Genomic DNA, 1,153,433 nt, shown 5'->3' with positions numbered 1-1,153,433 from the left:
GCTTTGCCTGTTCTGAGAGGGGTTGGTGGGGGACACAACAGGCTAGAGGTGTCTGTGTGCATCCAGGTGGCCATGTCAGAGACCGCAGAGCCAGGTGGACCAGGGCAGCAGGAGGGGCAAGGCACTGTTATTTCACATACTTGGCCCAGATAGGTGTGTATCCGGCACATGTGGTCTAAATCACTGGTCCTCTAACTTTGCATCATGGTTCAGGAATCTTTTCAAATTTTCTCATCCAAAGTTTTTCTCTTCTTTCTGAAAACTTCTACATCATGAACCTCAGATATGTTCCCATATGGGTGTGGAAGTTTACTCGCTTGGGTGTGAAAATAAAAACATCTTCTTAGGAAATTAAAAACAATTAAATTCCACTAGAATTTGGGGGTGGGGCATGAAGGAGGAAGGGGAGGATTCATTAGAATTGGCTCAATTTCCTCTTTATTAACTGAGCATCCAGAAAGAGAATAGGAGCTCAGGGAAATTAAAGAGAAGAAAGGTGGTAGTAAAGGAAAAGGAGAAAGAAGAAAGATTACAAGGGCTAAGAATACAGTGAGGAGAGCCTGGATCAGTATTAGAGAAGGGCCGATGTGTTTCCAAATAGAAGCAGTGGTTTAGATACGTCAGGGAGAACGGCTACAAACGATGGGTGGGAAATAAAGGTTATTTAGACAGATCTCAGCAAAATAAAAAAGGTTCATTGAAGAATCAAACTGAGGAACAGGCTTTTCTGCAACACAGAAGCCCTACGGCCTCAACCCTAAGTTCTCCAAATCAAGTGTTGGCACCAACAATGGAAATTCCTGCCATGGCTTCAGGACCCTGGACCAGATAGAGTCTTTCCATCCTGACTTTATAATTCTCAGCAACCTTCAATGGAACAACCTCTGTTAAAGACTAGTTACTTTCCTTAGTGTGTCCTCAGGTACCTACTTCCGCTTCCATCTAACAAAGCATGGGATATTCGGGACAACTGCTGCAACCAGGAGGAAATGTAGGTTCTGCAGATACATCATGTCCTCAAGGTGGACGAATCTGATAAATGTTTAGCGAAAATGGAACATGGGAAGAGAAATGTCAGATACCCAAGTCAGGTCAGAATCGTTCCCAGATTCAAGAGGCTCATTGCTTTCAACAAGGATTGACTGTATAGCACAGGGAACTATATTCAATATCTTGTAAGGTCCTATCATGGAAAAGAATCTGAAAAGTTATGTATGTATAACTGACTCACTTTGCTGCACACCTGAAGTTAACACAGTATTGTAAATCAACTATACTTCAATTAAAAAAAAAAAAAGACTCTCATTGCTTGACCAGATGGACACATATGAAGGACCTGGGATGAAGTTCATATCAAAGGTTGGGTTATGTCACTCACATGAACAACAGGAATTCCAGAAAGGGTCAGGTGAACAAATGGGCCACAATATTAATAGCAGTAATAAGAAGTTTGTTTCTTGAGCACTAACTCTGTGCCAGGAGCCACACCAAATGCTTCCCATGCATTGTCCCATTTCCTCCTCACAGTGATTCTTGGGTAGGGACTACTATTATCCCCATTTCACAGATGAGGAAAGTAATGTCCAGAGATGTGAATTCACTTGCTCATTGAGAGATGGATCTGGGATGTCAGCTCGGGCAGACCAACTCCTGAGTCCAGAGAAAGTCTCATGACAAGGACAGGACTAGTTGTGGTCTGTGTCCACATGTGGTATGTGGCTGGGGCAACTAGACGTGAGGCAAGGCGCCACAATGAGGGCTCTGAGTGGATGAGGGCAGGGTGGTACAGACCATGGTTGGGTTGAGTCCAGCCTTTGGCAGGTTCCTAGCTTTGGGACCTGGGGCCACAGTCCTGAAGTGCCTCAGTTTCTTTGTCTTTAAAGCAGGGATGGCAACAGTCCCAAACTCATAAGGCTGTTGGTGGCATTTCACGTGATGGTGTTTGTAAAGTGTCTAGAACCATGTTTGGATTTCAGTAAGCATTCAATAAATACGGATTTTACTGGAAAAGGAGAAATAGCACAGGCCAAATTACCCTGAGTTAGTTTTAAGGGATGTGAGGGTTACCTACTGGGCCACCGTCAATTGGAGGGAGTGATGTGGAAGGGAGAGAAGGTGGAATTTGATGGAATTGGAAGACTGTGCATCAGCTGCCATCATGAGAACAGCTCTGTGCTAGAAGGAGGGTCTGAGAGCTCCTCAGAGCCTGAGCAGTGCCACTTGGTCATTGAGTAGAAGGCCTGGAAAGCAAATCCATTTGAGTGTCTGGAAAAAGGTGGTGCAGGAAAGCCAACCTCAAGATGCGGAAGGATAGAAGGGAAACAGACGAGCAGCTCCTAGCCCACCTTTCTTGCCCAAAATCTCCCTTCTGTCTCTGTAGCCCAAGAGCCTGGTGGTACTTCTTTGGGATTCACCAGTTTGGGAAGGATGCTTGGCTGCCCAGTCTCCAGACACTTGCAAACCCTTCCCAAAGACAAACCCTTTCCAGCACCCTGCTGTAAAACTGACCCACCTCTTGGGAGGTGAGGCCAGGCCTTGCTGCTGAATGGGTCCCATTGTCCTCCCAAGCGTCTGTGGGTCCAGATGCCGTGGGCCTGGAGGTGGTTCCACCACAGCCTGCGGTGCGGTCTGCTTGCAGACTTTGATTCAGTCCAGGGACCAAAAAAAATCAAACAGGCAACACATGTGATTCCAGGAACTCCTGCCAGACTCCTACTCTGTTTTTCCATCATTTCGCTCCCCGCCCCCTGGGGAAGGAGCCTCCTTTGGCATCCTACACATGAAAAATCAAAACCACCAACAGGACAAGCACCTGATAAGGAGCTAGGCATTGCCCAAGTGTTCCCAGGAAGAGGCGTCTTTGTTCTGGTTTCAAGCCCTTGACACCGCTAACAGCTCTAATTACTGCATTTGCCATGGGATGTAAAATAAAACCGCATTCCAGAAACCATGTAGTCTCTCGGGGAGAGACACTGCAGGAACGTGTTCTTTCATTTCTGGTCCCTAACTTTGGCAGCTATTCTGAGAACTTAACAGTACCTTCTTTATGTTCACGGAGAAGGGCGCTTTCGCACATGTAAGGGTGCATCTCGCTACCTGTATCCACAAATCTGGTCTGCATATTTGACTCTGCTGCGTGCAAAGCATGCTTCTTAAGAATGTCAGGACCTTCAAAATTCACCCAAGCCATTTTGGAGGAAATGAGGACTTTAGAATTTCCTGAGGCTGGAAGCACAAGAAAATAGAATTTCTTCCAACATAATTTAACTATAAAAATCTGATGATGTAACACCTACCCACACCCACATCACAAACCAAAGTGACATCACAAATACTAGAGATAATGGTTCAAAACTGCCTGCATGTGAGCCAAAGTCTAAACAAACAGCAATTTGCCCATACATGACTGAGGCAGAAAAAGACAGGTGATAGAAATACTAAAACAAAACAAAATTTAAAAAGACAATAAACAAAAGAGAAAAAAAGGGAAAAGAAAATACATATTTCTTCCCCCTACTAAGCTAGCTAAAATAAAATTTAAGGCAACTGAAATATGGTAAGGTGATTTCATTTTTTTATAGATGACATTTCTTAGAAAGCTAGGTCTCTTTTAAGTGTGTGATTCTGATCTAGCCAAATTATTCTCTTGTTCTTGGCTGGTCATGGGAAATGGAGACCAGCAACATTTACATTGTGTTTTTGCCTTTAGAGACCCTAGAGTGTATTTCCTTGCTTAGCAGCTTTTCTTGGCTCATGGCAGTCTGGTGAGAAAGTGATCTGGGGGCTTGGCAGGATTTTTACCTTTTGTCATTCCTGGGTTGAGGAATTGCAACAGAGACGAGGAGGGGCTACAGCTCCTATAGGAATCTTGACTGAGCCTGTCTCCCATTCCTTTTCTTAGCTTTCCAGGAGAAAGAAATTGTCTTTAATTCCTTATATATGCTCCCTGACCCTCCCTCTGCTTCCAGCCCGAGCAAGCTATGTTCTTTGAGAGCCTGAATATCACTGTGACCTTGTGAAGTTACCACTGCTTCTTTCTTCCTTGGTACAAAAGGCCTTGATGAACAAGATGTGTAGGAAGATTTCTAAGAGCTGGGTGGAAGGAATGACCTATAAAAAGATGTTAATACTTTTCCTCCAATGTAGACCTTCTAGTCTCTGCTTGAGAATTGGTCTTTTTAAATTCCTTTTTGTTCCCATATAATTCTAGCATCCAATCCATGTGAGACGAGATCCCAGCATCCCCACCTATGGACTCCGGCCGTCTATCTTGCTGAACACGAGGCTTCAGGACTGCTATGTGGACTCGCCAGCCCTCACCAACATCTGGACAACTAGAACATCTGCAAAGCAGAACACTGCTGCCCCTGCACTGGGTACCACCTCTTCTTGGGAAGTTGTAAAGAATCCATTAGTTGCCAGCTCATTCTCCCTGGTTAAACTGGTGCTCAGGCGACAACTGAAGGAGGAATGCTGCCCAATACCACGCAAGTTTGGAGACGCAAAACCCTCGAAGAGATTAAAGCCCAAGGATAGTTCAGTAATGAAAGCCGCCCAGCGGGGCAGGATAATAGAGTCCATCAGTTCCAAGAGCAAGCGGACAATGGGGCAGGGGATGGGCTCACCGAGGTGCAGGAGGCCTGCAGGAGGCGTTAACAAGGTAAGATGATGGCTGGTGGTGGAGAAAATGTGATGGGGTGGGGAGAGGGACAGGCAAGCTAGAGACACTTAATGCTTATGAGATTCAGAAGAGAAGGACGTCCTAAAGGGTGAGGATGGGGGTGGGCGGCTAGAGCGGAGACAGTTCCTGTTTATACTCTGCCTAGTTTGGAAAGGAGGCAAGTGGCTTTCATAAGCAGAGACAAAAGGAACTCAACGTGAAGGGAAAGTAAGAATGGGAGAGGTTCCGGCAGACACGCTTGAACCCCAGATCTGGCTACAGACTTCCACGTGGAGAACTTGGCATCCAAAGGCCTGATCTGAGTCTACTCCATCACTCCATGGGGCCAGCAGAGCTCAGAGTGCACCCTGGAGCTAGGCGGTCAGGGTTCAGATCCCAACTCTGACTGTAATTGGGGACAACCGTGGACTTAGTCTCTTTCTACCTTGCTGTCTGTTTATAAAATGGGGAGTAGCCCTTCCCTCCTCGGGTTTCCCCGAGGATGAAATGAGTGTATACACACAAAGGGCTTTCGAACAGAGCCTGGCACAGAGTAAATGCTTTGAGTCCTGCATGGCCCTCTGTGGGTGACAGCTGTGGTTCACCTTCTAGCTACGTGGCCTTGGGCAAACCCACTCCAATTCCCTTGCCTTTAAAGTTGTCTCCTGCTGACCTTACTGGGTTCCGGAGAAAGGCTCTCAGCGGTATCTACCCCTGGAGGAATTCAGTAAACTAGAACACGCTACGCAAATGTTGGTTGTGGCTGTAACCAAGACTCTGGGACACAAATCCCAGATAATTATTCTGAGCTCCCTTCTCAAGTTTTAGCTTTGACTTCTCTGCTTTCTTCCTGGCTAGAGTAAAGAAAGTTCAAAGGAGAAAAAAGGAACCGTCTGCCAAGATCTTGAGAGCAGATATGCTGAACATGTGGCTGCCACCCAGGCGCTACCCCGGGACATTGGGACCGTGTCCTGGAAGGGCCGAGCCTTGCTTCCTGAAACCAGGAAGAGACAGCAGCTGTCGGAGGACATGTTAACCATCCATGGCCTCCCCACAGAGGGTTACCGGGCTCTGTATCACGCGGTGGTGGAGCCGATGCTGTGGAACCCCTCCGGGACCCCCAAGAGGTACAGCCTGGAGCTGGGCAAGGCCATCAAACAAAAGCTCTGGGAGGCTCTGTGCAGCCAGGCTGCCACCCCCGAAGGGGTTCAGAAGGACTCGCTGCTGGGCAGGAAGCAGCTGGTCCACGAGGAACCAGTGCCCAAGAAATGGCCCAAGTTAAAGAGCTAGAAATAGGGACAGGAGCTCATGGGATTAGGCTGTTCCCTGCTAGATGTCTGAGAAATAAATACCGCTTTGCACATTCCACATAATCTCAGAGTGCTTTACAAATTAGTGACTACCCTCCCCAGGAAAACAAGACAAATGGGTTCAAGATTCATTTCAGACTGAGGGCCCCTCCCCACTTTCATGGTTAGGTCGTTTCCAGGGCTGGATGCTTAAGCTTTTTCCCTACAAACCCCTCTTCCTAAAGAGGGGCTCGAGGGCCTCAGTCTTCCAGATGAAGTCGATGGTTTATATCCAGCCTTTGGTCCCTATTTTTAAAAAGCAGACTGCTGGGCTCGACTACCATTTCCTTTATAGGGCTGAGCAGAGAAACCACCACCACCACAGGGACATCATCTCAAACGCGCTCTCAGATGCCAGCCCGTGACACCACCTGAATCCCTGGTAACCTGAACTCTGCATTAACGAGAGGAAATCACACACACGCTCCCATGAGCAAGACCCTCTCCTTCGTAGACCTTTACCAGATAGAGCGATGACAACATGTAACACGTACTTGATAGAATTGTATTTTTTTTACAGTCATTTGTACAATTTGTTACAAAACCATAGAAGACTACAACTTGTTTTAAATCATTTTTGGTCGGCAAATATGTAAAATCTGTGTGCAATTATCATGTATTTACAGGGCCTCATGTTAGTCATTTTCAATGATTATTCCAACAATGTCACACTCTCAACATAAGACATGGCTTAAGATAAATATATTAGTAAATAAATATTCTGAGAACATATTTCCATAAATGAAATGTGCTGCTATACATATACAGAATATACATAAGTTGTTTTCTAGCCTTTAAAACATTTTTTAAATGGTAATGTTGGAGAAGGAGCCCTTAGACCATTTTATTACAAAATCTTTACAGCAAAGTTTTTACAAAATATCTTTTAAGTGCTATGGGAGAAACTTTAAAAAAACATTTAAAAATAGTGCCTTATTAGAGACCCACACAATAGAGTTTATATAAAGAATAGAAAAGGCAGTTCTGTTTAAAAGATAATACTCTTGATTAGTAATTATTTTTTAGACCTCATTTTAAAAGCATTAGTCCTGCAGGAACTTGGTGTATGAACTAGCAGCACATCAGGGAGGTGTGAGCAGTGGGACAGCAGATGGAGCTTTCTAAAATGGCGGGGTTCAGAGGAGAGGTCGAAAGACAGAGAGTTAAGGCCAGCAGACTGGGGCTGTGTCTACTACAAAGAACTCCCAAACCCCCACTGTTAACAGGTTCTGGCACTCTGCAATTTACCTGGCTGTCCTACACGCAAGGCGGGGCCACAGGACCACGCCCAACAGTCACATTCCGGTGAGAGGTGGGGTGTCGGGATGGGGGGGTGGCTCTCAATGGCAAATGTGATGTTCCCACTTCCTACGCAGCTGAGAGGCCACTGAAAAAAGGTACTTGTCATCACGATTGGAATCTTAAGACTTCAAAGAAGACATTTCTTTTGACTTGAATGGTGAGGCAATAAATAATGTACTTGGTTGCCCAATTCTGGTGACCTCCCTGTCTGGTGAGCCAACACACATTTCAGACAATGGCTGAGATTTACAGTTTAAAAATGTCATTTTTCTGTTTCTACCACCCTGTAAACTATAAAAATTAAGTGTGTTTCTTTTGCCGTCTCTAGTTATTGCTCTTTCAGATGAAAATGGGATACGTTTATTTGAATAAGCCTTGTTGAAGCCACATTCTCTCCTCACCTATTTCTTGCTTAAGGCTGTCGAGGAGTGGTTTTCCAGCCAGGGCTAAAGAAAGCCACTTTGGGGGTATGGTTTCAGACAAGGAAGATACTATGCCCTTAAAGGCATTCAAAACAAGAACGAAAACAAAACCCACAAACAAACAAACAAAATCTCAATAACGAGAACTGCTTTTGCTGGACATGTTAGACGCCATACCCAAACCCTTCCCTAAAACCATCACATGCAAGCTGTTGTCCTTGGCAGCTGCGCCTCCTGGCCCCAGAAATCAAGGCGGCCCAGATCACATGTCACGGGTTCAGGCGCTTCTCACACCCTCGTCAACAGGTGTGCTGGGCATAGGCGGGGAGGGAGGAAGTGGGTATCCCCCAAGGGACCGCACCTCGGAGGCTGAAGGACAAATCTCACCATGGTGAGCTCCTAAACAGCAAATGGCTCATTTGACGCTGTAATTTCTTCCCCTGTCAAATCCTGGCTGGAAGTAAGTGAATTTCCTCAACACAGGCTGAGGTTTTTAAGGGGAAAAAAAGGGATTCTGATAAAGTAAGATTCTCATTCAAAACGTTCTGGTGTGAAACCTGGGCTGACCTCCCCTGAGCCTTACTGGAGAGGTGCCATCACAGTCACCCGGCCACCCTGGTATGGCCTCCACTTCCCCACCCACAGGGGGCCAGGTCTCAAGGGCGCTAGTCAGCAAATGAGCATTTCCGATGACAACCAATACCTGCTGAATACATGAATAAACACAAGTGACCAGAAGAGTTAGCAAACACAAGGGCTAACATGATTAGTTTCTTTTGAAAAAAACTTTAAGAACAAGAAATACATTGGACATAAAGAATGACAATCCCTGATCTGAAATAGATTCTCCCTTTTAAAATGGAAACATCTTTTAAAAAATGGTTTGGGTTTTTAAACTCTCCCTCCCTCTTAAAAAAACAACAAAAACAACAAAAGTCTGGAACATACAAAAACCTACCCTTTGGGTCTAAACTGATAGTCTCTTTCTCTCTGTCTCATGGAGAATCGATACATAATAGTGCATTAGGTAGAAAGGCTAGTAGACTTCTGCATGCGAGATGAGCAACTTCAGCCATGAGGCAGAGGGCTAAACAACCCTGAAGCGGTGCTTCTGTAGGGAAATGTGAAGGGATAGATCGGAGCTCAGACCCGGTAGGGTCCTGGCCACGTGCTCCCAGGAAAGCAGCCGGAGCAGCGGAGGGGTGTGGCTGCGGACAGAGATGCATGCGCACAGGCCCGCTCCAGGGCAACCGCACCCCGGGGCGCCCCCCTCCCCCACGCATCGTTCCCCGAGCTCCCACGACCCCAAGGCGGCAAAACTACATACATTCCTCCCGGGTGTTTGTCCCCACACACCCCGTGGAACCATCTCTGCAGCCAGTGGCAGGAAGCCCAAGATAGGACTGTGAACTCCGTCCTTTTACTTAGATGAGGACCTGAGGGGACACACCGAGAACACTGGGCAGAATCGTCTCTGTCACCCCGGGGGCTTACGTAGCAATGGCTTGTCCCAGCTCCCCAGTGCTGCAGACCTATTCCTGGATATTTCCATCAGCTGCCTAGAGGTTTGGGCTGGAGAGGCATGGCTTCTGAGAAGACCTGAAATTTCGTACGGTGGGATTTGCCATGAGAAAGAAAGAGGCAGCATTGCATTGTTCCTCAGAGTTTGTACCCATATCAACTAGCTTTACTTCAAGTTTCTGGTTCATTTTCTAAGGCAGGTGTAGCCCTGAGCTTTTCAAAGGCCTGAGCTCCCTCCAGGGAGACAACAGTATCTACACATGATGTGGTTCAATTAATGCAGCAGTGATTTTTTTTTCAGCAAAAGTTGGCGGTTAGGGTTCTTTAAAATATATATTTAAATAACTTTGTACATTTACATATAATATCTTAAAAAACAAAGCAGAGAACTCAATCCCACACACCTTGGAACCCCAAGCACACACACTTTACAAAACAGAAGAATAACATGTTATCGAGGGTCCTAGTTATCAAAAGAGGCAGAAGACTCAGAGAATTTTGTCTGTTGGTTTGTTAATGGGTGGGGCTGCCACAGGTGGCTCACATTTTGGGTTGAGAAGGAGGGCTCTTTTTATTACCACTTTTGTGTTTGTCAAAGCTAAAAAAATCTTTTTCTTTTTTTTTTTTTCTGTAGGAAGTCAGAGTTTGGAGTCTCCGTACAGTTCCCATTTCCACATAAGAGTTCCTTCCTTGCTCAGGCTCCAGGGCCGCCACTGTCTGCTGGGCGAGAGCTCTGTCCTAGGAAAGAGAGCACAACCGTCAGGGCGGGGCTGGTGGGCGCCGCCTGCAGGGACCAGGCAGGGGACTTGGGGGCCCATCCCACCTGTGGCAGGCTCTCAGGAAGGGACAGCTCACAATACTGGACAAACCATGTAGATGGGAAGGGCTGAAGCAGCCCCCTTTCTGAGGGCCGGCCTTAACAGGCCCAGCGGAGCCTTCCGGAAGCCCTTAGGCAGCGTGGAAACACAATGTACAAAAGATGTGTGTGGGGGCTGCTGCAGGCACTGGGAAGAGCAGGGAGCAGGCCCCCATCACCGTGCTCTCCGACCTCAGAACAGAGAGGCCTGGAGGCTGGGATGAGCCTGGCACTGGAGGCACAGGCAGCTGAGGTAGTGAACGAGGATGCGAGGGAAGCAGGAGGTGGTCGAGGGGTCGGCAGGACCTGGTTAGAGGGAACTGGGTGAGGGGTCTATGTTTCTACAATTCCAAATGTGATGGCAAGTCAGTGAAGGGTTTTCTTGTGTAAAGACCTAGACTTGTATTTTAAAACAGACGACCCTGGCACCCATGTGGAACAGAAGGCAACAGGAGACCAGTCAGGCTACTGCCTTCACTGCGGACTGCAGGTGGGGAGGCGGGGTAGACCGACGTGGGGCACACTTTGTCAGGGGAACTTGTCCCAGTGCCACTTAAAGGTGCTGGGCTGCACACTATTACTGAGACAAAATGTTTAGAAATTTCATAGCAATTTGATGATGTCTGCTGAATCTAATAACAAAAAACTTGGACTTGGATTTTGCATATCTTTTGCTAAGTTTCATTTTTCTGGGGATTCAGTTTTCTGGATGAGGGGAAAACCAGCACATGTGGTTCTCAAAGACAGGTTGGGAAGCCTGGGACCCTGGAGCACGAGGAGCAGGGCAGGGTTGGGGCTGGTGCCTGGGTTTTAGGCCTGAGCATCTGGGTGGGGAGCCCTGGAGGAGACGGTGCAGAGGGAGGACTTCAAGACACGGCTGTGGCAGGATCAGTGGGATGCTTCTGTCGCATGTGGGGGACAGATCATGGAAGCAGAGGCCCAGCAGAAGGGCTGGGTTGGGGAAGAACACTTGGAAACCATCAGATACAGATGGCGTTTAAAGCCAAGGACACAAAGAAAGTCACTTAGAAAGTGAAGTAAAGAGAAGACCCAGACTCTGGCCTACTGTCACCTCCCGCTCTCACCTGTAGCCTCAGTGGCTGTGGCGTTGGACTCCTGAGTGTCCTGGGAGGCCCTGGGGGGGCTGGCCCTGGAGGGCCCCACCTCCTCCGGAGGGCAGCCAGGGGGCAGTGGTGCCCTGGCCGGGCAGCACAGAACCTGCTCTTCTTCCTGGGCTGCTCCCAGGCCCCTGCGGGGCCATGGGGCATCGGGGCCTGGCAGCATCCCACCCCAGGGGCCGAGGCCACGAGTCCCTTGGCGGTTGGAGAGCAAGCCCAAGTCGTAGTCCACATCCTCTGGAATGATGGGGATGCGCTGGCTCAGGTCCCGGGCCCCAGGGTGGCAGCTGGGCGGGGGCTCCTGGGTGAGCATGTACTGCACGCGCACTGAGCAGTCCTCCGGGTAGCAGCCGCCGCCCCCGCCGCCGTGGGCCACCTGCTTCTCTTCATAGAAGCAGCAGGGCAGCCCCTCGTATTTCACCCCATCTGTCCTGGGCAAATGGTCTGGGTGAAGGCCGTACGGACCCTGGGAGCTCCCCGGCTGTGGCTCCCCACCCGGGGGGCCCAGGAACAAGGTGCTGCCCCCCACCGCTCCCACGCTGGGCTCCAGGGCAGAGGGCTGGGGCTCACAGCAGTAGGCACATGATGGCCCCTCCCGGGTCCCCTTCCAGGTCCTCCTGAGGTCTGGGGCGGCCCCAGGGGAGGCCTCGAGCCCCACTTCTGAGGTAGAGCCATTGGGCCCGCGGTGCTCCAGGGAGGAGCTGCTGCTGCAGTTCATCTCCAGGCTGCAGGTGGACAGCTGGTCCCCTGACGGAGAGGCAGGGCCGGGCCAGGGCTCTCCGTGCGCCGCACCCTGACTGTGGGCTGCCGGGAGCTCCTCGGGGGGCGGGGAGCCCTCCAGGCGCAGGACCGGCCCCCGACCTGAGCCCCCCACATCGCTGGTGCGACAGGGGCTCCGGCTGCGGTAGATGAAGGGGTCGTAGTCGCTGCTGAGGGAGCTGCGGAAGGTGGAGCAGCTCCCGTACACGCCCTGGTTGCTGACCTCTGTGCAGTCCACCACCGAGTCGCTGGATGAGCAGTGGCATTGGCCAGAGCTGCTGCTGCTGCTGCTGCTGTCACTGCCTGGGCAGTCGGCCAGGTAGCCGCTGCACACCGAGCGATGGCCGTGGTAGCAGCTGAAGCTGGACGCGCTGCCGCTCTCCAGGTGGGCAGGCGGCGCCACGTGGACCACGGTGGGGAAGAGCAGGCCGCCGCCGCCAGCGCTTGGGGGAAAGGCCCGGGCCGGGCCCCTGGGAGCCAGGCCGGCTGGGGCCTGGCCCTCCTGCTCGGGGTAGCTGAGGCCCTGGAAGTAGTAGTGCTGGTACATGGTCTCATACTGGGAGAAGCAAGCTGCCTTGGAGAAGCTGCGGCCGCTGAACTTGGGCCGGCGGAAGGGATGGGCGGGGGAGTAGGGTCGGTGCTCCAGGCCGCAGCGGTGCGGGGCCAGCGCGGGGTCCAGGTGGAGGGGCGGGTAGCCGCGGATGTAGGCGGGGGTCTGGGGCGAATAGAGGCTCTGCTCCCCGTGCCGGTCCACGGTCAGCAGTGTGACGGGGTTCCCGTGGGAGTCCATGCTCGTCCTGGTGGGGTAGGCCGGGATGGCGCTGGTCCTGTGCACGCGGCCGGGGTAGTGCACCGGCAAGATGACCCTCTGCTGCCGGCTGCGTGCCAGGTTGCTCGTCTCCACGCACACGGCGCTCGGGTTTCCCTTTTGCTCTGGGGAGAGGCAAGCGGGGGGAGACAAGAGTCAGCCGGTGGAGCACACTGGGGCCAAGGGCACAGCCTGAGGCAACAGATGGCGAGGTGCCCAGTCTCACGGCCCTGGCCCATTCTAAGCCGTCAACAAGCCCGGCCACGCCGGCAGAGGCTGACCTGCTTCTCCACTTGAAGGGGGGAGTCACTCCTGTAAGGGTCCATCTCCCACCCCTCAGCTGCTCTGCACAACAAAGGCATGAGAGAGCAACAGGGAGACCGAGAGGAAAGAGGCGTTCCCTCCTGGCCAAACAGCCACCCGGAGAGCACCCTGCATCCTGGCCTCTCATTCACCACCCCAGGTACTGGGCACAGCCAGCACCATCACTGTCATTCCCGCTGAACAGACTGCAGGCCCAAGGCCTGGAGAGGCCGAGTGCCTTGCCCAAGGTCGGGAGGCCAGCTCGTGTCAAAGTCAAAGTGAACTTGGGGTGCTTGCCCATGCCAGAGTCTCCGAAGGGTTTGGAGCCTGTACATCTCCAAGCCTAGGCGGCAATGCTGCAGTGTTTGGCCCACTCACCACCCGCAGCACAGGCCAGGCTCTTGCTCAGTACTCGGTAAAGACAGTGGCTCTCCAGCAACAACCAAGGCTGGCAGGAATTACCTATGATGTTGTGTCGGCAGTGGGGGCAGGTGTGGTGCTGCAGTAGCCAGGGGTCCACGCACTTCCTGTGAAAGCGGTGAGCACAGGGGATGACCCGCAGCTCCTGGGAAGGGAGAGAGGGCACACGGCTTGAGGAATGGCACAGGCGGAGGGCGGTTCTGCCTTCAGCTCCGCATGTGTTTCTTCCTGCGCAGCCCGACTGGGACCAGGGAGCCCAGCCCGCCGTGGCACTGCTCAGGGGGTCCCCCTCCCGCCTCCCATCTCTAGCTACAAGTGGCTCGGCACCCTTGAGTCAGGGCCCAGCACAGGTTCTAGGGAGAAAGAAATGGCCCACCAGCCAGCTCCAGCCATGGTGCTGGGTGCTGAGGGAGGAAGCAGTCCCCTCTCTGCCGCTGGAGGAGGGCATGCATGGGACCAGAGCCATGTGCTGGTCCAGACAGTCAGCCTGGAGGCGTGGAGAGACGGCTAGGTACCCCCCAGACCTGCTGCATCTCTGGGACGGTGAGCACCTCTGGATATCCAAAACGGCATGGGTACAAAGGAAGAAGCCTGGGCCCCATGATTGACAGGTGGGGCAGCAAAGGGGCCAAGTTCTCCTGTCCTCTCCTTCACTGGACCCTCGACACTTACCTGGGGACAGACGGTTTATAACAAGGCACCACACATGGAGAGGAGGGATGGGGTTCTGAGGCAGAACCACCTCTAAAGTTCCAGAGCATCCTCCAAACTTGCTAATTTTACTTTGTTTTTCCAGTCTCTGACCAGCTCAGCAGAGTAATATTTAAACTAATCCCTAAGGCTATGCCTGACCGTGGTAAGAGTTCTAGCCGGGTTTTCTCATGTAACCTTTACGGTCACCTGGCTGCAGGTCAGTCTTGGGCCCATGTCGCAAGCATAGGCATGGAGAGCAGAGTCACTTGCCCAAGATCACAAAGCTAGAACCCTGCTGGGCCAAGAGGAGAACTCAGGCGGTGTGCAGAGAGAGACCGTGAGAGACTATTACGCTGAAGGTGTCTGCAGAATCTCTTTTTTCATCTAACAGTCTACACAGCGGTGGGACACTTTCATCAAAAGGACATCAAATGCCTGCAACTAATTCTGCAGCGGTTTGCTCCCCACTCCTTAAAATGTGTGCACGTGCAGCCTCCATCCATCCAGAAAGAGATGAAGTCAACGTGGCAAAATGTTAACAATGGTGATTCGAGGTGAGGCATGCTGCTTCACTGCGTGATTCTTGCAACTTTTCTGAAAGTTTGGAATTTTCAGAAAAAAGCTAGAAGGAAAAAGGGGACATCACATCCCTTGTCTCTCTGTAAGTAAAAATGTAAACGTTCCACACAGCTTTGGAGGAGAGGTCTATATCAAGTCAAGTCCCAGAGATTTCAGAAGAGCAGTTCTAAAATTAAGCCAACACATGTGAATGTTCTTAAAACCAGACGTTTTCTGGCCCATGACATATTTCTGATCAATTTCCAAAATCACCAACATTCAGCTGGGTCCTCTGGAGAGAGTGTCCATGTGTGGGGCCACCCCTTCCAGGGGAAACAGCAGTTAGAAGGTCTCTGGACACCCCCTTGAGACCGAGGCATCTCAGCCCTTCTCCCGCAAAGCTGTGGGAAAAGAGCCCTGCCCTTCCAGGTCCTGTGCGCCTCTGCCGGCCTGTCCACCTGGTCCCCACCAGGCGGGGGGCTGCCTCTGCCATTACCTCTCCATCGATGTACTTCTCCAGGCAGATGGCGCAGTCGGATGTGGAGCTGCTGCTGAGCGTATCCAGGGCCCCGCAGCTCCCCTCCCGGCGCCCCTTGCTCTTGGAGTTGAACTTCCTGGTTTCCATCTTCTCCAGGGCCTGTACAGCCAGTCTGTTCATGGAATTCTGTGTGGCAGAATGTCGTCCAAGTTAGGGTCTGGGACGTACTAACAGTGGTGGTCACCCCTAGGGTCGCGGTACTGATGTATCGGGACAGGCAAATGCTAGTCTCTATCAGGCCAAGACAGGTTTCTGAGGAATCACTAAAAATTCAGACCACCACAGCACAAGGTCACAGGTTTTCTAGACTCATGAGTGTCCGCGACATCCACCGGGCCTTTTCCCAAGCAGCAGCACCAGCAGAGGTCTATTTGCATTGTTTGGCCAACTCTGCTCTGTGCTAAGAGTTCCTCTGTTCACTGAGGGATGTTCCAAGGGCAAATGAGGCAGTGCTCAGGGGTGCTCAACACCTGGCACATTGCCATGTGCTTGACAAGCACCAGCTGCTGCTCTGCCAGGGATGGCCACCCAGCCCTCAAGACCCTGCGCCAAGGCCCGCCGCCTCTCATCAGGACCTCACCCTGCTATACGTCTGAGAGTCTAGATCCCTGCTTATGTCCCCCAGCTGCCCTCAGCCCCCAGTCCTTCCTTCCCACCAGCACCCCACATGCTGCCTGGGGCACTGGAGCTGCCACTCTGTTTACTGAGCATCTCCTGGAGAGACTGGGAGCTGTGAGTTCGATTTGGATGCAGCAGGTCTAGGGCAGGGCCTGGGATTCTGTGTTTCTACCGAGCTCCTAGGTGATGTGGATGCTCCTGGTCCCCAGACCCTATTTGAGGAGTAAGGGATTAGGGCTCCTCGTTAACATTCCACCATTTCCTTGGAAAAATCCCGGGCTGGAAACAGCCCCAGTGCTCAGCCTTTGCAGGACTGGCCCTTTTGGGACAGAGACGACATGGTGCTATAAGCTTTACACTGGGTTTTCTCTATCTTTGTTGCTTCCAGGCCACTGGGAACGGGCTGCAGGGCTCTGGACCCCACCCTGGTTTGCACCCGAGGCGGGGCAGGTGGGAGTGCCGTTCACCGGCTGCTCTGAGCCTTTACCTGACTGCGTCGCTGTTTCAGCTTGATTTTGACGAGGAGGATGAGGCAGACCAAGGAGACCACGACGAAGAAAGCCAGGAAGATCCCCATGTCAAAGTACTCAGTGGGTTGCTGGAACAGAGCACAGACAGAGTGAATCACAGCTCTTCAGCCTGGCGATCGGCACAGGGCTGGGATAAGGATGAGGCCCCCGGGCTGCACCCTCTTCAGTTGCAGGAAACCCCTGGGGCCCTGTTAACATGTGCACAATGTGCCATGTAGGCCCAGGGAGAACCCGCAGTGTGGCCCGGGGAGGCCTGCAGTGGTCTTAGGCAGGCCTCCTAAAAGCCGGGAGAGCTCTGTTCACAGAGCCGAGCTCCCCATGGAAGAGTGCAAAGCTTGCTGTCACCAGTAGGAGAGGCCCTTCCAAATGAACACAAATATCACATTTATGGGACAAAGGAGTGAGTGTCATGTTTTGAGGGAACAGTGATTACTGACCATATAATTAATGGTTTACAACAGCTCAGAACATTGCATGCTGCTTCCACTACAATGAGTCACGTTGACCAAAGTGCTCTTTTTTCCTTTAAAAAGCAGCCAGCAAGTCAGCTCTTCTGGAAACTCCCTGAAGTTTTAGTTCTTACCTTTTCCTCACGGCGCACTGCCTCCTAAAACCTCAAGGTCACCTCATCTAAGACATGCGTTTAGCCAACAGGAGTGGAGTTTTGCTAACTGAATGCTGTGGGTATCCGGGTATTTTGTGTGTGCAGAATCATCTTATCTGTGAATATTCCAATATTTGTGAGGAGGAAATGAACCACAGATGGGGCTCTGTCCCAGGTTCCCAGAATCTTCGGCCTGAGTTTGGGCAGAAGATGCCAGCAGGGTCGCCTTAACACACTTAAGAGAAGCCGGAAAAATAAGGCTATTCATTAACCACCTGGAAATCGTGGACTACAAGCCCAGTTGGAAGCTTACTTTTCCAGAATCAGATATAAGTTGGGGGGTGTCGATACCACAATGGCCCTACAGGGGGAAGGAAGGGCAGGCCTTTTTCTCTAGTCCAGGTTGGATGGAAGGAGGGAGACATAGCAAGCTGGGTCTTCCTTCCCTGCAACCCTCCTCACTTAGCCTTTCGGAGGACAGAAGAGAAAAAAGGATGAGAGGTCACCACCAAGAAGGAACGCCTGGCAGAAGAGACATCTGGTCACAAATCATCGTCCTCTGCAAGGACTTTTCAAGTCTCCTCTAAAGGAAGCGGGTGAAATTTTTCCCTGGCCCCCAGCCTGATCTCCCCCTGCAGGGCTGTGGGGCGTGCCGGCACTTCATACAAAAAGGAGGCACGAGCAAAAGGCCAAACGCCGGTAGGGACAGAGGCCCGGGCGGCCAGGCGGAGGCTCACTCGAGGAGGGCGGTGCTGGATCCTCGCTCGGGCCACCTTCTGCTTGTTGACGATGTTCATCAGCTTGACGGCGTCTGCACCCTTCACGTACACCACCGGCCTCTTGAGTGGGTCCTCCGAGCCCTGGTTCAGCTAAGGAAGACGAGAAGGCCTGATGAGAAGAAGTGATTACTTTACAGGGCAGGAGAGGGTGAGAAAGGGTGAGAAAGGCTGGCAAAGAGGAATAGTAAAGACCCTTTGGAAAACCCTCAGACTCTTCCAGCATCACAGCCTCAGACCTCCTGGAAGGACGAGGCTGAGGAGGATGCTTGTTTGAGGATGGGCTGGGACCCCACAAGGGGCTCTGACAATGCTTCCCAATCCCCAACTTCCTGGCTCTGAACTCTTGCCTTGGAGCATGACGTGCAAACACGATAACTAACGAGGGCAGGCAAGTGCAAAGGCCCCGAGGTGGGGTGACGTGACAGTGAGACGCCAAGCTAAGAAAAGGAAGTGCTTCTCTCGGGGACAATGTGGCGCCGGCCCAGCCCGAGGCATTTACCTGGTCTATAGCTTCTGGGTTTTCAGATACGTCGAAAATGACAGCAGTAGCTCCGCGCTGCACTGCTCGCTTGGCCTGGCAGGGTGAAAGAGAGCAGGTTGGCACTCTGGTTCTCTTACCTTTCTGAAGGTGGCCTTGGGAATTGGACCTGTATTCGAATGCAGAATCTGACAGTCACCAACTTAGGTGACTGGGCAAGTGATGGACTTTCTGAACCTCAATTTGCCCATCTGTTAAAAAGGGTGGGGGTGGGGGAAGGGAGCAATAGCACCTCCCTTGTACAGCTATCCTGAGAGGCAGATGAATTAGAAATGCTGAAAATAACCAAATTACCTCCCCCACAAAAAAGCAAAAACAAACAAACAAACAAACAAAAAGTAAGTGGTGACAAATAAATAACTAGGTAATCAACTAACTGTTGTCACTATCCACCCTAAACATGAAAAACAAACTACAAATCAACCACCTGCCCAGTCAGTATGAAGGTGTTGGTTTCAGTGTTTCCTTCTATTGAAGGTGGGGCCAATGGCAACAAAAGCAAACGCCTTTGGTCCTTCTCTCGTGGTCCTGCTTATTCCCGCACCATCCAGTACCCCAGCAGGAAAAGCACACTGTATATTTCCCAAGGGGTCTCAAAGCGGTCAGTTTTAATAACCAACATAAGCTGGGGACCTTTGGAGATGCTGTCGAAGGGAAAAGCTACGAGAAATAATTGTAAATGAGGATTTAGAGCAGTTGGCTGCCAAACCTGGCTGCACATCAAAAACCACTTGGGAAGTTTGTAAAGCAGATTTCCTGGCTCAAACCACAGAGACTGATTCAACAGGGCTGGAGGAAGGCCCAGGAAACTGAGTTCTGAACATTTTCTGAGGGATTCTGATGACTTGACCCCTTGGGGAACTACTGATCAGAGATGAGGTTAGAATGTTTTAGGAACAAATGAGAAGTGGAGGGATTCTTTTCTGGAGGCAAGGCTTCCTCTCCACTCCAGTGAACCTTCAAATTTCATGTCTGGCTAAGTGGACAACAGGGGAGAAGCTGCGGACGGACAGACATAAGACACAGTCCTTGCTTTTAGGAACCTGAATCTTGTCAGGGAATCAAGACACCTTGAACGTGGGGGGAAAACCAAAACCAAAAACAAACCTCCTATAAGATGGGCAAATGATGGCTAGTACTTAGAGGTCAAGAAAGTCTCTGTGGGCCAGAGTGCTTGAGAATCAAATTTGAATTCCTTCCATAGGAAGGAATCACTTTACAGGGACGCAACAAAGGAAAGCAGCCCTGAGCTTTAGACCAGAAATCAATGGCGGCATCAGCCCACCAGAGGGCAGTCTCATCCCACAGCTTTTCCAAGACAACTCCCTGTCCCTTGTACTAGACAAAATACGCAGGACAATGAATCCCTAGGGATACAGCAAATCCCTCTGCAACTTAACAAGCTCAGGCACCCTGAGTGCTGTGCTGCAGAAGCTGTCCTTGTCCTGCTGGGGGCTCTTTTCTCGTCGGACTGAGATTCAAGGTAGTACATCCCCTCTGCTGCTCGACCACTCCACCCCATTTTGTCACCAGCACACTGCGTCGGAGGAACTCCTGGGAGCTATTCCTGGTTGACAAGCTGCCTATGGTGGGCAAGTCATGGAGTCTCTTTCAACCCTAGCCTCATTTTCTCTGCATGGGTCATGATGGCTGGGGTCCCTTCTAGTTCCCAGTCTCGGCCACTCAAGGAAGCAAGGGACTGTCCAGAGTGGTGCGGAAAGAGCTACAGTGACTGTCACCTGCCTCCAACCAGAGAGGACATGATGGCACAGTGAGAAAGTCTGAGGCCAGGGGGTGTCATTTTTCACCATAAAGCTCTTTAGAGGCATAGACTCCTCTGCCCGAGGCCAACACCTCGCGGGCCCCGGAGTTAACAGTGAGTGGATGCTATGTCTTCTGCTCAGGTGACAAATCTCAGCCTTCTTCACAAAGTCAGGGACGTGGAAGGGCCCTGAAGAACAGCATCAACAACGAGGTAACAAACAGGACCTCTCATTCCTTTATTTGGCTCTCATCCCACACTCAGCACCTCAAACAGCACCTGAGGGGAACGTGCCTTCAGCTCCGACTCCATCGGGAGGGCCCAGCTCCTCCTGCTTTGATGTCGGCGCACCTGCAGAGTCTGCCCACCTGGGGCAGCTCATGCAGTCAGGCCCCCTGCTCCACAAGGACGTGGGAGGCTCAGGGACTTGGAGCTGAGACACGACCCATGTGGGACAGGCACGTTTTAAAAGACATTTTAAACAAAATCTAGGATGGCTGACCAGTTTCCTGGTTTCTACAGTGAAAGGAACAGGTCAAGAATAAGGTGCTTACATCCTATTTAGAGTTCGACTTTAGACACCACCAGGTTAAGGCGCGGGACCCAAAGTACCAATATTTTGTTTGAGAAAATGATCATTCTCACAGCTGACTTACCTTAAAAATCACGTTTAATGTAATGAGCTGCTATTACAGTCAGGCTATGATTCCTGCATATCAGGAATGGACGGGAGGAGAGTCCACCCAGGATCACAGTGGGAACTTGCCTGTCAGGAGCAGGCTCGGGATTTAAAACGGGCCATGAATAATCCATGTTTAGAAAGGGACACGCTGATTACATTATTTCCAGAAAAAACCCAGATGACTACCTGGTCACACGTTCCCCCCTTGCCCCACATTTTCAGTTTAAAATCTGATGAGGCATACTCCTTGAATGAGTCTTCACCTCATCCAGCCTGGGCCAGAGCATTATTTCAAAACCCTGTCTTTAGAAAGCCACACACCTAATGTCCAAAATTCTCAAAATAAGGCTGTTTCCAAGAAGGGCAGGAGAGGTGTGGCCTGGTGGCTGTGGCTAGATGAAGGTCATGGCCAGAGGGGCAGTTACCCTCGAACTGCACACAGACTGGGGTGGGAAGGAGGGAAGAAGACAGGGGTGTCTGGGCAAGGCCCCAGAAGCCGCCAAAGGCCTAGCCTCGCTGACCTTGCAGGCCTTCCTGTCGCCGCACCTCACACAGGTATTTCCCATCCTTCTGTCAGGCCAGGGCGGGTCGGCACGAGCCCGCAGGTTGACCACAGCCCCACAGCAGAATGTGGACTAAAAGGCTGTCATGGTCCTTTATTTACCTCTCTGGGGCTGCAGGACCCGAGGCTAGACACGTCCACAGCCACTGGCACAAGAACAAAGGCATGAACACCTGCACACTTACGCTGTGCAAAGCACAACGTTCTAAGCCCTAGGAGACAGGGTCGTCTGTGGTTGGCACTTACTGCGATGCAAGACTCCTATGGTTTATTTTATATGAAAGCGAGCCTGCCTGGGACTGTACTGCTGGGTTACTGCTCTCTGAACGTGGACGTGGTTGTTGTTCCCCAAGGAAGTGCTTCTCCCAGTGTGTTTGAGTCTCGAATTTCCAGATGCGGGGGGGGACATTCTGATGAGAATAGTCCCATTACCACCTTGTGGGTGAGAGAACTTAAAGCCTAGAGTCTGCTTGGGTTTTAATTAAATTCAGGAATTCCAACCAGTAATGGAGTGACACTCTCCCCAGTGTGTGCAGCAATGCTGAGGGTCCCGCCTGGAACCTCCTCTCCAGAGCCCCTGAGAACAGGCTCCACACCACCCTCCACATTGTTTATCTGTTTCTTTGTCAAGCACTCGATGTGGTGTCCCCAGTGCCTAATCTTTACTGTAGCAAAAGCTTGAATGGAATACACCCTTAATCAGAAATAACCCAAAAGATGACCAAAAAATCTCCTTTGTCCCAAACGCCCGACCAGAGGAAAACCAAGGAAGCTGGACTGTTAGCACTGATGTGAAGGCTTGTGTCTTCAACCTCTTACAGGAAGTTCTGACATATGGGGACTTCAAGCAGACTTTTTTTTTTTCTTTGTGCCTCTATTGAATGTAATTTCGCATTCCGTTTTTTGGACTTATCATAAGCTTTCAACACGTTGTTTAAAATTTTTTGTTAATGTGTTTAAGGCTACAGTCTATCCCTTCATATACTCTACTCACTCATATCTTTTTGATATTTGGGTTATTCCAGTCTTTTTATTCTTATAATTAATGCCACGTTGAATGAATCTTGGCTTACGTGTCCCATTTTTTTTTTTAGCATGGAGGCCCAGGGCCAAAGAACATGAAGATTATTAAGAACCTTAATACAATCCACATAGGATTTTAATGCTCCCCATTACAAACCCACTCAACTCTTAATTTATCTGCAGTAATGATAAGGCAGGATGACACAGACAATAAAAGAAAAAACTGTCAACAGATTTAACTTCTGGATAAAGTGGCCCGTTGGTAAGCCAGCTGGGAGGAGGCTGGCGGTCTGAGCATAACCCTCTGTGTGGTACTGCGCCTGCGTGAAGATCTCCAGTGTGAACCACAGTGAGTCGATCATACCTAGCATACTGATTCTTTGAGGTCAAGTTCATGTGCAAAGCCTCCTATAAGACTGGTAAGTGCTTCTCTTTAGCCAAAAGCAGCTCTTATATCTGTAAAGATTTCTCCTCTGCTGCTTAACACTTTCTATGATGCATTTCCCCCTCAAGTGTGACCACCTTTAGTGGTTTTTGCTATTAATAAAAGTAATATGTGCTTGATGTGAAAATTCTAAAATAATTCAGAAATTGAAAGCAAAAAATAACCTATTACTTCTCTCTAGCCCAGCTTTATAACACAATAGTGTGGTTTATATCCTTCCATTTTTTAACGCATATATTAGCAGGAGTAAAATGCACATGTATATATACACTCACATATCAAAATATACTTAAAAATGAATTGGATGTATACATTGTTCTCTGCTGCTTCCCCTCTTAACCCAACAATATTATATGCAGTGATGCAGAAAAATATTCAATCTTCTTATCAGCAACATACATTCTTCCACTGTATGGCTGTTTAAGAGCTGAAGATGGTTCCTCTGACAGGCATTTAGAGGGTTTCTTCATTTTCCCTATTATAAACAGTGCCGTATTTATATTCCTGTATTCATGTTCTGGCGGCATCTATCCTTAAAATGAATCACTACAAGTGGTCCTGCTGAGTCAAACTGACATCTTACATGTAAATGCCTTGCCTGGGTGCTCGGCTAACCTGGCCCGGGGTCTAAGGGGGCCAGGAGGTATGTCCTACTGACCGGCCCCTTTGCCCCATAGAGCTTAATAGAGCAGACTGCCCCAGGCACAGCCCACACTCAACAAATTAACATAGCAGGCGGCAACAGAGTTTAAGTCTATTTGTAGCGCCATTTATTACTTTATTTGTTCCGCCATTTATTACTTTATTTGTTCAACAGCAGTAATTAGCCAGTTACTGCGTGTGCTAGGCCTGGAGATGCACGCGGTGAGCAGAGCGACGGGTCAGGGTGCTGGCCCTCTGCGCAGCTGAAAGGAAATCTGTGTGTGACTTACAGTCGGCCCTCTGTATACTCGGTCTCCAAGGTGCCTCCGAATCCACAGATTCAACCAACTGAGAAGTGTAGTACTACAGTATTAACCATTGAAAAAAATCTGCATGTAAGTGGGCCCTCACAGCCCAAACCTGTGTTGTTCAAAGGTCAACTGTATACAGTTCAATCTGACAACTACTTTAGAGGTCCAGCTGTGTGCCAGGCACCCCAAGAAAGACACAAGGCAGAGCCTTCCCGAAGTATCTGTCTCCACACACTTGCTGCTGTCCTGGCAAGAGCTCTGGCTTATTAGCAAGGATCAGGGTGAGGGTGCAGAGGTCGCCTTCTTTCTTTCCCGAGAGTGTTCCCTTGCAGCAGTATGACCCAAGGTGGCAGAAACCGTGATTCTGGAGAATCCGAAAGCCAGATAGTTTCCAGAGTTGGCATCAGCATTCTGCTTCAGCTTGGGTCCCCAAGCTCCTCCCTGGGGCGTGGAGCTCCCGGTCCTCGACACCTGTAGGTCATTTCTTGCTCAGGCTGACAGAGAGGTACATGGGCCTACCCCCATCCAATCCTCACCTTCCTACGACCTGGGCTCCCTCCTGAGGGAGGTGCCCCACCAGCATCCTCCAGGGGCCAAGTTAAACCACAACCTTTTGCCCTCATCCCTACACTCAACTGCTTACCAAGTTTTGCCAATTCCACCTTCCAAATTCATCCACTGTTTTTCTATCCCCACTGCCGCCACCCTGCACAGGACACCGGACTTCCCATGTGAGTCACAACAACACTCTCCCTTGAGGGTTCCCCAGTCCATCTCACCTGCCCCTCTCCCTCCACATCGTGTGTCTCCGCGCAGCATAAGAGGAAGTTTTCTAAATCACAGACCGGACCTGGCCCACTCTCCCCCAGCGACTCTGTGTTGCTCTTAGGATAAGATGTGACCTCCCGGCTGCTTATCACACACTCAGCACTCCAACCTCAGAGCCCCACCAGGCTGAGCCTCTGATCAGTTCCGGGAGCCCCTCCGGAGGATACACGCTCCCTCCCGCACACAGCTGGCCTTCACCTCCTCTAACTCTCATGGGCTTAGGTGTTATTCCCTCATCGAGGACACTGCCTGTGGCCTGACTCTGTGTTCTGTTGCAGCTCTTGTGACATCACACTGTAATTGTTTACTTCAAGTGCCTCCCTCACTAGAGGGCAGCCGAGGCCTCAGACTTCTTTCCTGCTGAATTCCCAGAATCCAGCAAAGAGCCTGGCGCAGGGTAAATGGCCAAGAAATGTTTGATTAACCAAAAAAAAGGATCAGCTTTTGCCCTCAGGGTTAGCATCAAACACCCTGGGCCCAGCTACTCCAAGCATGGGCTGTAGCTCACTCCAGGCCACCTGATAGCCTGTTTCCCCTGACTCTTGAACTGAGGAAGGTCCATTTCCTATCAGATCTTCTTGGTACTCAAGATTCTCTGCATTACAGACATTTTCGGGATTTGGTTTCTTATTAACCGCATACACGTCTTCTGCTGCAGTGCCTGCTGGTGGGCCTTTTATTGCTGGTTGGTTCTAGTGCAAGAATTACTCCCTCTGGGCAACCTCAGCCCCAGACACTGACAGTGGCCCTGCCTTGCTGTGGATCTTTCTCGGGCCCCAGGCCTCTTGTGGGGACACCTCTGATGTCAAAGTGCTCAGAAAACCAGCCAGTGCACTCGCAGAGTTTGTCCCTCCTACTCTCAGGAGGAATGCAAGTCTCTCTGAGAACTCTCAGCAAAGGGAAGCTGACCGAATGACCGCCTCTGGGCACATCCACAGGGACAGACGGCAGATGAGGCTTTTTACAGTTTCCTCCTGTTATCATTTAGGGGAACTTGGCTTTTCTTCAGCTTACAAGACTGATGGGAAAAGACGGCCTGCCCTCCCCACCTGGGGTGAGGATTCCAAACTCAATGGAGGCCTCAGGTGGAGCAACTGGAGACCAAAAGCACAGGCTTAGAGGTCTCCCCCTAAGGCCTGAACTCCAGCAACCTCACTGCCTGGAATGCGGGCACCTGCAACAGCCCTGCTTAAGCGGCCACGGCTGCGGGGTCTGCTACTGTTGGGGAGGGGCAAGGGCCCATTACCGAGATGGAGACCAACCAGCCAGACCCAGGGGCACCAGCCTCATGCCCACCAGTCTCTCGGTGGTTCTACTCCAGTGCAAACAGTCAGAGCTCACTGGCTCCATTCATGCCCCTCCCTCTGGAGGCCAATAAGTGAATCTCAAGTCCCCCCTCCTCACTTTTTCCTCCCCCCAACCCGCCGTGTTCTTCACTTAGCAGTGACCACCCAGGCACCGGCTCTCGAGCACTCAGCTGCTGTTCCTTGAAGCATGAGTCACTGCGCAACAGGGGTGACTCTTGCCAGGCAAGGGGGCTTACAAGGCCCATCTCACCAAGCGCCCTGTTTTCCTACAGAAACCTTTCATTCCATAGGAAATGAGGTCACACAGCAGAGCACATGGGTAACCGGTGAGAAAATCCTGGTGCCAAGAAGGGGGCAGGCGTCAGAAGAAGTGGCCAGGGCAAGGACCCTAACTTGCACAAACCACCAGGGCTGTCACCTGTGCTCTGGGGGAATTTGTAGGGGAGGGGGAGGAAGTAAGGGGGGCATGTGGCTTAAAAAGCAGCCTGGTTTCTTTCACAGTATATACAACAAATAGGATTTTAACGAACCAAGCCAAACTTGTAGGGCATTTGGCTACTTTACTGTCACGCCTTGGGGCCCCTAATCCTCTGCCTATGAAGATCGCCACACAAAACGCAGTGCGGGAGGGGAAGGGGGTGCGGGCGGGCTCACTTTCCGGGGGCGGGAGGAGGCGGTGGGCGGCGAGGGTGGGTGGCGCCGCCCTGCCCGCTCCGCCCGGCTCCCCGCTCCGGGGCTTGCCTGCAGCCCGGCCTGACCTTCCAGGTTTCCCTGGCGGGAGATCAAAGCGCCGAAGCCACAAACACCGCTCAGAGCTCCGAGGCCCCGCGGCCTCCCCCCGGGTCCCTCCCTCTCGGCTTCCCCACCCCCCCCGTCCCCCCCCTCACCCGGTGGGGCCGGCCTTTGGGGGCGGGTTCCCATCCGGCCTCCTCTGACCCTCTGCCGGCCCGCCGCGCCCCTCCCCACCGGGAGAAGGTATTTCTCGCCATAATTAAAGTCATTAAGCCTCCAAAGGCTCCTGTCGGCTGCTGGTTCTGAGCTCCGGAACGAAGATGATGCATTTTAAGTCCTGGTTAAGATTATGCTGATCTATTTGGGAGACATGTAGCAGCGAGAATCCAGCGGTTAAGTTAGTGGTTAAGGCTGCCTAAGTTTAAATAGTGTTATTTATTCTCAAAATATGTAGCAGCCCCACTTAATTTCTCCTAATTAAAGGAACCGGCAGAAGAGGCTGGAGGCCGGGCCGTGTCGCGGCGCCATTGCTCAGGCTGGTGCCCTTCACAATCAGAAAATACTGGGTCTCAAACGGAAATGCGTTTCCCTAGATCTTAATCTTAAACACAGACATTTAGGCCAGTTCCAAGAAACACAATGATCCTCTTTGTTTTCACACCTGACAAGGAGCACCCAAACCCAGGAAGCTGTCCACACCCTCAGCTCCATTGCCACTGCTGGGCGAAGGAGCGTTATGGGAAAACGTCTGCAGTTGCCTTGTTTCGTGAGATGTCTCTGCCTGCAAGAGAAATTTCTGGAAGAACTCGTTAGCTGCTATCTCGGGTTGAATTTCCAGAAGTCCCACTTCAGGCCAAATCTTATAAAGTCAGTGGCTAGAAACTTCAAAAGGGACCACCCCCTTCTCTCCATAGGGCAGCTGACACTTGTTTAATATAAACAAGTGTTAATTAGGTGGCGGAATCAGGCTTCACAAGGAACAACAGTGCCTGCAAAGTCTGAAGACCCTACAGCCTCCTTTCCACCAGGAGAGGTGAGGACAGGTCCGGGCTGAGGGCTGAGCTCCCCACTGCTGCAGCCAGCAAGCTAGGTGGATCTGGCTCTCAGTCTGGGCCCACTGAGGAGGCAACTGGGGAGATTTTTAAAATATGTATGCCTGGGCCCTGTCCGTAGAGATGCCTGTTTCCTCCATGTGAATTGGAGCCCTGACAGCCATATTTTTCTCAAAGTTTCCCAGTTAGTTTTAAAATTCAGCAGGGCTGAGAACCACTAAGCCACTCGAAGCCTCTGGGAGGCCTGTCGAATGCACATTCCGGGGCCTCTCTCAGTTCAGCTGGATTCGTGCAGGCCCAGAAACTACCTAACCAGCACCCCAGGCAGAACTTCTGATGAGGCAAAGGAACATGTTAGAGAATTCTTGAATCAGGTGGTAAACTGATTGGAAAAAAAACCCCAAAATAGGATTATCTGATTATATGATTTTCTTATTTTTAATTAAGGGGAAGGGAATCTGGATGAAAGACTTTTTGCAGGCCCGAAGCAGACTTGCTCCTAACATTTGTGGGGCTTGGGACAAGAGCTAACAAAGCATTAAATAAAATACATATCATCCTCTATCTTGATATGAATACCTTCATAAAGACCTGAAAGGTCAGGTTCCAAATGAGATTTCTCTAACTCCTTGGAGGTCCTTGTCAGAATGTGTCAGTGTGGAGAAAGCTGACCCCTGGCCTATCCTGCATTTCGAGGAGCACTTGTACACATGTGAGTGGACACTTCAGCCTTGAGGCCAAGGTTTGTCTACCCTCCTTGGGAAAAGGGGGTGTGCCACCAGGGCAGTCTGCCCCCAGGAGGAGGGTTCTGGAAGAAAGGTCTGCAAGGTCCTGGAAGCCAGCACGGCGTCATCTTGGGGGAATCTGGGGATCCCAGAAATGATTTAGAATGGGGCTTCCTCTTGGACTCCTCACTGGATGGCCAGAAGATTTAGAAGCAGAGCCTTAAAGCAGGGCCTCCCTTGCCTGGTCTTGGGATATTACTACCCCAAAGCATCAGACTCCAAGAGGGAGAAGTCAGGAAGTACCTGTTACGTACTGGGCAAGGCAGTGAGTGCTGTCAGACAGCCCTGAATCTGCACAGCAAGTCTGCAGGCCAGGCAGTGCTGGTTTGCAGCATACAGCGGGAAGCACAGAGGTGACAGCACACAGCCACGAAGTGGTCGCGAGCTGACATCAGCCTCTCTCCATAATCCCAGGCTACAGAAATACGCATGTTATCCTACGGGTTTCCAAAAATCAAGAACGATGGTGTGTGCACATGCAGAAACATGAATGCTGAAACTCAAGTAGTCCATTAATAGCTTATGTAAGTATTGTGTTTCCCAATCCCACAAGGAAATTCCAGATACCTCTTATCCTAACCCATTTGGCCTCCCTCCATCTTTAAAACTCCCTTTACAAATGTCATGCAGCTCATACAGTCAACATAAGGAGGGGTGGCAGGGTGGAAAGTTCTACTTTTGTACAAGATTAGCTGCTTTGAAAGCTCATGTCTGTTCCGTCAGAGGCTGTTCCATTCAGGGGGGTTACATCCGTTGGTATTTAGCCAATGCAAGTTCATAAACAGTGCCACTTTCAACCCGTATACTTCTTAAGGATCTACCTAGGTTGTTTCAGAGTGGCCTATTATATTGATTCCTGTATCTGCGGCTTGTTTTAGTAGAACTGAGTAATAATAGTTTCCTTATCTCTTAACTTCACACCCAAATCATCAGCAACAGAACCAAATCTCTCCTCTCCCTTCCCCGCCCACCTCCTCAGAGTAGAGATGCCAGGTCCCCCTCAGCCCTGCTGTTCTTATCCAGGTGCAGCTGGATGACACCCCCAACCATTGTGGCCTCAAGGGAGAACACGGCCTGAAGGTGACCTGTGAATGGGTGGGACCACCCAGGTTCTTTTTAGCAGCGCCACAGGGGAAGGGCAGGGGGAGGAGTCGTCACCTCACTCTGCTTGGGCAGAAATCCGGGCTCACCTTACCAGCTCTGACTGTGGCAGACATGACGACCTTTCCCTGCTGCTGTTTGTCCACCTGTACAGTGGGGATAGCACTAATAGGACATGTTCTCCATCAGTTGTCGGGAGGCGGGACGAGAAGATGCCTGGCACACAGATGCACTCAGACAGCATCTCCATCCCGACACAGCACGCGAACTATGCGTGTCTCCTCAGGGCACCTGGCCCTTCCCGTGACTGTCTGCGCAGCAGTCCTCTCCTCTCTCTAGGAAAGGGAGCTGAGGCACCCTGTCGGGACCCTCCTGCCTGTCCAGTTTCCACACAGAGCAGCAGGTGCTCAGCACTCATGGTGACTCGACCTTTGGAAGGGGTCTGGAAATTGACATGACTGTGCTGCACACCACATACACATAGGAACCTCACAGTTTAGGGCAAGGAGTGACACCGTGGCACAGAACTGGCAGAAGGTGGCCAGTGCCTGTCAGCCCAGTTGCCCATCGGAATGTCCTGGGAGCTTTTTAAACATACAGGGGCAGACCCCTCCCCGGAGACGAAGGGGCACTAGGCTGGAGGTGGACCTGACCTCTGTAGGTGTGAAAGCTCCCTGGGTTGATTCTCGGGCAGAGCCAAGATAGGGAACCCCAAGACCAAGACTCCAAGGAGGTCAAAGGAGAGAGGGTGGTTGGAGTGTGCTTCTGAACCCCAACTCACCCATCCCTTGTTCCTCCCCTCCCAGAGTTGCCAGATTCCTTTCTCAGTTATAATATTTGGTTTCTAGAAACCCACATAGGCTATTCTAACTCAGACTTAAGGAAAGCTCTCAGAAAAATGCGCTTCAAGGCAGTAAACAATTGAGCTTCTTATGATGTCTGGCTGTGGGAATGATACCCTCCAGAGAAGCCTGGGGCCCTCACCATCAAAGGTCTGGGTGTAGGGGGCAGCGACTATCCCAGGCATCCACCAGCCCCTAGCAGGCAGGGTACCTGGAATCTAGCAGGAGCAAACGCTGAGGGGCACAAATGCTAGGGGAGGGGCCGTGGGCACAAAAGCAACTCTCCATCCCATACAGAGCAAGCTTTCAGGGTTCATGGCAGAGGGCCTTCTGGCTCCCTGGGTCCAGGGGCCTCTACCCATTGGCAGGACAGAGCAACAGAATGCAAGTTCCAGAAGCGTCTTCTGCGATAAAAGGATGATAAAAATTCAGAAAGATGAGAATCTCAGGTAAGCCATTTTCAAATTTAAGTCCCATTTTTCTTCACAAAACACATGTTTTCTTGAATGAAGCCTTCAAATACACTCTGAGCTGAGGTAACCAAGTCACAGAGCTTGGAGGCCAACTGTCCAATAATACTCACTTCTCTGCAGTAAGTCATGACAGCTTTTGCCACTAGGAGCAATTCTAGGGATGGGGGCTATGGGTGCGGAGAGGGGAGACTGGCTGCAGCGGCTGAGATCATGGGTTAGGCTATAAAACATAATATGAGTTCAACCCAGAAAGGCCATATTTTAGTGTCTAATTCAAAGAACAAGCCTTATAATCCCATTTCTAGAGGCCAACAAGCTGAAGGCCATGTTGAAAGTACACTCTTGTTTTTCCCAAATGTGTTCCAGTCCTGGCGCTCAATAAATAGTCATCACAGCGGTGGTGATGATGGAAGGGGAAGGAGAAATGCTGAACAGGCACCAAGCTGGCCTTCCTTAGGCCGAGAACAGACTCGAGCTGGAGGAAAAGGATGCTCTTGGGCATCCCTGCCTGGCGCCGGGATTGCAGCAATGGTGCCTCCTACTCCTGGGTTCACAGTCCCATCGCACCCCACTGCTGGACTGTAGAGCCTGCCATCTCCTGACTTAGAGAAATGGAGCTGGACCCACAATGGAAACAGACGGGTCAAGAGCCCAAGTGTGTGGGACCACCCCAAGGGATGATCCAAACAGGTCTGGAACAGATGAGCTTGGATGGGGGTGACGTGTGCTCCAGGCTGGTGTGGTCACAAAGGTCTTCATGGAGTCCAAGCTGCCCGAATGCATAGGAAGGGAAGGCTAGCTGGGAGCTGGACAATGGCTGAGACCGCAGACCCTGCAAATGCATCAAGTCCCACAAGGGGAGAGGCGATGCTGGGTGGCCTGGGAATTATGCGTTACAGTCCGCTCCCAAGGCCATCAGATAAACACTGACTACTGCTGACTGACTCTCCTCTCTCTTGGTAGCAGCCAGCATGCCCACAGGTTAGTTTCTGGAACATAGCTTCCAGGCAGCCCCTATGGTTTACTGGCATTTTTGGACCACTAACTGAAACTTTATTTTCTCTGGAAGGGATTCCCTGACCCCTACACAAGTGCTTCCAGGCAAATGTGTAATCATAAGTGACTATTTTCCCCAGCAGTTATTAACGTAACACTTCTTTCTTGAACACCTACCATGAAGGTACAATCATACGCTGAACAGACCCAGTCCTAAAAGATTTAGTGCCTCTTAGTTTGGAGCTCCAGGAGTCATATCAGGCACCCTGCATGCACAGCAAAAAATACTCCTGGAATGAAGGAAAAGAGCGGGGGGCGGGGGGTGGGTTGGCCATGTACAGAGTCCATGTGTCTCCACTTTCACCAGCCCTCAGCCCATCATCCCTGCATGGCACACCTCCACGGCGTGGGCTACCGCCTTGGAACCCTCGCTCAGCAAATATTAAAACACCTCTTCAGTATGAACACTTATACCCAAAAACAAATACATGGGCAATTATTGCTTCAAGAGGGCAGATTAATGTTAAAGCACAGCTTGATGGCCTGTAACAGTGCCGAAAATTGACAAAGCCCGTTAATGACTTTGAAAGTCAGTCTAATGAAAGAGAATGTGAACCACAGAAAAGTGGAGCTGGGCTGGATCACTTCCTTTGGTCAATAATAGGTCGATGACTGTGTCATTAAGAAAAGGACTTCATGCAAAGGAACAGCTTAATCCCAGGAAAAGGAAAGAGTAAAAAGGTTACATTAAGGGAATCAGGGATAATCTCTATCAATTACCCGGAGCCTTTCCTGTTGGGGAAGTCTCAAAAGAAGAACAGGAAAAGAGCTGGGTCATGATCCAGGTGCTTACGCTTTGTTTTATGATCCCGGTGTCTGGCAGTCGGGTTTGTGGGTAAGTGGAGAGAGCTGGAGCTACAAATGCAATGGAACCCCCCTAACAAGCAGAAAATTGGAGAATGTGCCAATGTGGGTTCAAGAGGTACCCAACTCTCAGGCCGGCACGGGGGACTGGCTGGCATCATTTTGATGCTAAACAAGTCAAACTGTGTACCCTCCAGGTGGCTGGACATTTGGAAGGACTAGTGAGCCAAATCCAGAAGAGAGACGGCGCCTGCTCCCCCTGGTCCCGGGAGCCAACGTGGCCCAGCTGAAGAGTCACTGGAGGGACAAAGGGGGCCTCTTAGGCAACAGCGACCTCGACTATGGTCCATCTGGATTGATTAAGTGCCTCTCAGTCCTGGAATGGGATTAAAGAGCACCTAGTCCCACGTCCTAGATTTGCAAAGGATGCAGTGACTTCCCGAGGTCAGAGCACGCTGGCAGCCAGGGAGGGCGTTCAACTCAGAGCCGACTGCATCCTGTCAGCCCTGCCCCCACTTCTCGATAGTCCATTACGTTTTGTCATGTCCAAATTTTTCTTTCTGGAGAAAATCAAAACTTAGGGGACTACAATGTTAGTTTTCCAAAAATAACTGAAAGATATATTTAACCAGCACCTATTAGTAAGAACATAAGTATTTTGTGTATTATTTTAAGCAATTGTTTACTAGAACATTCCTATACCAAGAGATCTGAAATCCAGTATTTGAGGAAAGTGTTTTTTAAACACTGATTTGTGAAAAGAAGGTTGACCATAATGACTGTGCCAGCAGACAGGTGTATGTTAGCCTTAGAAAGGAGAAGAGGGTTGAAAAGAAGTTTGAATTAAAATAAGTTCAAATGTATCAATTGAGTCCACTATAAAAAAAATCCTAAAGTGAGTACTTCTGAAATAATACACAAGCCCCCCAGTTCCCTTCCCGCCATATATTGAGTTTGCTTCTACCGGGATTAAGGTATTTGCATAACTCAAACTTACAGAGAGCTGACTGAAAAGCCAGAGCTTTTCAGAGCACCCAGTCCCTGATAGTCTGCTGGTCACACCATCACAGACAGAGCTCCGATCTCACAGCCGCATGAAGACATGCTACAGATACTGTGACGGCCAGGGACCAACCAAGACTGAGAAGGACTGGGTTCCCCAAGCCCCACAGCCCTGCTTCAGGTTTAGCCCCGAGAGAAAGTGCGCCCAGGATCAGGGTCTGACAGTCGAGAGGAGGTGAGGTTGGGGGGTCATGTTAACAGCTAACAGATGAAGTTACAGATTAACTCGTCACTGGCATTAGTTGGTTAATGTACAATTTTGTAGGTAATTTCAATAGTCTTGGGCCAAGTTCAGAGTGAAAAAAGCAGTGTTCCCTTTTCTCATATAAAACTTAAAAAGGAAGAAAAAGGAAAAGTTGGTGATATAATCAACATGGATGAATCTCAAAGTAATTATGCTGAGTGAAAGAAGCCAGATTAAAGAGTACCTATTGTATGATTTCATTCATATAAAATTCTATAAAATAAACCTCTAGAGGAGAAAGCAGATAACAGTTGTCTGGGGACTGGCAAGGGACAGAGAGAGAAGGGGGAGAGAAGGGCTTCAAAAGGGTACGAGGGAGCTTTCTGGAGTGATGTGTTTGTGTTTGTGTGTGTGTGTGTGTAGGTCAAAACTTATCAAACTACTCTCCAAACATGTGCTGTTTATTATATGTCTATTATACTTCAATAAAAAACTAAAAAATTAGGGGTGGGGGGGAGAATCCACAAATATTTTTCTCCCATTCTTGCTCTGATTGCTTAAAAGCAAAATTTGTATGACAGAAATAACTTTTATCATGTGAATGCTGTTAAGTTTAGTTAATATAGGAAAAATCTAAAGCTGGTTTAAAAAATTATCCAGACTGTGCAAGATAATACCTCCTTCTGGTATCTAAAACTCTCAGTATTCTAAAACAGATCCACTCTCCATGCACCTGGATGAGTGGGAAAGCCAGGCCAGCAGTATGGAGCCTGTGGGAAGCAGGCGGATTCCTGGGTCAGTGCGCACGAGAGAATGTGACATCAGCAAAAGGGTGATCAGGACCAAAACAGAGCGGGGGTGGGATGTGTGCGTGTCTCTGTGCACTTGCTCCTCTGCCCACAGTCCAGGAGTCCAGTGGCCTGAGGGAGTTTTAAAAGTTCCTGCTTCTATTACTTACTAAATAGATGCCTGAGGGCACGTCACTTCCCTCTGATCCTCAGGTTGTTCATCTGTAGAAGTGGCCCAGTGAGAGGACTCTGTAAGGTTTTTCAGGGGACCGAACAGTTCATAGGTGGAAAGTGCTTGGTGTAGATTGGCCACACTGACAGCACCAATTAATGATAGCTATGATGTAGTCTTAAAGGAGTCATGGCATTAAGAGGTGTTGACTGCTGCAAATCAGCCAATGATGCTTTGAGACAAGGAACTCAGGTTCGAGTTTTGAACTGGGCATATCACTGTCTTTAGCAATGGCTTTCGTTTGCTGTCATGAATACAAATAGCCTTGCTTCTCCCTGCACCACCTTTAGCTTTCATGTGGAGCAGAAATGAAACAATATCCTCCACAGTTAGATAAGTCTTTGAAATTACAATTGCTCCACTGTGATTGTCAATCCTTCCTGGCTCAATTGAAAGTTATACGGCTGACCCAGAGAATGAGATTGCTCCTCTTGCCAGGTGTTACAAGAAATTCACACCTGTCACGGTAGATGGATGAAAAATGGCCACAATACATCTGGCTCCTCCCATCAACAGGCAGATTTTATTTCTATGGCCCTCAGACTTGAGCTTGGTCTTGTTACTTGCTTCAGTCAATGGTTTATTAGCAAATATGATGCATGCAGAAGCTTGATAGGTGCCTGTGCATTGGGCCTGCCCTCTTTGCCGCTGGGAACCTGAGACTATCATGTGAAGAAGCCGGGGCTAGCCTCCTGGAGGATGTCAAGAGGGTAACACTGTTCTAAGTGAGGCCCCAAAGAACCACCAGCAGACCACAGGGATCAGCCAAGCTGGTGCAGACCAAAACTACTCAGCTGACCCACAGAATCATGAACAAGTGAAAACAACTGCTGTTTCAGGATCATTTGTTACACAGCAAAAACTAATGGATACACCTGTGTGAACTGACTGCACGACAAGGTGGTGCTACCTCCCCTGCGTTGTCCTCTGCGCTGGTCCACAACCCTGTCAACGCTGCTTTGTGCTCATGAGCCTGTCTCTCTTCTCTCTCATACGTTCAAGTTCCCTTTGATGACTCTTATGTGGTCCCATTCATTGCTTGCCTGCCTCTGGAAATTTCCAGCACCAATCTCCTGTTTACATACCTCTCTTGTCAACTACCCCCCAATCTCTTTTACTGGCTTTCCCCTTTCCTCATCCCTTATTCCAAGTTTTCCTTAAAATTCTGTGCTGGCCCCTCTCCTCTTCCTGGTCTCTAATTTCTTCCCAGACAAGCTCGTTCAGACTCTTGGTTTAAATACACACTCCCACCTAATGACTTCCCAACCTGCAGCCCCCACCCCTTTCTTGACTTCCAGGGCTCCTATTCAACACAGCCAAAATCAGCCACCAGGTTTCTCTCAAACCCACGTTACTTGACTCAGATTCATGGAACCACTGTTGTGTAAATCCAGAAACTCTCTCCCACTGTCTGCCCCCAAGGACTGTGTGCTCCTCCATATCGTCACCCCAATGCTGAAAAAATTAAGACACACAAACACCTTTTTGCTTAGGCTATTCCTTTTACTTTAATGGCTCTCCTGGAACCTTCTCTTACCTCTCAAAGCCCTTCTTGTGTTCAAGGACCCACTTAAAAGCCTTTTTTCTCTGTAAAGCCTTGACCAGTATTTCCAGAACCATCTCTTTACCACTTAGCCTCCACATGAGCCCCTCTTATGAACCATCAATTACACCCACCCTGACTGATGGAATGCAAGCCTCCTGTTTTCATGTCACACGGGCCCAGTGTGGTCATATGTCCTGTCCCCAGCATGCCCAAGACAGCCCTAATTTCCCCCCGTCTTCCCTCCATAATGAATCATGGCAGCATCCCTTTCTGTTCTCAAAAGGGTCCTGGCTTGGATGACAGATGATACAGTCACCCTGCCCTGGTCTTACAGTGCCTGACACAAGTCAGAGGCATAAAAGAAGTCGGCGATTCCAACCCATTTGGGATCCCTCTTCATACTTATTGTTTGACTGCCAGAAAATGTTGGTCTGTGTTCACTAAACCTTCCACAGACAACCTTGATGATATTTCCCCAGCAACTTAAAATCACACAAGAAGAGGGATCACAAACTCAACAGCCCACGGGGTCAGGTGTAAGGCTGACGGCAGTGGATGTGCTGCTGTGGTGAGGAAAGCCACCAAGTAGGAGGGGATCATGGCTGACTGGAGGGTGCACGTTTGTCTTGGGGGGGGAAGCAGCTTCCACACCGCATGGGCTACATTGATTAGTAGGAATGGGCCACCAGCACTGTCAGACCTTGTAATTTTTCAAGAGAAGGTAGAAATGTGGATTTTTACATTAAAATCTTCCCATTGAAGTGCTGACACCTAATTTATATTTGTGCGGGCACACTCTGAGTGGCCATCTTTGGCCTTCAGCAAACCCACAGATTTCTCCCTGGAAAACATCCCACTTTAGGAATGGAAATAAGCAAGTAGGCTCCAGAGCCAGGTTGAGCCTGTCCCTGCCACTCACCAGCTCTGCCCCAAAGACCATCTGTGGGGCAAAGCATGCTGTCTCCATTTACCTAGAATGTAGGGACCAGACCACTTTGCTTTCTAGCCAAGTGTGACGTTTCTTTCCCATTTCCAGTCTCTCAAATGAGAGCGTGTTGCACAGGTGGCCCTGGTGCACCCCGGGGCACACTCCTGAGGATGCTGTGTGGAGCCTCACGTGGGAGGGCAGTCCCTCCAGCTGTCACCCTGCTCTGAGACACAACGGCTGCCCCCTCTGCTCACAGCTCACCCCAGCATGAGCCAGCTCTCCCTCAGCCGGGCAAGTTCTTTGAATCAGAATATGAAAAGTCTTATTTGAAACCCCTTGGTTAATCAGTAATCACCCTTAAATACGAAGAGGTCACTAACATATTGAGGAACAAATGCACTTCTGTTTCCATTGCCTCTAACAGGTAATTTGCAAAAATCCCTAAATTCAGGCTCTATCTCAAGTCTCATTAAATTAACCCTTGAATTTAAGTCCCTTAAACTAACCTCCACTGAAAAGTGGAAGGTCGGCCTCACTCAGGCTTTTCCTTACTATAATCATTCAGTGTTAGCAACACTTTACTGAGTAGAACAAACAAAGGAAGTGGGTTCTAGTACATCCTTTCATTTGCTAGAGCTCCCACCCCTTGCCCTGGCAAAGCCTTGTTTTCCCATTCACTTTTCTCTAAAGAGAAAGTTCTCAAACTCATTACAACCTGTCTCCACACTTTCATCTTCCTTAGGTGGTCAGACACCACGTCACCCTCCCGAATGCACCCATCCTGGGCTGAGAGGACGCTCACTTGGTTTGGATTTTCATGTGCACACGAGGTCAATGCACTGGATAGCTTTGGGTGAACTGTGACCACGACCTTGCTGGGACTGGGGACATCATCTAGTGATGAGCAGCTGACCTCTTGCAACATCATTTAATTCAGAGAAGATTCAACCCTCATCTGCCAAGTCAGTTTTCATTTTATTCAGTTCGGGGTTGTGTTTCCCACCACCCCCTCCTTTCCTTTCTTCCCTCCTTAAAGCCACTGGGAGAGGGAAAGAAGTCTGGAAGGAAGGACATTAACCCAAAGCAATACAACAAAACCCCATTTTGATTAAACTTTGGATTTCTTAGGCCACAGCTAAGCATAAAAAAAAAAAAAGACCCACAGGGTAAGTTTTAGGCAATTACTAGAATAAAAATTCTGTGGATAGCACATCCTTTTACATCACACAGATTATATAACTTTTAGAGGGTTTAAAGGCAGTTGTCACAAAATAGTCAAGTAGATAATATTTAACAAGACATCTAAAATAAGCTGTTAACTTTCTGCAAGGCCTGAGAGTTTTATGACTTGGCAGAGAGGACTTATATGGTAACCAAGTGCATATGATGGTTAGAAAATGACAAATGACAAGAATCACAGGGATCAAGAGCACACAGCTCACGCGGCAGGGGTGCTGAAGAGCAAGTGATGGAGTGGGGAGGGGAGCAGAGGTAGGTGAGCTGGGATGTGCCGACGGCTGTGGGACCTTGACTCTGAGCTCTCAGCTCAGGGCAGTGGATGCGGAGAGACACCCCCACACCTTCCCATTCCTGTTTACTGGTCTCATGATGCACATCACTCAGCCTGGGGTGTGTGTGTGTTGCTGATCACCTCTGCACCCCTTCTACTGCCTGTGAGCCCCATGTGGGCAGGGGACTTGTCTATCTGGGTCACCACTGTGCCAGCAGTGTTTAGCAGAAGACCTGGGATGCAGGAGCTACTGAATGAACATCTGGGTGAAATCCAAAGATGCAGCTGGTTCTTCTACATGGAACTACAAGAGGGAGCCTTGTAGAGTCAAGCTCATTGCATCCTTTCTCCACAGCTGGGAACCTGGGGCATCTTTGCTTCTGGTCAGATGAGGGGGTTGCAGCAGAACGATCTGCAAGCCCTTGCCCCCACCCTGGCTTCTGTGCAGCACCACTGCTGAACTGCCCTTGGCTTAGTGATCTCACAGGCATGAGAAATCACATCACCCAAGCCTGCCTGACAGCTACCAGGGGAACCTGCTGAGGGCATGTGGGGCATTAACAAGTGACTTCAGATGACTGAGTGACATCAAAGATGCCACTACTATTAACTGCCTTTTTTTTTTAAATAAAAAAGGCAATTAAAAAAGGAGGGGGGATGGAAAGCAAGAAAAACAACAGTGGTAATTAGAGTGACATTTCTCAGCTCTTCCTGGGAGCAAGATTTTGGCTGGGATCCTCAGTGCTGTCTCAGACTCGGACATCTGTACGGCAATGCGGAAATAACCGGGTCAAGAGGAAAAATACAGCGGACAGATACTTAGGGAACAATATTAAGACTCTTGAGAATTTTGCAGTTTTTCCCCCCTCCCTCAGCATGGAGATATTTTCACATTATTAACAATGCTGGGCTGTTCTGGGAAAGACCACCACCGACAGACTGTGCTGCCTGTGGCAGCTCGTGTTAGCGGACGGTGCCCACTCCCCAGAGGCCCACCCCCCAGAGGCCCACCCCGCCAGCTCCTGACGTCATGGAGCATCGTTGCTGTAAATCTGGCGCTGGTCGACTCTCCCTGTCATCATGCTTAGTGCCTTTATGAATCTGTGATAGAAGTCAGTTCTTGACATCCGAGTCCCTTTCCAAGCCCACTGTCATTGCAAGTTTAGCAGGCAGTGATTTAAGCTGTTCGTTAGGTACAAGCTGACATGCAAACGATCACATCCCCCGCCTTCCAGTCTGACGCAGCTTTGGATGAGCTGTGAGTGTGTAACTTGGCAAAGATGTCCTGTAACAACATGGGGAAAGGTGCTACCACATTCTGTCATTCACATCCCCACGAGGGACAGAAGAGATTGTGGGCAGGATGGTTAAGGTTTTATTGGTCTTATCTTTTTAAAAGGATCAGTGTGGCATCTGAAAACTTAGTGGTCTTTTTCTTTCTGGATCTGCTTGTTTCCCAGTGACTTGAAGCAGTTTCTAGCAGCCCCACTGAAAGTTAAACCTGGCATGAGGAGTTGGAGCGGGGACAGTTGCTAGCACTGGAGGGACACTCCTCATCGTCATCATTTTGCCAGGCGGCGAACAGCAAGTCGCAGCAGCCCAACCACAAGCACAGAGCTGAAAGCGAAACATCCTGGGATTCCCTGAAAGCTAACTTTAGCCAGTCTGAGCAAGCGAAGGACTTCTGGGAAATACATGCAGCGGACACATCCGTCTGGCACGTGGCGACCAGGAACGGCTGGCAGCGCGGGGCGCCTCCCTGCAGGGGTGTGGACCGTGGGTCAGGAATCTGTCGGTCTGTCCCATGACACATGCAGAAGTGGAAGAACTGCCATCTGTAGGTCCAGCTTCTAATTCAAAGGACAGAACCAATGTGAAAAGCGGAGCTGAGGGGGCCTAGAGAGAGCATGTCCGGTGTTAACCTGGGGCCTGGACAGAGCCACATGCGGCCCAGAGACTCGGTGTACTCATCTTAAAGCAGGGTATCAACCAGCTCACAGAGCTTTGAACATGAGACTCTATCCGGACAGAGCCCAGCCCAGGGCCCAGCATGGAACAGCAGTTCAGGAGAAGCATCTTTCCTGTACTGGACTCTAAAGTGTGTAATTTCCCCTTACAGACTTTTTAAGTCATTCAGACCCAAGCATCCTGTACTAGGCAGTGAACTTAAAGACAAAATAAGTTACCAGCCCTCGAAAGTGTATCAAATACTCAGGCACACAAAGCTCTCCCGCGCCCTACCCACCATCTACTGACGTGAAGGATGACGGACGCCTCGAAGAACAACTGGGAAAAGGCACGTGGCTCGTGATCATTCAATTGTCCAGAATTGTCTAAAATGGGTTCTCTACTTTACCAACAGCTTGAGCCCAGAGAACACTGATCGTTTGCCTTTCTAGGACCAAAGAGACAGAAAAATGAGTGATATTCTGTCATTGACCCCGAGGGTACCTGGGTGAGTCAACGAGGTACCCATGGCCAAACAAAACTGGTGTGTATGGGTTCTCTATGTGTGTGATACTGCTGGATGTTTGTGAACTGAGAGGTGGTCAGTTTGAAAAGGAGCACGGCCCCTCTGCTTCACTGCTGAGATCAAACAGCAAAGACTCATATGGAAGGCTGAAGGCATGAGGGTCCCGCCACCGGTTTCCAATTTGACCTTGGTCTTGGCGCCTCAGAGCTGCAGTCCTCCCTTACTGCTTTGCATTTTGTTCACGCTCTGTTCTCCTTTGGGACTTAAGAAACTTCACTTGCAGTCTAAGCATGGATTTGAGCTGCTCATGGGGCGGAGGTGGGAAGCCTGAGATCCAACTTGGCCAACAACTCCAAACGACTGGCCGATCCAGGTGACCCAGCTCCCGGCCCAGACTGAGCTCTTTGTTTTGGGTTAGGCTAGTGGCAGGGTCCCCCGGCTGTGGTGGGCCCACATTGTCAGCTTGTTGCTTCTTTCCCAAAAGAGGATCTTGTTACAAAGAGGAGCTGGAAATTTCTTTGCACACAAGCAGAGACATGGCGGCCCTGCAAAGGCCCCAGGGTAAGGATTAAAGAAAAACAAAATAGAAACCCTTCCATCTCTAATTAGGGTCTTCATTTGCCAAAGTGCCATTCCCCAGCAGGAGAATTTACATTCAGGCCGTTGCTTGGAGTTACTTGGAAAACGTCTCGCAGCAGGTTGGTTCCTCGGTTCAGGCTCCTTTGAGCCAACAGTTTCTGGTTACTTGGAGGAGAGCTGCCTGCATATTGTTTTAACTGGCCTGGCTTCTGCAGCCAGCTTAGCTGTGGGAACAATCTCTCATTCAGAATCCAAAGATAAAAGCACAGTTTGGTTGAAAAATCTCTCTCTCTCTTTTTTTAAACTTGGGAATTATAGGTTTGGAACTAGCATTATTTCTCTCATGCACAAGAGTGTTTTTCCCCCTCTGCCTTGGTTCTCTGCCAGCAAAGGCTGCATCCTGGAGTCTGGCCAGCCGCCGGCCCCCACTTCCTCGCCATTCACACCATGGGGCTGGTGGCAGCTGGCCATGGAGGCGGACAGGAGGTCCCCATTTGCAAGAGGTTGACCACAGAATAGTGTAGCCAGCTTGCTGGACCCCTGCGGCCAGCCTAGGAACAGCCCAGGAACCTTCTGTGCAGTTCCTTATCAATCTTCGTATCCACAACAGCACATCTTCCAACAAATCAAGTTCCCAAGAGCGTGGCCTGGGAGGAAAAAATTCTCTTCCTTTCTGGAATTCTCAGAATAATGGTAAATTCTCAACCAAGACTGAATAGTAAGATATGCTGTATAACTTTCTATTTGTAAATGTTAGCTGAAGATAAATGAAGGAGCAGGTGCAAAAAAGGGAGAAGAGACACCAAAAGTACGGGTCATGAGAGAAAAAAAATAGGGAATCTGGATTTCAACTCAATTAAATAATGGGCAAAGGCCCTGAATAGTCCTTCTCCAAAGCAGATACACAATTAGTCAATAAGCACGTGAAACGATGCTCAACATCACTATTCATTAGGAAAATGCAAATCAAAATCACAGCGAAAAACCACCCCAAATTCCTTAAGATGCCTATTATATAAAACAAAATAGAAAGAAAGAAGTGTTGATAGGATTCCCACTGCTGGTGGGAATCCAAAATGGCGCAACTGTTGTAGAAAATGGTATGGTGAGTCCTCAAGGAATTAAGCGTAGAATTACCATATGATCCAGCAACTCCATATCTGGGTAGATACGCAAAAGAAATGAAAGTAGGGTCTTGAAGAGACATCTGTGTATCTGTGTTCATAGTAACATTATTCACAAAAGCCAAAAGATGGAAACAACCCAAATGTCCACCGAGGACATTTGCCTGGCATGACAAACATGGTGTATGAACAATGAGATATTATTCAACCATAAAAAGGAAGGAGATTCTGACACACACTACAACACAGATGAACCCTGAAGACATTATGCTAAGTAAAGAGCATATAAAAGGACAAATGTTATATGATTCCACTTACATGAGGTACCTGCAGTAGTCAGATTCACAGACACAAAAGTAGAATGGTGGCTGCAAGGGGCTGGAGAGAGGGATGAACAGGGAGTTAGTGTCTGATGGGTGTGGTTTCAGCTGGAGAAAATGAAAAAGTTCTGAAGATGGATAGTGGTGATGGTTGCACAAAATGTGAATACACTTAACGCCACAGAACCGTACACTTGAAAATGCTTAAAATGTTAACTCTATGTTATACACATACATATATAGAACCATAATTTAGAGAGAGAGGGGGAGAGAGAGGATTGAGGGTAAAAAGAATTAGCGCCACGGGCAAGAGAAATTAGAGCCCTGTTTGTGTTTTATGTTGGCTGGGCAGTTGTACCAAGCACCACTTCAGTTCAGTCATGTAAAAATTCTCTCGGATTTTGCATTTTAGGGCCTCTGATACATTAAGTTTTTTTCTCTGTCTTCTACTTAAATTGCCAGAGAACAGCAATTTATAGAAATATCACCGAAATGTCCAAAGTGGGGATCTATTTCTAGGCCTGAGCACATCTTGGTTCCCTCTGCTGGGAACGCACTCCCCGCCCCTCCACCACATGCTCCTCTTTTGCACACCACTTGGAACACTCCCTGGAAAGGCCTTCCCTACCAAGGAGATCTTCTGTCTACAAAACCATGAGGCCCAGTCAAGTTGCTTTTCCTGACCCTGCCCCGGGACACACCATGGGTTATTTCTACTCCTGCTGACCCCACTTCTGGAATTTCCTCCTGCCTCCCTTTCTTACCCCAAACCCACACATTCTTGAAAGTTCAGTTTCATCTATTCTGTGAAGCCTTCCCTTGCTAACACACTACTGGTCCAGAGAGACTCTCAGGAAAAAGCGACGTAAAAGCAAAGACCTGAAGGAGTCCATCCTGATTCTCTCCCCACGATGGCCTCGCAGTGCCTAGAAGGCTGCTGGAGCACTGTGGACACCCCAAAGCTGCCTGCTGAACAGCGAGGGACCAGGGCAACTGGGGCAAAGAACAGCTATAGTTCTGAGACATCAGGTAGATTTAACACCCTGGACACATCCACACTTGAAATGACAAACCCTCACCCAATAACTGAATAAACCTTGGTAACAAGGAAGATCAATTGGCCCCCTAGATTATCATAGACACAGAACTTGGACAAACAACAGAACTGAACTGGAGAATCAACTTTGTGTGGTGGGAGACATCCAACTCTCCTAATCCTTCTGTTAATGCTGCCGACTAGGATAGTTGTTGGCGTAACTGATGAAAAACCAGTAACTTTTTTCTGGAGAACCACTAAATGCAAGTCAAGAGCCATCACCAATGCACCCTCCACCTGCCATCCCACTCCCGTCCCATTCAGTTCTGTCTGGAGAACACGCAGAAGGAGAACGGTGCTCATTCGTTCAGCCTTGAAGAGCTCCATCCATGTTAGAGTGGGGAGAAAGGAAAGCCATAAACCCCAAAAGGTTCAAGTGAATCAAGAACTCTAACCTCTCTTTCCTAGTTTCTTCAAGACATGTGCCTAACATCTTAAAAAGCCACAGTAAATCAATCAAACCACCATTAATTCCTGCATGCGAGGTAGACAAAGAATCTTGAGAAGGTTGGCTTGGCCCCTGGAATAAAGGAAGGTGTCACCTCCAGGAGAGCACATGCAGGTGATTGGCAATCCCCGGACGCAGGGCCACGGGCTGGCGCTCTGAAACGTGGCCGTGGTGCCCCGGCCAGACTCTGAATAGTTCAAGGTCTCCAGCTCTTACTAGTAAGAACACAACTTGGAGCACGTACTCTGCCTACCAAACAGAACACGGTGACGATGACATTTCTGAACACAGAGAACTTGTGCCACCCTCCCCTGCCCGTCCTCATCATCTGAGCATACGCACGAGAGCGGTCCAATTTCAGACAGTGTTGTAAAAAGGAAGGAAATAGAGTTTTTATAGAAGGGGCACACGAGCAAAAGCCAAAGGGGAGGTATGATCAAAATATTACAGATGGTAAAGACTGGTAGCAAACTAACAGCTGGAGAAACATCCAATTTCTCACAGATGCTCTGGTTCAGTAAATCCATGGCAGAAAGTAACATCTTGGGCTCCAGGCCAAGGGGTGCAGGCTTGACATCTGAAAGGTGAGCTCTCAGAGGACATTCATCTTTTAATTCTGGCATCGCCATGCAGCGGCCCTCCCAGGTCATTAACCACTGAGTTGGCCTCTCCAGTCAATGCGAGAGGCCTCACTCCTCTGTACTACTCAACAGGCAAGCAGAGACAAACCTGGGGGTGGAGGGGTGGGGGACTGCTCAGGCATCCGTGGTCCTGGAGGAGTGAGCAGGTACCACCTGCACCAACCTGCCTCTGGGGACAGGAAGCCAGTGCCACCTGCCTTGATTTCATTCACTGTTGACCCCAAAGACATGGGTCTAGCTGAGAAGGTCCCACACGCCCTCCCAGTCCCATGACCTTTCTCAGTCCAAGTCCTTTCTTCCTTCCCTCTCCTACCCTAAAGGAGGCCGCCTCTCTTCCTATTTTAAGGGGCTTAGGCTTTGTTCTTTTCTTCTGTTTCTGAAAGGCTCCCTAACTCTCACCAACCTACGATCTCTACATCCATCCAAATCCACCAGGGCACATGGGATGGGTGTGCCCACATGCTGGCCTGCCCGGGGCACATCCATGCACTCTGCTGGGGGTGCTTCTGTGAGGTGGCACAGCCTCATTCGACAGACACAAGGTTTGCCTCCTGGCAAACGAGGGTCAGAGGCCTGGCTCAGAGGAGCCACGCATTGTGTGGCCACCTGGGGCAGGCAGGCAGTGCGAGCGCTGGGAGGGGAAAGGTTCCCTTTGAAGCACATGGCGCTGAGAGCTTCCCAGTGACCATGGAAACAGGCGCAGTGGGTTCCCAGCCTGAGAACCAGGGAGAGCAGCCGTGATTCACACACAAAACACACACACGGGGTCTGAAAAGCAGAAGCGGGAGGGGCCAGGCGAGGGGCCGGCAGCCGGGGCTGACAGGAACTGAGCGGCTCCCCCGGTAGGAAAATCCGGCCAATGAAGCCCAGCAGGTTCACGGGGCTTCCTTTTCATTCCCGAGGCTTTCTTCTCGCTCCCAGCACTGCCCCTCGGGTCCTATTCAGCACCTCATCAGATCAGTAGAGCCGGGCCTTTGGCTGGCCTGCGGGCGGCGGGGCCTGGAACCAGGAGGGAGGTGATCAAAGGAGCCGCGGGTGCGGCCGCCACCCGCCCGCCCGCCCTCCCTCCGTGGATGAGGCCCTGCCAAGGTGATCCAGTGGGAGTCATTGAGGGAGGGCAAGGAAGAGAGGCAGCTTTTATGTCTGCCGTTCTGTTAGAAGAGACACAAAGCACAGCTCGAACAGAGGAGACAGGCCACTAGCAGGTCACAGTGACCTCCTGGGAATGTCTCTGCTCTCAAATCAGGCGACGCAGAGGCCACCTGGACTGGCATGCTTGGGGTACACCTGGATGCCTGGATCCTAGCCCTCCTGAGACATGCTGTTTCCAGGTCCTCCTTCACAGCTGTCCGCCTTCCGAGATAGATGGAGTTACACTGAAAAAGTTATCTGAGATGCCGTGCCCGGTCTCTTCAGGGTACCAATTTAAAGGGAAAAAAAGTTATCTGGGATCTTTTCAGCAAGGAAGAGGAAGTGATGTGGTTAGAATCTGTTAAGGAGGAAAGCTCTCGCCCTACTGATAAGTATCTTTCCTCTCCAGTCAGACTGAATCAAAGTCCATCAGTGCCCTACCGGGCACAGGGCCAGGGCCAGGGCCAGGGCCAGTGAGAGGAGCGAGCCCACCTCTCAGCCCGGCCTCCCTGCCACCACCAAGCGGGGCAGGCTCTAGCCCTGACCAGCATCTCCTGAGGAAGGCGGTGTTTGGACAGGCCTGTAACTGGAGAAGCCCATTAGGTGCGCTCTCCCTTTCTTACCTTTGTTGGGCTGCCAAAATATTTACCTGACTTCTTAACTCTAAATCTCTGAAACACACCTGCATTGCCTAAAACAGGCAATTTTCTTATTTTCTCTCATTCATAGAAGAGAGCCAACCTAAGCAAAGATGACAATAGCACAGAGGGATCGAGAGGGCGGGGGTCTGGTAAGAGATGAGCTTTATATAACACAGTCTTCTTACCATGACACAGTACTTAAGAGATGGGTGTACACTGCGCTTTCCTGCTTTTGGGGGAGCGGGGGTCAGTCTGAAGGGCAGTGTGGACAGTTGAAAGCAATTACACAGGTAATCCTTTTGCAAAACAAACTGATTCTATTTTGACCTTAAGGGATGAGTTCATTTCCATGTCAAGCGAACATTCTGTGTGGTAGCCAACTATCCATCCATCCAGCCATCTACCTACCTACCCACCCATCTACCTCCCTACCTGCCTACCTACCCACCTACCTACCTATCTGCCTACCTACCCACCTATCTACCTGCCTACCAACCTACCTACCTACAAACCTACCTATGGATCAATCTAAACACAATCATGATACAGAAGCCAACTGCACTGTAATATCAGCAGAGGGACTGAAGACTATTGAACAGGAAAAATGGGGTGCTTAAACAACACACAGTATTTGTAGGCTGTTAGATTAATTTCAGATGCTATAAGTGATCTAGAAATAACTGCAAACTTTTTTTTTTCCTTTTCTCAGTGCTTCTGGCGTCATGAAAAGGAACTTGGGAGAAGAGTCTCAGTCCAGCAAGCGTGAAGCCACTGCACCACTGTCTCCTCCTGCCACGTGCGCCTGTCTGCTGGGCTCCTGTTTCTGCCAGGAGCTTTCTAAAGCACACACTTGCCAAGGCCGAGTGGCCTGAAGTCAGGCCTTCCAGACGGGCTGTGGTTTCTGGCTAGAACTCAACGGAAGGTCCCTGCACTGCCTGTTGGTGCTGTTCTTAGGAGCACAGCATCCTCAGCCTCGCAGACACCCACACCCCCTTCCGAGAACAAGGGCATGGCCATCAGTTAGGGGAATGATTTTCGGTCTGGAGCTCATCGGCAAACCTGTGAGAGAAAAATGATTTCGGAAACATTTCAAGATCTTGAATATTCTAAAATGGGGTCTTTGAGCTATTATCTTTACAAAGGCACTAAAAGCAGAGCGGAGGTGGGAGCCTCGCTGACAGCTGTCACTCGCCTACGTCCTTTCTGCAGTGTTTCAAAATCGGCACCTTTATTTTGATAGACTGTCTTGTCTTCCCTACTGAGGCCTGACAGACTACAAACTTAAGCCCAAAAGAAATCGGGTATCTGAGGCTGGTCAGTAGGGGCATCCGCAATCATGGGCATTTGCTGGGATTCTAGGAAGTGGCAGGCCAATCTCTTCTAGAACCGTCATTAGCTAAAAAAAGGAGAAGGCTGGGCAGTAGCTCTGCTGTCTTTCTGTATTTTTAACCCAGCTGTTCAGCTACTGAGCTGGAACTGAAGGCGTCCTGACACGGGCACGCCTCGCCTCTGCCTTCCTTCTGCCACAGGACGGTGGACACTGCTGTGGCTCAGTCGTGCCAGGTGAAACCGGGGGATCTGGAAGGCAGCTGAAGACAAAGACTAGCGATGAAGAGAGACCAGTGCTCCCTGGGCCGCTGGTAGCTTTACGCTTCTGGAGGGAAAAGAGAATAAATTCTTTATTACAAATCCCACGAGGACTTTAAACATGTGACTGTGTAAAGTACCACGGCAAGGACTTCCAGTGGGCCTCAAGTGAGAGGATGAGCTTTCCAGTGGTTTCTTAGATGTGACACCAAGACACAAAAGATCAATTGGACTTTGCCAAAATTTAAAACTTTCGTGCTGCAAAGGACACCATCAAGGAAAGTGAAAGAGAGTTACCCATTCTGAGCACTCCAATGTGTATGCATGTTGCACTTGTAAAAAAACTTTTTTTTCTCTAAAAAAAGAGGGAAAGACAAACCCACAGACTAGGAGAAAACATTCACAAATCATATAACTGATAAGGGACATGCATCGAGAATATATGAAGAACTCTTATAATTAAATAATAAAAAGATTAATTACCAATTTAAAAATAGGCAAAGGATCTGAATAGATATTTCTCCGAAGAAGATATACAAGCTTTCAATAAGTACATGAAAAGATGCTCAACATCATTAGCCACCAGGGAAATGCAAATCAAAACCACAATGAGGTACCACTTCATATCCACCAGGTCAGCTGCAACCAAAAAGACAGAGAGTAGCAAGTGTTGGCTGGGATGTGGAGAAAGCAAACACCACTGGCGGTGATGGAGAATGTGTGGCCACGATGGAAAACAGGCTGGTAGTTCTTCAACAGGTTAAACAGAGAGTTGCCGTATGACCCAGCAATTCCACTCTTGGTTATTTACCCAAGAGAAGTGAAAACCTATACCTACACAGACTCTTGTACACCAATGTTCACAGTAGCATTATTCTTAGTAACCAAAGAGTGGAAACAATCTAAACACCCACCAACGAATAGATAAACAAGCAATGAACAGACAATGAAATATTATTTGGCAATAAAAAGAAATGATGCACTGATGCTTGCTGCAACATGGATGGACCCTGAAAACATCATGCTAAGCAAGGAGAAACAGATACAAAGGACCACGCACTGTGTGATTCCACTGATGTGGGATGTCCAGAAAGGAAGGGCGATGGCAGCTCAATGGCAAACGGTTTCGTTTTGGGTTAATGAAAATGTTCAGACATCTGATAAGGGACTGTTATCCATAACATATAAAGAATGTGAAAATACTAACATGGATCGTGGGTGATGGTTGCACAATTCTATGAATGTACTAAAATCCACTGTACACTTAAAACAAAAAAAGCATCTTCATGTGGGAACAAACTGATCTGTCACTTCTGTTCTATTTCTATGTCGAGTCCAATCATCTGGAAACATATTTCCATCACAGAACTGGGTAGAAAAGTTCTGGAGGTAAAACCATCTTGGGGCACCTGAAGTTGAAATAGGCTGGAGAGTTGGTTTTAACCAAAGTATACATTTCCTAATAAAAACTATGTGTGCATGCTGGAATGTAGGGAGACATGAATGTAGCAATTAGGACAATGAACACAGGTTCTGAAAAGTGACTCCCTGTGCTGACGGAGCTGGGGCAGGGCTCTGCCATTCCTACTGAGCGGGAGCGGAGGAGGATTAAGAGGATTCCCTGCTTTGTTGATTTTGACGAATTAATTCTTTTAAATGTGTTCACAAGCACATTTCACTTAACTCTGGAAATATGTTTTAAAACCACAGAAATTAAAACAGTGTGGCACTGCCCTCCAAAGGGCTATAGAATTTGGCAGTAGGTAACACAGGATATGATCCTACTATAGAAGTCAGTAGAACAGAATATATTATTTTTTTAAAGGAGGAAGGTACAAACCATGAAGGAAATGACAACTCTGGAAAGACTCTACTTAGCCACTCCCTGATATGACACATCAAACTAAATTTTGAGTGATTTAAAGATGTAATAAGTGAAAAGAAAACCAGCGATTACAGAAAAAGCAGAACAGGCAAAAATGATCCCAAGCTTGCAAGAGAGGGAAGAAAATAAGTTTAAAGGCAACAGAAGAAATCAGGAAGAAGTGATGACTGTGTAAAAACTGTAAACTTCTGCATGCCAAGAAAGCTTAAAAAAAAGTAAATAAAAAGGCCAGTTTAAAAATATTCCACATGACAAGGAATTAATACACTGCTATAAAAACTCTACATTAAGATCCATCCATAAACGAGCAAGGGATTAGAATAGACAATTCACAAGAGAGGAAATTTAATTAGTAGCTGGAAAAATGCTTGGTGCTTAATACTTGCTCATAAAGAAATGCCAACGAAAACAATGAAGTACTATTTTTACCTTTCAAATTAGTAAAGAAACATAGTAATGGCAGTAGTCAATGTCAGCATTGTTTTTGTGAAAAATGGTTCATTCTTACTTCACTAGTGGCAAGGAAAACTTAGGGAACTTTCCTGAAAAGCAATTTGTAACTGTTCACATCAAGTCATTAAAAAATGTTCATATCCTTTGATCTATAACCTCCTCCTGGAATATTACGTTAAAGGAATAATTCAAAGAGAAAAAAAAAAGGTCAAAAGCCCATCCCACATAAAGAAAAGTTTCAGTTTGGTTTCTGTAAGGATTAAAAATAAAATAGAAGTAATCTAATTATTGAACCCTGGGGGAAAGGTCAACTAAATCATGGGATGTTCTACTCTCATGTTATGCAGCCAATAAAATGATTGGTTATAAAAATAACAGCAAACTGGTAAAATGACTAGCATATGTTATGAAGTTTGAAAAGGCAGGACAGATGTTTATATCTTCATAATAATTACATTAAAAAATCAGACTCAGGTTCCCTGAAAGACTGGAAGGGAATAAACCAAAATAGACAGGACTTAGGTTAAAGGAGTAAAATTAAACTTTTTTCTATTGTATCTTCAAATTCTTCATAATTAATTGTTTCATACAACAAATACTTAACGAATGTGCACTATATGCACTAGGCACTGTTCTTGACACAGAGAATATGAGAATGGTATAAAATTATTATATTGCTTAGACACTTAAAAAAAAAAAAGAGGCAAGGGGACCCAAGAATTTGTTAGTAACAAAAATAGTAAAATAAGTTAATGCTATAAATTTGGAGTATACTTTTAAAATTAGGAGTTATAAAAAATGTTAAGATTCTACCAATTGAAACTCTAAAAAAGAAAAAACACTAAGAAAATAACTCATTTAAAAAAAAATCTATTACGTTTACAAACAGATGAAAAAGCAAGCTTTCGAAGCTAAACGCTTTAAAATTTGATTTCTAGAAATTGAGCCAAGATAACAAACGTTCTTTGCATTTTCCACATTCTTTTCTCTGAGGTTTGTTTAAGAGGTGATGCATTTGCGAAAATCTACCAGCAATAGGCTAATGTGTGAGAGTGAAGCCCCAGTGCCTTGATATAGCCCAAGAAATAGCCCAAGTCCTTCAGGCTGACTAGAATTTCATTTTATCCAGCAGCGCTTAGAACCACTGGAACGTGTTGATACTCATTATTTTCATAACTTGCAAAAAATGATGCAGAATTTAAAGTATTTCAGTATCCCAAAGGAATTGTTCAGACTGCCTCAAACTGAAAACAACACAAAAAGCATTAGTCAGAACACAGCCCGACGTCTGATTTGAAAAATAAGATCACCAAAGCAGAATGCTACCTTTTATGAAAGGAAATACGGTGCTTTCTGGAGGGGGAACAAACACAAAAGACAAAACGACAAAAAGAAATTGCTTTTGTCTGCAGCCTGAGAGGGTCTTGTGACCAAGGTTAGCAGACAAGATCTGGCCCACGTCCCCCATTCCTCCTGCTGTGCGCCCAGGGGGGACTCTCCACCCAGGCCCTGCCCACCCTCTGCCAGGTGCCGTGCAGGAGCTCCAGAATGTGGTACTCAAACCCTGTGCGCAGGTTCTCTGGGTGGATCATAAACCAGTCACGTGCAGTCACTCTCAAGAGAGCCCACAAATCTGAAATGCCCCTGGACATGGCTAGAAGCGCACTTGAGTGACAACCCACTGCTCTTATTTGGGGTAAGTCAAGTACACGGCCGGGGGTGTGCAAGGCCCCCTCTCTGAGAACAGAGAGCGGATGGCGACTTTGGGGCTTATCTCCAGGTCTGACAGATTCGGGTCACCTGACTTGGGACTGGCACTATACATGTTATCATGACTTAATCTGTGGGGTTCTAACCTCGTTTGTAGTTCGAAATGGCCTCTCACAAGCAGATAAGGTCATTAGCTATTTCTGATGGGCTTTTCTGCTGGCCCGTCACACCATCCCTAGTTTCCTAGGACAGCCTCATTTGTGGCCCCTGTTCTACTGAGAACCTGGTTCAGTCGGAGGGGACAATGGTCAGAAGGAGTTTTGCAAGCCAGGCTTCCCCCAGCCTAGGGAGGTGGCCGGCAGCCTGTGCTCCTTGGGTGGGCAGAAACATTATTTGTTCTTTTCACTCACTCTATCTTCAAAACTCCCTTAAGCCTTTCAGAGGAGTTCAAATAATGGTTTCAGTTAGCCTTTTATAGCTGAAAATGTCTGGGATCTAGTTAAAAAAAAAAAAAAAAGAAAGTCTTGTGCTTAATATAGCCTTTTAACCAAGAGGTTCCTGGAAGATTTAGGCGTAGAAGAAAAGCATCAAATTAAAAGTTTGTGACTTTCAAATCAGACACATGACCTTAGAAGAAAAGTGGTATTCCCTGAGCTTTTCCTTTTTCCATTCATATCATGCCAATCTTTTCCTCCTGATCTGATTTCTTTTACTAAGTTCCTTTCTTGCTTTCCTTTTTAACCAAATATGGGAGGTATTTACCCAAGTGCTCCTTAAAATAAACCTGAAGAGCCTTCCAAACTTCCTCTCCAAGAAACCCACCTCACCTTAGAAAAAGGGCTTCCATTCGTCTGGTAGGAGTGTGTTTAGAGAGGGGAGGAAATTGTTATTTGTTGAGTATTCACACATTCCAAGAACTTGACACATTTTTTTTTAATCTTCACAACGCTCTTTACAGAGGGGGACACAGAGAAATGAAGAAAAAAGAGGTTAACTGGCCCCAAGTGAGGAGTGCAGAGAGAGTGAGGGCCCAGACCCTGAGGCCGCACGGTACAGGCTCAGAGGATCACTGTCCTCCCCGCACCCTCACAGGGAAACACGAACGTGCGCCAACACCCATCCCACAATTGAATAGAATGTACCACGTGCCACGAGGCACCATGAACCTGCCTTTATATGGGGCCCAGCAGGGCAGAGAAGTGGATGAAGAAGGAAGAAGTGGAATTTAAGGTCTTAGGGAGAGCAAATGTGTCACAAGAAGACAAGGCTTCCCAATGGCGACACTCTGGACTTTTGGGGCCAGATCTTTCTGTGTTGTAGGGGGGCCTGGATGGTGAACAGCATCCCTGGCCCCCACCCACTTGATGCCAGAAGCAGCCCCATCCCACTCTCCCCTGGATATTTCTGTCTGAAAACCAAAATGTCTCCAGATATTGCCCCATGTCCCCTGGGGCAGTGTGCACACTCATGCACAAACATAACACCGCCAGTGGAGAACCACTGCGGTGGGAGGCCTCAGTAACCTGCCCGGGCAAGGTGTGACCCGAGTAGATGTCCAGGCACAGGGCGCTCCCAGAGACACCACGGCAGGGAGCTGTGCACAGTCACAGTGCCCCGTGCTCAGGTATGTGGCAAATATCACACTCACTTCCCTGTTTGGAAGAGGCCACTGCCCGTGACGACCCTGCCCCAGTCGGTGCCTCCTCCCCTTGCAAGTCAGACCCCAAGACGCCAGTCCCACCATCGCTCTGAAGACGGGGCGCCAGGCTGGCTCGGCCTAAGGACCTGGGCGCCCAGGGACTGTGACCAGACCCCAAGTGAGAAGGACACGCTTCTGCCCCTCCACCCTGCCGCTTGTGACAACTCTGCAGCTTCCCAGCTTCCCACAACTTCTGGCCTCAACTCAATGCCCGTCCAGTTAGGCCCTGCTCTAGAAGATCAAGGCTGAGCATTATACCCCAAAGCAAGCCTCAAAGATATTAAGATCTTTTTCACCTAAGTTCTCCAAATTCATTATCTGGCTATTTGTTATTAAATGTGGAAAACAGCCACCCACTGGTTTCATGCAAATTATGGACACTTCAGAACCAGCCCTCTTTTGGCTCTACTGATGTGGGAAAGGATCATTTCACACCACCTCCTCCTGCATTTTCTATGTTGTTCCTTATTTCAGCTCATCTCTACCTTTCTAACAACTGGGGTCTCCCTTAGCCAAGCTCTGTGAGATGCTCTCATGGGGGGGACGCAAGGCCAGGTCAGTGCACTCAGATTTCAGGCCCCCTTTTATGTTCTCAAAAATTAAGAATCCCAAGGGCCCCCTGTTTCTATGGGTTATATCCATTGATGTTACCGTATTAGGAATAAAAACGGAGAAATCTTTAAAATACAGAATACACAAGCACCTTGTTCCATTAGCTGTCAGAGCAATGAAGTTGCTGCATAAAATGAGGCCCCTGGAAAACCCCACCGTACACTCATGAGAGAAAGAGAGCAGTGATTTCAGTGTTATCATAGAAACAGCTCGGATCTCATGGGTCACCCTGGGAAGGATGGTGACGACCCCTAAGGGTCCCCCGACAGACCACATTTTAAGAACCGCTGTGTTAGGATTAACATTTGCACCATGATTTGGTAGCTCTGACTTTTAACAGAGATGATGCCCAGAAGAGAAAACCCCAGTTCAAAGAGATTTGGCCAAAAGCAGTTCATCATCATGGGGTGATGGTCCTGTCTGGATTATTCCCAGGTCTTTTTTTTTCTTTTAAGCTCGAACTCTTGCCTTCTCACTATCATGTATCAGGTTCTGGTTAATATTTGGTGAAGAAATTCAAGTGTCTTTGGATTACAATGTGTCATTTTTCTGTTTTCCACTATGTCACGAAAGAGGATACAAATAAAAGTCTGTTCCTCCTTTACCCAAATTCTCCACTTTTGGAGTTGTTCTTTGACAGACGAGTAAGCCATTTTCTGGGTGGCCTGATGTGTGAAAGAGGACGCAGCCTCTGTCCTCACTGCTCCTGGACCGTCTGCAGCATGTCTTCTGGGTCGAAGGATTCGCTTCCACCAGGACTCAGAGGAGGCAGACTTCATTCACGAAGGGACGACAGGCCATCACTTCAGTAACAAACTGCTTACTTTGAAAAATACCTACTGCCATCAAACTTCACATATTGTGAAATGGCTTGAGGAATGCCATTTTTTTTCTTTACTGTGGTAAAATATATGCAACATAAAATTTACCATTTTAGTCATTTTCAAGTCTATGGCTCGGTGGCATTAAGTACATTCACACTATTGTACAAGCATCTCCACCGCCTGCTTCCAGAACTTTTCCACCTCCTGACTCTCTGTCCCCATTAAACACGAAGTCCTCACTGTCTCCTCCCTGCAGCCCTGGCAACCACCGCTCTACTTTCTGTCTCTAAGGATTTGACTACTTAAGTAACAGCACTCTGAGTGCTGAAAGAAACTGAAGAATACCACGGGAGGGAGGGAAAGAGGAATAGAGGGTGGACACCACAAGGGCTGCTTCATTGTTTCCAGCTGCGCGTGAACGACACTGACACACACTAGCTCCTTGAGGTGCTGTTCCCACCCACGGAGGTGGAAATGGGCAGAGAGGTTAAAAGATTGGAATTGGGATTTAAATTCAGTTTAGTGTGATGACTACACCCAAGTCTTAACCATCACATGCTCCTTCTCCTCCCAACCATCCTGAAAAAGGATGAAATTCCCCTGATTCTGTTTTTCGCCTTGCAGTCACTTTGATAACTAAGGTCTTTATTTGTTCTCTTCCAAGAAGTCACCAAGAAACTGAGAGGGCTGGACGTGGGTCTGCGGAGTGAACGCAAGTGTTTAATTCTCCACCGACCCCCATCCCTGGTTTCCTGCTGCACATCAAAAGAGCTGCGATGACAGACCAGCTCTCCTGCCTCACAGCAGAGCACTTTCCACCTGCCATGCTCGTGTCCACGCTGCTGCCAAGACACGTGAAGACAGAAGACGGCAGATGCAGAGCCTGGGGAAATCTGAGGGCACACACGAGGTGTCCTCAGCAGTGTCACTGGTTCTAGCCTCACCAAAGTGTTTAAAAGCCTTGATGTCAGGGCCCTTCAGTTCTCGGAAACACCCACCAGCCAGGACTCACCTGGTCCTCCCCTCTCCGCCAGTCCAGATCCCAACGCCAATGGCCACCTCCCGTGGTACTTGTCTCTCCGTCAGAAACCCCTAGGGGCTCCCAGACCGCACAGGGGTGAAAATGAAACTCCCTCATCTGAAAGCCTCTTCCATCCCCAGCAACTTCCAATGCTCCCCGAAGAACTTGCTCCCTCTCTTTCTGTTCTGTTCCTGGAGTCACCCCAGACTCACCCTGTCCCACAGCCTCTCTCTGTAAAACCCGCCTGACCCCTCAGCCTTGTGGACTTGCTCCTCCTCACCGTCTGTGCCAGGGGCTGGTCCTCAGGTCAGGGCAAGAGGAACTGACTCTCCCTTGTATGATGAGACCAGAAGTCCGCCCAACTGGCTCCTCCCTGCGTGGCTCAGGATAAACTGCGGACATCACCCAGCAGCTTGTGGTCACACAGGTGAGTTGGTGACTGAGGGGGCTGCCTAGGGATGGTGGCTCGGCACTGCCCTCCAGCAGCTTCCTTCTGGAAAGCACGTCTTCTACCCACTCCCCCGACAAGGCTGGGCTGGGAGCTCAGCCCCAGATCACAGCTGACCTGACTTAAGGTCCTGATCCAAGCCAGGCCAATAAATCCCTTTTCTGGAATCATTTCAACTTGAAACCAGGAGTATCAGGCCAAAGGATATTGGGGTGCTGTCTCCCACCGAGGTGAAGATGGGGGGATAAAGCAGATGCACAGAAGACTGGGGGGGTCAGCTGTTCCTGAGGAGCACAGCACCCCCACCACGGGCCACCTGACATCAGAGCAGATCCCCTTTCAGCTCAATGCGGCTCATGCTGGGTTTCCAAGTGGCACCAACAGTCCTAACCTAGCCAGTGACTGCGGACAAGTATCTGATTTTTATCAGAGAAACTGGCAAAGACAAAGGGAGGCAGGAGGAAGAAACCAGCACCGCTGAGGCAGCAGAACAGCCCTGGTCTCGGATCTCTGCTCGGCTACCTGGGAGCCGTCTGGTCTCAGGTGACCAGAGAACAGCTCTGGGACTCAAGTTCCTTGTCGCAAAGTGGGAACCTGGCCCCGATCTCAGAGCGCGCCTGACCACGAAAGGAGACGCTGCACAGAAAGCTCTCGGCGCCGGGAGAGCACCCACCATGTGAGGGTGGCTTCTATACCCTGGTCCTGTGTCCACAGCCAGGCTCTGCGCCGAGTGTACCCACAGGACGCCCGCAGCGACGACAGAGGGAAACAGGCCCCAGGGACCCAAGTGACCCTCCGAGGTCCTCAGCCGAAGCTGAGTCTCTTTGACCTAAATCCCCCGCCTTTCCTGTCTTTTTATTAATTAACTGCCTCATGTCATCCCCCTAAGGACTGGCAAGAGCCAAGCTCATGCCTGTTGACTGCCCTGTCCTTCCAGACCCTCCCTCGGGCTCCGCTCCAGTGTCGGGGGTTTATTCTGCCTTCATGTTTGGAATCTGGGCTGCATGGGCTCTGTTAGCAGCTCCAGCACATTTGTGTGTTCCTCTATGAGTCGGGAGGGTTGCAGCAACCAAAGCTATCAAAGTCGACCTTCAAAATTCTTAACAATTACATAATACACTTAAATAATAAACACGGTTTGAACTGAAGGGTTAAAATGCCTGGGGCATAAACACAGACTCCTGCACTCCGGGGCTGGTTTGAGACCCTTACTTTTAATAGTAAGCTGCTAGAAGTGTTGATTTTATTCTATCTTAATTTCCTAGGATGTAAACTAGCACAGATAACACAGTCTGTCTTTCAAGGTTGCAACTAGAAATCTCTGAAAACTATAATACCTGGGGAAGATTTTTTGAGTTTTGCTTTTTTTTTTTCTTTTTTAAATGGAGGCACTGGGGATTGAACCCAAGACCTTGTGCATGCTAAGCATATGCTGTACCACTGAGCTGTACCCTCCCCGACCCCGATTTTCAATATGATACAGAAGTTCAAAATCTTCTTTTGAAAAATCAAGTATCATTTGATAGAACAAGGAGCCCAGAACAGCTTCTTCACATGAAATGACAAAGAAAAGCCCAGAAAGCTGAAGAGACCAGGCGCCCTGGCCTGCTGCGTGCCCGAGGGGCGCTCACCCCACCCAACTCTGCCTCCCCAGCTGGTGCTACGGTCTGCCCTGCCTCCTATAGAATCAAAAGGATTATTCGGAGGGGACCATAAATCATTTTTCTCTCATGAGTTTATAGTGTTCCTTTTTGAGGAGTTCAAAAGCACTCAGTAATAAACCAAGGTGATGAGTTTATGTCTTTGCTTTTACAATGAAACTTTATTTGAACTCCTAGAGAGGTATTTACATTTTTTTTTTTTAATTTAGGACATTCCTCTGCTATTTCAATGTTTCGCCTGGTGGCATTTTCTATGGGTGGGTGGGTGATGAGGGAATGTTAAGGGGGAGGGGAGGTGGGTTCTGTGTCTGGTCCCCCCACCCCACCCCCGTGCTCTCCCAAACTCCTGACAATGCCCTCCCTTCTATGGTTTCGACAAGCCTCAACATCTCTGCGGAGGAGGAGTCCCTGCCCGGCCCCCACGTGAACTTGGCTGTAGTTTCTTCCTTTCGTGCCCCTCTCCACTGCCCACCTCCTTCCTGCCCTCGCCACTAGGAGCAAAGAAATGCTAGAAAACCACGCTGTCTGTCTGCAGGAGGGCGGGCCACCCACCACCGTCACTTGGCTTTTCTTAACCTAGCCTCTTGCCATGCACTTGGGGCTCAGGAAAGAAGAAAACACAGTTAGCAAAGTCAATAAAATTGAAGCTAGAAACAACCACACTTAAAGAGATGAGCGAGCAGAAGAGAGAGGGAGGGAGAAAGAGAAAGGAAGGAAAGAGAGAGGCCTGACTCCCGGCACCTCCTGTACCAACCCAGGTTTCCAGCAAATGCAAAAAACTGTCTTGCTCTGTCTGGTCTGAGCTTTTTTGCTAATGATTTTATTCAAGTGTGAAGCCAAATTTCAGTAACTAACCATGTGTAAACACTGTCTGGCCACCACACAGCCTCTCCAAACAGAAACATGGAGGAGGGGGCGGTTGCCTCAAGCAGGTAGAACCACACGCTTAGCCTCTGAGCCCTGCATTCAATAAATATTTGGTGAATGAACAAACCCATGAAGTCCTTAATGATTCAATATATGTCCAGGGTTGTTACTCCCCCTGGCTTCACGGGCCAGCAGGCCAAACCATACAAAACTCTTCAAGTCAAACCACAGCAGGTTGTCCCAGATGGAGGAGGAACAACGGGGTTCTCTGAGTGACTTCAACACCGCTCAGCCACGAGAGGACAACGGGGTGTCCCTGGTGGCCCTGCTCCAACCCATTTACAGACGTGACAGATGCACAGGTGGAGACCCACTGGATTGGGACAAAGCAAATTAAGCCAAGCTGCTGAGCTCTACATAAGAGCAGCTTAAGCAGGGGAGAAGCTTTCCTATTAGGAGCACACCGCCTACAAGGAAAGCACTGTTCCTCGCCTTTGGATGTGGCTGGCCTCTCTCCTAGGAAAACACTAAAATGTTCTCAAGGGGGTTGCTGCTCTCCTAGCATCATTAAACAGCTCCGGCCAACTATTTAAACAAGGAAGTATGGGGCCTGGGCTGCCTAAGACACGTTGATTCGACATTGTGAACAGTACACCAAACAGGTAATAGTTCCTGTGGGGTTTTTTCCCCCTTCTTCTATAAAGGGCAGGAAAACTTGACAGGTACTGAGAAGCTACTCAGAAGATGAGAGGGATGTGAACATCACAGCTTAGATCCACGATGGTCTCCTGGGTCAAAAGTCTGTCCGCAGACACCAGCTGGGACATCTTCAAGTGTGGGAAAGGCCCCCTCTCAAGTACCTTGCATCAGAACCACCTCTTCTCTGGCCTGAATCTCCTCTAGAGGTCAAAGCTCTGACTGGTTTCCCCCGAGCTGTCGCCCCAGGATACCTGGAACAGCACCTTCTCAGAATATAAGAAATATCTAAGCAGTAACACCGCCCTTAGGATATACCAGCTTTCCTCCAACCAAAGTTGTAATAGCTTTTGCCAAACCTTTCCCTTTAACAAAATGATCCAGTTCAAAACACATGGTTTACCTGTCATATTTTAAGATCATTGACAGATGGTTTTCTGAAATAAATGTATTTCTATCTTTTATCTTACTCTGCAGTCAGAGATAATGCTGACCCTCTTGGCTAAAAAAGTTTTTTTAGTACTTCTGAATGAATAACAACAGCCAATGGGGGCAAACATTTCTGGAGCGCTTTCTCTGTTAGACATTTGTATCTCATCTCACCTCCTAACCACCCTATGAGGTAAGTTCTAATACAGGACCATAATTGCTATCTGCCATTCTGAAACCAAAAAAGCTCCACAACCCCAAAGGTTTTCCATAACTTACTTGGCAGCAAAGCATAATGGGCCTGAAGTCAACTGGAGGCACAGCTGCCCTGAACTAACGCAGGGCTATCTGGGTGTTAGTTGTCCCACTTAGTGTGAACATCCACTTAGTTTGCTATAGAGACATGAGTGTGTTTGGTTACTGAGCATGACCCCGTATCTCCAGGGGGTTCCTTAGCACAAAATATGTGCATCATAGTATCTTTCTAAACCCTCCAAATCTCAGCATTCTGGAATATCTGGCCCCGAGGGTATCACACAAGGTACTGTGAATCTCTGTTATCTGCCCAGTTCACAGATAAGAAGCTGACACTCCTTGAGGGGAGGTGACTTGCCCAAGGCCACACAGTGGACAAGAGCCCAGTCTGAAGTTGGCAGAGTCCGAGCTTCTGGACATCATGGTTGGCTGCTACGAGATCTGTCTCCATCCTTAACCCACTCGGCTTCAGCTGGGAAAGAGTGCTGTGCCAGCAGGGCCCTTCTCCACAAGCAGCCACATGAGGAATCAGGAGATGAAGGAGGGCGTGTTGAACACCAATCAGAAGGGGAGCCGCGTGGGGGCCGTGCTTACCTTGCCCAGGACAGTGAGGCATGGTTTCGGGTCCAGTTCTGGCTGTTCCAGCTTCACCACACCCACCCAGCCGTATTCGTACAAGTCCTCTTCGTCATTGTTGTTACACAGGCCCAGCGGGTGCATCTAGGAAATGAACGGGAGAAGCCTTCAGTGCACAGACTGCAGCTCTGCCTGCCCCCCACTGTGCATATCGTGTCTGCCTCCACAGTCCAAAGTAACCCCAAGACTTACAATCCTGTGGGGGGGCTGTGCTTTTCAACCCAGGGGGAGTCCTATTTCAGCACAGTGAGCTGAGGACTGGGGAGAACACAACAGAGCTTTAACAGACAGACCTCACTACTCTGTGAGCAGTAGTCACCCAAGGTGGCTGCCTGATTGGATGTAGGGAAAGAGAAACAGCCTGACTCCCACGTAAACGCCAACCTGAACGGCCCTGAAACCGCCTAACATTCAGTAGCAATTACAGATGAGCCGAGTTACATTAGCATCTAGGACTCTTTGGCTCCCAGACCTTAACAACACATCCACCTCAGCTTCTGCAAGAGGAGCTGGAAACATACGCAGGGATTTATGGAGAGGCCACTAGAAATACAGCAGAATCACCAGGGTAAGTAGCAGGCTGTTTAAAGGCTACCCTGGTTCCTGGGAAACATGAGATGCTTTGAGGTTTCTTTCAAAATCTGCAAAGCACAGAATCCAAGATGGGAAGAGGAACACCATCACATTCTGACAGTGAAAGTGCAGTCAGCAGAAGCCTGAACACAAAACAACACTCAGTCAGTTCTGAGTCGTATCAGGCCCTGGAATCCCTAAAAACAATCTGAGAAGAAGTCCTCGTGGATAAATATAACTTACCGAGACGTTAAGGAGTCTAGCCCAGTAATCTCTTTAAATAATTGGGAGAACTATGTCTTTCGGGATACAAGAGACTTAAGAAGCCACTGTGTTAGTCAGAACAATGGCCCGTAAGACTTCTATGTCCTAATCCCCAGAACCTGTGCACACGTTGCCTTACAAGGCACAAGAGACTGCAGATGTGATTAAGCTCAAGGTGGGGAGGTGATCCTGGGCTACCTGGGTGAGCTCAGTGTAATCACAAGGGTCCTTATAAGGAAAAAGGGAATCATGGAAACAGAGGAGATGTGACCAGGGAAGCAGTCTTGGAGTGATGTGCTTTGGAGATGGAGGTGGGAGCCACGAGCCAAGGAATGCAGGCAGCTGGCCTCCAGAAGCTGGAACAGACAAGGAAAAGGATTCTCTCTAGAGCCTCCACGGAGAAAGTAGCCCTGCTGACCCATTTTTGACTTCTGACTCCTAGAACAATAAGAGAGTAAGTTTGTGTCGCTTTAAACAACTAAATTTGTAGTAACTTGTTATAGCAGCAAACAGGAAACTAATACACCCTCCTTATCCCCCACCCATTTTGCAGATGAGAACACAAGTGCAAGATAAACAGCTTTTCCTCTTGGAAAACACAACACAACCAGCAAGCAGCTGCACCCAGAGGTGGCCTGGCCCTTGAATTCACAGTCCAGTACCCTCCAACCCCACTTCCTTAACTTTATTATCCTTCCTCTGAGAGCAGGTCATCTGACTGGGGAGAAAAGACCGAGTGATAAAAATCTTTGTTAAAAAAAGGTTGCTTGCCAGCTCTGAACTGTGTGGTGCTGGAGTGTAACAGGAGTTTGGTGCAGGCAGTAAGAGCTGCAGGAACGTCTGGGGAGCCTGTGCAACTGCTGAGCCGTGAGCTAAGCTTTGAAGGAAGAGTTCCACTGGTCAGGAGCACGGAGGGAGGAAGGGCCAAGGGCTGGATGGGGGAGAGACCAGCCCAATCAGAACGGATCAGCCCACACCAAGAAGGAAAGAGATGGGCTTGAAAACCAGAGAGGTGTGTGGACCCCAAGACAACACCACTGGGCCTGCAGAAGAGCGGCACACAGAAAACTGCTATTTGAGGCTGATGGGTTACACCTTGTGGCAGTGGTGTGCCTGGACTGGAGAGGAGGGCTGCTTGGAGGAGGGAAGGGTACAGCCCAGAGAGGAGAAAGTCTCGGCGATTCCACGGACAACGAGGAAAGGGGCTGTGCAGGCCGGAGCTCAAGGGGCGGCTGGCAGCTGTCTTTGCAGCTGGTGAGGAATAACCCACCCCCGGCTTCCAGGCCAGGAGATAGAACCCTGGCTGATTTGAGTTTTGAGTCCTCAGCTTTGCCCAGAGGACCTGGGAGGTTCTGTGGGGCTGCGGACAGTACAGCCTTCCCTCCAGCTGCCCCTGAAGAACTAACTGAGCTCATTCTAGGGTGTTCGATGGTTGTTCAAAGATGAGCAGCTTGAATGCAGACCTCCAACTGGATGGAGGATGGGCAAGGGTGACAAACCAACTGTGCCAACAGCCAGTCGCTTCTGACCCTCCAGGAAACGGCTCCCTACTGGGCTCAAGTCAGCTTCCTGAAATCCCAGGGTCAAGTCCTGTTAATGCAACCCCACTAATGACCCTTTTCTATGTATTCCACAGTATTCCGAACCTGGCCACGTTGACTCAGAGGTTGCCAGAGGGAAAGGTGCTTTGTGTTACTCACACATGCGTGGGGTTTGGCCAGTGATGAGGAACTGTGTTCAGGGAAGCAGAGGTGGCATGCAAGTCGAGGACTCTGTACCTGTATTAAAACTCTACTGAAGAAAGAAGCCAGACATAAAGGCCATGTACTGTGTAATTCCAATGATATGAAATATCCAGAACATGCAAATCCATAGACACAGAAAGCAGCAGATTAGTGGCTGCTGGGCTGGGGAGGGGGGCGGGGGAATGACCACCTAATGGGTACAGCATTTCCTTTTGGGGTGATGAAAGTGTCCTGGCATCAAACGATAGGAATGGACGCATATAACTCTGTGTAGGTACTAAATGCCTCTGAACTGCACACTTTAAAATGCCTTAAATGGTCAATTCTTATCAGTTTTACCACAATATAAGTTTTTTTTTTTTAAGTCCCAAGAGTTTGCTCAGAAATGAGTGTTCTCAGCGAACGTGGGGATCCCCAGAGTAGGATGACATGGTTCCCACCCTTCCATAGCCTATAAGCCCTTCAAGATTGTGTCCTGCAGAATACCAGCCCTGCAAGGTAGAAACCACGTTGCGGTACCAGCAAGTAATGCTGAGAAACAGTGCGTAGTGAGTCAGAGTCTACGTTTGGAAACTGAAGCTCTGCAGGGGCTTAAGGGTTAAAAAACTTAAAAGCATTTTAACCTTTGCTAAAATCAGCATTTCCTTCCCTTTGATGATAAGCCCAACTGTGTTTAACATGATCACGCTGTTTCACGGGACACCCTGAGAACTCAGATGGTAGGGAGGACGCCCAGCCACGCAGGAGAGGAGAAACGAATCCAAAGTAGACCTGGGCCGGGTCTCCCTCCGCCCTCTTCCAAGACGTCCCTCTCAGATCAGCCACTCTCAATGGGGTGAGTGCTGGCAGCTCAAAGTGTCAGCCCTGTCAAGGGTGTTGACTTCTGAACAGGGATCAAAGACTTAAAAAACCTAAAGGAATTTTTTCCAAAGCCCCGGCGGGTGTAATCAGTTGTCAGGGGTGGTTTATTTTCCCTCAGAGGGTGAAGGGGCCACCAAAATCACACCTCAGAGGATCGAAAACCAGCCTCATGATCCCAGCCATCTTCTTCCTCCTCTTCCAAGTTCCTTATTATAATTTAGATCCCCAGAGGCCCCAACTACTGGGCCTGTGAATTCAATCTCAGCTACGTCTCAGGTACAACTGGACTCTCTGACCCATCTGCCAGACGTTGTATGACTCAGGTCTCTTTCAGTTAGGCCCTGATGACAGTATCAGCTTCCGGAAATGCATGCCACCCTAGGCCTCCAAACTTTTACACCTCAGGGTTCTCTTTTCCCAAGGGCTCCAAGCTATGAGCTCAGCAGAAGATTTTATAGGGAAGCACAAATAGCTGTCTAACATGAAATTATTCACTCATGAACTGACTTGTGTCAAAGGATGGAATATTCTAGGCAAAGGCATAAAACGCAAACGAATGTGCCAAGTCTGGAGAGAGTGAAGGAGAGGGCTTTCTCATTAACCGAGCATCATCTATACTACCAAGTCTATATAGTTTATCTTGTATAATGCTTATAGCAACCTCTTGCTAACTGTGGGAACATCAGATAATGCAGTGACTAGACCATGTAAATAACCTGCAAACTAGAGCCGCAGATCAGCAAATGATGCAGGACATAACAGAGTCGGTGAAAGTCGTGTTAGCCAACAACAGGATGTCACTCGGGAGCCACTGGCAAGCAATCGAGTGAAGGATTAGGGAAGAAGAAATCCACGTGGGAGCTGCCGGACAGAACGGTCAAAGGATTAGGACAGAATTTGGGAAAACAGAGGGTTCTCTAATATTTTTGGAAAAATGACTTGGCGACCTCGCCATTGAAGTCACGTCCATACTCTCTCATCCAGTTTTGCCGAAAACATCCCAATACTGCCCACGTGGGATTCACTCTTTGTTTTCAGACTAGTACAAAGCTGCAATTATAATTCAACTTGTTAAATTCAAATACAAACTTGTTTTCAGTTTCATTTTTTAAGATAAAGCCCCAATCAAATCTTTCTACTATTTACTCAGAAATAGCAGCCCCTAACTTAAAAAGACCCCAAGGTGTTTTTGTGGGTCACAATCATCTATGGAGAATGAGGACCTCCAACAGATGAAATGCATATACTCTGAAGGTTCAGCGAGACAGTGCTTCCACACTACTGCTCCAGACAGCTGTCACATAAAAACCAGGCTCGTCCATTCGTACATGTGGACACCAGCCAGTGACATACAGGCAGTGATTACACATAAGACCTGTGTGTGCACAATTATCCTTAGAAGACTTCAAAGAATGAAGTTGAAGAATGTTAACACTGAATTTAATGTGGCACATAAGCATATAAAAATTATAGGCATTTCTGAGTTTACTTTCTTAAAATGTTTGGGTGTGTGGGATTTGCCTGATCAGATGCTTGAAATTTAAAAAGTTTTTGCCTTTTTATTTTTAACAATGGTAAAAATGGCTGAATTGGGGGTAGGGGGAGGAAGAATTGGATGAAGGTGGTCAAAAGGTGCAAACTTCCAGATATAAGATAAATAAGTACTAGAGATGTAACTGACAACATGATAAATATAATGAACTCTGTTGTATATCATATCTGAAAGTCATTAAGAGAGTAAATCCTATGAGTTCTCATCACAAGGAAAAAATTTGTTTCTCTCCTTAGTGTTGTATTTGTATGAGGTGATGGATGTTCAGTAAAGTTACATGGTAATCGTTTCATGATGCATGTAAGTCAGACCATGACGCTCCACTCTTCAAACTTGTATAGTGCTGTACGTCCAGCCAAACTGAAAAGTGGGGGGAAAAAGGCTAAATTGTGTGTAGTAATTCAGAGTTGTTGGAAAGAACTGCGAATGAAAACATAAGAAAAAATCAAATAGACTCAGAAGCCTAGAAGGAAACTTGACAAAAACTCACTGCACAGAGACCACTGAAGCAGGGGAAGGACACCCTGAAATGAGAACAAAAGCCAAAGTTCTGGGGCAGATCCACAGAAGAGCAGCATCAACAGTGAACAAGCTACGAGTGAAGTGGGAGGTTATAGCAGAAAACATGCCCTGTGTTATAACTTTGGTCTCACACTCTCAGAAGAACTCTGGGACCTCAACATCCTTGCTTAAGTCAATTGAGGGCACATTTCCAGTGAGTCTTCTATCCAGAGGTCTGACATTAAGGGGCTGCACCCCTTGCTCTCCTGATTTTGTTCCAAGGGGTGTTTTGGGGATGGGAAGAATGAGAGCTTTGGAATCATGTAAACTTGTGTTGAAACCTGCCTCTTATGAGGCACATCTCCTCAGGCACAGGACTTGATTTCTATAAACCTCTATGTTCTCATCTGTCGAATGGGAATGACAGCACCTGCTTCAACAGGGTGCTGTCATGATTAAATGAGATAAAATATATAATCATAGCAGCACAGGAGATGCTCAAGCAGTGGGAAAGCCCTTTCCTTCTTCACGTTCCCAAGTCACCAAGCATGTCCCAGGACTTTACCAGCAATCTCACCATTTACTGGCAGAGGCACAGGAGCAAAGGCTGTTCCTTCCCAGTTGCTGCAGCTGGGCTCGCGGGGCAGCTAGGACTCTCCACATGCAGAGAACGCAACGCCCTTCACTCAGGCAGGCCTGGGACAGTGCTTTACAAGGTGGTGGAGGTGGAAGAGGCATAGAGGACCCCTCCTCCCCAAAAGCCTCCAGTTTTCCTGCCCCTGTCTGACCTCAGAAGCTGCTGTCAGCTCCAGCAAAACAGGAATAACCAAAGAAGAGGCAGGCATGGGATCCAGGGCCCAGGGATCCCAATGGAGAAGAAAAGTCAAGGGAAATGCCGGGATGACAGCTATGTGACCAACCTGCTGGGACCAGCCCAGCTGGGACCAGAAGGACAAAGGTGGCAGGGGAGCCTCAAATAAGCAAACAAACAAAAACCTGAGTCATCCTCCGGTGGGTCTGACAGACCTGAGAAGGATGTTATAGTTCTGAACAGGAGAATGACATGCGATAATCACAGAGTAAACTAAAGTGATGGGGCAGGGGGACAATGATCAACTCCAGAAAAAAAAGCAAAACGTCACACCAGAACTGTAAACCAGAATCAGGGTACAGCGCGCACAGCCTGGCTGGGAGCAGCAACAGTCACAATAATGTAAATCCTGATCTCAACAATAACTGTGATGTAACTGTACTGGGAAAATGCAGAGATGGGAAATGTGTGGTGGGGGGGAGGGGAGGGGAGGCGGAGCAGAGGAAGAGATGGGGAGGGTAAGAGAACAACCTCTCCATCTTCCAGAGCAGGAAGTCAAAAATTGTTTAAATGGACTAAAAATATGAAGCTGTATAGACATGTCATTGAGACGTTATTGACAGAAATTTAGAAATATTTCCAGAGGTGATCAGTTAAAGAAACCGTTAAATAACTGAAAATAGGTGCATCTGAGAACAGCAATCAGGGATAGCAAAGGGTGCAGCAGACACATGCTCTTTTTATTAAAAGCTATGAAGGACTCTTTGCCTTTTATAAACATATATATGCTTCTTTTTTTTTCCATTTTTAAAACTGAAGTATAGTCAGTTCACAATGTGTCAATTTCTGGGGTTCAGTATAATGTTTCAGTCAGACATAGGCATGCATATATTTCTTTTCATATTCTTTTTCATTATAGGTTTTTCTTCCTTTTTTTTCTGTATACTTTATTTTGATGAAAAACTTTGTAGGCACTGCTAGACAGAAGTCCCTACCTTCAGATGTTCCAGCAGATTCTATGGGCCCTGCAGGGAAGGATTCCATCAAGCCAAAGAGAGACCCCACAGGCAACTTGCACAGGACCAAGGACACCTGGGGGGAAGACTGTCTGGGAGCCACCCAGGACTTGAGGTAGGGATGGCTGGGACACGGCACAGGGATGACTCAGGGAAACATGGTGCAGAAAGAACCAGCAGCCTTCACCACCCCTACAACCCAAAATAACTTCCAGGTGGCACTGGAGTGGGATGTGGATCTGGGTGCTCAGAGATGGCAGACACAACCACCAGGGTAGTTGTTCTAAGAAGCCCCAATTTTCTCCCAGACACAGGCGGATCCTAGAAGCTCCAGAAGGAGCACTGAACGTCTTACTTGTATTTCTGACTGAGGAGCTGCTAGGGCAACATGGCCAACAACAAGCAATGCAGATTCCTGACCATCATCCATGCCATGTAGCCAACATCTGGTTTTATGCTGAAATATGAAGATGGACCTTCTTCAGATTTCCCAGAGCCCGATGAGATTGGCTATCATGGTTTCCCTGTTGTTCCTGGACAAAGACTCTACAGGAACTTCAAAGCCAAAAGACTATGTCAGACAAGGTTAAATATCTGGAGAAACAGAACTATGCTCCCTTGAGTACAAGGGACATCAGCCAAGCTTTGAAACCAAGACCAGCTCTTTAAGAAGCTTTCAGTACAAAATCCTTGAGATATATCGGTGCGCTTTCCACATGTCTGAAAGGGCAAAACTGAAACCCGGGCTGGTGGTGCTCTTATCCAAGGTTACAATATCTCTACACTCTGCTGAAAGTTTAAAATAACTTCAAAAGGGCCGCCGGCTTCTAAGTGGGTTACTGTTACACAGGAGCCAAACACTGTACTAATAAGAGGAGAGACATTTCAGTCTGTAATATTATCTCATCAAAAAAATCCTGGGGATTTAAAAGGGAAACTTCCTTCCTTTTGTCCTTTTGCCGCTATCGACTGGGGTAGGGTGTCAATGCCGTACAGAGTTTCACGTGAAACAACAGTCCTGGACCTTTTCTTAAAAGGTGTGGTGGCCAGAATCAAGACTCATAATTTATGTGAAAGAATGGAAAAGGCCAACTTCACCCATTTTTCTCTTGAATCATAAGGATTATTTTTCCCTTCTATGTACAAAGAAACAGACAATTCCTCTGCTCTTTGAATAGACAGCCTGAACCTTTTTCTGGATCTAGAATCCAGAGGTACCTGAATACAGCATCCCCCCCACTGCTGTCATAGCAATGGGGGCAGAAAGTACCCCAGACACAGAAAAGGAGCTGGCTGTTGCTGCCGTTTGCTGGAAACTTCCAAATGGGAACTGCGTGTGGATTAAACCGGCATTTCTCTGCTGAGGGCTCTGGTGTTTTGAACAATAAGCTCAAGCCTTCTGCAGTAGGTGCCCCCTTTTTAAAGAAAATCCAAGAATGGCCTCTCTCCTATTTGGCTCCTCTGAACCGAAAAGAACAACTGAGAAGCTGCCTGTCAGAACCTGGGTAAAGCAGCAAGGACTTCAAATCCACCTTCTCACTGGAGCATCTCCCACGCCCTGGAACTTCATTTTGTCAGATAATTATGCTGAAACTTAGATACGGCCCTGAGTATATCTCATGTCCGACTTCACAAACCTCCACTTAGAACTTCCATTTCCAACTTCAAGTAGGTAAGGAGATGTTTCATAAGTTAAATCTTGTATATAAAAAAGTATCCAATAGCCTATAGAAAACCATTTGAACATGTAAGCCAAATTTAATTCCACATCTATTCTTAAAGTGACTCAAAGTGACAAAGAGCTACCAGATGACAAGATTGATCTCTACATAGAAATTCGCTGGCATGGCTTTAGTTCAAATTACAAGGCAACACAATAAAGGACATTTGACTGTTCTCACCGTAAAAAGGTAAGGATTACGTGCTTACACAAAGAGGTATTAGATCGAGAAGTTTGTTGCAGGGGAAAAGGTAAAGTGGGATTCTCCTTCTTCCAGATTTAAAAAGAACACTGCAAAACAGCAAAATCAACAAAACTACACGATGCCAGTCTGAAACTAGAAAAATAAAACAAGTGGAAAGGAAATTCCAAAAGTACATTTAGATTTTTATAAGATCTCAATATGATGCAAACCAGGGCAACGTAAGGACGTAGAAAGGGCTCATTTAATAAATTCTGTTGGGACAGGAGGACAGCAATGCAGAGACAAGCTCAGCCTGGCCATCTGTGTGTAACTCTGAGAACTGACGAGGCGACACGAGTTAAGGGCAATCAACAAGCTAGACCTCGACAGAGGAGGCAGAACGGACCATGTGTTTGTAAAACTTCTCCATGTCATCAGTAACAGAGAGGGATGAAATGACAGAGTTATGAAATATACATAGTTTATTGTAAGAAAACAGGAAAACCATCAGCCTTGTTGATGGGTTACTGCATAGCAGAATCACCAAAGTAAATCAATGCTACGCCCCAAGAGGGAGGCCTGCTGGGTGCACGTGAACCCACCTGGCTGGCTGCGCTGCAAACTGGCTCAGTTTACGGGGAACTGGGCTAGCAAATGCAACAGACTCCAGACCCTATGACCTTCTTTCCCTCATAATTCCATTTTTAGAACAGATCCTGAGGAAGTAATCTAAAACAGAGAAGTAACTTCACATGATAAAATCTTCAAGCAGTCCTCCTCCAAACAATGAAAACGTAGAAAGAAAGTCTCCCCCAAAGACTATGTAATCAAACAAAACAATGTGCAGCATTTACAGATTATGTAATCGTAAGAAGATACCAATGAAGATAACAAGGTATAAAAAATACTGCATATGAAATTTTAAGAAAACTATATGTACAAAACAATACCTATTTTAAAACACCATCTGCAGATGGGCGAAAACTGAAAGCAAACGAAGAATTTCTTAAGGTGATGGGTTAGAGAAAGAGGAGGGCTGGAGACTTCTCCTTTGGATTCCAGTATTCATTCAAACCAGCATTCGCTAAGCACTGACCCTGTGCTGGAACACTGGGCAAGAAAAGGTAATTAAGACCTACTGTTGTTTGATCAGCAATTTGAAGGAAAAAATCTAAACACAGGCGCATTGGCTGACACAACAGGTGATGGAAATGTGAAGTTCACCAGGGCTATTCCCTATAGATCAGCTCTGTGTACCACACAGGTTAAAAGTAACAAGTGTCAGGATGAGGTGGTAACATGCGTCCTCAAACAGATGTGCTCCTTCCCCACAGCTACACGCCACCAACGGGCTGGTCCAGGCAAGGCACTGTGCGCACGCACCGGCCGCCCGCAAGGGCTCCGCGAGGAAGATACAAGAGGAATCTATGGTAAACACTCTTCTCACCGAGGATGATGGCAGTTTAGCTCCAGTCATCCTAACATGTCGAGCTTGCTCCAGAGGACTACCTGACTACAGAGATACTTTATGAAGTTACAACACAGTTTTGTTTGCTTCCTTTGACACATTCAAAACAGATGGACGAAAACACTCAAAACAAAATAATAAAGCTAAAAATCCTTTCACCATTTACTGGAAGATACACCCCACCCCCCTGCCCGCACCCGGCAGCAGTACAATAAAGGGCAAGGCAGGGCTCTTTATAAAATAAAGACAATGACTCCTGAGATCTGAGGACTTTCTCACAAGGAACCTAGGGAATGCAATAAGCCCAGTTTGCTGTCATCTTGAGTAGTATTCTGGATGCAAAGGCAGGCCTTTGCGGGGCAGGTTCATTACCTCCCCATCAGGATTCCAAATTCATTTTTACTCAGAACATCTCCGTAATTGGAAACACGTAGAAAGGAAAATGAGAGGAATAATTCAACGTTTGCCAAGCAGCCAACCTGAGCAGGGGATTCTCAGCACGGTGTCGAGAGCATGCACTTTAGTGTTCTGCCAGCAGGCAGAGCCTGTCCTTCCACACTGACACTGCCGTGGAAATGGGCTGGGGCCTCGCTCTGTGGGACATGGGCTTTGAGGCACTGGCCAGGGTGGATCTTACCTCCTGTGCGGCCCTGGAAGGGCCACACCACCTCAGACCTGAAGGGCAGTGCTGACACTGCCCACTGGGCATGCCTTCCTGAGGACGAGATATGGGGTCAGCCCATTTGCCTGGCAAGTGGAAAGTGGGGCAACAGACATGACACCAAAATAGAAGGAAAAACAGATCATCTGAACTTCCAACAAAATGTAAAACTTGTGTGCTGCAAAGGACACCACCAAGAACATAAAAAGACAAACCATGGAATGGAAGAAAATATGTGTGAATCATGTATTTGATAAAGGACTACAGAAAAACCCTTACAACTCAATAATAAGACTAATTATCCAATTTAAAAATGGGCAGGGGATCTAAATAGGTATTTCTTCAAAAAAGATATGCAAATGCAAGTAAGCACATGAGAGCTGCTCAACATCACAGGAAATGCAAATCAAAACCACAATGAGATACCACTTCACACCCTCCAGGATGGCTGTAATCGGAAAGAGAAAATAACAAGTGTTGCCTGTGATGTGGAAAAATGAGAACCTTCATACACTGCTGTGGGAACATAGAATGGGGCAGCTGCCTTTGAAATTAGTAAGGTAGTTTTGCAAACAATGAAACATAGTTACCATCTGACTCAGTAATTCCACTCTGAGCTATATACCAGAGAGATAAGAAAACATACCTCCACACAAAAAACATGTACCTGAACGTTTAAAGTAACATTATTCATAACAGCCAAAAAGGTGGAAATAACCCAAATGTCCACCAACGGGTATGAATGGGTAAACAAAGTGCGGTATACTCATACAGTGGAATATTATTTGGTCACGAAAAAGGAACAATGTACACACTACAATATGGATGAACACTGAAAATATTAACCTGAGTGAAAGAAGCCAGCCACAAAAGCCTACATCTTATATTTCTCTATTCACATGCCAAGTCCAGGACAGGGAACTCTATGAGACAGGTGCATAAGGTTAGAGGGCATAAGCAATGAGAAAGGACAGAGAGGTAGAAGCTAAAAGGTACAAGATTCCCTTTTTGATAGGATTTGAATGTTCTAAAATTGATTGTAGTGATGGTGTACAACTCTGTGAACACACTAAAAACCACTGAAACATTCACTTTACATAGGTGAATTGTACAATACGTGAATTGTATCTCAACAAAGCTGTTATCGAAGAGTTATGTAAATAAAGGGCAAGTTAAAAAAGAAAAAAAAAATAGCAGGGCAAGACTATCATCAGTGGTGTGGCGTGGTGAAAAGAATGCAGCCTGAGGTTCAGTTTCCTGGGGCATAAAACAGGGATGGCACAAGCCAGTGCACTTAATGAATTAGGATTCCATGGCTGGGGTGCGGAGGGTATATTACGGTGCGGTGCCTAAGAGGGAGAGGGCAAGGGCTCCAGCAGGGCGGGACCCTCATTAAGAAACAGGAGGAGCAGTGAGAGCCAAGAGGGCGGAAACAGAACTACCCCTGTTCACAGTTCCCAAGCAATCAAGCAAGAAACCCATCATGAGGATGCATGAAAGCAGGATGCCAGTGATAAATCCAGGGTGGGAGCAAGACCCCCGAGGGGAAGACAGCCCCCCACCCACAACCCGTTCCTCGAGGACTCACTAGCTCCACCCACAAGCCACAGGTTCACCCCCATCCCACCCCTGCTTCTCTGTAATTGCCCTGGTGAGTTTCCAAACCAGAGCGCTTCAGGAAGGGACACCTGATGAAAAGCTCCTGATTAAACTAGTCCCGTGTAGTCTGTTAATGGCAGGGGCGGGGGGGACAGGGAGGAGAGGAAACCACAGCGTTAAAAGCAATAAAGTATATGCTGGGCTTTGCCACCCTGGACGACCTCGGGCAAGTCGCGCATAGGGGCCCCCTTCTCTCTGATCCTGGGAGCAAGGGGAATGCCTGCCACCTGCCTACCCCCTGGGGGTTGGGGGAGGATTAATGAGATGATGTCTGAGCTGTGCTTCGGGCTCCCTGGAGACAGTCGCTACATATCAGGCATTATTAGCACAAGCTGGGACAGTTTCTTGCCCATTCCTCACCTCATTACACCACTGATGCTTTATTATCTGCTATAAAAGTTCTTGCTCAAAGAGTGGGCCAGGGAGGTCATAACCCAGGCTGCGTCTGCCTGGCCAATGCTGTGAAAGCCACTCCCTAAACCCACGCTCGGCAGCCACAGGACACCTTGAAAGTTCAGCACAGTGCCTAGTATTTGATACCGGAGATGGATGATTAAAAAGGCCCTTTGGTTTTTAACGGAGACCCTTCGCTTTTGTGTTACCACCCCCACATCCCACCATTCTAGGGCCCTAGAGGAGTGACAGCCAGGCTGGGGAGGGGAACGTGGGACAGCTCCTGGAGTCTCCAACTACTCTGTTCCTAGGTGTCAGATTGATGGACTGGTTTTTGCAGTGTTTAATTTCACGGCTACCAACCAGGTAGACTCTTAGTTTACATACAAAGAACCCATATTTATGGTGTTTCTAAGTGAGGTCTAGGACTGTTGTGTGAGTGCATAAAAGACACAAACACTATACGCAGTGTGGGTCTGTCTTCAAAGGTCTTTATCCAGTTTGATGAACCTGACATTTATTTCTAGAAAGCTCACTAGCCTTGGTCTGTAGCAGGAGAGAAGTCAGAAAAGGCGACCCAGGTGCTTCAGTTCAAAGAATGAGAGACGGTGGGCCTGTGGGCCACAGCAGAGAGGGAATGGCTTGTACACGCCACCCCTGCACGCTCCCACAGGGCCACGCAGGAAAGGCGTGACCACCTGTGGTCCTCCACGAACAGGGGAGGACTTGCGGGGGGACCATGAGGTGCGCTCAAGGCCATCTCCCACGTACACACCAACTCCCATGGGAGGCAGTCCTGAGCCAGCTCCTCATCACCGCCCCTTGGAAGAGGTGCAGCCGGTGAAAGCGTGTAGCCGACTGCATGGAGGTTTCCCACAACCCACACTGCGGGCATCCAGCCCGCCTGTTTCGGTGTCATACTTTCCTGGTTTGTGGGACAAAGACCGCGGGAAGCTGGCAACTTTGTCTACTCTTCCTTTTGCTGTCTGTGTCAGTGATAAATTGTCTGAATCTAAAAGTGACTCCTTTACTAGCTAAGTCAGTCAAGCCTTGGCCTCGGCCTTACCTTGTCCTGTGTGCTTAGCAAGAGGGTGCACCCAACTCTCACTTTTACTGCACCTCTGAGGTCAAGAGGACGAGGCTGCTTCCCAGGGCCTGCAGGTGGGATCTGGGGCAACGAGCAGAGAATCGATGGCTCCTGGGTCGGCTTCCGAGCACAGACGGAATTCCTTCCATCTCACCGTCTTAACTTTGTCACCCACACTGAGGGAGACTGATACTGACATGACAAGGTTGTTGTGAAGACTGGCGCTCGTGTACATTAAACTTCCAGAGCACTGGTGACAGTAACAGCCGCTAACACTTACTGTGTGCTTGCTGTGTTGTGGGCACTGGTTTTCTAGTTTTATAGGTGTTAACTCATTTGATACCAACAACCTTAAGGTAGGCATTCTTAGTATTCTCATTTTATAGAAGAGGTACCCAAAACAGAGAGGTTCAGCGATTTGCTCAAGGTCACACCACAGTAAGTGGCAGAGCTGGGATTTAAACCCAGGCAGCCGTTATCACCCTGCCACAGCAGACATCAAATACATTCCCCTTACTTTCTTGTTGCTGAAAAGAAAGTAACATGTTTTGTCCAATCCAGGTGCTAAGAACTGTTCTTGTCCTGCTGTCTTCTTAGTTATTTGATTGACCCTGAGTTTAAACAAATAAACCATGAGAAAAAGAGAAGGGTTGGCAGGGATGCAGATTACAAGGGATTCTAGGAATCATGAGTATTCATTCTGGGGGGGCAGGGGTCGGGGGGCACTGGGCACCAGAGCAGGACCCCTAAGCCCAGAACAGGTCTTGTGACGACAGATCGGCTCCCCGAGCACACAGTGACACTGGTAAATTTCAGCCGTGCACCTCCAGGTGACGGTGGCCAGTGAGTGGGCTGCCAGCTGTGTCTGTCTCTTCCCGCCGCCCTAGACTTCACCCTGAGCAGTAATTGTCTTGGGTGTTTTTAGCCTCCTTCCATAGCTGGAGCAGCCCAGCCCAGAGCCTGGTTTTAAGCAGTGAATCTGGCTCTAGTCCCCTCCCCACGGGCTACTTTTAGTTCCCGCTGCCCCACTGCCTACTTCCAGACTCACAGCATAGCAGGACTATGGCTTCAGCATCAATCTTTGCTTTGTATTTGTTTGTTTTTCATAGATATGTTTGTCTTGTTTTTGAGCATAAGCACATCTTTAATTTTCTTTTTATATTTGGTGTTTGGAACTAGGGGGTAAAAGGAAGTGATCCAAAATTAAACTATACACTGAGCAGAAGGTGATATTTTAAAAGAGACTTAAAGGAGGTAAGGGAGAGAGTCATGCCTGGAGGACAAAAATTCTCCCAGAGGGCACAACAGCAAGTGCAAAAACCTCGAGGCAGGTCTGGAATGTGTGAAGAACAGCATGGAAGCGAGTGTGGCTGGAACGGAGTGAGCTGGGGGTGGGGGGCAGGAGGCAGGAGAGAAGGTGACAGCAGGCCAAACCATGAAGGACTTTATAAGCCCTCATAAGTCAGGGGGAAATTCTGAGCAGAGTAGCAACAGGGTCAGACTTCAGTGTTAACAGGATTGCCCTGGCTGCTCCATTTGAGACAGACAGGCTGGGGGACAGAGGCAGGAAGTGGGAGGGAAGATGAAGGGAGCCTGGTTAGGAGGCTCCTGCAAGAAACCAGAGGATAAACGAGGATGGGGTAGGACAGGGAGGTGGTGGAAAGTGTTTGGACTCTGAATATAATTTGAAGGTAGAGTCACCAGAAATTGCTGACGGATTGGCTGTGTGTGGGGCAGAAAGACAGGGGTTAAGAATGACTCCAAGGATAGAGGTGCTATTACCTGAGATGAGGAAGAATGACGGAATAGGTTTGTTTTGGAAGGAGTTCAGTTTTAAACACGAAAATGAAAACTGGGCCTTGTCTTACTACAAAGATGCAAAAATTACTGTAAGACTCAAAAGAAGACTGAAGACTATTATCCAGAATATATAAAGAATTCTTTAAACACAATTGTAGAAACACAAACAACCCAAATAAAAATGGGTAAAGGATTTGAATCAAGACTTCACAAAGAAGAGACAGGGGTGGCAAATGAACGCACGGACGGATGCTCAGCATCGTCATCAGAGAAACGCAGAATAAGCCCAACAAGATACTGCTACCCGCCCACAGGAGCGGTTGAAATTAAAAGACTGATAGTATGAAGGGCTGGGGAGGATGTGGAGCAACGGGAATGCTCAGCGCTTCTGGGAATCCCCAAGTAGCACGGTCAACTTGGGCAAAAGCAAGACACACACCTACCAGGCGACCCAGCCATTCTACACAAGAGAAATGCAAACATTTGTCCACACGAATCTTGTGCTCAAATATTCACAGCAGCTTTGTTTATGACAGCCAAACAGTGGAAACAACCCAATGTCCATCAACAAGTAAATGAATTTTAAACAATGGAATACTACCCAGCCATAAAAAACAACACAACACTGACGCATGCTACAACATGGATGAACCTCAGAATCAGCACGCTGAGTCCATTAATCCATGCTTCCTCCCCTCCTCCAAAAAAGGGTATATAATGCATGTTTCCGTTGATATGGAATTCTAGAAAATGGAAGCTTATCTCTAGTGACAGAAAGCAGACCAGTGATTGTCTGGGGCTGGGGCAGAGGAAGGGATGGACTTCCTTGGGACAAGAAACCTTCAGGGGTGATGAAAATGTTCCCAATCTTGGTTGTGGTGTTGGTTTCACAGATGGATACATCTATCAAAACTCCTGACACTGTATCTCTAAATGGGTAGTTTACTGAATGTAGATACTTCAATTAAATTTTTTAAAAGGAAATTGCTGAATTCAGGGCAAAAACAAAGACAACATTCTAAAAAAGAGAGTCAACCACTCTATCATGGAGCTTGCCAACCCAACCAAAAGTCACAAACATCCCAGTGCTAACACTCAGTTATATAAATGGGTTTTCATCATAAATGCACGATGACCTGGGGGAGAAAAAAAGAGGACTTTCCTGATTCAGGTCTAGCTCAGAACTGGGCCATGAAAACTACTACGAGACAATGTCTTTTCTGAACAGCTGATATGGATTTGGTTCTTCTCCATGTTTTGTGAAGCCTACTTTTGGTAAAATAAAGACTAAAACCTAGAGCAGAGCCCTTGGGATGTCTTACCACTGAGGCAGAGGCAGTGTGGGTGCTGAGGTGCACAAGCGCCTTCTTCCCCTCGCTCCTCCAAAAGGATGCTCGTGGCATAAGCCACTGTGCATAAGCCTTGATGCACCTGAACTAAGAGTGGTCCCTTACCTGGAACTCTGCCTTCTGGTTTTCTTGCAAACCCAAAGAATGTACAAACCAAATCCCAGCCAGAGACCAGCAGCCACAACAAAGGACATTCTTAAGGGTGGAGGCAGTGACAGGGCAGCTTGCTCCTTTGTGCAGGAGCTTTTCTGGCTGCAGCTGTTCCTGCCCACCACGCCCCCCACCCCCCAACACAGGCACGCATCTTCACACTTACGCACTGATCCATCCACACACAACCGTGTAAATATGCCCCACCAAAGGCACACGTAGCATGCCACGTACAAATATGGAACAAATGAGAATACAGTTGTCCCTTGGTATCCCCGGGTTCAGGGACCCCCGTGGATACCCAAATCAGAAGGCGCTCAAGTCCCTTTTATGAAATGATGCAGTGTTTGTGTATAACCTACACATATCCTCCTGTATACTTTAAATCACCTCTAGATTACTTATGATACTCAACACAATGTAAACAGTTGCAAATACAGTGTCAATGCTATGCAAAGAGTTGCCCACATGAGACAGATTCAAGTTTTGCTTTTGGGAACATTCTGGAATTTTTTTTCCCAACCAAATAATTTTCAGTCTGTGGTTGCTTGAATCCTTGGATGTGGATCTTGTGGTTACACAGAGCCGACTGACGCTGGTTCTAGATTCCATCATGGCGTGCTGCCCAACCATAGAAGCACTTGTTAGAGAGTCAGTACAACAAAGTCAAGAGGTCGTCCCTCTCTGTAAAAAACAAGTGACTGCTTGTGTCTCTCAGGGAGCTGAACCAGAGACTGTCAGAGCATGGCCTGAGATGGGTCTGTATCACAGACAACTTCACCACTCCCCTCAGTACTCCAAGCCTTCCCTGGAAGGTCAGAGGTTATGGAAGTCACTCAGCTGAGACTGCAGCTTCAGACCCATCTGTGTAATGATGGTGATAGTCCGTTTCCGCACAGACGATGCAGGAGCCATGAGCCACATGTGGCTATTGAAACTGGGGAACTGGATTTTGAGTTTCACTTAACTTCAATTAATTCAAATTTAAGGAGCCACATCTGGCTAGTAGTGACTGCTATGTTAACTTTAGACTCTAAAATCTAAAAGTTCCCTACAATCTTAAGAAAGAAAGAAAAAAAAAAGGAACAAACATATTCTTACCCTGTCCTCAAGTTATCTTAAAAGTATCAAATTAAAGTCAGGACTGGCTCAAATCTATAAGATAAACGTGTTTGATGTGACAGGTTACAAGGGAAATATTGTTTTAAAAAGATTTTGTTTTGGAAGCACCATGCAGTGCAGAACAAAACAAAACACCAAAGGAGACCAGCAGTGAAGGTGTCCTGGGGTCAAGACCAGTGAGCAGGCAGGTGACACAGGGAATTCGAGATCTCAAGGGACAGAAACTCAGGTTGCCCGTGACCTCACTGTGAAATCTTGGGCAAATGACTTCCCCTCTAGATCTCAATTTCTCAACAGTACCTAGGATTTCACCACCTGCCGCATTTAACTCAGAGTTGTTAGATGCCGTCATAAATTCACCAAAGTCACTTGAAGGTCCTTATGCCCCACTCTGTGGCTCTGCCCATTCTTCACGGTCCAGCCCCAGCCCCACTGCCTCTGAGCCATCTTTCTAGACCCCTTCTGCTCAGTATTACTGTTCCCACCTCTGAACGCCTACCCTCTTTTGATGTTTCTATGCATGTGTATTCTCTCCCTGTGGAGAGGGGAGTGGTTGTCAATTACTGGCTCTGGATCAAATGGCAAACTCTGATGTTATAGAAAAATAAACAGCAACACCATAAGGTGAAGGGAGTCAATGGGCTAGAGTGAGTGACAGGGAAAAAGCCAAGGATGGCGTCAGTCTTCTACACTTAGGATGACTGGCAACAGCTGCAGAAGAGCCAGTAGCTGGGATGCCCTAACCATGGAATTGCAGGGACCCTCCAAGAGGGGGCTGGGGGCGCAGGGGCCTGGCAGGCAATGGGCTCTGCTATGGCCTGGACGCTTGTGTCCCCGCAGAATTCCTGTGTTGAAATCCTAACCCCCAAAGGTGACGGTATTAGTAGGTGGGATCCTGGGAGGGGCATAAGTCATGAGAGGGGACCCCTCCCCACGTAGGGGATGAGTGCTCCCTAGCTTCCTCTGCCACATGAAGTCTTCAAGACGGAAGAGGGCCCTCACCCCACCACGCTGGCACCCTGATCTCAGATCTTCAGCCTCCAGAACTGTGAGAGAGAAATTTCTGTGGTTTATAAGCCACCCAGTCTGTGGTATTTTGTTAAAACAGCCCAAAGACCTTAAACTCTGAACAACAATGTCAGCTCCACGCCCACAACTCAGAACACCCTGATTTCTGAAGGGAGCAGCGAGGTGGGCGCCCAGAGGCTGCTGCAACTCCTGACAAAGTTACCAAAATATGTCTTTTTAAAATATAGTCCCTAGCCATAGGGTCCAAAATCCACAGAACTCAAGGGCCCTGAATTCAGATGGCAACGCCAACCCCAACCCTTCCACTAGATCAAACTCCCAAATCTGTGCCCGAGCTCCTTAGTTAACAGTGGCTCCCGGGCCTCAGGCACTATGAACTAGGAGCCCCAGGGCACCGTTAGAAAGGCACAGTCCAGCGGGACGGTGGCACAGTGAACAGTGACCAGGCACAGGAGAACCTTCTGGGCTGACGGTCATGTTGTTCTTCATCTTGACAGAAAAGGTAAAGGCTGAGCCACATAAGGGGCCGCATTTGTCAAAACCCACGGGACGGGATACTTAAGATCTGTACATTTCATTCCAGGTAAATTTCAAACTCAAAGAAAAAAAATGAACCAACAAAAAAATGCCCAGTCCAGCCACACACACAACTCCAATCAGAATCTCTGGAGCTAGGACACAGACTGAGGGATTTTAACATGATTCTGATGAAGGGGAACCTCTGAGAACACTCTGAAAATTACCTGCCTTGGCCAAAGAAAACAGGTCAAGTGCAGACACGGAAGATAACTCGAATTAGGCTTCCCACTTTCTATCTGAAACTGACTACATGACAGAAATCATAACTCAATGCTCCCAAGGAGTGGTGGGAAGATCCATATGAGATGGCCACGATTTGCCATTTTTTAATTTACAAAAATGGCACTTGCCAATGGTTCTACTATTATTATGGTAATAAGATTCTATTACTTCTAGATATGAGCATGCACCTTGATGAATGGACATCTTCTTATCCACAGAAGAGCATAACATTATTTACAAGAGGTCCACTCAGGCCAGAGGATTATCTCCACCTCTGAAGGCACTGCTCTCCTAGGAGAGGGAGGGGCAGCAGCAGGGGTGCAGAGTCAGAGGAGAAAGCGCTCCTCAGCTAAGGGGTCATTTCCCACATGGGAGCTGCTGGGCCAGAGGCTCGCGTAAGCTGAGCCTCCGCTCCCTCCAAAAAGACCACCGTGTATTTTCTTGTTTCTGAGGTCTAGTTTTTCAACAGAACTGGAATTCTCACCATTGTGGTTGTAAGACAAACCTGAGAAGCAACTCAGCTTCCCCTGGGAAGGATGGAAGGTTGAGTACAGAAAGGTAGCTTTCATGAGCACTTGTGGCGGGCGAGAAATTCCGGACCAGAAAGGGCACCCTCCAGGGCTTCGCCTTCCCACGAGACTGCGTTCCTCTCCGGTGAGGAAGCTGGTACTCACTTTGCCAAGCTCCCAGGGTACCATTTAGTTCTTGCTATAAGATGCGAGGACAAAATGTACCAGATGCAAGTCATTCCATTTTGAACACAGTAACTTGTTTACCTCGAGCTAAGAGAGAAGCCAAACTGGGAAACAGGCCAAATGAAGGAAACTGGATGAGTCGGTACCCAAGGAGGGCAGGAGAACCAAACGCGGCCGCAGGCTCCTGGAGTCCTCTGGGTCCCCAAGGGCCACTCTTACATCCTCGCCTCCTGTGAGCAGCACCCACTCCAGGGTACACAGTCTTTACAACTCTTAATGCAGGTCCTACCTGCTTCTTCGCTGTAAGAGTTGCAGGACAGAGATCACTGCTCCATGTGAAGAGGAGCCTGGGCTCAGGAGGTTGCACATCCAGAGAAACCTGGAGTCAGCTGGACCCACGTTCAAACCAGCCCCTCTAACCCCCTCCCCCGACTAGACCCCTGAGTCACTGGTCATACACCTTTCCCAGGAAAGGAAAAATAAATGACTTTTTAATTATTCTCTGGATTTAAGGGAGACAGAAGTAAAATTAACTTTTATCCGTCTCCAAATCTATCCATTGCTGATTTCTTGCCTGCCTAGTGGGCACGCAAATAGCTGTGACAGATCAACTGGTTACTACGTTTCAGCAAAGACAAAACTTATTCCAATGACTTATAACCTCAGCTCTTGTTAATCGGACAGAAGAGTCATTTGCTTCTCAAAGCATTCTTCCTCCCACCCACAAAGTTCTCCACACTCCCCCAACTGAGCACAACAAACATTTGTTCTCACCTCTAAACATGGTACAAACTCAGGGGAGGCAGTCTTGCTAGATGCACTGCAGTGGACAAGGTCGCAGAAAGAGTGAGAATTACGAGCCAATCAGAAAGCAATCTGTAAGTTTATAAGCTCCTTCAATAAATTTACTGAGCACCCTCTGGGAGTCATGCACCGTAAAGGTGCTGTGAGTGACACAGTGAAATCGGACCGAGGATCCCTCCTGGCATGGCTGCGGACGATAACCCTCAGCTCGGGATTCTGTGACTGTGAGTATCATCTTGTAGCCATGCCACCAAAGCAGAACCTCAGAACTGCAAAGCCCCTCGACAAAGATGGAATTGGAAAGCACTGTCCTGCTCCAAACCATAAAGCTGTAAAAACCAAACACTGTCATAAACTAAAGACACTCCACATTAATCTACACTACCATTCTCTTCCAAATACAGCCTCGAACAAAAAGCCCTGAATTCTGCACAATGTGCATATTACCCCTAATTCAAATCTTAACAGTCACGATGTGCTGGGAGGGGACGTGCCAGTTGGGACTCCTGGTGCCCCTTGACCCAACTTGGCTGCTAAGACCCTTAGTGCTAAAAATATTTTGGGGTGAAAAGCAGTCATGGCTGTTAGGCCCTATTTTCCCTCCAGAACTGACCCAACTTGATTCCAAAGCCCTCTAGGACCATTAATCCCCCAGACCCGAAGTGATGGAGACCCCCCTCTACAGGACGCCTGCAATGCCTGGAGGTCTAAGAAGCATGAACACCTCGCTCAGTTCTCAGCTCTGTCACAGGTGAGTTAAAGCAGGAATGCGTAAAGCCCTCCACACGCATCTCACGTACCGCTCTGGGCAATTAAGTAATTTTTTGCTCAGCTCAAGGTTCAATGAGCTAGCAGGGAAACTCTCTGTCAGAGCAGGTGACTTCAAAGGACTGAAAGATACCCTTGCTTTACAGATACACCTCTCTTCCTGGAGGAGAAAAGGCAAAACTAGCTTACCCAAATTCTCCAATGCTACACTCTTGGTCACACAGAAAACACCAGCCCCAGAAAAGGGAAGGAAAGAAAGTCAGGAGGTCCCTTTGTCTCTAGGATACATGAGATTTTATCCAATGTAAGAAGCTGCTGCTAAAAAAAAAAAAAAAAAAAAAAAAAAAATTAAGAAAACAGAAATCAAAGGCTGCTCAGAAAATCTAACTATGTCATCAGACACTTTCATCTAACAGGAAAGATTTACAGGTGTTAGCAGGAACTATCCATCACCTTATCTGTACTACATACCTGTCCAGTCCCTTCTACTTCAGGGCAGGCCTCACACATCACTTTACAAGCCCACTTCCGTTCCAGAAAGCAGCCTGCAAAGAACACACTCCCTACTTGAAGGCATAACTTGCCAAGCCAGACGTCGCTGTCGCTAACCATTGCTGTGGTACTTGATCTGCTCTAACAATGGACAGGGCCACCTCCCTCCAGCCAGGTGGGCCGACCAGCTCCTCCGTCCCAGGGGCACAGTGAACCCTTTCCCCCATCCTGCCCAGCCTATGGGACCTCTGAGGGCCGTCAGTGTGGCAAGTGGAAGGATGGCTTATTGTATGGTTTCTAAGCCATGTTTGGTACTGGAAGTCCTTTCTGTCAACCAACCCTTGAGGAAATCCACAGAGGATTCTAGGTAGCACATAGGTGGACTTTTTAAAAACAATATACGTATATTTATTTACCATGAATTAGAAAAGATAACTAGCATAAATTCTTGGTAAAATTTCCTTTAAAGAATACTATATTTCAACAAAGTTGAGACACCATCAACCAAACACCTTTGAATAGCAAAGAAAAAATTAAGCTAGGACACGCCACCGATTTTAAGACATTCCAATGTCAGAGATGATAAGCTACCAAAAAAGCAAAGCATCTAAGAATCAACAAAATAAGTTATTTCAGCTTTTGGAATTACAGTCACTTTAAAGAAAAAATATTAAATAAATGGCTGAACAAGAGGCACACAGGCATGGCAGGAACTGTGCAGGTGTTACAAGAATGACTGAATTACACAGCAGCACGCAGAGCGAGCTGTGTGCCAGGCCCTTTCCTCGGTGCTTTATGTAACTGAGCATGTTTCATCTTTAAATGACCCATCGACATGGGACCACGTCGTGCCCATTTTCAGAGAAGGAAAGTACAGTGCGACAGGGGTGGATGCCCTGCCCAATGTCACACACGTCACACACACGGATGCCCAGGTGAGGAGCCCAGCCCCCTGCTCCTCTTAGGCTTCCCCAGAGAGCTCCAGGAGGGACCATGCGGAATCACCAACATTCAACTGTTTCTGACTTACAGAATTGGCAAGTTCAAAGGATTCCACCCAATAGATGCACGAGCCATTTGTTAAACGTCTGATTAACCACTGACACATGACTGACTGGAGTGAATTCCTTTCAAGACACAGTGGAACCTCGGTCATAGGTGGCACGTCCCTAACCTCAATCCAAAACCCTGAAATTCTGAAATATTCTAGACTGTTTACCTACAGCCCCCTTTATCTTCCTCACTCAGATTCCAGTCTCCAGAATCAGTCAAAGGAGAGAAAGAAATACTTGTAGGAGAAAGGTATGAAAAGGAGAAATATAACTATTTTCTCTTCCTAAACTTCAGGGCTGGCCCCCAGGCAATTTCAAAGCAACCTTAAAAGACAACTAATAATTCTCCAGGTTGATCTTTCACAGGCTATGGCCTCGCCCCTGTCAAGCTGTGGCTAAAGCTAGTGGCTGGAGGGCAAAAGCCCTAACCTAGAGTTAGCCAAATACTTCTTGAGATGAATGATTCAGTCTAAGGACACAGAATATCAGGGGTTATGCCTCAGGATCTGTTTCTAAAAATAATCAGGTAATAAATGAGGCAAAAAGTAGGGGCCTCCAGCCACCATGCCTTTCCCGCCAGCACCTGCATGCAGGGCTGCACGTGGTCCAGCTCCAGCCAGCACCCTTCACGCCCCAGCCTCACCTACTCTGAGATGAATGGGGCCCCTGGAGTTGTGCAACACGGGGGCCCTTCCTGCACGTATGGAGAGAAGGAGCTCAGGTTTCTAATAACTCTGGGCAAATGCCCAGAGAAGATCTGAAGTAAAGCAGAAACCTGATACACAAAACTGTGATCATCACGGAGGAAGGCAAGGAAAAACCTGGATCTTATTTTAGGAAAATACTTTATTCTGACATTTAAATCAAAATAACTAAGAGTCAAGGACTTCAAGCGGGTCAGTACTCCTTCTGGTTCTAAGAGCGGCAGCCCCTGACATGGGAACCTCTTTCTATTTCTTTGTAACTTGCAGAGCTCATTTTCATTACTAATATACCTCCATTAACTCCTAATTCCAAAGAAGTTTTAAATACACACATTCTCAAACACGTTCTTTTTTTTTTAATCGTCAAAGCTCAGCACCAGAAAAAATTAACTCAAGCCAGAGAAGATTATCTTCACAAACATTATGTTCTTAATAGAAGTAGACTGCTCTTTCCCCCTTAAGCAAAATAGAACATTATGCAGTGTCTTTTGTACTCAGCTTTCAAAATGTGAATGGGAACACTTTTCCAAAGTCACGAATATACAAAAGGACTAAACAAAATTGCAAAAAAACATGGAAATGAAAAACTTCTCTCTGCTGAAAGGAACTGTTCTTTGTTGATAAAGGGAGGTTCAAACATATTTTAAATATTTTTAAACAAAGGCCTAGCTGATGTCCCTTAATCCATCCATCCAGCTCAGCTTTCTGCGCGGGCAGCTGCCGCAGCGGAGGGCCCATCCAGAAGGGAGGGCCAGAGGCATTTCCTCAGCGTCCCACATTCCTGGGGGACACGGGACTTAGCGAAGTTAACAGCAATTTTCAGCCTCCAATGCAAGCACAACAACATCTTCATAAAAGTTTTACAAGGACATCCTGGCAAGAACTGAACAACCACGAACAGCAGTGTTTCGGGGCCCCAAGCTTTCCAGCAGCTCGCTTTTCTTGGCCACCTCTCCTCGCTGTGTGGTGCAAACGGGCGGTCAGCGGGGAACCCGCAGGAGGGTCCCATGGAAAAAGCACTTGGGGAAAATAAAGCCAAATAATACCCATCCTGGCTCAACACGCCTTGCTCCACAGGACCTGGGAGCAAGCGGAGGCCAGTGAGATGTCAACATCTCATCAACACAGGGGACAGCATGGAAGCAGACGCACGGAGCTGCCTGCCACCAGGTCCAGTGCCATCTCTCTCCATCCCTCTAGAAGACGCCACCCTCAGCCTTGTTCTCCTCAGTAGTGAGGACACTAAGGGAGCGCTGCTGAGCAGGACCCTCACACAGGGGCAGCATGGGCCACTCTGGGAGACCATCCATGGTGCTACCTGTGGAACAAAGGTCCAAGGTGAATAACAGAACCATGGGCCCAAGAGAGAGTGGTCAGCCTTGAAGTCAGTATTGGCGTCTCACAGTCCAGGAGGTGAGAAGTCAGAGGTCAGGGTGTCCGACGGAGAGTCTGTCCCAGGCCTCCCTTAGCTGCTGGGGGGCGGCTGGCCGTCTCTGGCGTTCCTTGGTTTGTAGAATCATCACCCCATCGCTGCTGGGTTTGTAGAATCATCATCCCATCTTCATGTGTCTGGGTCCCAACTTTCCCGTCCTATAAGGACACCAGTCATATTTGATCAGGACCCACTGTAATGAGCTCACCTTAACTTTTAAGCAGTCTGTGAAGACTCCATCTCCAAATAAGGTCACATTCAGAGGGACTAGGGGTTAAAACTTCAACATAGGAATGGAGGGTGGGGTGGGGAAGGATGTTATTCAATTCCCCAGAAGAAGGCCCTTGGAGACCCACTGGTCGCTGAGAAAGAAAGGGCTCTGTAAGAAATTAGCATTTCCATGCTTTAGCATCTCTTTCACAATAAGTAACTACAGAAGCCAAAAGTCTGTATCACAATGTAGGAATAAGTTAAATGAATAATTTTTTTAAGTGGGTGGAAAGATGTGGGAGGGAAACACAGGCAAGGTGCCATCACAGGGGGAAACAGGAAAAATGAGATGTAAAATGATACATTCATAGACTGTTCTGGCAGAGGCCTGCTGCCAGTAGCTATACGGTAGATTCTCAGGGTTTGGCAAGATATAAAAGAGGACAGGACCCAAAACACATTAATGGCCTAGCTATGGCTTCAGATTGAGTCATAATTGGCTGGGAAATGGGGCTCACCTTACAATTCCGTGAACTGCTAAGTTTGAGTCCCATGCCATTCAGTGAGGATTTACATGGCGGGATGGGGACACTGCCAGCCAGTGGCCTGGTCTTGAGCTAGAGACCTATCTAGGGTTTTCAGAGTAAGGAGTTGTCCTGAGACACACACACATAAAGGAAGGCCCAAAAGGCCATAGCCTTCTCAAACTCAAAACACGAAATATGGAAACATCACATTTGGCAAAGATGGGTGATGACTAGGGTCCTTTTCTTGGATGAAAAAAAAATAGGAAAGCATTTTATTTTCAAAGAAGCCTCAGTGATGATGGCTCTGTGATTCTGAATGCTGAAGACTGGGAAGAATGAACCAACTACAAGATGCAGACTACACACACACACAAACACACACACACACACACATAGTCACTATCACCCTGCAAGTGTGTGCCAACATTCTCAGATACCAGAGGGGCAAGTTACTTCAAAACAATTTCATCCCAATTTCCATTAAATGCCATCTAGCCCATTGGTTCTCAAAGTCCAGTCTGCAAGTTCCTGGCCAGGGGAAGGGGTGGGGAGTAGGGAGTTGAGGGGTGGGTAAGGGTCCTTAAACCTTTTCAGAGAATCTGTAAGGGCAAAACTATTTTTGTAATAATACTAAGACAACAACTGCCTTCTACATTGTGTTGACATTTGCGCTGATGGTGCAAATGCAACAGTGGGGAAAATATGCTGTGTGAATCAAGGCCGTGGCACCAGACTGCACCCTGATTACTGTGTACTCACAATGAGAAAAAGGAGTTTCCTTGAGAATGTTGATGAAGCAATACTGATGAAGAACATCGATGAAGTAATAACAACTATTTTTATTTTATGATTTTTTATTTTATTAGCTCTTGACGTCTGAGTACATGCTTTTTAATATTCTGGGTGACAAAGTGGGAAGTACACACAGTGGACTTCTGCTGCACACCAATGCGCCTTGGGTTTCAGCACTCGTGGGATTTGGAGTTGCAAGCTGAACTAGCCACTTTTTTATGGGACACCATTTCTGCTTAAAAGAACAACTTACAAAGTCTGGCGGCACAGATGACTGCAAGGCAGACCTTTTCTCACAAACGGATTAAGTGAGCTTGCCACCTCAAGGAAAACACCTGACAACATGTGTTGCCAATGATAAAATTTGAGCTTCCAAGCAAAATTAGGACTTTGCAGACTTTGTATCTACCACCATGAGCTTGACAGAATCGCAACACTACTTAAAGACTTTGCTATTGGGAAGGATGAGAATATTAGCAAACCTGATTTTTAATACTGTAAAATGAAACGTGTCAGCATCTGAAAGAGATGCACGACTCAGTATTTTCTAAATGTCCAACGCGTGGTAACACAAAACCAGTCATTCCTAACAGACCCGTTCCACAAGCGAGCAAGACCAACGGATTTCAACGTGGAAGAGTATGAGGAGTTCATCAATATGGTTTCAAAGGTTCCACGTTACAATGAACCTTCAGGAAGCCACCTCTTGCTGAGTTTTGATGCAGTATCAAAGAACATCCACAATTATCTTAAGAAGCTAATAAAATGCTCCTCCCTTTTTCAACTATGTTATCTGTGTAAGGCCAGATTTTCTTCCTATACTTCACTCAAAGCACACTGAAACAGACTGGGTGCAGAAGTACAAGTGAGAATCCAACTATCTTCTATTAAACCAGACATTATAGAGATTTACAGAAATATAGAGCAAGACCACTCTTTTCACTATATTTTCCAAAATATAATACTATTTCATAAAAAATGTTAGTTCTGTTAACAGGAATTAACTTTGCTATTATTTTAAAATGTATTTTTAAATTAAGTATTTTTAAAGTTTCTGTTTTAATTTCTCATCTGGTAAATATTGGTAGATACAACCTACATTAAAAAAAAAACTCTTTATGTAGTCCTTAATACTTTTTGAGCATTAAGGACTCTAACAATAGTAAAAAGAATTACTCAATTTAAGTGGGCAAAGGATCTGAGTAGCCATTTTTCCAAAGATATACTAATGACCAATAAGAACTGGAAAGATACTTAATATCATCAGCCTCAGGGAAATGGAATCAGAACACGAAGTATTACTTCACACGTACTAGGATGACTATAATCAAAAAGACAGAAATCAAGAGTGTTGATGAGGACACTGAGAAATTGGAACCCATACACTGCTGGTAAGAATGTGAAATGGTGCAACCACTTTGGAAAACAGGGTGGCAGTCCCTCAGAACATGAACCATATAGTTACCACATGACCTAGCAATTCCACTCATAGGTTTACACTCAAGGGAAACGAAAACATGTCCACACAAAGACTCGTATGTGAATGTTCGCAGCAGCATTGTTTATAGTAACCAAAGAGCGGAAACAACCCAAATAATCATCAACTGATGAATGGATAAATAAAATGTGGTGTCCATACAATGTAACATTACAGTAATAGATGGTTAATAACAGGATGCCAGCTAAAAGAAAATTCCATCTAGACACCTGTGGATTCCCACATGTGCCTATTTAAAGGAGTCAAAATAGAAGAGAGTGTTAAAAAACTAAACCCTCTAGAGAGCCAACTCTAACTTCACTAGTCCCTCCCACAAGATGAGCCCAGTAGAAGCTAATTTGACCCTTATTCCAGCAATCTAGACTTGACTCTCAGTGCCTTCCCAAAAAATGACTGCTGTATTTATCTTCCCCCGAGTTTCCTGAGTAACTGGTGACAGTGAGGGATGAAGGAACATAAGGCTTGCCAGCCCATAATTTCATAGCTACTCATCCCTCTAACTCAACCAACCTCACAGTCAAGTTCACCTGAATGGAGAGCACAGAACTTCTGACCTTCAGCAGCCATCATCTGCTACTGCCAAACACAAATGAAACCCACCCTCCAGTCCCCCAAACCCTCTTCCACCACTCGGATGGCCCTAGATAACCTGCTCATAGAACCATCACCTGCTAACACTTGCCATTCTTCCCAATTCAGACACATTTCCAAATAAAGGCTGGGTCCATAACCCAAGGCTGGGTGGGTGATTTCAACCACCAACAAACAGAAGGGCTCCCAAAGCTCACTGCCATTCATCTGCCTTTAGCAAGCAGACAGTCCACCTGGACTCTGCCAGAAAGAACAAATCCAAACACCAATGCCCATAAACTAGTAAGTCACTTTGAAGTCTGGCATCATTGTGTGATTACAAAAGATGATATATTATTTTACTGAATTCCTGCTAAGGGATAGAACTTCCTTGTGGATAAAACCACAACTTCTTAAAGCCACAGAGCTATTTCTCGCACACAAAGAATGGTGGCATTAATTAAAAAAACAAACAAACAAACCCACCAGCACATACTAATGACAAAAAAGCAAAGAACAGATGCATTATCTTGGTTCACCTGTTTAAAAAATACTTGGCTTTAAATGAAAATATTCTCAATGTACTTTTGGGGGGGGGACAGGGAATCAATTCTTAAAATGTCTCAGCTTATAAAAGTAATATCTGATTACTGAAAAATGTGGAATATGAAGAAAATTAACATACCCCCAAATCTCATTATCAGAGAAAAAAGCCGGAAGGAAGAATTTCATTACAGTCTTTTTTCTATGCATGCCACGCAACTTTTCTCATTTTTTAACTAAACAATATTAGGATCATACGATATATTGTATTCTATTCTGCTTTCTTTCACTTATAAGCATTTTCCCTTGACATTAAATACTCTCAAACAATTTCGATGTCTGCATAGAACTCTACCGTATGAACAAAGGTGCTGTCACTTAGCCAGCCCTTGACTGTTAGATATTCTCATTGTTGGTAACTTTTATCATAAATAATGTATTAGAGGACATCCTCACAAAATGTATCTGATTTTTTTTTTGGATTAAATTCCTAGAAGAAAAACTGTTGAGTCAAGGAGTATGAATTTTTTTAAGGCTCTTGATACATATGTACTGCTACAAAAAACGCTCCTAGCAGCAGTGCATAAAAATGTCCATTTTCTTGTACATTTTTATTAAAATGGGTGCTAATACTATTTTAGCCTTTGCCACTTGGATTAAAAAAAAAAGGTTACTTTTTGTTTTAATCCAGGATTCCTTTGGAACCCCTGCTGCTCCACAGTGTTCCCATTCTGTCCTTGTCCCCACCTCATCCCAGGCAAGTCCCCTGAACAGAAATCCATGCACATCAGGGGCTATCCAAGTGAGACAGGGGACACAGATCAGGGGATTCTGCTGCTTTAATGAAAGAGAAAACTTGATGCTTTGGGGGAAAACAGGGGTGTTTAAATGTGTGAAGATTTAGGTAATTTGGCAATTCCCAGAGCTCAGATTACATCAGGAAGCAAATTTAGTGCCAACACACAAACACTTGGTATGTAGGGGGCTGGGTGGAGGAGAGGGGGCCAAATGGTGCCCTCCTGCTCCTGTGAGTGCTGATCACATTAAAAAAAAAAAAAAGTAAATCAAATAGCTTCAATAAGGAAATCACTGCAGCATCTATTTCCAACTTATCTCACAACCAGGGCAATCCTACACACTTAAAACTGTGTTGGAGTCAGCACAAATATCCCTTCCACACTCCACTGCCCCCCACCCCAAACTTATATTCTGGAGAGAAAGCACAGGCCGAAGGGACGCTGAGAACCCTAAAAGAAATGTGCTAACAGCAGGCCCCTACCCCCAGCCTGGTAAATCTCTCATCTATAATCCAACACAAGAGACAACAGGCAAACAGCAAGAGGTCATCTTCAAAGGGCCGGTTGCCACGGGAAGCAAGTGTAGAGGCAGCAAGCATGTCCCCATCAAAGTCCGGCAGCTGCAGAAGAGCCACAAAGGTACAGCTCCCTCACAGCCAGCACAAGGGGGGGAGGGGGCACAGGAGGAGGAGATGGAGGAGGATGGGGAGAGAAAAACATCAGACCGGCAGCAGCTGCCCAGTGGAACATAAAACCTGGCAGTTTTGTGTTGTTCAGCAAGGGGGAAAGTAGGAGAAGAAATACAGAAAACAGCCTTTCCTGAACTTGCCTTTTTAAGCCCCAGTCAAAGCTTTCAGTGTTCCTGCACGTCAGCCAGGTAAAACCATGGCCATTAGTGACAAAATGGCAAGCACCGGTTGTAAGCACCATCTCAGGACAAACGTGATTATCTCCCGGTAGGAAAATCTCTAAATCCTTGGTCCAAAATGCCCCCTTCCCAACCAGCCACAAAGAAGAGTGGACCTACCACTTGTCCACAGAATCTACACAGGGGAGTCTGAGGGCAGGAGCTGCCCTCCCCCTTCCAGGTAAAAGGCACACAAGTCAACAGGCTTCACAGCCCCTAAGTAAACCCCTCAAACAGCCCCTTCACATCTGAGCTCTCCGACCCCACGTGTAGCGCTGGCACCCAGCAATCACACGGGACTGGGGAAGAGACAGCTAGAGAATCGAGTCCCTCACTCTGAACGAAGAGAGACCCTGGGATACCACCCCCCCAACTCATGTAGAAGCCACGTCTCCCAACTCCCGGGAGATGGGCAGCAGACAACCAGAAAGGTCTAGGGACAAGAAGAGGGGCTAAAAGCCGGGTCTTTGTTCCTCACTTCATTTCCAATTGCCACTCAATGGCTTGATGTGTTGTAGGAAAGTTCTGAAAGAAAGTGCTTCCAACAACAGTCTGTCTGTTGGGTTTAGCGGGTTTTCACGAAGTCAGGCAGGTGCCAGGCAGGTGGACACATCTGTACGTCCTTGCCCCGCTCTCCGCATCTGGACTACATGGCTCTGCTGAGAAAGTGCTCAGACCCTCAAAGAAGGTATCAAAATGATTTCCTGAAACAGGTGACAGGTTTGCGGGGCTAGAAGTACACACACCAAGGGTGCAGGACTGAGACTGCATCACAGAACCACATCCCACATGAGAGGGCAAAGCTGAAACAGCATGGGTGATTACTTCCAGGGAAAACACTCAGAAGTCAGAGACTTACGTTATCTGCTGTTATCAACAACTCTGTCTTCACCACATTCTGCAGATATAAAATATGCTGTGTTATAAACAAAAATCAAACAGATTTTAAGTGGCTCTTTCAATGGGCCAAGACTTTAATCTGTATTTGTCCTCGGCCAAGTGGAAAAGAGTAAACACGAAATTTAAAAAAATAAAAAAATTTTTTAAAACTCTGAATTCAGATCCACTCCAAACACCTTTTACTACCACCCAGCTAGTAACAAGAGAGGACTCCTAACCGGCAGGCGAGGGCCTCGGAACTTTCCCCCTTGGCCGCCAGCGCTGCCACCTCAAGCTCATCCCTTCGACAGTGGTAGGATTTCTAAGAACCCTACTTCTCCTCTAGGCTTTTTTTTTTTTTTTTTTTTTTTTAGCATAAGGAAAAGAGAGAAGTGTGAGGAGAGATGTAGGCACTTATTTACATGAAGAAAGACTTCCTGAGACCCTTCTACTCTGTGACTAAACATGTTAGAGAACTGAAGACAGAAAAAGAAGAGAAAGAAAAAGGGAATTCATGAGGGTGATTCAAGTGCCTGAAAAGGAACAATTGGCCATAAAATGAACAACCTCAGTTAAAGACATCTCTGTAATGCTGGGTCATTTTCATAAATTTTTTTGGCTGAAACCATTTGAAGCTTCTGGCTGCAATGGAAAATTATAAAGGAGAGTAAATCCCTGATGGCTGGTCTCCCTGACGATTCACAACGGGAAATTAAGTTTAAGAGACCCAACCCAACCCAACCCCCTACTCAAAGAATCAGGCTTGCTCCTGCCCTCTCAGCCTTCCCAAGGCCCAGAGGAAGACCTCCATGGCCCCCGGTCAGGCACCCACAGCCTCTGAAGGGGAGGCCTAGAGCCTCTGAAAGGCCAGATTAACTCTGAATGGGAGAAGAACCTGTGATTAAGTTTTCTGAATAGTTGGCTCTCTTAGGGGAGCAAACTCCAAAAAAAATGCAGAAACCTTGTGTGGCTCAGTTACTACCCATCAGAATGGGAACCCTGCCCTCTGAACCCAGGAGGATGGATTTTCACACACGCAGGTCAAGCCCACTTTCCAACCAATGTGTGGGAGCTCAGCTGATTTTCCAGGGAAAGGAGGAAAAAATAACACTGCCTTAATTCTTCTCAAGATTACTATTTAGACAGTTCAGGTTGACATGGAATATGTTTTAACCACCAGTCCCCCAGGACAAACTTAGAAACTTCTCCAAGCCATTACACAGCAAAGAAGCTAGTCTTTCCTTCAACTGACTTAGTCTCACCTTCAACCAAAACTTCTTTACAATATTATTCCAGCTTTACTGGTCCAGAATTTTTGCCAGAAGATTCTCTACCCTGAGCATAAGCAGGAAAGGAAAAGGGCAAATGGCATTTTATCTAACCTGTGGCAGCCTGGTCAGAGTTGTCCTGGCTACTCAAGACACGGGCCTGCTGAGGTTTTGTTCTGCTTTTCTAAGGGGGTGGTGGGAATATCAACATAAATCTTTCGTCCCAGTGAAAGAGGATTAAGTTAATTCATAACACAGACTACTCATATATCAAGATAGAATTCATTAAAATTCTTCTTGAACAAAATGTTCAGTGACCCTTCCATGTTAAAGACTCAAGTTTGGGTGTAAAAGGCTACCGTCAGAAAAACCCAGGGGGTTAGGATGGTGGGAGAGATGAAAAAACTCTTCCAAGACCACCACGTCTCAGCTTGACCTGCCTTGGCATGTAGAGTGGGCACCCTTGTATAGCACCTGGTCCTACGACTGATACTCAGGGTTTCCACTACACTGCAGGGGATGTAAGAATGAAAGGCATGGATTCTGTCCTTAAAGAGACTGCAGTTACACAGAGGAGAGAAGGCAGGAACAGGAGAAAACGCACATGAGAGTGAGGGGTAGGTGCCAAGATGGAGACCCGCTAAGAGAACGCAAAAATGGGGGCACAAGAGGTCCTGGGGGGGTGCTTCAGAATTTGATTTTGAGAGAGAAAAGACTGTGCGATTTGGTTCCTTCCGTATTTCTGTCTGGAACTTTCTGAGGGTTTTTAAATGCATGTTTCCACTAAGCAACTGATACAGCAGAGATTATACATGTATACTTATTAAGCCCAATGAATATATAAAATGATATATTTATGTATTTATTAAGCATAGCAACAGCTAGCTCTTAATATGTATTTGTTTAATCTTACAACCCCCATAAGAAGTATTTTTTTAAGATACCCATAACAAAAACTCAGAGAGGTTAAGCACCTTACCTAGGGTCACTCAGCTAAAACATAAGACTCACGATTTGAACTCAGGTCTGATTGCTAAGTCTGATGCTATACTTCCCCCTGCAGTGCAACAGTTCCAGGCACACATCCCCTCCTCCAGGGGATTTTTTTAAGGCATCAAAACCCCACCAGTAACTTAAAACCTCTGGTGCAATACTTCTCATATAATTGTTTGTTTGTATGCATGTCTTCCCAACTAGACTGAGTTCCTTAAGGACATCCTTCACCTTCATGTTCCACCACTGGGTGTGGCCCACAGGAAAGCTGAACAAACAAGCCATGTTCACACTAAGCTGAGTGGCTCACAGCACCCCAAACACCAGAGAGCCTGCTTCAGCCAGAAAGCTGTCAAAGGGTTTCGCTCGCTTAACCTCCCTGACCCTCGGTTTCCTCATCTGTTAATAAGGATAATCATGATACCTGTTTCATAAGGTTGTTTTGATAACCGTGTTAGATAATGTATGCTAAATGCTTGGCAGTGCCCGGAACATGCTAAGTACTCCACAGGGGCAGGCAAATAATGTCTAACCTCCAATGCAAGATAAGAGGGAGGTGTGCCAGACCTCACCTTTCATCTACCAGATTTAAAATCTGGAAACTGATAAGATATTATTAAATTTTAAAAGGGTACCAAACAATGTGTGCTATCCATCAAAACACAATGGGACATACCTAGATATTTTGATGTAGAAAAACTTTCAAGACATATTTAAACCAAAAAAGCATGTCCCAAAATAAAGAGTATGTGTGTGATTATGTGGGTATACAAGTGCATAGAAAAACGATCTGAATTGCATAGGTAATGGAATGGGAGGAGTAAAGAGGTCTTTTACTTCTGTTACTATGCAGTTCTGATATATGAGTCTTACTATGAAAAAACATTAAAAGTAGTATTTTCATTAAAAGCAAAAATAGTGTGGAGTTTAGTTAACAGTAATGCACCAGTGTTGTCTCCTTAGCTGTGACAAATGTACCACAATAGTGTAAGACAGTAGCAAACAGTGGTTCAGTGTGGTATGACTGAAGATGGTGCTCATTTCCTGGTACCTTCTAGAAGGTCACTGGTTCTCAAGGGGGGGCTGCCAGATCAGCAGCAGAATCCAGAAACTTGTTAGAAACGCAAACTCTTGGGCGCGACCTCAGAACGACTGCACGGGGTGCTCTAGAGGTGGGGCCAGAGGACACTGATGCCCACAGAAGGCTGAGGACACTGTTCCAGATCATGGAAACTGGTTTTGTAACAAGTGTCACTTTTGCAGTCAAAACAATAGAACAATGAAACTTGAAAAGGGGGTCAGTGTGTTGACAGATGAATAGCATTTTAAGGCCAGACACACGCCCTAACACAGCACGTGCACCAGGAGGCAAGCACAGGCCAGTCTGCACTCAAACTGCCCCGCTCGGTCCCATCCCTGTCTCCCTGCCACCCCAAGCCAGCTTCCGTGGGAGCTTCTGGGGTCCCTATGGAGACAAATCTCCAACAGGTCTGGCACAGGGTGTGGGGGTTCTTTTTCTGAAAAAAATGTTTATTGTAAGAGAGAAGTTTGTTGGCAACAGCTCATCATCTTCAAATTTATAGCCTCCAGTCTCAACTGTATATTAATAGCACCAGCCAGCGCATGGCAACTAACAGTTTGAGAGAAAGAGACTCCTCTTCATGACTTAAAAATAAAAAAATCCTAAACCAGTATGTAAGTATGCAGTAGCAGCTCAGAGGAACAAGGTGCTAGAGCAGAAGCCCTGCTTTTGGAGCGGCCCCTCCCATCCTCCTTCGAGCCTGCTCTACGTTGCAGGAGTGTTTATAATCCCCAGCTGCTCCCCCACTCCAGGGACATCCGTAGACTCCCTGGAAAGTGCATGACTTCCACCTTGTGCAGGAGGCCTTGAAGTTCATATTTAAGCTCCACTTTCAGAGGCACTCAAGGGGCTGCTTTTGTCTGCTGGCTAAGCTCAATGAAAGCCATGGTCAAGGAAAGCACAGAAACCCAACCTTTAAAAGTTACTTAAAAAATTACAACCTCTAGGGCCAAGGGAAGGGGGAGGGGGAGGAGGGCAAGACTAAGCCCCTTGGAAGTGAGCCACACTGGACCAAGCAGCCACTCAGGGTCCTTCACATGTCCCTGGGCGCTGAGCCGGCTAGCACTCCCAGGGCCCTGGGAACCCAAGAGAGATGCTGAGGCACTGGGACCTGCTGCTGATGGGCTCCTGGGCCCAAAGACAGCAGGTCACCAAGGTGGGAGCCTGCACAGGTGTGGCTGAGGGCAGGCATGACAGCCACAAAACCCAGGCTGCACAGGTGGAGACGGGAGATCGACCAAGCTAGAGAGACCACTGGGACCCACGTCTGCATCGTGGCCGAGTCAGGTCGGGACTTTCAGCCCGAGGGTAAGGAAAAAGAAACCCAAGTGCAGACAGGAGACTGTTCACCGCGATCAGGGACCTGTGGCTGAAAGACCGTCACGTGAGTCTAGGGGCAGCAGAGCAGCACATGAGCAGAGACCAGCAATACAGGAGCCAGTGCCTAGGAGAGGCTGGCTGGTGCAGAAGAGACCTATGCTGAAGAACCGAGGGTCCAGTGTCCTAAATCACCTCTACTGTGCCATCTGTCTGCACCCCTCACGCCCCCACACAAGCAGAGCCCCGGAAACTTGGGGCTAAGTGCACGGTGGTGAGGGCAAAAGTATAAGCAGTTAAAACAAAAAGATCATCTCCCCCCCACACCAATCCCCTGTCCTGAGGCCCCCTGGGTTCATGAGAGGGTTAGAAACTGAGGCGGGGGCCTCTGTGGAGACCCTAAAGAAAACCTTTGCTGCCAGTGGAAGGGACCCTATATCCAATTTAGGAAAATGGACTCCCTCATAAACCACAGTGATGGAATTGCAGAAAACCATTGTCTGCAGCCACCAGAGGCTGGAATCCAACAAACCTTGGAATCGGGAGGAGGTGGCGGGCTGACCTGGGGCAGCCGGCCACCTGTGTGACAGAGATGTCGCATGGGCACCTTACCCACACCAAGGCTCCACAGTGGACAGGCCACCCTCCGAGGTACAAAGACGCAGCCCTGCCTGTGCTCAAGGAGTGGGGCCTGACAAGTGCACTTCAAGTGAAGAATCCAGAATGAAGACCGATGAACTGAGGGCAGCCAAAACCCAAGCCATGGACGAGCAACGCCAAGGTCAGGGCAGAGAGACTGGAAGCCTGAAAACAACGGGGCTTCGTCACCTGCAGCACCAGGTGGGCTGCCTCTGCAGGGCTGGCACAGGGACAGGGACTGTGTGCTCATATCTGAGGTTGAAGAAACTGAGATATTCAGAAATTCCATTCTAGAAGAAACCTATTAGAACACCACCAGAAGAATCTAGAATCCTGACAGCCATTTCCAGGAAGAGGGGCAATGCCTGAGGCAGACAAAAGTGAAATGAAAGCCAGGGGCTTAAGATAAGGTCCCCGCCCCCACAAATGCATAGGTGTGTGGCCTGTTTCCCCTCAACCTGACTTGCAGGCCTCAGGGAGGCCTGGTTAGGTGCCTGATTCCATGCACTGTCCAGAGAAGCTACATGCAGAGAAGCCCAGGGTCAGCAAGTCTGGGAGCAGGGGGTGCAGATAAATGCAGAAAAGGAAAGCCAGGCCCCCAGCTGGTGACAGTCATATCTACGGGAGGAAGAGCATGGTGGGTTTCTCCTTTTTCAATCTAAACATTTTTTCACTGATTTGACTTTAATGTGTATGTCTTCTTGAACTGCAGGAGTTATGCCTTAAAACAATTTTTTAAAACAAAATTTAAGGCCAAAAATACAGGAGCACCCAGCAATGGCGATCAATGAATGGGCCTTTGATGCCGAGTCTCAATGCACCTCATCAGCTCTTTTTCCAGAGGGTATTTGAGAGTAAATAAGAGGCAGAGAGAAATGGCCACTCCAAAGCACTCTATATAGAAACAGGCTAAAATTTTATGGGGCCCTCTCGGCTGAGAAGCTATTAGACGCCACAGCTCCAAAGCAGCGAGGTGGCAAAGAAAGCACTCCAGAGGAGCTATTCAGGGGCCTCCAAGACCTTCCCATTTGTAAGTCTGAAAGTACTTTTGTTCTTCTTCGGGTTTAAGTTTCTGGGTCACCCAGCCTTTTGTTAATAAGCAAATGAACACATCTGCAGTAGAGCAGTACCCCCTTCACAGGTTCCCCCCAAATATGAGCGGCCTCAGAGCAGGAATACCACAGCAGGGCCCTCACCACCACTCTGCCTCCACGAAGCAGTTTCCATAAGTATCCCTAATAGGAAAAGGAGGTACCACTCATCTTTATACAATAAAACAATTACTACAGGCCTCTCCCCCAATTCAGGTAACTCTGTGTGTGTGTGTGTGTGTGTGTGTGTGTGTGTGTGTGTGTGTGTGTGTGTGTGTTAGAGGGGGCAGGGGTGTTGACAGGAGGTTACAAAATGGCTTAAGAAGGCAAACTCTATGTACCCACAAAGCCAGCGTTTCTCTAGACATAATCAAGAATCTCCCTTTGTTGAGGCCTAATGTCTATTCTCATCCTGTTCTAGCATCTCCTTGGAGGAAAAACAAAGCTCGACTGCCAGAGAATGTTCTGAGTAATTGTTGATAACAGACAACAGCAGAGGAAGCCCTCTGGTTAATGTTTAAACATGGCAGGGGTAACATTAACTCCTTAATGATTCTGATGCCCACCACAAGACTTGAACGTGTGCTTGACAGACCCATGGCTCATCAGGAACACTGACTGCTTCATTCAAGTTCAGGAATGTTCTTTAAAAAAAAAAAAAAACACTTACAACTCCTTTTAATTACCGTACTGCTCAGACACAAACCGATTCATTTTTGAACAACTATCATGTACAGTCCCCCAGGAGATTCCAATAATTTCTAGAGACATTAAGGAGAAGAAAGGGAAGATCATGGTAGAATCAGGGTATAATTGAGAAGAATGCATTTGTTTGTGAGTTTAGATGATATTTTAAAAACCACAAGCTATTAAAATACAGCTTTGCCCCGAGAAGAAAGTCTATATTCTAAAATGTCCGATAACGTACTTTGGAAGAGTTAGCCATTATTACAGGTGGAACACACATACCCACAACACTTCATTCTAATAAATCTTGGCGAACTTTGTTTCCATATAATTAGGAGCTTTGCTTTCTTTCTCTAAGGCAGAGGGAGGGAGAGGAAGGGGGCACACGACGAGGGGAGAGAGGGAAGAGTCTACCGGAGAGAGGACGCATCCTGAAGCCGCACTGCTGGTAAAGAGAAGGCAGCAGAGCCCGAGGAGCGGGCAGATGACGGGCAACATTCCCCCAGGAGGGCTCAAAGGGAGCCAATCTCAGCCAGTGACACCCAAAACAAGGACTAAAGCAAAGATGGATCAGCCCTGCCCAGGCTTCAGGGTTCTAGCTGCAAAAGCCACATATCTGCTCAGTCTTGCCTCTGCTGGGCAGAGCAGCCTGGTGACAGATCACGGGGACAACTGAACAGTGACTCCACGCTGCTGTGTGGCTGCTCCGCTCTCACTGCCTGAGACCCTGCACATGCCAGGAGGGGCGGGCCATCTACCAAACAGACATTCTGCACTCACTCCAAAGGTAGCGGGAACCAGGAAAAGCCAGGGCTCCTCCACTCATGCGGATCACTGACCAAAGATCAAAGAGGCAAGCCGTTACATTCTTACCCAACAAGGTTAAGTTGCTTTTTTTTTTTAATTCGAATCTTAAAGGAGAGACTTTTGAGATGCAGGCCTTATTTTAACAGGGGAGGAAACCAAGCCCGGGAGAGGGTCAGGCCTCTCCCAGCTAAGATAAGCATCAGCTCTTCCACCTCCCACTGCCCCAGGCAGACCTGCCCAGTCCTAGGCTCTCCTCCTGCATTTCAAATAGGCTGTTAGTGATGGTCCTCTCCATTCTGAGCAGGGTAGGTCATCACCTGAGGCTCAGCTCCAGGTCCCACACACCACAGCTGTTCCTTCCTCATTTCCAAGTTGGCCCCATGTTTGGCCAATGACCTGCATTTGTCCCCGAGTTTGGTTCTCCCAAGATCTCCACAGTGATGTGTCCCCATCACGCCTTCTCTGACCATGGGAACCTCACCTGTATTTTGCCATTTGACCAAAGCTTAGCTGTTTCTCAGTCACACATTCTCTACGTGTCCAACCCCGAGGAACTGGACAGGAAGGGTCCCTCTGATTCCAGAATGACTATAGTGGGATGCAGGTTCCCCAGTACAATGTTAGATCTGTGTCTTCTCCACTGCAGTATTCCTAGTGCCTAACACAGTGCCCGACCTGGGCGGATGGGGTCCCTAACCAAACAGCAGCCTTGGTGACTGTTTCGCCTTTTGTCAATTCCCACGTCAAAAGACTAACGTCAGCTTAAGGGTAGAATCTGTGCTGTACTAACAGCAATTTGCATTCATAATTCCAGGGTTTCCCTATGCTAACTGCTACACAATTTCAGTCTTCAAGCTACAAACATACTCACTGGGCAGAGTCTAGCTTCCCTTGGTGGGAGGAGGAGGAAGGTTACAAAGAGCAACCTGACAGGCTCAGTTTCTCTAATTCAGGATCCTCAGCAGCCAGAGTTCCTTCAAGGTCTGACCCTGAGGGCGGGATTTATCTAACCATTCAATAGCACAAGACTGCCTGACAGCTCCCATGTTGGTCAACCAGATGAGGAAAGAGTGAAAGTGGTACCCTGGCAAAAATAGAAGTCCTTACTGTCCAGGAGACCCTAAAATGTGGCACAGAAACAATGACTTCTTTTCCTCCAGGTGGTGCAGTCTTCACAAGTCACTCCGCTTTGCCTACATGTCAAAGCGTGGGTGACGAGGACCCCTGGCCACCTCCTACACTCCAGCCGAGCCCCGTCCTCCCACCGCCTGCCCCCTCACCTCTGCTTGCGCTCTGGGCTTATCACTGAGGAGCCAGTAATCTCCCTTCAAGCAAGAACTACAACAAAGCCCCAGCCATACCACGGAGATCTTCCATCACCATGGTAGGAGCCCAGAGATACATCCTCAGGAATGGGTATAAGAATGCACTGAGCCTGGCCCAAAGTGCTCAGTGTGAGGGTTCAAGTGCTCTGTGGTCAAAGAGCAAGAAACAGCCAACACATCCTCAGAAGAGCAAATCCATTCCTAGCTTAGCAAGAGCTGACTCACTAAGAACATAACAGGGGCCTGGAGCACGTTTACAAAGGCATGTCCTGTGTGTCCGTTAGGTGACCTGCATGGAATCTGCAGGATGACCTGCTTGGCAATTAAGACAAGCACTACCAACACTCTGTCTTGACAGATGAGCAACCAGAAGCTTGGGGCCTCTAAGGCAGATCTTGCCCCCAGATCTTCCAACTCCAAAGGAGGCGCACACTTAGAAAAGGCACCACCTTCCTCTGGAGCCTCTCCACATACTTCAGAATAGAGTAGGGGCTATTAACAGACCTCCCAATAAACCACCAGCGTTCCTGCTCCCACTGCAGATGTCCAGCCAGGAAACCACCTACAGGACCACCGCACACTGCTGCTCCCCTCAGCAAAGCTATACGTATTTGTAAATCTGTTTATGCTAACTCTATGTAAGTTTATAACTAAATTAAATCTCATATGATGCAAAAAAACTGAGTTTTATCCTAGGAAGACTAAGTCAAATAATTTGGAAAGAAAGACTAAATGAAGGCAAATAACTTTCAAAATGGCTGAGAACTGAGTGCAACTTTTGAAGACTAGACAAAAAAGGAGCAAATTTCTAGAAGGCTCCTCATAGGTTTGCAAGTATTTGTTGTAAGTTTTCTCTTCACTTAGAAAAAAGACCCCAAGACTGTGAATTCTAAGTGCTAGATCAAGAGTAAGGCTAAAATAAGACTCTAAGGAGTACAAATCAGTGGTTCCCCTGACATAAGCAGGGTCCTGAATGTCTGCTCACAGGCTTTAATTAATATATAATTTTAAATGCTTTAAATCATTCCCTGCTTCAACTGAACTGACATTTTTCAATCAGCCAACCATCCACAGGTCCCAACAGTGTCAGATAACAAGGTCCCCGAGAAAGTGTGAAAATCGCAAAAGTGTGAAAATCACACACTCCATTATCATCTGCCAACTAATTTCACTCCCTTGGCCAGTGAGTGACATCTAGAAATATCTGGGCTCTCAGATGGGGATACAGCTTAAAATAATTTAATGCTCACTGTAACAGGAAATGTCCTTCCACAGAAAGTCATCAGTGGCTTAATCAACCTTAACTCAATGATTAACCGTAAAGAGTTTCTAGAACAGTGGTTCTTAACTCAGGGCAGTTTTGTCCCCCCACATATCTGAAGACATTTCTAGATGTTGTAACTGAGAGGGAAGCTTATTTCTGGCATGTAGTGGGGGGCAGCGGCCTGGGATGCTGCCCCACATCCCCTGATGCACAGGACAGCTGCCCCCCCCCCCACAAAGCCACCCAGTCCCAAAGGCCAGTAGTGCCAAGGTGGAGGAGCCACCTTGGAAAAAGGGGTCCCAAGACCTACAGATGCTGTTACATCATTTAAAAAAAAAAAAAAAAAAAAAAAGCCAGCTCTGATCAAGCCAAAGGAAGAGCTGATTTCTTCTTTCTTTATTCAAACATTACTCAAAGGCCATCGGTTTCCTGGTATTCTTAATAAAACTCCCAACCTTTCAACAAGATTTTTCAAAGATCACAATTTTTGGTTATGTGATAAAACAGCACAAGAGTTTTGGTCAGTTTTCCTTTTTTTTCTTTTACATTCCATGATACCTCCAATTATCTTACAGATGGCTATAAAAATGAACTGGAAATTTTGTCCAGAGCTTCATTTTTAAAGAATTTAAGAAGATGGAAAAGTGAAATTGGTTTGATTTATTGTGACAGGGGGACTGTGGGAGAAGCTTTTCCTTTTATGGTGCTTTCCCATTAGCATTATAATTACAGTATCTGTACAATATAATCACTTAAAGGTTGAATAGATACTGGATTTTTATAAAGCCAGCTATTTTAGACATTTCTGAGATAACTGAGATAAATTTAAATATATCAAGTTCATAGGTTTGATGATGGATAATACAGTGGTTAGGAGCATGTCCTTAATCTCAGCAGACACATGTTGGCGTATTGAAGGATAGAGTGTCATGGTCCTAGTGACTTTTAGCCAAAACAAAACAAAACAAAAATACACACACACACGGAATATGTGTTAAAGCACAAACTGAGCAGTTGTTAACATTTTGCCACACTCTGAACCACTTTTTCAAGTCTTCTATGTGCTTAAAAACTTCAAAATAAAAGAGTTGGGCAAAAATTAAACACAGACCAAGACAGGGGGTTAGGGAGACACCTATCAACTCACAAGTGTTGCTGGTCATGGATCAAGACCAAACCAGAAAAGGTCTCCAAACAGAATCAAACCAGTGATGGTGGTCTTAGCTTCGTTATTAAAAGGCTGTATAGCTGCCTTCTACCATTACAGGAGGAAGAAAAAAAAGTACAACACTGGAGTAAAAGGCATCCCCAGCAGATTCACTACACAACCCACGTCATGGACCTCTTGGCACTCTGGAGGCCACGGAGACCACCGCAAAGTCAAGTTATTCTTCTGAACACACACAAACACACACACACACAAGCTCCTAAAACTAAAACCTCCCTGAGCCCAACCCTTAAGCAAGGAAGCGACAGGCTGGAACCAAAATATGCCGGCCATGTGCAAAAGGAAGCGCTTACCCACTCTGTGCAGAGAAAGAATCCGCTAAGCTTGTAGGCCCGGTCCATTTCCTGCTCACAACAATGAAAGAAAGTGCTTCTCCTCCAGAGGACTACACATCCCCATATGCACATCAGGTTGTTCTGGAGGAGACACAAAGCAGAGCAAAGCAAAGAAAAAGGAGAGGCCGTGGGAAGTCAGTTTAGATGCAACAAAGTTGTGGTTCATCTACACTGTGCAAAAACTTTTACATATACGTTTTTACATATAAGTCAAAATGTTTTAGGCTTCCAGCATCCTTTGAGCTGATTTACAAGTGAGAACTAAAGCCCTTCTATTGAAAGGGTCACACAATAAGCTGACTTGGCCATTTCCAATGAGAGTTCCCTCCAAAGCATGTGTTCATACTGACATTCCAAGAAATACAACTTGTTTTTACTTATGTTAAAAAAAAAAATACAACACTGTTCAAACTAGAAATCTTTTTTTTGAGTAAAGGTCGATTTATTTAGAGAGATACATACTGTATGGAGTGTAGGCTGTTTCAAAAGGCAAGAGAAAGGCCATGAGGTGTGGGGGCTGGGTGCTCAGTTTAAAGTAAAAGCAGGTACACACTCCACAGACAGAGTGTGGGCCATCTCCAAAGAGGAGGGAGTGAGAGAGGCCCCAACTAGAGATCTTTAAAACCAGTTTGTTTAAAATCTGACAGAAGTTTCCCCCAGCTGGCTAACTGTACACTCTACAGTAGCCCCCTTGTACAAAATGTACAGTCTCTGATCCCTCCAGCCACCAGGCCAGAGCACCAGAAGGCAAAGGGAGGGGCAAGACCGAGGAAGAACACTGGGCTCCCCTCTGGGATACTTGAGGGGCCAAGTCATTCAAACACAACAGGCCTCCAAAGCAGACTCCGTGTCCCAGCTGGTCCTCTAGCAACTGCAACCTTCTGGGTTCTCCCTTGAGTTGTCTGAATAAAGAAGCAAGATCCCTAGTGCTGATCCAACTTAAGAGAGAGACAGATATCTGGATCTAAAAGTGATAAAAACAGAATAAAAAGGGAACCTCAAAAAAATCTGTCACAACGATTAAAACATCTGAACACCTACCAGATATAAGGATGTGGTTTCAAATATTAAAGACACATCACATGAACAGATGGACAGATATGTGATACACCAAGTACAGTAAAATGTTAATGGGAGAATATCGATGGTGGGTATATGGGTATTCACTATAAAATTCTTTTACTTTTCCTTTATGTCTGAAAATTTTCATGATAAAATATTAAGGGGGTGCACTTTTGAAGAAGGTGGGGAAAATCTGATTTGTAGTTAAGAGAAGAATAAAATCTCCCAGTTTTCCCCTCAAGGAGCTTACAAACAATTTGATACGCATGGACAAAAGCATCTCTGGGGCCAGAAGAGAAAAGATAGTCCAGAAAGACAGCAGGATTTTAGCTTGAGTTACAAGCAAGAACCCAAGAGAAATCAATTTGGAGAGAGAAGAGAAATCTGGTCTTACATAGGCTGGTTTGGTTGGGATGCCTGTAAGATGCCGAGGTGGATGGTAGCCACCATGACAGACTGGCAAATGCCTCAGACCCCACTGATCCCAACCTCTGATGTGGGAAAGATCTTGGGAAGGAGCTCAACACCCAGCAAGCTGGCTCAGTTTGGAGGACAGCTTTATCTGTGCAGCTATTTGTCTGGAGGTTTACTAAGCAAGACACTGGAGTATAGCTATGATTTTACTCGTGGAGGTGTGTACGGCACAAGGTTTCACCAACATATGCACTGAACAAACTGCCAAAGGCAGAGACACCATCTTAAGCTGCAAACATCCAGATCTGCCACCTGTCTGTCATTTTTATAAAAACCTGAAGAATATTCAGACTAGGAGTGGTGGAGACCCTGGCATTTCTCCATATTGTTGGGGACTGCCCCTCCCCACCACAAAACCCTGCTCACCAGCCTCTGCCCACTGCGGAAGGGACAAATGAGCAGGAATGACCAGAGGAAGCCCACAGACCCCGTGCCTACTTCTGGTCTGTCTCCCACCTGGCTCACCAGGTGGTTCCTAAAGTCGGACTCATTCGCCAGAGGACGCTGCTTTCAAGACCTCAGGAGCTTCGTCACTTGGGAACAAACCCGACCACCCTAAGGGATAAAACTCAGCTGCTCTTAGCAGAAACAGTTTGTCTTTTACGGAAAAAATCTGCAAGTCCATCTAAGAAAAGTCCTGCCACTCGTGGCATCCTTGCCCCAGCGCGGACCGCCAGCCCGGAGCGGAACCCTCCAGATGCCGCGTGCCCTCCGCGACACACGCTTCACCTCTCTAAACAAACAAGGGGCGTCTTTGTTTAAATTTTAAAAAAAGAAAGAAAGAAAAAGAACCTGTCTCACTGGCTACGATTACATCAGCAGAGCGCTCTCATTCTTTGCATCAATCCGGCTGCTCCGGCCGCTTTGAAGCGCCGAGCGCGCGGCACCCTTTGATCTCGCGGTTCCAGCCCCGGGGCGAAGCCGAGCCGACACCAGCGCGGCGCCCACGCGGGGATCCACCGTCCACCACCCAGCAGCCCAGCCAGCGCCTACTCGGTCCCCATGGCTCTCCCGCCCAATCCGGACCCAACCCCCGGACTAGGCTGCCAACGCCGACCCCCAAGTGCACCGTCGATGGCTTTCGGGGGGGGGGGGGCTGGCCCTTGGGGGGGACACCTTTAACTTAGCGTTAGCCTCTTGCAGAAATAGCACTGGGATTATGGGTTTTTTTAAAAAACTATCTTTTATAGGTATTTACAGAGTAAAAAATATTTACAGATTAAAAAATGATATGGCTAGTTTTGCTTCAAAAGACCATGAGGGGTGGGGGGGGTACAGATGAAGCAAGAGGGGAAAGAAGTTGACAAATTTTAAAGCAGGTGAGGGTGACTGGTGGTGGAAGGACACTGTGTATAAGACACCTACGTCTCCCTGTGAATACATGTAACATTTTTATAAGAACTTGAAAAAGAAACTAACCTTAACTCTTTGCTATTTTTAAAAGTTATTCCTCAGACTTAATTTAGGAAAGAAAAAAACAGTTTGACACTGGATGGGGTGAGGATGGATCACATCAGACTTTCTGACTGTGCCCCGGGGGCAGTTGCTGGAGACCACAGGGCCTGTTTCCCCAGGGGATCCCTACAGGGAAAGGGGCGTCAAGTGTCACCCACAATGGGCTCTGCACTGGGTGAAGGATCTCAGGCCTCGTTAACAGAAAGATGACTATTACAGAATCCATCCCTCCCGAAAAACACCCATAAACACAGCAGAACCAGGAGGAAATACCAAACCCACCCTCAAATCCATTACTTACAGAAATCAGATTAGAAATGGCCCTTGGAGTAAGCACTCAGGTTGCTTCATTTGGATGACTCTGTCCCTCAAAGGCCTACAGGTGCCTGCCCAGTCACAGGCCTCCTGACGCCACCGTGTGGGGCCACCATCAGGCATGGCATGTCTCTGGGCTGCCTCACAAGGCAATTTTGCTCCCTGCTGGCCTTGTGGCCTTAGGTAAGTCGCCTAACCTCTCCCAGCCTGTCTGCACATTTTGTAAAAGGAGAGCTATTAATGATGACCCTGTGGTGTCACCACCTCTCTGCTACATACTTAACTGTGGAGTAAGAAATGGGGAAAAATGCCAAGAAGGAAAAGGTATATGGAGATGCAAATGTGATTCTACCCACAGCTGCAGCTGAACAAGCCACACACAGATCGGGCACAAAAGAGTTAACTCGGAAACAGACATGGCCCAGTACTGTTAGGTGTGTTCAAGGCCAGAATTTCATACACACTGGCCAAAAGGCAGAGGAAAGGACTGGCAGCTGGCAGAGGAGGGAAAATAAATCCCTCCCGTACAGGTGGATCCACCTTTGGGAGGTCAAACCACAAATTCCAGGGAAGACCACCAACCTCTCTGAGTCGAGAGCACAGCCACAAACACAAACTCTGGTGGGTCATGGAAATAAAATACAGTATCATAATAGCTAAAAAGATTCAGGGTACTTTTAAAAAAAGAACACAACTGTAACAGTGTGAGAAGAGAGCCGAGAAATGAGTTCCGGGGAGAAGTTATAAGAACACCGAAATAAAAGCCTAAAAATAAAAGGGCAGCTATCTGAGGAGCAAAATATCAAGAACAGATTAAAATAAGATGTATTTGTTAGCTTTCATCTTGAGGGGTCCAGGTCCAAAATCCCTACTGTGACTGATTCCCAGTAAAATCACACTTTAAAAAAAAATGTACACAACCCCCTGATTCATGCAAGAACGCCTGATTTAAAAGCACATTGATTCTGGCACAGCAAGATCTCAGGATCTCTCTGGCATAAAAATCTCTGTTAATCATTTTATTTTATTTTGGAAACTCATTTATCAAGTCTTTCGTTCCCATTAACAGTAAAATCAGATTACAGTCCCAGATCCACACAGCATCCAACCTAGGCCTGATGGAGTGCTGGTGTGGTACAAGGCAGTTCAGAAGGCCTGCCTCTGACCTCAGTAGGCTCACAGTCCAGTGAAGAGACAGACACACCCACAAGCCAAACAACAAAAAATAACATATTATGAAGTGTCAAATGAGTGGTCAGATCAGCTTGTTTCAAGTTCAGAGGCAGCAGAGATGACTGGGTGCCACAATGATCCAGGAGAGCTTCCTGGAGGTGGCAGCCTTCAAAGATGGGCAGAATGTGAGCAAAGACGTAAATAAAAGCCAAAGCCTGTATGGAGGAGCCAAGTGGTTCTAGAGTAGGGTAGCACATTGCAAAGACAGATAGGGACCAAAATGCCAAGGGCTTTAGAATATTAGTGTAAGACAGAGTTTAGACTCCATCCTATAAAGTAAAAAAGGCAGGTGACATCTGGCAGCCAAGTAGCAGAACTGAAGAGTGGATGTGGCGCCCTAACTGAAACAGACCACTGCAAAGTGGGGGGCTTCCTACTGCAAGAGAAATGACTATCCCTCAATGAACCAGAGCAAACCATGTGCTCAGGCTACCAGTGTGGGTTTTTTTGGGTGTGTGGGTGTGTGTGTCCATGTGTTTTAAACAAAGGGGTGAAGATCAAAAGAAACTGTTTGCAAATGAGCGCCCTCCTACTCCTCTGACTTGTCACTTCCATTCCTTTCATCCAGCCTCCTGTTTGAAAGCCAGGTGAAAAAGAAAAGCATGTGGCCAGTGGACTGCTGGCTTGGCCCTGGGTCTGGCCCCAAGTGTGATTGGTGGCAAATCACTGGAGATTTCCCAGCTCCCCTCCCTCCCCGCCTCCCCTTAACCGAGGAAGGTCAAGGATGGGATCCCAAGTTCCTTGAAGTAAGTGCCAAGTCTGGATCTAGACTGGGGAAAGACCAAAAGCCCATAGCTGTGACTCCCAGAGATACAGACCACCCATCCATCCCCAACACCAGGAACTTCTACTGCAGGAAAGTCACGATTACAGAGCCCTGCAACCACCTTCCCTCCTTTCCAGTGAGAGAGAAAACAGCATTTATGTGACAGAGACGAAATAGAGAATTAGAAATTAGAAAAGCTCCTTTTCAGAAACCACAAAGGAAAAAAGCATTTGTGTTTATTCAACTATAACTGATCAACAAGAATCAACAGATGAACATAATGGTCAGAAGGAACAGAATTCAATGTTCTGCTTCTTTCCCTGAAAACAGTTTCTGACCAGGTTGGGGGCACTGAATTAAATTTCATCCTTCAGCACTTACTGTAACTTAGAGCTATGGACAGTAGAGGGTCTAAAATCAGCTTGACTGGGTCTGTATTTCCACTGTGCTTTCAGTAGGTAGTAAAACCTTGGGTTAAGTCATTCACCTCTTTAGGCCTCAGTTGCCTCATCTATAAAATGGGGACAAGAGCACTCACTAGCACAGGGCAGTTATGAAGAATAAATGAGATCATTCATGTCGGGCGCTTAACGTAATGCCTGGCACAAGTCAGCAATAAATGTTAGCCTTGTGACTGTTTAAATCTGTGACCCTCACTCTGTGTCTGAGAGGTAGAAAGTAGTGTAATAAGAAGTAAGAAATCCATGTGATAAGGGCATCTCCCAGGGAAGAAAGGATTGCAAACCCCAGTTCAGAAAGAACTTGTGTGGCCCCATCTGTGGGGAGAAACAGGTTGGCATTCTTCTCGAGAATATAACAGCTGCCTCTCCTCCCATCTCGCCCCAACCCCTCCTCGGCTGCAAATACTCAAGGATTAAGAAGACATTCAAGCTTTGTTCCATCTCATTTCTGCTCTGGCATTCTTCTCTTTGGCCCCTTTTCCCTGACTGCCATTTCTGCTCAACAGCAGGCCCAGCACCCGAGAAGTATCTTGCACTTTCTCAAGGTGCCCCCAAACCCTTGATTTCTCCTGATTTTTACAACATCCCAGCGGCAGGAGCTGCCAGCCTCACTTTACCGACAGGGAAGCCAAGGCTCAGAGGAGTCAGAGCATCGTGCTGGGTCTCACCAAGTCAGTCCCAAGTGTCAAAACCCAGAACTGCCGACTCTGTACCACCCCCCAACCCCTGAGGTGGGGTCAGTGGCAGCCTTCCTACCCCAGCAGGGGGCCAGAAGCAGGGCTCCCACTTTAGGACCAAGTGGAAACACTCCGACTTCTTCCCACCAACCCCAGGACACCACCCCAGCTGGAGCAGCCCCAGGGAGCTGTGTGGTCAAAGGGACTCCTGCCCACGCCAGGAGCTGCATTCTAACCATCTCTCTTGTGGAGAAATACTCTTTTCGCAGAGACTTAAAACACAAACACACAGAGACACACAGAAAGCCAGCTGCGACCTGGCTGCAAGCTGTGAAATATGTGAGGAGACCCAACCAGCCGGGTGGGTGACAAGGCTGGGGGCTCAGTCGCTCTGCTAACTCCCTGGAAGAGAAGTGCTTTCGAGCCCCACTCCAGGCTTTATTCTCCACCAGGTTTTACCCTTCACCGCTTCTCCCAACACTTCAAAGGAAGTATTTTTGTACAGCCCAGGGAGGAGTGTAAACTGGCCAGCTGCTTCCAAAGCAGAGCTGTTAACCCTGAGAGGGCCGCAGCCTCCCGGCTCGTGGGGAGTGCAGCCCAGGGCCCCGCACTCCCCCAGGCCTGCCCTCTCGGCCCACACAAGGGCAGGCTCTCCAACCACCACAGAAAGGCAGGGCCTCAGTTCCTCTGAGCACGCAAACAGCTAGTTATAAATACCCTCCCGGCTGGAGGTTCAAAGGCTCCAGCAGTTAGCACTTCAGTGGAAACTCCAGCTAACAGAACAGGCCTCTTTCTCTCGCAGTCCCTCCCTGAGCCACGCAAGGAGCTGAAGGGCTCGAAAGCCAGCACAACAAAACCTGCCCCCCGAAGTCCAACTCCTTCAGGCACGGAGGCCGGGGAGAGCTCACCCTCAGCAGCATTCTAGCAACCGAGCTCTTTTGGAACATTCTGGATAGTACTCTGAGGGGAGGCGGGGAGGCCCGTTCCCCTGTACTTTGAAGGACAAGCCAGGAACTCTTTCCAAAGGGGCAGGTGAGGGAAGATTAGAACCCGAGACCCTATCAGGGCTTCTTGAGAGCTTTTACATTCTCTTCAAATTCCTCACCCTCCAGAGGGTGTACATACTGCACCCAGACTTCGAGTCAGAGTCTTCAGTTCCCTTGTTGAAACTGGAGTGATCCTTCCAGGTGAGATCAAATGGGCAGTGCACTCTTCTGTTCACCAGTGATTTAACTTGACAAACTCCTGCACAGCCCACCGAAAACACAGCCACCTGGGGCGGGAAGTTAGATCAGCATGGCCTTCTCTCAGGAGTCCACGTACCTTGGCATTTTTTTTTTTTTTTCAATCCCCAACCACACCATCTCAAAAGACAGGGGCTCTACTAGAAACCCTGCAGCATCCCGGCAGGTCTTCACCCAGTGAGACCCTGGAAGCACTCAGGTGGGGCTCAGCTCCTGCCACCTGGCTGCGAAATTGTGGGCAATCGTGGAGTGGCAGGCAGGTGGGTGTTTGCCCTGTCCCACTGGCAAGAGCATCCTATAATTTACTGACACTGAAAAGTATGCTATAAATAGTTGGTGTTTTTTAATGTTGTCGAGCCTCCAGAATAGAGGGGGCCTAGCAGCTGTGTGGGGCCAGAGCTCTGGGCCTCTCAGTGCTACAATTTGGAAATCCTGGGTGGTGTAGTCAAAGCATCTTCAAAGAAAGGAACTCCAAGAGTGTCACACTCCATCTGAAGAGACTACAGTGGAAGGAGGAAGTCTGCCAGAACTACCAATTGGGATTTACAAACCACAATTTAGCAGAAGTCAATGGCGTTCAGGGTCTCTTTGTGGAAAGATCCGCAATTCAACAGCAAAAGCGGGAACGGCCAGAATAACCCCAAACCCCTCGCTGCCATTTCTGCCACCTTTGGACCTCTGAGATACAACAGGCCATTCCTGATTAAATAAGCACAAGATGATTCAGAGGACTCATTTAGTCATTCAACAAACTTTTTTGAAAAACTCCACTCTGCTAAGTGCTGAAAATACAAAGAAAAAAACAGATAAGCCTTCAACAATTTCTGGTGGAAGAGATGTGGGTAACAAGAAGTAAAACAACGTCCAAAAGTGAAGAGGATACCTTATAATTTTAAATCTAATTACACTAGAACTTGGCATAAGAGTATGTACCTAAAAGGAGTTATAGTCAAGTAACTGAGTTACTTCTAGGCTCCCCAGACAGCAATTATACTTCAAAAGAATAAACACATCTCCACATTTATTTGTTCTTTTGAAATAACTATCCCCACTGACTTTCCCAAAACTGAAGTATGAAGAGGGACAAGAGTGGTGAATAAACTCAGTCAGCACTGCTCTCATGAGGGGGTGTGTGTGTGTGTGAAAGGTTAGACCTACTCAGGCTAAATTAAAGATGAATATATTAAAGATGCTACTGAAACTTAGGTTTATTTTTAGTCTTTAAAATTTTTCAAAACATTTGCTGGAGCAGATACTATAATGAAATCAATTGAGAACACAGCAAACAGTCCAGGGCACTTGACTTGGTCTCTCTTTAACTGAAGCAAGTGGAGAAGACTCCAAGATGGTCAAGGACCTCAAAACCATCTCACATGAAGAATAATGAAGAAACCGGGATGCTCAGTAAGGAGAAAAAAACTACTGGTTTTCTAGGCAGTGGTGGGTTGGGGTGGCAGGGTAACCGCCTTCAAAGATCTGAACGGACATCAAGTCTTAGTGACTCTGTTATGGGTTGAACCGTGTCTCCCAAAAACCTCTATATTGAAGTCCAACCCCAGGACCTCAGAGTGTGACCATCTGGAGAAAGCATCTTTAAGAAGTGATTAAATTAAAGATGAGCTCCAATCCAATATGCCTGCTCTCATTGTAAGAAGAGGAAGTCTGGACACAGACAGCCACAGAGGGGAGACCAAGTGAAGACACATGAAGAAGACAGATGGTCATCTACAAGCCAGAGAGGCCTCGGAAGACATCAACTCTGCTGTCACCTTGATCTTGGACTTGCAGCCTCCAGAACTGCGAGAAAATTAACTTCTGCTGCTTTAGCCACCTGGTCTGTGGTACTTTGCTCTAGCAGCCCTAGGACACATTCTAGAAGGCAGAACCAGAACCAAGGCACAGAAGTCTGGTTTAGTGTAAGAAAGAACTTTCTGATAACCAGCACCCTGCAAAATAAGGATGCTTCCTTAAGGGGGGGGGGTGTTGGTGGGGGGAGGGGGAGGAGAGGCTGAGCCCCACCCTCAGTGCAACAGCAGAGCCTGGGGCCTCATCAAAAGCTACTGAGGCAAAGGGCTGGATGCCCCAGGCTAGGGAGAGCTTAGCCACTGACAATATCCATCAGGTAGGTCAGCCCCAATTTAAAAAAAAAAAAAGCCCTAAGTCAATACTCTATGAAATGTGACACATAGTTGGAGAATTTAAACTCCTCATCTGGAGTCTCCTCTCAGCATCAGCCCTGCACATGTCACATTCTTCCTACAGACAACTAGAGCCAGAGAGCATATTTAATCTTTGTGTGCGTGAACCAGGGTGGACAAACCTGAAAAATGCACGTCCATTCATCTCAGCCCAGTGCCTCGGCGGTGGGCCCCTCAAACCAGGCAGCCCAAGTCACAGCCTAAATATCAGAGTTGGGGAGGGCGCCATCCCCAAACCCAGGATCTTAACCCAGCAGATCAGCCAGAGAGAGCTCTCCTTCCAGAGGCTTAACACGCACTGCATCCAACTCTAACACACCAACCCTGGGGGAGTCTAGGAGATAGTTACACATGAGCACATGTTAAATGCTGGGCCAAGTCTAACAAGAAGTCACCTAGGACTTCCCTGCTCTGTTGCATCTTCCCACAGCTCTCTGAATTGCCATTCCTTCCCACCCCGACAAAGGCCCACAGGACAGGCTGTTTGGAGCTGGTGCTGGCTCACTTTCTTACCGTTTCATACCCGCTTGGAAGGTATTTGTTTAACGATTTCATGAATCTTCCCATCCTAGTCGAAATTAAATTCTTCAAAGAGAGGCACTGCTTCTTGGTTCTTTTATACTCTGACCCCTACTCCATTACCCAAGTACAGAGAAGACCACAAACTCGCTAAGCTGAAATGGGAGAAATGGTTCCCTCACAGCTGAAAGGCATTTGGACCGCTCTCAGATGACTATATCCCAGGGCCCTGTGGGAAGTTGTAAATCATCGCAGTCTTGGCCTTCCATGCTCACAATCCAACGGGGCACCAACTGGACCAGAGCAGCCCCTAAACCAACCTAACGCCAGCTAGCTGGAGTGGAATTTCCCCAGCACCTTGGGGCCTTTGAGAAAAAGGAGTTCTGGGATCAAGTACATTTGTGAGATGCCAGCTGAAATAGAGTTCATTTAAATTCCTTTTCAGCAAGATTTCTCAGAGCCAGTAATCACTACTGTACAGTCTCAATCTCCAAGAGGATGATGATAAGCAGCATTCTCAAAGTTAGTTCACCACTGAACCCTTTCCAGAGCATTCTGTAGAACTGGTATTCTTCAGAATATGCCTGGAGAAAAGCTCATTTTAAGGCATAATCCAGAGAAATCTGCACTTGGCTTTAGAAAATGTACCTCTGTTTCAACATAGGTGTGACTGAGGCCCTAAAAATTCACAACATTCCCAAACCAAAATAAATTAAGCCAGCTGGTAAAGACCCAAATGAACAAGAGCTGGGAAACTGTCCCTGAGCCTGGATGGTCTTTGTCCACAACAGCACATCTTCCTGGGGCAATGACAAAGGCAAGGCAGCTTCAGTCTCCTCCCCTGGAGTGTTTGCTCTGCACCTGACATCTTTCCTAAGAACACAGAAGCCACAAATGAGTGCTTTGGTTGGGAAGAGGGTTCCTTGATCCCTAGATGTAATCCAGCATAGCTAAGAGACAAGGATCAATCTTAAAAAAAAAAGTTACTTAAGAAGAAAGGAATAAAGGTCACAAAAAGCTGAAACTATGAGAAGCAGGGGAAGATGAAAACAGAAAATTAAACATTCTAGAGAAAATTCTGCCTGGATGGCCCACTTCATTCTGCACCTCTTGCCCTAAATTACGAAACTGACACATGCTTTGGTCCTGGCTAGAGCAAGCAACGTTTCTGGAACAACTTCACCTTGGTTACATATTTTTACTTTAAACATTCCAAAGTTGCTAAAGGCCTCCCAGGAGCATCTGCTCCTGTTTCTCAGGAGGGAGTTAGTTCCTGTGGAAAGTGTTTGTTTAGTTTGATTACAACTTTGAAGAAGGGTAGGAATTCTGGCCCAGAAGAATTTAATGGCCAGGCCCTTCTCTTACATAATTTGTAAACAAACAGAGTTTATCCTAGTGTGGCTCATTTGGCTCAGTGGCTGGATTTAGAAAAATATATTCCCCATTCATTTGGGAGAAACCACAGTAAGGCCTGTCAATAACCAGAAAAATGTCCAAGCCAGCCGGTCGCTCTATTGCCTAATCCGAACAGACCTCAAGAACTTCCCTTCTGAAACCCAGGCCTGTCAACAGATGAAGCCCCAGCTGAAGCGTTATGGACAGAACTTGAAAGGCAGCTGATGACTTGGTCCCCAGAAGTTTCTATGCCCTCATGGTATATTTAAAAACCCTCCAATAAAAAGGCCACAACAGCAAATTTCCCTAACGTGTCAGGAATAGTTGAGAGTACGGGTGGAGAGCAATTTGTTACTAATAACAGTTAAAGGCCAAAGTTGGCATGTACTTTATTTATCTTTAATAAAGCAAATTCAAGGTTTTCACTCGAACGTCACTTACTCCCTTACTCCCTTACATTCCAGGCTGAAGTCGGGAGAGCACAGCCCCCAAGCCTCCAGGCTAGTGTGATTCCAAACTGTGCTGCTGGGGAACATGGGCCGGGGAGGTCGTGTTATCAACAATCAGCCATGCACGTGGACCTCACCTACTGCGTGGGGCTGTGGGACCCACTAGTCTCCACAAAAAAACTCAAACACCTTCCCTGGGACTCAAAGTCCATCCTGCCTATCCTCTCTGAAGTTCATTTCCCTCCCTGGTTCTCCAGGTGATCATCTTTCTGTTCCTGCCCCACCCCCAGGCACACAGATCTAACCCCCCAGGAATCTCACCCACCCCCCTCACCCAGTCTACAGATGTGGGGGCTGAGGCTCAGGGAGGCTGGCTCCCCTAAGGTCTCACTTAAGTGACAGACTAGGGCGCAGACCCGGCATCCTGTCTCCTCGCCATGCCTCATTCTGCCATAAGCACAGCCTCTTGGTCTCCTCGTTACCTCCACAAGCTAGGAAAAGCCCCACTGGATGCCAGCCCAGCCTGGGTCTCAGCAAAGAATGTCTCCCACCCACCCAAGGGCCAGCCCTCTCTAAGAACCCAGCTGGAGGCTGGCCCCCGGGAGCTTCCCAGCAATTCTAGGCACTCTCCCTCAGCCCTAGGCATGTGGTACTCAACCCAGCTGTGTCACCATCTAAGGGACACAATGTCTTTCTCAATGGCCCATAAGCACCCCACCCCCACCCCCAGAGACACTCAGAAAGAGGCCAGCAGTGATTCTGTGAACACTATCCAGAAAGTGTCAAGTCCACATTCATCAAATTGCTCCAGGAAAGAGAGCACTAAGCATGGCCAGACACATCTTTAAACGTTCAAGGCCTGCTGCAAGACCTCATCACAGAACAAAGTGGTCCACGATGAAGAGATGGGGACTGCTCAGATCCACAGAGAAGACAGCACCAAGTTACTTCACCTTTTTCCTTACTAACCTTTGAGATCCAGAATCTGAGTAGCTGAGGCTCCCAGGCACACACCAGATTTCCCCCACTTCATTGCGTAAATGAGGAAAGCACATGGGCCAGAAGAAGGCCCTTTCTTCTTTTCACTGAACTACATTTCCAGGAGCATAAGCATACAGGCCTGATTTGCATAATCATCCTATACTAGCTAGAGCAAATTTTGGTTTATTTTCTGAGAAAATCAGTATGGTGAAAACCCTCCTGGTCTAGAGGTAGAACCCATAGCAGGGCAGGGAACAAGCCCAGCAGGAAGCCCCGGGGCCCATCTACGACATCCGCTCCTAACTGCTGCACATTCCCAAAGGGCATGCTTTCACAAAGACTCAAGACCAGGAAGGGCTTCCGAGATTTGGAAAGTGGTTTAAAATCAAAACGTCTGTTCTGCAGACAACTGTGCCTAAAAAGCCCAACATTCAGCCTGGCCTGGGAGCGCGCGGTCTCTCCTGCACACACGACCTTCATCTTTGCTCCCCACCCGGACAGCTCTCATCACCAATTAAAAAAACCCACACTGCAAGCACAGGTCCTATCACTGTATCATCAATGCAGGCTTTCCCTTCCTTAAGCAAAAATAAACTGTGTCCGACTGACCTTGCAATCAGTAATCTGGCTAAGCCGGTGGGGGCGGGGGGGGGGGGCAGACACATCCTGTATGACATGGGGCAAGTCAGTGGTCCATAAGCACAGTTAGAAAATGCAAACATTGCCACATTCAGGCCCCCAGAGGTACTAATTCAACCCTCTGGGACTTCTTTCTGTCCAAATTTTGCTAGTGACACCCACTTCCCCCCTCCGAAACAGTCTTGCACACTGCCCAGCACTACTTCAAGATATGCTCCCAGATGCTACTGCCTTCTCATCCACAGCATGGCTGGAGAGCACCGGGGACCAAGGGCAGACGGATGTCACCAAGATGCCCACATTGAGGGTTGTTGGGGGTTCTCTGGAAAGAAATCAGGGCTTCCCTCAATTCTCACTGACTTTATGGAGCTGACCTGCAGCAAAGTGCATGCTGCCTTTTCTCTCTCATTCACCTTTCCTCCAAAGCCTCCTTCCTCCTTTCTATCAGTTGTTGATTCAGCTGAATATAAGCTACTTTAACTTGAAGTTAAGCATGGGTACCAATGCTCAATAAAATGACCCACCTTGGTGGTATCTTCAGAGTCAAATAAAAAAATTAACATTATTTCAAAAACTGGCCCAAAAGTAGTTAGAGGATCACCTTAGCTTCTAACCAACAGCGTATTTCGAAAATACCCACCTGTCTCTGAAAGCTGGCTACCTCAGAAAGAAAGGGACAGAAATGACCTTAAATCTATTTTAGAGAAAGGCTTATTTCAGTTCTTAAAGAATACAGAAGAAAATAGAAACCGCCTTTCACCTGTATCTTTTGTTCAACTGTATTTTTTGTTAAATATGTTATCAATCAATTCAACAAGTGACAGTTATGGAGCACGCACACTGGGGGTAGTTAAAAAGTTCTACTGCACAACTGCTTGCAGACTATTGCTTGCAAAGGAGTAGGGACGTGACCTGCTTCCAGACAGCCAACGACAGAGACGGTGAAACTCAGCAGAGAAAAAAGCTACGGTGCTGGTAACCAAAGCTGAATATGGCGCTGGGCTGGAAACCAAATCAAAGCAAAATCTTATCAACAAATCCCCACGGAACCAGACCATGAGCAAGACACGGACACCATCTGGGCACTGGGGGGAACAAACGCATCACCACCTGCTCCCTCAGCGAGTTGCCTGCACATTCTCAAGGACAGTACAGTTCTCGTGTCCCAGAAAATTAGGGGAAAATTAGATAAGGTTAAAATAATAGTTGAAGGATAACATGAAGCCACATGAGATAAACTGTCAAATGCCCGGTTGGCACCTTGGGGATTTCATGCAAAAATGACTTCAGGAAATCCTTCTCCAGGTGGCAATTAACATTTTAACTCAAATTCCCCCAAGGGAATGGGAAATTTCAGGAGGGGGAGGGGAGTAACCGGCATGACTCAAAGGCTCTGCAGAGCATAGGGCAGGCACCTGATACACATCTGCTGAGTGAAAGAATATGGAAACTCAAGCCAGGGGCTCTGTCTTGGGCCCCTGCTAAGCATGAGCACATCTCTCTGCTGTAGCTACCAAGTTTACCTGGATTACCCGACTAATATCTGTCTTTCCTGTAGGACCGTGAACTCCTTGAGAGTGATGACTCTACAGCAGCAACAGCCACCAGGGGTGACATGTACTAAGCACTTGCTGTACACATTACATGTATTATCTCATTCAGTCCTCACGATCCTTTGGAGGTACAAGCTATATTGTCCCATGTTAGAGATGAGGAAAAAGAGGTTCAGGGAGGTGGGGTGACCTGGCCAAGGTGACAGAGCTGGCAGTAGCAGAGCTGGGATGCAAACACTGAGCCGTCTGACCCCAGGGCCGTGCTCTTCACCACTGTGCCCCTCACATGGCAAGAGCCTGGTCAGCTCTGGACTCTCAGAATGCAACTCTCAGAATACAGTAGATGTCAGCTGTAAAAGGGTTTTAGCTGTAAGAGGTTAGTGGACCTCCATCGTGTTTACCTGCCTCAAACTGCCTTATGGTGAGGCTGTAAACACAGTCCTGTGCTCCAGTCTCTGCACCTTGGTGTCCTCATCTAAAAACACAGGAACGGAACCTCTTATGGCTCAGAATCGTCCTGAGGATCTAGTGGGACCAACAGGGTAAAGCCCCAAGGATAGTGTCCAACACGGTATTCATTCATTCAAATATTTTACCAACTATCTATGTGAACTTCAGCCCCAAAAGCCTTCCCTGTGGTAGGAGGCAGAGCCAACAATGACGGAGGCAGCCATGAATGGTTCCTGGTCCAGGTAAGTGACAGCAGCTGAGGGTTAATAACTTGGATTGTTTCACAAGCAGAATGTTTGCCCAGAGTCCAGGCTGGAGAAACCACTGCCCTGTGTTCTGCCATTTGATTTGATTGGTACAAAGTTTCCTTTTCCTTTTCCTTAATGGTTTAACAAATCTACATCACAGCTGTTTTTCCCATTCCCGAGACTGAAGTCTATGATTCTCTCTTACTTGAGGCCAGGAAATCCAGCAAAGCCAAATGGAGCAGGCCTGCAAAGATCAGGACAGAGTTCTGTCCATCTGTATTTCCTGCCCCAACTACGACAGCATCTGCCAAGTTACCTCATAAATCATAACTCGCTGAAGCCAGTCAAGATACTCAGGCAGAGCAGGACAGTGCAGCCTGGTCACTCATAAGGAGACACCTCCACACACATTGCCCAGGTCTCCACGCTGATCTGAAAGCTTTCAGGTTAGCCAGAGAGCAGATTCCTGAGCCAAATTGGAAAAAAAAAAAAAAAAAAAAAAAAAAAACCCTCAGCCTCTAGAAAGTCAAGGGACCAAGAGAAGTGCCTTAAGCCATCGGAGGCAGGCAGGATGATGCAGAGAGGTGGTCTTTACCAAAAAAGCAAAAAGGAAGGGTCAATCTTGTGTGTGTGAATGCAGCCAAAGAGCCTTCACCAAAGCTGCAAAGGAAACAAAAATAAACTAACAGGATAAAAGGAAGGCGGTTGCATGAGGAAGAACTTTTGCTCCAGTTAAAAAAGAGAGAGAGAGAGAGAAGAAAAGAAAAGAAAAAGAAAGCACACACTGAAATGATCTAAAGCTGCCTATAAATATTTGGGAACATCAAAGGCGGTCCTGTTAAATTAAAAATGCTGTCACACAGATAGGAACTAGCCTCTAGCACTGCCAGCTTCAACATGTGAGCCTGTGATCTGAGGAGTGAGGGCTCAGCTCCTCGAGAAATCTGATTCACTGAAGAAAAAAGTGAACAAGCAGTTGAGTTTTAATAAGGGCATTAAATACCTTAGGAATGAGCTAATTAGAGTTTAACTCTTTCAAGATTGTCCGAGCTCTTAAGAATGCTGTAAAGTGAGCTCCCTCCAGAATCTAGTTAAATCGGTCTCGAAACCTGCAGTGTAAAAGAAAAGTATTAAAATAGCACCTTAGGACTTCAAAGTGGGTAAATCCCACCAGGTCCCCTCAGAGGCCGAGCGGAGAGAAGGGAGGAGGCGAGCCCAGAATCGTTTTCCGAGGTAAGGTTAGGCTGCCTGCTTATTTAGAAGCACTTTTTTCCCTAGTTTGGACTGGATAAGAACAAGATCACTTCCTGACACCAGATCCGTTCCCCCACCCTGTGAGTGGGCCCTTTACCTAAGACACCAGGTGGGAAGCCCTTCATCTCCTGATCTGGCTCGTTCACTCTCGGGCCTCGGGGGAAATGATGGCTGAGCCTCCCCAGACACACTGGAGGTCACCCCAGTTTTCCTACACACATTCTCCATCAGAATCTTAAGGAATCCAGGAAGAGCCCCTAGTTAGGGAAGTTCTATCAGGATGGCAGCTCCTCTCTCAGGAGCAGGATTTTTTTGGCCTTGAAGCAGAAAGAGGCGGTTCCCTCTTGGTGGGGAGAAAGCACACCTGCAGAGAACGAGAAGGGGCATCTTCCCATCACCCCATCCCAGGAACGTGCAAGAAGGGGTAGACTGAGACGGAAACTACCTTCTCCATTCAATGAGAGGAATGCACTGCCCGGTCTTGGCAGAGGGGTTGGGGGGAGTTATCAAAAAAAAAAAAAAATCCCACAATGCACTCCTACCATTCCCATTTTTAGAAAAAGTCAACGTGTCTAACTTGGGGGTTTAAGATTAATAAAGTATTTGCTTTGGCACCATCACACACTGGATCAAATCGAGTGCAGAAGTCACTTGTGCTTGCCATGGGTCCCACATAATGAGGCCCCCCGAGTACAGCCTGAGCATATCACCACATTCCACGTGCCGAGGCCGGATCCTGAGAAGCCATCCGGCGCCCGCTTCCCTTCAAAGCATTGTTGACGGCCCCGATGCCGGCCCAGTGGCATTGGGAACAACAGGCAGACTGGCCAAGGATCCCAGGATCCCAGGTTCCCAGGCTCCCGGGCTCCCGGGCTCCCGTACGCTGTATGTACAGTTCACACGCGCGTCTTTGTGTGTGTTCACGGTCCCAAGCGACGGAGCTGGAGGCATGGACAGGGACCCAGCTGTGGAGGGTAGGGGTGAGACAATGAACTGCAGCAAAGCACCCCTCCCAGGACACAGAGGTGAGACAAGTGGGGTCCGTAAGGGGCGGACACCTGAGCCTCTCGCAAGGGCACACAAGGGCCCTCCTAGGAGCCCCACCCACCCTCACTCCCACCCCTGGGGAGAAAGGACACAGGTGCCAGTGGTCAGGCACTGAGCGTGGAGACAGTGATCCCTACAATAAGACCTCTTCTCTTCCCGATGAGCCGCACTTTGAACGCTCTCACTTTGATAAACTACTCCTTTAGAATAACAATGTTCAACCATTTGAGAACTACAACAGAAACGTTAATGTATATGAGGAACATTATGAAACTATGCACATTATTTTCTTCATCAACATCCTTATCAACACGAAACACAAAGTGCCTGTTGTCAGTAACTCATCTCCATTTTACAGATGAAGAAACTGAGACCCAGAGAGGCAAAGTCACCTTTCCACAGCAGGTAACTGGCAGAGTCGGAGTCCAGACTTGGCACTCAGTTGCCTCTCCCATCAGCAAAAGAAATCCAGAATCACTCTGTTCTGTAAAACTTCCAACATGCTTTCAAGAACCTAACGAATCTTGGGTGTCTGCACAGCAAAGGTGAAGACTACTGCTTGTAATAGCCATGTCAATGTTCACATGTTAACACAGAAGTGTCCTCCCAACTCCTCTCAAATACAAGTGGCTCTAAGGTGTAACACAGAATTAAAGAGAATTTATACTCAAATCAGGTTATAGTCTGAAAGTTAATTTGTAAGTTGCTCATCAGGTAGACACCTGTATCTTCTCCCATGAAATGGTGGTGCCATTTCTGCTCCACAAAAGGCCTGTCCATTTCATTATAATGTACCCAAGGCCAGAGGGCCCCACTCCGGTCAGCAAAGCAAAAAAACAGACAAAGCAGATGTCCAGAATCCACCATACTAAACTCCTTACTCGCCTTGGTATCTTGTTTCTTGACTTTACACTCAATTCTGGCAAACATTGTTCCCTGTTTTCCAGGACTGAACTACAGAAGTCAGAAGCAGTAAATCAGAATTGCTGAGAGAGAAGCACTAGAGAGGCGGTAACAGCTTTGAGACAGGTGCCACACCAGCAAAGGAAGACGGCCCCGTGCACGCACAACTCCAGGAGGCGCCGCTCACTTCTGGAGTCATCCTAGATCCACAGTATGGCCCATATGTGGCAAAGAGAAGTCAGGTGTTTTGAGGAAGGGACATCTTTCCCTAATTCACAAAGGGATCCTTTGTGTTGGAGTGGCAAAATGTCAAAAGATAAAGACATCAGCCCTGCCCTGGAGACAGAGCCAATCTACTGGAGAGTCACAGAGGGATCGCCAAGTCAGCAAGCAATGATAAAACTTGTGGTCAGCATCCCCTTCTGAAATACTAAGTTTCCATTCAAAAGGGTGGAAGGTTTGCTTCTTTGCGTGATGAGCCTGAGGGCAGGCCCTCCCCTACACAGGAAAGCTCCAGCTGCACAAGCCCTGCTTCCAGCGGCTCAGGGCTCTGCTTGTGAAGGGGTGCTGGACAGAGGATGCTGCCCAAGCGCCCCATCCCACTCGGCCATTCAGGACTCCTATCTACTCGGCCTGATTAATTCCCTTCTGGACATTTCACTGCACAACACCAAGCACCACAGAATTTATTACGTGGACACCACTTGCAAAGGGGCAAACAGCATGCCAGTGTTGGACACAACACTCCTCTTCCTGTCCCAGCTCTGAATGCCAAACCTTGAGAGTTGCTTGGCATCCTAAGAGCCCACTTACGGGTGGTAGCACCTGTGACCACGGTCTTTGATGAACATAAAAGACTAGGGAGAGGAGAGGACAGGCCTTGAGATGGGGAGCAGAAAGGAATGAACATAAGGAGCAGGGGAGGGGGAGCCCCCATCCAATCTGCCTCTGGTCCTTTTCCCTCCCCTCCCCGAGTCAGCCATCACTAGATCACAGAGTTACTAGAGGGCAAGGGATGTGGACGGGAGGTGAGAGGGAGGGGGTCTGTAAATATTAAGAGACAGAAGATTCCCTATTTAACCTGCAGCAAGGAGGGAAGACACTCATATATGAACTTCGACAGGTTTGCAAGAGGACAATTAAAACAGCCTTGCATAAGCAAATTAAGAAAATTAATTATTAAGAAAATTAATTAATCTTATCTGAGCATGTGGTCAGTTTTCTACATCTTCCCTGTAGGGGCACATATGGGGAATAATTTCAAACTTAGAATATTCAAAACTACTCTACCCCCATCCCACTGCTGTTTTAGGCCTCCCCCTTCCAAAAACAAGGTTGGCATGGCAACCAGAGGACCAGTCACCGTGGTCCCTAACCACATCCGCCAGGGCTTGGCATGCTGAGACGTGTGCCAGCTCTGTTGTCTGTAGGGCACTCCTGGCCACAGCACACAGCAAGCTATAATCAAGTCAGAAACCACCGCATTCGTATAGAACTCGGCTCAACATAAATATTCATTAAATGTGAAAACCTATGGTGATGCAATGTTGAGACTGCAAATTTAAACACAAGAGTCAGGAAATGCAAAAATTACCACTGCCACTGGACCCTGAATCACCCGTACGGCACATTTAATGCCACAAGCAAGTTTATATGTGTCAAAGAGATTTAAACCTAGTAACACCAAAATTTCAAAACTACACATTAGCTGTTCATTTAATTCCCTGGGTGAGGGTGACATTTAATGACGGGCACCAGAACATTTCTGGAGTGGACCTGCCATGAAAAGGCATGACAACCCCGTAGGACAAGTGAAATATAACACATCATGGATAGATTCTGGAGTATTTCTGAAGGTCCCAGTACCCACATAATAGCCACCATTCCACAAAAACAGCAACAATAACCCCCCAAAATACCAACATGCCAACCTGTGTGTAATGAAGCAATAATGTAATCATTTCCCAATACTTATGGTAGGCCCCTTAAAAAGTAGAAAATCGCATGTTTATTAAATTGAAATCTAAATATCTTCCACACGTAGTCTGCTGGACTCTTTAGAATACTATTGTAATCCTTCAGAACTGCTTCCCACACCTCAAGGCCCCACCAGAACTTCCAAGGCAGGAGGGAGGGGGATTGAGTAAACAATATGGTACAAAGGTAGGTCAGGATGAGTCACTCTGGAGTTACATATAACTTTTACTATTCCCTAAAATACCGGTTTTCTATGTGACAAAATATTGTTCATATTTAAATAAAACATACTCCCTAAAAGTCTACAGTCAGGCCGAGATGTTCCCTTCTCCAGCATGCTTTGAACAACACACCCAGACAGCCACACTCCAGTCTGGGAGGACTTAGATCGTGCTACCTCCTTGCCCCACATCCTTTTTCCAGACTTGGAGAACAGAGGCAAGGTGAAATTATTTTGAGATGCTGGTCCATCCCAACTATTTGGAATCACCCTAGGACACACCCATGTCTTGTGAATTGTTTCTACAATCACAGAAAGCTCTCCCTCAAAAAGCCAAGTCTCTTTCTGGCCGCACTAACATCCCCATCACTACTATCCTATCCCAAAGTATCATGACCTAGGAGAAGAATTTCAATTCAGTACATATTTAAGTGTTTTATTGCAAGGCACCTGGGGGATGAGTTAAGACACCAGCCCTCTCTGCTGGGAGCTGTGATCTTGTGGGGGAAAGAAAACATAAATAAAAGAATGCCTACAATCAGGTACTGGAGACCAGCAGAGAAGTGAAAAATGGAGTGCTTTGGTGGAAGGGAACGGTAGATGGCAGAACTGGAACATGCATGATGGGAAGGACAGGAAGTGTGACGGCAGGTGTGGTTCCTAGGAGAGAGGAAAGGAAGAGGACGGGGCAAAGATGGCGGGCGGGAACGCCGAGGTATAGAAATGTATCCCCGCAGAAGGGCAGTCGGGAATGAAGGGCACAGAGCGGGGAAAGCCCGGGACCCAGCCAGGAAATAAGGGCAGGAACCCAGGCCCCAGGCCTGCGTCCCAGGTCGCCTCTATACTCAGCTCACGAGTAAGCCAGGGGATGGCAAGGAAAGATTCTGATCAAGGGAAATTAAAGATCAGAGGTTACTTTAGAAAGATGAATCTGGTGGGGGGGGGGGGGGACTGATGGGAGGAAAGACCGTGAGGCAGGGAGATGCTTGGGCAGCGTCGTCGGGCGTGAAGAGGTAAGGTCAGCCAGGAAAGAGCAAGTCCATCATTTCCTCTGACTTGGCCACAAGCTACTTTGATTTAAATTTTGAAAGGACTCTGCAAGTCACGCTTGCAACATTCTTTACATGCCATTAGCCGCCTGCTTACCACCTACTCCAAGACGGAGGCACTTTCTGAAAAGATGCCAAGTCTCCGGGTACCCAGTGATGGTTCCAAAACTCGCACAAAGGTGCTGAATGCACAATGTCAAATGCATTTAAGTAAAAGTGTACAATTAGATACAGAGGAAAGCACTCTACGTCGAGTGTGGGACAAGCCTTGGCACCCAGGGCACCCTGAAGAGCAGGCGGCCTTCTGGGCAGAATCAGGGAAGGCGCTCCTAGCTGGGAGGGGGAAACACGGTAGCACAGGTGAAAGTGCACAGGGTCCCTAAAGCACAGGCACGTGGAACATGCGCTGGACCTCAACCACCAAAGTGGGATGCCATTCCAGAAAAACCAGTACCTGGGCACCCCAAGACCCGAGCTCTACGCCAGCTCCTCTCGGGGACCAAAGGCCCAAGCACCTGGCCCACAGCGCCCTCACTGGAAGAGGGGAGCACCCTCCAGTGCAACAGGGACTTTCCAGTCAAAAGAAACCAGGGAGCAAAAAGAGAGAAGGGACAAAGACCTGAATGAAGGCACAGGCCAAACGGCTGTGGGACTTCAGCCTTCAGGAAGTCCAAGAGAAAACAGAAACACCTACATCAACGTGAAAAAAGCATTCTGGTCAGGCCAGGGCAGGGTGACCTTCCCCAGTGGCAGACCTTGAGGCTCACGGGGTCCAGTGAAGTGTCATAAAGCCACCAGGGCCATCTGACACACAGACAGCTGAGAAGGGAGAGAATGGAGACTCACCAAGCACAACTTAAAAGCTTTCGGCTCCAGAACTTCCAGCAATAGACAGGACGGCACGTGCCAGTGCCCACAGTCACCACACAGGTAACCGCAGGACTGTCACCGCAAGCACGAAGCAGCCATCAGGCAGAAGAAACTTGTAAACTGGGGCCTGGGTCCCAGCTCAAGAGGGCAGCTGCTGTCCCACGGTGGGGCAGACAGGCTGTTGCCACCTGGGAATGTGGACCCAGCGTTGTCAGACCTTCTCATTTTTTAAGAAGAGCCAAAGCTCCAGATTTTTATGTAAAATTTCTAGATTTTTAACAGGGATCAAACAGAACAGCAGGCAGCTGTTTTCAGCCCGTGGGCCGACTGTTTAGATGCACCCTGGTAGTCTGGTGCTTGGCAGTAATGCCTCTCTGCCAACCACACTGGATGAGAGGACGGACTCGTTCAGCCTTCGGCACGTGGCCTGCTCATGAGCAGAGGGGCTGCTCCATGGGAAAGAGACAGGGCAGAAAACACGGACCGCAGCAGCACCCTCCTGGGCCACAATCTGCTGCCACGGCTGTGCCCACAGCACAGTGGTCCCTCCTGGATGGGCTCTTCCAGGCCTCCAGGCACGGCTATGTGCCTGGACAGCCACTGCGTCCCCACCCAGAACACAAGGGCGGCCTGCTGCTCCTGAACTGGGCGCGGGTACACCTAGAGGGAGGTGCCCGCTACCAGGCCCGGCTCCTTCCCTTCAATGCAGACGTTAGTCATAACCCGGATCCTCATGGCAGAGGAAAAGAGCCAGGATTTTACCATTTACTAAACCATAGGAATAGGTAGCCTTTCACTGTTATGAAGTTGTTTTTTGCTTTGTTTTGTTTTTTTAAAGAAACAGATACCACCCATTGTGAGCAGGGGTGTGTGGAAACACACATGCCAACCTGGTGGGGGAGTCCGCGGAGCAAACTCACACTACGCATCAAGAGTGTATACACCTCTTGACCCCATGGTCCCAATTCTAGAACTCGATTCCGTGAAAATAATCAAGAGATAGAGACAAGATATTCCTCACAGTGTCACTTACAATAATGAAAAACAAGACATTAAAAATCTCACAGAGTATTTATTAGGAACAGGAAAATACTCAAGGTGCATGAAGGATTATAAACACTAGGTAATGTTTTTTCCAATTTTCTTAAAAATCCCTCTAAGCTCATAGGAAAAACGAAAGGAAAACTGTACCAAAACACAAAAGGTTAACAGAGGTTTTGCATAGGCAGCAGGATTGATTTTCTTTTTCACCCTTTTCTGTATTTTCCAAGTATTCTACAATAAACATGTATTATTTTTATAATTAAAAAATAAGTTACAGATGATTTTTTTTAAAGGAAGACTTTGGCCCTGACAAGAGGAATGTAAAATGAATCTATTCTAACATTTTTGCCCATATGCTACCAAAATACACCCAGGTCCTCAAGCAAGTGGGTCAGTGAGCTTTTCTCCAAATGACCCAAGTTCAATCCCAGCTCTGTGGCCTTGAGACGCTTACTTACACTCTCAGCCTCAGTTTACTACGTACAGCTAGTTCAACTGCCCAAATTCATATGGGAGAAATCACAGAAATGACATCCACAAATCAGAGACTGTACTGTGGGCGCATAAAAAATACGTTTCCTGTCTAGAGTGTCTCCATGGTAGGAACTCAATAAATGTCTGATATAAGTTAGTGCACTCAGTGCAAGTAGAAAATCAAGTTTTAATTAAATTCTTACAGCACTGAATGGTTCCCTGTATACACACCTAAATCAAGCACCACTCCCACTCTCTTATTTTAAAAAAATGCAGTAAGTTCTGCACCAGGAGACCAGAAGTCCCCCATTCCAACATCCATTTCCCCATGAAACTTCTAGATTCATCAAAGTTTGTTTTCAACAAATCAACTCTACACCTTGAGTTTAAACATCCATATCACACTGGCTGCTGGGGAGAGAAGGGGGTTAATATCAAGTCTTACAACACATCTCAAGGGTAATAAAAATAAAACGCTCTCCCTTGAACCACAATAGGCCAGCTGACCTCATTCTCTTCACACTACCATGAGTCAACAGAGCCGCTAAAAGTCAGATTTTAAAACATCTCATTCAAGCTGCAAATGGAACAAAGAACCTCTACTCTTTACTCCCTCCCCATCCTGTTTGACAGGTATAAAGGCACGTCTCTACAAAGGGGTTATCAGCTTTAACTTCAAAGGTAAGTAAAAAATGAGTCGGAAAAGACCAGAAGGTGCAAATCCACATACTGTGTCATTATATACATGTTTCTTCAGAACAAGTTGCCCAGGTCTAAACGTAGCACCTGGGCCAGGTGTTCCCTCAGTGCCCCACAGATGTGTCCCCCAACAGTTTGGCACGCTGTCTGCCCCCTGCACTCAGCTGCCTGTGGGCAGGGCCAGCATCTCACTGGCCCCTGCTCCTGCTGCCTTGCTTCACGCAGGGTCTGGGGGACAGAATGCATGCCTGTCAGCTGTACGATGCAGACCCATGGGTAGGTTTAACAGCCAGGAGGATGAAATGAGCAGTGGGAACCCACAGCTTTAGGTTTTCACCGTCTTATAAATCAAGTAGGGGACATGCAGACTGTGTAAAGTGAGAAAGGTGAGAAACAGGGGACAAGACCTTTTTGGAGAAAGCCATGCAGGCTCTGAAATGGCCCTAAAAAGTCGGCCACAGGAAGGACGTGTGTCTTGCACCAGAAATCCCTTTAAATGCCAGAGCACCGTGGCCATTCCAATTTTCCCAACAGCCAGGAAAACAACGGAAGTGCCATCAAGCAACAGTTGTGTACTTCACGTCACTGGTCCCTCTTCCCAGCCTTGGCAGGTTGGCTCTTCATGGAAAAAACAAGGTAGAATGAGACTCTGTGATTGAAAAAAGAAGAAAGAGAGGAAAAGAGAAGGAAGGAAAGAAGGAAACAAACCTCTAAGGGTAGCGGGTTTTCTCAGCTGAAATTATAGACTCATTTCTTGGTCCATCAGTCTGGGTTTATACCCGACTCTAAATTCCACCATTAGTTCCCATAATCTCATCCCAAGCAGCAGAAAGTGCCAAGTAAAGCAGCCTTGTAAAAACAGAAATGCCTTAGAATCACACAGACCTGGGTTTGAATCTGAGCCCTGCTATCGACCTGCTCAGTGACTTCGACAAGTGACTTTACCTCTGCGAGCTTAGCTTCCTCATCTGAAAACCTGGGGCATCCTATCTGCTTCGCCCGTTAAATGTAAGCACAGCATTGTGCCCAGGGCCTGGCACACAAGAAGCTTGTGATCATTACCACCTATTTTTAAAAGCTCTGACAGAGGAAGAAGGAGCAACTTAAAATCTAAATTAAAGGAGAAAAGCAACCACTTAAACCCAGTGTACAATTTAAGGAGGCCTGGCTTTCCTCAATTGTACACCTGATCATAAGGCATGCTTCTGCACTGACTCTCCCTGCTATACTTGGTGGGGACATAAAGGCACAAGCCTGGGGGTCAGAAGACCCAAAAAGTCTTCCAGGGTCATCGCTACCTTGCCATATGGCCATAGGCAAGGTGCTTCACTTCTCTGGACCTCAGTCTCCTTATCTAACACATTAGAGGGCTGGATCTGGTTCTTTGAATTATCAAGATGGACGGAAATGTCATTTTTGTCTTGAACTGCAAACCCACATTCTCCAGACTTGGGAAACAGCAGCAAGAAGCAGAGTTTTCACATGACATATATGCAGGTTAATGATAAGGCTGAATACCAAACCTTTATTGTTTTCCCCAGGGACACTAGGGCTTAGCCGTGAATTATTCTTCCTGTGACTGTCCATCCACAACAGCTGTCCACATTAGGGCTTTCTCAATATTCAGTGGTTTATCATGAAAAGAATGTCTTTAGATCTCTGTAATGCCAGGGAGCCTACCCCGGAACACGCACACACACAGGTCACTTTCATACAACCTGGTATTTTAATACCAGTGGGTCTACCGGAACCAGAGAGAGGCCTATTCTTTCCATCTAATCAAGCAAGCTTCTGGAAATAACCAAAAAGAAAAGCTAATCTCAGAATGTATCAGCCAAGCCAAATGAAGTTGTTCTCATCAATTAATCCAAGCCTATTAAGACCCACAGCCTGCCTGGTGTCCACTGTAAATCCATCATTCATTCACTAAATAGCCAGTGTCTGATAAGGAACAGGCACTGGGGACCCAGGGGCGGATCCAGAGATGAACAAAAACAAACAGCCCTGTGCCCAGGTCCGCAAGGGAAGATGTGAGGAGTTGCTTTTAAGGCATTTCAACATCAACAGACACTCTGCCTCATTTTCCAGTGGATACTGAAAAGGTCCACGCCCACACTCCACTCCACACCCTGCATTCAGAGCATCACCATCTAAACGCAGAAAATTCTTTTTTTTTTAATTGAAGTATAACTGACCTACAACATTATGTTAGTCCCAGGTGCATGACATAGTGAATTGATATTAAATGCAGAAAGTTCTTGGAGTGACTAGTTTCTCACTGCTCCCAAGGATGAGGCACGTAACTAATACCAGACAGACACACAAGACAGAAGTTACTTCATTACAGACAGTGGATGCCTTTAGGATCAAGGGCTCAGATCTGTGGGGAAACCCAGTTGGGAAAGATTATCATTTATCCATGGACCCATGTCAGTCTCTGTAAGGGGCTGTGAACTCCAGAAGGCTACAGCAATACAGTATCCGGGACAGAACAAGGCTTTGGTTAAAAAAAAAAAAAATTCTATCAATGAGCATGCTTAGTGGAGACACACAAACCTGGAGACTTCTCTACAATTCTTGCCAGCCTGAGCCCCACATCACTCCACTTGAATTGTTAGTAATGGACTATCTGATGACAGGTGCTAGATTAGTGCTTCTCTTTTTCCTCTTGGGGAAGAAGGGCATCGCAGAACCCACCAAGAGGCAAAACTACGTTATCTTCTCAAGAAAATAACAGTGTGCATACACAAGGTTGTGTGTACAATTTCAAGTGTCCACAGACTGTCTCTGAAAGTCTGTGACCCTCAGGTTAAGAATCTCTAGGCTAGACTGTTAAAAATTAGACTTGAATTGTTATCAAGACCCAACTAGCCAAGTTCGATTGATTAGGCAATAACAGGAACAAAGGGGCCAGACAGACCTGGCTTTCAACCCAGGTTTGATCATTTGCTAGCTGTGTGAGGTTGGAGAGGTCAAAAACGCCTTTTTTCCGCCTCAGTTTCCTCATCTGTAAAATGGGTGGCAACAGTTGTTGATTCCATGTTAAAGACTGGATAAGCAAACACATGGTATGCTTGGCACAGTGCCCCATACAAAATAAATGCTCCTAAGTGGAAACCATCACCAGCCTGTTTCTGGTCTCCACATTCACCTCCCACGACCATCTAATCTCCATTCAGAACTGTATTAGTAACACCCATGGGATCTCAGGGAACAAGAGAGAAAGTAAGAACCCCCGAGAATTCATGCGGACACAAAACACAGCCCTAATGTTTTTCACCAAATCAAATGCTTGGTTTTAACCCACGGAGGCCCTTCTGACAAGACAGTCAGCAATCCCTTTCTGGGTAAATCCAGGTCAGCTGTCAGCGCACAATTGTTCTATTAGGCCAAGTCAATTTTTAGAGGCAGGCCTGTTAAGTTAACTTAAAATGGAGATGAAAAGAAAGTGTTTGATCAAATGTTGAACTGCAGAAACACACTGACAGGGAAACAAGGCGGAGGAATTAGTTTCCTAAAATTATTCTCTGTGATACCCTTAGTTAACACTGGCTATTTAAGGACCTCACTCAGCCTTTCTAAACCACCACCCAGCTCTCTTCCCATCCCTCACTGCTAATGGCACTGGCTCAGTTTCTGAATATTCTCTACAAGCTCTGCCTTCAAGACCATTCAACACTTAACCCAGGGTCCAGAAAGGCCAATTTTAAAGTTACACAAAACCTAACATTCAGATTCCTTCTACAAATGAATTTCTCAAGCGTTTCTAAATATTTGACTTCAAGAGAAAAAAAAGGCATTTCTACTTTAAAACAATCTTTCACCTCTAGCTATGCAAATTTTCTTTGTTTGCTTAAACAGTCCATACCACTAGCCAGTGTTTAATTGGCCCTTTATTTAACATCACTAACCATGTGAGTTGAACAGCCAAGTCTGAAAGCTTCAGATAAAGATCTCATTAATAGCAACAAATTGGTTCAAAGATGAAATATATATCAATATGTCTAAGAACTCTTTAAAGTTCCACATTTCAGAACTACAGAAGAGTAATTCCTCCAGCATTCACACTGTGTGCCTGACACAAGCAAATGGGCTCTAATGCTGCATGAATAAATAAGATAACAAAAGTAATTAATAGCATTTCATATTCATACATTGTTTCCACAACTTTCACAGATGAAGATTTAAAAAAGAAAAACACCTCTTTTCTTTTAGTGCACACTGGTGACCTTGGGAAAGTTATTTAAGCCTAAAATGCACATAGAATCAAGACTCCTGGTGACTAACCTCAGGTTTGAACTACTATCTCTCTCCCTCTCTCTCTCTCTCTCTCTCTCACACACACACACACACATACACACACTCACACACACTCACACACACTCTCTCTCCCTCTCTCTCTCTCCTTAATCAGGCCTTTCCTTACCCTAACCCATGCAGATGAATGAACAGGTATTCTCATTAGAAGTATCTGAGCAAACCAGACAATGATAAGGTATCCATTGTATAAACGTATACATACACACACTTTCACTGCATACAGTAGGGAGAGAAGAAAAAAAATCAGTAATACAAACCAATTTCCTATCTTAGAATTCTTAATGGAGAGAGTCTCCCAAACAGGTTCTTTTCTCCCCTAAAGCATGAACAACAGTGCTACGGAATCCTACGGGAAATAACAAAAGCAATGCTACCATGCTACTATTTCAGTTTAGATAAAGGAAAATGAACTCTGCTATGAAGACATAAAATATTAAATAGCAAGCTATGCAGAGTTTTTTTTCAAGATAGTAAATAAAAGGAGGCTGAAAAGTTCAACAAGGGCACTAAGAAAACACGATTAATCTGAAACTGAACACCACTTTGTTTCTTCTACATTCTCATTTCTCACGCAAAATGTTACATTCCCTCGCAGCGATCCTAAAACACCAGCTTTCCTTACAAAAAGCTCTCTGGGGCTGACAGGGGCCACACCAGTTCCTTCACTCAGGCAGCATTAGAAGAACTAATCAAAGCATGCCAGCCTCTGTCCACACACAGCCCTTAAAGCCACGCTGAGCTCCACCTATGCACACAGAGAGGTTCAGCAAGTAGGCCCCACAATAAAGTTATTAAAGATATAGAGTGAGAACCCCAAGAAATGACTATTCAGACAGCTCAGATAAACTCAACAGCATTACTGCAGTTATAAGGGAATTAAGGACACCTATTAGTGATTGCTTAACAGGTAAACTTTTAAATACCATTTAAGTCATTTTTTTCTTTACTTAGTAATTGTTGACTTTGGGGGGGGGTTAGGCTAATGGACTACAAAGGAGTTAGATAAGCACTTCAAAAAGTTTCAAAAGAGAATAGATTCATTCTGCCAAATTCACACATTATCTCTCCACTCACAAGGATAAAATAGTTACAAATGGTGTGTTTAAACTGCTAATTTTGTATTAAATGGCGAACCCAAGATTATCTCCAAAGCATAGCACTACTTATAATGGATAGCTCACCAGACAAACTACCAGGGAGAAAGAGCACAAGTTAAAACACTGCAGATAAAAATCGCAAACTTCAAAAGTCTCCTTCAGAAAGTGAAGTGCCACATTAAAACATCTTTTCTCTTAGAAGGCTGTAAATCAAACATTTTCTAAAGGCATCAGGGCACAGTGAAAGCCTCAAAGAGGAAGAAGGAGTCACAAGGAGTAAGCTTTAAGATTCAAACTATGCTTAAAGGTTGCAACTGAAATGTGTAGTAATCTTCAGCAGACCATGGTCTCTAAAGCTTGTAAAGACCATAATTATAACAGCAGCAAAGAAAAAAGTCCAAAAGCCTTTAACCTATGTGAACTCAAATAAGAAGTGTTTTCCCTTCTATTTATCCTGCAGAAGTTTAAGACGAGGATGTAAGGACACACCTCTAAGGACCACAGGGTCCCTGTCCTATGCAGGGCTTCGAGCCTGCACCAAGGGAAGTGAAAGGAGAGGCCGCTTGCAGTTATTCCATTCTGTCTCCTTCTCTTCATTCATAACTCATCCAAGAATAAAGCGCGTAAGTCCCAAAGCGTACAGCCCTGCAGCCATCTCTTCACTCCCAGAAGGTTCAAAGACAAGCCAACCGTTTCAAATTGTCCCCATCCCAGGCGTGCATATTAACCGCAGTTAAGTGTGCTGGCTGTCTACTAACAAGTTGATAAAATCACCGCCAAGGAAACAGGAAGGCATCTACTCAGTTCACCATCTACAGAATACAGAGGCTTGGGCTCAGAGTCCCTCCTCCAAAGAGTGGGGACAGCTTAAATCTCTCCCTAACTAACTTCCTTAAGAACGCACACCTCTTTCATTTGGAGCAAGGTGGAGGCTCTGTCAACGAGCGACCCTGTCTCCCAATTTCCAGGCCCTCTGCAGAAGTCCTTGGCTGAGGAGCGGGCAGGCAGCCTCCCTCCCACCCTCTGTAATCTGAGGCACGCAGCGAGGGCTGCCTGCTTCGGCGACTCCAGGGCACCCGCGATCCCCACTCCTCGGCCAGCTCCCGCTGCTCTCCTGCCTGATGCTGCTTGTCCAGAGCCCTGCAGGAGTGTCAGCGCTCAGGTGAGGCTGGCGGCAGGTTCCACCGGAGAAGCTGATGCTGTGCAGCCCCTCACACAAGCTTGGCTACTCCCAAAAGGAACATGCATGGGTGGGAAGTACAGCCTACAACCTGAAACATGCCGCCCCATCCTTCATCACATATCTTTCCAAAGTTGGCAATCAACAGGTAGTTCCCGGGACTCCCACCTGAGGCAAACCGAATGCCCAAAAGGCCCAAGGGGGCCGCCCCAACGTGGGTGCCCGGACCCGGGGTCCTTTCCCATTCCCCGGACTCACAGGAGGCCGAGCCCCCACGTGCGCTCGCCCCCCACTGCAGCGCCCCGGAGGCCACGTCCCGCCCGCCCGCCCGCCAGCCAGGGAGGGATGCCGCCGGCCTCCTCGCCGCGCCTCCCGCCCCCACGCCCGCCCGCCAGCCCGCGGCGGGGTCGGCGGGCGCAGCCCCCGGAGCCATCTTGTGGCGGCGGCGGCACGGGGCCCGGGCGGCGGGCAGCTACCTGCACAATCTCGCCCTCCGCGCTGAGCGTGGCCCCGGCCCGCGAGAAGCGGCCCGTGAGGCCGGTGGTGTAGGTGGTGTAGTCGCCGCTCGGGCTCGATTCGAACAGCACCACCTCCACGAACGCCGTCTCCTTGGCCCGCGCAGCGCCGGGCCCCGCGGCCGCCAGCAACAGCCCGAGCAGCAGCGGCAGCGGCGGCGGCGGCGGCAGACGGCGGCCGCGGGGGCCTTGGGGGCGGCGGCGGAGGCGGCGGCGGCCCGGGGCCCCTGGGCGCCCGCCCGAGCGCGGCCTCATGGTCCTGCGGCGGGAGGGCGCGGAGGGCGGGCGCGGCCGGGCATAGTCGCGGGCCGGCTGAGGACCGAGCGCGGGCGGACGCCTCACAGCCCCATCGCGACGGCGGCGGCGGCGGCTGCTTTGTGGGTCGCAGGCTCGGCTCGGCTCCCCCGGCCGTCGCGCCGCGGCCCTTTCATCTGCTCCACGTGAGGGGTTATCCCCGCCCCGGCAACGTCGTGACCCGCTCTCCCCTCCCTCCCCACGCTCGACCGCCGCGGCCGCCGGGGGGAGCGGGTAGGCGGGACGGGCGCGCCTGCGGCGGGGGCGGGGCCAGGGCCGGCTGGCAGGACACGCCCCCGTGTTCGCTCCGCCCCTCGCCGGCCGCCTGCGCCCCACCCCCTTGATGTCGCCCCGCCCACCTCCTGCTGTCTTGCCCCGCCCCCTCATCCTCGCTCCGCCCCCGCGCTGTAGCTCCACCCCTTCGGCCGCGCTCCGCCTTCGGCGGCAGACATTTCTCCTGGCGGTTGCTGGAGTTCGGCGCGAAAGGAGACCACATCCTACACCAGGGTGATGTGCGTCCCCTCTGGAGGCCCCACTCCTCGTGGTCCCGTGCAGGAGTTAGATTCTTGTCCTTCCCGGCTACCCCGGCCCAATCCACAGTTCCCTGGAGCGGAGCCACCGCAACTGGCCTTCCACTCCCACCCCCACCTTCAGGATCAAACGGGAAGGGCTCCGGCGGTCTGGGGCGGTTTGCAGCTCGGCCATGCCGGGGCGTGTCCGGTTCTTGCACTGGTGTCGCTTAGACAGTTACTCTCGACTGTGTGTAAGGGGTGGGTGGGGCGCGGCGGGTGAAAAGCCATTAAGCCATTTGGACTTTGATGGAGATAATCTTTCCGCAGCCCCAGAGGCTGTAACTGAAACACCCCCCTCGAGAGAAGTTGTGAAACTTTGATTCTCGCCGTGTGCAGAAGTCCTGAGGATTCCAACACCATCACCCTTTAGGCGCAGAGGATAGCTGCCAAATTAACGTACCTAAGATACGTGCTCCAGGACCCAAGGGTTCCCAGTCACCCGGAAGATAAAACTTTGAATTCCCTGCTACTCTTTGGAACATGCCCTTTCCTTATCTATTCCTCTCAGAATCGAACCTTCAAAATCCAGATTCAATTCACACTTCCTTCGTGGAGTCTTCCTTCTTTGACCAGAACAGCTTTGTTCAGATACTGGCAAATATTTGGTTAGGAAGATCTGCTTCTACTTGCTACCCCACCCACAACATTTAAAAAAAGAAAAGAAAAGAAAAGAAAACTCATTGAGAATTGTCTTGGGTAAACAACTTACCAAGGTTATATTTTAAAGTATAATAAATATTTTCCAAATATGGAATAGAAAATACAATTGAAAGAAAAACCCCACAGGTCTGTGTTGCTGCATTTGGACCACCCAGAGCTTCTGCTCGGAAGGAAGACACCTGGAAAAGCAGGGCTTGGAGTATGGCAGCTTCCTAGTTTCTCCAGAACCAAGCCTAACCAGTACTGACTGGACTGAGCAACAGCAGTCCTGACAGTGTTCTCCCATTGTCAGTCTCCTATGGCACAGTCCAGTCCTTAAGGGGAAGGTCATCACTGTAGTCCATGCATGACACTCTGCAATATTTAAAACTCAAGGTCACCATCAACTGATGAATGGATAAACAAATGTGGTGTATCCATACAATGGCACATTATTCTTCAACGAATGCAGTACTGATGCTTGCTACAACAGGGATGAACCTTGAACACATGCAACGTGAAAGAAGCTGGCTGCAAAGGACCACATTGAACATGATTCCATTTATATGAAATGTCCAGAACAGGCCAATCGACAGAGACAGAAAGTAGGTTAGTGGTTGCCAGGCACTAGGGGGATGCAGGAATGGGTAGTGACTACTAAAGGGTTTCTTTGGCGGGTGATGAACATGTTCTGGAATTAGATAATGGTGATGGTCGCACAGCTCTGTAAATACACTAAAAATTACTAAATGGTACACTTTAAAAGGGTGAGTTTAATGGTGTATGCATTATAGCTCAATATAGTTGTTAAGCAAATGCAAAGCCATCAGTGATTTTTTTATGCACACACACACATAACACACAGGATACTGGGGTGAGGATATGCTGTGTTCTTTGAAGTCTTAGTTCAAATCTCGCACCCTCAACAAGGTCTAGCCAGGCTACTGTATTTAAAATAGCAGTGTGCCCCCGTCCCCCACTCCCAACCTCCTTTGGCCTGCCCACCCCCCTCCCCACCATTCTGTAGCGTTCATCACCTTCTAACATACTAGATGATTTGCTTATTCACTCTCCTCCACACCCCATAAACACACATGCCAGAGAACAAACTCTGTAATGGCAAGGATCTTGTCTTATTCAGTGGCTTAGGCTGAGGCTGCCTGGTATTGCCTCAATAAATATTTGTTGCATGAATTAATGACTAAATGAATGAGTGATAAGCTCACTGTTGTGTATCCCTCTCATTTTGCAGACATTTGGGGCAGCTTGTTAACAGCTGTTTAGGAGTACTGGGCTTCGTGGGAACAAAATAACTTCTGAACGTGGAGAAGAGTAGTAGTCCTTCCCTCAAGGACTGTGGTGAAAAAAAGAAACCAGTTTAGATTTTTTTAAAAATCTGCTTCAAGAAAGGTATGGATAGTAAGACACAGGCCAGCAACACAAAGGTAACATGATTCATCTCTTAGCAGTATAAAGCTCTTTAGAATTGGAGGTACTTTCTGAGTAATGAAATTTCACCAAAATCTGATGGGCAGTAAGGCAAGATAGAAAGTAACTTCAAATAAGATGTAAGGCATGTTGGCCAGGAGCAAGGGCTAAATCAGGGAGCGGGATCAAGTGATAGGAGGGAAGCGAAGTAAGGCACTTTCACAATCCTTCAAGGCACATCCCTAATAGATCATCCTGAGTGTAACTGATCTTGTTTTTTTTCTACTTACCAGAGAGAACTCAGATGAAAATAATGGCGAACAAGTGCGTCAGCATCAGTTAAACCCGCCAGACCTAGAGCAAATCTCACTGACTTAGGCCAGAAGCCACACCAATCTTCGGGAAATTTTCTGCCATCAAAGTTCTATTTATATGACCACATAGTGAACTTCGGGGATTTCAGATCCATAAAACATATGCTTAGGTACCTAAAGAGACCGTCTCTCTGGTAAATAAAAACAGACATGGATATTCACTGCAGTATTGTTTTTAATAATAAAAACAAACCTAAATGCCTATCAATAGGGGATTAGTTAAATACATTATTTTATGATACACCTATTTACTGTATAATGGAACACATATTAAATAGTCATTAAAAAGAATGAAGAAGCACTCTATGAACTTATATAAAACGATCTCCAATGTATACTGCTAAGTGGAAAAGATGTGCATATAATTTTCTACAATGGAGGGGGGACGGTGAGGAGGCAACAGAATGTGAAGGCTTGCAAACATTAACTATGTGTGGAAGGAGATATAAGAAATGAATAAATAGTTGCCTCCAGAGTGGCATCTGGGTGACTGGGAGGTGGGAAAAGGAGGGAGACGTACTCTTCCCTGTATACACTTTGTACATGTTGAATTTGTTCCATGCACGTATATTACCTATTCAAAGTTAATAAAATAAAGCGACCAACCGGCTAAATCAACAGATGATGACATTTATTTTCTACATGCAAACATATGCATTCAATAAACTTTATTGAACACCTACCACATGCCACTGGAATATGAAAAGGGATTGGCCTGCAGGCATGGAAGATGTTAGCACTGGGGGAATCTATGAAATGGGGAATCTATGAAATGGGGACAGGGGACCTCTCTGTACTATTCTTGCAACTTCCAGTTATTTACAAATTAAATTTTTAAAAAATGGATTAGCCAGTCCCCATGTGCAAGCAGTTTCCTTCCTTTTCCTTCTTTCCTTTCTTCTCTCCTTCCATCCTTCTGCAAACATTTATTACTACATGGAACAGTTAGCAAAGTCATAAAAGATTATAATAAAGTCCACTTTACTTTACAGTCATTTTTTAAGAGTTTGAATCTCAAATTGTGTCTTTAAAGTGATTCAAATTTAAAACATGGTATCATTCTTCCACAGTATTTATATCTATTTCTGGAAACTTTAATTTATTGTATTTAAAGATCATACAATTCTCTTGAAAGGTACAATAGATGTTACACAGACAAGTAGCGGCAGTTCTTAAAAACTCTTAGAAGTGTGTCTTCTGCCTTTGAAGTATACCATCAATCTATGTCTACTTTGAGCCTTGAGGCGGAAGGCCAATCTGGGCCCGATTCATCAGTGGTTTAAACCCTGCTTCAACCTGTCCCTGATTTGCAGTGGCCACCCAACCAGGAGTCACAAACTCAAACAGTGCTCCAGGGGCCAGGCAGGGAATGTGAGTGAGGTGGGCCAGGTGTAAGCAAAAACAACCAGCAAGTGAGAGGGTAAGTGGTGGAGGGGCCTCGGGCGGGAACACCCTTGGGAGTGGTGGCCTGGGAACATGTGGCCAGTCCAGAGGGCCACTCCCAAGCACCACTGCTCTGGGGAATGTGGGCCCAGGGTGCACAGATCTTCTGAGTTGTTCAAAAGAAGCAAAAATCCAAATATATTTGTGGTGTCTCCTAGTTTTAAAATGTTTGCAATAGATTTATATTTATATTGCTGTATGGGGCCAAATAAATACACAGACAGGTCCAAAAATAAATATGTTTTTGGCCTAAAAGCCACAGAAGAGAAGGCTGACAAAGTAGAATCTGATTGGACCAGGTCATTAAATGTCACATCTAGGCTGTCAAGGCAGAGGAAGAAGAAGAGATTCCAACATCTGAGAAGTATAAATGCTGCACTATATAAAAGAGATAGTTGTATGTGTGGGCTGAACCTTTGCCCACAAGAGGAAGCTATCCTCAGGATGCAATATCTGCTTGAGGTGGAAATGTAATCACATGTGTACTTGACCACAAAAGGCTGATAGTAGATGAGGAGGTCTTTAGTGCTTTGAAAGACAGACAAGTCAGGTTGCTTTTACAGTGATTACACCTCTGTTTGAAGATAAAAGAGGAGTGAGTGAAAACACTAGAAGAAAATAAAGGCCAATTACTTGCTTTTGTCCAACTGCATAAGACAAGGTGGCTTAGCACAGAGGTGAGCTAATAGGAGAGAAGAGAGGGTTTAGGTGAAAATGTAGAAATGCACACTCCATTCACATGGGATGGAAAGCCCCATGAGCTTGCAGGGAGGTGATAATGAACAGGAATTGTTTACTCAGCATCCCTTCCTGTGGGTAACAACCCCTTCCTGGCCCATGCCATCTCTCTGGGGCTGTCAATCATCAGGGCTTAGCTCCCCAACTTAGGTGGGCATGTGACCTACAATGGCCAATCAGAGTACTCTACTCCTCTAGCTACAGTGATTGGTTCAGAGGTAAGCATGTGACCAAACAGGGCCAATTAGAGTCTTTCCTGAAATTTGATCTTTTGGAAACTGAGGGAGAGAAGGTCTGCCTTCTCCTGTGGGATCTCAACCCTAAGGATTATGTAAATTTAAGGTATTTGTGGCTCTTTTCCCCAACCACATAGAAAAGGTTGCTACTGTAGGAGAAGAAAGAGAAGCAGATACAAGCTGAGATGAGACAGCCCAGAAGAGGAAAGGTACTGGCTGCATCCTTTGAGCAACTGGTACCACCCCTATGATAAAAGACTCAAGCAAATACAACAGGAAAAAAGAAGCTGACTAGTTCAATAACAGCTGCAGCAGCAGTAGGAAGTAAACACACCCACATCCCTCACCCCCTCCTACAAAACTAAAGAAACTCTGAGACTTGAGGTAGATCAAGAAACCCAAATTTTGCTAAAAGCAATGGAGTCAAACATAGTTTTGTCTTGAGATTGCTAGTATCTATCACCCCCCCCCAAATTTTTGCAAATCAAGAAAAATGAAAAAGAATTCCAAAGCAAAAGATCTAAAGTAAAGGAATATTCAGTATATTAATCGAGTGGATGAATGAATGAACAAGTGAGGACATACTCAGACAAGAGTTCCTTATCATTTCAATTTGAGAACACTTAGAGGAAATAACTCACCATATAGAAAACAACAAAATTGCAGTCTCCAAAATGTGACATGGAAGTCAGAGAGGCCTCCCATTTTACTGTTGAAAGACACCTTAGAGATCATATAATTGTTGTTTGTTTGACAGATGAGAAAACCAAGACCTAGAACCCACAACAAGCTAATAGATGAATACAAGTTGTACAGTATAGCTTTCCCCAGCCTCCTACATCTTCTCATATATACAAGTGCTGTCTGGCAACAATTGAACACAGGGCACAGATGTGATGTGGAGGAGAGCTATCCCACACGTTTGCTTTATTTGTTAGTGTGTCTAGGGTACTGGCAGCAGCAGCACCTTCTCCCACCCTGCTCACCTGGAGCCTTGAGGCTGTTGGAAGCCACAGCTCTCAGATCCCAAGGAGCTGACAGTCCCTTCCCAAGAACTGCTATGCAAGTGACCTTACTTTTTACCTCTCATATTTTTTTTCTAGCTCTGGGCATCTTCCCTGTTTTCATCTAAGATAGAAGGAAGAAGAGACAAATCAAGAAACAGGAATCTGAAATGAAACAATAATGAGAAAGAGGTTTAAAAGATGCCCAAGAATTGTCGATGCAGAGTGGGAACTGGGGCAACCCCTTTGAGAGACAATCTAGCAAAATCTATCAGAATTTAAAACTTACTTGCCCTTTGGCTCAAACAAGCCCACTGGTGTAAACTTATTCTACAGGTTCTCTTAGACTTGCCTGTAAAGATTTATTTACAGGGATATTCATTGTAGCCAAAGAGTAGAAATCACCTGTACTCATCAATAGAGGATGAGTTACAGACAAATGATAGGACAGCCAAGACTTGCTTCAGAATAATGCATAGCAGGAGGGAGTGGTGATGGGGGTAGAGATGAAACAAGATTGGCCAGATGGTGATAATTATTGACGCAGAGTGTTGGATACATGGAACTCCATTTTGTCGTTCTCTCTTTTGTATAAGTTTGAAGTTTTCCCTGATAACATTTTTGAACATTTAAATTATGACATGCCTGTTAATAGAATATTCTGTAACACTTGAAAATGATATAAGATGTGCTATATGTGCTGATACAGCAAAAATTCCAAGACACAGTGTTACATACAAAACACAGATTATATTACAGCTTTTATACTATTTTCACAATTTATTTTTCTCTTTGGACCTCAGGAATATAGAATTAGATTAGCCTTGGCACACACATTACTGGCCCAAATATGGCCTGCCTTTATGGACGTTAACTAGTTTTAATAACATACTACCACCCATAATCCACTGGATTTCATTTTGGATGAAATGAAAAGTAGGACCTTGAAAATAACCTATAGGCTATTGTATAATGTGACATGAAATATGTTAAGCGAAGCACCATTCACAGGAGCAAAAACGTGGAACTAGCCCAAATGTCCATCAACGTAAGAATGAAATGAATAAACTTTGATATATCCATGCAATGAAATATTACACCAGTCAAATCAAGTAAATTAAATGACTTACAACAATATGGATGAACACTAGCAATATAATATTAAGTGAAAAAAAAAAAGATCCCCAAAGATTATATTCAATGTTATATTATTTTATAAAGTTAAAAGCAACTAATACAAAAAAATAGCATTATATGTAGACATAAAGTATATAAAAAGAAAGCAAGGGATTCAAGATGAATAACTCAAGTGGGGGAAGGCAGGGTACGAGATGGAGGAATCTTGTGGTTAGATATCCATTTTTTTGTAAAACAAACATATTTATACTTCTTGGAATGTACAGAAGAAACTGTTACTCGGAATTGTTCGAATAAAGGGAAAAAATTGTAAGTCTGGGATGGGAGAGAGACTAAACGTATTGAATTCCTTCTCTTATGATAACAGAAATCCAACTCAAACTGCCTTAAGAAAAAAAAAAAGGAATTTAATGATTTGCATAACCGCGATGTCCAGATGTAATTTGGTTTCAGACACAGCTGGGTCCAGGGGCTCAAAGGATATTATCAGGCACCTTCTCTCTCCAGCTCTCAGCTTCTCTTTCCTCTACGACGTCATTTTTCTCGGTTTCCACACTGTGGCCCCTCTCTTCCAGGCTCACATCATCCACATTGCCAACACTCCCAGGGAAGGCAGGGCTTCTTTATTCTCTCCTCCATTCCAGGACACAGGTTGACTCTCATTGGCCAGAGCTGGTTTATGTAAATTTCACTAAACCAATCACAATGGCCAGGGGGATGGACTATGCTAATTGACTAGGCTTGGTTCAGGGTGCTCTTCTCTGGAGCTGGAGACCACGTGGACTATTTGGCTGATGCCTGGAGTGGGAATGGATTCTGGGCAGGCATAATCCACAAAAGCGAAAATAGGTGCCATACTCACCTCCTCCTTCCCTTGCTCCCTACGCCTGTGTGGACAGGTGTTCCTCCCCCTGTACTCTTGGCACCTTAAGTGGATCCCTTTTAAAGTTTCCATCATGTTTCACAAGGTCCGTCCATTTGTGTCTGTTTCCTTCTACTAGACCATTTAATTCCTTGAGGACAATGACTACGCTTTTCACGTAGATAGTAATCCCTGCCATAATGCTTTACGTGCAGATGGCACATGATAAATATTTGCTTGAATGAATGGCTCTTCAGTCTATACCAAATAAAGTCCTGACATTCAAACTATCTTTTCCTGCCTCTTCTGCACCTTCCACAGCCTATAGGTCAGCAACCACCTCTAAGCCTTCATCCTGCTATTCCCTTGGCCTGATTGCCCTCCCTCCACACAAAAGGATTCACAATGAAGGCATCTGGAAAGGTTGGCCAAGCAGTTTTCTCATCAGAAGAGCTTGTAGTTGACATTTCTGTAATAGAAACCTTTTGACTAGTCTGCTCCACTTCTCATCTCCACTTTTCTTAAAACTAATACATACTCACTTGAGACTGTATTTGAACAAAAGGACCCTTCCTTGCAATAGTTGGTTCCCTGGCTGAAGAAGTTAGGTCCAGGCAGTAGTGAGTTGATGGGTAGTGCTGGAGCCGGGAGGGTGAGGGAGGCTGCTTGCCACCAGGTAAGATGATAACAGCAACTCCTGTTTGCTAAGCATTTATTGTGCGCCAAGCTTTGTGCCGAGGTCTTTGCACGTGTTATCGCCTTTGATAACATCCATAGGGACCATAACATCCGTGTTTTATCGGTGGGGAAGTAGCTTGCCTGAGGTCACAGAGGTAGTAAATGGTGAGGACAGGACTAGACCCAGTTCTGATGCCATCACCCTTGTTCTTAACCCCATATTAAAGAGAAGAATAATATTAATGTTCAGTTAGAAGTAGAGTTGAGAGACTGTGTAATCCCAGAAAAAGAGAAAGACAGGGACGGTGGCTGCCTGGCTTTCTGATGGCTTTGCTGGTCCTGGCCCCTATCTTAAGTGGCCCAACTATGATTACTGTCCTTAGGATTCTAAACACACCATGAACCTTAATTCATTCCTCTTTTTGCTAAAGCCAGTTGCATTTGTTTTCCCCACCACTGACAAGCTGTGTAGCCAGGCCGGCCAAGTTCTCTCCCTCTCTGTGCTTGGGTTTCCTGGTCTGTGAAATGTGGGCAATCCTCACCCAACCTCAGAGGGTCGGCGTGAGGATTAGATGAGATCATGGACGGGTAGCGGGGGGAAGGTGACTGGCATGTGTACGCCCATGATGGCTGTGAGCTCTGGTTCTCCCAGCTCTGAGCTGAGGGCAGGTTCTGACCATTTTCATGCATCTGTCCACACAGCACCTGCACCTTAACTCACTTGTAAAGAAGTTGCTTGCACCCCGCTGTGGGAACCTTGTGTGACAGTCTCTCCTGATAAGCAGGACTTCTCAACGTCCCTGCAGCTCTCATGTCCTCCTACTGGAGACAGGCTGACACTCTTGTTTGTTTCTTCATTGAGTTAATGATTCACCTCCAGTGTTTAATTTTGTTGAAACAGACATGACCCTGTTGGTGCCCAAGGCTCTGTCTCCACCAAAGTGGCCCAGGGATCAAAGAAGCTCAAAGACACAGGGAGCCTCCCACTGCCCCGTCCTGGAGTTGTCCTTTAGCCTGCTGGCATCAACCTCTGCACCGCTGCCCCTTGATCTTACCTGTCCTGCTTTAAGCCACACTCTGGTTAGCCCTTAGCCTCTCTCTGAGATTCGTCTGCCTCTCTCTTGTCTACTGCAGCAGCTGAATGTCCACTCCCTCACCACCCGGTGCTGCTGGCCTCCGTGGTACCTCTCGTGCCTCTCTCCTCTGTGGATGAGGTTTCTCAGGGTGTCTGGAGTAGATTCATTCACTTCTTTGGGGACACTGGGAGCCAAGGGTCCTTCCATGGTGGCCCTGCCGCTTACGCCCTCCCTATGGTGGCTGTCCCCTTTCCTAGATGTGGGGCATTGGACGTGCCTCCTGGCTGGGTGTTTGGACTGGCTGCATCTAGCCTTCCAGTCTGGGCTCCCTGTCCATCAGCTTCTCTGGCTCCCCACTCCAGCCCCTAACCTGTATGAGTCTTCTGGGGCCACCAGAACAAATTCCCAAAACTTAGGGACATACAACAACAGAAATACAGTCTCTCAGAGTTCTGGAGGCCAAAAGTCTGGAAATCAAGGTATCAACAGGACCCTGCTCCCTCCAAAGACTCTAGGGAAGGCGTCTTCCTTGACTCCCCCAGCTCCCATTGGCTGCCAGAGTTTCTTGGCTTGTGGCTGCTTCACTCCAACTCTGCCTTCATCTTCACATAGCCTTCTGCTTTCTGTGTGTCTTTTCATCTTCTGTCTCTTATGAAGACACTTGCCATTGGATTTGGAGACCACCAGTTAATCCAGGATGATCTTATCTTGAGGTCTTTAACTTAGTTACATTTGCAAAGACCCTTTTTCCAAATAAGATCATGGTCACAGATTCTGGGTGGATATATCTTTTTTTGTGTGTGTGGTGGTGGAGGCACCATTCAACCCACTATAACTACTATTAACTGAGACCAGAAGAATATGGATGTGCCAGGTAGTAAGAATAAAACCAGTGAAACCCCAAGGTAATACAGAGCCTGGTGCATGTGGCTGGAGCACAGAATGTGAGAGGTGAGAGGGGAACTTTGGGGGGAGTTCGTGCAAGACCTAGCAGACTGAAGCAAGGAAACTGGGGCCTCTCCTCATGGCAGGGAGAGCCACGGAAGGGTTTTAAGTAGGGGAATAACATTAGCTAATTGTCATTGATTATTGAACATCTGGTAAACAGACAACTGGTTATCCAAATAGGAAAAAGAGAGGAGGGGATCCCTGCATCACAACATATGCAAAAATCAACTCCAAGAAGATTAAACTGCTCGACTTGAAAAGCGAAACTTCAAAAGGTGAATATTCTTTTGACTTTGGAGTAGGAAAAGAAATCTTAAACAAGTCACACCATAAGGGAAAAGAGAGACAAATGAAATGTTAGTTAAATCTTCTGTTCAACAAAAGACACCATTGAAAAGGGAAAACATGAACCACAGATGGGAAAATTTTTGCAACATGTAATCAACAAAAGATCAGTATCAGTAAGACATGAAGAGCACCTATGAACAAATAGGATAAAGATAAGCATCCAATAGAAAAGTGGGCACAACATAACCAGGCAAGCCACAGAACAGTTAATGTGAACAGCCAATAAATATGTGAAGAAACTCACCAGTAAACAAAGGGCACATTAAAACCACAAGATCCATTTCATGGCCATCAGATTGGCAAAAGTTAAAAAGCCTGACAATACTAAGTGTTGGTAAGGATATGGAACCATAGGAACTCACACTGCTGGGAGTGTGTATGTTGGCACAGTAAGTCTGGAGAGTAAGTTCACAGTATCCGGTAAAGCTAAAGATGTGTATCCTCAACTACCTCTCTATCACATTCCTACACGCATATGTCTGCAAAAAATCTTGCTCATGCACACAGGGAGGTGGGTCAGAATGTTCAGAGAACATTGTTTGTAGTAGCAAAAAATTGAAGAAAATGACCACTAACAGGAGAATGGACAGATGTGGTTCATTCACCATGAAATAGCACATAGCAGGGGACGTGAGTGAACTAAGCTACATGCATCAACTTGGTTGATTCATAAATGCTAAATAAGCAGGTGAAGACACACTGCAGCATTTCATTTACATAAGTTGTACAAACATGCAAAACAACACTACTATTTTGTAGGGCATCCATATTGATGTCATAAAGTTATAAAGAGATATATGGAAATAACAGACATCAGGCTTAAGATAGGGTTCACGTCGGGGAGAAGTGAATGGGAAGGGTGCAGAGGGGATCCTGCAGTTTGGGGGATGTTTTATTTCCTAAGCCACACGGTAGAAACATGGGTGTTTACTGTATCATCCTTTATAGATTTTGGTGTGACAAATATTACATACTTTAAAAAGAGATGATACCAAAGAAGATAGATAAATGGCCAAAAAGTATATAAAATAATTCTCAATTTCATTAGTCATCAGGCTGAATGCAAATCAAACCACACTTAGATACCACTTCACAGCCACTAGGATGGCCATGATTAAAGAAACAAAACCAAAACCAGAAAATAACAAGTGTTGACAAGGATACAGAGAAACTGAAACACTCTGCATTGCTGGTGGGAATATACAATGGTGCAGCTGCTGTGGAAGACAGTTTGGCAGCTCCTCAAATAGTTAAACATACAATCACTATGTAATCCAGCAATGCCACTTCTAGGTGTATACTCAAAAGAATTGAAAGCAGGGATTTGAATACCAACATTCATAGCAGCATTATTTACCATAACCAAAAGGTGGAAACTAACTAAATATGTTCAATAGATGAATGGCTAAACAAAATGTGGTGAATACATACAATGGAATATTATTCAGCCTTAAAAAGGAATGCAACTCTGATACATGCTACAACGTGGATGAACTTGAAAACATCATGCTAAGTGAAATAAGCCAGACACAAAAGGACAAATATTAGGTTATTCCACTTGGATAAAGTATCTAGAACAGGCAAATTCACAAAGACAGAAAGTAGAATACTGGTTACCAGGGAGTGGAGGAATTATTGTTTAATGGGAACAGAGTTTTTGTTTGGAATGGTGAGAAATATCTGGAAATGGATAGTGATAATAGTTGTACAACACTGTGAATATACATAATGCCACTGAATTGAACCCTTGAAAATGGTTAAGATGGTAAATTTTATATTATATATGTTTTATCACAATAAAAATTCACCAATAAAAGGTAAAAGGATGGAAAAATATATACCAAATAAATTCTGATAAAAAGAAAACTATAGTGACTATTTTTTAAAAAAAATACACTATAGCAAAGTGACACATGGTTGAATCTAAGCTAGTTATCACCAATGCTTGCTTAATAAATATTTTATTTTTAAAAATTAACTCTTTAAAGTTTCTGGGTTGGGGCATGCACATTATTTAGTGAACTTTTTATCAAACGTTAACCCACTTGCAGAGAAGTGCAAAACTCTTAAGTGTGCACCTTGAAGAATTTTTACAAAATTATCACATCTATGTAACCAGCTACTAGATAAAGAAACAGAACACCATCCTGCCCCACCCGGAAGCCCTCTCAATACTTGCTTTCCCCCAAGAGCGACCAGTATCCTGACTTTAATCATCACAAATGAGTTTTGCCTGTTTTTGAACTTAACATAAATGGAAATTTATGGCGTATAGTCTTTTGAGTTGGCACTTTTAATTCAACATGACATTTATGAGATTCCTCCTATTGCAGTAAGTACTTCTAGGTCCTTCATTCTCACTGCTGAATAGAATCCCATAGTGCAAATACACCCCAGTTTATTTACCCATTCTATTGTTGATGGGGCTTTGGGGTAGTTTTCAGTGTTTGCTGCTGTGACAAAGAATTCTGCTGTGAACATTCCAGTCCATGCCTTTGGTGCACATATGTACACATTTCTGTTGAGTGAACACACAGGAGTGGAACTACTGGGTCACAAAATGTGTGTATATTGCTAGGGGGAGGGTGTAGCTCAGTGGCAGAGTGCATGGTTGGCATGCACGAGGTCCTGGGTTCCATCCCCAGCACCTCCATTAAAAAATAAATAAATAACATAAATAAACCTAATTACCTCCCCCAACCAACCAACCAACAAACAAAAACTTAGATCTACAGTCATCAAGTCAGTGTGATACTGTTGAAAGAATAGACAAATTGATCAATGAACACTATTGAGAGCCCAGAAGTAGACTCACACAAAAATAGTCAACTGGTCTTCGACAGATGAGCAAAGGCAATACAATAGAGAAAAAAAGGGCAAGATTCGCGGGCCATCCAGCCCCGTTCCCTTTGATGGAAGTCTGAGTCTCCAGCCAGCCCGGTAGAAGGCTTGGGTTTGTGGGCTTAAGGTTTCAGAAGCGGTAGGGGAACCAAAGCAGAAAGCTATCATCTTTCTGCATCAACCCCTACAGCTAACAGCAAAAACTGTAATCGCAGAACGCCTTCCAATGTTCTGATTGCCCCCTAGTGCTAAAAACAAGAACAGCACACTGCGGGAGGTGTAACACTTTCCAGCTGCAAAGAATTGACCTTAGAGATCTTAATTCAATCAAAACCCTTCATTTCTAGTTCTAATAAGGACACTAATCCTATCAGATTAGAGAGGAAGTTGAAGAAGGCAAGGTCCACAGTGGGAAAGGGAATCATCAGGACCTACAGCAACTTAATGGTGAAGCCCAGACTAGAACCAAGTCCCTAACTTGGACTCCTGTATTCAGGACACTTAGCACAGAGTGCTAATCTAAGAAATCTTAAAAGAAGTAATGACCCAATATAGTATATGCTATAAGACACAGAAAAATTCATGTAAACAATTTTCTTCTTTTAGAATGCAAATTATTTGAAGGCAGAAACGTTGGGTGATGTACCCTGAGGATTGAGAAAGGGTAATGACAATGATAATGGTCTTGCTATCTATCGAGCTATGTGTCAGACACTGAAATTAGCAGCACTAGGCTGTTGTGACCACTATCCCATCTTCCTTCTTTCATTCATTCAACAAACACTCATGCCTGTACCAGGCATGGTTACTGGTTCTGGGTATACCAAAGTGACACAAATGGAGTCCTTACCCTCAGGGAGACTAGCTTCTAATTGGGAAAGATGGGTAGTAAACAGATCAATAACTAAACACATGGTATGCTAGTGTTAAGGACTGAATGTTTGTGTCCCACACCCAACCCACCCTCAACCCACCCCCAAATCCATACATTGAAGTCCTGAGCCCCAATGTGACTTTCTTTGGAGAGAGGGCCTATAAGGAAGTAATTAAGATTAAATGAGGGCATAAGGATGGGGCCCTGAAACAACAGGATTAGTGTCCTTTTAAGACAAGACCCCAGAGAGCATACACAAAGGGGTCATGTGCGCATACAGTGGGGAGGCAGCCACATGCAAGCCAAGAAGAGGGATCTCTCCAGAAACCCTTGATCTTGAACTTCTCCAGAACCATGAAAAATAAATACCTGTTTTGGCCACCCAGTCTATGGTATTGTGTTATGGCAGCCCAAGCTGACTAAGACAGTTAAGTAGTCATAATTACTCTGAAGAAAGATAAGGCAGGGCCAGGGTATCAGGACAGTGGGAGGTAATACACTACTTCCACTGAAGTGGTGAGAAGTCTTTCCGATAAGCTGCCAATGTACATTGATCACACTCGTGGAACATCCACCCAGATAAAGGCATGAAACATTTCTGGTATACTCCCTCGTGGCCCCCACAAGTCAGTACCCACCTAAGGGTAACCATTATTCTGATTCCTATCAGCATGGATTAATTTTGTCTGTTTCTAAACTTCATAATAGTAGAATCTTATGTTGATGGACATGTGGGTTGTTTCCAGTTTGAGGCCATTATGAATAAAGCTGCAGAGAACATTCTTGAACACATTCTTTGGTAGATATATCATTCACTTCCGTTGGGTATGTGCCCAGGAGTGGAACTGCCGGGTCATGGAGTATACACAGGTTTAGGTTTAGTAACTATCGGCAAATATTTTTTCAAAGTGGTATCAACATATGTTCCCACCAACAGAATGAGAAGATTCCAATTGTTGCTCACCAACACTTGGTATGTTGGGCTTTTTCATTTTAGCCATTCTGATGAGTATAATGTGCCATCTCTGTATGGTTGTAATTTATATTTCTCTCATGAAAATGTTGAGCAACTTGGTCATTTTGATATTCTTTTCTGTGAAATATTTGTGCAAGTCTTTTGCCCAGTTTAAAAACTGGGTTGTTTACCAATTTTTGGGGGGGGAATGTGCAAATCATATATAAAAGTTTAGTATCCGGAAGATATAAAGAACTCCGACAACTCAACAACAAAAAGACAAAAACCCCATTTAAAAGTGGGCAAAGGAATTGAATAGACATTTCTTCAAAGGAGAAATCCAAACGGCCAACAAGCAAGTGAAAAGATGTTTAACACCATTAGTCAACAGGGAAATGCGAATCAAAACCACAATGAGGTATCATTTCACACCCAATAGGATAGCCATTAAAACAACAAAAAAAGAAAGTAATAAATATTGGCAAGAGGGCAGAGAATTTGGAACCCTCACACATTGCTGGTGGGGATGTATCATGGCGTAGCTCCTGGGAAAACAGGTTGGCAGTTCCTCAATAAGTTGTATGACCCAGCAATTCAACTCTTAGCTATAGCCCCAAGGAACTGAAAACATATGTCCACAGTTGTACAAAAACGTGTACGCAAATGTTTATAGCAACTCTATTCAATAGTCAGAATGTGGAAACAACCCAAATGTCCATCAACTGATGAAGGATAAACAAAATGTAGTGTAACCATACAATGGAATATTATTCAGCCAAAAAAGGAATAAAGCACAACATGAATGAGCCTTGAAAAAATTATGCCAAGTAAAAGCCAGACCCCAAAGGGCACATATTACACAATTCCACTTATACACAGTAGCCAGAAAAGGCAAATCCATAGAGACAGAAAGATTAGTGGTTACCAGAGGATGAGAGGGATGGATTGGGGGTGACTGTTTAGTGGGTACAGAGTTTCTGTTTGGGGTGATGAAAAAGTTCTGGAATTAGAATTGCACAACTTTGTGGATATAGTTAATGACACTGAACTGCACACTTTAAAATTTACAATGGCAAATTTTATGGTATGTGTATTTTACCCCACACACAAAAAAGTGGATTGACTGTCATTTCTTATTCATTTGTAAGAGTTCTTTATATATTATGGATATGAATCTTCTGCAATATACATTTATGATAAATATCTTCCTCCTCTCTGTGTCTTACCTTTTCATTCTCTTAGTGTTGTCTTTTGATGAATGGAAGTTCTTAATTTTGACGAAATCCAGTTCATCATTCTTTTATAGTTAGTGTTTTTGTGTTTTGTTTAAGAAACCTTTGCCTATCCCAAGATCATGAAATATTCGTCTATATTTTTTCTAGTTGCTTGATTTGTTTCAAGTTGAAATTTATGATCTGTCATTAATTAACTGTGGTACATGGAAGGAAGTATAAGTTAAGGTTCATTTTCTTTCATACAGAAATTAAATTCATCCAGATCATTTATTGAAAAGACCATCCTTTCCCCACTGCACTGCAGTGTCACCGTCGTTCTAAATCTGGTGACCATTTATGTGAGGGTTTGTTTCTGGACCTCATGTTCCATCTGTTGGTCTGGACACCCACCTGGCACCAGTATCACATTGTCTAACTGGTTGTAGCTTTTCAGAAAGTCTCAATATCAGGTAGTGTAGGTCTGCTAGCTTTGTTCTCCTTCAATATTATCTTGGTTATTCTAGGTCTTTTGCATTTTCATATAAATTTTAGAATCAATTTACCAATCTACACACACACACACACAAAACACACAACACACAAACACACACACACCTGCTGGGATTTTCACTGGGATTGTATTGAAGCTATAGATCAATTTGGGGGGAACTGACAGTGTCAAGAGGCCATCCCCAATCTTTCTTTCCCAGAAGCAGAAGGTCCTTCTCCATCAGGCTCCGATGCCTCCTCTCAGTCCCCTCACTTTCCTATCATCTGTAAGGCTCCACTAATGCTACTTTCTCCTAGAAGTATTTGTTTTCTCCTCTGAACTCTCACATTTTTCTACTGTACCTCAACATAGTTCTGTGTTGTATAAAGTCCTTTGGTTACCTGGTTATCTGTGAGCTTCTAGAGAACAGGGAACAGTGTCTGATTCGTTTGAGAGTGGGTGGGGAAAGCAGTATCATGGAGTGGGAAAGACTGGCACATTCTAAGAGAACTTCTGTGATGACAGAAATGGACTGTCTCTGCCCCGTCCAATCCTATACCAGTAGCCACGTGTGGCTGGTGGCCACTGTATTGGACAGCTTGGAAATAGACTGAGGAGAAGGCAGTTGGCCCCCAGCTCTACTACCCAATAATATGTCACCCAGCCTTGTCCTCTCTACTCCCTGCAGGTGTTCCAAATCCACAGTCTCCTCCCCACCCCACTGCCAATCCTGCCTGCATCACAGCCAAAATCTTCCCCAGATCGTTCTCCTCCTGAGGCCAAACTGATTTTTTGGACTAAAAATCTGATCCTGTCCCTTCTTTACTGAGAATACTTCAGCGCCAACCCCCTACTAGTAAGAGCTGCTCCTTAAACCAAGAACTAGTAATGTGTTCTTGGGGCTCCTTGAGTTGTCTATGATAATTTTCTTTTAAAATCTCAAATCCACAGAAAGGTGGAAAGGACAGTCTATCTTGCTTTCATTTAGAATTTGCAAGTTATTAACCCTCTGCCCTATCTTTCTGTTTCGCTTCTGCTGAACTATTTGAAAGTAAGCTGCAGATGTGAGAACAGTTTACTGCTGAACACTTCAAAATCCATCTCCTAAGAATAAGTATATTTTCTTACATAACCACAATATCATTAAATTTATGATCATTTTAGTGTTCTGTCTTAATACTAAAAATAACATGAATGTATTCTGGAACATCCAGATGACCTCTATATATACAGTATTGCCACTCAAATTCAGTGCCTGTGTTAGACTGGATAGGCTAGATTATGCTGCAGTAACAAACAGCCCCCAAACCTTGTTGTCCTGTAGCAAAGTTTATTATTATCTTATGCTACATCTCCATTGCATGTTGGCTGGTATTTTGCTCCACACTATCTTCCTCCAAATGCCAGCATAATACCAACATAGCCCCATTCTGAATATTGCTGGCTGTCATGACACAGGGGAACAGAGCTCTGAAAGGTCTCACACCAGCGATGAAGTGTTCTGATCCGGTTCACCACTCACTGGCCGATAGGTGGCCAGAAGCAAGAGAAGCAGAAATTTAGTAAACAGAGTTCACGAGCGCTGCCACACCCAAGTTTTTGTGTTTGATCATCGTGGAGATGAGACAGCACTGCTTAAATTGTCATGGGCTAATAAGAAAAGGACAGAGTTGGACTCAATGCTTAAAACTTATGTTTGCATTGGTGGGGAGGGGGAGGGTATAGCTCAGTGGTAGAGCATGGGCTTAGCACGCATGAGGTCCTGGGTTCAATCCCCAGTACCTCCATTAAAAATAAATCAAAAAATTTTAAATTTATGTTTGCATCAAGTGAAGGCTAGTGATGTCCACAGCAGGGTGTACAATGGAAGATTTCAGAGACCCCTGCACTTCCTTCCTCTCATCCTCCTAGCACTCCTGCTATCACTAATACAAGCTCTGTTCTAAGCATCTTACACAAATTATTTCATTTCATCCTCCCTAGGAGCTAGGTGTCATCACCACACCATTTCACTCCTGAGAAAATGATGGCTCAGAGAAGTGAAGTCATTTGTTCAAGACACATAGCTAGTAAGTGGTAGAACCCAGGGTCGGCCTCAGGCAGTCTGACTCCAGAGCTCACACGACAAAGACCAGGTGATGCAGAAACTCGTAGGAGAGAGAAGTCGTAGGAAAACAGCATTAGCCTGACCTGCTGTCGTATAAGCAGGTCACACTCGGCGGACCAGGCCATTGCAGTCAGCATCATCTCCCTGTTTTGAGTGGTCATATAGATTCAGCAAAACAGCATCATCTGTCACATTAAATTGTTGACAACTGTAATGTTTACTTGCGAATTTGGTTTTATAGTTCTGTAAGGAGTTTATACTTAGTGTTACATTTCTACATTATAATAAAAGCACTTTCAGTGAATACTATGGCCGGGAGAGGGTCAGGAAGAAGTTTTTTCCTTTAAAAACAAAAAGTCCATTTATACATTATCCAGGTTTAAGGAGCAAAAGCCTCTGGGGTAAAGCCCAAATTCCTAAGCAAGACTTCAAAGGCCCTTTGTGATCTGGTCCCTGCACACATCTCCAGCCTCACCACCCACAGCCCCTTTTCTCCAGTCCTCTGAACTACCTGTAGCTTCCCAGCTTAACATATCTTGCTCTCTTAGGCCTAGTATAAACTAGGAATTGGTTTGGCTCCATATAATAGAAAGCCCAGCTCATAGTGGCTTAACCAAATAGAAGCCTTAGTCTCATGTAACAAGAAGTCCAGCTGTAACTGGACAGCTCAGTTCTCGTATTGTGGCTCCTCAATCCCAGCAGAGACCCCTACTCCATCCATCATTCTTCACTCTCAGAGTGTGGCTGTCAGCCTCGGGCTCATACCCTCATGGTCACAAGATAGCTGCTCTATCTCTAACATCTTCTCTGCATTCCAGTTTTTGGCTACCAGGTAGAATGATGGCTTCAGAGAAGAATCAAGTTCAGTTGTAGGAAAATGAGAAAAGTTCTTTTTTTCTTAACCCACCTAGATCTGTGGCTTGTGAAAACTGTACCCACACATGGCTATAAATGCAAAGAAGACTGGGGAGGAGGCTGCGGGTGTGACAGAGTGGATTTTCACCTTCCCATTTTTAGTTCTCAAATAGTTTATAATCAAAATAAATGTGTGTATTTCTTGGGTGCTGAAAAATTATTTAGAAACAGGAAAGCCACCAAGTATCCACTGATGGATGAATGAATAAACAACATGTGGTATAGCCACACAGTGGAACATTACTTGGCCTTAAAAAAGAAGGAAATTCTGTCATATGCTACAATGTGGATGAAACTTGAGGACACTATGCTAAGTGAAATTAGCCAGTCACAAAAAACAAATACGCTATGACTCCACTTACATGAACCACATCCTGGACAATGCCTGTTTCTACTGCAAAAAGTCTCCAAAATACAGATGTGTCAGTTACATTTTCCAAGAAGCAGATGGCAAGATGGGATTAGACGTGCAAGAGATTTATGGGAGAAACATCTGTGGGCAATAAAGGGGAAAGGACCAGAGAAGGGAAGGAAAGCCTTTAGATCCTGCTGCTGGTCTCACACCTGGGAAAGGGAAGGAGTGGACAGAAGGTTGGGTGCGAGTCTCAGATGGCCGTGCAGTTCTAGTAAAGTTTCAGCCAGGCCAACGGGGAGTCCTTGAACCAAAATTGCCTGTTTTCGGTGTCCCGTGTCTCCTAGGAATGAGCCTGCACCAGTCGCCCCTCTTGCTCTGTCATTGGCTGGGAGCGTGAACGCAGGCTGGACCCAGAGGGCAGTGCGTAGGCTCCCAATTAATGATGCTTCCCTGCAGCAGAGGAGCTGAGCGGGGCATCCTCGTGATGGCCATACGATATACTAGATTTTTGGATAAAAGGACGTCTCAAAACCCTCCCCTCTATGATATCCACAGAACCAAGCCTGAAGTTCCAACTCGTGTCCTGAAAGTCCTGCATGCCTCTCCCCTCCACACATCGCCCCATGTGGAGGAGGGAGTAACAATTACTGAGGGTCACGTATGCGCTGGGGCTGTTTTGTTTTTACCCCATTTAGTCGTCAAAGCAACTCTGAGAAGTATTATTGCCTCACTTGCAGTAGAGTGGCCGAGTCTAGCTGCTTAGGGGTGAGGGGCAAGCTGGCACCTGGGGTTTGGGGCTTCTGGGGTGGGAGAGGGTTCTTCCAAGACTTACAGAGCAGGGAGGGAACTCCATAAACACAGAAGTGGGTTCCATATGCTGGGCAGGAGAAAAAGGAAAGAAAGAGAAATGCCCCCTCTACCAACCCTGATCTGGACCCTCGCCCAGGCAGTGCTGCAGCTCTCTCCTTGGTGCCCCCAGTAGACCCCGTCCGGCCCCTTCTGGTAGTGCTGATCATATCCATGGCAATTGCTTAGATTACCTTCCCTTGTTTTAACTCTTCAGTTACATCCACAGGTTTCTTGTCATCTTTCTTTCTTGTGGGCACTGGGGATTCAGTGTTGAAGGAGATGGGCACCCATCTCCTGGGGTCCAAGGCTCTCTGTACCAATGCTCTGGTTGGCCAATCAGAACACCCATCCCCAAGTCCATTGGTTTAGCATGGCTTATGCGAGCCCAGCAGGGCTATTCAAAGTCTTCCCTGAACTTCCATATAAGGAAATTGGGAAACAGAAGCTCTAAGATCATAAGCTGTCAGGACAATGTAAACTGGAGCTGTTTGCTGTTTTCCCAGACCATGTGCAAAAAGCTATATGAATAGGCAAGAATGAGGTTGACACACAAAGGGAAGTAAATAAAGATGGAGTGAGGGGAGATCGTGAGGTCTTGGATCTATCCATCCTTTGAGGCCCTGGATCCAACTGTGCCTGAAGTCCATTTCTAGACTTTTTAGTTAATATGAATCTAACTTTTTTAAAGCTAGTTTATGTAGGGTTCTGTCACTTGTTAACAAAATCACTGTGACAGATGCAATGAGCCTTTCATCTTGAGTTTTATTTAGCCCAGAGTAAGGGATTGATGAATATTTGTTAGGTGAATAGAGGATGTGGGTGGATGTGGAGTCGAGCCAATTTTCTTCTTCCATCTTACTTTTCAACTTTTGAAATCTAGCAATTGAAATTCTCTGTGAGTAATTCCTAAATTCACTTCCTTTTTTTTTTCACATTTTAATTTTATTTTTCTAGTGATGGGAATGGCAATTTACCTCCAGAGTCTTGCTCCTAAAAATCCATAAGTCTGGTCTAATCATCAGAAAAGTAACCCTGCCCAAGACTCCTCAGAACTGTCAAAGTCATCAAAAACAATGAAAATCTGAGAAACTGTCACAGCCAAGAAGAGCCTATGGAGACAAGATCACTGAAGGTAATGTGGTGTCCCAGATGGAATCCTGGAGCAGATGGACAACAGGTAAAAACTAAGGAAATCTGAAATAAGCAGGGACTTTGGTTAACAATAATGTATTGCTGTTGGTTCAGTCATTGTAACAAACACTCCACATTGACAGAAGACAGTAATAAGGGAGAAAACGGGGTGTGGGGTGTGTGGGAACCCTCTGTACTACTTTATGCAATTTTTCTTGGTATATCTAAAAGTGTTTTAAAACATTAAGCTTATTTTAAAAATACATATATCATGATGAGAGCTAGCAACAAACGTACATACAGTGCTGTGAACTTGTCACTGTAGTCACTGGCCTTAAGACCTTGTCTTCTTTTCTTGAAGGCCAGGACATTTAGAAAGGGCATCTAGGAGAGCAGAGAGCTGGGGCTGACTGCTCAGGTGCTCCAAGAGCAGTTCAAAGGCACAGAACCACCCCAGAGAAATGCAGGCTAAAGAGAACTTGACCACTTCCTTTTACTGTAACTGAGAATTTCAGTTCAGTTTTTAAACATCTACACTCTGCGGCAGCACAGGTCCGCCCTGCTGCATCGAAATCTCCAGTAGGTTTGGTTGGGCAGCGAGAAAGAAAATGCAGAGGTGATCAGGGACTGGGGCATTTTGAACCGTGTAAGGAATTTTGAACGTACAGACATTAGGCTCACATCACAGTGGCTTAAAGGAGGTCCCTGTCCCGGAATGAAAAGGGACAAACAATCCCCCTAGGGCCCTAGACCCCTCCGATGGTGAACATTCTTCCTCCCACTAGAAAACCTGAGCCCACTGGATTTCGGATGCATCTCTGAGGACTAAGGACCCACATCCAGGGCTGGGGGTACCTTCGTCTCTCCTTCACCCAGCTCTTTGGCAGCTGCTCCAGGTCATCTGCCTCTCCAGTCCTTGAACCTGGCCCAAGCTCTGGGGCTCTGGCCAAACTCATAGTCTCCCCAGTTATAGGAGGTCACAGACTATAGATGAGGAAATGGTTTGAAGGGTGAGACACCTCTCCAGGCAGAAGCCCTGTGAGCATGAGGCACATAGTAAGTCAGAACCATGGCACGTTTCCCTTTACCAGGCGATTTGTCACCCAGATGCTTCTAATTTGGATACAGTCAAATTTAACAATCTTTTCCTTAATAGTTTGCACTTTTCGCATCTTTTTAAAGAGCTCCTTCTCCACTCTGATGTTCTGAATATATTTAAGTTTTCTTCTAAAATTGTAAGGTTTCATGTTTCACATTTAGAGCTTTGATGCATCTGAAATTCATTTATGGTCTGGTGGGACATAGGGAGCCAATTCTGGGTTTTTTTCCACCCAAAAAATCTGTCAGCCCGACACCATCCCTTTCCCGCCGACCTGCTGGTCTGGTGTCTGGGCTGAGTCAAAGTGGGCCAGTTTGGAGACTCAGGGAGGCCTGTCAGAGCCGCCACCCTCCTGAGCACTGAACTTGCAGCCAGCACTTTAGAAGCTGCCTTGATGAGGGAAGATGCCTTTTATGGTTTTTAGAAAAGTTGCAATTTAAAACTGTAGAAACTAGCAGCAGAGAGTGAAGAGGAGTACAAGATCATAGTTACAAATTCAGGCTTTAGCGTCAGAAAGACTGAGCATCAGACCCTGCTTCCCCTCTCAGACATGTTTCCTCCCTTCCCGGGGACCCCCTGCTCCAACCCCAACATCACCCCAGCTCTTCCCTGGCTGTCTAACCCCATGCCCCCTCCCCAGTCACAGATGGCTCAGGTGGGCCCTGGACAAAGGGAGCCCATCTTAGAGGCTCAGGTTGGGTGTCCTAGAAGCAGAGACTGGGGCAGGCAGGGATTCTGGTGCAAGTGACTGACTGAGGGATGACCCTGGGGAGGAAGCTGTAAGGGAGCAAGGGAAGCAGAACAGAGCTGGGGAGGAAGCCAAGCAAGTGCGTGCTTTCAGGAGAGGTCTAACCGCAGCCTGAGCCCACAGGGAGCTCGTGGATATTTATTACACTGCAGACTTTGTCCCGCCTTGAGGCCAGGGAGCTGGGCTTTATACTCCACCCTGTTAGTCAGTCATTGGCCACAGGCCACCCCGGCTGTGTGTGTAACCTCCCAGGCATCTCCTGGCAGGGCAGCTCCCATTAGCTAAGAGAATCCTTCAGAGAAGGATGGAGCCTTTCACCAGCCAACACCCAGAGCAGCTGGGAAGGGGCGCACCAGCCTATAAAGAGGACGTGGGCAGGGCACCCACAGCATCCACCCCGGAGACAAGCTCTCCCTACGCGCTGCCATTCAGTGTGAATTGGGAAGAATAGTCTGAACAGAGAGTGAGGACGTAATGATGAGAAAGGATTTGTCAAAAATATGTACTTGGATAGATCTTCACAAAGCTCATCTGAGAATGAGCTGTTTTACTATTTGATACTTGTTATGTTACGCTGGTTTAATTAAATTGTCCTTTGGCTTCTATTTTTTTCTGATGACACAATAAATCTAGGTTCATGGTAAATTATTAAGATGTTAAAGTAATTCACATCTTAGCAAGTAATGTCATACAACCTCTCCCCACAACCTCATCTGCTAGAATCACAGCTAAGATTTGAAAGTATATTATCTCAGCTATTACCCATAGGAGTCCTCATTTTAAAAGGTTTAGAAAGCAGAGATCTCATTCTATCTGACCCACTGAAAATCTTTAGCAAATACTTAATGGTAATGTTGAAAGCTCTCTGTGAGATGAAGAACGAGACCAAGATACCCACTCTCATCATAAATATTTACTGTGGTCCTACAGACCCTGGGCCATTCGAGAAGCAGTAATTAAGGCATACGGTATAAATAGAAAAAAGTAAAACTGCCATTATTCAATAGTCATATGACTGTGCATATAGAAAGCCCAAGTGAATCTAATCATAAACTGTAAGAATAAAGGAGTTAGCAAGTTTGCTACAGAGTTGACATGAAAGATACACTTCTACACACAAGCAACAGTTATAAAATGAAATATAAAAAAGCACCACATATAATGGCATCAAAAATTAAGATATCTAGAAATCAATATTAAAAAGTTGTGCATTATCTATCTCTTTACCCAAAACAAAAACAACAAACAGAACAATCAACAACTATAAAACATTATTAAGAAGTGAAGGATTTCTGAGACAATGCTCAGGCTTCCCATAGTAAGCCTTTTATTTGAGCTCATTTGGGTCTGTCCCCTCCCTGAACTATGCTGTCTTGCTACAAGCACTGAACAAACCCATGGGAAAAGTTTACTTGTCAGCAACAGCGGCAAATACACGACATGCACACTTTCCTTTGTCTTCAGAACAATCCTGTCCACGGTTATCTCCATAGTGCAAGAGGAAACGAAGGGTCAGAGAGTTCAGGAAACTTGCCCAAAGTCACCCAGACAGCAGACTCTCACCCAGGCCTGCCTGACTCAGGAGATAGTGCTCAGAATCACCATTTGATGGCTGGAAACCCACTCAATCTTCAGATTTATACTGAGGCCACAACTTTAAGTCCAAGGTTGTAGGAACACTTATAAAATGAATTTCAAAAATTCCACCAAATGACCCAGGTTGATTCTCATGCCAGAAACCCCGGGTGGGAATTCATCAGAGCTGTGAACTGTGGAATAAAAGTTGTCACCCGTGCCTGCAGTGAGGACAAATGGCCACTAGATGGCCGTGCAGCCCTTTGCGGTGTCCCCGCCCTCTACCTTGGCTTTTTTCTTCTGGTGGCCAAATCCCAGAAGAGCAGAGAAATGAGAAAAATAAGCACAATGTGGGCATTTTCAAAAAGTTTCATGTACTAAATTTAAAAGACCGTCCTATATTCTGAGATCATGTCCTTCTTACTTTGGGGGATGGTTATAGATGGTTGTTCCTTGTCAAATATTCTTCGTTGGCGAAACTGACTTATCACAGGATACCCTTTTTAAAGAAAATCTTACTGAACTGTGAATTCTGCATCTGGGATCGGTAAAGTATTAGCTTCCCCCGAAAAACGAATCCAAGTCAAAAATCTTAATGTGGTTTAAAGATTCCCAGCCCTCCAAGCAGCTTGAAATAAACAAACTACAGTAACTGAGAGAGTTAAATATAGTCATGAACACCGTATTTAGAAACTTTTTTTTTCTTGATAGTGAAATGAAAAGATGTTGATGAAAGAATCAGAAAGTCAAGTTCAGAGTCAGCAGGAATTTCCCAAGGGAGATACTGACTTCAATTGTTAAAAGATGGGGAAGCTGGTTCTAGAGAAAGTAAAGCAAGAAGGATTTTAGGGCATTGGAGGTCAAGGCGCGATTGAGAGGTTGAGGAGAAAGCTCAGACCTGCCCAGGACTGGGGATGCTCTGAAACGGAAGGGAAGGGACTGGGGAAGAGGAATCTTAGATAAGCACGGTCTTTTGTTTTGCCCTTAAAGATGGTGTGTGGCCAAAAGGCATCCGAGCCCCAGGGATGGCTAGAAGACCATCCAGCTATGGACACAGCCATTGTTTTGCTTTGTTTTGTTTTTTTTCTTAAGAGCTGTTAAAATCTGGGACCCTCACTTAGCGTGGCCCTGCTTCCAGACGTCTTTATTGTCTTCTGCTGCCCACGCAGTCAGCACACCAGCTGTCTGCTGCTCTTTCTTGGTGTGGCTTGAAATTCTCCTTCCATGTTTCTCTGGCTAATAATTTCCTTAGGCCCATTCTGTGCCAGTCACGGTTCTAATTGCTGTACACTGAATCTTCACAATGTGAATAATCTCCCCCAGGTTACCAGTGGGGAGTCTGAGACTCCAGAAGAGATGTGGTGATTCTCTCAAGGTGACTCTGCCTCTTGATCATGCAGGTGGAGCCTGGATTCTTCCAGGCCAGGCCTTCAGGAGCTGGGCTGGGCGTGGTTGGTCTGCGGCTATGCACTGTACTGAGGAATTGGCGTCTGAGCCCTGGGTGGGGAGAACCAGGGAAAGTCCCAAAGTGTCAAGTTTAGGAGAGCAGGTGTTGAGCAAGAGTCAGACAGGAAGCCAAGATGGACATCTGAGAGCAAGCCAGCTGGGCCAGCGAGTCTGGGAAGCAGGGCTGAGAAGATTCCCACAGGCCCAGGGATGGAAGGGTGAGAGCATTCTGGGGGGCACCACTGCACGGTACCTGGAATCCACAACCTCAAGTGGCGAAGGGCAGCAAGAGAAGAATCCAGTCCCAGGAGTAAGACGCAGTTGGGAAGGTGGAGGAGAATGTCCCAGCTTGGGACAATTCACCTCCAATTCTCCCATTTCTCCCCTTCCTTCTCCGTCTAGGTGCTCCAAGCTGTAAAATTAACCCGTTTTCCTGAATAGGAAATAGGCATGCAAAAGGGTTCAATAGGCATGCAGTTGGGTCATTCTGATTCTAGGTGTCTCTTTTTTAACTATATTTTATTTTAAGCAACATGTACCTATCTCTTGTTTTCATTTCTCTTGGGTATATATACACCTAGGAGTGGAATTGCTGGGTCATAAGGTAATTCTGTTTCACATTTTGAGGAACTGGCAGATTTTCCAAAGCAGCTGCAAAGTTTTACATTCCTATCAGCAGGGTATGAGAACTGATTCCAATTTCCCCACATTCTCATCAACACTTGTTATTTTAGCCACCCTCACTGGTGTGAAGTGATTATCTCATTGTGCTTTTGATTTGCCTTTCCTTAAATGACTAGTGATATTGAGCATCTTTTCACATGCTTTTTGGCCATTTGTATATCTTCTTTGGAGAAATGTCTAGTCAGATCCTTTATCCATTTTTAATTGGGTTATTTGTCCTTTTAAGATTGAATGGTAATATTTTATAGATTCCAAATACAAGACCCTTAGCAGATACAGGATTGGCAAAAATTTTCTCCCATTCTATAGGATGGCAAGATGTATATATATATTTTTCGAGTCCTTGAATGTTTGAAGAAATTCTTTATTCCATCCTGACACTTGATTAGTGGGTTTGACTGGGTTGAGAAATCAAAGTTGAAAATAATTTTTCCTCAAAACTTGAAGACATTGCCCATGACTTCAAGACTGGAATGTTGCTGTGGAGAAATGCTCTCCATTATGATTTCCCATCTACTGTACATGATTGTTCTTCTTTCTAGAAATGTAGTGTTCTCTCTTATCCATGGTGTCCCAAATGTAAGAATGCCTTCACCGGGCTCTTTTCAGTCTCTGTGCTGGGTAGTCAGAAAACCCTTTTTGAGATAGAGATTCATGGCCTCTACTTTGGGGAACTTGTTTTGTATTATTTCTTCAGTTATTTCCTCACTTCCATTTTCTCAGTTCTTTCTTCCTGGAACTTCTGGGAGTTGGATATTGGACCTCCTGGATTGAGCCTCCAATTTCCCTACATTTTTCCTCTCCTATTGTCCAACTCTCTGTCTTTTGGTTCCACTTCCTGGCCCATTTCTTTGTTTCTATCTTCCAAACTTCCTGGGGTTTTTTTGTTTGTTTGTTTGTTTGTTTGTTTGTTTTTTTAGCTATCATACTTCTTCATACAAGAGCTCTTTTTAAAATTGTGTTCCTCTTTAAAATTCAAGTATAGTTGATTTAAAATGTTGTGTTAGTTTCAAGTGTACAGTAAATTGATTCAGTTGTACATATGTACATATATATGTGTGTGTGTATATATATATATATATATATATACACACACATATCTATTCTTTTTCAGATCCTTTATCATTATAGGTTATCACAAGATACTGAATATATTTCCCTGTGCTACAGAGTTGGACTTTGTTGTTTATCTATTTTCTATATAGTAGTGTGAAAATTTTGTCCCCTTTTCATAGCATCCTGTTCTGGTGTTATGGATGCAATATTTTCTCTACATCAACTCTGGGTTTGGGGATGTTTTTTATTGTTATTGTTGCCTTGTTTTCTTGTATCCCCTGCACTTCTTCTGTTTTCTCGGGTCCCTTTTTTGTTGCTGTTGTGTTTTACTCTCAGTCTTTGATACTGAAGAATTTCTTCAGATGTCTAGGGATACTTGGCCATCCTTTGATTTGAGTTTGAAGTTGAGAATGGGGGAACCAGAAACCTGATTCGCTGTTCTGGATTTGTGGGAGGGGCTTGTTAACCATTTTTTTTTTCCTGATAACATGATCAAGGGAAAACCCGTCTTTTTCATTTGATGGCTCCCAAAATGACAGGGCATGTGGGTCATTTATCTGGGACAATTCATTGTTTCTGGAGAAGACCCTCTGAGCTCCTGTTTTGGGATAAACTGGGAGGAAGAGAGAGAAAGAGACCTGGAGGTCTAACCATTTCTTAGGCAGACTTTCAATTAATCCTTTTGTTCTTAGTTTTCCATCTTATCTCCACCCCCTGCCATGTTGGGGCTCCCTAAATCTAAGGTCTCTGTAGCTCAATTTTTCCAGACTCTAAATTTAGCTCCACAGGTAAGGTTTTCAGGGAACGAATCTGTTTACTTTCACCAGATGCATCATTTCATTTTATCCCTTAATAATGACAAGCCTTTCTATAATGCCTCAAACATAGGGTTGCCAGATTTAGCAAATAAACATACAGGATAACCAGTGAAGTTTGAATTTCAGATTAAAAGTACAATGTTTGGGACAAGCTTTGTACTAGTCAGCTTGGGCTGCCATAAGAAAATACCATAGATGGGGTGGTTTAAACAACAAAAATTACTTTCTTATAGTTCTGGAAGCTAGGAGTCCAAGATCAAGATTCTGGCTAATTTGGTTTCTAGTGAGAGTTCTCCTCCTGGCTTGCAGACAGTAGCCATCTCACTGTGTCTTTATAGGATGGGGAGAGAAAAGGAGGGAGCTTTCAGTTTTGTTTTGTTTTGGTTTTAGTTTAAATTTTGTTGGTGGGGAGGTAATTAGGTTTATTTATTTAATTTATTTTTTTAATGGAGGTACTGGGAATTGAACCCTGGACCAATGAGCTATACACTCCCCAAGGGGGAGCTTTCTGGTGTCTCTTCTTATAAGGACACTAATCCTATTGGATCAGGGCCCCACCCATTTGACCTAATTTAACCTTCATTATTTCTTCCAAATACAAGTTAGGACTTCAACATGGGAATTTGGGGGATGAGAAGTGAACACAAATATTTGGTGCATAACAATCATATACTAAAAATTATTTGTTGTTGATTTGAAATTCAAATGTCACTAGATGTCCTACATTTTACCTGACCTGTTCACCCAACCATGCTTTCTGATGCTCTTCCCGGTGCTGGGCTCTGGACTCATTTGGCTCGGTCCTCACAAGAGCACTGACAGAAAGGGCCGTTATCATTCCTGCTTTTACCCCAGGAGGAAGTCATGCCTCGAGAGGTTAAGCAACTCACCCAAAGTCACACAACGACCAAGTGGCTGAGGCAGATAGATGAGGCAAGAGTCAAACTGCTGAGGCAGAAGCAAACCCAGAGTATCTGACTGCAAAGCAAGGCTGGTGATGGCTTTATCAAAGCCCCTCTCCAGAGAGAGTTAAACCCAGGCTTGGGACTGGGCTCTGTTAGCTCAAAGTGCATGAAGTTCTCGGAAATGAAACTATGTGGGTACAAAAGCCACATGCCCACAGCTAGCAATAATGCAACCTCCTGCTCGCCAAAAACTGTATTCAAACAAACGAACAGTGAAGTACCGGAAACAGTTCATCAGGGCAACACCTTTAAACATGGATGAATTAAATAAATAAGCAACAAGTTCCTACCATGACACAGGGATCTACATTCAATATCTTGTAATAGCCTATAATGAAAAAGAATATGAGACGGAATATATATACGTACAACTAAATCACTATGCTCTATGCCAGAAAATAACACAACATTGTAAACCGACTACACTTCAGTTAAAAAAAAAAAAGGATGAATTGACTCCAGGGAAACATGTCAAATCAAATATTGCTGTGGCCTTGGCCTTGGCCTTTTTTCTAGGATAGTCACCTTTCCTTTTTTTTTTTAATTTTTGAAAATTTTTAATTTTGAAAATGAGGTGTAATTATCATCAATACAATGTACAGATCTTAATGTACAATTTGATATTTTTGGACAGTTGTATATGCTCTGTTAACAATTGCCCCAAACAAGATGCAGACAATTTCCATCACCCCAGAACGTTCCCTTGTGCCTCTTCCAGTCATGCCCTCCCACTGCCCCCACCCCAGCACTGTCACCCCGGTTCTGATGTCTATCATCACAGGTGAGCCTGTTCCCAAACTTCAGATAAATTGATTCATACAGATTATACTCTTTTGTATCTGGCTTCTTAACATTTTGTTTTCTTTCTGATTGAGGTCAAATTCACATAAAACTAATCATTTTAAAGTGTGCGATTCAGTGGCATTTAGGACATTCACAATAGTGTGAAAACACCACCTCTGTCTAGTTCTAAAACATTTTCTTAACCACCCCCCCAAAAAAGAGACCCTGTCCCCAATCAGCGCTCACTCTCAGTTCTTTCCCGCCCCAGCACCTGGCAACCACTAATTTGTTCTCTGTCTCACCTTTCCTTTTTATGATTCATTAATCTTCAACTGTCTAGTACAATCCCACAAGTAGAGAGGGATTATTAAAAAGGGCTCCAAGGAAGGGCAGGCAGAAGGACAGAAGTAACACAAGGTAAAGTAAGATTCAGCCAAATGATCAAGCCAGGAAAAAAAAGGACAGCCTTCCAAGCCACACCAAGAGCAGAAGGCTCCCACTCTAACCAGTCTTGAAGGCTGCTCTGGTGCTATCTGGGTGAGTGGTGTTTATTTTCTTATCAACAAAGCACAATTCAGTGGCAAAGTTGAAAGAGAAAAAGCCCCACAGCTGGCTCTCGGTACAAAAGGCATTGACATAAAGACCAAAGTAAATGTTAGCATCCTGGAAACAGCAGCAGGTGTTGTAAATATAAGAATAACAGCCGGTGGGGAGAACTGTGACCACCTGCTGTAATGTCTACTCAGATTCGATCTGAAATGGCCAACATCGTGACGATTCCTGAATTCTAGGTGCGTCCTATCATTGGTGGTAAAAGTGGAATTAGAAAATCACCACATTTGAGATTTGGAAGAGAACTAGAGAGAAGGGAAACAAAATACATGACCTCCCATGGGACTGCACAAGGTGGTTTCTATACATTATCCCATTTCATCCTTACAATTACCTTAAAAGATATCATGATGCTAACTTCACAGATGAGGAAACTGACGGTCACAGAGGCACCCTACTGTCTTCCAGAACACCGAGTTCAAGCCCCCACCGTGCGAGGTAGTTGGCGAGCACGACATAGCAGCTATCTTTGCTCCTTAGGGGAGAAAGAGGCCATTTATAGGGGGAACGGACACCAGGTTGACTCCTCAGTCACTAATGAAGCCCTGTGATGAAGAGGACTGGGTTCACATAAGTGAAGCAGGGACTGGTCGAGAAGAGGATCTACAGAGAGCCAGAGAACTGCAGTCTGGAGTGGCCTGACCATACACCAGCTCTGTTAGCTGAAGGCACAACGTACTGATCCTAGAAGCAAAAGGACCATTGTGTCTAGGGATAGAAAATTTCCAAAGCTAGTGTTAAAAAAAAAAAAAAGAAAGTTAAAAGGAAAAACAGCCTCCTGGGCAGGTTGTAGGCAAATAAGCCTTTATGGGTTACACTAGGTCAACCCATGTCTCAGGAATCTCAGGGGACGGTCATGAAGCAGCAGTGGGAGGCAGGCGGGCCTGGCACTGGAGCACCACGGATTAGCCAGTGGGTCCCAGCCAAGTCGTCTTTTCCTTTCTGTGCCTCAGATAAGCAACTGATTAGGGATGGGCTGAGTGCCCGCCAAGCGCTCTGCCAAAAAGGACAAATTCAGTCAATAATAATTAAGTGGCTCAGGGGTACACAGGTGCACAAGATCTGGCCCCTGCTTCTTTCTCTGATAGGGTGACCAACCATCCTGGTTTGCTGGGACTCTTCTGATCGAAGCCCTGAAAGTCCTGCATCCCGGGAAATGCCTCCATCCCTTAGCCACCCATGTGCGGTCTTGATGGCCAGAGGAAACCACCACATGCATGGTAATGACAGCACTATGGGGACCATGTGATGCCGTGTAGAATACAGAGACCCTGGCAGACACAGACAGCGACGTGGTGCCAACCTCACCAGAGCCTGCAGTACAGGAGAAACCAACGACACTGATCTTTCCTTATCTAAACACGGGATACTCTGTTCATCATGGATTTTTTTTTTTGCAGTAATTTATATTTTTTAAAAAAATATTGCATCAAAATATTATTTGATTCCTGAACTTGGGGGCACTGTCTTGAATTTTGCACCAAGGCAAGTGCCCCTTTTGCTTCAACCGAGTCCTAATCTCACAGGGCTAGTCACGATGCCTCCAGTATAGCCTTTGAGACCTGGGACAAACCATGTGTTTTCTCCGTCTGAACAGCTTCATCCCCAGGTAGAGGAGGGTGGACTACACAGGCCCTCCAGGTCCAAGATCTGTGGTTTCATGACTAGATGTGGGGAAACTGAGGTGAATGAGCCTTGGGGCAGTCGGGAAAAGAAAGAGAAGTTGCATATGTGCTTGCCCACTCCCAGAGAAGCAGAGCCAGTAGGTGGTAGGAGTTACATGCATGTAAATATATTGGCTTATAAAACTGTGGGGCTGGCAAGTTTGAAGTTTGCAGGGCAGACTGGCACGCGGGAAACTCTGGGCAGGAGCTAATTCTGCCCAAGGAGGAGTTTCTTCTTCAGAGAAACTTCAGTTTTGCTCTTTAAGGCCTGTCCCTGATTGGCTGAGGCCCACTCAGAGGACCTCCTTCACTTAGAGTTACCTGATTGCAGATGTTAACCACGTCTACAAAATACCTTCACAGCAACACCTAATTGGAGTTTAATAGACTAACAGGGTGTTCTGGCTTAGCCAAGTTGACTTATAAAACTAACCATCCTAAGAGGAGAAAATTGTTCAGAGAAGTTATGTACATTGTCCAAGATTATCTAGCTGACCAGTGTCAAAGTCGGGACTGAAAATGTGCTATACGTGACCACAAAGTCCACTTTCTCCTGGGGTCTTGCTGTGTCTGGCCTCCGGAGAAGTTTTTGAAGCAGCAGAGCAGATTCCTTATCTTCTCTGTGACGCAGTTAGTTCTGCATCGTGGCTGTTTGTGTGCGTCCCTCCCGGACTGTGGGTTCTTTGAGAAAAGGTCAGTGTGTAAATATCTTTGTATCATCCACAGAATTAGTAAAGAGCCCTGCATGTGCCAAGCATTGAGTGTTATCTGCAGAATTAGGGGATCACTCATAATTCCCAGCATGTGTTTCCTAGGTACCAGCAGGGAACTAAGCTTTAGTTCTAGGAGCTTAACTCTAACTTTTTTTTTAAAGTTTGCTAGCTTTTGCTTGAATTGAATCTCAACTTCACCACCACCACCAACAAAAAGCCAAAAGAAAGGGGCTCTTGTGGCCATGATGAAATATTCTAAAATTCTATGGTGCGTTCTGACTGATTTCTTGATAACCCTGTGAGATGGGTCCTACTATTATTCTTGGATGAATGATAGGAAAACAGGCTCTGAAAAGTTAAGGACTTGTCTAGGGTCGCAGAGCTTGTAAGTGGTGAAGCTCACACCTGAACCCAGACAGCTGGTTTCTACCCTCTGCAGGCCTACCTACTGCCACACAGCCTGAGGTAAACTAATCCCAGCCAGATTCATACATCATCAAGCTGATTTCCTCTGCTTCCAGACAGGAACAGAGAAGTATAGTGTTAGTAATGGCGGCACCAGGACCAGCGCTCAGGGCTCCCGGCTCCCAGCCCACAGGCAGCTTCTCCTGTTTGTCTCTCCAAGTGAGGCCTCGCCAGCCAGGACCTTGTATGCCCTACCGGGACCTCCAGGTGCTGTTTACTCAGTGAGGTGTGGGCTCTGCCTCGCTCCCAGTCTGCTGTTTGCACAGTGAACTGACCCAGTCTATACCTCCAACCCAGGAAAGAAACAGAGACTGAAAGGAACATTCTTGTGCTGGTTTCAGACAACTTGACTTTTCAGTTTCTAGCTAAAGAAATGCAAATCACAGAAGGCGGGGGTTGTCTCTGAAGCATCTTGTCCTGAAAGCAGGGTCCTTTCCATGCTATGCAACCTCCAGGAAACCGGACAACTTCTGAGGTCATGGGGATCTAGGTTGGAATCCCAACTCCATCACTGAGTAGTTACATGACCTCAGGTTTAACCTCTCAGAGCTTCTTCTTCCTCCTCTGAGAAATGGAGCCACTTCCTACTCTGCAGAAATCAGAGGGAGTGGAGGCAGGTGCCTTCCACAGAGCCTGGCTCACATCATGTACTCATCAGCCAATGTCCCTAATGATGACTTACTTCACACATCCTCATGCCGGTTCCTTTGAAAATAAAAAGAGCTTTAAGAGACAGGAGGACACAAACAAGGCTTACTGTTCTTTGTTACTCTGATTTTCTATTACCTGGCTTCTTCCTGGAAAGGGGTTCTAAGAACTTTTAGAACTAGCAAGTAAAAAAACCAGGGAGATTTTAATCAGTAAAACAGCTGGGCAGATTCCGTCCTTCTTACGAAGGCCGCTGCCTGCAGCTCGAAGCAAATCCACTCCATCAGTAACTTTACCTACCTGATCGATTTCCAACAAGCGGTTCCTGTTTTTGAACCAGGATATGCAAACAAGAGCACTTACTGGAAGGGAGGTTTCGTCAGCTGCCCACTCTCCCAGGAGAGCAGGTGGGACCAGTCAAGCCAGTGGCCAAGGCCAGAAGGCAAGCTGAACATTTCAGGGTCTACAGGGCCTCTTCCTTTTGAGTTTTTAATTTCAGCAGGATACACAAAAGAAATGCCAAGGAGGAAGCAGGTTGATTTATGGTTGCCGTGCCAAGTAGGTTGCAGAGAAAAAACAAGATGAAATGGAAAAGGTCAGCTGTGTCATTGTGCAAAGTGAGGAGGCGGGAGAGCTGCAGGGAGGGCCACGGCCTAAGACCTCGGAACCCCAGGTTCCCATCCCGGTTCCGGTTCCTGACCCCAAGAGATAACCTCTCCCTGGGGCTCCAAGGACAACACCGCCTGAGCCCAGACACCCAGAAATTCCTTCCAGCTCCTTTAGGGAGAGAGTAAGAAATGGCGGAGGGAGTGACTGTGCAGAATTTAAAGCCAAACAAGGAAAGGGTGGGGAGGACAGGAGGGAAATTCTCTGTCTCTCTCAAGCACTCTTGCCTCCATTTTTAAAGAAAAGTTGTTGTAGAAAGGAAGGAAGGAAGAAAGAAAGAAAGACAACATTGTAAAATGACTGTAACTCAATAAAAAATGTTTAAAAAAGAAAGAAAGAAAGAAAAGTTGTTGGTTAAAACAACAATAGCAAAGAAGTCTTGAGGGGGGCTAAGAATGAGGTAGGAAGGGGACAAGGGATGTCCCGGAAGAGTTGAAATAAGCATACAGAGATCCAGAAGGATCCTCTTATCCACTTAGTCTCAGGAATAGCAGCAGGTGTTAAAGGCTGAATATATATGTTGTGTTAGTTTCAGGTCTTTTCTTAGCAACCAGATGAACTATTACTGCTTTCTTGAGATTCTAGCTCAGGGGCCAGGTGGCATCTAGTTCTCTAGCAGGGAGAAGGGGCAGGGGACAAAGTAAAGCTAAATCGTAATTTATCCCTCCTCTTTAAAATCAACTATACTTCAATTTAAAAAAAACTATAAAGCTAAATCCTGTGCAAACTCCTATGCATCCTTCAAGGCCCTCACAAACATTGCCTCCTTTATGAAGCCTGCTTTCTTGAGATTCTAGCTCAGGGATGCTCCTGTCCCTGGACAGGTTGGGGTCTGTGTCTGGGTCAGTGGGCACTCTGGTCACCTGCTCCGAGGAGGCCATTTGTGGGCGGAGGGGGGAGGGCTCACACAGGGAGCTGTCTCTACTGCAGTCATCCTCCTTCAGGTACCAAGGCAAAGCCTCTCAAGTGAAGTGAAGAGGCTCATGCCCAGATGGACTGCCTTTGCTCTGGGATCTGGAATTAAAGGCAACAAGCTCCTTGCTGTGTTCCAGGCGCTTGCTCTGTGAGGTTGCTTTCATGCACATTCCTACCTTTTCTAGTAAAAACAAATGACAACAAAGAAAAAGAAAGCTCCTGAAAGAGGTTCATGGTTTATTCCAGCTCACCCAGCAGAGCCAAGCACTAAGCCCTATGGTCCTGCTCAAGTTCAGGGGTCGGTCCTCCACCTCTCAGCTCCCCACAAGGCTGTGGATCAGGCAGGCACGGACCATGACAAGAGCTTTTGGAAACACATTGTGGATCCCAAGGACTGTAATCAACTATAATTCTGGAGCTCTCAGTTGGAAAATACAACCCATTTTCAAATGGAAAATGATTGTGTTTAGTATGAAACAACAGGGTCCCTTTATGAAAGTGGAGAACCCAACCTCTTCTTTCCCAGATCCTGCAGCCTTGCTCACCTGCTCTGTGCAGTGCAGCTCCCACAAGCCACCCACCCCCAGGTATGGCGGAATCCAAGCCCTGCCCCCAAATCTCACCGTAGGTCACGGGTCTGTAAATGTTTGCAGCCCTCTGCTGGGAATGTTGTCTTAGGTCACACTGACAGAGTCGGTCATTGGCAGCTGGTGGCCAGGAATGGCCCACCCAGGGGTCAAGTGGGCATTTTGTTCTCTGGCTGGGAGAGGGAGCAACTGGGGAAAACTCACCTAGTGTGCATCACTACGACATACCTGCTGCTTCACAGACCCCATCCCTGCTTGTGACCAGTGATCAGATTTTATACTTGGACATATTTTAAAGACTTGGACCCTCCATTGTTCTGCTTAGCATTCTGGGACCCGTCGAACTTCTTAGCTACCAAATATCAGAAGATGGAAGAAAGAGTGAGATGAATGGGAAACCAGGAGGCACGTGGGAATGGCACTTGGTGTTGAGGATCGACTGTCCTCGGTAACAATGTACATCACATGCCTTGTGTGCTTTCTCTGTGTCACAAATGGTGTTTAACACATTATCTTGTTCAACCCTGATTCTCATTTTACTGACAGGGAAATTGAGGGTCAGAGAGGGTAAGTAACCTGTCCAAGGTAACCTAACTAGTGTGTTGGAGCTGAAAACCAGCCTGAAGTCCATCCATCTATGTCACAAGCCCAGGCCCCTCGTCCCCCGGTTGTGAGGACCATTCTTACAGGGTCTGGAAATGGAAGATAGATGGTCTCTGTTCCAATCTTCTCGGAAGCAATCCTAATTCTATTCCCTCTTCACTCTCAAAGCTTTTCTCTTCTCATATCTCCTTTATCCACCAAACCAGAGTTTGGTCTTTATTTTATCTAGCTGGCTCATGGAACCACATAAATCCTGGCTGTTTTCATGGAAAAAAAAAAAAAAGATTGTGAGAGAAGAGAATAGAAAATGTTCAGCTTGCTGTCTTTCCCCATGGGAATATCAGATGCACAAAGTCAGCTATAAATAGATTTTCTTTTTTTTAATGTTGCGAGTCCCTGGGCCATTCTGTGGAAATCCAGTCTTTTACGAGTCAGGTCTTGAAAAAAACTCACAGCATCACCCAAAGGCAAGGGCCACCTCACCAAAGGGAGAGGGATCCAGTTGCTGTTATTTTGGAGTCAGCGCCTCGGGTGTGTATGTGTCTGGGAAGGTTGAACTTGAGTAAATCCAGTTCTTCAAGTAAGTATCATTTACTGAACTTAGTCATGAAACACTCTGCAAAAACAGATGTACCAAACGGAAGCTAAGTCATCAAAACCAAGGCAAGATCCTGGAACAGAAAACAGACATTAAGGGGGAAACTGTTGAAATCCAAATAAAGTCTAGAGTCTAGTTAACAGCACTGTGTCAGTGTTGGTTTCTGAGTTTCGACAAATGTACTAATGGCAGTGTCAGAGGATGACATTGGGGGAAACTGGAACCAGGATGTGGGGTGCCGGCATATGGAATTCTCTTTACCAGCTTTGCAACTTTTCTGTCAATGTAAAATTAAGCCCCCCAAAATGTTTATTAAACATTTTCAAAACCAGTGAATTGATATTTATTCTCCTAGGACTAATGAAGGGGGCCTGCAGGGCTGAAACTTGTTTCAAGTAAGATAAAACTTGCTTTTGTAGCTGCCTTTGAACCTTGGTGTCAGTCAAGTTCTCGATAATGGAGAGTTTGTGCTTTCTTTAAAGAGACAAAACCAAATGTTGAGCCATTTACTGCTCTGGGTCAATGCCATGTGAAAAAGAAAGTCATGCAATATCCTTTCACTTTTCAAACGAACCTTCTTTTGTTGCTGTGCGCTTTTAAGCTCTGTTTAATTTACTGAGCACAGAGCTGCAGCATTTTGCAGAAGTCAACGGAGTACTGAATTTCTTAGAACCCTAACACACACAAAGGAGCTTCAGGGAGTGTTGCAACTCTTCTCCAGGAAGGGTTGGGCAGCCGCAGGACTGAAGGAGACATCCGCCAATGCAACCAGGAGGGTTTCCTGCCCATACCTTTGGCGTCTAAACATTACTCAAACAGTTCACAGACGTCCGCCTCTAAACACATGGTCATGAAATTAAAAGCACTGGAATCACTCGTCCTAGCAAACCAAAGAACTTCATCCATTTCTTGGGGTGGGTAATGAATCTCTGTGCATCCAGTGGGTTTCTTAGTTGTGACAAATGTACCATGATTGTGTAAGAGGACAACATTAGGGGAAACTGGAACTGGGAGACGGGTGTACATAGCACCTTCTGCAAGATTAAGGTGCAACTTTGTGTCCATAAAGGAAGCGAAAATATTATATACAGACCTTTGTTCTTCACTCATATCATTTAGGAGTTTTTCACTTCTCCTTGTGAGAATGTAAAAAGTTGTCTTAAATTTTTGCTTTCCTTTTCCATTTTAACTGGTGTTTGGGGAGCTCCATGTGCTCAGGAGCCCCCCCCCCCCTTTTTTTTAATACAGTGAAAATTTTTATATTTAGAATTAGCCAGCTAGATTCAGTTTAGATGATCCCAATTTTGTTGGCAACATCCAAAGCACCACAGCCAGGAGCCAGCCATATATGCCTTCTCCTCTCCATCAGGCCTGATCGGGGTGTTGAGCTGAGCCAGAACAATGAGCAACGTGGAGCTTTCTTGATAGAATCTGTCCCTTGACTATAGCATGGGAGCCTATAAAATATGACACCGAGCAAAGGCCTTAAACAGTGAGTCTTTAACAGTGAGGGTCAGAATTGTGGCACCACAGAGCCAGGACTCCTGAATTCTACTCCCATCCATTCTTCTCCTGGACCTTTTTCCTTTTCTTTTCCTCTCTCTTTCTCTCTTTCTTCCTTTCTTTCTCTCTCTGAGCTTTTCCTTCCCCTGCCTTCAAGGAGCTTCCAGTCTAATACAGAGCTCCAGGCAGATGAACTTGTACTGCCAAGGGTCACAGGTATTTTGCTGGAAGACTGTGCAGGTGCACAGGAGGGGGATATTTGACAAGAATTTAGAGCAATGGTTCTCAGCTGGGGGAGATCTTGGCTCCCAGGGGACATTTGGCAATTTTGGTTGTCATAGCTGGGGGGGGGGGGTGCTACTGGCAACCAATAGTAGAGACCTGGGATGCTATCAAAATCCTACAATGCACAAGACAGCCCCCCACAACAAAGAACAGTCCAGCCCCAAATGTCAATAATGCTGAGGTTGAGAAACTATGGTTTAAACAGAGAGATGAGCAGGGGTTTGCCGGGCAAACTCAGGGGAAAAGGACATTCCAAGAAAATGATAAGACTCGTGTATGGGACAGACAGATAAGCTGGAAAAGTAACCTGTAGCCTTAAACTGATTATTTTGGTCCTGTGAATCTCAATTTTTCCGGCCACAAAATAGAGATGCTATAAGGCTAAATGACTCATCTCTTTTCCTGGTATCAGAAGAAAGTCCCACTGATAAAAATTATGTCCCTGGGACCCACTTATTTCCAGTTGCCATACTTAAGCACACTTGATCCTTAGCAGTGCTAGTAGCCTATTCATGAGAAAACCAGTAACAGTATTTGGAAAATCTAACTTAGAGCAGTGTGGTAGGAAAGTGCCTGTAAAAGTGAGGATTGTGTTGTATGCATGTGTGTTATAAAAACCCAGTCACTATGATATTCCTATTTCTCATGTAATGTGGGACCTGGAAGTGGGCAGTCCAGAGCTAGGTCAGGGCTAGATGGCCACTCCAGGATGCCACCAGTAACCCAGACTCCTTCTCTCTTTCCCCTCTGACATCCTTAGCATGCAGCTTCCTTCCTCATACTTGCAAAATGGCTGCTGAACCTTCTCAATATTTCAAACTTTCATCAGCAATCCAGGCAAGAAGGAGCATTGCCTGGGAGAAAGGGGCAACAGGCAAAAGGTGAAAGGTATCCCAGAGGAGTCTTCATTTAACAAACTTCCCTGGAATCCTCTCTGCCTAGAACTTCCACTCATACAGCTGAACTTCATTCCACAGCTGTTCATAGCTTTGAGGGAGTCTGGAAGCTGAGTGTTTTCAGCTAGGTACCCTGAACAAAAAAAAAAACCTTTTTTTAATAAGGAAGAAAAGTAGAATAGATGCTGTGCGGGTAACTAGAAATACTGGCTTAGTGTCTTAAAACGAGCACATTCCAGGCTTTAGTAATGAGTCCAAGATAAACCAAACTTATGTTGAATTCCACTTTCAAGAAAATGGTATTATGCAGCAATCTTTCAGAGTAATTTAAAAGATGTTCTGTCTGTTAAAGCATATTGCAGAGAAACAGTTTAATAATCATTAAAAAAATATGGATTGCATGTCTGATAGGTACTCAGCACTATACTAAACACAAAGAAGTACAACACATATTTTTATTTCTAATGAGCTTGTTGAAATCTGGTCAGAAAAACATGTAACAAAGTAAACAAGTGAGAAGTTGAGTAACAATGAAAGAGTTAAATAACAATCAGCAACAGCAGTATAAGAAAGCCACGTGCTGCTGGTGGGAATGTCAAACAATAAAGCCACTTTGGAAAACGGTTTCTAAAAATGTTAAACATACACTGACCTCGTGATCCTGTAGTTTCGCTACTAGGTATTTACCCAAGAGAAGTGAAAATATAAACATTTCTTGCACACAAAGATATGTACACAAATGCTCGCAGCAGCTTTATTCACAAAAGTCAAAACTTGGAAACAATTCTGTTTCCAAACCCTAAAACACAATGGTCGATCTTACCCTGCAAGAGTCAAATAGAATCAAGTGTTGTGGCTGTTTCTCTTTTGCAAAAAGCACATGTTCTTGGTGGAGAGGAGAGTTCTTTATAAGCTCAGGCTTGTGAACTGTGCTAGTCACATCTTTGTTGTCTGCTCCGTCGGAGGATTCTAAGAGGTATATTCTCCCATTTTGATTGTGCATCTGTCATTTTCACTGTTTATTTCAGTTTTGGTTTTATACATTTCAAAATTATGCTACTGTGTTTATAAAATGTCTGACTCATAACTTGTGCCTTTAATCAACAGGAGAGGCACTTCTTTGTGCTTTTTTAATGCTTTTGAATTAAATTCTACTTTGTCTGAATTCACATGCTTGCTTTCTGTAAACATTTGCCTGGGAAGCCATTTTCCATTCTATGCTGTTTTGGTTTATGTGTATCTCCGATAAACAGCATATAGCTGGAGTTTGGATTTTTCACTTAAACCAGAGCCTCCTTTTATGAAGGGAATATAATCCATTCATATTTATTTTTGATTATATATTTGGACTTATTCCTACCATGTTATTTCATGTTTTCTATTTACCTTGTTTCTCCTTTAATATTTTTTGAATTTTGTTATTTTTACTTTCCATATTTCTTGTGTTGTCCTCTTTTCTTATATTTTTTGGAACAATTATTGCTCTTTCTCCCTCTCACTGGATTACCCTCACTCTTGTCTTCTCTGTCTCTCTCCTAATGGTTCAGTTCTATTCTTCTGCTACAGTGGTCTCAAAACTTTTTTTGTTCTTATGGTCCCTAAATAACTTAGTAAAACTAGATACTGCCACATATTTTAAATTTGACATCTAAAAGTTCTCATGATAAGCTTAAATAGTTGTAAAGGATGTCATTTCGAATGCAACTGGGAGTATTGACATTTTAAATGAAAACTTTTATATCACTTTTTTATCTGTCATCAATGGAATTGAAATATCCCAGTTATCTGCTGTCCATCAGCACACATTTTAAAATATGAGTCAAGGATTTGACCAAGAATAGCTGGCTGGGGTTGGGGGTTGACACATTCTAAGGCCAACGATTCAACCAGCCATTGTTAATAGATTAATTACATACATTTGTACACATGAGAATTTTAATGGGCACCTGTCTTCTTATTGTCAGAGAATAGAGTTAAAATCATGAGAAGAGGGAAGGCTAGAATAAACTCTTTGGTGTTGAACTGGAATTGGAGTTATTGGTGTATACTCATGAGTTTTTAATATATATAGGTAGATTGATATAAAAATAGTTGTAAACATACAAACATCTATTTCTGTTTCTTTCTATATATGTGGGTATATATACACATATACATAAATATATTTCCCAGTTCTATCCACTGAGACAACCTAAAAGCAATGATACCCCAGTAGCTATGAGCACACCCAGATATTTGTCACTATCATCCTCTATGAAAAAGAGCCAGAGCTTCTTGGAGAAATGGTCCATTCGAGGCCTGGACTTGGGAAAGAATAGATGAGTCTGGAATATCTTGTTATACCAGAAAATTAAGTGGTCAAAGAATGGTTGTGACATGGCAGAAAGGACACATGTGAGGAAGAGGCTCTCATACATGCTACAACACGGAAAACCTGAAAGACATTATATTAAGTAAAATAAATCAGGTGCAGAGGGACAAGTGCTGCATGATTCCGCTTACATGAGGTAACTAGAATAGGTAAATTCACAGAGACAGAAAGTGGAACAGAGGTACTAGAGGCTGGGAAGATGCGGGAAGGGAGAATTATTGTTTAATGGGTACAGAGTTTCTGTTTGGGATGATTAAAAAGTTCTGGAGATGGATGGTGGTGATGGTTGTACAACAATGTGACAATACACAATGCCACTGAATTGTATGCCTAAAAATGATTAGTGGTAAATTTTATGTTATGTACATGTTATCACAATTTTCAAAGGAGGGGACTCCCATTGGTCAAGTCTGAGACAGTTTGTGAGAATCAAAATAAATAATGTATTAATAGATTTTTTTTAACCTACTCAGTAAAACAGGACTCTGTGAGTTGATACTGATATGAAAAAATAAATTTAAAAAAGGAAAAGTTCTACCTCACAGGAGAATTCCAAGGAATAAATGGAGAAGGAATGATAGAATTAGGAAATCACTATGGTAATAATTAAGGGAAGAATCATCAATGGATCCTGGGTATACAGCAAAGTGACTCAGTTTATAGTTTGCAACTCTTTTCCATTATAGGTTATTACAATATATGGAATATAGTTCCCTGTGCTATACAGTAAATCCTTTTTGTCTATTTTAATTATTATATTGGGGGGGAGGTAATTTATTTTATATATTTATTTTTAGTGGCGGTACCAGGGATTGAACCCAGGACCTCATACATGCTAAGCATGCACTCTACCACTTGAGCTACACCCTCCTTCTTTGTCTATTTATTTTATATACAGATATACTATCTGTTAACAGATATACTATCTGTTAATCCTATACTCCTAATTTATCACTCCCCCGCTTTCCCTTTTGGTAACTGTAAGTTTTTTTTGTCTGTGAGTCTATTTCTATTTTGTAAATAAATTCATTTGTATTATTTTTTAGATTCCACATATAAGTGACAGCATGTAATATTTGTCTTTCTCTTTCTGACTTTCTTCACTTAGTATGATAATCTCTAGGTCCATCCATGTTGCTGCAAATAACATTATTCCATACTTTTTTATGGCTGAGTAGTATCCCATTGTGTATATATACCCCATCTTCTTTATCCATTCATATGTTGATGGACAGTTAGGTTGCTTCAATGTCTTGGCTATTTTAAATAGTGCTGCTATGAACACTGGGGTGCATGTATCTTTTCAAATTAGACTTTTCACCTTTTCCAGATATATGTCCAGGAGGGGGATTGCTGGATCATACGGTAACTCTATTTTTAGTTTTTTAAGGAACCTTTGTACTGTTTTCCATAGTGGCTGCACCAATTTACATTCCCACCAACAGTGTAAGAGGGTTCCCTTAACGGACATTATTGGAAGAATCAAGAGAAATCTGAATGGAGTTTGGCGATTAGTGATACTGGATCAATACAAATGATAATTTCCTGATTTTGATGGTTCCATTATGAGGAGACTATGCCTTGGTTTTAGGAAATACAGGAAGTATTTAGGAGTAATGAGGCATCATATCTGCAACTTCCTCATAAATTGTTCAGAAAAAATTATGAATATATATATATAAGATACACATACATAGAGAGAGACTGACAAGGCAAACCCAGTAAAAAGTTAATTGGAGAGTCTGAGTAAAAAGTCTGAGTGAAGAGTATGTTGGAACTTTTTGTACTATTCTTGCATCTCTTCTGAAATTTGAAATTATATCAAAATCAAAAGTTAAAAAAAATTAACAATCTCTTTATTAAGTACCAGAAAACTCGGATGTGAGGGCAGTCTGGCTGCGACATCTGTCACCCCATTGATCACCAGGGTTGATTTGGCTGATCTGGCTGGCTAGGCGGGTGTCCCCTTCCTCCCTCACCGCTCCATGTGCGTTCCTCCTGAAGCTGGGCGCTCGGTGGAAGAGGACGACCAACCCCGAAAAAGGAGGACCGTTCTGCTCAGTCAAAGGTATATGACTAGCTGCGCTCCCCTGCTAGAACCTCCAAACAAGCTCTCAAGAACCAGAAAACTTACCTAATTTTTCTTTCTCTTTTAAGTTATATTTCTATTCTACTTTCCTCACAGACTTTTATCTCAATGTACTATAGTTGTATGCTTAAAACTAATAGTCTATGTTGCATAAAAAAATATATTTTAGTATTTAAAAACTTTCTTCAAACCATAAAAAATCATTCTACATGGAGCTATCATAGCAGTTAAAATCAGTTCAAATTTTATAAAGCTTATCAAAACAATATATATATTCCAAATTTTGATAATTACTGAACAGAGACAGTAAAATATTGGAAATGTATCACTGCATCATGTATCAGTGGATTAATAGCACTTATTGCTAGAGCAAGCATTAATTCCCCCAAACATTGTTCATATAACTAGATAACTAAATGGATGGAGAAGGAAGGCATTTTGTTACAATGATGTCTTTCAACTCTTTGAACATCTTTCGAGTTAGAAGCCAAGTCACACTGTGATCTATCATTAACAATTATTGTACTGAAATCCCAGCTGACAGCTCAATTTTGCCTTCCATCAATTTTATTGAAAACAAAGAATTAGAACCAATGCAGTCAGAAGGGGGAGGGTTTAGCTCGAGTGTCAGAGTGCATGCTTAGCATTCACAAGGTCATCCTGGGTTCAATCCCCAGTATCTCCTCTAAAAATAAACAAGTAAACCTAATTACCTCCACCCAAAACAAAACACGAGCAGAAAAGAACCAATGGAGTTGGAAAGGGATTTGATACTCAATGACAAAGGTTATTCCCTTTTTTAGCCTCATCACCAGAAGTTAGACTGGTTCATTTGTTCAGAACCCCAGAGGTTCTTTTTCTACCTCAGGAGAGTGCACCTTGGGAAATGAGTGACAAGCTCTAGAATGACTGTGAATAAGAGAAAAGGTGGCTTCTCCCTCCCGCCCCCGCCTTTTTCAATTGGAGGTACTGGGAATTGAACCAAGTACCTCACGCAAGCTCGGCATGCTCTCTACCAACCGAGCTTACCCCCACCTAAGAGAGGTGGGATAAAGAATCCGTAGGTACCTGTGGTCAGTGGCTACCATATTAAGAGCAGTTCTTGAATTTCACACTTAGTTCAGATTGCTACTGGGTTTGGTGTAGTTTTTTTACACTGACATTTATTTAGACTTAATGTTCAACTTTTTCTCATCACTTTTCTTTGCAATTCACAAAGACTGAGAGCTTTGTGTTTTACATATTTTATAGCTCTTATCACAAGTGCCTAGGAACTGTTTTAAAATATTAATGGCATCTGAAGCAAGAATTATCAGAGAAATCATGCAGAGAGGATATAAAACTGTTCAAAGGTTTGGACTTGCATGTTCAAGACTACATGGACAGCAAGCTGCATTGGGTCAAATTACTGTTTTTTATGATTTTTAACATGTTTATGGAAAAAATAAAAGCCTCAAAAACAAAGCTGGGGGAGTCCATTTCAACATTCCACTTCTACAGCATTAACCAAGACTAAAATGCAATCCACTGGCCTTTTCTCTTCAAGTCCAGCCTCTTATGCCTTCTCCATATGGTTACTCATTCACACTGTGCTGGACTAATATAGAGACCTCGTGCATTTTCTTTTTACATCTGAATGATTAAAATTTCTTTTAGTTTCACTGAGATTTCTTACACAGTGTCAGGCATCCTTTTGGCATTCGCAAATATTAACTCAATAAATAAAATTACTTGACTCTTTTCAGAACCTCTTACAGCTTTCCAAGGTCCTTTAATGTAAATGTGTAAATCTCAACCAGAAGGCATTCGAAAGATTTTTCCAGAAAGGTCCCAGGGCCAGGACTGAGTCTCCTGCCCCTGCAGGCACCTTAGGATCCAGCTAGCTCAAGGCTGAGGGTTTAAAATGAGGCAGTCTTCTTTGTCCTGGAGTCTCTGGTCAGCCCTCACCTCTTTTCCAGTCCACAGAAGGAAGCAGCCTGGGCCAGCTCAGTTTAAATAAACAGTCACTGATTCCACTCTGCCAATTTGGAGGAAGAAGACTAGGAGACTCAGAGCCCAGCCCAGGGAATGACAGAAACTGTGCCCCTACAAAGGGCCTGTGTATCAGGAGACCGAATTAACTTCTTTCCTTCTTCCCCCACCAAAATATAATTGAAGCACTGACCTGACTTCATAACACCAAAGAATTGCCTGGAACCCGTCTATCTTTACACTTCTTGCGTATCTTCCAATCACCAGCTACGAGACTTACTGACCATTGCAGACCCAGAACCTAGAACAGTGGAAGGAGTAACTACATGTTAAAGAAAGTATTGCTTTGTAATTCTACGGAACTCAACAGTTTGTAATTTGCTTCAAAAAAGTGAAAAACGCCTGGGTAGGGTGTTTTCTCGGGTTTCTCAATTTTAATATTCCAGTGTCTAAACTGTTCCCGAGCTACTGTTCAGGGGCCCCTCTTTCACAACCATTCGCCGCAACAGGTGGGCAGAAGCCCTGAATCTACTCCCGTGAAATTTTCTTTTCTTCTCATTAAAAATAAAAAAGTAAAAATAAAGTACACTCAGAGCAGAAAGCTTAGAAATGCAAAGAAAAATAAAATTACATGTATCTCTGCCACTCGGGGAGAACACCTATGATTTATTAAGTCTTCACTAGGAGTTAAACCTAGTTTTAAATGCGCGATCTCATTCCCTACAGACTTCTGTCCCGGAATGTCTTTGCAGGCTTTTTTCTAACCTAAGGCCGCAGTCTCCAGTTCCTGCTCTGCTCTGGGCCTGTCCGGCGGAGGTAAAACTCCGTCAGTCTCAGTAAAAATTCCTCAGACAGGACCTCTCTCAGTCTGGAATTAAACTCTTGTCATTCCAGGTGAAAATGCGTCAGGCTTGAGGGGGGAAATCCATTTACTGAGGAAACTCCGTCTGACTCTGCCTCCAACGAGCCCATGACTCCGGCCCCCTCAGCAGCCCAGAGACCGGAGACGTCTGCCCGTCGCCCGCGCGAAAAATGCCCAGACGCCCCCTGCCTGGGCGGGCGACCGCCACGCTGGACGCCTTGGCCCCGCCCCCTGGGTCCTCCGAGCCAATGGGCGCCGTGATGGGCTTGCGTCACTCGGCGCTGGCCAATCGCGGAGGGCCACGATCGTAGAAAGGCTGGGCGCGGCGGGGCTGGCCAGCTGGGCGGCGGCGGCGCGTACTCGCGTAGACACGGTCTGGTCATGGTGGTGGTGGCAGCCGCTCAGAGCCCGGCCGCCGGGGCCCCCAAAGTACTGCTTCTGTCCGGCAAGCCTGCCGCCGCCGCCGGAGCCCCGGCCGGCCGGGCTCTGCCAATCATGGTCCCGGGCCAGCGAGGGGCCAGCCCGGAGGCGGCGAGCGGGGGGCCGCCCCAGACGCGTAAGCGACAGCGCCTCACGCACCTGAGCCCCGAGGAGAAGGCGCTGCGGAGGTGGGCGAGGGTCGGGGGCCTGGGACCAGATCCGAAGGCGGGACAGGGGCCTGGGGCCGGGTGCTGACCGCCCGCAACGTCGGGCGCCCCTGGCCTGGCTGGTCTGGTGCCATCGTGGCGCGGGGCGGGGCGGAGCAGGAAGTCTGGACTGACCGATCCACCGCGCTGGGTGGAGTCCAGGGCTGCTCAGGCCTTTTAAAAATGTCCTTCTTTTCTGTTTCATTAAGAGATGACCAAAGCTGGTTATGCAGGCACCTGGGTTCCAGGTTCCTCCAGCTCTGTGACCACAAACCCGTGGTTCAGCTTCTCTGAACTTGGGCTGTAATATGGAGTCGATTGGTTTACCTACTTTTTTTGGTGGCGCACGGAGCAGAAATGACAGCTGTCGAAGGGGCTGTGAGCACTGTAAGGCTTACTAGTTAATAGTCTGAGTCCTTAAAATATCTACTTCAAGAGGTCGTTGGGGAGATTGAGAAATGCCTAGTACTTAGTCCTCTGTAAATATTAGTTCTTTAATGATGAATGTGCTTTTTGTGATTTTTAAGTGCCTCCTCCAGCAGACACGGGCCTAGGCTCTCAGCACCAGGGCGAAAGTCCCATCAGCCTCTCCCTCATTTAAATTGGGTTTGGGGAGGGAGGGTTCATATCATAGCGCGATTACAGCCTTCACTAGATTTAATTAGTCCAGGTTGGCTCCTGTTCAAGGAAATTGAATTCAGGAAACAACGGGGGAGTAGAAAGGCGGAAAGGAAATACCTAATGATGCAAGATGACTAATATTTGTGTCCAGCCTCCGTGCTGTGGCCCGAATGAGACTGAGGTGGATGACGCAATAGGGAGAGAATAAAGGAGGTCTTCAAGCTGGATCCACAGAAGGCTGATTTTGTTTTGTTTCGTTTTATCGGGAGGAGGAGCCTAAAGTGTATTTTACCATGTCTACCTTATACTGTAAACTAAAATGAAAGCACCATCTGGCCAAGTTTTCAAATAAGGATATATAAATAAGGCTTGAGATGACTCAGTGTGAGATGTCTCTTTCTGTTCTCAGGAAACTGAAAAATAGAGTGGCAGCTCAGACTGCTAGAGACCGAAAGAAAGCTCGAATGAGTGAACTGGAACAGCAAGTGGTCGATTTGGAAGAAGAGGTAAAGATACTTGAGGCCGAAGTCTTATCTTTCATCCATTGTATGTCTTTCCTTGGTGAATGGCCTTTTGTTTGCTGCCCATCCCCAGTTTGATCCCCTTTAGAATACAGTTGGACATATACTTAAAAGTTTAACTAAGGGAGAGGGTATAGCTCAGTGGTGGAGTTCCTGCCTAGCATATATAAGGTCCTAGGTTCAATCCCCTGTACCTCAGTATTTATTTAAATCCCCAGTATTTATTTAAATAAATAGGTAAATAGATAAATAATTAAACCTAATTCCCCCCACCACCACCAAAATATAAATTAAAAAAAAAGTTAAACGAAGTTAGGATAGATAAGTAATTGGTTAAGTGGTAAAGCTGGATGAGAGCAGAAGTGATTGACCAACCCTCTGGCGTTTGATGCTAGATCTGTCTCAGAGCTGATGAGTTACAATAATACAACAGTGTTTTATCAGTTAGTACTAAGAAATTAGTAAAAGCAGATAGGAAATTATTGCTTAAACTTGAGACCTTTCCTGGCTTGGCCAGAAGTCCACTAATGGTTCCCTTCCCCTTCTAGAACCTAAACTTAAATTGTTGCCAGTTAACACATCTTGAATACATAAGGATTATTTGTATTGGTTTTTGGGTTTTTTAACATATTGATTGTATAGTCCACCACTACCACTTTTATTATTACCTGCCAGTTCAAGATAGGGTTTTTTTAGACATATCTAAATTAAAATCACAAGCCACTCTTTGCTGAGGGCTGTATTAGTAGTTGCGGGCATTGTGTTATATGTGACCCCATGAGATGGCACTTCTTAAATAGCTTATTTTTCATAATTAAGATCTTGCTTTCTAATACCTACTGTGAACAACTGCATAAGCATAGTTTCCCAAAAGATCCAGGAGAAGGAAGGGAAATCTATTGTAGTGAAACTTTGTCAGGTGGATTAAGTGAAAGAATTAGAAGCTTTAATAGCCTTTTCTGAATTTTCTCCCAGAACCAAAAACTTTTGCTAGAAAATCAGCTTTTACGAGAGAAAACTCATGGCCTCGTAGTTGAGAACCAGGAGTTAAGACAGCGCTTGGGGATGGATGCCCTAGTGACTGAAGAGGAGGCAGAAACCAAGGTAAGTCATGTCCTTTATTTGTTGCCTTATGTGAGAAGTGGTTTTAAGTGACATGACATGACCTCTTTCTTTAATGATACTCATTTTTCAAGAGTATAGTGAATAGTACTAAGTCCTAATAATTAAGTTTCACGACTCTCTCAGGGCAAGTACTAATAAGTGCTAGTAGCCAACAAGATTTATCTACCATGCCAGCATTAAGGAGAGCCAGAACAAGAGAGCCAGTCAGATCTGACTTTGAATGCTACTAAAATTATAGTAGTTCTTTGATGAATGAATAGAGAAAGGATTTGTTGTGATAATGACACCTTTCTGATAGAAGGGTTTTAATCTATGAATCATGGCAAATTCAGTGATAACACTTAAGTGGTCTGAGATTGACAGTAGGACAGTTCTAACTGTGAAGGTGATGTTCAGAACAAACTTTTAAAAAATCACTATCTAAAAAGATTCTGGGCTTAAGTTTACTATAGAATTTTATTACTAGGAACATTATTTTTATCAAGAATATGATTAAGGTATTATTTATTAGTCATGCCTGAATCTTTGGGGAAGAAAAATGTTTTGTTGTACAGAAAATTGCAATGAAAAATTAGTCTTACCTCCCTTTTCTCATCTGTTCTTGAGGAGGGCTCAAGAAGATGGAAAGAACAAAGGTAAGGGAAAGATTTCAGCTCTAAAGAATAGTTTTCTATGTTTCTTAAAAGTTGAGAATCAGCTGCCTGGCAAGCATTTCCTCAGGGACTCTAGGCTTGTTTGAGCTGTCTATTCACGCTGGTCTTTCCTCCCAGGGGAATGGAGCGGGGCCGGTGGCCGGGTCTGCTGAGTCCGCAGCACTCAGACTACGTGCACCTCTGCAGCAGGTGCAGGCCCAGTTGTCACCCCTCCAGAACATCTCCCCATGGATTCTGACGGTGTTGACTCTTCAGACTCTGAGGTAGGGCTTATTCAGATTTACTAAAGAGCTGTATAACTACTTAATTCCATCTGTTTGATGCCTCACATCCCTAAGCAGACAGATGAGGGTAGCAAAGCTAGTTTTGGTTGAATTAAAGGTGAACATTGATTACCTTCCTATTTCCAGGTGGCTTAGGACATAAAGTATAGATAAATGGGCCTGGTGAGTCCTGGAGGTTATGTAGCATAATGATTAATTTACATCATGGAACTTATTACCAAGTTAGATTCTCAGGTGCATTGTAATAGTTGAATTCCATTTAATTTTGTCTTTTTCAGTCTGATATCCTGTTGGGCATTCTGTTCAACTTGGACCCAGTCATGTTCTTCAGATGTCCTTCCCCAGAGTCTGCCAGCCTGGAGCAGCTCCCAGAAGTCTACCCAGAAGAACCCAGTTCCTTACCAGCCTCCCCTCATCCATCACTGGGGACGTCATCAGCCAAGCTGGAAGCCATTAATGAACTGATACGTTTTGACCACGTATATACAAAGCCTCAAGTCTTAGAGATACCCTCTGAGGCAGAGAGCCAAGCTAATGTGGTAGTGAAAATTGAGGAAGCACCTTTCAGCCCCTCAGAGAAAGATCACCCTGAATTCACTGTCTCAGTGAAGGAAGAACTTGTAGAAGATGACTTCATTCCAGAGCTGGGTATCTCAGATCTGCTTTCAACCAGCCACTGCCTGAAGCCATCTTCCTGCCTACTGGATGCTTATAGTGACTGTAGCTATGAGGGCTCCCCTTCTCCCTTAAGTGACATGTCCTCTCTGCTTGGTGTAGACCATTCTTGGGAGGACACTTTCGCCAGTGAACTCTTTCCCCAGCTGATTAGTGTCTAAGGAATGATCCAATACTGTTGCCCTTTTCCTTGACTATTACACTGCCTGGAGGATAGCAGAGAAGCCTGTGCCTCATTCAAAAAGCCAAAGTAGAGGGTGTACAGTCCTAGAGAATTCCTCTGAAATGTTTGTTCAAACCTCATAGGTCACCCCAATGTCTTTTGACATTCAGTGGTTCAGGGTACGTAGATATTTTACTGTAATCCAGAATTACAGCTTCTTAGGTTGTACCTTTGTCTTAAGGGCAGTGGTTTGCCCTAAAATACTTACATAAGAGTCACTGGACAAGTGTCTAAGATGTGGAATTAATGAACATTTCTTTAACATTCAATATATCTCTTCCCCCTTCTTGGTTTCCCAGGCTTGCCTCCAATTTTAGGTCCTTTAGTTTGCTTCTGCAAGCAAAGAAAACACCTACCTGTGGGGGCTCCTTTTCCCTCATGTACAGTTCAAGTAAAGATCAAGAATCTTTTACGGAAATTTACTATGTAAATGCTTGTTGGAATCTTCCCCTGCTAGTGTAACTTTTGGAAGGTGCTTTCTCCATTTATTTAAAACTACCTGTGCAATTAAAAAGTACAATGCAATGTCTTTGTTCTTTGATTCCCTCTTGAACTTTAAGTCTTAATGTGTTCTCGCTAGGTGTATTACTGTTTGCCATGGTAGTGAGCATGCCACTTTTTAAAGTGACTGAAAGCTTCCATCCCACCCGCCACCCCCCTTAATTACTGCCTGCTTGAAGTCCTGGCTGTTGTAAATAATACACCCTGAGCAGTACTATATTCCTGAGAGTTTTCTTCAGCCAAACTGATCAATATTACAGCTAGTAAATGGCAGAGCTGTATCTTATGTTATAGGACATGCCATTAAGTATCAATATTCTCTTACTGTTACTACAGAAATTAAGAACATTTTCTAAACTCAGAACTCCCTGGGTTCAACTCTGCTACCAGTTAGCTGGGTAACCATTGACATAATATCACATTTCTTCATCTGTAAAGGGGCATAATAGGCTCTCCAAAGGTTGCTAGAGGATTCAAAGAGATGATGCATTATAAGCACTTAGCATATGAAAGTTTTTGAATGCATCACCCCAAGCACTCAAAAGGCAACCAGTTACCTCCTAATCCACTTTGGGTTTTAATTTTTCACAGAATTATTTTTTAAAATTGATGCATAGTTGATTTACACTGTTGTGTTAGCTTCTGGTATATAGCAAAGTGATTCACAGGTGTATATATACACATTTTTTCCTATCCTTTTCCATTATGGTTTATTATAGGATACTGAATATAGTTCCCTGTGCTATACAATAGGACCTAATTTACTTCATATGTAGTATAAATATGTATATTTGTATCTGCTAATCCCAAACTCCTAATTTATCCCTCCCTCACCACCCCCTTTTCACTTTGGTAACCATGTTGTTTGTTTTTCTATGAGTGTTTCTCATACAGAATTATATACACTCTAGAACGTGTTTCACAAAATAATGAACCTGTAAGAAAACATCCTAGAGACAATACTACCCCCAAACTACAGACTTGGTAACCTCATCATCCATGGTGCATCTTTTCCTTGGGAATCCACTTACAAGCTAATAAAGGAATTCTCTAATTTATAGAAATTATTTTACCCATGCCAGCATTCTATGCCAGGAGGTCAGAGTGAATGAGAAGAAGACCAAAATGAGATGGAATTCAAAGAATCCCCAGTGGCAAGGCAAAGCAGGCTGTGGTTTCGGCCAAGTACAAGGTAATGCCTTTGGTGTGATTGGTGTTGTCTCCACAGGTACACTTGTAAGGCAAGACAGGCTAAGGTCCCTGGTGGCTGAAGCCAGAGTCCAGTGTAGTGCTTGGCAATGCAAACTCACTTAAGCCGAGTTTCATTTACGTAAGGACAACCACACAGATTTAAGGACAGCCTCCAGTTGTTCCCATGATTAAAAACGTGATCCCTGATTATCTAGAACTGAAAACCTGTGTAGTTTACTAGTTTTCATTTCCTGCACAGATGGGTGAAAATTACTAAGTACTGTGCTCAGATTTTAGAAAACACCTGATGTTCAAGGATATCTTCATATTGAAACACTAAATTAAATGGTTAAAAATAAAAATCAAGATCTTTCCCTGCAAAACCAAAGCAAGATTTCAATTAAGTGCAGAGGGTTGTCCATAACTGAGCTTAAAAGAAATCAGGTGACAGACACCTGCACACCATTTCCCTCGACCTTGTAACGCCAGTGTGTGCTTCCCTGTGTTTCTACTAGGAATGCAAGTGCAGCCAAGTAGGGACAGACTGTAGGCAGGAGGTAATACTGCCTACCCCAGAACATTTTATGGCATCATTTAAATTCTAATCCAAGATTTAAATCTTTACCCTATGAGTTCTAAAATTTATAAAGGGACAGGAAGACTGGTTTGTTTACTTGCTAACCAGTTGCTAAAACACAACATCCTCATCCAGCTGGAGCTACAGTCTAACATTGTATTCTAACTGCATGCAACTCATCTCTAAGATGCCACTGGTAGAGTATTTGGGCCAGCTGATACATACAAATCTACATTCCCTCAAGGAGTTTACAATTACATTGCCTGAACCATATTTTATTGTAATTATTTCAATAAAATTAAACATTTTAGGTATTGCTGTAAAAAGCCCATAAAACCACTGGTCAAGTAGGAAGAACACTGGACTTGATGAATTGGATTAGTATACTAAACTGTCACTACCTATTCAGACTTAGTTTCAAAATCTGTAAAAATAAATCAGGTAACATTTAGCCATCATTTCCAAATTTTGGTGAAAAACAAAATATTCTGAGTTTTCTGTAACTGCAACTCAAACTGCTTGCCCACAAATCAGGGATCCACATTTATCAAATAATTGTTGTAAATATGCAGGCAATACTGCCACCCAGTGACCTGTCAATTACTAAGAAAGGAATGACCATGTATGTAATTGAACAGCAAGGGTTTTCCTACTCTAATATTTAAAGATCCTAAATCTGTAAAAACAACAGAACTGCGAACTCTGTATACCATTTCCAACTCCTTTTCTGAACATTTTTGAAGACTCAGTCACCAATGCCACCCCCGAACATTTTTGAAGACTCAGTCACCAATGCCACCCCCTCTAAATGCTAGTAATCAATCAACACTGCCAATCAATGTTGCTGACTGCTAACAGCAGTCAGTTGCTAAGTAGCATAGAAAGCATTCTATAGGTTTTAAAATGGCCAAAACATGGTCTGCCTATTTTGGAAATAGCTAATTCACTTATAACCTTTAACCCAACATAATCATCTCTTCAGAACAAATTTAAGTCCCTCAATGATAATAAGTGCTGCTTCTGTACGACTTAGAAAAAAAAAACAAAAAGAAAAAAAATACGATTTAGAAGCAAAGTGACAGCTGATTTCATTTACTGAAGTGCAGGAATACAATTATCTCAAAAAGTCCAAAACACTTAAGAAGTTTTATTGAAAACAATAAAATACAGAGACACCAGATTCTCATTTTAAAGTAAAACTGACAGCATCTTCCAAACTTTCCTAGTACTGCACCATTCTTATTACTACTAAAAAACAAAAAAACTAAGTTCCAGATCCAAAATAATTAAAAGGTTCAACCTGTTGGTAAACATTCTTTTCATGGTTCTAGCTTCCACCCTTTTTTTAAAATTTTAATTTGCACCTTTTCAAGAATGAGTAGCAATTTTTACTTAATATTTTTGAGAGCTGAACTTTTTTCAAATTAAAAAAACAAACAAACAAAAAAAAACACCACCACACACCCTACTCAAACTCAGAGAAAATATACATTTGTTCATTAAAGCTCACCTGCTTTAGGTAATTTTTTCTCTTCACACATTAGCATAGTAAGCCAATGTTTGATCCATGCTGCAAAAGCTATACAAAATGAAAAGACCTGTTAATTCCCTAGGAAAACCTTAAGGCAAAAGCAAAAACCTTACACTGCAAAAGAAAAACAAAGCATGGGGACTGTGGAGATGGCTCAGATGAACAAGCACCACAAGGATGAAGAAGACAATTTCTATACAAAAGTAAGCAAGATAAAGTTTAAAAAGGAGCACTGAACACTCATTTTTCCTGCAGAAATAATGATCACATCAGATAGTATGACTCCTGAAACAAGTTGTTTGGATTTTCACTAACGGAATCTTAGCTCTCACCTCTATCTACCAGTGGTAGCAGAGCCTCATTTCCAAGCTCTTCTTTCCTCCTGTTCACTCTGCAGACCTTGATCCGAGGCCTGCCCAACAATCCCCACAGAAGACAGTGTGTTTGGGTACTTCTTTTGAAAGCTGTCACTTCCCCTTAACCTGAACACTGGGACTAACTCCAAATTATTCACTTCATGTTTTCGAGTTGTACCAGAACAAACTTTTTAGCATGGAGATTTCTTTAAGGCTACAAACTTTTCAAGTTGGTCCCATTAAACAATGACCTAAAGGCAGGAGTTTTTTGAATGGCATGAATCAAACACTTGCACATTTCAACAGAATACAGTTTACATTCATCTCTAAATCTGAGATTAAGAAAACTATTAGCTGGTTTCCAACTGGTTTCAATACTGGTTTGAAGTTTGAATAATTTTACTGTGTAGACATTAAATATTGTTTAAATATTAAACATTAAATCTTTTCCTGACTATCCAGACAGAAATAGAGAAAATAGAAACAACAGACAGGAGAAGAAACAGTCCAATTAATAGACTTGTGACTTCTATGCCATCTGTAACAAGGCGAGGGATCTCGGCATGGGTTTCAAAATTGCCTGGGAGCTGCCTCCTAAAAAGTCACCTCTAATTGGCATAAACCATTTTCTCTACACAAGATATCTTATTCTACAAAGACAAAAGAAACCCAGAAAACAAAACAAGAACTGGGGTGGTCTCCTGTTGTGTGATGAAAAGGGCCAGTATTATACTCATTTAATAAGTTATAGTGGATATTCTGCGGCACTAAAGGAACTGTCATTTTACTTTGTACTACTGGGTCCTTGCCACGCAGAAGAGCTCTTCCTGAGAAATAAAAAACTTCACTCCTGGTTACCCCCAGAGGACACCCTGAGCCTGGGTTAAGGTCCTCAAGATGAAGATTTCCTGTCAGCAGGAAGCTGTTCTCTACTAACTTTTAGGTTTACTACACAACAGTTGAAGCACCAGGCAAAATGGCCGTTTCAATTAATCTCAATGTCACTTCCCCATATGTTCTCAGTTAATTATTCACTGTTTTCTAAATCAACATTAAAAAACTCAATGTGCTTATATAGGCACAACCTTTTTTAACTACAGAAGTTACATGCTGGGCTTAATTGATACAGCCACTTCCTCAGAACTACCTAAGAAATGCTTCTCCCAGAGCCAATTTGCACATAGTTACCTCACAATCTTTTAAACTGTATCATTCAGTCAATTAAGCTGTAAACATTGCTGAATAGCTGGGCTCATCCATTATGCAAGGGAACCACAGTGCAACAGTAGCACTAGGCAAAAAAGCCTCAAAGGAAAAATCTTTTCTTTGTATTTTCACTGCATTTTCAGAGGCAGAGGTGAGCCACAATGCTACTGGCTATTCAATCAATACAACTACACTGAATTGGCAACAAACACACAAGTTTCAGAGCCTCTGTCAAATTTCCTAGCAATAGGCTTAAGCTACTGCCGTCTACCTCCTTCCCCCTAGTCATACAGTCACCGCTGTAAACAGAGCTCACATCTACAGATGAAGCCGTGATTCAACTGTCAGGGCACACTTGTAGTAGAAGCATCCTTCTGTCCTCATGCATCTTTTTCAACTCAAGTGTCTGAATATTCTCCAAGTGTATGAATGGCTTAGATGTGACAGATGATTAAGTCACGCTTACACACACAGCTTCTACACCTGACTTTGCAGGATGTAATCTCACATTCCTTTACGAAACTCCCTAGCAAACTGCTTTTCCCTTGAGACAAGTTTCCTTAGAAAAAATTTGAATTCAAAAAATGGCTACCCAAAATGAGAGTCCCACCCCAAATCACAGGTGGAGATATTACACCCGTTTCAAAACTTTCAAGTCCCTAAACTATACAAGCAGGCTCATGACTGGACACATGAGCCTTCTAAAATTTGACAACTTTAGTGTAGAAACTGGTTTCTAGAGTTCCATCTCTTCTTCTGTGCAAGTAGCTGTCTCCAAACTATTGTAAACAGGCAACCCTGTTTGCCGAGGTTCCAAGAACAGTTCAGTTCTTTGAGGGAAGGCAGTGCCAGCAGCTGCATGCTTAGTTTGGCTCTCTCCTGTGTAGTTCTTAGCATTAGATGACGGCTTTGGCTTATCAGAAAGGAGTTCAGGGAGAGGTTTCCAGAGCACAAGCTCCATGGAAGGACGGCTCCTAAGATGTAAAATACAGATTTTTGTCAATAATTTTATAACATGAAAATAAAAGATATACATTGAAAAACTGCTACCTAATAAAGAATTGATGGCATCAAAATAGGAGATTAATCCAAAATGATCTTTAGAAAGGCTACTCAATACATAAAACTTTATAGAGTTCTGCATTTTTTTTTTAAATTTTGGGGAGAGGTAATTGGGTTTATTTTTTCTATTTAATGGAGGTACCAGAGATTGAACCCTGGACCTTGTGCATGCTAATAAGCACCTACCACTGAGCTATACCCTCCCACTCTGCATGCATTTTTAACCAAATCAACTGGTTATACTGATGCTGTGATTAGAATATAAACATTCCACATGAAAAACAAAGGCCTTTGATTTAACTTATTATAATTTTTTCTTAAATTGTGGTTAATATTAGCAGATGTGGACTACTATCCTGTACTAAACTATTATAAATGACAATGAAACACTGACCAAACACACTAAAAATATCTCAGTATGCCTTTTGCTTAGTATAGCTATAGTTATAGAGCTTCTTGAGTTAAGCCACTGTTTGTACCTAACCCCTCAGCCCTCCTTATCTAGTGATGGTTTTATTTTGCTTTACTTGCCCTAGGACCCAAGGGCAAGTAAAGCAAAATAAAATTCAAACAATGAAGAACACCCTTCAAAGGCTAGCTTCTGGAAAACTACCAAGAGCAGAAAGTGCTACGTTTTAGGCTGGAGGGCAATGTGACCTGCTTACTCTTGGCTAAACTATTTACCCACCCTCAGGGCTGGGTAGTTAATTATAAGCTCAAGCTAGGAGACTAATGCAAAACCCTTGTGAGCTCACATCCAGCAGCAGCTGAACCCATTGTGTCTAAATGCAATAATACCTCATCTACCTGGCACCAGTGGGACTGGAATCCTAAGAGAATTTTTCAGGTATCTGACACTTACCCTCACTGAGTACCAAGTCTACCTGAAGTCTTTTCCGGGCAACACCTAAATGGCACTTTATAACTTGCCTACTACAGCTGACTCTCCATCTATGCGGGTTCTGATCTGGACCATTTTATAAAAGGGACTTGAATATTGGTGGATTTTAGTATCTATAGGACGTCCTGGAACCAATCAACCATGGATACTGACAACTGTATTTTTACAGAGCAGGTAATGACCACTTGAGATTACCTAAACTCAAGGACTACGAGAATTACATGGCTCTCATTAGTTCTTATGTTAATGGGCCCAAGGCTGCTTTGCTTTTTAGGTTCTTATGTTTGCTTTCCAGTTTCCTCTCTTGTCCTCACACTGTACTGTCACTATTATGAGTTTGTTCTGCTCTCACTTGTGTCTCTGTGTTTCTACTTTGATGACTGAGGAAATGAGATAACAGATGAGCTCATCTAACTGGGTCTAAAGGGCAAAATGGCTCTTAGAGCTAAAGGGCTGAGGGGCTACCCACTGAGACAAGAATACGAGCTTTGGATTGGGACCTTTGTGATAACACTTCTGACTGCTGGGAGACTTCGTTTGTTTCCTAGGTCTCAATGGTGGTCCCAGATAACCAGAGAGCCAGGTAAACAGGAAGTCTTGAAATGTGGTTCCTACATCCTACCACAGGAATCTAAGAGAATGGGTTCTCTTGTCAATCCTCCCATTCCCAAATAAGACTATTAGTGCATTTCAGGAACTCAAAACAACCCAGTGGTAAGTAGGCAAGGCAGCCACTCCTGCATATTCCCAACTCCTTGCACAGCATTTTGCTCAAAGGCAATCACCTAAGGAAAGGTCTGTTTCCAACCTGGGCTAAAAACACAACCTGCTGTGCTTACACCTGGAGGATGGTGAGAACAGGATGGGCAGTGCCTAGAGACACTGGGTTTTCCCTCCAACATCCTAACTGAATAGAAACCAGAAGGCAAAACTTACATGGACTCAATCATTTTCTTTGTAAAGACTTCATCAAATTCCCTCTTCAAACCTGTTTTCATGGTATCAGAAAGGACAAGGCTGGGGAGATGGTTAACATTTCTGTCAGCTTCAACTTCTTCATCTTCGTCAATTATTCTAAATACAGGCAGAAGCAGAGAAAGAAAAATTAGTTAGGCTATTATGTATTCTATTAATTGCACAAAATTAAAAAAAAAGAGCAACAGGTGCTACAGCAAAAGATCAAGTAAAATATGAGACTATACTTGAGTGAAAGTAGATACAAAAGAGCTGTTCAACATCGCACTTAAAGTTTTACATTAGATGCAATCAAATTTGAAGAATGTGTCCCCGAAAACTCTTATAAACCAAAAATTAGTATTCAGAGACAGTAAGTGAAAATATTTAGCCCAGTTTTATGAGAAGAGCGCTTTTAACATTTAAGGTATATACTTTGAGCTTCTTGATTTTTATAGTCTGATAGACTGAGAATCAAGGACTCACCAAATGATGAATCAGACTAAATTTAGAAGAGTAGAGCTACACACACACACGTGCTATATATATGTATGTGCTGTCCATTTACCTGTCCTCAATTTCCTGAAGCCTCCTTCGGGCAACTTCACACTGTGGTTCTCCTGTTGTCTGATCCATCTCTTCACAAATAACATCTAACATGCCAGGTGCAGAAAGGCCACTAGTGCATGGATTTACTCCATGACCCTCTATATCCTGATGTGCACAAAGAATCCAGTCATTAGGACCAGCACAGAGCCCTGCTTCAGTTAGCCTTTTCTTTCTTACTGGACAACTGAAAAAAAAAAAAAAAAATCAATGAAAATCCTGACTAATATAAATGAAATGTGTATCACCTCTCTCTCTAATCAAATTCTTCTATGAAAAAACTCTGACTTTTGACAGTGTGTGATTACAAGATGGAAAATCACACGCTTTCTTTTCTGTCATTCTCAGAGCCTCCCTGAGATGTTTCCCTTGCTGTATTTGTCAAATTAGGTTGCACTTACAAGATTTTGTCTTTTTCTGATTAGAAGTGTTCAGTGTGGGAACTTAATGCCATTCCCACCTATCTGGCTCTGGAGAGGTCAAATGGGAAGTAAAGAAACCAAAAATTACAAAGCAGCAATTCAGTGCCAGCCATATTTTTCAGATTGCTGTTGCTCCACCACACTAGTCATACAGGTAACCTATATCCCCTTAGGGGAAAAATATACATATGCCTCATGGGGGGGGGTGTAGCATGTACTACAGGTGTAGATGATATTGCTAATTTCTTGATTCTCTCAAAAATGTCATTTGCTCCGAGTCCCTGACTAAAAATGGGGCACACTTTTCTCCCACATTGCAACATAAAGTATTTTCACTTCCTAGAAACGGTTGTATTTCATTGAGTTCATCAAATCCAATTTATTTGTTTTGCAGATGTGGAAACTAGGACCTAGAAAACTAAAATGTCCCCTCCAGAGTGTAATGTAAGGTGAGCTGTATTCTGGGCACCAGACTCCAGAGGTAGATCCTGAATCCTACATCTCTATGCCTTTTTCACTAAAACTGCCTGACTTGCTATGGAAGTTCAACTGTTCAAGCTCTTACCATGAACTAGTATTTGCACTACATGCCCAGTGTTTAGCTGAAAGCTGTCCTTAAGCAAGTTAAACAAATAACCTGATGGAGCAGCCCTGTTTCATTTAAGCATTTAGACCAAAAGTACTTTATTGCCTGAGCATCAGCAAGTGCAATCTCAAGACCAGAACACAAACTGCACCAAAAAATTCACTGATGGCTACCACAGCTTCTGATTCAAAAGAAGAGTCAAAGGAAGCAGAATGTATTTTACAAGGAGAAATTTCAATTTCATGTTAAGACTATGAAAAGCAACATTAAAGTCTCTGGCAATATAAAATCTGACAAGTAATGATACTGTCTTGAACCTAAAGTTTTTACTAGAATCAACTGTTAAATAGTATGTCTAGTTTATAATTAATTTCAATTCATAAGAAAGTATTAAAAACGTCTATCCATACATCAAATATTTCTGTAGTATTTGGCTAGTTTTAAAGTATGTTATGTTTTGGAAAGCAGAAGAAAAAGTTATACACATAAGAGATCTAAGAAAAAGCAGAGTAAATCTAGAAGGAACAGGTAATTTCCCAGCACATCTAACAACTCAACTGAGTATCAGAGCTGGGTTCTGATCTCTGACATTCAACATAATTTGAGCTAAATTATTTCATGCCTCTAGGTTGTATGCAAATAATTAGAGATTAATGATGATTAAGTCCCAAAGAAAATGTAATATAAAGGACTTTAAAGTTCTGATAAGAGCTATGAAAGTGGCAGATGGGCAGCACACTTCTGGGCATTCAGCATCCAACTGCCCAGTCCCTTATCATCCCTGGGCCTTAATCTCCCCATCTATAAATTAAAGGCAGTTAACTTTTAAAGCCAATTGTTTTTACACGCCAAACTTTTTATTTATGACATTGGAATCCTTTATTCAATAATCTCTTATAGGGGACCCCAAAAGATAAAAGTATCCACAGCAATCCCAAGGCAATAAAGAACTGGTCCAGTGGTTTTTTTATACTAAGGCAACTTTCAAACCTACTGTCTCATTAGTCTATATATCTGCCAGGTGAGAAAATTCAAAGCTTCTGCTGACAAAACAAAACATACATAAAGTTGAAAGACAAACAACAAATTTGAGGAAAACACAATCCATATAATAAACTGATTTAATAAAATTCCTCATAGATTAACAAGAAAAAGACCAAGCCAATAAAAAATTTGCAGAAACATGGATGATTCACAGAAAATGAAACACAAATGGCTTAAAAGATTTTCAACATTGCCTACAATTTACAAAATACAAATTAAAACAGTGATCTAAATTCTTTAATTATAAAATCCCTACACTCATTAACATACAAACTTATACTTCAATGAATTACAAAACAAAAATCCATGAAAATAATATTCAAGATATAGACTGCTGGCAGGATCCCAGAATGGTACTCTCATCTCCTCTTCCCTATAGGTAAAGTCTTTTAAGGTAACCACTCCATTAAAAAAAAAATTATCACATGTAGACATGCAACCTTAAACGGTTTTTAGTTTTGCCTGGTTTTGAATCTTTTATTTGGGGCATTATACTATATACATACACATTCTTGTGATGTATCTTTTGCTCACACTATGCTTATGACACATCTATGTTGATAGGTGTGGTTCTTTTTTTTTTTTTTTTTCTTTTTCTCCCTTAACACAGCTCAGCAAAGTTTATCCATTTTACTGTTGAGGGACATTCCAGTTTTGAACTGTAACGAAACAAGGATGCTATGAACTTTCTTGTACCTGTCTTCTGATGAGCGCAGGTACATACACAAGAGAACTGTTGGGCAAATGGGTATGTGTGCCTTCAACTCATGATTTAATGCAAAACTGTTTCCTAAAATACTGCAGCAATTTACATTCTCATTCATAATGTTTGACCCCCGTGCTACACAACTGCTCCAATAGCTGGTGGTAGAGTAGTATGTCACTGTGCCTTTAATACATGCACCTTTCTTTAAAGATTGAAGCGGTTAAACATCTTTACACTTGGTTGGTCATTTGGATATCCTCTTTGGGGAAGTCTTTTACTCATTTTTTAACTAGACTGTCTGTCTATGAGATCCAATTTTTTATCTCAGTTAAGTGCTGCTCAAAAAGTTTGAAAATACAGTTCTAGTGAGAAGATGGAGAAACAGGCATTCCCACCACTAAAAGGAGATAAATTGGCAACAACTCTTGTTCAAAATTCAAAATGCACACACTTTAAGATCCAGCAGTTCCCCATCCAGGAATCCATTTACCTACTTGCAAATAAATTCAAGGAACTTAAGAGTAACATGAAAAGATCGATATGTTGCAGTGTGAACAGTACCTTACAAATGTAGTATATATAATTTGTATATACAATTATATACAGATGTATATACAATTATAAACTTGTAAATTTTCACATTATCTTCTTTAGGGGAAACAGGAAACAGTTAACAAAGGTAACCTCTGGGGAGAACTGGGAGCAAGGAGTGTTAAGACTTGTTCAACAGACTTCTGTGAATTCTTTTACTTTGTGCATGTAATAATATTCACATGGCTCAAAATTCAAACATTACAATCCATTTTGAGTAAAAAGTTTCTCTCTGACCTGCCCAGCTCCCTTCTCTAAAAGGCAACCCATGTTATCAGTTCCTTGGGCCTCCTTTCAGAGACACCTAACGTTTCACCTTTTCACTTAAAACAAGTAATTACGGATATAAAATAGATTAAATAAGTGACTATTAAGCGAATAAATGAAACCTGAAACTTACTCATCATCCTCCTCCTCTCGCTTGTGTTTCTTTCTACAGTGAACTGAAACACTGTTGAAACAAATTAAAAAGTCAGTCAGTTGAGAAATTGAGTTTGTGCGTTCAGTATCTACTTTCTCTGGCTCTGATAATCTTGCGCACCCCACCCCTACCAGCTGCCCTCTTCCTTGCCGAGTGGGATGGATACACGGTTCCTAGGGTCAGTCAGGTAAATGCTGGATGACTCAACTAGAGGTTGAAATCTAAACTCATTTGGTCAAGACCGTAGACGATAAATTTGGGGGGGACCAGAGCAGGGAAAACGCATTCGGGGCGGGCACCGTGCTAAGCACTTAGTATTATGATCTCACTAGGAGCACCCATTTCTGTCTCAAGTTGCGGACGAGGAAACTCGGTGTCGAAAGGCGCTAAAAGTTACCAGCGGCAGCGGTCGCGCCGCGGTGTGGAGGGGAGCGAAGCGGCCCCGCGCCGAGAGCAGATCTAGACTTCGGTCGGCCCGGGTTCCCATCCCCGCGCGACCTGGGTGAGCTCCGGGCGGTTTCCTCCCTTGCCGGGCGCAGGCGGGCCGAGGTCTGAACCGGACTCCCGCGCGGTGCGACCTCGGGCGACTGAGGTAACCGCCTGTGGGGCTCAGTCTCCTCATCTGCAGCCTGGGGCTGAGAAGCCCCCGCAGAGGGTCACGGGGAGAGTTAACGAGCCCGCGCCCACCCACCCACCCGCCCGGCCGGCCGGCCGGCCGGCCAGCCAGCCGCCGGGCTCCTCACCGTCCGCGCGCCGCGCTCCCGCCGGGGCTGCTCGGGGCGGCGCGGGGTCCCGACCGCGGGGCCAGCTCGGCGCCGTCCGCCCCCGGCGGGAAGGCCCGGCCGGGGAAGGCCGCCGGCGGCTGCAGGAAGTCCGAGCCGCCGCTCAGGGGAAGACCGCTGAAGGGCCGGCCGAGCGCCGCCATGGCCGGAGAGACGAGGAGGCTGCGCCCGCGTCCCCGGCCGCCCGCTTCGCCAGGCCCGGCAGCTGCAGCCACAGCGACTGCCGAGAGGCGCCCGCCTCTGAGCCCGCTTCCGACCCCACGTCACGCCTTCTAGAACCCTCCACCCCGGGCCGCCCCAGGGCACGCCGGGATTTGTTGTGTGTGGAGGCCTGCTGCCGCGAGGGATGCCGGGAGTTGCAGTTTTTGCAGACTAAGTAAGATGGCCGCTTCAGCGTCGTCTCCAGATCTCGAGGCTGGCCCTGGCCGACTTAAATTTAGGCGTCGGTTCGAATCCTCACTCTGCAAGTTATGTAACTTCTGTACCTCAGTTTTCTCAGGAGTAAAACCCGAAAATAGTAGTACCTGTGTTCATAAGGTTGATGGGAGAAGTAAATGAATGAAAATATCCAGAGCCCTTAGAACACTGCTTGGCACCTAGTACACATTAAAAATCGGCCGCTTATTCCTCCTATGTTTGAACCTAAATGAAGTTGGTGATGCCTTAGAGGGGACAGCGTGGAGGATCAGGGCAAACCTCTTGTGAGAAACACTGGCAAGCCTTCCAGCCTCTGGGGCATCCACAGGCAAAGGCTGGCCAGAGGGGCTAGCACAGTTGGTCATTCCAACCACCGATCATGTCCACCCATCTCAGGAAAGGGCACCATCACCTAGTATGAATGGCTAATGCCAAAATCAATGCCCTTCAGCCAATGACCGTCAGGAACGCACTTACGATAGAACAAAGATGGGTTTATCAGCTTACTGCAGTGAGGGAGTGTCTCAGTGAGAGGGTGTTAGAAAAGGTTTCCTACAGGATTTGGGTGTATCCATAGGCGATTTGGGGTAAGGTTCAATAAAGCAGGGCTTTGCTCTGGAGTTAATGCCGTCAGGAAGCAGGGATAATTCTGTGGGTATCTTAGTCAATCTCTTCTAGAAGGTGGATGGAAGGAAGGAAGGAGGGAGGGGATGCTAAGCCTGTAATTGGAAGAGCCGGGATGGGAGATGTTTGGTCATTTTTAAGGCTTGGACAATGTTTACATTTTTTTTTCTTTTATGTGTTTGTCTAGTTGTTCCAGCACCACTTAATAAAAAGACTGTCCTTTCTCCACTGCATTGCCTTCCTAACATTTTACAAAACAGTTGTCCAAATATGTGTAGTTCTATTTTTGGACTCTATTCTGTTCTCTGATCTATATGTCTATTTATGCTAATATCACACTGTTCTGATTATTGTAGCTTCATAATAATTCTTGAAATCAGATAGTGTTAGCCTGTTCACTTTATTATTTTTCAAATCTTTTTTGATAATTTTGGGTCCTTTATATTTCCATATGAATTTTTGTTCTTATTTATTTATTAATTTATTTATGAGGGTAGGTAATTAGGTTTATTTACTTATTTATTTTAGTGGAAGTACTGGGAATTGAACCCGGGACCTCCTGCGTGCTAGGCATGCTCTCTGCCACTGAGCTCTACCCTCCTTCCACAATGTTTACATTTTTGTCTGTGTTCAGACATGATTACAAAGTGGCCTTGTTTTTATCTTGATCCATCAAGGTCACACCTCAGTCCTTGTTTAATGTTGATATTATGTGAAATTGTTTAATAGGAAACGACAGGGTCCACCTAATAATACCAGGTCAGTTTCAGCTGTCAGAAGATGCTTTTCTCTTTCTGACCAAAAACCTAAGCATCATTTTTTTGTGGGTTTTTTAAACTGAAGTATAGCTGATTTATAATGTGTTAATTTCTGGTGTACAGTATAGTGATTTATTTATATATATTCCTTTTTATGTATGTATATATATATATATATATATACATATATATATGTGTATATATATATATATTCCTTTTCATATTCTTTTTCATTATAGGCCATTACAGAGTATTGAATATAGTTCCTTGTGCTATTGTTTATCTATTTTATACATAGTAGTTAGTATCTACAAATTCTGAACTCTCAATTTACCCCTTCCCACCCCGAGACACTGAATCTACTGGTGCCTTGATCTCAGATTTCCCAGCATCCACAACTGTGAGCATAACTTTCTGTTGTTTATACACCACCCAGTCTATGATATTTGTTATACCAGCCGAATAGACTAAGACATGAGGTTAAAAACAAGAGGCCAAAAGAAGCAGACAAGACCAGGAGCAAGCATTTATTGAGCACTTACTATGTACTAGGCATGGTTCTGAGTTGCACCACTTCGTGTCAGCTCCACCTCAGCTCTGTACAACAGTGTTAATATTACCACTTTGCAGAATAAGAAGCTAAGATTCAGAGAGGTGAAGGACCAAGCTCAAGGTCTCACAGTTAGTAATGATGGTTCTGGAAAGATTTGACTGATATCAAAGACAGGAATATCATCACTGCTTTCCACAAGCAAATAGAAACTTTTTTTCCTGCTGAGTACCCCCAAAATACATTTTCAAGGAAAGATCCCAGTATTAGTCAGGATTCTCCAGAGAAACAGAATGAACAGGATACACAGAGAAATATATAAAAGGAGATGGGAATCACTTGCTTATGGAAGCCTGGAAGTCCCACAATCTGCTGTCTGCAGCTAAAGAACCAGAAAGCCAATGATGTAATTCAGCCAGAATCTGAAGACCTGTGAGTCAGGTGGTCTGATGGTGTAAGTCCTGAGTCAGAAAGCTTGAGAACTAGGAGCACTGATGTCCAAGGGCAGAAGGTAGATGTCTCAGCTCCAGCAGAAAAAAAAAAAAAGCCAATCTGCCCTTCCTTCTTTTCATTCTATTAGAGCCCTCAGTGGATTGGGTGATGCCCGTTCACATCGGAGAGCCATCTGCATTACTCAGTTCCCCAGTTCAAATTCTAATCTCTTCCAGAAACGTCTTCAGAGGCACACCAAGAAATAATGTTTTACCAGCTATCCGGGTATCCCTTAGCCTAGTCAAGCTGCCACATAAAATTAAACATCACAGTCCCTAAGGAATTAATGCTCCTGCTTTAAAAGGGACAACCACCATGCTTGTCAAGGTTGGAAAGAAAGCTATACCTTCAGGTGTTGCCAATGACATTGCAAATAAGTGAGCCCCTTCTCAAAAGTAGCATTTGTTCTCAGATCATCAAAGTTTTGGTGTATTATGGCTACAGCTATGGAAAAAAACACGTGTGCATATGATGATAAAAAGGGACGTAATAGGTAAATAGGAAATACTGAGGGTTAGGGTTAGGAAAAAAAAAACAAAACCTACAACTGATAGCACACTAAATTGTGGAAAGCTGAATGTTTGCCCTGAAGATTGAAAATAAGACAAAGATGTCTAGTCTCACCATTTCTATTCAACATTGTACTGGAGGGTCTAGCCAGAGCAATTAGACATCCAGATTGAAAAGGAAGAAGTAAAATCAGATAGCATGATTTTAACTATAGGAAGGTTCAAGAAGTCTACTATAAAACTATTGGAACTAATACTGTGTTCAGCAAGGTTGTAGTTTACAGCTTAATATTTTAAAAATAGTAAAATATTTAAATTAAAAAATTAAAAAACCAATTGTCTTTCTATACACTAGCAATAAATAATCTGAAAATGACATTAAGAAAGTAATTCCGTTTACAATAGCATCAGAAAGAATAAAATACTTAGGAATAACTCTAATAAAACAAGCACATGACTTATACTGAAATTACAAAACACAGGTGAAAGAAATGAATGATGATGTAAATAAATGAAAAGATTGCCCATTCTCATGAAGCAGAAGACTTAATATTGTTGTTTTAATATTGAATACTCCCCACATTGAACCAAAGATTCAATGCAATCATTACGAAAATTCTGACTTTTTGGGGGGCAGATATTGACAAACTGATTATAAAGTTCATACAGAAATGCAAGTGTTGTATAGTAGAGAATTTGACTGGCCTTTGTCTAAATCCTTGGAATTTCTGGAGTAATAGATGTGTCTTTGTTGTTCTTGATCTCCTTGGATCACTCCTGAGTTTATGCTAATGAATGAGGTGACACCAGGTGAGGGCATTTATTGAGTTCTGTGAATCATTCTAGTGAATTTTTGAGAAGGGTGATAGGACCTGCCTGGATTTGTAGCTAATCTGTTATACTTATAGATGGCCTGGGGACCCCACTTGAGGCTGTCATCTAAAATTAGGGCAACCTTGTTGGACCTAATCCTGTGTCCTTAAACTTGTGGAATCTGATCCTAACTATCAGTGGTTAGTGTCAGAATTATACTGCAGTATTACATTGACATCAGAATAGCAAGGGACCCAGAAAGCCAAACAATCTTAAAAAAGAAGAATCATGTTTGTGAACTCAGCCTCTTTCCTGTGATGAGGAAGACACACAGAGTTCCTAATTGCTGTCCCTGCTCACACCCAAAGTCTGAACATTTAGATAAGGACTTGAGTTTAGGATGTCCACTGTTCAGTTCCCACTTTGCTTTTCACCTTTTAAAGTGACCACTTAAGAGTTAAGCCTATAAATATGTTAGTGACCTCTGCCCCAGTTACCTTCTAAGTAATAGATGCCTGCTACCCTACTTTCTATCTCCTGCTCACCCCTGACCTGGGACAGAGGACTGCCCCTCCCCTAGTTCGTTGTAAACCACAACCCCTTTCTGGGATCTATAAGTAAAAAAATTCTTGTGACTTTACTTCCTTTGTGTGGGTATACTGAAACTGTGTCTTCAATCAAATTGACCCTGTGGGTTTCATTTCCCCAAAGTGGGAGCTCAGATGCTGAGGGAACTAAACAGGGACCCTTGCGGATGGCTTGTGCCCTCTTATTCAGCAGGTCATAATCTGCATATTCTTGATTCAATACACTGGCTCTGGCTTCTCAACACACTTTCCAACTTCAAAACAGTATAGTAATGACATAAGGTTAGACATATAGATCTGAGACAGGAGGGAAGGGGGCAGGGCACAGCCATTCAAGGAAGGAAAGCAATTGACACCAAAATGGTGGAAGATTCAACTCCCAATTGGCCTTGAGGATTAAGATGGCGGGAGGTTTGACTTAAAGTAGACCTTGAGCTTTATTATATGCTCATTGTAACATATTAGTGTGATAAATAACATGCCCACAGGCGCCATGACAGTCCCAAGGCTAAGGGCAAAAGGCCAAAGAGTGGGCAGTGGCCCAATTCCTGGGAATCCCAGCCCCTTCCCCAGGGTAGTTGGAATGGTTCCACCTGTAGGCATGTGAAGCTACTGAGCCCATAAAAACTGGCAACACCACACCTGGCTGCCCTTTTTTGCTCCCTCCTCTTCGGAGATTGCTTGCACTCTGTCTATGGAGTGTGTACCTACTTTTACTTTAACCTGAGCACCCAAATCCCACACCTCTTTCCTTGCCTTTCCCTTGCCTTTTGAAACAGCCTACACTCTATGCAGTATGTATCTCTCTAAAGAAATCTACCTTTATTCAACTGTGGCTTGCTCTTGAATTCTTTCCTGTGTGAAGCCAAGGGCCCACAAGTTGGCAGGGCTTGTTCCAGAAGCTCAACCGAGACCTGGGACATGGGCCTCCTCATGCCCTACATCTGTTTTTCCTGCATCAGATCTATAGAACAGAATTCAGGATTCAAAAATAATATATCCTCACATTTATGATCAATTGATTTTCAACAAAGGTGCCAAGACAATTCAATGAGGGGGAAATAGACTTTTCTTTTCTTTTTTTAATTGAAGTACAGTCAGTTACAAAGTGTCAGTTTCTGGTGTACAATGCAATGTCCCAGTCATGCATATACATACATATATAGGCTTTTCAACTAATGATATTGGGACAATTGGCTAGCCACTTGCAAAAGAATGAGGTTGGACCTCTTCTTTACACCATATACAAAAATTAACTCAAAATGGATTATTTACCTAAATGTAGGAGCTAAAAATATAAAACTTGTAGATGAAAACATTTAGAAGTAAATATTTGTGACCTTGGGTTAGGTAATGGTTTCTTAGACATGACACCAAAAGGATAAGTAATAAACAGAAGACTGATAAGTTGGGCTTCATCAGAATTAAATAATTATGTGGTTCAAAGGATATCATCCATAAAGTGAAAAGACAACTCATAAAACAGGAGAAAATATTTGCAAATCACATGTCCATTAAAGGACTTGTATCCAGAATATGCAAAAAAAAATTCTTACAACTCAACAATAAAAAGACAACCCAGTTTTTAAATGGGCAAAGGTGGGGTGGGGTGTATAGCTCAGTGCTAGAGTGCCTGCTTAGCACGCCTAAGGTCCTGGGTTCAATCCCCAGTACCTCCATTAAAAAATAAATAAACCTAATTACCTCCTCCCAGATAGAAAAAAAAAAAAGAATATAAATGGGCAAAGGGTGTGAAAAGACACTTCTTCCAAAAAGACTTACAAATGCCTAGAAAGTACATGAAAATATGTTCAACATCAATAGTCAGAAATGCAAATCAAAATGACAATGAGATGCCACTTTATACCTATTAGGATGGATAAAATTTAAAAGACAATGAGAAGTTTTTGTAAGAGTGTGGGGAAATTAGACTCTTCATACTCTGCTGGTAAGATGTAAGTGTTACATCCACTTTGGGAAACAGTTTGGCAGTTCCTCAACAGATTAAGCATAGAGTTACCGTATGACCCAGAAGTTCCATTCCTAGGCATATACTCAAGAAAAATGAAAATATATGTCCACACGAAAATGTGTACATTTATCCTAAGTGAAAGAAGCTAGTCACTAAATGGCAAGGTCCTACTGTACAGCAATGGGAACTATACTCAGTATTTTGTAATACCCTGTAATGGAAAAGAATATATATATATATATATATACACGTAACTGAATCACTTTGCTGTACACCAGAAACTAACACAACATTGTAAATCAACTATACTTCAATTGAAAATATATATATATATACATGTGTGTGTGTGTGTGTGTATATATATATATATATATATATATATATATATATATATATATATATATAAAATTTGTAATGTAACTTCTTCTCCCTTCCTTAGTCCACTGGGTAAACTCTGATTTTTTACCTTTGCTGTCCTCACATCAGCTCCTCCGCAAAGTCTATCCTGCCTCTCCCCTTTCCTCAACAGATCAGGGCTTCACCTTTACAACCTCATTTATCCTTAATTACTTCCCTAGAGGTACCGCCTCCAAATACAGCCACACCGGGGGTTAGGGCTTCAGTATAAGACTTTTGGGGGGGGGCACATTCAGTCCATAACCTCAGGCCTGTCTGACAGCAGAGCAGACAGTCATAAATTAGTCAACACCACTGGTTTGTTCTGATACCATATTAGGAGCGATGTGGGGTTGGGAGGTGGGTGCTTAATTTCCTTTACTTGGTCAGAAACTAATCCAAATAGGGCTGGGAACCTTTCAGAGGTCTAGAAGCCTCCCTCCCATAGGGCTTTGTCAAGGAACACTTGAAAGTGTTCCTGGATTTAGAAGTCCAGCTAAACTTGGAGTTTATACTAAAGGGGAAAGAATTTGGAAGAAAAGGGGAAAAAAAGAAGTAATCCCACTGACTCGGATGCCATGTCTCAGAAACAAAGTCTTTATAAATTTATTCCCCAAATCAGACATGCTTGGCTGTGGTCTTTCCAGGTGATGGTAACAGGTAAAGGAAAGTTTCTTTGAAGTTCCTTCAAAGACATTGAACCAAATTCATCTATTTGATTTCTTTTTGTGGTCCGATTGTTTTGGTGTTGATCATTGTTCTGAAGGACAGAAGATTGTCTTACAGGAGTATTTCAAACACTCCTTTCATTTCCTCTGCCTTTGCAGAAGCACCCAATCTAATCAGGACATTCGCTTGCTTTGTAATTATTTAAAGGATTCCCTGTGTGTGTTCAGACAAATAACTCATTTTCCTTGTAAATGGTGAGGGGGTTGGAGATTGTACTGATATTCCCAAGGACTATGGAGCCCGACAGCTGCCGCGGAGTATTTGCCTTCAGAAGATCCATTAATCCTAAAATGTTAACTAACCGAGTATAACTGGATCAGGATTCACAAGATATAAATTCTCAGGCAATGATGGGGGAAGATGCAAAGGAGCTGCAGTTTGAAGCCCTAGGAGTAGTATTTAAACCTTGGTTCAGAACCCTGAATTTTTTAAATTATAAACAAGAAATTCTCTCCAAGAGTTTGAATGTTGTTTCTCGGAATGTTTTAATCAGAATGTTCTATTTTAATCTTCCTTGATCCGGAGACTTAAAAAAAATTTTTTTTCTTCTGGAAATGAATCAAGAACTTAAACTGAGTTTCTAAAGATCCAAAAGCGGAAGGGAAACTGCTTCGGGTGACCGACCGGAGAGCATCAAATGTCCAGGAAGAAATGAAAAGTGCTCCACTCCACCAAGATGGAGCTGAAAATATGATTAAGGTTTAATACCAGACTAATTCTTGATAATATTATCTATATTTTATGTAGATAAAATGTATTTATTTTATGTATTTAAGTGTAGGCCAAAGAGACCCTTAGGCAGCTTTGCATGGTTCCCAAAGAGAATGCCCTGAAGGTCACACCAAAAAGGGGACTGACGGTCATGCCACCAGAAGGAAGATGTGGTTCTAGAGCAGAGGGTGGCAAACCCATGTCAAATCCAGCCCACCACCTGTTTAGTAAACAACGCGCTGAATGGCAGAGTTGTGCAGCTGCAACAGAGGCCATACAAGCCTGCAGAGTCTGAAATATTTACTGTCTGGCCCTTTGCAGAAAAAGTTTGCCAACGCCCTCCCCTCCAGGGCCTCAAGTTGGCCTCATTCCCACCTCCTTATCCATGGGCCTAGATGGGGCACAGGGTGTATCAAATATCCCATGGAGAACTGACCACTCAAACTCTGGCTGGGCTGTGCTTCCACTGACATGACAGGCTTTGCTGTCACTAATGCTTGAGCTGCAGGTTTAATCAAGATGATAAAAGCGGTTGAAGCCCATTTAGTTTCAATGAGCAGAGGCTGGAAAAGAAATATATAAGAACTTTATTTTTGTTTGACTGAAACATTATGCTGTACACCAGGAACTGATGTGACACTGTAGACTGACCACATGTCAACAAAAAACAGAATGAAAAGAGAAAAAAAAAACTTTATTTTTAAAACTTTGAGATTAGCAACCATTAGAGGGGAATCTTCTTTAACTTAATCTTTTCTTCAACGTTTGAAAAGTATCTCATCTTTGTTAAAAGTTCCTTGGCTTTTTCAAAATCATCTGAAATAAAGAAAGACATTAATGTGAGGCTTTGTTTCCAGCAAGAATAAAGTCACTCTATTAACCTAGGCAGCTGGTTCAAAGCTGAGACCTGGGCTCTGGAGGGCTGACCAATTACGCAGTAAATCTGAGAGAGAGGGAAAGAGAGAGAGAGAGAGAGAGAACACGTGGATTGTTCATGGGACAAAGGAATTAACCAAAAGGTAGCAAAAGCATGCCTGTTCACGGGATTCAGACTTTAAATGAGAAGCTGGTTCTCTTCAGGACAGTCCCCAATAAATGGGCTGTGTTTTAAGAGTTTTCCTCTATCATATGTGGTGGTCTAGCCCTGATGAGGCGGAAGCACTGGGCGCTTCCTCTGTGGCAGGTACTGAGGTACAGAGCTGCTCTCCGGAGGCTCATGGTTTCTGGGAAAGATGCCCTTAGACCACCGGTTCTTGACGGGATGATTTTTTTGCCTACAGGGATGTTTGGCAATGTCTGGGGACATTTTGGGTTGTCACACTGGGGAGGTGGCAATGACATCTAGTGGGCAGAGGCCAGAGGTGCTGCTAAACAGCCCCCCATGACAAAGAACTATCCGGCTCAAAATGTTGGTAGTGCCAAGGTTGAGGAACCCTGACTTGGAGCTATGCAAAATGAAATAATAAACCACCACATTTATATATGGTTGAAACTACAAGAAAGGTAAGAGAATGATTAACAAAAAATTCAATTGCAAAGGGCCTACCAGGGGCTTGGAAGGCAGTTGTCATGTTCTATTTCTTTATTTTAATTGATTGATTTTTTTTTGTATTTAAAAATTTTCTTTTAATTATGATAAAACACTTGACATGAAATTTACCATTGTAACCAGTTTTAAGTGTAGAGCTCAGTGGCACTAAGTGCATTCACAAAACTGAATCTCTACCTATGAAACAGTAACTTACTATTTCCACCTCTGTTCAGTCCCTGACAACCACCATTCAACTTTCTATCTCTAAGAGTTTGGCTGCTCTAGGGACCTCATGTGAGTGGAATCATACAGTATTTATTTCTTTGTGACTTATTTATTTCACTTAGCATAATATCTTCAAGGTTCATGCATGTTGTAGCAGGCATCAGAAGTTCCTTCCTTTTTAAAGGCTGAATAATATTCCACTATATGTATGTACCACATCTTGTTTATCCATTCATCGGCTGATAGACAGGTTGCTTCCATCTGTTTGCTATTATGAAAAATTCTGTGGATATTGGTGGTGACAAAAATTTTCTCCTTGCCCAAACTCTAGCCAGGCTCCTCTGAGCCTTCTTCTTGACTAGCCCTCAACTTTTGGCCTAGAAAGACCTGAACAGACACTAACATAGTTTCTTACAGCTCAAAGGCCGCATCCCTCCGATGACCCCAGCCTCACTTTAAAATGCCTGCCTGAGAAAACAGGGCTGCCAGAAGAATTTATCATTCATTACAACTCACACCTGAATGTGGGGTCCCTGTCTCCCACAGTCTGCGGGAGGGGAGGAACCTAACCCCGAGAAGTGACAGTTAGCAAACCCAGATGGTTTCACAGGCCCAACTCCTGCTTCCTGCTTTTTTGTAATTTCTCATGTCCTTGACTCTGCTGAGCCCATGTGTCCCCCTCCTTACTCCCTCATTCTCCCTTTAAAATGGCAGTTTGCACATCGAAGCTGAGTTCAGTTCATGCTGGGCTATTTCCCTATTGCAATAGTTATTGCTGATTTGAACCTGTCCTTAGCACTTTGAATGATGTCTGGCTTTGCTTATCTTGGATAGTTACCCGGTGCTGTGACTGCGATTGGAAACACCATTAGAGACGTGAGGATTGGACCTTTTGGTGTGCAGAGACTTTGGCCTCTTCTCCAGTCGACCTGCTTGTTTGGGTATCTAGGGTGAGTGAGTCTGACTCCGGATCCAGTTCTCCAGACACAACTCCGCTGAAGCACAGTGAAGACAGATTTGGATTCTTACGATTTTGAGCATCTTCTCTGAAGGGTAAGGTCCCAGGCTTCTTTTGAAAGGAAGAAACTCCGTGGGCTGGGATTCTTCCTGGCTCCCAAGCTGGACATTTTCTTTTTCCTGGATCCTCGTGAGGCCTCTTTGTTCTATCCGACCCTGGTCTTCCCATGGGAACTTGTTGGTCCACTGAAACTCCCTGCTTTTGTTTTTTGTTTATTTTTATTTTTTATTGAAGTATAGTTGATTTACAATGTGTTAATTTCTGGTGTACAGCAAAGTCATTCAGTTATACATACATATATGTGTGTATATATATATATATCCTTTTTCATATTCTTTTCCATTACAAGTTATTACAAGATACTGAATATAGTGGTATTGAATACAGTTCCCTGTGCTATACAGTAGGACCTTGCTGTTTATCTATTTTATAATATAATTGTTAGTACCTGCTGATCCCAAACTCCTAATTTATCCCTCCCCTCTACTTTCCCTTTGGTAACCATAAGTTTGTGAAACCCCCCTTTTTGAACTCCTGCTGACTGCGTATCACTATGGTGCTCTGTCAGCTTCTTTTCTTGGTCCTGTGATTTTATGGGCAGACCTTGTTTCATTGTGCTTCACAGATACTGCGTGTGTTACAAATGCAAGGTCTGTGGCAACCCTGTGTCGAGCTGGTCTATCTGTGACATTTTTCTGATAGCATTTGCTAACTTCATGTCTTTGTGTCACATTTTGGTAATTCTTCCAATATTTCAAACCTTTTCATTATCATTGTGCTTGTGAAGGTGATCTGTGATCAGTCATTTTTGATGTTGCTATTGCAAAAGGATTACAACTCCCTGAAGGCTCGGATGATGGTTAGCATTTTTCAGCAATAAAGTATTTTTTAATTAATTGGTTTTATTAGATATAACGCTATTGTACACTTAACAGACTACAGTAAAATGTAAACATAACTGTGCATGAAAACCAAAAAATTTGTGTGACTTGCTTTACTGCAGTATCCACTTTATTGTGGTGGTCTGGAATCAAACTTGTAACATCTCCAAGATCATCCTGTACTTAGGAAAATTTGGAACTTCTCTGGCTTCTTCAGGTAACTTAAGATTCCCCACACTGGGTCATGTAAGATCCCTCCACTCCTCCTTCTTTCTCTTCCCACCTTCCATCTTCCCTTCAGTTCCTTTGCATACTATGCCAGGCCCCACTTCAAGCCCCTACCTCCTCAGCCCCTCTGTCTGCCCTACCAGGCCTTTCCCTTCCCACTCCTGCCCCTCAGCTCCCTACAGGCACTGGAACTTTGGGCCCCCTGTCCCCACCAGGAGCTCGCAAGGGACTCAGATACCTCCAAAAGCAACTATCTGAAGCTGAAAAGGAAAAAAAGAAAAGCCAATTGGAAAGACATTTAGTCCACAGTCTCCATTCGATTAATATATCAGGGCAAAAAAACAAAATAAAACCCAAACTTCCCAAAATCCCTAAGTGTCTTCTGCACAACTAGTGGTAGAATGCTTTAGTCCTCACATTGAGGAAACAACCTTTAAAACTTGCTCCATCTGTCAGAAACACAACTTGGATAAATATATGATATACAGCAAAAATGTGAACTCTCATTTAGAGAATTGAATATCCTTTTATTTTTTAAAAACTTTTTTTTCTCTTTTTTTGGGGGGGTAATTAAGTTCATTTATTTATTTATTTTAATGGGGGTACTGGGGATTGAACCCAGGACCTCATGCATGCCCTGAGCTATACCCTCCCCCTTAAATTTCCTTTTAAATTTCCCAATTTTATTGAGACATAATTGATATAACATTGTTAGTTTTAGTTGTATAACATGATGGTTTGATATATGGACTTATTGCAAAATGATTACTACAATAAGTTTAATTAACATCCATCACCTCATATGAAGTGAGTTTTACATTATTATATTTATGCCTGACTTATGGTTAAAATTTTTAAATGAAAACTGCAAGATCTCTATTTGCATCTATTTATAATACATACATAAACTTATATTTCCCTACCTTTGGATGGTATTACCAAATTAATTTATAAAATCCCTTAAAGGAGTTGTATCCTAATTTGCTTAGAGAAAAATAAATGCTTTTATTAAATTAAATCTTCCTAAAACTTCCAGAAATATTGGAACCAACTCAAATGTTTTTCTACTTCAATCTGGGTAAATCTTTGGTAAATAAGACTAGTTCGATGTTCTTGGTTTAATAAGATGGGTATGTCTTCAGAGTTGTTAACTTTAAATACAATGCAAGCATATCGTTTTATTCTACTTGCGCTTACTAGTCAAATAAGCTAATATTTACTAGATGTTTAAGATAGTAAAAAGAATACATTTGATATTACTCAGATTAAGTCATTCTGATGAACTTTATTTCAACAATAATTGTGTCTTATATATTGTTTAAAAATCATTTCCAAGATCTTTTTTGGCTAATCCTAAATTAAGTAATAGTCATTAAATATCTAAATTCTAAATAAGATAAAACATTCAGTATTAAGCATAAATTTATATACTTTTGGCTTCTTATTTTTATATGGTACAGAGAGGCCAAAGATATTTGGGTCTCTTGCTGAACACGTTTGTCTTGCCATGTAAAAATACTGTATTATAAAAGGCATATGCCTCTAGAGATTATGAAGTGGTATATTCATAAAATGTGTTCATCTGCTACAGAATACTGGTATCTGATAGACAGCTCACAATTTCTACTTCCTAGTTTTTGCTGTAAAATAAAGGTTATTAATGGTTATAATTTATAATTGATACATGAAAATAAAACTACCAGAAACAGTAACAGTGAAGAAAAACAACATTGTACACAAACTATGGGAGAAAAGTAGGATTTTTTTTTTGGATAAAAAGTACGTAAGGAATGTAAATGTGTTTTTGTTAAGATTAAGAAGGAGAGTAATTTTGTCCTGAAGGAGAATGTGAAAGAGGGAAAGAATAAGACAAAACCTGAATGGATGCAGAATGCTGTAGAGGGTTTGTGGAAAAAGAATTTTATGTTGTGAGGTCAAGGCTGGCTAAGATTAAGAGGATTTATATATAAGGTGCTTTTTTATTTTTTAAATGAACTTTAATATCAATAGTGTACTGATACAAAACCAGAGTTTGGTTCTCTCTCTGTTAAAATGACAGTTTCTTGGATTATTGGTCTGCTGTTAATAAAAAGTTGTAAAAGGTTTTTCTTTACCTTTTGCCTAGGAAACTCATATTCTGTGTCTTATCAAAATAATTTCCTGTGCTTCTTGTTGTCTTTATCATGTCCTCAATTATGGAAGAGAACTGAGTCTTCTCACTGTTAAAAGAGCTAAGGTTTTTGGGTTTTTTTCCATGTTACCTCATATTTGCCTTTGAAATCTTTTATTATCACTTTGGTTACACAGATAACTAATTATTGTTCCACAGTGACCTATGATCCTATTTAATTAAATATTCAAACCTTTTAACATTTTTGACAACTTCCTCAGATCACATTCTAAATAAGGTCTTCTTGACCTTGAACTGACTTTGAAGTTTCTGAGAGGGCCCCTGGAAAACCTCAAAGGATCTGTTCTCTTGCCTTGTAAAAAGAGATCTTAAACTAAGTGGGTTTTTGTGATGTAGTAAATTACAATGGAAGCACTGTCAAAGAAAAGATAGTTAACTTTCCCTAGCTTATTTTTACATGGGTAAAATGTTATTATTTCAGAAATTGTATAAAGTTCTTAAAATTTGTTAATGCCTTCACTATCCATGATACATTGTGGTAAGATGTTATCAGCCCAGTTATTATTTTTGAATGTTATATGTCACAGAAACAACCAGATTTCCTTTTCAATTGTGCTATTTTTATAATGACATCTCATCAGATCTTTAACTATGGCCATTTTAAGTTTTTTGCTATCCACAGATGGTTGCCATCTTATTCTGGTGCTTTCCTAAAAGCCCTTGCAACCAGCTGTAGGCCACAGTATGTGTGTTCAACAAAATGGTACCATGCCAGTTGCTCTGGGGAACAGGCTTCTGATGGCATTGGTTAAATAACCGAGATCAGGCCAGTGGACCAAGTGAGGATTTCTGAGACACTAATACAAAAGCCCATGGGTTTATAAAACTGTTAACCCAAGATCAAGCAGAACAAAACTAATTACATAGGATTGAGTAAACTGACAAAGGTTGATGGTAACTTTTTACAAATATTTTTTGTTCGAAATATTTCTGGCTCTTAAATGTTCTATTTTCCGGATGTAAGGAAACCCCCTTCTCTTTTCCCTCAAGCTATCTATGACTCATTAACAATCTAAAAGTGACATACTTTTGTAAACAAGATTAAAACATTTATGTTTTTCTCCCTGCCTGATCCCTCAAAAAATTGAAAACTATTATTGAGTATTCTTATTTTCAGGGCAATATAGTCATTTGTGTAGGTTCAGTAAGAACCTGTCCACTTTGTAATAGGACATACTTAAAAATAAGGCTTTGACGGGAATGTCGTATTTGAAAATGATGTAGAAAGTCATCAATTTTAAGGATTTAAGGTTGTGTTGACAGACAATGCTTTCAAAGCCCTGTTGCAAAAATTGGTCTGTTCTCTGATTTACAAGGTTCCCAGCTTTACAGGTGAGTAAGGTCACTTCCTGGCAGGCCCAGGAATCTTACGATATTTTGGGGACTTGGAGAGGAATTCACCTGAATCTATGGGTACTGTAGGTGAAGAAGTCTGATGGAGAATTCTTGGCTTGACTTTCCAGCACTGAAAGGCTTTTAAGGTCTGATCTGAGATTACTTATACAGGCATACTCAGAGATATTGTGGGTTGGGTTCCAGACCACTGCAGTAAAGCGAATATTGAAATAAAGAGAGTCTCATGAATTTTTTGGTTTCCCAGTGCATATAAAAGAGATGTTAACACTATACTGTAGTCTATTAAGTGCACAATAGCATTACGTCTAAAAAAACAATGTACATGCCTTAATTTAAAAATATTTTATTGCAAAAAAAATGCTAACCATCAGCTGACAACACAGGATTGCCACAAAACTTCAACGTGTAAAACAACGCAGTATTTGCAAAGTGCAATCGAACTAGTGATGCCTGTAAAAAGTTCCATTAAGAAAGCTTAAAAAGGCCTTTATGGTTGATCACCATTCTTGCTACACTTAAGTAAATAATCAGGCCAAATTTAATGAAACTAAAATTATTTTGGAAACAGGAACAATCTTACTTTATCTTTGGTTGAAAGGGGGTGGTGTTGACTATGGAGAGAAATTTTATGTTCCAGTGGAAAAGTATAACACAGCCTTGTGGATTATCAGAGTCCACTTCTCTTCACTGTCTTTGTGGTTTTATTATCTACCTGTAAACTGAACTGGATCCCGCCAATCTTACACATTTTGTCAGTTCTTGCCGAATCCTCAGTTCTAGTTTCCTTCAATATCATGCTAGTTTTCCAAACTGATGTTTCCAATTTCCCTCCCTCCTGACCTGGTGTCGCCAAGACTAGAACCTGGCTGCCCAGATGCTTGCTGGGACTCAGGCTGTCTCATAGCTCCTTTCCTCCAGGATCTGGAAAAGGCCTGCAGGCGGAAGCTGGATAACTTGATAGAAACTTCAGAGAACTCGTCACCACAACAAATCACAGGTGGGTAACCTTTGTGCTTGGAGTTGCTGGCACAAAGGGCGCTCAGAAAGCCCACTACAACACCCTCTTCTGTGCTGTGCTCTGGGAGAAATAACCATGACTGCGATGCTGATGTCTCTGCCATCGCCACATTCGGACTGCCACCCAGGAAGTGCATCAGACTGCCCCTGCTCTCCTCATGCCACCACTTAAAGATGCTTAAGAGTCCAGTGTCTTCTCCAGTGGTTGCCCTCTAGACTCGGAGACTGGGCTTATAGTCTGTTTCAACCATTAATCCTTGGTTTTCTTTTTGTTTCCATAGAGATGCTACTCATTAAATGTGTGACTGCTCACGTCATCCAGCAAATATCCTCTACTACCAGGTCTCAACGGCTGGCTCAGCTAGTCCTTCATAAACAAAAGACAATAGAGTGAGAAACGGGCTTCTGTTGTTCTGTCTCTTTCTGGCTGTTTGTTCCAGTCGACACCTGAAGATAGGGCCCCTGTCTCCTAGGCTCTGTGGGAGGGTGGGGGCCTAACTTCCATAAGTGCCAATTAGCAAACACAGATGAATTTCACAGGACCAACTCTGCTTCTGGCTTTTAAAAAAATTTTCACTTCCTTGACTGTACTGAGCCCCCACGTGCCTCCATCCCTACTCCCTCTTTCTCTGTTTAAAATGCCCAGTTACTTCTGTACAAATTGAAACCGAGTTCAGTTCACGCTGGACTCTTCTCCCTACTGCAATAGTTATTACTGATTCAAATCTGTCCTTACCAATGCTGACTAGTATCTGGCTTTGTTTATCTTTGACAGTGCATCTCTCTGAGCTCCTGCTATCAGTTCTTCAGGGGTACACCCAGAAGTGGAATTGCTGGATTGTACAGTAGTTCTATTTATAATTTTTTGAGGAAATGCCATACTGTTTTCCATAGTGGGTGCTCTGTTTTACATTCCCACCCATAGTGCACAAGGCTTCCAACTTCTCCACATCCATGCCAACATTTCTTATTTTCTGTTTTTGTTTTTTTTTAAATTCTTATAGCACCCATCTTAATAGGCGTGAGGTCGTATTTCACTGTGGTTTTGATTTTCATTTCCCTAATGATTAGTGATGTTGAGCATCTTTTTTCTCTTTCTTTAAGATGGGTGGGAGGGATATGGATATTTGTTCTGCTATTATTCCTTTTTTTTTAACCACTTTGATCAGAACTTTATTCAAACTTAGCTGTCTAAATGTTATTATTCTTTCAGTCATATATGTGTATTATTTGTTAAGAAATTAATATTTTGTAATTAAAAAATAAAAGTCTACAAAGATCTAACAGGAACTGGGGGTGGTCTCCGGTGGAACACAATCTGACCATCTTAGACAGTAGATTGGGGACATGGATTTCAGGCGGATTGTTGGGCTAGGTTCCTGTCTTTCCTGCTAGATTTATATTCCTTCTCATCTTTTTAGGGACCACCTCCCCACCCCCACCTTCTACCTGCTTCTCAGAATAGACTCCCATAGTCCCTGCAAAGTAGGCAGCACGCTTTGTAAGCGCATCTCCTCAGCCCTCACTGATAGGGCTGGAGTGGACATCTGACTCAAGCTGGGGCAATCAAATTCCCTATTCAAGGGATCTAGATTGGGTCTAGGAGACTCCGGACAGCTGGTAAAAGGTCTTGTTCTTATAAAGCAGTAGACCAAGAAGGACTAAGGAGTCAGCTAGGGGTGGGGCCATTTTGGAGCACTGTACACTAACAAGGAAGTAGCTGGAACCGGTGTACAGAGGGGAGAGAAGTATGGAGGGAACTGCCAGGGGCACTAAGTATTTAACCACAGTTTCAGTTCCAGACTGCTATCTGGTTCCCAGGTCCTGTTCTAGAAAAGCTCTTATCACACTATACCGTACTCAGCTTAGGGACTTTGCTCTTGGAGTTTCCTTATAATAACCTCTTTTATCTGGGCTAATATGAGTTGCTCTCTCCTCCCTGCAATCAAAGGATCCCTAAGTTAAGAGCTTTTATTCTCTTATTTAAGGGGTGGCACAAGTCAGGGATGGAGAAAAGGCTGTTCTTGCTTAAAAATAGCTAGAAACAGATCTAGCCTCTTGAATCTGAGAGCCAGGAGCAGTGGAGACAAGGATGCACACCCCATATTTGCAGTTTGGGCACAGTTCGGTCATGGGCTTCTCCTCCTGGGTTTTACAGAAGAGTGCTGACTGCATAGTCTTGCCTGTGTTGGCTTCAGCCTATATCCCTCACCTTATCTTCCCCTACTTGGCAAAGGGGGATGGGAGCACTCTCTCTTATATAATTCTCAATGGGCATATCTCTGGTTTTGGCAGACAGCTTGTTTCTTTAGCAAGACTATGAATCCTTAAAGGCAGAAATGTTGACTCCTCTCTGTTTTACAGCTCACCATGTACCTGCCATTGGATGAGTGTATAATAGCTACTTATTGAATGGATGGCTCTACTTCAGTGCTTACAATTTCTTTCCATATTTAAGAAAGTCAAGAAATGAAGAAAATACCTCCTTCAAAAGCTCTGCTCACACTGTCAGTCAATTCTTTCTGTTTAGCTGAAAAAGAAAACCATTATCTTAATTTTCCTATTTAAATAGACTTCTACTATGAAGACAACCCTCTGTCATCTTGCTGTGAACACAATGCAACAGGGAGCCTGGATTCAAGGGAAGGCTTCTTACCCTGTCTCTACACGTTCCATGATGGCAGCTCCTGATAAGTGCAGCTCAGGCTGACCTTGGTTACACTGTTTTTCTACCCAAGAAAGGGTATCACTAAAAAATCATTTAAAAAAAAAGAAAGAAAGAAAGAAAAAAAAGGACAAGGAAATGCTTTGTTTTTTCTTTCTTTCTTTTTTTTTTTTGTTTTTGTTTTTTTGGGGATGGGGGAGGTAATTAGGTTTACTTATTCACTTATTTTTTTAATGGAGGTATTGGGGATTGAACTCAGGACCTTGTACATGCTAAGCACACACTCTATCACTGAGCTATACCCTCCCCACCCCAGAAATGCTTTGATTATCTCCACCAAGCAGTCCGAGTCTTCCAGATTTCAGCCTAACAAGCTGGGCTTGCCTATCAGCAGGGCACTATAGCATTTCAGGCAACCACTGGTGAATTACATAGCCTCTCAGGAAACTGAAATATTTAGATCACATTGTACCTTAAGAGAGAAGGTGCCAGATGAAGTAAAGGGGCAGCCAACTCATATTTTTATTGTTTCCTCATTAGGAAATGAGAAATTTTATGGTAAGTGTATTTTCCAGATGTAAACAGTATCAATCATTTATACGGTACCCACTTTCAATGCACTTTCAGATACATTACATCCGCACAGTCGGCACTGACAGGTATTGGGAGAATGTTACCATGGTCACATGGTTGGTGAGTGCAGGGACTAGGAACAGGCCCCAAGTCACCTGACTCCTAGTCTAGTACTTCTCAGGTAGCAATGTGGTGTCAACAAAAGCACACTGGACTAGGGGTCTGGTCTCTGCCAATCTGCCCCACATTTTGGACTTGCTAGCTCCCACAATCACATGATCCATTCCTTAAAATAAATCCACCCGCACACACATGGTATTGATTCTGTTTCTCTGGGAAACTCTGATACACTATGGAATAAAGTAGAAAGTAAAGCAATATGAAATCATAAGACCAGGGTTTTAATGTTTGCTCTGCTGTATCTGTTGTGTGACCTTGGGCACTTCCATGAACTTCTGAGGCCAATTTTTCTTGTCAAAGATAATAATATTACCCAAATGATGTCATGGGTGGGAAGGAACACTGCAGTCTGCAAAATACTATCACATTCTTGGTTTAAGTCGGCCTTCCTGAGAGGGATTTTGCAAGTCTAACCTCTAGACAAAACTGGTTTCAGTTTAATCAGAAAAAACGAACAAACAAACAAAAACCTTCCCTGAATCATTATGAAGGCCAATATGTACACTTTCTATTCATTTTTCACTTAACCTGTACTCGTACTCAAAATAGCAATAAAATGCATTTGGTGGTGTTTTATCTTTTACCTCTGACAATAGATTCAATCTCTTTCATGGCAGTTTCACTTTGAGCTTCTGCAAGTTTTTCATTGATTTCCATTATTTCCATGAGAAATTGACTGTCCATTTCATAATCTGTCCCTTCGGGAATCTCTACTCCACGGAGCTTTAGCTATTGGAGCATGAACAGGGAAAATAAGTTTAATTCAAGAAACTATGGCCGGAGTCATAAATCCTACTCACTGTAAATCCCCACTCACTCTTCAGAAAAGAATACTACTCATAGGGAAAGCCTGAACTGTCCCAGTAATGAAAGTGTGAGGGTAGGGTGCTGGAAAGTTGGACTGAGACAGGAGTAATGGGATGGGATTACTCTCTGCTACCTGGAACTAGGTATCCCCAGGGGAGTCATTCTTCCACTTGAGAGGTTGAACTAGATATCTGAAAAGATTCTATTAAATTCTAAGGTGCTCACTTCACCCCCAGTGAAAAGCAAAACATAACAAAAATTACTCTTCCCTAAAAGTCAGCACCATCCAATCCTTGAAATTTATAGAAAATGGAAAAAAAAAAAAGCAATTGGACAAGTAAGATTTATAGAGACACCCAGAGAAAATTATACTCATATAGTATCTTTGAGGTTAATTATCGTTGGGTCCCCAGACTGGCTAAGGTCTCAAGCACTCTTCTGTTGAATATAGGGGAGCAGATGTCTCACTGAGCAATGGTACCATACAGTCATGCATAGAAGGGTAGGAAAATCACCTTACAAGGTATAGTCCCCTGCTCAGGGGGGCCAGAAGGGTCTTATAGGCATCATTCACCAGGGTTGAATGCTTCTCTGAGAAGTCCTTTTCAGTCTGTTAGTGGAGATGAAGATAGTCATATTACCATCCAAATCAGCCACCTTACTGTCTCACAAACTGTTTCATGAAATATTGATGGGCAGGCACCTAAGGAAGTGGTCAAAGTAGAACTGGTATGGGATAAACTGTTTTCATTTTCTGATGACGGGTTCTAATTCTGCTGGGAAGTCAAGTAAAAGCTCTGAGTGCAGGACAGATCCAGGACAGGCTGGCTGGGGACTGATGGCCCAAGGGTGAAGCTGGTGGTCAGCTCTGTCACATGACCACAAGGCCACCGCCACCCACCCAATGTGCACAAGTGTTTGGGTATGATTAGGGGTGGCCAATAGGTTACCTGAGACTTCTGGCTGAAGAAATCTGGGTGGACAAGACGCTGCAGTTGCTGGTACCTATGCTGGAGCTTCGCAGTGTCAACTCTGAACGAGCGGTTGCTGGAAAGAAATTGGGAAATGAAATTCATGCATCAGTGGAGTTTTCATGAGGGATGACACAATAAACATGTAGACAGAGCTATTTCAAAAAGTAGTAGGCACTGCAAGGGAAAACCGAATAGGATCAGAGAGTGGTAGATGTGGTGGACAGAGATGACCTCTGAGCTGAGACCTGCATGATGATAAGGAGTAACTGAAGATCAGATCAAAGAGTCATTCAGGCACAAGGAACATGTAAAGGCCCTGAAGTGGGAACAAGATTGACATGCTTCAATAACTTAAAGGGTAGTGTTACCACAGTTCATCCTAAGTGCTCAGTGACTGGTGGGGCATGATCCCAGACTCAAGGGGAAGGGGCATTCTAGAATCCCACCCTATTTTTCTAAGGCCCAGATTCCTTCATCTCTGTCTCCCATTTTACTTTAATCCAATCCCTTTCGCTTTCTATTCCCAGAGCCTGCCTTGTTTCATTAGTTCCACCTAAACTTCACCACCTCCCCAAGCTCTTCAACTTCGGAGGTAAACAGGAAAAACTCTGATTTCTCAGACTTTCTCCTTCCATTCTCACCTTTCCCTTAGACTCTGCCCACAGTGTTGAGATTTTTCCGTGCTTTTATTCCCTTAGTTTGGATAACACCTCAGTACTACTTTCTTAAAAGTCTCAACCCAACTTTAAACATTCTGACTCTTTCCTCAAGTCTCCGTCCTCCAATGCCGGGCAAGTACCGTTCCCTGAGACCCCATCCCTCAACTTCGCCTTCTCTCAGGTCTCAAGTCTCCCTCCATTGTAGCCTCCAAACCTCAGTTTCCCCTAAGTACACTCTCCGTCCCTCCAGTACTCTCTAGGGTAATCCCGGCTCCCTCGGCTCCCAGGCCAGTCAGCAGCAATAGTCTGGTCGGCTACTCTCTCTCTCTGCCCTACAGGTGACCAAAGGGAGGCAGGCCCTACTCCAGTCTCTGTCCCTCAAGGCGTCGTCATCGCTCAGGCCCGCCCCTCAGGGTCCTTTCTCTCTGGACACATCCCACCCACCATTCTCCCAGGCCCTGTTCTCTAGGGCTCCGCCCACCTAAAGTAACTGGTCCCGCCTTCTCCTCAAGCCGGACAGGCCCTCCCTTCTCGCACGCCCAGGCGCGTTTCCGAAACCGCCTCCCGTACCAGTCCATGAGGCTGAAGTAGTCTTGAGTGGGGTCAGGTGGTTGCAGCGCGCGGCACTGAGGGCAGAAGAACCGGTCCCCCCGCAAGGGGCCCTCTAGGCCGCCGCAGTTCCAGCACCGGAGGGAGTTGCTTCCTGCCAGCGAGGCAGCATTGCAGTTTAGCGGTCTCCTCCGGAGGACCCCTGTGGGCCACAACCCCGACACCCTCAGCAAGGTCCCGGTCCTTCGGCCCCACATCTGGCCGGCGGCCTGCCTCCCCGTGGCCACCTCAGAAAGTGGCCGACTAGCCTAGTGCTGCTGATTGGCCGGAAAGCCGAGGGGGCGGGATTACCCAGGGGAAACCTGGATCCTGAGTTCCGCTTTACATTTTAAACTACAACTCCCGGAAAGCATTGAGGCCATGTGGAGGGCCACATCCGCTGTTTCTCATTGGTCCTATGGAGGCAGAGGGGTGTTGTGATTGGCTGAGGGTGGAGTTTGTATCTGCGCGTTTAGCGCCACTCCGCTGGCTGCGGCTGCTTTGGGTGTGCGGTTCTAGGTGGGCTCACGCGGTGAGTCATAGTGGGGAACTTCTCGTGGGCGTTTGGGGGTTCGAACCCTGCCCTCAGGGTCTTATTGCGAGCTGAATTTCCTGAGCTTCCGCTTTGTCCTGTGTTTGAGCTTGGGAAGGGGGGAGAGGAATGTGTGGGCGACTCTTCCTTTTTAGATAGACTTCGAGGTGAAGTTCACTTCCCTTGTTACTTACAAGCTGAAACTGGCCCAGCCGTATGGGATGAGAGATAACAAAGTTGTGCTCTTGAAAATCAGAGCGAAGTTGCTTTGTAAAGAGTTTTATAAGTGTTAGTAATTATTTCCACACTTAGGTTCAATCTGGAAAATACCTATTGGGAACCCATTCTTAGCCTCTAGGCGCTGCAGGAACTGGAAACACAGACTAGTGTAGGAGGATGCCTGTGAGTGACCGTAAGGAAGTGTGGGGATAGGGTGGCGAGAAGAGGGTGGGAGGACACCATTCTTCCTTGGGACTCAGTTTCTCTGTTTGAAAAAAAAATGTGTTGCGGTTGTGAAAGCCTTTTCCGGCTTTCAGATACTTTGGGCCTGGAACTCCCAATTATCAAGCATTACTGGGGTGTGGAGAGTAGCGTTGATGCCTCATGTAATTCTCAGATCTTTCTCCTTTTTGGGGGGTTTAGGGAGGTTGTGATCTACCTAAAGATCGTGCAAAGAGTTGACTTATATATCTTTTTTTAAAAAATTCATTTTTCATTTTTTGTTGTTCTTTGTTTTGGGGGAGGTAATTAGGTATATTTACTTATTTTGATGGAGGTAATGGGGATTGAACTCAGACCTCGTGCATGCTAGGTACAACTCTACCACTCAGCTCTACCCTCCCCCTCGACTAAAACATCTGACTCAACTTCAGACCTGTTTACTTCTAACCTGTCCAATATACTTTTTCCTCGTGGCGGAGGCCAACGGGGTCCTGGCCTGGTGGACCCTTATTTATCATGAACCATGATGGCGGCTGTCTCTTGATGCACTGTCTTTTGCCAGTTTTCAGGGCAGAGAAGTCTTGCTCCAAAAGCTGCAGGAGGACACAGCGTGGCTGAGGTGGTAGAGCAGCAGGTCCTGCTCTGGCAGCACCTCCCTGGTGTGCTTTAAGGAAAACGCATCAGGACCTTTACATCTGGAAAGCTGTGTAAATGCAATAATCAGTGTAAGTCGTGTTTACTGTATTCTCCTTGAAGGATAGCCTGAGTGGGAATCTGAGGAGAATGCACCTTTATTTATTTATTTTTTAAAACTCAGATTAAGGATTTAAAGTTAGGGATTGAAAATTTGACTTTACTGTAGGTTCTGTTGTCAGAGTTGAACTGTCCATCAAATTCTAAAGCAAGGGTGAGAACCTCTGTTATGGTCTTCTGTGTCTTTAAGAATTGTTTCTTCAGGCTTCTGTTGGGCTGGGAGGCCTTTTAGGATGCTGAAAAGACCAACCCCATTGTTAATTAGCATCACAAAGCGCTAGGTGGAGTGGTTTAGAGCAGGTTTTGTGTTTTGCCTTATTAAGTGGCCTGGCTCTTAGTTTTGGAGTCAAGGAATCTAGAATGAACCACAGGACTTGGCTCCTCCAGGAGCTTGCTAGAGGGAGAAGGGGCATCAGTGACATTTTATGTAAGTAACCACCCTGGGGTGGTGCAGCGAATTTCTGTAGAGCTTTGCCCATTGTCTACCCCAAGCCACCTGACCCTTCCCCTTCTTTCCTTTCCAAAAATATATATGAAGTTTAGTAAATATAGTGTTGATTGTATTAATGAATACATTACTAATTTAAAACTTTCCATTTTTCATTTAAAACATTAGATGAATGTAAGCTGTTATGAGTCTCTCCTCCTCCTCAATTCAGTTTCATTGCTTTTTACTTATTTACAGTCTTCAAATAAATTTTTTTGTTTCTTTCCACTGTGGTTTGTGGCTGTCAGGCAGAAAACTTCGGGTGAAAATTATCTGATGAAAAGCTCAGTCCAGCAGAATTATAGTTAGTATGTCTAGACTTAGAGTTTTAATTTTTGCAGAGCATGATTGCCCTGGATGGATATATACATATATATATATTTTGGCTAAGGTAATATGTCCATCCTTCATTCTTGACCTTTAGTCTTGTTCCTTGAAACTCACCTTATTGTTGGACACTTATCTTTGAGGTCGTGATGTCTCGGGAGACAGATGTGGAGTGTCAGCAGTCCCATGGCAGTGCCTCCCCGCAGTCCCATGCCAGCGGTACCTGCTCTCAGTCCCAAGGCAGCTTCTCGCAGTCCCATGGTCCCTCCTCACAGACACACGGCTCCTCTTCACAGTCTCAGGGCATGTCCAGCTCCTCCACCAGCACAGTGCCCACGTCCAGCCAGTCTTCTCACTCCAGCTCGGGCACGCTCAGCTCCTTAGACACAGTGTCCACTCAGGAACTGTGTTCTATTCCCGAGGACCAAGAACCTGAGGAGCCTGTCCCTGCTCCCTGGGCTCTATTATGGGCCCTTCAGGATGGATTCTCTAATCTTGGTAAGACCCTTTGTTACACTGTAATATTTTGTTTAGAAAAACACTTATAGAAAGTTGTTGCAACAGGTAGCTCAAGACAATCCTGAAATGATCCTGGAGTTTGAAAGTGATGAAAGATGAAACCAAGGAAGCAGTAGTGCTTTGGGTAGTGCTCTGGCTCTTCCTTGCTGTGGATCCTTTTCTTTTTTTCTAATTGAAGTATAGTTAGTTTACAATGTTATGTCAATTTCTGGTGTCAGCGTAATAGTTCAGTCATACATATGCATACATATATTCATTTTCATGTTCTTTTTCATTATAGGTTACTATAAGATATTGAATATAGTTTCCTGTGCTGTACACATTTATTCTTTCAACAGATACTAACTGAGCATTTGCAGTGTGTTGTCCATATGAAGAGAGTTGTGGACCTGTTCCCTAGAAAAATGCTAATTCATGCAATCATGCAATCTTGAAAACATCTGTCATCTATTCACAGAAACTTCACCACTTAACCTCTGCTGTGCTGCAGCAGCTTCGGAACATCAGTGTTTCAGTGTCAGAATGGAGAAGGCTATTTGTTGACTCCCTGTTACTTGTTTTTATCTCAAAATAGCCAACCTCGCAGTTTAAATATATCCATTCCCTCTGACACCTGGTTGCAACAGTAAGGCTTTCGCTATCTGTGTGTTTTAAGTAGCATTTTCCCTCCCTGTCAGATTAAAATGACCTCTCCATTTAAAAGAAAAATTGAACTTGACGTTAAAGTATAGAAAATAATAATATAAAGAAATGAATGACTAATGTGCCATTTTGTGCCTTGTCACTCACCCTTCCCTTTTATGTCATGTCCAACTTTGATGACTTGAAAAAATAGTAAAAACTGGAGGAAAAATGTAGCAACATCCATATGTACAACTTTAAATCTAGAAGTAAACATTTGAAGCTATTTCTTACTCATTTAAGCCATATTTTAAAGATAGGCTTAGGGTTTATGTATGGGGAGTGGGACACAAATGGTGAGTTAGGGTGAAGTGGATGTATCACCTTTAAAAGTAAAATTACATGTATAAGGAGCTTGATAGGGTGACCAGCATAAAGTAGTTGCTCAACAAAAAGGAGCTATTTTATTGTTATTATGTGTCATGATTCACAACAAGTTTTCTTCTAATTATTTTACAGTTTTAGTTCTTATACTGACCCATTTTAAGTTGATTTTTGCATGTGGTATGAAATTTTGTCCAAATTCATCCTTTGGTGTGTGAATGTCCAGTTGTCCAACCACTATTTCTTGAGGAAACTATTCTTACTCCCTTGAATGGTCTTAGCACCCTTGTAAAAGATTATTTGACCATAAATGTGAGGGTTTAATTCTGGACTTTCAATTCAATTCTATTGATCTATGTGTTTATCCTTGGTCCAGTACCATAAAATCTCGATTACTGTAGCTTTGTAGTAAGTTTTGAAATCCAGAGAATGAGTCTTGATTTGTTCTTCTTTTTCAAGATTGTTCTGACTATTATGTTTCTTTAGATTTCCATATGTATTTTAGGATAAGTTTGTCACTTCCTTGGATTTTGATAGAAATTACACATTAAATCTATAGATCAATTTGGGTAACATTGCTATCTTAACTATGTTAAGTCTTTGACTCTGTGAACATGGGATATCTTTCATATTTAGATCTTTAATTTCTTTCAATGATGTTTTGTAGTTTTCAGTGTACAACTCTTACACTTTAAAAAATTCATTCCTAAGTATTTTTTAAATGTTTACTTTTCATTGTGGTAGAAAACATATATATATAACAAAATTTTGTCATTTTAGCCATTAAGTGTACAGTTCAGGGCATTAAGTACATTCACAATGTTGTGCAACCATCACCGTTATCTATTTCCAAAATGTTTTCCTCTGGTAAATTTTTTTTCCCCACCTCAGCTTTATTGAGATATAACTGACATATATAATATTGTGTAAATTTAAGGTATACAATATGTTGATTTGATACACTTACATGTTGCAGAATGATTACTAATATAGCCTTAGATCACATCACATAATTACCATTTCCTTTCCGGAAATTTATGCTCTTAGCAAAGATTATTTGACCATAAATGTGAGGGTTTAATTCTGGACTTTCATTTCTGTTCCATTGATCTGTGTGTCTGTCTCTATGCCAGTACCACAAAATCTTGCTTACTGTAGCTTTGTAGTAAGTTTTGAAATCTAGAGTATATAATACAGTGTTATTAGCTATAATCACCAGACCTCCAGAACTTACTCATCTTGTAGCTGGAACTTTGTACCCTTGGACCGACCTCTCCCCTTTCCCCTGCTTCCCAGCCCCTGGCAACAACCACTTTACTCCGTTTCTATGAGTTCTGCTTTTTCAGATTCCACATACAAGTGAGATCACACATGATTTGCCCTTTTTCTGTCTGGCTTATTCACTTAGCATAATTCCCTCAAGGTTCATCTGTGTTGTTGCAAATGGCAGGATTTCCTTTTTCTCATGGCTGAATAATACTCCATTGTATATATACTAATCTTGCTTGACTTACGATGGAGTTGCATTCCAATAAGCCCATGGTAAGTTGAAAAAGCACTTAATACACTTAATACAGCATAGCTTATAAGCCTTACTACCTTAAATATGCTCAGAACACTTAACGTTAGCCTACAGTTTGGCAAAATCATCTAATACAAAGCCTAGTTTATAATAAAGTGTTGAATGTTTCATGTAATTTATTGAATACCACACAGAGAGTGCAACACAGAATGTTTGTATGGGTTCGGAATGGTTGTTAGTGTTCTGGTTGTTCACCCTTGTGATTGCGTGGCTGGCTGGGAGCTGTGTCTTGCTGCCACAGCCCAGCATCATGAGAGAGTACTGGACTGCATCTCACTTGCCCGGGAGAAGATAAAAATTCAAAATTTGCAGTATGGTTTCTACTGAATAAATACAGGTTTTGTGCCACCTTAAAATCGGAAAATTATAGGTGGAATCACTGCGTCTTTATGCCACATCTTCTTTATCCATTCATCCATTGATGGACACTTGGGTTGTTTCCACATCTTAGCTATTGTGCCTTAATGAACATGGGAGTGCAGATACCTCTTTGAGGTCCTGTTTTCATTTCCCTTGGACATATACTCAGAGGTGGGATTGCTGGATCACATGGCAGTTCTATTTTTAACTTCCTGAGGAGCCTCCATGCTGTCTTCCATAGTGGCTGCAACAAACATTCTCACAAACAGTGCACAAAGGTGGTTCCCTTTTCTCTACATCCTTCCCAACATTTATAATCCCTTGTCTTTTTGATGATAACCATTATAACAGGTGTGAGGTGATGTCTTACGGTGGTTTTGATTTGCATTTCCCTGATAATTAGTGATGTTGAACACCTTTTCAAGTAGCTGTTGGCTGTTTGTACATCTTGGAAAAATGTCTCTTCAGTTCCTCTGACCATTATAATTGGATTGTTTGTTTTTCTGCTACTGAATTGTATGGGTTCTCTGCATATTTTGGATATCAATCACTTACCAGATATATGATTTGCAAATATTTTCTCCCAATCTGTAGATTGTCTTTTCATTTTGTTTGCTGTTTCTTTTGCTGTGCAGAAGCTTTTTAGTTTGATTTGGTCCTTATTATGAATTTTTGCTTTTGTTGCTTGTACTTTTGGTGTCATATCCAAAAAATTGTTACCAAGACCAATGTCAAAAAACTTTTTCCTTGTTTTCTTTTAGTTTTTTGGTTTCACTTCTGTTTAAGTCTTTAATCTATTTCATGTTAATTTTTGTGAGTGATATAAAATAGGGGTCCAGTTTCATTCTTCTGCATGTGGTTATTCAGTTTTACTAACACTATTAAAGAGATTTACCCTTTACCCGTTGAGTTCTTCTGGTAATTTCTAACCAGACACCAATTTCTCTGTGTCTTTGAGTTTACTTGTTTTAGATATTTCATGTAAATGGAATCATAATATATGTCCTTTTGTGTCTGGCTTCTTTCCCTTAGCATATTTTCAAAGTTCATTCATGTTGTGTTATGTATCAGAACTTTATTTTTTTAATGACTGAATAATATTCCGTTGTATATATATACCACATTTTGTTTATCTATTCTTCTGTTGATGGACATTTTGCTATTTCTACCTTTTGGCTATTTTGATTAATGCTGTGATGAATATTTGTGATAAGCATCTATTTGGGTCCCTGTTTTCAATTTTTTTTTGGTTATTTACCTAGGAGTGCAATTGCTGGATAATATGTTTAACTTTTTAAGGAGCCACCAAATTTTTTCACAGCAGCTGCACTATTCTATATTCCCACTAGCAGTGTACGGAGGTTCTAATTTCTCTGCATTTCACCACCACTTATTATCTGTCTTTTAATTTTAGTCCTCATAGTAGATGTGAAGTGGTTTCTCATTGTGGGTTTTTTTTTCTTCTGTAAGAGAAAACCAGGAGGTTTTCATTGTGGTTTTGGTTCACATTTCCCTGATGGCTAGTGATGTTAAACATCCTTTCATGTGCTTATTGGCCATTTTTATATCTTTGAAGAAATGTCTATTCAGATCCTTTGCATGCTTTTAAATTGGATTGTTTGTCTTGTTGAGTTGTAAGGGTTCTTTATATATGGTGGATATAAATCCCTTATTAGATACATGTTTTACAAATAGTTTCTCTTATTCTTTGAGGCTATTTTTTTTTCACTTTCTTGGCAGTGTTCTTTGATGCACACAAATTTTTAATTTGATTATACTATATTTTTCTTTCATTTCTTGTGCTTTGGTTTCATATCTAAAAAGCATTGCTTAACTCAAGGTTACAAATCTTTATCACTACTTTTTCTTCTTAAAGTCTTATAGTTTTAGTTCCTACAATTAGTCTTTGATTCTGTTTTAGTTGCTTTTTGTATATGGTGTGAAGTAAACTTCAGCTAGATTATTTTACACGTAGATATCCACTTGTCCTAGCACCATTTGTTGGAAAGATTATTTTTTCCCCAATGAATTGTGTTGGCACCTTGTTGAAAATCAGTTGACTGTAAATGTGATTTATTTATGGTTTCTTAATTCTTCTCCATTGATCTGTATGTCTAACCTTTCGCTAGTACCACACTGTCTTGATTATGGTAGCTTTGTAGTACATTTGGAAATTGCATAATGTTAAGTAAGCCCTCTAACTTTGTACTTCATTTTGAAGAATGCTTTTTTGCTATTTTTTTTTTCCTTTCTATTCTGGGTCCTTGGCTTTCCATAGGAATTTTAATTTGAACTTGTTAATTTCTGCAAAGAAGGCAGGTGGGATTTTGATACAAACTGTATATAGTTTGGGAGTTTTGTCATCTTAACAACATTAATCAATGAACATTTACATAGGCCTTTTAAATTTTTTTCAGCAATGTTTTGTAGTTTCTAGAGTATAAGATTTGTACATCTGTTAAACTTATTATCAAGTATGTTATTCTTTTTATGCTATTGTAAATTGAATTATTTTCTTAATTTCATTTTAGGTTTGTCTATTGTTTATATATAGAAATATAAGTGGTTTTTGAATATTGATCTTGTATCCTGTAATGTTGCTGAACTTGTTTATTAGGTCTAATCATTTTTAGTGGATTCCATAGGATTTTCTACATACAAGATTGTGTCACCTGTGAATAGAATTAGGTAGATTTGCTTCTTCCTTTCCGATATGATGCCTTTCCCTTTCCCTCCCGCCCTCCCTTCCTTTAATTGCCCTGACTTGAACCTCTGCTACAATGAGTAGAAGTGATAAGAGCAGACATCCTTGTCTTATGTGATGTTCCTCTCCCCTACCCCACTGACACCATCTCACCTGTGTCCATTCTTCATTACTAGGAGGAGGGGCCCATCCTTCCTGGGGTTCATACCCCAGTTGCCGCACTGAGAGCTTTTGGTCCCCTTCCCTCCTGCCTTGCGTTCCCTGCCCTCCTCCACACGTCTTCCTGAAGAGGGCTCTTCTAATGAGCCAGGGTCAGAGCAGGCCCTTCCACCCTTCCGTGGGCAGCCTCCTCTTCTACTTTCTGTCTATCATCCCTGGGCTGTTGGTGTCCTGATGAACTCTCCATGCCTTTCCTGGGGCAAGTGCCCCAGAAGCTCCAGGTTTCTAGTAGAAATACCATGGTTCATTTATTCCTCCCCCTGTTAATACATGCTTAGGTTGTTTCCAGTTTTCACTCCGGCAAGCAAAAGCTGTGGTGAATGTCCTTTTTGCCTCCTTGGTCAGTTGAGCAAATGTCTCTCTAAGGTAGACATTGCTGGGCCATAGAGTTGGCATGGCTTTATCTTGTAATGGATACTGCTATATTGCCTTCCAAAAGGGCTGTTCAGTCTATTCTTCCTGTCTTGCCTCCTCCATGAAGCCCCCTTGATAGCCCCAGGCAGAGTTGCCAAGGCTTTTAATCAGTGCTTCCCCTCCTGAGAGCCTGCCTACCTGCTGTATTGTTGTTGCTTCCATGTTCATTTCCCCACCAGACTGCAAACTCTAAGTGATTCACTTAAGTTTTTGAAGAAGTTATATTTGCATTAGGTGCAAAATTCAAAGGAGGTGCAAAGCCTTCATCCAATTTCTGTCCTTCCCCCAAATACTTCCTGGTATTGCTGATTTCTCATGTAGCTTTCCGAAAGTATAGAAGCAACTAAATATCTGTATGTCCTTTTTTTCTCTTTAATGTTTATACTAATCGTAATTCACAACACACTGGTTGTAACTTGTTTTTTATACTTAACAATGTATCTTAGATATCCTATCAGAATATAAAAATCCTCATTCCTTTTTATAGATATATAAATTTATTGAACTTGCCCCTTACTAATGGACATTAAAGTTGTTGACAGTCTTTTGCTTTGTGAATAACCTTGGACACATGTTCTTATGTCCTTCCAGAATGCATATGATTATACCGTAGGATAAATTCCTAGAAGTGGTGTGTGCTTACGTAATTTAAAGAAATTGTGAAATTCTGATAGTTGACACATGGAATCTTAATGTATTTATGGATTCTAAAATTTCTTGTATTGAGGTAGCTTGGCCATTTTCATATGTTTGAGCTGTTTGTATTTCTGTCTCTTATAAATTGTCTCTTTTTATCCTTTACCCATTTTCTTCTGGATTATTTGTCTTTTCCTTATTGCTTTGTAGGAACTTTACAGATGCTAGGGAAATTAGTCCTTTGTGGTGTGAGTTGCTGATGTTTGCCCTGGTCTGTCCTTCCATGAACATTTTGCTTGTCTACCACATGCATTGTCCTAGGTGCTGGAACTGGTCTCTTAAAGGAGAGACTCAAGGCTGCCCTCCTGGAGTTTGTTCTAACGGGAATGCCAGGTGGCAATATACAGATAATAAAGATAATTTTCAGTTATGGTCCATACAAAGGCCATGGTGATTATAGTGAGCGGGTGGTGAATTGGGAGTCTGCTTTATATAGAAAGTGGAAGATGCTAATTTGCAGACACAAAAGGCAAGATGGCCATTCAAATAGTTGGGAATGAAGAGTTCTAAGGCCACAGGGGAGGTTGAGCCCTGCACATTTGGGGCAGTGAAAGGAGGTCGGTGGAACTGGGTGTGATGATCAAGGGAAGGGGAACAAGGTGAATCTGGGAGGGAAGCAGGGGCTGGATCCTGAGCATCTAGCCTGCTATGTGGAGTGTAGATTTTATACTAAGTGTGATGCAAAGCCTCAGGAGAGTAATAAGTAGGAAGTTATTATTATACCGTAAGTATTTTTTTCCAAATCGTTAAAAATCGTTTGAGAACTTTAACAACTGCTTATCATTTCATAGCTTTGTCTAAACCATAATTTATTTAGCTCTTTGGCATAATTTTTTTTCTCTACTCCCAGTTTTAATCTTATAAAACTGTGATAGACACATCTATAATCTTGATTGCCTTCTTAAGCCACTTTCCTACAAGTAGATTTTATGAGCAATTTTTAAGGGTGTTTGATTCAATGTCCCTCCGGTGTGTGCTTTTGTGTTACAGAGTGTGTTAATGACAACTACTGGTTTGGGAGGGATAGAAACTGTGAATACTGCTTTGATGAGCCCCTGCTGAAAAGAACCAATAAATACCGGACTTACAGCAAGAAACACTTTCGGATCTTCAGAGTAGGTGACAACTGGCTGTACGTTTGGGAAATCTGGTAATCTGGATATCACTCTTAGATCCGCACTAAAATGTCCCACTGTTAAAACTTTGAAATAAAATGTTCTCTATTTTAGGAAATGGGTCCTAAAAATTCTTTCATCGCATACATAGAAGATCACAGTGGAAATGGAACCTTTGTAAATAGAGAGCTTGTAGGGAAAGGAAGACGCCTTCCTCTGAGTAACAATTCTGAAATTGCACTTTCAGTGTGGAGTAATAAAGGTAATATTATTGTCTTCTGGTTACTGGATTTTTTCTCCCCTCCCGTATAAAAGGAAAAATGATGTTGTGTCCATTGCAGAATATGGTTTAAGTAAATAAAGTAAGTCGCTTAGCATTCAGGATTCATCTCAGTCCTAGTTGCATTTTTAAATTATGAAAAGTTCTATTAAGACAGATTTTCTAAGGTTGAATGGATTTATTTAGTTTTATTTAAAGCCATAGGCTGTCAATTGAATTATTGTCTGAGTTATTTATACTGTTTTACCCCATCAGTCTTAGATATCTGTGAGTTATCATTTTAGGCCATTAGTTCATTTGCCTCCCCTCTTCTTCCCTCCCTTCCTCATTCTTCCCTTTCTTCAATCCTTTTTTTTTTTTTTTTTTTTAAGGGTTTTTTTTTGGCAGGGGGAAGGGGAGGTAAAGGTAATTCGGTTATTTATTTATTTTGATGGAGGTACTGGGGATAGACCCCATGACCTTGTGCATGCTAAGCACGTGCTCTACCACTGAGCTATACCCTCCCCTCTTTGTTCCTTTCAGTCATTAATTTCTGCATATATTTATTGAGCTATTACATATAGCCCAGCATTAGGCTGTGGATTTTTCTGTAATTTCAGTTTAGACTTTCACCTTTTTAAATAAGACATAATGATCCCCTGCAAGTGGAGATGTTTATCATCATCATCAGATAGTGTTTTATAAGCATCCATTCCTAAAACGTTGTGAATGTCACACCTAAAAGGAACAATTGTCTTTCAGTGTGAATACAAACAAACAAACAAACTACAGAGTTCAACAAAGCTCTTGGTGATTTTCAAACCTTGGGCAAGAGAAATACTCTTGTTTTTTTAATTAAAAAACAAAATAAAACAAAACCCACAGAACTTCCCAAAACTATCTCAGAGTTGATTGACTCGGAATGGTACGTATTTGTGTGGGTAACATCTTAAAACTATAGATCCTCATAGACACTGTCCCACAGATCCTGATCCAGTAGTTCCAGGGATTTAAAAAATCCTGCTCAGGTGATGCTCATGTAGCCTGTCCCTGGCATCTCGGAAGTGCGACTATTCTGGGCATCCTGAAGTGCATTTTATGATTGACTTAGTTTTCCCTGTTTTCTGACTATTTTATTTCCTGTCTGATAATTATAGTCAGGGCAGCTGCATAGGCTTTTACTGTTTGAGAGCACCTGGCCAGCACCTGGGTACTGAAATTTGGCCTGTCCTCTACCTGACAAGCAGTGTGCCATCTTTTTCTAACTGGTCTATCCAAGTGGCACCTTTTCTAATTTGAGCCAAAGTGTTATGTGGATTGGATTGAATCTGGCCATGATTGAAGCAGGTCCAGCTGGTACTCTGCAGACTGCATTCAGCCTATGACATTTTATTAGGCCTTTGCCGATGTTTGTGCTTTAACGTGAAAACCCAGATTTCTTTGAAAAGTTGGAATATCTGGCCACACTGAGCCTATAACCTCGTAAGTCGAGGATTTGCAGGTGCTGAGTATAGGCTGCCTTCTTAAGATGGGCGATGTGTTTCTCGTTCGAGTCCCTACTGTTTAACGTCTTCCTCTCCCCCCAGCCTTACCTGTGTGTGTGTGACCTTCCTGGCTTGTGGAGGTACCTGAGTTGGCAGACCGTGAAGTAGACATTGGCATTTGGGAAAGTACATCTCCATAGCCCCTCAAATTCTCAGATTCTCGGGTGCCACTGGAACATCCAGGTTCATAAATATCCACAAGGAAAGAGGAATGGTTGTATCCTAGGTGGCCAGCAGGTCTCATTTAGACCATTGTCTGCCTCACGTGGACCAGCCTGGATTGAAGCGTGCTGAGGTGGTAAAGATTTGTGCCAGAGACTGGATCTCTATCTAGGTTACTTCAGGGAGGTCAAGACCCGTCACCTGAACTCTGAGAAACTCAAGGGTCTTAACAGATTTTACTCTTTCAAGAATATTATAGGCAGTTGCAAATTTACCACTGATGACTTTGTAAAATTGGAATGTTTGATAACTGATTGGCCCAATGGGTAGTTATATTATGAAATGAGTAGGTTTTTTGTTTTTGTTTTTTTTTTTTTGGTTTTCTTCTGAGATACAGGCTGACCAGTGAAGAAATAAAGTGCTTTTTTTGGGGAAAAGATTATTTATTTAATTTTACAAGTAAGTTCAAGATGGTCTGCACTATAAAACACCAGATATGTAAAGGTAGAAATGGCTGAGAGAAGATAATACTGGTATGGTGACCTGTGGCCTGATTTTTATTAGGATATATACTTGCCTAGAACGTATTTTCTAGATTCTAACTAATTGCATTTTGTTTCTGGATCTGTGCTAATCTTCATGGATATTTTATATTAGTGCGATTGGTCACTATTCTGAGGCCAAGCAATAAGAATAGCAGTGATGTATGAGGTTCCTGCATTATGGGGAGAACAATGCTGCTCTCACTCTCATTCCTTTTATTTTATTTTATTTATTTTTTATTAACGTATAGTCAGTTTACAATGTCGTGATCATTCATTTCAGAATGATACCTATCTACCATCATTTTCCAAGGGTTTCACAATATGGGTTAGCCTAGTTAAGTGATTTCTTTAGGGTGAGTTGTTAAATGGAATTAAAAACAATTGTCTTGTATTTTATATGCTTACTAATTTTTGGCACCATTTATCTTCTCTTTATCAGATGAATTAATGAGACCTATTTCTGCCATTTTTCCCCCCTAGTTTTTGTATTTTTTGATCTGACTGTAGATGATCAGTCAGTTTACCCTAAGGAATTAAGAGATGAATACATCATGTCAAAAACTCTTGGAAGGTAATTCTTTTTTTCTTATGGAAATTGCACTTAATTTCTTTCTAAACATTTGTCATTGATTAGTTTTTTGTTCTGGTTTTGTAGCATTCATTATGTTTTCATAGCATTTATAGGGTACCTATTTGTGATCGGTATATTACTGATTTATTTGAAAATGATCAATTGATACGAATAGTTTTTCCTTGTAAATTTTATCAGTGACAACTTTTTAAAAGCAGTTTTATTAAGATATAATTTAAGTACCACACATTCACCCCTTTGAAAGTGTAGTTTAGGGGTTTTTAATATATTCACAGAGCTGTGAAACCTTTACCACAATCAATTTTAGAGTATTTTCATTACCTTCCATAAAGAAACATTTATTCCATTTCTGCCCTTTTCAGAATTGTGACATCTTGGGAAGTGAGGTGAAGCTGACTGTTGAATAGGGCAAAGTTCTCAAAAATTTTTGGTCTCAGGCCATCTTACACTCTTAAAAATTACTGAAGACCCCAAAGAGCTTTTGTTTATGTGATTTAAGTCTACTGATATTTACTGTACTAGAAATTAAAATGGAGACGTGATAATAATATTTATTAATTCATTAAAAGGTAAAGTCACTTATGCTAAGATGAGTAACATTTTTTAATGAAAAATAATTAGTTTACAAAAGATTGGTGAGAAGAGAGGGATTATTTCACATTTTTGCAAATGTCTTTGATACCTGGCTTGCTAGAAGAAGACCTGAGCCTGATACTTGCTTTTTCATTTGGTCTTTTGTGATACCACATGTCATGGGAAGACTCTGAAACCTCATGAGAGAAGGAGAAAGAAAAGAGCAGATAAAGGGAGTGTGTAGCTCAGTGGTAGAGCACGTGCTTAGCATGCATGAGATCCTGAGTTCAGTCCCCAGTACCTCCCCTGAATAAATAAATAAGGCTAATTACCCCCTAAAAGTAAATAAAATTGTTAAAAAAAGAAGAAGAAGAAGAAGAAAAGGACAAATAATGTCTTAGTATTATTTGCAAACTAGTATTGACTTTGTGAACACCTTGAAAGTCTTGGGATCCTTCAGGGGTTGCCTGATCATACTTTGAGAACCACTTCCTTTGGGAAGGTATTCAGGTTACCTTTACCCTGGTACACAGTGTCCTTCAGCCTCCCATCCCTCCCCCACCCCCAACAGCCCTTCTATTTATTGATATTTTTGGAAACACGGAAGTAGAAAATAAGAGAAGGTAATAATCACCCATATTCCTGCCATATAGAATCAGGCGCAGTATATGCTTGTGCCCACCTGTGGGAGATATTTTAGTTTACGGACATTAAATTCAGTCACTCGTGTTTCCATATCTACATTGGCTGCTTGGAAGCTCATAGCCAAATTTGTGCCCACCCTTAAGAAATGTATGGGACTCTTTTTTTTTTTAAGGGAGGATTCAATACAAATCCTTTACTTATAGCAAGGATCAGAAACGTACTTGAATGAGCCAGGTAACAAAAGACATTTACTGGCTCTTGTAACTGGGAAACACAGGGGTACAGCTGACTTCTGGCATGGCTGGACCAGGAGGCTGTTAGGGCTTTATTTCACTCTCTGAATTCTGATTATCTATTTGGCTTTATCTGCAGCTGGATCTAAGGGCTCCCACAGTGTTGGCAGGGCTTTTGCTCCATCCCTTAATTCAGCTACTCTTTGCTGCCCTCCCATAGGATTGCTTTTTTTGTGTGGCAGGAAAAATGGCTTCCAGGAGCCCCGTCTTCTCATTTTCTTTTTTCTAGAAACCACAGCATAGAGAACCATTTCACTCCCAACATCAGCATTTAATTTCGAAGACAACCCTGATTGGCTCAATCTTGTTTACATGTCCATGCCATGGTCCTAGGAATGGATGTTTACTATTCAGATACTCCGCCAGACTCAGGGAAGATTTCTGAGGTGACTAATTAGCAGAGGAGGAACTGGAAAAGTGTTTTGAGCAGTTTTTAAAAAATTATAGTTACATGAAATTTTATCTAATACCGTATACAAAAATTTAACTTAAGATTAAACAAAAAAACCCCCTAAATGTAAGAGGTAAAACAATGCAACTGTAAGAAGAAAACATAGACAACCCTTCATGATCTTGGAGTTGGCAATAGTTTCTTAAATATGTCACCAAAAGCATAAGCAACAACAACAACAACAAAAAAAAAAAAAGGAAAAGAAAAATTAGACTTCATCAAATTTAAAAACTTTTGTACATTAAAAGACTATCTAAAAAAAGCATGTTTAATTAGAAAGTCAAGCTAATCATATGCAGATGGAGGTAAAATTGTGGAAAAAAATTTTTTTAAATTAAACTTATATACAATGTGCTTTTAATAACTTAATTTTAGGTAATGAATTAAATGCAATTAAAATACCCCATACAGTAGTAATACTAATGGGATAGCTTAAAAAAATAAAATGAATGTATCTCTTAAAAAAAAAAGGCTCTCTGAAAAACAAAACAAAACAAAACAAAAACGACTATCTAGAGAGTGAAACAAAACCCATAAAATATTTGCAAATGATAAAATCTGGTAAGGGAGTAGTATCTAAAATAGATAAAGAACTCTTAAAACTCAATAACAAAAAGATAACCCAATTTAAAAATGGGCAAAGGATTTAAACAGACATTTCTCCAAAGAAGATAAATGACCAACAACCACAGGAGAAGATGCTCACCATCTTAGTCATTAGGAAAGCACATATCAAAGCACAATGAGATACCACTTCACACTGACAAGGAGGGCCGTAATAAAGAAACAGAAAATGACAAGTGATTGTGAGGATGCAGAGAAAATGGACCTCTTATACACTGCTGATGGGAATGTAAAATGGTGCAGCCACTGTGGGAAATAGTTTGACGTTTTCTGAAAAAGTTAAACAGAGAATTACCGTATGACCCAGCAATTCCCCTTGTAGGTGTATACCCTCCAAATTGAAAACAGATGTTCAGCAAAAACTTGTGCATGAACGTTCATTGCAGCTCTATTCACTAGTAGTGCAAAAGTGGAAACATCCTGTGTCCATCAACAAATGAATGGATAGACAAAATGTGATATATCCATAAAATAGGCTGTTTAGCTATAAAAAGGAATGAAATACTGATACATGCTACAACATGGATGAACCTTCAAAATGTGCTAAGTGAAAGACGTCAAGACACAAAAGGCTACATATTGTATGATTCCACTAATGGGAGATATTCAGAACAGGCCAGTCTCCAGAGACAGTAAGCACATTAGAGGTTTCCCAGGGCTGGGGGCACGATAAAATGGAGAGTGAATACTTAATGGCTATGGGGTTTCCATTTAGGCTGATGGAAAACTGGAACTTGATAGAGGTGATGATTGCACAATATTGTGGATGTCCTCAATGCCACTGAATTGTACACTTTATTTTATTTTTGGGGGGGAAATAATTAGGTTTATTTATTTTTTAGAGGAGGTACTGGGGATTGAATCCAGGACCTCGTGCATGCTAAGCATGTGCTCTACCACTTTGAGCTATACCCTCCCCCGTGAATTGTACACTTTAAAATGACTACAATGGCAAATTTTAAGTTATGTGTATACATAGTATATAATAAACAAAGATATCTTGGCAACTGCCTCGCTTCACCCCAAAATCCATAATGGTTATAAAAGTCTGTTTCAGGCAGGTAATGAGTGATTGATGCTCATATAGCCTTACCTTAAGCTGACCCTAGCTTTGGAGAGTGGAGTACGTAGGATTAACTTTAACTATGTGCTGGGTAGCATTCTGGGTAGCAATCCTCCGTTAGAGCATCCAAATTAATTGCAAATCTTCAAGAACTTACTGCAAACAGGTTGATGGTGCACTTTCGGTTTTTTTAGGTACTGTGCTTTTTATTTACGGTGTAATTCATGGCATCAATTGCTTAGGTACTTCCACTGAAGATAGAGAATAAGAAAGGAAGAGAAATGTATCCATGAAAGTAACTCATTTGCAGACGCTGTTTACTGTTACTTGTTTCAGGCACTCATTTTTTAAAACTAGGGCTTGGTTGTGCTTGATGTTTCTCTGACCTCTCGGATAAGTCATTTCTCTCTTATTTGTTCTTAGTGTCTCTCTGAGAATCTCAGTCTGGAGTGACAGTAAGACTTAACTCTATCACTCAGTTCAAATTAAGTCTGTATCACTCAGCTCGAAGAGGGGAATTTAGAGCTGACTCAGCTTATGCCCTTGATGTTTTACCCTGGTGAGGTTTCTGAAAACAGTGGAAGGATGGAATATTGGACTGTCTTTAACTTGTAATAGTTGAGGCGTAGTGGGTCTCAGGATTAAAAAACATTCTAACAGCCAGTCCCTTTCTGTGTTTTTCCCTGTAGTGGTGCCTGTGGTGAGGTGAAGCTAGCTTTCGAGAGGAAGACATGTAAGAAAGTAGCCATAAAGATCATCAGCAAAAGGAAATTTGCTATCAGCTCTGAGAGAGAGGCTGTAAGTAACTGTGTTTGTGGCTGCTTGGCTGTTCTTCACACGTTTTAAAAAAAATTTAAAAATGTATTAATTTTGGGGTTTTTTTAGTGGGGGGCAGAGGTAATTAGGTTTTTAATTTATATTTTTAAATGGAGGTACTGGAGATTGAACCCAGGACCTTGTGCCTGCTAAGCATACACTCTACCACTGAGCTATACCCTCCCCCAACTTCACACTTCTTAACTTCCCCAGGTAATTTTAGAGTGGTGATTTTCAATGTCAGAAATTTATATTGAAGAACATTGAAAATTTCTAAGTATATACAGCTCTTATCACTTACAGATAATTTGGTTCCCAGAATATTTGGTTGTGTGTAATAACACACATAGCAAGAACTTTTTTTTTTTTCCCCTTCCAAGTTGTTACAAGAGTATTTTTACAATAAGTGAAAGGAAATTAGGGGGGGAAAAATCCAGCCATATCCCTGCCACTGTAACCCCACAGCTGTTTTCAGTTTTCCCTTTCCTTCTAGTCTTTGTTCATATGAATTCATGTTTCTAGATGGTTGAGATCGTATTGTGTATGCAGTTTTGCATTCTGCTTTTCCACGTAAGCATTAATGCATAAAGTTTTCCCTAATAGATCCTTCTTGATGATTGAGTCTCTGTTTCACCAACTTGATCATAATTTTTTTAGCCATTGTTTGATCATTTAGATAATTTAGGTCATTTAGAAAATGTCTGATTCTTTGCTCTTCCTGTTAATGTGGCAATGCATACTTTAGTGTTTATAGATATTTAAAAAATCTTAATTAAATTATTTTAACAGTCCCTTTATATAGTAGCCATTCATTTTATTACATTTTCTGTGGTATACACTTACTGCATTGGTGAAATGGCCAAATGTATTGGTCTTTCAACACATGAATGAACAAAGTAATGTAAAATGTGGCCTGTAATCATGTTTTCCTCTGTGGCCAGCTGTTTCTGGCTATTATACTTTAACATTCTTTAAAGATCAATTTTTTTTTTTCTCCCTAGACAATGCCATTCTCACGTAGCAAGAGGAATTTCCTTTCTGTGTTCACTTTGTTATAGATCTTTCCCCTGTGATTCTGGGTTTGTTTCCCATTTTAGGGGGAAGAAAATAACCTACCAGATTCTTAATGACTTGGAGCACACTTCTCCTTCTTAATTTCATCTTTCAAATCCTGTTGGAGTCTTTAGACTTCTCTGTTGTCAGAGCACACCCTGACTTGGTAATGAGTTTAACGGCTTACAGGAAGAGGCAGGCTTTTAAAATTAAACATCTGGGTTTCTTAGCCGAAGTCCATTTTACATAAATATGTAATTCTATATCCTCTTTGCTTGTGGAGGGTGTAGCCCATGAGGTTGAGTAACTCGAGTCATCCTTCTGGAATTGGAATGGAGAGCAACTTCACTGCCCTGAAGCTTCCTCTCGTTAGAGTCTCAGTAAATATTTCAGCTTGCACTTGAAATTGGAACCCATGTCTGCTCTATTATTAGAAATCTGACTTGACACTTACTTTAAACACTTTAATTGAATATCTTTTTGTCATGGTTTTTGTTTGTTGTATCATTTTTATGAATGCAAACAATTCCATAGCTGATGAGACAAGTAGAGCTTACCAGGTAAGTGTGAGAACAGTGGAAACATGCTTGTTTCTGGCTGTGGGAACTGAAACAAATGGCTTCTGCTCTCTGAGCCTCAGCTGCTCCACCTGTAAAATGGGAACAATTATAGAACCCAGTTCATCTGGGGATTATGAGGCTTACATGAGGTGACCCTTTTAAATAAAGAGCTTGGCAGAGAGCCTGGTCACTTATGGAATGCTTACTCTTTGCCAAGCATGTTGTGATTTTAAGTGATTTATGGAATTCTTCCACCTCTACGCCTTGATTTCGCTGTATGAATAGTGCTGATTTTGGAACTCGGGCAGCCTTTACTCAACTAAGTTGAACTGTAACTATTTTCTAAATATTGGCTATTATTATTATTAATAAACTAATGTTATTTATTAAAGGATCCAGCACTCAATGTTGAAACAGAAATAGAAATTTTGAAGAAACTAAATCATGTAAGTATTGCTGTAAAAAATGACTTATACTTAAATTTACTTATCTCAAAATATGGGAGCAATGCAAAGCACTTTGATGTAATAAATCTCGTATTAATCTGGGTTCCCTAATTGTATGTGTGTATGTGTGTGTGTACCTGTGTGTATGTGTGTGTATGCACGAATGCATGTGTTTAGCTGTCATTTAGCTGGGAAGAGCTTTACCCTGAAATTTTGAGAGGATAATACTGTATAAAATTTTCTGATTAAATAATTATGTGGTATTTCCACTGAATTAGTTCTGGACCAAAAGACATAGTAAATCTAAATATTATATCTTATAGGGACCTGATCAATTGATTATGTTTGGGGAGGTAGTGCTAATTTGGTAAATTTGATTTAATTATGCCTGATTTTTTAACACCTCTAAATACCTCTTGCTGATGCTAATTTCCAGTCATTTCAATTCGAGTATATCAAATAAATACATGGGTATCCAAGAAGTATGACAGCATCCAGGTAGATTAAGTGGTGTCTGTGGCCTCACTGAGTATAAATAGTTCCTGTCTTTTTGGTGCAGTGATGACCTTGTCTCAGTTGAAAGTCTCTAAAGATGTGAGAAGAGAAAGAGTAGTGGGACTGGTCTCATCTTCCTTTTTATTGTTCTTTCTGTTTCTCTGTTAATTCATGGGTCACCATGAAGTCATGAGCTACGTAGGACTGGAGTTCAACTTAAAATAAGACCTCTGGTCTGCTCTGCCAAGGATGATCTGCTTTGGTTCTTAACTTCCAAATGACAAAAGGTTTCTTCTCCCTTCTCCCACCTGCCGAGGTCCCCCTAAGAACAAAATCACATGGACGCAATAATTCAGTAGTCTCCTTTAGCTTTCCAGGTGGCTCTGAAAACCCACAAGAATCCCAGAGATCGACCTTCCTGCTTTGTTTTCTTCTAATTCCCTTGCAACTTCTCTCTCTTCCCTGAATGTGCCTCCTTTCCCCAACAGATATGGAATCTCTTGTTAAAGATAGGGGCCCTCTTATTTCCTGAGGTGGGGTTACTTCTTACACCCCCGCCTAAGATAAACACTAAGAATCCTCAGAGGATTTTCTCTGATGTCAGAAGATCCCCAAACATAACATGTATACAAATCGAATATGAAAGGAATTTTAGAAAGATCCTTGGAAGTATTTGTTGGCAATTTACAAGGGGACTTGGAAGGCCTTGGGAATTCCATATGAGCTCGTGAGTGCATTTTGATATTTGGGGACAATGAATAGCACCTAGTAAAGTCAGTTAGACCTCGGCCTTTGGAATCGGGCATTGGTTCAGTCAAGTGGGGGATATTCATTGTGCCAGCCTGTTTCCTAGGCCTGGGACAGGGAGCACAAATGGACGTGGCCATCCTTCCTCCTGTGTGACTTTAGTGACAGACAAACCTGGGTTCCCATCCCACTCTATCACCCCTTGGCTCTGAGCAGGTCATTTCACTTTTCAGAGCCTCTGTTCCCTCATCTGTATGATGGAGACAATAGGATACTTACCAGAGGTCCGTGGGAGCTTTGGAAGAGATGTGCTCCGAAAGCTCTCAGCACAGGGAACACACTCGGAATGGCGGTGATCGGTAATTCCCTCCCCTTTTCCCTGTAGATCTGAAGTGGAGGTTTCTGGTTTGGTGACGTCTTATTTCTGGGAGACACTTTCAGCTGTGACAGCTCCAGCCTATATGGCCTTGGAGATAGTGGGGACTGGAGACAGATGTGTTGGCTCCAACTAGTGGATCCTCTTTGTGCTGTCAGCTCCCAGCCCTACCCGTTTTTGGACGGGCACTGGCACTGCCTGATGAAACCAAGTGGACCAAGCAGTTTCCATTTCTTCTTCTAATCTCCTGTTCCTATTCCATGTATCTGTCTTTTCTTCTTCTCCTTTTTTTTTTTTTAAATTTTTTTAAAATTGAAGTACAGTTACAGTGTGTCAATTTCTGGTGTACAGCACAATGTCCCAGTCATGCATATACATACATATATATTCGTTTTCATATTCTTTTCCTTTTATTTTGTCAAGATATCGCATGTATACATCCAGAGTTGGAGAGTGCTAAATGGTTTTTAAATAGCAGCTCTACCTCCTTCCTTCCTAATCTCTCTCTTTGCAAACATTTAAAAACTCTTTTAGCTTTCTTTAAAAGAATTTACCTCCATATTTCTACATAATATACATAAACTGCAGTCTCTTGGTTTATTCATAATATCTTGCTGCCTTCCTGTGATATTATATGAGAATTTTAGCTCTTCTTTCTTTCCCATTCCTCTTAATATAATACTGCAATTCATACTCAGTGTTTTCATTATTGTGAAATGAAAATGGTTATGCAGAGCCAAGTATAGTATGATCATAGGTAAGGAGAGGTGGAAATGGTTTGCCCTTAGTCTGACCCCCTTGGCTGTATATACTATGACCAAAATGCGGCTGGTGCAGAGCCTACCCTCAGTGGGTGGTGTGTGTGTTATTGATGTTGATGGTATGAATCTGGGCAGCATACGAGTGTCTCCTGTGTGCCAGCTACTATGCTGAGTGTTGGTCCTAGAAAGATAAGTAAGACTTGACTCAGCCCATGCAGTACCTGGTGAAAGGAGATCATGGTGGGTGTCAGTTTCCTTTCTCTACCCGACCTGGGTTGTGGGGCAGCACAGATTAGAACCGCTGCAGGAAGTGTGGACCTAAATTCCAAGGGGGACATTTGAGCTGAGGCTTGATATCTGAGGCCAAGTATGCCCAGAAGACTGGATCACCAGGCCTGGGGTGGGTAGTGTGAGCAAAGATGTGACACTGGGAGAGTCTGGGGCAGGCGAGGAGTTTTGCAGTCTGGAGAGGAAGATGTATGGGACCAGCAGCAGGAGATGAGGCTGGGTTGGTGGGTTGGGGCAGGAAGAGTCTAGGTCTCGAAGGGCTTGCTAATCCTTCCTGAGAAGTTGGGTTTTAGTCTCTAGGCAGCAAGGAGCTAAAGGATTTCTTTGTTCTTGCCGTCCTTCTTTCCCTCCTCAATTGCTCTCCTCCCTTCCTTCCTTTAAATAACTTACAATTATATAAATTTGACACATGTAAAGTAATACATGTAGATTACAAGGCACACCAATACAATTAACACCTTTGAATTTGCCATCATTTTAAGAATGAAAACTTGATCGTACAATTGAATCTGCTTCATATTCTTTGAAGTCTTTTAAGCCTTGCCTTTTCCACTGGGCATTATGTTTCTGAGATCTGCTGTGCTGGGGGATACAGTGGGGCATTCATTCACTGTTGTCTAATAGCTCATCAGGGGAAGGTACCATGTGGAGGATTTTAATCAGGATGATGAAAATTGATGAAATCTGCTTTGTAGGAAGATCACTCTGGCAAGTTTTGCTATTCTTTTTCATCTGAAATCTAAAAATTTTGTATCTCTCTTCCCTTTAATTCTGACATAACCATATCCTTTTCTCTTCTGGGTGGGTATAGTCCCACCACATCTCACCACATCTTTTGTGTACCCAGACCACTAGCTTTACTGCCTGTTGTTGGTACTATAAAAACAACAGGTGTGTTTTCCAAGTATAAAATCATACTATTAAATATGTTTGGAACTGTACAATGCTGTTCTCCCTTTCTTCAGCAAATGCACCCAGCATTGATCACACACTACCAGCCACAGGTGTGTGTGTCTGCCACAGATGGGCTTATGAAACTGGAATTTCCCTCTTCCCTGGAAAAATGGAGGCTCTTTTTTCAAAATCATGGGGTCCCCATTCCTCTGTGGTGCCAGTTGCCTGGAGCTGAATAGCCCTGCTGTCTGGCAGCATGGCTGGGCTCCCCACCTGGCCCACTTCCTTTCCTCCTGCCACTTGTCAGGCTCCCCAGGTTCCTTAGGTAACCTTGAGTACCTGTGCCCTGGGGCAGCAAGGAGGAAGGCTGGGAAGAGACTGGCCTTCCTTCCTTGGTGCCAGCCTTGTATGCAAAACATAAACCGCTCCCTTGCCAGCCTGGTGGGGTGGAGAGTTTCTTGTATGTTCTCATTAAGGAACCAGCTGAGTTGTGTTCTGTCTCCTCCCCTGCATGAACTTCAGGGTGTCCTGAGACAGGGGTCGAAATGCTTGGTCCTGGCTGCCCTGACCCTCTGGGTAGTTGTCCCGAGTTCTGCTTTTGTGGTTTTCCTCTTGGGGAGCGTCTCACTACTTTTCCTCTTTTTTCCCCCTTTTCAGCCTTGTATCATCAAGATTAAAGACTTTTTTGATGCTGAAGATTATTACATTGTTTTGGAATTGTAAGTAGTAAACGGTTTGTTGATGTGTTCCCATTTAAATGCTTATAAGCCACCAAAGAATCTCGTGCTGGCTTGCGTTTCTCATCCTGGGGACCCTCAACTCATGTATGTGGTGGGGGCCCACAAAGTGTGTGTGGAGGGTTCATATCAATTCTAAAATCCCCCAGCGTTTCCAAAGGCAGGTGATTCAGAGGTTCCAGGTCCTGGATCTGAGGCCTTGGGTTTGACTCCTACTCTGCTGGTGACTGACTGCCCATGGATTAGTTCAGTTCACCTCTCTGAGCCTCATATTTCTAGTATTAAATAGGGGAGATAATAATACCCCCATGCACAGAGTGATAAGGATTTTATGCTGTGAGGGGTGTAAAGCCCCCAGCAAAGCTCCTGGCAAACTAGGTGCTCAACCCCAGGTGCCTCTCATTACTCTGAAATAATCGGTCTGGGTAACCCTTGCTGCTCAGAATCACAGTACACATGCATGGTGACACCGGAGTATCTTTCGGGTGCTGGTTTACTTGCGGGTTTATTGGGTGTGTTTAAAAGAATTTCCTGTCTCATCCCTGAAAGAGGCCTGTCTTCTTGTCTGTTCCTGCATAAAGATGCAGTGTTTCTGGGAATGGCTGTCATGGAAGAGAGGCAAGGCTTTGGTCCTGAGGGGCAAACAGTAGGTATACTGGTGGACCATTAAGATTGTAAACAGCAGCCCCAGTCGTAGCACTAGGGGAGCCTCAACGATCCTTGTAGTGCTTAACAGAATATCTGTTGCTATTAAATAGGAGATTTGGATCTAGTTAAAACAGTTATCTGATTGGATCTAGTTAAAACAGTTAAATAATAGTAGGAATAATAATAATACTACAATATTATTATATCTGATTGGATCTAGTTAGAAGTTTAATAATAATACAATAACAGTAACTGATACCAATTAAGCACTTAATATGAGCCAAGTACTATTCAAAGTGCTTTACATGGATTGACTCATTTAACGTTCATAACAGTCATCCTGGGTACTTGCAAGTTACTGGTGAGTTACTGTTTTTAGCTCCACTTGACAGAAATGGGAACTGAATTGCAGAGGGATTGAATAATCTTGCCAAGCCCCTCCGCTGTGCCAGGTACTTTACCTACATCAATTATATCTTAAGTTTTACAACAGACATCAAGGTAGGTGGGATTTTATCCCCATTTTTTTGAAGAAGTAGAAACAAGCTCAGGGAGGTTGCATAGCTTGTCCAAAGTCCCACAGCTGGGAGCTGGTGGAGCTGGGGTTTAGACCCTGGTTATTGGAGTGTAGACTTCTGCTTTCTCCTCTCCATCAGTCTCAGAACCAGTGGGGTGCACAATAAAAATGCAGACTCCTGGGCCCAGCCTCCGATCTACTGAGTCAGATATTTAAAAGCTCCTGAAGTGTCTCCAGTGCCCACCCCACTCTCCCTCCCTGGTTACTGGCAGGGATGTCTTATTGTGGACAGGCTTATTACCTCATTGCCTTTACAAATGAGAGTCAAGAGTGAATAAACACTTTGCTTGTCTTAATGAGTTTGTTTTGTTTGTGTTACTATCTTCCATCCAAGTGAGTTTCCCTCCAGGAATGAACCCCCTGCTTTGGCTTTGTGTTTCAGGATGGAAGGAGGAGAGCTGTTTGACAGGGTGGTGGGAAATAAACGCCTGAAAGAAGCTACGTGCAAACTCTATTTTTACCAGATGCTCCTGGCTGTCCAGGTAAGAGATGCCCTCGGTTCTTTGGACAACCTACTTTCTTTCAGGTGAATTATTCTCCCAAGTCAAACAGAAAACCAGGGACCAGGGATAAAAACCCCAGAGAGCAGAGTCTGTGTATGGGTTGTTCTGTTTTTGGCAAAAACATCCCACCTCTTTGACTCAGATGAGAAAGCTCTTGCTGTGAAACTTAGGAGAGTTAAAAAAAAAAATTGGAAGTTAAAGAAATAAACACACATGGTCCACATGGCCTCTCTTTAGCTTGGAGGTATTTCTGGAGGGGCATTGATTTCTACTTCTACCTGATCCTTGCAGAAATCCACCTTATCTCTCAGGGCGGGAGCGGGGCAGGTATGAGGGTAAGATTGGCAGGTTCCCCGGGGCCCAGTGTTTAGTGTTTCCTTCACCTGCACCATCCTGTTAATTGCATGTGTGCTGCCTTCTCTTCAATATTTGGGGCAAGTGTCATCTGCTTAGGAGAACATCACCCTTTCTCAACCCATCTTTGGCTGTGGTGATTCCCTGCCCAGGTTTCTTCCCTTGAAAACCTACTCTGTGCAAGAAATGCAGTGATTGGGAACAGCTCTTGCAGGGAGTGAGGATTGAGGAAGATTTTCCTGGGGCTGTTCTACTGGTGCCCACCCTGGGGGCTTCACCAGGTTCCTTTCCTAGAGGAAGTGTTTTGGAGGGTTTTTGCTTTAGGCCAGAGGGACATCCAGGGAAAGCTGAAGCCCATAAACACCTAAAGAGGACTTTACTCTCTTAATGGTTTATTCCTGCTTGTATTACACCAAGAATATTAACATGAGTTGAGTGCAGATCAGTGGAGTGGCAAATTTTTTTTCCTAGAGAAATATGACTTACTATACAGAAATGAACACATAAACATCAATGTTCTATTTTAGCTGTTGAGTTTTCAAAGACTAATCTGTGCATCAAGGATTATGTTAACTCCAGGTGTTCAAATAGATAAGTTACATATATGTACTTTACGGAGTCCTTTTAAAAAGTATTCTCAGGATTAAATAACCAAATATACTACTTTGGTGGAAGTTTTATAGGTTGCTTTAATATGGTCTCAAAATATTTTACATCTGCCACTTACATTTTTTGTTATTAAAATTTATACCTTTTATTTCTGTGAATGTAAAGGGATATTTATTATCTTGAAGAGTGACATTAATTGTCATAAATTGCTTTTTTCACTTTTCTACTTTTCAAAGATTTTCTTGAAAACAAATTTATAAATACTAATCCATTTACCCAGTAGTTTCCTCTGATTTGGGAAATAGGGTTGTGAGTCATACGGCTGATACTTTCATCTGGCTGTGAGATGTGTGTATGTCTCCACTCACATACCTACTCCATAAATCTAAGGGCCGCGCCTCCATTTCTATGTAGTACCTTCACGAAAATGGCATTATTCATCGGGACCTAAAGCCAGAGAATGTTCTACTCTCGTCTCAGAAAGAGGACTGTCTTATAAAGGTAAGAAATATACATTCTGTATCTGGCCACTCTAGTAGATTTCTGTTCAGAAACTTTTAAAATTCACCAGGTAAAAAGTGAGAGCATAGAAAGGTAGAGAATTTGACCTTTCCACTCTTACCAGTTCTTTAACAATCTGGTGGTATTGCTCCAAACCAGATACTAATGAGCATTTATTGAGCTCCACTGAGTACAATCCACTTTGCTCTTCAGAAGCAGGAAGGAGAGGTCTACATGGGAGAAACTTCTCAGTCTTCCTCTAAGACAGTACTTTCCAAGCCTGGTTTCATTTTAGGATCCACTGTTGATTTTAAAAAAGCAAAAACAAAACCAAATGACACCAAGGCTACACCTCAGAGTCTCTGAAGGTGGCACCCAGGTGTGAGTGTTTTTTCAGGTATTCCAGTGTGACTCAAAGAAATTGGGATCTAAGAAGAACCAGGAATAACTAATTGGAATTCTAAAGTGTCTGATAAAGGTTATAAGCCTTTTGTAAGGTTACAGAGAACACATGTAAGTTGGGAGAAAACCTGGACCTTGAAGTTCCTTGGCTCAGGAATTTTCATTTAAAAATTAAATAACTTGCAGAGTTTAGAATTTCTTTACAAAAACATGAATTTGTAGATTCCAGATTGACAGGAGCTTGTGAACCATAGGTTAGGAACTGTTTCAACCTGCATGTCTTTTGGGACTGGTACACTATGTTACTCTTTATGACATCATTAAAAATGATTTCCTTTTGTTCTTAATTTTAGATTACTGATTTTGGGCAGTCTAAGATTTTGGGGGAGACCTCTCTCATGAGAACCTTATGTGGTACCCCCACCTACCTGGCCCCTGAGGTTCTTAATTCCTTTGGGACTGCTGGATATAACCGTGCTGTGGACTGCTGGAGTTTAGGAGTTATTCTTTTCATTTGGTAAGAAAAAGTTTTCATTGTTTCAGATTCTGGTTGCAAGTAATTAGGTGAAATCAGAAACATGTCCAGGTGGAGAGTTTGTGTTTAATTTAGGTCACTTTTTTGACCATTGATTTAAAGCAACAGCTAATTTTTCATTATGCTGAAAAATAAATCTGTATATCCGAACATCACTGAGAATTCCACTTAATTTCTTTTCCTTTCTTTGTCTACCAACATTAAGCCTTAGTGGGTATCCACCTTTCTCTGAACATAAGACTCAAGTGTCACTGAAGGATCAGATCACCAGTGGAAAATACAACTTCATTCCTGAAGTCTGGGCGGAGGTTTCAGAGAAGGGTATGGATACAAAAGGGTTAAGAATTTGTGGTTTGCTAAACTGTGTGTGTGCCATGGTGGGAGTTTCTTTTCAAATCTCTGATATTTTCTCCTGCCAATTCTGTTCTTATTTTCTGTTGTTAGTTTGCACCATTTGAGAGGCAAAGGAAGTTATTAGGAATGTGGGCTGATGGGCTGATGTACGTAGGCTTTTGTCCTGGGTCTCCTCCTTATAGTTCTGTGGCTTTAGGCAAGTTACTTAACCTCTCTGGGTCTCCATTTCCTTTATTTGTAAAAGAGGGTACAATAAACCCCTACCTTGAGGGCTTTTTGTGAGGGTTAAGTGTAACATACTCCTTGTATCTATATAAGTGTGCAAATAAGGACACCTTTTTAGTTACAAGGTCTCCTTGGGATAAATAAGCATCATCAGAGCTAAATGTAGTTACTTTGTGTTTTAGAATTAAAGAGGGTACCTTTGTAATCCTGAAAAGCAAAAGTAGAAAACTGAAACTAAATGTCAAACAGTGTAACATAGGTGATTGTGTTAAGTGTCAGAGTGTCTAAGAAATAATATTGTTGCAATATACAAGCCAGCCTCCACTTGTTGCTTTGTTTTTGCCAAGCCTGCAATTCCAAGGAGCCTCTCCCTGGCTGAGGAACTCTCACTATCACTCCGCAGGGCTGGGAGAGAGTTGGCCGAACATCCTGAGTGTTTTAGAACTAGGGGGAAGTTCAACTTTAATTAGTTTGAACTGTAGTCCAGCAACAAGAGCAGGAACAGAGAGCTAAGAGATTGTGATGCCCGAGCAAGGAGTGATGGGGAGCCTGGCGGCCACTCCTGGTGTTCTAGAGCACTTGGACAAATGAAGAGAGTGGTAGGGGGTGGGATTGGGGGGCCCTGCCTGTTGTGCCTGCTGCTTCACAATGACCTCAGCCTCTCCTCTTTCTGGATGTTGGCTTGTGGTTCTGGCACACTTTAATTTCGTTGATTTTAATGTCTTCATCCTTCTCACGGTGATTTGCCAAATTATCTCACTGCTTTAGCTCTAGACCTCGTCAAGAAGTTGTTGGTTGTGGATCCGAAGGTGCGTTTCACGACAGAAGAAGCTTTAAGACACCCGTGGCTTCAGGTGTGTGTGGGGCAGTGCCTGCCAGCCTAAGGTACCTCGGCGGCCCTGAGCTGTGCCTGAGAGATGGGGAAGAGGATGGAAACATAACATTTGCTTTGTAGGGTCTGTTTAATTAAATTAAAGATTGAGCTTTGGGTGTGTGTGTGTGGGTGTGAGTGTGGGTGTGTGTTTGTGTGCAACCTTTACAACCTGACTTAACATTCTTGGATGGACAAGCTCATTTTATGGCCTGTCTTGGTTCCACTTGGCTTTCTTGAGTCTGCAGTTCAGCCGTGTTCCTTTGAGACCTTGTTCTACCTCCAGACGTCCACCACCAGCTGTGTCCTTCTTGTCCCTCAAACTCCTACCCCAGACAGGCAGGATGGGCTGTGTTCCAGATATCTTCAACCTCAGATCAGGGAAGTGGGGGTAGAGGAGGAGAGCACCCCAAGTGATGGGGCATAAGGAGTCCTAATTCTTGTTCACTGTGAGTAACCTGCGCCTTTCAAGTCTGCATTGCTTCTGTGTCTCTGCTGGGGGCTGTGGCTGCCATTAGATTATGCGCTGACCTCATTCAAGCTGCCAGAGTTGGAAGTCCTTTGTGGCTTTGCTGGGCTAGTCTTCGGTTTTAGATTCACTGCAGCCTTGGGCAGGTTTTCTGATGGATGCCAGGTCTTCTATTAAGTGAGGTTCCTTTCAGCACAACATAATTCCCCTTTCCATTAACTTTGATTTTGTCTCTGTTTCCTGTGGGGATGGTGGACTTAACCAGGTATCTTGAGTTGGAGGCCCAAATGCTCTGGGAATTTCTAGTCCAGGAACAACTTGGGCCATCCAGTCTCAGCACTGTGCTTCTGGGACTCTGGGAAGACTGTCATTCTTTCTCTGTTCCAACCCTCCACACCTCACAGTTCTGCTCAGGTCAGCTCAGGTTGAGAACAATAAATCCTTAAAAGAAAAAAAAAAGGGTAGATATATGTGTTTGGGATGTTGCCCTGGAAACAGCAATCTCCCCAGAAAAGATCTGTCAGGTGATTTAGCACTTAATAGACCACACAGATTTGAAACTGCAGGACCCCGGAGAAAAGGAATTTGGAAACAAAGGGTGCCTTTGCATGTGGGGACTTAATTTTGATGAAAAAGAAAAACATGCCTCTTGGCTCTTTTCATGAGCCTTAATAGGCAAACTCTTGGGGGCCAGATATGGAGGTAGAGGAGCTGTGTTAGTCTTGAGAAAAACAGAGCTTGCTAGTTAGGGCCTGGGAATGGGATTTACATCTGCCCGAAATGTACAAACAAGCATAGCCTATTTTTCTTGTACTTTTTGTCTCAAAACTATTGTTAACAACCAAGGAAAAGGTGACTTTTAACCCTGCCATGGGGTCTCACCTGAGTACTCCTCTGCCCACATCTTATTTTTGCAGCAAAAGGTAGAGTGAACATTCAGTGAGGACAGGGATGCAGATGCCCACAGAAGTCATTGGCTAGTGGTAGTTTACATTTTATTTTGGGAAAATTCAGTGCTTTTGAAGAGACCAAATGGTTTTGTGAGCCTAGCACTGGCCTGAGTATTTGGAATGTGAGTTCTGATCTCTGTTTTGTCACTGACAGCATCCGATCTGGGGAGCAAACTTTATATCCATCTTTGGCCTCTTGTTCATTTCCTGAAATAGAGGATTCCTTCTGGCTTAACTTGGAGGTATATTACAGCGTAATACTTTTTAATAGATTGTAGACATCTCCAAGGAAGAGTATTTACAGATACACATTCTACCTGTGGTATGTAATGAGCTCTTTTTTTCATATTATTGCTTATTGATGACTTTAAAAAATCATTATTATTATTTTTTAATGGAGGTACTGGCGATTGAACCCAGGACCTCTTGCATGCTAAGCATGCACTCTACCCCTGCGCCACCCCCGCCACCCTACTGATGACTTGTGGTCATGACTGTTTGGCTGCATGGTTTCCTTTCTTCATGAGTTCATTCATTCTTTCAGAGGACAGTGAAGGAGCTCATGTGTCAAGCACTGTTAGGCACTGTGGATACATAGTCGGGGTGGAGGGGCCAACCCTGACAACAGAGCAGTGGGATACCTGAAGTAATAGGGGCAGGTGCAGAGTATGGGGGATCCCCGGGATGAGATGGAGCCACTTCCTTGGGGGGGGGGTGCCCAAAGGTTCACATGGTGTGAAGAGCATCCAAAGGCTGAGTGGCTTGGGGCCGACATGGCTGTATCACTTTGCTAAGGCTGCTATAACAGTTTATCACAGACTGGGTGGCTCAAACAACAGAAATTTATTTTCTCGCAGTTCTAGGGGCTGGAAGTCCAGTTTCAAGGTGCAGGCATGTTTGGTTTCCCCAGAGGTCTCTTTCCTTGCGTTGCTGGTGGCTGCCTTCTTTCTGGGTCCTCACTTGGTTTTTTCTCTGTATGCTCACATCCCTGGTGTCTTTTTCTCTTTTTATGAGGACACTGGCCATAATGGATTAGGCCCTATCCTAACAACCTCATTTTAACTTAATTACCTCTTTAAAAAGGCCCTGTCTCCAAATACTGGGGTTTGGGCTGCAACATACAAATGCGGGCGGGGGGAGGTCCACAATTCAGACATAACTCACGCAGTTCAGTCATAACAACCCCAATTCAGTTGCCATAACAACGGGGATAGCATTTTCAACATTGATGGAGACCCTTTGGTATGGAGGCCCCTGTTCTTATTACAATGCCTGGCATCTAAGGGTCTTCACGAAATATTTGATCACTAAATGAATGACGAAGGTGGGTGAGGTGGTTGGGCAGGAAGGCCTGGAGGGCATTCCTTGGGGAGGCTGTGAGCCAGTGGCATTGCCTGAGGAGTGAGATCCGAGGGGAGAAAGTGGAGTGGAATCCAGATGAACTTGGCGCTTCCATAATGAGTAGTGGGGAGCAACACTGAGTGATGCAGTAAATGGAATGAGGGAAGCAGGTGTTTCTAGCTACTAGATCTAGAACAGGTGAATTAATCCTTGAGCACTGTAATTTTTCTACATCTATGAAATTGCTGAATGTTGAAGGCCTTCACTCCTATGTCCTTTCACCCCATCCTCCGTGGGGTACTTGGCATAACTGGAGGAGTGGAGTGGGGGTTGGGTGGGAAAGTGCAAGGGGATTTGCTCTGGGTCTGTATTCTGCACATGCTACTTGGGAGTGGGTGTGCTGGCCGCAAAGCCCACAACTCTCATCATGGATGTTTCACCTTAATGAAGGTGGGAGAGGTTCACCAGATCACCTCTCGAGGCTCCCAGATGCAGAACTTTGAGCCCAGCAGAAGTGAACAGCCATGGAGGTGGGAGTTATCCTCATACACATCTGGACAGGAATTCTCTGTGTATCCTTCTCCCAACCCCCATTACCACCTCCCGCCCAAGAATCACCTGTAATGCTATGGCCTGTTCACTTGTCTTTTTTTTTTTTTTTTTTTTCCCCTTAATGGAGGCACTGGGGATTGAACCTAGGACCTCATGCATGCTGAGCATGCACTCTACCACTGAGCTATAACCCTACCCCTACCCCCCTTTTCTTACCTTTCTCATTAGCTCTGAGATATTGTGGTCCTTCTGGCAACTTGCACAGTGCTTGCTGGGTGAAATTTCCTAGGGTGCAGGGTTGCTTTGTTAGAGTGGCCCTAGTAGCTGGCCTCACTGTTGGCAGGGGAAGGGGAGACACCTGGAAAGGTCTGGGGGGCAGCATGGAGTCAGCCCCAGCCTCTGGCCCCCCTGATTGCCATCTCTTAGGATCTGGGTGGGATGCTGGTTCTGAAAGTCTTTGACTGCTAAGGTCTGTGGTTCTGTCTAACCCACTGAGAGCTGTTAGGCATATGGGTTTGGTTCAGCCATTGGTGACTGAGCGCGGACTGCTGATTAGACTGTTCTGGAAAGGTGGAGATTGGAAACACGTGGTCTTCGCCCTTCTGGAGCTTCAGTGAGGGCAGCTTATGTGTGGACAGACTGGACGTTTTAGCCCACTTCCCTGTTTCTGGGGGCATCCTATCCCTGCTTTTCAGGAGCTTTCTTTCCCTCAGACACAGCCTACTTACATTTTTCATTTCTTCACAGGATGAGGACATGAAGAGAAAATTTAAGAATTTGCTTTTTGAAGAAGATAAGTCAACAGCTCTGCCCCAGGTCCCAGCCCAGGTATCCTGCATGATGGTCATTAACCGTAGGCTAAGTTTAAAGAGCCAATGAGTGGAGGATGAGTTTGAATAATCTCTTTAGCAGCAATTGCTTAACAATTTTTGTAAGAAATAACCTAATAGATACTTTGTTTCACCTTGATCTGCTCCAGTACCTTTAGAAGATTCACTAATGAAAGAGCACAGCTAGGGTTTGTCATTCAAGAAGTCTCCTGCAAGGCAAAGATTAGAAGACTGAATTAGGGGCACAGATTTAAATTTGTTGAAAAATTTTACATTTGGGGGAGTGGTAGCTAATTTATTGCTTATAAATTTATCCCTCTAAAGTTCTTTGTGTCAGTTAATATCTGTTCATTCCTATCCTGCCTTCTTTTAGTAACACGCCTCTTCCTACTGCTCCCTTGAAATTTTATAAGTGGGAAAACAAAGACATGAAAAAGATTGTCTTCCCACAAAAGAGCAAGACTTGAGTGAAAGGTATTGTGGTCCCTTTAAATTTCATAATTTAGGAGAAGACAACCAAGAGAAAGCTGGTTATGCTGCTGGCTTTCAGTATACATCACTGAGTGGTCGGAAGCCACAACGGAGAGAAATGTCAGTTCAATCAGTGTGTCTGAGTCTGGAGGGGTGAGGTAGTGATTCAGATTCAATGAGGACAACCAGTAGTTTTCAGTCCTCGAAGTTTCCCATGAAATGCTTCAAATTTCCTGGAAGCACATTGGGAAACTTTGACCATTGGAAAGAAGCCAAAGGTTTTCTTTGAACACTTCTCCCTTTTCTTTTACTTCTAGTCATCCACAAGTCGAAAGCGGCTCCACGAAGGGGAAGCAGGAGACGCCGACACCACAAAGCGCCTGGCTGTGTGTGCGGCTGTCTCGTGAACACCGGTTGGCCACGAAAGAAATGTGCCTTCTTGAACCGTGCTGTCATTTTGTTTAAATCTGTTGTATATATTTTGTATTTTCATGATGGGAACAATTGCTTTTCCACAATCATTGATACAGAATTCAAAACCTAATGGAACCTGGGCTTCGTGCTTCTGCCTGTAGGTCAGCCCTTACATACCTTCAGTGTGTATGTCTTTGAAGTTGTTATATGCCTTTTGTCTGGTGCTCCACCTTGGCTGTAACCAGGCAGCTTGGTGAGCTGTGTACAGATTCTAAAGGCCACTCAGAAAGTTGCAGGGAAAAGGGCACAGTGAGTCGCAGTGGGGTTTGTAGAGACTGGCTGCCTCCCTCCTCACTAGATGGTAGGTACCTTGGTGCATATACCACGGGCCAGCTTTAGAGTCACATTCTCACCCTCATAGTCCCTGAAACCAAAGGGCCAGATGAGGTGCAAAATTTTAAAACTTCTTGATTTTAGCAAGAGGACCAGGCACATTGACTATGTTATACATAATACCCACTTGAGCCAAACGCTTCAATATTTCTGCAACAAATATCCACAGGAAGAGGACAAGGAAAACTGTAAGTAACCTCTTGTCCCCTCAGGTCAGTCTTTTCTGTCACATGAGTCATAGAGGACTCTACAGTTTCAGAGCTGTTCAGATTTTGGAAATGCAGATAAGGCATGTGAACATGTCATGTTGACCCAATGATGACTGAAGAGGCCCTGTGTAAAGCCCTTTCCTAGGTTGGTCTTGTCTAGTCCTCAGTGATTCTACATGCAAGGTCCTCTGATCACCCTCAGGTTATAGGTGAGGAGCCCAGGCTGAAGGAGTAAAATGACTTATCCACTGTCACCCAGCTAAGAAGTGGCAGAGCTGGGACCCAAACCAGGGCTTTCTGACTCAAATTCATGTTCCTTATCTCCTTAGTCCCATATTCAGTCAGACTCATGGATGTTGACTCACATTGACAAAATTCACGTGAGACTGATGTCTAAATCTTGAGTGCCAGTTTGTTCAATCAGGGTAAGTGGGTACAACCCCATGTGGAAGTTGGGAATAAAGGAACAAAGGCACATTCAAATTACTTCATGGAAAAGGGGATTTGTTTCAACATTACAGATGGCTGAGGATGGGAGCCATCAGGAGTCTAGGCAGATCCAATAGCTGTCTCGTCTTTTTCTGACCCACTGATTTTGCTTCTCTTGTAACTTTGGCTGGTTGATGTGAAGCCACATTGTAGCTTGCTGACCATGCCATGAGTTGAGTGCTTTGGTTCAGATGCCACTAGTGAGCAGCCAGGGTAGGGTGGGGGCACATAGCTGATGCCCCAGGCACTGAGGGTGGTGGTTGGCAATTTCCATTAGAAGGGTGTGCAAGCGAGCATTCTGAGGCTTGGCTGGTCTGCTGAGGGCTAGATGGGGAGTTAGGTGGTTTGCATACTTAAAGGAATGAGGCTGAGATTGCCAAGTTAAATGGGTTTTAGCTCATTTGAATATTTAATGTGAAGGCTGTGGTTTCTTAGGGCATTTTTCCCTCTTGGGGCAGAGTCAGCCAGCCCTTCTCTGTTTCCCAAGTACTTCGTATCAGCTCCCTCTGATTATACCTACTGTGGTAGGGTGAATAATGGTCTCCAAACATGTTCCCAGCTTTATTCCCAGAATTTATGAATATGTTCCTTTACATGGCAAAAGGGACTTTGCAGGTGTAATTAAGTGAAGAATCATGAGATAGGAAGATTATCCCATTTTATCTAGGTGGCCCAATGTCATCACAGTGTTTCTTTTAAGAGGCACAGGAAGAGTCAGAGTCAGAAGAGATGGAGTGGTTTTCTTTGAAAACAGTGGAAGGGGCCACAAGCCAAGGAATACAGGAAGCCACTGGAAGCTGACAAAAAGCAAGGCCCCTCAGAGCCTTCTACAGGAACCAGTCCTTTACGTTACACCTTGACTTTAGCCAAATGAAACTAATCTGACTTCTGACCTGCAGAACTGTAAGAGAATAAATATGTGATGTTTTAAGCCACCCAATTTGTGGTAATTTGTTTCAGCAGCCATAGGAAACCAATATACTCACCAATGGTAGGTGGTCATCAGCTGCCGATTTAGGGCCACCCAGCATCCCTTCCTCTTCCTAATCTCACAGTCCAATTTCCTTTTGGGGGAATTCTTTCCCTATCACATGAAGTCATAGGGGGAGGGGGAGATGATAAATCTCAGTGTCTGCCTGCCCCCCACTATAGAAGCTGGAGGGGTTCCCTAGTCTCCTTCCTTGGTAGAGCTCTTTCCCCTGACTACCCAGCTGCAGTTGGGCAGAGGACTTTTATTAAACATGAGCAAATGATGCTAGGATGGCAGTGTTAGTGGTAGACACAATATTGTGCTAATCTGGGCTCTCTGTACTTCCTGACTTTGGCTTTGGACAAATTACTTCAAATTGCTAAGCTTTTATTTCCTTATCTGTTAAATGGGCACAATAAGAGTACTGAATTAATATGGTGTTTATAAGAATTCAAGAGTGGAAATTTCATTTAAAGTGCCTGGTAAGGAAGGGATCCATCAATGTTGGCTTCCATCATTAAAGGTGGGAGGGTCACATAAGTATCCAGAGGGAGCCATAGAAAGTTCTTTAGCAGGGAAGTAACATCATCTGTTCAGCTTTTTGGGGGCATATAAGATGGGTGGTTAATTGAGATGCCTTTGATAAAACAGATTTGGGGGATGCCAGGCCTGGGTGGGTGGTGGGAGCAGAGGCAGAGGGGCATTACACAGTGACTGAATTAATTGCCATTCCCTTTGGAAGAATGGATGTGTTGCTCTATAGTGGACCTGCTGTGCCTAGATGTTGGTGTAGTGGACAGCTCTTATCTGTATCAATCCTGAACCTGATGCCTCTTGTGGTAATTATAGCCCTATTTTTCTGGGAGAGGCATCCCTTCTTTCACTTGCCCTTACCCCACATCCTTCTGGTGGGGGCTGACCCTGTTCTCTTACTAGAAGGACTCCTTATAGCCAGATCTGGCCAATCTTGTAATTGGCTCAGGCAGATGAATGTGACCCAAATGGGTGCAATGAAAGTCAACTTGAGATTGGCTGGAATTACTGGGATTCAGCTCCTGCTTTTCTAGTCAGATATGACCTAGGAGATGCCCAAGACACTTTGTGGAGAGAAATGCATGAATGAAGGCATCACAGAGGGAAGCAGAGCTGAGAGACTGTATAAAGACTGAGGTTATTTGGAGCACTTGGATCCTGCTATGCCTGAAGTGAGATACTGCCCCTGGACTTTATTCCCTTTATTGTTTTACTCCAGGTGTTTCCCGCCTTCTCCCCTTCTCCAATCACTTGTTTCTGGAAAAGGCCAGACTAATAAATTCAAACATTTACAAACTCCGAGAGACTCTTGCACACTTTTTTTTTTAAGCAGGGAAAACATTCTCTACTGTTGTTTTTGTGCCAAGTTTTGGGTTTTTAGAGAGGTTTGGGGCAGAGAATGGAAAGCAAAGATGTGGGAAGTAACAATCCCTCCAGCCCCAAGGTTGAGTGAACCCCCTCCCAGCTAATTATGCCACAGGATTTGGGAGCAGAGCCCCCGTCATTAAACTTTTTAAGAGTCTTGGAAGGATAGGGCTGGAATTATACCAGTGAAGCTTGGAGAGCTTGGTGTGTACTAGGCATTGTGCTCAGAGACATGTGCCTCATCTCCTGAAAGCTCACCTCAACCCTGTGAGGTATTACTGCCAATCCCCCCATGTAGATTTAGAAATCAAGGCTGGCTCTGTCCTGTTAAAGGTTTCCCAGTGTCCAAGAGGTGGAGGGAGACTTGAACCGAAATGTACCTTTTCAAGAGCCCTTGGTTTTTAACGATAAAACAAAATTACCTAAGAGGTCTTATCACCTGATTACCACTTTGTAAGTACAAGGAGCAGGAGTTGACACTTCATCTGGATTATTTCGCGTCTTCCCAACATGGCTTGTTGGTCGAACCTTCCTAAGAAGGAACAGGCTCCTGGAGACCTGACATTAATCAGGCAAATGTTGGCGGACGTGTGGGACTCGAACTCAGTTTCCCCACTGAGTCTGGCTTTCCCAGGGACGTGTACATTCACCGTGCCACTTAGGCTCGTGCACGTGCTTGCACACCTCCGCGACTAGGATCTCATCCCCTCAGAGGCGTCTTTCCCCCCGCACTTCTTAGGGGTAACTCCGTCCTGGCCCAGACTATCGCCCCAAGCCCAAGTAGGTAAAGCAAGAAAGGCAGCGCCGGGTACGGGCCGCGGGGCCTGGTCGGGCGTCGTCCGTAGTGCGGCAGGAGGCAGCGACCAGCCCAGAACGGCGAGCGCTCGAGCCGGGCCGGACGGGTGCGGAGGGGGTGGGCGCGACGCTGGGAACAGCGGCGGGCTCTGGAGGGCGCGAGGCGGGGCGCGCGGGGAGGGGGTCGGCGCGTGCGCGCTTGCGCGGTCGGAGGGACCCGCGGAGGCGCGCAGGGAGCGTGCGCGGCGCGTGCGCGGCGGGGGGGTGGTGTGGGTTGCCGCGGCGGCGCGCAGCACGGCGGGAACATGGCGCGCGGGGCCGGCGCGCGCGCCTAGCTGGCGGGACCGTTAGCTCGAGGCAGACGCAGCCCGGGCCCCGCGGGGATGGAGCAGTCACCGCCGCCGGCGCCCGAGCCCACCCCAGGGCCGACCCCGTCACGGAGCCGCAGGCGGCGTGAGTCTGAGTCGCCGCCGGCGCCGGCGCCGGTGAGTGCGTGAGGGGCGCGGGCCGGGAGACTTTCTTTGTGAAACTCCGTCGGTGCGAGCCGGGCCGGGCCGGGCCTCGGCGTCTGACGAGCACCCTGAGGCGAACCCGTCCCGCTGTCCGCGTTCGAGCCGTGCCTCGCGCCGCTCGGCGGCGGGACCCAGTCTGCCGCCTGCCCTCCTCAGTTTCCGCGGGAGTGTGTGCGCGCGTGACTGGGGCGTGGGGGGGTATACAGTCGGCGCCTAATGTGCGCGGTGCCTCCTCTTCGCCTCAGCCCACGGGAGAGGTAGACGGCTGCCACTGGGCGACAGGTGTCGGCCCAGCCCCCGGAGGCTCAGGTGCAGACAGCCCCAGGTAGAAAGAATCTGAGGAGTGAGCTGTCCGTCCTCGGAAGGAAGCAAATCTGTGGATGTCTCAGCACAGTGATTCTGGAATGCTTTACACCCACCTCAAATTCGTGGTGTGTTAGGGGTGTCTGTCAGGGTGAAGGATGCTGAGCGAACTGGACTTTGGAGGTGTGGCTCCCGCTGGATGAAATGGGTTGTTCCTGAGCACTGGACTCCCCCAAACAGCCAGGGTGTAGAAATAATCTGGAGCGCTTGGGGAAAATACAGGCGTCACAACTCACCCTGGGCCCACGGACTCGGACTCTCCGAGGTAGAGGAGCAGATTTTGACTTTTTAACAAGCTCATCATTTGTTATGATCAGGCCAATTTGACAAACACTGTTTTAGCATAAGCTTCCTGCGAGCAGGAACCTGGTCTGCTTGTAGCTCACCGTGGCATCTTGGTACCAGGTGCAGTGCTTGGCACGTGGTAGATGGTCAGTAAATATTTATAGGAAGGCCAAATAACCTAGGGAGTTTCCAAAATAGGAGTTCTGCAGGTATTTTCAGGAGCTTTTTGATATTAATATCTGTCAGATTTACTGTACAGTGTGATTTTTCTCAGGTCCCAACTTAATTGTTGTGACTTTATAAATGCCATGTTTTCAGTATGTTGTAGGCAAAAGCAGGCTATACATAGATTAGTATAAACCATCAACTATGTATATCCTGGCTAGGTTAAAATTAATTCTAAAACAAAATTCTGAATTTAAAAAAATGCATGTTTCTTTCTCTTTGTCATTTGGGAACACAAGGTTTATAGAATTTTATTCCTTTGAGGCAGGTAAATATTTACATTTTCATCAAAGCAAATCTGAATTACTGTTTACTCAGAAAAGTTGGCAATTTGCTTAAACCTCTGAGTATTTGTAATCTTTATGTGATATTTTGAAACTGAAATTTATGTTTAGTTCAGAGTCGGTGCTAATGTAGAATTGTTTGAAAGTTATTTATTTCAGGGACACTTTTTTTCATGTTTTAAAAATTTCAATAGTTGAATTAGTTTCAGTAGTTTTTGTTGTTCATGGACAAAATATGAATGTATAAGGAGATAAGATTTTGGAAGTTGAGATTGCATCTAAAGAAAAATGGAAAAATTAGATGCTCTTTTTTCTTTTGTTCCTTCTTGTTTTATTCTTGTAGTTTATAGGATGCCTTTTAAAAAATTCCTTCTTTCAGTTGAGCTTCAATTGACAGATAATGTATTAGTTTCAGGTGTGCAACATAATGATTTGATATATTGCAAAACAATCATAGAGTAAGTCTAGTTAACATCCATCTCCATACGTAGTTACAATTTTTTTTAAAGATCTCTAGCAACTGTCAAATACACAATGCAGTTTTATTAACTATAGTCACCATGACTTTTTCTACTACATATCTTTGGGAAAAAAACAGCTTTGTTGAGATATAATTGATCTTACAAAATATAGCCTTTGTCACTGGCTTCTTTGACTTAACACAGTGTTTTTTAGGTTCATCCATGTTGTACATGTTATCAGTGCTTTATTCCTTTTTATGGCCAAGTAATATTTAATTGAACAGATATACCACATTTTATCTTTTAATGCATTGATAGTTATGGATTTCCCCCCACCCCCCAACTTTTTGGTTATAATGAACAGTCCTACTATGAACATTTGTGTACAAGTTTTAGTGTGGACATTATGTTTTTATTTCTCCTAGGCATATCCCAGTTTCTGGGTTATATGGTAACTCTATTTTATCCTTTTGAGGAGTTGAAAAAACTGTTTCCTAAAGCACTACATTATTCTGCATTCCCACCAGCAGTTTATGAGAGTTTTACAATCATGCCAGTACTTGTCTGTCTTTTTAACTTTAGCCATCTAAGTAGGTGTTAAATGGTATCTTATTGCAATTTTGTTTTACATTTCCTTCTTGACTAATGAAACTGGGCATTTTTTTTTTTTGTCCCTGTTGACCATTTCTGTATCTTTGGAGAAATATCTATTTAAAGGCTTTGTCCATTTTGGGGGTCCAAGTTTTAATTGGTTATTTGTCTTACTGAATTGTAGGAGTTCTTTAAATATTCTGGATACTAAGTCAGATATATGATTTGCAAATATTTTCTCCCATTCTGTAGACTGTCTTTTCACTTTTTTGATAGTGTCCTTTGTTGCAAAAAAAGTTTTAATTGTGATGAAGTCCAATTATCTATTTTTCTTTTGCTCATGCTCTTGGTGTCATATCTCAGAATCCATCGCCAAATCCAAGGTTGTAAAGGTTTACCCCTATGTTTTCTTCTGAGAGTTCTATGTTTTTAATCTTTATATTTAGGTTGTTAATCCATTTTGAGGTAATTTTTGTGTATTGTGTAAGGCAGTGGTCCAAATTTATTCTTTTGCATATGGTGATCCAGTTGTCCCAGCACTATATATTGAAAAGACTGTTCTTATCCCATAGAATGTTCTTTGCACCCTTATTGAAAATCAACTGACTATATGTTAGTTTTAATTTCTGGACTCTCAGTTTTATTCTACTGTCTATCCTTATGCCAGTACTATACTATTTGGTTACAGTAGCTTTGTAATAGATTTTGAAATTAAGTGTAAGTCCTATAACTTTATTCTTCTTTTTCAAGACTGTTTTGACTTTTCTGGGTCCCTTACATATGGATTTTAGGATCAGTTTATCAATTTCTGCCAAGGAGTAGCTGGAATTTTTATAAGGATTGTGTTTAATATGTCCTTTCAGTGATGTTTTGTAGTTTCCAGGTTCAAGTCTTACCTTTCTTCCAAAAATTTATTCCTGAGTATTCATTTATTTGATTTGGTGCTATTGTACATGAAACTGTTTTTAATGTTTTGTTTTACATCGTTGTTGTTCATCACTAGTTCATTCTAGTGCATAGGAGAAATACAGTTGAGTTTTGGATATATCTTTTAATCACTATTTAGTGGTAGTCTGTTCAGTTTTCAATTTCAAATCTTTCCCTGCAAATAGTGAGGAAGAATGGTCTTTGAAAGCTCAAGTGTGGATGCAGATCTAGATTCATATCTCTAAGTTTTTGTTCTGCTACTTACTAATTGTATGAGTTTTTGCCAACTTTTAACTGCTATACATCTCCGTATTCTCAAAAGTATAATGGGGTAGCAGTATCTTTCTCAAAGTATTGTTAAATAAACCAGAATGTGGAGGAGGGGGAGGGTTTAGCTCAGGGGTAGAGTGTGTGCTTAGCATGCGTGAGGTACTGGGTTCAATCCCCAGGACCTCCATCAAAATAAAGAAATAATTAAATAAACTTAATCACTCCACCCCCCAAAAAAGAGAATTTAGGTAGGTGTTCAGAACAATGCCTTGGTAGGGATTTGCTACTTGTTGTTTATCTTCTTTTCAATAATTAATTCTATGTAAAAGCATGCCAAAAAGCAAACAAAACTACTAAACCAGAAAACCAAAACAAAATTAAAAACCCTTTCCCCCAAAACCCCAACCCTTCCCAAATAAATAAACGTAAAATGACAGGGAAAAAGCAAACAAACAAGCACAAAAACCCACAAAGGGAAAACCGCAAACAAAACCCTCAAACCTCTTCCTGTCCTCATCACTTTTCTGTGACCCAGAAAATCCCTGTGAGTGCTTGAGGAACAGTGAAAGGCAAAAGTTTCTCACATCACACAGTTGTATTATAAAAGCCTGCTAAATCTAGGCTGCTGTAGATGATATTTGACAATGTATTTGTAAGTATTACTAAAAATAATAAAAGTGTAACTGAAAGCTGTTTGCTTTTACCCCATAGTTTTTATTAATGTGCTATTATTTTAGTACTTATTTCTCCTAAAAGCAGAAGCAACATTTTTTCATTAAATTTGATGGTTACAGTTATCACTTCTTTTGATTGATTGCTATTTTTAAAAAAAACTCTTAGAGACGAAGTGTGATGTTTGAACTGAAATTTAATAGTACTTTTGATGTCTCTTCAGTTGCTGGAATATATTGTTATTTTGTCCGGGAAGAAACCAGAGACAATATAAACCAAATATGACGCTTGGAACATATGTTCATTGAATGTTACTCTGAATCAAAGAAAATAATTATTTACACTGTAAATATTATTTTAACAATAAAAACTTACCTTCAAAAATCACAGTTATAATTAAATTTATAATCCACAAGTCCAGATTGATAGCTCATAGACATTTCTATGAGAATATTTTAAATCAAAGTTGGTGTTTGTTTTTTTAAAATGCTTTTATTATTACAAAAGCTGCATGTGTCCATTGTACAAAATTATAATATACAAGATAAGCAAAAATACCCCCATAGCATTACAAATACAGTGATTACTACTATTAATATCTTAATATATATCTTCTTGGAACTTTTTCTGTGCATCTTTCTGTATTATAGTATTTGCACACATACACACAAGTGTTTGTAGGTGTTTTAACTAAAATAAGAGAACACTGCACAAAATGTCTTTAATTTTTATTATATTTTATTATATTTAAAATCAGCTTTATTTAGGTATAATTCATGTAAAATAAAATTTATCAACTTTAAATGTATAGCTTTGAGTTCTGACAAATATATATAGTTATATAATCACCATCACAGTAAAAGTAATAGAAGACTGACTGTTCCTTTTTATTACTGAGTACTACTCCAATGTATGTGTCCTACAACTTGCTAACCATTCACCAGTTGATGAACATTTGGGTTGTTTCCAGTTTTTAGTGATTGTGAATAGAGTGGCTATGAACATTCACATCTAAGTCTTTGTGTGTTTCATAATACAGACATCCACACACATATGTATGTGTGTGTGTATACATATGTGTTTTTTCTTTTCTGGTAAATATTTATGAGTGGGGTTGCTGGAATGTATGGTGAACATATATACGTTGTGAAGCTTTTTTCAGTCAGTGATTTCCATCCCCCCGCCTTTTCATTTAAGTAAATTTTCCTCTTATTAAATTCTCAGACAGTATCTAGTATTATTCTTACATATTCCAAATGTTCTTTAAAGCTGTTATGTCAAAGTCAGTATCTAATCCAGGACCAGGACTTAATTAATATTCTTATGTCTCTTAATCTAGCATGACCCCTTTTTTCATGACACAGAATCATTGAAGAAACCTAACCAGTTGTTCTGCAGTTGTCCTCTGGATTTGTCTGGTGGTTTCCATGTGGTGTCATTTATCTTGTTCCTTTATTTCCTGTAAACTACAGGCTGTACAGAAAGATTTGATGGATCCAAGTTAAATATTTTTGGCTAGAATTACATAATCGGTAATGTCTACTTAATGTTGCAATATAAGGCTCATTTTATCATTAGTATTTTCTTGCTGTTGAGAAATGGAAAACAGTGATAATATCCTTCTATTCTTTAACTAGAGGTTAGCGACTAGTCCCTCTTACTAGAGATCAAAAGTAGTGTTGGGAGATTGAAAAGGCAGTAACTGTAACTAGAGAGTAGAACAGAGAAAGGGGGGAAGCAGATGTCATAGTATGGCTCTAATTACTCTCACAGTGACCACTACCAAAAACCCCTTTTCATCTCATGGCTACATTACCTCTAGGAGAGGAAATTTCAGTCTGAAGAACATGCATTATTTAATAATTAATAGTGCAAAGTTAACTTGAAGCAATCTGAAATGTGAATGGTTGAGATTCTAGCTGACAAATGATGATTTATAATGAGGATGTAGTACTATTTTGTGGATAAAGAACAGGATTGCTAACAAATAGCTGGTGGTCTAAGTAACACAGCTAACCTGACTCTGTGTTGTGGTTTTGCAAGATTTAAAAAAGTTTAGCTGGAACTGTTAAATATGGAAAGTTATTGTATGTGATTTCCCTTTTCATGATTACATATTTGGTATTTCCATGCTATCACTGGCTAAGCTTGCCATAGTGGACTTTCAGAAATTTCCATACTAGTGTTTCAAATTACTGTGGACTTAGTTCAGAAAATAATAGGTAAGGTTTTTTTTTTTTTTTTAATTACTATTCTTTGCACTTGCAGAATTGCATTAAGAATATCACTTTGATGAAGATGAAACTTACTAAGATTATTATTTTCTTCTGTCAGTCATCATAAAAGGAAAATCAAATTAACCTTAATATTTAGCTTTTGCCAAAAAATGCATATAGAAATACATTGGTGCTCATTTTTAGATTATAGACACAAGAAAAAATAGTTTTTGAAGGTGAGGAGGAGAAAGTCATGATAGAATAGGTTAAAAGACAAAGACATACTGGGAAAGAATCAATCAAATAAATAGAAAGTAGAAGCAAGTGGAGATGGGAGAAGGAAAGAGGGTAATTATTAGATATAAAAAACAAACATTCTAGAAATTATTATTGGGATCTCTGTGTGACTATTCTTTTGTGATTGAATTCTGCAGCATCAAGTAAAGCTGAAATGGATTCAGTTCTTTGGGGCTGAAGGTATTTTTCTTGGTTGTTTTATTTTAGCAGTTGGACTGGCCAGTTTAAGGAATGTAGTTTTAAAATAAAAATAAGTCTAATCTTGATATCCTATGTTCATGGTCCAAAAGACTTAACAGTGTTAATATGACAGTACTCCCCCAAATGATGTGCAGGTTAAGCACAGTTCCTATCAAAATCCCATCTGCCTTTTTTTTTGCAGAAATCGACAAGAATTTCCATATGGAAATGCAGAGTACCCAGAATAGCTAAGGCAATCTTGAAAAAGAACAAACTTAGAGGACTCAGAATTCCCAATTTCAAAATCTACTGTAAAGTGACAGTAATCAAGACAGTGAGGTACTAGCATAATAATAATAAAGTAGACCAGTGGAATTGAGAATCCGGAAATAAACCCTCACACTTATTGTCATTTGATTCTCAACAATGATGTGAAGACCATTCAATGGGGGAAAGAATAGTCTTTTCAATGAATGTTGCTGGACAATGGACAACTGGATACCAACGTGCAAAAGGATGAATTTCGACCCTTACCTCATACTATAAACAGGAATCAACTCAAAGTGAATTGAAAAACTTAAATGTAAGAGCAAAAACAGTAAAACTCTTATCAAAAAGCACAGGCCCAAACTTTGTAACCTTGGGTTAAGCAATGATTTCTTAAATATAATACCAAAAACACAGGTAAGAAAGGAAAAAGTAGATAAACTGGACTTTATAAAAATGAAAAATGTTTATGTGTTAAAAGACAGCTGCCAGAAAGTGAAAAGAAATCTCACATAATGGAAGAAAATATTTGCAAATCATATATCTGATAAGGGACTTGTGTTGGTAATATATAAAGAACTCTTATAACTTAATGATAAAAAGACAAAATGTAATTAAGAAATGGACAAAGTATTTGAACAGAAATTTCTCAAGAATGCATACAAATGGCTAACAAGCATATGAAAAAATATGCAAAATCATTAGTCATCAGGGAAATGCAAATCAAACCACAATGAAATACCACTTCATGCCTAGTAGGATGGCTAAAGTGAAAAAGACAATAACAAGCATTGACAAGGATATCAAGAAACTGGAGCTCTTGTATACTGCTAGGAAGAATGTAAAGTGGTGCAACCATTTTTTTATTGAGTTATAGTCATTTTACAATGTTGTGTCAAATTCCAGTGTAGAGCACAATTTTTCAGTTATACATGGGTGCAACCATTTTTGAAGACTATTTGGTGACTCTTCAGAATGCTAAACATAGAGCTGCCATGTGGCATAGTGATTCTACTCCTAGGCATATACCCGAGAGAAATAAAAGTATTTGTCCACACAAAAACTTGTACATGAATGTTCATAGCAGCATTATTCATAATAGGAAAAAAGTGGAAACAATCCATAAGTGCATCAACTAAGTGTTAAGTGGATAAACAAAGTGGTATATTCATACAAAGGAATATTATTCAGCCATAAAAAGAACTAATATATGATACAATATAAATGAACCTTGAAACCATTGTTCTGATTAAAAGAAACTACTCATGAAAGATCACATATTGTATGATTCCATTTATGTGAAGTATTCAGCATAGGCAAATCCATGGAGACAAAAAATGGATTATTTGCTAGGTACTTGGGGTAGGAGTGGGAAGGTGCTCCTAATTGGTATGGAGTTTCTTTTTGGGGTGATGGGAATATTAAAATTGTGGTAATGGCTTTCAAACTGAATAAATCAAAAACTGTGGAACTGTATCCTTTAAATGGATGAATTATATGGTATGTGAAATATATCTCATTGGAGGTGTTAAAAAAAAAAGGTTAACTAGGAAAAAAAAAAAAGAATGTACAATCTTTTAAAACGCCATTAAAGATACTCTCTTTAAACCTTCATTTGCCCTACTCCCATTTTTGTTTTCACTAGTACATGTTAAAGTGAGCAGGCTTATACTGGTCATCAAAGGTGGTCCTGTCATCTGAGGCTGTCCTGCCGAATGACAAGCTAAATCCAGAGGTTAAAATAGTTAAAATAGAGTATATATATAAAAATAATTTTGAGTATATGGAGAAGTATAGATTGAATCCAAATAAACCCATATATTCTCTCATTACTTTGATTTCATAATCATCAACATTTTCCCAATAATTGCATTTTGAGAAATAGTTAAGACTTGTAGTATCTGTCTTTACATTTTCTAACATTAAGAAAATATTCACTAAGCATTTATATAGAGAACACCTGAAATTAAGATGAATGAGAAAGTCTCTGTGAATTAAAAAAGTTATGTAAACATGTTAAAATGTCTGAACTTTCTTTGAAATAATCAGGTGTTTTAAGTGACAACATTTTTAGTGCAGGCATGTTAACCTTCATGTGCTTGTGAGATTATTGTGCCAAATTGTGGAGCAGAGGAAACTGTCAACTCCATAAGACTTACCCTGTGACCTTCCTCTACTAAGAGCTTGGTTTCCTGAAACTTTGTTTGTACAATTTGATATTGAAATGTATATATTTAATAAGGTCAAGCACTTCGGTTGGGATAGGACCTTTTATTTTGGAATTAACTGGTCATTCTCATTCCGCTCTCAAGAATCTGCCTGCTACTAATAAGATTTTGGAATTCGGGCATCTTTATTGGACATTTGTCCTGTGTATACTTTCTTGTCCTTGGGAAAAGTATTTTGCAGCAGATTGCACAATTTCCTGAGAGGATACAAAAACACTGCCACAGTTGCTTTTGCTCTATACATAATATTTTTGTGTAGAGTGCTGTCTTGGATCCTTATGGTTTTAGCTTATGTAGAAAGAGGATTTTTGAAAGTTGCTCCACTGTCAGATAATGCTCTTGTTAAGTTAATTGATTCCTACTCTCCACAAAGATTTATGAAAACCATTTATAAAAATTGTTCACAAATTGGCAATACATTCCAAGTATATTTCATAAATTAAATTTTCATTTGGTATATTTAGAAGAATCATGTAAATTATAGAGTCCTTGTGTGTAGGTAGTGTTCCTTTCATAAGTATAGAATCTGTTGGTTTCAGATTATTACCACTAACATATTGTGCTTACTATGTGTTAGGCACTATTCTATGTCCTTTAAATAAATTAACTCATTTAATCCTCACAACTACCTTATGAGGTAGTTACTGTTGTTATCCCTGTTTTACACATGAGAAAACTTAGGTACAGAGGAGTTATTAAGTAGTAACTTGTTGAAGATCCACAGCTAGGAAGCTGAGTTGCTCTAGATTCTAATTTAGTAGCCTGTCTCTGGTGTCTCCGTTCTTAACCATTATGCTTAGACTATCTTTGATTTGAATGATCATTAAGCAAATAGTGATCAGTTATAACTATCTTCTGCTACTCAATGTTAGAATTATTGCAGAACAGCAATATAGGATTTCCCTTAGATATTTTGTTAAAACCTAGTTTTTATTGTGGGTTATGTTGGCACAGTATTCCAGAATTTGAATCTCTATGATGAAGATAGAGCAAAGGAATGAGTACTTGATACTAAGTTTATTCTTGCATTTTATTATCTAGTAACTTTTTTGTTGGTCAAAAGGTAAAATTAGCTATAATGTAAGCAGTTTATTTTCTTAAGTATTTAAATTTATAAAACTGTTACTAGACTAATACTTATGCAGTACCTGACATAAATATTTCTTAAATGAATGATGGGAATTAAGCCATAGAATGAAGAAAACTTAAGCAGAATGAGTCTATATGAAAATGATAGTTTTTAAGATAGTAAAGGAATGATTCTAATTTCATATGCATCTCTGAAATAAAGGGAATTATAAAATATTTGTTAACTGGAAACAAAGTGTAATTAGTACTGTAAGTTGTTTGTTGATTCAGAATTTTAGTCCAAGGCCAGGTTTGTGAAATAAATGTACAATTATAGTTTTCAGAAAGAAATTTTGTTGTTAAAAAATGGATTTCAGAAATTTATTCATTTGTGTGTTTCTCATTTGAATTTCCTGTGGGGCTAAAATGTAGGTATTTACTTAATAAATATTAATTTTTGAACTTACTCCTTATTCTTGAAGGAAAGAATTGAAATAGTTGAATGGAGATATTTTTACACTGCTATGTTTTAAGATACGTCTTTTTGTGAACTCAAGTATTTAGAGAAGGAAAGATTTAAAATTTATATCCTTTGTGAGATGGGTTGTAAACAATTTAGCAGGTATAGAGAAATATGATTATTCTACTTTAGAGTACATATTCTAGTTGAAGTTGGAAGAATTAAAATTAATTCATGTATTTACTAGTTAAAAAAAAATTTCAAATGTGGTTGGTTTCCCACCATTGTCATGTCATTTGATTGATTTTACAGAGGGAGTTGTGAAAGTGAATTTGTATCAATTTAGCTGAAATATTTAAAACTTTTTGTTTCTCCTTGTGTATTTCATCACTTTTTGTGCATAATGACTTTAGATGCAGCAGTATTTTAACATTGGCTTTTGAAAATCTTGAATCCTTAATCGTGACACTAAAATCACATATCATTATGTTTAACAATACCACAGAAAGTAAAAAATACATTTATTAAATTTCCACTTACACAAAGTTTATATGTAAGACTTTTATTATTTACTATTAAAGATCATAAACTCTTTTAAAACCTATATTCTCAGCCCAAGATATTTTTAAGCTTCAGTAAATAGAAACAATGATTTATAAAATAAATTGGTGTATCTACCAGAATTACCTTACTTCCAGTTTCTGAATGGGACAGTAGTGAAGGTAGTAGTTTCATTTTGCAGTGTGGAAGATTATTTCATTGCCTTATTTTCTACTTATTTTATCCTGTGTGTGTTGTCAGGTCGGATGTTATCAACAGAGTCTTGAAAAATTACTCCATGTGTGAGGAAATTATTTCCCGTTTGGCTGAAAATTCAGATATGAACTTTAAAAAGTATGTAAGCAAGTTGTGTTTAAGTGTTGCCCTTCAAAGGCTGCCTTAAATTTTAAGAGTCATGTCTCATGGCATTGTAGCATATGTAATGGTCAAAAGCATGAGATCTGCACCTTATTGTCCCATCTATAAAGTGAGAATACTACCATTGTCTGCTTCACAGGGTTGTTGTCAGGATTAAATGAATTAATACATATGTACTATTTAAAACAGTTCTGAGCTTGTAGTGAGTGCTAAATAAATGCTAGATGTGGTTTTTATTGTTATTATTTGCTACTTTTGACTTAAATTGACTGCCAAATATTTTTCCAGCAAGGATGGGTTTATTTGGGATCAGCAGAGAGTTGCAGTTTGGGGTCTGCAACCATGGTGAGCATGCATGGAAAGGGAAGGAGAACAGTTTTAAAGAGAGGAAAAGGAAATTGGGAGGGCCGTAGTAAATGAAGAGTCCATGGCTTTTCATTGGCTGAGTCCTTGCCAGGAAAGAAGAGGAGTCTTTCTTCTTCCTGTTGGGCTCTGCTGTCGTTGCAGGGCATGGGAGCTATCCTTTCTTTCTTGTCTCCCAACTGTATTTAACTGAGGTTTCTGTTTATCTATTTGTTTTTTTACATTTCTCCTTTTTGATCAAGATCTTTCTCTGAAAGCATCACTTATCATGAGTCAGGTTTTCTAATTTGAGTGGATTTTGTCCTTTAGTGCCAGGAAGGACATTTCCTGGGTGTAGTAGCTCATGTTGGAGGGAAAGTGCACAGATTGGAAACTTAATGAGGTCATATTTGAGTAACAAGGAGGGTGGGAGGGAGAACTCTCAGGCACTTTTTATCTAAAGTCCATGTGTTATTAGGATCATAGACACTGGAGATCATCTGAAGCACTATGTCATCATCAGCAGTTTGGCGACAAACTTCCAATGGTCCTGGTCCAGGTATTCTTGGGAAAGCTGTCTCATCAGATGTTCTCTGCTTCAATTTCAGGAAATCTTTACTGTCAGGTCATCAGAGGATGTGTAGGTCCAGTCAAGGTTTGGTGCTGTCTTTAGATGTGTCATGTGAATCCAGGAGTCTGTTCCTTGGAGTTTAGTTGTAAAAGGGTTGGTTAGCAGTACCTGATAAGGGCCTTTCCATGAGGTTGGAGAGTGCTCTTCTGGAGGTGTCTTTTCCAGTAAGCAAAATCTCCAGATTTCAAGATGTGATGCATAGGTTTTCGTCTCCTCAGAGTGCACTATGAAAAGATTGCTCTATCAAAGCATGGTTATTTTTAACAGAAACAATTAAACTTTTGCAGTATTGGAGTATCTCTCTTTTTATCAGTTGTGGGTCAAAAGAAGCAGTAGCCAAGTGCATTAGGCAACCTGTGACTATCTCAAAAGCTGAGCATTTATGAATTCCAAAAGGGGTGGATTTAAGATTTAGAAGGACCAATGGCAATGCTTTTGGCAAGGTATTTGGAAAGCCTCTACAAATTTTTCCAGTTGAGTCTTTTTTTCCCCCTAAGGACACAAGAAATTTTGTTTATTTATTACGAGGAGGATTGTTATATCATTTTTTAATTGAAGTATAGCTGATTTACACTATTGTGTTAGTTTCAGGTGTACAGCAAAGTGATTCAGTTATACATACTCACATATACATATATGTATTCTTTTTCGGTCTCTTCCATTATAGGTTATTACAAGATATTGAATATAGTTCCCTGTGTTATACAGTAGATCCTTGTTGTTCATCTATTTTATATATAGTAGAGTGTATATGTTAATCCCAAATGCCTCATTTATCCTCCCCACCCCATTGAGTCTTAATGTTGTTAGTGCATTTGACTAAACCAGAGGATTGAAGGTAGTAAGCACAGTGAAAGTATAGTAAAATCAGCCAAACTGCACAGACTTGTCAAAGTACCTGGCCACTAAAATGAGTTCCTCGATCACTGTGACATGAAGTTTGAGAGGAGCTCCCCAGGTAAGGATAATTTTTTCCAAAGTGTCTTTTTAACCATAGAGGAGGCAGTAGCCTGTCTGAAAGGGTAGGCTTCAGTCCAGTGTGAAAACAAACAGGCCATGACTAGAACATATTTATATTCATGAGACAGAGGAATTTATAAGAAATCCATTTGCCAGACCTTGAATGGTCCATTAGGTAGTTTAAAATATCCAGAAGCAGTACAAACAGGCTTCCCTGGGTTGTACTTCAGACAAATGGGGCAAGTGAGGTAGATACTTTTTGTGGCCTTGTTAATGTTTCCTCACCAGTATTGACTTATGAAGGCTATCATTTTGTCAGAAGACCAGTGGTTTATTGCACATACAGTGGTGAGGACTGGTAATTTTAGTTAGAGTCTCTGGTAAGACTAGGTTGTTATTTGGTTCAAACCAGAGCTTTCTCTATCAAGTCAACAGTTGTTGAATTTCCATTTGTTTTTCTCTTGCTGAGGCCAGTTGTTTGGCTTCTCTAGCTAGTTATTCAAAGTTATCATTTGGGGATATATCCCTTTTGACCATGACAGAGGTTTGGCTGTTGTTGGCTTCTTTAAAGGCAGCATTCCTTGCAGAAATGTCAGTAAGGTGATTTCCCTTAGCTTCCAGAGAGTCAACTTTAGAATGCCCTGAAATCTTAATAGCTAAAATGGCAGGTAAAAGTATTGCATCCAATGATTCCTGAACCTAGGGGCCATTTTAAATTTTATTTCTGTTAGGACTAAGAAAGCCACATTGCTCCCACAACATTCCAAAATCATGAGCCACCTAAAGCATATCTACTATTGACATAACTATTGGCAGTTTTGTCATTGGTTAAAGTACAGGCGTACCTCATTTTACTGTGCTTCACTTTGTTGCACTTTGCAGATACTGCATTTTTTTTTACAAATTGAAGGTTTGTGGCAATTCTGTGCCGAGCAAGTCTATCAGCAGTGTTTTTCCAACAGCATTTGCTCATTTCGTATCTGTGTCACATTTTGGTAATTCTCACAATATTTCAATTTTTTTCATTATTGTATTTGTTATGGTGATCTGTGATCAGTGATCTTTGGTGTTACTATTGTGATTATTTTGGGGTACCACGAATTGCACCCATGTAAGATGGCAAACTTAATTGTTAAATGTTGTGTGTGTTCTGACTTCTCCACTGATTGGCTGTTCCTCTGTCTCTTGCCTTCTCCTTGATCCTTTCTATTCCTGAGACACATCAGTATTGAAATTAGGCCAGAGAATAACCCTGCATTTGCCTCTAAGTGGTCAAGTGAAAGGAAGAGTCGCAAATCTTTCACTTTAAATAAAAAAACTAGAAATGATTAAGCTTAGTTAAGAAGGCATGTCAGATAGAGAAGGACTAGGGAAAGTATATCCCTTTTTAAAAACTATACACAAAAATTGCTTTTTCTTAGCCTCCTAAGGACCACATTGTAACCAGCTGAGTAGACACAGGCATATTTTGACAAATTTGGTGCTTCTTTCAACACTTACTAGAGTCTATTTTTCTCTTAAATTTGTGGGCACTTGGCGGTGATGATGGTGTTGGAGTTCTCTTCTAGTGTCTGTAATCTTTCTGCACTAGCACTAGCTTTTCCATGGTGTTTTACTTTGCTCTTGAAGACCTTATTTAATAGTTCACATCAGTGTTTCAAGTAATTTCTGGTCCAGGTAGGTACTACACCAAAAAGGTCCTTTGATCTCATAATGTATGATATTTCCCCTACCAGATTCACAGTGTGCAAAATAAAAGTTAGAGATCTTCCACTAAAGAAGCAGCTTATTTAACTTTGTCCCAGTCTCCTGAGGACCTAGGGGTTCCTTGTTTTGGGAAATGTTACTTTACATTATTGTATACGGAGGTAATAGAATGCAAACTCTTTCTTTTCTTAATTTGATTCTTATCTATGTTGGCATTGAACCAAAATTATTACCCTTCCCAGGGAATGCTGTATAATATATCATGTCTTTATTACTTTTAGACTACCTATGAGCCTAACCATTTTACTTTTAAAGGCTGTTATTGCTTTTTTTATGTTGTACGCCTGAATCTTCCTTTTTCTTTTGTCACCCCTATAGGCCTCCCTGCAGGTAGTTAGCTGCCCCCTTGAATTTTCAAATGTAGGATTTGTTTCTATAACTTACGGCCTAACCCTAACCCTTAGGTAGAGTTATGATGACTGTATTTCTCAAAATGAAATTAGTCTTATACATTGTTAATGTCTTACATATTAGTTTGATTATGTGGAAACAATAATGAAAATCAAGGCTGTTCAGAACAGGAAAATCCTGGTTGTTCGGTAAATGTTACATAGTCCATTCACTTTCATGCAATATGTTTCATGATCATGAAAGAAAGAAAGAAAGAAAGGAAAGAAAGGAAAGAAAGGAAAGAAAGGAAAGGAAGGAAGGAAGGAAGGAAGGAAGGAAGGAAGGAAGAAAGGAAGGAAGGAAGGAAGGAAGGAAGAAAACCCCCAAAACCTAACCAGAATATATAATTGGCCACTTCCAGTATGAGGAAGTTAAGGGATATAACTTGGGCACTGATGTTTGAAACTTCTACGACGTTTTAATATTTCAAATTGCCCTGGAAATGTAGGATGTGATATCTCTATAAGTAGAGGAAAAATTGTAGTTGCCTGTGTGGAAAATTAGCTCTGCCTTCTTCCTTCTCACTTTGGAATCTGTTCTTTTTAATGTAAGTACCTCTGTAAGGAATCTGTTATTTTTGTACATGTTGGTGTGTTACATATCAGATCCATTCTCTTTTGAATGGAGAGACTGGACTTAGTCTTAAATGAAGACCTGGGGAAGGAAATTACACTTTTTGTTTTAATTTCACTTAGGGCAAGCCTGCTTAGCATTGCAAACTGTCTCTCTTGATAGTGCTGTCTTAAGTGTCTATCCTCGGGACTCCAATGCAAGTTATAATTTTCCTGTTTTAAAAATGAATAACATTTGACTCATTCACTCCCTTTTGTTTTAAGGTCACTACTCTAAAGTCATAGAAAACTTAGTGATTTGGAAAAATAAATGTCAAAAACCGTTCTTAAATTGCCAAGATACAATTTACAGCAGATTTTTTTCTTTTTGGTGATCTCCAAAAACTGGTGTTTGTCTTTGAAATTCCATGGTAGTGGCCAAATTATAGTTACAAAATTTGCCAGTCTAGAAAGATTCTTTGATACATGAAAGTTTATTTTTTTAATTTAAAACTTACATGTGCTTATTGCGTAGCATTTGGGTAAAAGAGAATTTTAAGAAGACAGCTCATAATCTTATATTCAAAGAAAACCTAACAGGGTTAATATTTTGATCTTGTTCCTTTGATTAATTTCTTAAGTGCAACCATCTTAACCTAGTTAAGATCATATTGTCTACATAGGTTTGTATTTTCATTTTTTTCTTAGTAAACTTTAAATTACCAAAGAAAAGCCTGAGTGCCTTTGTTTGCATTCATTCTTTCATTCATTCATTCTCTCAATCAAAAAATATGTACATATATAAATATGTATGTTTACAATAATATGTATATAATATGAACACACACATACATATATACATATTTATTTAAGGTACTATGTTGGCTGCTTCTTGGAGAGTTTATTGTCTTTCAGGGCACAAAAGTTAACTATAGTATAAAGCAGACCATGACGAATGTCCATGGACGCTTGACGTTCAGGCAAAGAACCCCTCTGGATTATCTGAACTTTGTCTCACGAAGTTTCTTTGTTTGTAGATTCCTCTCTTTGGTGCTAAGACTATTGGCCAGAGAAGTCCTGATGGACCAGTGCTGAGCAAAGCTGAATTTGTTGAGAAAGTTCGTCAGAGTAATCAGGCCTGTCATGATGGAGATTTCCACACAGCTATTGTTCTATACAATGAAGCTCTGGCTGTTGACCCTCAGAACTGCATCTTATATAGCAACAGATCTGCAGCCTACATGAAAATCCAGCAGTATGACAAGGCACTGGACGATGCAATCAAAGCTCGACTTCTCAATCCCAAATGGCCAAAGGTAGAAATTCTGTTTACTTTTATAGAATCTTTTGTTCTTATTTCTTCTTTTAATGCAGCATTTTATTGACTCAGTGCAGTTATTAATGTTTTAATAGTTTACTTTAGCAAGATGTGGAATGGCTTCAATGAACTGGTACACTAATGAATGGCTTCCTATTTTATGCTTTGGCAGTAGGCTTTCCATTTCTAATTCTTTTCTTGCATGTTGAGATTGGAATTTTTTTTTCACTCAGCTTCTTGATTGGATGCTTTCTAGTTATTTATATAGGTTTTGGATTTCTTTTTTGCACAGATGTTTTAGATGGGGTATGATGATCATGCTTCTGTCCTTCAGTTTAAAATATTACCTGTCAATGATTGCTTTTTTTCAGAATGATATTTAATCAGAAAATTTTTTTTCTTATAAATCATTATAACTATCTATATTCCCTTGAATGGTTTAAGGCTTGAGTTGTTATCTTTGTTTTATATATACTTTATCTTCAGTGTACCTATTCACTGCCTAACCCCCAATTTATTTTAGAAATGATTTCTTAAGCTGTGACTGAAGTGTTTGAGAACTTTTTAATTGACCCACAAAACCATTTGATCCTATTCTTGGCTTTCTGTTGGGTTAACAAAAGTTAGTGGATATTTCCTAAAAGTTTCAAAAACACTGTTGCTGTTATTAACATGTGATAGTCATATTTCTACTTTAATTCTGGTAGATATTTTTGGAGTCATACAGTGGAATTTCTAGTATTGCTGCTGTCTTATGAGTTGTTTAGTATTCTGTAATTCCCTAAAGGATTTATTTTTATAACTATAATAATTGTAAAAAAAAACAAAATCGATTTTAAAATATTGTTATATAACACATTTGGGAGTTAGAATGCTGTTTTCAAAGGATGAACTGGGTTCAAATTTCTTCTCTTTTAATGACAGTATGGTTTTGGGTAAATCTCATAATCTTTCTGTGTTAGGATAAATGGGATGATAATACCTATCTTGTAAGGTTATTTAAGAGTTAGAGATTATTTGTTACTTGTACATACTAGGTATTTGGTGTATAACAGCCATGATTGTGACATTTTTATTAAGTGTTCAAATTAGTAACTTATTCTAGCAAGGCTTGGCTTGTGTCATCTTCTCTTTTTCTTTCTTCCTTTTTTTTTTTTTAAAGCTTAGGATTGATGCAATGAGCCTGATAAATTTGGAGAGCTTAAATCTCCATTCTTTCCTTATTCAGATCCATTTATCTTGTGTCCTTCTTATACTTGTGAATACCTTTAAGTTTTGATCTTTTTCCTTTTTCTGTCATTTCCACTTTCTTTTGTCAACTTCTTGTGATTTTTAACACAGAAAATGGCTGAAAATGTGTACTTTTAGGATTATAGATGAGAGAAATTACCCTAAAAAGTTAATTTTTCAAGTTTTAGTCTGATTTTTTCCTTTATAAGAGAAGTTATTATATATTAATATTTGCATTAATATGAGCTCCATGTTTGGCTGAAGCGACCTAATTTAGGAGAATCTAGAATTATATAAAATATAAGTTAGGGTTTATTATTGAAATCATGAAAGGATCTTCCTATATAATATCATTCATAATAAAGTTAATTTAAAAAAAGGTTTCCACTACTGCATAAAAAGTTTCATTTTATAAAAACTTGCTTTTATACTTATTTTGGGGGGAATATATTCATTATATAAAAGAAGGTTCACTTATACTGTCTTGTGATAAAGATATATCTGGTGAAATTTTATCAACTCCTTTTTCTTAATTTTAATCTTTTTAACTGGCTTTTTCATTCTTCTTTGACTTTCTAAAATCCTTCTCTGAAGTCTCACTGTTTGATGTGGGAAAACATACCTTCCAATTTCTCTCTCTCTGTAAATGTTAATATTTTATGTAAAGACCCAAGGGCTACAGAGATTGGATGGAAAGTCTATTCATGTTTATTTTGTCTGAATGAAAGTATGATTTTGGTGTGATATGGGCTACAAAATACATATGAACAAAACCAGTATGAGACCCCTCTCCCCTCCAAAAATAAGCCAAATCCCATTATGATACCTTATCTCTAACTGCTTCTTAGCTGTTGTCTGTGTTCATTCTTTCTGTATCCTGTTTAAGAAATATTTGTGTTATTCTAGGTTATAAAGTTTTTCCTATCTTTTCTTCTAGAATTTTTATAGTTTTTCCCTTTACATCTGTGATTCATTTTGAGTTGATTTTGAGGTATGGTGTGAGGTAAGGATAAAGATTTATTTATGTGTTTTCCAAATAGATAACCATGTTCCAGCAACATTTGTTGAAAAGACTATGCCTTCCCTATTAAATCTTTGGCATCTTTGTCACAAACCAATTATCCATAAACACATGGGGGTTTTAGTGCACCTTCTGTTTTGTTCCATTGATCTATCTATCCTTATAGATAACCTAACCATACCGTTATATATGCATATATATATAATTGAATTATAGTCAGTTTATAATGTTGTGTCAATTATCCATATATTTTCAATTTCTCTAGGTCTATGCATTTATAATACTTCTCTTTTGGACAGCATATAATTATGTCTTGCTTTTTAGATCAGTTTTGGCACTCTTGTCTTTTAATTGGAATCTTTGTCCATTAACATTTAATGTAATTATCAGTGCTGTTGATTTTGCCATTACCATTTTATTTGTCTTCTCTATTTTTGTTCCTCTGTTACTCACTTCCTGACTTTTACTGGTTTATTTGAATATCTTTGAGTTGATTTTTTTTTCTCTTGAAACTTTTTCTTTGTTTTTAGTTGTTGTTTGGCAGGTAATTATCTTGGTTAGAACAGAACTGCATACTTTCTTTTTTTTTTTTTTTAACATTTTTTATTGATTTATAATCATTTTACAATGTGTCAAATTTCAGTGTAGAGCACAATTTTTCAGTTATACATGAACATATATATAATTCATTGTCACATTTTTTTCTCTGTGAGCTACCATAAGATCTTGTATAAATTTCCCTGTGCTATACAGTATAATCTTTTTTTATCTATTCTACATTTTGATTTCACAATGCATACTTTATTTCTTGAATTGAAGCTCTAGCTTCAGTAGAGATCTTTTGTCTTTAGTTGAACTGGTTTGAATTTGTTTCATACATGGTAGCTCAAGGGCTGTCCAAAGATGTTGGTATACAGAAATTGAGTATCCTTTTTCTGGTTTTCTTCCTTTTGGGAATCCCTTCCTCCTTGGCCAAAGGCTATGGTTTCCTGTGCTTGAGCATTCTGATTCCCCAGGCCAGAAAGACAGCATTCCTGTTACCCTGTGCACCACTATGGTTGCACATTATGTCTGCACTTTAAAAATGGGAACTCACGTCACAGTTTTCTTCAGAATCTTCCTTCTTCTCTTTGCTCTCTAGTTCTTTCAGGTAGCTGCTTTTTGTGTTATGTCTAGATTTTATAGTTTTTTTTTGTGTGTGTTAGTGGCTCTGCTAGAATCTTGCTCAGTCATTACTGGAAACAGAAGTGACATCTTTTCAGTGATCTAAAGTTCCTCATGGTCAGATCCTCCCTACAAGCTCATCTTACTTCTTTGGACCAAGTGGCTTTCTTGATGTTTTGAATTCTCCAGTGGGGTTATTGCTCCCAGTTACCTGGTTATACATTTAGGTTATTGATCTCTTTCCTTTTTCCTTTTCTTCTATCAAATTGGTTAATAACCTCTTTGCATTTTTTCTTAAATATATTCCATGTATATCTGTGTAATTTCTTTACATAGCCAGTATTACAATCCAGGTTCTTATAGTTTCTTTCTTATTTTGTTGTAGTAACCTTTTATTATAATAAGTTTCTCACTGGAAACTTTGTTGTTCCATGTTGCCAGTTGGCCTGATATTTAAGACTCTGCATAAGTGGTCACATTTCCTCCTTTATTTCTTGATACTTGGCTGACAGACCTGCTCTTGTTGGTCCAGTCTTCCTTTTTCTTCTTTCTTCTTGTTTATGCCAAGCTCTGTGCCCGGAGTTTTCTTCCCTGCTCCCATTATTATTGGGCTACATAAGCTAGGTCCAGTTCAACTCTTACTTTTTCCTGGAGGCTACACTGAGCTTCTGTGAATATAACATTCATTGTCTATTGGTAATTTCATTTAATTAATTATTTATATTGTTATATAAACATGCCACTTGAAGGTATCTGAGTCTTGGATTAGCTTGAAAATTCCTTGTAAGTTTGTTACTTATTTTATAACCCCAAAATTGATGAGCATTTTTTTTAAACCCCAATGTCTAAATCAATGAGAAAATTAGGAGGCATAATTGTGCATTTTCTTCTTGAGGACTTCTAAGGATGCGGATGTCACAGACCATAAAATTATCACCTTGATGTTTGTAAGTTCTTGTTTATCATTAGCTGAAGTCCTCAATAATTTAGTCTACTTTTTAATCAGTTCTGGAAGGAATCTAACGTTTCTTTCAAATCTCCCACATTAAAACCTTTTGTATGTTTAGTGAGATAGCATAGTATAATGCAAATAGCATATGCAGGCGGTCCTTGCTTTGCATTGTAGCACAGTGCCATAGAAATGACTGTGCAAGCTGAAAAAAATCTTGCAGTGTGACCATTGCAGCAGTTTTACTGCTCTGTGACCTTTAAAATTTTTGTCAAAATATTGAAAACTCTCTTATTATAGATTATAAAGATATAAGGAATGGAATAATATTAAAACTAATATTTATTTAGTACTGTGATTTAAAATGAAACATTGAAAAATTTTTTCTGTAAAAATCTTATCCAGAGTTATTTGAACAGTGCTTGCTGCCTTCTCATCATGTAGTTTACAATACATAGTGAACATCTTTTCTATGCCTTTGCAAACTGTCCTACTCCTTTCTGATCTGGATCAGCTTCTAACATTTTAACATGTGTGCTTTCAGTTTTGTGAAATATCTCTGAGAATTCCTATAATTCTAATAATTTTAGCAGCATTACTTTCTCTGGAACATTTTCAGCCTTTTTGTCACAATTGCTTTATGTTCATAAGTTCATCTTCACTAAGTTCTTCTTGCAGTCTCTTGAACGGTGGATGTGTCAACATTCCCATGATCAGCTATTTCTTCTGTATCTCCTTTTATATTTGTTTGAATTTTACTTTCAGTGTTGTCACTTTTTATTTCTTTGCTGCACTCGTCTTCAGTCAGTTCTTTCAAAAATCCATTTTTATGAAATGTCTACATGAGTTTATCACTGGGAGATAAGGAGGCAACACAGCTACCTCTTTGCTGTTTGCATATGAGCTGAATAACAGATGTGCAGTGACCAATCACTGACAGACTTTGAAACAAGTGATGTGGTCACTAATCATGATGCACATCTCTCAATTACATAGCGATTATGACTGGAGAGCTAGCAGTGCAGTTTGTGCTTTATGCATTTACTTACAGTTAATATACCATGGTAACTGAAATTTGAACTGTGTTATTAGGGAACTGGTGTTATTTAACTATGGTAACTGAAATTCATCTATATTGAAACATGTGAAGTAAGGACTGCTGGTGGTTAGATCATCTAAGGGAGTTTCACTCACATTTCTTACAGCTGGTATGCTGTTGGCCAGGGGAACACCAGCAACTGGTCTGTGTTTCTCTTATCATCCATCAGATTTTTCCTGGACTGCTTCACATGGCAGTTGTAGGGTTCCAAGTACTGCAAGAGTGGAAGAACCAGTGCGCAAGGATTTTTTGAGTCTGTTTGCATCACATTTGCTGTTTTCCCATAGGACAGAACAAGTCACATGGCCACACCCAGAACCACTGTAGAAGGGGATTACCCAAGGGCATATATAGAGAGGGAAGCATTTGTTCTATCTTTCTAATTTACTTCAGTATTCTTTATCATATCATATGTACGGTTTGGTACATGTTCATGTACCCTCGTTCCTAGGACATATCATATCCCTTTTTAGTTGTATATGTTTTAGTTTGATTTCTTCCCCTGTATCTTTTTGTTTTGAAATAAATTTCTTTCTTTTTCTTTGAAGAAATTTTCTTTGACACATCTTTTCAGACAAGTCAGTTTTGAAGTAGTTACCATCATTTTAGTGTGAATTATAAGTTACAGAAATAGTTATATTCTTCAAGGCTACCATAGGAAGAGAAACCCTAAGGAATTAGTTTTCATATGGTGTAACACTATGTAAAAAAAGTTCACAGTGGGACTTACCCATTAATTTTAAAGTGCACCGTAAATACCTCTTCTTTCTGTAAAGCTCTTCCTGTATTCTATTCACTGATTGTACCTGATGACAGAATCCTATCATCAGGTAAAATACTTGATGAAAGAGTATTATACCTTATTTGTCAGGTATTATACCTGATGACAGAGTTATATGTAATAAAAAATGTTACAAAAATATTGTGGTCTCATGTTTCCTTTTGGTTTACCTAAATTATAATAGTAACAAAATATAATAGCTCTTATCGAGTGCTTATTTTCCAAAGGGTTGTCTGAATCCTTTTATTTGTGATATCAATTTTATAATCACAGTAATCCTATGAGGTAGCTATTAGTATCCCAGCTTTGCAAAAGTGACTGTTTATACTCAGTGACAGATTTAATAACTTGTCCAGGACATCCAGCTAGTAACTGGAAGAATTAGACTTTAAACCCAGGACTGTCTGATTCTAAAGAATTTTTCATTAATTGGCATACTATACTACTTCTCTGGAGAAAGGAGTTCATTAATTAAGGAATCTTAAGAGTTCAGAATTATCTTTCAAGTTTTAACACTGGTATGTCCATATGATGTTGAGCAGACTATTCACTTTCAGTTTCCTATAGTATAAACCAGTGTCTGAGATTGTAGTTTATTTGCCTTTTACTTGTCATTACAAGTAAACAAAGTGTGTTAAATGCTTTGGGGCTTAATAACAGAAATATACAAAATATTGTTTTTATCTCCATTTTTATAGATAATCTGACTAGTGTGCCCTCATTACACACTTTCTGGGTATATATATATAAATATATATATTTAACTTCAGTTCATTTCCTCAACAAGAAATTTGTTTCTTCAGCATTTCCATATACTAGGTACTGTTCTAAACCTTAATGATTCAGCCAAGAATAGGCTGTTAAAACTAACATTCTAAAAAAAAAAAATTCTAAAAAACAAAAACTAACATTCTAGTCAGGAGAAACAGAAAATAAAGTAATAAATACATATGAAAATGTTTGAAAGTGATAAATGCTCTGAAGACAATTTAAAACAGATTAAAGAGAAAGAGTAGTGAGAAAAGAGAATGATAGAGTTATGGGATAGTTTATGGGAGGAAATGAGATTTAGATGAGAACTGAAAGAACTAAATGTGACAATCTGGACAGTCATTCTAGACAGAGTAAACAATCAGTCTGAACTTGGCTAGTTGAAGAAAATACCACGGAGGTCAGTGGAGCACAATGAGTGAGTGAGTGAAGAGGAGATGGTAGGAGATGAGGTTGTTGAAGTGTCCAGGAGCCAGGGTATGTACTGCCTTGGCCTTTTAAGCCATTGTAGGGTGGCAATATTTTATTCAAAGACTGATGGGATGTCGCTGAAAGAGTTTAACTAGGGGGATAACATATTTAATTTATTATGATCAGTCTAGTTAAAGGTTATGAGTATATTTAGTTTTTGCATATTTTTTACTTTCCCAATTTCCTTCTGCTATTATGGCTTAATATATCTCTCCTCAAGAATGTTTCATCTGCACTTGAGAAAAATATGTATTAAGCTGTTGTTGGGTGAGATGTTCTATAGATGTCCATTAGTTCTAGTTAGTGTTGTTCAAGTTTTCTATTTCCTTGCTGATACGGAAGTGGAATATTGAAGTTCCCAACTATTACTGTTGAATTTTCTGTTTCTCCCTTCAATTCTGTCAGCTTTTGCTTCATGTATTTTGGGTGCTCTGTTGTTTGATGCTTACATTTAATGTAACTGCTAAGGCAGGATTCACACCTGCCTTTATGTTATATTTTCTATATGACTTTGTGCATGTCCTTGTTATTTGCTTTCTATATGTCTTTTTCTGTTCTCTTCCTGCATTACTTCCTTTTTTATGTTAAATATTTTCTAGTGTACCATTTAAATTACCCCCCCTCCTTTTTTTAAAAACTATTTTTTAGTTGTTTTCTTGGTGATTGCCCAAGGGATGCTATTTAACATTTTAATTTAAAACAATATAGTTTGAATTTATATCAATTTAATTTCAATAGTATACAAAAACTTTGCTATGATATACCCCATTCCTTTCTCTTTCCTTTGTGCTTTATATACAAATTACATCTTTATACATTACAAGCCCTTCAGTGTGGTCTTATAATTATTGCTTTATGCCATTGTCTTTTATATCATACAATTTCTGTCTCTTTATTGATATTCTCTACTTGGTGAGACATTGTGCTCAGGCTTTCCTTAATTCTTTAGACATCACTTTCTTTAGTACTTTGAACATGCTTATAATAGCTAATTTAACATCTTTGTCTCCTAAGTCCAACATATGGGGTTCCTCAGGGACAGTTTCTATTGCTTGCTTTTTTTGCAGTGTATGGGTCTTACTTACCCCTTTCTTTGTGTATCTCATCATTTTCTTGTTGAAAAGTGGACATTTTAAGTAATACATTGTGGCAACTTTGAAAATCAGATTCCTTTCCTCTCCCTCTACCCTCCCCGGTTTTACTGCTGTTTGTTGTTGCCTTTGTGAGTTAGTGACTTACCTGGACCAATTTTTTTTAAGTCTGTATTCTTTGTCATGTGCAGCCATTGAAGTTGCTGCTTGGTTAGCTTAGTGGTCACCTATTGATTGGACAGAGATTCCTTAAATGCCTGAACCAGTAAGTCTCCTACCCTTTGTTGAAGAGTTCTCTGTGAGTGTTGGGGCATACCTTCAACATTCTGGCAGTTTGCAACTCTATCTTAGCCTTTCACTTCCTGCTTGTATAAAACCTCAAGCTCAGTCAGAGGTGAGAAATTAGGACATTCTTGGGTCTTTCTTCGGCATGCACAGAGAGCCCTGTACATTCCTAGATTCCCAAGAGTATTTTGGGGTCTTTCAGAGTCTCCTATGAACATCAAATTCTCCAGATGTTTCTTCTAAGTTTTTTTTCTTTAGCCTCTTGTTTAGCCAACTGGCATTGCTGCTTCAGGTGGCTGCGATGGTAAGCAACTGCTACTGATTTTGTTTGACATGTGCTCTGAGGGGAGGGTTGTTTGCACTGAGCCATCTCTGAGTCAGATCAAATAAAGTCCTATGACTGGGTCTTTCTTAGGAAGCTGCCAAACAGGTCAGATAGTGGTAATTTTCTGTGGATAGAGTGTTGTGGAAAGCTCCAAACCATATGACCCCTGCACTCTCCTAAGATGGGTTCCACAAGTATTGTGCTTGAGAGGCTACAGATTTTCACACCTACCACGAAGTTTGGGGAAGGGGATAAAAATAGTATAAGGTTAAACCCCACAAATTTACTGTTGAGATTCAGATGTTTCTCTTGCAGAAACACTTCTTAGGTTGCTGCAAGTCATTGGTTAATTTACAGAATTCTGAGAAAGTTGGTTTCGAAAAGTTTTGCTAATATTCTCATTGTTTTATGGAGGAACAGAATTTTGGAGGTCCTTACTTGGCCATTTTGGAATTGTTTCTCCCTAATTTTCTTTATGGAAAAATAGTAAAAAAAAAAAAAAAAAAAACAACAAAAAAACTGAAGCAGAAGCAGGCAGCCCAATGATGATGCTAACTTAGACTAGAGTAGTGGTGGCCAAAAGAAATGGAAGGATTTGGAATATGCTCTGTAAAAATTCACTGAACATTGTTAAGTTCTCACTGATTCTCATAACAATCATCTGTTACAGGTGGTACTGCCTCTATTCTATAGGGAAGGGGAGGCTCAGGGAGTCAGAGAGTAAGAAAAATCAGAATTAGAAAATCTGACTCCAGTTTTCTTTTTCTTTTCTTTTCTTTTTTCTTTTTTTTTGGTGGGGGGAGGTAATCAGGTTTACTTATTTATTTTTAGAAGAGGTACTAGGGATTGAACCTGCTTAGCATGCACTCTACCACTTGAGCTATACCCTCCCACCCAATTTTCTTAACATCTGTACATTCTGCCTAATGACATTAAAATCAAAGTTATGAGTCAAATATTAAATTCACAATAAATATTTATAATAAAGTTGACTATCTTCCATAATTCTGTTGCACAATTTTATTCTTGTTTTTAAGGAGATAATTTAGTTATTAAGAAGTTTTTTGTGGACAGTTGGAATGATAATCAGGAAAGGGGATTTTTCATAGGCAAGAATGTGACATTTCCCTTAAATTTCAGTGAACTCTGCATTTTACTGTAAGTGAAATCCATCACAGCCAGCTGTTTCTTCTTTTAATGTTATTGATTTAATTACCAATACAAATATTATTACCAATTTATCTGGGAATAAATGGTTTCTTATTAATATAGGCTGTTATTTCATATGTCTTTTTTAATATTACATTTTATTTTATTTTACTTTTTTTTACTGAGTTATAGTCATTTTACAATGTGTCAAACATATGTCTTAAACATAGGATTCTATGACATGCTTATTTGTATGCACTTGAAGCTATGTTTCAGGTGTTTGGGTTAACCTATAAATTGTACATGCACACACAAATTATGTAATTTTTTAATTTCAAAAGTAACTCAAAATTACTTCTGGAAAAATTTCAAACAATAAAAATTATATTTCTCACATCACCTGATCACCCCATTCCTCATCCCCTATTTCTATCCTAGAGTTAACTGTTTTTATTCAGTTTAAATATTTTTGAGATCTTTTGCAATGTATGTACAACTCTACACACACATACACATGTGCTCACACGCATATACCTACATACTTTTTAAGTGTTAGATTTATAGTGTGTTTACTTTTCTCTCTTAATTTGTATACCTAATTATTTTTAGCAGCTATATAATATTCCATACTATGAATATGCCAATTTAATATTTTTGACTTAAGAAGATAAAAATCTATAATAATAGATAAAGTGAAAGTGGATGAAAGGTTTCTATATTTTCTTGGGCGCATGTAAGAAAGCACAAAGTAGTCTTTGTTTCTTTGTTATACCAGAGAAGACTACAAAGATCACAAAGCAAAAGTATATTTTCTAGTTGCCACCATTTGATTGGTAGCTTTTTCTATTTGTTGTTGAAGTGAGTCTTAAGCTTGCTTGTCATTGTTTACTTATTTATACATTTAGTTTTTATTTTACTGTTGCTGATTTGAGATGAGAATCACGGTTTTTCACGGAGAGGAATTTTTCTCATAAATGTGAGCCTGAGGTAATGCAGAGTCCACAGCATCTCCTTGGAGACCAGGCTTTTGTGGGATAGAACCAACTACTTTAAGATGGGTGCTTTGTCCTTAGGAAATGATTCAGGAAGTCTGGCAAAAGGGAAGTCTTGCTGTAAAAGAAATTCAGGAAATAGGAGCTCAATTATTTAAAGTCTCAGGTTTGTTTGTCATAATTCATTTCAAGAATGTTCTAATGACCAGGCTATAAACATATGATAAGTAACAAGTTTTACTTCCAGCTCCCAGATGGCACATATTTATCGCTAAGGAATGTGAATGCATTGTTTCAAATGAAGTGAAAGTTTTGTTGCCATTTACACTTGACAGTTGATTAAACAGTAGATATATACTTTGTGGGTGATATTATTCAAAATTTATTAGGACGCCCAGCTTCTAAAGGTTTCTGTTTGTCTTTTGGATTATGCTTCTGCACATAGGCTCTGTAATCTTAGTCTGGTTGCCTCACATACAGAAACTTCTCAGGTGGTAGTTTATTATTTTGTGAAGGAGTGAACTAATGAAATCATAATCTATTATTGGGATCGGTTAAATGGCAACCTGGAATAGAATGTTATAGACAGAATGTTCACTACTCAAGAATTAAGTAGCTGATACTAGTAGGATATAGATTTGCATCAATTTAAAAAAGTTGTAGGTCTATTTCCGGTAACTATGTTTATTATGATTCAAATCACTCAGTGGAGAAGCTTTAAGTTATTTGAAAATAAGCATTTTAACAGTTGAATAGCTTTTTTAGGTTTATAGTAGATTTTCCAAGGAGAAGTTGGATTAAAAAGTGGCATAAACTTCTGATTAAGAGTCATAATTTTTCTTAATGACAAAATATTAAATACAAGTTTAAAGTCAATTTGGATAAGGAATTTGTGTTATCAAGAGAAGCAGTGATTTGATTTCTGGAAAGTATATTAAGAAAGGGAAATACTTTTAGTGCAATTGACCTCTAGTATGTGCATACAGAATCCTTTGTAAATCCATGTGATAATGCTTTAGGAGCTGTAGATTGTTGAGCAAAATGTGACTTGCCTTTGGTTTTATGAATTTCCCAGACTTGGGTGCCCCCTTGTGTTTATTTATAGTTAAGACTATTCTGGCTTTCAGTAGTTTATGGGTTGGGTTGGTATATGTGCATTTTTGAAGGGATTAAAAATTTTAAGTATAATAATAAATATTCGATGCATATTACCCAATTGTTATTATAAGAGGAAAGAATGTTAAGTATTTTCCTGGTTCTTTTCCCTACATTTATTCTCATATACTCAATCAAATTTTATTATATTTAATTAGTGCATATATTAAGGTGTATGTTTCTGAACAAATTATTTTTTAAAAGGCTAAGAAGGTTTGATTATACCATTTTTATATGAAGGTTCTCTGGCTGTTGTAAGCTATATTGTGTGATCACGATAGTAAGTGCTTGGCACATTGCAGACATTTAATAAATATTTGTTGAAAGGAAGAATGAAAGTACCATAACCAATGATACTTTTCTTATTGACTGGAAGAATTGAAATTAGTTGGATAATTGTCACCTTGCTATATTCTGAAGGACAGTTTGTTACTCTGGTTCCAAATACACTTGGAGAACAGGTGCCTTTTTGATCTTTGGGTCAGTATTTAATTTAGTTTTATACCACATGGTACTTATAACCATGTTAAAATCTCAATCTATAGCCTTTTTCTAATTGACATGGAACTAGGGCCCCCCTTATCTGGACCTTTCATGAACTGAATTACTTTGGTTGATTTTGTGGATCCCATTAGAATCAGATCAACTTTGGTGCAGGTTTATGAGCCATTGTGCCAAACTGATTGTAGAGGCTTAGCAAATAAAAAAAGCATTCCTTTCAAAATGGGGAGGAGTTTAAAAGATAATTATAAAAGAGTTCACTATCAAAGGTTCAGAATTTGAGAATGCTTTGCCTGCCTACTAGATAATAATAAAGCTCTTGTACATTTGGTTTGTACAGGCATTTATAGGCTAACTCATACAATTTGGAGATAGAAATAAGGAACTTTATGTGGACTTTCTTGATTATATTCTCAAATTCTTTTAAAGAATGAGATACAGCATTCTTTATGTAAACCCCACATGGTTCTGTAACTCAACCATGTCATAGAGAAGTAATTTTGTTCTTAATTTTGGTGTTAATTTGTCCTGTACAGAATCTTGCCTCTGCTTGTGTCCTTGTAATCTTCATTGAACAGGCATTTCAGTGATAGTTTTGCAATCTATCAAATCACCAATTCAAAAACAAATTATTTTTGGAAACAGTTACTTACATATAATATGTTTTTCTAAAGATCCACTGCTCTGTGTCATAAACAACCAAACTCATAATTCTGCCTCTTTTCTTCTTGTCACATGCAGTCTGTAGATTTACATTTTGATCCTTCTTTAATTTTGACCTCACTGTTAGCATATTTAAGACTTTATTTTCTGTGCACTAAATGGACAGAGAAAATTTGCTATCTCTTTATATTCAGGATACTCTATAAATTATTTGACACATATTTAGTGAACAGTAAGCATGCATGGCACCATGTTGACTGTTCCTTGGTTACAAGTAATACATTTAAAAAAATTTATCTTTAGACAATTTTTATATATATATGTGGAAGTGTTTACAACTTTCAAATTGTGTTTACATTTATTATTTCATTTTTTCCCCCTGTTTCAACCTTATGAGGTCTGAATAGTAGGCATTTTTATCTTCTACAGATGAAGAAAACAGATCTGGAGGGATTGTGACTTAACTAAATGAATTGGTATATGTGGAAGTTCCTGGTCAAATATAAAAATAAAAGAGAATATTATTATTATCTGTTAGGCTGTTCTCAAAGTTAAGTCTTTTTAAGCTCCATATTCATTCTTCCTATGCACTATGTATTTTTCCACATAAATTGATCATGTCATATTGGCTTGTTGGCAAATAGTAGCCAGTAACCTTGCTTCTCTGTAATAATCTGTTAGCATTAATGGTAGATTGGACATAGTGTACTGTGTATTACAGTATAACTCTCCATTAATTCTTCATACTTATTGGAAACAATTCTTAGCCTCTTCTATTATCCATATTTTGGTTGAGGAAGCAGATATGAAACTGAATTTAAACAAAAACAGACCAACTAAAAACCAACTCAAAAGCTTGTATACATGGTTTCTTTTGTAGGGGCTTGGGTACGTTACAATGTCATATTAGTAGAAAAACAAGGAGTGATATAGAAACACAAGGTGTAATGATGATTGCCAGGGACTAGAAGGATGGGGAATAGGCAGTGGATATAGAAATTCATTTCTGCAAGATGAAAAAGTTCTGGAAGTCCATTGCACAGTGATGTGAATAGACTTAACAGTACTGAACTGTACACTTAAAAATAGCTAAGATGGTAATTTTATGTAATGTGTTTTTTAACTATAAAGAACACATTAAAAAGGTAGAAAATAACACAAAATTTAATATATCAAATGTCCAGAAACCTGCTACTTACTAGAATGAGCAAATGATAATATTTTCTCTGCAGTGACTATTTGTGAGATTAAATTTAACTGGATCTTGGTGGTGTAGCTTGGAATTAGCCTCGAGGTTTCTGTGGCATGTATTTCATCTTAGGTGAAATACAAACCTGCCTTTAATTTTTAGGCTCTTGCTGTATTTTGTTCAGTTAATCTCGTGAGAAGTGTTCCTGCTTCTAAATGAATGTTACTTTTTTCATTCTGGTTTCTCTGGTAAGAGGAGGAGATTTATCATGTTTAATGACACTTCCATACTTACACCCAGAAACCTCCTCTCCAGATGTCTGTCTGGCACTCATCATGAGATATTTGGAGATATCTTAGGCTTTGCAAAATTAATAACTGATTAGCATAAAAGCCTAGTATAGTCATCTATAATGTACAGTGGTTTATGCAGGAGCTCTTCAATTTCTTCCAATAATGACTGTCAAAATCTCATTATTCTAACTTCTATTAAAACGTTAGTAGACACTGCTGTTTTATCCTTTAGTCTGAAGATTTAATTATAAAATAATTTTTCACTAAAAAGTAATTTATTAAAACAAGAGATTCCCTAACCAATAGCATAGTATTTTCCCTTTCTCAGTATTAATTTTCCTTTAGTGTTACCTACTATGCAAGTACAGCAATTCAAATCAGCAAATACATATTATGGAGCGTTAAAGAATTTTCTGTCTCACTCAGAATAAAATTCTTATCATGGCCCAAGAAAGCCCTGATCTGGTCTCTGCCCACTTCTGTGATTTCATATTTTATCACTCACTCATTGGCCAGCTGCTCTATCCATAGTCTTTTTTTTTTTCTCCTGTTTCTTGAGTATTTGCATTTCTTGCCCACTTTGTCATTTGCCACTTGGAATTGTTTTTTCCTCATACAGGTATGGCTGGTTCTTTTTTACATTCAGATACCAGCTTGAATATCACTGCCTAATCTAATGTAACTACATAGCCATCTGTAGTCACGTTGCCCTGTTTCTATTTTCTCTATAGTTCTTATTACCTCGTAGTGTTTTGGTTTTGGTCATCTGCCTTTGCCTCCTAGAATATATGCTCCATAAGAGTAGGGAGCTTGGTTTTCTTTTTTCCACTGTATCCTCTATGTCCAGAATAGCACCTGACTTGTAGCAAATGCTTAATACTTGGAAAATGACTGAATGATTTATTGCTGTGTCCTGCTATGTGTAAGATGGACACTGTGCAAAGTCCAGTGGCAGTACAGAGTGTAGTTACAGAGACTGCCAACTCAGTGCCTACAATACAGAAGTGTTAAGTCTTATCCTAGAGGAATCTGTAAAATGTTATGGGGCCACAGATAAAAGAGTAACTAATTTCTCCTAGCGGTCGGTCATGGGGTATTAGAGATGAATTAATGTATTACTGTTATTTATATTTCACATTAAATCATTCTGTGCACTTTGCTGATTAGAGTACTGACTAGTTCTTCAATTTCTAGTAGTTGACTTAACCTTGTTGTTTACTTTTCTGTAAAAAGATGGTGGTAATACTGACCTCAAGGATGTTGTAAAGATTAATCATTTAATGTTGGCTAAGTGCTTTGAAAATGCAAAATGCTGTATAAGCCCTGATGTTCTTAATCATATTAACAACCACTTTCTGTAATTAAATTTTATTATGTACCTTGTTCTCAATTATTCAGACAGAAATAAATATGACAGTTAAAAAAAGAGATTATCTAGGAAAGGCCAACTTATTGTTTGGCATGGACCTTTGCATTGTGTTTTTAGTAGAGAATAATATTGGTGTTTTCTATTTTTGCCAGTGTTTTCTCCGAAGAGTAGTAATGTTCTACAACCCCCAGGAGGCAGTAGTATACCAAGAAGGTTGTGTGCTTAGGCAAGCTAAATAGCCGAGCAAGCCTGTTAGTGATTAGTGACTTGATTTAACATGCAGAGGCTTCCCTTTTTATTGATCAGATAGTGAAGGTTGCAACAGATATTTTAATTTTCATTTTCCCATAGTATTGTATTTATCTTGTGTTTTAAGAGTTTTTCCTTCCTAAAGAGAGGATCCTATTTTACTATTTAAAATGTAGTGCTACCTAAGGATTATTATACACACAGGGACACCTTACTTTATACTATATTATACTATCTTATGCTCTATTATAGATTTTCTCTAGAAGAAATCTACCCTAAAGTACTAAGGGATAGGATATATTTAAAACCCTGGCTTGCTGCTCCAGTGATTCTCAACTTATGGCAATTTTTTTTCCAGATCTTAGAGGGCTTCATGTTTCATTATATAACTAAAGAGTCCTCCTTCAGAGAATTAGGGTTATTCATTTTCACAAAATTAGAGTTAGTGGCCATCAAAAAGAATATTATTTTTAATATTTTACCTCTGTATCCCAGTTATCCGTAAGAGTTTTTTTATATTAAACACCAGCAACAGTGTTTTCTAAAGTGTGGAAATGTAAAAGATTTCTAGCAGTAAAGCAATTGGGCATTTATAGGTTCTTCTCTGGGTCCCGTCTCTGTGTTCCCATAATACTCCATCCTTATCCCTACCCTAAGCACTGACTGATCACAGTGTATTATAACTGACTGTTAGCCTTCTCTGTATCCCTAAACTGTGAGCTTATTAAGGGTGGGGACTTTGTCTTTTTCACTTATGTGCTCCAGGTCCAGTTTGATGCCTGGTACATAATAGGTGCTCAAGAAATATTGTAAATTAATGCTGGATTTGTGTAAACTTGAGATATTTTAAATAAAGATACTTAGGGCCAAAACAGAAAGATGGTATTTACAAAAGGTCTTCTGCTGTAGAGGGTGTCTGGGAGTTGTTTAAAAATGTTTACAATGCATTGTATCAGTGAAATTTTAGTAAATCTTACTGGGAATACTGATTTCAGAGCTTCCTGAAAGCACCAGTGGACTTAAAACTGGTGTTACTCCTCTGTGACAAATATATGGATGCTGAAAGTTTAGATAATATTTTCTGGAGGTGGTTTTGGCATATTGTTTCATTGATTGGGAATTACGGAGTTGATGAAAACTAGCATTTTAACTAATTTCAAAATATGTGTGACACTTGATTTTAATATTTAGTACTAAATATTACTTTTTTTAAAACCACTTCTGTATAAAGGCATTGTACCCTCCATGGAGGTGTGAAGTAGGTATAAAACCCCTACTCTTCCTCCCGTGGTGCTCTACCCTTGTGCCTACACACGTATTTTCCTGATACTGGTTCTAGAGTTAGCACATCAATAGTTTAGGCCATGCTGTCAAGCCAAGTAGCTTAAATAGATTAGTGACAAAAGGTACTGTTCTTTTGTTTAATTCTAGAGATAGAGTCTTTGGCTGAAGCTTGATTGTCTGAAGTTTCACCTGCCTATAGTTATGATAATTATACTCTCTTTACTATCGTCTGTACTAAAAACTGCACAGCTTTATGTTACTTAGGTTGTTTTTTTGTTCTTTTTGTTTCTGTCACCCAGAATGTGAGGAAGTACTTTTAAAAATACTTGAAGCTCTAAAATAAGTCTTCTCACTACAACGATTGATTTACTTCTTTGGGGGCTCATTGACAGATAAGTGCAAGGAATATTTTTCCTCCATTGTGATTTACAAGAATTGAGAAAGAATAAAAAAAAAAAACCTATTCTCTTTAAAAAGCCATATAAAAACTGTGAATTCTTTGGGAGAGAAATACTGCCAGTTGATAATGGCTTTGGTATTGGAAGTTAGGGAAAATATTCTAATGCTTCATTTACTAGGTTCCTCAGAATGTATATTTTAGGTTATAAGGTCTAATAGACTGTAGTAGTTTATGTAATTCCTGATTAAAATCCTCAATTCATTGCAATTCCCAAACTATACTTCTGACTAGTCTCCTGCTTTCAGAGAATAAATGTTCGAATTATCAGTCTCATAATAAGGTGAAAAAAAAAAACTAATTCTCTGGGGTGAGAGAGAAAATTAGCTTATTAGCAATTACACAATAATGTTGGAGACTAAACTTTAAAACTCATTTGTCTTTAAAGTTTTTGGTACAGCATAGACGTCTCTCATCACAACTTCCAGCACTTCATCTGTACCTTAATTATAGCACTGGGAACTTTTTATTTTTGTCTTTCTATCTTTCACAAGTGGTTGTTAAATATACCAGTGAACAAAGTAGAAAATTTCTTCTTCCAAACTCGAGGCTTTCACCGATAGCTCTATAGCTGATCTTTCTCCTATGAGTACAAAACCTCACTCCTAAGAAGTCATTCTTTCCCTCCCTACTCCACTACTCCTTACAGCTCAGAGCTTTGAAGAGTAAACCTAGTAAATGACCATAGACAGAAAAAACCCTCTGGGTCCATGGGGCCTTTAGGGGCATAAAACAATAATTACGTGGGTATGTCACTTTTTAAATAATTACTTCATTTTTGAATAGGTGATACCTGCTTATACAATGATATTCAAGAAGTTACAAAAGCATATACAGTAAAAAATAAGTTTTCCTTTCATTCCTGTCCGCTAGGCATCCAGTTTCCCTCTCCAAAGGCAACTGCTGTTATTAGGTTGTTTTGTATACTTCCCACAGTGTTTGATGGATGTATAAATCTGTCCTTTTTCTATATGTATATAAAGACAACAAAAAGTAAATTTTATATATCCATATCTGCCTATCTACATATAGATAGATATATATCTATATGTAATATGTCTATATATCTATAATATATATACATATTTTATATATTTAAAAGATGTATTATACCTATATATCTAGACATATAAAATAGACCTATATATCTATAAATCTATATGTATAGATATAGATATAGTAATATATATTTTTATGTTAACCATAAAGATAAAGATTACCAATATATAGATACATTACATATAGATACATATTTTTATATATAAAAATGTGTTGTATCTATGTTATGTGTTAACAGTTTGGGATTGATAAGGCAAATAAAGGCGTTTATTTTAGGAGTAAGGGTTTTAATCTAGGAATTAGGGCTTACATGAACACTAGAAGAGCTGGAGGAGTGAATGTCAAGGAAGTTACTTTGGAAACTCAGGAAAGTTTCTGTGGGAAGGTCAGGGAAGCAGACACTGAAGGTCTCCAGGGTTCTCAAAAGCTGACTGGGAAACTTTTATCATCAAGCGTCTTTGAGAACACTTCTGTCATATGTCTTGGGCTGTATCAATAAGGCAGGTGATTCTTAAGTACATGCCCCAAAGCTACTGTGAATCTAACATCTGCCTCCAGCCACCTTCAAAGAGTAATGTAATGACTTCTACTCTTTCCAGATCTCACATGCATTCCTTTCGCTGACACAATCTAACCTGGATCGATACAGCGATCGATCGATTTTCTGGGAAGTACAGAGAAACCTTAGTAGAAGAGTGGCTGGTTGTGCTAAGTTGCCCAGACAATGGCCAATGAGATTTTTGACCTCGGAAAACTGCTATGTCCCAAGTGGGACTGTGATTCTTTCTTGTATTCTGTGAAAGGGGTCTGAGGTTTTTGATAAAACGTAATACGTTATAGACCGCAAAAAAGGAGACAACAAAAAGAGTCAAGGGAGTGCAATGCCCTGAGAGCCAATGAAGGAAGAAGTTTCCACAAGAATTAAGCAGTTAATTGTAAACAATACTGTCATGAAGATAAAAGGGAGGAGAAAAAAAAATCTACTAGGTTTAAAATTGAAAGACGGTCTTTAGATTCAAGAGTTTTTGTGGTCAGAGAAGAGATGTCTTAATAATTGGTCAATAGTATCATAATAACCTTTCCTCATTTATGTGATTGGTTATCAAATCAACTTTGCCCTATTTTACCTTTTAATTATACCTTCAAATCCCTTTTTGCTATATTATTTATTATTAAGTATAAATGCCTAAAGTGAAATGTAATATTCCTGTAATTGTTAGAGCAAAATAGTGTATACCTAGAAATTATGTCTTAGCTTATTTATATAAACTATCTTCACTTGTTAAAAAAAAAATCTTTGAGTCATATCGTTTGTGGCTCATTGTCATTCTCAAGCAATAATAAAAAGTACATTCATGGATTTGATACAGTATCTTATATAACATGTAAGCATTGGAGGGAAACTGGTGAAGGGCACATAAATCATCTGTACTATTTTTTGCAACTTCCTATGAATCAATAATTATTTCAAAATTTTAAAAAACATACATGGACCTAGAATTGAATCTACTTACTAGGTAAGTCACCTTGGGAAATTTATCTAAGTTCTGTAGTTACCCTGTCAGTGAAATGGGTTTGATGATAATACATCTCTCACAGGATTGATACAAGGATCAAATAAGAGGTTTTCTGAAAACAGATGATAGACAGCAAAACTGTATATGAATCTTATTTAAAATTGTATTTTTTTTATAATTAAGAATACTTTCACATATTAAGAATCAACTGTTTTTTTTTTTTTACAGAATTCTAGTTTCCACAGTTATTCTTCTAAACTTGATTTTACCTGCAGACAATTAGTTTGCTCTCAAGACCAGTGGGTTAAGGTCTCTTGGATTAAATTCACGTTTTTATTGTCTTAGGAACAATGAAGCTGTGATTTGCAAGGATGTCATTAGTTGCAGGGCCAGTAGGCTTATAATCTGTTAGGTTAGAGTGAACAAAAAAAAGCATAACGTCTAGTGGCTCTTAGTGGTTGCGCTCCATTATCATTCATTAGTCACTAACAGGCCACTGGCTTATGAGTTTTGGTTCTTTCAGTCAACACATGTTAATTGGGTTTTGTTACATGTTGGATAATGTTGCAGGCACTTGGGATAAATCTGGAACTAAAAGAAAAAGTTGCCATCAACTGAAATGGAGACTTCTAATGGGACAGGAGAGAAATAAACAATAACAAAAAGAAATATGTGGTACATTAGAAAGTTATAAGTGCTGTGGGGAAAAAAAAAGCAAAGTAAAGGTAGAGCTGGTGGGAGGGGTGAGAGTGAGGGTAGGTTTTATACAATAGATAATATTTGACAAATATTAAACAAAGAGTTTAAGGAAGTTAACCATGAGGATATCAGGAGAAAGAACCCTGTAAGCACTGGGAACATCTAAAGAAAAGGCCCTTGGGCAGGAGGGTACCTGATGCATCTGAAGAAGGAATTTCTCATGGTTGGAGAGGAATTAGCAGGGCAGAGAGTAATAGGACATTAAGGGGACAAGATCATGTAAGTCACCATAAGCCACTGTAGGAACTCTGACTGTCATTCAGAAAATGTGAGCAGAGATGTAATAATCTAACTTACCTCTTAAGAGGATTACTCTGGCTTCTGTGTTGAGACTGGACTGTGAGAGGGTAAGAGTAAGAATAGAGTCCTGTTAGGAGGCCATTGCAGTAATGTGTGCATGAGAAGATGCTAGAAATGTGGAGGTATTGAGGAGTAGTCAGATTCTGGATATATTTCACAATAGTGCCAACTATAATTCCTGAGAGTTTGGAGGAAGTCAAGGATTATTCCAAGGTGTTTTGCCTGAGTAACTGGAAGGATAAATTTGCCATCAACTGAGATGCAGAAAGCTGTGGTTGGAGTTGGATCGGGAAGAAGATCAGGAGTTCAGTTTTGGACATGTTGAGTCTGAGAAGACATTCACGTGAATTGTTGAGTAAGCAGTTAAATGTATGTCTGGAGTTTTAGAGACAGGTATGAGCTGGAAATATAAATTTCTATTTAAAACCATGATACTGGATGGAATTACTGAGGGGAGGTAGATAGAAAAGAGAAGATGTCTAAGGACTGAGTCTGGAGGTGCTCTACCATTCAGAGGTCAGGGAGGAGACAAACAACAAGCAAAGGAGATTGAGGAGGAGTGATGAGCAATGCAGAAATAAGAAAGAGTGGCATCTTGGAAACTTCGTATAACTCATCATTGGGTCAGTTATCATTGGGCATGAGCATGAGCAAGATACTGAAAATACATATAATATCAAAAGGTGCTTCACAAATATCATTCTTGGCAGTAGTGGGTTTAGTTTAAGTGGGTGTAGAAGTTGCTGAGGGCATTCTCTAAATGTCCTTTAACTGAACAATAAAAAAAAAAATCACAATTTCTGTAATTGCTTTGCAAAGGTTCATCAGTCCTGCCCTTTCATTGCATACGCAGGTATTTTGCATCATTGCTGGAGATTTTGGGAGTTCTTGCAGACTTGTTCTCAAATTTTCATGGAGAAGATTAGTGAGACTCCCCCTATAAGACTGAGAAATTAGAAGATGCCCATGAAATCAAATAAGAATTTATAGGAATCTTCGTAAGTTCTTTGTTATTTTTATAATTCAAATAACAGTAATTGTGGAAAGTTACCAGAAACCCCATGGATGCCATAAAACTGGATTTACATACAACAGTCCATTTCAGGCAAAGTGTCACTAAGAATGTGCAGCAAGATTATTTAGATAAACTAGAGGTTGGAAGATAGGGGACTGGTAGTTTTATCTTTTAGGACACAGGAGTGCTTGAGGTAAGAATTGGAGGTACTCATTTCAGAATATCTCAGTGCTACTTTATTGTCCTGAAGTGGTAAAAGAGAAATGAGAGCCAAGAAGGCTTGAGTATAGTATATACGTAAGTTAAGGATGATGCTCAGTGAAAGATGCATAGCTTTTTTCCTCTAGGATCTGAAAACGTGAGATAGGTCTTGTGTCTCATAAATTATTTTTGAGACATTACTTAAAAAAATCACTTAGAGATTCTACTCTTTGGAGGAGAATAATCAAAAGGCAGTTTTAAAATAAGAATGGACAGGTTTTCAAGAGCCCCAGAAGCAGCATTCAGACCCTGGGTGTAGGCATCCTCAGCCAATTTGTAAAGTTAGGAGTAAAGTTGCAAAAGTCCATCCAAAATGGAAGCTTTTTCTATGGCCCTGGGATAGAATGGAGTTTGGCTTAGTACCTGTCTGCTAATGGTGGTTGAAGGTCTTCAAGTTTAAGAAGGTATTTCATTTTTTGTACTACTGTGCTGATGTCAGATCTGCTGGTATTTGTGCAGGTGTTAGGGAAACAAAGTGAAATGAACTTGGATCCTTTCTTGAAGGAACTAAGAATCAAGTTGGGAGATAGACATAAGCTATGCCTTTTCCATTTCAACTACTGTCATTTTAAAAAAGGCCCTTTCTACTAGTCTTTGCCATGTTAATCACGGTGATTTTAAATTCCCTATTTGTTAGTTTTAATATCTGGGTGGATTCTGTTGATGGCATTGTCTCTTGAGAATGTGTTTTCTTTTTTGTGTGTCTTGTATGTTTTGGTTGAAAGCAAACATCTTGCATAGAACAGCAGACACTGAAGTCAGTAGCATTTATGTCTGGAAATGGTTATGCCTCTTCTTTTGCTCGACCTTTGTAGCAGGAGTTGTCTGGTTAGTCAGAAGCTCATCTGAGTTTGGGTTTTTTTTTGGTTGCTGTTATCCTCGGTCCACCACAGGCTTCAAATTCATCTAATATAACTTTGTGTTCAGCATGAGTGCTGGAATACCAGACTTGTTATTAAAGTCTGATCCACCTTCAGCTTACCTTTGTACCTGCACATCAGAGAGGGTCCTTTCCACATTCTTGCCTCTCCCCCAGCAGTAGACATCATGTTGTTACTCAGTGCCTCCTAACTTGGTATTGGGAGCCTGGGAGGGGGTGTTTTCTGCTGTCTTTGTTAGGCAGTTACTGTGTTGGGGCCTTCTTGATGTTCCTCACCCAGGTCCACTTGTTTTGCCTAACTCTGCATGTTTATTTCTGTGTATGAGGTGTATCAACTACATCTCCCAACCCTACATCCTTATCTCTCTAATGACTTCTACCACACTTCTGCCTCCCTGGCAGACACCCTATGTTAGTCAGTGAATCTCCTTCTCATATGACCCAGGCACTTTACAAGCTGTTCCCTCTATGCTGGAACTGAGAGCAAGTGGATTATGTGCAAACCCTTCAAGAATAAAGTCTTGGTTTCCCACAGCCCTTCAGTTCTCCTGGACACAAGCTCCACTGGTTTTTAAACCCAGACATTATGGGGCCTTTTTTTTCCAGTTCAGGTCCCCAGGCTGGCAGAGGTGGGGCAATAAAAATGCAGTGCTTTTAGAATGCACTCAAACTTAAGAGACTATCAACTTAAAATAGACTGGTATAACATAGGTTGTTACATATGAACCTCATGGTAACCACAAGCCAAAAACCTGTAACAGATAACAAAAGTAAAGAGAAAGGAATACATGCATAACACTAAAGAAAGTCATCAAATCACAAATGAAGAGGAAAGAAACAGAATAACTACAAAAACAACCATAAAACAATTTTTAAAATGGCAATAAGTACCTACCTATCAATAATTGCTTTAAATGTAAGTGGACTAAATGCTCCAATTAAAGTTTAACCAAACAGGTGAGAGACCTGTAGTCAAACTATGACATTGATGAAAGAAATTGAAGATGACATGAATAAATTAAAAGATATACTGTGCTTGTTAGAATTAATATTGTTAATGTACATACTACTCAAAGCATTCTACAGATTCAGTGCAATACCTATCAAAATACCAATAGCATTTTTCATACAACTAGAATAATTTTAAATTTTGTATAGAACCATAGGATATCCTGAATAGCCAAAGCAATCTGAAGAAAGAAGGACAAGGCTGGAAGTCTCATGCTCCCTGAATTCAAACTATACTACAAAACTCTATTAAACAAAATGTATGGCACTAGCCCAAAACAGATACATATATCAATGGAACGAAATAAACCCATGCTTATGTGGTCAATTAATCTGTGACAAAGGAACCAAGAATGTACAGTGGGGAAAAGACAATCTCTTCAATAAATGGTGTTAGGAAAACCAGATAGCTGCATTGAAAAGAATGAAACTGGACCACATTCTTACATCATACACAAAAATCAACTCAAAGTGGATTAAAGACTTAAATGTAAGACCTGAAACCATAAAACTCCTGGAAGAAAACATACGCAGTACACTTTTAGATATCAGTTTTAGCTTTTTTTTTTTTTTGCTTTTTTTTTTTGTCTCTGTCTCCTCAAGCAAGGGTAACAAAAGCAAAAATGGGACTATATGAAATTAATGGGACTACATCAAACTAAAAAGCTTTTTCACAGCAAAGGAAACCTTCAACAAAATGAAAAGGCAGCCTGCTGAATGGAAGATACATTTGACCCTCTAACAGTGCAGGGGTTAAGGGCACTGACCCCGCCCCACACAGTCAAAAAATCCATGTGTAACTTTATAGTCAGACTCTCTATGCTCAGTTCCACATTTGCAGATTCACCCAACCATGGACTGTGTAGTACTGTGGTATGAACTGAAAACCACCTGTGTGTAAGTGGACCTGTGCAGTTAAAACTTGTGTTGTTTGAGGGTCAACTGTATTCACAAATCATATCTGATAAGAGGTTAATATCCAAAAAACATAAAGAACTCACACAACTCAATATCAAAAAGTTAATACCTGATTAAGAAATGAGCAGAGGACCTGAATAGACATTTTTCCAAAGAAGACACACAGATGGTCAATAGACACATGAAAAGATGCTCAACATCACTTATCACCAGGAAATGCAAATCAAAACCACACCTCACACCTATCAGAATGGTTATCATCAAAAAAAACAAAAACAAAAACAAAAACAAAAACAAAAACAAATAGCAAGTGTTGGTGAGGATGTAAAGGAAAGAAAAGCCTCTTGCACTGTTGGTAGGAAAGTGAGTTGGTGAAGCCACTGTGGAAAACAGTATGGAGTTTCCTTGAAAAATTAAAAATAGGGCTTCCCATGATCCATCAATTCCACTTCTGGGTATTTATCTAAAGGAAATGAAAATACTAATTTGAAAGGGTATATGCACCCATATGTTGATTGTAGCATTATTTACAATAGCCAAGATATGGAAGCAACCGAAGTACCCACTGATAGATGAATGCATAAAGAAGATGTGATATGTATATGCAATGGAATATTACTCAGTCAAAAATAATGAAACCTTGACATGTGGGACAACATGGATGAACTTTGAGGGTATTATGCTAAGTGAAAAAAAATCAGAGAAAGACAAATACCATATAATTTCACTTATATGTGGAATCTAAAAAACTAAACAAATGAACAAAGAAAACTAAATGGGGACAGATTCATAGATACAAACTGGTGGTCGCCAGTAGGGAAGGGCGCTGGGGTTGGGCAAAATAGTGAAGAGGATCAAGAGGTACAAACTTCCAGTTATAAAATAAATGTTATGGGAATGTAATATATAACATAGGGAATATAATCAGTAATATTGCAGTAAATTGTGTGGTGATAGATGGTTACTAGACTTATTGTAGTGATCAATTTGTAACATATCAAAGCACTATGTTGTATACCTGAAACTAATATATGTCAGCTATACTTTAATAAAAAAAGACAAAATTTGAGTTAATTACAATTAGATAAAATACAACAGTCAATTCCTCTATCACACTGGCTACATTTCAAATGTTTTATAGCCACATGTGACTAACAGTTAACATATTATTAGCTCAGATATATTCTCATTATCATGTAAAGTTCTGTTGGACAGTGCTGATCTAGATTCAAGACATTTTAAAAACAGGAGACAGATTAGCATTATAGCAGACCTAGCTGGGCTGAGCAAAGGAAGCAGAGGTCATGATGCTCTAGAGCTCATGTTGTAACCTGCAGAGGTAAGGCTCCTGGGGAGAAGCTGGAGCTGCCTTGAAATCAGGAAGACTTTGGAAGATCAGCAGGAGCTACTTCTGTCACTATGTTGGACTATGGATGAGGAGTAAAAGGAGATCTCAACTGACTAAATGAGAGAAGAAAATGGAAGGTTTAACCTTTTGGTAAATGATACATCAGACCTGATATTAACCTATCTGCTTTTTTGACTTAAAGGAATTTTTCAAGCATAAATGCTTTTACTGAGTCAAAAGAGACATTTTTGTCCTTATGTTCTGTAAATAGTTATCTACAGTCTTTAGATTTATTTTCTGTTCAGTTTATATTCAAGAATGTTGTGATTGTTTTACTCCCATCTGAATAAGTTATTAATGCTGTGATTTTTGTAAGCTTCTGGATATTAATGTTTTAAGTTCCTGAACTTCCGAAAAACAGGGTCTGTACTGAAGGAGGCAGCTGTAAAATCCAGATCCTGACAAGCAGAAAAACAAAGAGATTCTCACAAGGAATTGTGGGTATTTAATGTAACTCTTTAGTTCACAGTTCAATAAAACCATGTTGTTTCCATAGAATTACGTCCTGCATTAACCTTCTGCTGAATTACATACACAGTTACTTTTAAGGAAGAAAGATGTGTTACGCTTGTTATCTGCTTTCTAGCCAGCATTTTAACTTTCAGTCCTCAGAAGGCAGGAATTCTGTTGTACCAGCACAGTTTAATCTATTTAAAGTAGTTTTGTACACATTTGTAACTTTTACTTAATTATGGATGAGTAAACTTCTGTTTGCATTTTATTATGCTTGTGAAAATGAAAGTGAATCACAAATTGTAAGTGAAACTCACTTTTTATTTATATTTGCCCTATTTTCTCACTATGTCCTTTTAATAATGATTTTGTAAAATGAGAATACTGAAATGCTGTAGAGGAAGAAAGGGAGAAGAGATGTTTGTATTTCAAGGGTGGATGAAGGGGCAGTCACTGAGATCACTAGGCAACAGTCTGTGAGAAATGTAGCATTTCTCAATTGTGTTGTCATGTAACTATGGAAGAACAACCTAGAGCCTAACCTGGTATTTCTTTTTTAATCAAGTCCAGCTGTTGGTCATATGAACACACTCTTTCCTCTGAGTATTAAGGGTGTGTTTTCTCCTTTCCTATGGTATCTTAAATGGCTACTTACTTGTCATCTGGAATGTACTCATGTGTTCTAGGAGCCCCTGGTACACTGGTCATTTTCCTTTATGAAGCAGAAGTAGAATGCTCACCCCTAGTTGCATGAAACTTTTACAACAAAGAATGTGACTTGACCACATAAGTGTGTGTGTGTGTGTTTTTTTTTAATATATTTTATGAATAGAGTTCTTGTTTTTAATTTGATGAGCAGGGAACTTTCCAACTCTAACCCTCTCTTTACAGTCTGTCTTTAATTTGTGAAAAAGATGCATTCCAATTTTTCAGATGTAAAAGTGTTTAATGGAGTTTTTTTGATTTTCTAGTTCTCTAGTTGTAATGGGTTATCCTGAAATTCATCATATACCATTTCATGGGTTTCAGTCTCCTTTTCTCATTTGCACATTTACATTTACTACTTTGATATTAAAAGGTAATTAGATAGTGTCTGACCTTAGTCCTCCTTAAATAATACACAGTTGCAGCTGTTAGACTATTTTTATAGTGTTGTTACCAACCTGGTCTTCCATGAAAGAAGTATGAAAGTGTTTTCAACATTTTAGATTGTTTAGTTCATTTTACTTATCCTTGTGAGGCATAATCTATGTGTATTTTTAAGGTTGTTCTGAGTTTGAGCATGGAACTTTTTAAAAAAATTCTTTATCTTCTTGGTGGCATTAAGAAACAATTATTTTTTCCCTCTGTTTTCTGTAATCTTCTCCCCATTGCCCCTTAATTTTGTAGCATGTTTTTAAGACACTTTTTAAGTCCTAACACTGGACAGAGCTTGGTCAGGTAATCATCCTGATATATTCAGATAAGATAAATCTAAAAACCTGTATAGTAATCATCTATTCTTAGGTGAGAAAATTAGGTAGTTATTATAGGTATGAATATTTGCTTTATAGACCACAAAATGGTCTATATCAGGTACCTGATATGTTTTAGGTCTTATATCAGGTTCTTGAGATGCCACATACACAAGTGTGTTGTTTATGATGCACAATCTACTAATAAGATTATGCCAACTAATGTAGATGTATAGGAAAATAATCATGTGACAAAAGGAAGACATGTTCTTGCAGTCATATCTGTAGGTGAAAATCATTGAATTCTGTTTGTTAGTGGTCTCTTCCTCTTACCTGTTGAAATTTTAAATTATACATGTACATTTGATAAGTATTCATGATTATTAGTTTCCTTAAATACTTTGAATAGTTATTTAAAATTTTCTCCACCAAATCATAATATGTTATATATTTATTTCTTGGAATTGCCTGATGTTACTTAATTCACTACTCTATTCTTATTTTGTGACATTCTGCAGTATATTAGTTATCTCAAGGGATGATATAAAATTATTAACATAAAATTACTTTTATTTTATATAAATATATTTGTCTTAATTATTTTTGAGGAAGAATGCTATTGCAAAGTCAAACAATGATAGAATGAGAAGATTTATTTAAATAAATGCTAATTTTCACTTAGTCTAAGAGGATATGGTTTGAAGCCCCTGGGACTTTAGCCTCCTAAGACAGTCTTTGCAATGCTTTTAGAATGAGAGATATAACTGAAACCTGAAGACCCCAAATGTCATATTTTATAAATCACCGTAGGAGTTAATAGCAGATTTGTCGAAGAAAAGCAATTAGTGTCAGGTGAAAATAATTACAATTCTGTGTTCAGTAAGAACAATTTTTTAGTTCTAGATCTCTTATACAGTGTTCAGTACATTACCGGTATTTGGTAAATATTTTTATCATGTCTCTAGTAAATACTTAATTAAACATAGCTATGTTTGAAATTTGTATAAAAATGACATTATTTCTGAGCAGACAGATATATTCATGGGACGTCTGAAAAAATAATTGCATACAGCATGACGAGGTAGAGAGGTAAAGAGGTACTGCAAGCTGACACAGTACCTTAAACAGAGGACAGATTGGTGGTGACCAGAGGTGGGGGCTTGGAGGTGGGGAAGTGAGTGAAGGTGGTCAGAAAGTACAAACTTCCAGTTATAAGTAAGTTCTGTGAATTTAATGAACAGCATGGTGACTGTTGTTAACAATGCTGTATTTTATATTTGAAAGTTGCTAAGAGAGTAGATCTTCAAAGTTCTCATCACAAGAAAGAAAAATTGTGCTGTGTGAGGTGATGGATGTTAACTAAACATTGTGGTAATCATTTTGCAATATATACACATATAAGATCATTATGTTATATACCTTAAACTTATACGATGTTATATGTCAATTATATCTCAATAAAACTGGGGAAAAAAGTGAAAACATTCACTAAGGAAAAATCAAAAGATAGCTTGGTAACTTAAGATTTGGAGAACAATCATATTAAAGGTAACAACACTATAACAAGAAAAATACCAAGATGCAGATATCCTTCCAGCTTATATAATTATCTATTATTTGGTAGAGAAGGAATAATATGTCAAAAACTATCTCCAGGTTGGACAGTGTGCCCTTTCTCTGTGTTTCTTTATTACTCTGTATGTATTCTTATTGCTGTCTTTATCCCAATTATATTAATTAATCATTTCATTATATAACAGGAGAAACTTTGCCATCTCATTTTAAAATGATTTCAGCACTTCTGAATTTTTTCCATCTCTGATAGTAAATATATTTTCCAACTCTGAATCAGTCATTCTCAGTCATGATTTGTGAGATGTAATCTGAAAACAAAAGTTGAAATTAGGAAGCAGTTAATAAAGAGCTATGTTAATATTCTTATGGCATTTCCAGAAGTTGGCTGGGATGTGCAGATTCCATTATAGCTGCTTTTCATTTGGGAACTCTTGGATCAGATCCAGTTCTTTGAAAGATGGATTATGTGAATATAGAAGTGTATTTTAAAAGTGTATCAAACTATATAATCAAGGAATCCCTTTTGATAGTGTTCAGACACTTTAGGACTTACTACTCCAAGCACCCTGTCTTATTAATTCTTTAATATTCCTGTCAGGGATCAGAAAGTGTCCTTTTTGGTACATTTTGAAGCAATTTGATTTTGTATGGAAACTTTGGTAGATTAAAATTGTTCTTAATTTCCTTTTTCTGGAGATAGAGAATAGCCATGTATTACCCGGGTATATTGTTTATCTTGTCTTCTCAGCTGAAGTGAGTAGTAGTTGTGGATTATTGAGTTGTCAGCCTAGAGTATTGTAATATATATATGGATGAACCTCGCTGAATATAGCAGGATCTTCACCTTTGATGGGGGTGGGGTGTCATGTTCTTCTTTGAGAGTCTGATGGAGGCTATTGATCATTTCCCTCCCTGTACCTTTGCCCCAAAATAGTAAATAACAGATTTTTTTCTGCTTTAGCTTTTTGCATTGGAATTTTTAATGTTTAATTGGATTTTTTTTTTTTTTTTTTTTTTTTTTGCTGTCGAGTTGTGTGAGTTCTTTATATATTTTGGATACTACCTCCTTATCAGATAAATATTTTCTCCCATTTGATAGGTTGCCTTTTCATTTTGTTGATGGTTTCCTTTGTTGTATAGAGCTTTTTAGTGTGATGTTAGTGTGATGTAGTCTCCCCTGTTTATTTTTGCTTTTGTTGCCTTTGTGGTGTTAAATCCAAAAACTCACCAAGACTAATGTCAAGGAGCTTACTGCCTATGTTTTTTCTCTAGGAGTTTTATGGTTTCAGGTCTTACATTCAAGCTTTTAATCCATTTTGAGGTGATTTTTTGTGTTTGATGTAATATAGTCGTCCAGTTTCATTCTTTGGCATGTGGTTGTCCAGTTTTCCCAGCACCATTTATTGTCCTTTCCCTGTTGTATATTCTTGACTCCCTTGTCATAAGTTAGTTCACCATATATGTGTGAGTTTATTTCTGACTCTATTCTGTTCCATTGATCTATCTGTCTGTTTTTATGCCAGTATCTACTGTTTTGATGACTATAACTTTGTAGTATACTTTGAAATCAGGAAGTGAGATGCCTCCAGCTTTGTTCTTCCATAAGATTGCTCTGGCTATTTGAAGTCTTTTGTGGTTCAATACAACTTTTAAGATTGTTCTGTTTCTGTTCTATTCTGGAAAATGCCATTGGAATTTGATAGGGATTGTATTGAATCTGTAAAATACTTTGGGTAGTATGTACATTTTAATACAATACAATATTAGTTCTTCCACTCTATGAGCATGGAATATCTTTCCATTTATTTGTGTCTTCATTTTTATTTTTTCATTTTCTTAATGGTCTTCTGGAGAGAAACATATATTAAATTTATGTTTAATGTTTTTTGGATATTGTAAATGATATTGTTTAAATTTTTAAAAAATCTCATTTTTGCTATTATAAAAAGTTACTAATATAAGAAATACAGTTGATTTTTGTCTATTGACTTTCTATCTTGTGACTTTTTTAGATTCACTTATTTTTTTTAATTGAGTTATGGTCAATTTACAATGTGTCAATTTCTGGTGTACAGCACAATTCTTTAGTCATACATGAGTATACATATATTAATTTTCATTTTCTTTTTCACCATGAGCTACTGCAAGATATTGAATATATTTCCCTGTGCTATACAGTATAAACTTTTTTGTTTTGCAGGGGGGAAGGTAATTAGGTTTATTTATTTGTTTATTTTTAGAGGAGGTACCAAGGATTGAACCTGGGACCTCGTGCATGCTAAGCATGTGCTCTACCACTTGAGCTATACCCTACCCCTCAGTGTAAACTTGTTTATCTATTTTATATATACCTGTCAGTATCTGCAAATCTCGAACTCCCAGTTTATCCCTTCCCACCCCTCCTCCCCTCTGGTAACCACAAGTCTGTATTCTATGTCTGTGAGTCTGTTTCTGTTTTATATATAAGTTCATTTATCTTTTCTTTCTTTCTTTCTTTCTTTCTTTCTTTCTTTCTTTCTTTCTTTCTTTCTTTCCTTCCTTCCTTCCTTCCTTCCTTCCTTCCTTCCTTCCTTTCCTTCCTTCCTTCCTTCCTTCCTTCCTTTCTTTCTTTCTTTCTTTCTTTCTTTCTTTCTTTCTTTCTTTCTTTCTTTCTTTCTTTCTTTCTTTCCTTCCTTCCTTCCTTCCTTCCTTCCTTCCTTCCTTCCTTCCTTCCTTCCTTCCTTCCTTCTTTTTTGGTTCCACACATGAGTGATATCATATGGTATTTTTCTTTCTCTTTCTGGCTTACTTCACTTAGAATGACATTCGCCAGGGACATCCATGTTGCTGCAAATGGCATTATTTTATCATTTTTTATGGCTGAGTATTATTCTATTGTATAAATATACCACAATTTCTTTATCCAGTCATCTGTCAATGGACATTTAGGTTGTTTCCTTGTCTTGGCTATTGTAAATAGTGCTGCTATAAACATTGGGGTGCAGGTGTCTTTTTGAATTAAGATTCCTTCTGGATATATGCCCACGAGTGGGATTGCTGGGTCATATGGAAAATCTGTTTTTAGTCTTTTAAAGAATCTCTACACTGTCTTCCACAATGTCTGCACCAAGCAACATTCCCACCAATAGTGTAGGAGGGTTCCCTTTTCTCCACATCCTCTCCAGCATTTATCATTTGTGGACTTTTGAATGATGGCAGTTCTGACTGGTGTGAGATGATACCTCACTGTAGTTTTGATTTGCATTTCTCTGATAGTTATGATATTGAGCATTTTTTCATGTGTCTATTGGTCATTTGTATGTCTTCATTGGAGAATTACTTGTTTAGGTCTTCTGCCCATTTTTGGATTGGGTCGTTTGTTTTTTTCTTATTAAGTCATATGAGCTGTTTATATACTCTGGAAATCAAGCCCTTGTCAGTTTCATCTTTTGCAAATATTTTCTCCCATTCCGTAGGATGTTGTTTGGTTTGCTTATGGTTTCCTTTGCTGTGTGAAAGCTTGTAGGTTTAATTAGGTCCCATTTGTTTATTTTCCTTTTATTTCTGTTCCTTTGGTAAATTGCCCTAGGAGAACTTTGCTGAGATATATGTGAGATAATGTTTTGCCTAGGTTTTCTTCTAGGAGATTTATTGTGTCTTGTCTTATGTTTAAGTCTTTAATCCATTTTGAGTTTATTTTTGTGTATGGTGTGAGGGAGTATTCTAACTTAGATTCACTTATTGCTTCTACTAGATTTTTGTTTGTAGATTCCTTAGGCTTTTTCTTGTTTTATTTCACTGGCCAGAACCTCCAGTACATTGTTAAAGAGAAGTGGTGATAATAAATATCCTCACCTTAGGAAGAAAGCCATAATCTTTCACCTTTAAGTATGGTGTTAGCTGTAGTTTGTTTTTTTTTTTTTTTTTAACAGAAGCTCTGTATCATGTTGAGAAAGTTCCCTTCTAGTCCTAGTTTGATGAGAGTTTTTTTAAAAAAATCATGAATGGATATTGAATGTTATCAAGTGCTTTTTTACATCTATTCAATTGATTACATTTTTTTGTTTTTATCTGATGTAGTAGATTATATTGTTTCATTTTTAAATGTTAAATCAATCATATGGGATATATTCCAGGAAGGCAAGATTTGTTTAACATTTGAAAATCGATTCCACCTGGTCATGATTTCTAGATTTTTTTAGATATTATTGGATTTGATTCGCTAAAATTTTATTCAGAATTCTTTCATCTTTGTTCATGAGAGATATTGGTTTGTATTTTTCTTGTAATATCTTTGCTTCCGGTTATCAGTGTAGTGTTGGTGTTATTAAAGGAGTTTGAAAGTGTTTTCTCCTATTCTGAAACTATTTGTATAGAATTGATATTTCTTCTTTAAATATTTGATAGAATTAACCAGTGAAGCTGTCTAGGCCTGCAGCTTTCTTCTTGGGAAGGGTTTTAGATTCAACAAATTCAATTGTTTTAGTATATGTAGGGCTCCTCAGTTCTTCTGTTTCTTCTTGAATCAGTTTTAGTAATCATGTCTCAAGGAATTTATCCATTTCCTTTAAGATGCTCAGTTTATTTGCATAAAATTTTTCATAGTATTTCCTTATTATCCTTTTAATGTCTGTAAGATCTGTAGTAATATCCCCTTTGCCATTCCTGATATTGGTAATTTGTGCCTTCTCTCTTTTTATCTTAATGAATCTAGCTAGCATTTTATAATTCTTACTGATTTTTCCCAAAAAACAACTTTTGGTTTGACTTTCTTTATATTTTTTGTTTTTAAAAATTTTATTGATATTTATTCTTATTTTTATTATTTCTCCCTTCTACTTACTTTGAGTTTCTTTGCTCTTATTCTCCTATCATTGACTTTGGACTTATTTACTATAAGCATTTGAAGAAATACATGTCCCTCCATGCACTGCTTTAGCTGTGTTCTACAAATTTTGATATATTGTTTTCATTTTCAACCAGTTCAAAAGTGTTTTCTGTTGTCTCTTGTGTTTGTCCCTTGACCCATGGATAGTGCTTTAATTCAAATATTTCAGAATTTCTGTGATAGCTTTTGTTTTTGATGTCTAATTTAACATTTTAATAAATTTATTTTTAATTGTAAAATATAGATAACATAAAATTTATCACTTTAACCATTTTTAAGTTCAGTGGTGTTAAGAATATTTGCATTATTATGGAACCATCGCCACCATTTATCTTCAGAACTTTTTTCATCTTGTAAAACTGAACTCTATTAAACAATTAACTCCTTATTTTGGAATGTGTATTCTGGTGTTAAAAATAAATATTTTTAAAACACTTGAACATAGTCATAAATAGCTATTTAAATTTCCTTATCTGCAATTTCATCATCTCTGTCATTTTGGGGCATGTTTATTGAATAATTTTTTTCTGGTTATGTTTCACACTCTCCTGATTTTTTCACATTTCTGGCATTTTTTGGATTGGATTCTAGACATTATTAATGTTTTCCCATTGTGTATTTGGATTTTGTTGTCTTCCTTTAAAAAATGTTTATCTTTGTTTTAGCAGGCAGTTATTTATAGATCTATGTAGCTCCCACCTCTTTGGGAGTCTGCTTCGCCACCTTTAACTGCCTCAGTTTTCTTGAATTCTGAACTCTGACTCTCCTACTCAGAAGACCTCTGTGCTTTGTTTCAGATTTGCCTCTGTGGCCTAGAGTAAGAGGCAGAAAATTCTGAAAGGCAGAAAGCGGGGCAATCCTAGGGCTCACCTCATTTGTTTCCCTTCTGGGAGGCATAACAGTTTTGTGCTGCCTATTTGGTCAGTGTGTAAAAACAGTTGTTTCCTATGTCTTGTTCAATTTTCTAGCTGTTCTGGCAGAGCATAAATGTGGTCTCTGTTACTCTATCTTGACCAGAAGTGGAAGTCACCAGTGCTTTCAGTGTATTTTGTAACACTTTTGAGGTTGTGGTAAATAACATGTAAGTCTATCAAAGATTCTTTCTGAGTAAAAATTTGTGAAGATAGTCTGATCTTTTCTTGTTGCCTTTTAACTAGTCTCCCCTTGTTTTATGGTAATAGTAATGGAGGTGGAATGATTTAGTCTAAAATACAGAATGAAAACTAGATCTGGAGAGATTGAATCTCATTTTGCCACTGACTTGTTGTATGTGTCTTTAGACATATTCAAAGTATTCAAACACCCATTTCTCCCACTGTAAAATGAAAGAAGCATATTGAACTGACCTAAGATCTGAAGTCTTGTTCATCTACAAAATTCTGTGACTCTATTATGTCTATAAACGTCACTGCAGGTTGAATTCGAAGTTCTGAAACCAGTTAAACATTATTTAAAAGTGAAAAATCTGGGTTCTGGCTCTAGCAGTTTGTTCCTTATTTGCTCTAGTTAAATAATAAATCAAGGATGAGAACAATATTAGAGTATTGGATTATATAGTACAAAGGGCATTTATTCATAAATATTGCACATCCTAACAAGTGTTTTATGCAAATAGATGGTGAAGTGCTATTATGATATCTTGGGTTTGCATATGATCTCATTTAGAAACAACTTCCTGCAGGGAGAGGCACAACTGAATATATGGATATTAAATTCTTAATCTCTATTAAAATTCCTACCCAAGTCCTTTAAAATATTAACTATTGTGATTATATTATTAATAATGTTATATTATATTATATGCATATCATTCCAAATATGGAAGGTACTTACAGGAATTTATAGAAATACAAATGTTATCTACTTATCACCCCACCCCAACCTTCAGCAATCTAGTTTCCCTCTCCAGGACTGCTTCTCACAAGGAACACTCATTATCAGTTTCTTCTTTGTACTGCCACAGGTGTTCTCTTTAAAGTGGTCCATTTGAAAAATGAAACTCAAAAATCAAAGCATAAAGGGTATTACAGAAATTGGAAGGCAGATGAAATTTGTTTCCATTGGAAACAGACTGATAGATTTGCAAAATCACTAGTATACTGTGAATCAAAATATTTCTACATCATGTTAATATTACAGAATTAACTTATACAAACTTTATTTCAATTCCTAGGTTGACTTTTTTTAGCAAATTGGTTTGCAATTTTTAATATGCCACTCTAGGGTTTATGGTATGCATTCTTGAGATCTGCTGGTACCAATTCATGTAAAAGGTAAGAACCTCACAACAGTGTAGTTTTGTTTATCACTTCCCTATCCTTTGTGATATTGTTGTCATATATGTTGCACCATACACTATGAACCCCATAATATAGTGTTTTAATTTTTGCTGTTAACAGTCATGTGTTGATTGGAGGAGGCTTAAGGACGCATTATAATTACATGCAAAGTGTGATGCTAGATTGTATTGTGGAACAGAATATGGTCTATAATTTAGTTAATGGTATTGCACCAGTGTTAATTTCCTGATTTTGATAATTGCACTATTGTTACATAAAATGTTTAGTGGGTTTTGGATAAAGGGTATACAGGAAATCTCAGTACTAGTTTTGCAACATTTCTGTAAGTCTAAAATAATTTCAAAATATAAAGATTAAAAAAAAACTATTGTAATCAGCCATGTGTCCTTTAAGAAATTGAGAAGAGTTTTTTTTTGTATTAACTCACAAGTATATCATTTCTTGTGCCCTTCCTTCTTTCCCAGAGATCTCAGTTTTCATCTTGTATCAATTCCCTTCAGTTTAAAAAACCTCCTTTAGAATTTTCATAGGGAAGGATTGTTGATGATAAATTCTCTCAGTTTTTGTTTTTCTGAAAGTAGCTTTATTTTACCTTATTTTTTGAAGAAGTTTTTTGCTGGATATAGAATTCTAGATGGATAGTTTTTTCCCCCCAACACTTAAAGATATTCCATTGTCTTCTGGCCTCATTATTTCTTGTATACAATCTTCCCTATTTCAAGTTTCAGTATCCCATTCTTTCTCAATCAGTGTCCTAAATTTCAGATGAGAAACTTGGTGAGACTGAATTCAACTGTTATTGTAATTCAGCAACCCATACGATTAAATTCTGTTTTTGATTTTTAGGAAGATTTTTTTCTGTATCTGTAAGAAATAAAAGATTATTTTAGGATTGTCATGGAAGCTGTATGAATCTCAGGCCACATCTTGGGCTGAGAGGCAACAGACTTGAGTTTGTCAGTTTTCTCCTTGTTAGTATGGAAGTGCAGTCAAAATTTATTCCACCCCTCTCCCCTTCTCCCTTGGTAATAGGTTTGTTTTCTGTGTTTGGGAATCTGTTTCTGTTTTGTAAATCAGTTCATTTCTATCATTTTTTTTTTAGATTCCACAAATAAATGATATCATATGGTATTTTTCTTTCTCTTTCTGTCTTACTTTACTTAGTAATCTCCAGTTCCATCCACGTTGATGTAAATGGCAATATTTCATTCTTTTTTACACAGTGTAGTGTTCCATTGTATATATATACCACAACTTCTCTATCCAGTCATCTGGCAATGCACATTTGGGTTGCTTCCATGTCTTGGCTATTGTAAATAGTGCTGCTATGAACACTGGGGCGCATGTATCTTTTCGAATTAGAGTTAACTCCAGATACATGCCCAGGAGCAGGATTCTGGATTATATGGTAAATCTATTTTTAGTTTTTTAAGAAATCTCCATACTATTTTCCATAGTGGCTGCACCAAACTACATTTCCACCAATAGTGTAGGAGGGTTCCCTTTTCTCCACACCCTCTCCAGCATTTATCATTTGTGGACTTTTTAATGATGGCCATTCTGACTGGTGTGAGGTGATACCTCATTGTAGTTTTGGATAATCAGACTATTTAATCAAAATGATTTATGAAAGAAAAATGCATTCTATTGTCTAAGTTTAAATTTTTTTTCTATTTCCCCATAGTGATCCTAATTTTAATCATTCATTTAAAAAAGATGTGAATGTGTTTCTGCCTGAAAGATTTGTACTAGAGAATAATACAAACAAAACTTCGGATTAAAAGATTTTTTAAAATACAGCACATTTTAGTTATAGATCATTTTAAAGATGCTTTAAGTATAAAGAAAAATTATAAATAATTTAACCCCGAGCAATAAATCTGATAAACATTTTTCCCATCTGATACATCCTAAGCACTTTTTCATGGCTATAGACATTTTAAAAAAATATGATTTAGAATAATTAAATACTATTTCATTATGTGCAGATATTATAATTTTATTATGACTTATTTATTAAATATTTTTCTATTTGGGAACATGAAGATTGCTTCCAGTTCTTCCACATTAAAATAATACTTACATGAATCTTTGCCTATGATTATTCCTTAGTATATATTCCCAGAATTAGAATTATATGGTTTAAGAGTGTTACGATTTTTGTGGACAAAAAAATGCAATTCCAAATTGTCCTTCAGAATGGTTATATTAATTTATATTTTCATAAGCAGCATATGAGAGTGCTTATTTCATCATGCCTTTGCCGATGCTGAAGGTTATAATTAAAAAAAAAATAACACTATATTTTTGTGAGGTAAAGAATGGTTTTTCAATTTGCATTTCTTTGATATCTAGTGAGGGTAGCATTTAACATATTTACTGGCTACTGTTAATATTTTGTGGATAAATTACTTATGTTTGTTCATCACCCTTTGAAATGACTAAAATTTCAAAGAGATTCTATTAAAATAGTTTTAAATAAGGGTGAATTTTGATAAAACTGTGAATTATTCAGAATTTGCTTTTTCATACTCTTCCTCCTCCAGGTTTTCCTACTAAGTACTATTTTTCCTTCATGTAGATTTTAAGAAGGCAGCAGAAAAGTGGGGAAAAAGAGGAAGAGGAGGGAAAATATGAAGCCCTTGGAACTTTGCATTTAGTAAGCACTTTGCAAAAATTGTTAGTATTACCACTGCTATTATTGTTATTACCATAAAAACATACTTGTTTTCTGTTGGATTTCTTTAGATCTCTACTTTTTAAAATTTTAGCTATTTGGGTCATGAAGTCAAACAGATCTGGCTTTTTAGTTCATTGTTTTACTATTTATAGATGTACCTTTGCACAAATTACCTCATCTCTCTGAGCTTCAGTTTTTACCTCTCTAAAATGGAAATAACATTTATCTCATAGGTTTTTTTCTGAGGGTTACATGTGAAAATGAATGTAATGTTTAGCTCGGTGTTAGCATATAGCAAGGGATCACTGTTTATATTTGAAAAGTTGATCTTTACAAGATAATCTTTTCAGAGCTCACCACTTACATGTTTTCTTACTAAAATGGTCTTTCTGAAAATCATGCTTTCATGATTAGTGAAAGGGTAGGGGGTTTCAGTGTGGCAGGTGATGGAAAGATTTTTGAGTAAAGGAGCACACTTTGGTGGTGAGGAGGAAGACTAAGGGAAGTAATTTTATTTTTGAAAAGGAAGAAGAGAATTCACTAATACGGAGAAAAATTTTGTATGAAAGTTCAGTTATTCTTAAACTTGAAGCTCTCACCTTCATAGCTCCCACTGTTGTGGTGCATTTTGAATGCTGCAAACATATGCTAAACAATGACTGCAAGGATAGGAGAGGACAAAAAAAAAAAACTATCAAATGATGTGTCATGTAAAATTTGTATTTTACTGTATAACATATTGGCATTTGTTTTAGTAACAGATGATTCAGGTTACTTTATAGTGAGCAAAACTGATACTGCAGGAGGATACACCGTGTTTTTTTCTATGGTTTGGGTTTCTTCTCCATCACTGCCTCTTTGCTAAGAAGTTTCAGTATCAGTTTGGAAAGTACTACTGCCTTTCATTTCAGAGTTTGTTTCTGCCTTTTGGATAAAACTTAAATTAGATGGATGGCCTTCTGAAAGGTTACAGAGAATACATTGCAAAGGCTTCATCCAGGATTTGCCTTGGATCATATTCAGGCTGGTTGTCCTTTTTCTGGCTTCCTTTAAGTTTTCTGGAAAGAATATGGTTATTTTAATAATAGGCTTGGCATTGAACCATGGCTCTACTATTTTCTTTGCTAGCTGTGTGACCATGAATATATTCCCTAATCTTTCTGAGGGTCTGTGTCCTTGTTTATAAAATGGGTGTAATGATACAGCTGACTGATTGTGCTATTTCAAGGCTAAATGAGACAACATATGTAGTGCTGAGCATGTAAAGGCTCTCAGATACTGACTTTCCTTTTTCACCCTCACCTCCTCTCACTTCCTTTGAGAACCCGAGAGAGCAGAACTAGAGCAAGTTTTGCCTCATCGAGGTGTCTGAAGAGTGGATTCGTGTGGCTGCCCAGGCTGAGTATTGCTGATCTCATTACTATCTGAAAGTGTCCTCAGGGGTCAGGCCAGCCCTATCCCAGTGATGATGGTAGCTGATTCAGGCTGTTCAGTTTTTCTTTTTAAATTGGCTCACACCCTTTTTACTGGAAAATTCCTGTTGGTAACAGTAAACACCCAGATAACCTGGCTTTTAATAGCATGGAGTTGAATGGGAGCAAACACACTAAGATTCAACTCTGAAGTATCTTGGCAGCAGAGTGGAAGGCCCCAGTGTTTCTGATTTTGGATATTAGAGCTGCCTAGCCTCATTGTGTTATGGTGAGAAAAGATCTGTATAAATCGATCATGAGGTTAAGCTGAATTATTTATTTTAAAATTGATATCCTAAACACCTGAGAACAGGGATATTTGAGCCCCTTTTAATGGCACTTAGCAGCTTCACATTGTACCTGCTTTGTTTCTGATATTCTTTTAGACACTAGTGATACAACAGTGAAAAAACAGACTTAGAATGTGATTACAGACTTTTCATATTTATATACTAGTTGAAAAGACAGATAATAAATTGAATTATGATAAATGCTAAGAGGTAAGTACATGGATTATTAGAGAACAACAGGAGAGACCTAATTTTGATAGGACAGTTAGGGAAGACATTTCTGAGAAGATGACTTTTAACATGAGACCTGGAAGGTAAGAATCATCTGCCTTCTATCTTTGTGAAGAACCTGGAGCACAAATGATTTGAGGTAAGAAAAATTCTGTTTGTTCTCTGCATTGACAAGGAGGCTCCAGGTTGTAATGTAGTACTTGAGGGACAAAGTGGTAGGAGATGAAATTGGGCAGGTAGGCAGGGGCCAGACCATACAGAAGCTTTATTTTAAGAAGGCAGTAGGAAGTCATTTAACGGGTTTAATTAGAGAAGTGTCATGACCTGATTTGCATTTTTGAAAGGTCATTCTGGAAGCTGGGAGGAGAATAGATTATAAAGGGGGTCAGAACTGGAAATGTGAAGATAAAAGGCTACTTTGGTGTCTAAGTGAGATGTGGTGACAGCTTGGAGTTTGGTAGTAGTGTTGAAGGTGAAAAGAAGTGGAGGTATAGGATATGAATTTTGGAGATGGCATTGACAAGCATTGCTAATGAAATGTCACATAAGGAGAAGAAAACAAAGATGACTGAGGTTTCTGTCCTTAGTAACTATTGGGGAGGAACAGACTATGGAAGGAAAGGGATGAAATCAAGGGTTCTGCTTCAGACATGTGAAGTTCGAGAGCCCTCTAGTAGACTCAAGGGGAGATATCACATAGGCAGTTGGATATTTGAGTCTGGAGCTCAGAGAAGAAGTCAGGGCTGGAGATAGAAATTAGGAATTATCATATAAATTGTATTTAATGCCAAAGGATAGGATAAGATCATTATATATTATGTGTAGTTTAAGTAAGGGAAGAGGGCTTGGTACTGAACTCTGTGTAACTCCTGCATTTAGAGATTGAGCTGAAGAGCCAGCAAAGGGGACTGGGAGGAAGCTGCCAGTGCAATAGGAGCAAAATCAGGAGAGCATAGTGTCATCAAGATGAGAAAGACTATCTTTTTGATAAAGGGTGACAGTCAAATGTGTCAAAGGCAAGTTGCGAGGTTGAATAAGATGATTTCAGAGAAGTGACCATTGCGTTTGGTAATATAGAGGTATTGTTGGCTTTGGTAAGTGGTTTCAGTGGAATGGTGCTACCAGATACTGTATTCACAAGAGAGGAAGAGAGGAGGAACAAGGGTTTGAGAAAGTTGGGGGGTTATACATATTGGGGTACAGTATTATGGGAGAAGCATAGCTTTGAAGCAGAGGGATGAAATGATATTTAGTATTTTACATACCTAACATTGTACATGACTTTATCCCAAACCTGTGAAAGAGGCACTGAAGGTCACATTTTTTTAAAGCTTAAATTCAGGCCAAAAGTCAACTATACATACGACTTGAACTTCAATTTTAGCCTTGTTTATCAGAACATGACAGACAGTACCTTCTGCTGCAATCTTTTCTGTTCAAACGATTTCAGTTTTATCATTAACTAAGGAGGTATGATACCAATTTGTTGTAATAAAACTAGCTGAATATTCAATTCCTCCTTGTTCTTGTAAATTTTTGTCTGCTTGCTCTGTCAGCCATTAAAAGAAGTATATAAAGTTTTCTGCAATAATTGTGGACTTGTTTACTTTTCCCCTTTTTGTCAATTTTTTGCATTATATATTTTGATATATTATTGAGTTGTATTAGGTGACTTTTGTGGCATAACAAACCTCAGAAATCTCTATGGCGTATAATAATAAATATCTATTTTTTGCTCATGAATCTGGGGTTGACTGGATAGTTTTGCTTCAGGCTGCAGGTTGAGTTTAGTTCTACTACATGTGTTGTTGTTTTGCAGCCCCTGCTGATGGGTTAAGACTATCTGCAGCATTTTCTTATAGTGGATCAATGAGACAAAACTCAATCCAAACTGTGCAGACACATTTAAGGCCTCTGCGCATGTCATGCTCACTGACAGTCCATTGGCTGATGCCAGTAACCTGGCCAAGCCTAACATTAAAGAGAGTTGGGAGAATACCTTTGGTGAGCTGTGGAGGGAAATTTATACTTGCTGAATAATAACCCAATTTATCATACGGGTATATATAGATTTAGAATTTTCCCTACCCTCTACAACCGCCCAGCCTCTGGCAAACACTAATCTACTTTCTATCTCTGTAGTTTTGCTTATTCTGAACATTTCATATAAATAGAATCATATAATATCTGGTCTATTGTGCCTAGCTTTGTTCACTTTGTATTTTAGACTCTTCTATATCATAGCATGTATTAGTATTTCATTCTTTTTTTAGTAATTTTTTCTTGCTCTGTTTCAATTTATTTTCTACTGGCTGGCTTTCTAGTTCATCAGTAATCTGCTGTTAAACTCATCTATTGAATCGTAATTTCAGTAGTTGTTTTTCAGCTCTAGTGTTTCAATGTTATGTTTTTAATATTTTAATTCTCTGCTGAAATTCTCAGTCTTTTTCTCAATATTTTCCATCTGTTACTTCATTTTCTTAAACATATTAATTACGGTACTTTAAAAGGTCTTATTTGCTAACTCTCCTTTCTAAATTGCCTGTGATTGTCTTTGTTTTTTCTCTTGATTGTCCGCCTTGTCTTTCTTGGCATACCTGGTAAATTTGTATAGAAATGTGGGCATTATGTATAAAAATTGGTGAGTCTTCAGAGAATGTTTTCTTTTGGAGAGGTTCTTTCTTTATTAGGCATATAGAGTGGGGCTGATCACTTTAATGAGACAGTGAGTTGAGGCGAGCTTTCTAGTGAGAGCGCCGTATGTTCACCAGGGCTTCTTGCCCCATGGGTTCTGAGCTCTAATTCTTGTCTCCTCAGCATTCTGAGGCTGCTGAAAACTTTCTCCTGCTTTTTGAAGGTTTTCTGCTTAGCCTCATGTCCTGCACTATTTGGCAGATGTCTCAAGGAGAAAACTGGCTTTGTGTCAGGCTTAGTTCTCTACCTCTCTCTTCTCTCTAGGATCTTGGTCCCTCAAGTTTCTAATTTTGTTTTACTAGCCTCAGGAGACAAGCAAAAGCTCTGCTGGTTTCTCTGTTATCCAGAAGCAGCCTTCCCTCTGGAGAGGAAAGCCTGGGTGGATTCGCAGCTTCTTGACCTTTGCCCAGAATTAGCAATGCCCCCTGGGAAAGAGGGGCAGCTGAATATCTGCTCACCTCTCAGTTCCTTTCTCTTCTCTGGACTCTTGGTTGCTGGAATCCTAGTTGCTTTATTAGCTCTCTCTGATACCTTTAAACAGCTAGTTTAAAGATAGATATTATTTAGACATTGTGGAATATTTTTGATAGGAGAGTTGGTCTGCCACAAACTACTTCATCATACCTGAAATCAATAGTTTGACCTAACTGGATGATCTCACTGCTTTTGTTTATGAGTGAGTCAAGTAGTTGGTCAGAGAACCACACTAACTTTCGTAGTTTATTCATGTGCAGTTCATTTCTAGTTATTCTCTGTAAGAAGGTGAAGGTTTTTTTTTTGTCTAGTTTTGTTTGTTTTTGTTTTAACCTTTTTTTAATTGATTTATAATCATTTTACAATGTTGTGTCAAATTCCAGTGTAGAGCACAATTCCTCAACTATACATGAACATACATATATCCATCGTCACATTCCTTTCTCTGTGAGCTACCACAAGATCCTGTATACTTTTCCCTGTGCTACACAGCATAATCTTGTTTAAGAAGGTAAAGTTTTTATATGAATTACTCCAAACTTTGAAGATGGAGATTTATAAGATATGTATATGAGACACTAGTTTGTCAAAGGTTTTATGTAATTGCAAAACACTTTCAAAGATTTCAGCTCATTTGGTCCTTTCAACTTTATGAGGATAAGCATTATTATCTTCTTCAATTTTCTAACTAAGAGTTGAGCTTGAAAAGACTATGACTTGTCCTCTGTGTTTCATGTGTTGCTTTTGAATAGAATGAAATCTCAAATCCATATCATAGAACGGCAAATCAGGTATTTTTCCCCACACGCGTCCATTTGGAATTCTAGAAACTGGTTCCAGTGTAAATCAATTTGTCTTACTGCCTAATACAATACTATTAAACTGTAAAGTACCTTTAACTATAGAGTAGTGTATAATTTATAGATATACTCAAAGGATACATTTTCTCTTTTTCTCTCTCTTTAATTTGTTCTAAGTAGAACATAAGTTCACAAATAGTTTGTGTTTTGCTTTAGCTGTTAACGCTTGAAAGTGACAAATTTTATTTCTATCTTGTCTGTTTTTCTACTAGTTTTTCAACTAGTTCAGTAAAATGACCAAAGCAAAATTGAAATGCTGAAATAGAAATAAGACCCTTGAATAAACTGTAGATAGAAGAGGTGTTTTCCTCTATTCCTGACAGACTCAGATTATTGTGGGGTTCCTGGGTCTAATTGTTAAAATATTTTAGGCACCTCCTTTGTCAGTTGCCACTTATGCCATTATCAGTGGTTTACTTCTTGTTATACTGCTCTCTTCTCTCTCTAATTGACAATTTTTGATCTGCTATTGCTCAGAAAGCTAGATAACCCAGGGTGTTAATATTGTCTTTAAAATAAGAATACCATTTTAGGACTTAAGAGGGTAGCTGGAGTAGCTTTTCTCTCTTATACATAATGAAATTGAGGTCCAGAGAAGTCAAGTGCTTTGCCAGTTAACACAGGGCAACAAAAACTAAGTCTTCTTTCCTGTGGTCTATAGTATGGTCTTCAGTTGTTTCACCATTTTTATTTTTTAGGGCCTGAATGAGGGTCTGGAAGACTAATGAATAAGGCACATCGTTCTTGAATATTTAGAGACCTTTTTACTTCCTTCCTTACTGATAGATGATTTCTGCCAGACATGCTATTCAACATAAGTTTGATGTGTTTGTGTTATACTTACTTAATCTTGTATACTAATTCTCAAAAACTTAAATTTGTCACCTGTGGTCGTAAAACAGGTATCTGTTAACATAAATAAACCAGTTAATATCTCAGTTTATTGAACCCCATGGAGCTGAAACCCTATAGCAGTCTTCATTTTCATGAGTCTGAAATTTCCATGCTGAAGCCAGAAAAAGCCACTGATAGGGAAAAGTGGGGCTTTAATAATAAATAAAATAGAGCAAGTCTTAGCAAACATTAAAAAAAAAGCTAATTGGAAGAAACTCTTTAGCCACTTATTTACACTAGACTGTTTTAATATTGAAGATCCATCAATTTTTCCCTTTGGGAAGGCAGTTTTATATCCTGGTTTTAGAGGGCTGTTTTCCTCAAACACTGGATGACAAATGGAATGACAGAATTTTAGATATGGAATATATCAGGGAGTCTGGGAAATACTGGAGGTCGAGGAGTAGTTTGCTTAGTAATTTAAATTACATGTATTTTAACTAAGTAGTTAGTGTGTATTTTTGATGTTAGTTAACAAACTTATCTTTATTTTTGGCTATCAAAGAATGCTGGAAGATTTCTTCTTTTATCCTGTTTACTTTCATATTATGGAAACTATAGCTTTAGTCCCAGTCTTCTCTGCTAACTAGTACTTAGAGAATTGAGCTTTATACATTTATAGTTAATCTCTTTAAATTTGGTCAGGTTCATATAGAGGAAAACTGGAAGGCTTTTAGAGTCAGTAACCCCAAGTTTGAAAACCTAGCTCTGCCATTTATTAACTCTGCAACCCTGGGCAAGATAGTGTCTCTGAGCCCAGGTTCTTCAACTATTAAATAGGTTGTAGTGAGTATTATCTGCTTGCTACAGAGTAGTGAGTTGTAGTGAGTATTATTGATAACATATAAAAACTATTTTATTATCCTGGAGCATGGCATGTATTTTACAATTTAATCGTTGATTTTTCAGAACCTTTTTATGTCTTACATTTCTAAATAGATTTTGGTTTTGAAATACAAAAGAAGCATCATAATATCTTGTAAACATGCTCATGCCTCAGAAAATTTATAGCATTGCCATGTTAGTTTACTATTTATATTAAAGTATGGTTAGTAAAGTCATCTCTTTTGCAAATCACCTGAATTCATTGAAACTTTCTTATAAATGGAAATATGTTACTATCCATCTTTATAAAAATATGTGACAGCTTTATTATATAATAACATGACTTATTTTGTAATTTATGAAATTTCAGACCCCATGAATGGTGGCTAGCCTGTATCTCAGCCTCAAGTGAGAAAGGCTAGCTAAATGAAGAGATGCTGAGGCCTTTCAAAAAAGAGTGCTCAGCTCTATTTCATTGTTTAAAGATTAGGTTTCTTAAGATTTGCCTTAAAACCCTGAATAGTTTGTGCTAAGAGCTTTGCTTATCTGCTAAACTGCCTCAGTAACCAGCATGCTGTGAAGCAAGACCCCATTTGAAATCTTGCAGCAGTATCTTTTTACTTTAGTTTTTCTGTACTTAAATGTGTAGTTGTACGTCGTAGACCAATGGAAAAAAATTTTATGTGAGTAATGTTTCTTCCTCCAGCTTTTTCACTGGTTTGAAAAGTAATTAAGAAAGGCCTTTAATACCTCTTTGAAAATTATTATCAAGGTTTTTAACTATCTTAAAAGATCATACAATCCATTATATAATCCTTTTAACATCTTTTAAGTGGGATGTTTAAATTAGAGAAATCAGAATATTATTGGAAGCTTTTCTTTGATAGCAAAGCTGCTTTGATTTTTATTTCATAATCATTAATTAAAATATCAGTTACACAAATTATGATTTAAAACCCATGTAGTAATTTTCATCTATCTTCATAATAAGAATTCATTCTGTAATCTCTTGCATAAAAAGACAGTAAACAGCACCTGCCAGAGCACTGTAGTAGTAAGAGCCATCAAGTGTGTATTCACTTGACTTTGCAAAACAACATTGAAAGAGTTAATAAAAGCTGAATATATTACAAGATTACAAAGGTTTTTATTTATTAGGGGATAGGGAAGGTATGGAATATATGGGATGAAACATTAATAACCTCTCCATTCTGCAGGACCGACCTGTTGCTTTGGAACTACTCTCTTGGTCCCACAGGGACTGTGAAACTGTGTTTTGGTGGTCTATAGGAGAGGTTCGACTTGGCAAATGTAGTGGTGAATGATGTCATTGAATGCATACCATATGTACTGAGAGTCAGTGAATGCTATTCTCACTGCCGTGCACAGGCATATGTAAGTGTTGGAATGGAAAAATCATTTTTATGAAAATACAGAGAAGTAAAACAAGAATGTTCTGTCCTGAGCCTGATCAAATCACCAGTAGCTGCCAAGTACGAATACTCCTTGTAAGGTTTTTTCTTCTTCATTCTCCAGCTTCCGGCCTTTTGTTGGCTCTAAGAGTAGTCCATTTGGAAGGCCTTATTCAGCATGTTCTTTCTGTTGATATGATATGAACACCAAATGAAAGTTCCATTTTCTCCATTAAGTAAAGCTGGGAGAGTATTTTAGTGTGCGTGGTTTGCAGCAGATGGAAATGATTAATTGATTTAGCTAACTTGCCAAATTGTTCTCTTTTTCCCAGTAGAAAAGGATTATCTGAGAGATTCATACTGCTAATCATTGTTCCACTTATTAATATATCAGAAAGGATATAATTGTTGTGTATTAATTATTCTCATTACTGTTATTTAAGGCATACTCTAATGATACAGTAATGGATATGTCGAATAAATAAAGCAATTGATTCCTACTAGGAATTTACGACCTATAAGATAGAGTAGAAGAATACATGGAGATATAAAAAAATGTGATGTGCTCGGTTATTTTATTGATAAAATTTTGCTTTAAGTTACAGTGTCCTTAGTAAAAGTCCAGTGTCACTTTTCTTAAGCTTGAATATATGCCATCTTTAAATCTTAAACTGTGTTGTATTATATACAAAGACCACGTCATATAATAAACATTATGATTTTACAATTATACAAAAATAAAAGAAAAGCAAGAACTGATATCTTCCTGACTTTGCAACAGAAATTCAAAGTGACGGCTAGTTAATAACCACTATTTATTGTGTTGTCCTGAATATGAGTATTGAAGAAAAATTTTCAGGTGAAAATATTCTAAAAAGCACAGTATGCAAATTCATATGGAAAATTACTTTTTTCAGTTAAAAAGTTTTATAATGGAAAATTTCAAATATATATGAGAGTATAGTATAATGAACCCATATTAAAAATTCATAAATTATCAGCTCATAGACAATTTTATTCACCTTTATATCACCCTTCTCCCCTCACTGGATTTTCTTGACAAAAATAACAGACATTGTATCAGGAAAGTATTCTTTATTAAGGGCATGTCTTCCTTCAGAGCTGGAAATGGACAGCCCCAGAGGTTGACTATTACAAAGTGTGAGTCAGGTGTCAGAAAAATATTATGATGGAGAGAAACTATAAAATCCATTTAGCAAATATCCACTGAGTGTTACTACATTGAAATACTGCCCTAGGTGCTGAGGATAATGCAGAGTTAAAAGACATTGACTGCCTTCAAAGAGCTCACTTTCTAGGAGAAGATACGGACAAGTACTACATAATTATAATACAGTAGAGCAAAGGTTGAGCTTATATATATATACACACACATATACACATACATGTCTATCTATTGTGCTTTATAATATGTATGTGTATATGTGAGATGAATATTTATACATACACACATGTACACATACGTACACACAATCATGTAGGATACTATAGGAACACCTAGGAGAAGTATGTAACTCAAGGTGTAAAATTACATATGATTAGTAATTGCCCTTTGTGTGTCTAGCTTTTAGTTGTTTACATACAATTTTTTAAGTCTTCTCATGAAGACAGTTATCAGAAAGAGATAACTGAAAGAGGTGAGTGGGAATTGTTACTCAAATGAGAGGGAAAATAGTTTCTTTCCTTTACCATATTCATAATCAGATCACTGTAGAACACAGGAAAAGAAATGTATGTTGTTTTATTGCCAGGTTTATATTAAAGATCAAAGTCTGTAAATGTAGCAAATATAACAAATTATTGATTGACATGAGTGTATTGATTCGAGCATAGTTGGGAGTGAATTGGAGAAGCTCATCTTTCCACTATTGATCCACATTTTAACTGGTGTATTTGTTTGTGAGGCTGACTCCATAGGAAATGCGTCTTTCTGAAGCATGAATTACAGTGGGCCTGCCAGGCTTTCATGTGAGATGGACAATTATTATAAAGCTGGCAATCGTTAGATCAGTGCTTGGATGTCACAGGCTGACTGGAACTAATGACCACTTATTAATTTTTGTCAGATAGTTCCATTATTTATTAGCATCTTGATAGTCTATAAGATTTTTCGAAGACTTTAGATAATATTATTAAGATATAGCTAAAGACAACATTAGCTATGGTATAATGTGTAATATTCTTGCTGAGAATAGTAATTAACATTTTTATACAGCATTTTAAAATTTAGAGTTCACCATAAATCCAAACAACTCAGTAAGGTAGCCTTTTCATTATCATCATTTCATAGATATGAAAACTGAAGTTTAATAGTCTTAAGTGATCCTTTCAAAATTACATAGCAATTTGTACAGCTAGGGTTCAAACTCATTTATTTATTGACAGGTACTCATTTTGAGTCTGCTTGTCAGAGGCACTGGGGATAAAGTTGTGAAAACTCATGGCACTTACATCTCCAGGGAGAACCAGATATTAAACCAATCAATCACAGAATAATTATTTAATTATAATTATGATTAATGGTGTGAAGGAGTACAATGCGAAATGAGAGCAAACAACAGGAAGACCTGCCCTAGTCTGGAATTCCTTGGAGACATATTTCATCTGAATTCTGAAGCAAGTGGAGGAGGTGGGTTGAGAAAGAATGTTGTTAGGTTTAGGAACTGAAATTAGGTGTGTTTGGAGCACAGAGAATGAGTGAAAAACATGTCTGGTGAGGTTAGGATCCAAATCTCATGCTTTTCATCAGAAAAATTCAACAAACTGTTTAGTGCCTACCACCACCCATGAGACAATATGTGACACAGTGTGGAAGAGTATAAACATCCAATCTAAATTAGAAAATGTAAAAATAAAAGTGCTGCCAAAAGCCAGTCATGGGCTTTTATGGGTACTGTGGTATTTATTACATGATCAATTTTTATTAGCAAAATATATAACCCAAGCTAGGATATGCTTGCTTTTATCCTTGGTTTGAAGGATCAATCCCTTTCCTTTGACTTTTGTTAAAAAAAAAAAAAAAAAAAGGAACTCTGCATTAGCCAGGATTTCTGCATCAACAGCCTAGTCAGAATCTTGTGTAAAGCCCTTTAGAAGGACTTTTGGGTGTTGCTTTTACATTTCCTTTATGCTTTCTTCAGAAAGGAGTTTGCACAATTCCCAATGTGTTGCCAGTCAGTAGGTGATATGTAGTGATATCGAAATCAGTAGATGAACGTTTTCCAAGCTGCAGTTCTTTCAGATGCAGGGATATCGCGGGACTTAGACTATATTAGAGAGATATTGGTGCTTCAGTGTAGAAACAGCAATTATCTCTTAACTGAATGTTACCAGATGGATTTTCAAGTCTTAGTTACAGACCATCACCAAAAATAGTAATGCCATTCTGGTCCATTTGGGAAATATGTATGAGAATACTGTATTAACTATGTAAGCCTTAAAAGATTTGGTGAAAAAACATAATGCTTTTATAGATACTAGAGAAGTTTTTAGTACCAATCAGCTCTTCAACTTAAAGCATTAAAACACACTGTAAAACCCAAAACTTAATGACAGTTAAAAAATTCATTGCATCAAAGGAGAATATATATAAAAATGTGAATAAGTTAAGTGATGATTTAAAAAGTGTATTTTCCAACATTACACTGATTATGTAAAAAAGCAAAAAGAGTAGCATAACAAAAAGACTCCTGGGTCATCTGTTTGCATTTATCATGAAAATATGAAGTTTTGAAATTTTTTGGGAAAGAACTCAGTAAGATTCTAATTCATTTTTTAAAAAATCTTAATGAACAAATAGGATTTCTTCAAACTTATGTAAAAGTTGTTCTTAGAGGAGATCTTGTTAAGAAGTAGAATAGGAATAAATACGTATTTCAAACTGACTTTATCAGGCATTCTGAGATTTAAAACGTGAAATTTTTTCCTACATTGAGTGTGCAATATAAGCGATATGTTTTGAAGTAATACCTTGCTCTTATATTTATATTGTATCCCTTACTACATCAGATATAGCATCTGCAATAAAAAAATTCCATCTTTTCCTCTCCATTCCTGCTGTCACTGCCCTTTTTCTGACCCACGTTAACTTAAAAAAAAACTCCATTTTGTTTATAATATACACACAGAGAAGTGCAAAATCATGAGTATGAATCAAGAGTGAATGTACTCATATAACCACCACTCAGATTGAAGAAATGGAATATTACCAACATCTTAGAAGCACATCCTTTTGTCCCCTCCAAATCATCCCCCCTTCATTCTTCTCTAAAGGTGAACACAGTCCTAATATCTAATATAGATTTTGACCTTTCCTTAAACGGAATCCAACAACGTGTATTCTTTTGCAGCTTTCTGTGTGTTTGGGCTCCTTGACCTTCATAGTGTGTTTGTGAGATTGACTTGTGTTATGTGTAACAGTTTGTTCACTTTAATTGCTGTATATACAATTTACTTTTACATTCTATTGTCGGTTATTTGGATTGTTTCTAGGTTTTAGTTGTTATGAATAATAGTGCTGTGATCATTCCTGGGTATGTCTTTGAATGTACACATGTATACATTTCTGTTGGGTATGTACCTGGAAATGTGATTACCTCACCAGGTAAGGTATAATTATCTGGGGCATAGGGTTAAGTGTGTGTTCAACTTCTTGGGTAATCCCAAGCGGTGTGTACCAATTTGAGCTCCCACCAGCAGTTTATGAGACTTCCATTTTTCCACATCTTTGTTGATGGTTGATATTTTCAGTCTATTTAATTTTAGCCATTCTGGTGATTATATAATGACATCTCATTATGGCTTTAATTTATGTTTCCTTCATGATTAATGAAGTTGAGTACCTTTTGTTTACTGTCCATTTGGATATCCTAATTTGTGAAGTGCTTATTGAAGTCTTTTGCTGATTTTTTGTTTGTTTGTTTTTGTCTTTCTCTTACTGATTTGTAGAAAAACTCTTTATATAATTTGGATACAAATTCTTGGTCAAGATATACATTGCATGTATTTTCTTCCACTCAGTGGTTTGCCTTTGCATTCCTCTAATGGTGTCTTTTGATAAACAGAAGTTCTTAACTTTAATGTAGTCCAGTGTACTATTCTTTTCTCTTATGGTAGCACTTTTGTTTCTTGCATAAGAAATCTTTACCACTTCAAGGTCATGAACATATTCTATTATATTCTTAAAGCTTTATTATTTTACCTTTTACATTTAGATTTACAATTTGAATTGATTTTTGTGTGAAAGAGGTAGGTGTAAAGTTTTATTTTTTTCCCAGTGTGGCTATTAATTGACCCAACATTATTTATTGAAAAGTCTGTCTTTTCTCCACTGTTCTACAGTAATTCCATTGTCATAAATCTAATATCCATGTATGTTGGTCTGTTTCTGGATTCTGTATATAGTTTTATTGGTGTTTTGTTTTGTTTTGTTTTGTTTTGTTTTGTTTGTTCTATTGGTCTTTTTGTCTGTGCTTGCTTTAAAACTACACTGTCTTGATTACTCTTGGTTTGTATTATGTTTTGCTATCCAGCAGAATGAGTGCTTGTACGTTCCTCTGCTTCTTCAGAGTTATCTTAGTTATTCTTTGCATTTCAGTATACATTTTGAAATCAGCTTGTCATTACTACATATGTGGGATTTGGGGTTGGGATTGCACTGTATCTATAGTAGATCAGTTTAGGGAGAATGATCATTTTTACAATAATGAAGGACCTGTAGTGATTGCCTCCCTTTTTATTCATAGTGTTAATTATATGAGCCTTCTTTCTGTATGCTTTTGATCAGTCTTTTGAGTTTATAAATTAGTCTTTTTAAAGAATCAACTTTTTCTTTTGTTGATCCTCTCTATTGAATTTTCTGTAGTATTAAGTTGTTTTTAATCTTTATTATTTCTTTCCTTCTACTTTCCTTGAGCTTAATTTGCTCTGTGTGTGTGTGTGTGTTTAGTTCTTGAGGAGGATGCTTAGATTATTCATTTTTCAGTCTTTTTATTTTCATGTATATGCATTTAAGGCTATATATTTTCCTATAAGCCCACAAGTTTTAATATGTAGTACTTTAATTATCATGTATTTAAAAATATTTTCTACCATTTTTTGTAATTTTTTCTTTTATCCATTTTTTAGGAGTTTATTGTTTAATTTTCAAACATATTCTGATTATCTTTTTGTTGTTGATTTCTAGCTTAATCACATCGTCAGAGAAATACTTTATATGGCTAAAGTCATTTGCAATTTATTGAGATTTGCTTTTTTGACCTAGCCTGTAGTCCAATTTTTTAAAAAATCAACTCTGTTGTGTAATTTACATACAATAAAATATACCTATTTTAAGCATAAGTTTAATGAGTTTTGACAAATGCATATACCCATTAAACTACCACCTTCTCAGTAAAGGTAAAACATTTCTGTCATCCAAAAAATTTTCTTATACTCCTTTGCAGCCATCCCCATTGGTACTGCCCCTGGCCCCAGGCAACCACTGATCTGCTGTCACCATGGATTAGTTTTAACTGTTCTTGAATTTCATTTAAAAGGAATCGTACAGAATGCATGTATTCTTTATATTCATCTACTTTTACTCAGTATAATATTTTTGAGGTTAATATGTGTTGTACATAGCAATAATTTATTCTTTTTTATTACTGAGTAGTGTTCCATTTTATGAATCTATCACAGTGAGTTTATCCATTTACTTGCTGAGGATATTTGAACTGTGTCTAATTTTCAGATATTATGAATGAAAGTGCTATGAACATTAGTCTTCATGTAAATGTATGCTTTCATTTCTTTTGGGTAAATACCTATCACACAACAGCTCTCCATTTCCCCTCCCCCAACCCTGGCAACCACTTTTCCACTTTCTGTTTACATAGTTTTGACTACTTTAAATATCTCTTTTAAATAGAGTCATTATAGGGGAAGGTATAGCTCAGGGGTAGAGTGTGTGCTGAGCATGTACAAGGTCCTAGGTTCAGTCCCCAGTGCCTCCATTAAAAATAAATAAATAACCTGATTACCCCCCCACACACAAAATAATAAATAAATAAATAAAATCAGGGTAAATGGGATCATTATAGTATTTGGCCTTTTGTGTCTGGCTTATTTCACTCAGCACGGTATCGTCAAAGGTTTATCCATGTTGTAGCATGTGCCAGAATGTCCTTTTTAAAAACTGAATGGGGGGAGGGTATAGCTCAGTGGTAGAGTGCATGCTTAGTTAGCATGCACGAGGTCATGGGCTCAATCCCCAGTACCTCCATTAAAAAATAAAGAAATAAACTGAATTCCCCCCCCCCAAAAAAACCCACTAAAAACCAAAAAGTAAAAAAAAAAAAAAAAAAAAAAAGGAAAAAAGAAAGCCAAATAATATTCCATTGTGTGTGTATATATGTATATATTTATAAGTGTATATATATGTGTGTATGTGTGTATACGTCTGAATTTTCTCACTTAGAGTAATGTTCTTAAGGTCCATCCATGTTTTTGCAAATGGTAGAATTTCCTTCTTTTTTATGGTGGAATAATATTCCATTGTGTGTATATATATATATATATATATATATATATATATATATATATATATATCCCATATTTTCTTGTCCATTCATTTGTTGATAGATGCTTGTGCTGCTTTCATCTTTTGTCTATTGTGAATAATGCTGCAATGAACATGGTTGTGTAAATACCCCTTCAAGATCCTGCTTTCAATTCCTTTGGATATATACCCAGAAATAGGATTGCTGGATTACATGGTAATTCTATTTTTACTTTATTGAGTCATCTCTATGTTGTTTTCCATAGTAATACCATTTTGTTTTCCCACTAGTAGTGCACAAAGATTCCAGTTTCCCTACGTCCTCACCAAGACTTACTATTTGCTTGCTTGCTTGCTCGCTCACTCTCACTCTCTTTCTCTCTCTCTTTCTTTCTGATAGTAGCCATCCTGGTAGGTATGAGGTTAGGGTTAGGGTTTGTTTTGATTTACATTTCCTTGATGATTAGTGATGTTGAACATCTTTTCATATACTTTTTGGCCGTTTGTATATTTTCTTGGGAGAAATTTCTACTCGGATTCTTTGCCCATTTTAAAAATCAGGTTACTGAGTCTTTTTTGTTGTTACTGAGTTGTAAGAGTTCTTTATATGTTGTGAACAGGAACTCCTTATCAGATATATTATTTTCACTTATTTTCTCCAAGTCTGTAGTGTGACGTTTTTCTTTGTTGATTGTTTCCTTCGGTGTGCAGAAGTTTTTAAGTTTGATATAGTCCCATTTGTCTGTTGTTGTTTTTATTGCCTGTGCTTTTGATGCCATATCCAAGAAATCACTGCCAAATCTAATGTCCTGGAGTTTTCTTCTTGAACTTTTATAATTCTAGGCCTTACGTTTAGATCTTTAATCCACTTTGAGTTATTTTTGTATGTGGTGTAAGCAAGCGTCCAGCTTCATTCTTTTGGATGTGGATGTCCAGTTTTCCAGCACCATTTGTTGAAGATTGTTTTTTGCCCATTTTGGATTTTGACACCATTGCCAAAGATCATTTGGTTATATTTGTGAAGTTTTATTCCTGGGCTGTCTGCTCTGTTTCATTTGATTATATGTTTGTTTTTATGTTTTACCTCACTGTTTTGATTACTGTAACTTTGTAATATGTTTTGAAATCAGGACATATGGGGTCTCCTTTGTTCTTAGAGTCTTCTTTCCAGGTTCTGGGAAAAAAAAACTAGCCAGCATTTTGATTATATTACATTATATTACATGAACTACAGATAAATTTGGTGAGGACTGACATCTTAACATTACTGGCTTTTAGTCCACAAACATGGTATGTACTACATTTATTTAGGTCTTCCTTCATTTTCCATCAGGGTGGCATTCCAGAGTCTCCATGATCTGACCTCTGCTGAAACTTTCAGCCCTAATTCTTGCTACTTCTTACCTCTAACTGCTTTTTTCATGTACACTGAACTATTCACAGTTCCCTTCAAACATCATGTCATTTTATGCTTTGAGATGCATATGATTTCCTTACCTGGAGCATCTTACAAAATACATCTTTGTATGATTAATAACAGGGCCCAGCACCAGACAGCCTGGGTTTGAATCTATGTAAATCTCCTAAATATAGTGCCTATCTCATGGTAGTTGCTCAGTAGATGTTAGCTTTTATGATACTTACATGTCTTATGTCCACTAGATTGTGAACTCTAAGAATAATGACCATTTTTGTCCTTTTTTTTTTTTTTGGTACATCTAATGCCTAATACAATGCTTGGCATGTAGTATGTGCTCTACAAATGTTTATTTTATGAGTTTTGCAAAAGTTCTAGAGATAGAATGAAGAATATTTTCCAAAATATTCAAATTTCATGCTAGTAAGACATATTCCTCTGGCTTATGAAATTTCATCAAATAAGATACCATTTTTCACATTTGCAAGCAAATTAAAGGCAAGTATAATAGAGTAGTTGATGTGGTTTTTTTCATTCCAACCACGAAGTGCAGTGCCTCAAGTAATCTGTTCTAGTTTCTCTTCTTCTTGTCTTATTTCGTGAAATTGTTAACTAAATCTTAAATTGATTCTTTGTACAGCTTTATGAACTCATGCTATCAGGAATAATACAGAAGATTGTTACTGCTAACAAATAGAAATTGTTACTGCTAATGAAAATTATGGGATTATTGTGATAAGTAAGGAATTGTCTGTTATAAATGTAGAGGTTTCTGCATATTGTACACTTTAATGCAATTAGCTATGTCCTAGCAAGATTTTATATTATTCAAAAGATAAAACTAATCTGAATATTAAGCATAAATTGAACCTACATTAGACTACTTCTGCTGTTACCATTTGGTAATCATTTTCTCTTTGTAATGATAGATCCTTCTATGAGACAAATACTTTTGAAAGATATCTGACATATTTCTGATTTCTTCCTACTTCATGAGCAAGCTTGATAAAGCCATATGGACATAATGATTAAAATAAATGATCTTAAACATAGTGACAGTGAAATTCTAATAGCAGAGTGTGTGAATGGTTGATACCAGATAAATGCTGCTGCTGTCAGGCAGCTCATGGTAGTCTTCTAGGTTAAGGTGGTGATGGCTCCTTGCTGGAGACTTCTTTCACTTTCCAGACTCTCCAAAGGGTTTATACATTAGTGCATCAACTGAACAAATAGTTATTCAGTACATACTGTTTGAATTGTTGGAAGAGTGTTAAAATTAAGGTGTATTATTGTTTTTCAGCTTTATTGAGATATAATTGTAAGAGATATAAGTTGTAAGATATTTAAAGTGTACATCATGGTGATTTGATATATGTATACATTGTGAAAGGATTCCCCTAACCTAGTTAATTAACATATCCATCTCCTCACATACTTATTTATTTTTGGGTGAGAACACCTAAGTTCTACTTTCTTAGCAAATTTTAATTATATACTACAGTGTGACTGATTATAGTCTGTGTTTTACATTACATCCTCAGACCTTATTCATTGTATAGCTGAAAGTTTATACCCTTTTACCAACCTCTCCCTATTTCCACCAGCCCCTGGCAACCACTTTTTTACTGTTTTTGTTTTTTGTTTTTTTTTTAGTCTGAGTTGTTCCACCCCTGCCTCACCATCAATTCTAAATATATGTGATATCAAGCAGTATTTGTCTTTTTCTGCCTGGCTTGTTTCACTTAACATAATGCCCTCACATTATCTAGCTGTTTTGTGAAAAATGAAACATGGGAAGAAAAATATTAAAACCTTGCATGCATTGCTGAAAATGTCTTTATTTTACTCCCCCAGGAGATAAACAGTTTGACTGGTTATAGTATTCTAGGTTGGGAATTATTTTCCCCTCTGAATTGTGAAGAAGTCAGCTCAGCCATTGGTCGTCTTCTCTTTTTGATGTTGAGAATCCTGATGCAATTTAAAATCTTGATCCTTTATATGGAAATTTTCTTAGCTCTGGAAGCTTATAGAATCTTCAGTGTTGTCTAGGGAGGATTTGCTTTCATCAACTGTGCAGGACACTTGATGGATAACTCCCAATGTAAAAACCCATGTACTTTAATTCTGGGACATTTTCTTGAATGATTTTGTTAATGATTTCATTTTTATGGTTTTCTCTGTTCTTTTTCTCGTGAACTACTTTTATTTGGTTATCCAGTCTCATTAGCTGATCTTCTAATAATTTTCTTTCTCATTTTCCATCTCTCTTATTCCTTAATGTGTTTTCTGCAGTATTCCTTCAATTTTATCATCCAACTCTTCTGTTTATTTTTTCATTTATTATTTTTTACAAGACCTTTGTTCTCTGATTAGCCTCTTTTTTTAACATCCCATTCTTGTTTCATAAATGCAATTTTTTCTCATTTCTCAAATGGTAGTTTTGAAATTTTCTTCTTCAATCTGTTTTCTCCAAGTTTCCCCTTCCCTCCATACTCTCTGTATTTGAATATTCCGTCTTTCATTTTTAGGTACTTCTTTTCAAATATCAGATGACCTTTGAACTTAGTCTAATTTTAGGAGTGGGGTACATGCTGGTACTTGTTTTCTGGGGTCATCACCACAGGGTTAGTGGCTAGGCTGTTCGCCTGGGAGGAACTCCTGATGTCAGTCACTTTAAGTCTCTTCTCTTGGGCTTGTGAGATTCTGTAGTGAAGACTATTTCAGTTTCTGGCCTGAGGGGTATTTTTCTGACTGCCAATGCTTTTGAAGTCAAATAGGAGAAGGAGGTTAGAGAAGAATCTCAACATTCCTCAAGTAAACTTTCAAGTAATTCTCATTTCATGCAATATCCTACACATAACTGTTTCTGGTGTCCCTTACATCAGAGACCCAGTGTTTGTACCTCTGCAGAGGATAAATCTGTGCCATCTTCTGTTGGGATACGGGGAACAGTTATTACATAGTTTTAAAATAGATATCTGGGTGGGGGGGGGTGTTTAACTGCTTTTTAAAGTTTTCATTACGAAAATTTCAAGCATGTATGAGAAGAGGAAGAACTGCTCCCATGTGCAGTTACTAACTCATGACCAACCTTTTTTTAAAAATCTGTTATTTTGAAGCAGTCCTGGACACCATTATTTCATTCATAAATATTTCAATATGTATCTCTAAAGGAAAAAGACATTTTTTTAAAAACAAGGAACATAACTGCAACAACATCATCACACCTAAATGTAAAAAACAGTGATTTCTCTTCACAAATAGGTTCATCAGTGTTCAGTTTTACCTCATTATTTCAGTAATGGTTCCTATTTCCACCCCATAGCATATTTGTTTGACTCATGATCTACATTAAGATCTACATAATGTTTGCTGTGTCTAGTCTCTGAATCTCTGTGTCTCACTCTGTCTTTTTCTCTTGTGTGTGCCCTTGCTCTCAGTCACTCTCTGCCTCTCTTGCTTTCTTGTTTTTTCTTTCTCCTTGCAGATTACTTGAAGAAACAGAGTCAATTGTTCTATAGTGTTTTATAATTTTTCAGTCTGGACTTGGCTGATTGTATCCTTGTGGTGTCTTTAACATTTTATGGTGTCTCTTCTGTTTCCTAAAAACTGACTCTTGGATTTAGATGCTTTGTCAGGCACACTGTTGCCATCTTTTTGGGTGGGTGAGGGAGGAGGAAGACTTGCCTCAGAACCATTGTTGCACTTCATGAGGCACTAATGCCTTGTTCCCCCTTTTTGTGTTGCTAGCAGCCACTGATGATCATTGCCTAGGTCCTTAAATTAATTCGGGGTTGCTAAATGAAGGTACTCTAAGTAATTTCATTCTATCTGCATTTATTAGCTAGAGACTCTAAAGCAGTCTTCTCCTTAACAGCTATTTGGTTACCTATGATGTGGTTCCTATAGGAAGGCAGAGTGAATATTTCTTTCCCTTATTTTCCTGTTTTCACAGTAATGAATTGTTTCCTTCACATCCTCCAAAGGAGACCAGTGAATTTTTTTCTTTTCCTTTTTAAAGTATCATCATGAATCCTTGGACTCAAATGGACTTGATGTGCCATTATTACCATTGTCAATGACCAATCTCTGGGCCTTGAAGCCTCTTCAGGTTGGCTTCTGAATCATTTTGACATGACTCCAATTATCTTTGAAAGCTGTCTTACTTTTTGGAGTAACAAGATGTTTTGGGCACATTTTGTACATTTTCTGCCTGTGACCTAGAATCAGCCATTTCATTAGGGAATTCTATTCCTTTCTGTGGACATGATATTTAGGGACCACACTCTATATTCTAGGTGCTTCTTAAACAGATTTTTGACCAATCTTCCTATTTTTAGACCAATCTCCACATCTCTTTTTAGAAATGCTTGGTGCTGTTTCTTCCCAAGCCTTTGGGAGACTCATCACCATAAACTGATTATTCCTTAGCTTTCTGTACCATTGGTTTAACTTTCTTGGATCTGCCTAGTCTCTTAAAACTAGTTCATCGACTTTACAGCTTCCAAACTTTTGTTGCTCTTTTTTTCCTTCTGTTGTTGGTTGTTTTTTTTCCTTGTGGATTTATGACTTTAACTAAATTCTCCCATTTTAGTTTTAGAGACTTTTTTTTTTTTTTGTGCTAACTGCTTATGTTTAATCTGTTACCTTTAACTAGAAGCCACCCATTAACTTTGCATAAGCAACAATTTGGCTACCTTGACTTTGCCCTCTTCAGAGTATCTATCTATTAGGCTATTTTCCTAAACCAAGATGGTGCTGTCCTTAAGAGAAACTCTTAAAATTATCTTTTATCACTTACCTTCAATAAGGAGAGGAAGAGAGGGAAATAGATGAGAAGGAGAAAACCAAGGTGGCAGGGAGAAATGACAAGGCTGAGGATTTCATAGATCATTCCTAAGTTTAGAAGCTTGACAGTTTTATTGCCCATGTCTTTAAAAAAAAGTTCTTGACTAAAAACAGCTTAAACTACTATGTGATTGACTCAAGTTTTAGATAAGAGCCATTGCTAGTGATATCTGCGGAATTTAAGTGCAATTAATAATAGTGATTTTTTTTGTTATTCCATCTAGCAGTAGCTTGTTTATTTTCATTGCTGTATATAAAATTGTACGTTATACAAAGTATATTGTAATTTATATATCCATTCTACAGTTGAAATCTTTATTTCAGTGTTTGATATTTAAATAATACTGCTATAAATATTCCTGTTATTTGTATATTTTATGCATATATGATGCATTTCGTGAAGTGGAATTGCTGGGTCCAAATAGGTTTGCTTATATTTTGCGAATATTGCCCAAGTGTTTTCCAAAATGGCTGCACAACTTCTCACTCCTACCAGTAGAGTATGAGAGTCCAGGTGCTCCACAGCCTTTGAGATAAGTGGTATTGGCAGTCTTTTAAATTTTAGACTTTGTTTTTGTGTGTGGTGCTTCCTTAATGATGTTTTTAAATTTTTTATCCCAGATGACTGTTGAGGTTGAGAACCTATTCAAATATTTACTGGCTATTTGCATGTCTTCTCTCTTGACATGGCTATTAAATTTTCAGTTCTTTTCTTATTTTTCTATGGGATTAATTATCTTATTCTTAGTGATAGATCAGAATTTTTACATGTTCTCAGTAAGTCTTATTTTCCATTAAATGTATTACAGTTATCTTCTGCCACTCTTGATTTGATTTGTTTCTCTCTTTATGGAGTATTTGGTTGAATAGAAGTTCTTAATTTTAATGTAGTTCAGTTTATCATCTATTTCTACTAAGTTCAGTGCTATTTTGTCTTCATTAAAATTGTTTAACTACCTCAAATTCATGAAGAAATTTTTTTCTATCATCTTGAAGGTTCCTTGTTTTACATTTCTATGTTACTTCATACTGTAAACAAAAATCAGTTCCATATGGATTGTCACTCTACATAGTGATTTTTGTTGGACTTCTGTCTGTTGTGGTGTGTCAACCATTTTCTTCTCTGATTAGAGAAACATTAGGTTGGAGGGTAAATTAAGTGGGAGAGTAGATCCCTGGATAACTGCTCCATTTACTCATTGGTAAGGGGCCTAGTAGCTGAAGCTGTTGTCCAACCCACCCTTCACTGAGACTATCTTGTGGTTCTCCATTACAACCTAGCAGGGGAATTAATACATAAACTTTCAACTGCATTCAGTTCAGTGTTTCTTTGTTTACACCAGCGTAGGTACTATTGGAAGAGTTGAAATGATTGTGCGTGGTGTCCCTTAGGGCTATTCATCAGTATTTCTGGTTCTTCTCATTCTGGGCATGTGGTAGGCTTATACTTCCTTACCCGCCTGAACTTGGTCATGGTCGTATGACTTGCTCAGACCAAGTGAATGTCAAGGAATCAGGTCACAATTTGCCATTTGCTGTGTCCTCTTCTACCTTGTGACCTGCCTTGTTTCATACGAGAGAAGCTCTTGCAGCTCACATTCCTGTGTGAGGGCTGTTAAAGAGCAGAGCAGTGGACATGCAGTGTAGGTGAGAAAAAAAAACCTTGTTGCTTTAAGACCCCGTGATTTGGGGGTTGTGTTGCTGTGGTGTAACTTAGTCTTTACTAACGTTACAGTGTAATGCAGACTTAGTTACTCAGAAAGATGTGCTACTGTTTCCCTTGATTCCTGCTTAGGGAGTTAAGAACAAAAACATAGATGTGAATGATTAAAAAAAATTATGGCTATTTAAAAAATTAAGCTTCAATTTATGAAGGATGAAATTTGAAGGTGCTTTTCCAGGGTGAGATTTGGGAGGAATATGTTCTTCACATCCTTGATAGTTATGGTTGTATCTTACGGCACAGAAACAAAACTTTCGAATTCTGACCTTGTGAGAAGGTAAATAATTTAATGTAGTGATAAAATATAGCTTTCTTTTAGGAAAAGCAATACATTTGGAAGTTTAAACCCATCATATTTTTACTCTCAATTATGGTGGCTTATTTCCTTCAGTGGTTTAGTGATTTTTTTTTTTTTTAATTCTTAGTACATATTTGAGCTTAATCTGTGAGAGTCCTAAGGGTTTAAATTGGGGACTGTTTATTTTAGGGAGAATTTGCATTTACTTCTGTCCAAAGCCAACAGTTCTATAGACCTGGGACCACTTTAGCACCATTCAAGAGTCTGGTTTAGTTTTGAGGTGGGAGATTCTCATTCCGTTCATCTAGGTTTAGTTCTTTCATGTCCCCTATTCTATTTCAGCTCCCTGTTCCTTTCTCCCCCTTAGAGCTTTCTCTTACTTACTTGCTTGCAAGCCCAGAAATACATTAAAATATATATTTTTATAACATGTCTTGATCTAGTTGTAGAATAGAAGAAGAGTCTTATTTTGTTTGCTGTGGAGTGAAAAAATCATAGAAAAGTCATTCCTAAGAATACTGAGAGACATCATATATGCTTTCAATGTCCATAGAAACACGCTATGTTCCATTGATAATAATGACATGTTACATTCATATAACCAATGCTTTTCACATCTCATCGAGTTTAGTCTCCACAGCAACAAAGTATAAAAACCTTAAAAATAAAGGTTGGGATGTTTGTAATTAAAACTAGTCATTGCCAAGAATGAGGAATTGGCTTTATAAGTCATAATCCGGAAGTGTATTTTAATATTAGTTCTTATAACAAAGTGTCTGTGTTGTATTTTACTTAAGTATTTTCATGCAGCAACATGGAACATGCTTACAATGGATAAAGAAAGAATATAAAATTGTATCTTTTATGATTATAATTGTGTCAATTACATGTTCATATGGGCATGCATTAGAAATGGATGTGGCAAAAATAAAGCCATAAGTTAAGGTGTTGGGACTATGGAAGTTTTATTTCATTCTAGTATTATTATTATGATTTTATACAGTTAATAGAAGACATTCAAAATGTACTCAAAGGATATTATTCTCTCAGTTTTTATTAAAACCTATGTATACATTTATACAGAGAAAGAAATCTAAGATGGGTGTGTATTTATGTGTGTGTGTGTTTACGTGTCAAAATCTTAACCATATTGGGTAGGATTTCAAGTGATTTCAAAAATTTATTCTTTATAATATTTTGGTAATATCCAGTTTTTAAAAATAAGGATAATTTGTTAATTTTAAATTATAAAAATGATAAATCTATTTTTCATCTTGGGAAAAATGCCCCCATATTCTATTAAAAAGTAAGCTTTTATTTAAAACTTTATCTTTTTGTGAGACTGAGGAAAAAAAGCTTATGTCTAAAGGAAAAAGAGTATGAGAGGTACATAAATCTTCCCATAAGTCTTACCTCTGTATGAAAGTACTTAAAAATTAAAGACTAAATTTCTCAACTAAATGTTGAGTGAGTCATTGGCTTCAGACAATCACACAGTATACTCAAAATTTTGATCATTTAGCAGTATATCTCAGTGTTTAAATAAATGTTTGCCTGACTTGTATATTTTACTAGAAGAATTAACATTTACTAAGGAAAGAGCCAGGTACTTTATATATATGATATTTAAAGTCACAATCATCTTTAATCTCACAACAATCCTGTGGTGCTAGTGTATCCTTCATTTTGTATATTTGTGAAAATTGATAGTTGAGAGATTCAATAAATGATGCAAAGACTTTTTTTTACATTTTTTTATTGAGTAATAGTCATTTTACAATGTTGTGTCAAATTCTAGTGTAGAGCACAATTTTTCAGTTATACCATGAATGTACATATATTCATTGTCAGATTTTTTTTCCACTGTGAGCTACCACAAGATCTTGTATATATTTCTCTGTGCTATACAGTATAATCTTGTTTATCTATTCTGCATTTTAAAATCCCAGTCTGTCCCTTCCCACCCCATGCCTCCTTGGCAACCACTAGTTTGTATTCTATGTCTATGAGTCTGTTTCTGTTTTGTATGTATGTATGTATATGTATTTAGATTCCACATGTGAGTGATCTCATATGGTATTTTTCTTTCTCTTTCTGGCTTACTTCACTTAGAGTGACATTTTCCAGAAACATCCATGTTGCTGCAAATGGCATTATGTTGCCGGTTTCTGTGGCTGAATAGTATTCCATTGTACAAATATACCACCTCTTCTTTATCCAGTCATCTGTTGATGGACATTTAGGCTGTTTCCATGTCTTGGCTATTGTAAATAGTGTTGCTATGAACATTGGGGTGCAGGTGTCATTTTGAAGTAGGGTTCCTTCTGGATATATGCCCAGGAGTGGGATTCCTGGGTCACATGGTAAATTTATTCCTAGTCTTTTGAGGAATCTCCATACTGTTTTCCACAATGGCTTTCCTTGCTTCCCTCTCCCACTCTTAATGATTTAGATGTCTTCTTTTGCAATTTTGTGTTTACTCTTTTTGTAATTCATGGCAGTTATCACCTTTCCAGTTATGAGTTTCTCATTTTTGTAGCATCCTGTTTCTTTTCTATTTAGAGTAGACCTATCAGTATTTCTTTTAGCATGGGTTTAGTGTTGCTAAACTCTTTTAGTTTTTGCTTGTCTGTGAAGTTCTTTATGTCTCCTATTCTAAATAATAGCCTTGCTGGATAGAGTATCCTAGGCTGCATCTTGTTTTCATTCAGGACTTTGAATATATCTTGTCACTCCCTTCTGGACTGTAGTGTTTGTGTACAGAAATCAGCTGAGAGCCTTATGGGGGTTCCCTTGTAACTCACTCTTTGTTTTTCTCTTGCTGCCTTTAGGATCATTTCTTTATCCTTGACTCTGGCCATCTTGATTATGATATGTCTTGGTGTGGGTCTGTTTGGGTTCTTCCTGTTTGGGACCCTCTGAGCCTCCTGTACTTGGATATCTGATTCCTTCTTTAGGTTTGGGAAGTTTTCAGTCATGATTTCTTCCAATGCCTTTTCAATCCCCTTTATTCTTTCTTCCCCTTCTGGAACCCCTATTATGGGTAGATTGGCACACTTCATATTACCCCATAGGTCCCTTGTTTTCATTGTTTGTTATTTGTTTTTCTCTCAGCTGTTCTGATTGGGTGCTTTCTGTTGTCCTGTCTTGTGGGTCACTTACTCGTTCCTCTGCATTATCTAGCCTGCTTTGTACAGCCTTTAGGTCAGCTCTCATCTCAGCAAATGAGTTTACTAATTCTACTTGGTTCTTCTTTATAGCTTCTATTTCATTTTTGACATATTTTGTATCTCTAAACACTATTTCTTTTAGTTCCTTCAGTACTTTGATCACTCTTTCTTTGAAATCTTGATCTGATAGGCCATCAATGTCTATTTCCTTGATCATGCTTTCAGGGGAGTTCTCTTGATCTTTTAATTGGGAGTGATTCCTCTGCTTCTTCATATTGCTCATATCTCTCTGGCGCTGTGGCTTAAGGAGTATCAGTTATCTAGTTCTCCTGGAGACAGTGTGCTCTTAATGATTTTATTGAGAGGTCTTTGTGTCTTCGCCGTGTTTCGTGAACTCAGCTTGCTATTTCCAGAGGCCCTCTGTTGGTGCCCTCTTCTGTGCTGCTCCCAGTGGCTGTCGGCTAGCAGATCGTGCCCCCTCCCAACACTGCAGGTGCTGAGCTCTTATCCAGTGGGCGGGCAGGTCACTCCCCCTCCCAATGCTGCAGTCAGATGCTGTGCTCAGGGGAGGCAGGTGGGCGGATTGCGCCCCCTACAGCACCATGGTCAGGTGCTGCTTTCCTGCCAGGAAGGTGGGTGGCCGCCCGCCCTCTCCTGGCGCCAGTCACTCTGCTGCTCTGTGCAGCTGCCCTCTGTGCCTTGGGTCGGTGCTCTGTAGGCGGGCTCGGGGAAGACCATGGAACAGCCCTGCCCCTGCTCTGTGCCAAATCTCAGCTCCTTGTTTATCTTGGCGGCGTGAGTTCTCTGAGGTGCCAGGGCGGAAAGATCGTATCTGCCTCAGGCTGTAAACAAGTCTCAGTCTTGACTAGGAGGTTGTGGAGCTCCCGGGTGCGGGTTCAGGTCTCGGCCCCATTCCCGCCTGGGCGCTTGGCACAGGAGGATATGGCGGCTGTGGCTGAGCCCCAACTTTCTTCTCACGAGAAGTGCCAGTAATGGTGCCGCAGGTCTGAGGAGACAAAGGCTATGGTGCCCTTCCCCCTAGGGCACACCAGCTGTGTTGCTTTGCTTTTTTCGCAATTTATGGGGAACCGAGGCTGTTCTGCTCTGTATCGCCTCCCAGCCACGGTGTGCATCACCCTACAGTCCCCTGGGGCTGCCTCAGTGCAGCACCCCAGTCCTCCGCTTGGCTCGGGCAGCCTTTCCCGGCCCCAGCTGCTGGCTCGCGTCTTGGGCTGGGTGTCACGGGGACCCTTTGTGCCCGTTTAACTTAGTTCTGTCAGTTAAGGGGTGCTCGGGGCAGATCTGAGCCTTGGAGGCTCCCCCTCCGTCCCACAGGCCTCTCCGTTGGAGAGGGGAGACCCAGCAAATGAGTGCTAGTCCTCCTTTGCCACTCCCTCCCCGCAGGATCAGTCCCACACTGTTTTGCTTTTTCTTCTTTCTTTTTTCCTTTTCTCCTACCAGATTTTTGGGGTCTTTGTCTTTTGAAGAGGGCGATGTTCTGTCGGAGTTCGGCAGGTGCTCTGATTGGCTGAGTAGGTCTGTAGATGTGAGTTTTGGTGTATTTGTGGGAGAGGGTGAGCTACAAGCATCCTTCTACTCTGCCATCTTGCTTAAGTCTGGTGCAAAGACATTTAATTAGGAAATGAAAGAGTTAGAATTTAAACCCAGTTTTGAAGGATTTGAAAGGCTTTGCTCTGTCCAGCATGGCCTCCCATGAAGAGTAGACTCTTCTTGCTGTTTATCTTATTTGGTTTTGCTGCGTTTTTATACCATTTCTATTGGCACTTGGTTATTTCAGCAAAGGAAGCTATTGAAAAATATACATAAAAAGTTGATTAGTTGTAATTCTTGTAAGATTTGAGAGATCCCCCTCCCTTCCCCAGCAGTCTGCAAGTGGTTAAACTTGATCATATACTAATGAAGAATTACAAAGTTATTTGTTTGACTTTGCCACTTGGGACACTTCGCAAATGAGACAATTCATCTCAGTGTGCAGCTAGTCTCATTTCTTAAAGAAAATTAATTAATGCAGTTTGTCTTCCTCCCATATCTCTGATTATGGTCCTTTTATTATACCTTCACTTTCCTGCTTTACTTTTCTTCCCTGGAAATATCAGTTTTTCCAAGGCATCTTTATTTCTTTCAAACTAAGTAAAAGCAATTTTCCTCAGTATGAATGTGTATTTGTAATTTTAGTACACTTTAGGCAAGACAAAGACATTTGTGCAATATCCCATAGGAAAATTCCATAGTAAAGAATTTCAAAAGCATCAACCTCTCTTTTAAAGTGATTTAATCAATTTTCTTGTATACTTGTCTTTAATATTCTTTGTCTTTTTCTTTTTGGCAGAGGTGGGTTAGTATTATGTGTATCTTACTCCAGTTGTCTTCCAGTACAACAGCTCATTACTTAAATGTATTAACAACATAATTTTGATTTTAATACCTTTACATTTTAAAAATAACAATACCTTTGATTTTAGAACCATATTTTAGTGGTTTTTGAAGCACAAGGACTTGTTTTCTATAATTTTAACAGTTACAATAAAAAATGTAATTTCTTTGCAGGAAATGGCTTGGAGTAGTTTGTTACTCAGTCTCTTTGAATATATTTTTTTCTCTATTTTCACCGTGTGGACTTCTCATTTTAAAGGTAGAATGATGACATGCTCATTTTGTTTCTCTTTTGATATTCATCTGAAAAAGTCAGATTTCAGAAAATCTGGCTTTTAAATCACTTTTAACATTTTTTACACCCCACAGACCCAGCAAGGAATCAGTTTGGAAAAAAAAAAGATTGTTATCACTCATCTCCCATATCAATGTTGTATAATTTTTTTTTTTTTTTAATCATGCTGGTCAGAACGTGGAGAATTGGCATGAATGTATTTAAAGCCGACCAAATTAGAAAAGATATGGGAAAGAAATTGTGCAAGTGAAGTTAATTAAGAATTAAGCAAATGCCTCATATTAAAGATAGCAGTTTGTAGTTTTATATTAAAATTAAGTAAAGGCAATATAGAAGTCACTGTTATAGATTATTCTGGTTTTCAGATTATTTTATGATATATATAGTATATTGACTTCCATTTAACTGAAAATGAAATGTAGTGAAATGGCTTGATTCAGTCATGATATGATATCAGTTTAACAGTGGATACCAGTTTAACAATTTTATTTTTCCTAAGATTTGGTAGTCTTTTCTAATTTTCTCATCAAATGAGGTTTTAGGATTATTGGATCATTTCATTCACTTACCTTTTTAAAAATGTTGATTCTATGTAGATTACAGAAATACTGTTCCATTATTTGCTCCTGTGATAGCTGATATCTGGCAGTTGAAGGAATGGTAACCTTTAAAATGAAATAACCTTGTCATAATATTGTGGCAGAAAACTGACAGGATAGTAAAAATATACTGGACTTGGAGGAGCATTCTACGGGGAGCAGTTTACAGATATTTTTATTAGGGAGATTTACAGATGTTATGCTATTCTGTGTACTTAGTGTCAAGCTGAGGAGACAGATCAGACACATAAATCATGTTTGAGGATTCTAAGATAACCCAGAAGATCTTCAGATTTCTGAGAACAGCTGTAGGGTTTGTCTGCTATTCTTTTCTCTTTACCTTTTACTTACTTATTCCTCTTACTATATACTTTCGTTGAATTATTTCATTGCAAATCTATATAATTTTGCCATTTCAGGTTCTTCCTGGGTTGGAGTATGGAGGGTTTTCCTTTCTGGCCTCAGTCTATCATGAGGTTAAATCCATGGAAAGGATCTTCGGTAGAGGGAACAGACTAATTGTAGAATTAGACCTAGGGCATGAGTATAGGGAACAGTTTTGAGGTTGTTTACCCTCTAGACTTCCAGGGAGGGATCAGAGGAACTCCAAGTATTAAAAATGACAAACCATGGGGTTTACCTGTTCCTACGAATAAATTTGATGTTCTGAAGTGCTAGAATCATAAAGCTTTTCATAAAACTTTGGGGGTGATGGGTAATGACTGTAGCAGAGTTTTTGAAGAGCAAAGACAAATAGATATCACTTATCAGTCTTTACAAAGTTGAGTTATATATTATGAACAAAATATAACCTCATATTAACTTTCCACCAGTCCTGTTGTGAAGTAGTATATGTCATGTTACTTTTTGTATGTTAATTAAACATTTCAGATTTTTTTATACTTCTTCAGTACTCTGTTGAATTTCATATTGGATCATATACTTAATAGTAAGCTGTAAACCCAGTTTCTCCCTCCAGTGATTATTAATTAATTTTATGTTGTACAGTTTTTTCATTGCTCAAAGATCCTTCTGGCATTGCTCTGATCTCATAGCAGAGAAAACTATTCTGGAAGGTTACCCTGTTGTAATATCAAGTAATAATTATGTCGCCACTATGACCTAAATAAACTTTTGGCTTGCTTAAGTTTAGAAAAACCTCAACTTCTCTGAAAAGTCATGAATTCAAACAGATATAATGGCAAGCTTTTTCTTACAATCTTCAGTTAGCTGTTGCCAACATTTGTCTTGAGGAGGCATGTCTAGGTTCAGATTTCAGCTCTGCTATTTACTTAGTAGTTGTGTTACTACATTGGGCAAGTTACTTAAGATCTTTTTTTTAGCTCTGATATCTGTAAAATGTGGATAATGATATTTCTTATCTCACAGAGTTGTTAAGCATATCAAATCAGATAAGACATAAAGCATTTAGAACAGGGCCTGGTACATACTAAATGCTCAATAAATGTCAATATAGGCATACATAATGAAGCATAAGTGTATAATTAAGTATATTTTAAACACTTTAGAACAAAGTTTCCTTCATTAATTTTAATCTTTTTTTTTTTTTTTTTTTTTTTTTTTTTTGCACACCTACAATATTACAAGGCGCTGTAGAAGTTTTCTGGTGATGGGCTGATGAATTAGATTGAGTTCACCTTCAGGTTGTTAGGGGTTGTATTGTAATAATTTTGACTTGTAAAAAAAAACCCTATGTCTGTGGATTCATTTATTCATTTACTCATTTATTTAATAAATATTTATCATGTGTCTGCTATATAATAGGGATTTTTTTTTTTTGGAGGTACTTGGCATACAATAATAAACAAAACAAACCAGATTTCTGGTCTCAAAGAACTTGTCTTTTTGTGGGAGGAAACTGGTAATAAATATACTAGAAAAGTCATTCTAGATAGTGATAGTGCTCCAAAGAAAATAAATTATTTGATGAGATAGTGATTTGATCTCACTGTGGAGGTAACCTTTAAACTTGGACCTGAATGACAAGATGGAATTAGCTACATAAAGATTTGGGGACAAAATTTCCTGAGAGAGAAAACCACAAATACCTGAGACAGAAATGAACTTGGGGTACTTGAGGTATAGAGAGACCAGTGTGTGGGAGCACAGAGAGAAGGAAATGGTGTCAGGGAGTTTGGTGGAGACCGGGTCATGAGACTTTGTCACAGCGTATGGAAAGATGTTTGAATCTTACTGAAGTGCAGTGAAAAGCCACTAAAGAGTTTTAAGCCTGGAAATGCCATCATCTGAGCAGTGATTTGAAAAGATACCCATTGCTGCTGTGTGGATTGTAAGGGGTCAGAAATGAAGAGCAGTTAGAAGATGAGTCCTGTTTCATAGTTTGAGTAAGTGATGATGATGACTGAAATTAGGGAAGTAGCAGTAGAGAAGAAGAGACAAGATTCTAAATGTATTTTGGTTACAGAGCTGATAGGGCTAGGTGATAGGATGGATACGGGGAGGAGGGAAAGTTAAGAATCAAACGAATAGATGTATGTATTTGCAAGACTGGGACATTGTGCTGTATACCAGAAATTGATACATTGTAACTGACTGTACTTCAATTTAAAAAATAAAGAATCAAGGATGGATCCTAAGTTTTAGCCTTGAGTGATCAGTTGGATAAGAGGTGCTATTTATTGTAATAGGAAGACTGGAAGAGGAACCAATATGGCAAGGAAAATATAAAATTTGTCTTGTCCTTGTTAAAGTTGAGGTGCTCTGAAACATCTAACTGGAAAGATTTTGAAGGCAATTGGGTATAAGAGTCTGCACCTCACTGGAGAGGTTAACGCTCAAAATACAATTTGGGAGTCGTAAGCATGTAGATGATAGGACTGACTGAAATCACCTGGGGAGAGAGTGTAGGTGGAAAATATGTTAAGACCTAGTATATTTCTACAATGGAGAATTTTGTTCTAAAAGATATGTTGTCTGTGAAAAAAAGAAAAGTCAGTTAAATAGTTGATAAGGTAGTTTTGATTTTAGAATGAAGAAATAGGGGCAACTTTTAGATGAAGAAACTTAAGAAAGTTGATTTGATTTTAGCTGGGATTTTGGGTTTTGTTTACATCCTGGGTTTATTTATATAAAAAAAATATAAAGAACTTACGTGCAGAATAGTATCTTCAGTTATATTGTTAAGGTCTTTCACTATGTAGTGGATTTTGAGTCATTCAGTCCTTTCTGGGTTAGAATTCCACTTTCACTATGTATATCCGTGTAATCTTAAACACTTACTTGATCTTAGTCTTAGTTTCTCGTGTGTAAAATGGGAGTAAGGGTGTTTATCCATGTTAGATGTGTATGATATGTATTATATATATTTTGTCTAACTATACCAAGCATGTACTAGGCATTCAAAAGATAGTTTTATGATATTCTGTGCTGACCTTTCAATTCTTTCCATATATTACTACCCTTTGACATATGTTGATCTTAGAATTCCTTACCGATTTGGATGGTGATCCTTGGTTTAGGTTGTAAACTTCCAATTTCTCAATTCATCTGTTTAAACTGAGGCTATACTCTAAAGTAGGATATGGATAGCCACTTTTTCACTCAACTAAATTGACTTAAAGGCAGCCAAAGCACAGCTGTGTTTGGGTTCCTTTAGCTGCCTTTTAGAGGCTTCCAGATGTACTATTCAAAAAGCATCTCTTAAACTTCAGACTAGAAGGGACCTTAGGTATTATCTCTCCTTTGCCCTCCCTGCCTCACTTTCTGAAAATTGAGATGCAGAAAAGGTAACTGACTTAGCCAAGGTAGTAGAACAGTAAGTAGAACTGGGGTTTCTAATCCTTAGCCAAGTGTTACTGCCACACATGTGGGATTTAATACTTTATCTGAGATATTCATAATTTGCTAGTTACATTCTTTTGGGAAATTGATGGTTTGTGAGTACTACAGAGTCCTGACATTCCTCAACATTTTATTTGATGATCACCTCTAACTGTGATCATATCAGAAATATAGGTTTGTTGCCACAGCGCAGACTGGTGATGAACAAGATTCACTAGCTGGATTTTATTTTGTGTTGTACAAAATAAATAGCAAGAATCTTTATTTAAAGTTATTAGTCTGAATTAACATTCAGAAAAAAATCACAAAGGGAACATTATTCAAGCCAGAAAGATGAAAGTACTTTGGAAAAATGTAAGAAATAATGTTTCATAAAAAATAAACAATGTTTCACTGGCTATTAAAGTGGTCTAAAAATACTTAATGATCTCATTTAATGTTGTTTACATACCAGAGAGGCTTTTCCTGACCACTCTATATAAAATAGTGCCCTCCCACAACTCTCTGGCCTCTACTCTGCTTATTTTTTTCATATCACTTACCACCATCTGACATGACACTTATATATATATACACTTACATATATAATAAAATTGGTGATCAATTTATTTATATATATTTTCTCACTAGAATGTAAACTTTATGAGGGCAGGGACTTTATCTAGTACATGGTTGGTGCTCAGAAATGCTTGCTTGGCTGTGGAAAACAGTTTGGCATTTTCTCAAAAAGTTAAACATAGGATTACTGTATGATCCTGCAATTTCATTCCGAGGTATATATGCAAAATAATTTAAAACAAGCACTCAAGTAAAGGTACACAAATTCATAGCAGCTCTAGTCACAATAACCAGTAGGTGGAAATGTCCATCAGTGAATGAATGGATAAACAAATTGTGGTATATACATGCAACAAAATATTATTCAACCATAAAAAGAAATGAATATCTGATATATTCAACAACATGGATGAACCTTAAAAGCATGTGCTAAGTGAAAAAAGCTAGACACAGTAAGTCACATAATGCATTAGTCTCCTTATGTGAAATGTCCAGAATAGATAAATCCATAGAGACAGAATATAGATTGATGGTTTCCAGGGGCTGAAGGAGAAGGGGGAATGGGGAAAAACTGCTTAATGGGTATGGAGTTTTTCTTTGGAGTTACAGAGATGTTTTGGAGTGATGGGAGTGTTTTGGAGCAATGGTGGTTGCACAACATTGTGAATGTACAAAATGTCGCTGAATTAGTTCACTTTAAATGGTTAATTTTATGTTAAGTGACTTTCACCCCAATAAATTATTTTTAAGTATTCATGCTTGCTTGCTGAACAGTGAAAGTTGTCAGTTTGTTTTGAGTACCTGCTCTGTAGGTTATTGTGCACAAGACTGCCAATTACTAGCTCTGGGATCTGAGCAAAATGGGAGAGTAGGAACAAGCAATGATTAGATTAAAAATCTGCAGAACTGTTTGATTCATATGGGAGAAGGAGAATCCTTGATTGACATGGAGCACACCTAGAAATAGTTCCTAAAACCTGACGTAATATGAGGGACAGAGCCGACTAAGATTGCTGGTGCATGTAGACTCTCTGTGAGTGTGACGTTCACTTGTCAAATTCAGAAATGCTAATTCTTTGGCTCTTTCCTTCCCATGAGACTGACTGCCTATGTGACAGAGCTCATTTTACTTCCTCTCCCTTACTTTACCCCTATTGTGGATCCTATATTACAGCTGAAATCTTTCCAGTTTGGAGATGCAGTGAAAGCATTGCAGCCCCAAACCCCCTTTAATTGGCTAAAAGTATCATGTTGAGTGACATGATCTTTCTTTCTTGGGGAATGAAGGAGAACAGTACCAAGAAATTAATCCAAATTCTGTCTTAACGTTTGAATTCAGTCTTTTCACCCCAGCAGCTAGAAAATCTTGCCCTATTTCAAAATAGAACAAATTTTCTTTTCCCATCTTTTCACTTAATTTTATTCTGTAGCTTTTTTGGGCTCCACAATGATTGTTTGTCACATGCAGACTTTCTGCATTTTGCTAATCAGAATCTAGATAAATTTGTAATTATTGGAAATTACAACCAAGTATTCAGACTTGGTGTTTTTCTTACTAAAGTATAGCCTTTTATGTATGTTCTATAGTCACGAAGCACTATTTTCCCCCTAATTTACCCATGTTCCCTTCTTTCTATTCCCCTGTGTTTAATTGTTAGCAATGGCTTCTCAATTATAGGCATCTCTCAAAATGGGGGAATATCTAAGCAGTAAGCCCAGGGTTATTCTTAAGTGTAGATTGTAACTGCTTTTCTATGGAAATTAATAATGAACAACCAAAATTTCTGTGGTATGTCACCTGTCATATAAGTGACAGAAGTTAAAAAGAAACATTTTATTCTTGTAAAAGTACCTGTCTTGAAATAGCCAGTTTTTTATGTTGAGTAAATTTTATAGATATAATGCAATATATAACAAAGAATAGAATAGGAGTAGCATAGTGGTTAAGGGTATAGGATTTTGGAATCAGACCTAAACATGCAACCCTTCTCTGCTACTTGCTATCTGTCTGACCTTGGAGAAACCATTTAACCATAATAATCCTCAGTTTATCCATTTGTAGAATGAGAATGGTCAACCTATCTCTCTGGTGTGTACAGCCCTTTTGAAAAATAGGATCTGACATGTAGTCAGAGTGATTATTCTCTTAATGGTTTTGAAAATGCAGTAAGTAAATTTGCAAAGTAATTTCTCTTTTTGCAGCTGTGAACATTTGACTGTATTTTCTTGTTCTTGGTTTTCTTTCTTTGCTGTTGTCTCATTTGATAGGAAACGGTCTTAAAAGCATAAAAAAGCATATGCAAATTTATGAATGAAATGCCCTTTTCTCCTCTAGAACCTCAGCATTTGACTTGGTTCTTATGTATATATGCAAATGAAATACTGAAGAACTGTAGACAGGACCTAAATAAAACATTGGTTTACCGGTCATTGTTAGTACGCTAGAGAAACGTGCCAGACTGCTTTTGACAGAACCAGAATGAAAGACTTTTTAAACAACGTGCCAAATACTAATTAATTTTCTGAACATATCAAGATTCCTACTGAGTGTATATTCCTAAGTCTTTCCGTAGAGTCTGTGACCTGATATTATTGCCAGAAAGTTGATGGTGAGGTCATCAAGATTGTTGGCATTAATCCTTAAGATCTATGTATAGCTTAGTTACAAGAGAAACAAGTATCTGAAAAACAAGAGAAAGAAAATTGTTGGATATCTTTGCAAAAATTTTCCCAACTCATTAAACAAATGCTCTTAGCATGAATGCTTGTAGCAGCACTCTTGTTTCTCATATGCAGCCTTTGTGAGATTGCTGTGGTAATCATTGTGACTGACAGTTCACATCTGGAGACTTGTAAAATCTGCATATTGATAACCCCCATTTGGCCTTGCCTCATCTTCTGTAATGTAAGCTTGCTGCTTGCCTTTTTCTCTCCCTCAGGAAGGAGATACTCAGTCTGATAGGTAAAAATGGTATCTTTTTCTAGTTTTATTTTTCATTTCTTATATTTTTAAATAAATATTTAAAAAATGTGAATAAGTTCATTTTAATGGAGGCTTGGAGGGTAAGGGAAGAAAGAAGGGTAAGACAAGGGATTGAAATGGGTATGGAGGAAAAGGAGAAAGGAAATGGAAGAGAAATTGAGAATGGATGGCAGAATGGCAAAGATGAAGAGACTGGGGTGTTGGATGTAGGGGTGGGGGAAATGGGGAGAGAGGACAAAGATGGTTATTTTGAGATTAGTGTCAGTGAGAGTTTACACTTTTCATTTTAAGCTTTGGGGTTTTGATTATCATCTGTTTCTACTGTCCTTTGGAAGTGTTTATTAAGTAATTATGGTTCATCAGCTCTAATACTTAAGTCATTAGAGGTTTTATTCTAAATGGGGAAATCAGAGCAGCCTATTAGAATGGAAATTCTCTTAGGTGCAACAGCAGTGACTAGTGTAAAATCACATGAAGGTCAGATTTGTCATCATCTTGTGGTTAGACATGTCTTTATGGTCCCAAAGAAAAGAAACATGTATTACCATTTGTATGAGAATTTACTGTGAGGATACATGTGCATAGCACTGAGTCACCCTAATGGGGATGTACTCACCCCTGATGCCAGCAGTGGAAATGTGGTGGTGGTTATGGAGAAAGCAGCCTGCTGATAGTTAACAACCTAAGCCAACTGGCTCTCCTCATTCCATCTACTGTTTATGTATTTTCAAGACAGACATTTGATTGGGTCAGCTTACCCCTCTGCATTGAGTACCTCTTTTGGTTGTAGTTCTGTGAGGACACCCAAGAGAGGTGTTTCCTTTCTCTTGTACTTAGCCGGTATACATAACCCTGACTTAGGCATTTGAAACTCAGTTCAGTCAGCTGTGGTTTGATTTCTTTCTTTATTCTTTGAGTGCCTACAGTGAGCTACTTGTGTGCTAGATGCTGGGAAATCAGAAGTGAGCAAGATAGGCCTTCCCATCCCATCCCACTCTCATATTATTTTGACATCATATTATTTTCTAGACATCACATTTTATCTAGGAATATTCCACCGTGTGTCTAAAAGACAAGGACTCTTTTAAACAATGTAACCAAAATATTAAATCATAACTAGAAAAAAATTAGCAGAAGTTTCTTAATATCATCAAATATCTAGTCAGTATTTACCTTCCAGTTGTCTCAAAATGTTTTGTCGGTTTTGTTTTGTCACAGTTATTCAGTATAACAAACAACCACCAAAGCTCAGAGGTTCACAGGAGCAAATGTAGGGTCTGTGGATCAGCTGGGCTTGGAGGGACTCACTCATGTGTCTGTGGTCAGCTGTTGGTGGGCTAGGTGATTTTGTTGATTTTACTTGGGCTTTTTCATGTATTTAGGGCCTCGACTAGGCCAACTTGTTTCTGCTCCACATATTTTTTCCTCCAGGAGGCAATCTTGGGCATGTTTTCATAGTGAAAGCAGAGAAGCAAGAACAAAGTCCAGTTGTGCAAGAGAGCAGGTGAGAATGAGTGAGTGCTTTTCAAGCTTCTGCTTGCCTTACTTTTGTTAATATCCTGTTGGTCAAAATAAGTAAGAGTGGGAGGGAATGACAAAGATGCTGGACAAAGTGGAGTGAATTCAGGAAAGCCATTCATTGACTTTATTGGTGCAATCAGTCTAACACAAATACTGTAAATGATTTTCTCTTGCATTTTGTTTGAATCAGAATTCCAATAAAGGCCACACATTATGACTAGCTGCTGTTTCTAGATTCTTCCCCCTTCACCTTTTTTACCTTGTATTTTATTTTTTAAAGGAGATTTGGGTATTTCTAATAAATATTGACAGCCTCAATGTGACTGGAATGTAGTAATGAGGGATAGAATGATAGGCAATGTTTGGAGAGTATCAGCTAATTCATTCAGTGCCTGTGCATCATGGGATGGACTTTGGGTTTTATTCTAGGAGTGATTGTGCAGCCATATTGGGTTAGGAGCAGGAGAATGACAAAAATCTGACTTTTGTTTTGTTTTTGGTTAAGTTCAGGGTACATTTGCATGTAGTAAAATACACAGATGAGTTTTGACAAATGTGTATATTCATGTATATAACCACTACCTGATTCAAGATATCAGATATTTCCATTACTCCAGAAAGTGCCCTCTTGCCCCTTTTGAGTCAATCTTTTTTCCATTCTAGCAACCACTGATCTATTTCCATCATCATAGATTGGTTGTACCTGTTCCAGAACTTCATATCAACAGAATCATGCTAATATATTCTTTTGTATTTGTCTCCTTTCACTCAGCATGATGTCTGTACTGTCAGTTCATCTGTGTTGTTTCAAGCCTTAGCATTTCATTTATTTTTATTGCTATGTAATATGTGATGGTTTGACTATACCACAACTTATTTATTCACCTGTTGATGGACATTTGGGTTATTTCCAGCTTTTTGACTATTATGAATAAAGTTGCTATGAACATTTGTATACAAGTATGTCTTTTTGTAAGCATGTTCTCATTTTTCTTGAGCACATAATTTAAAAGTGGAATTGCTAAATTACATGGTTTAGTGTTTCAGTTTTATAAGAAACTATTAAACTGCTCTTCAGCCTTGTACCAACTCATTACAATCAGGGATATGGAAATTAATACCACAGTGAGATACTATGTTCACCTTCTAGATTTAACAGAAGTACCATTTAACAGAGTTTTGCAGAGGATGATTATCACTAGAAACTTATACCTTGCTAGTGGGAATGGTAACTGGTATAGCTGATTTTGAAAATAGTTTGGCAATATTTTGAAAGTTGAACTTTATACTGTACAACCCTGCAATTTCACTCCTAGGTAGAGAGGCTCCTGTACAAGCACACTAAAAACTATGAATTAGAATTTTGAGAGTAACGCTGTTTACTATAGCAAAACCCCTGCAAACTACCCAAGTGTCCATTGATGAGATAAAGGATAAATTGTGCCTATTTGCATATTACAGTATTATACATTAGGGAAGATGAGTGAACAACAATTATATGCATCATTGATAAAGTTTATGAACAAGCAAAACTAAATAATATTTTGTTCAGGCGTAATGTGATAAAGCTATGTTCAAAAAAGGCAATGAGATGATAAATACAACAGTAAGAGTATTTCCTCAGGCAGGAGACAGGTGGATGGGGTGGCGGAGGTAGATGCAAATTATTGGCAATGTTCTGGTCTTGGATTGCTTTGTAACTTAAATACAATCTTTGATATATCTCTTGGTATATCAAATATTGAAATGATTATACAAATTAAACAAGTACTCTGGCTTTTGTGTAGAAGAATTGATTGTAATGAGGCAAAAGAGGAACTGACTTCATTCAAAGCGGAATTTGTTACAACTATTGAAGGAAAAAATTAGTTCATGCCTTTTACTTGGAAGGGGACACAGTATTTGACAGGAGTGGACAGGCTTGGCAATCCATTCTGTACTGTGTGTTTCTTGGGTTAGTGATTCCCTATTCATACTTCAGTGTGTATGTCCAGATTTACATTAAATGGGCATTTAGAAACTTGGAAACAATTTAAAGAATTAATTTATAGCATTAATTCTTAATTTATTAACTCAGTGTCTGACTGGCATCTCCTTAATTACAGCATTTATGTTATCACTTGGAATATAAATAAGAATAAACCTTTATTGATGGGTTGATTAACTAAGCCTGATTCTTCACATGTATAAGAGCCAGCCCCCTCAAAGTAGTATTTTACTATGCAGTTTAAGCCCCCTCCCCACTCCCTTTCTTGTCTTATCTCTGCTCTGTAGAGAGATTTGTTGTGAAAGGATTTCCCTTTATCATCATTTGGAGAATCTGTTTCTTACCTTTTTGGATCTTCTTTCCCCTGGATCCCACATCTTCATCTTTTTTGGTTTATTCTCTCATTTTGGTAGAGCATGCTCTTCAGTACCTTCCTAAGAAAGGGAGCACAAAAGATATATTTTACTCTCACAATTAATTTAATTCTAGTTTAGAAATTATTTTCCCTCAGAATTCTTAAGGAATTGATTCTTTGCTGTCTAGTTTTCATTGTTGCAACTAAGAAGTCCAGTACTGTTCTGATTCCAGACTCTTTGTATGAAAACTGTTTTCTTCCTTCTCCTCTCTCTTTAGAAGCTTTTAAGATCTTTTCTTTATCCCTAGCATTCTGCAGTTTCACAAGAAAATGTCTTAATATGGATCTGTTTTGTTTCTCTGTGTTCAGGTAAATTTTTACAGAACTTGCGGACATATAGTTTGACAGTTTACCTCTTTCTGCTTTTTTCTATTTTCTCTTTGTAGAATTTCTGTTACTAGGATTTTGAACCTCATGGACCTGTCGTTTAATTTTTTTCTTATTAATATTTTTAATGTTTATCATGTGTTAAAATGTTATTTTGGATATACTGGATTTAATAAAATATATTATTTCACATGTTTCTTTTTTTACTTACAAAAGTTGACTACAAGAAAACTGAAAATTATATATGTGGTCCATATTTGTGGCTTGTATTATATTTCTGTCAGACAGCATTGTTCGAGAGAATGCCTTAGGCAGTTTTCTGTCCTTGATCAATCTTCAAGGTCTAGGCTGCACTCAGATTAAAAACCAAAGTAAAACATTAATTTTTAGGTAATGAAGTAATTCTTTTGATTTTTGTAAAGAAGCATGGAAGTGTTTCCCCCCATTTAGAAGATTTCTCTTACTGACTTTCCACCTAATACCCCTCTCCAAAAGAAATTAAGTTCTTTGACCTGTTCTTGAAGTTTGCTGAAAATTCAGGTAGTGGTGATTTTATACATTAACCAAAAAGAGGTTACAAAAAAGACTAGCATCCTAGACTGTCAAGGCCAGAGTAGTGAAAAATCTTCCATTTTTTTCTCCTGATTATGTTACTTTTTCATTTTGCTTTACTTTCTGGGACATTTCCTCTGCCTTATCTTTCAAATCTTATTTTGAATATTTCATTTCTTGTATCCTATTTTTAATTGTATAAATCATGTACCACAAAACCTACCATTTAAAAAAATGTGTAATGCAGTGATTCTTAGGTTGCTTTCTAATTACAGAACATTTCCATCATTCCAAAAGAAACCTCTACCCATTAGTCATTCTCTGTTACCCTTACTCCCCAGCCCCTGGCAACCACTAATCTACTTTCTGCCTCTATGAATTTGCCTATTCTGTGCATTTCATGTAAGTGGAATCATACAATATATAGCTTTTAATTTCTGGTATCTTTCACTTAGCATAATGTTTTCAGAGCCAATTCATGTTGTTGTATGTATGTCCTTTTTTTTCCTGAATGTTCTTTTTTAGTACACCCTGTTCTTGTTTCGTTCAAGCAATATTTTCTTTTATCATCTTTGAGGGTATTAATGGTAACTTTTTGAAATTTTTAGCTATATACATATTCTTTATTTTCTCCAAGTTACTTTTTTCTGTTTGTTTTGGCATCTTCTTTTCATATGAGATGTTTTTCTCAAAAATGTCTGTCATCCTTATTTTTCTGCTTAGGTTTAAGAGTGAGGTACAATAAAACTTAATGGAAGCTCTCTAAGCAAGGGTGAGATTGATTGACTGTACTTTTTCATCACATGGTGGTCTGGCTGAACTATATAATTCCTTTGGGTCTTTTTTTCCCTTCTAGGGTATAGTTAGATTTTCTAGCACCAACTCTTCCATTTTTCTGTCTGAGGATTTATGTTTGGCTGCCTGTCTGTGTTCTGAGAGCCAAACATATAAGCCTATGATTCAGCTACATATTTTCAGTATGGAGGCCTCCAACCATGCCTGATATCTCCCAGTTCAGAGATCTCTGTTTTCCTTTATCCGGCTTCTGCCAGAAGAAGGAGGAGCAGTCATCTGGGAATGTAACTGCTTTTAAAACAGACTTTCAACCTGTCCTCCTCTTTCTAGCCTGTCTCATCTCAGCTTCCAGACGTACATGGTGCTGCCACTTCCTGAGCCTGATAGGGATTCTGCAATAGAAATTGGGTTGCTTCCAGCTTCTCTCAGTGGCTTAAGTTTTGGTTCTGCTAAGTCAGTTACCACTTGTCCATCTGCTTTCTAGCTTTTAAAACTTTGCTGTTTTTGCCTCTTCTGATTTTTTTTTTTCTATTGTAAGTTTATGCCATTTATAAAATCCTTTTAATGTTATTTTAGTGGAATTTTGGAAGAGAGGAGGCCTAAATGCTTGTGTTTAATCCACCATGTTTAACTAGTATTAATTATTTTAACAGAGTATTAAGAATATTAGCTTTCTAGGGCTACCATAACAAAGTACCACAGACTGGCTGGCTTAAATAGCAGAAATTGATTTTCTCAGTATTCAAGAGTGTAGAAGTCCGAGACCAAAATGTCAGTAGGATTGATTCCTTCTGAAATATCTCTCCTTGGCTTGTAGATAGTTGTCTTCTATCTCCACATGGACTGTGTGGTATGTGGTGGGTGTATGGTGCCTGTGTCCTAATCTCTTTTTACAAAAACACTAGTCATATTGGATTAAGGCCCACCCATATAACCTCATTTTACCTTAATCATCTCTTTAAAGATGCTGTCTCCAAATACAGTCACATTCTGAGGTACTTGGAGTTAGGATTTCAATATATGAACTCAGTTCATAATAACAATATTTTTGACATTTATTAAGTGAATTGATTTTATTATTTTCATCCTGTGTACCTTTTCACTTTTATTTCATTATGATGTAAAGAAATCTTTCATGTTTGTACGAATGATTATGGGTCACTTTCTCTTTTTATTTTTTGAGTTATACTTTCCTCAAGCACAATGAGATTAGTAATGTTTTAGTTAGGGCTCTTTTACCTTTTTTTTTTTTTTTTTTTTTTGCAAGGAGTAGAAACTTAGCCAAACTAGCTTAAATAGAGTATTTTTGTTGAGAAGTCTAAAACCATTCTGGTTCCAAATCCTTTCTTCATGTCTCTTTAATATCTTCCTTTCTCTAGAAGCTTATAAGATTTTCAGTGTTCTGAAATTCCCGGTGTGATGCATTGATGTGAGTGTATTTTCATCCACGGCATTGCATATTTGTTGGGATTTTTCAATCTGGAAATTCAAATCCTTTAGAATTTTCTTGAATTATTTCTTTAATGATTTCCTTTCCCAGTTTTCTTTTTCCTCCTTTGCTGGAATGTTTGTTATGCAGATATTGACCCTCCTGGGCTGATAATTTTTTCCCTTATGTTTTCTCTCTTACTTTCAAATTCTTTTCCTTTTGGAGAGATGTCCTTAGGTTTTATCATACTACTACCCTCTTAGTCCTTAATTTTTATTGTATATTTAATTTCAAAGAATTCTTACTGCATCCATGAGGTTTTTGTTTTTTTTTAAGTAACATGTTCTTATTTCATAGTTGCGGTTTCTCTTTTTATATATTTGGGGATACACATACACACATATACTTCTTAAAACATTATCTACAAACACAAAGTATACAAAACAAGGTATATGATTTACCACTAAGCAAACATCGGTGAAACAACCAGGAAAGACAAGTAATAGAATGCAGTTTTTCTATCCTCTCCTTGTTACCTCCCATCCCCAATAAGAATTAGTGTAAATTAATAAAGGAATGATAGATATAAATAGATGCTCTTTTGTGTTTCTTAGTTGATTAGAGTATGGTATTATATTTGTGGCTTTAAATAGCTTATATGGGAAATGTTGAATCTTTGAAGAAAAGTTTTTGATATTAGCTTGTGTCATTGATTTATCAGCCAACCATACATCATCTATTAAGCACTGAAGATTTGAAGATGCATTAAGCACAGTCACTGCCCTCCTGAGGCTTCAAGATGCTCTCTGACTTCAAATGGACCTTTCTTTAAAAGGTAGATCCTAATAAAGGGTAGAAAACGAAGCATTAAGTTTTTATCCGAGCAAAAGAGATGTATCTGAGACTGGCCTGGCAAGAGATTGGAATATTATGTTAATGTTCCCAGTGTTCTTTCTCATCTTACACAGAAATCACACTTCACTGATTCCAAGGTTCATTGGATTAGAGGAAAATCTTAAACCCAGGAAGATTAATTCAAATCCTGTATTAACCTATTTGATCATTTCACTGTATTACTAGATAATTTGTAATTAGTGACAAGCATTTAGAGTTCACGCATAATCCTGTTTGGGTGATTGCTCCCCTGTTCTGACCTTCTATGTTCCCTGTTATTTCCAAGAGATAAATGAGCACTTTAGTTATCTCTTGTTGAGGAATTCTGCTTTTTCTTCACCAAATGATACAATATCTTCCCAATTTATTTTAAGTATGCAACATCTCCTCCAGGTCTTTTCTTTTGTCAGATAGAGTCCTTTCTAAGTAAGTATATCTTTATTTCCCACGATTTTGGCTGTAGCATTTCAACCTGGATTATGTTTCAGTTATGTTAGGATTTTATTTTTCTGCATCACTAATCAAACAGTTTCTAATGACATCTTGTCTTTTCATATGAATAGAAGATTGACTACTAGGAATTTCAGCACTACAATGACCTATCTCATAGAGGTACTACAAGGAAAGATAACACTATTTGGAAAAAAAATTGATCATGCATACCATTAAAAATGCAAATAAAAGACTGATAGGCTAATAATTACTCACAAAGGCACAACTTTCCAAGCTTTGAAAGATAGAAGGACTGTTTTTCATTGTTGTGAAGGGAAACGTACTTCTCTCTTTCTACTGAAATTTAGTGATTCATTTTGGGAGAGTATAATTTCTGTACTGAGCTTTTAAAATACATTTGATTTTGAAGCACATTTTGGTTTCTCTGTTGATCTTCTGTTTAGCCTTAGGCTGAAATGTGAGGAAAATCTGCTCAGATCATCTCCATGTTTTCCATCTAACCTTCTCTGAGTACCCAGTCCTCTTATACTGTTCTCTACCTGCTAAAACCTTTTCCTTTTTCATCGCTAGTGTGTGAGCTTTTCCCACACCAACAACCAGTTTTCTGATTATCCAGACACCAGCTGGCGGTCCAACAATTCATTTCTGAACTAACTACCTGGAATTCATGCAGACCCCACAAGTTAAGGGCTCAGTTTCACAAGACCGCCCTACTTCAGGCATCAATTCCAAGTCTTGGTTTACCACCTTTACTTCTGACCAACTGACTGTTGAAGCTATTGAATATAGTTCCCTGTGCTATACAGTAGGACCTTGTGTTTATCTATTTTATGTATAGTAGTTAGTATCTATGAATTCCAAACTCCTAATTTATCTCTCCCTATTCAGCTTCTTCTTGGAGAGGATTGCATCTGTTTCTCCTAAATTATGTTCATGTTCTTTGAGGATGTCTTCCTTTTGGACACATTGTCATATTTTCATAGCATTCTTACTTTGTACCTTATTTCTGTAAAATAAACAGGGCTTTTCTGAGCTCTTTCAGATTTCTTTCATTTTAGGGTATAATAAAAATTCTAAGCTTATGAATGCTTGAGGAGCATTTTTATTTTATATCTGCTTGTGATGTGTAATTCCTAATACGACAATTCCACACTGAAGACTAGTTGAGGATCTATTAATTGACGGCACTTGAGATAGAAGAAAATGACCATATTCAACAGTATATTGTTAGTCTGGAAACAAATTGCTACCACAGCTGCCTTACTGAATAGGCTCACATGATGTGTCTGATTGGAGCTAGATGCCAACAGATCAATAAGTATAGAGTTATTATAATAATTCAAAACCAGTATTAAAATTTAACAAATAAAAGCTTCGGTTTTGTAATTTTTATTGAATTTTCAAGAATATCAGTTATTAGTGTGGATTATTCTTTGAAAGAGTAGTTTTTATGCTAGTAGAATATATAATTCACATTTTTGGTAGGGGGTGTTAATTTTTCACCAATAGAATAAAATGTCCAGTTTCCAAATTGTCATCCTAACGTGTTTTAAGTTAAAGTAATAGTTGCCTCTTCATGTCCTCTCTAATATATTACTTAGCAAGGTTATAGCAGATTTTGGCATAAGTGTATTGGATGTCAGAATGCTGATTATGGGAAGTGGGGAAAAAAAGAATAAGGGGTTTATGCTAGGAAACTAATGAAGGGTAAGGGGTAGGTACTGCCAAAGCCTCGGTACCCATAAAATACAGAAGATGTGGGTGCTGACCCACGAGTATATGCAGAGTGCAAGTCTCTAAAACCATCTGGCTTAATGCATTTATATGAGCAAATTAGAGATGTAAATGTGGCCATGCAGGATTAATCACACACTGCTGCTCTTTGCTAGTCTTAGTGCCAAATAACATTTCACATTCTTGGTACTCTGTATGATTTCTTTAGATTTATTACTTTTGTTTGGTATACTATCTTTTATAAAGCATTGATGCTTTACAGTGGAACTTTTTGTTGTCTGTACCTGCAACACAGAGGAAAGATCTCAGAGGGAGAGAAGAAACAGAGAGCATCAAATCAGTATTGTTTTATTTCCTTTAATTGCTCCAATGCTACCTAAAATCCTTAGGAAATTTACTGCTCCCTCTAAGTTAAGACTCTCTTGGTATTCTCGATATAACCCTATATTTTCTGGCATTTTTCTTTCCTTTTTTTCCACCAGCTTTATTGAGGTATAATTGTCATGTAACATTGTGTAAACACTTACATACTGCAAATGATTACTGTCATGGTAACAGCAAACATCTCTGTCATGTCACATGATGACCTTTTTTTTTTTTTCCCTTATGGTGAGAACGTTTAAGATTTCCTCTCTTAGCAATCTGCAATTATGTAATAGAGCATTATTGACTATAATCACCATGATGTACATTAGATCTTGGAACTTATTCATATTATGACTGGAAGTTTGTACTCTTTACGTTTTTCTGGTTGATATTCTTCAAGCCAAGAGCTGGGAGACTTTTTGATTGAGAAGATTGAGAAAATGTAAATTGACTTACCTGAGGTCACAACTTGAGTCCTAGTGCTCAGAAACAACAAAATGTGATCATCACTGAGGCAGAAATTGCTAGCTCTTCCCCAGTATTCACTTCCCTTTTTCCCATAGCATAAACTCTGCAGTTATTAACTGGACTTTTGGCCACCCGGAATAAAGACTACCCAACCTCACAGCTAGGATGTATTCATGAAACTAAATTCTGGCCAGTGGAATATAATCAGAAGTGTCTCATATAATTTCTAGGACATCTTTATAGGGAAAGATATGCTTTTCTTCCTGTCTCTTTCCTTCCTGCCAGCTGGAATGTGGATATGATGGCTGGTGCTTAAGTAGCTGTTTGGACGTAGTTGAAAACTATGGGTTAAAGATGAGGGAAGGCAAGATAGGGGGCTGGATCCTTGTTGATAGTGGAGATAATGTATCAACTTGAACTTCTGATCTCTGGACTTCGTTTATATAGGAGAAAATTAAACTTCTCTCTTAGATAAGCCACTATTATTTTGAATTATCCAGTACCTGCAGCTAAATCTAACCTTGGCTAATATAATCATGCCAAGATAAGATTTATTTTGTACCTGTGATAAACTTGGGTTAACTGACCATTTCTAGAATTTAGGTATATGTTTTTAAAATTAAAATTTAGCTTCTGATTTTCTTTTCATTACTTATATCTAACCTATAGTATTCCTGCAATTTTCCTACATGTGGAGCTCATCCTGTTAATTGTATCTCAGTTAGACAGCTGAAGAAAAATTTTTCTCCTAAATGAAGGAAACCAGAGTTTGTAAACCTAAACCAGTAACCAGAAATGTAAATCTATAATGTTTTATAGTTCTGCTGATTATATATGATCATTGGACACAGAGGTGCAGAACAGCAGTAAGAAATTGAAGTTTTAGGGAGTCTATAAAATGGGAAGCATCTGGTGTGAAGTCTATAAAAGACTACAATATCAGGTCATTTCAGGTTATTTTAAAATTTGGCTTAATATAAATGGCTTGCAAGTGGTATTGCTTCCTTCTGTTCTGGAAGAGAATATTAAAGCAGTGAAGAATGCTGTAGTTTAGTTAGGGGGATGTAAAAATCCTGGGAGGGTCAGTACCAGATAAGTATCATATCTTCTAGTATTGAAAATGAAGTGATAACAGGGAAACTTAGAGATGGTAGAAAAAGTAGAGATAAAGTACAAGTCCTGATACTGAGAGAGAAAGAGGATATTTCATTTTAAATTCTGTTCTAAGGAAGATACACGCCTGAGGATTTTTTTCCCTTTTGAAGTGAGCAAATGAAGACCAATCTTATCACACTCTAATTTAGTCTTTTTCATAGATAGGAGAAATCCTTCCTTAAGAAAATTGAAAAGTAAACATCATCAAGAGATTATAAAAGATATGCACGTAATCAGGAAAACGAAGGTGCTGATACGGTAAATTAGCAGCTGGCTTCCTTAACCATCTTATGAGGGTATAAACATGACATGGCTTTATTTTCCTATAAATCGTTGCCTTCAGCCACAATCTGTCAAATCCCTCTTTCTGGGCAGATTCCTGGTTCCATAACTTTCTGTGTACTTTTGGGTATTACAAAAAAAACTTACTTCGGTCCAATTCAACGTTCTTCCCTTCCTCTTTCTCTAGAGTCAGTGACCCAGGCTTCATCATAAAAAAATTTTTTTTTCTCCATCTCTTCTATGTCTCTAGCTCTTACAATGTATTAAAAGGAAGGAGATGGAAAGAATTAAATATCTCTCCTTTTACTGGTGCAGTTGTAGCTCACTCACTGTTGTTTGTTGCAGTTTCTCTGGTCACCATTGGCAGGTGTCCAAATGCTAGTTCTCTTATGGAAGCATGTGTGTAAATATTTTGAAGGATCCTCTAGGAACTTCCCCATTGCAGTTTTTTAATATGAGAGACTAATTTCCAGTTCTTTATCTTCCAGTCTCTCAGGGTCCACATCTTGTGGTACAATCTTAAGCCTCCTGCACCTGGAATCCCCTTGCCTCCAGGCAGTCCTCTTGGGTGAGATACCCAGGCCACCTTCTATGATATCTAAATTTTGGAAATTCTTTTATCTTTGCCATTCCAAATGATCGGAGTTAAGCTACTCCACTGATGCCCCCTTTCTGCTAGTTCTTTAAAATTATCAGGGCAGATCAACTATTCATTGCCTAACCCAGTAGTTCTTAAAGTTTCTACTGCCTGGAAATTTGGTAGACATGTAAATTCTGGGGCCTAGTCACCATTGATCTGTGATCTAACACGCCCAAACAGCTAGTCTGATTATCCGAATGGGGAATGAGAGCCAGTCTTCTGTTACCATAGGTACTCTCAATGACTAATTTTCTTGGAAGCTCCCAGCCCCACTTTGACTAGGGGTAGGGAAAGCTATAGGACTCCCCAAGTAACCTCTTGGAATTTCTAGTGTGGTAGTTGTGGTTACTGTTAATGTGTAGACTGGAAAGTTAGGGATGGAGAAGGCAGCAGCAGGGGGAGGAATGTTATTTAGTATTATACTGGGGTAACAATCACCAGACCTCAGTGGCTTACAAGTACAAAAGTTTAGTTCTCACTCACATTGCTTATTCACTTTGGTTGCAGGTCAACTGCAGGCCTGCTCTACAACTTTTCCTTCCAGGACCCAGACGGGATTCAGCCCCATATCTTAGACATACCAGTCTCATCACAGAGTAAAAAGAGGCATGATGGAATAGTGTGATATCTCTTAAAATTCTGTTAAGATGTGGCATATGCCACTTCTATTCACATTCTTTTGGCCAAGCCTGACATCAGTGGAGCAGGAAGTATACTCTTCTCAAAGGGAGGGATTTTTTTTTTAGGTGGACCAGGTAGAGTAGAGCTGTGAGTATTTTGAACAGATAATTCAATTTATCACAGTTGCTCAGTAAACTGTAGCTATTACATTATTGTTAAAATACTGTTCCTACCTTCAAAGGTAGTAGGAGAGTAAATACTAACAAATATGCAACAATCAGAGAACAACTAATACCAAACTATATACACGAAGTATAATTATAACATGGGTTTAGAGAAGAGAAGCTGTTGAGACAAGTTTTGTGGTGAATGATGGCTGTAATTGGGGTGACAAGACATGAGAAGGGAAGGATATATATTTGTTGGTATTTAACCTTTTTTCTCAATGAACGTGTTCCTTCACCTCCCCATTCTTCCTCCACAGGATAAGTAACATTTCCTAAAAGGGCAGCCTTGAAACTGATAGTTACAGCCAAGCCTGGGGTATATGAGAACAGTGGATGGTCTAGAATAGGAGATGCATACCAGGGATCGGAGCCAGATAGTACAGGTCAGGTATCAAGTTGTTTTTGAGGGCAAGAACCAGACTTTGGTTCAGATTTCTGGGTAGTCAGAAACCAGGAATAAAAAACTTGGATAAAGAGTGGGCACCAAGGAGTCAGGACTCAGTTTAGGTGATTGAGGACAAACACAGGATAACTGCATTGTTAAGAGGGAGCAACAGCAATAACAAGAAAGAAAAGAGACTGCTAATGTATACTTTCTGCAAAAAGCAGAAACTGGTCTTGGAGTATGGGTGGACCTGACCCGGAAGAGGGAGCAGGTGGTGCTTCGAGAGAAAGGTTGGAGGGCAAGGCAGTTTCTATCAGGTTCTGTTCACCCTCTTTAGGCTTTTGATTAGAAAAAAGATTAGGATCTTTGGAGTAAGAATATAAAAACTCCCAAACCAAACCACATACCACTCCCATCCCCTTAGTCAACACACACACACACACACCCACCCACCCACCCACCCTGCCTACAGCTAGGAGATATTTGGACTTTGGATGTTGTGTTCAATAATCTTTTACTGGGATACATGATACATTAATGATCTGATAAAGCAAGACTACATTGTTGCTATCCTTGTAAATATTTCAATACTACCTTTCAGAAACTGACTTTTTTTAAAAAAAGATTAAGCCTCTTGTTTAGGAACATACCTTTTGATGTTTCTGTCTTTACCAAATCCTGGTTTGTATTAGAACTTCTATTTCTGGGAAGATTATTGAGAAAGTTATTGAAAAACAGGCTTAGACACATCTGGAATTTTTCAAATTGTCTCACCCATTTTAGAGTGGCTTTTTTAGATAGAATTTGAATGAAGTCCATAATACCTTCAAGTTAAAATCTACTTAAGTTTTGTATTTCTATTTGGATAAATTTGTTTCATTCATTCATTTATTTGTGTATTTCTGGAAATCCTCACACCCAGCTTCTTTATCCATTTAAATGCATTTTACTATTATTTCGAATTGTACTCTAAGCTTTTAGAGGTAAAACTTTTAAACAGATTTTTATATAAAATTAAGGCAAAAATATTTATAGGAAACATATTTTATACCTAGAAAGTCCATGTAAGTTTACTAAGATACAGAAAAAAGAGAGTTCAATAAAATAAGTAGTATTCCACTTAGTAGATATGAATATTGTGACTATTACTTGTCATAAGAGCTGTCTATGCTTCAGGAAGCAGAGGTTTTTGTTCTTTTGTTTTTGGGGTTTTTTTTTTTTAGATTTCTTTTTAAGTTGGAACTGATTCTGACACATAGAATAGTCACTGTGTTTTAGGATTGGAATTTAAAAATTTTATCTTTGAAGTGGTGCTGAAGGTGGTACTGCTGAAGTTGGTGAGGATTATAAGAAACAACCTTTCCACCTCCTTTTCATGGGCAATTGAGAAACATTTGTGCACAGGTTTTTATTTTTTGCTTTTTTTAAAGAGTTTATAGTCATAGGTGCGCTATGTTAGGCTAGCATATGTTGTTATAAAGATAAAGATTATTTTCATCTTTTTTTGGCCTTATTAGCTTTGTTTGGTTTCATTGGCTCTAACATGTCTAAACATGACACCGTTTAGAGCTATGGGGTTCTTAGTAGAATGTTATATAGCTTTCTTTCAAATGCACTATAGACAGTGATGATTACAGAAAATGGTTTTGTGGTGCATACTTATAATAAATTAATATTATCAACACATGTCCATGAATAAAATAACCCATTCAACTAAGAATGTTGATCTGTTTTTTTCAACTTTTCATACTGACATTAGTTTGCTAATTTTTAATTTTTGTTGTCTGGTGGTAGAAGATGAGTAATAGCTCATGCTAAAGAGTTTAAAAATTTATGAGAGGAAAAGTTTTAAATAGAATTATATATTAACTTAATTCTTCTGTGAACTGGGGAAAGCTGACCACCTTTTTTTTTTTTTTTAAAGTAACAGCTTTATTGTGATATTTTTCACATAACCATAAAATTCACCCTTTTAAAGTGTACAATTTGGTGGTTTTCCATTTAGTCACAAAATTGTGCAACCACTATGTAATTCCAGGTGATTTTCACCTCTCCCAAAAGAAACCCTGTACCCATTAGCGGCCACTCTTCATTTCCCCTGCTCCCTTGAACTTGGCAACCACTCACTAATCTACTTTTGTCTCTATGGATTTGCCTAGATATTTCACATAAATGGAATCATTCAATATGTGGTCAATTTCTTTTTTAGCAGTAGAACATCTGAACCCAAGTCTAGAAATACCAGCATTCTTACCAAAGCAAATTTGAACAAAAGTTCAGTATTATTGCTAGACCGGATTCCACATCCCAGAAAGTGGGATGATACATGAGAGTGTAGGTTTGATGATGGATTCATCATCCAACGAAGGGAACATTTCAAGATGTTCTTTTATTTAGAATTATTAGTGTTGCAAGAGGGAGGAATACCCAGCAGAAATGTGAACATGAAAACCCTTGAAGATACTAAATGAAAAAGGAAAATAATTTAAAATAGTATTTGTACATTTTGGTTACATCTTTAACTCTATTTGTAGTTACTTGCTATTCAATTTTTGCTGTTTACAGTATATAATTTTTGCCATTAACAGTATATAGCTAACCCCAGCTGGTAACATGGAATGTCATCTTTTGCACTGTGTCCTATATATAGGAGACTGCCAATAATTGTGTTAAGTGGTATAATTGATAAGAGCTTTTCTGTGGGGACTGGATCTTCTGAATTACCTTCCAGGCAAGTTAGTTATTATCTTATATGTTCATTCATAAAAAACAGAAAATTCTTTACGATCTTAAATGCTGTCGCTTAATTTGGTAATCAGAGTTTCTACTGTCTGATCCATTCATATACTCTTGAAATAGGAAGAAAAAGCCCTCATGTTTTTATATGGATGGCCAGATAGACAGCACTTTAAAAAATTAGCATATGAATGTTTTGACTATGTCACTTAAGACAGCCTGTCAGTTTGGCAGCTCTGAGCCTGTTACTTCTGTGTCTTCTCTTTTCTCATTTTCGTGTTTTGACAAATGAGATTGTACTTTTGACAAGTGATTTGTACTTTATCTAAGGTTTTCAAAGTGTTTTTAATTTATTTATTAAACTATGTAGAGATCATTTTATCTACCCATTTTGGGGTAATGTAAGATCCTCCCCTAATACAAGTGAAAATAGAAAGTGATAATAGTGGAGTTCTTGCAATAAAAAAACCACTATTGGACCATAATTATTTTTCAGAATAATTATTGCTAATTTTTCAGAAGCTTATATTTCTTTCAATTAAGTATCTTTGGATTTAGGCGAGTGGGTAGCACTGACTTAAGGGGAATAGCCCTTTCTGGTGTTACTTGGAAGAGTGCATCTTTCAAAAGTGAAGATATTTACAAGTGTCCTTTGATAAATGAACAAAAGCCATCCTGGAAATTTTATCACAAAAGGAAATTCTATGTATTCAATCTTATATAACTGATTAAATAACATTAAATTCACTCATTCATTGAACAGGTATTTAATGAGTACCTAATGTGTGCTGGGAACTGTTCTAAGTACTGGATTATAGTGGTGAACAATATAGATACCACTCCATAGATCTTACAATCTGTTGGATGACATAGTGATCAAATGAGTAAATAATGCAATTTCAAATGTAATACTTGGTTTGAAGAAAACAAAGCAAAGTAAGAGAATATGTGGTGAATTTGGGGAGGGGATTTGATTTTGTTCAGGAGGACTTTCTGAGGACTTGCTATTTAAAAAGAGACTTGAATATTGAGAAAGAATACCAATTCTGGAGGAAGAGAATTCCAGGCAGACATAACTGCAACCACTTAGGTCATGAAGGAAGCATAAGAAGGCCGGTCTGGCCACATCACAGTTAATGAGAGATGAGGGTAAAAGGCGAGGCTAGATGATGTGGGGCCTTGTAGGACATGGTAAAGTCTTTGTATTTTATTCTTTGTGCAAAGGGAAGCCTGAAGTGGGTTTCAGACATGAATGATCTGATTCACAGTATCAAAAGATCATTCTAGCTACACAGAGAGCTAGATCACAGGAAGGAAAGTGGAAGCTATTGTAATAGTCCAGTTGATATTAATGCCAACTGTGGCTAAGGAAGAAGGGGTATAGGTGATGCCAAGTGGCAGAACATGAGTTAGAATTTGTAGATAGAGAGCTGAGTACTTACTAATGAATTCGATGTTGAGGGTGAGGAAAGGAGCAGAATCCAAGGTAACTGTTAAGTTTTTGGTCTGAGCTGCTGGGTGAATGGCGATGCCATTAACTGAGATAAAGTAAGATTGAAGAAGGACCAGATTTTTGCAGGGAAATTAAGAGTATGGTTTTGGCTATGTAAGTCTGAGATGTCTGTTAGCCATTTTAGTGAAGATGTTGAGTAGGCAGTTATCTATACAAGTCTGGAGCTCAATAGAGAGGCAGGAATTTGAGGTATAAATATGGGAGTCATCAATTAAGAGATGGCATTTAGAGGCTTGAGACTAGGTGAGATCTGAGAGAGTACTTCTAGGCAGAAAAGAGGGCAGAAGACTGTGCCTTGGAGCTCTCCATCATACATACATGTTTGTTCATGCAAGACAATCTTGTAGCCTAATATAACCAAATCAAACGTCTCTGTGTGAGTCAGCTGTGGTTCTTAGTTGCAAGTAACAGAAAACAACTTGCTTTAATCAAAAGGTACTTGGATTTCTGCAGAATAGTGCCACAGTAACTGTTGTATCCTGGCTGCCAGAGCTGGAACCACTGCTGCTGGAGCTGTATGTTGTATATCATTATGAGCCCTTTGGCTCTGATAACCGGGTGTTGCCATTGCTACTGCCAGAGTAAATTCTCTCTGTCACCATTCCTTGTGTCACTTGCTTCACATTCAGACTTCTGGCAAAGAACGGAACCTAGGTGTTATGTCTTCATCCTGGCTATCAGGTGGTAGGGGAAGTAATTATCTGACCTTTTTGGTTTCTGTCATGAGAAACCTAGATTTCACCAAGATTCAGATAATGGAGAATTTTCCTAAAGCAGAGGATGGGAGTTCAGGTACCAGGGAGTTCAACAACCACCATAAACAAGTGTCCATTTTGTGAATAATCCATTTGGTTGCTTACAAATTCATTACAGAGTTAAGCAGCAAATCATTAGAATGCCTTCAAATGGACCTCAAGAATAATGTTTTATCTCTACTGACTTTCTTTTCTCATAGCCTGTTTCCTGCCCTGGGGTTGAAAAGAAGTTATCTTCCCCATGTTTCTTTTAACCATAGCCAGAGAAATAAAGCCTCATTTGGTTAAAAACACAACTAAATAAGCCCCAGTTCAAGCATCTTTCTTAAGTAAAACTTGACATATTAAAACACACACACACACGCACGCACGCACGCACTACCCCTGCACGTTCAGGCTCCCTTTAGGAAGGTTAATAAATCCAAAGCTGCATATTCTGTCCCAAATATTTGACTACTGAGTTTACGTCCAATAAATTCTATAAGTTTTAACTGAAGATGACATATGCTGAAAATTCTCCCCAACTGATAAATTATATAGCAGCAAAATTACACATGCTTTATGGCTATGGCTACCTGGTAGAGAGAAGTAATCAGATTGTAGCCCAGAATTTATATGAGAAATTTGCATCACAGTCATAGAAAGATAAGATAGAAGAATAATTGCTTACCAAAGAGATAAGAAAGCATTTCCAGGTTAGCACCCATGTCCTCTAATAAGCATCATTGGGAAATGATTGAATGCTAGACTTTTTCTTTGAGTGCTAGATTTTGTTGTTTTCCTCCAAAGAGTGTTGAACTTTGTTCTGACAGATAGTTACTTGTAGATTAAAGTTGCTTTTTTCAAGGTTTGTTTTTAAGCTTTATTAGGGTGAGTTTTCAGTATACTTTACTCCAGGCTAGTTTACCTCTTCTGTTAAGACATGACTTTTCTGAGGTCTCTACTGAATATCCCAGGTATTCCTTCCACTCTGGCTGTTGGAACTTGAAAGACTGGCAGCCCTAGAGAACTCTGACAATTGTTGAGCTTACAGCTTTCCTTTGCCTAGCCTCTTGGAGTTTCACCCTACATTGGACAACTTAGTACTTGGCCAAGACTCAACAAGATCTGTGTGTTGATTTCTGGAGCACCTTGTGTATGTAGCACCCTCAGAGTTCATCTTCTCCATTTCTCTACCCTGAATGTTCTTGCTACTTTGGCTTCCTCATACTCTGATCTCTGTCTCCTTCTCATTGTGCTCTGCTTGGGACCCTCTTCATGCTTTGTGATCCAGAAGGCGCCTCTGGGCAAAAATCCAGGGTGATCATAGGGGTTACCTCATTTGTTTTGCTTCTCTCAAGGTTCGTAGTACTGTGTGCATACTGTTGCCTGCAACAGTATGAAAACAGTATTTTTCCTGTATTTTATCCAGTTTTCTAGTTGTGTCAGATGAGTAAGCTTGGTCCCAGTTGCTATGTCATGAACAGAAGCATAAGTCCCATTAGAAAAATGGTTTGACCACTGAAATACGAGGGTTAGCTCTGGCAGTTTGTAGTCCTTAATATATAATCACTACAAAATCCATGGTTTGACAAAGAAAGAGAAAAAAAATGTAGGTTTAGCTTAGTAAAACAACAACAATGATAATACTAAACACATAGTATTATTTACAGAGTATATTATGTATGTGTATAATTACAGATATAGTTTAATCTTCCAACAGCCATATTTAGGTAGTTGCTGTTATTATCTCCATTTTACAGAGTTAGAAACTGAGGTACAGAAAAATGAAGTAACCCAAGGTCACATAGCTAACATATGATGGATCTAAGGTTTGAACCAGGCAGTATTTGCCAAATAAAAATTGCTGCCTCAGCAAACTAGGTAGGTCTCCCACCCATTCCACTGGCCATTGAGTTATGTTGTATTTAGAAATATAGATTCGCTCAGACTTGGTTCTGTTTTCTCTTTCTCTCTATTTTTATCTTCTTGCTCCAAACTCCATCCTTGGGACAGTCTTTTTTTTTTTTTTCCACCACCAAAAGCTTTGTGCATATCATCATTATGTGACTGACCTACACATCTCTTCATAGCTGTAGGTACAGATATATATCCTCAACTCTAGACCATACCTCCACCTGCCTACTGCATGTCCCTGGTGTATCTTTTACCACTCCCTCAGACTCTATAAGTTTCAAACTGAATTCAGTATCTACCTGTTTTTTTCTGTGATCCTTACCTTAGTGGGGTATCTCTTTCTCTAAAAGATGTTGAAAAATTTCTGGATCATCTTTAAAGTCTTCCCTCTCTGTCTCTTTCATGTAACAGGCCCTTAGGACCTTTTACTTGTAAACTTTCTCTCGAGAAGGTCCTTTTTCTGTTTCTACTGCCCTAATTCAAGGCCTCTTCATCCCTTATTGCCCTATTCTGACAGAAAATTATTTGACGTCCCTGTCTTGATTGTTCTCCTATTCTTTCCACCCTTCACAGGACTTCCAGAGTTAGCATAAAACTCAAATAGATTTTGCCAATACCTTGATTAAAATCCTGGGCTGCTCATCACTGTGTTCTAAGTCAGGAGTTAAGAACAAGGTCTTGGAGTCTGACTGACTTGTATTTCCTTTCAACCACTTTCTAGCCGTGATTATTTGGGAATTTACTCAACTCTTTATCTTTAATTTCCTTGTCTGTAAAATGGGCATGATAATAGTTCCTCCTTGTAAAGGTGTTAGGATGAATCAGTGAATAAAAGAACTATATAAAAGAATTTAATGCTTGGCACATACTCAGTAAATGAGATTTATTATTATTAGTTTTAAGGTAATAGCATTCACAGCCCTCTACCTTTTAATTCCACTTCACCTTGCCTTGTGTTAAATGTCTCAGATCTATTAGATGACATGCTAATAATATGGCCCATGTTCATACCTTCATGTTTTGGCTCATGCTCTATTCTTTCAATCTGGAACACTCCTCCTTAAAACTTGTCTCTCCTTGTTGAAGGGATACTGTACCACCTGTCCTGTAAAATCTTCCTTAGTTACCACAGTCAGAATTAATTACTCTTTGAGGCTCCCATAGTCTTAGTGAGATACTATGCCATTAATTATTCCATTCTTCTGGTACTTAGCTTGGGCTAAGAGCATGGGCTTTTAAGAGTCAAATGAATGGCAAGATCAGTAAGGGTTAGCTGCTCGTGTTGTTATTTTTATTGGTTGTGTACCTGTCTTCTCCTTCAGCCTCCACCAGACTGCTCTGTCCTCAAAGACAAAAGCCCTCTGATTTATTTTTATCTCCCCTCACAGTACCTAGTACAGCCCCTTGTATATAAAGAGCACTCAGTCAATTTGTGTTGACTTTAAAGGATTGGGCTTCAGCCTCTCTGACATTGCCTGATGTAGTGGAAGGAAGTGATGTGGGTAAGGTTAGAGGTGATTCTCTCTGGATGTTGTGGAGCAGTTTCCCTCCCAAGGAATGAGCACATGGTCCTGCATCAGCTTGGCTGTGTGGCAGAATTTGTACTGTGACAGGTTATTTTAGTTTTCTTTTTTTTTTTTTTTTATCAAAGCAAGGCCCTTAATATTCTGAAAGCACGCAATTGTGTGAAATATTACTAACAAGGTCAAATTTTTTGGTCTCAGATACACTTCTGCCTTTGTCCCTTTGCTTTCCTAACATCTCTTTAGACACTTGAAAATAATTTAGAGGTCTTTAGGAAAATTAATATATTTTCCAAGTACTGTTTAACATCGAGTTTAATATTTTACTTCCAAAGCACAACAAATGTAAATAAGTATGAGACTAGCTTTTCCAGGCATTTACCCTGTGATCAATGTCAGACGTATCACTCTTTAGGAAATCTTGAAGAAATTCACAACAGAGGAAAAAGTATATTTTCTCCATTCATTTCCTCTTTTTTGCTTTTGTTCCGATTTGAATAGACACGTAGTTATTGAGGAAAATACCACTTTAATAGACTGTTTTATAGTATCTGCTTTTAAGGAAGTGATTTGCAAAGTGCTGTGTTAAAAAATAGAGTTGTAAAAATGCCTTTTAGTGACTGCAGATCTAAGAAATTATGTTCTTACCATTTGACTTTAGATCTTTGAAACAATAAGGTAAGTTACAATATTTTGAACTGTGTTAGCTTCGTAGTTCTATATAAGAAATTCCTAATGGACAAAGTACATTGGTATAATGGTAATTCTATAAATATTTCAGGTATAATTACTGAGTCTCTTTGGATTAAGCAAAATAAAGAAGTAAAGACACAAAGGAAAAATAATATGATTTAAGATAGTATTCATAATTAAAGGCTTCTAGGTAATGGTCCTCTTTTGAGTGGTACCTATTAAATGAAAGCTGAAACACTCAGGAGTGTTCTTCCCCTGTTGAGGGGAAGAAATGCCATACAAATAAGTGACCCAAAGGAAATATACCTAAAAAATTAAAAAACAGTTATTTAAAACCTTTTTATCACTTTGAAGTTTTAGATTGTCTTTCTATCAAAATATAAATATGTTTTCTCTCTTTCCTTTCATGGTACAGTCCACTTTTCTGACTCCTTCTCTTCCAATTTAAGTAACTTTGTCCTTTATTAATCCAATAACATCTGAGCATGGGAGAGTGCTCTTCAGTCACAGACCACGTGTGGTATGCATATGGATTCACAGATGCCTGCAGAAAACCACTCCATAGATTGGGAACCATGTAGGTCTCTTAATTTACATATGGGAAAGTGAAGCTTTGAGTGGTTTAAGTCAGCAGTCACAAATTATGACTTGCAGATGGAATTTGGACCTACAGGCATGTTTTGTTTGGCCTGTTAGGATGCTTTAAAAGTTTTGAGCAAACAGTTAAAAATCAGGAAATGTTTAGCTTCTCGTGAAAATTTAGACGCTCTGGCACCATTAGACTGATATTCCTGTGTGACATCAATTGATTAGCGTTATGTAGCAACTACCTCTTTTACATGATTTATCTATCTACAGATTTATAATCTTTAGAATTTTTTTATCTTATACCTGATTCTTTCATTTATTCATGTCACCTGCCTTACCCTTCTAACAATTTTTGTTATATAGCAAGTCAGAGGCAGAGTGAAAAATAGAAACTTTTATCTTGACCCCTAAGCAATTTTTGGTTCCGGCCCCCATCGCTCAGGCATTGGTTTATAAGCCCTGGTACTAGTCCTTCCATTGCCACTGACTTGCCATGTGGTATTGAACAAGTAACTTAATTCCTCTAAATTTATTTTGCTATCTGTCAAATGGTCATTATAAGCATTTTAATTATGCATGTAGTTAAAAAAATCTAAAGGCTCATAAACAAAACAGCCTCATAAAATCATAGTTAATATTTTGTTTTATTTGATTGCTTAAAAATGCTGTTTTAACTATGCCCCCTGACTACTGTTAGTACCTTTAATGCCCTGCATTCTACAGCAGGATAAAGTCCAAATTTCTTTGCCTCACAGTGTTCCCTACTGTTTAGTTTCAACATACCTTGCCAAACTATTTTTTACTTCATATGGAACGGAATGGAATTTCACCCATTCATCATGCAATCTCCACCCTCCACCTCCTGCCCCCCCACCCCCATTTATTCTTTTGTCCCATGAATATTAAACACATCCGCTGTGCCAAGCACTGTGCTGGGCACTGGGGATTACAAAGCTGAACAAGACAAAGTTTCTACCTCTAACATTCTCATACTTAAGCCATATCTCTTAGGCAGGTCAATGTATTTTATACCTTGAATACATCTTACATGGGCTTGCCTCCTTGGCTCACATTATTCTCCTTTTTCTCTTTCTTTCATTGCTTTATTCAACAAATATTTATTGATTGCTTACTGTGTCCAGCATCGTTCTCTGGGTGTTGATATTACAGCAAAGTCCCTGTTCCCTTGGAATTTATATTCCTGTGGGATAAATAAGATATTAATTAAATAAAATATATGTCATAAGGGCTATGAAGTAAATGTGGCAGGGTGAGGAAGATAGAAGGTAACAGTGTGTGGGTCATGGTGCTATTACTTTAGAAGGGATGATGACAGACAGCCTTTCTAATATGATATTTGAGCTGAAGGAACTAAGGGAGGGATCCAAGAGGGTTTCTGGAAGAAAAGTGATTCAGGCAGAGGGTGCAAGACGTATATGCTTGACATGTTCAAGGGACAGTGAGGTGGCCAGTATAGCAGGGGCTAAGTAAGGCAGTGGGAGGTGGGTAAGAGATGAGTTCTGAGAGGTAGAATGGGTCCAGATCCTGACAGGCATTACTGGCCATGGTAAGCACTGTGGCTTTTGGCTCTAGAAACAATGAGTTATATCTCTTCTGAATGTCTACTTCACATTCCTTCGTGACACCTTCCTTGGCTTGCCCTGTATACAATGATTTTTCCTTCTAACTCCTGGAACGCTATTGACCACGTAACTCATTTGTTTAACTGTCCAAGGCAGTGTCTTGCAATGTCTTACAGGTCTTCAGTTCTGTGCTTACTTCTTTGTAACTTCTTCTAGCATAGGGACTTAGTTTTATACCTTTCTGTCCTACATGATGCTTTGAACCTAGTTGGGACTTAATATATATCTGTTTTGTGAGGTTCTGACCACAGATGTCAGCAGTAGGAATCTGAAAGCAATGTCTAAGAAAGAAGTGAAAAGAGTTGGTGATAGATTAGGCATGAGGAATGATATTAATTAAGGTTTTGGTTTGTGATCCTGGAAGAATAACAGTGCTATGGACAGATATGAGAAAGTTGGGAAGAGAAACTGATTTGGGGGTAGATTGATCAATTTGGTTTGGAATGTATTGAACTTTTCATGTTAGTAGGATATCCAGGTTAAGCTGTGCAGAATGATTTGGATATGTCAGAACATATATAGAGTATTGGTATTATGGTGACTGCTGCCTGTAATATGTAATTTCAAGAGCAAGGATAGCCTCTTATTCATATTTCTAGTGCCTGGAACAGGGGTTGGCAAATTATAGGTGATTAAGTCATAAGCACTTAATAGTTTTATTGGGAAGAGAGGTAAGGTTGGTGTGATGTATGATGCATGTAGTGGAAAGGGCATAGGCTCTGGAGTCAGGTCACCATGGTTCTGAATTCCAGCCCCGCCACCTTCTATGTGTTGTGGTCTTAGTTAAGCAAGTGACCCCTCTGAATCTCAGTGTCCTCATCTAAAAAATTGAACAATAAGACTTTGCTTCTATGAGATAATGAATGTAGGCATAGGTCCTGGCACAGAGCAGTGGCTCAAGAACTAGTATGTATTCTTTCAGCTACAATTGTTAATATTATTATGTTTTAAAAGATAATGATTTCATAATTAAATTTCAGACTCTTGTGGTTAGAAAAAAACCTCAAAAGTAACTTGTTTTAGTTAACTGTTTTGGGTATTTCAATGATAGATATTTATATCTGATATAGTTAGTGTCCAATCTGCATATCATCACCCACATCAGCCAGTCTCACCAATGCATTATAGAAGTCAGAGCTGTAAGTTAAACATCGGAACATTGGACTGATAGTACATCAGTTACTGTTATTATGTACATCAGGTAGTATTCTAGTAGCGTACACTGCTCATTACTTCCCAGCTATCAGAGTAGCCTCCTGGGGGTGGGGGTGGGGGTGGGCGGGGCAAGAATTGATAGACATGTTGGATGACAAGTAATAGAATTCACAGTATTTTGTGTTTTGGAGATGTGTCTCCTTAAATAGGGTGGAATCATTTTACATAAACTGAATGAAACTCAATCTCTATAGCAATAAATAAAATTAAATTAAATAAATAAAATAAAATAAAATTAATGCTAGATTTAGAGAAGCAGAGTGTATTCTTGATTGAAATTTTTATCTTGTCAGATAACTTAAATCTTTTTCCTTCAAATCACACTTTTAGATTTTATAGCCTTTTGGTCTAAGAAACCTCCTCTATTCCTTTTTTCTCTTGGTATAATGCACAAATCTACATCTTTTGAAATTGCTTCCTGATTCTATAGGTCTCTTTGACTGATTCCTTGGGAGCTATTGGATGGCTCTGAAACTGTATGCATTACTTTTTGCTTTGGAACAGATGTCGTGGCACTAAGACCCAGAAACCGTTTGCTCTGTGTGGCTGGAGCTGGGCAGGCTGCGCTCGCACTGAAGGGAAGGAAGTCATTAGTGCAGACTGAGCTGTGGAGTTGGGTTCTTGCAGGATTTCCTTCCAGCCTTTTCCCACTAAGGTTCTTGGGAATTAAAAAAAAAAAAATCTAAACACACAAACCAAGTTTTCCTATTTACAGTGTTCAGGGAAGGTAGGCATTTTGGGAAGGGCTGATCCTTTCCCCAGGTTATCCAAGAAGGAAGAGAAAACAGCGTAAAGAAGCTCTGATTACAGATCTTTGGAATTTTCTTTGCTAAATTTTACAAACGACAAATACACCCAGAATTTTGGGAATTGCTCCAGGCTGCGCGTGAGGGTTTGATCGCTTGTCTAATCTTTTTCTGAGAAGAGGAGAATTCGCCAAAAAGGGTTTGGATGGCAGGAGCCCGGCTGGGTTTCTGCAGCAGCCCGTGTTCTCCGTCTCTTCTCTGAGGGAGGGTCTCTGCCGCCGGCTTGGAGACCCCCTGCCGCAGGCTCCTTTTGCAGGCACTGGCCCGGGGGGGAAAATGCTCCGCCCTGGCAGGAGTACACCGGTTGCTGCTGGGACTTCCTAGCCCGCTGGGAAGTGTTTTCGTGGTTTGGGGATACTTTCCATTGAACTGAAGGCGAAAAGACTGGACTCTGCAGGGCTTTCCCCTTTGCAGTGAATATGGGAAAGAATTAGGGGGTGGGAGGGAGGCAGCATGACTTGCAGTCGCCGCTGCCCTGCATCTGCCCCCAGCCCCCAGCCCGCATCTTGATGTTCCACGTATCGGCTGTACAAATATGATGAAATGGCAGCCCCGGAAGAAGGTAAGTGTCCCCTCGTGGGGACGGGGCCCTGATGCTCGACCCAGGGAGTGGTGACAGGGGGCGGTTGCCCTCGGGTCCCTCCAACCCTTCCGTAGTTTGCTGGGCGGGCAGGTCCAAGCAGCTCTGTCTCTTTAGGGACTTAGGCCAGTCCCTTAAGAATGAGTTGCCAAGTCTGGTCTGCGTCCGCTGCCCCTTAAGTTTTTCCTTCTTGGTATGCTCGTACTGGGGTTGGGTGGGTGGGTGGGGGTGACAGCTTAGAAACATCCCTTTGCTTTAGAAGCCCTCTGGAGCGACCAACACGATTAGCTTTGCAGGAGCCAGTCAAGAGCTGCCAGGGTCTAAGGACTCGGTGGTGCCTCGTCTCCAGGGGGCCGTTTGGGGTTGTACCCCCGACACATTCCAGTGTCCCCGCAGGTGGGTGTTGTAGCACCTACTTCCCCAAGGGGTTAATAGGCTCTGGGCCTCTGGCAGCCGCTTCCCCAGGGCCCCGCTGGGGGGCGAGCATCCCCAGCACAATCGCCCCACAGTTGATTCCTAGGCAGCCGGGCCGCGCGGGGCCTCCTGCCGGAGAGCCTGGGGCCCGGCGGGGCCGAGCCTTCCGCCCGCGGGGCTCCCAGGCGGCCGCGTGGGCCCGCTCGAGTGCACACGCCGGCCATTGTCACGGGTGTGTGTCTGTGCGTGTCAGCGTGCACGGGCATGTGTGCATCGATCGTGGGGAAGAGGGGGAGGGGGCACTTTGCTTTTTGCGAGATTATTTCCTAATATGGCTCCTTTGTTGAGAACTCAAGAAAAAAAAAATCCAGCGGTTCTATCAAAATAAATTGCTATTGGTTCTAGAAATAACGTTTCTAAATGTGGGACTGGTCGCTACCCCAGGACGTTCAGGGAGAAAGACAGCTTTCTTCAAGTTGTTGGCGGCTGTAGCTTTGGCTAGGGGTCCCTTTTGCTAACTTGTCTGACTAGTGCTGTTGGGTGAACCCAGTGGTTCACTGCATAGCAGGACTTTTGCCTCTCCTCCTCCTTCAAATACCTCATTTGGCCGTGGTTTTTATTGACATTCTTCTGACGGAAAACATAGCGAACTGAATGTACTGTGCCCCTCCCCAACGGTGACCTGCCTCTGTTAGCAGCTGCCTGGTGTTTTACTTGAACTAGCTAAACTGACTCTTTCTTTGTGGCGTGATGTGTGTGATACCATGTTTTACATCAGAGCTGAAATAGAAATCATGTGTGAAATGCACGAGAAGATATTGTGCATTTGTTTTATTGCTGGAAAATCTAACAAACCCTGCTTCAGCACAGCCTGGTGAATTGAAAGGTTTTCTTTGATATCTAATTTGCTATCTGAAATGAAGTCATTTCTACCTCATTCTGAAGTCAAAATCTCTCAGATATTAGTTCTCATCATAGAGCTTCTTTCAGTGAGATTGGTTTCACTTATTTTAGTTAAGAGATGGGTGTTATCTCCCCCTACCACCCATAAAAATCAGTTAGGCTGAGGAAAACCCATAGAAGAAACCATATAATTAAGCAATTTAAGCAGATACTGTGTATTCCTAAAGACCTCCCCCCAGTTTCTTCTGTATTTGTAAACTGCATATTTATGAGTACTTTTAAGATGTGTGCAAACTATGCATTCATAAATGTCTGTTTTTTCTATTTTACCCAGTATGCAGTAACTCATGTGGTTATGTCTGTGGAAACCCCTCTGGGTACTGGTATTGCTTGAACCACGGAAGTATTATTCTTGGCAGTCAGGTGGATTTCTGGACTCTGGAAGATTCTGTTTCAAGTGTTAGGATTCACTCTGCTGTATTTACTCACTCTGTGATGCTTAAATTGCTATACCAGAAGGTTGTATTTATTCGCTGTATTCATAATCCCAAATCATCATGTTATAAATATCCAGATATAATTCTGCAGAGTTCATAGAAGATTAAAAAATAAGCTGAGCCATCAAATACTGTATGATTATTTGGTGGTGGCTTGAGAACAATTCTTGCTTCTTCTACACTGGAAATGGAAGCTTCCTTGGAAGAATAATTCAACTCTGGTAGAGCACCAATAAGTCTTTGCAAATATTAGGTTTATTATTATTTTTTACTCCTGCAAGTATAGTCCTATGATCAGATCATTGCTGTGGTTTCTGGCAGGGTCTGCTTATACATTTGTAGTGGTACAGTCATATGCCATGTGTTTTGCCAAACTATTTCATAAAAACCATTTACACTACAGATGAAAAGTGATACTGCACTGATGTGATTTTAACAAAGCTAGGAAGATCATCCATAGACTGCTGCCCCAAGCAGCGTTCGCTATAACTGGGCTTCATGACTAGGATTGTTGGTAACTTGCTATCATGGTGCCCTGTCAGCCACTACAGTGCTTGCTTTTGTAAACTCTGGGCTCACTGTAAGAGAATGACCATAGGTTCTAGGTTTCTTTGTTTCTAATTTAGCGTGCAGCTAGGGTACATGATTGAAGGGGAGCTCATTACTCTTCTTTTCCCTGCTTGTTTGCTGGGTTTAACTAAATACGAAAATTCAAGATGTGGGCTCTGGAGTATTCAGTTAGGGTCTGCTACCTTTTCACAAAGAAACCACCAGAAGATGATTAATCATGTTCCACCCTCAGGACCAGTGAGGAGCTTAGTTAGTCATAACTTTCCTTTCTTACTTCTGGGTATTACCCTCAAGATGCTCTTCTCTCCCCTTCTTGAGGAAATGCAGTGATTTTATCTACCTCTGAATTCCTGGAGCTTTTAGAATCTATGCCCTTTTATGCTGATTGTCTTTTACTGATAGTAACCATTTTTTATCTTAGCCTCTCAATTACACTTCATGTTCCTTGAGTTCAGGAACCATATTTCACGTCTCTTGATTGATACCAAGGATGATACAGTTGTTCAATAAAAATTTATTTGATGTAAAAGTAAATAAGAACTATTTCCTTGTAAAACTTGTATTTCTAGGGTGGTATAAACTTCAAAATATTTCAGTTGAGTCATAGATATTAGACTATAGTGGATTATTAAAGAAAAGTAGAATATTTTGGCACTCCTTTAAAAATTAAAAAAAAATTTAATTCAATTTTTAAAGGTTACTTTCCATTTACAGGTATTACAGAGTATTGACTGTATTCCCTGTGTTGCACAGTGTATTCTTGGGCCGATCTTACACCCAGTAGTTTGTTCCTTTCATTCTCCAACCCCTATACTGCCCCTACCTCCACCCTCCTCCACTGGTAACCACTAGTTTGTTCTCCATATCTGCGAATCTGCTTCTTTTTTGTTACATTCACTAATTTGTGTTATTTTTAAGATTCCGTATGTAAATGATATCACACAATATTTGTCTTTCTCTGACTTATTTTTATCACTTCTAATCTTTTATAGACAATGTCAGGGAGGGGGCAGCTATATTTTCCAGACAGTCCCCATGGCAGTCCTTGTTAAGATGCACTACCAAGCTCTATCGACCAGGCTTCTGATCCGCTACCATGATCCTTTTATTAACATAACCTTACTGGCCTGGCAAAATATACTTTCCCCTGCTTTCACATTAAGAGGCTATCATGCAGCACATTATTTTTATCTTGTATTTGTAGATATGATAGTAATTAAAATGCTCATCTCACAGGAACATGTTTGTTTACAATTCTGAAGTGATTTTTGCTCTTTAAAATCCAAGGATTAGTATCAGATAACACTGTGTAAATAAGACTGCAGTCAAAACCTTCAGGAAAGCTGCTTCTGATTGGATTTTTTCATTGCTTATCTAATGTTACTTTACTGTTCACACATAATAAAAGATCATTAATAGGAATATGTCACATAAGCTACATTAATTATGTCATCTGAGAATCATATGATGTATTTATCTTGTTATACTTGTTACATTAATATAATGTGAGTTTGGCTTCTTAAATGACTTCTCTGTTAGAGCTTTATTTAAAAAGCTTATTTGTAGACAGAGAATACAGACTTGTGGTTGCCCGGAGGGGGCGGAGGGTGGGAAGGGATAGACTGGGATTTCAAAATTGTAGAATAGGTAAACAAGATTATACTGTATAGCACAGGGAAATATACACAAAATGTTATGGTAGCTCATAGAGAAAAAAATGTGACAATGAGTGTGTATATGTCCATGTATGACTGAAAAATTGTGCTGAACACTGGAATTTGACACAACATTGTAAAATGATTATAAATCAATAAAAAATGTTAAAAAAATAAAATTAAATTAAAAAAATAAAAAGCTTATTTGGAAGCTCACTCGTAAGGATTGCATCCTGTAAATTTGTGTCTTGGAGTAGTTTATTAGTTTTACAAAAGAGTATATTCCAAGTCCCTGCACTTTTTGTATGATAAAGCATTTTGTTTCTGGATTAAAAAGCTAAGTCTCAAAATTTAATATAGCTATACTAAATTACTTAGTTACCTGCTTGAGTACAGTGCTAATTGATATTATTATATTATTCATTGTGGACCACAGTTGGTTTATAATATAAAATAAGGCTTAAAAATGAGCATTGTGGACAAGAGTAGTTTTAACGAGAAGCCTTAGAAATTTCATGATAGAGGGCTTTCTGCAAATGTATTCTACAACCATTCCCAGAGCAGTGCAACCTAGAGACCCAGGTTTTGGATCTGGCAGTTCTCATGACTTGTGTCCTTGGGCATGTCATTTAATCTTTCACATCTGGCTCCCCACTGCTGTAGTTTAGCCCCCTCAAGTTATCACTTGCTTTATCTGTATCTTATGGCATCCTAATGGTTTTTTCTTTTTCTTGTCTCTTTTTTCCTCTAGTTTTCCCCTCTTATTTCTTCTGGAGTAATTGTTTTAAAAAATACATGTACTATTCACCTTCTTATAACCCTGCCATGTTTTTTCATTATCTAGTAGAGGTCTCCAAAGTGGTGTGAGCATGCCTTGGGCTAGGGACTGTTTGCAAGAAAATAACTGGGTTATGGGGAGACATGAGAACTTCTGTTTTTTTATTTTAAAAGAATAAGAAATAAATTAAACTTTACTCTTTCAGTATGGCTTGCCACTTGTGCCCTCATTTGTTCAGAGACCACAAGTGGTTCTTAGTGGTGCCTGCTTATTGTTCATGCCAGTCATTTGTTCTCCTTCAGTGTGCTGTGGTGTACTGTAATTTCCATCATAAAAGATCTTTCCTTAAGTGATTAATTTTATTAGAAAGAAGAAAAAGGAGAATGTAGTGCAGGTTATATAGCCTAGGGATGAAGAGGATGGGCTCTGAAGCTAGACTGCCTGGGTTTGAATTCCAGCACAGCCTCTTAGTAGCTGCATAGCTAAGTTACTTAACTTCTCTCTACTTCAGATGTCTCATGGATTTAATGTGAATGGCCATCTAGCTCTTAGTGTGACTTTGAAGATATAATGTAAAATGCTTATACGGAGTGTCTGGCACATAAAATGTACTTATTATACCCTTTCTGTTAATATGATTGTACCTTACAATCAAACTGGACACGGCTCACCAGGCTTCTGTGCATTTGTATGTATTTCTTCCTTTGCCTAGAATGCCTTCTTATACTCTTCCTAATTCGAGTTTTTTTTTTTTTTTTTGTCACTGGACATACCTTAAGAACTAACTCAACCTTCTCCTCCTCGTTGAATCCTTCTATGTAATTGCTGGGCATAGTTGGCCACATCCTCCTTTGACCATACTTGTTTGAGCCACAGTAGCGCTGTGCTGTGACTGTGAGTATGTCTCTCTCTGTCAGTGTGAGGTTTTGAGGGCATAGGCACAGAGTCGGAACTGAACAAGTGAATGTTTGAAAAACCATAATGCATTTATGAAATATGATGGTCAGTGATCTTCAGCCAGTTCGCAAGATTCTCTGACTTGCCAGTTATTGGAAATGCTCGACGTGCAAGTTTATCTCTATTTCTCACCCTTTCAGAACACCATACTGGCTATGAATGAAGGTGATTCATTAAAGGAATAATCTTAACTACACACCTATTAAAAATAAAGTCACAGTTATGAGGTGATGGCTCTACAAAATTGCGTATATGCTAAATGCAACTGAATTGTGCATTTTAAAATGGTTAATTATGTTAAATGAACTTTACTTCAATTGAAAAAAGGAGGGAAAAGTTATTTGTGATATAGCTTACAACTGATCACAAAATATTGGTGCATCAATACTTTAATATAGTAAATCTTAATTCCCTTCAACCATAAATATTTTTGGTCTTATAAGATTGGTAGGGAACGGTCGTCTATAGAAAACTACTTCCAGGAACATTTGAGAATCTGGGAATAGTTGATAGACTTGATAAGAAGTGAAGGAAGTCAGTGAGGAGGAAATCTGATTTGGCACCTTACTGTTGAGGAGCTAGCCGGTAAACATCGCCAGTGTGAGAGGCTACAGAGTTTAATTGGCTCAACTTCAAGAAAAGGCGCCAGCAGCCACCTTCACTTTGCTAGTCAGTCACAGTGATGACATGCTGTGGAAAACACAGCGGAATAAAGAGAAAACCTGAAATTGCGCTGGCCCTGTCAGCTTTAGCTTCCACAGTGAATTCATTATGTCGTTAATAACAATGTATATCTCAGCTTTAAAACTTTGCTTTTATTAATATGCTAAAACCATGTAGTTTTATTGAAAGCTGTAAAAATTATATCATTTAACTGACATTTTATGATATAGATGAAGCTTTTGTCCTGAATTTTTTTGCTAATCCCCGCTTTTAGATTTTTGTAGCTGGGAGGAATATTCTCATATGATTGAGTCCTTTAACTGTATTCCTTTTTCAGCACACTTTGTTATTTATTCTGTTAGACTGTTCTGTCTTTGTTATTTTGATTTTTCTCTTCTTTTTCTTCATTTTTTTGGGGGTGGTTGAGGTAATCAGATTTATTTATTTGTTTATTCCTTAGTGGAGGTACTGGGGATTGAACCCAGGACCTTGTGCCTGCTAAGCAGCCACTCTACCACTGAGCTATACCCTCCCCCCAAGTATTCTATTCTTTTAGCATATTAGGAAAAACATAAAATTGTATCCTTTGGCTCACACCTTCTATTTGATAAACTTAGCATTTCTAAAAAGTACCTGAAATAAACTCAATATCAATTGTCAAAGCTGCACGTAAGCTTTTTGCTGGTAGATGTCTCTCAGTTCGGACTATTAAAGGACTGAAATTTCTATAGCTTAATTCTGGTTATGTAAGCCAATGTGCATTCATGAATGCATCCATATTTCCAGCATTATTTACTTTGTGGGAGGTAATATTTTGGATTTACATCATGTTGGGAGACTGGGGCTTGTGGAAACACAGATTCTGAGGCAGTTCTGACTTAGAGACTAGTTGCTATTTGGAATAGGGTCAAAGTGGAGTTGGGAGCCAGGGGTCATTGTGGGAATTCATTATGTTTGGCTATATATTCTCCTAAACACACAGCACATGTAGACTTGAACCTAGAAAGGTAATAGTAGGAGTAGGGAAGGAAGAAATCTACAAGGAAATTATATATCCTATATTGGTCATAACAACATTTATTAGATTAGAAATAGGTTTATTTTAATTTTATTTTTTTAGAAATAGTGTTTTTTAAAATGATGAATGAGTCGTTATTTAGATTTGTTCGATGTAGGTGTTCCTTGTTTTAAGGAAAATCAAAATACAGTATTTGAATCTGAAAACAGACTGAATGCCAACTTGTTTTACATAACTAAAAACTTTAATGTCCATTATGTTTATCTGGTTCATTACATCATTGCTCTGACAATTGTTAAGCATATTTTACATTTTAAGTATTTATAAATGAACATAACAGGAATGCATACACTCATTTTCGGGATTATGTCAAGCTGTGGTTGTCTGTGAAAAGCTAAAATGCTTACGCCCAGATCTATCAGGTATTTTTGGAGCTGTGTTTGTGGAGTGGAGATTCTTAGATGTTAATAAATAGATTGTTACTATGTTTTTGAGGAGTAGAAAGAAAATGTCATAGTGAGTGATGATGGACCCATGATCATCTTGGTAGAGTTTGGGTCTTTATTACTTAATAATTAGTTTTTTCCAACAGAGGGTGGGCTGGAGAAACAAACGATAAGATGTAAACCACTTTATTGTTAATAATTTTGGTAAATATATTAAGTTGAAGCATGTGAAATTATTGATTTTTACCATCTTTTACCTCCAAAAATAGAAATTTACTTCAATTCGATTGATATTTGAGGGGTTGGGAATGGTGGTGATAAATATTGAAATGAAGGCTAAAATGTGCTTGAGGGATTAATTATGAATTTTAATATTCCATAGTCACCATGGTTCCCTGGAAAATCACTACACTAATATTTATCTGTGGTGTTCTTATGAATTTCCTGTTAACTCAAACTTAATTCATTAAACTACTTGTTTAAATTTCAACCACTTTTTTAATGTGAATTTTTCTAAAATATATCATGCATTTTCTGTCTTCTTAAACAGAAGATACTAAGTGTGATTTAAGCTTGCCTGATTACTCAGCATTAATATCACAAACATTAATTATTTCACTTAGGTATAATGTGTCATACTATAGGAGCTTTTAAAGAATGTAGAATTATTTGTTTCCATACTGAATGACCCCAAATGGTTTTTTTGTTTGTTTGTTTCATTTAAAATACTTTTATGGCATCTTTGTACAGTTTTTACTTTTCTTTCCATGGTGCCCAAAGTAATGCTGCTGTTATGTGCTGACCTCTTGCAGTTCTGTGTATTTGTTTCCTGTCTGTGGTGGGTAAGAAACACAGCTAAGTGAGCCTTAACTTGTGACTGAGATGAAAGTAAGTAGACTCTGAATAAGGGCCTCATGAGTATATGAACTGTGACTTTCTGTTTTGACTATTTTGAGGTCCTATCCCAATACTTACTTTCTGGTTTTTAGGCTGGGTTTTAGATAGTTGAGGTGGTTAATAAGTGGTCTTTTGTTAAATGAGGTATTAATTATGCTGTTGATTGCTGAGAGTTAGATGTATTTGAGGATGCATGGTCATGGAGACTGAAAACATTTTGAATGATTTGATAAATACCACTCTGTTTTTTTCCTTTTCTGATTTTGCTTTGCTGTACCTCGCTTGGCATTTTTTCCAAAAACTTGTTCAAATAAATACCCATAATAAACTGTGGTAGAGGAAACTAGTTATAGTAGTTTATGTGAAGGGTAGATTTGCATATCTTAGGGAGCTTATGTGATTGCCTGTGAGAAGAAATGACCAAGGAATGTGGGGTTTATTTAAATATTAGTTATATATTAATTAAATAAAACATTTTATTTTTAATTATATAAATATTACTGATTTTAAATAATCCTTTTTGTTTTAGCCTGGGCTTTTGCTAGACAGCATTTATGATACTAAGACTAAAACATTTTTAGAAAGGAACCTTAAGGAGCATTTAATTTTACAGATTAGCAAGTGGAGTACCAGTAGGGTAAACTGGCTCTCTCAGAATCAGGTGGCTCTTCAGAGACTGGCCCTAGACCTGGGTACTCTAAAGAGAGGTTCGTATGCACTGGGCTGTACTGCTTCTACTTCTTCTCTAGGAATTCAGAATCTAGAGTTGGGCTTACTTTGTTTAAAAAAAAAAAAAAGACATTTATATAGATGACATATTTTGAAGACACAAGAAATCTATTTGCTTTCAGACACCTTTTCTGTGACTTATTTTTCTAAAATTTTTTTTTTGTGCAAATGCTTTAAAAATCCATAGTAAAATGCAAATACGATGGTAGCATTTGTTTGCTGTTTGTTAGCTTTGCTGGTCTATCACCCAGCAAGACATTCAGAAATAGGGTTCTTATAACCTTTTGATATAGCTGGTAGGGAGGGATTTATGAAATATCAGGACCATGATCACTGAGAGGCCTTGTTATCGATGGAGAATGGGGGTCACTTTGATGAGGACCCTGAATAGACAAGAAGTAGCACTAAGGGTCTGTGTTTTTAGGGGATAGGAGAAAAAGATAGAATGGAAATAGAGAGAGGATATTGACCACAAACTCCATGTACTTCATAATTTTAAGGTAAGACCAGCTCTAGGTGAGAGTAGGTGATGCAAAAGTACCAAGAGTAAGGGAAGAAAAGTTAATGATTACTATCAATAAAGACAGAATAACTTATCTGAAAAGTAAACAGTTTATGTAGGTTTACACAAATATGAAATAGACCTCATTGATAATAAATCATGTCACAATGTACTTGCCACTGTTCTAATTATTTCTGATGATAGCTATGGTTCTCAGGAAATTTCAAAGAACCACATAAATGCTATCCCATTTATAGTGGTCATGAAACAATTTAGAAGAACTGGGCTATTATGGAACGCATGTTTCCAGTAAATAACTGTAAATTATCTGTAAATTGAACAGAATTCTCTGACTTAATTTTTAAAAGTGAATCCATAGTATATCTTTGCACTCCATCATTCTGTGTTAAGAATGTATGAGAAAGTAAAATCTCTAAAGCTAATTTTTAAATTATTATAAATCTATAGAATATACTGCTGATGTTTAGAAGTTGATTAAAAGAGGATAAAAATGGAGAAAGTGAGTAGATTTATTTATTGTTTTGTTTAAAATTTAAACATAATAATTCTAACTTTAAGAGATACCAGCTAAAGAAAGGATCTTAAATTATAGGTTATTGACTATGTGTAATTACATATGCAAGTATAATTAACATTTATACTGATCAAATAAACTGGGGAAGATTAATAGGTACAGAAGTTATAATCTTACCATGGATGAGTTTTAAACACTAATATAAAAATGGGTTAAATAGAAACAGATATTTGTTAAGAGTTTTTAAAATATATAATTTCTTAGTGGATTCTATAGGCATTTTAGAGGCTGTTTCAATAATAATATTAAAAATCAAATTTCTTTTAAATGATCAAATGATTAAACATTTACCAAAGCTGCTGGAGATGCAGATATGCAGAAAATACATTTTCTCTAGAGCGGAAGATAAGACAATTGCATAAATACCTGAAATGTGAAGTGGCATATGTTAAGTATCACTAGAGAGAGTGAATAAAAGGAGAGGTCACAGCTGAGTTGGTGGAAGAAGGTGAAGGGTTTGGAGTTCAGGATAGAAATTAGCAGACCAAGAGGGTTTTCCTGGTGAAGTGGCGTTTCAACTAGCCTTGATGGGCCTACCAGCCAGATGAGGAGGCCATTCCAGGCAGCGAGACTAATGGAGGGAAAGGTAAGGTCTGAGCATGTTTTCACAGTATGGTAGGGAATCTCAGTTTGGCTGGAGAAGAAACTTCAAATGCCAGCTGAAATCCAGACAGCAATTGGCCCCAAAGATGGTGAAATTAGGTTCTCACATGCTTATTCTCCTCCTAATGCTTGGTGAAGAACTGGATTTTCTCACGCTTTCTTATTAGAGGGAAGTGAAAAACTGAGTAGGAAGCAAATGATGGGATTTTATTTGGCTCTACAAGGATTTTTATAAATACTACAGCAGCTGTTTACATGTTTTTCATGATTGCCCTATCCATATCAGAATGATTCTCATTGTTTTGTGCGTAAGTCCACATTTGACTCAAGTTTATCTTTGAGTGTTTGCCATTCTCATTTTGGTTGTATTCCTTTGGGTAGTATTAGCTACCTGATGATAAGAATGTCATAAATTTGGAATTCAAGCCCTTCCAACTTCAGAATGTCATCTCTTTACTACACACATTGTGTAGCACTGTTAAATAATCAGTTTGAGGTCTGTAGCACAATTCACAAAGCAACAATCTCTCCTGTATTTCCAAATAAAGTATTTGAATGGAATGATATTTGCAGAATGTGCTATAGTGGTAAATTTAGAGAGTACAAGATAATTACTTGTAATTATGGCAATTTCTGTAAGGGAAATCATCTTAATTTGTTCCTACCAGGAAATAGAATTGCTCTACTCATAGCATTTGAATCCTTTTAGGAGATTAATGCTATGTGCCTTCATTACTTTGAATGGACATTACAGCTTTTCACTACATCTGAAATTACCCCTATAATTCATGCTTCTGTTTGAATTTCTGTTAAATGCAGTCTTCACTTTAAAAAAATCATATTCCATAACCCTTGTTGGAGACACCGTATATGTCCATCCTAAGCAAATTGTGAAAGAATAGTACACCTCTACTAGGAGAATAAACTTCCAAAGAAGTCATTGTCTGGATGGTAAAAAGAGTCTTTAACTCATACTTGCAGTGTTTTCCTGTCATGCTATTCCCTGAAGATATTAAAATTTAGGTGGCTTTTAGGCTGATGGATAATTGCTGTGGCTTAAAAGGAATGCTGTTTCTCTGGGCATTTTTATGAAAACAGAATTCTGGCTACTTTTTTATTTTTAAGTATTTAATTATACCATCTGGGAAAGGTAACTTGTATGTAGTTAAGACAGGGAGAAAATTGGAGTGGGAAGAATGGGTTTACACTAGAGTGTAATTAATTGGAAAGAATATTGAAAAAGAAATGATGGACATATGTCTACATAGGTGACAAAGTTGCTAAGTATGGAAAGTTAACTCATTGTTAGGCTATGATCGTCTATCAAAATAAGTGATTTCAGTCTTCAGAGCTGCTGGGATGGCTTGAAAAATTCTGAGTTTTTCAATTAGCACCTGCTTCTTCACATTATATAGGAATTAATTTTGGCTGCAGTGAGTTGAGAATGGTGCCTTCCTGCAATATTCAGCAGCCATCAGAAGCCATGCTTGAGTATAGCAGCTTTTTAAAAAAATTTTTAAATTGAAATGTAGTTGATTTACAATGTTAGTTTCAGGAGTATAGCAAAGTGATTTGGTTATACATACACATACATATATGTATTTTCTTTTCAGATTCTTTTCCATTATATATTATTATAAGAAATTGAATATAGTTCTCAGTGCTATACAGAAGGTCCTTGTTGTTTATCTATTTTATATATAGTAATGTTTGTCTGTTAATCTCTGACCCCTATTTTATCCCTCCCTGCCCTTTCCCCTTTGGTAACCATAGTTTGTTTTCTATGTCTGTGAGTCTGTTTTTGGTTTGTAAATAGAATTTGTATCTTTTTTTCAAGATTCCACATATAAATGATACCATGTGATATTTATCTTTGTCTGACTTTCTTTGCTCAATATGATAATCTTTAGGTCCATCCATGTTACTGCAAATGGCACGATTTCATTCTTTTTTATGGCTGAGTAATATTCCATCACACACCCACACACCCACACACACCCACACACACACACACACACACACACACACACACACACACACACACACACACACACACCCTGCCACATCCTTTTTATTCAGTCATCTGTTGATGGACATATAGATTGTTTTCATGTCTGGCTATTGTAAATAGTGCTTCTATGAACATTGGGGTACACTGTCTTTTTTGAATTATAGTTTTCTCCAGATATATGCCCAGGAGTGGGATTGCTGGATCATATGTTAAGTCTATTTTTAGTTTTTTAGGAACTTCCATACTGTCCTTCATAGTGGCTGCACCAACAGTGTAGGAGGGTTCCTTTTTCTCCACATCCTCTCTAGCATTTATTATTTGTAGACTTTTTAATGATGGCCGTTCTGACTGGTATGGGGTGATACCTCACTGTAGTTTTGATTTGCATTTCTCTAATAATTAGTGATACTGAGCGTCTTTCATGTGCCTGTTGGCCATCTGGATGTCTTCTTTGGAGAAATGTCTGTTTAGATCTTCTGCCTGTTCTTTTTTTTTTTTTTTTTCTTTGACATTCATTGAGTATAGCAGCTTTTAGGTAGGATCAGGTAGGGCTAGTTCTGAGACACAAAACACACAAGTGACTTGAGCTATTTTATTTTTTTGAAGGGGGAGGTAATTAGGTTTATTTATTTACTTATTTAATTTTTTTTTTTTAAATGGATGTGCTGGGAATTGAACCCAGGCATGCTAAGCATGTGCTCTACCACTGAGCCCTACCCTACCCCCTCAAGAGTTGTTTTTTGATTTCAAAGTATCCTGTCCCCTCTACTAAGGCCTAAACTTGTAGTCAAACTTGGGTTAATTGATTGAATTAATTATTTCACTATGCATTTACTGAGGGCCTATTATGTACCAGAAGCTGGCTATTTATATAATGAGGAGGAAAAATGGGTAATCCTTAATGGTGACTCCATTAATTGAAACTTTCAGATACTCAGTTTACCCTTATGAATGTTTGCTGAGTAAGTTAGTAATTACTTAATTTGAGAGAACCAATTAATTTATTAACTATAAGCACTCTAATAATTTATGAAATGTTGGATTCAAATATAATATGATCTACATTCTCAAGGAACTTAGTCTAGACAGGAAGTCAGATGAGAAAATAAATTATTGCAATACAATATGATAACATACAGGGTGCTATGGGAACACTGAAAAGCAGGAGAAAGGAGGAGGAGGAGGTGATATGAGCTAAGCATTGAACTATGTGTGGAAGTTGTCTAGGTTAATAACCACCATGTATCTTCTATAATATAGCCTTTCTCACACTTATCCTTTCATTTTTATTACAGTGATTTAAAAAATAACTAAAGTAAACTAATTTTGAAAGTGTTCACTATTCGAATTCATTTATTATTTCCGTGTTGTCATATTGTTGTTCATAGCTTGATTTCTTGCTAAATAATTTTGGAAGATTGATGTATTTCCTACATGTTCATTTCTAATCAGATTACTTTTCACAGTTGGATTCTTCATAAATGAGTGCTACCTCTAGCCTTTTTTTTTTTTTTTTTGCCTTATGGCATAATGTTCTCCCCCCCTAATACTTTAATATACACACCTTGACTGTATTATACCCATATTAAATTTTTTCCTTAATTTTTTTAAATTGAGGAAAACAGTTCCTAAAGTACATTCCACTGGATTCTGTGAGGAGGAAAAAGTTCTATGGTTAAATAAATTTTGAAGAAGTGTATGCTCTATCTCCTTTGGCATATTGTGAGGATTCTGAGAAGTCCTGTAATTAAAAAAGAAAGAATGGAAGGGAGAACAGAGACTTCTTTACCTTTATTCAAATATGACCTCTTTTTAAAAAAAAATATGAAAATATGTGTGTTTTGGGAACTGCTTTCTTTATATATCTTTGTTTTTGGATTAGATACAAGAATTTCATATACATAGTCAATATGGAAATAATCTTTTCCTTTTATGGCTGAGATTAATTGGAAGGAAATAGAAGAAAGAAAGCAAGAGAAGGAAATAAAGTGAGAGGACTACAGGAATAGAGAGATGTGAAAGAAAAATACTGATAGCCGCAGAATGGTAAAAAGAAAACTTATCTTGTAAAAGTTAGAAAATGTTATTAAAATGTGATGTAGTAAAATCCACTTGTCAGATTCCTGGATTTAACTTTTCCCCGGAGATATGAAAATATTGTAAGTGCCCAACTATTTTTCTCACATTTAATTTTTTCAAGTGCTTATAACATTTCTCTACTGTTTTTCCTGAAAAATATTATGAGGATTTCACTTTATTATTAAAGGACTAAAATTTTTAGCAATATAAACTTAGATAAGAGGGCATGGTTCCCTTGGTGAATTTCATAATTGGGAAACATTGTCCCTTCCTGACTTTTTAAGAGCTGGTAAGTTTGAGGTGATAGAAAAGAATCTCTAAGTGTGATGCTACCTGTGATGGTGTGAATTGTAGTAGACTGTCCCTGTCTTTAAGTCTCAGATGGAGGTATGAATTATTCTATTGTTGGGTTACTTTTTTGGATGGATTGCTATTATTCTTTTGGAGCTCTAATGGGATAAAATGCCACTTCTGAACTTGATTAAGGGGAGATCAGGGAGAGTCACTGAGTCTGTTCACTTCAGTCTTGCCAAGTAGCTTCAATAAGAACAGGCATCTAGTGGGAGGCGCATGCCCTAAGTCTTGTCAAAATACTCCAGTTAGCTTCTACATGGGGCCTCACCAACTGGTTCTTTTACTTCAAAGCAGCCTTAGGAAGTAGGAAGTAGAAAGTAAGAAACTTGGGAAATTGTAGAGCCCCTTTGGTGTTAGAATGTAGCTATTTTAGAAATTAGAATAACCTGATACAAGTCCTGGGGTAAACCAACTAACTACATGAAGGTAGATTCTGAAAGCTGACTGTGTGAGTCAGGCTTTATATTTAATCAAATTAGTTAAATAATCAATTAATGAAATCATATGCTTAGTTTTTTTTAACCTTGGAATTTTAAGTCTCTTTGAAAATGTCATCAGCTATAACTGAAGAGAACCAAAAGAAGATTTTGTTACTGTTTTCCTCTACTTTTGCTAGGTTGGGTTTTTCACTGAACAGATATTTACCAAGAGCCTTTTGAGATCTGATGAGAGAAGCAACACATCTCTTGGTGCCAGTGAGGTGGTGATGGCCACAATCAAAGTGAGCAGATCCCAGGGGAAAGTGAGTCTGAGGAGATAGCGCTGGGCTCTGTTGTTTTAGTGAGGAAGAGTTTCCCTAACTCTGTCTCCAGAGTCCCCCATCCTGTCTCAACTTGCCCAAATTGAACTCATTCTTCAAGGCCTTAGTCAAGCCTTCCCCTTTGTGAAGGTCTCTGAGACCCACCAAGTTGAAATTAATCCCTTCTTTTGCTGTACCGTTTTACCCTTATTAGAGCAATTATTACAATTTGATCAGTTGATCAATGAATTGATTGATTAGTTCCTTTGTTCAACATGTGTACATTGCACACAATATATCAGCCCTACAGCATTTCGGGGAAGGGGCTATCTTCAGTGAGCTAATTGTTTATTGCTTATTGGTTGTTTATATTGGTTTCTCCCACTAGAACTTAAACTTCTAAAGAGCAGTGATGGCTCTTATTCATCCTTTCCCGTGTGCCCAGCATAGTGCCTGGCTGTACAAGGCATTTAGCAAGTGCCTTTGGATATACTGAATTTGTTTTTGTATCTGACACACAGAACTGAAGATTCATGAGTATTGCTCCATTATTCTTGAAATTTATATAATAAACTTATATTGGAGGAAACCAGAGATCCGATAGCTTATATTAAATGACATATCCAGCTGTATTTTGTTAAGTCAGTAACAAATGAATTCATATTCTGATACTTTTAATGTTAGTTTGTAAGCCATTGAGCTATTGTGCCTTACTTTAGCTTATTTTAAATAAAACAAATAACTGAAGAGCTATGTTTTAGAAATATAATTTGTAGTAGAAACAAAGGGTTGAATCTTTGTTTATATGCACAATGATTTAGTAAGCAATAGAGTCAGATGTCAGAAGGCTTTTAGGTCACTGGTTGAGTAGCATTGTGGTTTATTATTTACCTTTTGCCTACCACAAATGTTCTTCTAATCCAAGAACCCAGAGTAAATGTTTGCTGAGAGTCTCTGCAATGCCTAAACAATGAAAAATTCACATGCTTTAGTGGTAGCAAAACTGAACGGCATACAGCTGCCAGCAGCCATTTCTTACTGATGTAATCCAGGAGGGTTGTGAAAGGGGAACACATGAATAGGGGCTAACTGGAAATTAGCAGAGACCTAAATGTTTGACTAAATGTGGTTACAGTTTGGTATGGTAAAGCCCAGAGGTGAGAAATTGCCTCACATCAAAGCCAAGTGGTAAAGTGGTCCCTTTACTGGAAACAGCTAAGACGCAAAATGCAGAATTATGTATGAGATACTTTTACTTTGGGACTATATTCAAAGGAAGTTGTTATCAGACTTATACTATGGCCTGGGAAAAGAGATAATACTTCAAAACAACCTAAAAAAGACATGATCCTTGCCAGGTTACAGTTGGGACGTATATGTTTATATTCAGATATAATACAGCGTTCTAAGTATTCTAATGGAAGTATGTACTACAGATCATGGGAAGACTGAGAAAAGAATGTGAGGGAAATAGAGAAAGTTTCCTATACTTGAGGGAGAAATAGAGGGTTTTGTTTCAGACAGGCCATCACCATAGACAAAGGCAGGAAGATGTGGACTAGTAAGACTCAATTGTTTATGTACTTATTTTTTTGTTTATTGTGGGAATGTAAAGTATGAGGTTAAAGTAATTACTCAGAGCCTAATTTCCTTGTGAAAGGACAACCTTTTATTGCATCTTTTTATGTGCAGCTATTTCATTAGGTATCTTTCGAAGTTATTTCATAAGGATGATTTTACCTAAGTTAAGTATGCCAAAGAACCTGGCATTTCCAGGTGTAACATTCAAGATTTAAATTGTTCTAGTGATCCCAAAGAGTGATACAGAAATTTGAGATCTTGATAAGAACGTAGTGGCCCATGTGCCACCTGTCAAGTTGCTTAGCTTATGAGAGAGCATAGCTGACAACGCAGCAACCTTGTATTCAACCACCTTATAAATATACCCACTTTTGGGTTACTGCTAGTGTAATCTGACTCTCCCTGCTATGCAGTGTCTACCACCATCCTTCTCTTTGTCATGATGGCCTATGTGCTATATAGTGGCTGTCATCAGCTTTTGGAAGCATTACTCTGATTTTTGCACAGACAGGTAAAGTTAATGCAGCTACTGTAATGATGTTACTTAATGGGCTTTAGAATTTATTTGCATGGCAGGATTTATTTTAATGGCATTATAAATTACTTTAGTCCATTATTTATAGATCCATCAAGGGTCTGAAAAGTGTTACCTAAAAATTTCAGTGAATTTTGTGGGGGAAACTATATGCTGTAGTATCTTTTGCAAATTTCAGGAGTTAGAATAATCCAGAGATCTTTAGGACTGTCAGGGATCTATATCAGTTTTTAAGTTCTTAACTATTAATCTGGAATCTTTTTCTTATCAGGTACATGGTTTGTGGTATCTGTAGTTTTTCATTAAAAATACTGAACTATGTTCTCACTATTTTGAGTGAAGTAGTAAGTGACTGGAAAAAAGTGGCAGTTTGTACTATACATTATAGCAACTGTAGTAATGTTAATAATACATTTCAGATAATACATAATTGATTTTTAAAATAAAAATTAGACTTTTAGTGTTTATGAAATAAGAGCTTTCTCTTTCTCTCTGAGTTTTAAAATGCTTTTAAGCTTCTTATTGAGGCATGAATAAAATTTAACTTATTTAATGTTATTGAATGGCAGAAGGTGCAGACTACATAGAATTGAGATGTATGTGAGGTTTTAAATCACAAGTGAAAAGATGTGAGGATCAGTGTTGTGGTATCAAGTTATGTGATTCCAGAAAAGGCTTTTGACCATTAATCTCTGAAACTCACCCATACATTTGCCTATTTATATATAGAACCCCTTACCGCTTATCAAAGTTGTTTAGTGGGGACAACATTCAAGTATAAAGTGAGAGGAAGACAGCTTTCTTTTGCTGTTTTGAGCTTTGCATTATTACTAATATTGTGTTGAGTATAACATTTTGTGCTTTCCTGACTTAACAGAGATACTTACATTTATTTATTCCCTTCTTTCCTCTTAAAAATAGTCATCGGAATTTTTAAAGAGAAATACAACTGAAGACCATAACATCCCCATCAAATCTTTTTAAAGCTTATACTAGGCTACATTTCTTGGTCTTTTCCCCCTTGACTAGTTATTTATTTTAAGTTTTCTTGATTTAAAATAGCAACTATAGCCATTTTGATAAATGCCTTAAATTATATAACTTCATCATTTCTTGTATAAGTGTTATTTCTTCTTTAAGTAGATAATCAGCCATAAATTGATAATTATTGCTAATATATATATATATGGAAAAATCACTTCATCCTTGTATCAGAGAAATATGATACAGTTTTTTTGCTCCTATTTCTTTTGATATTATGCTTATTTATAATTTTCTTCAAAACGTCAGTAAATTACCATGTAAAGTGGAATCAAAGCAATTCTTTTTAAAGGTCTCACTTTACTACTTGTATTTGCCTAGATTGAGACAAATCAGTTTTATAGGGTTGAAGTTTTGTTTAATTTTGAAAGACAAAGTATGTTAAGCATGCTTTTGGATGTGTTCATTTAAGGATGGAGCAGCATAGGATACGTTAGCGGATATAAGACCAAAGGAAGGAAGAAAGTAAAAAGAAATACTTGAAAATATATGGGAGCACAATTTGAGGTCAGATAGCATCTTTATAGATTGCTTTGTCAGGTAAACCAGAAATGTTGTGGCGCTTTCCTAAGTGTTTGGTTGTTGGTCAGTAATAGCACTAGCTTCTGCAAGTCACACGCATCTCGAAAGCAGAGTAAGGTCTCTCTGTGTTTATACTATTTTAATGGTAAAGAACTTTTTATTAGGTCAGTCATAAATATGATACATAGTTTTTGCATAATATGTAGCATTGTAGATTTGAATATATATCAATTAATAAAATAATATAAAATATAGTTAGAAAAAAAAGAGGGAAGACATCTACTTTCTTTTCCAGGTGTGTCTCAGCTAAAATTGTTTTTAAAATGTTGGGTTTCTTGGTTTTGTGACTATAAAAACAGAATTAAAATTGCTTTCCTTCAAGTTCTTAGGGAGAAGAAAAGAGGTCAGAGTTAAGGCATGTGTGCCCTCTTTCTCTCAATCTCTCTATTTTTAGGTGTAATTTTGAGAATTAATGCAGCTGCAGAGAAGAGAAGCTACCAGGAATGTACTTAACTGTCACCCAGTGTTTGTATTTAATAACTTCTAATTGGTATCAGAGCTAGAAAAAGAAAACTAATTTTTTTTAAAGAGATACACTTGAACTTTTGTATTATACTCTTGCTTTTTTTTTTTTTTTAACTGCAACCCTACTTAATTGGTTAAAAGTGAATTAAAAATAGGTATTTTATATGGAGGGAGAGAAACAGGCATGTTTATTACTTAAGATGAGCAGTCATCTGGCCAAAAGCTTTCATCTGTCTTCTTTTATAATTAAAACAAAATCTATTAGTCCTGTCAATCAGCAGTCATCTGGGGTGATGACAAGAGCTGTACAAATACCAGCAGCAGCTGCCAAAGAATCAAAGATATAACTTTTTAGAATCAAACTTGCCTACTATGAAATAAATCATCCTTTCATGATAAGATTTGTAACTCAATTACTTATAAATCTTTAAATTTATATCCTGTAATAGGGATTTTGGGACATTTTCCTTTTACTTAAAATCATCTGTAGCTCTTTTTCTTGAAAATGCACTGAGTTTTAGTCTCATTTTAGAGCTGCAATTGGGAAAATAGGATTTTAAGCTGTCTGGATAATTCTAATACTTGGAAGAAGTGAAACCAAGAGAAACTTATACCATCTTACATTTAGAGTATGACTCAGATTTTATTTAAAGTGAAATAAACAATTTCTTTGTCATGATCAGTTTGCTTATAATTGAGTGCTCTGGTTTAACCAGAATGCTGACATACCATGCCTAGAAGGTGGTGGTTTTCCTACTTAGATTGTTGATTGGCTGTTTTAACATCTTGTCTTTAGCAAGAATCCTAAATCTGCAGTATTTCTTAATAATGCCCTTAGATAGAAAAGACTAAAAGTTCCCCTCTAGCTTATAAGTTTAGGTCAATTAAACAAATCTGTATGGAACATCTACATTGAGCAAGGAATTAGATGCTGGATTCAATAGGTGAGGTTCCATCTATTAAAGAGATTAACCTATTGTTAGGGTGACCAATGCAAAGAACCTATCGTAATATAGACAGATATAAGAAACAAAAGTGCTGTGAAACACAGGGGAGGAAACAGTTATTGCTGAGGGATCAATGAAGGCTTATTGGAAGAATTAGCATTTTAATTTGTACTGAAAAATGGGTAGAATTTCAACAAGTAAATATGGGGGAGTGTGAAACTATTTTAAAATGATGATATCCCCCCCCTTCTTTTTTTACCCCCAAGTAATGAGTTTGAAAGAGGGAAAGGTTGATACAGTGAGAAATTATGGCTTCAAATAGTTATATGGAGTTCTTGGTTATGATTCCATGTTTAAGAGGGGTTATTTAGCTTTTCAGTTCTTAAGAGAGACAAAGTATTCAATGGTGATTCCTAAACCTGGGTGGTCATTATAGTTATCCAGGCCCAGTAGTCTTAAAAAAGCAATGTGTTTCTGGACTCTGCTCCTAGAGAGCTTGTCTCAGTGACTGTTGAGTGAGGTTCAAGATTCTGATTTCAAGTTCTCTGTGATTCTACCCAGTCAGATTTGGAGGATAACCTTCCTCATGAGCTTTCATTGCTCACTGAATGTACAACCTTCCTCCTCTCATTCCTGTGATCCCAATCAAAACAAAACACATGGACATGTTTCAGTCTATGCTCAGTAATATGATCCTTGAAATTTCAAAGTTCAAGTGGGATTGGAGTTTATCGTTAGCTGTAGGCACGTAGGTGCTCAATAAATATTTGTTGAACAGATAAAAATGTATAAAGTCTTGTTGGAGAGTATGCACAGTAAATTCAAAAGACTCATTCCTCCCCCTGCCCCCACTTTTTTTTTTTTTTTCCAGTCTGTCCTCTCTGTGTTTAACCATAGTATATCATGCTGTTAGATTTTTGGGAAAGCCCTACAAGTTCCTTGTGGTCCATGCTTTGAGCATCGCTGATAGCTGCATTCGTATAACGTGAAGGGCAGGTAGATGGTGAGTCACATAGAATTTCTATAATTTTAAGTCTCTTTTGTAGGCAGCATTTTTGCTTCTTCACTAACCAAAAATCTGCTTTCTAGAGATTCTTTTTTTTTTTAACATTTTTTATTGATTTATAATCATTTTACAATGTTGTGTCAAATTCCAGTGTGAAGCACAATTTTTCAGTTATACATGAACATATATATATTCATTGTCACATTTTTTTCTCTGTGAGTTTCTAGAGATTCTTAAAAGGGAATGTATGCTGATGAGTATTTTGAAGTTCTAAGCAGTTCAACTGCTGTCATTGAGGGTTGAACTGTGCAGTATATTTGATTTGTTATAGCTTCTTTATTCTACTCGCTCAGCATTTTCCTGGCAGTTAATTACATAGTGGCTTTAGGGTACGTTCCATAAGATGCTGAAGACACAGCTTTGCTGAAGTCTGACACACTTTCCTCCTTGGTTACATAGCTAATGGCCACTCTGGGATAATTAGTGAGAAGAAACTCCAATGGCCCAATTACTGTCTTCTCAAGGTTTTTCCTTTTTAATTCTCCTTTGCTCAAATCTTGAGAGATTGCCTCCATTGTAGATTATGCTTGTGTGCTGTTGAAAACTGGGTTTTCTTAGTTACAGTCAGACAAAAAGTAAAGGATCAGTGTTTTAGTGTGTTGAGAGTACTGTAAGAAGTTGATTGGATTTTAGAGAAACCATGGAGTAAGTAGTACCATTCAGAGCAAGAGATAGCTAGTATTTTCAAAGCTACAATAATTTCTGAGATAAGACTCTTAACAACCGTCCACATCTGTGTAGTAAGAGGGCTTGAGGTTTTAGGCTCAGAGCTTCTAGGGTTTCCGTAGCTCTGCCTGATATGTAGATCAGTAATCAAATGTGCCATTTTTCTGTCAGGAAGCTTGACTTGGGGTATTGCAACTTACTAATGTAATGAAAATGCATGTGCATATGCCTTGGTAATAAAAGTATGTGAACATGTCTACCACAGTGTTTGGTAGTAGATAGAATCAAAATGTTGTAAATTCCTGAGTCACCTAAGTCAGCCATATGTCATCTGCCTTTTTAGAATTTCTCTCTGACATAGAACGCAGTGATTTCTTTTTTTTTCTAAGGTCCGTGTCAACATAAGGTGGTTCTCATTGGAATTGTGCAAGCAAATGTCTATATTTGAATTTTTTCCAAACGGGGGCAAAAAATGACTATGTTAAAAGAAATTCCTTTGAAAAATTGCTCTTTGGAAAGTTATTAACATTATGCCTAGGCTGTGGATGTGCCATTTTCTATGAATGTGTTCTTTAGAGAGAAGGTGCTCAGTGAGTATTTGTTGATCAAATGAATGTAGTGAAGTTTCATCATAGAAGTTCTAAATTTTTTCTTTCATTGCAGTCTTCCTGTTTGGTTCAGATGTTCCCAGCTCTCTTTGCAGACTGTGTCACTGTCTCTTTTGTTTCGGTGTTGTGCGCTGTGCTTTCCCAAATGGCTTGTGAGCATTGGTAGGGGTAACTTAAAACCCAGGAGTGATGAAACTGAGCCAGACCGTTCTGGAGCTCACCCTAACTTGTCATGGTTTATTGAAGCAGTAAGACTGATGGACAAAAGAAAGGAATTTGCTAGGGGTATAACAACAGCAAGTTCCGTTTTAGAGCCTGGCAAATCTTCCTCTGGTTTCTCTCCAACAAAGTGAAAGTTCTTTAGGCGTGCAGGTTGAGGGGAATTGTATTTAGTGTGTAATGACCACATGATATTCAAATAATTTCCATCACTTCAGCTTGACATGGAGGGGCAGCGCCTGCTGAGACTGTTCAGAATTCTCTAGGAAATTGTGACTGTGTGATATATTCCTTTAGTGTTTTTTCCTCTGGTGTCCTCTCAATTAATAAATATTTTTGCTAAGAGGAAATCTTGCAAAGGGCCGTGGAAAAATAACTAATCAATCCATAGAATATTGTGATCTAGGACGCTGAAATTAATGGAACAAGAGATGGAGAATAAGACTATAGAATGTATCCTTTATAACTGTTGAGATTGGCCTCTCCAATGTGTTTTTTCAAGTTCTGTATATTTGCATAAAGAAAAAAAATCAGATAATTTTTATAGAGTCTTCTTTCAGAGATAGGAAGGTATGTAGGAAAGTTCAAATTTTAATCTCAAAATGTTGGGACTTCTTTAACATTCTTAAACTTTTTACTGAACGTTGCAAAATGTAGGGAATAGATGCATTTGGTGTTTAATATGTTTTAAAAATTATTTTGGCCCTTTTAATAAGTTGCATCATTATTTGGATTTTGCCCAGTTTAGAGGCTAAAGTGCCTGTAAAGCACTGATGGAAGATTTACATCTGTAGTAGCATAAGCTTTTTTTCCAGATATGATCCCTTTCCTTTCATTGGAATAGAAGTCAGCAAATTGAGGTTTGCTGGCATTTCTTCTGTGTCCTACCTGTATGATCAGGGCACATTATATACCCATTCAGAGCCTCAGGCTTCTTATCTGTAAAATTGGATAAGGAACCTTGCCTGTCTCAGAGGGCTATTATGAGGCTCTCAAGGGATAATACATGTGAAAGCATTTGGGAAACTGTGAAGCAATACATTATTATTATTTTTGTGAAAGGGAGTTTCAAATATATATATTTACTTTTTGGTTGCTGTGGTCTATTATAAGCAAATCTATATTTAAACTTCTTTTTATTTCCAAATATGATTTCACCATAGTTCTAGAGTCACATTGAACATATGTTTCAATTCTGATTCAGTAAAATGATAGCTTTTTCTCTTAAATCTGTACCATATATTATTTTTTCTAATAAAAATTATAATTGCTTATCTACATGCCTTCAAAGTATCATCTCCACTTTTCTATAATTGTTTCTTCGTTTAAAATTTCTCTTATTTACCTCAAGGAAATTTCATTTATGTGATATTGTTTTTCTTTTGTCATTTAAAGAATGTGTTAATTAAACTCAGACCCAATACCAGCCCTGGCACATGCAGCAGACCTTCCTCCATTTGGCATATTTTCCTTTATCATTTTCCTGTGTGATCTCAGAGCCACTTTTCAATCCATCTGGCAGTGCTAATAGTAGGCCAGTTTTAATTAAGCTTGTGAATTAGACTCTGAGACCCTGTTTTACTAGAATATAGTTTTAGATCATTGATTTTGCCATAATTCAACAAATTATGCAGTTAAAATATCAAAAGTAAATTAAAGACTTGATCAAAGTCTGCACAATCTGACTACATGTTTTTTAGAAGTTGTAAATATTGTACTGGTTATTGCTTATTACTCCATTTACTTCAAAGGAAGATACTTCTTGAAATTTCTATACAAAATCTGAAATTGAACTATACAGATTGTGAATTTATTGGACAATGAGCAGAATTTTGCTCCACTTTTGCTGCTTAGATCATTGCATATTCACTTTTCCTCCTCAGGGGCTGGCTTATATCTCTGACCTGCCTGTCCTTCTCCCCTCAATTCTTTCCCCTCTCTACCCACTAATATAAATATTTGGACAGACAACCTTGGCTTTTGAGATACTTGTTCCTGTTCTGTCTTGATTGTCTACGTTGCCCTTGCATCTCTGAAGCACATGCCTTTGGGTGGTTTGTCTTCAGTGAGAATGCTTTTCTCACCATGGCTAACTCTGCTGCAGTTTTCATCTCAGAACTGACTTCTCAATCCTGAGATATCTAGTCTGACGAGAACCAGCTCCTTAGAACGTAGTACGTTGGGCTCTTCTCACACTCTCCATCACCTTACATGATTTTAAAGAGTTGGATTTAGCATCCCAGATGTTTCAAATATTCCTTCCTGCAGGCTCTCCCCAGTTGCAGGCTGATCAACTTCAGATTTACTGTTGCTCTCTAGAGAGCTGTGCTGCATCTGTGCAGGGTGTTTGTTTCTGAAAGGTCATTTCCTGGTGTGAATTCCAACCACAGGAGATCAAGCCAGAGTACAGCCTTTTTTCTCTTGTGTACTCATTTTCTGTGGAAGAGAAATTAAGTTTCCATTTAGATGTGCTGCACATAAAAGTGTACAAAAATCAAATGATGATGTGACATATTAATGACTGACAGACAGAAATAGGTGAAAATAAGAATACTTAAGCTCATCTAAGCTTTATATGTGTCTTGGTTTCATAGTGAATTAAGTAGAGAATTGTTTCTGAGTTTGAATTAGTCAGTAGTTTATCTTTCTCCTCATTGTTTGTCATATCCCCTTCAAAGCTTAAAGATAACAGCTTTCCACCTCTCTGTTGGTTTTTGTGTCATTTGGCTGTCATTGTCCTTTGCTTTTGAACAACCCAAAGCAAATAGTCCTCCTTAATTTACTCTGCTGTCAGTATATCATAAGTGATAACGGTCCAGTTCATGGGAATGGTGGGGAGAAGTGGCCCAGTTGTTTGTTTGTTTTTTTTTTTTTTTGAACCCTCAGTCTTAGTTAAAAATTTCTGAAAACATAGATTTGTTTCTTTAGGATCCTAAATAATTTTGACAAGGTATTTTGAAGTATAAAGCATTCCTCCTGCATTATACATTTAAAATAAGTTTTCCTATAACAAAATTGATTATCTTTTAACCCCTGTGGCTGCCTTCCAGGCTGCTTCTGGTATCAGTATAAGTACCAGAGTTCACTATAGCATTTATGCTTTTATCTCTAAGTATTTCATGAAAATAAAATCCAATTCACATTGGATAAATACATCAAATGCCTAGAAATAGTCTGACCTTAAAGGAGTCATTATGCATGTTGGTGCCCTAATTCTTCATAGAAGCCCATGTGAATGTGCTCCCAGTCATTAGATCTAAATAATGCAGCAAGTGAGATGATAAAAAGCTGACAACTAAGTGTTTAGATAAAACATTTTAAATGGAGAAAGTTTGCCTACAACTGTTTTGCATTTCTGTCTGCTTGCAGCCTACCTGGCCCATTCCCTGCCCATTCCCTACCCATTCTGTCACCAAGCATCCCCATTCCTAAATACAGAGATGGCATTATAGAATAACACAGTATGTGCTGAAACAGAAATAAACAGAAGAGTGGTATAGTAAGAACTTTAACTCTGAGAGCAGAGCTGGCACTAAGAAAGCAGTAAAATTTTGTCAGGTGGAGGAAGGCTGGGGGAAGAGTATTCTGGCACAGATCTGTGAAAACACTTGGCATACATGGTAGGTAGAGAAGATCACTGTGGCAGGATCTTAATGAGTTCGGTGGAAAGCTGTAAGGAGGCAGGGCAGGAAAGAGAGAGTGGGTCATGCTGTGAAGACTTTGTATGCCAAGATAAGGAGTTTTGGGTTTGTTTAGGAGCCAGTCAACCTCCAAGGAATGTTTTCCAGACTTAACAGAGATGATCATCTTTTCTCTCTCTGTCTCCTTCTGGCTTCATGGTAGAAGGTGAACTGGAAAGAAGTAGCTGTGGAGAAGGGGGCAGCAGGAAGACCTGCTACTACCTGAGGCACTTGGCAGTAGTTCTGATCAAGGGGTAACGAAGCTGAACTGAGATGTTGATCCTGACCGCCTGGCACAGCCTTCATTCATCTTCTGTGTGACAGATCTTCAGATGTCTGAAAGACAGATCTTGTGTCCTTTATCAAGGCGTGCATTTGGAGAACTTATGAAGTCCTGGGTTCCCTCTCTCACTGGAACTAGGTTCCAGAGTCAGCGACTTGTCAGCTTGCCTGGAGAACTCGGCCTTACGAATCTCTTCTTATCACTTTGTGTGACTGCACTATTCTTATTACTTTGAAATTACAATGCTTTAAAATATTTGATTATTTTGAAATAACATTGATGTGGGGCCTTTATTTTAGGAAACTCCAGCAGGGCCTACAACTTTTGGAGAGTGGGATTCTGGAGACTTGTGTGTTATGATTCACTTTGCCAGATCTCAGACTGGCAACTTTGGTTTTAGTTGTTTCCCATAACTATTACAAGGAAAACTTAAATGATTCAGATGTTACATTTGTTTCTGCTTGTATTCTGGTACCTGGTTGTAGTATTTGTGGTTCCTATAGTGGTTAGAACTATTCTTTTTTAAGGCACTACTTTCACTGCTTTTGGAACTGAGATTAGTAGTGAAGACCATTAAACTAACATAACTGTCCCTGTGAAAGTAGGACTTTCTTGCAGGCATCATTTAATCCTGTGCCTTTTTGGAAAGGTTGAAATTCTCATTTAGTTGTGCAGGTACATGGTGCTATCTTATAAGCACTGGTTCCTGACGAACTTTTGATCTGGAATTTTGCTGAATCTGTTTAAAAAAATAATGCGTTATGAACAGATTTTCATTAGAATATTAAAAAAAATTTACCTGTAGACAAGAGAATTTAGTCCTTTACTTTTTCAAAAGAAACTTGAAAATAAAGGAATTGAGTAAAAATGAAGCCTTATCCATAGCATACCCAAGTTACTGTTTTAGAAACAGTTGTTTGGATTGTCTTTATGTTTTATTTTAATTCCATACACGGTGAGGAGAATTATTGGTGAAAAAGTTGTCTACTGAAGTTTATATCATTAAAGATGAAATTATTTTCTTTTGAAAAGATTGAAAAAGAAAGAATTCTACCCTATGTATTCACTTTGATAGTTCACTAAATTACCATTTTTGTCCATTTTTAGGCATTTTATCTTTTAATCCTCACAAATGTATCCTAAACTGTTCATTTAAACACATTCTTGATTGTATCTCACTAAATACCAGTTCTGTTATCCTCGTTCTGCTTTAGCCTCTTGTGGGCTCCTCCCAACCTAGTAGGCTACTCTCTTTTTCTTCGATGAGCTCTTTCTTTCTGAGTCCCAGACATCATCTCTTATTTACTAAAATCTGTGTCTAGAGATCACAATTTCCTCTTCTCTCTCACAGTAATACATCAATCTATGTTCCTTCTCACCATGAAATGTTTTCTAGAGTTCCATAATTTATTTTTATTCATTATTTAGCATGTTTCTGATAAAGCCTATGTAACTTAAAATGAAGATAAACTGGAGTATGCTCAGGATAGCCACCACAACCAAGACAATGGATGACAGCGGTGGCTTTTAAACTATTTCAAATGAGGAATGATGGAAGGAAATGGATCTCTTTAATAGTAGGAATGGGCATGTAATGTTGTCCTTAAGTATTTGAAGGATTATCATGTGAAAGAGGAATTAACTATGTTCCACCTTGCTTAAAAGGTATGCAGGGGGTAAGTTTTATGTCTTAAAAAAATAGTGGAAGGAGCAGTTGGTGGAAATGACAGGGACATGTTTTGACTTATTTGTTTAATAAAAAGGAGAACTTTCAAATAGAATGGCCTCAAGATGTGATGCTTTCCCTCTGGAAGGAGTGAGTTTTCTGTTAATGAAGGTGTTCAGCTATGTACGATAGGACTTAGGCATCAGGTTTGAAATAGATGACCTCTACCCCAGATTTCTTTGATTCTGAAAGATGCACTCTTCTCAGCTCTTTAATAATATAGGAGTCAGTAAATAATAGGCATGATAAGGAGACTGACCTCTTTTTTAGTTTTAAGTTTAGAACCATATCATTTAACAATTGTTATTTTTCTTCCCATGATTATCACCAATTTTTCACAGCAGGAGAAGGGTGGAGTGAAACTCCCACATCTTGAAGGCGGATATTGTATAACATTGCAAGGAGGACCAGGAAGCAAGGATAAGAGTCATAAATTGCAGCTGGAAGCTTGGAACTGATTCCTTTACTCTGCGGTAGCTCAGAAAGGATTCAGCTCCAAGTTTAATGAACAATGAAACATGATCTGAAGAAACTCTGTGCAAGAAATACTCTGTTGCCTGGTTCTTAAATGACTTGTAGTAACTGTACCTTCTGCTCTACATGAGTAGCAGTTCTCTTTGTTCACCTTCTTTTTCAAGAGTTTGAGGTGATAGTTCAGGATTCGCTTGAAAAGCTAGTTTTAATTGCAGGTTAATTTCCAGCACATGTTGGTGGCCTGTAGTCATTGCAGAGCAGATGTAGAAAAGTACTGGCTTTAAAACTGAGCTTTTAAAATAAAAGTTGGGACTTTTTCCTCAGAGTCTTTGCTGATTGTGTGTATTATGAAATGAAACATTACTTTGAGAATCGTGGAATCTTCTCAGTGGAAGGGACCTTAGAAGACACCTGATCTTATCTCCTTGTTCTTCCTGAGGAACTAAAACAATTAATTGGGAAACAGAACTGGAAAGTCGTATGTTTGCCATGTACGATGGTGATATTTTAGAACTTCCATTATTTATTATTATTTTCTTCAATCCTTTGCAACTTTTAGGAAGTCTGCTTCCTAGCATCTTATTAATTAAGTCTACTCTGTAAAAATGCGATTACAAAACAGGAAAAACAAAAACTATAGCTGAGTTTACAGTAATCCTTCCGTAATGTAACCAAATTATAAGAGAGATGATTAAAATATAAGTGCAACTACTAAGAATTGACAAACACCGTTTCTGGAATACTATTATTGAACAGAATCAGCTGTACTTCTACTTGTCATTTTAAGAGTTGACACCCTGTGGCCTTAACTTCTCTATCCAGCTCACGTCCCTTAGAGAAGATGCTGACTCAGTGGCATTCAACTTGTTTCCTTGGGTTGTGTACTTCGCATTATGCCAGATCTAACAGAGTGGCCTTTTGGTCATTAAGCACCAATAGAAGTAATTGGATATGTAAGAGCTAGAAAAATAGAGGAGATAAGACATTTGTCACAAGGGTGAGTCAGTCCTTGTATTCATTATATGTGCAAGTCAAAGTGCATATTATACCACAAAAATACCTAGACAAAAAATGTTATTGTGCCTGGTAATGATTGTAAGTATTTTCTTTCTGGTAAAGTAAGACTAGAGCTCTCAAAAAATTTAATCAGTGAAGCAGTTAAATGGATTACTAAGCCACACCTACCTTGACCCTCAGCCTTGTAGTCAAAAGACATTCTGTCTTGTCCAAACACCAAAACCTCATGTAAAACACTGTGTGCACGTGCGTGTGTGTGTGTGTGTGTACATATATAACAATTCTTTTCGTGTTCTTAAACCTTGGAGCCCAGGGAGCCTTGGCATGCTCAGCAGGCATGCCAAGGAAGAACCTTTTTCATCACAGCCTTGAAGAAATACCAGGTAGAGACTACCATAAACCTTGGAAATAAGCATTGTTATGCTTGTGTTTGTTTTTCTCCCTCCTACTGTCTCCAGATGTATCTTTGTCCCAGGTCTAGGAAAGATTAGATGGGCTGGAAGAGAATTCTGTTGCTTTTCTTCCCAATTAGGCCAGAAAATAAGTTACAGTAAATGAATTTATTCTAGTATGCCATTTTGTTTGATGTATTTGCTTTCAGTAGGCAGATAGAGACTCACCTATGAAGTTCCAATATGGATAGTACTTATCTAGCTGCTGAAATATAAAATATGTTCCTTTTTAGTTGTTGCTTTTTAACAGATTTCAATCTTGCTTCAGGCAGGCCACATACATACCTCTTTAACACAGAATTTCTAGAGCATGTACCTCCTCAGAGGGCCCTGTGAATATTTCTGTAAATTTGTTAACAACCTTCTCAAAGGTTTAAAGCATTTCCTTGAGTTAATGATAAACTGACAACAACCTCATTGCCAACAGGATGTGAAGCACAGAATATAGCTCCATTGTGAGTCATGTTTCTTGTCTGAGGGGAGGGCCTAGTGGAGGCAGAGCGCACACTCCCCAGGTTAACCAGAAGCCTGGGGTTAGCACCTGGGACTCCCGATGTTCTTATTAGGTGTTCTGAGACTTTGAAATTTAGAGACTTGTTTCTGAGATGAAACATTTCTCCATTGTTAGACGTTTGCTAGTGCCAGTTGTGAACTTTTAAAGTGGCAAATGATACCAAAGTTTCTGATTGTCTTTCTGGGTGTCTCCAGGATTGTATTGCTGAATCCCAGTGGAAACTGCATTTCTTAGGCCCACAAGGCTGTTCCTCTGCTACGCAGCAGGGACAGGCTCTTCCCCATCTGTCTCAATCATAGATTTCCCCCTGAAATTCAGGAAAACGTTTGCCATGTTAAGTCATTAACAACTGTTTCAAAACAGTCTGATTTCTAACAGTTGGTGCATGTGGAGATACCTAATTAAAATAATTCCAGTCTTGTTAATAAGATAAGTGTGTTTTCTAGTTGCTATGGGATTATTGCTATCAAATACAAAGGGCATGAGGTTTAGCTGAGTGAAGTATGCCGTCCCTTTACTAATTTCATTGTAATTTAAGAGTTTAAATCATTTTTTCTTATTTTCATTCCAGTGAATGGAAAAGGTAACTTGGAGAAATGTTACGGAAAAGAGTACTAACAACAGATGTATTAACTGTAAATTCCACAGGAGATTTGGCTACCTAGCGAAGTTCATAGAAATTGAAATGCTAATACATGGTGAAATAGCCTCTTGTCTGAACTGTCCACCTACCGCCATCTTTTCCATGAGTCCTTCAGTGGAAATTGATCTCTTCTTTCTCTGAACTCCCAGAGTGCTTTATCTTTATCTTTCTTTTGGTACTTTCCACTTTCTGCTATTCATATACACACGTTTTATAAGTGCTTCTTAAAGGCAGGCTGCGTGACCAATCACTGTCTTATCTCCTATGGAGCCTAGCACAGTGGCTTGCACACTGTGGTTTACTCAGTAACATTTGTTGCGTAAATGATCAGTAGAAAGAAATAACATTTTACCATTGACTTTATTTTATATAATTGCTTGAGAAGGGACTTAGAACCTGTTCTTAGGTGCATAAGGATGTTTTTATTTTTAAATCTCAAAAACACTAAATCATAATCATTATGCAACTTCTATATGCTGAATTTTATATGAGAAGAAACTGACATATGATCCTCTGAGCAGAATCAACAAAATCTTGCAGACTGAATACCAAGTATACAAGTGCTCTTCAAGAAAACCCTGTACGAAAACAGAATTCTTCATTAATTTTACAGAGTTCAGAGCTATCAGTAAAGTCTCCTGTCTTGACAAGACACACTATTAAATGGTAAACTAATGGGCAGGCAGAATAAAACTTGCCATGCATTTGAGGAGGTATTAGAAAACAAAATATCTCATCAAGCCCTGCCACCATCAGTCACTGGTCATTCCCAGCCCTGTATGACTCTGAAAACAAATTCTACCACTGCTCCCTGATACTTTTCTGACCCTTGGTGGTGATCATTATCATCTCGCTTCCCCAAACCCCATTTTCCTTAAAGCTCTGCTCTCCTGCATAATTCTCATAAAATGAACATTAGGATTTTGGCAACTAATGATAATGCCATTGTTCACGTTCCTAGTAAGAAGTCATATAGGGATACCTGAGACGATAGAAAGAAAATCAGGGGTGGGTGGGAGGGAGGTGATAGAAAGAATGACTGGAGAGAGGGAGGAAACTGGAGGTTGGGTGCTGGGATGCAGGCTGTGAGTGAGAAGCAGCACAGGAGAGCACGGGGTGGGCTGACAGGCAGGCCTGTGCCTTGGAGAGGATAACAAGTGTGTGTAGAACTGGTCCACATCTGCCAGCATCATTCCTCTTTGTGTATATGTCTTTAAAACAATGCATATATTCTAGTTTTTTTCCATCTTACTAATATTCAGGATGTCTTTTTGTTAGTGATTGCATGTCTTTCTTCTGGAGCCTGATATTCAGAAGCAAAGGGATCAAAAGCCAAGCCACAATCACGTGAAGATGGAAGCTTATTACTTCAGGTTTTTGGGCAGATGTTTCTTTACTTAAAAATTATGTCTGTCTTCCCTATTGCCTTTCCAGCTCTGGCTGACCTCCTTAGACCTGTGGTGTGAATGGCCGCAGAGATTGTTTTCATGACAAAATGAAACCCATCACTGCTTTGAACCACACAAAGCTGCTTACCTCTGATGGCAAGAAGCCAAGTAAAATCTGTCTAAGGCTCTCCTGTACTCCCACACCCTTATTATATGTGAAGCAGAAGAAACAGAGCATTTGTGAAATAGGATGCTGTTTAGAATCAAGAGACGGCTTTGATTTGCTGCCGGGTATGTTGGGAGTCAAAGAGATTCTGATGTAACGCTTCTTCTGAAGCACTTGGGCAAGGTGGCTGGAGGAAGGGTAAAATGGGCCTTCATGGAGACATATCACTCACGGTGGTATCTGTACAGAGGGCCTAAAACAGGAACAAGTGTTAACCACGCTTTGACTTTAGAACCCCAAATCCTGTTTTACAATGAAGAGCACAGAGCGGTTGTTTGCTTGGTGAGCTGAATGGGCAGTTCTCTTCCGTGTCCCATTGTAGACTGTAGTATCGCTTATATTACAGGGAGGTAACAGCTTTGTTCGTAACCTGACAGTCTGTGGCTAAGACAAAATGTTTGGAGCCTGGTTTTTTTCCCCACGTGTCAGCCTTGTAGCAGTCATGTGGGGGAGCTAGCACTGGTAATGATAAATGACTGGCTGGTAGCAAAGAGCAATGATCATATTCTGTGTTACATCTGGTAAGTTTGGCAAGAGCCTGTTGATAAATTTTGTGTATGCCTCTTGGTTTTTTCTAATGAACAGATTGATGTACAATTAAAAGATACAAAAGCACAATATCTGTTACCTTTGAGATCGACTACCTCCGTAGGTTAAATTACCTTCTGGAGACTGGGAGATTGTATACAAGTTGTGCAGACCTGTTACTAGTCTGTGATCACAGAATAATCAGTCTTATAATAAAAAGAACATCTGAAAATCTTGGTTATAAGAGCATGATTGGAGATAAAACTTCTGAAATTCTTTTCGAGTTTCACAGATGAAGCTAAAACAGACACACAAATTGGAGAAAAATTGTCAATGCTAGTGACAATGATAGCTACCACTTACTGAGCACTTCTGGCGAGCTAGGCACTGTGCTGACATCATTACCTACTTCCCATCCTAATCATATTGTCAGAGGGTTTTAGAATGACTGTTTTACAGAGGAGGATACTAAGACTGGGTCAGTAACTTGCTGACGACCATGAAATTAGTAAATAGTGACCTGGGATTTGAACCTGGATCTGTCTGGCCCAGGTGTGCTGCACAGTTTCTGTAGTTGTGTGCTTTAGGATGGAAAACGATTACAGACAGGCCTACAAAGAAGTAATGCCAAAACTTCTAAGGCATTGGAGCCTAGAAAGCAGCCCTTTCAACACATTATCAAAGATCACAAACCAACAACATGTGATGATCAGATTGAATTACAGAATGAGTTACTTAGCTAACACCCTGGGGTAATTTCAGGTAACAGAAAGTATTAATAGTTTTTATTTTTGCATATGCCACCACAGGATTTTTAATGAACTGATTTTCTGTGCTTTAAAAATGACAGTGTTTTGTAAACCCTGTGTCTCCTGTCACTGCATTAGGCATTATTCATTGCAGACACTGGGAACTTGTTTTTCTCCTTCATCCGTCTGTTGCTGCTACTGGAAACAGATGTTCCCATAAGCCTACCATCCCGGTGCTTCCTCTGACAAGCCTGTATAAAGTGGGGGTATTGTGCTTGCTCTTCCTACTCGGCCATTTCAAGGGTCAAACCGAAGACTTCAGTCTCCAGTGCATCAGCATTTATATATAGACGTACTCTCTGGGAGCTCCTATATAAGTGTAATTAGCACTGAAATCAGACTTTAAATTTGTTCTAAGGGTGGAGGAACTTGACCAGTAAGCAGATGGGTAGGAGATCCTGGCTTTTATCTAAGAAAAGGGGCAATTAAAAAATCTTGTGTCTGAAACATAGCAGCTATGAATTAAATGCACAGATCTTCTCCAACAAGTTGATATTTAGGTTTGACGTCATGGATCACTAAATTAGTTGATTATGTCTGTTCTGTGATGAGTCTAATGGTTTAATTTGATAATGGATGACTTTGATCTTTATTAGGAAACTTTAGCCCATTGAGAATATTAATCTGAGCTGGGTAAAGTGATGAGCTGTAGTTGGTGGTGGTTCTTCATCCTCTTCTTCCTGTTCTTCCTCTTCTCTTCTTCCTCTCCCTCTCCCCTCTTCTCCCCCTCCCCCGTTCCTTTCCTTGTTCCTCTTCCTCTTAGGGACATTTTATGATTTAAAAATCTTATTGATAGGCAAATAAAGAGACAATATTAACTTGACAATAATTATCCTGACACTGGGGATGTGTGATGTGTGCCTGTTTACTGCTCATCATAGTACTTCCACGCTGGGGGCTTCAACAAATACTTGGGAATGAATGAAGGGGTACAAATATATTTCTGAATCTGACTTCTCTGAATTTCTTTTAAGCACATTTAAAAGCTTTGGTTTTTATTTTTATTTTGACCATATGACTTGAATAATCACTGAGTGGACAGTAACCCTGTTGCTGCTAATCTGAGGAGGTGCCTTTAATGGAAGGGCCAGTTCAGCCATTATGTATTTACTTCCCTCTTATTGGTTCCCTGACTGGCTATAATGTGGCTTTGAATTTTCCCATTGTTTCTCCTTTTATCTGGCCCTCTACCAACCTTTCTTTCTGCTTCTGTAGCACATCTTGTGTTATCTTTCTTATCATCCCTCCCTGATCCCCCTTGTTCTACTTTTACTACTTCTATCTTCTTTCTCAACTCACATATAAATATGAATTAAAGAAGCTGAAACATTAATTTAAAATAAGAATAAAACTTATGCTATTTCATTGTTTGATAAATATGTATTTGTATTTTTTTAATGTTTCAGAGTCTTAAAAGTTGAAGAAATTAAATTAGATCTTGTTGGATTTCTTATATACACACACTTGTTTAGAATATAGAAGGCTGAAAGAGTAATCCTAGAAATATATTAATAAGTGGCCCAAGGAGTTGGCACTACTGCTCTTACCATCTGGATTATCCTATGTATTTTAGCCAGTATTTATATTTAGATCTTCTCGATCAGTCTGGAGAATATGGCCTCTAATTTAAAGGTTCTATTTTTTCCAGCTTTAGGATGAATTGCTTACTAATTCAAAGACTTTGCTTTGCATTAAGCTTTTTATGTGTATGATAAGGAAATGTTTCAAGTGCAAGGTGGTGGTGCTGTTGCTACTGCTGCTGCTGCTACTATTACTACCATATACAACTCTATGTACAGTGGGGCTTAGAGGAGGAGCACTTTTCGAGCTATTGAACAGAAGGACTTGAGCTATGCAGATTTGCAAAGGGAAGAAAGTAGGTTATATTGGGCTTGGAAGAGGCAGCTTAAAGTAAAAAAATTTGTTGATGATAATTCTAGATTTGATACTAATTTAGACAAACGAGCTGGGATCATCTGGGACATCTCAGTTTGGTCTGGGTATCAGATAAGATGAAAACTTAGTGAAATGGAAAGATAAAACCTTTAAAAATCAGATTGCAGAAGAACGTGTAGAATATAATGTTATCATGGTGAAAATATGTGCATGAATATGTGCATATGGGGCAAAGGGAAAGACCCAACAGGGTATATACATCAAGATGTTAACACTGTTCATCTCTGGATGATGGGAATGTGAAGTGTTTATTTAGAAATTTTTTGCTCATCTGTATTTTCTAATTTTCTACAGTGCACATGCTTCTACTATTATAAGAGAAAGTTGTCTTGAGAAGTGGTTGTTGAAGGGGAATATCTTGTGGAGTCTCCTTTTGGTGTAGGATGAGGATGACTGTGGCAGTGGGGCCAGGTGAGGCAGGACAAGAGACTGAGTGCCCTGAAGGCTTAAATACAGTGACTCTGATAATACAAAACATAAAGAATAAAAAACTTCTTATCTTTTGACTGAGTATTTATGGTAAATTTATCAACTTATGTGATTATGAGCAATTTACCTTCCTAATTATGTTTTAGAGTGATAATAGAATTAATTTCTATTCTCAGATTATACGCAGATTGTAGTGGAAAGAACTCAGAAATGAGCTGGGTGGCTGGAGAAGCCAGCTTGGGATTTAAATTTTACAGAGATAATGCAGAGTTCATGGTATTAAGAGTTTGGCAAAAATCCCCAGGAGTTAAGAAATTTCAAACAAAGGCTGACAGGAGACAGTTGGCTGGGAAATGAAAAAGTCTGGTAAAGTTGAAGTGCATTATATATTAGGATCATCAGCAATGCAATGAATTTTCCTTGCCAAATCACTAAAGTAAGAAATAATAAAAACTGTTTTGGTTTATTTTTTCCTATTTAAGCTTCAAAGAATCACATTATATTTGAACTAGCTATGGTAGTCCTATTTTTTTAGATTGAAGTAGAAAAAAGGGTGTAGAAATCATAAACTGTAAATTAGAAGAAGGCTAGAGATACTCAGGTGGTAGGGAAGTCATGTTCGCCCTGAGAAAAATATTATGAAGCTGCACCTTACTTGGGCAGTAGGTTCCAAAGTCAGTACTTAAAGTGAAAAATAGAATAACCAAAATAACCTTGAAAAATCTTTTTAAAAATTCCATGTTACAGATTAGTAATTTAATATAGCATATTTTTCCTCCAATGTTAGAACAAGCAACATTTCTTTGGTTGAGACTGATAGTTGGCTTCTATTTATGGGTCATGATATTTAGGGAAAAGTAATGCTTTACACACTAGAACCATCCTCAGCATGGCCATGTGTTTACACCATGAGAGGCTCATAGAAACTGAGGTTAACTGAGTGGAGCACATTAATAACTTCCATCTTATTTCTACCCACCTTTATATTTCTTGTTCCTACATTTTCTTGCCTCCTTCCCCCTATATTTTCTTTTTCCCTGCCCCCTCTTGCCATCTCTTCTGAGCACTCACGTGGGGCCACTGTAACCACTGGGCTCCACAGTTCTCAGGGTGACCACTGAAGATACTTACCAGATCCTCTTTAGTTTTGAATGGGTTGGGGCCAGTGTTCTAGCCTGACAAGGTTTGCTCTGCACCTGGCAATACCCGTGTTTCTGGAGCCATTTAGTCTTGGGGCTGCTGGTGTAATCTTGAAGACTGGGTCTAAACTGGGCTCTCAAGGCATCCAGTCTGGTCTGGGTGCCTTTAAGATGTTCAGACTTGGTTCACAAATTCTGAGGATGTGTGGGATTCTAGGGATTAATTTTGAGACTACCAAGACTTGGGATGTATGCAGGAATTCTGGACTGAAAACCCTCTGGATTATTAAAGGAGTCTTTTTCCAAAGTGAAGTTCATGTGACCTTGTACTTCCTTTGTGTGATCTGAGAGGCTATATTTTTATAGCAGAAAGAGCACTGAATGAGAGATCAAAAACTTGGTTCTGTGTCACTGCTTATTCCCTCTGTGTTCTTTAGTCAGTGTTTCTCAGCTTTTTATATTTGTGGCACATTTTAAAATAGAGTTTTGGTGACATAATTGAAGGGAATAAAATCTCAAAACAGCACTAAACAAATCAGTAGCATTTCAGTAGAGTTAGAATTAGAGTTATCACACGGTCTTGGCGCCTGTAAAAGCATCCTTTGTTGGTATACAGCTTCTTACATCGTCTCTCTTGCAACGCTGTTTTGCTCTTGGAGCTGTTCACTGCCAGACTGTGCTCTCATATAATTACGGTTCAACAGTATTTGTGGTTTCATTAAATATACTCTTTCTTTGGCACTAGCTTCGTAGTGTGTTATTCCTCTTGCCTTTTATTCATGGCAATTCTGTACTCTGAATTTGTGCTTTCATCTGTTAAGAGGGGAAGGTTCTTCCTTAACCCAGAACTGTCTTACCTACCTCAGGACTGTTGTGAGGATCAGTGAGCTATAAAGGATGCGAAAGTTTTATAAAACTTTGATAAAGATATGAAGGGTTATAGAACTGTAAGGGATTTTTGTTAGATTTTTGTTCACTTTCCTCTGCCTGACTAGACAGTAAGATTGTTGCGACCAGGGGCTGGAGGTTTTTCCTTTACTTTGTTCTCAGCATGTATCTCAATGTTTGGCATATAAAAGATAGTCAATAAATATTTATTAAGTTAAAATTTAAAATTATTTTATTCTTAATATTGAATTGGTTTGCCACGTGGCCAACATCCTTTGTACAAAGCAGTATCAATAATGCAGCGACCCAGCTGTGTACTGGTGCATCTCATCCTGTTTACAGAGGAACAAAGTGAGTGTCTTTGGCGCTTCTGCTGGGTGTGGATGGGGAGCAGGGACAAAAAGGCAATGAGATTTAGGTGCTCGCTTTTGAGAAGCATTCTTGCTAAACGTAGTCAGCAGTATGATCGCCTGGCTGCTTGCTGTGTGCAAGTAGAGTGCAGCATTTTGTTTAGTCTGGTTTGAGATGTCCTGAGTGGTTTTTATTATTATAGTGTGTCTATTGGAGGCTCTTCCACAGCCTTATAGATTTCATTTTCTTTAATTGGGATGGGGAGGGAGAGAGAGAACAGCATTTACTTGGCATTCTTGCCTTTTAAAGCTGTGGGTTATTGATTCAGGGGCCTAGAATAGTAATGCTTGGAAGTAAAGGTTCCCTTGGGAGCACCGATGTTAAAGGGCAAAGGGAAAATGATTAGAATTTAAATCTCCAGACTCCACTGAATTTGTGGCTTCATTAAAAAAAGGGGGGGGGGGTAGGAAATGATCTAGGCGGCTGCTGTAGGCTTTGTTTAACACTTGCATCCACAAACTGATAACTCAGAATTACAGCCCTACAAGTTGAGCTACTTGGCCAAGTGTGAACAGCCGAAAAGCGGACTGCTTTTACTGTCAGGCCTCAGTTTGGGCCATGTTCAGTTACGGCCAATCGATACTAGCAAAATATCTCTCATTTTCTAAGGGAGACGGTAACCTTTGGCCTTCTAGTGAAATCTCTTCTGCCTATTTGTGGAACATGTTATCACTAAATTACACACATACTTTGTTCTTTGATGTGTCACTCTTTCTCCAAAGTCAAGTTTTCCTTTTAAACTATTTTTTTGATACCTAGTGTTGCTACTTTAAATAGTACATTCTCTAGCTTGTCTGCTAGCAGAGGGGAGCAATGAAGAACAATGGGAAGAACATTAGACTGTAGTGACAGGTTCTACCACCAAACAGCTGTGTGACCTTGGACAAATCACATAACCTTCCTGAGTATCAGTTTCTTTGTGTTTAAAGTGAAAGATTTGGATTAGTGACTTCTGAGTTTCTTTGAGATTGGAAATTTTATCATTCTATAAAATAGTGTAGTCTAGTTAATCTTTCAACTTTCAGCCAATCAAAAAAAATTCTGTTTTCTTTTGGAATGTATGATTTCCTTTTAGAGAGACCCTGTAGTACAGTGGTTAAGAACATGGGCTCTGGAGCTAGAACATCTGGAATGGAATCCTTGCTCTGTAGTTTACTAGTTGATAGTAAGTCCTGGCTAGCCAATCTTGTGCTTCAATTTCTTCATCTATAAAATGATGATAAAATAATGCCCATCTCCTAGTGTTGGGAAGGGTTAAGTTAGGTAATAAATGTAAAGCACTTATTATAGTGTCTGGTACTTAAGTGCTAAGTGTTACCATTAATTTGTTTCCCGATGAATTTGCCTCACTAATGATTCTACTTCAATAAATATTTAATGTAACATATTTTTTCTGAGCACATCCCAATAGATGAAAAGGCTGCCAACATTGTTTAGAGTTGCAGGGGAATGTCATCTTGGTGTTACAAATATGGAACAATTTATAAGAGGAAAATAGAGCGTTAGTTAAGTACAGTTGCTAAATTAATATATAATTCAGAAGCCTGCAAAAGGTTTCTATCAATGATATTTTACCAGTGCTTCAATTTATTTCAAAATCTGTTTTAAAATCATTTTTTTGAGCTGTGAGAAGAGGCATTTTTAACATTATTTTATTGAGTAATAGTCATTTTACAATATTGTGTCAAATTCTAGTGTAGAGCACAATTTTTCAGTTATACATGAACATATATATATTCATTGTCACATTTTTTTTCACTATGAGCTACCACAAGATCTTGTTTATATTTCCCTGTGCTATACAGTATAATCTTGTTTATCTATTCTGCATTTTAAAATCCCCAGTCTGTCCCAACTCACCCCCCGCCCCCTTGGCAACCACAAGTTTGTATTCTATGTCTATAAGTCTGTTTCTGTTTTGTATTTCTGTTTTGTTTTGTTTTGTTTTTAGATTCCTCGTATGAGCGATCTCATATGGTATTTTTCTTTCTCTTTCTGGCTTACTTCACGTAGAATGACATTTTCCAGGAACATCCATGTTGCTGCAAATGGCGTTATGTTGTCGGTTTTTATGGCTGAATAGTATTCCATTGTATAAATACACTACATCTGTTTTATTCAGTCATCTGTTGATGGACATTTAAGCTATTTGCATGTCTTGGCTATTGTAAATAGTGTTGCTATGAACATTGGGGTGCAGGTGTCATTTTGAAGTAGGGTTCCTTCTGGATTTATTCCCAGGAGTGGGATTGCTGGGTCACATGGTAAGTTTATTCCTAGTCTTTTGAGGAATCTCCATACTGTTTTCCACAATGGCTTTCCTTGCTTCCCTCTCCCACTTTTAATGATTTAGATGTCTTCTTTTACAATTTTGTGTTTACTCTTTTTGTAATTCATGGCAGTTATCACCTTTCCAGTTATGAGTTTCTCATTTTTGTAGCATCCTGCTTCTTTTCTATTTAGAGTAGACCTGTCAGTAATTCTTTTAGCATGGGTTTAGTGTTGCTAAACTCTTTTAGTTTTTGCTTGTCTGTGAAGTTCTTTGTCTCTCCTTCTATTCTAAAGGATAGCCTTACTGGATAGAGTATCCTAGGCTGCATCTGTTTTTCATTCAGGACTTTGAATATATCTTGTCACTCCCTTCTGGTCTGTAGTGTTTGTGTAGAGAAGTTAGCTGAGAGCCTTATGGGGGCTCCCTTGTAACTCACTCTTTGTTTTTCTCTTGCTGCCTTTAGGATCATTTCTTTATCCTTGACTCTGGCCATCTTGATTATGATATGTCTTGGTGTGGGTCTGTTTGGGTTCTTCCTGTTTGGGACCCTCTGAGCCCCCTGTACATGGATATCTGATTCCTTTAGGTTTGGGAAGTTTTCAGTCATGATTTCTTCCGATATCTTTTCAATCCCCTTTGTTCTTTCTTCCCCTTCTGGAACCCCTACTATACGTAGATTGGCACGCTTTATATTACCCCATAGGTCCCTTATATTGTTTTCATTGTTTGTTATTTGTTTTTCTCTCAGCTGTTCTGATTGGGTGCTTTCTGTTGTCCTGTCTTGTGGGTCACTTATTCGTTCCTCTGCATTATCTAGCCTGCTTTGTACAGCCTTTAGGTCAGCTCTCATCTCAGCAAATGAGTTTACTAATTCTACTTGGTTCTTTATAGCTTCTATTTCATTCTTGACATATTTTATATCTCTAAACACTATTTCTTTTAGTTCCTTCAGTACTTTGATCACTACTTTTTTGAAATCTTGATCTAGTAGGCCATCAATGTCTGTTTCCTTGATCGTGCTTTCAGGTGATTTCTCTTGATCTTTTAATTGGGAGTGGTTCCTCTGCTTCTTCATATTGCTCAGATCTCTCTGGCACTGTGGCTTAAGGCTTAAGGCTTAAGGAGTATCAGTTATCTAGTTCTCCTGGAGACAGTGTGCTCTTAATGATTTTATCGAGAGCTCTTTGTGTCTTTGCCGTGTTTTGTGAACTCAGCTTGCTGTTTCCAGAGGCCCTCTGTTGGTGCCCTGTTCTGTTCTGCTCCCAGTGGCTGTCAGCTAGCAGATCGTGCCCCCTCCCAACACTGGGTCAGATGCTGAGCTCTTACCCAGTGGGTGGGCGGGTCACTCCCCCTCCCGATGCCGCAGTCAGATGCTGTGCTCGGGGGAGGCAGGTTGGCAGATTGCGCCTCCACCCAGCCCCATGGTCAGGTGCTGCATTCCTGCCAGGAAGGCGGGTGGCCACCTGCCCTCTCCTGGCGCTGGTCACTCTGCTGCTCTTTGCAGCTGCCTGCTCCACCATGGGTCGGTGTTAACAAGGTGGGTTTGGGGAAGACCACGGAATGGCCCCACCTCTGCTCCGTGCCAAATTTCAGATCCTTGTTTGTCCTGGCAGCGCGAGTTCTCTGAGGTGCCAGGGCAGAAAGATCGTATCTGCCTCAGGCTGTAAACAAGTCTCAGTCCTGCCTAGGAGGTTGCGGATCCCCCTGGGTGTGGATTCAGGTCTAGGCCCCACCCCTGCCCCAGGCGCTGCACACAGGAGAATATGGCGGCTGTGGCAGAGCCCCTCTGAAGAGGCATTACTATAGTCAAGAATCAGCAGATCTGGGATTCTAGCATTGTGACTTTAGACCAGTCACTTCCTCCCTATGAGATTTAATTTTCTCATGTGAAAAGGAGGTGGTTGGAATATCTGATCTTAAAAATACCTTCAAGTTGATATTTTAGAATTCTGGGATTTAGGGCCTAAGCGCATAATTTGAACGTAGTTTATTTGTCTGTACTAGCCATAGTGGTGAATATTTTTCAAATTCTAAGAAATAGGAAATTTATCAGTGCCTTTCCTGATTTTGCCTGCTTTGACAAAAGATAGGCCACTGTTCATCTCCAAATGGAGATTAGGCCTCGGTTGTGTGGTGTTTTGAAATGTTGCTTTTGTTTGAATATATTTTGAATTGCAAGTAATTTGGTTGAGCAGCATATGTCAAGGATGAAATAGCCTTACAAGGACATGAGCCTTGTTTACACAAGGTTTATATAAATACACAATAACAATGAACATTGGGAGTGTTGCTGTTTTATACAGGAAAATGTTTCTGGCACCACACCCACCTCCCTCAAGAGGAAAAGAGTGAGGAAGGAAGGAAGATTGATTTGCTTGCTCTCTGTCTCTTTTTAAAATCACATATGGCAGATATTTGTGTGTGTTAAAAACAAATCATGTTGCTGTATCCATGAAGATATGCACATATATGTGCACCTTTCTAAACTGAGTCAGAGGGGCATTGTCAGGTCTGACTGGGGATATAGTACAATGTACTTCTAATCTCCAAGTGTTTTAATTGAAACTCAAATCCCTGCCTAGGGACCTAAAATTAAAGCTGAAAGTGTGGAGGCTTTCACTTAAAATGATATATTGGTTAGTCATCTTGTTGACAATAAGTAGATAATTTAAGCTGATTCAGTAAGAGTCATCTTTACTGTTATATCTCCAATGTGTTTCTGACTATTCTGAGAAGAGAGACAAAATACCAAGCAATTGGGGACCATATAATATCCTGAAGGCTGCACTATTGAAATACTATGTGTTCTACATGCTATTGGTTTCGTGAAAACAAAGCAAGAGACCACCCTCATTATGGAGACTGGGCAGTAGCCCAAGCAGCTGTGAAAGTGAATAGAAAACTGAGTCTGTTTGTCTCGGCTTTTCCATTCATTGTGTCCAGAAGTTTAGCATCACCAAGCAGAGAGGTCACTTTACTTATTAGGGTTTGAGAGTCATACTGATATTGTTGCAGGTTAGATCTTTTTATAACAGTAAGTTGAATTTTATATTAGCAGAAGTGGTTTATTTAAGTAGTGGTTTTGATGTGATGAATTGCCAGACACCTTAGCAGAAAAGGACTCCTTATGTAGGCATCAGGGGTTTAAGGAATCCTAGAATTGGATTTTAGATTTAAGGTCATGGGAACAGTGACAAAATAAAATATTTTTACTAGTTGTTTTTAGAATTAAGTGCAGTAATCTTTAAGTGTTTTATTCACGGCAATGTGCTAATGATTTTGGATAATCAGATATTTTACTACAACATGATATATATGTATATATGTGTGTGTATATATTTATATTCTATGAAATTGTACACCAAAAATAATAGGAATTATGAGGAAAAAAATAAGGCTAGATGTAGATTACTCAAAATTTATGCAACTTTGAACCATGGAACCAAAAAAACAATAGCTTAGACAGCTCAGGCAGGCAGCTCAGCATGGGTGGGAGTTGCCATAGATTTAAAAAATGCACTAAAAAGGAGTTTAAAAATGCTGACTTGCAGAAATGTATGATAACGCCTTTGAAAATAGAGCCCTGAGCCAGTGGAGTGGCCATTAAAGTGGGCACAGAAGGAAGTAAGACTTGCCCTGAGATGAGAACCAGAAATTACACCTCTCTTAGCCTGTATACAGGCATTCACTTTTTATTTTCCTTAAATAGAGCAGAGGGCCTTGTCTTTGTAGTAGCCTAGCTGAAGCCATTTTACTTTTCCTTCTGAAAGATATAATTCTGTTCTACTATTGCAGTTCTTCTTGCGTAAGAAAAAATCACATATGAGCCAATATGACTTCCACATTCTATTGACATGAGCCAAGTGGTGTTGTGGAAACATGTTGTAGCAAAACAGACTGCAAAGTGTAAGATATGAGCTCTACCTGCATGGAATTGATCCTCTAGTTGAGAATGTGAGAAATAAAGTTAAATGATGAAAGGTTTAAAAGTGTCTCAAGGAAATACTGAAAAAAATAACAAAATGGAGGATATGACTATCAAATGATTAATGTAAATGTAATTGCTCTAGGAACTTAGAGATGGGGAAAGAGCTCTTCAGAAATGGATGGCCAGGGGCAGTTAAAGACAAGGTAGATCATTGATTTTTAGTTTGTTATTCTAACTCTCTAACTTTCCGGGTGAAGCTAAATAAAATCATTTAACTGAATGCTTCTGAGGAGTTACACAATTCTTAAGATTCTGTAGCTATTAGATACTTAGTTTTCTCTTTACCTCATTCTCCCTCCCTTCCTCCTTTTTGCTCCAAGACATTTTTTTTAAAGCTCTCAAAGTAGAATACTTCATGGAGTCATAGTTTAGAAAGAATACTTATATTTGACTAAGTCCTCATTCAGAGATAAATATTCTAGGGGTGGATCTTTAGTTTTCTCTTCTAATGTTGAGTATCTTGTGATTGTATAGTCAATATGTTCAATTCAACTCAACAGTTTATCTGAATGCCAGATATTACACAGTACTATAGTAATTGCTGAGTAAGATGGGGTCTCTACTTATCAGGAGAAAGTAGGAAAAGAGGTGTAAACAAAGTAACATAAAAGCATAAGAGAAAGAGAAGTAAATGCCAGCTGGCAAAACTGGATGTCTTCTTGTAAAAAATGGGACTTGAGCTGGGCTTAGAAGGATTGTAAGATTTTGGCAGACATGCTGGAAGAGAAAAGTATTTTTGGCAGAAGAGGAGCAAAGAATAGACATAGGAAAATGCTGAATGTGATCAGAAATAGTGAGTAGAGTTGTGGGTGGAGTAAAGTTTGCATGGGGGCTAGTGGATGAGGACATTTAGTAAAAGATAAAGTTGGAAAACTTGGTTGGAGCCAAATTGTGGAAGTCTTTGGATACCAGACTGAAGAATTTGATTTATCTGTGTATAGTGGTAAGCCAGTTAAGGTTGTGAGCCAGGGAATACAAGATCAGAGTTTGGAAAGGGAGAAAACCCTTATAATAGAGTGCCTGCTATGTACAGTGCTACCTACATTATATGCTTTATGTTCTTATTTACTCCTATAATAATCTGGAAAACTAGATATTTTGTATGTGGAGGGAGTATGTGGGAGCAGTATATACCTTCTGCTCAATCTTGCTGTGAGCCTAACACTGTTTTGAAAAATAAAAATTAAAAGAAAATCTGTAAAAAAAAAAAAGTCTTAAAAGTAAGTTTTAATATCTCCATTTACAAATGAGCAAACTGAAACCCTGAAAATTTCAAATGATTTATTCAAGGTCACACAGCTGGTAATTGAGTGTTCAAGGAAAGTCTATACCTGGTCTAATTTTTAAAGCCCATCATCTTTCCACTTAAGAAGTGCATTAGACAAGAGATTGTGCCAAAAGAGTAATGGTAAGCCTGTTGCAGAAGATGTATGATGAGAGGTAATGGAGATGGAGAGGTGTAAAGAAGTATAATGGACATGGGTTTGAAAGAACTTAGAGATGAATGGAATGAGGATAGTAAGGGAGAGAAAGTACTGAGGATACCCATTTAACTGGGAGGATATCTTCATTTGGTCACCAAGTATTTAATGTAGGTCTACCAAATACCTGATACTGATTTAGGCAGCGGAGATTCAGTGCTGAACAAAACAAAATCCCTGCTTTCATGCAGTTTATATTCCAGTATGGAAGGGAGAAACAATACATAAATACATTGGGGTGGGATGCAATTTTATCTTGGGTAGAAGAGAAAGTTATTTCTTAAGAAGTGATGTATAAGTAAAGACCTGGAGGAAGTCAAGGAAAAAGTCACATCGTTTCTGGGGAAAAAGAAAAACAAGTGTAGTCAGAGTAGTCCAAGCAGAGGGTGAAGAGCCACAGTAGGAAATGTGCTTGCTGTACTCAGAATAGGAAGGAGAACAATTTGGCTGGAGGGAACAAGTGGTGGGAAGGAATGGCATAATGGCAGAAGATGAGGTCAAAGACATTGTTGGGAAGAGGGCAGATCATGTAAGGTTTGAAGGCCATGGTAGAGAGTTTGGATTTTACTGTAATCAGAGGACATCAGAGGGCTTTGAGCAAAGTAGTGACATGTTCTGACTAATGCTCAAAATGATCACCATAGCTGCTGTGTGGAGAAGGGCCAGACCTATGAGACCAACTGGGGAGCCCTTGTTGTAACATAGGCAAGAGAAAAATGAAGGCTTGGACCAAGGTGGTAGTGACAGAATGGTAAGAATTGGTTGGGTTCTGGATCTGTTTTGAAAATAGGAGTAACTGGATTTGCTGGAAAGAAAGAATGGAGCCAGGTTATTTGGCCTGAGCCATTTATTGAGAAAGGAGAAGAAGGATAGATAAAGGAGGTTTTGAGGAAAGGGAGGTTGGAATTAAGAGTTCAGTTTTTGATGCCTATTAGACATCTAGTGTGGAATTCAATGCAGTTATAAACTTGAAAGTTGTAGGTTATAACTATAGTAAGTTACCCTGAAATCACAAACTGTAAATAGAGATAGGTAAGGGGATGTGGACAATTTAGGATGAACACATCTCTACTATAGGCAAAGGGAAGTGTCTCAAACTCAACAATGTCATTTTTATCAAAGAAAGCACACAATTAAAGCAATAGACATAATAAAGAGGAAGTCAAAACCAAGTATATACTGGGAACTAGAATATATAGAAAAGAAGATCGTCAGAAACCAGGAAATGGCCAGTGAATGAATGATTACGACTGCTCCTTCTGCATCCAATCTCTTGTCTAATGCACTTCCTAACTGAAAAGATGACATACTTTAGAAGGATGGAGGGAGAATGGAGCCCTTTAGTCCAAAAGAGAAAAATGTTTCAAGGGTGAGGAAGTGGTAGGTCAAGTAAGATGAGATTGAGAATTGATCAGTGGGTTTGACAACATGGAGGTCACTGGTGATCTTCCTTAGAGAAGTTTTGGTGGAGAGAGTTCAAGAAAATGTGAGATGAGATAGTGACAGAAAGTCTAGATAGCTTCCTTTGATTTGAAGTTCTGTTACTAGGTATATATACATTTATGATGATAATGTCTTTCTGATTAATTTGCCCTTTTGCAACTATGAAATGTCTTCTTTATCTCTTTGTTTTCAAGTCTACTTTTCTGATATGAATATTGCCATTTGCTATATAGCCACTTAGATATCTGGCCCAGTTGAGCTCTTATATTCATTTGATACTTAGGATTTTAAGTTGACCCTTAAGTGATAAGGGTTTGGTCATGCATTCTAGCTCTCCTGTTCATTTGCTCATTTACTTTTGTTGGATAGCTGATGAACCTAGGAACAGTTATCAAAGGTCAGGTCCACAGATAATCCTGTTGAATCAAATCTACTCTGCTACCTATACTTTGAAGACAGCACAAGGTGAATTTGATATTTGCTGTGCCTCATTTATGTCAAAAACAGCTTTGTGGTTCAGGGAATACTCAGCTGATGATAGAGAAAATGGCTCAGAGCTCTTGCCAAGTCTAAGAGAGAGTAATAAAATGCCTTGGTGTAGTTGTCATAATTGCTACTATGATACTGTAGGTAAGTGTAATTCATATTTGTATCTTGAGGGAAACTGCAGAGAATTTACTTTAATCTGACATTTGGTTGATTTGGATGATGGTTTGCTTTATTCCTTTTGATAGCTTGGATCATACCAGCAGTCACGTTGCTTCATGACTACTGTGCCCATCCCTTAATAAGGCTCATGTTGCTAGTTACAATAGAATAATTAAGTTCTTCTTTTGGGTCTGGGCTGCTTCCACAATGCTTACCTTTCAGCTATAAATCTGAATGTCATGCTGACTTTCTACTGGTGTTCATTTTATTCTTTAGCCAAAGAATGAATAGACGCTTTCTTTTTCAGTGCCTTCTGCCGGTGCACATCAAATATGTCTTAGAGTAGCAAGGAAATCGAAGGGATACTTAATTTTTAATCTAATCTATTGAGGTATCAGAGAAATATGTGTTTTGAAATATAAATAGAATACAATTTTTAAAGAAAAGAATAGTCTTTAAATCTTGAAGTTTTCTTTGGCAGAACAAGATTATTAACATCTGGTTACCAAACTGTGGTACCCTTAAGAGGATTGGAGGTGGTCCAATTTCTAATAAAATATTGCATTAAGTGACTTCACTTGAGTTTTTATTATTTTTAAGTACATTTTTAAACCTCTGTTCTCCCTGTAATTTGCAGTTTGCATTTACTTGCAAGCAGTGATTTTAGTTTACATGATGAATCACTCTCTATACCAACATTTGCAGGATACCACAAAAAAATATCGTCAGAGTGAAAATTCCAGATTACTAAAACGCAGCAGACAGGAAGGCACCATCTACTAATAAGGCAGCTCCATCCTTGCATCCTTGTGTTGGAAGGGAGGGAACTGATATCATTGGGCACTGATCTTGCACCAGGAGCTTTACATATTTTGTCTCTTTTAGGTTTGCTATAAGCCTTTAAAGTAGGCTCATTCATTTCTCATGATAATCTGCTGAATCAAAAAGGTGAGATATTATAATTTTTATTGCACTGGTTTGGAATCTCAGATGGGGAGAGGTTTGTGAGATGCCTAAGACCACATAGCCAATCAGTGGTAGAGTTGGGACCAGATCCCAAATTCCTCATCCCTGGTCTATTCCTTCTTTTGGGTTTCCTGATACTTTTTCTTTGAAAAATGTGATGACAGAGCTATAGGAAACTCGAGTGGTTCATTTTTCTAGTTTGTTCAGCCTTTTCGCCTAACATTCTGTCTTTCAAAAACTGCAAACCTTATGCATGTATATGCCTAATACCAAGGTGAATAGTGTCTCACCTTGTAGGAGTTCAGAATAGGAAGGGTAAGGCAGGCATGAAACAAATGCTAGCAGGGACATTTAACAGGTGTTGATCTCTGGGGGCCCAGAGAAGTTGTGATTCAAGAACACTTTCCTGATGACATAGTGGAAAAGCCAGGGCTGGAGCACTCATCTGTAAAAATGCGGATAACAGTATATTCTTAGACTTGTTGTGAGGATTTAATGGATTATCAGATAATCTGTATGTAAAGTATTTAAAACAGTACCTGGCACAGAGTAGCTGATCAATAAATGCTAGTTTCAGTGTCATGCTTTTGCTACTCTGGAAAACTGCCTCTGACTGAAGTGGGTCAGAAGGTTAAGAAATAAGCATGTGGACCTCATGGACAGGAACAGGAGAGGAAAAACATGCTTTTTCTTATGGAAATTTAACCAACAGATTATTATTTTTTAGCAGAAGAGATTGATTATAAGTGATTAGATTCCATACAGCATACAGAACTACACAAACCAGTCTTGTTAGGCATGTTTCTTTTTCTTGGCTCTTCCTGGATTTCTTATGTAGCTGGATCCTCACATTTGTTGGGTTAGTTTTGGAATTTATTTTACTGTCACAACTTTGGTAAGGAGGCTTTTTTTATTGTTATATATAGACCACAGTTTTTTATATTGTTCCAGCAGTGTTTGATGATCTCATTCTCCTGTATACTCCTGTTTAAAATAAACAGACAAAACGAAATTGTTTCTCCCTCCTCTAAGTTGTATTTAAAATGTGCTAACTTTGGCCTTTATTCACCAATAATAACAGTGGTAATTTGTCTTGTTGGAAGTGGTATGCTAACTATGCTTTTCTTCTTTTTTTTAAACTTTTTATTTTGAAATAATTTTAGAGTTACAGAAAAATTGCAAAAATAAAACAAGAATTCTTATATATCCTTCACATAGCTTTAATGTTAACATTTTGAATAAGCATAATATAATTATCAAAACTAATACATTAATACAGGTACAATGCTATTAACTAAACTACAGCCCATGCAAATTTCACCATTTTTTTCCCCTAAAGCCCTTGTTCTGCCCTTAGACACAATTCAGGATCCCACATTGGACTTAACTGTCATTATCTCCTTAAGTTACCTCATATATGTGACTTGTCTTCCTTATTTTTATCAGCCTTTCCTTCAGCATTTTTTTGTAGTAGAGGTCAGCTGCTGATAAATTATTTCACCTTAAAAAATCTTTTTGTCTTATTTTTTATTGTGGTGAAATACACATAACATAAAATTTACCATCTTTACCATTTTTAAGTGTACATTTCTGTAGTGTTAAGTGCATTCACATTGTCATGCAGCCATTCCCAGTGCTTTCTTCATCTTGAAAAACTCCATAGCCATTAAACAATGTCTTCGTTCCTGCCTCTCCCTATTCCCTGCCAACCACCGATTCTACTTTCTGTCTCTATAAATTTGACTACTCTAGGTACCTCATATAAGTAGAAGCATACTGTATTTATCTTTTTGTGACAGGTTTATTTCACTTAGCAGAATGTCCTCAAAGTTCATCTTTTCTCGTAGCATGAACCTGTGTATCTGTGTTTCAGAGTTTCCTTTCTCTTTAAGGCAAACAATATTCCATTGTTTGTATATACCACATTTTGTTTATACACTCATCTGTCAATAGAAACTTGAGTTGCTTCCACCTTTTGGCTATTATGAATAATGCTGCTATGAACATTGATGTACAAATATCTGCTTGAGTCCCTGCTTTCAGTTCTTTTGGGTATACACCCAAATGTGGAATTGCTGGATGCTATGGTGATTCTGTTTTAATTTTTTGAGGAACGACCATACTATTTTCCATATTGGCTTTTATATATCTGAAAATATTTATTTTTTGCTATGCTATTTGAAAGATATTTTTCACTAAGTCTAGAGTTTTCCTTCATAGATTTGACGATGGTGCTTCACTTGTCTCTCTTGTACTATTTCTAGTGAGAAGTCTGCTGTCGTTCTTAGCTTTGTTCCTGTGTAAAATCTTTATTTTCTTGGCTGCTTTTAAGATTTTTTTCTTTATTAGTATGTTTAAGAAAATAGATCGTGATGTGCCTTGTAGTTTTTATTAAATAGTTTTTATTTTTAAAATAATAGTTTTTATTAAATCTGGAGATTTTTCAATTCTTATTTTCTCAAATAAGGAAGTTTTTCCTGCCATCTCTCTCTTCTCCTTTGGAGACTCCCAGTACACATACATTAGACTGCTTGAGATTGTATACAGCTCACTCATGTCCTGCTGCAATTGGTACATCTTCAAATTTACTAGTCTTGTCTTTAGTTTCTTATTTGCTGTTAGTTGCATTCTCAGCATTTTTTGTTTGACACATTATGGTTTTATCGCTAGACCTCTGATACGTGTCTTTTAAAAAATATCTTCCATGTCTCCTTAACATGATCATTTTTTTCTTTATTTTCTTGAATAGCATTATAATAGCTCTTTTAATTTCCTTGTCTTCTCTGTGTTATTTCTGGTTTGGTTTCTATTGAATTATTCTGCTCACTATAGATTGTATTTTCCTGCTTACTTGCTTGCCTGATAATTTTTAATTGGATATGAAACCTGGTGCATTTTGCTTTGTTGAATGCTGGGTATTCTTGTAGTTACAAAATATTTTTTCACTTTGTTGTGGTGCTTTGTTGCTTTTAATTGTTTGGAAATAGTTTGACCTTTTTGAAGCTTGTTTTTTACATTTTACATTTCAGGTGGGACCAGAGCAACATTTTAGTCTAGGCTACTTTTGCCCCACTGTTGAGGCAAAACCCTTTAAAATACTTCATGTCCTATGTATTGTGAAGCCTTTTCACTCTGGCTGCTAAGAAGACTATTCCTGGCTCTGTGTGAGTTCTGGAGAGTGTTCCACCTGCTCCTTTCTTGTGGTTCTTTCCCCAGCCTTGGATGTTTTCCTCACATGGATGCACTGCCTACTTCTCAGATGAAGGCTTGGGGTAGAGAGACCCTCTGAAGATTTCTGCAGTTTTCTCTCAGGGCAGCTGTCTCCTCTCCAGTATTCTGCCCTGTGAATTCTACCCATCACAGCCTCTTTGAGCTCTCCACGCTGTCTTCTCAACGAAGGGAGATTTGGGGGCTTTTCTTGGGTTTCCCTTCCCAGAGCTGCAGCTTGAAATTCTCTATGCAGTGAGCTTGAGCACTCATAGGGTTTACCTCTTTTTTGGTCCTCTCTCAGGGATCATGGTCCTTTGCTACTTTTTGTCCAGTGTCTGAAAAATGTTATTTCTTGTATCTTTCACCCAGTTTTTCAGTTGTTTAAATAATTAGGTAAATAAGTCTTGTCCCTGTTACTCCATCTTGCCTGGAGGCAGAATTTGAGCCAAGTTACTTAATCTCCTTAGTTCCAGTTTACTCATCTATAAAATGAAGATAGTATTTATGGATTTGTGAGGATTGAATAAGATAATACACATAAAGCTCTTAGTACAGTTCCTGGCACATACTAAGCGCTTAGTAGATGTTAGTTGTTATTATTATTGGCACCAAAAAAGGGAGAGAATGGCTTACACCAGTCTGGGAAACTAAGATCATGAGCCAGTCCTTGTCTTTCTGACTCACTTTCTCTAACTTAAAGTCAGAGTATTAAAAAGCAAGAGCTATTAGTAAAAAGTCTTTCTCTGTTCTTTCCCTCCCCTCCCTCCATGTTCCCTCCCCTATTTATTTATTTCTTTTTACCAGACCTAAAACATCATTCTCAATACTCTAATCACTATAGAAGGTAGCAACTTTCTCTGAAACCATTTTTTTTTCCCCGAAGTCAGAATAGTATAGTGATTCGGTGTAGTCTGTAGAACCAGGTTTGGATTGAGATTCTTCCTTTTTTTACTAATCTGCAGCAAAGTTATTCTGCCTGCCTAATCCTCAGTTGCTTCATTTGTAAAATGGGGCAGTACTGCATATTTCATATCGTTGTTGGGAAAATTAAGTAAGTTAATGCATATCAAAGCCCTTTAGCACAGTGCCTGGCACATAGTTAGGACTTAATGGTGATTATTACTTTACCAGTAGTAAAGTTCACACCAGAGATCTAAAACTGAAATAACCGTACCTAAATCCAACTTTCTAGGCCATGGTTTCCTTTTAGTGGTCTTTTCTTTTTAGTAGATGACTCAATAATATTTGTATATTACTTTATAGTGAATAGAATGTATTCACATACGTTATCTTATTTGATGATTGAATCTTTGTCTCTATTTTCCAAGGAAGAACCTGAGACTCAGAGAAGATAAGCAATAAACTTAAGGCCAAACGTCTAGTAAATGACAGAACCACAACTAGATCAGTGATTGGAGAACTGTTTAAGAGTTCTTTGCACTGTTCATGTTGCTTCCTAGCAAAACATTTTACTTGTATCTAGATTTACATACTGTGTCATCTACAATGGATTTTATATTCTTTCAGGGCAAGGATCATGAGGAGTCTTATTCTTTTTATTTTGCTTAATGACTAGCATTCAATATATAGATACTATTTTTGTGATGTCTATGAAAAGAAAAACAATTTTTCTTTGACCATTCCCTTCTCAAAATGAGAGTGACTATTGAGTAATTAATACATATTTGTGTAGGACACTGTTAAATGGTAATTCTTTCTTTGAAATGTAGATTTGTAACCATACTCTTGAAAGATTTTAATTTTGAAAGTATGTATCTTCTATGCATTTTCTTTTCAGGATAAAGCTTTTTTAGAGTCACATAAAATGGAGCTGCTATTTGCCAGTTTCTTGGAAGTTATAGTAATTCCTTTAGTAGATTCCATTTATAGATCAAATGTCTATGACTAAATATAATTACTTACAGCTAAATCTGATCAAAGCAATAAGCTCAAAATAACCTACATGGAATTTAAAGCAAAGAAAGGCAGGATGTTTCAAATGATGGACGGTTCCAATTGTTTCTTTTGAAAAATAGTCCTTATTTTGAAAAATGTCTGTGTTCTTCGATGTTTGCTTTCAGAAACAAAACAAAACAAAATGCACCTTTAATTTTTATTTCTTGCTTTTGGCTTATACAGTAGTAGTCTTACAGGGAGAGAAATTTCTTTGGGGCAGTTAATGATATGTTAATTATAAAGGCCTATTCATGAAACTTATTTTTTCCCCCTTTACTTCTTTAGTATGAGAATAATTGTATTTTTTGAAAGAACCTACTTTGACCAATTTTTGTTCTTTTGCCTATACTGCTTATAGATTTAGGCAGAGGATTGCTGTCATTTTCAGAAGCTAGTTTTGGTTGAATCATTCAGTAAACTTAGTATTGTTATTTGGTAGTAGTTTTATTTATTTCCTTAGCTACTGGTTACAGTCTTTAAAATTACCTGTGAAACAAGCTTTAAAAAACTTTTTTTAAAATAACAGGTACGTTACTGTAGATGATAAGTCTGTATTCAGGGGTCCTTGTCTAGTGAGTGCAGATGGTAAACCCTGGTCTTTTTGAAGATGTGATCAGACTCTATGGACTTTAATGTACTTTATCTTTTCTTCTCCAATAGAAGAATCCTGTCAATTGCCCTGTAGTGCCCTAGGATGCTAAGTGTTCCTGTGTAAGTAAAGCAGCAGCTTGAGCATTTGGAATCCTCTTGATTTGCTCATCTTTTTTTTTTTTGATAAACACTTGTTATTTGCATAAATGAAAGGATCAGTAAATAATGTGAAATTACTTCTAAAGGATAAAGTTGTCTTTGGGGGTGAGCTCAGCAATTCCAGTGTCCTCATATTCTCTCTCTCACTGGTTCTCTGTGTTCATCTGCCCTACTCTTGTGGTGTCTTTCACTGCTTGGCCCTTTGCTATATGTTAGAAGAAAAGAGGGTCAGCTAAATGCAGGCTGCAGCCAGAAACAGAGACTGTTTTGGAAGGATCTTAGCTAACCCACATTTACTGATCGAGACATTCCTAGGTTTGGAAATGGCTTGTACAAGGTTATTTGGTCAATCAGTGTGTGGTCTATAGGCCTGTTTTCCTGACCAGTTTTTGCTCCCCTATAGCACAAATACTGCTGCTTTCCAACCACTTTAGATGTTCGCTAGCTAGGACATGTGGGTGGGATGAGTGGTCACTAAGACTTATTGAGAGGCAGGAGGGAAAAGGAAGCAGGAAAAGCTGACCATCAGCGTCCGAGAGTTCCCATCCTGGCCCTTCTGTTAGGAACAGTTACTGTTTCTACTCAGTGCATAGAACAAAGAGCATAATCTTTCTAACACTTACTTTCTTCCCTTTTTAAAAATGATAAGTAGGACAAACCATGAACAACAGGGAGGTGAGGAGGGAGAGAAAGTGGCACTTGGCAGAGGGTTCAGGGAATATGGCTGGGACCGTAGGGAGAGAAAAACATTGCCATGTGGGTGAGTGAAATGCTGAAGTTTCAAAGTGGCAGTAATTTTACACTGAAAATCCTGTAATTATATGCTTGGCTGTTTAATAAAAACATTCTGTAGTGAAATTACTATATATTTACTCTGTATCTGAAATGCAGAATATCTTAAATACATGTGTCATCATGGGATGGGTGCTATATCTTAAACTCTTTTAAAAAGGAAATTAGATGTTTTTAGTAGTGGATGCTCAGAAATTTTCCAACTTTGATCACTTCAGAGGTATCTGATTAAATCTAGTATTTGTCAGTCTTGAGGGTTTCCTGTTTTCAGAACTCTTGAAAGAAAGTTTATATGGAAACAAATGGTTGTACTATTAACTTCTTAGATGTGAACCTACTGTGGGGAAAAAACAACAGCAACAGCAACAACAACAACCACCACCACCTGGTAGTAGTGGGGTTAGGCTGAATCTGCTTGTCTACATGCAGGCTACCTGGCCTGAGACTGATGTTTATCCTAGGTTTCTAAGTGATGGAACCTTGTGACTTTTCACATAGGATCAACCATTTCACTGCTTTAATGACAGTTAAAATGACCTTGGGCAAATAGAGTTAACTGTAGTAGCAATTGAATTACTTGGGGATAGTCTTAAAATAAAGATTCTGATTCTGTGAATCTGAGACAAGACCTCAGTTTCTGCCTTCTAACCAGTTCTCCGGTGGTGCTAACGCTTCTGAGCCAAGGACAGCATTGAATAACAAGGGCTTATAGTTTTGCTTCACTGTCTTCCTCTCTTCCTTCTCTGTGTAGTTCTGTCTTTCTTGATCCATGTGTCTCTCCATCTCTCTCTCTCTGCTTCTGTTTCTCCCTGTTTCTGTCTTACCTTCTTTGTGTATCCCTGCCTTTCTGCCTCTTTCTCTGCTTCTCTCTGTTTTCTCCTCTGCTTTCCCCTTTTCTGTCTCCTCTCTCTGACAGTCTCCCTCTCTGCTTATCTCCTCTTTTAGTCTGTCCCTCTCTGTCCTTCTCTCTCTCTCTCATGTGCACCCCCCCACACAGAGTTACAATATAGGGCGCAGAGATTCTCAGTGAAGAATGATGACCAGTATTTAATGATATTGATGATGTATTTCCCATTTTGTGTCTAAGCCAAAGCCTTTTCTCCCTGTTCTCAGAGTTAAAAAGCAATACCAATGGTGCCAGGGGTGTCTGAATTATTTATCATTGAGTCTGGACTCTAAGACATCCTTCTAGAGGTGATTGTGGTTCCCTTAAAAGTATTAGAAAAGCGTATAAATTCCCTAGGCTGGCTTTATAATTATAAAAATCTACAATGATAATTCAGAATCCAGCGATCTAAGCTGATAAATTAAATTTCTCCCCGAATGTAATCACTCCCCTTCAAGAAGTCATACTTCTTACAGCCATACATCCACTTGCCCCCAGAATTTAGCCCTGATAGGGTTCAGACAGCTAGCTAGTAATTTTGAACTAATTACTTAAACCTTGGGCATTAAGTATCTCATCTGTAAAATGAGAGAGTTTAACTGACAGTTCCAAGTCTCCTCGTAGCTATGACATTCTGTGATTTTTAAAATCATTAGGTAAAGAACATTTCGAATATCAGCTGTTAGTTTGTTTAAATTCTCAGTTGGATCACTTCCCTGTCATAATATAGATTTCTTTTTCTGTAGAATGGGGCTAGACTTGATATGTTCTGGGTTTAATTTGAAGATTAATTGATATATTGCGTTCATCTCTCAATTATCTCTACTAATGTAGGTAAAGGGTAATATAAGCAAAAAATCATTTTTATTAATTTTAGAACATGTTATCTAATTACAATTCAATTTTCTTTTCGGCCGGTTTGCTTGAGCTGACATACTGGACATAGTTTGTACTTCGGAGGTACCTGGAGTATCACTGTCTAGACAGGATATTTAACACTAGATAATCTGAAGCCAAAAAAGCCCAGCTGAATGCCTTTTACTTTTTAGTGCTCTGGATACTCTGTACTTATTGTCACTGGACAGAAGTAGAATTAATGACTGTTTTAGAAGATATTATGGATCTTGGAAACATCCATTGTATATCCTTTTGGTTTTGGTGGAGGAGAAGTGAGGATGTAAGGCAGGATGAGCAGGGCTCAGAAAGGCTGAGTTCCTTATGTATCGGAGTCTTTTCTTCTGTAAGTGGGCCCTATATACTTATTAGATGAATACTCATATACTGGTAGTATTTTGAATGTTCCTTGGAATCAGCATCTCAAAGTGTCACATTATATGTTTTCTATCAAATTATTTAATTACCAAGAAACTGTAGATGATGATTTATCTTCTGAGATAAGACATTTCATTTTTTTCCAGGAAACCTTTGGATAAATATGAATTGTAAATGTAGTGATAATGCAAATTGGTATGTGCAGTCACTGGTATCACAATGAAGGTCCAGATAGATGGGAAATAGGAGATGGGACAAGATGTAGCCTATTTTATCCCACAAAATAGGAATATCTAGCTTTAAAGACATACAGTATGTAGAAAGTCAGGGTTTAACTGAAGAAACTTAATGAGGACACTGTTTACAGAGGTTTGGGCAAGGGTTAAGGAAACTGTAAAAGGATTGTGAGATACCTGAGGTTAGCATCCCTAGAAAACTGTCACCACCTCCCCTAGTCCAGAAGGAGAAAAGGTGGGCACAGAGTTACTCCAGCCTCATGAGAGCTGCTGTTGTTGACGACTTATGAGACAGAAGCTGTAACTACAGAGGAAAGAAGCCACTGAAACAATTGCAGTGAGGCAGAGGGAGCGAGCTGAGGGGTCTTGGGAGAGGGATCAGGAGTAAATAGTCCATTACTTCCCTTCTCTTGCCAGTGCCTCCCACTGACTGAACTCAACCTGAAGCCAGCGGAGTCACGGACTCATAGTTTTCCATGGGGGCTGGCCTCCTGGTGCACAGAGGGAGCCGACAAGGGTGGGTATGAATAAGTTGGGGAGGGAGTAGCAAACAGAATAATCAGCACAGAAGGGATACATTTTGATTTACAAACAGAATTCAGCCTTAGTGTAAAATGAAGCACGTCTATAATTTCATCTCATGCTTGTTATGCATGCATTCCTGTTAACCTTAGGTATGTATATGTATATATATTTAGCATCTATCCTTTAAAGTTTTTACAAATAATTTTCATAATGCCTTGGAAATACTTTAAGAAAAGGGAATTCTTTATAAATCCTAAAAGCCAAACTCAGCTTGTTCTGTAGATTTTGTTTGCATCTATAAATCTTTATAACACTTATAAAAAGGATATGTTCTAGTTGGTCATATTGTCAGTTTTTTTTAAAGCTAATGAAAAGAACTTTAAGTGTGAATCTTTGAAGAGCCTGTGTGTGCATGGACTATATGAAGAAAGGATTCTTTCTATTTGAGTGTCCAATCTTTTACTAATCTAATTATAGTACTTGCTACAGCTGATCACACGGTGGGTAACCTTTTTCAGATATTTCTGTGGTTGATTTACCTTCATAATATAACTTGGATCTCCCTGTCGCCTACTATCTTTCTAGAGGTTTATAAGCCAAGTTTTATTTGTAACCCATCAGAATCACATACAGTTCTGTGAGACCCTATGCCTTCAGTTTTGTGTTAAAAATGAACAAAAAACAAACAAACAAACAAAAACTCCAACAACTTTTTAGTACATTTACAAACAACTAAGTGCTTCAGTTGGCTGCCCTTATATGTAGCCCTTTTGTGTCTGAGATAGGAGACTTCTCTAGCCTGGCTAGTCTCCCTTGCACTGTCTACTTAGAGAGAGCTACCTCTGATAACTAATACCCCTCGCCCTGATAATGGGGCCAGATATCTTGCCAGTCACCTTAGTTCATTTCTAGCCCTGATCATCACACTCTTTAGAGTATAATACTACTCTAGTATTAGCTTTTCAAATATAAACTTTTAAGAAAAAAGCTGGATTTTTTGTTTGTTTTTGCTTTTGCTACCCCCCCCCAAAAAAAACTGGTTTAGGACAGACAAAAAGCAGTGGATACACTAAGTAATGACTCCTTGAAAAGCCAGACATCCTTTTAAGTCCTTCATTCAGATCTAAAGTACGTTGGCCTATCACTGTAGTTTAAGAAAGTAACTTCAAGTGTGTGTAACCTACCCAGGATATGACCTCATTCTAGACTGTCGAATCTCTTTCCCTTCTAGAATTGTTTAATAGTTATCTATTTTAGAACTTTTTTTTCAGGGCACATAGGTGAGAAAGCCAAAGTATTGAAGGGTATTTATTTTGTTGGTATATTTTTATAAACTCTTGAAATGGGTGTTGTTAAAAATGTTTAAGTCTTCACACTCTTTTAAATGTTTTTATACAGTCTTTCAGCACCACCCACCATTCTGTCTATCAGTTTAAACACTCATCTTACTAGACAGAGCATTTACATGTTGTAGTGTACACATTCAAATGTGATTTCACAGTAATATGTGATTTCACAGTAATATTGTAGCATCCTGTTACCATGACAGGTTGGAAACATTATTTGTAGTTTTTCATCATTATAGTCAAAAAAATTAAAAAAATAAGACTACTGTGTATCACTAGTCTTTTGCAGTCATGGGAAAAATAAGGAATCAAATAAATTGGATAGTTTACAGGAAAACAAAACAAGGAAAAGCAGTTACTTTATACATATCAGATTTCTTCTGGAGGTACCTGAAAACCTTGGTCTCTCCCAGTTGGTATGTTCCATTCCTGTTTACTTTGTTCACTTTATTGTATGTAACTTTGTCACAAATAAGGAAAACTACCTAAAAACGCAGACATCAGATAGTACTTTTGTTGTGCTGTGAGAGTGAGAGCAGGATAGAAATGAAATGATTGTTAATAAGGTTCTTCAGTGCTTTTTTAAAAAATAGCTTTACTAAGATATAATTGACATACTATAAATTACACCTATTTAAAATGTACAATTTGATAAATTTTGATATACATGTATATACATGTGTATACATGTGTATACAAACATGAAACCATCATCTCAATCCAGAGAATGAACATACCCACCACCCATAAAAGTTTCCTTGTGTGTGCCCTTTGTGGTTCCTCCCAGCAGTACCTTCCCCAGCAACATCCAGTATCCTTTCTGTAAACTACTTTGCATTTTCTCAATTTTTATATAAATGGAATCATATAGTATGTACTCTTTTGTGTCTGGCTTCTACCACCTGGCATATTAAGCATAATTATTTTGAGTTTTATCCATGTTCTTACATACATCAATAGTTCATTGCTTTTTATTGTGGAGTGGCTTTCCTTTGTATTGATATACCACAATATATTTATTTATTCACATGTTAAAGTGAACTTGAATTGTTTCAGTTTTTGGCTGTTATACATAAGACTGCTATAAGAGTTTATGTATAAATCTTTGATAGATATATATTTTTTATTTCCTTTGGGTAAGTAGGAGTGGAGTGCCTAAATCATATGGTGGGTGTATTTAACTTTTTAAGAAACTGATCAACTGTTTTCAAAAATGGTTGTATCATTTTACAGTCCCACTGTTAGGTGATGAGAATTCTAGTTTCTCCATATCCTTGCCAACACTTGGCATGTATGGTCAGTCTTTTTTATTTAGTCATTTTAATAGCTGTATAGTGGTATTTCATTATGGTTTTAATTTGAATTCCTCTAATGACTAATGATATTGAACATCTTTGTTTTGTTTGTTTTTGTTTTGTTTTATGATGGGGAGGTAATTAGGTTGATTCATTGATTTATGTTTGGAGGAGGTATTGGGGATTGAACCCAAGACCTTGTGTGTGCTAACCAAACACTCTACCACTTGAGCTACACCCTCCCACCTTGAACATCTTTTCATGTGCTTATTTACCATTCATGTATTTTCTTTGCTCAGGTGTCTAAATCTTTTGCCATTTTTTCCCCATGGAGTTGTTTGTTTTCTCATTGATGAATTTTGAGGGCTCTTCTTAACCTGAACATAAATCCTTTTTCACATATATGCTTTGCAAAGTTTTTCTCAGTTTCTGGGTTATCTTTTTATTCTCCTAATTGTCTTTTGGGGATCAGAGGTTTTTAATTTTGGTGAAGTGCTTTTTATAATTTTATTTTATAGATTGTACTTTTGGTGTCACATGTAAGAAATTTTTGCTTACTCCAAAGTCATAAAGATTTATCCTGTGCTTTCTTCTAGATGTTTTTTAGTTTTAGGTCTTATATTTCAATCTATGGTTGATTTTTCAGTTGATTGTTGTGTATGGTATGAACTGTGGATCTACATTTATTTTTTTTTGCATATGGATATTCAGTTGTTCTAGCACCCTTTGTTGAAAGGCCATCCTTTCTCCACTGCATTGCCTTTGTCTAAAACCAATGGATTTTTCTTATTGTGCCTTTTTGTTTTTCTGTTGTGTTGTTCAACACTGTGAAAACAAAATGATAAAGACCAAATTCTCTGGAAAATAAACAAGACTTTTAATACAAATTTTGCCTCAGTTTAACTCTACTTGTTCATCTCCTGCCATCACTGGTCTCTTCCCATCTCCCCATTTTACTATGTGAAATTGCTCTTTCTTCCCTGATTGTGTCATTGGCTTTCATGTCTCTGTGCTTTTCCACAAGCTCTTCCCTCTGCCTGAGTTATTCTTTCCCCAGTGAAGAATCAACTCCTTTGTTAAGTATGTCCAAGTGCCACCTCTGAGAAACCACTCATCGCCTGTTAACTGCTCCCTTCTTCGCCTCACCAAAGCAATGTAGACAGACCTCTACTGAGTACTTACCACTTTCTGTTATGATAATATGCTTGCATATCTGTCTTTCCTAAAACTATGGGCTCATAAGAAGACAGGGACAGGGATCATGACTAATTTATCTTTGTATCCCAGTGGGTAGAGCTCACTAAGTAAGAAAATGTTAAAATGGGTGATTGAGAGAAAAGAGAGGAAATTAGGAGTGATAATTTTAAGAGAAAAACTCATTGAGAAGAAAACACATTGTGTTTAGATTTGGTTTGTTTCGTGGGCAGGATGTCAGATGGGCTATAGGAAATCTTAGATTGAACTGCATATTTTTCCATGCATTTATTTATTAACTGGACAGGCTTCTTGGTTGAAATTTGGTATTATTTCTTTACACAATTAAATGCAGTTAGTCAGTAAATGACAGAAGAAAATAACAGAAGATTGTAATCAGGAAAGGTATGAGAATGGTATTTTTAACGTACATGTAAAAAGAAGAAGAAGAAGTTGTGGAACCAATAGCTACTTGAATTGCGGCAAATGCCTTTCCTTTTTGGTTCAGTTTTATATAATATTTAGCACTTAACCATGTGCAAATCCGTGTTTAATAAATATATGAGTGATATGGGCCATGTTTTATATTATTGCTTTAAAGTTGCTTGTGAATGACATTCAATACTACTGCCTTTTTACATGCAGTTTTTAAAAATTCTTAATCCTGATGAAAGGGATTTAATTAGAAATGTCCATGGGATCTGATTTTGGTACTAATTTTACATTGTATTACTCAGTAATGTTTGGCAGGATTTCTAATGACTAATAAATTCAAGTTAAAGGGAAAAGTGACTATAAGTAATACACAAATATGCATGTGTACACATCAATATCAACACATAGATTTCATTTTTTTCGTGTTAATGAGAATGGACTTCACCAAAGAGAATAAGATTTGTTTTCTTCTAGCATTTGCAGAAATAGCCTCAAACAGAGGCCCTGAGCCCATTAACACTAATGAAAAGAGTCCTGCAAGGGAATAAGATGGCTGCCTCATGTTTGCATGTGGTGATCTCATGTATGTTCTGCTATAGGTTCCCAAAGCTTGCTTCTGTCTTTTCAGGTTCATGTGCCTTTTTCCTGGTAGCTTTTATGAATGACACTTATGTTTCATTGCTATCAATTGTCTCATGACCTTCCTAATTTTGAATAGCACCTAAATAAATCTGTCACATCAGAGTTGTTTGTATGTGCTGATGGTGTTGAAAGAAAATGAATTGTTTCTGAGTTTCAGATTCAATATTGATGTCTTAGTGGGAAGAATATCTTTGTATCCAGCTTTGATAGTGTTAAACTTTGTTGTAAAACAAACAAAAAATGGGTGTAGCTCAGAGGATTTTTAGGGCAGTGAAACTACTCTGTATGATGTTATACTGGTGGGTACATGTCATTATACATTTGGCCAAACCTGTAGAATGTATAACACCAACAGTAAACTCTGATGTAAACTATGGACTTTGAGTGATAATGATGTGTTAATGTAGGTTCATCAGTTGCAATAAATGTACGACTCTGGTGGGGGATGTTAATAGTGGGGGAAACAATGTGTGTGTGTGTGGGGGGGGGTATATGGGAAATCTCTGTACCTTCCTCTCAATATTGCTGTGAACCTAAAACTACACTTACAGAGAAAGACAAATGTATGATACCACTTATATGTGGAATCTAAAAAAATGATGCAAATGAACTCATTTACAAAACAGAAAGAGGCTCACAGGCATAGGAAACAAACTTATGGTTACCAAAGGGATTAGCAGATACAAACTACTATATGTAAAATAGACAAACAACATGTATATAGCACAGGGACTACATTCAATATCCTGTAATAACCTATAACAAAAAAGAATATGAAAGAGTATGTAAATATATTCACTATGCTGTATGCCAGAAACTAACACAACATTATAAAGCAATTATACTTCAATGAAAAAAAATTTTAAATGAAACTGCTCTAAAACAAGGTCTTTAAAAGAAAAAAAAAACCAAACACAAGAAAATAATATTTTTAACTGCCATCTCAATGTGTATTTTACCAGTGTTTCAGAAATACTGTCTTAATTAGTATTTGAAACTAGCTTTATTGCAAGTTACTAAGGAAGAATTTTGCATGATCTCAGGTACATTGTTCACAGAGTTCTGTCCAGGATCCCAGAGGAGGCTGCAGGGTCAGTTAATAAGCAAGTAGGATCCTCACAGGTACACTGTTTCCCTTCTCTGCATCTAAGCAGGCCATTTTTATATATTAGACTTCTGGTTAAGATTTTGTTTGAAGATATTGGCTTCTTCAAGTTTTTGATGATGATGTTGGTGATGGTGATATGGAGAGGAGTGGGGAAGAGGGGAAGAGAGAGGGAGAAAGAGGAGGGAGGGAGGGAGGGATGGAAAAAGAGAAGTAAAATTTTGGATTAGGCATCAGATGTTTTAGAATCAGATGTTACTCTGTTATCCATGTCATCTTGGACAAATAACTTCTGGGCTTTAATTTTCACTTCTGTAAATGGTGGGTGGGGGGTTGGGGGAGAGGGTTTAAAGTAGATGACCTCAGGGTAATACTTTCTGTACAGTGTCCTGTGTATTGCTCGGAATAGGGGCAGCCTGAGCACACGCAGATCAGAGTTCTTTGCCCTGACCTTCCCAGTCTCATACCCCTGGGCTAAATGGTCTTATAAAGAGACATTGAAGCCTGACATTGATGAGAGGCCACTCTAGTGTCTCAGAATTTCCCTGTTCTGAATGGCACCCGGTATGCTTGCCTATCATGATCCATAAGCACAGCCTCTCTGTTACCAATGTGCATCTGTTTGGCAGTTGGCAGGTGGCAGGTGGGCCTAGCAGGAGGCAAGTTCTGTTTTCTGGGATCTGCCCATACCTGCTACTTGATGGTCAGATGGGTGCCACTGAATCCAGAAAGAATTTCCCTCCCAAAAGTCTCAGGCATTAAGAAAAATGGTAGCGTATGCAGAAGCACTTCTTCTCTAACTCCAGTAACGTGTGTCTCATATGAGGAAGAATGGATTATTGGATTCTGGCTGGGGAGCTCTTTTCCTTGACCCAATCACTAAACCAAATATACCTGATCAATTCAAAATCTGATTTGAGAGGTTATTAGACAAAGGTTGTTTAAATGGGCGAGATACATGACTATAGTCAGTCAGGATATATGTGTTATCGTGATGTAACACTTAAGATAGCCACTAGGGGTAATGGAAGGGAGTTTGACACTTTTCTTTCCTTACTATTTAATTTTAGTCATTCAATCCATATTCTAGAATTCAGTCCATAGGCTCAAACCTATTAGTAGTTAAAATTATGCTGAAGTGTTTTTACCCTTGCTGTGGGGAGTTCTTATTAATGAAATAGTTTGATTATTAGTTATCACCATTATTCTCTTTGGAATTGATTTTGCTTTATGGTTCAGTAATTTTCTAAAAGGTTAGCGGAACCAAGGTAATTCTCAGGTAAGATCATGTCCCATTTTACTTAGAGAGCTGAAGACAGGAGATGTGAAAGGCCACATAGGAAAGAGGACAGCAGAATAGTAAAAAGGAGGGAGTTGAGAATAAGAACCCATTGGGAACTGAAGAGAAGCCACAGGTAAGGAGGGTCAGGAACCACAGTGGTCCTTACTCACTGCCTGCAGCTCCTGCATTACAGGCCAGTGGAACCTGCGAACCTCAGGCTGGAGGCAATTACTTCAAAATAATAAATTCCTTGGCGTGAAATGTTTCATCTACTGAGTAGGAGAATGAGTTTTGTGATATATGAGGATATTATTGGCTTAGGACAAGGCTTTCTTTCCTAATTGGAGGTGCTTTGTGGCTCACTATTAGCATACCAGCTGATCCCTCTTGTGTTGCACTGCAAATTGCTGATTAACTGCTTTTATGTATGCAGAGCTGACAAGTCGCCTCATTTAGAAACAAACAGTAGTGCTCCAAGGAACTAGTCAGAAGTTCAAACTGACATTTGGAAATTGTAAACCCCAGACTTCATGACAAGTAATGCTGTCAGTTTAAATTATAGCTTTTCTACCTAGAGATAGGATAAAAAGAGCTAGTAATACAGCCTGTGACCAGTGTATTAGAGAGAGATTCTGCTCTAGTGAGCTGAGAGATTGTGCTATTTGGATCTAACATTCAGTTGCACTTTTTTTCCCTTGGGTATTTTCTGGGTGATCAGCCAGTGTGAAGGGTCGACACTGCGAATGGTTGTAACAAGTGCTTATTAGTTCAACCCCCCCAAAATGCTCTCTTTTTGCTTTCAGGGGAGACTTTTGAGTAACTGAATTAGGAAACGAATGACGTGAGAGTTCAAGTCTCAAAATAAAGCACTTTATGTTAACATGAGGAAGTTCAGCAACACTTTCACTATCTGGAAATACTGAATTATATAAAATACATGGAATGTGGGTAAGGAAGAGTCAGGTTGAAGAAAATAGGTCCCTCCTCGATTTTGCAGCCTCCTAGCTAAGCACTTCCCCATCATCCCTGTTGCTACTATTTGTCTGGCATTTTGATGAACTTTCTCCCAACTAAATCAAGGAATCGGCTCTTCTGTAGTGAAAGTATGTTGTATCTCGGATAGCATGGTCTCAAGGTGCATATTGGATGGGGTACTCTGGAAAAAAAAACCCTGACTTTACACCTGTTACTTCCCTCTCTCTCTCTTTTTAGACTACTGTTTCTATAAAGCCATCCAATTCTAGAATGTGAAAAATCAATTAAAAAAAATCTGACTGGAATTGACAGAAGTTTGATAGAAACACTTTCCACCTAATAACTAAACCAGCAGCTCAAGTACAGAATGGCCACTCCTCTAGTCCCCTCCTATCTGCCCTTTGCCTAGGAAACACATTACACTGGAAAGAATCCTGGACTTGGAGTCGGGAGGCATGAGCTTAACACCTGCTTCTCCATGCCCTGGGCAATGTAGTTCACCTTTCTGAGTCATTTTTTTAATCCATAAAATGAGGATACCTATTTATCTCTATTTATAGGTTTTTCGTGGGACTAAAATGAAATTGAAACTATTTGTGGACTGTGATGTTTCATGCAGATGTAGGTGGGATTTTTAGGATTATTATGTGGTATAGCCAGGACCAGGGTCTGCAGTTAGTGTAGTTACATAAGATCTCATGCTCAGAAGGGGATCCTGTGCTTAGAATTTAATGCTGCGTGCTCATCATCTTGAAATTCTGAACAATTATATCTTTGATTTGTATTTTGTGAGTGAAGTCAGGTGGGACAATGGAGTGTGTGCTGGGAGCAGGAGCTTCCATGATCTAGCCTTTTTCTACTTCTTAATCACTTCCCTGGAATGAATTCTCCACTGCCCACTCCCCGACCCCTGCCCAGAGGCTGCTGCCACTCTCCACCCTTCATAGGGCCTTGGGTATGGGCACAGGAGGAGTGGGATTTGGTGTGTATCCTACATAACAAGTTGTGGGTGGTGCCTGGCTGCCTGTGAGAATCTGCATTGTCCTGCAAACATCCTCATGCCCTAGTGCAATATTAAGTAGCCCAATATTAAGTAGCAAATAAAAAAAAAACATTATGACCCCCATATAGAAAGACCACAGGGAGATAAAAAAGGAAGAAGCTCTTTTTTCTGCTTTTAAACAAGCAGCCCCACATTTTCATTTTGTTCTGGCCTCCACAAATTATGGCTGCCCCACAAAATATGTAACTAGGCCCAAGTACAGTAATTTTCAAACTCTTGACTTTCAGAGCCTTTAGGGATTTCTCTGGGCCCCTTCAAGTCCCCCATGGTATAGGTAAGAGTGATTATGGCAAGAGCAGTTTGGTAGAGCGGAATAGGGAGTAGTCAGGTGTGGCGTGTGGAGAAGTGAGTCAAAGGTAAGGGTGTTGATAGCAATTGAAACAGAAACAAACTTACTCAAAACACTGGCCTTGAAGGGTAGGGAAGAGAGTGGCAGCTGAAGTAGGATGTAAAATAGAGGGAAGAGTTGTTTCTTTGTTTTTATGAGAGAACTGAGAATATTGAAATGTTAATAAGATGAAGTCAGTAGAGAGGGAAAAGTTAAATACCATTTCTAAAATATTTACTAAAAATTTACCATATAGTTTTTGCTGTACATTTTTAAACTGATGTTCAAAAGTTTTCATTTTCCAAAGCAACAGAAGGCGCCTTAAGCTTCTGTTCGTTATACCCAAATAGGGGAGGGCAGTGTGAGTCCCCTTAATGTGGCTCAGGGCCATCCATACTTGGCTGTCTTTTCAGCTGTCGGGCTGGTGCTGGAGCAGAAGGCCACACAATCCGTTCTTGACTCAATAGTACAGCAGGGTGATCTTCTGCCCTGGCACACTGTGTTTGGGTGTGAGATCTGTTGGGCTTTCAAATACTCAGTCATGCAGCCTGCTAGGGGCAGCTGTCATATTGGCTCCTTCAGGTATCTGGGACAGCTTTTGGCAGTGACCACTATTCTTTGACTCCCTAGGAAACTGGAATTAATTGGCTCTTACTTGAATAGAATATTTATCAGAATTTGAAAGTAGTGAATAGGAGTATTTTGGATTACTATATGTCTGTTTCTTTATCTGTAAAATGGGAATAGTAATCCCTACCTCACAAATTATTGAGAGGATTAAATGGGATAAGATATGTAAAATGCTTAATACAGGGTCTGGTACATGATTTGATGCTTGACAAATATTAGTTTCCTTCTTCATTTCTCTCTCTTAAAAAAAATACGTGTTGTGTGGCTGTGCCTTTCTTGATGCAGTAGAGATGGTTGGATAAATTATGTGCAAAATCAGTTAAGAATTTCTAATTTTGTTGGGATGAAATTTCCATTAAAAGAAAGCTTTCAGTGATAATTTCTTTTCCAAAGAAGGTGAAACACTTTTGTAAAGAAAACAACTCTGGTTTATTTTTTAAAATATTTTTCTGTATAATGTCAAGTAGATTTTAACCTCCGTGGATCTCCCTTTTCTTACTTGTAAAATCAGGATAATAATATACAGTGTGCTATTGTATGATATGTTGTGATGAAGTTTATGTAAGAGTGGTGGCTAGCAGCACATTCATTGTAAGTGCTCAATAAATATGAGCAGTAATGATTATTTTCTTCAACTGTGTATTATTTTGAGATTCTGTAAGCATCCTGTATTTTTAAATACTTATACCCATATTTGTGATAGTAAAGTAGTATTTATTCTTTATTCTTAAAGATGTTTACAATATTTTAGTACATATCAATAACATTAGGAAGAAGCATACTGAGTCACATGCCATTTATGTTTATTTGTTGTGGTAAAATATACATATCATAGGATTTATCATTCTAACCATTTTTAAGTGCATGATTCAGTGGCGTTGAGTACATTCACAATTATGCAAGTATCACCACTTTTCAGGTCCAGAACTTTTTCATCACCCAAACAGAAACTTAGTACCCATTATATACTAACTCCCCATTCCTCCTAGGTTACTCCCAGCCCCTGGTAACCTTTGTTCTACTTTCTGTCTATAGCTTTGCCTATTCCAGGTATATCATATAAGTGAAGTCATAAAATGTATATCCTTTTATATCTGGCTTATTTCATTCAGCATAATGTTTTCATGGTTTAGCTGTGATGTAACACGTATCAGAATTTTGTTCCTCTGTATGATTAAATAATTTCTATTGTATGTATATGCCACATTTTGTTTGTCCACTCATCTGTTGATGAACACTTGGTTATTTCTACCTGTTGGATATTATGAATAATGCTGCTATGAATATTGACATACAAGTATCTGTTAGAGTCCCTGCTTTCTATTTTTGGGGGGTATATACCTAGCAGTGGAATTGCTTGATCATATGGTATATCTATGTTTAACTTTTTGAAGAACTGCCAAACTGTTTTCCACAGTGGTGTACCATTTTCTATTCCCACCTGCAGGGTACCAGAGTTCTAATTTCTCTACATCTTTGCCAATACCTATTTTTTATTTTTGCCATTTTTTGGATAATAGCCATCCTAGTTGATGTGAAGTGGTTTCTCACAGAGGTTTTGATTTTCCTAATATTTAATGACATTGAATATCTTCTCTTGTGCTTGTTAGTAATTTGTGTATCTTCTTTGGAGAAATGTCTTTTCAAGTCCTTGGCCCATTTTTACATTTTTTTGTTGTTGACTTATAGGAATTCTTTATATGTTTTGGATATTAATCCCTTATCAGATATATGATTTGCAAATATCTTCTCCCATTTCTTTGGATTGTCTTTTCACTCTGTTGATAGTGTCCTTTGTTATGTAAAATTGTTTAGTTTTGATGAAGTCCAGTTTGTCTATTTGTTTCTTCTGTTGCTTGTGCTTGTAGTGTCATATCCAAGAAAGCATTGCCAGATCCATTGTCATGAAGTTCTTCCCTTATGTTTTCTTTGAAGATTTTTATACTTTTAGCTCTTACCTTTAGGTCTTTTATCCATTTTGAGTTAATACCTTTACATAGTATAAAGTAAGAGTCCAGCTTCATTCTTTTGAATGTAGATATCCAGTTTTCCCAGCACAGTTTGTTAAAAGACCTCTCTTTCTTTATTAGATGGTCTTGGCACTGTTGTTGAAAATCAATTGACCATGGATATGAAGGTTTATTTCTGGTCTTGATTCTATTCCATTGGTCTATGTCTGTCTTTATGCCAATATGACACTGTTTTAGATACTGTAGCTTTGTAGTTAAGTTTTGAAGTCAGGAAGTATGAGTCTCACAATTTAGTTCTTTTTCAAAGTTGTTTTGGTTATTCAAGGTTCCTTGAGATTCGATATGCATTTTAGGTTAGGTTTTTTTTGTTCTATCTGCTATTAGTATCTTTGTTAATTTAATGAACAGCTACATGTAAAAGAATGCAATTAGAACAGTCTCTAATACCATATACAAAAATAAACTCAAGATGGATTAGAGTTAAAAAACAAAATGAATTAAAGTAAAATGTAAGACTAAATACTATAAAACTCCTAGAGGAAAACATAGGCAGAACATTACTCTTTGATGTATATTGCAGCAATATTTTTTTGGATCCGTCTCCTAAGGCAAAGGAAATAAAAGCAAAAATAAACAAATGGGACCTAATTAAACTTAGAAGCTTTTGCACAGCAAAGAAAACTATCGACAAAATGAAAAGACAGCCTACTGAATGGAAGAAGATATTTGCAAATAATATGACCAATAAGGGGTAAATATCCAACATATATAAACAGCTCATACTACTCAACATCAAAAAACAAAAAATCTGATTAAAAAATGGGCATAATAACTGAATAGATATTTTTCCAAAGAGGAAATGCAGATGGCCGACAGACATATGAAAAGATGCTCAACATTGCTAATTATCAGGGAAGTGCAAATCAAAACCACACTGAGATATCTGACTTCATACTGGTTTGGATAGCTATCATCAAAGAGAACATAAGTAACAATAGTAGGCCAGTATGTGGAGAAGAGGGAACCCTCGTACACTGTGGGTGGGAATGTAAATTGGTGCAGCTACTGTGGAAAACAATATGGAGGTTTCTCAAAAAATGAAAAACAGTACTACCATATGACCCAGCAATTTCACTCCTGGGTATATATTTGAAAAAAATACTAATTCAAAAAGATATATACACCCCAATGTTCATAGCAGCATTATTTACAATTGCCAATGTATGGAAGCAGCCTAAGAGTCCATCAACAGATGAATGGCTAAAGAAGATGTGGTATGGATACAATGGAATACTACTCAGCCAAAAAAAGAATGAAATTTTGCCATTTGCAGCAACATGGATGGACTTGGAGGGCATCATGCTAAGTGAAATAAGCCAGACAGAGGAAGACAAATACTGTATGATATCATTTATATGTGGAATCTAAAAAATAAAACTAATGAATAAAACAAAAAAGAAGCAGACTCACAGATATAGAGAACAAACTAGTGGTTGCCAGTGGGGAAAGGGAAGAGGGGAGGGACAATATAGAGGCAGAGGGAAAAAAAGGATTATTATGGAATTATGTGAAATCATGTGTGTGAAACTTTTGAAAATTGTAAAACACTGTAGGATTTAAAGAATCTTTAATTCATTTAAAAAAAAAAAAGATTGGAAAAATTTGTGAGTACTCCAAAAAATAAAGTCCTTAAAAGGCTTCCTATTGTGGCCAATATACAAGGCAATACAAAATACATTAAATTGATTCATAATACAGTCATCCAATGGCGTCTTTCGGGAGTTGGTTCCAGGACCCCCTGCGTATACCAAAATCTGAGGATGCTCAAGTCCCTTATATAAAATGGCCTAGTATTTACATACAGCCTATGCACATCCTCTCATATACTATAAGTCATCTCTAGATTACTTACAATACTAAGCATAATGGAAATACTTTGTAAGTAGATGCCAGTGCATGACAAATTTGAATTTTGCTTTTTGGAACTTTCTGAAATTAAAAAAAAATATTTTTCATCTGTGGTTGGTTGAATCTGCAGGTGCAGAACCTGTGGAAATAGAGGGCCAGCTGTACTTTGTAAAGATCATACTCCAAGTATGATGAGTGAGGCTGTGATGTAATTAAATTGATCTTTGAGTGTAACTTTTAGGGATGCCGTATTATTTTAAAGTGATATTGTAGAGGCATTGTTATATAGTGACTAAGAGTATGCCTTTTAGAGTCAGACACGCCTTTGCTTGAATCCTGTCTCTGCCCTCACCACTTGTGTGACTTTGGACAAATTAGTTCTCTCTGAGCCTCAGTTTTCTTATCTGTAAAATGAAAATAATAATAGAGTTGCTTTGAAAATCAAATGTGGTAACATACAAGGATTTTAGCACTGTGTCAGATACACTTAAATACTCAAATAGTAAAATAACTAAAAGAAATTTCAGGCTAATTTTTTTTAATGGGGTTTTCCTTTCGGATAGATGTTTGATAGTGGAAGAGTGGACAGCTGATGATCTATGTTTTGCCAGCTTGCCTCTCACAAGCTGTATGACTGAAGACAATTCTGGCCTGGGATTTTCTCATTTTTAAAATAAAGTCTATTCTAGATTATTGTAATTCTTCAATTATGTTTTTCTCTCATTTTTCTCTTGGTTCTCTTCTGGAACCCTTGTTACATGTATTTTGAACTATCTTATTCTATACGCCTTGTCTCAACTTCTTTTTCCTATATTTATCTCCTTGTCTGTCTGCATTTTGGGTAATTTACTTGGGTCAGTATTCGTATTCTCTAGTTGTCAGCTGTGTATTGTTCAGACCACCTGTTGAGGTCCTATCCCCACAGATAAGGTCCCCCATCTTTTATTTCTAGAGTTTCTATTTGATTCTTTTTCATATTTGCCTGGTCATTTTCCATACTGTCCTTTTTTTTTTTTATTTTTTAAAAACCTTCTTTCTCTTCCTGTCTTTATCTCCTGAAATATTTTAAACATAGTTGTTTTAAAGTTTCTTATAGTCTCGAATTTTGCCCAACTCTTGTGCAAATTCTCCCATCTATATCACCATTCTGGGTGGTAGGTAGAGTTTTTCTAGTCCCTGTTTCATGCACAGACCTTGGCAGTTCTTAATTTTGTTCAGATGGTTCATGTCCACCAAGCAGTGTGCATGAAGCTTGAAGCCTGGGCACCTCTCACTGAGGTCACATTGGGGCGCCCTTCCCCTGGCTGAAGACAGTGACTAACTCCACTGCTTTTCCTGGGAGCTTTATTGGCTTCACCTCCGGCTGATCATTCTGTCTTTATTTCTTCTTTGTTTCTAGCACTTGAAGGATTTCTCTTCCTTGGATATGAGCTCTGACATGTAGCCTAAAATTGTTTTCATATATTCTATCCATTCTGTGTTTTCATATTGAGAGCTGTCTCTTTCCACAGCCTAATACACCACTTTCTCCATATCAACCAGAAGCCTCTGCAGATATCTAGACATTTATATGTATATTCCCTTATTTAATAAGTGTTTAGAATATTTGATTAAACTTGTCTTTTTCAGCCCTGGGAGAATACTTTGTGTGGAGTTGGTACTCAGTAACTAGCTGTTGGATGAGTGAATGAATGAATGAGATCTAAGGCATTGGTTTTCAGTTTTGACATTTAATAGACCATTGATGAAACTTTAAACTTTATTGTTGCTTAATTTTTCGATTTTCTTCTGCCTTATTCTCTTTTTAAATGAAGTGCATAATCTATTTTAATTTAAGTGAACTGAATTAGAGGTGGGCCATAGAGGGGAGAATACCCAGAAATAAAACACAGTGGAGAGTTCAAAATTGCATCAGGAATTAGTGATTCAAAGAGGGAGGTAAATATCAATAAGTCACTAAAAGATACTCTTAGACAGGATTGGTGAAAAGTCCCCAGGGACCCTTCTGAAAGGAGAGAGCAGTCTTATCAGCTCCCCCTGTATCAACCATTTGTGTTTTTTTCATGAAATTCACCTCCTTATCTTTATAAACAGACTTTGATAAACATAGCCGACTAAGTAGTATGTTTTTCTTGACTTCCAAAGCCGCTTTAATTTTCTCATAAATACCAAGATAATCTCCCTTAAACTAAGTGCCTCTTTCCATCTCAGACAGAGCCTATTTTCCTGCTTTTCAGCTTGGGGAGGGTTAATAGTGGCTCTGAATGAACATCTGCTGGCCCCATATTGACACAGGAATAAATTATTCAGCATGTAGTATTTGGGAATTTAAAAGCTCCGTGATGAATTCTACAAAACTATATTATGTCTCTGACATTCTAGGGTTTCATTATTTTGTCTTCAATTATTCACAAAGGCTTTTCACCTCTCAAAGCATATATGGAATTCTTCAGATCAAGTGAGCCCAAGGCTGAAACCATGGAAGACTATATTAAGACATGATGTTCTCCTTTCTGTTTTGGTAGTATTTTTCTTTTTAAGTGGACTAAACAATCCTTTCTCTACACATATAAAATGGAGATCTGTTTGTTATGAGAGTGAACTCTTTTGTTTGTAGAACATAGGTTGTTAGGAGACATTTTCTATGTGCAGTGCTGCCAGTCCTTTCCTGACAGCTCTGAAGAAATGTTTCTTGAGGATTTAAAGGGTAATTCTCAACCTTCATTTACTATAAAAAATTATCTGTTTCCTATATGTGCATAGAGTGGCACATTAAGATCTAAAGGTGAACAAGGGGCCCTGCCTGTAAAGACTTCTTGAATCATTTTCTGTTTCTCCACTATCCATGCACAAACTCTAGCCCTCTTTGTTTCTGATTACATTGTTGTGATGTCTTCCCACTAACTCAGGGATTCGTGCGTGTGTGCGTGTGTGTGATGGATCCCTTTAATAGTCTGGTGAAGCCTATGATACAAAAAAGAATGATTAAAGAAATATAGTTCCATCCATGGAGTTCTGTGTAGCTCAAAGTGTGAAATAACTTCTAGTTTAACCTAATCCAGACCTCAAAAAATTATTCCATCTAAACGAAAACTTTCCATTCTTGTGATTAACCCCAGAGCAAATTTTTGGAGAGTTTGAGCAAATCACATTAAGCCATGGAAAAAAACCAACTTTTTTTTTTTTTGATGAACAGATAACTAAAAACTACTAGTACTTTAAAAAAGACTAGAAACTGAAATAAAGATCCAGATTTTCTTAACAACATTAATCATACACACAATGCATTTGAGTCCTAAAATTACTAGTAAATCTGCTAGATGTACAAAACGTGTAATAGGAAAATGAGTTGATATAGCTATGAGAAAATTGTACTATATCTGAAAAGCAGTTAATATTTAAACTTACTACTTCAGTACTGCGCTTACAGTCTTCTTTAGTTGCTATTTTATATCCAATGTGTGTAGGAAGGGACAAAGAAAGGTGAGAGATAATGAAATGGGTCTGTTTCTCTCCAGTGCTTATGTTGCTCTCTGCTGAGTTAGCCATGAAAAGAAGTATATTTCTTTACTCTTTCAACCTGCTAGGTACATACTAGATAGATATGCTGGTTTGGTAAATGAAGACTATTGTCTCATCTTCATTGTAACATAATATTGAGTTAATTTTTTAGAAGTGTTGGGCACTCTGGGGGATTAACAGTAACACACTGCTATCGTCATTCATCCACTTTTTTTTTTTTAACCAACCGGTTGCTGGAAAGTTAATTCAGATCTTTTCTGGGCTACAGTAAGCAATGATTTATTTTCATATTTTGCCCCCAGTACATAATGTCATAAATTATAACAATTGCTTACATTTGTATCTAACTGTTTACAGAACATTTTTACTTATTTGATCTTATTTTACTTTCACAGTAACTTGTGACACAGATATGTCGAGGATTATTTTTCTCTATTTCACAGACAAAGAGACTGAGGCCCCAGAGAGGTTGTGACTTGCCTAAGGTCAGAGTAAGTAAATGGTAGGGCTGAGACTGGAATTCAGGCCTCTTGGCTCCTTTTCAGTGCTCTTTTCTGTAACTCCAGTCAGAGAGGGTTTGCTTTCTGCTTTCCTTTTGTGCTCCTCCGGCAGATGGGTGGGCGTTTGTTCAGTCTTGGTAATGGACATGGACTGTGTCCCCATCTGCTTAGTACACAGTCAGTAACCATACTGCACAGTGTCCATTTAAAATATTAAATTGCATCAAAACTTATGACATTTAAAGTGCACTTACAGTTTAGTTAAGATAACAATTTCATCTGTTTCTATGTAATTACAGAGGTTTTCAGTCACTTTAATTTAGCAGACTGGAAAAATATGACCTTTGGCTATGTAGCCTTTTCATTTTGTGCATGCATGTGCACAAGTGTGTGTGTGTGTGTGTGTGTGTGTGTGTGTGTGTGTGTGTGTGTGTAACTGATGAACTTGAGGAGGTTTCATTACTTTTCTGCCCTGCTTTTCCAAGGTCTCTAATTGTCTCTTCTGCAACCCCCAAGCTTCCTCCATCTGTCTTCTGACAGCAGTCAGGATTTCCACATGACATAGAGCAGCAGATTATTGATTTTGTTTTTTGTGTCAGGGCACACTGTGTGTGTCACTTGAGGTGATCTTGTGGGCATTTAGTTCATCAGTGATTATGCACAGCCTCCACTTTAGCTTGAGCTAGGAAGGAAATGTCAAACAGGAAAGGACTGGGATGATTCTTTAAAGTGTGAACATCAGGGAATTTATACTAGAGAGAAACACTGAGCTGTCACTTCTCCTTCAGCGTTTCACTTTGATTTCCAGTTGGCATGTTTAAAGAGCCTGACATTTCGTTTCTCTGTGTTCACTTGAGCAGGGAGTATGGGATCAGAAGCCATCGATTGGTTAGCAGTAGCCTATAACTCTTAAGTAGCATTCAATCATGAATGAAAGCTCCACATGTTTGCAAGTCGGCTCCCAAACAATTGGGTTCATCTATGACCTGTGGAGGTCTGTCTGTTCCAATTTCAATATAGGGAAGTCAGTATAGTTCCACCAGGCTTCAGGGAAGCTTCACTTCCTCTTCGGTGAGACCTAATTCCAAGGGTTTTAGGAAATCTGCGTGCTCTATCTTGGGCTCACATAACCTCTGGAGACCTGCTAGGCTAGGCCTATACCTAGTACCCTCTGCGAGCCCTAGTGAATCCTGAATATCATCTCTTTCCCTTGACCTCTCAGCTACCCTCCACCTTTCAAGGATGAGAGGACTTGAGGGCCACTGTACATGTGGGCAAAAGCTGGAGTTCCATCTACTGCTTTCGTGTTTCTTTTGGACAACCTGTGACCACATCTGAGTTCTACAGATGTTCCTAGTATTTAAGAGAGTAAAGGTTGTTTTCTTCTATAGATTTTACCTGAGGGTGAATCCTCTATCACAGCCCTCAAGCACTAGGACTGTCTGAAACAAAGATACAGATCCCAGACTGACTTGGAATAGTGGAGACTCATTGCCTGGCTCTTGCCTGCTTGCTTCGTAGTCCAGTGGCAAAGCCTGCTTTCTGTTTTGATTGATTGATACCAGTCTGACAGTTCTGAAGGGAGATATCAAAACCCCATTGCTATAAGCCTCTCTCTCAAAATGTGTGAGATTGCGTAAATCCACCCCTCCTGGCTTTCAGAAGTTTCCAATGATCATAAAACAGACCCAGTGTTTCAAATAAGAGCTGTTGGTCAGCACATGTCTTCCTCCCCAGCTATTCAAGTTGCTGTCCCTGATCCAGTCTGACACATTAGAATGAAAGCAACACACAACAATTTTGACAAGGTTGGTAATATCTGGCATAAAGAATGATGAACTGTAAACTGACAGGTGGATAGTTAGTTAGACAGACCTGAGTTAATGTCCCAAATCTGCCACCTGTTACCTCCAGCCTTGGACAATTTATTTACCCTTCTGAACTTTAATTTCTTTTTAGTAAAATGGGCTAATATTACCTATTTTACAGATGGTTGCAGAGATTAAGTGATATCGTATATGAAAAGCCTGCAGGGTAGTGCCTGACCTTTAATGTTTGTTTTCCTTTCTTTCACACAAATCACTCCTGTCCCCAGCTCCTACCCTGAAGATTTAATAAGAACTTACAAGTTTATAGGACAGTATGAGTGATTCAGGTTAGTTATAGCAAATAATATCTTTCCTGTGAATACTGACCTTTTTCTGAGAGAAGATTTTAACATTGAACGAATTCCCAATTATTTTAAATGCTTTAATACATTTTGTTTGAAGTGAAGATGGTGGTCTGTGTAACTGTTTAAGATCCCTTCAAGCCCTGTAGTTTTAAAATGATTATTTTTGAAAAACCAATATAATATGCCTTTCTGGGTTCTAAGTTCTAATTTCCATGCAGTTCAAAGTCTTTGAAAAAAAAAAAAGAGTGAGCTTCATAAGAAAATTTTCTTGTTTATGTAACCAGAGCATTAATGCTTTTGTGATGATGTTTTCTCTTAAAAATAAAAACTACTAAAAATGAGTTTCTTTGCCAAACTCTCAAAGTTACTTTGCCCTGGGCTCTGTGAGCAAACTCAGGCAGATCCAGAAACGGTCCTTGCAGACACCTTGGCTGATTCAGTGACCTTAGCTGTCTAAGAAGAGTGAGGCTGAGGGAAGTGGGAGGCCAGGAGGGCTGGGAAGGGAGATGGTTCAGGACCTGGGGACTCAATGGCCCCATGCACTGTGTAAGGATCTTTAGGGGCTGATGATTAGCACTTTGGCAGCAGTTATTTTTTTTCCTTCCTGTGAGTTTTTATTTCTGGGGTCTAGCTTTGGAAGTTCTGTTAACCAGCACTTTATTGGCTGTAATATGACATATTCCTTTGTGGTGCCAAATATTTGTGGCTGTTGTGGGTTTTCTTTTCTTTTTTTTTTTTTAATTTCAGTTCCTGTCATATTAAGACCAGCTGGTTAAAGTTATTTATCTTGATACAGAAAGGTATTATGACTCAACTGTGCTGAGTAAAACTTGAGCCATGGAAGTGGCATATACTTCGATGGAAGGAGCAGGGGCCTTGAAGTTAGATCTGAGTTTGAATCCCAACTCTGCTGCTTACGGAATATGTGTGACATGGGACAAGCTGCTTAGCCACTCAGAGGCTCCTCTCCCTCACTGGAGAAAATGAATTAGTAATTCTTATGTTTTCGGGTGGCTGAGCGTTGATTTGTGTCAGGTATCCTGTATGTGAAGGTAGACCCATGTTCGTACCCGGCTTTCTTCTCCTCCTTCCACTCTTTATTCATGAAAGAATTCAACCTCTGGTTTCACGTGGAAGCTGGAGCCTTACCAGCTCCTTTGGAGGTGAAAGGAGAGAAAAAAATCCTTCCTTCCCCTCCTAACTAAGGTCAGGGAGACTCATTTTCTCACCCCTTTGGGAAAATTCCCTGCCCTAATGGTGGGCTATCTTATTTCATGCAGATTTCAGAATTAGGATGATTGTAAAATAACTTTGAGAATGGAACATAAATGGAGTGCCTGTGTGGTTGCTAATTGTAATACTTACCATCGCTAATAATGCCAATTAGAAGAATGGATTTTTTTCCCTTTTTTAAAAAATTGAGTTATAATCAGTTTACAATGTTGTGTCAATTTCCAGTGTAGAGCACAATTTTTCAGTTATACATGAACATAAATATATTCATTGTAGCATTCTTTTTCGCTGTGAGCTACCACCAGATCTTGTATATATTTCCCTGTGCTATACAGTATAATCTTGTTTATCTATTCTACATACTCCTGTCAGTATGTACAAATTTTGAACTAGAATGGATTTATTATTTTCAATTATATTTTCTTTAAACATTCCGGATCTTTCAGCATGTTAGAGTCAGTCCTATAGTTTCTTAACACTTTCAGATTCTTGGGTTTGGCAGGTGGTATCATGGTTTAATACTAACAACAAGGTATTTGTCATGTGTTAAGCATATTTCAAAAAGACCTTAATATTGATTTGTTGAATCAGGAAGGAAACCTGAAGAAGTTTTGAGTTGAGATTATTTTAAAGGAAGCATGGTCAAATTTGCTGTTGTTTTCTTGGTAATGTTGCTTCACGTAGTGTATGTCTCATTTTCTCTGGTCAGTGGCTCTTCTTCAAGACACAGCTTGAAGGCACTTGTATTGAATATAGTCTAATTTCTGAGTTGTGTTGCAAGACGGCACACTAGATTTCTGGACCAGTGATCACAGGATTGGTATATGTGTGGTTAGCATACTTTTTCGTAGGCATAGAGCAGACACCAAATGACTGGTAGAATGTGACTAAGGGTGGGTATGTTCTTTTATGAACAACAACATATTCTTAATGCTGATATAATCCTTCTCTTTGTCCTTTCTGTATGCTCTCAAGGAAATTAAAAATACCAGAACACTGGGTTAATCCAAGTTTATACTGTTCATGTAATTTTTAAAATAGGTAGAAGCTAGTTTTATATCAGCATTTGAAAGCTATAGGGCAGTTGTACTTGTGTGCAGAATTTATAACTCAGTGAAAATGTTGCTGCAAATAGACGAGCTCCAATAGATGTTTATAGATTTTTGCACTTGTTCCAAATTAAATTATATTCATCTCCAGTGCCACATTCTACATATCTCACAAAAAGGACTTACCTGTGCTCCATAAAAATAATCGTTTAGAATTCTTGAATTAGACTGAGGACAATGTTAATCCTTTGTATCAGAAACTTTTAAAGACATGTGATTTTCTTATCCAGGATTTTCTGTCTAATCTCTCTTCTATTTTATTTTACTCTATATTTAGACAACTTCATTGATTATACATTTTGGAGATCATTCTGTTCATTTTGGAGATAGTTCTTACTATGAAGTACATCTGTAGATTTTGTATGCATCATTCACAAAATGTTGAACCTTTTCATCATGTTTCACATGTATGTATGTTCCCTTCTGCCGCCAATTAGAAGTTGTCATAGTGAAAATATTTCTTTTTGCTTAACTTTTTTTTTTTCTTCTGTGAGAATAGCCTGGTTCTCTAGTAGCAGAGGCTGATGTGAATTAAAAGGTGTTTGGAATTTCCTCTCATGGGTCTAATAAAAATTTTAGTCTAGGTCTGAGTATGTGTATTTTAATTTCTCACATTTATTTGAAAAATACTTCATACTTTAAGCTATTCTAGTTTCTCTTATCTGGTTATTCTCCATTGTTTAGTTATAATACGACCAACAATTTGCTCTACAAATTAGACATGCTGCATAGATACATTTATTTGATAGAATTATGGTTTGACTTCAGCTCTGATATGTAAATTTGACTGGATCTGATTGAAAGAATTGTTTTCAACACATGATTTTACATATATATGTGTATGTAATTTTACACAAACAGTGTGTGTATCATACATTTATAAAATCATAAACATCTTATAAATTAACTTCATCTTGCTCTGTCTACTTTATCTATGAAGATTATATAACCAAATCAGTATATTAAGCCAATTTAAACCAAAATAAAAAGTTAAAGAAATTCCAAATTTTGCAAAGTAATGTATTTTTGAATAAAAAAATATTGGTAATATACAAACTAAAATGAAAGTGAATTCTGGATAATTGAATTAAAGTATGAGTTTAATTATTGTTGTGCTTTTATATTTTTCCTGAATTTTCTAGAATGAAAATATATTCTTTAATATGTATCTTTAAAATAACATAAATGTAGTTTAAATCTCTTTGAAAGAAACATTTTAAATTTATTTGTTCTACCTTAGTTGAAAAATGTTTTTTATACTACTAATAAGATAAGTATATTAGCATAAAGAATTTGAGTTTAAGTTATGAAATTAACTGTAAAATAAGTTTTTAGTAATGTCACCTTTTTATTTCAACATCACATTAACATGTTAATTGTGCTCTGAGAACATACATAGACCATATGTAGCAATTAGGAAATTTAACACACAAAAAAAATTGTAGTTTTTATAAACCAAAGATAGGTAACTTTTTATTACGGCGTTTTAAAGTAAGTCCAGAGTATAAATACATACCAAAATCTCTAATGCTAAAATATGTTTATGATATAATCTGAGCTAGTTTAAAATTGCAAAAACTCATAAGGATAGAAACAGGAAGTCTGACAAATTCCAAAACAAACATGAAATTTACCCATGTTGTTATGACTTTGCAATTAATTGAGCAGCTTTTTTTCTTCGTCTGTTTTTTTGATGTATTGGTCTCTAAATGCCCATATTTCTTATTTGCATTTATCTTCAATTCACCTTAATTAGCTGGTTGAACAAAGGCCGTACTCTTGTGCCTCTAGAGATAGATGCTTCTTGGGATCCTCTGGACATTAGTCATCATTAGGATTGTTTTAGCCTTGTTAAAGATGCTACAGGTTGTACTCCTTTGGAGACTTTAAAATATTTTCCCTTCCTACTCATCTAGTTTAATTCAGTATTTCAGTGTATGTGTAACGCTGAAAAAAGGCATCTAAACAATAAAAAATGTGATATTTTCAGAGCATTTGTTAAACCTATAAAATGTTATTTTCTCTACTCTGGTCATTTTATAGAGGACTTTGATTATAGATCCTGTTTATTAGAGATCCTTGAATTCATAAATCAATTTTGACATTTTCTTTGGTCGAATGATAATGTGACGTATTAATAATTACTCTAGTAACTTCCAATTAATGACAATTGTGACTTTATATTAGATTCCTTCTAGTTAGTACTTTGTCATTTTACATCATCAGAAAATGGAGTTTGCTGGTCTGGAATTAAGGAAGGAGTTCCATTTGGCAATAGGTGGTTCATTAACACATGGAAAGAAATAGTCTCACTTACACCCTTCTTGCCAATTGCAAGTGTTTTTGTCAAAAGGGAAGGCTTGCCCTGCTATGGGGGAGGGATGGTTGTGGCAGATATCTAATCCAAGACTCTTATGTTAGGTTTGCTTTTTAGGAAAAAAAAAATTTGAAAAAGAAGACAGTGAAATGAAACCAACAATAGCAGTTAGCCACTCTATAAATAATTAAAGAAGATCACATTTCATAGAGTAGGATTTTAGAATGTTACACAATTCTGAAGAACCTCCAGAAATCATTTAACCCAAACTCTTACTTTAGGAATAGTGGAATTGAGGCCAGGAGAGGGAAAGTAATTGAAATTCACATAAATGGTCAGTAACAAGGCTAGTAGCAGCCCAAGGCTTCTTTACTACCTGTCTGGAATTCTAGTTCAGTGTGCCATATTTTATTACTGTTTTAATTGCTGTGCCATCAGGAAGATTAGTCTAAATGTTTTGCATGAAATGTGATTATGATTGAACTAGAGGCTAGAAAATATAGTGCTTTGTTTTCTCTAGGTTTGTCAAAAGTTTGGTATAAAATTAGGCCAGAGAGCTTTAACTTCTTTCACCATAATTAACAAAGTAAGTGATACATAAGTATAAGGATGTTTAAATTTGACATGTAAATACTTTTTAAATTAAATGTCATTAGGAATAAGAAGCCTAAATGTGTAATTTAAGAGGTTTTCCTATAAGTAGGTATGGCTGCTATGGAAGTGTGGATAGGGACCCAAAATGATCAGGTCAGAACTGAATGCTGGTAGAGAAATGAACACAACCTTGCTCATTTTCATATGGAAGCCTCCCCCTAGTATAGGACGAAGGGACATTCTTACCTTATGGCTTGAAATGCTTTATTTCCTGTTGCGATGCAAGACAAACAGCTGAAAGGATCAGGTTTTGAGTGGTTACTGATGTCTCCAAACCATTTTATTTCAAGTATACTGATATCTGTGTACTAAGTTATATCTGTTTATGTTGAAATCTAGAAGCCTTCACTCTCAGGGGAGGATGAGTGAGACAGCAGGAAGAGATCAACTTTCTAAGCCTCTCTTCTTGTTTTTATTCCAAGGTGTTTGTACAGTTGTTACTTTTGTACAGTTTTAAAAAAAATTATTTAGATTGTTTCAAATAAGCAAAAGAAAATTTGAATGATTTTCAAATAGACTAAATTGACCTCTTGTAATTTAAAATCGTTTTATTTTTGTTTGCATTGGCTCTACTTATTGCACTTAAATATTTCTTCTGGAAGGACCTCTTCTGATCTGTGGTCTTACTGGCAAATGAAATCAGTGTAAGCACTTGAATTTCAAATGCATGTTTTTTACATTTAAATTGCTGTTCTCTGCTGTAGGAAGAGCTTATGAAAACCGTCTATAGTTCATAAGGCTGGCCTCTTGCAGTGAAATTAGAGGCCATTAGAACTATTGGTCTTATTTCCAACTGAATTAGTTAACTGCCTGTTAAGGTTCAGAGCTTATTGACCAATAGACATTTATTACTCTGGCCATAATGACACAATGATTTCCATTAAATTCCAGAGTTTATGGAAATAAAAAAGAGATCTTGCAAAGAAAGTGGTTAGTGGCAACATTTAATTATTAGGATTAATTAGGCATTTAAATGTGGATATAAAGCATGTTTTAAAAACAAGTATTTCTGTTTCATTCCTCTGAGCCAATTGTGCTGAAGGAAATGAAGATTTTGTTGTTCTTTCTTGAAAGTACTTTCTGGTTCTTTTGTTTCACAAAGTGTATACACTTGCTGAGCCATGTCTTCAGAGAGAACTTATCAATAGTATAAGATATTTGATAGTTTAACATTTGCCATGAATAATATCCAGGATAATTTTGAAAATAATCAACATGGTTGGTGTAGGATATTAAATGTACTCATCTGGGAGCTTAAGAAAATGATTCGTCTTTTCTTCAAGGACTTTTAATGTGAGAAATTCAGAGCCTGTATTACTATCACTTCTATGTTTTTAAAATTACAGTCACAATTTTGTAATTAATAATGGTTCTTTATATAATCTGTGAATTAAATTAGGGACTTTGTGCATTGTTTTTGAACTTGTAGTGGTTAAAAATGTATTTTAGGAGCTAGTTAAAAGAACTTATTGAAAAATTAATGTATCCTGAAAGAAGGTGCAGGGAATGACAGATTATGAAGTGGAACCTAGTTTTTAAGCTTTTGGGATTCTATCTATTACATTAAAAATTGATGTGGGATCTGAATATTCATCTCTAAGACCATATGAAATGATAAGCTGCAGAGTCAAGCTGCTTCTCCGTAGACGACTCATTTGCAAGTGTCAGCCAGCATTCCTTTCAAACAACTTGAAGCGGGTTTCTTAATTTGCTTAAGAAGTGTAGTTTCAGAAACTTGATGCAACCAAGTTCATTTGCATTTCCTCTGGACAAGATAAATCCACTTCATTGATACGAGTTTGGATGATGTCTCCCCAGGGGGCACTGCATCTTTTTCAAACTCAAAGATCCAAGAGCATTGTGGGTAAAGATTCCTAGGTTAAATTCCCTGTCTAGGGAGCATGCTGAGCCCATAAAAGATGTAAATATGGATTTAGTCTTCTGGATTTCAGTGTCTAAGGAAAGGAAGGAGGAGAGAACGGAGATTTTGAAAGACGTTAGGCTCAATGAATTTGGAAGCAGTCAGGATTGCAAACTTAGGAAAAGCAGAATGAGAGATGTGCTAGCAGGATGGAATTCTTTACTAATAAATATTTACTGATGGGTAGATTATGTGTCTATGGTAGGCTGTATGTATGTATGTGTATACACACACATGAATAAAAATGACCCCTGCCTTTGAAGAACTCATTTTCTGTTAATTTGTTATTTGTTTTTTTGTTCACTTGTTCATTCATTCAGTAATCATTGGGGACCTATTCTGTGTCAACATCACACTACCACACTGGAGATACAAAGATGAAAAGTCATTGTTTCTGCAATTCAGGAGCTTTTTAGGTTGTGAATATATTTTTGTATTTCTGACATTCCCATTTGGACTATGGAAAAAATGTTCCTTTATAAATGCTGTTTTAAAGGGAAGCTGCATGTTACAGGAATGGAGTCCTGGCTTCAGAACCAGACAGTCCTGGGTTTGAATCTGTTCTGTCATTACCTTGAGCTAGTTACTTAACCTTTATCAGCCTCAGGTTCGTATCTTTAAAGAAAGACATAATAATCTACCTTGCAGGATTAAGACTAAATAACATTACTTGCATGAAAAGTGCTTGCCACATACTAACAAATACCAGTTCCATTTCTTCTCCTTTCTGTATTACTGCTAGTCCTGTAATCCAGTGGCATTTTGTATGGAGTAGGTCATTGTGTACTGGTTATATAATGTAGCTGCCTTTTACAGCATAATTTTTTTTAATGGAAAAATGCTTAAAACATTCTGAACAACTGGCTTGAAAATGAACTTTTAAAAAACAACTTCTTTGTAAGTTGGGGGAAGGTCCATATTCAATTTTTATGTGCGCTTGTTCATATGTTGCTTAGGAACAATTTTGAAATTGTTTAATGTGCAGCTTTTATATATCTCTCCAAGTTGATTATATGCTTTCTGAAAGCTGAGATGAGTTATCTCTTCTTATATACCTCTGTAGCACTGAACACATTTATACATAGTAGATAGAGAACATATTCTTAATGAAAGGTGAGAGTTACAGAAAAATGCTAAAGATGATTTTAATTTAAAATATGAAATCACTTTGATTTTGCAGTTTAAAACTTGTCAACAAATAATACTAGAAAGTAATGTTTCAATTTAGAAGTATTTTTAGAAAAAGAGCTTAAATAATAGAGGGAACAATGGTAGCAATTTGTGATCTTTGGAAGAGGCGTGGAATCACATGCACCATTGCTGCACCAAAGGTGCCTGTCAGATAGCACACCGGAAGTATTTGCCAGAGACTAAGTCAAAGGAGAACACTGATCTGAAACTGTTTAGCCAGTCAAGGGACCAGTTGTGTGTGTGTTATTCTTTATGCACGATTACCAAGACCTACGTTTATTAATTGAATTATGCAGTTGTATTTGGTGGTTGTGCTTGTTTTCAAATGATTTTATAAAATGAAATTCCAGTGAATAGGTAATTTTTTAAGCACATTGATATCATACCTCAGTAAAATTTCTGAATGTTTCTCAATCAAAATAATGTATTACATTTCTAGTTATGTGGGAATTTCTATTCTGTTCTAGTGGCTATTTTGAAAGAGAATTCATTTGCCCCATTTCTGCTGTTTCTTTTTTGGAATTGCTGCCATAATTTCATAGGACTGCATCACCAGTAGGACTATTACACTGATGAATGAAAGCTTCCTGTGCTAGTTGGCAGGCACTAAGTAGGCTCTAAGCAAACTGAAATTCATTGAATCTTAGCAGGACTATTAAGAAAGTAAGTGCAAATTGTCAGGAGAAGAGAGACTTGTTCCTTAACATCATCACTTGACTCTTGGGTAGGAAATGTTAGACAAGAAAGAGACTGTTTCAATTTGTCATCCTCCTGAGACCTCAAGATGTTATCTGCAGTGCTGAAATAAACCATTCCTTTCTATAAGCAGAGAAAATGAGAAAATGGTTTATGCCCAGATTGGTCCATTTAGTTAGGAGGACAGTCACATAAATAACTACCTAGGAAAACAAAAACAAAGAAAGAAAATGGGAAACCTAAATCCCTGGTATAGATCCTTTCAGAATTAAAATATCTGTAAATACTGTGTGCAAAACAGAACTGCCTGTTTAGGATAATTGTAATGTGCTAAGGGGAAGACACTGTGAACTTTAACCTCTCTCTACCTTAGTTTTCCCATCTATAAAAATAAAAGCCATTTTCTTCTCATGTTTCATAGGGGAAAGGTACATTAACTCATGATTGAGAGAAAGGCCTGGCATCAAGGGGTTACAGAGATGTAATGAGGATAATAATGTAATTACTGAACGTGTCAGTCGTAGCATGTGACTATTTAGAGGTGCATAAGGTCCCAGGATGTACACAGACAGAGAAACAGCATATATCAACTGCACTTGTTGACAGCAAGTCCTATTTATTACATTTCTGTGATTTAGTTATTTTTCTTTAAGATATATAAACATATCTACCTTGGTAAGACAGGAGAATCTTTGGGAGTGAGTCATAGGACAGCAGGAAGAAAGTGGGAGGCAGCATGATGTAAGTGAAGGAGCGTGGATTTTGGCATCAATCCATCCTGCTTGAAGTTTTGCCCACTAGCTGTGAACTAGTGTCTTTACTTCTCTAAACTCTTGAAATTCCTCATTTAAAAAACAGAGATGACAATGCCTGCTTTCCAAAGTCGTTATGGGAACTAAAGGACTTTTCTCAGGCATTCCTTCCCACTGCAGTGGCCTTCTTTGAATTCCATGAGCATACCGCACTCTTTCTAGTCTCAGGCCTTTGCACCGCTGGCTGCAGTGCTCTTTCTTTAGCAGGCTTCTTAACATCCTTAACTCTAAGCTTAAATGGTACCTTTTCTGGGCATGTTTTTAAATAAGGTATTTCTCCCCCACCAGTTATTCTTTCTTACTATACATGTTTTGTTTCTTTATTGTACGTTCACAATTTTTAACTGTGTATTTGTTTACTCCTGCAGTAGATATGAGTTTAGAAGGGTATGGACAGTGTCTGTCTTCTCTCCCTTGAGTTTCATTAGCACAGTGCTTAGCACAGAGCTAATCATGCAAATATTTGTTTAAAGCATGAGTGAATGTAGCGTGTTGTTAAGTTAGGAAGTACTTAATGAAGAATAACTATTACGGGTATTGTTAGTAATTGTACCTCTACTTATAGATGTAGGTATCCATTCTTTCTCTGTTTCCTGTCTTGGAGCTCCAGGAGAGGGTAATGAACAGAGAACTTGCACATTTGCCACTTCACTGGGTGTTATAGCCAAGGGTAAAATGGTTTCCTTTTCCTCTGATCAAAATGTGACAGTCAGTTCTAGTTATTCACGATGGTTATGTTCTATAAAGTTGAGCTGAACCATTGCTCCTAGGGGAAATACAGGGTTAGGTTCCTGCAAGTCTCTGGTCACAACATTTTGTCAGCTGATCCACACACATCCGTGTTTTATATGTACTTCTGTTTAAATATACCTGAGTTAATATCTATATTATTGACTTATTAACATTGGACTCATGGCCAACAGCACTATAGATCATTCCTGAACAAAGCTTAATCTAACACATGCATTTTTTTCTGTAAGGAACATAATAGACTTGTACTTAGAAACACTCCAGCTCTACACTTGGGAGCTACTGAAATCAGCGAACTCACTAATGAAAAGGATACTTTTTACTTAGGAGAGCTGAAATAAGACAAAGTATCAGCTTGTTTTACCTCATCAGGGAACATATGGTTGAGTGACTCAGATTTTCCGTGTTCTGCACATGTCCTTGCATGACATGAAAGCTTCTTGAGTATTGATTGTAGGGTTACAAATAAATTTTAGTCAGTAGTTGAATTCACAATTATAGATTCTGTGAATAATGACATCAGCTGTAATACTGCTGTCCATTTTTTGTATTCTCATAACTTCATATTTTTGGCTTTCCTTTAAATTACATTTATAGACATAAAATATTCATATAAATAAATCTTTACTTCCCCAGTAGTTTTGTTGTTTGTTTTCATACAAAGAACATTTCATTTTTATGTATCCTTTTTGTTTCATAGTAAGGTTTGCAGTGCTTGTTGTCTGTGTGTGTCTGTGTGTGTTTGTGCATGCTTGTCATTGAGATACCCAAAGCAACATTTTACTTTTAAAAATACCTTTAACATTTTGAAATCATTCACAGGGCTCACAACCCTTAATTGATCTTAATAGATTTAATCCCTTGACTTTGTTTGGATTGTACTTTGACCCTGTTTGGAGTAGTTAACTGGCAAATGGGCTAAATGCTACCAATGGAAACTAGACTTGAAAAATAAAAGAGTTATCTATTCACTCACTGAAGGACATTTGTATTGTTCCCTTTTGGGGGAAATTATGGATAGAGCTATGGTGAATATTCTTGTACAGGTTTATGTAAACATACGTTATTTCTCTGGGATAAATACCTAGAAGTTGGATTGATGGATCATATAGTAAATCTGTATTTCACTTTATAAGCAACTGAAAAACTATTTTCTAGAAATTTGCATTCCACCAGCAGTGTTTGAGAGTTCTAGTTGCTCTGCGTCTTCATCAGCACTTGATATTGGCATTGCTTTTTGTTTGTTTGCTTTAAAATAGGTGAATAGTGGTTTACTTTGCATTTCCTTGACTAATGTTGGCTAATGGCTAATAATGTTGAACATCTTTTTTTTTGTGCTTACTTGTTCAAATCTGCCCATTTCTTACTGGGTTCTTTATATTTTAACTCTTAAGTTTTCATAGTTCTTTATATTTCAGCATAATTCCTGAAGGATATTTTCCTGAAGGATTATAGAATTCCAGGTGTACAGTTCTTTTCTAACAGCCCTTTAAAAGTCTGTCCACTGCTTTCTGGCCTCCATGGTTTGTGATGAGAAATCTGCAGTAATGTGAAATGTTATTTACCTGCAGGCAATGTGGCATTTTTCTCTGGCTGCTTTCAAGATGTTTTTATTTGTTTTCAGTTTTCAGTAGTTTGATTATGATGCTTCTAGACATGGATTTCTTTGGTTAATACTGTTTGGGATTTGCTGATCTTGAATCTGTAGGTTTATGTCTTTCACAAAATGTGGGAAATTTTTAGTCATTTGTTCAAGTTTTTTCCCTGCTCCATACCCCTTATTGTCTCCTACTGGGATGACAATGACATGAACATTAGAGCTTTTGTCATTGCCCAGCATATCACTAAGGCTCTGAACATTTTTGTTTTTTAATTATTTTTCTCTGTTGTTCAGATGGGTAATTTCTTTTGTTCTGTCTTTAAATTCACTGATTCTTTTCTTTGTCATCTATGTTCTGCTATTGAGCCCATGTCTAAATATTTCACTTTACTTATTTTTATGCTTAAAAATTTTTATTTGGTTTTTCTTTATATCTTTTATTTCTTTGCTAGGAGTGTGTATGTTTCCATTTTTCACAAGACTATTTGCCCTTACTTTTTGCAGCATGGATATAATAGCTACTTTTAAATAGTTGTCTGATAATTTTAACTTTTGTGTCATTTCAGAGTTGGCATCTGTTGATTGCCTTATTTCCTTGTGAGTAGAGTTTTTTTTTTTTTTTTTTTTTTTTTTTTTTTGCGTTCTTCATCAGCCAAGTAATTTTGTTTATATCCTGAATGTTTTGGAATTAACTTCATTGCATCTTGTTCATACTTTAAGAAGGATGTAGTTTGTTTTAGTATACAGTTTACCTGGTTAGGTTTAGGCTGTAAGTCTCAACCCATATTTTGTGGACTTTGGTTCCAAAGTCAGTTAAGTTTTCACAGTTTTTGTAGCTTTACTGGGACCTTTCTTTTGTATGCACTACCCACTGGTCAGTTTGAGAACTAGGTGGTAGTCTGTTCTCCAGTTTAGTTCTCAAAACCTTGGTATGCTATTTAGGGTCAGATCCATATACTTCTTTATGGAATCTCTTATAAGCTTCCTCCTATATCTGATTTCCCCAACACTTTCCAGCTCTCTGCCTACCCTCCTCCTTACCCATGCTCTAGCCAAAACTAGGGCTTCAGTTTCCCTGCTCTGGCATGCAAGTCCTGTAATTATGTCTTTATGAGGCATCAAGTAGTGAGAGGGCAGAGAGAGAGAGGAAAGCATTGGGACTCATCCTGAACCCCTGGGACCACAGCTCCTGTGATTAGGGTCTTCTTCCTCAGAATTTTATATGCCTGCCCAGCAACCACTGCTATTGCTGTCCCTTCCACTGTCAGTTTCCCTGGGATGTGGCCTGGGAAAGAATGGAAAAGTGATTTTTTAAATGGGATTTTCTCCACTCTTTCTGATCCTTAGGAGTTCTCTGTCTTGCATCTCTGACCAGAAGAAGAGGTCTTTTCTTGCAGTGCATTCTGTTTTTACCAATGAGTACTTCCTCATTTTGAGTTGCCTTTGAATCCAAAATAGGTGATACCAGATGGGAAGGATAAACAAAACAAAACAGGAAATCCATTGCTGATTTGGCACTACTTTGAAGTCTATTCTCCTTCCTCAATTCATCTGCTCCCATTTACTTACATTTCAGAGTCCTCAGAGAGCTATTCCATGAAGTCTTTCCAGGATGTGGTTGTATTCAGTGGGAAAGTTTGGATGCTTACTCAATCTTGCCTAGGAATGGAACCCCTTCTCTTTTGAAAAGATATAAATTATATTGTTATGTTTTTGTGCTGGTTAAGCATTGAGACGTTTTCCTTTGTCTTGTTTTTCACTTTGATATGTGGAACCTTAACACATATGTGCCAATAAAGAAAGATTACCTAACATAGGAATGGGAAAGAAGTAGACTGTGAAGTTTATTGTTTAGAAAAACATGTGTGAAATATTTGTGTAAGTGTTTTTTTTTGGCATATTTTCTTGCCTTTCAGCCCTGTTCTTTCCACTTACTCATGTCACCATGTTCATTTCCCTTTCCCTGATACATCCTCTTTTCTGGAGACTCTTTCTGTGAGCTAGCAGTTGACAAAGGTAGAAGCTCTCAGTGGTGTAGGCAGCACTTCTCAGACTTTGCTTTCCCAATTACCTAAAGAATCAGAAGAGGGATTATTCCAAGGACTGGGGCTATAGGTAGAGTGGAGATGGGTGTTTGTTTATGTTTTTTATTAATTGTGTGGACCCTTTTTTTCTTCCATAATTTTCATGTAAAAATAATTTTCCATTAATTGTAAAGAAGTATCATTGTGGTGTAGAAAGTCGTGCATGTGTCAGAACACTGGTTACATGGGAATTCTCTACTTTTCACTCACTTTTGCTGTGAATCTAGAACTGCTCTAAAAATAAAGTTTATTAATTAAAAAAATTCCCTCCCAGAAACTTCAAATAAATTTGAAATTTAGGAAATATGTTATGTTATTGTATGGCTTTGACCTTCTCCACAGTATAATGGTTTGGACTCCCATCTGAATTATAATTTGATGAGAAAAGCAAGAGTTATCAACTGTCAGCTATCAGATCAGAAAGATCAGGGAGTGAGCCACTAATGGTGGAATTTCATCTGCTCAAGAAAGCCTTAGGTAGATCTCCTGTATCCCAGTAATGAGCACTGATGGCAATAATTTGAGAGAGACTGCTTTCTGGAGAGAGTGGATTTCTGTTAATCTGACATGCTTTAGGTACAGCTACATTATGGTAGGTGAGATACCAAGTGTTTTTAATGGTAGTAGACAGTAATACGTATCATTCACTCATGTTCACATGCCTCACTTTTAGAGGAACATGCATCAGCATTCAAGTTACCAGGATCCTTTAATGAAGGTCAAAACCAGGAAGAGAGGACAGACTTTGGATTCAGGTACTGAGACCCCCCCCCCCCCCCCAGGTAAAAGCCAAACCAGTTCCAAAAGGCTCATTTTGATACAACAGCAGAGGCATTAGGGGCCATTTTTCTTGAGATCTCAAGGAGTACCGAGGTTAAACAGTGTTACAAAGAAATACCATTTTCTTTCATTTATGGAAGCAAAACTGAAGATCTCCCAGTTTTACAAAATACACCCTAGGGGGACTACAAGATAGAGCAGCGCCCTGATTACCCATACTTAATTATTCATGGCCGGTGTTGTCAAATATCATGCACATAAACCAGTGCAATGCAAAATGTTCGCTCACGGTTGCAGTTTCCTAGCTCCAGAAAGGGAGATTCCCAACCAATGCCCCATCCATCAGCCAGAGGTGAAGGCAAATGAACAAGCGTGAGTCTGAAGGGGAGAACCCAACTAATGCTCTGTCAGAAACAGAGCCAAAGGACCAAGCCAAGTCCAAAAGGGAAAATTCCAACTAATGCTCAGCCATTGGCGAAGTCAGCCTAGTAGGGAATGATACCCTGGTGTCATCACATGTGAACTCCCATGACTTACATAGATGTCTCAACCAGCCAATGCCAGTGCCATATTTCCTCTACTATAAAAATTGAAAGCGCCGTGGGCCAGTGATGCCTGGTTGGCAGCAAGCGCTTGGGGCTGTCCCTGAGGCAAAGGTGCTCAGGCAGCTACTGGACAGGATCCAGGAGCTGCCACTAGCCAGGGGCCGATGTGTCACTGCTGAGACACCCACTTGGGACTGCGGTCCCATCTATGGTGCCAAAATTGTTACCTCATCATCAACCAGAGAATTGTACATGAACTGATCACATAGTCTGTGGCTCCCCTCCCTCACCTGGCCTATAAAAATGCCTCCTTGAAACCTGCTGGGGAGTTTGGGCTTTTTGAGCATTCGCTGCCCCAGACCCCTTGTCTGGTGCCTTGCAGTAAACGCTGCACTTTCCTTTACCAAAAACTAGGGTCAGTAGATTGGCTTTACTGTGCTTGGGTGAGTGGACCCAAGTTTGGTTCGGTAAAATTTTTTTCAGTAGTTAGTGAATCTTTTAATTCCCACATTGTTGGCTTCAGTGTCTCTCCTAATTCTCTCTGCTCACCATTTTTTTTTTTCCATTTTGCTTCTGGTTTTACCACTTTCCCCAGGACCATTCTGCGTGTGCAAGGGCACACATCCTGTGTTCTGTGGTAGGGGGGAGGATTGTTAGGGCAGGGGAACAAACCTCATGCCGAAGCCAGATGATTTCTTGGAGAATGTTCAGGAAATTCCCTGGTTTTCTTCCTGGCATGACTTTATGTTCCGCCTATGCCACACCCACAGAGCAAAGGCACAAGAGATGGGCAGTTCAGAACCATTACTCGAGAGGACTTCAAACTTCTTTCACTGTTTATTTTTAAAGCTTAGAAGAGAAACTCCAGATGATGGTACACACATTTTATAATCTGACATAAACTTTAACACTGGGAATTCCTCCAGTGCTAGAAAACAATACCTACTTAGTTATTTAACTCCTGGTTGTCATTTCATCTTTCACTGCTTATCAAATTTCTAGTTTCTTTTCAACATGATTTTCCCATAAACTTGTTACTTTAACACTTTTGATATAATTAGTTTAAAAATAATCTTGGGAAAAGAAATAGCTGATGGGACATGAAATAATTATGATTAAGAGAAGATTTCTTCTAGAAGTTGATACTGAATGTACCAAAAGCCATGGAGAGAAAAACAATTCACAGCTGCAGATTTGGTTAGAACATTTTGTTTAGGCCATTTGGGCCTCTGACTATGAGTTGCAAACTAAATAATGGTGTTTTCTAAAATAGCCTCCAATCTCTTGCATGTGCTTTCAGCATATAATAAGACAGACTGGTAACAAATGGAAGTGTAGTTTTCTGGAGAGATAGGAATGATTACTCCCAGCTGAGCAGGTAAAACACATTGCTACATGAAGAATGTGTTCTTTGCTGATTCTCAAGGTTTTATTTATTTTTATTTTTAATATAAAGTGTCAGCAAATAGAAGCAAAAGAAATTCCACTTGAAAATATCAGAAAATAAAAGAAGCATAGCAAATTTTATTGCAGGTAAAAATCCATTTTAGCCAGCAAACAAACAAGCATTGGCTGAGAAGCTTGCTGATGGCTCCTTTTGTTTCCCTTTGATTTAAAGCCTCATTCCTATAATCTAATTAACATCGAACTGAGTTGCAAGTACAGTGGCCTGTTTGGTTCAATAATAATACATTTATATGAAAGGTTAATGAAATGAATTTTCCCTCCATCCAATTCATTAAAAATTGTTCTGCAATCAACGGTTGCTAATGGAATAAAGATTAAATATTCATGTTCATAAATTTTCTGTGTCATTTCTGATTTTCCTTCATTTCTGACTCCCTAGGTTGAATTTTGCAAGTATAAGAATTCCCAAACAAAAAGCTTGATTTCGAGGGCAATTGCATACTATTTGTTCTTTTATCAAAGAGGTAGTGTAATAGTGTGAAGAGTTTTTGGCAGCAGGTTGGTCTCACTTTATAGCTGCATGATTTGGGGCAAGTTTCATAACCACTTCTTTTGTGCAGTAGTTGTCATAGGAACTCTTGGAGACTATTGTGAGCATTAATGATAAACTATGGAAAACAACTAGTGCGGTATTTGGCACAGGGTAGCGGTTCAACAAATGATAGATAGCGTCACAGGTTTCAGAGGATACCTACATATATGCACTGAAACTTAACGACAGTTTATAGTGGCAGGACTGATATGGTTTAAAACCGAACTCTTGTTAATTCTAAAATAGGTGTCAGGCTTGGGCCCCACAACATCTTGTGGTAGTTCTAATTAGTGTATCAGGATGATGTCTCTGAGATGGGGGACTTTTTCATGTTTCTACAGATAGATTTTCGGTCATCTATTTTCTGCCACCTTTTTCTTCTTTTTCCACCTAGGCCAAAGGAGTTTATTTAAGGAGCATAGATATTTCTCCCATACAATGAATTTACTGGATGTTTGAAGCCTACTCAATCAAATGCCAAAAATGTAAATATTTTAAATAGCAATTTTGATTTAAAAATTTCCCTAAACATATTACCTACTTTACAAGCTTTTTAAATGGAAGATGCCAAACATAAATCAAGTATTTCCTCAATGACTCAAGGTGATCATTATGATCATTAATTTTTGTTTTGTCCCTAATTTTTGTCACCCATTTTATCAGAGGTGATTTCTGTTCTTGAAGCTGGTACAGCAGATGAACCACTTGGTTAAATAGCAAATGCCAAATTGAGTGTAACACTGTTGGTGAGAAATTCACTTCTTCTCAACTTGTTAAAAAAGTACCCACTCTTTGTTTCAAATTTCATATGTGCTTTAATTAGCAATCATTGTTGCAAACCTTTGAGGTCATGATTATCATCTTCTCTGTAAGTGGAAATGGAACACAAAGTTGGGTGAAGTTAAGTGCCTTGGCTAAAGGCACACAGCTAAAAAGCAACTGAGGTAGGATTCTAATGTCAGCCTTATGAGTCCTTTCTATTCTACTGCAGCTGCCCTGGGAGTAAGTCACACAGCTTCAGTTCAGAGTTTTTGTAGTAGTTATTTTACTTACTTAGTATATGCCCTTTCACTTTGTGTTTGGAGACTTGTTGTTAGAGGAAGACCAAATTCTAGAACTGCTCTGTCTAATACAGTAGCTTCCAGCCCCTTGTGACTATTTAAATTTAATGTAATTGAAATGAAATGAAATTTAAAATTTAGTTTCTTAGTTACAGTAGTCACATTTTAGGTGCTGTCAGCAGTCAGTCAGTGTTGTCCTCCCTTCTCACATCTGCTACATAACCAGCAACCAGAATGTGCGTATATGCATGAGGGGTGCTGAGGCAGGAGGATATATTATCTGAGGTTGGCTGAACACCAAGTGTTCAATACTTTTTCATGGGCCCCACCTTCCCTTGGCAAGCCACACATATACACTGCTTCTGTTCAACCCTAACTGGCCAAATTTTGCCCTTTTCCCAGATGAAGCTGCTTCATCTGGGAAAGTTAGAGAAAAATTAGGTCACATCAATTTTCTTGAAGTTACAGCAAACAGCTGTGAAACTTAGTGCTTCTTGAACTTTGTTCTGGAAGAGGCTGGCAGAGGATCTTGTGGGTACCTGCTGCATCTCCCAAGACCTGTTCAGACTAATTTCTTTTAGTCAAGTGGTTCCGATTTTTATCTGGGAGCCTTACAGCAGTGAGTTTCCCATTGCCAACAGGAGCAAGGGGAGGAGTGAATGAAGCATAGACAGGAATTGAACAATATTATATTGAATAATGAAATATTTGAAATACTTACCGGACTCCCCTTATATTCTGTTAGTCTGCAATTATGTGTTCTTGTTATGATTGTTTTCTCATTAACTAACAATCAAAACAGCTAACTTTATTAAGTACTCACTCTATGTCAGGCACTGTGCTGAAATCTTTGTAGTCTATCGCAGTAACTCATAATCTTGGTTTTATCATCATCAACTTGAACTCCGTAGTGGTGTATCTCTCACAGAAATGTAGATAACTAACTTTTATTCAACAACAATTTGTACATGCAATTAATATCGCATAGGAATAAACTGGGAGAGCCCTACTCTATGGCTTAGGTACAGGGGTTTGTCAGAGCCTGACTCATTATGCTACCTCAACAGCGAAACATTTCTAAGCTTTTAATTGAGAAAATCTTACAAAATTGGGTTAGGGACTCTGGAAGGACAGGAGGAGGGTCAAGGGAGAACTTTGAGCCTTCTTCTTATATCTGTTCTCAAAATCTGAAAAAAAAGAAGTCAAGACTGTGGGCAGCATGGTCCAGTCATACCTTTTCTCGGATCCAATTTCTGAGTGTCTTAAGAAAACAAAACGTGCACACTCTTCTTGAACTGCTGTGTGAATCTGACACTACCACTGGCCTTTAACACTTGACTTTGCCTACTTACTAAGGAGTAGATACATCGTACTTCTCAGTGATTTCATTTGGCAGACAGGAAAGTCAGTTGTTTTCTCAATGAAGTAATGAATGGTAAAGTTTTGCTTTAAATATGCAAGAAATTATCAAAATTCATTGAGTCTAACTTACATTTTTGTGTTTTTCCCCCTCTGTTTTATTGAGATATAATTAACTTACAGCACTGTATTAGTTTAAGGTATACAATATAATGATTTGACTTACATATATTGTGAGATGATTACCACAGTAGATTTGTGTGTTTCTTAAAATATATGCCTGAAATCATTAACTACAGATATATTTTGTCTCTCTCCATAAATAATAAATACAGTTTACAGATATTTGGCATATATAAATATATATGTATATATATATAAATTGTTTTAGTTTAGCTTTAACATAGCATTTCTAGAATTATGAAAACTGTAGTTATTTTTAGTTGGAATGTGGTACATATTGCCTCTTGGATTATAGGAATCACCTAAAATGTGAAATGAAAAGGGCAGTGAAAAATGTGTATAAACACATTAAAGATTAAAAAGTGGCTGAGTCTAGTGAAAGGAAGTGATCTTATGAATTAGTAATGAAAGTGCATTTACAGGTTATTGTCTTACTGGAGTCTGAGTTTTAACAGCTGCTAGTAGTTTAAACTAATAGAAGCCTGAATAGCCCATAATAATTTGAGTATTCTGTTTATGGATTATTTCTTAATAGAAACACTGAATAGTATTGCCTCACTGAAATTACCTCAAGGTGTAATTATAAAAATGAAATAAGTAACTGTATTTTGTAAACATGAAAGGTGCTTCTTCTCACTGTGCGTGTGTGTGTGTGTGTAATATAAATTATAAAAATTATGTTTATTAACTAGTAGTTTTAGAAGTTATTTGAAACTTCATTTAGATCCATGAATACAATTGTTACAGTTTCAAAGTATATTGGACTGAAAAAGTTATATTTGTGTAACAAACATATAGAATTATAAGAGTATTAAGTTAAATTGGAGGCCACGTATTTTAGAAGCAGAGGTTGCCATATAACAGTGAATGCATTAATAATATGCCATTTTTATGTGTTATTTGATCAGGTACCAGATTCTTCACTGATTTATACATGAGTAACACTGATCATTTACTCATTTTTACTTTGTGTGCTTGAAAAGAAACTACATATTCTTAAGATCATTCTAAAGTTTAAATGTTTTATTAATTTTCTAGCCCTTTCTGCAGCTTGCTGGAAGGAGGGATGTTTTCTTATATTCACAGCTGATAATACTAGTTTTTAAACTAAAGCAGTTAAAAAAACACAAAGGGCAATAATCTTATTCTAAGCAAAGCAAACATTTTAGATAATAGCTTTTAAATATTATGTCTGAGACACCACATTAAATGTAGTCATGTTATGTTCCTCATTATTACAATTATCTTAACAATAATCACATATTATTTTTTTCCCCTTTAATAAGAAGAGAAAATATAAAGTAAGTGGAATTTGAGTATCTCAGATTTGTCTTGCACTGTATCAGGTACTTTGGTGAGATGTAAAGAAATCTCCAAACCTCTATTCCTGAAGAGTTTATGCTATTAAAGTTCAGATAAAAGATTTTTTTAAAAATCATAAAAAACAGTAAAAGTATTATGTGGATAAATGCCAAAGGATGTGATAAAAATTAATGTGTTCTAGAAGTGAAAAGAATGAAAGTTTTAAATATAATTTGCTTGAAAGAAGTATGCTTACATTTTATGATGTTGGAGGAAATCAGATTTAATTACAAACTCTTTGCTATGTTTTTGAACCAAGACCACCTCAATCTTAGTTCTACTGACCTGCTGTTCTGATGAAGAATCCTCAGCAGCCTGTTGGAGCATGGTGTGTCAGTAAAACATGCACTATCTTTTCTTTATTTCCAGGCATACTTCCGACAGGGTGTTGCCCTCCAGTACCTTGGACGTCATGCCGATGCCCTGGCAGCGTTTGCATCTGGGCTGGCTCAGGATCCCAAGAGTCTCCAGCTTCTGGTGGGGATGGTAGAAGCTGCCATGAAATCTCCCATGAGAGGTAAATATGATAAAAGTATTTGGTCTGACACTAATTTAAAGTAGAACATTTCTAGCCTTTGAAGACTTTAGACTCAGGCATTGAGAATAGATAGGTTATCAAATTAGCTAAGACTGAGTATTTTAGACAAAACATGACCAAGAATCACTGTCAGTAGCTGATATTAATGAGGCAGAATAGGATGGTGGTAAGGCCACTGGCCTGGAAGTTTGTGGACCTCAGTTATATTTTTGAATTTTTCATGAACTAACTATATTACTGGGTAAATGAATCAACTTTTCTCTGGATTTCAAGGTTACCTGAAGAATTCTTATTTTTTTGTAGTTAAGATTTTGTATCTGTAAACCATAACACTTCTAGTAGTAAACTGATCTGTGGGACCAATATGCCATCTAGAAATAATCAAATAATAGAAGACATTAGACATTCTAATATTTCATAAGAGGAAATATGGATCTAACTGTAGGATGTGTCTAACATTTTCCAGAAAAGCATTCAAAGATTATGTTGAATTAAAAGGAAAGAGACAGAAACAGATACATGATTTTCTCCTGTTACTATTATTTTATACCAGTCAGTCTAGTGGGAAAACACTAGATTGACAGTAGTACTGTGGAGGTCGAAGGTGTTCTAAAGTGCAAACCAGACTGGCTTCCCTTTGAGGAACATTGATTTTTGAGGAATGAGTTCTTGGGAAAATTGGACTGAATGTGTACACCAGTTGTCTTCTTTGCAGAGTGATGGAGACACTAAGGCATATTGATGGCAAACAGTAGACAGCTAACGATGTTCCATAATAATTAGTTTATGTCAAGAAAAACTCTGTTTTTGTCTCTGAAGTGGTACATTTCTTAATGAACCTAAGAATTTTGATGGTAGTATCATTAGACATTATATCTAATTTTGAAAATGTTTGCAGCATTAGATAATTTTAATATACTGGATAGTATGGTACTTGGCTCAAAATATGTGCTAAGTAAAATTTTGATGAACTAAATGGTACTCATATGGTCTCTGAGTAATTCATAGCTATAAAAACATACTTTCCTGAAAGTCAAAGATTTCATGTTTTAGAAAAAAGTGGTAAGGAAACCTCTCTTCTTGCGATTTTATAACCCCATACAAAGCTGAGTTTTTGCTGCAGGAACCTAATGGCTTCTCCCACTGGGGGACCTGCTGTTAATAAACTCTGACTCAGAGCAGATGCACTTTGGAGCTCCAGGGCTTGGTGGGGGTGGGGGAAATGGACAACAACAACAACAAAATCAATCTGTCTCTCCTTTCCATTTTTCTAGTATTTTCTCATTCTCTCCCTATACCCCTCTGCAAGGAATTTACATGGAATGTTTTTTATTTAGTTCATGAAGATGTCCCTTCTTTATTCTGAGGTGTTTCTGCTGCTGCCGCCTTAGAATATTGGAGTGAATATGTTGAGATCAGCAGAATCATACTTACCATTTTGCCTTTGAAGCAGTTTGTTTAGATAAATATAAGCAATCTTTTCTGCACTGCAAGAAATAGCTCAGTTCTGCTGTCACCCTTAGGGTTTTCTGTGCCATGTTCTTTCCCATCTTACACTGAGGGACCTAAGGGTGACCCTGGAGAAAACTGCATCTTACAGGTGCCTGGAGCACTTCAGTATTTTCTTCTCTTTTCTTAAATCAATTTAACTTATTTATTTTTGGCATTGCCTTTACCACTGTATCTATTCCAGGGGAGCTTTTCTTATCAACATCTTATGGAAAGACTTGCTTTGCAGAATGTTGTTCTCTGTATCATCTCACATCTCAGTGACCTCTCTTTTTGTCATATGGTTGTAATTCACAAAATCTGTCATCATTTGCTGCCCAGTTCTTTACCCACTGTTTATTTTAGTCTCCTGCAGTGTTCTCAGTTTCTGCCATTGTTGTGTAGGTGTGCAGTCTGGGTCACTGCTATATAGAGGTCTCGTCTGTTGTGTCAATTGTTCTTGTTTTGTAATTCTTAAATGCCGCAGAGGAAGTCCCTGGTCCAGGCACTTCTGTAAGCAAACAAAGCTCCCATGGTGTAGTGTTCCTGGGGTTTGGCCTTTTTGGGAAGTTTCAAGATTTTTTTTTAAGGTAGGACTAATCTGTATTAATAAACCCTTATCCCCAAATAAATATATTTATCCACACTGAAACTTACTTGATTTTTTTTTTCATATTGTTGTTACCTATATTGCTAACTGAATTAAGTCTTTATTTTTGTGGTTTCATTCATGCTTACCAGTGAGATATCAATTAATCTACTTCTCCTGTGGATATATTTGCATCACTATATGTAGTGTATTTTCCTTAAATCATTTATAAAAGTATACAAATAAGTATTAATATAAATGAGACTTTTTCATGACTTTTCAAATTATCCTTTTACTGTTTATCCATTTCTCCTTTTTAATAGTCTTTTAGCAGTTTCAGTTCATTGTGTCTTATAAATGTTTATGCAAATTTGGATTGTGTAGCATAGTACTACTGCCAACCACAGATTTAATAATATCATTACAACGTGAGATTGATTTTACCTTTATTTGTTCCTCTGAAGATGCCAGGGCTGTTTCTTGCTAAGGGTTCTCTTGTGTATATTTTCTCTCCTCTTGTTAATTCGGTAATCTAAAGACTATTACGCTTATGGGCTATCACCTGTCGTGGTGTTTCTACCAGCTTTAGACGACCTAGGAAGCAGATTTTATGGAAAACTGGTGGAAAATGGTTGTTGAATGTTTAAACGTTTCTCTCAGGGTCACGCTGGGGCTCACCTCTTATTTATCTGATTGTCCACCCTTGGTAACTCTTTTCTGATTCTCTTTTAGGTGGCCGTCACTTTTCACAGATGGCCTGTTTCTGCATTGTTATGTTAAAAAAAAATAGACTTTCCCCCCAAATGATTGGAATCTAATTCCAACCCTGTCATTGCTATTCCATTGACTGAGCAAGGTGGCTTCCTTTCTCTAGACCTCAGCCCTTATCTGTTAAAAAAAAAAAAAAAAAGGGATATGATAATATCTACCTCCTGATGTTGTTTTGAGAATCAAGCATTGGCCCCTTAGGACGCCTTCCCCCTGCGGTATGATGCCCTTCCCCTCACTCTGGAGATGGGCAGCAGCCGTGGTGAGCTTGCTCCTGCACCTATGATGTGGGTGTGGAACCAACACAGCACAGGACACATGGTCCGCTTGATCAGCACTCTGTGCCTGGAAAAACTGTGTTTCTCCTGAGCATCAATGTATTTTTATCTAAAAGGTCTAGAAAGTTTTTAAATGATTGTTTATTCTTTTGCTTTGTCCTCTATGAAGCGTTAGAGGTCAGTGTCCCGGCCACTGTTAAGAAGTGTGCCAGGGCTTACAGGTCTCTGTGGTGAGTTTTCCTTACTTTCCACTCACTCCGACCTCTCTGTTTTCCACCTTATTTCTATAGAAGGCCTTCAAATCCTTTTGGAAAGAAGTAGAATATAAATAAACACCCAAACGAACCCAGAAAAATGTGAAGTGATTCAGACAAAGAGCTAAACCTTGTCTGTTTTTCTTTTCTTTTCTGTTTTTTTTGTTTTGTTTTGTTCTGTTTTTTTGAGGAGAATTAAGTTTTTCTTTTAGGGTGAACCAAAAGGTTTTTTTTAAAAAATAGTGGTAAAATGTACATAACATAAAATTAACCATTTTTAGTTATACAGTTCAGTGGTATTAAGTATGTTTACAATGCTGTGTAACTATCAGCACCAGCTTTCTCCAGGACTTTTTCATCTTCCCAAATTGACACTTTGTACTCATTAAACAGTAATTCCTCATTCCCCTCAACCCTGCTCCTGGCAACCACCAAGGTACCTCCTGTAAGTGGAATCATGCAATATTTGTCCTTTTGTGACAAGCCCAGTGGTTTTCACTTTTGTTTCCTATCTAAGGAATTAGCCTAGGAAAAGGTAAAAATTAAAATGAAGAAAATATTATGAACTTTACCTGTAAATTTTGTTTTGGGGAAGTACTTTACCCTCGTAATACTTGGCTTACTTTCTCCTTTTGTCAGTAGTTGCTGTTCCCTCTTTGGATCCCTGTTTTGGAGATTTTATTCCAGGATTGTTTCAGTCTTGTGGATTTGCAATTCAGTATTACATTGTATCCAAGAATAATTGGTAGTGGTATCAAGAAGTTTTTAGGAAAGTTGAAGCCTTTTTAGTCATGTATGCCAGTGAAATGTTGTGAGGATAACCTGGAAGGCCCCAGAATGTCTTCAGAGTGCCTGAGACAGATTGAAGTCTGTAAAAATTTTAGTTACCTTGGCCAGCGGAGCATCATTCCTTTGGAGTAAGATGCCGTGCTTGTTAAATGCATTTATTCCTAAAATACTGTATATTTTAAAATATGTCTAAAGTTTATCCCTTGCTCTCCATCTGTTTTGTCATTGCAAATATAGGACTTTTCCTCTAACTGATTTTCCTGGGTTTTATCTCTTTCAAACCAGTCTATGCTTTGCTTTCCTTCTAGAATGAACTTTCTAAAATATAAATGTAATCTGTCATTCTCTTATTCATAATTCTGCATTTTCCCTCCTTGCCTACAGGACAGAGGCCAACCTCCTTAGTATAAAAGATCTTACCCCTCTTTCATTCTCATCACCAAGGCACTCTCAGCTAAAACTACCTGCAGTTCTTGGAAAACACTGTTTTCCGTATCTTCAGTTTCTATTCAGATATCATTACCTCCAGAAACCATTCCCAGACCTACCTGAGTAGGTTAGCCACTTTAGCACCTTTCTCCTCTGGGCTCCCATAGCGCATCCTACCAGTGCTAAGGTGTCTGGATTGAAAGTTGTATCATTATATTACAAATTACTAAGAAAAAAGAAAATGCTAATGGTGAAATGATAACATAGTTCTTTCTTGTCACTTTTTATTTTATATAAACTGAAAGAGCTCTTTTAGCCCCAGTTGGACATAGAAATAACCAATCACTGTGAGGCACCATTGAGTTCAAGGTATTAAACATCAAATTCAGAGATGTTAATATGTAAATAAATGTGCATCTCAGAACTGATGAAATATAATGTATCTTTTAGCTGAGTGTGATGATGTGTTTATTATTAGCCTCTACTACATTCCTACAAGCTCTTCAAGTGTCAGGAACTACAACTTTGTTTATCTTAAATTCTTAAAACCTTTACGTTTTGAAAGCATGTAACTGGTGTTCAGTGATGGTTGCAAAGGGCCTTTACATTCTTATGAAGTTGTTTTGACATTGGGTATTTTATATATTATGTATAGTTTCTAGAAAGAAAAACATCTTAACAGCTACAGGCTGCCAAAACCCTGTTCCACCTAGCCTGAGAAAATCACAAAGTTATTCCTTTTGCCAGCAGCCTAAGTTTTTTCTAGAATAGGAATTAGAGTCGTAGAATGGTATAGTTGGAAGGATTCTCAGAGATCACTTAGTCCGGCCTATACATTGTTTTATACATTAAAAAAACTTACCCTACCACTTATATTTATTAAATGAATATATAGCTGCTAACCAGATCTTCTGATTAGTGAGTGTGAACCAGTTAGACATAATTACAGCCCAAAGCAGAGAAGTTTGACATTAAAGCATTTTTAAAATTTACGTAAGGGGAAATTGACTTTTTTGTGTGGTATATATATGTATCTTTACACATGCATAGATGCACACATAGATATTTTTACATGTGTATACACATATTGTATTTAATATTGACATATGCATATTTATAACATGTATGGGTTTATGTAAACTATACCACAGTCATAACTGATGCATATAATAAAGGGAGAAAATAAGGTTATGTGGCTTTGAAATTCAGGTTTCTTTATCCTAAGCTCAGTATTTTCTCCATTATCCCATATCAGCTTCCTTCCTTATAAATATTCTCTGGTTCTTTAAGCTGGCCTGACCATCATTCCATGCAGCTATCCTGGTGCCTTTGTTTAGGACAAACCTTCTGCCTAAAATACCTTCTACCAGCAGAAAAAAAGCAAAGATTTGTCTAAGTCCTACCCTTTCCTCAAGAAATCAAGTTATGCTTTTATGAAGCTTTTTGATTACCCTTGATGGTCACTCCCTTTTCCAAACTCATGTAACATATACTGTATATGAGCTTGCATTATAATTTGTCTTTTAAAATATTTATAGTCTCTTTCCTATATACTGCAAATGGAAGTTTGACCTTTTGCCTCTTGTTTTTATTTAGTAAAAACTTGTACAAGTGAAGATTTCTTTTTCTCTTGGGCATCTTCCAGGGATTTCCCTTGGCCTTCTACTTGTGCAGTGTTCTCTCTTCTTTCTACTTCTGTCTATGTTTAAAGCTCCATTGGATGGCTCTCTTTTTGAACTTAGCCATGGTTACTGTGGTTTAAAAAAATCACTAGCTGAAACGTAGACTCTTTGCTGGCCATCAGTCATTTTGAACTGTCAGTGTCTGAACATCTTCTTCTCTTCTGGGAGTTTCCTTCTTATACTTCTACCTCCTGCTCTCCACTATAAAAATGAAGACATGAGATCCTAATTTTCCCCTTTTTCTTTATAATTGGAAGTCCACCTTTGAATTAGGAGCTAAAGGCTCAAAGAAGAAGGGATACACAGAATTTGTCCTGGTGGTGGCGGGTGGCAATAGTGATATGCATTTTCCAAGGGTGGCATTTGGTAGTGGTGGAGGAAGCATTGCAAATTTTGGTGTCCTGTGTTTAGTTGCCACAGTTATGTTACCTTTAGCAGGTAGCTTTTATGGCATGATTTTGACTGTGGGTCAGGAGCTCTGGTTTTCCACCCTTCCCTGTAGCCACTCAGTGCATTTCTTTTCTACTTAAACCAACCAGAATTTCTTTCTTGTGTGAACAACTAAGAATTTTGTCTAGTCTCAGAGAGCCTGGACTTAGAGCCCTGCAATGGGTTCTTGTCTTGGCTCTGTCCCAAGCTGTCTGACCTTGCATGAATCTCTTAAATACTCAGATTCTTCGTTTCTTAAGTAAGAGTGCTTTCAAGGTCTTTTCAGCCCTAAAATGCTATCATTTTTTGCTTCTGCTAATTGGTCAGTGGGATGCTAATGTGATCATCACTGGCTGCCAAATCCTTCAGCAGTTACCACCAAAATTCTGCTCATAGCTGTTTTAATATGGCTTTGTTCTTTTCCTGTTCTAGGAATTCTGGGTTCTCGTGCCTGTATTTAACCCTATTGGTTAGCTAGTGTTTACTGGTACTGTGCACTGCTTGCATCTTGACAGGTGTAAAAATGTTCTTTGTTCTCTGTTTAGTGATCTGATTGAAGGGAAAAAATGCTTTAGGCACTAGTAGGTTTTGAGGTTTCCGTGGTAATGTTGATTCAGAGGAGAGCTTCTTAGTGGATAGTTGATTTAAATTCATAAATTGTGAAAATTACATTTTAATGCAGTGCTATTGGCTGAGAGATTCACAATTTAAAGAGACCAACCTTTCATAGTTTTTTTTTAATATATGCACAGTGGAACACGTAATATGAAATAGTTTTTCAAAAAAGCTAACAACAAATGTGTTATAAGTGCTACCTCATTGTAGGGTTAGTCATTAGCTCTGCAGTTGTCTTAAAAAAAAAAAAAGACGAGGGAGAAGGAGCTTAGAGGTCCTTTACTTTCAAAAATAGCTTCAAATGTAAAAAAATCTCCTTGTGGCTTCCTGACCCCTAATCTGTGTTCTTTCCAAACACCACATGAAAATAAAATGAGATCAACATTAATTTTGTGTTTCATCCTACCTTAGTGAACACAGATGATTTCTTCATGCTTTCATTTGTCACCACAGCAAAAATTGATAATACTTTTTTATGTGGTCATACTGGTCTCAGAAGCAGCAGTGGGCTCTTGGATGCCAGTGAGGATGGTGGTTATTTTATTGGGAGAGCTTCTTTTATTGTATCTTCGGGGAAAAAGGTGGAATTTATTAATCAGTCATTCAGATTCAGGTTTAACAAACATTCATGGAAGCCAGGTGTGTGAGGGACTTTCACCCATGTGGAAATGGCAGGTTTTAAAATTTAGTGCCAACATTGTGCCAGTTGCTATGGAGTTGTAATAAAGTATTAAACAGTCCTAGAGTGGGCTTCAGAGTTAGCTGGGAAGCTAAAAATTAACACACATCGAACAACTTTGAAATGGTTAAGGGCCAAACTGCAATACTAACTATAAAAATGCAGTAGAAGTTTAGATACAAAGATCAGCGTGGGCTGGAGGGCCCAGGGAGTGTGCAGGCAGACCTCATTTTACTGTGTTTCGTTTTATTGTGCTTCACAGATACTGTGTGTGTTTGTTTTGATTTTTGTTTTCTTTACAAATGGAAGGTTTGTGGCAACCTGTGTCAAGTGAGACTATCGGCGCCACTTTTCCAACAGCATTTGCTCACTTGGTGTCTCTGTGTCACATTTTGGTAATTCTCGCAGTATTTCACACTTTTTCATTATTATTGTATCTGTTCTGGTGACCTGTGATCAGTGATTTTTGATGTTGCTATTGCAAAGAATAATGACTCGCTGAAGGCTCAGATGTTGGTTAGCATTTTTTAGCAATCAAATACTTTTTAATTAATTGGTTTTTTTTAAGATACCATATAATAGACTATAGTATAAACATAACTTTGATTTGCACAGAAACCAAAACTTTTATGTGATTTTCTTTATTGTGATGTTCACTTTATCGCAGTGGTCTGGAACCAGACCCACAGCATCTCCGAGGTGTGCCTGTATACAGTAGAGGCGGGACACGGGTGAGAAGCCTGAAATATTTTGAGAGGGCAGAACCATTCAGGGAAAGGGGTGGGTCCTGATCAAAGAAGGACCATGGCGAGGATGTGTGGCATACGTGTGAGAGGGTGAGGGAGGGAGATTACTGGACTGAGGCTGGTGTTACGGAGTAAGATGGATACGTGGATAGTGAGGGTGGTGCTAGATTAAAAGGTTGAGTTTGTACTTGAAACAGGCCATAAAAAGGTATGATAAACATTTGTTTCTAGAACGTATTAGAAAAGATTGTTTTGTATACCATCGTACATTCTCTTATTTTCTTTTTTCTTCAGACTCCCTCGAGCCCACTTATCAGCAGCTTCAGAAAATGAAACTGGACAAGAGTCCCTTTGTGGTCGTGTCTGTGGTTGGGCAGGAACTTCTGACAGCTGGCCATCATGGGGCCTCTGTGGTTGTCTTAGAAGCCGCTCTGAAGATTGGCACCTGCAGCCTCAAACTGAGAGGTTCCGTTTTCTCTGCCCTGAGCAGTGCTTACTGGTCTCTTGGAAACACAGAGAAGAGCACTGGATACATGCAGCAGGACTTGGATGTAGCCAAGACCTTAGGTAGAGTGATGCTTCTCTCCTCAATGTCAGCAAGAAAGGAAGTAATGCTGGTTAACCTGACATGAATGGGAATAACGTGTGCAAGTGAAAAGTGGTTGTATCTCTAGAACATTCTCTGTTTTAGAATACTCGGGTCTTTAGGGATTTTTACTTAACGAGGTACCGAGGCTTCCAAATGACCAAGAGATATGGATTAACATATTCATTGCCTCCTCAGAGATGTGGGCTCACAGATTTAATACCCCAAATGATAGTATTTGTGGGTGAATCTTTTACCTTAATTTTAATTTTGCCTACATTAGAATGAACCATCATTTTGTTGGAGGAGACAGTATAGTGCAGTGGTTAATGATGTGGACTGTGGAGCCAGATTGCTGAATTTAGAATCCTGGCTCTGCCATTTACTAGCTGTGTGACCTTTGGCAAGTTACCTCACTCCTCTGTGCTGTGGTGGTTTATGAAAATCATTGCAGTGATTATTCAAGGACTGGCAGGATTGCAGTAAGAGAAGGGATGTGGTGAGTCTGTTGTCAGCATACCAGTAAAGAAGCAATATGTTATGGTAGGTTTGAAGTCAAGTGACCAAACCAACAAGCTGGTGGTTGTTCAGAACCAAAGCAATGAGGCGACTCAAACAGCAGCTGGTTTGCGTCAAGCTGGTTTGTTAACCTCTCATTTCCGGGACGCTCTAGGACCATAACTCCCCACATAGAGTCTTGTAGAAGAAGAAAATATTTTTCTAAAAGAAGGCAAGTGAAATCTTAGCTAGTAGATCTATGGCTTTTAAATTAAGATGACCATTATATATTACAAATAATGCTGTAACTTAGAGAAATTTTATTTATTTATTTTAAACCCAATTCAGGTGACCAGACTGGAGAATGCCGAGCTCACGGAAATCTGGGCTCTGCATTCTTCTCCAAAGGAAATTACCGGGAGGCTCTCACTAACCACAGGCATCAGTTGGTGCTTGCCATGAAACTCAAGGATCGAGAGGTAGGAATTTTATCTGCAGACAAAAAGCAGTTTCTTGAAATATATTTTCAATTTTTTTTTGGCTGTTCAAATGTTTTAGGTAACTTAAAACATTACTTTCAGAAGTTGATAATCATTGCTTTTACTTTCATCAACAATCAGATGTTGGATATCTGCCACGTACAGTCCTTAGAGACAAAGAGATAAGACATGGTGCCTGACCTCAGGCTCTGACAACTTGGTCAGATGCATTGTTCTTATTCTCTTCAAAGGTGCTGTGGAGTAGACGTATGTAAAATTAGCAAAGAGCTATGTCATCATGATATATTTATTAAATTAAAGTAGCGTACATTATGCTTTATCCGAGATGGAGTATTACTACTGTGAATCCTTTATGTTGTTTCTTTGGTGGATTTTTAACTCAGGTGGTAGAAGCTTATTAAGGTGAGAGGCCTGAATTGTAATGATAAAGAAATATCATTCTAATCTTTTCTAGATAAATGAAATGTAATATTCCCTGAAACTTGATATCCAGTAGGTGCAACATGATGGTGCCTACACAGTGACAAGAGGGTGGGTTTCTCATGAAATAGATCCAGATTTGAATCCTTGCTCAAGTTCTTCGTGGCTCTGGGATCTTGGGAAAATTATTACTTTAAACTTCTCTTTGCTTGTGATTTCTTATTCAGAAAATGATGATTCTATTTATTCTATACACAGTTGTGATAAGACTATAAATAATACATGTAAAGTACCTAGCTTGGTACCTGAAATTCCATAATGAAATTCCATAAATGGTAGTAATAATATAATATTATAAATAAGAAGGAGAAGGTTAATAACAGAGGCAACAATAAATTTATCTGTGTGTTGGGAAATATGTTTAGTTATATTTACATCTTAGAATTTCACTATAGGACATTATGGAGTTTAATTATGTTGTTCAAATGACCCGGCATCTTCCTGTCTCTAGAACATAGTCAAGTACTAGAAAGGAATTGGGAAAGAAAAAAGCCTTTACTCCAAGGCATGCTGGAATTTCCCCTTGGGAAGGCTGGACTTCTACAGAGTCTCTCTCATCCATGGGTGTCGAAAAAAGCCTTTGAAAGCTACCAAAACAGACCATTCACAGGCCGTGGACTTCTGACAGTTTTATTCCCAAGAAAGTTGCCTCAACCCTTTTGTCTTTGTGTCTTGACTCTTAGTTTACAAAGAATTCTTATAAGCCAGATGATCTGATTTCTTAATCTTAAGAGGATGAAAAGAGGGATCCAATTTCTAGAGGCAGATATACTGATGGCATGGAGCAGTGAGAGCCAATTTTAAGAACTAAAACAGCATAACTATCTAGATAGGGCCACTTAGTGAACGAACAGATAGCTATATATATGTCCAGAGCTGGATTTGTATTTTGTTTTCCTAATCTTTGAGATGTATATGTTGGCCCAATTACTAGATAGGGCAGAATTTTAATTAGGGAAATAGGGTTGTGATGTTAAAAAGGAGAAGAGAATTTTTTCTGCCTTCCCCTTTCTTAATAGTGTAACTTTCTACAGCCTGTGTTACCTAGATTTCATAAATCTTTGCTGTACAATGGATTATTAAGAAATCATTGAATTATAAGGATGGAAGGGGCCTTGAAAGAATACTGGTACCAGTTCCCTCCCCAGAACTTTCCCATCTTAGAGTTGCCACCGCACAGACTCTCTCTTTGCCTTCCTCTGGCCTCTGCAGTCCACAAGCCTGCCTGCTGAGAAATTTTCCTCGTGTACAATCCTCTCTCAGGGTGAGAGACCCTGAGACTGATTTTTAAACCTATTTCCCTTTTCCCCTCTAATGATAGAGAAGGCCCAGCTACTGTAGTTAAGGGTCTGTGGACTCTCCTTTACTATTTAAAATTCCATTCATCTTCTCCTCAAAGTTTCTGATTATCAAAACCTTAGTAATTTCCACAGCCTTCTCTGGTGGTTCCCCCTTCCCTCTAGCCCACTGTGTTGTCAGTTAGCTGTAGCTTGACCACAGGAGAAGCCCTGTTCTGGGATGTTCTGCTGTCTAGCCCATGCTTCTGCTCTGTGTTGCTGAAACATACTTACCTGATTTCTGGACTGATCTATAGAATTTCTCTTTTCTTTCACTGTGTCTCTTCTGTTGTGTTTGCCTAGGCAATTGTAGGGTACTATTAATTTTCTTGAGAATTTTAATGTTATTTTCTTACCATTTCTCTTAATTTTTAAGGTTATATTGGAGTGCTGCTTCTTACCCGCCTGCAATTAACTGAAATCTTTATTTCTACATCCCTGAAACTAACCATCAGTTGTTAAGATTGGTGTTAATATTGGTTCAGAACTTAAAGGAATATACAATATGTCTAACAGGAGCTATTGCAATAATATGTATTTTATTTAGATTCAGAGTTTTAGTTGGCCAGTCTTGTGGGATTTAATGCAGTTAAGTCTGACGTCTGCTCACGAAGCACCTGACGTGTATGTGGCTCTGTGCTGAGGGCTCAGGGTCTAGGCACTGGGTGTGTGGTCACCCCCCTGTCCCCACCGCCAAGAGGCTTGTGTTCCCTTTGAACATAAATATTAAAACACTGCTTGAGCAATAAATGATGCTCTCTTAATCGCTGCCAAAATTCTGGAATTCCAGAGGAGAGACCGACCAGTACAGACTTGAGGAAACTTCATGGAACAGGTAGAACTCAAGTTGGCTTGAGTGAGATGTAGAAATTGGCATATGGGGTTCAAAACCTGGCTAGCATATTAGTCATGTTTTGCTGAGTGATGAGATAGTTGATTCCTTTAGCAAAGAACAGATACTTTCTGCCATCCTGTTATATATATTATGTATATATAGTCTATTATGGTTTTGTTTTTCATAAGTAGGAGTATGATATTGTTTCCCAAATGTTTTTTCACTTAATAGTCTTGAACCCCTTTTCATGTTAGCACATACAGATCAACCACGTTCTTTTGAACTTCTGTGTATTTATATATATTATGGATAAACCATTCATCTGTGATGGAATGTTCAGGGAGGATTTTTCCTTTTACAAACATGGTTGCGGTGAAAAAGACCTTTTACAAGTCTCTCTGTAGATGTTTAGGAGGAGAGTATTATGGAGCAAGGGGGATCTCTGGGTCAACAAGTATTATACGTATTTTAAATTAAAAGATTTTCTTAATTTGCTCACCACAAAGGCTCTGTAAACTCATAAGCACTTCATATTATCTTTAGATTTTTTCAAATTGATTGGCAGACTAAAGCCCTTACTGATAACTCAGTTACAGTGCTTACTGATTATCTGTAATGGTGGTCCTCTCCCCATTTTAACTGGCAGCTTCTGGAAGGAAAGAAGAATAGCTTATTTATATTGACTATCTCATTCATTTGTTCATTCAACACATGTTTACTTGGTGACTTGGTACTTAACTGCGTGCCAGGTGATAAATGCCCTTCGGTCTAAAGATAAATATACCATTGTTTCTTGCCCTCAAGGTGCTCAAATCTTCTGTCAGACCTACTGTAGTGTTCCAGTTCAGTGCTGATAAATACTTAGCGCCTGGAGGAAAAATGTTGAGGGTATACAGTAGGTAACGGGTGCTTTCCTCTCCTTGGTTCTTATGAATAGTAGTCTGTGTTTTACTCAGATCTGGAGAGGAAACCTCCTGAAGCCCAATAGTAAATGCCAACTAAATTTACTCATTTTTTTCTTCAATTGCTTTGCTGTCAGTAATAACTAAAATTTAAAATTCACATTTAATAAGGCTACTTTTTATATTCTCGTAATGCCTCCAACATGAAAATTTTTTAAAATGAAATTTCATTTTAAAGGCAAATCGTAATCGTTATCAATTTGTAACACCTGTGGGTTCACAGGAACAGTTACTGTCCCCCCAAAAAGACTACTTGACTTTGTGAGAAAATCAAGCCTTTTGGATTTCCTTCAGGATGTGGCTACAGGAAATTAATTAGATGTTTTTTAATGACATCATCCTGACCACAGCACTTTCTCCGAAAACAATGCTGTTTTTCTTGGAGCTTTCTGCAGACATTTTCTACACCATGTATGTTAGTATATTAGTAATGCTGGTGTGAAATCCACACAAAGGTTTATGGGATGCGTGTGTGTGTGAGAGACAGAGAGCAAGAATGTAGTGAGGTAACCACTTAACTTCCAGTAGTACAAGAGAGTGGGTTAAAAGGTAAAAAACATTCCATTTTAGTTGAGAGTCATATCCTCACAGGGAGTATTAAGTTCAGGAGCGGATGCTTGGCAACCTTTACAGGGGTGTGTATCTTACAGTCTTTTGAGAAACAAACAAGATTGTTAAGTAGTAACTCTTCAAATCACTGAAGACTGTAGGACTTGGAAAGGAGACACTTGGTGGAGAGTGGAGGTTAGACATCAGTTTCTTGATTGTGCTCTTTGTATTTTGTGTAAAACGGCTGAGTTAGACCATCAGGGCTTATAATGAGTTAGAAAAAGCTCTTTTTCTCCAACTGATGAAATAATTATTACCTCAAAGGAAATAGCACACCCAGTGAATATGTGTTTATGTATGTGTACTAAATGATATGTTTGCAAATCATTCTGCCCTCAACTGTTCCATTTTTTTCCAACTATACTTTTTTAGGTTCTAATTTATCACACTTACCTATTACATCTTTGTTACGATTACATTGTCCTCTCCTAGCCATAGCATTTTGCATTCTCTTCCTCTACAGGGTAGAAGGAGCTTCAGACTAGCAACTGGGAGAGATAAATTTGAATCCTGGTGTTGCCACTGGTGGTCATATTTCATGGGCAGATCCCTGCTGGAAACTCTCTTAGTTACTGGCTCACGGTCTGTAAACAGAAAGGCCATATCAGATGATCTCTAGAGTCATTTTGCCTGATGAAGTGACCATTGGCTACATGTGGTTATTTTAAATTAATCAGAATTAAATAAAGTAAAAAAAATCATTCCTCCAATCACAGTAACCACATTTTAAGTGCCTAGTAGCCTGTGTGCCTAGTGGCTATCATATTGGACAACCAATATTGGATAATAGAAAAAACCCTATTATCTCAGAAAGTTCTATTGAATAGTGTTATTACAGTCTCTTGTGGCTCTAATGTTTAATCAGAAGACCGAAAGTACATCAGTGTGAATCACAGAACACCTTCTTTTTTCCATAGTACCTGCTAATTATAGGAGAATCATCTGTATTCTCTGTAGATACACAGGAAAAGAAGGAAAGTTCAGTTTTTAATAATGGCAACGTAGCTTATATCAGCCCAGCCACACATAGAAATTATAAACACTAAGCAAAGTATAAAATAAAAAAAAATAAAAAAAAAAAACTATGTGAAGGTGCTAGAGAGTGACCAAAAGCAGGCAGAAATTGGAGGAGAATTAACATTTGGAAGAAGGGAATAACACTAGATGAATTTCCTTGTAATCCTTTTTTTGCTAGAGTGCCAGCACCAGCCTCACAGTGCTACTAAAACTTCTGTAGGAACCTACAGTTTTATTGGTGTGAATACAGAGGACAGAGTTTGGGCTTACAACAGCAACCAGGAAGTGAGGAGGAAACCCCAAAAAGGAGAGAGCTACATAAGAGGACCTCAAAATCTGTGTATAAAATCTTCCCATATCGGGGTAATCCCTGAAGTAAGCATGTGGGGGCAGATTCCAAACAACTCGGCTAAGGCTGAGAGAAACTGAACAGAGATTTCAGTTGTTGCTCACTTCAGAAAATCTTGAAAGTAACCAGGATAAAAGTGATGTGTTAGAAAGAGGGAGCAACAATACAAATGATGGCTGATTTCTTATAAGAAATAAAGGAGTAGGGAAGACAGTGGAACAAGATTTTCAGAATGTTGAAAGAAATAAACTCCCAAGCCCAAAACACTGTCAACTTGGAATTCCATACCCAGCAAAAATAATTTTTGAGAATGAAAGCAAAATCAAGACATTTTCAGATAAGTGAAAACCAAGAAAATTATCAACAGACTTGAACTATAAGAAATGCTAAGGGAAGGTTTTCAGGCTGTTGGAAAATGATATCAAATGGAAACTCAGATCTTTAAGAAGGAAGAATAGCTCCAGAAGTAATACATATGTTGGTAAATATAAAGGACTACTTTTACCTTTTTTCCTCATACAGTCAGCCCTCCTTATCTGAGTGGGTTCTGCATCAGCAGATCCAACCAACCTGGATTGATTCACATTTTATATAAAGGACTTGAGCTTTGCAGATGTGGGTATCCACAGGGGTCCTGCAACCAATCCCCTGCAGATACTGAGGATGATTGTATTTCTTTACAATGTGTATGTCTGTTTAAAGCAAAATTATAACATTAAATTGTAGGATGCGCAGCATACTTGCATATATGTTTGATTCTCATATGTTGCTGTTGGAAATGTGAAACAGTATGAGCACTTTATTATTATTATTTATTATTATTATTTTTTTTTTTTTTTACAGTATGAGCACTTTAGAAAAAGGTCCTTGCAGTTTCTTTAAAATGGAAACATACACTGGCCCTGTGGTCGAGCAAATCTACTCCTAGGTATTTACCACAGAGAGTTGAAAACATAAGTCCACGAAATGACTTATTCAAGAATGTTTATATCATTTTAATTCATAATAGAAAAATCTGAGAATAGCCCAGGTGTCCTTCAGTGGAAGAATAGATATATAAAGTGCCATTTAGTTGTAAAATACATGCAACAAAACAAATCAATGGTTGCCTTTGGGAGCAGAAGTGAGGGCAGGGACTGACTGGAAAGGGCTACAAATGGACTTCCCAGGATGATGGGAATGTTTTATCTCTTAATATACATTTGGGTTACCTGGATGTATTCATTTGTCAAAACTCATCAAATGATAACATTTAAAATGCTTTTCACTGTGTATAAGTTTTTCATAAAAAAGTAAATACTGAGCTCCAGTTAGTGATATATATGCTGAAGTATTTGAGGAAAAGTATACTAATATCTGAAACTCACTTCAAATTGTTTAAAAAAAAACTGATGAAAAGATGTATAGATATGTGATAAACCACATTTAACAGTAGCACATTTAATAAAAGATGTTAGTAATTGAAGACTCTTAATGAGGATATATTACTATTTATTGTGTAATTCTTTCAAGTTTTCTTTATCTTTGTAACTTTTCACCATGAAATGTTGGAAAAACAAAGAAGAGGATTTAGTGGTGAAAGAGGGATGAGCGGTAATTCTAGTGATCAGACCTCTTGGTTGGCGCGGACCTATATGGAGTAAATTTCACTGGATGCCCCTGTCTCTGCCCCTCCCCCCCCCCGCCCCCATGCCAAGAAAACAAAATCACACCACAGCTCCCTTTTCCTTCCTGGCTGTATATACACAGCATATCCTGGAATACCATCCCAGCAAAATACTCACATATAGGTGAAACCAGTTTCAACTAAATGTTAGAAACCGATGAATTGCACAGTGGCCTCCTAGGGAGGTTTGGATGGTGTGAGCAGAAACAGGGAATGACAGTCTCTTCAACTCTGCTTTAGTGAAGGTGGGAGTGCTCGCCTTGATTGCATGGCCAGTGGCCTTTTCTTATAGCATTGACTGTGGGGAGCCATGTCTTCTTTGCAAAAAGGTGATAGGATGGGGCAGGAAATACTACTTCATGCAATTTAATAAAAATCACCAGAGCTAACCCTCTCTTTTTATCTTAAGAAATAGGGAGCCTATAGAAATGAAGTGATGTCCCCCAAGATCAACAGTGACTTGCTTAAATTTGTTGTATTCAAGAATAGTGGGCTTTTTTTGTCAAGATGTGGCACTTCCAAAGATCCTGAATTTGTTAAATATTTTCTCTATGATACAATTTGTAGAAAGTTAAGAGTCCAAGTCATTTAAAATAATGATTATCAGTGATAATTATTATATGTATATACTCAGTGTTTACCATTTATAAATAATTTCTCATTTTCTTTTGCATTATTTCATGTTATTGCTGCAAAAACCCAGAGCTTGTATTTGGATTTCAGGAATGGATTTTTGTATAGTTTGATATAGTTCAGTAATTTCCCAGAGAAATGGGCTCCCTGAGCTACACCAGAAGTCTTCTGCTTGATAATGATATGCTACCCATATTAGGGACTGTGCACTGAACCAAGAGCTGCAATGTGAGCATAAAGGGTCAAAATTAAGAGACTCAGAAACAGACAGAACTCGACATACTGGAGACTGCAGTAGCATCTGAGTGCTCTTGTTCCTGAAGGTACTGATGACAGTTTGTAATGCTATGATGCTGTCGTTCCCGTGTGGTGGGTGGCAAGCTCTCTTGACAAACAGCTGCTAGATTAACTTGCACTTCTTTGATTTTTAACTTTGCATTTATTTATTTTGGGGACCATGGAAACTTGGAGAAACTGAAGCAGATTAGTGGTATTATTCCTGTTTTATAGATAAGAATACTAAGGCTTGAAGAGGATGGGTGATTTTTCTTTAGGCCACACAGCTAATGAATGTTAGAATTATGGTTTTAGAAAATGATATAAAATACTGGTTTTTGAAAACAATATAAAATATGTTCTGCTAGCTGCTTGGAATAGAATTTTTGGTACAAATCATTAATCCTTGCTGAAATGAAATTTATCCTGTGTGTCCAGTTTTTAAAAAGATAATTTCCAAAACAAAAACAGTAACAAAAAGCATAATTTCCTACAGTCCATTTTAATTTTGTAAGGACATCACTGAGATTTGTTTAATTCTATGTCATTGTGGGGTAGAACAATTAAAATCTGATGAGAATAAATTGTAAGAACAGTGCCCTTCCTGTCCACTGCTACAGATGATCCAAATTAGGAATCTTATTTTCAATTTTAGTTCACTATTGGGAGGAGAAAGTTGGTTTTCAAAGCAGTAATCAGAATCTTTTATTCTCCCTGAGTAAAAGCACTTTCCTCTAATTACCATAAAACATGTATAAATCTCAAAGTTCTCCTTTACTACAGAGAAATCACATCCCAAAGAAATCACCATTAAATTGCTTATTTCTTTTATTCCTTAATCCACATTCTTTTGCAGACTCGCTAGCCAGGTATCTGCTGGTTTCTGGAGGTATGTTAGAACATATCTGAGTCTTTCTGGAAGATAGAGGTTGAGAATGCTAAGAATCTAATTTATTTATTTTTACCATTTCAGTCTCTGATATCACTTTAATAATTAATCAGTTAACTAAACTGATTCTATTTAGAATTGGTGGTAATTGGTTAAGTCTAAATTTTTACTTTTTAACTATCTTTTAGGAGGTTTCACTAGGCAAGCCAAGAGGCTAAAATGATTACAGGATGAATAAATACTGAAGACAACAAGCATTCCCAAATTCTCTAGAAATATGAGAATTAACTATGCCTATCAAAATTTATAAACAGAATGTGATTAAGATCAAATAGACTTTGGTTGAGTCCTCACCCTGACACTTACCTGGTTATGTGACCTGGAGTAAGTTACTTAAATTTCTTTAAGCCCCAGTTTCCTAATCCATAATATAGGGATAAAATGCAATAAAAGGGTTAGCACAGAGCATTTGGTCAGCTGGTAAGCCGCAGGAGCCACTGCCACCATCCTCATCATCTTCATCCTCCTGCTCTAGCCAGGAAGCTGTCAGAAGTCCTAGTTACTAAGTACACTTGACAGTATCATAGTTCTACCTATTTATCTGATCAGATCTTACTGCTAATTCAGATTCAGCTCTCTCCTGAATCCATATTCAGTGAGGTACTTATTTTTCCTTTGATATTTTATTAACTTGATCCCAGGGGCTTAGGCTAACCAAGATTTGAGTGTTGATACATTTGAAGTATCCCTGTGATAAAAGCAGTGGTGGCAATCCCTGTTTTGTTGATCTCTTAGCCATTTTTAATACCGTCCTCTAAAGCCTGTCCCTTTCTGTGTATCAACTTCTGTGCTTATTGTAATCTAATGCTGCTTCATCCCAGGGATCAGAGCCATTTGGCCAGCCTTTCCAAACCAAATCTACCAGCTCCCACCTTGTACCCTATCTACTGATGGGATATTTTCGCCACCTCAGTATCATAAGAGAGTGGAGTGGTAGAAAGACAGCATAGTTTGAAAAAAAATTTTTGTAAGATTCCTTTTCTCTTACAATAGGTTAAATAGTAGTAGGTTAAAAACCTATTACTTTTCTCTACCGCAGGATACCCTTACTGTCCCCCCTCCCCCCCAAAAAAGCAGCTGGAGTGCCTTCTTACCTAAAGGAGAGGAAGAATGGGGCATTTTCATGTAAGAGCAATTATAAGGTCAAGTATGAGTATTTCTGTTAGTGACTTTTTCCCAACGTTCAGCAGAGTCTTATAAGAGTTTTCTTTATTAAATTACTGGAATGGAAAACTATTCAATACCTGTAAAGCCTGTACTGGGTTTCTGGTTCCTAACATTGTTCAGTTATAAAGCCACTTTTACTGCATGAGATCCTGTAAGAAAATGATTAGGAAAAAACCTGCCAAACCAGTGAGATTGCTTTATTAACAGATGTATCACAAACCATGCAGTCCCAACTTTAAGCCTGAGGTACTTACCAGGCCCCAGCTGTTGTGGGCTCTGAACTTCAGTTTTCATCTTACTAATACCACGGGAATGCCATCAACACGGTTTATTGAAATTAGTTTTTACTTTTCTTCTCTTCCTCTAGGTGTGTGGTTATAAAAGAGTGACTATCTTGAGGGTAAAGATGGCTCAGACTCTTGGGCTCACTCTTCTGTAGTACTGGCCATGTCCCCACTTCCCTGGTAGTCCTGAACTTCAGGTTTCCTCTTCCTAGTCCCATGTGATTGCTGAAAGCTCTGCTAAGTTTCTGTGCTTCACAGTGGCCACTTTATGTTTTGAGCTCTCAACCATTTCCCCATGACTCTTTTGAATTGGAAATTTTCTCCAGAGAATGTCAGGCACACCTCAATGAGTTTCCCTTTGTCCAGTATCTTGGTCTCAAATCTTGGGTGCCTTGATACCACTTCAGTCCTTTAAATGGAGTTTTTAATCCATTTTTTTCATTTTTTATAGTTATTCTTGGCGAAGGAATTCTTATTCTACAAACTAGTCTGTCATAGCTGGAAGTCATTTATTATGTGCTTTTTACTAATGAATATTTTGATTCCTGATGTTTATTTATTTAGAATCACAACTTTTGGGTCAGGCAAGGATCTTAGAGAGCACCTTGTCCTCATTTTATAGCTGAGACAGCAAAGACCCTGAGACAGAGAGGCCTGCCCAAGGACATACAGTTGTTCTCATATCAGGGACTCTCAACTTGTAGTCCATCGGGTTTCACACTGCATCACTGGTAAAGCAGTATTTGTGTCTTCTGGTAACTTACTGAGGTCATAAACCATGTCTAACCGAGATTATATAAAACGAACTCAACTTTGACCTGGTTGAGTGATGATACTGCTCTGATGGGTCATATTATGAAAAAAGAGCTTACATTTTGAAGTTGTGGTAATATTGTCAAATTGCAGACACATTCCTGAAGCTCTATCTGTACTATTAACACCCACATTTAAAAGTCTAAAGTTCTTTTTTTCCCCCTTTTGTTAAGCTCTACATGTGAAACAAATTTTTTTTCAATCTAGAGTGGATAATTCAGAAAGAACATTACCAGATTATGCCCGTTTGTCATGCTATAGAGGCGTAGTTATTAACTACAATAGCTCAATGCAGAGGTTATGCCAGAGAAGAATAAGGTATATATGACTGTGGAATCCCATACTGTCAAAGGGGGCTAAACCAAAGAATATTGTTTTGGGTTTTTGCAGTTTACTTTCAGAATGTTCAAATAATCTTAACCTTATTTCTTTTATCAGTCAAGTTGATAGCTCCTCTTACAAAGGATAAACTTATTTGTAAATTTGGAGGATACACTGTAGAATGAATGGAGCTGACTTTGGCTAAAGAGTTTGATCTGGTTTATGGATCCCACATAGGAGCCACTGGCAGGGCTCTGTGGTGGCACAGCCTGATTACCTGCTTCCTCATGCTCTGCAGGGGTGTATAAAGTGGCATATCTATTTGCCTTTTGGTTTTTATGTTAGGAAAAGTGAAACACAGGTAATGAAAATAGGTAAATAGAAAAGGACATTAATGGGGAATAAGCTTTGCTTAGTGTTTGACCTCTGTACTGTATAAAAACTACTTTAAATTGTTTTGTTCTGTTTTTAATGACAGAATGTAATCTGTGCTTGGTGATAGTCTGGAAAAGAGTTCTAGTGTTGCTTTGGGCTTTCAGCTTCTCCACACAGAGTACATTTGTTAGGCAATGTCTGATCCAGGGATTATTACTGTTTAATAGTATTGCGAGAGCCGTGCTTTTATGTGCTATGACTTTCTCATCTCTCTCTATTTTGTTTCGGAATGAATGTAGTGCTGAAGAGCAGCATTTCCAATATTCGTTCTTTTTTTAAATGCAGTTTCAGCATTCAGATGCTTCCCCAACATGTCTTTTTATGTTTTGCCTTTTTTTTTTTTTTGGTAAGAATTAAAGGAATAATAAATAAAGATAGTTAAGGTAAGCAACAGGAAATAAATCAGACCCGTAATAATTCTAGAAACATGGAATTTTAGAGGTGGAAGGACTTTGGGAGATCATCTGTAGCACTCTTCTCATTTTGTAGATGAAGAAACCAAGGTGTGTGGGTTGTCTGTGGAGCTGATTAGAAGTGGATTTGGAACTAATCTGCAGGCCCTCCGACTCTCAACTCAATGTTCTTATCATCGATTGGGCTTACTCTTCCACATGTGTTTTCTTCCAACTTAAAGTCAGGGTGCTTTGGTATTTATCACTGAGCAGCTTGGGTTCTGTCTTGGCCTTTTCTCCCCTTTTCTGATTACAGAGATTGATTGTGATGGTGCTGGTTGGGCCCAGGGCATTGAATTGTCACTTTCCTATGTGAGAGCTCTGCTTATCTCAGTTATTAAAAGTAAGTTTCTAAGAAAAGTACATGGTTCTCCCCCCATTGCTTCATAAATGTCTTTTTCCCAATAAACTATCTTTGAAAACCACTCTACTACTTCAAACTTTTTTTTCTAATTTGCATAAATTCAGAGCCAGTCTTTCTGAAAGCTGTCATCCCAAAGTTACATGTAGAATGACATGATGTAAATTTGGCATTTTTTTCATGCAAGGTCTTGTTCACATCATGGGTTATTTTATTGTGTTACAGAAATTACTATTGGTATATTATGCAAGATGTCAAAAACTCATCCCCCAAGACAATGTTGTTAAATGTAGCTAAATAGGTCTGGCTAGAACGGGCGATGTACAAAAATAACTTTAAAGAATAAAACCGGGAAGAGTGTTGAGAGACCACAAGGACTTGAAAGCAGAAATTAAAAGGAAAATCCAGAGAGCAAAGCAATATGTTTCTCATTGGGCAGAGTTCCCCTGAGAGACCCTGTATTAAAATACTCTTTGACATTGCATTTGAATCCTTAGCTTCCAAAGGCCACTGATACCACAGAGGCCCAACCGTGTGTAATGGTTCCTTCATCTCCTGGGCCTCTAGACGCCTCCTATTACAGCCCCACATTTAAAAATAGCAGGGAAATGAGGGAAAATCATAAACTAGCTATAATAAAATTAGTGCTTGCGTGAAAGACTATTGCCAGAGAACAGCTTTTAGAAGGCCCGGTGCTGCCAGAAGGCCGCTGGGTGTTGGCAGTATTCAGGCATTCACTGGCCAGCACGTTGAGACCTGAACTAGGCGTTTTATTAAAGATAGAGTGTCTTTTCTTCATGGTCATGAGTGTAAAAAGGTTTTTTTTTTTTAAGTAATAGAAAATGGATCAGAAAAAATAGATTGTCATAATAAGTGTTACTTTCTCGCCAAGATAGAGAAGTAGAAATTACATAACTTTGAAGAAGAAATACTACTGCTTTTCTCAAGAAGACTAAGTGAAGGGTATCTAAGAGCTAACATCTAAGAAACTGTATGTCTAGATAAGGAACACTACCACCACTAAGAAAAAACTAATTCTCCATTAATTTGTAAAGGGGAAAATGTAATCTGTGCAGGGGAATCAGACATGAAAGTATGGTGAGGACTGTTGCATTTCCTGTTAAATGCGTACTTGTAGAAGATCTGGAATTCTCATTACAACATGGAAGGAAAACTTATTCTCTCTTAGAATCAGGTATTTTCAAACTAGTATGTCACAGGGCCTGCTCTGGTTCAGTGGTTCTTGCTACTAAATATGCAATACCGTGGCAATTGGCTTTCGTTCCCACATTTATCATTAACATTGATGAGTCTTGAAGTCAGTCTGCCTTCAAGGATGCATTTCAGTGACCTGGATGAAAAGATTTTTACCTAAGCTCATGAATCAGTGCTGTAAAAGGACTTGAGCTGGCATAAGCCGCAGCCGTCTCTGCTGTCGCACTTTAGTTCTTTCCTGTGCCCACCGTGGGCAGCAGTCTGGATCATGTGTTTCTGTGATATTTGTATTTCTGGCAGCCTTGGAAAGAATGAGCTGGAGGTTTTCAGTACTAATACTGTCACAGAGGCCATTTGAGTGAGAACCTTGGTTAAATCTAAAAAGTTGGTTCTGCATCAAAAGCTTCCATTTTAAGCAAAGTCTCCACTAGGGCTCCGGGGACCAGACCGTTAATATGGTTCATATTCTCCACTTGCTTTTAATCTCTTGAGTGTACAGCCTGTGCATCTCTCCACTCTGAGTGAGCAGAAAAGAACCTGTGAGCCTGTTCTTGATGGCACACTCAACTTCGACATGCCCTTTAGGTTTAAATAAGATAAAATATCCAATATTAAACTTTGAAAATGTCAGTAAAAGGATTTTTACTGCAGCTGACCAGCTCTAGTCTCAAAGGACTTGATCTCTGGCCTGTTCTGTTACTTAGATATGTGGGATATAAATCATGTTAGAGAGATTGCAAACACAATTACTGAAATCTTGAGCAAACACATTTGAATTTAGAAACACTCTAATTGATGTTATTCGCTTTACTATATCTAGAGAATGCCCACTTCTCATTAATACTGCAGGTTTACTGTATTCCTGGGTGATGACTGAACAATAGGATTAGTAGAACTAGGTTTGATCTATATGATGAGCTTCCTCTGAAGAACTTAAAAGTATTTTATGTGTCTTAGCACATTTGGTATCATGACTCTCAGACATTCATGTTTTCTTCTTCTTCTACTTTCTCTTGGTACAGAAAGAATTGGACATCAGTGAAGGATCACAAGAAAGCAATGACTTGGGTCCTCCTCTCATCAAATTTTAGAAACGCTGTTTTGGCTTGCCTTATTCCTGTTTGTTAAATGTAATTTGCCTGGGCACCTAGCTGTTTTAGTGTCCTCAGTGGTTATTAAATAGAATGGATTTCCTAGCTTATAAAGTTTCTTCTAGATTGATATGCCAAGATTAGACTCTCAAATACTGGAGAAGCCTTTTCAGGAAGTAGGAATAGAAATCCAGCTGTTTTTTTCTTCTCACTAGAAACTAGTGTTTTTGTAGAGTTAGGCAACTGGCTTCTATCAAGATACAGAATGAGAAATCACAGAAATTGGAAATAGGAAATACACTGTATGCACTTAGCCCAGGGGGGTAGTGCAGTACTGTGCTATTCCCCTATGTGCACCTAGGAAGTCGACTATTGTACAAGATAATTTTCTGAAATGGATGTAATCTTAGCAACTCAGTATCCTTGATGCCTTCTGATTTTGAGTTTAAAAGTAGCATAATAGGAAAGGTCTCATGTTTGATGCAACTCTACTAAAATATAACTGTTTACAAGCACCTGAAGAACAGTGATTTCCCAAACCCTTGTTTAAACACACACAACTCATGTCATAGTTGAGATGCTGTCATGTAGTCATTCTGATGGAGTCTGAGCTTTTATACGGTTTGCAAGTAAACAATTTTCACATGCTTAATAATCATATATATCAGTTTTCTGTTGCTACAGTAATGCCTTATGACAAAGCAACCACAAAACTTCAGTGGTTTAAAACAATACACGTTTATTTTTGCTTACATAGCTCTGATCAGAGCTGGGCTCAGTGGGGCTTGCTTACGTGTCTGACTTAGCTGGTCAGCTGGGTGCTGGCTTGGCAGCTTCCTTGATCTTGCCTAGCCTCTCTCTCATATCTGAGATGTCCCCTGGGACAACGTGTAGAGTTCTCCAGTGGGTCACCCTGGGCATGCTCTTATGATGAAGGCAGAGGGGCAAGTGCTTGTCAAGGTTCTGCTTGTATCACAGTTGCACATTTTATTGGTCCAAGCAAGTGAACTTGACTGAGCCCTGAGTCATTACCACATCCTCAGTGGGAGGAGTAAAGAATTGGGGCTTTCAATGCTATTACTCTACCACAGTGTGGTAGCTTGGTTATCTGAAAATGACATACCCAGGTTACAAATATTTTAATATGGTTTTCAGTATGATTCCTATTAACTTATTGTCTGTCTTGAGAAGGAAGACCAGGACAAAGGTAAATAAAATCAATTTATCTCTGTAACTTGGCTCCCATCCTGCACCTCATATGCTCACTCGTCACATTGCACCTCTCATGGTCTCATGAGGGGCTGACTTCTGGTAGTCAGTCTCAGGTCTGATGAACTACCCTTCCCTGTGAGGAAAGCCTTGGTTCTTCATTGCCAGTTGGGATTTGCAAGATAATATACTTGTCATCTTTACCTGCCCTTAGGACAGAAAAGTCAGACCCCTGAGGCTAATATTTGGCCAATCCCTGCCTTAGGGCTTAATGGAGTTATTTGTATGTAATACATGACTCCTTAGGATCCTTGGCAAATAGCAGCCTTATGCCTAGGTCTGTCAGTGTAGGTCTCTCATTAAGGCTGGTTTTATTTTATATATGTATGTATGTATTTATATGTGTGATTTTTTAATTTAAGAAGGAAATCTCGTAGTTAATTGTATCAAAGATGAAGCTATAGAAATAGACTGTTTATATTGTTTTGGTAACTAAGTGATATTGTGGATATATCAGACTTATTTGAGATACTTTGATGTGAATAAGAGAAGATCAGAGAAACAAATTGGATAATGAATATATTGCTTTGAAAAATGTAACTTTAATTTAGCCTTGCTGCAGTGTAGAAAACTCTATTTTTCTAGTTTAGTGGCTCAGAAGTATTGTTTGCATAAAGTCTAATTTACAAAGTCGGTAGCTGAGATAAATATTTGTGTCAGATACAAATGGCTGCAGGGTTGTGTTAGTTTTAATAGTTCAAGCTGTAAAACTACTCTTACATGACAAACAAGAGACACCAAGGGGTCTCTGCTTGAACTGATGACTTTTACTTTGGATTTTGCCTAGTATCACAGTATGCTGAAGGAGATTTTAGCCTTGATTTTGCTTCTAAGTATTCGTGATTCCATCTTCTTTGTTGTCATTTCAGGGTAGCAAGAGAGAGAAAAGGAATAGACGTCTAAAGCCTGAAGTTGTTTCATCTGTTTTTCATAACAAATTTTGTTGTCCCTGCTTAGTTAGGCGACTTCTGTTAAAATGTTTCTGATTATAGAGTCTTAGAATATTAGATCTCAAAGGACCTTACAGATCATCCAGTCCAGTGTTTCCTGGACTAGGTTCTGAACTGTATTCCGTAAGTTGTTTGAAGTTGTTTCAAAAATAAAAGGGTTCTAATGGGCATAGTAGGTGTGTGGCATCATGGTTAAAAAGTAAGCTTAGTAGAAGTCTTTCTACAGGAGCCCTCAGAGCTTTAAATGTGTTAACGTACTTTGTCAGTTATAAGGGGATTAGGTAGAAAGGTTAATTAAGTAGGGAGGGTGACTCAAATTTACTTGAATTTTTAAAATATGGAACACCTATTAACATCTATCAGAAAGATCCAGTTAAAATAGTAAGTTAGAGTATATGACGCTCAAAGCTATTGAAACAGGTTCCTATCTCACATAGAACAAAAGCCAGGATTCCTACAGAGGCCCCAAGAACCTTCAAGGCCTGATCTCCTGTTTCTGTCTAACTTCCTCTCTTGGTTCTCTCTGCCCTGCCCCAGGCGCCCTGAACCTTCTCATGGAGGCCTGCTCGCATCACCCTGTTGCCGATACAAGTATCCCCACCCCCGGCCTGCACTATCTTTCTCCACAGCGCATGATGTCTTCTATGTACCAACTATGTTGTTTCCTTATTTAATTTTTATTGTCTGTTTCTTGCTGCTAGAATACTTGTACATGATAACAGACTGTTTTGTGTATTTTGTTCTCTATTGTATCCCCAGCATCTAAAATACTGCTTCACACATAGTAGATACTCAATAATTATCGTGTGATTGAGCTAACTGTCCTTGGGAGAAATCAAGAGTCTAGATTAGGGTGGTATTCCTGAGGCTAGGAAGAAAGGTACAGACTTCTACCACCTCCATCTCAAGTAGGCCAGGCAAGGGTGCAGAGGCAGAAGCAGAGCAGAAGGATCCCCTCTGTGAAGTCCATGTGTGAGGAAAGACAAGTCATATTTGAGTCATACTATGACCTTACAGTGAATGTGGTGACAGTTTCCTTCTCAGGACCAAGGATAAGAGGGGGAGTACGAGGAGACAGGATGCTTCTGAAATATGAGTAGGTGATAGTGCTCATGTTACTGTGCTGAGCTCTCCTGTAATTACAACCAGTGTCACAGGAAAGGACAAGGGCAGCCCTCCAGGACTGAGGGTTGACAGTGAGCCCTGAGTCTAGAGCTGAATTGGTCCTGAGTCCAGGCGACACTGGCCTGTCATTCTTTAAACACATGTTTTACAGGGTGCCAAATCATGCCAAACAAGTTATACAAGGAAAACACTCGTTTTGGGGATACTGGTTTTCCAAGGACAGAGTTTGTTGTTGCTTTGTTTTCGCAGAGTTCGTTCATTTGATTTCTGGATTTTGATAATTTCACCTTTTATTTCCCAAATTCATCATGTTACAGATGAGTTGCTTTTTTGTTTTTCAAAAAATAATAGAAGGCTAGGTTGGAGATTTAGGACTGTAATAATTTTACTTATTGCCCCAAAGAAATAGAGATTTTGTTTTTAGCTATTGGGATTCCTTTCTGCTATAAAATATTTATCAAAAAGATATAAAAGAAAAACTTTAAACCCCATTCTTTTCTAGATGGGTAAAATACACCACTTAAATTCCATTAGCTGGAAAGGAATGGATGCAATAGTCTCCTGGAGAGTTAGTCCAAAATTTGTTCCCTTTAATGCAAAATGTTATGTAGTACAAAATCACAGCTACTAGTTTTCCATTTCTTTCACCCTTGCTTCATAAAAAAAGAATTGTTTAGAGATATGTTTATATCCCATGAGATTATACTTTAGGACATGTAATAGCCCTAAACAAAGCACAAGCTCTGCTAATTCCTAATAAATTATTACGTCTTCCACATCTGTTTTTGTCTTTTCTCTGAAGCACTCATCCAAGAGAACACAGTATTAACTGAAAATACCAGAATTGTGGAAAACATTTTTCTAATAAGTGCATTGACAGTTGATTTGTTGTGATTAGAGGAAAACCTCAGGAGTAGAGGGTTTGGGGCTGAAAACTGACTTTCTGCCTCTGCTGCCAGCCGGTGTCTCCTTCTGCCCTTTCCCCTCTCCTTGTGATTTCCTCTGAGAGAAAGCATGTGACCCTGTCACCACAGTTTTTGATGCCAAATATCTAAGTGTCTTTAAAATGCAGCAGAACACTTTTAAAGGCAAATAGTGCAGTAGTTTCAGCTGACATTTCCATTATAGCTGCTCTTAGTGAGTTCTACACATCATGCATAAAGGTGGCGAGATGATGATTCTTTTTAAAAAAATCATGATGCAAACCCATTGAGCTGTCTTTTCATATTTCATGCTCCATCCATTGAACGTGCCACACATTTTTTTCTTAGAAATGCAATTTGATCTGAAGATATCTACAATAGTCTGGACTAGATTTTTCTAGCATTTGTCTTGTATTTTAGAGATACAGCCATTTCTCATAGTTTTGTGACATACCTAAGTATTTCTGAGCTAACATCAGTTACATTGTTATCGCTAGTATTCTGAGTCCAAACTGGAAAAAAAAAAAGGTTGAATTGCCACCGCTACTGCAGTTACTGTCAAATTGTTGTTTTGTGTAGAAGCAAAAATTGTATTCTCAGACATTGTGTACAGTGTTCATTTTTGCATCTTAAAAGTTTTATTAAATCCATTTTTATCCATTCTTTAAATATTTAATGAACACCTATTATGGTCTGGGAACTATGTATGATGACTTCAATACAAAGATGAACAAGATTCAGTCCCTGCCTTTGAAGAGCTCATAATCCCAAAGAAAAAGGCAGATAGGTAAACAGGAAAATTACAATTACAGCAATAATAAATTGCTTCTACAGAGCTATTGCATGTCTGTGGTATGTGCACATTTACCACACTTTACCAGTTGAGCTCTCCAAAAATGGACGACCAGAATCCCTTCACTTCCCTTCACTACAGCAGTGCTCCAGAGATCATCTTTGGATTTGTTCTCCTCTAGACACGTATGAGAATTTCTTTGGAATATGCACTCAGAGGTGGAAATGTGAGGTCATAGGACATACATATACTAGATTTAACCCGAAACTGCCAGATTCTTCCCTGCAGTTGATACATCAGTCTCTGTCTCCACAGATGTATTCCTCTGTCCTACGTCCCCATCAGCACGTGGCGTTCTTCAACATTCTAATTGTTGTTGGTCTAAGAAGTGTAACATGCTTCCTAATTGTTTTAATTTGCATTTCTTTCACTGAAATGCAATTGAACCAGTAAATTTGAGCATCTGCTTCCCTTCTTTTTAGCCTTTGAGTTCTCTCTTCTATAAATTGTTTGATGTTGTTGTTGGGGTTGCTGTCTTATTAACCTGCAGGCATTTTTCATATACTCCAGAGTTCAGGTCACTTGCCAGTTTTAGATGCTGCAAATGCCTTCTCCTATTGCCATCTTTGTTGTGAGTGAGCTTGTGTAATTAGTTGTATATTTTATTGTGTATTGCCCTTATTTTATAAAAATGAGTGGGGAATTTAAATATAAAAGTGCTAATATTAGCAAAACAATATGTAGATCTCATAAACTAATACAGTTGAGATAAAAATGGAAAATTATTAGCCCTGCCCAAAATACTACATCTTTATCCTCAACTTGACTGTTTCTCTGACTTCTCCTGGTAAATGAAGGAAAAGATTAAGGCTAAGGAACATATATAAAATGCTGGAAATATATCTTTGAAGATCTTGTCTAATAGTTTGGATGTAATTGTAGAACCAGAGCTTCCCTTATAACATGAAATTCCATTGTTTGACCTGTGCACAGTCAGGCTTTGTTCACATTTTCAGGAACAAATTATGCACCAAAAGTTGGGCACAGTTCTGTCTGAGAGACTGATTACAAGGGCATTGCTAAGTAACATTCACCACTGTAGGGCACCAACTAATTCTAACTATACTAGGTTTATAAAATTGTATTTGATTTCTGCTAAGGAAGGTAGAAAATAGGAGAACTAAAAAAGAGTATAGAAGGGCAATTATTCTGTGAAGGAATATTTTGGGGGCCTCTTCTTCAATGGTTTTTAATTAGTGTAAAGAAAGGAAGTAGGATTTCTATGAAGACAGTAGTGGTAAAAAAATCAATTAAGACTTCCTATAAGGTTTGCTTAAAGAGCTTGGGTAAGGTGAACAAACGATGTATAGTTCCTCCTTTCTGACTCTAACCCTTATGTTAACCTTTTTCTCTTCCCAGTAGCATTATGAATATCTTCAGGTCTCTCCTGTTTAGAAAGAAAAAAAAAAATCCCTTGACTTTGTGTCCCTTTTTAGCTGCTATGCTATTTCTTTACCACCAAGTTGAGCCAGCCACATTTCTCAAAAACATAATCTACACTTAGTACTGACACTTCCTGACTTTCTAGTCACCCTTTGTTCTTTCCAAAATCTCTTTGATCATTTAAAAATATTTATTTTATTAGCATTTCTAAGTTATTCTCATATCAGATAATACAGGTTTGATTATCCTACAATAACTACCAACCAAGAAATCTCAGTGGTTTAGAACAACTAAGGCATGTATTTTGTTTATGCGGTGTGTTCTTTGCAGGTCATTAGAGAGTCCCTACTCATTGTTGTCACTCAGAGACCCAAACCCGGAGATCAGCCACTGTCTCGAGCATTACCGGCTGTCATATCAGAGCAAAAAGAGTCTCACCCTGGAACTGATGCATGGTGCTCTCTTACAGGTTGGCCAAGAGCTGCAGTCGTATATGACCTGAAGACAAAGAGCTGGAAATATTTGGTGTTAGCACTAATGACAACCAGTTATGTCACTTTTCAGGGTTGCTAATTCTCAGTTTATTGTGTCTTGTGACTCCTTCTTAGTAAGTGGCTTTCTTGTGTGATCTACACTTTTCTCAGATTGCAAGATCATCTTTATTGGGAGTGTTTGTGGAAGGCTTCCTATAGATTGGGTGGCTTTGATTTGCTTCTGCTGAGGAAGCTCATGGATTTCCCTGGTCAAGGACTTATTCTTAATGTTGATTTCTTGGTTTGAGATTCCATACTATTTGTGAGATTTAAATTCAGACTCCACAGCTGATTAAATTCAAATTCCACAGGTCTGGGGTTTTAGTTTGTTGGTGGATACGGGCTTCTGTATAGAAGACAAATGACAAGTTGCCCGTGTCTTCCAAGGATAGTTTTTCTAGTCCCCTTTTCGTCAAGGGGAGAAGGCCTTTTTAGAGTCCTTGCTTTGTACAAGATTATTAGTTCTGGTTCTCTGCCTTCTGTGAACCTAAGACCAGGTTTCCTCTTCCACATTCAAATATTATTCCTTATCAGATGGCCCCTGGGCCACCACTGTATTTGCTCCCATAGTTGGTATTTTGATTTTGAGTTCCCTCTGTTTCTAGCACTGGTGGAACTTTAACATGTTGTTGTATCCCACATTTCTATGTGTTTTAACGGAAGGACGTCCACATCTAGGCTTTAGTCACTCTTCATCCATTGTAGTATAGCTTTTCTTTCCATTTTTATATGCAACCTTCTTTTTTTTTTTTTTATGGTTCCCAATTGACTTCCATTTTTTCAAATCTCAGGATACTTTTCCACCTTTTGTCTTTCCAGACTTTTTCTGCATCAGTATTCCCGAGTAAGCACTCTTTTTGAAATGTTCTTCTTCCTTGGCTTTTCTCTTCTGATTTTTTTTAGTACTTGTTAGTATTTCTTCATTTTCATCCTGGGCTTTCCCATAATATATCCACTTACCAAATGTTGATGTTCTTCAATTTTATTTTTCACTGTGTTCTTCTGTATTCTCTCTTCATATGAGTCCATATATTTTCATGATTATAACTGTTACCAAACTATACTTCCAGCCTTATCCTTTCCTTTCCTCATATATTCAGTGGGCTTGCTGGCCATATGCATTTAGGTGCCCCAGGCTAAGCTTATTTAAACCTGGACTTGTTACTTTTGCCTCAAAACTCGTTTCTCTCTATGAATTCCTCATATCACTTAATGGCATAACCTTTTTCCTGGTCATTCAAATAGTAAACCGGGTCTTTTATCCTCTCCTTCAATCCCTTGTCTACTAAGACACCGGGAGTTTCTCTTCTAGCTCTTAGATATTTAAAAAATCACTACTTCAGCCGTGCTAATGAAGATAAACCTGGTAGTCTGAAATGAGAGAAAAAAATCCCAGCATCCAGCTTCCTGCAAATGAATAGCTTCTCTCTGGTTTCAGCCTTTTCACTTAGACAAATGCTTCTAGCAATATGAGACAACACCATTTGCATTTATGGGGTCTAATCATGACAGTTATAGCTTAATTATCTGGCTTCTGTTTTGTAGAAATAGAGACCATCATCTGCCTCTTCCCCTCCTTGATCTTGCAGCCATTCTCAGCTCAGTAAGTTTCAATAGTTGAGCTACAGAAAAGCAGGTGTGGCAGGTTAAAAACGATGATTGGAGACTTCATCATCTTATTTCTCATGGTAATATACTGGGGCTCTGTTTTTGTTAGGGAGCTGTAGCTGATGTTAGCCGATGACTGTCACTGCTGCTGGATAATGGGACAGGAGTTGTTGAAAATCTGTTGGAATTGCCCTGTCAAATGAGTTAGAGCAAAAGATAGAAATGAAATTACTCCATATTGGCCCAGGGCTGTTCTGAAAAGAGAGTTGTAGCATGTTACCATGTAGCCCTCTCTCTCATGTGCACAAATTATGATACTGAATCATTTTGTGGCTGTTTCTGAATTGTGTCTCCACTGCATATAATGCACTTTAATTTCCTCTTCTGAAAAAAAAATTAGTAACTGAATGGAGAACAGCTAGCTGACGTGGCTAATAACCAGTTGTCTTGGGGATCTAGGATAAATGCTTATAGTCCTGTGTGTTCTACTTTTAATCACATGGAACATGGAATACTGAGGGAAAGCGAGAGAGAAATTGAGGTTGATTGATTCAGATTCAGTATGTTTTTAATGGATGGTGGAATGGAATTGCCCTATCTCATAGCCCTTTTAATGTTTCAAAGTTTGCATTTTCTCATGTTTTCTTATCATTGGTTAGGATAAAGATTACAGTTCCAGACATTAGGCTGTGATATATGGCTCAAAACAGGTTAAATAAATTGGTTAAGATTGCTCAATTAATTACTACTCCTATGCCACCGTATTTTTATGAATCACATTTTATTAGTAGTTCTTAAATGTTGTATTTTTGTTTCCCCTAACAATGTCAGAGCCAGGGATGGAGTTCAGCTCTCTCATTTCCAGTTTTGTGGCCATTCCTCTAAACCTGGTGTTGGCAAACTTTTTTGGTAAAGGGCCAAATGATAAATACTTTAGGGTTTTTTGGCCAGACCATTACAATTATGCAACTCTGCTATTGTGGCATGAAAACAGCCATAGATAGTAAATGAATGTGAAGGGCGATATGGCTGTGTTCCGATAAAACTTTATTTACAAAATACGTGGTGAGTGGAATTTTGCCAACCTTTTTTTCTAAACCAGTAGCTTCTAAACTTCTCCTTACTAAAGGGTCTTTTTTATTTTCCATCTATAACTCCTTCTAGATGTCCATGTTTTAAAAGTTGGACTTTCAAACAAACTTAATATTGAATAATAATGAGTTCACTCTTTCATTTTTAAATTAATGCCAGTCAAAACCTGTTGTGGCCATATTTCTTAAAAGCTGTGACCATTGATTCAGATATTGCCTGTGACACTCAGAGTCCATTTTCCTGTCAAGGGCACAGCCACCTAGATGTGACTTGAAAATTAGATAATGATATAATTCAAGTCCTGAGCTCCAGGGTAGTTGACTGCCTCCTTCGTTAGCTTCTGTAGTCTGTTTTGTGCCAAGCACAGGAAGGGGCCACCTTGCCATCAGGTTATGAAAGAGTAATTCCCTGATATCTGTGTCTGTAGACGTGCATCCTAGCCAGTCTCTCAGTTGTTCTGCAGCCTTACCCAGCTAACTTAACCCCCAAACTGCTTTCAAAGATAACCCTCACTGTTTGCTGTAGCATAATCACTTCCTTAGGGGGTAAGCAACTTTTCAGAATTAGGTATTGAAATATAGAAGTGATTCAAACCCAAGTATTAATATTTTTGTGTTAAGCAATATGTACTTTTATAGTTTAAGAGAATTTGGCCTATTAGATCAATGGGTCAACCTTGTGTTCTTAATATATTTAATTGAGTAATTGATTAGACTTATGATTTTGAATTAGTACTCTAAGTTTGTAAACAACATTGGAATATTTTAGAGGGCCCAGGAATTACCATATTTATAAGAACTACCTACACTCTTTGAAAGGGCTTGTTTGTCAGTCATGTAGCTAGATAACCTAAAAAGAGAACTGAATATATTAAATTTATAAATTAGTTCAATGCATTAAATGAGTTTAAGTTAACATTATAATAGTCTCTCTTTAAAAGTGATGATATTTTAAAAAAGTGATAATATAGAGAGAATAATAAGAAAACTGAACTTGACATCTTAAGAGTGAAGTAGGGTTTTGAATTTTGAAATATAACAGATAAAGAAATCCAAGAATGCCTGGTGCATCTTTCTATTTGTGTCTTCTAGGACATTAAAAGGTAAAACCTCACACTGAAATGATCCGTGTGAGTAGTATTGTGACTGCACTATGCTGATGGAATTCCAGGCACAGCAGAGAATATTTTAGATTGCAGTGCAGTTTCCTAGAGGCTTTTGAAATATTGAAAATGGTTTATAAACCTGCATGACTGTCTTCCAGGACCTTGAGTTGCCAGTTACTTACATTAGACACCTCTCTTAAGTTAGTTGAGTGTTAATTGAAATGTTATATTTAAGTGGCTGAGAGTCCTCACTTTAATCACAGCAAGAGAAGTGAAACCTCAGAGATGCTGCTCAGAGGCACAGTGAACTGGTCTCAATATGAAACAGCAAGTGAGTGGCTGGTCTTCAGGCCTGACCTCTGAGGTAATGTCTCAGAACTGAGTTTTCAATAAAATAGATAAAGAATTTTTATTAAGTTTCCTGAGCTGGAAACACATCCATCCTCTCATTTTGCTGGACAATGTGTTTACCATTAAGGGCCTGCCCGCCTCAGTGAGAGCTCCAGGCGGCTGTGGAGGGCACGCAGTCCTGCCCCAGGGGACGTGAAGCTTGGCTGAGTCCCAGTTGCATTATAGGTCCTGGTGGAGGTGCTGCCCTTTTGCCCTTGTCCCTGGGGATTCATCAGTTCCTAGAGCTACTAGAGACTGCAAGACATTATCTCATTCAGCCCTCTGACTCCAAGTAGGAATTCACTTAAATTATCTCTGGCAGAGGGAGATGTCTTCATGTACTACTTATATTATTCAAAATTAATTTTAAAGCTGTATTTTTTTTTTAAATTACCTGTGGGAGATTTTGTTCTACCTGCTCCTAAGATCTGCAGGGATGGTGAGTCGCTGCGCTGGCCTATGAGAGGTAACGGTGATAATCAGACCTAACATGTATCAAGCATTTCTGTGTGCCAGATACTGAGTCAAAACGTTCTGTACACTCACTTATTTTAATCCTCTCAGCTCCCCAGTGGGGCAGATACTGTTCTTGTCCTCATTTTACAAATGAGGACACTCAGGGTTAGAGCTCCCAAGTGACAGGGTTGGGATTTGAAACCTGGGTTTGTCTCATTTCAGAACCTCTGCTCTCCACCTCCATGTTACTCTTGCTTCCCCAGTTGTGGTACTCAGTTTCTCTTCTTATTGTGTTCTGATTCTGGGAATAATGATTAGGCTATATAAATAATTATATAATGCAGTGCAAATTGAAGAATTTAGGGGGTTAAGAAATTGATGTTATTTCCATGAGTCCTACCTATTATTCATTAACAAATGCAGTATTCATGGTTGGAAGGACATATTTATTCACACAGTAAAGCTGGTATAAAAGGAAACCATTTTGTAGTTCAGCGTTTTTCTCCCTTTGCTAAATACCTCTTAATACTTTAAGTTTTGGTTTGTCTTACTATATGGAAGAGTATAGAAGCTAGACTAGTGAATTATCAGGCCCTCGTGGAAGCAGTTAGGAACAAACCTGCAAGAAAACTATGATTTGAAGTAAGAGTGTGGACCTTTATTCTTGGCCCCCAGATGAGAAGCACCTATATGTTTATAAAGCCCTTCGGATAGGATCACCTCTCCCCAGGTAAACATCAGTGAAGAGCAAACTCTACTGTGGCTTCGGTGAGTGTGTATTATGAAGGACAGAGCTGCAACCAGAAAAGTGGGATCGTATTCCAAGTCTTTCCTCCTTTTCACTAACTATTGAACTGAAAAGAAACAAATAAAAGCTCTATCTGGGTAGTACGTGTAGTAGGGTATATATTGGTTATCTTCACAGTATTTTGACGGTTGGCAGTGTTGAGAATTGAGTTCTGTTTTAAAGTCTAATGTTCTTAGTTAAAGAAGACCTCTGGAATTAACTCTCATTTTTCCATGGCAAATAAGAGCCTGAGAAAGTAGCAGAGATTAAAGTAAATTCAACCCCCAGCCTGGCCCCTGGTTTCCAGGCTGGCTGCGGTGAGAACTGTCAGGGAGATAGATGGGGGCTCTAAGGGTTCCTGGAGTTTTCAGCCATGTGTGGGCACCACATGTGGTGTGTTCAGTGAATACAAATACAAGAACACATGCTGTTTCCATTAGGGACACTTCAGACCCCTCTCTGTCCCCAGCCTGACTGCAGAGTTGAATGGGTCATTTATCATAGGCCACTTACTGATACTGACTGGCGCTCAGGCTCTGCTACAAGTAAGCAGCGAACAGTGTGACTTAGTTCTTTCAGAATGTTCATCGTACAGGAATGTTGTTTCTTAACAACCCACAAATTCATTTGTAAAGAAGAAGCATTTTACTAGCTGCTTCGAGAGGGGAAGGTATTTAGAATGCAAATCTGAGCATGTGTCCACCTTGCTTAAATCTTCAAGGACTCATGATAGTCAAAATCATTCAAGACTGGGGTCTGCCTTCTCTGCAGCCTCATCAGATTCCTTCTAGAAGGCTGAACTGCTGTTAGCTCTCCACATATATCAAACAATTTTTGGCCTTCCCTTGACCTCTGCTGCTTTGTTCCTTTTGTTGACAAGTCCTTTCTCTGCCTTTCTTCTTTGTCAAGGTAAAGAATTCTCATTTTAGAAGACTGAGATTAGATATCACCTCCCCCAGCAAGCCTTCCTTATCTCTCTTCCCCCAGTCTGGGCTTGGCACCCCACTCTGTGTGCTCAGAGATGGTGAGATGCCATCTGTCATAGGTGGGTCTTTTCTCATTGTATTGAAGTCATGTTTCTGTCTCTGTCTCTTGGTGTGAGCAGCCTGAAGGCCAGCTGGTGCTTGCTCCCTCAGCCACCCCCAGGTGCCAGCCCGGTCCTCGAGCAGTGCAGAGGCAACCACCAGTGATTCTTGAACTGAGCTGAACTGCCTTGTAAGCAGCTCTTAGCTCCACTCAGGCACAGTCACATATGATTCTCATTATACTCCCTATCCCAGTGCCTTACACACCCACACGATGAGAAAGTTCACATTGAAGAACTGGGCAGCAGTGTGACTCCCTCAATTTTCCATGATTGAGGAGCCCAGGTACACGAACTGTACAATCAGTTTTCCTTCGTGAGTGTTGTCACTGGAGACACTGTTTACTGAGTGTTGTCTCTGGAGGTCCCAGCAGGCACCTAACAGCCACATCACCTTGTTTGCACTCAGGAAAAAAGTAGTATCTTAGAAAGAGTGCCTGGTATCCTGATGCTCTTAATCATCTCCCTGTTTTATTTGGCATCTCTTCTCGGGTTTGGGCAGAACTTGTCCTCAGCCGGGGCTCTAGTTGAGTTTCTCGCTGCTGCTTAGTGTGTGCTTGCCTGCTGTTTGCGTTCCAGAAATGCATCTTCTTCCTAGCCAGGTGCTGGCATGTATGCACAATGGTTTAAAAAGTGTTTTTGTTAAAGGAGAATGCACCTCCATCTTTTATTCTGTCTTATATTTTTGCTAGGTTGCTCCACTTTGATCTTCTTTCTTCTTGTCATTTCTTCAGGAGGCCACATAGCACAACGGGAATGACAGGAGCTTTGAAGCCCAAGATCTGCAGTGAAAGCAGAGCTCCAACACTTACTAGGTGGTAATGGGCTTACAGCTTCACTTCGAGCCTTAGTTTTCTCATTTGAAAATGGGGATAGTTCCTCTGTTGTTAGGTTAGTGTAAGGACTCAGTGAGATATGTAGGCATCTGAAAGTGCCAAGTACTGGTCACTGTGGTCATTACCACATGCAACTGTACTGGGTTCTATGTGGGATACTAAATACGGACACATGAAACAAGTAAGTGGCAATGCAATGTATTACATATGAAGAGCGGCAAGATTAGCTCCTCGAAGAATCGCAGGATGTTAAAGACTGGAAAAGAGCCTTGGAGACTATCTGGTCTAATCCCACCTAGAAACCAGAGTTTAAGTTTTGACTTTTTTTTTACATTTATTAATTGTGTCACCTCAGACTCAGTTTCCTTATCTACAAAGCAGGGCAAATCATTAATTGTACCCCTTTACTCTGTGGAAATGGCCTAAGGATGGCATTATTACTGTGTGCTAGCACAAGGTCATGCTGGTATTATGGTTAATAATAGGAGCTTTATAATCTTAGTACTGCATTTTGGTCTTTTGTTAAATAACAACTGTGAGTCTATGATTTTTTTCCCCCATCATGAAGCATGGAAAACTGTTAAAATAGTTATTCAGTTCTCATGCATCTGTTAAAGAAAATTTCTGCTTTTAAACGTTATCAAAACCCCAAAGGGAAGCTACTGTTCCCTGCCATTTGTGAATGTAAGCATGACTTCTGAAAAACAACTTTTCACAGTATAAAAATGCAGGTCTGGCTGGCTTTCTCTCTCTGCGGTCTGTTGTAGCGAGCTCTAAGGACATCTGAATGATAACTGCTTTCTCTCTTAATACGTAATGTCTCCACTTGAACTTATCTTGCTCGCAGGCATGACACAGGCAGCATCAGGCTGGGCACTCTCAGTGGACCTCCTCCTAGGTGTACGTGGATGGCCAGCTAGATCACTCTCACTTCACTGAGCTGTGAAATTGACACCAAATTGTGCCATTAGCTTGTTTCCGAAGGGTATGTTGTGCTGGATGTTCTCTTCTTGCTTGCACGGTACATGAAAAAAGATGGCAAGATAAAATGTCCCATAAATGAACATGAGCGAGTAAATTTAGATGTAATTTGTCGTGAATTAAAAACATTGAATAATGTATCAAGAGCCCCTGGAAGTAGAGGTGCTGAGAATTCAGAGCATGTATTTAGTACTTGGAGAAAAGAAAATGTAGAGCTTTAGGTTTCTCTTTTGAAGTTTTTTTTTTTTTTTCAGATTTTCATTTGCCATCTTTATACCCTGCTAGTAAGAGGACACTCTTGCAATCAGTTAAGTCATTCAGTAGCACTTATCTGTTCACTGATTCAGGTGTAGTAGTGTGTTTACATGAGTGTTTTTCCTTTCCGTAGCTAAATCATTCTTTGCGTACCTTTGATTAGAAGATCGAGATAAGCTATTTCTCAGTAAAATCTTTCCCCTGTAATTGAAAGGAGGCGATGGGTAACTGTATATGTGGTGGTTGGAAGAGATTTCTTGGAGTGCAACCACATGGTCCTTGTGAAAGGACTCTGTGTGGGAAAGCATGGCTAGGCTCTGCCTTCCCTTCGCCCTTCTCCCAGATATCCACTTAGCTCACTCTTTCTCCTCCTTCAGGCTTTTACTCAGACCTACCCCTTTCCTACTTATGCACCTTCCCTGCTTTATTTTCCCCTCAGAACTTACCACTCTCTAACTTATTGGCATGTTTATTGCTTCTTGGCATATATATATATACACACACATATATTTCACATTTTAACATCTGTTAAATTAAGATACAATTGTCCTTTTCTCACCTCTAGAGTATAGAGGGCAAAGATTCCTGTTTATGTTTTATATTCTGTGTCTCCAGCACCTCTAGTGGTGCCTGTCAAGTAATAGGTGCTCAGTAAATATTTGTTGACTGAATTGATGAACTATCTGGGTCCAAGGGATTTGAGGGGAAGCTGTTCTATATTTACTCCTCTATCCTTGTCTCACCACCTATCTCCCTACCCCTGTCACCTTGTCTTTTCTTGCTTGTCTTTTCTGTACCTGAGGACAGTCTCATTTTATCTGGCCCCCAGCCCACTCCACATCACTTGTGAGGTCACTAAAGCAGTGAGCTGGGTGTATGGTGGATATCAATTCCCCATTCTCTCTAACTCAAGCCTAAAACTCTAAGAATTACCCTGTTGGCGCAGGTCTTTCTCTGTCTACCTCTGTAGTCGGTAGCGGTAGGAGCAAAATGATACCAGAGAGAAACTTGGATCCACACAAAGGAAAGAAGAGAGCTTAACATACTAATATGTGGATAAATAGAAATCAATTTTCCCCCATTTTTTCATTTACTTAAAAGATAATTGACTGTATAAAGAAGAAATAATAGCAATGTATTGTGGGGCTTATAACATGTTAAGGTAAAATGTAAAATAATAATAGGTCAAAGGACAAGAGGGAGAAATGAAAGTATACTGTTGTAATATTATTCAAAAGTAGACTGTGACAAGTTAAAGATGTATACTGTAAACCCTCACAGCCTTTCTCAACTGGAGTTCCTCATCTCAACTATAGAACACAGAAAATTATTTGAGTGGCTATTGTCTCAATTCTCCTAAGGATGGAATGTAATTAGTACCATTTTAGGATTCATAGAAGAAGAGTTAAATCATTACATACAGTTGATGCCTTAGGGCATCTGGGCCTAAGTTTGCCATAGAATCCCAACTGAAGAGGGCTTGGAGAGCAGCCAGCGAGAGAGAGAGAGAGCGAGAGAGAGAGAGAGATTGAGAAAGACTAATAAGCCAATAGAAGAGATCGAATGAAATTCTAAAAACTGCTCACTTGATCAGAGGAAGGCAGGATAAAAAGGGAAAAAAGGAACAAATGAGAGATGGAAGTTCCAGGTTTTAGTCAACCATCCAAACTGTTAGACCCATTCTGAGTTGCTTGAGATCAGTAAACTTCCATGAATACATTTGTCCTATGTTACATTCCTTTCACTTTAACACCATTAAGATCAATTCTTACATATAGTCCTCAGTTTTCTATTGATATGAACTGTAAAACCTTGCAATTCTACTGCTGTTTGCTAACATTTTATATGTCATACTTTTGTACCCGACCTCCTGAAGCTGCCATGACTTGAGTCTAGTTATTAGCCTAGAAGAGTTATTCATAACTGGAGGCAATTCTGCCCTCAAGGGGACATTTGGCCATGTCTGGAGACATTTTGGTTGTCCCAGCTGGGGGTAGGGTGCTAATGGAATCTAGTGGATAGAAGCCAGGTGTGCTGCTGAGCATCCTACATCCCCAGTGTGCTTAGACATTCCTGCACCACAATGTCAGTAGAACCATGATTGAGAAACCCTAGTCTACAAGCAGTGAGAAGTGCTGGAGGTCGGGTCAGGTCTCAAGATTAGTATCTTCTTCAAGGCAATTGCTTCAGGAGATGCTATTCATTATAGGCTATCAGGTGAGGGACCTGATAACACTTGGAATTTGAGGTCTTCAGTTTCATCAGAATATGCCCATATGTCTTCATCCTTTTTTTCAGGTCCCATTCCTTGTCAGTCTATGTCCTAATTAGTTTTCAGAACTTTTAAACCTGGCTTTAGAAAATAAGGACTTTTTTCAGGACAGTCTTAGAAGCTTTCTGATTCCTTACTCTAACCTTGGGCTGGAAATTTAAAGTGCTAAGCTCATAATTTTCTTTCTTCAAGTTCTCTACCATCCTTAGAAGCAACCAAGCCTACAGTCTTTACACTGTTTCCACTAATATAGACCATGGCAGCAGCTCCTTGGTCACCAAAGCCTTGCCCTTTTTTGGCCCTTGATTTCAGGTGACTGCAGGTAGTACTTGTATCATCCATTTTGCCTCTATATACCATGCACTCAGTATCCCATTCAACACTGGCAAAAAGGTCACTAATGCCTTTGAGTACAGTCAGATCACAGACCCAATTCTAGAGTTCCTTTCATTCTGTTACCTTGGAATTCCACTTCCAAGACTCATAGTTACATCAGTCATGCAAGGAAAGCCACAATGAGTGTTACGGGGTAAGGGATTTAATGAAGGAATTAGAACTACACAAATGGGGGAGTAGCTAAGGAAATGAAGGTCAAGAAAGGGGTTTGGAGGATCAGTGGAAAAGTCACTACTCTGTCCTCCTGAAGCACTGTCATAGGTGGGCAAGTTGGATCTTGCAGAGGAATCTAATAAGCAGAGCGTGCCCAGCTGCTGAAGTCAGATTGTGATGGGAGAGTTCATGGAGGGATCTGTGGGGAAGCTGTTGCCTCTCACTACTGCCAGGCCTCCGAGGATGGACCAGGGACTGTTGCTGGTCAGAAAGAGCAGCAGTTGGGGAGAAAACCTGGATATGCAGCAGCAGAGGAAGACGAAGCTGGAACATACCAGACACCTCTCTGTCTGTTCACCATCATACTAGGCCATGAAGACTCGGGGAGCAGTAGCCGCTGCTTCAGTTCCACCTCCCAAATTTCTCTCAAGTTCCTTTTTTGACCTACTCTAACCTGAAACCACATAAGGTACAGGAATTTAGGAAATGTAGTTCCAACCTTAACCAAGGTAACAATAGAATGATCTTATGGTTACAGTTTTTACATTTTTATCTATGATCTGTTTTGAGTTTATTCTTACCTGTGGTCTGAGGTATGCATCTCATTTTATCATTTTCCAAAGGCTATTCAGTTTTCTCCATCAACATTTATTGACAAGTCCATCTTTACCTGTGTCTTGAGATGCTGCCATGCTCATACTGTTTCCTTATGTACTTGCATTTATTCTGAACTTTGTATTCTGTTTCAGTGTTCATTTTTTTCTATTCAGGTGGCGATACAACATTGTTTTATCTTAGAGACTTTTAGTGTGTTTTCATATCTGATAGGCTAGTTTTCCTGTATACGTTTGAAAGCCCATATTTAAACACCAGTCTTATCTCACTTCAGTTAGAATCGCACTTAGATCAGTGTTTGGCCTTGAATATTAGGAATTGTTAATGGAAAGGAGAAATTTGCGATTTAGAGTCCAATTAACTTTGCCACTGATTACAGTGGAGTTTCAGCTGGGGTGAAGCTTCTTTCCTATTCAGAGCTGAGTGAAGACCAGACATCAAATGCTAGGACAGATGTTACTTCCTTCCCTAACCTCTTGGTCCTGTCTATTTTATTTATTTTTAAATTGAAGTATAGTTGATTTACAATATTGTGTTAATTTCTGGTGTACAGCATAGTGATTCAGTTATGCATATATATATATTTTCCTTTTCATATTCTTTTCTATTGTAGTATAGTCAGTTTACAATGTTGTGTCAATTTCTGGTGTCCAGCATAATGTTTCAGTCATACATATACATATGTATATTCATTTTCATATTCTTTTTCAATATAGGCTGTTACAAGATATTGAATGTAGTTCCCTGTGCTATACAGTAGGACCTTGTTTTTTGTTTGTTTGCTTTGTTTTGTTTGACATTTTTTATTGAGTAATAGTCATTTTACAATGTTGTGTCAAATTCTACTGTAGAGCACAATTCTTCTGTTATACATGAACATACATATATTCATTGTTACACTTTTCCTTTCACTATGAGCTACCACAAGATCTTGTTTATATTTCCCTGTGCTATACAGTATAATCTTGTTTATCTATTCTGCATTTTAAAATCCCAGTCTGTCCCTTCCCACCCCCCACCCCCTTGGCAACCACAAGTTTGTATTCAATGTCTATGAGTCTGTTTCTGTTTTGTATTTATTTATTTATTTATTTATTTTGGATTCCACATATGAGTGATCTCATATGGTATTTTTCTTTCTCTTTCTGGCTTACTTCACTTAGAGTGACATTTTCCAGAAACATCCATGTAGCTGCAAATGGCATTATCTTGTTGGGTTTTGTGGCTGAATAGTATCCCATCGTATAAATATACCACATCTTCTTTATTGAGTCATCTTTCGATGGACATTTAGGCTGTTTCCATGTCTTGACTATTGTAAATAGTTCTGCTATGAACATTGGGGTGCAGGTGTCATCCTGAAGTAGAGTTCCTTCTGGATATATGCCCAGGAGCGGGATTCCTGGGTCACATGGTAAGTGTATTCCTAGTGTTTTGAGGAATCTCCATACTGTTTTCCACAATGGCTTTCCTTGCTTCCCTCTCCCACTCTTAATGATTTAGATGTCTTCTTTTACAATTTTGTGTTTACTCTTTTTGTAATTCATGGCAGTTATCACCTTTCCAGTTATGAGTTTCTCATTTTTGTAGCATCCTGCTTCTTTTCTATTTAGAGTAGACCTGTCAATATTTCTTTTAGCATGGGTTTGGTGTTGCTAAACTCTTTTAGTTTTTGCTTGTCTGTGAAGTTCTTTATCTCTCCTTCTATTCTAAAGGATAGCCTTGCTGGATAGAGTATCCTAGGCTGCATCTGTTTTTCATTCAGGACTTTGAATATATCTTGCCACTCCCTTCTGGACTGTAGTGTTTGTGTACAGAAATCAGCTGAGAGCCTTATGGGGGTTCCCTTGTAACTCACTCTTTGTTTTTCTCTTGCTGCCTTTAGGATCATTTCTTTATCCTTGACTCTGGCCATCTTGATTATGATATGTCTTGGTGTGGGTCTGTTTGGGTTCTTCCTGTTTGGGACCCTCTAAGCCTCCTGTACTTGGATATCTGATTCCTTCTTTAGGTTTGGGAAGTTTTCAGTCATGATTTCTTCCAATGCCTTTTCAATCCCCTTTATTCTTTCTTCCCCTTCTGGAACCCCTATTATGGGTAGATTGGCACACTTCATATTATCCCATAGGCTCCTTATGTTGTTTTCATTGTTTGTTATTTGTTTTTCTCTCAGCTGTTCTGATTGGGTGCTTTCTGTTGTCCTGTCTTGTGGGTCACTTACTCCTTCCTCTGCATTATCTAGCCTGCTTTGTACAGCCTTTAGGTCAGCTCTCATCTCAGCAAATGAGTTTACTAATTCTACTTGGTTCTTTATAGCTTCTATTTCATTCTTGACATATTTTGTATCTCTAAACACTATTTCTTTTAGTTCCTTCAGTACTTTGATCACTCCTTTTTTGAAATCTTGATCTAGTAGGCCATCAATGTCTGTTTCCTTGATCGTGCTTTCAGGGGATTTCTCTTGATCTGTTAATTGGGAGTGATTCCTCTGCTTCTTCATATTGCTCATATCTCTCTGGCACTGTGGCTTAAGGAGTATCAGTTATCTAGTTCTCCTGGAGATGGTGAGCTCTTAATGGTTTTATCAAGAGGCCTTTGTGTCTTCGCCCTGTTTTGCGAACTCAGCTTGCTGTTTCCAGAGGCCCTCTGTTGGTGCCCTGTTCTGTTCTGCTCCCAGTGGCTGTGCGCTAGCAGATCGCGCCCACTCCCAACACTGCAGGTGCTGAGCTCTTACCCAGTGGGTGGGCAGGTCACTCCCCCTCCCGATGCCGCAGTCAGATGCTGTGCTCAGGGGAGGCAGGTGGGCAGATCGCGCCCCCTCCCAGCACCGTGGTCAGGTGCTATGTTCCTGCCAGGAAGGTGGGTGCCTGCCCACCCTCTCCCGGCACCTGTCGCTCCGCTGCTCTGTGCAGCTGCCCACTCCGCCTCGTGTCAGCACTTCGAAGGCGGGCTTGGGGAAGACTGCAGAATGGCCCCGCCCCTGCTCCTTGCCAAACCTCAGCTCCTTGTTTGTCTTGGCGGCGCGAGTTCTCTGAGGTGCCAGGGTAGAAAGATCCTATCTGCCTCCAGCTGTAAACAAGTCTCAGTCCTGCCTAGGAGGTTGTGGAGCCCCCGGATGTGGATTCAGGTCTTGCCCCACCCCCGCCTGGGCGCTTGGCACAGGAGGATATGGCGGCTGTTGCTGCACCCCGCCTCTCTTCTTCCGAGAAGCGCCAGTAATGGCGGCGCAGGTCTGAAGAGACAAAGGCTACAGCGCCCCTCCTCCAACAGCACACCAGCCGTGTTGCTTTGCTTTTTCACAATTTATGGGGCACTGAGGTTGTTCTGCCCTGTATCCCCTTCCAGCCATGGTGTGCAGCCCCCTGCAGTCCCCCGGGCTGCCTCAGTGCAGCAGCCCCAGTCCTCTGCCCAGCTCAGGCAGCCTGTCCTGGCCCCAGCTGCTGGCTCGCGTCTTGGGCTGGGTGTCACGGGGACCCTGTGCCCGTTTAACTCAGTTACATTGGTCAAGGGGTTCTTGGGGCAGATCTGAGCCTCGGAGGCTCCCCTTCTGTCCCGCTGGCCTCTCCGTTGGAGAGGGGAGACTCCTTTGCTGCCCCCTCCCCTCAGGACCGATCCCTCACTGTTTTGTTTTTTGTTCTTTATTTTTTCCTTTTCCCCTACCAGATTTTTGGGGTCTTTGTCTTTGGAAGAGGGCGATGTTCTGTCAGAGTTCGGCAGGTGCTCTGGTTGGCTGAGTAGGTCTGTAGATGTGAGTTTTGGTGTATTTGTGGGAGAGGGTGAGCAACAATCGTCCTTCCCCTCCACCATCTTCCTTCTCTCCGGTCTCAGGACCTTGTTGTTTATCTATTTTATATATAGTAGTTAGTATCTGCAAATCCCAAACTCTCAATTTATCCCTTCCTAACCACTTCCCCCTCTGGTAACCGTAAGTTTGTTTTCTATGACTGTGAGTCTGTGTCTGTTTTGTAAATAAGTTCATTTGTGTCCTTTCTTTAGATTCCACATATAAGTGATATATGGTATTTTTCTTTCTCTTTCTGGCTTGCTTCACTTAGACTGACGATCTCCATGTCCATCCATGTTGCTGCAAATGGCATTAGTTTATTCTTTTTTATGGTTGAGTAGTATTTCATTGTGTGTATGTGTGTGTGTGTGTGTATGCATGCATAGAACACAACTTCTTTATCCAGACATCTGTCGATGGACACTTAGTTTGCTTTCTTGGCTGTTGTAAATAGTGCTGCTATGAATAGGGGTGCATGTGTCTTTTTGAATTAGTTTCCTCTGGGTATATGCCCAGGAGTGGGATTGTTTGATCATGTGGTAACTCTTATTTTTAGTTTTTTAAGGAACCTCCATACTGTTTTCCCTAATTGCTGTACCAAACTCGTGTCTATTTTAGAACAGGGGAAAAAGCCCCAAACAACAACAACAACAAAACCCAAAACCAATAAAGGTATTATGAGAATAACTGGAGGAGCAGTGAAGTCTGTATGAAGAGAAAGTAATATGGGGACTGGCAGTGACTTTGACTCTTGGAACGTTGTTTCATTTCTTTGGGCTTTGATTTCCCAATTGCCATATGAGTGAGCTAGTTTAATTCTTCTAATCCATGAGCATGGGATATCTTTCCATTTCTTTGAGTCATCTTAATTTCATTATGAATGTTTTATAGTTCTCAACGTGTAAGTCTTTCACCTCCTTGGTCAGCTTTAGTCTTTCACCTCCTTGGTCAGGTTTATTCCTAAGTGTTTTATTTTTTTCTGATGTGGTTTTAAAAAGGACTTTTTTTTTTTTTTACTTTCCTTTTCTGATATTTCATTGTTAATGTAATTAAATGTAATAGTTTTTGTATGTTAATGTAACCTGTTACCTTGCTGAATTTATCAACTCTAGTAGTTTTTGTGTGGAGTCTTTAGGGTTTTTTATATATAGTATCATGTTATCTGCATATAGTGACAGTTTTACCTCTTCCCTTTTCTTGTCTGATTGCTGTGGCCAGGACTTCCAATGCTATGTTGAATAGAAGTGGTGAGAGCAGGCATCCTTGTCTTGCTCCAGATTTTGGTGAGAAGGCTTTCAACTTTTCACCATTGAGTATTAAGCTGGCTGTGAGTTTGTTATGTTGAAATATGTTCCTTCTATACCCATTTTGATTAGAGTTTTTATCATGAATGGGTGTTGGATTTTATCAAATGCTTTTTCTGCATCTATTGAGATGATCACGTGGTTTTTGTCCTTTGCTTCATTAATGGGGTGTATCACCTTGATTTGCATATGTTGAACCATCCTTGTGACGTTAGGATGAGTCTGACTTGATCGTAGTGTATGATCTTATTTTTGTGTTGTTAGACTTGGTTTGCTACTATTTTGTTGAGAATTTTTACATCTATAGAGTGGGCTAGATTAAACACTTCAAATAGTTTTTCCTTTTCTAATATTGTATGACTAAACATCATAATATTGTGTATCAAAAAAGCCTCGGAGGAGCAGCACTTGTAATACGTATTAGCCCCTTCCTTAGAGATAATATAAAAGATCACAACTCAAGTTGGAGATAATCATTGGCTGATTGTCTATCAGTGAGTATATTTTAAGAGATTATTACATGTAAGTTCACAACCCCACTGGAACAATTTAACATTGTAGTTCTAATTTAGAAGTAAATTATGTGTTTTTGGTCTTTTCTTAGCATTTTTCTTAGAGTTCAAGAATTTTATTCACTCCTTTGTTTCATTATGTATGGATAAACACTTCAAAGGATCTCAGCCTCTCTCTAATTCTGTATAGACTTCAAGTTAGAAGAAAGGCTATCATAATAGAAAATGGAGTTTGGGATCCCATTGAATTCCCCTTTCCCTAACAATTTTAGCATATTCTTCCATTGTCATTTAGCCAGTGATGTGTTAGGTTGTAGAATGCACATAAGTCATGGCTCCTTGTTTTATTGTAGCAAATACCACATGGCTTTGAGTGGTGTGTTGTATTGCTGGTGAATTTTTTTTTTTACATTTTTTATTGATTTATAATCATTTTACAATGTGTCAAATTCCAGTGTTCAGCACAATTTTTCAGTCATTCATGGACATATACACACTCATTGTCACATTTTTTTCTCTGTGAGTTATCATAACATTTTGTGTATATTTCCCTGTGCTATACAGTATAATCTTGTTTATCTATTCTACAATTTTGAAATCCCAGTCTATCCCTTCCCACCCTCCACCCACCTGGCAACCACAAGTCTGTATTCTCTGTCTATGAGTCTATTTCTGTCCTGTATTTATGCTTTGTTTTTGTTTGTTTGTTTGTTTTTGTTTTTGTTTTTGTTTTTTAGATTCCACATATGAACGATCTCATATGGTATTTTTTTTTTCTCTTTCTGGTTTACTTCACTTAGAATGACATTCTCCAGGAGCATCCATGTTGCTGCAAATGGCATTATGTTGTCGGTTTTTATGGCTGAGTAGTATTCCATTGTATAAATATACCACATCTTCTTTATCCAGTCACCTGTTGATGGACATTTAGGCTGTTTCCATGTCTTGGCTATTGTAAATAGTGCTGCTATGAACATTGGGGTGCAGGTGTCATCCTGAAGTAGATTTCCTTCTGGATACAAGCCCAGGAGTGGGATTCCTGGGTCATATGGTAAGTCTATTCCTAGTCTTTTGAGGAATCTCCACACTGTTTTCCATAGTGGCTGCACCAAACTGCATTCCCACCAGCAGTGTAGGAGGGTTCCCCTTTCTCCACAGCCTCTCCAGCATTTGTCATTTGTGGATTTTTGAATGACGGCCATTCTGACTGGTGTGAGGTGATACCTCATTGTAGTTTTGATTTGCATTTCTCTGATAATTAGTGATATTGAGCATTTTTTCATGTGCCTTTTGATCATTTGTATGTCTTCCTTGGAAATTGCTTGTTTAGGTCTTCTGCCCATTTTTGGATTGGGTTGTTTATTTTTTTCTTATTGAGTCGTATGAGCTGCTTATATATTCTGGAGATCAAGCCTTTGTCGGTTTCATTTGCAAAAATTTTCTCCCATTCCGTAGGTTGTCTTCTTGTTTTACTTCTGGTTTCCTTTGCTGTGCAGAAGCTTGTAAGTTTCGTTAGGTCCCATTTCTTTATTCTTGCTTTTATTTCTTCTAGGAGAAAATTTTTTAAATGTATGTCAGATAATGTTTTGCCTATGTTTTCCTCTAGGAGGTTTATTGTATCTTGTTTTATGTTTAAGTCTTTGATCCATTTTGAGTTGATTTTTGTATATGGTGTAAGGGGGTGTTCTAGCTTCATTGTTTTAATGCTGCTGTCCAGTTTTCCCAACACCATTTGCTGAAGAGACTGTCTGTATTCCATTGTATATTCTTGCCTCCTTTGTCGAAGATTAGTTGACCAAAAGTTTGTGGGTTCATTTCTGGGCTCTCTATTCTGTTCCATTGGTCTATATGTCTGTTTTTGTACCAATACCATGCTGTCTTGATGACTGTAGCTCTGTAGTATTGTCTGAAGTCTGGGAGAGTTATTTCTCCAGCCTCTTTCTTTCTCTTCAGTAATGCTTTGGCAATTCTAGGTCTTTGATGGTTCCATATAAATTTTATTATGTATTTTCTAGTTCTGTGAAATATGCCCTGGGTAATTGGATAGGGATTGCATTAAATCTGTAGATTGCCTTGGGCAGTGTGACCATTTTAACAATATTGATTCTTCCAATCCAAGAGCATGGAATATCTTTCCATTTTTTAAAGCCTTCTTTAATTTCCTTCATCAGTGGTTTATAGTTTTCTGTGTATAATTCTTTCACCTCCTTGGTTAGATTTATTCCCAGATATTTTATTACTTTGGGTGCTATTTTAAAGGGGATTGTTTCTTTACTTTCTTTTTCTGTTTGTTCATCGTTAGTGTAAAGAAATGCAACTGATTTTTGAACGTTAGTCTTGTAACCTGCTATCTTGCTGAATTCTTAAATCAGCTCTAGTAGTTTTTGTGTGGGCCTTTTAGGGTTTTCTATATATAGTAACATGTCGTCGGCATATAGTGACACTTCTACCTCTTCTTTTCCAATTTGGATCCCTTTTATTTCTTTCTCTTGCCTGACTGCTGTGGCTAGGACTTCCAGGACTATGTTGAATAGGAGTGGTGATAGTGGGCATCCTTGTCTTGTCCCAGATTTTAGTGGGAAGCTTTTGAGTTTTTCACCGTTGAGTACTATGCTGGCTGTAGGTTTGTCATATATAGCTTTTATTATGTTGAGATATGTTCCCTCTATACCCACTTTGGCGAGAGTTTTTATCATAAATGGGTGTTGAATTTTATCAAATGCTTTTTCTGCATCGATTGAGATGATCATGTGGTTTTTGTCCTTTCTCTTGTTGATGTGATGTATTACACTGATTGATTTGTGTATGTTGAACCAGCCTTGTGTCCCTGGGATGAACCCCACTTGGTCATGATGTATAATCTTTTTTATGTGTTGTTGGATTCTATTTGCTAAAATTTTGGTGAGGATTTTGGCGTCTATGTTCATCAGTGATATTGGCCTATAATTCTCTTTTTTTGTAGTGTCTTTGCCTGGTTTTGGTATCAGGGTGATGGTGGCTTCATAGAATGAGTTTGGGAGTATTCCCTCCTTTTCAATCATCTGGAAGAGTTTGAGAAGGACTGGTATGAGTTCTTCTTTGTATGTTTGGTAGAATTCCCTGGTGAAGCCGTCCGGTCCTGGACTTTTATTTGTAGGGAGGTTTTTAATTGTTACTATCAGTTTAATAAAAACAGTTATAGTAATGGGCTAATAGATTTATGAAAAAGGGTAACCACAAGCCAAAAACTTACAAGGGAGTCACAAAAATTAAATAAAATCCATGATAATACAAAGGAAAATTACCAAACCACAAAAGGAAGAAGAAAGGAACAAAGAGGATATACCAATTCAACTGCAAAGATAAGTTCAATAATGGCAATAAACACATATCTATCATTAATTACTGTAAATGTTAATGGACTAAATGCTTCAGTTGAAAGACATAGAGTGGCAGACTGGATAATAAAGCAAGAACCTTCAATATGCTGCATACAAGAGACCCACTTTAGGGAGAAGGACACATATAGATTGAGAGTGAAAGGATGGAAAAGGATATTCCATGCAAATGGAAAAGCCAAAACAGCAGGTGTTGCAGTACTGATTTCAGACAAAATAGACTTTAAAACAAAGCCCATAAAGAAAGATAAAGAAGGACATTTTATAATGATTAAAGGAGTGATACAAGATGAGGATATTACACTCGTTAATATATATGCACCCAATATAGGAGCACCCAATATAGGAACACGTAAGTACATAGAAGATTACTAACAGAGATAAAGGGGGATATTGATGGGAATACAGTCATAGTTGGAGATTTTAACACTGCATTAACATCACTAGACAGATCTTCCAGACAGAAAACAAACAAGGCAACAGAGAAATTAAATACTACAATAGAAAAACTAGATTTGGTGGATATTTTCAGAGCATTACACCCCCCCAAAATAGGATATACATTCTTTTCAAGTGCACATGGAACATTTTCCAGGATGGATCATGTACTTGGGCACAAAAGAAACCTCAACAATTTTAAGAAGATAGAAATTATCTCAAGCATCTTTACTGACCACAATGCCATGAAACTGGAAATCGACAACACAGAAACAAAGGAGAGAAAAAGGAAAGCATGGAGATTAAACAATATGTTATTGAAAAACAATGGGTCAATGAGGAAATCAAAGCTGAAATTAAAAAATACCTTGAGACAAATGACAGTGAAAGCACAACCACTCAAAACCTATGGGACACAGCAAAGGTAGTGCTAAGAGGGAAGTTTATAGCGATACAGGCCTTCCTCAAAAAAGAAGAACAATCTCAAATAAACAATTTAACCCACCACCTGAATGAATTAGAAAAAGAAGAACAAAAAGCCCCCAAAAGCAGCAGAAGGAAGGAAATAATAAAGATCAGAGAGGAAATAAATACAATAGAGATTAACAAGACCATAGAAAAAATCAACCAAACCAAAAGCTGGTTTTTGAAAAAGTAAATAAAATCAACAAACCTCTGGGCAAACTCACAAAGAAGAAAAAAGAGAGAGCACAAATTAGCAAAATAAGAAAGGAAAATGGAGAAATTACAACAAATAAAATAGAAATACAGAATATCATACAAGAATATCATTGCTGGTGAATTTTTAATGTCTAAACAGTACTTGGAATACATAGTTCAAGTAGTGAATCAACCCCTGGGTTGTTTTTATTATCATTTTATTTTTCACTATTTTACTAGTTTTGTAATGGACAAATATTCATATGTTAGGTAATGTGGCAATATTTTAGAAGAGTATATATATAAATAGTGCATTAATAAAATGTGTGCATTTTGTGAGGCATGGAGAAATCTTATAATGAAGGAAAATTAAATTAATTGAAATATGAGTATAATTATGTGATGTATACATTAGTAATTTGAAAGTGGTAAAGTATGAGAAAAATTATTCAAAATTCAAATATAAATTGATGGGGAGCCCTTTTGATATTCTTTTTCCAACGTACTTGATTTTTTCTGAAATTATCACTGAAAAAAATCCAAAATTTTAATGCTCAAAAAAGATTGCATTATAATAAATATAAAATGATAAAGGAAATACATATTCAAAATTAAAACATAATTAACAACAAAACTACATAAACAATGAAATGTCATCAAAGGAATACTAAATAAAATAAAAAAGTCATAAACTTATAAGAGACATTAGTCAAATTATTTTATCTGTTCATACTACTTTTCTGTCTTGAGACACATACAGGAATCAGTCCTAGCTCTACCACTCAACCAATTGTTTAATCGCATTAAGCCTCAGTTTCTTCATTTATAAAATGAAGATTGTACTTGGGGTCTTTTGGTTTCAAGAAACAGAAATTTGTGAAAAGCACATTAAGTGAAAGGGGAATTTATTGTAAGGATACACAAACCAGCTTTCTCTGTGTGATGGGTCAGTTAATGTCTCTCTCTCTCTCCCTCTCTCCCTCTCTCCCTCTCTCCCTCTCTCCCTCTCTCCCTCTCTCCCTCTCTCCCTCTCTCCCTCTCTCCCTCTCTCCCTCTCTCCCTCTCTCCCTCTCTCCCTCTCTCCCTCTCTCCCTCTCTCCCTCTCTCCCTCTCTCCCTCTCTCTCTCTCTCTCTCTCTCTCTCTCTCTCTCTCTCTCTCTCTCTCTCTGTCTTCACTGCTCTCTGAGAGTCTGTCATCATTTGGCCCTGCCATGAGCACCTATGTCTCCAAGGCTGCCTTAGGAGGCCTCTCTTTTTATTAATTCCTTCAGTTTTAGTTTCACTTTTAACTGCCTAGTTCTTTTAATATTTGTTAGTTGAATTTCCTGAAAGTGGGTTAATTTGATTGGTTGGCACTCTTTTTTTCATTCCAGACCACAGAACAGGTCATTGGTCATCCAACTGATTGGCTGTTTTCCAATCAGATGCCCACATCTGATTCAATCAGCTATGATTGGGTGGTTGAAATACTGGTACTCAACGTGGCCAGCTGTCGCTCTCAGCAGGGCCTGGGATAAAGAAGCAGTTCCCCTTAAAAAGGACTTATGGACTGGCATCCCTGTCTCATATAAGAAAACCAATACCTGACTTACATGGTTATAGGTTAATACTTTAAAAAATTACCTATGGCTCCAAATTCTCTGTTGGATACTTTCTCAGACATTATGAACTACTGTGGCTCCTATGTGCATAAGTCCAGAATAAATATTTAAGCCTTGTATTCAGTCAGAAAGAAAACTTCCCTTAAGTTTTCAAAGCATTAACTGATACTTTAAATTTCATATAAATAAAATATTTTCCATTGTTTCTTTGTTGTTATCAAAGCTGGAACTAATGTATGGTTAGAAGGGTAAATGACCTGATGGTTGACTTCTTTGATTCCTTGGAACAACAAATATCTTCCTCCAGACATTTATTGTCATGGACTTCACTAACAGCCAGACCTGGTCCGTTAGGGCTGAGTTCCTGATGGCTCTTGCACAGCCTCTCCTCATCAGCCATGTGTAAACTGCTAACATTCCACGACTCCCTATAGGACTTGTAAACCAAGGAGAACCTAGAGCTGTTCCCAGCTGTGGTCTGCAGACACCAGCTCCTCTTGTATTGGGTTTATCTTGTGATGCGAGGGGGACTTAGAAGAGTTAGATACAAGCTGTTTATTTTGACCTCTGCAGGGATTTGGAATAAAAATTTAAAAATAGGGCTCTAGGCTCATTCTCCCATCTCATGTTCAAAATCCAGACTCATATATTATGATCTTCTCTTTGAGTTTCCTTAGCTCCTGTATTAAAGGACTTGTCATATTGTATGGACATTTGTTTTAATTTTTTTCTTTTTCTTTTTTTTCAAATCCTCAATGGCTTTTAATTTTATTTATTATTATTATTTTATTTATTATTATTTTTAATGGAAGTACCGGGGAATGAACCCAGGACCTCGTGCATTCTAAGCATGCACTCTACCACTGAGTGATACCCTACACCTGGCTATTTGATTTACACATCTATCTCTTCCTATAGACTGTTGGCTCCCCAAGTGCAGAGACCATGTTTCATTCATGTGCTCATTCTCCTCCCCATCCCTCCCCCTCTTGCCTCTGTCTCTAGTACAGTACCATTTGTGCTACGTTCTGTAGTCAGCTTTTGTGGCATGAACAGGTTGTTGAAAGAAAAGCTAGAGATACTAGCTTTAGAACATACCTAAATAAATGCAAACAAAAGTATCACCAGTGTTATATACTAGTATTTATTATAACTCACACCCATAAAATGCTGGATACGTATTTCACCAGTACAGGCTTGCCATATAGGCATACACGTCTCTCTTACTGAAACATTTTTGCCTAAAACTCACACAAAGAACTGAGTAATGCGGTTAGACTTCCCATGAGGTCACTCCTCTTGGCTGAGGAGGAGCAGAATCCTGGGATTGGAATGAATGAGAGCTCAATAGTTTATAATTATGGGAAGCTTTTCCTGCCCATAAAGAAACATTTTTGGTTCAACTCACACTTGACTTAACGTTCAGACCTTTCCCAGCTGGCACACTATAGGGTATATACTTCCAAGGGAAAATATCCCATTTTTGCTGAACCCCTCCTAGCCTCTCTCTGTATCCCCAAACATTAGTGTAATACAGGAAAAGCCCCTGGATGAATCTGTCATGGCAGGTGAAGGAAATGCTGTGGAGGAATCTCCTTTGAAGAATCTCCTGTGGTGTCTAGCTATCATTTGAGAATAAGAGGGGGTTCTTTTCTGAGCAATGGAAAGACAAAGAACTTCCCCCGGGTGTGAAGGTGCAGTCTTATGTTGCAGTCACCTGTGAATGGATTGTAATAAGTCTTGTCTGGATCTCTTGAGTTGGATTTAATAACCTGCTGAACGCTCCAGCAGGATCAATAAGCCTTTTACAGCCAGCAGAGCTCTGTGTACTGCTGCCCATCCATGAGAAATTTTGTCTCAGCTTAGCTGGAAGGGGTCTTTCCATGGCTACGGATATTTGCTTTCACTCTTTGACTCGTGTACATCATACTGCCACTTGGGCTGAGGTGACTGTTGCAAGTAGAAAAAGAGCCTGCATTTTTCTTTGTCAGGTTCTTGTACCTTTCACAGTAGAAGTGATGCCAGTCAGAATCTGCTGTTGCAGGCTACTGTCACAATGGCTTTTTCCATTCTTTCCTTTCCAGCTGGCGTCTTGTCAGCTGGTGACCAGGCTGGAAAGCAGGTTTCCACTATTTGAATATTCCGTCTGGAGCCCAGACACATTGTATGTGTGCATCCTTTTTATTACCACATCATGAGGCAGTCATTAGGAACAGAATTTTTTTCCTTCTTTAGATTTTTTTGTTTAATTTAAGCATCATAAAATATTTTAGAACTTAATTTTCAAAATCCTCTCACTGAGAAGAGAAAACACTGTCCTTTATATTTGGTAGAAGAGGACATTTTTGAGAAGTTATGCTGTGTCCACCCAGAGAACTCAGAATGAGACTTCAGAGTTCTTGCTATTCAACCTGGATGATCAATCTTAACTCCTGATTCACGTGGTTGTCGAACTGAAGGAATTGGTGGGGAATAAGCTTTTATGACTAGCAGCCCTTGGGAACCTGCTAACTTCCTCCGCCCCTACTAACCTATAACATTGTTTTGGAGACTGCTTGACTTTAATTATACAATCACAAATGGTTAGGAGAAGAGGAAAATAGTGAAATTAATTGAATCTGGAGTATCAAATAAGGTAGTTGGTTCCATTTTTTAATGTGCCTACATTAGAATAGGGCTACCAGGTTGAATTTAATAGTTTTAGAGTTGGCCTTTGCTAGGAACAGTTGATAGTAGTTCATTATGATAGCGGTTAAAAGTTAATTATCTTCTTGATCCACTTGGTCCCTCCCTGATTTTAGCTAGCTTAACTTAATTTTGTTTGTTTTGTAGAGGGCTTATTTGTTCTTTGTGTGATTTTTAAAGGCAGTAGATAGTCTATTCAAGAGATACAAGATTAGCTATCTTTTCCTTTGAAACTAACCTTATTATCTGAATGGGAGGTTGTTTTTATTTTAAACCACCTTGAAAATATTTATATTCCATTTATTGGTTTAAATAAAATTTAAAAATTGGTTCCTACCAGTAGAGGGGATCTTCACTGAGGAGTGTCTCTCCTCAGATCTGGGGTATACTCTGAGCATGTGTACTTTTAAAATTTTGTTTTTTATTGTGGTAAAACATACCAAAATTGACCAATTTTATCATTTTTAAGTGTACAGTTCAGTGGCATTAAGTTCATTCATGTTGTTGAGAAACCATCACCCCCGTCTATCTCCAGAACTTTTCCGTTTTCTGAACGTAAACTCTGTACTCTAAACACTAGCTCCGCATTCACTTCCCCACCATGCCTCTGGCCCCTTGTGACCTCTATTACACTTTCTTTCTCTATGAATTTGACTACTCTAGATATCTCTTATAAGGGAATCATATAATATTTGTCCTTTTGGGTCTGGCTTATTTCACATAGCATACTGTCTTCAAGATTCATCCATGTAGTAGCATGTGTTAGAATTTCTGTCCTTTTAAAGTCTGAATAATTTTTCATCGTATGCATGTATCACATTTTGTTTATCCATTCATCTTTGATGAACACTTGGATTGCTTCTGCCTTTTGGCTATTAATGCTGCTATGAACATACCTATACAACTGTCTGTTAAGTCCCTGCTTTCACTTCTTTTGGATATGTACCTAGAAGTAGAATTGCTGGATCATACAGTAATTTTGTGTTTAATTTTTGAGGAACTGCCCAGACTGGTTTCCACAGCTACTGCACTATTTGCATTCCCACCAGCAGTATACAAAAGTTCTAATTTCTTCACATCTTCACCAACACTACTTCTTTCATTCCTTACATGTAACAGCATTCTAATGAGGGTGAAGTGGTATCTCATCATGATTTTGATTTGCACTTCCTTAATGACTAGTGATGTTGGACATCTTTTCATGTGCTTTTTAGCCATTTGTCTATTTTCTTTGGAGAAATGTCTGGTCAAATCCTTGGGTATTTTTAAATTGGGTTGTTTGGTTTTTGTTGTTGAGTTGTAGGAGATTTTTATATATTCTAGTATCAATCCCTTATCAGGTATATGATTTGCAAATATTTTCTCCCATGCTGTACATTGTCTTTTCACTCTCTTATTAGTGTTCTTTGCACAAAAGTTTTTAATTTTGATGAACTTCAGTTTTTTTTTCTTTTATTGCTTGTGCTTTTGGTGTTATATTGAAGAAACTGCTGCCAAATCAAAGGTCATGAAGATTTTCCTCTATGTTTTCTTCTAAGAATTTAATAGTTTTAGTTTTTATAGTTTAGGTCTTTGATCCACTTTGAGTGAATTTTTATATTTGGTGTAATGTAAAGGTCCAAATCATTCTTTTGCATGTAGACATCCAGTTTCCCAGCACTATTTGTTGAAAAGACTGTCATTTCCCCCACTGAATGGTTTTGGCACTTTGATGGGAAATCAATTGACCATATATGTGAGGATTTATTTTTGGGCTCTCTGTTCTATTCCACTGGTCTATGTATCTGTCTTTTTGCTGTTACCATAATATTTTGATTATCATATCTTTCTAGTCAGTTTTGAAATTAGGAGCTGTGCATCCTCCAACTTTGTTTTTCTTTTTCAAGATTATTTTGGCTATTTAGGGCCCCTTGAGATTCCATATGAATTCTAGGATGGATTTTTTTCTTTCTGGATAAAGTGCCATTGAGGTTTTGATTGAAATTGGATCCAATCTGCAGATCATTTTGAGTAGTATTGTCATCTTAACAATATTATGTCTTCCAATCCACGAACATGGGATGTCTTTCCATTTGTTTATGTCTTCTTTAACTTCTTTCAGCAACATTTTTTTAGCTTTCAATGTATATGTCTTTTATCCGTTGGTTAAATTAATTTTTTCTATTTATATTTACCATTTTAAAAGTTATTTTTATTCTTTTTGATGCTATTATAAATGGAATTGTTTTCTTGATTTCCCTTTGGGATTACTCATTTATTAATATGTAGAAATGCTACTAGTTTGAGCATGTATATTTTTGAAAAGCTTTGTAGGGAGTTCTGATGCACGTCTTTGGTTAGGCACTCTGCCCCTAGGCCGTCTTAAATAAACGTATCTGGAGCTAGAAAATGTTTTAAATCTCACCTTTGCCACTTACCCATTTATGACCTTGGACATTTCCTCAGTGTTAAGATTGGATTTATACTATTGATCATACGAGTTGTTATAAAGATTAAAGGTGCATGTTACCTTGAATTAGTAACCCCTCAACAAATATTAGCTGTTTATTTACTTATTTTTAAAATTTTTATTTCACTGTTATTCCTAAATAGGTAATGCTTGAAGTGAGTTTGAAAACCAAGTAAAAGTTGGGTAAAGGAGAAGTATTCTGTCAGAAGTAGCCCATATATGACAATACAGAGGTATAAAAAAGTTTGCCATATTGGGTGACTACATAGTGATTAAGAACATGGGCTTTGGAATTAAGTAGATTTGTGTTCAAATTCCAGTTCCTTTCCTTTTCTACTCTGTGTCCCTGGGTTAGTCATTTAGCCTTTCTGACACATGAGTCAAAAAAAAAAAAATTTAAATGGAAATTACTAAGTATTTTGAACTGAATGAAAATACAGCATATCAAAGTTTGTAGGATGCTGCTACAGCAGCACTTTTATGGGGGACTTTCACAGCATTAGTGGCTGTATTATTAAGAGGAGAAGTGTCTCAAATCAGTAACTTCAGCTTTCATCTTAAGAAACTAGAAAAAGAAGAGCAAATTAAACTGAAAGTAAGCAGAAGAAAGGAAATAATAAAGATCAGAAATCAATGAAATAGGAAAAAAAATACAGAAAATTGATAAACCTCAAATCTGGTACTTTGAGAAAATCAAGAAAATTGATACTCTAGCCAGACATATTAGGGAAAAAAAGACACAAATTACCAATATCAGGATGAAAGAGTAGATATCACTACAGATATTAAAGAGAGGTATTAAGGGAATATTATGATTTATGCCAGTTTGTCCCAATAACTCTGATGACTTAGATGGAGTGGACAAATTTCTTGAAAGAAAAAAACTACCAAAACTCACTTAAGAATAAACATTAAATTACCTGGATATCCCTGTATTTACTAAAGAAATAGAATTGATAAATTAAACTTCATTAAAATAAAAACTTTTGTTCTTTGAAAGACACTTTTGAGGAAATGAAAAGAAGCAAACAGCACAATTTAAAAATTGGCAAGAGTTGAACTTGATCAACGAGTGGTAATGAATAAGAAAAACAACATAAAAAGATGTTCAACATCAATAATTTTTAGAGAAATGCACATTTAAACCCTACATACCTATTAGAATGACTAAAATTAAAAAGATTGACTATGCCAAGTCTTGTTGAGAATGTGGAAGAACTGGAACTCATAAACGTTGCTGCTGAGAATTTAAAATTCTACCATCACTTTCGAAAACAGTGTGGCAATTTCCTAAAAAGTTAAACGCATACCTACCATACGACCCAACAATTTAACTGAGGTATTTCCTCTAGAGAAAAGAAAGCATATGTTCACACAAAGACTTGTGCATGAATGTTCATAGCAACTTTATCTGTAATAGCCAAAAAACTGGAAACAACCCAAATGTCCATTAACAGCTGAATGGATAAACAAATTGTGCTTATATCCAAACAACAGAATGCTTCTCACTAATACGAAGGAACAGACTATTGATACATGCAACAACATGGATGAATCTCAAAATAATTATCTTGAATGAGAGAACCCCCTCCACCCCAAAAAAGTACATACTATATAGTTCCACTTATATAAAGCTCTAGAAAATACAAACTAATCTTTAGGCACAAAAAGTAAATCAGTAGTTATCTGGGGGTGGGCGGAAGTGGGGAGGGGCAAGGGGTAGAGATTACACAGAGGCAGGAAGAAACTTTTGGGGGTGGTGGGATATGTTCACTGTATTGCTGGTTTCAGCAATGGTTTCACAGGTGTTGATGTCAGAGCTTATCAAGTTCTGCTTGTAATATATGCTGTTTTATGTCAGTTACCTCAGTAAATAAATTGCATGCTGTTTTCAATTATCTGTGCAATCTGACCCTTCTTCAGATCATTGTTTTGTTTTCCCTTCATATTCGTGTTACTGTCCATCCATAACAGAAAAGTTCATCTCAATTTGAGGAGTTTATTGGAGACATTTCCCCAGGTGGAAATTGGAATGAGTAACTTGGGACCATAGAATGAAAATTTGAGTCACTCTTGTTTTTCTGTGAGATGTGGTATAGTTTTCCATTTCATTATGGAATCATTAACAGGCAGACTGTGTAGTGTAAGGAGCTTGGGGTTTGGAGGCAAAGAATTTGTACTTTGCCATTTACTGATTCTTACTAACATCGGGTGGGTTTGTTAACCTCTGAGCCATAAACTACAGGGTTGAGGACAATCACTGACTGCATTTTATTCAGGAATCAATTGTTTTAAGTGAAGAAACCTCTTTAAATTTGTTTAAGCAAAGAAGAAAAGAAAAGGAATATAATTGCAGAATATAAAGGTATCTGATGAATTCTGGGGTGGGGAGTTCAGCTGGAGCCTCAGGAGGGCCTGGAACCAAGGTAAGGTCACTTTCTCACATTTGCTTCTCATCAATCATTCCCTCCCCACCCCTTCCTCCCTTTTTCTTCCTCTCCTTCTCTCCCTCCCTAGTTCAAGACTTTCTGGTTCTCCCTGCACACTGACCAGACACACAGCCATCCTAAAACTTAGTTCTGCCTCAGTGTCTAGTTCCCATAATTGATTGCCTAGTTTCAGCAGAAACTCTCTAGAGTTCCCTAGGCCTGATAACAAACTGAGGTCGTCTGACTGGCTCAACTGGGTCCTGGGGTCTATTGAGGTAGAAGAGCTGCAGCTGAAAGGGTGAAGTCACGTGGCCCACTCACTATGGGCTTTGAGAACAGATTCTTGAGAAGGGCTGCGTGAGACAGGCACACGGAATATTACATGTGCTGTGGAACTGTGAGACTCCATGGACCCGCAGTGTCAGTATCATCTGAGAGCAGTAAGAAATGCAGAATCTCAGGCTCTGCCCTGGACACTGCATTTTGAAATGACCTCAGGTGATGCACATGCACTTTAAAGCTTCCGGAAGCACTACCTAGAGCAGGACTTCTCCATCCCTGCATCAACACGTGGGGCTGGATCATTCTTTGTGGTGGGGGGCTTTCCTGTGTCTTGTAGGATGTTCAACAGTGATAGTGACCTCTGCCTGTCCCTGCTTCAGTTGTGACAACCAAACATGTTTCTAGACATTGCCAGATGTGCCCTGGGGAAACAGTGCCCTGGCTGAGCACCATTGCTCAAAGGATTAAAAGAAATAACATGTGAAGTGTTTTATAAACATTAATATCTGTATAAACATGAGTCAGTCTGGTGGGTTTTGCCCTCCAAAAGCCAAAGGCCATGTAAAAGAGTAGATTAAATATCAAGATTTTGGTGAATTTTTATTTCTTCATAATGTTAAATTTTGTAACATTTTTGTACCTTTTACTGTGTTATTTAGAAAACCATTTCTTTTCATTTTCTATTTTTCTGACATACTGGTAGAATGTTTATTCACATAAATATCATGTACATATTAAATCTTGAACCAAGCCACTTGTTTAGTTGTATTTGTTTTCTATAAAATACCTCCTGTCATTTTACAGTGAGACCTTTTCAAAGAAATCTCTTTGGGAAGTTCAAGCTCTAATCATTCAGGAAGTTCCACTGCTGTGGCCAACTGTGGAGATGTAAAAACAGATCAAATCCAGTTCACATAATTAAGTTCTAATGCACAGATGTTTGAAGCTCATGGAAATGGACTGTAAAAGCCAGAATCATTTTAATAGCTTTCCTTAAACTTTTAACAATGAATAGTGGAAGTAAACATTTTCTCAATTTCAATTTCTTTTTTTGGAGAAGTAAGCCAAGTATGCTTTCCAAAGGGACTTTGTTGGCATCACCTAATGTGGTTTAAAACTTCCTCTTTTACATCTTTAATTTCTTACTTATGCTACTATATAAATTCTATTCTTTGAGAAGAAGTCTGTTGTAGTAATAGCACTGAGTAAGCTCTCAATGAATATTTGTGGAATGGAAAAATGAAAGGACTGAAGAGCAAGCAGACAGGCCTTGATGGTCCATGGGTGCTGGCTCTGGCTGACTCTCTCCCCAGAACGCACCTGCTGTGTTCAGGGCTGTGCTGAGAGCATCTTGACAGAAGGGCCGTCTAGTTCCTGGACACGTTCCCTCCACAAGGCCTACTCTAAGGACATATTAAGTAAATTAGTTCTTTTTTGTCAGCATATCTAATGCTTGTCCCTCATTATGAATGGAGTTCTTCCATTGTCATAGGACAGGGGGCCATTTTAAAACACGAGTCTATGCATAATTTAAAATAAAATGGTAAGATGTGTGCATAATTTGTTCCCATTTCCAGGGTTTAATGCCTGTATTAAGAGGCCTGAAAGGGAGTGTGCAGATTAGCTGAGGCCTTGTTCCTAGCCACTCCCTGATGGGGTCATCTTCAGCATGAATTAACAGATTTGAAGGATTTATTTCAATTTACAGCCTTTCACCATAGAAAAAAAATTGGCTGATACTGTTGTGCTTGTCTAAGAATAATGAGTAATCCTTTTCTCTGTTACCCTAGAATGTAGACAGCTTCTAAACATTATTTAGCACTGAACTCAGTAGCCGACCTTAGAAATAGTCATTGCTGTGTCTGTGTCTGTGATCCAGCTCTGTGCTCGTACGTGAGGTTTAGTCATTAAAGTCTCACATGCAAAGGCAGAAGGAAGCCATTCTCACATGCAGAATGAATTTTGAAGAGGAAATACTTTTACTGTCGCTTCGGACACTAAAGATACCAAGTTCCAAAGCTTATGTTCTTCTTGTCAGCAGAGGGAGAGGGACTTAGACTCACCTTCAGGTCATGTGGATTTTCTGGGTTACCCACAGTGGCAGCCATGAACTACACTTGGGATTTACTCTCTTTTGAAAGCATGTGGGTGTTGTGTTCTGCTTTACCTCTCACATCTGGTGATCAGAGCTCAGGGTCAACAAGGGAAATGTCTGACTGTGCATGCAGATTTGCAGTTTGTCCATAAAAGATTTAGTGCTGTTTTTTCAGCCCTCTATGTCAGGCTTCAACTGCATTAATGCTCATTAAGGAGCAGCAGTTATGTGAACCCAGACATACACACAGAGCTCTCATCAATATTGACAGAAGTGGGTGTGTAGCAAGGGGGTGAGGGATGTCAGTGAGGGTGGGGAACAAAATTAGGCTCCTAAGGCAAGATCAATAAAGCTTGATTTAATTGCTTCCTAGATTTGTTGTTTCAATAATTTTTATTGAGTAACCACGAGAGCCCAGCCACTATTCCAGGTGCAAAGGATACAAAGTTAAATGGTTAGATAAAGCCTTTTCTTTCTCATAACCATAGCCTTGTAGAGTAAAGATGCAGGATGAAGAATCAGTCTTAAGTGCTGCAAGAGTGACCTGGACAGTGGGCACATTTCACGGGGAAAGTAACATTTGAAATAGGTCCTGAGAGGTAAGTAGGAATTCTCCAGATGGAAATGGAGGGATAGGGCACTCCAGGCAGAGTAAACAGGGTGAAACTCAGAGGTATGCAAGTTCATGCCATGTTCACAGCATGACAGGCCGTTCCAGTAGTTTCAATCTAAGGAGCTTCAACATGGGGGGAGACAAGACTAGGTGGGCAGACTGAGGCTGAGTTATGGTGGCATGCATACAATACTGTGGATTCAGACACCACCCAGTGTCCTAAGCGATGGGAAACTATCAAAGCCAGTTCCTGTCTTCTGTTACTTAACTCCAACTTCACCAACACCTGCAACTTCAGCCTCCCCTAGTCAGTCTCTAGGTCAGTCTCTGAAGCTAAGGTAGCTTTGGGTTATTAGCCAGTGGGATCTAGAATTAGTCTTGCTGCCCTAAACTGTGGTGTGCCCCAACGCTCCCAAGCTCTCTGAGCTCTGTAACTGGACCCTCACTGTAGTCTTGCTCACCTGGTCTTTTGTGACGGGGCTTTTTCTTGGTTTCTTACTTTCCAGTTCCCAGAGCTAGAGCTTGCCTCATGCTTCTGCCTCCTTGACTAGAGCCCAGACACTGAGTCTGTCTTATTAGTCTTCGTCCTTGAGCCTAGACTCTTCTTCCTGTATTCCAGCTGCTCGCTGGGATTCTGCTCCAACTGACTTTCCCAGAGCCACACCATTGTCCCCTGCTTACTGGGAGTGCCTGTTACTCTTACAGTGTATCCAGCTCACCTGCTCAGACCTCCTTACGTGTTAGTATCATCTCAGTTCTTGGCTGGATTTGTTGCATTTCTATGGATATAAATTTTTATTGGTAATAGGCCTGTGCCCCAGCTTTTTTGTAACTGTTAAACTCATCAAAGTTGTTAGTTCTTCTCACCTTAATCTTGGCTCTTCCCAACTTCTTCCGACTCCCAGTAGCCACATTGCATGCTCCAACATGTCTGCGGTAAACACACTCCTAAGATGCTTCCCATGATCCCTATTGTCCCTGCTTCCTGATGTTCATGTGCTTGAATGATCCCCTCCCTTTGAGTGTTGGCGGGACTTGTGACTTGCTTCTAAACAATAGAATATGGCAAAAGTGACAGCATATACATGGTCATGTGTACATGGTTATGCTATACACGATTGTAGCACTTATCTTGCTGGAGTCGCTTCCTTGCTGGTTATGTGGAAGCAAATAGCCATGTTGGGGAACTCCATGTAGCAAAGAACTGCAGGTGGCCTTGAAAAGCTGAGGGCAGTCTCCACCCCCTACAACCACAAGGAACTAATGCTTCCAACAACCACATTGGTTAGGGGGGAAGCAGACTCTTTGCTACCTGAGCCTCCAAATGAGAACCCAGGCCTGGTTGACACCCTGATTGCAGCCTTGCAGAAGACTCAGCTAAGCAGTACCTGAGACTCTTGACTCAGAGGACTGTGAAATAATAAGCGTGTGTTACTTTTAGGCTACTAAGTCTGTGGTAATTTTGTTATGCAGCAGTGGATAACTAATACAATGTCTCAGTGGAGCAAAACAAGATACAGCAATTAGAATATCTGTTCTAGTTAAATACTTGACATCTGGTAATTAGATGTGTAATTGTGCTTTATTAAACATTTTTTTCTCTCTCCTACTAACATTCCTAAGGAAACAGGGAATTTTTATTTTCTACAAGGAAATGGTTCATCACCTTAATTGTCTCATTCCTGAAACAGGTGGCCTAGATAAAGGACACCAGATGGGATCCAGCAGCTGGAGTAGGAAAACTCTAAAATCATAGAGATTATATTGAGTGCAACCTTGTGTGTAGCAGAGAACAAATTAAAAAATGACTTGAAGATTTTCTTGAGAGCATTTGGGAAGGTATCAGTAGTGTCTGAAGTGTAGTAATAAGTGGTTCACGGTGAGTATCATTGCTTTTGAAATTGAGGCAGTTCACAAGTTTATGAACAGAAAAGATAGACATTTGTCCAGAGCATTTAAAACTCTCAGTTTCTTAACAGTGTCAGATTGATCTGTTATTTATGCATCATTCTCATAGTGATTTTTCCATTTATTTTAGTTCTTCTGATCTTCAATCACTTAATCTGTCTCAGCTTTTGCATATGTGCAGAAATAGGATAATTTCCATTTCATGTCGGGGAAAGAGAGTTAAAAAGAATATTGTGTAAATACCTACTGAGTACTTTGCTACTTGTTTCACATCTCATGTGATCTTCACAGCAGGTCTATGAAATGAGGTGTTTTTCCCTTAATCTTCATTTTGTTAAGTGAGCAAATTAAGGCCAGGTAAGTAATGTGCCCTAGAACACACAGCTAATAAGTCTCAGAAACAGAACTTAAATCCTAATTTCTTCAAAACTGTCTTTCCTATACACCAGCAGTTTTCAAAATGTGGTCCATGTACCTCTGGGGGTCCTTTCAGGGACTTCAGAAGGTCAAAATTATTTTCATATTAGTACTAAGATATTATCTGTGGAGTATTTTTTTTTTAAACCATGTTGATGGTTTTTGCATCAATGGTACAAAAGCTATGGTGGGAAAAACTGCTGGCACCTTAGTGTGAGTCTGGGCAGTAGCACCAAACTGCAAGAAGTTGTTATATTCTTCACTGCCCGTAAACTTGAAATTGAAGGGGGAGTGGAAAACCAGTTTCACTTAAGAATGTCCTCAGTAAAGCAATGAAAATATTAGTTTTATTGAATCTCAACCCTTGAATGTGTGTCTTTTTAAGAAGTATGACCAAATAGGTGGTGTGTTTAAATCCCATTTGCTGCGTCCCAACCAAAGTACTGTGGTTGTCTCAAAGAAAAGCCACTTGTTTGAGTTGTGAGCTGAGAGGCTGTTTTTTTCATGAAACACATTTTTATTTTCCTTGAAAGAATGACAAAAAAAGAAAACCTGGTTATTCAGACTTAAATATTTGGAGAGATTTCATCAAAAATGAATGAGTAGGGAAAAAACTGATTGAGCCTATTGCTTCAGGGAAAACAGTATTTGTTGCCAATTCAAGGTTTCAAGGAAAAATTAGAATTTTGGAAAAATTGTATTCACCAGTGTAACTGGTGAATTTGACAACTTCCCAATACCTAAAGATTTTTCTGATCTGAAATTGGTGGTGAGTTTTTGATATTACATACTGAAATGCATTGACATTTGGAATATCTGTAGACTAAGTGAACAATATTTCCAAATAACTAGTGTATAATGGTACACAGTCATGAGTATTTAAAAGATCCATTCAAAGTGCAAGATAGACCATTGTAGTTTTATATAGTAGTACAAAAAGTTTGTTGATGTAGTGTCAGACTCCACATTGTAGCTAACTTAAAAAATATCGCTTGTTGAGTTTTGGTATAGTATTAAAGAATAGTATCTGCAGTTGTCTCTTTTCCATTACATATCTGTATAAGGCTGGGCTTTATTAATATATTTCAATCCAAACAACATATTGCAATAGATTGAATACAAAAACAGTTACGAAAATCCAGCTGCCTTCTATTAAGCACACATTTTTAAAGGTATAAAGTGATGCCACTCTTCATTATTTTGTACTTTTAGAGGATCTAGTTAGTTTTTATAAAAATGTGTTATTTGTATTACCCTATATTGAGTTCATTATTTTAAATGATTAATAAATATTTAAGGTTTCATAATTTTAATTTCATAATTTTAGTAATTATTGAAAATGTAAAATCCACATAAACAAAAGCTCTTTAGTGTTGTGTTTGTTAATAATATAAAGGGGTCCTTAGACCAAAAAGTGTTTTTGAACTGATGCTTTATACTATGTTGTTTCTTGTACCTACGTGTCTGTTCTGAAACTAAAGTGAAGTGTTACAAGCAGGCTAACTGGATAAGGCACTTTAAAAATGCACAGTACTGTCACTAGTTATGATGAGTCTGCCTCACCTTTGTTCAAACTATCAGCCTTAATTTTGCTGTTGAGAAAAAAAAATCTCCTGATAATGTTTGGAGATTATATACAATTTCCACTTTACTCCATCACCACAATTCCTTTTTATTGGATGGAATCCATAAATTACACATGACTTGGCTGAATTGACATAAATAGGTATGTGGTGAAACTCGTTTTATATTCATGTCTGAATTTATTGTTAGGTCATTTGTAGATTTTTCTGGCAAGTTACACTCAGTTTTAATGGTGCAAAACTGTAGACTGTTTTACTGACCAGTTTATGTAGGTTGTAATCAAACTCGCCATTGAAATGATTCCTTAGCCTTGCAGTCTGGAAGCAATATAAATTGGGGTTGTTAATTACTCCCCTTCCATCTTTCCTGTGTCGTAGAGTGATTCTTGGGACCACAGCTTTAGGATGATATATATCTTGGGTAGTCGTTAACACTCAGCTGTTAGGAGCAATGAGTTCTCCGACCTGGACCATTTAATGACACCTAATGAATATGCTAGAACTGACTGTGGCAAATCTCTTGCCTATATCTGAAGGTATTGAATCTTTTCTCCAAACTTGAGTTAAAATGTTTTCATCACATGAACTTTATTCTTGAAAATAAGATTTACTGTCATTAACATCTTAGTAGACCTCAGGGTCAGTAACAAGTGTGGTGTGGCTGGACTTTTGCGTGGCTGCCAATACCCTTTCTTCTTCAGTGACTACCTCTTGCTTTATTGTTTGTTTGTTTTTAACTTTTCCTCATATGTAATTGAGGCCATGTAAGGCATATAAATTCAGCACAGTAGCAAAAGGCATAGCAAGGACGACGTGAACACAGTCTGCTCCTTACTGTACTGCACTTTACAGCACATCGCTTGTATTTCACTGCAAACTTGGTGGCTTAAAGGAGGGTTAGACTCATTAATGAGTTTCTGCACCGAAGGCTCCGTCCAAGGTCACCTCCTCTCCTAGGGTTTTTCTGACTTTCTCTCTACCCCACCCCCAACTCCCTGAACCGATCCAAGTTGAACAGATCACTCCCTCCTTCATGCCTGGACTATATGCACTTCTTTCAAGTCAGCTGTGATAATTACTGTGTGTGTTACTTGCCAGGCCTCCATACTGCATTCTGAACTCTTTAGGGACTGGGACCGGGTCTCACTCATTTATTCTGCACAGGTTGAGTGCCCGTCTCCATCTCGGTTGCTGTGTCGGGTGCTGAGGATGCACTGGTGACCCCAAAGTGCCTGTCCCCGTAGGACTTGGGCATGCGATTCTTAGCCCTAGGGGGTCTGCTAAACAGTAAGGACTTAACAAAAAGTGTCTGTTGAATAGTGTGATGCTTTTCATTCACAGTCGTTTCTGGTATTTAAGTTTGTACCAGTTAAAACTTAGTGAGCCTAGACTCTGTGCAAGTCTGGCTTTTTTCTCTAGGATTCAAGGTACCCTTTGTACATAAGAGTAAGAAAAGTTAATAAAAACATGCCTCATGTTTGTACTATGCCTAATGATTAACAAATCTTTTACTATACTTCTTCTTTCACTTGATTCTTACAGTATCCGTGAGACAAGTAGAGAAGACGGTTTTATTTTCATCTTGCCCATGGTCACTAGGGTCTAGTCTTCTGTTCCAACTCCAACATACCTATGCTCACAAACATGCCCTCACACACAGGTGTGCATGCTTTAAAATCACTTTAGAGATTTGTCAACTTGAGATGACCTTGTTTTTATTTCCTTAGAGATAAATTCCATAGTGAGGTCACTATTGTAGGAAAGAAAATTAATCACCAAATAAGGAAACAAAGAACGAAGAGGGCAGGGGAGGCTTTATTTTTCTCAGTAAACCCAGCTAGTGTGATCCATCATTGGAACCTCTCCCTTCCTTTTGTAGTGTGTGAAATGGTAACAGTCATGGATGAGCAAGGTACCATATTTCAGTGTTAGAAGACACCACGTAGACCGTCTGATCCAGTCTCCTTTTTATAGCTAAGGGGACTGAAGTACAGAGAAATGCAATGACTCACATCAAGTCTCTCAGTTAGTTTAGTGGTAGCCATTCTTTAGATCACTTGGTGTGAAAATATGAAACTATGAGAGCAGTGGTCTCTTGGTATATGCTAAGTATGTTTAACAAGGCTGTGGGTCTCAGAAACCTTTTAATTCAACTGACCTGTTTTGAGTCAGTGGCTACAAAGCTCATAATTTTCCTTGGCAGGTCCCAGAGGATTCTAATGAGCAACTGCTCTCCTGAGTGACTGGAGATTGACCCTTGAGTGTGGAGAGGATAAGCATCTTCAGTCTCAGTCTGAGCACACAGCTTTCTGACAGCCCTTTCCTCAGGCTGAAATTGGTTTCAGGTCTATCAAGTCTTAGAGTCAGTTCTGGGTGTTGACTATAGCCTTTTTTGCATCTTTCAATGTGTGTGTGTGTGTGTGTATACACACACATACACACACACACACACATTTGGTTAGAAGTTAAAATATCATATTTTAGAAGACCACAGACTGTTATCACTTGATTTCATAGGATATTAGTTTGTGTAGAAAAAGACAAGTTACTGTTGTGTAAGAGGGTAGTATATCTATGTCTGGTAAACTAGGGGGAGGTCATGGAGGTCATATGTGGGTATGTAGCCATTTTTATTCCTAGATTTCCACAATCTTTGAGCTTCATTGTTTTCTGGCTGTGGCACAAAAGCATTAGAAACTGTTCAGATTCAGTGAGAACTGAGACTTGAACCTACTTGTTCTGGGTCCTCTTGTGTGGTGCTCCTTTCACCAGCCCACCCTGGAGGTGTGTGGGAATTCCAGCAGTCTCTGACATTTCTTTGTTTTAGTCATATATTATGTGAATGAAGAGTCAAATATAGCACAGTGTTTTGTGACCAGGGCTGATGAAGGAAGATACTGAGAACCACAATAAAGCACAATAGGCTTGACTAATGCTAAGTTATTTGTCTTTAGTTACTAAGATATCAGGATTTGTGCAGTGAAAAAGAATATGACAATGAATGTGTGTGTGTTCATGTATCACTGAAAAACTGTGCTTTACACTGGAAATGGACACAACATTGTAAACTGACTATAACTCAATAAAAAAATGTTAAAAAAAATAAAATAAAAAATTTAAAAAAAAAGAAATCAGGATTTGTGGATATCAGTGGGTGCTTCTCCGAAAGTCCATATGTCCTTCAGTTATTTAGCAGATACTTAAGCACCTTGCAGTATTTTAGGCAGGTTACAGAATGGAGAGAAGAGACCACACATACACAAACCAGACGCCTACTGCAAATTCTAGGTTTATTGTGTCATGTACGTATTACTCGGAGAAGCAAGTGGCTATGCAGAGTGGTCTCAGGTATAGCATCGTGTTCTGGTTGCCTACAGGGCGCATAGCTTCCCAGACAATCCCCATGCAAGTTCTGCCAGGTTAAGCACCTCCTACTCTACAACTTTTTTTTTTTTTAACTGTCTTATTTTATGTATCTACCTGTTTCTTTTAAACTGCTTTATTGAGATATGATTGACATACACAAAGCTATTACATATTTAATGTATATGGCTTGATGAGTACCATCTTTTTATTTTCAGGGTTACGTCAGTGTTCCAAAAGAGCTTACACTTACAGTATATGTGCTTTATTTAAGTACATATTTACAAACATAGCACTCTCCTGCACCCACTGCCAGACTTGGTCTGAGCAAGGCCAACTCATTCTTGATGGAGAGAAAATAAAAAACATTCTTCTGTGTCTCTGAACCATGTCTCTGCCTTCAGCTTTCCAGTGTCTCTGAAGCCCACCCTTTGATGTTGATATTGATGGTTCTAATGCTGGGTTTAGAAAAATCTTTTTCTTCTTGACACCTACTCTGTGTTCTAGGTGCTCTGCTGGGGGTTTATATAATTAAGAATCTACAAGGGCAGGTATTATTGGCCTCGTTTTATACCGTGAATAAACTGAGGCCCAGAGGGATAAATTACTTACTGGAGGTCATACATACTAAGTAGTGGAGCCAAGGTTCATTCTCATATCTTTCTTATTCCAGAGGTGGCCTCTTGCCCTTTTCAGTACACCATGCAGCCAAGGATTGTGTTTCAGGGTCAATGTTTTCTGAGTTCTTGTTCTGTTCCTCTAGTGAAATGCTGCAGTGATCATAGTGATCATACTGTGTCACAGTAGTGAAGAACTTTTTATTGAAGGCCTATTTTTTGTGTCTCCTTTATAGCTACTCGGCCCCCATGAAATCAAGTGGCATCCTCTTCAAAGGGCTTAGTAGCTTGTTATTTATACTTAGAATTTTCCCCTTAAGGGTACTACATTCAACTTGTAGATAACTTCAGTAATAGATAATCCCAACCAGAACAATCGAAATATCATTTACATTTGGAGGATTTTCCCATATTTACCCTCTTAGTAACATTTTGTGTTAATCCAGTATTAGAATGAATTAGTCCTTTTCTTTGTCCTTCAAGTTTTATTGCCTTTGTTCCTACCCCCTTTCTGCCCAGAGAACAGATTTTTCCCCATTATCTGTAACAACATGAGTCAGTTGCACTTAAGTTACTTTTGAGTGGCTATTTCTTGCAGTAGTGCTGAGTAAAGTACTAATGAAGATGGCAACCAGAGTATAGTGTGGCTCCCAGGGTAGGAATTTGTCAGTTTTCTTTTTCTGGCTTCCCCATAGCCAAAATTCAGTGACTTTTCAAACCCCTGGTGAGAGGACCCATCTCTTTTTTTATGAAGACCTAGTGCTGTTTAAGGCAAAATGCAGCTCTCAGGTCTTAAATGATTTAACAGAGAAAATACTAATCAGAGCTCATCTACTGCAAGGGACATATTAACCAGATTTGTGCTTCAGCAGAGTGGGCTACATTTTCCTTTATGGCCTAACATCTGAGCAGTGTGATAGACTAGGTTCTCTTGCACTAGCTCTGGACACTAACTGCTGCTTAGGCTAGCACAAATACTGTAATTAGCATGTAATGCTTTTACAGTTGAAAGATGATCAGAAAGTGGCACATTTGCTTACTTCTCCAAAGAATTAAACAACGAAGGACCTAGAGGCACTGTATGACCGTAACTTGAGTCAGAGTCCACAGTGAACAAAAATTTTATACAGTGACATATGAAGAGGCTAGAGCATTTACTAACCATAGTCTTCTGAGGTTTCCCCCATCTTTCACAAATGCATGTATTTATATCACTTACCAGTTTGTGATCATGGGCTTTTGTATTTTAATTAGCGATGACTGCAGAATAGCTCACAGCTGACCCAAAACATAATTAGAATAATCGTGGGAGTAGATTTTGTAATTTGGCTTTCAAGGGACTTAGGTGGAATTTTAAAGTCATGTTTTGCTTCAGATCCTAGGACTCCAGCCTTTTCCTTTCCCAGTTTCTAGTATTGTTCCCCTCTTTTTTTGACATCCCATGGCCATCTAGAGGTTTGTGCAGTCTGTGGTCATCCTCCTCTGCTTATCAGGTATTTAACCCTTAGCATCAATCAGTTGGCGGGGGGATCAATGTTATTTCATGAAAATCAATGTGCTACTTCTTCCAAGGGGTTATTTCCATTTAAGCCTGATCTCTAATGGTGAAATAAATGATTCTGTGGCTTGTTAAAGGAAGAGCTTATCTGGGCTCCTTCCCTGATCTAAGAAATCACACCTTAATTTCAGAGTTGGCCCTGCTCTCTGATGTTTGATTTGTATGTATTTATCCCATCAAATGTTTAATTCTGTTGTTCATTTAACATCTTCATCTTTGAAAATTCTCTTTGAATTCATACCAGTCAAATAGGTGAATCATTTACCTGTCTGGTATTTTCCTATGTTAATCTCAATTCCCTCAGTCCTTTGGAAACCACTAGGTGGAAGTGTCATTTTATTAAAATTTAATGTCAACGTGACCCTGGAGTGTGGGGCAGCTGGGTAGAATTATCATCAGGTGTAAATTCTAGTCTGGGCTTCAAGGTGTACACGATCTTTTTCAGTCTCGTCACATATATTAATTACTGTGCTGTACCACCTTGAACAGAGGTCTGAGAAAACGGAGTCTTTGAAATTCGAGGATATTTATAAGGAAAAAAAATCCAGATAGACTATGGAGAAATAAATGAAGTAGAATAGAGTCATTTGTGTGTGGTGATTCTAGCATTAAAATAAAAGAGCATCTTTTCATTTTAACTGTATTCTCTAAAAGGTTTAAGCCCTTTTTATTCCATGTTTCAGTCAAGAAGGATCAAAATAACATGAAAACACTGGTAATAATTCACAAGGACCCTTATGATGGAGATAAGGCTGATAGTGAGTTGGTGGTATGCTCTCCACTGAGATCATGTTTTACCTGGAACGCATATTAGTTTTTGCCATTTGGTCTGAAATACAAGAGAATAAATAATAGAAGTGTAGGGGAAATGCAGGCAATAAAGAAAGTAGTGTTTACTGCTACCAGGAGTCCTCATCATTTAGACAATTTTCTTTGAATAAGAGTGAAGATACATAGCTGTATTTTTCTAGTGCTCCCTGTAGTGTCTAGTATTTATAAGTGTTTAATAAATTTTTATCATAATTAATATCCCAAATGTACTGAGATTTTCTCTGGGGGATGGAGGACCAGAGGTTTAGGGATCCTGGGAAAGATTAAGTGTGTTTTTTATGAGTTACTGTTTGTGTCTGAGGGCATCCCGACTGACTTATTCATTGTGTTCCTTGCCTCAAGCTCAGTTCTGTGTGGCAGGGTAGCTGTTTGGCAGAGCCATGAGAGTCAGGCTAGTGTTTATTGTGTTGGACACATGAAGGGAGAAGAACATGGGCTTCAAAGTTAGACCTGGATTACAATTGTAGTTCTACTGCAGTCTGGGTGATGGGGACAATTCCACTTCTCTTGCAGGGTTAATGTGAAAATAGAACTGATGCATATAAAGGACCAGGCATGGCAGAGGCTCTTGATTTTAGCTATTACTAATAGCCTTTAGACGGAGATATTGACATGGACATGGGGATAAGCAGGTTGGCCTACACTTGGTGGTGGTTATGGTTTGCACATTGGCCGGTGTCCTTCACAGTGCACCAAGTCCTAATGGACGTTGAGTTCAATTCAGTACACTCTTAATGAACACTTCCGATTCCTATAAGAGAAGTAAGTATGATGTCTTTCCCTGGAGAAGCTTGCAGTTTCATCAGGGCTGGGTAGAGCTAACTACGTGCAGAGCTCTGTGCAACAGGCCCAGACTCTGGCATTCAGGAGAGAGAAATAGCGTGAGTACCCTTTTGGGGGAGGGGAAGTCAGGAAGAATTTTGTGAAAGAGTTGGTAGTTGAGAGGAATCATGAAGAATGGGTGAAGTTTTGACCAGCAGAGGTAGATGGAAGAAATGGGACTGAGGTATTAAAAATAAAGCAATGAATAAATGTGTTTTTCTTGCTTTCTTTTTTTTAATGGAGAAATAACATAAGCAGAAGGGCTTTTGAAGGCTCAGTATCAATCTCTTTGTGACAGGCGAGGCAGAGATGGCATAAACAGCAGTGCTTCTGCTGGTGTTAGTCCCAAGCCCAGATTTAGCATCTTTATTTAAAACAGAGATGGATGCTCATTAAATTTATGGAGAACAAAGAATTGGAATGGAATGGGTTAGTCCATGGGGGAGGTGGGCAGGAGAAGGGACTGGGGCTGGGAGCCAGGATTAGGCTTTAAAAGACTTCTGCAAGTTACACTCCTGATCACAGTCATATAGAATGGCATTTGGTAGAGATCAAAGAATTAGCAGTTTAATTCAGCCATTAAAATAAACAAGCCAAGCCCAGCTGGATAGGGGAATACATAAAAATTCACGGAGTCTTGACCTGGAAATTATCACACCTCCTGTTCTCTGAGCACAATCAGACACTGGGGACCTTGGGGCTGTTCTAAGACTTAGAATTCTTGAACAAATGTAAAGAACTTTTACAGGTTATGGTAAAAATAGCTCCCATTTATTGAGTATATACTATTTTATTGTAGCAAATAATAGTTAACATTTATTGAATATTTGGTTGGTGCCAGGCCCCAAAATAGGTATTATCTTATACCTCCCAATAGCCTTGCAAGGTAGCTCTTTATCTCCATTTTATAAATCAAGAAGCTGGAGCTCTGGAAGGTTTTTGCCTGAGGGCCAAAGTGAAAAAGCCACAGATCCTACGTGGCTCTCCCGAAGTCCATGCTTGCCTCACTTTGCCATCTTGTCTTCTACCAAGAAATACAAATAATGCCAATACGTGAAGATAATCAAATCTGTGGAATAATGTGTACACTATGTTACTATTTCTATAAAATTTGAAAACATACAAAAACATTAGCAATTATTATGAATTCATAATATCTGGTAATCATATCAAATATGGATGGGAGTGGTGAACATCAGGATCAGGATAATGGTTACCCTGGAAATGGAAGAAGATAGTAAACTGCATCTGTAATATTAATTTTCCATAAAAAAGAAAAGAAAAAATCTGAGGCAAGTATGAGAGAACGTTAAGATTTGTTAAAATTGGGTCATGGGTATTCGTTATATTACTTTTCTCTGTTTGAAAATTTCAGAAAGCTAAAAACAAACAAAAAACAGCCCTAAATTATGACCCAGAAAGCTTTTGCAGTGGAAAGAGGGATGAGCTGGATGATGCAGCACCTTGGGAGCCCTCTTAGGATGGCTACGAAACTGTGGGCCTCCGAGGACCAAAGTCCCGGCTAGTTTGGCATCTTTATAGCTTCATAAATCTCAGGTACAGAATGATGATGCAAAGAAAATTCTTCCACCTGTCCTTGTTGCTCTTGTTTTAAAACTGTTGAATAAGAGCAGGACTTTGAAGTTTCTGAATCTATTCAGGTGCAGTATTTTGAAAAGAGCCAGGGCTCTGTGAAGTCAGACTGACTAAGGTCTGAAACCCAGCCCTGCCACTTGACAGCCGTGAGACTGAGGACAAGTTATGAAACCCTCCAAGTCTCTGCCTCTTCTGTGAAAGGAGAAAAACACGACCTCATCGGATTCTCGTGGGCTAGAGATGACATGTGTGGAGTTGAGCACATAATAGGTACTCAGAGTAGGTTATTTCATTTGTCCTCTGAAGCGCTATAAAAATACTAACTCCATTCAGTTCTACGTCCTAAGTATTTCTCTTATCCTCTCACTTCTCTCTACTCCCAGAGCCTTCACCTCTGTTCTGGCTGCATTTCTCTCTCACCTGCACCTGATAAGCAGCCACTTAACTGATAATTCTGTGTTTGCACTGGCCCCCCTCCAAGTGTTTTGCTTCCTTACAGTCAGATCTTTCAGAAACCCATGTGGAACTACACGCCTGCCTTGCTTATTTCAGCCTGTTGGGTGCCCCAGGCTGTCCCTGCCATCTTCTTTCTTCTTCTTCCTCCCTGTTCTTGGTCACATTTCATGACTCACCCATACAGAGTTTTTTTCCGGTAACTTTAAGTTTCATACTCTCTCTTCCCTCTTGCTTCTTGTCCTCCCTCTGCACCTTGCCCCACCTCACCTAATTCCCACATACCCTTTAGGCTTTTTCCCTCCCCCTTTTAAAAACTGATGTATAATTGACATACAACAATTATATTAGTTTCAGGTGTACAGCACAATGAGTTGATATTTGTGTGTGTTGCAAAATGGTCATCACAATGTATAGCTGACATCTGTCGCCACACATAGTTATAAACATTTTTTATTGTGGTGAGAACATTTAAGATCTACTCTCTCAGCAACTTTTAAATATGCAATAGAGTATTATTAACTAAAGTCACCATTCCATACATTATGTTCTATGACTTACTCATTTTATAACTGGAAGTCTGTACCTTTTGACCCGTCTTTACCATTTTTGCCCCCATCCCCATCCCTGCTTCTGGCAACTGCCAGTCTGTTCTCTGTATCTGTGAGCTTGGTTTTGTTCTGTTTTGTTTTACATTCTACATGTATGTGAGATCATACAATATTTGCCTTTCTCTGACTTATTTCACTTAGCATAATTTCCCTTAAGGTCCATCCATGTTCTAAATGGCAAGGTTTAATTCTTGTTCATGGCTGAATATAAATACATACACATCATATCTTCTTTATCCATTCACCCACTGATGGACACTTAAGTTGCTTCCATGTCCTGGCTGTGTGCTGCAGTGAACAGGGGGGTGCATGTCTTTTTGAATTAGTGTTTTCATTTTCTTCAGATAAATACCCAGAAGTAGAATTGCTGGATTGTATGATAGTTCGAATTTTAATTTTTTGAGAATTCATCACGCTGTTTTCCACAGTGGCTGCACCAACTTACATTCCCACCAACAGTGCACCAGAGTTCCCTTCTCACCCTAACACTTGATATTTCTTGTCATTTTGATAATAGCCATTTTAGCAGGTGTGAGGGGATATCTCATTGTGGTTTTGAATTGCGTGCCCCAGGTTAGAGATGTCAAGCACCTTTACACGTACCCCTTGGCCCAGACTTCATTTTAATTCCAGTTTCTCTGGGAGGCCTCTGCTGATCCATACCCGAGGTTAAGTCTTGCTGCCCCACCTCATGCCCTGCACTTGCCCAGTCTTCCTCAAACACTGTGTTGTAATTTCTTGTTTGAGTCTGTTCTACACTAGCTGTGCGCTCTTCGTGAAAGCAGAGTTTATCATGGTCATTGTTATCTCCCCAGCCTAGCTGGCAGATAATAGGCACTCAAAATTACTGCTTTGGTTGTTTAAAGAAATTGATTTTGAGATGGATCAAGTACTGCTCCTATACTTTACTCACTGTGTGCTCTTGGTTAAATTACCTGACTGACCCTCAGTTTTCTGACCTTTAAATGGAGATAACTCCATCTAACTCTAGTGTGTTTTGAGTTGCAAGTAAGCCAGTGTACATAAACTGCCTGGCACATAGTGGATGCTGAATAAATACTATTTTCTTTTCATAAATGGTAAGTCAGAAGACAGGTTTTTCCAAGAAATGTAATTGTGCTTTTTAAAAATAAAAACAACAAAAAATTATTTGTATGGTAATATAATATGACTTTCTACTTGTAAATCAGGTAGAACAGGTCTCTGAGAACCTATTATCAGCTGCTTATGTCAGCAGTTTGTAATCTTTCTCCTACCAGTGGTGGCCCTAGGTGGTTTACAGCCTTCTAGCTAGTCACTCTGTGTTGCTCCTTAGTTGCTAGTTGGAGATGGAGTGTTCAAGACTGCCTTATACCTGCTTGTTTGTTCCCCATTCTGGGCCCTAACTGCCCTCCTTTGATTCTTAAGTTCTCAGAGGAGCTGTCTTCTTGGCCTTGTGACTCTAAACCCAGTTCTAACCAGTTCTAAACAATTCTTTCCCAGTCCTGGTGTCTGATCTTGGAGGCTGGGATTTTGAGCTGCATTGTAAAGAGGAGCCAAATATCAACATTGTCTCTGACCCCATTTGGTCCTAATTTATTTTTTTGGTACTGTTCTTTTTAATTCAAAGTGAATAACACTAGGATTTTTAAAAAGCAGAACTGTTTTGAATTGTAAATTAGTGCATGCTGCTGTAGAAAATTTAGAAAGCAGTGATCAAAAAGGCAAACAAAAATAGCATGTCATCTAATTTCCCATCTGACAGCCCTATTAACATTTTATATTTTTTCAGTCTTTATTCTTTTCTTCAAAAATAAAGTTCATTTTATTTAAAAAATTTTCAAATCCATATTTATAGGTAAGTTACACAGAAACACAAATGTCATCCAGTTTTATGACTCAAAGATAATTACTGCTAGTATTTTTGTATATGTTATTTCTTAAAATTTTAAAAATAAAAAGTGTATAAAATATACATGGATAGATTCTCACGGTAAATTTTTAAAACATTACAGGTAAAATGATTATACCTTTTGTTCCTCACCCATTCCTTCCCCTTATCCTTGTAAAGTAACACTTTTGTCCACTTAATGTGTATCTTTCCAAAAGGGTGGAGTAGGAGAGAGTAGTTATTGGCATCTAGTAGGTAGAGGTCCCAGATGCTGCTAAACATCCTGCAAGGCACCGGACAGCCCCCTAAAGCAGAGAGTTATCCAACACAAAATATCAGTAATGCTGCAGTTGAAAATTCCTGGTCTTGAGTCTAGAAGGAAAATTATTGTGTCAAAAGGCACCTTTAGGACTTTTGATTTGTTCTGTCAGGTTGCTTTTCAGAAACGCTTCACTGGTTTATGTTCCTACCAACAGTGCTCTAGAGTACTTTCCTTATTTCGTATTATTTTTTTCCCAATATGGTGAGTTTTAAAAAAACTACATTTTTACACTTTGCTTTTTAAAAGTTGGAAGTTTAATCTTTTCTTTTGTGTTCCCTTAATTACTAATGAGAATGAGTTTTTCCATGGGTTTTTTTCTTTTTAACATTCTGTTGGTAAATTGTATGTTCTTTCATCCCTTATTTGTGACAGATATTTTTTTCAGGTTTTTTTTTTGCCATTTAATTTTCTTTATGATGTTTTTGACATAAATAAATTTAAATTTTTATACAGTCCTATATGTTGATTTTATCCCTTGGAGTGTGTCTGTTGGTTTTAGGCTTAGAAAGTCCTTCCTATTCAGAAATTAAGTAATCACCGATATCTTCTTCTAGTTGTTTGTTTATTTTTTATGTTTAACCTTTTTTAATCTATTTGATATTTATTTTGAAGAACTATATATTTTTAACCAATTGTTCCATCTCCATTTACTTGATAATCCTTTATTTCTTCATTGATCTTATAAGCAGAATTTTTAAAGAAGCCTTTGGCATAATTTGAAAAAATAAACTTGCATTTAAATGTTTCTTATGATTAAAAATTTAACACAAATATGAACCATGGCCTGGCAGCAGGAAATGAAGTGGATGTTTGGAGAACAACAAATATGCCGGGAGGTCTGGGTTGTAAGGAGGGAGATAATAGTGAAAAGACAGTTGGAATCATATTGTCAAAATCATTACTTGCCAAGCCTAGGGCTTGGATTAGTATGCATTGGGAAGTCATCAAAGGTTTTTAAGCAAAGGGATGGCATAATCAGAGCTATGCTTTAGGAAATTAATAGAGTAGTATGTGGAGGGGTTGGCTGGATGACCTGTTAAGAGGCTGTTAAAGCAAAGCAGGTGAGAGATAAAGAGACCAGAGTGGGAAAGGTCTAAAGAACAGCAGCCTCAAAAGGCAGATGCCTAAAGGAGCCGGGCAGTACTGCAGATGAGCAGAATGTGCTTGCGTGTGGGGAGTGGGGGGTGGTCTGTGAGGAACTTGAAAATGCACACGTGCTATCTGATGCGAATAGCCACCGTTCAGTTGGGGAGTTTTTCCTGTGTGAAGGAGGATATGGGTTTGTGTTGTCATTTCTGGGTTTTTTTGTTCTTAGGGAGGCTGAGAACCTGAATTTTTTATTTGAGTTTCCCTAATTAAAACAAAAACAAAAAACCCTTTGTGAACCAAATAAAACATGTTTGCTGGCCACCATACACATTAGACATACCTCAGTAGGATTTGCCCATCATTGGATCTAGGGAAAGAAGAAGGTTTAGAGGAATCAAAGCAACTTCAGAGAAGGTTCCATGCACGATACATGAGGCAGCACCATATAGTGCAGCTCATTCTCAAGCTGGACCGACTGGGCTTGCATCCTAGCCCTGAGATTCACTACTTGGATGGCCTTGGGCAAGTCAGTTTATCTCTCACCTGTGAAATGGGGATAACAATATCTATCTCATAGGCTTGTGTTGAAGACTAAATGTGTTAACACATGTAAAATGTTTAGCCCAGTGCCTGACACTCAGATAGGAGGTGATAATTATTATTTTAAGTAGTTACTGGAATGAACCCTGCAGTTAACGGAATAGGTTGTGGGCACAGCTGTCTTGGGTGTGAATCTCTTGACACTTCTTAGCTGTATGACCACGGGTACATTACCTGACCTCTCTATACCTCATCAGGAATGGGGAATAACCATACTCCTAATTCCATTGCTTATAAAGGGCCTGGCACAACGGTTTAGTAGTGCCTAGATTTGTTGAATCCTCTTGAAACGACTTAGGCATCTTAATGAGAAAAGCAAAGCTTAGTGCTCCACCCAGTTAATTAACTGATTATTGAAGACTCTCCCCTCTTTTTTCCCTTTTAAAATTCTCTTTTTACCGTAGCTCTTCATCAGCAAGACTCGGGGGCTGAGGTTACAGCTGAGCTTGTGTCAGAAGTTACCCTCCCAGCTCTCCACTCCCTTAAGTTGGCCTCACTTTGATCCTTACTGCTGTGGCTCTGGTTCCGGCCCTGGTAACTTCTTCCAGACTTTGTCATGCAACTCCTAACCTACCTCTCTTGCCTCCAGTCCTGCCCCTGCCACGGTCCATTCTTTGCTCTGCCCCAGTGATCTCTCTGTACTGCTACACCAGAATGAATTAGTACTTTAGTTTTTGTTGTTGCTGTGATTTTGCTTGCTTTTCTATGTGCCACTCACTAACGTAAGACTTTGTCACTGAACTAGAAAACTCCTTCCTAGAGGACCAAATGTATCAAATAATCTATTTTTAATCTATATATATTTTTTTTCTGGAGAACTCCTTGCAGGCCTTGGAGTCCTGCTCCAAACTTAACTAGCTATTCTGTAGGCCCCTGAGCTGCTGCCCTCCTCTGTGATTCTGAGAATCCTCTTTGCCTCTGTCTTGTAGTCTCTGTTTCTTTGATTGCATCTTGGTTTATACCCATATGTTGCTGGAGCATACCCTCATTACTTCCCTGAGAAAAGATGCTTGACAGGGAAAGTTTCTGAGACTTTGAATGTCTCAAAATTCTTTACTTCTGCCCTCAACCTTGACTGGTAATTGGACTAGGAATAGAATTCTAGGTTGGAATGCCGTTCTCCCAGAATTTTGATAGTATTTGACCCATGGTCTTTTAGCTTTCAATGGCTGTTGAGAAGCCAGATGATACTCTGATTGCTAATTATTTGTTTATTAGCATATTTTTTCTCTCTCTGGAATATTTTGGGGTCTTTTCTTTATCCCTGTTCATAGTGGACCTCCCCTTCCCCTTCTTTTTTATTGTCTAAATCTCATGTGTAAAATTTCTGGGAAATTTTCTTTCAAAAATTTTTTGGACAGTTTATTCCTGTCCTTTTTCTTTGTTCTGTACAGCCAGAGCTTCATTAGTCAGATGTTAGGCTTCTCAGGTTGATCCTTTAATTATATTGTCTGTCCTTCTCCCTCTTTTCTGTTTCTTTGTTATTTTTTCAAATCCTACTTCCTGTGATATAATTCTTTTCCAATTTGTTCTACTTCATATGCTATTTTCTGCTGTCATTTAAAATTTTGAAGGCTTCTCTCTGAATGTTCCTTTGTGTGCATGGCTGCAGTATGTTTTATGTCCCTGAAAACTATATTTTTTTGAAAGTTTTTTTTTCCCCCTTTCATTGTATCTCTTCTCTCTTAAGTTCTTTTTCTTTTGTTTGTTTGTTCATGTTGGTCGCTGTCTTTTATGTCAGAGACTTCCTCAAGAGTCTTGTTTTCTTTGGCCGACTGCTTGTATTAGGAGTGAGGCACTGAGAACTGATTAGAACCTCTTGTATGGTTGGGTGGGTCTTAGGCACAGAGAGGTTGCGGTGCAGGTTGAAAAGACAGAGTTTGTTTTGTTTTGTTTTGTTTTGTTTTTTAATTTGGGGAATCCCCTCATGTTAGTATGTGCAATCTTTTCTTTGGGCCAATTTTCCCAGAAACTTCCAGATTGCTGCTGCTGGAAGATATACTTGTAACTGCCAGCTTAGTAGAAACTGAGAAGAGCAAAGGGGCCTGTAATGTGGAGAGGGGTGCCCAGGGAGGAGACTCTCTCTATTTAGAATGCAGATTTTTACTGACCTCCCTGTTTTTATTGTAGCATTTCACTTCTGTCTTCGTCTCTAAACATCTGCAGAAAGTAGGCTTCCATCGTTTGCCAGATTGGAGGAGCAGATCTAGGCTCTAATTGCTTCTTGTATAAGTTTATATTCCAACCTCTTTCTCAGTTCTGCATCCTTCCCTTGAACTTCAGAAGCCTCAGTGCCTCAATTCCTGCTTCTTCCCAGCATTCTGCAGCTGGACTTGGCGCCCCTCCTTGCAGGGAGTTCAGTTTCCGTTTTCTCTGTCCTACTAAATCAGTTACCATTCATCCATCTGCTTTCCATCTTCCAGAATTTGGTGGATATCTCTCATCTGCTGGCATCTTTCTCAATCTTTCTGTTTTTATGGGCTTACAGCTTAAAAAAGAAAATTTCTTTCACTGTTGTTTTACTGGGATTTCTGACAGAAGCTGAGAGAAACTTGGGGGTTTCCATTTGTCCAAGTCACTTATAGGTCTATCATACCCACTTTTTTTCCCAGTCTGTCTCCTAGGATGTGAGTGACTCTGAGCAGATGCCTTGTCTTACGTGTATCTTTATTTTCCCAGGACCTAGGACATAGTAGCCCCTGAAATGTTTGTTGAATGAATGAGTGAATAAATAAATTTTAAGTATTCTTTGTTAGTTTTGCAAAACGTTCATTTTCTTGATGTTTCTGCAAGTAAAGTGCCTACATAGCCATTCTAGATTCTGCCATTGTGGTGAGGCCAGTCCCCTTTGAAAGCAGCTGGTGTTCACAGCATGCTCGAGTTACTTAGAATTCCCAGTGGGCATTGTTATGCAGAGGATTTTATTAAGTATCCAATGATGAATAAGTCTCCCAGACTCTTATTACCAGCCCTGTGAAGCACATCCTTGATGCCCCAGCTGACTTAATCACCACATTGCTCTCAAGTACCCAACACATGCTTAACGCACTACTCTGGTCTTGCCTCTGATGGCACCCATGAGAAGGGTGAAGACCACTATTTGTCTTGTTAGAGAGAAGATGTTGGAAGAAGCATCCCAGGGGGAAATGTAACTCACTTGGGCACATTTGGATGCTGCTGTAAAAGACTGGCACATCCCTGACTGGAGCCTAAAGTGAGGTTGTGGAGAGCGGCCTCTGCCTTTTATCACTGGTTCAGCAACTTTAATTTTGTTACAGTAAAAATTAGGTTGAAAAGAAAAAAATCGAGGTTCCGTCTTTTTTGACAACTCATTGAATGCAAATCAAGGATTTATGTTTCTTTTAAATTAAATTCAAGTTGTCACACTTTCACATTTATGAAAAGCTATTTCTAGTAGATTAATGTTTTAGTACTGGTATTTTTTCACTTCTTTCCATTCTTTATTTTGCATCCCTTCTGTACATAAGAGGTTAGTTTTAACCCTTCCTCTCACTTAATGACTCCCTCTATTCAGCATTTCTGCCTAGTATTCTTAGATTCCAGGCACATAAGTAAGCACGAGTGAAGTCACTACTGGGAGAGTAATCTTAGAACTTGGGAAGCAAAACTATTTATCCTCCTGTTTTCTCCTTCATTTCCTCCCTCTTTCCTCTTCTTCTGGACTATAAGATTAGGTAAAAATAAGCTTTAGGTGTCATCAGATATGATACACGTGCTTTAATATGGGGGAAATGTGCTGCTACTTTCTTGGGCAGAAGCCAGAGCAGGAAGAGACTGTTTTCCACCCCTGTCTGGAAGGGGGCTTCAGCAGAAGTGTCATCACTCACCACTTCATCTTCTCCTTCCCACTGGTTTTTCTCTTTAACAGTGACCGAGTCATCACCTCCCCTTTCATAGTTTACTTCAAGCAAGGTAAACCAATCCATTCCTAATCCTAGATTTTTTCAGAAGGAGGCTTCTGAGGTTTCCATAAAATGACAGGACTTACAGCAGTCTCTATTTATGGTAATAATACTTTGTATGGAACCTTCTGGAAATAGACCCTGCCATTCTAAAGTTGGGCTAATTCTTTCTTCCTGTTGATCTCCCAGCACACATTCATTACTAAGTCACATTTAAATGGTCCTGCCTGAATGTGTAGCCCAATACCGCTGTTGAAAACTACCTCTGTCCCTAAATGAAATAAACATAAACCTGAATCACAATCCATTTTTTGAATGTCTGTAATTACAGGCACTTGGGAGCAGCTCTCTGGGATTTTTTTAGGCATGCCAGGCACATTAACCTATCCTAGACTTGGCACATTTCTAAACTTTTCACTTCATATCTTGGCATTTATATATAATCATGAGGATAGTATTAATCAAATAAAATGCATCTATTTTTAGACTCAAAGGTAAGTTGGCAAATTTGAAGACATCCAAAGATAGCTTTTATATCTAGAGGGTAGGAAGTAAAGCATTATAAGATGCTCAAAAAACCAACAGTGTAGGAGAATTATTACAGGTTTCTTCTTCCTTGGTCCTGATAAAATTCTGAGTCTGCATCCAGTTTGTGATACAGTTTGACAATTGCCATTTTTATTGAATATTACAAATTAGAAACTGCTGCCTGCTAAGCTATTCTAAGCACCTAATTGTGAACAGCAGTAATGACTAGTCCCTTTCAGAGCGAGCGTGCTTGCCTTTTCCCTTATTTTTTGTCTGGGATTTCTGGAGGAAGCAGTTCCGTATGATGTAATTTTCAGGTTTGCAGTCCGGTAGGCCTGGGTTTAAATCCTAGCCTTGTCATTTACTAATTATTTTGACTTTGGACCAGTTGCTTAATGTTGTCTGTTTCCTCTATACTTCTGCAAAATAAAGGGAAAACTTCCTGCCTCTGAGAGATCTGGTGGGGATTTGGAATAATGTAAATAAAGCACATGATATATCATAATTTATTGACATGAAAATGCACAGTTTTCCTCATTTTAGTATCTCTGAAATCAGGATGATCTTTCAATCAATAAGAAAGCATACTATCATTGTTTAATTATAACATTTTGGTCACTTTATTTGTGGTACGTATTGTAAAGTGCTTCTTAAATTGATGGCAACTTTGATGAAATATGGTATACCTGGCTCCGAGTGAATAGTAGTCATACTTTATTATGCTGATACTTTTTCTCCCTAAGAAACATTGTAATGGTTCTCAGAAAGAATCTAAATTTTACCAAATTCCCTAGACTCAAATTGGGGGTACTACCACTGTAATTATTCCTAGGAAAAATAGTATTATAACAAAAATAATAGTGGCTCCTGTTTAATCATTTCATGTCTCACGTGAACAATGCAAAGCTAAAAGGGAGACGATTTCATAAGACTTAGCAAGAGTGTGACCGATTAGATGAGGAGCAGCAGGTAGAAGGAGGACAGACATGTGACTGTGGACCCCATATTCTGCAGCAGTAGGAAGGTTTTAGTGCATCAGGATTTTGCTTAAACAGATCTAGAGGGAAAGAGGTATTGGTACCGCACATTCATTCTTGCCTTCTTACCTTGGAGGACAGAGTTTTCTTCTTTTATACCCTTGTGCAGACTAAAAGTCCCATGACTGTCAGATTGGTTTGTTCTTCAGGTGGTTGCTGAGTACCTCCTAGTGCCAGGCGTTCTGCTAGACTGAAGTTTCAGATGTGAACAAGACAACTCTTAGCTTCTAGAAGGCCCAGGCTGGCCTGTCTCATGCTATGTTCTTCTTGCCTTCACCCATGTCTGTGTCTTTTCTTACTACTTTAAATAGAAAATATATGAATCATCTCTTTTTGCTTTAGAACATACTTCCTTTGAAACTTTAGTACATTTTGTAATACTCACTTTTATCCAAAACAAGCATGCCACTGGAAAACAAACTTAATAACTGACAGGATGAAGGGTTTGATCACAGTTGTAATTAGAAATTTTATCTATCAGTGTAACATATTTAATGTCAGTTTGGATATTTTTATAAGCTAATATTTTAAAAAGTAATTTAGGATCTTAATTTAAAAAGTAGTTTTTCTTCAGTGAATGTATGGTGTTCCTTTTTTAGATATTGGTGTAATGTCTTCTTTCTTCAGGGATTCCCAAAAAGGAATGTTTACGTGCTTGCATACCTAAATAAATTATATGCCAAAGGAACAGTGACAAATGCCACACAAGGGAAATGACATTTTCAGGTTTTTTAATTAATATAATGAGAGAGAGGAAGGAAGGCACTAGTTTAGTACATTTAAATTTTAAATAAATGTACAAAACAGACTAAATGAATATAAATATATGACTTTAAAATTACTTAATTTACTCAATTTTATTGATATTTAGCATCTATAATAACAGCTAGGAGTAATTGAATACTTGTTATGTATGCCAGGCACAATTCTAAGCTCTTTAAATGTACGCTTATAGCAGTCCCACGCGATAGATACCATTACTCCCACTTTATAGATAAGGAGACAAGGACAGAGAATCAGTAACTTCCTTAAGGCAATATGACCATCAGAGACAAGATTTACACCTAGACGGTTCTATCGCTGAGTTGCTAAGTCCATTGTTATTCAGGAGATAGAATCAGTAGCTGTTAGAAAAGATACTAAATTTGATTACACTTGTTAAAGTTTGCCATTGAATTTGTCCACTAACTAGCTGGCTTGGATTTTAAAGACAAAAGCAATATGTATTTAAAATATATTACATTGAGAAGTTATATTGGTAAGTGGTTTTCAAACCTGCAGGGTGCCAGAGATTCTCTTAAGAGTGCTGGGGAGAAAAGCGCACCCTAGTCTAAGTAATCTAAACAACGACACTTTTAATTATGTAAATCACATGTATTTGTAATTTGGCTTAAACAAAGTTTGAAAACCGATGGAATAGGTGATCTTTATAAGGCCTCTTCCAGCTCTAAAATCCTCTTTTCACTTGTTCTGAAATCTAAGTTTGGGATCTTCTGACAAGGATAGAAGTTGAATTTACCAGAATGAGTGGAAGTCCAGAGAGCTGAGACTGTGGGCCATTTATTCCTGAGCAGTTAGAAGCCATGAATTTCAGAAGATCTCAGCCTTAGGACCTGTTCTTTATAGTGGGAAGGCCGTAATGGTATTCCTTCATGGATGGTAGCAGAAGCTCTCAGTTGTTTCTTAATTTCCTAACATCTTTCCAGGATCCTTAAGGATTCCTTTCCATCCAGTCTAAAGATACCTTGTTTAAATTGTTACCTGCTTGTCCTTGCAAATAAGCTGTCCTTTTCTTGGGCATTCTTCCTACCATGAAATGTTTCCTCTGCCTTTTGTGTGCGTGCTTGCACACATATGTGTTTTCCATCTTTCTTCCTCTCCACATTTCTCCATTATATGCTGCTCAGCCAAAGCCAGGTTTTATGATTCAGTGTAAATACTGTCTTCAAAGAGTGATTGACTACATTCCAGCTCCCTACAGGACAATGTTTTATAGTCCACTAAAATCCAGGTTGGCTGGCAAGTGTGGAATGGAATAGTTTTGATTGGACTAAAGCAGCATTATAGTAGAATGTGTCTCCTAACCCAGGTCAAATTATTGCATGAGAAATGTGAGTGAATTATGTCATAAAAAACTCATTTGAGACTAGGTCATCTGCCTGTCACTCCTCCCAAATAAAACTGAAGATATAGGTGAAACTGAGAGTGGAAAATAAGTTTCGAAAAATAATCTTGATTATTTCAAGTGAGTGAGGGAATTTACTCCCAATCAAATTCAGCTCCCTAACAGGACTACCAAGAGTTGTAGGAGTTTTACTTGGTCATCATCTTGTGGTCAAAGAGCTGTGTAAAATGGAATTCTTTGTAAAAATCTTTCTAGATGAATAGCATGTGGCTGCCATGTAAGGTGTTAAGACGTAAAGGAGGGAGAATTCTTAAGTAACCTGGAAGAGCTGTTAGGGAGCAGCATTTCTTTCCTCAGACGTTCAGCACCCACCTCATCACTTGTAGTCCTTCACGAGGAAGTAGCACTCTCTCTTGCATTGGCTGCAACTTGGCAGTTACAGCACATAGCACAGATGCCTGTTGTATTGCATCAAGTTTACATGGAGCATCAGGTTTTTAAAAAAATGAATTCATTATAAATTCTGGCAGTTTTTATGGTATAATTAAAATGTCTAACAGGATACCTCTGGGAAACTAAATGCAGTTTTACTATTTATAGAGCCAGCAGAGGTAGTGTTTCTTGCCAACTTTCATATCTTATGACCTATAAATTGCTCTTAATAGCTAATCTGTCATTCCAGCTCCTCATACAAGAAAGCTTGTTTCCTTATTAATCTGTTAATTTGCATCTGCAAAGGACATTTACAAATTCTTGGTTTGAAAACATTGCTGTATTAATGCTGAGCATTATAAATAATTTATCACCTGTGATAGCAACTCTTAGGCTTAGGTAATAGATCTTTCTGACATTGTATTATTCTTCCAACCCTAATATAATTTTGATAAAAATAATTATTGTGAAAGTTCCTCTGGCCCCATAGTATTACAAAAGGCTGACAGATTACTATGGAAAAGCTATAACTATCACTAACTGCTGTCTAAGCTCATAGTAATAGATTCAAACCAACTATTCCAACTATGGTATATAAATATTGTAGAAAGAATTCAGATATACACAGATCACTCTCTTACCTTTTTAGTAACAACTGCAAAACATTCCTCCAACTCTAGGTTTAGGAATTGAGGCAAGCTGGTTAAACTGATTATCATAAACATGACACTAGTTATTAGGCATGTGCAGCATGAAATAATTTAAGACTACTAAAGATCATATAATTAAAAATTTCCCTGTTTATGTGGTATTTAAGTCTCTTCTTCAGGTGGTGACTGTGAGTTCACAAATCTTAGACATCCCATTTCAGGAAGCTTTCTCTCTACCAAGAGCCTTAATATTCAACTTTTTTATCTGTGTTTTGCTGATTTGTTTTTTCTCTATTTTAATCCAAGAAGGATTTGTGGGACCAAGAAATAAAACATTAAAGGGATGAAATCAGAGTAATGAGAGGATTAGGGTCATATCATAGGTTGACGCCACGGCAGAGTTTGTACAAATTATGGGATTCTTGCTGGCTGTTAAAAGGAGGCTCTGTAGTAAACCATAAGATTCCTGGTGACTCAAACAAAAAGATAAATTCGACTACGTATAAGACACATGTTTTTCTTAGGATAAAACCATAACAGCTACTTGGTAAAAGCATTGAAATCTGATAGAAATGTTTCCGTTGGTCCTTATTAAGGTAACATCAGGTGATATCATGGGCAATGTCCTCAACAATATAGATTATACATTTCTTTGATTATTTTTACCCAGTTGGTCTTGTGTGACAATTGAGTAAGCAACTCTAGACATTCATGACTACCATTTAACTTTTTATACAGGATTAACTTATCAGTTCAGTTGTTGATTCGGGGTAGATTTTCAGGCTGGAGTACACTCATTAAGTAGGGAGTGTACGTCATTTAAGACTGTACAAGTGTATAGACCCCACAGAGCATGATTCAGTCTTCTGTTTCTACAGGTTTATATTTGGGTGAATGTTGATTCTCTCTTAATAGACCTGCAATTCAGGTAAATTAGTACCAGGTAGACCCTTATGTCTGGGTTAATACAGGTTTTGAAGGATTAGCTGTTTCTGTTTTTAGTACCTAATTCTCCTTAAATTCTATAAAAATGCCTAAAATTTCATCATCCAGAAACCCACGGTAATTGGTAAATGCCTAAAATTTAATCATCTTAGAAACATAGTAATTCAAATAATTCAAATAACCACTGGGTAATATTAACTATAACTGTGGTGCCTGGGGCATGAAAATTATTAATTTATGCTCAGTATTGTTTTGGTCAGGCTAGGCCAGGTTATGCTGCAGTAATAATAAATTCCCAAATCTTAGTGGCTTAAAACAACAAAAGTTTATTTCTTACTCCCGCTGTATATTCATTACAGGTCAACCAGGGCTCTGTTCCACATTGCCATGTTTCTCACTTGAAGTTGAATTCTGATGGAGCAGTGTGGAGTAAAAAGAGAAAATGTGGTGAAGTATGCACTGGTTCTTAAAGCTTTACACGGATGTGATCACATTTATTGGCCAGAGAAGACCATGTAGCCACTCACACCTGACTTCATGCAGGCAGGGATGTGCAGCTTTACTGCTTGGGAGCAGAGATGCCAGCATATTTGTGAATAGCCCTAAAGCCTACCTTGAATATCACTAGTGCTTAAAATGTATCTTATTGTATTCTAATTAGCCGTTATTTTAGTTAAGCATTTTGTTGTTACTGCTGATCTCCCTTCTTTTTGTCTACTTCATGGAAATACACAAAAGTACGATTTTGATTATGTCCGTGTCAGTTCCCTGCTTACCTGTGACTGTTATTTCTCCCTGGGTGGATGGTTAATTCTTCAATAGAGGCTAAACTTTGTGTTGTCAAATGAGCATGAGAGCTGGAGTCTGATGTCTGTGGATCTGAACCCCAGTTTTGCCATGAGTTGTGTACTTTTAGGCATATCATTTTGTCTCTTTTAGTCTGGCGTTACAGATGGATACATGGAAAATGCTTTAGATTTTACAAATTGATGGACAGAATTCCATCCAAACCTACCTTTCTAGATGCCACCATCCCCACTCCCACGTCTAACTGGCTTCTTGGTCTCTAATCATTACACACTCTGTCATACTTCACCCCTTTGCTCATGCTGTTTTCATTTCCTAGAGTTACCTACTCCCCCAACAGAGAAATCTCCAATTTCTTACTAGTTTTTGAACAATAGACTTTATTTTCTTAGAGCTGTTTTAGATTTACAGGAAATTGAGCAGATATTACAGAGTTCCCGCATACCCTCTCTCTTCCCTACTCCGTTTCCCCTATTAATAACATCTTGTATTAGTGTAATACATTTGTTACAATTGACAAACTAATATTGATATATTATTATTAACTAAAGTTTATAGTTTACACCAGAGACTACTGTATATTCTTTGGTGAAGTGTCTGTTGAGTTCTTTTGCCCATTTTTAAATCAGGTTGGTTGCTTTCTTGTTGAGTCTTAGATTTTTTTTGTGTGTATTTTGGATACAAGTCCTTTGTTAGACATGTGTTTTGCAAATATTTTCTCCCAGACTGTAGCTTGTCTTCTCATTCTCTTAATGGTATCTTTTGCAGAGTGCAGGTTTAATTTTAATGAAGTCCAGCTTATCAGTTTTTTCCTTTCATGGGTCATGCCTTTGGTGTTATATCTAAAAACTTACTGCCTAGGCCCAGGTCCCCTAGAATTTCTCTTATCTTCTAGGAGTTTTATAGTTTTGCATTTTACATTTATGTTTATGATCCATTTCAAGTCAACTGGTATGAAAGGTGTAAAATCTGTGTCTAGATTCACTTTCTTTGCATGTGGATGTTCAGTTCTTCCAGCACCAATTGTTAAAAAAGACTATCCTTTCTCCATTGAATTATCTTTTTCTGATTGAGTGTTGTCTTGGTTAGAGAAGGAAGAGAAATGAAAATCTAAAAATTTTGAGCATCTTCTGTGTGCAAGTACTGACCACAGGTTCTTTACAAGTTCTGTCTTATTTATTACTCATCAAAGCGCTGTGATGTATTAATAGTCCCATTTACAGATGAGGAGACTGAGGTTCAGAGATGTTACATAACTTGCACAGCATCACAGTTTGTCATTTGAACTCAGGTATGCCTTGATTCCCAAGTCTGCTCTTCTTCTATTTCCCTTTGCCTCTTGGGTTGCAAGTGGTTAACCAAGTTTGTGGGCACTGAACTGGCAGGGGATACAAGGTACATGTGAATTTGGACAGTAAGGAAGAAAAACTGTTTCTGATACTAGTTGCAGGTGCACTTCCCCTTTTCTTAAAACTACCTGCTGTTACTCAATAAGCAATATATTGAATATTCTATGTATGTACATTTAATCATCCCACAAAATATAACCTTTATGAAAATTATGTACAGTAAGGGGGAAAACATGCTAGATGTGAAACAAAACATGTTTAAGTCTTCAAAATAATGTTTAATGGTAGTGTCATCAATGTGGTTATATTTTGGGTAGTTTAAATTTTCTCTGTTTTGTGTCTCAAACTAGAAGTCCTTAAAGGTGGTTTGAAAAATATGAGCAAATTTCCTTCTCAACCTCCATGTCCCATGAAACTGACTTGTCAGGTGCAGTTCTTCTGCAAATATTCGGGTCACAGAGCAAGGGGTAATGACTCCTGTGTGCTAAGTCTGCAGCTGGAAATCATGCTTTGGCAAGAATAAGAGTAATTTATGTCTTATAAAAAGAAAAGTATTGTCTTATTCCAACCAGATAGTTTGTTAGCACAACTGTTTGTGTGCATTTTGGTATTCAAATACAGATGTTCCAAAATGTTTCCACTGTGGGAAGCAGCTGCTGCTATTCTAGCACAAAAATCTCAGAGATTAATACACAAAGGCAGCATGAACCTTAGTGGCGAATGCAGCATCTGCTTGAGGTGGGGCCTGTGATTCCCCATAGATAATGGGTCTTCAGATTCTCGGTAACAGCCTGAAACCATGTTTCAGCTCTAAGCTCGTTCTACAGGAACAGGAACAAAGACAAGTGATTAATTTGTAATTCATCTAGCTGATAAATATCATCACATGTTATTTGCCCAAAGGCTGTAAAACATTGGACTTTATTTCCTGGGGCAACTGATAGGAATATAGATATTTGGTCATAATGACTGATGTTTTCAGTTGCTGCTAGTAGCTTCTGCTTGGCCCAGCTAGCTTGTAGACATAAAATATCCATCCACACCTTAGTGATGCATTCACAGAGAACTTTACAGTTTACTCAGGACGCTCACATGCACTGCCTCATCTGACCCCATCCTTGCCCGGGTATGCACACTATCATTAAGAACAATTTACATGTAAAGAAAATAGAGGTGAAGAAAGGAAATGACTTATCAGGGTTACACAGACTGGGCCTCTGACTCGAAATCCTATTCCATTTAGCTACATCAAGCTACCTTTTTAATTTCAGAGGCTGTGATGTGTGCTTCATAAACTATATCGTCCTTTCTAGAGATGCTGGTTTCCAGGACACGTGTCATGCAGACCCCAGCCTGGCAGCACTGCCTGGCAACTGGAAGGTGCCAGGGAAGAGATGATGCAGTAGTCTCCCTCTTTCCCTCACACCCCAGAGGAAGATGCCCAAATTCCTTATATTCAGGAGCGCTTCAGCAAGTGAGCTCCTTTGTCTCCTGGCATTTATAGAAATGAAGAACCAGAAGCAGAAGATCCTGGGGCTGTCATTCGGAGTTGCCATAAACCAGAAGTTTCTAAGAACAGTGATGCCCAGGGTGCTGTGCCTGCCCCAGGTCTTATAAATCAATTCCCTGCAGTGTTTAAGGGCTCATTGCCTCCAACCAGATCTACTATTTGGAATTATCGAGTAAATTATTTATGGTTTACTCATTTGACAGAGGCTTGTGGCTGACTTTGAAAACACTCAGTTCCTGGCTTACTGCTGAGCCTAGAAATGTCTGCCTGAAAAACCAAGGCTTTTAAGGAGTTAAGTTTCTAAAGGTCCCAGAGCTGGTATACGGCAGTACAGTTTTGAACCAAGTGCGTCTGAATCTAAGTTACACTGGCTCCACAGTGAAAGAGCCATGTGTTTTACTTTGAGGACAGCAAAGATGTGCAGGTGGGAGAGTTTGTGGACTGTGTCCTGGTCCCTCACCCGCATTGGGCACAGAAGAACCCCAGAGAGTGAGGAGGGGAGGGCCAGTTACAGGCAGAGAGGAGAGACCCAGTCCCTAGGCATGCAGCAAAGAGAAAAGGAGCATGTTGGGCTCAGGGACGGCAGCTGAGCAGAAGAAAGGCCCACTTACAACGTGCTGATGTGAAGTCTTAACCTCTGGTCCCGAAGAGTTTCCCGAAGTAGGAACCGAAGGCCAGTACACTCCACGGGGCATGCTCTTAGGTAACATCATTGCTGCTTCTGCCAGAGTCAGGTTGCTACAGGATCGTGATTTTCGTGGAACTGTATCTGCTCTCTAGCACTGAGAAAAAATTTTAAAAAGTACATTTCTAAGTATTTCCCCTCTTATTTTCCTAAATCTTTTTGTTGGAACATCTGTGAAATGATAAAAGCAACTTAAAACTATGTGGAACCCTTTGCAAATACACAATTTGTAAGCATCATAAAGATGGTCAGTGTCTCAGTTATTTTGATCAAGAACTGATACTTCACAAAGAAATAAGGTAGCAAATCACTGACAACTATGAAATATTAATAAAGGTGTTCTGAAGTGCACAGACATAGCTTATAAGGAAATACCCTTACTCTGGGTGGTACAGCCTTCCCTTGTTAGTCCCTAGCCTGGAGGCCCTCGTGAAGATCACCTGCCTACTTGTGACAGAGTGTTCCTTTGTTCTGCCAGGATCACGTGTTCGTGTTAGGAAGAGGGAGCATCACGAAGAAAGGGGGCTGCATGGCTCTAGCTGTAGGCACAGTGTGAAGGAAGGAAGGAAGGGGAGGGTAGCAAGTTGTAGAGTGAAAAGAAGGGCAGAAAAAGCCCAGTGTAAATTCCCTTTTATGCCTCTGCAAAGGAGTTAGAAACTAAAGATGAGAATCTAAGACTGTTTGCACTTGGTAAGATTCTAGAACCTGTGTGATTTCTCCTTTGTTATTTTTGTGGCCTCTGGTTCACTATACCAGTACGGAGTCATTTTCATTAAAACCTTTAAGACAAGAAGGGCTCATGTTCTTTTCTTTAGACAAGAAACGTAAGTGGCAAGCAATGTGGGGGGATGAGGAAGATAGCATCTTTCTGCAGAGAGGCTGGGGTCAGAGGAGCCTCTAGGCAGGAAAAACAAAGCTGGGAGAACAGTGTGAGGCCCCATGGGGACCACCCCATTCAGAGGGTTAAGTGTGTTATTTTCCTCTGGGGCTTATCCAATCGAAGCCCTCGACGACAGCCAGCACTGATGATGTCACACTGAGGGAACAAAGCTAAGAGAACAGGACCCTCCAGTGGGTCCTGGGTCACAAAATTGTCAATCATCATTCTAAACATCTCCCTTATCATTAATGTATCCACTGGCTTTGGAAGAAGACAACATGTGAGAAATGTCCAGGACTGCAAAGAGCCAAGCATGGATTCCTCCTGTGAATGTCCTGTGCTATATTATGTGTAATCATTCATTTTGGTTTCTTCAACATTTTCTCATACTACAGAGGTTAATAGCTATTAACAGAGATATAACATCATAATATTAGAAATGTCAATTCTTTAAACTAAGATGAAGGTTATATGGAATACATCCTGTTTCTATGAGATTCAGTATTGAAACCTACTGATTAAATCGCCATTGCCTTATATGAGGAACTTGCTGTTTGGATGTGCTGTTTTTCAGTTCTGCACAGGTCTGTGGACCACTGATAGAAACACCATTAGAAATTGGATTTGATGGTTACAGGCAAACTCTCTAACATTTTATCTGCTGAAACAAACCAAAGCCATTTTCTGATGTGTGTTCATTTCTATTTCTCTGCCTTATCCGTTCTCTCCAGGCGGCTTCATCAGCCCTGAGCAGTCTGGGCCATGTGTACACAGCCATTGGGGACTACCCCAATGCACTGGCCAGTCACAAACAGTGTGTCCTTCTTGCCAAGCAATCCAAAGATGAGCTTTCTGAAGCCCGAGAACTCGGAAACATGGGAGCTGTTTATATTGCCATGGGTGACTTTGAGAATGCTGTGCAGTGCCACGAGCAGCATCTGAAGATAGCCAAGGACCTGGGGAACAAACGAGAAGAGGCACGGGCCTATAGCAACCTGGGCAGTGCCTATCACTACAGGAGGAACTTTGACAAGGCCATGTCTTACCACAACTACGTGCTGGAGCTGGCGCAGGAATTGATGGAGAAAGCCATTGAGATGCGGGCGTATGCTGGCCTGGGCCATGCTGCCAGGTGCATGCAGGATTTGGAGAGGGCTAAACAGTACCACGAGCAGCAGCTGGGCATTGCTGAGGACCTCAAGGACCGGGCTGCAGAGGGACGAGCATCCTCCAATCTGGGTAAGGACAGGATCGCTTGCAAGTTCCAGGGTCAGTGCCATGGAGATAGCTAGAGTAACACATTGTCTTTTACAGGAATCTGTGTGTGTTTACATTCAAAAAAACCTCCTCATTGTGTGTGTTGTATGTTTTCTTCAGATAGGTTTCCTTGAAGTCTGCCTGCTCTAAATCACAGGATCCTTTCTGTCATCACAGTGTTCTGAGGATTAGTACTCTGAAATACTGGGAAAACAAAACACCCTAACCTTTTAATCTGCCTAGAGAGAGGAGTGACCAGATTTATCTAATTAGAAGGGGAATGAAATGAGGATATAAAGCTATGTTTGGTTTAAATGAAAGAGAAGCTGCTAGGAAGTCATCAGTGGAAGGGAATTTGAGAGGTTTTTGTTTAGAGGGATTTCTTTACTTGGTGACTTCAACCCCACAGGAAAGGTATTTTTTCCTCTCAATGCATGTATAGTCACAAGTGATATTGATAGTTTTAGTATAAATGTAAAATGATTTTTTGAAAGATTTAAATAAGATAGATTTGCAGTCTATGTTTTGATAATACTTGGTTACAGTTAAGACATTTATAAATTTGGGGGAATTTATATGTAATGGAAAGAGACAGTAAGTACTTGTGTCTGGCTACTGTTTAGAAGCAATTGTTATCTTGTCTCTGTACCAAAACAGATGTAGGTACATAATGAATGAGAGGAACAGATGTGTTCAGAAGTATAAGCTGAACTCATCCTTGTGCTGGGAGCCCATGGTTTACTCTGTGTCCACAGGGACTCAGGGTGGGGAGAGGACAAGGAGAAGGTGACCTTGTTGGCATTAGTGTATGCTTATCGGACACTAGTGGCAGTGGAGTGTAAAACTCAGTCCACTTTTCTTATGTGACCTACAAGACCCTATTTCTATGTATATAGCTTTAGCATTAGTCCTCCCTCCTCTCTACCTCTGCTTATTGTTAACCATATGTTTTATGAATATAGTTGTTAGAAAAAGTCTGGCACATCCCTGGATATGACTCTGAAGATGGTATTGAGATCAGAATGAGAATCTAGAGAGTCTGATAAGAACCACAGAAATAAGTTCTTGGTATTATATATACATTCAACAAATTTTAAGTATTTATTAAATCATGACTATGTGCTGAATCCTGGAATAAATGCCTTAAGTGATAGAGACCTTTAAAAAAAATCGTTGCCCTCAAAAAGCTTGTAATTTAGCCGGGAAAATAAGACTAATACATAGGACAACAGTGGCCTCCCTACAAAACAGTGTTGATGATGTTGTGTAGCCATGAAATTCCTCAAGAGGAGACCCTGAGGGCTGGGACTAGTCTGGAAAGCTTCTTGCAGGAGATTAGACCCAGGTGAAACTTAAAAGAATAAATGAGATTTGGCCAGGAATGGGATGGCACTGATGGCAAGGGGTATGTGAAGGAAGGAATTTGAGCAATAGGTCGACATATCTGAGGAATGATTGGCCTTCAGGAATGTGCTAGAAGGTTGTAGAAGATTAGTATGAAAACTAGGCTAAGGATTTACAAGCACACGGGAACTCCTGAAGGTTTTGAAATATAGGAGTGAGAAGATTGGCTCGATATTTAAGGAAGGCAAGTCAAGCAGTGGCACATAGGATAGGCTGACGGGCTCGGAACCTGGAGTGTAGAAGGCTGTGCGTATTGGACTATTCATATTTTCTCTGTTGTCATGTGTCAGTTTTGATAAGTTGTATTTTCCAAGGACTCTGTTCATTTCATTTAAACTGTTGAATTTATTGACATGAAGATATTTATAACATTTCCTTATTTCCCTTTTAACGCTTGTAGGATATATAGCGGTCTGCCCTCGTTTATTTCTGTTATCGGTAGTTTGTTTTTTGCACCTGTACAAACTGTCCCACTCCCACCCCCAATTCTGGATCATTCTAGCTAGAGATTTTTCAATTTTCTTGATCTTTTTAAGGAACCAACTTTTGCTTCTGTTGATTTTTTTCTATTGTTTGTCTATTTTCTATTTCATTTTTCTGGTCTCATTTTTATCATTTTCTTTGGATCTTCTTTCTAGCTTCTCAAGGTTGAAACTTAGCTCACTGATTTTAGACCTTATTTCCAACACAAGCATTAAAACTTATAAAATTTCTTCTAAACACTGCTTTAACTGTATCTTATAATTTTTGATGTACTATGTTTTTACCTTCAATATATTTTGTAAATTTGTGATTTCCCTTTAGCCCTTCTGTTGTTTAGAAGTTCTGTTTAATTTAAAACATTTGAGATTTTCCTATACACTTTATTGTTATCTAATTCTAGCTTAATTTCATTGTGGTCAGAGAACATATTTTGTAGGATACCTTCTTATGCTTATTGTTTGTGTGTTTCATTTTTTCTGCCTTTACTCTCTATTTCTCCATGTCTTTAGTTTGTTGACTGCAGATAACATCTACTTAGAACTTGCTTCTTTATTGATTTTCACAATTATGGCCTTTTGATTAGAGAACTTCATCATTTAACATTTAATGTAATTATTGGTATCGTTGGGTTTAGGACTGTCATTTTACTGTTGGTTTTCTGTTTATCCCATTTTTATTTTGGTCTCAGTTTTTCCTTTCCTGCCTTCTACTGGTTAATATAATCATATATTTTATTTTAATTTGTCTATTTGCTTTTTAGCTCTTCATCTTTGCATTATTTTTTTTAACATTTTTTATTGATTTATAATCATTTTACAATGCTGTGTCAAATTCCAGTGTTCAGCACAATTTTTCAGTTATTCATGGACATATACACACTCATTGTCACATTTTTTTCTCTGTGAGTTATCATAACCTTTTGTGTATATTTCCCTGTGCTATACAGTGTAGTCTATTCTACAATTTTGAAATCCCAGTCTATCCCTTCCCACCCTCCACCCACCTGGTAACCACAAGTCTGTATTCTCTGTCTGTGAGTATTTCTGTCCTTTATTTACGCTTTGTTTTTGTTTGTTTTTGTTTTTGTTTTTTAGATTCCACATATGAGCGATCTCATATGGTATTTTTCTTTCTCTTTCTGGCTTACTTCACTTAGAATGACATTCTCCAAGAGCATCCATGTTGCTGCAAATGGCATTATGTTGTCGGTTTTTATGGCTGAGTAGTATTCCATTGTATAAATATACCACATCTTCTTTATCCAGTCACCTGTTGATGGACATTTAGGCTGTTTCCATGTCTTGGCTATTGTAAATAGTGCTGCTATGAACATTGGGGTGCAGGTGTCATCCTGAAGTAGATTTCCTTCTGGATACAAGCCCAGGAGTGGGATTCCTGGGTCATATGGTAAGTCTATTCCTAGTCTTTTGAGGAATCTCCACACTGTTTTCCATAGTGGCTGCACCAAACTGCATTCCCACCAGCAGTGTAGGAGGGTTCCCCTTTCTGCACAGCCTCTCCAGCATTTGTCATTTGTGGATTTTTGAATGACGGCCATTCTGACTGGTGTGAGGTGATACCTCATTGTAGTTTTTTGATTTGCATTTCTCTGATAATTAGTGATATTGAGCATTTTTTCATGTGCCTTTTGATCATTTGTATGTCTTCCTTGGAGAATTGCTTGTTTAGGTCTTCTGCCCATTTTTGGATTGGGTTGTTTATTTTTTTCTTATTGAGTTGTATGAGCTGCTTATATATTCTGGAGATCAAGCCTTTGTCGGTTTCACTTGCAAAAATTTTCTCCCATTCCGTAGGTTTTCTTCTTGTTTTATTTCTGGTTTCCTTTGCTGTGCAGAAGCTTGTAAGTTTCATTAGGTCCCAATTCTTTATTCTTGCTTTTATTTCTTCTAGGAGAAAATTTTTTAAATGTATGTCAGATAATGTTTTGCCTATGTTTTCCTCTAGGAGGTTTATTGTATCTTGTCTTATGTTTAAGTCTTTAATCCATTTTGAGTTGATTTTTGTATATGGTGTAAGGGAGTGTTCTAGCTTCATTGTTTTACATGCTGCTGTCCAGTTTTCCCAACACCATTTGCTGAAGAGACTGTCTTTATTCCAATGTATATTCTTGCCTCCTTTGTCGAAGATTAGTTGACTAAAAGTTTGTGGGTTCATTTCTGGGCTCTCTATTCTGTTCCATTGGTCTATATGTCTGTTTTGATACCAATACCATGCTGTCCTGATGACTGTAGCTCTATAGTATTGTCTGAAGTCTGGGAGAGTTATTTCTCCAGCCTCTTTCTTTCTCTTCAGTAATGCTTTGGCAATTCTAGGTCTTTGATGGTTCCATATAAATTTTATTATGATTTTTTCTAGTTCTGTGAAATATGCCCTGGGTAATTGGATAGGGATTGCATTAAATCTGTAGATTGCCTTGGGCAGTGTGACCATTTTAACAATATTGATTCTTCCAATCCAAGAGCATGGAATATCTTTCCATTTTTTAAAGCCTTCTTTAATTTCCTTCATCAATGGTTTATAGTTTTCTGTGTATAATTCTTTCACCTCCTTGGTTAGATTTATTCCCAGATATTTTATTACTTTGGGTGCTATTTTAAAGGGGATTGTTTCTTTACTTTCTTCTTCTGTTGATTTATCGTTAGTGTAAAGAAATGCAACTGATTTTTGAACGTTAGTCTTGTAACCTGCTATCTTGCTGAATTCTTAAATCAGCTCTAGTAGCTTTTGTGTGGACCGTTTAGGGTTTTCTATATATAGTAACATGTCATCAGCATATAATGACACTTTTACCTCTTCTTTTCCAATTTGGATCCCTTTTATTTCTTTCTCTTGCCTGACTGCTGTGGCTAGGACTTCCAGGACTATGTTGAATAGGAGTGGTGATAGTGGGCATCCTTGTCTTGTCCCAGATTTTAGTGGGAAGCTTTTGAGTTTTTCACCGTTGAGTACTATGCTGGCTGTAGGTTTGTCATATATAGCTTTTATTATGTTGAGATATGTTCCCTCTATACCCACTTTGGCGAGAGTTTTTATCATAAATGGGTGTTGAATTTTATCAAATGCTTTTTCTGCATCGATTGAGATGATCATGCGGTTTTTGTCCTTTCTCTTGTTGATGTGATGTATTACACTGATTGATTTGTGTATGTTGAACCAGCCTTGTGTCCATGGGATGAACCCCACTTGGTCATGATGTATAATCTTTTTTATGTGTTGTTGGATTCTATTTGCTAAAATTTTGGTGAGGATTTTGGCGTCTATGTTCATCAGTGATATTGGCCTATAATTCTCTTTTTTTGTAGTGTCTTTGCCTGGTTTTGGTATCAGGGTGATGGTGGCTTCATAGAATGAGTTTGGGAGTATTCCCTCCTTTTCAATCGTCTGGAAGAGTTTGAGAAGGACTGGTATGAGTTCTTCTTTGTATGTTTGGTAGAATTCCCTGGTGAAGCCGTCTGGTCCTGGACTTTATTTGTAGGGAGGTTTTTAATTGCTATTTCTATTTCCTTTCTAGTGATCGGATTGTTCAAGTGTTCAGATTCTTCTTGATTCAGTTTTGGTGGACAGTATGTTTCCAGAAACTTGTCCATCTCCTCTAGGTTATCCAGTTTGGTTCCATATAGTTTTTCATAATATTCTCGTATGATATTCTGTATTTCTATTTTGTTTGTTGTAATTTCTCCATTTTCCTTTCTTATTTTGCTAATTTGTTCTCTCTCTTTTTTCTTCTTTGTGAGTTTGGCCAGAGGTTTGTTGATTTTATTTACTTTTTCAAAAAACCAGCTTTTGGTTTGGTTGATTTTTTCTATGGTCTTGTTAATCTCTATTGTATTTAATTCCCCTCTGGTCTTTATTATTTCCTTCCTTCTGCTGCTTTTTGGGGCTTTTTGTTCTTCTTTTTCTAATTCATTCAGGTGGTGGGTTAAATTGTTTATTTGAGATTGTTCTTCTTTTTTGAGGAAGGCCTGTATCGCTATAAACTTCCCTCTTAGCACTGCCTTTGCTGTGTCCCATAGGTTTTGAGTGGTTGTGCTTTCATTATCATTTGTCTCAAGGTATTTTTTAATTTCAGCTTTGATTTCCTCATTGATCCATTGTTTTTCAATAACATATTGTTTAATCTCCATGCTTTCCTTTTTCTCTCCTTTGTTTCTGTGTTGTCGATTTCCAGTTTCATGGCATTGTGGTCAGTAAAGATGCTTGAGATAATTTCTATCTTCTTAAAATTGTTGAGGTTTCTTTTGTGCCCAAGTACATGATCCATCCTGGAAAATGTTCCATGTGCACTTGAAAAGAATGTATATCCTATTTTTGGGGGGTGTAATGCTCTGAAAATATCCACCAAATCTAGTTTTTCTATTGTAGTATTTAATTTCTCTGTTGCCTTGTTTGTTTTCTGTCTGGAAGATCTGTCTAGTGATGTTAATGCAGTGTTAAAATCTCCAACTATGATTGTATTCCCATCAATATCCCCCTTTATCTCTGTTAGTAATTCTTGTATGTACTTAGGTGCTCCTATATTGGGTGCATATATATTAACGAGTGTAATATCCTCATCTTGTATCACTCCTTTAATCATTATAAAATGTCCTTCTTTATCTTTCTTTATGGCCTTTGTTTTAAAGTCTATTTTGTCTGAAATCAGTACTGCAACACCTGCTGTTTTGGCTTTTCCATTTGCATGGAATATCCTTTTCCATCCTTTCACTCTCAATCTATATGTGTCCTTCTCCCTAAAGTGGGTCTCTTGTATGCAGCATATTGAAGGTTCTTGCTTTATTATCCAGTCTGCCACTCTATGTCTTTCAACTGAAGCATTTAGTCCATTAACATTTACAGTAATTAATGATAGATATGTGTTTATTGCCATTATTGAACTTATCTTTGCAGTTGAATTGGTATATCCTCTTTGTTCCTTTCTTCTTCCTTTTGTGGTTTGGTAATTTTCCTTTGTATTATCATGGATTTTATTTAATTTTTGTGACTCCTTTGTAAATTTTTGGCTTGTGGTTACCCTTTTTTGTAAATCTATCAACCCATTACTATAACTGTTTTTATTAAACTGATAGTAACATGATCTCAAACCCATCCTACTGTTAAAAAAATTTAAAAAAGAAAGAAAGAAATATTCTATATTTCCCTGCCTCCCTCTCCCACTCTCAGTGATTTGTATGTCTTCTTTTATAATTTCATGTTTACTTTATTTGTAATTCATGAGTTATCACCTTTCCAGTTGTGTGTTTCTCATTTCTGTAGCATTCTGCTGCTTTTCTATTTAGAATAGCCCTTTCAATATTTCTTTTAGCATGGGTTTAGTGTTGCTAAACTCCTGCAGCTTTTTTTTTGTCTGTGAAACTCTTTATTTCTCCTTCTATCCTCAAGGATAGCCTTGCTGGATAAAGGATCCTAGGCTGCATCTTTTTTTCATTCAGGGCTTTGAATATATCTTGCCACTCCCTTCTGGCCTGTAGTGTTTGTGTAGAGAAATCAGCTGAGAGCCTTATGGGGGTTCCCTTGTAACTTACTCTTTGCTTTTCTCTTGCTGCCTTTAGAATCATTTCTTTATCCTTGACCCTGGCCATCTTGATTATGATACGTCTTGGTGTGGGTCTATTTGGGTTCTTCCTGTTTCGGACCCTCTGAGCTTCCTGTACTTGGATATCTGATTCCTTCTTTAAGTTCGGGAAGTTTTCAGTCATGATTTCTTCAAAAACCTTTTCAATCCCCTTTGATCTTTCTTCTCCTTCTGGGACCCCTATTAATGCGAAGATTGGGATGCTTTATATTATTCCATAGGTCCCTTATGCTATTTTCATTATGTTTTATTTGCTTCTCTTGTAGTTCTTCTGAATGGGTGCTTTCTATTGCCCAGTCTTCTAGATCACTAATTCGTTCCTCTGCATTATCTAGTCGGCTTTGCACAGCTATTAGATCATTCCTTATCTCTGTCAATGAGTTTACCCATTCTACTTGGCTCTTCTTTATAGCTTCAATTTCATTTTTGACATATTTTATATCTCTAAACACTATCTCTTTTAATTCCTTCAGCAATTCGATCACTCCTTTTTTGAAATCTTGATCTAGTAGGCTATCGATGTCTATTTCGTTGATCTTTCTTTCAGGGGATTTCTCTTGTTCTTTTAATTGGGAAAGGTTTTTCTGCTTCTTCATCTTGCTCATACCTCTTTGGCACTGTGGTTTATGGAGTATCAGTTGTTTATTTTGGTCCTTAAGGATTTTATCTATCTGATGCCTCTTTAGGAATAGAACTTAGGAAAAAAAGAGAAAAAAAATAAGAGAGAGAGAGAAAGAATTTTAAAAGAAGGGAGAAAGAGGGTTTGAAAACAGTGTATAATGAATAATAGAAGAGTGAGTTGAAGCAGAGTATTAATCGGGTTGAGACGTCCTTTTGAAACCTTTACAAAAAAAGGGGGGGGGAGATGAATAGATGTATTTGAAACCTGTGTCTAATCAATAGCAGGACATCAAAACCCAAGAGAAATAGAAATGAATTAAGAAGTAAAGATTAAGAGAGTAATAGAAAATAGAACAGGTAAAAACAGATTTTAAAAAAAAAGGGGTGGGGGTTGTTGGTGTTCTCCTGGAGTCTGTGTGCTTTTAATGTGAAGTCTTTCTGTCTTCGTCCTGTTTTGGAAGCTCAGCTTGCTGTTTTCAGAGGCCCTCCGTTGGCGCCCTCTTCTGTGCTGCTCCTAGCACCTGTTGGCAAGCAGATTGCGCCTCCTCCTAACACTGGGTCAGGTGCAGCTCTCTGCTGTGGGCGGGCGGGTCGCTGCCCCTCCGGATGCCGCAGTCAGATGTTGCAGACTGGTCGGGTAGGAGGGTGGGTCGTGCCCCCTCCCAGCACCACGGTCAGGGGCTGTGTTCCTGCCTGAAAGGCGGGGGCCCGCTCTCGCTCTACCTGCGCCGCTGCCGGTAGCTCCGCTGCTCTGTGCGGCTGCGCGCTCCGCCCCCGTGGGCGCTCCGCCCCGGTCGGCGCTCCGCGGGTGGGCTCGGGGAAGACCAAGGGACAGCCCTGTCCCTGCTCCCAGCCAAAACCCAGCTCCTTGTTCGTCCCCGTGGAGCAAGTTCCCCGAGGGACCAGGATGGAAGGATCCCATCTGTCCCGGGCTGCAGGCCAGTCTCAGTCCGGCCCCCGAGGCTGACAAGCCCTTCGGTGCGGATGCAGGTCTCGCCCGCGCCCCCGCCTGAGTGCCCAGCGCGGAGGACATGGCGGCTGTACCTGAGCCCCGCCTCTCCTCCCCCGAAAACTCTCCGTGGGTTTTCAGAGATGGGGGTGTGCACCCTTCCCCCGAGAGCACATCAACCTTGCTGTTTTATGGAGGGCCCAGGTTGTTCTGCCCTGTGCACCCACAGCCACGGCGCGCAGCCCCTTGCGTTCCCCCGGGGCTGCCTCCGTGCAGCCACTTCCGTCCTCCGCCCGGCTTGTGCAGCCTGGCCCTGCCTGCGGCTGCCGGCCCACGTCTCAGGCTGGGTGTTGGGGGGACGCTCTGTGCCCGTTTAACTTAGTTCTGTTAGTCAAGGGCTGCTCTGTACAGATCCGAGCCTCGGAGGCTCCCCCTCCATCCTGCTGGCCTCTCAGTTGGAGAGGGGAGACCCAGCGAGCGAGCGCCAGTCCTCCTTTGCCGCTCCCTCCCCGCGGGACCCGTCCCACGCTGCTTTGCCTTTTGTTCTTTCTTTTTTCCTTTTCTCCTACCAGATTTTTGGCGTCTTTATCTTTTGAAGAGGGCGATGTTCTGTCGGAGTTCCACAGGTGCTCTTGTTGGCTGAGTGGGTCTGTAGATGTGGGTCTTGGTGTGTTTGTGGGAGAGGGTGACCTGCGAGCGTCCTTCTACTCCGCCATCTTCTCCGTCTCTCTTTGCATTATTTTTTAATGGTTGCTTGAAGGATGATAATATATATCCTTAACTTTTCATGGTTTACTTTGAGCTAATATTGTACCACTTCCTGTAAAATATAAGGACCTTATGACTTTGTGTGTCCATTTACTCCCTGCTCCCTGTACTTTGTCCTGTAGTTGTCACATTTATAACTACACCTATGTTCTTTTTAAACTCCACAATGCAGTGTTCTTTCTTTTGTTTTATACAGTCATTTTAAAGAATTAAGAGGAAAATTATGTTTTCTATTTATCTACTTATTTATCATTTCTGGTACTTACATTCACTTTTAAAGATCTGAGTTTCCATCTGGTATCGTTTACCTTCAGCCTAAAGAACTTCATGTAGCATTTCTTGTAATGCAGGTGTGCTAATGATGAATTCTCTTCATTTTGTTTACTTTAAAACATGTTTATTTCACCTTCATTCTTGAAGGATATTTTTGCTAGAAACAGAATTCTATGTTGATAGGGTTTTTTTTCTTTCAGCCATTTAAAGTAGTCTTTCCAGTGTTTTTTTGGCTCCCATTATTTCTAATAAGAAGTCAGTGGAATTGATAATCTTTCTGACATGTGCTAATTTTTCCTTGACAGTTTTTAAGATTCCTTCTAACTTTGGTTTATAGCAGTTTATGATATGTCTAAATGTGGCATTCTTTGTATTTTTTCCTTCCTGTGGTACTTTGAGCAGCAGGTATACATCTTTCCTCAAATTTAGGGAATTTTTGCATATTATTTAAAAGTTATTTCCCTTTGTTCACTCAATCTCTCCTCTATTTATGAGACTGCATTATTTTTGGCTTTTTGATACTGTCCTATGTATTACTGAGGGAGGCTCCGTTCATGTTTTAATCTTTTTATCTCTATATTCTTCAGAATTGAAAATTTCTGTTAATTTTTCTTCAAGTTCACTAACTCACTCTTCTGTTAGTTCCAAACTTCTGTTAAACCCACCAGTGATGCAGCATTTGGTATTCCCCAAGACTACTCTCACTTCTGACATTGACTATAACCAGGGATCACCAAGACCACCCTCAGGTCCAGAATTCACTGAAAGCTGTTATTCTCATAGTTATGGTTTATTACAGTGAAAGGATACAGATTAAAATTAGCCAAGTTAAAAAAAAAATTAGCCAGGGAAGAAGCACATGGGCTAGAGTACAGGAGAGTTCTAAGCATGAAGCTTCCATTTGTCTTCTCCCAGTGCAGTCATGATCAGTGCTAACTCCTCTAAGCAACAATATGTGACAAGGAGACTCCTTTGAGATTTCTTGTTTTTATTGGACCCTGGTCACATAGATTGACCACTTGCGTGGGTGACTTTACTTTCCAGCCTCTCTGGAGTTTGAGCTGAAAGCCCTTACTGTAAATCACATTGTTAGCATTGACTATCTGGCATGGCCAACATTCTCAGGTAAACAAAGACTCTTAGGCAGGACTCCCAGAGTTGACGGCAAAGGCTGGACCTCTTTTTGGACAAGCTTAATTCTTTACTGTGTAAGTAAATTTTAAAATTCAGATATATATTGTATTTTTTAGCTCTACACTTTCTTGGTTCTTTTAATTAACATTTCAGCTTTTCTGCTAAGATTTGTGTGTTTATTCATTTCATGTATATTTTCCTTCACATAGTTGGCCCTAGTTATTACAAAAGCTTTTAAAACTTTGTTTGCAAAGTCCATGTGGGTTATTTCAGAGTTAGACTATTGACTGCCTGTTGTTGATGTAGATGTTGTTGTTTTTAACAGCTTGACCGAGATATAATTCACATACCTAGTTTATCCATTTAAGGTATAGAATTCAGTGGTTTATAGTATAGTCACAGAATTGTGCATCGATTGCCTTTTGTTTTGAGTGTTACATTTTAATGTATTCTTTGATATGGGATTACATTCACCATTGTCAGTGATACTTTATAGAGGTTCTGGATTCTGATATATTTCTCTTAATAGCACTGATGTTTGTTGTTTTGCTGGTTAACTTGACTTCATTCAAGCTCCAAGTTCAGCCCTCCTTGTGGTGGGTGGAAACTGAAGTCTTTGTTCTGGTCTTTCAGCTTTAACTGAGCTGCTTATATTTGGTCTTGCACATGAGTATTTCAGGAGTTAGAGAATTCTGTAGAATTTGTACTCAGAATTCAAGGGTCCCCACTGTAGCGCTCTCTGGGATTTTTCCTTTGGTTCCTCAAACCAGAAAGACTGTGTGTTTCTACCTAGGTCACATCACCTGGCACTAATTGGGGCTTGGCCCCTGCCCCCCTCCCAAAATGCCCTCTGGCATTTCAAAAATGGAAAACTTACCCTATGCCAAAGCCAATGCCATTCCCTTCTTCAAAGAGTGAACTCTATCCTCCCTATAGTTGTTCACTGCTTTTGGCTGCACTCCAGTGTTTTTAGGTAGATTCCTTCATCTGCCTCCTTCTTGCTGGTCCCCCTGCTCCTGCCCCCTGCCAAACTTTATAGTTGTTGTCTATAGGAAATTGGTCTGAAAGGAGCTATTCCTCCATTACTGAAAGTGGAACTTCATCTATTCATTTTTAACCCATTGCAATTTATTTATTTTTTATTTATATATATTTTTGGGGAGCTAATTAGGTTCATTTTTTTATATACTTATTTATATAATGGAGGTACTGGGGGTTGAATCTAGTACCTCATGAATGCTAAGCACACGCTATACCACTGAGCTATACCCTCATCCCTAACCCATTGCAATTTGATTGGAGTTTTTTTGTCCCCCAAAAAAGATCAACAGTGATTTCCTCAAGGTTTAATTGAGAGATCTGTTGACATTTCTAAATTTCCCCAATCAGTATGCAACTTTTGGCATGCTCCACTAACTTTTCCTTGAAATTCTTTTTTTGCCTAGTCTGTGTGAAGCACCACTATCCTGAGTTTCTTCTTGGCTGCTCATTCTATACTAATTTTCATTGGCTTTTCTTGTCCCTCTTTTTAAAAAAAAATGAACATTTTAAAGAAGTTACAGAAGTGGTACTTTTGTTAAAAAATTCATAACAGTACAAAAGTGTATAAAGTAGAAAAAGGAAGTTCACCCCCTTACATAGCCTCTGTCCTACTTCTCAAAGTTAACTACTGCTAACAATTTGGTTAGACTCTTTCCGGACCTTTTTACTCTGCACATAAACACATGGCAGTATAATCATATATGTAAATATACACATGTGTGTACAGACTGTTCCTTTTTAAAAAACTTGGATCATAATATACATCTACTTTTCTGCCACCTGCTTGTTCTATTCTGCCTTCCCTCTTTAGACTTCCCTCTGTGTCATTATCAGGTATCCTACAGTATTTTTAATGGCTCTTTTCCATTGTATTGTCATTTGTTAAATGTGGGAGTTCTTGTGTTTTGTTCCTTGATTCTTTCCCATTCTTTCTTTGCGTATCTCTCTGCATTACTTTCACTACCATACCTTCAACTACTGCTTCAGCATACATTGTTTCTAACTCGATATTTACCAGCTCTGACCTCCTGCCTGAGCATCACTTTGACATTTTCAGCTGCCTCATGGATACTTTATCTGATATTCCTGCTTACCTGTCCAAGTTTGTAAGTCTAAATGTAAAAATCTTTTTCCTAAAAACTGCTTCTCCTAGCTTTCCTAACTTTGGTGATGACAGCCCTATTCTTCTAATCATCTATATTAATTTCTATTGGGGCTGTAACAAATTGCCACAAATGTAGGGGCTTCAAGCAACACAGATTTATTCTCTTACAGTTTTGAAGATCAGGAGTCTGGAGATCAGTTTCACCAGGCTGAACTCAATGTCCACAAGCCTGGTTTCTTCTAGGCTCTAGGGGAGGATCACCTTCTTGTGGCTGCCTGTTTTCCTTGGCTTGTGGCCTCTTCCTCCATCTTCAGAGCACAGCACCCCAGTCTCTATGTCTGAGTCATCACATTGCCTTCTCTGCTGCCCCAGCTCCTCTTGTATCCCTCTTACAAGGACTGCTGTGATCACATCAGACCCTCCCGAGCAATCCGAAAATAGTCTCAAGATCCGTAACTTAATCATACCTCCAAAGTCCCTTTTGCCGTGTAAACTAACATTCAAGGGTTCTGGGGATTAGGATGCAGACATATGGGGGGGTGGTGGTGGAGGACATCATTCAGCCTATTCTGTCATCCTTACTTAGAAATCTAGTCATCATTATTTCCTACCCCACCTCCTTTTCTTCAGTTCACACTCAGTCTAACAGCTGTCAACGAAATAGCCTCCTAAAGGTCCTCTTCTTCCTTTGCTCCTTCCTAGTTCCCCAGTCTGTTGCAATAACCAGCTAGTTTGGTTTTCCTCACTACCGTTTCCTCCCTGCCATGCAGGTGACCATTTAGTTTTCCACTCGGCCCCTGGAACACGTACAAAGACAAACACATTTCAGGAGCCTCTTCCCATGTATAACAGTGTAAGAGCTGGTTCAAATGTGAGAGCTGGAAAGTGTTTCCCACCAGGGTGTAGGGTGAAATATCTAGTAATCTATCTATGGAAAGCAATTAAAAATTTAAAAATAGCTGTACATTTTTAGTCAAAAAGACATTTTATATCTAGAAAGTAGTTTATTTGGGAAAGAAAAGGAAATAGAACCAGTGTTTATTAATTCATTTGTTCACTTCATTCTTTTGCTCAACAAATATTTAACAGTTATGTGATGGGCACTATGCTATCTGTTATGAATAAAACCGACATTGGTTCTGTCCTCATGGAACATAGGATTTTTCATTGAACAAGCGTATTTTGAGACCTGCTCTGTGTCATGTGTTTATATTCGTTTTCATATTTAATCCTTTCCATAAACCAATGAGGTCAAGTGTATTAATTAATTTTCTATGTGAGAAAATCACAGTCCAGGTACGTTAGAAAAAACCTTGATCCATTTAGTTTCAAGAGACCTGTAGCATAAAAGACTTATTAAGATCTCATAAAATGATGCTTGGCCTCTTTTTTTCCCATGTTTTCAAAATGAACCTGGGAGTCATGTGTTGAAGTCTAAGTTTGGTATCAGTTCTGGTGGGCATACATCATTTCTCTTATTTATAATGCAGCAAAATGATAGTCACCAGAAATGGTAACTCTCAGCTCTTCTAATTCTACAATTTAAGAAATATCACCTAAGTAACTTTTATAAAAATTATATTTAAAAATTCAGTTCTGGCAATCTGAATCAGAAAATTCTGAATTCCCAAGGAAAAGTGGAACAGCATTATATGTTATCTACGTGACACACACACCTTGTACCTTAGTTATAATTATTCCTGATTAGATTTTATGAATTAAATAATTACTCTGAACACATGTAAAGCACAGTAGCCAAAAAAAATCTTGTAATAAATTTCTTTTGTAAGAGAAAAAAAAATTTATAATATGGCAATCCTTCTCCTTTATCTGTTGTTCACATTTCAGTTTTTATATGTTGGGTTTTCTTTAGGTGGAGAGAAATCTAGCTTTATAGGTAAAATGTTAGTAATAATTGTAGGTAGTAATTAATTTACACTAATTGGGTGTTTTTCTTTAAAAATCCACAGTATGTTTTATGGGATAACCACTCAAGATGTCAGAGGGTCTGTGAGACCTCACATAGAAGTTTCTGATGTAGAAATGTAGTAGTTTCATTATATTTGTGTTTTACAGTTCTTGTTTGCCTTTCTAATAGCTCTGTGAGGTAAACTACTATTATTCCTTTTCATTGTTGAGGATCCAGAGATTAATCAATGTCTGTAACTCACCCAAAATTGTAAAATAAGAGACAGGGTTGAGGCTAGACTTCAGGTCTCTGATTCCATGTCCACAGATCCTTCGATGAGGGAATGTTCCCACTAGAATGGTGGATTTCAGTGGGGGCCAATCCACCAATGCTAGGATTACTCGGCCTAGGGCTCCAAGCCAAAGATGCTTCTTCTGCAATCCCCCCACAACCCTCCATATGCAGGAAGATGAAAAAGAAGAAATACCACTAGAAGGGCTTTGGCCACCTTGAAGCAGTGGTGCCTGCTCATGCCCAGGTACAAGGCAGCAAATGTAGGTACCATCAGGGTGGAACAGCCCTTTCGTCTCTTTTTATGGAGAATCTATTTTCTGTTGATTACTTGCACTGAGCTAGATACTTTGCATCCATTGTGTCATTTCATCCTCACTACAAAGCTGTGTGGTCGGCATAGAAGTAAAGATACTGGCCCAGGTTCGTACAGTTTATAAGCAGCAGAGGCAAGATCCAAACCCTGGTTTGTGTGTGCTCTTCTCCTGTAGCCTACAGGCCCTGCTCTGAACCCTACACATTTATTGAACCATTAGTTCTCCTGTTTGAGAAGCACAGACGAGACTATACAAATTGTCAAAGTCTAATAATGTCCATGATATAGGAAGCCAAATCACACACCTCTGTTTTTCATTCAAAGCAGTTCCTGTTAGGGTCATGAAAAGGGGGGGGGGGGCGGGTAGGGAATGTGTCCTAGAGCCTGGAACAGATTTTTCTAGACATCTAAAAGAAAATAACAAGAATGTGCTTTTCCTGTTTGAAAGGTGAAATGAAAAATGGAGAGCATCAACCAAAGCAGGAGATTTTTCTGATCAAGCACCAGAGGACTTGCAGAAAATGATTCAGACCCTCATTAAGGTTGTGACATGCACATCCTGTGCTGGTCCCCACACCCATCAGTGCCTAATAAATATTAATAATATTTATTCTCTCCTATAGGTCAAGATTTGTCACCCCACTTGTCTAGACATTGCTATTTAAAAGGAGCTGTGATTTGCTTACAGATAGAGCGCGTCTGTAAACATGTGAGCAGCGGCAGACGGGGCTGTAAATCTTGGTCAGAGCTGCACTTTGGATGTTTGCAGGAGAGGCTGCAAAACTGTTGTTGGAATAATGAAGTGGATGCTTGCTGCCAGGTCTCAGAGTTCTATCTCCAGCAGGCAGAGTCTAGCAGTAAATTAGCTTATGTTTCAGCTTGGCAGTTGGCACTTGGTTCATTTGTAGATGCTAATTGTAATCTGATGTTATCAGCAGCAGGTAATTGAAATGGGCTTGATGAATTACTTAATTTCTTTTAATAGCTGAGTCTTCAAGAACTGAATAAAGAAGATAAGGTGATCAGGAGGAAAATACAACAGCTCTATCTTTCTAATTAGTGCTTGGAGGTTTTTTCTTCTTTACACAAATGATTATGAACATGTGAGGCTGAATAGGTTTATGAGTCAAAAGCCCCCATGGGGGCATTTCCCATTAGGCAGCCCCGGTCCTGAGCATTGATAACACTTCTGTTAGGACTTCAGAAGGGAACACTTGAGTGATCACTTTGGAGAACATTGATTTCTGAACACAATTCCATTTTCCCAGACCTAGGTGGGCACTACCTCCTGGGGGTATTGGCACTGTCTTCTGTGCGCAGTGCTGCCCAGCACCATGCAGTGAGCGGGGGAACCTATCAATGGTGTTAGGCGTTGGCTCCTGCCACCCACACCTGGCACTGGCGCCTCCCACACCTGCCTGTCCCTAAGTCTTTCCATCTGTAGCAGCTCCTGTGTAGCCGTTTGCTTTGCCAGCAATGGTGGGTGCAGATGTGACCCTGGGTCCTGCCATCTGTGCTGGACACTGTGTACTGGACCTATGCCATGTGACTGTGATGAGCTTTGGGGTCTTTCTTCTGGAATCATTTGGCTCTGCTTTTAGTCTCATGTTCATTCCTTAAGGAATCCATCTGTTTTGGGATGACTTTGGAGGAATTTACTTTTGACTGATTTTTTTGGGGGGAGGGAGGATCAAAATAACAGAGGGAAAAATAGAGCATTAGAACCATCAGGTCTTTTAGATAGACATTCAGATCACCTCTGTGGTTCTTCTTCATGGTGAGTTCTGTTTAAAGCCAGCGTATTGTTACAGGTGAAGACTCCAGGTCTTTAAGCCACCAGCGTGATTGTGGTGGCAAGTGCACTGCAGGGGTCCTGGTAATGTTCTACTTCTGGATCTGGGTGACAGTTACATGACTGTGCTCACTATTCAAAATATGTTGAATTGTTTGCTTAAAATTTTATACCTTCTGACTAAATATTACGCTTTAATTAAAGGTTTACTTTTAAAAACACACTGGACTTTGGGGATGGGGTGGAATTGGCGTGATGGGCCTTTTTTGATCTATCCATGTCCGTGACTTCCAGCACCATACACCAACTCCCCAAACCCAGACCTCACTCCCAGCTGAGGCGTCTGTCCACTCCTGCTTCCTGGACAGCTCCATCTGCCCCACAGAGGCCTCTCTCTAAGTCTTTGATTTTGTATTGTGTATTCCCTAGTTCTGAGAATGGCAACACAGTCTCAGTGCCCAACCAGGACATCTCAGAGTCAGCCTGCCTCCTTCTCTAGTAGCCCAGATCTAGTTGATCAAAAGTCCTAAGAATCCTACCTCTCCAAACAAGCTCTGCTATATCTGCTGGGCTGTGTTTTCAGCCTCCCATCAACTCTTCCCTGAGGCTTACTCTCCCAGCTTCTGCTTCAGTTCATTTTCCACATTGCTTCCAAGGTAACCCTCTCAAAACCTCAACTGCTCAATTTTATCTATACTCCCATCAGTTCTATACCTGAAACCCTGCAGTGATTCCCCATTACCTTCAGGATGAAGTCCAAAATCCTTGGCCTGGTATGAGACAATAGGAGGGAAAAATATAAATATAAATATAAATATAAATATAAATATAAATATAAATATAAATGTGTGTGTGTGTGTGTGTATGTATGTATCTGCCCCAGTTCCTGGTACAGAGCTCCTAAAACCTTTGTAAATTTCTAAGTGATAAGAGCCCTAAGGGCATATTTTGTAATGAGGTGCCTCTGGGTGGGCTCCTGGATGGGAGCTGATCACCAGAAAGACCAAGCCATGATTTGAAGCTTGGAATTTTCAGCCCCACCCTCCCCATCTTCCAGAGATGGACATGGATAGGATCAAAAACCCCACACACGTTTGGTGGCGAGGAGTGTCAGAACTGAAGTGTTCTGTGTGAGTAGTCAAGGAGACTCACAGGAGAGAAACACAGCAGGGGAGAACTGGGTTTTTTCCTACTTAGGAAAGAAAAAACAGGTTTTCCATTTTAAACTAGCATATATTTTTTTCAGCAACTCTGAACATTCAAAAAAGTATTTATTGAGCACCTACTATGTGCCAGAAACTATGCCAATGGCAGTGTGAGAGACAAAACAGACATCTTAAGTGCTTAAAGGAAAAGTACTAAGAAAGTATTACATGGTGTGTAATTTTAATTGAGGTGGTGGTGTCAGAAAACTCTTCTGTAAGGAACTGCCCCAATTTATCTTACTAATGCCATTTTCTGCCACTCCCACCTCTCACTCTCACTGTTCTCCAAGCCTCTGAGCTCTTTCCCTCCTCATGGGTTTCCTCATGCCATTTCTTCTGCCCTGAGTAACCTCCTGCTGTTAAGCCTGTGAAGTCTTACTTATTCCTTCATACTTTAACCAAATGTCACATCACTCTTAAGCCTCTCAGGCTTTTCCAGGAAATTTAGTTCATCTGTGTCCCCGTAGCACTTTGTAATAGACTTGTTAAGTATTATACTTATTTACCAGCTAGATCATAAGTGCCAAGGGTAGGCAGGATATGTATCTTAGCTTTTGTGTGGCCTTATCACCTAGTGGCAAATAAGCAGCCCCGTCATGTATGTGTCTTGAGTAGACGGAGGATGACTAGGGTCAAGCATAGAAAATGCCAGAAACTAACAACTGGAGTCTGAAGTTCAAGTGATTATATACCTCTTTCATACCTACTGTGTTCATCCATTTATGCCTTACTCTTTAAGTCAAGGTGTAATTCCCACTGCTTCTGATCCACTTCTGCTACTAGCCCAGGTAGACTAATTTTGGGACCAATGGTAGTTTGTGTACATTTTATATTGGACTCTAAAGCTCTCTACTACCCTAAAAAGCTGCAATTCAGTGATTTTTTTTTTTTTTTTTTGCGTGAAAGGACAATGTGTATGGAAGCTGAAACTTGATTCCTATAGGCTTTTAAATGAACAGAAATATAATCAGCTTGAGAAACAGTTAAACCAGCAGGTAGTGATTAGGTTTTATGATACCATTTTAATTTTACTCCTTAGAGTTAGTAAGAAAACTGAATTGAGCAGATATTTCTCTTCCTTTTACATAGTCCTTTGCCCTATAACTAAATGAGACAGTCTGATTAGCAAGCAGGTATTAGTAATAATATACTAAATAGTATATTAACCTTTTTGGATCTTTAGCCAAGAAATTTATGAAGTATGGCTAAAATGAGGTCTTTCGTGCAGATTTGAAGAACACTAGTATTTATTACATTTGGACAAGAAAATCACTAAGATATCACAGTGTCTTTTAAGTGCATAAACTTAACAGTTTATTCTGCTCTGCATTTATCATCTAGTCTTAGGAAACTGATGCTAGTTTCACTTCTTAGATATTCAAATAACAGGTTCCATAGAGAATATATGAAAGATCTTTGTGATCTCTCCAACACACCTTTGAAGTGGCATAAAAGTCATGATAATAATGAAGGTCATGACACTTATGGAATGCCTCCAGGATGCTAACACTTTACTTGGTGTAGCTTCCACTGCAGTGTTTCATTGTTTCATTTGAAAATTCAGCAAGATAGGGCTTATTATTCCTGTTTAGAAAGAAAAAGCCTACAAAATAGAGAGGTTAACTTGTCAGAGGTCCCATAGCAAGTGTGTGGGTTAAGCCCAGAGCTGTCTGAATCTGAAGTCAGTGCTCTTAGACAACATTATGTTGCCTCTCTAAAGCAAATGGCTACAATTATTCAGGAAAGGGCTGAAGCTCTAGCATTTTTAAATGGCTAGGACAATTTGACATTGTAACAGGAAAAAAACTGGAAATTGAGCATTTTTTACCCACAGCTTCTTTTCATTCTCATTCATCCGCACTTCCTGCTGGTAGCACAGAGACATACCTACAGAATGAATTCAGGGCAGAATCCTGGCTGCTCACAAACCACAACCTGAACGCAGCCCCCTTTTCCAGCGTGAAATCCACAAGAGGCTCTAGTGTTAAAGACTCTCTTCAGCATAATTAGTAATTTCATGGTGCCTTCAAAAAGTAGCTTTCATCGAGAACCATTTTCAGTATGTTGTTCCAGAAATTCTTCTTAAGGCTCTCTCTGACACAGCAGGAAATGCATTTGTTGGATTGGATTAAAGCCCAAATGTGACTTTTAGTTGGTATTGCTGACTCAGCCTGTCCCCACTTGACTTTCAAACGGTTTTGTTAGCTCCTGAATACAGACTCTCAGTTTTCAGCAGATTTCAAAACCTGGTCCTTTCTGCCCTCCTTTTAAGAGTTAAGTTACTCTGGGAAGTGAACACGCTCATATTCTAGTAGAAATTGCATTGGTGCCATTTAAAATGTTTCCAATAGCAATTAAAAGTGAAGTAAATGCTTTATTGTTGTGTGTCCAATGTGGCTGTAAGGCAAGCTCTCATCAGAACAGCCTGAGTGGCAAACAAAAATAACAGATTTGTGTTCTTGATCCAAAATGTCAGAGTTGGCCACTTATCTGAAACAACAGCAATTCTGTAATTGAGTTTCCTGGTTCAGATGGAAGATCCCATCAAATCCCTTATCTAATACCAAATAAGGCAAAGACAGCTTACAGCATGGCCCAGCTGTTGGAGGGCTCTGGAGGGATACATAATATGCTCTGGGACTCAGTAAGCAGAAGGTAATGGGCTAAAAGTTATCAAGCCCTTCACAACAAGGAGATCTGGAGTTTAACCAGAAATTTCAGACTGTCAACCTTAACAAAACAGATGGTGTTCTCCAGTTCACAGCACCATCCGGCGAGCTGGCATGTCTGCCTTGACAACTCCTGGTACTTCTTACATGCCTGATGGAGAGAGACATTCTCTTTGTCATCAGTGAGGAACTCATGTATTTTGTGTGTGACAGAGAGTATGAAGCACCTATGCACCAAATCTTTCAGTGAACGCTTTTATGATCTTTCTTCCCTGTTCACCTTCAGTGGCGTTCTGCATAAGACCCTGTTGGACTGTTCTGTTTCCTTCTCCTGATACCATAGAAACAAGATCATATACTGGTTTCTCTCTACTTTGATCACTAGAACCCCCCTCACAAATGGCTCCCCTTCATTGCCAATGTTACTGGATTTGAAGTGTTGTATAGCTGGGGTGACTCTAATTTCTCACTAGAAGGGTTACAGGATATAGAGTCACCTTATATCTAGCATACTTATAAAGAACCTGACTGCTGTAGTCAGCTGGCCTGGGCTTGGATCCCAGCTTTGCCACTTACTGGCTTTGTGGCCTTGGACAAGGTGTTTAGTTGCACACTGCCTCAGTTTCTTCATCTGTATAATGGGCATAAGTATAGCACCAATCTCACAAGATGGCTGTAAGGTTGAGTGAGTTAATCTGTGTAAAGCCCTTAGAACAATGCCTGACCCATAATAGGCACTCAGAATTTTTTAAATCTTTATTATCATCATAGTTTTATATCATGTGTCGGGGGAAGCTAAAAGAAAGGCTAGAAATACATAGCATTTCTTACCTTCAGAATATTCTGATCTATTGAAAGCTGAAGGTGGTTATCAGAGGCCAGTAGTACAAGTTGTTATGTGATCTCTTCATTTCTTTTTTTCTCCAGCTTTGAGATATAACTGATATTTAACACTGTGTAAGTTTAAGGTGTACATTGTGACTATTTGATACACATAGATATTGCAAAATGCTTTACTAAACATAATAAATGTGTGTTGACACATCCTCCACCTCACGTAATTGCCATTTTGTTGTTGTTATAGTGAGATCATTAAAGCCCTACTCTCATAGCAAGTTTCAAGATACAGTACAGTATTGTTAACTTTAGTCACCATGCTGTACGTTAGATCCCCTGAACTTACTCATCTTATAACTTAAAGTTTGTACCCTTTGACCAGCATCTCCCCATTGCCCCCACTCTTCAGCCACTGGCAACCATCTTATACTCTGTTTCTGTAAGTCTGATGTTTTTAGATCACACACGTAAGTGAGATTATATAGTATTTGTCTTTTTTTGTATGGCATTTCACTTAGCGTAATGTCCTCAAGGTCCCTCCATGTTGTCACAATGGCAGGATTTCCTTCTTTCTTTATGGCTGAATAACATTCCCCTATATATAGGTAAAGCACATTTTAAAAATCCATTCATCCATCGATGGACACTTACATTGTTTCCATGTCTTGACTGTTGTGAATAATGCTGCAATGAATATGAGAGCAGATATCTCTTTGAGATAGTGATTTCATCTTCAGATAAATACCATAGGTGAGATTACTGGATCATATGTAGTTCTACTTTTAATTTTTTGAGGAACCTCTATGCTGTTTTCCATTGTGGCTGCACCAATTTGCGTTCCCACCGATAGTGCACCAGGGTTCCCTTTTCTCCTCATCCTCACCAACACTTGTTATCTCTTGTTTTTTGAATGCTAGCTATTCTAAGATGTGAGGTGATATCTAATTATGGTTTTGACTTGCACTTACCTGATGATTAGTGATGCTGAGGACCTTTTCATGTACTTGTTGGCCACTTGTATGTCATCTTTGGGAAAATGTCTGTTCAATTCCCCTGCTTATTTTTTAATCAGATTGTTTCTTTGCTATTGAGTTATATGAAATCATCAAATATTTTGGGTATTAACCTCTTGTCAGATATATAGTTTGCTGATATTTTCTGATTTCTTAGGTTGCCTTTTCATTTTTTTGATTGTTTCTTTTGCCGTGTATGAACTTTTTAGGTTGATATGGTATCATTGTTTGTTGGATTTTGCTTTTTTGTTTGTTTATGCTTTTGGTGTCATATCCAAAAAATTATTGCCAAGACTTATGTCAAGGAGTTTTTTCCTCTACGTATTCTTCTAGGAGTTTTATGGTTTCACATCTTATGCTTAAATCCTTAATGTATTTCTACTTAATTTTTTGAGTAGTGTAAGATAGTGGTCCAATTTCATTCTTTTGCATGCAGAGAAGTTTTCCCAGCACCATTTATTGAGAGACTGTTCTTTCCCCATTGAGTATTCTTGGCTTCCTTGGTAAATATCAATTGACCATATATATGTGGGATTTTTTGGGGTGCTCTTGATTTTGTTCCGTTGGTCTGTGTGTCTGTTTTTATGTCAGTACCATACTGTTTTGATTATTATAGCTTTGTAATAGAGTTTGAAATCAGAAAGTGTGTTGCCTCCAGCTTTGTTCTTTCACAAAAATTTATTTGACTATTCAGTTTTTTGTGTGTGATTCTATATGAATTTAGGATTGTTTTTCTGTTTCTGTGAAAAATGCCATTCAAATCTTGATAAGAATTACATTGACTATAAATGGCTTTGAGTCGTATGGACATATTAGCAATATTAATTCTTCCAGTCCATGAGCATGTTATATTTTTCCATTTACTTGTGTTTTCTTTGGTTTATTTCATCAGTGCCTCACAGTTTTCAGTGTATAGATTCTAAATATTTGATTGTTTTTGATGCCGTTGTAAATGAGATTGCTTTATTTCTCTTTCAGGTAGTTCATTGCTAATGTGTAGAAATGTAACTAATTTTTTATGTTGATGTTGATCCTGAAACTTTATTAAATTTGTTTATTAGGTCTAACAATTTTTTGGTGCCACGTTTAGGCTTTTCCGTATACAAGGGCATGTCATCAGCAGACACAGTTTTACTTCTTCCTTTCCAATTTGGATTACTTTTCTTTTTCTTGCCTAATTGGTTTGGCTAGGACTATCTTGAATAGGAGTGGTAAGAGTGGGTATCCTTGTCTTTTTCTTGAACTCGGAGGTAAAGCAAAACCTTTTTTTTTTTTTTTTTAATTTTTTGGGGAATGACTGGGTAATTAGGTTTATTTATTGATTTTTGGAGGTGGTACTGGGGATTGAACCCAGGTATGCTAAACATGCACTCTACCACTTGAGCTACAGCCTCCCCCCAAGCAAAACCTTTCACCATTAAGTATGATGTTAATTGTGGGCTTATCATATATGACCTTTATTATGTTAGGGTATATTCCTTCCTTACCAAATTTGTTGGGAGTTTTTATCATGAAAGGATGTTGAATTTTGTCAAATGCTGTTTCTCTACCTACTGAGATGATCATATGATAATTTTCTTTCACTCTATTAATATGATGTATCACATTTGATTTGCACATGTTGAGCCATTCTTTCATCCCAGAGAGACATCCCGATTGCTCATGGTTTATAACCCCTTTAATGTGCTCTTGGGTTCTGTTTGCTGGTATTTTGTTGAGAATTTTTGTGTCTATGTTAATCAGGGACATTGGCCTGTAGTTTTCTTTGCTTGTTGTATCCTCATCTGGCTTTAGTATCAGGTTAATACTGACCTCATAAAATGAGTTAGGCAGTATTCCCTCCTCTTTAATTTTTGGGAAGAATTTGAGAAGAATTGGTGTTAATTCTTCTTTGAATCTTTGGTAGAATTCACCCATGAAGCCATCTGGTTCTGGGCTTTTTTTTGATGGGGGGGGTTGATTGCTGATTTAATCTCCCAACTTATTATTGGTGTGTTCAGATTTTTTTTTCTTCATGATGCTGTCTTGGTAGGTTGTATGGTTCTAGGAATTTATATTTCTAAATTGTCCAATTTGTTGGCATGTAATTGTTCATAGTAGCCTATTATAATCCTTTGTAGTTCTGTCATATCAGTTATAATGTCTCCTTTTCTTATTTATCTGGGTCTTTTTTTTTTTGTGATAAATGTAGTTTGTCAGTTGTCTTTTTTTTTAAATTAAAGTATAGTTGATTTACAATGTTGTGTTATTTTCTGGTGTACAGCATAGTGATTCAGTTACAGACACACACACACACGTATATATTCCTTTCATTATAGGTTACTACAAGCTATTGAATATGTTTCCCTGTGCTATACAGTAGGGCCTTGTTGTTTATCTATTTTGTGTGTAGTAGTTTGTACATGCTAATCACAAACTCCTAATTTATCCCTATCCACCCCTTTCCCTTTTAGTAACCATAAGTTTGTTTTCTATGCCTGTGATCTGTTTTTTGTAGACAAGTTCATTTGTGTCATTTTTTTAGATTTCACATATAAGTGACATCATATGATATTTGTCTTTCTCTGATTTACTTCAATTAGTATGATGATCTCTAGGTCCCTCCATGTTGCTACAAATAGCATTATTTCATTCTTTTATATGGCTGAGTAAGATTCCACTGTATATATATATATATATATACCACAACTTCTTTATCCAGTCATCTGTCGATGGACATCTAGGTTGATTCCATGTCTTGTCTATGGTAAATAGTGCTGCTATGAACATTGAGGTGCATGTATCTTTTCAAATCAGTTTTTCTGAATATATGCCAAGGAGTGGGATTGTGGATCACATGGTAAGTCTATTTTTAGTTTTTAAAGGAATCTCCATACTGTTTTCCATAGTGGCTACACCAAACTACATTCCCACCAGCAGTGTAGGAGGGTTCCCTTTTCTTCACACCTTCTCCAGCATTTATTGTTTGTGAACTTGTTAATGATGGCAATTCTGACTGGTATGAGGTGATAGCTCATGGTAGTTTTGATATGCATTTTTCTGATAATTAGCAATATTGAGCATCTTTAATATGTGCCTATTGGCCATCTGTATGTCTTCCTTAGAGAAATATTTTTTTAGGTCTTCTGCCCATTTTTTGATTGGATTTTTTTTTTTTCTGTTGTTACTGAGTTCTATGAGCTGTTTGTATAGTCTGGAAGTTAAGCCCTTGTCATTTGTATCATTTGCAAATATTTTCTTCCATTCCATAGGTTGTCTTTTCATTTTGTTAATGGTTTCCTTTGCTGTGCAAAAGCTTGTGAGTTTAATTAGGTCCCATTTGTTTATTTTTGCTTTTGTCTGTATTGCCTTGGTAGACTGCCCTAGGAGAACATTTTTACGATTTATGTCAGAGAATGTTTTGCCTATGTCTCTTCTAGAATATATATGGTGTCCTGTCTTTTACTTAAGTCTTTAAGCCATTATGAGTTTATTTTTGTGTGTGGTGTGAGGGAGTGTTCTAAATTCATTGATTTACATGTGGCTGTCCAGCTTTCCCAACACCACTTGGCAAAGAGACTGTCTTTTCTCCAGCAAGCGAAATATATTCTTGCCTCCTTTGTTGAAGATTAATTGACCATAGGTATGTGGGTTTATTTCTGGGCTTTCTGTTTTATTCCATTGATCCATAGGTCTCTTTTTGTGCCAATACCATGCTGTTTTAATGACTGTAGCTTTGTAGTATTGTCTGAAGTCTGGGTGGGCTATGCCTCCAGCTTTGCTCTTTTTCTTCAGTATTGCTTTGGCAATTCTGGGTCTTTTGTGATGCCATATAAATTTTAGGATTATTTGTTCTATTTCTGAAAAATCTCCTGAGTAATCTGATAGGGATTGCATTAAATCTGTTGATTGCTTTGGGTAGTATGGCTATTTTAACAATATTAATTTTTCCAATCCAAGAACGTGGGGTATCTTTCAATTTCTTTAAATTATCTTTAATTTCCTTTATCAGTGTTTTATAGTTCTCTGTATGTTAAGTCTCACTTCCTTGGTCAGGTATATTCCTAAGTATTTTATTTTTTGATGTGATTTTAAAAGGGACTTTTTTTTTTTTTTTTTTTTTTTGCTTTCCTGTTTTGATATTTCACTGTTACTATAAAGAAATGCAACAGATCTGTATGTTAATCTTGTAACCTGCTACCTTGTGGAATTCGTTTATCAGCTGTAGTAGTTTTTGCTTGGAATCTTTAGGGTTTTCTATATAGTATCATGTCATCTGCATATAGTAATAATTTTACCTCTTCCCTTCCAGTTTGAATCCCTTTTACTTCTTTTTCTTGTTTGATTGCTATGGCCAGGACTCCCAATATTATACTATGTTGAATAAAAGTGGTCAGAGTGGGCATTCTTGTCTTATTCCAGATTTTAATGAAAAGGCTTTCAACTTTTCACTATTGAGTATCATGTTGGCTGTGGGTTTATCATAAATAGCTTTTATTATGTTGAGATATGTTCCTTCTATACCCACTTTAGTAAGAGTTTTATCATAAATGGATGTTGAATATTATCAAGTGCTTTTTCTGCATCTATTGAGATGATCATGTGGTTTTTGTCCTTCCTTTTGTTGATGTGGTATATCGCATTGATTGATGTTGAACTATTCTTGTGACCCTAGTATGAATCTGACTTGATCATAGTGTGTGATCTTTTTTTAGGTGTTGTTGAATTTGGTTTGTTGATATTTTGTTGAGAATTTTTGCCTCTATATTCATCAAAGACATTGGCCTGTAATTTTCTTTTTTGGTAGTGTCTTTGTCTGGTTTTGGTATCAGGGTGATGGTGGCTTCACAGAATGAGTTTGGGAGTGTTCCCTTCTCTTCAGTCTTTCGGAGAGTTTGAAAAGGATTGGTATAGTTTCTTCTTTGTATGTTTGGTGGAATTCCCTAGTTGAAGCCATCCTGTCCTGGACTTTTGTTTGCAGGGAGGTTTTTGGGTTTTTTTGTTGTTGTTGTTTTTTCCTTTAATTACAGATTCTATTTCACATCTAGTAATTGGTCTGTTCAAATTACCTATTTCTTCTAATTCGGTTTTGGTGGGCTGTATGTTTCTAGAAACTTTTTCTTCTAGGTTGTCCAGTTTGTTGGCTTATAATTGTTCATAGTAGTCTCTTATGGTTTTTTGTATTTCTGTGGTATCAATTGTAGTTTCTCTTCTTTCATTTCTTATTTTGTTTATTGTGTCCCCTCTTTTCTCTTGGTTAGCCTAACCAGAGGTTTGTCAATTTTGTTTACTCTTTCAAAAAATCAGCTCTTGGTTTCATTGATTTTTTTTATTGTTTTTTAAATCTCTACTTCCTTTATTTCCTTCCTGATCTTTATTATTATTTCTTCCCTTCTGCTGACTTTAGGTTTTGTTTGTTGTTCTTTTTCTAATTCTTTTAGGTGATAGGTTAGGTTCAGTTTTCCTTATCTTCTCAGAAAACCAACTCTTAGCTTCACTGATATTTTCTGTTATTTTTCTAGTCTCTATTTTATTTATTTCTAATCTGACCTTTACTGTCTCCTTCCCTCTTCACTTTGGACTTATTTTTTTCTTTTTCTAGTTCCTTGAAGTGTAAAGTTAGGTTGTTTATTTGAGATCTTTCTTTTTTCTTAATGTAGGTGCTTATCAGTGTAAAGTTTCCTCTTAGAACTCCTTTTGCAGTGTTCCATAGGTTTTGGTGTGTTGTGTTTGCATATTCATTTGCTTCAAGAAATTTAAAATTTTTCTCTTTTAATTTCTTCTTTGACCAATTATTTGGTCAGGAGTATGTTGTTTAATTTCTATATATTGTGAATTTCCCAGTTTTCCACTTGTTATTGATTTCTAGTTTCATACCATTGTGGTCAGAAAGGTACTTGGTGTAATTTTAGTCTCTTAAAAATTACTGAGACTTGTTTTGTGACCTAACATGTGATCTATCCTGGAGAATGTTCCATGTGTGCTTGAGAAGAAAGTATTTTCTGCTGCTGTAGGGTAGAATGTTCTGTATATATCTGTAAGTTCATTTGGTCTAAAGTGTTAAATTTAAGTCCAGTATTGCCTTACTGATTTCTAGTCTAGATGACCTCTCCATTTGTTGACAGTGGGGTATTGAAGCCCATTACTTTTATTGTATTTTTTTTCTATTACTCCCTTCAGATCTGTTAGTATTGGCTTAATATATTTAGATGCTCCTGTGTTGGGTGCATATGTTTACAATTTTCATATCCTCCTGATGAATTGACCCCTTTATCATTATATGATCTTCTTTGTCTCTTGTTACAGTTTTTTATTTTGTCTATTTTGTCTAATATACGCTACCACTGCTCTCTTTTGGTTTCCATTTGCATGGGATATCTTTTTCCATTCCTTCACTTTGGGCCTATATATGTCCTTAAAGCTGAAGTGAGTCTCTTGTAGGAGCGTAGAGTTGGTCTTGTTTTTATCCATTCAACCAATCTGTGCCTTTTGATTGGAAACTTTAATCCATTTACAATTTGGCATGTTCTCCCATGGGTGTACAGTCTCCCTCTGGTTGTGTGCACAGCAGTAGAGGTTAGTGATGAGGATTGGGATGGGGGTGTGCAGGTGGGTGGCTGGAGGGGCTAGCCCTGAGCATGTGAACAGTGGTAGGCTTCAGCAGCAGGGGTCTAGGTTGGCTTCTTGGACTTACAAGAAGTACTTCCTGTGCAGTTCTCAGGCTCTGGTGAAGAAGTAGGGAGGCCCTCAGGTGACTGGCATCAGCAAACATGAATACCTGTGGAATGAAAGCCAGTGAAATCTGCAGGTGGTCCTTCACAGCTGCACCGGCCATCGGTCTTCAGTGGTAAAAGCACTGGGGTTGTCTAAAGAGCAGGTCACTAGGAACCACGGGTGTTCCTCTGCATGGCAGATACTGGTAGCCCCTGCTTTTCTTCCTTGTTTCTAGTATTCTCTGTACAGCTCAGCTTTGCTGGTCTCTGGGTGGGGTGAAATGGAAGTGGATCCTTCATGTAGTGCCATCCACCAAAAGGCTGGGGAAGCTAGTTGCTCACTCCACTCTTCCTTTCTAACAAAAGGAACTCTTTCTAGTTGGAGAGTTCCTCTTGTTACTGAGCATTGCTGGTATGTTGGAATGGGGATGTGGCAGGCAAATTTAAGCTGTCCTTCCTTCCCTTTATGTGTGATTATTCTCAAGTTTTTTGTTCCATTGTGCTGCTAAAATTTCTGAAGTGGTTTCCAGAGCTCTCCCAGAGCCGTTTTTTTTGTTTGTTTTTGTTTTTGTTTTTGTTTTTTTTCTTTTTCACGAATAGCTGTCTATTGATCTTTGTTAGGAACAGAGGCTAGAGTCTCCTACTCTGCCATCTTGGTGATATCATTCCTACTTCTGATTTCTTTATCTCTTGCTGACAAACTGTCTGGTATCCCTGGCTGGCATTTTTCTGTCAAGAAATACTTCAACTGAAATTTTGAGGCCCATAAAAAAACATTCAAACCAAAACATTGACTTAGGGGGAACTGACTCCAGATTATAACTCTGCCACCTCTGGTCACTGCTCTTTAGAGTAAAGCAGTCTGTTTTGGACACCAAGAAAGGGAAAACTCAAGAGAGTATGACAGGCTGATGTTCTGTAGCTCAGAGACTGACTGGACTGAGAGGACGACATTGGAGGGCCCCAAACCGAGCTCGGAACCTTCTCTTTTGTGAATTGTTTTCCCTTCCTGAGTTAATGTTCTGACATTCAAAAAAGCAGCATATAATGTGTTTGTTCTTTACAAGATGGTTATTAGTCTCAAAATGAGAATGAGAATGTGAAAACGCTCTGATGACTGTTAAGTACTAAGTAAGAGGCCCGTCAGTATGACTCAACTGAGAACCTAGAAGTTAGTGTGGGTTTTTTTGTTTAGTATTTACCCTGTAAGATAAAGGTAATAATTCTGTGGCAGAAGCTTTAAGGAGGATATTTTCCTATGAGGCCACAGTAAGTGATAAGCAGAGTGTGACCCTGAAGTGAGGTAAACCTGAGCTCAGCCCATTTCAGAGCTGTGCCCCTTTGTGTCACTTAAACTGTCTGACCCTCAGGTTCCATCCTGAGGTGTTGTGAGGAGACGCTGCCTCAAAGGAGGATTCTCAGATCCACACGTGCCCTCCCGCTCTGTCACAGAGCTCTGCCTGATAGGCAGGGAGTGTACTGCTCTGTGTGGCTGATTCCTGCAAGCTGCAAGCCCCTGGAGAGGCTGCAGGCTCCCCATTGGATGCATTTGTATTCCGAGGGCTTACTGCTCCGCTTGTTAATCTTTGATGCAGTGTGAATTGATGAGTAGTGCTTAGCACATAGCAAGCACTCAGTAAGTGGTACTGCTGTTTCTATACTCCGAAGAGATTTGTCTCTTTAAAAATCAGCTTACAGATGTCTCCACTCATCTCAATTAGCTGGATGTTAAAATGCAGACTTGGGTAAGGAATGACCATAGCACAGCAATTTTTGGCTTTCTAGAAGATTTTTACCAAAGAAAGACAACAACTTCCAGTTGTTTTGCAATGGTAAACCCAGATTTTTGAAACTCTGACTGGCAATCTCAGATCCTAGTCTCGAAAGAATTCGAAGGTATACCTGGTAGATTTCCAAACCATGTGTTAGGCCTGGTAAAGCCATGGCTTTCTGGGGTTCTCGGGGTGAGGGGAGGGAGACTGCGGCAGCCAAGAGACAGAAAAACCTGAGTCTTGGTGTCAGAACTGGGTTTGAATCATAGCTCTGCCACTTATGAACTGTGTGGCCATGGGAAAGTTATATAAACTCTTCAGACTTCCATTTCTTCATCTGTAAAATGGAGTTAAGAGTAGAATTTCCAGGGGAGGGGTCGGGGTACAGCTCTTATGAGGATTAAATGAGACAAAGTATGTGAAGCTCTTTGCATGGTGCCTGGCACAGGGTGCAGCTCAGGAAATGGTGGCTGGTGCTGCAAGGAGACCTGCCCCACCTCAGGGCACTGCTGGCACCATGAGGCTATTTTCCTTCTTTCTTCCGTACTCCTTTTCCCTTCCCCTCTGAGTGATGTCAAGGCTCTGGGGAAATTTAAAGTAGTTCTTCTTTGTAGAAAATTTGATGGTTCCTGATCTAGACAGATGATTGGAGCTAGTTCCTGTTGCGCTGTGGGATTTGCTAGAAGAGGAGTTTCCTCCTATGCTGGTGAAAAACTAACTTTCTTCCTTTATATGGTTTTAGCTTGTCCTGAGCCCCTTTTTTCATGTTTTAACATTTTAGACCTTCTGTGTGATCTTGAGAAGCATTTTGTTTTCTTCTAAATATGTTTGTAATAATTGCAGAAGCAGTGATGTGCTCATGAAGTCCATGCCTGACTCTTAGTCCGTCTCTGTGCTGGGACCTTTCACCCTTCACCTTCCCTTTTCCTCCTCATTTACGGTGCACCTTGAAGAAGGGCATCCTACTAAATCTTGCCAGATAATAGCAGTCCTGCTTAAGAAACATGTTTACCTATGTTTGTCCTTCACACTTACTATTCTTTTGGGGGTATCTGCGTGCGCACACGCACACACACACGTATGCCAGTGCTCTTTAGTTACACTTGAAAAGAAAGAATTCTTAGCCTCAAATTGGGAATGGTTGCTAAGCATGATCCTACCAGCTTTTCAATTTTTAGTTTTACTTCCAAAGTATTTCAATGGTATGTTCTCTTTGACCTTTTCTGATTATGAGCGTTGACCTGCAGAGGATGGTTTTATTATTTCACTCATTTGTCCATTTACCCATCTATCCACCCATTCTTTCATCCATCTGTCCATGAAATAATTTTTGAACACATACCATGCTTGAGGCATCATTCTGCAAGATGAAAATTCAGTGAGTTGGGAGGCAAGAGATGAATTTTTGTTCTGGCTCTGCCACTAACTCAGTTTCCGCAGAGAGGAGAAATGACGTGGTGATGCAGAGCTCTTTGCCTCTGACATTTTATAATATGTCTTAAAATGCGACCCTCTGCCTGGGTGCTGTGATTGAAGGACATTTCACACCTCTTGAGAGTCATGAAAAATGTGCAGATGGCTCTGTTGTACATTTAGGCACTTTAATTTATGTCAATATTCAAGATTTCTTCACAAAGCTCACTTTATTCTGGGGAAGCTCATGGTGGTAGTGGTGTTTATGAATGACAGTATGCCCATCATGTCATTTTGGGCTTGTCTGATGGTTTCCGGAATACTATATTTTCATTTTGTGAAACCGTTAACAGTGGTGGACAAGGAATGTCAGAAAAGTCCAACCCTGATTTTTCTTTTTCGCCTTTCTTTTGTTCTGTTTTTATGGCTCCAGTAACAGGAATTTTATTACAGCAGTTTGTGTCCTCAGCTCTTTTGCTGAGGCTCTGCATAATTTATGATCTAGATTCCAAAATGTTAGTGAATTGCTCCACCAGAAATAATGGAATGTGACAGCAATGGATTCCACATTCTTGGCCCAAATATTTGTGTCTGTGGTTTACAAGTCATTTCAGAGCACGATTGCTGCATTGCTCAAGCTGTTACTGAGAATGAATTCTGACAAAAGAGGAGAATTTGGGTAATTATAAAAACATAAAATGGATCTGTGCAGCAGTATTCTGTTTGTGCGTGTCAGAAAGAAGAGCATATCTACTCTCCCTCATCATCCCCTCCGACAGACCTGGTTCATGCCTTGATTCTGGGCCCCATCACTGAATATGAGATATGTGATTTAGATCTCAAGGTATATCTGGGTTCTGTGAAAGGTAGGTGTGATTGGTGAGTCCACATTTGTTGGAAACTTATCCTGCCTGAGTAAAGCAGGTATGTGCCCTAATGATGTACTCTTGGAGGCATCACTTCCTTTTTAAAGTTTTACCTTCCCAAGAGCTTCATAATCTGCTTAATTCCTTTTTGTTAAAATGCACTTGTATTAGGTATATCTCCTAACTATTTCAGAAAGATCTGGATATAGAGCCTACTATTTTAAATGCAAAGTTATTTGAATGACTGAAAATTGCAGTTACTTTAGAAGTACTACAGAGACTCTTCTGGTAATAAATGAATCCCTTGCTCTTTGTTGATGTGGCTTTTGTTGGTGAGTCAGAATAAGTTTAGTGGTTGTGGAATTAACTGTATGAAGGATCTGGGAGGTTTGTTTGATATTAAATTGTCCTTCATACGACAAAAATAAGGTAAAAATCGTCTTACCAAATTTGGGACTCTTCATGAAAAGAGTTCTGTGTATTCATTCTAGTAACAAAGGACAAAATGTAGTGAGGACAAGAGCATATGAGGGTGGCCTCCAGTTTTTAGGACACAGCTGCTCTTTTCTCTTGGTAAAAAGATTGATGAGTTGTCTCCACAACCTCCTTTCTTCTATGACCATACCACCAGATCATGGACAGAGTTATGAAGTAGAATGTATGTGTATGTGTGTACACATCTGCTTTCTTACTGTACCCTCCAGTGATATGTGATGAAAAACACATGCACTTAGGACATTATATTCATTTGTTTATTTAATATTTAGTGAGTACCATGTCTTGGGCACTGTTCTAGGCACTGGAGTTAAAGCAGTGAATACAGCAAAAAATAAAAAAATAAAAATAAAGTTGGAGAAGGGGCTCGAAAGGGACAGCGAGTGGATGGAGAGGAAGAGGAGGGAGTTAGAGTACCAGCTGCGATACTTTAGGTGGTGAGGTCAGAGGTGACCTCTGAGAGCAGGTAGTAACGTGTGAGCCGTTACCAGACTGAACTTCCGAGTGAGTCAAGCTCACTCGCCGCTGGACCTCTCTGAATCAGTTTCATCTTCTGCTAAGAAACCTTGCTTGCCTGAATGTATTTGGTGTTTATTGACATTCTTTATCCTCATCCTCCTTCTCCTCTTCTTCTTTTGCATTTAAAAATTAAATACTGCTTTATATTGTCTGACCATCCTGGTTAACCCAGAGTTTACAATATCTACAGTAATCATATTTTCCAAGTAAAATTTCAACACCCAAGAATCTGATCTGAAAAATATTTATTTCTGACTTATGAACTTATTTATATGAATAAATGTCCAAAGGAGTTAGAAAAATTAATTATACTTAGCTATACATTTAATTAATCTTTGCCTTTATTTAGAAGAAGATGATTACATGAAATTGGCCATTTCTGGAAAGTCCAGGCCCATGGATACTTTAATTACATTAAATACCCTCAGTCCCACAAAATTATTTGGGGGGAGTCCAGAAGTCAGTTTTAAGAGGATAGATATCTTAACTTCTTGGAACTCTACATGGGACAGTGGGTGGCATGAATGTTGACCTAAGTGGAAAGTGACAGAAAAGTTCTGCAGTTAGACTTTCTAATGTGGTATGTTCCAGAGACTGAGGTCTGAGTGGGATTGATGTGGACAGCATTACTGTCAGCTCACAGTAACATCAAAAGCTTCTTTAGAGAAAGAATCCACTGGGACCTTATTAGTTCTAGAGCCACTAGCTGCTCTGGGGAGAGATTCAGAGGCACATCAGCCTCAAGGCTGTGTCTGTTTTACATCAGGTTTCCTCTCAGGGAGCAATAAAGCACACAGCTTTGTCCTGGCAAGACTTCCGCCTGAAGGGGCCCCTGAATTTGGAGCATTCAGTCGTCATGGTCAACAGTGTACTCTGTATTTGTACAGTGCTTTATGAATCACTTCGTTTTGTCCCCATTAACAAACCTGCATAGAGTCAATACAGACCCTCTTGCCCTGGTGGGTGGGAAACTCACTTGTCCAAGATCAGTCAAGAAGCCAGGACTACACCTGGATGCAAGCTTACGAGAAAGTTTCCTCTGGGCCACCATGCTGGGAAGGACCACCCTCAGCACAGAGCTGCTGACCTGTGGCAGATCCTCCTACTGAAGTCATCCAGAGGTTACAGTTAGTGCTGTGATCCTGGTCATTTGTAGGGGGTCAGCCGGGAGAGGAGAGAAAGGAGGTTCGGCTCAAGGCCTGAAGCCAAAGAGGATCACGCAGGGGAGATGGCAGCTAAGAGGAAGGAGACTTTCCTCGAACGCTAGGATCGCAAAGTTTGGAGCTAGAGAAAGACCATAATGATTATAAAATCCAGTCCCCTTAATGTTTAGAAAAACAAAACAAAGCAAAACAGAACCACAACTCAGAGAAGTTGAGGGATTTAAATCACAGAGCTGGTTTGTGGCCAAGCAGTGTGAGAGCCTGGTGTTCCTACTGCCTGGGCAAACAGGTTTCTGTAGAATTTTCCTTCCTCATATCAAACTTACTCTCCTTAATCTGCCTCCTGCAACAGAGAGCCCTTTCATTTTCAACAGTTACATATTTTTAACGTGTTCATCTAGTGCTCATGGTTTTAGGCAGTCCTGATAAAAGTGTCTTTAATCGAAATAAGAGCAGTTACTAAGGCCATCCTGTCCTTGTTACTGTGGATTTATTCTCCTTACTGTTGCCTCCTTGATTTGTGACTGCACCACAGAAACGAGCTGGCTGGGGACTGGAGGCAGTTGCTCGTTTCATATAACCATGTTTTATTTTCTGGTGTTTCCTGTATCATAGGGTAGTGTTCTTGTTTCTTTCCGTGTCTCTCCTTCCGTCTAGGCTGTGAGCTCCTTGAAGTCCTGGCACCAGGCCTTTTGAGTCTGTGGGCTGTGTATGTATGACCACAAGAAAACATTCATTAAATGTGTTAGTTTTGGTAGCAAGTTAACTCTGCATCTCCTTCAGTCTCCTCAACTCCACCCCATCCCTTTTCACACCCCACCCCACCCCCAATTCAGTGTGAAAGCAGTTACTCTATAATCCTAATAGTTAACTGACAGGGAAACTTGGAGCCTCATGATTCATGCTCATGTTTGTCTTTTTAAGTGTCTATTTTGAGAACTAGTAGTCAATGTTACTCTTTGTTCTTTGGAACTATCCTCTATTTTTGTTCATATTTTTGAGCTCAGTTCAATAATACTGATTTTCTTTTAATGGAACAGAAGCCACCTCAGATCTTTACTGCATATTGAGTTCTGTTTTGGTGTTTAGGAGAGACCTCACCGCCTAGTAATGGAGAGTTCCGGCTGTGGAGTCAGAGGGGCACAGGATCTCTCATCCCTGCTTGAGAGGTTATCTCTGGGCAAGTCATTAGGCCTGATAAGCCTCAGGATTTCTCCAGACTGTTAAAGCCAAAGTCACATTGACCAAATCAGTGTTATTACAGTTCTAAACAGCAGATGCTCCTGAATCGTTTTCTCCTTTGGTCATCCATGCGAGGACAGAGGGGCTTCTGCCAGAGTTGGCATCTTGCGACTGACACTGGGTAGGAGGAAAGATACAGAATCTCATACTTTCAACTCTCGTTTTATTAGTTATTAAAGCTTCCCTTGTGCAAATACTTGTAAACATTTGCTCAGTGTTTTTAAAATTTGTGGCAGAAAGAGATTTATTGGAGCATTTGAGGAGTTTGGATCTCATTTCCCGAGAGTCTGGCAGTGCATCCCTTTACTCCTTATTAAGCATTTATAAAGGCAAAGAGTTCTAACAGCTTTTGACAATATCTTGAGATTATAATGATTTCTCTGTCAGACATTTGTTTGATTCAGAACCTGGCTTGTTGATACTAGAGTTCATTCTGCAGACTGAATTAGAAAGTGTTTAAGGAAAGTGGTGGTTTTAATTATGTCTACAAATTCATTGACACTTCTGCTTCAAAAAGTAGAGCCTAATTTTCCTAACCTTGAATGTGGGAAAGACTTAATAACTCCCTTCTAAATAATAGAGTGCAACAGGAGTGATGCTGTGTGACTTCAGAGGCAAAGTCATAAAAAGAATAAAACTTCTGCTTGGCTCTCTCCCTCTTGGATCACTCACTCTGGGGGACGTCAGCCGCTGTGTTCTGAGGATGCTCAAACTTAACCTTCCGGTGGACAGAACTAGGTGTTCACCCTCCAGACCAGGAGGGACCCTTCAGGAGAACCACTCATAGTGTTTGAGGTACCTGCAGGAATGGGGTCACATTCTTCAGACATGTGTCTGACTACTTAGTGAACTTGCTGGTCTGCTCTCTGTACCTTCCTGAAAGGAAGAGGAGAAAAATGGAACTGGGCTAGTAGTGGAGAACTGACCCTCCTCAAGCACACACGAATTTCCCATGGACCAAGGAGTATAGAGGTTGGCTTGAGACAGCTCTCCAGAACCCCTCCCAAGAGGGCTACCTCTGCATGAGCAAACCCTAGCAGCACAAGGCTCTGGAGTATAACTCTATGGATAGGATCTAAAAGAGGATTCCCACATCAGGGAATTGTGCAATGGCTAGACCTCCCCCCAGGAGCTCCAGGGAACATGTACAAGACCCCTACAAGTGAGGCCAGCATTTGGATGCCTCTGTACAGGCAGCATCAGTAGCCAGTCTTGGGCAAAAAGCCATCAATAGCCAAGAGAATACCAGTTAAGTAAGAGTCTCCTATCCCTTTCCAAGCCTCCTGGCTTAATACATCAAAGGAGTTAGGGAAAGAAAGAAGTAGTTCTCTGCTAGCTGCTTTCCATTGGAACTTCAGCAGATCTTCCTCTGTGTTGCTTATGCTTAAGGTGGTGTGCTGAAGTTTCCCAGCTTCCTTGGCATGGAGGTGTCACTACTTCTAGCCAATAACATGTGAGGCCATGGGAAGTGCACTTGCAGTTCTTCAGTGTCTGTTTTTCTGCTTCAGGCACTAAGATGGCGGGTGTGCAGAGCAGAGCCTCCTGCTGACTCAGCTTGGACATGCAGAGTGAGCAAGAAGCAGACATGTGGTAAACCTCTGAGACCAGAGTGTTCTTTGTGACAGCACAGCCTAGCCTACCCTGATTAATACAAGCAGGGGCACGGAAATGGAATGCCCCCGTGTTAGACATTCCCCTGGACATCTGGAGCTCAGTTGGGATGTCAGGCTTTGGATTGGAGGTCTGCACAGCTTGAGTCCAGCTTTAGAGAGCAGTGCTGCTGTGCACACGGGCCAGTGCCCACGGACTCTCTGTTCCCTGTACACAAGCAGATAAGGAGAGAAAGCAAGAGTAAGCGTTTTGAAACCTTTATAGCAATTGGACATTGCTATGATATTTTATTGCATTTTATAATAGTATTAGTTTTTAATAGATTGTAAAAAGCAAAAAATCTCCAAACTGTCCCTTCACCAAGGTAGTTTTAGAAGCACTACTTCATAGTATATTCAGATCAATCTAAGGTAATCAACTTTGGAATTATTTGTTCTTTGCATTTATTCCACATATGCATTCTGTTTTAAGGCTTTTCATCTTTCTTTGGAAATGACTAATATAGTAATAATTACAGTAGTAATACCGTGATATAAATGCCCGTATTTCTTCCCCTTCACTTTGGAACTTGGCTTCATCTCTTCATTCCTTTTCCTCTGAGGTTCTCCTTAGCTCCTGTTCACTTCTCGACCACCCTAAATCTGGCTTCTTCCTCCATCACTCTTCAATTTCAGCTTTTGGTAAAGTCTCAGTGATCTTCTAAATGTTAGATCTGTCGGCCTCACCTTATACTTACTTCATTTACTTGAATTCCCCTCCCTGATGGCCATTCCTGACACCCTTCCTGGGACTCCTACTTCATTTGGCTGCCAGGGCCCCTCTTAGCCCTGGGGTTTTACTTCACAGCAACTCTATTTAGCAAAAACTAGATGTAAATCATTAGGAGCATAAACAGTTTTGAAATTTTGTTCATTACTGGATTTAATAAACCACTGTGCTTATTTTGTAAGGAATCCTTTTATAATGTGAATAAGCATTTTCTTAGTTCTACATGGGAAGTTTTTAAAAATTATGGTTTTGTTGTTGTTGTTGTTGTTGTTTGGAAATCAAACACACAGAGAGAGTAACATGACCTGATTCACTCTTAATTTCTCTTTATCCCAAAGCATGAATGAAACTATGCCTTCATTTTAAGACATTTCAATTTTATTTGATTTACTTCAGTTATCATTTACTGAGTGCTTTCGGTTGGTTAAGCCCTGGGCGCATTAATTCCTTATTAGAGAGGTGAAATGACTTCTCAAAGTTGCATGACCAACTTCTGCTTCTGGGGGAATGGAATAGACATACTTGCTCCCTGTATGTGCCACTGAAAACTCTAAACATTATATAAAAAAAAAAAAAAAAAGACTCAGAAAAGTGGAGAGAAGAAGGCAGATGAGCTAGGGAACCTCAAGACCCAAGAAACAACATAATGGCAAGTTCTCTGTGTTTTCTTTTTACTTCATATGTCCCAGGCTGGGCATTGGAGAAGCCAGCAACTTGGAGATGCCATGAGTACAGACAAAAAAAAAAAAAAAAAAAAAACCAGTCCCACAGTCCCAAGAAAAGCTTACTGTAGCCAAAGGATAAGTTTACCAATACAGAAAACTTCTAGATGATGTGCTTTACTCCAGCTAAACACCACAGAAAGAATTGAGGACCCACCCCCACTAGCAGAGACTGACAGGAGAGCCTAAACTTTCCCCCTTGCCAGGCTGTAACAAGGCATCCCAACCCACCTGCTGGGGTAGTGCCAGGGAAGGGCAAGTGAGGAGTCAGAACTTTCATCCCTGCCAGCTAAAGCTGTTATCTCCTCTGTCCCCCAGCTCTGCAACAGTGGAAACCATGTGGGGAGCCTAGACCTCCACCTGGCACTCCTCCCTCTCATTCTTGAGGTGGGGTCAGAGGAGACATAGTGGAGAGTCAAGACTCACATCACCAATCAGTGGACTGGGACATATAAAGCAAAAAGAAGACACAGAGAACTCGCCATTATATTGTTTCTTGGGTCTCGAGTTTCCCTAGCTCATCTGCCTTCTTCTAAAAAGACCAGGTTTCAGTTGAAACTTACTCATCATATCAAGAACCAGGAAGATCTCAAACTTAGTGAGAAAAGACAATTAATAGACACTAACATCATGATGGCACAGATATTGGAATTATCTGACAAAGATTTTAAAGCAAATATTACAAAAAATGCTTTAATGAGTAATTATGAACATTCTTGAAACAAATGGAAGAAATGAAAAGCCTCAGGAAAGAAATAGAAGGTATAAAGAGGAATCAAGTGGAAATTTGGAACTGAAGTATACAATAACTGAAATAAAAATCTCAACAGATGGGCTCAACAGCAGAATGGAGAGGACAAAGGAAAGAATCAATGAACTTGAAGATAGAACAATAGAAATTACCATTCTGAACAACAGAGAGAAAACAGACTGGAAAAAAAATGAATAGAGCCTTGGGGACATGTGGAAATATAACAAAAGATCCAACGTTTGTGTCATTTGAGTCCCAGGAAGAGGAGAAAGGGACTAAAAATGAATATGAAGAAATAATGGCTGAAGATTTCTCAAAACCGACTAGAAATATAAACCTACAGATTGTTCAAGCCAACTTCATATGACAAACCCAAGAAATCTATACCAAGACACACTCCAGAAAACCAAAGACAAAAAATATCTTAAAACAACCAGAGAGAAGCAATGCATTACTTATAGGGGAGAAACAATTTGAATTATGGTAGAATTGTCATCAGAAGCCATGAAGGCCAGAGGAAGTTGCACAATATTTTTCAAATCCTGAAAGAAAAATTATTTCAACCCAGAATTCTATAACTGGTGAAAATGGAAATTAATACATTCTAGCTGAAGGAAAACTATAATTTGTCAACAGCAGACCTACAGTTAAAAAAAAAATGGCTAAAGGAAGTACTCTTAACAGAAAGGAAATGCTAAAAGAATTTTTTAACATCAGGGAGGATGAACATGGGAAGAACAAAAATACAAGTAAATGCCATGGACTGTCTGATTGGCAACAATATATGGAAGGACTCAACAATATCATCAGCTAACAGGATCTGGTTGACATTTACAGAACACTCCAACCAACAAGGCAATATGCACATTCTTTTCAAGTGCCTGCAGAACATATATCAAGGTAGACCATATCCTGGGCCATAAAACAAACCTTAGCAAATGTAAAACAACTGATATCACAGTATGTTCTCTGACTGTTATGGAATCAAACTAGAAATCAATAACAGAAAGATAGGTAGAAAAATCTCCAAACACTTGGAAACTAAAAACACTTAAATGGTAAACAAGTTAAAGAGAAAGTCTTAAAGATAATGAAAAACACATTAAACTGAATGAAAATGAAAATACAATGTATCAGAATTTATTGGAATCAACTAAAGTAGCACTCAAAGGGAAATTTATAGCACTAAATTGTTACGTTAGACAAGAGGAAAAATCTCAAATCAATAATCTAAGCTCCCCCTGAACAAACTGGAAAAAGAAAATCAAAATAAACCTAAAGGTAAGAGCAGAAATCAATGAAATTGAAAACAGAAAAAAAAAAAATAGGGAAAATCAATAAAACTAAGAGCTGGTCTAGTGAATAGATCAATAAAATTGGAAAACCTGTAGCAATACTGACAAAATAAAGAGAAGACACAGATTATTATTGGGAATAATAAAGGAATATCATTATAGACCCTGCAAATTATCAAAAGTATAAAGAAATACGATGAACAACTCTACACCCATAATTTGACAACTTACATAAAATGGACTAATTCCTTGAAAAGTACAAACTACCACAACTTACCCAATGTGTACTAGATAATTTGAATGGTCCTATAACTACAAAGGAAATTAAATTCTTCATTAAAAACCTTTCCCCAGAGAAATCTCCAAGCCTAGATGGTTTCACTGGAGAACTCTGGCAAATATTTAAAGAAGAATTAACATGAATTCTGCAGTCTCTTCTGGAAAATGGAAGAGGAGGGAACACTTCCTAACTCATTCTGTAAAGCCAGAATTATCCTGATACCAAAACCAGCAGAGACATTTAAAAAAAATGATACACAAACACATATATATATGAACACGTGTATGTAATGAATACAGATGCAAAATTCTTAAACAAAATACCAGCCATTAGAAATTAGCAGCATATAAAAAGAATTATTCATTATGACCAGAGAAGTTTACACCTCTGGCTCAATATTTCAATGCAAGACTGGCAAGAATGCAAGATTGGCTCAATATTTGAAAATCAGTCAATGTGAGCCATCATATTAACAAGCTCAAGAAGAAAAATCATGTGATCATATCAATCAATGCAGAATGGAAAAGAGTAAAAAGATATTTCTAAGAAAAGATCACGGAGTCAGATGAGGTCAGAGCCAGGATTGAGTACAAGGTCTTTTTCTCTTACCAAAGCTTGGTTACCATTCCGAACCCTCAAGAAATTTAACTGATTTTTTTTCTCGCAATTTAAAAATGCCAAGTCCGGATGCTGAAACTAGTGAACTCCTTTAGTTCTTCAGCCTGCTTGACTTCCAGAAGCAGTTGGAGCCATTTTCAAGAGCCACCAGTATATTCTATAGTTTACTGCATTTGTCTTTGCTGAAGAGTTGGAGGCTTCCTCTGCCCTTGGCGCACTTGGCTTGTGACCTGAATAAAGCTGTCAGTGGGGCGCTTCCAAACATTGTCAGAGTCATGTTAGAAAATCAGAATATTGGTGTATCCTACCATTAAAAGGATCTTAGAACCATGGGATGTTAAGATTGGAAAGGCTTAAAAAATTTTTTTTTCAGTCTAACTCCTTCACCTTAAAAGAAAGTGAATATTTTTCACTGATAAGAAAACTTATGTTTGGGAAGATTTACTTACTAACCTGAAGAAAAGAGAGCCAAGAGAAAAACACATTTCTCCAGGCTGTTAGTATGTTTCTGAGCTATAATGAGGGTCTTCTTGAATCGCCAGGCTGAGGGTTGTGCTTGTGAAGTATACTGAGACCACTGGATGAGTGGTTACAAATACCTTTCACCATTCAGTATTTCTATCTCAAAAGGATTGCCTTATTAAAAGGTGTAATTTTCCGGCACAACAAATCCGATAGTGCGTGGTGGTTTCTCCCACGCCACCCTCGTGGATCTGCATCTGTGGCGTTAAACGTGAGACTCCAGGAGCCAAACTTCTGCAGTCGATTTTTTCATATCTTCTCGTTCCCTTCTTTTCTGTTTTTTATTGCATATAGCTGAACATTTTTCTTTTTCCCTAGAGTGTTACCCTTGGAGACTGTGGTAACTACAATGTCACAACACTAATGGTTTGCCTCTAGCTAGTACTTGGCATAATGGCCACAAAGTTCTGAAATCAAAATTTCTGAATCTTTTGAGTAATGATTGGTATCTTCCCCCTGTGCTGTTTTATGGATTAGTTCAGGGACAGAAGAAAATAATCCGAAAAAGCAATTGAATATTTAGTGCTATATAATAAAAATTACAATAGCTACCATTTACTGAGGATTGATCCTATACCATGCACTGTGCGAAGCCCTTAATGTGCGTCTCACTTAATCCTTAGAACAGCCTTTTGTAGGAGGTGTTATCACCATCTTATGGATGAAGAAATTGAGGCTTGGAGAGGATAAGCAGCTTACTCAAGGTCACAGAATTAGTACATGGTAGAAATATATATATATATATATATACATTTATATATATATATATATAGATATATATATATCATAAAATTGATCAAGGAAAGGAACTGATCTTCAGCCAACAATATTTACCTCAGAAATACTTGGGGTTTTTTTTTTAGCTTAGAAACAGAACCAAGCCCATCACCATAATACTTAATTATTTGATAAATCTTTCAAATAAAAAAGGCCTTATTGGATTTTTCACTTAAGAGTCCTTGCCCTAACACCTCCCACACCGAGCACTGAGTTACATGCTTACACTGCAAGAATCACCAACATGTGTTGTTGGTATCCTGACTATTGCTGTTGTTATCCCAAAGCACCCAACTGCCTGCTCCTTTCTGGCCACAGACAATGTTGTGTGTCCCAGGAAGGCAAAAAAATCCCCCTAAAACCAGAATCCATAGGTCTGGAGGAACCGCTGTAGAGGTGATCAGTGACTGAGGTGATTTAATCCACTCATGCAGAAAAACGGAAATTCAGATTTTCCAAAAGACAAAGTAGACTTTCCAAGATGGTTTTTCAGAATTATCTTTCATAGAAACCTTAAATAGCCAGCTATTTTTCTGCATCTAAAATATGGTTTGATTCACCCAGAAGTTTCTCATGCCTGGTTTTTTGAGGGCATATTTATATGTAAAGCTGGATACATATGTATAAAATTAATATTCTATTGTCATTCAGATAGAGCGCACAAGATTATTAGGCTCAGTTGAAACTACTGACGCTGAGAAAAAACCATCATCATTAGCAAGATAAGACTGGAGCAGTTTCTGAAACATCAAAGAGGCAGTTTATTGTCACTTCCCTAGAGTGGTGGAGGAAGGCCAAAGCATCCTGGAGGTTGTAATGGATCTTCTGATTTTCCTCAGAAACTAACAAGGAGAGAAATAGCTTAATTCTTGAGGGAAAGGAGGGTAAGTGCGTTCTTCACACTCTGGAGATTCGGATGTGTGTTCATTAAGTTCAATCAGATGGTGACTAATAGGAAAAAGGAAAAGAACTACAAGGTGAAAAACAATGAGCTTAAACTTTCAGGTTTTTCATACAAGATCTCAAATTATGCTGGTTCCTTTACAGATGTTAAACTTGCTATAAAGTCTGTCAAAATAAAAACATTTATAGATTCAGGAGAGTAAGTGATATGATGATACTTACCAAAAGTAAATTAAGGAAACACTAGTAGTCATTTTCTTCAGTAAAGAGCTTTACCATTTACAGTCCAGGTACTTAGTGTGGCCCATGGGTCCATAACATCTCATCTCCTGGGAGCTTATTAAAAATGCAGACTCTCCGCCCCACCCCACCTCAGATCTAGGAAATAAGCTTCCGTATGTTAACAGGATCCCCAGTGATTCTTATGCACATTAAGGTTTGAGAAGTCTCGGTCTGCAAAGGACTTTTATGTGCATCGTCTTCCCTGCCAGGGCAGCACGAATGCAGAAGTGATATTGACCTTACCACACTCAGGAATCAGTTCCCTGCAGTGAGGGAAATAATGGTAATGATGACAACTGGGGTTCCTTACGTCCCTGCTGCACACCAGTCACTCTGCCCAGGTGAGCACAGCCATTTCATCCTCATCACACCCCATGAGGGAGGTATTAGTAGCTCCATTTGACAGATGAGGAAAATGGAACTCAAGAGAGTAACTCGCCCAAGATCACACAGCCAGGAAGTGCTAGAGCCTGGATAGTACCCTGATCTCAGAGCCCCTGTTCAAGAACATGCTGGAATGAGAAAGGGGTTATTACAGTGGACCTCAGCCTTGGCTGCATTTTAGAATTGCCTGGGGAGCATAACAAAACACTGATGCCCACTGTCTTAGTGTACTCAGGCTGCTATAACAAAATACCACAGGCTGCGTGGCTTGTAGACAGCAGAAATTTATTGCTCACAGTTCTGGAAGCTGGAAGTCTGAGATGAAGGTACCAGCATGGTAGGTGAGGTTGGGTGACCCTCTTCTAGATCGTGGCAGAAGCTGCTAGAGATCTCTCTGACGCGCCTTTTAAAACAGCACTAACCTTATTCATGAGTGTTCCACTTGCATGACCCAGTCCCCTCCCAAAGGCCCCACCTCTGATGGGGTTAGGATTTCCACATAGAAAATTTGTGGGAATAGAAACATTCAGACCATAGCACTCACCTCAACCCCCTGCTTAGAGATTCTGATTTAATTGGTCTGGGGTCCAGGCTTGGCACTGGAATTTTTAAAAGCTCCCCCTAAGATTTTAATGTGTACCCCAAAGTTGACACTGTTTGGCACTGTTGACAGAACCTGTCTTGGGGATAGTTTACCTGCCTCGGTTCACTTGTTGACAGGTAGACTTTGAGACAGCTGGCACTGAGAATGCCAGAGTAGTGGTGTAAATACCCAGAGCATTTAATGCATTGTTACATGCAATAACCTCATTGTATTCAGGAAGAGAGAAATTGATTACAGCCATCTAGATCTGCCTAACTCTCTAAAGGCAGATTAGGCATCTTTTGCAATATTTATGATGATTGCAAAGTTCTTTTATTCACTCCTTACACAGCCTGGCTGTCATCTCCAAGCACCACTTAAAATCCTGTGTTTAGATCTGCACGTGGGTCTCAGTATTAGCCACCGAAGTGTTGAAAATAGATACCAAACTCCAAATCGTGCTCTATCGTTTGGCAACAGGAGTTTGCTATTTCTTTATGTAAATATTTCATTTAATCCTTACCTTACCGTATTTCTCAGGTGAGCAAACTGAGGTTCAGAGAAAATAAGCAATTTGGTGGAGCTACACTTTGAGTTAGGTCAAAAAAAACTTTGGAGGATCTGATGTGAACCAAACACTGAGCGGAATCTCAGGGCTCTAGAAATGAAGAATGTAAGGTCATTTGCTTCATGGAGCTCACAGTCTTGAAGGGTAGATGAATGGGCTAGGGCAGCACTGTCCACTAGAAAGATAATGCAAGCTACAAACATAGTTTAATTTTTCCTAGTGGCCACATTTTAAAAGGTTAAAAAAAGTAAAAATAAATTTAACCATATATTTTGCTTGACTCAATACATAAAAGACTATCATTTCAGCATGTAATCAGTATGAAAATTAATGACATTCTTTTTGAAATGCCATTTGAAATCCTGGGTGTATTTAATATTATAGCACATCTCAATTTGGACTAGCCATGTTTCAAAAGCTCAGTAGTCACATGTGGCCACTAGCCACCGTACTAGGCAGTGCATGTCTAGAGACATTGAGGAAAGCCTGTCTTTGTTGTTGTTGGAGGAGCAGGGGTCAGGGGAAGTTGGTTGTTTATTGCTACCATTTTCTACTCTAAATGGTACCTAAAAGCCCCCAGCTTGGGCTAAGTGCAGTGCTATATTCCTTAGGCTGTATCTCTGCACACAGTGAAATAATGCAGCATGCTTCTTAGACCTTTAGCTGTAAATGCTCTCATATATCAATTTTAGCAAAACACTGATTTCAACCTTTGACAGTGTTTCCCAGGCTAGCCTAGAGAAAAGTTACCTGTCTCCCCCAGGCCTCATGACCCACTGGTTCCTCCTGTTGGTTTTTAAGAATCAATCTAAACAATAATTGTTTCACTTTATTAGAATATTTTAAAAATTGGCAAGATCACAAACTGTGTTCTATAGAACTCCTCTTCCAGGAGATGTAGATAAGGCTTTCTGTAATTAAATAATTTGAGATAGTAGATCCCCCTCCAGGAACTTCATCCTGCATGTTAGCATGTGAAAGGCTCTGAGAAGTCCTGTATTAGCTTTGATTGACCCATTGTTTCACACTCACTTCACCACGAAAGACACATGTGTCTCAAGACATCTGTTAGCATCTCATGGGACACAGCTACTCCCAAAGCAAGGTTCAGAAAACACAAAATTACTTTTGATTACTTTTGTTACTTTGCTCTGACCTGTCTTTCCCACTAGCAGGGTAAGGCATAGAACTTTCCTTTTTCAATCCAAATTTACAATCTAATTTAATCTAATTTATAGTGCAAACTAGTGAGTGACTCTTCAGGCCAACAGACCTTGAGAACTGCCTTTATTTCTGTGGAAATACTGTCTTTCCACCTACTTAGTCTGAAATCATTCTGTGTTTAAGTGAACCATTGTAGAGAGCAGACTTGAAGAGGAATGTAGAACAGGGACTAACTTCAAATACCATGAGAGACTGAAACTGCTGCCCAAAACTGGGTTAGAAAACACTGGGAGCCCATAGTTCTCCATGGTCAAGCCCAACTATGGTTACATTTGTGATTTTGATCAATCGGAATATGTCCAAGGTCCAGCCCAATAATTAAAGTTTCATGATTAGATTATTTCATTATATTAAGGAAAGACCATTCCTTCTTTTGAGGAACCCTTCACTGGCAACCCAGGCACCATGTCGGTTAGGAGGTGTTATCAAGGGTGGGATGTTCATTACTTCAGAAACTGCAGGACTCTGGTCAGTGGAGAAACTGCTCAGTGCCGCACTAAACCGTTCCACACCTGCTTGGACAGAGAGCCAAACTCATTCTCTTTCTCCACGCCTCTTGAATTTTTTCTAGGACTAAAGTATTCTCTCTTATTTCATGTGTTGTTTTTGCCTCAGGGGTACAGTGTCTTTCAGTAATAGAGTTTCCTCGGTTCCTCTAAGGATTATAGATGGCTATGTGCAATCTCTAAGCCCCCAGTGTGGCTTTTTTCACCTAATTTATGCAGATGCCTCATAAGAGAAAACTTACTCTTTTGTCTCTTACCCAGTTTTTTTGTAATGAGCTGTGCAGGATTTTTGTAATTTAATGGATGGGTATGTTTAAAGCATTTGTGAATTACTTATGAATATTTTTATGCTGAATACATTTCATTAATGATTTTTTAAAAAAATCACTGTTAAGCCAATTAACCCTGTCTTATTAATGATTGGTGATAATCCTTTTTTTCAGCAGACCTTTATGAACTATTGCAGATGAGCACATCATAAAAAGAAATACGAATCCTTTTGCTGAAAAGCCTACACGTATCGATCTGTACTATTTTCTGTTACTGAAGTTTATGGTGTAAAAGCACTCTTTATTCTCTTTTTCCCCACAAGAAGAGCCTTTGGAGGGCCAGTGGTCATTATAGTGAGCACCTAGTGGCTCTGGGGCTTCGTGTATTGTTTGCATTGCCTCCGTTCCTCCACCTTTTGTCCCGCGAGCTCGTGCCTCCCCCGCCACGTCTTGAGCAGCAACCTGTGTTCATCACCTCTTGTCCCCGATGCGCACTACAGTACTGCAGTAAATGTTTGCTGAAAGAATGATAAAGACATTTTAGCAAATTATGTCCAAGTCAACAGAGATTAATAAATCAACTTATTTTCACTCTGGAGGGCTCACAGGACCTGATCCTAAGGAGATGAGATAGGAAACAGGTGCACACTAACAGTAACCAGCTGTCAGACTTTGGGTAGGTTGCTCCCCTTCTTTGTACTTCAATTTCTCCATCTGGAAAATGAATGATTAATAACTTTGCATCCCCCCGAGTAATACTATAAAGATAAAGGGAAGAGAGATATGAGAGCAGGGTGAGCCCTTTGGAGGCGAGATCTGTGTAACACTCAGTCGCTGTAATTGCCACTGTTACTATTCCTCCAGGGTGTGCAGTGAATTCACTTTACTCCTTTGAAGAACACAGAGGAGAGCTAGCAGGGTGGAGGGTTCATACTGGTGAGACATGGAAGATGAGGTTGGTTAAGCAGTTTAGAATCCATCTTTTCAGTATTGGGAAAACTGTGGGACTTTGTCTCAAAGAATTACTTCCCCCTACTTCCATCCTAAGTTGATGACGTACATGAAGGCTCAGGAGAGTGATATAGAAATGATTTCTAAGTCACTGGACATGATAGTGCCTCCTCAAATTCCACCTCCTCTCCCTGTATCTTGCTCACAGAAACCTTGGTTTATTGCCCAGTTGCCATTAAATGCTGTCAAATATACTGGTGAAGAACTTGAACTCTAGGATTAGATTGCCTGAGTTCAAATTCCAGCTTGCTACTTTCTCGTTGCATGACTTTGGGCAAGTTCCTTAACCTCTCAGTGACTCATCTGGAACATGAGGATAATTATAGTACTCAACTCATATGCTCCTGTGAGAATTACCTCAACATATGAAATGTCTGAAACAGTGCCTGGCACATAGTAAGTCCTCAGGAACTTTAGCTATTAATATTAAAATGGATATTATTAATGCTGGGAATTGAACTAGGCATTATATACGTGATATTCTGTCATCTAACAATAGGTCTAAGACCGAGATTTGGCCAAAGCTGAATCCCACTGGAGCACAAACTCTGTACTTGATTTATGAGTAAATATTAGATATAGCTCCTTTATTTGAAGGTTAAACAGGGATAAAAAGAGAGATAAGTGAAAAATTGCTACAAAATAAGGGAGAGGCAACACTGATTCTCAGAAGGTAAGGACACATTTAAATACTGTTTACTGCAGGAACTAAGAGAGAGGTTTACATGAGTTTGGTGTCCTAGGAGGTGCAAAAAGCTTTTCTCTATTTCATGTTTTCTACATTGAATATAATAACAGTATTATCTAAGAAACAGGAAATCTGATTTACAATAGCTTAAACAAATAGGGGCTTATTTTTCTCACAAAATAGTAAGTGTGAGACACCTGACATTGGTTCAGAGATTAAGGGATAACAGGGCCTATTACTCTGCAGTTCCCTTGGCCTTTCTTTCATGCTAATCTCATATGCCTCATGGTGATATGGTAGCTGCTGAAGCTCTAGGCATCATGACTTGCTCAAATCAGGAGAAGCAGGGGACACTGAGCCAGCTGCTTCTGTATGCTTTTATCAGAAAAGTAAAAGCAAAAGCTTTCTCTAAAATGCCCACAGACTTCTGCTTTTGTCTACTGAGCATGGTAGTGTCACTTGACCAATCCTGACTGCAAAGGAGGCTGCGAAAGTGAACAGTTGGCTTTCTAGCTCCATAGCCAGAGGCAGCAAGGGAGAAGAAGTTGAAAATGAGTGTTGGGTGAGCCAAACTTTGCTGTCTGCTAGAAGTGATTTTTAATGTGTATTATTTTTATAATTAAAAACATTTTTTTGAGATTATTGTGTTCAATTTTGAGCTATTATAGAATCTCAGAAATGTGAAAATACGCATACCAGAAGGACAAAAAGAAAGCCACAGAAGCATTAAAGTTGTCTGCTCAGCGGGTCTTGACATCAGTAGTATTCTACATTAGCATTCCTGTCTGTGACCAGAGCGGGAGAGAGTGGGTCATTCCTTTACATGTATATGGAAGAAGTGGTTGGCCGAGACAGGAGTGTAGATGGGCAGGACTGGTCTGGCAGGATAGACAGACAGGGACCCACCCCTTCCTGATGCAGCCTGTAGTATGTCAGGACAACGAATGTTTGGGAAGCCCAAGTGACGGTGATTTCTACAGGTTTCTCTGATCCTCTGAGTCCACAACTTGAATGAAGGAGGTACTAAAGAAGGTAATGGAGATTCAGATGTAAAGCGGTGCACAAGAGGAAGACACATTTAAATATTCTGTGATGTGCATGGGTGAGCCAGCGTCAGGAGCCTCTAATTTCCTCAGTAAATTAAGCAGAAAGGGAAGAAAAACTGAAAATACTAAATGGATTCATAATTTCAATCCCATTTTGCTCTTTTCCATGTTTTTGAAATTGCCCTAACCAGAAGCCCATGTACTAATAGAAAAATGAGCAGAATATATGAATCACTTGTTTTGATAGCATTATGCTTAATCTAGCTAGAACACTTCACACAATCATAGAGTTTGAGTTTTCCATCCAGTATGAATTTTTAAAATGAAGCTTTTCAGACCCAATTGCTTTGGGAAGGCAGATTTCATAATTTGCTCTCCAGCCCTCCTGGAAAATCCATCTGTCTTCTCAATTGAATTTGCAAAGTGAAATCATTTTGAAGAGCTGTTCTTTTGGCCAGCTCTTCTGCTTCTCCTCCCTTTCCCTGTTTGTTTCCAGGGCTCCCTGTTGGTCTGGGCAGACCATGCCATGCTCTCATCCTCTCTGGGCCGATGGAATGATGCGGCCTTGGGAAATGGGCTTTGTCCTCACCGCAGATTGTACAGCTGAAATTCTGCATCAGTTGCTGCTTCAGACTCTGAGAGGGGCAGAGTAGTCCAGGGGAGAAGCGCTAGGCTGGAAGGTGGTGGGCCTGAGCTCAGGTCCTCACTGGATAACTTAGTGACCACATGGCCTTTGTGAGTGTCTTCAAAAGCAGGCCCAGCCTCCCTGCCCATGTCCTGGAGTCAGATAACAGAGGCCCGAGGACTTGAAAACTGACAAGTGTCGTGAAATGTTGGATTTAATTCTGCTCAATAATTCAATGAACAGTTTTGGAAACACTGAGTTTCAGGTTTTCTGAAGTGTATCCAGTAGGCAGTTAGATTTATGAGACTAACGTTTAGGAGAGAACTCTGAGCTGGAATTGCATACTTGGGAGTCATATAATTGGTTCTTGGTGTTGTGGTACTGAATGAGACCACAAAGGGGAATTTTGCATATTACTCTCATTATTACTGCTACTACTATTTTTATTATTTAGGGAAGGTTTCCCCTCTTCTTTTTTTTTTTTTTTTAACATTTTTTATTGATTTATAATCATTTTACAATGTTGTGTCAAATTCCAGTGTTCAGCACAATTCCCTCTTCTTAATTATCATAATGAAATTGAGAGGAAGCCCCTATATGGTGTCTTTTAATTTATCTTCTCAATGAATTATATTTCACAGGTAAGAAATTGGTGAAGGGGATCAGTCAGCATGCCAGATTTTTAAAATTAGGATTTCCAGTTTTGTAGTCTTTTGATTAAATTATTGGATACCAGCCAAAAGACTTCCCAATTAATTCGTTTCGATGATTTATTTTAACAACTTCAACTGTATGGCAGTATAGAAGTGAAGTTGTTTTTTTCAGGTTATTAATTAGTGCCAGGGTATAAAATCACCTCAGCATCCAGTGTTTCTCAGCATGGTCCCTTGGCATCAAGGATGCAATGGCTTTTTATTGTGCAGGACTCACTCACATGGGGCAGACTTTCTGGTACCCTTGGTCCCATCCACAGCCTTCCAGTGTGGGCCCCCAGATATTTTGACAACCAGAATTGCCCGTTTGTATTTCCAAATGCCCTTGTGGGGCCTCTTCTCCCACATGCACACACTGAGACCCTTCAGGAAATGGGCTCCATTTCTCACATCACATGCAGAGCTTGGCTATAATGTTCTGAGAGCCCTAAATTTTGCATTCACCTAAGATGAGGTGATCTGGTATCAAGTTCCCTTCGGTGTACTCAACTTTGGAAATATGATGACATCTAAGACTTTAAGTGAATTACACTCTATAGTAAAATAATGTCAGAAGGAATGGCATATTTTGATTTTGTTTTTGGTAATATCAGGCACTACTGAAGCTGTTTGGAATAATATCAATACCCTAGAAAATGGAGTGTCACACCTTGGGTTTCATGATTTTATTTGATCTTCCTAACAGCTGCCTGAAATAGATGAAAACTTGAGGCCAGGAGAAGTTGTGACGGTCCTCAGAGCACGAAACAGTAAAGTGGTAGAACCAGGAACAGGGAACTTCTAACTCTGGTCGCACTGCCTTTCCACCATAGAGTACTGCAGTATTTCCAAGTAACTGGCACTTTTGGGTTATTAAAGCTGGTAGAACAGGGCCAATGAAACAAGTTATAGCAAAGCCCAGGAGTGACAGGCTAAGGGCATCGGCCAATTACCCAGGCAAAGTCAGCTGAGCATGCAAGAGATGTAAAGGGGGTTTTTGATTGCTTGCTTGTTTTTAACTTGTTTCATTCCATAAGGGATTCTACTTGCTTTATAATATTAAATGATGATCCACTAGAAATAGGAAATCAAGATCAGGGAAATACAAATAAAAGTAGGAAACCAGAATTAGGGAAAAGAGCCTAAACATGCAGCCCATAAAGTGAAACATCATTGTTAAACAGAGTTTCATATTTGGGTCAGAGCTTCCCAGTGGCCAAAACAAAAAGGAAGACACGTAATTCTCATTACCCAAAAGATAGAATTCCTTAGGGGGAGGAAAACTAAATTCTAAAAGAAATTTCTCTGAAAAGGTTTCATACAAGGTATTTTGGTAACAAAATTTATAGTATCAATCAAATTGTAACAGCAAAGATTATAGTAGATTACAGTGTGCTTTTCCTAATACCAAACTCAAATCAAAAGCAAATCAACCAACCTTAGGGCATTAAGATTAAACCTCAATTCACTGAAGCCTGTTCTGTGTGGGTCTGAGGTAAGTTGGTTCAAGTTTATGGATTTTAGTGGTCTCACTTGATCCAGGGCTAGAATGAAAACATCCAGAGGGGTAGATGACCCCACAATCCCTCGTGAAATGTCTATTAATACATATCTCCCTTCTCACACTGAGTTTTAGGATAGTTTGAAATTGTAGGTAATGATAAGGGCTTGGGGTATTGATATTGGATGGCTCATCCCTCAGGGTGTGCGAGGCTCTGTGCAGTAACAACAGCCCACAGATCTTAGTGGCCCAAAAGAAGAGAATATTCTGTTCATACACAGCCGACCACAGGTCTGTGTAACCCTCAGGGCGTCTCTGTAATCCCTGCCTTCCGTGGCTCTCTCTTCCTATAGCAGCTCCTCCTGGAGCGTGTAGCCTCCACAGCTAGTGAGGCAAAGGAAGAGAGCGTGGAATATTGTATCCAGCTCTTCAGTTCTTCTGTCTGGAAGTAACACATCACTTCTGTTCACATTTCATTGGGCAAAGCAAGTCACCTCGCCATGCCTAACTTCTAATGAGTAGAGAAATAGATACCTGGACGTAGAGGAGAACCAGAAAATAGGGAACATTAACAAAGTCTATCACAGAGTGGGGAGAAAGGCAGGCCAAGCCAAGTGAAGGGCTGCGTGGGATAAGAACGTCAGGCAAGGCAGGGTAGGAGTGCGCGGTAGGGTGGGTGGACGGCTCCGTGGCTGGCACAGCGTGGGTGCCCAGGCAACAGTGGCTGGGCTGGACCTGCATCCGGAAAGCTCGGAAATGCCATTTTAACTGGCCTATGCTTTACACTGCTGGCCAGAGGGACCCTCAGGAGGTGCTCTGGGCAGGGGGTACTGGTCCAGTTTCTAGAGGCTCAGCTCAAGGAGGGAGCAGAAGCAGCTATCTCTGCATTTCAGTGATTCTACCCCAGGCCTTGAAACAAAAGAAACGTTTGTTTCGTATTGAAACTAACTCCCTGTAACATTCTCTGCATTGTTAACTTATGAGGGTGCCTCCCACCTCTTATTGTGATCCAGAATGAAAACCAGGCACGCTTTGCCTTTTCCAAACAGTGACTAATGGCCAGGCTTGGCCAGGCAGGCTCAGCCTATTTTTCACTCTGCTCTGGGCTCCCCACCAAGTTCTCTCACAGTGGCCGGGCGGCCGTTAGGGATGCCTGTGCCTAGCACTTCCTACCTCGTCATCCATCTCCAGAGTGCCCCTCTGCAGCCACCTCCTTTTTAATAGGTTTAATTATTACTTCCCTTACTTCATGGCACAATTAATCTTCCCCATGGCCTCAGGATTTACAGCTGAACAGGCCCAGGGAATTTCTGAGCTGTTCACCTGCAGTCTCAGTTTTTAAGTATCCGAAGGAAGTAGAAGTGGGGCCAGGTACGAAGCAATGAAATATTTGTGAGCTCCAGTGGGCTCCGGCTGGCTTCTTGTCACCATCATGAAGCCCAGGCCTTTGGGACAGTTGGCACAGAGGCAGGAGGGGCTGCAGAGGAACTACCTCTGTCTCTGTTCAGCCTAAGGGAAGCCTTGAGGGCCAGGGATTGAGCAATTAGGGCCTCTCTGCTTCTCTTTTGGCTGCATTTTATCTCCTCCAAGTTTAGTTATAAGAAAAGTCAGTTCTGGGGATCTAATGCACAGCCTGGTGACTATAGCTAATAATACTGAATTGTACACCTGCTAAAAGAGTACATCTTAGGCATTCTCACCACATAAAGGTGATGGGTGTGTTAATTAACTTGATTGTGATAATCATTTCACAATGCATGTGTATATCCAGTCATCACATTGTACACTTTAAATATATGTAATTTTATTTGTCAATTAAACCTCAGTAAAGCTGGGGGATGGTGTGTAAGACAGACAGTTTCGAGCGAAGTGTGTTTGTGGGAGGGAGAGGTAGCATATGCGAGGATTTCCTGGGCTTTATTACAGCAGGCTCCTCAGAACTGAAACAGAGGGGAAGAGCCACTGGGATCTGGAACGGAAGTGCCACTGTACTCTCAATGTCACTGAAGACATCCTAAATTGCTGTTGAAGCAAAAGAAGATAATAGGCTCTTAACTTCACTTATCCTTTGGAGGAATAGGAAGAGTCTGGTGGGCTTGGTAGAAAAAGCAGACAGATGTAATTAAGATAAATGATGGCAGAAGAGACACGTGATGGCCTAAGAGCTCTTCAGGGGTGATGCCCACTCAGATGATCGCATCTGCCGCCGCCTCCTACATTCCCGAGTCTCCTAGGATTTTCTCGTCTCTAATGTCTACTTCTCTGCTCTAGAAACAAATTTAGCCCGACCACCAGTCCGTTTTTACACTGCTGCCACAAGGTTGGTTTGCCACAACAGTATACTAACGTTAAAAAAGAAGATATAGGTACAGAATCATGACCACCTTTCACTAGAAGTCATTCCAGATTCATTCCAGAAGGGGAGCAGGTGAATAGCATGGACTCCCGAGTCAGAAGAGCCTGGATTCCGACGTCAGCCCTGCCGCTTAGAGCTGTCTGGGCCTGAGTAAGTTCTTGAGCTTTCTGGGTCTCTGAGACCACAATAATGACCTTGCAGGATTGTTTTGGGGTGTGAATGAGATCGTCAGGTGGAGAGCCAGGCACAGGTTCTCAGGAAAAGCTGACCTACCAGGAAAATGCTTGTAGCTGAAATTGTGTGATGAGTAATTTTGGAATGCTCTGCCATTTAAAAATATCCATACCTTTGCTGTCTTCCACCAGCAAAAATAATGGATTTGTCTCTGGGGACAAAACTAGTCACCTGAAAATGAGTTAAGACATCTAGTTGGTTGCATGGATAACACAGATCACTGTGATTTCTTGCCTTTGATCACAGCCATTTGTTTCCTAACCAGGTCTGTCCCTTCTTCCCCACCCAACGCTTTGAGATATTTTAAGTACGATGTAGAGAACTCTACATGGAAACTTGAAATGGAGAGGATCCAGGGAACCTGAAGATGTGAAGTGTTGGAATAATGGGCCCCCTGGAGAAGCTGGGGACACTCTTCCTGGGAAGGAGGAGGCCTGGGAGAGCAGCTGAGAGGATGCAGTGCTGTGGAATACCCTGTGCAGCAGGTTTTCTCAGCTGCTTTTCCCACCGTCTCCCACTCTGCCTCTTTAATATAGACAAAGTCTCACCCTCTCCTGTAAGATCATTTGAAATTAAAGACAAAACTGAATATCACGTGGTTAAACAAATCAGGGCAATGGGACAAAGCGCTGTGTTGTTCCGTCTACACGTATTTTCCTCCTGGCCTGGAAGACATGAAAGGAGGCTGGTGTGGCTGTAGAGGCAGGTGACCAGTTGATTTTTTTTTCTACTGAGGTCATAAAGACAAAAATGAACTTACACATCCACATCAGGACTTAGCCATGAGGAAGTTTCCTGATTCAGTAGGAGCTACAGACCTTTCTGCATGTCTTGATTATTTGATTTAACTTTATATCATGGGAATATTCAAATGCCCACATTCACAGAGAATAGTATAATGACCCCCCACACACTCAAACCCAGTTATCAACATTTTGCTAATATTATTTCATCTGTTTTTTTAAACACACACATATACTTATGTTTCCTCTCTCATTGAGTATTTTTAAAGCAAATAGTGGATACCATGTTGCTTCATCTCTAAGTAAATCCATATGTATTTCTAACAATGAGAAGTTTTTAAAGTACAGCTGCTGTCCCATGTCACACCTAGTGAGACTAAACATAGTTCCTGTATGTGTCCTGCTTGTCCTGAAAGCAGATGGGCTGGCACAGGTGACACTGTGTGGGTTAAGAGTCCCCTCCTCAGCTCTGTTGTCAGTTCACTTTCTCTCACTGGACCTGGGTCACGTCACTGGGCCTGGGTCACATCATTTATAAGGTGAGTCTGTGGAGAGGAGAGGGCTCTTCCAGTTCCCAAATCTTGATATTTCCTCTGGGAATCGCTGGTGATCTGGCGAGGATGTAGCAGAATTCAACCTGTTTGAATGCAGCAGGAAAGAATGGATGAGCTCTTAAAGCCCCGCTTGGATCGTGCACTGTTAACAGTCAGAACAATAGTATTCTCAGTAAACGAGAGGAGTGCATGTTGTTTGTGGAAGTATACTAAGACCCTGTTTGCAGAGAATTCACTAGAGAAAAGGCTGCCAAAATTCACTGCTGAAATGCTACTGTTCTAATTTCAGCAGAATTTTTCTGCTAGGCTTGTCCTGTTCACACCTCCCTTGGTCTTTGCTGGAAATGGTGAGTAATAGAGCCAGCCTGTAGGGAGCACTTGCTGTGGCCCAGGCACTTATGCTGGCTTCTCTGAATAAGCGTGACTCTGTGGGTATTACTGTTCCCGGGGCCGTGACCGTTCCTCAAACATAGCTGGAGGCTTACTGCAGGGATGTATAGATCCATACCCGCGAGTCCTTTGTCCACACACCCTGTGAGAAGTAGGTTTTGTGAGGCTCTTCTGCCCCACTAATCTTCATTTAATTCCCCTCCCTGCAGCACGTTGTCACCCAGCACGCCCCTGCTGACAAGCCCTCTGTAAGTCTTCATCTGAGTGGCAGCCCTGGAAAATCAAGCTGTGGCCTCGAAAGGGAAGGAGGATCTGCAGATTATCTCCTCAGCATGTGCAGTCACTCTGCTGGCAGCTCTCAGGGCCGCTTTTATGTTCCCTCAACAAAGAAGGGCTGCCAAGAAGAGTGCAGTGTTTGGTTCAGAGTTCTCCAGGCTGGCGGCGGCTGGGGCAGTGGAGGCGCAGGCAGAAGGAGAAATCCCCATCTCAGCCGGCCCCTCTCCTCGTACCCCTGCCTGTGCCCAGAAGTCCTTGTTTGAGAATCTTCCTATGATTCTTTATAGATCCTTGGAAGTGTCCGCCAAGGAGGAAGGGGGGCGGGAGTGCGCAGGCAAGCTGGCTGGAGGTCAGATCATTTTGCCATAAGCAGCAGGCAGTTTCTTTCACAAATCATGGAACCCTGGGAGCCATTATCATCCCAACTGCTCCCTATTAACTAGCCAGACTCTTAAGGCCATGAGAGTAAGAGAAATAGAATTTCTTTTCCTTTGAACTCTCACTCTGAATACTGCTCGTACCATGTTTAGATAGCATGTATAGTTAACAAAGCATATTGATATGCGCTATTGTTTCTCATACCATTCCTTTGAGATGATTATAAGCTGACATTATTAATAAGAAAGCAAAAAACACCAAAAAGCTTTCAATTAAAAAACAAACAAACAAACAAACAAATACTCTGAGACAGAAAGAGACTATCTCAGAGATAACTCAGCTGAATGAGGTGGGAGCCAGGCTTGTAAAACAGGACTTAAAGTTCTATGCCTTTTCCACCATAGTGTGCCTTCCAGATACTCAGCCAGCTCCTCATAGGATGGGGTGCTAGCCAGGAGACCTGTGTGGTAGGTGGCATACAGAAAACCCAAGCTTCCTTAGTTGCCTTCTCTGAAGGTCCCACACCGCTTGCTTCCTCTTAACATCATCTTAGCAACCAATTAGTGATCATATTGGCTTAAAAATCATTGCAGTGAAATCCAAAAGCTATGGAAAAAAATCAGTGCAAAGGCATCACTGCGGGAGAAAGTGCTCGGAGAGCTATGTAGGTACTACTGTCCCTCCCCAGTTCTGGCTCTGTGCACTTATGGCTGGGCAGATATTTTGACCCTTATTTTAGAAGTGCAGAAGCTGAGACAAGAGGGAATAAATGATTCATTTCTCTAAGGGTACCTGGAAATTTGAAACCTACAAGTTTTCTCTTTAGATAAAGCAGTTTAGGGAAACAAGCCACATTCAGATCTTTAGAACTGAAATGTTTCTGTCACTAATAAGTTTCACTGAAAGGGTTCCGGGTGATGCTAAGGTAGTGCCTTTTGGGCAGCTTAGAGTTTCCAACCTTAAGACAGGTTCTGAAAAATTGATCCTTCCTGCTAGGTGCTGATGGTATCTCCAGCCCAGGAGAATGACCAGATCCAATCTTTGGGAATATTTCTCTTATTGGATCAGAGTTTCAAAAGTACTTTGAGTAGTTTTTAAAGCAAGGGTTATGCATTCATCATGGAAAACCATTTAAAATACAGATAAGCAAAATTTCACCACCCAAAGATTACTACTGTTAACATTAAAAAAAATACATCGGCTATATGTATAACTGTAAACATATGTGCACATACATACATCCTATTAATGCCTTTATTAAATGTACTGTTTTGTGAGCATATAGTCCCTTAATATATTGTAATTTTCCCTGTGTCAGTAAATAAACACCCTCACCATTTTTAATGGTACCATGTTATTCTGTCATACATATTAGCATGATTTACTTAGTCATTTTAAATTATGAAGTATTTTACTCATACAAGAAAATCCACAGAAGAATTACCATAGTTTATTTAATCTCTGCCACCTTGAGAATTCCCCTTCCAGGAAGCATATAATAATTTCAGTAACTAATATCTGAATTTCACTTTACAGTATACAATACACTTGCACACACATTATTTCATTTGCTCTTCACTACTATCCTCTAAGGTTGGGATCAAGATGATTGTTTTCCTCATTTTACAGATGAATTTTAAAAAGCTCAGAGAGGATAAGTGGTTTATTCAGTACCCTAAATCCAGCAATGTCATAGAGATGGCTGGACCCAGAGGTAGGCACGATTCCTATGGCAGGACAGACCTGTGGGGGCGAGGGAGTCAGAACCAGGAGAGTGGCCCTGGCATCCCCCTCTGTCCCCCACTCATTCAGCTTTTGTTATGTGTACTGGCATTATTTGTTTGATGTTTCATGTGTGCTTTCTGACCCCGTGTGCTTTCTGAGAGCAGATGCGTGTCTTCATTTCTCTCTGTACTACTGCTGCCCACCGCAAGGCTTAGTACACAATAAATACTTGGTTAGTAGTTGGTTCAGTGTGTAAGTGAATGAATGAAAGAGAGCTGGCATAGAGATAAGCAATGGTAGAGGCTGGATTTTGACAGCTTTCTTTCTTAATGCCTCTATTTTTAGTTCAGGCATTTTAGTGAGAACTCATCTTAGTGTTTTTGAGTTTTGTACTTCTGCAGGTTTTGGTCACCAGTGCAAAGTCCAACACTGATGTATGGAAAAGCGTGTTCAAAACCAGGGGCAAAGAGAAACCTGTTTACATACCAGATCCCTCTGCCTTTTCTGTGCCTCCTACCCTAGCCCCAACTGGGATGAACCAGGCTCTCCTTAAAGATGCCTCCCAAGTTACTTTTATGACTGCCCTCATTTGGAACTATTTGATATTTATGATGTTTATGATATATCTCATTTTGAACTGCTTGTAAAAACAACAGCTTAGTTTAGCAGCTCTAGCATCATTTATAAGGGTTGTTTGAAGTGCAGTTATTGTTGACTGTAAAAGCTGTAGAGCAGAATTACAAGAATTTTGGAATAGAAATCATTCAAATTCCATCACTTGTAACAAGGCAACTGTTTTTATTTTTGTGTAGCCCCTCAAGGTCTTGTCCATGTGCACACATTCATTTTCCTATCATTGTTACAGGGAGCATGCATTCTTGTTTTCTGCTTTTTCCAGTAAACATTATTGCAGAAATCCTTTTCCCCGTTTTTTCTGCATAAACTTCATAATTATCTTTTTAATGACTGCATATTCCCCTATTGAGCTGGTATACCAAAATGTGCTTATATAATCCCCCAGTGTTTGCCATTGAAGGTGTTTCTGATTTTCCACTAATCTATGGTGCTGCAGTGAAGATTGTTATGCATGTAGCTTTTGCATTTGTCAAATGATTCCCTTAGAAGATATTCCCCTGAGCAGGACTGCAGGGTCTGAGCAGTGCATGTGTGCGGCTCTTGGTGTTTATGTCCAGCAGGTGATGTGTTTACAGCTTCAGGGCAACCTCCTCAGTAAAGGGCCTTGTTTAAATTTTTGGTTTGCTAATTTAGTAGAAGTAAAATGGTACTTCAGGGTTGCTTTATTTTGCATTTCTTTGATTATTAAAAGAAATTAACATTTTTCCCCTGTGGTTATTTTTGTATTTCCTTGGATGTGAGTTGTCTGCTCATACTTACTGTTCCTTGTCTGGTTTAGTAAATTAGGCTCTTGATTTTTTTTTTTTAAATCAAACTGAGTCAAATCTTTACACACAATAGCTACTAAAGTTTTTCATATATGTTTCATGTATTTTCCAGTATTGTGTTTGCCTTTTAATTTTAAATATTTATTTGTAGTGCAAAACTTCTTATTTTTGTAACCAAATCTGTCAGGGTTTTTTTTTTTTTTTTTTTTTTTTTTAGCTGCTTTGAAGCTTGGAAAGATGTCCCCCTCTGGAGAGCTGATAAATATTTAATTCAAACTTCTGTTATTTTAAATTCTTTAATTCATCTGGACTGTATTTGAGTAAAAATTGAGTTGCAAATTAAATTTTTTCCCCAAATTGCTAATCAGTCATTCCAGCCTTTTTCTGTTCTTTCATTCTCTTTCTCAGGAATCATACACCAGATGAAAGGTGATTATGATACTGCACTGAAACTCCACAAGACCCACTTGTGCATCGCACAGGAGCTGAGTGATTATGCTGCCCAGGGCCGTGCCTATGGGAACATGGGCAATGCTTACAATGCTCTGGGCATGTACGACCAGGCGGTCAAGTACCACCGGCAGGAGCTGCAGATCTCCATGGAAGTGAATGACCGTGCCTCGCAGGCATCCACACACGGGAACCTTGCCGTGGCCTACCAGGCCCTAGGTGCCCATGACCGGGCACTGCAGCACTATCAGAACCACCTGAATATCGCCCGGGAGCTGCGTGACATCCAGAGTGAGGCCCGGGCCCTCAGCAATCTGGGTAATTTCCACTGCTCTCGAGGGGAGTATGTCCAGGCCGCCCCCTATTATGAACAGTACCTTCGGCTTGCTCCCGACCTGCAAGACATGGAAGGAGAAGGGAAGGTCTGCCACAATCTCGGCTATGCCCATTACTGCCTTGGAAATTACCAGGAGGCCGTGAAGTACTATGAGCAGGATCTGGCACTGGCCAAAGACCTGCATGACAAACTGAGCCAAGCAAAAGCTTACTGCAACTTGGGCTTAGCATTCAAGGCTCTGCTGAATTTCAGCAAAGCTGAAGAGTGTCAGAAGTACCTACTATCCCTAGCCCAGTCCCTGAATAATTCCCAGGCTAAATTTCGAGCCCTAGGGAACCTGGGCGATATATTCATCTGTAAAAAAGATATAAATGGTGCAATAAAATTCTATGAGCAGCAGCTGGGCTTAGCTCACCATGTAAAGGACAGGAGACTGGAGGCCAGTGCATATGCAGCCCTGGGCACTGCATACCGAATGATCCAGAAATACGACAAGGCCTTGGGGTATCACACGCAGGAACTGGAGGTGTATCAGGAGCTGAGCGACCTGTCAGGAGAGTGCAGAGCTCATGGGCACCTGGCGGCTGTCTACATGGCCCTTGGGAAATACACAATGGCATTCAAGTGTTATGAAGAGCAGCTGGATCTAGGGCAGAAGCTGAAGGATCCAAGCCTAGAAGCGCAGGTCTATGGCAACATGGGCATCACGAAGATGAACATGAATGTAATGGAAGAAGCCATTGGCTACTTTGAGCAGCAGTTGGCCATGCTGCAGCAGCTGAGTGGAAACGAGTCTGTGCTGGACCGGGGCCGGGCCTATGGCAACCTGGGGGATTGCTACGAGGCCCTGGGTGACTATGAGGAAGCTATCAAGTATTATGAACAGTATTTATCTGTGGCCCAGAGTCTGAATCGCATGCAAGACCAAGCCAAGGCTTACCGGGGCCTAGGAAGCGGACACAGGTAAAAATGACAGAGGAGAGAAGTGTCTGATAAACCTGCACAAAGAGCAGTTGTGATGGTAACGGTCACTTAACATCTGCCGGGCAGTTTGTTAACTACAAAGCACTTTCATACCACCTCATTTGGTTCCTCCAAGGATCCTGTGAATTTAGCAGGGGCTTTTATTACCCTTATGTTATGGAGGAAGAAACTAAGGTCCAGAGACTATGCCCAAGATTACACAGCCTAAAAGGGAGTTAAACCAAGGGCTTGAGAGTTAAACCAAGGGCTCTCTGACTCCAGATGTAATGCCTTTTCCACTCCATCATAATGGGTATAAAAGAGATAATAGGAATGGGAAAGATGAGTGAATCAATCTAACTTATCTTTTCTCAATGCCTTTCACATTCTATGAAAGTGTTTATTAATATAACATCTGTACCCACCAATTACTTGGACCCCATTTCATTGCTTTGAGGGAAACCACCAGATAATAGTGGGAGTGAATAAACGCATACTGTCATCACACTAGTCACCTTGCATAGATACCCTACTTGATATTTGTAGCAATCCTGCACTACTCTACATTTATTAGCATCTGCCATGGGATGTGGGATTTACTGGCGCCCAGAAACTGAAGCTCAGGGAAAGGAGTTCACGTGCCCCATACAACTGGTTTGGTCTGCCGCCAGATCCCTGCTCTTCCCACTCTTTTCATGTCATCTCTCAGCAGCACAAAAAGACACACTGTTGGTCAAGGTGATGTTTTCCTTCTGAATGCACGGAACCCAAGAAGGTGTCTGTGTCTGCAGGATATATGGCCTCTCCAGAAGGCAGGGGATTAGGGCTCCTGGAGTAGAGCAAGGGCAAGGGTCAGACTAAATCATCGCCCACAGAAGGCTCTGAGAAGCTCAGGGTGAAAGATTTATCGCCATTGTAAAGTGATTTCAAAAACATAGTCTAAGCGGTAGTGGAAATGAGGAGGCCTGAAGAAGCAAACAGTTCACTTGCTATCATTGTGCCTATTAATATATTTTATGTTTCCTCTGGGGTGTATATCCCATTGAATCTCAAGCTCTTGGGAAGGTCACTAAGGGATGACTTTTGAATTGCTTTCCAGATTATGAAATTCCCCTGCATCTCACTCTAAGGGCACATGATAGATTTTAGCTAGAAGAGGAGTTAAGAGCTTCTATAGTAAGTGACAGTGACAAATGCTTTTCATTTTCTCAGGGGCTTTAGCATGTCTGCACCTGCACAAAATAATATCATTGCTTTTCTGTCTATATCCCCACAGGGCAATGGGGAGCTTGCAGCAAGCCCTTGTGTGCTTTGAAAAGAGGCTCGTGGTTGCCCATGAGCTTGGGGAGGCCTTTAATAAAGCCCAGGCCTATGGAGAGCTGGGAAGTCTGCACAGCCAATTAGGGAATTACGAACAAGCCATTTCCTGCCTTGAACGCCAGCTGAACATTGCTAGAGAGATGAAAGACCGAGCTCTGGAAAGTGACGCAGCCTGTGGCCTGGGGGGTGTGTACCAGCAGATGGGGGAGTATGATACAGCCCTGCAGTACCACCAGCTCGATCTGCAGATAGCAGAGGAAACCAACAACCCCACATGCCAAGGCCGAGCCTATGGGAACCTGGGCCTGACCTACGAGTCCCTGGGCACCTTCGAGAGGGCTGTGGTCTATCAAGAACAGCACTTGAGCATTGCTGCACAGATGAATGACTTGGTGGCCAAGACGGTGTCTTACAGTAGCCTCGGGAGGACCCATCATGCTTTGCAGAACTATTCCCAGGCAGTCATGTACTTGCAGGAAGGTAAGTGAAAAGGTCCATCGTGGTCTCTTGGTCTACTCCGAGACCGAGTTCACAGTCTACTTGGAAGGATGTGCGCACAGTTGGAGTGGCCACCTCTGCTCTAAGTGAGGATCTCAAAGGCCACATCATCAGTTCAACTCCAAAACCATGGTGTCCCCTACTGAGTGTTCCTTAATAGTACGAAGGCTTTCCACTGTGCATAATGCATTGCCAGATGTCTTACTCTGCTAGCCAGCTGCCCAAGAAGTGAGCTCCTTGCTTTTCAGAGACTTCTGTGGAGTGAGCTTCAGTCTCCACGAGATGAATCAAGGTAGATCTAATGGTGTAAAATTTAAGGGCCTGAATCAGAGGAAAATGCCCATATGTTCCAAGCCCTGTTGTCCCTCTAGAAAATATCTAATCTGTATCAAAGTTATATAGAAGTCCATTCTGATGTGGCCATAGAGATCTAATCCAGAAATTTCCATCTGAGGGCCACTCAGCAGTCAGTCAGCTTCCCAGTGCTTGTTACTCACAGGCTTGGGCTGGTGCCACAGCAGAATTGTTTCAGGCAGGTCCAGAAAGTCACTGCTCCCCCCCGCCATCCCCTCCTGCACCCTGCCCCACCGACTCCCCATCAGGTTGCATGCAGTTACCTGAGCACAGTCAGTCCTTGGACACTTCCTTCCTCATGAAGCAGGAGTCCCACAGTGATGAGTTTACCCGCCACCTCTTTGGAATCCTACTCTGGAAAGCACTTCCTCTCACATGGGCACATTGCATCCTATTATCCTGAGAGGGAAAAACAGAAGATATGTTTTTGGCTCACTAGTAAAAGGAAATGGTTGCTGATTTCAAGCAAAAATTCTCAATTTTTAGTTTCCAAAAGTTGTTGGCATATATAATTTATTGAACTGGATTTAATTCTCTTAATAATCTTGAGAGATGTATCTTTTTATTCCCATTTGCAGCTAAGTGACCTGAGGCTCAGAGTACAGTGGCTTGATCCTGACCATGCGGTCAGTCAGTGGTGGTGGTAGGAGGCTCAGCCCTGGTTTCCTGACCCCAGGAACCACACCAGACCCTGCATGCAGACCCCAGGAAGAGAGGGTTGGGGCAGTCTTGTCCCCTGTTACTCCTGAGCCTCAGCTGGAAGCTGGGCAAGAGGGAGCAGCACAAAGTGGAGAACGGGCCAGGGGCCAAGGTCGCTGTCCTTTGCACAGACCAGGGGTTGCTCTGGCTGCAGGCTGAGAGGTTACTGAGAGGCTGGAAGCCACTTCCCAGACCTTCTTTGGCTCCCACTCAATGGGAGCTCTGCCTCAAAGCGTTAAATGTGAGCGTTGGCTTTTGGTTTCCTGAAACTTGACTGTGATAAAATTCTAACAGACTTGGGTGATTTTCAGTTGAATATGTGAAAACTATTAAATTCAGACCCAGCATATGACAACCTTTCAGCTGTATTCTTTTGTTCTTCTTGAAACATTATTTCCATGAAGCAGCTGCTTTGACTGAGATATTGTAAGAGAATTCTGTATTTATGGAAAACTTTCCATTTATTTTTATTGTTTCTCATAATTTTAAGTCTTAAAAGAGATCTAAATTCTCATTGTGGCATCTCCACAGTATCTTTTTCATGGGTATGCTCCCCCAAAGAGCCTGGTGTGCCTTGTGGGCCCAACCAGATGCCTCTTCTTGTGGGCTGTTACAGGTGCACCTGGAAGGCCCTTTCTGAGGGCTCTCAGTTTGGTCTGTAGCTCTCTTGCAATGAGGGAATAGTTCAGTTGGAAACCACTTAAGTTCTCCCTCCCTCTCTCCCTCCCTCTCCCCCTCTCCCTCTCTCCCTCTCTCCTTCTCTCTCTCCCTCTCTCTCTCTCTCTCCCTCTCTCTCTCTCTCTCTCTCTCTCCCTCTCTCTCTCTCTCTCTCTCTCTCTCTCTCTCTCTCTCAGCTTTCCTCAGGGGCTGTGGAAACCACCTGAGGAAACCCCGCCCATGTGCAATAGAATCTCACAGGTGGGGCCTGGTCTGACTCTGTTGAACAAGCCCTCCAGGTGATTTGTATAGTTACCCCTGATTAAAACTGCTGGTCTCACCCAGCTTTTTCTCTTTGCAAATGAAGAAAGGGAGCCTGGAGCAATTTAGTGACTTACCTGGAGTTATGCAACTATTTCCTGGCAGGTTAGGCTCTAGGAGAGCTGGATGGGTGGGTCAGATTCCTAAGAGGGCAGGTGGAAACTGGGGTAGGACAGATACCATGTCTGTCCAGTGGGCTTTCAGCTCTTCATTGTTGAACTTCTGACTTTGGGCCAGAGAGTGTCCTATGTGCTGGGGATTCAGCAGGGAGCAAAGTCAAGTCCCTGCTGCACAGAACATATCTTCTGAGGGGCTTCCTCAATGAATTTCACTTCCAACTCATAGACCCAGACCTAGCAGGAATAGCTATATTGAAGAGTAAATATGGTTAGCTTGTTGAAGGTCAAGACAACTGGTATCCTCCTGGTTTTCATCCAGGAGCCATTTCTTTTATTTGTGTTCCTACTCTATGAGGTATTTTAAAATGTGAATAATTTGCAAGTACATATTGTTTTTGTTACCCGTGTGACATCTTTTAAACTTAAAATGCTGTTTCTAAGTTTGCTGAGTTACGTGCATTTTGAGGTGCATAATATTATATGAGCTTGCACACGTGTATCACTTTTATTAGCTTCTCAGCTGACTCTGTTCTTTTCCAAAAGTCTGAAATTGTGTGGGCACAGCATGCTCAGAGGCAGGCTCCCATTCATCCCGAATTAGATTAGAAGAGGAAGTCCTTCCTCTGTGAGTGTAGTGTAGTGTGGGAGCTTTCATGCTGTCTCTGCACAAGCTAACTCCTGTGTACAGAGAGCAGGATAATGAGGGCAAAGTGATGCTGAGAACTGCTTAGTGGCCAACACAATAAATGGTTGCCCTCAGCTTTGGCTCCCACACAGCCCTGGAGGTTGCTGGTGTCCTGAAATCCAGAAGCGTGCTGTGGGTAAGTGACCCAAGCTGCAGGTGCCTCTCTGAAGGCCATTAGAATGAGGACAGTCTCATTTAAAGCTTTTGAGTCATAATAGCACTTGTTCTGCAACCCTGCTGAGACACATCAAAGTCTCAGCCTTGAAGGAAAAGCAGATTGGACGTGAAATGCGTCAGTGTTGTCAGTAGCAGAAGGCAGGGTCAGGCAGTGAGAGCATTCTGCTTCCAGGAGGACATAAGATGTGTCTCCCATCAACACTGATTGGATGCTGTGCATGTGAGATAGGAAAAATTATTAGCTTGGCTTCTGTACTTGACACTGGAACTGTCAGGAAACGCTTTTGCCAGCCAAAGAATTGGGTTAGATAAATGTATAGGCCAGGAGTTTTCATTTGCAAAGCTAGGGATTTCACAGCTGGGAGGGCAGCCAGTTAGGTTCCATTTGTTTCAGTGTTTCTGCCTGCCCTGCAGACCTGTCTCCTGCTGCTAGCCATCGCCTGAGCTCTTGCTGGGGCATCTTGCGGTGCCCTGGGAAGGCCGCTACCAACACAGGATTTGAAAAGAATGCTTACTCTGCCATGACTGATTCTTGTATCCTGCATTTATCTAGCTGTGTTGCTAACATTCTTTATATACACCTGAGGCAGAACTACCCTCCAGAACTCCTTGGCAGGGTGGAATCATGTTTTCTGTATGTCCTTCAAATTTCTCTCTCTGATTTCAGGCTTAAGGCTAGCAGAGCAACTGGGCCGAAGAGAAGATGAAGCCAAAATTCGCCACGGTCTTGGCCTCTCCCTTTGGGCTAGTGGGAACCTGGAGGAGGCCCAACACCAGGTGAGCAGGAGAACCGCTGTCCCAAGTGGGTTTTGTTTCTAGAAGCATGGAGACCTCGGGATTGCTATCCTGTATAGCGATGACAGTTGCCAGAAAGTGTTGACCTCTGCTCTTGGGTTGACACAAGGTTTCCAGCCTGTATCAGCCCAGAGGTGCTGAACCATAGTAAAGACTCCTGCTCACTTGTGTGATAGATTCCTCAATAATTTCTTTGGAGTTCTTGTACTATGTGCTGCTGTTCCTCAGTAAACCTTAATATGAAATTATACACTATGACAGAAGTAAGTAATCCAAGAATTTGTAATTATTGGATTTAATGCCTTTGTAAGTTTCTAGTTATATGAATAGATATTTCTCTCCTCTCTCCCTCTCCCTCCCTTTCTCTGTCTACCTCTCTTTTTCTCTCATACACACACACACACACACACACACACGCACAGTTCATGTTTCTGTACATACACAAATAGTTGAAGAGAAGCCAGCTGTCACACTGGCTCTGGAAATTAGAAAGGTCCCTGGAGTTGTGGGTTCCTCTGTCAGGTTGGAGGCATCATCTAAAATCACACGCTCAACAGGTTAGGCCGGGTGAGATGCTGACTGTGGAGGGCGTTGTGCTCGGCAAGGGGGCTGAGGATAAGTGAGTCAAGGCTCCCATCAGAGATGCTCGGGAACTGAGGACAGGATGTGTCCGAATTCGTGCCACAGCATCCTGGAATGTTCGGATGTTCCACTGTATTTTTTAAAACTATTAAAGGCAGTTTAAAGAATTCTAATTTTCTGGTTTCAAAAATTAAAATTTGTATTGATATAGTGATTTATAATTTTCAAAGTACTGTCACTGACTGAATTTATTCACTAAATAACCCTGTGAGGTAGGGTGATCACCATCTCCTTTATAGAGAAGAAACTGAGGCTCCGAATCTTGCCAAAAGTCACACAGCAAATTAGTGGCGGGATTGAGAATACATTTCTCTCTCCTACTCTAAGTCTCTTAGTCTTAGAATTCTGTTTTTTAAGTTTGCCTGAACTTAAAATTTGATGGTCCAGCATATAAATATCAGAGACAAGTCTTGTGGTCCCACTGACAGAAAAGCCTAGCGTCTCCTTAGGAGCATCACTTGGCCGGTCCCGTGGGTGTCCATGTGAGTGGACGTGGTTCCAGTAGAGTTTGGCCAGCAGAGACCTGACCCTGGAGCTGCTGTGGAGAGCAAGCTCTGATTCAGCTGAGCCACCAGTGGAAAGCTCCCTTCTCCCAAGAGCGGGGCTGCTGTCACCTGTTCCCCAGCCTGGTGCACCTCCAGCCTGCCTCCAGTACACCTGCTCTCATTCCAGCCCTCCCGCTCGGGGGGGGCGTTGGGGTGATGAATTACAGTTGCTAGATGACAAGAGGAGAGGCTTTTTATTTGTTTTCATCAAAGTCAGTACTTGGCTGCGTTAATAGTTGATTTTTTCCCACAACTTTAAGACTGTGAGTCTGTAACCCCTGGCTTCTAGATCCCCTTATCCATCAAAAGTTGATCACATAAATGGTAATTTACTAAGTATGATCAAATTGATGCCTTTGCAGGTCCACAAGGACCTACGTGGAAATAAAGATTCATCCTTTCTAAACCTTTTAAAACAATTTTTAGGTGGTTACCAAGGTGTGAACAAAAATTGTCTCTAGTCAGTGAACAGCTAGACTGGGGTTTCTGGAAAGTGGGTAATGTTCTTTTTCCCTACTCACAGCTCTACAGGGCATCAGCCTTGTTTGAAACGATCCGACACGAAGCACAGCTGAGCACGGACTACAGACTCTCCCTCTTTGACCTGCAGACGTCCTCCTACCAGGCCCTGCAGCGAGTGCTCGTCAGCCTCGGTGAGAGCGGCAGGGCCCACTCAGAGCGCGTGCCCCATCTGTCTGCGTTGTTTAGTGACTGCTGCGATGAGACAGGACCTGCTGTTAAGCCACAACCACAGTCCAGCCACTGAACATTCGTTCATTTATCCAACAGATACTTGTATGTGCCCAGTGCCAGTCAAGCAGGCTTGCTTCCTGACTTCTGGAAGCTCATAGCTTGTCAGGAACAGAAGCCAGGGGTCCAGTATGGTGTGGTTGGAGCTAGGGTAGAAGAAACTCAGGTGCTGTGGAATCAAAGTGGCTCGGCAGGCAAACCCAAGAGGTGGAGAAAGTGTCCTGTAGACAGGGATGCTTGAAGCAGGTGACCCCTGCCAGGTTCCCTCCTATTAGTTCCTGGGGGCAGGTACCTGAGAAGACACCCAGCCTCTTCCCTATTTCACTTGTCATACAACGTTTAATGTTGCTGTATAGTAAATATTTGTACTGTCTGCCCTCTAGGCTGTGGCTTAGACAGTGATAACTCTCTCAGGCCTGTGTGCTGCATTGTACGGGGGCAGCATCCACCTTCCCTTACCTGGGCCTTACCTGTTGCAGGCATGCTATTCCAGCTCCCTGTCCTCTGCCTCTCCCCAGGCCTGTCCGTCTCTGCAGGCCATTTTCCAACCCAGAACTTGGGCTAAGGAGGTGTTCATAGGAGCTAACAATGTCTTTGAAGTTGGATATTGAGGTCTTGTCAATTACCTGTCCTTTGCTTTATGTGAATGAATACTCAAACTTCCCCTTGAAAAAAATGTATTTGTTAAACATGCTCATTACCTAGGAGTACAGTTTATGATCTATTATACTCACAGTGTTAAGTCTGTCTAGCACTTTGGGGCCAATTTTCCAGTGTGTGCAGAAATTGTCCCTGCTGTTCCAGTTAATAACTTCATAGAGTAAAAGAAGACATTTGCATACACATACATAAATCCCCGCTTTCTTGTGATACTCAAATTGCAGGAAGCAGGGCATCCTTGGAGTGCTGTCGGAGCTGCGGCATCTGGTCTCCTGCCTCTGCCCACTCTCTCTTTGGACCTTAGTTTTAGCAACTCTTCCATTTTTATATTTATAATGCAGGCAGATTCTCTGCATTGTGTTCCTTCAGCACTTGTAACAGTCTTCACTTGAAAGGATGTTGCTTTATCTTTTTTGTACTCATATTTGTGCATTAGCTTTTAAACTAGATTACAGACTAGTTTCTTAGATGAAGTGGGATTAGAGGTTGGATCAAGAGACTGAGGAAAAGCTTGAAAGAGAGAAACAATTTCAAAGAACTAGAGACCTCGGAGGTTTAAATGCTTTGCCCTTGGGAACTAGAAGAGAGGGGAAGGGAGTGTGTGGGAGCCCAGAATGGAATAAGGTATCAGCTGTAGCAATTATATTATCACTTGTTATATGTACGGTCGGTGTTTTGAATAATGCCTACCAGGCATCTCCACAAATAGAGCCTTGTTTCATCTTTACAGTAGCCCTTGAGATAGGCAGGACAATTAGCAGGATCCCTCCTTTTGAATGGATGGGGGAAGGGCACACCTAGCAGATGGGCCAGATGTGTAAAGGCACAGAGGTACAATTTGGGGGAAATGTGGAAGTGGGGCTGGACAGTGATGCAGAGAGGGGCTGCATCGAGGAGAACATGAACGCTGGTCAGGAGCCGTGAACTAGGGGACTCCTCTGCCAGCACTGAGTCAGAATGGAGCGGAGCAGGGAAGGGAGAGGGTGACCAGAGTACAAAGCTATCAGGCCCAAATTGCCAGGTAAGTAGGGTCAGGAGCCAGGAGGCCTAGGGAACTCAGACACAGAGGGAGAGCAGGCAGGGCTGAGGACAGATGCTCTGAACAGAGTCAGCTCTCCTGTGGTGTGGCTGCCAGACCAGGGAAGCCTGGCAGCTTAGGATGGTGTGGAACTGGAAGCATGGGTTTGATAAGGGTGGTCACTGTGCCCATCAGCCGAGGCAGGGGTTGAATTTGAAACAGTGGGACTGAGAGTCTGCCACACACTGAAGTGCAGAGGCAGTGGGGTTTCCGCCCGGGGTCTCTGTCCCTGACGGCCCCTCCCTGAGAAAGCACGCTCCCCGCAGACTCCTGAGTCTGTCCCTTTGTCTCCTAGGCCATCATGATGAAGCCCTGGCTGTGGCAGAAAGAGGACGGACAAGGGCATTTGCCGATCTTCTGGTAGAGCGACAGACAGGACAGCAGGACTCTGACCCCTACTCCCCGGTCACCGTCGATCAGATCTTAGAGATGGTGAATGGCCAGAGGGGACTAGTGCTTTACTATTCCCTGGCTGCGGGCTACCTATACAGCTGGCTGCTTGCTCCTGGGGCAGGTAAGATCTCTCTCTGTGGGAACAGGTTAATTAAGACACTAGACTGTGAAAATCTAATGAACAGAGGTGGAAGAGGTGCATTCCCATAGATCAGACAAGGCGCTAATGTCTGCTTTCAGCAAAAACCTCAGCCTCAGTGGATACTCCACGGCGGGGCATTCGATTAATAAGACAGCGCAGCTTTCTCATTCCCCCAAGAAATCACTGCTCTTTGCTGGCGAATGTGGAAGCATTTATCGAGGAAGACTAAGAGCAGGAGGATTAATTTCACCAGCAGCCCTATTTTTAGGCAGCTGTTGTTCATTAGCTAATAAAGGGATAACTGTAAGTCCTAACGAGTTCTTTCTAGATATGATTTAATAATTGTGACCCTTTGTCATGGTACAGTTAAAGGGACTAAAATGATAATGGCAGCTCTATCACCGTATACAAATGAAGTCTTAAATGCTTGAAATTTCTGAGTGTAGCAGAACCCATTTTTAACCAGTTCATTTGTAGATCTGTTTCAGAAGTAAAATCCCCTTTGATTAAATCAGGATTAAATGTTCAGGCTGTAACAGTTTCACTAAATACAGAACCACTAATTAGCTGTTAGGGCCATATTTTTTGCATAATAAAATGCTGATGGCTTTACCATGTTGGAGACACACCAGATCCAATTAGAGTTTATTGACTGGGGAAGTGGGTCTTATAATTGGGAATCTTGAAGAACGGGTCGCTTGAATATCTGTAAACCAGTTTCAAAAAGCTCAACTGCCAAGGAAAATTGACAAGATTTTCTTGATTATGTTCTGTCCCTTTGGTTAAAAAAAATTGATGACTAGATGACAGCTCTCAGATGCTTCTTGTGTTCTGATGACATTCAGAGAATGCCTATACATTCTTCGCTTCAGCATCGTTTTTTATAACTTCCCCCTCAACTCTGTGTTTTTATGGGCTTTCCATACAGAACGTTCTTACCTCTGACCTTTTTATGCTAAAGGTTTTAAGTTGTGATGTTCCTGGTGACTGGGTGAGTGTCAGCCACAGTGGAATGAATCCCTGTGTATCCCAGCCCCCAGGGGGGCACTAACACCCAGGAGGACACGGTTGTGTCTCTGATGACAGAGGTATCAAACGCTTTATCTCTGTGGTTGTTATGTTTTGGGGACATGATTTGACAGGTGGTATGCCCAAATCCCTGTAATAATGAGCCATGTATAATGAGGCTCCTATTGTTTCTCTTTCGGTTCCTCTTTGCTCTTAATGAGACTCTGAAGCTTTCACTGGGGCTCTAATCCAATCAGAGAGGACCAGCATTTTCTAGGGCTGACACACCTCATTACCATTTGAGAATATGTCCTATGTTTATTGCCAGGAAACCACTGCGGATTGCCTCAGTTTTATACAGCCATCATTTTTTGCTCCTTTAATCTATTAACGACCATTGACCAGTTGGTCTTATTTAAAAATGGTTTAAAATGTTCTTATCTGGCCGTTACGCTACATATTTATTTTGATTTGCTTTTGTGAAGTGAAAAGTCTCTGAGTAACACAGTTTCCATCTGGCCAGTTACATTTTTTGTTCAGAATTTCAGTTTCTGGAGAGAATACACCTTGGCATGCTCTTGTACTATTCCTGAAAGGAAGCTTTCCCTGGTTGGTGCTCCTAAGAAGCATCTGTTTTGAAATATGTGAACTAATGTGAACTACAAGCTTCTGAATGTATTGTCAAAAACAAAAGCCCCATCTTGAATTCTCTGTTTTCGAGCACCAAAGCTGAAGGTGAAAGCTGTGAAAAGGGTACTGACCAAACTCCTAAAAACCCTCTTGAGACTTTGGACTTGAGGATTTCTTCCCATGGTTTGGAGGACACCATGCTTGTCAAAGAGGTCACAGACCATCGATGCTGCTGTCCCCTGCCCTCCACCTTTCCCTCCCCCAGCCCCAATCATGTATAATGTTGGCTGCGTCTGTCTTGTTCCAGGAATTCTGAAGTTTCACGAACACTACCTGGGAGATAACACAGTGGAAAACTCCAGCGACTTCCAGGCTGGCAGCGGTGCAGCCCTTCCAACAGCCACCAGCTCGGCCCTGGAGCAGCACATCGCCAGCGTGCGGGAGGCCCTGGGCGTGGAGTCTTACTGCTCGAGGCAAGTGCTGCTGTGTTCCCTGTCCCATCTTCATATACAAACTCAGGCTCTGCTCTTTTCTTTTCTTTTCTTTTATAAACCTCCTGTTTGAGCTAATGGAAGACATTTTCTGAAATGCATACTTTTATGCTTAGTCTGTTCACAGTTGCTGCAGCAGAAACAAATACGTATCTCTGGAGGGCAAACGCCTTGGTCAGGTCATCTTTACTCTTTTCGGTAATTTCCTTCCAGGCAGGGAAGGGCCTCATCAGAGATGCCCATTTTCTGAAATGGGTTTGTAGAACATTTAAACATGAACATGACTTTGAATTTAATGTATCAGCTAATTAAAATTCAGATGTTTTTTGGTTATAAACAAATTCGTAATGAGCTTATTTGTGCTCTAGCTGAGCACCTGTTTGAGAATTTAGCACCAGTGACAGGACCTGTGCACAGACCTGTGCATTTCGAGGGCTGAGAGGAAAGAATTTGAACTCTGGACATCAAGGGTAGGGAAGAAAGGCGCTTTTTGCAAAGATTATGAAAGTTATATGCTTGTGGAAATGTTTTATCACAGCTGGCTATTTTATATATGGAAAATAATTTCCACAAGCACCTGCTTCTGGAAAAATGGAAGAAGAGGGTCCCCTAGAGCCAGATCAGAGCCAGATTTCCCAGGGGTCTCAGTCCCCATCCTGTGATTAACAAGTGCCGAGAAGATCTGTGTCGGAGAATATGCTATGTTAGCTGGTATCAGGTCCCAAGGACATCTGCTTTTCTCTTGAATGATTTCATTTGTAATCATGAAAATCCTAAGATAGCACTGTGATTTCTTTAGAGATGCTTAACTCAGACTTTCAAGTGTGTGGTAGTCATTGCCAGCAGCTGGATTGATCTTGGGGTTGTTTATGAAGTCAGAAATGAGTTCTTAGATGAAAAAGAATCATTGAATAATGTAGTGTCAAGGCTGGAAGGGGCTGTGGTGGTCATTGAGGCCAGCTCCTTACTCAGCAGAAGCCAGCGTGGAGTAGGACTTGCTGACAGCCAAGTCAGTGTCAGAGTGAGGATCAGAACAATCTCAGTCTCACCCAGACTCCCGGGCCAGTGCTTGTTCTGCTTTTAATTATCAAAATTAATATCATATTTTGAGACAATAGATGAAGCATGTAAGAATGTCATCTCTAGCTTCTGTTTGTATGAAGTTTGAACAGGCATCAGCCACATGGACACACTGTTGTCCTATTTCTCTCATGACTGCTTGTGCATCCTGGAGCATCCTGTCCTTATCAGTGAGTGGTGATTATAGGGGTTTCACAGAGTGAGAGCCCCAAGACTTGAAAGGAAGGCTACTCCCTGAGATTTAATTATAAATGACCATGAAATAGATTGAGGCCAGGAGTATGCAGAGCTGCTTCAGCAGACAGAAAGGCACTTGGGTTAAACCATACCTGACCACAAGTATTGCATATCCAAAGCAAGTGGTAGAGGGGAGTGGTTGGCCAGCACTGAAAACACAAAATGGGGAGAATAAGCAGGGCGGACTCTTGCAGGACCCAGTTCTGACACTGTGCAGAGGGAGAGGGACTTGCTCCCATTGCAGGCTCTTCCCGTGGCAGACTCACAGCCATTATGCTCTTGTCCTTCCTGCCTTCCCTTCCATCCATGAAGGCTCGAGTGCCGACTGTGTGCTGTGTACACTACAGATTGGGACTTTAGTGGTGAATGGGGCAGGTATAGCTCCTGCTCTCAGGGAACTGAAAGAAAGTAAACAACAGGGCATATACAATCTGTTAGTTAAAGTCGTGATTTAAGTGCTTAAATGAAAATGCAGGGTGTAATGAGAATGTATGCAGGGGTATGGAAACCTATGCCTGGAGCTGGGGGCTTTCTTGAGGAGGGGATGTTGATGCTGAGCCCAGAAAGATGACAGGAAATAAACCAGAGGCGGGCCGCCCCGGGCAGGATGTGTAGGCCCTTCAGTAACCCTTGGTGGGGAGACCTCTCAGCTGGTCCCCCTGCCTTCCCTTGTTCAGTCCTTGCTTCTTGTCAGACTTTCTGAATATCATTTGGCTTCTCATGACATCTGCTTGCAGATAGAAAATGTACATAATAAACTGGCGTCCTGGTTTGTACAGCTCTGCGACCTTGGTTAATGAAAGTGAGCTCCCAAGAGGCAAAGCCTCTCTGAACACATTAACAACATCAGATTTTTCAAGCTTGTGAGGCCACAGTCAGTCCAGAGCTTGAACTGAGATGAGATCATGAAGGGACCGAGTGTGCAAAACCTGCTGTCTGAAACCTCTGCATGTGTGGAGGAGCTCTCCGTGTGTGTATCCGTTCCTGCGACCCGATGGCCACACCCTGGTCATCTCGGTTCAAACAAGCTGTTGATAGGACTTGGCGTGGGTGAAAACGCAGATTTCTCTTGATCCCAGTTCTCATGTATCTAGGTTAAAATTCATCCTAAGAAGGAAGGGGGTTTACCCTTTGACTCTTCCCAGCACCCCTCCCATTGGACACCATGGTTTTAACTCCAAACTCTTGTGCCTAAGCAGTTCTTTTGTCTGATACTGGAGGTTGACTAAGTCCGCTTCCAGGTACCTTTTGAATTAAAAAAAAAAATGACTTTGGAGTTATAGTTCAGCTCTTCATCAGTGGCAGGGAGAGAGGAAGCATGGTAACTGGCTTCCCCACTTCACTCTTTTCCCCTCTGCCCAATACAGGAAGCTGACAAGTTAGGGCGAGGCCTCAGGGGTCTCTAGGGTGTTGGTGGCTTGCATCAGTTTGGGGGAACACCCTCCGGGCTTCTATCCCCAGTTTGAACTGCCAGAAATGAGGTCTTTCCTGTTGCTTTGGACTAGTCTTATTAGAAATTTGCTAATATTCTGTGAGCTTAAACTCAGGTTCTTGGTTATGATATTTAAATTGAATACTTCAGTGTCACGGTTTGAATTTACTAAAATGGAGTTTTTGTGAGACATTGGTTTCTGCCTCACAGTTTCATGAAAACATTTCAATAACAGATAAATTATTTTTATCTATAAAATTAATAAATATTTTTAAAGCATGGATGTAGTGAACAGTCTCATACCCTAGGGATATAAATTGGTTTAGCCTTTCTAAAAATAATACACCAATTTTAAGAAATATCTTAAAACCCTTTGATCCTAAAATTCTCATTTTAGAAATGGAGTAAAGATGTATACATAGGAATATTTATAACAGTTCTAAATATTATAGAAAAATAAAAAACAAGCTAACTATCTATAATAATTGAATGTCAGATTATTTTATATCCAATATAATATTATGTTGCAATTAGAATTATATTTACAGAGAATTTTTATTTTTTGAAGGGGGTAGATAATTATGTTCATTTAATTATTTTTAATGGAGGTCCTGGGGATTGAACCCAGGACCTTGTGCATGTTAACCACGCACTCTACCACTGAGCTATACCCTCCCTCCAACAGAGAATTTTTAATCACATAGTCAGATGTTTGTTTCAAAATATTAAGTGAAAAAGTAGGATTAGAATTATTGTATATAGTATAATTTACTATATTTAAAACTTTGTAATACATACAAAATACTGATGAAAAGTAAGAAAAAAAATTTCTTGGAAGAAAATAGGCCATAGTGTTAGTGGTAGTTATAGGTGGATGATGGAATTACAGATGCTTAGTATTTTATTCTTTATGCTTTTCCTTATTTTCAGTTTTTGTTTTTATAATGAACATGTATTATTTTTAAAACCAGAAATAAATAGCCATGAATAAACACTCTGTAATTCAAAGGGAGAGGAAAAAGACCTTTCTGTAATTTCAATTTACAGAGAATAAAATCCAAGTTTTGGAGCCTGGCACCATGATCTAGCTCTAGGAAGGTGGTAGACATAAATCTGCTGGTCCTAGTGGTGGGGTGAGGCATGGCTCAGGGTAGAGTGCATGCTTAGCAGGCATGAGGTCCTGGGTTCAGTCCCCAGTACCTCCATTGAAAAAGTAAATAAATAAATAAACCTAATTACCTCCCCCCTGCAAAATAAAAAAGTTAAAAAAGATCTGGTCTTTAGACTCCAGCTCTCATTCCTCATCCTGGCCCATGAGTCCTCACGACCTGGCCTCTGTCTGCGCCCTGGGTGGCACCTCTCGTCCTTCTTCAGCATGGCGTCTCCCTGTAGCCGCCCCAGCCTCCTTTCACTGCCTGGGGTTTACCACCACCTTCCCCACCTTCAAGTTTGCACACGCCCTTCCTTCTCTCTGTAAAGTTCTGCCTGCTACTCTTGGAATGGCTGTTTCCTTCTCATTCTTCAAGTTCTTGCTTAAATGGTAATGCCTCAGAAAAGCCTTTCAGAAGCTTTGTCAGGTTCATTTACCACTTCATACCCAGGCCCTCAGGCAGTCCTGCAACATAGTAGATGTTTATTAAATGTGTGAGTGAACAACCAGCTGATTCTCTGAATGAAAGAAGTCCTTTTCCGGTCTCCCAGACTGTCCTTCTGCTTTTCCTGTGATAGTCTACTCACCCCGAAGAGCCCTGTTCAAATCTCACATTGTTCCCATCAGGACCACTCCATCCCTGTAAGTCCAAATCAGGTTTTTGCTCCTCTCTGTGGTCCCTTATAATAGCACTATTTCATTCTTCCTTGTTCGTAACCACCTGGTTTGTGTGTCTTCCCAAGCAGATGGTGATGCCACAGAGACCAGGTGCGGTGAGTGTCCTTCCTTCTGATTCTCACTGTCTCACACAGTGCCTGGCCCATAGTGAGACGTCAGTAAAGTTGAAACCTAGTCACCAGAAGATGTGCTGTGAGCAGATTCTCTGTTCATGCCGGGCTGGCTTACTGATTCTCTTTTTCTAGTGGATGTAAAATGCACTGTGTGCCCCTAGAAATTGAGTCTCTGTGCCTTGGGGAACACCTTCATTCAATTACCCACAGCCTGGCCATGATATCCTTGTTATTCCGCAGACCATTTTTGCTCTCCTTAATGGCATCTTGCTGCTGAAAGGAAGTACAATGCTACAAAGGAGTTTCGCTGAAAATGGATTTTTAAATAAAAAGAACTGCTTTTATTAAGTGTTGAATAAGAACTTCCAGTCCCTTCCTCCCAGATCAAAAGAGGCATAGATTGAAACCACTGTATAGAACATGAACTCCCATCAGGGAGATGTTATGAATTTCAAAACACATCTTCAGTTTTGAATTCTGATATTTAGCCAGAGTCTTGCTGCTTCCTGGGCACCTGGGACAGTGCAGTGGCACTTTGGGAATGCTTAGCTAACTGGTTAGAAAACTAGCAGGGCTGTGCTCAATAGTAGGTCAGATCTGAAAGGTGTGCTTCTGCAGGGGTTTCAAATAGTTTGCAATTGTAGACTGCCCTTGTAATAGGGTAACTATTCCTTCATTGTAAATGAGTATTAAACCTCGATAAACTACAGCTGTTATTTTTTTTTCTTTTGGTGCTTTTCTATATTTCTAAATTTTCTACAGTGAAAGTTACTTTTATAGTCAAATGTATTTTCTTATTTCAAAGCACGCAAGAGGAGGACCATCTGTCCTTTGCTACAAGAATTGTAGTCTCTACAGCACAGTCTCTCCGCTCTGCCTCCTGAGGCTTACCTCTTTCTGGCGGGATCTGAAGCAGGGCCCCCTTTCTGGCGGGGTGGGTTTACCTGGCTGAATCTCCTATGTCCTGTCTTCCTGTGATGTGGCTCGTTTCCAAAAGGCAGGCCTTGTCTCTGAGGTGATTTGCTCAGGCTCAGCTCTACCTGTTTGAGGGGATTAAAAAAAAAAAAAAAAAAGATGCTGCCAGGTGAGGGATTAGAGCACTTGAAGAGACGCAGCTGCAGAAATGAGTGGAACACACTGTGGACCCTGGTGCCCCTGATTCCTGAATCTGGATTCCTTCCAAAAGTCTGAGTACAAAGTGAGAACAGAGGCTCTGGTAAGCTTCTTAATGTAAGTCAGCAGCTTAGCAAGAAGGATAAGTGTAGTTGGTCTTTTTGTATGACCTCCGAAATAACCTAAATTGAATCCCCTTTTGTATTTCTTGTGTACTTTTTAAAAGCAGAATTCTTGAAATCGCTAGATACGAGTTTTCCCATTATACATGGAGGGGGCATAATCTGGTGAAGGGTAGAATCAGCCTCAGACAAAAAGCAGTCACTAGTGATACTGGGAAAACTGTCATGTGCCTGTCATTCAGCAAGTTGGGGGGCCCCCGGGCCCGGGGCTGACACCCCGGCACCTGGGCCGCAGGGCAGGGGCCGTGTTGGTGGACATCATGAAGACCTGGCAGGGGCTCTATTGGACACCGGGCGTTTTTCTTTCACCTCCTGTCACAGATCCTCTGCTCATGGTCCCAAAGCTTGGAATGGCATTTCTGTTAGAGCAAGGGCTGGAGGAGAAGGGGCAGGATGAGTCCATTGACCAGTCTAGTCAGTGCTACCCTCTCAGTTCCACATCAGCCATTGGCTGGCTGTTGCCATAACCAATTTTGTAAAAATTCTTTGAACTAATCAAATCTCAATATGTCTGACTTTGTATATCCTGCCCTTTGCCCCCGTGAAATTCCCTGGCTTTTTATTTCTGATTGATTCTGTGCAGCTTTATCTAACAATCAATATTTAAGACATTTAATATATAGATCTTGACTTATCTTGCTTTGGGAAAATAACTCCAGTAGAGCCACCAGGATCCTCACTGAACTTGGCTAACATAAGTATTGTTTTCATCCCATTTGTACTTTTATGATTTGAGCACAGTGGTAAGGAGGCCCTGTAGGGGTACCATCCTTGCCTGCCCCGCCGCACCCGCACAGAGAGATGGGTTAGGTAGGGATGATCATTGCTCGGGCTTCATGGCCTGTTCCCTTCAGCGTCTGATGGTGGACCATTTCCTGCTTATATCTCTCCCCGCTTAACGCAGCACACACCAGGTGTGGGTGGGGCTCCAGTTTCGCTCATGGCTTCTCATCTTCCTCTTGCTCCCAAACCATGGGCATTACCCCTGCTCACACTTGATTATTAGACTTTCCCTTGGAAATGGAATCTTCCTCATGGGTGCGGGTCTACAGGCCTGGCCCAGTGTCTCACTTGATTTCTAGGCTTGACCTTCCCCCTCTATACGAGTGGCCCCCCTGGAAATCACCTCAAACTCAGCACATCCAAAGTCATACCTCTTCTCAGGGAGTACCCCAATCTGGTTCTCCATTATTTCCACTTTTCCTGTTTATTTGAGTCTCCGTCTTTTCCCCCAAGTTCCTTAATTTTGAGGCCTTTAAATCACTTGTCCTTAAATTTCTCTCTCCTTTATTGATCTTTATTTAATCAGTCACTAAACTCTGTTAAAAATCTTACCCATTTGCTTCTTGAATCATCCTTTCTTGTCTCCTGCTTTGGACCAGGCTCTTATAAGGACATGTCCACGTGACCAAGCTGGCCTCCCTGCCTCCTGCCTCCTTCTCCTTCAGTACTTCTGGCCCTCTGCTGTCTGAGGAGTTTTCTAAAAGCTCCACTGTCGCCTGACTGCCCTGACGCACATCAGCCAGAGCCCACAGAGAACAGTGGTGGTCGAGGAGTACCTGAGATGAGCTGGTCACCAGGCCCCGGCCTTCCACACGGCTTGTTCCACTCGAGCTCCCAGAGGCCACCCCATTCCAGGCGGGGCCAGGTTCTTCCCCTGAGTGTGCATCTGCTTTCTTCTTCTGCCAGTGTGGGACCCCTGGAGTTCTGTCCCCCGGGGCAGTGCTTTTCCTGGAAGTCTTACGCACACATTGAAGGCAGGATTTGCTTACACAGGTGGGTAGAAGCCAAAGAGGACGGAAGGTGTCAAGGAGACTTGTCAAAGTAGAGAATACCTGCTGGGAGCTGACCCACTCATGCTTTTCCCTTTTTTCTACCTCCAACCAGGATTTAGAAAAGTCTGAGCACACAGTATATAGAACTCTGACGTATACTTGTTGGTTAACTAGAAGTAAGTAGAACAAATTGGCTCAGTCCCAGCGATGATGTTCCCGAATGCCAGAGTGAGGGCTGGAGAGTGATCATGTCTTATCTCTACATGACCAGCTCTTAACAGTGTCTGGTACCCGAGACCCTCAATGAATGTTCATAGGGTGAATGGATGAGTAAAGGAAGAAAGAGTGAACTGCTGGGGGCGGGAGGACCCCTTCTCCAAGTACTGTCAGTATGACATCATTCGTGTCAGGTCGGTGTGGCGTCACCAGTGTAGTGAAGCATGATGCAGTGATAACTTGTTTCAGTTACTTCTCATGTCCTTCTAGCTTTTTCCTTCCCACTTCCACCCTCCTCAACACTCAAAGAGGTGGACTTATCCAGATCAGATAATTAATGCAGACCTTGAACTAACATCCACATTACAAAACCTGACCCCTAGGCTGGCACATGAATCTCTTCTGAGCCTCAATAACACATTAAACTCGTTAAGCCTTCAAAAGTAATGAGATGTTCTTTCCTGGCTTTTGATAGACTTATGCTAATGCAGTGAGGAGTCACTGCTAATAAGCAGGGAGAGGCAGAGTTGATTTAAGGATCTGTCACTTCCAAAAACATACTGTCTGATGAGGACAAAGTTATCATTGTGAACTTGTCTTTTTCTTTATTCCTGTGCATGCTGCTCATCTCCCTGCTAATTAGAGACCACAGGAAGTAACACTTCATTTTCTAGTGGCCCTCATAAAAGCTTCCTGCTTTCAGGAGGGACTGAGTGCCTTCCCGTCTCCGGAGTCAGCCCGTGGCTGCCCTGCGCTCATTCCCCTGCCAGGACCTCCCGCAGGCCTGCTGCTGCCATGGCTTCAGTTCCTTTTCTGCGCCCTCACCTCCAGTCTCACAGGTGGAGCAAGCAACAGTGGACACGTCCACCTGAAGCTAGAAGGTGGATTCACGCATCCTATCCATGAAGGGATAAACCACGGGATAGCTTTCAGATCTCACGCTAGGTTAATACATACATTTACTAATTTAGGCTGATGAGGGTGCAACTATGTAGGTCACGTTTGGTTATCATCGTGAGGTCAGAGACGGCCTTTCTCAAGATTAAATAGACTGAGTGACACACAGCATTGATTTCCTTTCCTTCAGCTACCCCCTCCAGACTTTCTTTTGGACTTGCTTCTCTGTGATGTTTTGGGTGACGCATCCCTGTGGAGAACTAAGAAATCACTTAGTGGTTGTTTCCAAGGTGCTTTTTGCTAGGTCTGGGTAGTTTTGCTGTCCTGGGCTTCCCCTGTTTCCTTCTGTCTCGGCATTTGTGTGCTTCACTCTTGGCTGCCCCAATCACAGTAGTGTTCAGTAGTGTTTACCGTGTGGAGTTCATTTGGTAATGTCTCTCTCCCACTGGACTGGAGGTCCACTGAGGGCAGAGGCTGGGCCTGTCTGAATTCCTGTCAGTACAGTACCTGGAACGTGGTTGGCTCTCAGGAAGTAGTCATTGAATAATTAAATGAAATGGGTCTACCTTTTTTCAATATAAACACTGTTAATTCTTAGTTATGTTAATGCTGAAGCTAGGAAGGCTTCTGATCAATGCTAGAATTTGTCTGGCTATGAACAAGAAAAAAAAATTTCCAAAGAAGGACATGAAGTGGACTAATATCAGAGTGAAAAGAGAGGGAAAAAGGAGGGTGGGGTGGGGAGTGTGTGTGTGTGTGTGTGTGTGTGCGTGCTCGCACGTGCGCAAACATTATTTCAATCAAGCATTAGCTAATGCTTTATTGTTATTCTCTTCCTGTCGGCTCCTCCTAATTTAGTTCAATGTTGATTTTTAAGCCCTAGAGAGAAAAACTCACCAGGGTTTATGGTGAGTAAGGACTTTCAATTATGGTGTTTTTGAATGTTGGAAATGGCTAAGTCTAGAAGGATAGAGAATTATAGTTGGAGGAAAGTTACAAGGAGGAAAAAAGCTATTTGTCTAACTTATCTTTGAAAATGCGTCAAATAGGCAAGAGAATCTAGATTCTGTGAAATGTGAGGCCCATGGCAGGTAGGGCTTTTCAGTTTATGGACACAGCTTTGATTTCATCTTACATCACTAAGTAATATTGTAAAACCAAGATGCATAAGGTGCCTTGCTGAGTGCTGTGTTATGCCAAGTTAATGCTCATGTTTTAACTCTGACTCCCTGTTAGAATCTCTCAGCTTGCTTCTTTTTGGACAAAGAAGAGAGAAATGGCCTCCTTTGGCCACTGGCCATGTGTCGGACACAGGGGAACATACTGACTGGCTGTCTGCTGCATCCTCTGAGGCAGTGACTGTGGTACCCATTTTACATAGCAGAAAGCCTAACGAAACTCAGAGCCCATTAGTGAATGAACGGTGGAGGGGTCACAGCTAGTTAAATGGTGGAGATGGAATTCAAATGTGGGCTTTAGAAAGGGGTTCTCAAAAACAGAGTGCCGTGCCTCCCGGGGCTCTAGAATTGCGGTTTCAAATGATTTTGTTTGAGGATGAGAAAAAGACAGACAGAAAATGACTCATTCACTGCCTTTCCAGACTTTTGCTGTCCCTTTGGAGATTTCTGTAGACTTTTCTCCACCCCTTCTGGAAACTACCATTGAGTCTCCAAGTACTGAGTCTTCTCTAGTCTCGTTGGTCCCAGAAGTAAAATGGAGGAAAGAGAAATGTAGAAAAATATACAAGATGAAAAGTAGAGAAATGTTCTGTCACAGTGCAATCTAACACATCATTTAAACAATCTTACTATGGTGAATTTGAGAGCGAAGAAAATGGTTTCTCATTGACAAATAAAAGTTCTTTGGCTTGAAGAATATTTTCAAAAAATAAATCCTTCATTACCCTAGGTATTTCTTGAAATGAAAACAGTTCATATCAAGCCATATCATGAAAGAAATAATTCAGCAGTCCTTGAGAATTTACCTAGTTTCCATTTAAACATTAAAGTGATCATTTAATCTTACATATAATTCCCTGAACTCTCTCTAGATAATTGCTTTGGTGATTTTAGCTCAACCTTGAAACAGACTTGGATCTGTTGTATATTTGACTTCATTTGAAAGAAAGAAACAGTTATAAAGAAGTAGAGACTTCAGAGGTTTAAACCCTTTGTCCACAAGGACCAGAGGAGAAGTAAGTGTGTGCAAGCCCAGAATGGAATGAGGTATCAGCTCTAACAATAATACCGCCCGTTCTATTGGTAGGACTTTATATAACGTCTACGAGGCATCTTCACATATAAGCTTCAGTTAATCTCTACAGTGGCCCTGGGGGATGGGCAGGACGAATATTGGGGTCCCTCTTTCTGAGACAAGGAAATTGAGCCTCAAAAACTGACTCCTCCAAGGTCACACAGCTAAAGGATAAAGTCAGAACCTGAACCCAGACCTCCAGGCTCCAAACTATTGCTGTTTCTACCAAGCCATTTGTCTCTCAAGAGCCAAGTATTTGCTGTGGATAAGCTCTTGTTAGATTTGCCAAGGCTCATGCAGAGTCTCCGATAGTAATAGAACTTTTCCTATGTTTGAGACATTTGGACATTGCCTGGGGTTTGTAACAGTATTTATAAAAATGGAATTTGAGCTGTAATAATGAAGTTCTAAATTATTTTCTGTGTAACAATCAGCTTTCAGATGAGCTAAGTTTAAGTCAATAGTATGTGAATAAACTGATCTACTTAATAACTTCTACATAGCTTGGGCATGTGAGTTCCAGGATAAATCAGAAGCAGCTTAAATCAAAATGGGATAAGAAACAGGCAGCAGAGGAGAAATAAATAAGATGTCACTTAGTGTGATGCAACTCTGGTTAAAAGAACAGCTGTGAAGGGTTTGCAATTAATATTGTGTGGACAATTTTAGAAGCAATTTCCCCAGTAACTTAGCCTTGTATCCAGACAGAGTTTGAATTTTTTTATCCATTTATTCATTCAGCAGCTATTTGCTGAGCATCCCCATAATTCCAGTCACTCTGCTGGGCCCCAGGATTTCAGAGAAAAGACACGTTTCCTGTCCTTGGGCATTCACAGACCAGTGAATTTGTGGGTGTTGTGAACAGAGACTCTCAGAGGGACAGATGAAAGTTCACGAAGGTCTAGCATTCATCTTATGGACACCAGATTTTCAAATCTTTTATTTTCTTGAAGTTGGAATTTTTAGTATTTCATATTACAAGAGATAATGCAATCACTTTGATTTGTGAGAAACTCAATTATTGAGACATTCATTCAGTAGATGTTTATTAAAGGCATACCATGTGCCTGGTCATCTGCTGGGTATTAGAGTTGCAGAGATGAAACCAATAGATTTCCTGTGGTAAGGAGATCTCAGCCTCAAAGGAGAGAAATGACAAATACGCCCTGTTCAAACTGCTGCTTACAGCTGCATGACCTCTGGCAAGCAGTTTAATCTCATGGAGTTTTGTAACAGTAAAATGATAATGCCTGAAAGCAGTAGGAGGGAACTGGGCCCATAAGAAGCCTTCAGGTACTTGCCAGTGTCAGCTGTCATGAGAGAAGTGGGAGAGGCACACAGAGGTCCCAGGAGCCACTCATGCCTCCAGGAGGGCTTAGTTGGGAGAGGCTTCCTTGAGGAGGTGCTGCTTGAGCTGCACTGGAGATAGAATGAGTTTTTGGCAGACCAGCAAGGCAGTGTGTACCCTGGTGGGTGTGCAGCACAAGCTGAGGCATGGGATGCAGGGAAGACAGCGCTGTTGGAACGTCAAGTACAGGGAGAACTGTGACCCAAACACCCCGAGAAGCGGGCTGGAGAGGTATGATGGGGCCAGATGCTGTGTGGCCATGGAGGGTGGTGGCATGTCGCCCCACAGCCAGGGGCAGGAGGTCTGGAGCTGAGAAAGACACATGGCCCAGACAATCCAGCGAGAACTCAAGATCATTTTGCCCTTTCTCTCTGAGGCTGTTGGGTTAAATATTCTACGTGGTCTATTATTTTAGGGAAAAAGAGAACCATATAAAAAACCCACTAGCCAGTTAAGTCTACCTTCAAGCAAGAAATATTGTGCATACAAGGGGGAAGTCTCACTTTCTAGTTCTAGAGAAAACCAGGAAATTAATATTCTGATTTGGTCCAGTGAATGCTGTAAGAGTAAGTCAAGTATAAAATATGTACATTTCCTAGTAATGTCTTTGGTTGTGTTGGCAGAAAATTACCCATCCAGGATAAATGTTCCGAGAGACAAGCAGGGTGTTAGCTGTGCATAGTTCAAACCGAAATCCCTTCTCTTTTAACCCAGACCCGGGGCCTGACTCTGTGACAGCCTACCATATGACATGGTGTCAAACACTCTTCTTACCCCATCCTCTGTTAGGATTAAAATTGAACACTTTTGTCATGGTGTCAGTAAAAATAAACCAAAAAGAAAACAGTCAGATGAACTGGTCTCCGTTTTCTGAAGGGCAGATGAAGCTGTTGTCACACACCATGGTGGCAGAGCTGTCATAGGAGCTCACCGGCCCTTGGTTTAACCACAGGAAACATGTTTTCTTAAATTATTTTGGCCATATACGGTATTTTCTTAAATGAAAAATGCTCACAGTTAGCATGCCTGACCCTGGTTGGCCTGATCATTTCATGAAGAATAATAATGTTATTATGGCAGAACCGTCTGGAAAGAATGTCGGCTCGCCTTGCTCAGATTCTCAGTGACCTCGCGCGGACACTCAGAGAGGGAGGGCTGAGTGTGCAGCCTGTGAGCTGTGGTGGAGGAACCAGTACTTTGTTCGGCATCCACGGGTTTTCACTTCCTTCTTTGGAAGAATCTCATCTTGGTGGGAAGTATAATTACCCCTGCATATGCCACTCGGGCAAGAGAACGTGTGTCCATAATCACTGAAAGGAAATACCCTGGTGTGGGAAGGGGCCGTCCCGGCGGCCTGGCGAGGGTTAGCAGCTGCCGCCAAGACGCCGCGCAAGGGGGTGGCCTGGCTGGAATACCAGAGGCACCGCTGGGTTCTGGATGTGCTAGGGAAAGCCACACTCCTGTGTGCGATGAAGCGCAGTGAGGCACTGGTAGCTCCCTTAAATGCATCGCCTGTTCAGTCACAATTTATGTTTTTATTTTAGTTTTTGAATAAGCAGTGCTTGTACTCAGTACAAAATCCAAGGGTTCAAAAGAGAAAATGGTGGACAGTTTCCCTCTTATCTTTTTCTCACAACCTAATTCTCCTTCTTGCTGCTGCCAGTGTCACCCTTTCCTGGGTGCCCATCCAAAGAAAATCTCACCCATTTACTCTTGGTACGTCTGTCTCTGCTTCCTGAGGCCAGTGACAGGGCCTGGCAGTAGGTGTGGCAGAGCCGCTTTGTAACCTGCGTTCTGAATGTAGAGCCGACATCAAAAACACGAGGTGATGTGGGGGAGGGGTACAATTAGGCCTGTGTGACAACAAAATAGCAATGTTACATGATGTTCTGTAGTAGTTGAATATTTGTTTTGCATGTCTCATTTTACCCTTATTACAATCTAGGAAACAGGCAACAGCCGGTATTATTATGCCCACTTTACAGATCACAAAACTGAGGTGAAGAGAAAGTGCCTTTCGGTATGTCTTATAGCTGCTCGGGGGCAGAATTAGATTAGAGATGTTCTACCCATTCCCCTTGTGTTCTGTCCAGTGTCGCAAGCCTGATTTTAGGGGCATTGATTCTCTGTTACTATATATTTTGAGTTGTAAATAGAATCTTTTCTGATTTTAGAAATACCTTTGTCTCTTGCTTTCAATAAAATACTGGAACAAGCAATATTGTGAAGGGTTATTAAAGACCTGTACTAAGAAAAATTATATCATTATAACTAATCTCTGAGCCCTTCTCTGTTCCAGGCACTGTGCTAGGTGCTTATGCATGCCATTTAATGCCATACATTAATGCCTGGTATTAACCCATTTTTCAGTTGAGGAAACTGAGACATGGAGAGATAAAGTAACCTGCCAGTGGGTCTACAACTTGAAAGTGGTAGAACTGGAATTCAAATCCAGATCTGTGCCTATTTCTGCCAAGAAGTGCTGCCTCCCCAGGTTGGGCAACCAGAGCAGAAATGATTATTATCTCCATAATATAGATATTTTATTTATTTAAAGATGTAGCAAATACATATGGGTCGTGATTATTAGCAATTATTAAAAGGTGATAAAAATTCAGTGTCAAGCTCTATTAAAATATCATAGAACATTAAAGAAGTAAAAGCTTGCTTCCTGCTTTCAGGATGTTACCATCAGGTTGCATAGAAGTAACACGAATAAGCTTCAGAGCATAACATGATCATGAAACCATGCTCGGAAATATGGAATCAGAGAGGTTTGAAGTTAGAGAGGCCCGGGAGGTTATTTAGAGACTCCTTCCAAGCCTGAAGTCATCCTTTTCCCTCTGATTTGTGTGTCAGTGATACCACCAGCCTCCCGAGACATCAAACCCACAGACATGGAGTTCTAGTACATTCCTTCCACTCCTTCATCTCCAGTCTTCTGAGGAGCAGCCTTGCAAGCTAAATTTAAAGTGACCATCACTGCTGCACCCTCCCTCCTCCACAGGAAGACCTATGAGCCCACGTCTGTTCTTCCACATCCCTTTCCAGCCCTGCCAACCATGCTTCTCCTGGTTCACATCCTGTCAAATCTGGGCTGAGGAAAGGATACTAAACCAGATTCCTGGACCCCAGTCTCTGTGCAGTCCAGGCAGCAGACTCTGCAGGCACAAGGTCCCTCCCGAACCGTGGCTGTCCTGCTGCTCCCCTGACGAAGGCGGCAGTGACACTTCTGTGCAGGTCCCCACGTCCACTCTCACTCAGCCTCCCCACAGCAGTGCCTGTCTTTTCTCCACCTCCCCACTTACCAGGCTCACGGGCTTACCTCTTCTACTGCTTGGGGTGGTATCTTCATCGAGATGCCTTCCTGCCACAGAGACGTGTGGCAGAAAGGGCGCTGGTCTGTGTTGTTTGTGTTGGTGGGGAGTTGGAGCCACACTGAGTACCCATCACTGGAGGAGGGGATGGGTGAAGTGTGGGGGTGATGCAGTGGTGGGGGTGACAGTTGTGGTGGTTCCACTGCCAGTGTGGTGAAATAAGCTTCTCCCACAAATAACAGCTAAAAGCTTGGGGAAGAGAAATACCAACTACCTGAAGGTACTGAAGAGTGAACAGAAGCAAACGAGTCTGGAGAGGAGCCATAACATGGCAGAAAGGGATGGCTTTTAGCCTAAGGTCAGACCACAGTCAGCAGCCACATTTGGCATTTAGAACTCCAATAAAACACAAAACCCTGTCTGGTCTGAAGAACCAGATGACAGTGTTCAGGGTGATCACAGCCTGTGTATAAACTCTGCCCACATCTCTGGCTGACCCCTGAACTGCAAATACACGGGACAGAGTCTAGCTAAAGATTTGAATTATCACTCAAGAAACAGAATTTTTCATTTGAATCCAATCAAGTGAATAGCCTACTTTAAAAAAAACAAAATCAACCCTCTTTAGCAGAACATAACAGAATTCACAACACAACTTTCACAACATCCTGGATATATTGAAAAATTATTTGACTTATAAAGAACCAAGGAAATATGACTTAATTTTAAGAGAAAAGACAGTCAACAGATATCAAACCTGAGAAGACTCACATATTGGAATTAGCAGATGAAAATTTCAAAGCATTTATAATGATGTCCGAATCAACACATTACACAGACGGGAACAGTGATTCAAGTGATGTGGATTTCTCATCAGAAAGGATGGAGGGCAGAAGACATCGGAATGACATCTTGAAATGCTGAAAGAAGAAACCGTTGATCCAGAATGTTAGAAACAGCAGAAGAATCTTTCAAGAATGAGGGCAAAATAAATGTGTTTTCAAATTTAAAAAATACTTGAGTGTTGATAATCAGAGGACCTATATGATAAAAAGTCCTAAAAGAAGCTCTTCTGGTTGAAAGGATAATGCTGGGGAGAAGCTTGGACCTTGAGGAAGAAAAGCGAGCATCAGAAATGGAAAATCATTGGGTGAAAACAAGAATAATTTTCCCTTATCTTTTTAAAGTATATAAGACTATGTAAAACAAACCAAAAAAAAAATCAAATTATTCTATGGTATTTATACTGAATATAGCTGCTATGCATGTCACAATTACACAATAAAAGTTGGAGATGGTGCTAAGTGGACCAACTGGTTGCAAGGTTTTTACTTTTTTACTTGAAATGATACTTTGAAAAGTTAAGGATATATGTTCTGATCCCCAAAACAATCACTGTACACAATAGAATGGTGTATAGCTAAAAAGCCAATATAAATTAAAATGAAATTCTAGAAAACATTCAGATAATCCAAAAGGAGGTAGGAATAGAGGAAGAGGGGTGGAAAACCTCACAGATAAAAAGATTAATGGACCCGGAACACATCAAAATCATAAATGTAATCATAGTCATAATGACAGCATTTCAAATGACATGAACCAAAATTTAATAGAATTAAAGGGAGAAATAGACATTTCTGCAATTGTATTTGGCAATTTTAACACTAGTCTGTATTGATAGAACAGTTTTAATTTGATAAAACAATTAGAAAAAAACACCCCCCCAAAACAGATGAAAAAACACCAACCGCTTGACTTAATTACATTTGTAGAACACTACATCCCCAAACTGAAGAGCACAGGCAGACCTCATTTGATTGCATTTTGCTTTCTTGCACTTCACAGATACTGTATTTTTTTTACAAATTGAAGGTTTGTGGCAACCCGGCATCAAGTCTATTGGCGCCATTTTTCCAACAGCATTTGCTCACTTTGTGTCTCTGTGTCACATTTTGGTAATTCCTACAATCTCACAAACTTTTTCATTATTATATTTGTTGTGGTAATCTGTGATCACTGATCTTTGATGTTACTGTTGTAATTGGTTTGGAGCATTGTCTGTCTTATTTTTTAAAAATCGCCACAGCCATCCCTACCCTCAGCAGCCACCACCCTGATCCGTCAGCCAGCGACGAGGCAGGACCCTCCACCACCAAAAAGATTTCCACTCACTGAAAGCTCAGATGCTGGTTAGCATTTTTTTTTAACATTAAAGTATTTTTAAATTAAGGTAGGTACATTGTTTAGACACAATGCTATTATTGTGTGCTTAATAGACTGCAGTATAGTGTAAACATAACTTCTTTGTGCACTGGGAAGCCAGAAAATTCATGTGACTCACTTTATTAAGAGATTGGCTTTATTGCGGTGGTCTGGAACTGAGCCTGTAACATCTCCAAGTCATGCCTGCACATATTTTTTCCAAGTGCCCATGGCACATTCAACACTATAGACCATAAAACAAATCTCAGTAAATTAAAAATAATTGAAATACTATGTAGAGTATGTGTTCTGACCTGAGATATTTGGAAATTAAACACACTTCTAAATAATCTGTAGATAAATGAAGAAAACAAAAAGGAAATTTAAAGACATTTCTAATAAATGATGAAGAAAATAAATATCAAAATTTGCAATGTGTAGCTAAACATACACAGAGGGAAATTTATAGCTTTAAATGTTTATATTAGAAAAAGAGAAAGACGTGAAATCAGTGACCTGAGTTCACACCTAACGAAGCTAGAGAAGGAAGAGCACAGCAAAAAGAAGGGAGTGACAAGCAGAATCGATGAAAGAGAAAATATTAAAAATGATATAGGAAAATTCACAAAATAAAACTTGCCTCTTTGAAAAGAGCAAACAATGGATAAACCTCCGGTGAGACTGGCTAAGAAGAGCTAGACCGTGGATTGTGAATGTAAGAGCAGAAGGAAGTGTTATCGCTGCAGGTCTTAGGCACATTAAAGGGGTAAGAGGATATTAGGAACAACTTCATACCAATTCATTCAGCAACTAAGATGAAATGGGAGAATGCCTTGAAAAATGCATTTTAGCAAAACCAACACTGGATGAAACAATATAAATAGCCCTGTATCTAGGAGAGCAATTTAATTCCATAAAAAACCTTTAACGACGACAACAAATTCTCTTAAAGCCTGGGTGGTTTCACTGATAAATTCTATTAAATACTTAAGAAAAAAGCCCACAACTTTACACATAAAAAGTTATGTGACAATATGCACATCAGGAAAATAAAAAAACGAGCATCTTTAGTCATCAAGGAAATGTGGTTTAAATCACAAGAAGATGCCGCTACATAAAAGTTAAAAGACTGACGAAACAAATGCTGGTGAAAATGTCGAGCAACAGGAATGCTCCTGTGTGACTGGGGTGACTGTAACTATACAGTCACTCTGGAAAAGTTCTAACAGTTTGTACGAAACTAAACATATACCTACCCCACGGGCCAGCAGTTTCACTCCTTGTTATCTACTCAAGAGAAATGAAAATATCCGTTCACAAAAAGAATTCCACGTGAATGTTATTAGCAGCTTTATTCATAATATCCCCAAATAGAAACAGTGTAGGTGTCTATCAGCAGGAGAGAGTTTAAACAAACAAATCACAGGACGAATGGTACTCGGCAGGGAGTAACAAACTACAAGCACAAGTAACAGCGCGGAAGAATCTCAGAAGTGCTTTGCTGAATGACAGGAGCCTTCTACAGAAGAGTACACGCTGTAGGATTCCATTTATATGAAGCTCTAGAACAGGCTTACTTAATCCATGGTAGAAAAAAATCAGAACCGCAGCTGCCTCTGGAGTGGTGAGGGCAAAGATGGCCTAGGGAGAGTCGCGAAGGAACTTTCTAGGGTGGAAGTAACGTTCTCTATCTTGATAGGGTTTCTGAACACAAGTGCATGCCTTGGTCAGAACTCATTGACTGCATATGAAGATTTGTGCAGTTCATCTTATTTTTATTTTTTTTACTGTCTATAAATTTCACATTAAAAATTGTGAAACAAATAATTGTACTGTAGCTCATAATACACCTTCTGAAGTATTGAGAGGAACTTTAATTGAAGTCTGAAAATTTATTTGGAATTGCATCCAGAATACAAAATGAATTGACAAATGGAAAGAGGGAAAAATAGTTGAATAGATATGCGATAGAGCAGTTTTAGTAAAATGTTAATGATAGAATCTAGGCAATAAGTGTTCGGGTATTCACCATAAAATTCTTTCAGCTTTTCTGTATGTTTCATTCTTTCATGATGAAGTTTTGGGAAAACATAGATGTGCAGCATGGGCATAGGGATCTTAAAATAGAGCAGAAAAATGAGAAAGAGGATGAAGTGTGTAATACAATGTCGTTAACATGATTAAAACACCTATATCTAGATTTAGGGAAAGAAATTCAGGCAAAATGATACACTATACACATTAGAACAGTTGCCATTGGGAGAGGGAATGTAAGTGGGGTCCAGGGATGTGCGGATACGTGACAGATGGGAGATGGGGTGGGCGCATGGGTGGATGGAAAGCAGTAAACTCAGCCTTATCTCGGCCTAACCAGCTACTATGCCATTTTACACAAGTTGTTTAACATTCTTTAGACTCACTTTTCACATCTATAAAATGGGGATAATGCTCTCCACCTCGCAGAGTTGTTTTGAGCCTAAGATTAGATAATGTTCAGGAAGTTGTAGCACAGCTCCTGATCTGTGGTAGACACACAGCAATGGTCTGTCATTCTTTCGTTTTCTTTCCACTTGTGTAAATCCTCAGTGTCCTTTAAGGGGCTTTCCTTCTTTAACTCTACCATACCATGCCTTGTTTTCCAAAGACCGTGAGCACTTGCAGACCATTCCTTTCTATCCCATGTCGTCTACACGTGTAGAGTTGCCCTGTGCGTATCCATCTTGTCTCCTCACTGACCGTCCCATGGCTTCTTAAGGACTCACAGTGAAGCTTTGAGTGTCCCTCTGCTCGGCTGTCACCCAGCATTGTTATGGTGTAGTCACTGTGTGTCTCTCTCTGGACCAGAAGGGCAGGGGCAGCATCTGTATTGCTCCCTATTTGGTCTCCACATGGAAGGAGCTCAGCAAATGTTGGTTGAATGAATGAAAGAATGGACATGACCTTTTCCTCACTGCTCTTTTCACTCAGTGCTGTCTGGTAAGCATGTTGATTTTGCATTGCTTTTACCCATTGTCAGACTTGCTGAACTTGTCCCTGCACACTGATGCAGTGGTACGAGCCCAGCCCAGGTCTGCTGTAGGGTATCGCTCCAGACACACACCGCACTCAAAGACGAGGACCTTCTCTTTGCTGTGGTAGAGGAGCACAAGGGGTGTTTTTTCAGCTATTCTGTTAAACTCTGGGTAACACGTTACAGCTGAAAGTGGTCTTAGATTTTATGTAATCAAGCCCTTGAACACAAAAGTTAGATGAAAGGATCTGGTTATTCAAAGCCAGTTGGGATTAGTCAGAGAGAGAGCCAGGAAGGAGAGTGGACGAGTTGGAAGCCACTACCCTCTCTGCTCTGTCTTCTGCAACAGCCTCATCTCATCCTTGATGTGGTCCGGACCTCCTCCTCCTCTTATTTGGGCCAAAGACAAACTCAAAGCCTGATTTTAAAATAAAATCCAAACGACTATTTGGAACCCTATATTTCAGCCGGAAGTGTTGGTTTTGCATTGTGTTTGGGGCAGATGGAAGCCAGCTGAAATGGCCCCAAAGCCAGGAGGGGCCTTTGGCACAGCCTCAGCCTGATATTTCTTTGTCTTCAAGTCAGTCCAAGCTACTCATTAGGAGGCCTCATTTCAGCAAGTGGTCTGCTGCCTGCGGGGCCATCCTGGGATCACCACAGCCTTCCCTTTAGCCCATCTTGTCATTCCTTCTCCACCTTCGCCACATTTCTGGATCCTGGAAGACAGCTGAGGAAACTAGCCTCCTTACTTTCTCTCTGGGAGGGCCAGATACTGAGCATATGTGCCCCTTATTCTCGTAAAGGGGTCCCTGTGCTGTTTTCCTGAGATCATCCCCTTTAATTGGGTGAATGTACAGGGATTTGTTTAAGCCTTCCTTTGGCAAGCAAGCATCAGGATGCATTTACTTTTAAAAGAATTGTTTAATGTATTCTAAAAACCTTAAAAACAAAGATGTCCACCAACTGGCATTGTTTTTTGCCCCACAGGGTGCCAATGAGCGCTTTCTTCAGGTAAAAACCCTCTCTAGAAGAGCCTGCCTCTTTCTTTCCTAGAAAATTTTGGCCCATCCTTACTTTTCTTTTCTCTAATCACTAAAAAATAAAAAAAGAAATGTAGCCGCCACAGGAACTTCTTTCCTGGATTCCAAGGCCTGTGGAGTACGTGCAGCTGAGGGCTGGTGACCTGGGAAACACTTCCAGGTGAAGCAGGAGAGACCGTAGTTCAGGATCTTAGGGATTCCATTTAATGGGCTACAGCATTTCTCCATTTAACATTGCTTCATAATTTGTGCTGTAAAAATAGCTCTGGAGAAATCTAAGCCATTATTACTGCTGGTCTTTAAATCTGGATGTTCCAGTATTCCATCCTGTGTTTCAATGACAGATCTCGCTGTGGTTTGTCACTTCTCACGACACACGCAGTAAATCCTGGATGCAGAGGTAGCGGTTCCCAACCCTATCCTACCTTGAATAGACACAACTTTTCTCTTTTGGTCTCTCAGCAGCCACTATTGAGCTATGCTTCTTCAAGTTTTAAAAAATGAAAAACAGACCACCAGCAGAATGATTTGGATCTGTGTAGATTTTGTGCGGATGCCCAGTGGGAAAAGATAGGCCACCCTGATCCAGAGGGACAGCAGATTAAGCCTCTGCCTCCCGCAGCTCACCGGGGCCTGGTTCGCCCGCCTGCAGCGACAGAAGCCATTTCAGTCTTCGCGTTTCTTTGTGACCAACATGCCTACACAGCCACCGAGCTGTGCATTCTCTCTAGCACCAGCAGCTTTTATTCCTGCTCCCACCCTGCTGTAAACCTAGAAACAAATATTTAGCTGGCTGTGGAGTGCCATCTAGATGAGCGCTCTCCCTCCTGGGGGTCTGCTGCGCACACAGCGCGCCTGCCTGGTCCTTTCACGTTGCACAGGACACATAATATATTTACGTCTCGCGTAACCATAGAAACCTGTTGTGTCGGAGAAGACTTTATGATTTTGCTGCTCTCCAGAAAGAGATGAATAAAGCCACAGGGCAACCTGCCACCTCTTGTTTAGTTACTTTGTAATCGTTTAGCAATTAAGACTGCAGAACGTATTTACTATAATTTTCACATTTGCAGACATTTTATAGAGTATTGAATATACATAAGGAAATAAAAACACTTGAGACATTATTTTAGAAGACAACTCAGGTTCTTTTGGTATTACTTACATAATTTGTACTTTATTAATTATTCTTAAAAATGGCTGGTCTTTTTTTTTTTTTTTTTTTCGTTCTGTGATAGAGTTTCTTTTAGGTAATCCCTAGCATGAGGAATGCATACATTTTGTTATGCTGGCTATACAGGAGGACTGTAGAAAGAACACCAGTTTGGGAGTTGGGAAGAGTTGGAGGTGATGCCCAGTTTGAATCTGGGCTCTTCTCCTTACTGGTGGGGCTTCCTGGGGCAAGTGACAGAGTCACACGACTTTTAACAAAAACCTATGAAATGGGCATAATGATAGTATCTACTTTGATGGGTCATTGTGACCAAAGCAATAACATAGGGGAAATACCTGGATATGATAAAGGGTCACTATTGGCACTATTATCATTTCTCTTATTCTTAACTTTTATATATATATATATATATATTTTGTTGGGGGGAGGTAGGTAATTTGGTTTATTTATTTATTTATTTTAATGTAGGTACTGGGGATTGAACCCAGGACCTCATGCATGCTGGGCACGCACTCTACCACTGAGCTATATCTTCCCCCTTTAATTTTCATGTCTTTTATCCAATATGGAATGTACCACAAGTCCATTCTGATGCCTGCAAAAGCATGTTTTGTTTAGCATATATATGGTACTTCATGCTCATCAAAGCTTTACAAATATTTATTAATTATAAAACCCCCAAGAGAGCTGAGGAATACAAATTTCATCTCATTTCCAATTAATTCTGCACCTTTCCACTTGGTAAATACATGTATTTCAGGGCTTTTAATAGAGCAAGGAACCCCCTTGACTCTTTTGTCTATGCCTTGGATTGTTTAAAGGAATTATCCACGATGTTGTTTTGTGGAAGCTCGAGTTAGCTGCTAGATGGCTTGGGCGACCCCTGCTGGCTGGCTGCAAAATCAGGGGTGCCCAGCCAGCTGAAAGCTGCGCCCTCACCCCCAGCCCTTTATGAATTAGCTGTGGACTGTGCAGACTGTGGGTGGTAGGGTATAATCATGGCTGCGAAGGCATGGAGTTTACTCTTATTGTTATTATTTTCTTTATTATTGTTATTTAAATGGGGGTATTAGAATGCAGGGGACGTTTCCCACTAGCTAATAACCATTTAAGTTGCATTTGGGGGCTTTCACGACTTGACAACAGCTTTTCAAAATCTCGAGCTGTTAGACCCCCTACTGGGTTAATGTGGCAGAAAAAGACAAGAACGACACCAGCCAGCAGCTTTTTGTACCGTGCGGTGTCGCAAGCATCTGGAATACAGGAGGGCACGGATCCTTGTAGAAAATCCAATTAGAGAGAGGAGGAAATACGCTTTGCTGAGAGAGGGAGAGAGAGAACAGGTTCTTCCCTAGAGGTAAAATACTTCAATATTAACAAAGCAAAATCCTCTATCACTTTGACTTGTTTCAGAAAACCAGTGTTTCTGGATATCTCCTCAGGAAACCAACACTGCAAGTGAGCAGGGGACTGTTTCTATCCAAAGTTCAATTTAAACAGTAACAAACATGACTATGACTATTCAGAGATGGTCACAGAGATTGGGGAAATCAGAGACTTTTCACAATTCCTTTTAGAAGCACTGAGACACCTTCCCCCTCAACTCATTTCTCGGTTTAAATGAAACTGTCTTAAAAAAGGATCTAGGGAATGGGGAGTGGTTTTAGAAGTCACCCCTCCCCTGCTTTTAGGGACTATGCCCCACACAAAAACTAACTCCCCTCCCACGGCCTTTGCCCAGTGTTTAGTCAGGCCTCGGCCTTCTCTGTCCACTGCTCCCTTATCCAGACTTGTTTGGTAGCTCTTGGTGACATTATTTGTATAGAAATTTCAAGTGCGTGCAATTTACCTAGATTTAGAGGAATATAAATAAAACTCCCACGTAGCTCCTCCAGCTTTTCCTCATTAAGGGGACCACGTTGTGCTGGAAAATGCATTTTCATTATGACGCATCAGGGCTGGCTGCATTTGTAACAGCTCTGAGTGAGGGCGTTCTCAGTGTCGCCTGCAGGTCTGGCTGCAGGACTCCCGTTACAAGCAGACACAGTAGGAGCTTTGCTATAATATTCTCATCTCTTTTCCATTTGTTAAAGGGGTCCTTTGGCTTTTTAATATAATTTGTATTGGTGCCATCGTAAGAAACAGACGTCTTTAAGGACCGACTAGAGCAGGTGTCTCTTCACAACTGGTGGAAGGTGTGCCCACTCCGCGCTCTCTGTCATGCTGTCCGTCCCTCCGTGTGTAAGTGCTCCTGGGTGATGTGTCACGTGTTCATCGTGTGTGCATGTGCTCCTGCCACAGACCTTCTTGGCTCTTAGTGGACAAGGGAAATGGACCTCGTGGCGATCTCTGAAAACCATTTTCAGTTATAATAGCCTGTGTTATCCACAAGACATAGGATCCAATGAAATTAAAAACCATGCATAGCAAATGCAAGCTGCCGCTGCTGAGAGGCTTAGTTAAGGGAACCACCTCTGTGAACTTCAGGTTCCTCAGCCCCTGATCGCCCCCTCAGGGGACGTCTCCCTGGAACCAGCAACTTCTGAGCCCTTAGCACATGTAACGGTGGTGTGGGAAGGCACAGGCCTGAACTCAAGGCCGCCTGGTACTGGGCCCAGTTCTGCTGCTTATTGCCCAGGGGCCTTGGGCAAGTACCTGCACCCTTCCGAGTCTCCCTCAAAGCATCCTCAACAAAGACAGGGCGCTCCACCTCCCGGCTGGGCCACGAGGGTTAATGCAAGAGGCCTTCGGCTCTTACTGACGTGCCCTGGCTCTGTTGCCCTTTGGGTTGAGAATTGGGTGCCTACAGATGGGAATGGGTTCCTTATTTCAGATGCCCAGGGAAGGGCCCAGAGCTCCTCGCCCAAGAGAATGCGTTGTCTGCACACACCCTCGCTCATCTCATACGACACACCCGCCACACACACAGCTGTCACGGGACATGATGACTCACACAGTGACATGCTCATCAGGTAGATCCTAAGTCCACTGAATTCCTCTTGCCACTAACCTGAGCGTGGTCATCTACAGTAGCCGGGGTGTGTTCCGCTATGGCCAAGGGAAGGACATACCACTCGCCTGGGCTGCTTTGTGCAGGAATCCTGCTGAGCGTGGGGGCAGGCCTGCCTTGCCTGCTGCTCACTCACTGCTATTGCAAGGGGTGGAGGGAGGGTAGGTGAGGAAACAGGACTGTTCAGGCTTGGCCAGGCGGCCTTGGAACTTTGGGTCTGACATGTGGTTAAAGTGGAATCTTGCTCTTTATGGGCCCTTTGTAGGCTCTTTGGAGGTGCCCTGCAGCTTGCTGGACCTGCACAGATGACCTGTAGTCCTCCGTCTTTCTTCTGCGGGCTCCCTTCAGACACCCTCTCAGGCCTCGGATTGGTGGTGCACCCCTTCTGGCCTCTCCAGGTGGCCTTGTTGGACAGAAGCTGAGATGAGTTACGCTCACACTGTGGACATGGTCACAGGAAGCGCTCTTGCATTTCTGACCCTGGCAAACTAGCAGTGCAGGCTGGTCCCTCCCAAGACAAGCAGGGACAGGGTGGGACAGTGAGACCCCTGCCAGCAGGGCATAGGCTCCAGTTCCTCCAGCCTCTCTCCCAACTTCAGGTGTGCATTTCCACGCTCTCTGAGTGGTTCCCACGAAAACCTTCAGCAGGCCTGAGTAGGAGGGGTGCCCTCACTCCCTAACCAAATGGGCACGATGGGGACTCACTGTGTTTCCACTCCTCTCTCCAAAGACTCTTCTCACCAGACTCCTCTCTGGGCCCTCTTGACCCTGATCTGGCTGGGGACCCAAGAGTCCTGGGACAGGTTCGCAGAATCATTTCCTGTGTGCAGCTGCACGTGGGCAGCTGAGGCCAAGCGCCCGCCCCTTAGTGGCTGCTGCTCGCTGTCCTGACCCCTCAGGTAAAGAGGTCTCATTCTGACACTGTGTCACACACACACACACACACACACACACACACACACACACACACACACACACACAAGTCAGCTACAGGCTTCTCTATCTGCATGACGGGAGCAGTGTTCACTTGGTACGGGGACAGAGGGGCTTTTTCGTCCTCATTTGTTAGCTTTTTAACCAATTTAAATATTTACTACAAGTGTATTTTACTTCTAAAATTAAAAGAAAGTTAAGATTGCCACCATACTATTTTTTTTTCTAGCTTTTGGCATTTTCGCCATGGAAAGCACACATTGCTGCTAAATATTGGTATGGCTAACAGTTTCATTAAGTGTAATAACACAGTGATTACTTTATACAGCCTGACTTTTCACCTATGCTCTTGTTTGGTGCTCAGAGCAATTCTGCATAGTTGGGGTGACATACTTTCCTGGACGTACTGGGCTTGTGACTGTGTGTGTCTGCTTCTCATGCATCAAACACACACACACACACACACACACGTATTCACAGAATTGGAAGGAGAGAAGATTCCACTGCCTGCCAGGTTCCACTGGTGCTGTACTCCCATTGTTTCATCAGCCTGTCATTATCCCCCCTTTATCCACGAAGAAGAGAGGGTGGCTCGCCCTGGCGACAGGTAGCGACCAGGAGGGTGGGAGTCAAACCTGGGTCCCCCGGCTGTGGGGCTTTGGCTCTTTACAGTACAATACGGAGGCTGAATGGGGCTTTATCAATGTGATGAAGCCAAATCGATGGTAGAGAGGTTTCCAGAGCCACATCGTCAGGGGAGCACTCGCCGGCACTTTCTCATCAAAGATTTCAAAAATGAGAGACCAAGTAATGGGGCCTTCGAATCGATGACAGCCTTTCCATCCTCGTGCACACAGGCTATTGAGCTGGTGGAAGTGAAACCTTCTCATTTGTTTGATCACTGTGTTTACTGAAGGAAGAAAACCTAGGGAAAAAAGCTGCCAGTTCCTCCTCTTAAGTACAGACTAGGTAATTCCAGGCCATGAGATAAGCGGTATTCACAAAGTGCTTCTGAATTAAAACTGCACAACTGTTCTGGATCCTAAAGGCTGGAGGCTTTTTTGTTTTTAATTCAAATGATCATCTTAAGAAGGCATTTCAGAAGAGGACTTTTAATATCAGTTTAAGAACTGCAGCGCACATTAGAACTTATTGATCATATGTGTGTGAAGGTGTGTGTGTGTATAGATTCCTGGCAGGTAAATATAATCATTTGTCTTCAGACCAACAGAAGGTTTGTTCTGTAAATAATAGCTGTTAGGAAATAGCGTGGATTACAATCTTGAGATGATACAGAGAACAGCAATTTCTAGAGTGGTATACAGGAACAGGGAGTTAAGTCTAGTTTCATCCGAATATAAGCATTTCCAGAGACATAAGTGGATGACAGTGACTTTGACCTTTGGATAAGCAGCAGCAGCTCCCCTGGGCAGCGCTGACAGTGCGTGCTGCAGGGGCCACACCGACGCTGTGGATTTGGCCCCAGAGTCTGTGCTTGCTGTGCGTCCCCTCTGCTGTGAAGTCTGGATGTGAGATGTGGACTCCTTGGGGAGGGTTTTCTGAGAATTGCTGTCATGTTGTTCCGTCCCCTGGGTGATTCTAGCACGTCTCTCTCTGGTGTGCAGCTTGCACTCTCCCTACCCTCTGACCTCTTGCTGGCCTAGTCTTCTGTGCGCCCCATGATTTGGAACGATGCCAGAGCCACTTGGGTGGCTGGGTCACCGGCTCTCTGCGGTGAGGCCACTCAGGTCTCCAAGGATACCTCTCAACCCCGCTCTTCCTCTCCCCCCACAGCAATCCTCTCAAAAGTTTGCTTAAACCAAAAAGGGGGGTTTACAATAAGGCTGGGGGGGGGGACGAGGAGTCCCTTGAAATCCAAGGCAAGCTCAGAGCGGGAGAGGAAAGCTGAGGGGAGCCGTGGGCTACACAGGGCAGTCTGGTTCCCCTCACTGCTCAGCCACTTCCTGGTTGGGTCAGCTTGAGCATCCAAATGCTCCTGGCTTCTAGTCCCCAAGTGGGAGAAGGGACACACTGAACAGCTCCTTTGCCCACAGGAAGTCACTCTCAGCTTTCCCTGAATTCCAGTGCACGGATTCTAGGGAGAGGAATCTGGCCCACTTAGGGCAGTTGTCCACCTGGTCCAGGTAGCAGTGGGAGTCATCAGGTATAAACTTGGCACTAGGAACTCGGCCCTGTGGACCAGGGACGCAATTTCTAGAATTAGAATTGTTACAACCGGGGGAGATGCCCCAAAGCTGTCTACTACACCACCACCTTCTTTCATCCTGAAGTTACAGCCTGTTTTCCTGCTTGAAAGCCTCACATCAGCACCTCTGCTTCTTGGTTCTTCTCCAGTATAAGACAATCATGAGCTAAGAGCATCTTCTCCAGCAGCTCCTTCCCTTGCTGTCCCTGAAAGTAAGTCACAGGCTCTTCATCTTAAAGTTTTACTTATAATCACTATGAAAAAACAGACAGGGACTAGCAAGTAATTCACATGGGAAAATTTCAAAGGTCTCAGAAATGTTGAGTTCCCAAAGTCTCACGTCTTTAGTTTCTGAGACTCTTGCTAAGTGGCTTCTGGGATAAATGGGTTTTTTCGGCTGTTGACTGACTGGTTAATAATGCCCATGGTCCCTGTCCCCTGTGCGTCTTTTCATGTGTTCAAGACATTCTCTGCCACCTGGCTCTGGACTCCTGTAACACAGGAGCTAGCATAGCCAGACCTGGTCTCCTTATCAGGAAGCCCAAATGATTATAGGCAGTGGCTGCGAATGAACTAACTCTTACCTCCTTAAGGTTTTTTAACTGTAAAAAGGTCTTTGCTTTGAAAGAAGGGGCACTTCTTGCCCTTGATCTGATTCCATCAGGCGTGGGACTAGCGGGAGAGGAGCTGCATCACTTACCTGCACACCGGAAACTGAAGGTGGGGTTTGTCACCCATGGTTTCTAGCTTCAGGTTTGCAAGTGGTTGGTCTTTGGCAAGTAACTGGTTATCAGTGCAAAGGAAGCCTAGGGAAGGGGGTGGGGGACGATGGAATGAGTTAAAAAAAGGGATGTTGAGACATAAATTAAAGTGTGCTTGCGTAGAGCTTCAGTCACAACTGTCAGAGGGTTGACAGAGAGCGTGTACTTGGAGCGATCAGGAGGCCGTGCTTGCAAATGAAAATCCTCTCTGGAGCCTCTTGCCAAGCCCTGTCCCCGAGAACAGGATAGCTCTGGCACAGCTCTGTGGCGCTTGATTCATGGGCCATTTCCGTCTCGGGGGAAAGCTGCCTGTGAATAGCATTTTGGAGCCTGCCCCTGTGACGGCGTGATTTATATTCCCCAGAGCAGGGGGGAGCTGGGCTTCTCACAGGGTCCCAGGAGCAGATGCTAGCTGGGCGACGGGTGCCTCAGAGAAGCCGCTGCCCCTGCAGGACTCCGGCTCCCCTCCCAGCCCCTCACCAGGACCCTGCACCTAGACCAGCTGTGCTGACTTTAACCTCTGCCCTCACTGTTCTCCATGACTGACATCATCCAAACCGCAGCCTTTTACCCAACCCCACGCAGGGGATATATGCCCAGAAGTGGGATTGCTGCATCATATAGTAAGTCTATTTTTAGTTTTTTAAGGAACCTCCCAATTTACATTCCAGACAACAGTGTAGGAGGGTTCCCTTTTCTCCACACCCTCTCCAGCATTTATTATTTGTAGACTTTTTAATGATAGCCATTCTGACTGATATGGGGTGATATCTCATTGTAGTTTTGATTTGCATTTCTCTGATGATTAGCAATATTGAACATCTTTTCATATGCCTGTTGGCCATCTGGATGTCTTCTTTGGAGAAATGTCTATTTAGGTCTTCTGCCCATTTTTTTGATTGAGTTTTTTTTTTTTTTTGATATTAAGCTGTATGAGCTATTTGTATATTTTGGAAATTAGTCCCTTGTCAGTGGCATTTTCTACAAAGACAGTCATGTCTTTTCTTCCTCACACAGGATGGTCTGTGGCCTGGAATGTGAGAACAGAGATGAGAGAGTAGGAAAAATGGGGGATTTTCTCTATTCTCTCTGAGCCAGGAATAGAGGACTCCTCCTGGAGCCCTGTTCACATCGTGCCTACCTCTGCATCTGGGGATTGCAGAGAGCCCTGTCTGACAGATTCCAGGGGGACAAAAATGTACAGCTCACTACTGATTTGGCGGCACTTTGAATTCTGGTCTTCTTCGCCATCTGCCTGGGTACTGTGTACTCTTCCCATCCCTCACATAGCTGCTCCGTGCAGTCCCTCCAGCGTCTGTAGCTGTGTGCAGTGGGAGGGATGGGGGCGTGTGCTTACTCCATTCTCACCTGGAACCAGAGCCTGGTGTAGCAGGACATGTATAACAAATAGTTAATAACACTTGTTGAGTGAATAGATGAATGCGACATCGAACAGTTGGTCCCAGCCTCTCTCCTCAGCACCAGACTTGGATTTCTCATAGTCTCCAGCCCTTCTGGAAGGAAGAACATCTAAATAATTGAATCAGTGTCTGCATACCGACTACACGTCCTGTCTGCATGTTCAGCATGTCCAAACCAAACCCAATCCTCTTCCACTTAAGACCAGCTTCTATTTGTAGTTTCTCTGTTTGCCACCGGTGGCCCATCTGCCGTAAATTAACTGCTACTTGTCTTTCACCCTCTCCCTTCAATGAGTTTCAGGCAAATAAATTCTCTGTTTGGTAATATTTCTCCTGTTAGTTCTCACTTTTTCACTTTTAGCCTTGCACCCTAGTTCGCACGTCTAGGCGAATAGGATAGCTGCCCAAGCACAGGACAAGCCAGAGCCACTGTTGGTGACAGTAGCAAGCAAAAACTGAGGAGGAACCAGGAAGGTGTGGTACAGCCAGGTTGGTCTGTAAGGAGATGGGGGCTGGGAGCCAGCGGCAGAGGAGGGAGCCAGTCTCCCGATCTCGGAGCCCACAGGCTTGCGGAGAGCTTGTCTCACCTGGCGTGTTGAGCCCCAGGCACGTTAACACAACAGTAACTCCCAAGAATGGGGCTTCTAGGTGTGAGGAGCCACTCAGTCCCCATCGCCTTGACCCTGGGCCTTTCGGGATGCTCTGAGCAGGCGCTGGTAACAGCCACCTGACTTTCTCCCCCTCCCTGTGAAATCTGCATTCTCCACCCTGTGCCAGTTGACTGTCTCAGACAGCAGCCCCGAGCCCACCACCCCCTGTGCAGAGAGGTCTGGAGTGACGGCTCTCAACTGCCTTCCGCATTCCAGTCTCCACCACTCACTCCTCCTTCCCTCCTCCTCTCATGCTTTGCTCCAGCTCCACTGGGCTGGGCCCCAGAGAGCCCCACCCTGTCTCACCTCCACGCCTTTGCTTATATTGGTCCATCTCCCCACTTCCGCTCGACCCCAGTCTCTACTTGTCGAAGTTGTATCCTTCCAAATGCCTCTCAGATGCAGCTAATTCCAGGAAGGCCTTTATACCCTCCTGATCTTGGTTATAGGCTGATGCCCTGTTTGCCCCCTTCTTAATCCACCTTGGCCAGTAGTCACTACTGGTCTGTGTGTTCCTTGAAGGCAGGTGTAATGTGACTCCCTTCTGTTCAGCCTCCGTGGTTCTTGCACACAGGTCCCACTCAGTGATCGTTGCTGAATCAAAGTGAACAGAATCAGACCCAATGATGCGCCATCTCTAGCAAATCTCTCAGAGAGACGAGGGGTTGTGACTGTGCTGTGACAACCACTGATGGCCAGGCCCTCCTGGGATCCCTGCTGTAGAGATGAGGCTTGTCTTGTAAGTGGGAGAGTCCCTTATCTGTGACATCGCCTGTTTGTTTCCCCTCAGTGTTAATACTGCGAAGGGTCAGGAAGTAGGAAACAACCCCGTCAAGCATGAGATTCTGGGGCTCAGTCGCAGCTGCCAGCAGTGGAGCCACTAGGTAATGGAGGCCAATACCGGTTCCAGCCAATTCTTCTCCCGTTTGCAAAGCGCCAAGTGACAAGCAGATTTCTCAGCTCCAAGCGGGCCGTCATTTTCAGATGATAAATGTGTCCCTGGACAGAAGAGCTTGCTGAGTGATATTTACCAGGGTCTCTGTGAAGGGCCCTCAGCTCCCAAGGGAGCATTTCAAGCCTTCAGCTGCTTGCCTGGTCAACTGGCGCCCGCAGGGCAGTGAGAGGTTGAGCCTTCATTCCTGCTCTCCAGCAGGGTGGGAGCCCTGGTGATTTGTTTAGGTGCTCGGAAGTTTCCTGGTTTCTCTGGCTTCCTGTCCTCATCCCCTCCCTCCCCTAGTCAAACTCCAGCAAAGACAGACTTGGAAAGTGTGAGACACTTAGAACCTTAGATGGGGGGACGGAGAGTCAGTGCCACACCCGAACTGGGAGCAGTCCGGGCTCTGCCACCTAGTGCTCCCTGGCCAAGTTCCTCAGTCTCTCTGCACCTCAGTCTCCTCGGAAACAAGATGGAGATGAGAACTGACTCACTGGGTGGTAGTACAGATAAATTAAGTCTGTGTAAAAATACTTTGCATGGTATAGAATGCCCTCCTGCATAGGCCATTCATTCAGCGTGCTGGGCGCTGTGCTGGGTTTGAAGGGCCGTGTCCAGACTGTGTGGGCTGAGAAGGAAAGCAGGTGAATAGCCTTTACCAGCCAACAGTGTGGTTCAGGGACGAAGGTGAGTAGCTGGCTCAGAAATCATACCTCTTTGCTGTCCCTGAAGCTGTTCCCCTCTCGTCACTGCTCTGGGGCCCCCAGGATCCTCTCCCAGTGACGGACGGGCATCCGTGTGACCTTGTGCAGAGACCATGGCCATGTCAGGACTCTGATGCCTGCTGCCAGGTGTGTTAGTCTGGGTTCTCCAGAGAAGCAGAAACACACACATACGGAAATTTATTACAAGAAATTGGCTCAAACGGTTACGGAGACTGAGAAGGTCCAAGATCCGTAGTCAGTGAGCTGCAACCAGGAGGGCAGGTTGTGGAAGTGCCCAGCTGAGTACACATGTGGAGGCAGCTGGGCCAGGAGGGAACCCTCTCTTACCCGCCTTCTGTGCTGATCAGGCCCCCCGGAGTGCACAGGTCCATGGCGCGTGAGAGGGGAGGGCAGTTTGCTCTCCTCAGTCTGCAGATTCAAATGTTAATCTCACCCAGAAACGCCCTGACAGCCACACCCAGAATAATCTCTGATCAAGTCCAGGCAGCCCAGGCCCAGTCAAGTTGACTCATAAAATTGACCATCTCACCAGGTTTGCATGGAGCCTTCGGGTGACCAGGCACCTTCACACACTGTGTCTCACTCGGCTCTGTGATGACCCAGTGAGGGGGTTATTCCCCTTCTCTGTTGTGTGATCCTGATGTCACAGGCTCACTGGCCTGGCCCTTTGAAGCAGGTTATGCTCACCTTAAACCCAAATCTCAATGCACGGTTCCCTCTGGGCGGCAGCAGATCCCACTTCTCCAGCACATGAGAGGCTTGCGTGACTGGTCTGTGAGTCTGTCCTCTGCCTCCAGTGCCCTGGCGCTCTCCGCTCTTCCACACTCATCCTTAGTCAGCAGGAGACTTTAAACAAAGTTGCTGTGTGGCCTGAGAGTCATCTGTGGGCTAGACGTCACTCAGCATTCCCACAAAGTCTGGATGGAATCAGGATGCCGGAGGAAGGTGGGGCCCACATACAGATCTGCCCTCGCTGAGCCTCCGGCCCCGGTGGATTGTGGAACGAGGTGAGGGCTGTGGGGAGGACATCCCCCTGGGACCCGTTTTGCTCCTGTTGTGTCCTCCTTGGCTTTGGTCCGCTAGGGCCACAGGGCACGGCTTTTACTTTTAATACCTTCTTTGTTATTTTAATCATACTGGTGAATCAAGGCACTCCTGGGTATTTCTATTTATTTTAAATCCATTGTGAAATGTTCTTTTACAGTCTGTCATAGGGGAAATATGAATTTATTAATTTAAAAATTATCCTCATGCTGAGCTGGAAATGGGCTCCAATCAGCAATGTTCTCAAGCCTACATTTCACATGCTCCCCCTCTGCCTCGTGTTGCAGCACCCTGTGCCTGTCTGTCTCCTTGTCTGGAAAACGCCTTTGGGGGCTGCATGTCCCGCCTAGCATGGTACCTGGCACATGGGAGGGGCTTAGTTACTGTTTCTGAGCTGGAATGGATGGGAGCTTCTGCCGCAGGGCACACTCACCTGAGCTCTGTGTGGGGAGGAATCCCCAGCCAGCCCGCCGCAGACACAGCAGACGGTGCCGTTCCTTCAGCAAACGCTACTCAGCACTGAGTCCGTGTTGGGACTTGCTGGGCACAGGGGGTGCAGCACAGGTGCCGGCAGGGGGCTCACAGTCAGGGGGCGGGGGGTGATGAGTGCATCTGAGCAGCACTGGACAGGAGCCGGAGGAGGGCCCGGGACGGAGGGTATGTGGGAGGTGCCGCGTGCCGGGTGTGTTGGGTGGTGGAAGCACACAGAGCCTCGGAGCAGACCCCCGCCACTCAGCGCTTCTTTTCTCTGCAACGTCCCCACAGGGCCTGTGCCAGCAGCGAGACCGAGAGTGAAGCTGGAGACATCATGGACCAGCAGTTTGAGGAGGTGAACAACAGGCTCAACTCGGTCACCGACCCCACTGGCTTTCTCCGGATGGTTCGCCGCAATAACCTCTTTAACAGGTGCGTGTGGCCTGTGCCCGGGCCCAGGGCCGGTGGGGTGCCCCAGTGCAGGCAGTGTGCTCCCTGCGGATGCTTCTTCCAGTGGCTGGACTTCCGGCTGGGGCTTGCATTTGCAGAAGTGAGCGTGGGGCTCCCACGGCCCCACACTCCTCTGGGTCAGGTGAGAAAGCGGTGACAGGCTTGGGGTGACCTTCTGAGTTTGGCTGGGATGGGAGGCTAAGGCGACAGTCAGCCGCTTCTTTCTGTTGCCTCAGAGCTGACTTCCCAAACACCAGGCAGAAGCCAGATGGAGTAGCTGCATATGCTGCTTTCCAGCTTTTGCTGGTGACTCAGGGGCCAGGCACCTGTGTTGAACTTCCTGGCTGGAGGCTGCGGGCGGCCAGGGAGAGTGGGCAGCAGCATTGCAGGAGGGAGAGCCCATCCAGGCCCTGTCTCCCTGTTACTTGACCAGATAGGCCTCAGCCGCTTTGAGATGAGCGGAGGTTGGAATTGCCAACCAGCACAGCCGGCATCTTTTCACCAGGGCTGACAGCCGAGCTGCGTCCAGATAAACGGGCAGGCGGTTGGGGTTGAGGGGCACCTGTCCTGCTGTCATTTGGTTTCCTGGCAACATCCTAGGAGTCACATTTGGACAGAACTTTCCAGAAGGACATCCCAGACTCTCTCAGGTCCCTGCCTTTAAAGGGGAGCAGCTTGAGCCTGGCACACAGGAGGGAGGTGGCTGCACTCGGCGTGGAGGGGCCCCGCCGGCCACCCTATGCAGGGGGCATTGTCTGTTCCTGTCCCGGCCCTGGTTTCCTCTCATTATTGTGCTGTCAGGCTGACAAACGTGTGTTTACTTTCCCAGGGGTGAGTTGATGGGGCAGGAGCCAAGGGCTGGGGCTGTAGGAACTGGCAGCTCGGTTAAAAGGAGGCCAGTAATTCAAGCTGGTTCACCCCCAGTTTCTTCCTCATCCCTGTCCCCTTCGCAGGTGTCCCTCAGGGCTTTTAGTTTCGGGTGGGGCCAGGCCAGGCATGAGGAGGCACGGGGTTGGGCCTGGCTCCCCTCTGTTGCTGCTGCTCCTCACCTGTGAGGCGGGTGGTTCCCGACTCTGCCGGGTGCCGTGGTCTGTGGTTGTGAACTAGGGCGCGGAGAGCTTAGGGTCAGGTCTGGCCTTGCCGTGTGCCCGCTGGGGGACCCTGGGAGGCACGTTCTCCACTGGCAGCCTCTGTCTCATCGCTGAAATGGGGACCCTACTTTGCAGGGCTCCTCTAACATGGGAATTGAAGGAGCTCACGTGTAAGGAACATGTGACAGGCTTCCTGCTGCACAGGAGGCCCCGTCCACGTGGTGACTTTCTGCTGTTTTGAGTGAGGTGGGGAGGACAGTGCTAAACTTGGATTCTTATGATAACGTGGTGGATAAGCTACAGAAGGGATAGAGTCTGTGTGCACCTGTGCAGCAGATGCTGACCACCTGGGGTTGTGGCCTCACCTGCCATTTTTCTTCCTATCCCACCTCATGTCCTTTGCGTGTGAAAGAAAGTGCCAAAGGCAGGCTCCTGGGCACTGCTGGGTGTCCTGGGACCCTGGCTCACTGTCCCTGGGCGGGAGGCCATGTGAACTTTGGCTCACAGAGTTGCTCATTTTGGGAAAATGGCTGTTGTCCTCCCGAGCAGCTCTGAAATAGGTCCAATGAGCACAATCCTGTGGGTTTGTTCATCAGTTAATTTAAACAATGCAGGGTGGCTCTGGGACAATGCAGGGTGCAGTGGGCCCCCACTCCACTGTCAAGGCCTGACTCTGGTGTTGAGGGGGCAGAGGGGCAGGGGCAGGGAGGGTAGGCCCTGCCATCGCCCTCCGCATGTCTCCCCATTTACCCCAAACAGGGCCTCCGGCTGTGGCTCCCCACCCCTCTGGTCCTGCCCTGGCTGCACACTCTTTGCTTTTGCCTCTGAGGTCCTCTGCCAGTGGGCCATCTCCTTGGTATGGAACCAGCAAATAGCTGAGCCCATGTTACCCACCCATTGTCCCCTCAACACTGAAGAGTCAGGCCTTGACGGGGGGAGGGGGGTGCTCCCAGAGCCACCTGCCCTCCAGATCCATGAGCACAAGCTGCCCTCCGTGGAGGTGGGAGGGTGCGTGCTGCAGCGGGACTGAGGACCACTTCTGCCCAGGGCTCTTACCTGGGGAAGAGCAGTGAGTGGAGGGGAAGGCCGCTGGCCCAGCAGGGTCAGCCTGGTCGGCGTGCTGGAAGGGGTGCAAACCTGTGTCCCCCACGTTGTTTTGTACACGAGTCCCTACGGGGTCTGGTTCTTCACAAAGATCCACGTCACGCCTGCCTCCAGGCTGCCCTGATGTGGCTGCAGCAGTGCCCGCAAGTCCATCGTGGGCTGGGGGCTGATGCAGGTCTGTCCATCCCCCTGTTCCTAGGTCTGGTGGTGGCACATCTCTGTGGCAAGGCACAGAGGGGAGGGGAGAAACCCTGGGCTTAGAGGGCAGACAGACCTTGATTTGAAACCTGGCTCCACCTTTTATTACTGGCTGACCTTAAGCTTTTTATTTTTTTCATCTGGAAAATGGGGGTCATGACGCCCCCTGAACTGTGGTGGGGGTGCAGTAATGTGATGATGGAGAGATAACCCTGCTGTGTAGTAACTAGTTTCTTTCTCTCCCCACCTTGGGTCTGAGGTTTCTATGTTACCAAAGACCCTTGTTGGATATGAATCGCCACTTTTTGACTCAAATCTCCACCCTAAAACCTGGTTGGATAGCTCGATGCTTCTTCCCCTTACAAACTCTCTCTGGCTACCAGAAACTAGTGAGATGGGAATAAATGCGGGATGATGGAGTCCTTACGGCCAGTCCTGACTGTGAGTCCTGGGTTCCATACCTGTCTCCTGGCTGCTGTCCTGCCAGCCCTGTCCTCTGCCCTAAGCTGGGGGCCCCGCGGCCCCAGGCCAGGGCTCTGCCTGCTCTCCTGCTGACCCACCAGAGGGCTGAGTGTTCTCTCCAGCTCTGGCCCTGGCCAGCGGTTCTGGGCAGGGGCCTTCCCTCCCAACAGCAGCTGCAGCAGTGGGTCTTCCTCAGAGCTCCCTGCCTGTCCCCATGCACTGCCCTGAGGGCCCCAGCAGTCACCAGACCCCCACGTGCCCTCCCACAGCCAGTGCTTCTCTCCAGGCAGCACAAACCCAAACGAGCTGAGCTGTGACGTTAAGGACTGTCAGCAGTCACTTGAAAATCAGGGCCATCGCATAGAGTAGTGACAAGTTTGTTCAAATGCAAAAAGGATCCCCCTCTACGTATCAAGCTTGCCATATATTTTAAGGCAACTTTCATTTATAAATAATGTTTTCTTTACCACTTATCTGTTCACATTATTGTTCTAGAACTTATTTAAAACAGTGCCAAAACGTACTAATGCCCCAGATCATTCGGAGAATAAATAAAGGGATGAGAAAATCAAGGTAGGGGGAAAACAGAGGTAGAAGAGAGGGAGTGCGTACAGACCCAGTGCACGTGGAGCGCTGCTGGGCGCGGGTGCAGGTTGGACCCCTCGCACCCAAGCAGAGGCCGTCTGTCCTGTTGACTCACAATCCATGTTGTAACAAAGTCCCCAGGGGCCTCATATGAAGGTAAAGTTGGAGAAGTGCTGTTCCCCTTGGCCTGAAACTCCCCCCACCCCAGTGCAACTTCTAATGGGCCCTGACCGCAAGCCCCCCTGCCTCCCCCTGGCTCCCACTCTCCTCCTGATCTCACGCCCCCAGGACCCGCCAGGTTGGCCCTGTGACATTTTTGGCCCCCAGGCTGTCTGTTCCCATTGCCGAGACCATTCCTTGAGACTCACTCTCCCCCTGAAATCGCCATTTGTCAGCTGGGCAGGCCACCACACACAAGGTCACCTTCTCTCCATCCCTGAGCACGTGATGAGCCCATCCCCCCCTTGACTGCCCAGCTCATCCCTGAATGAGGCCCTGAGCGGGGTCCACAGGCAAAGCCTAGGCAAGGCTAGCCTGAGCATCGGGTTTTTCTAAGGGACCATCCCCCAGGCTTGGCCATGGAGCCTTTGTGCACGTTGCGGCAAAGAGCAGATGGCCGCAGCAGAGTGCCCTGGGCGGGCAGAGGCCGTGGCTCCTGCCGGAGCGCAGACCCAGGCCCCTTGGTGAAGGTGTGTGTCACGGCCTTTGACCAACATTCCCAGGAGAGCCCAAGAGCAAGAGGAGAGAAGCCACGTGCAGCCCAGTCTCATCCCTGGGCTGGAGAGGAGCCAGTGTCACTGGAAGAGCTGGGGTCTCTGCCTGAGCCCACCCAGCCTTGTGGCTCTTCTCCTGAGGAGGGAACCAGACCCCGTGAGCCAGGCACTTGGTAATTAAGGAGGTGAGCAGGCAGAAAGTGCCGACAGCTTGTTGAATAAGTACTTGAAATGCAGTGTTTGACAGCCTTTGTCTCCCAGAGGAGACCAGCCTTCGTGGGAGGATGTTCACTGAATGGTATCAGAGTCCTTTTTTTAAATTGAATTGAGGCATCTCTGGCTGCTTGTTTATAATGGATTTGCCAATTAATCTTTCCATTGGTGCCTTAAAACCCAGGTACTTGTTCAAATCTCAGGCCAGCTTTTGGCCCCTAAGAGGATGCAGTTGAGAGCTCAGAGCTCCAGAGGGATTTTGGAGCATCCTGGTCTGGGCTGAGGGGAGGGAGGCAGGAACTGAGTGGTTTCACGGGTGGCAGATGCAGGAGCTTTTCCCGGCTCCTTGGCTTTGAGGAGGAAGTCTCCACCAAGAGGGGTGGGGGCTCTCCAGGTTCACAAGGAGCAGAGGCAGGACCCCCCTCTCCCCGACCAGGCCTAGGACCCTGCAGGTTGAGTGCAGACAGGAAGTCTCCAAAACTGGCCTCTGGAAAGTGATCACTGTGTGACAGAGACATGGGGGACGGTGGGGGCTGTGTGCCTAGGCAAAGGTGGCCGCACCTGGAGGCCCAGCACTGCCAGGAGGCAGCCTCCGCCTCCTCCCTCTCTTGCACACCCTGACCTGGGCACAGTCCCGCTCACAGATAGCCCAGAAACTGGTGCTTAGTGCATTGTCTACTGTTCCGGGGGACAGGGGTGCTCCAGACAGGGGTTCAGGGCCTGAGGCTAGGCCTCAGGCTCCCCACAGAACAGAGGCCCCTAGGCTGCAGTCTTCCTGTTGCCTGACTGCATTGCAGAGTGGGCCTGCTCCAGACTTGGCCTTGGGCAGGACGCTGAACCTAGATTCTCCTCTGTGGCAGTGGAGGGGCTGGGGGTGCCAGGTGAGCCCTGCCTGGTGGTGAGGGTTCCAGTGATGGACACATGTCAGCGCCATCTGTCCCACCCCGGAAGAGGCCCCATATCCCAGGCTTCCCTTCTTTCCCCTCCCCTCGGTAACCCTGAAGATGTCAGGGCCAGATGTGTCCCGGGGTGGGTGTTCCTGGCTCAGCTCGGTTCCCGGCAGCCCTGTGTCTGGACAATCAGATGGGAAGGACCCGCGTGCCTACTGGGGAACTGAGAGCAGAGGGAAGGACTTGGGAAAGGTGGGAGAAGGGAAGACCCTCCACTGCGGCCTCAGCTCTCCGGCTGGCGTGCGAGATTCAAGAGCAGGCCGCACGCACAGGGCTCTCAAGCCCTGTTGGTCCTGAGATTGCGAGCTTTAGGAGGGCAGAGACCGAATTTCCATAGTCACTAATGTTACCCTGTGGTCCCCCTCCTCAGAAGCACGTAGGGCGGGAAGGAAGCCTGCGTGGCGTCCTTCCTCTGTTCAGAGCCATGGGGAGCAAAGCTGGTTCCTCCCTAAGTCAGATCCTCCCTTCAAGCTTTCAAGAGATACGTATTTCCTAGCTGCTCCCCTGTGCTGTGCTTGGGTCTCCTGCCCCATCCCCAGACCAGAGAGTCCTGTTCTTGGTCTGCCAGAGTCTGCCCAACACAGGGCTGCCCACCCCCAGCTGGAAGTGCACGTGGAGGGTTCCTCCCTCTGCTCCCTGGAGATAGGCAGGACGTGGTCTTAGGGCCAGGTTGGCTCCCCCCATCCCTGGGGTCTTCAGACCAGGCTGGGTCGCTCTTTGGTCTCCCCTGAGCGGGGTTGATCTTGTGTTCCCCCATCTCTGCTGCTTCTCTAGCTCTCCATCTTTGACCCCCTGACCTGGAAAGCCTGAGAAACCAGGGTGCATGTTGGGGTGGGGCACCCACCATGCTGTGCTCCCTGCACATGACCCAGCTCCCCTCCCTAATGGAGCCCTGACAGGAAGCTAGCTTGGCGCCCAGAGTGCAGCGGTTTGGACTGAGACTTACAAGCACGCATCGCGCAGGTGCTCCACCATCTCCCTGACAGGCGGCAGGCATGCGCCTGCCCAGACTCAGCCACAGTGTGAGGCTGCGTCAGTGTGTGCGAGCCCGAGCATCCAGGTCTGCTGCAGGCCCAGCCCAGTCATAAATCCCCTGCCTGGGGAATAGATCTCTTCATCCCTGACGGGAGATTCATGAGCAGCAGGGCTGCCCAGGCCGCCTGGTGTCTGTCATTCCAGAGACATAAACCACACCCGACGCTTCTGCCCTCCTGGGCAGCGCTTCACATGTCACCCCAGAGCTCCACATCCTTGTCCTGTTCCTGTGGAGACCAGGCAGCTCCCCCTTGCCTGCCAGCAGGCCTCCCCTCTCCCTGGATAGGTGCTGCCCCCCCCTTTCCCATTACCACACAGATAGCTGTGCAGCAGAGAAAACGAAAATTTCTCCAGAAGTAGATTATTAAACATTATCTGAAGAATGAGCTGATAAAGACCACTGTGTGGTGTGAGGAAATCCTCTGCTGCGAGCTGGGCTGTCTGTCAATTACTGGGTCAGTCTCCCTGGCAATAAATGGATGCCTGGAGGAAAGAGAGCCAGCGCCACCTGCTGGAGACACGTGGTAGTGCATCAGTGAGTCCCAGGAGCCCGGCCCCTCCTCCTGCTCCCACAAAGCCCAGGAGAGGCTGCCTGCTGTCAGCTCCAACTTTGTGGGTCCAGCAGCGGGGATGGCAGGGGTCAGAGGTGAAATCAGGTTGCTAGGTGTATCTTGAAGGCTGGGAGGATGCAATAAAAACCCCTCCCCTGCCAGGTGGGTGGCCTCCTGCAAGTAACTCTTGGCCTCTCTTGACCTTGGTTCCTCATCTGTAAAGGAGGGCCCTGAGAGGGTGATGTTGACCTGGCAGGTGCCTGCGTGGGGAGCATTTCCACCCTGTCAAAGCACCGTTCTCTAGTCTTAGAGTCCAGATTGCTGAAGCAGAGAGAAGTCAGCCAGGCTGAAAGGCCCCCACAAACCAAAGCAGTGCAATCACCCACCCCTCTGAGGCCCCACCGCACCCCAAGGCCGTTCTTCCACAGTACGACCCACTAGTCTGTGGTGACAGTACCAGGAAGGAGGCAGATGTGCCTGTGAGGACAGCAGGGAGGGAGCCGACATCCCGCACACCCGCTCACACTGTCAGCCACTTCTGGCCAGGGGCTCAGAGCCCAGAGGCCGCTGCCATTTGGCTGTGACTCTGAATCCTGACCACGGGGGCAGCATCCGCAGAGCAGACTCTCCGGACAGGTTATGGTGCTTGAGAGCAGCAGTCACCCTGGCGCTGTCAGGTGCAAGCACACTGGGGGGGCTTTGGGGACTGTAGCCATGTCCCATAAGTCAGTAGAGGGGTTAAAAGAGCCACCACAGTTTTGACGGCTTCCTAGGTTGAGTAGATTTTTAATTTTTTAGAACTAGAAGAGAGCTACAAAGAATTTAGTCCAACCCTTTCATTTCATAAGCAAGAAAAAGAGGGGAGTAGACAAGTGACATGCTTTATCGGAGTCACACAGCCAGGGAGCAGTCAGACGGGCCAGCGTGGGCTTCTGATCGTTTGGAGTAAGTGCTTCGGTCAGCTGCCTTCCTGCGCAGCTTGATCACGCTGGTCTCCTTGTGCCTGGGGCGCTTGGGGTGCCCGGGGATGTGGAACTGCGTCTCTCTCTCTCCTGTAGTTCAGAGCCTTGGGGTTTGTGGGGCGCCCCATCGGTCACCTTTGGGACCTGTGGCCACAGCATTGTCTGGGGACGTGGTCCTCCCCTCGGATGTCTGTGGCCCAGTTAACAGACTGACGCATCTCAGGTGGGGTGACCAGCCACAGTCCAGGTGGACATGTGCTAGGGAGTGACATGAGGGAGTGCTGGGAGACAGAGCTGCCCTGGCCATGGTCCTGTCTGCCGAGCATGTGAGGGCCCATGGGCCGTGTGTGGGAGCACACGCTGCGTGTCACACTGCACGTCTCCTCTGGAGCGCGATCTGTGCTCTCTCCTTCAGGGGAGCAGTGCTCTTTGCGGTGTAGTCTAGGGAATTAAGTGAGCCTCTGAGTGTCACTCCGGGGTTAGCTGTGCTTCACTGGCTTTGATGGCAAAGACACGCCACAGCCCCGTCGCTTGTAATTATGTGTTTCCTGAGTGAGCGAGCTGGTGGAGAGGGCTCCCCGGCCCCGGGTCCTCTGCTCTTTCTTTTCTTGCGGGAGTGGATGGGGGCTGCGGTCCTCACAGCCTCGCTCGGCAAGACCCTGGAATGTAGGTCAAGTGGGACGTGGCTGAGAACACCAGGGGAGGTCAGGGAGGGCCAGGGACAGAAGCCCACCTCAGACCCATGGGAACCTTTCAGACCCATTCTTAGCTGGTCATGGGTCCCGGTCTAGCCCAGGCGGGAAAGCCACGTGCTGTCTTCTCAGGTGACAGCCAAGGAGCTGCCACTACCAGCAGCCCGGAGGCCTTCCTCAGCAGTGTGTCTGCTGTAAGACCTGGTCTCTGCCTTAAGGTCCCTGAGTACCAAGCAGAGATTCCAAAACTGCACAGTGTCTAAATCAAGGTTGGGAGACCACTGACTGACCGGCAGTCATGCAGAGGGTGTCGCCAGAGGCTGTGCTGGGCCACACCGGCCAGGCCGAGGGGCTGGTTCAGGGAGACTCGTGGGGCAGCTGGTCCTGGTATTGGAAGTGGGGTTGTTTCCCACCTGCCATCTCCTCTGCTCCCTGGTGCAGTTCGTCCTCTGTTGGTCCCCAGAGCCTGCGTCAGTGCCTGTCAGGTTGCCAGCACCTGGGAAACATTTTCTCAATAAATCAATGAATGAACGACTCAATGAATGTTCTCATCCTGTGTTGGGAGTGTGAAACGTGGGGTCCTTGGGGTTGAACATACCACCCGTACTAATAAAATTTTGCCTGGAAGCACTGGAACGTACATTAAAAAGTAAAACAAGACCCTCGGCCGCGCCTGAGCCAACCAGTATGCCGGTACCACAGCTGGGCGGCTGTCCGGTCCGTCCCGGCGGGGCTCACGTGCACCAGGGCAACCTGAGGATCCTCGCCCCGCAGACCCACTGGCCTTGGGGTGCTGTCCTCCCCCCAGCTCGGCCGCTGTCACCGATTCTCATGGCCCTCACGTTTGCCTGCCCACAGCTGCTCCACACAGGATGTAATTAAATGCTTTAAAGAGCACTTCGGGACATTTGATTATGCAGAAAAACTCCGCAGAAATGTGAGCTGTTGTGTGCAGCTGGTTTCCCCGCGGTCTCTGTCAGTGCTCACTGCTCTGTGAAAAGTCCTAGCGCGGGAGGAGGCTGCCAGCCCGTTGCAGGAGCTGGAGCCCCGGGCTGAGCAGACGCCTGGCTCACCCGCCCTTCTCTCCCCAGGAGCTGCCAGAGCATGACCAGCCTGCTGGGCCCTGCTGCCTCGCCCGGCAAGGACGGCACCTCCTCTCTGCCCAGAAGGCAGGGCTCGCTGGCCCGGCCACCGCTCCGTGCTCTGTACGACCTGCTGGTGGCGCCCATGGAGGGGGTAAGTGCCGCTCACCGCGCCTGAACAGCCGGCCCGGGATGGCCGAGCTTTTCCAGAATGGGTCTTCCCCATTCAGCGTCTGGCAGCTGAGTGGATGCGTGTTCTTGGGTGACTGCAGGTTAGTGGATGGGGCCCTGGGTTCAAGCCCTAGCCCTGCTCCTGACTCCCAGTAAATTGGGCCTTGGGACCTCAGGTGCAGTGGGAATGCTGCGTGTCCCCTCAGTGGCTGGATGTGGCCAGTAGGAGATGGTCTCACAGGTGGGGAGCAGCCTGCCAGGACTCTTTCTTCTGCTTGAGCCAAGGTGAAGTGCATCCTCAGGAAACCACACTGTGACTTGCAAGGATGTGTGTCAGCTTGACGAACATTTCTCAGGAGGCCGTACTGCCTGCTGGTGCCCTCTAGGCTCCCCTTGCTTGGGGACACCCAGGTGGAGCAAAGCACAGAGCCTTTAGGAGCTGGCAGGTGGGACTTGGGTGTGGCAATGCCTTTTCCTGGCTAGGTGACCTTGGCCAAGCTGCTGCTCCTCCCTGAGTACCCGTGTCCTCATTAGAAAATGAGGCCAGTGTGCCTAGAAGAGCCATCTCTGTGTCCCCAGCAGCTGGCCCAGGGCCTGGTACATGTCAGCGCTCAGTCAAGTCTATGGAATGGTACACAGTCCAAAGCTGCATTTGATTTTTGGGTCTAGTGTGGATACAAAGCAGAAGACCCAAGGCAGAAAACACTAATGAATTTTCTGTGGCCACTCTTGTGTGGCACCTGGGACTTTGCAGCAGGTTATGGAGCAGAAGGAAGGAGCTGGGCCTGCCCGGGAGCACTTTGCATCTGTGAGCCACCCCCACCCCCTCCGCCGTCGACCAGGTGCCGGTTTCCTGCTTATTCTGGGCAGGACCACAAGTCCAGCGACAGGCCTGCAGGGGACACACCTGACAGTTGTTTGTCTTGCTGGGGGGACCTGGGGAGGTGGGACTGGGAAGGGCTCTTCCCTTGTATGGAAGGCAGGACTCCTGTGGGTGGGGAGCGGTCCCTCCCTCCCCCAGAGTTTCCACCTGGAGGGAAGCTGCTACAGCTGTGAGTCTATAAAGTCTGCACTGTCTTTTTAAGACAGTTTTTCTCCCTGAGGACTTTCCCCTGTGACTTAAAGAATGAAAATATACCAATGAGGTTGGTGGCTGCTCGTGTCTGGGCAGCCGTGCTCCTCCAGGGGTGCTGGCAGGGGAAGATTTATGGACTTGAGCCTCAGATGAGTTAGAACAGTGATAAGTGGTGCCTTTACACGGTTAACTAAGGAGGGGAGAGCCTGGCCCCCAATGTGTGTGTGGGTCCTGAAGCTGTGGGGGTGCCTCTGTGTTCAGGGCTCTGGGTATGAACAGATGGGACGGGGCCCTGCTCTTGAAGTGAGGCATTTAGCCAGAAAGCAGACCCTTCGTTCCTAATATTTAAGTGTTCTCATTTGTGACTGAGGAGTCTGACCACAGTGAAGAAGTTAGGCTGCCTGAAATAAGATGTGGAGAAAAACCTTTCAAAGGCTATTAAATGATCAGGGCAGGAGCTCTTGCCTGGCTACCTAATGTGACCCACTGCATTTCAGTAAAAACACCTCAGTCTAGCCAGGAGTTCCTTCCATCTCAGTTTCATCCATTCACTCAAGTGTTTATTGACGTATGCTGAGCACAGCCGGGCACACTCCATCCTGGATACAGAGGAGATGGCCGAGAGAGGGTGGTGGCCCAGGTCTGATGCTCCCAGACTCAGATGAGGGAGGGGAGGAGGTCCAGTCGCTTCCCCTCAGCTGGGCTGCCAGGTCTTCCGGCCGCTTCTCGTCTTGCTCCGAAGACCACTAGAGGGAGACACAGCACCACCCACCCCTCGCCGCTGTCAGCTGCCGGAGCCAGGCCCTTCTCCACATTTTCAATGAAAATACAAATCAAAACCAAAAGTCCAAGATTATGAATCACTGACACTTCAAGACTAAAACGATTAGCCTCTTCACGTGAGGCTTATAATTATTTGAACAACTGCCTTTGTTTCGCCGCAGTCCTGTTGCTAAGGGACTAGGTCAGACGGTATGAAAAGTGGAACAGAATTATGTTTCACTGCAGGCTTGCAGCAGCCCTTGATTTAATTTCGCTTAGGGGAAACAGTGGTGTGGCTCTTTCCTGGAACCACGCTGTCCTTTGCTGTCAGGATGGGGTGAGCATGTCCAGTGGTCTTTGAGGAGGGCCCAGTTACATACGCACACGAGCCATCATCAGACATAAAGTCAAATCCTGTCTCAGACCCAAAGGAGAAAATGTTACTAGAGAAAAGTTGGATGTGTTTGGTGTCAAAGGGACAGGGACCCAGTTTGTATCGTGGCAGTCATTTGTAATCACAGTAGAGTGAAGGGTAGTTCCTCTTGCCCGAGCCTGGACTTCCTTGCTTGAGGTGAAGGGATGGATATTGGACCAGTCCGGACCTCAAAGCAGGCACACACAGAACCACATGCCAACAGCTGTGTTCCAGGGGCCGCATCAGCTGTGCCGAGGCCCTGCGGGACTGCTCCGAGAAGCTGCTCGTTCCCTCAGGTCCGTTTGCAGGTGGGGCTTCATCCAAGGCCAGAAGCTGCTTTCATCAAGGACCCAGATTTGGAGTAGGAAATTCCCTAGGATTTGGTCAAATCTTTTTTTTTTTTTTTATTGAAGTATAGTTGATGTACAGCATGACATGTTACAGGGGTACAGCATGGTGAGTCAATTTCTGAACGTTGTGCTCTATCGAACCCCTCTTTAAACATCCAGGTTTGGGGACTTTCAGGATCGTTGGGGTTTGGGCTTGTTCTAGTTTTGGTCTTGGTCACCCTTATCATCATTTCCATTTGTTTAAACTCCCAGTTTCCTACATTTACAGTCTTAAAAACCAAGATGGTAGGACAGGAATGAAGAGTGAATGACTTTGATCAGAAAGAAGAGTCCTCCTCATCCACCTCTGCTCTGACTAATGAATCTTCAGGGTTAAGCAGAGTCGCCTGTTTCAGGATCCCAGAAGCTGACTTAAAACTTGCTGTTCATGTCGGTTGGGTTGGTAAACTGATTCCTGAACACCAGAGCTTTGCCCAGGACGGCTCATCTGAGAACCCGAGGCAGGGACCTGGCCTGGCCAGGAGGGGAGCTTGGCGTTAGCTGGGTCAGGACCGTAATTACTGTGCTGGGGAAAGGGGACTCTTGCAAAATCAAACAACGTGATGAACTAGTTAACCCTGGACCAGGTGCCTGGGGGTGAGACTGACGGGTCAGGTGCCTGGTTTGTAAATAGACTGGAGGCTCTGGAGACAGTCCGGGAATGTTTATCCACAGAACAGTCGGACCTTGACTGCAGAGTGGCGTGGAGGACAAGGCCCATGAGTTGGGCACCGCCAGGCTTTCTAATTGATTTCTGATTGAGACATCTGTAGTAATATTCAGATGAGGACAAACATCACCCAAGGACAGTGAGCGTTTCCACGACTGATTAGGAGAAGGAAAAATGGAGGCAATTACTCTCAAGCTGCCTGTAGCACTGAACACACTGGCGCAAGCACGCAGGCCGGCCAGCCAGTGCCTGCGAGGCAAGTGGTGTGCTGCCCGGGGTCGGTGTTGACCGGGGTCAGTGCCGTGTGGGCCGATCCGAGCTGACGTTCAGCAGTGCCTCTCAGCCTGACCCCAGCAGCTTCTGGGGAGCCGAGGTGCGCCTGCCACTGAGGGTGTGAAGCTCCTTTGCCCCATGTCAGCCACAGTGAGGCCGCTGCGGCTAAACAGAGCCCTGGGCTGCGTTGGCTGAGGCCGCACCCTGGGTGTCCGGCAGGCCTCTCTGGCTCTAGTTGGCACTGGTCACGCGTCTCAGCAGTCAGATTCTTCACCCTCCCCGGCTCAGACTCTCCAGGCACACCAGTGGTTTGTTGTTTGTTTGGTCACAGAACATGGCTGAGTGGGTTGAATTTTGGCTTTTGCATTTCTGGTTGGAATACAGTGTCTACAATCTGCGTAGCTTTTAGTCGTGGTTTTGGAGTTATTTCTAACAGGTATGATATTTACTGAGACTGATGCATCCATCTGTGGCACCAAGACTTCTCAGAAGCATCAAAGAAAAGGTTTCTCTACCTTAAAAAGTTCTGTTTGATCAATTCACTCAATCAAAAACATAAATCAGGGGAAAAAATCTTAAACCCTGTACACAGTTCTGGGATATCCAGATACCCAGTGGTTCTTTGCTTCTGGAATCTTTGTTGTAGATAGTAAAGTCCGCGTCATCCCAAATCTAACCTGCCAGCAAGTTCATGGACCCAGTTTTATTTCCCTCCCTCACGGTGATCAGGAATGTTCATTCTCTGGCCCATGGTGCTGTGGAGCTCTGGGGGCCTCCTGCGTCCTCCGTGCAAATGGAGCTCCCTACACTGCAGTGGGGGCTGCAGGCTGATATTCTGAGCCCCAGCCCTGTGCACAGAGCACGGACTTCTAAGCTGAGGTCAGGACACATGCACCATCACAATATTGGTGCCTTTTGAACAGTGCCAGGACCCCCCACTCACCATGAGTATATATAGGAGATGACCATTGACCAAAATGGTGATCAAGTCAGAACTTACCAGCCAGGCAAACACTCAGGATCTGTTGGGGGCTGCCTAGAGGAACCACAGACTCAGAAGTTGGACTTCAGGGTCACTGCTTGGTGGTGGAGTTCTCAGGTTCAGGAGTCGTGGACACTCAGTGAACAGCTGACGATGGCGAGGGAGACGTGAAGATGAGGACATCTCTTCATCCCTGGGCTCAGTTTGGAGCTGGATGCTCTGCAGAGGCTATGTGTGGGTTTTAGCCACATGATTGTTCACAAACAGGAGGGAGAGGGGATGGGTTGTGCTAGAAGAATGACTGAGGCCCAGCAGAAAGATAGTGTGAATAATAGGAGGCCCAGCAATGCCCGGCGACCCTGGATCAGCGGACAGGTCTGGTCACACACCTGGCAGGTGGCCTGAGCCCCCACACTGCCCACATGCTGGGCAGCAGGAGACCGGGCAGCGAGCAGGTGTCACTGTCACAGCTGCTGACCCATCCCCAAGGTCGGGGCACCATCAGCCCAGCTGCTCTGGCTCCACTTCCAGGTGCACTTGGCCCCCGGCAGCAGCAGGGGTGCTCCAGAGTCCCTCCACCTGCCAGGCCAGGCAGTGGCCTCGGTGTGGCCCACTGTGGGGACATGGGCCCAGGGGGTCAACAGCTGGAGTGGAGCAGGGCTGTGGGCACCCAGCCTTTCCTAGCTCCCTGTGCCACCCCAGAAACCCATCACTGGCAACGCTGGGGTCACTGTGCATGCCCCGCTTCTCCCTTCCTGGGTTGTACAGTGATGCTGTTACCTCTCCTTGGGAAATTGCTCTTAAATCAAACAAGCAAATTGGTCTAATAATTTTTATTTATGCTTTCTTTAGATGTGTCTAGAATTTAAAAAAAGAAAAAGCCACAGGGGGTTTGTACAGACGGAATGTCCCGCCAGGCACATGTCACTTTGGGTTAGCCAAGTGCCTCCTGCGCCCTCAGCCAAGCGCTCACAAGCAGCGCGGCTGTGGTTCAGGTGTGCACACTCACTCCCCAGAGCACGGCGGCTGGGGTGGCAGATGGGCGAGGGGGGCCTGGCTGTGACCCTGCCCCGAGGTCCCTGTGGGCCTGCATGCTCCCCATCCCCGCAGGCTCAGGGCGGAGACCCCTTCATCTCTTCATTTACACTCAGCCCATCTTGTCCAGTTTTCCCAATCGCTGTCCACTTGTTTTATCAAGATTCCCATGGCCTTCGTCTCTGCTTCTGTGGAGAGTGAAGGGTGTCTGTCTGCTGTGGGTCTGTGGCACCCCGCCCTCAGGTCCTCACCTGGGCCTTTCAGGGGTGATGGGTGACCCATCAGTGTCAGATTCCTGCCAGCCCCGGGGGAGCAAGTGGGTCAATACCTGCAGATTCTGGGGCCAAGGGCTGTCCTCTGTTCAGGGGAGAGGCACAGAGGCCTGGAGGTGACGCGGGGTCTAGGAATCCAGACCTTTCTTCACGGGAGGTCATCCTAGCTCCCAAAGCTTCAGTCCACACTGTGGTTCTCTAGCCTCTTGTCCATCAAAATGGACAGCACATCCCACTCTGGTTGAGTTCTCACCATCTGTATGAGTGGGTTCATTCCTATACTGCTCTGAGGGTCCCGGTGCCAACACAGCATCCCCTGGCTTGGTTCTTGGTATGCTCCATGACTCACAGAGAGCTTTCTGGGATGGCTGCCCTTTGCATTAACCCCTGGCCCCCTATGGAAACATCTGGATGACCAGGGCAGGTCCTGTCTCCGTGGGAGTCCTCTGCCACGATGGGTGACCCCAGGCTCCCTCCTTGCCCTGCTCCTCTGGCCTCCTCCTCCAGGTCCTCGGGGACTGAGACAGGCAGTGCTCCCGCAGGCCACGCCCCTGCCCGTCACCCACACTCCCCGTGGACCCTCTGGGGAGCCTGCCCTGGGCCCGTCTCTGCCCTGACACACATGTCCGCTGCTCACTTGCCCTGCAGGGCCTGATGCACTCCAGCGGGCCCGTCGGCCGGCACCGGCAGCTGGTCCTGGTTCTGGAAGGGGAGCTCTACCTCATCCCTTTCGCCCTCCTGAAGGGAAGCTCCTCCAACGAGTACCTCTACGAGCGCTTCGCCCTCATCGCCGTCCCCTCCATCCGCTCCCTCGGCCCGCAGTCCAAGGTGAGTGGGGTGCCCGGGGCGCAGTGCCCTGGCCAGGCTGGGCCCCCTGCAGGAGAGGATGTGGACTCTGCAAAGTGTGGGCTTTATAGTCTGTCGCAGGTGGGCCGACTTTGGAGTAGATCTGTCTGAAGGTGGGGGCAGCCCTCCGGACCCTGACAATTCGCTGCTACCCCCGGGAGCCACACTGTGTGTCATGTCCCTCTACATTTCTTTGCTGTGACATCAGGGTTGGGAGCTACTCACAGCACTAAGTCAGGCTTGAGGCCAGGCCAAGCATCTGAGGAAGCTGGTTACCCCATCCCTCATGAGCCCCATGAGGCTGTGCTCGCCCCCTCCAGGCTGACCGTGGACTGAGCCGAGGGGCTGCAGGCAGGGAGGGCCGACAGATAAGATTAGTGTCAAGTGGAAGAGAATCCCACAGGCTGACAAAGATCCGAGAGCAAGTGGGGCTTTCAGGAGACAGGAGGGGACTTGGGTCTGGTTCAGCGGAAGTCAGAATGGGCATGTCTGTGGAACTCAAGAGAGTGACACTGGGCCATCTGCAGGGCAGGGCTTGCCCACAGCCGTTGCCGGCCCTGCCCACCTGACTAGGGAGCCTTCTGAGCTGACCCGAACCCTCTTCCCTTTTCTAAACTTGTCCAGAGACCCTGAAACCCTGGCTTCCTTCTACCCGCCCCCCTGCCACCTCCTGCAGCATCCTCGCTGCCCCAGTGCGGGGCTGTCTCCCCTCCGGGGGCCTGAACTGCTCCATCCTTGAGGTGACGATGCCCTCAAGCTGCCCGCTGCTCTTAGCGCCCTCAGACCCCAGCAGGGCTCGGTCACAGGCCCTTTCACAGAGTGAGGGCGTGTCAGCTGGTTTAAGGACCTCAGACCCCCGGCCCGGGGTGCTGGTGGCCCCCAAGGGACCTGCCTCAACCTCCGCTGACCTTGGTCATTGGCTGGGTTGCAGTTGGGTCAGCGTCTGCTCACGGGTTTTGGAGCTCTGCGTTAGGGCTGCTTTAGTTACCAAATCATATTCCTCATGGGAAAGAATCAGTTCAAAGTGAAAGAAATGATTTTCTCCAAGTTTTTCTTGTGTCCATGGTTGACTGAGCCCCAGATGTGAGCATGCTGTGTGCGGGCCCACACGGAGGACCGCCAGGAGCGCCCCGGGAAGTGGCGGGAGCGGCCTGTGGATGCGACAGCAAGCCGCCGTCTGCTCACGTAACCAGGGCTGGAGGGTGCCGTCTCCTGACTCGCACCCAATAGGCTTCTCTTCTGCAGAGTTTAAGGCATCACCAGGTGGAGACACCAAAAAGTTATTTTGCGATAATTTGATACTTGCTGTTTCTCAAAAAGCATCAAAAAGCACTGGGGAAAATCAGAACTTTGTTGGGTTTCTTTATGCTGACTTCACATCAGTGCTGCTGTTCCTCTGCGGCAGGTGGAGTGGGAAGGAACGCCTGCCTTTTCAGCCTGTAGTGCCTCTAAGGACTGGATTTGGCCCTGCTCCCCTGAGCGTGATGTGCTTTTTGCACTTTAAACAGTCACCCCTCAAAGCTCCTGACACATCAGGAGTGGGTTCCCTCTCATTTAGGGGCTCACAGGGGGTCTGTGGGAGAAGGATGTGGGGCAGGCGACACAGCCCCTCCCTCCCACAGGCCGTCCTGTCGATGCTCCTCCCCCGGCCCGCCCGGGCCTGATGAGCAGGAAGGGTTCTTCCTGCCACCTAGTCCTGATTATTTTCAAGAGCTTGTCACAGCAGCTGTGATTCTCAGTAAGACGTGCACCTGTGTCAGAAAGGTGTGAAAAGCAGAGTGAACGAGGTTTGGGGAGAACAGGCAGAGCCACGCTGGACCCGGGGCTGCAGAGAGCTGGCCGTCCCCACGCTCGGCCGCTGGGCAGCCTGGCTGCTGACTGATGGCTGGTCTGCTGTCTCCCCTCCCCTCCCAGTCTCACCTGAGGAAGAACCCGCCCACGTTCTCCAGCTCCACATCCATGGCGGCCGTGGTGGGCAATCCCAAGCTCCCGTCAGCAGTGATGGACAGGTGGCTGTGGGGCCCGATGCCCTCGGCTGAGGAGGAAGCCTACATGGTGGCAGAGCTGCTGGGCTGCCAGCCCCTGGTGGGCAGTGTGGCCACCAAAGAGCGGGTCATGAGTGCCCTGACCCAGGCTGAGTGCGTCCACTTCGCCACTCACATCTCTTGGAAACTGTCGGCCTTGGTCCTCACACCCAGTGTGGACGGCAATCCCGCCGGCAGCAAGAGCTCCTTCGGCCACCCCTACACGATCCCCGAGTCCCTGCGGGTGCAGGACGACGCCAGCGACGGGGAGAGCCTCTCGGACTGCCCACCGCTGCAGGAGCTGCTGCTCACGGCCGCTGACGTCCTGGACCTGCGGCTGCCCGTGAAGCTGGTGGTCCTCGGCTCATCCCAGGAGTCCAACAGCAAAGTCACAGCCGACGGGGTCATCGCACTGACACGGGCCTTCCTGGCGGCTGGCACACAGTGTGTCCTCGTGTCTCTGTGGCCTGTGCCTGTGGCCGCTTCCAAGATGTTCCTGCATGCCCTGTACTCGTCCCTGCTGAATGGCCTGAAGGCCAGTGCGGCCCTGGGCGAGGCCATGAAGGTGGTGCAGAGCAGCAAGGCCTTCTCGCACCCCTCCAACTGGGCAGGTAGGAGCTCGGGCCATAGGTCGAGCGCCTGGGGGGCGGTCCTCACAGCCCCGGGTTGGGGTAGGGAGGGTGGGGCCGGCCCTGGCGAGGGCAGTGTGGAGATTAAGGGAGAGCACCTTGCTGGCTGGGACTCTTGCCTGCTGCCAGGTCAGTCTCGTGTTACACAAATATTAAAGTAGTCTTTCAACAGCGAGCAGCAGAACGGTTTGCGTGTGTCAGGCTCCCCTGATGTGTGTGCTGGGAGGCCCCTCAGGTGAAATCCCAAACCATAGGAGGGAGAGGTCAGTGCGGTAGAAAGACCCTGGATTCGGTCATTGGAGGACTCGAGTAAGATCGGGATCCATGTCAGGCTGTGTGGCCCGAGACAGGTTACTTACCCTCTCTGTGTCCTCGGTGCTAACAAGGGGATGGTGGTGGCTCCTTGTATGAGGAGCGGGCTGGACGTCTTGTGCTGTGTGAGGAGGGCTGGCAGCTCAGGGCAGCGTAAGGGGCTGGGAGTGAAGGGGGCATGGTCCCCTGCCACTGCCGGGAGATGCAGAAATCAGTTGGGGTTCCCATGATCATTTTCAGCAAATGTCTGTTTCGTATCCATTCATGGCAGTCAGCAGGGGCTGAGCTGCATGTGGTACCACAGAACGTTATGCAGGGTCTGGGGGGGACCCAGCCCAAGTGCTTGGCCATTTAGTCCTGTCAGGACTGCCTCCCCATCTTCCTGATGTGTTCATGGACGTGGTATTTCTGTCATTGTTTAGTTTCGGTGACAATACAAAAGCCATCTGTTCTGGGGAAAGTGATGTTTAATGATGCTGCCTTGTTACCCTTAAAACAGCCTTGCCTCATTCATTCTTAGAAAACCCTTTCCCTCCATTACTTGGGGGCAGGTTGGTCCTAAAGTTGCTCGGTGGAGACTGTACCACCGTGCCTCCCCCCGGGCCTGCTGATGGAGTGGGTGCTGGGAAAGGAAGCCGGGGGGCAGGAGGGAGGGGTGGGACCCAGGCAGATGGATGTGTGGCTCCTTCCCAGCCCCGACTCTGTTGGCTCAGGTGCTGCCTCCTGTCCCCTCGTCTGATGGCCCCAAGGAGTCAAGCACACCTGCCCCTCCATCCCTGGGCTCGTTCTAGACACAGATGAATTTAGGAAAAACAAGGGAGGTCATTTCCCAGGATGCTGGCCAAGCCAGGGAAGGGCCCCGGAGGCCACACAGCCTGTTCCTGCCCTCACTCACTGCGCCGCAGGAAAGCAGAGGCATTTTCCTGAGCCACTGTCACAGTGAAACAGCACCATCCACTTACTGAGCAATTAAACAGTATCAACTCTTAAAAGGGAGGGGACAGATGGGTACCAAACTGCTCCCAGTGAGTGAGATGCCCCAGTCTAGCCTGTGGAGCAGCTGTGCTGGGCGGGCCCCTCTTCCTGCAACAAATGAGCTAGAGAGGCCAGGCCAGGACTGGGCGAGGGTGGCTCTGAGGTGCCGTCCATGCTCCCCACAGGGTTCCTGCTCATCGGGAGCGACGTGAAGCTCAACAGCCCCTCCTCGCTCATCGGCCAGGCCCTCACAGAGATCCTCCAGCACCCGGAGCGAGCGCGGGACGCCCTGCGAGTGCTGCTGCACCTGGTAAGGGGCCCCCGGAGACACCAGGGGGGCAGGGTGAGGCTGGAGGGTTTCCACAGCACCAGGGGCATGAGCAGGTGGAGGGAAACTGTCCCCTGGGGCTGTGGGCACAGCCAGTCATTATGTGTGATGGGGACGTGTGTGCTGTCACACTGACGGCTGTGGCCATCCTTGCCAGACCTGGGGGGGGGGGCAGCCGAGGAGGACCTGGAGCAGGGCCTCGCCACAGCCACCTCCGGCCACATGGCTTTGGGCAAGTCAGCTTGGCTCTCTGAGCCTCAACTTCTGGTGTGGAAGCGGGGATGAGACGTTCCCTTTTCAAGGTTATCGTGAGAATTAGAGAAAAGGCGAGAATAGGGTCCTGGTAGCTGAGAGCTGGTATTCTATGATCAGATGACACCAGGCTTACCCTAAACTCAGTTGGAAGAAGAGTCCAAGCCTGACCCTCCCCTTGGCGGAGCTGCGACGGGAGTATAATCAGAGCCCCCACGCCTCTGTCTGCAGGATGTAGGGCTACAAGTCAAGCTGGTTCCAACCTTCCACCTTGATAACCTGAAGGCAGTTTCGAACGATTTAGAACTCTTGGCCTCCTTGGAGTTCTGTGCCAGGAAGACCAGCTCAGTCCCAGCCCAGGCCTGGGCAGCAAGGGTGGACAGCCCATGCCACCTAAGCTCTTTCCAAACCTAAGGCAAAGAGCCGCCTGTGGCCACCTCACAGCACAGAGAGGCACTGGGCTCTGCCGGCTTCCAGGTGGGCCTGTCCCCTTGGCCAGGCGAATGCTGCCCACGGGCCTGGGGTGGCAGCTCTCAGAGAGCTCCTGAGAGATCAGTCACAGACATTTCTTAAGCTCAGGTCTGCCTTGAGATTTTCTTAGCCTGAAGGAAATCAGTGTGTGAACAAGGAGAATGCTGGAGCCTGGAACCTCTGACAGCCCCAGGCCAGACGTGAGGACGCCCAGCCACCTGCTGCGGGGTAGACGTGCTCACGTGCTTTGAGAATTTGGGGAGACTTTCTCAACTGATTTTAACCTGTGCCTGGAGATGGCTCAGAGCCTTTAAGTTATTCAGCAGTAGGACACTTCTCAGGTCCCTGTCACCCCCAGAAGTGCCCTCATTCCTTGATGCAGCCCCCAGACCACTTTTCCTGGATGACTGAGTGGCCCTCTCCACGTTTGCTTTCTCCTCCCAGGCCAGGCTGTGGAGCGAGAGCCATGCCTCTCCGCTCCCATTTGGCCAGGGTTTTCTCTTCTTTCTTGGCTTCACCTTCTAGGGTGAGTACAGGGGCCATGGGTCAAGTTCACCAGTCCTCACTTCCTTCTGACTACCCAGTGGACAGTGTCCCCAGGGGCTGTCCAACTGTCTGTCCTGCCCGGGAAGGCTTTTTTCTCCTACCTGTGATGTCAGCCCCCAGCAACCCAGGGTTTTACAGCAAGAAAAGTCCCAGGTGACATCTTGGACAGCTCTCCTTCCCCTCTAGTTACAGCACATGTGCCCCAAGGCAGGTGAGAACTCAGGATGGACTGAGGTTTCCCTTGGAGAGAAAAACAGCCAGGGGAAGGCCTGCAGCTCCAGCAGGTGCTGTGGGTGCTCCTGGGGGGGGGGGGGGGGGAGTCAGGTGGCAGTTTCCTGGATGAACGCAGCCCACACGTGCCAGGCCCCGGGTGGGCCTGGGAAAGGTCACTGGATGGGCAGGGGTGTCCCAGGCTGCAGGAAGAAGGGAGTCAGACACACAGGGGACGAGGCCCTGTGGTGGGCACTGCTTGGGGTGTATGTGATGTGTGTGGGGCGGTGAGAGGGGGTATGTCCTAGTGATGGGGAGTGGTCAGTGCAGGGTTTGGGGCAGGCCCCGGGCCAGAGGCTGGTTTTCAGACAAATTGCTTCAGAGTCTGTGGAGGAGAGCTCGGAGCCCAGAGCTGGGTTAAGGGTCTTCTGAGTCACCCAACCCCTCCCTCTGCACACCGCTGCAGTGTCGTGGTCCTCAGGCCTGGGCGCCTAGTGGCAGCAGTCAGCCCTGCACGCTTCATGCAATGGCTTGGTGTTTCCCCAAAGCCACCTGGAGAGAAACCAGGGCTGAAACTGCCCCGAGTAGAGCAGCACCTCACACCCTCTCCCTTCCAGGTGGAGAAGTCCCTGCAGCGCATTCAGAACGGGCAGCGCAATGCCATGTACACGTCCCAGCAGAGTGTGGAGAACAAGGTGGGCGGCATCCCCGGCTGGCAGGCCCTCCTCACCGCCGTGGGCTTCCGGCTGGACCCCCCAGCCAGTGGCCTGCCGGCAGCCGTCTTCTTCCCAACCTCCGACCCCGGTGACCGGCTCCAGCAGTGCAGCAGCACCATCCAGTCCCTGCTGGGTAAGCCTCGGGCAGGGCTGGGACGGAGGGACTGGCTGACAGCACAAGCAGGGTGGTGGTCGGCTGTGGTCCTGCCGGCTCTCATACGTGGGAGTGAGGGGGGCAGGGGAGACACCAGGGAGGCCCAGACACAGACTCCCCGACTTGGGGAGGAGTGTGCTTGTCCTGCCTCACTCTCCCGTCTGTAACGGGAACACACCCTCTGCCCCAGCTCTGCCTCCTGGGGTGCTGAGAGGTCATGCCGGGCAAGCCAGCTATTACTGTTCCACCAGCAGCTTCAGATCTGATGGAGCCGTGCAGCTGACCCCAGGGTGAAGCAGGTGCAGGTGCTCAGGGTTGCCTTTTGTGCTTCACTCAGAAGGGGTGATGCTGCCTGAGCAGCTGAGGCCGGGTCCTGCAGTGTGACCACGCACCTGGAGGACAGCACAGGGCTGGGACTGGCCTCTGCCTCCACCTGCCTTTCTCGGAGACCCTCCACCCTTCCCGAGTCAGACACGAACACACGTCTGAAAATGCCAGTGCTGAGCACTTGGGGCTCTTTTCCTGGGAAGGCACAGGACTGTGGGTGCTGAGGCGCCCTAGATAAAGCTTGCCTTCTCCTCTTGCATTAGGTCTGCCCAACCCTGCCCTCCAAGCCCTCTGCAAGCTCATCACTGCCTCGGAGACAGGCGAGCAGCTCATCAGCCGGGTGAGTCAGGCCAGGCGAGCTGCGGCCAGGCCTGGGGGCTGCGCCGAGGTGGGAAGACAGAGTGATTTGGCCCCAAGTAGGAACCTGCACGTGATGCGTCTCATTGCTTTTTTTCAGCCTTAGTGATTAGAAGGAAAAGGCAAGGGCTGGGAGAACGGTCCTCCCCGCAGCTGCAGGCCTGGAAGAGCAAGTTCTCGCACTGTCCCCTCTGGGCGCTGAGTCCCAAGAGTACTAGGGCCCTCAGAGGATGCTTGTGGGACCCCGGTCACCTGGGCCCTCAGGGCATGTCCTGAACTCTCCATCCAGGGCCCCCCACCCTGCATCAGGCTGCACAGCCCCAGCCGCCGTCTCTTCTGCTGGCTGACAAGTGCCACGGTGTAGGGCCAGCCCATCTGGACGGCTACGGGTGTTCCAATACTTACTCTCAGGTCAGAGTATGATCCCTGCTTGAAACAAAACAGCCACTGAGGCACAGCAGTGAGCACAAAGTCAATTCTCATGAAAGATACTGCTTGGCCGGTATTTTAAAATGTACTTTCTTTTAAGAAAATGTAGAGCTAATTCAGAGAATTGGAGGACTCTAACTCATAGTATCATGTAGGCCCTTCCAACCTGGCCTCACACCTTCAGTTCCTACTGGCCAGCGAGGGCCTGGAACAAGCCCCAGGGTGAAGGCCACGCATCAGAGACCTGGCTACAGCGGCAACACCTGAAGCACAGAGTAGTTTTCTCTGGTCATCTTGGAGTGTGATAACTTGAAAAATAGATTATTCGATATTTATTGGCAAATTTCCTTTTAAGCAGAACTATTTCTATGTGGAAATAAAGCTGCTCCATCTAGGATTGACCTCTTAAAATCAGAGTGGTGCCTGGAGCCACCCCCACCTGCGGTGGTTTCCGGCCTGCTTTTGGAACATAGCTCACTGACTCGGCCCCTCCACTGAGTGTCTCACTTTGTAATGAGTGTTACATGTGCTTGTTGAATAGAAGCAGGAAGACACTTAAACATCCTGAACCCAGGAGGGCTAGAAGCCTGTGCTTTACAAAAAGAAAAAACTAAAATTGCATTTGCAGGGCAAAGCTGAGAGTCCAGAAAGCCAGTCGCTTTAATTCCTTGCTTGTAGTGGCGACACAGGGACTTTGGCAGGGAAGCGTCCTGGCCGCCCCTGGTGGCTGGTGGGCATTTCCGAGTCACTCTGGAACCAGAGACTTTGCTTTCCAGAGTGGCCTGTACGCCTGCTGTGCCCCTTCCCCTCTCCCAGCCGCCCCTGAGCCCGAGTCCCCCCACCCCCCACCCCGAGCGCGTCTGGCCTGGGTGTGGCTGTCCGTTTTCCTGTGTGTCCTGCTGACTCTCGCTCCTCTCCCCCCGGGTCAGAGCCGTGGGCCTGGTGTGGCGCCTCCTACAGCAGTGATCAGCTTGTGCTGCATAACAACCTGTGCTTGAGTCTAAACTCTCTTCTTTCTCTCTCTTTTTCTTTCTTTTTCTTAAAATCTGCTGGCCGAAGGCTGTTAAAAATATGGTTGGAATGGTGAGTACCACTTTGAGTAGCACTGTCGTCAGGTGAGCCCCTGCACCCGCCCACCCCGAGGTCCCCCGGCACTGCGGTCTCACAGGCACGCAGGCCGGGGGCCATGCCGCTGGCTCAGGCGGTCTGCCCCCTCCTCTGCTCTGCTCCCTTTCCTGCTCCACCCTTCTTGTGTTCTTGGTTTGAGCTTTCAAGTTCCCTCAGAACAGCAGGGAAGAAGTGACTTTAAGTGAGCAACACACTGAACCCACACAAGGCCCTGGTGGAGTTCCCACACTCGGCAGGTTATGTGTCTTCTTCCTTGAGTGCTGAGGCTCCGGGATGTAGTGTGGGAGTCCCCTCACCATCTACCTCGAGCTCATAAAGAGGGAGGCGACGGTGCTATACCCCACCCCTCTCCTCGTCCCCGAGCCCCTCCTGCGCTCAGAGCCCTGTGGCCAGTGATCGAGGGAAGAGGCGGGAGGCAGAAACCCTGACTGTGAGCCGCCGACAGAGGACAACAGGACAGCAGGCATAAAGGCACTGTGAAAAGAATTTCAGATGCTGCCCCCATGTAAGGTCGTTAGAAATGACAAGAACAGGTGACACAGGAAAAACTTAGGGACAAATCGTGGGGGGCCGGACGCAGCGGGCGCTGACGCTCTCCCCACTCAGCTCCACCAGGTGCTGGTCCAGCTGCAGGCCAGTGAGAAGGAGCAGGACTTCACATCGGCCCCCATTCAGGTCTCCATCAGCGTCCAGCTGTGGCGGCTCCCGGGATGTCATGAGTTCCTAGCGGCTCTAGGTAGGACAGAGCGTCCTTCACTTAATTGGCTTCTTCTGTTCCATTTTTTTAAAGTGCTCTTTTCTCCTAGTTTCTGTTGAGTGAAGTTGGTAAGCTCTTAGGGGTCTTAGTGTTTATTACTTACAAATCGTTTATGCAAAGACTCTATTGTTAGCAGTTTCCAAAATGTCCTTCCAGCTGCCCCATCTCTCCTACATTATGGTTTGTCTCCCACCTGCAGGCATCACTGAGATGAATCTGCTAGATTCCAATATTGTTGGGAGTCATGCCATGAAGTCATAAAACAATGATTTAACATTGGTCTCTATCCCTGGCTCCTGGAACTTGGCAGAAAAAAATACAATTGAAACCACCTTTGACTTGACTGTAGGGACCTAGAAGTGCACATTCCAGGATCCTTGTTCAGTGCGGGACACTCGCTTCTCAACACTGTAACACAGCTGAAGCAGCTCCTGACACAATAGCTACTTTTTTTCTTTTCTTTTTTACCACAAGTACATTTGTTGATAAAACTGCCTCAAGAGGTTTTAAGCGGCTCCTCCTGCCTCACTTAAGTGCCTGTGTGACTTGCTGAGGAGCTATTCACTCTACAAGCCTTTTTTGGAACACCTGTTATGTGCCGGGCAATGTTCCAGGCACTGGGGATGCAGCAGTGAATGAAGGACAAAAGGTCCTACCCTCAGAGTTTTCATTCTAGTGAGGAAGACAGACAGACACAGAAAGGACCTAATCGAAGGGGGGCACCTCAGAAGGTGAGGAAGCAGCGTCAAGGACAAAGACATCAGGGTCACAGTGATTGGCTGGAGGGGTCAGGGCAGGGAGCCAGGCGGGCCCTGAACGCCTGTGGATGGTTTTCAGGATGAAAGAGCCAGGCAGAGGGAAGAGCCATCGAAGAGCATGAGGCCTGTGCAGGCGTGCGGATGGGCTGTCTGACGCCCCTGGGCCGGGGTGTCACTGGTGCTCTCTGGTGTTAGGATCACGGGCGATTTTCACGGACGCTCTTCTCTGTCCTTTCCGAATCCCAGTGATAGTCGAGGGGCAAGGCGGGGTGAACATACTTAGACTGTGGAGGAGACGCGCCCCCTTCCAGCCTTCAGCCGTCATAACCCATCACGGAGCTGCTGGTTATTTAGAGAACTCAGTTCTATTGGAGCAGCCCATTCAAACAGGTTTCATAAAGTAAACATTTCTAACTAAAATATTACATTTATATTATTTGTTATTTGTTTTCTAAAAGCTGAGTTCTCTGAGACCTTCCTGTTGTTTTCAGGCACCATTTTTGAGTTCACAGGGGAAAATGTCCCACAGCAATGAGAATGCTGAGCGGCCTCTCTAGTGAACCTAATTCCCAAAGGAATGGTGGTGTCAGACCAACATCAGAATTATATGAATAAAAAAGACAGAGTTCTCCTTTGATGACTACACCCCGTCATGCACTGAGTATCATAGGTCCCTGTCATTGGAACACTGAGGTCAGAGGAGGGAAAGGGCCTGGGATCACAGTAGCCTTCCTGGGCCTCTGACCGCCCCCCACCCCAGCTGTCAGCACTGAGTGTCTGTACTGTTTCAAGCCGAGCTCCGTGATCCAGGGAGACCCTACCTTCTTGCTTGGTGATCCTGTCTGTGGCCACAGCGTCTGTGTTGGGCGTCTTCCTCCTGCACCCCTCCCAGGAGACATGCCGGGTGCCTCTGTGATGGCTCCTGATTAGTCCAAGTGCTGTGGCAACAGCTCGTTAGGCACCTCCTGCCCTTTGCTGTGCGGGCGCCATGACTCACCAAAACCACTGTCAGACTCAGGAGCAGCCCCCTGGGCCCTGGCAGAGCAAAGTGCCGTCCCTGCAGAGTGGTTCAGCCAAGAAAGCAGGTGCTGCCGTGCTAGACACAGCTCATGACAGAGCCCTTGGTGGCAAACACTGACCACACGTGGAGACACTGTCCTTGCCCCTGAGCAGCTTCCACCTTCCCTGCACCAGCTTTAAATACTGGACCCAGTGTTTGTCCCGGACAGTCTTCTTTAAGTGGACTGTTCTGCAAAAGAATGGAGACAAGTGTTAATGAGCCTAATTCCCACCCTCATCTCCAGAGAATGCAGTTCAGGGCGAGAGAGCAGCCAGCGCTCAAGGGACAGAGGGGAGCCAGGCTGGGTGGCCTGCACAAGGAACAAGTGTGAAGGGCTAGGGGCGCGGCCCTGATGTCCGCGGGAGTACGTGCAGGCGGGCGGCCCCAGGTGGGGTTTGCTGAGGGGTCTGCAGGGGAGCCCATGGGACTGTATGGCGGCGCTCACCCTTTTCAGATATGGGATCTTCCCTAAGGAAGCAGCTATTCACATTCTTTGTTTCTCCAGGTTTTGATCTCTGTGAAGTTGGTCAGGAGGAAGTAATTCTGAAAACCGGGAAACAGGCCAACCGACGAACCATGCACTTTGCGCTGCAGGCCCTGCTCGCGCTCTTTGGTAAACACTCTGCACGGCGCCGCCCCCGGGGCCACGGGCACAGACCTGACTATGGTTTGGGAAGGGGAAGAATTAAGTGAACAAACATTTTGTGTGTGTTAGGGATTGTCCAAGTAAGCAGAAACTCCCTGCTCTCACGGAATTTTCGATGAACATACGTGTAGTACTAGATGAGGTGCTGCCAAGTGCTCAGAAGATGTGCAGATTAAGGGACCAGGAGATGAGGGTGGTGGGCAGATCCTGGCCTGCGAGGAGGCAATTTTCAGGACCCTGGGGGCAAGCCTGCCTGCCTACCTGCCTGCCTGCCCTTCTCAAAGGGCCGAGTGAGACTACATGCTGGCTCGGCTGGTGGCCAAGGTTTAAGGCAGCCAGCAGGGTCTGCTGATGAATGGTCTGCATCCGACCAGAGAGGGTCAAAGATGATTTCTGGAGCAGCTCCCAGAACGGGACTGCCTTTGCTGAGACCCTGAAAATGGCAGGGTAACAGGTTTGAGTTCCATCTTGGACATGTTCAGTTTTGAAATATCTGCTGGGCACCTTCACAGGCAGCTGATTCACCACGGAGTGATAAATGTGCATACGGGTCGGAGGGGAAGAGGACCTCTTCCTGTGGGCACTCCAAGGGTCAAAGGCTACAGAGATGAGGTGGGGCCTAGGAAGGATCAGTCTGTGAGGGCCGGGTGTGATGGACTGTGCAGACTGAGCAGGGAACTGGATTTGGTGCTGGCCACTGGTGACCTTCACAGGAACTGGGAAGGAAAGCCTGCCTGGAGCCGGTGGAGAGCAGGTGGGCGGGGAGGCCGTGTGGAGAGGCATGTGAGTGACTCCTGAGGAGGTTGCCAGAATGGGGAGCAATGGGGCTATAGCTGGGAGGAGTGGCAGATGTGGGTTTAGGACAGGGGACATCACAGGAGGCCGACATGGGGTCTGGTGAAACGGGTGCCCCTGGGGTGTTTTTGTCCCCTATGTAAGATTTACTTTTTCCAACAAGATTGTTTTTCAAGATTTTTAGATGAATTCAAGTTGTGTATAAGCAGCACTTGCATAATTCTCTGCGAGCTTCTATGCATTTAAGGATGCATGTGAAAGAAAAAATCAAAACCATATATTAATTCTAGCTGCCCTCTGGGCATTTATGTTTTGTCTCAGATTCCACTGAGCTGCCCAAGCGCCTCAGCCTTGACAGCTCATCCTCCCTGGAGTCTCTGGCCTCAGCCCAGTCTGTCTCCAACGCCCTGCCCTTGGGCTACCAGCACCCTCCTTTCTCTCCCACTGGGGCAGAGAGCACAGCCTCTGATGCCATCTCCGTGTACAGCCTGAGCTCCATCGCCTCCTCCATGAGCTTTGTCTCCAAGCCCGAGGGCGGGTCAGAAGGCGGGGGTCCGCGAGGACGGCAGGACTGTAAGACTGCTTACCCCCAGCGATCCACCCTGCCTCGGAGCCAGCTATCCCCCCAGACCCACCCTGCAGGCAGCAAAGACGAAGAAGAATATGAAGGGTTTTCCATCATCAGCACTGAGCCTTTGGCAGCCTACCAAGAAAACAGAAAGGCCCGCTTCTCACCAGATCCCAAACAGTCCCGAGGGGGTACTGCTGGAGGTGTGAGAGTTTCGGTCAGCTCCAAGGGGAGCATAAGCACTCCAAATTCTCCAGTTAAGATGACCCTGATTCCCAGCCCAAACTCACCCTTCCAAAAGGTTGGAAAACTAGCAAGTTCAGATACGGGAGAATCAGATCAGTCTAGCACAGAAACCGACAGTACCGTGAAGTCCCAAGAAGAAAGCAACGCAAAGCTTGATCCACAAGAGCTGGCCCAGAAGATTCTAGAGGAGACACAAAGTCATCTCATTGCAGTGGAGCGTCTTCAGAGGGGCGGCAGTCAAGGCAAGGGTACTAATCCTGAAGATGGCATTTCCATGCCCAATAGTGCAGCCGTCTTCCGAGCGTCAGAAACAAGTGCGTTTAGCCGGCCTGCCCTCTCCCACCAGAAGAGCCAGCCATCGCCGGTGACTGTCAAACCAAAGCCCCCAGCCAGAAGCTCATCCCTACCCAAGGTGAGTTCAGGATACAGCAGCCCCACCACCTCGGAGGTGTCCATCAAAGACAGCCCGAGCCAGCAGAGCGGCCGGCCATCGCCTGGCTCTGACTCCCAGACCTCCCTGACCGACCAGCCTCTCTTTAAGCTGAAGTACCCCAGCTCTCCTTACAGCGCTCACATCTCCAAATCACCAAGGAACATGTCCCCAAGCTCAGGCCACCAGTCTCCTGCTGGTAGTGCACCATCCCCAGCTCTCTCCTATTCCTCAGCTGGTTCTGCTCGCTCGAGTCCGGCTGACGCTCCCGACATAGACAAACTGAAAATGGCAGCCATTGACGAGAAAGTGCAGGCTGTCCACAACCTGAAGATGTTCTGGCAGAGCACACCCCAGCATTCCACGGGACCAATGAAAATATTCAGGGGGACCCCTGGAACGATGACTTCCAAAAGAGATGTCCTCAGTCTATTAAATTTGTCACCTCGGCACAACAAGAAGGAGGAAGGAGTAGACAAGCTGGAACTTAAGGAGCTGTCTTTGCAGCAACATGGAGAAACGCCACAAAAAGCCCCTCCCAACGGACACTGGCACACGGAGACCACCACGCTGAGCACGCTGCCACTGCCTGCCGGCCCTCCTGCCCCAGCTCCCACACGCCCTTTGAGACTTCCTTCTGGAAATGGCTACAAGTTTCTGTCCCCAGGAAGATTTTTTCCTTCCTCCAAATGCTAAAGCATCTTTTATACCCACTGATACTGACTCAGAGTGCAGCGCCTGCCGCCGGATCTTAGCGCTCACTTGGCCTGCTCCTTGTCTGACAGCGGTCACCCCACCGAGGGTGTGCTCTCTGGGCGTGGTGCACCACCATACCCAGATGCCACCACACACACACCAGTGGCTCCTCTGGGACTCTAGGCCAGATTCACCAAAAGCCAGGACTTCTGTGGGGTTGGTACAGGAGGCTCATGGAATTTTCTACACACCTCACCAAATGTTTACCTTTGAACTCCCTGCTTCTCCTCTTTGATGTGATTCTTCAACAGGATTTTTGTACAAAAGTGGTCATGGTTCAGGGGTTGGGAGAGGAAAGGGAACACATATTTTGCTAAGAGGTATATATGCAGTACCTTTTATACACAGAAATACAAATAGAGCTTTTTTAAGGCTTTCAGGTGCTGGTTGGGGATGGGATATATAAAATCTAAGTTGAATTCTACACGAAAGTGTTATTATAGTAGCCAAAAACAGGATACTGGGTTTAAAAATGCCAATGATTTGTACTTAAATTGTAGCAATTTTGGTCTCACAACATTGTAACATCACAGTAACAATGCAATAACTCACTTGGAAATAGAGCTTCCACCTCGAACTCTGCTCCATCAGCTCTACAAACGTCCCTGGGGCCACACTGTCAACCAAACTTGAATTTTTAAAGAAAATTCATGTAACTCTTATCCAGGCATTTTAGAACTATGCAATTGTGATTTAAAATGCAACTTTGTGCTTTTAAAACATTACTGACCTTTTTTGTACATGGATAAACAACTCGGTTTTATTATCAATAGTACTTTGCATTTATAGCTATTATTTTTAAAAGCTCAAACCGTTTTTTAAAATGTCGAATTTTGAATAGTCATCAATAAGCAATTATCAAGTTTGGGGAGGTTGAAATTATTAACAAACAACAACAACAAAAACCCCACAAACCTACAACTAACTAGATTTAACCAGAATCTAGCTTCCAGCTCCTATTTCCCTTTATTACAGCTTCATTTTATTCTCTTTCCCCAACTCCAGGCCTCTGAAACCCCTTCTATCTAAGTCGGTTGCCAGGTTCACACAATCTCAGCACCTATGAGCTGCGTTTGGACCTTCATCTTAGTCGCGACTGGTGGCCCTTGCTCCTGTGGCCCTTTCATGTCCACAGCCTCAGAAACGGGGCCTTCTGCTGAGATACACATCTGAATTATTGCTGAACAGGGAAATAGATATTCCTAAAAGTGCTGTCTTAGGGGAAAAGTGGGAGGACTTTCCCTACAGCTCACTGAAATTACTGCCAGCTGGGATGAGACAAAAGAATAGTCTAGGTAGGAAGAACAATTAACTTATTTTAATAAAGAAAATGAAATACTGAAAATCATGTTTAGTTGGAGAATTCACATAAGCCTTTTTTAGGTAATTCTGAAATTAAAATCCTACCATCCTCACTGTGAGGGTACATCACACAGAGGTGGTCAGCCACTGGGCCTGGGACCAGCAACACAGGGAGCGGACATGAGGGCCTGGCAGGTGGGACACTAACATCAAGACCCCCAGGTGGTTTTTTAGCCTTGGGTAGGATCTCACTTTATGCACAGACACTGACTATTTGCCCTGGTCCTCACTGTACTCTGAAAGGAGGAAAAGATGATATTTATTCAATCTGTGTTACTCTCCTGAGCTACGTCATAGTTTTTTTGTGCTTAACCCAACAGCCATGTTGACAAAAGCAAAGAGTAAGGATGTCACATTCTAACCCTGATCCCAACACTGGAAGAGAAATACTTTATAAAGAAGCAAGCAACTATGAGTTTGTCTTTATGTCTTTTATACATGGTAATAAAAGTACCAGTATAGCGAACAAAAGCCACGTTTATAGCACTGTGCATTTAGCTAGCAAAATCAGGTCCTCAATAACAAGAAATAAACCTCAAAGTAAATTTTTGAATCCATATATAGAGAGTTAGGCCGTTCCTTTCTCAGCAACTCTCAGCCTCTTTCCCAAGTGCCAGGGAGCCCTGGAGGAAAGGCCTGGGGACTGTGCTCTGTCTGTGAGGACGAGGGCGCAGCCCTGTCTGCCCAGCTCTGGGCTCACACCCTCCACCACCCAGACCGCTTCCCATGGCTGCTGAGCCAGCTAGGAGGACTCGTGGACCCTAACCTGGTTTCAGTTCTTACGTACATTTGTTGTTGTAGGTTTCATGTTGAAAAGCCAAATGGAAGATGTGATTTTTTTTTTTTGGTCCTAGATATAAGCTTCAATGAAGGAAAGCAAGGATGATGAAGTAACAGGACCAATCTAAAAATCACTGTGGAGTTGCCCCTACATGTTTACTGTCAGTCTTGGTGTTTTCTATGTAAGTGAAATTGATGTAAAATCAAAGTGAATTTTTCAGGCTACCCTGAAAAAAGTATGCACTTAAAAGTTATGCTGAGATTGTATAATTCACAGATTTCTTTGTACAGATCAGGGGTTGGCAAACGATGACCCATACGCTAAATTTGGTCAGAGGCCTGGTTTTTCACAACCATGAGTGAGGAATGGATTGTACATTTTTACATATTTATATAAGTACCTACATAATATTCTTGATTTTACCTCTTGGTCCACAAAACCTAGAATATCTCTGGCCTTTTAAGAAAAAGTTTGCTGACTCCAGACGTAGATGACAGAAAACACAGTTAGAATAATGTTTTGTTTCTACAATCTAGGGAAAGTGAGTGTCAGGCTGTGGATAGAACTGTCAGGCATGTGTGGGACCTGAGCCATGAGATGGACCCCAATGACTCCTGCACAGTCCTTGGCTCTCGGCCCCACGTGGAAGTAGTCGATGGGTGGGGGTGAAATTTACAAAAATATTTTTCCTCACTGTATGCAGATAGCATTGGATCTATTTCTTTTACAGCTCAGGAACCTGGAACGCCCTGCCCCTACTCTCCTCTATCAGATGCAAATATACTGAATACAAGCAATAAAATCTCCCTCTCCTAGAAGCCTTGGTATGACCACAAAGCAAGGCAGTAGACTCTTGTCTTAATTCTCACCAGCAAACCACTCAACTACTTCAATGATTTTAACTAAGTCAGTAGGCCAAGGTAAAATTAGCTACTAAAGCTTACATTTTGATGCATATTGGTATGTAGTAAATGAAAAAGTCCTCACCTCCATCTGTTTGAAAAAATTCCTGGTCCACACTGCTGCTTGCTGGGTCTCAGCAGGAGGTGTCCTGCACACACCAGCCCCATCATGCTCTGGTCTGTCCTGGTGCATCTCAGTAGGCGGTCACTGCAGCAGATCCCCAGTACAGTGCCTGTCCTGCCGTTCCACCCCCAACAAGGGAACTTCGTTAGTTTCAGTTCAGGCTGGAAAAAATACCACACGATAATTTGGTTTGTTTTTAGTGAGTTAAGAGAATGTGAAAACTGTATAATTTTCATCATGTATTTCTTCATTTTACCTAAAATAATTGTACATGTGGTTTGTGAACTGGGCCCTTGTTTGTGCCAGATCCTTCAAAGATGGTCCATGTAAGGACACACATGGTCCCTGCCTCAGATGCCTCCCCTACTCGGCACTCATCCCCCTTGTATGCAGTGTTAGCCATCTTTGGCCTATGTGGACTTTTTTTTGTAAATTACACTTTCCAGATGGCATTAAACTTTTTATATTATGAAATTTACCATGTAAAAAGAACTTCATATTTTTATTGAGATTGCTAAGGCACTTGGCCTTCCTTTGTGATTTCAGTGTCTATTAAAGCATGAGCTCCCTTGGTTTTAAGTGCTGTATCTGAGTCAGTTTCTATGCACGTCCCACACTGCCTAGGTTTCTTTGCAGTACACAAAGCGGTCACGTGTCATTAATGAGCACGTGCTCCTGTCTGGAGTTTAGTCCTTAAAATACACTGTAGCCTCACCTTTGCCAGGAGTAGATCCACGGAAAGCACACAGCAGAGGTGCCCCGCACACAGGCTTCTCCAGCCCTGAGCACAGGCACCTGTCAGTGGTGGTGATTTGGGGAGCTAAATGCTTCTGATCTTCTGTGTTGAAGGACAGAAATTCTACAATGTATAAGTGTGTAGACAAACAACATAGGTTTGAACCACGCAGGTCCGCATGCACACAGCTGTTTCCAGTAGTAAATCCTACAGTGCTACACAATCCACGGTGGGCTGAAACTGCAGATGTAGAACCACAGATATGGAGGAACTGTGAGGAATTGTGTATATGGAGGGCAGATAGTAAGTTATATGCAGGTTCAATTGTGCAAAGTTTCGGCACCCTAACCCCCACCTTGTTCAAGGGTCAACTATACTTCAGAAAGGAAAGCAGTCCTACATATGAAAGTCTGAGATGCATGAAGAAATAATGAAGAAATAAAGAACTAGGTAAATGTGAAAAAAAAACCAAATACTGATTGTATAAAAAGAGTAATGTCTCACTTGGGTAGCAAGAAAAATTAAAATATTGGACAATAATATGTAAAATAAAAGTTAAAGTGTTACTTGTTTTTGGGAAGAGAGAGTAGACTTTTAGAGTAAGTTAAATATGCATAATCACAGACACACAAAATTGGAAGAGGATTATACCAAACTAGTTAATGGAAGAGAAATAAATTTTTAAAAACTTACTTGATCTAAAACAGAAAAAGGAGGGAACAACAAAAAACAATTTAAAAGGAGAACAAAAATAAGATGAAATAAAATAATCAGTAATCATTATAAATGTAAGTGAACTAAACTTAATTGAAAAGGAGACTGACAGACGATAGCAACATGCCACATGCTCTTTAAAAACTATATGCTGTTTGGAAAGAAAAAACTCAACTGCAAAAGCGTAAGGGCCCCGAATGACTGACAGTAAAAGGATTATCAAAATAGACAGTAAAAGGCACTAATAAAAGCAAAGAAGATCCATTTTCTAATGTTAAAAAACTCAGCAGAAAGGCAAAATTCTAAGTGTGTATGCAGCTAACAATATAGTTTCAAAATTCATAAATAACTGGTAGAACTGCAAATTTGGAGAACTACACTGTCATCACTGGAGGTTTTATCCTTTACCCTCAATAACTGATAGATGAAGCAGACAGAAATCTAGAAAGCATGTGGTAGGTTAAAACAATTCAGCCAACAGGCTTGTGAAATGCAAAGAAGCGGGTCTTTGAGAGTGAATCTGTCTTTACAAGCACACACAGAATATTTTATGAAAACAGACCACGTACAGGCCACGTGGCAAGTCTAGCAAATACTGAGGAATCAATATCATTGCCACCAACCTAATGAGAACACGGTGCATTTCAGTTAGGTACCAACAAGAAGACAATACTGGAAAAGCTGCCAATAACTTAGATATTTTAAAATGCACTAAACAGCATATGAACCATGGAGGAACTCGTAATGGACGTGAAAAAATATTATGTATCTAAACTGATAGATAACTTCGGTGCCACCTTGGGAGTTTCTGGGATTTACTTTTATTAATGCCACAGGTGTTTCTTATTTGTTCTATTAAAGACCAGAAGTCTGTACAATAGACTACAGTCTCATTTTTAGCCAGTAAAATATATACTTATTTTTATTTCTGCTTATATGTTACTTCAGGAAATACATAAATTATAATAGCTTAAGAATAAAATTAATTTTAAAATCCATAAAAATCAGCGGGGTGTAGCTAATGTGGCATATTAAAGAAAAAATTATAGCCCTAAATGTTTATATTCAAGGTTAATTCCAAATATGTAACTGTATAAGCTATAAGAAATGAGGTAGGATGCTGCCCTGAACTAGTGGTAGTGGCGTGTTAGGAAAGAATGACACCACTGAGCTAGATGACTCGATCCAAAAAGTTAGCAAAAGAATAACAAATGCAGAGAGAAAAGGAAGGGAGTGAGAACAGTCAGAAATTAACAAAAATAGACAACACAGCAGATCAAGAAGGGTAAAGCTGGCCAAAAAGACAAAACACACTAATTAATGGGAAGGCTAATTGTGTGTGTGTGTGAGTGACAGAGAGAGAGACAGAAAAACAGAAAAGGAAGGAAAAGTGGGTACAGCTAAAGATGCAGCAAAAATTAATAAGAAAATACTATGAACACTTTTAGGCTGATATATGTGAAAATGCAAAATAACAACTAATATGTTTTCAGCATACATACGTAGTTGAGGTATCTGGAAATGCAGGGGATGTGGACCTCTGATGCAGGACAGTGGTGCCACCGCTGGGGAAGGAAGCAATGGAATTAGAATCAGGAGCGGTAAGCAAGTGACTTCAACTGCAGAGCACTACAGCATACAGCTACACACATGAACTATCTCACATGGAATTTAAGAAAAGAGTGAAAAGTGTTATTAGCAAACTATATGACAGGAATTTAGATTATATAAACTTTTAGGAAAAAATATTAAAAGTTTTGGTGCAAGAAGGAAAAGAAAACTTAAAGAAACCAGAGCCCATAAAATTAAAACAGTAATCATAACTCATTCCCCTTTATCCAGCTCTCCAAAAAATACAGGCCCAGATGGTTTTACGTATATTTCACCAAACTTTCAGGGACCAGTGAGATACTCTATATTTTCAAATTGTTTCAGAAAATGTAAAAATTAAAAAAGATGCTAAAAATCATCCTGTGATGGTATTCTTAATTCTAAGATCAATAGACAGTATAAGGATAAGCCCATTTCATTTATGAATCTAGACGTAAAAACCCTAAATAAAACATTTGGCCATTAAACGCCTGTGTTTTAAGACTCGGAAAACACAGGCTGGAAGTAGACCTATGTGTTAGTCACCGGAGCTTAATTCTTTGCTGATGAACACGCACATAGTATTTATTCCTAAGGGCCAGAGCTCTGGCCCTAAGTGGCGTCTCTAAAGACATTCACTTTGGAAAATCAGTAAGTATTAAACTACGGAGGACGTTACCTCCCGGAGAACTGGAGTGCTGAAGTCTACGGTTTATGGTGTAATTAGACAACAAGTAAGTCTATTACACTCCTGTTATAAGAACAATGAAATATGTATATCAGTATAAGGGAAATTCCAAGCAGTTCTACCATTTCTTAAGAAACAATTTAAGAACTATACCCTGCTATTACTGTTAAAGTAGAAATTGACTTCAGTACAATAACCTACAGGGTAGATCTAAGGACGCAAGGTTAGCACAATGCTGTGCGAGGACTGACGAGCACAACCGTGTGGGCCCTATCACCTTAGGAAATAAAATTCGTGCTCTCTTCTAATGCTCAAGGATCTGCATCTCCAACTGTGGAATATGTGCTTTGTTAGGTGCTTCCCTGGAAGGAGAGACTGGCCTTAATGGATGTGTTGGGGACCTTGACTGATAGCTGATACACAAGAGACGGTACCACCAGGACTGCTCTAAGCTCCTCTGGTGCTTTATTTATAGTACTTTGTTTTGTTGTTTTTAACCTCAGGAGTTCTGGACAGGGACCGCAGCTTGGTACCCTTCTCAATTTAAAAGACTTTTTTCAACTTCCCCAATGAGTATGCATGCTTACAGCCTCTAATAATACTAAATAGTGGCAAACAGCAGGGAACTGACAGACTAATGCTTCATCCACTCCAGCAAATGAGGCCCAAACATCTGGATCCAAATACAATAAAGGACATGTTGGCATTAAGGAAACATTTTGCCTCCCAAATGAATTCGCATTCCATCTCAAGATATTTATTAAATTTGTAGCAACTGTGCATTTGGGCTTCAGGGGATGATAATGTTCTTAAATATATAAATATTCTCTACATATTTTATTAAATTAAAAGTTCTAAAATTCTAAAATAATTTTAACTCTCAGTGGCAGAACTCAAAGTCTGCCCTTTTAGTTAATTGGGACAGTAGATGAGCTTGAATACTGATCTGCCTGGCAGCATTTTGCCAAGTCTGACTTTTTTTTCCATATACAGAGCTTTTTGAAGTGTAGCCATTTTCTTTTTGAACCAAAAATGCAAATGCAAAATAAAACTGGTATGTAATCAGGAAAAAAGAGGCAGTTATTATCATTTCAAAAGTCATTCATTCTACAAATATCTGCTGAGGGTTTGTTGTGATAAATAGAATGTAGCCAATAAAAAATAAACAAGCAGAAAGTTAAAATAGATGTTTTAAAAGTCCATTAAATAAAGTTTGTGTTTTAATTAGATGCCGTTCTCTCCTGTATTACAAACAATCCAAACAGCCTGATGAATGAAAATGCCCATCACTCTGCCTCCCCACACACTGTCCCTGCTGAGAACTGCCTCAGCTCAGCTTGAGGGATGAATCGGCTCGAGGCAGAGGTGCTCTATGGGGAAGGACTCAACTCTCCCGGCTGCAGCTGACACAGCGCCACCAATCCTGTGGGAGGTCAGAGCCTTAGGAAAAGCCCCTACAATCAGATTCTTTCTCATGAATTCAATCCAGGTCTAGATCACATCTCTGCAGCTGACGCCAAAGCCAAAAGGTAATGATGTAAACTGAGGTCAGTGGGGCCAGCATGGCCACGTTGCAGAGTTGAGATGTGTGAAAACTGAGTGAGCAGAGGAAGCCAGCAGTGGAGAAAGGAGAAAAGAACAAATGCAGAGGTACCTTGAGAGAGAAAGTCCCTGAAGTAGCCAAGTTCCAGGCTACTCTCAATATTCAGTTACTTCCCACTTGGGTTAATTTAAATGGGACTTTTTCCCCCTTTCGATTTAATGGCCTTGATTGTGGATGTTTGAACATACAGTATGTAAAAGCAAGTCAGAAGTGGAGCAGGAAGAAAGGCCGTGGGGCCAGGCAAACTAAAGACAGAAATGGCAGCAAAGGAATGAGACAGTGGAATGGAGAACACAGTGAGGGGCCTCTATGACCCTGGACACTTGGATGTAAATAAATACTAGAACCAATCAGAAGAGAGGCTCATGTCCCTTCTAGTGGCTTATGTTCAGCCTACCCTCCAGGCACTGCAGGGGAGCAGCCTGGGCCCCTCCCCACAGCCCACATCTCCACTTCCCAGACCCCTGAAGGACAGCATGCCCATAATTTCCCCCCCTCTCTCCTGCACTGTCAGATTCTTCCTCTCTGCTGATGAATCATTCCCATCCACACAGTCAGGTGCCGTGATGGCTCCCACGTAGCCCCATGTCCCCATTCCGTGGATATGCCATTTCTCTGCTCCTCTTTCCAGAACAAAACGACAGCTCTGTACTCAGTGTCACCACATCCACTCTCCCTCTTCTCTCCTGAACCACTCCCTCAAATCGGATTGTGCCCCCAACACAAAATCCAGAGCTACATCCAGCTTGTGAAACCTGGTGGTCAATTCTTAGTTCTCTGTAATGCAGGGCTAAGGACACAGCATCACTTTTGAGGTGGTCTTGAAATAAAAGTATAATCTGCACTTAATTAATAAGCTTTCAAATATATAACTTTCAATTTACTGTAAATACAGAGATTATTAGAATGAGTTACACAGCACCAGGAGAAAGCAATGAGGTAAATCCAGAAGGCAGTCCCCCCCCATCCCTCCACACAGTGCTTTTCGAACAGCTTTCTACAGGGACGGTCTATGCTGTCCAGTACAGCAGCCACTAGGCACATGTGGCCACTGGGCAGCCAAAATACGGTTAGTGTGACTGAGGATACGAAATTTTATTCTAATTTATTTGTATGTATAGTAGACTGGTCTGTTCTCTTAAGCCAATATTATAAGGAAAAATAGAGGCCAGACACTCTTCAAGAATAAAGAATTTTAAGTAAATGACATCACAACCAAATGTAAATACAACTGCATTTCTATATACTAGAAAAAACACTGGAAAACAGAATTAAGACCAATTCTGTTTACCACTACACCAATAAACATAAAATAATTGATTAAAACTGATTTCTACAGTTAAAATGGGTACAGTTCATAATATGTAGATTATACTTCAATTAAGTTAATGAAAAAATCCTCAGGGATAAATTTAACAAAAGGCAAGTAAGATCTCTACATTGAAAATGACAAAATACTGAGAAAAATTAAAGAAGACATAAATTGAGAGAGACACTATGTTCATGGATAGAACACTCAGTATTGTTAAGATGTTAATTCTCCTCAAACTTATCTATAGAGTCAACACAACTGTAACGAAAAAGTCTTAGCAGACTTTTTATTAGAAACTGACAAGTTAATTTTAAAATTTATCTGGAAATGCAAAGAATCTAGAAGAGTCAAAATAAATTTGAAAAATGAAGTTGCCTTCAAAATTTACTTTAAAGCTACAGTAAATAAGACTATGTGGTTTTGGCATATAAACATGCAGACTGGTGGGCAGAGCAGAGTCCAGAAATACATGCAGAGAAAAGAGCCCAGACATATATGGTCAACCAATTTTCAATAAAGGGTACCAAAAAAATTCAACAGGGGAAAGGACGGTTTTCTCACTATGTCGTTCTAACGCAACCACGTATCATTTAGAAAAATAAAACCTCAATGATTACCTCAAATCATACTACAAAATTCAAGATGGATCATAAACCCAGACATAAAAGCTAAAATTAGAAAGCTTCATTCATAAGAAAACATCTCTTTGACCCTAAGTCAGGCAAAGATTTCTTAAGACACAAAAAGCACTAACCATAAAAGAAAAAGTTATTGATCAAAATTAAAACCTTCTGCTCTTTAAAAGATATCACAGCCTAGGAGAAATTATTCATGATATTTTTTCATAAATTTACCTGACAGAAGTGAATTTATGTTTCTGGAATGAATATCTGTATCTATATTACCTGCAACTCAACAATAAAATAAAGGCGAAAGACTGAACAGAAATTTCACAATGGAAGATATAGAAATGATCAATAAGCACAAGAAAATGTGCTCAGAATCATTAGTCACCTGGGAATGCAAATGAAAATCACAATGAAAAAACACTTCCCACCTTTAGAATGACTAAATTAGAGGCTGGCCGCACCAAGTGTTGATGAGTATACAGAACCACTAGGACTCTCACACCTTGTTGGGAGGAGTGTGAAATGATACAACCACCTTGGAAAACTGGCAGTTTCTCCGAAAACTTAATACACATCCACCCAATCCTATGTCTAAGTATTTGCCCATGAGAAACAAAAACAAATGCCCATAAAGAGACTCATACAAGAAAGTCCCAGTTGTTTTATTCATAGAAGCCCCCAAATGGGAAAAACTCAAATGGCTATCAGTAGGTGGATGGATAAAGGAATTACGGTACAGTCATACAATGGAATACCACACTACAATACAAAGTAGTAAAGGAGGCAGGCAGTATAGAAACACTCTGAGCAAAAGAAGTCAAACACAGGGGGAGGGTTTAGCTCAAGTGGTAGAGCACATGCTTAGCACACACAAGGTCCTGGGTTCAATTCCCAGCACCTCCTCTAAAAATAAGTAAATAAATAAACCTAACTACCTCCCCCCTCCAAAAAAATAAATAAAATAAATTTAATTAAAAAAGAAGAAGTCAAACATAAAAAAGTTCATACTTCATGATCCCCTTTATGTAAAATCCTAGAATAGTCTTGGTCAAGAGCGGTTGCCTCTGGGAGGAAAAGGGGATTAACCAGAAGGGACATGAGGGAACCTAACTAGGGTGATGGAACCGGTTCTGTATCTTGACTGCAGTGTTGATTACATGAATAAATGCATTTGTCAAAACTTATCAAATGGCACTCTTAAAGTTTATACATTTTATTGTGTGTAAATTTTATACAAAGCCTCAGAAGTTTTTTTTGGGGGGTGGGTAGAAATTAACAAGTTGATTCTAAATTTTATCCGGAAACGCAAAGGGACCAAAAATATCCAAGGCAGTCTAGAAAAAGAACAAAGCTTGAGAAGTTTCATTGCCGGAAATTAAGCTCAGTTATAAAGCTATAATAATTAAGATAGAGTGGGACTGGTGCACGGATAGACAAACAGATGAACGAAACACAAGAGAAAGTCTAGAAACAGACCTACACACTTGATTTATGACAAAGATGACACTGTAGTGCAGTGGAGAGAGAAGAGACTTTTCAATAAATGGAGCTGGTTCTGTTGGATATAATATTTTTCAAAAATGATCTTGACCTCTACATACCATGCACAAAAATCAAGTTTTGGGAGATTGTATGTAAAAGGCAGGAAATCTAGGGAAAATATTTAGAAGAAAACACAAGAGATTATCTCAACGACCTTAAGGTAGGCAAATGTTTCTTAAACAAGATATAAAAAGTAGTAACTGTTAAAAAGCAGTTTGATAAATTGGACTATCAACTACAGAATGAATAAATTAATGGTGGTGTATCAGACAACTGAATACTCCATGGCAACCACATGTAACAACATGAATATTTCAAATAGAATGCTGAGCTAAGGAAGCCAGACAGTATACCATACGTTTCCACTTACATAAAGTTCAATAACTAGCAAAACAATTTTATGGTGTTAAGAGTTCAGATACTGTTCACTCTGTGGTGGAAGACTGGTACTGGCTTACCTGGATAGTTTCATTTGGTAAAAATACTTCACATTGTACAATTACGACTTGTGTACTTTTCTGTGTGTCATACATCAATATGGATAAAGTTAAAAAAAAAATCATCAACCTAATTTTTCTCCCGTCTTCTTCCTTCTCACATCTTCTACGTCTCTGAAAATGACAACTACATCCAGTTGTTCAGGACAAAACCAGTGCAGCCACACTCAGCCTCCTCCTCTCTCTCATGTGCTACACAGTCCAGTGCAAACCTGTTGGCTCTCTCGTCTCTGTCGCCTGCTGACTGGCTCCCACCCCTCTTCCCTTCAGCCTGCTCTCCCTATGGCAGCCACAGCAACCGTTTTAAAACATACATCAGCTCACCTTATGTTTGCTCCTAAGCCTTCAAATTGGAATTATGTGCCATTTTATAATAAAGGTGCTCAATGGATGCTTTGAGAGGATCACAGCACTACTTCTGTGATATTCCTGCCAAAGATGCATAAACTGAATCTAATCAGGATGAAACATCAGACAAATTCAAACTGAAAGATTTTCCACAACATGACTGGCTTGTGAACTGTATAAACTTTTGGAAAGTAATTTGTTATCTATGAAAGATATTTATACTCTATGACTTAGCAATTTAACTCTGAAATACATATTCTAGAGAAACTCATACATGTGTCCAAGAAGAGACCTACTGGAATGTTCATCACTTATTATTACAGCAAAATGTTAAAATCAACTTAAATACTCAGTAAGAAGAGAATTTATGAAATGTACTGCAATGAAAAAGAATGAACTAGAGCTATACAAACATGGAAAAATCTCATCAACATAGTGAATAAAAATAATCTATTACAGACATGCATGGGAATCATAACAACAAATTTACAGGGCAGGTATGGAGGAGACAATATACTCTGGGAGGAACATATCAGCAGTTTCAATTGTATTTATAATGTTTTATTTCCTAGGATAGATGGTAGATACATGGGTTTTCACTGTTAATCTATTTGCCTTTAAGTGTGAAACTTTTATATCAAAAAAGTTGCCAATCTAAGTTGAAAATTTTTCATCCAAAGTGGTTAAAATAAAAACATTGCCGAAATAGTTTTATTTTAGCCCACCACTGGTTTTCTGAAAAATGTACTCATAAGGAAGTTCTGTGCAGGTAATAGCAAATGACAATTTCCAAACTTTTAGCCAATTCTGACAGTGTAGCAAGGCCATCAACTTCACATGGAATGTGACCTAGCTGATAATTAGTCTAGATCTGAGTAACTGATAAAGCTCTAATACATTCTGAAAGGCTGGGTGGGATGGCTTTTATCAACCAGCACTGACTTGTAATAATTATACAGGCTATCTGCCACATCGCTGTAGACAGCTATACATAGCCATCAACAAAAATTAGCTTACCAACAAGAACTATACTTTTGATCAGGAGTCACACACACACGCTGGCTGAGTGTACAGGATGAGACAACAGAGCACTATGGAGTTTAAAGTTTTCTCTCAGAGGTTACAGGGTAGAGTTGTTTCTTTCCTAACCTTTGGGCAAAAACAACTGCTTGAGAAGTGAAAAATTCCTTTAGGCTGACTGTGTAGGCTAAAGAATGGTTACTTTGATATTATCTTTTTAAAAAAAATCAGTAAAAGTGGTTATGTGTACAGGGTTCTAAAGATGCCAAAGACGTCACAGCTAATGGAGTAGATGCCAGATTGCTTTCTGAGATCATCCCAATTCCCAGCCCACTTCCCCCTATTCCCACCCAGATCCTGACAAATACAGAACTGCATATATATGACTTTTCAAACTTTTAGAATTCACAGAAGAATTCTTAGATTTCTACAGAAGGAAATGTTTTTGATACATCTTTCTCACCACAAAAAAACATCTGGCATTTAGCAGATTCTTTTTGAAGAATAAGTTGCAAACAATGCCTTTTTTCTTTGAAAATCTGTAATCACAGAATACTTTTGAAAGAAAACCCACATGTAATGAGATTTGCATAGTGCTTTCCATAAATCATGAAAAACCTGTTTTTCTATGTATGTCAACTTGGATATTCTTGTTACAATATGCATTGAGAAATGCATATATATATATTTTTCAACTTCCAAAATGATTTTGAGAAGCTCTAAATAAAAACATAGAATAAAATCCATAAAAACAAAAATAAGAGTCAAGTAATGAGGAGGGCAGAGGAGGAAAAGTAAGTGAATTACATACACTAGAGGGTTTTACTGTGGTTTGTGATCACTCACACAGTGTCCTCCCCAGGGCTCCTCTAAGTAGGGATGGTATGGAACAGCAAGCACAGCACAGCACTCTTTGAGTCTACACTAGCGACAAGTGGCATCCAATCTCTGTGCTCAGAGACCTGGCCTGTGGCCCACACCCTGCTCCTTCTTGGGACTTCCACCAGCTGCCCAGGCATCAGGGCATGATCAGGGGCCCCCTCCACACAAAGGCTAGAGCTGTTAATGTTGCTGTTACCTGTTATCATCAGGATCTTTTTTTTAATGACTAAGAAGGCTTTGAGATGACTTCCAGAAGCTATATCTGGGAAGTCCCTGAATCCTTGAGACCACAGACTGGTTACTAAACCACTGAGAGGGAGTCTCACCATGGCCAAAGCCTGCTGGTCCCAGCAGGGCACTAAGCACTGGACATCTGTCATGAGCTCGAGGATCAAAAGGTTACTGAACATTTCCTACTTATTACTTTCTGGATTTTCTGTTCTGGCTTTTCCCTCTCTCCCTTGCTGTGCTCTAAACTCCAGGCAGAGGATTTTATGTTTATTGTCGAATGAACTGATAAAGGGAAATGGTGGAACTGAGAGGGCTTTCTGTTACCATGACTCATAAACTTTAATGGTTTATTTCCCTGAAAGACATCCAATTACCACAGCTCCAAAATCTTGCTAATCATGTACTAAAAAGTTGTTTTAAAGGGCAAAATGCCAGTGAATAGTATCTTCACCTCTCATTTTCTGAAAATTAACCTTTAAATAATATCGTGAAAGTAAACATTTTAATTCATCAGGATTAGAATATGGTTAATAGATAAACATTTCCCAACTTTTAATTTTCCAAATAAGCAAGCTTAGAATTCCCCTCTCAGAGCACTACCATCATAGAATAATTTGCCAATAGAAACATTCAGCATGACTTAAGGAAATATCCAGGATATTCTAAATTTCTTAACTTGAGAAATACTACTCAATTCACTGGCCCAGCCTCCACAGCTCATATGAAGTATCAAATTGGCTGCACCATTTTACATTCCAACCAAGTATACGAGGTTTCCATTTCTCCACGTCTTCACCACCACTTGCTATTACCTGTCATTTTGAGTACAGCCAACCTAGTGGGTATGAAGTGGCTTCATGGTTTTGATTTGCATTTCCCTGATGGCTGATGATACGGAACATCTTTCCACATGCTTATTGGCATTAGTATATCCCTTGGAGAAATGTTTGAGATCCTCTGCCCACTTTTCATTTGGGTTGTCTTTTTATTACTGAGCTGTGGGAATATTGTATATATTCTAGATAGAAACCTGTTTTCAATTATGATTTACAAATATAAGCACACCTTGGAGATACTGCAGGTTCAGTTCCAGACCCTCAAAGTAAAGCAAACATTGCAAGAGTCATGCTAATTTTTGCTTCCCTAGCACATAAAAAGTTATGTTTACAGTATATTGTAGTCTACTAAGTGTGCAATAGCATTATTTCTTAAAAAAAAAAAGCTCATACCTTAATTTAAAATACTTAATTGCTAAAAAATGTAACCATATAAGCTTTCAGAGAATCGTTATCTTTTTGCAACAGTAACATCAAAGATCACTGATCACAGATCACCATAACAAATATAATGTGGGAAAAGTTTTTGAAATATTGCAAGAATTATCAAAATGTGACATAGAGACACAATGTGAGTAAATGCTGTTGGAAAAAAGGTGCTAAGAGACTTGATGCAGGGTTGTCACAATCTTCAGTTAAAAAAAAAATTTATTGAATGTTATTTTGAGTATTTTAATCCTTCAAATGTAAAGCCCAAAATTCTAGTATTCAAAGTGTATGGTATGCTATGTTTTGCTTAGGAAGAAAATCCAAGTTTTCTTGATGTCAATTTATACAACTAAGACAGTTTTAATATAAAGAAAATAAGCTTCTAGCTAGTACTGAGTTTTGTTTTAGAGGGTTTTGTTGTTGTTCAACTAGATAGGATGACTTTAAAGTTCATTTGGAAATACAAAAGGCAGAAAAACTCTGAGAGGAAAAAATACATGTATATATATTTAAAATCAAACAAATAACAGGACAAGTCACACAAAATAGTAAAAGCCTCAATAAGAGTGGTTCTAACATGTAACAGGCAGACCAATGAAACAAAACTGAAAGAATAGAAATAGACTTAATATTTGAAAAGTTAACATGTGGTAAAGGTGGTCTCTCAAATCACTAGGAGGAAAACAAACTAGTCAATAAATTGTGAGGACAACTCACTATTTAAAAAAATAAGAACACTATACACCAGGATATATTCTTATGAATCAAGGAGTCAAATGTCAAAAATGAAAAATGACACTAGAAGGAAATACAGCAAATTTCTTTAGTAACTTTAGTCTGGGAAAGGCCTTTTTAACTGAACTTGAAATCCACAAACTGACCAAAAAAAAAAAAAAAAAAAAAAAAAAAACCAAAAGGAGAGAGATCCTGTGTTCATGGACTGGAAGAATTAATATTATTAAATGTCCATACTACCTAAAGCCATCTATAGATTCAATTCAATCCCATCAAGATCTCAATGGCATTTTTTTAAGTAGAAAAAAAAATCCTAAAATTTATATGGAACCTCCGAAAGACCCCAAATAGTCAAAGCAACCCTGAAAAAGAAGAACAAAGCAGGAGGCATCACACTTCTTGACTTCAAGCTATATTATAAAGCTATAATAACCAAAACAGTACAGTACTGGCATAAAAATAGATACACAGGCCAATGGGACAGAATCAAGAGTCCAGAAAGAAACCCATATGTATACAGCCAAATATTTGACATGGGAGCCAATAATACTCAGGAGAAAAGACAGTCCCTTCACTAAATGGAGCTGGGAAAATTGGATACTGACACATAAAAAAGAATGAAACTAGACCCCTATCTTATACCACTCCTAAAAATTAATTCAAAATGGATGTAAAACCTGGAACCATAAAACTCTTAGAAGAAAACATAGGGGAAAAGCTCCCTGACATGGGTCTTGGCATAACTTTTTAGATATGACACCTAAAGCACAAGGAACAAAATTCCAAAAATATACAAGTGGGACTAAGAAGCTTCTGCAAGGCAAAAGAAATGATCAACAAGGTGAAAAGGCAACCTATTTGTAAACCACACATCTGACAAGGGATTAATATCCAAAATATATATAGAACTTACACAACTCAATAGCAGAAAAACAAATTCCAAAAATGGGCAAAGGACCTAAAAAGTATTTTTCCAAAGAAGATATTCAAATGGCCAACAGGTACGTGAAAACGTGCTCAACATTGCTAATCATGGGGAAACACGAGTCAAAACCACAATGAGATATTACCTCACAGCTGTTAGAATGATTACCATCAAAAAGGTAAGAGATAATAAATCCTAGTGAGAATGTAGGAAAAAAAGAACCCTTGTGCACTGTTGGTTGGGAATGTAAATTGGAGCAGCTACTAAGGAAAACAGTACAGCGGGTCCTCAAAAAATTAATACTAGAATTACCATGTGACCCAGCAGTTTCACTTCCACTTCTGGATATATAACTCAAGGAAATGAAATCACTATGTTGAAGAGATATCTGCATCCCTATTTACAACAGCCAAGACATGGAAACAAGCTAAGTGTCCATCTACAGATGAATGGATAAAGAAAATGTGGCACAGATATACACAAGGGAATACTATTTAGCCATAAAAAACAAGGAAATCCAGCCATTTACAACAACTAGGATGGACCTCAAGAGCATTAAGCTAAGTGAAATAAGTCAGACAGAGAAAGACAAATATTGTATGATCTCACTTACATATGGAATCTAAAAAACCAAACCAAAACAAAAACCCCAAACAAAAAGGCAAACTCATAGAAAAAGAGATCAGATTTGTGGTTACCAGAGGTGAAGGGTAGTGGGTAGGAGTACTGGATGAAGATGGATGAAGGAAAAGGTTCAAACTTGGTAAGATAAATAAGTACGGGGGATGTAATGTACAACACGATGATATAATTAACATTGCTGTCTGGTATATTTGAAAGTTGCTAAAAGAATAGATCCTAAACTTTTTATCACAAGGAAGAAAAAACATTTTTTCTTTCTTTTTTTTGGGGGGGGTATCTATATATCATGATGGATGTTAACTAAACTTACTGTGGTCGTCATTTTGTAATATGTGTAAGTCATTAGGCTGTACACCTTAAACTTACACAGTGTTATATGTCGATTATAACTCAATAAAACTAAAAGAAAAAAATAAAACAAAGTGAACTAGAAATAAGTTAATCATCCTATTTCCTCTCAAAAAAAGAGAGCATGTGGTCTCATTAAAAAAAAAATCCACAAACTATGAGAGGAATTTAACATCATAAAAATAAAAAACTTCTATATCGGGGGGAAAAAAAATCTACCAAAAGCAAAGTACAACTGACAAAGTGGGGAAAATACTTGTAACTCATATCACAAAGGATTTAAATCTTTCTAATATGTAAGACCAGCAACTTAATAGAAAACCAACCAAAGGATAAAACTAAAATAAGATCATTTTGATAAAAATCTCAAAGCTTGGTAACAAATTTTGTTGGCAAGGCTGAGAGGAAATAACATTCTCATACATCAGTGGTAAGAGTATAAATTGGCACAATCCCTACTGATGGCAATTTGTTAATACTCTTCAAAAATAAACATATTCCTTTCATTTTACCAAGCAATTCTCATTCTTAGAACTTATCCTACAAATATATTGCACATATATGAAATGGTTTTGCCTTGCAGCATTGTTCTTAACAGTGAAAGACAGGTTAAAAAAAATAACTTAATGTCCACCAGAAGGAGAGTAGTTACACAATAAATTATGTACCCAATGGGATATATTCTGAACATGTTAATAAAAAAAACTTTTTAAAAACAAAACCCCCCAAACCCCATAAAGAGGCTGCCCTTTTTGTACTAATATGTAAAGCTCTCTGAGCTACCTTATGCGAAGCAAATAAAGTATGGAACAGTGTAAATGAAGCATAAATCTGTATGAAAGGAGGAAAATTAAATTCTATTTGCATGTATACGCATTAAACAAAAGCTCCATGGCATGCACAAGCAACTAGCAACAGCAGTATCTTATCTTGTGTGATGAGACGGGACCAAAATGTAGACTCCTGGAAACGGAACCACTGGGTCAATGGATAAATGCATGTATGCATGTGTTAGGTATTACCAAATTCCCCCTCATAAAGGCTGTACCATTCTGCACTACACCCAGTTTGGCACGAGAGTGCCTGTTTCTCCTCAGCATCTCCAATAGTAAAATTTTTAGATTTTTTTTGCTAAGCTGGTAAGAAATGATAACATAGTATGGTCTTTGATTGTTTTTAAATTCAGGTTTGTTGTGGTTTAATTTACATGAAATAACTTTCACTTTTTTGGGGGTTACAGTCATAAACGTATATTCATGTAACACCACCACAATCAAGTGAAGACTAAGAATTCCAATGGAAAAAATTGTAACATGTGAAACTATAAAAACATGTCATACTAGTCCACTGTTCATACACACAGCAGCAACAATTTTATTATGTACCCATTTTGAAAAGATAGAACATGTTTCCATTGGCTATGATTGTAGTATTATCAACAGTAAAAGATAATATAGGGTTTTTTTTTTCCTTTCTTTTCTTTTCCCCCATCCTGTTTTGCCTTTAATTTTATAGATGTGCCATCAAGGTACTCTGATATTTCAGTACAGGCTCAATGATTACTTAATGATTGCTTCTTTAACCACTTTAATTTAATGACAAATCTTTTAAAATTTGACAGTGTTTTAAAATAGTATATATTCTGGAATTTCTCCCCGGCCATTGCTTAGCCTTATGAGAAGTGAATAAAGAAAAATCAGAGAAACAGAAAACTTTATTATTAATGGTAAATAAAGGAGAACCCAAAAGTCACTGTACTACTTGGGTTTAACATATATTCCCTCTAGCATCATGCCTTCTTCTAATAGATAATATGTGAGAAGACTCTACACAAGTGAAAACAGAAAATGCAATTACATTTTATTGCAAGAAATTTGGAAAACGTATTTTTAACAAAGTTAGCTATCCAAAAGTGTTACCTTAGGCTGTCTCTTAATAGCTCCTTTTCACAAGTGTGAAATTTAATGAAGGCAACAGCATTTACAAGCAAGACCAGAATGGTATCTTAATTACTAGCTGCATTTTCTTAGGCAACAAGAGATTAAATGGAAAGAGAAATTAGTTTTACAAACGGCATCATACATCTTTATGTTACATCCCTCTCCATCAAGTCACAGATGGTTATGTGTCTTGAACTTCCTCATATCATAGCAATTTTCTTTTCCTTGGGCACACCCTAATCCATCGCTCCTCTAAATCATATATTATTTTTGAGTCATTTACAAGGACTGAAGCTGTTTATCAGAGTGATTTAACATTCACTGGCCACATGAAATGGGCTTTTCCCTTATTGGTCTCTACAAGAACATGAAATTTAGAACTTTTTGAAACTACTCGCCCTAAAAGTTTGCAGTGTACTCATTACAGACGTTTTGGAGTAATACTTTGACCTGAACTGATAAACTCATCTAATTAACTCTAATAAAGGGTTCCTGGTTCTGTTACCACTGTCAAATCTAACAACCAAACCCTGGGGTAAAGCTATGGCTAATGTTACTTTTGCTTGTCATATAATTCATGTCTAAAAATAGGGACTCACAAGGGCTCATATGGGACTGCTCTCTTCAGATGAGAGTCTATAAAACTCATGCATTAAAAAAACCCAGACATTTTGCTTTGAATCATGGCCGAGTAACTACTATTGGAATAACAACTCCATGCAGAACAACTATAAATTTTGGATTAAACAAAACAAAACAAAAACAAAATAAAAACTCCCTATAAGCACTAGAGTTTGAACCATGTGGATCCACTCATAAGCAGATTTTTTCCAACAGCAAATACTACATTACTCCACGATCCCCTGGTTGACTGAGTCTGTGGAAGCAGAACTATAAATACAGAGGAACTGCACAGTCAGAGGAACTGCACAGTCAAAGGAACCATGTGGTTGAAGGGCTAACTATGAGTTACACATGGATTTTCAACTGTGCAGAGTTCTGGTGCCCCTAACGCCTGTATTGTTCAAGGATCAACTGTACTGTTAAGACATCACTTCTCCCCAGATTGATTAATTAATCCAATCCCACTCACTCAGCAGGCTTGTTTTCACAGAAACTGGTAAGCTCTTCGCAAATTTTATATAGAAATTGATGGCCAAAATAATTTTGGAAAAAAACAAAGATGGAAGGTTGATTTCAAGACTTACTATAAAATTGTAATAATCAAAGCTGTTATTTAATAAATATATAGAGGAGACAGAAACAACTGAATATGCAACTATAAAAAAAAAAAAAAGAATGTCAACCCTTACCTCACATCACAGACAAAATTTACCTGAAAGGGATGGAAGACCTACAGAAAACAGCTAAAATTAAAAACTTCAAAGAAGAAAAAGTAAGAGACAAATCTTTGCAACTTTGGGGTAGGAAAAGGTTTCTTGGGACTCTAAAAGCATGAATTAGTACAAAAACAGACATATGGATCATTAGAATAGAACAAGAGAGCCCAGAAATAAACCCACAATCTTTTGGTCAATTAATCTTTGACAAAGGAGGCAAGAACATACAATAGAATAGAGAGAGTCTCTACAGCAAATGGTGTTGGGATAACTGGACAGCTGCATGTAAATCAATGAAGTTACAATAATCCCTCACACCATACACAAAAATAAACTCAAAATGGCTTAGAGACTTAAACTCTTAGAAGAAAACATAGTCAAAACATCATCTGACATAAATCTTAGCAATGTTCTCCTAGGGCAGTCTACCCAGACAATAGAAATAAAAGCAAAAATAAACAAATGGGGCCAAATTAAACTTACAAGCTTTTGCAAAGAAAACCATAAACAAAACAAAAAGACAACCTATGGAATGGGAGAAAATATTTGCAAAAGATGAGACTGACAAGGGCTTAATTTCCAGGATATATAAACAGCTCATACAACTTAATAATAAACAAACAACCCAATCTAAAAATGGGAAGATCTAAACAAGCAATTCTCCAATGAAGACATACAAATGGCCAATACAAACATGAAAAAATGCTCAACACCACTAATTATCAGAGAAATGCAAATCAAAACTACAATGAGGTTACCACCTCATACCAGTAAGAATGGCGATCATTCAAAAGTCCACTAACGATAAATGCTGGAGAAGGTGTGGAGAAAAGGGAACCCTCCTACACTGCTGGTGGGAATGTAGTTTGGTGCAGCCGTTATGAAAAATAGCACGGATATTTCTCAAAAAAACTAAAAATAGACTTACCATATGATCCAGCAATCCCACTCCTGGGCATGTATTCAGAGGGAAACGTAATTCAAAAAGATACGTGCACCCCAATGTCCACAGCAGCACTATTTACAATAGCCAAGACACGGAAACAACCTAAAAGTCCATCAACAGACAACTGAATAGAGAAGATGTGGCACATATACACAATACACTGGAGTATTACTCAGCCATAAAAAAGAATGAAATAATGCCATTTACAACAACATGGATGGACCTAGAGATTATCATATTAAGTGAAGTAAATCAGACAGAAAAAAACAAATTTGTATCACTTATACGTGGAATCTAAAAAATATTAAAAAAAATACAAATTCTATTTACAAGCCAAAAACAGACTCACAGACATAGAAAACAAACCATAGCTACTAAAGGGGAAAGGTCAAAGAGGGATAAATTAGGAGCTGGAAATTAGCAGACACATACTACTCGACATAAAATCAACAAAGACCTACTGTAAAGCACAGGGAACTATATTCAATTTTTGTAATAACATATAATGAAAAAGAATCTGAAAAGAAAAAATATACATGTATATATATATGTATAATTCAGTCACTTCACTAGACACCTGAAACTAACATTGTAAATCAAGTATACTTCAATAAATAATTTTTTAAAAATCACATAGAAAATAGAATGGTGGCTGCCAGGCGCCGCAGAGTTTGGGAATGGAGAGTTATTAATGAGTACAGAGTTTAACAAGATGAAAAGAGCCATGGAGATCGATGTGCAACATTACGAAATTAAAAATTAAAAATGTTTAAGATGATAAACTACATGTATTTTACCACAATAAAAAAATTGAGGAAAAAATTCCTTTGAAATCGATCACAGACCTAGATGTAAAAGGTAAAATTTTAAAACTTCTAGAAGAAAACATTATAAAATAAGATCTTTGTGACTTTGGGGTTGGCAAAGATTTCTTAGGAGGACACCAAAAGCATAAATCATAAAAGAAAAAATAACTTAGACTTACTCAGAATTTAAAATTTCTGCTCTTTTAAATATATACTATCAAGAAAATGAAAAGGCAAGCTACTGAGAGAAACTACTCACAAGTGTATCTGAGAAAGGACTTACATCTAGAATATATAGAGAACAGTTATGACTCAATATTAAAAAGAACCAAATTTAAAATGAGCAAAAGATTTAAACAGAAACTTCACAAAAGATGTACAATGACCAAGAAGCACATGAAACAGTGCTCATCACCATCAGTCTTCAGGGGAATGCAAGTTAAACGACAATGAGATTCTACAACATATCCACCAGAATGGCTGAAGTGTGTTGACGCGGATGTGGCCTAACTGGACTATCATATATTGCTGGTGAGAATATAAAATGGCGCAACCACTTTGCAAATCTATTCGACAGCTTCTTGGAGAGTTAAATATGTACCTCCCTTATAATTCAAGAGAAATTTTCCCAAAAGAAGTGAAAACATATCAACAGAAAGACTTCTGCACAAATAGTCAAAGTAGGTTTATTTATAATGACCAAACACTAGGAAGAACCCCAAAGTCCATCACTAAGTAAATGGATAAACAAAATCTGATATATCCACACAAAGGAATATCACTCAGCAATGAAAAGGACTAAACTACACACAACAACATTAATGAATCTCAAAAGCATGCTGAGTGCAAGAAGCTAGAAACAAAAATGGTCATAACATAGTCATCCCTCAGTATCTAGGAAATAAGTTTCAGGAGTGGCTGCAAAATACCAAAATCCTAGGATGCTCAAGTCCCACAGTCAGCCTTCCATATCTGAAGTTCCATATCTGTGCGTTCAACCAACCAAGGATTGTGCAGTACTGCACTATTGAAAGAAATCTATGTTTAAATACAGATCAAACTTGTGTTGTTCAAGGGTCAATCGTGTATCACTCAATGATATGAAACTCTAGAAAAGGCAAGTCTAACTTACAGTCACAGAAAGTTCTGTGCATGCCTGGGGTTGGGAATGGAGAAACTGACTGGAAAGGGGCACAAGGAAACCTTTTAGAGCGATAGAAATGTCATATATCTTGTTTGTGGTAAGGATTACGAGAAGTGTATATATCTGACAAAACATCTCAAACTATACAATCAAAATAGGTGCATTTTAAAAAGGACACACTATATAGAACAGGGAACTATATACAGTGTCTTGTAATAACCTATAATGGAAAAGAAACTGAAAAAAAAATTGTGTAACTGAATCACTTCGCTGTACACCTGAAACTAACACAACCTTGTAAATCAACTATACTTCAATTAAAAAAAAAGAAAAAAATGGGTGCATTTTACTGTATGTCAACTATAGCTCAGTGAAGTTGATTAACATCTTCTCCACATTAGAAGACATAAGCAAGATTTCTCCTTTATAAAATGGGGATCATAACAGTACCTACTTTATATGCACTGTGATGAGTAAATGGGCTGGGGTTACCATTAGGTCATGTGAAACACTTAGGGCCTGATGTATAATAAAAACTCAGTGGCATAAAATTTTCTTTAAGATAAATATCTTAGCACAAGACTCACTATAAACCACTGGTTCTCAAACCAGGGGCAATTCTGCCCCCCAGGGGACAAAGGGCAATGTCTGTAGACATTTTGGATTGTCATGATTGGAGGGGTGCTATAGGCATCTAATGGATAGAGGTCAGGGATGTGGCTGAACATTCTGCAATGCATGGAACAGTCTCCACAACAAAGAATTATCTGACTCAAAATGTCAATACTGCAGAGGCTGAGCAACCCTGCTGTAAACAAAGTGACACAACAATCCACATATAGAAAGGAAATATGTAAAGTGCACATAATCAACACGGAATTTGAAGTCCAAAATATATATATCTTCTACAAGTCAAAAAGAAAAGTCAAAACCAATAGGAAAATGAGCAAAGAATAAGAACATGACCAGTAAACATGAAAAGATCCTTACCCTGCAGAAAAAATGCAAAGTGAGTATGTGAGATAGCATTTTAAAACCAATAAAGTGGCAAAAATAAAAAATTCTGACAATATCAAATGTCAGTGACAAAACAGAATAGAAATCTATACCATACACTGCAGGTGAAAGGGTAAATAATAGCCATATATCAATACATATATGAATGTACATACATATATATGCATTCCTATTCATGCATTATGATGAATAGTGATTAATGATAGTAGTTACTCCGGGGGATGAAGGGAAAGGGGAGGAATTTAATTATATTACCTTAATTTAAATTACTGTTCTGTTCTCTGAAAGCTGTGTTTTAAAATGATTCCCATTCACTGATCACCTAATATATATCAGATACTCTGTAAGATATACTTCATACCTTTAATTCTGCACAACAAATCTATGTTGTAGCTATCGTAGCTCCTGAGATTGAACAATTTACTCAAGGTACATAGCTAGCTAGTGGCAGAGACAGAATTCAGGCCAAGGGCTTTCTACTGCAAGGCCAGTCCTCTCTCTCCCACAGCAGTAAAATATTATGACCTATGCCCTAGTATTTGACAATATCAAAGTATTCTTGTAAATATTTCTGGCTTTTTATAGAAATATCTCAATCAAGATAATTCTGGAATCGAGAGAAGATAAAGAAAATAGGATGGCAAAAGCAGAGTAAGCAAGGCAAACAGAAGCTATAGAAGCCTTCCCTAAAAAATGTACATAGACATGAAATTAAATATGTAATTTCAATGGTTCACAAATTCCCTGGGAGCACTCACCAAAAGGTATTTGGATTCCAGGTTAAAAATGTCTTTTAAGAAGAAGAAAAAAAAAAGAGCAGCCACATTCAATTATTTGAATTTAATTCTTCAAATGTTTGAAGGACCATTCAAATTTCTTTGACCAGAGTTGTACTTCATCAACTACTGCATAAGTGTTCCAAACACTGTTCATGTTCAGAAACTTTTTGGTTTGCCTCAGTAAAATCTACCATCATTCTTACTATAAAGAGCTCTTTGTTCCAGAACTGTATACAAGAGAAGTAATGAGACTGGTAGTTACGTGAAGCTTGTAGAATTGGTTAAACTCAATCGGACATTTTGTATGTAAAGGTTACCTTTGTTGAAGGAGGAAAGTTAGAACGAGGAACAGGCTTAAAAAAGAGGTTGGATCTTTTCTACATCCAGAATCAATTACTAATAAGTTATATCCCATTACATGTCCATATGTGCAAAAACACACAAGATTCAACATCTTTAGCTTTAAAACAAGAAAATGCCACTATCCATTATCTTATTTGGGGGGGGTAACCATTAGCTTATTTTTTTCACATGTAATAGTCTTTTTCTTCAAATGTCCTTTCTCATTTTGGGGTGAGTTCATGTCTTTCCTACTCTAGTCTTCATTCCCTCATTTGAGAATGAGAATATTCCCTTATTCTGCCATTTTTATCCCTTAAGCAGATGTAGTATACAAGTATTTAATTTAGTTATGCAGATTTCATGTTCTATCAACCTAGCTAATTCTGAATTACTATATTTTCTTTCCTTCAATAAATGCACCTAAACTGATTACTTTCTTAACCTTTCTTAAACCATATCCCTGTGGTTTTCATGTTTTACTATGAATCTTTAGATGGGAGACAATGTCCATACTGTATAACTGGTTCAGAGTTACACTCCACCCAGTACACTGTCTCCTCATGTATTTTACAAACTTATGTTACTATGAGCAGCAACTGTGCTATGCAGAGAATGGAATTAGTGAACACTTGTGGGAAGACTTCAAAAGTTACCAGAAATGCTCTGCAACATCCTCATTTTTCTTAATGATTAATAAGCCTTGTCAACCACAAATTGATCCGTTTTTAAAGCTATTTATATTTTCAGCATGTATAACACCAGGGGAGAGACTAAAACTTAAGATGGCTAATTCCAGGCTTGGCAGTTAATACTACATCCTTGGACTTTAACATCTCCTAACTCTAATATACAGGGGTATAGTATTCAAATCTGTAGACTGTCTATTCCTATCTTTAAGTATAATCTAGATTTTTGACCATAACCTCCTTCTACCCATAACTGAGACAAACTTTTTGTCCTAAAGATTGTCTATATGCCTCAAGTTTTAATTTATTTTTACCTAGAAAAAGTGCACTGGAAAGACTAGATTTTGAAGTTTTTAAAACCTGGATTTGAAACCTTGTTGTTTCACAAGCTAGCTGAGTGACTTTTGCACAAGTAACTTAACTTGGCTCTCTGAACATTCTTTTCCTTTCTTAAGCACGCTAAAATACCTATCTCTTAAGGTTGTCTTAAGGGTGAAATGAGACAAAACATCTCCATTACCTAACACAGTACTTGGCATGTAACCGATGCCCAATCAATAGGAGCTATTTCCAGTTTCTCAGCTCCCTGAAAGTTAAGAGCATGTGTTTCCTTGAAACCTCGCCATCACGGTAACTAGCAGAGTGCTTCACACATTACAGAAACTTAGTGAATCCCAGGAACTGCTTTAGGAAGTCTCTAGCTTTTAGGTAAATATTTCACTACTATTATTTATTATTTTTTTGAAGCAGTCCTAACTCCACTAGGTGTATTCCATATAGATTTATATGTGTTTTAATATTTTTATTCTTTTCACAACCTTTCAACAGCTTTCTGTGGTTCTCAGGATATAATTCAAGCTCTTTACTAGGGCCTAGTGATCTATTTAGTCCCAGCTTGTTTTTCCTCTTCACTTAAGAGGTACTAGCCACACTTGCCCTCTACCTGCTCCTCAACCACCACTCTGAGCCTATTTCAGCCCCGCGGTCTATTTCCCTCTAAGAGGAATGCCTCGCCCACTTCCACAGGTGGGGCTATTTAAAGCTTGAGGCTCAAACGTGGCCTCCCGACAGCCCTGCCCTTGATTACCCTGCCTCTCCCACTACCATGCTATTTTATTCATGGAACATCACTTAACCACTCTGCCCAATTCTCCCTCATTTGTTTCCGAGTGAGGACAGGGACTGTGTCTATTTTGCTTTTAGGTGTGTCCCCTATGCTAAAACTGTCTGGTAGAGAGGAAGCGAGTGACCTCGGGCGACAACGCCTCCACAGGTCCAACTTCTGGCCTCTGGGCTGGAGCCTGGGCCGTCGGGGGAGCCTCCCCTGGGACGCGCCACCCTAAGGGCAGACACCCCCTCTCCCACCGGGGCTCGTCGGGAGTGTCGGCCGCCCCTCGCGTCGGGTACGGACCCTGGGGGGACTGGGCTCTCAGGCAGGGGAGGGTGTGGACATTGAGAACTCGTGTGGCCACGGCGGCTCGGGGCTTCGGCCTGGGCTTCTGGAACGTGCGCGCGAGCCGCCAAGCCCACCGACACCTCCGGCCTCGGCCGCCTGGACCCGTCTCAAGTCTTTAATATGGACTTCGGCAGTGAGGTGTCCGTCAGCAAGGCGGGCCCCCTCTCAAAAGCAGCGGGAGGAAGTCTAGTTCTAGTCACCAGAAAACGACTTCCAGGGAACCGACTGGAAAACTCACCACAGAGCGCAGGCTGCTCAGACGCCGCGAGACAACTTGACTGGAGGGAGGAGCCCGCGCAGGGCACGGGCGAGCGCGCGCCGATCTCGCGCAGCCGCAGTGGCAGCCTCGCGCGTCCTGGGTGGGGCGCGCAACTGGGGGGGAGCCAGCCTCTCTCGCGCGCTGACGCGACAGGCAGCGGCGGAAGGGTGTGGACGCGCAGGCGCCGCGGGGGCTCCGGAGGCAGGGAGGCGGGGCCGCGCAAGCGCCGTGAGAGGCGGTAGCGGCGGCGGCGGCGGCGGCGGCGGCAGCGGTGTCGGCGGCAGCTGTGAAGGAGTTCCGGGAAGATGGTGCTGATTAAAGAATTGTAAGTGGGATCAGTGGGCGTGAGCGAGATTACAGGACGGCCGTGGTTGGAGATTCATTGAGAAGTGGCGGAATATTCCTAAGAAGCAGCGAGCCTCCGGCCGGCCGCTCCCTACGCGCGCCCCCTCCCCGCGGCCCGCGCCCCCGGCCCGCGTCGCTGGCCGACTCCGAGCCCCGCCGCCGCGCTACCCCAGAGCCCACCCCCCCGGCGTTGCTGTGGTAACACTGCTGCCTTCTCCCCCCGGGCGAAGGCGGCGGAGTCCCGGCCGGAGCGCGTGGCTCCGGTAGGCGCGGCCGGGAGTTTCCGCTGGGACCCGCCTTCCCCCAACCCCCCACCCCAGTCTGAGTCTGGGCCCACCCCCAGGCTCGCGGGTGGGACCCGGCTGGAGCACGGGGCTGGGGATACGCGGTGGGTAGGCGATTTGTCTTCCGGGGTGGAGCCTACCCGTAACCCGTGGGAGGTGGGCTTGCCAGGTAAAAGCATCCTTGGTGTCGGGATTCGGTGTGGGACATAGGCGCCGTGAAGTTCCTGCGGGAGCCGGGAGTACGGAAAACCTGTGCTGCTTAGAGCCTCTCAGTTGACTGAAGTGGAGAGCTCTCTCTCTCTTCTCCGAGTCTCAGTTGCCACATCTTGAAGATAGGGTGACCCTCTGGGCTCCATGTGCTTCCCGGGGTTTAGGTGAGGCGTTAACATGGTTGGTCGAATAGAAGGGTTTCCAGGTGCATCAGACCGGCTCCGTGGTTTTGTTGAAGGCTTACGGCATTTCCTACCAGCACGGACTGTGAATATCACAGGAAATCTGGTTGGCAGTGAATGTTCGGCTGTCACAGCTGGTTCGTGTTGTCAGCATCCGTCGGGCAACTAGGGATTTCGAGTGTGGCCCGTTCTTGGGTTTTTCAAGTGCTCTTTTCATTTTAAACTCTTTAAAAAATTACGGCTTGATTTAACTAACTCCAGACAGCTTATTTTTAGTGTTAGTTCTCAAACTCTTTTTTTAAAGTCACTCCTGCCGCTTCTCTGCTTAAAGCTGTCCAGACTCCTTATCTTATTGAGTAAAAGCCAACGCCTGGGAGTTCTTAACACTGTTTTGTGCTATGATTTCAGTTACAGCTCCTTCCTTGCCCATTCCAAGCTCACAGGTTTCCTTGCTGTTCCCCCACTATTCCAAGGGAAAAAGCTCAGTTCAAGGCCCTTCTGCTTGCCATCCCCTCTGCGTGAAGTACCCTTCCCTTATCTCACTAATTCACCTCCCTCTCTCAGGTCTTTGCTTAAATATCATCTTCTTAGGGAATCCCTCTCTGAAGATCTAATTGCAACCCCCACCATTTGGTGTTTGCCTTTTCTGCTTTGTTGTTCTCCATAGCAATATATCACCATCTAACGTGCAGTACAATTATTAATTTTTTTCTATTTTACTACCTGTATTCTCTCACTGCATACCAACTCCATGAATCTGTCTATTTTGCAGCCTCTCATATCCGCAGCTCTTAAAATAGTCTCTGGCACAAAATAAGTGTTCAGTAAGTATTAAAAAGTAAAATAAATAAATGAAAAATTATAACTTTAGTCCATGACAAGGATCCTGAGAAAAGACATTTTCAGTTAAAGTTATTTATAGTATTGAACTTTGGATTTGTAAAATTTTTCTTCCAATGTATCGTGCAAATATTATCTCATTTATTACTCTATGACAGCTTTATAATGTAGGTAGGTGGCAGATAATAAAACTTAGGAGGAAAAAAGACAGAAGGAGGGGATAGGTATAGCTCAGTGGTAGAGTGCATGCTTAGGATGCACAGTCCTGGGTTCAATCCCCAGTACCTGTATTTCAAAAAAAAAATTTTTTTTAATTAAAAGAGAGAAAGAAGAAATAAAAAAAGAAAAGGAAATTTACTTGGCACAAGTCACATAGCAAGTGAGTTGCAGAACTGATTTTAGATCATAGATGTAGTCATTTTTCTTTCATTAGTTGTTTCCTCCCCCCTAAAATGGGAATTAAGTGTTTAGTAGATCCCTTTGACAGTTATGCAAGTAGTATCAGGCTAATTCATGTAGAGTAATTCTCATTGGGAATATGCACACTATGCTTTTTTGTGAACCGTTAGTTTCATTAAAAAAACTTTAATGTACTGAGGTAACAAATGCAGAAATGTGGCCAAGGTGTAATGTGTTTTTCTGAAGGAATTATAAATTAACGTTTCTTGATATTCACCCCTCATGTATGTCTCCCTTAGATTTTTTTTCCTGCTATACTTTGGGGGGAGCGAATTAGGTTTGTTTATTTATTTTTAGAGGAGGTACTGGGGATTGAACTCAGAACCTCGAGCATGCTAAGTATGCACTCTACCACTTGAGCTATACCCTCCCCACTCCTGCTATACTTTTTGAGGACAGAAGCTGTTTCTTATTTTAAACATTCCTAGTGTCCAGCACAGCATCTAGTCTAGCACACTGAAAGTGCTCAGTGTTTAATGAAAAAAAAAAAAAGATTCTTCTTACTTAAAATCAACTTTCTAAAATTGTTTTTCGTCACGAGCAATGAATAGGTCATTCCTATGTGAAGATGTTGGTAAACTGTAAAATGTTTTCGTAAATGTTTGTTGTCTTTAAAAAAATGCCATCTATTTTTGACCTGAATTAAAAAGTTAGAAATGACTTTTTTAGGTTAGGGAGATCCCTTCAAGTTGTTTCTTAAGCAATAGATGAAATTGCCATTATTGTCAAGTCCTGGTTTTAAAGAACTGGTTGGTAGTTCTATTTGGAAGATTATTTTCATGAGGGTTTTCAGGGAAGTTTGAAAATTTTCAAATTGCTCTAAAAGTTGAGTACTGCTTTTAGAAAAAAATACAAAATCAAAGCCTATTTGTTTCTTTGTTCTTACTTTTCCTTAAGCAAATCTTGAAGAAGTTACTCGATATATCATTCATTCAGAATGTCTTAATCAGTCACTTTCATTTTGTGAACTAAATTTCCCTGAAAGTGTATAAAAATAGGGATCTTCCTGCAAGTGAGTAGTTGTTAAAATTACTCAGCAGTGATTCTTTGGTTTTGTGAAACTTCAGGGAAGTCTTTACCGGTCTCCTCTCTGTCGCTTCCTTCCATTTCCTCTACAGCTCATCATCTGGTTCCAGGCCTTGGCGAATCCTTGCCCTGCCTCCCAAAAATGGCTTTTCCCCACCCTTCTGCTTCTCATTGTTTATAACCATCTATAGATGACATCTTCAGGTTGGCAGTAGTTATGTCACTTACTTTTTGGAACAACCTTCTGGAATTCTTTGTTGTCTAATACATTAAATAAGACTTCTTACTGTTGTCTTCCAGGCCCTGAAAATATGCTCCCAACCTATGTCTTTGTCCATATCTTCCAAAGTACACTCCCATCCTGGGTCTTAGTCTTCTCAAACCACTGCTCTCCCAGTTTATTTTCTGTTACTGGGACAGTGAGCAAGTTAGTGTGTACCCTGAGCAGACGGCTAAAATGATTAGGTATGGAAGGATTTTGTGGAACAGGTTTATTCTTGATGAGAATGGAAGTTAGTGACCATTGTGACTTGGGGATTGTTCACTGTCTTTAGATGACCATTATCAGAAAGTCTAGAGTGATGAGTGACCCCTCAGAAGTTAGGGAAGAGGGAATAACAGGAGACATGTTACATATGTGGTAGAGATTAAGGTGATGTGAGCATTCAAGCCTCGATGTTTGAGGGGAATAGGAGAGGAATTGATGGAAAGTGCAACTGAAAAGGAATTGGAATGAGGAAGACTATTGGGAATTTTCTATAAAGTGAAAATTGAGGTGAATCCCTGATATTTTTCCCCCCTCCTTGTAGTAGAAAGAGTTAAAATAGGATTTTAGATGACACTGCTGTGGTAGCTTGATGGTTAGGTGGGAAAAGTCTGAGAATGACCAGGCCAAAAAAATAAGTTGCTGTCTTGGACACGACCTATTACCATGAGACAACTAATATTTAAGAATAGCCTTGGCTTTCAGAGTTTATTGTGGAAGTAAGTGTGAAGGTACTTCCCTAAAAAAGTCTGGAGATAAAATACAATATCCTGATATAAAATACTTCATCATAGTATTCTTTTTCAGAATTCATTTCAGGAGCATTATGCCTTTGTACTGGTCCTTTTGTGTGTACAGTAACCAGCTCTCTTGGACAAGATCAAACACAGCAACCTTACATTGAAGCTACCCTAGAAGGGGTTATATTTATAAGGTTCAAAGTATTTTCCATGGTAACGTTTTTTCTTATTAGATCTAAAGGACCTTTTACATGTTTTTCTCCATAAAAGTGAGGAATAATTAATTGGGTAGTGGGGAACAGTTTTTGGAGGAATTCATTCATGACATTCAAAACATGTATTCTGGAAAAGTGTCATAAAAACAAAATGCATAGTATATAGATGGAGGATGAAACCATACTAAAAATTTCATGAGGGCAACCTGACCAGACAGTCTGCAAATAATACTTCCTGTACTCTGCAATTTTCAGTGATGAGTTGTCTCTTGTTCCTCTACTCCCCGTAAGACTCTCTACAACTATTTTTTTGAGGTCCTGGAATAATGAGGACACTCAGTGCAAGTGATCATTGAGAGTCAAGTGTGGTGGTTTTATTTCCCCAGCTTAAAAACTCATTTACAACTGTAGTCATTGCGAAGACCGTTTTCCATAAATGGCATCTTGTATTATGCTATCATTGGGTTTAAAGCAAAAGCTCTTTTAAGCGTGGAAATCTGTGTTTTAAAGCACCTATTTCACGTGTAACATATTTTTTATCCCTTTGTCTTTTTAGCCGAGTGGTTTTGCCATGTTCTGTTCAGGAGGTAAGTCTTGCTTGCTTCTGTATTTTATTGATATAGTTTATTTTGATATGCTAACCTGAAGTCATATTTTCATTGTATTCATTTTACCTTTACTTTGCAGTTTATGTGACAAAATGAAGTATGATGTGTTACAGATAATTAATTGTAAATAAGTTTTGTTACACTGCCTTGTTTGGGAAAGGTCTAAGAATGTAGTTTAACCTCCTGTCCAGTACAGGAATTCTGTCTTATATCCCAGGGGAAGGAGATTCTAGCCTCAACTTAGGCACGTTAAGGTTAGGTCACTTGCTGCTTAGAGAAGCAGCCTACTTTACTGTTGGATATTTTAAAACATTTGTCTTTACTTGAAACCAAAATCTGCTTTCCTGTAAAGTTTGCATGTTGTTTACAGTTCCTTCCACTTGAACATAGGGAAGTAAACCTGTTCTGTCTTGCATATGATAACCCTTCAGGTTTTCTTTTGGCAGTTCTCTCTCTTCCCCCTAGCCCTTTTGTTCCATCTTCTCTCTATATGAGGTCACAAGGTTTAACATTCCCAGCACATTCATTTGTCCCGATATAACATGACCTCTAGACTCCCTTACCAGCTGTCTCACTACTGCATGTGTTGAAGTTGTTGCTCTCAGTTGAAAACAGTATTCCAGTCACGGTCCCACCAGCGTGGAACCATGAGGGATCAGTCTCCCCTGATGTGCACGTGGTACAGAAACATCACCTATTCAGAACTTGCATGTCCTACAGTTGTAGCTATCTGTCATAACCAAGAATGAGAATAAAAGCAGAGAAGGGTTCTGAAAAATCAAGATATGTGTAGCAAAAACCCATAAAGCCCTTTGAGTCCCTCTAACTTGTGCACAGTTTGCACTTGCTCGGTTATCTGGTTTTTCTAGGGCTGACACTAGATTAGAAGCAGTGAATTGGAAGTGGGACAAAACAAACTGATAACCTAAGATGTGACAGCTGACAGAAGGCAGACAGAAAAAAAATAATAAAATGCAGGAACTAAAAATGAGTAGCTGTCTGGCGCTGTTTAATGTAGACTTGAACACAGCTGTATATACATCAGTAGCATGAGGTTTCTGTGTTGGAGCGTATTAAAACACTCCAGACAAGCCAAGCACCCCTATTTTTCACTTGTACAATTGACTGTTTGAACTTGAATGTAGAAATTGACATTTGTTTTGGTTAAATTTTTTCTTTTCATTTTGGCTGGTTGGATCAACGTGTTGAAATCTTTCTGAGTCTTGGTATTGTCACCCAAAATAATCTTAGCTTTTTATTATATTCAGACTAAATAAACATGCCTCCTGCCTTTATTTAAGTTATTCTTAAAAATGAGAAAGAAAGCCTAGTAGCATGCCACAAAATATCAGTCCATTAATAACATTTTTTTGGATACTGTGTTTAGTTGTTTCTGTGTAAATTTTTGTTACTCTGTTCCTGACCAAGATCAAATTTAACCCTCTTACTTAGAGACATTTTAATCCTACTATATAAAATCTGAGACACTATTTTGAAGGACTTAGGAGTATTGTAGCATTACTGGACTAACCCTGTGTTGTATCATGAAAACCAAAAGAAGAACTGTAGCCCTCTCAGGAGTCTAAAATCTCAACAAAAACTTATTTTTCATGCATTTAAGAAATGTATTTGATACCAGCTTCCTAAACCCTTCCAAACTGAATATGTGTATGTGTAAATTAACCTGCATGATAACATCATCTTCCTGTGGGCTTTTTAGATATGAGTATTTACTGAGCTTACAACGACCCCTATTATTTATTCCTCAAAAACAATGTTAGTTTCGAATGATGAGTTTTTAGAGGTGGCTTTTCTTTGAAAATATGCTTAGAAAAGAAGAAAGCATTTCTTCAGGCTCTCTTCATTGGGAGGAAGAAATTTAGCCAGGTTTGAAGAGATTGGAGATAATGCCATGACTGAGTCACTAGAACGAGTTAGAGCACAAGAACTTGGTTTTTCATCCTTCGCTGGAACTGTTAGAAACTCCAGACTGAAGTAGAACAGGGCTTCCTGCTCACAGGTGCTGGTGCAGGCCACTGGGAATTCTCGTTCCCTTAAAATGAAATAGAAACCACTGTCAGCAATTTCTTGCCTTTTATGGTAATACTTGGGGTATTTACGAATAGTTTAAAAACAGTTTCTGTTTACTGGAGAACTTCACAATTAACAGTTCTGACCCCGGATACCCCAGTACTGTTTCTGTTTAGGTGGACAAGGGCCAAATTGGGCGTGTCATATACATACGTCATGGAAAAGAAGACCCCAGAGGTCTGCTAAAATTTGGACTATAATGGTTCTTTGTATTTGCAGGCTTTTATTATTACAGTTTATATCCCTTCTCCTCATTACTGAGAACTGTATTCTGATTGCTCAGCTTTCTTATAAGGAACAATTACATTCCTGCCATATCTTCTTTAGAATTTTGTGAAATTAAATGAAGTATAGTAGATGTGAAAATGCTTTGGAAAACATAAATGTATATTTATTATTCAAAAAACTGAACCAAATGTCAAGGTGTTGTCTTGATAAATGGATAGTATATATTATTTGTAAGTAATAGCTTTCTTAAGTAATGAAAATCTTGTAAAATATTATAGTTTTTTGAACTGTATAATCATATGGTGTTTGTCTCTCTAAACATATTTATTTCTAATTTGAGTCATGTTTTCATATAGAGCATATGTACCAAATGGTCTGGGTATACTTTTCTATATCTGTAGTAAGATTTTAGCATAGGAGGTTTCTGCAGTTGCTACTGACTTCCTGAAATTCTGTGCTCTTTAATATTTCAGTATCAGGTTGGGCAGCTTTATTCTGTTGCAGAAGCTAGTAAAAATGAGACTGGTGGTGGAGAAGGAATTGAAGTCTTAAAGAATGAACCTTATGAGAAGGATGGAGAAAAGGGACAGTATACACACAAAATCTATCACCTAAAGAGGTAAGCAGGATGTTCACATTTGATGCTTAATCGTTACAGTAAATAATCATGCTTTAACTATCCGGCCTACTTATTAAGCACGTAACTACCTAACTCACTAGTGTTGAGAAGGTACTTTTTAAAACTTTAATGTGACCCCCTCCAAATTTTTCAGCGTGATGATATGTTGTATTTTAATTTTTTGAGAGCCTTCCCCACTTTACTAGTGTTTTTAAATTATAATCTATCTGCTTATTAAAAAATTCAAACAGAAGATTATAAATTAAGAACAGTCCCCACCTCTTGTCATCACATATCCATAGCCCTAGAGAGAAACTAGAAACAGTTTAGCATTTATCCTTCCAGATCATGTTCTATACATACTCAAGTAAGTTTTTTGAAAACATAGAAATGAATAATTTGTATCATTTGTCTTCACAACAGATAAGGTCATACCATACATACGGTTCTGCACTTTGTTTTAATTTTCATGCAGTGATGTATCACAAACATTCTTTTGTGTTATTAATTAATGCCCTTTCCATTCTTTTTAAAGCTGAGTAAAATTTCTTAGTGTGGACATAAGCATAGTTTATGTAACCATTCTCTAAGTGATAAGGTTGATTTCAGGGTTTTCAGTATTTTCCTTTTTGTCTGTTACAGATACTTTTTCTATGAACATGGCTGTAGATAAGCCTTTATGCTTAAGTTACTATTTCTCCCGGAGGAATCTATTATAGGAGGATTGCTGAACGGCCACACTTATTTAAAATTCTGATATTATTGCCACATTTCCCTCCAAGAGTTTGAGAGTATTCATTTTCCCATATTTTTCTCTTTTTAATTTTTGCCAATTTTATGCACAGAAAATAGCCTCTTGTTTAAATTTGTATTTATTAGTGAAGTTGAATGTCTTCATAATAATTGACCATTTGAATTTCTTGTGTGACTTGACTGTTCAAATCATTTGTTCATTGTTTTAACCTCTTTGGTTTGTAGAAATTCCTTTGCACATTTTCCTAAGTTTGACAGTCTCATCTCTGCCTTTGGCATAAATATTTTAAAATAGAAAACGCACACCAATATTTATCTAAGGGCAAAAGATCAGTGATGGTTTTTAAGAGTCTATTTTATTTAAAAAGTCTGTTTTGTCAGTAGCATCCCTGGTTTTGTAAAGGTGGGAGGGAATCTGCCCTGCACTTGGCTTTTTTTCTCTTCACATCATGTAATCAAATAACACTGGTGTTTTGCAGAGCTTTTTCAAGTGGTAGGTAAGCTGTGATGATCACTATTTTTCATATTTTCTCGGTTTAAGGCTACTGCTTGGTTTATAGTGACACATGAGTATAAGGTAGGGCATCACTTTACAGAACCTTACATTTAGTGCTGTTTTCTCATGGAACACAGCGTTTCTTTGTCTCTGATGCAGGTTGAATGAAGGCAATGGCTTTGATTAATCAATTACATTGAGGACTGTTATTCATTGTTTTTATTAATTTGCTGGCACCCTAAGTATATCTAAAAATGTGCCATTTGAGAGAAAACTTTGGCATTTTAGATGGTATAATCTATATAATATATTGCTGCATTTACTTACGTATACTCAGCTTTATTTTTCTAGCATTTTACAGTTACTCATTAATTGCATATTACCAATACATAAAACTCGCTTTATTATAAACATTGAACTCTCTGGGGGTTCTAAAATAAACCAAAAAGTTTGATATATAAAATTTTCTGCTGATCTGTGACGTCTATATGTGAATAAGTAGATTCAAAATACCCTTCATTTGAAAACTAAGCGATGGAATACTGGAGAAATGTTTGCTATATTATTGCATGGAAAAGACCAGTTGCTAGACTTGTACATAAATAATATGCTGTATATAATTTTAAAAATTAGAAAAGCACTTGGGAAAAGATTCATTAAAATGTTGAGAATGTTTTTTCCTTGGTAGTGGAATCATGGGTGATTTAAGTATTTTTTACTCTTTTGTATTTTTGTTTAATGAGAAAAAAAGAATGATAAATATTTTTTTTGAAACATTTGATTTCACTCCAGCCATAAATAAGGGATCTTTTAAGTTCAAGAGGGCTGTATAAATATGGTTAGTGCAAGAGAGATTATTGTTCTGGAGAGCTTACTGGGATGAGGTTCAGAATTCCTTTCAGACTTTTTAGTGGATTAAATAAAGGAAAGCCTTGGCTCTGGAGCCCAGCCTCCCAGCACACTCCAGCTTTTGGAACTGCTTCTTCATTCCTGGAAGGAGTGAAATCATTCCACAGTACCCTTTGATTTCACCCTTACGTGCACTCATTTCTTCCTCATTGCAGTCCTGAGAAATAGACGGTATGCACATGGTACATAAGAGGACACAAAGTTTCATATTTACTCAAAGTCATGAAGCTAGTAAGTGGCAGAATGGTGACTGAGCCTGGATTCTCTGATTTCTGATCCCAGGCTCTTTTGGTCACAAATAGAGTCCCAAGGGCCTGCACTGATGAGCACACGTGTCCCATAAGAAGGGAGAGTCGGGGTCTGTTCAGATGATGAGGGCTATTTGGTGCTCACAGGAGGCTGACCTTGTCGCACAGGATGGCAGTTGTGGGCGGAAGCGTGGAGCGGCACGACACAGGAGAGGGGAAAGGAGGTGGCAATAGTGGACCTCAGGCAGTGTGGCAGATAGTGGCTACTCTGACCGTAATGAAAAACAACCAAAAACCTGTCCATTAATAAAGACAAAACAGGGACCAACTGTCTCTGTGGTCCTGGGGTAGAGGAGCCTGTCATGGGGCAAAGGCAGTCAGATGTCCACACTCAGAGTCATCACTGTCACAGTGAAGGCACAACAGCCACAGGAGGACTATATTATGGGAGGGCAAGAGTCATTTAGCAGCAGGTGCCGAGGCCTTCACTGTCCCATAGGAAAGACTGCGGTCATGGCCCAGGCTGGCAGTTCAGCCCCATCAGACCTCAGCGTCCAGCAGGGGCATCAGTTCAGCAGGCTGAGGACATACCTGCAGGTCCTAGGGTTCTAGAGCTCTCCCAGAGGGAGTTACATTTGTGTCCAGTTAATATATGATCCCTGTCCAACGTTTATTCTGTTGGGGAACCTATAGTGCCGTGTGCACTGGTAAGATACACGCACTTAATCACAGCCAGAAGATTGAGAAACAATCTTGACCAGGTATTAAAACATTCAAAATTTAGTGATCATCACAAGGGACGTTTCAAATGTCTGGTTTCTTTGAATCTCAGATAGTAGTCTTACAGGATAATGAGGTTCTTTCCATTTCCTTTGATAACTTACAGTGAGTTGTCACCTGCTATAATTTTAAGCAGAGGACCTAGTACTTACTGTGTGTTGTCACTACAGGTGCTGTGGATGGGAGCTTATTCCTTTCCCACAGCAACCTTTTCTAGGGAGGAAACTAGGACCCAGTAATTAAGGTTTCAGCAGCGGGCCCATGTGTCATGGGCCCATGTGTCACTGCCGTTTGGTGGCAGAGTTAGGCCGTGAACCCTGGCAGGTGTTGTGACTCGGAAGCTACCCTCTTTATCACTTTGCTTTACTGCTGAGCCCTGTGGGAGGGTTCAAATACTTTCCATTTCCTAAACTGAACTCCAGAAGAATTTACAGAACATTCTTCCAAGACCAGGGATTCCACCACATCCCATTTCCTCATGAGTCTCAAGTCTTTTTCCAAAATAAAGTTGAACTTAACAAGCTACTTATCCACGATTACCCATGTATCTCCAGTTGTTATAATTCTGTCCAGAGTGAAAACCATTGGCCCTGAGCAAGCCTGGCTCTTCATTGTCCTCTACAAGTGACCTGTTCAGCGTCTTGAGCACTTTCTTCTGATGTTGGGTTGCTCGTAACCTGCTGGGGTTCTTGAGCACAGCTCAGATCTGTCCTATGCAGAGCCATTCCTTGATGGCTTTCATTCATATTCATCCTTATTCCCTAAACACCATCACTTTGTATCTTCTCAGCTTCACACCTAATCATGTATTTCTATATGCATACATATTTGTCTTGTGTACCCCATTTACCACAAAAGTGTGAGTACATTTCCGTAAGTTGGTTAATATACACTTAAGAGTGGATGGTGGGGAAGGAGGACAGAGTTCATTGGGCAAAGAGTTTTGAAGCAGGGCAAGGAAATGTGTTGCAGCTTTTGAGATGGTATTTCAGAGAAAAACTTAAGAGTTCTCCCGAGACCTCATAGAAACACACTGACCAGTACTTTTGGTCTCTTCCTTCTTGGGGAAAATCAGCTTTACTGTTTTTTGTTCCTCATAAGCATTATACCCTAGCCAACTTCAGTCAGTCCTGGATGATGGAGAATTCATAAAGCTTTGCCAACTCCAGAATGGCTTTGTTCCCCAAAGGTTGAAACAGAAGTTTTATTGAAAATCATTGTTTAAAAATTTCATGTGGTTTGAGTTAAGAGCTCATTTTTGTAAGCAAAAAGAGTCATTTGCCAAGAACTTATGTTCGTGTTTAAAAATGAGGAAGTTTAAATCATCTGAGAATGTAGAGATTGACGATGTATGTTGCTTCACAGAGACAAGCATCGCTAAGTCTAAGAAATTAGTAGATATCAGCTGAATAGAGTAATCCGTTCTTTACTCGAGAATTAGCCATAGCGACTAATTTTTTCTTTGTGTATGGTTCCTAGTCTTAAGTTTTGCACAGTTCAAAGTTTTCTAAATCAGGAGTTACCGTATTTCAGAAGAATGTCAGACATTTTCTGAAATACATTGTTTTTTCATGCTGCATTTTATTTCTCATTCCTGTTCTCCTTTTGTTATGTGAAAAATACTTCTTTCTCTCTCTCTCTCTTTTTTTTTTTTTTGAATAATTCTCTTGAATTTTAGAGTCTTGTTACACGTTCTGGAAGCTACTCAGTTTGTGTCTGGTTATTTTATTTCTTTCCTACAAATGAGAGGATTGTAAGTCATTTTGTAATTTTTGTTCCCCTTATATTTCTTCCTTCTTTCTTCCACCTGTATCACTGCTCCATTAATGCAAATTCTGTTCTCTCTTAAACTTCCAGTTGCCTCTAGACTGACGTCTTGCCGTTCATTCTTTTTAAATAATGCTACCGTGAACATTTCTGTACAAGTTTCTCTGTGGACATGTTTTCTTTTCTCTTGGGTATATATATACACACGTACACATACCTACAATCGGAATTGCTGGGCCATATGGTAACTCCTCACTTTTTAAAGAACTGCCAGACTGTTTTCCAAAGTGACTGCACCATTGTACCTTCCCACCTGGAGTGTACGAAGGCTCCAATTTCTCCACATCGCTGCCAACACTTGTTACTTTCAGGTGTTTTTTCATTTGTTTTTTCAGAGGAAGGGCAGGTGAGGGGATAGCAGCCTCATAATGAGTGTGAGGTGGTGTCTCACTGTGGTTTTGATTTGCATTTCCCTGCTGACTAATAGTGTTGAGCATCTTTTCATGTGTGTATCTGTCATTTGTAGATTTTTGGAGATTCTGTTCAAATCTTTTACCCATGTTTTAATTGGGTTGACTTTTTGCTGTAAGGGTTCTTTGTAAATCCTGGGTGCTGGTCTCCTGTCAGATATATGGTTTATAATTTTCCTCCCACTTGTGAGTTGTCTTTTCATTTTTTTTTGTATCCTTTGAAGCTTGAAAATCTTACAGTTTTGAAGTTCAGCTTACCTGTTTTTTTCTTTTGCTGTTTATGCTTTTTGTGTTACACATATCTAAGAAACCATTGCCCAGTCTATGGTCACAAAGATTTACATCTACCTTTTTTCCTAAAAACTTTGTAGTTTTAGCTCTTTCATTGAGATCTGTAATCCATTTTTAGTCAACGTTTGCTGCCATCCGTTCTTGCCCACTCTGTAATTTTATGCACAAAACCAGAGTGGTCTTATAGCTGAAACCAGGTTATGTCATTTCCACCCCCTCCCGCACCATCCTCATCCTGTGTCCCTCCGTCCTCGGGTCACTACAGTTTGCTTTGCTCAGGCCTCCGAGTGGCCCACGCAGGCCACATCTTCTGCTATCTTAGGACCTCTGGTCACACCATTCCCTCCATCTGCTGTGTCATTTGCTGTCTCTTTGTGTAGCTGGGCCTCTGCACCCTCAGATCCCCCCTGTGGTGTCACTTCCTTGGGGAGGCCTTTCTGAGCCCGTTGCCCCAGGTGCTCACTTGCCCTTTGCCCTGTTCCTTAACCTCACAGCACTCCAGGAAAGGGAATTCTCTTTGCCTTTTGTTGTTTGCTGATCTGTTTTCTGCTGCTATCCCTGGAAGGTGAGCTCTGGGTGGGAATTGTCCCTGATTGCACACCATTATTTCCATGGCCCCTGGCACAATGGAAGTCAGTAATACTTGAGTGGTTGAATGAATGAGGTCCCCGAAGTATTTAAGGTGTATTTCAGTTGGCTATAAAATGAAAGTTTACTTCCTTTATTTATGGCAAATTAATGTGGTTTTTAAATTCTTCCCTGTGTTTTTCTACATTTTGATATTTATCCACTGTAGGATGGAGAAGGATGGCAAAATGGAACTTTGAACAGTTTTGTTCATTTTGTCGACAAGAAGATGTAAACATTTCATTGGGAAAAGTGCAGTTTGAAATGATTTGCCAAGGTATTATTTATCTCAGGAGCAGGATTGAGAAAAAAAAAAAAGACTGTTCCTACATCAGGAGAAGTTCAGGGTACGGTGTGGTCATTTATTATGTGTCTTTTCAACCTTATAAGCCCTTTATTTCCCTCTACCACAATGACAGTTGTCTCACTGCAGATAAGTTCACAACCATTGGTATACTGAGGTTAGCTCTTAATACTTTCTCCTCGCAATGCAATTAATAGAACACTTCAGTTGAATTTTACCCTAAAGTTAAATATTCTTACTGTACATTCAGAGATGGCTTTGGGGAAGAGTTGTGTATTGGCAAAGAACCTTTGTGCTTTTGGACCTTATGCTATGACTAACTTTTAAGCAGCTGAAATCTACCTTGAGGTTAACGCTGTCATGAGTGTTGGTTTATCATGAAAGGGCAACATTTGGTGAATATTTTGGGAGTATAAGAGGAAGAATATCCTTTTTAATTTGTTTGTTTTTGAAGGTCTAACTCCATTTTGTTAATTCAGTTAATATTTGTCCCTTTTCCAAGACTCTCTAAGCTTCCAAAACAGAATTTCCTGCTTGTTACTAAAGTGACTTCCTAAGTGATACTGAGGTGAGAACAATGTATGTGCTTTCAGTTGTGCACAAATGGCATACTTGAACTGCCTTGTTAGGAATATATTTAAGTTGCCATCAATGAAAATTCCTCTCCTTTAAAGTAGAATTGAAATTCAATTTCCATTTATACATTTTACCTAAGTTTAATCTGTTACTTAAATTCATTGAGGAGAGATGTGTTTGTTAATGTCCTTGTGTTAAACATAAAAAGCCAGTAAATTTGAAACACAGCTTGCTCAAAGGTTTGGTCATTCTTCACTAAGTCAAAACATAAAATGAACTGTTGGAATCACATGGTAGAAAAGACACCATGGGAGTAACAGGCATCTGGAAGCAAGATGAAGAAGTCCAAGAGCCTTCTTATGGCTCTGGCTCTTGCTGGCCTTCAGTGACTGCCCATTTTCTTCTGTTTGTGTTAGCAAGTTTTAGAACTTTTGGTGAATATTAAAGTTTTTAAAATGTTGGGCTCTATAGGAATACATGGGATAGTTAAAATATGTTTCTGAGCTGATGCACAGCTGTTTTTCTCCTGCTTTTTCTAAGTTGACCAAATGAACCATTGATAATCTGTCATACTTTCAGATGGACAGGTAATCTTGTAGCTTGTGTTTAAAAAAATTACCCACATGCAGTACATTATACCCCGATGAGACCCTCTCCCACATTTAAAGGGATTTTGGTTTCAGTTCTTCAGCAATGGAAAAAATAATTCGGACTTTTAGATATTCTTTGGCCTTTGATGTTATTTTCATTTATCATGGCTTCATTTTTCTGAAGTTATACCCTTTTGCATGAATTTCCCAAGATTTCAGAAGAATTAAGTGCTCGAAGAATTAGCCCTCCTTCATTATTATCTTTCAAGGCTGTAAAGGCACAGGTGTGTGCCCCCAGAATCTTGCTCCTACTGCCATATGTGACAGCAGTGCTTCACCTTCTTTTCCAGTGATCTAATTTGCCACAGTAGTGGAAGCTCCATCTGTGTACCCATTCTTGTGTGCTGGGGAGACAGGGGCAGGGCCGGCCACGCTGCTTTTCTGTGGCTGCACAGCTCTCTGGCCAGTGTGGGGTTCGTTACATCTACCTTGCTTAATTAGGCTCCAAAATTCAACGTAGGAATGTCTCTGGTCAACTGCTCAATCTTCCTGTGGGGCTAGGAGTCCTCTGTGGGTCTCACGTGTCTTTAGTTTGTTCTTTCTCTTAGTTTAGGAAATTAAGTTGTGCTTGAAAGTTCTCAGCACCTCTGCAATGGGAAAAAATACATAGGGCTTCTAGTTGGAGGATATCACTTTGACATACAGTTACATAGAAACTTAAATGCTGGTTACGAGAAATGAATTAATGCTTAACTCTCAGTGTTATTGGGGGATTAAAGTGAAGAAAGGCATGTCAAAGTACTCAGCTGCACGTCAGCTTATGTTGAAAAAGCAGTGACTGCCATTTATTGAGCTCACGTTGTACCGTACAGTGTGCTGAACACCTCACAGACGCTGTCGTTGAGTCCTCTCAGTGACCCTGCAGAGTAGGTAAGGTGAGCTCCACTCGTCACATGAGGAAGTTCAGAGGGCCAAGCACTATGCCCAGGGCCACGCAGCTTCTCAGTGGTGATGCTGGGGTTTGAATCCAATCTGTGAAAAGCCTGTGCAGGTGAAGCTGCTTTCTTCACTGCAGGCTCCTCTCAGCAAATGGTCATTTCATTTGTCCTTTTTTGAAGACTGATAAGACTGATTTTCCAGTTGTTTGATAACTGGTTGTGTTTTCTGTTTGTGGTGTGTCCGTGGATGTCCTCTGCCTGTTTATCTGTTGGGATCTTTTCTGATTATTTGTACAAGCTCATCATGTATTAATTATGTATTTAACCCTCTCCTCCCACCATACTTGAGGCAGCAGTTGATAATTCGTTTTCCAAGTCTACAGAATTTTATACCTGGATATGTTTTAAGATCTTATTTTCTACATGGTTCCTTCACATTATCATTTTTCTTTAGGTTTAATCTGTAAAATGTGTTGAGACTTTTATTCAGAGTCATTATCTTATTCTAGGGATCTTTATTGTGTTCAGGTACAGCGTAGTGTGGTCTTTTTTGAACTACAGGAGAGAACTTCTGTGCTGTATTATGCACAGGTTGAACAGCTTCGGTTAACCCTTAGATTTCATATTAGGGGAGTAGGTCAGAAGCCCATGAGAAAGAATTGCTTCTGTTTAGAAAAACAGTCTTCTCTATGGTTAAACATATTCTTAATCACTTTTGTTATTTTTACTTTTATACTTGAGTACTCTTTGAAGCAGTCTTATAAAAAGCCAACAGAGATGATGGTGCTGTTGAAAATATATCCAGTATTTCTCTCCTCACAGCAAAGTTCCTGCATTCGTGAGGATGATTGCTCCTGAGGGCTCCTTGGTCTTTCACGAGAAAGCCTGGAACGCGTACCCCTACTGTAGAACAAGTAAGTCTGGTTCCCAGAAGCTGCTTCCCCCGTTGACCCTGCTGCTGTCCGGGAGAGGGACTCTAGTGCCCACGCCTTAGAGAAGGGTGGCACCAAGCAAGGCCTTCTGTGGGTCCTCAGGTCATCACTGCACGAGCAATGGCCAAGGAGAGGCTGCATCAGGTCCCTCCCCCAGGCCTTTGTCAGGGGCACAGGTTCATGCCCAGATGACAGCTACCTTGAGGTCCTCATTGACCAAGCAGACTCCACGGGAGAGCAAATAAAAGGAAAACAAACCTTAAAGAAAGGTCATCCTTACTCAGAAGTGTCATTTGATGTAGCTTCGACAGTATTTTACTTACATGGCCACATAGTAGAGGAGCAATATGACAGACAGACATCTGACACAGTTTTCTGTTTGTTAAAATTAGCTTTTTAAATGATGTTTTGCTTTTGTGACATTATTCCTTTTACTGTTGTTTTAAAATTAGATTATTGACTCTATAGTCTATTCTGTAGTGTCACTTGTGTAAAATCTGTGTTTTGTAGATATAAACCAAATGTTCTGTGTTGGCAGGTAGTTTAATCTTTGTGACATTATTAATATTGTGGCAGACTGTTTTGGCTCCGATTAACATTCTGAAATTTTTCCCCTTTTGTTGCCTACCTGTTCGTTATGCCTCAGTTGTAACGGTGAGTAAAACTATTTTAATGTCACATACTCTTCGTCTTTAAAATTTGCCTCACGTAGTAATTATTTCCAACTGTTTCTTGCTTTTTTATTAAAACTGCCCACCACTGCATGGCTCCCTGTCCCTGCTCCTTGCACCAGCTCACACTCCTCCACGTGCTCCACTGTTTTAATGGGCTTTTTCCCTCCGTGGCTCAGCATCTCCCTATTGACTTTACTTCGCTTCTGCTACTTCCTTTGAATGCCAAATAACGCTCACCAGACCTCACAGCTTCTGTAATATTAGCCCTGCACGCTGCATAACAAGCAGGGTTGTTTTAAATTATTTAAAAGCATGCAGCAATTGGTTTGCCTGACAAGTCTGTAAAAATAGGTGGCTAATGATTCTTTGTCACTTGAGGATCAGTCTTACGGAGTCAGAGCATGGATGCCTGTGCTGGGGAAAGCTCCTGCAGACATGAACCCCACAGAACCGGTGAAAGATCACTGTCATTTTGCTGTTGTGTTTTCCGCAGAATGAATATATGAAAGATGATTTCTTCATTAAAATTGAAACATGGCACAAACCAGACTTGGGAACATTAGAAAATGTAAGTTTTGACTCTGGGCTTTCAGCGTAGAAGCCCTTGGAAGTGGGAATACTGTAGTCCATTTTGTCATCACCAAAGTGATGCCACCTGAGGTTCGATTAGCACCTGGCCACACTGGGCTGTGTGGCAGATTGCAGTGAGGTGAGCATGCAGTCAGAGACCAATGGGCCTCCCCTGTCAGTCCTCTTGCTTTGGTGTGTGAGTGGATTTGGGTGAGGTCGTTGTTTTTATCAGCAACTCTCTATCTGGGACAGGGAGAGCCTGGATAAACAAAATTCACAGATAATCCTTGAGCTAATTTTAGCCATTAATTAAAAACTTTTTTCGTCTTTTCATCTCTGTATTTGCCAGAGCTGCTCTACACAGCAAAACTGATTGCTTTAATTTTCACATCCGTTCCACTTTGCTGGGATATGGGATCTGATTTCAGAGAAATAGCCAAAAGGCAGGAGGGAGAATGTGCTTTGAATAATTTACAAAAATGTTGACAGGCTCCTGACTTTTACAAATTGGTGCGTATTTATCCCTAAAGTAAATTTCAAAAAAAAATCAGTTAAGACTCAGTGTAGCCATTAACTTTTGGTGAGGTTTGGCAGGGACCTTGGGAGGGCATCTGATACAGGGCGCTGCCCTGGCCCGGTGGTGTGGTCCCTGGAGCAGCAGCATCTGGGAACGTGTTAGAAATGCACATGCTCAGGCCCCACCTCATACCTGCTGAATCAGAATCTTCAGGGGTGGGACCCAGCAGTCTGTTTTCTGGTGCACACTCCAGTTTGAGAACTACTCTTCCAACCATATAGGCAGTCACAGGAAAGTAAGTTTATGGTAATTGTGGTAGATTCTGTTCTTCCTCTGCTTTTATGTTATTGGTGCCAGTCAATAGGAACTTTTTTTTTCCAACATTTTTTTATCGAGTTATAGTCATTTTACAATGTTGTGTGAACTTTTGAATTATAATTTGTAATATTTGGCTTCAGTTTTTCTTCAAGATAATCATTTGACTTTCCATGTTTTTTCATCGTAGCTCTAAAATTTAGGGTCTAAATGAGGTGGTTTGGTATGCTTTAGTCTGTATGATTTAATTTACTGGTTTCAGCTTTCAGATGGGCATATCTGTGGCCAGTTTTAAACAATTCTTTGTGGGTTCATAGACGTAGTTTCAGAAATAAATGATGGAACAACATGAAACAACGTGAAGTATCCAGGAGTTGATATATTGAAACTGAATAGCTTTAGGATAATCAAATTCAGGAGACATTGTAGACCATACAGGGCAGCTTCTTGAAATCTAATTATAATGTCACCTGCTATTTGTCTAGGACTTAGAGGTCACAAGGACTTTGGTCATATATCATTTGGGTTAAACATAGGTCAGGCACATTTTTTGATAAACCATTTCTATGGGCTACCAGAAAATAATGGTGACAGATTTCTGATACTTTGGCAGCATCATCTCTGCTCTCTCCCTCTCTGCCCACCTCCCACCCTCACTTAATATTTGAGGTTACAGGGGCAAAAGATTTCTAGATCCCTCCAGCTTACAAACAGCTAATTTAATGAAATACCAATTTGGATTTTTTTATTCCTCATAATGTGCTCTGAGAGACTTGAGATGAAGATTATATATGTAAGTGTAGTGGTTTGCCTAACAGGAGTTTACAGTTTGCTTTGTTTCTTTTCTCTGTCACTTACAGGTACACGGTTTAGATCCAAACATGTGGAAAACTGTTGAAATTGTCCACATAGATATTGCAGATCGAAGTCAAGTTGAACCAGCGGTAAGTACTATGTACAACTGATAATATTTTAACCTGTTGCCTCTTATATCTAAAAATTATTATTATTTTTTTTCTTGTATGGCCTACCTTTCTACATTGAGATAGGCCTGGAGCCTTCGGTTTGTCTAGATGCAGCAAAAGAGATCAGAGTAGGAGAGAAGGTGATCTGTTGTTTGTGCAGATTTCACCTTTGCACAAATGATTCATTTGAGAAATTCCAGTATACCTGGATGCATAGGGGTTTGTTTTCATTGGGGGAACGAATCTAAAATTATTTTATACAAGAATTCTCCCTTGAGCTTCTTTGAATAATGAGTCCCTTCTACATTTAAAGTGTAATTAAGAAAGCAAAAACTTACTACATACAAATTTTCAGTAATTCGGAGCTAAAGTTGTCATTTGTGGAACACAGTTGATGGTAGAATATCTCAGTTAAACAGTGTATAGCTTTCTTTTTTGAGTCTTACTAGATGTAAATATTTGTACACCAGGCTTTTGACCTAATTAAAAAAATGTTTCCCCAAAAGTAAGGACCTTTATTCCTCACTGTGTCTGCTCCCTGCCAATTAAGACCCTTGTTATTACTTTACCTCAGTTTGTAAATATTAACTCAGTCCTTGTAGTATGTGGGGCACAGTTGTGGACGTTTTATACATGTTAAAACAACCAGGGACCCTCTTACTGCGAGTCTTGAGAACTAAAGCTTTGGAGTCAGAGTGGCACCCTGGTTTTGTTGTGGAAAAGCAGGACATGCTCACTTAGTATCCATTCCCATTTCATTTTTGGTGCTCATCCCTTGAACTTAAGCAGTGTTGTAAGCTGAACAGAAGTAACCCAAATAGTAAATGTCTGGTTTTGCTGTGGAAATTGAAAGGTAAGCTTTCTAAAACAGAAGTCCCCAACCACTAGCAGAATTGCAGGTACTCATGCCCTCTGACCCAGGAGAAGTCCACTTCCAGGAATCGGTCCTACTCAGTGTGAAATGCCAGATGCATAAACGTAAGATTTTTATAAGGAAAGTCTGAAGTCTTAAATGTTTCTCCATTGATGCGGAACTGATAGAAAATATTGTGGTTCACCCTTTATGATGGAGTTTAGTGCAGTCATCAGAAGGGAGTGAGCTCTGTACAGATAGGGACTCCTTCCCAAGATAATGTGGAGGGAAGAATATAAATAACATGTATAATATAGTTCCATCTGTACTGCTGTAGAAAGGAGAAAAATGTAACTATATGCATGCATTTTCTTATGTATAGACAGTGAAGCGTGTGTAAGACGGTGGTGACAGTGATTCCTTGGCACATGGGGAAAGCTGGTGGCTGGGAGGCTGGGAAGAAGAGTTGAGTTCTGGCAGAGACTGCACAGTGGACTGCAGGGACATCCTCTCCTCACTAAGTGTGTTGGTTTTCCGTTGCTGGATGACAGATCGGAAATGTAGTGGCTGTGTAATGTGTCCTAATCAAAGGAATGACAGCCCATCACCATTGCCATAGTCCTTTGGTTGGAAGCAAGTCACAGGTTCCACCTGTTACACGAGATTGTGACTCATAGGGGTGGGGGTGCTCATCTTAGGATACATCTCCTGTACCACTGGCCAATTTTAGTACCTAAAACTTGCTCTTTGAGGATTAAAGTGACTCTAGAATTGGGAGCTTGGTAACTGGGAAATGGACCAATGAGGTCGCTTTCAGCAGGGAGACCTGAAGGTGTGATGGTCTCTAAGTTCAGTCTGGCATCTTAACTCTTGGAGGTTTTAGTCTTATCTGACTTAATTCATTGGTTTTCATTTTATTTTTAATGAACTCTTTTTTTTTTTTTTTGAATGAGCTGATTTTTCTTAAAATGTCTTTCCTGGTTGAATTTATGTTCTGCATATTACTTACTTTGAAAGAAATAAAAACAGTTGATTAGTAATTTTGAGAGGATTAAGTAGCCAAGTCTCCCAAATGAGGGCAGATGTGAAATGGTTGGAGTTAAGAAACCAAGAAGTTGGAGGTGGAGCTTGAATCTTTGAACTCCACCTGGTGGGGGGTTTCTGTCACTGCAGATGAATTTAATAGAAACACAGCCTGAACATTTTAGTTCAGAGTAACTGTTGACTCTTTTGAGTGTTTTACTCTCTCTGCTGGTTGCTGGTGTCAGACAGCTTGTATGCCGCTCTCGCTGTGGGCTTGCTGGGTTTTGGTCATACTTATGAACTGTACTTCAACGTGATTAGACCCACAGTGTAACTGAGTACTTTAGTGGATGCTTTGACATATTTACATAATTGAAGGGTGACATTGTCAAAATAACTCTAGGAACAGGGAGTTGTAAGAATCTGTCAGTGTGACTCAGGGTCACAGAGTAATGTGCTGTAGAAATCATACATACATTTACTTGTTGCTTGGTTTTTTCATTGGTGACTTATGAGAAGTCTGAGTAGGACTATTAGCCTCTATAATTTTCTAGAAGCTTCATCACTGCCTCATGAAACAAGCTGAGCAGTCTGGGATTTCTGCATAAATGGTCTCATCCAGTTTCTTTTGACTACATGCAAAACAGATTTCCTGTTTCAGTGGAAGGAGGCATTGGAGTGAAGCACTAAGACATTATATCCTTTGGGAAGGAAGGCTTCTTCTGCTGGGCATTCTAGCAGGGACTGAGCAGAGCACCCTGTGTTCCTGCAGAACGTAGCCCTGCCTCCACATCTCCTCCCTCCTCTTGGCCTCCTCCCCCTACCCCATTGCAAATATAACCCAAGTACTGCTCCTGAAAAGCCTTCCTCAGTCAAATTGGGTGTCCCTTGGGGGCCCAGATTGTACTGTATGTATATCATCTCTCTGTTTCTAGGACTCAGCAAGATGCTCAATGTCTGACATTCAGTGCACTTTTCAGTAAAGTTTGGTGGGTCAAAAAGAATTTGCAGATTTGTTTCCTCTGTGGTGTTAAAAAAAGGGGGGGGGCAGTGGAGGGGGTGGAGGAAATTAAGTTTTTGTTATTTCAATATTAAATGAACAAATGCTACTTTAGTTCTTCCTTTACTAATCTTAGATCATAAAGTATATGTGATGTGTCTTCAGTTCTAAAAGCTGTCATTTCTAAATGAGCGGATGCCTCTGTCAGAGTAAAAAGTGTTTTAGATCAGATTGTAAGGATGAATCAAGGTATCCAGCGTAAAACGTCAGAATATAAGTTTTAAAGTATTTTTAGTTTCTAAAGTTGTCCCTGATACACAACCGCAGTAAAAAGTGGAGACTTCTTTAAACGTCCTGATGAAATGCACATGCAAATCTTCAACTCATTTCCAGAATATACACAAATGAGTCAGTTGACATCTGCTTCTGCTTTTTTTTAAGGTATAAATTTGAATCTGGCCCCTTTTAATCATCTCCAGCACTTTGTCTAAGTAGCTTTCCAGGATTTGTATACAAAAGTCACTTCCCAGGAGAGGAAGACTCTTTAAAGTGTAAGCCGAAGTGTACACATGATTAACATCAGAGAGACCTTCGTTTTTGGAAGTAATTTGAAAGAAAATGAGCATGGTTTAAAAAGAGAGAGAGGAAGAAATTGGAACCACATTTTTAGATATTTATGTTTAACCAGAGAGGATTGTACCAGCCTTCCTCTGTAGTATATGCTGCTTCTTAGCATATGCCGTAGGGCTTTATTTTTATAATTTCCAGTTTTTTATAGAAATAATGTTCAATTCATATTTTTGAGGCTCACAGTTCTAAAAATGGTATATAGCCTAACATCTGTTTTTTAGAAGTCAGTAATAAGCAAATATTAATGGTGTAAAAGTATTCATTTCTTTGGGAAATATAGTTTAAAAATACAGATCTATTCCAAATTACAATGCAGCAAGTTTAAAGAGAGAATGAATTTTTTCCCCTCATTTTTCACCATGTTGGAGTGTATTAATTAGACGTAAAAGATGTTTCCCAGATGAGGCATTTCTAAATCAAGAGTTGCCCAGTTTTGTAACCTTACTGGGGTTTCACTGGTGTTTCAGTAAAAGGAAGAGACACAAGCTAGAAACTCACATGCCATATTGCTTCTGGGTCACAGATAGGATGTGCAGGGTATGCTCAGAATGATAAGGTCCTTCATTGCCCTTTTGTCGTGGACAACTCAGTAAGCTCGTGCTCCTGAGCCCAAGCGCAGATTTCATTCATCTCTCTTCCTTTTGTCCTTTTTAAACCCCCCTCTGCCCCAGTTGTTACTCCCATGCCCTCATCTTTACCTGCCCATGAGTATAGTTGCCATAATTGCTTTGTCATATTTGCTCCAAGTCCTTTTTTCTGGTGCCTCTCTGCATTTGCAAATCCCTGCCACCCCAGAAGTGGTGGAGAGGGAGTGTCTCACACTGTGGGCTCAGACCTGTGCCCTGCAGCCCTGACGCCTGCCCCAGTAGCCAAACCTTCTCAGGGCTTTGGTCCTCAGGTTGGACTCTGGACAGCTCTGTGCCACTGGTTTCCAACAGAATACTTCTGAGCAGCTTTTTCAGCAGGAGCTCCTGGAGCAAAGTGTGGCTCCAATCACTTGTCACACTTCTTTCCTTGATACCCCAAGGGACATAGGTGCTCCCAGGTGAGAGGCTGGGGCTGCTGATAAAGTTCACTCTCCCTTGTGGTGCCTAGAATCACCTCTGCTCCACCCCAGCCCGCTGAGGCAGCCCCTCACCCCCACCCCTTGTTTGGGCTCCTTTGTAGAACACGCCCACCATGGCCATGAGGCTGTTCTGAACATGTGTGGATCTCAGTTGTGGCTGGTTCTGCCCACTGGTCTAGTTCTCTGAACGTTTTTTGGAGGAAACGAGCTGCTTTTAGGGCTGCTGAGGCCCTCTGGGGAGCATTGTGGCTAACTCCTAAGCTTGCCTCTCAGAACCTTAGCTAGGTCTGAACCTTAGCTAAGGATTCGGGCCCAAACCCTTTTCATTCAAGCAAGGTTTGCCTCTGGGCAGCTTGTTAGAAATGCATATTCTTGGCCCCCTCCCAGGTCAGAACCTTGGGGGCTCTGGTCTCAGTCCAGCTCTCCAGGTGGTCCCTGCTTACTCTTGGGAAGTGCTCTCCTGTACTCTCCGTGGTAAAGACTGTAGAGGGGGGCACTCTTCTAGGATTTTGGAAGCAGAAGGAATCTCAGTTGAAGGCCATGGTCCAAAACATTCACAGCAATTGTTATTTATACTATTAAGGAGTTTGAGCTCAGGAAAGAGCTGTAACTCTCCACAAGCCATATAACCAGTGGAAGGGGAGCCAGGACTCAAAAGCAGGGCTGCTGACTTAGTTTTGCCTTTCTAGAACATCTCACGATGTTTCTTCCTTTGCGTTATGTTGCTTAAAAGCATTCTTAATTTGTTTAAAGTAAACAAGCAGCTGCCCGCTCTCCCGTCCATCTCCCTTAGCCCTCAGTGACCAGCAGTTCATCGGTGGCCTTGGTTACCTCCTCCCGTAACTGCACACCTTCCGCATATTTGGAAATTTGCATACGTGAAATAGAATAAAAGGATTGGAGATCCTAAGATGTCTTTTGGTGTGATTACTTAGAGCACACCGCTCACGTATTTTTTTAATGTTCATTTAGCAAACATTTATTGGAACTTGCTGTTTGCACTATTGGAGTGGTAAATATTTTTCCAGATAAAATAATAATTGTATCTGTCTGCAGAGAGTGCAAGATTCTTAAACAGTGAACTTGTTTGAGTGTTTCTAAGTGGCTCGGAGTTAGTTTGTCCCAGTTGCTGCTGTGTGTCTCCTGGTGTTGAGTATCCCTTCACCAAACAGCTTTTTTTCTTGCAACTGTCAGAGAGGAGTGCTGGGCTCCAGGGTGTCGGCAATGTCCGGGTTCCAAGGCTAACTGGAGATGGGAGACTGGAGTTTAGTGCTTTATTGCGAATCCGAAGACATAATGGGACTGTTGGGCTCGCCCATGGTAATCTTTTCCAGTATGGTAATGTCCAGGAATATGAATTGGTTTTTAAAGTTTGTACTTTTTGCTTCTTCTTTCTAGCATTGACCATTTGATCTTCAGTTATGGTCCATTTCTTTGGTGAATATTTTGGTAGGCAGAACAATGTCCCATTTTAGTTGCGAGCAGAAATATGCTAAGCTGTACCTGATTTTCTGAAATCTTGGTTGCCTTTGGAAATGAACATATAAGGCTTGCCTTCCTCTGTCTGCCTTTCCAGGTGGAGGCCTTTGCCTTTCAAATCCTAGCTCAGGGCTGAAGGTGTATCTCAGACACAGACTTGCATTAACTCAATTCACACAAGCCAGAGTACAAACCGGATGCCAGTTCGTTCTTCTGTAGCAGGGACTGTCCCTTCTTCAGACCTAAAATGCACCCTCCACTCCAGTGCATCATTTCCCAGGGTTGGGAACAGAATAGCAGAATATTAAGTACATGGGGTCAGGAGCCAGGCTGCCTGGATTCAAGTCCCAGCCGTGCATTTTAATGTAAGCTCTCTTGAGTTTCAGTTTTCCTCATTAACAAATTTGGGATAATAACATTGTGGTGAAGGTAATGATTTAATACACTTAAAGAACTTAGAACAGTACCTGGAATAAATTAAGCACCTAATGAATGTTAGTAATAACAACTCTTTAAAAAAAAAAAAAAGACTTGCCTTTCAGTGCATTTAGGTATTTTCACTTTGAACGCCATTTCATTATTTGAGTGTCAAACAGTGTGGCACTTTATCATTGTTTTAAACCACCAATGTGTATCTTAAAGTTACTGCTCTTTTGAAAGATACTTTTTGCTAAATGTCAGCCTTGGAACACTGATGAGACTTGGTTTAATTTATTTAGGCATGTACATTTTGGTCACACTTTTAAGCAGTGCTTGTTTCTTGTGCTCTAGGAAGGATTCGGGCATATCTTTTCTTTTGATCAGACATTCTGTGAGACTGTGTCCAGATGTTATACATTTGAGTAGATAGCTTTGGCAGCATGTGCTTTATTGCACTGCCTTTAAAAAAAAAACTTCATAATTTTAAAGAAATGTAAGAATCATAAAATACGCTTTCTAAATAATCTTTATAAGATTAATTTTTTTCTCTTTAAAATTAGGAACATGGTGAAATCTGACTGGAAAAATTTAAATATTAGATCAGGCTTTATGAAATTGTTAATGTTTGTTAGCTTTTGAGCTACAGAGATGACTTTGGGGTCATCCTAACAGATCTTTGAAATTAAGCTCTGTCTCTGATAACCCTAAGTGGTCAGCACTGACTCCGCTCCTGGTCCTTCCCTCACAGCTTTCAAAAACTCCTGCATCTTAGATGTTACTTTTGTTCCAACTGTTGCCTCTTCCTAAGAAGGGCTTTCTGCTTCCCAGGGCTGTGGCTACCCGGTTCTTTAGCCCTGAAAAGAGCTTTTGTTTATTAGAAGTCTGTGGCTGAGATCCAGCAAGTGGGAGGAGAGCCTGTGGCTGCCAGAGGCTTCTTCGGTTCCCTTTGGCAGGGGCAGACCCTCGGTCTCCGAGAGCACCTCTTCCTTCTGCCATTAGAATGAACCTAGACATTCATTTCTATCTTAAAAGGGTGTAATTTATCCCTGGTGTTTGTGCAAGAGCTCCAAAAGCTCTTTATTAAATAAAGCTCCTAACTTGTAGTAGTAGCCTCCTTGAACTCAAACCAAAGCAACTCAAGTACAGGTTTTGAGGTAGCAGTGGTCTGATTTTGCTAAAGAAACTTCCACTTGCCGAAGACTTGTCTCATCTCACTTCGCTGTGCTGTGATGCAAACCACTGTAAGATCCTTTTTGTAGTAAGTTACAGAGGTCTTTTCCCCCCATTCTCAAGGAAGATATAAATAAATGTAAGTGTGGTTCTTACTAAAAAGAAATGTGAAAGTGTTCCCCACTTTATTCTGCTGCCTTACATGGTCAAGTGCTTTCAGAACACTTAGAAGACTTGCATCCAGTGATGGATTTAGAGAATGTCCTGCATATTTGAAGGCATAGCTGGATGGCAGTGCCCTCTTGTGGGAAAAAGACACATTGCTAAGATTTAAGCAAGCATGAAATAAGCAAGGATTTTTAAAATTTCTCTGAAAAATCTGCATGTATGAGCTTACGTTACACAAAATACTTTTTCCTCTAGAACCCATTATTACTATTTATTTCTAACCTCTTCCACGTTTTCAAAGTAAAAAAAGTATAGTGAGGGTGGTGGTGAAGGTGGCCGGGTGTAAAGAGTTCTTGCTCCAGTTCCTGGGTGGGGGAAACACTGGTTAAGGGTTTGAAATTTTTTTTTTGAGCAGCTGATGGCAGATATTTTTAAAGAAATCAGTATAAACAATTCCAAATCAAGTTTTTAAAGTGAATTCCTTATAAAAGCTCATTCTGTCAGTGTAATCTTTCTTAAAGAACATTCTTTAGGCTGAGAGGAGCAGAGGTCCTTTCAGGTACTTGAGTCTTATCTAGTGATAAAGTATAAATCACATCACATTTTTGCAGTAATGTACCATGGTGCCTGGGGGTCCACAGAGCAGCATCTGCTGAGTCCCGGCTCTTCTGCTCAGCCCTGGTGGACTTGGGTGAGAGATTTCACTTCCTCACCCCCAGTGGCTATGGTCATACCTTTGTTCCAAGATTGTAAGGGTTAACTGGGGAATGTGTGTACCTGGCACATAAGTAAGTTTTCCAAAAATAGTAGCAAGAATGATGCTGCTGATCAGATTTTGCTCTTGCTATAAAAAAATTAATTTTTTTTCCTGTAATTATTTCCTATTTAGTTTTGTTAAATTAGTGCTAATGGGTTAAATGGGGTCCTGGGACTTAGGGACAGCTGTGCCTGAAGGCGAAATCTTGAACCAGCATGGATATCTTACTGGAGAGGGCTCACTCTGAATTTTCAAAAGGACATTTCCCCCTGGATTTTAGTTTAAAGAATTTGATGTAGTATGTTCTGTGATCTACTGACATTATGTTAAAACTTTCCTAAGCATTTTATTTTAGGCATATGTGATTCAATTTTAAAGTATACAATGTTTAACAATCATATTTAACAAAACTGACTTGTTAGTATTTTGAAACGTGTTTCATTGATGGTCAGAGTTTAAAATAGCTTCATTTTTAAATGCTATAATATATAAACATAACAATAAATATAATGTACCAGTAACAAATATGTTGTATATTTGTGCATGAAACACTGGCTCACCCAAACCAGTAGCCCACCCATCCCTGAGGGGAGGTCTTGGGAGTGCCCACAGCCCTGTGCTATCCAGGAACACCCTTTCTGGAGCCCAGCCATTTGGTTTCCCTGCTGGGTCTGTCGTGTCAGGCTTTTGGTTGTAACTTTTTCTCATAGCTGAAACTCTGATTTTTTTTTTTTTCCCCTCTATTAATTTGCAACCTTCCAAAGGCTTTGGGGGTCTGCCTCCGTAAACATGACAGTGTTGGCAGTCTCTGGCTGTGATTTGGATGAGATGAGAAGGGATGGAAGAGGCGATTAGCCTGGCTGTGCTCTAGCCCAGCAGTGCTCTGGGCTGTGGCCACCTTTCAGCACAGATCTCTGTTGACAGCCTCTGCCCTCCTTCCCTGTCCGCCCTGCTCGCCCTCCCCAGCTCTCTGTGCTGGGTCTCTGTGAGATTAAAAAGATTACAAGAAAGTGTTCTGTTTGGGTGTGTAGGTTTGACTGCATTTCTCAGTTCTCAGTGCAGTTGTTTAAAAATTCAGTTTTTAGGATTCATTGGTGGAAAGCCAGTAAGGATTAATGAGAGGGCTGAATTAGAGAATATTTTTTAATGCAGTTTTGTTCCTCTGAGGTACATTCAGTAACAGAAACTAGGCCAACAAGTTATTGACAATTAGTGGTCCTTTGGGAGTCTGCTTTAATGAATAGATAAGAATGATTTGTAATTAGCATAATAATTATATGCAAATGCATGCTTCTGAATTGCTCTAAAACACTTCTGAACTGTCTAAACGGCCCTCCTGAGATCTTGTTACTCTATTAATTTGTGTAGCAAATCTTTTTTTCATAGATCATGCAAAGATAAACTTCAGTCCAGCCCCTGTCCAAATTATTATGAATTCCAAGGTGGTAGGACCTGAATTAATGAGATTTACTTATACTATATTAATGGTACTCTGTGGGAACCTGAAAGGGTGAGGAGTCACTGGGGAGATGTAATTAAAAATAGAAAAGAAAGCTGCTTATTTGAAAATAACTGTTGAAATGAGTTTCTTAAACAAGTTAGTAAATGTTATTTCTCTTTACATCTCTGTTACTTGCTATTGCAAAATTTAATGCAAACTTTTTTTTTTAAATGGGCTTTCCCTTTGGAGTCTGGCTTGAGATTTTCAGCTCAGTTAGTTATGCACGAGGGTCAGCGGTGATAGGATCTAGGAACTCCTTTTTTCCAAGTGCCACAGGACTGAAAAATTCAGGACAGTGCTAATAAACGGTGTTTGTTATTTATCTTCATATTTAATTCAGCCTTTTCCCCCAGCCTCATCTTCACTTTTAGGATGTGATTGGAGGAAATGAACTTCGTTAAGTTGAGTGGTAGTACCTCTGCACCTTAAACTTAGTGATTACCTTTGAGCTGTTTGAATAGATACCTAATTAATCATCTTACACCAAAGGAAAGCATTTTACAGCAGGCTACAGGATCCTAATGTCTCCGTCCGGTTTTCCTGTTTACCATGTAGAATTGTTTCTCTTTCCCGCGGTGGGGGGTTGGGGGTGACCTGGTGGGTGCTGTTTTATAAGCAGGTGTTGAGGAGTTGCTAACACATGTGGGTTGGGTGCTCTTTTCCTTGGTTTACCTGAGCCTCACCTGTGGTAACCCAGGGACAGTTCTTTAAGCAGTTTCTGGTGTTGGAGCTTATCCTGATTTTTCCACAAGCTGTCAAGAAACACCAACCATCCTGCCCCCGCCGCCTACTCACTTCCCCATTCATAATCATGAGTTCAGTATGGGCTCAAGGACGTTTGGGTTGGCTCAGCACAGATTTCTGTACTTGCATTTTGGGGGACAGCCACTATGCTAAAAGATTCATAAAACTATTATTCTTTGTCTCCAAAATGAATCTTGTTTCTGTTGAGAGTTTCTATTGAGAGCTGTAGTGAGTAACAGATGTACACCCAAGAGGTAGCACAACTTTTGTATTCCAGTGACAGAAAACAGTTATTTATAAGAATTTAATGAATGTATTCTGTGGCTCCAGCGTGGAGACTCAGTAATCCATTTATTTACCGTAGTATATTTTATTTGTTCTCCAAGAGTGTCTTGACTTTCACTTGCCTCCTTTTTTACTTAAATAAGAGTTTTCAATTAAATAGAGTTGTATTAACACTAATTCGAATCTACCTTATGCTGCTACCATTGCTTTTTTTTTTTTCTGTTGTTCAGGCACTAGCATTGGTGGAGTGAGCGGTGTCTGGGGACATTACACCTAACTTGATAATGATGGTTTTACTAAGCCTTATCCTGGCCAGGCCTCTGGGCATTATACAGATAATTAAAATTTGATCATAAAAAAATTTTTAAACACAATGCACCTTAGCAATAAGATTTTTCTACTTCCAAACATGATTTTTAAAACTCATTTTAAAAATACATTTCCTTGGCTTAGTGAATTTGCTTTCTTTTTTTTTTCCCAAGGATTACAGAAAGTGCATAGCAAATTCAGCCTTCAGAATACCCAGGAGCTGAAGACTCAAGTAGGCTACAGCTGTCTTCACCCACAGTATTCTAAAAGAACTAATGAGATGAGAAGTCTGCAGCTGGTGGCAAGCACAATAAACCATGAGCCAAGGGCTTCTCTTCATCAGAGCCTCCCCTTTCCCCATGGGATCCCAAAGGAGACAGAATACTAACAAAGCCAGCAGGCTGTCTCATTCCACACTATTGCTCATTTGCAGCTATAATTGGTAGCTGAGGTTGCATTCTGTATGCTGAAACCGTCATACATGAAGGAATATATTTGTTCATTGTGATACGGATATAAATCGGCCAGTTTTCAAATACAGAAAGACCAAACTAGATACCCAGCAATAAAACTGCAGCAGAGACACTATTCAAAAAATTAAATGTTTGTTACATTGAAGTACAAAACAGGTTGTTAAAAAAATCACACCTGCTTCTGCTTTTTAATATCTTGCTACTTAATTCAACTGATTAAACATTTACGTATTCAAACTATCATTAAAAAGCACAAAAATTCCTAGGTTTTGACAAGATGCATTATCCTCATCTGTCAAGGTTAAGGTGCTATTGTTAATAATTGAGTCTTGTTACATTCCCAGTGTATCTTTAGTGTTTTGTATTCAAGAGAAAAAAGCAGAGGGAAGACCTGGCTTTGGAGATGTATGTATATGTATGTATGTGTGATATTTTATATGCACACACTCAAACCTAATAGGAAAATCCACTTTGGTCTCTCTGGTGGTGCTGCTGCTGCTTGGCATTTTTGAAACGTGTTTTGCGTATCTGGCATTTGTGGGCACCCCTCCTCCATCTCTGTACTAGAAGGAGCCCTGGTCAGAGAGTGAGGAGACTTGTGTTCAAGTCCAAGCGTAGGGGAGCCACACCACCTCCTTGTCAGACTGTGGTGTCCTTATCTGTGAGGTAAAGCGGCTTGTGTGGTCTTCAGGGTGCAGTTCACATCTATAGTTTTGTGACTCCATAGTTTAGAAAAGTTATCCAGTGAACAGTTAGCACTAATAATGAAGGTTTGGAAATAAACTTTCTGGAATAGTGTATTAGGTCCAGAGTGGAGAACTTTTGAAGTGTTATTCCATGATCTTCATTCAGTTAATTAACCTATGTCAAATAGGTATTGAAAATCCCTGACGTTGTCACCCTGGTATGGAGGTGGGTGGGGTTAGGAAGGAGAAAGGAGTGTTGTGCGAAAGTCCTTCTAACCCATCCGCTCACATTTTCACGTTCACTGGTGCCATAATCCGTTATGCTTAGGTCCATCTTCTAGGGCGAGTCACCCCTTTAATTCACCTCTACGTGAAAATAATTAATGCTGACTGTAATTTAGACCAAGCTTGGTTTTCTGAAATTCATAGCAATTTTCATTCTTAAAAATTTAATTAAGTTAAATTTTCCTAAACTCAGTACCTTGGTTTGTGTACTACCCTTTTGTATACTGCCAGCCTTACTGATACTTGTGCACATTTTGCTCTGTGGCTTTTGTTTTTTCGGTCAGCACATTTAGAATCCACAGAGATAGTCCTGCAGTCTCTATTTTGTCGGTTCTAAGATCCCCTCCTCCCTATATTTCCCCTCGTATTTTAATAAATTCAGAGTCAGGATTTTGTCTTCCAGTTGTGGCATGTTTTATTGGCTTAGTGTTTTCCTTTTTAATGGTACATAAAATAATGGAGCATTCTGTAACTGGCAGCCTCTTAAATTCAGGAAATGTGGTGTTTACTATTCAGCTTATGCCAGGCTCAATATCTAAGATTTTGTGAAAAACAAAGATAAAAACTTGAGCATCATGCCCCCACAGTAAGGTCACACCCCAGTGAGTAAAAAAGAAAAAAGAAGTCTTTTTCCCTCAAATGGGATGAGCTGTTACATGAACTGGCCAGGCCTCTGGGCATTATACAGATAATTAAAATTTGATCATAAAAATTTTTAGCACAATGCACTTTACCAATAAGAGTTTTCTACTTTTAAACATGATGCTACAACTCATTTTAAAAATACATTTCCTTGGCTGGTGTCAGCTGGTTTCAGTTCTGACCGTAACCCTTCTCTCCACTCTCTGTTGGCAGTTAATGTGTACTCCCTGGGGTTTCCGCTACCTTTTCTTTGCTTTCGCTCTTTTCTTTCCTCCCAGCTAGACTGTAACTTTCTGGAAGCTAAAGCCAGGTGTTGACTTTCCTCATGTCCTTAGACCCCTTGGACTATGTCTTAGCATCCTGCGCACTGCATGGCTCACGTGTAGTGCACCTTCTGCCTGATGGATGTTGAATAAATAGAGCTTGAGTTGAGGAAGATGATGTCAAAAGTGATTATTTGATATACTGTTGAATATTCTCAGTTTGGGAGAACAGTGAGCTTGTCTCTGGGTTTCCAAGCCTCTGACCTAGAAGAAAATGTGTTCCAGAGTGAGTTGGCCACATACGTTGGCAGGACAGCCGATTTCTCACTGTGAATCCAGGTCCTGAGACCACCTGTGCAGTTGATCCTTTTCTCAGTCTGCAGTGAGGCTGTTAATTTTTAGGGTGCAGTTCTAAAGTGGAATTTAAGAATCACGTTAGCTGGCAGTAATTGAACTTCCTGCTGATGTGCCGAGACACACCAACAACCGGAGTTGTCCGACTCCTTGCCGTCGGCTCATCGCAGTTTGTTGTTGCTGGCTAAAGCCGACTGACCCAGTGCCTGTGGCTGCACTGTGTTGCATATTTTAAAGCTGTAAGACCCAGGGTGGCCAGCGAGGCTTGCCCGTATAATAATTTTAGCCCTTTGTGGGGCTTTTGTAGCTGCTTAGAAAGACAACATTTAGACAGGCTTCAGGTTTAGGGGTCACATATTTTCCCAATTGTTTTTAACGTTTTGTTGTCTACCTGAACCTCACATATTTCCTTCCTCACATAATTTATTTAAAACTTTCTCTTTAGGAATTACTAACATGTCATATGCATTTACTGAGGACTGTTGAGTCTTGATTGGCTGCTTCTCGGCATGTTTTCTTTGGTTTGTGAAAGTTTGTATTGAACACGCCTTTGGAGCGTGTTCCCTGCTTGCACTGCCCTTATCGCTAAAGCAGTGATTTTTCAAATTTGACTTGTCTGGGCATTTTTCTCAAAGTATGTGGTCCCTCCACAAATGCTGTGAAGGACCCCTGGTTTAGAAATTCTGCTTGGGAAGGAAGGGGCTCTCCCTTTGTAGTGTTTTCAGCTGACCTCTGTTCTCTGTTACTACTACAGCTCATTTCTTTTTTTAAATCTGAATGTTAGCTCTTCAAAAGTAACTTGTTACTTCTTTCTGTAGATCGTGTGTATGTACGTGTGTTACTGACCAAAGAACTTTGTAAAGCAGATAGAATTAAAAGGATTTACTCCTTTCATGTTTTCTGTGCTATCAGGAAGAGGATATTAAGGGAAACAGGCTTTACACACACAAGAACCTTTCATAAAACCAGAGTTGGGGCTCTTCCCTCTGGCATAATGTAACTGAGGCAGTCCCATTGTGGAGTCATAAGCCTCTCCCCCGCCTCAGTTGGCTGTGCAGGGGCTGACAGAAGTGTGGTCCCTAAGGTCCGTGCCCCCCATTGACATGTCAGAGAGTCCGTGGTTCTGATCTGTTCCCAGTCACAGTAGTCTGGTGTCATGATCGCTGGGTATTGTCCGCGCTGGGATGGATCTGCTTTATTTCTTGAATGTAATTATAATATATATCAAAATGCTGAAGCTGCTGAAAATTGTTGGAAGATTTGTTCTTGGAGATAACTATCCAGCAACTAGTCATGGTGGACTGCTAGTCAAGACTTTATTATTTTTTATTATGTAGTTGTTTTGCCTCAAGGCACAACTTTAAAGCAAAGAGAACCAAACTGAGAACTTCATGTCGTGTAGAAGCATTTTCCTGCGTTTATGCAAAAGCACAGTAAGCCCAGTCGGGTTCTGTCATGTGTCTTAGTAGCTGCAAAGGGCTATTCTGGCAAGGTGAAAGAATTTTCTCTGGTTTTCTTCTCTGCCTCTGACTTTGTTTTGCTTTTGCAGGACTACAAAGCTGATGAAGACCCAGCATTATTCCAGTCAGTCAAGACCAAGAGAGGCCCTTTGGGACCCAACTGGAAGGTACTGGATGCTGACCTTTTTGACAGGCAGAGTCTTGGCAGCAGAACACTTGACAGGTCCTGAGTCTGGAAGAGCTGGTGACGTTTAAGTGAAAAATAGAAATGGCAAAAAATAGTTTTATTTGTGATAAGGACTCACAGCCAGTTGCAGTTGGCCAGCAAGGCTGTGCTGCATTAACAAACAGAGCCAGACTGTCACTCTCAGCATACTGCTGTTCTGATAACTCTTAAAAGAGACAAGCGATTTAGTCTTTGGGGATTGTAATGCTCTCTTTTGAGACTTGAAGCAGTATAAAAATCCATGTTAAATGAAGGTTGACAGTTTAAATTTAGTCTTAGTAAAAACTGAGCAAGTTCCCCTTCCCCGAGCTCATGTTCCTGGCCTTTTAATAGTTGTATTTTGGAAAGCAGGGTACCAGAGAACAATTTTGATGGCAAGTAGTTGTTTTCTAATCAAGAGCACATCCGTACTTTATTCATGGCAGTAAGAAAAGCAATGTTAAGGTGATAATTTAAATTGCTATAGAAATATAATGGATTTTAAAGACATCCACTAAACTAAATGACAAACCCTTAGAGAAGGCTTAATGTGTTGATGGCAAGTTATTACAGTTAATTTGACAGAAGAAGAGGAGCATAAAAACCTAAACATGCCCAGAGCAGATTTTCCACCAACAGGATTTTACTTGGTAACCAGTCTGTTTATGCTGAAGACAGTCACAGGTCATTGGTAAATGACGTCTAGGTGCTAGTTGCTGCCTGCAGACAGGGGATTACTGTAACAGCCCCACAGTAACCCCGTGAGTGGTTCTCCATGGGTGTTGGACTGTTTTGGACTGTCTTGCACATCAATTAAAATGAAGAATGAGTCTGACTTCTATACGAAATGATTCATAATTATCTTATTTCACATTTGTTCTCCGGGTAGAGTTTGGTTCAAGATTCTCCCGGTTTTAATGGCCATGACTGGAGACTTCTAATACCCAGAAAGTGATAGATGCCGCCTACAAATTAAGGAACAAGTTCAGTATGCATGTTCTAAATTTACTCTGATGGATTAAAAAAAATTTCCCCACCCTTTTCCAGATTTTTAACTGTGAACTGTAGAACTCACCCTGAGTCAGAGGAGAAGCCTTCCTCTGAGATTTAACACTGGCCTTAAAGGAGAGTCATGCTAGACCGGGCGAGTGGCTGCTTCTAAGGTTGCTGTATCTTCTAAAAGGCCGTCTGGCCCCGATAAGTACCAACCTTTAGCTGATGATATTTTCAGGGAATAGAGGGGCTTGACGTTGAGACTCGGAGGTGGATTAAATATTGAATTTTCTTGAAATTGTCGATTTTTCGAGTTATAAACTTGGAAAGGCAAAGTTCCATTATGTGGTGGGCTATTATGTTTGGGTGCAAATCTTTCCTGAAGGAACTCTCAACAGGCAGCAAAAGTAGTTTGATACTGTGACTTTTACCTGATCTCCAGCCTTTAGGAACTTGTAATATGATTTTTATTCCTTTTTTTATTTATGATTTTTACCTTTTTAAACTAATATTGCTTTGTCTTTTATTGTCGGTTAATGGTTATTTAAAAGTCTAGAATAGGTTTAGTTTTTAGAAATAATACGAATTTTACATTTTTCCAGGTTTCAATAAAGCAGTTTTTTACCCAATTTTGTACAGGGGAAGGGGGCCGATAAACGGTAGCTTGAATGCTGGCTGGTAGTGACGCCTTTCTCCCCACTTGCCTGTTGGTTGTTAACTTGAGCCAAATGATGGTAGATGCCGCTGCTCCTAGGTTGGGTTACTGTTGAACTGAATTTCGGTAAGTTACCATGACCTCAGAAATAACTAGGGTAACCAAGAATAACTAATTAGACCATCACTTACTGCTGTGATAGAAAACGGAGAGTAAGCCAACGGCTAGCTGACGATGCGGCATACAGAAAAACAGGAGGCTGTGGACTAACTTGATCTTAGCAGCATCTCCTGCAGCTGCTCAGGCCCCGATTGTCAGTACCTGTACCCGCCACGGCACCAAAGAGCCCTGGGGAGGGAAGATGGTTGGAGATTTCTATACTTCTGAAATATGAGAGTAAGGAAGAAATACATGGTAACTAAGGCAAAAAGGAAGAAGGAATCCTGTTCTGGACCCACGATTGCAAGACTGCTCCAGTATAAGTGTTGCCTGGTAGTCCCACGCTGCTCCAAAGGCCCTCCGTGTCCCTCAGCAGAAACTCACCTCCCCAGCACAGGTTCCAGAGTGTTTTCACAGCTAAGGGCACAGCCTGTGGTCTTTTTGAAACTTTCCCTAACTTATCCCACAGTGATATTTTCCTTCTCAATTACTGCGGTATTTACTGCTTGTCTGCTCCAGACTGGATGAGGGAAAAGAAACTTTTCCTTGGTGCCAGTCACTATACAAGGTCGTATTTAATCTTCACAACCTTCCTGTGGGGTAAGTACAACTGCTTCATTTTATAGATGAGAAACATGGCCAGAGAAACATGGATAATAATTACAGGAGAAACAGGCGGATGCCTGCCATTTCTGTAAGCCCCTGGTTCAGCGCTAGTCACAGAGGTGTGTAAGGCATGGAGATGTAGCCAACTCTGGCTCTTGATCCAGAGATCCCAGATCACCAGTCTGCACCTTTATGCCCTGTTGCACCATGGCAGTTGTGCAGCTCTCTGTATTCATGGTATTTGCCAGAATTTGATACTTCCTGTTAATACCAGCCATACATTTCCAGTGGCTAGAGGAAAGTGTCACTAAGGGAGACCCATTAAAAATCCATCATGAATCTATCACAGGTTGTGACTTAAATCAGTTAACCCTAACTCGGAGCCTCGCTTTCCATGTCTTTAAAATGGGAATATTAGTAACTGCCCCAGAAGGTGGTTGTGAGGACTAAATGAAGTAGTGAACATTACATTCCCAGCACAGTAGAGGTGCACAATAAATGGTAGCTTTTATCATTGCTCTCATGCTTTTGTCTTTGAAACTAAAAAGCCTTTATCATCTCTGGGGTTCATGAGATCGATAAACATGCTACCCTGTTTATGACACATTTACTCCTCTTCTCTGTCTGGTATCCAGCGGTTCCCCTGCTTCTAGTGTCTGGGGATTGTCGAACGCGTCCTGGCTCACCTGGCCTCACCCCTCATGACTTGGGTCAGCTGTAAAGCAGAAGCCACACAGTTCAGAGAGCTTTTGCCAGCAGGGGATCATGGGGTTGCCAGGGAATTGATTTTCATATTTTCTGTATTTGTTAAGAATACAGACTCTTTTTAGTTATGATATGATAATGTACCTTTTATTTCTTAAAACTACAAACCCAGAGATGCAGGCCTTAGTTGTATATGTATTTATTTTCCCTCTAAAAAAAGGATTTTAAAAACCTGAGATCATGAAACATATATGTATTTTTATGAATTATATTTTTAAATGTAGGGTTCAGCATGTGATTAAGTGACTGTGCATAGTAATAGGAGAGTGAGTTATGTGATAAAGATTTTTGCTTCAAGGCAAAATTGTGCCTTTCTCGTGGGTGTAAATGTCTTGCTTCTATGTATCACCACACGTGCATGTATGTGTGTCCATGTGTCCATGTTTTGGTTGGTTTTGTGTTCTGGGGGTTGTGATGTTGGCATGACTACCAGTACTGGTGGTTTATCAGTATACATGTGGATTCCTGTGGCTTTTCCAGTTTGCCTCCTCTGATGGTGTGAGTTGTCATTTCAACCAGTTGAAACGCCACCTTTGAAAATTCTGGTGTCATTTTTATCCTATGGCAGGGTCTCATTTTTTTCTTTATTTGATCCGGACACCTCATGAAGACTTAAGTTTCTGTGTCTACATATATGTGATAGTTAATAATTAGGCCCGTAAAGATCTTTGCAAGAGGCTTTGCCAAAACATCCGGCCCTTACAGTGCTTGGCGTGTCCTGGAAGATAAGATTCCGTAGAGTCTGAACGTTGGGGTGTTAGGGAATCAGGTCAGATAAAGAAGTTGACCCCGAAATTGTGGTGGCTTTCATGTTACCTTTTTGTACATCTTCATATAAATACACTCTTTCTAATCAGCTTGTGCTGTTTGTCTTCAGTGTCAGTTAACTCCAGTCTAAGCGGAAGCTCCAGCAGTTGGAGTTTGGCCTCTCAGAAGAGTTTGTCAAATCAGTTACCTCCTTGGCCGTGCTTAGACTCACTTCAGACTCAGCGGAGAGGCCATTCTGGGTCCTCCAGGCCGGTGAGCAGCAGTCGTGTCGGGATCACAGGGAGGCCAGTGTCTTCCACCATGCTGTCACCATGCTTCTTTCTCTTTTCCCGTCACACCTGTGAAGAGGTGGCAGCTTTGGTTGTTGGTAGCCTAAAGTGAAGATATCACAAGGTTCTTCTCACCGGGGATGGGAAGCATGGAAGTAGGAGATGAGGGAGAATTTGAAACCCCACTGTGGAAATCTCTGTGAGGCAGAGACTGGCAGGAGAGCAGCCCGGAGAGTCCTCAGGAGGCTAACGAGCACTGCCGTTTACTGAGAGCCGCCCCGGAGGAAGGCCGAGGACGCGCCCGTGTGTCTTCATCTGGACCTGGCTCCGAGTCCTGGGAAGGATGTGAAGGCATTTTTAAATAGGCTCCCTCCCTGTAATCTCACATTTGAAGCCCCATAGTGAGTGGCATAAAGAGGCTTGATAATTAGTTTCTGGTTAGACCACACTGTGGATTGTGTATACTAAAGCAGACCTTAAAACAGGGCTCTTTTTTTTTTTTTAGTAAGTACTTGGTTTAGCAACTAGATCTTTAATTCAGTGTTAAAAATAGGGATTTTACACTTAGTATATATTAATTAGGCAAGTCCTAAGAGGATACCAGAAAGGCTGTTCTGTGTCTTCAGGAAACTAAGTGCCCCAAGAGTGGTGCATGGTTAGTCCTAGCCTCGTCTTGGGCACCGAATGCCTCTGTTCCGAGGCAGAGCCGAAGGGCTCAGACACAGATGGATGGAGTGTCTTTACTCAGGTTCAAGAAGTGACTTGACAGGATGGGCCTCTTGCAGAGTGTCTTACTGTGACACTGTCACGGACAAAGCTTTTCTCATGAATTTCACTTGAAGGGTGAGCTTGTGATTTCACTTGTGCTTGGTGTCACTCCTGGAGTAATTGGACATGAGCATGAAGCTCATGTCAAAGTTGAGATTAGTAAAATGGGTGTGAGCTACAAAAAAAAAGTTCGGAGACATGGAAAATGTGGCTGATCATCCCCTCACAGGCAGCAAGCTGCCCCATCTATTTCTGTGAAATTAGTTTAACCTACGATTAATCTTTTGAACCTTATCCCACATTTGCTTCTTCCATTTAACAGTTAGCATTTGCCCAGCCAGATTGGAGTCTCCCCCCTCTGAATGCTGCTCAGGTCCTTTGTTGATGACCTGCTTGTGGCACTGGGCATGTCTTGTGTCAGGTGGCGGTTCCCATGTTCACACTCGTTTCCTTCCGCTGCCTCCTTCGTCCCCTGTTACTCACTGAACTGTCAGCCATAGGCTCTGTGTCCGGCTCCCGTTGGTGTGCAGTGCATATAGTAGGTACTTAGTAAGCATTCCCTGAATTCAAGTTAACTGTCTTAAACCAAATAAAAATCAGTCAGTGTTGGACTAGGCATGTACTTTCAGGGAATCTAATGTCCAAAATAGGTCTGTCCAAATGGTTACCAAAATCTGAACCAAACCGAGGGAATGGCTGTGAATTGTGGAATCAGCTTTTGCCTGAAATTTCAGTGCACATACTTCACATGCATTCTGTAATCTTGTGTTGATGTTTACTGATGGAGGCACTGGCAGCAGCCCCAGCAGTGCATTTATTTTTAACTTTCTTAGTGAACTCTGGATTGGAAACTTACATTATGAAATCAGTAGCTGAAATTGAGCATTCAGATTGCCTAAAACTGAAACATTTAAATGTAAAGAGAGCATGAGCCTTACAGAAACTGCTGTGTCCTCGCAGACTATTCAGTCTAGTTAAATGTAGCTTACACCCATTCCATCTTTATCCCAACACGTTTTAAGTAGGAAAAAGTGTATGTGGACTTGACATGTAGCATGAGACTGTGAGAGGACTACATTTTTAGAAAATGAGTTTCCAGAGTGCCTTTGGGTTGTTGTTTTTGTTTTTTTTTTTCCTCTGTTACATTTGTATCTATTTGTTTGTCACAGCTACAAGAAACTAGTTCTGGTGGAAAGCACGGGCTGATTGCTTGCCGTTCCGGTTAAACACGCCGTATTTTGTTTAGTTACGTTGTGTGGCTTCAGTGTACATTACTCTCCCTTAGGCTTTGTCCGCATACCTCAGAGTAACCTAATATGTGTCTTTAAATTAAAAACATGATTTGAGTTTAAGGGTTTCATTTTTAGTTAGAAATGTGAAATGTAAGGAATTCAGTGAATACACAAACTATTTAAATACAGCTTTGGAAACATTTCACAACTAGCTAGAGTTACAGATAAAATTTAAATCATGTGGAGATGAGTGATAATTTGGGGTTCTGTTAGCCCATGACTTTATTTTTTTTTATAGAACTTCTGATTGTTACTCTCTTTTGATAACCAACCATTTTTACCGCTTTTAAATTTTCATGCTATAATCTGCATAAAACTTGTGTTTTCATTAGCAAAATAATTTTATTTACTCCTAGATTAGGAAGGAGTTAATCCTCACCTGCTTTAGGTCAGGAAATGTTAGGTTTGGGCTGGATTGGAATTATGTGTGAATGATCTGAATTCAGATTTTGGCTTTATTTACTTTGGATTTATTTTTCCAACTGATGAAAGAATCAGAAAACATTTGTATTCTTTAAGGCGAAAGAGGAAACTTTGCTCTGTGCGAGCAGTGAGCCTCCTGAGGGCTGGGCAGACATGCTGAAACTCCTTCCGGGTTCTTTGGATTCTAGAACATTGCTCTGAATGTGGGTTCGCAAAGATTTGTTCCCATTGAGATTTTTCACATTTTTTAATGGTTATACATTTTTTCACAAGAATATTTCTGATAACTCTGAAGAGTTGATCGTGTTTTGCTCCACATATATACTTCATTTTTGCTTTAGAAGTTTAAGATTAGGAAAAATTAAATATGGACTGGACTAAAGTTACAAATTAAAGATCTTAATTGAGCTTTTAGCTTGATTTTGTTTAGCTTTGATTTACGAAACATCACAAAGAAAAGAGGCAGGAAAACGTTTAGATTGTTTATAGTCAAAGATGAATGACGATTTAAAATAGTACCCAGATAATTCAGGGCAAAGTAAATCTTTATCCTGAAATACTAAGCTGAGGGCAAAACCATTTTTAGAGTCTCTGTTTTAAGCATATTAGTTTTTTTCTAATTTATAAAGTGATTCGTATTTATTAAGTTTTGAAAATAAAGAATCGTACACAGAATAAAAAACAAGTCAGTTGCAGTTTCACCGTTTAATTACTACCATTTGTTATATTTCCTGATTCATGTAGTTAATTTTGTTACAAATGTTTATATCATACATAGATACCTATTTATATTCATATTATGCTTTTTTTCCCACATTCTTTGAAAAGATGGTTTTTGATGGCTTATATGCATAGTAGCCCATTGCTTTGGAAGGCCTGTGAGGTCTATCTCAGTGAGTGTTGAGTGTAGTTAAGTCCCAAGTTTTTGCTGTTATAAATAAATCTACAGTGTTGTTACTGTCTCTCCTGATGAACTGAGATGCATTTCTGAAGGTGGTACTGTCAGGTTACAGGGTATATGGTATATATAGAGTATGAACAGCTTTAAGCCTTTTGAATTATATAGTGTCATTTTCCACCCTAGAAAGATTATGCCAAAGGGATTCTTTTAGCTTTTACTTAACGCATGTAGGCAAGTTCACTATTTTGTTTCATCTTTAAGTATGGAGATTCTTTAAGCCGTTTTCTTAATTTAGTCACTAGTTTAAAGACTATAGCTCAGGTTAAGAAGTGAATGGCATAAGTCATTTTTAGAATTGGGTAAGACCTTACGTATCACATACATGTTAGTAAACGCAGCAGGCTGTTTGTTCACTTGTTTGTTTTTTAATCAGTTTACATATTCTTCCCTGAACTTTTTTTTTTAAATAATTGTATTGTGTAGAAAACAAGAAGCAGATTAAGACTGAATATACTTTTTAGATCCGGGGAAGATAGAGAACTATTTTTTGTCCCAACACTTACAGTTTTTAAAACTGAATTCTATAGACCAGTGTTACTTTATAAATTTGCAGTAGTACTTTAATTGGTTTGAGCAGCCTGCCAGAGTCACTAGAAAGAATGAGAAACAAACCCGGGTAATTGTTGAAGTATGTGTGCTCTGTTCCTGGAGCCCCACTTTGGTGTAAGCATGTGTGTATTAAATTTAGTTTACTCTTTAATTAGAACCATGCTTCTTCTGCTGTTTTTAAAAAAATGATGGGAGAATTCTGAAGAGTCGGTGTTCTAGACACACCCAGGTTTTTATTTAGTTTGAGCACAAGGTGCTCGATGATTTGGAGTTTCAGAATGAAGCTCTCAGTAGCCCATAACTAACAGGACCTTGGAATGTTCCATCTGGAAGGTATCTTAGGGGTAATCAGTGGTGCATTAGAGGTTCGCAGCCAGAGGAAATTTTAGCCCAAGTGGGTGGGCAGGGGAGAGATTGTTTGTTAAGCCCAGGTGTATTATAGAATAAAATGCAAAATTATAGGAAGTTTTAAGACAAGCCATTGGATGTCAGGGACAAGTGCTTACCACCTGTAGCCCTGGGCCAGCCCTTAAGTTCACTCACCCCTGCTTTTAGTAGCACATCTGTGGAGTAGGAAAAGCTCTGATAGAGCCCATCCTTTTCTTTTGCTGACAGAGAAGTAAGGCCCAGGGAGGTAAACGATCCTGCCCACCTTGCATAGGAAGCTACTTTGCATAATGGGAACTGTGACCAAGTCCCCTTACTCCTGGTTGAGCGCTGCCACTTGGCAGATGTATCTCATTTTGAGAGCCATATTCTGTGTTTCATATGAGAGTTTTCAGTGACACTCACTGGGTTAGAGCACACCTCAGCACTGGCTCACTGCTATTGAAAAAGTGGTATGTGAAAGACCAGCCTTGTCATCGTTTCAAAAGGCGGGGCACTCAGAAGCTCACTGGGTCCTGTGGAAGGCTGTTGACCACTCTCACACACCAGAGCCCAGCTTAAGTGCTGGGTCTGCAGGTCAGGAACGGGAGAGAGAGTTGCAGATATGTGATTATAGCCCAGGCTGCACGTCGGTAACAGAAGTGGTGTCTCTTCTGGTAGGGACTGTTGGCACCAAGGGGTAGTGTTTTTATCATTATTTATATACTTAATTACTCCCCTCTACCAGCCACGTGTGTCCTCTGACAACACCTAGCACAGACAGGGATGTAAATGGCGCCCACTCAGTACTTGCTGAATTAAACTTGTTCATAAAGTATGGGGGCGCGTGTGCGCACACACACACATCCATGCTGAACTGTCACATTGATACTCTGTGATGGGAGGGAAGTCGTGGAAAAACAGAGCTAAGCTAGCCAAGTTCTTCTGTTGACATAGAACTCACCTACTAAAGGACAGTTTGCTGTACGTAATGTTTTATTTAAATGCTTCTGGTGTTGCTTCATTGATTTAACCCATGTACCAGGTCATTATTCAGAAGATGAAATGTTATTACAGAAGAGATTTTCTGAGAAAAGCTGATCAATCATGCAGTACTCTACAGAACTTAGAGTCCTATTAATAATAAGAAAATAGAATTTTTTCTTACTTGGTATCATAGAATTCACTTGAAACTGGGACATTATGGAGAGTTTGGGGAAGGAATGTGGTCTGGTTGCTACAGTTGCATAACAAGAATAATCTTGAGGTTTTACAATAAGGCCTAGAAACTCATCATTTTTTATATTTACGTGTGATACTTGCTCACACACGACGAACTTACTGAAAGTGGGGTGTGTGCATGAGTTGAAGCTGACGAGAAGTGACGGTGGTACACAGTGTGACTGACGCCCGCATTGTAATGTCTTGAGCGCTGTGTGACGCTGACAACAATGGTGAAGAAGGGAAGAGCCCTTGTAAAAGGCTGCTTTATCTTTTCACTCATCATTTAGTTTTTACAAAAAGGGGTCCACATAACTTTCTACTCTTTTGAGAAATGTTATTTAAAAATTGTTTTGCAAATTTAAGGTGATAGGTACAACTCTATGAAAGAAGAGGGGAGGAAGAGGGAATTAATGTATATTAAGCTCTGAGCCCCACCAGCTAAGCATGGAGCATTCTCTGCCTTATTTAGTCCTTACAGCAGTCCTGAGGCATAGCTTTCATCTTGGAAATACACCAGAACTGGGGCTGAGAGTTTACAGAATGGCCCTTGCTCTCGACCACACCTGCAGTCCGCCTCTGCCGCCTGTGATTCTTTGAGACGTACCTGCCTTCCATGCTAGACTGGGGGCTCTGGAGGCTGGTCCACGTTGGCCTCTGCTCACTGCTAGGGGCCCCTCCCAGGCTGTCTCCTCCTCCGCCAGCTCAGGAGTGCGTTGGTCTCCTGCACACACCACCTTGGAAGAACCATAATGCCAGTGGGTCCATAGTGAAGACGCTGACGTAGGCCGTGAGCTCCTGATTTGACCCTGCCCCCTCACCCCCTCCCCAGATAAACATACTGGTATACTGTGCTTGCTCGGACGGAAGCCTGCACTGCCTCACAGAAATCATGAGTACTATAGGTTGCAACCTCACCCCCTGCCCCACCCAGTTTTCATTATGAAAAATTTCAGAAGCAGCCAGAAAACCTGAAAGAGTAGAGCAGTGAACACGTCCACCTAGATTCGACAGTTGTCAGCACTTTGCTGTATTTGCTTTTTTCCTTCCTCTTTTCCCTTATCTGCCTCCCCTCCTTCTCCACCCATATACTTATTTTACATATATATATATATATTTTATATATATATATATTTTATATATATTTATATATATATATTATATATATATGTATATAGTTTTGGCTGAAACTAAAAATTCGGGGTGAATTTTTATACGTGGGACTTAGGGTGACATAATCTGAGGACCCAAATTCTAATTGCTTTTTTATGCTTCCTTATGAAAGTAAATTGCAAACATTATATTTTGTCTTTTCAGTCCAGATAGTCCCCTACCCATCTCCCTTGCTCTTTTTTTTTTCTTTTTTTTTTTTCTTTTTTAATATTTCCCCTCTTGTACCATAACTCTTCATTTGATTCCCTGGCTACATTTAAACTATGAGGAGTAATCATTTGTGGAAATTGAAGTCTGGATGTGTGGGGTTTACCCTCGAATACTTGATAATTTTAGATTATCTTGCTGCTGCCTCCCTTTCACATCCCCCCTCAGTTGAGAACACCTCCGTTAATAACCAGGGCCACTCCGCTTGCCAGTCCTGGAACATGCAGAAGACGACTAAGCCTCCTCATGGTTTCTTAATTGGGCCCCACCACGTCCACAGTGGGAATGCGGTAATGGCATTAGGAGAACCCTCACATATTAAAGGCTCACTATTGATATGATGTGAATAGAATTTGGTATTTAATGTGAAATCTGAATAGTGTAATTTGAGGCAGAGCACTGCGCCTATTAAACTGTGGAGCCAGGAAGTAACTCGGTCTGTGGAAGGAGGGTTTGCAGCAGGGGAATACGGCTGCTTTTGCTAAAATGATTTCGATGTTCCAAATACCTGAATTAAACACATATGAGATTGTAATTTTTCTTCATGTATGTCTGTGATGTCGTTACACAACAGTCAGTTTTAATCAAAACATAAATATTTAAGTCACGATTTCTCATTTTCAATTTTCCCCATCTAGAAGGAGCTGGCAAACAACCCTGACTGTCCTCAGATGTGTGCCTATAAGCTGGTGACCATCAAATTCAAGTGGTGGGGATTGCAAAGCAAAGTAGAAAACTTCATTCAGAAGGTAAAATCTGTTCAAAATGCAGGGCCTTAAATTTAGGTTAAGATTTGAGGTAGCTATTAATGGAATATTTTTTCCTGTCACTTTTTTCTTCTCATTTTAGAAGGTGAAATTACCGTCCCAGTATAATTCCTCTCTGCCCTTTTTTTTCCTCCAACAAACAGCAAAGACAGATGCCAGCAGAGGTTTTAAGGGGTTTTCTTTGGGGAAGAGCATAGCAGTTTTTTGTACACAGTGCTTTCCTGGTGGTTTGCTCAGCTCTTCTGTAGAGAGCCCTTTTCAGATGCAGCGTGTCCCCAAGGGGACCTGAGGTCCCAGCTTTGGCTGGAAGGAGAGGCCGGGCCTTGACTGTTGAGGGCTCCTCTGTCCCAGCTCGGCTGGAGACCCCCTCACCCCCTCCACTCTGGTCTCTCCTGGCACACACATTGTGTATTTTGTACTTTCTGGTGGGATGTCTTCTTTAGAGGTCCTCACTGAGAACAGTTTCCTAGGGTGACATAATCTGAGGATCCAGATTCTAATTACCTTTTTATGTCTTTATTCAAGTGAGAGTAACACGAGCATTTTGATTTAGAAAGAAGGAGAGAATTGTGGTCTCACAGATACACATCCGTGGTTGTAAACAAGTGGGGAGTGTGGAAAGTGTCCTGGTTATTTAACTTTCCTCTAGGGCGAATATTCACTCCATTATCCTTATAAAGGACCCCCTGTTGATATATCTCTGAACCTCCCACAACTAGTTGTATCTGAGTTTCACTTTAACTTTTCTACTTTTAAACTGTAACTGCTCTTTTTTTTTTAAAGGATCTTAAAGTGCTGGAAACGTTCATTACTCTTGGGCCTGCTTGCAGTTGGCCACAGTAGGCACTCTGTAAATATTGGCTTCCTTTCTTCCTCTTGGATCACAATAATAGATTAACAATCCAGTTCTGATAAATAGAAGTCATACATGTAATTGATGAAGTCCCTTATGTTCGTGGAAAAAAATTTTTAAGTTGAAGACTGTCCAAAAAGTAAAGTACTCACTGTCCGTTGGACTTCTCTGTCTTCTTGGGAAAGTGCCGTAAAACTTAAATAACCCAGCAGCTAAAGCCACTAATTAAATACATGGCTGTGTGTTTGTGTGTGTGTGTGTGTGTGATGTATACACACACACACATAAATACGCGCCTAGTAAACATTAGAGCATAAAAATGAATGGAGAGTATGTAATAATCCTTAATTTAGTAAAACATCTTATTCCAAAGAACCCAGGACTCTTCTTTCAGTACATGTTGTATTCTACCTCACGATATTTCTTTGACTGGCAGAGAAGTTAAGGGTGGCAGTGTGTGGTTTTATAGCAGAAGAAATCGGGGTGACCTTTGGTCACTGACACTTAGAGAAAGGTGAAAGTCTGTCAGGTCCAGCAGCAGCTCATGCTGGATCAGAACATGGCCATCATGGTGTTTTCAGTTTCTGATAAATCATGCTGCCTTTGTGAGGAAGGAGGATTGTTTCACATTTCACAGGGAGATTTTTCTTTTATTTTAGAAAACGTTAATAGGATGGAATTAAGATTTTCACTAATTGTAATAGTGGTGTTTTCAAAACAAGTCTATGTAGATTTCATGGGTGAATATAAGGTTAATATGCCATTAATGTTAGAGTTTTGCCATCTTATACTACTTTTCTTCTTTGTTTTAAAAGCAAGAAAAAAGGATATTTACAAACTTTCATCGCCAACTTTTTTGTTGGATTGACAAGTGGATTGATCTGACGATGGAAGACATTAGGAGAATGGAAGATGAAACTCAGAAAGAACTAGAAACAGTAAGACTTCCCGTTCTGTGGAAATTCTCTAATTTCCCCCTTTCTAAAACTGAATATGTGCTTAATAAGTATAGACTTACGATGGGGAGGAGTGTTACTGAAAGCCTTTTCTTCATCTCTGTATCCTCCTCAAAACCCAGTTTCTTAGGCACTAACATCCTTTTATTCCGACTTCTCTTCTGTTGAGCATCTTTCCTGAAAGTAGACTAGAGCTTTCTTCATCTTGAATTTGTCACCTGTAAAATGTCCAGTGGTTTTGTATTCTTTTCCATGCGTTAGTTCTCTGTGGTGGTACCTGGTTCACGGTCATTTTGGGCATTGACTTCATCAGGCCAAGTTGCCTTTCTCATTCTGTTACATTAATGTTAGTGCAGTAAGTCCTAGTTGCCTCTCCTGTAGACAAGATGAAGCTAGTGATATTGTCACTGATTCCAGAAATTCCTCCTCCCCTCCAATAGCTAGCAGTGACTCCGTATTTCTTCACAAGCTTTAGGCAGAAATTCAAGTGATCCCTGGATTGGAGGCCTGCATGCCGTTTCTCAGTTAAGCCCACCCCCCTCCACTGGTGAGCTAGCCCTGCCACTTGCAAGCGCCCCCTTTCTCCCAGGGTGGGTTCTTCCCCAACCTCCTCTTGCATGTGTCTGGTTTTGCTTTTGCTCTGGGCTCCACTTCTTTTCAATTGAAAGTAAGGCCCCACGGGGGAAATGAACCCATGGAATGTCCAGGACAGGCTCGTGGTTTCCATGCAGTCATCCAGAGTCCTGCCAGCAGTCCCAGTTCGGGAAGCCCCACAGGTGGGTGTGTTTGACGAACGCCTGTGCATGAGGCGGGAGCTCCATTTAATCACAGGAGAATGGCAGCAAATCAGGTTCTTTGGCACAGAAGGAAATCTATTTGTCTGGCAGATGGCATTGTAAAGAATCTGCGTTTAAAATTGCTTACTTTTGGTGATTACAACAGATCTGTTTCTAATTAGCTTTATACAAACCTTCTGAGAAGACCAGGACATATTTTCTTTATAAGGCAATAAAATGTTTTAACTTTATCTTATACATAAAGTAAACTTTAGGCATCCTCCAACTTACGAATGGATTTTGTTCCAAGAGTTTTTAAGTTCATTTTTTGAAATTTGGAACATCTTTTCCCATAGTGACAACATTATAAATTGGAGTTTGGTTTGCAGGCCAGCCAGTGGAAGCCTCTCTGACCTCAATTGCTCATCCTAGTAGCACGGCTCTGATTTCTGCATCTTGGGAGTGGGTGATAGAATGGCAAGCACGGGAGACCCTCCTTTACACCCTCACTTTCAGGCTGGCCCCAGGCAAAATACTTAAGCAGGCAAGAGTAAGACATGGGCACTTCTTCCCCGTGCCTCTTTCCCACTTCTGTCTTCCCTTTCTCAAGAGTCCGATGCCCTTCTCCAGGAAGCACCCTCACCACCGCCCGATTTAGCTCCTTTCCTGCGTGGCCTCGTTCTGCTCTGTCCAGATGCTCCAGGCTGCAGAGACAGCTGCCAGCTCTGCCTCCAGCCCCTCCTAGCAGCCAGTGTCAGCTGAACATTAAAAAGGAAGCAGCAGATCACACACTCACGCTAAGTTTATGGTATGGCCTTGGCATCTCCTAAAAGGATTTGCCAACACCAGGATAAAACAGAGAATGCGCTTACCTTGTATTGGTTTGAACTCTCAGGAGGGAGGCTTTCTCTTTGTTTTGATTTCTACGCTGAAGGACCATCCATAGCATGAGGGAGAGTGGTCACAGTTGACAGATGATGAGTGCAGCCCTCCCTGGTTTGGGCTCTAACCCTACCTGTCTCTGGACCCTTGGACAGAACATGTCTGAGGCCTCCTCTTCCCCCAGGGGAGTGCTTGCTTCCCTCACAAGTTCTCAGTCTCAAAGCACCTGAACACTGTGTCAGCAGGAGAGCCTTGATGAGGAGATGGTGACTCTGGCTCCCACCTAGGGTAGTGGGCCTGCAGGCTTAGCTGCTTCTCCCTGCAAGTCTGTTACTTGTGAGTTGGGAACTGCACTTGAAAAGAAGGTGTAAGATAGACAAGTAATTGCACAGAAGCCCAGCTTATTAGAAAGCGTAACTATTGTACCCTCATGGTTTAAACTGATGAATTCCCTCATGAAGTTAGCAGAAATCTGTCATGGTTCAGGGTTGGGAGCACATGGCGTTTCTTTGTTAAATATTTCAAAAATACTTTGGGACAAATTTTAGGGCTAAGTTACTTTGCTCTAGGTCATTGGGGAATACTTTGTTCCACATCACGTTGCTGCTGCTCTGAGTCCAAACAGTCGGTTTGTGAGCATCTTCAGAATCCGGGCAGCATGGTGCCTGCAGGCCAGAATGCCTCCCCAGAAAGCACCTGCCTCCTGAAGAGGCTTAACATTCCGAAGTCCTCTTCACCACGGAGAGATTTCCCTTTTTTTCTGGAGGTCCTGTTTTCCTGACACCTGATGATAGAATTTGATGCACTGTAATTCTCTTTTTAATTTGCACATATTTTAAGAATTGAATCTCTTTCAAATGGGTTTTGGCCCTGGAGAGGACAGCATCTCATCTCAAGGGGTTAGGCACGAGAGGAATGCCTGTAATCCTGCAGAGAAGTACTGGGGTTAGGCCCCGCCACTGAAGGGATACTCAGGGCAAACACTATGCCTCTTTTCTCAACTGGCACTCCTGTGGGGGGTAGGGAAGAAGGGTTGAGCTTCAGAAACGTGTTTACCGCATTTGTTCCTTTTCTGTCCATTCTTTTCTTGGTTTTCTCATGGAGTTTTCTTAGTTATCTATAGGCTGTTATGAGTGCCTGTCCTGGTGCATCCTGTGTCCACGCACTGCCCCTGCGCTCGCTTGTTCTTCCTTTTGTCCTCCCCCTTTTTAACAAACTTCCCATAAAGAAGTCCTCTGAGGGGCGCTGGTCTCTGAAACCACCGGGGTGGCCACACCTTAAGGCTTCCTGTCTGGTTCAGGGACTACGAAAAGAGAACCGGACCCCTGGGGCATTTCGCACATCGTGGTGAGCAGTTCACTTTCCCTTGGCTGTCCTCGATAATTTCACTCACCAGTCTGCAGGCTTTTGTTTCCTAGATTCAAGAATAGATACACTTTTGTGTGTGTGTGTGTGTATGTGTACTGTGTAAGAAAAGCCTTTCGCAAGATTTTCTTGAGATCAGGATAACCAGAAAGGCCTCAGACCTTCATTTCTGATGTGGATATGGTTGTAAACAGGCAGCGGTCACTTCACAATCTCTTCTGGATCTTTTTTCTCCCCTTGCTTACTAACCCAATTTAGAGTCTGTGATTTCAGCAGCTCATGATTTTATTTTACGTTTAGATGCGTAAGAAGGGTTCCGTCCGAGGCACGTCGGCTGCTGATGTCTAGATGAGTCCCCTGTAGGGTCAGAGACAATATCAAACTGTGTAAGTGAAGACCTGGGTAAAAAGAATGTTTAAAAACCAATACCTTTTTGGTAATGGGTAGTTAACTTGCTGAGTGGAGGCTAAGTGTTAAATGTGGCTTAATTTTTAGAATTTAAGAGATGTATGTTTCAGACGTTGACTGTGAGCAAACACTTGAGTTATTATTCTGTAAGAATTTTATCCATGGAACAGGTTGAATTTAGGAATCCCAAGTTAGTTCTTAGTGTTATGGGTTGGGAGCCAGCTGCCAAGTGTACTTAACTCATCAGGCAGCTCTGTCCTGGAAACCAGCTGATTTTTCATCAATAGCCAGTTAATTGACCTATTATCTCAGTGGCCCATTTGTGGTTAGTAAGGAAATATGTAAAAGCATTTTAAATCAAAGATCCATCATTCCATGCCGTAAGGGCCAATCTCAGTTCATTTTAGTTTAATTTTTTCCCTGAACACCAGAAAGTCTTCCTTCACGTTGACTCTTCAGTTATCTTTACAGTTGGCTTTAATATGTGTGAATACACTTTGGTTTTCATTTACAATGTAAAACATTTCTATGGTCTGTTACCTTCACACAAATTTTTATGCCCAAATAAAAGGTTTTCCTAGAGGGGGAAAAAGAAGGCTCAGAATCTACCCCACATTTTGAAACCAGGATGAGTAAACAGAAATCCGCAGTACGCTGTCATCATTTGTTAATACTGAACTACGATACTTACTGAGGAAAATGACAAGACAGAGCACGCTTCTCACCCCACTCTGGTTCTTTGCTGCCCCCTTACATGTGCTACTTGCTCTTTAATTATGGAACAAGGGAGGAAAGAAATTTCAGAGTTGGAGAGAAGTAGTACCAAGTAAGAATGAATGAACTCTGCCAGGACTCCTCCAAAGCCCCCTTTTTAAAATTCAGTGTTCATTTAAAAATTTTTAAAAAATTTGTAACTACTTTTGTTAAGTTCTTATAAGTTTCTGGGATCTTTTTCCACTTCTAAGTTATTTTCCCTCTGACAGAATAAAGTATTATGCCCTAAGTAAGACCAAAATCTTCAAGAGATAAAATGTTAAAAATGCAGTAGTTGGGGTGCATTGTCTGCCAGAAGTTTTGCTGCATTGAGGATTTTTTTTTTCTGGAGAATGTTTGCGACAAGCTGCGATCTCACACTTTCTGTGTCTCTCTGTGTTTTAACATATTGCCCTGTCTCTCACTTTTCTTACAGTTACGTAATCAAGGTCAAGTGAGGGGAACAAGTGCAGCCAGTGATGAGTGAAGAAGAATCTGACCATGTCTCGCAGTGTGGACATTTCCCACACGTGTGCCTGTGGTTATGTGCTCACAGGCACGGGTCCCCACGTGTGTATATATGTCTGTGTGTGTGTGTCTGTGGCTGTATATAAAATGCATGTAGAGCTGCAGATCGCAGGACACACACTTGTGTATATATGTACATACAGACATACTGAAGGGATTAGTACAATTTCTCCAAAGTACTGTACCTATCTTCAGCAAGAATGCAAAAGAAAATATTTTCAATATATATACCTGGAACAGATTTTAATAATTATCAGAGTAATACCATTAATGGATGAATTGACTGCAATGTAATACTAGCTGGTATGTTTCATCAATGGCAAGTTGTGGACCAAGATATATATAGCCTTTTATTACTTTTTTGTTCTTTTAAATTAGTCTCTTAAAAATTTTAATTTTAGTCTCATAATCCACCAAACTCCCACAGAAAAATTTATTAAAAATCTTTTGGTATTCCAAGAAATCTGGATTGTAACTCTGAATGTATTTATAATCATTTATTTCTGGATTTTCATTATCATATAGCCAAATTGGACAATGTCTATTAGTAAGGAGAAGAGTTACAGGCCAGTTTTTACTTGTTTGCCCCGAGGAAAAAATGCTTTTAAAAAAAAATTCCGTTTTTTATTGGATTTTTGTATTTTAAATTTCAAGTATTTTTCTACATCAAACCTGGCAAAAAATGGAAATGATGGTCTGTGATTTATAACAAACACTGTACAATTTTCAGGCTTCTGTTAGGCAAACAAAGAAATTGATGAAGAAATTAATAGCATGGTAGGCTGTTTAGAAAAATTGAAAGTACAGCATTCCCATGGAGTCTTGTTTCTGAAATGACTGTTTTCTGAAACTACAGCTTGGAAACTATGCAAATGATCTCTATTCCTCTACAGCTAACACAGCAGAATATAGACAGTGATGACGTTTTGTTCTTTTCATGTTGAAATGTACTTTAAGGGGGAGACGCTGCCTTTGAGATAGAAGCCTTTCAGAGGCTGCACAGGGCTCGTCTGCACACGGTTAGGAGGCCCTGCCAGGGGCCAGCACACCTCCACCCGGAGGAGTGTGCTTTCAAGTGGGACGTCATTGGAACACATCTTGAATAAGCGTCGTGAAAATGCTGGTTAGATGCCGCTGCCTCATTTCTTTCTTTAACTTTTTTTTTTTTTTAAAGAAAGGAACAATAGCTAGGTAAGATTTTTATCAGCTTTCTCTGTCCAAATCCAGTTTTTCTCCTGTCAGTCCTGGAAGCTTGAATAGAATGACATTGTTGAAGCCTTCAGGTCACAAACTGTCTCCTTTCACCTCCCGCCCCTCCTACAGCACGCCAGCCCCTGTGGTCACATCACATTAGTAATCTGATTTGCTGACAGTCCTGCCCTCCCTGCCCCTTGTTTGCCCACGTGTCCTGTGTCCCCCTGAAGCGATGGCGGTGACTTACACAAAGCTGTTGAGGATCACCGCCGCACTGCCATCCCGTTTCTTCCGCTGCAGACCCCGCATTGCTCACGTACGTCCTCCAGTTGCTCAGGATCAAGGCTGATGTTTACTCTCGGGACACTGTTGTAAGATAGGTGTGGTGAAAGCACGGTCACTGTCTGCAAAGTAGTCGACGTGAGGAAGATTATTGCTAATTTTGTGACATAAAGAGTCTGGCCCTCTCCGCTTAATGGACCTAACTCGCTGGCGTCTGTAGCATCGTTGGGAGCCTGTGCACACATGGAATTGAGAGCCTGGCGCATGCGTTTTAATGTTTTTCTAACAACTGTGGAGATTTGAGGGAATGTGTGGTGAATGTAAAATATCTAGTTTACTTGGCAGTCTCTTGTGTAAATTACAGTAAAACAAAGTAAATGAAATTTAAACAAAAAATAAATTTGATCACAAAATGCCACTTGTGTGCTTAAGTGGTTGTTTCCCTGATGCCACGTCTGGTTCAGAACAGCGGCCCACTTCTCTGCTGTTTTTTCGGGAATTCTCTAATTTGCAGCACTACCACTTTGGGGAAAATTTTTTTAATGTTTTTTTATTTGTGATTGCAGGCTCCTGTGCTTGAGGTGTTCCTGTGCCACATTAAGTCGTTACATTTGATTTCTTAAGTAATTTTGTCTTTAAAATAAGCTGAGCAGTAAAGAAGGATTGTATATTCGTCCCAGAGGATTTTTAAAAATTATTTTTAAAGGGGAAAAATACGGAAAACCTATAGTATTTTTAAAAGCACTCAGTAAAGGATTTTGCCATTAGATTCTGATGATTTCAAGATTGTGGCTTTTTGGTTTGGGGCCATGTTTTACCTCTCTCCTTTTAGGAATTTGTCACTTCCAGTCTTCTGGTTTTGGGCGTGTAACTATTTTCTCGTGCTGCCAACTTAAATTCTAGAGTGGCTCAACCTTCAGAGAGGTTGCCAACTCTCTGAATAGGTTTAATATAATGTTTTACTTCCGGGGTCTTCTTTATTTTCTGAAGTGATTTTCTTAGTGTTCTATTTATTCAGAGGTAATGTTTGTGCTCACGTGGGCAGTCTGTCACTCATGCGTCCAGCAGTGTGGGCACTTACATGCCCAGCAACCTGGTCTCCTGGAGGTGCCAAAGGAGTGCAGAGTCCAGTGTGGGAGATAGACGTGTGAACAGACTGACTACAGTTCAGTCTGATAGGCAGTCATTTAACAGTAGAGAGAGATCTTAGACGTCACCCACATCATACAGGTGAGAAAGCAGAAGTCCAGGCCAAAGGCAGCTGGGCCAGGCAGCAAGGGCCCTCCGAGCCCAGGGTGCCAGAAACACTGCGGCCTGGTCAGATGCACCCCTCTAAGCCCCTCAAGACAGTTGTTTTGTCCATCTCCTCTCAGCAGCCAAGTTGACAAGGAGTTAGCATAGAATTCCCTTTCTTGACCATTTGGAAGGAGAGCCACTGAATGTTAGGAGGCAGAGTTCAGCAGGTCCAAAATCGGTTTTTCAGGTTCCTGCACTGTCAGTTTCAGAGTTTGGGACTTCACGTGATTGGAGGGAGGTAGGGAAGGTGCTAGGGGGCAGGTTAAAAATAGTCCCATTGAGCCTGGAGCATCTACAGGGTGTGCTTGCTAGGAACCCAGCCAACGTCACTTGGGGTTATATTTTGACTTGGAAATATTAAGCAACAATGGTCCCTTCAAAACCAGGTTCAATTTGGGAAAGAAAATTTTGAGTGTTCTGTTATGCTGGAGCTACTGGTTCGGGAAAAAAAGAAATCACATGTAAACCAGAGGTTCTCAACCTTGGCTGCACCTTAGAATCACAGGGGAAGCCTTTAAAAATATTGATTGCCCACCCGGTTGCTCTTCTATGCTTGGGTTCAGTGTGTCATTTTCAAAGGACAGGGAAAGAGCTTAGAGAATTACCACTGTCTTCTGGAAGATGATTGAGATGACTGCCCTCTCTCCGAGTAATCAGACTCCTACCTGTTCTTCAGAGCCCCGTGCCACTCTCCATGTAGGCATCCTTACCCTAGAGTGACCTGTAGCAGTCCATACCCCACTTGGCTCTCAAAGACTCCGCCACCTTGGTTAATGTATGTTGCCAACTGTTACACTTCTGTTTGTTTTTCATCCCAAGTTAGCTCAGAAACACCTCATGGGCAGGAGCCACGCGGTCGTACCCAGAGTCACCTCCCCCGGTGGAAACTTTGACTCTGAAACTGATCCTTTTACCCACAACAGATTCCTGCCTATACTGTGCAAGATCCCCTTTGAGTCCTGGGGTTAGAGGGGAAGGGAGTTCGACCAAAAATCAGTAAGATCGAGTTTCTGCCCTTAGAGAATTAAACCCTGACAAGCAGCTGCAACAGGAGGTAGTAATTCTGAAGCTCACGGTAAAAAGTACGTCGAGAGGACAGACGAGGGAGCTCCAGGTCCGCGTTTCCTCCTCGCCTCCCAGACGTTAAACTGGAGCTTTGGTATCCTCCAAACTGAAGAAGCCAAACTCTGAGTCTTTCCTCCTTCCCATCAGTTAACTGCATCACTGGCTGTGCTCCCGAATGAAGGTCGCTGAGTCTTAAAAGTGCCCCCCAAATGTTAGTGGAATCCTGCCCCTCTTGAATGTCCTGGCCCGTTCGGTGCCCTGGTGAGCCGTCCTCTCATCTAGGGCAGGGGTCTGCTAACCCAGTAAGTATTTTAGGCTTTATAGGCCACATGGTCTCTCACAGCTATTAAACTCTGCCCTTGCAATGCAAAAACGGCCATAGACAAAATGTAAAAAAAAAAAAAAAAAAAAAAAAAGCCTGTTTCGATAAAACTTTATTTACACCCAGATTTGGCTGGTGAGGCCATAGTTTGCCAAGCCCTAGTCTAGGATGTGGATAACTTTGATCAGGCTCTGTCAGAGGTACTTTCTAGAACACCGCTGATGGTGCTGCACCCCTCCTTAAGCACCTGCATGGCTCCCTGAGGCCCAAAGACCAGTGCAGCCAAGGCCAGTGACCAGGCAGAGAAGAGCCTGATTCTCCCGCTTGGAGCCAGTGACGCTCGTCCACCTCATGGCTGTTGGAGGGTCAGGCACTGGTGAAACGGCCTGAGCTGATCTCTCTGCTGCCCAGCATGGATGTTGTCCACGGAAAGGCTCTAAGAATAGAAGACGGTCACTGTTTGCCATCTGATTTCCAACCAATACCGATGGATGGGAAGTTGAAGGGTGGAGCTGTGACGTGTTAACAAGAGCTGTTGTCGCACGGAATACAATGAAGATCATGCTAGTTAGCTAAACTCAGCTTGACTGGCGTCTTTTCGCCGTATGTCTGTTGTCCAGAAAATACCATCTATGGCTGTTAAACGAAAATGCTATTCTCATGGAAAAGCTCGGAGGTGCCCTATACATTTCCCACGGTTGAAATCTGGCTCCCTAGATACCACTGCTAACATGTCAGCCCAAGCTTGGCTCTGTGACCAGGCACAGAAAGGCCAGGACGTTGCCTAGAAAAGCAGCCTGGAGTTTCCCTGAGTCAGTGACACTCAGCCCTGGGTCGAATCTGTTTACTCCTTGGATTTCTGAGAAGCAGTAAAGCACCGTGACGTGCCTCCGCCTCATGGATCCCTTATGTATTCTGACACCACCTGCTAATCAGTCGATAGCAGAATTACCTTGCGCTGCAGACTGAGGGAGCTTCATGAAGTGGAACGGAGGAGTGGCTTACAGTGTTTATTAATGTATGTGCTAAACAAAAGCCTCGCCTCTGGGCATCCTGCTGCACGCTGCCTCCCTGCAGCCTGGAATACTGATGGCGTGTCCTCCCAGAGCCGCCTCCACAGCCCCATGGCCCAGGAAGCCCCAGAACAGCTCAGCCGGCCAAGAAGTGCTGTGAGTGCTTCCCATCCACAGCGTTCTGTAGCCCTCACTCCAAAAATGTCGTTCCCAGAGAGGCATTGTTTAGCGTGAGACTTCTCCCAAGTAAGGCTGGAGGGAGGATCAGGCACAGAGCAGCCGTTCTTTCAGATCGGGGTGGGGTGCAAACTTTGTCTAAAAAGGGCCAGATAGTATACGTATTTTTGGGCTTTGTGGGCCATACAGTTTCTGTTGCTACTGAACTCTGCCTTTGTAGTGTGAAAGCAGCCTCAGACATTATGTAAATGAATGGGTGTGGTTGTGTTCCATTAACACTTTATTTACACAAACTGGTGGTGGGCTGGATTTGGCCCAAGGGCCCTAGTTTGCCATTCCCTTCCTTAGATTCTTCGCCAGCAAAACAGCCATCACTTAATAGTTTGTGTCAGGCATTGTTCTAAGCACAACAGATACAGGGTCTTTAATCTTCACAATCACGCTACGATGCAGGTGCTATCATCACCCCCTTTTACAGATGAGGAAACTGAGGCCCAGAGAAGTGTAACTTTGCTGGGTATTATTACGGAAAGTGGTGAAGCCAGGGTTATAATCCAGGGGCCACTTGGAAGTCGCTCGTAACCACTGCCCATCATCCCCGTCTCCCTGTGCAAAGTTCCACGCTTGCCACATTTACTAAGGGTCGACATAACGAGTGGTCATAATGATAAAAATTCTGCTGAGGACACTCCGTGTTCTTAAACACCACTTAAGAGCAAAATTCCATGACTGATTCTTCCTAGAGCTCAGAGCCAAGAAAACATTTCTTCCTAAACAGTGATGAAATTCCCCCTCTATCTCTGTCAGGAAACTCCCACGTTGCATTTTATGTCCAACTGAGGCAAGCTCTTTAGGCAGCCATCCTGGCATCCGCCCCCACCCGCCCAGTCCCTCGTCTCATCCCTCATACTCGAAGTCTGTGACGGTGCTATGAAATTTGAGGGTTTGCGGTTCTCCTGTGTCCATGCCTCCTGCGTAAGTCCCCTCAAACTCCTTGGAGGGGGAAGGTTTAGTGGTGATTCTGAAATGTACATAGGAAGACGTCTGTTCCGTCGAGGTGAGAAATCAGAAGACCTGCAGTCAGTCTTCAGCGGCCTGAGCATCTGGAGGGGAGCCCCCGGGGCTGCTCTGTTAGCGTGGCTGGCATGTGGGTAGTTTTCTCCCCCTAGAACTGCCCCCGTTGTTTCACTTTATAAGGGAATCTTTTTTGAAACTATTTTTGTAACGCAGGGGACCTTGGGAACACCTCCCTGTGTGCAAATGCCCAGCCGTGCCTTCTACACTGGGGATGAGAATTTTCAGTTCAGCATCTGGTGGCCCATGAGCTCACTCCTCTTCCTAGGCGCGGGCCAGAAAGCCGTCGGGGGAGGCGGGTGTTTCAGGATTCCTCCCAGCCCCTTCCAACCCTACAGGCTCAGATTTTCCACTTGTGCGATTGAGGTCAGCGCCTGCATTCCGGCTGGCAAGCTCCCCACACAGGCGAGCGCCAGGCCTCAAGCAGGGGCTTCTCCCACTTGCTCTGGAATTCACCACCCCCCTTGTCCGTCCTCTCCATCCTGCCCGCCACTCAGGATCCTGGGATGGGAAGGCTTCATCGGAGACTGGGGACAGCCTGGTCCAGCCCTGGCTCAGGGCCACCAGGCTGAAATGCAGCCCCTACGTTTGCTCAGGCCTGAGAGTGAGTACAGAAGCGTCGTCTGGTGAGGCGAGGAACAGTGGGATCACTGTTGCTTGCGAAGAGCTCCACTCCCTTCCTCGTCAGCCCACCAGAGAATGTGGAGGTCGGCAACCATGACCACTGTCACCGGGTTTACTAATGGTCACTGCCGCTGTCTCTCCTGGAGAGGCTGCACATGGGGGCTTTGGCATCCGCCACCTGCATTCCAACCTGCCATGTCCACTTACTGAGCAACCGGCCATCAAGTCTCAGCCCCTCTGAGCCTCGCCATCCTGCCAGTGAAGGTTGGGGTAATAATAACAACACGGAATGTGGCCACGAGACAAGAAATGTATAAGTAATGCGTGAAATCTCCCCAGCAGTGGATTTGCCCTTGGGTTGGTCTACCCATCAGCTTGAGTGACCAGCCATCCTGGTTCGCCCAGGATGGAGGGGTTTCCTGGGAGGCAGAACGTTGGGTACTAAAACCAAGACAGTCCTGGACAAACAAGAACAGTTGGTCCCCTTATTTTTAGCCCCAAATGTCAACATTCTTGAAGCCAGCAGCCTTCATTTAAAAACAAATGCCAAAGCTGAACCCAACATTGTATAGGAAGCAGGTGGCCTTTTCTGTAGCCTGATGTGCTGCCCCTGCCAACCACCTCTCCCCCCTCCCAGGCTTAGCAGGGCACAGAAGTTTTCGGGGAGGTGGAGGAAAGGTTGTGTGAAAGCTGGTCTAGGAGTGCCGACCGGGAGGGCCTGGCAGTGCTTTCCTCAGGCAGGACGACTCATCAAGGAGGAAGCAAACTCCTTCTCCACCCAAACCTCCTCTGCTCTAGCTCACAGTTCCACCCGGACACCATCCTGGGGAACAGGAAGTTCTCACACTCCCCAAAGTCCAGAAGCTCCCCTCAGCTGAAAAGAGGCAGCACTTCCTGCAGCCAAGACCTGTCTCCCAGAGAAGGTGGGTCAGGTCATTCCATCTTTGCTTCCAGGACAGAGACCAACCTCCTGTGTGTTGGCCCCCCTCCTTCTCCATCCTCTCTCACCTCTAGGCTCCAGGTTCTCTGAGACCAAAGCCCTTGGTGCCCTCTAGGCCTGGAGCCCCCTTCCCTCCCCTGTTCTTCCTTCTACCTCAGCCCAGGGGCCGCATCCTTCAAGACGCCTCCCCTGACCTCCCAACGAGGCCAGCATCCCTCCTGGATGTTGTCATATCAGCCAGGGTTGGAGCTCCGTAAAGGCAGGTACCAGGGCACGCGCCGCTGCAGGCTCGGGGCCTGTGCACTGTCTGCCACGGAGTCATCTGTTCTGTCTGCCCGCAGATCTGTTTTGAACAAATGAAGCCGAGAAGCCCCAGACTAACCCCTCTCCTCCCGCTCCTTTCCTAACAAACAGCAGGTCGTCTCTTGACCTCTACCTGTTAACCATTCCCCTGACCCTGCCTGCAGCCCAGCCAAGGCCACATCCCAGGAAGAGTCACCCCACCTCGATCACCTCCCATCCTTCGCAAGGAAATATTTCTGCTTTATGCCTAACCCTGCTCCTCATTTCTCTCGCGTTATCTTAATGAATTAACTGGGTGCCCATCGTTCCCCCGGCCCCCCGCAGTTTATGAGCTGTACAGCGATATCTGTGCTCTTAGTCAACCCACACAGTTGTTGTGCTGGTTCCTATTACAGTAATTGGCATAAACTTTATTCTTTTGCAGAGAGATTTTTTGGCCCGCTGAGACCGCATAACCATCTGCCATAAATTGAGACTAGTACGGCTTATTTTGGTGAATGCAAAATTGGATCCCATTCTTTACTCTGTGGCTTGATTCAACTTCCAGATGGTTAATCCACATGAAGTAATAGGAATGCACCACAGCTCTGCTTAGCTGAAGATGGAGACGTAATATTTATTTGCTGATGTGGAGGCCTTCGAACGCTGCCCTGTTGGGATGTCAGTATATAACACAGCAGCACAAAAATGTCAGCTTGTCCACGGGAGAGACAGCGTTCCTCCAAGTTGCCACAGGGGACCGCTGATGTCACTTTTTTTTTTTTTTTTTTTTTTGGTCTGCCCTTGACCTAATCTCAAGAGGTTTTGTTCTCTCCTGGGCTGTTTCTTATCAGCTATGTCTGCCCATGTAGCCGGCTTCGCATCTGCTTTGACTTTAGTGCCTATGACATTTTCATTAATACATCTTCAAGGTTGAGCCCTGATTCCAAATATCCTGCAGCTCATGGAAGCCGTAGCTCAGCTGTGCCCAGCTGGGGGCTGCCGGGAAATCTGGCCCGGTGGTATGGACAAGCTCGGACATCTCCACCCATTTGGGTTTTGGGTTAATAATACATTTTCACTTTTACTTTTCCCCACACCAGCCTGCCACACCGGGGGATGCTCTGAAAGAGATCTAGGTCAGCAGATTCAGGGGCTTAAACCTCAATGGTGTTTCCACTCCCATGAGTCTTATCTGCCTGATCTACCAGGATTACCCATCCCCCACCAGCCAACCTGGCCCTTGAAAACTTGCCCTGGACTCCACAGCCTGGCCATGTTTCCCCATGTACCCTGGGGAAGACTGGGACTCAAGGCCTCCTCTCTGTGCCCAGAATCCTAAGAACTACCTACATTTGCATCAGCCAAGGATCTTGTTAAAAATGCAGACACCTGGACCAAGGCGGGGACCAGCTGTCCCAGTTTGCTCAGGACTGTCCTGGTTTTAGCACTGAAACTCCTGTGTCCTGGAGAACCACTCAGATCTGAGCAAATGGAGACGGTTGGTCACCCTCCTTGGGTCCTACCCCAGAACCCAGAGTAAGAGTCTCGGAGGGCTCAGGCCTGGGGATCTAGTTTTGATGAGTTCCCATGGGTGATTCTGAGAAGCACTGGAACTTGGGAACTGTAAGTCCCCTCAGGACTCGAGTTCTCTCAGTTTTCATGAATGTAGCACATGATACTCTCATCACTTTCTTAGGTAGAGTGTTTGCTTCCCGCACTGTGAGATCCTCACGGAAGGGCTCAGCCCAGTCCACTTTTGCTTTCTCAGTTCCCAGCTCTATGTCTGGCCTAGAGTCGACACTCAGAACAGGCTGACTGAAGAAATAATTGGATACAAGCAAATATCCTTGGTAGAGAAAGTGACCCAGACCTGTTTCCCATGTACTTTTCCAAAGTTCTGGGGTGGACCTGATTAGAAATTAGATCAAGGAAATTCTAGTAGGGCAGGAATTGGATCAGGGATTTTTTTTTTTAAGGGAGTGAAAACCTTGAACGTTCCAAGATGGAACAAATAAGGAATTAGATCTAAGAAAATCTAAAATGGAATGGACTGGAACCATGAACTAGAGTTCTAAGACAGGATTGCTTTCTTCTTTAACCATCACGGGAGCTTCAGCAGGCAGCAAAGAACAAGAGGCCAGATGCCTTGTACCTGATTATCGAAGCCCAGCATCCCTTAGTGCTTTTGAATGTTCGGAGTCCGCAGCTCCTCAAATAATCACAGCTGTGCCTGAAGACGGCCTCAAGTGTGAGGCCTCCAGGCTGGGTGGTGGGGGACCAGGGAGCCCAGAAAACAGGCCAAGCCGAGGCAAAGGAGTGGGAGCTGGTGTCTGGCCCTGGCAGGATCCCAGCACCACGATCCTTCACCCCTCAACCTGGGCAGGCCTCAGCCAGGTGCTGGCCATCTCCCAGTCACCTGAGTGGAAACCCCAGCTTTAGTGAGCTGTCCTGTTGCCTCGGGCAGCAGATCTTGCCACCTCCTAATTTAGTTTCCTTGTCCATTCAATAAAGATGGGAAGACCCTCCCCTTCTCTGGTTATGGCTTTGAAATGGGGGCAACCATAAAGGATTATCTGTATGGGTTTTCTGTCTGTGAAAACACTGAGTCTGACCCAGGGTCCCGGTCCCACACTCTTCGTGATAATCCCGTTGGCAAGAGGAAGCCCACATACATGAAGGGTAGAGTCTGCAATGGCAAAAAGGAGCCCAGAGTCACCTTAACAAGAATCAGACCAACTAGCTCGAACCCACTGGATTCAGTGGCAGTCAGCATGCTTGTCCAAGTGGATAAAGCAAAGCCCAGTGACAGGCTGCAGTGGAGGGAGCCTGCGGCACAGCTGAGCGGGAGACGTGGCTCCACCCATTCCCCTTTGCTCCTTGACTGGGTCAAGTGCGCCTCTCACACCCCACATCTCACGCCCATGTCAGTTCCTCCTCCTTCAACATATGTCTGCACATCCAGAATCTGACCCTTCTCACCGTGCCCACCAGAATGACCCTAACACAGCCTGGCCACCATCTTCTCTCCCTGGATTGTTGCTTAAGATCTTTCTCCTCCACAGAGAAGCCAGGGTGGATAAGTGATCCGCTAGACCCGTCTGTCCCCAACCCCTCCCGGTCCTCCTGCCCCTAACTTCACTCCAGCCACACCAGCCTCTTGCTGGCAGCTTCTCCAACACCCCAGGCAAGTCACCTCAGGGCCTTTGCACTGGCCATTCCCACTGCCTGGAACACTTCCACCAGAGCCCCTCCCAGGTCCCTCCCCTGCCTCACTCATATGCTCAAAGGTCCCCCCTCCAGGAGGGGGGCCATCTCGGACCACCTTATACAAAACCAGCCCTCCCTGCATCTGTCATAGCTCTTTATCTTCACAGCACTTATCACTACCTGCACTGTGTGTGTTTGTGTATGCATGTGTGTGTGTACTGCTTGTCTCTTCCCACTGGATCAGAAGTTCCATGAGAGCCAATTTCATGCTGTCCTCAGTGCCTAGAACCGGCATGGTCCATACTAGGTGCTCGGTAAGCATTTGCAAATGAGTCACTCCGGCGTTTCTCCCGTGTTAGAAGAGGCTGGTGACTCTCAGTGAGTGAACCACATGGTAGTTGCAAAGATCACAATATAACCAAACAGGGCTGTCCAAATGTAATGATGGCCATTTAGCGTCTCTCCACCCCAGAGCGGCGATTCTGGAGCACTCTGTGTAATTGGAGCACAATTAAGCATATGGCAGTGTTTCCACCAGGCTGTAGATCTGATTCGGAGCTTCCCCGACGTGGGCTCTGGTTTCTTTCTTTTCCCCTGTAACAACAAACCTAGATGCACCATCGGGCGGGCCCTGTGGTCCGGATCACAGGGGAATACTGAGGAGTGAGATTCATGCTAACAGGATTTAATCCTGAGACGTTGGGCTATATATCCACTGGCGATTTCCTGGATTTTGGAGCCAACATAAATAATAGTGAGAGGATTCCCGCTGCGTGACGTGAGGTGCGTCCTGCTGGCCTGGGGCAGGAAGCTGCCCAGCCCGGGCTGCTGTTGACAGACGAGACAGGGCCCCCCAGTGGAACCGGCGGAGCTGCACCCCACTCTCTCCTCCACCCCCACCCCCTGTGCCAGACCACTCACTGGCCTCTCTCGGGAAGTGCCAGGCACTCTGCAAAGCATCCTCAGGGTGAGAAGGGCCAACAACAGAGATGAAAATTAAGACACATATTTGGCACCCATTTCAGCTGTGTAGTGAAATTCCTCGTCTGTATGTACAAATCATGACTTTTCCAACTGGACTGTGAACTTCCTGGGGGTGAGGTCTGCATTTTAGGCAGCCAGCTTGTGAAAACTTGGAAAGTCATCTGTGGCACCTCATTTTCATAAAAGGAAATGGAGGTGTCTGGTAGGGTAAGGTTAGAAATAACTTACACTGTTGGAGGATGGACAGATAAAATAAGGGCTGTTCAAGAAATGGAGTATTATACAGTAGCTAAAAGGGGTGAGCTATCTCCACACTTATTAGAAAGAATGAACCTTGAAAATACATATTGACAGAGAAAAATAAATTGCAGAGGATAGTATCACTTATGTTTATTTAAAAACCACCTCCCCAAGGCAGTGTCCACCAAGGGGTGGCAGGCGTCCTGGAAGGCTGAAATTACCTTAAACACTTAATGGCCCACATGTATGGCAGCAGGGAGGGGAACACACTGGGGGAGGGGAGGGTGTGTCCAGACTGACGATGAGACTGAGCCGCTCACAGATGAGTGTCCTTGAGGGAATCAGTTCATGCCTGGACACTTGCCAATCCAAAATAAGTCAGTCAGGGTCCCAGCATGTCCCAGCCCGTGGTGGCCCAGGAGCTGCAGTCTGCCTTCTCAGTGGGTCTTCAATAAATATCCTTTCAACTCATGGGACTTCTACATTAATAAAACCAATGTGCTAGGAGCACTTTCTCAGCCAACAAAAGATCCTTTACTGAATCCTGATTGTGAAAATCCACTCCTTAGTGCATTCTCCCCTCTCCCTGTGAGATTCTATTGATTTCTTGGCTTTTGTGGAGCACTGGCATGTCTGCTTGTTCTTGCTGTTGTATCTGTTTCGTGGTTCCGTCCGCCTGTTCTCACTACAGGAATCTGATTCAGCTGTAGCAGCCCCTTACTTGGAGGCCTCCTTTTCTCTACCTTGACCAAAGTTCTTCTTTGGTTCTTTTTTCCCCCCACTTTTTCGTCTATTTTATTGAACCCACTTGTCTTGAAGAGCTTCTCTGTGTCTTGAGTTCTGCTGGGTGGGATTCAGATGTCAAAGCAAGATAGTTCCTCTCCTCGCAGGACTTTTAATTCAATACCATCCCCACCTTCCCCAGGCAGGTCAACAAGCACAGGGCAAGGCCAGGGGTGGAGAAACAGCGGTGCCCAAAGAAAGAGGTTCTCTGCTCCAAGCAGGAACTTCCATAAAGGCCACTGACAACTGGGCGTGTGTGCAGAGGAGGGTGGGCAGAAAGAAGAGGGAAGTAGAAACTGGGTTTATGAGAATTGGTGGAACAACTTGGAAGTCCACATTCCATTTCAGAGAGAAGGGTTCTTTCCACCTGTCTGCTGTCCTCCAGGATCCAGTAATGCGGGTTTAGGGGAAAGAGGGCCTCAGCTGGGAGTCCACACATGTTGAGACAATTAGGGGGATAATTTGGGCTGAGTCATCTTGGCAGAGGCCAGGAGGAAGGTGTTGGGTGGGTGGGGTCCCCATCAGTATAATTGCTCCCGACTTCTGCTTTTCTTTGACGTGGCAGTAAAGTAAGTTAATCCACTGCTCAAAAAAGGCTGAGTCTCCTCTTGCAACATGGCATTAACAGCAAAATCTGCCTGAACCTGACACCAGAATGACCCGGTGAGGACCCTGTCCCAGGGCAGGAAGCCGGGAACACAGAGGGGAAAACAGGCAAATTACATGCCTGCCCCAAGCCTCAGTGCAATCTGGAAAACAGGAAAAATGCTGTATTCCATCAATTCTAAAAAGTCCCTTTCTTCTCTCTCGCATTTTAATATCGCTAAAATTGGGATGCAGCGTCTTAGATTTGGTGACAAGAAGAGAAAAACACAAGAATCACTACCCTTTACGGAGTGCTTACTCTATGCCAAGCACCTTTTCTAAGAACGTTGGAGTTTAATCCTCCTAAAAACTCTCTGAAATGGATATGGATTTCACGCCCATTTTGTAGATGGAAAGACCCAGGTTTCAAGGGTGATTCACACACCCTAGGTTCCACAGCCAGTGATCAGAGGATCCAAAATGTGGTGATATGGTGTTTGGAAGGTCTCTGTATTTAAGTTTTCAGCTGACACACAGTAGGATCTTGATTTCTCTACCTCTTGGATCCAAAATGCTTGCCTCCAAATCTTTGCGTTTGGGCCTGCTTTGAGGGGAACCTGGTTGAGTGAGCCGAGATGCCTGCCCAGGTAGGAGTGTCAAAGGAATCAAGTGATGATATGAGACCCACAAGGAGGAAGAGGTGGGCAGGCCCTGAGATACTGACAGCAAGATGGCACTGGCTGCCCAGAGAGCACCTACTTCTGCAGCTGGAGGTTGCTCAGCACATGGGTCTGCAGAAGCTGGAGATAGAGCCACAGAGGAAAGAAACGAAGACCCAAACACAAATCCCTCACCCACTTCTGTGCATGAGGTGGGGCTGGCTTCAGACAACAGATGTTTAGAAGTTGGTGCAACTCATAGTGTGGAAATCGCCCCGGACTTGGAGCCAAGCCCACCTGATTCAGATCACAGCTCCGCAGCTTCTGAGCTCTCTGACCTTGGACGGGTCACGTGCCCAATTTGAGCCTCATTTTTGTCATCTGCACAATGGGGGCATAAAAGTCCTTGTATCACAGATTACATAGAGGACTCTCTGAAATAACGTGTGTAAAGGGCTTCACATAGAGCCAGGCATGGAATAACACCCCTTCAGTCAAATGCCAGTTTTGGGAAAATACCTTCACCATGGAAGCATTGTAAGGATTCAGAGATTTTGTACAAGCAGCCAGTCAGTGTGCTTTGCACACATGGCAAACGTTAGCTAGAACCGGTGGTGTCAGGAGTTAGTCAAAATCTATTTTATTCCCTGGATATCATTTGTGCTCCTGTTACACTGACCCTTATGGGTCCCACCACAGAGCCTTTGCACATGCTATTTCTGTTGCCTGGAATAATGTTCCCCCCTTTCTTTGCTTTGTTACTTACCCCCGCCTTCAGCTCTTAGCTCATGGGATACTTCCTCAGGGAAGCCCTCCATGAACCCCACATTCTCATGGCATCGTGTACTCCTCCTTACCGCTGCCCGACTGTATAGCTTCCTGCACTACTGAACGTTGCCTCTCTCTGATCTGTAAGCCCTGTAAGGGCAGGGGCCTTTTCTGTTCATGACACCTTCCCTTCCTTCAGGCATAGATTCTGGCATACAGTCAACACTCGATAAATGTTTGTTGAATGAATGTCTGAAGAGAGGGCTTTTGTCTAAAGAAAACTCCTGAAGGAGTGACTCAGAAGCAAAGAATCGGGAGCTGGGGTAGGGGAGGGAAGACAGTTGTGTTTTCGTGCCCAGGGCTGGAGGAAAGGGGTATGTTCAGGGCCAGACAAGCTGCCTTCATAGCTCAGCTCCAGCTCTTACAAGTTTGGTGATGCTGCCCACAAACTGAGCCTCATGTTCCTCATCCGTGAAATAGGGAGAAAGGCATGTACCTTGATGAGTTCTTAGAAGACTAAATAAGGTAATATGAACACCTGGCCTAGCACAGCCGGCTCTGTCTGCAGACGCAAGTTACTCCTCCACTTGCCTTAGAAGAAGGGGCTCTTGACCCAGCATGTGATGCTCTAGAATTCTCTGCGGAGCCGGGAGCCTGGGGATGTGCCATGGTTATGAGGCCGTCACCGAGCATGAAGTCGTAATTGTTGGGTCAGATTTAATTGCTCTCTAAAGAGCAGATGGCCACGCCAGGCGGCTCTGACACATCACTGTTTGCCTGCTTGGCAATGCTGCCCTGGTGGGTACAGGGGCCTTTATTCTGAGACCCACAAAAGACGGGCTGTGGCCGTGTGGATATTTTTCAGGCAATTCTTAGCTGTCGTGGAGGTTTCTCCAGTCACAGCTCCCTCTTGGTCTGCAATGGGGGACTCGAGACCAAGTCTTAGTGGGAACAGCCAGGGCACGGGAATGCTCGGGGTGGAGGAGTAAAGACCCTCAGAAGCAAGAGTTTTGTCTTCAGCTCAGGTGGGGGGTGGTGCTGTGGAAGTTGCAGGCCCAGGTGGGGACAGCAGACAGGATCACACAGGGGCTCAAGGTACCGGCTCAGGGTCAGCGTCCTGGTTCATCCCAGCAGCAACCACATGCAAATGGCTTCCTCCATGAGCCTCAGTTTCCTCATCTCTAAAATGGGAATAACAATACATATAGGATGAGGAGGATACAACCAGAAAGAAACTTTAAAAACAACCGGAGATGCTGCCATTCTGACCCCACAGCCAGTTCCTTCCTTGCACGTTCCCACCTGTCCTGTCTGCGCACGCTTGGCTTATGTGGCTGCAGGCATAGCATGCTTTGCCTAGCCTCTGTTAGATCACAGTTCCCCACGCTTCTACATGCTTCTCAGTTCACATTTTTAATGGTTGCTAAACTGTCCGTTATAGTCGTGTCTCAGGAGTAACTAAAGCACACGCACTCACATATACCCGTATCCACACACACCCACACACACGTACACACACAATTGCTCACACATGCACAATCTTTGCCACCTGTGAGGTGTACAGACTCCCCCTAGGTCTCCACCATGTAGATAACACCAGAATGAACATCTTCATATGGGTAATTAGTATTTTCCACTTTTGAATTCTGTCTTGAGGATGAATTCATAACTGGGAGATCCCTGGTAATGGTAAGTCTGCCACTTTGCAGGGGTGTTTAGGATGGCATTTTTAGCAGAGCTTTCCAACAAAGGGACAGACTACCTCGGTGGCAGCGAGCCTCGGGTACCTGGAGGTGTGCAAGACGACTGGGTCAGCTGTTCATTGATCTGACAACTGTTTGTCGGGCCTCACGCTGTGCCAGGCCCATAGTAGGCACTGTGGACACAAGTGACATGGCCCCCACCTTCCTGGAGCTCGCAGCCCAGAGAAGTAAAGGACGGTGACCTTGCAGTGCATGCTGTGCTGTGCTGTGCTGTGCAGGGGATGCTCAGGGCAATCTGCTCCCCTGCTCACACTGTGAAGACCCCGCTCCAGGCAGCCAAAGCTCAGCATGTCAGAATGCGTCGTGCCCGGCAACAACTTACTGTGGTGTCACGTGCTTCACAGACTCCAGCTCCACGACCTACAGCCTTGTCTTATGCCTCACACATGGAGTGATCTGTCCTGGGGGCTTCCAGGCCCCATTCAATCCTGACTCTAGACCAGAGGTTTCTTGAGGCTTCCCCCCTTTTAATATACGCCCATAGAATGATTGGATATTGAGATGGCTCATTCATTACAGAAGCTTCTAGAGTCACTTCCTAGATTTTTGAGTCCACGGGCGGCTTCTCTGGGCTGTTTCCAAGGAGTGCGCACAACTCCCACCCTGCAGGGGCCACACTGTAAACTGCTGGTCTTAGAGGTTGTCTGAGTGAAGTCTACAGACCTGACTGCCCTTGGGTTGCTGTGTGACCTTCCGCCAGTCACTTCCCCTCTCTGTTTCCACTTCAGGCAAAGGGGGATGGTAATCCACTGGGTCCCAGCCCAAGGCTGGGTTACTTCTTTCCCTCCCCTTCATGGTCCATTCTCAGTTCTCAACACCAGATCAGGCAAGCTAGGTCACAAGAGTTGCAAATTATGAAGATCTCAGGGAAGGCCCAAGAACAGGCCATCATAGGGCCATTAGAATGCAAATTGGACAAGCACACTCCCACTCACTCCTTCCTATACATCCTCAAATGCCCTATGCCCCTGCTAGGAAGGGACAGCTTACATAAATCAGAAGCTACTGTCCACCAATGGAGAGACAAACTGGAGGCTGGCATCCCCTAGGCAGAGGGCACAAGATGAAAATGTTTATGAGCGAGGATAAACCTCCCCAGAGCAAATCCCGAGGTCTGGGCCCAGGGCCAGGTGGGACGAGCTGCAGGAGCCAGTCCCGTGATAGTCCATCTAAAACCTGGACATACGTGGCCAACAGAAAACAGTTTCCTCTCTGTCTGGAGGCCTCGCTGGGCACTGCCCCTGTGATACAGGCCTAACTGACCAGGGCCTTATTAGACTGTGCCAGTCAGCTGTAATACCCTCGTTCTCCCTGTAGAGAAACCCGGTGGGGAATACCGGATGGTACAGGACCTCAGGGCAGTCGATGAAGCCACCGAGGACATACAACCAGTGGTCCCTGATCCCTGCACCCTGCTGGCTGCTCTACCGTCCACCAGGACCCAAGATTCTGTAACAGATTCAAGAGACGCTTTCTTCTGTATTCCATTAGCCCCAGGGTCACAAAAAATTTTTTGCTTTTGAGTGGCAGGACTCAAACTCACAACAAAGACAATGATACTACTGGACAGTCCTACCCCAAGAGTTCAAAAATTCCCCCACCATCTTTGGGGAAACTTTAGCTAAAGACCTACAAGATCTACATCTGGAGAAGGGAACCCCCCTCCTCCTCCAGTCTGTAGATGACCTTCTGATGGCCGGCCCTACTGAACCACCTAAGCAGTAACGGATACAAGGTGTCCTAGAAAGAGGCTCAATGTCACAAACTAGGGTGACCTCCCTAGGCGACATTCTAACAGACAGTCAGAGAAGCCCGTCCCAGGAAAGGAAAGAAGCCATTTGCAGCCCCCCTCCCTCTGCTCCTAAAACTAGAAGACGGCTTAGGGGTTTCCTGGGGACGGTGGGGTTTTGCTGCATCTAATAACTAGGCCTCTAAGTGAAACGTTGAAAGAAAAGGAAGGTGATCCTTCTGGATGGAATTCAGAATGCAAAGGGGCCTTTCAAGAATTGACAAAGCAATGACTTTAGGCCCCCGCCCTCACCTCCCCCCACCAGATTTAGCTAAACCCTTGACCTTTACATTCATAAAAGGAGGGGAATCTCCCTTGGGATATTCACTCAGAAACTGGGACCCCTTACTCAGGCGGTTGCTTATTTCTCTAAACAATTGGATCAAACTGCCAAAGGTTGGCCTCCTTGCCTCCAGGCAGTGGCAGCTGCTACAACCCTGCTGAAGGAGGCTGAAAAGTTAATACGTGGTCAGCCCACCACTATCCGGACTCCACACCAGGCTCAGGATTTAGTAAGTTCTAAGGGAACAGAACGGCCATCCCCCGGAAGGTCGATTCCAGTTCAGGTTATACTTTTAGACAGCCCCGTGGTTGCCATAAAGGCCTGTTACACGCTAAATCCTGCCACCCTGCTACCCACAGAAATGGGACCCTTGAAGTCTGATTGTATAGAAGCCATAGACACAATCCATCCCAGTCTCCCGGACCTAGGAAGTAAGCTCAGTTTTATGCAAGGAAAAGGCAGGCGGGATACACAGTGACCTCCCAGACCCAACTCATAGAGGCACGGAGCCTACCCCCAGGGACGTGTGCCCCAGAGGCCGAGCTGACAGCCTTCCCCTGAGCCTTAGAGCTCAGGACAGGAAAGATCTTAAATGTTCACACAGACTCCTGGGACATGTATACCATCCCACATGCACAGGGGGCAATTTGGAAAGAAAGAGGTATGCATGCTGCAGAGAATAAACAGGTGAAACATGGTTTAAACATACTGAGACTTCTAGAAGCAGTGCAGCTTTTGAAGAAGGTGGCAGTGATTCACTGTAGGGGTCACCAAAAGCGGTGGGGGGGGGTGCAGAGATAATGAAGGGAAATTACCAAGTGGACGCCTCTGTTGAAAGGACTGCCCTGGAAACAGTAACTTGGCAATTGCCCCTCATACCTGAGTCCAGAGTCATCCAGTGATTCCCCAATCTACACAATCAGGAAGAATCAGACAAAGCGGAAAATGGGGCGGCTTCAACAGAGATCTAGTTAATGAACACGGGCAATACTTCTTTCTCCAAATGCAGCTTGTCAAGGCATCAGGGAGGCTCACCAAGGAACTCACTATTGCAGGGAAGCCCTATACAGCTGGTTGGTTGAGGTCATGGTAACTCCTGGCAGAGAGAAGTGTAATCAGTCAGGGCGTTGAGACATGCTCCACCGGCACAATGAACAACCCCAACACCAGACACCCAGAGGCCCCCAGGTAAGGCCAGTTGAGACCAGAGGGGCAGATGGTGGGGAAGACTGTCGGACTGATTTCACTGACTTCAGGCATCTCTTGGTGCTAGTGGACACGTTCTCAGGGTGGGTAGAAACATCTCCCACTAGAACTGAAATGGTAGCCCACATGGCCAAGGCATTACTAAAAGATAGGATTCCCCAGGTTTGGGCTCCCAGGATCCCTACAAAGTGAGAAGGGCCCAGCAGCTGAGTCTCAAGTGACAAAAGGGACAACAAGATAAAATGGACCTTGCACTCAGCCTGGGGAGCCCAATTGTTAGGGGAAGTGGAGAGATCTACTCAGCCACGCTATGATGCCGGGAGACTTGAGAAAACTGGATTAAGTTACTCCCAGCTGCCCTGTTCTGCCTGTGGTTAGCCCCAAGAGGTGAATTAAAGTTAAGTGTGGTTGAACTCACGTAGGACCCATTCCCCAAGCCCGGAATGGGCTTCCGTAGCCTTCCTGAATTGGAACAACTCAAGCCTGTCCTCCAGGTGGGAGAAACCACAAAAGCTCTCATGGAATATGGTGACCAGGTGCTGCCCGCACCCACCGGCCTGGCCAGGAGACTGGGTGCACCAAACACCTGGAAAACCGGCACCCACAAGACCAGCTCTCTCCTAAATGAACGGACCCCACTTGGGGATCCCAACCACCCATCTGCCCTGAAGTCGCAGGGGTCACTCTGTGAGGGTGCCGCACTCGAGGGAAAACGCACGGGAGACCCAACCTCTGCAGAGACAACCTGGGGGAACAGACCCCTGCGTGCTCGCAAGAACCTCTCTCCGACCTGAAGCTGCTTCTCTGAAAAACAAGTGTGACCAGGGATATGCAACCCCGGCAGTGAGTCTCGGCACCAGGGCCAAAGACTGAGAGACCTGCATTTTTAGGAAAAGTCTGACATAAAACCATGATGCTCTTGCTCATATTTTAGCCATGCACCCTAAACTGTCTCCGAGAGGTCAGACAAATGGGGGTCGGTCAGGGGACGAACAGCTAGGGCCGAGGCCTGGTGACCATCAAACAGACCTAAAGGCGGCTGGGAGAAGGTCTGCTCCTCCACCCCGGGTGACAGCGACGCCCACACTCAGCAGGAAGCAGTCCCAGAAGACAGACCCGCGCCCCTCAAGGATGAGGAGCCGGACAAAAGGCAGAGGACGGGTTTGTCACCAGCGGAGCCCCCGAACAATTCCTGGGAAATAAAAATAGAACCTGGATAATCAAATAAAGTCCAACCTGTTTTTCCTTCCTGCTTAGTCTAGTGTCACATGCTCCTAGGGGGCCGCATGCAGAGGCCTCGCACCCGGCCCTTCAGACCAAAGTTGCCGGTGAGAAACGGCGGAGCGGGCAACTCAGCTCGGCAGGCGGGCCGGCCGTGTTCTGAGACGCCGCGCAGGACGCCCCAGTCCAAGATGGCGGCGGCGGGCCGTGCGCAGAAGGCCCCCCCACCCCCCGAGATCTCGGCTGTGCCCGCCTCGCAAAATTCCCATGAAGCAGCGCGCCCGTCCTCCTGTTGGGGAGAGCGTGGACTGCAGGGCACGAGTTCGCACCTCTCCATTCTTTGATCGAAGAATAAAACTTCCCTTTGCTTCTGAACTGAACTCAGATTCCTCGTTCTTGTTCATTTTTTTTTAACCATTATAATTTATAGAACATTCTGTATCGGTCTCATTCTGTTGGCTTGAATGACACGGGGCAGAAGGACTCTTGTTGGGGACTGACTCAGGAGCGTGGGTTATAGAAGTACAAACTTGACCTCCTCATTACTATTTTAAACCCTCCCACGGGCTGGCTCCCCAGTGCCCTCAGGATAAATTCAAAATTCCTCCGCCTGGCATTCAAGCCCTCCAGACCTGGCTCTGTCAACAGCAGCCTCCTCTCCTGTTCTGTCCTTCCCAGGGATTATATTGAGCTCCACACCCACCAGTCTCCACAACTTTGTGTCCTTCCTCATGCTATTCCCTCAGCTCAAATGCCTGTCCCCACTGAACTTGCCTTTCCAAGCTCAGTTCCAAGGCCATGCCCAGCGGAGCTTGGTTGAGTTCTGCACGTTGACATTACTTGCTCATAGAATCACTGGGAGTGTGTGTTATAAACGCAGGTCCCCAGCTACTGAGTTCGATTCTCTGGGGATCTTTGATTTCAACAAAAGCCCCTGAGGATTTCATTTTCCCCTGCTGTTTCACATCCTGCTCTGAGTCTCAGTTGCCTGGTCTGCAAAGTGGGCGTAATCTACCTGAAAATGTAGCTGGGGGAAGGAAGTGTGACAGTATTTACATAAAGCCCTAGCATGGCAAGGGTCGCTTAGCAGATACTCTGTAACGGTTATGATGGTCATCATTATTCCCCTCTTTCGTAGGATAAGCAGCTGCCCCCATCTGCCCTGGCCTGAGGGTAGATTCCTTGAATGTGAGGCTTTTGGTTCTAAAATTGGGAAGGTTTCAGGCGAATCAGGACGATTTGGGTGCCCTACATCTCTTGCTTTCTTCTCCCTAGATCAAAGATCTTGCTTGCCTGACTTGACCCCACTGGCCGGTAGGAATTACTAAATCTGGGGCCCCAGTTGAAGGGCTGGAAACTCAGTGAACAAAAAGCACATTTTTTGAAAATATTAAGAATTGGTGTTTTACTTCCAGGAGTGATGTGGTCTGCATGTTGCCCTTTATCCGCCTAAAGGGGTCCTATTGTGACCTCCCCCACCCCACCCCACACTCCCTTGGCCTCTCAGCCTTACTTGCATGCATGATGCGGCTACGAAAGCCACAATAGCCAAACTCTGGCTTGAGTTTTCTGAGTTCTTGATGCTCCAAACTATACATCTAAATATTCTCTCCACTAGCGTCTTGGGGATTTTCTTCTTTCTACATTGATTTCCTGGACTTATTTTGAGCCAAACATCTCCTCACCCAAACTCCTCTGCCTCCTTTTAAAACCCAAGGCCACGTCCAACCTTGCAGTCCCAAACCGCGCTTACATAACCCCCAGTGACAGTAAGTGTTTGTGAGGCCAGCAGAGCAGGGCCGGGGCCGCCCGCTCTGGAGCACAGGGGACATTTTGTCCTGCAAAATGATGCTGTGTGGGGTGTGTGTGTGCACGTGTGTGTGTTTTTCCCCTCTGAAATTCAAAAACAGCTCCTTTTGCTCAAGCTGTCAAAAGGAGGAGAAGAAGAAGAAGGGGTAGAAAAAAGACTGCAATAATTTCAGTGTTGGGCTCAGATCAAGAATTGCAAACGCTAAGAGAATATTTTCCAAAGTTAGGAGTCGTGTAGGAGTCTCCAAGTTGCAGGAAATCAGAACCTGACCTTGTGTGATTTCCAGGGGCCTTGTCTCCTGGCTGGTTCCTCAGTGGTGATGGGTTTTTTCTCTGATCATTATACTCAAAATGATCTGGTCCTTACTGTGTGCCTGGTACCGTTGTTCCTTCTCTTATTTCTTCCTCACAAACGGGTCCTCTTTTTTATTCCCATCTTGCTTAGGAGAAAAATCAAGTTCAGAGATGTTGAAGGAACTTGTCCAAGGTCAGTATATTGATTACTGGGGAGCAGTGATTTGAATCTGGTGCTACCTAACTCTGAAGTCCAGACTTTCACGACCACCTGATCTTGGATGTAAGCACCTACTGTGTGCAAACAGATGCGTTCCCATCTTTCATGTGGCTTTCTTGCTGAATGTCCAGCCAAGACAGCTTTCAGGCTTCTAACCAGTCCTCGCAAGGTGGCCTGTGGTGTTTCCTCAGGGAGCATTATGTTCAGGAGGGTGGTACCTGTGGTCACCCTGTGCTGTTCGGACACTTGGGCCTGTGACAAATGCTCCTAAAACCTACTTCTTTGATGGAGAAATCTGAGGCCTGGAACCAATGCCAAAGGGTTGCTTAACTCGGAATCTGCCTCCATGAAACAGGTCAAAGAAAGAAAGGAACTGCCGTTGGGTTGAACACCTACTGGGCGCATTATGGACTTTGTCTGGTTTAATTCTTGCAAGAACCTTTGAAGCCAGGTGCTGCTGTATAAACACACTATAGAGCAGTGACTTTGGGCTCAGAGAATAAAAGGGATTGCCCAAGTTCACATAGCCAGCAAGCAGTGGAGGTGGGATGGAACCCAAGTTCACCCATTCAACTGACACGTCCTGAATGTTCACTCTGTGCCAGGTGGGGGCCCTGGTGATAGGGAGGTGAATGAGACACACTCCCTGTCCTTAAAGAATCTAGTTGAGGTGATGGGCCAGCGACTTTCCAAGACGACAGTACTAAGATGGAGGTGGCACAGGGGGCCAGGAGAGCCCAAAGGAGAAGTCAGGACAATCAGGGAAGGCTTCTTGGAGGTGGTGACTGCACTGAGACTGTCTGCACTGAGACTGGCCATGAATCTCAGAGATTCATGATGGCAGAGACTATATTTGGCCTTGTCACTGCTGTGTCTCCAGCAGGGTGCCTGGGACATTGTAGGAACCCAAAATTTATGCATTGAATCACTGAATAAGTAGGAGTTAAGGTAAAAGGAAGTGGTTGTGGCAGACGGAGTAACAGCCTCCTAAGATGTCCACATCCTAATCTGTAAAACCTATGACTATGTTTCCTTGCTTGGCAAAAGGGTCTCTGCAGATGTGATTGAGATTTGGGATCTCTAGATGGGAGGATGATCCTGGATTATCTGGGTTGAGGGCAATGCAATCACATGAGCCCTTCGGAGCAGAGAACCTTTCCTGACTCTGTCCAGAGGGAGATGAGACTACGGAAGAACGCTCAGAGAGATGTGATGCAGCTGTTTTTGAAGATGGAAGAAGGCCCCAAGACAAGGAATTCAGCAGCCTCTAGAAGCTCAAAGAGGCAGGAAAACAGAATCTCTCCTAGAGTTTCCAGAAAGAAACACCTTAATTTTAGCCCAGGGAGCCCCTAACCTCTAGAACTGGAAAGACTTCTAACCTCCAAAACTGTGAAATAATAAATTTGTATTGGTTTAAGCCATTAAGTTTGCAGTGATTTGTTACATCAGCAATAGAAAACTAATACTGAGGAATAGAGTTCCAGGCAGAGGGAATAGCATATGCAAAGGCCTGAGGTGGGGCTGGGGGTGGTGGCTGGAAAAACATGCAAAGCCAGCAGGGGGCCCTGAGGCTGGGGTCCCTGCTGCTACTCCTTGCCCTTACTTACCAGGACAGATTGCCAGTGAGATATGCGGGCACTTACCCTCACAGGCAGGCATCTGAAGCTCCCCTTGGTCTGCTGTGTGTATACCCATGGGGTGCACTCTGAAAAGCCAGCCAGGGTAGATGCATTGGCAAGTTGTGCTTGGCGAATGCCCCTTACCCTTGGTGTGCATTCTTTGCAGGGATTTTGTGAGAACAGTGTGAAGTAGGGCCCTTTGGAAAAAGGAGGGAAACTTGACCAATGTTGGAGTGGAGCCCAAGGGTTCTATTTCTGTTTGCTTTCATTGTCATAATATGATTTCTTTAAACAACATGGTCTGCTGCATGAGCTTACCCCGAGCCCTGGGAGGTCTGCAGGGCCAAAGGCAATAGACATGATGCATAGAGGAGAACAAAGGTGCTCAGAGAGGTACACTAACCTGCCCAAGGGCGCCCAGCAGGCTGGGCAGAGCTCATCTGGGATTTATGTCTTCTGATGCTCTTTTTCTGTCCCTCTTGTCACCTCTTGCCTGAAAGGAGCGACATACAGTTGTGTGTATGTGCGTGTGTGTGTGTGTGCAGTAAAATACACATAACATAAAACGATCATTTTAACCATTTTAAAGTGAATGATTCATCGGCATTAAGTACATTTACAAAGATGTTGTGCAACCATCACCTCTAACAAGTTCCAGAACGTTTTCACATCAAAAGGAAATCCTATACCCACTAGCAGTCACTCCCTATTCCCCCAACTCCCAGCTCCTGACAACCACTCATCTACTTTCTGTTTCTATAGATTTACCTGTTCTGGACACTTCGTATAAATGGAATTATACAATATGTGGTCTTTTGTGACTGCCTTTCTTCACTTAGCATAATGATTTCAAGCTTCATCCACATTGTAGCCTGCGTTAGTACATCACTCTTTTTAAGGGCTGAATAATATTCCATTGGATAGAAAGACCACATTTTGCCTATTGATGGACATTGGGTTGTTTCCACTTTTTGGCTTTTGTGAATAATGCTGCTACAAACATTATGTACAAATTTTTATTGGAACACCTGTTTACAATTGTTTTGGGTGTGTTCCTAGGGGTGGAATTGCTGGGTCAATGGGTGACTCTATGTTAAACTTATCGAGAAAGCTCCAGGTTTAAGTTGCTCCCACACAGGATCTAGTGCACCACTGACTGTCAATAAATGTTTGCAGATGTCTATTATTAATTCCAGGCTGCCAGGCACTGTGGTTGGGGCTGGGGCTGCAGCAGCTACCTAGGCAGGCGTGCCCTTCACCCTCATGGACCATCTGGGAAGCACGTGAATATGACATGTCCCCTGAGGAAGCCCTGAGATATGTAACATTGGGGCCAACTAGGAGATGACATTCAGGTGAACTGTGACAGGTGAGGGAGAGCCACCAGCTGGGGGAGAGGGATGGCAGGAGAATTCTAGGCAGAGGGGACAGTGTGGCAATGACATGTAAGCTGGAGAGAACTTTTCTGTTTTTTTTTGCAAGAGGCAAAATGGGTTTACTTTACTGGGAGTGACAGGTGTCACCCATGCCCAGCAACACAGCTGTGAATGTGATTTCTTTTTTTTAATTTTAATTTTTAATTGAAGTATAGTCGGTTTACAATGTTCTATTAATTTCTGATGTACAGCATAGTGATTTAGTTGTACACATGTATATTCCATTCCATATTCTTTTTCTTTATAGGCTATTACAAGGTATTGAATATAGTTCCCTGCGCTATACAGTAGGACCTTGCTGTTTCTCTGTTTTATATATAGTAGTTAGTATCTGCAAATCCCGAACTCCCAATTTATCCCCCCACCACCCCTTTTTCCTACTTGGTAACCATAAGTTTGCTTTCTATGTCTGTAAATCTATTTCTGTTTAATGTAAACAAGTTCATTTGTCTCATTTTTTAAGATTTCACATATGAGTGATATCATATGGTATTTTTCTTTCTCTTTCTGGCTTACTTCACTTAGTATGACAATCTCTAGGTCCATCCATGTTGCTGCAAATGACATTATTTCATTCTTTTTTATGGCTGAGTAGTATTCCATTGTGTATATATCACATCTTCTTTATCCCATTATCTGTTGATGGACATTTAGGTTGCTTCCATGTTTTGGCTACTGTGAGTGGTGCTGCTATGAGAGCTTTCAATGTCATCCAAATTCACCCCCTTTTATAAAAAGGGAGAGACTGAGGCCCTGAGAATGGAAGGGACTGGTCCAAAGCTTATCATGGCTAAAATCTAAATTATGACAGTGTCCACACCAGCTGGTAGCCTGAGGGAGAGGATCCTGGCCAGTTTTAAGAGAACAGGAGAGGCCTCAATGTGTTGTCCCCTGAGTGCTTCTGGCAAGCGTGTGTGTGTGCAGGTATGTGCACACGTGTTTGTGCATGTGCATGCATGTGTGAAGTGCTAGGTGCACACACCTCCCCTGTAGGCCTCTCCCCTGACTCTTGATACCTGCGAATGGCCTTCTATTAAATGCCCAACACTTCTCCCCACTCTCAGCTCCTGCTGGGCCCCAACTTACAGGCACAGAGTAAGTTCTCAATATGTTGATGTGGAGGGTCCTTGTGAAAAATTTAGGTAGAGCTGGTGTTTCTGATCCAAGTCCAAGCTCTTTACCCCCGTGATCTCCTGACACTGAAGGGTATGGAAACCTCTGGATGCTTTAGGCCACCACACCACACAATCCTGAAGAACTGTCATTGCCATTTATTAAAAACTCAAGTGTAGGCATGGTCTGGAACCAGTGGAGTTGCTTCGGAGGAGGTGAGGCCAGTTGGCAGGAGAGGTTTGGGAGTGGTGCCCCCGTGTGAACTCAGGGATGGTCCATGTCTGCGACTGTCAGCAGCAGGAAGAGAGAACACAGGAAGCAGTTTAGAAGATCCAGCAGACCCACTTCAAGCCTGACTCTCACTTAGGCCAAGGCTTCCCTAACCCTCAGTTTTCCCATCCATAGAATGGTCCTATCACTCTCAGTAGTGCTGAGGATTGGAAGTGGTGTGCACGGGCGGGCTAGCACCTGCCCAGGGCTCCATCAGTCACAGCTGGCGTTGTCGTTATGATGGCTGTTAGGTTTATTTCACTGTTGAGACTTTCCAGCCCAGGTCCCAGGGCCAAGTCTGCCCTGAGCTAATCTTGTTTCTGATAAGAAAGCACAGGGCAGATTCCATTTAAACAACCACCCCCAAATTTGAAACATGTTCCTTAAACAATTTCTGAACCGTTTTGCAGCGTGAGCTCCCCTGCACTGCTAATATCTTCAGGGATTTAAAAAATATATTTGCAACAAAGAGGCCTTTGTCTGCTGGGCTGGGCAGCCTGGCGGGGATCTTACTCGAAACCTGATCAGCAGACGCTGGCCACAAACCTACTGCATTGCGCCCCAGGCCGCCACAGCAGCGATGGCGGCTGGATTAAATTGGGCCTTTTGTCAGGGCAACAAGGGCAACCAGCCATGTGACACAACGGGCCTTAACCCTGCAGGGGCTGACAACCCCCTTCCCCAGTGCCTCCCAGCCTTGGAGATCCATCAGCAGCCTGGGGAAGGGCCATTGGCTTCATCTCTGCTTTCCAGATGAGGGGCAGGTGATGGACTTGGCCAGGGTCACCCAACATTTGAATGGCACAGCTGGAATTTGAATTTGGTTCTGAACACAAAGCCCTGTGCTCCTCTGTGGGACCAGGCATTTGGGTTTCAGGTCCAATCATGTAGCAATTGTATGTTGAGTACCTACTACATGTAGCCCCCGTTCTAGGCACTGAGGATCCAGTACTGAATAAGACTAAGACATTGGTTCATTCATTCATTCATTCATTCAACTAATATTTATTGAGCTCCTACTATGTGCCAGGGGCTGGAGAACCAAAAGAGAAACTGTCCAGCAGGTAGTCCACTTTAGAGTTCACACACCTTATCCCATGCTGCATTGCAAAGAGCTTAAAGGAGTAGACGTGTTTCTAGCTTATTCCCTATTGCTTTTCCAGAGCCTAGCACCATGCCTGGCACATAGTAGGCTGCTTGAAAAAGAAGCAATTTTATGGACATGTGTGCTCGCAGCAGCACCTTTCACAATAACCAAAAAGTAGAAATAACTCAAGTCCATCAAGGGAGGAATGGATATACAAAAGAGATCTGTCTATGCACTGGAATATTATTCAACAATGAAAAGGAATGGAGTACTGACCCAGGCTACAATGTGGATGGACCTCGGAAACATTTATAAGGGAAAAGAAGCCTGGCACAAAAGTCGTATGTTGAATTATTCCATCTATAAGAAATGTCCAGAATAGGCAAATTCAGAGAGACAGAATGCAGATTGGTGGTGGCCAGAGGCTGGGGGGAGAAGGAATATGGAGTATTTTGGGTACAGGATTTCCTTTTGAGGTGATGGAAACATTTGGAACCAGATGGGAGGAGTGGTTGCACAACATTGTGAATCTACTCATTGCTCCTGAATTGTTTTCTTTAAAATGGTTAATTTCATGTTATGGGAATTTCACCTCCATTAAAAACAAAAAAAGTGACTCTCATAGTGACCCTGGAAGGAGGGGATTTCGATAGCTCCATCTTACCGATGAGGAAGCAGAGGCTCCCAGAGGATGCTGGGCTTGCTGAGGGTCCAGGGGCTGACCTGTGGTTTTGTGGCCTCCCAGGCCTGTCTTCCACAGGCCCCCAGCCATGGAAGAGGGGTTTGCCTTGTGCTCCCCACCCCAGGGCTCGTGTCAAGCCCTCTACATGGTTCCCACAGTGGTCCAAGTTCAGAATGAGTGTGGGGCTCTGTCGGGAGCTTGTCTTAGCAATAAGGACCCCAGAGAGGTCTGGGGGGAGCCTGTCAAACCAAGTTGAAGGGTCTGTTGTGACCAAAATGGATTTCCACGAGGCAGGGTGAACCTTGCTCATCAGCCGCCCTCACGCATGCCTCACACTGCCAGGAGACACCCAAACGTCAGTGCCTGGGGAATTCACGCTTGTCTGGACGTCCGAGGTGCAGTGGAGACACCGAGGTGCAGCTGGGAGATGATGTGCGGGAGAGCTCAGCCCCTTCTCACTGTCCAACCCCCAGCTTCTCCACGGGAGTGCCCTGGTGGCCTCCGGGTCAAAATTTGATTCCGTAGGACTTCAAGTACTTCTTGGGTTGGTTGTCTTTGGTTGGAGGAATTGTGCTGACATTTCTCCTTCTGGGGGTTGTGGGAAGGGGCTTCTGATGTTCTAAAGAGCCTCAGAACCAGGGGTGAGGCGATCTCGTTCCAGCCCAGGTGGGGCGTGGTTTCCGAGTTGCTGGTGATCCCTGAAAGTCCTCCGACTCTAAACTGCATCTTCCTCACTGTGACACGTCTTGGCCGGAGCAGGAGAAGGATCCAGAAAGATGAGTGGGGTCTCAGCCGGTTCTTTCAGCCCATGCCATGTGCTGTAGACTTATTATTGTCATCGCCCAAACCCAGGCCCTGTCTTAGCCAGGTCAAACTAATGCACACAGATTTTTTAAAAGTTTTAATATTTGTCTCACTTTCTTTGACGATAAATCTCTAAGAGTTAGAGTATTTTTCTTTCTGTCTTGAGTTATCATTGTAGTCATTTTAGTAATTGTTGGCATATAATTGATCACAGTAACAGAAATGGAGTATACATATTGTAGTAAACATTAAAGACATTTCCCATAACAGTGTAAGATTGTAAGTATAAAATAAGTCTTTTATGAAATAATTATTAACTATATATTTTGGAAAATGTATCCTGCAATGAGGTGACTAACAATCAAACTTTCTTCTACTCTGAGTGAAAGATAAATGTGTAGACTGTATAACCCTAACCAGTCTGCAGTTTAAAAAAAAATTGTTAATTGGGGGTAGAATCTATTAAACGTTGTATGAGATGAAACGCAGATTGACTATAACTGGAATGAAATTCTTTGTGATATTACTTGACAAAAGATGTTTTAACACCTAATTGAATAACACATGCTGAATCTGGACAAAATTGCATGAAATTTTTATCCGTGCATTTTATTCCGTGTATCTTGGGGAAAAAGGCTGGTGTCACTGGAAAACATTCTAGTTGATTTCAAAGAACCAGAGTGTGCTGATTTGAAGAGTGTACCCCCCAAATTCATGTCCACCTGGAGCCTGTGAATGTGACCTTATTTGGAAATAGGGTCTTTGCCGAGATCATTGAGCTAAAATGCAGTCACACTGGGTTAGGCTGGGCCCTACAGCCAATATGACTGGTGTCCTTATAAGGAGAGGGAAATTTGAATATAGAGACACACAAGGAGAACGCCACATGAAGATGGAGGCAGAAGTTGAAGTGATGTGTCTACAAGCCCAGGAAGCCAAGGATTGCTGGGAGCCACCAGAAACTGGAAGAGGCCAGGATTCTCCCCTAGAGCCTCTGGAAAGAGCATGGCCCTGCCAAGACCTTGGTGTTGGACTTCTGTCCTCCAGGACTGTGAGAGAGTAACTTCCTGTTGTTGGAAGCCCATGGTACTCTGTTTGACGGCCTCAGGACACTAACACGTGGGGTCACTACCCATCTTGTTTCAACTGCTTCACCATGATTTTTCTCCAACTGGTGACATGGCATAAGGAAGAACCTTGAGATTGGTGGGAAAGAATGGCTTAAGTTAAGAAGAAGGAAGGAAGGAATGAAGGGAAAGAATGGTTTCTGTGATAGCACAAATCTGACCCCTAGACAGTTAGCTCTGTGAAAGCTGGGGCCTTGTCAATTTTATTCAGTTTTGGATCTCCAGAGTCCAGAACTAAGCTGTGCAAAGAGAGGCCCACAATAGATGCTAAATGCATATGGATTTGTTGAATGAATGAATGATTGAATATCGCTGCCCCTTAATCTTCAAAGGCTGCCTTTGGTCAACAAGCCCTGCAGGCCTGGACCCTGTCATTGTCTCTGGTCCCTCTGGTAGTGCTCATTTCTTGAACTTTGCGTGTTGCTTCCTGCCGCAGGACCTTTGCACGTGCCATTTCCTCTGCCCAGAGCACTGTTTCCCTTTCTCTCTGTCTCTTTCTGTCCCTCTGACCTGGTTAACTCCTATTTGTTCACTCTGTGCCCAGGTTTAGTCAGAGTCTTTTGTTGTGGATTCTTATGGTCTTCTTCCCCTCCAGAGCCTTCAAGGCCCTGCTCTCTCTGTAATCCTATGTTGTTCCTCTCATTGTTACATTAATGCCTGTCTCCCTCTGGACCGTGGGCCCCTTGGATACTGGGATTACGTTTGTTTTAACTCTTCATAATCCTTGTGCCCAGCACATAATAGGTGTTCAATTAAAGTCTGTTGAATGAACTGTCTTTTGCAGGAGTCCTAACCTTGTCCCCTCCCAACTCTTGGCTTTGGTTTCTCCAACTGCACGGGTTTACTAGAACCCAGTCTGCATGGTGTCTGGCTCAGGGGTGGTCTCAATGTGTAGTCAGGACTGTGTCTGACCCTCTCAAGGGAAAGAAGTCATGGGCATGGAGAGAATCTTTCCTGCTCTCTCATTCAGCCAGTGGGTGTCCTGAATGCCGATTCTGGGTGCCTGTGGCCAGGTGGGGCTTGTGCCTTTCTGCCTCCCCTCCAGCAATCCTGAATTCCCTCCACTCCTCCATGCTGCCTCCATCCCTCCCCCCGCCTCTCCTCTGCCCCTTCCTGCCTCCTGGCAGCTGACACCTCTAGGACACACAAATGCAAACTAGACTAAGGACCAGCTTTCCCATCCAGCGCCCCAAACAGAAAACAGGGAGCTATCTAGGGCGCCTCTCTGTTGGCCTTCTGTTCCATTGCCTGCAGTGCCCTTCCCTGCTTCTCCTGCAGCACTCTGCTTGGGTGTCCCCTCCTCCAGGGGGCCTGCCCAGACCCCTTTTCCCCTCCTGGGTCTCCTCTATGCTCCTGTAGGCCCAGAGCTTCCCTCATACAGGCATTCAGTGATCATTCCTGTGTTCATCTCCCTGGCCAGAGCAGCACTGGTCTGGCACACAGTAGGGCTCATAAAGCCTTGGTGGGATGAGGAAGAACTTGACTCAAGTCCTGGGGTGGTAATCACATGACCACCGTGGGGTGATGGAAGGCAGCTCAGAGTCAGACAAAACTTCCTGACCTCAGTCTTGTTATCTGTACAATGGGTGCTGGGAAGATTTGCTGAGATGAAGATCCAAGACCTGTTTGTCCTACTTACCTTTTAATCTCCAGGGCTGCACATAGTAGGTGTTCAAACATGTGTTGAATGAAGGAGTCAACATTTATAAATCACTTAGCCTGGCATGTAGTAAGTGTTCAATACATTATAGTAGTTACTGTTCCTATTATTATTAATGGGAAATGGAGGCCCAGAGAGGTGACGTGACTCACCTGAGCTCAAACAGCATGTCAATGGCAGAGATAGGACAAGAAATCAGGGTGAATCCGAAGCTGGGATTGCTCGTATGACCTACACCTTGATCAATTCTAAATAATGCTAAGTACCTACTATGTGTCAGTTCCTGAACTTGACGTCTCAAGGGCACAGAGAGGAGTGAGATATGGCCCTTGGCCCTGATGAGCGTGTGGTCCAGTTCTGGTGATCAATAGATGCACAAGGCGAAGCTTGCAGAGCGCTGAGAGCTGGCACAAAGGGGCCTGGGAACCAAAGGAGGAGGATGTTACTCTGCCTGAGGTCAGGGCAGGCTTATGGGGACCCGTGACCCCTGAGTGCAGTTTTTTCCCAAATCAGTTGACCTTGACCCAACATTGGAAATATATTTTACACAAATACACTAACACACACAAGGTTTCGCCAGGTAATTCTTACTTGTACACTTACTTGGATAGCTTAAGGGATTTTTTTTTTGTGGTAAAATACATATAACATAAAATTTACTATTTTAACTATCTTTAACTGTCCAGTTCAGTGGCATGAAGTCCATTCACAGTGTTGTACAACTATCACCACTGTCCATCTCCAGAACCTTGCCATCATCCCAAACAGAAACTCGATACCCATTCTACAAAAACTCCCCACTGTCCCCTCCCCCACCCCCCAGTAACCCCTGCTCTACATTCTGTCCATGAGTTCGCCTATTCTAATTACCTCATGGAAGTGGAATCACACAATATTTGTCCTTTTGTGTCTGGCTTATTTCACTTAGCATAACGTTTTCAAGGTCTAGCCATGTTATAGCATGTACCAGAATTTCATTTCTTTTTATGGCTAATATTGCATTGCTTGTATATACCCCAGTCCCCGAATGATTTTTAACCTATTGATTGGTCACAGTTTGAAAAGCTACTAAGTGGGGCCTTGCAGGGTGAATAGGAGTTTATTGGGCCCAGAAGGGCAAGTAACAGACCAGAGAAAAAGCCAGGGAGGGGATGGGAGTACACAGGGAAAACTGGATGGCAAGGGCCCTTGTTGGTCAGCAAAACTGTTAGGTTAGATCTAATAAGTCTTAGAACTGCTGCTCTGAACCCCCAACCTTGCCACTTTCTCTGGCTGGCCCAATAAATTCATTCATTCATTCATTCATTCATTCATTCAGCATGTCTGTTGAGCATCTATCTGGTACCAGCAAACAGCAGGGACCCAGAAACAAGCAGAGCCCCTGCCCACCTAGCACTCGCTCTCCAGTGGGATGGACAGAAATTCATCAAAGGATCCCAAGAGGTGTCACGCTACCCAGCCCTGGGCTAGGAGAACATCCCGAAACTGGCTGATCTGGTAGGAGTGGCTGGGGAAGGCTTCTCTAAGGATGCGGTTTCTGAGCTGCGGGATGGCTGTGCCTTCTTACTTGGGCAAAGGGGGCGCAGCAGGAAGGAGCCCTCCAGGTGTGGGTGCAGCACCTGAAAAGTCCTGTGATGGGAGGAAGCAAGAAGGAGAGAGTAAGGGCCAGTGTGGCTCCACTGGGGAGTCTGGTGTGGGCATAGCTGTCTGCAGGGCTGGGCACAGAGGGCCTTGCGGAATGTGGTGAGGAATTTGATCTTTATTCCCAAATGCTGGGATCCACTGACATATTTTAAGGATGTAGATGATAGTGGGTTGGGGCAGGTGGAGGGATGTGTGTGACTTGATTTGATCAGATTTAGATCCTGGCTGTTGTCTGGAGGGGAGGGTAATGACCAGGATCAGGGACGGGATGAAGCCGGGAGAGATTTCAACAGAACTTGGGGAGGGACAGGATTAGTGTGCCCGTGCATGTGCATGTGAGTGTGTGCACACATGTGTGCACCCCTGGTAAGCATCTGAGTTGGGCAAGCACCTCCAGGCCTCTGTCCCGCCGCCTGAGATTCCTCTGAAGGAGGGGAAGCTGTGACACCGAGGGCAAGAGGAGGTCCAGCGCCTGGTGGCGGTCCCTCTCTCACAGCCCTGGCTTTGGAGCATCACTGGGTCCCAACACCTCCCGCTCTGTCCTCTCCCGACTCCATGTGATTTAAGAGGCATTTTCCTTTTGGGTGATATAGATTCCAAAACGCCACATCCATCTCCTCTGCCCGGTGAAGCCAGCCTGTCTGAGTTATAGCAGATTGCTTTCTGCGTGTGCGAGGGGGGTGGAGGGCAGCGCTTCGCTCTTCTGCTCGCTGGGCCTGGAACATTTGAGCAAACATTCCTGGCTGCTTTGGAAGTTACCAAACCCAGATGAGCTCATCTGAGCCAGAGGTGGGGGCAGCTGGCGCCTGGAGCCTGCCCCGAGCTCACCAGGTGGCCTGGTGGCAAATGTCAGAGGCTGCTTGGCCTCAGCCGGGGAGGCGGCTCGGCCTCAGCCGGGGAGGCGGCAGCAGGGGAGGGCGGGCCTCGCACAGCTAGGGCCCGGCCTAGAGAACCCGGGTGGGGTGGCCTGAGCGCCGCCTCTCCTCAGAGCTGGCAGCGTGTTGGCATCTTGAGGTCTCTGGATGGGAGCAGGGAGCCGGGGGACCGCACAGCCAGGGTCTGAGAGGGAGCAAACGCATGACACCAGCACCTCATCAATCTTCCTTGGGGCCGCCCTGTGGCAGTCGGGCACGCCCGCAGGGGCCTCACTCTGTGTAGTAGCCTGGCTGTTTATTGAGTGTTAACTATGTGCTAAGTGCTCTGTGCGGTTCCCCCGCCACCAACCCTAGGAACTATCATTCTCCCCATTTGACAGATGGGGAAACTGAGGCTCTGAGTGGGAAAGCCACTATGAGAAGCTGAGCTTGAGGCTGACCTCGTTCGTCGCTAGGCCATACTGGCCGTCCCATTACACGCAAAACAATGTTCCCGGGAAGATCTGTTCGTAAGATCTGTTCATACTGTCACGGGCCAAACGGTGATAATTTGTGAATTTTTCCAAGGAACTGACTCAAATAAGCACATTACTTATTCTCTCTTGGCTCTATTTCTCCATCAGAGTGGGAAAGGCATTCAAGGCCAGGCCCACTTCACAGCCTGAGTGGTGGGGGTCGGGTCTGGAGACATGGGGTGTCTGGGCCTCCTCTGGGCAGTTCTGCTTAATTCCTGCCAAGGCTCTTCGGGCAACAGGTGCAGGATCTTTCTTCAGAGGAACTCTCCCTGTGCTCCCTCCCGAAGTGATGTGCCTTCCTCTACATTCCCTTCTATAAAATGGGCACACGAATATAACTGTTACAGGGTTGCGGTGAGAATTAGACACAACCTATGGTGAGGACTCAGCACGGAGCCCAGACACGGCGCACACTCAAGGCTGGAGACCACTTCCTTCCTCTTGTGAGTTGCCTGGGGGCTGGGGTGTGTTTCCTACATGGGGACCCACACTTCCAGGAACCTTATGGAGGACACTCCATTTCCTCACAATCTCCTTCACTTACCTCCTAGGGGAAATGCTAGGCTGTGACACTGAATCTAGCCTCACAAGTGCTTTTATTAAAAATTTTTAAAAGTTAAAAAAACTTTTTAAATATATTTTTATTGAAGTATATAATGAGCTTACAATGTTGTGTCAATGTCTGGTGTACAGCACAACACTTCAGTCATATAGGAACATACATATGTTCATTTTCATATTCTTTTTCACCATAAGTTACTATGAGATGTTGAATATATTTCCCTGTGCTATACAGTATAAACTTGTTTTTTATCTATTTTATATATATTAGTTAGTATATGCAGATCTCGAACTCCCAATTTATCCCTTCCCACCCCTTTCCCCCTCTGGTCACAAGTGATTTTTGACATAGATACTAGGGGCAACTGCTTTTCCAGATGAGGAAACTGAGGCACAGAAAGGGGAATAACCTCTTCAAGGTCACAGATCTCAGATCCACGTGGCTCTATGAGATACGCCAGCTAGCAGCTTTGTGGTGGAAAGCAAAGAGAGATGAGACAGCACTGAGCAAACAGCGATCCACCTGGCAACCCTCATTGCTGCAACTGCTGCTGAGACAGAGTGGCTTCCCACGGGGTTCCCTCCTGGGGGACAAGTCCCTGGCCTCCAGTGCTGTGGGACCAAGTCTGGGTGACCTTCCCCTTGCCTTGGGGTGACTCTCCCAGACTCCTTCCCAGCCCCATGGAGACACCAGGGTGCAGCAGCCTTCCCCAGCAGGGGAGGTGTGGGGATGGGGGAGCTACAGAGACGTGACTTGAAAAACTTTGGCTAATGACTGGCTGGTCCAAAGTTTTCCCATCATGTATGCTTGTTTGGTTCCGTTTATGAAGCTGGTTTGCAGCTAGATTCTTGGTGGTAATGAGCCTGCACTGCTGATTGCTGTAGGGAGAGAAAACGAAGAGGTGGGGAGGGCGTGGGGGACCATGCTAAATAGGTTTGTTGAATAATATGAACCCTCCCGAACTTTCCCATTTTCTGACTAATTGTATGATGAGTGACACTTTATGTATGATGCCTGTTTTTTTGCTGAATGGGAACTTTTTCAAGGGGAGGCTGGACCGGGACCTAGAGTGGCTGGGGCCTCAGTTTCAGCTCGTGGGGCTGGTTTGAGTTATTTTGGGACTGGGGCCTGGGTTTAGTGCACTCCGCTTAGAGAATGGAAAATAGAAGCCCATAGCTGGATGCTGTCTGGGGAGGAGAAATTCTCAAAGATGGAGAGGTCCGCTGACTAGCCTCAGGATGCTGCGGACCGCGGTTTGAGACCAGGCCCTGCCGTATACAAGCCTTGTGGCTTCTAGCAAGTAACCAAGGGTAACAGAGGCACCGTCCTACTGGGAGTGTTTTCAGAATTAAATGAGGTCTAGGAGAGCATCTGTGCTCAGAAAAGGGGCAGCTTTTAGCCAGGTTGCTCCTCACAGTTGCAGGGAGGCAGTGGTCCTGTTTCTAATACCCCAGGTCACTGCTAAGCACATTGCCCTGCAGTTTTGATGTCTGCGGAGGCTCTTCGCTAGATTCTTGTAAAGGGAGTGCTCCTGGAGGAAGCTTGGGTTGTCAAGGAGAGTGCGATGCTGGGAGCAGGTTACAGAACCTTGGCCCCTGGGTGTCTGGGGCCCTGGGAGCTGAAATGCCTTATGGCAGCCCGAGCTCTTTCCCTGCCTGGACAAGTGAACTGGGAATAGCCGCTTCTTGTCCAGCAATTGTTCAAGGGGAAGGTCAGTGGCTTCCTCATGTTGAAACTCTGTGTCAGGCTGTGGAGGCCTCTGGGAAGCCGGGAGGTGCAGGAAGGAGCAAAGGAGGAGACCCACCCCCACACAACCCCAGGCTGGGAGTCTCTAAGGGCAGAGGAGGGGCAGTGTCTCAGGTGTTGTCCATGACCCTCCCCCACCCCAACTCTGGGACCCAGACCCCAGGTCCAAGCTGCATAGATTTTAAACTGTTATGTGGGCCGATGGTAGGGTCAAGCCAGACTGCCTCTCACTTGCTGTGTGACCAAGGGCAAACCCCTTCACCTCTCTGTGCCTCAGTTTCCTCCTTTGTAAAATGAGAAAAATAACAAAACCTACCTTATAGGGTAGCTATATAATATAATAATACAATAATACAATATATGATTATATAATAGGATAATAACACATATTATATATAATAAATATTCTATAGTGTGAGCTGGATGCTTTCCTACACTTGTAGCCTCCCCGACACCCTTGGAGACAGGTATTATTATAGGTCCAGAAGTTGGTCATGAGATCAGGGTGTGGCAGAACTGGATTTTGAGTCTAGTAGGTCTAGCTCTCTTATAAATGCCCCTGGGCCTCCCCCAGCTGATGGGCAGGTGGGAAGTCCTGCTCAGCAAGAAGCAGCATCTATGGTCCCTGAGGCAGGAGGGGACCTTTGTTTGTGCAAAAAGCCCCAGGGTGCCACTAGGCATTGCTCTGTGCTGTCTGCTTGGGGACAAACTCAGGGCTTTCCCTTTCCCAGGCCTTCTTCCCAAGGAAACCACAGAAGATGGCTTCTGGGGCCACCTTGAAAAGTAAAGAAAGGAGAAATCTTGAGGTCTCCAATTTCCTTTTAAACTCACCTCTGACTATATCACTTGGCTTTGCTTAAAATCCTTTCATGGCAGGTTCCACAGAACAATGTCCAAACTTTCCCACCTACCTTTGTGGTCCCCCGATCTTGGGTCCTGCTGACCTCTTGAGCTTCAGACCCTGCCCCGCCCTCACCTTACTCTAAACGAAATGCTGCCTGAAACTTCCTACACCCCTCCTAATCTAATTCTTCTGCCTGGGAAATCTTTTGACTCTGATCTGATTGGTAAACTCCTATGCTACCTTCAAAACCCACCTCTGGGAACCCTTCTCTATTATCCCTCCCTCCTAGCAGAGTTGTGTATTGTAGTCCTTCTTGCATAGAATACTAGATTTCTTTTGATATGGCTTCAGGGCTGGGACTGGGATCTTCCACTTTTTCCTGAGTTCCCAGGCTGAACCCTTGTCACAGAGTAGGTATTCAATATGTATTTATTCAATGGAGGAGAGACACCCCAAAACATACCCGGCATCGTGCACAGAGAGAGGGAGAGGCGATGCTGTTGCTTAGCAACCAGTAACCTGTGGCTACATGAGTATCTCATTCCTTCCAACCTCCAGCCAGTTACTATACATTTATCCTGGTCACAGCTAGATCTTCCTGGAGGCTTTAGCCCTAGATACTCCCTGGTCAGACGCTGGGCCTGCACCCGTTGGGTGGGGTGAGAGAGGTTGGTGTGACCACCTAGGAGAGTCATCCTTTTTCTCAGAGGCTGGCTGGTGAGGCAAGGTTGATTTGTCAAATAAATCCAGCTTCTCTAGCATCATTGTTCTGATTTCCACCTCCCTGGATCCAAACACAGAAGAAATAATAATGATACTAATGGTAATAAGAGAGCCTACCATCTAATGAATGCCTACCATCTGCCACGCTTCGTGCTACTTTTAAATACTGTCTCCAATCCTTAAGCTCCATATGCACTGGCTATGATTCCCTTTCCCCACAGGGGAAACTGAGGCTCAGGGGAAGAAAATCTTTTGTTCAAGGTCACACAGATCAGAAGTAGCGAGGACAAGATTTGAATCTGGGTATTCAAGACCAAAGCACACAATCCTTCCACCACTGACTTCCGAGAGTCGGTCTGTGGACCCTCAACCCCAGGCGTCGGGAGAAGTAGGTTCCTCTCCAGGCTTCCTGGGGGACTCTGTCTGCAAGAGAGACTAGGTGTGCAGTGATTCCTGTGAGCATCCAAGATCTAAAGGGCACGGGGGTGAGTGGGGAGAAGGCTGAGAATATTAGTGTTTCTGTGTGTCTGTGCTAATTTCTCATGTTGGTGGGGTAGAGAGACACACAGAGAATAGTACCAATCATAAGCACAGTAATATTAACACTGACCGCAATGGCAGGAGTGATAAAGGTAGCTAACTTTTCTTGGCACATACCATGTTCCCTGCACTGTGCTAAGTGCTGTATCTGAACTATTACATTCAGGTAGAGCAGGTGGTGGTGAAAAGCTGGGCCTCAGTGTCAGGCAGATGGGTTTGGAATCCTTTGACTTTAGGAAAGCCACTTAACCAGGCTGAGGCTCCATGTCCTCATCTGTAAAATGGATTCAGAGTCCCAAACTCGAGGGGTTTGCTGCAAGGATGAAATGGGACCCTGGATCTGAAGCACATGGCCCAGAGGGAGCCTTCAATAGCCGGCAGCCAGTGTGCAGATCTGTAGACTGTGGAGGTGTGTGTGTGAGTGTGTGTGCCTGTGCTGGTGTTGGGGGCCTGATGCGCAAGGGTGAAGGCTGTGTGTCTACTGGGGAAAGGGGGTTGAATGAGGGGTTGCTTTTCAGTTTTTGCAGAGTTGGGGAGGCTCACTAGTTGGGGGTCCCCTTTTGGACTGGAGCTCCTGGGCTGGTTCAGGTACACCAGGCTCTCAGTCTCAGAGGGGAGGGTTCCTGGAAGCTAACTAGGGTATATTCCAGGCAGCTCCCCAGTTGTCACCAGCTGGGAGCATCCTTCTTCAGCTCCAGGGCCACAATCCTGCTGTGTCTCCTTCTTCCCTCGCCCAGGAGGCCCCCTCTGACTGGTGCCAGCACACTCGGCAGCCCTCTAGGGAAAGGCTGAGGAAGGGGAAGAGGAGGGAAGGTGCCCGGGCTTGCACCCTGCGGCTCCTGCCGCTGCTGGGTCTGCATCGGCCGGCAGGCGGGGACTTTGAATTCGTCTGAGCGCTAGGGGGCAATGTGTCTGTTCCAAAGAAGCTTCAGGCCCTTGCAAGGCAGAGTGAACACTCAGGCACATGCAGGAGCACCCACACCGTGGAGGCGCACACGCTGGTGTGTCCACGGGCACAGATGGGCACAGGCTCTCACACTCGCATAGAAAACAGATGCACGTGAGCAGAGACGCAGGCAAATGAGGTGTGAGGCAGCAGCACACACAAAGGCACAAACACAGAGACGTACACAGAGAGAACAGGGCTGGGGGACAGACGGCACACCTTCTCCAGGGACGCTCACGGGGGCACCCAGACACAGGAATGCAGGCACACACAGGCGTGCACACAAATACACGAAGATGCCCTGCCGCCTCGCCACGGGCAAGGACACAAATGCAGGCACAGGCCACACACCCACACAACATTCTTAGTGTTAAGGAAAGGTGACCCAGACACACATCCTGAACAGAAACACAGCCGGGCCCAAACACACCCTCCTTTCAGACACTCACACACCTTGTAGACTTAACTTTTGGAAACAGCCCCAGAAAAACACTCCCACCCCTCCACCCTCCGGAGCGCACAGAATTATTCCACAGGAAACCTGCCCAGGTGTTCAGGGGACCCCCACCCAACCCCATGTGAAGTCATGCCTCAGCCTAGAGCACACCCCAACAGGGGTTGCCCCAGACTAGAAGTCTGTGGGCCAGTCTTCCCACCACCCTGGCCCACCCAGGGCTCCAGGCAGGCCCCCAACTTTCCCTATTCTCTCCAGACACACAGACACAGGTGCCTTCTGATGCACCCAGAGCCCACTGCTCTGGACCAGGTTTGTGACAAGGTGTCATGGATTTTACATAGGTCTTTGCCCACACAGGGCTGCATTCCGGCCCAGGAGGCTCTGCGTCTCCCCTGGTTGGGCCTGGGGCCCCAGGATGGGGGTGAGAGGGTCACTGGAAGCCCACCCAGGCCCTGTATTTCTTTGTGCCGAAATCAGCCAAGCCTCAGTCTTTTCTCTGGCTCTCACTTCCCTGTCACTTTGCTAAGTAATAATTTCCATGTCCAATTCCATTTCTTTTCTAGTTCTGAAACCTCTAAGCTATCAGCAAGAGGATAGTTCACATGAAAACTAATTACACAAAATCAATATTTAATCACAGACCAACAACCTGATCCTGCAGAAAAATCCTTTTAAAACTCCACCGCCCTGTACAAATACTTCTTCCTGGATGCTTATTTATGGACCCCATTTTTGGCGGGGGTAATTTTCATTTTTAATTTCAAAAAGGAAAAAAAATCTGTAGACACCCTCACCAGGGATTTCCTACGAAGGGCCTTAGATCTGAGCTTGCTTCTGCTGTCTGAGTTTTTAAATTGCAGGTTTTTATTTGTATTCTTATGGGGGGGTGTTATTTTCTTCAGGAGCCCCCAAAGACTCTGCTTCCTGCTTCTTCTAGCCCTAAATTGAGCCCATTTTCCTGGCATTTTGGGTTCTGGAACACCCAGCGTCTGCCTTCCCAGCAGCAACTCCAGGGAGCAATGAATCTGCGCGGACTACGTGGTAACTTTTTAACTCCCTGCCCGCGACGGTGGAGTGCTTAATCTGAGGTTTTTAAATAAAAAGGGCTCAAGGGTTGGTTTTATTATAACGTTTATTTCATTTCAGATTTCATGCGCAATTTAGCAAACTCTAGACAGACTTGGGCGATAAACACTTTCTTTTGTGGGGGGAAACGGCATTTTTATACACCATGCTTAATTTTATTTAGATTTAATAGCGATATCAGAGGCACTTCAAAGAAAGTTCCTTTTTTCTCCCCTTCTCCTAAGAATGCTGGTCTGCTAGCAAAATCGCCTCGTGCTATTTTATGGCAAGGAAAATTAAAGGACTTCTCCCCCTTCCTCCCCTCCAAACGCTCTAGGGAGGAAAATACACGCACCAGGCACACAGAATAAACACTTCCTCTACCCTCCGTCACCTCTAACTCTCAACTTCTAATTGCAAGATAGATTGCAGCCTCAGTGGGGATCAGGAAGATCTAAACATTTTAACTAAGATTATTGGGATAAATATTTCATAAAGAGCAGGGCAGATATTAAATTACTCCTATTGATTTTAGTATCACAACCCAATTCCGTTTCTTGGCCTCTTCACTTTAATTGATCTCTTAAGGAGGCCAACCTCGAGCCCGAAGAGGGCCTGGGCCTTGAACGGGGATGCCTGGACTAGGGTGTCCCCGCCGGCCAGTGCGGCTTTCTGAGCGCTGGTCTTCTCTGGGGGCTCCTAGTTGCCTCGCTGCTCTGACGCTGGGCTCATCCGATATACCCCCCCATAAAGTGACCGAAGGGTTATGGTTCCTCCCGGCCGAAGCCGGCCACTGAGAACCAGGAACCCTAGACAGTGGGAACAGGGAACAATTGTGCGTGCCCTAGTGAAGGAAGAGTGAACAAGCGCCCGGGTCTCTCGAGGAGAACCCTAACTTCAGGGTTCCCCGTGTGCTTTCACCTCCAGGAAAATCCCAGGGCCGGCTAACTTGGGCGCCACAAGTAAGCAGACAGCGGTGGAGAGCAGAGGGTTCGCTCCAGGACTGAAGCGCAGTCGACACTTAGCGACTTTCCGAGAGCTTTGCCTGGCGACCCCATTGTCTGAGCGCCCCGCACCGCTTACCGCCCACCTCCCCGCCCCCTGCCCACCCCGCAGGTCTCGCTTCAGTTGGGGGTGGGGAGTTGGGAACTGCGATGAGTGGGAAGAGGGGTGAACAAAGCCAAGCTCCCGCCATTCTCCGCCTGCGCCCTCTCCCGATGTGCCGGGAGGCTAGGGTACGCCCGCAGCGCACTGGCTCCGGACCCCGAGGCTAACCGGTGCAAGGGACCCCCGAGCTGGCGAAGTGCGGGTTCGTAGCGGGGGCCTCAGCAGTCAGCACCCAGGACCACCTTAAGAGCGAGCCCCGCCCCGGGCCCGGAGCTCGGGCTGCGCTGATTGGTGCAAATGTAATGGCTGAAATTGATTGCTGAAATGCAAAACTTGTTGCTGCTTCTCCGGGCTCAGGGCGAGAGGCAGATACAGAGAGGGGAGCCGAGACCCTCGGAACGCCCCACGCAGAGCCCCCCCCCCGCCAGCCAGGAGAGGGGTGCGCGGACCCCCCAGAGCTGCCTCCGCCCCCTCCCATTACGGGCTCCGAGAGCTCAGCCTGAACGCCTTAGCCTGCTCACCCAGCGTGGCCCCCCAACCCGCGTACACCCCCCTCCCCGGGTCCGAGGGCGACTTGCGAAGCACCTCGGCGCGGAGGCAGGGAACCCGAACCTTGGATCGACCCAACCCCTCGTCTCGCTGCCCACCCGCGCCTGGAACGGGGCGCGGAGATCCCTGCGAAGTCAAAGACCGAACAGCGGAGAAAAGAAGCGGCAGGCGGCGGACGTGGCCACGAAGCGGCGCGCCGGGGTGCAGCGCACCCGCCGCGGAACAGTGGAGCCGCGCCTTCCCCCAACCCTCGCGTCAACCCCGGGCGCCCGCCGCCTCCTCAGCCCTGCTGAGCTCTCGGCTAGGGGGCCGGCACCGGTGATGCCGAGCGGAGCCTCCAGTCCTCCGACTCACTGAAGAAGCAGTAGCCGCTTGCTCAGGGCCGACGGAGACTGCGAGCGGATCGTGCTTGGCTGTGGCTCGGGCTGCGGAGCGCGGGGACTCCGGGGGGAGGGGGGAGGGACCGATCTGTCCGTGCCCCGGCGCCAGCCACGGCTTTGAAGGGTCTCCCAACCCGGCCCCTTAGCAGCTCCGCCACTGACTCCGGGAGGCTTCGGGCAGCGTCCAGGGGCTCCCCACCCGACCCGATCGGACTTAAGAAGGTGATCGCTCTCCTCTCCCTCCCTCCTTCCCGCTTCCTTCCCCCCACATAACTTTTTGTCTTCACTTGTCCTCAGCTCCATCCCTGCCCGCAAACCCACCCGCGGCTTTGCCAACCACCCGGAGCATGGGCCCCCCAACACGAATCTTGGAGGCCCCGCGGCGCCGCAAGATATGAGAGGCTCGTGTCGGGCAGAGCGAGAGCTTCGGGAGAGGAGCTGATAGCCCCTAGCCTTCACAAGCCAGGCGAGGTGGCGTTGCGCGCTGCGCTCCCGCGGTGCTGAACCTCCCGGAGCGCCCAACCCAAGGCCGGAACGAGTAGCTGGCCGGAGGCGCGCCGCGGAGAGCAGGCTGTCATGCCCTATTGATCCCCCCGCCCCCCGCCAAGTATGTTTGGGCTGGACCAATTCGAGCCCCAGATCAACAGCAGGAACGCTGGCCAGGGCGAGAGGAACTTTAACGAGGCCGGACTAAGCATGAACGCCCACTTTAAGGCCCCGGCTTTCCACGCGGGGGGACCCCCTGGCCCCGTGGACCCTGCCATGAGCGGGCTGGGCGAACCCCCGATCTTGGGCGTGAACATGGAGCCTTACGGCTTTCACGCGCGCGGCCACTCGGAGTTGCACGCGGGGGGGCTGCAGGCGCAGCCGGTGCATGGATTCTTTGGAGGCCAACAGCCTCACCACGGCCACCCGGGAGGTCACCACCCCCACCAGCATCACCCCCACTTCGGGGGCAACTTTGGCGGGCCGGATCCTGGGGCCTCGTGCCTGCATGGAGGTCGTCTGCTCGGCTACGGCGGATCGGCCAGCGGCCTGGGCAGCCAGCCGCCCTTCGCCGAGGGTTATGATCACATGGCGGAGAGCCAGGGGCCGGAGAGCTTCGGCCCGCAGCGACCTGGGAACCTCCCGGACTTCCACAGTTCGAGCGCCTCCGGCCACGCCGTGCCTGCCCCATGCTTGCCGCTGGACCAGAGCCCTAACCGAGCCGCCTCCTTCCATGGCCTGCCTGCCTCCGGCGGGTCTGATTCCCACAGTCTGGAGCCCCGGAGGGTGGCGAACCAAGGAGCCGTCGACTCGCTGGAATACAATTACCCGGCCGAGGCGCCCTCGGGACATTTCGACATGTTTTCCCCCTCCGATTCCGAGGGGCAGCTGCCTCATTATGCAGCGGGTCGTCAAGTTCCCGGGGGCACTTTCCCGGGTGCCTCGGCCATGCCCAGAGCTGCTGGCATGGTGGGCTTATCCAAAATGCACGCCCAGCAGCAGCAGCAGCAGCAGCAGCAGCAACAGCAACAGCAGCAGCAGCAGCAGCAGCAGCAGCAGCAGCAGCAGCAGCAGCAGCAGCAGCAGCAGCAGCAGCACAGCGTGTTCTTCGAGAGGTTCGGAGGGACCCGCAAGATGCCAGTGGGTCTGGAGCCTGGAGTAGGTTCCAGGCACCCGTTAATGCAGCCTCCCCAGCAGGCCCCGCCGCCCCCTCAGCAGCAGCCCCCGCAACAGCCACAGCAGCCGCCGCCGCCGCCGCCGCCGCCGCCGCCTGGGCTTCTGGTCCGACAAAATTCGTGCCCGCCTGCGCTCCCGCGGCCCCAGCAGGGCGAGGCGGGCACGCCCAGCGGCGGCCTGCAGGACGGGGGCCCCATGCTGCCAAGTCAACACGCGCAGTTCGAGTACCCTATCCACCGGCTGGAGAACCGGAGCATGCACCCTTATTCCGAGCCTGTATTCAACATGCAGCACCCTCCACCGCAGCAGGCGCCCAACCAGCGGCTGCAGCATTTCGACGCACCCCCCTACATGAATGTGGCCAAGAGGCCGCGCTTTGACTTCCCGGGCAGCGCGGGAGTGGACCGCTGCGCTTCGTGGAACGGCAGCATGCACAACGGCTCTCTGGACAACCACCTTTCGCCCTCCGCCTACTCGGGCCTACCCGGCGAGTTCACGCCACCTGTGCCCGACAGCTTCCCCTCGGGGCCACCCTTGCAGCATCCGGCCCCGGACCACCAGTCCCTGCAGCAGCAGCAGCAACAGCAACAGCAGCAACGCCAAAATGCTGCCCTCATGATCAAGCAGATGGCGTCGCGGAATCAGCAGCAGCGGCTGCGCCAGCCCAACCTGGCCCAGATAGGCCACACCGGAGACGTGGGCCAGGGCGGCCTGGTACACAGCGGCCCAGTGGGTGGCTTGGCCCAGCCGAACTTTGAGCGCGAAAGCGGCGGCGCGGGCGCCGGGCGCCTGGGCACGTTCGAGCAGCAGGCTCCGCACTTGACGCAGGAGAGTGCGTGGTTCCCAGGTCCGCACCCACCGCCGGGTGACCTGCTGCCCCGCAGGATGGGAGGCTCAGGCCTGCCCGCTGACTGCGGCCCGCACGACCCCGGACTGGCGCCGCCCCCTCCGCCTGGTGGCTCGGGGGTGCTGTTCCGGGGCTCTCTGCAGGAGCCGCTAAGGATGCCCGGAGAGGGCCATGTGCCTGCGCTGCCCTCCCCTGGCCTGCAGTTCGGGGGCAGCCTGGCCAGCCTGGGCCAACTGCAGTCGCCCGGGGCTGGGGTGGGGCTGCCCAGCGCACCCTCCGAGCGCCGGCCCCCGCCGCCTGATTTCACAGCGCCCGCACTCGGAGGCCAGCCTGGCTTCCCGTTCGGCGCAGCGAACCGGCAGGCCACGCCGCACAGCGGCCCAGGCGTGAACTCGCCCCCGAGCACGGGCGGGGGCGGCGGCAGCACAGGCGGCGGCGGCGGCAGCGGGGGCGCATACCCGCCGCAGCCTGATTTTCAGCCTAGCCAGCGCACCTCGGCCAGTAAGCTGGGCGCACTCTCACTGGGCTCCTTCAACAAGCCTAGCTCCAAGGACAACCTGTTCGGCCAGAGTTGCCTGGCTGCACTTTCCACCGCCTGCCAGAACATGATCGCCAGCCTCGGGGCTCCCAACCTCAACGTGACCTTCAACAAGAAGAACCCGCCCGAGGGCAAGAGGAAACTGAGCCAGAACGAGAACGACGGTGCGGCGGTGGCCAGCAACCCAGGATCGGATTACTTCCCGGGAGGGACTGCTCCTGGGGCCCCAGGGCCCGGAGGCCCGTCGGGGACCAGTAGCAGCGGTTCCAAACCCTCCGGGCCGCCTAATCCGCCCGCCCAGGGGGACGGCACCAGCCTCTCCCCCAACTACACCCTGGAATCAACGTCGGGGAACGATGGCAAGCCGGTCCCCGGGGGAGGCGGCCGGGGCCGGGGTCGCAGAAAAAGGGACAGTGGTCACGTGAGCCCCGGGACCTTCTTCGACAAGTACACGGCGGCGCCGGACAGCGGGGGCGCGCCTGGGGTGAGCCCAGGGCAACAGCAGGCTCCAGGAGCAGCCGTCGTCGGGGGAAGCTCCACCGGCGAGGCACGCGGGGCGCCTACGCCTCACGAGAAAGCGCTCACCTCGCCGTCGTGGGGGAAGGGGGCCGAGTTGCTCCTGGGGGACCAGCCGGACCTTATGGGGTCCCTGGACGGTGGGGCCAAGTCGGACGGTAGTTCCCCGCACGTGGGCGAATTCGCCTCGGACGAGGTGAGCACCAGCTACGCCAACGAGGACGAGGTGTCATCCAGCTCCGATAATCCCCCAGCCCTGGCCAAAGCGAGTAGGAGCCCCCTGGTGACAGGCTCGCCCAAACTCCCTCCCCGTGGGGTGGGCGCGGGGGAACATGGACCGAAGGCACCCCCACCCCCGCTTGGCCTGGGCATCTTGTCTACCTCTACCTCGACCCCTGACAGCTACGGCGGCGGGGGCACACCGGGCCTGGAGCAGGTCCGGACCCCGACGAGCAGCAGCGGTGCACCGCCACCCGACGAGATCCACCCACTGGAGATTCTCCAGGCACAGATCCAGCTGCAGAGGCAGCAGTTCAGCATCTCTGAGGACCAGCCCCTAGGGCTCAAGGGTGGCAAGAAGGGTGAGTGTGCCGTCGGGGCCTCTGGCGGCGTGCAGAATGGCGACAGTGAGCTGGGCAGCTGCTGCTCCGAGGCGGTCAAGAGCGCCATGAGCACCATCGATCTGGACTCGCTGATGGCAGAGCACAGCGCCACCTGGTACATGCCGGCTGACAAGGCTTTGGTGGACGGCCCAGAGGACGACAAGACGCTGGCGCCCTGGGAGAAGGCCAAACCCCAGAACCCCAACAGCAAAGAAGGTATATGCGCTCCTTCCGTGTTCCCTTCTCACCTGGTGGATCCCCGCCCCACCCCTATTGCAGGCCTTAGCTGTTGCTTTGGAGGTGCTATGAAAGGGGAGTCCCTTGGGTTCAGGAGGGCATGGGGCCTTCTTAATGCCCAGCTCAGAGCTGGGTACCCTTCCTTTGCTTACACCAAGGGCTCTGTGGGCGGACCCCTTCCCACCCCCCTTGATGCTGCAGGGTGGATTCTAGCTCCACAGGGTGGTTAACAATTTAGATGGTAGCCCTTTGGGGATTACCTTAGAGCCCCAACCACCACCTCAAGTTTTAGCTGAGTTGCTGGGTACCCAGAGGACTAGGCCCCTTCCCTTTCACACTGAGACCCCTTCTCATCCTCAACATTCAGGCTGATTCTACTTTTTAGGAAGTTTTGAGCCCCCCTTTCTGGCAGGACACCTGGGAAGTTGTGTTGATGCCTCCCTACCTTGTCCTAGTCAGCCAACCTGCGGCTTGAGTTCCCTTCGGTTTGCCAGCATCTTTGGGAAAAAAAGTTACCAGCTCTGGTGTCGGCAGCATCATTCAGAGACAACGCCTAATTTGACATTTATTCCTAATGAATAGCTGTTTTGTCTCTTCGTAACTATTAGAGTTTCACTGAAAAACTGGAGACCTGTCGGGGTTGTAGGAGGCAGGCAGCCTTTTCAAAGTGCACCTCCTTGACATTTGGTGAGGGGGCCAGGGCTGGGGTGGGGTCTACTTGGCAGAGACCAGACCAATCAGCCAGGGCATCATTTGTGTACGGGAATATGGATATATATTCTTAAGACACAAAGGACCCGCGTTTGTCAATATCTCGCCTGGCTTTGGTGACAGATGTCCGGTCCCAGCTCTCCTTTGCATTCTAAGCACTCCCTCACCACCAGGCCTGGAGGCCTTTAAGGTGGGTGGGGTGGGGGTTAGTAAATAGACCGCCATTGCTGTTAAAGTAATAATAGTTTCTTTAACCTAAAGATGACCGGGCTGCTGTAAATAATCCATTTTATTTTTCAAGGGGGACTTTTTAGGTAACATCTTTTTCCATTCCTACCTTTTTCTTTTAAGCTCTTATTGAACCCCCTTGGTTTCACCAGGGCTGAATATTAACCATGTCTCTAAAAAAATATATCCTCTGATCCTTGCCTTCTCTTAGGGTTCTATTCTTCTGCCTTCGTTTTCCTAGTCAACATCCAACATCCTGCCATCTCTTGACCCTGGGTTTAAGGTGAGGGTAGGTTTTAGGAGTGGGTGGTGGCAGGAGGAGGAGGGAGGGGGAGGGGAAGTGTGGCAGGAGTTGGATGGCTCAGAACTCGGGGCTTTCACCGCCTGTCCGGGGTAGCTTTCCCGCTTGGGTTTTCTAATTCATGAATGCGGCCTCGCTGTTTTTCTTTGTTCGCCTACTGCCCAGCCCGGGACGCCACTGTCTCATTTGAAGCTGGGTGTTTAGCATGCACAGCAGACTGTGGCCAGCATCAGCATTCTCCAGGCTTCTCCCAGGCAAGGCCATAAATTGGTTAGTTTGGGACCCTCCACAGCTTCTCCCTCTTTCCCCTCCCTCTTTTTTAAAATGGAGTTGGACCCGGCATCCTGCTTGCTTGGCCCCTCTTCTCTTTTATTTTCTTGTACACAACATCTCCGTCCTGCCGATCGATAGCTGGTTAGCACAAATCCCAGCCCCTGTCACTTTTACCTGGAGGGGCCTGGCTGCCCGTCCCCCTCCCCTCCTCGTGGCACCCCCCTCCCCCAGTAATTAAGACCATATTGGTCAAAATGGGGTGAGAAAAGTTAAAAAGAAAAAACCTGATTTAGAAAATTAGTAAAGAAAAACCAGTAGCACTTTACCTGCAAGTCTTTTGAAGGGCCTTAGGTGTAGAGACATTGGGTGGTTTTAGTGAGTTTTTTTTTAAGGTGTTACACTGCTTCCTTCCCAGTTCAACTAGTCTTCCTTTACAGAACAAAACAAAACAAAAAAACAAAACAAAATGCAGGCTGCAAATGAAGAAATGCCATTAAAGAAATGTTTTGTTTTGTTTGTTTCACTATTACAGTTAGATGAAGGAAAATATTTTTTTTGGAAACAGATGCTAGTCACTTTAGGGCTGATGTCCCCTGTACGTTTGCTAAATACGCAGCTCTCCCCTGCACGCAGGAGACAGGGATTTCCTTCAGGGACCAGCTGCCTTAGGAGCGTCGGCAGGGACACCCACTTGACCTCCTTTGTTTTCCACTCTGTGATGTGGGAAGGACAGTTTCCTAGATAAAGCCCTGAACTGAGGTCACTCACAGCTTCTGCAGCCTTGGGGCTGCTAGTGAAGGCTTTATAAGGTATCTGCATCTGATTCCTGCTCCCTTACTGGTAGTAAATAAGGATGATTAAACTTTTCATTATGATAACACCCTGCAGTTCCATCTGCACATGTTGTATAAATAGGTACACAGAGCCTTTTAAGGGCCCCCGAATCCCCTGGCTGGAAATCAGAGTGAAGTGTACCACTTCGAAGTAGAGTTGAGAAAAAAAGAATTTAAAGGAAAACATCCTGCTTTCCCTTAAACACATGCCCGTGTAGTCCCATCAGCCGTGAAGCAGCTCTGAACACACCTTTTCTAGGTTCCAGCCCCAGCAAGTACTTTCTTTCACCGCCTGCCCCCCTCCTCCTGCCTTTTCAGGCAAAGCCCATTTTTGTAATGATATTTTATTTTGTCACGCCGTAAAACACGCCAGTACTAATGTGATTAAATATTAACACCGTTTCTGAAATTCTTCACTCCGATGACAAAATACTAGTCGGTCTTTAACAAAATGATGGTTCTCCGATTGGAGAGAACGAATAAGTCTTCGGAACTGTACAAGCCGTGTAGCTACTGGGACGTGCCCAGATTGTCTTATGGGGTTTAGATGTCCTTTGGAGGGGAGGGAACTCGACTGGCAAGTTACACTTCTCACAAAGTCCAGGCCAGAATCACACGTGATGATTTTTTTTTTTAACCAGGGAAGTGAGCCTCTCCAAATTAAGCTTCCCCTGACTTTTTAATCAACCCACCAAACAACTTTTATACCATGAAACTCTACGTCTCATCATGAGATTCTGTTTGCACAAAGTTGAGGTGGGGGAAGGGTGAGATTGTACAAAGGGGGGGGGGGAACGAAAAACCAGCCTGAATTTGGGCCTATTCAGACATCTGTTAAATCAGTGAGTATTACATGAATTTGAAATCAGTTTGCAAAATTATCCACCTATCTTTGTAATAGGTGTGTGGCTATGGAGGAATTTCAAAACAGAGAGAGAAGGAGAAATAGTGATAGATTGTAGATAAAAGATATTAAGCCTTAAAAAGTATGCCCCCATCCACCCCTTGCAATTTTCAAAACTTGAAACTGTATTCCATAATAAGTTTATCTCTGCCGGACTTCCATTCTGTTGGTTGTCCTTGGTCTTGAAATTTGGAGCTGTCTCGAAACTCTCTTTCACACACGTTGAAATTGGAGAGGTTCTCTGTATATGCTCTGCATGCAATCCTGCCCTTTTTGGAAGTATGATATTTTTACAGTGATGCGGGAGAAATTTTTGGAATTTCATGCTTCTCTCAGTGTTCCAGTCAGAACACAGTCAGCAGTGCTAAGAAATACTGGACAGGCAGGATTTGAACATTGAATTTCCTTAGACGTAGGGCAGGCTTTGGGGAGGAGGAGGGGCTCCTAGTGCAGTTTTCCCCCCACTCCCGACACCGTGGAGAGACTTCTTAAGGCTCACTCAGACTTGTTTTGGGGAAGACAAGGAGCCTTGCACTCCAGCTTCCCCAAGAAATCACCCAGCATGCCTTCTTGTGACTTTTGCAGCCTCCGGAAGATGTAACCCAAAACTTCGCAGGTGTTAATCAGGGGTAATGTAAACAGATAGGAGCCCCCTTTGTGCAGCTGACATTCCCGGCCTGCCTGCTCCCTGGCTGGTCCAGGACATACTACTACTGTTCTTTGGTGCTTGTTTAATATTTCATGGTTGTAATAAACCTGTCTTCCTTGCCCGCCTCCCGACATAAAACCCCAACACATCTGCAATTATACATTTCTACTAAATATTAATAAAGGACATGGATGTTTTAAGGGGCTGAAGCTTATCGGTGTTGAACTTGCCATGGTTTCTGCCACTGGATTTTTCTGGCTGTTTTGATTTTTAAATAGTGTCTGTCTTCACATATGTAGTATATTCTTACATGTTCATATATATATACATATATATATATATATATATACACACACACACACACACACATACACACACATACAATATTTGTAGATTGAAGTGCTTTCCTCAGGGTAGCTTCCTTTAACATAAATTCATTTAGATTTCTTGTGAGGCCCTTTCAGACCGGAAGTAAGAGACTGTTGAAAAGTACTTCTGTTTTATTGAGATTTCTAGGAAAGGAGTGAGGGTTGGTTAATCTAATTTCTCTTTCTAGCAATGAAATTCTATGATTCCTGATATGATTTTGTTTGCCTGACAGAGGTATTTAAATTTCCACCAAGAATCTTAATAGGTCCTGAAAATACGGCTGCCCTCGCCAAGAAGTTACTTGATACTCTCTGCTGATATAAAATATACATCTTTAATAAACAGTCCGGGAGGACCAGGTGAAATTAGAGGAGGGAAAGGCTTCCCACTCTTGAGGGGCAAACTTGAGTGTTTCCTTGGGACTTCGCAGGATCTCACTCAATGCTGGAAGATTTAGCAAAATCACCTTTCTCTCCACTTCAGTGACAATAACCCCCGGTTGTGTTCTTTGCCCATGGAGAGGTCTGCTTTGCCGAAAGCATTTAGGAGATAAATACTCCTAGTGAGGAATACTGTATTTACCTCGGTTTGGTTAATTTTAGAGATTAAAAGGCTATAGCTTTATGCAATAGGATCAAATGTCTGGGGAGTGTGTCAGGGCAGGCAGGCCTCCCATGCACATTGCAACAGAAAAACACCAAGCCCTCTCATGTGGGAGGGGACCTGAGTCTATGGGGGAGGGTCTCCTGAAGCCACTGGGTGTGCACCTTATATCCTTCCCGCATTGCCCTTTGCTTGTTCCACCCAAGTCTTCAGTCTGGAGGGGCTGGAATAACCCAGCTTCATCGTTTTGACTCAAGTCAAGATTTTGACTTGCCCTGCAATGTGTTTGTTTTAGGACGATGTCTATTTTTAGGCCCCCCTTGGGTGGACAGATTCGGGTGTAGGTTTTGATGGCTAGTGGCGGAGATGTTGGTACGGACACAAATATGCAATGGAGAAGAGAGACGTTTGGGGGAAAATTTTCAAGTTTCCTGGCCTTCTGGTACACCTTGGAGCTCAGTGAAGTGGCCTGGAGGCCGGCTGGAAGAGTGTGGCTGAGGCGAGGGTGTCTAGGCCGGGTCTGTCTGCAACCCACGGGAGGAGAGCAGGGCCCAGGCAGTTCAGTGTGGGAAGGAGCCCCCATCCTCCTCCCCCGACCCCAGCACAGGCACATATACATATGCATGGCCAGTGTATTTCCATCAAATCATCCAGCTACTCCTTTAGTTTACCCTTAATCTGCTTTCTGAAAGCAAGTTGGGGGTGGGGGGGGGTGGGCAGCAGGGAGAAACTAAACCTTCAGTCTCTTTGGCCTTAGCTGACAGGTTCTGATTCTGTAAAGGACTGAATGAGCGCAAGTCCTAAAAATAGAGGAGGATTTTGAAGATCCTAATTACGAAATCTCGGTCTCCCGGGCCTCCTGGGCCGTGGGTGACTTTGATCTGGAGTATTCCGGGAGCAGACGCACGTCACCCCTTGCTGGGTTTTGCGCGTGGAGGTGTCTCTCTGGCTGAGTTCAGCCACCACCACTCTCCGGCCAGGAGAGGAATCTTTGAATCTACGCCCACCCCTACTCCCCCACACCCCCTCCCAGTTGTGGGAAGCGGACGCTGCTTCTCATTTATGGAAATTCCTCTCCTTTATTGTAATCTTTTGGTACCAACGACTTGGCGGAGACGATGCTGGGCTTTCGAATTAGTCACAGCTTTGCCTTCAGGGACCCTCTGTGTCCTGATGCACAGCAGCTCGACCGACAGTCTCCCCATCTCAGTGTCTCTGGGGCCCCGAGAAGCTGTGAACGAGACGGGAAGGAAGAGATGGTTCTGGGACCCGGGCGGCACATCACATTTTGCTGGATGGGTTGCCCAGCGTGGAGGTGGCCCTGATCATTTTCTGACATCGTCCAATGGCAGGACAACACACGTCCACATGCAGCCTCACGGGGCCATCGGCTACTTTAGGGTGTGGCTTAGAAGATACCCCTGGGTGTGCACTTCAGGGGCCCAGACCTCTTTCAACTTATGCTGTGACCGGGATGGAAAAGCACAGTTAAGTTTAATAGACTTAAGCGAGGAGGGATGTTTGAGAGCCATCACTCTCACCGGGTGTCATTATTATAGGATGCCGAGGCCTGCTTTGTTTGCTGGCTTGCATTTTAATCAGCAGCCTCTGAGGTTTGGGAAGCAAGTGGAGGGTCTGCTCCCAACTCAGTGTTTGCCCAGAAAGGACATGGGGTGGGGGGTAGCGGGGAAACTGCCACAGGTTTTCTTGCTTCGTGGAATCTAGGGGGCTCTTTCTGGGTCCTGATAGCTTCAAGTTTTGGCCCCACAAGGCCACATCAGACTGGCATCCCTGGTACCTACTACTTGGGGTCTGTCATAGCCCACCATCCCAAATTCTCATTCTCTTTCTTGGCTGAGAAAGCTGGTAGGTTTTCATCATCTCTGCTTCCTTGCAAAGCGGGATCAGAGGGAGAACTTTATAGCAGTTGCATGTGGATCCTTTCACGATTTATACATCATTGTAAGGACCCAAATGCCCTTTAAACATAAAGGTAATTGAATTTAACAGTTTGGAATTCTTAGCGCATTCACGGTAACAAATTGGCTCTCTGAATGTCCCAGAAGGAACATCTTACGTGGAATAGACTTGTCCCCAAAGTAGGGGAACCTCCAATAAACATCCCAACACAAACTCTCATGGTAGAGGAAAGAGGAAAGCAGGTTTTTATGTTCTGATGGTTAAAACTCAGGGGTCCGCGAGCTCAGCTCGTCCCACTTTTCCTAGAGCTGGTAGGATGGACTGTGTGACCCAAAGGCTCTGTATTCGTCCCCACCTTTGACCTCTCTGTGAAGATCTTGGACTCTTCTTCATGGAACAATTGGCCCTGGGCTTCTGATTCTGAGGGGTGATCTCTGGTTTTCTAGGTTGCAGTTTGACTTCCCTGTGGTAGTGTTTGGTGTAGGTGGATCAAGTGTGTTGGAAAATGGTTTAGGAAAACAGAGAGACCCTTCTGGGAAGGCATCCTTGGGGCCCACTGACGCTCATGGTCTTTGGAAAGTTGGAGGGAACCAGCTTTTGTCTTTACCCTGCATGTCTCAAAAACCCTCTCCATGGTGACTCAGATATAGATGGCTATTGTCCTATCCTTGGAGGAAATGTGGACTAAATTGGGTGGTGAGACCCTTTCCTGCCCCCCGAGCCCTACTCCATCTTCCAGCAGCCTGTTTTGTGAGGACCAAGAGGCCCAGAGATGTGATCTGAAGATTTAAAATGAGTTTTCCCTTCTCATTGTTGATCATAGTTGAAAGACTGTTTGGGTACAAAGGTTTCATTTGAGCTCGGGTCAACACTTTCACTGGTGCTGTGGGGCCAGGTGGGGGCTCAGGCCTTTCTGACACAGCTGGCTTTGCGTGGTGTGACTGGGAAAACTCGTCTGCCCCGAAGTTGAGGGCCCCAGCATTCCTGGTTGTACTAGGGAGCTCCCGGAATGAGAGGAGACAATTAATGAGCGAACCCTTCCTCACGCACTCTTGTACACACACACACGTGCACACAACACACACACAGATATACACACACCCTGCCCCCTGTTCATCCAGTCATCCAGGGCAGGGCGAGATGTCAAAAAGATATGACCCTTTAAAGTTACCGTGAAGCAGTGTTTTCAGACGCCCTTGGATCTTGGAACACAAGCATTGTCGAGTGATTGGCAACGACTACCAGGAATAAAATACTTCTGAGGGACCATCTTATGATCAGAGAGGGGCCGGGGGAGTCCACAGAATACATAGACTGCTTTGAAATCTCCGAAGCTCAGCCTCCCAGAGAAAGTGAGGCTTGGTTAAGAATTCGCTGGGAAGTAAGAGGGTTCTACCCGGTCCGCGTGGACTGTTGGAAAAGTCCTTGAAATTGGAGGACCTGAGTCCTGATGCAGGTACTCTGTTCTGCTTTCCCGTGAGCTGGAAAGCAGAGAGAGAAACACCCCCAGTTAGGAAGACTGGATGGAGACTGGAGTGCAGTTTATTTTTTCGGAGGTGGTGGCGGAGCGATGGATGAAAAGGGGGGTGTGTGTGTGTCCATGTGAGTAGAAATGCTGTTTACCGACACGGGGTTCAGGAGTGGAAAATAATTTATGAACGTGGAAGTCATTTGTAATAACACCTCCAGGGCGAAGCTGGGGGTGAGGGAATTGCCTAGGGGCTGGTGCCGGCCATCCTAAAGGATGGAAAGTTCTTGGCGGAGCTCTCATTGCTGGGCCTGGGGCTTCCACGTGACCGCAGAGGTATGGGGGAAATAGATGTGGAGGACCAGCCTGGGGCTGATGACCGTATTGTGGGTCTGTTAGCAATCAGAGCCCCTTTCGGTGTAGCTAGTGGCTGAGCCAGACACGCGGGGCAGCGGGGGAGGAAGCCCCAGATGGGCCCTGGGTGGGTTGAGCCCTCGTAACGTGCCTGTGGCCAACTTCTCCTGCAGAGGAGCCGGCCCTACAAGGCCTGCTGCAGAAGCATCGAGTTTCACAGATGCACCCAGATCTTTCCATAAAAGAGGGATGATGGGGATGGGAAAAAGGAGTGACTTTCACCCTGGTGACCCTGTAAAGTGACCACCGAGGCATCCCTCTCAGCTCTGAGCCTCTTCAGGGAACATCTTGCCTGTCACTTGACCATACAGGCAAGTCCCACTGCAGTGCCCACCCCCCCACAATGTATATATATATTTTTTCTGAATGGTAGGCAGAAAGGGAATGAAAGTAAGTGACAAATTCAGCAAGAGGACGATTTCCCCGACTCGAGATAAGCCAAGTGTGGAAAGGAGCTAGAAAAATTAGACTTTCGTCTTTCTTCCCCTTCTAGGGACCCACGGTCCAGCCATCAGCAGCCCTGAATGCTTCTATAGCCAAGGCTTAATTGGCTCAAAACAAATTGACTGTTTTCATCCCCTGCGATGTAACTTTTGGTGGTTGTTTAGTATTTGAGGGAAGGGAGGCTGTGGACCAAAATCTGGCTTTTTTAAACGGGAGCAATTTCACGATCCTTATGCCGTGACTATTTCTAAATTGTCTGGGCATAAAGCTCTGGATGCTTTCTGCCGGTTTCTGCTTGTTGTGCACGTACGTGTGCATGCGTGCGCGCACACACACACACACACACACAGAGGCCTGAGAAATCTTAATAAGAAATGAAAAAATAAAATTTTTCCCACCAAGAAGCAGTGCATACCAAGTTTTGGCCCTGTTCAGTTTTAAGTAGAAGCTTATTGATCTCCATGTGGTCAATTTTTGCCGAATTTGTAATCCTGTTAGGCCTCCGGGAGAGGCATGATTAATTTACTTGTACATTTCACTATTTTGGGTCAGTTTAGTTAATAAGCATTTATTTTGTGCTCAGTGCGTGTGAAGCATTTTGCCAGGATTAGAAGTGTGTGTGTGTGTATATGTGTGTGTGTGTGTGCGCGCGCGCGTGCGTGCTCGTGCGCGCACACTAATGGGCCTGCTCGCCTGTCACGGGATAAAGGCTCCCAGTCGCATTTCCCACCACCTCTCCAGGATGTTAAGGGAGGGCAAGTGGCCCCTTCAACCATCACTTGTCTGGGAGGAGGGAGAAAAAGCTCAACCCAGCAAACCTAGCCTCCCAGAGCCTTGGAGATGGCCAGAGAACATCGGCTTCCTTCTGGTGCCTTGGTCCCTGGAAAGTTTTTGAGTATTAATTCTTAATGGACTGGGAGCTGAGTGCAGTCATGGAGAAGGGTTAGGAATCTTAGACCTCTCTGGGGCACCTTCCATGCAGCTCCTTGACAAATGGTGGTGCTGGTTTGTGAGAGTGCGTGTGTAACTTCTAGAGAAACACATGGCTTGACTTCCAAAGAAGGAAGAAAAAGTATGCGTAAGTCTCAAAAGCTGGGAAAAAGAAACAGCCCACAGCTTTGGCCTTTCGGAACACTGTCTCAGAAGGGGAACATGTGTCATTCTTGATGGTGCGGGCTCTTCAGCCGGGCATCTCTGGGTACCCCCCTTTCTCCCAGGGCTCCCCACAGCCTCCCTGTCTCTCTGCTTCTAGATGATGGGTTAAAATTCCACTTTGATTATTTTTTAAAAGACAGATTTTGGCCATAACAATTGCAGAGCAAATGGTTTCCTGAGCCGCCCCCGTCCACCCCTCCAGTTGCTTAATTCCCTGCACATCAGTTCCCACCAAGTCCTTGTCTTTACAGAGCGAGGCCCGGACCCGAGTATTTTCGGCACTGCGCCAGCCTGCAATGAACTTAAGGCGCTGAGGAAACAGGCATTTGGAGAGATGAGGATACAATTTCTTTTTTTATGTGGGCCCGTTAAAGTCTAATGGACATCGGTGTCTGGCCTTAAATTTGGAGAGGGGCTTTATCTAACCCTTAAAACCAGAGTCGTTTCCGGTAATTACGACACCCCTGGCTAGACCACTAAATCTTCCGGCAACTTGTCTGGAAGGCGGTGGCGGGGGTGGGAGGGACAGAGGGGCACACCTGTTACCTGTATCAGCTATAATTATGACATTTCGGGGCTCCTAGTTTCAAAGAGAGAATTTATGGGCCCCGCTTTGCCGGAAGAGCGTGGCCCGAAGTGTTCTGGCTCCTGGCAGTGAAATCATGGGGGCCCCACGCTTGGTGCCCATCACAGCCCTTGTATTTCCTTAATGAATTAATTTAGCTCCCCGACATTTGGTATTCAGTAAGTAGTTATTTTGGGAATCCAGGAGAGAAAGAGCTGGAAGACTTTTATTTTTTAAACTTTCTGGGGAAAAGAAAAAGTACCGCATTTTGAAGTTAGAGATGACTGGACAGCTCGGCGTGCGTCCCTGTGGGGGAGGACGCTTTGGTGGGACGTGGTGGGACGTGGCGGGATGTGGCAAAGTGGCCTGGCCCCATCCCCGCCTGGGTTTTTGCTTCTCTCTGGAGGGGATTTTTTTATTTTTCCCTCCGTTGTTAAGACCCGCAGAGGCCACAACACCCAAACTCCATGCAGTTTGTTTGCAAGTATTGTTTAGATTATTCTCACTTTTCAAATTGACAGAAACTTAGTTTAATGGGAAAATAACAGTATTGCTATCCTGGTGTGTTTGCTTTAGCGTTTAAAAATAGTTTGTTTTCATATCCTGAATTTCATCCTTTCCTTGTTTGCTTGTTTGATGGAAACTCAGGAGTGTGTGTGTGTCGGGGCGGGGGCGTGTGGGGATAGCGGGCACACACATCTATACACATGTAGGCAGTCAAATGGTTGCAATCATGCAACCAAAAGTCGGTTGCAATTTTAAAACTGGCTAAAGGGACCCAGAGCACTTGCTTTTAACTTAAACCATCTTGTGCCTTCCTCCCCCACCAACACACCACTCCCAACTGCTCCAGCAATATTTATTTCTTCCTTAAAAAAGGAATGCCGGGCCTGTTTGCTGAGGTCCCTGTTGGAATAGATTTTCAGGGGTTATGTATTAAATGTGTCTGAGGGCGATTTCAGCCCTCAGCCTGGTCATCCCAGTACTAATGGTAGCAGGGCCTATTACAGAGAGGCAAAGAATATTGTAAATGGCTTATGCAGAAAAACCATTTAGATAAAAATGCAATTTTCCCTTCTGCATAGAGTGCTAAGAATTAATAGCACATTCTTTCTTAAATGGGTATTTTTATATTATATTTTCCTCCTAATGAAATTCTTTTCCCAAACAGGAGCATGTTTCACTTTAAACTTTAGAGTAAAATGGATCTGTTTTTAAGCCTGCAAAAACGGACATCCCTGTTTTTAGCAGACCCCTTCCCTCCCTACTCTGCACCCAAGATTTCTGAAGTTAGATCCTGCAGAGGGTGAAGCGGTGGTTCTGTCACTTCCCTGTCCACGTGAAGGCCAAGAACAGGGAGAGGGCCCGGGTTGGCTCAAATTTTGTTTTTTTTCCTTCCTTCTTCCTGGGGTGGGTTTAGGGGTATTCAGTGGGTTTTACAAATAGAGAAATTGGTCTTGAAATTCGAACTGTTTGTGCTTGGTGCCTCTCACCCCCTCACCTTCCCTGGGTAGGAGGCTCACTTCTCTTGTCCTGGGGAATTTCCCATCATCCTCTTGGTGCGTCCCTTTCTCCCTGGATTTTTCATGGCTTCGGAGGAGCCCTAGGTGCCCACTGCCTGCTCCCCATTATGTGACAGCTGTGAAAGAGGATGCTTTTAGCCCTGGAGCACCCACTGAGGGGGCGGTTCTGTGGGCCAGCTCTCTGCCAGGGCCTCTGTGGCCATTTTGGGCTGGAGGAGTGGAAATTCAGGACTTCTTAGAAGGCCTACTTTGTGCATTCCAGCAGAACTTTGTGGCAGCATCATTGTGGAAAGTCTTTGAGAGCTTATTTTGCTGGCTGCCATGGGCCACTGTCTGCTGACCCAGTTTTTCCTGCCAGGGTGTGTGCATGTGGAGGTATTGGGTAGACTTGCGTTGGCAACTTAGATGTCCAGACGTGAAGCCGCAGTGTTGCCATAGATGGATGTCCTGGAACACATGCTTGTCATTTTCACTATTGAGATAGCATGAAGGTGAAAGTTCAGGTAAAACTTTAGAATGGGGAAAAACTCCTCTTACTTTTGTGCCCTTCTCCACAACATTTTCCAGCGGAGAGGTCCAAGGCCCAGAGAGGGCAAGCAACCTGGCCAAGGTCACACAGCACAGCTGCAGAACAAGAATTGGACACTAGCTAAACCTCAGCCTTGACCTTGCCTTCCTACCTCTTGACCCCTCCCCAGGGAGCCTGCGCAGTCGGGTCCAGGTCTTCTTAAACCAGAGGTTTCCAAACCTTTTTGCAGGAAGCACTGTGACACATATTCCTGATGGGAGCAGCACTGTTCGCCTTCCTCCTTCAGATGTATAGGAGGCATAGGCTGTAGAGGAGACAATTCTTGGGGAATTAGCAGTAGCACCGGATCCTGTCGGACGAGTGGTCCAGATTTTAGGCCTGGCTCTTTGACTCTTCTGAGCTATGTGACTGTAGCCACTTCAGTGCTCCCAGCTTGGTTTCCTCATAAAATTGGAAAAAGGGAAAAATAAATAGTGCATGTCTCATAAAAATATTATAAAGACTAACTAGGATAATTTTTGCTAAATAGGACTAAATAGGATGATTATAACGATGCGGTAATGAGCACAGGCTCTGGGGCCAGACTACTTGGGTTCAAACCCCAGCAACTCCACCTCCTAGCTGTGTGACCTTGGGGAGGCTACTTAACCTCTCTGGGCCTCCATTTCCTCACCAGGGAAAGAGGGTAATAGTTCATACGTCATGGGGCAGGGAGGGTGCAGTGAGCTAATGTCTACATGAGTAGATGCTCAGAGGGCTGCCCCATGCTGAGGAAGCGCTGTGCCAGCAGCAGCTTTTACTGACACCCTACTGTATGCCCAGTGTTCCACTGGAAGTGTCATATGACTCTTCAAAGTGCAAGATGGTGTTGCTGCTATTGTTTGCCTTAGGAGTGAGGAAGTGAATTGCAGAGAGGCTGTGTGACTTGTCCTCCTCTGTGCAGTCATGCCTGCTGGAAGGGAGCCATGCCAGGCTGTACGGCAGGCACTTAGCACGGGGCCTGGCACCAGGGACGTGCTCTGTAAACAGTACAAGTCCTAGGGCAGGGCTGGGCTGGATCCCGCTGCTCCTGCAGCCGCCATCTCAGGCCTGACTGTCAGACCCTCCCCCCGGTGGGGAGCAGTCAGACCGCATGCAGGCGTCGGTCGGCTGGCCCCGGCCTGGTGAGGTCTGCCAGTGGTCAGGCACGGGTCGCTGGCCGTGGGGTGGCAACGCCACAGTATTTTTCTTTCACCTGACAGCTCTCCTGGGCTCCGCACGGACAGTTTTCTGATCCGCGTGAGTGATGGTCAACCTTCTTATGGAAGGAATCTGCGAGTTGAGCCAGTCCCTGGCCCCTGAGCACTTTGCCAGGAGCCTGTGCCAGCCATAAACAGTCTGGGAGCTGCAAGAGAGAAGCTCGACTCCTGTGTCTGGCACCTCAGGTGGGGCCTCAGCACCCTGGCAGACTTGGGCTGAACAGAGAGAGAGAGAGAAAGAGCCCGGGAGGGAGGGAGCCGGGTCCCTGCCCCAGGTGCCCCAGGTGCCCCAGGTGCCCCAGGGCGGGCTTAGCTAGCACACAAGCCTGGGTTCGAACCCAGCTCAGCTGCTTGTGCTCTGTGTGACTGCGGGCAGGGGAATTACAGGTCACAGGACCCGCAACACAGGTGTAACCCCTGTGCCCCTCTCGGGGGTCGCTGTGGGGCTGCTGAGCCCTGTGCCCTGGAGGCAGCAAGCGGCAGGGTAGGTTGGTGAGAGTGAGGGCTTTGGAATCAGCTGGAGGGACCCTTGGCCAAGTCACAGCACCTCTCCCAGCCTCAGTGTCCTCAGTGGCAAACTGGGGGCCGTGGTCCTTACACTGGGGTGAAGTGAGCTCCCAGGGGTCACTTGCCAGTGTCTAGAGACATTTTTGGTTGTTACCACTGCAGGGAAGGAGGGCACTACTGGCCTCTAAAGGGTAGAATCTAGGAACACTGCTGAACATCCTACAATGCACAGGGCTGTCCTCACCCCGCCTCCTCCCCGACAAAGAATTATCTAGCCCCACATGCTGAAAGCACCAAGGTTGAGAAACCCTGGACTACCATGAGGGATTGAGGTTAGGTTCAAAATAAGCCTGAAAACGTGGTAGTAAAGTCTGAATTCAAAGCATCTGGCACATTTATTCATTCAACAAACACGTATCAAGCACTTACCCTATGGCAGTGCTGGTCTAGGTGCCGAGAGGCCCTGGTGAACTGGATAGACAAAAGCTGCTGCCCTGACGCAGTTTACATCCCAGGGGAGGGGACAAACTGACAGACAAGCAACAAATGAGAAGGGTGAGCAGGGCCAGGGACAGAATCAGAAGAGGACGTGCATGAGAGTCCTAGACGGGAACACCAGGGAGGCTTCTGTGAGGTGGCGACTTTTAAGCCGAGACCTGAGTAATAAGGAGTCAGCCCCAGGTGTGCTGGTAACTGTTCAACCACCCGGAGGGCTCTGCTTTGTAGCAAGCGCCGAGTCCCCTGGTGTAAATACTCCCACCATGGCCCGTGTCAAGCTACGACGACGTAGTGTCAGCTGTCCACCGGCTTGCAGAATTCCTGAGTATTTAGCAATAGGTTCCCACACCCTGGAACCAGCCAGGTCAAGCTCTGCAGGAAGGGGGTTCCAGGCACGGGGTGAGCAAGTGCAAGGGCCCTGAGGCAGGGCTGAGCTGGCGGTTTCTGGGAATGAGGAGGGGCTGGTGTTGGGGGACAGCCTGCCCAGGCAGGAGGGGCTGCACTGAGGGCTTTCGTCACAGTCGAGTCAGCAGGATGGGTTTGATTCTAAGTGTGGGGGCCCGGGGAGGGCGCTGGGCACAGAGGCATGGGATCTGACGGGGTATAGTAGATGTGCGATGAATGGTGGTTGCATCTGAGCCCAAAAGCAGCTGAGAAAATGTCTGTTTCCCTTCTCATCCTTCCTGCCTGGGCTCTTCTGAGGAGGCAGAAACTCTCTTCCAACAGTTTGGCAGCACCCAGGCCATAGGGCAGGGCAGGGCAGGGTGCTCCCCACCCTCCCCGAGGACAGGGCTCAGTGCCGCAGGTCGGGGGCATGGGGCATGTCTGCCCTCTCCCCGACCTGGGCAGGGCAGGGCTCATGTCCCGGCCCAGGGAGCCTGTTTCCTCCTTTCCCCACGCATTGTTCTCCAGGCCTGACAGGGTTCTCCGGACAGGAAGGCACAGGTCCAGCCACACTGGGCCTCCGGGTGACCTGGGCCTGGTGTCCACCTTCTGGAAGCTTTTCTTTCGCTTTCCTCCCTGATTCTCTGAGTTGTCAAGGAATTGTAACAGGCCACAGTCACTGAGTGCCAGTCACAGCAAGCCCCATTTTACAGCTGAGAAAGCGGAGGCTCAGAGAGGCAAAGTGACCTGGCCGAGGTCACCCAGCTGGGAAGTGGGGAGCAGAGGGCAGAATCATACCTGGGCCTGTCTGACTTGGGAGCCAGTGCTCAGAACCACTAAGGATGGGCCTGGAGGGTGATTTCTCACTGACGGATGCTTGAAATAATCACTTTGCTGTACATCTGAAACTAACACAATATTGCAAATCAAGTCTTCTTCAATAAAAAATAAAATATAAACACAAACAGAGACTGGCAAAAAACAAAAACCAAAACCATCTCCCAGCCACGCCGCCTCCCAACAATTGTCATTCATGCCACTGACTGCCCAAATCTTCACCATCTGTTCCCCATGGGTGAAGGGGCAGTATTCAGAGCCCCAGGTCTGGAGGCCAGGAGGTGGCTTGGTGTGACTGGGGCGAGGCTGTGCAACCTTGCTGAGCCTCGCTATGCCTGTCTGTCCGGTGGGTCAATTCTGATATGTCCCAGGAGGCCCGTGACCGGTGAGCATCTGCCTGTATATCTGTCACCTTCTTTCTCTGTGCCCTGCACCATGCTGGAACCATAGCTGTGAACAAAACAGATGCCATGCCTGTTGGGAGAGGGAATTACCTGGCACATATATAGCAAAAAAGGACAATTACATTAATGGTCCACAGGAAATTGGCCAGTGTAAGGAGGGAGGGTCTGGGCGGGCCCTTTGGCCAGGACGGCAGGAGGCTCTGAAGCTTGAGTCGAGAATGAAGACAAAGTGGCAGTTTTCCCCAGTACATGGCACTGGCTCCACGGCCAGTAGGCGCCCGGCGATGGAATGAATGAAGGGGCTTTGTTGGCTGCAGGGGTGCATCCTTGTCTGGTCCCAGGCTGGGGGGGTCAGAGGCACCCCTGAGACCTAGAAGGGGTGATGGGAGTTTCCTCCTGAGGGCCTGGGGTGGGGCTGGTCCAGGTCCAGGATCCCAGCCCCCATCTCTGCAGGGGTGAGTAGGGAAGGGAGGGAGCCCTCCACCGCGGGATTCCTCATCACAACCCCACTCGCCCTGTTTCTCCATCTCTAACACTAGTCCTCACCAGCCCCTCACTTTTGTGGGCTGTGCTTGCCAGAGACCTGGGGCCCGGGACACAGCCCCTGTCCCACCCAAGGCTTGTTACAGACGTCAGGGCCCGCATGACCCTGGTGGGCTGTGAGAGGAGGCCGGGATTTCCTCCATTAGTCACCCGACTGCTGGCCATTGGAACTGGCTTCTGCATCGCAGACCTTGAGGAGGAGGACGGCGCAGGAAGTCAGTGCAGCAGCTGTAGCAGCCTTGCCTCCCCCAGATCAATCCCTTCACTGTCCTGGGCCTCAGTTTCCTCATCTGTTTTTTGGGGCGTTAAACAAGGTCTTGGTGAGGCTTAGGGGAGACAGTGAGAAGCACTCGGCACAGCGAGATCACTAAACCTTGATGTAAATGCAGATGCTTCCCACCCACTGGGCGAGAGGAATTGGGAACCTACCCGAGAAAAGGGTGGCCCATTGCAGATGGTGGGGGAGCGGACACCCCTTGACAGCAGCGCTCCTTCCCTACGGTCCCCGAGAAACTTGTCTGTGGAGTTTTGGAGGGTGATCTTGGGTGCCGAGGATGGTAGAGATGGTGGCCACGGCAGCTGGCCAATTCCCCAGATGGCTAGATGTTTCAGAAGGCAAGTCAGTGAGAAAACAGATCTGAGATAAAAAGCGTGCGTTTTCTGAAGCCTCTTAGAGTTTTCAATACCCTGACCCTGCATACCTGCTTCTTAGCGTCTCTGTGTAGGGTTGGGAAAATCAGTCCCTTTCTAATGTTAAGAATCTTCTCTAAAAATCACGGCAACAATGCTAATAATATGTAAGGCAGATTAATCGCATGTCTGCTCTGCGTATCGCTGGTGATACGTTCTTTGTGGGCAGTTATGAGACAAATCATGTGTATCCCTTCAGAACTGTGCCTCGCTGGTAGGAAGCCCAATAACTATTACCGCTACTGTGTCCTCGGCCTGGGTCAGTGACTCCAGACAGAAAGACGTGTCCCCTGTAGGACTTTGCTTCTTGCTTGCATTTCTCCCCAAATCCATGTGACAGTGAGCAAGTCTGTTTTCTGGAGTATTTTTTTTTTTCTAGATTTTTGCTTTTGGAGAGAAATCTCTTTTGATTCTCCACCTCAAGCCTTAATTTACAGTTTAATCAAACAAAGGTGGAGTGGTGGGGAGGCTACATAGGGAGCAAAACCCTCTCTGCCCAGAGTGGGGTGCGTCCACATCCCCTTGTGTTTTAAAGGCTGGTGTAGAAACTCTCTGCACGCCTTTCCCTGGGGGTCAGGAAAACATCTCCGGCTGTGTTTCCCCAGGTGTTCGCTCCATCTCCCTCTCTGACCGCCCCCCCCCCTTTTCCTTCTCTGCTTTTCATTCCTGGAACAATCGTCCGGGCCAGTTCCTTTGGGCTCCTCCACATTCCCTGCCAAAAACAAAAACCGTTCTTAACCCCGATGACCAGGCCTGTAGTCATTTTGTCTGGTATGTGGCGTCCGCCTGGGGTTGGGGGGGAGGTGGGCGGGATGCATGCTTCCAATTTATGCTCGGCCTGCCAGCTTCACGGGGAGCAGGGGCTGGGGCAGAAAAGGCTCCAAGGAGCGGGGAGCCCAGAACCACCAGATTTCAAGACAGAGAGCAGGACCACAGCTCAGGGTCCGAGGCCAGCCTAGGGGGCACGAGCCAGTGGATTCTGGGTCAGGCCCAGTCCCACTCCCCCCGCCACCCCTCCCTGTTCGCCACATTGTGGACTTCGGATTTTCCTCTGTATTCTATTTGGTTATTATTATTTTTTAATGAGGTCAGACTGAAAAATCCATCTGCCTGGGCCTGCCTGCCTAGGTTTGAAGGCAATTAAACTGGAGACTAACCTCTTAATTAGGGTTTCCCTGTGTAAATCTCATTTGGTAAATTCCTTATCATCCTTGGCTTTAACTGCAGCGCGGCCTCGAGAGGGGATTGAGCTCCCCTCTGGGACCTCTAAGTGAATCCCCCCCAGAGAGGCTGCCCCGCTCGCTCGCTCGCTCGCAAACGGCAAACGGGGCTCTGCCAGCCAGAACCTCCCCCAGGAAGGGCTGGGAGAGAGGCCCCTTTCAGGGTTAATTAATCAGAAAATGTAGTGGTGCCCGGTGATTCCGGAGAACTTGTCTGCCACCTTTTCATTCTCCTGTTCCCCATTCTGCCTCCCTTCTAGGTCTTTCTTTTAATAAAAAATTTTGGGGTGAACTGAACTCTGTGAAAGGAAATCTGCAGCCCCCCATCCTTCCTTGCCCCTCCCCACCCCAACTTCTACCCAAACTGTTTGTCTGGGTGGATGGTTAGATTTTTTTCCTTCCCTTTTTCACATGCAAGTGCGGCTGGGAGTGGAAATGTCAGGGGTCAGGCTTCAGGCAGCAGGGAGCAGGGGGGCAGCCTCAGCTGCTGTCTTTGCCTCCAGAGAAATCAGAGCTGAACTTAACCCTTCGGAGCCCAGCCCCTGCCTGTGGTTTCTGTGCCCTGCCTCCTCCTCTTTTCAGGGAACTTTGTCACCGGGACTTCTGTTTTAGGGTTTTAGGCTGAAGACGACTCCCTGGGCGTTGCGGGGAAGGGGAACAGGGCGCGGGCTGGGGCAGTCAGAGGAGCATCCCTTAGAAGAAGGCAAGTTGGATGTGGGGTCCCAGCCACACATACTGTGTGTTGGAAACTGGACTCAAGCTGCTGCCTGTCTGGACGGGGTTGGTGGGCAGGCCTGGCCACATTCACTGCATTAGCCCTGTCAGTCTCCCAGGACATGTCCACTTCACCGTTCGGGGACTGGGGCCTAGGAGGCACGGTCATAGCTGATAACATGTAGGGGTAGGATTGAGGACCAGCTCTTCTTGTTCCAGACCCTTGATTCCTATTTACCAGAGCACCCTCCATCGCCGCCCCCACCCCCAACGGGTCCAGTAAGAGAAGAGGCCTGGCTCAAGGGTGACACTTGGACTCCTTAAACTGCTCTGCAACCATTGGAAGGGCAGGGGGCCAGTTTGAGAGCCGAGTTGTGCCAGTGCCTCCTCTGAGTCACCCACGGCACCCTCACCCCACTGTGAAGCAGCTACTTCTGTTGACCCATTTTACAGATGAGAGGAGTGAGGTGCTTGTGGATGTGGCTGGCCGGTGATGTAGCCAGATCTGTCCTCCCCTAACCCCCATCTTTCAGCCCACTGCCCCTCAGCACAGGGACACTGCCAGTCCATGGAAGCAGGAAAAACAATACGGAGATCGTGCCCTGTGATGACCTGGTCGCCATCACCTGCGGAGTTGCCCAAGGGCAATGGTGAGATGGATGGTTTGTGAAGTGGGGCACAGGAGCATGTGCCCGTGGCCTGAGTATAGCCAGGGTGACACGGGGTCTGGTGTACCAGTGTCTGAGGTCAGTGCCTGGCGGAGCTGCCCCCAGCGCATGATCATGGTGTTGATCCCTGAGCCTCGGTTTCCTCATCTGTGAAGGGAGAGTGATGGCAGTGTCCAGCTCACTGGGTTCTTTGGCCAGGGTCAGTGGCGGGGTACACACATTCATACACGTCAAGATCAGTGACTGGTACCTGATGAGCTTCAGTGCACATGAACTGTTGTTATTATTAGTATTTATCCCTAATCATGGAGAAGAAAAAATATAGGCACTGATGAAATCCGAAAGGGAAGAAGTCCACGTTACGATCAGCATCTCTGCGGAGAGCCGGGAGCCAGTGAGAGCTGGGAAGGGGGTGCTCTGGCCCAGCTCAGCTCCAGAGGTTGACCTCGGAACCCAGCTCTGTGGCTCTGGGCAAGTCACCTCACCTCTCTGTGCTCTCGTGGTGGGGAGGCAATGCCAACTTCCTCAGTGGGCAGTGGGATGAATCTGGACCTTGAGTCTTCAGGTGGAGCAGAAGAGGGTTTGGGTCCTCATATTGCCTTTAACTGGGCAGTGGTGTGTGACCCATCCTGCTGGGTGGGCCTCAGTTTCCCCATCTGGAGTGAGGAAGCAATACACCCAGACATATTTGGCAGCCTTGCAGAAAGAAGCTAAGACATCAGGGATTGTTATTAGAGTAATAGAAAGTGGGATCGTTTCTCTGCAGAGTGGAGGTTAATCTGAGCCCAGGGGAGGCAGGGTGCCTGGCAGCCTCTGGTCTGACCAGGAGTCTGTTTGCTTGGTATCTACTCCTGAGCGGGCACCGTGGGGGTGGTGAGTGATAGTTATGTAGATAAAAGGACCACGATGATGTTTGGGGGCTTGGGTTTGAATCTCGTGCCCTCTTTTGTTGTGTTGCCTTGAGTGAGTCCTGTTGCTACTCTGTGCCTCAATTTTCTCATCTATAAAATGGGCAGAGTAGAGCTCCTACTTCCTGGGATGGTTGTGAGGCCACAGTAAAGTGAGGCATTCAAGGTGCTGGCCTGGTCTCCCGCATGATGCCGTGCGCTTGGTCGCTGGTCAGTGGTCACTGTGACAATGACTCAGGCTGAGCTGAGCCTGGTAAGGTCTTTGGAGCTGCTTGCAGCAGAACTTGAATTCTCCCCTTGCCAGCCTGTGGCCTCCCTTCTTCCCTCCCTCTGAAACCAAAGCCCAGCATCTGTTTCCCCAGGAGCTGTTTAATATTCTGCTGCGGTAAAATGAACTCATTGGAGCCACCCAAAAACAGCTGAATGAACCCCCGGCGCCCGGCGGCCTTTCAGAGCGGCTCCAGACCCTCCTCGGGCCTCGGGGAGGCTGGCAACGACAGCAGCTGTGGGAGAGGGGCCCCCTTTTCTTCTTGGTGCCCCAGGGGAGCCTGTGCCCCCAAATGGGGCTCCTGGAGAGCCGCGTTGGGGACTGCAGGCTGGGGAGGGGTGGCCTGGGTTTCCCAGCCTGTTCAGAGCCTCAGCTGTACTTCTTGGCTCAGAGGTTCTGTGTGTGAGGCCTCCTTGGGGAGGCTGAGAAAGCGAGGCCTTCTTCAGATTCTTCTACCGATCCTCCCCCAACGCAGCCTCAAACTGGGGCCAGTGGAGGCAGGAGGCCCCAGCCTGCAGGCAGCACTGCTGGATGGTGACAGAGATGACAGCGCAGGCAGCATCCTCTGAGCACTTGCTGAATGCCACTTGCGTCAAGCTTGCAGTCTGCACTGTCTTATTGACTCTTCGAAACCATTGGGGCAGTTTACTGTCTTTATTCCCATTTGACAGATGAGGAAACTGAGGCCATGCTAGCTTGTTCAAGATCACACAGCTAGGAAGTGGTCAAGAATGACTTCAACCAGAGCCTGGCTGTCTCCTTGATGGCTCATAGACATCTGTCCTTGATCTTTTGAGGTCCAGTAGCTTCTTCTGTAAATGGGGGGCATGGGGGGTGTGGTCTAACATGCCCACCTACAGGGTCATCCTGAGTTAAGTGACATCATCCAAGGAGCATTTCACACAAGCAGACATACAGTTGGCACTTACTTAAGTGCTTGCCATTATCTTTACTTGATTATTTGTAATGCCTGTTGCCTGTTCAGTCCGTCTCAGCACCATCTCCTTCCTCCCCTCCCCAGGTTGCTCCTGGGTTGGGGGGCCTCAGTGTTCACCCCAACTCCCTAAGAAAGTGATGGTAACAAAGTGCTTCCAGGTAGAAGCTGAATTAATTTCATGTAATTTTCCCTGAAAAAATTAAATATTACTTACAATTAGTCTTGGGCAATTTCTGCACCGAGAGATGGTGAAGCTGGGGTGTTGACTGCTGGGTGTGAGCTGGCCCCGAAAGTCCTGTCACCAGGGCTTAAACCCACAGCGGTGACTTCTCCCCACAGTGGAGCGCACTGGGGAGGACCTGGCAGGAGGACACATGACCCTTTTCCCTTTTATACCTAAGGAGCCCCAGCAAGTAGGACTGGGCTTGGTTTTTCCAGCAGATGGCCCTACATGCGTCCTGTCCCACAACCTGTCTGGAAGAGCCCAACAGTCGACCTCCAGAAACAGGATCCAAGGTTTAGCGTTTTCTCCCCAGGGTTCAGATCCCAACAGCACTGCTTCCCAGCCTTGGGACTTGGGCTAAAACCCCTTCATTCTCCAAACCTCAGTTTTCCTCATCTGTAAAATGGGGATCATTTTGATCATTCCATGAATTAATGTCAGGGACTGTGGTATCCGTCTGCTGTGCTGGCCAGAGGGGACCTGGGGGAGAGTCTTGTAAGATGAGGCTAAGTATTGTCTCGGGTTGGAGTGAGGACTGTGGAGCTGTGCGTGCTCAGTGCTTCTGATGACAGTTACCAGTAGCAGAGAATCGCTTAGTGATTATGTGACCTTGGGTGGGTTCCCGTGTGCCTTCCCATCTCCCTTCACGCATCACCCTGAAAACGGGGATAGTGATGTGTATGTTATAGGTTGTCGTGAGAAAACCAGAAGTACCAGTGGAAGGTGGTGAAAAGTGAGGCTTGGGGTCAGTCACATAGCAGGTGACCAACAACCTGGCATCACTGTTATAATTACTAACATTACCATCATTTGTCGCTGTATTTCCTGTCCTCTTTTTTTCAAGGACTATGAACTTCGACCGTCTCGAGCTTGGATGGGGGAGAGATGTGATGACAGAACAGCAGGCAGGAGTTGTGGGTTTTAATCCTAGCCTGACCTTGACCCATCGTCTGACCTCAGCCAAGCCCTTCATTTCCCTGGGCCTCAGTTTCTTCCCCTCTCTGATTAGACTAGGTCAGACTGACAAGTCTAGTGCTCGTCTGGGTTGATTCGTTCTGGCTGCCTAGAGCATTGTGTTGAGAAAGACTCTGAGGCTGCATCTAGGTTTCATGGGAGGGTGTGCCAAGGCTGACAGGCAGTGTCTGCTGTGGGCTCAAGAGGAAATTTGTTTCAGTGTGAGTCCCAGGTGGTTGATAATCCCAGAAAAGATGACCCTTGTGGCTCCTTGCAGCCCCAGATTTACCTCAATCTATGGACCCTTCCTATTTGAAAAATGATAGGCCTTGCCTTTTGTAAGAAAATTAGCACTCAACGGCCGCCCCTGGTGCAGATTGGGAGGGAATTTGTAGATTACAGTCTGGGCCCAGCGGGGTCCAGTAGAACTCTCTGCGGTGATGGAGATGTCCTATATCTGCACTGTCCAGTGCAGTAACTGCTTGCTATAGACGGCTGTCGAACCCTTGAAATGCGGTTAGTTGTGAATGAGGAATTGATGTTTAAATTTTACTTACATTTAAAAAGTCACATGTGGCTAGGTGCTGCCATATTGGACAGCCTGCTTCTAGACACCCAGAGCCCCTGAATTTGTAAAGGCCTTCAAGATTGTCAACTTGTTACACCCCAAGCCTGCCATGAACTCTGGATGGGTCTTTGGATGAAAGCCTGTTGCTTAGCAACAGACACCTGCCCCCAGGCAGCTGGAAACCACCTCTGCAAGAGCTTTGCTCAGGTGGTGAGCTCTGCACAGGACAGTGAACGTTTTCCCTTCTACACTGCTCACCTCCCCAGGGGGCCTGGTTTTCCAGGCCTGGATCAGATGCCCCTATCAGGCCATGACATGGAGGCCGGTTTCTCCTCATCCCGTGGCTCCCCAGGAAACAGGCGGGTATTTCCAGACACAGAGTGGGTGGGTGGAGGGGGATGCCCTTTAGGAGAGTGAGAATCATTTTTTACTCTTTCCTTCCCTCTTTCTCTCTGCCTTTCCCCCTCTCCCTCTCTTTCTGGGGCAAAAGTAGAAAACCTTAGGAAACTGACTTGGCTTCATCCTTCCTTGGTCGTTCTCTGGCTGAGTGGTGTTGGGCAAGTCTCCCTACCTCTCTGAACCTCTTTCTGCATCCTTTATTTATTTACTTATTTATTTATTTAGTCGGGGAGGTTATTAGGTGTATGTATGTATTTATGTATGTGTGTATTTATTTAATGGAGGTTCTGGGGATTGAACCCCAGTAGGCAGGCATTCTACCACTGAGCTGTACCATCTCTCCTCTGCATCCTTTAAAAAGCAGTAATGTGTACACACAACCAGCCAATCAGAAATGCAAGGGCAAACACTTAAAAAAAACAAAAAGAGTAACAGTCCCACTCCGCAAAGGTTAACAAGAGGACCCAATGAAGTGATACACAAGGAACATGTAGAATGGTGTCCGGGAAGTGGTTCCTTTCCCTGGAAAAGAGGGAGAAGAGAGGTGGAGTCAGAGTGTTGGAGGGTAATTTAACTGATGCTCGTGCCTGTGTCAACTTAAAGCTCATCTCACAGGTTAGCCCAGTGGGTCTGGGCTCAGGGCCGGTAGGCAGGAAGGGTGGTGGGTGGGGGTGCTGGTTTGGGGAGGGGCTCCCTGGGTCCTCATCTTCTGGCAGGAAGAAAGCGCTGGCATTTGTCCACTGACCCCTCAGGCTTTTCTCTCCCTTAAAGGCACCTGCATCTTGCGCTTTCCTCGCATACCAGCAGGGTCTGAAGTAAATGGGGAGAATTCTAACTTCTAGACTTTGAAGGAGGTCTGTTGGCTGGGTTGGGGGTCTGCAGAGCAAGTGAATGCAGTTCCTCCATCTCTGGATAGTCTGGAGGCTGTGGCCCTTCTCAGTAAATTTTGGGGAGGGGCAGTGGGCAGACCTCCTAATGAAGTCACCTACCCCCCCATCCTTGTGCAGGAGCTGCTGTAGTCAGCACTTATTGGTTGAGAGCCTACTATGTGCCAGGTTCCAGGCACAGTGGTGAATAGGAGACATGGTTCCTGATTTCCTGGACCTCACGGTCCAGAGGCAGTAGCACAGAGCAGGACAATTATGAGAAGTCAGGGTTAGTACCCGATGCTACAGTGTGAGGGGTACTGGAGCCCACTGAAGGGCCTAGAGAGACCCACCTGAGGAAGGAGAATATGGAAGAGTGAGTCAGGTGACGGGGGAAGTGACAGCTGTGGTCCAGGAAGAGGGGAGAGCTGGCAAGAGTGGTGTTGCTACTACTTGGTGACAGCGTACTGCAGACACCACCGTGAACCCTTTGGAGTGAGGAGAGGACCGATGCTGGCAGGAAGGCCAGAAGCTTCTAATTTGGCCACCCTTCTGGCCCTGACTTAACCCTCTCTGGCCCGGGTTTCCCCAGGGTGCAGCACCAGGCAGCCCAGTCTTCCTAGGATCTAGTTCTGTTTTCCTCAGCAGACCACGGGGACAAGGGTCTGTGACCTCTGCTGTGGGAGAAGACGCACCGAGTCTTAATCCTGCTTCTCCATTACCAGAGACCTGGGCCAAATCTGGAAAATCCTTGCAAGAGGTGGGGTGTGGGTGTTGCAAAATGTGTCTGGTCCAGGGAAAATTTGACAGAAGAAGGCAAGACTGGGGTCGGCTTAGTCACTTAGCCCCCTCCCTGGGGCCTGCCTCTTCCCACACTCCCTGCCTGGAAGGAACATAGTGGCCCTCACCTTCCCTTCTGAGTCTGTACCCCACCTTCCCAGGTCAACCCCAGAGACACACTGTGGATGTGGCAGGCCCAATGGAAACACATAGGGCCGAGCCAGTCCCCTCTGCCACTCCGAGGCACAGATTAGCGAACATTTCCCAACAGTCTGTAGTGTAATTTGGGGTGGGGAACACCTACTTAGGTGGCCTCTTTAGGTTACAGAGTCACAGGCCTGGCTACTGGGACTCCTACTACTTATAGTGGGAACGGCAGCCCAGAGAGGGCAAGTGAAGTACCTGAAGTCACACAGCCAGTTTCAGGCAGAGCTGGGCCTTGGCTTCCTGGAGTAATGGAGGAGAGCCCAGCCTAGAGGGAAAGCAAGTTGGGGTTTGTTTTTGGCATACACACCTCTCGCCAGAAAGCCAAAGGCTGGACTAGCTGGCACCCTTGAGAGATGGGACCTGAGGGTGGGCATGCCAGGCTGGACACCCCAGGAACTTTGTTCTCAGCTGTTCAGATGGGAGTGACCAGCCAGCTTCTTCCAAATGCAGACCAGTGCTTCACCCGTCTCATTCCCCAGGCCAAGCAGATGCCACGGGTGGTTAAAAGGATATGGGGTTCGAATTCCAGCTCTCCACTTTCTAGCTGTGTGACCTTGGCTCTCTCAGGGCTGTTGATGAGATAAATGCAATCAGCCATCGAGAAGGTCCCGACCAGCCCTGGATCACTGCTCTGTCCTCCCGAGCACTCAGGCCCCGCTTGCCTGGCCTGTCACCGACTGCTTTGTGCATCACTGTGTCCTTCCCCGAGTCCAGGCTGAGCTGTGAGGGGGTCCTCAGAGGCTGTGAGTGCTGGATGGCTGCCTGTCTCCTCCAGCCTGACGTGGTCCACTCACTTTTCTTTGGAGAGTCCACCTTTCTCCTCTTTTGTTGCATTCGTGAACGTGTTCTAGAATGATTTTTTTTAAGTCTTTTTTTTAAGTGGTGGTACTGGGGATTAAACCCAGGACCTCGTGCATGCTGAGCATGTGTGCTACCACTGAGCTATACCCACCCCCACAGAATGATTTTTTTTAAAGCAACAACCCTTCTCCCCTACAATCAACATTTTACTGTTTTACTAGTTTTTAAGTAAGGAGGCAGGAAGGTTTCCACTATAGCCAGAGAAGGAACGCCAGGGCCACAGTGAACCAGGAAGTCCATTTCAGATTCCCTGAGGGTCACTGTCAAGTCCTCACAGGTCAGGAGTGTTGTTTACACAGAAACACCTTTCTTGGGAGCATGTATTGAGCACCTACTGGGTGCCTGGCTGTTCCTTACTACTTGTGTGAACTTAGAGAAATGATATCACCTCTCTAAGCCCGGGTTCAGGGGTCGGCAAACTTCCTCTGTCAAGGACCAGATAGTGAATATTTTAGGTTTGTGGGTTTTTACAACCTCTGTCACAACTCCTCAGCTCTGTAGCATGGAAGCAGCCATGGACAAAATGTATACCTTTGAGCATGGACGTGTTCCAATAAAACTTTATTTATAAAAACAGACGGTGGGCCGGACTTACCCCCTGGGTGGTAGTGTGCTGACTCTGGAAGCTGTGAAACGCAGCTAAGAGAAGCTGCCAGGGAGGGATGGCTGGTCCAGTGGGACCAGAGTGCTCTCAGATGATTGTTTGCTTTGGGGTGGGATCCGATCCCCCCACTTCCTTAGAGTTGGGGAGCATAACGGACCTTGTCCCCAACTAGAGAGTGTGTTTCTAAGTCAAGTGTCCTATGCCAAGGACAGAATGGATGACGTGCAAACCTCATTAATTTTGCGGATTCCTGATGCCGCTGCCCTGCTCAAAAGCCTTCCTTGGCTCCCCTTTGCAGGAACAAAACCAAACTCTTTCCTGGGGTCTCCAGTCCTCCATGACTGACTCCATTTGAGCTTTGCAGCTTCCTCTTCCTCCATGTCCCCCAGGCCCTAAATCAGGGTCCCCAGGCTGGCTTCTTGTTCTTCTGAAACAGTCATAATGGGGTTCGGAGCACACCTGTGGCTTCTCTCTCTTTTTTCCTGCTTGTTTTCTTCCCCCTTGTTGTTGTTTTTAAATGGAGGTACTGGGGAATGAACCCAGGACTTTGTGCATGCTAAGCATGTGCTCTGCCACTGAGCTATACCCACCACCGCCCCACCTCACTTCTCTTGATGCAAAACTTTATGGTCACCCTTAAGGCCCCAGTACGTCCTCTCCTCTGTAGTCTTCCCGGATCCCCACCTGTCCCCTGGGTCCCACTTTGTGCTGCTCTGCCCTTACGTGTTCATTAGAACGTCTCTCCACCAGGCTGGGAGCTCTGTGAGCTTAGTGCCCACCACACAGCTGGGGGCACGTGTCCCGTGGTGATGCTTTAGCCTGTTGTCACGCTGTTATCACGCTGTTATTACCGTCTAGAGAACTCCCTCCTACAGGCTGTCCCAGGCCCACGTTTGGGGAAATGATGGTGACTGGATATTGAGCATCACCTGGGTACCAGGCATTTCATCCTTTCTCTGCAAGGCAGGGATGACCAAACTCATTTTTTCAGGTGATGAAATGGAGACTCGGGGAGTCAAAGCAGCTGATTGTGGGTCATAGAAACCGGCAGTGACAGGGTTGGCATTTGAACCTAAGCCTCTGTCTCCAAAGTGCACGGCTCTTCTGCCACCAACCCCTACGCAGAGCCTCTCCTCCAGAGGCAGGGGCACTATAGGAAGTTACCTTGGTGTGCAGGCCTCAGCTCCCTGCTGAGCTGACAGGGGAAGATCACAAATTCCCACAGACCCAGGGATGGGCGAGTTGGGCAGGTGTCCCCCCCAGAACCTCCACCCAAAACAGCAGCGCTTCAAAATTTTTTTTTAAATTCAGACTTGTCACTGAATCTGGTTTTTCTTTCAAAGGGCTGAAAGCAATGAGGTTCCAAATTCTATAGAAATACGTGTGTGTATTTGTCTTGTTTTAGAAAGATGACAGTAGAATGGCTTATTGCATGCCAGCAGAGTGCCAGGAGCTCAGCAAGATGTCAGCTCTGGTATTAGATTGCCTCTAGTGTACAGTTGAGGACACTGGGGCTCAGAGAGGAACAGTCTCCTGCCCAGAGCCACACAGTACTGGGTCCAATGTCCTGGGGGTGAATTGTGGGTGAGAAGGTGAGAGAACAGAGAGTGGGAAGGGCTATGCCAGAGACAGGGCTGCAGAGAGTCTCAAATATAATAATCATGTAGAAATACTATTTTGGGGGCATCCTTGGTGCCAGACAGTGTGCTAAGCACTTTGCTTGCATTATCACTGGATCCTCCCAATGGCCTTATGATAATAATACTGTCTCCATCCCCATTTCATGGATGAGAAAACCGAGGCTGGGAAGAGTTAACATCCCCCAAGCCGGTCCTGAAGCCCGGCGCTCTGGACTCGCCGTGCAGTGCTCTCCCTGCACAGGCACCCCTGATGCACCAGCGTGGACACTGTCAAGAGGAAGGTGCAGGCTGAGGGGTGGGCTCACAGCCCCCGAGCCTGTCACATCTGGGCAGCAGGCAGGCAGGGAGCGGCCCGGGGGGCGCACAGGGCTGCATCTGTCACAGGTCACTAGTCGCGTGGCCGCAGGCGCCAGGAGAAGGAGCCCCATTAGAGGCGCTCAGGCTGGGGTGAGGAAACAGCCCCATCCACCCTATGGACTTTGGCCCTAACACACCATCCTGGTGTCTCCTCCTTTGGGGCTGGGGAAGGACCCTGGAATGCAGCCCCCCCGCCCCATCCCCCACCCCGCCCCCAGCTCTCAGTAGCCTGGTCCCGGTGATGCCCTCGCTGCTTCGCCTCAGTGGAGCCCTCAGCCAGTTCTCAATCTAAATGACAGCTGCCCTCAGCCAAGTCAACTCCAATTAATTTCCGAGGCTTCCAGGGGCCTGGCTGAGCCTCTCACCAGACTGAGCTGCCCCAGCGGCTGGAATGAGGCCCCCTCTTCACCCTTGTGGGGCCTCCTGGTTGTTGGTGGGTGCCCCTCCCCGCCCCCCAGGAGCCCCCATGCGTGCCATGTGCTGCACCCCCGTCACATGGGGCTGACGTGGGACCACTCCACGGAGAAATCGCTGACTGGGGGCCTCGGACTTTGTCCTTGGCTGCTCCATCTCCGGCGTCGTTCTCATCCCATCTGTGAGCTTCGGGACCCTTTCCGCAAAAGTGAGAGTGTTGATCCAGAGAGAGGTGGGGAGAGGGAGGTGGAAGGAGAGGGAGGGAGGGGAGAACAAGAGAAAAGAGAGATTGAGCAAGAGTGCAGGGAGGTGGGGACGAGAGAGAGAGACAGGGAGATGAGGAGGGAGGGGGTGTACCTGCTACTTGGCTGGGACATTGTACTTTTTCATGTGACTTTGGCATCAGACAGGCCTGGGAGTGACCCTGGCTCTGCCACTGGCCAGTTGTGTGACCATGGGCCAGGGAGGTCCCGTCCCTTAACCTCAGTTTCCTCCCCTGTAAGACGACCTCGAGTGTCAGGCCCTCTCTCCCTGGGTGTTGGGATGGTCCAGTGAGATGGGCTGAGGCCCGGCCACATAGGGAGCCCAGGATCAGTGTATCTTAGTGTCCCTTGCTTTGGGAGGGCACCTGCCTCAGCCTCCTGCCTTCATTGAATGTAAAATCTGATTGTGCCAAAGGGATAGAAAAAATCGGGAGGGTTGTACATCCACTCACCACCATTCAGAGAGGCCCAGAGAGGCCCAGAGATGGGGAGTGAATTGCCCAAGGTCATACAGCACGCAGGTGACGAGTTGGGATGGGAATGGGAACCATTCATTAAAATATTTCACCAGTCCTTTTCAGGTGCCTGGTGTGTGCCAGGGGCCAGCAGGCCAGCAGGGAGCCCCATGGGCTGTCTGCCCCCAGGGCCTCCATCCAGGCCAGGCTCCTTGGATCTTTGCTGGGGGAATGTTATCCCTTTCTACAGATGGGGAGACTGAGGCTTAGCAAGCTGAGCTCATCTGAGGTCATGGAGCTGGTGAAGGGTAGAGCTGAGACCCAGATGGAGGAGGTAGGATTTGAACGTAGGTTTCTGAGCACCCCAAAGCTGCCGAGCATGGGGAAGGAGAGGGGTGGGGATCTGGATTTCCCACCTTCTTGCTCGGCTGGTGGCTGTGTAGATGTTTTTGTGCCGCCAGACATCTGGCTTAGATTGGCTGTTCAGGCCCCTGAGGCTGGAGTCTGTGAGTCCCCCCAGACCCTGTCTGCCTCTCTGAAGGAGGGGACATGACCCGGGGACTGAGTGTGGACAGGCTGCCAAGGTGGGGTCCTCCTGTGGGTTGTGAGGCTCTAAGGCTTCCTGTTGGGGTGTGGGGACCAATTCCACTGGGGTTGGGTCCCCCACGACCCCAGTGGTGGGTTCCTGAAGATGGGCGTTAGTGCTGCATTAAGAAGCCTCAGACTGTACTCACCCCGGGACATGACTCTCTGCTCCTGCTCTGGTTGCTGGTGGCCTTTACCTGAGCACCTGCCATGTGCCAGGCACGACAGAACCTGATGTGACTCGGCAAGGCCAGGGTGCTGACCTGATCCTATTTCGTAGAGAAAGAAGCTGAGTCTCAGGGAGGAAGAGTGACTTGCCCAAGGCCAACCTGCCGGGAAAAGTGCCAGGGACCAAGACGCGGACCCTGGTCATCTGACTCCAAGTGCCCCCATGCCATTTTCCATCTTTGGTAGCCTGTTACTGAGGGGCTGGGATCTCAGGAGCCCCTCTGCCAGGGTGAGATGTGTCAACATGTCCCTGCAGCCAGTTTGGCAGTGGCTGGCAGTATCATTACTACTGTGGTGGCCGGGGGCGGGGATGCCATCTGCAAGCTGGGGACGGGGGCACAGACCTCAGAGTAGGGGCGCTGCAGAAACGTCACCACGAGGCTGACAGCCAGGTAGATGGAAGGAGTCAGCAGAGGTGAGGAGGGGAGGGTGTTCTAGGCAGAAGGAAGATCAGGAGCAGAGGGGCAGAGGTGGGGAGGGTCAGGGCTTCGTTGAGAGACTGTACAGTGGGCTCACTGACAGATGGGGCTGAAGGCCCAAGAAGGCAGCAGACCAGGTCAGGGGAAGCTGGGGACTTTATCTTGGGGGTACTGGCGAGCCATGGAAGGCTTAAGCAGAAGAGAGGCCTGCTCTGGTTGGTGCTTCAGAGTTTCCCACCCGGCTTGCAGGGGAAAGTGAACATGTGGGCCTAAGAGGAAGCAGAGAGAAGCAAGGTGGTTGCGGCAGGCAGGAGTGGGGGCCTGGATCAGGGTGGGGGCAATGGGGCAGGAGAGAAGTGGGTGGGTTTTGGAGGCAGCCTCTTCCCTCCCTGGTGCCTGGACTCCAGGACTGGGGAAGAGTGATGCGCAGAGCCAGCCTGCGTGCATTGGCCTGGACACTCTCAGAGTTGGGGAGTCGGAGCTAGGCGTGTCTGGGGGTACATGGATACATCTTGGGGGATCTAAGGGACTCCCAGGCTGCAGGACGGAGGTGCTGAGAGGAGGTGGCTCAGCCCTGTGGCTTCCACGCTGGCCTGCCTCTGCTTCCAGGCCCAGCGGCCCAGCCCCCAGCTGAGTGGCAGCTGTCACAGACACTGGCGTCTCCCCCTACCAGGTCCAAATAAAGGAAAAACCAAAATACATTTCCCTTTGTCGGAATCCGGAATCCGGGGAGGGTGAGCCGGGGCGAGAGGCATTCGCTATTGTGTTCTGGGGCCCACACTGCTCCTTACATAAGCTTTGAGTTAAAAATACGCACGGAATTCTAATTTGCCTGCTCTGCCTGGGATCGCACCCCGGGGGCCCCCCAGCCTCGGCAGGCAGGGGGCAGGGCAGGCCCCTGACACCCAGGGAGAAACTGCCCCACGGCCCAGGGCTGGCACGCGGCAGTGCTAGCTGTGATCGGCGCCTGAGCCCTGTGCTGCTGAAGCACAGGGAAGAGCATGAGGGCTCATTGTGTGTTAAATTTTTCACCCTTGTTATCTCACTTAATCCTCCTCGAAGCCTATGAAGGAGGTTCCCATTTTACAGCCCAGGTTAACACCTGGCTTAGGCCACACCCTGGATTAGCACTCAGGGAGCCCCTGATCTGGGTGCTTTTGGGAGACCACCCTCGACCCCCATAGCTCTGGCCTTCTGGGGGACAGAGAGGAGGTGGCCAGGCAGGAGTCCCCTTCCTGAGGGTTCAAGGACAGAGCAGTGGCTGTGGGTACCGCGGAGGCAGCACTTTAGCTGCTGGTGGGAGGTGGCAGCTGGCCCCCCGCTGAAGCTCCAGACACCTGAGCACGTGGCTCACCCGAACTGGAACCCCGTCCCGGGACAGAGCAAGACGGCAATAAGGCCTGTTTTGCTGACTCTACAAAAGAAAGAAAGACAAGGAAACTCAGCCGTCTCCGTGAAGCTAGCAATGAGAGGTCCCCAGGTAAACAAACTCACATCTTTTCCCTTCTCCCTTCACCCGAGCGGTGGCCAGCCGAAGGGTCACTCAGCTGTCCCCGTTAGCACTCCAGCCAGCCGTCCGGGCCCTCTGGGTCCCTGCAGGCCGGTCGGCAACCACACAGGCCAGTCCTCCTGGCGTTGGCAGGAGTGCGCTGTGTGCTAAGCACTTTACATGGATCATTTCACTTAATCCTCGTAACTGCCTCCATGACGCCCAGTCCTATTATTTCCCCCGTTTCCTAGGACTGAGGTTCTGGGAGCCGAAGCGATGTGTATGAAAGTCCCGTGCTCCGTAAATGGTAGGCGATCATTGTCAAACCCCGAAGGAAGAGTGGAATTCGTCTGTTATTCACGCGGTCACTTTTTTGGCACCGGGCTCGAGGTTCTCTCCTTCCCTTCATGGAATTTACTGCCCCCTTTGTGGACCGAGAAGCGTGGAAGACAAAAATCCTACGCGGTCTTGTGTTGGCAGGGGGGTGAGCCGGAAGCAGCTGGTACCCGGACAGTGTGATACCGAGTCTGTGGCATTCAGGGGAGGGGTGCTAGGAAGGGGCTGGATGGATCAGCCAGGGCTTGAGCACATGGAGGAAGGGTGGGAAGAGTCTTTGAGGGGAGGAAGAGTGGGGCACCCCAGCTCCAGGCCCTGCCCTTGTGCATGGGGAGTCCGGTGGTCCAGTTCTGGCCAATGGGGGGATGACCTTAAAAAGCACCCCACTGTCCATCCTTGCTGGGCAGGCACACCGTCCCATCCCATGAACCAGAAGACCCTCATCTCAGCCCCTGTGCTGTCCACATGGGGTGAGGCTAACATCCCTGCGTCAGGGATCAATCCCCACATGCATGATGGCCTCAGCTCTTTCTCTTATATGGTCTCCCTGAACTGCCTTGAGCCAGGCCCACAAGGAATCACTGTCCCCACATTACAGATGAGGAAACTGAGGCCCTGCAGATAGGGGCAAGCTGTCCAGGATGGGGCATCTGGGATTCCATCTCGGCCTGACCTGCAGGGAATCCTGGGCTATAAGGAGAGGGCTGAACCCAAAGCAGATGACCTGGCCTCAGGTGACCCCTGGGCAGCTCCCTGCCCGTTGGAGCCTCCGTCTTCCCATCCGTCAAATAGGGATGAGGGTCACTTGAGTCAGCACACAGGCCCCAGCTGAGCTGAACAGGCCAAACCCGCCTCCCCACCGTGCAGCCAGTCTGATGGGGGAGGCCGACAGCCAACAGTGGGAAACATGACAACACCCGTCGTGTTCTGCAGTGTCTGCCAGTGCCGGGCGCTGAGTAACTCCAGGGTCCCCCCCAGCCCTGGGAGCAGGGCGAGGGGGCGGTTTTATCTCTGGGTCCTGGTGTGGGGGCCGGCATGCCTGCCGCCCTGAGGAGCAGGGACCGAGGGCCCAGCCCGAGCTAGGGCAGGCCCCAACTTGAGGCGGCTCCTGTGGGACTGATTTATCGGCAGCCACTCGGCAGCCCAGGGGAGCCGCATCCCTAGGGCATGTTGGTTCCCCCCAGCTGGAATGAATCCGGCGGGAGGATGAGTTTGGTCATGCTTGGGTTGTCAAGAACTGAAGAGTAATATTCTCTCCTAAAAACATTTCCCGTGGATACCAGACTCACTTGCTTGTCCCAGGCAGAGGCTGGGGAATCCTGTGCCTGTGTTCTGTGACGTCAGGCAAGCCCCTCACCCTCTCTGAGCCCCTAGAGCCCCCTCTAACGTGGGGAGAAGGGTCGCCTGGCTGCTGGGCTTGCTGGGGGTTGGAGTTAGATAATACACGGAAGTGTTCAGCTGTGTGCCTGCCACACCCTCGTTAAATCCACCCCAAGTAAGACGCACAGCTCTCTCTGGTTTTGGTGCACGGCATGAGTGTGAGTTGTCTGTAACTTGGGAGTAAAGCATCTTTAGGAAATTTGGCCATTTGGAGAAGTCTGGAACCATTACTGAGTAAACCCGGCTCCATAAGAGTTCTGGTCCCCCTCTGTCCCAGCACGTAGCTCAGGACACGCCAACTTTTCTCTACCTTCCTGGTGCTTCAGCCGCAGAGCAAGGGAGCTGGGTGTCAGGAGCTCACGGCTGGGTCTTATCTTTCTTTAGCTGTGCAAACTTTGGCAAGGGGCCTCAGTTTCCCACCTATAAAATGGGCACAGGCACTGCTGTGTCACCTCCTTGAGATAATGTGTGTAAGGTGAAGTAAGGAACCCCTTTCAGAACCTCTCTATGTCTGGTAGATGCTCCCCTCTCTGCAATCTGGATCTCACAAGGCTTGGAACAGAATTCCTTTTGGGGGTTATTAGGCCTAGCGTGTCACTGGGAGCAAGGCAAGCGTGGGCTCAGGAGCAGAGGTGAGAGGGCTGTGGATCTGCATTGCTGGAACCTAGGGCCCTCTGTGGGCGAGGGGGCCCTGAATCTGCTATCTTTAGCTTCTTGGGGTCACAGCATCCCAGCTTCACCACTACTAACCAACTTTGAAACCTCAGGCTCAGAACCTCAGCTTCTTCGTACACAAAATGGGCAGATACTCCAGTTTCATGGGCAGAAACATGGCCAGCTGGCCAGTCTCGAGGAAAGGACAAGGCTTGGAGGCTTCTAGATGGCTGCAAGGACTCCCCTCCCCAACCCTGGACACTCATGACAGTCCCAACAGCCCTGTCTGGGGATCTCTCTGTATGTTAGGATGTTACAAGGCCTCGAGGGAGACAACTTTACCAGTGAATAGAACTGAGACTCAGAGAGGGAAAGTGTCCACACATTGGTGGGGCTGGGATTCAAGCCCCAGTTTGTGACTCCAGAGTGATGTGCTATGACATTGTCTCCTGGCCTCACCATCAGATGCAGGAGGAGGTGGAAAACGGTGCCTTGTTTCCTGCTGGAATCTGCAGGCTTAGCACCGTGCCTGGAACACAGGAGGGACTCAGTGAAGGCTTATTCACTGAATGAAGGAAGGAAGGAGCAAAGGAGAGAATCTTCCTCCCCAGCCCCAGCTCCTCCCAAGAATGCAGGTCCCAAAGCTGGGTGTCTCTGGGGCTCCAGGGTGGGGGCCCCCAACCTAGTTAGTCATGGCCCGGCCTCGGCCGCCTGGGCCCATCCCTCTCGGAGGATTTTCTCTGCAGGCCGTGGCTCAGCTCCCGGGGGAGGCCTCCCCCCTGATCCCAGAGGGCAGGATGGGCGGGGTAACTCCTGCCTGGCACAGGGCCTTGGCTGGGCTTGCACAGTGTGTTGAGGAGGGCGGGCCGGTCATGGAGTTCAGTATCTGGGTGTGCTCCCTCTGCCAGAGCTGGGCCCCCACCCCCAATTCCAGCTTTTCTCATGTCCACTGAGTCAGAAATTCACTGTCAGCCCATCTTCAAACCCAGCTCTTCCCCTTCCTGGCTGTGTGACCTTGGACAGGTCACCTCGCCTCTCTGAGAGTCAGGCTCTGAAAAAGGAGTAAAGAGAATAATCACCAACATACATTAGGCCTCAGAACAGAACTATTGATCACTGTTATTGGTAAATTAACAGTCCTCTGAAATGACTGCTCCATTCTTTCCCTGCCTCAGAACTCCCAATTCTTGGTCTCTTCAAATCTAATTCATACTAAGGTGTGAATGGTTGTCAAATTTCTTTCCTCTTAAGTGTGTCTGACCCAAGCATTGCCATGATCTGTGATGTTTCTGGTGCTGTGTGAGTAAAAAGAAATGTAGGGGATTTTTATTGAGAGTATAGAAGAGGAATAGACTCCTTCATCCCTATCACCTAAAGTCCCTTTATGCAGCAGCTGGGGATGGGCAAATGGCACTGGTGTGGTTGGGGAGTCCACACTCTTAGTGTGTACTGCTCTGAGCAGTTTGGCATTGTGTAAGGAAGGTCTGAACACACAGCAGGCCCTTAGCAAATGTCTATCTGGAGGATGACAAGAAAATGGGCTGTGTCCTAGACCTGGACAATCCTACCCTCCCCACTTTCACTGCATCCAGTGAACTCCTACATATCCTTCAATGCCCAGTTTGGATGCCCCTCCTCCAGGAAGCCTTCCCAACTTAATTCTGGTCCAGTTAATCTTTTAGGAACTCTAGTCCATCAGAGATGGACAGACCCTGAGTTTATCCTGCCTAACTCTCCTATTTCCCAAGGGGGTGGGGGAAACAGACCCAACAAGGGATCTTCCCTTGGTTGAGGTCTCACAGCCCAAGTCAGAGGCAACAGCAGGAGGATTCAAACCGAATATCTTTAGATCTCCTTAGACCATCTTTAGGCATGAAAACAGGGTGTGGACACTGCCTCTCTGCTCAGGCCTCTGCCACTCTACCCCCTATTAGGGCCTCCCACAGAGGGGAGCACACAGCTAACATCCTCTCTTCCTTCTTTCTCTGCAGCCCTCGACCTTCCTGCGAACAAGGCCTCGGCAACCCAGCCCGGCAGCCACTTGCAGTGCCTGTCTGTCCACTGCACAGACGATGTGGGCGATGCCAAGGCCCGAGCCTCCGTGCCCACCTGGCGGTCCCTGCACTCCGACATTTCCAACAGATTCGGGACATTCGTGGCTGCCCTAACTTGAATTGACAAGAAATACCCTCTCCCCAACCAGGCCCTTCCCTCCCCCATCTCTCTCCACTCCCCCCTCCACCAGTCCCCAACCCCCACCCCACCCTGTTAATTTGAAAGGGCCACTATTGCTGAGTGGATGATTTTTTTTTAGGTTGGTACCTGCTTAGTGGCATATGGACCGGAAAGGGTTAATTTAAAGGGAAAAAAAAACCTCAAAAAATTTTTTTAAAAAAGAAACTCATCTGCCACGGTATGTTACCAGTGTTAACCCTTCTGCAGTTAGCAAACTTTTGCTGAAGCCTTTTTCTTGCTAGATAATTCCCACTTTTCTGTAATCTTGGCATACGGTTTTTAGATGACCTCTTTCCTTGTTTTATTTTCGTGCTGCTGTATGTCCAAGTATTGTTATTTCATAATAAGACAAGAGTTGCTTTCCTTTTTTATTCTCTTTTAGTCTTGTTCCTTCCCATCTCCCCCTCCCCCTGCCTGTTTTTTTTTTTTTTTCCCCTTTTCCTTTTTTGCTTTGTTCACTGCTTATTAAAATGGAAATCCTGGAGAATAGTAGTTCTGGAATATTGGCGGGTGAGAGTCAAATTGTCATCACAATATTATCTATTGACACCCAACTGTCATCAGTCAGGCAGGAGCCAAACAATTAATGCCCCCCTTAGGTATTCCGCCTGGGATTTTGTTTTGTCTGTTCCCTAAGAAAATAGAGATATATATTTTCGTTCCTACCAACACATGCTCAGCCTTCAGCTCCGTTCTCTCTTCTGCGGGAAGCTGCCTTTCACTGCGATGGAGGTGATGACGTGTCCAGCCCGCTCCGCGGGAAGGAGCCGGAATGTTCGACAGTGGTGTTTTCTCTCCTTTTCTGGGCCTCTGCACAAATGCCCAGACGCTGAATTTTCACGCTGTGCCGAGCAGCCCTGGGCCGCGTGGGGATGGTGCCCGTCCAACTTACAGAGTCTCCGGGAGCTCCAGGCTGTCATCCCTGCCACAGCCGGGCCGCCTGCGTCTTGGGTGCTGGAGTTGAAGGATCAGTTCTCAGCCCTGACCTTTCCTGATTTCTGTTCCCAGCCAAGCATCAGGGGAAGAAGGAGTGGAGATGGGTTATCTCCCTGACTTCTCCCTTTCCGTCTCCCCTCCAACCTGCACAGCCCCCAGTCCCTGGGAGGGACCAGGCTTTTGCCAGCACTTTTCCAGGCGCTTGTTGAGTGAAGGAGCCCCCAGGCTCAGCCTGCCAAGCCCCCCCGCCCACCTTCTCCATGCCTGGGTGTATTCTTTGCAGGGGTTTGCAGACTTCTAAGGGCCTGAGGAGGGAGAAAGGGACTGTAATGAGTGACCTTGATTCTTGGGTCTTTTTTGAACCCCAGAATTCCACCCCCACCTTCCTTTTGATTTAATCTCACCCTGTTGCAAAACCAGAACCACGTCCCATGTGTCTCGTGAGGGAATAACTTCTTTGAGCAGCGGTGAGGGAGGGCTGGGTGAAGAGGGCGGCGGAGCAGGGCTCCTGGACCCAGCTGAGGCCTGTTACCTGGTCGCCTCAGGGTGGTGGTCAGCAGTCACGGTTGGGGGGGGGCGCCCAGCGTTGTCAGGGGGCGGGGGCATCTTTGGGTGCTATGGATGACTCCAGAGGGCTTGTATGCCTCATGGTGGGTGCTGGGGGCATGCAGATTCCAGGGTGGGTCAGACAAGAAGTGACTGCTATCACTTCACCCAAATGGGTAACTCTTCTATTTTATTTCAGTTTCTGTTAACGAGCATCTTACTAAATGCTCCATTTTGAGCCTTGCGCCCCCTCCATCCTCCCCTGCTGACCCTGCCCCATGTCCCCAGAGTTTGCAGACCCGGCTTTTTTTTAACAAGTGACCTGAAGGCTTTGGGCTCCCCATACAACACCCACATTGTTTATTTCAAAGAACTTTTCAGCAAAGGGAGAAGAGCATCCAGAAGAATCTTGCTCTTTCTAGTCCCTCCTCCCATCTTTCCTTCAGCCAGCCCTCTTGGCTCGGGCCTGAGTCTGCACGGTCCAAGGTTCCTGCATGGGCAGCCTGAGAAGGGCTGACCCTGGCCCCCACAGAGCGCAGGCAGAAGCAGGCGGTGTGAACCGATCTGCGAGAAGGTGGGAGTTGACTCAGTTCCTGGGTTCTGCCACCAAAGGAGAGAAAAGGGGAGGGAACGTGCCCCCTGTTACGGGCTGCAGGCGCGTCAGTCACAGTCTGAGCAAAACTCCTCACCCCTCTGATTCCACAATGTACAGCTGTTTGAGAGCTTCATCCTTTTATTCCTCAAACAGGAATGATTTCTCCTTAATTGCTTAAGGCCGGGGAGCAAAGTGTCTTGACTTGTCTTTGACTTTTCTTGTGTTGAGTCCATCAGCACACGACCATCAGCTCGTGGTCCTGGCAGCCTCAGAAATCCCTGAAGTTTTAAACGTTCTCGCTCCCCACGACCCCAGAAAGGAACAGCTTTAAAAATAGCCTTAAGCAAAAGGATGTTATTTCATTAAATTTGGTTTAATGGAAAGAATAAAAGCAAATTAAAAACACACCCAATCCACCAGACTCCAAACACTGGTAATCGGTACTGCATAGCAAACTCTTCGGGAAAGAATATGAAAACGTTATTGCACATGTAAAATATGAGAACTTAACTCTGCTGTGTGTTAGGCAATCCTGTAATCTTTTTTGACTCTTAAAAGAAATTCATTTCTGAAATGCTTGGTTGGAAGACTGTGACAATAGCTCATGAAATTGAGTGTTATTTTTTTCTTTCTTTTTTAAAAAAAATATGTAAAGTGCAGTCTTCTGTATTCATGCATATTGTATATACCTGTATATGTTTTCCTGAGCAGCTAAATAACAATAAATATGACGTTAATGGTGACTGTGGTACATTTGTGGGCGGGGTTTGCTTTATTTTTTCCCCTCCCACCCCTCCCCTTTTCCATGGGTCTCTTTAAATTCCGTGGGGGATGGGGTGTCGGTCTGGATGCTGTAGTGTGTGTGTGTGTGCATGCGCACGCGCGTGTGTGTACATGCATGTGTTGATACATTCTGAGTTGGGTCATCTGAGAATTTCTCTACTCCACACTATTGATACTTGGACTGGGTAATCCTTTGTGGCAGGGGAGGGGCTGTCTTGTGCATTGAACGGTGGTTAAAAGCTGGCCACCACCCGCTAGATGCCACCTCTTCCCCTCCTCCGCTCCCTTGTGACAACCCAAAATGTGTCCAAACATTCCTCCATGTCCTGCGCCAGGCATGACCCCTGGGGCTGAGAACCACTGCTATCTGATTAGGGCAGGAGGCGGGAAGGCGGGGAGGGGGAGGCCATCCAGGTGGCTGGACGGTGTAATGGTTATTCTTTTGGGTCCTAGAATTCAGTTTCAGATCCCAGTTAAGTTTTGTTGCCTCTTGCAAGTTAAATAGGTTCTCAGCAACTCTGTTTCTTCACCTAGGAAATGAATAATGTATGGGGACACTATAGGAGACACTGTGTGCACGCAGCACGTGGGAGGGCTCCATATGTGTAAACTGTTAGCATCATGTCATGATGATGAGCAGCTTGTGTGCAGCTGACAGTGTTCTGGAGGTGGGCTATTCTGGGTTGGATGCTGCTTCCTCCGCTTAGAGCCTTGGGTCATGGACGAGTGGTTTAACCCGTCTCCATTTTCTTGTCTCTAAAATGGAGCAAATCACACCTAGCTTGAAGGTTATTACGAGCACTAACTCACGGACCCTGTAAAAGCTCTGGTGGCCCCATGGGCCACCCTTTGGGCAGCAGCTTCACTGCGGCACCTGCAGCCTCAGATTTGAAGTCATTGCAAAATCTTAGTTTACAAAGGGGGAAATCAGAGGCATCTACTTTCCTTCTTGAGAAATGGCTAAATCATTTTTCAAAGTGGTCATACCACTTTGCATTCCCACTGGCAGGTTATGAGAGCTCCAGTTCCTTTCAACATCCTAGCCAACACTTGCTATTATCTGCCTTTTTAGCTTAGCCATTCTAGTATGTGTGCAGTGATAGCTCATTGTGGCTGTAATTTTTATTTCCCTAATGGTGTTGCATATACTTTCATGTGTTTCTTTGTTCTCTGTGTATCTTTTTTGGTGAAATGTCTGTTCAGATCCTTTGCCCAGTTCTTTACTGGGTTGTTTGTCTTTTTGGTATTGAATTCTAGGGGTTCTAGATACATCCTGGATACAAGTCCTTTCTCCATGTATTGCAAATATTTTCTCCCACTCTGTGGCTTTTTCTCATGGTGTCTTTTGAAGTGAAAAGTTTTAAAATTTTGCAAGTTCTGCGAAGTCCATTTTATCAAGTTTCTTCTATGGTGAGAGCCATCTGTGTCTTCCCTAAGGTCTTGCTTTTGCCTTAGTTTTATGGTTTTAGGTTTGGCTTTCATGTTGAGCTAGCTTTCTGTGGCATATTTTGACTTATGAGGTTTGCATTTGGCATGAGGCAAAGATAAGAGTTTTTTATTTCCAGAATATCCAGTTGTCTCAGCACCATTGGTTGAAGAGATTTTCTATTAGATTGTTTTGGCATCCTTGTGGAAAATCATTTGGTCATGTACATGGGGGTCTATTTTCAGACCCTCTATTCTGTTGATTTAGTTGTCCCTCTTTCACCATATGGATCAATTTTAAGCTGGGGCCACATGGGAATTTTGGTAAGCTCTCTCTGAAGAATGGGCAAGAGAGGGAGTCTGGAAGAAAGATACCAGTGTGTCCAACTGCAATTCTAAAATAAACACCTCAGAAACATGACAATGCCACTGTTGCCTGATGAAGACCCCTAGCCTGAGAATTTCTTTCTTTTTCTTCTTTTCTTTTTTTTGGTTGGAAAATGAGGTCAACTCGTCTGAGAGATGGCGAAGACCTAGTAGCACTGAGCAGAGACGTTCTCTGTGCAGCAACGAAAGGCTTGGAAAGAGTTGAAAGATCAGTGACTTTCTCACTAGGAGGTTGGGAGTTGCTCAAGGCTGCATTTGGGCACCTCATGGGCCATCCTGCCCCAGACTTCCCAGAAACATTGCTCAATCTCTCCATTTCACACGCAAAGAAACAGAGGCTCAGAATGTCCAGGGTCTTGTTAAGGGTCATGCAGCCAGTCATTCACGTAGCCAGAACCAAATATCCTGCCTCCTGCTCCCTGACACTAACTGTCCCCTGTCCCAAGAGCCTGGAGGGGAGGACGGCTCCATGCAGGAGGAAGTTGGTTTTGTTCACCTCAGTATCTGGCAGCCAGCATGGGGCCTGACCCACAGTAGGGCCTCACTAGATATGGGTCAAATAAAAGGGACCATTGGTGGTTCCCCCTTTCTTGCTCGAAGCCCTCCTCACTTTTGGCTGCTGTTGGGTTAATGGGTGGAGAATGGAGCTTGTGTCTAAGGGTGAGAGCCGATTGCTCAGATTCTGACTCTGGCTGCTGTACTCTCCTGGGGCCACTCATGGCTGTGTTCACAAAAACATACCACCAGTGATGAGGGAAGCCTGTTATGAAGATTAACGCAGCCAGGGAAGGAAATAGAAGGTGACAAGGAATGGCTCAGGAATGCCTCCCTGAAGAAAGCCAGGGGAAGAGACTGAGAAAATTGGGGAACGGGCCAAGCAGATATCTGGACAGAGGGAACAGCAAATGCAAAGGCCCTGTGGTGGGAGGACCTTTGGTATGTTGGAATAAGAGTGAGGTAGCCATGAGGAGAATGATTCTGTGGGGCCTAGAGTTTATAAAGAGGAAGAACAGGAAGGGACTTCCAGAAACTGGTCTCTGTCCTCTGAACCTCTCACTCTGTCTGCTGCATTTAAAGATAAAAACTGAAATAAGCTTCCACATCCTCTTTGTCTCACCATTCTCTCCTGATGCCAGAGTTTTGATTCTGATCCCACTTGCTTCCTTATTGCCTGAGCCTGGCTTGTCTCCCTGGGTCTCGGAGTCTCAGGCTCCCCTCAAAACTCACTTGTTATCAGCCATTCATCTCACTGTATTTTGCTGAGGAAAGTGATAGAAAGAGGCTGCCAGGCCCGAGGGGACAGCACCAAAGTCTGGGGATGCAGGGAAGGGGACACTTGGAGGCTCCGGGGAATGGCTGTGATGCTCCCTGCATGGAGCTGGGAGCTCCACTTTATCTTTTGATGGTTTGGGGTTTCTAGTACCATTTCTGGCCTGCAGGGATGGGGAGGGGATAGTGAATAACACTGCTGCTGCTGCTAATACTGATGGCGCTGGGAAGCGCAGAGCTCTGAGCTTGTGGGCTGGTGGGCGGGCCGGGGGTGTGCTATTCTAGTTGTACTTTTTATCAGGATTTGAGCAAACAGGGATAACCTCACTCCTCCTAGCAAGGCCCTGTGGTTACCTTGTCTTTCTAGGGAGAGTAGGGACCCCAGAGGATCTGGAACCTGGGTCTGGCATTGTCCCCTTAGTTGTAGGGGGGCTCACCTCCCTCTGTGATGTGGGAGGTGAGGTGATGGGGGGAAGGTAGGGGCTGGGAGGCAGACAGCCCATCGGCTCTAAATCTTGCTCACTGGCTGGCAGCTGCTGAGCCTCAGTTTCCTCATCTGCAAAATGGGGCTGATTTGAGCACTTACTACATAGAGATGCAAGGATTAAATGCAGTAAAAGGGCTTTCCATGGGGGCTGCTTGAACAAGAATTCGGTATGTGTCGGCTGCTGTTGGCGGTGGAATTAACCACACGGGCCTTAGTTTCTCCCTTTGCCAAGTGGAGGAAGTGAAAATGTGCTGTGTGTGATGTTATGTGCAGGGTTAGCATTTCACTTCCACTGAGGAGTGATGTTAACAGCACAGGAGGCCAGCTCTCTAATGAGTCCCATTTTCTGGAGAAGGAAGCTGAGACACAGAGAGGTAAAGCCACTTGGCCGAGGTTACCTGGGCAGCTGGTGGTAACTCCTCATCCTGGGCCACGAGGAGTCAGTCATGCTCAACATAGGGCCAGGACTGGCCAGCCCCAGTGGGTGATACAGATGAAGCTCAGAGAGGCGCATCCACTTACCTGAGGGCACACAGCCCGCCAGTGGCAGAGCATGGGCCCAGTTTGGTGCTTTCAGGTTCAAGGGGTCAGCTCTTTTTTGTTCTCCCCATCCTGCTCTGTGCCCTCAAATCTCCATCCTTTTGGCTGTTGCTGGCTAAGGAGATGGGGAGGAGAGGCTGGCAAGGAAGAGGCTCCTGATTTTTGTGCCTCCCTTTGCTCTGGCTCCTGGCAGTGTTTGGGCTGAGGGCTGGGCCAGACTAGCCTCCCCTCCTGTCCTCTGGCCGGAGGTGGGAACTCCTTCCTCTTGGAACTGGAGCCCTGCTGGTGGGATGGGGGCTGGAGTGGGGATGGGGTGGGGGGGGTGCCGCGGGGATGGCGGATCAGCGGCACCGTGCACTGTGGCTATGGCCTTTGTCCCACCATCACAGCCCCTTCTGACGCCCTGGGGGAGACTGACCCCACGGGAATTTCACCGGCAGAAGCACATTCTTTCTGGCTGTGCCTCCAGAGCCCCCTGCCAGCCACCCCAAGCAGCCCCCACTCCCCCAGCTTTTGTCATGAGGAGGAACCCTCAGGAGTTCTGAGCCCCTTGGAGGACAAAGGGCTCATTGAGGCGCCAAGGCCAGGCAGAGGGGGAGGGGGAGGGAGCAGGGCAGAGCCACTGACAAGAGCTGACAAGGCTGCTTCTGCCACACAGACCCCCCACAACCCTGAGGACCATGCCTCGGGGAGCCTTGATCTACCCATCTGTGAGATGGGGTGATTGGGGGATGGTGCGAGTCCACGGTGGCTGGTCATTGCCTGTAACTGTCATATTTATAGTGTATAGGGTTGAATATTGTTGATCTAATACTGAGTCTGCCACCGTGCTTGGAATCTCTGGGGCCACCTGTGTTTCCAAATCCAGAATTTGGGAGAACTCAGAAAGGTGGGGAAGTTAGGACCACGGGCCTCTACCCTGTGCTCAGTGACATTCCCAGGGGGCTGCAGTCAACATATTGGAAACCATCTGAATACTCTCAGTAGTGTGATAAAGACCTCCAGGCATGCGAATTTGATAAGAGCTTTCTGTTCTTAGAGCCATTTTGGATTTCTGGATTGCACATGACAGAATGTGGTCCTTTATTGCCGTCCTGCATTCATTCATCACGCATTCATTCATTCATTCCACAGATGCTTATTCAGCATCTGCTGTGTGCCAGACACTGCTTCAGGCTTGGGGGGCCCCGTAAGGAACAGAGCAAACCCCTGCCCCACGGAGATCACACTGGGGTGGGCAGGGTGATGTCTACACCCGCGTCTACAGGTACCTGGAAGTTTGTGGGGTCATCACACCTTGTTCACGGATGAGAGAGCCAATGTTATCCATGCTGAATGCTCAAGTTCTCTTAGCACCTTCTCCCCATACTGTGTTAAATGTGGGCGTGGGGATGGGATAGTGATAGGCTTCTCAAGTGGACACCGTGGTCGTGACAGCTTGAAAGTGAGGGAACAGGCCTGGCCATGAAGTGACTTCATGGCAGGCAAGGCAGGGCCTGAGTCATCTGTGGCCCCCAGAGCCCGGCTCCACCTGGGGCTGGAGGCATGCTGTGGGGACACTCGGGTGCTGGATGGGCCCAGGTTTGAGTCCCCTTGGACCTCTTGTTGGCCACGTGACCTTAGGCAGGCCAGGCTGCCTCTGGGGCCTCAATTTCCTCAGCTGTAAAATGGGCTCAGTGATTCCTCTGAAAGGCTTCTGGAAGGACTATATTACGGAGCTGGATGTGGGCTGGCTTCTGGGCAATTCAGGACAGGTCGGCTACGTAATTTTGGGGGCCCAGTGCAGAATAAAAATGTGGGCCTCTTATTCAAAAAGCTGGGGAAAAAAGAGCCCAAAAAAGGTCCTAACATACAAAGCTTCCCCCTTTCTTCCTTGGTGATTCCCTCAACTGTGGTGTTTCTCATTTGCTATTTAATGTGGATCTAAGTGAAGAAAAATTAAGCTTTTAAATTATGAGCATGAATTTTACCACTCGTCTTTATACTGTGCAATGCCAGTTCGAAGTACAAATATAAGACCATTTAGTCCACGTACGGAATCATCGAAATGATGCAATTTGTATTTGAAGTTGGTACGTGTACATGTATTTCGTTTTAACCAGAGCTTCTCAGAATGAACTTAACTTTCCATTTCACTTCTTGATACACTCACATTCTACCAACACCCTCCTCTGGCTTTGCTGAAAGGGAGAGGAAACGAGGGTTACTCTCTTTTTCCTTTCTTTCTATGCCGTCATTTTCAGCATCAGTAAACATGAATCGGAAAGGTTACCATTGGTTTCCCTGGCTGTCCATGTTTCTCAGGGTGCCTCCTTTCTGTATTTGAAGTAAGTTTGGGTGGAAAGGGGGACTTCTCCGCGCCTCCACTAAGTTTTAGAAGCAAACTGCTTATCTTGTCCTTGATTTGCATCTTGCTGAGTTCCAGTGCATACAGGGCATCCACCTGAGTTCTGTGCTCACCAGGCATCTTGAAAGCTGCGTGGGTACCAGGCAACGAGACACAGCAGTGGACACGTGTATTGGCTGTATCTCATCTGTTCGCATGCACGCTCTTTTATCTCATGAGGCTTCACTTAACAAAACATATTTGAAGGTAAAATTATTAAGAATTTTAAGATGGCAACAAAAACATTAACCCAAGTGTGGGACCCTGGTGAGCCTGGGGGATGAGGTCCGTACAGGTTTTATGCTCGTGATGCTGGCCCTGTTCCAGGGGCACTGCTTCCCTTACAGATGGGGAAACTGAGGCCCAGAGAGTGGCAGGGACCCGGATGAGGTCATAGATGAACCTCAGTTTCCTTGTGATTGGATTGGAGGTCATCAGATTTGCCTCCTGGGGACGGCATGCTGGTGAGGAACGGGAATGGGACTGAGTTTGCAGAGGCCAACAATTTCCCTGCCTCCTGCAGTTCAAACTTGTTTATTTATTCATTGTGTTAGCTATTTACTATGTGCTGGGCAAGACCGACCCGATGCCAGGAACTTGCAGTTGGGGAGACAGGGCCCTTATTCCAAGCCTAGACACACTGTCTAGTCCAGACCCCGTCCAGACCCCGTCCAGACCCTGAGACCAGAGGTCACAACTCTGATCTCCCCTTTATAAGTGGCCAGAGGGTGGGGCATCAGTGACAGCATCTGATGGAGATGTCATCAGAGACAGGCTGTGAATTTGCTGAGAGTTTCAATCGCTAAAGAAAGGACATTCCAGGAAGTGGGCACAGCCTGGGCAAAGGCTGAAAAATAAGAAAGGGCTTCAGGGGAAAACTGCCAAAGCCAGAATCCCGAAGAGAAGAGGTGTAGGCAAAGACGGGGATTAGAGCCAGAGGCCCCAGAGGAGATACTCAGGAGTGATGTGACTCTAAATCCCATCCCTGACCCAGACACTTCTTGGGCCGGGCCCGCAGCCAAGACTTTTCCTTGGAACGTGTCTCTTTGTACAGAGTTGAAGCCCTGCCTCACAGCTTTCCTTCCTTTCTTTCTTTCTTTCTTTCTTTCTTTCTTTCTTTCTTTCTTTCTTTCTTTCTTTCTTTCTTTCTTTCTTTCTTTCCTTCTTTCCTTCTTCCTTTCTTCCTTCCTTCCTTCCTTCCTTCCTTCCTTCCTTCCTTTCTCTCTCTTTCTTTCTTTCTTTCTTTCTTTCTTTCTTTCTTTCTTTCTTTCCTTCCTTCCTTCCTTCCTTCCTTCCTTCCTTCCTTCCTTCCCTCCCTCCCTCCCTCCCTCCCTCCTTCCTTCCTTCCTTCCTTCCTTCCTTCCTTCCTTCCTTCCTTCCTTCCTTCCTTCCTTCCTTCTGTCTTCCCTTCCTTCTTTCCCAGGCCTGGCACCTAGAAGTTCCTCAGCGGAGTCCCTATGTGAAAACGTCTGCAGTTTTGCCCCTCCAGCTGACTATTAAGCACTGTGCCAAGCCTGTGTGTCTTCTCCCCCTAGACCCTCCCCCAGTTCCATAATCTTAGAGATGAGGAAACTGAGTTCAGAGAGCTGAAGTGACTCCCCCAAAGTCATTGTGAACGAGGGAGCTGGGTTTAAGCCCAAGATGTTCGAAGCTGCCCTGTGGGCTCTGAACCACCAGGCCACACTGCCGCAAGCCTGCATGCTCATACCTCCCTGTCCTTTCTGCCTCATTACCTCTTTTTCCTCTACCTGTTGAACTCCTACTCATTCTTCAGAACCCTGCCCAAATGATCTCTTCTCTGTGTCTTTAAGCCTGTAAGCAAAACATTCCACCTCCAGATCCCACAAATATATGAGCACTCTGTGTTCCAGATATGGCCCCAGGTCCTAGAGAAACACCGATATAAATAAACTAACTTAGTTCTGCCAATGAGGAAGTAAACACAAACCAGTACATTGCAACAAGTTGTGAAAACAGTTGGGCAGGAGAGGAACTGTGTGCTTTCATAAAGAAAAATAGGTTAGGATCACTATGGGTGATCAGAGAAGTTCTGAAGAGGTGAGATTTGAAAGTGCCTTCCAGGCACAGGAACTGGCAAGTGCAAAGGCCCTGAGGCAGCAGGAGAGTAATGTGTACAAAGAACAGCAAAGAGGTCAATGCAGCTAGAGCAGAAGGAGAGAGGGAGGGCTAGTTAGAGATAAGCCCATGTGGTGGGTAGGTGTCACTTAGAGGCCTGGGGCAGAGAGATCAGATCAAAGCCTCCTGGCGTCTCCAGAGCAGCAAGAGGGCCTGACACCCAGGAGGAGGGCAGCTGAGACGGTTTGAGCTGGGTCAGCAGGTAGAGGGACAGGAGCTCTGCCTACTCCCTCCTCACATCTGCTCAGGAAGGTGCTGACTCCCCCGGGACACCCTCCTGAGGGGCATGTTGGGTCAGCTGGATGGTGGGGCGCTGAGGGGTGCTGATGAAGGACCTGGGAGGGGACCAGGGAGGTACTCTTTGGGGACTCAGGCGTCATCTGCAGCTCATTTTCCTGTGTCATTCGCATTTTCTCTGAAATAATTTTTTTTAAGGTTCCAGCCAAATGCTCTGTCACGAAGGCGACTGCTTTAAAGGAGCATCGCAGGAGCTGGTGGGCATCGGCTGAGGCCCCTCCAGGCTTCCAGCTTTCCTGGGCTCCCTCTCCACCCCGATCTTGTGCCCAAAGCAGCCACATGCGTGGGGAGGAGTGGATGAGAGCCCTGAGTGTTTGCGGAGGCGTCTCCGGTGCCAGGCACCATGTTCAGAAAGCACTATTCAGTCCCCACGTGAGCTGGGCACAGGGCGGGGGACGTTGTCCACGCGGAGTTCAAAGCGTGCTGCTTCCTGCAACCTGGCGGGGCAGCTTCTATTCTCACATTAAGGGTGGGTGACTCTGCCAGGTGGAAAACAGTCTGCCAGATTCACAGCCTGGGTCTCAAGCCCAGGACAGGAAGGGTTCTCAGGGCCCATGCTATATCCAACTCTTGCATGGTTGAGCAAACTAGGTCCTTCGAACAGACGGGAAAGGGTGGGGTTGGGATTTAAGCCGGGAATGCCTGCTACAGAGAAGGATACATGATGTAACTTCAGCCAGAATAAAAGCTGAACCTTCTAAAAGTGTGGGACTGGCTCTGCTTAGAGAGGACGCTGGGGAGATAGACCCCGGAATGAAGCACCCCAGGTGGCCCGTCGTGCCCGCCAGTGTGTCTTGAAGGGTGGGGTGCAGTCCCCTTGGTGAGACAGGAGATGAATCATTTTGAATTCCCTAGTGAGACGGCCATTTCCTTCCAATTCCATGACATCAGGGAAAGACTCCCGTGGGTGCTAATGTACCTTTAACACCTCTCTCCAGCTCCGACTCATCTGGCTTTTAAACAAAGAAGCCCAGAGCCTTCTGCAGGCAATGCTGTCTGGCTAGAATGTAATGGCAGTTTTGTGAAGAAGGAGCCATCTGAGCTGAGCCCAGAAGGGTCACCGGGAGTTTGATAGGGAGCAGGGAAAAGCCTTCTGGGTGGAGGGAACTGTTGCGGTGTAGACCTGGAGGTGTGGGGGAAGTGTGGCATATTTGGGAGAGAGGGGAATTATTTGATGTGACTAGGACTGTAGGGTGTTGGTGACAAACGTGGGAAGAATCCCAAGGGGGAAGGGTCCCAGTGCCATACAAGAGAGCTTGGCCTTGGGATTTATTCTCTGGGTGATGAGAATCAGGGAAGGGCTTTGGGCAGGAGCAGGGGCTTGAGAGAGAGTGAGGCTAGAGGCAGGTAAGCAATCTAAAGATGGTAGTGACCTGGAGGAAGATGGTGGCTTTGAGGATGAAGATATTGGTGCTGGCCTGACAAGTAGGCTTTGCCTAGCAGTGGTGGTGATGAAGATGGTGTTGATAATTGTGCTGGTGATGATGGTGATGGTGGTGATGATGATGGTGATGATGATGGTGATGGTGATGGTGATGATTGTAATGATGACAATGATGATGATGGTGGTGCTGGTAATGATAAGGGCGATGGTAATGGTGACGATGATGGTGCTGGTGATGATGGTGGCGACGATGGGGCTAACAGGATAAACACTACTATCAACTGACATTGATTTTGATATTCCTCACTTCACTGTTATTAAACCACTATCCTATGAGATTGACATCATTTTTATACCCTTTTTTCAGATGAGGAAACTGAGGCTTGCCCATGGCCACCCAGGTAAAGACTGGGAGAGGGGGGATGGGGTGCCAGGCTGGCCTAACAGCTGAGCACTGAGCTCTGGGCTCCATGCCTCCTGTTTCCAAGCAGCAGATGGGAGAGGCTGTGCCCTAGCCTTCCCCCAGCCCAGGGCACCGAGATAGCAGGTTTCCCTCCTCTGTGGCCTTTGTCCTTCTTTGACCTTCTGGGTTTAGACTTTGAAGTCAACGGCTGCACCTTTGGTAGAGGCTTGTCATCCTCTTGGCATTGGTGGGTGAGCTCTGGCCCCCAGGGAAGGAGAAGAAGCCTTTCCACAGTCCCTAGTTCTTTTGTGCCAAACCCTAGCCCGTGTGAGATGATTGTGGAGGAATTTGGTCCATGTGGATCCAATTTCCCTTGGAATATACAACAAATGATGCTGGACAAAGGCAGGCGGCCTTGGCTGGACCTGAAATATGTGGGCAATTGCTTCTGAGATGTTTGACAACTTCAAGACTCAGCAGAATGGCCGGCAGCGCTGGGCTATGCTAACCGGTCCAGGCGTGAGCAACCGAATGCCACGGCTCATCCTGTGCATGTGCCAGCGACACGTGGACAGGGACCAAGATGCGGGGGAACTGTGCCAGGCTGGGCAAGGTGCTGAGCAGGGCTGCCCAGACACGAGAGACTCTTCCCTCCGGGAAACACAGTATCACATGGTGTCGGGAGAGAGGTTTTATTTTCCTGTTGTGTGACCTGAGTGAGTCTCTCGACTTGCTTAAACTTAAGGGACTCTGTGAAATGTGGCAGGCAAAAAGTGGAGCATTGAGCAGAGCTGAAGCAGGTGTTTTGGTTTTATCCAGCTTCCTTTGCCTTCCAGGCATCTGTTCCTCCTCTTCTTTACATGTGCTTCCGATGGGGGCTGCGAATCATAACATCCCACCCTCTGACTGCAGCGATTGGCCTGAAGATGGGCATGTGACCCACGATGGGCCAATCAGAGCCTTCCCTGGGATTTCTTCTCCTGGGCTGGGTGAAGGCAACTCCTTTCCTTCCATAGCGGTGAGCTGTCTACAACCGTGTCCCCTGCTCTGTGGAGAAGTTGGTCTGAGAGAGAGAAGGTGACCAGTAAAGAGAAAAGCAGATGAAATGTCCAGGTGAGGTTGGCATCCTGAAGGCCTGCCTCACACTTGACCCCCTCATAGAATTTTTGGTGACAAGAGCCAAAACACATCTGCTTTGCTTAAGCTAATTGGGCTTGTGTTTCTGTCTCATAAGACTAAGGGAGTGTTGATAAATGCAAGGCTCTCCTGGCTTCCAAGGCGTCTCTGTGATTCATTACTCTCATTGTTCCTCAGGGCCGCTCTCTGAGATGGGTATTAATATTCCTATTTACAGATACTAATACTTGCAATCACCCTTATTTCCCAAGAACACACTGCTGTACCAGCCACTGAGCTGAGCCTCTTGTAGGAATTCTTTTATTGCATCGTACCATGCCCTTGGAGGTAGTGTTTATTAATAGCCTCACTTTACAGATAAGGAAATGGAGGTCCAGCATGGTCAAAGGACTCCCTCCAGGTTACATAACTGACTAGTGGCAGAGCCAGAATTCAAACTCAGGTCAAGTTTGCAACCCCTTTGTTACTGGTCTGTGAGGGTGGTGTTGATGACAGGGAACAAAGATTTATGGTGCACACCGTGTGGCTATAACTTCAAATACATGGTGACTTTTAGGTCTCATGATGGCTCCATGAGGTAGATACCATTTTTCCCCCATTTTGCAGGTGAGAAAATAGAGGCTTGGAGAGGCTGGCAACTTATGAGATGTCACATGGTTATTCAGGGGGCAGAATGCCCGTGCCTTTCCAAGATGGTGCACACAAATTCTATACTGGGGGCTGGTGGTGTCAGACTGAATGAAAAAGACCTCAGTGCTTTCTCCTGGCTCCTTCCTCTGTCATTGCCTCTTTATCATGTGGCTTTGGAGCAACTTCCATCAAGAGGTGGAGTCTGTTTCCGGTTCCTTGACTCCAGGTTTGGCCATGTGACTTGTGTCAGCCAATAGAATGGGGGGACTGTGCCCAGTTCCAAGCTGGGGTTTAAAGAAGGTTTGCCGGTTATACTCTTTCTCAGTCCCCTGCCCAGCTGCCACAAGAAGCCCGGGCTAGCCTGCTGGAGAATGAGAGGCACGTGGAACAGAACTGAGTCGCCGAGGCCAGCTGAGCTCTGGACCTGAGAGGGAACCCAGACAAACATTGGATGCCACTGAAGTTATGTCATCATTTTGTCACACAGATTTATTGGGACCAAGAGAACAGGCAGTGACAGTGGGGGAGAAAGGGAGAGTATCTTTCTTAGCGCATCTTTGGCTGTGCCTGCTTTGTGGTCAATGTAATGAAGGACCACGAGTCACCGCCTTCATCCACCCCCACACCCACCCTTTCAGCAGCTGAGAAGGTGTGACGTAGGTTTCTAGAGCTGTGCTTAAGTGCCTGTTATTAATAGCAGGGTTGACTCAGAAAGCCCGTCCTGACTGCCTACCATGCCTGCCCACCCCATTCAGTGTGGAGTTTGCAGGAGTTGAGTAATTGTATTGTTTATTGCACTAAATGGAACATTAATCAAGCAGCTGAAGGCGCTCTGACTGTCCCCAGGGGCTATGCCCTCTGCAGAGTGTCTTGATGGGAGGTGGGCACTCATTGGACATGCATGATGGACATGGGGGATTCCAGCTCCCGTGTTCCAGATGCCTCCACCTCCCAACCCCGGCTAATGCCTCTCTGGTCTTCCTATGGCATGGGACCCATTTTACAGATGTGAAATGGAGGCCCAAATCACTTGTGAGAGATCACCCAGCCAGGAAGGGAGAGAGAGGCTTGAACTCAGACGCACCGGTGTCTGGAGCCAGGCTGTAAGCACCAGCCCCACAGGCTGCCCTGGGTCCCAGCTGGCCCCGCGATGACCACAGGTGTTTCTTCTCAGCCACACTGAGCCCTGAGAGAGAATGAAGCTGGCAGACGTCTCGTCACTGATCACCGGGATGATTTGCCTAAAGTAGCAGGAAGATTCCTGAGCTGAGGGCTTCGGTAAACCCCACCACGTTGCCTCCATTCAGCTCAGGACGGTGAGGAGGGGATGGCGGTGATGGGCACAGCTCTGCCAAGTGTTGGTGACTTTCCATCTCACCCCTGTGGGTGGAGAGGGGGCGTCTCTTTTCCCTACACCTCGTGACAAGGTGCTATTTTTAAACTCCTCTTTTTATAGTTAAAACGTGTTCATGTCAAAGCCACCACGTAAGGAGTTCCCAGGAATCCTGGGAAGTGACGTTCGGGCAGACAGAGGCCTCGGGCTGACTGACGTCAGAGCAACACAGCTGATGCCTGGAGGGGGCTCCGATGAGTCACATGCTCTTCCTCACATCTTGGGCTCCTCTATCCCTGGGAGCTTCTTGTTGGAGTTTCTTAAGGATAAGGGACAGTGGCCCCAGCCAGAACAGACCCTCCACTCCATCCTCCAACCAGAGGCACTATTTCTCCACCTCTGCTGAGCACCAAGGGCCGGTGGTGCTGCCCCCTGTCCAGCCCCAGGATGGCCAAACCCCCTCCAGTCCAGCCCGCCTCTCCATCGTCCATACCATAGCCAGAGGGCTCCTCCTAAAGACCAAATGTGATCACGGCTGTTCCCTCACTGCTCCCTGCCAACCCCCCACCCCTGTTCACAGATCTCTCCCTGGCAGATTTTATTAGAGTGAAATGTTTTGAAGCTAAAAAGAAAAATGAAATGATCGAAAACCTAAGTTTTCAAGTCAGGCTGCATATGTTTACATCTTTGCTCAGTCACTTAGCTGTGTGACTTTGGGCAAATTACTTAACTTCTCTGAACCTCATTTTTCCTCATCTGTAAAATGGGACTGCTCATCACACCTACCTCACAGCTGTTTTGAAGGCTGTGACAGACTGTACTTCCCAAAGATGGTCACAGCAATATCTCCCATCCCTCATGCCCTTGTAGAACTTCACCAGTCCCTCACCAAGAGGCGGAGTCTCAGTCCCCTTGAACCTGAACCTGGGTGGGCATTTGTGGTGATCACCTCAACCAAGAGCGTGCTGTGGAGGTGATGCCATGACTTTCAAGGCTAGGCCACAAAAATGCCATGTACTTGTGTCTAGTTCTCTTGGGATGTTCATCCTTAGATCCCCCTACAGAGAGGAAAGGAGACCCCGCAGTGCAGACAGTGTAGAGCCCCAGCTGAGCTCCCAGCCAACAGCTAGGACCAACCTGCCGGCCACATGGTCCTCCAAGCTGATCCCTGTGGTTGAATTGCCTCAGCTGATGCTGCGTGGAGCAGAGGTAAGCTGTCTCCATGGAGCCCTGCATAAATGACAGGTCCACGAGCAAACAAAATGATCGTTATTGCTTTAAAGCACTAAGTCTTAGGGTGATCTGTTATGGGGCAGCTGCTTACTGGGACACGGAGTAGGTGACATAACGCACCTGAGGGGCTGAGCCCAGGACCACGAGCGTTGTGCACTCTTTTTACACAGGAGACACTGAGCACAGAGACAGTGGTGGACTGGCTCAAGGTCACGCCGTTACTGTGCGTGGGTTCCAGCAATTGCTTTTGCTCCTTTTCTGCATGTGGAAGACATGGCTGTTGGGTTCTGAGCCCATCCCAGGGATGGGGGCCTAACCCCTCTCCCCAAAGATTTAACTTGCTCCCTTTGCTCAGAGCAGGGCTTACCAACCAGGCATGGGTACCTCCAGACAGATTTGCTGCAAGTCTAACCCTTGATGGCTGCCCCCGGGAGGTAGGGCCAAGTGGTCCAGCTGGGCATTGGCAAGTGGAGGGCCCCTGAGGCAGGGAGGGGAGCATCTCTTGGCATCAGCCCTTGCTTCCTGTCGGCCTGCAGCTCGTCCTCGCAAGCATGAGATGCTATGAGAAAGGATCTGGGTGACTCTTTCCTCTTGGCATTCACAATACTGTTAATTAAGCGGCCAGGAGAAGAACAGGGCTGGCGCCAATGAGAGGACAATGGCCTGAAAAGGGAACAGAGAGATGCCCCAGCAGCGTCCCATGCTAGGCTTTCAAAAGAGCAGCTGTGGGGAGCAGGCAACGGAAAACAGAAGGGACGTCGCCAGAGCTGCGATCACCGCGCGGACAGGCAGGGGGGCACTGCGATGAGGCTCCGCCAGCTGCCCAGCTGTGCTCCTTCCTGGCACCCCCTGCCTGCCCAGCTGGGCTTCTCTGGAGATTCTGGAGAGGCCAGGTGAAGCAGGTAGCCAGAGGGCACCAGCTGGTGCCCTGGGGCCTCTCTTCTATTTCCCCACTTACAAAATAGGTAGGTACAACTAAATACCATTCCTTCTGTGTCACTATTGATGTAGGGTGGATCCCTGGAGTGTTGCAAATTTAGAAACTAAATCAATGCTCCATGGTAAAACATGCTGGGATTGATTAGTGATGTCTGCCACAGGTGTGGGATTGGGAGTTTGGGGCCTGAGTACTATCCATGGATTGAATCTCCAAGGCTCATTCAGTCATCCAATAAGTAGTTTTTTAAAAAAAAAAAACACACCCACTAAGTGCAAGTCTTCCCCCTTTTCTGTGCTAGTTTCTCCATCTATACAACGTGTGCCCAGGGGGAAGTTTGCTCTTTTCCTCTAGGCTATGGAGATAAAGAAAGTGGGAAGAACTTTCTTTAAGTAGGAAGGATTGAGAAAGAGGATATGTCAGGAGTGATAAGAAGGAAGTCTTGGTATCTGCAGATCACTTTAAATCAGGAGTTGCCAAAGCACGACCCATGGGCTGGTAAAGTTTTATTGGCCCACAGCTATGCCTGTTCATTAGGTACCGTGGCTGCTTTTGTCCTACAAGTGAGATGGTGTATGTGTGAGTGAAAGCTCTGTAGCTGTGCACTGTGGGTGTGTGGGAATGTTTGTTACTGCAGCATAACTCAGCCTGTGCTGCCTGATACAGGGACTGTGTGTCCATGTGAGTAAGGGATGTGGGAGGATACATGTGTGAGTGAATGTGCATGTAAGTGTGTCAGGATGTCTGTGAGTGAGTAGTTGTGAGTAGGAAGTGAAGGGGGTCTGATGGAGATGGGGCGCTGTGAAGGGACCCATCCCCCACCGTGCACCTGCTCTGTATCCAGGACCCCAGGTCAGTGGTCATGATTGGCACCCTCCCGCTGCCCCCACTGGACACTAGTGGCACCTACGTTCTCTCCTCTTTGCTGCCAAAACTTCTCTCAATCTCTCTGCTCCTCCTCCCTGTCCCCCTGCCCTGCCACCCACTGCTGCCAGCCACCATCACCTCTATCTGGATGGTCCGGCTGCCTCCCTGCCCAGCTGCACCACCCAGGTCTTTCTTCACACAGCAACCTTCTAAACCCAACTCAGACTCTGTCACTCCCTGGCCTAAAACCCATCAGTGGCTGCCCATGGCCCCATTACCCTCCTACCCATGGCTAAGTCCCCCTCAGCCTCATGTCACTGTTAAGGCATGTGCCACAGTGGCCTCCATTCAGCCTGTCCAAGAGCTTCTGCCTCCTCTCCCCTCAGACTCTTTGTACATGCTGTTCCCTCCCCTGAGAATGCTTGTCCCTTACCCTCTTCACCTAGCTCAGATCTCAGCTGCTACTTCCTCAGGGGAGCCCTCCCTGATACACACTCTCATCACTCCTCATGTCGCTCTTTTGAAGCGCTCTGTGCAGACCCCATGAGCTTGGTCTCTCCCAGGAGTCCGTGAGCTCCCACTTGTGCCCCCACACTTGTACACATGCTTCTTTCACATGTTCCTACACTCAACCTGGTCCTCACACGGACACGCACCCACATTCATGGTGACATCTAGCTCTCAAGCACAAACACATATATGCAAGCCTTCAAAGACATCCCTCCAGTCATGCCCCGGCAGTCATGTATCCTACACACACACACACACACACACACACACACACACTCTAATGCTCACGCACGGTAGCACACACAGAAATCAAGACATTTGCTCCTCGAGTGAAATGGTCTCTCAGCCTCCTGCTCTCTGGGTCTGAGTGTCCAGCTCTGTCTGTCTTGAGCCTGCTGGTGCCACACACCGAAGGCAGGCTGCTGGGTCTGCTTGAAGCCTCGCTCAGTGGGAGTACCCTGGACACCACCCCACCGCCCCCACCCTCTGGCCCAGGAGCCTGGATGCTGCGGTGCTTCCGTAATTGGCAGCACAGAGAGGATCGATCAGCCTCTGTGTCCACTGGCCACGGGAAACATAATTAACAGTGTTTGGGAACCGTTAATTGCACTGGTTAGGAATTCCAAACAATCTAATTTGGGACTTCACTTCTGAGTGCATCTTCGCCTCAATTGAGCACGGGAGACTGGAAATAGCTGCAGAGGGTGATTTACACGGGCCAGGAGCCAGCAAACCCAGGCCCAGATCCCAGCCAGGCAGACAGAAGGCTTATCTGTTGTCCTAGGAGGGAGTGGTGGTCACTGAGGTCGGGGAGGAGAGACCACCCTCCTCCAGGAAGTCCTCCCAGATTGCCACAGCCCCCTCCAGCAGCCTCTGGAATCTACCCTCATCCCCATTCAGCCTGTGGCCTCCTGCCTTGGTGGTTTGATGTTGTTTTACAAAGATCTGAGCAGCCTCTCTTGTGGTCAGAGACCTTGTCCACGACAACCCTTCAAGGAGACTGTAGCCTCGGTTATCACTATTGCTGGCGCTCTTATTTCCCTCTGTCCTCAGTCTAGTCAACAGCTCAGGGCAGTGGCTTTTGTGTGTTTATCTCCTGAAATAGGATTTCATCTGTCTAAGCTTTTTAAAAGCTCAGATCTGAGGAAATAAAAAAATCAAATCAGTTTGGTCCTAGTGGCACCAAGAAGGGGTATCACTGAAAAGGTTTTGAGCTTCTTAACCTCTGACCCATGAATCTCTAATCAAGAAAGAAAGAAAGAAAGGAAGAAAGGAAGAAAGGAAGAAAGGAAGAAAGGAAGAAAGGAAGAAAGAAAGAAAGAAAGAAAGAAAGAAAGAAAGAAGGAAAGAAAGAAAAACTGGAAGAAGTTTTGAAGTTACCTGTGCCTGTACCTGAACCTTGGATCTCTTCTTGCCTGTTCCTACCTGTCTTGTCCTGGGACCTGAATTGCTGAGAAACTACTGAAGATCTGACCCTCAAGGCTTAATTATTGCTCCCTTCCCAAGCATCTCTTAGGCTGAAAGATCAGGGAAGGCATTGTGGATGAGGAGATCTTTGGTACCATGGGTTGTGTGGGATGCATAGGAGTTCAACAGGTCTAGATAGGGGTTGGGAAAGGGCCTCTCAGGCAGAAGGAGTAGCACATACAGGTGTGTTTTGGGGAAGGTGGAAACAGCATGGCAGATGCAACTGGTTACAAGAGCAGGCCAGAACATAAAGGGCCTGGAAAGTCTAGTCTTTAGTCAGAGGGCACCGGGGAGCCAAAGCAGGGCTCATGCAGAGGATAATATGATCAGATTTGCATGTTAGGAAGATCCCTGTCGCTTTGAGGGAGGTGAGTTAGTCTGGAGGAAGGGAGACTGGAGTCCAGCAAAGTGCTCAGGGAGGGGCTATTGCTGGCGTCCAAGGGAGAGGTGGGGGTGGCCCAGCTAGGGTTGGCCCAGCTGGGGTGTTGGCAGAAGGGCAGAGAGGATGAAAGTCTTATTTGGGAGGCTGACTCCCATCAGGGTATGGCGTACACTCACACCTTTGCCTACACTGAGCCAACTATTTATTTATGCCTCCAGGCCTTCGGTCCTGCTGTTCCCTCTGCGAGGAATGCCCTTCCTCACTTTGTCAGCCAAAGACTTTCCTATTTATTCTTTGAGGTCCAGCTCAGGAGTCTTTTCCCGGGAAGTCTCTCTGGTCCACCTTCTCCTCACAGGCTGAGTTCACCCTCTCCACCTCCCTTCCTCCATCACTGCAGATGTTCACCTGTTACTGCATCAGACACATCAGGACCTTCAGCTGAGGCCAGCGACTCCTCCTTCCTCCACTCCACATCCACTTCCACACACGGGCACCCGGGACGTGTGTGCCGCCTGGTCATTGGCTGGCACACATTTGCTGAGTGAACAAATGAAGGTGAACGAAGCTTCAGACTGTCTTTCTTAGTTGCCTGAAATTCCACCATCAGGGAGACAGTCAGGTGTGGGGCACAGGTTGTGTGTGCACAGGTGTGTGTGTGTATGTGTGTGAGTGTGTGTTGTGTGGTCTGGGGTGCACACGCGTGGGCACGTGTGAAATGGGGCGTGTGTGCAGCGGGTGGGGAGCAGAGTGTGGTGCGTCTCTATGTGTGGGGAAGGGCACACCTGTGTGTGGCCGTGGGTGTGGCCAGGGCTGTGAGCCGGGCTGGGGGCGGCGGGGTGTCTGGATGCATGGGTGCTCTGGGCTCGTGTGGGTTGTGCTCTGACTGGTGCTTTCTGCCGGCACTTCTCAAACACGACTGTGCCCACGCAGGTCCGCATTCGGGTGGGGGCCCGAGTTCCTGCATCTCGAATCATCTCTGAGACGCTGCCACTGCTGCTGTTCCGTGCATCCCTCCTTGGTGCCGCCAGCCGCTGGCACCCAGGACAGGCACAGGACCCCTCACAGCTCACCCAGCCAGGCAGCCCTGGGGGAAACCCAGGCCTCTGTCCCCAGCTTCAGAGGCTGCCGCAGTCCTGGGGGCTTGGTGGCTCCCATGGGGTCCCCCATTCTCTGCCAGCCTTGGTTTTACAGGCTCTGTAAGAGCGGCTCTGGCATTGAAGGGCGTCAGCAGAGGGGTTTAATGTGCCCGAGCAATTCTCAGAGCTCAGGTGCCGGAGCCATAATTTCCCTGCTAAATTATGGCCATAAATTTCCTCAAAGAGATGGGTCCCCAGGCAGGTGGGTGGGTTGATGCTGGTATCATTGAGCAGAGTTCAGTCTTCTGTCCTAATTAAACGGGAACATGGGCCTGTGAAGGGCCTGGTTGTCCCTGAGAGCTGAGGCCCGCTGTCCCCGGTCCCTGCTGTCCCTGGGAATGAGGGTGGTGGGACAGGCAGCCAATGATGGCATGGATGGGGGAAGGGGGCTCCGGGGTGTGTGTGCATGTGTGTGGAGTGGAGGGAACCAGGAGGCTCCGTTCTAAGCATCAATCAGGATTCCACTTGTAGCGAATTGAATGTTCGTCCCCCTAAAAGATGTCCTTGGAGCCAGTGAATGGTGCTATTTGGAAAAAGAGTCTTTGCAAATGACTTTAAATTAACGATCTCAAGATGAGATCAACTTGGACTAGGGTGGGCTTTAAACCCAGTGACAAGTGTCCTCAGGAGGAGAGGCAGAACTGACACAGAGGAGAAAGCCACGTGACGACAGGAGGAGAGGTTGGGGTGATGCAGCCACAAGCCACGGACCCCCTGGAGCCACCAGAACCTGGAAGAGGCCAGAAACAGATTCCCCCTAGAGCCTCTGGCCCTGCTGACACCTTGATTTTAGACTTCCAGCCTCCAGAAGTGTGACAGAATGAGTTCTGTTGTTTGAAGTCACCAAGTTTGGGGCAACTTGTTAGAGCAGCCACAGGAAATGAGTACACGGCAGTATGACTCTGGGCAAGTCCCTCAGCCCCTCTGAGCCCTGGGCTCTGTCCCTGGCCGACAGGGCTCGTGTCGTGCCCCCTCTTGGGCTACGAGTAGGGCCCAGTGCAATGATGCCTGCGAAATGCCTGTCACAGCCCGTGATTGGCAGCTGGGATGCTTCCAGGACGTGGCCATGGGCAAGGCCCTGAAAGGGGGGGACTAGGCGTGGGAAGCAGGGGGTTGCTAATAACTAGCAGGCCGTGCAGCAGCAACCCGCACGTGCCCCACGTGAGCCCCTCAGCCGGGGCCTCCCCCACATCCACATTCATCTTCTGCTTTGCAAGTCTCCCCAAATTCACTTCCACCAACGGTCATGTTCATTCAGTGCTTTTCTTTCCATAAACTCGTTCTTTCAACTCAAAGGAGCGTATTTACAAAGGAGCTGTTACACCGCTAGAGTGAACGGCAGTGCGTTTCACTTGCCGTAAACGGGCAGTGCCCTTAAACCAAAACACAACAAGAACGGAGCAGAGCGATTTTGTGGGCTCAAGGGGGCTGCATCCTGGGATGGAGGCAGTGGTTGGAGTCAAAACATCCCCCAAATCTGCTTTTTGTGGCTACAGAAGCAGCAGCATGGGGCAGGGCCGGGGCAGTGCTCCTGAGTCTCTGCTCTGCTCTTGGGCCCGGCGTTCCTCCTCTCGGGCCTCACCGTGCTCATCTGAGAAGTGGGATGACCCATCATCCGACAACCCGACCCTCCCTCAGTCACTCCTGGGGGCAACACCGACAGGGCCTCTCCTCTGTGCAGGGTCAGGCGCTGGACCAGATGATGAATAAGAACCCTACGTCCAAATCCTCACCTTCGGGGACAGGAGGGAGCCATGCCGGGAGCCCTGAGGCGGAAGGTAGCCTGGTCCTGCTGGCAGGATGGGGTGGGGTGGGGGGGGGGTCTCAGAGATCCTGGGCTGGAACCCCGGAAGCCCCGGCAGATCAGGGCTCAGCGCTGGGACTCTTAGGAGTAGCTCTCCATCCTCCTCCCCGGGGAGGGGGCAGGGACAGCTGGTTTTGGGGGGTGGGATGAGAGTGAACTCTGATACTCCTCCAGCCTGCTCCCCGCCAAGCACACCTTGGGGGTCTTACTCTGTCGTCTGAACGTTGGCTGTTCCCGCCACATTCTGTAAAATGTGAAGAACCCCATCTCATGTTCCTGATCTGCAACAGTGGGCTGGCGAGGCACCCGGGGACTCCAGGCGGGTCCCCAGCCCCTCCCCACCCCCAGGCCCACCTGGGTGCCACCCCAGCTGTGAAGCCCCTCTTGGGAGGCAGACAGGGTTCAACCACAGAGGCTCTCTGAGGGAGGTGGTCCTGCTTGAAATCCCCTTTCGACCCTTTGTCTACATCGAGGAGAAAGTCTCCACTTGGTACTGAGGTGTCACTGACGCCTCTGTAGCTCCAACTGACCCCACTGACTTCAAAGAGAGAGAAGGCAGTTGTCTGGGATTTAGCGACACCCTTTTGTCTCATTGTATTTATTTGGGTTTCTTCTTCCTTTATGCATTTTATCTTCCTCTTTCTTAAAGCCTGTTATTTCGCTTTTCCAGTTTTCCATCATAATGTTATAAAATTTTCTTGCAAAATAAATTTCAGGGAATCGATTTGAAGAAAATGTCCAGACCCTGTTCCTTCAAGTGCCCCGGGGATAAAGCAGGACTCAGGAAGGCGGGACTGGGGTGTGGGCACCGCCGTGCTGGGCAGTGGGAGCCACTGCAGGTCTGCGAGCAGGGGAGGGACTGCCCATCACTCTCTCCCTGGACTTGCCAGGCACCCGGAGTCAGGCCCGGGCCTACACTGAGTCCACGAGGCCCCAGGCCCCGAACTTCCAGGGTGATGGAGAAATATAGAGAGACAATAAGGCAGTGAACCATGGCGGAGGGTTTATGAGGTGGCCATGCTCGAATGGTTGAAAGTTAGGGAAAATGTATTTATTACAACACTTTTCATGGGCAAGTTATCATTTTGTCAAACTTTATTAGAGGGACTAATTAATGGGTTGTAAAAAGTACTAGTGCGTGGCCAGAGAAAGAGCTGGTCCCAGGGACATTGGCAGCCCCAGGATTTATGATCCTTTGGTCCCTCATTTATTAATGCAGAGAAGGCGCGTGGAGTGGGTTATATATGGGCTGGTGCAGAGCCGCCTCCCCTCCTGGGAGGCTGGTGGGCTTGGGAGGGGGTGCGGGGAGGGGTCCTCCGGCCACTGCTCTCTGGGGAAAGTTGAGAGACAGGTGGAGAAGGGCAGGGGCTCGGGCTAGGAGGGTGCACCTGGCTGTGTGCCCTTGGCCAGCGTTTTCCTCTCTGAGCCTCAGTTTCCTCGTCTGTGCACCACGGGGCTGATGTGAGGCTCCACAGAGGTCCTGAGTAGGAACATGCTTTGCAAACTATGAAGTGCTTTGCAATGCGAGACCAGCTGCTGAAGGATGGTGTGGTTGCATGGTGGAGGGCAGGTGGACCTCAAGAGTGACCTTGATGTGGCCCCTCTCGGTGGTGGGGGCTGGGCAAATTCTTCTCTCACTCAATTCCTCTAATCCACACTCCTCCCCAGACCTTTGCATGTGGCCCTTTCTTATCTCTGAACTCTCAGGTGGGGGGGGCTCCTCCTCCAGGCAGCCCTCCCTGACTTCCCCACATGTTGCACTCTCTACACAGTGCCCAGTCACTTTCCCCATGCCTCATGCAATCTTTACTTATTTATTGAGTGGTTCGCTTCCCTGTGTCTTGCCTGCCTCCTCCACACGATCACAGAGAAGGGACCGTGTCCTTCTTCTCCCTTGCTCTGTCCCTGAGAATCAACAGATGTTTGCTGAGAGGGTGAGGGAGGTCGTGTGGCTATACAGTCTGGGAGGTGGGATCATGAAAGGCACATGCAAGGAATTCACAAAAGGCCACCCTGGGGCGGCGACCACTGCAGGCACTCAATAAATGCATGGGGTGGGAGGGTAGATTTGGACCTCGTCTTGACACTCCCCAGGCAGCAGCAGGGTCAGCTGGGGCTCAACCTTCTGGCACAAGTCCCCTCTGTCCTCAAGTGATGGGGATGCTCAGCTGGGGTCCTGAGAGGAGGGGCCCTCAAACCCTCGGTGGAGACAGACGACCCCCATGGGCCTTGAGTGAGAACCCACAACTTTATTTGCTGTTTCCTCCAGGCCTCCTCACAGAAGACCAGTGTGAACGTGGGGCTGGGGCAGAGGTCTTCAGGCTAAAGTCACCAGCAGCAGCAACTGACAAGGTTAGAAAGCAGGGAGGAGGGGGATGTCCTACAGACATGGGTTCAAATCCCCACATATGAGTGGTGAGACCTCAGGCGTCACTCAACACCCAGCCTTGGTTTCCCCATCCAGAGAGTGGGGATGCTAAGGGGACATGCCTCACCAGGCTTGCTGGGGACTCGAGCTGACATTTGGAAGCCCGTGGAAGCAGGAGGCCCGGGGGAAGCAGGGGTGCACTGCCCCGTTCCGTCTCAGTCTTGGTTGGGCAGAGGACAGGAGGCGGGAGTCTCAGCTTTCACCTGTGCTGAGCCCCGTGACGTCCGTGGGGACAGCTGGCCCTGTGCTGGGGACAAGTTCTCCATTTGGTCTCTTGACCGGTGTGGTATGAGGTCAGTGAGTGTTAACCTGGCAGGGACGGCTTGGCAGGGTCATGGGGAGGACAGGAGGGGAAGATGGCTTTGAGGAGTCAATGACTTGTGGTCTGCATATCTACTTGCTGTCTCTTTCCCCAGCAGGAGTCTGATGCACACAGGTATCATCCTCACTCCCCTGCCAGGTGGGGGCTGGCCCTGCTCTGCCTCCCACGAGTGGCCTGTTGCTTCTCCTGCCTGGTGCATCTTCCATGAGGAGCTTCGTGTGCCTCATTCGTTTCCTCTTCCCCACAATGCTGGGAGGTTGGTGTGATGATCCCATTCTCTGATTGAAGAAACCGAGGCTCAGGACTGTAATGTTTGTGGCTCCAAAGGACTTCTGGTACAGGGTGCTGGCCAACCGTGAGGGTGTAAGACACAATCCCCACCGCGAGAAACTCCCAGGCCAATGGGGGAGATGGACCCAGACTGACAGACTGATATCGGAGACAGAATCAAGGCAGAGGGACTTTCTGGAGGAGGGGACATTTTAGCTGGATATTGAGCATGAGTTTTCAGGGATGAAAAGAGAGGAATGATGTTCCAGGCAGTGGGACCAGCATATGCAAGTGAGGGACTGTTGACTGGTCCGGTGAGGCTGGAATGAAGGAGGAAGTTGGGATACGGAAGACAAGGAAGGCAACCTCAGTAGCACAAAGCCATGAAAAGCCCTGGGTGGGGGGCAGGCCAAGGAATTTGGCTGCGAGGAGAAGTCTGATGGAATAGTCAACAGCCCTACCGTTGACTTCATTGGTTGATAAGATCTTTCCAGAATAAGTGTGCTGATCTTCACCACCTGTGACAGTGTCAACTCTTCCCTGCTCTGTGGGCAAATCTAATTCTCAGTAAGAAGGCCTGGCAATAACTCAAATGCCCGAGTGTGGGGTGCAGCTGGAGGAAGGACAGGGACCCCCGAGATGCCCAAGTCATTGGTCATCAACAGATGGCTGGAAACCCTTCCCCAGGGAGTCTCTACTCTTTGATCACCCACTTCTTTTCGCCAGCTGAGCTTCATAGCATCATCGCAAGAACAAGGACCAGCTTATGTGAAGCTGGTGAGTGCATTTACTAGAATGAGCCAGAGCCCTCCTGGGGAGTATATACAAGGACCAGGGCAGGGCACATTCTAGGCAAATGGCGACAAAGTACATGGCGGGGAATTCTTTGTTACACGCTGTTGTGGTTCTCACCACTCTCCCTGACTTATTTAGTGTTGTTTTGAGTGATTGAATCCTTTCAAGATGCTGGCAGAGGATTCTAATTTTTGAGAGTGTGCCTGGAACATTCAAAGGTGGTAAGCAGCTGCACATAGCAAGGGGGAGGCAGGGTTATTTGGGGAGAAAAGGCCAGATGCCCACAGATGCAAGATAAAAATACACCTGCTTTGAGCATCTCTGATGGTGGGCTCCAATTTTCCTCAAAACTTTTCGGGGGCTTCCTGTTGTCTTTAGAATCAAACCCAAACTTCTGACCTATTTGCCAGGCTCTGAGGGACCCAGCCCTGCCCACCTCCCGCTTCTGCCACTCTGCTCTGGCCACACCCCTCCTTACTCTTTCTGTTTTAACATCAGAGCCTAGCACGATGCCCGGTGGCCAGTAGGTGGTCATCAGATATATGCTGATTGGACGAGCGCTGATTGGATGAGTAAATTGCCACAAGTCCTGGTGAGTGCTTTGCGCACATGTGCCCTTGACCTGTCACAGCCGCCCTGCAGGAAGGCTGAGACAAGACAGGGCAGGCCTGGCCCAGGAGGCCCAGCCCGGAGGAGGATTTGGAGAGTGTCTGTTGGTCTCTTCCGACTGTACCATCCGGCTCAGGGAACTTGTCTGAGTTTACACAAGGGGGTGAGAATTTGTGTTTTTGAGCCTGAGTCCCTACCCTGCATCCAGAACCCAGGGTCCGTGTCTTCATCTGTTTGTTCAGCAATCCAGAGAACGTTATCTTCATACTCCCCTCCAAGTACCACCTGGCGGGAACGTGTGACCCAGGATGGAGAAGGCTCTTCCCAGCCCTGTGGTGTGGTTGGGGCACAGAATGAGGGGGGCCCAGTGCCCACTCGGGGCCTGGGATCCGGGACTGGGTGGAGCTCAGCTGCCCAATCTCCTTTCGCTCCTCCTGGAGACATCTAGGAATCTTCCCGGCGCTTCACCCTGGGCCTTGGAGATTCCGGCTGTGGCCAGCTCCGGGGCTCGGGACCCACCATGAGGCAGGGTGTGGGGGTACCTCTAGGCCTCCCTGGCTTAGAGTCAAAGAGGAAGCAGTTACACAAGTCAGCAAGCACTGGGGACTGGAGAGGAGTGGACAGGGTTCCCGCCCCAGGGTGGAGGCCCAGACACCCAAATCAGCATCAGAAGAGCTGGAGAGCAGAGGCTCAGGAGGGTGTTCCAAGAAAGGAGGGTAAGGAAGACCTAGGGCGTCCCTGCGTGGGGTGTCTTGAAAGATAAACCATTGTTTTCCAGAAGCACAAAAGGAATTCCAGGTGGAGAGCGCAGCCTAGACAAGGCATGGAGGTGGGAACAGCTTGATGTCCCCAAGAGACGTCCCCAGGAGGGCATGCAGGGCCAGTGGCAGAGTCAGCCTCTCTGAGGGCCCCGCATCAGGAGTAGTGGTGACCCTGCCTGGGCGGTGTTTACCATCCACAGAGGTCTGGAAGCCTGATCTGCACCAGCAGGTGCTGGTTGCAGGGAGCACATTTAATCCATTTAGGAGAAAAAACTCCCAGGAGCATTTTGGCACCTCCATTATTTGCATGCAAATAGAGGCTGCTAATTGTAGCAGGAACTTGGGCTTCATTAAAACAGCCCCTGAAGACTAGTAAAGAGGCTGTTGGCATTGGGAGTGCCTTGTGCCTTCCGGAGGAAGCTCTGCCTTATCTAAAAAGTTGATTTATTCAGTCAGCCACTCGACAAACATTTACGCAGGGTGCCCAGCATGCCAGGTCCTGTGCTGGGCCCCAGAGACACACAGTACATGAAGGGGACACAGCCCTACCTCCGTTCCCAGTGGGAAGACACGTGGTAACAGTTGTGATAGGCACTGGGAGGGCAGTGGACCGGGGAGTGGGGCAGGAAGGGACTTGGTTTGGTTTGGGCAAGTGATTTAATTGAGAGATTATTTCAGAAAGCACCTACAGAGGAATGAAGCAGTGAGACAGGGCAGGGAAAGCCACTCATACAAGGTGCTTGAGTTGGGCCAGTCACCATATGGGCAAGTGAAGAGGGACCTCAGGAGACCATGTAGAACACGCCCCTCAGAGGTGGGCCCCCTTCTGCGAGAGGGAGTTGGGGTGTTTATACACCAGCTCCCAGACTCATTCATTTCCTGGCACTTCCAGTGTGCCTTCTGTAGGTCTGAAAAACCCTTCGGTAAATGATGCTGGGACTGGCAGCAGGCTGTCCCTGGAGAATACAGAGAGTCTCAGATCTGAGGCTACAGTGGGGCACGTTATTTGCTTCCTATTGCTGCTGTAACAAATTATCATGGACTGAGTGGCTTGAAACAACACCCATTTATTTCCCTTATAGTTCCAGAGGTCAGACTTTCTAAAATTGAGATGTCAGCAGTGTTAAAAAAAATTCAACTGGGTAAAATTGTAAAGATCTTACTGGCCTCATTCAGTGATTCACGAATCAGGCAGCTTCCAGTCTAGCAGGTAGACGGGAGCCTGGAAGGGCCGTGACTAGAGATAGAAGGGAGCAGGAACAAAGAAGTCATCCTGGCTGAAAAAATGGGTTGGTTACTGCAAGATTACTTTTCTTTAGTGGATGGGGAGTCTGTCAGGAAGGTTACCTAACTAGTACTCATCAGGTGATTCCTGATTGACTGGTTTAGGATTCCACCTCCAGGAGAGCTGTAATCATGTTAAGTCTAGGTCTGGTGACACGGAGCTTAGCACCTGGGTTCCATTTGGAACCCGTTGTCCTGTTTTTAACAGTACTGATGGTTTCTTTTGGAGGCTCCAAGGAGACAATCCATGCCTTTGCTTTTTCTACTTTAGAAGCTGCCTGCATTCCTGGGTTCACGGCCCCAGCCTCCACCTGTCAGCAAACCACCGTTTTAGATTCTGACCCTCCTGTCTCCCCTGGTAAGGATCCTTGTGCTGACACTGAACACACTCAGGTAATCCAGGTAACCTTCCCATCTCAAGAGCCGTATCTTAATCACATCTGCAAAGAACCTCTTGCCAGGTAGGGCCCCATGCCCACAGGCCCTGGGAATTAGGACGTGGACATCTCTGGGGGCTGTTACTCTACCACAGGCACCCAGAGCACTGGCTCTAGGTGCATACAGGGAGGCCTCCCGAGGACAAGGGCATTTAGGTTGAATCTAAAGGCTGAAGAGGAGTTGCCTCGCGGAGGGAGAGGGGACTGCGCGCTGGATGGACCTTGTGCACGTGGCCTGAGCTGGAGCGCTCACGGGCCTGACAAGAGGCCGGGGTGAATGGAGCAGAGTGGGTGGAGGTGGGCGGGAGGGACATGCATGAACATTTCCCCTTCTCATCTGCCTTATTGTTTTTCCCCTACAGTGAAAGATATCTTCATTAGATAGTAATTAAGAATGTTTTGGACAGCACGAGGCACTAACAGCCTCCCAGGTGCTTAATAAGTGCCAAGGCTGCCAAGAGAAAAATTTATTTAGCATCATAACAGGCTTTGTGGATGCCAGGTTTGCTGTCAGCCATGGCACTGTTAACACTGGTGGATGGAAACGGGGTCAGGGCTTAAATGCCTGCTGGAGAGGGCAACTGAGGCAGCAGTGGGTGAGGTAAGCACACGAGGGTTGGGAGCCAGAAAACTCGGGGTTCCTAAGCCAGTCACCGCTTCTTACTAGTTCTGTGACCACGGCCGAGTTACGGACTTCCTTTGAGCAGCGATGTCCTCACTTGTAAATGCAGGCTTGTAATAGATACCTTATTGGGTTCTCTAGGGGAGACGTGGAGTGCAGCAACCAAGAATGGAAGCTCTGGGTTCGAATCCAGCTACTTCTGCCTACTAGCTGATGACTCTGGCGGGCTTCTGAATGTTTTTGTGTTCCAGTTTCCTCAGCAATACTGTGGGAACAATAATAATTCTGTGAGTCCACCTTGTAGAATTGTGGTTAAGACGAAGAAGAAAATATGTGCAAAATATGAGCAAAGAACTTAGCTCAGGTTGTCCCAGGCTTGGCACAAATTAACTGCTCAAAAAGTCAGAACCGTGTATTATTGGTATTATGGCTGCATAACAGATAAGATCGATGCTTCTGTGGTTTAACGCAATAAAAGTTGCATTAATGTCACAGCCCACTGGTGGCATTCCTGGTTGGGTGGCCCTCCTCCACGCAGTGATCCAGGTACCCAGCCTCCTGCTATCTTGTGGCTTTATCAACATGTGGGTTGGAATCCACACCATTCAACCGGCAGATGAGGGAGAAAGGAGGCGGAGACACACCCTCTCGTTAACTACATCAGTCCCAAAGTGATGCACATCACTTTCTCTCACAGACTATTGGCCAGAGCCAGTCACATGACCCCACCCAGATGCAAGAGGTGCTGGGAAATGTAGTCCCAGCCTGATCAGCCACTTCCCAGCAACAGCTATATGATATGGAAAGAGAGTGTGAATCCTTGGTGGTCCCATTTACTTCACCCAGCACTCTCATTTCCAGAGGATGAGCTGGAAATGGCCTGAGACTGGGATAATATTGCCCAAAGTCATCCAGTGGGTTGGAGCTGGGGGTGTGTGGGGGTGATATTGGAGCTGGAATCACCATCATCCCCCAGGCGGACAATAATGAGAGCATTGATTCCTTTTGGAACCTAAAGGACACGGAGCACCCTTGTGATCGTGATTACCACCTAGACAACCCCGACAGAGTGTTTTTTTTAAACTTTTTTTTTTTAAAGCTGTCTTATTGATTTTGTACAGTTAAAAAAATTCTTTTTTGATGGGGTAAGTGGGTTTAATTATTTGTTTATTTATAATGGAGGTACTGGGGATTGAACCCAAGACCTCATGCATACTAAGCACACACTCTACTGCTGAGCTATATCCTCCCCCTTCCCCCCAAGAGCATTTTTATTATCACCATCACCTATGTCAAAGATGAGGAAACTGGGGCACAGCATGGCTCTGTGACTTGCCCAAGGTGTCACAGTGGGGCAAGGGCGGACCCAGGACCTGAATTCAGATCTTGAGGTGAATGTGGCCATCTTGGAGGACAGGGTCTCACAGAAGGTCCCACATCTGGGGCTGAGGAGGGGGACCCTCCACCTCTCCCCAGCAGATTTCAGAGACCAAGTCCTGACAGAAGAAGCCTGGCTCCTCTGGTGCTGAATAAACAAACTGACAGAAGAGGGAAGGACAAAGGTTGTTCATTCTGGAACCTCTAGTGTGTTCTTTGAGCAGATGCCCCTGCCACCTGCTGACCCCCTCCATCGGCTCCGTAAGCTCTCACGGGCATTTATGTCTCCTCAGGACTTAACCCGGAGCCAGACACACACCTAGAGCTTCGGCTTATATTTGTTGAGTTAAAGGAAAGAAAGCCTCAAGGGAAGATTCATCCAAATGACAATGACTTCCATGTTTGTGTGCACAGCTGTGGACTGCGGGGGTTAAACAAAGCCTCTCCTAGGTGTTAGGCCCCTGAAAGCTCACATCACTCTGGGAGGTGAGCTCCACTGACATCTCCACTTAGCAGGCAGGGAAACTGAGGCACCCCTGTGCTCCCTGTCCCTTGCCCCATCAGCTGCCTGGTGCTGCCTCTTATTGGTCAGGTCCTGCAGAGCTAGGAGTAAATGGGAGTGGGCCACGCTTTGGGCAGAGACCACGTGACCCCAGGGAGAACCTCCCTTCAGTGGTCGGCCCAAGCTTCCTTGGCTTTGGTCCTGAGTCACAAGGGGCTGAAAAGTGACCTCTGGGCATCTATAATTAGGCCTTGTCTGGCAGCAGGGGTGATGGATTTTCTGTCTTGGCTGATGCTGGCTGAGCAGTCCCTCCGTGGCAGGCACTGTGCTAAACCTTTTACACCCTTACTCTGACCCTCACTCTAAGCCTCTGGCAGATGTACCAGCCTCTCCATTTTCCAGTGAGGAAGCTGTGCCTGAGATCACTCAGCTAGGAGGGGATTGAAGCAGGATTTGAACCCAGACCCCTGCAGCTGTAGCCCTCAGTGGGTAACCACCAGGCTGTGTCAATGGATGCTCATTTGCAGATTAAAGCAGGGTTGCAAGGGAGCAGGCAGGAAAGAGGTGTGCCAGGGGTACTGACTGTTCTCTTGTGCTTTTCCCTCTGCCTGGAATGCCTTTCTCAGATCTGCATGTATCTGGCTCCTTCCTCTCCACTGGGTTTCTGTGTAATTATCACCTCTTCCGGGAAGCCTTCCCTGAACACATCCACTCCCAGTCTGCCCAGTTATTTTCTTCTCTGAATTGATTTCCAGGTGAAATGATCTCTACTTGTTTATTCTGTGATATTTCTTGTCTCTTCAACTAGATGGGAACTCCATGAGGGGATACTGTGTTTCTCTTCCCTGTGGCCTCAGCCAGGCAAATTGGCACATATTAGGTGTCCTATAAGTAGTTGTCAAATGAGTCACTGACTGAGGGTGGGGGACCCTCAGGGGCAAGAAGCCACCAAAATGGATGGGCAGGGGGATGTCTGTGGCGCTCAGCGTGGGGCCTCTTCCAGCTGACAGGGAAGAGGGCGCAGGATCCATTCCTGGAGAGGGAGTCAGGCAGGTGCAGGGATGCTGAAGGCAGCCAGGTCCAGGTCTAGGTCTAGGGTAGAGTGGCCTCTCCTTTCCCCAGCTCAGCCAGAGGACATCAGACATTGGAAGCTCCTGGAGCAAAGTCAGTTCCTGGAGTGAGGGCTGGGTGTCCTGCCGAGTTGCTGGTCTTCATTGGGACTGGCTCCAAGGACCTATTGGGGCAGCTGGAAGGCAAGAAATGGAGGGGACCTGGGAGTGAGGAGAGAGGGGTATTTGTTATGACTTGGCCAGGATGCCCATTTCTCAAGGCCTGGCATCTCTGTCAGTAAAGATTATTAAGGGAATCTTTGAGGAGTAAGGAGGTGGTTCTAGACAGACTCCCACATCCTTTTTCTTTAACAAACATGAGATGCTTAGCATGGTTCAAAGTGCTGTTCAAGCATGAATGCATTTTATTCTCATCACAACCTGAGATTTGGGTCCTATCATTAACCCCATTTTACAGAGGAGGAAACTGAGGCACAAAAAGGGGAAGCGACTGCCCCAAAGTCACACAGCTGGATCTGGGATCCGAACACTGTCTTCTGGCTCCAGAGTCTGAGTTTTGGCCCTCTGGTCTACTGCTTGTTTTGGGCTAAAATACTCTGGCTGCAAGACTAAAAGCCAGTAGTCAGCACACCCTTGAAGAGGAGCTGCCACAGCCACATTTTCACCCAGGAACCCAATATGCAAAACACTGAAGATGGACACCAGCCTGGCCAAAGAGACCTCCATACCCAGCCCTACGCCCCTGCCCCCAGGGGTTCTGGCTCCAAGTCCTGCCTCCTAGCCCCTCCTCCCCGGATTCTCACGTTCCTAAAAGCTGAAAACAGATTTGACTTTTTGGTTGCTATTACTATTAAACTTTATAGCCCCCGGGACCCTTACAAATAATAGAGGTCTGGGTGAAAGGGTTGTGGGTGAGAGGCCTCCCCCTTCAGCATTTTCCCCGTTGGAGGCCTCTGAAGCCCCAGTGGGGCCCCATAGGGTCAGACTGTGCCCAGTAATCCTACAGGACCCTGCCGTTGCAAGGCATTCTATCTGTTGAAGATGGTCTAACATGCTAAAGATCTTTTAAAAGTGAGAGGCGATTGTACACAGTAAAATGCACAAATATTACAGGTTACCCCCATATAACCACCTCCCAAATCAAGATAAGAAACACTTCCAGCCCCTGACAGCTCCTACGTGCCCCTTTCTAGTGCTCTACTTTTTTCTAACCTGCTGAGATCCTCACGTTTTCCGAAGAGGCCGCTAAAGCAGAAGTCAGCAAAGCCTGGCCCACTGCCTGTTTTTGTAAATAAAGTTTTATTGAAACACAGCATGACCGTGGGTCTACATATTGTCCACGGCTGCTTTTGTGCTCCCATGGCAGGAGTTGAGTAGCTAAGGTCCACAAAGTCAAAAGTACTTGGTTCCTCAGCAAAAAGTGTGTTGAATCCTATTCTAAAGTAGAATTTTCTAGGACTATTCTAGGCCTCTGCTACCTAATACAGTAGCCACGAGTCACCTACGGCTTTTGAGCACTTGAAATGTGGCTCGTTTGACTGAGAAACTGAATTTTTAATTTTATCAAATGCAAATTAATTTACATTTAGATCGCCTCTTACAACCCCAGTGTGAAAGGATCCAACAGCGGGAAACTAAAGATTCCAACATCCACACATCCTCAGAGAGGCCGACATTCTGAGAAGGGACACAGGTGTGCCCCCCGGTTGGGTGTCCTGGAAGTGGCCCCGCCATCTCAGGCCAGCAGCTTCGGGGTTAATGCAGGAGCAGCCTGGGACTGCAAGTATTTTCTCCAAAGATGTTTGTATTGATAGATTTTTGGATGATGCTCTAGCATTGAAAAAAAAAAAAAAAAAAAAGAGAGAGAGAGAGAAAAGAAAAAAAAAAAATCAATGTCCCGCTGACTGTACCAGGAAGGGCAGTCGATTGGTGAAAAAGCTGCAGCCGCATATTGGGAAATAGATTTTTCTGCCCTCCAGACATTAGCTTGAAATTCTTTGAAATGAGGGACCACAATCTGTGTCAGAAATGAAAGATTAAGGAGGTTAATATGCTGGGCCTCCCCTCCTCCTTTTTAATTTCCACGTCCCGGGTGCCCTTGGCCTCCCGAGGAAGACGCACGGGCTCCTTACACACTCCACCCCTTCCCTCATTCCTCTGGGGGCTCTGGAGGGACAGAGGCCCTGTCACTTGCTCCTGGGGCTGGCTGCAGACAGGAGGGAGAGGTTGGCTGGCCTTTGTTCTGGGGGTGGACTCAGGACCCCCAGATCTGGTAGCCTTCCCCCTGGGGTGCTTTTCTAGGGGCCTGGTGGCTGGGCCCTGGAACCAATCCCAGCTCATCCCAGACCTCCAGGGTCCCTGAACTTTAGGGAGCCCTGGTGCAAGCCCCTGGGGAGGCCCTGCGCTGGGGACACTGCTCCCTCTGACCCCGCAATTTTACGTTACAGTTTAGTGTGCCTGATATGAAATTCAAATGTGTGGAAATTGAGCAGTAAGCTCCTGTGTTATAAAAAGGTGAGGATGTGATCCCCAGAGAGCTAAACTGTATCATTAAATCCCTGAGTGGACCATGTTTAGGCCAAGTCATTGATGGTCTTTTTCCAGAATTTCATACGTGTCCACTTGGCCTGTTCCCCTCACAGTTGAACATACAGCCGGCTGACTTTCAAAAAGTAGCTGATGGAGGTGAAAGATTTGTCACTTTTAGCTTCTCCATGGGGTTTCCTCTGTGGTCTCCAAAATACCCGGGTTAGGAGACCCGCCCTTCTCAATGCTCAGATCATCACTTCCAGGTGTGTGCCCCTCACTCGTTCTAAGGCCTTTACAAAATCAAGGGCAATGTAATATTGAACCCACTGTGCAGAAAGTTCCACGAGCCAATGCGGAGAGAGGCTTGAGGGAGCCCAGAGGAGCAGGAAATTCAGCTACTGGGGTGCAGAGCGAGACACAAATGGGGGCTGTGGACACCTCCTCTGGTGGGCCTGGGACTGGGCAATTCTGTCTTGAGATATGGAAACAGGAAGTGCCTAGACCAGCCTTGCTTTCTACTCTCTCCGCTAACCTGCAGCCGCTGAACCTCTCCCGGGGTCGAGTTCTCCCAAGCTGGCAAGCCCCAAGTCCAGAGGGGCTGCAGCAGCTTTGGGGAGAGGAGAACCAGCCCGTGAGCACTGGAAGAGGCTGGAACTCCTGGCTTCAGGCTGGTTCTGGGCACCCACCCGGATGAAGGGTCTGTCCAGGGGAGCATCCTCCCTGCAGGTGCATCGCAGGGCAGACCGAGGGATCAGAGGGTGGGGCAGAGGGCGTCTTCCTGACCTTTCCCCTCTATAGGCCAGGTCCAGCCCCGCCGGGCTCACTCTAGTGGCTCCTGCACCTTCTACGGAGCACACACTACTTGGCAGTACTTCTTCTGTGGGTGCCATTCCTGGGTGATGCTGGTCTTCCTCCAGACCGGAAGCTCCGCCTGGGCAGGGTTGATGGCTATTGGACCTCTCCATGTGGCTCTCTCTTGTTCATTATCATGAAGGGTAGGGATGTGCATGTTAGGTGGGTGAGCAGATGCATGTGTCTCCGTGAAGGGTGACAAAGGTAATGCGAGCAAACATTTCTTTTGCACTCACTGTGTTCCAGGTCTGCTCCAAACACTTCCCTGGACTAACCCCAGGAGAAAGTAACCCCAGGACAAAAGCACTCAACAAATGCGTCCTGATGCCTTTGGGGCTGAACTCCACTGGGAGGCCTGGAGGGACCCCAGGGCTGCCTCCCCCCCCCCCCCCAGGCCCGTTGGAGCCCAGGTGGAGCCCAGTGTGAGGTCGTCCTCAGCAAATGGGTTCAATTCACCCTTGCTCTGCAGGGGTGACAGCTGGTCCTTGCAAGCACATCTCAGGAAAGCCCAGATCTCTGGGGTTGCTTTGACCTGGGGCCAGGAGGCCCTGGAACCTCTGTCTGTTCCTTGGGCTGCACATTTTGGCATGGAGCCCTGGCCTTCTGTCATTTGGGCAGTATGAAGAAACAGGACAGATAGATTACCTGGACCAGCAGGAGTTGGAATTTCACAAGGGATCTTGAACTGGAAGGTACGTGAAAGTTCATTTCATTTATTCATTCATCCGTTTATTCACTCATTCATTCGCTCTTTTTTTTTTTTTAAATTGATGTATAGTCGATTTATAATGTTGTGTTAGTTTCCAGTCATTTGTTCACTCTTGAGGCAGAGACTGTCTAGCTGTTCACTAAGACCATTTCCCACTCATCCAAGACACACAAATAGCCCACACTTCCCAGCCTCCTTCCCGCTTAGGTGCGGCCTCATGACTGAGTCCTGCTAGATAGAATATGGGCAGAAGAGGCATAAATTGCCTTTAGGCCTGGCTTGTTACCTCCCTTCCCCACAATTCCTCCACTTTCTCTCTTTTTCTCCATCTACCAATGGAATGTGAGGGACTCTGAGATCTTGGAGGAGGGGAGGGCCACCGAATGGGAGGAGCCCGGGTCCTTGGATGACAGCCTACTCACTGAGAACTCCATGGGGCCTTCAGAGGAAGAGAACAAATCACTGTGTTAAGCCGAACCGGGGACTTAATTGTTACAGCATCTAGTGTTATCCTGATTAACACAGCTCATTCTGCAAACACTTCCTGAGCATGCACGATGTGCCAGGCACGGGGCTTGGCTCTGAGATGTAACAGTGAACAAGACAGACAAAGTCTCTGCGCCCGGGGAGCTTCCATTCTAGTTGGGGAGAGAGATAATAAACACACAGGATACTTTCAGGTAATTCACATAATTACAAGTGCAGGAAAGAAAAACAGCTGGAAAATGGAGGAGGGAGAGGTGGGGAGGTGTTCTTTAATTAGGTGGTTAGGGAAGTTTCCTTGAGAAGGAACCTGAGATTTGAAGACGAAGAAGGGGCTGGCCATGCCAAGATCGGCAGGAAGGGCAGGAATAACAGCATAAACAAAGGCCCTGAGGTGAGGTGAGAAAGGAGGCCAGGATGGCTGCAAGGAAGTGGAGATGGGGAGGTGATGGGTTTGGAGAGGGAGATGGGAGTCAGATCAGCAGAACCTGGAGAGCACAGAAAGGAATTTGGACGCTAGCCAAGAGTATTTTAATCATCTTATGAGCCATGCATTGTGCTAAACACTGAGGATAAAATGATCAGCAAGAATAGATGCCATCCAATTCTCCTGCTCATGTTCTAGGTAACCGACTGCCCATCAGATACTTGAGTCCTCTCTCAAGTGTCTCTGCTAAGCTGCCTTTGCTTGTCTGCCTCCAGCGACAGGGAGCTCACTGCTTAATAAGTCAGGCCATCGCATCCCTGCACGGTTCTGATGGTTCAAAGTCTCCTTCCGTTGTTTCTTGGGGACTTTCGCTTTCACTCAGTGGCTCTGGGGAGTAAATAAGAAAGTCACACGCTTCTGTCTTACGAGAGCAGGGTAGTTACTGGGTTCCGGTGTCAGGGACACAAAGAAGACAAAAACAGGCTCTTGCTGGCAAATCGCTCAGGGTCTTTTAGGAGAAGTGAGATATATTCAGATCTCACATGGTATATTATCATCATGCTAAAATACTAATTTTTAAATGCCACGTTGCTTAAAGCATGGAGAAGGAAGGAAATAGAAGAATTGTTATCATTTGGGCAAACCAAGGAAGGCATCATGGAGGAAGAGGTATTTCAGCTGACTGGAGAGCAGAGAGACCCAGATGAGGTGGGATGGGGTGGGATCTCTTCCCTGGGAGGAGACGGTGGGCAGGCAGTTTGGCTCAGGGTGAGCGCAGACTGTACTCTGAGGGTGTCAGGATGATGCTTTGATGCATTAACCAGTGTCACCCTCGCTCCCCACCCATCCTCCTTCCATTCAGGCAGCCACAGGGCATCCTGTATTTTTTGCCTCAGGGATGGTCATAACAGCAAAAGAAAAATAAAAAAGAGTCAAGTTCGTGGCTTTCAGATTGCAAGTCTGTCTTAAGTCACAAGAATCTGGCTTTTGAGCTTCAACAGTCTAAGTCTTGAAGGACCTAGGCCACAAAATTCAGCATATAATAGATGATGCAGAAGACCATTCAGGCAAAGGTGGTTACTGTCATCCTGGAAGAAAGGTCAGTGCCTGGGCTGGGGGCAGAGGGAGATGAGACACTGCCCCATGGAGGGCAATGAGAACCTCCCCTAGTAAGCAGAAAGCTTGGGTCTGTAGATGAGTATTTTCTTTTGAGAGGATGAGAAGATTGACTAGGGTGAAAAAAGCAGTGGTTAATATCTCACAAATATCCAAATATCCTATTACATGAGTCTGGGCATTTGTCCCCACCTCCTAGTATCCTTGTAGCTAATCAGAATTTCCTCCTATCTGTCCAGGGCCTACTAGAGAGATTGTCTCTCTCCTGCTGGATTTTCCAAGCTACCGGGAAGGGAGAGCCTACCTAAGAACAAAGTCAATCAAGAGGAAAATTGACTTGAAAGAGACAGGCAGCAACTTACACAATGTTATATTACACAATGTTATACTCAATAAAACTGGAAAATAAAGAAAAAAGAAAAAAAGAAAAGACAGAGACAGGAATTTTCTTGTTGGCATTGTTGAGACCCTGGATCCAGCCATACCTGAAGTTGTAGTTTCAGGAATTTTTTAGATATGTGAGAAAACAAATTATTGTTCTTATCTGCTTGTTACTTAAGCTACTGTGAGTTGGGTTTTTGTCACATGCACCCAGGAGCCCTGGTAATACCATCTTGGCAGTACAGAGTGGGAGCAGGGAGGGGTTCCATGTACTGAGCCAGACAGGATGCTTTCTCATTCAAGTGCCCCCTGAACTCCATGAACTTGGGGAGCCCTCTCATTTTACAGACAAGATGGCTGAAACTCAGAGAAGGCATGGCACGAGCCCAGGACTCATGGCACCGCAGCAGCACAACCAATGTTTGGACACGCTCTGCTTTATAATTCAGATCCGCTCCATGCCCTGAAGATCTCCTCCTGTGGGCTGTCCTTCTGCCGATGGTGCAGAGAGAAGACGGAAGAAATGGGGTGTCTGGGGTGTGCACGGAGTCTCGGGAGCGAGCCACTCCACTGTGTGCATCTGGATTGGGGAGCGAAGCAGATGGCCCATCTGACTCCACCACATCCTGTAACTTTATGGCGTCGGCAGGTTCTCCTCCCCGCTGCGTTTATAGGGATGTCTTCAGGATTTCCTTTTTGATATACGAGAGAGCCTCGTCGGCTGGGACCTCCCCATCAGAGGGTAATTTGTGAGTAAATCACAGCAAACCAGCAGCAAGTGTTTGCACGGGGCCCGCGCCCTGTGCGTGCTTTGGGATAAATCTTCAGAGTAACATGCTTACACGTGTGACCCTGGGGACCAAGTGTCATGAAAAGGTCAAGTATTAGGGGCAAAAGGGAACTTGTCCTTTGCTCCTGCTCTGGACCAGTGGGAGGAAGATGGTAGGAGAGTATGTATATTGGTTTCCCAAGGCTGCTGTAACAGAGTACCACAAATTAGGAAGCATAAACAGCAGGAATTTACTCTCTTATGGTTCTGGGGGCTAGAAGTTTAAAATCAAGGTGCTCACTGGAAGTGGCTTACAGACCCGTTACTCCAACCTCTGCCGCTTTTTTACCAGGCATCCCCCTGATGTGTCTCTGACTCTGTCTCTGAATCTCCCCCTCCCTTCTCTTATCAGGACACTGATCTCTAAATAAGAGCCTCATCTTAACTTGATTTCACCTGCAAGGACCCTATTTTCAAATAGAGTTGCATTCTGAGGTTCTGGGTGGACCTGAATTTGGTCGAGGCAGGAGGACACTCTTCAACCGAATACAGAAGGTGACAAGGTAGTTCTTGCATGAAGGAGGGGCTTGTCTGGAGGTGGGAGGGGCTTCAGAATGAGCACATGCCCTTTAGGGGATTTCCTTTAGATACATGTCAGCCGCTTCTGTTCATCTGACAAATAGTAATGTAGGCTGAATGAAAGCATTGGCTATAACCCAGCAACCCCAACCCTAGGAACATCCCCACTAAAAATGAGTCCTGTGGTCATTGGAAGACATGCACTAGAATGTTCACTACAGTATTATTTATCTTGGCTGAAAAGTAGAAATGGCCAAATGCCTGTCTCTATAGTTTGCAAAACAGCTCCAATTCTTTGCAGCCCATCTCATTAAGAGGCAGAGTCTATTTCTCCTCCCCTTTATTTTTTTGTTGTTGTTTTTGGTTTTTTTTGGGGGGGGTGGTAATTAGATTTATTTATTTAGTTAGTTAGTTAATGGAGGTACTGGGGATTGAACCCAGGACCTCGTGCATGCTAGGCATGAAGTTTACCACTGAGCTATACCCTCTCCCCCTCCTCCCCTTTAATCTGGGCTGGTCTTGTGATTTGCTGTAGCCCGTGGAATGTGGCAGAAGGATGTGTGCTTGCTCCAAGCACAGACTTCTGGAGACCTTGCATGCTTCCCCTTGCTCTGTGGCCACCATGTGAAAAGTCTGAGCTAGCTGGCTGAAGGATGAGAGATGGTTGGAGAAGAGCTAAGTTTTCCTAGCCGACATCACTCTAGACCCACCAGCCTCAGCTGCAGATGGCAGACACATGAGCTATCCCAGCTGAGATCAGCCTAGCTCAGCCCAGCCCAGAAGGAGCACCAAGCTGATCCCATTCCAAATCGACTAACAGAAGCCCATGCTAAATAAGTGGCTGTTGTTTTAAAGCACTAAGCTTTGGGATGCTTTGTTACACAGCAATAGCTAATTGATACATCATCAGGAGTAAAATGGATACATTGCTTAAAATCACACAATGGACTAACATGCAGCATGGAGAATGAATGAACTACTGCTGCACAGGACGTGGATGAATCTGCTACCTTGCTGAGCAAATGAAGCTCAACACAGAAAAAGTGGGTACTATATGATTCCATTTATAGAAAAAGTACAGAAATAGGTGAAAATAACCTATGATGAGATAAGTCAGTATAGTGCTTACCCTGAGTGGGTAGTGACTAGGAGGGGGCACGAGGTGGGGCTTCTGGGGGCTGGTTATCTGGGCATGTCCACCTGGTGAATCTTTGTTGAGCTACATAAGTACAATGTGTGCGTTTTCACACATATAGGTTATATGATGGTAGAGATTTTAAAACGCCAGTTTTCTTGTTTCTCTTCTAATTGCCAGGGAGCCAATGGGATTGCATCTTATGTGGAGGACAAGCGTGTAAGGGGAAAATCACGTATTATCAAAACGCCCTTGAAAATTCCTTGGGAAGCCGTCACATTAGCACCAACTGCCATCTCTCAATAAATCCCGCACAGCCAGTTTTTCCTCGTGTTGAGACAGATCGCTCTTTCTCCTGTCAGACTCCAGATGAAGTAGAAGTCTGTGACTGTCACAGGGAGCCAGGGCCATCGGTGCTCACACCCCGAGGGACACGTGGGAACAGAGGTGAGGTCTTGGCTCCAGGAAGACACACTTCAAAGCCAGAGGTGTGGGGAACTCCCTCATCTATAAACCTCCCTGCTTGGGAGGGGGCGGCAAATGTGTTTAGTTAAGTTGACTTTAACCAAATTTAACTAAATTCAGTTAAATTTAAGGATGATGCAAGGCCAAGTGTCTCAAGGACTTAACTCTTGATTAGCTGACTCTGCTTCTAACTCCAACACCCCCTGCACCATCTGGAACCTCAGGGTTGTGTTAAAAACCCTGAATTGTGGTCCCAATATGATCCCAGGCAGGCCACCTCCTCTTTCTGGGTCTCAGTGTCCTCATCTATAAGAGGGGAGGGTGTGGATTTGAATAAAATGGGTGTCCTCTGCCACTTTGAGACTCTGGGGTCCTAAGCTGCCCTTTGTGAGATAAAACACCCATGACCTGGGTTGTGAGGCTGCCACAGATTTTCTGGAGGGTCCTAGGTCAGTGCTCCCTTCCCCCATCTCACCATCTGTGCAATGGGTGGCTGGGTCCCATGGCTCTTTTTGCGGCACTGGCCAGGGTGGGGTCCAAGGCTGCAGAGGAGGACTATGATGGCCAGGTCCAGGAAGGAGGGGCTGCTTGGAATGGAGACAGCGGCCTCACTTCTGCAAGACTGCCGGAACTGTGGGCGAGGAGCTTCCAGCTCCAGGGTGGGGGTGCAGAGGGGGCCGCTGCTCTGGCACATGGGCTTTCTCTTCAGCCCCCACGTTCCTTTCCGAAGCCGCAGAGCGGCCTGAACCTGGCTGGAGAGTGGATGCTTCCAACTGCTGCCGGTGGACCCAGGGGACCAGAGACCTCGAGAGGACAAGAATGGAAGGGACAGAGAGAATAAGAGGGACAGACGGACACAGGGGAGAGAGAAAGCAGAGGAAGGCAACTATCCAGAGAGACTTACCCCTTTGACATACATTGGTGGAGCGCCTACCAGGTGCCAGGTGTTGTGCATGCTTGAGGTAGAGAGGGAGGGAGGGATCGAGAGAGAGAGAAGGAGAAACAGAGAGAGAGAAGAAAAGACCAAGAAGTGACAGGAAGGCAGAAAAAGAGACAGAAAAAAACCCAAGGCATATTTCCTTTATTAATTTCAGAATTATTTATTGAGCACTTACTTTGTGCTATGGACAGATTCAGTGTGAGACGGGGAGAGAGAGATTGAGAGAGAACCATAGCTTGAGTTTGTAGCTGGGCAGCCCCTTCCTGTTACAGCAGAAAGTTACAGAAACACACAGAATAAGCCTCCTCTCCTCATGTTCCACCCTCAGGACCTTGCCTGGGGCTGGATGGGCAGCCCCGGGCTTCCCAAGCCTTCCCGAGAAGTATCTGGGAGACCCTCAAAGGAACTCCAGAGTCCTGGGTCCCAACTCTGGCGATTTGGCTGCTGGGCTGGGGCTCAGGGCCTAGGAATCTGTATTTTCACAGCCAGGGCCTCTGGGGCTGAGCGGGCGGTGGAGCCCAGGTGCTGGACACGTGTCCCCGGGGGGCCTCCCTGGGGGCTCCCGCTGCTGTCACAGCCACACACGTCCTTTAGCAAACACACGCGGCCCATGATTGATTCTCTGCCGCTTCCCTCACAGCCGGCGGGTCCGCCTGAATGGTCCACGTGCTGCCCACACACCCCACTGGAACCGCTTCCCTGCCCTCTGCCCCGGAAGTCATTTGTTTGTTTTTAGACACAGCCTTTATGTCCAGCTGAAAGGCCAGCGGCCTCCCCGGGGCCTCCCATCCAAGCTGGAGCCAGGCTGGGGGTTGTCCTGGGGCCGAGCTGCTGCCTGGGGGACCTGGACGCCCGGGCCGCGGCTGGCCGGGCGTGGGGACCAAGGTGGGGCCACTCGCACTCGAGGGAGGACAGCCCATGCTTCCTGCACCGAGGCAGCCCTAGACTCTCCAGGTACTGGTCCTGCGCGAAGATCCCTTCCTTCACAACGTCACACTGCGAGCATCTCCCGGGCCCCCACCCCCCGTTCCCCGTCACCCCTTCCTTGAACCACTAAATATTAAGCACCGACTGTGAGCCGGGTAGGTGCGTGCAGTCTCTGTGCCTGCCTTCTCTGTCTTGGTGAATGAATCCTTTCACGGTTGAAAGAGTAGGCTCTGAAATTCAGCAGCGTTGGGTTTGAATCCCAGTCCCGCCCCTCCCCCGGTGCCTCGACTTATCTGCTAAAAGGGGACGAGACACACTGCTGGGGTGGCTGGGGGCAGGGCTTCCAGACATATTGGGTGAGAGAGAAATGCCTGGCACCCACCTGGCACTCAGCTGGTGCTCAGAGCCTCTCTCTCTCTCCCCCGTCTCCATCTCCATCTCTCTTGGTCTCTGTCACCTGGCCTCCCTCTCCACCAGGACCTGTGCTGTAGAGAAGGGAGCACAGGGCCAGGAGTTTAGAACCCTGGCTCCTGATTCTCACTTTGCTGTACCCTGCTGTGTGGCCTTGGGCGAATATCTGTCCCTCTCTGGTCTGGCTGGATCATCTCAAAGGCCCGTTCTCCTGCTGTCTGTCCAGGTTGTGAATTCCTGGGAGGGAACTGGACTCAGTTATATCTTTCTATCTTGCCTGGTACACAGAAGGTGCTCCAGGAAGGAATGTGGAAATAAGGTAAGTAAGTGGGTCATTAGCGATGTCTGGACACCAAATTGTGCAGATCTGGTTGGAGGGCTCTGGCTGTAGGAATGTAGCTCATTTTTCTGGGAGAGCTGGGCCAGGGTCGGGGCAGCGGGGGAGAGGTTGCTGCACATCTTATTTTCATGGAAACCCTGCAGCCTCAGCCTCAGCCTCAGCCACGGGTGAGGCAAAAATGGAGACAGGGTGGGATTGGGGGGCCAGCTCTGGTTTCAGAGACCTTCCCCCTCAACCCTGTGATGGGCTGTGGAGACAACGGGTCCTGCCCTTCTCTTTCCACCCAGGGGCCTCCTCCCACTACTTTACTTCCTCCCTTCCTTTCCAGGAAATCGGGCCCTGCACACTCACCTGCTACTTCACCCATCCATCCACTCACTTGTCCATCCATCCATCCACCTGTCCATCCATCCACTTACCTGTCCATCCATCCATCCATTCATCTATCCATCTACCCTCCCCTCCACCCCAACACCCATCTACCTCACAAGCACTGGCAGAGCCAGGCCAGGCCTGTGCCAGGCACTGGGGATGCAGCAGGGAACAAAACAGCTGTGGTTTTGCCCTTAAGGAACTCTGAGTCTGGTGGGGGTGACAGTAGGCCACTAGGTAATGATGATTCGGGGTGTTGGGGGCTGTGATGGGGATGCCCAGGGCATGTGGGAGCCAGGGTGGTGGCTTTCAGGGCCAGCTGCCTTGAGGAGGGTATACTCAGGGAGACACCTGCCAGAGTTAACCAGGGGAGGCGTGGAGAGGTGGAAGGGGACAGCACGTGCAAAGCTCTGAGAGTGGATGGAAACCAGCTCAGAAACAGCCGGAGATGGGAAACCAGTAACAGTAATAACAATAATCGCCTTCTCCATACGCACAAGCTCAGCGAGCCCTCCCCTACACCCAGCCCCATTTTACAGACAAGGAAAAAGAGGCCCAGAGAGGAGAGACTTGTGAAGGGACCCAGGCCTTAGCTGCACCAGGATGAACAGCCCAGCCTGAAGGGGGAAGGCGGGCCTGGGACAGGCTTCCTCTCAGACCTCCCCTGGGCTGGGCTGGAGGCCCCGGGGAGGCCCTGTGGGTGGGGGCGGGGCGTGGGAAGGCTGCAAACTGGTTTGGGGCGGTAGGGCTTTCCTGTCACTGCCGGTGGCCCCCGCCTTTGTCCTCATGTGTCACTGAGGAATGCAGCTACAGTCTGGATAAAAGCAGCTTTGTTTGGAGGCCTCAGGAGGGGGCAGAGTGAGGATGGTGGAAGGGAGGAGCCTGGCCAGGAAAGGGTTACTGACCCTCCTCTCTGGCTGGCCCCTGGCCTCAGCTCTGGGCAGGAAGCACCTCTGCCCAGTGGACATCCACACCCTCTGCTGTGCCCTTGATGAACTTCCTGAACTTGGGAGAGTAGCTTCCTTTCTCTGAGCCTCAGTTTCCACATCTGGATAATGGGAATCACCCTCCAACTTCTAGGGATGGTTCTGAGGCTCCAGCCAGATAAGCCACACGGTTGACTGCCTTTGCAAGTCCTGTTAATGAAGGAGAAAAAGACATCCCAGAGAGGCAGAGTGACTTGCCAAGGTCACACAGCTTGACCTTCAAGGCGGGAAGAGGTCAGGTGCTGTGCACGGATGGTCGGGCAGGGAGGTGGGCACCTGTTTGTCTCTGTCTGCAAGTGGCTGCGTCAGAGGCAGGCCCTTCACTTTGTGAAGAAGAGTGATGGGGTCGCTTCCATGCATGCTCTGGCCCATAGAAGCCTCGTAGGGGTGGGCACTGAGCTGCCGTCAGTCGCCACTGCCCCCCAGTGCCTGCTCAAGGTGGGCAGGAAGCCCAGCGGTTCCAGCACAGCCTCTGCCTGACTGCCGGCTGGTTCCAACCCTTCTGCATGTCTCAGTCTCCCCCTCTGTGTAGTGGATCTCATGTGAGCATGCACATCACCGGGCTGTGGGGAAACTTCAAGGAGGTAATATGCACTGAGTCGGCTCAGAACCCGGCACCGGGGAGTAGGATTAGTGAGACAATGGATATCTGCTTGCTGGCTGCACAGAGAATTGTCTCAAGGTCATGGCCGAGGGTGAGCTGGGATCAGCCCAGCGGTCCTCGTGGCTCTTCCTGCCCAGGAAGGAAGGATGTGAGCCCTGTAGGGGCTGCAGTCCTGGGGTGGGACGGGTGAACGGAGGAGAAGCCGGCAGCGTGAGCCACCCAGCTCTACCCTTTTGGGAGGAGGTGTCATGTAGGGCTGGAGCTCAGGAACACGGCCCTCCACCCCTCCCCACTGTGATGGACGTGGTCAGACAGATGGGGCAGGGCTGAGCACGCTTAGTCATGGCCCAGATATAACCTTGGCCCCCAGGGGCAGTTACCTCTGTCTTGTTCCCTCCCGGCAGCTGCGGCCAATCCCAGTGAATCTGAGGTTTCATTTTGCTCAGTGAGGGAGTCTGAACTCACTCTCTTTGGATGTAAGAGGAAATGGAAGCCCAGAGAGGGGGAGTGACTTACCCAAAGCCACACAGCAAGCAATGGGCAAAATCATTTATTCACTCACCAATTTGTTAAATCTTTGGAGGCAGTTTAAGTCGTTCAAGAAGGACATCCCTGGAGGAAGGCTTGGCTTGTGCAAAGGTGTGGTGGAGAAATTCTGTGATGGTTAAGGGTGTTGGGGCTGGAGCTGATCTGTAGGGTCAAATCCTGGCTCTGCCATTTGTTGTATGATCTGAAGCAAGGGGATGAACTGCTCTGTTCCTCCATTTCCTCACCTGTTAAGTTGAAGCTATTCGTGGTACTTACATCATGCGATGACGATGAGATAATCCATGTAGGGTGCTTAGCATGAGACCTGGTACACAGTAGGCACTCAAAAAATGTGAGCTGTTAAGAGGATGTGGGGAATAAGGGACGTACAGAACTTGGGAACTGCCAGCCAGCACTTGGTAGGGATTGTCTGGAGCCCAGAGCGGGTGGTTGTGGCCCAGTTTGGAAGCCTGGGGAGCCAGGGAAGAAATCCGGTGGTCTGACTTGCCTCTGGGAGGCGAGTGCAGGGCAGGGGGTTAGATCAAGTGGAAGCAGTCCAGGAGGGCGACAGTGGGGGACTGGCCCAGAGCAGAGGCAGTGGCAGGAAAGAGAAGGAAGTGGAGGGAAGGACTTGCGGCTTGTCTGGATGTGGCAGGAGGAAGGTGAGCATCGTCCAGGATGACACCCCGAGGTTCCAAAGGTGAGGAGACAAGCAGGGAAGGGGGTGGGGGATGGAGGCCCCGCCTGGTCCAGGGAGCTTCCTAGGTGCCAAGTGAAGCCTGGCAAGGACGATCATGCCCAGGGCTGGTTACATGATTTTGGGGGCCCTGTGGAAAATAAAAATGCAGGGCTCCTTGTTCAAAAGCAGGCATGGTCCCCATACAGGTACTGAAATATAAAGCCTCCCTTTTCTTCTGCCGGTCTCGTCTGCTCACACCAAGCTCCATTGTCCCCTCAGCGCTCACTGACAACACAGTTTCAAAGACAAAATTATTACGAGTTTCAAGAAGATGACAGTAAAATGTAGAAGTTGGTGTGGAGCCTTTTTGGGCACAGGGCCCTGTGTAGCCACAGAGCCTACATGTCCGTGAAGTGGACCCTGATCACACCCATTCTACAGATGAGAAAACTGAGGCTCCCGGGGAGTGAAATACCTGGGACTAGAGCCCTGGTATTCTCACCAATTCCAGAGCACCCTCTCTTTTCTTCCACCTGTGTCTGCTCCTATCTGATTTCTACTCACAAAACTCCAAAGAAGGGTCTGAAGCAATTTATGGTAAAACACGGGAGCTGTTAACACGATGCAGACCCGGCTTAGGAGCTGTGTGACCTTGGACAGGGTACATGAACTCTCTGTGCCCACAGTCTCTCAGCAGAGACAGGCTTAGAGCCCAGAACTCCTGCCCGCACGCCTCCTCCCCACCAACAAGCCCACCTCTGCCCTTATCCCCCTTCAGTGTCTGAGGCTAGAAGCAGTCATAAAAAATAAACCCACAGTCCCCCAATGTTCTTGCTGGCTTCTCAGGTCTTATTTTTTTTGGCCGCTAAGGAGACTAATAAATGGCTTGCCACTTGACGTAATCATTAAGGGCTCCACTGAGCTGTGGGCAGCATTTCCTCCCCTCCTTGGCCGGGCCCGGGGCGTCCAGCCACTAAGGGTGGCAGTGATGGATGGTGTCATCATGGGGCTTGCCCGGGGGGAGTGCGGGCAGTGGGCGGCCATGGCTCTCTCTCCTGCGGGCTCCCAGGCTATTCATTATGGGAAGGAGGAGTTGATGTGTGGGGATGACAGCTGGCTTCCAGAAGGGGCACGAGCAGGACGTCCAAGGGGACTGTGGGCCAGGGGGGATGTAAAGACTAGTGTTGGGTGCAAGGACTCAATTGATGAAGAGCCAATAAGCAGATGGGAGGAATGACAGGATCACAGTTGTAGGTAATCCAAAAATACACATTAAAACGTGTATTTTTTTAAAGTTACAAATTTGGTAAATTTTTTTTTAATGGAAATGATTAAAAAATAGATAAATTGGTTGCAAAAATGTTCTCAGTTCTCTGGTCCTCCCTGCATCTATCTCCTTTGCAAGGAGCTTCCCAGTTCTTCTCATCAAGAGATAAAGTCTAGTTCCCACCCTCTGAATCAGGCTCAGTCATGTGACTTGTTTTGGCCAATAGAATGTGACAGATGTGATGCTGTGCCTGCTGCGAGCCCAGGCCCCAAGAGGCCTTGCGGCTTCTGCATGCTCTCTTAGAACCCCGCTGCCACCCTGTGAACAAGCCCGGGCTAGCCTGCTGGAGGACGAGAGAGCACATGGGGCTGAGCCAAGCTCCAGATATAGGAGAACACGCCGTCAAAGCCAATAAAGCCAACTAATTGTGCAGGAGCAAGCCTGGCAGAGCTACCTAACTGACCTGTAGACACAGGAGCAAGAAGACATGCTTACAGTTTTAAGCCATCGAGTTTTTCTTTTTTTTTTTTTTTTGTATATATATGTATACTTTTTTTAATTGAAGTACAGTCAGTGTACAATGTTGTGTCAATTTCCAGCTTCAGTCATACATGAAAATACGTTTATTTGTTTTCACATTCTTTTTCACCATAAGTGACTACAAGTTATTGAATATGGTTCCCTGTGCTATACAGTATGAACATGTTGTTTATCTATTTTATATGTAGTAGTTAGTATCTGCAAATCTTGAACTCCCAAGTTATCCCTTCCCACCCCTTCCCTGCCTGGTAAGCATAAGTTTGTTCTCTATGTCTGTGAGTCTGTTTCTGTTTTGAAAAAAAGTTCACTTGTCTTTTTTTTTTTTTTTTAAAGATTCCACATATGAGTGATATCATATGATATTTTTCTTTCTCTTTCTGGCTTACTTCACTTAGAATGACAATCTTCAGGTCCATCCATGTTGCTGCAAATGGCATTATTTTATTATTTTTTATGGCTGTGTAGTATTCCATTGTATAAATATACCACAACTTCTTTATGCAGTCATCTGTTGATGGACCTGTTGAACTTTTGTGGTGGTTTGTTACACAGCAATAGCTAACTGACACAAATCATAATATCCAGTGCTGGCGATGGGTAATGGTGGGAGTAGTCTTCCTCACACAGAACTGACAGAGGAGAAGTTTGCTAGCATTCTGCATATCAAAAAAAAAAAAACTAAAAATGAAAAAGCATTATAAGTACAAGGTGATATTATAATTTTGTGGGCCTCAGTTTCCTAATCTGAAAAATGGAGGTAAGAGTACCCATTCAGAGGGTTATTGTGGAGATTCAATGAGTGGGTCAAATACCCAGCATAACACTTGCTACTTAAAAAAATGCCCCTAATGTGTTAGTTGCTTTCTCTATTAGCATATCAGGGGGACAGCAACACTCAGGGAAGTTTACTTATGGTCTCAGCTTTGGGGATTCGTTTCTTTGGAAATCCTAAAGCATTTGTTTCTTGTGGACAGAGATTTATTGACAAGACTGCCCACTGCAGCATTGTTAATAGGGAACAAACAGAAACACACTAAAAGACCAACACAAAAGAAACCACTGTTGCTTCTTTGCTGTTTATTTATTATTTCTGGTTGTTCACTAATTTTTACTAATATTGCTTGAAGACGTTAAGGTATGGCTGTTCAGCCATGAAAATCAGGTTTTAGAAGAGAATTTATTGACATAACATTCAGGCTATTAAATGAAAAAAAATCAGATTACAAAATAGAACTATAACATGATCCCGCTTGTTGTAAAGCATCATTTTTATAACATCATCTCTATAAAGCTGTGTGGAGACAAAAAAAATATCTGGAAGGAACTAACCCAAATGTCATCTGGGCTTTTCCCTGATGGTGAAACCATGAGTCTCTTTTTTGTCTTCTTCATAGGGACACGTTTATTTTGAGTGTCTTCAGGGCCGGGTACCTGGCATTCATCTAGGGTCTCCTTTGGTTCTTATGATGAACCTTAACGCTGGATACTAGGATCATATCCTTTTCTCAGATGGCAGCATTTAGGTCAGGAGGCGCTCAGGGCATGTGAGTTGAGAGAGAGAATGAGTGAATGAATGAAGCCAGAAGCCTGTGGCCGAGATGAGGTGGAGGGGGGTGTTCTTCAGTCCTCGATGAGACGTAATAGAGGAGCAGGTATCGGTGTCTCACCCACCAGGCCGCCATATTCTCTGAAATCCTCTCTCCATATCTCACCTGTTTAGGAAAAGACCAGAGTCCCTCCTGCCTTCCTTTGCTCAAGCTCCTCACTGCCTTTTCCAGACCTGTAGGAACCCTGAGAAATTATGTAGGAAGTCCTACATTCTCAGATGATTTTTTAAGAGTTTTTTTCTTTAAATAACATTTCATCTCTGTTGGACAAAGAACTATTCATTGTGGAACATTTGAAAAATAATAAAAGGATGAAGGGGCAGAACCCAGCCCCCTCCCCCTCCATATTTCTACCATCAGAATAATCAAGGGTGGCATTTGGGTGTATTTTGGCTCCATATTTCTCTTTATGTGTACAATCTGGTATCCTGCTAGCTTTACATCACGTCACTAGGAGTCCATGTGGCTATAAACATGGGAGTAGTCCAAGTGTGGGGGTCCCTGATGGATGTGACCAGTCCCTGGGGTCTGAGGAGCCCCACAGTTTTGTAGGGAAGGATGGCAAAGGAGGAGCTGGGCACCTGGGGTTCCAGACCCTCCGCTCTGACCCCAGATATCTCTGTGTCTGGCTGCTTTAGATACTGGGGGGCCACCCACAATTTTGATCAAAAGGGAGAATTCCTTTGCTTCGAAAAGGCCCAACCTGGCATCTAGAAAGGAGATGTGACTTGTCCAACACCTCCCAGCAAATCAAGAGACCTGGGTCTGGGACCCAGGCCACCTGCCTCTCACATTTATTGGACAATCATTAGTGAGCACCACCTGTGTGCCAGGAACTGGGCTGGGCCCTGCAGAACCTGTGCTGAACCAGGCAGAATCCGTCTCTGTTCTCCAGAAGCTTCTGTCCCATGAGGGCAGCAGCGCAGTCCTGGTTATCAGACAAGTGATCACACAGCTGCAGTTTGCGCTTGGAGGGATGGGAGCCAAAGACAGAGGTGGGTGGCGAAGGAAGATGGAGGGAGAGGTGGTCCCGCTGGAAGGTGACCTCTGAGCTGAGGCCTAAGGGGTGGGAAGAATGGTGACAAGGCCAGAGGGATCTGCAAGGGTGAAGGCCAGAGGCTGGCTTGGTGTAAGAGGGGGCAAGGACGGGAATAGGTGGTGTCCAATTGCTGGGAGGGCCGGGACACGCAGGCAGCAGTAAGAAGTGAGCAGAAGTTTTTAAGTGGGAGAGGGACGTGACCGGATCCATATTCTAAAAGGTCACTGGCTGCTGTGGGGCTGGGACTGGCAGTCTGCCGAGGCCCTGCACATCCAGCCTCCTGGTGCAGGCCCCCCCCCCAAACCCCAGCATCCTTCTGAGGTGGAGGGCACAGTGGGTGGGTCCATCAGCTCCGCCACCAGTGACCCCTTGCACCTTGGGGGTTGGGGACTGCCTGTCCCCACTGTAGGGAGATGGGAACAGCAAATCCTTTCCCTGGCCTGGCCAAAAGCCTGTGTGCCCTGCGTGGCCCCAGTGTCCCCAGTTCTCAGCATCAACCAGAGCCAGGCTGGCTGGATCCTGCTTTGCTCAGCCTCCCAGTGCCCTCTGACCTCACTGTCATGGCAGGAGGAGGCCTGATGGCCACTGTCTCTGGGCACCCAGTTGAGACTAGAGCCTGGACCACGTGCCTGCCTCTCATCAGCTCACACTTGGCCCACAGGCTCAGACTCAATGGACCTACAGGGCCAGTAAATCATTTGCCCAGGATGACACAGGCCAGCAGGTGTGCAGCTGGTCTGTAGGACAGGTCTCTGCAGACCCCACATGCCCCACCCTAGGCTTCTTAGCCCCCAGGGTCAGAAGAAGGGAGATGGGGAAGGGTGCTCCCACCGGTGGGAACAGCATATGCGAAGTCCTAGACTGGACAGGGTATAAGTATGTGGGTGTTTTTATTGTGACTTCTTTATTGAGATATTATCCACATACCATACCATTCCATTCACTCACTTGAAGTGTATAATTTAGTGATTTTTAGTATATTCAAGAAGTATGCAGCCATTACCACAGTGAATTTTAGAACATTTTTATCACCTTAGAAAGAAACCCTGTACCCCTGGCTCTCACCTCCCCCCACCCCCCCCAATTCCTTCACCCCCAGACCCTGGGAACAACCACTCTACTTTATCCCTCTGGCTTTGCCTGTTCTGGACATCTCACATAAATAAAACCATACCCCATGGTCTTTTGTGACTGGCTTCTTCCACTCAGCATAATGTTTTCAAGGTTCATCCATGTTGTAGGATGTACCAGTACCCCCATTCCTTTTTTGTGGCTGAATAATATTCCACTCAATTCCTATACACCACATTTTGTTTACTGATCTTCAGTTGATGGACATTTGGGTTGTTTCCACCTTTTGACTTTTACGAGTAATGCTGCCATGAACATTCATATACATTTTTATAATGTTCCTGTGTTTCCTTTTCTCTTGGGTAGATGCCTAGGAGGGGAATTGCTGGGTCATCTGGTAAATCTAGGCTTAGCTTTTTGAGGACATGCCAGCTTGTTTTCTGAACTTTGTTTTTAGGGGTAGTAAATGGGTGTGTGTGAGAATACGTGTGCATGGACATTTGCATTTTTACATGTATGTTAGGTATATAAACATATTTGTCTATGTTGAATTGTCCTTAAATAGTAGCTATTGTGATAGTTTTTGTCCTACTGGTAGAGGTACACGGGTGGGCATTCCTGGCAGCGGGATTGTATGGGCAAAAGCTGAGAGAAGTGAGTTGTCTCTTTGGAAAATGCTGGAAAGTGGCTGGGTCCACAGCAGCCTGCCACATCTGAGCCCACACGTTTTCCTACCACCCTCCCAGCCAGGGCCACCAAACCCACCGCAGTTCAGGCAAATCTTATGCAAATCTCCCTCCTCCCATCAGCCCTGCGGCACCCAGAGGAGTGGGAATATTCTCATTTGGGTCCTTCCCTTCATTAATTTCTGAGCCGTAGTACATTACTCATGGATAATTAAGAGTGAGCTATTAATACAACATTTAATATTCAAGTGCAGCGAAGAGGAGAGAACTGTAAGTCACAGAATCCTGTTCGAGGAGAGACATTGCATTTTAGTGTTGAGATATTTTTTTTTCGCCATCCAGATGCTCAGGACTGCTTGCATCGAAATGTGGGCCTGAGAACTTCATTTATCGATAGAAAATGAACAAGACCTTAAATCACCAGGAAATCCATTTGAAGAGCCCGGTGGAGACGGCCGGGTAATAATTACACACAGAGGTGTAAGTGTCTCCACGGGGCACGTCCAGAGGCAGGAGATGGCCAGGCCGTCCCACAGCTGACAGGGGGATTGATGGCACGTGGGCTGGGCCAAGGCAGAGACAAAGGAAGAAACATGTGTCTGTCCACTCCTGGGCAGGGGAGGGGAGAGATGTGCAGCAGCTCGATTCTGGCCACTTGCAAACCTCGTTCATCCTGGCTGGGGGCTAAGGCAGCCTGGACTGGCCCTACTTTCTCTGCATGTGACCTTGAAAATAAGGCTCCTCCTGTGTTTCAGCCTCGGTGATCCCTGACACGGAAACAGAGCTCAACAAACGTCTTTGAGCACCTCAGTTTCCAAAGCCATAAAATGGGCTCTCACTAGCACGTTCTCTAAGAGCCAGTTCCCAGCATCTTCTCCTGCCTGACGTGGGGGTCACTTAAATGCCAGCAGCCGTCAGTCACGGAGGCCACTGGCATGTGTGGGTGGCGGGCCTGGGTGGCATCGCATCGCCAGCTGTGTGGTGAATCCAGTGGACCTCACTGGGGCTCCTCCTCCCCGTCTAGAAGGTGGGAATTAGTCGTCCCGAGGCCACCCCAGGTTGTCACGAGGAGAGTGCTTGGTAATAAGAGGTACCTGCTGCTGGTAGAATGGGGTTCTGCTGTTTTGGCAGTGGCTTTGGCCGCTGGCTGATGGAGTGGTCCAAGGAGTAGGGGCTGGGATGTTTGGTGGAGGGAGGTGGGCTTGTGAGCCGAGACTTGGAGCTGGAAGGAAAGCCGGCTCTTTGCCAAATGTGACCCGGGCAGTTCCACATGACTTGCCTAACTCTCACACCCACCCTGCCATGCACGATTTCTTCTATTTTATGAATGAAGTGGAGGAGGCTCAAGACGCTGAGAACCTGCCCAAAGCCACCCTTGCCCTCTCGGAGGGTTCACCTTGCAGAAAGTTGGGGATGACTGAGTTTTAAATGGGGTACCAGCGGCCTGGACCTGTGACAACCAGGTTGTAAATGAACCCCCCCCGCCGCCTGTGGTGCTCACAGGGTGAGATTGTGCTCACAGGTTCAATGAAAATCTCCAAGAGCAGGCTGTGAGCTCAGGGGCGCTGGCTGGAGGGGTGGGGGTGGCCCTACTACAGGGACCCTCTGGCTCCCACTGGAAGGTGGAAAATTAAAATTAAGTCATTCTTCTCTCAGTGATGGTGGTCAGATTTAGTGTTGGCTGATAGGTGTAACATAATCATGGTATTATGATTGATCCTGGACTAAATTATGCAGTGGGCTAATACAATTTCTAGATTTTCTACTGAGTTCCCCAGAGGTAAAGGGAACACGGCCAGAGGAAGAGAGATCTGGGAAGTGGGAAGGGCCCAGACACCGCCTGGCTCCTCATTTTAGAGAAGACAAGACAGGAGCCTGGAGAGGGACAGTGTCCAGGGCTGCACGCTGGGTCTGTGATGACAGCCAGACACGGGGAGGGAGCAAGGCCTTCCTGAGCTGGTGTCTCCATAGTGTAAGCTTTCCTCTGAGCACCGTGTTCCCAAGGTGTCAGAGCCCAAGGTCACTCAGCCAGTAAAGGTGGCAGCCTGAAGGCAGAATGTCTGAGCCTGAAGCCCGGCCCTTCTCTGCTACACCCTCTGCTGAGGGAGAGTCCAGATATTCTGTGAGCTTTGTGAGGGTGGGAGCACGCCTGCCTCCCTCCGCTTTACGGCCCCAGTACCCAGTCCAACCTTCGGTGCAGAGGCTTCATGGGGGCTTGTTGGGTAAATGGAGGAGCAAGGGAAGGATGCTGGGCTTCTCCAGCCACCCATCCATCCAGCCATCTACCCGTCTACCTATGGACTGAATGTTTGTTACCCCCCCAATTCCATACATTGACACCTTAAGCCTCGGTGCAGCTGTATTTGGACACGGGGCCTCTCAAATAATTAAAGTTAAATGAGATCATAAAGATGGGTTTCGATAGAATTGGTGCCTTTATAAGACAAGACACCAGAGAGCACCCCCCCCCTTCTCTCTCTTCTGCCCTTGGTCATGTGAAATCACAGTGTCTACAAGCCAGGAAGAAAGGCCTCCCCAGAAATGGAATTGGCTGGAACCTTGATCTTAGACTTCTAGCTTCCAGAACAGCGAGGAAATACATTTCTGTTGTTTAAGCTACTCAATCTGTGATATTTTATCATGGGAGCCCAAGCCGACTAATATACCTTCCATTCCCCTTTCCCTTCCTTCTTTCATTCCACCCACCCATCCTTCCATTCTTCCATCCATCCATTCATCCATTATCTCTTTCCTTCCCTCCCTCCTTTCTTCCTTTCCTTTCCTCCTTCCATCTGTCTATCCACTCATCCTTCTGCCCCATCCTGCCTTCTACCCTCCTCTCCCCCATCCCACCTTGGCACTGCTGAGAGAGTCCTTGTGGTCCTGACACCCTCACCTTGCACCATGGCCTTACCTGAAGCACATCAAAGCCTGCTCTTGGGATTCAGCCCAGGGCTCGGATGGGACACCTTTACCTTTTCCAGCCATGGCAACTTACGATGGGGTTCTGTCTTACTCAGTTGTCACAAAGGAATATCTTGTTAAGTCAACCCAAACTTACACTCCAAATTTGATTAAAAAAAATCCAACTAGCCTCGTGTTTGCACCATGAGATAACAAATAGAGAATTAATTTTATTTACACACATAGAAATGATTAAACTCCAACAGCTGTCCAGGTACCTCGTGCTGCAGAGGCCGGTGCATTGAGGGAGATCTTCTCTAGGAAAGGCTGGCCTGGAGAAGCCTGGTACCTGGGGAAGGGCTCCCAGGAGGGCCATGCAGAGAATTCCCAGCAGCCTCTTCCACCTGCTCCACCTCGGCCCCGCCCAGGCGGCCTCCATGCAAATCACCCAGGAGCCTCATTTGCATACCCACCAGCTCATTTCCATAACCCCCAGCTCTGGGTAGCGCCGCTGCCACAGGGCTGGCTGTCAGCCGCCACTTTTGTTTTCACATGCCATCCAGGGAGTTGCTCCTTCATCCTTCGAACTGGGGCAGGGGGTGGTGGGGGAAGAAAGAAAGGAAGCTGAGAAAAAAGAGAAGGGAAAGGAGAAAACCCCTCAAGACAAAGAGACAGGCACCATCTGGGTCACAGGAGGAAAATGGCACTGTCTGGGGTTGGACCCTGGTTGGCAAGCAGGCGACAGGGCACAGGGCTGCCGGAGCTGAGCTCTTAGTCCTGCTAGTTTTGTTGTTTACTTGGCTCTGGCATCCTGGGCAGGTGACTCAGGCTCGTGCCTCTGTTTCCCCATCTGAGAAATGGCAGCCTCACATCAGCCCCGGCTCCTGCCCCTGTGCTTGTTCCTGCTGCAGACCCCAGGAGGTGACGGGGCTGAGACCCTCTTCTGTGGGGCCGGCCAGGGTCCACCCCGGCCTGCATCTCGGTTTTCTCCCTCCAACGGCTGGCCCCGTTTAGGTCATGAGCCAAGCTGTATAGTGATGACGGTGTATAGCTGTATAGTAATGGTGGCGGTGGTGATGATGGTGAGTATGAATGTGTGTGCAAGCGAGAATCCAGCCCTGGGCCAGGCCTTGTACCTGTGTTTGCTCATTTTAGCCTCATAAGCGCCCTGTGGTCTATGTTTTACTACGATCTTCATTTGACTGACGAGGACGTGGAGGTCCACACCGAGAGCTCAGCCTGTCCTTTCTGCAGGCTAAGCCCTCACCTGTGGTCCACACACCGTAGGGTCTGTCTCCCTCCCCTTCTCCTACATTTGATTTCAGTGTGTGTGTCCATCCCACGAGCAGGAAAAACATGCTTGGGTGCATGTCTGTGTGTGTTGACATATGTTTAATCAGACACCTGGTGTCTCATGGTGATTAAGAACTTGGATTCTGCTGCCAGCCTGCCTAGGCTCAAATCTCAATGCTGCTAGTCGCCAGATGTGTAATTTCAAGCAAGTCACGTACCTTCTCTGACCCTCAGTAGCCTCATCTATAAAATGGGGTTGATAATACTACTTAGTCTTTTTGTGGGAATTGAGTGAGTAACAGATATGCAACGATGGACAACAGTATTTGGCCCAAAGCAAGCTCTCTATAAGAGTGAGCTCTGATGACGTACGGCTGTGAGTGTGTGTATTTGTGTGCGCACAGCAAGTTGGGTACACAGTCTTATGCAGGCAGGCGCGTAGGTTGTGCTCCTCATGTGTGCATATTCATGCATGCCTGTGGGGGAGTGTCTGTACACACATACGCAGACACACACGGGCACGCCTGTGTTTCAGGAGCCTGTGTGCATGGCGTGTGAAATGTGTGTTCACGACGAGTAGGTCAAGCCCGGTGGACAAGAGAATCTTGTAAGTGGATTTGTGCCTGAACATTTCATATCGGTGTTCGTTAACTCAATACCTAAATTTGTGTGCAGGTGTTTGTAGGAATATAACTTATTCCTTTTGCAAAAAGTATTGCTATTTGCTTCAAGGGCCACTAAAGAGGGTCTCTCTCTATTCCTCTCTCTTCCTCTTCCTCTACCCTTCTGTCTTGGAGTCAGGAACAATACCCTCCAGGCAGGAATCAGAGAGCAGAGAGCGGCTCAGGTGACCAGGCCCGGCTTGCAAAGCCCTTTGGGCTGGGCGGGCCGGTAACTTCCCTGCTATCTGCAAGGCTGGCTCCGGGAGCCCCTCTCTGCTCCCACCTGGGAACTGCTTCCCTCGGCCGAACTCAGAGGGCCTGGGGAAACTCTCCATTTGGCCCCAGCTTTTCCCCCAACGTTTTCACTCTGTCCCGAGGTTCACATTGCAGTTTTAAATTTAGCCTCAGGCAAAGCCTTGTGTAACCCTGACCGATTCAACTTTCCAACCCTGGCTCCTGTGTGGGATCTGGGGACCTCTCCGAACCTTTTTGGAAGGGGTAGAATTGGCAGGGTCAGGAGGGGGATCAGAGGAGGCGAGAGACCCTCAAGCCCTATCAGACATCCCGTGGAACGCATCCCATTTCTTAATCATTCCTCACTGCCCGAGGGCCTCCAGGCCACCTGGCCACTTGTCCTCTTTTGATCAGTTAAAGCTGATGCCGAGACAGGGGCACTTTGCTAGGAGTCGTAAGATGCAGGTGCAATGCCTGTGCAGCCTGGGAAAGACCTCTCAGCTCTGCCGAACTCAGTTTCCCCACCTCTCCCTGGCTGTCCTGAGGGCAGTGTGATGGTGAACGGAGAGGCGGTCTGTGATCTGTGATTCACTGCGTCTTCTCCTGAGTTCCCCCAGAAGCCGTAGCTCTAGAAATGGCTATTGGTTAATCTGTTGCTGAGTAGGGTGGTGGTGGTGGTCCAAGAAGAGGGGTCCCTTTTGTTCCCATGGAGCCTGGCACGCAGAGGGTGCTGAGCAAATGGGGGTCGAACAGAGGACACCTTCTAGGGGTGATCAGTTTTGAACCGTGGCCTGCCCAAGGTCACACAGCTGGTAGGGGTCACCTGGTACCTGTTGTCTCCGCTGTGAGGGCACGGCCCCCGGGGGTGACACAGGCCACCATTGTGTAAGTCCTGCGTGTGCCTGCCCAGGAGGGGGAGGCGGGGATTAGCGCCCAGGGGCGCTGGCCACTCAAGAAGGCTGCCTGCTCCCGGGGAGGCCTGGCGCGGTGGATGCCGGGCCAGCTGCTCTCAGGGAGAGGCGGGGGGGGGGGGAATCTGACACTCCCAAACACTTGGTCCTGTCACTCCCAGGGGATTTGGTGAGCTGGTGGGAACCTGGTAGGGTACATGCTGTGCTGGGTGGCCAGGCGGTGGGGGTACATTCTTTGTGAGTCCAGCACAGTGCCAGGCACATAGTAGGTGCTCCCTGAATGTTTCTCTACAGATGGATAAACAGGAGAGCTCTTGCCATCCCACCATGATCTCAAAGCCGAAATCCAGAAGCCTGAGTGTTACCTTCGCTTCCTCCATTGACTCACTCCCCACAAGCCCCCCCATCTCCAAGACCTAACAATTCCACCTCCAGATGTGGCCAAGCCCACCCTTTCCCCAATCCCCCTTGCCACCATCTCTCCCCTTGCTCCCTCTCTCGCCCCAACCCCTTCTCCATCGGGAGCAATGTGAGCCTGGCCACCAGTATGTGGTCATGTCAGTGGTCTGTTCGAAACCTGTGGCTTCAAAGCCAAGGCAAACTCCACCTGTGATGCCCTCCTCTCCTTCCTCTGAGGCCCCGTGGTTCTCAGTTCTGCTCCTTAAACAGGCCAAGTTCCACTAGGTTCCCATTTCAGGCCTTTGCTTCAGCTGCTCATTCTTCTTTATGGTCTCAGGGCTGGTTTCCTCTCACCTGGCAGGTCTCACCAGTATTTGAAGCTTTGTTCTCATCTCCTTACAGTTCTTTCCTGTAGTCATTATCTTGATATTATGTTATAGGAGTGTGTCTTGAACAGGATTGGGATGAAGAAGGTGGTGAATGACTGGAAGAATTTGAAAGAGGGGAGAGGTACCCTTCACGAGGATGGGCTGTTTGCCATGAGTCATCCATTAAACTATCCTCACCTTCTTCTTCCCTTCCCTCCATCCATCCACCCATCTACCCATCCTTACACTCATCCATCCATCCACCATCCATCTATCCATCCACCCCTCTACCTGTCCATCCATCCATTCTTATACTCATCCATCCATCCACCCACCCACCATACTAATATTTAGTAAGCTCTGTTTACTGACTTGGCCAAGATATAGAATTTGGGGCACCCCATTTCTCTTTTCTTTAGAATGGAACAAACCTACCTACCTGATGGGGCGGCGGGGAGGCTCACCCAAGATGATGCTTGCATGGTTCCTAAGGCACGCCTGGCAGAGAGGAAAGCCTCAGGCAACATCTCAGCCAGAAGCACTGGCATCGGCACCTGCACATACCCCTTCCCCAGCCTGCATGCTTGTTGAGCTTCCACTATCACGTCCCTCAGCAAGCTCTTTCCTAGAGGGCTCGTCACATCACCACACCTGCACCTGCGGGAGGAGAGGGAGGACCACAGCCAGTGGCGGGGCGGGGTGGGCCTAGGGGCAGTCTGTCCTCTCGCCCTGGGGGAGGGCAGGAAGGGAGGGTTCATGAGAGGCCAGGCATGTGTGGAGGTGGGGCCCTCCTCTCTCTCCAGACCTCTCCCCACCTCTCTCTCCTTTCTGTGTCTTCCCATCACTCCTTTCTCTTTCCTTCTCGCTCTTCCTTTTAGTTCTCTGCTCTCTGTCTTCCCAATTCCCACTGTCTGTCTTTCAGTCTCTCTCCTTTTTCTCCTCCTCCTCCTCTTTCTCTCTCTGCTCCTTCTCCTCCCTCCCCCTCCCCACCTGCTCCTTCTCCTCCCTCCCTGCTCCCTCCTCCCTCTCCCTAGCTCTCTCAGCATCAGCTAAGGGACCTCTGTCATCTTGGTCTTGGCTGCCTCATAGCATCACACATGTTCTTAGAGTCTTAGAGTGACTGCATACACATCTGAGCCGCAGAGGGCCTTAGGGACAGAGACTGATGGCATCAGAGACCCACAGAGCCAGACTCCGGAGATCTCAGCACCCTAAAGTTCCAGAATCAGGATCCAAGATCGGAGGACTTTAGAATCGCAGAGAAAGGGGATGGCTCTGTGCATTTTCCATACCCCGTGCCTGTGTCACCACCTCCTTCATTTCACATGTATTTATTGAGCACCTGCTATGTGCCAGGCACTGTTCTAGGCCACGTGGGATAAACCCATGAACTAAGAAGGCAAAAATTCCTGCCTTCTGGACTTCGCCCAGGGAGGAGGCCATGAGAACACATAAGGAACTGACGTGGTGAGAGAGGGGGAAATATCTGTGGATTTGGGGAATAACTCATTACTGTCTGTATTAGTTCCTTAATAATTTCTTTAAATCGACTCACTTCAAACACACAAATAGATTTTTTTAGAGGTAGATTTGTATTGCTGAAACAGGAAACCAGTATCAGTGGCCGCCAACAGAAGGTGTCTTCAAAAATAAACACAGCAGAAATAAAATGCAGCAATGAGAAACCTGACTTGATGCTGGCCCTTGTCTCTTCTCTGAGATCTTGTGGGGTCTGCGCCCGCTTCGTGGTGGAGGGGAGGAGGCATGTGTTGGAACCGTTAAAGACTGGAAGTTGTAAGGATATAAAGAGGATGGAAAAGAAGATTTTATTGAAACATCCCCTCCGTGGACCGCTGAAATCCTCAGGCCTGGCCTCAGCCTGCTTCTTCTGCACTAATTAGCTGTGTGATGTGGGGCATGTCACCCAACCTCTCTGAGCCTCAGTTTCTCCATCTGGAAATAAGCCTGGTGAACATACCTTCCCCTGGGGCTATTGTAGGGGTTAATTAAAGTAAGTGATTAAGGTGGGCTGAAGGCATAAAAGGGTTAGTGATTCCCCCGCCCCTCAATGTTCCAGGCCCATCTGGACAGCTGTTCTTGGTTGCTGGCCACCCCCCCACCACGTCTTCTCTCCGCTCCCCTCCCTCCTCAGGTGGGAGTCATCCAGGAAGCCTCCTCTGGGCTGAACCCTCTGGGGCAGCAGCTCCAGGCAATTTATGGCTCTGCAGCTCCCTCCTCCCTGACCCTCCCAGAGCGCTGCTCTCGCCCACTCTCAGCTGTATTTCATGCCCATCAAGATTTAGGGTTCCACCATTTTCCTGTAGGGAAAATCGGGCCAAGGGGAATTTTAATGCAGTTTTGTCCGCTCTATCATGCTCGCTTTACTTGGCGGGGGAATTACAGGTGAGCTTGGACAAGTGTTCGGAACAGGCGATAAACTGCCTACATCTTTATTCCCAGCAAGAAGGGGCTGTGGGCCGTGCAGACCCCCGGGAGGCCTTGGGTTCAGATGCATTTGAATACCTGTGTCTAGACCTTCCAAAGGATCCTGGGGCTTATCCTGGTGTGACAGGTGCAGTTCATTCATTCATGCATTCATTCCACAGGTGTATAACCAGTGCCTGCCCTGGACCAAGCACTGGGGATACAATTATGAACAGAACATGGTTCCTGCTCATACTTCTGAGTGCAGCAGGCTTAGTCTCAGGAAACCCAGTGTGCTCTGAGAGCCCCGAGGAGGCAGCTGACCTAGCCTGGGAAGTCTAGGCAGCCTTCCTGGTGGTGGTGGTAGGACAAGGAGGAACTGTCCAGGGTTGGGGCTGGGAGTGGGAAAGGGGAAGAGGGAAGGGAAAAGGAGTGACGGGAACACTGTGTCCAGAGAGGACGTAGCTGGAGCAGAGTGTGAGTGAGGGGTGGTGGGGCTGACCCTGGGGAGCGGGAGGCGGGCCCTCTGGCTATGGCAAAGACTGTCCTGTGGGGTCCATGGAGGTGGGGACTAGGGATAGAGAAAAGTGGACACACTTGGAAGAAATTATGGGGTGGGGAGGTGCAATCCACAGGACCTGGGTTTGGGGACAGAGAGCATCTGGCTTGGTGGCTTTAAGTCAGGTGGGGGACTTTGACCTTGGACCATCAGGGGAACATGGGGCACAGGGAAGAGACCATGATGACAGAGAACACGACCGATCGTTCTGGGCCAGTCTCACTGCGTCTGTATTTCCTGGGCTCTGCTGACTCAGAGATGACAAAACCTCTTTTACAGCAGGCAGGCAGACTCACCGTGGGCTCAGGGACTCCACCTCCTGTCTTATTTCCCCATGGACTGGGGGCCAGGGCTGCCCATGTAGCACAGGCCTCCATCCCGGCTCCAGGGATGGTGTCAGGTGTGTGGGGGTCCGCGAGCTACAGGGTGGAGCAGCAGGGATCCTCTGGAGCAGAAGTGATGGGGGGTGTGGTCTTTCTCTATTGTCTCAAGCCCCCCTCTGGTTTCCCCTGAGGTTCTGGGGTCCTCTCCTGTATAAAGAAGGCCTGTGTTTCTCTCAGCAATGCTAATTTACTCCCCCTCATGCATCTTTTCTTTCCGCCCTCCCTCCCCCACTCTCATTCACTACATATTTACTGAGCGCCTGCTTTATTCCCAGGCACTGTTCTGGGCACTGGGGATGCAGCCCAGAGCTAATCAGGTCAAGATCCCGGACCTCCCAGAGCTTACATTCTAGAAGGGACACCCATGATACACAAAACAGGTTAGAAGATATACTATGTCAGATAATAAATAATAAGAACAAAGCAGAGGAGGCTGCAAGGGGGGACGCGGGTGGCCTGGCCCCCGGGAGAACCACTCTCCTGAACCAGTTTCTATCATTCCCATGCCATGGCTTCATTTCCACCTCCTACGTGCATATCCACACATGGTCTCTGGCACAGCTTGGCATGTTTTAAAACTTTCTATAAATGTGAGCATCCCATATGTATATTCCATAATTGCGTTTTTGGCTCGACCTCCTCGTTTGAGACTGATCCTTGTTGATACGTGACGCTCCAGTTGACACACTGTCACTGCGATGGGCCCGTCCTCAGTAGGAATATGTCACTACTCATTGAGTCATCCTCCTGGTGATGGACATTTAGGTTGTTTCCAATTTTTTTTCTTTTACCACCCAAGCTGTAGGAACTTCCTTGTACCCGTCGACACCCGCGGCCTCCAGTGTTTTCTAAAAGATAAGCACCTGGCGACAGAAAGCCAATAATATCTGTCAAACCGCTCAATGTGCTGCACAATTGGCGAGGATGACGATGAAAAAAATAGCTCCCAGGTACTCAGTGCTTATTCATTCAGGACTGTGCCAAGCACTTTAGCTCATCGCCTCCTTTTCCTCCTCACACCCCACGAGGCAGAGCCCAGCATGGAGCTCATGTAATAGGCACGTGTGGAGACCAGAGAGGTGAAGCAGCTTCCCCAAGGCCACCCAGTCAGGATGCAAACCCAGACCCTCTGAGTAACCACAGCTCTGCACTGCCTGGGCCCCCAGCCTCCATCACTCCCCTCCATCCAGAGTAGCCTCCATCATATCCCTCAAACACCCCTGGCTTGGTGCTGACTCTGAGCATTCACACCAGCTGTTCCTTCTGCCCAGAATGCTTTTCCAGCCTCATCTCCGATCCTGCCTTTTGGGACCCTTTCTGGACCCTTTACTCTTTTTCCTTCCCAGAATTCACTACACGTGTAATTAACCAGTCTTTTGGGTGATGGTCTGTGTCTGTAAGTCCCATGGCAGGCCCTCGGCTGAGTGCTTGACAGCTATGATCTCATTTCATCTTCATGATTACGTCTTGAAGTGAGGAGATGGTTTTCATTTTACAGGTGAGAGAGAGAAGGTGGCTCAGAGGCATTAAGTAACTTGCCTGGGGTCACACATCCAGGGCAAGTAGAGGTGGGATTTGAAACCAGGTCTGCAGGCTCACATCACATCCGCCTTCATGTGTCTCCCCGAACTCTCGAGCATCACAGAGTTCACGTGGGAGCTGGGATGTGACACCTTCATTTCACAAAAGGGGAAACCGAGGCCAAGAGAGGGACCGAGATTTGCCCAGTGTCACACAGAGGGTTGTCAGGAGGCAAGGCCAAACTCCGGTCATCTCCCAGACTCCCAGCGCCCTGGCCACACTGCCTCAGGCTCCATGGCCCCATCAGAATGTCACAGCTCTCTGGCCCCATCAGAATGTCACAGCTCTCTCTCCCCATTGGGGGCTGGTGGCGCAGCAGCAGCGTGTGAGAGGCCTGGATCAGAGACGTGTCTGTCACTGTGGCTGGACGCTCAAGGCGGCTCCATTATTCAGGTCATCAGGCTGGAGCCACCCGGTGGGGGAGGGAGGGCCCGCTGCAGCCGGGATGGTCAGCTGGCTGGGCTGTGGGGGGCCGCAGGGCCCCGGGAGCTGTCACCGCTGACTGATGGATGGGGACAGCTTCCAGTTGCCGGCCATCCCTGCCACGAGCCCCGTGGCCATCTCTGCGGCCGCCCACGCTGGCCTCCCGCCCGGTGCCTAGCTTTGAACGTCCACAAGGCCTTTTGTTCCCGCAGCAGGGGCTGGGCAGGCCACAGTGAGGGGCCCCTTTCAGAGGAAGGAGCCACCTGCTGGGGCTTCTCCCTGGCTTGGACCCCCACTGCGCTCCTCTAATTACCTGGGGGCAGGAGGGGCTGGCTGAGGGGTCCAGCTGAGCTGTTAGGAATCTGTTCAGAGGTAGGGGGTGGTGGTGGCTGGAGAAGCCTCGAATCCTAGCCCGCAGATCATAGCTCTGGGAAACTGAGGCCCAGAGAAGGCAACAGCCTTGCTTGAGGTCACACAGTGAATTAGAGGCAAGGGGTAGGAAGGAAACTGGCATGTAATATGTTCTGAACACCAGTTATGTCCCAGGCACTTAACAAGCACCGTCTTCTTGAATTAGAAGGTAACCTGTTTCAGGTTACCCTTGCTTCCCAGCTCTGTGTCCCCAGGCAGGTTAATTCCCTTCTCTGAGCCCCGTTTCTCCATCTATGAAATACACTTATTTATTGAGCCCTCCTATATGCAGGACCACAAGGAGACATAAATGAGACACAGTCTCTAACCCTGAGGAGCTTTCCACCAAGCAGGAGGATGGGTGAGTCAGTTGAAAGCCAAGTGCACCCCCCGTGGTGGGTGGACAGAGGCAGAGGTGGGATCTTGGGGAGACCCCCACCCAGCTTGGAGACAGCAGGGCTCTGTGGAGGGCACCAGGCTGGAGGATTTTTTCCAGAAAACTGTGGAGAGCTGTGCGTGGGTTCAGAGAGTCTGGGGATGATGTCCCCAGGTTGGAGGGGCTGAGGCAGAGGCAGAGGCAGGGAGCGGCAAGAAGTCTCCTGGGAAGGTTCAGGTGAGAGCTGACCAGCACAGGGCCCCAGTCCCTACATCTTTACAAGGCTGGGCTCCCAGCCAGGGGGCAGTGGACTCTTGGAGGCAGCCGCCCCTGACCCCTCCCCATGGATGTATCATTTCCCCAGAGCCTTTTGGAGATTCTGGGCCTGCTCCCATGCTGACTTGCTGTGCGCCATTTGGCAAGTCACACAACCTCTCTGGGCCTTAGTTGCCTCAACTCCCTTTGTGGAGAGCTGACTGTGTGCTGGGCACAGGGTCAGGTACTGCTCTGAGCTATCTCAGTCCTCACCACATTTGAGGGGAGGACGCAAGGCCCAAAGAAGGTGGTAGCCTTGCCCGGGTGGGTCTCCTGGGGGATCAGCAGCTGAGCCAGACTTGGAGCCTGGTCTGGGCTGGCCCAGCGCTTGCCTCGGCCGCTCTCCCATTGGTCCTGAGCTCTTCCTGGCCAGTCCCCCTTCCCTCCCCTCTGCGTCCATTTGGAGCTGGTCACGGATTTTGTTCCTTCTGCAAATGATCTCCATGTGTCAGGGATTGGGTTTCCCCTCGTCTGGCCCTGTCCCTCTGGGGACCCAGGCCCCCCACGGTCTGATGCTGCCGGGGCGGGGCCTTCCCGGCGGCTCCACCGCTCCTTCTGACCCGGGATGGGGCCCAGGCAGGAGGGGGCTTGGGCATCTGGTTTAACGATCAGAGCAGGGGCTTGTTTCGGTTTCAGTGACCCATGGAGCCCTCGGGAGAGGGAGAGAGAGCGGACTGGCAAACGGGGAGCAAGGAGGCAGCAGGGGGGGTCAGGAGAGCCGGAACTGAGCAAACAAATACCGGAGCGTTAATGGGGGAATCTGTGGCAGAGAAAACACACTCACACTCACACGCACACACACACACACATGCACGGATAAAAAGCCACCTTTCACACACCTATTTGCAGACCTTCATGCATCCTTGGTTTGAGCGGTCTGATTACCTTGCCATTCTCCATGCACGCTCCCTGCTGTCCAACCTTCTGGGCCATTCCTGCAAATGCCAGTCCTGCAACTTCCAATGCCCAGGCATCTGGGGACCCTTCCCTGATCCCCATCTTCCCCCCCCACCCCCCGGCCTCGTCACTGGCAGGGCCCTCTTCCTCCTGAGATTCCCAGGCAGGGCAGGGGCAGCGCGAACATCTCTGCTCGCTGCTGGGAGTGCCATGTGATTGTGGGCAAATCCCTTCACTTCCTCCAGAGTTTCTGGCTCCTCATCTGTCAGAAGGCCTCTCCGCAGCCTTCTGCCTCACTGGAGTCTCCTGACAAGCCTACTTGATTGTTGGCAGTTTGAAGATGAGAAAAGAGAGTCCGGAAAGGTTTAGTAACTAGCCCAGGGTCACCCAGCTGTGGATTCAAGTCCAGCCCCTGCACTTTCCCCACTTCTCTTGTTGAGAACGGCCAGCCCAGGGGGGTCAGAAAAGCTTAGGCCTACTCCCCCTTGGCACTGCCAACCCTCCAGTCACCACTCCCAGGGTCCCCTTTAATCGTCACTCTAACAGTGGCGTGTGATTTATAAGGGCCCGTTTGGTCTGGGCCCAGCTGGGGGCACCCGGGCAACTCCCGGCCCCTCTGGGCTCAGTCTTCTGCTCTGCAGGCAGGGAAGCAGATTCCTCCTCGCTCGACCCGATCCTCCACTCTGGGAGGCAGACTGGGTGGGAAGAGAGGCTCCCACTTCTCAAAAGGGGAAAGTGAGGTTCAGAAGGACCAACAGCCTTTCCAAGGAAACACAGCCAGGCTGGGGCAGGGCTGGGGTTCGAACTCGGGTTTTCAGCTTTGCCTATTAATCCCCGACTGCCTGCTTCCAGCTGGTAGGTGTAAACCATGCCCGGATGATGTTGTGCATCTTGCTAATCCCCTCGCTGGCCTCCACCTTGGGAGCCCATCAGAGCAGGCATTAAGGCTGAGAGGGTTGGGGAGGTGGTCTGGGGAGGGAGGGGCTCCATGGGGACTCAGGGTTCCACCGACCCCCTGCTTCACTCCCAAGTCCGGTGGCAGCTTTATTTCATCTATCAAATGGTTGTCCTATTAGTGCCCGCCTTGTAGTAGTCATGAGGATGCAAATGAGGTAGTAATAAAATGTATCCAGCGCTTAGAACAAGGCCATGTAAGCGCTGGCTGTTACTAACATTATTCATCACGAGCTTGGCATCGTGTTTGTTAGGCACTGAGGCTCCTTTTAGCAAAAATCTAGTTCATTGTCAAAGGATTTGGGGTCGAGTTGGCCTATGACACTGGCCTTGGCCTCTCCAAGCCTCAGTTTCTGCATCTGTGAAGTGGGGGCGATGCTGTCAGCCTCACCATTGTTTGCCAACGCAGAGTCTCAAGCTGTTTGGAACCAATGGACGACACTTCTGACACGGTCCGCACTGGCTCCTCTGGCCCATCTCTCCCTGCAAAGCCCCAGCCCAGGACCCAGTGAGACCAGCTTCCCCAGGGTGTGTGGAGGGTGGTGAGTAGTCAGTTTCAGCCCCGGCAGGGCTGGCCGGCTGGGGCCAGCCTGACCCTCCATCCGGACTGAAAATACCCGTGCAAATCCCCCTGGTAAGTTACCCAGCCTCCTCCCGCCGGGCCTCCCGGGGACACACCAGAGGCTAAAATAAGATCTGAGGTCAGCGGGAGGCTGTCCCTGGCTGCCACCCGATTCAGCCCAGCCCTGTGGGGGCTCAGCATTCCTGGCACGGCCGGATTCTGAAATGATGGCCGGCAGGCTGGTACCAGGCTGAACCACGTCCAGCCTCTCAGGGGTTTTAGGATTCAGGTTCCCTGCCTTGACCCCGAGGGGCAGAGTCAGCGGCCTGAGGTGGGGCCTAGACATCTGTTTACTACAAAGCTCCCAAGCGGTCCTGCTGCCAGCTAGCACCGGGTGTCCGCTTTCTACCACCCTGGACGCTGATTTGCACTTGTTTATTCTCACCTGCCTCCCCTGCATCAGCACTGGGGCCCTGAGGGCAGCGCTGGAGCTGAGTTACCTCTGCCTGTCGAGTAAGTCAAACAGTGACTGTCCAGCTTCTCAAAGAGAATTCTGGGCTTTCCTCTCCCTTGACAGCAGGGAGAACTTTGGGACCAATACTGCCCTTGACACTTGAGCTCAGTTTAGACACATGAAGAGGCATTTTCCAGATTGCTTGGAGCTCCCTTCTCCGGGCAGTCTTCCTTGATGCCTTCCCTGCCGCCTCTGCCCCATGACCCCTGGGCTTCCCTCACTCATCTCATGTGTTCCCTTGTTTGTCTTCCTCTCCCCAGCTCCCACTCCTGGCCTGGCAGGGAGTAGATAAGCAGTAACTGTTGAATGACCAAGCAGATGAATAAATGAAGGACCCACATGACTGAATCCCTGCCCAGCTTTGCCTTCTAATCTGGGAAGTCTTGGAAAAGGCTGCCCCTCTCTTGCCACATTTTTCATTTTCTCCAGTCCTGTTGCACTGAGTTCCTGGCTCTTTCTCCAGCCCCCAAGCCTTTGTATGTGCTGTTCCTCCTGCCTGAGACCCCCTCCCCCTAGCTAGTTCCTCCTCCTCCTCCACATCATGGCTTCAATGCCTCTGCTGTGAGTGTCTCTGACTGTCTACGCTAAGCCCCCTGTTCTAATTGAAGCCACTATCCTCCCAAAGTGTGAGCTCCTTAAGGTGGAAGCCATGTTGCTGTCATCCCAGCCAGAATGTTTGCTGAGTGAACACACGACCTTGTTGAAAAACCTCAACTGTGGCTTCTTTTAATGTTGGTTCTAAACCCTACTGTGGCTGAGGGACCTGGGCTGCAGCCCCATGGAGGTGGGTGAGTCATGACAGGTGCAGGTCCTGCCCTCAGCTCAGGACCACAGGCCATTCCTCCACTGAGCAGTGTTCCCTTCCAGAGCTCAGAAAGGCCAGAGGTCACACAGCAAGGGGTGGAGAAGCAGTGGGTGAGCCTGCAGAGTGCGGCCCCAAAGCCATGCTGGAGAGTTCCGGGCCTGCATGTCCCCTCGGGACCTGCAGGAGCAAGTGGAACAGCACCTGGGAAAGCTCTAGGTCACCTTACAAACTTGTGTGAATGTCAGGGGTTAGTATTTCCATCAAGTTGAGCAGCTCCCACTGCCAGGCATGGCCTGACCCATCTCCCTGACTGATGATGGTAATGATGATGGTGCTGGTGTATCAGTTGATTAGAAGCCAGGAGTGCCTTGCCAAGTGCTGAGCATTTGAGAAAAGGAGAAAAAGAATATTACAGTGGTGAACATACTTGTGGGCATCTGCGGTGTGCCAGACACTCTCCTAATGGTATTAACTCATTTAATCCTCTGGATAACCCATTTTACAGATGAGGCAACTGAGGCCTAGAGAGGCTAAGGGAGTCTCTTGAGGTCAGACAGCCAGTTGGGTGTAGAGGCAGGACCTGACTCGGGGTCTCTGTGAACCTGACCACAATAACAGATGACATCTGGGTCAGCCATGGGCCCTGCGTTCAGGGGGTGGGCCCACAGACGGTAAACTCTCAAGCTTCTGAAGCCCCAGTCCTTCATCCCAACAGGTACATGCCTTCCTGTCTTCTGTCACACTTATTCAATCAAAAAATATGCACTGAGCACGTACTGTGAGCCCAGACAGCTCTCACACTGGAGTACAGCTGTGGACACGCATGCCCCATCCAGGTGAGGAGGTGACATCAAGCTTGGTCACGCTCTGGTGTGTGCCCTGAAGGGGAAGACCAGGTAAATGGGGGACTCACCCGGTTTCATTCTGCTTTTTTGTGGGAGATCAGGGGAGGCTTCCAGGAGGAAGTGACATTTAAATGGAGACTTGAAGGAGGAACAGAGTTGGGAGGGAGCCGGCAATGGTACGGAGGCAAGGAGGAGAGGTGAGGCTCCCAGGGACAGGATGCTCCGATTTATCCTGCCCCCAGGCCTGCGCTTGGTCTGTTCCTCTGTCTGCTGCACTTTTCCTGCCTCTTGCTCTGGCTCCTGCTTGATTTCCAAGTCTAAGTTCAGACATCATCTCCTCTGGGAAGTTACCCTAGTGCCCCCTTGGCTGGGTTGGTGGCCTCAAGGCCACGACAGCTCCCCATGTTCCTGAATCATCATTAGATTGAGAGCTCTCAGAAGGCAGGGCCGGGTCTGGTCACCACTCTGGTCTCTGTCATTGCAAAGCGGGTGACCAATGAGTGTTCACTGAATAAATGAAGGAGTGAATGAAACCAGTTTCCCTGCCTCTCTTTGCCGAGGCTGGAGGCTGCAAACCCTGGTACCCAGGAGCCCACAGACACAGCCCCCTTTTGCCTACAAATGGCTCCAGTCTGGGAGTTTACCCAACCCCAAATGATGACCCAGATGGACCCACATGGGGTGGGGTGGGGCACTGCACCCCATCACTCAAGGGCAGGAGGGAGGTTTCATTGGCAGGGGTGAACCTTCAGCCAATGGGTCAAATGCTTTGATTTGATTTTTGTTCTCATCTGTTTGAAAATTCCTGCTAGAACACAGCCACAAGTACCCGTAGGGACACACACAGAACAGACACATGCCCAGGCTCACGCACGGACAGGGGCACACAGACCATACCTGGTTGCCCACACGTGCCCGTAGACACACACAGACACACAGACGTGGACACACGTTTCTAAGCCCTGAAGCAGGAGGGCGACTATTGGGCAGTCCCCAGGCCACGGGTCCTGGCCTGTGGTTCTCATCCTTTTCGTCCTGGTCTGTGGGTAAATTAGGCTAAGCGGCTGCACGGCACACAAGCTTATTGTGGGGACCAAATGCACGAGATGGTGGAAGTCCAGCTTCGCGAGGCTCCCGGTTGGCGCTCAGTGTGTGGGGCAGGGCGGCTGTCACAGGGTAAGGCCTCTGCAGCCCAGGAGGACCCCATGCTCAGAAGGGCCCCTGCTTGCTTTAGGCTCTCCTGTTACCATTTTGAAACCCTTAATAACTTCTGAACAAGGGATCTCACAATATCGTTTTGCACTGGGTCCTGTGAATTGCATAGCTGATGCTGTGTGCTTTCTCAGGTAACAGGCAGTCCTGGGAGGCGGCCTGGAAACACCAAGGGAGGGTCCACATGAACCCAGACTTTCGTTGGGGTTGTTTGGAAGGCGCTGGAGCCAGTGGGATGGGTGCGGAATGCCAGGCTCCAAGGCTGGGTACGTACGGGACAAGCCTGGGGGCATGGAAGTTGCAGATTGGACTGCTGCAGACGTCAGGGGAGATTCAGAGCATCGAAGGGTGAATTCAGACAGGAGCCCAGAGGGTGGGGACCTGGGACCCCTGCGATCCAGCCCTGACCTGGCCATTGCCTCGGACAAGCAGGGACACCTCTCTGGGCCTCAGTGGTCCCCATCTATGCAGTGGGCACTGACAACAGGCTGGTCTGAATGTTGGCGCTCTGGCCGTCCTGCTCCCCAACCCCGATGACACCCAACTCTCAATCTGGCCTCATCATCTCCCGAACCCCAGCAGACTGCCTGGCCAGGGACCCGTTATCTGGCTCTGAGCAGGTGGAGGGCCCGCGAGCTCAGGGCCCGCCGGCTGCCTGGTTTGTATTTTTAACACCCGGCTCTCGGGCGGTGACAAGGTGTCTGCTAAGTGAGGTAATAGGCAATTGAGTGGGTTCCGCTTTGCCGAGGGCCCTCATAAATCACATCTGTCAGGGGCCTATGTCACGGTCCAGGGCAGCGGCCTCACGTCGGCAATTAGCCAGCTTGCGCCCGGTGGCTGGACCGCAGCCCACTCTCCTGGCACCGTGTCCCTGGCCTGCCCCGAGGCGGGGCTCAGCCCCCCAGCCCCTCTCTCTGGTCTCCCAGCCCACCCCAGCTCGGCCTCAAACAGACGAGGACAGACTGACACAGTGTAGGACCAGCCCGCAGGGTGTCGGCAGCCCTGCCGCTCTGGATGCCAGGGGGTGCCCTGGGCAAGTAGCTTCCTCTCCCTGGCCTCAGTGTCTTCATCTGTAAAGTGGGTGAGATCATTTCTGCTCGAGGACTAGTAAGTGGAAGTGACAAGGAGGAGGATGCATCTTGACATAGCGATGGGTTCTAGGCGTGATGATAGTGATGAGCACTTTGAAGGCACACACTCTGTGCCAAGGACTGTTCCTCCCCACACCATCCTTCTCTGTTTCCAAAGCTTCCCTTTTTTGGGAAGGGGTGTGGGAAAGATGCACAGCAGCTCAGATAGCACTAACGGCAGCAACTGAGGCCAAGCGGCTCTCCTGTAATCACCTGAAGTTCTGTGAGTTAAATATCCCCATTTTACAGATGAGAAAACTGAGGCACTACTAGGTAACACAGCCTGCATGATGAGAGGCAAGTCTAGAACCCAGGCAGTCTGGCTTCTGTGTCCATGAGCCTCTCCTGTGTCGCTCAACTGGCTGAGAGTGCAAACTGGTGCTTTGGGAGGGAGTGAGTTCCCTGTCCAGGGAGGAATGTAAGCAGCAGCTGGGCAGATCTCTCATTGGATATTAGGGGAAAGGGTGAGTCCTGTATCAGAAAGGAGAGTGGAATGGACCCTCTCTGAGATTTTAGCTGCTGGAGGCAGGAGTGCTGATGGGGTGAGGAACGTGCCCAAGGTCACATAGCAAGTTGGTAGCAGGTGTGAGACTTACAGCCTGCTAGAGTTTCTTGGGTTGGATTCAGTTCAGTTCCACAACCATTATTGTGCTGGGCACCAGACATGTAAAATTCAGCCCCAAAGGCACCAGCCCCTCAGGAAACCTAAGCACCCTTCGGTCTGCAAGGCAGCGTCCTCCTCAAGGGCTGGCGTTTGTCTTGTCTCAGCGTCCCCACTAGGCAGCTCAGCCCTGGCCCCTGGCTTCTCCCAGCCTCACTCTGCTCATCCGTAAAATGGGCTCTGGTCGGTAACTGCCCCATAGGGCTGGGAGATGAGGGCTCCAGCTCACCTACATTTCTATGTGGTGTCACTGGAGGTGATTTTTGTTTTCCTTCTTTTTGTTTTTAATGGAGGTACTGGGGGTTGAACACAGGACCCCGTGTGTTCTAAGCATGCGCTCTACCACTGAGCTATACCCCACCCCCACCAAGAGGCGATTTTTATTTTATAGTTTTGGTATCACTTTGTTTTTCCAAATCTGTATTTCACCGGCAGTTGGGCAGGGAGGCTCCCATAGCAGGCGGCAGAGGGTGGGGGCTCCTGGTCTCGGGTGGGAAACAAAGCACCCAGGTCTTTTCTTAGATATACATACTTGCCCAGAGGGAGAAAAAAATGCCACGTGGACACACACATACACACACACAGACGCACACACACTCGCTCCCTCCCAGGTCCACTCACAGGAGCTCAGCAACACAGAGCCCACACAATACCCATTCTGCAAATATTAACACCTACTGCATGTCTGCATGGGGGTAACAGAGTAATCCACACCCAGAGAGGTCCTTGCCCTCAGAGAATGTACCCCAAACCCAACACAGTCACACACACACACACAGCCTCACCTTCCACGCCCCACACATGCGGGGGGACCTGTCTCCTCCCTGAGTCTCCACACCCCATGCCCCACCTCCCTGGTTCCAAAGCTTCCACCCTGCGTCGTGGGGTGACGGGGGCTGGGTGGGGGTGCAGACAGCATCCATGGTGGCAAACATGCCAGAGCAGAGCTCCTGCCTCTCCGCTGGCCTCCTCAGGATGCGCGGATCAGATCCTGTGACTGCCGCTGGTCCCCTCCCCACTCCCCCGTGCCCCCCCCCCGCCAGTCTGACCAACCTTTGTGATGGGGAAGGGAGAAGGGGAGGCCCCGGGAGAAGGTTCTTCAAAGGAAGCTGGGGCCACCTCTGCCTGGCTGCATTCAGAGCCTCTGGAGTATCTCCCCTGGGGGCACCGGCCTGGTCAGAATAGGGGCCAGAGGGGCATCCAGGTGGTTCTGAGGGATAAAAGAAGCTCTGGTGGGGGCCGGGGCACTTGGACCCCAGCAGGTCAGTATTTCCTGAATATTTCTGCCTCTTTTGTGGGACCAAACACCGAAGCCCAGCCTCCAGGCTCATCCGGGGTCCGTCAGGAGCACAGACCTCTCCCTCCGTCCGCTGGCCAGCCCTGGGTCGGGGTGGGGGCAGAGGGCTCTGGAGACAGCCATCTGCGGGGCTGTCTTGGCTGCCTTGCCTCCCCGGGGGCCACCAGGGGGCTGGGATCGATGCCGGGCCCAGCTGCCCCACACTGCCCCATTATGCGGCCGGCCTGGCCTGGCTCTAATGGATTACACTGGGGCGTCTGCGTGGGCCCAGGTGGCAGGGCTTGGGCAGCCTCTGGCTCCCTCAAGGCACAGCCCGGCTGGGGACAGGGGAGTGGGAAAGAAAGAAGGCACGGGGCAGGGGCGTCTGTGAGCCCCAATTAAGCCAGGAGTGGCGCAGCCCAGGCTGCCCCTAATTTGGTTTGGGATAATGAGCTGGGGAAATTGGCTCTCGTCTGACTGGAGTATAAGCCCCATCTGGGCTGGGCCCTGGGACTAACCTCTTCAATCCCTGCCCGGTGGGTGGGTGGAGGGCTGGTGGTAGAGCAGGCTCCTTGGTGGGCACAGCTCTCTATAGTGTACACTTTCTCTTCGTGTTATCAAGGTCATCTGTTTTGCATGTGTGCAGGGAGTCACTGTTACATCCCCACTTTTCAGATGGACAAACTGAGGCCCAGAGAGGGACCATGAAGGCGTCCCTGGATGGATCTAAGACTTAGACCCAAAGATTCTCATACAGTACTTCTTTTCTCCCTGAGATATTTTTTGGCTTTGAGGGTTGCCAGAGGTAGTGAATAAAAACACACAGGCTGCCCAGGTGAATTTGAATTTCAGAGAAACCACAGAGAAAAATGTAGTCTAAGTGTATCCCATGCAATATTGAGGATGTACTTAAACTAAAAAAAAATTGTTTTTTATTTTATCTGACCACACTGTCTCCCATTCTTAGGGGACTTGTGGAGTCTGGGAGTAGTGGAACAAACCTTGGAGCCAGTCAGACTTGGGTTCACACTGGGTTTTGGCACTTTCTTTTTGTGGTTGTGGTAGACAGAATAATGCTCCCCGCCACCCCCACCTTCCCAAGATGTCCACGCCCTCATCACCGGAAACTGTAATATGTTAGCTTACGTGGCAAAAGAGACTGTGAAGTTAAGGATCTTGAGACAGGGAGATTATCCTGGATTGTCTGGGTGGGTCCAGTGTCAGCCCCGGGGTCCTTCCTTGTGAGAAGAAGGGTCAGTCAGAGAAGGAGGTATTATGAGAGCAGCAGAGGTCAGAGTGATGAGCTCTGGTGATGTAGGAAGGAGCCCCAAGCCAAGGGAGGCAGGTGACCTCTAGAAGCTGGACAAGGTGAGGAAACCAGTTCTTTCCAAGAATGTCCAGAAGGAATGCAGCCCCACCAACAGACACCTTGATTTTAGCCCCATAAAACTTACTTTGGAATTCTTACCTCTAGAACTGCAAGGTAATACATTTTTTTTTCAGCCTAAATTTGTGGTGATTTGTTATGGCAGCAACAAGAAGCTTAATATACGGGCTTTGGGTGAGTTGCTTAAGATCTCTGGGCCTCTGTTTTCTCATCTGTGGAATGGGGATAGTCCTCCTTTCCACGCGGGGCTGATGCAAGCTTTATCCAGGGCGGAGAAGCCAGATGTCTCTCTTGGCTGTGGTTATTGCCAAACCTCAGTGGGTTCTGAGGGCACGGCCGCAGCCTCTTCCCCCAGCACCTTGTGCAGCCCAGCCGGAAGCATCTTCAGATGTTGGGAAGGAAGAAAGTGGCAGATCTGCCTTGCTGAGGGACGAGCTGGGCCCTGACTCAAGAACACCTCCAAGGAGCATGGGTACTGGGGTCTTAAGGGACCCCTAACTCTGCCATTTCCCAGCTGTGTGACCCTGAGTGACTGAGTCCAAGGGCCCTTCGGAGGGTGGAATGAAATGCAATCACAGACCGATAGGCAGGAGGCACCCACTAGGCTATGAGCAAGTGTTACTTCTCGTTGACTCTGGCTGTTCCCATTTCACAGATGAGGAAATTGAGGTCCAAGAGGACTTGCTGAAGGTCGCACAATATGTGGTCACCGGGCCCTGGACTGGGCCCTGGGCCTCCGGATGCAGCCCTGCCTGTTCTTGTAGACCTGATGCTCCCCTTTGCTGTTGGTTGGGGGGCTCAGAGAGTATTTGAAACCTCTGGGTGCAAGGTTGTCAGGAACAAAAAGAAAGAGCAGCTCCTCCGTTAGACTGAACGGCACAGCTCTGACGTGTACCTAAGACCTGGGCGTGGGCATCTGGGTGACTGTGGACCCTGCCAAGGGGTCCTGGGGTGGCGGGTTCGCCTTCTGATGCAGGGCAGCTGTGCTCATTTCATGCGCAGCTTTCCTCTTTGAGAGCAGCTTTAGAGCCAGAAAACCAGCCAGCCGCCCTCCAGCCCTCCCAGGCCAGCCTCTCTCTCCCTCCTCTGATGGATTTGATTAGAGGCCTCCCAGCTTCTCAGGGAAACAGATCCCAGAGGCCTTTCTGTCATCTCCAGAACACCCATCGTACACCTGTGGCAGGTGTTATCCTGGTTCCCAGGTGGAAAAACTAAGGCTAGGAGCTGGGGAGGGACTTGCCGGGGGCTACTCAGCTAGAAGGTGTTGGGGAGACAATGGGACCCAGGACTTCTGGGGGGGCCCCAAACCCCCTGCTCCCTCCTCACCAGGAAGGAAGAATGATCTAGTGATTGCAGGTGGGGCCTCTGACACCGCATTGCTCAGGTGGGTTCAAATCTCATTCCTGTTTGTCCACGCTGTGTGACTTCAGGCGAGTGACCCAATCTCTCTGAGCCTTAGTTTTGTCAGCCTCAAAATGGCAATTGTAGGACTGACAGGGGAATTAAATAAGCTAACGGAAGTGAAGGGCTTGGAAGGGGGTCTGACCAGAGGAAACTCCCTGAAGGCACTGACATCCTTATGCAAGTAGACGCCGGAGATATTGTGCGTTTGGTTCCTAGACGATCGTAATAAAGCAAATAACGCGACAAAGCGAGTCACATGGATTTTGGGGGTTTCCCAGTGCATGTAGAAGTTGCATTTACACTATACCATCATCTATTAAAAGTGTGATAGCATTTTGTCTAAAGAAACAATGTACACACCTTCATTTTAAAAAACACTTTATTGCTAAAAAATGCTAACCATCGTGAGTGAGCCTTCAGCGAGGTGTAATCCTTTTTGCAACAGTCACGTCAGAGATCACCAATCACATAACAAATATAGCGAAAATGAAAAAGTCTGAAATATTGTGAGAATTACCAAAACGTGACACAGAGACACAACATGAGCAAAGACCGTTGGAGAAACCATGCCGACAGACTCACTGGGCGCAGGGCTGCCTGGGGCCTTCAATTTGTTAAAACAAAAACAAAAACAAAAACAAAAACAAAAACAAAAACAAAAACCCCCACAGTATCTGTGAAACACAATTTAAAAAAAAAAAGGAGGTCCAGAAATTGACACAATACTGTAAACAGTCTATACATCAATTAAAAAAAAAAAGTTAGAAAAAACCCAAAACCGAGGTCTGCCTGTATTTCACGACAAGGGACTTGCTGCTAGTGAGACCAGCGTGGGTGTTAAAATGCCACACTGGACGGGGCAGTAAGCCACATCAAGCCCTGGTAAGAACTGCGTTCCCTTTAAAAACTCCTGCTCCGTCCTGAGTTTCACGGAGGCAGGCATCCGAGCCTGTGCTGCTGCAGCTTTCACACCTCCCCGACGCCCGCTCATCATCCTGTCCAATCCAGAAGGACCAGGCTGCCGTCCAGAGGTAAGGCGGGCAGAGGCAGCTGGCTGGAATTTAGTAACATGTTGCCACTGGGCTCAGTTTTATGGTGACTTTTATTTTGTGACAACTGATACTGATTTCCCATTTATGAGGCTCCTACCAAATGTCCTCTCAACACAAATCGACTTGAAAAAAAAATGTGCCTGCGGTGGGTGGGCCTCTGGGCCTGCAACCCTCGTGCTACAGGTCAGAAGGCTGGAGAGAGAGTTGTCAAAGACAGTTCAAACATTGGGCAGAAAAATCTCTTTTCATATGATTTCTGTCTTTCTGAGACTTGGTAGCCCTGAATATACAGGACATGAAGGATCATCCTCTGAGCTGACAGTATTTTTGAAAGCGCGGTGCTGTGTTCCAGAAACACTCAAAGTGACTTTGAATCTCCCAATGCGTCTATGAGAAGAAAATTGTCCCTGCTGCAGTGACGGCGTTTCCTCACCCTTCACTTCTCTCCCCTTCTCCTGCCTCTTAGAAAATGGCCTTTAACACATGGCTTCAACGTCTTGGGAACTATATCATACTTTTATTTCTTAAGACAAAGAAACTCCTTAACTTGCTCCTCTAGTCTAAATAAACCCAGTCCCACAGTGCTTGTGAAAGTCCACCTTGATACAGATTATTTTGGAAGTAGACATCCAAAGCCTTGTGTATAAGTATGTATTTATTTATCTCTTTATCCTGCCATTCCACTTTTGTTGCGGAAAAATGTGTTACAGCTCTATGTCACAGCTCAGTTGTGACAGCAACCTGGAACCAGGCGAGAGACCAAGCAGCGCTTGCAGACTTGGAGAACTCCAGTTTGTTATAACAGCAGGCCCAAAAAGTTAACACTTAAAACTCTGGACCCCGTCTGTAGCTTTACACAGGCCTTTTATAGGCTGCCAGTTTTACACTTTGCAACATCATATGCAAATAAAGTACAACAGAAGTTGACCAACCAGGAACAAGCTTTGTAGAAATAGCCCAGTCAGGAGTGAGGCTCCATACAAATGAAGTACTACAAGTGGACCAATCATAAGTTAGGGAAGTGGACCAATCAGGAGTGAGAGTAATAACCAATCAGAAGTGAGCTCAGGGAACCAATAGAATTCTAGGTGTAAGTTAGCCGCTTTAGAGGCGAAAAGCGAGATAAAGCCTCTGGGCCAGCGAACCTGACGGTGCTGGGAGGAGAGCAGCGGCCCTGCCTAGGGGTCCTGCCGGTCTTATGGGGCTTCCCGCCTCACTTTTAGGACTCCATCTTTAAGAATGATCACCATGTCTCAGAAAGATTTAGCTATAAAAGGATGTTCATCTCAGCAAACATTGAGAAAAAGCAACCTAGCTGCCCAACTATAGGGGATTGGTTAAATGAATAACGCTGCAACCCCCCAACCCCGATGGAATATCACATGACCAGCCTGTTTATAAACAGTCTGTAGCAGAAGTATGTCAGTTTCATGGGCGAAAGGTCTTAGATCATCCATTTGTTTTTATTTAAACTGTGATATTTCCAGTATCTAGACAGTGGCTGGCATACTGTAGGTGCTTAATAATTTGTTGGAGGATGAGTGAATGCATGAATCCTGCAAAACATGGAAAGATCATTTTACCATTCTCAAATGATCCATGTTATCCCATTTTGTGTAACTATGCTGCATAATGTGTACATGGAGAAAAAGCTTAATGGTAATAAAATGATAAGCTTGGGGATTTCCAGACTTGCTGATTTTAGGTGATTTTTCCCGCATGACTTTACAGTTACAGGTATTTTCTAAAATTTATTCAATAAACATATCACATCTCATATAAGAATAACAACGCACGTTATTTCTTGGCGGAACTGTGAAATCACACGGGGGCGGGGACCAGGCGGCACTCCGGCCCTTTTGATGAAGGGTCTCTACTGCATAGATTCAAAGTTCTCCAATTTGAAGAGCTCACATCTTCCCAAGCTCTGAGATCACAGCTCCTTGAGAACATGTGGTTTTCAAGCCCCAGGAGCCTGGGGTTCGTGCCGTCCGGTTCTGGCTTTATGCTTTGACCGTCAATTCAAAGCTCCATGACCAAGATGTCAAATCTGGAATTTTAATCCATGACAAGGCAGGAGATTTTTCTCATGTTTCACTGTGGAAATTCTGGACTGTGAGTATCAGGGAGCCTGGCCACCTCTATCTGGATGGGTCATTCAGGTTCCTCCAGGACCCACAGGAGATGCCCTGGGGGTGGGGTGGGGTTAGACCTGATAATGGCCGACAGCGCTTTGTAAACAAGTAAGTAGTTACAGGATTTTCAGACATCAGGGTGTAAAGGGGAGGGGAGGTGGGAAGGTTTTGTGGCTAGGGGAGCTGAGGTGGAGACAAATCCTTGTCACTGCTTCTTTATTCTTCTCTTTTTCTGTACATTTGGCTCCTGTCTTGGGATCTGAATATACTAAGGTAAAAATCGCAGTGGTGTCTCGTCAAACTCGGGTTTAACTGCATGTGAGTCCCATCACAAGTGTCTTGGTAGGAGATCCTCGAGGGCCATTTGGACAATTCAGGCCAAAGTTTGAAATCAGCCCCTGTTTCTAATGGGACGGGGCCCCGGAAACCTCCCAGGCCTTCCACACCCCCACTGTGGCTTTGTGACATGTCTCTGGGCCAACCCTCAGTGAGGCTGTGGGTCCTTGGCTGCAGAAGCACAGAGGGCGACATCATTTATTAAGTGCAACCATTTGAGAGGCCCAGGCGCCCTGAAGGAGCGTGATTTGGGGTTGGGGATGTACTCAAGGAAGCCTGTAGGTCACCTTTGTGCATGCAGCCAGGCCCAAGGATGCCAGGCTGCGCTCAGGAAGACCCTTGGATAGACGTGCCCACGTAGCCGCAGCCTGCAGGCAGGACATCTGATTCCTCAGTGGGCATCCCCCTGCGGTTCCAGGAATCCTGGGCCCATCCAATGGGTCCTGGGCTCAGGAAATGTGCTCAGGGTGACAGCCACCTTCCCAGCCAGGGTGCAAGTGGCTGCCTTTGACCCTTCCCTCCCAGCGCTGGGCTCCCTTCTGAACCCCGGGGATGGGGAGGGAGGCAGCCCCCCAGCTTGCTTGTCACGGGTCCGCAGTGCAGGATCCTATATCCTTGGGGTGACGCCTGTGGGAGGGAGGAAAGCAGATACTGGTGTCTCTTCAGGAACCAGGAATCTCATCCTTGATGCACTGAGACGCAAGCTGTGACTCCACTGCATTTCCTTCCCTGCTCTCCCGTCTCCTTCATTCTGCCTGGCTTGATGTGGATTTGAGGTTATTCTTTGTTTTTCTATTTAGCTGTGACACTGTTGGTTCAGGGGCCCCAGAGGTCAGACAAGAGGGGCTGCCCTGTCTGAGGAGGGGAGGGGCCTGGAGACCTGTTTTGCTTCCTCTCATCAGACCCCCCAGGGCCGCTGGTGGGGCTCCACAGAACCCCAGGGTCTAAGTGCCAGCTCTGTCCCAGCCTTGCTGTGTGGACTGGTTCCTTTCGTCTGTGAGCCTCGGTTTCCCCATCATTACAGAATCTCCATGCTCAGAGGAGCCAAGTTGAAAACTAAGCCCCTCATCTGACAGTGAGGAAAACGGAGGCCCAGAGAGGGAGCTCCACTTGGCCCAGGGCACACAGCTTTGTCCTGAGGCAGAAAACAGCCCCACATCGAGGGGAGCCCACATCTTGTTCCAGGAGGGTGCCCTCCACATTGCCATCACCCAGCGGGATGGGGCAGGCCAGCCCTGCTCCCCTGAAGCCCCGAGGCCGCCTTTCCCATTTACAAAGAGGGCCCTCTCAGGCTATTTATTTTATTTCTGTAAAAGTGAGAAGCAGCTCTCCAGGGCCTTGCTGATGGCCTGTCTGGCCAGAATGCCTTCCCAACTATTTCAGGATTGAGACAGTAAATTCCTGCTCTGGGGTGTAATGGTGTAAACACCAGTCTCTAAAACAGGAGTAAAGCACTCAGCATCACGCCAGGCACGGAGTCGCTGCCATAATTTCTGTGATGATCTCTATTATGATCATGAAGTGTAGTTGGATAGGACACACTCACTGCCCCCAGGAAATTCATGGAGGAACTGGGGAGAGAGGGGGACGGGATTAGCAGTCTGAGTGATGAGTGCCTGGGGTAAGGGAGGGGGTGGACCAGGTGAAGAAGCGGGGAGGTGAGGAAGGGTGTTCCTGGCAGAGGGAATGGCACAGGCAAAGGCCTGGCAGGAAAGCAGATCGCTGCTCATTCAGGGACAGAAGGAGATTCAACAAGGCAGTGGGGGTCAAGGCAAGAGGTGAGACTGGGCAACCTCAGAGACCCCGTGAGCCATGGTAAGGGGTGTGTGCTTTCCCAAAGGTCTGCATTTTAAGCACCCGAAGGACAATTGCTAGTGGCTGGTTTGCTGGCTTTGATGAGTGACACAGGACTGCTCTTTGGGAATGCTGGGGCTGGATCGAGGGCCAGTGACACACCGTGTGACCCAGCACGGCCTTCCAGCGTCTCTGTGGTTAGGGCTGCAGGAAGCCAAGGGGAGAGGCTGAAAAATCAGGTCAAGCAACGCAGTCACTGTTAAGTGGAGAGCGGAGCATGGCTCCTCCTCAGTCACGACTCCACCATTAACGTGCCAGTTAAGGCGCTGTAATTGGCAGCAGCCGGGGAGGGGACTGGCTGACTCCACCGATGGTCGGGAACTGGGGACCCGGCTCAGGGAGGTGGTGGCAGTGGGGTTCCTAAGCATGGCAGCCAGGGTGAGTGAGAGGACAGGACTCAGCCCTGGGAGTTCTGCCCTGCTGGGGTCTAGAGAGGGAGGCCAGCGACCCAAAGGGGCAGAGACCTGGCCCAGGGAAGCTGAATAGAGACCTCGGGGTGGAGGTCCTGGGCCGTTAGTGACCAGAACCACACGTGCTAAATGAATGAATGAATGGTGAGCCTCACAGAAGACTCACTCTCTCAAACCTGGACAAAGACAACCCTCACCCCCTAAAGAGAGGAGACCAACCCCCTCATTTGAGCCCCAGGACACATACAGGAGAGGTGAAAATTCCTTCAAAGGTCATCCAACGCATCCTTTTCAATCCCATTTAGCAGATGAGGAAACTGAGGCCCCGCGCAACAAAGGAACTGTCCCAAAGCCATGTGGCAATTCAGTGGCCGCGCAGGGGAACCTGGCTTACAGATCTGGGCTGTCACCTCTTGTCCTGGAGACCTGGCGGGTCGGGCAGCCCCCGAGGCATTCCGACAGCAGTGAGCCGTGTTGTATTTCTGTCACGTTACATAATGGCGGGCAGGTAATAACCACTCAGTCTCCGCCGTCTCTGCGCATAATAGGTAGGAAAATGAATTCAAATGTCATTCGCGACAATAAAAGAAAGTATTCTTCGAGCTCGCGGCGCTCCGCAGGGCTGAGGCGAGGGCGAAGTGCATTCTCCATGAATCACCTGGTAAAGCAGCAGCCAGGGGATCTCAATTATTCCCTGGCAACGTCAGCCCGATGAAGTGTAATCACCGAGGTGATTTTTATAAGTGAAGCCGATGAATACGTGTGTGTGCATGCGCACGCATGCAAAGACGCGCGGGACCAGGCGTGTGCACGCGGGCGCCTGGGGCACGTACGCTTGAGTGTGTGTGTGTGTGTGTGTGTGTGTGCACGTGGGCCCGGGAGGGAGGGAGAGTGGGCTTGTGCAAGTGTGCACGCATGTGCAGGTGATGCGTGTGACACTCACAGACGTGGTCATGTCATGTGACATGTGCACCCCTTGGACAGTCAGCCCCAGGAGGACAGGATTCCTTCTGAATATCCTTCACTGACAGGTTCCCGGGGTGTCCAGCCTGGAGTCTAGCACACAGTAGGTGCTTCCTAAATATCTGTCAAGTACAGGAACAAATCACCCAGCCCCGTGCCTCCTTCCTCCGGTATAACCATCATACCTGACAGCTTTTCTGCACCCCAGTCAAAGTCACCCTCATCTGGACCTCCCCTCCTCCACTGTGACCCCTCCATGGTCCAAACAGTGGCCAGGCGGAGGTCTGCTTAAAACTCAAATTGGAGTAAGTCATTCTCCTGATTAAAAAAAAGCTAAACAAAATAAAAACATCCCAGTGGCTCCCCACTGTACCCAGAACAAAACCTCAGATCCTCCCCAGAACCATCAAGGTCCTTAGTGGGCGAGGGCCTGCTTACCTCATCTCCCAGCACCCCACCGCCTTCCTCCTTCAATTCCTCCAAGGGAGCACGTTTTTCTGCCTCAGGGCCTTTGCATCTGCTGTCCCCTCCACTCTCAACATAGTCTGCCCCTTCTCTCCCCTTGAGTCCCGCTTACATAGGCCACTTCCCCTGGGAAGCCTTTCCTGGTCCATCTCTGCACCACCTCTACCCTACCCCATCCTTAGATTTTTCTCTAGAACAACTTTGGGTCCCCAGGACGTTCGTCATCATCATGAGGATCTCATGTATTGGTTTAAGACCATGAGATCCAGAGGGCAGGGCCATATCTGCTTGCACAGAGTATGACAAGTAGCCTGCCCAGCACTGGGCGTGTGGCAGGTACCTATGCGATGTCAGCTGACGGCTGGTGAACAGCACGTGTGGGCACCCTCCTGAGGGAGGGGAAGGCCAGAAAGCTAACCATTTATTGAGCTGGGAAGAAACATGCTTATCAAAATACCCTCTTGCCTTCCTAATGTTGCCCTTCTCTGCACCCCATGGGCACTGTTTCTTCCTTAAAATGTGTTTAAAGAGCTTTCTTATTCATTTCAATAGGAAACTTTCTATCCCTACTTTGAATGGAAAACTTGCCATAGATGAAAACTAACTACTGAATTAGAAACGCGAGTGTATTCCAGGCAGGCGGGCCATGGTGGCTTGTTCCGAGGGCCAAGGTCGACTGCAACCTCTGTTAGATGGTTAAGACCCAGCAGCACCCTGGGGGTGGAGGGGCTTTCCGAGGCATAGCAGGAGAGCTGAAGAGAACCGGGAGGGCTTGAGTCCCTCTGACATTTGTTGGCATTTGTCTTGCGGTCGGCGAACAGCCTCCAGCCCACTCTGCGGCATCTGCTTTCCTGCCCACAACTTTCCAGAACCCAGGAAGGTGCTAAGCATATTTCTAGTCCCTTCTGGTCACCCCTTCCACCCCTCAGCATCCTTACATCACAAGTAGGCAATTCTGGGTTTAAAGGGCTGGACGGGGTGGGGCTTCTGGCTCCCATCTCAGAGCCTCAGTTTTCTCTTCTGGCAAATGGGGATATCTACCCAGGCACGACTGCCTGGCTCTTGACCAGCTGTGAGGATGAACTGGGATCTGGGAGGACCAGACCTCATGCACTGGGGGAAGAGTCTTGGCTGGGATTTTTCCTGAGGCTCAGCTGCCTCTTGGGACAGTTTGGAATTTTTATTTTTCAGTCTTTGTCTGCAAGGGAGAAGCATGGGCCTCTTTGCATCATTTTCATTCCACGAGTCTGGAAAGGAGTTCTGCACAGGTGTTTTCGGGAGGGAGGAGAGGGAGCTGGGAGCCCTGGGGTGGCTGTCATTGGCAGGATGCCAGACATGGCTGTTTTTCAGAATGACAGAGGAAAAGGAGTTTGGCAGCATCGCATCGCTGAGAGCCTACTGTCTACTCATTTGTGTACTAGGTGCCACACACCCTAACTTATTAACTCCTTCAAATGAGCCACAGGCAGGGGCTGCTGCCACCCATTTTACAGATGCATTAACTGAGACTCAGAGAGGGAAGGAACTTGCTCAAGGTCACAAAGCTGGGAAGCAGCAGAGTCCAGATTTGAACCCAGGTCTGTGTGCCTCCAAATCTGTGACCTTAACTACTGTTCTTTTTGTCTTTTTCTCAAATGACTAACAGGAATAATAACACACCCCTTCCACTTGAAGAGCTCGCCCTGGCTCACAGAGGAATTTGGGAACATGGAGGAGGCCTAGAGAGATGAGGCAACTTGTCCAGGGTCACACAGCATTTGTGGACCCCTTACCTTGCAGCCCCCCAGTGCTGCAGCCCCAGGTTATAGCCCTGTTGCTCCTCTTTTACTGGAGAACCTCACCCTGACATACCAAGGCCTGAACCCCTAGTCCCAGCAGGACCAGAGGGATGGTGATTCCTCACCACCTGGGAACTTGGGGGACACTTGTTTCCAAACCCCCTGCCCACCCCATGGCATCGAGAGCCCGAGTGTTTGCGGAGGCTGGAAATGTTTTTGTCCACAAAGGAAGCATCTGGGAGAGAAATCCTTGCTCTGATCCAGGGCACCACTTCCCTCTGTCCCTAAAGGGACTTGGCACTAGGGAGGGAGGAGGCAGAAGAATTTATGATGAAATCTCAGGGTGTCCCCTAAAGCCATGGATTCCCCTGGGTCTGGCTGACCAGTGGACTTTTTTGGCCTTCAGGGCCCTGGGCGGGGGGAAGTGGGGTGGGCAGCCAGGCCCTGGCTTCTCTGCTTCCAGGGAGGAAACACTGTGCCTCCCGCCCCTTCTGTGCACCTAGCTCCTCGGGCTCTGGCTATCCTAGCCTCTCCCCGCTCTGCTGGCGCTGCCGTCTCTGTGTCTTGGTCTCTGCCTCCGTCTCCCTCACTCTGTTTCTCTCTCCCAGTCTTTCTGGCACTGTTCCTTTCTCTTTCTTTGCTTCACTTCCAATCCTGTGTGTTTTACCCCAAAGGATGGGATGGGAAAACAGCTGTAAAAGGGCACAAACCATAGCTACACAAATAACCCAGTTTTTCTTTTCTTTTTTTTGGGGGGGGGGGTGGTAGGGAGGACCCAAAGGGGGAAAAATCCATGACAAACAAAATAAACACTGTATGAACTGAATAAAAGATAAGATGAAGGGAGTCTCTTAAGACAATTTTAAAAAATTAACAAGAAACAGAAATTTGGCTCCCATTTTCCTCTCAAACCAGTTCTGAGTCCAATTCTCCACTCACACCTCCCCTGGGCTCCTCTGAGCCCAGTTCCCTGTCTGAGAAATGGGAGAAAGCACCCCCCCCCCCCCCGCACCAGGGGCCAGAGGGGAGATGCCCAGAAGATTCGCAGTGTGCGGGGATGAGGTTCCAACTGGGCCAGGAAGTGGCAAAGCAGGGACTGGTACCCAGGTCCCACGGATGGGCCAGTCTCAGGAAGTTCATGCCACCCAGCTGCCTCCCAAGTTGGCAGGGGAGTCACAGGTCCAGCCCCCTGCGACAAAGTCTAGGTCATCTGAGCCTGAGGCTCAGAGAGATTAAGCAGCTGGCCCAAGGTCACACAGCAGGTTGCTGGGGGTCCTGGCTTGAGCCTGGCAGGCCTCCATCCTGGGGGCTGGGTCTGAGCCCTTTGAGATTCCTCCAGGAGGCTCCCTGTCCACCCTCTTCCCTCGGATCCATCCTGGGGCGGGACCCCCTGACATTGGCGGAGGCGTCCATGCCCGTATTTCAGCGGCCGCCGCCGCCGCCGCCGCCGCCGCCGCCGCGGCCGCGGTGGGTGCGCGCAGTTAATTAGCGGGGCTCGGAAAGTTCATCAATAAGAGATCCGGCGGCGGCGGCTGATTGCCGGCTCGCGGCGGGCGCTGAGCGCCCGTAAATCAGCCTGACGGTCGCTGACCACGCCGGGCCCCGGGCCGCCGGAGCGCCGCCCCCAAGCCAACTGGGTCGTGGGGCTGCGGGTTCTCAGGCCGCCCGGGGGGGGGCCGCCGCACAGCCCTGCCTGCCGCCCTCCAGACTCTCGTAGTCTCTGGTCCTTCTCTCTCCCTGTCTCCTTTCCGTCCCTCCCCACCGTGAGCCTGGTCCAGGGGCGTTCCCCCCACTCCCTGCTTGCTAGAGGTGCCCTCTCCGAGTTTGCAGTGCCTCCCGCTGGAGCCCAGGCAAGCCTCTCCCCTAGCCGGCCAGGCCTGGCTCCACTTCCCAGGTGGGGATGGTTACAGCCCCTCTAGGGTCAGGGTTCAAATTCTCCCCTGAGCTCTTGGATGCCTTGTTTTCTGCCTCTATGAAATGCAGATAATACAAGTACCCATGGAGTTGGGTTAATGGGTATTAGCATAAATAGACCACTCAGTGCCTGGGAACTGTCAGCCCCTGGAAATGGGAGATCCGCCCCTCTCCCAGCCCATCTGTGGCCACACCCAGCACTTGTAACACATACATGCACTCTCCACCCCCAACAACCCCCTGGTTTTCCTCTACATAAGATATGCTCGCATGTGAGCCAGGTACACAGGTGTCTTGAACCCAGCCATCTATATATGCATCGTGCACACTTATAACTATGTGTATCAGCGCTATACATGCATTCTGGCTAACTATGTAAATCGTACCATGGGGAGAAATTGCCCTTGCAGAGGAAACAGCATGTGCAAAGGCCCTGTGGTAGGAAGGAAAAGATGTGTTCAGGGACTAAAAGAGGCACTTGTGGTTGCTGTGGCCACGTTCCTGTTTTCCCCAAAGGGACCTTAGGTAACAGGCAGTTTTGTAGCCTCATGTAGAACGTGACAGTCTTTTGTACAACCTTGCTAGGTATATGCTTCTCAGATCCAGGTCCTTCAGCTCATCTCCACCCTGCCCTTAACCACAAAGTTTTAGCCTCTCCTAATTCAGCCCCCACTTCACCAGCTCCACAGAAGGTCTCAGGTATCTGTGGCCAAGCCCAGGGACCTCAGTTTTGGTAAGAGCTGGGCTGATGAGGGGCAGGCCTGGAGGGAGGAGGCCAGCCATAAATTTCCAGTGAGTTGCTGCTGCCAGCTCTCTGCCTGCTCTCAGAAGCCATAAAATTTTACTAGAGTAAGAGCTTCTGCCCATCAGGGCAGCCACGCAGGATTAGAGCCCATCAGGGTGTCGGCCCTCAGCACCTCCATCACCTGCCAGGCTGCCCTATTCAGGGCTGATCCTCTCTGCCTGCTTCCCCAAGAGACTCAGGTTTGGCCACCACCTGCCCAGGGCAGAGCACTTTAAAGTTGAGGCAGTAATTTCCACTAGCCTCACAAGGAATCTTTCAGACCTCCCAGGGAGCTGGCAGGGCAGAGTCACCAGTTTCATTTGACAAATGAGGAAACAGGCTCAGAGAGGGTGTCCCCACTTGTCCCCAAGGCTACATAGTAGATTAAGTTGAGGTGGCAAACTTGGCTCTAGAACTCTTGAGTCCTATAGCAAAAGAGTATTTTTCACAGTTGGTTTCTTTTTATTCATCCACTCATCCATTCCCTCATCCACCCATTCTTCTTTCCAGTTATCCATCCATCTATTCTCCTATACACCCACCCATCCATCCATCTATCCATCCATTCATCCATTCCATAAATATTTGTGAAGCACAGATTATATGCAAGACACAGAGGTAAATAAAACACAGCCCTGCTTTCAAGGAAACAAACAAATAGTGACAAGGTAAAAGGTCAACACACACCCCTAAGGCGCCCATTGTGCACAGAGCAGGGAGCTGAGGACGGGAACGTGAAATCCAGCACAGGGACCATCTTCATCTGCCATGGCCCTAATACTCCCTTTTGTCTAAGGCTTGCTGTGTGCCGGAAAACATGAGAAATATCTTGCAGTCAAGCCACAGATTTGTAGCATGAACCTACTACGTGCCTGTGGTTGATCTAATTTATGGACCATCTCAGTCTTGTGAGGTCTGTGTATTCTGACTCATCTGGGCAACAGGGAACTGACGCTGGTGGGATGGGGTGGTTGAAGGGTGGGGCTGGAGCCAGGTGGGGGCGTGTCTGGCTCGGTCCCAAGGTGGCTGAAAAGCAGAGGCTTCTGGGAAGAGCCTGCGGTGGGCACAGGGCAGGTTCAGCCTGGCTGCAGCCTGCACAGGAAACATCTTTGCCTGGCAAACAGGATGGTCGTTTGCCATCTGAGCGTGGGTGCCTGGGTGTCGAGCGAGAGGGACCCAGAATAGTTCCTGCCCTCCCACTGCCCCTGGTCCCTGCCAGCCGCTCTGCAGCCCCCCTCCCCGCAGTGCCCACAGCTGGGAACCTTCACCAGCCAGGCTGCTTCCTTTGCGCCTCCCATGGTCCTGAGCCCACAGAAGGGAAACAGAGGCTGAGAGCGGAAGTGGCTGGCCCTGTGTGACTCTGCTTCCGGCCCCAGGCCCAGGGCTCTTTTAGGGTCTAGGGTGGGGAAGGACCTGCATTTGGAAGTCTTCTCTGCCATCTGAGCAGATCTAGGTCCCCCTCCTCTGGGGGCTCTGCACCCCATTCCCCCAGGCACTGCTCTCAGCGCGCTCTCACCCCTGGAGTAGCTGGTGACCATCTCCAGGTATTCACAGGCCCTTCCTAAAGGCAGGCGGCTCCAGTGGGGGATTCTGGCAGGGTGCACAGTGACACAAGGGTGTGTGTGTGCCCCTGCCGCTGACAAACTCTGAGTCTAACCCATGCTAACCGCTTTCCCCTCCCCACCACGCAAAGTGCCAGTGCAGGGATGAGAGGGGCCCTGGCAGCTCCATCCAGGTCCAGGAGGCGGGACACACTGACCAATCACCCCCCAGACTGCCCCCATGGTGCCACAAAGCCTGACGCTATCTACTGTGTGATCTTGAGCAGAGCACGCACCTACTCTGGGCCTCATGACAGCTCTGGAAAGGACACCGAGTGTCTCTTCTTGCTCTTGAGTTTTCTGACTTTAAGACTCCATTATGTCAATATTCTTTTTTTTTTTTTTTGGCGGTGGGAGGAGGAGGTGGAGATAATTATTTATTTGTTTATTTTAATGGAGGCACTGGGGATTGAACCAGGACCTTGTGCATGCTAAGCATATGCTCTACCACTGAGCTATATCCTCCCCATTAGGTCAATATTCTGACTCTAAGGTTCTGTGATTCTCAGATTCCATCTTTCCAGAATTTTCTCAACTATGTGTACAGTGAGTGTTCTGAGAAGCATTGCAGGGTGAACTAGGGCTCCGAACCCCCAAGATCACAAGTCAGATGTGCCCTCTCTTTGGCCTCACTCCTGCATCCCTGAAGTTATTTACACCGTGCTGGTCAGTCCGCAGAGCTTCCTGAGAAAAGGATGACTCTGCCTATGTGACTGGGAGGAAATCAAATTCCTTCTTCCCATTCTCCCTTCCTTTCTTTTCACATTCTCATTCTATCTCCTTTATGCAATCATTCATTCATTCAACAAACTCAAACAGAAACAATTTCACATGCAATTGGTAGGCTTCACTTCCGACAACATAAAAATGACTCAGGACCCCTTTTCAACAAGGTTGGGACCATCCAGATTATCTAAAAACCCAGCTCCACCATTTCCAGGCTGTGTGAGCTTGGGCAAATCATTTCATCTTTCTGGGCCTCAGTGTCCTCACCTAACAAAGGGGAATAATGGTGGCCACCTTGCTCCCTTCCTCACCTGCAGGGGGCGTAGTGGCATCATTGGGGGTGTTTCTCCTTTGCGGGAGAGTCGGCCCTGGTGGGACACTGCCACCAGGGCTACTGTTTTGGTGGGGAGACCAGGCATCAACTGGGACCAGGACAGTCCTGAGAGCCCAGCAAGGGGCTTGAGGGTGCGGGAGGCATCTGGCCCCCGCAGCCCATTCTCAAAGGCCCGTGTGGGCGTGAACCGTGGAGCCACAGACGCCTCGAAGCTGGGCGTGAAATCTGGGCGCACGCGGTGCAGCGGAGCAAGGACTGGGCGGACGTGGAGCAAGGGCTGGGCAGACGCGGACCATCCTTTGATGTGCTTTTGGGGTGTGTAATTAACTGTAACTGAAATATTATTTGATCTTTTATGTGGAAAATCAAATTGTGTTGTGTCAGACATGAATAAATACACACCGGTCTGTTTCTGCAGCAGCGGCAGCTCCTCCCCAGGCCCCCCCTCCTCCAGCTCCCCTGCCCCACCCCCCTTCGCCTTGGTGGAAACATAATTCTCGCCTTTTAAACTTTTTCCCTTTGTCTGGTTGTGAAAGGCTCTATTGTCCTGGGGGAAGGGGTGGGAGGGGGCTGAGGCCCTAGCTCTGGGGCAGGGGCTCAGGGGCTCAGCCTCCGGGACTCCACATCTCTGTCCCCGGCCACCGGGTGACCTTGGGCAAAGCCTTCAGCTGCCTGAGCCTCAGTTTTGCCTCCTGGGTTCCCTCTGAGGAGAGGACTGGGCCCATAGACCCTCGGGGTGGGGGTGGCTATGGGCATCACAGCTCTGGTGGTGGCATTTGAAATACTGGCTGTCACTTTCACACAGAGGTAACAGCCTCTCTTGAGACCCTAAAACCAGTCCCATTAGGTGCTCTGGGTTCTGACCTTTTTCTCCAGTGAGACCAGAGGAGGATGGAGGATGTTGGGGGGTAGGATGGGGAGAGCATAGCCTAGTGGTTATGAACCAGCCTTGGAACCAGGTAGCCCTGGGTTCAAGTGGTGTCTCTGCCAATTACCAGCTATGTGACCTCTCTGAGCCTCAGTTTCCTTACCTGGAGAATGGGGGTGACCTCCCTCACTGAGCTGGAAAATGCCTTAATATTCGCACATTCTGTTCCACTTGCTTAAGATGCCCTTCCCTCCCTTCCCTCCTAGTTGACAGCTATCCATTCATCAGTTTAGACATTACTTATTTTTATTAGGTTGCAGGGGGCTTTACTGACTCATCTGAACTTTCCTTCTTAGGAATCTTCTTGTCCCTCTCCCCCTTCTTTCCCTGGCTCCCCTCCCATTATCCCCATCCCCACCCCCAGGCACTTCACTTATTCTCTCCCCGCCTTACCCTCTGCACTGAGAGTGGAGGAAGCTCCCCAGAGATGCCTCTTATCTTTGCAGCAGAGTTCCAGGGCCTGGAACAGCATCAGGCACAGAGTAGGTGCTTGGGAAGCAGTGGCTGCGATTATGCCCTGCACTCTCCATTGGGAGCCCCCCCCCCTCAGACTGTGCCCGCCAGCCCCCTGGAAGAAGTTTTACCCTTCTCTGCAGAGAACTCTGGTGCCAGGAGCGGGAATCAGAGATGGCCAAGTGAAAACACTGGAAGCTGGGCCTGGGCCAAATCAAACATCCGGGAATTTAAAAAATAAACAAACAAACAAAAAAGAGAAGCCACAATTATTGTCTGAACCTGTAATATTTACCTGACTCTGGGAGGAGGCCAGCTGGCCTGCCTCCGAGGGTGGGGGTGTCAAGAGAAAGGGCGTGTTCTAGCTTCCCCAGGCAGAAAGGCCGAGAAAAGCCCAAAGAGGATGCCCGGCTCCAGGGCCCTCATTGTACGGCTGGGGAAACTGAGGCCAGCGAAGAGGGGACAGCTTCCAACAGCCACATGGAGGGGGACACCAGAACGGTTCCCATGTTCTGACTTCTAAACCAGAGCTCATCCTTCTGAGAACAACACGGACAAGAACAATAAAAGGGTTTGTGGGACACACACCAGAGGCCAGGTCTCGGGCCTCAGGCCTTCCACGCAGGTGCTTTTTTGCTTCCCCCTTTTATAGAGGCCACGTTATGGCTTTTGTGGGCCCCTTTCTCCACTAGAAATATTAAAAGTCATATTTCATGACTGTTGGTAGAAAGATGAAAATCTTAATTTTACTTTATTTTATATTTTTATTTTTGGGGAGGGGAGGGGAGGTATTAATTAATTAATTTAGTGGAGGCACTAGGGATTGAACCCAGGACCTCGTGCATGCTAAGCACGTGCTCTACCACTGAGCTCTATCCTGCCCTCACTGAATATCTTAATTTTAGATGTTAAAAGATTATCTTCAGGAAGTTCTTTTTTTTTTTTCCTTCTGAGTTCAAAAGAAATTGAGACATTTTCAAACCCTCTAAAACTATCTTGGGCCTTAGGCTCTGTGACTGCACCACCTGACGGGTAAGTTGGCTCTGGACTGAGGGGAAACTGAGGCACAGGGGAAACACTGAGGCTCAAAGAGGTAAGGCCACTGGCTCAGGGTAGACAACCTGTTAACAAAGGAGCTGGAAAAGCCAAGGCCCACTGTGTGTGCATGTATGCGTGTGTGCATGTGTGTATGTGTGGCTGGGAGGGCAGAGTGGTGCTTGCCGGGTTCCCCCCACAAAGAATGGGGCAACCCCACTGGGACCCCAGGGCTTGCCCCTCCCCAAAGCCTCCACTGCCCCCCTGTTGTCCCGGGGCTGGGCTGCGGCCATCCTGGCTGGTGTCCTGTGTCTGTGAGGCCTGTGGAGGTCCACACAATGACACATATCCTGCTGTCCCCAAGAAGTCAGTTCAGAAGCCCCCCATTTCTGACTTCTAAAGTTTTGGGACCTCCTGCCCCTGCCTTGACTGTTGAGTGGGGGGCTTGGGCAAAAAGCCATTTTCAGGACCCCTTCGATCACCTCCTGCCTGCCTTGGCCACCATAGGTCAAGACTTCAGAACTTCTCATCGTCTTTGGAAAATATACTCTATTGCCTAGATCTGTTTGCTTCTTGGTTTTTTGCCTGTCTTGTGAGCATAAGGACCTTGTCTTACTCACTGTGACAGCCTCAGCTTCTGGAAAGTGTCTGGCAAATAGTAGGTGCTCAGTATAGGTTTGTTGAATACCTAAATGGAGAGATAAATGAAAAAGGAGGCAGAGATTTAAACAGACAGGCACGTACAGAAAGAGGGAGAGAGATGGAGACATAAAAGGCAGAGATGGAGATATAGATACACTTGGCGAGACCTCCTGGTCAGGGCCAGCTGGAGGGGCAGCTAATGTCCACCTGCCTGGAGGCAGGGGAACCCAGGGGGCTCTGGCCAGGCCTATCAGGGGGAGAAGGGAATAGGGTAGATTATGGGGCCTGCAGCCTGTGAGCCTGGCGGGGGTCTCCGGCCCAGGACAGGTCACAGTCAAGGTGAAGAAGGCCGTGTCCAGCAGGGGCTGGCCCAGCAGCCAGGGCCCACGGCTGGCGGGGGCTGATCTGGCCGTGGTGGCGAGTACAGGCCGCCTCCCTCCGCTAGCAATTTCCCTGCGGCCACAGCCTCAGCGACCAAGAGTAATGAAACAGAGGAATGTCGGTGACATTTTTCTAAAGAGGAAAAATGTGGGGTTTCAAGTCAAACTGAAAGACTTATTGGGTTCGCAGGGAGGCTAGAGCTCACTTTGGAGAACAAACTGCCAGATAAGGGGCACGACTGAGTCCCCGGTAATGTTCACTCCGGCCGGCCCGACGCCTGCCGACACTGTTTTGACTACATTGTTCACATTGATTTTCCTCCAGTTCCTCAGACGTGGAGGCCCGGGCATCTCTGGGGAGCATCACTGGGGAGGCTGAGAAGGTTCTTTGGGGAGCGGAGCCAAGGCGGCTGGAGCACCCAGGGCAGCTGGGTGGGCATAGCCCTGGCACCTGGTGGGGGGGTGGTCATTGATAAAATTGATGACAATATTCAGTGCGATTTGCCCAGTATATTTTCCACCACCCCCCCGAGAAAGTTTCTTTTTCGCTTTCATACACACCGTTTTATTTCTGATCCTCAGAGCAAACCCAGGAGGCTCAGAGAGCTAGAGGGGCTTGCGCAGGGTGTCGCACTCAGCCAGTGGCCAAGGCCCAAGGCCGGCCCAGGTCTCCTGGTTCTCAGGCCCCCTTGCCAGGAATGTGGACTTCTGGTTAGCAGAGGGCTCTGGTTAAGTGAGGGTATCCTGGCCAGTCCTGGGGGTTTAGATGCACCGAATTTCAGAATCTGCCCACAACCCCCAGTTTCCCCTCTCCTGCAGCATCTGCCCATTCAGCGGACCTTCATTTTCCGAGTCACCTGACCACCACCTTTGTCACCATCTTCATGTTGGTTCTGGAGCATCCCCCGTGTTTAGCTGTGGACGGTTGATGTCTCGAATTTAACACATTCTGAACTGAACCCACCAGCCCCTCCACGTCCCTCCTCCAGCTCCTCTGGGATTGCCACGTGGCTCTAGAATAACAAGGCCACCTCTGTCTTCCCTGGAGGCCCTGGGATTCCTTCCCCCACCCCCACCCCTGGGCCCAACTGTCCCCAAGGCCTGGAGAATTTACCTTCCCAGTCTCTCTTGAATCCATCTGCGTCTTCACCTCCCCACTGCCACCAGCCTATCGAGGCCACCATCTTCTCTCTCTTTGACGACTGCCCTGGGCTTCCCCAGTCCTCCCCAACAGCCTTCCTTCCACGCAGCAGCTGGAGGCACCTCTCCAAAATGTAGCTCTCTGCGGGCTTCAAATCCTTCCTCCAGTTTCTCAGGATATATGGGGTCTGGACTTTCCCTACCCACCAGCCCCACCTCTTCCCCCGACCCCTCACCTCTCCAAGTTCCACCCTCGTGGCCAAACCACTTCAATTTCTCACTCTTCTTCCTTGGACGTCCACCCATCCATGCTGCCCCTTCTGCCTGGAAGGCCACAATATTTTGGAATAATCTGCTTTCTTGTCTCCTTGCCCAAGGATGGGAGCTCCTTGGAGACTGGGCTGGAATTTACCCAATTTTGCATCCCCAGCACCCACTACGTCTTAGCTTCATTACATGGACTGTGTGCACGTTCACTGAATGATGAAATGACTCCAGCCTGCTGGTCAACCACATCCTCAGAAGAGGTGATCTTAAGCACTGGGGGCTTGTCCAGGCACATGGCAGTTCCCAGAGGTCTGGCGAGCCAGGCAAGGGAATGTAGTGGGGCTCAACTGTGCAGAGACAGTCTTAGGGGCTGGGGATAAAGTAGGGCTCACTATTTGAAATGTATGGTTGTTCAGGGAAGATTCTCAGGCAGAGATGGTTTGAATCTTGCGTGGGGGATGGGGAGGGAAACTTGCCTGGGGAAGGCATTCTCTGGAAGGTGTGATGGCCTGTGCAAAGGCACAGAGGTCTGAAAAGGAAATTGCTCCAGACTGGGAGGAGGGTGGTATTCAACAAGGAGGTTTTCTGAAGCTGACACTGGAGCAGTATCAGAAAGGCAGACTCAGAGAGGGGAGGACTTGCAGAAATGTCAAACCCAATCCTCTTACAGCTGGGGAAACTGAGGCCAGGGGTTGGAGGACCTGCTGGTGATCATACAGCAGAGCCAGGGGTAAAGCCAGGACTCCCGATTCTGAGTCCAGCTTCTTCATTTGGGACCAGCCTTATGATGCATTCTGAGGAGGAAAATGAGAGGTTCTTGGCTGACAAAGAAGCCTTTGGGGCCAGGGAGGGAAGTGCCAATTCTTAGACCTGTTCGGATCACCTCAATTTTACTTGAAGGGTGGGGGTCACAGATGCACAGACGGCAATTTCCTCAGAGGAAACGAGCTGCCGGCCATCTACGGGGTAAAATGTCTCGGGCTGAGCGCTTGGAGACTGGACGGGTAGGAAAGCGGAGCAAAGGGAAGTGAACCTTGCAAATATCTAGGTCACACCTCCTGCCAGCATCTGCCCGCCCTCTGTCCGTGGCCAGGTTGGGAAAGCGCTTTCTTTCTGATCCTGTTCCAGCCCTGTCCAGAAGGGCCGGGTGGAGCTGGTGTCTGGTCCTTTCATTAGCCAAGGCCCCGGCATAATAATAGTAACAACGAATAATAAACGCTACCACTGATGGAACAGGTCCCCCAAGCCCCACATTCATTGCACATTGCCCGTCTTACTCCTTTGAATCCTGAGGAATTGGGCACCTATGATTCTCCCCAATTCACAGACAAGGAAACTGAGGTTCCGTTGTGTGGATTCACACCCAGGTGTGCTGGCTTCAGAGCGCTAAGTGTTCTGGAGCATCCCAGGCCCGGGCTCAGGGTTTTACCCATGGGGCCACGTTAGAAGCCGGCCGGCCCCAGCCTCTCCTGGAGGGTGTCTGGGCTTCTCGGTTCTGTGGTCTAAGAATATTAACAAGGCACAGTAGCTGCCCCAAGATGCTTGGTCTAGCGGAAAGACAAGGTGGCCCTGTGATGCACCTTACAGAACATCCCCAAGGATGCCTTCCCCATGGTCCCTTGCACGCCCTGCAGGGTGCTCTGCCCCTCCCCCACAGCTCTAGCTCCCAGTGGTTTGCAGGGCATTTGCCTCATGTCAGTCCCTCCCATTAGATTTCTAACTCAGAAAGACTGAGGCTGTGTCCCTAGCACAATACCTGGCCCTCATAGGCCCTCCCTCAATGCTTATTTAACACTGTAAAATAAACATACACACACACATCAAAGGAAGTCAGCGTATGTAATAAACAAGGATATGTCATAAGTGGATCACAAGCAAGAAAGTGTTTTGAAAGAGTTACATTTTAAACATTTTACACAATTGAACCATGTTTATTATGGAAATACTAGAAAACCACAACAAAGATTTAAAAAAAATCACCCCTCCCCAATAGTGGTAGTAGCCACAATTACCATTTTGGTAAATAGCCTGTCATACATTTTAAGCTACATGCAGGCATGTGGCATTGTCCAACTCCATTGGGCACAATTCATATTGTATTCTGAGGGACTGTGTAGTTGTCCAGTGCACAATCTGGGCAACTGTGTATGGTAACCCCAGATGTGTATATGTCCGTTGGTGTTCATTCTTTACAGAAATGACACAAACTACACAAGCTGTTTGAAAAGCTACATTTCTCACTAATAAATACTGTGATACTGTGATCATCTTTTGTGCTAACAAATATCTCATTTTAAATGTTTTTAAAATAAGAATTTAAATTATTGGGTTATTTTCCATTTTATTCCATTGAAAAGAATACCACGATGAACATGCTTTTGGGGCATTTGTCTATTTAAGTTTTTCGGATAAATTCTAGGAGTTCTGAGCAACAGGCTATTTGATGTTTGAGACTTTTGATACACAAACTGCCAAATTGTCCTCTAGGAAAGTTCCACCAATACTGCAGGAAAGAAAGAGGCCAGTGTAAGTTTGATACAACTGTGGGAGGAGGAAGAGGAGAGGGACTGATGGGATATTTGACTCACTAGTGGTTTGTAGGGGATGCTTTCTCTTTAGGAGGTAGAGAGAGGAAGAGTTTATTAATGAGGGCTCAGCCTCCTGGCCTATAGCAATAAAGCCACAGCATCCTGGCTTCGACTTTATATTCTGCCCTGAATCTCTATTTGACTTTGATCAAGTCATTTCCATCTCTGCAGCCTAGTTTCTCTACCTGTAAACTAGCAAGACTGGACTAAATTAAGATCATCTTGTGATTGATTGGTAATGCCTGCCACAGAGGGCTGTGTTGAGATTCCACACCGTCTAGACTTGGCAGAAAAGAGTGCTGTAATCAATTAATGATGTCTGCCATGGGTGTAGGGACTGAGGTTATGGCACCTTTGCCATATGTTAGCGATTCCAGGACTGAGGGCTCTTATAGACCATAAAAGCTCTGAAAAGGCAAGGAACTTTTTCTAATATCTTGTCCCTCATGGATGTCTAGATTTCAAGGAATGCTTCATCGTGTTAGCCAAGTGCTCCCACTTTAGTCTGTCTCATTCTGAGTGTACTGCAATGAAGCTAAGAGGCAAATGACATTCAGTTTCTGTCTCTCGACCCTAATCTGCCTCTCATGACATCGTTTTCAGCCTGCAGAGGGAGGACTGGGGATTTCCTGCGATTTCTGTATTCCATTCAGTTTTTATCATTTTAAGGTTCATGCGTTTCTAATTGTTATGAATACCATGGCAAAATTAATAGTTCTATGGTTGGTTTATTACATTTAGTAAAATTATGTGCATGCAGTGTTTGCCAAGAGAAGACGCGGCAGGCTCCTTAATCATGTAAAGATGATAATTTAGTTGTTACACTTGTTGAAATGATGGGATTAATTTTTTAAAAGTTTGCAAACTGGAGGAGAATTGTAGAACATTAATTTAGTTAGACAAGCAAGCCGACAACTGACAAATCCTTTCAGCCAAACCCGGTAATGGAGATGCTACGGACCCAGTGGGGAGGAGACTCATCAAGGAGGCATAGGCACATTCAAGGAATTGGGAATGTGATGATGGAGAGTGCTGTGTGACTTTGGGGGAGCCACTTTCCCTCTCTGGGCCTTTGATTGTTTTCTATAAAATGAGATTAGATATGTGGTTTTCAAATCATATCCTTCAGAAGCTCTAGAGTTTCAGAACATGTCTTGGGGGCTAAAAGAAAGGCAGATGGATGAAGCTTCAGTAGAGTGAGTATCATTTTGGAGGAGCCTGTCCACATTCCTTTTTGGGATGATAGCACCTTGGTTTTTACCTTGGACAATCTCTCTTCCCTCTTTGTCATCAGTCCATGTCATTCTGGAGGGGTTAACCAGCCCCTGGCTCCAGAGGGTGGCCAGTGACTCAGGATTGGCCAGTGAGATCAGCATATTGACCTGGCTACAGTGATTTCTTTGGAGCAATGACATGACTCAAGTCTGATCAATTAGAGCCAATGAACCTTTTTCCTGGTACCTTTGCTGGAACTTCAGAATGAGTCTCTTTTTCCTTTGGGGTGGTCGAGCCAGGGGGAGGGGGACTAGAGCTTTGGAGGCCATCTTGGTCATCATTTGGGGGAAAAGCCTGTCTGAGAATGCAGCCAACGCAAGGGAAAGTAGAACCAAAATACAAGACAGATTCCCCATGTCACCCTTTCAACTCCTGGATCCAGCCATACCTGATGTCTTGAAATTCTTAGTTATACGAACTTATACCTTTCTTGTTTTTGGCCTCAGCAACTTTGAATTGAGTTTCTGTATCTTACTACTCAGAGTTCCAACTAATGTGGACTTCAACTGGGGCCGAGCTGTTTTTATCCATTTTATACTTTGGAATTTCATTTAAACATTTTGTTTGAACAAAGGATTCTGTTGTTAAAAAGTAGGACTAAGACTAGATGATTCCTAAGGGCCCCTTTAGCTGTGACATCCTGTGTCTCCACGGATGACAGCTCAGGTGTGTGTGTCCACAGGTGAATGAATTGGGTGCAGGCACATGCAGAGGACAGAGGCTGACTCTAGGTCAGGTTCACGGAGAAGGCACCATTTGGAGTGAATCTTGAAGGATTAGGAAGCATTCTCCAGTGGGAAGGAGCAAGCAAATGGGATTCCAGGCAGAGGGAACAGCCTGTGCAGATGGTCTGGAGGTTTAAAGACAGGAAGGACTTTGGGGAAGACTGGAGAATCTGGTGGGGCTAAAGTAGACATTTGTGGGTGGTGAGAGAGAGGAGGCTTGAAGAAGTGAGATGAAAAAGAAAAAGGAGGCCCCCCCATTAAGGGCCTTGAATGTCAGCACAAGGAGATGGACTGAGATTGGCAGGCAGTGGGCAGCCATGGTATGTTCTTGAGGAGGAGAGAAGCAGGAGAGAAGCAGGAGCCACTGAGGGCTAGGGGCTGGGAACAGGACAGACTGTGGAAGGGAAATCAGTCTTCCTGGGTGTCTAAGCCCGAGACTTCTGATCCTTCTGTCTGAGGCAGGAGGCGAGGAGGGACCCCACGTCCCACTGCCTGCATTCCAGAGCTGGCTGGGCCTCACCGTTCCCAGCCCTGGAATCTGGGCCCTATTTTGAGGAGGGAACCCTGGGAAGCTGCTGGGTGGAAACTGAGAGGGAAGAGAAGGAATTCTCGGCTCTGTTGGCTCCATTTAGCTGGGGGTGATTTACAGGGATGTTGTCCTGGTTCCCAGGGAAAATCAATCGTTCCCCATCACACTGGGGACTTTGAAAATTCTTACACGTTTCGAGGGGGCTTGGTGGTCCCTTTCCCCAAATCCAACCACATGAGCCACATGATATTCCCTTTCCAGAATTTCCCTTTTCTTTTACCCTCACTGTTCCATCTTCCCGGATCACCCTTCCCAACTTTTTCTTGCCTGAGGGTAATGGTAACAATAATACAGGCAGGAGAACCTGGGGCCACAACAGCCGTAAACCTGTGTTGCACGCCTACTATGCGCAGGGCTAAATGCTCCCTGGGCACTTTCTCACAAAATTCTCTCAATAGTTGGAAAAGGTAGAGACTTTTAATAGTCTGAGTTTAGAGAGAAGGAGGCCCAGAGAGGTGAAGTCGTTTGCCTAATAAGGTCTAACTCTGGGAAGAGGAGGAGGAGGTGGGATTTCAACCTAGGGCTGTCTGGGATGGGGCAGGTCTTGGGTTTGGGGAAGACTGGCTGGGAATCTGGGAAAAGGCGAGGAGTGAGAGGAAGGGAGCGATGATACACAGAGGGGAGGGGAGGGGAAGAGGAGGAGAGAGAAACGGAGTCGGAGTTGTGGCTTGGCAGTCCCGATTGAGAGATTTCTGGAAGACGCAGCAGAACCATTTGCAATACCTGGCCGTGAGGTTCCAGGTCCAGAGCAAAAGGAAAAGATCGAGGCAGGAGAGGGAAGACATGGGGGCTCTGTGTTAGGAGGGAGGTGAGTGGGGGACCCACCATAGGTGAGAGATGGGGTACAGTGAGCCAGAGCCCCTGGGGGCCCCAGCCTGGGCAGAGGCGGAGGGCGTGGGGCTTGTCAGGGATAGATGGAAGGCCAGCCCTGGCTGCTCTGGCCTCTGAGCCTCCCTGTTTATGTCATCAACCAGAGAGGGACCACGGAACTACAGGAGCTTTTGCCCACTCACCTTGACCAAAGTGCAGCTTCTAATGCAGAGAAGTTGCAAGGCAGGGAGATCAGGTTGTTGGGGAAAAACTACTTCATTGAAAAAAAACAGCCATTAATTTGCAAGGCAGCATGGGTAGTGTGGTCTGGGTACCAGGCAAAGCCAAACATGTTCTGCCTTCAACTCTGTCCACGTGTCTCTGTGATGGCGCTCTGAGCTCGCTGGGAGGTGCTGTCCAAACCTCCAAGTCACCATTGGAGGTTCTTTGGGCTGGGAGGTGGGGTGCATGTGACCACCCCTACCCCGATGGGCACAGACACACAGGGTGACTCACAACCAGTGCTGTGACTGGAAAGCGAGTGCTAACCCCATTTCACAGATGAAGAAACTGAGGCTCAGACCAGGCAGGTTGGAATCTGAACGTGGGGAGGCCTCTCACGCTGCCCTCTTGCTTCTTCCAGGGCCTGAGAACTCTGGCTCCTGGTTTAACCATGGTGGTGGGTGTTTGGTTGGTTGAGAAGGACCCCCGTTTCCCACTGTCCCCCCTACCAGCCCTTTGTGGGTCCCCACCCCAGGTACAGTTTGAGGTCTGAGAGTTTAGATGCTGCTGTGGCCAGTGCCTCCAGGGGACCTCAGTCAGCGTGTGCCCTCAGACCCTGCCTCTTGCTTACTGGGATCCCAGAGCTGCAAGCCACCAGTGAGATGGGGAGAGAGGGGGAGGCCGAGAGAAGAGGGGGAAAGTGTGGGAGAGTCTGGCACTTAATTCACAAGAAAAGCAAATGGAATTACACCCATAAACAACTGATATGGTAATAATAACAATAATAATAATAGTAATAATGGCAGCCAGGCAGTCTCGAGCACTGTGCATGTAGCAGGAGCTTTTTAAAAAATTTTTTTAATGAAGTATAGTCAGTTTACAATGTTGTGTCAATTTCTGGTATACAGCACAATGCTTCAGTCATACACGAATACACATATATTTGTTTTCATATTCTTTTTCACCATAAGCTACTATAAGATACCGAATATAGCTCCCTGTGCTGTACAGTATAAACTAGTTTTAGCAGGAGCTTTTCATGGATTATCTTACTGAATCCAGACTCAAGCCCTAGGAGGCAGTACTTTTATGATCCCCATTTTACAGTTAGGGAAACTGAGGTTTAGGAAGCTGAAGAGAAGGGCCTAGATTCCGGCCCTGCTTACTGATCACCCTACACTGTGCAAGCCCCTCCTCCGGGGGCAGGGGTGTGGCCGACACGACCTCTCCCGCTGTCCTGTCTGCAGACCCTCTGTGCACCTGCGCCACGTGGGCCCAGAGCTGACTGGTGACCAGCGGCACATGTCTCTCCCCTTTTCTGAGGCACCTGTGGCTTCCAGGGATACAGTGTCACTTCAGACAAGGTGAGCTGGGCCAGGTGGCTCCCCTCCCTAGGGTGTGGCTTCCTCCCAGATCTGGGCTGCTTTCTCAGCAGCAAGAACAGGGAACAAGGCCTGTGCTTCTGCACTGTGCCCTGCACAGAGCCAGGTCCTGGCTGCGTTATCTCATCTAATCTCATATCACCCCAGTGATATAAGACCAGTGTCCCCATAAACTAAGGCTCAGAGAGGTCAAATGACCTACTCAAAGACACACAGCAAAGAGCAACAGGGCTGAGGCATAAACGAGTCTCTCCCTCCCTCAGTCTCTACCCCTTAGGGATCTGCCGAGTGGGGCTCCTGCCCCAGGCCGGATGTGAGTGACACGAGTGAACAGATCCGGCAGCTCTTACATAACACGTCCTCACCCAGCCTGGCCCAGATCAAACGCGTGAGATTTATGCCGAAACAAGCCACAGTGTGTGTTTAATCCTGAGGCTGTGATGACCACAGCTTCAGCCTGATTTATGAGGCTGTCATATTTTTATATGAAAATCACTACCTGCACATATTCTGGTCCCCCTGGTGGGGATGGAGTCGAGCCCCCTGCTTGAGATGCACAGAAGGGAAGGGGAGTCCCAGTTTCTGGCCTCTGGGGATTGCAGCCAGAGCTGCCCGGGGATGGCGACGCACACACTCATGCCTTCACGCACAGGTGCACACACTGCAGGCGTGCCTGCGTGCACACACACGTGCACATGTCACGGTCATGCCCCCATGTGCATACATGTGTACACCCCCCATGTGCACAGGGATGCACCCAGTCACTCACGGACAACCATGCACCACCCAGCCTTGGTGTGTGTGCACGTTTGTGCAAACCCCAGCAAGCATATGCAGCAGGCGCACCGACACGTACACACACCAGTGCCCTCATACACATGTGTCCACACCGCAAGCTGCTCACATGCACACTTCTGGGGCACAAGCATATAAATGTACACACATACTCCATGGACACACTCATGTACATGTACAATTTAATGCCAGGCCTGCAGGTGTGGAGGAGGCTGAGTGAGAAGATACAGGGAGCTTGGTTCGAATCCTTGGTTCGCATCCTAGCTGTATGGCTTTGGGTAGATATTTAACTCTCTGGGCCTCAGTTTTCCCATCTGTCCAAAGGGTCATATGAGAGCCAGCTCTCAGAGTGTCTGTAGGTTGAGGGAGGCAACATTAGGAAAGAGCCAAGCACGAGATGGGCTTAGGAACTGGTGGCTCTTAGAACCAGTGGCCGGATCTGCAGGAACCCTGAGTCTGGATGGTGTTGCTGTTTCTCAGCTTTGTTCTTTGGGCCTGATCAGTTCCTTCTCCTCTGCTCCCATATGCACCCCGCACTGCAGCTCTCTGCAAATATTTATAGTACCCTTTCAGGCCTTCAGGGTTTTAACCTTGCTGTTCCCACTGCTTTAAATGCCCTTCCCCTATGTCGCTCTGGAAAACTCCTACTCACTCTGCAAAACCCAGCCTAGGAGTCCTCCCCTCAAGAAGGTCCTCCATGAACACATCCCCCTTCCATGCATGCCTACAGGTACCTGTTCATTTGCCTACCAGCCCCCCGTCAGTCTCCAGTGACTGGTATGCAGTGACTGCTCACCCAGGCAAACACTTAATAAGAGATTAGTAAATGAATTTCCTACTCTCAGGACAGTGCTCTTTTCCCATCACCAAATTATAGGACTAATGATAACAATGATGGCTGACACCAGCTGCTTCATGACAGGCCCTGTGCTAAACACCACACTTCCTGCTCCCACCAGCTCCATGGGGCAGGAACTGTTATTAACCCATTTTACAGATAAGCAAGGTGAGGCACGGAGAGATGAGATGGCAGTGAGGAGATGAGCCCAATACCTGCTGGACAGCAGTGTTTGAGTCTTAGCTGCATCCCATGGCGGATGCACAGATCAGTGAGTGGGTGAGTGAGTGAAGGAATGAATGAAAGAATGACAGGCTGAATGGATGAATGAAGTGAAGAAAGGCAGACGTGGCTCCCTCTCCAGCCAGGTGGCTGAAGGGGCCCTGGGAAGCCTTCACTTTCAGATGGGCTCCATCCACCCCCAATCCCCAGCCTCCTTCGTGTTGTCTCGATGCCAGGGGTCCCGGGGCCGTGGCATCCTTGGGGAGGGCCCTGTGGTCTGAGCCCTGGCAGCCACATTGCCCCACAAAGAAGGACCAGCCAGGCATCGCCCCAATGCCCAGCCCTCCTGTAGCCAATGGATGGGACTCATCCGCTGTGAGCTAAGACCCTCTTGGCCACTGCAGCCTCCTCTCGATCTGCAGAGAGAGGAGAGCCGGTCAGCAGGGGCCTCCTGCTGTGACGTTGGCCCATAATTCACACGGGGAGGGCGTCCGGGGTGTTTTGACTACACTCATAAGCTCCAGAATTTGGGTCTGTGAGTGCCGTCCTGACAGATAAATGGGTTGAAATTCAATTGTCTGTGACAAGAGGGCCGATTTCCCCGACTGCTTTCCAATGGGTTCTGCACGGCTCACGGGAGGGAGAAGTGGGAGGCCCAGGCTTGCCGTACCCGGCTTCTGGCCAGCTGCCTGCCTGGGGGCCTCCCCCAGCCCTGGCCACGCTCCCCAGCCCCGGCCACGCTCCCCAGCCCCCAGCTAGAGGCCAGTGCAGGCCCCCCCTGCGTGCGTGTGCAGAAGGTGGCGGGGGACAGGCGAAGGGGCTGTGCTGAGAGACTCCATCCACGGCGACCTGGTGGCTGCCTTGCTGTGTGATCTTTGACAAATCTCCTTCCCTCTCTGGGCTTCAGTCTATTTGAAAATGTGAGGATTCATTGTCTCTCTTTTTTCCCCTCCCCTTCTTTTTACGCCCTTCCCCTCCCTCCCCCTCTCCTTTCCACTTTCTCTGCAGACCTTTATGAAACCCCTACGTGTCATATGCTGTGCTGGGTGCTAACAGTGTGGTAAGACTTACAAGGGCCCTAGTCCTCAAGGCAATACATTCATACATTCATTCATTCAACAAATATTTATTCAAGGTCAACAGTGCCTGGAGCGGGACCTTGCCCTCCTGGAGCTCCCGGTTCAGGGGGCGACATTAATCAAATCAACCCACCAGTGCAATCACCATGCCAAAGTGTGCTGGATGGCTATAAAGCGAAAACTGAAGAGGAAAGGCTTGGATGCAAGAGAAAAGTGGGGAGTCTCACCTGGAGGGGGCAGTCAGGGAAGCTTGCAGAGGAGGGGCATTTAGGTTGAGCGGCCGTGGGTGAGTTTGGGGTGAGGAGCATCCTGGGAGGAGGGGCAGCCCGCGCAGAGGCCTGGACCACGAGACTCCGAGGGGTGCCGTGGCTGTTCCAGGATTTCTAGGGGTGAGGGAGTCTCCTTCTCTGCCTCCTCGGCTGCCTCAGCCTGTCCCCTGCTGGCCTGGACCTTGGTCCACCCGAGAAGATGCCCCACTTCAGCGTGGTAGGAAGATGCAACCGGTCTTGCTGACTTCCTCCTTGAATACTCTCTCCCTGTCATATCTCAGAATGCTACAAATACCTCAGGTAGTAAAACAAATAACACAGGAAGCAAAAGGTAGGCGTGGGGCACAGTGCAGGGAGAGGCCTGGGGGAGGTCCCATGGGGCTGCAGGGGGCGGGGTGAGGAGGCTGGGGGATAGGGCCTGCCTATGACTGGGCGTTCTGCCCACTGGGGCCTCAGTTTCTGCATCTGTGAAATGGGAGCAGGGCTGACCAGATGGTTCCTTTCACCTTCAGGAATCCATGATTGCTGAGTAGGTTTAAAAGATTCCTGACATTTTTGATTTCTAGAAGCAGCTGAGGGGAGGAGGGGCTTTGAGCCGAGCCTCGGATTCACATAAGCCCTGATCTGAATCCCAGCTCTGCCTCTCCCAGGCTGGTTGGCCAAGCTACTCCAAGCCCTTGTTTATGGCCAAGCCTCAGTTTGCCTCATCTGAGAAATGGGCACAGTCTACCAACCATGATGGGTCATTATGAAGCTTAAACAAAAGGACACAGTGTTTGCCAAAGGATGGTCTGCATTTCACCAGTGAGTAAGACAGGAGATGAGCTAAGGTTTTTGTTTTTATTTCATATTTATGTATTTGTTTTAATATATATTGGACGCAGATCTAATAATCACATCCTACCAGTGGTTTCACAGATGTTGTTGCTTCATATGAGACTGAGGTTGAAAAAAGCAAGATAATTTTTAAAAAGACGAATAAATAGCTGGGAGAGGTATTCGAGGAAGGCAGCAATGGGGAGATAGCCCAAGTTCGTTCAGGTTGTGAGGACGCTCATGAAAGTACTTAGCATTGTGTAGGGGGCTTAGCAACGGCCCCAGGGTGGTCCGTGGCTGTGATGTGATAAAGATCATGATGATGCGTGGTGATGGTGAGGATGAGGACGGTGATGATGATGAAGATGGTGATGATGAGGACAGTGATGATGACAATTTCTGTTGTTCAGGTGACCAACTCTTGTGCTACTGGGGAAGTGCTTTGGTTAGATTGCTGTGTGGCCTCAGGCCAGGCTCTTCCCCTCTCTGAGCTGGGACTCACCCGCCTGGAGAGCTTGGTGGATGACGATGCCCTACAATTGCTTACGGCTGCTGAGCCTGCTTGTTTTGCTGAGGCCCCTAATGTTAAGTCTTTGATGAGGCCACCTCTGTCCCCGAGCTCTCGGGAAACTTCTGGTGTAAATAGCCAGGCAGAGCCCAACCACCGGAGCATATGATTGAAGCCTGGCAGGGCCTGGCCTCTGCCTCCCGGCCAGAGGTGACACAGACACCGCAGTGCTTCTGCCAAACCCTGTGATTTATGTACCTGCCCTGAAGGCCACAATGTTTGCACTTTTTCAGCTTGGGAGGCAGGGAGGCCAGGAGGGTACCGGGAAGGGGGTGTTTAATGAGGCAGGTAAATATTAGGTGAGCAGTGGTGATGGCCACAGGCCGGGGGCTGGGCGGAGGGCGTCTCCTGGCTGGGAAGCCTAAGGGAGGGGCCCTGACTGTGTCTGGGGCCTTCGGTGGCTGCTTCACAGCCCAGTCCCTGACTCCAGAGCATGTGTCTAAGCAAGGAATCACCTAAGATGGGCAAGACTAACCCTCAAACAGCTTTGCCTGAACCAAATTCACATCTTGTCTTCCTTCTCCAAGGAGCAGCTGGAATGGCTCCCCAGGAAGGAGGCCAGGACTAAGGGTCAGGGTCTTGGATTCAAATTCTGCTTCCCCTTCTGGGTGACACTGGGCACCTTATCCTGCAACTCTGAACCTCAGTTTCCTCTTCTGTAAACTGAAGTGAATCACATGCAGCTGAGAGTCTAGAGGGGGAGCCAGACTAGGATGTGGGTGACGGCACTTGGCAAGAACAGTGCATGGCAAGGACGAGGCCGGCAAGTCCTCTTGCAAAGTCAACAGCAGGTGCTCACTCACGTCAGCTCCTGCCTGGTCTTGAGGCTTGAGAAATACCTCTCAAGGGTCCTCAAGAAGAGGCCAAGATATGATGTATCTGCAAGAAAGGGCACCCCAGGCAGAGGGAACAGCATAAGGAAGGCCTGGAACAGCATGTGGTCAGAATCTGGGCACGGTCAGGAAACCATGACAAGTCTGGGTGACAGGGAGCAGTGCAGGCGGTGAGGCTGAGGAGGCTAGAGCGAGGGGTGGGGCAGGATGGGGGTTGGGGGCACAATCAGATTAGAGCTTGCTTTCTCTTCCGCTTTTGTGTTTAATGCCTTTATACGTGACCCACGTGTGTAATTTTATACACCTGCATAAATGTCATGTCACCGATGCGTTTCTTTAGTGCTGACAGTTTTATTTCCTTTCTTTCTCTTCCTTTGGCTTCCTTCTCCCCTCCTCCCATCCCAGACCACCCTCCCAACCGGATTAACCCCCTAGTTAACAACCTAGTCTTAATTCTTCCGCAATTGTCACACGGGTCCCCAGGCCCCTGTCATCATAATCAGATAGGTACAAATACACATGTGAGGCTTTGTGATTGGTTTCCTTTTACAACAACTGGATCGGATTGCAATCCTCGTGTTTCTCCCTCCAAAAGTCTCCTGGTCCCCCCTGAGCTGAGGGGTGTAGCTCTGGTCCCTTTTGTCGAGGGCTGCGTAATATTCTGTGGCATGGACGCAGCCTCGTGGACCCACCGTTTCCCGGCTGGAGGACATTAGTTTAGTTTTGCCTGTCTGTTTTTTTTTTTTTTTTCTTTTTTTGCCACCACAAATGATGCTGCAAAAAACATTCTCAAGCACGCGGCCTTAAGTGCTGTGCAGTTATTTCTGTGGGAGAGACTCCCAGGAGGGGGATTTGCTGGGCCCCAAGGTAGACTTTACATTTGCAGGGATAGAACACGATTACTTTCCTAAAAGGCTGTAACACTTTACATTTTTCGGCAGTGAGGATTGAGAGGGTATTTTCTCCCCAGTCTAGTGGGAGTCAGGGATTTGGGTTTTCCCAGGCTTTCTCTGGATTCAGAGGCGGGAGGAGGTTACAGGCAAGATGCACTGATTCAGTTGATTATTTGACTGATATCTGCCAGGCTGTGAACTCTGTGAGGGTGGAGTCCGGTCTGTCTTGTTCAGCGCTGGATCCATCAGGAGTGGGATACACAGAGGCGGTGCTCAGTGGACCCGAGTGAGAGGAGAGGTGGGTGGACGGTGGTGGATGGGTGGGTGGGTGAAAGGGTGGGATGGTGAATGTGCGAGTGAATCAATGGAAGGAGCAAGTCCTAACTCCTCCCCTCACATTCTGGCCTCAGCCCCTCTACTCAGCAGCCCCGAGGGGTCGTCCCCAAAGGGCCAGGCAGCTCCAGCCTCCTCCTGCCTCCTCTGCCCTCTTAGAGGTGTGCGCTGGGGGGAAGTGTGGCTGCGGAATGAGACCCACGTTCTCCTTCTGCCTCTGATGCTTCCTAGCCTCGGTGTCCTCGTCTGATTCTGGGTTTGGATCTGCCCGTGCAAGGATGCCCTGAGGAACCGCGAGGCTGCTGTGCTCTGGTAAGAGATGTTATCATCCCTTACCTGACCCACAGGGGGTCATTCTCACCCACCCGCAGGGTTTTGAATCTGGCTCTGTGAAGCTCTCATCTCTACTACGATCCCACAGGACCTACCAATGAGCCCACGACTCCCCACTCCACTCCCAGCCTTTCTCCTGGACCCCAGACTCACCCCGCCTCCACCTGCTCTCATCACCCTCACCTCTGACCTTGTCTCTTGTGTTTTTGCTTTCCTCCCAATCTCAACACCCAAGCATCACTTCTCTGACTGCCGTTGGCTGCCCTGTGCAGCCTGGGAACTCAGGATAACACGTGGAGGGAGGAACGCTGTCCTGTATGTCAACCCAGCTCCATTCAACACGGAACCTGAGCGTTTTTCAGCCTTTGTTCCGTGTGGCCCAAGGGAGGGATGGATGAGTAGGGGCTCATGAAGCTCAGTGTGAAACAGATTTGTCTGGACCTGAAATACAGAGCAAGCTCCCTGTCACTGGAGGCATGCAAGGAGATTCTAGACAAATCATTGACATGGCTCCTGGCAACAGTGAAGGGGTTTGACCAGGGGATTTTTAAGGCCCTCCTCAGCTCTGGGTGCCCAGGACTGCTGGCTGGACCCTGGCCAGGATCTCCTTGCTTGGAATTGCCCCGAGCTCGTTTGTGTTCAGGCTTCCTCACTCCCAGCGTGTCACACTGGCTTCTGGCTCCTCAAAACTGTCGGCTTCTGCCAGGCAGCCCCCATCATTGGCTAGAAGGGCCCCCTCCCTGCCTGCCTCCTCCTGGGCCTGTCCTGTTTGTGAGGCTGTTGTCTGGGATTGCCGGGGCAACGCTGGATCCGGGCCGCCGCTCTGAGCCCCTCGACTTTTGGCCCTTTCCACGCTCTTTGCACCCAGCAGCTGCTCCTGTCTCCTGTCTGGGCGGGTCCCTGCGGTAGAAACCCATCGATGCAGGCATTTGCAAGCCCACCAGAGCTCCGTGGTTTCCTTCCTGGCTGTGTAGGGTAGAGTCAAAACCCAGGCTCTGCAGCTGGCTGTCTGGGTTCAAAACCTGCTGCATCTGCTGCTCCTTAATCTTCCCCATGGAGATGCTCGGTCCTCTCTGCATCCATCAGAATATGACAATGCTTTGGCCTCTGGGAGGGAACCTGGATGGGCCTGGGTGATGAAGACGACCTCTCTGATGAGGGGACCGAGCCCACCGTGCCTGGACTGACGTTGCCTCCCCAGTGGGTTCCTCTTTGGTTCCTGGCAGAAACCTGGGCATCCATGGTGACTGATGGGACCACTTATTCCCCGAGATCCCCAGCGTCCCGGTCATTCCTCTCCCGTCCGTCACCTGACTCTGGGCCTGAAGTGGGGCAGGCGTCCCCGAGGCCTTGTCCTTCTGAGGCTCCTCTTCCTCCTGGACCTGGTGGGAGCCAGCGTCCCCTCCCCTCCCCTCAGCGAGACAGAGAGGCTTCTGACGAGCCCAGAGCCCCGGATTGGTAGGTGAGGACACGGACACCGCCCCAGTTTACTGAAATTTCACTGTTTAGCTTTAGATGGCTCACATCCCTTCTCTGGGCCTGGTTTCCCATCAAATCAGTGATTTTAGAGAAGATGAAATCTTAGATGAAAGGGCACGCACGAGAGAGGGGTAGACCAGGACACGGGTGGGGGTCTAGAAAATTCTTCCACGCAGATGAAGGCAAGGGCCGGGGCTGGCAAAGAGAGAGGCTGAGCGGGCAGGATTTAGAATCCCCTCACCAGGCCTCCTGTCCTCTCAGAACTTGCCACTCCCACTTCCCCTGCCCTCGGGGTCCTGTGCCCTGCTTAGAGCCAGCCGGGTAACGGGTTCTCTGAAGGTGAACAGCTTCTCGGGCTCCGAGAGGCAGGTGGCCGTCTGGGGAGCCAGGAGCGGCCTCTTTCCTAGCAGCCAGTAAAGCAGCACGTTCTGTTTCTGCTGGGAGGGTTCTGACTTCACAGTTTGAGTATTTTGGGAGAGACTGTCTCTCCCACATCTGGATCGGGGCAGGGACCAGCTGTTGCTCCTGTCTCCATGTAGACGCTGTTGTCACGAGTGGGGCTGGATGAGTGCTGGGCGGGGACTGCAGAGGAGGGAGCTCTCTCCCTGGACATCTGGTCTCCTTGTAAGACTCTGGGCTGGGCTGTAGGACCCCGGGGGCTTAGACCCAAGGGCCTAGCTTCGGATTCCAACCCCCACTCGCTCACTGTGGGACCCTGGGGGCACGGCTTTCCCTAACAGCCCTGAGTTCTGGTCTGTAAGTTGAAGGTGATGCGTGGGGCCTGGGAGGGAGCAGGGAAGATAAAGTGAGACCATGCACCAGGATATCCGGGGCCCAGCCACGGCGGGTGCCTTCCTCCCCTGCCCCTGAGGGTTCTGCACACAGAGATGCGACCAGGGCACTTGCACAGGGCGGGGCGGGGCGGGGGAGGCACCTCCCGAACTCCAGCCAGTGGATTTAGTTCTGGGGCATCTTTCCCTGATACATACACTCCCTCTCCAGTTACACATGGAATGGACAGACATCTGGGGTGAGATAGACACAGACACAGATGTGTTCACACCCACTAGCACGTGAGCACCCAGCCTGCCCTAAACACACACACACATACACACACACTCAATCCAGTTCAGCCCAGTGAGTGCATTTTGAGCAGGTCATGCTATGCAATTCTTCCCAACGCTGAGAAAAGCAGATCAGGGCCTCCTGGAGCATCCAGTCTACAGGAGGAGGCACACTCTTCCCTGAACCCCAGACAAAGCACACGGAACAAAATCATTCAGACTGGGGAGGGGCTGTGGTGGAAAAAACCAGGGGGTTGGTGGTAAAGGTCTGTGGCGGGGGCAGGGGTCATCATTAGATGGGGAGGGGGTCAGGGAGACACCCTCCCTCCATCCAAAGCCATATTGAAATCGTGAAGGATGAGAAGGAGCTGGCCATGGGAAGATTGGGGGTGGGGGGGCAGAATGTTCCAGAAGAGCAAACCTCAAGGGCACAGGTCATGAGGAGTGGGGAGATGGTAGAACAGACTGGGCGGAGGTGAGGCAACCAAGGGTCCCACGGCTGGGGTGTTCAGATTTTCTTCTGCATGTGTTGGGGCTGTCGGGGGTGGAGCATAAAACCTTATCAGAGATTGCTCAAAGACCTCCACACCCACCAGGGAACCCCCTCTCCCCGCCGCTGCTCACAGGGATGCACCGCACACGTCCAGGCACGCACACACCATCCGTCCTGGGAACCACACGTGTGCGGTACCCACCTGGGTACATGCCTGCGTGGTACCTGCTGCAGCACCAGGCGTGTGAGCTCTCAGGCAAACACCCAATACACCCCGGGGCACACCCACACCTGGGGCGCACCCCGAGGGCCCCAGGGACGCCATGGCTCCCTCCTGATTTTCAAACTGGAAAAGGAAGAAGCCAGGAATTGAGCTGAACTCCTCAGCAGAGTATCCGGGGAGAGTTTCCTCAACCTAGGTCCTTCCTGGACCACCTTGATGTTGTTCGCCCCATTTATCCCACGTCATTCTTCAAACCAACTTTACATTAACTCACTTAAAAAAGATGTTGGCCTCAGCCTTAGCAACAAGGTTGAAAGTGGTGAGATTTTTAATACATATTAAAACAAAAATTTGAGAATCACCAAAAAATAACAATAAGTTTTTATTTATTTATTTATTTTTTGCCTGTGTGCTGTCTACTACCATCTCTTGGCCACTGGGATGTTTAAACTCATTTTGGGACTCACTGATCCAGTTCAACCATCTTATTTCATGGAGCGAGCCTCAGAGAAGGTCAGTGATTTGCCCAAAGCCACACAGCAAGCACAGCTCAGGTGTCCTGCCTCCCAGGCCTGGGACATCCCTCAAACACGTGGGCATCAGGAGAGGTAAAGCTCCCCCAGGGGTGGGCCCTGCCTGACTCTGAAATGCGAACAGGCTGAGCTTCATAGACGTCGTCTCTGTTCATCCTTGTTCTCATTTTAAAAGTAAGGGAACTGGGGCTCAGAGAGGGAAAGCAACACGCCCGAGGACACACAGCAAGGAAGGGCAGAGCTGGGATTTAAACCCCAGATCTGGATGTCATGCTGCAGAGGGTGTGGCTGAGGATATGTGGACCAGTAGGAGGGACGCTGCTGCCTGGGGTGAGAAATCTGTGGATACAGACCAGCTGGGGGCCTTCAGTTTTGGGGGCCGACCCACCTCCTTGTCTTCCCAGCCTGAAACGTAGATGCTGCTGTGTCTTGCTGCTCTCTGGAATGGACTCAGTTCTCAGGGGCCTGTGCCACGTCTGACGTGCTACATATTTTTAACTCAGAGAAGAATGCCCCAGCCTTTCGGAGCCCCCCGCCCGCCCCGCCGTACCTCCTTGGGACCAGGAATGTGACTTGCTTCCTGCCTTCAGTAGCCTCTGGTTTTCGCCCCAGCCCCAGCAGCCCCATCTTCTCAAGTTGAGACAGCAAAAGGTCTTGGGAATTTTCGTTAAAACTCTTAAACCTGGCTGTGAGCCAAAGGGAAACAGCTCTGAAAAGGCTGACACTGTCTGGGAGATGATAGAAATACGGCATTCCTGCGGCAGGCGGTTCTTGAATTTACAGGGGGTGGCAGGCAGGCCTGTGAGCAACCGGGCCGGCCCTGGTGGGGGCATTTTTGCAGCCAGGAAAACAAGAGAATTCGTAGTGGCCAGCTTTGCAGCTTTTGCTGGGGGCCGGTGCTAATGGGACTTCGTGCATCAGCTCAGCAAATCTCACGAGCTGGATGAGACAGTGGCTAATGTCAGCTGTCCATCATCTCAGATGGAGAAACTGAGGCTCAGAGAGGGGTAGCAACTAGGTGAAGGTCACACAGCCAAAAAGTAGTAGAGCTGGAATATTTGACTCCAGTCTTTACCACTAAGTCACCATGCCGCACACCTGGACACACACTCACCCACTTGTACACACACAGAATCACACTGACACAATACATGCATGTCCACGGACATGTGTACACACATGTTCATACACGCAGTAACTCATACTCACGTCCTAAGACCCGAAACCAAAGTGCTCACCTGGCTCTCTGGAGCAGGGCCAGGACTCTGTCCCCCAGACCCTGAGAGCATGAGCTTCCTTCCGCCCCTTCCGTCCTTCCCTCCCCCAGATGTTTGCTATGACTCCCGCCAGCCAGCCAGATGTGCTCAACACCCCTTGATGTCTCTGAGACCCAGAGGCTGAGGGGGCTGCTTGATTACCCCCAGATGTCTCTATGACACCATGTCTGGCTCCAGGTTTAGAGGACCCAGATGCCCCAAAGGGACCCATAGCCCCTCAGGGTCACCAGGTTCTCATCAGGCAGGGACGAAAGACCAGGGCCTAAGTTTTGTCCTCTGAGTAGGAGCCCTAAGGCTGAGGTCAGCTTGAAGCCACTGTGGGACCTGGGGCTGACCTTCTGCCTCCTCTGAGCCTCAGTTTCCACATCTGTGCAATGGGAATAGCACAGCCAGCTTGGCCGCACAAGGGAGTCATGGGGACTGTTGACACAGAACTGAAAGCAATCTCAAAGATCTCCTAGCTCCCAATTTGCAGAGGGGGAAAGAGACGTGCTGCCAGGCAAGGAGAAAATCGGGCACCAGGTCGCAAATCTTGGCTGGGTAACTTTTTATATTTTGCATAACTAGCTCCTTCAGCAGCAATGTGTAACAGAACACAGGAATGAGAAGATTGTTCTGTCTTCTCGCTAGCAGGCTTGTTCTGACATTTCTTTTCTGCCCCAAGATATTTTTCTCAGGGATTACTGACCAGCAAGATGGAATTTCGCCAAAAATACTCAATTGGCCCCCATACTTACACCCTTGTTATAATGTTTGCCTCTCCCCGTTTTCCCCCAGGCTCTCCCAACCAGATTTGGGATTTCAAGGGCAAAGACACAAGGACCACGGTGCTGTGTGCCGACATGAGAGTGTACCGTGTGCGAGGCCGGCCCTCTCCCCACAAGGAGGCAACAGGGAGGCAGAACATCACAATCTCAAGGCTCCTGTGGGCTCCTGAGTGAGCAGAGATGAGCTCAGATCCTGGTCAAGCCTCTCACCAGCTGAGTTGACCTTGGGCACATCGCTTGAGCTCTCTGAGCCTTGGTTTTCTCATCTGTAAAATGGGGATGATTACGTTTATGAGGCTTAAAAGAAATAACAGACGCACGGTGCTCAGAGAAGCTGGCACAGGAAATTCTTGGCTGGCGTTCGTGGCCTTGGATGCTAAGCCCGTTGTCCAGGGTGACAGGGATGCACTGAGGTAGCCCAGCTCCATTCAAAGGCAAGCGGCCAGGTCAGAGCCCTGGGCGGGCTGACCCATGGCCAGCCCGCCGGGTGATGCATGACATCGTCCTCCAGGCCTCCCCTCTGGAACAGACCAAAGTTCTCAGCAGACGCCACACTTGCCCTTCCTAATATTGCTTCTCAGACAAAGATTCCTGTACTTAGTCCCTGTGCACTTGCTCAGGCTCAGACCTATAAAAAGCTGACCGGGCTGTTATTTTAAGGGCTGTCACTGTGTTTCCCTCAGAGGGTCCCTGCTGGAATTGGCCTCTGGTTCCCATGGCTGGTGACACAGCTCGGAGCCAACTTTTAAGGACAAGGACTAGGTAGCCATTTGCAGCTGCTACCATGGTTGCAGGGGGCGGAGGTAAACTTACACTCTGAGGAGGGGCAGCCCCCCCGGCCCTTTCTCTTTTCCCTCCCTCCTCCTTCAGCAGCCTGCGCACCTACTGTGTGCGTCCTGGGCCTCCCCGCTAATCATGTTACAGACAAGGAAGCCACAGCTCAGAGAGGGACGGCGCTTTCCCCAAGGCCACACAGCACGAGCGAACGTGTCTCCTAGGCTCCCAGCACCGAAACCCCTTCCTGGTTGCCCCACCTCTGCTGCCTCTTTCCTTTCCCACTGCCTCTCGTCCTCTCACAGCTCTTTCTGTTCCGCTTCCTGCATTCTTTTCCTTCCTCCTCCCTTTCCCTTTTCCTCCTCACTTCCGTTCTTTCTCCCGAAGTCTCTTGACCCTGCCTGCTTTTCCTGCTGTGATTATCATCAAAACATGGAAGACTCATCAGGAGAGAGTGATGACACCTAGCAGCGCTTTTGGGCTTTTCCTTAGTTCCAGGGTCGTGAACTAAGACCATCCTGTGTGTAACATCCTCCGACACACTAGGAGGTGGGCATGTTATTTCACCCCTTTACAGGCAAGGATGGGGGACCCAGAGGAGGAAGTCACCTGCTGACGTTGCAAGGGAAGCTGGGGCTAGGGCTGGGGTCTGAATTTTGGTCTGGCTGACAGCAGGGACCCCACACTTTATCTTCCTGTTGTGTTAGATGTGCAGGCACAGCCGCCCCCCCAACACACAAACACGTGGAAAATTAAAGTTTAACTTACAAACCATCCAGTGCACAAAGTTTAAGCAAAAGCTCAATGCATTTTTACAAATGAATGTTGCCTGTGACAAAGCACATTCCCCACACCCTGCAGAGTTCCCTCGTGCTCCCTCCCAGGGGACACCCAGAGTCCACAGTCTTAACCCCAAATTCTGGCCCTAGCCATACCTGGTCTGGAATCCCCACTGTGTCACTTTGAACAAGCTACTTCACCTGTCTGAGCCTCAGTTTCCCAATCTGTACAATGGAGCTATTCCCTGTCAGGGAAGGGACAGAGAAGCTCTGTCCAACAGAAAAATACCCAGAGAAAACTGGGGTTTATTGTTAACATTACTAATATTCCAGAGCCTCGGGGCTCCCCCACTGCCCTCAGTCCTGGAGACAGATGTTCCCCCCAGGCCTCCAGCCCTTCTCTGAGTCCCCAGGCCCCAGCCTGAGAAGACACCTGGAGCCAGGTCCGCCTCTCCAGGGAAATGAGGCACGGTGGCCCCTGACCCCAGCCACTGCCCGACCCCTAGGCCGCAGCCTGCAAAAGGCTAACCCCCTCCCCACCGCCCCGTGGCCCCCCTTGGAGGGCGAGGCTGCCCCCGCCCCGCACCCAGTCATGTATTTTGTATTATAAAATGACTGCCGTCGCCATGGCAACATAAAAGGAGCCGATCTCATTACTGGGGCCCGGACACATTATTTTCTCCAAGGAATTTCTTCTTTTCATTATTTCCCTCCAAAGGTCAGTTATCCTCTCAGGCGGGGCGGGGGGCGAAGGGGGGGGGTCCGCGAAAGGTGAGTCAGATTCATGGCAGAATTCCCCTGGCGGAATTTACAATCATTTTGCCTTTTTCCTCTGCTCTAACACCGGTGGAGAGATTTTCCTGCAGCGAGCGGTTCTCTTTAACCCCTGCAGCCCTGGGAGGCAAGCTGCGTGCGCAGCGGACTGGGCTGTCCCTACTGCGCGGCCCTGGCAATCTCCACCTCTCTCTGTGCCTCCCTCAGATGGTCACCTGAGGCCACCTGACTTTATGTCCTGAGGACAGGGGGATCTGGAATGTGTCCCATTTGCCATGGAGAATTGGGGGAGTGGGGAGGGCACAAAGATCATTTGTTTTTTCTCTTGGTCTTCCTGCTGGGAAAAAACATCTCTTCAAAAGTCAATAATAGTGATAATAATAACCATTCATCTTGCTATTTGGAAATGTCATGGGCTCTGCTGGGTGGTGTAGTTCTGGCTCAGGATTTCTCTTGCTGTTGCTGTCACGGGTTTGGGGCTCTTGTCTCTGAAGTCTTCACTGGAAAGTCTAATTCCAAGGTGGCTCGCTCACAGCTGGCTGGTGGTTGGGGGCTTCGGTACCTCTGGGTCTCCACATGGTTGCTTGAGCATCCTTATGGCATGGTGGTTGGCTTCCCCCAGAAGGAGGGACCCAAGAGAGTGACATGGAATCTACAATGCTTTTGATAACCAAGGCTCATTGTGTCCCCCACATTCTATTGGCCACACAGACTAGCTCTGATTCATTGTGGGAGGGGACTACACAAAGGCATGACTGGCAGAAACCAAGGATTCCTGGGGGCCTTCTTGGAGGCTTGGTACCACACAGTACTACCCTCTTTACATATTTGATGTCATTGAATCTTCAAGATGACTGTTTGAGGCTGATTCCCATTTTACAGAGGAGGAAACCGAGACTTAGAGGAGGAAAGGGACTTGTCCAAGGCTTGGAGACAATCCAGTATGATTCCAGCCCTGGTTTCCTCATCGTACCCATCTCTCGTGGACCCACGACCTCTGTTGGTCAGATTCTGCTGGTCTGGAAGGATTGAGATCTGCTGGGAAGAGTAAACTCGGGGCAGCCTGAGTCTGTGTTGCAGCTGGTCGGGGCAGAGCAGGGCACAGACACTCAACAGGGGAAGCCAGTCAAAACACTTCCCCCGACGAAGCCAGTGAAATAAGTGTGTTTGTAAAACTGACAGCATTTTTGTTGACAGGCAAATGTCTATATCACATGGCAACAAATGGCTGGAAGACGCAAAAACGCAGTCAATCATCAGGAATTTTTTCCCTCCTGTCTTTAAAAAAAGAAAAGCTCTCCCACCACCAAACAGGATGAGTGATGTTTGCAGATCTTTCTCCCTGATCTAGCAAGTTCCTGGGGCGCGGCGTGGAAACCCAGGGGCAGCCCAAGTCTGTTTGAACCAAACACGGAGAGCATGTCGGGGTCTTCTCAGGAAGTGGGGCATTACTGACCTGACGGAGGAAGGGCTGCCCTGAGATGCACTGATGCTTCAGGGGTAAGAGAAAGACCCAGGGATGAGGGATGCAGGACACCCGATCGATTGGAAGCGACTTGTTTTTGGGCTCAGTTTGGCTCCAGGTTGCTGGCTGACTTTGAGACAGACAGCATTCCTCGAGTTCTGATGTGCTCAGAATCTCCTGGAATAGCTGGTCTAGCTGAGAATGCAGAAGCCCAGGCCCAGCCCCGGAGATTCTGATTCAGCTGGCTGTAGCAGGCTGTATTTTTAATACCTGCTTACCACTTCCCAGAGACACTGATGCAGGCGTTTCCGGGGCCACTCTGAAAATCGTGTGGTGTGGAGGAGAGACTCCATGCTCGCTCTTTTCTTGGTCCAGCCCAGAAACTGGTCCTGCTTGTGGGCTTAGCTGGGCTATGTCTCCAGGAGGCCATCTCTGATTCTTGCTCTCATAGGATAGGTCACCCTTGTCAAGATCTTGTGTCTACCCACTTCATTTTTTTCTGGCTCCATCTTTTAGAGCCACACAAGGGATGTCTGATGTTTGCTTCCTCTGCCTGGTATCACTCTTTCACATTTGGGAGCCTTTGGTTCACTCATCCATTCATTCATTTGAGCATCTACTGCATGACAGTGGCTGGGGATACAGCAATGACAGAGATACCCCTGCTCCCGCAGAATCCACAGTGCAGTGGGGGAGATGGAGCAAATGAGCCAAGAGACCAATGAGTGAAGTATCTGGAAGTTGTAAGTGTCTCCAGTGGAATAAATGAGAGGTTTAGATGCAGAATGAGGGGGCAGCTACTTTACACTGGAGGGCTGGTCAGGGAAGACCTCTCGGAGGACAGGACTTTCAGTTTGAGACCCGAAGGTGAGAGGAAGCTGGTTACATGAAAAGTGGAGGAAAGCCATTCCAGGAAGGGAGAACAGCATGTACAAAGGTCCTGGGGCAGGCAAGAGCTAGGCACGTTCAAGGCATGGGCAGAAGGCCAGTGTGGCTGGAGTGGAGTGGGTAAAGAGCAGAGAGCATAGGATGGTCAGGGGTCTGACCACACATGGGCTACCACAGAATTTGGATTGTATTCTGAATCTGACGGAAAGCTTTTGGAGGGGTTAGGCTTAGAGATTAACGAGCTCAAAGGAGACCATTCTTTGGATCAAATATCTTTTGGCAGGTAAAGTAGTATCATTTTACCCATTTCCTGGGAAACTTCCCATAAATGTGAACATTACTATTGAATATGACTTAGAGCTTAGATGCTACCTCCTCCAGGATGCCTTTCTTGATTTTTCTCTGGCAACTTCATGTGCCCCTCCACCAAAGCATTCATGATGGATACACCAGAAGACACCAATGTTTGTGGAATGGTAGGCAACACCCTCTTTGTTGGATGGCACACGCCATGTGGGTTGGCTGTGTTCTTATATACTCAGAGGATACCCGTTGAATGAAGGCTTTAGAGGACAGCCCCCTCTGCCCCCATCATCCCACCCCTGACAGGAGTTTGGCTCATGAAACCCTGGAGCATTGGCTGAGGATGTGTTTAGCTTTGCTATCTGGCTGTTCTTGTAATTTCTCGGATTTAACGTTGGCAGGATACACTCATAAATACTTATACACTTTGGGGGTCCACGCAGGGATTTATGGCACCCTGGCCCCTTTAGGGTGAAAGAACCAGAAGGAACTAGGAAAGGGTTGGGAACAAATGACTCCTGGGGCTTGATTCCTTGGTTGAAAATACAGGATGATGTTTCCCCCGGGAGGGAACGGGGCTGCAGCGCATTTAGTCCCCGATGTGATGTCCCAAGCTTGGTTCACTCTCTACCCATCTGTCTGTCCACCTGCCCATCCACTAGGCAAATACTCCCTGAGCACTGGGCCCAGCACCGCGGACCCAGCCGTGAACACTGCACACACCATCCCTGACCCCAGAGGGCTGACTTTCCACCCAGCACCTACCACGTGCTGGGTATGGCCTGACATGGGTTTCGCGCCTGTTATCACCCACTGTTGGTTTTATTGCCCCACTTTCCAAATACCGTCATGAGAGGTTCTGAGCAGTGAAATCAATTGGCCGAGCTCACTGGTTGATTGAATTGGAATTTGGACCTGGCTTGTTGGATTCTCCTGCCTCCCACCTTTTGTAGAAGGGACAAACCAAGTTGGAGGTTGTCATTCTTCACCCTCTATGGTGACCTGATTCCTGACCTGGGCATCCCTGAGAACAGGACCTGTGTCTCCTCCATCCTGGTTCCCTATAGATCTCACATATTGCCAGCTGGTAGCAAGGGCACTACATAAGGCTGTCAGACAGAACCCATTCCAGTGTCTACCTCTTTTTGCACACTGGTTAACCCACCTCTTCCAGGAAGCCTGCCCTAATTGTCCCAATCACAGAGACCACACCTTCTTTGCTCTGACCCCAAATTGCCCAGATGCTTTGTAGCATCATCTGTATTACCATCCTTTTCTCCTCCTTCCCTTCCCTCCTCCTCTAACTGGCAAATATTAATTAAGCATCTCCTGGGGTAAAAATGTACAGTGGTTAAGGGTATAATCTCTGGATTAGGAATGCCTGGGCTACAGCCCCAGCTCTGCCACTAGGTATGTATCCCTGGACAAGTCTCTTTCCTGCCCTGAGCTTCACTTTCTCCACCTCTAATGTCAGAGGGTTATGCTGAGGATTCAGTAAGATAGAATTTAGAAGTTTCTTCCATTACAACTATTAAAAAACCCCAAACCCTCCCCGAACTCCTTCTGGCTCTTTCCCCATAAAGAGGTGAACCTGGGAGACTTTAGAAGCCAGGAAGAAACTCGCTCTCCCTAGTAGGGCTCCTGATGACTTGCTCAGAGCAGGTGAAGAGCTGAAAACAGTGCCTCTGATTTTATTTATTTATCAGAGGAACTTTACAAGAATGCCGATCACATATTTACTGCTGAGAAGGCATGAAGGCACATGAAGAGATAATTTCATGAGGTGTGTGTCTGAGCCCTCTCTCCTGAGCCCAGGCTCCTCCCCCTGGAAGTCCATGACATTCTTGGGCCACAAACCTCAGGTCCCTAAGAAGTTTTGCTGGATAATTCTTGGTAACTGGCCTCGGCTCCTTAGTATTCCTGCCAGGCCCATTCATTAGGCACTTGTATCAATAATCCAGATTCTTCTTTCAGGGAGTTTTTTGTTTTTTTTTTAATGGTGGTTGAGAATTTGTTCTCATTAAAGCCCTGGGAAACACAAGCTTCGAGACTGGCGTACTCAGCTTACGCAAAACACCGTGAGCGCTAAAATTTGCTTCTTTTTGATTTAGTCTCTTGCTAGCTTGAAGGACTGGATTTTATAACAGGTCAATTTCAGACCATTTGATATTGATATATGAAGATCCTTAGGGATTATTGAATGCATTTTTCATCCAGCTGCGATAGTATCATATAAGGAAAATGGGATTGACTGTTAAGTACAAATTGAAAAAGACATGGTCATTTAAGATAACTCCTTATCTGTATACAAGGAAATAGTATCAGGGAAATAGACCACCAGTTGACAGAAATAAATTTCACCTTAGGTTCCTCCTCCACATGCCTCCTTCACTGCTGTTCACACTCGTCCAGGATTATTCAATTATTCTGAGAGCCCTTTCACGGGGCCCCTGTTAGGGGATGCATCTGCAGGGAGAAGAGAATTCTCTGTTGCTTTATTCTGGAAGGAAGGGTTGGATAGGAGTTGCAGGGACCACTCCTAGAGCAAACTTTGGGAAGTATGGAACAGGACAGCTTCAGCCTGAAATGTGGTAGGTCTCCCCAGGACAGCCCCTGACAGCTTGCTTAGAGCAGGTGAAGAGCTGAGAACAATGATTTCCATGCCCTTCTTTTCAGGTGATATCCAGCCTTGGAAGGTTTCCTGAATTATACACAGAGTGGGTTTGAAGGTTGCTTGGAATATTCCCCAGATTCGCAAATATTCCCTTTGCTGTGGAGGGGCAGCTGGGAACTTGTGTCTGGTCTTCTAGAGGTCAGTGCGTGGACCTATTTCTGCTCCTGCTGGCCCGCCTCTCTGATTCCTGGGGTGGACGGTAAAGGAAGATGGCTGCTGCTTCTCTTTCTGGCATGGAGCTGTCTCCCCTGCAGGGAGGCCAGCTGGGAGATGCTTGCTGTGCTGGGACCCTCCTGGCCTTTGCAGTCCTGAGAAGGACAAGTCTTGGGGCAGGCATCCGCCTTTCCCTCCGGTGAGCAGGGGCCGTGCCCTGGCCTGACTCCCCTCACCCCCACGGGGGAGTCAACATTAGAAATTCCCCAATTCCACTGAAGAAAGGGCTTTCTGAGCCCTAAAGAAAGCCAGATGATCTTCTACCTAAAAGTGAGGCACCCCTAAGGCTCCCTGAGGACCTACCATGTGTCAGACGAGCCACTTCCAGGAGACTCTGAGAATGGTGTGATGAAATTGGACCAGTTCCTTTATAGGCATGACTTTATTGGAACTTGCAGCAAGCCAAGCTTCACCACCCCCATGATACAGCTGAGGAAACTGAGGCTCAAAGACAGAAAAAACTTGAACAAATCACACAGCTATGTTAGTGGAGGAATAAGAATTTAAATCTGGGTTTGTTTGACTCCAAAAGAATCCATCCATCCATCCATCCCTTATCAACTCATTCATTTATCCATCCATCTGTCCTCCCTTCCTTCCTCCCTTCCTCCGTCCCTCCATCTCTTCTTTCCATCCATCCATCCATCCATCCATCCATACATCCATCATAAATCAAGCACGTGCCAGGCAATAACCATCCTTAATCACTATGAGTTATGTCCTAGGGATCAGAAGGGACCCCAGGGATGTTTCCAGGCTTACAGCGTCCAGGGGTCTGACCATCAGTCACCACGACTGGACACTTGGGCCATTCTGGAGGCCCTAGTCTAAGCTTGCCCGCAGGAGACAGGAGGCACCAGGCTGTGGGGTGTCTCCCACCCAGCATGGGGACCAGGCTTGGGCAGCAGAGGCTCCACTTGGAATACGGGGTGTGTGGGGAGTGGGGTGAGGGGAGGCTGGCAGAAGGAGTTTACTCCCCCCTCAACCCTGGAAACCCACAGGCAAACTCTTCACCAGCCTCTAATTCCCTTCTACCTGTCACTACGCTTGGGGCATAGAGGCAATTCTTCCTGCGGCTCATGAATCACAGCACCCTGTTACTAATAAAATGCAGCCTCTCGCGGAGATGGGGCCCCAGAGCTGGGGCCAGAGGGGCCAGTCGTCAGAGGGGCTGGTCTGTGCCGTGCAGGCCATGTCGAGGACGGGTGGGCCAGGACCCCAATCAACAGCGGCGTCTGTCTATACATCCACCTGTATAATGGGCTGCAGAATATTCTATGTGTAAAGTGGGCTCCGTGGCTTTTATCTTTATTTTTTTCATGAATCTTTTTATTTGGAGATCATTGGAGATTCACATGTAGTTGTATGAAATAATACAGAGAGACCCTCCGTCCCCTTTCCCTAAGATTCCCCCAAGGGCGACATCCTGTAAAGCATCTAGTGCAACATCTCAGCAGGATCCTGATACTGACAGAGTCAGGATACAGGGCACTTCCATCACCGCAAGGGCCCTTCATGTCCCCCCTTCATAGCCACCCGCCCTTCCCTCCCACCTCCACCTCCTCCTAGCCCCTGGCAACCACTCATCTGTTCTCCATTTCTATCATTTTATCAGCTTAACAGCAGTTTCTAAAAGAAATCAGACAGGATGTCACTTTGGGGGATTTGCTCTTTTGACTCAACAGAATCCTCAAGAGAGTCATCCAGGCTGTGCGTCTCCGTCCTTCCCCCTTTACCTGGCTGGGTTGTATTCCACGGTGTGGATGTGCTGCCGTTTGTTGGTTCATTCACCTGTGGAAGGATAGCTGGGCTGTTTTTAGTTTGGAGCTATGAGGAATGAAGCTGCTGTAGGCATTCAAGTGTTTGTGAGAACAAGAGTCTTCATTTCTCTGGGGTCCACGCCCAGGGGAGCAACTGCTGGGTTTTATGGTAAAGTCTTTACTTTTGGAAGAAACTGCCCGTCTGTTTTCCCGGTTTTACTTTCCCATCGGCCATGGATGAGTGGCCCAGTCTCTCCTCTTCCTCACCAGTATTTGGTGATGTCACTATTTTTTATTTTAGCCATTCTGATCGGTAAGTGGTAAAATCTGATTGTGGTTTGAATTTGCCTGTTTTTTCTAGTGGCTAACAATCTCTTGCTCTGAGGTTTAAAAAAAAAGTGTTTTGAGCCACTAGTGGGTCTCAGTGGCCCATTTCACAGATGAGAAAAACTGAGGCCCAGGGATTGAAAACAGACTTGCCCAGCTGCATTGCCCAGCTGCATTACCCAGCTGCAGCTGGACCCCTCAGGCTTCATCCAAACTCCTGGTCACAGCCTCTTAAAGAAGCTCCTTAAGAGAATGCTTACTTTTACTCAGAGGTGCAGAAGGATCTTTTTTGTTATTCTAACTGATGCATGTGTGCTTTGGGTGATATGTCCTGTCACTCTGTATTTTTGCCTGTTTGGCAAGTTGACTACGAGGGACAAGTTGTCACAGCAGAACTTTGTTAAGTGGCCACCAGACCACTGCACACGACACACCATTTTTACACACCGGGAGCCCTTCTAAGCTGCCCGGAGTACGATGGTGGGGGTAGGAGGGTCTGGTCAGCAAAGGGGCTGCTGGACACTGACTCCCCAGAGGGATGGAGGACTAAGGCCAAGTCACTAATCTTCACCCTGAGAGAGAAGGGTGGCCACCAGTGAGATCCGAGGTGAGAGCTGGCCAGACGGAGCCCCAGGGTGGCGCCGAAGCCCCCAGCGGTGCCCTCCTCCCTCTGTCTGGTACCCCCGCCCTCTGTTCCCCACCTCAGAACCATCCGCCATCTTCTCCCCTCCTTGGTCTCCCAGATCTCTTGCACGTCTTATTTTATCTGATTTTATTTTTGCAGAAAGCAAGATCTTGGGGATCCAGGAAGGGGCGGGAAACACAGCATCTGTGAAGGAAGGGCGGCTGCAAAAAGACAACACAAATTTTTTTAAAGGATGGTAATAAATGCTATTCAAAAAAAAAAAAAAAAGAAGAAGAAGAAGAAGAAGAAGAAAAAAAAGGCCCACCCCACAATCTCTGAAAAACACAGCCCATTGAAATGACAAGCCGAAAATCATTTGCTAAGCGCCGAAAGCGGTCCCTTTGTCACCCAAATCCTTCTGTTGACAGTTACCGTTCAATCCCGCAATCGTGCAGAAAGGGCTGATTTTTATTCAATGTTCTATTCACCCTGCGTATTAATGAAAAGAGGGAAGGAAAAAAAAAACTTGTAAGAATGGTGTTTAAAGGGCTGATGGACAAGCTGTCTGGGTTCTCCGGCCGAGCCCCGCTTATCAGCGGCTCACAGTGGGGCTGACGCGGGCACCCTGTCCCAGCTCAGCTTGGCACGCCCGCCCCATCCCCCGGCCTCTGTGACACAAGCCCTGTCGTGGACGGATTGATTTTTATTATTATATTTTAAAAAGGGGGCTTGATCTTTTCTCCTGCCCAGGGAGGAGCGGACAGACCAGGTCATGCCTTGACCCCATGATCGGGACAGGCACCAAGGCGTTAATTGAGCATCTGGTGTGTGCCGAGGGCCGTACCGGGTGCTGGGATCTGGCACAGACACGGCGGAGAATGTTCCCATGCGGGGAGCTTCCAGGTGGGACAAGGATCAGCAAACCGGGGGTTTTGCCCCAGCGGGGCCAGGTGTCAGAAATAGACAGGGTGGCCCCCACGGACTCCGGGGAGACTTGAATCGTTTTTTCCAGGTGCTCCCAAGGCAGAGGGGTCTGAGAACCATCCAGCTCCATCTTCACACCGATGGGCTGTGTTTGGGTATCGTTGTGACAAAGGACGCTCCCCAGTCAGTTCTGTTCAGAGGCTGCGTTGGATGCTGACCCTGTGCTAAAGGTGGGGCCCTGACCTGGGTTCGAGTGCTGCTCCTCCATGCACTGTCCGGGGGCTTTGGGCAAGTCCATTCACCTGTTCGAGGCGCTGTCTCCTAGACTGTCATTTGGGGATGGCGACATCATTGTAGTGGAGTTGCCGGGAGGCTGTTACAGATTAAATGCTCATTCCCCCCTCCCACATTCATATGTTGAAGCCCTGAGCTCCGATGGGGTGGTATTTAAGGCCATTGAGAGGTGATTAGGTCATGAGGGTGGGACTGTGGTCTGATGAGATTACTGTCCTTAAAAGAAGAGACCCCAGAAAGCACTGTTTTCCCCACCCCAGCCCCCCACGCCTTCCTCCACCACATGAGGACACAGTGAGAAGGTGGCCGTCTGCAAGCCAGGAAGAGAGCCCTCACCAGAGCCCGACCGTGCTGGTGCCCTGAGCTCAGACCTCCAGCCTCCAGAGCTGTGAGAAAACAAACTCCTGTTGTTTAAACCACCTGGTCTTTGGTATTTTGTTAAGGCAGCCTGAGCTAAGACAGGAGGAAGTGAGGTTCTGCAAACAATGTCCCCGGCCTGTCCCACACCCCAATCCTCCCTCCCTCTCTTCTTTCCCTGTTTTTGTTCATCAATTCGAGATTCCAAGAGGGGTGCTGTGCTGAAGCTGGGCAGAGAGCACCAGGCTCAGGGAGGCAGAGAGGAGTGTGATGGACAGGATACGTCTGTGACTGGCGGGGTGGTGAGCTCCCCACCACCGCAGAGCTGTAAGCAGAAGCTGGACGACAACTTGGCGAGGATGTTCTGGTGATGTCAGGGGGACCATATGGGTTTCAGGGACCTGTACCTGCCAGGCTACCTGCCCGCACTGAAAACCAGGTATGCACTGGTCAGGCCTGTTTTGTCCTCTACGCGCCCCACCCAGCACTCAGGACTCACACCCACTCCTGAAATCCTCTCCTTCCCTCCACCCCACACCTGGTCCTTCGGTGAGTCCCAACGACTCTGCCTTTAAAACATCCCAAGCCCACCAGGCCTCACCTCCTCCATCACTCCTCTTATCTGGCACCTGCTGTGGCCGGGTCACAGGGCTCCCTGCTTCTCCCCTGGGCCCCTTCAGTTTTTCCTCTTCACAGAGCAGAGGGCAGCCTTGCACTCATTTTTCTGATCTCCCTGGTCTGCTGTGAACTTCCCAGTGGTGCTCTGAACACCATGGTGCTCCCATCATAACCCAGGCCCTGTTTATAGCATCTCCTGCCTGGTCCCAAACCGTTTGCTCCATTCCACCATCCCAGAATTCTTGATGTTTCCAAACATGACAACTCTGTTCCCTTTGGATGGGCTGTTCCCTCTGCCTGGGACACCCACGTCCCCATCCCCACAGGGCTGCGCTTCCATGCGGGCTCCTGCCAAATCCCCACCCACTCTGAGGTCTTCCCTGAGGCTGCCCGCGCCCCCATCACCTTCTAGCTCCTTCTCCAGCTGTGCTTTTCTCCTTGGCACGTGTCTCCACTTCACACTATATCATGTATTTGTTCAATTAATCATCGTCTGCCTCCCACACTGGCCCTGAGAGAAGAGACTGTGTCCACCTGGCTTTCACGGTGTCCCCAGATGGACTCACAGGTGGCCTCCCTGACTGTAGTGCGGCCATCCCTGGACCTCACCCCAAGATTCGTGTCCGCAGACTTCCTGATTCAGAACCACAGGGTCATCACATCCTTTCCCCTTCTTTTCTGAAAGCCAGAATGTGCTGGACAGTGATGACAAGTAACAGCCACTGCTCATCCTGATCCTTCGTTCAGTCACTCAACAAACACTTATCGTTATGTGCCAGACCATGTACAAATGTTTGAGACTCAGTTATGGGCATGGAGCTGACATTTCTAGTGGGGAGATGGAGGTAAGGAAAAGTAAATTAATTTGAATGATGCTGTCAGGGACTATGAAGAAATATAGAGCAGGGGAAGAAGTTGGAGGTGATGCCTTTGTCAAGGGGGCGGTCAGGGAGGACTTCCTGGAGGAGGCAACAGTAGGAAGGCCTGAATGAAAAGCTGGGCTTTTATCCATCCTCTTAAATCAGCCCTTCCTGGTACACAAGGAGGTGCCCGCCCCCAGCATCCTTCGGTTGGAGCAATCATCCAGACAGTCATTTGCGTTTCAGGTTCTACACGGCGCCCTCCCCTCCCCGCAACTGTGATAGCTGATGTCGCAAATTTTACTATATTCACATTGGCAGAGCTATTTGCATTCAGATGCAACTATGAGGCAGGACACAGGCTCCTCAAAGCAGCCCCCAGGAATGGGGGGAGGATTTGCTACACTCTCAGGGGGTAGGGGGCTTTGGGCAGAGTGGTCCAGGCTGCGCTGAGCTCCGTCCACCTGCTTTCCAGAGAAAATGTCTCAACTGGTACAGCACCCCTCCTACCCCGAGCTTATTTTGTTTATTCGGGGTAGGGGTGGTGGCGGTGCTGGTTGAAATGGGGTAAGGGCAGTGTTCTCCCAATTCTTACTATGTGTCAGGCACTGTGCTTGGCTCTTGGGAGTTTACACCTGCTGGGCCAGGTGTGGGCTGGGCTGGGGCACCCAGAGGGGTGTCATATAGAGGCTGGGGGGGGCCTGGTCGAGGGCTGGGGAGAAGCCACTGACTCAGGGTGGATGAGATTCACCCTCCCCAACATGGCTCCTGTTCCAAAAACACTGAGGGAAGAAGGGTACATTCAAAGGGAGGAGGCTGACCCCGGGACACAGCACTTTATAGTTTATAAAGCCCTTCCCCCACTGGTCAAAACAATCCAGTGACATTAGCCAAGAAGGCACAGTTCTCTCCATCCAGAGATGAAGGCAGTGAGGAGGAGGCTCAGAGAGGGCCGATGCGTTGCTCAGGGACCCACAGTAAAATGCCTGGGGCCAAATTCACTGCAGCCTCCTAGCAAAGCGTTTTCTCCTAGGGGTCCTGGGTGAGGCAAGACCAAGTGCTGGGGTGTGTGACAGACAAGTTTCTGATCCTGGTTCTGTCCCTGGGCAGTCTATGTAACCGTGGGCAACTCACCTTCTCTTGCCTCAATTTCCTCATCTATGAAATGGGCATGTTTGGTAAGGGTTTAAATGCAACATGTGTTTCTGCCAAGGGCAGCCTCCACGCTGGCCTCCCTGCCTCCTCCTGCCCTCTCCGAATCCTTTCTCCAGAGTGAGCTTTCCAAACAGCAAACCTGGCTATCCTTTCAGTGTGTGAAACCTTCCAGTGGTCCCTTACTGTCTTCAGGACAAGGAGAGTTTCCATAGCACAGCTGATCAGTGCTCACCCCAGTGAGCCTGCCTCCCTCTGCTGCCTCACCCCTGCCCTCCCCAGCCACCGTCTGGGCCACGCCGGGCCTTCTGTCACCCCAGAGAGTGAGCAAAGCCTTTGCACTTGTAATCCTTTCCAGCCGGGACTCTTACTTTTTGACAGCCTGGTCAGCTTCCCCCTTTTTAAAAATTCCAGTTTTGAGTTAGCATCACATTCCAATGGATCAGAATTCATCAAGGGACAGAAAGGCATGCACTGAAAATCTCCCTCCCACTGCTGTCCTCCAGCCTCCACGGCCCCTCCTCCCAGGCAAACCCTGTGTTCAATTCGCATGAGTCCTTTCAGAGATCTTTTATGCAAATGGAAGCAAATCCTTTAAAAGATTATCCACCTGCTGCCTTTCCACAAATTACTAATTCTACCCTACTCAATGTGCCTTTCTTCAGTCCTCAATAACTTGGAGATCTTCCATGTTAGTAAATAAAGAACATCCTCGTTCATTTTACATGGCTGCATAGTATTTCACAGTGTGCCTGCACCATCATTTACTTATCTGGTTCCCTATTGGTGGGCATCTAGGTTGTTCCCACTATTTTGCCATAACTTAAATGCTTTATTGAATAACCTTATACATTTATTTGTGTACTGGGGAGAAACACTACAGTGTAAATTGCTAGACCTGGAAGTATTAATTTATTACGTTGATAGATTTTAGCTAATTATCCCCCATAGAGGATACCAATGGACACCCTCCCCAGCAGCATATGAGGCTGACCTGGCTGACCCATCATCATTTTTAAGACTATGAACAGCTGTCACTTCCTCCAGGAAGCCTTCCCAGATTTTCCAGCTGGCTCAGTAGCCTTATCTGGGCCCCAGCCTCAGCACTGAGTGTGTGACACCTGTATTGCAATGGTCTATTTCCTTTTCTGTCCCCATCATAAGATTGAGAGCTCCCTGAGACCCAAGACCAATCCTTGCTTCTCAAGGAGTCTTCAGGCCTACTCAGGCCTCAGCATAGGGCTCAGGGCTGAGTAAACACCAGTTCCCTTTCTGCAGGCCCCAGGGGCTGGGGTCCCCAGAGGGGGCGGCCTCTGCCTACCCCTCACCCCTGGTGCAGGGCTTCAGCCTCTGCCCCTGACACCTGCAGGCCACCCCGGGTGCTGGCCCGGATCCCCTTCCCCCAGCCACCAGGGCCTCCGCCCTCTCCCTTGAACAAATAATAATTGTTAGAAAAAGGCCAGTGGATAAATTATTATCGTGACCCTCATTCCAGTGCAAAAAACTTTTGCTAGCTGCCAAGTGAAAAGTCAAAATTTGCATTTAAATAGAAAACGTTAGGCCAGCTGAACAGGGAGGCCATTGCCCCCAGGGGCCCCTCCTGGGTGGGGAGTGGCAGTGGGTGCCCCCCAGCCCCCCTCACCGTTCCGCCCCCAGGAGCCCAGCTAGTAGCAGGGGAGAGCTTCAGGGCCTCAGCCGAACTGATTTTTTCTGTGGTTCTTGGCCCCTTGGGGCATAAATTTCCAGTCCCTACCATGGTTCTGCAAAGGCCCTGTGGTCCAGCCAGACAGACCTCTTAGACGCCCGCCATTCACCCCACCTTGAACTTCTCCCTTCCCCTGCCCCACAGTGAGCGATAATCATAAACATTAGGGATATGGAGAAACTTCCTGGATCATGTCAAACAGAATGTTTAGAGCAAGGTTTTAGAGCTAGACAGACAGGACTCAGGGCTCAGCTACTAGCTAAGGTGCTTAGCCTCTCTGAGCCTCAGTTCCTTATTTGTAAATGACAAAAAATAATGGCTAGGTGCTATTATTTAACCAATATAATTTAGTGTAATTAAAAAATGTAGTTGCTTCTGTTAGTGTAATTCATCTTGCTGGAATTCCACTCTGCCGTCCGTGACAAGTGCCTGGATACATCTCATGACCTGTGCCTGCCCTCCAGGCGCCCAGTCGAATTCAGGGAGACAGAGAATTAGCCAGACTGACTTCCCTCATCACGGAAGGTGACAAGCCTCTGAAGGAGATTGCTGGTGCTAAGTTGGGAACAGATTTCTAAGCTGAGGAAAAGGGTGGGTGAGGCTACAAGAGGAGAGAGATGCTGGCAGTCCAAGGAATGATCTGGACCCCAGAGGGGCTGGACAGACGGCAGGAGGGAGGCGGGAGGAGGGCAGGGCCGAGTCAGGAAGGCCTGTGGGACTTCGTCTCAGGAAGATGAGACTAGATCCCAGGAGCCCTGGTCTGGGGTACCCTATGCTGGGAGGGGAGCCAGGAGCTCTGGAGGTTGGGGTCCCCTCTGTGGGCAAGGAGAAATGCCCCCCTCCCAGGGAATGGGCCGGACCTTGCGAGTGACACACGAACGAGCTAAGTCCCACGGAAAGGTTAACGAGGTCCCCGCTGTCCCTCACTAAAGTCGCCTCACACGTTTACAATGTACCAGTCAAACCAATTAGCTGTGGAAGTGTTGTAGGGCCTGCATTTTATTGGATTCTGGTCAAGTCGGAATTGGTTAAATAATGTCTGCTAAGAAACATAAAAGAGCTGCCCAAGGGGTGGGACGAGCAGCTCTGGGTGGTCCCAGGAGGCCTGCCATACGGAGAGGGATGGGGGGCTGGACTCGGGGGCTGTGAAAGGCTTGGCTGAGCTTCTGCAAGGAGGACTTTGCCCAGAAAGGGGGCTGCCTCGTGATCTTTTAGCCCCCGGTGGTCTCCCCACTACCTGACCATTAGAATCACCCTGGGAACTTAAAAAAAAAATACAGCCCTGATGCCCAGGGTGCACCCCAGATCAGCAGCACCCCTTGGAGGAGGGAAGCAAGGCATCACCCCATTTCCAAGTCCCCCAGATATTCTGAGGTGCAGCCAGAGTGGAGAACAGACCTTGCCCTATTCCAGTAGTCTTCACTGGGCGGGATGCTGCCCCCACCCCCAGGGGACACTTGGCAATGACTGGAGACATCCCTGGTTTTTACAGCTCGGCAGGGAGCAGCGACTGGCATCTAGCGGGGAGAGGCCAGGGCTACTGCTAAACATAGTCCAGCGCACAGGACGGTTCCCTCCCCCCAGACAGAGTTCCAGCCCCAATATCGATAACGCTGAGGTTAAGAATTCCTCTGCTAATCTAATCCACCCATTAGACAGACAAGGAAACCGAGGCTCAGACTAACTGATGAGGTATGTCTGGGGTCATACAGGGAATACACGAAGGGTCGGGCAAACAGGACCATGAGCTTCTGTCCCTAGATGATGTCCCTGGTGCTGTGTGAAGGGCTATGGGTTTAGAGATCATTCTGTCAGATTCTGTAGGGCCAAGTTGATCCAGTTGAATTCTGAGGACGTTGCCTGACTCAGAGGGGCTTGGTCGGAGGGTCTGGACACCATACGACTTTTAGAAGTTCCTCATCTTCCCCTGGGCAAACCCCAGACAGACCCCATCTCTTTAGCAGGCTTGACCCTAGAAGATGGTTCCAGAGGCTTGTTTTGATGTCATGGTCGAGGTGGGTCTGAGACAGTCTTGGACCACCGAGGGTCTGTCTGTCTGTCCACTCATCCATCCTGTGGCAGTAACCCGAGCCACGTGCGGGGCCGGGAGACCAGGCTAATTGCAGGCGTGGGGAAGGCCAATCCGAGATCAGCCCCCCGGTGAGGAATGATGGCTGGCGGGCGTCTGGGGCCGGGATGGTACCTGATTAGTTAAATTGCCAGCACCTGCTTGCTTTTATTGCGAACATAAACACGGCCGTGCGGACAGTCGCCAGCGAGCCTAATGCTTTCCTCGTTTGCCACATCTGCAAGGTCTGGGGTCGGGCAGCGGGGAGGCTCAGGCCTGTACGAAATAGGGAGGCAGAGGGGTTTGGGTGAAAAGATGCTGGATTAGGAATCAGGGGAGAGAATTTACACTTGGCGAGGCCTCCTCTGTGGCAGGCACTAAGTGAGGCCTTCCTACCCCCGTGCAAAGCCATCTGACCCTCAAAGCTTGCCTGGGAAATATTATGACTTTTCTTATTGAGACTCAGAAGAGTTAAGCAATGCCCTTCAAGTGATCCAGCCAGGAGGCAGCCAAGATGGAATCTGAACCCAGGTCTTTCCATCTCCAAAGACCCTACTCATTCTGCTAATGGGGTGTAGGCAGCCCTGGGGGTTCCTGCTGCAATTAACTGAACTTTGCATCTGGAGTGCCCAGCCACCAGCCAGTGACCGCATGTGTGTTCAGGAAAGGAAACAGTTTCTGGGCCTCCAGACAATTTGCTAGGTGACCACAAGTTCCCATTTCCTCTTCCTGTGCCTCAGTTTCTAATCTGTAGAGTGGTCATCTAGTCTCCTGCCTTCTGCTCTTGAACCCCAGAGAAAAGAGGTTGGAGCGTGGGAATTTGGCCCTGAACGTGTCTGAGGTCAAGTCCAGCGCTGGCTGAAATTGCCCACTTGGGCTCCTCAGAGCTTCGTTAAACAGCGTCATGCTGCCTGTCCCGCCAGCACGAGTCCTGCAGGAACCACCCCCCACCCCAGTCCTGGGCCGGTCAGTGTTTACTCCAGCCATTGCCCAGCAATTGGCCCACAAAACAAACGGCTGAGGAAACCATTTCAAATTAACTTCGTCTCCATTACAGGCGCTTTTATTAAGATAAACTATTTGGGGGATGTTTACAGGAGAGAGAGCCCTTCGGTGCCGGCGGCGGAAGGTCAGAGGGAAAGTCGGAGGGACCGCACGATTGTCATTTGAAAGCTTAGGGCACTTCTCCCGCATTCAAATGTGTGTCTCTTCCCCTCAGTGACAGATGCTTCCAGCCTGTGACATGCTTTGTCAGAATTTTATTTGTCCGAGCGGCTTCAGCCTCATTCTTGGCAGATGCGGGCGATAGGGAAGAGTATGAGTTTAAATTCCCTTCTGCAGTCCTTGAAAATGAAGTGGGAGTACTTCTCCACCAGCGACGACTTTCAAAAAGAAAAGAGCAAAATGTGCCCTAGAGCCGGGGAGAAGGGAAAATTTATATCCGTTCATTCATTCATTCATCCATCCGTCTGCTCAGTCAATCATGCGCCCCCTTGTTTACTAATTCATTCATTCAGTAAAGGATTCACGCTGTCGTTTATTCATTTCTATAATCACTTTAGGTTTTTTCTTTTTTGGTTTATAAGTATGTTTTTTATTGAAGTATAATTGATGTGCAATATTATATGTTATAGGTGTGCAAGAAAGTGATTCACAATGTTTAAAGGTTATACTCCATTTAGAGTTATCGTGGAATCTAGAATACACAACAAAGCAGTGAATAAAACAAAAAGAAGCAAACTCAGAGATACAGAGAACAAACCAGTGGTTACCCGTTGGGAGAGGGTAATATAGAGGTAGAGGAGAAAGAGGGACAAACTATTGTATAAAATAGGCCACACGTGGGGCTTTTCATTGGAATTCTGACTTCTTATGTGTCCTTATGTTTGCAGTGCCCCAGTGTTTGCAGCCGGGAAATGGGATGATGATAGCTCAGGATTGTGCTAGGGCTAAACAGGGTTAATTTGAATGAAACGCTTGGATTGCAGGATGGGGCTGTGCTCGGAGGGCAGTGGAAATGTACTCCGTCCCACAGAGGTGGGGTTACTGCTCACAGCGAGTGTGTGAAGCAGGTGGGGTTGAGCCCAGGGACCTGGTCCCAGAGCCTGAGTCCCTTCTTTTGTCCTGTCTTCTGCTACATCTTAGTGCTCGTGTGGCCTGAGCCTGAGGACCCAGCCCCAGGCCATTGAAGGTCCAAACTCAGACTCTTGTGTCTCCTCGTGCACTTGCCCAGGGTGGGGCTGCCTTCTCTGGGAGTCCCAGGACCCCATACCAGCCGCCATTGGTGACCATCACCATCTTTTCCAACAAGCCATGTCAGGCAAAGACCCTCCTGGGCTCGAAGGACTCCTGTGCTCTCCAACCTTGGGCAAGCCCTTCTCCTCTCTCTGGGCCTCAACTTTCTCCTCTGCACAATGGGCACTTAGGTGATCTCAGAGCCCCCTCCAGACTGTGAAACTATATTTTTTGAGTAGAGAGGACAGGTGTCACTACAACCCATGGACTTCCTTTTCCGAATGCCCTGGGGGCCTTGGCCACATGCAGTTGATGTTAACCAGTGCTCGGAACAGCCCACTTCCACACATAACATCCTTTCTGTCCCTGAGGGTCTTTCCCTCCACAGAGCCCTGGCTACTTGGGGGCACCTATGCCCACCTCTACATTGCTCTCAGAACCTGGAGACTCTCCCTAGATCCCCTCTGAAGAAGTCGCCAGCAAACACTGAAGACATTTCCTTCCTCTGGGATTCTCCAAGGATGGCAAACACCTCCATTTCTTCTGCCCCAAATTCCTTCTCTTGGCCCGGGGAGCCCTATCAAGCTGGAGATGCCCCTCTGCTGTGGGTGACATGTCACTGTCATGGTCTGGGCACAGGGAGGGGTGAGTACTCTAGTGCCACCTTGGGCTGCAGCACATTTAAAATGCAGCAGGGGTCGGGAGAATGGGATGTTACTGGCAGGCACAGGGAGTTGATACTCCTGGTTGAGCTGAGAGTGGGTTTCCCTTGGCTTTTCCAGAGCATGGCTGTTCCGTGAGAGAGAGCCCGGAAAGGTGGGGAATTCTTCGGGTGGTCTTGACAATGACAGAGTCAATGGCAAAGGGAAGAAAGGAACATTCCAATATCTATATTTAGGAGACAGAAGAAGGGAAGTGGGGAGATCAAGTTAGATTCTAAGAGCTCGCAGCCTAAGCAGATCTCCGAGGCCCCCCGAGAGGTTGTGGGATCCAGATGTGGACGGGAAGTCGGAGGGGGGAGGGGTGGTAGGGCGGGGGTGGGGGAGGTCTGTTCACAATTAGCCTTGATTTTGTGTGATGACATTGAAATTGTGGGCAAACATGAAAGCAGAGTTGTGAGGACATGTCTGTCCGAGCAGCCCGGGGATTAATCCGACGTGAAGGACACAGGCCGAGGGCTGGCACCACATGGAAGCATTTTGTGTGGGTTTTGATGTCCCACCAGCTGAAGGGGGCTTGGCCGCTCGGGCTGAACGCGTCGTCCGCCCCCATCCCAGCCCCCCGCGGGATGGGCTGACTCTGGCCCAGAGGTTAAACCGCGAGCACCAGAAGGTTCTGCCTCCAGCAGGACCGCCTGCTGGCCAGCCCAGAACTGAAATCAACATGGCCGCCCAGAACATCCGCACAAAGCCAGGCTTTGGGGGTACCCTGCCAGCCTCGAAGGCAGTGATGGCGGGGCCGCAGAGGGGAGAGTCTGGGAGTTAGTTTCAATATTTCTGATATTATAAGGGCTGGGCTAGCCCATACACCGGGGGTGGGGGTTGGCAGGCAATGGTTTTTGTAACAGGGCTCTGCTATGATGAACCTTGGTTGGGAACCTTGGAATTTTATGAGGACACTGGGGACTGGGAGGGGATGTGGGAGTCCCTGGGTCACCCACCACAAGTTCTAGACCAGGCAGAGCCTTCTTGTTGAGCTAAATTCAGGAAGAAACATCACTTTGATGTATCCACGCTGCAGTGAATTTTTGGAATAGAGAAGAGTGTAGCCCTGGGCGCCACCCTGTACCATGTGAGTGTCCTCAGACCAGGGAGCCCACCTCTTCTGAGCCTCAGTCTCTGCTGTAAAATGGGAAGAATCATCAGCCCTCCTTCACTAGGATAGTTGTGACAGCTGGACACCCAGAGGTTTACAAAATGTTAGCATCTAATAAACACCCATGAAACAGCCGTCCGAGTTTCCAGCTTTATCGGAGGTGGAGAGCACTGGAATAGAGCTGTATGATTATCAGTGTTATTACTGATAGTCAGCCTATTGGTATTCTGAAACAGTTTTGCTAATGACGCAGAGGGTGTCTGGTGCCGAAATCAGGACAAGGATTCCTTTCCGTCAATTCAGGCAGCGGCTCTGTGTCAGCCCTCAGCCCCGCTGTTCGTGACCTGGGGCCCCATCACGTGCCGGCGGGCGGACTGCCAGGCATCTAAAGCCGTCTGGAAGCCCGGAGCCCCACGGATCAGAGCAGAGAAGCGTATTTCACGCAGTCCCCGTGACCCCTGGAGGTCCTTGGGGGAGGCAGGAAGGAAGGGGCTCTGTTTTGGTGGGGGAGGGGTAAGGAGAGACTCTTTGGGGGAGAAAAGGAGTTGATGAAATTTCAGGATGTACTGAGGTCAGCTTCCAGCCGGCTTGTCTAGGTTCGAGAAAAGTGATCGCCACCCCAAACACGCTTCTTAATGAAGCACAGCCTGTGCTTACAAGTCTTCCCCTTCCTGCCTTTTCCCTCTAGGAGGAAATTCTAAATCCTGAACACAAAAAGACCACAGACTTATATTTACATATATTTATATTCTCTATTCACACATATTTAGAGAGCTGGAAGCAGGGGGAGGGGGGAATAGGCTGAGATTGATTCTAAATGGAAATAATGTTTCATAGTCGAGCCTCTGACCAGGTGGCAAGAGCAGGTGAAGAGAGGTGAACAGTGGTCAAGCTTGCCTTAGTTGGTGTTTGGGCTTTCAATCTACCCAGAACCAAGTCTGTCCTTCTGAGGAGTAGAATTAAATTGTACGGTGCAATAAACATGACAAGAGTTTTCAAGGAGATATGGATAGGAAGAGGGGGCTGGAAGGTGCAATTCATATGGTTGTTAGTGAGATTTGATCCAGCGAGGCTGGGACACAGGCTCTGCCTGGAGAGTCTAAGGGGATTCTTGCCCAACCAAGTCAAATGCTGAAGCTTGCCTTGCTCCAGCTTGCTGTAGAGGAGGACACACGTGAGAGAAAGCCAACAGGGTCTGCTTCTACATGGGTACATCAGAGAAGAGAGAGAAAACAAGGCAACTTAGCCATTTCCAGGCAGGATGAGGCCCTTCCACAAGGAAGGGAAATGGAGAAGAGGGTCCCAGTGACCCTGCCCACCAGCTATCCTGGTTCAGCCTTTGCTCCAAATCCAAACAACTCAGGGTGCCTCCTCCTTCTTGGTGGAAGAGACAAGCTGGGGAAGGGGGTGTTGAGACAGCATGTATTTCCCTCTCCCAGCATAAAACTTCAGAGACATGGGTGGTGTCATCACAGGGCCATGTAACTGGGTGAAGTGGTCACTGCAGGTCTTGCCCAGAGTCCTCAGACACCGGAAGCACTGGAAGGGCATTTCCCAGGAGGAGGCACCCCGAGACGTCTGTCTTCTGACTATTTAGCTCCTCATGGAAGATGCTTTGGAGATTCAGGGATTTGGAATCAAACTGGAGTTGCCGGGGCTGTACTTGAGCGCCCTACTGGCCTCTAGGGCTATGCTAAGTCGTCACACACAGACCTGATTTTAATCTTCCCCAGAACGCTCTGGGATGTCTGGAGGCTCTGGGAGGCAAAGTGACTTGGCCAAGGTCACTTTGGGCAGCTGAGAGGCAAAGCTAGCACTTAACCAGGACTTCCTGATTCCAACAAACTCTTTTAAAATTTTTTATTTTAAAAATTTATTTTTAAATTTTAATTTAAAAATTTATTTTAAAAATTTATTTTATTTGCATATTTTAATGCAAATAAAATAAAACGCATAATGTCAAACCTATGATATAAAGCAAAACAGAACAAACCACATGGCCTGCAGACCGGTCCCCACTCTCATCCCCTCCCTGTTGTCCAGGTGAATCCCTCCTCTGAGTTCAGGTGTGACTCTCTGCTTAGCTAGTGACTTACTATTTTTGAGAATCCTTCATGCTGTTGCCTGTGCTGTGATTCACTAATTAATCATTTTAAGTTTGTATTCTGAAGTGGTTGAACACTCACAAGAAGTGGGGAAAACAGTACAGAGAGTTCCCGTGGACCCTTCCTCCAGCTCCCCCCAGCCATCATATTATACTCAGTATAAAGATCATGAATCTAGGAAACTGACGTTGACTTTGGTACCAGACTCAACTCAGGGACGGGTCTTATCCCGATGGTAGTAATTTCTACGTGTACTTTTTGATTTTTTTGCCCTCTTGTGTACGGTTTGTGAAATTTTGTGTATATTTAAATAATCACCATAACAATCGGGGCACAGAACCGTTCTGTCGCCACAAAAAAACTCTGGGGTGTTACCCCTCAACAGTGTAATTCACTCATTTTTAGTGCTGTGTGTCACCTCACTAACCCGCCACTGATTCGTCCATCCTCCTGTCCACGGACGTTGAAATTGGGGTGGTTTACGACTTGGAGACCTCTTTTTTATTTTTATTTAATTTTTATTAATTTTAATTTTTCCCCTAGTTTTATTGAGAAATAATCGATACACATCACTTTATAGGTTTAGGGGACACAGCACGATGATTTGATTTACAGATATTGTGAATGATGGCCACAGTAAGTTTCATTAACATCCTTCATCTCATATTGATACAATCAAAAAATTCTTATAATGAGAATGCTTTAGGATTTATTTACTCCCTTAACAACTTTCCTACATACCATACAGCAGTGTTAACTACAGCCGCCCTGCTGTGCATTACATCCGAGCACTTCTCGGGTGTATTTCTAGGAGCAGGAGCGCTGGGTCAGAGGGTACCTGCATCTTCCGCTTGTTGCCATTGTGCCCAGTTGTTTTCCAAGCGGTTGTAACAGTTCACACTTTCTCCAGCAGCGTGCGACTCTGTTTCCCAAGAGGCCCCAAACCGGGTCACAATAGCAGCCTCTGTGCAGAGCTGCTTACAAAACCCATTAGCACTCCCCACCCTCGGTAACCCTTGCAGCTCCCCCCAACACAGGCACGAGCTGTCACTCCATCTGTGTACAGAGAAGGAATCCAGGGCTGAAGCGACGTGCCCAAGTTCACTCAAGGTGCGAAGCCCAGGTTGCAGATTCCACACCTGTGATCTTCCCAATCACGATAAAATCCACGCTTGTTTAGTTCTTACTATGGATCAGGGACATTCCTAAGGGCTTCCTGTGTCTGAACTCAGTTTAATCCTTATAATAATCCTATGAGATAGGTACTCATTATTATACCCATTTGATAGATGAAGAGATAAGAGGTATAGATGGAGAGGTTAAGCAACTTGCCTGAGATCACCTAGCCAGGAACGAGGGTGCAGGACTGACAAGGGACCCTGCATTTTCATTTCACACTGGGTCTTGCAAATCAGGTAGCCAGCCTTGAGAAGAAAGACTCTGGATGTGCTTCAAATCCTGACTGGCGCCCTTCTCAGCTGGGGACTCTGAGGAAGCCACAGCCCCTCTCTGAGGGGCTCACACTGCAGCCCCAGTCAGGTGCCCGGGGGCATCTTGCTGCGCTGGGAGCACGGCTTGGCTGGGCAGCGGAGGTGCCAGCCCTCACTGGGCCGGGCTGGTGCCGGGGGGCCGGTGGTGCACCGGAAGCTTGGCGCTCAGCCCCTGCCCGGAGGATCCCGCAGGGACGCAGGGAGCACGCAGAAGGCTGAATCCTATTATGCTATTAGCCCGGCCGTGCTGGGGTTGCGCTCTGCGCGGACTTGACAAAGCACAGCCCCCCGAGCGGAGCCCTGATCTCTTTAACCGGTCGGAATTGAGCTTGTACATCGAGTGGCGTCTCTGTTATTACTGGCTGAGTGCGGCTGAAGAGCCAACAGCAATAAATACGCCACCAATTTGCTCCCGGAATGTTCTTATTTGCAGCACGCCATGCAGAAAAAATATTAACAGAAAACAAACTCCTCACTCATAACGGGCTGACGAGGGCCTCTCTCGAGTGGCAGTGTTTGGCCTCATCTCCTCTCCCCTTCCCTTTCTTTCTAAAGAAGTTATCGTCCAAGTTAAGCAGCTGCGCTGGTAACGCTCTCCTGGGGCACCGAGCTGAGAGAGGCGGATGGCTTGGGAGAAGAGGGGCCCTGGAGGAGGACAATGGAGTGGAGAATCGCCCTGGGAGCCAGAGGCAGAGGAATGGGGGCGGCCTGTCAGCTGAACGGGAAGAACCTGGAACCCAGAGAATTGTCTTCAGGGGTGAAGAGGGATCGCGGGGTCCCAGACACCTGGAAAGCTACTCCCCCTTTCTGGGGCTCAACGTCCACACCTGGAAAATGGGTTGATTGAATGACCTCTTCCAGCTCCTACACTCTGTATTTACCAATGTATTTTGTCTTCTCTCTGATCTTCTGGGTCTGGATCTAGCAGGGATCTGAGGGCATGGGGACTGTTCTGTAATTCTGGGATCACCATGATCCTTGAGACTCCAGAATTCAGTTGTTCCATTGCTCTGTAATTTGAAGACTCCAGATGCACAGAAGCAAGAAATTGTAATAAGAGTACTGTCACACAGGGCCCTGAGTTCAGTTTAACATTCTACTGTCACTACTTTGAAATTCATGGTTTTGGAACCAGGGTCCCTGCATTTTCATTGGCACTGGGCCCCACAAATTATGTATCCAGTCTTCTGGGTGTAGCATTTAAGAGAAAAGACTCCAGAGGCAAGAGAACTTGGTTCTAAGGCTAAGTGCTGGAGTGCTGGCATTATCTCACTAACTGTCCCTGTCATCTGGCCAAGAAGGAACTATTGTCATGTCCATTTTACAGATGAGGAAACTGAGGCTTAAGCTGGCAAAGTCACCTATGGGCAGTCTTTGGTGGGGCCGTGAATGCAACATGATTGGGGTCCCCTCTGCTGCTCAGCTCTAGCGGGGGCGCCCACAGGGCCTGCAGAGCGCAGGAAGGGGCACGTCCTCCACTACGGCCTCCTTCCTGGGAGGGAGATGTCCGCGAGTAACATTTCCGCTGTCGAGCTGTCTCCCCTCTTTCCTTTCCGAGCCTGAAGCATGAAAGCCTCAAAATTTCAACAAGCCATTAGGAGAACAAACTGTCTCTAAGGAGGAAGGCTTTGTTTCTCCCCATCTCCTTCCCCAGCGCCGCCCCCAGCCCCAGCCTCCCAGCGGACTGGAGCCAAGACCTGAATGATTTCAGCTGCTTTGGCAAGAGCGCTGAGATCCTAGGCTGGTCTGGGTGTACGGCCTGGGGTGGGGGCGGGGCCTGGGGCGGGGGCGGGGCCCGTGGGGGCGGGGCGTTCTCCCCGGAGACTCCAGGAAGAACACCTAGAGCAGGTGGTTGGGGCGGGGAGAAGGGGACAGCCCCCTTGGCTCTGCCCTGAGATTCGGGGGGTGCTGCAATTCGCCCCTGCCACCTCGGCGGCTGGAAGGAATGGAGTAGGAAGACCCTCCCCTAAGTCCAGCCTCTGCCAATCGGTTGCCAGGTGACATCACTCAAGGCCTTCCCCTTTTTGGGCCTCAGTTTCCTCTTTACAAAACGGGGGCTTATCTTTCTGCTCCTTCATGCTGTGGATGGGAAAAGCAAAGAAGAAAACCAGGCTCTCAATCAATCAATAGCTTCCACTAGCAGCTGCCTTCTGCCTGCTGGCCTCTGACCTGTCCCGCCCTCAGCCTAGAAGGCTCACTCCCAGGTAACCAAAAGGCTTAGTTTCCCCATCTGCTTCTGTGCACGTCTGCGCTCAGAAGTCACCTTATCCTGGAGACCTACTCCACCACCGTATTTAAAATCGCAGCCTGCCCCATCCACTGTGGCACTAGGGAGTCCCTTAACTGGGCTCTGATTTGTTTTGTTTTGTTTTGTTTTTAATGTAGTACCTACCAGTTCCTAACTTCTAATGTATTTTTTGAAGACTTATTGGAATGTAATTGTCATGTGCATTTAGAAAAGCGCCTGCTCCTCAAATGCAGCTTGGCGCACTTCGGCAAACCAAATGCATCCCTGTAACCAGCACCTGGACGCAGAAATGGGATGTCCCAGCCCCCAGATCCCCTTTCATATTCCCTTCCTGCCAAGCTCTAATATTTATTTATCATTTATATTGTTTGCCCCGCACTACTAGACTGGCAATCCAGGAAGGCGGGGATCCAGTTTGCCTGTTTTGTTCACTGCTGTATCCTGAGCACTTAGAACAGTGCCTGCTCGCGCACTGTTTTATTAGGTAAATACTATGATTGCCCCCCATTTTATAGATGAGGAAAACTGAGGCCAAGAGAGGTGAGGTAATGAGTGATGTGCAAATTGTAAGGTTCGTGCCTATGTAAGGATATGCTCAGATGTGGGACCCCTCTCATGCAAACACATTCTAGAACATCTCAAGAGGGCTTATTTCTGGGAAACGGTGCAGCGAGGACATACAAGTTCTTCATGACCTGCAGAGGTGGGGACCACCATCCCTTCTTAGCAGAGAAGCCCTAACTTGGGTGGTCACGTGGGTGGCTTGGAAAGTGGGGTGCCCAGGCTCGCTCCAACCTGGCTCAGCCCTGCAATTCAGGAGAGGTTCTGGACCCTAATGTGTGCTCCTGCCAATCCAGCCCCTGAGAGAGAGGGAGGCAGGGCTCGGAATTCAGGGATGGGGAGTGGAGGGTTCAGCCAGAATGCCGTGTGGACTTAGCTGGGGAACCAGTGACTTGGGGGGGAACCTAAGACCGATGGTTTGAACCAGAAGAGTGTGGCTGGAATGAGACCCTTCTGGAGAGGTGGACAGGGCATAGCCCATCCAGCACAGATGATTGTGGGCATTTCTGTCCCCATGGCCTTGTTAGCAAGGAGGGGCTTCCCCAGTGCTTGCAGGAAGAATGTTGGAAGTGGGGGCTTTGATAGGGGAGCAAAGGATATAGGGGTCCCCCAAAAGGAGCTTAGATAATCAGGGTGGACCATGAAGGCACTGGAAGCGATCTCCCTAAGAGCTGACCAAAGAGAAACTTTGTGAGTATGCAGATCAGATTGCTCTGTGCTGGCGATCGGGTTGCTCTGAGATGTCCCTTTGGTCTCCTTCCCTCTGCCAGATCCACCTTCTGGAAACACTTCCTGCATCGTGTCTTTCCCTGGCCCCATACCCTCAGTGGTGCCCATTACCTGTACTCGTGTTTTCAAGTTTTAGTCAGCAAAGGATCGCCTGGGCTGCTTGTTAAACTGCAGATACCCAGGCTCCAAGTCCCAGGCATTTCCCGTCACAGATTTATTAAATTCACACACCATACGATTCACCCATTTAAAGTGTACAGCTCGGTAGCATTTAGTATATTCACATCACTACCATCAACTTAAAAACACTTAAGGACCCCAAAAGATACCTTGCTCCCTTTAACCATCACCCCCAATCCCCCCACCTCCACTCCAGCCCCTGACAACCATCAATCTACTCTCTGTCTCTATGGATTTGCCCATTTTGGACTTTTCATAGAAATGAAATAACTGGCTTCTTTCATTAGCATTGTGTTTTCAAAATTCATCCATTGTATCAGTGCTTCATTCCTTTTCATGGCTGAATAATATTCCACTGGATGGATAGACCACATTTTATTTATCCGTTCATCTGTGGATGGATATTTGGGTTGTTTCCACTTTTTGACTATTATGAATAGCGCTGCTATGAACATTGGTGTCAAGTATCTGTTCCAGTCCCTACTTTCAGTTCTTTTGGGTCGATACCTAGGAGCAGAATTGCTGCATCACATGGTAACGTGCGTTTTATTTTGGGGGAGCTGTCAGACAGAGCCCAAGCATTCTGACTTCACAGGTCTGGAGTAGGAGGGAGGAATTTGCATTTCAACCATTCTCTCCTTGTACCACAGAATAAAGAATAACCTCACTTGCCTTTGAACTCGTCTGACACAACCCCAAGCTACTATCACAATTTCTGTCTTTAGCTCCAACCAGTGAGGCCATTTGCTATTTCTTGAACAGAATCTTCATGGTCCCACCCTTGCACCTTTGCTTATAACCAGTTCTCCCACTTATGCCTCCCCCACCCCACATCACCTCCCTACCCAAATCCTCACGGTCTCAAGACCTGCATCAAAGGCCACGGTTTCCAAGAAGCCCTTGTTAACCTCCCCAGGCTGCACAGCGCTGGCTCTGTTTTAACAGCCCTCACTCATGCTCTTCAGTTCATAGTGATTGATGTACATGCACAGCCAATGGATTGGATTTTCTAGGAGCCTGAACTGTGCCTTCTTCGTCTTTGCATTCTGCAGTTTGAGACTGTGCTGGGTGTGCAGGAAGGACCTGGTAAATGTCTACAAAGAGCTGAGGTGACTGAATTTCCAAGGTTGAGAGTGAACTTACTGAAGGGACCAGATGGACACTCCATCACCCTGGACTGTAAGGTCCCCGAAGGCAGGGACCATGGCTGGTTTCTAGCAGGGAGCCTGGTGTACAGTAGGTACTCAGTGAGTGCCTATAAAATAAACGATTCAGAGACCCTGTAGGTAGGACAATGAGAACTTTGGCCAAAAGAGAACTAGCCTGGGAGTCAAGGAATGTGGTTTTGAATCCTGTCTCTACCTCCGATTCTCACCCTTTGCCCTTGGACAAATCCATTTCCCCCTTTGGGCCTCAGTGTCCCCACCTGTAGAATGGGGGCATTGGAGCAGCTGACACTGAGGCACTCTCCAGCTCTGCCAAGCCTGAGATTGTCATTGCCAGTGTGAGAAAGGGCCTTGGAAGGGGACACCGGGCAGCCCATTCCTGTCTGTCCCCGGAGAGGTAATCAAGGCGTTCTCAATTTTCATTTGTGAAATTGCTGGGGACGTTTGGGCATGCAGGGGCTACACATCGTCCCTGGAGCCTGACCTCCGGCCTCTGATCGATCCAGACATGTTTTCTATGCACATTTTATAGCAGAGCAGCTCAGAGCACACTGCCCTGGTCCCAGCCCCCCACCTGCTCCACCCATGGCTCTCTAAACGCATGCACTGGCTCCTTCTGACCCAGGCCTGGAGTGGCCCATGCGTGTGGTCCGGATGATCACAAAGACCTTGGAAGAGAGACAGTCTGGGGGCTCTGGGAGGAGAAGCGCCAGGGGTTTTGGGCTCCAGTGTGTGAAACCCACTTGGCCCACAGGCTCCCAGGCAACGGGCCTCTGTGCCTGGTCTCTCCATGAGCTGTCGAGTCCACCACTGAGCACAGGTCTGCTAGACAAGTCCTACTACAATTTTTGATAATAATAACCAACATGGCTTGAACTCCTGCTGTATGCTAAGTATTTTGACACCTTCATTTAGAAGGTAGGAGTTAAGAGCATGCGGCTTTGGTTGCAGAAGGGCCGAGTCCCATCAGGAAGCTGTTACACATCTTTGATTAAGTCCTCATAGTGCATAAGTCCCTGGGGCCAAGCATACCTGCATTCACACCTCAACCTGCCGCTCAGCTCCTTGCTTGACTCCAAGCTCAAGACTTCACCCCTCTAAGCCCAGCTTCCTCATCTGTGAAATGGGTACAAAATATATGAGGATTCAGTGCACACAGAATGCTTGCCATGTTGCCTGGCTGCAGGGAACAGTCAGAACCACTCCATCTGTGCAACCAATTCTCCCTTTCTGGTCGCTATCTGCCTTCAGCAGGTGTAACCGCTATCTTGACTCCTGATGTTCCCCGGTCTTGAACTTCACCGGAGCAGAGTCATGAGTCTTCTCTGTGCCTGGTTTCTTTTGCTCACTCTGCCTCTTTGAGATTCGCCCCTGTGGTTGTGGGTATCTGCAGTTTGTTCATTTCGTTGCTGTGGAGTTTTCCATTGTGCGAATCTGGGTCGTTTCCAGTTTGGGGCTATTGAGAAGAGCCCACTGCCGGCATCCTCCTGTGGGTCCCCAGTGCCCACGTGCAGCTTTCTGTCGCCATGAACCTAGGGACAGAGCTGCTGGCTCCCAGGGCACGTGCGTGTCCAGCTTCAGCAGATACCGCCGAGCAGCCTTCCTGAGAGGTGCACCAAGGATCCACTTTTGTGTTAAAAATTTTTTTAAATTGAAGTGAAACTCACATATCAGAAAATTAACCAAAGTGAACACTTCAGTGGCATTTAATACATTCATAGTGTTGTATAACCAACACCTCTAGTTCCAAAACATCTAAAATCACCCTAAAAATAAACCCCATACCCATGAAACAGTCTAGAAATTAAACTCCTCATTCTCCTTCCCTACCTATCCCGTGGCAACCATGACTCTGCTTTCTGTCTTCATGGATTTACCAGTTCTTGTTATTTCATATCAGTGGAATCATATAATACATGGCCTTTTGCTTTCAACTTATTTCACTCAGCAAAACATTTTGGAGATTTATCCACATTGTAGCAGGTTTCAGCATTTCATCCCTTTTTACGACTGGATAATATTCCATTGAATGGATACACTGCATTCCATTTATCCATCATCAGTTGATGATCAATATTCTAAAAATTGAACATAGATGCCCAGCACATATGTATTTTTAGAAAAATCCATACAGTGGGGAGGGTTTAGTGCTCCAAACAAAAATCACCCTCTCTCCCACCTCTTGCCCAGGTAACCGTGGTCAGAGGACTATCGTCTTGAACACACATACACATCAGACACATACACACATGACCTGGTGACACACAGACGCTGCTGGGTGTCTTGTCCTGCAGCTGGCTTTTGTCCCCTTCCTTTGCAGTCACTGGGAAAAAAGGTGGCAACTGTATACACCCTCCCCTGGAAATCTGCGATGTGGTGGTTTCATTCAGGGTCCCAGTCCGTGCATAGTCTGGAACATTCTCCCTGTCACCTGAGGGTGGACCACAAAGGTGTCTCCTGTGCGGCGAGGGGGCCTGGTGGCACTGGGGACCAGGTGGGGGCCAGGAAGGCAATGGGGAGGGTCTCCCCTCCTGGGAGGCCCTGGTTCCCTTCTTCCTCTCTCCCCACGTGACTTTGAATGATGCCAACCCAGGCTGTGCAGCGCTGGGGATTTTAGCTGAAGCATCACTCAACTCTCACTTCTTTCTACAAAAACCACTGCATCCTTCAACAACTTCTCAAGGCTACATCTCCTTGGTCTGTGACTTTTAAAGTAATTTTCTCCCCCTTTTGCCCAGCTGGCCCTTCCCCCCAGCTCACAAAGCTTTCTAAAATGCTCAAGAACAGCATACAGACTGCGGGGAGGGTGGGAGGGGAGGGGCCTGTGGGGGCCTGTGGGGGCCCGTGGGAGCTGGGCCGGGGTAGGCCAAATTCTTCAGGGGTTGGATTTCCTCCAGGTCGGCTTCCCGCGGTGTCTCTCCACCTAAAGAAAACAAACTGAAATCCAGTCCAGGCGGCCACCTCTTGGGGTCTTTTCACCTGGAGGACGGATGGTGCAGACTGCTCCCTGGGAAGGCAGCTGTGGCCAGGAGCTAGGGGTTGTCCCTGTGACCCTCATTGTGTCTCCAGATGCTTAGCTGGGGACTCAGGATAGGCTGCATCCAGGAGACCTCGGGATGGGCTGGTTAATACATTTTCAAACAAGGAGGCCCATGTTTTCATTCTGTACTGGGCCCACCCATTGTGTAGTCGTCTTTTTTTTTTTTTTTTTTTTTTTTTTTGAGGGGAAGATGCTAGTCATAGCCTCAGTGATGTCACTTTGGGCCTGGCACGTTCGCTCTCTGAACCTCAGTCTTCCTAGCTGCAAAATGGATGGGCCCACTGGCTATATGGAATGACTTTTGGGGGTCCTGCCATCCATACCCCAAGTATCTCATTTGAACGCCTGAAAATGCCCAGCAGGTATCACTCTGGTCACATACTCTCAGTGCAGGGTCCCTGGGCCAGCCACATCAGCTTCACCTGGGAACTTGTTAGAAATGCAATTTCTTGGGTCCACTCAGACCTTTGGACTCAGAAACTCTGAAAGTGGGCCCAGCAGTCCGTGTTGTAACAAGCCCTCCCAGGGGTTACACACGTTGACAGCCTCTGCTTGTGGGATCCCAGCCTGGGAGTCAGGGAACTGAGGGCTCCTCTGGATCCAGCTAACCTCCTCATGAACTCAGGCCAAGTCCCTTCCCTGATCTTGGTCTCTGCGTCCTCGTCTGTAAAATGGGCAGGCTGGGAGGGTGACATTCTTCTTTGTGCACAGTCAGTATAAAGTATTTCAAGCACAAGTCAGTTTTATGAATAAAGAACAAAAAAATTCAACATTTTCAGGAATAAAGAAATAAATGAGTCTGACCCCCTCTGGTTACCTGTGTGGGCTGTCTGCACTGACCTAGGCACCTGCAGGTCGCCCCCGCCTCGGTGCAGACTAGAAGTTTCTCTAACCCTAGAAAAGGATTTGTTTGTTTGGTTTGGGCAGCTGATAAGTGATGAGGGTGGTAGAGAGAAAGATGGATTTTTGAGTCCTCTTTCTCTTCCTTAAAGAGAAACACAATTGAGGATGTTTTTAAAGTTCTCTGAACCTCAGTTTCCTCATCTGTAAAATGGGGAGAGCATTACCCACTTTTCAGGGTTGTTATGTAAATAAAAGAAATAAAGTACAGGAAGGGCTTAGCCAGAGACTGGGGTGCAAGTGTGAATCAGTCAAACATTCATCTGATTACTATTACTAAAACATCAATAATCAGTTCCGCCTGCCCGTGTTTTACAGCAGGAGGGATTCTAAGAGCTAGAGTCCCTTTCCTCGTAGAAAATGTCATCTGAGCAGGAATTCTGAAGGTAGAGATGCCGAGACGCTGAGAACCCCATGGGCCGCCCCTGCTCCTCCCAGGCCTACCTCCATCCTCACAGGGGCCCTGGGGAAGACCAGGCCGCTGCGACCCATCTTCCAGGAGGACCGCAGCTCCAGGGAGGGGCTGCAGTCTCCCACCCAGGAGATACAGACCCCGTCTTGGCTGCTGTCAGCTCAGCTCCTGCAGCAGAGTCCCCCTGGGTGGGGGTGGGTGGGGCTCAAAGTGTGTATTTCAAGGGCACCTCAACTCTCAGAGTCAGGGGAGGCTGCAGAGACGCCCACAGAGCCAGTGGTCAGGGGGAGTCCAATGGCGGCTCCCCTGGCAGGTGGGGGCCAGGGCCTGGGGAGGCTGAGAGTGTCCAGGGGACATGGATAACTGGTCAGCTGGTGGCCCTGGTGCCTCCACCCTCAGCAGGAACAGACTGGGGATGACAAAGATGGAGGGGGGGAACAGAGGAAGGAGAGTCCCTAGGACCTGCTGGCCAGGGGCAGGGGCGAGGGGCAGGAGAAGGGAAGCCTCACAAAGGCAGCCTGGGGGAGGGGAGGGAGGGATGGAGGGAGGGGCATCGCTCTGCTCCCGCTCCGGCTGGCTCCCGGCTCCCGCTCCCGGCTCCCGGGGTGTTTTGAGTTCGGGGCTGGGGCTGGCTGCAGCTCGGGGCCCTGTTTGCTTTGGAAGGGCCTCCAGTTAACTCCTTCCTGCCTGGCAGGGCACCCAAGGCTGGAGGGGCTTGGATGCTGGGAGGTGGTGGCCAGGCTGGGGAGGCTCCAGCTCATTTTTCCTACCTGCAGCCAAAGGGGTGTTGGGGTGATGGAAACAAGGACCCTCACCAGGGTTGGGACTAGGCACCTCTTTAAATTGTGTGCCCTGGGCACCCCGCTGGCCTCACCCTGGTCTGGCTCTGGCTCTCACGCCTGCTCAGATATTCACAGCCACCCAGCTGTCTGCACGTGATGTGCACACTCACCCACATTTAGTCACACTGTCACTCTGTGCTCCTCACCCCTGGCTTTGGGCGAGACAATCAAGGTCTCTGGACTTGGGGGTTTTCTACCCGTAAGTGGGGGACCCTCATTCCAAGGAAACATAGATCACATCCTGAAACTTGGACTAGAGTCCAGTTTGCTTGCTTAGGAACCTATCCAGGAACTGTGGGGCAGAGTTGCCAGTGGGAGTCTTCCTGGGTCTCCTTGGCCTCACTTTGCTTCTCTGCAAATTGGGGGAAAGTACCCAACCCACTAGGGCTGGTGAGCTGATGGATGGAGGGGTCCTGGTGCAGACCTGGCACGCAGCAAGTGTGCAGGGACTCAGAGCCATCCGCTAATGCTGTTCCTCCAGCTGTCCGTCCAGACGTTAGGGCTGGAAGGCCCTTAGAGGGTCCTGGTCTTACTTTGCGATTGGGGAAACAGGGGCTCAGAGCAGAGGGAACTTTTCTAGGGCTCAGAGGGATGAGTGACCCTGCTGGGACCGACGTGCACATCTCCTATATCTCAGTCCCAAACTCTTACTGCCCCACCAGGCTGGGCCCCATCGCGTGGAGACGAGGAAGGTGCAACGCGGAGTTTATACAGCAGCATTCACACCATCACACACTTCACTCTCTCACTTGAAATTTCATCTAATTCTGACAACACCTTACGAGGCGGGCACTATTGTTACTGTCATTTTGCAGGGGAGGAGACTGAGGCTTGGACACCTTGAGTGGTGGGACATTTGGGTGGTGGGGCACCTGTGTTTCTTGCGGTGAGTCAGTGGCAACTCTCTGCCTTTCTCTCCCCCCTGGAACGAATCCGCTGGAAGGCCGGGGAGTGAGGATGATGTCATTAGAATCCACACTAAATGAAAAGAAAAAGGAACTCATTCATTCTTGAGTGTCAGCACTTGAACTGTTATTGGCAACAAATGGCCCAGGACATAGTTCACAGCCAAGGGTACCAGGGTGGGCCTTCGTCATCATCTGCTAAAAATCAGAAGTGATGCTGACATCTCCAGGGACTCAGAGCCATGCAAGGGACCAAGGTCAGGTAAACGTAGGGGGTGTTTGCGGAAAGATCTGGGGTATGTAGACAGCAATGCAGGCTCTGAGGTGGGCTCCTGTGTAGCCTCAGGGGAGTCACTTTGTTGCCCAAGGTCTTGGTCTCCTCATTTGTGAAATGAAGGATTTGGAAGAACAAATAATATCTAAGATCCCTTCTGATTCCATTGCCCAGGACAGGGTACCTTATATGTTGGTTAAGATGGTGGGCACTGGAATCTAGCAGAGAGTTTTAAGTCCAGATGAAAACTCAGCCTCTAAGAGGTGTAAGCAAAATAAAACAAACAAATAAAAAAAAAAACCCAAAAAACAAACAAAAAAAGGGGAGGGGAGGGAATAAGAATATACTGGCTGTAGTAATTAGCATCAGCTTCAGGAATGGATTGATCCAGATGCTGAAATGAAGTCACCAGAGCTCCATTTCTCTGCCTTTCCAGCCTTCTGCCGTTTTGGCATCATTCATATACCACCTATCTAGTGCACATCATGGTGACAAGATGGTGCTGTAGCTCCAGGATGCAACTTCCTCACCTGTTTTCAACTCCAGAGGACAGGAAGTGCTTCTGTGAATGTGTCCTGTGTCATTGGCTCTGACTGGATTTCGTGAACCTCCTAGAACCTATCATCGTGGCCAGGAGGTGGGAGAGGCAGCTAACCTAGGCCAGTCAGGACCTACTCAGTCCGCATGGCTGAGAATAGGACAGGACTTTTAAACAGATAATAGTGATAGTGTTGGCTGGAAAAGAAGTGAATGGATGCTAGGAAACTAAAAAACATTCACTGCAGCAAGTGACAGCCTCTCTGAGGCTTCATTTTTTTTTCCCATATAAATTGGGGCTAATCTTCACATTTACCTTGTAAGAATAAGATGAGTATGTATTTATTTTTCAGTTCAGTGCCTGGGATGGAAGAAACCCCCTTGTCTGTAAAAAAAAGATGGTTACAAAATCTATGTAGGGTGCTGTCATTCTGTTTCTATGAGTCAAGAGCGTGGGTCCCCCAAATACGTGCCACGATGAAAAGAACAAATGTGGTACAGTCAAACTGTTTGAGAAACACTGGATTTAATTACACTTAATGTGTTTCTTTCCTGCAGGACTTGTCAGTGCCTTTAGCGTATGAGCTGACTTTGGGGGACTGTAAGAGGAAGACATGGCAGGCAGTGTTTTCCAAATCCAGATCCCTAGACCTTTTTTTGCTTGCATTTGTGGGCAAGTCTCTTGCAGACAGTGTTCTGGTTCTGTGAGTCTGCGAAATGCTGAGTTCATGGAATGTACCTGGACTCGGTCATTCCTTTTCCACCCCTGCACCTAGCAAGGTCTACCAGGGGACTTCAGATGGGTATCAATTCCTCTTTACACAGTGCAGAGAACCCCTTTCTTGGGCCATCGGGAAAACAGAAAAAATTTTGCACCCATAATCAGAGATCAGTGACTGAGGTGGTTGCTCTGCTAAAAGAGGCAGTTTCTCCCCAGTTCCTACCCTATTTTCTTTTTTAACAAACATACCTGCTCACAAAAACTTAACCGATATGAATGAACAGGGAGTAAAATTGGGACCATCATGCCCTAGCCTGTTAATTCCAATCGTATTCCCCTCTCAAGGAATCAATTCATTCCACACCTTGATCTGTCCTTCCAGATCTTTTCTTAGGCATTTCCATCTATTTCACACGCTCCCCAACATGGTTTAACTTCTTCTCATACATGAGACTGTACTTTACATGTGATCATGATATACGACAGAGCCATTTATTGTTCACCTGATATCGACATACTCCCCCCAGTCTCCTTGCAGTTAGAGCATGTGACCTCCAGCCAATGGCTTTGCAGGCTAGAGCGGGGTTAAGTTTTTACCCATTCTTCCCCTGCTGTAGTGATCATGCGGCCAGTATCGAGAAGGTCGAGCCACACGGTAACTCAGCCTGGATCCCTCAGTCACTGCATAGAGGACAGCTACCCTGGAGAGGGACTGAACTTACATCAGACTTTGTATGAGCAAGCAATGAACCTTTTTTTTTTTGTATTAAGCCCCTGAAGTTCTGGGGCATATTTGTTACTGCAGCATAGCTTCACCTATGCCAACTAACACATTATATGGCTTTCTTCATTTTGTTCATTTCGTGGACATCTTTCCGTGCCCTGACACGTAGATCAAACTCACTCTTTTTAATATCTGCATAATATTTCATGGCATGGCTACACCTTGATTTATTTGACCAGTCCCCATTAAGTGATTTTTCAATGATTTCCAGTTTTTCACTATTACAAACAATGATGTGTAAACAATGCTGTCGCAGCCTTGAACATCCTTACACATCTCTGTGCACACGGACTGCTGGGTCAGTGGGCATGTCCACCTAACATTTCTAGAGATATTGCCAAATGAGCCACCAGAAAAATAATACCAGTTTTGACTCTCATCAACAGTTTTTAAGAGTGCCTTTTGCTCTGCCCTTAATATAATTTCCCTAATGAAGGCTGATGTCGATCTTTGCATTTTTGTTAGTGTAGTAGAGCAGGGTGTCTCGTCTTAATTTGTGTTTCAGAGCAATTTTTTTTTGTAGGGTTGGATGTTCCTGCTATCCTGGGGGCTTCTCTCTACTTGTTTGGGAAAGAAAGAGAGTCTGGCTCCTGGAGATGCACACACATACAAACACATACACACAGACCCTGGGACAGGGAAGTGAGATAGAGATGGAGGTAATGACAGATGCTGGGAGACAGGTCTAAAGGTAGATTCCAAGACCCTTGCGTGGCAGAGCTGAAGAGGAAGCAGTGCACCCGTCTCCTGCTTCTTGTCCTATTTTCACAGCGGCTCCCCCATCAGTCTCACTCAAGAAGCAGGGCTCAGATCCCGAAGCTGGACCCCCATCACTTCTGTGGCCGATAGCTGGGGGGCCAGCCAGCATTTGGGTCGGGGCTGGGGCTGGGGAGAACTGTTGGCCCTGTTCCTGTTGGCCTGAAGTCACGGGCCTGGCTTGTTTGTATAGTTCTTCATGCTTCTTCCCCGTATCTTGATATTTTTGGCTCTAAACTGGCCCCCTCCCAGCCAGGGAGGAGATAACTCCACTCGGTCTGGGCCTCTGGGGCATTGGGAAGGACGTCAGGAAATAGCCGGAGCATTACACACCTCCCCGCCCTCCGCCGTCCGATCTCATTTTCATAAAGTGTGGAAAAAGAATGGGGCTGCCGAGGGAGGCTTGAACATTTGGAGTGGCTTCCTGTTTTCTCTCGAATTAATCCTTTTCCCTGAGATGTTGTCTCCGGGCCTGTCGAACCCTGTCTTCTGCTGGGTGTGTGTCATGCGTGTCCACACGGGCCTGTGCAGATGTGCGCACACTTGTGTGCTCCGGACTCAATGAGCCAGTTTGACAAACAGACCTCAAGAACCTTCGAGGTGGACCCCTTTTCTCTTTAGACTCCTGCATCCTCCCAAGAAAGAAAGATAGGAATTAACCAGACGCCTCTTCTTCCAGGAAGCCCTCCCAGATGCCACAGTGACCTTCTTTGTCTCATTTAGGTCTGCACCCACCATGTTGAGCGCAGGACCCAGTAGTATACAGCAGGAGTGAATGAATGAGTGAGGCTACACTTTTATTATAGAACTGGGAACGACTGTGGTCTAGAGAGGATAAGGGACTTGCCTGAAGTCACGCAGGGTATCTGTGGCTGAGTAAAAATGTGGAACCCAGAGTTCCTGGATCCCTAGTACAAAGTTTATTTTAGGTCATCAGGCAAGATACTCAAAGAAACCAACAATGACTAAACAGTGACTTCATAGTTTTAGGAATCTATGAAAAAAGAATCATTATTTCTCCACCATCATCGATGGAGAAACTGAGGTTCCAGGGGGTTAGAGCCTACTCAGGGTCAATTCGGAGATGATCCAGGATTTGAGTGTCAAGGCGGCTGTTTCCTGTAATGGATTGTTTTGTTCAGGAGCGCACGGCGGGCAGGCCAGGGGCTGGTGAGGGCTGAGCCGCAGGCCGTGGTGCCCAGGGAGTAAACAGCCCTTTCTGTCTTGGTGTCAATAACATTTCCAGTTGCGTCCGGGTGGAACCGATGTGGACCTGTTGTCGGAAAATGGAAGAAATGTGGAGAGATTCCCAGAGCCGGGGGCACACGCTGCAGCTGCACTGAGGGCCACATCAGCCCTGAATCCCCAGTGGTCACTGTCACCTCCGTCCTGGGTGGCACCCACGTCCTCGCGCACACCCACACCCTCTCACACGCACGCACATGCCCCCCACATACCCACCCACATGTGGATGGGTGCACACTAGGCTGGAGAACTTTGGACCCCAGACCCCGTCTTTATCTCTCTCCGGGGTCACATGGTGACCTCTCCAGTTGCAATTACTTTCATCTGTACAGGGGCATGAAATGCCTAGAGATGAGTTGAGGACACAGTATGCATGTCCCTCTGCTCCCTAACATCAGCTGGAGCCTTTACATGACCATGCTGCTCTGTGCTGCCGTCCCATCCATCTCTCTCTCCTTAGTAGGGTCCATTCCATCCTTACCTCTTATGAAACTTGCTTACTGCACAGTCTCCTAGGAGACACCTGAACAGCCCCGTTCATTCTTCCCAGCCATAACCCGTAAGTCCCTGACCAGCCAATGAGTGGCTCACCCTAGGGGAGATGCCATTGCTCTGCCCAATCAGAGTGGCCAGGCACAGGTCACACGGCCCAAACAAAGGCTTTGTAGGGAGGCATGGGGTCAGTGGGTGGGGATCCTCTTAGAAATGGGTGAGGGTGGTCTGGGTTCCTAAGACGGGCCAGGAGCAGTCAGCGAGAAGCAGGGGCTCAAACCCGGCTCCGTCATCTGGGTGCCTTTGGACAAGTCCCCGGAGTGTGGCTCTGCTGTGTCATTTGCATGGTGGCACCACAGTAGGGATAACGCTGTTTCCCTGCACCACTGTGTCTGTCCGGCTCTGTAATTCAAGCCAGTCTGATGGCACAGGGCTTGGCACCAAGTAGATTTTCAGTACATGTGGATTCCCTTTGAGCTCAAACACTAAGGGGCTTGGACGGCCTCCTCTCAATCCTTTACTGAAGACACTTACCTGACGCCGATGGCAGTTTGAACCAAGAGGGTTCATCTAATTTTAAGTCCCAGTGCACGACCAATTTATTTTGGTCCATGAACTGTTGCTCGGCACCTGTTGGCATCTTGGGATGCGAAGTCCTAATTTGAGGCTCCCACAGGGGCAGGTCTAATTTTAGACGGCTGCTGTGCTGGGGGGGTCCCAAGGGGATGCAGGGTCTGTCATCTGGAGCGCCTGGGGCGAGGCAGATGCAGACTAGGGTGGTGATGTGCGATCCAGAGGGACTCACTCAGCTTGTACCCACAAATTAACGACTATTTCTTAAGAACTTTGATTTCGGCAGGTTTTGTACCAAGCCAAGTGCTTCTCACATACCGTTAGATTTGCTTGTCCCTTGAAGTTCCAGTTGGCCAACGTTTACTGTGGGTTTACCCTGTGCTAGGCGCTAGGGGAGCCGGGACGAAGCAGGCACAGCCCCACCTGCAGAGAACTCACGGGCTCGTGCTCATAGGCGAGTCAAGAACGGTGGTGGTGCAGAGCCATCAGAGGCCCGAGCAGTGCCTGGCACCCAGCTGCCTTTGACGAAACAGCTGGCAAATGAATGAAGGCAAGGCTCATGGTAGAGGCAAGATAAAGCCGCTGCAAGAGGGCGCATTCCAATTCTCCTTGGGGCATTTGGAGGTTTCCCAGTGGAAGCTCTACTCTGAGCTGGGTCTTGAAAGAGGTAAAGCATTTCTCCACGTGGAGAAGGAAGGAGGGTGTGACTTGTACTGCTGGCTCCCACCCGTATCCCTTGGCACCAAGTGCTCCTGTGCATGCCAGCCCCGTCCAATGGCCAGCACCAAAAGCTCTTGTCCTTTCCCTCCCCACCCCGTGTTGCTCGGGGAGGGGAACCACCCCTCTCTCATTCTCAGTGCTGTGGGCAGGGTGGTACAGGGCTCGCCCTCCACTCCAGGGAGGCCCCTGAGCGGCTTACACCCGCAGCATCTCCACGCCCCGGCCCACAGTGATCGGTTCATGGGTAGACCACGGACAGCCCATCAAGAGCCCATGAGAAGCAAGGAGGCATTTGTTGGGGTTTCAAGAAAGGATACATTTCCTCTCTCCCTCACTTGAGAGTGAGGAGTAGGGAGGTGGTATCTGAGATGGAGATGGCCAAATTGCTACCAGGTCAGAAGATCCTGGAATTTCTGGGCCCCTAACAGGGGGGCACCCTGGAGCTGCTGGGTGCAGCTGAGAGAGAGAGGCGAGAGAGAAACAGGCACTGCAGAAGGCAGAGTGGAGAGTCAGAGCACTGGGTACCAGGGGTGCTCCACATTTAACCCTGACCACACATTCCCAGATTAGCATCCTTACCTCTGTTTTACAGAAGAGAAGACAGAGGCTCAGGAGAGCTCAGCCATCTGCGCAGGGGTTGCAGATAGAAACCTGGGGAGTGTGGAAGTCTGAGTCCAGTGTCCACAGTGTCCCTGTCTCTGGGGTCATCTGGGGCAAGCCAGGCCCCCTTCTCTAGAGCCTTGATGGCCCAGAGGCAAAAATAGAGGCTAAGTGTGAACCAGTCAGTGGTTCTCAAAGTTGGGTGTGTATCAGAATCCCCTGGAGGGCTTGTTACAACAGCCCAGCCCCCAGCAATGAGCTGCTGCTTCATTGGGTCAGAGATGGAACCTAAATGTGCATTTAGAGGCTGAGGCTGCTGGTCCGGGGACCACACTTTGAGAACTGGGCCAGATGAACTCCCATCCTTGTAAGCAGTGACATTGAATGGTGTCTTCGATGTTCCACTGCACCCTCTCCCTACCTCCAAGATCCCTGAGATTCTGAGGGTTTTTTGGAGGGGTTGGCCAACCCAGAAGAGGGGCCCAGAGCATTGAACTGAGTTGGCTTTCCACAAATTTAGACGCAGCCCAGGTAAGATGACACAGAGCTTCTGGGATCAATATTCCTGTGAAGAATCAGAAAGCAGGGCTAGGGGCAGGGGTGGTGGTGGTGGGGGGGGGGTCAAGGTGACAGCTCCCCAGAAGCCCCTCCACCCCCAGCCGCCCAGGTCGCAGGATTCTCACTGCCTCTGCCCGGCTGCTCTGATAAATCGACTCCCCCTCTGGGAGCCTCCCAACTTGCAGTTGGTAAACAGAGCCTTTATTTCTCAGGCCGGTAGGGAGAAATTTCAGGTCTTTATAATTAAGTGTCCCGGTGAAGGGCAGCTGCCGAATTCTGGCGCTGGGTGCCCGTCAGGCGGTGATGGATGGTAACAACACATCATTCCAGCGGCAGCCCGGCTGTGAGCTATGGGGGTCGTACATCACGGCAGGGCCGTCCGATCTTCACTGCACGCAGGCGCAGGAAGCTTGCTCTGGCGGAGGGGGTGGGGAAGAGGGGTCTGGGCTGGCCGGGGGCCAGAGCAGGCTGGACTGAGCCCCCATGACCAGTCTTTCCTGCCTCCCACAGTCTTCCCCATCTATCCCATCGCTCTGGCGGCCAGACTTGATTCTGCCCTTAAGTGGCTCTGGACTTCCTCTGCTTTTTCTCTGTCTCAGGGGCATCACCCTCACCCAAACCACCAGCTGTCCCTCTTGCTCTGCTCTCCCATGGTTGGTGGGATGTCATTCTCTGCCCCTGAAGGTGACCATGTTACTCACTTTGGTCAACAGAATGAAGCCAAGGTAACAGCACGTCAGTGCCAAGTCAAAGCCCCAAGAAGCCTTGCAGCTCCCACGCACTCTCTTGTGCTTCCGCCGTCACTACAAAAAGGACACGGCTAGACTTCCAGGTCTGAGGAGGAGGATGAGGGACACGTGGAGCAAGGCTTTTCCAGCTAAAGTGCTTCAGCCAAGTCCAATGTAAAGCAGAGTACCCGCCAGCCCCCACTGACCCCCAGAGTGTGAGCTATAATAAAAGATGGCAGTTCCTATACACCACCAAATTGAGGGGGTGTTTGTTGTGCAGCAGTAGCTAGCTGATACATATAGCCCATGGCCGTTGCATGATCTCAGCCCTTGTGACCTCTCCAATCTCATCTTTTGCCATTTTCCTCTGTGGTTATTGCTCTTCCCTGCCTCAGGGCCTTTGCCTATGCAGTACCCTCCACCTGGAAGGCTTTCTCATGCTATCTTCCCACCCTTTAAGCCTCAGTGTAAATGCTACCTCCTTAGAGAGACTCCCCTTGACCTCTCAATCAAAAGTAGGCTTCCCAGCTCGTCACATTCTCTGTTTCAGTCTCTTATTTATGTCCTTCATGAAAGTGAAGTTTGGGCAGGGAATTATTTTTTCTTTCCTGACTGTCCCCACCCCACCCAAGCCCCCTTGTTTTTTCTGTCTCCTCTCTCCTGCCAGCCATAGGATAACAGGCCAAGTCTCAGGGTCTCTTTTATTCACAGCTGTGTCCCCAGCAATGAGCTTACTGCTTGCACATAGTAGGTGCTCAGTCAGGACTGTTGACTGACTGTAGACTGGCTGTCTCACAGTGTGTTCACAGCAGCACTGGGCTAGAACCAGGTCTTGGTGGCTTTCCATCAGCCCCTGCTTTGGGTGGACAAAGGCTTCATAAGTGCATTAATGCTATGTGATGGGAAGCCTGGAGTGGCTGGCGGAGCAAAGTGGGGCAAAGGGGCCATTAGGTGTGGGCTCTGTGGGGCAGGGCAGGGACACATGCCCATCATGTCACCATTGTGTCCCTGGAGCTCACACCACGCCTGGCCCAGAACCATCTCCATAACTATTGTTTGGTCAGCAGATGAAAGAAGGTTCCTAACTCAAGGCTCAGATGGACCCCAGGGGCCCATGAACCTTTGAAATGGTGAGCACAGTGCAGAAGTCACAGCTCAGTGAGGGGCTGTGTCCAGGACAGACTTGTGGAGCCCTCTTGCTCTCCTGGGCTTCACAGAGGTAATCAGGTCCATTTCCTGCAGACCTTTTCAGAGCCTTTAATATGCTAATGCACACTGGGACTCCCAGAGGGGATTAAGAAAGCCTTGTTGCCCAGCAATATCGACTAGGGGGCTAGAGGATTCTTTAACTGGGACCATTTTGTGGATTCCTGGTCTGCAGAACACCCAAGCCAGGAGCAGGTTCGTGAACTACGCCTTTCTCACCATAGCCAGTCCTCAGGTATTTTTCATTTGGCCCATGCACGGTTTAGAAAGTCATGTAGGGTTTTTTTTTCACTCAAAAAAAAAAATCTACATTTCCAGCTTCTCTCAAAGAACTAAGAAGCAGGGTGCAGTCTGGGTCCACATTCCTGCATGGCAGTAACCAGCTGCAGCTGCCTAGCCTCCTACAGTATGGGCAGGGCCTGGGCTCTACAATTGGCTGCAGTCCCCACCACTCCCTAGTGATTGCCTTCTGTTCTCTTTATGCCTTTCCCTTCCTCCTCTGGTCCTAAGACTCCTGAGTTTGTTCCTTGTGGCCCAGAATGTCATGTGCAGCCCAGGAGGCTGGTCTCTGCCCTGCAGGAGGGGAGTAGGAATGCCTGCCTCTCCTAACTTGTTGGCACATTTCCTCGGGAAAGGTGGGAGCCCAAGGGATGGGCTCTGAGCCTGTGTGGGGAGAGGAGATGGCTCCAGTGACAGCCCCATCCTGGGCAGGACAAAGGGAAAGAGAGAGAAAGAGACAGCTCAGATTTCTTTTCAGAGGTCTTTGGGCTGTGGGGGGAGCAGGGCCTTGAGGGGGAGTTGAGGGGCAGGCGGGTGGGAGGGGACGGGGCCTGAGACCAGCTTACATCTCGCCAGCAGGGAGTTGTTTTGCCTTCTTCTTGCCTAAGAGGTCAGAGCTGGAGGTGCGAGCAGGTCAGCTGCATGGAGTCCTGGGAAGGTCCGGGGCTGCCCCTGCTGACCTGGGGGCCTGGGGCTGGCATGAGACTGGGCCTAAGGATTTGGGTCAAATTCCAGGGTCTGCATGGTCAGAAGTTCTAACAGGAAGAAGATTATTATTACTATTACTATTATTATTAGATTAAATTTAATATACAATATTATATTAATGAATCATTATATTATTATAAAATAATTGTTACTATTATTGGTATTATATTATTAATTATTATATTTTAAACAATAATATGTTAATAATAAATCACATTATTATAATAATTATTACAATTATTAGTATTACTATTAGATTATTATTATACTTAATATGATATAGTATATTAATAATTATAATAATTATTATTAGTATTAGATTATTAATTCTTATTATATTTAATATATAATAAAATATGTTAATAGTTATTATTATATTGTCTGAGGGGTCAGCTCCACTCTGTCCTTCAACAGCCAGCTCAAATGGCCCTTTGGCTCTGCTGCCTTTTGTGATGCTCCCCAGAGCTGGACAATCTCCTGAACCAGGTCAGCCTCCTGCTATCCCGAGGCCCTCAGTGAAGCCCTCTGTCCAGGGGCTCAGATGAGGGGACAGTAGTTCTCCCAGCCCCTAACTCACCTTGTGCCTCACACCTGCCCGTGACAGCACCTTTCCTCCTGGGCCAGGTTTGCCCGGCCCCCTGCCCCCCATCAGGTGTCCTCCATGCCTGGTACCCATGGCCTCCGCGTGCACAGGGCTGTGTCTGAGCCAAGCCGGGGGCAGCTCCGTGAATGGCCTCCCTGTCTGCGGCCATGCGGTCATGTCCTGTGTGGGGCTGAGGTAATGGGGTGGCGGGTGGTGGCGCGGGGACCCCAGCGAGAAACCCTGCCTGGCCCGGCTGCAGGATGAGCTGACTTTTCCAGATTCCTCCCACCGTCTGGCCCAGTTGCCAATGCAAACATGGGGACTCTTCCCTTCGGGGCTCTGGCTGTTGAACTTGGGGTCAGGAGGCAGCCCACAGTCTTCCCTTCACCTGGCCCCTGGATGGTTAACCCTTTGTACCTCGCCCTGGCCTTGGGGCTGGGATGCCACAGAAGGGCCATTGAAGCTGATGACTCAGTTTCCCCCAGAACTCCATGAAGCATCTGGGACCCTGGTGAGGTCACAGTGCAAGGACTGGGCTCTGTGCTTCTCAGGGTGTTACTTGTCCCACCTCCCCATGTGACAGATGGGGAAACTGAGACTGAGAGAGGAAGAAGGACTTACCCAAAGTCCCATTTCTCGTTGGTTGCTGGGCTGGGATGATGATGATGGGGATAATGATGGTGATGATGATGGTGGTGGTGATGGTGATGATGGTGGTGGTGATGATGATGATGGTGGTGATGATGATGGTAGCTAACAGTTCTCCTGCCTGCCATGTGCCAGGTCCTATTCTAAGTGCTTTATGTTTATTGACTCATTTAATCCTTATCATAGACCCAGGAAGTAAGAACTTAGTATCCCCACTTGACAGATGAGGAAACCGAGGCACAGAGAGACTAAGCCGCTTGCTAAGTGTTGCACAGCTCATCTATAGTGAATCCAGGATTTGCTCCCCTAAGTTAGGGCTTCCACCAAATGCCTCTGCATCTGTTGAATAGAGATAAGGATTTCTGTCCTCCCTGCCTTGAGAGGCTGCTCAGAAGGGCCAGGGCACTTTCATGGAGGAAGGGAAAGCACGTTGCAAACTATGAAGGGCTGAGGCTAAGGTGAGCTTTGCTGCTCATTTGCATGTGCAGGTGAGGCTGTTTTTCAGGTCATCATCTCCACACTGCCTGGGGGCTCTACCAGTGTTAGAGTCAATCTCCTGGGGGCCCTTTCCTGGACAGTACTGATGCCCAGAGCCCCAGGAGCAGGGCTGATTTCACAGCCATGGGATCCTCCCATCAGCCCAATGAGTGGGACTGTGATGTCCCCACTGACAGAGGCCCAGGAGTGGCTGGTGGGGGAACCGCTGAGGCAGGAGCAGACCAGAGCATCTGGGAAGCACCCACTCCTGGTGGGAGGAGCTTTAGAACTGAGGCTGTTGTTGGTCCGGGAGCAGGTGGGCTGGGTTGGTCAGGAACACAGGTTTGTTGCAGGGAGGCACAGTGAGTCCAAGGACACGGAGGGGCGGCTGGCGGTATAGCCTTCCCCTAGAAGCACTGGGGCAACCCATGTTTAGTGAGCCAGGCCGGAGCCCAGGTGCTGTGCAGGGAGCAAGGTTAACACACGTGCCGTGACACGAGGAAGAGGAGCCACAAGCCAGGGCTGATCTCTGCGGTGTCTTTCCATCATTTCCAATCTTGAGAATTTTGCTGGAAGATACAAGACGGTGCATTTGTTCTGTGGGGTTTCAAGTCCTAGGAGGAGACACTGTCCTATGTTCCCCCAAGCACACAGGCTTGGTTCTTGAGTATTTGTCAGTAGAGGTGCTTTACTTTTTAAATTTTTTAATTTGTTATTTTTTATTGACATATAGTCAGTTTATTATTGTGTTAATTTCTGGTGTACAGCATAGTGATTCAGTTACATGTATATTCCTTTTTATATTCTTTTTCATTATAGGCTATTACAAGGTATTGAGTATAGTTCCCTGTGCTCTACAGTAGGACTTTATTGTTTATCTATTTTATATATAGTAGTTAGTATCTGCAAATCCTAAAGTCCCAATTTATCCCTCCACCCCCCGCCACCTCCTTATCCCCCTGGTAACCATAAGTTTGTTTTCTATGTCTGTGAGTCTGTTTTTGTTTTGTAAATGAGTTCGTTTGTCTCATTTTTTTTTCAGATTCCACATATAAATGATATCATATGGTATTTTTCTTTCTCTTTCTAGCTTACTTCATTTAGTATAACAATCTCCAGGTCCATCGATGTTGCTGCAAATGGCATTCTTTTATTCTGAGTAGAATTCCTATATACCACAACTTCTTTATCCAGTCATCTGTCAATGGACACTTAGGTTGCTTCCATGTCTTGACTATTATAAATAGTGCTGCTGTGAACAATGAGGTGTATGTATCTTTTCGAATTAGAGTTTCCTCCAGATACATGCCCAGGAGCGTGATGGCCAGATCATAGGGTAATTCTATTTTTAGTTTTCTAAAGAATCTTTATATTGTTTTCCACAGTGGCTGCACCTCACTACAGCCTCAGTAGAGGTGAATTTAAAACATCCCATTGTTGGAGGAAATTTTGGGTCTCTGGTTGTGCGTGAGGCAGGAAGCAAGAAGGGACTAAACAATGGGTGTCTTCCAAAGAGGGGGGAGAATACTGTAGTTGATTTTGCCTGCTTAGCGCTGTCCCGGGGGCGTGGCACTGTCATTAGACCCATGGGACAGGCTGATGGGTAAACTGAGGCTCGCCGAGGCAAAAGTGGCCTCCAGCACAGCGTGTCTGAGAGCCTGGATCTGGCAGGCATGGCATCAGCAGCCTGCCTGGAGGGTTATCAGCACAATGAAGTCACCCCGAGCAGGCCCGTCGCACAGGAGATGTGCATCCACTCCCCAGTGTTCCGGTCCCTTTTCTGTCTGCGCACCCGGGAGTCCCTCGTGGGGATTTGTTATCTACGGAGGGTGAGAGCTGAGGCTTCGCTGGCTGCCCCAGCCCGGTGTGACCCTGCAGTCGCTCCCCTGTGAATTAATCTTGCATCTTTTGGGATACTTCCCTTGTATTCCATCAGCCCCAGCCGAGGCCAGAACGCATGGGCTATGAGTTCTTATCCTTTGTGGGGAGAAAGGCAACCTTTCCCCCCTACACTTCTTAATCTTCTAGGCACCCCCTGTTTTTGTATAGTGGAAGGATGCTCCTGACCCACCTTTAAAGGGCTAGACCAAGGCATTTGGCCAAATTGCCCCCTGGAGAATGCGAGTCAAGAACACTGAGGGCTGGCTGTTAGGAGATGTGCCTCAGGCCTCTCTTTCATCTCTGGAAAGGGCATTTTGACAAAACGCTGAGTTTTGTTCTATTTGAGCTGCTCCAAGAAGGTTGACTCTTCCTTCAAGGTCTGGATCCTTCCCTGCCCTGACTGGGGCCTCATCTGGCCGCCCCTCCGTGCCCTCCCCCAGCCTCTCCACCCCCTTAGCCTCCCTGCTGACCCTCCACCCACCTCCATCATGACCATTTCAGAGCACCTGCCAGTCACCACACACATGTTCTCATCCATTGTCACTGTCTTAGTGGACAGTCCAAACCCAGGGGACAGATCCCACTGAATGCTGGGGAATTTGAGGCTCAGAGAGGTATAGATAGCTGTCCAACGTCACCCAGCCCTCGACGGCCAAGCCCAGACTCATACCAAGACCTCCCAGTCCGCTCCTGCTCCCGTCTTGCAGTCAAGAAAAATTCCCAGCGTTCGTGCATGGTTCATGACTTCCCCTCCCAGTTTAAAACTAGGGGGGCATAACTCAACTAATTAACCAAACCAACCAAAAAAGAAGAAAAAAATCTCTTGGCTAAACCTCCCTGCTCGGCTCCTTCCAGAAGCCCAGGGGATTCCTTTTTGGCCTGTCTGAAGGAGGTGGGAGCCCAGCCGGGGAGGAGGGTTCGCCCTTCGACTTTGTGGTCGACTAGGGGGTGGGGGGGCATTTCTGAGGCCACTGCTTTGGAGGCCCGTATGCCCTCCCCCCTCCAGCTGCAGCCCCCTCCCCCTCCTCAGGTCTCCTGGCAGGACCGAGGGGGGCCTGGGCGCTTGTCACTGCATCTTAGCAATCGGAATGTGCCCTCTGACCCCGCCTTCGCCTCCCCGTGAGTTTCAGAGAAGGTTCTTTTTTTCCAAACCGCTGCCCCTGAGCCTTCTGGAAACAAATGGAACTTGATTCAGTCTGTGTGTGGCTTGAAAAGCCACTGTTTGGGGGGTTACTTAAAAAAAAAGTCTTTGGAACCCCTGCGACGTTTGAAGGACTTTTCTTTTCAGCTGGGAGGATCCAGCCAGGCCAGGATGCTCTGTCTGGGAGAGGGAAAGGGGTCTGGCCCATCTGCGGGGAGACAGAGAGGCCCCTTCGGCTCAGCTGCCCACCTGATAGCCCCAGATTGGGTTTCTCACCGACTTTTCATAGTATCCAGAGCTGGGGCTCCCTTGGGGGCTGGAGGGCCCTGTGGACTTCAAAGGTCAGGGGCTCCATTTTCTAGAACATTCTGAAGATTTGGAAGGGGCCCTAGAGCCAGAGAGGAAGGAACAGGGTGGGAGAGTTGCCTGAAAATCAGCTGGAATGAAAAGTCACAGCAGCCGAGACCCCTGGGCTTGTCTCCTCGACAGGACGAGATGTTTTTTCGCCGGAAAGGAGTCTCTCTCAGCTGCCGTGGCCTTCGCCCCCGTGCACACCTGTCCCAGCACACTGTTTCCTGGGGCCCCCACCGGCTGAATGGGTAAGGGGCTGAGTCGTGAGCCTCTAATCTTATCTCTGCTCTGCCACTGTGTGGCCTCAGCACAGGGGGTCCCCTCCTTTCGGAGTCATTCTCCTAATTTCCTTAATGAGAAGCCAGGAATCCAACCATCCTGACTCCAGATCAGGGCTCAGCAAACTTTTATCTGCAAAGGGCCAAAGAGTCAGTATTTTAAGTTTTGCAGTCTCTCTTCTACTCAGCTCGGCCATTGGAACATGAAAGGAGTCGCAGACAACGCATAATGGAACGAAGGTGGCTGTGTTCCAATAAAACTTAATTTTCAAAAACAGGCAACAGACTGGATGTGGCCCATGGTGCGCAGTGGTTTGCCAACCTCTGGGGTAGATTTTTGGGTAAAGTTCCTGGGGATGGCCATGTTACAAGTCCGTAATGAGAGCATGATTGTGTCAAAGATGGTGGACGGCCAACGTGAATAGTTGAAAGCTGGGCTTTGAGGGCGGGCAGGCGTGGGTTCTAGTCCCATCTCTGAAGCACAACTGCTGTGTGACCTGGAGCCAGTCGCTTCCCCTCTCTGAGCCTCAGTTCCCTCCTTTGTAAAATGCAGGCAATAGCAGTACCTACTCTACAGGGTTGGCTGTTGGGATGACGTCTTAGCAACGCCTGGTGATGACGAGCCCTCAGCAAGCACCAGGTCACTCTTTTCCCCTTGGGTCCAGCCCCTGGGGTCCCTGGCGAGCCACAGGGATAATATAAAATGCTTCCTGTTTCCTAATCAAGGTTCGAATTCCAACCCTGAGACTAAATTGCTGGGTGACTGTGGGCAAAGCACTTTACCTCTCTGAGCCTCAGACTCGTTCATCTCTAGAATGGGGCTAAACATCTCTAACTCTCAGCATCATTGCACCTAGAAGGAGGTAAAAGAAGGCGCTTCCTCCCCTTCTACACGCAGTCCTGTTTGTTATGGTGGCTGCCCAGGTGGCCATCTGGAGGCTGGGTCTCAGCAGAACTCTTGGTTCTCTCCCCTCCACTGTCCTCATCTCCATTAATGGTGCCATCATCTTCCCAATGGCTCAGCCACAGCCCTAGGACTTGTCCTGAGTCCCCCTCCCATCCATCCACATCCCATCTTGCTAATTGCAGGCAAATACGGCCCCCGTGAATTCCTGCCTGCTGGTCCCTGCATGCTGCTCCTCTCCTTAGCAAGTGGGGTCCATTTCCCTGCCCTGGATGCTGGGTTCAGCCCTGGGACTCACTTTAGCCAAGAGAATGTGGTGGAAGGACTTTGTGTGGGTTCTCAAGAGATCTTGCTGCTTCCACTCAGTCTCGTGCTGCCCTGAGCTGCTGTGGAAGGAAGCCCGGGCTATCCTGCTGGAGAGACATGCCACCTAGTGGGGGCTGAGATGCCCCAGCCAACAGCCAGCCCCAAAGCCTCAGGCCCGTGGGTGGGGCTTCTGGGGTCTTTCCAGCCCAGCCTGGCTTCAAGCTGAATACAGGTGTAGGAGTGGGCCCCTGAGACACCGTGTGGAGCAGATATAAACTGTCCCCACTGAGCCTGGCAAGACTTCTGACCCACGTTTCTGTCTAGAATCTCATTCATTCCTCCCGGTGACACAGTGAGGAAGGTCCAATACTGACCCCACTTCACAGATGAGGAAAGCAAGGCTCAGAGAGGGAAGTGGCTTGCCTGAGGCCACACAGCATGTGAGGGGCAGAGCCGGGATGAGTCTGGGTTGGTGGGAGCCACGCAGGGGCTCTCACCACAGCATGGTTTCCTTGCTGCCTCCCGCTCCCATGTGGCCAGCCAGATCAGAGGAAGAATCAGGGCTTTGGAGGCATTTTGGGGACAGGTCAACCTTTCTTCCTTTCTCTTTCTTCGAACCACAAACTGCCCTCTACCTGCCCTCTTTCTCGCTGCTGCGTTTTTTTCTCCTGAGACAGATGTTTCCCCTTCCTCTCTCCAAAGCCAATTCAAGTTCCCCCAGTTTTTCTAGAACATGTAACATGTGCGTTACCATTGTTTGTGGCAAAAGCTGAGATCTAGATACTTATCTCCAAGTGGATATTTTCGAGGAGGGTGAGTGCACTCATTTCCCCCGCAGTCAACTCCCTCTCAGCAGTGGGGCCTGGACGTTTGCGGTTTCCAGGGGACCTGCCGCCCAGCAGACCCCCGGGAGCCCGTCCCGCTCCCCGCGCTGCTGCTGGAGTGCCTCCTCTGCGGTGAGACCCCGCCTCCTCCGAGTCGCGGCCACGGCTGCCGGATCTGACTCAGGGTCTGCTGGCTGGCTGAGTGACCTCTGTCCGAGGGAATGCCCACCGTCCAGCTGGGTGACTGCTCACAGGTCCTTTCCCTCTCAGAAACTCAGTCTCTCATCTGTAAAGCGGGGATCCAGAGCCTCCGTCACAGAGAGGATGTGGTGACAGCCAAGTGCGGCCCCGGGTGCATTGTTCACACTCGCTAAATCCCAGCGGTGGCCAGGCTGGTGCAGCTTTTCATCCATCTGTACGTGGACGTGGGCGTGAGTTCTGTGCACCTGCTGTCCTGTCTAGACACCCGGGCCCACCCACTCGGTCAGGATGCAGCGCTGCCCCATCCCCCTGGAGGAGCTCCTCTGTGTGATCCCTTTAGAGTTGGGCCCATCCTGACCTTGACCCCATCCCCAGGCAACCACTCACCTGTTCTCCAACTCTGTGCTTTCATCATTTCATGCACACGCCATAAATCGCCCTCTCTGCACTTTTTATTTCCGTTTGAGAAACTGTTCTCAAATACTCCTCTTCAAATGTGCCACCAGCCTCTGGGAGGCTGTGGGATGCCAGCAAGTGTGTTTTCATCTCCGTCGACAGGACAGAAAGGCTGTAAGACACGTGGGGAAACTGAGGCGTATCAGGGGAACCCTACTGGCCTCAAGCCACACAGCAAGTGGGCCCATGAGCCCAGCCGGCTCCTTCTCCAGCCCCAGGGATTCCGTCAGCCCAGTGAAAACACAAACAAACAGTCTGACCAGGTGACGGATCTTCAAACGGCCCCCTCGACCTCCCACCTGCCTGGTTCCTTGGGTGGCGTCTGGTTTCTGGGAGTTTCCCAGGCATGGCGGGGGGTCCCTCATGGATCCCTCCCTGCTCATGACAGTTTTCCCAGATGCTCACTCCCCAGGACCCCAGTAAGGCTGGTAGAGAGCAGGCAGATGGGCTCAGCCCCCATCCAGGTGAGCTGGGGCCACCAGCCTGGCCACAGACAGGCCCCTCCGGGTGTGGTTGCTGGGCAAAGGAGCAGACTTGAACGTCAATAAACGCCGCTGTCGGAGAGCCGACCCACGCCCTCCCTGGAATTAAGAGCTTATTCATAACTCTCTCCCGCCACCAAAACACACTTTGGAGAGGACTAAAGTAAATAATGTCACTTAACCTGACCTCCCTGGGGCTCACGGCCCTGCCCAGGCCCTGCCACTCAGAGGGGAAAATTGGCACCTCTCCCCTCAGACCACTTGGACCACCCCAAAGTCTCCCCCTTAGAGAAATAATCAGATCATCTCCACGGTCCAGCAGGGGTGGGGTGGGAGGGATAGGGGGCCAGGTGGTGATGGATGGGGTTGGAGAGGAGGTGACAGTCCACTATTGATTGAGGGCACATTGAGGAATCTGGATCCTATTCCAAGAGCAGTGGGAAGCTCTGGAAAGGATTTTAAGTGGTGGGGGGGAGGATGTGAAATGATTTATGTTTTGAAAACATCACTCTGACCGCCGTGTGGAAAGTTGACTGTTGAGGGCAGGAGTGAAAGTTGGGAGGCTACTGAAGGCATTCAGGTGGGGTGGGAGGGGACAGGGTGGCAGCTGAGAAGCTGGAAGGAGGTGGGCAGACCCAGGCCACCGGCTACCCAGATGTGCAGCTCCAGGAAGCTTCAGCCTCAGACGCAGACTAAGCACCACAGCCAGAAGGTGGGATTTAGTTCCACGAGATGAGACTACCGAGACAGTGAACAATGGGTGAGCGAGTCCAGGGCTCTCATGTCAGGGAGGAGGGACAGCTGGCCTAGGAGACCCACAACAAGGCATCTCAAGCCTGCGGAGGTTCAAGAGGGAAAGAAGTGTCCATGGTACCCAATAACTCTGACGGGTCTAGTGGAGTGAAGTCTGGAAAGACCCAATACAATTCAACAACATGGCAGGCATTGGTGGCCCCAAACCAGAGTGTGTTCAGAGGGCTGACAGGGACCGGGAGACCATTAAAGCAACACAATAACGAAAAGGTCCAGAAACAGACTTCTGTGCCGATGGAAACGTCATGCGCGATAAAGGAGGTGTTGCCGGTCAGCGGAGGAGAGGTGGGCTGTCTACAAAAGAATACTGGTGGACGTCATCCAGCATGAAAAACAAATGAGCTATCAAACCAAGAAAAGACGTGGAGGAAACGTAAATGCATATTACTAAGTGAAGGAAGCCAATCTGTAAAAGCTACATACTGCATGATTCCAACTATATGACACTCTGGAAAAAGCAAAACCGTGGAGACAGTGAAAAGATCAGTGGTTGCCAGGAACAGGGGGAGGGTGGGATGAGCAGGCAGAGCACAGAGGATTTTCAGGGCAGTGGAAGTACTCTGTGTGGTACCGTAACAATGGATACAGACGACCATTAACATTTGTCCAAACTAACAGAAGGTAGGACACCAAAAGTGAACTAAAATGTAAACTCTGCACTTGGGTAGATAATGATGAGTCAATGTAGGTTCATCAGTTGTAAAAAATGTACCACCTGGTGGGGGATGTTGATGAGGGGAGGAGGCTGTGCATGTGTAGGGGCAGGAGATACATGAAAAATCTCTGTACTTTCCTCTAAGTTTTGCTGTGAACTTAAACTGCTCTAAAAATATAAAGTCTTTAAAAAAAATACTGGAAAATGATGCTGAGTGTGCACAGTATGGCAGACAGTCTTTGGGGTGGCCCCATGGTCCCACCTCCTGGTTTTCAGGCAGGTGCAGTCCCCTCCTCTTGAGTGAGGGCAGGGCCAGCAACTTACTTCTAACCAATAGAATATGGCAAAGGGGATGGGATGTCACACCCTTGATCACCTTACATTATATAAGACACTGTCCTGCTGGCTGTTCCTCTCTCTCCTTCTCTCTCTCTCTCCCACTCCCTCTCTTTCTTTTCATTGCTGGCTTTGAGGAAACAAGCTTTCATGAATCCTACAGCTGCAAAGAAACGATTTCTGCCAATAACCTGAGGACTTTGAAATTGAATCCTTCCTGAGTCAAGCCTCTGATGAGAACTCAGCCCCAGCCAACTCCTTGCCTGTAGTATTGGACACACTCTAAGCAGAGGCTCTTGTGAAGATGCGCCCAGACTGCTGACCCACAGAAACTGTGAAATAATAAATGCGTGTTGTTTTAAACAATCAATTTTGTGCATAACTTTATTATGCAGTACAGACAACGAGCATAAACAGAACAATATTATATTAGATTCCGAACAGCACAACACACATACACACAAACAAATTCAAGATGCAGTCAAGGTCTACACACAAAAAGGAAAACTTTTTAAAAGCTCCAGGTGGAAATACAGAATTCCTTTATAACCCTGGGGTAAGGGAAGATTTCTTAGTCATAGCACTAAAACATAAACCCTAAAGAAAAATGGACAAATATGACTACTTTTGAATAAAAAACTTCTTTTCAGTCAAACTCATCATAAATAAGTTAAAAGAGACAAAACCTAGAAAAAGATATCGGAACACATATAACTAAGAGAGAATTGAATCCATAATATGTAAAGAGCCCTTGCAAATCAATAAGAATGACACCAACCACCCAGCAGAAAAATAGGCAGCGGGCACAACCAGATAGTTCACAAAAGAGAAAATGCAGATGACTGACAGCCATGCAAGGTATTTAACTTCACTAGTAATCAGCAAATACAAAGGGAAAGAACCGTAAGACACCACCCATCTGCTTAACAGAAATTTAAAAATTTGAGAATACCATGTCAATGAGCCTGCAGGGAAGCAGGGCCTCTCCCCTGGCACTGGTGGGAGTGTGAGTTGGTACAGCCAGGTTGGAGAGCCGTCTGGAAGCATCTAGTGAAGTTAAAGCTTTGTAACTGGACCGAACTATTACTTCTGGGTGAAAATCCTCTGGAAACGTTAGCCTGTTGCCCAAAGGGATACGTTTCAGGATGTTCATCACAATGTCGTTGGTAACATGGTCCTCAATAGAAGGACGAAAACTAAATGGACGTCTGCTCATATAGTGGGGAGCTATACGTTGGTGAAAATGAACCAGTGCTGTGCCAATTTGGGAAACAAAGCAAGCTGCAGAATGATGCTTAGAATAGGTTACCGTGTATGTTTCAAAACGTGAAATATATTGTTGTGGGTGGCTTGTAGATCCACATATAGTAAAAACATAAAAGCATGAATGAGAAAGGTAAATACTGAGACATAAATATTCTCAGCAGAGAAAAAAGCAGGATCAGATTTGAAACATCTAATGACTAAAAAAAATCTGAAGCGGATGTGACAAAAAAAGGTAGACGTTCAATAAAGCTGGGCATGCAGGTGTTCACGACATGACTCTCTAGGGCTGAGTGGTTCCCTGCGGTAGCCTCTAGCTATTCAAATAGGGTGACTTCAATTTAAATGTGAGTTCATTAAAAATAAATCAAATTTAAAATGTGGTTCCTCTCTCACCCGAGCCACACTTCAAGTGCTTAGTAGCCAGATGTGGCTGGTGGCTCCCATATTGGACAGTGGAGATACAGAACATTTCTGTTATCACACAAAGTCCTTTTGGACGTTGCTGTTCTAGAAGGTTCCATGCGCTTTTCATATTTCATAATGAGTTTGTAAAAGCAGGGACTGGAAGTTGCATAAAGGAGGTAGGGAGGGTGAAGGGTTTTTTGGAAGAGTTTGGCTTTGGAAGGAAGGAGGAAGATGGTGGAAGAGCTGGAGGAGGGGGCGGTTCAGAGGGGCTGGTGGAGATGGGGTTGGGGGCTCTTCATTTGTTATGATGGGAGATTGCTGATGGGAATGGTCAGTAGGGAAGAAGGTGAAGGCAGAGGGGACAGGGGACAATGGAAGGCACCAGGCCTGAGCAAGGGAGGGGAAGCAGACACCGTCCCCAGCAGCCCTGGAGGCCGCTACCTGGTGGCCCTTTCTGGGGGCTCCCACCCCGCACCCTTACGGGCTCCAGCCGCTGGAGATAAATAACGCCAGCCACGCCTGTCACAGATATTTGAAAAACATATTAATCACTTTAACAAATATTAGCTTGGAACAGCAATAAACAGTCTCTGGAATCTCCTCTTCATGGCTGTATTACAGTGAAAAATATGCTAATATGGGTGCCTAATTGATTGTGTTTGAATAACTTCCTTTATGACAATAAGTGTTGGAGGTGGCATCACTCAGAGTCACGGGAACCCCTCCTTCTGTTCCCACAGAGGTACCCCCTGGAGGGAAGTTCTCCTCATTAACCAAGTAGTAGGACTCGTGGCTGCCGATCTAGAGAGACTTTCTGGAGGCCGGCAAAGGGGCTGGCGTTTGGACTGGGTCTCGTCTGGGCTGGCCCTGCACACACAAACGTCCCCTTTAGTCTTCTTGGTACTTCTACAAGAGCAGGATTATGGTCTCATTCCACAGAAAGGGAACCTGATGCTGCAAGAGGTGAAGAGACTGACCCAGGGCTCCTGAGTAGTGCAGTCAGAATTCTGGAAAGGGCCAGGTAGTTCCTATTTTCAGCCTTGTGGGCCACAGGGGGTCTGAAGCAGCTCTTCGACTCTGCTGTTGTAACCAGAGAGCGATCAGAGACAATTCATACCGGAAGGACATGCCTGCCGTCCAATAAAACTTCATTTATGGATGCTGAAGTTTGAATCTGGTAAAATGTTACAAGCCACAAATTATTCTTTGTTGATTTTTACAGCCATTAAAAGATAGTCAATGATGGTTATAATTTTAAGCCCGTGGACCATATGATAAAAGGGCAGTGAAGTGAATTTGGATGACCTTTGCATTTTTCCTTTAAAAAAAAAGGCATTTTGGTTTTTAAGTTTTCTGGCTTATGCGTGCGGTAGTACTCGGATGGCGGGTGTGTGGATAAGAGAGGTTACACGGGGAGGGGGATTTTAATGAGCAAAAAGAACTGACCAAGGATCAGGGGGATATTCAGAAGGGCATAACTCGCAGGCTTCTGGGGCTGGGAATGTTCTGGGTCTTGATCTGGATGCTGGTGACAAAGCGTTTTGACTTTGTGAAACTCTGTTGAGCCAGACTCTGATGACGGGTGTGCTCTTTGTACGCAAGAAGTAAAGGAGAATGGAAGGGCCTATGCTGCCCTGTGCTGGCGGGATGCTGGGCACACCGGCGCTCCCACGCCACCCTGGAGAGCGTGTGCTGGGGCCACCCCCACGAGGAAACAAAACAAAGGCCCATCTCACACACACACAGCACATTCTCACACTTGAGTGCAAAGCTTCCTGTGCGAGACATTCACACCAGCTGGAGTAGTGGAAAGACCAGGAAAACTTAAATGCAGACTCATTGAACAAAGGATGCTGCCTCCGTAGTACCACATGGACACTGAGAAGGAGGAAGATGCTGTTCTTATGCAGTGGAATGATCTCTGGGTGCAAAGTGCAGCAAAAAAATGGATTTTGAAAGCTGCCCATCGTATATGAAAAAAGAACACGTGCACACACTAGCATGCATGTATACGCTTTTGTCTATAAGCAAGGACAACTTTCTGGAAAGTTACACAGGAAGTATGGACCTGGCTGTGGGCTCAGGGTGGGAGGCCACACACACACGTCCTTGGGGATGTTTCATTTTCTGTTGCATCATGTCCCTGGTGACTTTACAATCAAGGACAGAAGACAAGTGAAAAAAATCAGGGGGAATGGTTTCCCATACACGGAGTATCCACTAATCCCCCAATATTTCCCAAGCCCCTAATGAATCTTCAGGCCCATCCCGGGGGCCCCCTGGAGAACTCAAGATGGCCCAGCTGCTCTGCAGACCCAGTGTGTCCCTTGTTGGTCCGAGGGGCGCAGCAAGGCCGGCTGGGAGTCTGAACAATGCGCAGGACAAAGAACCCTTTGTGTTTTCCCTCCTGCCCCAGCAGAGCCCCAAGACTGGCCTCTCCAGTTCCAGCCCCTGAGGGCTTTCCCACTCAGCCAGCAGGCTGAGCCCCAGGATCACCTGGCAGGCAAGGGGGAGGGTCCCCTTGGCGTTAGAGCTGCCCCCGCCCCCATTTCTCACATCAGCCTCCAATACGTCAGCTTCTTGGTGGCTTGGTTTGAGGCCAGGCAATTTGCTGGAATCCTGGACACAGGCTGAGTGACCTGGGCCAGTGAATCCATCTCCCCAAGCCTCAGTTTCTTCATCTGGAAGATAGGGTGAGGGGAACTGTGTTCACCTCCTCTGTAGGTTGTGGCAAGGAATCAGTAAGATGATTTGTGTGAACTCCTGGCTTAAGAAACAGTGTCTTCGAAAGTCTGGGGAAGGAAACAAGGTGCAACTGATTTGGAAAACAGTCCAGCAGCTCCTCAGACAACCAAACCTGGACTTACCATATGACCCAGCAATTCCATTCCCGGGCGTCCACCCAAGGAAGATAAAAACATACGCCCACATTAAAAACTGCAAATGAATGTTCACAGCAGCAGTATTTGCAACAATCAAAAGTATAAACAATCCATGTGCCCATCAACAGAGAAACAGAGAAAGCAAAGGTGGCCTCTTCACACAGTGGAATATTATTCAGTCTTGAAAAGGAATACAACACTGACATACCCTGCAACACGGATGAACCTTGAAAACATGATGCTAAGTGAAAGAACCCCCCAACAAAAGACTGTGTATTCAATCATTCTCTTTATATGAAATGTCCAGAATTGAGAAATCTCCACTTAACTTCCCTCCTCATCTGGCAAGTGGAACTAATTATGGCTGCTTCACTAAATGATGGTGAGTTTTGAAACAGGTGATGGATGGCGGAATGCTTGCACATAATAAGTGCTTTTTAATTGACAGAGAGGGAGGAAGAGTGAGGGAGATTCATTGCTTTTATTTGTACAGCATCAATTTTCTTTTACCCCAGCTCCACCAAAGAATCCAAGAAGGAATGGAAAGGGTAAAAGAAAATAGGGCACAGGTTTGTCTCCAGGAAAGCAGAGTGGTACCAGAATGGAGGGTCAGGAGGAGAGAGACTTTCTGTTTTCAGCAGCTTTATTGAGATATGACTCACTTCCCATACGAGTCACCTGAAGTGTACAATTCAGTGTTTTAAATATACAGACAGTTATGCAACCCAGGGAGAGACTCTTCAACGTAGAGTTGGCCGGCCACCTGTTGGTCCCACATCCACCCGCAGGTTCAACCAACCTAGGATGGAAAATATTCAGGAAAAAAATTCCAGTAAGTTCCCAAAAGGAGAACTTGAATTTGCCATTCACGGACAACTGTTCACGTAGCATTTACATCGTGTTAAGCATCATAAGTAACCTAGAGATGATTTAAAGGATGCTCATAGGTTACGGGCCATTTTATATCAGGAACTCGAGCATCTGTGGATTTGAGGATTCATGGGTGTCTGGAACCAATCAACCCCCTGCAAATACTGAGGGATAAACGTACTGGATAGACTTTTCAGGGTCTATCCTTTGGTACTTTCTGAATTATGAACCATGATAGTGTTTCAACTACTACAACAGAAAGAAATGAAAGAAGGAAGGAACCAGGCACCTGGCTGTTGCCTTGTCCTACTCACATCAGGATCAGGTCGTGGGTCAGCAAGGCATCCGGCCTCCCAGTGACTCCCTTGCCTCCACGTGGTGTCTGGCGGGGGAGGAATCCCATCCCTGAAAGATGCACTCATTCCAGGCAAAGTTCTGCAAGTAGAGGAATCCGCCCTGCCTTCCCTTCCTGACCCGTCAATCAAGCTGCAAAAAACCCAAAGCAGAGCAAAACCACCCAACACAGCAAGAGCAGCGGCTCGGGCTATTAGGAGTGTTCCCTCTAGGTGGACGTGTGTTTTTGGACCAACCTCTTCAAGGTGCTTTTCTTTGCTGGAGCCACTTTCTGACTTGAGGACCCCTCCTCACTTACTCCATCACCTGTAGGTCTGCTGAGAAGCCTCCAGTCTGGCTTAGGAGTTCAAAACTCATCGCTGCTCACAGAGTAGAGAAGGCACAGCCCCCGGGGAGATCCCTCTGACGATCAGGGAATGGACAGATCGATCCTGGCACTGGCCAGAGAGCCTGGGAGCTGGGTGGGTCCATCTCCAAAAACAGCCCTTCCCACCATTGTTAATCTGCCTTTTGGCCAGGCAGGGATGCATTGCCTTCTCTCAGCAGGAGCAGGGTCTCAGAGGTCATTCTGGAGGGGAGTTGTCTGAACACCTGCTGATATGAAGAAATACAGGGGTCCAAACATGTTAGTGACTTTGGACCCAAGGTTGGTGGACAGACCAATGGGCCACAGTCACAATCCTATTGGGCAGACAGGGGTCGGAGGTCCACAAGGTAGTGCTTTGGATCTTGAGACAGCCCAGGCAGGGTTAGCCCATGTCCTGAGACGAGTTGGGTTCAGCCTCAGCCTCCCAAATGAAGGGTGTCCTTGACTCCCTTTGACTGCCCTCCCTGCCTCCCCAAGGATCCACCCAACCCTAAAACTGCAGCCCCTCTGCCCACCTGCCCACCCAGTCCCAGGCCCGGCCACCATCTTTGCACAGCTCTATTAAGAGGTGATCCTCCTTGGCCAGCTCCAATCAGCATCCACGTAGCAGCGGAGAGAGTTTAAAAAAAACCTGATCCTGCTACCTCTAGCTTTCAGTCTTCCACGCAGCTCCCATCCCAGCCTACTTTCAGATCCAGCTGCCCGGCCGCCTGCAACCTCACTACTTCTCGTCCCTGGGCTGTTGGTGCTCATGGCCCCCACCATCCCTGTGCAAGCCTACGCCATGTCTTCCAAATGCCAGTCCCTTCCCCAGTGAAGGGACAGGTATCAGTGTACTGGGGGAGTACCCCTCGGCTGATGGCAGATCTTATGGGAGTTGGAGGATAAATATCCCAGCTCCCTCCTTGGATGGGGCACTCCCAGGCATGGTCCGCAGGGCTCCCAGAGGTCCCCAGTGGGAAGGAGCCCCAGTTGCCCACAGTGGAATCTTGCTCAATGATGTGTCTTTTCCTTCCTTGCTTCACTCCCCATCCTCTTACATCCTTTGCACTGCCGTGTTTGTTTGAGGTGTGCCTTGGGTGCAGCCCACACTAGACATTCAGGAAAGGATGCCCCCTTGGAACAGGAACCCAAGCTTTTCCTCTAGCATTCCTGTAACCCCTCCCTTTCCCCGCTTCAGGCCACGATGGTGGGGAAGCAGTCTTTGTTTAACACTTGGAGGAGGGAGTAATACTTTGGGGGGAAAAGTCTTCAAAAGTCAGAACCTCAGATTCAAGCAATAGGTTGGGAAGATCTGGTGACCAGTACCTGCCCCCTCCCCACCAAACTAGACAGACTCCCCGGTAGGGTGGCCAGAAGAGACATGAAGCCGGAGCAGCACACCACAGTCACCGCCCCACATGAGTTAAATGGCAGGTGTGATCAGAACCCACTTAGTGCGGCGGCTTCAGTCCTGCAAGTTCAGTTACAGGAAACGAACCTTTGTGTCTTGCATACTTGAGTTCAGGCCAAGAGATTCTTGATAGCATTTGGCAAGATGCTTGCTCATTTGCCTGACTCACGGACAAAGAACTCCCTCCCCCAGCGCCCCCAGCCTCTTTTTCCCTGAGCATCCTCCCACCTGGCTCTGAGTCACCATGCTCCTTCCAGCCTGGAGGCCTCAGGATATTTTCCAGGGCCCAGCCTGTCTGGGGAAGGAGACACCTGAGGGGAGCACCTGGCTTGAGGGTGGAGTCTTCTCCAGACAGGAAGAGGCTCTACATGTTGGGATTGGCCTGAGGGGATGAGGCAAGGGGGATGGGCCAGGTGGAACAGGAGACAGGATGTGGTGGGGGGAGGGGTGGGAGAAGGAGGAGAAGGGGGAGGGAGAGGGGAGAAGGAGAGGGGAGGAGGGGGATGCGGAACAGGAAGGGGATGGGGAGAAGTGGGGGGTTGGGGGTGCTCTTGGGTGGGGTCTACTCAGCCAGGCTCCGCTGGGTGACCCTGGAGAAGTCACAGGCTCTGTCTCCACAGATTAAAGGGCTTAAGACTGGTCTTCTGTCTCTTCTGTTCTAGACGCTCTTTGATTCTGGGGCAGTTGGACTTTCAGTGTCATAAAGACAAGTGTGCTTTTCCTCTTTTTCTCTCCCTCCCCCTGATTCTTCATTCATCCCCTCCCACTCTATGCCTCGCCCCCACGGTGTGCTGAGGACACAGGGATCCTCTGCACCAGCAGCCCTGCCTTAGGAGCAGCAGACAGAAATGGAGCAGCCGGTTGCAAGTGAAGGCAGTAAGGGGCATGTGAGTAAGGACTGGCACCGCTTCCCCAGCCCTTCCTTTGTGCCAGGTCCTGGGCATGCCTTATTTGCTGCAATCCCAGAATCTTCCCAGGGTCAGGTTCCGTGCTCATCTCTATTTTCCAGGTGAAGAAACTGAGGGGTGAGAGATGAGGCCCAGGGCCCCACAGCTGGGAAGGGAGGGTTGGGATTGGGATTTGAACCAGGTCTGGCAGGCCCAAGGCCCACACTCAGAATCACTCGGTTTACTTCATCTTAGAACAGGAAAGAGCAGGGGGCTTTTGTGGGCCAAGAGAGAAGCCTTCTAACCCAGCCCTGCTGGTGAGGACGGAGGGAAGGGTGCTGATCAAATCTGCCCAAGGTTCCCAAACCTCTAACTTCAATTGTCTCTCCTGCCCCCTAGTGAGATGTAGCTTGGGAAGTCGACATCTGTCATACTAACTTAACAGTCACACTAGCTAATATTTCTTGAGGATGAGCCTCCTTACCTCTGATTGGTGGGCTTGACCCGTCTTTGTAGCCAGAAGAATGGACTCTGATTGGCTAGTTATGGACTTACCCAAGTCCTTGCACTGGTGGGCGGGGCCAGTGCCGTCCAATCCACGCTGAGAGTCAGAGAGGGCACTGCAAATCAAGGAGCTTCTTAACAGAGGAGGTGAGAACAGAGGCATCCCTTCATCCAGCGTTTACGTAAATCAGTTCGGTACTCCTCTCAATGACTGAGTCACAGAGAGGCTAAAAAACTCAGCTAAGGTCACACAGCTTGTAAGTGGCCGTGCTGGACTTTGAACACTAAAAGTCTGGCTCCAGAGTCTGTGTTTCTAACTGCAGCACTTTGCTGCCTCTCAGAAGAAAACTTAAGAGCTTAAGTCTAAGAAGTGGAGCAAGGAAGGAAGGGGAAAGGGATGGGAGGTGGCGATGCTTCATTTAATGTTACCAAACTACTTCCGCATGTGAGCCCTACATGTGAGACCTGACTGTTGGTTCATAGCTGGCCAAGATGGTCCAACCTGGCTGACATCTGCAGTTCGACCTTGGCTCCATGGTTACTGGTGATGGGGTTACCACAGGGTCTGAAGAAACATCATAATCACAGCAGTTCCAGCCCCAGCTGCCGCTTGTCAGCTCTGCATGGGGGACCTACTTTGGGCAGAGTCTGCAGCAAGTTCAAGTGCCTTCTTGAGGACGCGTCTTAGAGAAGGACCTCAGGGTCAATAGCCCAGGCTTCTTGGCTGAGTGTGTGTGGGAGGGGGAGGGGGGTTAGAATACCAATCTACCGTCATTAGCATTCTTTGTCCTCCTGAAAAGATTCCTCTTGCTTTAACGGATCTAATTTTATTGCTGCTTAAATATCCAGTGAGATGTCCTCAAACTAGCACTTTTCAGTCCAAATGTCCTTTTGGTGGCCTTGGCAAAACACATTCTGGAAACAACTCCAGAACCAACCTTCCTTGTTTATTCCCCCTTCTTTCCTCTCGCTTCTCCCTCCTCGTCCACATCTGGGCTTGAATAAACCTGTACTGTGCATTTACTCTTGGTCAGGCCTCCATGTTAACATCTCAGGGAGACACAGTGAACTTGTCCTTGGCTTAAAGTGAGGTGGGAAGCCCCATTAAAAAAAGAAAGTCAGGACCCACAGGCAGGGCCACTACTCTCCTGGCCCAGCGGCTTAATCTCACTTTTTGCCTCTGAAAGGGCTTACTTCTAGGAAAGTGGGACTTATCTCTAAAATTCCATTGGTTCCCTGAGCTAACTCCTGATTGGTCCATTTGTAGTGCTTCATTAGCATGGAGCTCACTCCTGATTGGTTATTTCTCTCACTCCTGATTGGTCCATTTCCCTCACTCTTGATTGGTTATTTCTTTCAATCCTGATTGGTCCATTTCTACAAAGCATTTTCCTGATTAGTCACCTTTGGTATACCTTATTTGCATATGATGTTACAAAATGTTGCAAAGTTTAGACTGGTAGCCTATAAAAGCCTGTGTAAAGTCAGGGCCCATTGGCTTAATAAACATGAGTTCTCCAATTCTCTTGAGTATTGCTTTATCTCTCGCTTCAGTCTGGGTTGCTGTCACAACTGAGCTGTAACACTGAGCTATAACACCAAGGTGTCACACGTTTTTCTGCAACAAAAGGAGCGCCTTGTCTTTTTAGGGGAGACAGATGAGTAATCACTGTGTAGCGAGAGCCCTTGAGGGCAGGAGGAAGGGAGGTCATCCCTGCTGGGAGGACTTGGCCGGGAGGGCGTAGAAGTAGGAGTGGAGAAGGGAACGCATCTTGGGCAGAGGGCACAGCAGGGACAAAGGCAGAGAGGTGAGGAGAAGTCCAAGTTCATGGACGATACGCGGTTTGGTTGTATGTATGGGGTGTCGCAGGGGTTGAGACAACAGGCGTGGCCAGGGAGGGCTCAGACAGACGGCTGAGGGTTGTGTCATGGTAGGAGGACAACATGTGGTCCAGGCCCGAGTCCAGAGACATGGCCCAGGGAAAGAGATGGGAGGCTATTTTGAGGCTGTCTTGGTGAGTCCTGGTTCCTCTCTGAGCCTCGGTCTTCTCATCTGTAAAAGCAGACGCTTGTTCTGTTGGCCTTTAAAGCACTTTCTGCCTCAAACATCTCCCGTATTTCAGTGATGTTCCTTCCCTTGTCCTCTTTGGAATCCCTCCCCCACTCTACCATTCTGCAAAGGCCTTGACCCCCAGACCTCAGCTGGCTCACAGATAAGTTGTTCTTACTGACCCTGGTGGGTCTATCCACTGAGTCTTTCAGGGGGCGCTCCTGGGGTGTCGTCTCCCATCGCCTAATTGATTTTGACTTTATTTTCACAGCCGCGGTGTAATTATGAAAGCCGGCTGCAATTATCAAAACACAACTTCAAGTATTTCATTATTAAAATACCCCTATGGCCTATTATTAATTCATTAGATAAATTTGGATTATATCACTCAATAATTAATGTGCAGGCGTGGATCTGGGGGGCTTGGCCACTGTGAGTCATGTGATAGCTGCGGGAAGCAATGGGAGGCTGGGAGGCTGGGAGACTGAGGATGGAGGTGGGTGAGAACGGAACAAGCAGGAGAAAAAGCTGGTGCTCGTGGAGGGTTGATGCCCAGCTGCCCTCTGACATTCGTTTAACCATCAATTCAGTAAACATGTATTGCTGGCCTACTATGTGCTCAGAAGTTTGAGTAGCTTACCATCCAAATATTAATATTAATATTACAAGATGGTTCCTGGGGTTTTCTTTCATCTATTTGTACATTCATCCACCCATCTATTTATCATTCCATCCATCCAACCTTTCACCCATCCATATATACATACATCTACACATCCACCATTCCATTTATCTATTCATCTACACATCCATCCATCCACCCAACCATCCATCTACCATCCCATCCATCCATTCATCCGCCTATCCATCTAGCCACCATTCCATCTATCTACTCATGCACCCATCTACCAATCCATCTAACCAACTATCTGTTGAGCATATTCTATGTTCCACACATGGAAAGTACATCGAGGAACAAAATATGGCCTCTGCTCTCAGGAAACTCACCTTCAATGTGGAGACAGGGCACAGACATGCAGACCAGAGTTTATAATAGTGTGATGTATGTTTTGATGCAGAAGGACAGGGAGCTATGGGAGCCTGGTGGGGGGGCCTGACTTTGCTTTGAGGGGAGGAGGTGAGGCTCGGGAAAGCTTCCAGAGGAAGAGCTGTTTAGCTGAGGCAGAAGGGAGAAGGTAAGGTTGGGGCAGCCAAGCAAGGAGGAATGGATCATGAAGCCAGAGGCTGGAAATGGTTCAGGGAGGCCTAGGGTGGCTGGGGGTGTGGAGACATGGCCAGTGAGATTGGCAGGGTCAGAGATGGAGGCCCCTCAGCCCTGTTAGCTTTTTAGATTTCATTCTGAAAATGTTGTGTGTTAAGCAGAGAGCGAAATGGTTAGATCTGTGTTTTTAAAATGTTTCTCCAGCAGGAGTTTGGAGAACTGACTAGAAGGGGCTTGCCCAGAGGCAGAGAAGCAGGGGAGAAGGAGGAGCAAACATCTGTGTAAGCAATGATGGTGGCCCTTGCTGGAGTGCTGGCAGGGGACAGGGAGAAGGAGCTGGATTAGGGGGACATTGAGGAGTTTAGCATCCTGGCTCTGGGGGTGGAGGAGAGGGAGTGTGAAGGATGATGCCCCGTATGGTGTGGGCTCTATCCTGATGGACTCCAGCCGGACAGGTCAGTTCAGTCCAGCAAAATGTTCTAGATAGTCTGTGTGCTAGACTCTGTGTGGGGAATCAGGGGTCCCTAATTTGATAATTCAAGAAGCCTGGTGTGTGCAGAGATCTGACTACAGACGATCTGGAGGGCGGGAGCACCAAGAGCCAGAGCGCACAGACTGTGGAGGTCAGCAGAGGTCATACAATTGAGGGTCTCAGGCTAAGGAGGTTAAATGTTTCTTGAGATTCGCCAGGGGGATGTGGGAGGATTTACAGCCAGAAAGTGGCATGATGAAAACTTAGGTTAAGAGAGATGGATGGCTCTGGTTACTATGCTGAGAATGGGCTGAAAGGGATAAGCCCAGAGGCCAGGACCTGTTGAGAAAGTTGCTACTGGCATGTAGGGGAGAATCCAATGGGCTTCATAGGAAAGCATGGCTTCTCCACTTGCTTGCTGTGTGATCTTGAGCAGGTTACCTAACCTCTCTGTGCCTCTGGAAAAAGGGGATCATAATAGTTCCCATCTCACAGGGCTGTCGTGAGGATTGGATGAGGTAATACAGGAAAAGTGCTTGGAACAGCGCCTAATGCGTAACAGCTTGTATTGGGACTATGGGGATGACGATGCTTCTTGACTTCTGACCTCTAGGAGCTCAGCTTCCTCACCTGTAAAACAGATACCACAGCAGTGCTTGCTTTAAAGGGCTGTCCAGAATTAAATGCTTTCATCCACACCATGTGCTGGAATAGAGACCGGCCGGAATTGCTACAGAATCCAAGGAGCCAGTTGCAAAATGAAAACGCCAGGCCTCTTGTTCAAAAATACTTAAGAATTTCAAGACGGCAACAGCAGACCATGAAACCGAGCGCGGGCCCCTTCATGTCAACTTGACAGGTTGACAAAGGGGAAATTCCAAGCAAAGGGAACAGCTTGTACGAAGGCTTACAAAGAGCCTGGAACAGACGACTAAAGCTGAGATTGTTTCTGAGAACGCAAACCTGTGGCTGTCATGTTCCCAGGACGTTTGCGGGATGCCTCAGATACAGGGTGCCCGCCCGGGAGATCTTCCACCTTCTGTTTTGGGCAGGGGCCCAGCTGGACCACACTGTCCCTTTCCAGGCCAGAGACCTGCACTGACTTTCCCAAGGACACCCAGCCTGGGAGGGGCAGGGTCTGAGCTGGAGCCAGTGCCCAAGGCCCTTCACCAGGACCGCTGCTGACTCCAGCCAGGCACGCCACAGAGGACTGGGAGCAGAAACAACTCAAAGATGCTTTAAAAAAAAAAACCCAGGCTGGCCGGGTCCTTTGCTGTCACTATCAGGCCCTCGGTAAGTATCTATTGGTGGCGATCAGAGAGGAACGGGTCTATAAAACACAGCGTTTCCCTGTTAGCTTTTAAAAGTTTTGCACAACATATTTTATGTGTGTTTATAGAAAAAAAAAATCCCAGACCCGAATTGATTGAAAAAATGTGTTGTTATTGAAAGGGCTGAGTTGAGCTCTGCACAGAGTGCGGTGCTCAGCGAGCCTTGGAAGGCGAAGATTTCATATAAATAGTTGGGCCGAGTTGTTATGGCAACTGAAATTTGAAAAGTAAATAGGTTTGGGGGAAACATTTTCCCTCGTCTCTGGGGGAGTTTTCTGTCTGGGATCTTTTGCAAAACGAGGAGTTAGTCCAATGCCCAGTGGGCTTGGTGTGTGTTGTTGGCGGGCAGAAATGGGGTGTTCCCGGTGCCGGCGGTCTCCATGTCCACGGGGTAGGTTCTTTCCTTTCCTTGAATAGGGGTGGAGATGGATGACCTGGGCTGGGTCCTGCATGCTGTGTGACCTTGCACCAATGACCTGCCCTCTCTGGGCCTCTGTTTTCCTATCTATAGAATAGTTTGGTTGAAATCAATAATCATGCAGTTTAATACCTATTGTTTTGCGATTGGACCTTCACAGCAGCCTGCTGAGGTTGGCATGCTTCTCTCCCCAGGATAAGAATTGGGGAAACTGAGGCCCAGGGAAGCAGGTGGGCTCCCCAGCCATGACACAGGAGCCAATGGCAGGGGTTGATCCAGAGTATTTTTTCTGCCACATTCCTGTGTGCCCTTGCTCACGTGTGCTGGCCTCTGGCCCACCGCAGTGAGGCCCCCGTGAGCACCCAGCCCAACTCTCGCTGAGAATTCAAGGTCCCGGGAGGCCACTGGCCAGTGGTCACTCATTTCTGCGGGCTCTCTGATTCTCCCCTCTTCGCGCTCGGGACACCGTGCTCTGGGCACCATGCTCCTGCTGGCTTTGGAGGAGGCCATGATGAAGAGTAATGACTCTCACGTGTTTGTCCCCTTGGGGAAGAGCTGTCCACACCTGATGGCATTTGAGCCTCAGAGGGGCAGAGACCAAAGGGTGGAGGGTACTCCGACCCCTTTCACGGTTGCAAACGGAGGCCCAGAGAGGTTGAGGGGCTTTCTTCCCGTCACGTGGCTGGCAAGAGAGGATCCTTCTGACATCATGAGCTTCCTGGCACTGGGGTGGGTGCCCAGGGGTGAAGTGAGCTCCCTGCCCCTGGAGGCATTCAAGCTCACAGGCTGGACTTGGGAGAAGGTTCTGTAAGTGGGAGGCTGAGCTGGATGACTCCAAATTACTCCCAAAGACCCCCAAATCGGGGGCCTGAAGAGCGCAAATCAGAGGGACTGAGCTCAGTTCTGGGCTCTTGTTTTTTCTCCACCCTTGGCCATCTCCAGGGCGGGTCAGGCCACAGAAAGAGACATCTGGAAACTGTCCCCTCCTCCATGCTGGGGTCAGAGAGACTGGGTCCCCGCTTGGAACATAGGGCGTGTGCACACGTGTGCGTGTGCAAGCACGTGTGTCTGTTTGTAGGTGTGTCCACGTGCCTGCAAGTGTGCACACCTGTGGCAGCGCATGTCCACGTGCGTGCCCGTGTGCAGATATGTGGTGCTTCTGTGTATCCATGTGTGTGCCTGTGTGTGTATGTGTGGATTCGTGTGTGAAAACTATCCCCCTTGCACAGCTTGGGTCTGGATCACCCGGGCCTTTGCTGAGACCCCAGGTCGCCGTGGACTTGAGGACCTAGCAAACTCCCTGGGAAGCAGCTGGGATGGGGCTGGGACGGGGCGATGAGGACGTAGCTATGGGCTGAAAATCTGAAGCCACCCGATTTGAATGCTGTCTTTGGCCCTTTCTGTCGGGGAGGCTGCGGCTCAAGCTGAGAAGCCCCTAAGCCCCCGTTCCCCACCAGCGAGATGGGTTGCTGTCAGGGCACGCCTGCCGGTGATGTCTGTCTCTAGGGCCGCCCGCCCCTCTCGCCAGGCTGGCGTCCTGAACACATTTGCCTCCGCCCGCCCTGATGGCTGCGCGGAAGGCAGTGCAGCCCCAGATGCTCAGGGCAGGTGCGGACACGATCCTCAAAGCCCAGGGACATCCAGCCCCAGCCCTTCCCAGCAGAGCCCTGCCCCGGTGCCCGGCTCCCCGTTTAGCTGCGTGACTTCCCGGCAGGGATCGGCAGACACGCAGTAAGTGGGGGTCCTACTTGGGGAGGGAGGAAACAGGGATGCCTCCTTGATTGGGAAGAGTGAGCTTTGGTAAATTAAAGTTCTGTATTGTTTTTCAAGAAGGGAGGGGGAAAGGAGAAAGAGAGAGGCAGCGAGACAGAGCTGGAGAGAGACGCGAACACATATACCCACTGGCTCTGTGTGTATGTGTGTGTATCTCTCTCTCCATCTCTGCCTCTCAGAGTTAAGACAGAAAGGGAAGGAACATATTCTCCACAGCTCAGGGGGAGCTTTATTGCAAAGTGGTCTGAGGTTGGCCTCCCAGAAGAATCTAGCCCCGTCCCTGGCCAGCTAGCTGATCTTGAGAAGACTCTCCCCTCTGACCCTGGACTTTCTCATCTTCTACTTCACAATGTGAAGGTGGAGGGTTGGCAGGGTGCCTGGCACACAGTAAAATGCCACCTGAATGTGCATGTTTCTTCTTACCAGGTCTGGGACCCTCAAAAGATAATCCTCCAATAGGTGTGTTCCAGGCTGCCTTGGGAGACCAAACTTTCCCACCTCCCCCATAGTAAGGGCAGCAGAAACTCTGAGTTTGCTCCCTCTTGCTAATGGAGCTTGCAATTTTTTGGCTGGGTATGTGGCTTCCCAAAATAAAGACTGTATTTCTCAACCTCCCTTGTGACTAAATTTTGGTCAATGAGATGCAAGCAGAGTGATGTGGAAAGAGTTCCAAAGAAACCTCTTTAAAACAGAGTGGGTGGGTGCCCCTTTGCCTCTTCTTCCCCCTTGCCAACTTCCTGCTGACTGGAAGGTCAACATGATGGCTGATGCTCATGCAGCCATATTGGACCACGAGGAAAAAGTTCCATATAGAAAGTGGACTGTTTCCCTCTGGACTTCTCTTATGTCAATGAGACATCACCTTCTATCTTGTTGAAGCCACTGTTATTTGATTTTTCTCTCAGTCAGTCTTAATCCTAATGGATAAAATAGGGGAAAGGTAATTTCTCTTATCTGGTCTTCTTTTCTAGGATAAGGGAATCTGGAATGCTCAGAGTTGGGAGAAACACAAGAAAGTCTACTTATTTTGAAGTAGTTAGACTGGCAGGAAAAATATTGTCGACAATAGTGATAGTTCTGTAATAATAATAATGACCATAACAGCTGTATTATTTATTGAAGCACTTACTGTGACCCACGGCTATACAGAGCCTGGGCCTAGATCCGAACCCACACAGTGCCCGGCCAATGCCAAGACCTGCAGGTTTCTCTGCTTGGCATTCAAGGCCCTTTATATGCTGATGTCGTCCTGCTGGCTGCCTGTGGCAATGCTGCTCAGGGCCACAGCCACCTCTTCCAGGATGCCCAGGCACCCTTTCCCCAAATCACGCTGCCCACAGTGGGTCCTTTGCCTAACTCACAGTGGGTCTGTGATGTTGAGTCAACCTCTCAGCCAGTCCCAGGTCCACAGCCTTCTGGTTCAGCACTGACCCCTCTCTGCCCCCTGACACCGCCCCTTGGGTGCCCGTCTGCCTCTCCCACCAGGCTCTCCGCTCCTTGGGGATGGACGAAAGCTCTCGCTCTTGTCTATTTCCAGCCTAGAGTCTGGCACACAGTGGGCGCTCGGGGACATCTGATAATGAATCAGTGGTCCTCTGTCCAGCTAGAGGGGGGACAAGGTGTGATGCAGAGTGAGTCCCTTGTCAGCAGCTCTGACCACACGTTTGTTCTCCGAGCGTCTGTGTCAGTGAGCATCTGTACGTCCTCAGAGAAGGGACCCAAGGGTGGAGAAGAAGGGAAGGGGCACGGAGAACTGGGAAGTGGGAGGTACAGGTGCTAGGAGAGGGGACAGGACAGGTGTGGGGGCCATGGGTGCCTGGGGCAGAAGCCTTGGGGCTCCACCGTCCCACCCCAAGTGGACCGGCCTACCAGAAAACCAGACCAGTGGACCATAGGCTGACCAGTCTCACCAGACAGAGAAGCTGCTGGCAGATAGAGGGTCCCCACACAGTCCCTCAGGCAGACAAGAGATGCCACACCTCTGTCCCTTCCATCCCTGAAGGACATGGTGGCAAGAGTGTGGGCTCTGAACTTGGGTGCAAATCCTTGGCCCATGTCCTCGGGCAACTAGCCTCTCTTTGAGCCTCGATTTCCTCATCTGTCACATGATGTGGTCCCTCGAATGCTACAAGACCAGGGTTCAGGGATGTGACGGAGACCGAGTGGCCGGCAAAGCTGAAAGTATTTACTCTCGGGTCCTTCACTGCCCAAGTTTGCCCACCCCAGATGGGATGTTGAAAGAAGGAAAGAGGGGGTGGCTTGGGTGCCTCTGAGGTGGGAGGAAGGTCTACGTCCGCCATGGGGCTGGTTCTGGCGGCTGAGCTGGCCTCAGGGGCATCTCCCCCAGACCCAGGAAGGTCCTCAGCTGAAACAGCAAGGAAGAGGGAGGCCAGGCCAGGCTGGACGCTGCAGAAAGAGGAAGCAAGAAGGGAAAATCACTCCAGAAAACCCATCCCCAGCAGCCCCAGGGCCCCTCCAGCCCGCCCTCCTCCCCGCATGCCCCGACCTCTGAGAGAGGCCCAGCGTCGCCCTTGCAGGCTGGGCTCCAGGAGGCTCATCAGAGGAGGAACGTCGGGCTGCATCCAATTTCCCCGGCCTCCTCATCGAAATGAGAAATCTGAGGCCCGGGCAGCCATGGAGAGCTGATAACACTCTCTCAGGTGAACCTCCTCACTTATCACCGCCGGGGTCACCTCTGTCTCGAAAGACTTGTTTTCCTTAAAAAAAAGAAAAATTGCCTGGGACGTGTGATGGGTTTGGCTGTGATAGGAGAAGGGGAAAGGGAAGGAAAAAAAGAAAGAGGCAGAGGAACACTTATTTTTCCAGACTTGGGGGAGGCAGGAGATCTGTGCCCGGCTCCTCACCTCCCCCCACTGCCCCCCTCCCTGGGGGGCTGCCCGGCTCACACTCGCCCCCGCCCCCGGCCTGCAGAGCCGGAGCCAGCGCAGGACCCTGGAGCCTGGGATGTTTAGATGGGGGTGTCTCTCCACATGGTAACAGTTGCCACACCAAGGAGATTGCAGCTCAGACTCCACCCGGGTTTGTTTGGCCAACAAAGCTGGTGTTTGTGCAGGAAAGGACAGTGAGTGTGACGAGGCAGCAGGGACAAGGGGTGACTGCAGGCCTCCACCAGCCCCATGTCCTCTTCTCACTCGCCTGGGCATCCTGGGGGTCCTTGCCTGCCTCTCTGAGTCTCTGCTTTGGGGTCTCTGTCTGCTGTTTGGCCATCCCTGGGTCGCCTTGTCTCCCTTCTTTGTCGTTTCTTTCTGTGCCTTGGTGTTTCTGCCTCCCTCCTGCTGCTTTTTGTCCGGTGTGGTATGTGTCCCTCTCCATCCATCCCCTCCACACCGCTCCCCCTCCCCTCTCCCCCAACCCCGTCTGTGGTTTCACCACATCTCTCCATCTCCACCTCTGCCTCTGTCTCTCTCCCTCAACACCTCTCTCTTCCTCTGTCCCTCTGTTTTCCTCGTCACCTCTGTCTCTCTCCCCAGCCTATGTCCGTCCCTGGGTGTCTCTCCTTCTGTGTTTCTGTCTCCCCCACCTGCCATCTCAGCCTCAACCTCCCCCCTCAGTTGGAAGAAACTTTCCCTGTCACCCACCTGTCTGCGTCCCCATGCCCCTGAGTCCCGAGGAACAAAAAGGTGACTAGATTGCTCCATCCTAAAGCGAACACAAAGTTAGCCATCCCAAAGTCCAGGACAGGGACGGATGGACCTGGAAGAGCAGAGGTAGCCAGCTGTTGTTGGCAGGTCTACACAGCCCTTTCTCCGACTGAAACATTCTTGATCCTGAGCAACCTGCAGATTCTGGAAGAAATTAGGAAAATATTCTGCAGATCGGCTCTCCAGATCCAGAGGTCGCGGCCCCTTCCCAACCAGGCGGCTGGTCTCCAGGGCTGCTGGGGGAGTTGACAGCTTTTAATTTTCTCTATCTTATCCCCTCGCCTTGTTCTCCCTCATCTCACTGTTTCCGTGCAGCAAGGAGTGCTCAGGTTATAAGAAATGCTTTTTCCTTCTCCTCCCTGCCAGGGGTAGCTCCTCACCCCTGAGGTCTGCCCACACACCTTCATTCAGGGAGAGCCCGTGACATTGAGAGAAAGCATGTGGGCTGGGTTCAGATCCCGGATCCCATCATGTCCCGAGTCCTCACATCATAACCTCTCAGCTTAGCACCCCATTCACCTCTTCCATTGCTGCATCACAAACCACCCTGACACTGAGGGTCTTCAAACACCATTCATTTTGTTGACAAATCTGCAATCTGGGCAGGACCTAGCGGGACAGCTTGTCTCTGCTCCACTTGGCATCACCTCCAGTGACTCAAAGCCTGGGGGCTGGAATCATCCGAAGTCTCCTTTGCTCACACGTGTGGCAGTTCCTGCTGGCTCCTGGCTGGGAGCTCAGCTGGGGCTGGAGCATCAAACACGTGGCCTCTCCACGTGGCTTGGGCTTCCTCACAACATGGTAGCCAGGTTCCCAGGATGAGTGTCCCGAGAGAGAGAGCCGGGTGGAAGCCATGTCACCTTTTATAATCTCGCCTTAGAGGTCACGCTGTCCCCACCATATTCTGTTCACTGTAGCAGTCACAAAGGGCCTTTGCACATCCAATTACACCTTTTGGGAGCATGCAGCAAAAAATTTGCCACGGTGTTTTAAATCCACCATGCGGCCTCTGCTCTATGGGCACTGATCGTCCTTGCTTGGCTCCCCTGTGCAACCCTTGGAACAGTCCTTCTTGTTGGGGGATGGGATGTTGTGATTGTCCATGCCTGGGTCAAGCCTCCATTCCTGGGGCCGGTGTGCACATTGGGGGAGAGGGCCGAATCTATGAATGCAGCCAGGCTGGAACCACGTGCAACGAGAGACTGCCATTTCTCCAGAAAGGGAGGGTGAGAAGAGAAAAACAACATATGTCCTCTGCAGAGAGTAAACAAATAAACAAACACTCAAGGACATAATTACCCATGGTGATAAACGCTCTGCTGGCAAAGGACAGGATGCTTGAAAGAGTGACTAATGGTGAGGCGGGCAGTGGGGTTGGAGGCTTGGACACAGTGATCAGGGATGGTCATCATAGGGGTGATTACACTGAGGCTTGAAGGGAGCCCTCTGGGGGTGTGCATTTCAGGCAGAGGGTCTAGCCTGTTCAAAGGTCCTGTGGTACAAAAGCTTGGTATATTCAAGGACCTGAGTGGCCATGTGGCTGGAGCAGCATGGGGGTGCTTCAGAGGTGAAGTTTAATCACCAAGTGATTAAAGGCCACGGTCAAGATGTTTGGATTTGAGTCTATGAGCACCGGGAAGGCAGTGGTGAGATCCAGCTCAAATTTACACGTATCATGCCCCGAACGCCTGGCAGAGGGTCATTTTGGACACAGTATGTTTTCAAAGTCTGTTGGTTCCTTTCCCCACTGCCTTTCGGCCCCTCAGCGTGACTCCCCTCCAAGACTACTACCAGTGTGGATACGACATTTTCCCACACCCCCTTTCCCCGGCCTCTTTCCTCCGACTCCCTCTCACTCCAGTCTCCTGCAGCTGCTCTGCCGGTTGCATCTGCCATAAGTCCCGCTGAACACAGGACACGCATGATGTCAACAGGTGGCGGCACGAAGGCGACATTCTCCTCCCCCAGCCCATCCATCGCCGACTGGCGCACCCGATCCATCCAATTTAAATAAACAAATCCCCCAAACAGGGCCCCGTAATAGAAGCACTGACAGGCCCTTATCTGCAGCATCTCTGGGCGTGCATGGGGCCATAAGACTTAGGGCCTCGCTGAGGCAGAGGACTTACTGCAATTGTGCTGCTTCTATGACAGTTTAATCAGAGCTTGAAAATCAGGGGCATTACATTGTGCACCTGCTCATGAGGACAAAAAGGGAAAAAAATGGCTGGTGGGGTTTTCTATCATGGGCTTTTTTTTTTTAATACCCAGGCAGAGCCCCTTCCCCGGCCCCCTCCCTGGGTATAATTCACTGCACATGTGTGTGGGAGGGTGCTGAGCAAGGGAAGCTGAAGCTAGACTTGAGCTGAATGATGACCAGGCAAGAAGCAGGGAGGGTGTTCCTCCAGGGGCTTCTTTTTTTGTCTACACCAGCTGCATCTGGGGATGACTGGCGTGTCTGGGATATGAAGGAAGATACACCAGGTTCAACACCTGTGTCATTCTCTCCCTCCCTCTCTCCCCCGTCCCTCCCTTTCTTCTCCTTTCCCTCCACCCACTCTCTCTCTCTCTCTCTCTCTCTCTCTCTCTCTCTCTCTCTCTCTCTCTCTCTCTCTTCCTTCCAAGGTCATTTGTTGGCCTGGTCCTCAGCACAGGATGCTCTAATATACCCAGAGTGTCCAGGCTCTGCCTTCAAGAAACCAGCAAGTATGGCCAGGGAGAAAAAGTCTCTCACTGAATGTCTTAACTTGGGTCCCTGTGAAAGCAGGACCCGAGACACAGACTTAGGGCCAAGGACTTATATTTGAAGGTGGTTGCGGGAAGCAGGAGTGAAGGATTAGAGAGACTGAGACTGACAAGGAAGAAAATTCCAGCAAAAATTGTGTTACTGATGTGGGTACCACTGTGAGCAATGGGGGTGCAATACTGCTGGGGGGCTTCTGAGAAACTGTGTAGAATGTGACTCAGCTTTGAGAAAACCCTGAGGCCGGAAGCAGGGTAGTGTCCACTCCTGATGTGCTGAAATTAGTGGGACAAGAGGGCGTGGCTCGGCACACCAAGGACAGATCCTACACTTGGACAATAGTGGACTTCCTGGAGGAAGTGACATATGAGATGAAATCTGGCAGCTGAGAAGCAGTTAAATAGGCAACAGTGTGGGGTGGGGTGAGAAGAAAAGAGCATTGCAGGAAGGTGGAACAGCACGTGCAAAGGCCCCGAGGCAAGAAGGACTGAAGCCACGGGACTGGAGCAGGTGGGTGAGAGGAAGAGGAGCAGCACTCGAGACAGGAGAGGGCAGGACCCAGGCCCTGCGGTGATGAGGACATCAGAGACACCCTCCTCGCTTGTGTGGAGAATGGATGCCCGTGGTGGGGAGTGGTGGGGAGGTGATGCAGGGAGAGCAGAGATGCTGCTGCTGGGGTTGTCCAGGTGGGAGATGAGGGTGTGCCAGCCTGGGCTGGTCACCGCTGATTCACTGTGATGCCTCAATCAGACGACTTTTGGCTCCAGACTGTGGTCTCCGCACATCCTCATGGTCAACACTCCCTAGAGCTGCCGTGAGGAGTAAAGAAGGTCACGTCCATGGTGGCATGGCGGGTGCTTGGACCCCTTCATTTCGTCCTTCCTCCTCTCTTTCTGACTCTGGACGTCGGAGTGTATTTCTGGGAGGAAGGGGTCTCGCACATGTGCTACTGATTGGTGGCAACAGAAAGAGGGTGATGTGAGCTTTGGCTTTGGGACCGTGCCCTCACTGTGGGATGGGGTATGTCTGCCCCACCACCCTGTGCAAACTGATGAGTGCTGTCCACTGGAGCATGAGCTGTCTGTGTCCAACAGGGGACAGGAGACTCCTGACTGTGGGGCTCTTTCTTTCCCTCCCACACCAGGCTGTCGTGCAAATGGGACTTTCTGGAGGCCCATCCCCACCCTCAACCCCCTCCATCATGCCACTGCCACTGAGATCTTGTCTCAAATTCTTCCTTCATTAGGTTTATCAGTCCACAATCCAGAGGGCTCTGCCAGAGAGACCTTGGGGTTCTGCAGCTTTCACTTTCAATGGAAAACGCCCCAGTGGGTAGGAGAATTCAGTCATTCACACCTTGGTATGAACTAGGTTAGAGACAGGAATGTGCTAAATGCTAAAGGCAAGTGGCCAGGTTAGTGGCTTGATCAGCCAACTGAAAGGGGCTGCCCCCTGCTAGGCTGGAGGGCAGAGGGATGCTATAGGCAGGGGAGAGGGGTTGAGAGAACCAGGGACCCTGCTCTCTTCCTCTACACTTCCCTGTCTCACTTTTTATAATTTGCAAGTTGGGCTATGCAACCCTAAGGGCTTGGCACCTTGGTGCTCCAAATGGGATTTCTGTGGTCCCCAGCACCAAGCACGGTGCCTGGCATGTAGCAAGCACCACATAAGTATCAGACAAATGGATAGATGGACAGATGGATGGACAGGCGGATGGACAAACGGCTGATTGAATGAACAAGTCAGTGGCTGGATGAGCCGCAGCACCAGGACATCACTGATCAGACTCTGGTGAAACCTGTTTGGGCTGGTGGTTTTCATCCCAGAGCCCAGCGCCAGGCTGCTTGTGTTCCAAGCCTGTGACAACCCACAGCTGCTGTGTGCCCAGCACAGTTGGAATTATTGCACCAACCCTGAGCACAACCCTCATTTTATGGGAGAGGACAAGGAAGCTGGGAGACGGGAGGCCACACAGTGAAGAGGAGGCAAAGCCAGGATCTGAACCCACGCCCCTGACCCCTGTGTTCTTCCTGGACAACCTTGGTGGGGACACCCCTAGGTCCGTAAAGAAAGGCCTCATCTCTAAGTCTTCCCTTCCTGGGATGCAGGAAGGCCGCGGCTGGAGACAGCTGGGACGTGATGTGGTTCCCAGACTGATGAGCAGAGTTATCGGATCTTCACGGCGCTAATAACCGTCCCAGCACATAGAGCAGGCCCAGAAGATGGATGTTGTCTCCGGCCTCCCTGCCACACCCAGTCCTGTCTCCGACCTTCCTTGGGGAATGTGACCCTTGAGAGGAGGCCAGCTCTGGCTCCTCCGCCAGATCTGCAGAGGGCATGTTGGGGCCAGGGCACACCAACCTCAGCCAAGCATCCTCCCCACGGTGTAGTGGAGGACACTGAATCCAGGCTAAATTGGAAGGGTTCTCAGCTGAGGACGAGAACCAGCTCAGAGTCAGCTTCATTCACAGCAGTCAACCTAGGGCCTTGCATTTAAATAAAACAGCAGCAATGAGAAAAATCTACTGATAGCAAAGACCTTGACCATAAACTCCGACAGTTGGTGCCTTGTGTGATCATCGGGCAACCTTGTGCTGTTGGCGCTGTTCCCATTTTACAGATGTGAAAGCTGAGGCTCAGCTCCATAAGTAATTTGCTCGACGACACAAGATTGCAAGAAGTGGGGACTGCATTTGAACCCACCCCAGCTGAGCCCAGGCCCTTGTGTTTTCATTTTCCACACAAGCTGCTTTTCTCCTAGTGGGTTGATCTCTACTGACCTCTTTGACCTTGAACTCTGTGCTAAAAGTGGAGCTTGGTGTGTGCATGGTGGGGTGAATACAGCTGGCCCTCCATATTCACAGGCTACAGATTCGGAATCCATCTACAGATTCAACCCTCCTCAGACCAAAAGTATTTGGGAAAGAAAAAAATTCCAGAAAGTTCCAAAAGGCCAAACTGGAGTTTGCCAAGGGCTGGCAACTATTTACATAGCATTTACATCGTCTTTACAATGATTTTCACTGCATGTACATTGTATTAGGTATTATAAGTGCTCTCGAGATGATTAAGGTGGACAGCGGGGAGTGCATAAGTTTTATGCAAACACTACGCTGTTTTATATAAGGCACTTGAGCACCCGGGGATTTTGGTATCTGCAGGGGTCCTGGAACCAAGGCCCCAAGGGTACTGAGGGCTCACTGTATTTCTAGTTAAAAATAATAATATGGTTTGTGACCACCCACTGAGCACTCACCCTGAGCCTGGCATTACCAGCGTGATCTGAGTCTGAGAGCCAAGTCTCACTGTCCCCAAATTGCAGGCGAGGGAACTGAGGCCGAGGCTGCTCCTCTTGTGAGGACAGGCTTGGCCCCACTAGGCCTCCCAGAGGAGCGATCTCCCGTTTCTCCCCGCGTTCATTGCAATTTTGCTCCTGGTGTGTGTGGGCAGATCCAGGCTCGGGGCCCCCTGGGGGAGACCAGACCCAGGCGTTCTCCAGGGGGCCTCTCTCTCCATGGCCCGGCTGGGGTTCCGGAAGCCGGCAGGCAGATGTTTGGTGTCCACAGAGCAGGCCCCAGCTGTGGCCCTGGATGCCGAGGGCTTCCTTGGCTGACCCCATGGGACTGGGAGGGGCACTCTCTGTGACGGGGTTCAGCCCGAGGTCGGGGAGGGGGGAGGCTGGGAAAGCACTTGTGCAGGGGTGCGGGTTTGCAGGAACCTTCTGGATCTTTCTCCCAGGGCTGGGGAGATCCCCAAGACCCCCGCGCTTCAGTCTTCCAACACCCACGCGTGTTGGGGTCACTCTGGGGCTGGCTTCCTTGGGCCAAGCAGAAGGTCCCAGCTGGCTGGCTGTGTGACTGGGGAAGGTCACTCACCCTCTCTGGGCCTCAGTCACCTCATCTGTCAGGGGGCTCTGGCCAGCTGGATCATCTGTCTCCCACAGCTCGTCCTGCCCCAGGGGCCTGGACGCACACCCAGGAGGACAACCGGCCCCTTACTCCACCTTCCCCAGACGCGCCCAGCCTGTGGACCTGAGAAGGGTGTTTCCCCTCCCTGTGCCAGCGCATTGCACCCATGAAATGGGTTTGCTCATAGTGCCTGCCTCGGGGGTTATGCAAAGCTCACAGCAGGACCCTTGGCACATGGTCTACACTGAATAAATGGGAAATACAACCTGATGGGGAAGCCTGCCCCCAAGGGTGTTCAACAGGGGTGGCTGGGTGTGAGACCAGGCCCCAGCGGTGCTGGGTTGCAACCAGGTGGCCTCAGTTTCTCCTCTGTGGAGTGGGGCCACAGTAACTCCCGGCTTCTGTGAGGTTATAGAAACAGGGCAGAACAGCAGGGCAGGGATCCTAAAACCTCCTCCCTTCCCCTTCCCTCCTCCTCCCCCTCCCTCTTCTTTGCCCCCTTTTCCTCTCCCCCTCCCCCCCTCCCCAGTGGAGCCCAGACCCCCGGGGAAAATGGAGAGGGGACATCAGCAGTGTCCTGCTCCTGCTGGGGGGGAGGGCACTGCCCAATGCAGGGGGCTTCTGAGGACAGGAGCCTCAGTGACCTCCCCACCCCTGCAACCCACACGAGCCCCCTGGGTTGTCTTGGTCCAGGTTGGAGGGGAGTGCGAGGGACGGCCCCTGTCCCCTCCCCACTGCCCTTCCTAACAGGCGGAGACCTCTCACCATGGGTGTCTGATTCACCTGTACGGCAGGCTTCCCGGCCAGGCTTCCCGGCGGGGCGGGGGAGTCACGGAAGTTCCAGGTCCGCCTTAGACCTGTCGCTTCACCTCTCTGGACTTCTGTTTTCCCACCTGAGAAACGGGGGTAGTGAAATTTGCCTTTGGGAGGGCTGTTGTTATGAGTGAATGAGACAAAGTTGATTCTGGGAGGTTCTCAGGGATCCCAGGCGTCTAGCTGGGCCCAGAGCTTCGATCAGCATAGAGGGGCATCAGAGGTGGCGGCAGTGCTGAGGGTGACTCTTTGGGGGTCCGGGTGCCAGGGGTGACAGCCTTTTCATCTCTAAAGCCTTCTTCTGCCCGAAGCCTCTAAATGACATGCCTATTGGGGCCGACTTTAAGTTTCCCAAAGTCGAGGCCCTTCTCATTACCCTACAGACTGAAGAGCGAGGACCACCACGCAGCCCCGGCCCCCGTGGGGGGCGGTCTTGGAGCCGGCTGGCGCTTTCCTCCTGGGGGAGAGGTGGGGGTGGCATGTGTCAGGTCTGCTGTGAGTTTTGGGTGACTGCATCCACTGGCCTGCCCTCCAGTTGGGGGCTGGTGCATAGGATTTGAAATAACCCACTCTCAAACGTCAGTACACCCAGGAATCCCCCAGAGAGTGGATTACAGTTCTGGTTGTGAGTCAGCAGACCGGGCTCTCGGATTGGCAGGGCCCAGTGCAAAATGACGGCATGCGATCCTTGTTCTCAAATTGTTTAAAAGAATCTCACGATGTCGAGAGCAGAACATTTAACTCAGCCAGGGCCCCGTGGGCCTGCACAGGTGCCACGCCCACGATTTCCAGCAAGATCCAGGTGAGGCTGCTGATCCCGGTCCCGGGTCACACTGGGAGGAGCCAGTCTGGGGTTTCAACGGCAGCCCCAGAAGTTCTCAAAGCTCAGCTGGTGTCGCTTCTGGTCCTCTGCGGTGCGCTGTGAACTCAGACCACCAGTGTGGCCTCTCCGGGCCTCAGTCTCCCCAACTGGAAAGTGAGGGGCTCAGATGGGAGAGCCTCCAAGCTTCCCCTCCGGCACCCTGTTCCCCCACGAAGCCCCCAGATTCCAGGCCAGGATCAAATTACCAAAGTCACCTCATTCACCCTGCCTGGCTGGAAGTGATTTGGAAACAAAGCCCACGTTCCCTCCCAGCCTACCCATTTCCCTCCTTCCCGAGCCCCCACCACGCCTGCAATTTCCTTGCCAAACCAATGTCTCAGAATAAATAAATGGCGAAACCCTGGCAAGCAAATAAACAAGCACATCCCCGCCACACCCCAGCAAGTCCCTCCTTGCTCCAGCGGCTCTCAGAACAAGCGTCCTGGTGACAATGTCAAGACATCAGGGGCCCTGCCAGAGGAGGAGGAAGGGGGTGCTGGGGGGGGCTGGAGAGGCCACTTGGAATAAGACAGAGGTCAGACCCCTGAGAAAGGCCAGCCGACTTTAATCCCATAATGGAAGTCAGGGAGGATTCTGCCTTCGAAGGCTCCCAGCGGACTTTTGTCGTGGAGGCAGCACGCACTGTACACGGATAAAGTGGCTTTTAGAACTATTAGAAAGTGGGTGTGCTGGGAATGGAGAGGAGGGGGTGCCCAGGATGGGAAAATTAAAATTCCGCTCCTGCCGAAGGTTTCTGGGCTCCAGCTCGCCGCACAAGCATCGATCTGTTCCAGCACTTGACTTTCAACCATGACAAAACTGTGGGCAAATTAATTGTTCACCAGGATATTAAGCATCAGACTCCATTAATCCTTTCTGAGCGAGATGCTTGCTGAATACTAATCGGGAGGGTTCCGGGCTGCCAAGGGGTGTTTTTTCCTGCCCACCGAGGCCCCACCGGGTCCCGCCTTTCTCTGTCTCCCCTGGGTGTGGGTGCCAAGGGGTGAGCCCCCTCCCTCTCCCCCGAACTACCTTTATTTCCCTTTGTGGCAGAGGACAGAGCGGGGACAGGTGGGCCCAACCTGAACCGCCCCTCCCCCGCCTGGGCGTCTGCTTCCAGGGAAGCCGGGGGACCGGTAGCAAGATTGTTTTATGCAAATTCCAATATCTGTATGCAGGCGCGGCAGTGAGGATGAACACAAGAAATAATTACCAAATTATGCACGTTGAGTTGGTTTTCCTGAATCCCGAGCCCTTTATAAAGAGAAAGCGAAAACACAGACACATGAATGTATAAAATGGGCAAACAGCCCGTGGCTCTGGTCACCCGAGGTGAGGTGGGCTGCTGCTCTGACTGAGGGTCTCCCTGTGGAGTTGGAGGGGGAGTCCAGGGCAGGAGTCAAGGGGTCCGGGCTCTAGGCTGCCACTCATTGGCAAGGAGCCTTTGAGTAAGTCACTTCCCTTCCTGGGGCCTCAGTTTCCCCATCTGCAGAAGGGGAGTAAGGCAAGGGATCTGCCAGTGCTGTGTCTTGCCATGTGGGTGGACGTGTGATGGGGGGACACAAGGAGATCCAGGCGGGGCTGACCAGCCTTGCACAGCAGGGCTCTGTGGGGACAGGGAGGACCCCGGGGACATCCCCTTGCCCTGCAGTTTCCCTTGGCTTGTTGTCAATGGCAACATCCTTCTTATTCCAATAAAGTTTCATGCTGTCAGCTCATCTCAGGTTTAAAATTGTTGTCCCATTTCAATGACTGCTGCTCAGAAACGGAGAGGCACCTAGTCAAAAATCACGTCCTGTAGGAGACAGAAGGACAAGATGACATGTCTGTACACCCATCCTGGGACAGTTCTACACCCTTCCCACCCTGAGCTGCCTCTCCTGGTTAGCTGCGGCTGCTGCTACTTGCTTCCCTCCCACGTGGAGAGCTCAGTACTGCACCGAGCAGGGTGAAGTTCTTGCCTCCTACTGTCTCAGCTCTTCCTGGGGCATCCTGAACACAGGATTCACCTGGGGTCGGACCCCAGTTTAGAGACTCCCAGATCGAATCACGAAAGGAAGCTAGGATAAGCTCCACCTCTGTGGCCGCTGTCACCCCCAAACCTCATGGAGCACTTTGTGTGAAGCACTTTCCATGCATCATCCCACAGGCCTCTCACAACCACTCCGTAAGGAGGTCCTATCATGATCCTGTTTTCTGGAGAAGGAACCTGAGGCTCAGAGAGGCCAAGCCACTTGCTCAAGATCACACAGCAAGTCAGTGACAGTGCTGGGGTTCAAATCTGCATCTGACTGACTTCAGAGCCCACTAACTATACTATAGATGTAGCTTATCTCCAGTGCCTCTTTTCCCCTTCCCTGGAGGGTGGGGGGGCTTTCCTTGCCCCACCCTCCGAACTCCCAGCGGCTCCACTACGCCCCCATCTCTCCCACGATGCCTTCTCTGACTGCAGTGGGCACAAAGAAAAGCCTGCCAACCACTTGCTGACTGCACGGATATTTATGCCTGTGCAAACACCACACAAGGCTTCTGCATGATTTGGAGCTAAATGCAGTGTGACTTAATTAATGCACACGTAACATGCAGAATATTACACCTATTAGAACTCACAATTAACACTCCAGGGCCAGTGCTGCCACCATGTCCCATGACAAAGGCTCTGAAATCACCCCTGTGCTGAATCAAGAGCTCAGCAATACGCCTCTCCCTACCCATGCTCTGTCCACTTGGCCTCTCGGCTTGGGTTTCCCCTCATCTTTTTTTATTTATTTTGGTTTTATTTGTTATTTTACTTTTTCAGCTTTATTGAGATATCATTGACACATAACATTGTGTAAGTTTAAGGGGTACAACATAATGATTTGATGTATGTATGTACTGCAAAATGATTACCACCATCAATTCAGTTAACGCATCCACCCTCACACAGTTCCAAACTTTTTCTTGCATTCCCTTCCCTTTTTCTTTTTTAACTTTTCTGTGTTGACTCTCCCAGCTTAGGCAATTTGGAGTCATTACATATTAAAAATGATTATGTATAAAACTTTACGTTATTCGTTATATTACATATTTTAAAATTCTGATTTGGAGGCATTTTGTGCATCAGAGTTTCTAAGCTGCCAGGGGTAATAGGTCATCAAATATTTTTAATTTCTTGCTTTCCCAAACCTGAAGAGACTAATTTCTTTCTTGTTTGATTGTTTATAAGAAAGAAAAAAGTCATCTCTTCCAGGGAGCACCCCCTGATTGTTTCAGCCCTTTTGGACACTTTTCTTCACTGATATCTTCCAACATTTAAGATGTTATAGGCTCCATGAGGGCAGGGACCCCATCTGTCCTCCCTTCACCCCCCCAACCCCACGATATCCCAGAGGGCCTCAGCTCTCCCAGTTGTGAAATGTGGTCCAGAAAACTTTTCTACCTGTTCTTTGGGGTTGCAGGGAAGAAGGAGCAAGATGTGGGCATTATGCAAATCTGCAGCTGAGTGTGATGCCGTGTCTTCTTTGTGTATCCGTCTTTCCATCTGTCAAATGGGCATGCCAACACCTTCCTCGAAAGCTTGGCCTGAGTGTCGAAGGATCTGCCATCACACATAAAGAGCTGAGCCTGGTGCCCAGCGCTGGGGTAAATGACCTCATGCCTGCAGTATCGCACAAGTCAAGCATCCTCTACCCCTTCCCAAAGCATTTGTTGAGCATCGACTTTGGGCGAGGGCTATTTTGGAGATTAAGGTAGACTCGATCCCTTGCTTCAGGAGATTTCCAGTCTATTTGGGGTTGATGGACACTAAATCCACAAATAAACAAATACATGGATGATCCTGGCTCACTGTATAGGTTAGAAAGAAATATCTGATGACAAGGTCACAGTGGTGAGTACAGTCTCTTTCTTGGGCTGGTCAGGGAGGGCTTCCTGGAGGAGGTGCCCCTTGAGCAAAGGTCCAGAGAAAGGGAAGGAGTTGACAAGTGACAAGGAGGATGAACAGACTCAGGAGGTAGATGCCCTGCCATATCCTGCCCTCCCAACCCCCGTGAGCTGTCCAGATGGCCACAGGAGCACGTTGGGTCTGAATGTAGGGCAGGAGAGTAGTGTGGGGAGGGACAGCCTCCCCTGGGGGTAAGCAGCCCTCACTTGAAGGCAGAGGAGGGCTGGGGTGCAAATCCCCCACCTTCCTGGCCCATAGGGTGGATGACCTGAGATGTGTGTTCTACGCAGTCTCCCAGAGGCCCCAGCACACCTGAGCCCCAGGTGCCCTGAGTGGAAACCTGCTCTTTTATGCAGCCTGCCTTGGCTGCCATCCCTTCGTGCCTTCCCAGTCTCATTACCTCCATCCTCTGTGGGTGCTTCTCGGGATCTGCTTCCAGATAAACTAGCCCTGGAGTGGTTATTGCAGGGTCTGTAGCTGAAGCCTCCCATGCAAAGACCCTCAGGAGTCAGGGGGTGGCAAATGGCTCTGGGCCTCCAGCTCGGGGTACCCCTGGAACCCTCCTGATACCCTCCCCTCCGTGGTCCCCTGGACCTTCCTGCCCAGGCCGGGGGCGGGATTAGGAGGGTCCCCAGAGCTGCGAGTCAGATCCCTCCCCAGACACTGTTTCCAAAAAGGATTAAATAAATACGTCCAGTGGGAGGGGGAGCCCCGGCTTTCACTGCCCGCTGGCGGGAAATTAAATAATGTTCATTTCTGCCGCTGTGAGCTGGAACACGGCTGGCCGAGCCGCAGGGCCCGGCCAGGAGGCGGCCGCGATTGGCAGCTCGTGGCAAGCCCTAAATCAGAGGAGCCGATGAAATTTCTAATAGCGGGAGCACGACTGGCATCGGCGTATAAATAAAGCTCCCCTCTTGAAAGGCAGCTTATTCCAGCCTTGCCGCCAAGGATATTAAGCCCGGAGGACTGGCGGCTGTGGCCAGGCTGGACCCAGGCCAGAAGCCAGCTGGGCTGGGGAGGCATGAGTCCTTCCCCGGCGCAGGTTCCGCTGCCCCCACAGCATCGCCTGGGCTGGAGCCCCTGGGCGTGCCCAGCCCTGAGCCGGGTGGGTGCACGTTTCCAACGTGAGGGTGTTAATTTGCAGGGCAGGTTTGATCATTCCCATTGCCCAGGTGAGCAAACGAAAGCTCAGAGGAATCAGGTGTCCTGCCCAAAGTCACACAGCTAATAAAGGGTCGGTCCCTTTGTGTGGGTCGGTGGGAGAGAGGGAGGGATTCAAAGCCACAGCTCCTCACAGCTGTAAAATGGGCCCAAACCACCCTGCCCGGGATCTGAAGCCCTGCCCAGGCTGGCCTCGCCCCACCTCTCTGTTCTGCACTCAGGCTGCTCCCTGCAGGGTTAAGCCAGCCCCATCCCTGCTCCCGGGGACCCACAGTCCCGTGGGGGTGGGGCAGACCTGTCTACTGATAACCCTCGCGGTCTCTTCAGATTGGCTCCAGTCTACTGAGCGATTGAGTCCATGGAGTCTGGAACCAGACTGCCAGGGACTGAATCCTGTCCCCACCACACTGGCTCTGTGGTCTTGGGCAAGCTACCTAAACTCTCTGGGCTTCCTTATTTGTAGAATGGGGATAATGGTTGATGTGAGAATTGAATAAGATGTTTCATGTGGAAGGCTTGGCACAGGTCTGGTGTGAGTGCCTCATAAGCATGTACTTTCATTTCTCACCATTTATCCACCCACTGTCCATCCATCCACCCACTCATCCACCCCTCCGTTCATCCACCCACCTATCTATGCATCCATCTACCCATCTATCCACTATCCATCTGTCCAACCACCCATCCATCCATCTTTTATCAATCTGTCCATCCATCCACCTTTCCATCCATCTACCCATCCATTTGCTGCTGTAGCCAAAGTGCCCAGCACATAATTGACGCTGTATACAATTTAATTTCCTATAGTTAGACATGTCACTGTGTCGCCAGGTACTGCGAGCACTGGCAGGTACAGGAGAAGCATGGCAGGTGGAGGTCCCTGCCCTCACGGATGCTCTGGTCTAGAAGGGCTCAGGAAGATATTGAACAAGTCTTCACAGAAATAACAGTTGTCAAAGAGGGGGTGTTCAGGGCTACACACGTACAACTGGAGGCCCCTGGTCCACTGAGGTTCAGAGAGGACTTCCCGTAGAAGGAGTCACCTTTCCTAGGGCCTGTGTGTGAGAGGAAGGGCTTCCAGGCAGGGGCCCAAGCCAGGCTGATCCTGGGTTTGCTGCATTCCAGCCGCTGCGTTCCTCCCAGGAGGAAGGGCTCACGCCAGCTGGGGGATGTTCAGTCCACCGGCTGAGTAGGGTGCATGTCTCAGCTCAGCAAATTCTCCCAAGAGCCCCAGGAAGGAGGAACACGGGTCTGCTTAACAGAGGAGGGAGCTGGGACTCCGTGGGTTCAACACAGCTGTCAGAGAAGGAGCTGGGTTCAGACCAGGAGCACATGCTGGAATCTGGGCTCAGCCTGTCCTGCCTGAGGAGGAGGTGGGCCGATGGCAGCGGGTGGACGGTGGCAGTGGCACCAAAGAGGGGGCAGGGGCGAGCAGACCTTCCCCTTCTGTCCTTCTTGGGCAGAGAGTGTCCGCTCAGGCCTGGCTACTGCCAGGACAGATGCTCTGGTCCCTCTCGCCTTCTTTGTCCTTCCCCTATTGTCTCTGGATTCTGGTTCCATTTCACAATCTGACTTCACACGGCTCGGCCCTTTTGTGCAAACTGCAAAGCCCTTTTCTTTGTGATTATAATTTTTTTTTTTTTGAATCCAAAATCTCTTGACAGGAAAATCGGTGCTTGAGTTTGGAGAAGTCGGTTTCCTTCTCCATGCGAAAGCCATTACGGGGCTGTCCGGGACGGAGCCCACGCATGTGTGCGCACAGACAGTCCAACTCCCTTCCCTGCACCCTGGAAAAGTGTGTCCAGCTGTCAGCCTGGAGCCGGCCCGGCCGGAGGTAATGCAAACCAGGCCGCTGGGAAGCACATTCTTTAATCAGGACTCAGGTCCCCCCGGCCCTAGTCCTGCTCCTATCAGGTGCCTGCTCCTTCCTTCGGGCTGGGGGCTCCTTCATGGCTGCAGATACAGCCCAGGCAGGGGCCTGGGGGGACCTGGGGGCAGGAGGGATGTGGGGGAAGCTTCTTGGCTGGTCTGGGCCCCTCCCAGTTGGCACGGCCGTGGAGCTAGGGCTGGGGGGTCGGCAGAGCCGTGCTGATGCAGGTGAGGGCGAGGGGCAGAGGGCATCCTCTGAAGGTGAGTGTGGGGAGGGGTGCAGGGGAGAAGAGAGGGGGTCTCAGGAGGAAAAGGGAGGACAGGGAGAGAAGGGAGGCTGAGGCAGGGACAGTGGCATGGGAAGGGAAGTGGAGAATGGAGAAAGGAAGGCGGGGGTGGGGGTGCCAAGGAGAGAGAGAGAAATGGAGGAGACAGGGAGAGATCCAGGAGGAGAAGTCAAGGATTAAATGAGGACGTGAAGACACACGGAGAGACATAAACAGAGAGAGAAGAGCAAGTGAGGGCGAGAGGCAGGAAAAGCAAAAATGATCCCGCGCTGGTTTTCCAGCAGTCTACGGGGAGGCGGCTGGAATCCCTGGGCCCGGCCCCAGCCAGGCGTGGGTTTGACTCACTTCCAGGATGGGTGACCTTGGCGAGTTTCTTCCTCGGCCCAGACCTCAGTCTCCAGATCTGTAAAATGAGCCGCCGGGGCTGCGGTCCCCGAGGCTTCTCCAGGGAACGCCCAGGAGGGTGGAAACCGGGTGGGAAGAAGGGGGCGGCTGGGATCGTGCCGTAGGCATGGCCTATTTCTCAGCCCACGAGCTGCAGGGATTTCTCGGCCCCAGAGAAACGTGTTGCAAGGCCTTTTGCGAGAAGTTTGATTTCTGTGTTTACTTTGGTCCAGATCCAAACGCCCAGCAGCTAGAGACTAGCTGCTTACAAGGCCAACAAGATTGCGTGTGTGCGCGTGTGTACGCGTGTGTGTCAGTGCATTCACACTCACCAGAAGGCAACCCCCCTCCCAGGCAGGACTCCACAGCACCCGGAGTCCCCCAGTGTCCCCGGGGGGCTGGATTCTGGCCCCACTCGGGAGTCCCTCTCAGGCTCCCAAGGCTATTGCTGACGCTGACGGATGCCCAGGGTCCGCTGTGGCCCAGGCAGGCCTCTGTCATCTCCCACGGGGACCAGCAAAGAGAGAATCCAAGTCCAGGGGGGTCCTGAGGCTGAGGAGGGCAGTGAGATGATGGGAAAGGGAGCCTGAGGTTGGTTGGGGCCCAAGTCACTGTCCCAGCTCTGAGCACCTTGTCCTCATCCGTGAAATGGGCCCCCCAGGTCTCTCTCATGAGCTGCTGTCCAGACGAGTGCAGCAAGACCAGCCTGTCTGACCCCCCATCACCGCTCGGCCCTCCTAGTGCTGGTGCCTCCACCTCTGGCTGTGAGCCGGGACTGCATAGGGACCACGCCTGTCTGGCTCGCCTAGTGACCCAGTGCCCATGCCTTCCAGCTGCTGTCCCCTTCCTCCCGGTCCCGCCCTGTCCAACGATGTTCGTGTCTGCCTTGACCTGGAGCCCTCAGGCCAGGGGTTTTATCCCAGCCTCTTCCCTGTCTCTCTGCGAGACCACGGAGGCAACACTTGGGGCCTTAGTTTCTCCATCTGTGAAATGGGTCTGCGTGTGCCTTTGTTGCCCACCTCTCCGGCTTGTAAGGAGGGTAAGGGAAAGGGGCGCTCTGTCTGAGGTCAGCAGGACAGGGGTCTTGTTCTTGCCGCTTGCAGGAGCACTGGATCAGGAGTCTGAGGGTTGGGGTCTGTGCTCAGATTGGCGATACAGGCGTCAGTTTTCCCGTCTGTGACTAGCCCGTCTTGCGGTCTCTCCCTGCATCCAGTTCCCAGTGGTCCCCGGGCTCCTGACTCTGGCCCCACGGCCCCGGCTGTCATTATGTTCTCATCTCCCCACTCTGTCTGGTCTCTGCCTCTTGCCTGCCCCCCATTCATCCCTTGTCAGAGGTCATGGTGGGGGAGGGGCCTTCCCTTCCCGCCTGGTGGAGCTTTATCTGTAATCTAATGCTGGCCCCAGGGACAAGGGTCAGGGGCACTCTGGATGAAACAGGAGGCAATCGAGGATGAGTCCTGCAAGAGGGAGCTGGGGGGAGGGGAGGTGGTGGTTGGAGGATCTGGGTCCACTCCCTCTCTGCTCTGTGAAGGCCCCTTGGGGGAGCAACTCCAGGCCCCTCTGCATCAAAGCTGGGGAGCCTTGAGCAAATCATTTATCCTCTTGAAGCTTCAGTTTTCTCCCCTCACAGTAGGGGAGGATCCAATGAGCCCTAGTACTCCTTACACGGCCAGTCTACGGGTTCTCGGCTCTAATGCTCCACCAGCCACTCTGGTGACTGCTGAGAACACTGAGGCTCAGAGAGCCGAGGTCCAGGGCAGTGGGAGGGAGGGCGACCTGGGATTTAAAGCCAGTTTTGTGTGTCTCCAGGGCCACAGCAGACAGGTGGAAGTCAAATGTTAAAGTCCTTTCCTGCAGGTTCGGGAGGAGAGTGAGTTATCTGCCACTCACAGATAAGGGCTCTCCTCCGGGCGGCCGGACCTCCTCCTTGCGGCAGTTTGCAACTTTCCAGAGAAGGTGGCACTTGCAATATTATTCATGAGGGAGTTTTATAGAAATTACCAACATGAAAGCGGCAGGGAAGGGCATCTTTGGCAGCGGGAACAGCACACGCAAAGGCACAGAGTCATGAATCAGGACGGTGTTTGCAGAGAAGCGGGTGGTAGTTCTGTGTGCAGGAGTAAAGGATGCTTGAGGGAGTGAAGTAGGAGTACGCATCTGAGGAGGTGAGCCAGGCCGGGGTGCATTTCTGGCTCTTGATGGGTAGTTTTAAGCAGATTCTCTTTTCGAAAACTCTTCCTGGGGGTGGGGATGGATGGGTACACAATTGGCAGGGACAAGTCTGGATGGGGGAGACTAGTTCATAGATTTGTGGTTGGACGATTAAACCAAGCATGAGAGCCAGATGTTCAGGTGAGATGAGTCCGCGTCCAGAGATGTTTAAGGGTGGAGTTTGCGGCACAGCACCTGTAAGGGAGAAGGGTAATAGAGCAGGGAAAGTTGAGGGTGATGTCCAGACCTCTGTCTTGGGCAGCTGGGTGGAGGGTGGGGGCATTCCATGAAATGGGAGGAGGGTCAGGAGGCAGTTTGAAGGCAAAGAAAGTGAGCTTAGCTGGGCACGTGTCACACCTGAGGAGTTTGCAAGTGTATCAGTTATCTATGACCACAATAATGCTGCATAACAAACAGACACTAGCTCAGCAGAATTCAGCGATCAACATTTATTCAGCTTGTGTGCTTCGAACTGGGCTGGGCTGATCTTATCTGGAATGGCTCAAAGTTCTGGATGGGGCTGGCTGCCAGCTGGTCTAGGTTGGCCTCACCTGGCATGACTGGGGAACTTGGCTCAGCTCCACATATCCCAAACTCCCACAGGCTAGCCCCAGCGTGTCCTCACGACCTTGGCAGAGATGCAAAAAGCCCAATCATGCAAGCACTTTCCAAGCCCCTGCTGGCGTCACATTTGCTAGCATCCCATCAGCCAAAGCAAGTGGCTGAGCCCAGAATCAGAGGGGGATGGGGCTCTGGAAGTCATTTGGTCACATGGATATAGAGAGAAGGAAAGATGGTAGCCAAGAGGGGGTGTCAAATCAGCCACGTGGAGAAACCAGAGGGCGGTCATACATCCAGGACTGGAGACTTGAGGCTGTTGACCATGGACAGTCCCTGAAGCCATGGGAGGGGAAGGGTTGCCCAAGCCAGTGGTGTGGCTGGGACAGAGCTGGACACCTGGGTGAGCCTCTCCTTTTGTGCCACCCCACAACGTTCCCAACATCCTCTGTGTCTCATGGGAGTGAAAACCTCAGAGCTCAGACAGCCACGAGGCGTCACGTGGCCCGCATCAGTAGGTGCTCAACAAAAAAAGCAGCAGAAGGAACATAGCTGGGCAGGCCGAGGGATTAACCTCTTGTGTGGCAGCAGCTAAATGCCAATGGGAATGGTGGGATGCCCGTCAGACCCAGAGGCGCCCCCACCCTGCCGAGGAAGCGCCCACCCCAGGTCTTGCTGTGAGCAAAGATGGTGGCCCATTTTCAGACCAGAACGGCATCTGACCTGAATGAGTTCACTAGTTGTCTCCAAGATTCTAGACCCTTCTGCGCTACCTCATCCCGGCCTTCCGACAGTCCCAGGGCGATGCAGCCATCGTGCTCCCCGACCCCTTCCCCTTTGCAGCTGGAGAGACTGGAGGTGCAGCCAAGCTCACAGGGGCTGCTCAACGGCAGGCCTTGGAGTCTCAACCTCAGCTCTGCCCGCAGCAGCCCCCGCCCCACTCTGGGGGGTTCCCTCCTTCATGCTGCGGCACGGGGTCCGGGCTTCGGCGGGGGAGCGTTTAGTCAGGCGGCTTGCCTGGCTGACGACCCCCCACCGAGCCACCCAGCCCTCCCCCTCACCAAGACTGAGTCCCTCGGAGGAATTTTTTTTTTTTTTAAAGCAAGAAACAGCAGGAAAATCTCTCTCCCGCTGCTTCTTGTATTTCCTTTATAGTTTCCTTTGTTCTATATTTAATTTTTTGTTTTAAACCCGGTTGAAGAGAGATGGGCAAATCACCGATGGTTATTGATTTATTATTTATGACGAATCATACATTGCTTTAATCGCGTCTTCTGTGCCTTTCCTATTCTACATACTTGAAGGACAACCCAAGGAAATGGTCCGAGGCGTCAGAGGCGCCTGTTTATTTCTACACTGCAACCTGTTGGAAGAAAACTAGACACGTTTTGGGGAGTGTGCTGGCTCCTAGCTTTGCTCACAAGGGTAGAGGTGAGACCCTGGGCTGGCTGAGTCAGGGGTGACCTCTCCTTGGTGACGTGGTGGCCCTCGGGCGATACTGAGGGATGTCACGATGCTTCTGGCTAGTCCCGTGGCTAAACGGCCTCAACATTTGTCTTTGCTGGTTACCCTGGCCTCTTTCCTTCCAGTTTGTGTGGACACCCAGCTCCCTGCCACACCTCCGGTGACACCTATGCGAAACCGCAGGCAGCTTCCAGAATGCTAATACCTATAATAATGACCAGCAATGCACCTGGTCTGTTGGGAGTCTTTGGTTATAGAAAGTAGAAAATCCAGCTCAAAGTGGCTTAAACCAAAAAAGGAAATTCTTTGGTTTCCAGAGCTGAAAAGCATTGTGTAGATAGGCTTCAGGTCGAGTTTGATCCAGAGGCTCCCTTCATGGTGGTGGGACGCCACCTCAGCAGGCCTCATATCCTCATTCTGCACCCAAGAGGCAGGGGGTGACCTCTGGTAACCCTCACTTAAGAGAGGAAAGTCCTGTCCCAAGTCTCAGCACAATCTCCTTCCATGGCGTGACTTTCTCTGTACTGATCTCTGCATTTGGGAGAATGGAAAAGGTTGATAGATTTAATCCAACCAGGCTTCATCCTTGGAGTAAAGGGTGGAGCCAATCCCACCTAAACAGGGCTGAGGTCAAAGTGGGAGGGAGGGGTCTCCCCAAAGGAAAACTCTGAGAGCTGTTGGTGGGACAGGAGGTACCTACAGGGACAGCTGTTGGCAAAGCCCCTGCAGCCGCCAGGCCAGCTTGGCTACTCTGTGCCGGAGGGCGGGCGGCCCGGTCTTACCCTGTCCCGCTCCCTTCTCCCTGCCCTTGAGGGGTCCCGCCACATGGCTCCCTACTCCTCCCACCGCCATCTCCCCACCATCTCCCTCCAAACGCCCCCAGCTGGTCCCTCTGCCTCCTCTCACCTGACGCCTTTCATTTTCTCACCTCCACACAGTTTCCGCTGCCCTTGCTCTTAGCTTTCCCATGATCTCCACCTTTCCAAAGGTGTTTCACTCCTCAGAGTCCTGCTCAGATGCCACTTCCTCCGTGCGATGCATGTGGAGAGATGCTCGCTCTGGGACTCTCCAAACACAACCTTCATCCCAGAACGTGGTCCTCACAACAGTGGGCGTTTGTCTGTCTGGTTCACTGTGGTGCCCTGTGTCTGGGATCCTGCCTGGCACAGGGGATGTACCCAAGAGACAGTGGATGAATCCGTGAGCAAATCCCTTTCTCCCCCACTGCACCATCAGCTTCAGGAGGGCAGACACTACTGGGAAAAAGGCACAGCAGAGATGTTCAAATCAACGGACTGGGCTAGAATCCTGGCCTCCCCCATCTCTTAGCTATGGGACCCTGAGCAAAATACCCTCTCTGAATCATTCTTTCTAGATATGCAGAATGGCAATAATTAGACTTCTCTGGACAACCGCATAAGACCTAGTCCACCCTGGCACAGCCCTGGTGAGACTGAAGGAAAAGAGCCAAGGGCCAAGGGCACCTTACCTGGAACAAAGGAAGAAGTTTCTGATGCAGGGTGTGCATCTTTTAGAACCAACAGGGCCACGGACACCCCCTTGCCAGGATTGGTTTGCACATGTGCTGAAGAAAACAGTGTTGAAATATGGTGATTACAGGCAGCCAATCAATTAGCCCGTGTTCAGGAATCTGATCATAGCAGTCAATCAGTGATTGCTAATCTGCATATTTAGTCAGTATCATTAATTATGCATCACGCGGCATTAACCCCCATCACATGCATGTGTGCGTGCTGTGGAACAAGCCTTCGGGTCCTGTCTAGGGGAGGATGCTTGAGGAAGCTGCTGGCATGGTGTGTGTTTTGGGGTGGGGGGCACCTCTCACGTGGTGGCAGCCGGTTGGCATGGAGACAGATTGAGTGCTGTCTGCACTGGCCACAGAAACTGGGCATAGTCTGGCTCTTTATTTAAATCTGGGATTGCAAACTGGTGGATGGCAGGACTGATCCAGCCCGCTGTTGGGTTTTACTTGACTTGAACAATAGTGGAAAAAAAAGGCTATAATGCCTTTAGTGTGGGCCTGCCAGTTTGCCATAGTCCCCACTCCTCCTTATTGCCTCATATGCCACCTGCTTTACTCCCTAAGTTTCCTGCCTGGCCCCTGTGGGCATTTGAATTGGAAACGAAGAGATCAGGGGTTCCTCATTTTAAAAATGATTGTCCCCCTACGGAATCATTTTAGACATTCCCTTCTACTTGTCTCTTCTCCCCATAGTGACATTTTAATACCACAGATACATTGGATATCTGTTTATGTTCTGTATGTATATCTGTAGGATATTTTGTCCCCCAAGGAACAAAATTCATCCTTGTTGAGAATGCATCCTCTAAGTTACAAGGTTTCTGTCTGTCTCTGGTGGTTCCCATGGTGGGGTAGGGAGGGGGTTGGCAATGAGGTGCTTTGATCTGTATAATGATTTAATCTGTATAGATGACCCTCCATATTGGCTGCAAGGCTCTCCTTGCTGCTCCTACACTAGCTCCAGGAGGTCCAGATTCCACTCACGTGGCCATATTGCCCCCCACCCCAAGAGCACTAAATACTCAAGACTTGGGTCAAACATCCCCTCCTCCAGAGTCTGGAGAGTTAAAACAATTGTACATGAGTATTTTCGTGTCAGAGAGGGAAGCCTCTTGGGGAGTCGCAATTTTTCAACTTGTATTTTGCAGATGAGTAAATGAAAGCCCAGAGAGGGCAAGGGACTTGCCCCAGCTTGCACAGCAAATCAGGAAGAGGTAATCACTATGACTAGATTTTAAGGCCAATACTTTCCATCCACCCCATTTGCTCCCTGAGGCAGGTTTGTCCACCCTTGCATCATCTGGGCCTGGCACAGAGGCAGTGCTTGTGGAGGTTCACAATGCACAGCAACACATTCAGACATTAAAGGCTCTGACAAGTCTTGCAGGAGAACAAACAATTTTAGTTTTGTAGCTTTTACAAAATTAATAAATTTAATAATGTAGCTTTCCTTGTGTTTGATCACAGACTGGAAAACTTCTAGGTGCCATGTACTAGATTAAACTATTTATAATTTAAAAATAGCCCCAAACTGAAAACGACCCAAAGCCATCAATAGTAAAACAGATAAAGAAATTCTGCTATGGTCACACAACGGAATATCCCACAGCAGAGGAAAATGAATGAACTATAGCTCCTCGCCACAACATGGGTGAATTTCACCGTACAATGTTAAGGGGAAGAAGTTAGACACAAAATAATAATGACGTGATTACTCCTATGATTCCATTTATACAAAATCCAGAGATTGGCAAAATGAAACCATGTTGTTTTCAGGTCTAAAGAAAACCCAGGAAATGATGATCATCAAATTCAGGAGGGTAATGAAATCTCCCAGGGGGCGGGAGGGGAGAGAGGCGTGGAGGAGGTACCGGCAGGTACTTCTGAGATTTTGTTTCTTGTCTGGGGCTTACCTAGGTGTTTGCTTGATAATCATTAAATTGTGCAGAACTACATTTTCTGCACTTTGCTGTATGTGAGTTTTGTTTCGCGATCGAGAGACTGAAACAGCATGTGCTGGCTTTGGCTCTGGGGGCAGGAGTGGAGGCTAGGAGGCCATAGAAGATGCTGCTACAGCCACCCAGCCATAAGACGATGGTGGCCTGGACTGTGGGAGGGACAATTGGGACAGAGAGGAGCAGCGGGATCGCAAAGGGACTTAGCAGATAATTCGGTGACCCCCAGTGTGCTCACTGATGCATTTGGCTCCGGCTTTTAACCACACCCCCCAGGACCTCATCACCATAGTCCTTGGTCATGAGCACTGGGAGGCCAGATGGGCCTCATCAGAGAAAGGATGTGGAGAGTCTTGGAGAACCCCACGGACAGGCAGCCAGGAAAAGAGACAGGGGATCTGAGTGTGAAAAGAGAGTGGGGAAGAGGCCATTCCTCAAAGCTGTCAGCAGGGGGGCCCCTGACACCCCACGTTCCATTAGCCACTTCTCAAGATCGTTTCATTGGCCTATGTGCCCAGGTGGGGTGGCAGGCCGGCCAGGGTGACCTCTGCAGATGTGACCGGAGAGACAGGACATCATCCGTGGAGAGACCTAACCCCGGCCCCCAGGCCCCTGCCCAGTCCGCACCTTCTAGCGCCTTCTCTCCCGCCTCCTGGGGACAGCCACCGTGTTTTCCGTCTGGCCGGCCATGCCTGGCTGTGCTCGGGAACACAGGCCCCTTCAGAGGTGCCCCCCAAGCCGGCCGAGCTGTCCGAGGCCTGACAAAGTCTTGAGGGAAGCGGGCGTCGCAGCCCCAGCTGTGTAAATGTTTTTGGTTTTCCTGCTGAGGCTGGGGGTTGAGCCGGTGCCAAGACAAGCCTCACTTGAGTTTTCTTTGGCAAGGCGGCCCGGCTCAGGAATGTCAGGAGAACTTTCCAAATGGGATGGTTTGTCGGTGGGACCTCAGGCTGAAAGCTGAGCCCTGGGTACACTCTGCCGTCATCTCATTACTGTGTCCCCAATTAGAGTCAAGAGCTGGGCCCTGGCCTGGTCAGATGGGAGCGATTTTCTCCGCTCACCCTCCTCTTCCCGGGAGGGGCCAAGGCCATTCTGGAGGCTCTCGGGGCTCCTCAAGTGAGCATGGTTGGAGGGTGGCTCTCACCATCCAGAGGGTGATGGAGTTTCTGGTGGGAGGAGGCGGGGTGTGAGCGCCATCCGGGCCCAGGATGTGAAGTTGGGAGAAGAGCCCACGGAGTCTCTGCGAGGCGGATTTTTTCTCTCCTTGTTGAACTCCACTTGGTTAGCTGTGACTTGGACCTTCCTCAGTACACCTCACAGAAGAGAAAAATCTAGCACAGGGCTTCCAAAGGCAAACTCCTCCCCGGAGGCAGGCGGATTACTTAAATGAGTGAAGCTGGCCAGGAGTGAGGCAATACGGAGGGGTGGGGACTGGGGCAGACTGGGGAGCTCACGCCTCATCTCCAAGGGTGGAGACTTCTCAGCTCACAGCTGACCTTGGCTCTGGGTGAATGTGATTCTGATGTGGCCCAAACTTCTGAAGTTCCAAGAGAGACCAAAAAAAAAAAAAAAAAATCTGTGTTTTATGTGAAATCCTTCCATCTTGAAATGTTGGCAACTAATTCAATTAGGGAAAAAAATTATTTCTGACAAAGCGCCACATTCACGAAACAAAACACATCTGGGAGCCGGATGAGGCCACCAGACCACGCATGTGTGTGACGCTGGGCTCTAACATCCTGACCCGTGACTGCGAGCTGAGGGGACAGGGGGCGACAGCAACATCAGTCACAACAGCAATGACATAGCTCCGTCTGTGCCCTGGGCTGACCCAGGCATGATGCTGTACCCTCTGCCCAGGCTGAGCTTCGGTTCTCACGTCAGTCTGTTGGGCAAATATCATCACGCCCACTTTGCAGATGGGAAGACTAACGTCTCCAGGAAGGGCTGCAATGGGGTCAGGGTCACGCGATTCATAAGTGGCAGAGCAAGGACTTGATCCCGGGTCTGTCTGACTCCCAGCCCTGGGCTGAAGTCGTGAGATTGGCTTTTTAGCTCCGATGCTCACCACTATTATCAACGTACATCTCCCCCCATGGGATGTGCCCTGCACAGGCCGTGGAGGGGGCGAGGGGTGTGGCAGACGCTGTAGAAGTATGAGGAATACGTAGCCTCTTTTATTTTTTAATTGAAGTTTAGTTGATTTACAATACTGTGTTTGTTTCATGGTGCAGCAAAGTGATTCAGTTACACACATATATATTCTTTTTCAGATTCTTGTCAATTATAGGTTATTACAAGATACTGAATATAGTTCCCTGTGCTATATAGTAGGTCCTTGTTATTTATTTTGTATATAGTAGTGTGTATCTGTTAATCCCATACTCCTAATTTATTCCTCCCCCCACCTTTCCCCTTTGGTAGCCATAAGTTTGTTTTCTATATCTGGGAGCCTGTTTCTGTTTTGTAAATAAGTTCATTTGTATTATTTTTTTTATTCCACATATAACTGACATCGTATGGTATTTTTCTTTCTTTGTCTGACATCACTTAATCTGATAATCTCTAGGTCCATCCATGTTACTGCAAATGGCATTATTTCATTGTTTTTTATTAGTCTCTTCTTTTGAAAATGCCCAGCCTTGTGGGTCTCAGCTAGATGCTACCATTGACTCCATGACTCTGGAATTGACTTTCTCAACTCTAATCTGTGAAATGGGTACAGTATGGACCCAGTCAGAGTCACTAGGCACAGAAGTTCAGGTCGAGGTGGTAAAGCCCTAGGTGGTAAATGCTAGGAGAAGGCCTTGACCATCTTGGTCCCCCCAGGGGCAACAGTGACACTCGTGAAGGTGCCTAGCCAATTTGGGGGGCCAGAGGGCTTTGGGAGAAGACAGCCAGTCCTGTAGTATTGAGGCAAAGTCAGGGTGCAAGGATGACACCAGCTGAGGCTCTGAGTCCTACTCTGTGGGGTCAGGGGAGTCTGGACAAAGGTCCTTAGGGCAACCTGACATTTACAATTTGCAAATCACTTTACAGTTTGCAAAGCCAGGCTGTAAATCCAGCTCTCCCTGCTCTCAAGCATTCACTGGCTCCCCATTGCCTCTTAATGCCCACAGTGAGCCCTAGTTAAAAGTTCCAGTGAGTGGGTGCGCAGTGAGCAAGTAAACACCACACACGCACAGGTGGCCTCAGGCTGCCGGGGTCCTTACCCGTCCGCCTGGTCATGGCTTCAGCCCCATGTGCAAGGTAGTTTGGATGCAGTTGGGTGGGCAGAGTCCAGAACTTGGCATTCTGGTAGAATCCCAGGGGGATCCAGGAGTTGGGGATGTCCAGTAGAGAGGCCAAGCCAACCCAAGTGCTGGCTTCTTGGTTTTATTTTGGTCCCATTTCGTGATGAGAATTCCTGCTGGGAGGGTACCTTTGTCAGCTGGAGCTGCTGTAACCAAAATACCACAGACTGGTGGCTTATAAATGGACATTAATTTCTCACCGTTCTGGAGCTGGGAAGTCCAAGATCAGGATGCCAGCATGGTCACGTTCTGGGGGGAGCCCTCTTCCGGGCTGCAACTACCAGCTTTTTGCTGTGTTCTCACGTGGCAGAGAGCGAGAGAGGACGCCACAAGTTCTCTAGTGACTCTTATAAAGTCGGTAATCCCATCAGGAGGACTCCACCCTCATGACTTCATCTCATCCTAATTACCTTCCAAAGGCCCCACCTCCTAAGGCCATCCCATGGCGGGTAGGGTTTCAACATATGAATTTTCGGGGGGGTCACAAACATTCAGTCCATGGCAGTGAGCTCCCCTCAGGCCAGGGGTGAATACCAATCTCGACAAAGACAAACACAATAATTTACATTTCTTGAGCGTTTATTGTATGATATGGGCACAGTGGAACTGCATTGGATCCCTCCACCTGCCCTATTAAGTATGCCCATTCTGCAGAAGAGGAAACTGAGGCTCGGCGTGACATCACATAGTGGACAAGTGGTGAAGCCAGAACTTGAACCCAAGTCTGTTTGCATCCAATTGCTGCTTTTAGGAACACACCCTGTTTACCCACAATCCAGGACAACGAAGATGTTACTGCCACACCCATCTCTCAGGGGCAGTGGGAGAGGAGGTCCATCCACAGGCCCACAACGGTGTGGAGTGGACCTACCCTCCCAGCCCTACCCTCCCACCACCCCAGCCCCCTGCCATGGCAGGTTCAACCAGTGGTTCCCACCCACCCATTGGATGAGGTTAAAGGCTGATCAGACGTGAACTTCCCACCCAGGAGTGTCGCTAAGGGCTCCCTGAAGCCCCCAGGCCCAGGGTGTACAGGGTAGGCATGCAGCCTCTCCCTGGGGGCTGTTTCAGAGCCCAGAGCCCAGCAGCCTCCAGAGGTGGGTGATTTGGAATCAGAACACATGGCTCTTCCTGGTATATAATGAGCAGGGAGTGAGCTGATAGATATGCTAATTTCATTATTCATGTACATAATTACAATCTAGAAGTTGGCAGCTTTCTAGGTAATGACAGGAGGGAAGGGGAAATTTACCTAACTTTTGTAATATATGTGTGGTATTATTTAACTCTTAAATTAAGATCAGGGACCTAATTCATTGCACGAGGCCCACGGATGTGAGGCACTGAGGAAGAACTTTCCGGTATCTCTCCACCGAGGAATCCTCCCTTCCTTCAACAAATCTCCACCGTGTGCCAGGCCTTGTGCCAGCCTGAAGGTTTCTATGGTGATGGTAGCCTGGTTCCTGCCCTTGGCATCTCACGGTCCAGGACACAAATTAGTGTAGGAAGTTTACAGCGCAGGGTGAGAGAGGCAAGATGGAGGATGAGCAGAGAGTCAGAGAGGGCTTCCTGGAGGAGGAGGCATCAGCACTGGTCTTGAAAGGTGACGAGTAAGAGTTGTCCACGCTGAGAAGAGAGGAAAGGCATTTGAGACTGGTGCAGGGGGCATAGCTTGGGCATAGGCCAAGAGGTGAGCCCGTGGGGCATTTTTGAGGATGCTGGGTTGGAAACGGGGGTGGGGGGGGAGGGCTGGTGTGTGGTTGTGAGAGTAGGCCTCTCCAGATTCAAATCTTAAAAGCAGACATGCTCGGCCTCACTGGGTCACTGGGAAGCCCAGCGTGCCGGGGGCTGATGTGGTGGGCCCCACCTCCCCCCTCACTGATAAGGCCTGGGAAAGGGCAGTGGGAGGAGGGCTCTTTGAGGCCCGTTTGCTGCCTGCTGGCCCCTGGCAGGGCCCCCAGCTACGAGAATCGGGACTCAGGCCTGGAACAGCCCTACAATGGGCCAGTTTGGAGCCCAGCCCTCCAAACTGGGCAGGGGCATGTCCTGGAGTGGGGCCCCTGCAGTCCCCAGCAGCCCCTGAACAAAGCCAGCTTTGGGTTTTCACCCAGCTGGACGTGGGGTCTGCAGAGGGGCCTGGTCCCAACGGGGGTGTGAAATTCTTGATTAGGGCCGGCCGGGGCCTGCCCCTTCCCCGACGCAGCTCTTCCTGCCCCCTCCCCACGCTGGGGGAGAGGGAGCAGCTGCACAAACACAGGCTCAGGCAGGGAGGCGGCCGGCATGTGAGATGCTGTCTGTCCAGCAGCCCCACACCCCACACTGGCGCCCACGGACGCTTTCCTGGGAGACTCTGCCACGTGTGCGGCACTTGTGAGTGTGTCCCGTGGCCAGGGAGGGTGGGAAGGTTACCGCGTGAGTGTCTGTGCTTGCGCGTGTGGGCGGAGGCACGTGCCGAGTCTGTGGCCGCGTGTGTGGAACACATGTTGGGATATGGGCATATCCGCTGTGTGTGCACGTGAATGTGTAAATGCAGATGACTGGGAGTGTGCACGAGCGGCAGTGTGTGCACTAAGTCCACGCACGTGTATGCGCGCCTGCACACAGGCAGTTGTGGACGCGCACATGCAAACACCGGAGGTGTGGCACGTACGCACACGCGTGATGGCACGTGTGCGTAATAAGTGGACCCCATGTGTGCCACACGTGTGATCACTTTGGGGGTGTGTGTGTATAAGTTAGGCTGTGTGCATGCGCATGTGTGTGTGCGTGGAAGGCATAGGTGTGTGATTGTATTTTCTGTGTGTGCATAAGGTATGGGTGCACGTGGGTGTATGGGTGCACGTGGGTGCATGTGTGAGATTGTGTTGGTCTGTGTCTGTGTGTATGTAGAAATTATGGGGGTGTGTGTGTGATGTGCTTGCACTGCAAGGAGAAGGGGCTTGTTTGGAATGTCATGGCAGGTGAGGGTCTGAGTCAGGGTTCAGGGTCCGAGTGACAACCCAATGGAATGTCCCCTGCCTCCCAGGATGCCTCCTGCCTGTTCCCCACTCCCAGCCGCTAGCATCTCCCCCAAGGCCGCAGTTCCTCCCTCTGGCTCGTCCTCCATGGCTGCGTTCCTCAGAGGGAATGCTTTGTTTTCCCTTCAAGTCCATCCTTCTATAATTGTTTCCATGTATTTCCCTTGATTTGCAGTTTGCATTTCATCTCCGCCCCACTCCGCTCCGCTGCCCAGGACCTAGCTCAGTTCCAGGACCACAGATGGAGGGCCCGTCAGCTGGGCCAGGCAACGAGGCTAGGTGAGGACCATGGGGCACCAGGCACCAGGTCACCAACGCCTCTTCAGTCTCCGAGCCCTCCCAAGTCTGCTGGAAGGCTCAGACTTTTATATGAAGCAGCAGGACCCTGGGATTCATTACATCCACTGCTTAGACAACATGTGTGCCTGAGGCTCACAGAAGTTGGGTGACTGGCAGAGCCCTCGGGAACCCCAGCCAGGATGGGAACCCAGATCTGACTTCCTAATCCATGCCCCGTCACTCCTTGTGGACCCCTTTCCCTGCACCCTTCCCGGCCAGGCCACCCTTTCTCCATTGGACCTTCTCCAGCAAGGGGGGAGGATTCGGGAGGAGTCTGCCGTCCTCCAGGTGAAAATGGAGACCAAGGGAAATTTATATGATTCCACTTTCCACTTCTTTCTGGATCCCTCATCGAGCCAGTAATGTATTCCCCCTTCTTGCTAACACACTTTTTAAAATGTTAATAGACTGTAAATTACTTTTCTTTTTATACTTCTTAAAATAAGCGTTTCCTCTTGTAGATGGCAAGGCGACACTGGAGTTCCGGGCTTGGTTTTATTACTGTCGAGATGAGATGGACTGGAGAGAGCTCATACAGCTTTTATAGGGACTATTTTATTTATAAGAATTTTCCTAATGTCAGATGGATGTGACATGCCTGGTTTCCTTCTGCCCGGTCATGAGAGAAGATGGGAATTTAGCATGGCCAGGGCCCAGGCCAACATTTCTTCACCTTGGAAACTCCAGAATTGTAGAAGGAATCTGTTCTTTAGCAGCCCAAGTGCAATTTTCTTTCAGTTTCTACTTGCACACTTCTAGTGATGGGGAACTCACTTCCTACCAAGACAGCCAATCACCAGTGAAAGCTCCAACTTTCCTACATTAATATCACGTACTGGTCCTGTCTCTGCTCTCTGGAACTAAAGAGGATCGCACCCCTATCCCCATAGAACACTCAGGAGCCTTCCAGGAATTTGAAGGTGGTCACCATGGCCACCATGCCCCATTCTGGGTCTTCATTTCTCTGCATGCGGTAGCTCCCTGGCTCTTTAAATATATCCCCCTCACTTCATCATCTCACCCACCCTCCAAAACGTATTCAGAATTTTTTTCTCCAAGGTCAGAAGGATTATTTTAGCTTCTCTTAGTTACCAAAACCAGTATTTCCCATTAGCAGTCCTGGAAAATCCGAATTCTGGTCATGTTGGTAAGGATTGCATGCTCAAATGAATTTTGGGATTGCTGGCCTAAAGAAATAGAAACAGATTCCTTTGCAGCAGGACTTATCAGAGCCTTTATATGATAAATATACATGGTGACTCTCCAAAGTGAGTACAACAGGCAGCATATTACAAACTGAAGTGACCGGAACCATGGATTTGTGAAAGACATCCCAGAGGGTATGTGTACCCAAAACTGTTTAGAAATGCTCCAGGGTGGTGAATTTCAAACAAAAGAACAGTGCCCGTGAACTCATGGAAAACCAGTGTGTTGGTACTGGCATAGCAATTTCCAGTGGTGGTTTCTGCTTTACTGTGGCCGCCTCAGAACGGCGCTAGTGGCAGTCGACTTAAGGATGGAGGATTCTCCGCGTGGTGGTGGGCACCTTGCCTCTCCTGCTTCCAGGTTCAGTTTTCCTGTTGTGAATAATGAACCAGGTAAATCTGATAGCCTTTCATGGTCACCTCCAAGCTCTGACCTTCTGGGAAGCTACGGTTTGGGGCAGGTGAGTCTGGACTCACGGGGCAAGTCATGATAGAAAAGGTACCCAGCTCTGTCATGTATTACCTATGGGACCTTGACAATGACTTTGCCTCTCTGACCTTCAGACTCCTCATCTATGATCTGTGATTTATTTCAGAGCCTTCTTTGCAGGGCAGGTGGAGCCCAAGCCCTGGCACAGAGGAAATGCTTGAGAAATGCCAGAGGATCATTCACGGCTTTTAAAAGACCCCATCTGGTGTCATCTCCTTTGGAGCATCCTCACTCTAGCCGGGCTCAACTTCCTGCATCACCTCAAATGTGCCAAGCCTGCCCTTGCCTCAGGGCCTTTGCACACACTGCCTTTTCTGCTTGGAACACACTTTCAGGCTGTATCTTCATGGTACATGATAGATGCTGAATAAATAATGCCTGAACTGCTGTGAGGTGAAGGTCTGGACATATCTTCCCCTCCCCGAGGCCACCCAGCTCATGCCCACAGACTAGCAAGGCCTGAAATCTGCTCTTGTCCTGCCTTGAGAGAGCAAGAAGGCCCTTGCACACATCCACCCACAAATGCCTGTTACAGCAGCTCTCAGGAAGCCCTGGGGCAGGAAGGACGTTGGCTGGGGATTGGCAGTCACACACCCTGGCCACCCAACCCAGCCCACGGCCCCTGCCAAGTGCAGGTGATGTGATCAGGGCAGACTGCTGGTCCGTTTTCCAGGTGCCCGTGCTCGCCACCAACTTAATCAATCTTGAACAATTGGCCACAGGCTTGTTTCCTTCAAAGTGATGTTACCTCTAATTATCTCCGACAGGATGAGATGCAGGCCCCTTAGTCTCCCTTTTCAGCTCATCAGAGCACGTGCAGGCACCATGGCTGAGATAATTGTATCTTCTTTAAACCAACAGGCTGGAAGAGGGTGATCTGGCCTCCCCCGGGCTAAGCAGGCCTCCTAACAAGAGCCCAGAAGGCCAAGCTGGGGCATCCTCCAGGATCAGGGCAGTGTCTATGTCCCCAAAGGCTCTGTTCACCCAAACGTCACCTGCCATTGATCTGTCACATACCTGATACTCCACGGTTTGGTTGCATCTTTGGGTTGAGAGCCTGATGGCCTCTGTTCAAACTTCAGCTGGGTCACTTTTGAGCTGTGTGATCCTGGCCAAGTTGCTTAACCTCTCTGTGCCTCGGTCCCTTAGTTTCACCATCTGTAAAATGGAGGTACCAGTCGTATCTCATGGTTGTATGTTGAAGAGTGCCTGGCACACAGTAGGTGCTGTGTCAGTGTGGCCACTCTTACTGTCAAGGGCCCTTTTTTGGGCGTTTGGGGGCAGAGTAGGGAGGGGAATTTTATGACGGCTTTACATTGGGAATTATATTTTTAAGTTAACCTTTTAACCCTCTTCCTGCCCTGTCTATCCCCTATGCCGCAGGGGACAGTGGCCATCTCTGCAAAGAGCCAGACTCCTTTATCTCTCAGGTTCACGGTGAAGGATGTCCCGGTTCCCACTAACCTCTGCCCCACGTCACGTATAGCCCTATGCCGGGGGACGGCACCAGCGGGGCCCTTAAGAACCATGGATGCTGCTTCTGCTTTTAGACCTCAGAACAGGAGGCGGGGTGTGTTGGGATGGAAAGCACTGTCCCCAAAGGCAGGGTTGAGGTAAGGAAGATAATTTTCTCCATCTTCCACAACGTTCCTGCCCACCATGCCCTCCTCTCACGCCTTCATCCACACTGGTCCCTGCCCACCTCCTATCCCCAGAGGCCCACACGTGGGGCACACCAGCCAGCCCCTGTGCAAATCCGGCCAGGCTGATCCCTGCCCTGGCCGACAGACGTCTCCTAATCATTAAACAAGCGTCAGTTTGTTGAGCTGGAGGGGCCCTTGATGACAGGGGTAGAACTATCTGGGAGGAAAGCACTTTGTTTCCTGTGCAAGTGTGGCTCAGTTGCTCTGGGAATCAAATATATTCTCAGCCTCACTCCCTGCAGGGCCCACAGGACGCCAATCACGGGAGGAGGAGGCAGCGTGGGCGTGTTCAGCTTCTGGGGCAGTGCAGGGGGGCAGCTCAAGGAGTCTTGAGACCCGAATGAGAGAGAGCAAAATCAATAGCAACGACAGTAATAATAATGAC

General features: G+C 44.2%; 8 protein-coding genes and 5 long non-coding RNA genes across 25 annotated transcripts; 5 read left to right on the top strand and 8 right to left on the bottom strand.

Moving 5' to 3' along the window:
* Window positions 1-6,493: 6,493 nt before the first annotated feature.
* Window positions 6,494-141,007, bottom strand: ZNRF3 (zinc and ring finger 3). The gene is made up of 9 exons (XM_074356163.1): window positions 140,450-141,007; window positions 62,228-62,353; window positions 18,338-18,412; window positions 17,797-17,928; window positions 16,413-16,523; window positions 15,266-15,433; window positions 13,561-13,663; window positions 11,196-12,920; window positions 6,494-9,992 (listed from the first exon to the last, which is right to left on the bottom strand). The coding sequence occupies exons 1-9, from the start codon at window positions 140,741-140,743 to the stop codon at window positions 9,949-9,951; spliced, it is 2,778 nt and encodes a 925-aa protein (XP_074212264.1). The 5' UTR covers window positions 140,744-141,007; the 3' UTR covers window positions 6,494-9,948.
* Window positions 141,008-168,007: 27,000 nt separating this feature from the next.
* Window positions 168,008-170,823, bottom strand: LOC141575797 (uncharacterized). The gene is made up of 2 exons (XR_012503644.1): window positions 169,118-170,823; window positions 168,008-168,915 (listed from the first exon to the last, which is right to left on the bottom strand). It is a non-coding gene; the product is annotated as an uncharacterized LOC141575797 (long non-coding RNA).
* An 8,171-nt stretch (window positions 170,824-178,994) lies between these two features.
* On the bottom strand, window positions 178,995-190,958 carry LOC123615743 (uncharacterized). The gene is made up of 3 exons (XR_006723413.2): window positions 190,522-190,958; window positions 189,950-190,057; window positions 178,995-180,714 (listed from the first exon to the last, which is right to left on the bottom strand). It is a non-coding gene; the product is annotated as an uncharacterized LOC123615743 (long non-coding RNA).
* XBP1 (X-box binding protein 1) lies at window positions 190,941-195,871 on the top strand. The gene is given in 6 exon segments (XM_074356633.1): window positions 190,941-191,226; window positions 192,275-192,371; window positions 193,362-193,490; window positions 194,282-194,341; window positions 194,344-194,427; window positions 194,727-195,871. Coding segments are annotated over 6 exon segments (1,155 nt in total). The 5' UTR covers window positions 190,941-190,999; the 3' UTR covers window positions 195,285-195,871.
* Window positions 195,872-198,691: 2,820 nt separating this feature from the next.
* On the bottom strand, window positions 198,692-209,067 carry CCDC117 (coiled-coil domain containing 117). Its single transcript, XM_074356631.1, has 5 exons — window positions 208,745-209,067; window positions 207,981-208,031; window positions 204,194-204,418; window positions 203,608-203,745; window positions 198,692-201,682 (listed from the first exon to the last, which is right to left on the bottom strand). The coding sequence occupies exons 1-5, from the start codon at window positions 208,924-208,926 to the stop codon at window positions 201,445-201,447; spliced, it is 834 nt and encodes a 277-aa protein (XP_074212732.1). The 5' UTR covers window positions 208,927-209,067; the 3' UTR covers window positions 198,692-201,444.
* Window positions 209,068-217,912: 8,845 nt separating this feature from the next.
* Window positions 217,913-232,530, bottom strand: HSCB (HscB mitochondrial iron-sulfur cluster cochaperone). Of its 5 annotated transcripts, none has more exons than XM_010951278.3 (6): window positions 232,217-232,529; window positions 230,964-231,060; window positions 230,534-230,623; window positions 229,791-229,935; window positions 228,271-228,318; window positions 217,913-218,157 (listed from the first exon to the last, which is right to left on the bottom strand). In XM_010951278.3, the coding sequence occupies exons 1-6, from the start codon at window positions 232,450-232,452 to the stop codon at window positions 218,066-218,068; spliced, it is 708 nt and encodes a 235-aa protein (XP_010949580.1). In that variant the 5' UTR covers window positions 232,453-232,529; the 3' UTR covers window positions 217,913-218,065. The 5 variants fall into 5 exon arrangements, with proteins under 5 accessions (XP_010949580.1, XP_045369880.1, XP_045369881.1 ...); XM_045513924.2 differs by having other exon boundaries at window positions 230,529-230,623; window positions 232,128-232,268; XM_045513925.2 differs by lacking the exon at window positions 232,217-232,529 and adding an exon at window positions 231,629-231,651.
* A 128-nt stretch (window positions 232,531-232,658) lies between these two features.
* Window positions 232,659-269,944, top strand: CHEK2 (checkpoint kinase 2). Of its 4 annotated transcripts, XM_074356654.1 has the most exons (16): window positions 232,671-232,766; window positions 233,770-233,932; window positions 234,918-235,272; window positions 243,264-243,388; window positions 243,503-243,650; window positions 246,379-246,469; window positions 250,829-250,937; window positions 252,961-253,014; window positions 257,233-257,294; window positions 258,920-259,019; window positions 260,418-260,504; window positions 261,260-261,423; window positions 261,647-261,762; window positions 262,789-262,874; window positions 266,951-267,031; window positions 267,822-269,944. In XM_074356654.1, the coding sequence occupies exons 3-16, from the start codon at window positions 234,924-234,926 to the stop codon at window positions 267,909-267,911; spliced, it is 1,662 nt and encodes a 553-aa protein (XP_074212755.1). In that variant the 5' UTR covers window positions 232,671-232,766; window positions 233,770-233,932; window positions 234,918-234,923; the 3' UTR covers window positions 267,912-269,944. The 4 variants fall into 4 exon arrangements, with proteins under 4 accessions (XP_010949579.2, XP_074212755.1, XP_074212754.1 ...); XM_010951277.3 differs by having other exon boundaries at window positions 232,659-232,766; window positions 233,777-235,272; XM_074356653.1 differs by having other exon boundaries at window positions 233,770-235,272.
* A 2,504-nt stretch (window positions 269,945-272,448) lies between these two features.
* Window positions 272,449-750,567, top strand: TTC28 (tetratricopeptide repeat domain 28). Of its 3 annotated transcripts, XM_074356731.1 has the most exons (23): window positions 272,449-272,657; window positions 290,075-290,353; window positions 501,815-501,962; window positions 511,024-511,296; window positions 512,162-512,292; window positions 602,103-602,610; window positions 666,287-667,628; window positions 668,905-669,428; window positions 673,126-673,235; window positions 674,964-675,093; window positions 677,224-677,442; window positions 679,409-679,574; window positions 715,259-715,399; window positions 725,065-725,209; window positions 731,748-731,927; window positions 733,860-734,580; window positions 736,071-736,195; window positions 738,310-738,541; window positions 739,153-739,229; window positions 740,735-740,758; window positions 741,410-741,539; window positions 743,884-743,991; window positions 745,141-750,567. In XM_074356731.1, the coding sequence occupies exons 1-23, from the start codon at window positions 272,556-272,558 to the stop codon at window positions 746,757-746,759; spliced, it is 7,434 nt and encodes a 2,477-aa protein (XP_074212832.1). In that variant the 5' UTR covers window positions 272,449-272,555; the 3' UTR covers window positions 746,760-750,567. The 3 variants fall into 3 exon arrangements, with proteins under 3 accessions (XP_074212832.1, XP_074212833.1, XP_074212834.1); XM_074356732.1 differs by lacking the exon at window positions 740,735-740,758; XM_074356733.1 differs by lacking the exons at window positions 272,449-272,657; window positions 290,075-290,353 and adding an exon at window positions 397,058-398,295.
* Window positions 741,276-776,530, bottom strand: LOC141575816 (uncharacterized). Its single transcript, XR_012503715.1, has 5 exons — window positions 776,390-776,530; window positions 752,941-753,003; window positions 750,704-750,847; window positions 749,950-750,149; window positions 741,276-743,567 (listed from the first exon to the last, which is right to left on the bottom strand). It is a non-coding gene; the product is annotated as an uncharacterized LOC141575816 (long non-coding RNA).
* Window positions 776,531-776,604: 74 nt separating this feature from the next.
* PITPNB (phosphatidylinositol transfer protein beta) lies at window positions 776,605-833,374 on the top strand. Of its 2 annotated transcripts, XM_074356736.1 has the most exons (12): window positions 776,605-776,735; window positions 781,533-781,563; window positions 784,377-784,522; window positions 794,094-794,185; window positions 794,850-794,857; window positions 795,371-795,445; window positions 797,140-797,223; window positions 812,902-812,979; window positions 824,831-824,941; window positions 826,628-826,750; window positions 830,092-830,177; window positions 831,389-833,374. In XM_074356736.1, exons 1-11 carry the CDS (start codon window positions 776,716-776,718, stop codon window positions 830,137-830,139), a joined length of 816 nt encoding a protein of 271 aa, XP_074212837.1. In that variant the 5' UTR covers window positions 776,605-776,715; the 3' UTR covers window positions 830,140-830,177; window positions 831,389-833,374. The 2 variants fall into 2 exon arrangements, with proteins under 2 accessions (XP_074212837.1, XP_074212836.1); XM_074356735.1 differs by lacking the exon at window positions 830,092-830,177.
* Window positions 833,375-876,644: 43,270 nt separating this feature from the next.
* MN1 (MN1 proto-oncogene, transcriptional regulator) lies at window positions 876,645-923,158 on the top strand. The gene is made up of 2 exons (XM_074356804.1): window positions 876,645-881,695; window positions 920,095-923,158. Exons 1-2 carry the CDS (start codon window positions 877,924-877,926, stop codon window positions 920,274-920,276), a joined length of 3,954 nt encoding a protein of 1,317 aa, XP_074212905.1. The 5' UTR covers window positions 876,645-877,923; the 3' UTR covers window positions 920,277-923,158.
* A 205,070-nt stretch (window positions 923,159-1,128,228) lies between these two features.
* LOC123615737 (uncharacterized) lies at window positions 1,128,229-1,135,428 on the bottom strand. The gene is made up of 3 exons (XR_006723406.2): window positions 1,135,235-1,135,428; window positions 1,131,069-1,131,227; window positions 1,128,229-1,129,442 (listed from the first exon to the last, which is right to left on the bottom strand). It is a non-coding gene; the product is annotated as an uncharacterized LOC123615737 (long non-coding RNA).
* Window positions 1,135,429-1,137,955: 2,527 nt separating this feature from the next.
* LOC123615736 (uncharacterized) lies at window positions 1,137,956-1,144,782 on the bottom strand. 3 transcript variants are annotated; one of them, XR_006723405.2, is made up of 4 exons: window positions 1,143,632-1,144,782; window positions 1,140,996-1,141,091; window positions 1,140,435-1,140,762; window positions 1,137,956-1,140,037 (listed from the first exon to the last, which is right to left on the bottom strand). It is a non-coding gene; the product is annotated as an uncharacterized LOC123615736 (long non-coding RNA). The 3 variants fall into 3 exon arrangements; XR_012503559.1 differs by having other exon boundaries at window positions 1,140,435-1,140,759; XR_012503560.1 differs by having other exon boundaries at window positions 1,140,435-1,140,666.
* Between the last annotated feature and the right edge of the window lie 8,651 nt (window positions 1,144,783-1,153,433).

This window comes from Camelus bactrianus, chromosome 32, assembly GCF_048773025.1.
Source record: "Camelus bactrianus isolate YW-2024 breed Bactrian camel chromosome 32, ASM4877302v1, whole genome shotgun sequence".
Lineage (NCBI taxonomy): Eukaryota > Metazoa > Chordata > Mammalia > Artiodactyla > Camelidae > Camelus > Camelus bactrianus.
The sequence above is the reverse complement of the archived record's forward strand: the minus strand, read 5'-3'. Positions and strand labels throughout refer to the sequence as shown.

Coding starts and splice junctions, on each gene's coding strand:
- MN1 (XM_074356804.1), top strand. CDS start 877,924: ATGTTTGGGCTGGACCAATTCGAGCCCCAGATCAACAGCAGGAACGCT. Junction 881,696..920,094: donor GAACCCCAACAGCAAAGAAG/GTATATGCGCTC, acceptor CTTTCTCTGCAG/CCCTCGACCTTCCTGCGAAC.
- TTC28 (XM_074356731.1), top strand. CDS start 272,556: ATGGAGCAGTCACCGCCGCCGGCGCCCGAGCCCACCCCAGGGCCGACC. Junction 725,210..731,747: donor TGGTGGCGCCCATGGAGGGG/GTAAGTGCCGCT, acceptor CTTGCCCTGCAG/GGCCTGATGCACTCCAGCGG. Junction 734,581..736,070: donor GCACCCCTCCAACTGGGCAG/GTAGGAGCTCGG, acceptor TGCTCCCCACAG/GGTTCCTGCTCATCGGGAGC.
- CCDC117 (XM_074356631.1), bottom strand. CDS start 208,926: ATGGCGGCGCTCGGCCGGCCCTTCAGCGGTCTTCCCCTGAGCGGCGGC. Junction 204,419..207,980: donor CGAGAGGAGGAGGATGATGA/GTAAGTTTCAGG, acceptor TTTTTTTTTCAG/TTGTCCAGTAAGAAAGAAAA. Junction 203,746..204,193: donor CTTCAGGAAATTGAGGACAG/GTAAATGGACAG, acceptor GCCTGTATTTAG/AATAATTGACGAAGATGAAG.
- HSCB (XM_010951278.3), bottom strand. CDS start 232,452: ATGTGGGGCCGAAGGACCGGGACCTTGCTGAGGGTGTCGGGGTTGTGG. Junction 230,624..230,963: donor TCTTCAGCCAGAAGTCTCAG/GTAACCTATTGG, acceptor CTCCACTAACAG/ACTGAAAAGGACTTCTCAGA. Junction 229,936..230,533: donor TGAGCAGGGGACTATACCTT/GTAAGGTGATTT, acceptor ATGCTCCAATAG/CTAAAGCTCCGTGGAGTAGA.
- PITPNB (XM_074356735.1), top strand. CDS start 776,716: ATGGTGCTGATTAAAGAATT. Junction 776,736..781,532: donor ATGGTGCTGATTAAAGAATT/GTAAGTGGGATC, acceptor TTGTCTTTTTAG/CCGAGTGGTTTTGCCATGTT. Junction 784,523..794,093: donor AAAATCTATCACCTAAAGAG/GTAAGCAGGATG, acceptor CTCTCCTCACAG/CAAAGTTCCTGCATTCGTGA.
- CHEK2 (XM_010951277.3), top strand. CDS start 234,924: ATGTCTCGGGAGACAGATGTGGAGTGTCAGCAGTCCCATGGCAGTGCC. Junction 243,651..246,378: donor TTCAGTGTGGAGTAATAAAG/GTAATATTATTG, acceptor TTTCCCCCCTAG/TTTTTGTATTTTTTGATCTG. Junction 253,015..257,232: donor TTTTGAAGAAACTAAATCAT/GTAAGTATTGCT, acceptor CCCCCTTTTCAG/CCTTGTATCATCAAGATTAA.
- ZNRF3 (XM_074356163.1), bottom strand. CDS start 140,743: ATGAGGCCGCGCTCGGGCGGGCGCCCAGGGGCCCCGGGCCGCCGCCGC. Junction 17,929..18,337: donor ACCCAGAAGCTATAGACCAG/GTAAATGCCTCG, acceptor CGTCTTCCTTAG/CTGAACCAGGGCTCGGAGGA. Junction 12,921..13,560: donor CTGCCGACACAACATCATAG/GTAATTCCTGCC, acceptor GCCTCTCCCCAG/AGCAAAAGGGAAACCCGAGC.